This window comes from Lepidochelys kempii, chromosome 8, assembly GCF_965140265.1.
Source record: "Lepidochelys kempii isolate rLepKem1 chromosome 8, rLepKem1.hap2, whole genome shotgun sequence".
NCBI lineage: Eukaryota > Metazoa > Chordata > Testudines > Cheloniidae > Lepidochelys > Lepidochelys kempii.
In genome coordinates this window covers 3,424,079-4,412,743 of record NC_133263.1, presented here as the reverse complement: position 1 = coordinate 4,412,743, position 988,665 = coordinate 3,424,079, and the positions used below count along the sequence as shown (strand labels likewise).

At 43.7% G+C, this 988,665-nt stretch overlaps 4 protein-coding genes, 1 long non-coding RNA gene and 2 pseudogenes across 15 annotated transcripts; 3 read left to right on the top strand and 4 right to left on the bottom strand.

Annotated features, from left to right (window-relative positions):
• The first annotated feature begins 233,776 nt into the window (after positions 1 to 233,776).
• SGCD (sarcoglycan delta) lies at positions 233,777 to 845,270 on the top strand. Of its 9 annotated transcripts, XM_073355244.1 has the most exons (10): positions 328,064 to 328,465; positions 533,436 to 533,612; positions 536,203 to 536,376; positions 641,381 to 641,566; positions 724,833 to 724,934; positions 758,199 to 758,286; positions 761,477 to 761,596; positions 779,143 to 779,215; positions 834,373 to 834,496; positions 835,394 to 845,270. In XM_073355244.1, exons 4-10 carry the CDS (start codon positions 641,381 to 641,383, stop codon positions 835,565 to 835,567), a joined length of 867 nt encoding a protein of 288 aa, XP_073211345.1. In that variant the 5' UTR covers positions 328,064 to 328,465; positions 533,436 to 533,612; positions 536,203 to 536,376; the 3' UTR covers positions 835,568 to 845,270. The 9 variants fall into 9 exon arrangements, with proteins under 9 accessions (XP_073211348.1, XP_073211347.1, XP_073211345.1 ...); XM_073355247.1 differs by lacking the exons at positions 328,064 to 328,465; positions 533,436 to 533,612 and adding an exon at positions 233,777 to 233,792; XM_073355246.1 differs by lacking the exons at positions 328,064 to 328,465; positions 533,436 to 533,612 and adding an exon at positions 273,546 to 273,726.
• LOC140916428 (large ribosomal subunit protein eL20 pseudogene) lies at positions 247,635 to 271,803 on the bottom strand (annotated as a pseudogene).
• Positions 503,204 to 503,525, top strand: LOC140916473 (small nuclear ribonucleoprotein F pseudogene; annotated as a pseudogene).
• Positions 845,271 to 891,285: 46,015 nt separating the features above from the next.
• LOC140916472 (uncharacterized) lies at positions 891,286 to 939,797 on the bottom strand. Its single transcript, XM_073358116.1, has 10 exons — positions 939,749 to 939,797; positions 933,316 to 933,660; positions 931,557 to 931,784; positions 930,222 to 930,305; positions 926,202 to 926,321; positions 921,720 to 921,775; positions 919,814 to 919,904; positions 918,001 to 918,040; positions 916,686 to 916,837; positions 891,286 to 891,371 (listed from the first exon to the last, which is right to left on the bottom strand). Exons 1-9 carry the CDS (start codon positions 939,795 to 939,797, stop codon positions 916,702 to 916,704), a joined length of 1,149 nt encoding a protein of 382 aa, XP_073214217.1. The 3' UTR covers positions 891,286 to 891,371; positions 916,686 to 916,701.
• A 1,949-nt stretch (positions 939,798 to 941,746) lies between these two features.
• Positions 941,747 to 960,465, top strand: LOC140915518 (uncharacterized). Its single transcript, XR_012160185.1, has 3 exons — positions 941,747 to 941,813; positions 950,121 to 950,243; positions 960,317 to 960,465. It is a non-coding gene; the product is annotated as an uncharacterized lncRNA (long non-coding RNA).
• LOC140915517 (hepatitis A virus cellular receptor 2 homolog) lies at positions 950,587 to 959,926 on the bottom strand. 2 transcript variants are annotated; one of them, XM_073355228.1, is made up of 8 exons: positions 959,856 to 959,926; positions 958,293 to 958,393; positions 955,556 to 955,900; positions 954,046 to 954,096; positions 952,918 to 953,006; positions 952,172 to 952,298; positions 951,255 to 951,294; positions 950,587 to 950,764 (listed from the first exon to the last, which is right to left on the bottom strand). In XM_073355228.1, the coding sequence occupies exons 2-8, from the start codon at positions 958,339 to 958,341 to the stop codon at positions 950,671 to 950,673; spliced, it is 795 nt and encodes a 264-aa protein (XP_073211329.1). In that variant the 5' UTR covers positions 958,342 to 958,393; positions 959,856 to 959,926; the 3' UTR covers positions 950,587 to 950,670. The 2 variants fall into 2 exon arrangements, with proteins under 2 accessions (XP_073211329.1, XP_073211328.1); XM_073355227.1 differs by lacking the exon at positions 959,856 to 959,926 and having other exon boundaries at positions 958,293 to 958,431.
• An 18,223-nt stretch (positions 960,466 to 978,688) lies between the features above and the next one.
• Positions 978,689 to 986,084, bottom strand: MED7 (mediator complex subunit 7). 2 transcript variants are annotated; one of them, XM_073355226.1, is made up of 2 exons: positions 983,694 to 983,893; positions 978,689 to 982,690 (listed from the first exon to the last, which is right to left on the bottom strand). In XM_073355226.1, the coding sequence occupies exon 2, from the start codon at positions 982,670 to 982,672 to the stop codon at positions 981,980 to 981,982; it is 693 nt and encodes a 230-aa protein (XP_073211327.1). In that variant the 5' UTR covers positions 982,673 to 982,690; positions 983,694 to 983,893; the 3' UTR covers positions 978,689 to 981,979. The 2 variants fall into 2 exon arrangements, with proteins under 2 accessions (XP_073211327.1, XP_073211326.1); XM_073355225.1 differs by lacking the exon at positions 983,694 to 983,893 and adding an exon at positions 985,999 to 986,084 and having other exon boundaries at positions 978,690 to 982,690.
• Between the last annotated feature and the right edge of the window lie 2,581 nt (positions 986,085 to 988,665).

Sequence of the window (988,665 nt, the reverse complement as noted above, 5' to 3'; positions counted from 1 at the left end):
CTGCTCACAAAGCTCATGCTTTGCACCCTGCAGCAGACCCAGGAAAGAACATTCTCGTTTTTCTTCTTAGCAAAAAAGACCATGAAAGAAATATCAAGCGGGAAAAACTCTATCAGAAAGAAGCACGAGCCCAATATCCTAAAAATCCTTCACAGGTTACCTTTCATTTCCATAACACCTCTTTCCATTGTCACCAGGTCATCGTGCTCTCAGCTGATCATTGCAATGTCTACTATGCTCTTGATGCATCTGTCCACCTTAGAATGCAATAAACAGGATAATTTGGGGGAAAGAATGAGCCTGGATTAGTGTGGCTGGCTGCTATCTTTCCACCAATAATAGGACAGAAATGGCTCAGCAGTGAATTGGTTTTGTTAACTTGGTGCATAAGAGCTTTAATGCAGGAGTTAATCTGAATCAGCTGTGGAAAATTCACTACATCTCTAATGCTACAAAGTTTTATGCTGTCAAGTGATATATATAAAAAAGTTTTGGGGTATTTTTTTTTTTAAACTTTCTACTGTGCTTTCCCAGTCAGTAATCTGAATTTCAGTTAAGTTGTTCTGAGACAGGTCTAGACAGAAAATCCTGTACTAAGTACTATAACAAGCCTTTGGCAGAAGGTGATCATTGACAGTGACCTCTAATTAAATAATACACTTGAATAGAGTCCTACCTTGGGATCAATACATGGGCCTCTACTAATTGTATTAATGAAACATAGGACAATATAAACTCAGCATTATGTACATCTATTGATACAGGCATTGGAGAGCAAGCAAGCATGCATGAAGGAAGAGGGACCTGGAGAGATTAGAAGTTAGAGCTGTACTCAGTGACATGTGATTTAATGGAAGGAAATTTGAAGCACAATGAAACCTTTGCTCAGATCCTTCTCCAATAAGCAAACCTTTCAAACTGTCCCCAAGTTCTCCAGTGCACTGAAAAATTGAAGGTTCTCTATCCTTCAGTCAAACTTAACACCCTTCAGTGTAGTTTCAATTTCAGCCAAACATCTGCTCAACTAGGTGAGCAGCCTTTTGGTTTTAAATAGTCACCATCAAGAGAGCTCACCGCAATAAATGTGGGAAGTCATAATCAGTTTAGATGCATGATCAGGAGATCAGGCTGCTATTTTGTAAGATAGAAGACAAAGCAATCTGAAGGTGATGAATGATAAACTGGATATGATCTTGCAATATACCACTGTGATAGTGGCCAATGCCATTCTTAGTCTTGGCTGTATATAAGATACACAGCCACAGATTTTACTCTTGGCTGAGTTTGGCAAGCCTGGTGGCCGTGCAGATGTTCCTGTGGGACTCCCCAGCTACAGCTGTTGCTTGTAGGGTCACATGGTGGAGAACATGCACATGGCAGAACCATCTTGGGAATGAGGTGACTCTATAAAATAGTTGCCTTTGGCTACTCTAGTGGCTGGTCAATGTCTGGATGCTGACTGCCATTAGCCAACGTTCATGGGCATTATTCTGCTGGAATGAAATAGTTTTAGTGTAGATCAAGCATTGCTCATAATCCTGTCTGTCTAGTCAGGAGAGCAAAGGCAACTAGGAGGGTCCTGTTTTTTTATCCTTATTGAGTTGCCCAATGTGGTCTAGGGGTTAATTAGGTACTGGGAGTTGCTACTCCTGAGTTCTATTGCAATATGGGAGTTTGTACCCCTGATCACTGTTGCTGTATCCGGCACTGACTCACTGCATGACCTGGTCACTCTCTAAACTTCTGAATGCTTCACATATACCCACCTATATGAGGTACATAATCCCATCTACATCACAGGCATGACGAGATCAGTTTATAAAGCACTTGGAGATCCTTGGATTAAAGGGACAAGAGAAATAGAAAGTGGTGTTTAGTTTCTGCCAGCCATATGAAAATCCGCCAGCAGGAATGATGAGAAAGTCCTATGTGAGCCGAACTCTATCTTTTCAATAGAACTAAGGTTAAGCCTAATATCCTTGATGAACAACAAAAATAAAGTGTGACGTACGTTACCATATGTTCTTTAGACCTTGCTGAAAATACCCCTATAATTCTGGCTCTCTAGAGAACAGGCCATTGATTGCTGAGCGACATCTAGCGAGCTGCAGTTCAGCCATGTAATTTAAAATAATTACTAATTAAACAAAAATAAAAGAGTCTATAATAACAATAATCAACTCAGCATTGGTTATTAGCCAAGTTAATTTTTGCTGGACCGTTACCTAGGGAAAATAACTTAAAGCCGGGGGGGGGGGAATCTCTTAAACGGAAGGGGATGGAGTGATTTCTGGAACTGCAGCCAGAGACTGACTTCTTGAGCATTAAGGCTCTAGTAAGAAATGGAGGGGATCTCCAGGGTGCACTCGGCAACCAGAGAGCTAATTTTGTATTTTATCGCTAACATCAACATTCTCTTCTTGTTTCAAGAAACTCGTACATTAACACACAGGGGAGGCTGCCATTGAAAAGAGCAGGCCAAGGACAGCTTCATAGTTCTGTTCAGTTGGGCTAACATAGCCCACCTTGGAGTATTAGTTAAGAATCTGACTCGGTGAGAATCGTTGTTTGCCCATTCTTCCCCCCTGCTGATTTCAAGAGTAGAGCATTCTTGCAACCAATGGGAAGACTGTGTGGCCAGTATGCGTGGCTGGCCAGTATGAATGTTCATATATGCCGCTATAGACTGCAAGCTATGTGTCTCATTATGATGCGAGGTGGCATTTTTATCCAAAGGTTTCTAGTTTTGGGGAATAAACCACCAGAGCATTAGAATTGATCTTGTGTTGTTTGCACATGATGCTAGAACAACCCCCAACCCCAGCTAAAATATAGGTCTGAAATAGATACCATCTGGATGTAATTTGTTACGGTTGAGTATCAACAAGAAAGGGTTAAAAGTTAAATTCAGAAATATAGATATGTGAAGTATAAATGCTTTATAGAAAACAAGCATGCAACATATTGGGGGTAGTTAGAAAGATGTCACTAATGGGTAGGGGTTATACCCAAGTTATATGCCATGCATCTTTTCTGTTCATGGGCTATTTCTATCTGAAGCAGTCTGTCGGATGACTATGGATGGCACAAAATCTCCCTCTATGAAAGCAGTTTCACTGCTGGGAATGGAACATAAACAGTAAATCTGAGAAGTCGCTCTCCTGTTAATAATCCAAGAACGTGGCTCATGTAACTTAAGAGTTCCACAGTCAAAAGGTTCTAGTGATTATTATTTCTATACACTTGGACTACTTGCTCAATTTCTTTTAAAGTTCAGCTAAATATAGATGCATTTGGAAAATAAGGGTCTGATTCTCCCCTCGTTTAAGTCATTTCAACTCCATTGACTTTCATGGAGTTACTCCAGGGTTATACCAGTGTGAGATCATAATCAGGCCCAAAGGAATTTCACAAGAGTGGAATTACTAACGGACTATTCGCAAAAAGAAAAGGAGGACTTGTGGCATCTTAGAGACTAACCAATTTATTTGAGCATAAGCTTTCGTGAGCTACAGCTCACTTCATCGGATGCATTCAGTGGAAGATACAGTGAGAAGATTTATGTACACACAGAACATGAAAAAATGGGTGTTATCATACACACTGTAAGGAGAGTGATCACTTAAGATGAGCTATTACCAGCAGGAGAGTGGGGGGTAGGGGGGAAGAAAACCTTTTGTAGTGATAATCAAGGTGGGCCATTTCCAGCAGTTAACGGACTATTGTACCCTGGCACACACAATCCTTGTTATAGAGGGGGACCAGAGCAGTGAACTTCAGAGCCAGACGCAGTTCTGGATTTGTTCTTCTCCAGAGCTTTGATCCCTGACTTTGGATCCTCCATTCCAGCATTGATTCCTCTTTTCAGTGCAATAATTGAGGGCTCTTCTGTCACCACTAAATTATTGGGTGGCTTGGATTATCTTCTCCTTTCATTCCTTTTAATGGGAGGGTGCAAAACAGTTTTCTGTCCTGAGTTATTAATCAAAACCATAGAGTGGCCAAGAGTGGAATGAAGGCATTTATACATGTTACTAAAGTAAGACTGCTTCAGCATGAATAGCTAATAAGCACGAAATGAGTCCATATATCACCTATTGATTATCGCCTGCAGAAGAAGGCAAACAGAAGCCCTTATTGTATGCTGTCCATGTAAATGAAAGCTTTAATTAGATGAAAACAGAATGGATGGTGAGATGGGCTGTACCCAGCCATTAAAGGGTTGTTATTCATAATTAGCTATTTTAGATATTTCCAGTTCTTGGGTCTTTTCCCCCCATGCACTTTAAAAATTCCCAGATGCATTAAGATGAACACAGTAGTTAGTAAATTTCCCCCTGTGTATTGTACAAGCTCAAGGTTATGAGCGAGAACTAGTACTGTCATGTCATAAATCAGGTATAATGAAACAGCTTGAGAGCAAGCACAGGCGAGTCCTGCTTCCCTCATGCTGTGCATATCCTAAAGCTCTTAAGGTGGAGTCGGCAATGAGACTGCTTAAAGCACTAAGGATAAAGGGCCCGATTCTACAACGCTTACTGGCCCGGAGTAGAACTTTATTCCATGGGTGGTTGCAGTGGATACAAGGTACGGTTCACGCTGTGCAAGGGTGGCAGAATCTATCCAACTACTGAGATAGCCCCCCATTATTGTAGTATCTGAGAACCTCACGATCTGTAATGTATGTATCCTAATAACACCCTGGTGAGGCAGGGCAGGGCGTTTGTCCCCATTGTATAGATGATGCCAATTTTTAAAAAGGGCTTCAGAGGTGATCCTGGCAATTACCGGCCAGTAAGCCTGACTTCAGTACCAGGCAAACTGGTTGAAACTATAGTAAAGAACAAAATTGTCAGACACATAGATGAACACAATTTGTTGGGGGAAGAGGCAACATGGTTTTTGTAAAGGGAAATCATGCCTCACCAATCTACTAGAACTCTTTGAGGGGGTCAGCAAGCACGTGGACAAGGGGGATCCAGTGTACTTAGATTTTCAGAAAGCCTTTGACAAGGTCCCTCATCAAAGGCTCTTAAGCAAAGAAAGCTGTCATGGGATAAGAGGGAAGGTCCTCTCATGGATCAGTAACTGGTTAAAAGATAGGAAACAAAGGGTAGGAGTAAGTGGTCAGTTTTCAGAATGGAGAAGGTAAATAGTGGTGTCCTCCAGGGATCTGTACTGGGCCCAGTCCTATTCAACATATTCATAAATGATCTGGAAAAAAGGGTAAACAGTGAGGAGGCAAAATTTGCAGAAGATACAAAACAACTCAAGATAGTTAACTCCCAAGCAGACTGCGAAGAGCTACAAAAGGATCTCACAAAACTGAGTGACTGGGCAGCAAAATGGTAGATGAAATTCAATGTTGATAAATGCAAAGTAATGCACATTGGAAAACATAATCCCAACTATCCATATAAAATGATGGGGTCTAAATTAGTTGTTACCACTCAAGAAAGAGATCTTGGAGTCATTGTGGCTAGTTCTCTGAAAACATCCACTCAGTGTGCAGCGGCAGTCAAAGAAGCGAACAGAATGTTGGGAATCATTAAGAAAGGGACAGATAATAAGACATAAAATATCATGTTGCCTCTATATAAATCCATGGTACGCCCACATCTTGAATACTGCGTGCAGATGTGGTTGCCCCATCTCAAAAATGATATATTGGAATTGGAAAAGGTTCAGAAAAGGGCAACAAAAATGATTAGGGATATGGAACGGCTTCCATATGAGGAGAGATTAATAAGACTGGGACTTTTCAGCTTGGAAAAGAGATGGCTAAGGGGAGATATGATTGAGGTCTATACAATCATGACTGGTGTAGAGAAAGTAAATAAGGGAGTGTTATTTACTCCGTCTCATAACACAAGAACTAGGGGTCTCCAAATGAAATGAATAGGCAGCAGGTTTAAAACAAACTAAAGGAAGTATTTTTTTCACACACCACACAGTCATCCTTTGCCAGAGGATGTTGTGAAGCAAGACTCTAGCAGGGTTCAAAAAAGAACTAGATATATTCATGGAGGATAGGTCCATCAATGGCTATTAGCCAGGATGGGCAGAGATGGTGCCCTAGCCTCTGTTTGCCGGAAGCTGGGAATGGGCGACACGGGATGGATTGCTTGATAATTACCTGTTCTGTTCATTCCCTCTGGGGCTCCTGGCATTGGCCACTAAAGACAGGATACTGGGCTAGATGGACCTTTGGTCTGACCCAGTATGGCCGTGTCTATGTTCTTATGACTGAGGCACAGGGAGACGAAGTGACTTGCCCATGGTCACACAGGTGGTATGTGGCAGAGCAGGGATTGTGCCTGGGCATGCCAAGTCCTAGCCTTAACCCTTAACCGCTACGCGATCCTTCAACCCCTAGCTAAGCAGCTTGCAATTATAGGGGCTGGGCTCTGTCTCCATGTCCCATGTTGAGTGGCACTTTACTCAGCGGCTCTAGTGAGACGACTCACGTGAGTAGCAAGAGGTTCAACGCCCAGCCCAAGTGCAGTAGCAGCTGTTATGTTGACCAACCCAATTTCTTTCTCGTGAATAACTCTGTGCAAAGTTTAATTCTCATGAACAGTACCAAGCAGCTGTTCACATGTGTCTGGAAATCAAAGGTGAGGTGTTTTGAGAGATGGAGAAAATCATCTCTTTAAGGAACTTTTTCACCTCTAGTTGGATATTAATGCCCTACCAGATCCATCCTGGAGTTGGGACTTTCTTTGATACAGCTGAAAATTGATATATATGTAGGGGGCCAGATCCTCACTTAGTGTAAGCTGACATTGCTTCAACTGACATCGAAGAAGCCACATCAAAGTTGTGGACAAATTGGAGAAAGTCCAGAGAAGAGCAACAAAAATGATTAAGGTCTAGAAAACATGAGCTATGAGGAAAGATTGAGAAAACTGGGTTTGTTTAGTTTGGAGAAGAGAAGACTGAGACAGGGCATGATAACAGTTTTCAAGTACATAAAAGGTTGTTACAAGGAGGAGGGTGAAAAATGGTTCTCATTAACCTCTGAAGGTAGGACATGAAGCAATGGGCTTAAACTGCAGCAAGGGTAGTTTAGGTTGGACATTAGGAAAACTTCCTAACTATCAGAGTAGTTAAGCACTGGAACAAATTGCCTAGGGAAGTTGTGAAATCTCCATCACTGAAGGTTTTTAAGAGCAGGTTAGACAAACACCTGTCAGGAATAGTCTAATTATCATATAGTCCTGCCTGGAGTGCCGGGGACTGGACTATTGAGGTCCCTTCCAGTCCTAGGCTTCTATGATTCTCTGATGATTTACACGGCTGAGAATCTGGTCCAAAGTATTTGAGTCTGAGCATTTTATTGTCAAACTATTGATGCTGTATTCTTTAAACGGAGTAACTTATCACTTGAAATAAACTTTAAAAAGCTACTGATCACAAACGTCTATGAGGTAGAGAAATATAATTATCTGCATTTTACCAGTGGAGAAACTGAGGCAGCGAAAGTGAGGGATTTGCCCAGATTCAGAGAAAGACCCCATGGAAGAGCCAGTAGAACTGAAGAGGAATAGTAGGATTGCTCAAGAACAGACCTAGAATGTGCTATGCTATGCTCTAGAACATGGATCTGCCCCTGTTCCTACCATTTTGGACAGTTCCAAAAGTGGGAAAGGGTTTGCTTACCAGGTCTGTTGCAGATACAGCTAAAAACTCATGAGAACAGATGATCATAGATCCACAGATTTCAAGGCCAGAAGGAACCATTAGATCATCTAATTTGACTTTCTGCATAATACATTCAGGCCATAGAATTTCACCCAGTTACCCCTACACTGAGCCCAAGGGCCTACTTTTGACTACAGCAAATCCTTTCAGAAAGGCATCCAGGCTTGATTTGAAGACTGCAAGAGATGGAGAATCTACCACTTCCCTTGGTCATTTGTTCCAATGGTTAATCAACCTCACTGTTTAAAAAAAGCTCCTTCTTTCTGATTTTAATTTCTCTGGCTTTAACTTTAAGCCATTGGTTCTTGTTATGCTTTTCTACTCTAGGTTAAAAAACCCATTTGGGCCTCATATTTGCTCCCTGTGAAAGTACTAATACACAATGGATCTGCTCTAGTTTGAGCTGGCTAGCAGTCTGCCCTTCTTTAAACAGAGCTTGCAAAGCTCTAGCCCTGTTTCCAGGGATTTTCCCTTCTGTTATAGCTATTATAAAACTATACGATTCAACTGTATTCTACCTGTGGCTAGTCTGCAGCCTGGATAGAAAAATATCTCTGTCTACATGTTTCAGAGTAGCAGCCGTGTTAGTCTGTATTCACAAAAAGAAAAGGAGTACTTGTGGCACCTTAGAGACTAACCAATTTATTTGAGCATAAGCTTTCGTGAGCTACAGCTCACTTCATCGGATGCATTCCGTGGAAAATACAGTGGGGAGATTTATATACACAGAGACCATGAAACAATGGGTGTTACCGTACACACTGTAAGGAGAGTGGTCACTTAAGGTGAGCTATGGTTCATGAAAGCCATGTCAGAACACTGCTAGTAGCAACCATGTTTAAACACATCTGTGCTAACAGCTTCCTCCTTAGTATAGACAGGGCCTAAGACAAATGTGCAGTTTGACTATAGAAATTTGGACAGGAAAAACGTGGCACCTTCTTGAACACTTTTCCTATTTTGACTGAAACTTACTTGCCAAAATAAAGACCATTCTACCCTATACAAAACATTTGGGATTGCAGTGTTCTTAGAGGGGAAGAGTGTTTGCCAAAGCTAGTCTCTAAAGGCAATGAGGTCTGGGAATCGGACTAGTGGAAATGACAGAGCTCACCCCAGCTCAGACTTGGGTGAGTGTCCTAAGGGAAAGTAAAGGAGTACTTGTGGCACCTTAGAGACTAACCAATTTATTTGAGCATAAGCTTTCGTGGGCTACAGCTCACTTCATCAGATGTTTTTCACAGCCGAAGTTGTCTGCTTTTGTCTTCAGAGTGTTACATTTAAAATTGGGGATTCCCCACCTGTGCCCATCAGTTCTTAGATGTCTGTTGTTTGCTTTTATTTTGCTTGTTTTGTGGAGGATATCTGTGTTGTTTTGGGCCCGTGCTTGCTGCTTTTGCAGGGATGGATGGTTTTGAACGAATTATTTAGCTTGTCTTTCCCCAAATGTTCTTATGTTGGATATTTGTTTCTTTGGGGGCCTTTTGTGTCTGTGTTGAGAATGCATTTCTCTTTGCAATGTTAAGAGAGATTTATATTTTAATGGGTATTTGTTTTAGCTATCACAGTCTGGATTTATTCATTTGATAGACTTAATCTCTCAGCAATGCATGGAATCTTTCTCGGTCCTGATCTAGCATGCAGGGATTTTATTCATTTAGCAGTTGGGCTTTTCAATCAGATAGCGATTAGGGCTTGATCCTGAGCGATGCTGACTGTGTTCGACTTCATAAGGAGTTGGAGGCGCTCAGCAATTTGCAGAAGGCACACAGCACCTTGCAGTTTTGGGCCCTAAAAAGATTTGTCTGCGTACAAATCATCTGCATAAGTTAGCGTGTAATACACATCTTTCCAAGCTAGGTCAGATCCTTCATCAAATATTACTGAAGGAGATTTCCCGCTGGTAAACTGGATTGATCCATAAGCGAGGGATTGAAAACAAAGAAACAAAAATGTCCCCTTGAGCTGGATTAACCCCCTTTGGGGGCTCTGATTTGAGGCTTGTTTGAGCTTTATATCTATCCCCAGCCCTCTGGGGATCTAAGGAAAGACAGCTTTGTTTTGCAGGAAGTCCTCAAATGAGAGCTGGTTGGAAACAGGATTGTTTTTCCTGTGGAAAATTTTAGACCAGAGCAAAATAAAAGAAGTTTTCATGTCAATTTTTCAGCTTCAGTTCTGATTTTGTCAGGACAAACTGATACTGTTGTCCTTGCAACTTACATCTGCAGCTCATACACATCTCTCAACTTCTGCTTAGTTTTCTCGCAGTTTAAATCCCTTTGTCTGAGGCAGCGCAATAAACATCTGCATTATTTTAAAAAGTAAACCTGCATATGAAATCTTGTTCAGATATTACATCTATACCTTCCAGGTGAAATGCAGCAGCATCCCACAATTGGTAGTTCCTTTGGCACAGCTGCTGTTTTGGTGGACTAGCATAATCCATAGCATTGACAGCATAAACATTTTGTGGCAGCTTTGCAAAGTTCTGCAGGCAGCCAGTTATTTACTAATGATCTCCATCTCAGGACTCGCCTCCTCCTTCCTCAGCTCTAGACAGGAAAATGTTTCAATTTAATTTGGTCTTCTTGGACAGCGGACTAGATGGATTCTGGCTTCCAATATGGAATAACAGCAATGCCACCATAAGTATTTTTGGTGTTGAGTCAGCCCTATGCTAATCACATTCCCCCTTTTAGTTCCCTCATTACCCAGGCTTCACTTTCAGATCCTGTTTATGTTTACAATGACCTGAGGGGGGATGCTTTGCAACTCTTGTTACATCCAACCAGAGAAAGCACTCCCCTCAATAGCTCTCTTCTAACAAAGGAAATAGAAGAGCATGTTCTTCCAGAGCATTTCCAACAATTTGCCTCCCCAGACCTAATTTGTCAGGTGCTAGGACCCTGCACAAAAACGCAGTGTTCTTCTGCTGACTCACTCTGACAGCCAGACCAGGTGGATGCTATTAGCTCCAGCTAAAGCATACAATAGGATAGGGAAAGAAAAGTCCTGCAGGGTGCAAGTCTAGAAACAGCTAAGCCCAGGAGGACACTTAGGGCTATGTTATGTTTTGGGTAATGAAAAGGCACATTCTAGGAAGGGGTAAGTTTAGAGCAGCTGCATAGTGTTTGTAAGGTGCAGAGTGGGAATGCCACTTGCTTACAGGTAGATGTCCTCAGCTCTCGTCCCCTAAAGCCCCTACTCTACTTGCGCTATATTGATGACATCTTCATCATCTGGACCCATGGAAAAGAAGCCCTTGAGGAATTCCACCATGATTTCAACAATTTCCATCCCACCACCAACCTCAGCCTGGTCCAGTCCACACAAGAGATCCACTTCCTGGACACTACAGTGCTAATAAACAATGGCCACATAAACACCACCCTATACCGTAAACCTACTGACCGCTATTCCTACCTGCATGCCTCCAGCTTTCACCCTGACCACACCACACGATCCATCGTCTACAGCCAAGCTCTGCGATACAACCGCATTTGCTCCAACCCCTCAGACAGAGACAAACACCTACAAGATCTCTGTCAAGCTTTCTTACAACTACAATACCCACCTGCAGAAGTAAAGAAACAGATTGATAGAGCCAGAAGAGTTCCCAGAAGTTACCTACTACAGGACAGGCCTAACAAAGAAAATAACAGAACACCACTAGCCGTCACCTTCAGCCCCCAACTAAAACCCCTCCAACGCATTATTAAGGATCTACAACCTATCCTAAAGGATGACCCAACACTCTCACAAGTCTTGGGAGACAGGCCAGTCCTTGCCTACAGACAGCCCCGCAACCTGAAGCAAATACTCACCAACAACCACATACCACACAACAGAACCACTAACCCAGGAACTTATCCTTGCAACAAAGCCCGTTGCCAATTGTGCCCACATATCTATTCAGGGGACACCATCACAGGGCCTAATAACATCAGCCACACTATCAGAGGCTCGTTCACCTGCACATCCACCAATGTGATCTATGCCATCATGTGCCAGCAATGCCCCTCTGCCATGTACATTGGTCAAACTGGACAGTCTCTACGTAAAAGAATAAATGGACACAAATCAGATGTCAAGAATTATAACATTCATAAACCAGTCGGAGAACACTTCAATCTCTCTGGTCACGCAATCACAGACATGAAGGTCGCTATCTTAAAACAAAAAAACTTCAAATCCAGACTCCAGCGAGAAACTGCTGAATTGGAATTCATTTGCAAATTGGATACTATTAATTTAGGCTTAAATAGAGACTGGGAGTGGCTAAGTCATTATGCAAGGTAGCCTGTTTCCTCTTGTTTTTTCCTACCCCCCCCCCCCAGATGTTCTGGTTTAACTTGGATTTAAACCTGGAGAATGGTCAGTTTAGATGAGCTATTACCAGCAGGAGAGTGAGTTTGTGTGTGTATGGGGGTGGGGGGGATGTGAGAAAACCTTGATCTATGCAGGAAATAGCCCGACTTGATTATGTAAAGAGTTGTCACTTTGGATGGGCTAGCACCAGCAGGAGAGTGAATTTGTGTGGGGGGGTGGAGGGTGAGAAAACCTGGATTTGTGCTGGAAATGGCCCACCTGTTGATCACTTTAGATAAGCTATTACCAGCAGGACAGTGGGGTGGGAGGAGGTATTGTTTCATGATTTCTGTGTGTATATAAAGTCTGCTGCAGTTTCCACGGTAAACATCTGATGAAGTGAGCTGTAGCTCACGAAAGCTCATGCTCAAATAAATTGGTTAGTCTCTAAGGTGCCACAAGTCCTCCTTTTCTTTTTGCGAATACAGACTAACACGGCTGTTCCTCTGAAACCTGTCATTCTTGATTTAGTGATTAGACATTTAGCTGCAATTTTCTAAATAAGAGCAGCACAGCTAAAACCCCAAGAACTAACCAGAGACTGTCTTTTTTTCATCCAAATCCATAGAGGGCACGCCTGTATCTATTTGGCGCATCCTGGAGGTTACAGGTAGGTGTGTAGTGCTGCTTAGCTTAGAGGAAAGCACACAGCTTAGAGGAAAGCACACAGCCAGAGCCCTTCCAGAAATACTTCCTGGCTTCTTTAGCAGAGTCCTCTGAAATTTTCCTTCTTAAACAATGATGGCAGCTCTTTATTGAGAGGCCTTTGAAACCATGACACCACACAGACATAATTCTCTAGACTCCAGGTGACTTGCCTCAGATAATCCATTCTCCCTTTGCTCGGTAAGGAGAGGGGTATCGCTTCCTAACTGATGACTATCCTGCAGCTCTGCTGTGCCGTCAGCGACGGAATCCGATATAGGACTTTCATCCAGTGACAGTGATGAAGTGGTTATTAAATGTAATGGAAATCACTCAGGCCCCTTTTCATTAAAAGCTTCATTCTTATCGCTGGCTCTCAACATTTCTAGGAACAGAGGTGGCTAGAATTACACAACTAATGAGAAAATCCTACATTATCAATAATTTTCCCTACACACACACATACACTTTAAGCAACGGATTGACACATCATCTGCTAAATCTTAATCTTGAAAGCCTGCAGCCCCTCTCTCCAGCTTGGTCACTGGGCCTTTGAACGATGATTGGAGTGGACTAAACTGTGTATAATTTTCATCTTTTGGGTATTCATCATGGAGCAAAGCACCGGGAGTTTGAACAATAATCATTCCATTTCACAGAGCGCATGCCCGAGAAAGAGAGAGTGGGAAAATGTCAGAGCCCCGTCCATTATCCAGCTCTTTTGAATCTGAATATAAAGTATTAATTTAAATCAACTGAAACACATTAAAAACTTGATGTTCTCTCTTTGCCCCAGAAGTACGCTACTGATAAGAAATGAATTAAAAATGCAAGGTTTTCAAATAGCGGAAATGCTCTGTATTTCAAATGAAGCTGGTCTTTTCATGTGTGGTGTTTTGGACTAAAAAAAATTAAATGCACATAACTCGACCTTTTCCAGGAATCCGAACTGTTTAAACTAATGTTTGTATTGTTTAATTTTCTTGCTTCCATCTTCTAGACAGAACTGGAACCCTCAACGCAGCAAGGCTGAGCAGCCGCAGAACAGAAAATCTCGGGAAGAAATTTGTCTTTGGGGGATTATCAGTGCAGTTTTACTGACTTGTGTATTTTTGTAGAATGTGTGGTAACCTCCAGTTAGCATCTGATTAAAAGAGGTAATGTGGTTTAGTGGATTGGGCACTAGACTGGGAGTCTAGAGACCTGACTTCCATTCCTGGCTCTGCCACTAAATGGCTGGGTGCCTTTGGGCAAGTCACTTCATTTCTGTGTGCCCATGTTTCCCCTCGGTCTGTCTTGTCCATTTAGATTGTTGGTTCTTGGTGGCCATGTGTTACCCTTACTGTGTGTTCGTACAGCACAGTGTGGCCCTGATCTCAGCTAGGGACTCTAGACACCTGTTGTAATATAGATCATAATCATTATTAATACTCAGGATTAAATCTCACGAAACACCCATTGACATCACTGAGAGCTTTGTCTGAGTAAAGACTGGGTAATAAGAAAGGGCAAAATTTGGCTTGGCTTGCAAGACTGAGCATGGGGCTGTAAGGCCAGATTGCAGGTAGGAGCATCGTGGGGGGAGAAGCGCCCAAGGGTCTGCTACATATCCACCTTGTGCAAGTGGGCATGAGCAGGTATGATAAGGCGGGGAGTGGTCTCCACCCCGCCAATATACCAACTAGCATAGTAATGCTGGGGGATTGCACTGCACAGGCCTGCAGCACTCTTCCTCCATGGAGTAGGGGAAACCCAGAAGGCCGCTTGTGCTTCTCAGAGCTGCAGGCAGCTTCCTAAGGTACTTGTGGGGCAGTATGGTAATTAGCTGCCCCTTGCTTGGGGCTCATGGCAAAGCAACAGCTGAGCTCTGAGAAGAGTAAGGAACTCTGGGTTTGGTCCAGGCTGAAGGGCAGTGACGTTGCCAAGAGTCTGCTGGGGTATCAGGATGAGATCACCGGAATATTTTCCTCTGGAGATGTAAGCCAGGATTTAAAAGTGAGCCCTTTGTGGTAGAAAGGTAATGTGCATCTGAGCCCCCACACATGTATTAAAATAACTGGATTTTTTTTTTTTTTTGTACCAGCTCCCACATTCTCTGCTGTTTCCATGTAGTGCTAAATTGAACTCCAGGTGGGATTGTAAAGCATCCTAAGAAAGGCTTGCATGAAAGGGGCTATAGAAATGGAAGACCTTGTTGTGTCTCCGTATTGTAAATAAAATCTATTTTCAGGTAGCCTGGCATTCAGTTACAGTCTATCTGCAGAACAACTCATCTTTCAGGTATGAAATTAACTTTGAAATTCACATGTTTGTGTTTCATGGACAATAGGTGTATGCAGGAGGGCTGGATGTTGTCATCTACATCTCGAACGTGTCCTTGATCGTCTGAAGAGAGAGATGCTATAGATGTGCAATCAATCTCTTTTCCCTATGAGTTTAATAGACTTTTTGAACAATCTCATTTCAATGCCCCTTTGTTCTATAATGGAGTCCAGGCTGAGCTGGTTGCTCTGTAAAAGCTTTTTCAACATATGAATTAAGGATTTATCTCGACTGACTATTCAGTCCAATTAAAACCAGTGTCTTCTGCTAAAGCAAGTGCAAAGGGAGCAATGGTGAATGATTTCATGAAAATCAGACAAACAATAAAAGCAAGAGGAGGGCACTGTATTATTCATGCATATTCTTAGAGTAATGATTGTACTTCCCCCTCCTAAAAAGCCTCTGCTCTTAGAGGAAACGATTCTAAATGCTTGTTTATCAAACTTGCCGTAACTGGAGTCCAGCGTGAATTATTAAAATGTATATGAAGTGCAGGGAGTTTGGTTGTTTCTTTTCCTTTTGACAGCTGTCTGTGAGAAATAAAATTAAAAGGAGAAAATTCAGCAAAGATGGTGATGCAGCGACTGGAGGAAAAGAGCTGGACTCTGGATCCAAGGTTGTGAAAGGCTGAGGAAAATGATGAGCTACGTAATTACGAGACCTGTCGCCTGCATGGGTGGGAACTCTGGGAAGGAAGGTGGGGCAGTGGGAGGGAATAAGAGTAAGGTAGGGTTGTAGGAAGTGACCAGAATGGAGGAAGGGTGAGTGATATGGGGAGGGCGCTGTGGCACTGGTGGGGGAGTTACGTCTTTCTCTATTTATATCTATAGCACCTATCACCATAGTTTCTAAGTGCTAGATAACAACGGTGAATGTGTGCCAGGGATTTCAGGGTGCACTAGGAATGGGCCAGTGGCGAGTAGCAGTGAGGAAGGGGAAATCCGGAGCAGTCAAACCAGATTCAACCTTGTAAGCGGATAATAGTCTAGCCAAGTAAAAAGGTGACAAGAAACGAGGTGAGGCCCACGTGACAGTTCGACATATGTTGGCTGTGATGTAATAAACATGAGGTTCTTTTGATTTGTCTCAGAGTCTCTTCATGTTTTCAATCTTTTCTCCCCAGCCATGAGGGTTAGATAACTACTTTTCACAAAAACAAAACAGCACACGGAGCTTCTCTGGTCACCACCTGACTCTGGGGCCTGGGGTGAAAAAAAAAGTCACCAAAACATTGCAAGTCTTGCAATAAAACCATGATTCTCCAGCATGAATTTCTCTCAAGGATTGCTGGGTTCAGAAACAGGACAGATGAGCCCAAGAGATACCATGGAGATTCCTTGACTTCAGCCTGACCTTCTCTTTCATTAAGTCCATGAATTCAGGGGAAGCCCCTGAACCAGCAAAGCACTTAAGTACATGCTAACCTTTAAGCACAAATAATCCCATTGATTTCAATGGAACAACTCAGGTGCTTAAAGTGAAGCACCTTCCTGGATTAGAGCCGCTATGTATGTTGTTACTGTGTCCACCAGTCTTTTCCCTTCATAGTTCCTGTTGCATGGAATCTAGATTTCTACAAGTGAGGAGGATATTTGGCAAATAACCATTCCTAAAGTGTGTGTCATGTGCAACTGTGGTGCTGTACATAGGCACCAACTCCTTGGGTGCTCCAGGGCTCACGCACCCACTGGAAAGAAAAGGGGGTGCTCAGCAGCTGCAGGGCCAGATTAATCTTTTGTGGGCCCCAGTGCCCAACTGTGGCCTCGTCCCTCTTCCACCCGACCTCTGCCTAAGGCCCCGCCCCTGCTTGGCCTCTTCCCCCTGAAGCCCCTCCTTGTTTGGCTGTGCAGCCCCGCCCCCACTCAGCCTCTTCCCCCGAGGCCCCTGCCCACGCCTTGCACAGGGGGAGGGGACAGAGAGGAGTACTCACCGGCAAAAGCAAAAGGTCAGTCAGTGCCTGTGGTCCTGTGTATGTACTCCTGAATGCTCATAATGTACCTGAGATCAGGCAGGCATGTGTGCTGTCTTGACCCAAGTGCACAGGAGCAGCACTGCTTTCATCGAAGTCCCCTGGCAGAAAAATATGTCTGTGCATTGTTTCCTTCCCCACTATCACATCCTTAACATTTATAATTGAATCCTTTAAAAAAAGAAGTAAGAATTCATCTTCTCCAAAGCAAAGGACAAAATGACTCTTCATTAATTGTTCTTTCTGAGTCGCTTGCCTTGTAGGCCATATAATAGCATGAGGCTTTTAGTGCAGTGGGCCAAAAAAACCAAACAAAGAAACCATCTTTGTACTGACTGGTACAATTCCATGAGCAAAAAAATTGCAAAAAAGGGGAACGTTGCTGTCTATTTTTATCTGCTCTGAAGTCATTAACAGACACACTGGGAATTCTACAAAGCAACCGCTCAGAAAACAAACAGAATTGCTCAGTGCTGAATATGATTCTTGTAACATCTATGCTTTTAGAGAGCTGTACAGCTGGAAAAATTCAGTCTGGGTTTTTCTCTGTCCCCTGTTGGCTCTCATTTTGGAATATGGTCAGGTCCTGAGAGTTTGGTTTTTGCATAATTGAAGCACCAGAACATATTAAATCGAGGGCTAATGGTGATGGGTTTTTTTCTTCCAGTCTGAGTGATCAATTATGCATTAGCAGGCAATCAACGATCAAAGGGATTCTATTTTCTCAATTGAATTTGAGGATTTTGGAATTGGAACGGATGAAATGTAGCTAATGAGTCATTTCAGGAGGGAAGAGACAGGATCCTGGTGCCTTCGGCATACAGCACTGGGCCTGACTGCTTTGCAGAACGTTTTGGAATGTCTGCGTGATGTACAGATGTGTCCCCTGCCGCTCCAAGAGGGACAAATGAGGGTGGGGAAGGGGGAAACCTGTCCAAAGGTTACCAGACAATAAGCACTGTGAACTAGAGTCTTCTGCCCAGCAGTCCTCCTGGCATTTGAAATAATAACAAGTCAAGCAATTGGAGCTGGCCCTGCCTCTTGTACCTGTAACAAATAACAAGCAGAATAGTTAATGATAATTACAATGACCAGAAAATACATGACTCTGACATGGGATTTTGCTGCTAGGAAGCACTTCACCTGAACGGGACAGAGTCATTATCCTTTTTGTTGTGTGCATATTGTCAGAGGATAGTTGATTGGCACTGTCTTGTTATGTGATTGACATGGCGAGCTCCATTTTCAAGCTCGGCAGCCCGCATTTGGGCACAGCGTCCCACAGGTTAGTGCTCAGATCAGCCATTAAAAACTTGAAATGGGCATTTGGGCCCCTCATTTCCAATCTACGGCCTCAGCTCCACAAGGTACTTCTTCAGGTCCCTAACTATAAGCTCATGGGTAGTGCGACTGGCTTCAGTGCCCTGCTCCCAGGCTTCAAGTTAGGCATGGGCTTAAGTCAGGGGCAAAAGTAAGTCGAGTGACTTACTGGTACTCTGGGGCCAGCTCGAGCCCCCGGAAGGGGCAGGGCCTAGGGCGGAAGGGGCGGGGCTGAGGGGGTCAGAGCCAGCCCCAGCCCACCCTGTAAGGTAAGTGCCCCCCCCACTGGGGTAGCAGCAGCAGCCCGGGGCTCCAGGGGCTATTTAAAGGGCCTGCGGCTCCCCTGTTTCTACCGCCCCGGTCCTTTAAATAGCTGCCGGAGCCCTGGAGTAGTGGTGATGGGGCTCCAGTGGCTATTTAAAGGGCCCGGGCGGTAGAAGCAGGGGAGCCCCAGGCCCTTTAAATAGCTGCCGGAGCCCTGCAGCCACTACCCCAGGGCTCCAGCAGCGGGGCTCTGGAGGCAATTTAAAGGGCCTGGGGCTCCAGCCACTGCTGGGAGCCCCAGGCCCTTTAAATTGCCCCCTGGGGAAGCCAAGCTGCCCCAGTACGGTGCACCAGCTCTTGCCAGTACGCCGTACCGGGGCGTACCAGCTTACTTTCACCTCTGGCTTAAGTATGCTGCGGAGCAGTGTCTAAGTGCCCAAATGCACAACTGGGCACCCAAATGAAGGCACCAAATTTGCAGATTGTATCCTTTGGTTGAGATCCCCAACTGGAATATGACAGATGTGGGGAGGCTATGTCATCATTTTATAAATACTATATATGACATTGTTACTCAGAGAGACTGTGTAACTATCTTCGGGTAAGTGGAATAGTTGTTATACACCTATCTTTCTTTAATTCAGTCTGGACTGTCTTCAAGAAGAAGACAAAAGCTCCTAGATAAGAACACCCCAGACATCAGGGAAAGTTATTAGCCTCAAGGATCCTACATGCTGTCTCCAATGAAGTTGCAAGCCTTATTTGGCCAGTGCTGGGATTTTGCCATTCAAAGGTAAACAGCTAAAATGTGACGTGGACTCTATGAATGGGGATGATCAAAAGACTGAGCAGGAGTTAAGGACACACTCCCTGAAGCAACAGGAACTGGTCTGTGAGTTAAGGGAGCAGATTATGTCAGTCAGACCCTAGAGGCGTTGGGGTGTTAGTCAGAAGTTTAGGCCTAGCAGAATCTACTTATGGAAGATGGATAGACACCTGGCATGCTAGACATGTGTATAGACGGTTTATTAATTTCAGACATTTTCTAGTAAATGTTTCAGTTCTAAATAAACAATACTTTGCTTAAGAAGACTGTCTGGTGACTGAGTACCACTGTTCATAGCCCCGAGAAGGGAGGGAACTGCAGGTACTGAACCCTAGTCAGACCTGCTGAGGTAATCCGGGGGACTGCAGCGCAGGGCCAGGTCTGTGGGAGATTTGTGTGATTCCACTCTGAGGAAGTGACAGCTTGAGACTTGAGAGGGGTGCACTCTGCTGAGACCAGGTGGGATCAGACATGCAGTTAGCCCCATAACTGTGACATTGAAGAATTAAGTTCTCCTTAAAATGCTTTCAGTATTCTGTCCCACCTATTGTTTTGAATGTAGACAGAAATCTGTCTATCAGATTCACCATGGTGTCTGGGTTTCTAATAGAAGTGATCTTATTTTACAAATACAGAAAATAGGCAATTATGACACACACAAAAAATCAAACTTTTTTGCCTTAAAACCCACCATTTTAATAGGATTTTAAATGAATTCCATGCTCATTGTTTCTTATTTTGTTTGGATCATGCCTCATAATAAGCGCTGTGAAATTAATGTGAACCTATTACTAAATTATAATGGAACAATTATGGAAATAATGAATTTATTATCACTAGTGCTAGTAGCACGAATATCGAAGCAAGCTCTAATGACCTGACTCTCTGTAGCCTTTATTAATATATCTATAGCAGAAAACCTGCTTGGGCTTTACACTAAAGATGGGCTGAGCCAAAACCCCAAACCCAAATATTTTCAAACGTGGGAGATGCTTTGATCTCTAAAAAAAGAAAAGGAGGACTTGTGGCATCTTAGAGACTAACAAATTTATTTGCGCATAAGCTTTCGTGAGCTACAGCTCACTTCATCGGATACATTCAGTGGAAAATACAGTGAGGAGATTTATATACACAGAGAACAGGAAACAATGGGTGTTACCGTATACACTGTAACCAGTGTGATCACTTAAGGTGAGCTATTACCAGCAGGAGAGCGGGGCTGGGGTGGGGTGGGGACTTTTTGTAGTGATAATTAAGGTGGGCCATTTCCAGCAATTGACAAGAACGTCTGAGGAACAGTGGGGGGAGCGGGGGGGGGGGATAAACATGGGGAAATAGTTTTACTTTGTGTAATGACCCATCCACTCCCAGTCTCTATTCTACCAATGTGATATATGCCATCATGTGCCAGCAATGCCCCTCTGCCATATACATTGGTCAAACTGGACAGTCTCTATGTAAAAGAATAAATGGACACAAATCAGATGTCAAGAATTATAACATTCATAAACCAGTCGGAGAACACTTCAATCTCTTTGGTCACTCAATTACAGACCTAAAAGTGGTAATTCTTCAACAAAAAAACTTCAAAAACAGACTCCAACGAGAGACTGCTGAATTGGAATTAATTTGCAATCTGGATACAATTAACTTAGGCTTGAATAGAGACTGGGAGTGGATGGGTCATTACAAGCCCTCCTTTTCTTTTTGCGGATACAGGCTAACACGGTTGCTATTCTGAAACCTTTGATCTCTAGCAAACTTTGTTTAATTCTAACCTCTAGTGGCTGCTTTCTGTCTGTTACAGAACGTTATTGGCCTATCAAAACAAGTTAAATCTGAAGGTAAAAATAATTGAGCTGTTCAAAAATGGCAAAGGGCGTTTTCCAAATATTCTGAAAAAATTCTAAATATTGTTCATTCTGCAGGTTTTGAAACAGCATAATTTTTAATTTATATTTTTAAATTTATCATTCAAAACATGGTGTGTGTGTGTGTTAATTCCTCCTCTTTCTCTCCTTTTTGCCCCCTTTTGCCATTTTGCCAGGTCGGGGGAGGAGAAGGGAGGGAAAAACTGAAAACTAAAAGCTTTCCATCTTAGGGTTTCATCAGTGACAAAAACGGAACATTTTGAAATTAATTAATTCCTTAATGAAAATTTGAGTTTTTGAAAAAAGACCATTTTCGATGAACAAAGTTTCATTCAGAAAATTTCAGCCAGCTCTCTCAAAATACTCCTCTTTTGGAGTAAACAGGATTTCACTTACACAAGAAGAGCGATTCTATAGCCAATATAATCAGTTTTATGGATTACCTCATTTCCAAGTTCTGAAGTCATTTCAGGAAACAGTACTGGATCAAATAAGCATTGGCAGGCCACTGCACTGCTGCTGAGCCTTCATAGAATCATAGAATCATAGAATATCAGGGTTGGAAGGGACCTCAGGAGGTCATCTAGTCAAACCCCCTGCTCAAAGCAGGACCGATCCCCAACTAAATCATCCCAGCCAGGGCTTTGTCAACCCTGACCTGAAAAACTTCAAAGGAAGGAGATTCCACCACCTCCCTAGGTAACCCATTCCAGTGCTTCACCACCCTACTAGTGAAAAAGGTTTTCCTAATATCCAACCTAAACCTCCTCCACTGCAACTTGAGACCATTACTCCTTGTTCTGTCATCTGCTACCACTGAGCACAGTCTAGATCCATCCTCTTTGGAACCCCCTTTCAGGTAATTGAAAGCAGCTATCAAATCCCCCCTCATTCTTCTCTTCCGCAGATTAAACAATCCCAGTTCCCTCAGCCTCTCCTCATAAGTCATGTGTTCCAGTCCCCTAATCATTTTTGTTGCCCTCCGCTGGACGTTTTCCAATTTTTCCACACCCTCCTTGTAGTGTGGGGCCCAAAACTGGACACAGTATTCCAGATGAGGACTCACAAATGTCGAATAGAGGGAAATGATCACGTCCCTCGATCTGCTGGCAATGCCCCTACTTATACATCCCAAAATGCCATTGGCCTTCTTGGCAACAAGGGCACACTGTTGACTCATATCCAGCTTCTCATCCACTGTAACCCCTAGGTCCTTTTCTGCAGAACTGCTGCCGAGCCATTCGGTCCCTAGTCTGTTGCGGTGCATGGGATTCTTCCATCCTAAGTGCAGGACTCTGCACTTGTCCTTGTTGAACCTCATCAGATTTCTTTTGGCCCAATCCTCTAATTTGTCTAGGGCCCTCTGTATCCTATCCCTACCCTCCAGCATATCTACCTCTCCTCCCAGTTTAGTGTCATCTGCAAACTTGCTGAGGGTGCAATCCACACCATCCTCCATATCATTTATGAAGATATTGAACAAAACCAGCCCAAGGACCAACCCTTGGGGCACTCCACTTGATACCGGCTGCCAACTAAACATGGAGCCATTGATCACTACCCATTGAGCCCAACAATCTAGCCAACTTTCTATCTACCTTATAGTCCATTCATCCAGCCCATACTTCTTTAACTTGCTGGCAAGAATACTGTGGGAGACCATGTCAAAAGCTTTCCTAAAGTCAAGGAACAACAAGTCCACTGCTTTCCTCTCATCCACAGAGCCAGTTATCTCGTCATAGAAGGCAATTAGATTAGTCAGGCCTTCTTCATGATTGTGGGGCTCTTTAGGATGCAGGGGTCTGCTTGAATGGATCTGAATGTAGGATTGAAGCCATAGAGCAGGGATGGCCAAACTGTGGCTTGCGAGCCACATGTGGCTCTTTTACTGTTAAAATGTGGCTCGCAAGCCACCCATGCAGCCCCCCTTCTCTGCCTACCAGACTGGGAAGAAGGCGCTCAAGACCTTTGCCATGCAGTGAGGTCGTGGGGTAGGGGCTTTAGCACTGCGGGGCGCATCTGCTGCGGCTTGGGGCTTCAGCTGGACTGGGACTGAAGCCCCGAGCCCTGGCTCTCAAACTTCTGAAGATTGTTGTATGCGGCTCAGAGGGCCAGTAAGTTTGGCCACCCCTGCCATAAAGTGTAAGTGAAAAATATTGTTATGGCAGGTGTCACCAAATGGCACTATTACACGTAGTCTTCCATGTTCTTTTCCTTAGCAGGTGAGCGAGTTTTGACTCTTTGGGAGACATGCTGCTTTGTTAAGGATTATACAATGTTTGTGTGTAGGGCAGATGTGTGAGCAGCAGGTGAGTTTGTTCTCTGCTTTGGGCTCTGATTAGAATCAATTCTTGAGGCAGAGCTGCCCCCAGGGAATCAAGTATTGGTATTGGGCTGAGATCCCTGGAAGAAGGGATTGCCTTCCATGCTATTTGACCATCTACATCACTGCTTTCCCCTGCACTGGGATGCTGCCCTGCAAGGCCTTGGACATGTGCTACCACTTGGCAAAAGGGCAATGCTGATGTCTGAAAAGGACACTGGAGTCAGAAGAAGGCCAAGGCTATCTTCATTCTCTAAGTGGTAATAATAAGCCCAAATGAAATGGTCCGATTAAGAGCAGTTATTTTATTCTGTCTCTTTAAAGTGTTTGTTTTCTTGTGCACTCTCCATCCATATTTTTGGTGCTCATATTTCTTGGAGCCATGGATTGTGGTGCTTTCTGCTGGGTTTATGTAGGAAATGTTTGTGATGACCAACTCCAGGAGATCAGAACTCATCCCCCGCAACACACAAATGCACCAGCTGTAAAGCATTATTTTAACAATCACTTTACTGGCTGTGGGTCATTACCTGTGGCTGGATGTGTGTGTGTGTTTGTGTTTGCACACTCTTCAAAGAAAGTTTCTCCATTTTCTTTCAACAGGCTTTTTATCTTTTATTTTGTAACTTGAAAATCAGAGTGAAAAACAATAGAAGGAAGCATGTCCCAGTCATGGCATTTTATAGAACAATAATGACATAAAAAGGGTATTTATTTTCAGAAGAAAACAAACACAAAATCTACCTTTAAATTAAATGCAGTTGCAAAGAGCCACTGACCCCTCATGAAAAACTTTGAGCCAGATTCATTGTTAATGTAACTCCGTTGTCTTCAGACCATAGAATTGTCACATTAGTCATTTTCAAAAAATCATTTTGGGGAAACCAAAATGTTTCTTGAGAAGAAATCCAACTGCTCCATATTTCATCTGGAAATGAGTACTTACTGGGGCACTGAAAATGGTGACTATAATAACTTCCACACTCCTGCTTTGCTTCTCATCTGATGAGTTCAGTTTAGTCCAGGGATGAATTTTGCACTTTTTTTTAGAGGCGAGCTGGCTTTCTTATATTTTCTGAATTTCTCTTGGGTGGGTCTGTACTAACTAGGGCCAAATTTTTGGCAGCTGGATGTTTCACCCTTAAGCATAGGTGCTGGAACTAAGGGTGCGGGGGGTATTGCAGCACCCGCTATCTTGCAGTGGTTTCCATTATATCCAGGGTTCACAGTTTAGTTCAATGGCTCTCAGCACCCCCACTATACAAATTGTTCCAGAGCCCCTGCCCTGAAGAGAGCATCTCCTGTTACTTATTCCCCACCTAGCGTTGTTAAGGGGCCCAGTCCTCCATGTGCCGAATTGAAATGCCATACTATCCATTGCTCTGAAATGCCACTCGTGTTTGGATGATTTGCTGAAATACTGGGTGGTGCCATGCTACCAGCCCCAGAAATAACTCTGCTAGCGGTAGTTCTACTCCACGGCTCTATAGACCCTCACCTCTGTCAAAGGCATATTTTTCTCTTAGGTCTTGCTTAATATTGTCCCTCCATATTCTTGGTTGGCCACAAGATTGGACTCCATAAGTGGATTTGTAGAAATGATACCACAGTGCCAGTCACTCAGATTTTCCGATGCTGCTACCTCATTCCTTCCTTCACGGCCGTGTTTAGAGTAGATGTGGGGAATACTTGCCTGCAATCTGCCTCAGATGGATAGGGGACTGAGGGAGGGAGGTACCTAGGGGAGTAGGGAAGGCCAGGAGGTATGGAAGTGGCTCAGGGAAAGGCAGGAAGGTGCAGGGAACGGACCTTGGCTGCTATGTAGATCCTTGAGCTGCAACCCAAGTTCCCCTGCCAGTCACGGCGGGAATGGCACATGGGGCAGTGAAGTGGGAGACTGCCTGAGACAGCTGGGGAGCAGGAACTTTGATTATCCCCCATCCCCAGAAAGGGAAACCATTGGGCTGACCGGAGGGCTGAGTTGTGAAGAGGACGCTCTGGCTTCCTGGAGCGAGAGCGGGGCTACAGAGGAGAAACTGGTTTCAGAGTAGCAGTCGTGTTAGTCTGTATTCGCAAAAAGAAAAGTGTATTCGATGAAGTGAGCTGTAGCTCAGGAAAGCTTATGCTCAAATAAATTGGTTCGTCTCTAAGGTGCCACAAGTCCTCCTTTTCTTTTAGAGGAGAAACTGACGGGGTGTAACCGCTGGCAGGAGCGTTGCCTGACTGAGCTAATCCCCAGAACCGCGTCGTCCAGCATTGAGCAGAGCTACCCATCAAAGGCACAAAGTGGACGTGTAACACTCACAGACCCTAGCCAGTAGGTCGCAGGGGCATGAGCTGCTCCTTTGTGGTTAAAATCCCCTTCTTAATTCCCCCGTCCCGGCCCTTTCCCTGTGCTGCTGTGGCGCTCAGCAGGGCCATTCCCTCCTCCACGCGGCAGCCGCGGGAGATGGAGGGGCCATCTCCTCTATTTGCCTGGGTTTTATCTGGTGCATGGTTAACCTTTAGTCAGTGCACTTATTTACTTTGGGTTTTAATAGTGTGAGAAGGTCACAACAAATTTAAACTCCGGCATTTTAAGCTCTTAGAGCAATAAATCACAATGTGTGGCACCCCAGCACCATCTCCCCAGAACCAGAGAAATCCAATTTGGTTCCTAATACAAAGGCAAGCGCAGTACTGTGGTGAGAGGGTTTTGACGTATGGTTCTGAAAGAACCTACCCATTTCTGCTCTATAAATTAAAACTCTTCCGCAGACCTGACAAGTAACTCATATTCTTGGCGCTGGTCCTGCTTTGGTTTTGTTCCCAATCACCCCCCATTCCAGCCTCTTGATCTTTCTTAAAATCGACAAGGAGGAAAGACATACCAGCCCCTAAGCGGGGTATTGAAACACTGGTGACGTTAGCAGAGCTCCTGGGTTCAATGAATGTGCTTCTTGTGCACTGAATGCCAGAATCTCAGGCACTTGTCTCTTGTTTATTCCTATCCCATAACACGCTGAAAATTTCCTCCTTCCTATCCCTGACCCAGGACACCTTCCCCAGGTAGGGGATCAGAGCGTCCTCCAGGTCATCTGGTCACCAGAGCCTGGGGGGAGCAGAAATGAAACAACTGCAAGAAACACTCTACTCTAGTGCATAGACAAAGCACTGGAGAATATGCCCGAGGAAACTAAACTGCATTGGTCTAGATGGGCTGGATAACCTAACATATATGTCCCTCTCTGAATTCTATGGCCCTGGCTGCATTACTTCTCGTGTCTTGCTTTCTACACTCCTGCTAATACATCCCAGAATGATGTTTGCTTGTGGTCCACAATGACCCCCAGATCCCTTTCCACAGTACTCTTTCCTAGGCAGTCATTTCCAATTTTGTATGTGTGCAACTGATTGTTCCTTCCTAAGTGGAGTACTTTGCATTTGTCCTTATTGAATTTCGTCCTATTTCTCCAGTTTGTCCAGATCATTTTGAATTTTAATCCTATCCTCCAAAGCACTTGCAACCCCTCCCAGCTTGGTATCATCTCCAAACTTTGTAAGCTTTGTGATGTTTTGTGTGTTTATTAAAGCTCCAGCTCCTGGAGCCATGTGACTCCATGAGAATCTTGCTTTCATCTTCACAGAAGAGTTTTTGGTCCTGATGCTTGGCCTCTGCCTAGGGCTGCATATTGCCTTCCAGTGTTTTGTTTTAAATACCAGTAGTGTTACACATACCAATGACTGGGCACCACTGCCCCCGTGTATTCTGCCTGGAGAATAGTCTCCTTCAGAATTTCAGGCGTAGCTGTTTCTACCATCCTCTTTTTGCTCTCTAAATATGCCCATAATTTCTTCTTTCCAGTGAAAATCTGCTTATTGTGTAGCTGTAAAGCCAAGCTCCCCTTCCAACAAGCCTGTTCCTAAAAGAGGCATTTGTTCAAGAGGGAGATGGGCTTTGATTTGTGAAACAGAAAATGTTTTCACTTAACAGAACCAGTCATGTGACAGGCCAATATTTTACCCTTTTTCGTGCAGTAAAAGTTTATTCTTGTAATAGGTTTATCCCTTCTCAGCTATCCACTTCCCAAGGACTCACCTGACTGTGGGCTGTGGGCTGGTGCACAGAAAATTAATTCTTTTTATAGCAGTCTATTTCTTTCACAAGCCCTCGTTTCAAGTGCAGTTTGACTGTATGACACATAACACTGTGTGCTCCTAGCGGGAGTGCCCAGACTCTAATTTAATCTTACACTGGGTGCTTTATAATGTCAGCACAGCAGAGCCAAACTTCTGTTCGAGCTTTCCTTTACATTCCAAAGGGAATTCTACATGGCTCTATGTGTAAGGTACAATGATGCCACCAATTTGTTACCCACTGTCACTGACTGGGGGCTTCACTTTCCTGGGGTTTCATATTTTCTGGTATGAGCCTTCATTAATAAAAGCAAATGTCCACAATGAACACGTCACTTTAAGTGTGAAAGAAAGAAAGTGGGAAAGAATTGACAGCAAAAATTATCAGTGATAGCTGGAGTTTTACACTGAGATATTATGCCCTGTAAAGCACAAAGCCTCATGTGAATATCATAAGCTTCCTTTGCTGACATATAACACACTTACCAGTGATTCCATTTTGTGGGCCAGACTCTCGGCTGATGTAAATGGGTGCAATTCTATTGACATCCAGGGAACTACACAAATGCAAGAAGCCTGGGAAACAAGCAGGGAGAACTGGAAGTCCTGGCATAGTCAAGGAATTATGATGTGATTGGAATAACAGAGACTTGGGGGGATAACTCACATGACTGGAGCACTGTCATGGATGGATATAAGCTGTTCAGGAAGGACAGGCAGGGCAGAAAAGGTGGGGGAGTTGTACTGTATGTAAGAGAACAGTATGACTGCTCAGACCTCTGGTATGAAACCGCAAAAAAACCTGAGAGTCTCTGGATTAAGTTTAGAAGCGTGAGCAACACGGGTGATGTCATGGTGGGAGTCTGCTATAGACCACCGGACCAGGGGGATGAGGTGGACGAGGCTTTCTTCCGGCAACTCACGGAAGTTACTAGATCACAGTCCCTGGTTCTCATGGGAGACTTCAATCACCCTGATATCTGCTGGGAGAGCAATACAGCAGTGCACAGACAATGCAGGAAGTTTTTGGAAAGTGTAGGAGACAATTTCCTGGTGCAAGTGCTGGAGGAACCAACTAGGGGCAGAGCTCTTCTTGACCTGCTGCTCACAAACCAGGAAGAATTAGTAGGGGAAGCAAAAGTGGATGGGAACCTGGGAGGCAGTGACCATGAGATGGTCAAGTTCAGGATCCTGACACAGGGAAGAAAGGAGAGCAGCAGAATATGGACCCTGGACTTCAGAAAAGCAGACTTTGACAAACTCAGGGAATTGATGGGCAGGGAATTGATGATCCTGGGAGAATAACATGGGAGAATAACATGAAGGCGAAAGGAGTCCAGCTGGCTGTATTTTAAAGAATCCTTATTGAGGTTACAGGGACAAACCATCCCGATGTGTAGAAAGAATAGTAAATATGGCAGGTGACCAGCTTGGCTTAACAGTGAAATCCTTGCTGATCTTAAACAAAAAAAAGAAGCTTACAAGAAGTGGCAGATTGGACAAATGACCAGGGAAGAGTATAAAAATATTGCTCGGGCATGCAGGAGTGAAATCAGGAAGGCCAAATCACACCTGGAGTTGCACCTAGCAAGAGATGTTAAGAGTAACAAGAAGGGTTTCTTCAGGTATGTTAGCAACAAGAAGAAAGTCAAGGAAAGTGTGGGCCACTTATTGAATGAGGGAGGCAACCTAGTGACAGAGGATGTGGAAAAAGCTAATGTACTCAATGCTTTTTTTGCCTCTGTCTTCACGAACAAGGTCAGCTCCCAGATTACTGCACTGGGCAGCACAGCATGGGGAGGAGGTTTCCAGCCCTCTGTGAAGAAAGAAGTGATTCGGGACTATTTAGAAAAGCTGGAGGAGCACAAGTCCATGGGGCCGGATGCGCTGCGTCCGAGAGTGCTAAAGGAATTGGTGAATGTGATTGCAGAGCCGTTGGCCATTATCTTTGAAAACTCATGGAAATCGGGAGAAGTCCCGGACGACTGGAAAAAGGCTAATGTAGTGCCCATCTTTAAAAAAGGGAACTACAGGCCAGTCAGCCTCACCTCAGTCTCTGGAAAAATCATGGAGCAGGTCCTCAAGGAATCAATTCTGAAGCACTTAGAGGAGAGGAAAGTTATCAGGAACAGTCAGCATGGATTCACCAAGGGCAAGTCATGCCTGACTTATCTAATTGCCTTCTATGACAAGATAACTGGCTCTGTGGATGAGGGGAAAGCAGTGGACGTGTTGTTTCTTGACTTTAGCAAAGCTTTTGACAAAGTCTCTCACAGTATTCTTGCCAGCAAGTGAAAGAAGTATGGGCTGGATGAATGGACTATAAGGTGGATAGAAAGTTGGTTAGATTGTCAGGCTCAACGGGTAGTGATCAATGGCTCCATGTCTATTTGGCAGCCGGTATCAAATGGAGTGCCCCAAGGGTCGGTCCTCGGGCTGGTTTTGTTCAATATTTTCATAAATGATCTGGAGGATGGTGTGGATTGCACCCTCAGCAAGTTTGCAGATGACACTAAACTGGGAGGAGAGGTAGATACGCTGGAGGGTAGGGATAGGATACAGAGGGCCCTAGACAAATTAGAGGATTGGGCCAAAAGAAATCTGATGAGGTTCAACAAGGACAAGTGCAGAGTCCTGCACTTAGGACGGAAGAATCCCATGCACCGCAACAGACTAGGGACCGAATGGCTCGGCAGCAGTTCTGCAGAAAAGGACCTAGGGGTTACAGTGGACGAGAAGCTGGATATGAGTCAACAGTGTGCCCTTGTTGCCAAGAAGGCTAATGGCATTTTGGGCTGTATAAGTAGGGGCATTGCCAGCAAATCGAGGGACGTGATCGTTCCCCTCTATTTGACATTGGTGAGGCCTCCTCTTGAGTACTGTGTCCAGTTTTGGGCTCCACACTACAAGAATGGTGTGGAAAAATTGGAAAACGTCCAGCGGAGGGCAACAAAAATGATTAGGGGACTGGAACACATGACTTATGAGGAGAGGCTGAGGGAACTGGGATTGTTTAATCTGCGGAAGAGAAGAGTGAGGGGGGATGTGATAGCTGCTTTCAATTACCTGAAAGGGGGTTCCAAAGAGGATGGATCTAGACTGTTCTCAGTGGTAGCAGATGACAGAACAAGGAGTAATGGTCTCAAGTTGCAGTGGGGGAGGTTTAGGTTGGATATTAGGAAAAACTTTTTCACTAGGAGGGCGGTGAAACACTGGAATGCGTTACCTAGGGAGGTGGTGGAATCTCCTTCCTTTGATGTTTTTAAGGTCAGGCCTGACAAAGCCCTGGCTGGGATGATTTAGTTGGGGATTGGTCCTGCTTTGAGCAGGGGATTGGACTAGATGACCTCCTGAGGTCCCTTCCAACCCTGATATTCTATGATTCTATGATACACTCTATTACACCAACTAAGGAGCTGGCTCTCAGTCTCAGAAAAGGATCAGTTTTTGGATCTCAAAGCCAAACCAGGGTACAACACAGCCTGTGACATTCCAGTTCCCAACAATTCCCGTATGGAAAAGTCTTGTAGAATGTAATAGGGATGAAACCTATCTGATTTAATAGCAGTAGAATAGGTTTCTATGGAAACTACAAACTCTACAGAATTTAATATAAAATAACCATTCTATAGGTGTTTGGTTTTTTTAAAATCTATTCAATGGAATTCTAAGGCTGGGACAGAATTCTCAGTCAATTGCATTCGACAAGGTGGCTCAAAGGTCCCAGAGGAAGTCTCTTTATTATATTGTAAAGGTTTGTTTCATACGGCTTTCCTAAATTTACGTGTCTGTAATCTTCCCTGGCTGGATCATCCCCTCTCCATACGTGAAATGATGTAACCCAGTTCTAGAGCCTCTGTCCAGGGGGAAAGAAGGAGGTCTCTTGCCTTTGTGACGTAGACTGTAGATACTCCCCTTACCGATGTAAACTAGTCATGGTTTAGAGCTCAGTGAATTCTCATAATTTCTGGTAGCTATGAGTTGCTTGGACCCTTGAGGATGGACCTGAGACTTTGAGATGCACCTTTACTACCTTGTTTCATGTCTTGTGAACTCAAGGGCCAGAGCGGGCTTTTCTGGGCTGTAAGAATTAGGTGACATTTTTCATCTGGCTTCAAAACACTGAAAAGGCCCTAGGTATTAGGGGATGACAGGCTCAGTTTTCATTACTGTTACACTTAGGGTTGCCACCTTTCTAATGGCTGGTAACTGGAGCCCAAGGCCCCACCCCCGATCTACCTCTTCCCTTGAGGCCACGTCTTCTTCTCTGCCTCTTCCTGCCAGATTTTTTTTTAAAAAAAGACACCAGGGCTTGTCAATTGTCACTCGGATACACAAGTCCAAACCCGGACTGCCTGGGTGAAAACCGGACAGGTGGCAACCCTAGTTACACTAGTGCCTCAAGGCCCCAACCGAAATCAGGGCCCCATCATTCTAGGTGCCGCACATACACAGAGTGAGCGACAGGCTCTGGCCTGCAGAGCTTGCAATGTAACTAAACAAGATAGACAGAGGGTGGGAGAACAGTGTTGTTATCCCCCTTTTAAAGGTGGGAAGCTGAGGCGGAGAGAAATCAAGGGTCAGATTTTCAAAAGAGCTCAGTATGGTGGGTATTGAGCTCTTTAGAAAATCTGGCTCTAAGTGGTTTGCCCAAGGTCACACAAGAAGTCTGGGGCAGAGCAGAAACTGAACCCAGAACTGCTGAGTGCCAGCCCAGTGCCTTAGGAACAAGTCTGCTCTCTCTTTCTCTTTTCAGGTAACTGCATGTACCTGACTGAACGACACAGACTAGGCATGCACTAGTGGCTCACCAGAGCACCCACCCCCGGTGCTGCATTCCCTGCATCACCTACATAGCAGACAGCTACATTCAGATTCCAGAATCTTTATGGTGTTAGTGAGTGGCAGTAAGTAGACAGAGAATCTTTTCAGATGCTTTGGTTGCTCTTGTGTCGCTGGCATTTAGGGGAACTCTGACCTGATTTCTAAACTGGATGTAACACTCACTGTGAAATGATAATCATGTAAACGCAGACTATGATTCTGTGCTCACTTTTGTGACTCTCCCTCCACTCTACAGGGACGGTGCAGAAATCTATCCTCTCTGATTATCCGGTTGCATACCCGAGGCCTGTTGTAAAGGGAGCTTGTTTGCCGTGGCAAAAATAAGGAAATCAGAATTCTCCAAAACTGTAAATCACTCACAGCTCTCAGTGACAAAAAGGACCCCCCCTCTCAAGGTGACTTTATTAATCTGGGCTTTATTGTCTAATACATCATGAAGGGAGGTGGAGAGAAATCAGTGACTGTGCGTGGCCCCCATCTGTGGGAGGAACAGGCAGCAGCTGTCTGTGAAATTGAGCACTTTCCATTGAAAATTAATTAAATTAGCTCAGATTCCATCAATAATGTAGCTGGATCCCCCTGCACCTCCCAAGAGAAGCTAGCTCTAAGCTGAGTGCACCAGGAGACTGTTTGTGGAAATTAGGTAATTATTAGTTTAATTCAGTCATCAAATTAATTTTGAAAATGGCAAACATTAGAGGAGGAGCTGACATGTGTGGCATGTGAAATGCTTTGGATTCCCTGAGGCTGGAGCCCAGAAGGGACTGGCAAGAGGGTCTGCATTTTGCATTGTTCACATATGCAATTTACATAACAAATCTTAGTGGCCAGAAGCTGATATATTTATTTCCCCTTTTCTGTTTGATTCTCGACGGGTTCTTATGCCACCTTCAGCACCATAGTATCTGAGCGCCTCCCAGGAGTGCCCTGAGCCATGCGGCTAACATCTGTCACGTGTGGTTAGTTCTTTCACCTCCGTGGAATAGTTTGTTTCAGCGGAATTATTATTTTTTTAATGCCCACCCAGCTCTGTGTTTATAGGAGAGAAGGCTGGCTGAGGAAGTGCTCCTGGCACTTGGGGTGGGAGCGGGTGAGGTTTGTGATGGCCCCTTGTGCCTGGGGGAGTTGGTTCCGCTGTCTGTCTCCTGCACCAATGAGCTTTCGCCTTGTAGTGGAAAGTTCCTTGTGCCTGAGGCGTGGAGTTGTCTACCTTATTTGTTCTCCCTTCCCCCCCATCATTTTAGTTCAGCCTGTCTTAGTTGCTGCACAGTTACTCCCTCCCAGGGAGCAACATTCATCCACAGAGGTAGAAGAACATTTATCTGACTCTAGAGTATGGGTTGGTGTCTTCAGACAGTTTGCAAATGTAACCCACACACCTTCTGGGTGTGGTGTTCTGTCCCACCTAGTGGCATCGAGACCACTTAGCGAGCGAGAGATTGTCTGCTCTACAGCCTTAGCTAAGAGCCATATGGCTTTTAGTTCATGCCGTAGAGGCTCACGCATTTAGCTCCAGAGGTCCCAGATTCTATCCGGGGGCTGTCAGCGTTACACAAACATTCAGGTGCAATTACTGGGCTAAGGCCCTGATCCTGCAAAGCACTTAAGCACGTGTCTCCTGTGACACTGTGTGCTCCCCACGCTGGCTCTGAGAGGGCTGAAGTAGGCCAAGTGGGCCCAATCAGTCAATTAAGTAGCAATGGAGGGAGCTAATTGGGAGGAAGCTCACCTGTGAAAGAAGAGGAGGGGCCTCTATAAAGCCCAGGAACTAAGAGCAGCTAGGGGCTGGGAAAGGCTGAAGTTACTCCCTGGGAGGAAGGAGTTGGTGAACCCAGAGAGGGGGAAGTGCTAGATACGGCACGGCACGGGGAAAGTAAGGTCTAGAAGTGAATGGGCCTTGGCTGCTGTGTAGAGAGGGTGGGCCTGGTTTTCCTGTGGACATGACGCCATGGGGCAGTGAGTGGGAAGCCTGACTAAGACTGAGGATGTGGCCCCATGAGGCAGTGCATAGGAAGGCTGCCAAAGATTGCTGAGGAAAGACTTTGATACCCCCTAAAGGGGAAAACCCGTTTCGTGACCTGGCCAGAGGGCAGAGTCATGAAGAGGCAGCAGCACGAGAGGAGCTGGAGACGGAGAGGGGGGCAGAGAGATGGCGTGTGTGGGAAGGGATGTTGACATCGTGAAGCTAAGCCCCAGAGTGGGCAGGAGGTGGTGCCATCCAAGCGGTGAGTAGAGTTGTTCCATTGACATCACTAGGTCTCCTCCCATGCTTAAAAGATAAACATGGGCTGAAGTGCTTTGCAGGATCAAGGCCCAAATCTTTGTTTCTGGGTTGCCAAATATCTCCTTGGTGTCATATGATCTTCTCTTCTCTAATTCTGTGGGAAGAAAGCAGCAGTCCTTTTTCTCCTTAGAGCAGTGTGAAATCACATCCCGAGGGAAGTTCATCTCAGCATCTAAAATACAAACATGCAAACTGTGGCTCCAAATACACTTCACAATGTCAAACAGTGGCATTGCTGGGATTTCAGTTGGTGTCACCCACTTGCTGCAAAGTTACTGCGTTTGTGATCCTGGCAGCAAGAAAGACCAAGGTCAAGACAGTACAAAAGTTACTATCTGATTATACTGGATCAATATAAATTTTTTTTCTACATTCATTAGAACAATAAGGGGAGACAAACTTGTTTTGACTAATATCAAGCTCACAAGTGCTGTGGGGTTCAACTCCAGATCCAGTGTAATTGTGTTTGCACGGTTATTTATGTAGTTACAGGCAGGCCCATCGAGAGACATTTGAGGCTCTGGTATGTTGTGTTTCCTGGAGTCCCAACTTCTCCCATGTCTGTATTTACCAGACCTTTATAGATGTTTTGGGGGCCCCTGAGCTTGTGGCCATGGTACAACTGTTCCCCCTCTTCCCTCCCTCTTGTCAGCCCTGGTTACAGGGCATGTGTGAGATAAGACCCGTGCAGTCATCCTTTGGGATCTGTCTCTGTTTACGGAGACACGTAAAGCTACCATTTTATTATTATTACTATTTGCAATTTTTCCTGGTTTGTTCTAAGGTTCATTTATTTTTAGACATCAGAACTGGGGTTTATATACTCTGCTCCCTTTAAAATAAATACAGCTGGTTCGTTTTAATCAGTTATGCTTTTTAAATTTATTTACTTAACTTAAATTAACTTGCAGAGCACAAGTATTTGGAAAAACGGACTCCTCTTGGTTGAAATTCCCTCTGCGCAGAGGGCAAACCCAAAACTGATGCACTGCTTAAGCCCTCAAAATGAGGTTTATGTAGGGCTTAAGTTGTGCCCAGGCCTTGTGCTGTCTCTCTGTATACAGGGGTGAGTTTCATATTTTCGTTACTTCTTTGACCATGATGTGTCAATTACTTGACACATACAATTTTCACTTGAGAAAAACCTTTTTGTACATTTGAATACTGCAGCCAAAACAGCTTGTGAGTCTTTGTGATTGACCAAAGAAACCATTTTTGCTTCACTGGTGCTTTATGAAAAGAAAAGGAGTACTTGTGGCACCTTAGACTAACATATTTATTTGAGCATAAGCTTTTGTGAGCTACAGCTCACTTCATCGGATGTATTTATGGTTTCAATTGAGGAAAACCACAAGCTTTCCTCCACAATTCCACGCATGGGTTAGATCTGGGAATAGGGCTTGTTCTGTAGACAGAGAGGAGACACCATGACCTCAGTGGATTTTGAAATTCTGATTAGGTAACCTTAGCTGCCTGTCGCCTCTATCCATGCTCGAAGTGAAATGAGACACAAGGGAGCAGTTGGCAGGTAAATATTTAGTGCAGAATGCAGGGGATTGAGCTGTCCACATGACTGCTATTAATGCTAATAATAGTTGGGCAGCTAAATCCTCATGCCCCTTTAGGGCAACTGGGGATTCCTTGGAGACTCCCTGCTAAGGTCTCTGCCCTCAGAAAGCCTGCTCCCCTGTGGAATCTGCTTCGCTGCTCTCCTGTAACCACCTTTCATCAAGTGGCATTCGGTCAGTGTTTACGGTCAGAGTCTGCAAATCAAATCAACAGGAGCTGAAACTGGAGGGGGACAAATAAGGAATCTCAGTAAAATAGCTTCACGTTTCCCAGTATATAGCAGGGCAATATCACAGTTCTGATGCTGCATCTGAGTTCAGGGCAAAGGCTGTAAGAGCCTAAGCAAAGTACTGTAGGCTAAGGCCTCATTCATCCTAAGATAGATCACCAGAACCCTTTCATCATTACTATGTCTGATGCCTATGTTATACCTCAGAGAAATGTGGATTATGAAAGAGCATGTTTTCACCAGAGAACTCAAGAACCAGGGGAAAATGTTGAACGTTTCATAAGAGCTCTGCATACATTGGCTGAAAACTGATTTTGGGGGGAGGGGAGGAATGCAAAACATGGAAATATCAGACAGGCTGGTTATTAGCTTAACAGTTACAAGCCTTTCACAGCAGCTATAGCTGAAGAGATATTTAACTCTCACCAGTTCAGACTGTTTTGCTATTTGAATAGCTGTGGTTAAACAGCAAAACCTAGAGCAACTTGACAAACTTGGAAAACCTGAAACAAGCTTAGAAACAGTAAACCGACACCTGAGTATTAAAAGTTGTTACCATCAAACCCCTGAGAGCAGGAGAGAGAACTCCCAGGCTAAGGGGGACAAATTCCAGCTTGCGTGCACAAGGTGTGGAAAAAGTCTGATCCCAAGAGCTGATGCATGTCTAGCTGGAGACACACGGTGCAATGTATGGACATTTTGCAGCTGTTTGCTGCATAAAAGCAGTCAGGGAGTTGACTTGTATTACACACAGTCAGGAGTCATAGTTTCTTGTGATGCCATGAATACTCAGTTTAACTCTCCAGGCACGTTCTGTGTCAAGACTACTGACTCTAAAATTCACTCAGGAGCGGGTTAGAGAGACAAGGTGGGTGAAGTGTTATCTTTTATTTGACCAACTCCGGTTGGTGAGAGAGACAAGCTTTCAAGCTACACAGAGCTCTTCATCGGGTCTGGGAAAGGTACTCAGATTGTCACTGCTAAACATAGGCGCCGACTCCATGGGTGCTCTGGGGCAGGAGCACCCATGGGGAAAAATTAATGGGTGCTCTGCACCTACCGGCAGCCAAGCTCCCCCGCCCCACCACCTCCTCTCCCCCTGAGCGCGCCGTGTCCCCGCTCCTCTGCCTACCTCCCAGCGTTTTCCGCCTGGCTGCCACCAAACAGCTGTTTGGCAGCGTGAGCACGCTCCAGGAGGGAGGGGGAGGAGCGGAAATGTGGCATGCTTTTCAGGGGAAGAGGCGGGGCCGGGGCAGGGATTTGGAGGAAGGGTGGGAAGAGGTGGGGCAGGACTGGGGACAGAGGCGAGGTCGAGCACTCATGGGAAGGAGGGGAAGTTGGTGCCTATGCCACTAAATACAAGCCTGAACAAATAATTTAGCCATAAGCAGTTAGCACCTATTCTAAGGGCCCATTCAAGATGAAGTGGCCTATTGATGGTATGTCTACACTGCAAAGGAAAAACTGCAGCTGCCAGCTCAGGCTCGGGCTGCAGGGCTGTTTCATTGCTGTGTGGACATCCAGGCTCTGGGTCCTGTGCCTCAGGACAATGGGTCATGCATAAAATATTCTAAACCTTTTGGGCAAATTTTCCTTTGCTTTGTTTTCTGTTTCTCTCTCTCTCTGCCATGTTGTCCTGCACTATCAATCGGACTGCAATATCATGGAATATGTCCCTTTAAGGCCACTGGTGATGTCCTGACCCTGCTAGCGTGGTGACTATCTGTATAGCTCCAGTGAGAGTCCAGAGCTACCAGCTGGAGGCCAAAGGGTAAAGCTAGCTAGTGCCCCAGCAACTGAGGGGCTGATTCTTCATTGCGCTAGATGTGATGCTGGGCTCTAAGAAGGTTGTTTTGATATAGGAGCCATTATAAATTGGCCTTATGTCTGCTTTGTGCTGCCAAAGGGGGACACAGCAGCCATCACAGACCAGAGGATCTTGAGTGATCTTTGAGCCTTTCAGCAAACCTGAGCTGAATCCAATGTGGACCAAAACCTGAAAGCAGATGAGTTTCAGGTTCTGCTGCAGACACTTTTTAGCGCCTTGCTTTAGAAATGGTAGGGACATTCTTTCTATCGGAAATGGTGATACCAAGCACCTCATCCTGCTTTCCAAACCCACAAGACTAGCTTAATACGGACCTGCTCCGTTGCAGAGCCTGAATGCTAAATTATCTTTGTAACACCACTGAATTCACCACCATTATACCACAGATGAATTTGATCCCTAATGCTATTTTCTTACCCACTTAAGCATGTTTACTTATCTCTGCCAAAAAGATGCTGTGTGAAAATTGCTTTTATTACCAGAAAGAGAAGTTTGCAATGAAACCTCGTTCTCAGATGCACTAATTCCATTTTATGAAGGAAGAACATATTGTTTTAATTAATCATATGAATGCAAAATTAGCATGATTATGTGAAAGGTGCTGTAAATCATTCTGATCCACATCACTGAACAAAGAGCATTTAGTTGTTCCAGAGTTGTTAAAGATTTTTATCTACCCAAGTGAAAATTCAATTAGCACAAGCCAGTCTTATATAAAACTAAGGATTCTGACTGCAGGAAAAAATGCCTTGTGTGTGAATACTACCTTGTGCCAGTTTGATAAATTACTGTAATTAGCTGTATCCCACGCAAGCTAAACAAAATTTACAGAACTGTTGTACAAAAGGAATATCTTCTCTCTTGCTCTTATGGCGATTATTCTAATTTCTACTTAATATTGCTCCAAGCGTCACTTTTAAAATCAGGGTACAAAATAAATAACAAACCCAGATGATTCTAATACACACTATTTTATCTTCCTCTCCATGCAATGGACACAGTCACAGCACTAAACATGTTTCAATTAAACAACTTGAATTTAATTAGTTAACTCAGGAGACATTACTAGCAATAGGTAAACACACACACACACGAAGAGCTCTGTTTCATGCTTATAGGCCAGCAGAGAGAGAGAGACAAGGGTGCAATGCAATTTAAACAGAGAAGGCAGAAATATTGGTCACGGCAAACTATCTAAAAATACATATTTTTAAAGAGGGAAAATAAGTAGGTGAATTTCTCAGCTACATGGTTCCTCACTGGCTAATTTAGCCATCAAAGTCTGGACCCAGTCCTGCTGCAGCAGAAGTCAATGGCAAAACTCCCATTGACTTTAATGTATGCCAGGATCAGGCCCTTTTTAAGCAGAGGCTCTAAGGAGATTCATGATGATGTGGTTTATGAAGACCACTGCTCAGTGGAATAATAATTGGCTGATTCTATCTCCCTTACTCATGTTACATTGTGTATATATATCGACCATTGAAATGAGGGGCTATTATCAGGGCCAGAGTGGTGGGATCAAACCCTATAATATTCTGCCATGCTCTTGCTTCAGAAGACTAACCCAAAGTTGCTTTGCAGATTTCTGTATATTGAGGGTGACTGTAGCATATAGTGAGATGCCGCTGCCTCTGGGGTGGAACACAGACTGTTTATCAGCTCCAAAAACACAGCACAAGAATTTAGAGCAGGCAGTGAAGAAAACAGTGTAATTTACAGTAAGCAGCTCAGATGGTAAATATAAAACTTGGCCAGGGCACTGGAGGTGACTGACCCAATTTTTCTCAAAAGGCATATTGTCCACTTCTTGACCAAGTGTTGGTCTGGTCCTTGCTTCATCATCTCTGAGACAGACTCTGGCAACACAGTGCCTCCTAATGAGAGCCATGAAAAATGTCTGTAATGAAATCCAAGACCTGGAAAAATTTCAAGAGGGGGAAGAGCTTCCCAAGCATTCAGGTATGGAGTGGTTCTTCTCCCTTCTTGCTAGGGGGTACATGGTGGTTTTGTCTGAGTTTCACATTGAGTTTAGTGGGTTTGTTAAACTTGGGCCAGGTTTAAACTAAAAAGTTGGGTCAACCAAAGTATGTCTCTCAGGGGTGCGAAAAATCCATACTCTGGAGTGATGCAGTTAAGCCAATCTAACCCCCAGTATAGACTGCGCTAGGTCAAGGACAGAATTCTTCCATCAACTTAACTGCCGCCCCTCCGGGAGGTGGATTAACTATAGGGATTGGAGAACCTGTCGTGTCACTATAACGAATGTCTCCACTGAAACACTACAGTGGCACTGCTGTAATGGTTTAAGTGTAGACCTAGCGTCACAACCAGAGAGAGGCCAGAGCCTTGATTCGCACCCTCTTCAAATGTCAAGGAGCTTAGATTTGACGATCTAGATTCAAACCCATCCCTAGGGCTTGGGTTCCAGGAAAGCTCCAAACCCACAAAGAAGCTGTTTCCCTCTTATGACTCTCTCAAGCTTCTGAAATGTTGCAAGAACAGCTAATCTTGTGACACTTCAGCCCCTTGGGGTTGAAAACTTCTGAGCTCTCAACGTGGCCAAATCTAAATCCAAACTTGGCGTCCGCCTCAAACAGTCTGTATTGGGCTCCCTCCACTACCCTTTCCCCTGCACTCAAGCCTCAAGGCAGATCTGGTGGTGTGAATTCATCTATGTGAAATGAGGGGAAAGGTTTGTTGGACCAGATCCCTCTGCATGGAACCCATCCAGTTTTGCATATCTCCATCCTGAACATTGGCTCATGACTGATTCAGAGAGAAGAACACTAGCTATGGAATTATTAGCACCACTTTGGTGCGGCACCCGGGTGTTTCTCGGAGGTATCACAAGAACGTATTGACCTGACCCGATCCAGCTTTCATCGCAGCCCAAGTTTGATGGCCAAGCACAAAAAGTTCTGGGGCCAGCACCTCCGCCAGACTGAAATGAGCATTGCTCCAGCTGAGCTCTCTGAAGCTGTGCCACATCATCCCAGCTTATGATCTGGCTCTCTATTGTTAAAGTAAAATGTAGGCACATTTTAGCACTAGCTGAAGGGAGAAGAGGGATGCAATTGGCTGTAGAGAGAGGCAAGATGAGTATGAGTTTAGCTTGGGGAGTGAGAGGGAGAGGATGATAGCAAACATTTTAAGCAGCTGTCACTGTAATTTAGATCTAAGTGAAAATGTTTACCCAGAACAGGAGTAAAAGGTCTAGCTGTGCAGCTGAACGTTACATTGGGGGATGTTCACTTGGACAGATGAGGGAGAGTTCTTTTCCCTATATTTTTTAAAATGGTTGGCTGGGGTATTGTCTGATTTAACTGCTGCCTTGGGAGGTAACTTCCCCTCCAGACCTGCAGTAGTTCCTGAGGTTCCGTTCCAGTGGAAGTTCCCCTTTCTGTCTTATAAACTTTCCATCCTCATCATTAATTTTGCATGATGCCGCTGTGTGAACTGTGCTACACTTATGGTATTCAGTGAACTGAAGGATTCATCCTTCATGTTTCCTTTTCCCTCCCCTGTTTCAAAATGGTCACTTGCACTCAGAGCTGTCACTCAGAAGGCACCGCATGTTTTACTGGTGACCAGTCCGTCCATACTGCACCAATGCACAGTCTGGTTGCACTTGCTGCCAGATTAGCAGCACTATTCCCTGCTGGGCGAGTAAACAAGGGTCACTGGTATTTTCACTTGATTTTTTTACTCCGCTAAAAGAGAACCTGAAGCTGCACTGAGGATTGTGTAGCTCCAATAAACTCAGAATTTCTTTGTTGTACCAGATTCTGTTTGATACCAGAGTGACAGGTTCCTTAGAACTACCTAAAATGGGTAGATTACCCAAGTAAGGCCCGGAAGAGAAGATGCATAGGTATAAAGTGAATGGGAATTTTGCCTGAATAAGGTTTGTAGAAGTGAGCGGCTAATCTACTGGCTTTATCATTCCATTTCTTAATTAGGGGCCACAGTTGGGCCTTGTAGAAGGGTGAAGCCCCCAGACCCACACCCAGCCTGCCTTTAAATATTACAGTCCTGAGGGGAATCTCTTCTGGGGTTTTTAACCATTAATTGGGATAAAATTCCCAACAGTGGCCTCTGTGGTTTTTTTGCCTGCAATTTGCAGACTCAGATAATTATCGCTGAAACTTTATTTTAAGTCACTTAGAGGCTGCGTGAGCAGCAAAATCAGATGTTCTTAAATAATGTAAATTTCACTTCCAGAATTATGGCTGAAAAAAAAAAATTGGCTCGGCTCAGGCCGAGGGGCTAATCTGGCCTGTTTAAAGTCACCGCTGTCACCATGAGTTTTATTTGAAGGCACTTCTTCGTGCTGCTGTTACTTATAGCCTGAATAACCGTAGTACTTATAGCCCTGTATTGCATTGGACTCTGCACAGATACACAGGCTAGGCCCTCATCTGAGCGGGGAGGTGCTTCCCAGCTCGCACTGGTAGCGCCCCAGGCAAGCCCGCCGACTACCTACGTAGGGGGGTTGGGGCAGGTTTGTGCTCGGCTGGCTAGCCCAAGCCACCCTGCTGTTGGTAAGCGTGCCAGCTGGAGCAGAGCTTACCTGTGTAGCTCTGTGCAGGCTGGGACTCGCCCGTCCTACCTCCAATGTCGACATAGCCAGAGTGAGAATCCCTGCCCCCAAGAGCTTGCAGCCTAACTAGACACCAGGTGGGAGGGGAAAGAGCAGCCCGGATAAGGTCACCCAGAGGCCAGCAGCAGAGCCCAGATCTCCTGACTCCTGGGCCAGGGCTCTTTCTGCTAAGCCACACTGCTTCACATGCTGCTTCTGCCAAGGAGCTTAAATGGCCTGATCTGAAGAGCTGGAGGGACACTAGATGGCATGTCCACGACTATGGCTGCTCTAGTTAGGGTCTCTATGGTTAGGAAGCCTCCAGACCCAACCACGAGGAATCCAACCAGTGTCTCGTCCCCTACTGCCCCACGGCCAAAGGCTGGGAGCTCTGTCTAGACTGTGATGTTGGCTAATGGGCTAGCAAGAAAGCCACAAGTGGGGGGCAGCCAGAGTTCCCTAAAGCCAGGGGAGGAGAAGCAAGGATGGCCTTAGCTAGGGGCTAGGAGTCCAGCCACAGCATCTTTCGGCTGATGCTTGGAAACAGTTAGACCCTCTCCCTGCACAGGGCAAGTGGCCAGCAACCCAAACACAGCCCTCCATTCAGCCCAGGACAAGGAATAACCATAGGCAGAGTCTCAGAGACCAGACCAGGAACATGCTCGAGACAGCAAGCAGGAGAACGCTTCCTGCATTCTAAAGCTCATTCCATGCAGTCAGGTTTAAGTTCCTGCAAGCAGACATTTGCTCTCGCTTGTGCAAACAAGATAATGTGTCTTTGACCAATGCACAAATTAGCACACGATCACATTTTGCATAACAGTTCCAGATTTCTTTACCGTCCCCTAGCGCATACCTTAAACGTGGCTTGGAGCATGCTCAGCTGGATCTGCACTGGCTGTTTAGGTAATGGACCAAAGCTATTTGCAGAGCAGTGCTGACATCAGAAGTGATGGTGATACAGAAAGAAAATAGAAACATTTCAAACAAACTAACTCCTGCATTGGTTAGAAGCAAAACATTGCAGCCGAGTGCCTGGGACTCTGTGAGTGAAATGAAATGGAACCTGATTACAAACAAAAGCAAAATTGATCAGTCTGGTTACAATCAAACTAAGAAATGCAAACGCAGACAAACTGCATAAAGAGTGAAACGTAGGTTGGATTTTAAAAAAACATTCGGTTTGATTCATCAGATGTGGTGTGTGTTCTTTTCTTTTTGTTACCTTGGCAGCTCTTGACACCTTGTCGTTATTTGTACCTGTTTAAAGTGAGCATAAAACATGACTTTACTGATCTGATAGTGTTTCACATCTGCTTTGCACAGATGTAAATGACTCCAGAAGGTGCACTACAGGGCAGAATCAGCTCATACAGCAACATAACACATGGCAAACTTCTACATCTATCAGCTGAATTGTATGGCTCTTCCATAGCTATTCCTTACATTATCTGGGTGTCTTTTGTGAGATCTTAGCGCATGGCTGTTTTTTTTAAATGCTCATGTGATTCCCATGTCAATCAGGTTCTTGTTTATGTGACTGAATATAGAATTACACCAAAAGGACATTGTTTTCCTAAATATGATTTTTAACCTGATGTTACGTGTTAGGGGGCTTATTCCTTCACCCACTTACTTCCCTGGTCCTTCTCGCATGAACAGAGAGCAACAATACCCGAGGTCCAAAGGTGCAAACAATTCGATGTTTATTGGGGTGAACTTCCAGCAAGCATGATTTCAGTTTCCTTCCTTAGTGTCCCCCTTCCCAGCTCTGACACCAGAGCCTTACACCTGTGTCCCTGTTCCCATTCCTGCCCTTAGCCAAATATGATTCCAATTTCCCCACCCTCATTCCCTGTTCCCATTCCCCCCCCACACTCACTTCTTGACTGACTGCAGACCATATAGTGAAACTTGAGTTCTGCTTAGCTATACCTTAACCAAACATTTTACTGAAATTTAACAAACCAATCCTAACATAGTGTAACATGATTATGTAACCAATTATATCCCACCACCTTAATTAGTTTACACCCAGCAAAATTAATTATATAGCAGACAGGAACAATCACTGAACCAGACAGATTATACAGACAAACAATAGCGAAGTGGGAACTATAATGACAAAACAATACAGAAGTGAGGATTTCACATCCCAGCTATTGATAAGTAAGTTCTTGCCAGACAGGATGCTATCAAACTAAGTTTCCTTTTACATTTTCTAGGCACTTCCCTTTCTCTGGAGGCAATAGGCATTATCAGGACAGGACTGTATTCCTAACAGCCCAATAACACCTTATTTCAATGTGACTAGGTTGGAATGTGAGGATGTGACCATTCGCTTCCCAGCTTATGGCTGCCTCTGTTGCTTAGCCAAAGGCCTTAGCCTAAGAACAGGACCTCAGACTGTCACAGTAAGAGAAGGACCTTACACTGGCAGTCAGTGATTTTGATTCTTTTATACCTCTGTAACTAGCCAAGTGATAAGAATACACCTAAATTCTTAGAGTATAAGCCTTTACAGACAGGCCTGAAGATCTATATGCATCCAATGAAGTGAGCTGTAGCTCACGAGAGCTTATGCTCAAATAAATTTGTTAGTCTCTAAGGTGCCACAAGTACTCCTTTTCTTTTTGCGAATACAGACTAACACTGCTGCTACTCTGAAACCTTTAACAAAGTTCTTTTAATTCCAGTAACTCTGCTGGTTTGAGACCTCTCAGAAATGTTGCTGATCTGTGAATGAGGTGGAACTTCAGCAAGGGCAGCTTAGGTTGGACATTAGGAAAAACTTCCTAATTGTCAGATTGGTTAAGCACTGGAATACATTGCCCAGGGAGGTTGTGGAATCTCCACCATTGGAGATTTTTAAGAGCAGGTTAGACAAACTCCTGTCAGGGATGGTCTGATAAGCCTTAGTCCTGCTATGAGTGCAGGGGACTGGACTAGATGACCTCTCAAGGTCCGTTTCATAGAATCATAGAATATCAGAGTTGAAAGGGACCTCAGGAGGTCATCTAGTCCAACCCCCTGCTCAAAGCAGGACCAATCCCCAATTTTTGGCCCAGATCCCTAAATGGCCCCCTCAAGGATTGAACTCACAACCCTGGGTTTAACAGGCCAATGCTCAAACCACTGAGCTATCCCTCCCCCAATTTCAGTCCTACGATTCTAGAATAGAGGATAAGATGGGGATATTTGCTTATTTGTGTGAGAGAGGAAAGGACACTTATGATGCGAAAACGTGCAGCAAATTGAGTATAAACAAACAGCCCTAGTTTTGCTTGGTTCAGTGGTTTGCTGGATCCAATATACATGCAAACCCTCATTTCCACCTGTGTCCACATGTGTGTGCATCACCGCTGGCAGGGGGGGCTAGCCAAGCATGTGCAAAACAGTGCACACTTTTCATGTGTATAACACTCTCTAACAAAGGCACAGTGGGTCTGCCTCTAATGGCTTGTCCACAAGTTGAGGACTGTGCTATCGTGTCTGAGGTCATGGGTTCCAACCCTCATGATGGCTGGTTGAGAAGGGGTGTTACTTTTTTTTGCCAATTCCCTGCCAAGCAGTGCCCATTGGATGGAGGGAGAAGGGAAACTTGTTGGCTCCTTCTACCCACTTTCCTCCTTGAGTTGGTGCTTCTGGAAATCAATTATTTATGAAATAGTTTTCATTTTCCACACACACTCTGTCTGTTTTCCCAGCTAACATTCACTTGTTTAATTTTACGGGCTGACAGGCTGTTGTGCAATTTGTTTGGCAAGTCACTTTCTGTTTTCCAAAATTAATTAGATAGGGATGTACTTAAGTGGCTGTGGAAGCCAACAATAAAACATTATGTTCTCATTAGCTGAAATAACACTGTTGCCTCTTGCCTAATCTAAGCCATCTCAAATATGTAAATGAGATGTGAGAGTTGCAAGAGGAAACTTTTACAGTGGCCTTTCCGCTGAGGGAAGGGAGAGGGGGACAGGCGGCTATTAGCATGATACCTTCGTGAAACAGGGCCTCTTTCTCAGCCAGAATTACATCGCCCATCAAGAAGAGGGTTCCCCGCACAAGTCAGCGTAGAGCTAGGGCTATACTCGGCGTTTCTGAGCAGGCCTCTGAAATGTTGGAGTGTCTTTTGCCCAACCCTAGCACTGCTTCCTTTGCCACCACTGTTGCCCTAGTAGCCGAGCCATTGTGTTTCTGCTGTGTGAGGAAGAATGAGGGCCGGGACTGCCCCGGGTTTGCCACATTACAGAACTGTGCACCAGCTGCACACCATGGAATTTCCCTCTGAGAGGGCTCCCTGCAAGGCTGTGTACAGGAAGGGGCATGCCCAGAAAAGCCACTCCTGCTTGCATCCTTTGTTTTGTTGTAGGCTGAAGTAGTCCCTCTGCTGTAGTCCCAGAGCCACACTGCAGCCCAAGGGAAGGATTCCTTCATCTACACAGTAATCTAGTACAGCCAGATGAGCTCCCACCAACATGGGGATTTACTCCTTGTAAACTGTAAGCATCGCCAGCCTGGAATATATACTGCTTTAGAGGCTGAAAACTTGTCCTCAGCGACGTATATTCTAGTGATTGAGGCTTCCACATGTGGTATCGGTTTTCCAGTCATATCCTTGCCACCTGATCTATATGAATATCCCATGTAACCTTCCAAAAGCCTGATATCCAGCTCTCTTGTAACTCCAATACTTTGTAAGACTTCAGTCTTGATTCCCACAAAAAATCAAAGCCGATGCTTTGAGTAGCACCTAGGTTGTTTGCTTTTTTGGGGGAGGGGGAAGAGACAGCAAACCTATGACAAAAGGAGCAAGTTATTTGGGTCCAGTGATGGGTGAATTTGTTCATGTGTTCAACACTGAAGGAGAACAGCATGGGTTCAAAAGATCAGTGCTAATGTGTCGTGTTAGGAGAGGATGTGTAAGAGAAGCAAAAAGAGAAAGTGTATTGAAAGAATCAGGTGAAAACCAGTGGAGAGCGGGCAGAGCAGAAGAACCAAATAGAAGAAAGAAACAAAATATAATACATACAGTAAATGGGATAATGTCATGTGTGGGGTCATTGTATCTTCAGTACCTATCACTCACAACTTCTTAACTGTAAGAATAATACATTGTTTTTTCAAATTGAGCTCCTGTGGGGGGGGGGGCGGGGAAGGCAACAGTTTAAATGACAGGAAGGTAGGATTGCAATCTCACACTAGGCTGGAGAACCTTGCATAGCTTGAGAGGGTCTTAATAACCCAAGTTTACCAGGCTAGTGCATTTCCCCTTTGGTGGAGAAAGAGCTGGACTGGTGACAAAATGCAGATTTCACGGGCAGGAAGACATAATCCAGTGGAGAGGAGTGAGACCTGTGAAGATCAGATCTCCATTCTCTGAATAGAAACGAGACGAGGTGATAAACTTCCTCAGAGATACTCAGCTGGAGTGGGCATTCAATACATAGCCGAGGGCAACTGTGTTCAGAAAAAGAAAAGGAGGACTCATGGCACCTTAGAGAGTCACCAATTTATTTGAGCATAAGCTTTCGTGAGCTACATCCGATGCAGTGAGCTGTAGCTCACGAAAGCTTATGCTCAAATTGGTTAGTCTCTAAGGTGCCACAAGTCCTCCTTTTCTTTTTGCGAATACAGACTAACACGGCTGTTACTCTGAAACCTGTGTTCAGAAAGACTTAGAAAGCAGGAGTCAAGGGGTAGATGAGTGGCTCATGCAAATCACTGCAAAGGAATGTGGAGTACAGAAATGGTGCCAAGGAAAAAAATACATGACCAGGGAATATAATGAAAGAGTGAATCATACAGTGAAAAACACAAACCAGAGCAGCAGATGTCTCTGGGGTTCTAGAGGATAATGGTGCTTTTTTTTTTCCTTGCAGAGTGTTCTGGAACGAAGACATTCTTTGAAAGTTCTTGTTTAAACTACGGGTCTAATGGAACTCCTGCTGTAGCCAGTGGGATTCTTTCCACTGACTTTAATGAGAGTTGGATTGGGCCATAAGGGCCAGATTCTGATCCCCCTTATTCATACTGAGCAGTAGCTTACTCCACTCAGAGTGGTCCCATTGATTTCAGTGGGACTCTAAGAGCCGTAAGGTACAATTCATTGGGAATAAGGGTCTCCGACTCTGGCACAAAATATAGTGATCTCTCTGCCTACCAAAGTCCTGCCACTTCTGGTGAAATGTGGCATTATGCTAGAGCACAGGGTAGGAAATGTAAATCACAGGAAGAATCTAGGCAGGTAGAATGTAATTACCAAACTGAAATTTGACTAGGACTCTGGGGATAACCCACCTACTCTTAAAAATCCCATGCCACTCTTTGTAATGCTCACCATGGGTCTTCATATGGCATCTACATTATGGTAGTGCCAGGGCACTGGCTGGTAATTGTCTCAGAGCTATGTGATGTATTAAAGTTCCAGCATCACTCCTTGCAGCTCCTAGGTTTCCCTTTTACATCTTCCTTGAAGTGACTGACCCTGTCTAGCTCTCTTTAGCTTAAGCTCTGACAAGATCAGTCTGAGGTGGTATGGTTGCGGGATAGAATGTAAATCAGGAAAAAGATCTGAGGGTATAGTTTATTGTAGAGAGACCACAAGACTAATAGCAGTGGAGCTGAGAAGGAGCTGTGGCCCAGAGTAGATAGGGCACTAAATGCAAAATATATTTTCATAATCAGGAAAAACAAATGAATTCTGGACTGTATGATTGGAGCTAATGAGCACAAGTGGGAGAACCACTGGAGCCTTGTGGCTCTTATCTGTGAATTCCAGGAGATCAAATGGGCTGCATTAGGAACACTGTGTGCTGTTTTGGATTCCTTTCTCTGGAAAGAATATTAGAGTGAAAAGAAGGGCAGGCAAGCTGAGTGAGAGGTGCACAAGTGAGGCCTGTATCCTTTGCAAAAGCAGAAATGCCAACTTCACCTCCTTGAGCTCTCCACATTTCTGATGAGAATAAAAATGAAAGATGTTCCCAGGTTCTTTGAGGTGGTATCAAAGACAATCTAGGGAGCATGAACTAAAGCTAAGGAATTGTTGCACCCTGAAAGAGTCGGGCCAGAATTTCTTTGTCTGGGGATTACAGTACAGTACAAGAAGTTGAGCAACTGAAGGCATCTATATATGAAAATACAAATACAGCAAAAAAAAAAAAAATTGAGATTTGTGTTTGGAAAACAGTATTGCAAGGTTCAAATCCTAATTCAACACAAGGAATCAAATTTGTAATGGCTCCTGGATCATATTCCATCCTAATGATTTCCTGTGATTCCTCAAAGGTCCCCCATGGAGATGCCGAAGTATGACACTGGACCAAATAGGCCACAAAATGTTGAGACAAGAAGCTTCCCTACCAACCAATTGATGCGATAAAAAGCTAAGACTCCATTATAATAGATCAGTGGGCAGAGATTAGGCGAGACAGCTGAAGCATGAGAAGAGCAGTTTTTTCACATGCCTCTGCAGTTTCTCATGGATTCCTCAGCATATGGACCAGTAACTTATATATGTCAACAAAGCATTTTGGAATTAAGAATGAAAAGTGCGTATCGACTCCAGCAGGGACAGTGCCTCCACTTTCCCAGGATTTGGAGGCTGGAATGGGGGCTTATACGAGATCAAGCTGATTACCAAACTCATTCCTGACAAGATAGACGTGATGCTCATTTGAGTGGGGGACCATTCTGAGTGTATGGGGGCGATGGTGTCTTTCCCATGCTTTCTGGGTCTTGCTGAAACCAAGAAGTAAAGACATTCAAGCCCTGATCCAGCAAACACTTGACTCCAGTAAGGCTACTCAGATGTTTTGCTAAATCAGAGTCTCACTGAACTTTTCTAAACCTCTGAAAGGTTTGGTTTGAATATGGGACAGTTATTTCATTCACACCTCTTGACCCTTCCCCAATTATTTCCTTGTATCTGCCTTCACCCTGCCTCTGAGTCTCTTTGTGCTGTCCAACTAAGGAGTGTCAGCAAAGTGTGGTGTTGCTCCTAGTGTTTGACAAAAGAGAGGGCATTTGTCCTTTGCCTAGCAATGGGCTAAGACAATGGCAAATCCGCTGCCAGTCATTTGTATGCAGAGTGGACCATTTCATTCAGATGGGTTTCAGAGTAGCAGCTGTGTTAGTCTGTATCCGCAAAAAGAAAAGGAGGACTTGTGGCACCTTAGAGACTAACAAATTTGAGCATAAGCTTTCGTGAGCTACAGCTCACTTCATCGGATGCGTCACAAGTACTCTTCTTTTTTCATTAAGATGGTAATGTTTAATATTTCCTGGAAAAAATGAGGTTTTGGGTTGTTCAATTATATCATTAAAGTCAGAGGATTATTAGGCGAAGATGGCAAGCTGCTTGCATAATGCGGGCAAGTTTAATGGCAAAACTTGTAAATAAGCTCAAAGGAAATAAGCTGTGGTGTCTTGTCTTTGTTTCCATGTTGCTTGCCTTGAACCGAGTCTGCCTCATGCTATAGGGTGAGGAATATGGAAAATGGCAGATGGGGAGTTAACAGGCTTTGACAGTGGAATGCATTTGTAGGTAGGGCTCATTTATCTCAGAGTTCAAGTAACAAGTGACAGCTGACCTGGTAAAACATAAAGAGCGCTCCTGGAAAACCAGCCTGCTGAGCAAACTCTGCAAGTGGGATCACTGGGAATAATACCTTGTGGAGACACAGATTTAAGAACATGTCTTCTTTATTTAGCACAGCACTAGGTTCCAGTGGCATTGGAGTCAGGATGTTGCAAACTCACTTTGATTTGCTCCCTGTGATATCAGGCCTTTGTTCCTCCAGGTGCAGAATTTCACTGCAGCCTGCACCTTTTCCCAGGGCAGAGAGAGTTATCTGCTGTTCTCTTATATACAGTACTCGTGGACTTAACTGAAAACCAATAAAACATTATAAAGGGAGGGAAAAGGCACATTCTGCTCATTTGCAGGATGATTGTCAGTTTTAATTAGTCCTTCTAGTATGAAATCAAGGTATAGGAGATGGTATTTCTCTGGTCCTGAACCCAAGAGAATGGGTGCCAATTAGAAAAGGGATCCTTTTGTCTATACAATGCAACCCTAGTGGACAAGTCCCAGTTAACCACGGTTCTGCTATCCTCTCTGTGGTCACATTGTACTTGCTCAGTGCTGTCTGGCTAAGCCCAGTTGGCTTGGTAGCATTCTCCCTGTGCTGTGCTGTGGGTTTCCTAGAAGCTATACACCGAGCTCCACGCTCTGACAACCTGCCAGCATCCCTCACTGCTTCTGGATTCCCTTGCCATAAACGCCCAGGCGTCTAGTCAAGTTTGGCATTTGATAAGTTGTTTGGGTAACCAAGACACTATTGTGTCCCTTTCTGCTAGGGGTTATGGGCTCCATTTGGCTCTTCCAGCAACAGTGTGAATCTTCTCATAGCATCTTCTTGATACTAGTGCCGAAACAGAGCATAAAAAGTGAATTTATTAAGATGAATTCCCAGCAGAAGCTCTAGCAACAAAACACCTTTTAAAAAATAAACTGACCTGACAATACTGCATCAATAAATCATGTTAGATGCGTCTTGATTTTAGTGCCTTATACACTTTACTCCCAGTGGATAACCATTTCAGATGAACCACTATTCTTTATATCCAGGAAAATAAAAATCCTAAACTTGCATACTTGATCTAGACAAAATAAGTATAATAACTGTCTGGGGATTTTTTTTGATGCACTTTTCTGTATTGAGTGTTTTATTCATGATTTAACAGCTTGTTGAAAGTTGTCCAGTGCACTAATATTTCATATGGGCAAATAATTCATCCTGATTAATTTATTCAGCACAGTTTGCCTCTCCCAGCTTGTGAATGGCTCACAAATGGATCACCATTTTCTTGAATTCATTCATTGCTCTAAATTATTTAATTTTGGCAAATAAATCTTGGTTTGTGGACTAGATGTGAATATTTCAGGGTGAATGTTTAATATTAAAAATGTAAATCAGTTTGGATTAGACATTCAGGTCACATGGTATATTTCTGTTCCTTGACTAGAGGATCATAAAGGGCTTGATTATCTAATCATTTTTCTTATCCTTCTGTGGCCAAATTTATTTCTATTATATCATTTTTTGAAAAGGGGTGTCCAGAACTGAATACAGTATTCAAGGGTAGGACATCGTATGTGCAGGAGCGGGGATGAGAGAGGGAGGCATTACAATGTTTTCAGGCAATCTCTTTTTTAAATGCAAATTAACACTGTCTTTTTTTGACCACCTTTCTGCATCCACCTGACATTTTCATTGCATTGTCAAGAACAATGCATAGGTCTTTTCTTTCCATTCCATATTATACTATACATGTAAATCTCATATTTCCCTTCTGCCCAAGAAGTATTTGACTAGAACCCAGGAATTAATGGACAAATTTTTGGAAGTCCCTTGAGACTAATACTGGGTCAATATAAATTTGTAACACCATTATGCTGAACAAAAAGGGGGTAATTAACTAATTGAATGGGAAATGAGCAATTCAATCTATTAAAGTATCTATTTGTATTTTGGACTGGCTAGGAATTAAATTTTCCCTATGTATGTTGCCCATTGCCTTGTCTCACCGATATCTAGAAATACTGCTTTTCAAATGTTGTCTATTGATAGGGACATCATTCTCTTCTGGAGTTTTCTAATGGAGCCTGTCCTTGGCTTTTTGGGGTGTGAATTATTGGTCACTTCTGAGCTAGCACTTTCTGACACAATTGTACAGGTGACAGAATAAATATGTTCCACCATGGACTTTGTGGGTGTATCTGTGATCTCTTGATAAATATGCCAAAAATCACCATTGTTCCTTGAAGATAGATCACTTATTTATGTGTTGAGATAGCACACAAGATCCCTAGTCCTGGACTAGGGCTCCATTGTGCTCAGCGCTGTGTAAACTTTTTGTTTTGTTTTCAATCTAAATGTAAGACAAGAGACAACAGGTGGAGGGAGACAGACAGAGGGGGAGGGGAGGGCACAAGGAAACAGTGAGACATTTAAATAAACCTTTCATTGAGAGTCTTATGTGTTCATTATTTATCCAGTCATTTTGGCCCTGATTCAGGAAAGACCTTGAGCATGTGTTTAGCTTTGTTCCCTGAAGTTAATGGGATTAAAGTTAAACATGCACATGGGTGCTGTGTTGAATGAGGGCCTCAGTCGTATTCTCTACCATCAATCAGTCCCCTACCTAGATCTAGGAGTGCACTGCAGAAAGTTACTCGCCAACGTATGTTGTGGTCAGACCCACAGCCCATCTTAGTCCCTTTCTGTGTCCATTTGTACAAAGAAGCTTGTTTGCAGAAATGCCTTTGGAAAGTGTCAGGAACACACACATGTGTGAACATTCATGGCATCCGCCTGAAAGCTCGGTGGGCTCAGTCGGGAAGCAGCAGACTTGATGGGTCTACGAAGCTGGAGGGGAAACTTCTCAAGATGCCATCAAGCAGTAACAGCTTAATTAAGCACAAATCCCACTAATCTGTGGATGTGAGCCAGGCTGGCAGGGGACCACAACCCAAAAGAATTAAATATACAGATCCATGAGGAGAGGGCATGAGCCACCTCTCCCCAGACCATGCTGGGAGAGCTCCCATCTCTCCTTTCCCTGGAGGCCTTTGCTTCCCCAGTCTTATGCAGGAAAGCAGAAACAATACCATGTGATGTAGATGGCCAACCACGCAGCCTAAACAGCAGATCAAGAAGAGCAAATGTGTCACTGTCAACCACCTCCCACACACTCCTTTGTGGCCCAGGGTGGTTTTGCATCATCCTGCCTCAGTTTCCCGTCTTAGTTCCTCAATAAACACAAAGGCTTTCACAAGTTCAATAACAGCCCTTCTTGGGGTCTGGTTTTATTAAGACAAAGTTCAAAACACCCAGGGAAAATTTTCCACGCAACCAAAAGCTGAGCACAGCCGAAAGCTTCCTCACAGAGGCACTGTCTCTCTTCCTCTGTGCTGCTGGAGAAGACATGAGACCTGTCCAGCCTTCTCCTGAAAAGGAAACACAACTTCCAGCTGGATCTCTACCCAACCTCATCAACCTTTTTCAAGGAGCACTGCAGGAGAGTGTCTCCCCTGCAGCTTCACACTGCAGTTCCCACCTTTTGACTGTCCAGACTTCTGATTTTCTACCCCTGCCACAAGACTGCCCGTCACATGACTTGCTGCATTCTCTCCACCTTAGGAGGCGCATCATCTGTGTCACAGGTGGGCTGAGACCCTATCTCCCTTTGGAAGGGCCAGCCACCCTGTGGCAGTCACATGCCCTGAAACTCACCAACATTACAGAGTTGCATGGCCCCCTCTGTGCTAGGCTTTTAGCTGAGCTTTGGAACCACCGTTTCACCTTCCTACAACAGATGAAACTTCTACAGCCTGTTACATACTCACCCAGGTGTACCCATGCTGCAACAAACCCCTGCCTTTAAATACAGTTGAAAAAACACTTAAAGTGTGGTTACAGCTAAAATGGTTTCTACCAGTTTAGCTGTTTATAACTATGTTAGCTGGGCTTAAAGTGAGCTAAGGATGCACTGTAAAAAGATTCTTAGCCACGCAGCTCATTAAAATCAGAATTGGATAATTATCTGCCATGCAACTCTTTGAATATGTCTAAACCATTTTCTAGCTCAATTGTCTGCTTAGCCTTGGTTAAACTCAAGCCAAACATGGTATTTACAACCTTGAGAGGCAACACATGTCATAGAAATGACTAGATTTATAGGACCCTCTTGGTCAATCCTCAGACAGTATTACAGAGGGGAATTGTATTGTCTGGAAAATACAAGGGGAGATCTGGAGTGACTCTGTAGGTCTGTTTAGCTGACCCCAGCTGAGACATTTGCAAGTAAATAATGCTATTTTTAAAATTACAAAATTAAGTCAAAGGTGGGATTAAGAAAAGGGTGCCTGTTATAGTTCATTTCCCATCATCTTTGCATCTTCAGAATGAGTGTGAATGAATTTTACTTCCCAGAAAGCAGCCTGTGGAAACAGCATGAAAGATTTTGCTCTGTTACTGCTAAGCCATTGAGAACTCTTGGACTGATGGGGAAGATCGATGGGCATCAAGTAGAACATTTTTAAAAACGTGCATGAGACCAGCTTTGTGTGGGATCCATTTTCCTTCTTGAGCACGTTCCATATCAGAGGCAGGCTGGGTGTTTTAAAGGGACAAACCAGAATTTCTGTGGCAGCAGGCTTTGAAAACTCCAGTGAACAGCCCTTACAAAATGGACCTCTCTGGATTTTTCTTGAAGAGTTCGTGGTTACGTGTCTATTGCTGCAAGGACCTGGGTGTGGCTGACAGCAAGATGGGGACAATCGAATGAATGAACAAAAGTGAATTTACTCTGGCATGGAGGCAACAAAGTTGTTCCAAGGTCATGTCACATCAGGGACAGGCTGCTGCCTTCGCCTGATTTTTATGCCCACGCATAAAGAGACTCTTCCAGCTGATATTTATGGAGAAGTCCTACAGTCATTTTAATTATGCACAACATATAATGCCTGCTTCACTGATCATAATTGCAACTTTGACCTGTTTTGTTTTGTGATGTAGATGCCTTCTCTCAAGTGCCATTCGGGGGGATGATTTACAGAGAAGCAAGACGATGGCCATTTGCAATGCGGCTTCAGTCGTCAGGCTAAAATATGCTCTCTGGCTGTAGATGTAAGATGATGATGGTGGCACAAAGGGACATCATACATTCCAGGAGACAGTATAACTTTAAGCTGCCTGCTGTGCTGGGAGAAGTTAAGAGAAGCGAGATACCAGTGCGAGTCCCTGGGGGGAGAGAGCTGGCTGCTTCTTCTCTACCACCCTTACAGTTCACTGGCCACTCCCCCCTCAGCTAGCTTCTTTTTGAGAGCAGTTGCCCACCCTACCTAGATTGTGGTTGGTTCCTCTGCACCATATCACTGGTAAAGCAGTGGAGTTGGAGTCTTTCTCCTATCACATTAAAGATTCAAGAACCAGAGAAATCCATTTCTTGTAAAACAAGGAAATCTGGGGCCATGGCATTTCACGAACAGCAGCGCTGCCTGCCTGTGTCTCATAGCAAAAGCACCTCCAGGGAAAGTCTGGCATAATTTAATTTTCCTAATGCCTTGTCATGCCATTATGTCACACTTTCATTTACTTGCAGAGGTGTCAAAAGACAAATCCCATGGGCCTTCTGCCAGGTTTGGCACCACGGCATTTGTCACCTGTTAATTTTAAGTGTTTATCGAGGGGGAAGGCATGGGTGTCTGACAGAAAAGATGACATGCCTGTTTCTTTAAGAACACTCTCTCCCTGACAGCTTTGCACAGCAGGGTTTTATACAGATGTAATAAGAGCAAAAGACAGCAAGTTCTACAGAGAGATGCTCTCCCATGGAGTGTTGGTCTATAGAGCTTAATTTCTTCCACTTAATTTCCTCTTGGGTTCCCCTACCGGCCACTGGGAAGTGGCACAGGAGCGTTGGAGATGCCAGCTGGACAGCTGGTCCCAAGAGGCTTTGTTACCGTGGAGGGGAAGACCTATATAATGACCTGGCCGGAAGGTCGAGTCATGAAGAGGGAGCACCCTGAGCTGTGAAGAAACGGGGGGTGTCACCGCTTGAATAACTCAGAGAAGAGGGCACCAGACGGGCCAAGAGCTGATCCCCAGAGCAGCCACAAGGAGGCACCGCCTACGGTGAGTGAACCCTGTCGTAATCTGCCTTTCATCTTGGCTCTGGTGAGCTTTTAGAAAAATACTCCCTCCCCAGACATGCCCCCACCATTCCCCAGCCTGCTCTTGGGCTCAGGTCACCATGGTCATCTCATAGAAAATTGGGTTGGAAGAGGCCTCAGGAGGTCATCTAGTCCAACTCCCTGCTCAAAGCAGGACCAATCCCCAACTAAATCATCCCAGCCAGGGCTTTGTCAAGCCTGACCTGAAAAACTTCTAAGGAAGGAGATTCCCCCACCTCCCTAGGTAACGCATTCCAGTGCTTCACCACCCTCCTAGTGAAAAAGTTTTCCCTAATATCCAACCTAAATCCCCCCCACTGCAACTTGAGACCGTTGCTCCTTGTTCTGTCACCTGCCACCACTGAGAACAGTCTAGATCCATCCTCTTTGGAGGCCCCTTCAGGTAGTTGAAGGCTGCTATCAAATCCCCCCTCACTTTTCTCTTCTGCAGACTAAATGAGCCCAGTTCCCTCAGCCTCTTCTCGTAAGTCATGTGCCCCAGCCCCCTAATCATTTTTGTTGCCCTCTGCTGGACTCAATACTCCAGATGTGGCCTCACCAGTGCCAAACAGAGGGGAATAATCACTTCCCTCAGTCTGTTGGCAGTGCTCCTACTAATGCAGCCCAATATGCCATTAGCCTTCTTGGCAACAAGGGGACACTGCTGACTCATATCCAGCTTTTCATCCACTGTAATCTCTGGGTCCTTATCTCCAGAACTGCCATTAGCCAGTCAGTCCCCAGCCTATAGCAGTACATGGTTTTCTTCTGTCCTAAGTGCAGGACTCTGCACTTGTCCTTGTTGAACCTCATCAGATTTCTTTTGGCCCAATCCTCCAATTTGTCTAGGTCACTCTGGACCCTATCCCTACCCTCCAGCTTATCTACCTTTTCCCCCCAGTTTAGTGTCATCCATAAACTTGCTGAGGTGCAATCCATCCCATCATCTAGATCATTAATGAAGATGTTAAACAAAACCAGCCCCAGGACCTACCCCTGGGGAACTCCGCTTGATCCTGGCTGCCAACTAGACATCGAGCCGTTGATCACAACCCGTTGAGCCCGATCTAGTCAGCTTTCTATCCACCTTGTAGTCCATTCATTCAATCCATACTACTTTAACTTGCTGGCAAGAATACTGTGGGACACTGTATCAAAATCTTACTAAAGTCAAGATATATCACATCCACTGCTTTCTCCAGATCCACTGAACCAATTATGTCATCATAGAAGGCAATACGGTTGGTCAGGCATGACTTGCCATTGGTAAATCAATGTTGATTGTTCCTGATCACCTTCCTCTCCTCCAAGTGCTTCAAAATGGATTCCTTGAGAACCTGGTCCATGATTTTTCCGGGGACAGAGGTGAGGCTGACCAATCTGTAGTTTCCCAGATTCTCCTTCTTCCCTTTTTAAGATGGGCACTATATTTGCCTTTTTCCCGATCGCCACAAGTTTTCAAAGATAATGGCCAATTGCTCTGCAATCACATCAGCCAACTCCCTCAGCACCCTCAGATGGATTAGATCTGGACCCATGGACTTGTGCATGTCCAGCTTTTCTAAATAGCCTGTAACCCGTTCTTTCACCGCTGAGGGCTGCTCACCTCCTCCCTATGCTGTGCTGCCCAGTGCAGCAGTCTGGAAGCTGTCTGGTTTGGCCAGCTACCCTTTGAATTGTAGCTGTGTCACTGTGGCCTGTCCCACTAAAATCTTTATGACCTGAACATTTCAGCAAAGCAAAACTGTGCATCTGTGATCCACTGGTTGTGTGTACATGCACTGGCGTAACAGAGAACCACAAAGCTCCAGGTATGTGCTCACTGCTTGCATGTGGTCAGCGAACATAGAATCCAACCCATTAGCCGTGCTGCGGAGACTTTCTAGCATGAATCAAACTGTACTATAGAATCTCTAGAGATAGAAATTCCATGCTTCTATTATAAGAGTATAGAAGTAGGACTATAGTACTGACTAGGATGCTGATGGTGATAGTGAAATGGTCAGATTAGAGAGGCTACAAAAATAGAAAACTCAGTAATAATAATTAATAATCCTGAATAGTGAGGTATTTCAACTATCCCCATATTGACTGGAACATGTTGCCTCAGGATGGGATGCAGAGATAAAATTTCTAGACCCCCCATTAGTGACTGCTTCTTGGAGCATCTAGTCCTGGAACCCACAAGAGGAGAGGGTGTTTGAGATTTAGTTCTAAGTGGCACACAGGAACTAGTCCAACAGGCGAATATAATTGACCCATTCGGTAATAGTGACCATAACGTAATTACATTTAACATCTTTGTAAGCAGGGGGAATGCCAGAGAAACCCAGCATAGTAGCATTTAACTTCAAAAAGGGGAACTACACAAAAATGAGGAAGCTATTTAAATGGAAATTAACAGGAACAGTCACATCCGATGAAGTGGGCTGTAGTTCACGAAAGCTTATGCTTAAATTTGTTAGTCTCTAAGGTGACACAAGTCCTCCTTTTCTTTTAGTCACAAGAGTGAAATACCTGCAAGCCGCATGGAAACTTTTGAAAAAACACCATAATAGAGGCTCAAACTGAAAGTATATCCCAAATTTATATTAAAAAAAAAAAAGACACTAAGAAGATCAAAAAAGTGCCACCAGGGCTAAACAGAGTAAAAGAGATGGTTAAGTCAAATCCTAGTGAGGAAAATAGAAAGGAGCATAAACTCTAGCAAGTCAAGAATAAAAGTGTAATTAGGCAGGCAAAAACAAAATAATGGAAGAGCGGCTAGCAAGACACACAAATGATTAGGGAGGAGGAGAGAATAAAAATACTGGGAAGGGTCAACTTAGAAGAGAGACGACTACGTGGGGATATGATAGCGGTCTATAAACCATAAATGGTGTGGAGAGAGTAAATAAGGAAGTGTTATTTACCCTTACATGTCATCCAAGAACCTGCGGTCATCTAATGATATTAATAGGCAGCAGGTTTAAAATTGACATAAGGAAGTCCTTCATGCAATGTACAGTCAACCTGTAGAACTCCTTGCCAGGGGATGTTGTGAAGGCCAAAAATATAACTGGGTTCAAAAAAGAATGAAGTTCATGGAGGAGAGGTCCATCAATAGCTATTAGCCAAGAGAGTCAAGAATGCAACCCCATGCTCTGTGTGTCCCTAAATCTCCAATGGCTAGAAGCTGGGACTGGACAACAGGGGATGGATCACTCAATAATTGCCGTGTTCTGTTCATTCGCTCTGAAGCATCTGGTACTGGTTGCTGTTGAAGGGTAGGCTACTGGGCTAGCTGGACCATTGTTCTGACCAAGTATGGCTGTTCTTATAACTTTCACCTGTTGATTTGCCAGGATAAACTCTTCAATCATTCACTGTTGCATTGCTGAACAGGACTTGGTATCCACAGCTGATGGTGCCATCCTTAGCTTTGCAGCTCATCTCTTTCATGTTATATCTGTGGGCACAGTGCATTTACCCTTTATAGCAACAAACCATCACTTATTTTCGTTCTCAGCTCCTTTCCAATAGCCTGAGCAATCTTTGACCTAATGTTTCCCTCTTCCCTTTGCATGAAGCGTCTCTATTGTAAAACGAGCCCTGACATGGCTTAAATATTTAAAGCAGAGCTACAGGAGAAGCAAATGATGCTGCTTAATGTAACACTTTAATTGCTGCAGAAATGCTCAACGAGAGGGACCTGATAGCCCCTGGGAAGGGTAAAAGGATCTGGAACTTCTCACCTCTGGGTCATGGGTTTGAATCACAGATGGCTGCTATGAAAATGACTATGAAGTCACCTATTGATGGTTGTGACTTTGGGTAATAAGTTGTAGTAGAAGATGAATTTTTAAGAAACCAGGTGCATACAGGGAAACATCCTTAATGCTAAAGAACAAGAGAACAGACATGCAGAAAATATGGCCCCGATCTTGAAGAGAGCGGTGCTGATTCAGATGATACTCCTCCTGCATGGGCAGCAGCAGTTAAACACGATTCTCTACTGCCCCATCAAGCTTCAGTCACGACCTGGAGGGACCCCCTTGCTCAGTCTTGGTTTCCCTGGCCCAGTCGGTGCTGGGTATGACTTAGGGGTCTCAGTTCAGTTCCTATTATCCAAATCTAATTCATTTCATAGGGGCCACCAAACTGTCATTGCATCATAACGGTCAGTCACCATGATTGACCTCACCCATAAAGTATGAGCAGAAAACTCCATGTTGCCTCATTTACTATCTCACTTATGGTACTTGGAGCCATCTTGCCCAACCATACAGCTACTTAGAAGTTGCAGTTGCTATAAGTACTGTCAGGGACAGTGGGTCTTGAACTCTGGTTTATAGAGCACTTAGATGCTCGTACATTCCAAACTGGTACCCAGTTACCTGCCAATGATTGTCTCAATAGAATCTGAACTCTGACAGAAGACTCCAGTCTTGGGATCTGATTGGCAGAAAGTAGGAGGTCCTGACTGGTTCCCAGCTTCTATTTAAACTAGAACAGGAAGTTGTCCATGTAATTGGGTAACCCCCTGCTTAGGACTGCTTTCCTAGCAATATCTGCTCCTACTGCTGCTCTCCTGGTAACCTGGCCCTGCTTGCCTCCTGGTTTGCTCTCTAGCCTCTGTGTCTGATCTCCTGGTATTGGACTGGGTCTGACTCCAGCTCTGACCACTAGGTCAGATGGCCCACCTCCTGGTCGTGACAAGTACCTCAAGCAGCAGCTTTGCCTAGTGGCATGCTGAATAGCAAAACTTTTATTGTAAGTTACACAAGGGTGAATTCAAGCACGTTACATCTTTTCAAACCAGACTAGGTTTCCATGGTGATGAGTAAAAATATCACAAGTTCTGAGCAAGCAGTAGTTGTAGCATCCCGAGGACTGGAACTTCCATCTCCCTGTGAAAGACATGTCCTGCACTAAAGACCTGAGATGGCTGCTTCAAGTGGGCTGCAGCTCCAAATTGTATGTATTCAATTGTTTGTTCGCAGAAGCGAATGTTCCTCGAGCTATCTCCCAAAAAGGAACAGCTCTTCCTTCTCTTCTTTCTAGTAGGGTGACTAGAACTGCTGTTAAGAGGCAACACTGTAAAACTAAACCAAGTTTCCAATGGCCAGACTGTGTATGCAGTGTGACATGAGAGCATTTACATCTTTCTTTTTCTCTCCCTCTTTCCTTTTGCAACTGACCTCCTCGGCCCACATGTATGCAACAAGTCCGCAGTCTCTATTCCAGAAAGCAAACGCGTCACTAAGTGCAGCTGAAATCAAATGATAGCACCAATGGTGGCAGGTTCTTAAAGCAAATGTGACAGTTACAATAGGGGACATCACACAGATGGTGCCATCAAACCAAATGTGACAGTTACAATGCATTCCAGGTCCCAGTAATACGTGTAAGAGCCCCTGAGAACACGTCAGCGCAAACTAGGTTATGAATGATTGATTGGTAAGTGGATGAATGCTGCACAGATCACTACATGCCAGATTTACTAAATTCAATAATCTCCCATCCAGCCTACCCTGGATCACAGAATGTGCAGAGGGAGAGGTGCTACTTGGTGGCTGTGGCCAGAGCAATAATGGGGGAGGCGGGGCTGGAGCTTTGCCCATTCATCCTCAGTGTCAGGGGCCTATTTCAGAAGTGTGTTCTGCAGCACCTGGATGCTGTGTCCAGAGTAAAGCTGCCGTTCTCACACTATGCAGAATATTGTACTTGATAAAATGGGTGCTATGGGCAGACAGTAAATGATGATTCTGGAAATAAAACCCTTCATAATATGGTATCCATCGCCTCCTTACTCTTGCTACCTCACTCAGCGTATTGGCTGCTAACTGGCACTTTTTCCAGAGGCTGCCTAGCAAAGACTGTTTTGATGGAAAAGGCAACTAGCTTCTCCTATCCCTTCTGTTCCTCTAAAAATAAACCCGCAAGGGACCACTGGCACCCTGAATTGTCAATGTACAATGGGGGTCTCTCAACACTCAGAACATCCCTTAATTTAACTTAAAGCAAGAGATAAAACATCTGGGCAATGTATCTTCTGACTGTGTATCTGCAATACAGTAATTCTCTCAGGAGGATAGGCTAATAGTCTGGATAGATGTCTCTAGCAGAGTAAAAAGAAGGATGAACCTAATGCGCCAATGGGCATTTTCCATCTTGTATTTGCATGCCTCAGAAGAATCTTGGTGGTATGTATTGCTCCTGCTTTTTATGAATGCTTCTTAGCCTTCGAGGTTAGCCAGTCAAATTAGGTTAGCAAAGTACAGGCAGAAGGCAATTGATTAACCGTGGCACTTTATCACAATACAACTAGCACAAAGTTCTCTGCTGCTGTCACCTTAACAGTTTCCTTATCTTAAATTCCTGAAAACTTTCAGGCACTCACTGCAAACAACCCTGTATTAAGAGATAACTTCCTTGAGAAGCAATGCCTTCCAGCCCCACTGGCAAATCTTCCTCCTCCCTTACAATCTACTGTGATTCTCTCACATCTTCCATAGCTGCAAAGCCACATGGGCCCTAGATTTGACGAACACATCCTTTGGGGTTTCCCCAGCTCTGATGTCCTGTTTGCAGGTTCTGCATTTAAACCAGTTTCTTTGAAAATCACTTTGATAATATGGCAGAAGAGTGGCAGTAAATGCTGACAGGAGACCATGTGTTTCCACTGGGACACGGTTGCTATCATTCCTTTCATTCTAAGATGCACCCATCTGTTGGCAGCAAGGAGAGCAGTGAACAGTGATGCAATCACTTTATAAAAGCTGGGGAGGGCCAGGAGTGAGAATTCGTCTGTGTTCCATCTGCCCAGAGGGAGATATCCCCCGGTTAGTAAAAGTGTAGGGATTCGTGTTCCCCCCCATTCCTGGCAGTGAATGCACCTATGAGCTAAAGAACAGGAGATGTTTGTTGATTAACACTATCACTGAGCACTAGATGCTGAATTGAAGCATTAGCACCAGAACAGAGAATTCAGCTTTAGCACCCCGAGGCGGGTGTTCCACAAAGCTGAGGGTAGGGGTATAACAGTCAATGAATTAGGCCATTTCTATTGCATCACATACCACTGCTAGAGCATCTATGTGCTAAAGGGGGTTGGCCCACCCGCACATCCAGCCAGCAGTCCCGATGCATTATGGATATTTTTAAGTCATCTGGAAGGTAAAACTCGTCAGCCGCCAAAGCTGAGATTTGTAGATTCAGAGTGCAGCACCTTGAGAAGGGGTCAGTCATCCCGAAGACCCCTGACAAGGGTGGTGGTTTGAGTTCACAGCCATTAAGATGGATCTGTTCTCTGCCCAAAAGCAGACTTGGACTGTAATAATTGTATAACCGTCAGCTGGAGAGAAGGAGGGGAATAGTGGCAGGGGAGAGGAACAAGCCCATTCTTTTTGTTCGGTGAGATGTGAGCTGTCCACTGACTAGAATAATCCCCTCAGAATTTGTTTCAGAGCCTTGTGCTTCCCTTGTCCATTCGGGGCTAGATCTACAGTGGGCGTAAATTGACAGTGGAGGTAAACGAAATCAATGGAGCTATGCTGATTTACAGCAGTTGGGATCTTGTCCCAAGAGCCTCCCTCTGATTGTGCGTTTGGGTCCTCCTTAACCTGTGTAACTGTGTAACGGTTTGGCTGGTTGTTAGAGAGGCACAACTGCAAACTCTCATCCTCCGGAGTGCAATAAGAGCTCTTGGTTATGGACTCCATCCAGGCTTGTCCAGTGGTGAAGAAGAAATGGGTGTGGGGGGGCCCAGGCAAGGATACTGAGGCCCTCATTACCTAAGCAACCTAAATACACTGAATGATAATCAGTAGCTTAGTACAGTGGCTGGACATGTGTCAGGATGAGTTCCAGACTTAATTTTTATTAGACGCTAAAATGTTTTCATTGCTCCTCTGTTGTGGACAGTTTGAAGCTCTTTGGAGAAACCCAAGGAGGAAGCAGATGGGAAATGTTTGTGGAAGCCTAGCTTGCTTGAGGGGAGCTAACCCCATCTCTGCAAAGGAAGTTTTCCTCCTGACCATCATGCTCTTCAAACATATCGCTCCCAGCACAAACCATGGAGATGTAATGACATTCCTTATTGCAGTCACTGGTGCAAAAAGCATCCATAGCTCCCCAATTGAAGCTTATCTCTAACCTGCTCTGTCATGAAATAAGTGGCAACTTGATGTACTCAAATAAGAGTACAAAAATAACAGCTTAAGAGGAACTTAAAAACTAGACCAGAATGTCAACTCTTCCATTTGGAAAGAAGCCTCTGCTGCAGTGGCATCTGTGAAATATGATTTGGTGCAATATTTCCATGGGTACAGTGCTCTTTCTGCTTAAACTGGGTAAGAGATTTGATTTTTCTGACTCCTCGCCACTTACCTGGATATAAGAACATCAGAGCAGCCATACTGGGTCAGACCAAAGGTCCATCTAGTCCAGTGTCCTGTCTTCCGACAGTGGCCAATCTTCTCATGTGGCTACACAAATGTTCCCCAGTTGGCAATAACAGCTGAATGAGTCACAGGTGGGGCTAGACCCCTTACCTCTTAAAGGGCCAGTCACCCTGTGATGCTGTCTCACCGTGCACAGGTGAAGGGGCAGCTTAGCATTTTATAAAATGCTAACGAATTGGCCAAAGTCAGCAGAGGGCAATGTGAGGGGTCTGCTAAGGGTGATTGCTGCTCCTCTCCGAGCTCCTGATGGGTGTGGGAGGTTCTGTGCCAGTTGGGAAGTCACCGACAAACGTAGCTCTTCTTGTGGGGACTGAGCTGGAGTGTTCTGCAGCGGGTTGTGTGTGGCTGGGTCTATCCTGATTTTAGAATAGCAGGACTCCCGTACATAGTGTAGATAAAAAAAATGACACTCTCTCTGACTCAGTGACACTGAGAATGGAAGCTGACCAGCTTCCATGCTCCAGAATTGGTCACTGCTCAACCCCACAGTCACCCTCCTGCCAAGCAGAGTAAATCGCCTGGAGGATAATGAGGAGATAGGAGAGCCGTCTACATTTGTTTTCCACTGGAACCATGAAAGGCTTGAGTTTATCTAAGATGGAGTCTCATTGTCAAATCAACGGGTGTGATGCTGCTGTTGAAAAGCCAGATTGAATTTTCCAAGTGCCAGTTGAGTTATAGCAGCACATTGACGGCGGGGGTGGGGGGTGAGAGTAAACAATGGTCACCCAGGGAGAGGTTGGAATTGTCACTTCACTCTTTAACGGAGACAAGAAAGGTAATTAACAGCCAGTGTTGTGTACAGATTTGTATTTCATGGGGGAGATGACTCACTTTGGCTTCAAGCAGACATGAGAACAAAATTAAACCAGTGCCTGGTGTCATGCCAGCAAGCAGCTCTGGCGTGTTAAGAATATCTTCCCCGCGGGTCCCAGTAGTGAGAGGACCATATTTTCAAAGTCACTGCAAGCCGCACTTCAGGGGGTGGGGAACAGAAGTTCCCTAGGTCCTCCTGTGCGTGAAACAGGAACATAAAGGGTATATTCCCACCTGTAGTGTGTCAGTGTAAGGCCAGATTTCAGAGTAACAGCCGTGTTAGTCTGTATTCGCAAAAAGAAAAGGAGGACTTGTGGCACCTTAGAGACTAACCAATTTATTTGAGCATAAGCTTTCGTGAGCTCACGAAAGCTTATGCTCAAATAAATTGGTTAGTCTCTAAGGTGCCACAAGTCCTCCTTTTCTTTCAGTGTAATGTTTACTCACACTCCCTCAGGGCACATCTACACTGCAGCTAGAGCGTGCTTCCCAGCATGGGTAGACGGACTTGCTAGCAGGCTAAGAATAGCAGTGTAGCCAAGATAGCATGGGTAGCCGCTCAGGCTAGTCACCTGAGTACAAACTCACCCGGACCCCCTGGCTCCATACTCGTGTGGCTAGCCTCAGCCGCTGCCCCAGCTACCCCCATCCGCTCTGCTATTTTTAGTGTGGTTACACAAGCAGAGTCCATGCATGTCTGTCTACCTGCGCTGGGAAGCACCCTCCCAGCTGCAGCATAGATGTACTCCGCTTCATAGAGTTGCACACTAACATAGGCAAAATCAATATCTGATTAGGAGGGAGTTTGCTTCCCCCCACTAGAGTTGGTACAACTGGGTCAAAACCAGAGGTCCTGCTTATTGAAATGGCCAGTGTAACAAGAAAAAGGTCTCTCCCTCTTCTGTAAGCGGGGAGATGATGTCGTAGCCATGCTTTTCACAGATGGAAGCAGAAGTCCTGGGGACTGTTCTGCCTTGAAGTGTCCTGGTTGAATGGAGCGAAACCCGTCTGTCAGCATGGCCGATTGTCATCTTTTTCCACCACCAAAGTCAGTGCTGAGAATCATGTTTTATTTCACTGGGTCATGTCAAATTATAGCAAAACACACCAGGCATTTGCAAATGAAAGCCTTTCACCTAGGTGGAAACTCTGTGGATGGCTAACTTTTAAATAATGTCTAGTCTTGAGGAGGAAAGAATCAGCAGCTCATCTCACTCGTGTCACCAGAATGTGTAAGTTTGGTGATCCTGGGTATTCAGATCCCATGGCAGGTGTTGTCAGAGTTGGGAAAGATGCGGAAGAAGAATATTTTGTTAGTTCCTTGGACATTGTGCTTCCTACTTGGATCTTATAGCAATGTTGCCAATAAATGGGTGGAAGCTGTTTTTTATAATTTCAGTAGTGCCTAGGGGACCCAACCAAGATCAGGGCCAAATTGTTCTAAGGACAGTCCCTGCCCCGAATCACTTACAATCTAAATAGGCAAGACAGTGAAGGAAGTGGTGGTGTTCCTGTTTTACAGATGGGGAAGTGAAGTGGAAAAAATTAAGACACTTCCCTGAGATCACACAGAAAACTGGTAGCAAATCAGGGACTTGAACCTCCCAAGGCCTAGGCCAAGGTACTTATCATCCTTCCTCTCTAAAGGCAATGGGTTGTCCTTCAGTTTCTCCATGGGTCCTTGGTCTCCATTACGGTGCAGCCTCCAGGTTCAGTTTTTCTCTCCAGCTGCGAAGAAGCTGTATCTATACTAGTGAACAGTGAAATAGCTAGGCTTGGAAGGGTTAGATTTTTTTTTACTGGTAAACGTTGATTTCACCACACACACACACAAAAAACAACAAAAACATATTTCCATCAATAATTGAAGTTTACAGACAGGCAAAATAAGAGAAATGCTGCTTGAGAACTTATTACAGTTTGTTCTAAGGATATTTACTTTGCATATTTTGACATGTGACATTGACCAGTTTTATTTTAACAGTTGAAAAGCTTTAATGTTTTGAACGTCAACGGTTATTAAATAATTGTCTGAGCTCCCCTGTTGTCTGCCCCCAGAATTTCCTGCAACTGTGAAAATGTAAATCAGTAACCATAGAAAAATGTATAAACCCCTTAATTTTGCACAAATGAAAAAATTTAAAGAGTTAAAAATTGAAAAAAAAATGCTTAAAAATAAACGTCGGTGTTGAGGAGATAAATAAATAAAAATCAAATTCTGCCAAGCCTAGGACTAGCTTACGAGTCAGTATTTCTAGACTCCGAGTAAGAAGCTCCAATACATAGAGTATATACTGGATGGAGATGCCATGAGGGAAAAGAGATTATGACAAATGAAATATTTATAGCAACATATTCATTCAGTGACAGGAATTTACTCCATTTATTATCCTTGATGGGAAATGACAGCTGACAAAGCTATCCCGTTAGAACTGCCCCATTCTCAGCTCAAAGCCATTTTTCCACGACTTCTGCTCGCTCTAAATGCTCTTTCCTCCTTTTCCCTGAACAATACATTTATTCTCTAATCTGTTCTTCTTCCTAACTTTTATGTCTGCCAACTGGCAACCAGACACTGGAGCCGACATCACCAATTAGCAGAGCTGCTCACCTGCAACTCAGCTTGCTAAGTATGCGTGCTGTATACCACCACGGCCAAGAATTGAGCTGGGACCCTTTAGCTTGTAGGCTGCAGGAGAGCCAAAAGGGAGCTGCCTTCTAGCTGAGCTATTAGAAGCTTTGATAAGACTGTCTCAGCTGGAACCCTGCAGCTCTTTGCAGCCCTCCTACTAATGTATTTCCATAGGCCTTGCTGTGGTATAGTTAAATGGGAAGCAGATTCTCCATTGTCCTGCACCTAATGCAATCATTTACACAAGTACAAAGTGGGTATAAAATACTAGAAAAGCAGAATGGCAGTGGTTTTACACTTACCTTGCACTGGTGTAAATGACTCCATGAGGTGCACGTTAGTGGAAAATCGGGCCAGGCACAGCTTTGGAATCACCCTAATATAACCCACCATTATAGTTCCATTGTGAATTCCTAGCAAAATGCAAGTCCTCATAGGTAGAGAGAAAGTAATCTGATAACAGGAGATGGCTTCTATAAATAACCCTTATTGACAGAATGAAAAAAAAACAGACAGTCTTAGAATAACAGGGTTGGAAGGGACCTCAGGAGGTCATCTAGTTGAACCTCATGCTCAAAGCAGGGCCAATCCCCAATTTTTGGCCCAGATCCCTAAATGGCCCCCTCAAGGATTGAACTCACAACCCTGGGTTTAGTAGGCCAATGCTCAAAACACTGAGCTATCTTCCCCCTCATCCTATGGCAGGAATAGCATTAGGATAATGAGGGCAGAAGGCCAGAAGGGAAAGGTTACAGAACAAAGCTAAGGGAGCTAAATATGGAGAAGGGAAAAGCTAACAGGTGGCCAGAGACAAAGAGTGGAGGGAGACTTTTGAGAGACAGTGAATAGAAATGTGATTGCATTTGTTAGGAGGCTTTTGTAATAGAGGAAAATGTTGGGTGTAAAACAAATCCTATAAAGAACGATTTTAAATGTATTGTTTGTAGAAACCTGTCATCAAGCTGACACTCAGAAACGGCTATTGCAATTACCGGGCTTTTCTCCCTTGCGCTCGTTGCAAAATCAGTTTTAAGAAATTGGGTAGAGGATGGCAGCAGATACTGGACTTGGCTTCCGAGATGTTAAAAGACTTTCAAGTCCCAACTGCATTTTGCACCCAACCATTTCCTTTATTTTACTATCTATTCTGACCTTTCTTTGTCTAATGGTTCATCCTGGGATTATAACACAAGGATCCAAGTACCTTCCAGAACTCTGCTGTGTCCCTTGTCTCTAGGGCAGGTTGCTTTTTTTGCATCAAAGCCAACTCTTATCAAAAGAGGTGTAAAGAAAGGAGCTGGGCTCTGATGCAGAGGCATAAAAGTACCTACTGTTTTCACTTGGCATGATTGCAATTAACTCATGGAACAAGCAAGAGTTCTTGCTCTACCTCCCATGAATGGCATTAACAGAGCATTTAGGGGACTGACTCTGACTGAGACATATCCAACCAAGGTGGAAAAGATTGTGCCCAGTTTTGTGGTGTTACATACTTGGGTGCAGCTCTCAGTGAAGTCAGTGGGGGAGTATCCTCCATATCTCTGAAAGCCGAATTTGATTCACTGTCAGTGATTTATCCTGGTGACTAACTCTGACATTCTTGGTTTCATATAGAGGGATATTGATGCTGTCTCCGTATTTTTCTTTACAGGAATCCTGTAAAGAGAATTCCATATCTTATCCAGAAAATCTACCATGATTGGTCATCCAATAGGAAGGATGGTATTGTGCTTCAGGGAATAGATTGGGACTCAGGAGATCGGTGTTTAATTTCTAATTTAGTTACAGACTCCTGGGTGACCTTGAGCAAATCATTTAATCTCTGTGCCTCAGGTCCCCAGCTATAAAATAACAGGTAACAGTACTTCCCATGCTGGTAAGATTTCTGAAAATAAATCCATTAATATTTGTTTGGTGCTCAACTAATATACTATGTGATGAGTGCCATAGACAAGCGTATAAACAATACACTTGTCTTAATCTGGGCAAAATTCTGGTCCCACTGAAATTAATGGGAGTTTTCCCATTGACTGACTCCAAAGAAGCAAGTCAGAGCCTTGGGCAATAAACTGTGGTCTGTTTTTTCACTTAGTGGAAATACATTAAAGGTTATGCCCTCTCTTCTTGGGGAGATTGACTACCAGATTAAGGATGTATATTCTATACCAATTACTAGACTCTAATTCAGATTACTAGTCCATTTCATTCTAGTGAGTAAGTCTGAACGTGGGTTACTGTCTCTATATCTTGATCAATTGTATGTACATCAGGATCAGGGTTATTACTTCATTATTCAGACAGTTTCCTGTGACTGAGATTCCAACCCACAAACAGCATTAATCTGAAGACTACATTTTGGGCTCTCTAATTTAGGGACTTTCCCTTTTAATTTCTTCTTTATCATAATGGAGACTGCTGCGCTTTTTCAAAATATTGATTCTGAATGAGGCCATTTAATAGCCCAGACAATGACACAGACATTATTACATGGACAGTAACAGGGGTTTGTGCTTTTTTTTCTTTTTCTTTTTTTTTAAAATATTATTCCTTAGCAAGATGAGTACCTCACGGTCATCTTTAGAAAAGAGACCTGATTTTTTGTTTGTTTGTTCGTTCAGGGGAAACACTTTGATTTTGGACATCCTCTTATTCCAGAGATTGACCCTGTCTGAGTCTGCCCTTCCTTCTAATGCTGTACTGCCTTTGATTGATGCGATCTATTTATTTTGGGGAGTGACTATTTAAGGCTGTTCTATCTAAAATCAGTTAACCTTTTAAAAAAAACAAGCAAAGCTATCTTAAGTCTGACATGAATCTGGGCAGTCCCATTGTACCACTTCTTCAAGTTTTTAATCAGGGCTACAAATAATCCAGATTAAAACTATCCGTCTATTGTATTTTAGAATTTGCCCCCGATTCACTCTACCGTATATTTGTATTTAATCAAACCACTCTGTTTTCCGGTTACTGCTTTGGTAATTATACTATTGCTAACCTCTTTCTTTCATTTGATTCTTGTTAAAGAATTGTTAACTACTGGCTAGAAATCCCTCAGTGAGAGTATGCAAAGAATATCCTTGAGAATACAATCTGGAACCCATTATCAGGAGAGCTTACTTTGGAGGCGTTCTTGGAGATCATTATAGTTTTCTCAGGAGCAGTTTAATTCTCTGCCATCTTTCACGTTTGTTATTGTTGTGGATTGTCAAGAGACTAGAGTAAGTTAATTCTGTCCAGTTTCCTCTTGGTGTCTTGTCCCTTATCTCTGGAATGAAGGTACATGAGAGACTGACTGTACAGAAAATTAAACTTGCAGTGATGAGTCATTCTTGTGACTAAGATTTTATTGAGCATGGGAAAATGCCTGAAACACCTTCGTGCACTCAGTCAGAATTATATAGGAAGTTGTATAAAAGGGAACTTATTTGTGCCAGTTGTGACCTCTCCCACTGCCTGTCATGTTATGGCCAGATTGTCCATGGCATGCACTTACACACGCACAGGACAAGGGGCATGCAAGAAGTTGCCCCCACCTCCTGGTGCTGCTACTCCTGGGCAGACACAATAGCAACCCCTGCTCTCTGAAGATCACAAGGACAAAACATGCCTGCCTCCCTCCCCTCACCCAGGCAGGAAGGTGGCTGAAAGGGGCTAGGAAGAGACAAGACCATAGAAACATAGAAGATTAGGGTTGGAAGAGACCTCAGGAGGTCATCTAGTCCAACCCCCTGCTCAAAGCAGGACCGATCCCCAACTAAATCATCCCAGCCAGGGCTTTGTCAAGCTGGGCCTTAAAAACCTCTAAGGATGGAGATTCCACCATCTCCCTAGGTAACCCATTCCAGTGCTCCACCACCCTCCTAGTGAAATAGTGTTTCCTAATATCCAACCTAGACCTCCCCCATTGCTCCTTGTTCTGTCATCTGCTACCACTGACAGCAGTCGAGCTCCATCCTCTCTGGAACTCCCCTTCAGGTAGTTGAAGGCTTCTATCAAATCCCTCCTCACTCTTCTCTTCTGCAGACTAAACAAGCCAAGTTCCCTCACCCTCTCCTCGTAAGCCATGTGCCCCCTAATCATTTTCATTGCCCTCCGTTGGACTCTCTCCAATTTGTCCACATCCTTTCTGTAGTGCGGGGCCCAAAACTGGATGCAGTACTCCAGATGTGTCCTCACCAGTGCTGAATAGAGGGGAATAATCACTTCCCTCAATCTGCTGGCAGTGCTCCTACTAATGCAGCCCAATATGCCATTAGCCTTCTTGACAACAAGGGCACACTGTTGACTCACATCCAGCTTCTCGTCCACTGTAATCCCCAGGTCCTACCCAAGTGGTGGGGTGGGGTGGGGTGGAGCAGGGGGAGGGAAGCATTCTATGCAGTAACCAGCAGCAGATACATCTCACCAGTTCTTCCCTCAGGGAGACTCAGCTCTGAACTGCCTCCTGCCCTGGCTCAGGGCTTGTGGCTAACTGCCCGTACTCCAACCCTGTATAACTCATAATGGAATTACTGTCTGTCAAGTGTGACAGTAAAAGTGATGGGCCCACAGCTAGCCACTCGGGGGCGCTGCAGAACTTTAAGGGAGCAATGCAAAAAGGAATCCAAAGATTCCACCCAAGGTACTGTACCAGGCTGTTTATTGCTAGTGGTGTTTAAGATAGGCATAGCTGTATACAATTAACTGCTCATGAAGGGCATTAAAATGATATATTGTTTTGTTACAGTGCAAGCAGATGATGTTGCTGCCCTGTTCCCCCAAAGAAAGGCCCGTTGCTCTGTAAAGGGTCAAACCTCACCCTTCCTGGGTTTATTATCAAGGCAGTTCAGAATAAATTCAAACTCCAGCCCAAGGCTTCTCCCTAGGCTTGACTACTCTTAGGGTCCTCCCTCCCCTTAGAACTTCTCAACCCCAGACTCCAACCTTCTCTGACCAAGGGACAAAGGAAATGGGACAGATAAAATGTTACAATCACCATTTTCAGTAAGACTGGCTAGTTGAGCCATTGTTTATACTGTTGTGTATGGGCTCAATCCAACGAAGCAGTTAAGCATGTGCTTAACATTAATCATATGCTTAAGTCTCATTGACTTCATTAGGACAGAAGTACATGCTTAAAGATAAGCAGATGCTTAAGGGCTAGCATATTCAGCACCATGAAAGTTGTGGCCTAGTGGACGGACCCCAAGACTAGGACTCAGGAAACTCGCAGTCAAATCTTAACTCTGCTACTGGGTGGGGGTCCTTGGACAAGTCACTTCTCCTTTCTATGCCTCAATTTCTGCCATATGAAAATGGGGATAATGATCCTTCCTTCCTTTGTAACGTGCTTAGGGATCTGCTAGTAAAAAGTGCTATGTACGCGGTAGGTATTATTATTAAAGAAGAACGTTTAGGTACCAACTAGGATATCATCCCCAGTAGCTGGGTGGTTTGGTTGGTGGTTTGTTTGAAGAACAGCTCATGTAGACATAGGAAAGTCAGAATATTATTGTAAGCAGAACAAACTTTCCCAAGTCAGTGTGATGGGGTGTGCTCCCCACACTAGCCCTGCAAGAGCTGGATTAGGCCAGGTGGGCCCAGTCAGCTAATTAAGCTGCAAATAGAGGAGCTTTAGGCTGGAGGCAGCTAATTAGAGAGAAGCTCGCTGGCGAGGGACAGGTGGGGCTTCTGCAAAAGCCAGGAAGCAGGTAACAGAAGGGGTGGCTGGGAAAGGCTACAGTCAATCCCTGGGATTTTTGGAGGACTGCAGAGACAAGTTGCCTAAAGTTACTCCTTGGGCGGGCACAGCCAGAGGAATGAAGAAGGCCAGGAGGTATGGAAGTGGTTCAGAGAAAGGCAGCAAGATGCAGGGAATGGACCCTGGCTGCTGTTTAGAGGGTCCCTGGACCAGAACCAGGAGTAGAGGATGGGCCTGGGTTCTCCTGCCAGCCACTGCAGGAGTGGCCCTGGGGGGCAGTGAAGCAGAAGATTGCCTGAGACTGCTAGAGAGAAGGAACCTTGGTACACTCCCCCAGAAGGGGAAACCACAATAGTGACCTGGCCGGAGGGCACAGTCACAAAGTGGATGCTGTGGCTCCTGAGAGCAAGAGAGGGGCTGCAGAGGAGAAACTGACAGGGTATAACCGCTGGAAGGGATGTTGGCGTGACTGAGCGAATCCCCAGAACCGCCAGGAGGTGGCATCATCCAGAGGTGAGTACAGAGACCCGCCACTGTCCAGACACCCCTAAAAACACAAGCGTTGCCATCAAGCCTTAAAATCTGGCTTTTTGCATTCAGCAGCAGGCAGGACCATGTGTTATTGCTGTATTTTGACAACATGTCACTCTGGATAATACTGACCTGCAGACCAGGATTGCTTTAAAAGCAGGCCCTTGTCTCTCAGTATTTCCTCAACACATTGATTGTTTGGCTAAGCTCCAAGAACTTTCCAAACACAAACAAGCATTTATGGTATTAAGCCTCTTTGTCAGGTTATGCTCCAGCCTTTCTACTACAGCGTATGCAGAATTTGTTAATGGCTTTCCCATCAGCCCTTGTGATACAACAGTGAAATATAAAAAATACTACAGCGTTTCTAGGTCTAAATCACCTGTGTTCCCAGATACTTCCAGACGTTCCAAATATCTAATAATTATCCTGTTCTTTTTATTTTAAGTTTTAACCACAATGAAAAACCTATTCTTCTCTTCCCACCCCTCACCCCTCGCTCACTGCCGCCAATAAATGGATTTTTTTGTGTGTGTGGAGAAAATATAAATTTCATCTTTAAATTGAAATGTAAGCTGTGTTGCTCATGACCGATAGTGCCATATAAAGTATTTAACCTCAGGGTCAGGAGTTCTACTCCAGCTAACTGGATAGCAAACTAAAGTCCTAATAGTTGTTTGGAGGCTTATGTCAAGTGAGTTGTTGAACTTGGTCTAGTTTCTAGGTAACAGATATCGATGCCATCACAACTACCATTGCCAGCTGTGCTGGTAGGAGGCAGTGTGATCTAGTGGTAGGGCACTGCTTTATGACTCAGAAGACATGACTTGTGTTCTTGGGTCTGCTGCTGACCTGTTATGACCATGTGCAAGTTATTTCTCCTCTCTGTGACTGTTTCCTCTCCCACCTTTTGTTGGCTTAGACTGCTAGCTCTTCAGGGCTGGGATTGTCTGTTTGTACAGTGCCTAGCATCAGAGGGCCCTGATCTCAGCTGGGGCGCTTAGATGCAATTGTAATACAAATAACAACCCTCTTTATTGGCAAGGACTCTATGGGGCTGAGGCTGTGCAATATCATAGGACCGGTATGTCCAATCGTAATTAATTAATTAATTGGGGTGGGGGGAAGAAAACCTGGATTTGTGCTGGAAATGGCCCACCTTGATTATCATACACATTGTAAGGAGAGTGATCACTTTACATAAACTATTACCAGCAGGAGAGTGGGGTGGGGGGAGAGTAAACCTTTTGTAGTGATAATCACCCATTTTTTCATGGTTTGTGTGTATAAAAATGTCTTCTGTACTTTCCACAGTATGCATCCGATGAAGTGAGCTGTAGCTCACGAAAGCTCATGCTCAAATAAATTGGTTAGTCTCTAAGGTGCCACAAGTCCTCCTTTTCTTTTTGCAAATACAGACTAACACGGCTGTTACTCTGAAACCTGAAATATATATACAACAGATGGATCCCTCAGAATGGGCTCAAGTGACATGGGCAGGCCAGGATGAGGAAGCTTGCACTGCTGCTCATGGTATACTTGTTATGGGCTGTTCCACTGGCATCCTTTACATAAGTTAAATTCAGTACATTTTAAAAACAAATGTATCTTTTTTAAAACTGAGGACTTAGGGCAAAATATCGCTTAGTCCTTTGTCCGGTGACACTTTTTATTATCCGTAAGGTACTACTCAGCATGAATAAGCTGGCAAAATCTGGCCTCGGATAATTCCTACCAATCCTGTTCCATTGTTGGATGGTTTGCAGGCAGTTCTTTGTGAGTAGTCAACATTTTGAGTTGTGCTGATTGGCATGGACTGGACATACAGGTCACATGGTATTCTTCTGTTCCCTGATCGGATGGATGTAACTCTCATCCTTCGATTGCCAGTGAGAATACCGCTGCACACATTCAAAATTCACACTCTGAATAGTCTCTAATATTATCTGAAAATTTGTTTCTGTAAATTTTCCACAAATAGGTCCCCATCCTACAAGTAGAACCACAAAGGGGGTCCCCTCCCCAATGTGTAGCTTCATGGAAGTCAGTGGGGTCCACCCATGCATTGTAACTTGCAGGATTGGGACCATAGCATTTTATGCTGCATGACAGTCTTCTCAAAGAAACTGGGGGATCCTCATACTTAGAGTAATTGAGAAGGGGAGTGTAGAGAATAATCCTGCACTGTGTTTAGCAAAGTTATGCATTTAAGCTCCCATAACTTTGCAATATAGTAAAAGTCATGGACTGAATAGAGGCACTGGATTTATGGCTTATTACAACAATCTATAACCCACTAAACCTGTCCCCCCCATCTCCCCTCCCATGACTGGAGAGGTGTTAACAGGCCATTTCACCTTGAATGGTCCCTTGAAATATGTTAACTACTTATGATATACAATCTGTCCCACCCCGGATTTAGCTGTGTCACTGTGAGGCCAGACACTAAAGACCTATATCTGAATAACTTCATCGTTCAGAGGTGTGAAAAATCCATCCCACGAGCGACATAATTATACTGACCTAACCTGCAATGGCTTCTCCCATGGATATAGCTACTGCTTTTCGGGAGGTGGATTACTGCCCTGATGGGAGAAGCTCTCCCGTCAAATGCTACGGCTGCACCACTGTAGCACTGTACATGAAGACAAGCCCTGAGTACGTTTCCCGGACCTGAAGAAGAGCTCTGTGTATGCTCAAAAGCTTGTCTCGCGCACTCTCTCGCCAACACAACTTGGTCTAATAAAAGATATTATCTCACCCACCTTGTTTCTCTAATATCCTGGTGCCGACGTGGCTACAAAAACACTGCATACGTTCTCTGATTCTTGTCCCATGAGAGTATCTTACAGGAGCTGAACTGCATTAGCACAAGTAGAGTAACATGCTGGATGAACTGCGGCTTCTAGAGGTCTTTGAGATACAACATTGCCACTGAAAACCAAATATTTGGATTCAACCACAGTTCGTCTCCAAACCGGCAAGGTATGTTGGAGGTCCCTGTTCCTTTCCTTTCAGGAATATTTATTTTTCTCACACATGTGTCTTGTCAGCCCCTGTTGGTGAGCACTCTTCCTGTGTTTAAAGATGGAAAAAAACTGCGTGTAAGTGAAAAGGGGATAAAAATATATCATCTGGGAATGAAGCCAGCATTGTCTTCCTCACAAACAACCACCTTCTTGTGAAGTATAAGTGCTTAGAAAACTGAGCAGATGGTGTGTGTATTCTTTACTCCAACCCAAGAAGGCAGTGGAATAAGAATGTGTGTCTTTTTTTTTTTTATTTTGGAGTGGGGCGGGGGAGGAGAGAGAAGCAGAAATCACACACACCTCTTTATTACACTTCTCCTTGTGCGGGGGAGAGAGATGTTTCAGCTAGTTGATCTGTGAGACAGAGAAACTGTGGTTTGTAGACCATGGGTCACATAAAACAGTAATTCCCTTACATACGCTCTGGACAGTCATTCTTGTTGTAAGCTGTGGGGTGTTAGGTGGGAGAGCCCTTTCTATCTCTTATTGCCTTGAAAGGTTTTCTGCTGCTGCTTGGAGTAGCTTAGATCTGCTCTGGGCAGTGTCCGTCTCACAGGAGTGCAGATTTGTACAGCCACTGCCTATGAAGAGGAAATAATAACCCTGAGCCGGCTCTTCCCACATCCTGGCACTAGGGGCCTTTCTAGGTTGTGTTGGAGACAGGCAGAGGGTGGGCATCCCAGGGGCACAAGAGGATGTGGCTGGGGCAGGCCTGTGCTCTGGATGTTCCCTAGCAGCCACAAGGCCCACAGAGACTATGGGCAGCTGTGCACAAATTGAGGGCAGTGCTCAGGGCTGCCCTAACCTATACTGGGGGCCAAAGTTTCCTCTACCCAGTAGATAAGAAAGTAAGGGACTGCCAACACCAGCCACCGTGAAACAAAAAACAAACCAAAGTTCGTATTGCTGCTGTTTTCCCACGGGTTGGCACTCTGTGGGAGGCTATACGTTCACGGTATACCAAGGCTTGCTAACATGGCTTGCTCTTCTAAGAAGGATTGCTAGCCTCTACATCCAGAATGCTAAGGCCGTCCCTCCCCATAGGTAACAGTGCCTATGTCTCTCTGCCACTTCGTCAGTATTAGGGCAGGGGAATGGAGGATGCCTCTTCTGTAGTTTTCTTTTTTTGTTCTCCCTCTCTCCTGTTATGGCGGCTCTTATGCCTTGCAAGGATCCCCTGAGTTGGGGTAATTCACCTATGGTCAGCTAGGCTGGCTGAAGGGCATCTTTGCATCAGCGGAGCCCTAATGCAAGGAAAAGAATTGGAACCTAATTTTGTAAAATTGATCCAGGTCACAGTGGGACAAGCACTAATGCAAGCTGCTGATATTGCTTATTTTATAACTGTTGCCTTTGTTTCTGGACATGCCTGGTTTTTTTGGGGCGAGGGAGATAGGCAATGGGGAGAAAGTGGGGGAGGAATATGGGAATAGCTCCATGGTATACCTGATATCTTCTGAGTCCTCTTTCTAACTCTGATTATGTAGTCAAGCTGCTAAGGCCAAAGGTAGAGAGGCCCTATGACCTGGTGATTACAGAAAAGGGCTTAGAGCCCGTGAGATCTTCAAAGGCTTAGTCGCTAATACACTGTGTGACTTTAAGCAAGCCATGTCACTTCTCTTGTGCCAGTAAGCAGGTGGGGATCTCCCTGAAAACCACTGCACCTTAGCATGAGCCATCCTGTGGCATGTAAGCCAGCTATATTAAATGCTGTTTGCAGTTGCTTGGTAACATTTCATTAACCATACAATAGCTCTGTTGCAGTTTCCATACATGGAAAACTAGCCTTAAGTACCATTCCTCCCAAGATGCTTAGCTTTTTGTTGTTGTTGCCACTGCCGAAGGATAAAATGGATCCCTCCACAAAAGCCAGAAAAGCCTCTTCTTTCTCCAGCAGAGCTGGCTGTCACCTGTGATGGCTGGGAGCATCACTCATGGAGCATCTCAGTAATTGGACTTTGCTGGGAAAGAAGTAAATAAAGCTTTCCCAGTGAGGATTGCTCCAATCTCATGGATTTTCACAAATTGAAAACATATTAGCTTCTGACAGCTCAGTTCTTCTATAGACAAAACACCTACATTCCCAGGAGTCCTGTGCTTAAAGTTTAAACCTTTCCCTCTACGATGAATCCTTAATGCATTTAAGGAGGACACAGAGCCTGATTTCCACTGCCTTTCACCTTGGGTCATTATTCACACCTGGGCAAAGTGGGTTTAAAATGCTCCCAGTCTGACTTGGCAGTATTTCATACTCACTTGGCATGGTATACATGACTCCTCAAGGGGCAAGGCAATGTGGGATCATGCCCCCAGACAAGGTTTCTGACAGAAGAACCCTGAAATGGGAATATTCTCTGGAAGTCAACAGAAGAGTCCTGTTGGTTTCTTCTTTCCCGTGCTCTCTGCTGTATCCATCATAATGGCTGCTTGCAGTGACTGTCAGTTATGCTATTCCAAGCATGGGCAATACCTGCCTTTGGGTATCCTGAGGACCAAAAATCCCCTGATTAACTGACTTCTCAACGGGTTATTTGTCTGAGTCTTGGGCTGAATGTCACTGACAGGTGGTGGGATCTGTGCTTTGATTTAGGTAAAAGCAGAGTAGGAGAATTACTTGGTGGTTACTGTCTCTTAACATCACTTTCCATATGAGAGGCAAGACTCATTGCTTTGCACCACTTAGGTGCTTTATAGTTATGCTGAATTAGGAGGTGCTTTGTATCACATGGTGAATTTGGCTCACGGATTTTCCAGTAAATCATTGGAAAACTATTTTTAGCTTGTCCTTCTTTGCATGTCTTCTGCTTCCCCTGTTACCTTATTCTCACTTTTGGCATAGCTAGTGGAAAATGTGGCAGCAAGGCAAATCTATTCTTCCTGTCTTGGTATAAATTGGGTTCATTATTTTGCTAGCCCCTGCCAGCAATAGCAAGCTGTAGGAGTAGCTGCAAGGTCATCCCATTAATGAGCAAGGTTATCAAAACTGATGGAGAGCAAAAGACAATGTCAGATTAGCAGGCAAGAGAGAGAGAACTCGCTAAGCTCCAGCAGTGGGTTTTTGGTCTAGATCATACAAGCTGCTGAATGGAGTAAAAGGATTGGGCTATTAGTTACATTGTCTGTCCGTTAAAATTCTTTCTGCATGGACACAACTTGGACTTCAAGAGGTGACACCTAAGAGGAGGTGCCGCTTGCGAAGGGAGGTGGAATCAGGATGTTGAGTGACAGGCGTTGTGCTGAGAATGGAGGGGGCTCTGAAAGACTCGTCACATAGCGGACAGAACCACTTCTGAGACTTGGGAATAATCTGAATCCCCCAAACTCCTCACATTCAGAGCTTTAACCCAAACCAGTCTAACTTGTCCTCATTCTGGTCACTGAAGGAATGGTATGGATGGAATTAGATACCCTCCAAATAGCTGAGTGATACGGTGAAAATATTTATATCCCTCTAACCTTTCCTACTCAGTCTGTCCTGAAGAGAAGTAGATGTATTATGGGGCTTTAAAAGAACAGATACAGAATGCAGCGATGGCTTTGAAATCAAGAAAGCAGCAAAGCTAGTTTCTTATGCCTACAACAGCGTAAATGCTTCATTTAGAGTAGTCAATTATTATTCTAGGGCCCAGAGATACTCATTTTAAAGTTTAGTTTAAATATTAATTATATTTAAAAAAGAACTATAGCCCTGAACATGCAATGAACTTCTTTCCAATCCCTCCGAGTGGTTACCTTGACAAGGAAATGTGAGGACACTGGCTTTGCTGTTGATGTACAGTGCAACACCTCCTCCCTTTTTTCCCTGGCTGCCCTTCCTGAATAAGCTCTATACCACTATTCCAGTCATGAGATTTATCCCACTAATCTGTGATGCCAGTTATGTCACTTTTGCTTGTGTACTAAGACTTCCAGTTCTGCCTGTTAATTCCCCATATTCTTTGAATTTATGTATGGCCATCTAAGATGTTGAGCTGTTTTCCCTCTTGTTACGCCTGTGACCCTACTGTAGTTTTCCCCAACCATCTGCTCTCTATGAGGGTCACCTTTTTTTATACTTACCTGTGAGCAGTTGTCACCTGCCCCCTTTGAACAGTTTGACTCACCGACCTAGTGAGAAGGGCTTCCATGTCCCAAGATGCTCTTCCCCTTCTTTGTCAGGTGGACCCCATCCACAGCAGTCATCCTCCTTTGAACAGCATCTCATGGTTGACAAAGCCAACACCTTCCTGTTGACACCATCTACGCAGACATGCATTCATCTTCAGGATATGTTCATGGTGCTGAAACACTTCCGAGTCCTCTTGCATTGCTGTGCTTTCACTCTTCCCAAGTTATCTGTAGGGCCTGCTCCACCAGTGGTCTGGAGAGCCTCAAAAATGTGTTTGGCTGGAGATTGGGTCCTGGTCTGAGAGCTGATGGGCCAACGGGGGTAGGGATATCTCCCAATAGAGGTAACTGCTTCTGTGGGAACAGAGAAGATTAGTTCCCCTATTCCTCCAGGAGTGAATCGGGTCCAGTGAGCTAACACATTTGGGGGTGGGGGAATCTGAAATTTTTTAAAAAATCCTATCAGTTTAAGCCTTCCTGTGCTTCAGTTCTCTCTCTTCCCACCTACTCCTGTTTGTTTCAGGATTTCAGGGGTTAGAAGGAGGCTGCATAGGCAGAAACAGTGTTAAGATTGTGGAATGCATTCCTTTATCCAGAAAGCATCTGTTGATTTGAACCGGCCTTTACCAATTCATTCATCACTGTGAAGTTGCTCAAATTACTATGATCTTCCTTCATCTGCCAGCTGGAGCCAAGTGTCCTGGGTAAAATGCCAGCAGTCAAAAGGTTAATAGTAATGGGACTGCAATTCAAGCTTGTCCAGATAAATGAGGGTATTGTGCAGGGGTAAGAGGGACGGAAGACTCCGATACGATTTCAGGACATTCTCATTTTGTTCTGAGGTCAAAAAGGAGATGAGAGGCAGACCATTTGAATATCTCTGGGTGAAGATAAAAGGGGGGTGGAAACAGGTGTGATATCATGGTATGGGTCTACTATAGACCACGAAATCAGGAGGAGGAGGTGGATGAGGCATTTCTAGAACAAATAACAGAGTATCCAAAATACAAAACCTGGTAGTAATGGGGGGGCTTTTACTACCCAGACACCTGTTGGAAAAGTAATCCAGAAAACCACAAAATGTCCAGTAAACCTTGGAACGTACTGGGGACAATTCCTTGTTTCAGATGGTAGAGAAAGTAACCTGGGGGGGCAGCCATGATCCTGACTAACAAGAAGGAACTGGTTGCAAATTTGAAGGGGGAAGGCAATTTGGGTGAAACTGATCATGAAATGGTAGAGTTCATCGTTCTGAGGCAAGGCAGGAGTGAGAGCAAAGCTAAGGACAATGGAGTTCAAAAAAGCCAACTTGAACAAAGTTGGAGAGCTAGTAGGTAATGTCCCACGGGGGGAAAATCAAAGGGAAAAAGGAGTTCAGGAGATCTTGCAGTTTCTCATAAAGACAATGTTACAGGCACAATAGCAAACTATCCCAGTGCTAAAGAAAGAGGGAAGAATAGTAAGAGGTCAAGATGGCTGCATTAGGAGCACTCCAATGACCTGAAAATCAAAAAGTGTGCCTACAAAAAGTGGAATCCTAGACAAATTGCCAAGGGCGAGTTTGAAAGAATAGCCCAAATTAGCATGTAGGGACAAAAACGAGAAAGGCAAAGGCACAGAATGAGTTACACCGAGCAAGTGATCGAAAAGGCAATAAGCAGAGGTTCTGTAAATACATAAGGATCATAAGAAAGCTGAAGGAAAATGTAGCTTCCATACTTAGGGCTTGTCTACACTGGCCCTCTAAATTGGTGCCACTGCAAACCGTGCAGCGGCATCGATTTAGTGGGTCCAGTGAGGATGCGATAAGTCGATGGCAGAGTGCTCTGCCATTGACTTCAGTAGTCCACCTCCCCGAGAGGTGGAAGCTTTGTCAAAGGGTGAGCGTCTCCCACTGACATAGCACAGTGTAGACACCGCGTTAGGTCGATGTAAGCGACGTCGCTCTGAAGTGATTTTTTTTCACACCCCTGAGCGACGTAACTTATATTGACTTAAGCAGCAGTGCAGACCAGGACTTAGTGGGGAAGGAGAGCTAATAACGGATGACATCAAGAAGGGTGAAGTGTTTCTTGCTTATTTTGCTTCAGTCTTCTCTAAAAAAGTTAATTGTGACCGAATGCTTAACACAATTAATATTAAACACACAGAATAGGTTAAAGAATATGTAAATAATTTAGATGTATTTAAGTCAGAAAGGCCTGATTAAATTCACCCTAGGCTACTTAATGAACTAGCTGAAGCAATCTTGGAAACATTAGCAATTATCTTTGAGACCTCATGGAGGATGGATAAGGTCCCAATGGACTGGAGAAAGGCAAACATAGCACCTGTCTTTAAGAAGGGGAACAAAGAAGACCTGGTGAATTATATACTGGTCAGTCTAACTTCAGTACCTGGAAAGATACTGGAACAAATTATTGAACAATCAATTTGTAAGCACCTAGAGGATAATAGGACTATCAGGCATAGCTGACGTGGGTATATCAAGAACAAATAATCAAACCAAGCTAATCTCTGTATTTGACAGAGTTACTGGCCTAGTGGATTGTGGGGAAGCAGCAGATGTGATTTATGTGGATTTTAGTAAAGCTTTTGACATAGTCCTGCATGACATTCTCATAAGCAAACTAGGGAAATGTGGTCTAGATTAAATCACAATAAGGTGGATGTACAACTGGTTGAAAGACTGTACTCAAAGAGTGGTTATCTGTGGTTTGCTGTCAACCTGGGACGGCATATCTAGTGGGGATGGGCAAGGGTCAGTCCTCAGTCCAGTACTAGTTAGTGTCTTCATTAATAACTTGGTTCATGCAGTGGAGAGTACACATATAAAATTCATGGATGACACCAAACTAGGAGTGTTTGCAAACACTTTTGGAAGACAGTATTGGAATTCAAGGTGGCCGTCATAAATTGGAGATTTGGTCTGAAATCAGCAAGATGAAATTCAATAAAGACAAGTGCGAAGTTTTACACTGAGGAAGGAAAAATCAAATGTATAACTACAAAATGGGGAATATCTGAATAGGCAGTAGTACTGCAGAAGAGGATCTGGGGATTATGAACCAACAATGGAAGCAGTTGTGAAAAAAGCTACTATCATTCTGGGATGTATTAACAGAAGTGTTGTATGTAGGCATGGGAGGTAAGTGTCCTGCTCTATTCAGCACTGGTGAGGTCTCAGCTGTAGTTTTGTGTCTAATTCTGGGAGCCACAGTTTAAGAAAGATATGGACAAACTGGAGAGAATCAAGAGGAAGGCAATGAAAAATTATTTAAGATTTAGAAAACCTGACCTGTGCAGAAATGTTTTAAAAAAAAGGATCTATTTACTGTTGAGAAAAGAGTGAATGCAGGGGTGGACTTCAAATATATTAAGAGGACCATGATCAGTTGTTCTCCATTTCCACTGTAGTAATGGGTTTAATCTGCAGCAAGGGAGATTGACATTGGATATTAGGAAAACTTTCTAACTAGAAGGATAGTTAAACTCTGAAATAAGCTTCCAAGGGAGGTTGTGGAATGCCCATCATTGGAAGTTTTTAAAAAACAGGCTAGACAAACACCTGTCAGGGGTGGTCTAGGTATACTTGGTCTTGCCTCAATGACCTCCCAAGGTTCCTTCCTGCCTTATTTTTCTCTGATTCTAAGATCTTGAATGCTTATTTGCCAATCAGTCCTGTGTAGGGGAGAAAACTTTCTGCAGTGGCTTTCTATGGCCTGTCAATGAAGAGCACCTCATGAGGTCAGGAGTGCTAAAAGCTCCCTAGAAGTGAGCAGGACACCAGTGCCCAAACCATGGCTCTGCCCCCACTCCTCCTCTACCCCGAGGTCCCGCCCCCCGCTCACTCCTCTTTGCTCCCCATCACTCACCCTTAAGGCAGGTAAAAAGTGGAAGGCCATAGACCTCCCACTTTTAAAAGTGATGGGGCCATGGCTCCCTGGCCCCTGCATTCTGGCACCCCTGCATGAGGTACCCTAAAACACTGAGATGTGGTGAGGCCTGGTCAGATTGCTTGGCAGGGGAAGTCCTACTTTCTTCCAAAGGTCTCTCCCCTATGAACTGTTGGCAGATCTGTCTGGTATCAGCCATCATATTACCAATCTACTGGACTCTCACAGACAAACTGAATCATAGAATATTAGGGTTGGAAGGGACCTCAGGAGGTCATCTGGTCCAACCCCCTGTTCAAAGCAGGACCAATCCCCAAATGATCTCAAACCACCTACATTCAGATACATTATTCTTTTGTACATGCGCGATAAACGTCAGCGCTGGCTCGGTGACTAGTTTCTGCGGAGAGGGTCTGGCTTTCAAAGGAGCCACTTATTGTCCTGCCCGCAAATTTGAAAATGCATCACACTTGCATGTCCACATGGAAGGATTGTGCAAGAAAATACATGCACGGGTAAGTATTGTGGGCAATGCTTATTATTCATTCTTCATCGCCGGAGGTTATTATATATTAAACACATTGGTTATAATAAAGTATTTATATTGCAATGTATTATTTATGTAGGGCTGAAACAGTTCTAGGTGCCTTAGGAGACTCATTTGAAAGAGAACAGTTTAGGAAGGAAGAGGGAAAGATGCCCTTGTGGATAGGAGGACTGGGACTGCGGAGCTCTGGGTTTAATTCCTTCCTCTGCCATAGACTCCCTGTATGACCTTGGGCAAATGACTTAGAGCCAGGTTTTCAGAAGAACTCTGCTTGCATTTACAAAGCTAATAAAGTAGTTTGATTTTTTTCAAAAGCACCTGGCACCTGAGAGCACGTTTGGAAAAGAACCTAAATTAGGAGCTGAGCTGTCTTGAAAATCTGACATTAATCTCTCTAAGCCTGTTTCCCATCTGTGAAATGGGGATAACTGTAATTTCCTTTCTCCCACCCTTTTGTCTGTCTCGGCACATTCTAACCTCTGCCAGGAAGAGAGAGTCTCTTTTTCTCATGTAGTTACAGTGCAGCGGAGAGGGGCTAATCTGCTGTAATTCTTCTACCACAATTACAAAGTAATGATGATAAAGAAGTTCCTTTGAATGGGCGGGCTCTTGGGTCAGACATTGGACTTTGCACCATCAGATGATATTGTTTGAGTGGGCTGCAAGCAGATTGATTGACCAGAGTTCAGGACACTTGACAGTGATTTTTCCTTCTGTTACTCACATTTGCTGAGAAACTGGGGAGAATAGCACGTTTAGATTTAATTGGAGGGAAGGATTTGCGTATGCAGCCCCAAATAGAAGTTGGCCCTTTTCTCTATTAAACTGTGTTTGATTTGACATCCGTTGATATGCCTGATAATTTCTTCTGGGAACTAAGAAACAAGAAAAGTCCATCCAGATAAGAAATCCCAAGATTTCAATTTGAAATGAGTAATTGCATGGGCATACTGAGGCTCTGAGTAAATGCCTTACTCTGCTGACCTCTGAAAATGAGCTAGGCCCTCTCAAGAGGCATTGGCCTGATAAAATGTTTTGTTATTGCATACTTTCTCTATCGTCGTTTCATCATCAGGAATTCATGCGGGCTCTCTGCAGATCATGGCCGCAGGCTGGAGTCCTCTGTGTGCTTTGGTCATTAGACTGTGGGGTAATGAGCGCTTGGATTGAAAGCCCTTTTACTGCCAATTTTTTAATATCCGGTTATGCTCTGAAGAAGAGCAGTCAGAGGTTTTTTTCTCTCCTCCTCTCCTCTCTTGTCCAAGATCTGGTTTGTCAGAAGGATGGTGAGTGAAAGAGACACAGCCTCAGTTAAGGAACATCTGCTAATATCAGCATCCCTGGTACAATATTTTGTGCCTCTTTTCAACATGAGCTCAGGAATCAGCATCTTGATAGTCTAGACTCTTGGCTTTTCTCCCCCACGTGAAGAGCTACAAACTTTGCATCAGCCTAACCACATTGGTGCACTTAGACTGACGCAGACTTCTAACGAAGACACGCTGCACTGATGGGATGATCCATGTAGTTCCGTGGTGCAAGTTTCGGCAATGAAGTTCAGCATTCCAAGGGGTTTTGTTAGTTTTTTCTCAAGTGGGTTGGATCTAAATTTCACAATCCCCTTTCTAACTAGAGTTTTAAATGTCTGTGTGGATTTAGTGCTTGTGAAAGTGAAGGGCTGGCTGTGTGGGCAGGTGATGGTGCGAGTGTCCCCTACACATATACCGCAATCTAGACCCTGTCCCACTCAGACAATGGACTCCCACATAGCCAGCTCTAGGTCCCCAAATACTTCTGTCTCTGCCTTTGAATCCTGGCTTTCCCTTTGTTGTCCCATTCCTGGGTGTGTCCTTTTGGAGTGAGTCTGCCCCGCATGGTGGTTTTGCAGTGTGGGCTGTCGTGACAGAGACTGGGCATCTTTGTTGAATGTGTTTAAAACATGTTTCTAAGATCAGATTTAAGACCATTATCCCCCAATGAGCTCTGTACGGGCAGTGCCCTGTTGAAGTGAAAGGGGCTTCATGCTAGGACAAGGGTTCTGCATGGAGCTCATTGCTGGGTCAGGGCTCAAGTTTGGCAATGTCTTGGGTTTTGTCTAATACAGAAAACTAAGACTGAGTGACCTTCCCATCCCTTCAGAAAAGACACCTTTTCCCCCGAGCCCATTTCTTCTTGATGGATGTGGGCAATATCTCTGGTTTTATGCTTTCCACCTCCCTTTTAGGTTTCAAATATTTAAAAGTAATTTTATTTCATATTGAGCAGAAAGCAAGAAATCTACTTTATTTGCTAGTCTGTAAAAAAAGCGGCATGTTTTCTTGCTGCTATTCAAAATCACTTGTGTCCGTATCATGCCAAATTCAGGCCAAAAGGAATTACCAAGTTCAACATGAAACAACGGGGTGACCCAGTGGTTTAGCTGTAGCCCTTATAATCATGGGAGAAACCTGGGTCTGATCCATTGTCCTGGTCTCTTGCTCAAAGAGACTGCATCTCTCCTCTCCCTGTGTTAAAGATGTTGTCTAGGCAGTGCTCCTTCTTCTTGGGAGAGGTATAAGCTAAATGTTGAATGGCATAAAAGAGAGAGAGAGTTGTCCTTGAAACTAAATAAACCCTGACATTAGGGTACAGAAATGAAGTGCCAGATGAAGCACGGTGGAGGTCAAAGTCCTTGATTTACATCCAAAATAGGCAGTCAGTGAGAATAACCTAGTGCCACCCTGTCAGTGTCTCATCCCTAACCAGGAGGGACAACCGACAGACGTGACAGGGCAGTTCAGACTGCATGCTGGTTCACTATTTGTCCTTTTGCTCAAAATAAGGCCACTTACCAGTAGATCGTCGCTGCCGCAATCGATGCAGCGGGTGTCAATTCAGCGTGTCTAGTGAAAGCCCACTAAACTGACGGCAGAGCGCTCTCCGGTTGACTGCGGTACTCCACCAGAATGAGAAGAGTAAGTCAACGGGAGAGCGTCTCCCATCGATGCAGCGCGGTAGACACCGCAGTAAGTTGACCTAAGCTATGTAGTGTAACTTAGGTTGACTTACCGCGGTAGCGTAGAGGCTATTTAGTGCCAGTTGTGCTGGTGGGTGGTTTTTTTTTTTTTTTTAAAGTGATGGGGACAACTATCCACTAAGAAACCAGAAATATGGAGACCTCACTTGCTTATTTCAGATGTCAACAGCTTTCCAAACACTATCAAGCCAGGCCAGATTTGAATCAGTGAAGAAGGAGGTTCTCATTGCCAATCTCTGAATTCCCCTGGGTGGATTTTTAATTTCTACTATGTGAGCTTTATCGGCATGGACCTCTTCTGTCTGATTCTTATGTGCTTTCAGAGTGTGCTTCCTTTGAAAAGTGAGACCCTCCGGCTGCTGCCTCTGTTTTAATATTCTATCCATGTCTACTAGTGGTTTTGTGTCAATGTTGGACCAGCATTGTAGTTAAAGCAGCAGTTTATTTTCATTCAAATTACGGACACGGGCTCTCCCAAGGAACCAATTCCCCCTCCAAGTGGAATCATTTCCTGCTCCAGCTAAAAGGTCAGCAAACCAATAATTCCTTGGGGCTGCTGTTTTTCAGGTCCTTGCTTATACCATGATGAACTGTAGACTGATGTGACCTTTTCATGTTTCAAGATAGTATCATCAGTCTTTTCCCCTTTCCTTTGGATTCATGACCAAAAGCAAATATAAGACCTGAGTGAAACTCTCGGAGAGCCAGCTTGCCATGCAGGAAATGGGGAAAATAAATTCTTTCCTTTGGGGTGTCTGCAGAGGTGACAATCGTGTCCTGTGAGAAAGATGCCAATGGCAGAGAAACAGGGTGAGGAGATGGCAACACACAGATATACTAAGAAACACCCAGTCTACCCTTCTGATGTCTTGTAAGCATGAGGTGTGGATGAGCAGAGGCTTCTGGTTAGAGCCGTGGGCCAAGAATCAAGACACCTGGGTTCTGTCTCTGGATCTGCATCTGACTTGCATCGTGACCTTGGGCAAGCCACTTAAGCTCTGTGCTTCAGTTTGACTGCCTGTAAAATAAGGCTGCTAATGTTTCCCTCCCCAGGGGTATGTGAGGTGTAAAGGCCGATAAAGCACTTGGAGATCCTTGAACAGAAAGTCCAATGTACGTGCTAAACATTATTGCTGTATGAGCTTGGCTACTTATTTGGATCAACAGAAGCTGGTTTACTGGAATGTCCATGGTATCAACTGAAGTCTCTCATGTTTGGGGTTAAGGGATGTCTGCTCCACCAAGCCTCCGCTGAGGCTCCAGATGCCACTTCACACTCTGTAATTCAGCTAAAGGAAAAGCTGCTGGGAGGGTTTTCTAGCAAATTCTGTTCTCAGCAAAGCCACAAACAGGAAGATTTGGGGAATTTAGTACCATGGTGTATCACCCAATGGATAATTTGTTCTGACAATTTTCAGGCATGGGGGGGGAAAAAATCTCATCAACTATGTGCCACATTTCCTGAACGCTTCTCTGTGGTTCATTTGCCTTCCTGAAAAGCCAGCTGCGTTGTGCTTTGATCCGTTACTTGAGGAAGGAATGATTACAATGTCATTAAGTTCTATCTAAATGTATGTTCCATATGATTATCCTAGGAATCCACCCCAGACCCAATTTCCTATTCAACACTGACTGCAACATTTGGAAAGAAGCAAGGTGTGATAGAAATTTGTGGTTCAGTTTCAATCAAGAATACTGTGGGAGACGGTATCAAAAGCTTTGCTAAAGTCAAGATATGTCACATCCACCGCTTTCCCCATATCCACAGAGCCAGTTATCTCGTCATAGAAGGCAACCAGGTTGGTCAGGTATGACTTACCCTTGGTGAATCCATGTTGACTGTTCCTGATCACCTTCCTCTCCTCCAAGTGCTTCAAAATGGATTCCTTGAGGACCTGCTCCATGATTCTTCCAGGGATTGAGGTGAGGCTGACCAGTCTGTAGTTCCCTGGATTCTCCTCCTTACCTTTTTTAAAGATGGGCACTATATTTGTCTCTTTCCAATCTTCCAGGATCTCCCTCTATAGCCATTATCTTTGAAAACTAGTGGCAAATGGCTCTCTAATCACATCAGCCAACTCCCGCAGCACCCTCAGATGCATTAGATCCGGACCTATGGATTTGTGCATGTCCAGCTTTTCTAAATAATCTTTAACCTGTTCTTTCACCACTGAGGGCTGCTTACTTCCTCCCCATACTGTGCTGCTCCAGTGCAGCAGTCTGGGAGCTGACCGTGTCTGTGAAGACCAAGGCAAAAAAAAGCATTAAGTACTTCAGCTTTTTCCACATCCTCTGTCACTAGGTTGCCCCTCACCCCATTCAGTAAGTGTTCCACACTTTCCTTGACCTCCTTCTTGTTGCTAACTTACATGTAGAAACTATTCTTGTTACCCTTCACATCCCTTGCTAGCTGCAACTCCAAGTGTGGTTTGGCCTTCCTGATTACACCCCTGCATGCTCAAGCAATATTTTTATACTTGTTCCTAGTCACCTGTCCACATTTTCAATTCTTGTAAGCTTCTTTTTTGTGTATAAGCTCACTGAAGAATTAGCTGTTAAGCCAAGCTGGTCGCCTGCCATATTTGCTATTCTTTCTGCACATTGGGATGGTTTGTTCCTGCACCCTCAGTAAGGCTTCTTTAAAATACAGCCAGCTCTCCTGAACTCCTTTCCTCCTCATGTTATTCTCCCAGGGGATCCTCCCCATCAGTTCCCTGAGGGAGTTCAAAGTCTGCTTTTCTGAAGGCCAGGGTTCATATTATGCTGCTCTCCTTTCTTCCATTTGCCAGGATCCTGAACTCAACCATCTCATGGTCACTGCTGCCCAGGTTGCCACCCACTTCTACTTCCCTTTCCAATTCTTCCCTGTTTGTGAGCAGCAGGTCAAGAGGAGCATGGCCCCTAGTTGGTTCCTCCAGCACTTGCACCAGGAAGGTGTCCCCAACACTCTCCAAAAACTTCCTGGATTGTCTGTGCATTGCTGTATTGCTCTCCCAGCAGATGTCAGGGTGATTGAAGTCCCCCATGAGAACCAGGGCTTGTGATCTGGAAACTTCTGTTAGTTGTCTGAAGAAAGCCTCGTCTACCTCATCCTCCTGGTCTGGTGATCTATAGCAGATGCCCACCACAGCATCACCCTTGTTGTTTTCACCTCTAAACTTAATCCAAAGACTCTCAATAGGCTTTTCTCCAGTTTCATACTGGAGCTCTGAGCAGTCATACCACTCTTACACACAATGCAACTCCCCCACCTTTTCTCCCCCGTCTGTCCTTCTTGAACAGTTTATACCCATCCATGACAGTGCTCCAGTCATGTGAGTTTTCCCACCAAGTCTCTGTTATTCCAATCACATCATAGTTCCTTGACTGTGCCACGACTTCCAATTCTTCCTGCTTGTTTCCCAGGCTTCTTGCATTTGTGTACAGGCACCTAAAATAACTTGCCAATCTGGATTGGCTTCCGCCTAGTCTACACTACAAAGTTAAGTTGACATAAAACTCAGTAAGCATCCACACTAAAATGTAGTTCCCACTGATATAAGTCGCACACTGCACCAACTTAATAACTCCACCTCTGTGAGAGATTTCAGAGTAACAGCCGTGTTAGTCTGTATTCGCAAAAAGAAAAGGAGGACTTGTGGCACCTTAGAGACTAACCAATTTATTAGAGCATAAGCTTTCGTGAGCTACAGCTCACTTCCTCAGATGCATATCGTGGAAACTGCAGCAGGCTTTATATATACACAGAGAATATGAAACAATACCTATTCCCACCCCACTGTCCTGCTGGTAATAGCTTATCTAAAGTGATCATCAGGTGGGCCATTTCCAGCACAAATCCAGGTTTTCTCACCCTCCACCCCCCCCCACAAATTCACTCTCCTGCTGGTGATAGCCCATCCAAAGTGACAACTCTTTACACAATGTGCATGACAATCAAGCTGGGCTATTTCCTGCACAAATCCAGGTTTTCTCACATCCCCCCCACCCCCATACACACACAAACTCACTCTCCTGCTGGTAATAGCTCATCCAAACTGACTCATCCAATACTGACTCATCCAATACTGAGAGATGTAGTGCTTAGGTTGATGTACTTGTTTATATTGACTGTTGCTGCCTTTCAGAAGCTGTCCCACAGTGCCCCACACTGACAGTTAAATCGGTGCAAGCGCTCCTGCACCACCGACAGAGGGAGCGTAGTGTGGACATGCCAAAGCGATTGAATTACTGCAGTGACTGTATGTCGATGTAATTTAGGTCGACTTCATTTGATAATGTAGACTTGCCCTTATTCAGTGCATGAATCACAACATTACCAGCACCAGGGACTTGCCCTCACCGATGCTTCAGTTTTGCAGTTCCTCTGTGGCAGAGAGATGAGTGGAAATAAACAAGTGTGTGCAACTGGACAGGCAAATTAGTGTATGTGTGTCCTTTTTTTCATGCTCTGAGACCTTTGCCTCCCTGGGTTTTAGGCATCAATTATTGCCTCTTGTGTGGTGAAAGGTCACTGGTATCCCCAGTTCCCCTGAGCATCACTTATTGCAGATGGTATTTACTCTTGGGTAAACGTCAGACATCTTTGAACTTTATTTATAGATTTAGTGATTTATTATTTTTGGAGTTTAAGAATTTTTTTCAACTCTTCATCGCATTATCCTTAAGTGTAGTGGTGGTTTTGTTTTTGTTTTCGTTAAAGGGCGAGTCATCTCCCACAAGAAATTTCCTTGGAAACATGGTTATTTAAAACTTCATTTTCCTACTTATAAACCTGGAGCCTTTCTTCGGTGTGGGTGAGAGGGATGCAGATGTTGGCAGGCACATGGGAACTATTGAACTGTTTAGTTTAAAAATATTTAGCTATTTGCACATTCTGTTCTGAGGTATGTAAAATAAATAGAATCATAAATCACCCCGTAAATATTCTACTCAGTGCTGGGTGACTAAAAATAACAGATGGATGCTTACGAGCAGGATTTAATGTTACCATAAGTTAGAGACGGTTTGGAAATTGGAACACCGGATCTGAGCCCCTTAAAGCTGTGGAGCTATTTGCATCCCTTAGGTATGCCTGGCTCACAAAGTTCCCATCTGAGATGCGTACTAAGAACTGTAATCCTGGGTCAGGACCTCCTTGAACTTTGAGGGAGTTCGAATAGGGAGGCTCACATCCATTTCTATTTTAAACAAATTGTCATGACCGTCTGATCTATTCCTATAGTAAAGATGTTATCTCTGGGCCTCAGCTGAAAATTCACAGAGAGCCCAAACCACTGGAGAGAGGGGGATGGCCAGATCCTTGGCTATGGCCAAACTGCACCGTGTGTAAATGAGGCAGGAACAGATGCAAAGGAGGCGTGAAGCTCACCTTTGCACTGCCCTGATCTTGCAGATGCTGTGGGCAGGCTGTCCCTTTGCACTGAGGTATAGCAGTTTGAATGTTGGCTTCTAATGCCTCAGAGACTGGAAATCAAGCCAGAGATCTGCATGATGTAGAAGCCCCATTTAACACCCACACTGCTGTACCACCAGAAGGGAGGTGGGGAGTGGCTTAAGATCTTCTTTGTCAGCAGCTCCATGCCACCTAAAGGGTCACTTTTTACACTAGGTGATTCCCATGGGGACAGGATATATCTGCCTTAGGGTAAAATACACCTGAGACATGGCGCAAAGCAGAGAAACTAGCCCCGAAGTTTTTCTGTCTAGATTGAAATTAACCTAGAACTAGAATTATACCCAGCATTCATCTGTTAATTTTAAATAAAGTTTAATCTGCAGGCAACGAATGGGGGAGCACATTTCTAAGTGAGTAATGGGAACACATCTTGCAGGAATTTGGACTGCTGTGCAGGTGAGAGTCCTTCAGCTGGCTCTTGTGTGTCTGTGGGAGCATATTTGTGTGTCAAATATGCGGACAAACACAGCACTGTTGATTGGGGCACTAAAATCACTACATTTTCAAATTTGCAAAATCAGTGTCATAGAATTTTTCCATTGTGCTGGGTGTATGTTGTACGTCTTGTATGCCTCCATGTGTACTGCTGTTAGGACACTGTGGTAATATGGAAAACCACAATAAATAGGTATAGAACTCCAGTAGATCCTGGAGATAATCAGAAATAGTGGCTTTAAAGAAATCCACCTGCAGGATATGCACCAGAATCAGTTCATTAACTTCTAGTGTTGTTACACTTGGGATGATTTGGCCCAACATTGTTTGTGTATTCACATTTAAATGGCTTTTAAGTGTCATTCCCTTTACAGTTAGGGTTATTATGCAGCTTTTAAAAAGATCCAAGGGTGGTGGTGGTTTGAGATGTAGATTTGTCACTGGGAAGGAAGGGGTGGGACTGTGCATCTTCTGTGAGTGGTGTGTGTGGTGGGGTAGGGTAGATGCAAAACTCACATCAGCCAATGGGAAAGCTCATTTACATTGTGCACTGTCATCGGGGTTAGCGCTATTTCTTCTGCAGCATCCAGCCAGTGTGCTGAGTTTGGGGCATGCCTTTCAGCCTCAACTGAGCAGGTTTCCGCTAATATATCTAGCAACAGCATCGTCCGCTAACCCTTCCTCATTCAATTCCCTGTTTTGGTTTTATGTTAATAATGGGTAGGGCACAGGTTTAAAAAAAACATGATAGTGTCGTGGATAAAGTAGCGAATTTCACAGTGTCGACCTTTACCCCGACCTGATCTTGGAGGACCACAACTTGGGTCAAACTATAATCTATATGTTAGGAAAAACGAAGTTGTTTAAGGACATATTAATAACATCCATTAAAGTTATAATGCATAAAGGGGAAAATAAGATGTAAAAGTATTTGGAACAGGCATTACAATAAGCTTGAGGCCTAACAGGGCCTAGCAGTTAGCATAAAATTTGAATAATTAGGCTCAGTGCTTGTCCTAGGGTTATAAGATTTAGCAATCGGTATCTTGTAATAAACAAACTACAAAATAACAGTTGAAGATTAAATTAGATTTATTTTAGAGGCTTTTTGGTACATGTAGCCATGAAGCAACCACATTTACATATTGAAATGGTTGGGAAATGTATTGCTGCAAATAGTTTTACGTTAGCAGTAGAAACACTAATTATGGTCCCCTGGAATGACAAACATGGGTAAGAGGCTGAGACCTAAGCAGATATGGTCCCAGGGATGTGGGAATGTAAGGAAAATGGTTGTAATAAAAGATTGTCAGACCAACCTCTAGTTGGGACATTGGGATGACAGGAGAGTGGAAACCTTATCCTAATTCACACTTATGGTGCTTCTCCACTTCATATTCTTTGCATCTTTTCTCTTCTGATGGTCTCCATAAGGTCTTGAGTATGAGCAATGAAGGAGGCCGTTTTGCTATATTTATCTTTTCTATGGTTTCAGTTGGTGAGTCAGGTACTTAGAGACATGCTGACTTTATTTACTACCAAAATACAGTCTTCATGTCTCTATGTATGTGACTCACCAGTTTCATTTCCTATAACAAATTTCAAGCAGCTGCCTGAGGAAAAGACCCTGGTATTAGTGACACGTGCATTTTTGCAACCTCAATTCATCAAAGGCCACAATAGGATATGTACGGGATGCAGTTAGTGAAAGGGCACCGCTGCATTCCTTGCATAAAACCGGCTGCTGAGTTGTCTCCCAACTGCTGCGATTTTTTTCCAGCGGCAAAGAGACAGTGCACCAATCTCATGCTTAGGCCTGGTCTACACTACGAGTTTAGGTCGAATTTAGCAGCATTACCTCGATTTAACCCTGCACCTGTCCACACGACAAAGCCCTTTTTTTGACTTAAATGGCTCTTAAAATCGATTTCTTTACTCCACTCCCGACGAGGGGATTAGCGCTGAAATCGGCCTTGCTGGGTAGAATTTGGGGTAGTGTGGATGCAATTCAACAGTATTGGTCTCCAGGAGTATCCCAGAGTGCTCAATTGTGACTGCTCTGGACAGCGCTCTCAACTCAGATGCACTGGCCAGGTAGACAGGAAAAGGCCCGCAAACTTTTTGAATTTCATTTCCTGTTTGGCCAGCGTGGCCAGCTCACCTGCACAGGTCACCATGCATAGCCCATCAGCATACGAAACCATGCAGTCCCAGAATCGCCGAAGAGCTCCAGCATGGACTGAATGGGAGGTACAGGATCTGATCGCTGTATGGGAAGACGAATCCATGCTGGCAGAACTCCGTTCGAAAAGACGAAATGCCAAAATATTTGAAAAAAATCTCCAATGGCATGAAGGACAGAGGCTATAACAGGGACCCGCAGCAGTGCCGCGTGAAAATTAAGGAGCTCAGGCAAGTCTACCAAAAAAACAAAGAGGCAAACGGCCACTCCGGTTCAGAGCCCCAGACATGCTGCCTCTATGATGAGCTGCATGCCATTCTAGGGGGTGCAGCCACCACTACCCCAACCCTGTGCTTTGACTCCATCCAGGGAGTGAGAGGCAACATGGAAGCGGTTTTTGGGAGCAAGGAAGATGATAGCTCACAGCAAGGAAGTGGAGAAATCGGTTTCCCCAACAGCCAGAATCTGTTTATCATCCTGGACCTGGAGCCAGTAACCCCTGAACTCGCCCAAGGCGGGCTCCCAGACTCTGAAGGCGGAGAAAGGACCTCTGGTGAGTGTACCTTTGTAAATATGATATATGGTTTAAAAGCAAGCATGTTCAGTGATTAATTTGCCCTGGTATTCACGGCCAGTACAGCTACTGGAAAAGTCTGTTAACGTGTCTGGGGATGGAGCGGAAATCCTCCAGGGACATCTCCATAAAGCTCTCCTAGATGTACTCCCAAAGCCTTTGCAAAAGGTTTCTGGGGAGGGCAGCCTTATTCTGCCCTCCATGGTAGGACGCTTTAACATGCCAGGCCAGTAGCACGTAGTTGGGAATCATTGCAGAACAAAGCATTGCAGCATATGCTCCCAGCGTTTGCTGGCATTCAAACAACATCCATTCTTTATCTCTCTGTGTTGTCCTCAGGAGAGTGATATCATTCATGGTCACCTGGTTGAAATAGGGTGGTTTTTAGTAAGCGGACATTCAGAGGTGCCCGTTCCTGCTGGGCTGTTTGCCTGTGGCTGAGCAGAAATCTTCCCCACTGTTAGCCACATGGTGGGGGGGGGAAGGGTGAAGCCATCATCCCAGAGAATTGGGTGTGTGGGGGGGAGGGGAGTGGTTAGTTGGGTTTCTGCTGCACGTTAACCTGTAAACCGCAGCCCCTCCTTTTAAATTGCCAACCCATTTTAAATGGCCAACCCAACGGCTACTTCATATGGGAAATGAGAGCACTGCTGTTTGAAACCATTCCCACGTGTTATGAAGGTTAAAGAAGCCAAAAGACTGATTTACCATGGCTGCCTGCAAGCTGAATTCTGCTTCCCGGCCCTGCGTGAGTGATCTCTCACACCAAACCGGCATACCCTCAGTAAGAGGCAAAATGCGACCTTGTAATGAAAGCACATATGCTATGTAATGTTAACAGCAAGGTTTACCATGAAAGAGTGTACCCATTGTTCTATAAAATGAGTCTCTTTAACTACCACTCTCCCTTTTTTTCCCTCCACCAGCTGCATAGGTTTCTTCTTTCCAGAGGCTAGCGAAGATTAGAAGGTGAAAAAAACGCACTCGTGATGAAATGTTCTCTGACCTCATGCTGTCCTCCCACACTGACAGAGCACAGCAAAATACGTGGAGGCAGACAATCTCAGAATGCAGGAAAACACAATATGACCGCGAGGAGAGGTGGCGGGCTGAAGATGGTAGGTGGTGTCAGCTTGCTGAAAGAAGGCAGGAATCAATGCTCAGGCTGCTGGAGGATCAAACTCATATGCTCCAGCATATGGTTGAGCTGCAGGAAAGGCATCAGGACCACAGACCACCGTTACAGGCCCTGTGTACCCAACCACCCTCCTCCCCAAGTTCCATAGCCTCCTCACCCAGACACCCAAGAATGCGGTGGGGGGGACCTCCAGCCACCCAGTCCTGAAACTGGTTTTCAAAGCTTCTCTGATGCACACCTTGCCCTCCTGTACTCTTCTAACCGCCCTGGTGTCTGGCTGTGCGTAATCGGTAGCCAGGCAATTTGCCTCAATCTCCCACCCCGCCATAAACGTCTCCCCCTTACTCTCACAGATATTGTGGAGCGCACAGCAAGCAGTAATAACAGTGGGAATATTGGTTTTGCTGAGGTCTAAATGACTCAGTAAACTGCGCCAGCGCGCTTTTAAATGCCCAAATGCACATTCTACCACCATTCTGCACTTGCTCAGCCTGTAGTTGAACAGCTCCTGACTACTGTCCAGGCTGCCTGTGTACGGCTTCATGAGCCATGGCATTAAGGGGTAGGCTGGGTCCCCAAGGATAACTATAAGCATTTCAACATCCCCAATGGTTATTTTCTGGTCTGGAAAGTAAGTCCCTTGCTGCAGCTGTTGAAACAGACCAGAGTTCCTGAAGATGCGAGCGTCATGTACCTTTCCCGGCCATCCCACGTTGATGTTGGTGAAATGTCCCTTGTGATCCACCAATGCTTGCAGCACCACTGAAGAGTATCCCTTTCGGTTTATGTACTCACCTTGGTGCTCCGGTGCCAAGATAGAGATATTTGTTCCGTCTTTGGCCCCACCACAGTTAGGGAATCCCATTGCAGCAAAGCCATCTGCATGTTTCCAAGAGTCACAACCCTTGATATCAGCAGCTCAGTGATTGCGTTGGCTACTTGCATCACAGCAGCCCCCACAGTAGATTTTCCCACTCCAAATTGATTCCCGGCTGACCGGTAGCTGTCTGGCATTGCAAGCTTCCAAAGGGCTATCACCACTCGCTTCTCAACTGTGAGGGCTGCTCTCATCTTGGTATTCTTGTGCTTCAGGGCAGGAGAAAGCAAGTCACAAAGTTCCATGAAAGTGCCCTTACGCATGCGACAGTTTCGCAGCCCCTGGGAATTGTCCCAGACCCACAACACTATGCGGTCCCACCAGTCTGTGCTTGTTTCCTGGGCTCAGAATCGGCGTTCCATGTCATGAACCTGCCCAATTGACACCATGATGTGCACATTGCAGGGGCCCGTACTTTGTGAGAAGACTATGTCCATGTCCTCATCACTCTTGTCACCGTGCTGCAGTTGCCTCCTCCTTGCCTGGTTTCACTTTTCTTGCAGGTTATGGTTCTTCTTATCCGATAATGCGCGCGGTGTTTATAGTGCTCATAATTGCTGCAGTGATCTGAGCGGGCTCCATGTTCCCAGTGCTATGGCGTCTGCACTGAAAAAAGGCGCAAAACGATTGTCTGCCGTTGCTCTGACGGAGGGAGGGGCGACTGACAACATGGCTTACAGGGTTGGCTTACAGGGAATTAAAATCAACAAAGGGGTGGCTTTGCATCAAGGAGAAACAGAATGGCCCCCTCAAGGATAGAACTCAAAACCCTGGGTTTAGCAGGCCGTTGATTTCACAGAGGGATGGAGGGAGGGGGGAGAAAATGAATACAAATGAATACAAAACAAACCTGGTCTATTTCTTGTTTTGATCCATTTTGTCTTTATGCATCTTAGCTGGCAGCAGATGGTGCAGTATGACTGCTAGCCATCGTCGTCTCCTGGCTGCTCACCAGAAGACGGTGCAGTACGACTGCCGGCAGGACTGAATCTCCATGAGATGAAACTTAAAAAGGGAAATGACCTGGCTGAGTCACTCCCATGTCTGCCCAGGCGCCCCTGACCAACCTCATTGAGGTCGGCTAAAAGAGCGCCCAGGAGTATGGCAACAATGGCTATCAGTCATACTGCACCGTCTGCTGCCAAAAGGCAATGAGCTGCTGCTGTGAAGCAATGCAGTACCGCGTCTGCCAGTACCCAGGAGACATAAGGTGACGGTGAGCTGAGTGGGCTCCATGCTCCATGGGGTCTGCACAGGTAACCCAGGAAAAAAGACACAAAACGATTGTCTGCCGTTGGGGACGGAGGGAGGGAGGGAAGGGAAGATCCTGACAATATGTACCCAGAACCACCCACGACAATGTTTTTGCCCCATCAGGCATTGGGATTTCAACCCAGAATTCCAATGGGCGGAGGAGACTGCAGGAACTGTGGGATAGCTACCCACAGTGCAGTGCTCCGAAAGTCAACGGTTGCCTCTGTACTGTGGACGCACTCCGCCAACTAAATGCCCTTAAAGCACTTGTGTGGGGACACACACAATTGACTGTATAAAAACGCTTTCTACAAAACCGACGTCTATAAATTCAACCTAATTTCGTAGTGTAGGCATCCCCTAAGTGTGTCTCCTAATCCACGGCAGCATCATGGCAGAGCAGCATTTTTTTTGGTGGTGGCAGGGGGCTACTAGCTGCACTGGATTTGTGCATAGAGATGCCCGGTTCTGCCCCCTCACTGTTGGAAAAATCATGGTATTGGGTTAATTTTACAATTTCTGCTCAGTCTATGAAATCATGATCTCTTCCCCCCCAAGCCCCGGGCCCTAGTAATGAGAATGTTGCTGCTTATGTTGCAAAATCTGTCATTGATTTCATAGCAGAGGTGATTTCCTCTCTTATCTTCCCTGCCACTGTCCCATTTCAGTACACATTTTTAGTATTTCTTTTAGCTCAAGGTGAAAGAGCTTCTCCAGTAGTAATCCTGCAGAGCCCAAAGTGCTCGCTTGATCTTCCCTGCTGTGTCCTCAAGGCCAGCTCAGTGGCATTTGGCTTGCAAAACTCTCTACATTCTTTTACAGTTCAGCATTGGCTGTGAGAATACATCATCAGAATACCACCGTCATTAACAAAAACTTGCAGATACAGGAAAGATGGAGTGACATTGCTGATCTCAATTTCCAGACTGAGCAATCTTGGCTTGATGAGTAAACTGGATTTCTAATAGCACTGATGGTTTCACTCGCATTCCCTGGAGAAAAGTTATCGAGCATCCTCAAACTCTCCTGGGGATCAGTTATGAAGAATGGTATTTACAAGTGAGTAAACCATAAAACTTTAAGTCTTATAGTTAGAGGCATTTAAAGATGCATTATTTCTTTTTCCTGGAGAGAAGGCTTTGATAAAACTGTCAGCTAACTTAAATAATCCATGGACAACTGATTCCTTCACCAGAGAAGAGCAAAAATGACTTAGTTGATTTTTTTTAAGGTGATTTAAAGATAAATGTACTAGGCACTATAAGAGACATTTACCTTAACAGGATGCAGAAGGCCTTTTAGGTCACTATTGTATTCCCTTCTTATCTTCTTGTCAGACTGGTGGTGGTAATGGGACTGTGGAGAGTTAAACAAGGGACTCTGTCTTTCGGCTTGTTATATGTTTGATATTTGCTGCCATATTTTCACCAATTTAACATCCCGCCTGCACTCAGACACACAATAGATTAGTGCATAGTATTTTGCTGGCTAACTTTGATAACATCCCTGTTAAATTATTTAAAGAGACATTGTCATGTATTTTAGATTTTTGTTTGTTTTTACTTTCCTTTAGTTACCTTTTTAAGTAGCCTGAAACTCTCTCTTTGTTCTCTTAAAGTGGTCTTAAACACTGTCATTTCTTGTCATTTGAGATTCGTTAGTTCATTAACAATGTCTTTTAACAGCTTGACTCTCTTATTTAAATAGAATTTCATTACTATCGCTTCCTTTGAAGAGGAAAGGAAGTGTCTTGGGTCAAGATTTTCATATTGGCCTGGGTCTCCACACACATTTAGTACTGCTACATCGGTGAGGGGTGTGATTTTTACCAAAATAGTTATACTAGTAAAACCCCTAACGTGGATATAGTTTTATATCAGCATAAAGATGCCTCTAGGCTATTGACTGCCCTGGAGTGGGTATTAATAATCAATAGTCATGGGAATAGGCACTGGAACCCAGGTGTTCCCCGTCCCATCCCCCCGAGGTGAGCACCTTAGGGGGGAGGGATAGTTCAGTGGTTTGTGTATTGGCCTGCTAAACCCAGGGTTGTGAGTTCAATCTTTGAGGGGGCCACTGAGGGATCTGGGGCAAAAATTGGGGATTGGTCCTGCTTTGAGCAGGGGGTTGGACGAGATGACCTCCTGAGGTCCCTTCTAACCCTGATAGTCTATGATTCTCACCAGACAACAGAGTCATACTCTGTCTCTCTCTCTCTCTCTCTCTCTCTCTCCATCCCCCCAAAGAATATGTATAAATAATTACAAAGTGGCAACGCTCCAGCAGGGAGCCAATAGCCTGGTGGTTCAGGCACTCCCCGAGGCCAAGATGGGGCACCACTGCCAACACCACTTCCATTTTGTGGAGTTAGCCCTTCATTTCCAAAATTTCCTTTGCTTTTATGTAAAACGAAACAGAATAAAACAAAAAGTTTAAAATACCTGAAAATGAAACATTTCATTTGACCCAAAACAGACTGCTGGGGGGGAGTTTTTCATAACTGCCAGTGAAATGAAAAATCAGGTAATAGCAGTGTGACCATGACTGCATCCCAGTGCAAGAGAATCACTGTTGTCAGGCCAGCTGAAACTTATGATCGGCTCAGTTCTGTGTACTCCAACTCACTAATGTCAGAATTTGTATCGAAAAGGTGTCATGTAAGATATCAGTAGAAAGCTAATAACACGGATCATTAATATTATTACCGGGTGTATATATGGAGGACAAAGTCAAAATGACAGACGTTGGAAATTGTTATCAGAGCAAGTCTGCCAGGCAGTGCTAAAGTTACTCTACCCTAGACAAAAGACTGTGGTTCTGCTGTCACCAACGAATTTCCAAAGTACTTTGAGACAATGGGAGTGCAAGTTACATAGAAGGTAAACAGGACCAGCAAGGAGAGAGGAGACTGCAGGAAACAGATCAATTTGCATTTCAGCAAACACCAGTAGAGGAAGAAACCAGCATGAAACTTCCTTCACCGGGAGACTCCATGTCGCCTTTCTCACAGCTTGAATGAACTTTATTTTGGGGGTTACCTCTCAGAAGAATCCATGTCAAAGGTTCACTGGACTATGAAGAGACGGGCAGAGAACCCCAAGTTACCTTTCACCCAAGAAGACAAAAGAACTGAGCCTTTCGGACTTTATGGGAGAGCCTGACCAGAGGGATTGGTCAGCCATGTTGCTGGATGGCAGATTGATAAGGATATCTTGAACAAAGGCTGTAGCTTGTTCTGTTAAGTCTTGGCCTAGAAAGCATTGTTCACTTTGATTTGCTGGAAGCTGTTTCTAATTCTATCCTTTGTACCTGAACTTGTTTAAAATCCTCTCTCCTTTTCTTAATAAACTTGTTTTACATTTAGCTAAGCCAGCTCAGTGCTATGTTTGATTTAAAGTGAATGCTAACTCCAGGTTATGTGGCAAGCTGCTGAGTATTGTATCTTTAAAGGAACAAACAAACCTTAATATCTCTCTGGTCCAGGAGAGGTCAGGACACTGCAGAGCACACAGCTTTGGGAAAATTTGGGACTGGAAGTGTGTTGGGGTCACCCCTGCAGAAGGTAACTGGGTGACCGAGACTACAGCGGGGTGATTGTATTGTAGGCAGGCTGCTGAGGTCAGAGCATTGCACCAGGGCTGCATAGTACAGACACACTCAGGATACTGCCGGCTTGTCTGCTGGCTGGAAGCATCCAGGCAAAGAGAACCACAGCAGCAGGGCATTTTGAGACACTCAGGGTTACAGGCCAGCCGATGAAGCAACCCCTCCCTTGTTTGGATTGCACCCCAGAACGTGACAGGCATATTCTAGTATAAACCACCTTTTATATTAGTAAAACTGCAGGCACCCTAGAGGATCGTTCTGTTTTAATTACACTGATCTAGTTAAAACGGTGCAGCCTTTGTTTGTAGAAAAGCCCTTAGGCTCCTAATAAGTGACCTGCTTTTCCAAAGTGCTGGCCACCCTTGGCTCACACTGATGTCCAGGGGAACAGCAGTGTGCTCAGCATTCTTCCATACTAGATAGCTGAAGCGGTGTGGATACCATGGTCCAACCAGAGTGCATATGGTATCCGCTCTATTGGGCCTCACTTAGAGGCCAGTCCAGGACGGTCCCAGGGTGGCAACCCAGCAGCACTCGGTGTGCTTCTTGCCAACTGGCAAACAGCTGTTGGATTCAAAAATTGCATGAGGAAACGGAATATAAACCCATGAGCTTTACTTCCCATCGGAAGTGCACAGAAGCGGCAGTCTTGGTGCATGTGCTCCTGTGCCCAGCACCTTCGTTCTGGCACAGCACTGTTGCTAGTAGAGGAAAACGCGCAGGAAGATGCCCCAGAGGTAGGGATGACAGATGCTGTTTAATCAAGGAGCTCTGCTTTGGACTTGGCTGAGTCATAGCCATAGACTTTAAGGTCAGAAGAGACCATTATGATCGTCTAGTCTGACCTCCTGCACAACGCAGGCCACAGAATCTCACCCACCCACTCCTGTAATAAGCCCCTAACCTATGTCTGAGCTATTGAAGTCCTCAAATCGTGGTTTAAAGACTTCAAGGTGCAGAGAATCCTCCAGCAAGTGACCCGTGCCCCATGCTACAGAGGAAGGTGAAAAACCTCCAGGGCCTTTGTCAATCTGCCCTGAAGGAAAATTCCTTCCCGACCCCAAATATGGCGATCAGCTAAACCCTGAGCATGTGGGCAAGTCTCACCAGCCAGACACCCAGGAAAGAATTCTCCGTAGTAACTCAGATCCCACCCCATCTAACATCCCATCACAGGCCATGACCCCGGCTCTTCTGCTACCTGGTTTTCTTTCCTCCTCCTCCCCTTGCACATACTTCCCCGTTACCTTGTCATCCTCTTCCTCCTCTCCCCTTGTATATTCCTTTGCCACTTGGTTCACTTTCCCCCAGACACACTGACCTGTTTCCTTCTCCTTTGAACAGGCCTATGCTGCTTGTGGCTAGCAGTTGCATTCCCACTGGTGGCTCTGATCCCTCAGGAAGGTTTATTTCCTCCACTTTTCCTTATGTAGCAACATCCCCAGTACACATAGGTAGGCTGGCCCATCCTCCTTGTTTCCAGAAGCTTTTAGATGTCTCAGGCTCTCCTTTACAGAAAAGAACCTGGACATTTCAGAAGCCCTGGAATCGAGGGGGAGAGTCAATTCTTCGGGTAACTACTGAGCAGGGTTCCCTGGAGTGCTCTGTCAGTACATTTTCAGACCTGCAATACCACTTCCTTCCAGGCCTCTCTATGCAGAGTCCGCCATGCTGCTGAACTGTGTGAGGAGGTCAAAGGTCTCCTAGCATTTGAGTTGATACTCAAACCCCACCATTATGAAAGAGAGACAGAATTCGAATCCAGTTCTTTTACAAATGCAATAGCCTGCTATCTCACCTGTTCACCCTAATAATTGGCTGTTACGCACAAAAGTACCTTGAACCCAAAGGCGGCAAAAGATTTACCGCAAACCAAACTTCACTGTTTAAAGGGTAATTGTAGAAGAGATCAAGTAGAACCATTTGTCTCACTGTGGGTTTTGTACATTTCCTGTTTGCTAGGAAGCATGTACAAAAGACTTGCTGATCCATTCTCTTTGAGTTTGTAAAGGAGTGTCATTTGGGTTTGATTGTGGGGAGGATGCACATGTATGAAGTTGTGTATCTGTCTTTGCTAAAGCAAATGTTAACATTTGAAAAGGCCAAGAGTACTATGGGTTGTAAGCAGCTGGTTTAGCTATGTTCTTTTTAAATTATGCTAAGTGGAGGCTTTCATAAATAAATAAATGGAAAATATGTTAACATGTAGAGCCTATAAAAGGGCTAGAAACTTCTCCGGCACAAGAGGATTCTTACGGCCTGATTTAGAAAAGTATTCAGATAGGTGCTTAACGCTAAGTATGTGCTTAAGTCCTATTGAAGTCAATGGGACGTAAGCACATGCTTAAAGTTAAGACCTTTGCTGAATTGGGGCCAAAATAGGCAAGAGGATCAGTCTCTTTTTATAGATGACCCCCTAAGCCAAGCAAATAGCTTTCAAGTTACTGTATTAGTGATGTGACATCTTTTTTCACATTAAGTACTTATCGTCTGCGCTGATCTAAATTACGATAATGAAATGTGAGATGGGTTTCCTTAGCCCTGTCTCCCTGACTCAGAGCACTCAGGCTGGGAGAACTGGCTGACTCAGGGGAATGGTGGTGGCATTTAGAACCCTTCATCTCTAAATCACTGGTTCAGAGCTGCCCAAGTAGTGTCTACATGTGACCATCTGCAGCCCCTAGGTGGGCTGTGTACACGAGCCTCAGTTTATTTCTTAAGGGGCAGGTTTCCATATTATACAACTACCCATTTTGATAGCATTCTCCTTTTCTTGGGAGAGAAGGATGGTCCGCTGGTTGGAGCACTGGTGTAGGCTATGGGAGATCCGGGTACAATTCCCTGCCCCACCATGGAGTTTGTGTGACCTTTGGCAAATCACTTACATTTTCTGAGCCTCAATTCCCCTATCTGTGCAGTGGGGACAATAGCCCTGCCCTACCCCACGAGGTTATGAAGATAGATACATTAAAGGTTGCGAAGGGCTTTGAGATCTACTGACAAAAAGTGCTATATAACACATAGGAGGTGGTGGTGGTATTATTATTCTCAGTGTAGAGGCCAAGAATTTTATCAGCATAGAGACCCCTTCAGGCCTAGATGGACTCTTCTAGTACAGCTTGTTGGCTGGTTGTGATTGGGTACGTACGTCAGATGGCATTGTTTCCTTTCCAAGACTATGGCTGTTATTATCAGGAGAAGAAAAGGAGTACTTGTGGCACCTTAGAGACTAACAAATTTATTTGAGCATAAGCTTTCGTGAGCTACAGCTCACTTCATCGGATCTGATGAAGTGAGCTGTAGCTCACGAAAGCTTATGCTCAAATTTGTTAATCTCTAAGGTGCCACAAGTACTCCTTTTCTTTTTGCAGATACAGACTAACACGGCTGCTCCTCTGAAATCTGTCACTTATGCGAGAGAAACTCAGTTCCTTTAAACAATGGTGGAAAATACATGTGGGGGGAGAGGGGGGAGAACACAGTTGAAACAAAGTCATTGAAGCTCTGACAATACAGTAAATCAGAACAAAAGGCCCCACTTAGCGTGAGACAATCTGGTCATAAGAGACCATGCCAAAGTATTCCCAAACATACTGTGCCAGCTGTTCGGGGCTGGCCTTCATTTTGTGGATGACATTTTGCATCTGCAAAATGTGGCTATAGAGAGTGTGTGTGTATGTGTATGTATGTGTATATATATATATATATATATATATACACACACACATATACAGAAATACACTTTGTAAAGGAAAATAAAAGCCTGCAGACAAAAGCTCAGGTAACCTTGGAAATTCTCGCTTGCACATGTAAATGTGTGGCTCACATCATGAGGCTGAGAAGTTTTGAAGCATAATTATATTGTGTCACACATTTCAGGAACCTAACAGGAGAAATTTTGCATCCATAATTTTTTGTCTGAATTTTTTTAAACCTGCAATTAATTGTGGCAGCAAATAGTAGTTAGATGTCTAAATACCTGTGCAAATCGAATAAGGTTTAACTACTACTAATTGCTCCAATTACAACTGCAGATATTTAGGGAGACACAAGCAAAGACAGGGCAGAACCACCTCATCGAGTACAATCCTCCTCCACCTTTAGTAGGAAACCCATCTCCAGTAAGCAGCAGATTTTTGTTGCTCTCCTAAGTGGTTGCTTGAGGCAGGTTTCTCTGTCAGTTTGTAGTGGGACAGCATCCAGCCTTTCGGTGTCCCTGGAGCAGAGAAAATTGATTTTTTTTCAGGGCTTTGATTGGGTGACTCACCTCTTTGTCCATAGAGGTTTGTGTTTTCACAGGCTGCCATCTGCTTAATTCTGTGATGCTGTCATGGTGGCATTCCTACTATTGCCATGCCAAAAGCCTGCGATGGTGAAAACACAGATTATGACTTCACTGCAAGAACAGCTGGGGATGAAGGAAAAACACTTATGTGAACAGAACTACCCATTCAGAATATGAGCAGGACTAAGACACTCAGTGATGTGCTCTTCTTTTAATTTTTTTTACCCAAGTGTAAAATTAATTTGCAGGTACCTGAACATACATTTACAGACCAGAGGCTGGTTTGCAATACCCTCCCTTTTAAAATGGGCCCACAACACTCCTTACGGACGCAGGCTCATTGGTCTCACACTCCATTTTTTGCTCATCACTTTAATGGGAATGCATTACGCTTTTGTTTTTATTGTGTGTTTGTAAACTAGAGAGTCAGTTTTCCAAAGGGCTGAGACTCAGCTTCTGTTCTTGTGCCCACAATTTTGCACCCACAGAGTGATTTGCATAGGTAAATTGTAACACTTCTGCCTCCAAATATCTGACTTGTACTGTCAGTTGGGTAGTTAGAGAGACAGGACCCCACCTGCCAGGGCACAGGTATCATGAGTGCAGCTTTCACCCACAAAAGGAAGCTGATTGGAAAAATTGGTTCAAAATGTCAGGGACACATGCGTTCTTAGTCAGTGAGGTAGTTCATATGATTTGGTTTTTAGTTGATGGGCAAGTGGATAAGGTTGCTTTAAATGTCTGTGCCTAGTGAGGTGAATTAGATATTTTAATCTTCCTTGCACATCTACTATTAAATGTGTCTATATGAATACACTTTATCAAGAAAAGCCTGCAGAAGAAAGCTCAGGTAACCTTGGAAATTCTCTTGCACGTGTAACTGTGTGCCTCACATCATGAGGCTGAGTTGTCTGATGAGTAACTATGTTGTGTGTCACACTTCAGGAACCTAACAGGAGACATTGTGTGCTAACGCTCCAGTTAGTTGAGATTACGCAAGGGAAGATCCTGCAACCTCTTGGCCATGTGGCAGTCCCTGAATGGAGTGCTCCTGTTGCATGTGGGTTGGGATGATCTCCCCATAACCTAAAAGAGAGGACCTTTTAGGAGGCAAGACAAGGATGGACCAGAGGAGGGATATTAGCTGTGGACCCACGATTACGTAGCTCCATCAGCTAATCCTGCCATTGAGCTCCAATCTCCAACATATCCCCACTGTAGCTGAATTCTCCTCTTCTTTGTGTGTGCGTAACTAGGCACAGAGCCAACCTAAGCTTTTCATCGTAGCTACTGGTCAGTTGTGGGTTTGCAAATAAAGCTTTCTGGGTTTAAGGAGGAAATATTGCATATTTGGAAGCTCTTGTGTAGCCATTCACAGAATCACAGGGTTGGAAGGGACCTCAGGAGGTCATCTAGTCCAACCCCCTGCTCAAACCAGGACCAATACACAACTTTTGCCCCAGATTCCTAACTGGCCCCTTCAAGGATTGAACTCTCAACCCTGGGTTTAGCAGGCCAATGCTCAAACCACTGAGCTATCTCTCCCCCCTTCTCTCGAGCTGTTTGCTGTGACACCTGGAATAATCACTTATGATTCTCAGGCATTGAGCAGGAATGTATCAAATCAAAATGGCATGGAGTAAACTACTAATGCTGATGGTTTAATAATAATGGATATGCAGTGGATATAGTTGCTAGGATCTCAAAGCTCTCTCTGCCCTTTACTTTAAAATTGAGAAACAGATGGCCCATTGGAGCTGCTTACTTTATTCCCCCTCCTCCTCCCCCGAGTAAAAGCAGCCATAAGTGCTTATTTTATGCTCAAAGCAACCATCTGCTTGGTATTGCTGATCTATACCTGTTTAAAATAAATACAATAGAGTGGAAACCTACCCTGCATGTGACCTTGATGCTGGGAACATCACGCACCTATGTTGTTTTCATTCTCCTTTTGGCACGTGTTTCTGCTGTTACATAGAAATGCATATTTAATAGCTTAACTGTGCAGCTAAATGGCCTGGACCGGGCGCTGCAATGTTACTGCATATATTTTGTTGTAACCTAGGGGAAAGTGCCTGCCTCTAATAGATGTGTCGCTTTCCACAGTACAGCTGTGTTTCTCTTTTGAGTTCTAAATATACCTGGCAGTATTCTTTTCCGTTGGGTCTGCCTTGTCCAGGAGTGTAACTGATTTGCCTGAAAATCATTAAATATGAATGGAAGAGCTATGTCTCACATTTTACTGGGCAATTTTCTCCTTTAGAGAAATGCCATACATAAGGCTTCAGAGGGCTAAAAGTGACATCTCGTTGTTTCACATAGTTTTCCCCATCTGAGTCCTGAAGCTTTCTCTTGGCTTTCTCACCCTCTTGCATGGCTCTGTGTGATGTATGCCAGGCTTTTGACCCAGGAGTTCTAAACGGGACGCTCTCCAGGGTGACTCTATTTGGTACCATCTCTAAAATACACTGGGCCATGTTGTCAGAATCTCCCTGTCATGTTGTGGGGGAAATGTGATCCAACCACAGCTGTGTCCATGCAATTTTTCATGCCCAGTTGTCTCTTGGACCAATCATTCTGATGGTGAGCACTGGCCCGCTTTGTAAACAGATGCAGCATGTGCTTCTAAATTCAGGCTTTTGCCTGGGCGAAAGCCTGACATACTCTGTGAGCAAAAACATAGGTGTACAAAATAGAACCCGGAGCATTAGAAGTTGATTTGGGGCCTATTTGAAAATGGCCTGTTGGGCTAAATTTACCCTAGATGTTAAATCATGTAAGTGAGTGATGCATTTAACTGGCTGTGTTTAACATTTCCAGAGAGATTCTTGAGTAGAATAGATGGGCTCCATGAAGCAGCGTGTACTGACACCCCCACGGAAGCTGGCCCCATTTTTCTCGTGGAAGGAAATAATTGATCAGCAATAGCTTCCTCCACTGCAGAAGACTTTAGTGCACTGACAGACAAATCCCTTCCCCACTCTACTCACCGATGTGTGCTCTCTATCACAATGAAGCTTCTCCGAGTAAAGAGCGACTATAAAATAACGAGGACTGCTGTCCATCAATTCTTAGCGGCAGGTCAGGAGAGAGGTGAGCTTGCAGCATTCGGATAAAATCTTTTGAGAGAGAAATCGTATTGGGGGTGAAGTGCAATAAATAAAAAATGAAGACCGGCAACACAATGGAAAGGGAGCATGACAAAAAGGGAATAAAATCAATGAGGTGAATATGGCTGAGCCACTCAGTAATAGTGACCATAATGTCATTAAATTTATCATCGGGGGGAGGATAATAAAAAACAACCCCTGCAGTAGCATTTAACTTCAAAAAGGGAAACCACACAAAAATGAAGAAGCTAGTTAAACAAAAAATAAAAGGAACAGTCATGAGTGAAAGGCCTGCAAGCTGCATGAAAACTTTACAAAAAAGTAACAGAGGGTGAAACTAATATATATCCTCTACCCCCGGCAAAAAAAACCCCCAAAAAAGTCAAACTCTGAGGAAAATAGAAAGGAACATAAACTCTGGCAAGTCAATTGTAAAAGTACAATTAGGCCAATAATCAGGCATAAAGGATCCTTAAATTGCTTGCCCATCTCCTGACTTCTCCCATTTGCTTGGTATAATGTCCTTCATAAGAGAGGGTTAGCAGTGCACTCCAAAGTTAATGTCACAACTCTCATCTATTCCAATCTTTCTGAGCCGGCAGATGAGAGAAGGGTTTGTGGTCTGTGCAGCCTGGCGCTCCCATCCTGACACTGTAACTGACTCCCTTTGTAGGAGCAGGTAAGTCGCTTTCCTGCCTGAGTTTAATCCATCTACAAAATGGGGGTGCTGCTTCTTGTCTGTATGACAGGGCGTTTTGTGGGGATGAATTAATGGCTTTGAAGATGGAATGTGCTGAGTGCTTTCACTATTATTTATTTGGGAGTGGCCACCAGAGCCCAGCAAATGTCACTGTAGTGTGACTGCTGTGTTGTTTCCTTATAGTGGATGAAGGTGACTTTCACTCCTTAGACCTGATGTGCCATAAATGAATGCAGTGGAAAAAATTGGGTTATTTTCATTCAGGGCTTACAAAACTCAGTGGGGAAAAGCAGATTTGTGTTTGTCCCTCATAAAGACCAGGTCCTCCTGTACACATCCATATATTTCTTACTATTGGAGTCAGAGCGCTAATAAACCTAAAACCAGCCCCTCCCATGCTGGCCAGGAATGTTCCAGAACTGGAAGGGAGAAGGTGGTGGTGGGGAAAACACCTCATGCATTTTATAAATAAATCTTTTGCTCTAGCAAACGTAACAGTAATGAGTTGCAAAAAACAATAAACAAAAGCTTCATCTACTTCTTTCAGCAGGAGACAGCAGTTTTGCAGGTCAAACAATATAGATCAGTCACCCAGGCTACATACGTTTATCCACTGCCCCTCCTCCTACCATATCCCCCAGTCACTTTGCATACACCCACATCCCTCTTCTGTTTCTCCCTTCTCCATCTGTTCAGAAATGCAAAACCCACCCATTTAAAACTGTCTTACTGCGAGAGCAACAGGCAGCTGTTTCCCTAGCTAATTTCGTCTGGCAGAGTGGATCTCTGGAGATCACTCAGGACCAGATTTTTGGCTCCACTTCTGGCCTGGTGTTGGTGCCTCTAACAGGTGGCCCCCAAACACCCTTTGCCAGGACCTTCAAAGGGTGTGTCTTCACTAGGAAACAAGGTGTGTTCTTAATTCAAGTTAGCTAGCACAAGTAAAGTCCTAGTGAGGACAAGGCAGTTGCTAGTTTTCATGTGAATTAATAGGTCAAGTTAAAGACTATGAGGTAACCTAAGGTTTACCCTGATCTTGTTAACTCATGGAAAACTACAAACTGCCTTGTCTTCATTGGGACTTTACCTCATACTAGCTAACTTGAGTTAAGAACACACTTATTTTTCTGGTGAAGACCCTGGCAAAGGCCTGTCACAGTGGCTAATGATGCATCACAAAGGCCTGTTGAAATCAGTTTCTAGGGCACCAAGAATAGCTCCACTCTGACTATGGCAGGTTCAAGCCATTACCAGGTTCCCCCACCATTATGGAGGCAAAAGGTGGCCTTCAGGTGATCATGATAATCTCCCTGTAGTCACATGGGATAGCAACAATTTCAACTATCTGGATTGTGTCACCCCAATCCTGTGGTCCCATACGTTGCTCTTAATGTCTGAGCTCAAAGACTAATACGCTTCTGAGTATGGCTGTTTCAGCTGTTAGGAATCACCTGCAGTGGTAGCAGGTTGCACGAGACACACCCACATAATCCTGGGTCACATAGACTGTATTGGGAAAACCTGCCACTACACCTACACAGCAGGGAAGGGTTAAAATACCTATATTTAATATATCCACATACGCCGTTAATAAAGAATGCAGAAAACAATACAATACTCCAGAGGTGAATCTGCATCCAAAAAGATGCAAACTAATCTCAACAAATTAATCACTCTGGAAGATTTAATTAGTGACTGATAAACAGATTAAATCTCTTCGGTGCTGCTAGAGAGAGGCACAAAACATCAGCCTGGAATTTACCTGTGACTGTCGGAGGTGAAAAGTGCTTGCTAATGAATTATTCGAAATGAATTAAACAGTGTAAATGTTGGACTATGCGCCTCTCCCTGCCTGTCACTAGTATGGGCTTTCTTAGCTAATTCTTTCCTTTGTGACAGAGTGAAGTCCTGGACTGGACTTCTATGTCCTCTTCCCTGCAGTGGTGATATTCCACTCATAACCTTCTTCCCCTATATAGAATTCTGAAAGCTATGTACCTCTGGTGAAGAGCACATGCCATTTGACAGTCTGTGTACTTGGTTGTACCCATTGTGTCTTTAGACTGTTTGCTCCTTGGGGCAGGTGCTTGCTGGTTTGTTTTGGCACTGTTTGGATACTGTAAAGAGTCGTGAACGCTGGTAGCCTCGACATAGGTGGGCAAAAGGCATTTATAAAGCCAAAGGTTGCAGAATCATGCTGCTGGTTTGGTGTAGTGGAGAACTAGCACCCTCAGTGGGGTTATAGCTGCACCATTGTTCTCCTGTAGTGACTTGAGAAACCAGTGTGAATATTTTGTCTATGGTAGAATAATTCTACCACCTTTTTATACGGCCAATGAGTGCAGCCTAATCAACTTAGCCGTGCAATATCTGTCTGTTTTACTCACGTTCTGATTATGCACTCATCACCATGGTAGCTCAGTGGCTGTGCCTATTCCTTGTGAGGTTGGGTTTTTGGTTATTGGTCAGAAGCCTAAATGTGCTGCAAAGATGGCTGTTTTGGGGGTAAATCCAGCCTCCCTGGAACACAGAGTGCTACCAGTCCTGTGCGAGAGCCACTTCTTGTGTTATTCCAGCCAACACTGCAGGCTTCAGAAGGGTTAAAGCATCCCTACTCATGCAAATGGAATTTTTGAACATTTTGAGGTTTGCCCATCCCTGATTACAAGTGCTGTGGGGAGCTGACAGGGTATTATGATGGTGTGTTCACAGGGTCACACGTCACTACAGCACAAAACAAACAACTCCATTTTCAAAAACAAAGCAACGCACTGAATTGAAAAGCTATATTCCATGATTGAAGCACCTCCAGCTTACACTCATTTCAACAGTAAACTTTGTGGCTGCTGTTAAGTGGCTTCTAGTTTCTCTTTAAGAAAACAGGCTTTATTTACTGTCGGTATTCTATGTACAGCATCATTCACTGCATACCAATTCACGTATATTATTTATAAGATCAGTATTTTAAATAGAAACTTCCTTACTTTGTGTATCATGCACAGTGAATTATATCACAGATTTCTGGACTCCACTGAGCTAAAAATTCTTTTAGGGGGATCTCACAGACTAACAAATTTGTTTTAATTTTTAGAGGACATAAATAAGGAGCTCTATTTATGGTGCATTTGGCACTAACATGCAGAATACCAGATTAGCCATTTCACAAGGTTGCATTGGTCATTTTTGCCTCAGTGGCAGGGAAACTCTTGGCTATTTCAGCTATAAGGACAATTGACCAGATTGTCACAGTTGGGTCAACTTCTGTATAAACATCCTCACGACATGAATGTACTGATCACAGAAGGCCCGAAGAACACCAGATTGACATCTTTGATTCTCATTGTCCTTCTCAGCAGCTCCATAGAATCATAGAATATCAGGGTTGGAAGGGACCCCAGAAGGTCATCTAGTCCAACCCCCAAACCTCTAGGTACCCCAGAAGGTCATCTAGTCCAACCTCCATATTAAGTAGCAGGACACGATCAGAAATTAGGATATTCAAAGCTAAATCCAGCAACTGTGTCCATCCCTGCTCGTTCAGTTTTGGCAGCTTTCTTGGTATGGACATACTAACAGAATGGAAGATGAATGAATTGTGAAGCGTTTGTACCAAGGTGTGCTTCTACATGGCTGGCGATCCTTTAGGCGCCAAAAGCTTCAGTGGCACAATAAGACTGCCAGTGATGGACAGAAACTGAATATCCAGCCAGACCAGCTTTGGGTGGCACTCGATCTGCAAGGATGCCACGTCCCTTTGGGATTTACCATGATGATGATGATCGGTGATGCATTGCTCTGCAGCCCTCTCAGCTCTCTGCTATAGCTCCAACTGTAACAAAACTTGGCCTGTCCATATGTGGAGCTCCTGAAAAAAGGCTTGAGCAGTATGCTTATCTAGGCATGGTCTCTTCTGCAGCATAGACTAGGAATGAATCAAGCTAACAGAGTCGGAAAGAAATGGTTGTCCAGACATGAGCCAATCCTGAGCTATATCTGTACAGTATCTGGGTACAAAGCAGATAACCCTTGCATAGCAGTGCAAGATAGTGCCTTCCCGTGAAGAGGAGCTTTGCATCCCTCCCACTGGTTTGGTTGGTTCCTTACCTCTTAGACTGCTGCCTTTACAGCACCTGAACCATGACCCGTGTGATCTAATGTGCAAGAAGGTCCAAATATGATAAGCCTGGCAGCTTGATGGGAGACTCTTGTAATATGTTGTTAGCTCTGGGGTCCAGCTAACAGCAGGGGAACCTCACACATTGGCAGTTCTAGGCCAAGACATGAGTGAAGTAAGAGAAATCCTTCAGTGCTTTTCCTCTGTACTGAACTGATACTTGGTTTATTACTTAACAAAAGGTCAGCTATCTCTGTGGGAAGTTTTTTGGTTTAATTAAAGAATGAGTCAGTCAAGTGATGTAGCTAGTCCTTGCAGCAACTAGTTGTGATGGGTTCCCCCCGGGGTGCCACCTGGAACTGGGGTACAACTGAGGCCCCTGACCCACCAGCCTGGGTTCCCTCTCACACTGTGCTGCTGTGACAAGCCACATAGCCCTTCAGCCTGCACTTTCACCAGCATACATATAGGTAGGGATACACCTAGCTGTAGTTACACGCGGGCTTTCTGACCAGCTCCTCAGGCATGCACCCCCTATGGAGAATAAACCCAAAATTATACTGTCCTATGCTGCACAGGGAACTGTACAGCATAAGCTCATAAAATTCACCCCCTCCCTCAATGTGAAGAGGAAGATGCAACAGCCTTTTGCCCCTGAGCTAAGATTCCCATATTCTTCATTCCAACTCACTGGTTTACATAAAGCAAAAACAAGTTTATTAACTACAAAAGATTTTTAAGTGATTATAAGTGATAGCAAACAGATCAAAGCAGATTACCTAGCAAATAAACAAAAAATGCACACTAAGATTAATATACTAAATAGACTGTATATAAATAGCAGATTCACACCCTAAGAGATGATACAACCAGGCTGCAGATTCTTAAGGGGCAAGCTGCACTTGCTTGATAGCTTGGAATCCCCAGGTATTTCATTCACAGGCTAAAACTCCCTTTCGCCTGGAACCAGCACTTCCCTCAGTTCAGTCTTTGTTCCTCAAGTGTTTTCCAGGAGTCATCTTGTGTGGGGAGTGAAGAACCCCAGATGATGTCACTCCCTGCCTTCTATGGCTTTTGCAAATGGTGGGAACCCTTTGTTCCCAAAGCTTGGTCCCCAGACCAGTCTGTGGAAAAAAACCTGACATCCCAAGATGGAGTCTAGAGACATGTAGTCTCATCACATGTCCTTGTACAGTCATAGCAGCCTTTACTCGGAGACTGTAGTGTTCTCAGGAAGGCTCCCCAGGTGGAAAATAAGCTTCTCCTAAGGCCTGTTTTTTTTCCTAATGGCCAATTGCCCCGGATGGACCCTGCCCCACCTACTATCTAGACTGAAAGCATCTTGTCAAGTGGGTGTTACCCAGGTGTAACTACATTTGAAATACAGATACAGAGTCAATATTCATAACTTCAGATACAAAAATGATACATGCATACAAATAGAATAATAATATTCAGCAAATAATAATTTTTCCAATCACACATCACTTGATTTATCTTGCATAAAATACATCCAGGGCCGTCCTTACCCATGTGCAAAGTACGCAGCTGCGTAGGGCAGCAGGAAATTTGGGGCACGTGTGCAGCTGTGGGCTGCTCCGGCCCCTGCTCTGGCTCTTCCCCATGGCCCCCGCCCCTGCTCCGCCCCCATCCTGCCCCCACTCCCTGAGGACTCCAGAAGTGATTGGGTCTGCACTCACCAGTAAGTAGAGCAACCTGGCCCCTGCCTGCTCCACTCCCCTGGCTCCCAGCCGTGCCACCGCCAAGTGCTGGGGGGTGGTTCCCCCCTGCCCCGAAGCCTGGGAGCCAGGGGAGCAGAACAGGCTGGGGCCGGGTCACTCCACTTCCCGCAGGAAGTGGCCAGCCCCCCTTCCCTGTCCCCCATGGGGGCCTGGTACCAGCCCCCCTCCTCCCGCTCCCCCCCGTGGAGGCCTGGGGCCCTACACAGCCCTCTCGCAGGGGGAAGGAGGGGCTGCGTAGGGCACCAAAATAGCTAGGAACGGCCCTGATGACATCATTATTATGTCATAATAATATCACTAAAGAATATGGGGTCCAGGGTCACACTAGTAACTGAGCTTTGGTACATTAGTTTTAACTTTGGAGGATCAGCAAATGCATGTACAGTCATACATGGTACATTAGCCCAAGCTGATTAAGACTTGAATAAACAGAAATTGGGCTTAACTGAATAAAATATAATTCACTGGGTTCTCTTGGGCTTTCTCTGTGCTCACTGTTTCTCTGAGACAACCAGTATTTCCTCTCACTTCATTAAAGCTAGCGAGGGACTTTCTTGTCATGAGGAACACAGTGAACACATTGAAGCAGAATGCATTCCCAACCCCACAGTATAACCCAAGTCTTCCTCCAAGGAAAGGTAAAGCCCCATGATAGCATATATGGAATTGAATTGGTACGTGTACTGGTTCAAGCTATAGTTAATTCAGGAGGCGCAGGCTGGTTTCACAGTTAACCTGAACCAGATATTAATGGACAGTTTAACATAAAATGGCACTACCAGATAATGGTAACATAAATGGGTGATAGATAGTAGCAGCAACACCCCTGTGCTCCACTTTGAGAGTTCTCTCAGCAATGTGTGTCCAGACATTTGGTTTCTGCATTTCCCTAGCATGTAAAGATGAGCACTTAACAGAGGTGGGGGGACTAGCTATTTAAAGGGGTTGGAAATGGGTAGCAGAGGCTTTCAAAGCTAGGCCACAAGCTGGAGTTCAGTTGTGATGAGACCTCTTTTCCAGCTGGCTACATTTTGTTGGCACAAAACAGTGTTCAGAGTCTTACCTCTGATGAGCAGGGCTCTACATTACAAAAACCCTACACTGTCCCTATGAGCACTCAGTGGGACACTTGATAGCAATGGCAGCTGAGAGGCCGAGGGATGGGGAAGGAGGGGGATGGATACTGAACTAACTTCTTACTCCTTCCGGGGTAACTCCTACAAATATGGTTTCTTGATATCATCTTTTGTTTTCTCAAAGGTTAATCCTCTTAGTTACCCTGTGACATCTGGCCTCCCTCAGCTGGGTCTCGAATAGATGACTTATAACTGCAGGAGGCAAACATCCTATCTGTTGATTTGTCAAATAGAATATCCCTTTGTTTAAATGTTAGCTGGAGCTGTGTTACTGCTCTTGGGGACAATAATCCAGAGGGGAATTAATTTTACGAAGAGGTCTTCTGTCTTGTTAAAGGGACATTGGTTGGATGAATCACCTGCCTAATATCACCCCCAGGTAGTTTATTTCTTTATTTGTTCATTCATCTATTTGATTCTCTTGTCTATTCCATGGACCAGAGTTTGAGTCTTTCAACTGAGATTTGGAAATCCTTATGTACAATGAATGAAGGGGTTGTTCAGAGTAAGCGGTGCTATATTTATATGCCTGGGGCCTTCATTGTATAATGCCAATGAACAGAGCCAATATCAGGAGACAAAGACAAGTTATAACTGGGTACCTGCTTCTCCTCTGGTTGCTTGCAGTGGCAGTTTTAGAAGCAAGTTTACTAAACATTATGCACAGCAAAGAGGAGCTTACCCAGCCACAACTCGCACTAAAAGGCCTGAACCTGTTAGTGTGTAGAATTTAGGAAACTGCTGTTGTATAGCACTGATCTTTGTTTGTTGTCCAGAAATCCAGGACAATGTCAAGAAACATGCTCTTCTCCTGAAACACCATCATACATTATACCTTCCAGTGGTGGATTGAGCACATGGAGCTTAATAGAATAAATATCCCTTTGTTCATGTAAAACTGACTGAAAATAAAAAAGAACAAAAGTCACTCCAGTATCTGAGAATTTCCAAGGAAAGTAGTGGTGACCTAATATTGGTAGCGAATGGGTTTCCCAGCTGGCTGTTAGTTTTGCTTAGGTAGAAAATGAATAATTCAGGAATTTTTATCATTTATCATTTTCTACCCTATAGCTCAAGCAAAATCCTTGACTTGACTTGACCCCTTATTAAGTATGCAGCTAGAAACTTAACTAACGATGGTAGAAATGTTACAGTATTGCTACTTGTATACCACACCTCCCGTGTCTCATCCTTCTTCCCTCCCTACCAAATCAAAATAGCTGTTGATTACTGAAGGTTCTAAGATCTTTAGGGTATGGACTGTTTCTTCCCTGTGGATTTGTACAGAGTAGGACCCAGATCCTGACTGGGGCCTCTGGTCACTGTAGCAATATAAACATTCACAAATTATTGCTTCCCAAGAATGCTACAAAGGTGAAAGTGGCAAATTTCTTCATTTGATTGCAGCCTTATGAAGAAATGCAGGGACCCAGGCAAACAAACCCGTTCTAAAGATAATCAATTAGTTAATCACGTTAGGGTATTCATTATGTAAAACCTCTGAATGTGGCTGCTTTTGTTCACAACAACTTGCTCAACATCTTTCTCATATAAAACCAATCTGCTCATGGATGATTTGCGCAGATTTAGTCCAGCCAGGCATGTGACGTGGCTCTTTGGAACAAGTTTAAAAGCAGGAAGGTCATGTTAGGCAGTGAAATGATATTTCTTTAGGCTAGATCCACTAACACAGGCTTTATTTATCCATTTTAATTGGGACCTACGCATTGACACTGACATAAGAGAAATCTTCAGTGCTTTGTTCTGTTTGTGATCGTTGAAGGCTGATGTGTTCATTTAGAAATGACTGTGGTAACCTAGGCCTATTGGAGCTGTATTAGAATACTAAAGGAAGATGCTGGTACCTCTGAATTATGAGTGTTATGAATAAAGCTTAAAGGTAGACAGACATGTTCTGTCCTCTCCTCCCTCAGACAAAAAATTCCCACAGGAAAACTCTATTAGAAGATACTGCCTACCTGAGCATAAACTATTAGACTTCCAGCAGTCATTTACCTGATTTTTTTTGTCCATTTCAGTTATGACTGGCATGTTCCATCATGTACTTACAACCTCTGTTGTAGCAAAGATTCCATCTTTGGAGATAAGAAGAGTCTGGTTTTATTCAATAGTTAGTCTTCTTAGGGTTTCTTCCTCCTAAAATATTTTGTATTTTGATACTAGACAAACTACCTCTTCCTACTCTTTGTAAACTCCAGTGGGATAGACCCTGTGGCATTGCCTCGTCAGACCTCACTGCGAAGAGAACTTCTTACAAATCTACCTGTTAGAAATGGCATGCTATATGAATTAGACAGATTAGAGACCTGGTTTGCCCTGGAAAATGATTCATTGAAACCCCTGGCAGGACCTTAAACCCTAACCATAAAAGATTACGCCTTGTTCACCTCAGCAAGTAGCAAGTCATTAGGGATAGATTCACTTTGTATGGAGAGTTTTCAGTTATTAAAAATTATACTGCTAAATGTTGCACCAGAAGGAAAATGCTCTGGTAAACTCAAAACTTCTCAATAGCCACAGGGACTCAATTGTTTCCACCTTTAGAGCAAATGCCTATCACAGGGCTTGTCATAGGATCCATGTTTTCTTTTAAATCCAAGCTGTCGTGGTCCATTAAGCAATCGCAACACTTGATCTTATGTTATTCGTGGCAAAAGAAGTTACAGAAGGATCTAGGGTTTCATGGGAGGTTTTTTACTTTTGTTAAGAGATAGTGTGATGCGTGTGCTGTTGTGTGCCATCTCAGGAAAAGCTTAACATAGCTTTTGCAGGCTCAGCCAGAGGGATGCTTTCCTTTATCTTAAATGGCAAAGTAGCTGTGTCTGTAGACAAGAAAGATGCTAGTTTGAGTGTCAGCTGCTGTGTGGTGTGTTAGTAGTTCGGTTCTTCTAAGCAATATTGTCATAGCATGTCCAGCATGGTAAATGGAGAACTTCACTGGTTAGTTAATTCAAATACACATATCCGTCACTGCCTAGAAAATGCAGCAAAGATGATTTAGCCCTTAGTAATCTAGGGTTAATAATGGTGCAGCTCTATATGCAAAATCACTGTCATCATCCATTCTCCCAACACTATTGCACGCAGAAAGGGTGGGAGTGTTTGCTGGTGTCACTCTGCCAGAAACACTAGCCAATTATTTTTTTATGCATTTCCTAATTTAAAAGGAGGCTTCCAAGGTTTAAAAAAATCAAACCAAAACCATTTGGAAATAATTTTTTAAGTCAGTTTTTGCTTTTAAATAATCTCGTGGAGGATAGACACTGAACATCAATGTGGCACCCCAGACAAGGCTGAAGTATGGTTTGTAATTTGGATGCCACATTATTGGAGGGATACTGAAGAAATAGAACACCAACACCCCCCCCCCCACCCCATCCCCCAGAACAGGTTGGTAAAAGACTAAGAAGTTACAGCTGTCTGGAAAAGTTAGAGAAATTAAGCTGCTTTAATTAAACAGAGTTGATGCAGAGAGGCCTGAAATGCCCAGAGAAATTAGATGTCACTCAAACTGTCTCACAGAGCAACAGGCTCAAAAGCAAGGAAGTGCACACGGTAGCTAAGAAAGCACTGGGCATGAAGGGAGTTTAAGAGAAATAAGTCTGCATAAAGGATAAGGGATGAGTGGAGCAGACTCCCAAGGGCAAGGTCCAAAAGTGATTGATGCTGACACCTGTCTGTTGGCTACATAGGGATTGCAAGACAGCTTCTGGAAAGATGGGGATCATGGGACTAGAAGTAGTAAGAACATGTAATTCACCATTGTCATGCTGTTTGGAGTAGCTCATGACCATGAGTGCCAACTTCAGGGCAGACTGTCAAGAAGCAGGGCGGGGACCCCAAACTGATCATATGTTCTGTAATTGAGTTTCCCCAGCCCAGTAACAAGTGTGAACTCCTAAAGCATTAACAGTTTTACCACTTACTGCAAACTGGACACCATCAAATTAGGCCTGAAGAAAGACTGGGAGTGGATGGGTCATTACACAAACTAAAAACTATTTCCCCATGCTAACTTTTCCCCCTACTGTTACTCACACCTTCTTGTCAAATGTTTGAAATGGGCAATGCTGATTACCACTACAAAAGTGATTTTTCCTCCTGCTGATAATTGCCCACTTTAATTGAATTGTCTCGTTAGAATTGGTAAGGCAACCCCCATCTTTTCATGTTCTCTGTATATATATCTTCCTGCTGTATTTTCCACTCCATGCAGCTGATGAAGTGGGTTTTAGCCCACGAAAGCTGATGCCCAAACACATTTGTTAGTCTCTAAGGTGCCACAAGGACTCCTCGTTGTTTTTGCTGATACAGACTAACATGACTACCACCCTGAAACCAGTCTTACAATGGAGTCACAGACAGCCCCCTTGGGCATTCCAGTTTATCTTGCCACTCAGGCAAACTGCACTTAGTGATAGATGGTTGCTATACACCAAAGATCACAAAATATTCAGGTTACTCACAGTTCCAAAGGACCAGTCATTGACCCCAGGCCAATTTGTACCTTAGATCTCACACCAAAGAGAACTCTTGTGGCCAGTCCAATGATAACCTATCTAAGGATTTATTAACTAAGAAAGGAAATGAGACTTATTATAAGGTTAAAGCAGGCGCGCACGTGCGCGCATCCCCCCCCCCATATGAGTTACAGTCTATGGTTTTAAAAGGTGACAGAGTTGTAATAATGTGTCAACTCTGAATGTCTTTTAGGGCTAACGCAGGGGTTGATCCTGGGGGGATCTCTACTTCTGTTTTGTAGCTCCATCCCTGCGAGAGTCCAAGCAGCTATTTTTATTTCCTTCTTCCAGAATTCATGGGACGAGCCCTTTTGCATATAGTCTATGGGCATAAGGGGGAAGTTAACAGTCTTTGTAGTGTGATGTGCCACAATGGCCCATTTAGATTTGATAGGCCTGCTTGATGGGCAGGAGATGATCCCTCCTGACGGGGTTCACGGTTTCAGAGCAAAACATATTTTATAGTTATAGAGCAAAAACTTAAATGTTACCTGATAGGAGGTGATAAAGAAATTATCACTGAGCTTAACTCATGCAGCAATGTACAAGCATTTCGTAAAGTCTAAACACTAACCACATTGTTATAAGTCCAGTACCCATCTTAGCCAGACTAGCACATGGGTGAAACGGACTGATTTACTGCAATGAATTTCTCAGTGCTCAGCTGAGGCCTAAAGACTTTGCAAGAGCTGGCACCGGGTCTGCCAGCATCACAACCATCACCACCATTAGCCCAGTAGCTATAAGTGGATGTACAAGATGGATTCTCCTGGCCTCCTTCCTTCCCAAATGCTAGTAACTCATCCTGGGGAATCAATCGTAGTTTGGCTAATATATAGGGTTCAATCCTGACATCCTTCCTCAGCTTTTACTCAGGCAAAGCTACCAGTGACGTTGATGAGTTTTGCCTGAATAAGGATTGATTTAAAAACTCAGGATTCAGGATTTGACCCATAACCTTCCTCCACCTAATTCTGATCAAGCAATAAAGACTTAATAATTGAGAAGAATGAAAGGTCCGGCCAGATGGTCATGATCTCTGTGACTGAAAGAGGATGAGGGAAATAGTGAAGCCAAAGGACTCTTGGGTATAGTGTCAAATGAGTGACAACCACTAGCAATAGCCAGCCTAAAGCCCACGTCACTGTGGTGCGGCTGCGTTTTCACACTGCTGTTTGGCTTTTCCCTCATCCCAAAGGGGCTCATAAAAATGAGTTACTTGAGCTATAGATACAGTTAGAGTTAGCAAAACACCTCTCTTAGATTTCTGCCCTCTTTTGTTTATGCTCTAGGCCAGGCCCACCGACAAGAATTCTGGATCCAGGGCTGTCTCTAGGGGAGTGCAGGGCCCGGGGTGGACGTGATGGATCCCGCTGGCCCATTGCGCCGACCCATGGGGCCAAAGCGCAGGGCCCGGAGCGGTTACAGCCCCGCGCGCACCTAGGAGCCAGCAGCCAGGGCCTCCCAGAGCCTTTTAAATTGCCCAGGGCCCTGGGCAGTTGCCCCCTTTGCCCCCTCCACCACCCCCATCAGCGGGGCTGCTCTAGGCAGTCACTAAAATAAGACCTAATCCATTAAACAGCCCAGAGGCCCTGACTGAGCAGTCTATTTCATGTTACGAAGGAAAGGGTGAGCTATCAACACTTTATACCAGGGTAGTCAATAGGCAGACCACGGGCCAAATCCGACCCGCCAGATGCTTTTGAACAGACTGCAAAATCTTTTTATTTATTTACTATCATTATCGCTATTGCGGTGTGTAAAACGTTTCTCTGGAGTCTGCTCCTTGACTGTACTTTGACCAAGAAATTTGGATCTTGACCAAAAATAATTGACGACCCCCTATACGGATGCCTGCGCAGCAGGGATGATGTGCTGATGATACTTGTGCTCGACCCAAAACCTCCTTCCATATCTAGAAAGCTGCATTGCTGTTAGGTTTATTTCCTTAGCAGCTATTAATTGGGGAGGCCTTCACTGTGCATGCGGAATCTGAATAAATGTCAACCCTGCGAATAGTTCCCATTGTACCGTGCGAGGAGACACACTAGAATGAGGATAATCATTTTGGGTCTGATCTAAAGACCCTCTGAAGTCAGGTGACTTCAATGGGCTTTGAAGGCAGAAAAAGCCATGTGTGTTTACTGTTGTTCCTGGGCCATATCCTGAAGACATTCTAGATCCTGGAGTGCGGCACCAGTGTAGGCACCAACATTTAGCTGAAGCATTAAACTGACAACCTTTCAGCTCTTATAGATGTCCAGGTAGGATTTGAAGAGTAAGAGAGAGCGTTCTGTCTCTCTCTAACACAAGTTCTTATGTCTAAGGCTACATAATGGTTACTACGTTTGTCTACACAGTGAATTTCCAGTGTCTATCTCATTACTCTACAAAGCACCGTTTTAGCTATCTCTGCCTTGAATATGAAATGCGTTTTATAAGACCAAAATCCATTGCATTCTAATATCTATCTTACTAATCAACTCACTGGCTGGTATTTGTGAACTTATAGCAGGAGGAATTTTTCTGTCGTGCTCTAGGTCTTTCTCATATCAAGTGGCTGAAGTCTTTGTATGCATCAGTACAGTAAGAATATTCTCTGATGGTTGCTTTATGTTCTTCCGAAAATAGTCCTCTTTCATCACAGCTATCCTGCCACTGCCACTCAATACATAGAAACAACCTCTTTAGCCCCTGCCTGCAGTATGTTGAAGTGTCCGTTCAGCAGGCCCGTGTAAGTGGTTATGTGCCTGAGACCAGCATCACTTCTACTAACCACTTCTATATCCTGCTCCAAAGTCTTCAGGAGTGAGAGGCAATTCCACTGCACATCTTGCTACTGCATCACTTCTACGTTCTGGGATTTGCTTAAGAAATTCTACACCTGTTCGGCATGAGCCGATGGTCAGTAGAGGAAGGGACTGGGAGTCAAGATTCCTCCCTTCTAGTCCTAGCTCTGCCACCGGCTTTTGTAACCCTGAGCAAGTCACGTAGATCAACACTTCAGACTTGGTTGTCTAAGGTTAGACCCCTTATATTCATAGTGAGGCACCTTAATCTCAGGGGCCTGGTTACCGGAGGTTATTTCATAGTTGTCCACCTAGGGGTTTCTTACACCTTCCTCTGACCTATCTAGTGTCGGCCATTGTCAGAAACAAGTTACTAGACTAAATGGTCCCTTGTGGCAATGCGTATGTTCCTATATTGTGGCATGAGGCATTGTAGGGAAGGTTCAGTTGGCCTGTTTAAGCGGTGCTCTGAGTTCCCCATCCCCTTCCTCCTGGAGCCCCATACTGGAAGTGTCTGGATCAGCTTCCACCTGGCATCATGTCAAGTAGGGTCCCATAACAGTTTTGCCCTGTAGCACATAGACACCAAGGCATCAGAAATGATACGGCCTCATAAAATGAAATGCCAAGTTGTTGTTTATAACTCATCAGCAGTTATTGCAGGTGCATTCATGTTAAGAATGAGGTAACTAATTCTAAACGACTTCATTGAACCTATTAAAGTCCTTCACAGTGAAATGTGCAACCCTGAAAATCAATGCGTGGCTGGTGCCAGGTTCCAACTCACTGGCAATCTGAATTCAGTGTAAATTATTAATCATGTATCTGGGCACGTCTCTATAGTGTGTTCCATAATGGCAAACACTGGGGACAATTATCCCTCAAGCCTAAAGAGAATTCTTGAAGCTTTGTGTTTCTGGTGTAATTTAGAACAGGCAGAGTGTGCAATGCACAGTCTGGCCCCTAATGTAAGTACTATCAGTAGTGTCTGTCTGTTTGGTGTGTCCTCTTAGTCCTTCAGATGATCACTTCTGATTGCTACTGCCACTACTTACCTGCATTGTCACTTGCTCTCCCCACATGGTTCCTCTATCATCTCCCTCCTCTGAATAGGAATGACATGTCAAAAGGAGCTGATTTTCCTTGCTTCCTGGGATGCCCCTACCCTTTTAAGGGGCGTCCCATTTCTACAGAGCTGTTGCTATGTATGAATCCACTACTCAGAAGCCTCTGTTCGAAATAAACCCAGATTATCATATCATTGGGGTCAAGCTGCAGGTCAGATATGAGACTTTAACTGCTAATCCAGGAGGAAATAGCTTGTGTGGTAGATACTATTTGGCCAGATTTTCAAAAACACTCCACACCTAACTGCTCTCATGGTGACATTTACTTTGAAGCTTCACTGGGAGCCAAGGTCTTGAAATCTTGTACCCAGTTGTGGGGTCTGAGTTTGTTTTGAAAATCCATAGGGCTCATCCTTCAACCCGTGAGGAATTCCCAGCTGATCATTCATGCAGACATTCAGAATCCCCAGCTGCTTTGGTATCTTTGTCGATCAGTACCATAGTGTGGTGGCATTTATCCCCCACAGGGATAGTGCAGGTTTCAGAGTAACAGCCGTGTTAGTCTGTATTCGCAAAAAGAAAAGGAGTACTTGAGGCACCTTAGAGACTAACCAATTTATTTGAGCATAAGCTTTCGTGAGCTACAGCTCACTTCATCGGATGCATAGTGCAGTTTGCGTGGAGTCCAGACCCTGGCCAGCTCCATGTCTCTTTTGTGAGCATGTCTCTGTCTCACCTCTGTGGTGCTGCTGATGAAGTGCTTCCTCCTTAGCCTAATGACTGCTTTGTTTTCAAGCAGCGTCTCGGTGAAGTTGTCACGAGGGACCCTCTCCTTCACTCCATCCTAGCGAGGAATGTTTGCTTTCCAAGATCACCCACAAATGCATGCACAGTCCCTGCTACCAAGCAAATCAGGAAAGGTGCAATAAAATGAACTAGCCCATCAACCAGCCAGAGACTTGCAAAGTTAGTAGGGCAGAGTTCTACAAAGCAAGGAAATGTAACTCAAAATACTTGCAATTCTTTACATGTCTCTTCTTCAGAATAAATAATGGTCTTTTAACATTAGAAAGAAAGTAAGGGGCAGTCCCCAAACTCTCCTTCCCAACAACCCTACTGTAACTGCATGGTGCGGATGGCCCCGCACTCCTGGGCAACCCTACAATAAAATCAGTGGTGTGTTTGAAAGGGCGGGAAATCACGGTCAGTGAGGAAACAGATTTCAATTTTAAACTTGCAAGAGATTATTGTAAACCACCTTGAGAAAGCATTTATTTATTTTGTTTAAAAACTCCTTGGAGTATGTTCTTTTACTGTCCCAAATCACCCTGTCTTTCCCAGCATTTCTTGTGCTTTGGTTCTGGAATGTGAAGTTTAAATTGTCACAAAATTTTCTTGACTGTTACAAGAAACTTCCTCTTTTCCTGCCTTTTGGTAAGCAGCAGACTGACCCATCTCCAATATTGATTTACTCCAAAAGCCTGGAGACTTTTAGTACTGTTTGAAAACTGCTCTTTTCCGTGTGGCCCAAGGAGCTATCTATGGATTCACAGCTGGTTTTTAAACCTTTCTGGAGTGTCGCAACTGATGCATGTTTTCTTATTATAATATAATCCCTGCCACCCTCCCCAACCACAACTCAGCTCCCTCCCTTTCCCCAAGAGGCAGGCATTTGGTATAACCCACAGCATTGAATTCTCCTGTCCTGTGGCATTTTCACCTGTTGCTTTTTTGTTACCAGATGCATGTCTCTGATTGACAGAATTACTAATCCATTATAATCATATTTTCATAATTAGTCCCACCGAGCCTCAGATGATTGCACTTGTACATAGGTAAACTACAGCCTGCCACAATATGATTTTGCTTTCTGACAGCTCAGTGTAAAGGAAGTGTCTGTCTAGCACCCACAGTGGCTCTGAGTCTCCTTTGTTTTTTCTTTCACTCTTCCTTTTGTTCTTCGTTGCCATTGTGAACTCTTTTTTGATTAAAGTTGCTGTTATCAACTCTTGATCCTCAAGAATACCAGGAAATGCCAAAAAAATTTTATCCCACCGCCACGGGGGATCAGAAACCTCAAAGACACATTTGAATAAAGTAACACAAGGAAGTGCATCAATTATTCACCAGGTAATGCTTGAGCAGATACAGGTGGCAATGCCTGTTTCTGACTGATGGAGGATAGATTGCCGGAGCTTTGGGATTTGACTTTCTACATCTTGCACATCAGCTCTTTTCAGTGGTGCTCTATGTACCGTGAGCCCCGCGTCACATTCAGCCTCTCTCTGGCTTGGATAATGATGAGGCGGGATGGTCCCTCTGATATCACAATGACATTACATGGGAATCAAAAGGAGATCATTAAAAGCAGAGGCACTGTGCTGGGCTCCTCACTCCTGGCTAGTTGCCGCCTTGTTTGGCCTCGTGAGCCGTGAAGGTGGGCTCTGCAGCCAGAGTCCCCAGGAAGAGATCTGGCTGAGGCAGACAGAATTCCTCCCAAGGTCTCCTAGCCAGTGAATGTTGACTCACCTGCCGCACCCTGTTGCTGTTGTCAGCCATTTCTCCTGATGGGTGCAAAAAGGGGTGGGCCTGCATCAGGAACCAGGGCCTGCAGCAAAGCTAATCTCCAGGCAGCCTCATCAGTACAACTGGCCCGCCACAGGCTGCCTGATTGGCCACCCCACCTGACTGGCTGCAGGGGCCAGCAGGCCAGCGCCTGGCTCTTGAGCCAGCAGCAGCTCCTTGGCTTCTCAATGCTCATGTTCACCACTGTGCCTGCTCCTACCTTACCTTGTTCCTGCTGCTCCTGCCTTGCGCCCACCTTTGCACCCTCTCTCCTGCCCCTGCCTTGCACCCCTTCTTGCCTACTGCTCTGCGTGCTCCAGTTCCTGACCTCTGGCTTGACCCGTGACTTTGGCTTCTGACTGTTGCCTCTGGCTCTGGCTCTAGTCCTTGGTTCCCGATGCCTGCTCTGACGACTGGGCTAGACCGCCCGCATCCCGGTCAGCAGATGCTATGGCCTTGCTTCTCTGTGCACCCTTTCGGGGACCTAGTGTGAGGAAGGAGAAGGAGTAACGCTTCCCGCCAGGATTCTGGCCACTCCCTGCACAAAGAAACAAGAGCTGGAATTGCTCCCTTATATGCCCCTACGTAGGCTGGCCAGGATCTTGCCTTCAGTTTTTCCTCCACTTGCTGAATATGGATTAAGTAAAACCCTCGACACTTGGCCCAAGATGCTTTGCTTCATTTTTTCCAGTAGCCTCTCTCCATTCAAATGCCACTAATCACCTTAATCCTAAAATCAGGGGCTTTAGTTAGGTCGTGTGAGATGGCATACCTAAGGGCAACCGGTCAGTGTCCTGCCCGGGATAGAGTGGTTAGCATAACTAGTATAGTTTGCATCGGGCTCTTACAAGAAGCAGAGGACTATTATAAATTACCTCCTGTATCTGCCTGCCTGCGTCTCATACCACACTCATCTCCATAGTATCTGATTATTATGTGCAGAACTGGCCTGGGGCAGGGGGAATACGACTCCAAGTTGACTTTGGGGATTAAAGCTGCAAATAAGGGAGGAGAAAATTGGGGTTTCCGTCACTTACCTGGGACTGGAGTTGGCATCTTGAGAGATCGCCTTTCCCTCCACAACCAGGAGCTGGCTGTGGGGAGACAGTAGGAGGTCAGAGTCTCTCCTAGGAGGCTGGTAATGAAAGTTTACTGGGGTACCCAGGGGCGGGGCAGAATTGAAGGCAACCCTGCAAGTAGGAGAAGTGGGCACAGTTTGGGAACAGGCCAGACAACCTCTCCATTATTTAGGTCCCAGGGCTGGAATTCACAGAGGAAGGAGGGTGTGAGCTTCCCTGTGTCTCTTAGGGATCCCTGAGGGCTGTTGCTGTGAGAACCTGGAAGAAAGCAACGGCCTGACAGATCCTTGAGAGAAGGCAATGGCCCTGAGAGCTTAGTGAAGCATGGCTACTGGGACTCTTGTTACCCTGACAGTTTTGGGTTTGGCCAGAGGGCTAAACTATCCAGGGAGAAAGGGAAACTGAGGCAATGGATGCACTTGATGATGGAAACGTAAGCCACAGGTACTGTAATAAGTGGGCTGATTATCAGAGATGCTGAGGACCTCTGTAGGAGCTGCAGGGACTCAGCTGGTTTTTACAGCTGCTGTCTTCTTTAGGTGCCATCTACCGTTAGACACCCAGGTGTTCATTTTGGTCAAGCAGTGAATCAGTGGCACAGGAGGGAATATAACCCAGGAGGCCTGATAGCTGATCCTCTGTCCAGCTAACAGACACATTGCCTCTTGGTTGCAGACACGGTTTTCTGTAGTGTCTTTATTTTTTCCCTCCCCACAACCAAAAGTTTAAAAGTTTCCATTTTAGTCAGTGTCTTCAGCTTTGTTTGGTATTTACAGCGGCGTTAAGGTGTCCTGTGTGCTCCGTTAATCCTCTCCGGGAGTCGGGAGGGAGCAGGATGCTAAATTCTCAAATATCTAAAACATACACTAACCCAGCTAAGAACTCACAAGAGACGTTACCTGCGGCCGCCACTGCTTACTCTGTAGCTGAGCTCAGTTTTTGCAGCAGTAAAACATACACAGATCAAACACTCTTGGCAAGACTCACGCATGGGCTTTTTAAACAGGGCCAAGGGAGATTCTGCTTTCTGCCCTCTGTCACCTTCTGTTCTATTCTGCAGCACTGGCTTTGAAGTCTTCCATTGCACGTGGCCATCTAAGGAACTTTGCAAGCTTTAAAGTGAACATATGTGGCAGTGGGGTGAAAACTGGACTAGTAAGTGCAATCTTCTGTTCAACTGAGGAAATCTGCACACAGTGGAATCCTTGTCAACTCTTAAACTCATCTCCAGTAAGACGCAGGGGACTTCAAATGAGACAAATCCTTCTGCTGTAAAATCTTCCAATACTAATCCACCAGCCACAGACTGGTGTTTTGGTTTTGTTCTGTTTATTTAAGTCATACTGCTTTGAAATTGGCCTTTTTGTCTAGTTACCCAGTGCCCTATGTGTCTAATTGGGAATATAAGCTGCTTTGAGCAGTGGCCACAGCTGCCTCTGTGACTTGCAGAGTGACTAATGCTGCCAGCATTTACTGAAACAAATCATACCACCTCCCGCTGAGCAGCATGGCATTTTCAAGATTTCAGAAACTTTCCCGTTCCACACTGGGATGAAACCGAGACCTCTTGACCTCTACTAGTGGGTTTTCCCCATCTCTACTTTCTAGGACTCTGCAACCTGTAGGCCCAGCAACCTCGTCTCACAGAAACTCTCTTGCTCTTGTTATCACATCTTGTGCATATGCCCCTCCCCAGCGGCCTAGTGCAACACTGACCTTACAGTCAGATATACCCATGAGCTTTGCTGACTCCTAGACTTCCATGTCCCCAGTTATGGGGTTTGCACCAGTTCTTATGGGGGAGTGGATCCGCAGCTTAACTGATCTCACCCATCATTATTATTTAAGTACCACCAATATGCTAGACACTGTACTACCAGACAGTCCTCAGTGCTCACATATAAACATAGGAATTCCCAGATTGGATCAGGCCTTTGGTCCACCAACTCTAGTATCCTGTCTCTGACAGTGGTTGGCATGAGGTGCTTCAGAGGAAGGTGCAAGAAGCCTTTTTGTCCCTGGTAGTTAGAGCCCTGGAGTATGAGGTTTAATATCTCTTCCAAAACTTGTTAACATTAACTTTTATAACTCTGGGTATTCTTGAATACTGAGATGGGCTGAAATACATACGCTCTTTTGCACCCCACTTAATGTACAATGAAGCATCCATCTCGAAGGGAGAAAAGACAGACTCTCCTGGAAGTCTGCTAAAGACTTTGCTATTGCCAATCTAATCAATGGGGATGATCTGTTTGGATGCCACACCTGGGTGCAGTACAAAACTAAGGCAGAGAGACAGGAAGAAAGATGGTTAATAATGGTAAAGTAGCATTTTGACTTTTCTCGTGTAAGTCACAGGTGAGTGTTGGTTAATGAAGCCTGTGCTGGTGTTTGATGGAAAAATCAGCCCTTTTAAATGTTGTATGAATAATTCATTAGCAAACCCTTTAAAAAGTCTAATTCAGTTTTCCTTCCCATTGCCCCCAAAATGGACTCTAGCAGTATCTTTGGTTAGCACAAAGCCATTTATAACGAGTTGGGAGGGCAGATTCTTCTGGCCAGAATCCGTCATTTGCTGTGGATGAGACACCAGGCTGCAGATTCAGATAAGTCCATGCTAGGGGATGGTTGCTTCCTGCATCAGTGCTCTTTCTTTCCAGCGCACTGGTTGCACTCCCTGGTTCTAGATGAAGGCACAAAGCAACATCAAGATTCAAGGCTTGTCTTTATAGCAGTCCCGCTCTTCTGCGGCTTGTGTCCCCACCCCCATTTCCTCATCAACCTGAGGTAGAAGGTTCATCTTGAGAGACATTGTCACACTATTGTAAGATACCTCTGGTGCTCAGGGACAGGAATTTTCAGATACGATGGGCTAGCTTATTTTGTGTGAATGCTTATAATCAAACCTCCGTTGTCTACATGTCCAGGGCACTAAAAACTCATTAGGGAAGATTACAGCTTGCAAAAAATACTGTACAAGACAACAGATCAGTATGTGATTTGATACATAACTCACTTCTGTGGCTGTGTGTGTATATTTAGTGATGCCAACTCCTTTGTCCTACCACAGCAGTAAATCTCTCCATCCACAATGGAAAACCCCATTGGTGTATGACAGGCTCATGGATGGACAATCTGTTGTAGGGAATTCACTTCCAAGGTTCTATCTGCAGATCTGTTAGATGCTCAGTAATGTGCCCTGGCAGCAACACCTCAGCCAAGGACACCTGTGACATTTACATGCATCGTGTCTCTTCTCATCCCCCTGTCATAGATCAGGAAGGCTGAAAATCCCTCTAGTGTTTCGAATGGTTGGTCATTGATGAAATGGTGCCTTTTGGAGGTGAAGTGGCTAAACCAGTTACATCAAATATCCTCAGAGAAGCAAACCAATACTGCACCTGGTATGTCACATGAAACAATGGAAGGGGGCACGCTGGGAGATAAAGCAAAGTGGCAGGATATACGCTGGTGTATCACAGGGTTTTGACAGACACCTGTCAGTGCAGAGACGGTTCTGTGTGAAAGGGGCTTGGGTAGCTGCAGACATAATGGAGTCAGAGATGTGATGCTAAATGCAACAGAGAGAATAGTTTCTATGGCTAGTCAATTCACACATTGGCTTTGGGGATGGGGCAAGGGTCCAGAAGTAACCGATAGCCTTTTTTGGAGGGATTGAGATGAATAATTTTGTTCTGAAGGTGGAAAACTCACCTAATAGAAGAAAAATAGCAATAGCTGAAATACAGAAATCCCCCTTGTTCCCTCCCACTGGCAATCAGTGCTTATTAGTTCCTCGGATATTTCCTAGTACTTTGCCTAAGTTATTTAAATTGAGAAAGCACAATGAGATTTCTGTGAGCTCATTGATGAGTCCTGCTCTTGAATAAATACATTCAGAGATCTGGATGTTATAAAAAGGGCAATTTGTTGACCAAAACCAAACAAAAATCTTCTAACAACAGTCCACAGACAAACTTCAAGGAATGCAGATTTTCACAAACTTACGATGGCATGGAGGAGTCGAAACCTCTGGTCCAGAGTCTGTGCTTAGACCAAGTGACTCACCTCTGGACATCCTGCTAAGGTTACCTAGCCTTTGGATGGCTGTCCATCTCAGCAGTCTATGTGCCAGGCATCACTTCCCCAACGTGGGGATAGATTTTTACGAGAAGAGGTGTCCCACAAATTCTTCACATGTAGAGAGGAGAAATGGAAAGAGGAGCTCCTGCCCATGTAATTAAAGTAGATCTGTTCTCAAGGATACTTAAATTGCAGCACTAAGACAGATTCCTAGCTGCCTGCCTCAAACTGACCTCCTGAGAACTTTTCTTTTCCTAATTCCCACAATTGTTTCTTTAATTCAGGCCTTCAGGAGGGTCTCCAGGTGGGATTAAGTACTTCCCTTTGCACAGCTTCCACCACTTTCTGAAGGAGACTATTTCTTAGTCTACTGTATCTCACTCCTAGACAGTTTGTCCTGATATGCAAGCTAAATTTCTCCATTCTCAATTTCATCCCATTAGTCTTTGTATTTCCAAGCACCCCTCCCTTCTCCCCTTCTCTTCCATGAGTTCCTAGTGCCTGAACTTCCTTCAGATGATTTGGCAGAATCTCTAGTTTGCATTGGTCACCACTGCAAACACTATTAAGTTCCATTGATTCCTGATAATGGATGGATTCGTTGTGATGGTACCCATTCCATCCACCCACTAGTTACAGCCCTGAATGAGAATCAGTCCAGCCAGTCAGCTCCTCTGGCTGCTGTTGTTGGCCAAATTCTAAACTGGATCTGTGTTTCAGGAAGGATCATGCATGCTGGCACATTCAGCGCAGTTGTCTGGCAAACCTAGGTTGACCAGATGTCCTGATTTTATAGGGACAGTCCCGATTTTTGGGTCTTTTTCTTATATAGGCTCCTATTACCCCCCACCCCCTGTCCCAATTTTTCACATTTGCTGTCTGGTCACCCTAGGCAAACCCTACAGGAGAATGCTTTATGTGGGCAGCAGGGGAGTTTTCTCAGTTATTGTATACAGGAGAATAACACCAGGCTACTTAGTCACTTGTGATGGTCGATGCAAAACGAACAATCCCCAGTCCAACAGTATAAAGGTGATTTTTTTTTAATCAAATGAACAGCAATGTAAATAGGCTTCTGGACACTAAAGAAACCAGCAAGCCACAAGCGTTAAACATCTGTCAAGCCATCGCACACCCTCCATTTTCAGGAATTATGCAAGTAATAGTAACAGCAAAAGCCATCAAATAAGTTGCTTCAATTCACCCAAATTATCTCTTGGGGGAATATTTTTATTCGTACCTGTTGGCATTGACACAGGGCTGCTGAAGGAATGGAGCAGCACAGTCGTCAGCCTGAGGCAATGTCCACAACCCAAGACTGCAAGGGAGGGTAACAAAGGGGGGGGCAAACACTTGTGTGGAAGAGAGACAGGTCATCGAATTCATGGATTCCCAGGCCAGAAGGGACCACTGTGATAGTCTGACCTTCTGTAGACCACAGGCCCTGGGACTTCCCTGAAATAATTCCTAGGGCAGAGCTTTTAGAAAAAACATCCAGTGGTCAATGATGGAGAATCTCCATGACGGGCTTCAGGATGATATTTTTAATAGTATATCCAGGTTTTGATACCGTATCTGTCCGAGAGGGGGCACCTCTTTGGTACCAGCTGGTTATTCTATGCCAACTATTGTAGCAGGGACACAAACTAAAGCCTTTCTCTCAGACAGCACCTTACCTCAGAGCAGAAACCATCAGTCATGCAGAACTGTGTGCATTTGTGATGTGTACAAAGGGACTATAGAACGAGATGACCAAGCTTGTTTTCACCTGGGCCTCAAACTTCAGAGGTGAAAGACTAGTGCATTAACCCATGTGCATATCACATACCTCCTTTGAAAAAACCCTTTCCTCCCTTAAAAATACAGAGGTGCTCCCCAGGCAAATGAAAAAAGATGCAGGACACCTAGTTATAACTGGACAACTCTTCAGAGTGGGGGAAAATACCCACAGCAGGAATTTTCAAAAAGTCTTCTGCCATCCAGTAATTTTCCAAACGATTTCAGTTATATGAAATTACCACCAGACAAATGCCTCCATGCATAAACTGTGTGAACTTTCTGTTACCAGGTATATTTACAATGAGATTCTCCTGGGTACCTTTTGAATGCTTGAATATTGCACTAGCATCTCCGCTTTAAACATTGCCATTTTATTGCTTTACTCATCGAAAGGAGCAACACAAATTATTCTTTAATTAAATGGACTTAATGGTGTTGGTTATGCAATGTGTTATCTCCCCTAGCGAGACAAAACTCAGAGGTCTTTCTGACCTTGGTATGCATAATTTATTTCATCCATTCTCCGGGGGCTCTGGGTGTTACCTCATCATCCACTAAAAGCATGGAAAAAAATTGTAACTCAGAGACACTAATGCTGTTTGAGTGACAGGGAGTCCAAAAGAAGAGGAGATTGCAGTATGGTGCAGGCAGGTTAGGTCACGGATGGCAGTTTGGGACATCGTTACTGAAAGTGGCGAGAACATGGGAATGAATAGCATGTCATTATCCAAACACAACAGTGCAACATGAGGAGGTGGAGTAAATTTATCTTTAAGTAGCAGGCTGACCTTATTCAGAACTGTAATTTAAATGTAAGGCTGACCTTTGAAAATAGATCAAGTGGTATAAATTATTAGGGAACAGACATTTGTCAGATAGATGGTCTCTTTTAGTAATTTTATGCATGAATGGGTTTCCTTCTGAGGTAGAGCTGATGTCTGCAAAGAAAAAAGCTGAAGAACCAGGTTATCCTTTACCGACATAAGTCTGTCTTTTAATCCATATTTTGCCGTTCAAATCCAACGCAGAGACTGAATTCGGGTTTACTGTCTCTCTACCCAATATGGTGCCACAGTTGAAATTCTTTCCCAGCACAGAATCACTTGTGCTGCTGTTGCTGATGTGCCTGAAAAATGCTCCAGCCATTTTAGAGCTTGGCTAGATTGACCGTTTATCTTGTAATGTCAGCTGCTGCTCTCTGTGTACATTACTGAACTGTGGAGAACATCCGTTAAAGAACAGCTGACACCTCCTGGGTAAACTTGGGCAAAGGTCCCTGGCTGAGGGAGAGCGTCATCTCTTTGTTATGCAGTCTCACAGCTTTGGAGTTCTGTTAAGTTCTAGGCTGCCTCTGGTGGGCTGCAAAGCAGCTGCAGCTGGGAGCAGAAGGATTTTCTCCCAGAAGGATGTGAGAACAGCTGGTGAAACGTGAAACTTATAATTTTGATGGACTTTTTTTAATCAATTTTTGCATTTGGAGGTGAAAATGTTGTCTTGTATTTTAACCAGTCCTATTTATCTCCTTTTGGATGCAAGCCCCACATCCAGATCTCTGTAACCTTGAGCTCACACCATCACAACAAACTCCACATCAGGGGACCTTTGGGAAGCCAATGTCTTCACAGACTGCAGCTGCCAGCCTACTGGCCCTGACTCTCCATTCCTCAGTTCCTGTGCTTGGCCTGATTTTTTGTGGGGGGAGGGAAAAGTGGATTTCAGCTTTGTATTTACAGCCTGGTTACTAGAGTTGGCTGGAGCAGCTTTGGTCCTTTTCCCTGTTCATCTCTGCCCCCTTTAGGGTATTGTGCATGCCCAAGCATGGACGCTGCTTTGTAGTTGGCCCTTGTGCGGGTTGGGCAGACGGGGAGGATCCTGGAGCCCTTCCACCCTCCTCTGCACCCAGTTGGAGCCTGTAATATGCATGGAGGTGTTCCGGGTACTATTTAAATACATAGGTATTGGTTTCCTTCACTGCTGGTGCTAAATCCAATGTCTAAGGTAAAGTTTCCCAGCACTTTTCTTTTTCCATCATGACTCTTAGCCATTTCCCACAAGACCAGGGGAGCGAAATGTGCATTGTACGTGTAGCATAGCACACAGTAGCGTATCTCTTCCGACACTTTTATTCACTCGAGAGGCAAGAGGGGAAGAATCGACAACATTTGGTCTCTGCAAATTCCCTTCAACCCCAGCAGACAACATAACCAATCATATCACAGTGTGCAAGGATTTCATCTAAGCAATTCCACAAGGGAGAGCTGGCTTCAAATGGTGCCTCTGTGTGTAGGCTTGACTGTCCATCTCAACAGGAACTCCCAATTTCTCCCCCTCCGGATGTCATTCCCAGCCACTCTCCTATCTCTGGATTAATAGTAAACTTCCCTACTGACGGAATTCCTAACTGATGGCTCTGTGGAGGAAATACCAGCAGAGAGAAGATATTTATTCTCCTGTACATTTGTGAAGCAACTGTCAGTGCAGCAGTTGGAAATACATGCATTACTCCAGCACCTAGGAATGTTACAAACCTCCCTCATCCGCCTCTTTTCTTGTCTTCATTCTTCACCTAGTTGATTTCATGCGAGGGCAGATTCATGGCTTCTTGTTAGGGTTCTGGAAAGCTGAGTTTAATTCCCAGCTGTGTCACAGTTGTGAGATCTTTGGTAAGTTATTTAATCTCTTGGTGCCTCAGTTCCCCATTTTGTAAACTGTCCATGTAGGGCTTGTCCACACGGAAAAATTACACTGTGTCAGAACTAAGTAACTAGTACCATACAAAACAACGAGGGCCTGATTCTCATTTACACTATGGCCCCTTTACACCACTTTAAATTGCCAGAATGGTGTAAAGGAGCCTTAGTGTAAATGAGAATCAGGCCCTGGAGTGTTGTGCTGGTCATGGTTAACCCTCGATCCACCCTAAAATTAATACAGATGCTCCCCAGGTTACGCAAGGCCCAAATTACGCAAATCTGCATTTACGGAAAAAGTTCCGTAAGCTAGAAATAGGAGGGGTTTTTTTGCTTTGTTTTGTTTTTTGGTGTAATGGTTGGGTATACGTTTCCGACTTACGCAAAATTTGAGTTACGCAAGGCGTTCCAGAACGGAACGATCGCGTAAGTTGGGGAGCGTCTGCACAGCAAATTGACATGATGTTAACTATGACCACCCTTGCCAGCACTGAGTGCTGAATCATATTTACCATAGTAGTTAATATGTTCTTACATGATGTAATTTTCCTGTACAGATAAGACCTCAGATTATTTTCAAGGCAGGAACTGTGTCTTAATAAGCCTATGTAAAATGCCTAGCACTTAGGGCCCTGAACTCAGCTGGTATGCCCAAATGCTGCTGGAATCCACAAGAATAAGCAGTCGAAGCTTCTCCATTCAAAGTCCTATCTGGAATGATAAATTTCCTGCTGATTAGAATTAGATCAAGACTGGAAAGTTTTATTCAGCTCCCTTTCCCATTCTTCTGGCCTTTGCTGGTTCCGATAAAATGAAATTTGGCTCTAAGCCGTCCTTGGCTTTGGTTTTGCAAAACCCAAACCTTGGCCTCCTTGATTCATCTCTAATAATTCTAGTAGCCTTTCCAGAACTCTGTGGGACAGACTTCTCCCTTGTTCTAAATTTTGGGCTCTCTTCTCCCTTTGATCTGTAATACTGCTTCTTGTCACTCCCCCATCCCCATGCATCTGTGGGAGACCAGACCATATTTCTCACACACGGCACACCTATAGTAGGCTTTTCTTACGCAAACAAATTGACTTTGCAAGTCTTACTCTGAAATCAAATCCTTAGTTTTCAAAGCAATCCCCAGAGTTTTAGATGCTAGAATCCCATTGCTCTTAATTGTAGTTACACAGCTTCATAGAAGCTTTCACAATAGTCCTATGGCCTTGCTACCTCCTCTTACTTAGTTACATTTGTTAAGACATTATAGGCCAAAAGTTTTAAAGGAACCTCAACCCGTCCTCCAGTTTCTATGGGTGCAATTTTGTGCCTGCAATTAATTGTGGATGCAGATGTTAGCATTTAGACACCGAGCTACCTTATTTGGGGGAGATCAGCAGGTTATCTCAAGTACTTATACACAAATGCACGAAGCCTGGGAAACAAGCAGGGAGAACTGGAAGTCCTGGCAAAGTCAAGGAATTATGATGTGATTGGAATAACAGAGACTTGGTGGGATAACTCACATGACTGGAGTACTGTCATGGATGGATAGAAACTGTTCAGGAAGGACAGGCAGGGCAGAAAAGGTGGGGGAATTGCACTGTATGTAAGGGAGCAGTATGACTGCTCAGAGCTCAAGTATGAAACTGCAGAAAAACCTTAGAGTCTCTGGATTAAGTTTAGAAGTGTGAGCAACAAGGGTGATGTCGTGGTGGGAGTCTACTGTAGACCACCGGACCAGGGGGATGAGATGGACTAGGCTTTCTTCCGGCAACTCGCAGAAGTTACTAGATTGCACACCCTGGTTCTCATGGGAGACTTCAATCACCCTGATATCTGCTGGGAGAGCAATACAGCGGTGCACAGACAATGCAGGAAGTTTTTGGAAAATGTAGCGGACAATTTCCTGGTGCAAGTGCTGGAGGAACCAACTAGGGGCAGAGCTCTTATTGACCTGCTGCTCACAAACCGGGAAGAATTAGTAGGGGAAGCAAAAGTGGATGGGAACCTGGGAGGCAATGACCATGAGATGGTCGAGTTCAGGATCCTGACAAAAGGAAGAAAGGAAAGCAGCAGAATACGGACCCTGGACTTCAGAAAAGCAGACTTTGACTCCCTCAGGGAACTGATGGGCAAGATCCCCTGGGAGAATAACATGAGGGGGAAAGGAGTCCAGGAGAGCTGGCTGTATTTTAAAGAATCCTTATTGAGGTTACAGGGACAAACCATCCCGATGTGTAGAAGAATAGTAAATGTGGCAGGCGACCAGCTTGTCCAGCTTGTCCAGCTTGTGGACCAGCTTGTGTCCAGTTTTGGGCCCCACACTACAAGAAGGATGTAGAAAAACTGGAAAGAGTCCAGTGGAGGGCAACAAAAATGATTAGGGGACTAGAACACATGAGTTATGAGGAGAGGCTGAGGGAACTGGGGATGTTTAGTCTACGGAAGAGAAGAATGAGGGGGGATTTGATTGCTGCTTTCAACTACCTGAAAGGGGGTTCCAAAGAGGATGGCTCTAGACTGTTCTCAGTGGTAGCAGATGACAGAACAAGGAGTAATGGTCTCAAGTTGCAGTGGGGGGGATTTAGGTTGGATATTAGGGAAAACTTTTTCACTAGGAGGGTGGTGAAGCACTGGAATGCGTTACCTAGGGAGGTGGTGGAATCTCCTTCCTTAGAAGTTTTTCAGGTCAGGTTTGACAAAGCCCTGGCTGGGATGATTTAGTTGGGGATCGGTCCTGCTCTGAGCAGGGGGTTGGACGAGATGACCTCCTGAGGTCCCTTCCAACCCTGATATTCTATGATTCTATGATTTGCATGCCTAATCGAGTTGGCAGACATCAGGATGGTAGCATGTGTGCTGTCAGTTCATTGTGGATGCAAAAACAGAGCCCATGTAACAAAATAAAAAATCAGTCCCTGCAGTTTTAGGCCCCTTCCTTTATTGTTTGCAGTCCTAGCACCTTAAATTTCCCGTGCTGCAGGAAGAAGTTGCATTTTTGTTCCCTTGTTTGTGTTACAGGAGTTCAGTGGTGTTCCATGCCCTGCAGGGCAGTTGGAATGTTAAGGTTCCAGGTCTGCTCCCTCCCTGTTTGTGGCATCCACTTGTTGTCTCTTATCTTACCTGGGCAAGGTAAGTTCTTTGGGACAAGGATCATTTTTTTGTTACATGTTTGTAGCTTACTATAGCTATGCATGGTGTGTTACAGACACATAAGAAGATGGGTAACGGCCAGAGAGGGCAAGATGCTGTTTGGGCAATTTACCCAGAGGATTATGGTCTGTTACTAGACTCTGGCTCAAATTTATATCCCTGGAAGATTATTTTAAAGCATCTCTGCTTCTGACACTGGCTTATGTGAGCAGGTCTCAGGACTCGTGAATTCTCTTCTTCCTTCTACTGACTGGCTGGGTGGCAGTCATCAGATTAACCTCTCTTTATCTGTTCCCCCTTCAGAAAAGCGGCCATAATAGGATTACAAGTGCTTGCCACACTGGGGTAACTTGAAGAAAATGCTGACTTTTCAATGCCAGTCACTGAAACTGTCTTGCAGGGAGTTATTAGGCTTGATTTTTCTGAAATGCTTTGAGATCCTCCAGGTATGTCTACATAGCAGTTAAAGATCCGTGGCTGGCCCATGTCAGCTGTCTCAGGCTGCAGGGATCTAAAATTGCAGTGTAGACATTTGGGCTCAGGCAAAGTGCTGGGAAAGGGTACTCATATATTGTGGCTTGTTAGTGTTAGGGATTGTCTTTTGTACAGTGCTTTGTGAAGTCTCCAGCATGAATAGACTTCAGAAATACTGCTCCATCCTTCAGCCTGAGAAGGAAGACTTGCCTCATCAACAAGGTGCTGCAACAAGGTATCTTCCTGTCTTTCTCATTTAATGTAGTAAATAATAGAATTGTCAGTAGCTATGCTTAAAATCTTCCCAGTTTTGCCTTAGTTAACTTTACCCCAGCGTTTGCCAAGTTCCCTCTAGACGATATTAGAAACACCCAGGGAACAATGCAAATTCTAACAAAATTATTTAGCTATCTAAGGCAATTGACAACATCTAAGCTCGATCGCTGCGTCTATTTCTGGTTGCTTCTGATCTCACTCCTTGCCGTCTGTTTTGATTCTCAATTGTTTTGCATAGATAGACCTGCAGTGTTAATATCCTGGTCTGTTGATATTATTTTTAAGGAATATTAATGAACAGCTTCTGGGTGTGACATCTTTAAAAACTTCCATCAGTTTTTTTTAAATGGTAAAAGAACAGTGTTGAAGTGCCCCTTGGGTAAATACAGCTCAAAGTAGTTCATGCATTTTAATTAGCAAAGAAATCCACAGATAAGGACAAAACATTTGTCTTCCTCAGGCAAACCAGAGGAACATCAGGCCCACAGGTAGCATAATTTAACTCCAGAGAGATTCCATTTATATCTCCTAGTCTAAATCTTTAAAATGCCTTCCTGATACAGAGAGCACATTTCCAGGCGACGTGCAAGCAGCTCCTCTGTGGGAGCTTCCAGGTTCCTTCTTGCTTCACAGTATTATGGTTTCCAGTCAAATAAAAAACAGTGGAAAATTGTTGTATAATCTGTGTGTATATTTATATGTGTGTCTTTCTCTCTGTATACTCTGTGTGTGTGTATGTATGTGTGTGTGTATAAATAAAATGTAAGTGATTTATTCTATTGAATAGATTGCTCCTAGTTACTGTAAGTTATGTACCGGAAGATAGACAAAATATATTTGCATGTTGTAATGCCTAAAAATTGGTCCATTTCTATGCTGTTTCAAATATAAGGTACAGTGAATTTTTAAACATTGTGCATAAGCAGGGTCAGCTCCTACTGACTTCAGTGGGACCTGCACCCCCTTATGCCAGGGCTGGGTTTGGTTTGGTTTCTTAAGCCATTTCAGACAATTAAAAACAGGCAGTTTTGTAATATTGTTATTCCCTGTACTGTCCCCAGCTTCCCTTCCAGTGAGGAGCCAGCCCCCCTCCCCACCCCCCATACAAACTTTACCACCCATCCCTAATCCTTGAAGTCCCCATATCACTCAGTGGGCTCCCTTTGAAGATGGTCCCTGGTCTAGAATCAACCAGAGAGGAAACTGAGCAAAGAATAGAGTATATGTTCTCTTACTGGGGTGTGGGGAGAGGGATGTGGGGCAAGGATAGGAAGGCGGTGGGGGAGAGCATGTTCTAGTCGCTAAAGCTGGGTCCTGGAGATAGGACTCCTGGGTTCCTCACCTCTGCTACTGGTAGTTGTTGTGTAGCACAGGCAAGTCATTTATCTACCTTTGTTTCAGCTCCTCTGTGGGTATCAGGATAATACCTAACAGGCATGCTGTGAGGCTTAAGTATGTGGAAATCTTGCCACATTTTCCTCCTCTCCCTTAGAATCATAGAATCATAGAATATCAGGGTTGGAAGGGACCTCAGGAGGTCATCTAGTCCAACCCCCTGCTCAAAGCAGGACCAATTCCCAGTTAAATCATCCCAGCCAGGGCTTTGTCAAGCCTGACCTTAAAAACCTCTAAGGAAGGAGATTCTACCACCTCCCTAGGTAACGCATTCCAGTGTTTCACCACCCTCTTAGTGAAAAAGTTTTTCCTAATATCCAATCTAAACCTCCCCCACTGCAACTTGAGACCATTACTCCTCGTTCTGTCATCTGCTACCATTGAGAACAGTCTAGAGCCATCCTCTTTGGAACCCCCTTTCAGGTAGTTGAAAGCAGCAATCAAATCCCCCCTCATTCTTCTCTTCTGCAGGCTAAACAATCCCAGCTCCCTCAGCCTCTCCTCATAAGTCATGTGTTCCAGACCCCTAATCATTTTTGTTGCCCTTCGCTGGACTCTCTCCAATTTATCCACATCCTTCTTGAAGTGTGGGTCCCAAAACTGGACACAGTACTCCAGATGAGGCCTCACCAATGTCCTTCTGCAGGCACGGAGGTCCAAAGACAGCAAACTGGTGAGATGCTGCTGCAGAGCGGTGGTGATTGATTTGCAGGGCCTGCTCGGAGGGCCGGGGGGATATGCACTCCCTGGATGTTATGGAGCCTGTGCATTGTTGCTTGGTGTGAGGACTGGGATTTGGGGCAAAGGGGGAAGACCTAGTACTACAAAAATCTATTGGCTATTGTCCATGCAGAGTGGGGGTGCTGGAGCTCTGGGTTCTCTGAAGTATCACAGGCCTGGTAGCAGCTAAGCAATACAGCCTGGAGCAGAGAATTCTTTCCAGTCAGCCCTCATAGAACGTCCCAGCTCTCAACCTGGTTATTTGGGCTATGACCTAGGGAGACAGTTTGCCCCCCCCCCCGTTTTCATGAATGGCTCGGGGAGACAATAAGGGAAGATAATTGATAAACCCAAGAAAGCTCATCTCAGCTTCTGCAGCTTGTTTTCAGAAGTGTATCCAGTTTTCTCGCTGGGCTGTTGGCTAAGGCCCAAGGAAGTCTGGGTGACTTGCCCAAGGTCAACAAGAGAGATCATGTCCTGACTGGAAGAACCCAAGATGCTCATGACTAACTGTGAGATGAGTGAATTGTGAATATAACCATTTACTCTTCCTTCTGTCCTCAGAGAACTGCCCTAGAGGCTGTGAAATGGCATGAGAACAGAATTATATCCGGGCCGTGGTGGCAGTGTTCGGAGATTTGCAAACTTCCTGGCGGAGACCACTGTCAAAACCACTTTAACATGTCTCAGATTAGCGCACCTGCAGCACATGAAATAAAATAACTGGACTACGCCTCACCCCTTTTGTGTTGTAGGACGGGATGCGAAAAGACGTCTGATCCTGTGCTATGACAGACAACAACTCAACTCAAAGTCCCCTGTGTCGTGCTCCAAGAGGAGACTGAACACAACACAACACAAAACCTGGACAGGATCCAGTGTGACACAGGACATGAGAGCACCCTTGTGTAGATTTGCATTGTTTTATATAATTCAGTAAAGCAAAGCATTTCTGAATGGCACCACAGGCAAATGCAAGCATGATTTATTTGATTGTCAGACATTCCCAGTGCCTCGAGGATGGCTGAGCTGTGCTCAGCACAGGACCCGGGGAGGGAGGGAAAGGCAAAGCTGTCTGTATGCCACCTCTGTCCTCCTCCGATCCCTGGACCTCCGAGGAGCTGACTTGATGCTGCTCTAACTTATGCCAGCTAGTAACAGCCCCCCAAAGCTGCTCTCTGGTGGCACGTCTTTCTGGGCTATGCCTCCTGTGTCAGGGTGTCAGAAGGAGTTGGCAGAGGGCTAGCGTTGTCGTCTGGGGAGTCCACACTCTGGTGACCTCTGCACCTGTGTGCTTAGAGCAGCTTAGGGCTGGCGCTCTGTGCGGGCAGATTGGAACTGAGGATCTGCCTGGTTGTGTGAGGCTTTAGGGAACAGTGCATCTTGAGGCAGCATGGCAACAATCAGCATGCAGGATTGTGTACTGCTGCAAGTGGGTGCATTAGAGAATGGATCAGGGATGTGGATCCTTTCACCTCTTGAGCTCTTATCTGGAAATCTTTGTCAGCTGGAAGCTCTTCGGTGTGGTCTTATGTGAAAGGAGTTGGTGCTGCTGCCAGCCCAATTCCTGCTGCAGGAGACAGTTTTTCACTTCACCAAAACCGCTAGTTACTCTGCCAGCCATGGGCTGGCCCCTTCAGGTTAAGACTAAGATTTATCGGTGGGATGGACTTGCACTGATTTGTGAACTTTCTTTAAGTCCAAGATTTTCAAAAAGTGAAGCTTTAAATTAAGCACCTGTGTCGATATTTAAATGCTTGCCTGATATCCAGAAGTGCTGAACACTCAATTGTTCCCATTTGAAAACCAGGCAGGTGCTTAAATATAGGATTAGGAGCTTACCTTGGGGGTTCTCTCTTTGAAAATCTGAGCCTGACAAGAGAAGTTACAGTTTTTCCAGTGGCCTGAATCTGGCACTTTTCAACAGGACAAAAAAATTCAATCATGAATAAAAGAAATAAAAACAAATAGTTATTGCGGTGATGGGATAATCTTGGCATCCTTTAAAAGCCAGAAAGTCTTGTCTTTCTCTCTTCTCTACCCACCCACTCCCTTAGTGTACAGACTTTACACTCTACTGCCAACCAACCAACTCCATTTTATATTTTTGTAGCTCAAATAACCCGCAGGAAACAGGTATTATTTGGTCCCAACAATATAAAAGAATATTTAGCCTGTTCTGTGTGTACTCACACTTCAGTATCAGGAATTAAGTTTCTTTAAAGCAAATGACTTATTTCTAGTTCTCAGTATTTCTTATGTAATTAGCAAGTTGGTTATATTAACTCAGTTGACAGATGATATTACTGATGTTGTCAACTTCCACATGTGTATACAGGGCTTTATTAGTTGCTTGCTTATGAATCTCTCTGTCAACAGTAAAACTGATGAGTAAATGTGGAACATACGTGTCATGGTATTTCATTGTTTGCTTTGCTTATCAGTCAGTAACATACTTGTTGCAAATAAATAAAAGCGACAAGGGACCAGATGAGTCTTAGGGGTTTCTTTTGCCACTATCAGCATTTTGTCATGTTGCTAAATTACAGCAGAGTCAGGCTTCTACTTTAGGGAGCAGAAGGTATTTTAAAATGTATAATGAACAGATTACCAGGGGCTCCCAAAGCCATTCTGCATGTGGCTCTAAGATTGTGGGTGGACTCGGGAAACCCTCAGTGCAAAATGCCAGTGTACTATAAAAACAATTCCCATTGCTGCATCTAATTACAAAGAAGAGTAAATCACTAAGAAAATCAATCAATCAAGTGTTGTGTCTTAACTGTAACAAAAACCAATAATTAACACTCAAATATGATGCTACCATTCTGATAGCCTGACAGAGATTAGCACTGAGAATGTGTTTGTATGCCTGAGACTGCAGAAACTTTAAAGAATTACTGGGTCTGATTAAAATGTATCATTTTCAAATTAGCATCGGTCATAAATATAAAGGGAAGGGTAACCATCTTTCTGTATACAGTGCTATAAAATCCCTCCTGGCCAGAGGCAAAATCTTTTCACTTGTGAAGGGTTAAGAAGCTAAGGTAACCCCGCTGGCATCTGATCCCAAATGGCCAATGAGGGGACAAGATTCTTTCAGATCTGGAGGCGGGGGAACAAAGGGTTTGGTCTGTCTGTGTGATGCTTTTGCCAGGAACAGATCAGGAATGCAAGCCTTGCAACTCCTGTAAAGTTAGTAAGTAATCTAGCTAGAAAATGCGTTAGATTTTCTTTTGTTTAATGGCTTGTAAAATAAGCTGTGCTGGAGGGAATGTATGTTCCTGTTTTTGTGTCTTTTTGTAATTTAAGGTTTTGCTTAGAGGGATTCTCTATGTTTTGAATCTGATTACCCTGTAAAGTATTTACCATCCTGATTTTACAGAGGTGATTCCTTTACCTTTTCTTTAAATAAAATTCTTCTTTTAAGAACCTGATTGATTTTTCATTGTTCTTAAGATCCAAGGGTTTGGGTCTGTGTTCACCTGTACCAACTGGTGAGGATATTATTATCAAGCCTTCCCCAGGAAAGGGGGTGTAGGGCTTGGGGGGATATTTTGGGGGAAGACGTCTCCAAGTGGTCTCTTTCCCTGTTCTTTGTTTAAAACGCTTGGTGCTGGCAGCATACGGTTCAAGGACAAGGCAAAGTTTGTACCTTGGGGAAGTTTTTAACCTAAGCTGATAAGAATATGCTTAGGGGGTCTTTCACGCAGGTCCCCACATCTGTACCCTAGAGTTCAGAGTGGGGAAGGAACCTTGACAGCATCCCTGAAGCAAAATACACATACAAACAAAAGAGCAAGAACACGCTTCGTCACAAGTTTGATGAGACCTCATTTCCCCATTTTTAAAGGGGTTCTGACTCCTCTTTTGCATCTTCAGACCAGAGCCCCCAGTTGTTATGTGGCATCTTCCGCTGACAGATACATTCTAGTGATGGAGATAATCAAACAGCAACAGGTATTTCTTAAAATTGTTGTGAAAGTTAATTCTTTGAACTGCTAACTAGCTCCTCACTAGCTGCAAAATTGGTGGGGTTCTTTGAAATCAGTGGGAAGCATCCCTACACAAATGGGTCAGACCAATAGTCCAGCTAGCCCAGTATCCTGTCTACTGACTGTAGCCAGTGCCAGATGCTTCAGAGAGACTGAACAGAGTAGAGCAATAATTGAGTGATCCAGTCCCAGCTTCTGGCAATCAGAGGTTGAGGGACACTTGGAGCATGGGGTTGCTCCCTGACCATCTTGGGTAATAGCCATGGATGGACCTATTACTGCTTCCTTTTGGAAATTACAAAAGAACCTGGGAGCCAGATTCGGCTTTCAGGGACTCTTACAAGAGTTATACTTGTGCAACAGAAAACAGAACTGGCCTCAAATGTGGAGGTGAAAAATAGGAAGGCACAGAGCAATGATGTTTGTGTTTATTTTTAGTTTGTAACAGGAGAGTCTCTTGTTAGCCAGAAGAATATGCCTAATGCCATCTATCACAGGGTCAGCTGGCCATTTGAGTAGGCTGGAGCTCATCTGCACCTGTGCTAGGCTTAACCCACCTCCCCAGGTGAAGGAAATGAGGCTGGGGCTACATGGTGGGAGTAGGTGACTCAGACCAAGGTCTGCTCTATGCAGAGAGAGTCTCCTCTGCTCCCAGGCAGGTGGTTTGGGCAGCAAGAGAGACCTGCAGGGGATCCAGACTTAATCAGGGGAGAAATCCTCCATACAAGTCAGAAAGAAAGGCCTGGCTGGACCTACCTGCAATGAGGGACAGGAGAAAACCCTTTAAGAAGGGTGTAATGGATTGGTGAATCTCCAGGATACAGCTGAAAACTTCAAGCCTTGAGTTGAGCTCTTGTTTTATATGAATAGCCCCCTTCCCAGAAGGGGAGAGTAATGCCAAAGCACTGGTTGTTGTGTGGGCTCTGTTTGGCTGTGAAAGTGGGGAAACTGAGGCAGCATCTGGCTCCAATTCAGCAGGAGGTGAGATTCTGCTGCACTATCTCTGGCTCATAATTTATTTTTAAGCTATTTTTCCACCCCTTTTTCCTTCTCATTTTCTTAATTGCTCTCCTTCATTTAAATGAGTATGTATTTAGTAAAAAGAAAGAGTACTTGTGGCACCTTAGAGACTAACCAATTTATTTGAGCATGAGCTTTCGTGAGCTACAGCTCACTTCATCGGATGCATACCGTGGAAACTGCAGAAGACATTATATACACACAGAGACCATGAAACAATACCTCCTCCCACCCCACTGTCCTGCTGGTAATAGCTTATCTAAAGTGATCATCAAGTTGGGCCATTTCCAGCACAAATCCAGGTTTTCTCACCCTCCGCCCCCCACACACACAAACTCACTCTTCTGCTGGTAATAGCCCATCCAAAGTGACCACTCTCTTCACAATGCGTATGATAATCAAGGTGGGCCATTTCCTGCACAAATCCAGGTTCTCTCACCCCCCTCCAAAAACCACACACACAAACTCACTCTCCTGCTGGTAATAGCTTATCAAAAGTGACCACTCTCCCTACAATGTGCAAAGTGACATTGTAGGGAGAGTGGTCACTTTGGATGGGCTATTACCGGCAGGAGAGTGAGTTTGGGGGGGGGAGGGGGGCGGAGGGTGAGAACCTGGATTTGTGCTGGAAATGGCCCAACTTGATGATCACTTTAGATAAGCTATTACCAGCAAGACAGTGGGGTGGGAGGAGGTATTGTTTCATGGTCTCTGTGTGTATATAATGTCTTCTGCAGTTTCCACGGCATGCATCCGATGAAGTGAGCTGTAGCTCACGAAAGCTCATGCTCTAATAAATTGGTTAGTCTCTAAGGTGCCACAAGTCCTCCTTTTCTTTTTGCGAATACAGACTAACACGGCTGTTACTCTGAAACCTGTTGTTTAGTAAAAATACTTGAGGTTGGTTGAATTCTGCTGTTAGATTGACTGGGAGGCATATTACCTTTAAATAACTTTTTTTAGTGAAGGAGGGAATATTTTTTTACTCCATCTTGGAGACAGTGTGCTACCTTCACATGGTGTTTGATCTTCTCACCTGCTTGGGAGGAACTTTGTTACCTCCAGGTGCATGTCTTTCACTGTCAGGTGCTGGAGCTGGCTTGTTCCAAGCTCACTAGATTTCCTACTGTTATTAATGTGAGATGTGTATGTTGTGTGTCTCTCACAGGTAGCCCTATGAACTGAGGCCAGCTTTAGAGTTCCAGAGAGTTACACTGTGTGTGTGAGGGCATTAGACAGTCTTCTGGAGAGATTCAGAAACTCACAGAAGTCTTATGGCCGGGGGGGAAGGGGTGTTCTTCAGTTCTCCCTTAAAATTTGCACTGGGGGGGACTCCTGAATACCAAAGAAGCAGGAGTGTGAAGCCTAAGAGATGGGGCCAAGGAGAAGTGGTAACTCCCAGCCCTTCACAAGTGGGCATGTCCATCAGCACTTTCTTAAACAGCCAGTATAAACAAGTTGTAAGAATGACACTAACATTAAATGCCTCTTTACAGAAGGGTCACAGGTTTAGCTTCAGCATGATCTGACCTAACTGTGAAGAGCCCTCTGTAGGCTCTGTCCCTCCCTTGTCCTTTCGTCCATCAGAGCAGGTTAGTTGTGGTGATGACTGATTTGCCTCCCACAGAAGTCAGAATCAATGGACATCTCTTCTAAAGGCTTTTGACAGATGCACCACTTTGCTGTGCTGAGATAAATAGGACTGTTTTCTCTAGAAGCACTACCCTTCTGAAAATCTTAAGAACTTCACCAGGGATTTTTTCAAACCCATTGGAATCCAATTGGATTTAGGGACCCAACTCCCTTAGGTGTCTTTGAAAATCCCAACCTTAATAGGCATATGAAGACAGTAGGAGGTCTATGGAAATTAATTTTTTTTTTCTTTAAAACCCTATAGAATGTAATAGAGCAGTGGTTTTCAACCTTTTTTTCATTTGCAGACCCCTAAAAAACATTGAATGAGAGATGCAGGCCCCTTTAGAAATCTTAAGACATAGTCAGGGGACCCGGAAAGGTCCATAACCCTAGGTTGAAAACTACTGTAATAGAGTAAATACCTTCTTAGTATACTTTAAAGCAGTCCTTTAGAATGCAAGATTACTTCCCTGCTCTAGAATTTTTATAGGTTGAATTAAAATTTCTACAGAAAGGTTCTCCTTCTGTGCTGAATTCTGTAGTACTTTATGGGAAAAAGTAAAACCTGATTATTGAGGAATTAGGTGGGATTTCCTTAACATCGCCTTGGCATTTGCGTGGATGTGCCATAGGAAGGATAATCCGGTAGATAGGGCACTGACTTGGGAATCAAGAGGCTGGGGTTTAATTCCTGGCTCAGGCCACAGATTTGGGCAAGTCACCCTCTGGTTCTGTATCTAATCTACAAAATGGGGATGGTCCTTTATCCCCAGCATGCTCCTGTGAGGTAAGAAAATCCATTAACGATTATGCAGTGCGCAGATATTCTGGTGATGAGGGCCACAATAGGTACTGTAACAGGGTGGTCTGTCTTTTAAGGGATGTGGGGCCCTGGGTCCAGCCAGCCCTGTTCCAATATATGTTCTTTAAGGGCAGGTGTTTGAGACTGGTACTTTCAGGAGAGACTATCACCAGACCCAGCAGGAGCCAGGTGACTGAGTCATATGACTGCCTACTGGGCATACAAAGGAGTACTTTTACCTCAGGTGGGAAGCCTGGTAGGAGGAGGGTGTGACTGATTCCCCCGGGGGTGCTACCTAGAACTGGGTACCACTAAGCCCCCTGACCCACCCTCCTGGTCTCCCTCTCACACTGTGCTGCTGTGAAAAGCTGCAAAGCCCTCCAGCCTCCACTTTCACACAGCTAGGGACACATCCAGCTGCAGTTGTGTGCAGGTTCTCTAACCACCAGCCTAGGACCCCAGAGCAATACTATCCTGTCCTTGTCAAATCTGGCCAGTATATGGATTTAACACCCAGTCCCCTGTCCCTCAGTGTGAAGAGGACCATGCACACTTGGGGTCACCAAGCTGAGATTTTACCTAGACACCTTAGTCAAACGCACACTGGCTTGGATTAAAACATAAAATAAGTTAAAATCTATCCTTTTGTAGTTAGTGATTATAAGTGATAGCAAACAGATCAAAGCAGATTGCAGTTTTGTTTATTTACTAGGTAAACTGAGCTTAACATACTACATCGGTAGGATATGAATTAGCAAATTCTCACTCTGAGTGTTAGGCTGGCAGATTCTTAAGGCACAAGCTGTCTTGGCTCTTAACCTGGAAAACCCAAGCTGTTCATACACAGGCTAGAAATCCCTCTAGCCTGAGATCACTTCCCACAGTTCAGTCCTTGTTCCTCAGATGTTTCCAGGTGTGGTGTTGCAAGGAGAGTGAGGTACCATCATGATGTCATTTCCCCCTTTTATATCTTCTTCCCACTTGCTGGAAAGCTCTTTTGCTGTGACCTGGGTCAAACCGTTCCCATTGTGCAATGCTATCTCTGAGAGGTTTCTATGGTACACAGTTCCTGGGTAATCCTTGTGCTTTTGTGCATTTCCTCAGTGAGCCATTAACATTGTTTGGTCTTTTTACTGTTGTATCTGAAAGGCTGCTTGTGGGTGTGTTCAACCTCGCAACAGGTTTCAGTAACACACACAGCCAAACTTCATAACTTCACACACGACGATAACACACACACTCCAATGAGATATTTATGTCTAGCAGATCAAGACTTTTAGAATGACCCCTCATCAGGCATATTTTCTACAAAACATATACTAATTACATGACAGTAGTGAATATTGAGATACCAGGGTGTGTCAGAGGGGTCTACAGGGAGGTTCTGTAGTGGGAAAGCCTGAGTGTTAGTGGTCTGGGAGTAGTTCTGGGTGACATTTTTCAGTAAAAATATGCAGATTCAGCAATGCCAAAACATTTTGCGAATTTGTGTCGGTTTTCTCCAAGTTGTCCCTGTAAGGCAAACCAAACCTGCTGAAAGAGTCTAAATGTGTTGTATTGACATTTATGAAACCAAAATATGTCAATATTTCTTCGTCTCAAAGTGACGTTTTGAAATTTTCTTCAGTTTTATTTTAAAGAAAGCAAAAGTTAAAAATATGCTCAAAACTTTAATGAAAATTTTAATTTTAGGTTGAACAAAACTTTTTTTTTTTTTGACCCAAAACAATTTATTTTTATTGTTCAATTCATGGAAAAATTCAGTTTTTGGTTCACTCTGAAACACTTTTTTTGGATTTGCCAGAGAATAGAAAAATCCATCATTCACACAATTCTAGCTGGGAGGCCTAAAGATTGGAGAAACTCACAAGAGGAGCAGACCCTGGTTTGCCTGTGGGATGTAAACTAAACTGTCTTGATTTGGAGAGACAATTAGCCTACGGTGAAGAAAAGGGACTGAAATACTGCCACTGCTGAATACTTTATTGATGAACTATTTAGAGAGTTGGCTTTATAGGTACTTAGATATGAAGAAAAAGCAAATTAACTTCTGATTCAGAAAATATAAAATTGTCCTAGATAAGGTGGAGCAGGTATGGAAGGCTGGTTTAGCGTCACAATGAGATTTTCATTGCTTGCCTTTAACCTCCGGAGGCCTCATATTTAGATCTAAGCAGTTTTAGAAAAAGAAAGTTTCCTTGAACTTCATTTGTTATCAGTATAAGGCTAACTTGTGTAACCCTTCCTCGCACTGATGAACACGGATTGCCCCATTAAGTTCACAAGTGTGAGAAAGCACTCACCAACTAGAATGAGGGTTGTTACCATCTTCCAGACACGCTGCCTGGTGTGGGCCATAGCTAAGAGCACCAATCTCAAGCCAGACTGCCAAAATACGGGGCACGTACCCCAAACTGGTGGTAGATCTAGCTTAAGATTTCACCAAGCCAGTAACAAAGGTGAGCTCATGTAGCACTATGCTATTTCACAGAGAGCCACACACCAGTCCCCTGGGCACTCCAGCCCCAGTTACCACCCAGACAACTGGACTAAGTGATGAAAGGTTATTAAAACAAAAATTCACCACACGTTAGGTTCTTCCAATCGCAAATGATCAGATACTCACCCCAGGTGAACATGTACTCTCAGGATCTCACCAAATAGCATGCTGCAGCCAATCTTTAGTAAACTAACTAAAGATGTATTTAAAAAGAAAAGAAAAGTTATTAAAAGTTTAAAGGAATCATATATATTACAATTGATTTCAGAGTCTGTAGGTCAGGATAATATCAGTGACGGTAATTCTGCTGGCTTGCAATAAGTCTCTCTGGGTTACCCAACAAGATTGGGGGGTCATCAGTCCTTTCTTCAAAGCTTCCTTCTTGTTAGAAAATCACACTCTGGAGAACTGGAGCAGGAATAAAGAGGAGATGATGTTGCAGTCTGCAATTTATACCTCTTAGCCTGGGTGCATGGAAAGTTACTGGCATAAACATGGAGTCTTGGTCACATGTGCCTTGCTGACTCAGGCACTGTTCATTGACTATGTGCTCCCTGAGGAGTCTTCAGGAGGGGTCCACTGGAAGAACTGATTCTCCTTAATGGGCCATCAACAAACACATAGCTGTCCAGTTTAGACGTAAATCTGCCTTGTGGGTGTTACCTGAAAACACAACAAGACTGAGATACAAACACACAAGATATATTCTGAACTTCAGATACAATGATATATGAATTTAAACATGGATAACACAGTGGTGATACATTAGTGTAAACATGGTCACCTTTCTTTTATATAGTGTCAGACTTACACTTTCATTAAAAGATAATTCTATTGACTGTTCTTCCCTTCATTCCTGATATCTGCTCCACCACCTTTACTGGCCTCCTTTTCTCCACATCTTGTTACTAAGGCACCTACCTGAATTTTTATACTATTTCAAGCTTTCCTGGAGCACACTCCCTCTGCATTTTTGCAACTGCTTGTTCTAGCAGCATATACTCTGCACATCTGTTCTACTGCCTGTAATGCCTTTGGCATTTGCTTTGAAATACCCTCAAGCCCTAGTGTCAGGACATGGAGACTCACTGACTTTGTTGTTCTTTACCTCTTTTGAATGAACAAAAAAATGAAATTGCTTCCCCTGAAGTACAGCAAGCTGTCCATGCCTATAACATGCAGAACCAGCTGCAGTTTGTCCATCTTGGGAAGGTGCAGAGGGCAGCGTAGATTGAGCCCTGTTGAGGGTTAATTATTATTTTGCTAACAATGTATTCAGATCCCTGTATGCGTACAACATTTAAGACTTATCTGCATAATTATTGTGTTTATTGCTGCACACAGATGGATGGATGTGAGGAGTGTGCAGCTTTTGAGACCCACTGTAAGTCAAAACAACTAGAAGGGGAAATGATGGTCTTTTACAACCCATGCAAAGCAATCGGCTGTAGTAGGAGAGCTGTCTGAGTTTGAAAAACAAAAATCCCAGAACCAGATTTACTGTCCATGTTTACATGTTTCTGGGACTACATATTTTTTGCTCCCTTATGGAAACAACTCTGTTAGAATTTAATACAGATAAGCGGTCAAGATTTTTCAGGTGGTGGGTTCTTTCTGGGATGCCCAACTTGAGATGCCTTAAAGGAGACCAATTTTCAGAGGGGGTGGGGAGCTCAGCATTTTGTGAACGTCAGGGGACTTTAAGTAGAACTGGTCAGGAAGTTTTCGACACCGTGGTTTTTCTTTGGAAAACATCAATTCATCAAAACCAAAACTTTCCCCAGAAATGTTTCCGTTATGACAAAACTTTCACTAGGAAAGATTTCTCAGGTTCAGGGTACAATTGAGAGGGAGAGTGACTGATTTTACTTGAATCTGGATCTCCCACATGTCAGGTGAGTGCCTTAAGTGCTGGGCTACTGACTGTCCTAGGGTTAGTCTCTCTCTTTGGCTCTTGCAAAAGATTTTGCAAGGTCTTGATTTCATCCTGGTGCAAAACGAGTAATTTTTTTAAATGACAGATTTTCACAGGATGGGAAAGCCATTTTCCATCCAGCTCTACCTCCTTAGGTGCCCAATTTGTGACACCTTAAATCACTAACCACAGTGAAAACCTTAGCCATTCCCAGTAGGGTTCTAGAACTGTTAAATAGGACCCTGCTAGTATGAATAGGAGTATACCAGTGTGAGGGTTCTGCAGTCTAGTCTCTAGTATTTGGGCTATAGTTTTTAGCAATGTATAAATCCTTTAAAAATTGACTATAGCACGCATCCGTGTGATGATCACTGACATCTGCAGTCCGTTACAATGGGGTGTCTCTGCAGTAACACCTGATGCCAGTGGGATACCCCAGCCCCACAGGAGGGCAGGAGAGGGCTCCTGTTCTGTCTCGTACCTGCTACCAACACCACACTTTCACAGAAATAAGGCGTGTCTTCAAAAATTTAAATTCTTGGCCTCTGTGCTGTTTAAACTGAGCATGTTATCAGTGTCAGAAAGTACTGGTCTCTGGGTCTGGAATGAGAATACAGAAGAATTAGGGGATGTAATGTTTCAGTTCTTAATGCCTTAATCATCAAGAGCAGAACTTCTTAATTTAAATTCCTGATTATACAACGTTGGGAGTAGTCATCAGCCACTCTGATGTCATTAGCAAGAGTGGTAATGTCTATTAATTACTTCTCTCTTCCATAGTCAGTAGCGTTCATTGATTACTTATGTGAATGAACATCTTCACCATTGGTAGCATCAGTGTGAATCATAAACTCCGCAGAGGGGCTGGTCTGATGCAAGGCAAACGACACGCCAGCTGATGGCAGGTTTTAAAGGGGGGTATCCAGATACCTATTGCTTGCCACGCAGCTAGTATAAAATGGAAGGCATCCTTGTGTCTTAATGGCCACTGCTCTAAGACATTTATGCAGTTTAAAAGCTATCCTGTGTGAGCCCAATCCTGCAGCTGTTATGCACGTATTATTCCCTTTCCCAATAATGGCAGCTTTTGGGCAACAGCTGCAGAGTTGGGTCACCATGTGTCAGTTCCAGATGCAGAAGCTTGGAAATGAAGTGGAATACGTGGTGTACTACTTGCATTTCAGTACCCAGAATGCTTTTCCAGCTCAAAGCTATTTCATTGGGCAGTAGGTGTTTGAACTCTGTTATTCCCATTTTGCAGATCAGCAAACTGAGGCAGAAATGATAAATGACCTGCCCAAGGTCACAGAAGCTGAGAGGTCAGTGTCAAGATAAGAAGTTGGAAGGAGGACTGCTAGCTGGAGACTTCTCAGACTGATAAACACAACCTTCAGAAGCATAGTGAAAGGTAGGGGTGTGTGCTTGTGGTGGTGATCTGGACCAACACCTGCTCCCACTTATCCTGGTGTAAATCTGGAGTAACTCCATTGGTTTGAACAGATATAATGGAGAGCAGGATTGGGCCCATTGAGTCTTTATCCTTTGCAAAAAAGACAAAACAGAAGCTTACACTAAAAGCTTATTAGCTCCGTAACAGTTCAGATGCAAAACCTGTCTGAGTTCAGGGTCATACAGTCTTCTCAAAAGCTGTCATTCAGACATTTTTCAAAACGAATCTGTCTAACCACTCTATCTAATTTACCTAATCCAACTAGCTACTTCCCTGATGTTGTTTGAGCATCACATGCTCAGATCCTTGTTATGTCAGCCTCATCTTAAAATGTTCGAGTGCCCCAGGAAGGGGAGCAGGCAGGTATATTTTCTATCTGCCTACCGCAGAGCAGCCAGAGTACATGGACTAGCTACCCTTTGCATTAGTGGCTTAGCTGAATGTTTGCTGGAAAAGCTGAGAATCTGGCTCTCTTAATGCATCTATTGTAATGGACTGAAAATCAATTTATTGATCTCTCTGGTGCAGCCTACATTGTATAACAACACAATGTCTCCAACTTCTATATTTATCTAGGGCCAGATTCTGCCACAATTATTCATGCTGGGTGAAATTCACCCTTCTGCAGAGGACCAGCATAAAGTCCCTGCACTGCTTAAGACCTCAAGATAGGAATTAAGTAGGATTTAAGCCTTGTGACAGGCTTCTGCAGAGTGCCAATTTTCACCCTTTGAGTGGTACTTTGCTCTTAATGCCATCCCAGTGAAATGAATGGAACTGCTTAATGAGCAAGGTGCTATTCACCATGAGCAAGGGTGGCAGACTCTGTCCCTTAGTTTGCTTTACTTAATCTCTTGATGCATTGATTGCTGCAGGCTGTGATAGCCAATGGCAAGAAAACAGTGACAACCTCCAGGCCATATCCTGGAAAGCCCTCCTTGTAAGGTACTGCTGTTGAGATCTGCTGGAGTTCTAAATGTGACATTCTTGCAGGATCATACCCTTTGTTAGTAAAGGACTCCTGTTTTATTTGAACCTTTTGGTAGTGGGAGAGGAGGTAGAATTTTTTGTGCCAGGGAATGGACTTGGGTGAAAGTTGGTAAAATATGGTTAGGTTGGGTAGAGAAAAGACATACGGAAGGTGCTCTGTGGAGGCGTTTCAGGTGAAGAATTCAGACTCCTGGTAATTATCCAAAATAAACTTCTGAAACTCTTAAGCCTGCTCTTCGCTAGCAGTATCTGTTAATGTTATCATCCTTGTTCCTTTTCAAATCTGGTACTAAGATGCCTTTGACATGTTGCAGCACGATGCGGTATTCTGTTATGTCATGTTCTATCTCGCCACTTCCCAGTAACATGACCTAACACAAGTGAGATAACGTGCTTAAAATAGCTGAGATGCTGCAGGCTACCACCTGTATTCAAGTCAATCAGCTGAAGAAAATGCTAAGGAAAAATGTATTGTGTTCTGCTGCATTCTTAATAGATAGTCTTAAGTTCACAACAGGTTGCAAGATTTAGGATAGAAAGTAGAGCCGGTTGAATTATTCATCGTGAATTTAGCCATTTTTCCTGTTAGTGGGTTTATCACAAAACAAACCTGATTTCTCTGGGTTTAGTTTTCCTAAGTATTTGGTTTCTGCAAATGAACTTCAGCCTATGGAAGGTACATTTTGATTACTTGCTATTTGTGATAATTACTCAGCTAAGTAACATGGGGGTATTTCTGAACCTTGATTGGATGACTGAATCTTTAGAGCAGGAGAATGACGAACAGCGAGTAACACACTTTTAAATGTGAATACTTAGACAAATAATCATGCATGCAATTAGTGAAACATTCATGATTTGTTTCATGAATCTTCACAATCAGAAACAATCACAACCCACAAAGAACAACCAACTGAACTTGCTTCTGCTATTACCAAAATTTTCTGCTGTTACTGATAATCTCGACAAATCACTCTGTACTGCTCCAGCAGCTTTCAGGCACAACTGCCCCTTGAAAAGAGGGGGTATTTTATTACATGTGAAGTTCAGGTGAGTCCCCTGACTGCCCTCACAGATAAGAGGGTTCTTCATTAATGTCATCATTTATTAGCAAAAAAATTCAAATGCAACCAGAGGCAGGGTCTCTGTCACATCGGTGTGCTGGTCTTCCACTGTCTTGCACTTTGGTCACTTACACCTGAACAAAGCATAAAATGCTGCCCGTTCAGAACACTTACTCCATAGATGTGTAAATATCTCCACCAGGTGTCAGGCATGGGAGAATCAGGTCCTGAGAAGCAGCCTGGCTCGGGAAGGCTGGATAGGAGACGACAAAAACAAACTGGCCTTGTCAAAGCACAAAAGTTGCAAAGGTTTAAAATCTGTTCATAATGAAGCTAAAATTATTATTATTTATTTGGAGCACCAAGGACCCACAGTCACGGACCAGGACCCTATGGAGCTAGGGGCTGTACAGACACAGAACTAAAAGAGCTTACAATCTACAGATAAGATGAGAGAACAGATGGATCCAGACAGATGGAGGGAGTACAAGGAAACAATGAGACAAAATGATCAATGTGATAGGCCGTGGTCTCTGCACACCAGCAGCCTAAATGTTGTCAATTTTTTTGTAGGCTTCATGGCAAAGGAGAGTTTTAAGGAGGATAATGAGGTGGCTTTGCGGCTGTTTGGACGGCGCTCCTCCCAAGCACAGGGGGCTGCATGGGAGAAAGCACAAAGGTGCTTGTTTGAAAACTGAACAAGTGGAGAGAGAGGCTGACATCCCAGGCCGGTCAGAGGCAGCAGTCAAGCTTTTAATACTGAACAGGAGGTGAGAGGTAGAGCAGGGATAGGTCGTGAAGGGCCTTGAAAGTGAAGGTTCATGTGTCCACACAGAGATTTGCACCAGTTTAACTACATGGAATGAAAAACCGGTTTGTTAAACCAGGGCAACTTTCTTGCCAGGGTTGAGAGGCACTGGTCTGTGGGACCACTGAAGGTACCCTGATTTGTTCTTGGGCATGCCCATTGGGATGTATCTCATTTACACTACTCTAGCACTGTAAAAGGGTTGGAAAACAACTTGTCTCTCCGCTGAGTGAGCGTGAAACAGATTCCTCAGTGGCAAAAGCCATGCAGAGCTGTCCTCTATTGTTTTGCCCTGCAGTCCCTCACAGGGAAAGGGGTACATTGGCTATAGTTGCTGATTGAGTTTATAGGCTTGAATAGTGGCCAAGATTCCACCTGAAACTTCAAGTCCATGGAGTTGGAATTTGGCAGGGGAGAAAATTTTTTCAATCTTAGCACGTGTAGGGCCTGATCCAAAATCAATAAGTTTTTGGTTGACTTCATTGGAGCTATGGATCTGGCCCTTAGTGTTCAGACATGGAGCTGTCACTAACTCACAGGCAACTGCTGTAGCAAAATCTCTTCTTCACACTTCAGTGTTTGGTTTTTCTTTCTGGTGCAGGATGAGAGAGAATCTTCAGTACGGCAGAGAAAAGAGCTGTCTTCAGTTTTTAGTACTAATCATAGGCTCTTATGGGAGGAGCTAGGGAGGGAGAGGCTGGCATGTTTCACTGGGACTTTGAGCCATTCTCATCCTACGTATAACAATTGTCCATCAAAGCTGTAGTCGCCTCATTTTACTCCTGGCACAGCTTCCATGTGCCTGCTCTGCTTGCCTGCCCACCCAATCCAGTTGCATGCATAAATATAGCAGCTGAAAGAGAACAAGGAAATAGTAGGGAGAGAGTTTATCAAATGTGAAGTCCTGTTGATTTATCGCTTGCATGGAGATAAGACTTCACTCAAGGGTAATTTTTTTAATAGTAAGAGTTGCATGTGCCTGGACCTAGAACAATCAGCCAGATGAGTTGCTTCTAAACCTTTTCCAGCCTATCTGTGTTTTCTTAGTGTTATTTCAGGCAATATGGAAAAATATGCATGTACTTATCAACGTATGCAAGGAACGAGGCAGCATTCATATTTCAGGAGTTTCTGATTTATCTCCAGAAACCCATGAACGCCATAATACAAAATCAAAGCACTATCTGTAAATTTGCCACTCCTGCAGCCGGTCTCATTCTGAGTGTATTTGTTCTTTCTATAACCACCCACAGTTCCGTTTTATACATGGATGAGCTTGGGGTGGATAAACCTATCAGTGACCTGGTGAAACAATGTTCTTCTAGTACCAAAATCGTCTTGAATGACATGACTTCTCACCCCACAAACCGCAAGAAAGGGGAAAATTATCCACCACCCTCCGACAGTGTAGTAACCCATGTAAAAGGGTTGACCTGCATGTTCTGCAGAGAGATCAGCATTTTGTTAAAGAGGTGGCCTAAGGGCCAGACCTTGCCCAGCTGGTGCAGGTGCAGTTGTCCTTACATCTGGGTACAGTGCCTGGGCTCACTGTAGTTCTCGCTCTTTCCTGAGCACAGGGATTGTTCTCTTTGTTCCCATTAGGTAGCGAGAGGCAGGCCCTTGCTCCCCTGCCCACCAGCCAGGGAGGAGTGTCCTGCAGCCCCTGAAGGGGGCATTGCAGCACGCGTGCTCCAGCTGCACGCTAAAGCGCTCTTCACCTCCCCAGCACAAGGCGGTGCCAAAATGGTGCTTTAGCCGTAGGCACGAGCATTGTCTCACCACCCCTTCTCCAAATCACTCTATTGCTCCCTGATTCTCTACCACTCTCCACTACTGGGTACAGGTACGTGGAGACTCTATCTAATTCCTGCCATCTCACTATGAAAGATATTAGCCAGATGGGAGGGAGATCACAAGAGCAACTGAGGTTATGGGGCTAGAGGGATTGATTTATGAAGACCGATTAAAACCATCCTTTGTAGCACCTGGACCATCAGACAGATTGCTGCAAGGGGGATGCTTCCATCTGGGACTTGCCATCATGATGCTTATGTGGCACCTGGGTAAACAGTGGCTGAGCGGTGGAGGCAGAGGAGAAATATGTCTCTAAATATCTGAATATAAACATGGAGGGAGAGGGATTATTTCAGGTAGCGGTGGGAATAAAGTTGGGAGTAATGTGATGAAACTAAAAGAAAAAATAAATGCTTCCTGATGGTGAGATGCGTTACTTTATGAAACGGGCTCCCCAGGACAAGTGGTAGAAGCCCTGGTGTTTGGCACCCTTAAAACGAGTCTGGACAAAACACTATTAAATGTACAATAGGGAACAATCCAACGTTGGCAGGTCATTCTGCCCATCTCCTGAAGGGTATGTCTTCCCAGCTTGAGTAAGAGACACACACACACCAGCTTTGCCCAAGTTAGCAGGCTAAAAATAACCGTGTAGCTGGAGGTAACACAACTAGTCTCCCAAGTACGTACTCAGGGGCTCCAGGCAGGTATCTACCCAGGTAGCTAGCCCCAGACCTTGCATGTGTCTTTCTACCGGAGCTGGGAAACATGCTCCCAGCTGCAATGTACGTACCCTCTTTTTCCCTTCTCAAGGTACTGGGAGATGATTCTGATTCACAGCGTTCATAAAACAAAGCCCTTCTTTTAAAGGTCTCTGAAATGCTAAAGGTTTGACAATGTGCTATCTTTAGTAGCTGTGTCTTGGCTGAGGTGGGAGGGGGGGGAAAGTGAGAATTCCAGTAAAGATTCTTAACATTTTTATTATAGCATTTAAAAAAAAATGGAGCCAACATTTTGGTCAGAGTTTTCCTGCCTCCATACTAAAAAGGGGTGGGGGAATGTTGGGAAAGGTAGAGGACTTCATAGCCCGGTTCTTCTTAGAACTGAAAAGCTTGCATAACCTGGGAGGGGAAATTACAAAATAAACTGCATTGCCTGATGGATAATACAGCCATAGCCTAGAGATGTCTGAGCAGTATATAAAGTGGACTAGAATTTACTTCTCTAAAGCAGCAAAAAGAAAAATGCCAGGTAGTAGCACTGTCTGGATTTATAACCAAATATCAAGCTTTCAAAAATGTGAAATCTTGGCTGTCCCTGGATTAGGCCCTGATCCAGCAAAACACAGGAGACGAGTTGTGCCCTAGACTGCATTGGAACGGCTCATACACTTAAAGTTAAGCAGATACTTAGGTGCTTTTATGGACTCTTGGTAAACTAACCCCTTCGTGGATTTGGGTCAGTTCTCTTTGTGACAAGTTAGTGCCAAACGCGTTCTTGCTCAGACCAAGAGCCCCAACTTGTCAGCTCTGAGGAAATAGCTGGTCTGAGTTTTTGACTGACCGCAATAGACCCTAGGGCTAGAGTACCTGTTTGCCGCAGTTGACAAGGTGCCCCTCGGGATGAAATAAGAATAGGAGTCTGTAGTATCCCAGGTGTTGGCCAGAACTCTGCACCTCCACTGCCAATGTGATTTTCCCCCCCCCCACCACCAGGAAACCTCTGCTAGATGTGGCATCTGATTTCCAGCAAGGTTCTGCTAATTTACTAATTTTACAGCTGGATGACACTGACCCATGAGGAAGTCGAGGGACTTGTCCAGGGTCAGACTGACTCTATATCCTAGGGTCATCTTAGCTCTTGGTACTAGCTTCTAGATCAGTCTCTTCCTTTAAGCTGGAGGTCAATAGAAAATATCTTTAATGCCTTCAGAATGACCCAAACTAGGTGCCTTATGTGTGGGTTGGGGTGGCAGCCATTATCCTGAGCTGCCCTCGATCCCACCAGGGTTACTGCAGAATTGCCATGGTTTCCAGCTGCATTACCACCAATCCAGCACTTCTCTGACTAAATACCAGTCAGTGTCTCATGAGCATTTAGCGCGTAACTAGGGCCCTACCAAAGTCACTGTCCATTTTGGTCAATTTCACAGTCCTAGGATTTAAAAAATTGTAAATTTCATTATTTCAGCTCCTTTAAATCTGAAATTTCTTGCTGTTTGTTCAGGCTGGTAGCTCTCCAGGGCAGAGTATTCCTCTGTGTTTGTATAGCGTCTAGCGATATGCACAGAGCAGTACTTAGCACATACTGTGTTACACATTTGAGGGAAGAACTTGAAAATTCTCAGTGCAGGCAAGGCCAAGTAAGCCATGGAAGAGCCGGAGTTAGAATGCGGACACATGTGGGTCCCAGCCCGCTGCTACCCCCGCTAGGCCGTGCTGCCACTCTTAACAGCGATACATAATCACTTCAGGAAAGAGCAGCTGAATCAACTTCGCATTTATTTCATTTAATATAAATGCTCTGATTAACCTTTGCATGACCGCACAAGGCTGCTAGCTCGACGAGGGCCCAGTGGGTCACTAAAACTGTCTGCGTGGGAGAATTAATTTTATAAATATGAACTGTGTGGACAGTTTGTTGGGAAAGGGCTTCAATTATTTAGCAATAGAAAAGTACTTACAGGTTTGAGAGTGCTGCAAATTGATAAGTGGACTTCAAAGAGGTCTACTGCTATGACTTAACTCATTAGACAAGAGCCACCCCAATGATCTGCACATGGAGGCAGTAAGTGCTTTTCAATGAGTATTCCTGATACAGCCAATGTGACTTACAAGCAGCAACAGGAGTGCCTGAGAGACATGGGCATGGCAACTTCAGCAGGAATTCATTCATGTTGTGCCTAGTTGTATAGGGCTGGATCGATCACATTCTGTTAGTCACCCACGAGGGGACCCAAAGTTACACACACCTCCACCCCCCAAGCCTATCTAGGCTGTGGTTGATTCAAACAAATGAAGACATCATGCACCTCCCAACTCCCTGCAGGCTGACTTGCTAATGGTAAATGAGTTGGTTGCAATTGCTTAATGGCCAAATAAACAAGTTGACTATTATAGGGGCCTGACTATCCCGGAGTCATTGTTTCCATGAAGAAAACTGAATCGTGTAATAGTTTCCTTAAACAGAACTAAATGGCCAAGCAAAGTGCTCAGTAGCCTCCGCCAGAATGAAGAGAGTAAACGGGCAGGTTTAAAATACCACTGCATAGCAGTGTCAAATCACTTCCTCTCCTCTTCCACAGAGGACTTTGTGTTCATAAATGAAGCTCAGAAGAGCCTTTGTCTCCAAAGCTTAGCTGCCTCTCATTCTTTCCTTTGTGTCTGACTTCACATAAGCAAGCTAAAGCGCTGTTGTAATAATTGGGCCTACAAATTTACCCTAGCTGTGAGCTAGCCTAACTGTAAGAAGCGAGTGACTATTCATAAAATGTCACAATGACCGATAACCATAAATGTTGATGGGAAAAGGTGCACAAGGAAGTCAGGAACGCTGAATAAACTCAAACAAAAAGGCCTCTTGGTATACCTCGAGGGCAGTGTTAAGGTTTGCCTGGTAAACCAGAAAAGTGAGACTAGAAATCAGTGAGCCCAAATTGGTGTGTTGAAAATTAGGACCAATTGGCAGACAATATAAAGAGGGGAAGGGATACTATTCTGCCTGTCACTCCTGTTACAGGTCCTTTTAAAAACAACAACAACAACAAAACTTTATGGGGAAAAATGGCTTCTGCAACATTGGCCAATTAAAAATGGCAAAGGAGCAAGTTTTACCATTATGGCTACCACCCCCAACGTCTCCTAGGACCCTGTAATTTCTTCATCCTAATCCTGAGAGATGTCCTGACCAGACCAGGTCAGAGATTGGGAGCCAGATGACATTGCCACCTCCAGTGACTTTGGTTCAAGCCCGATCACAACATGGGATATGAGACTCCCCTCCCCACCCCGACCCCCACATTTCTTCTGTGTATTGGTTTTCTTCCTTACCTTATTTCTTCTCTTTCATATCACTGTCCTTTTTCCTTCTCTCTAAAAAAAAGTCTGGGTTAGCCAGCCAAGACTGTACATTTTGTAAACCCAAGGTCGCACATGAAGTCTGTTGCAGAATTGGGACTAGAACCCAGGTGTCCTGATTACAAGATCATCCTTCCTTAAATTAAAACATGTGACCTCCACTCCCCACAAAGTTCATATTTTTTTTCTTCCCACCAAAAGTAAATATAATTATCCTTCAAAGCAAAAATTAATGTACCTCTCAACTAGAACTAATTGCAAATAATGGCTTTTTCGGTTTGCTGGCATTTGCAGAAAGGAAAATTGTTTGAGGTTGAACAAAATGTCTCATTTTGAAATGTTTTAAGCAGTTTTTATTATGTTAAATAAATTTAAAAGAAATTTTGAAATAGTCTTTTGGAACCAAAAAAACTAAATGTTTCAAAAATGTCAAAACAAAACATTTTAAAAAGACATTTGCCAAAAGCAACACGAATTCATAAAATCTTTCAATGTCAGCAAATCTGCCTCTCTCCCTCCCCACCCCCCCCCACCCCGGAGGGAAAACTAGGGTCCCTGAAATTTCACCCAGCTCTAAACTCTACTGTCCCTGGTTTCAAAGGGCATCACACAGTTTAGTCCCAAAGTTATCTGCATTCCACACAAAGTTAGTGTCCCCTCACTTTTATTGTTTAAAAATGATTTAGACCAGAACACAAGCTTATGGAAAGAGTTATTTACATTGCAGGAAGGAGTCCCAGGGTGCTTTGGGTCTTCGGCATGAATAATTCTGTTACTTCATTTTGGTCACATATTGTGTCCCATGTTTGCACCATGGCAACTTGAAACATGGCAATGGCACATCATAAGCATGGGCTGTTAAACTGTTTTTAAAAAGGGAGGGATTATACATTACCTGATCTTTTATTTTACACTGTACCGTACGTGAGATGATCACTAAAGCCTAATTGGGCTTTGTGGATGCTGAAGATCCTACAGCACATTTCATAAAACTAAGTATTTCTACCTAGGTCCTAGTCTTAACTCTGTTCGGTCTGGGAATGCAACTCAGAGCTGCCTTGGACACTGGTTAAAATGTGAGATATGTTCAAAAGGAGCTGATATATATAAAGTCTTCAGCACTTTGAGAAAATTTCTTTTAAGGGATCTCAAGTTGAGCACCCAAAAGTTGAGCTCTCCAAGTCTCTGAATTCTGAAAATCTTGGCCATTCTTGTTTGCTGGTAACACAGTACAAGCCAGAGGCTCCTGTTAAGATCTGAGCCTGTTGTGTTAGATGCTGCACATTAGGCTACAGTAGAAGGGAAAGGAAGTGGTGGGGAGGAGAGAGGATGATGGCGGTAAGATTATGCAGTTACATAGTCTCTCAAAGTGCATAACAGGATTGTTCCAAATCACTACAAATGCTGTTTTAAAAATAGATGTCTGGCTCTTTCTATTTTTTAACCTCTGCCAATATCTATTTTTGAGATTTTACATTTTTTGTTAAACCTTTGTTTCCCTTTTTAAAAGTTGCTTGTGAGCGATCCAGACCTGGCACACATGGCATAACTCAATGGGCTTATAGTTGGGTGTGAACTTTTCCCCCTAGTAGCGTGTTGGTCTTCCATGCATCAGAGACCATCATATTCCTAACACTGCCAGGCAGTATGATTCTGCCACTGATCATTCAAACTGATGATCACCATTATAGCTTAGTAGTCTTCCCAGGTCTCCTCTGAACAGTTGGTTCCACTGCTCCCAGGATATCTTGACACTAGAAAGAAGTGTCCTGCCAGAAAGGGGGCAAATTGTTTAAGACTTACTGGTATGCCTGGCCTCCATTTACTTAGTGTTTCAACTACTATTGCTCAGATGGATTGTGGATTCATATGGAAAGCTGACACTACCTTTGGCATGAACTTAGAGTGTGGCCTAAGAAAAATGTTGTCTTTATAGAAGACTGTAAAAGGAAGGTCCTCTAGAAGAGCCTGAAGTTCTGAAACTCTCTTTGCAAAGGTGATTACCACCAAAAATGCTGTAGACAGTAACGGTAGAAAAGCCCTAGATTTGAAGGGGGAACCTATTAACCTGGATAGGACAAGACTGAGATCCCATAAAGGCTGTAGATTGGACACAGTAAGATAGATGTTGAGTGGAACCTTTAGAAATCTGACAAACAGGGTGGAAGAAGATAGAAAAGCCATCCACTGGCAGGTGCACTGCAGAGATTGAAGCCACGTGTACTCTGGCTGAATTAATGGACAGGCCCAAATTTAGATGTAGCAACTAGTCTAGTATATGTCTAATCTCTGTGCAAAGAGGCGGTAACTGGTGAGAGTTCATCCGGATTGAATACCGCTTAAAGCAACTGGTTCAACCGGGAAAGACAGAAGGCATCCGTCATGAAACATGGGTGGCAGCCTGCTCTGGAGGAAAAACCTCTTGCATTTTGCTATTCAGTTTGGACTTCCCATTAATAACTTGTTTGCAGCCCACTGGTGGAGTACCAGGAGAAGAATGTCTTTCCTGATTGACCACTCATGCTGGTATCTAAAGATCCCACTGAGGGAATCCACAGCTGTGTTGCTTACCTCTGGGAGGGGAAAAGCTTGTAGCAACACATTGTTTCTTATACGGAGATTCCACAATCTGAGTGGAGCCAAGCCTGCAGATGCTGGACATGAAATCTGGCATGCACGGTCACATACATGCACAAGATTGGTGATCTACTCTTCTCTTTACTTAATGACCTGAATATCAGAGCTCTTACCATTCACATCAAAGTTGGTATGACTTCATCTCTGAATATCAAGCCGTAGATTGTACAATGAATATCTTTTAATATTACACCAGATTAAGATCCATTTTAAGAGCACAGGTGAAGAGGTAGCTTCCAGTGCTGAAAAGCATTGAAGTGCACAAAGGATTTTGATGTTAGCTAAACCAAGTGTGTCATCCAATTATTTTCAATTACAATTACAATCCTTCCTTTAATGTTTTCTTATGTTGATACCCATGTTGCTAATGTAGCCAACTCTGGCTTTATGATCCCTATTGTTGCAACGTGCTGTGTTTAATTGCTTTGTGTCTGTAACAAACAGAAGTTCTGAACAATTAGACAATAATATGAAAGCAAGATAGGAAAATAGCTTGAGATCCCTTCGTTTTAATTATGCTGATAGTGCACCCCGTGGTTTTGAATCTATGCTGGAACAAAATTATTTTGATAGCCTTCAATAACTTTAAACAAGATATAATAAACTTGTATTTTTTATGTAAAGTTTTGGAGGAAAAAACCCCACGCTGCTTTTCTGACTTTAACTGAAGTTCTCAAGACCTGTGATTCATTCACTCTGGTCCCAGTTCCACAGTCCATCCCTGTTCAACAAACCGCTTACACACCTGCTTAAGAGTGCTGATTAGGGATAGACTTGAAGCACATGGTTAATTCTTTGCTGAATTGGGGTCTTTCTTTGGAAATAATCATTTTGTATTTTAGGAATTTTCAAAGATGGCAAAAGTGGCCTTAGATTTTTTTCATGCAAATTACAGTATGCTGCACTTGATTTTCAATTAAAAAAGAAATTGTCCTCAGAGCAGGGAAGGACTGGTGTCCCATAGAATGAAACTGGAGCTAAGGAAAAGCAGCACCCAGGCTGTTTCAGCCTTTCAAATTAAATGAACACAATACTGAAAGGGCTATTAACTGAGCTGTACTGACACTGATGGATAAGTCTGCTGTACTGTGAAACACAGCCTCAGATGCATACTTGGCTGCATAAATCTTCTTCACAATTGCCATAATAATAGTATCAAGAGTGTCCTTAACAGCCAGCTTTCCAGCATGACATGAGACAAACATCATCGCCACTGCAATCCCTGCCCCCATTAATACAGTTGCATAGAATTACCATAATGCTTTACAATTTTATTTTAAAATTATTACTTTTGACAGCCTCCCTAACATAAACAAACACCTGTGGCACATGGAAATTTCCCTTCCATGAGCTGCTCAGTGCAACCTTTTAAAAAAATACAAACAATTTAGGAAGGAATTTTTAAATTTCAAAAGAGTTGATGAGAAATCAGTTTCCACCATTGAAAAATGTACTGGTTGTTTAAGTGGACAGCTGATTGTACTTTGTTTTTAATCAGAACCTCAGGGCTCATGCTCTATCCTGCTCAGCTTGGGCATATTTGACACATCTCACTCTCACTTTTTCAGTGGAAGTCTTTGGCATGAAGGATTGGGCTCCATAAGTTGAATGAGGCTCCATGGACCATTTTTCTGGTCCAAAATCTGCTCTGTTGAAGTCGGGAATAAATCTGACTTCCACACAAGTAACTGAGTGCAAAATTCATCTTTAAAATGCTTTTTAGTTTTGAGGAATTCTCTTTTAAGGTATTGGACTTGGTAACATTTTGGTGCTGGTGGCTAGAACTGTTTCCTGAAGCTCAGATTTGATTTGTCTAGTGCAATGTAAGGAAAGAAGGCCTTTATAAGCGCCAGCTGCCTGAAAGAAAAGCCGCACCATTAGCCAAGGTAGCGACTCCTGAATGGCATTCTGGCCAAGACCTTTGGCTACCCTCTGGTAGACTGCTCTACAGACACAAGTATGGCTCATATGAACAAGGCATGAACTGATTTATTCTAAAATAAGGTCCAGAGAAATTACTTGACAAAAGCTTTTTCTTTTTTTCCTTAAAATGATTATGAATTAGTTCAGAACACAACCAAAGTAGACAGCACAACACATCGTAGCAACAGGTGATTGGTGCAGAGGATAGAGAAGGGAAAGCGCAAAGACGAGGGGAAGCAAATATCGTTTTGGGGGAAAACATAGTATTGGCTTGAGATGAGCAGTATAGACAGGGCCTGGTCAACCTTCCCATATTCAGCACTGCCAATTCAGTTTAAATATAACCTGACATCCCCTCGCCATCCCAATGGAGTCCCCTTTTAAAGCAGTTGGGTGATATGAATGAATAAGAATTAGGCTGAGATTGCTGTACTCATTTTTACGTAAACTGAGGTTTGAACCCAGATCTCCAGAAGTGACTGTAGGGTGACCACCTGTGTTGGGCAGAAATCAGGGAAAAGCACACGAAAAACAAGGGACAACGCTTTAAGGGACGTTTTAAGGAAAATGGTGTTTCCTTAGCATATCATGTATTTTTTTTCTCTCGCATGTATATGTCTACTGCCCTCAAGTATACAATGCAATGATCATAAGTTTCAATTTCATGTTTAAAATGGTACTTATTATCGGTTTTAATATATTTCAATACATCTTGAAATAAGGGACAGGTGGTCACACTAAGTGACAAATCAATGAAATTAAGGGATGGTCCCTTAAAATAAGGGACAGGTGGTCACGCTGCCCTGGAATCCTGACTACCAGGTCCCTGCTCTAACTCACAGACATACTTCCTCTCAACAGCTCTTTCTGCCTCCACAGACTCCCTTCAAAAAAGGACCTAAACCAAAATCAAAGTCTGACTTGAATTTATGATGATGAGATAAAGTGCTTCCATTTTCCAGATTCGAAGCTGTTTGCTGCTAAGCAGGAGATTTAGCTGTCAGTGGAGAAAATTATTCGATATTGCCTGAGTTTCTCAACCAAAGCATAAGTGAAGTGCTTCTTGTATTAGAAAACATTTATGGGTAATATTCTTGGGTAATTGCCTTGCAATCACTGTTGTAAAGTCAAGGATTTCAGTCCGCTGTTATGAATCTTCCAGTAGAAATCCTGTGACTGTGGGGGGAAAAGTGAACAGAAAAAAAATCTTTGGGAAATTATATAGAGTCTGTTAGTTTGATCTGATCTGATGTTGTGTTCTGATGTACTGTCTTAGCTGCCTCGGAAGGCACTGACAGAGGTCTCTTCAATTGCACACAGGAAAAATGGAGAGCCATGGAGATGATAAATTAGTTGAATGAAAATTTAAGCTAACCTCATATGCAGCACCTAAAAGCACACAAAAGAGCATGGCAGCCTCCAGATGAGTCTATTCAGGTGCCACATATAGTTAGTAAAAGAACTGGGATAGATGAAGTCCACAGCCAAAGTGCCTCATTTTCAGAGATGCCCACTGCTGGTAACTGTTGTCTTTCCGTACAGCGAGTCCTTTGCAATTTGTATTTGAACAGACTGATAGCCAAAATGACCTGCTATTTTTGTCAAGTGTTCTCTTTTTAAAAAGGGAAAAACCCACCTGATTTCTCTCTCTGGAAACTGGATCCTACTGGCAAATCCTAAGCATGCTCTTTCTTGCCAATTTTTCTTTAGGATGCCTATTATAAGAAAGTGGCACATTTTGTTTGAGGTCAACCCTGAGAGTTCACTACTTTCTCATGCCTCAGGGTAAATATTTACTCCTTGCTGTGCCAGAGCACTGGTCATGCAGGCTGGACATGTGGTGTATATAATGGCTGTCTAACTTGAACACTCCCTCTTGCTTGAAAAGTGGGAGTGGGAATCTGCTTGGTGTCAGATTTCATGCTTCCTTTTTGCCCCTTTAGGTTGATGATCAGCAGCAGTGTATTATTTTTGCCACGCGTGCAAGCTGTGTACTTTGCCTGGGTATATTTTGCTGAGTCACCACAAGCAGGCTCTGGCCTTGTATCTCTTGCTGTCCACGGTACTGCGCTGTATGGTGTTCATAGTTCTACATTATTCTGTCAGTATGATTCATACTGAGCTGGTTGTTTCTCACTGAGGCTCTGCTGCAAAAGTTCGGTCGTTTAAAAATTTATCCCAAGGTGGCTGCAACTTTCCTGACCTTTTTATTTAATTCTTTCATTTGTTTTTTCTTCTCCTGAATGCAGCACGTTCTTAAAGTCAGTCAAGGGACAGGATACTTATTGGTGGACTGATTTAACCTGAGAAATCTGTACCAGGGAATAAGTTTAAATAAGTGGGATTTCTCAGATGGTTTTATTCTTTCTTCCCTTGGAAGAACACTGGTATTTCTATGGCATTCACACAGGCAAGTATTCGAAGAGATGGCCTGTGTGGAATGAGTCAAGGTTCCAAGTGGGCAGATGTCCACATCACCAATAACTTCCCACCCCCATCACCACTACAGTCAGCACTACTTGGCATCCTCGTTGTTTCTCTGAGCAGAGACGCCAAAGACCAAATGGCCAAAGACTGAACTCCCTCTTGCCAAAAGAGGCCTCCCCCACAGGTTAGGCTTGAGGCATGTTGATACGACCGTGTCTGGGTAGCTCGCGCAGCCACTACCTGTGCCATGCGGAGTCTGTGGATAAACAGAGGTTTTTGGTTTCCAGGGCCACCAATTCAGCACCGAACACCAACACTAAATACACACTTAAAAATACCCTTAAACCAGCTAGTAAACGGGTAATGAGAAGCAAGTGTTTCAAAGCCAGCTGCAGTAGGTTTTGAATTTTGGTCCCCCTGACCGACAGAGATGCTCCGTCTGAGACTTTGCCATCATATCTCTGTGGGCCTGACAGCTGGGACTGACTGCCCCCCAGATCCCACAACCCCAAAGGAGTCTTAGCTTGCTCCCAAACATGGACTGTGTTTTCAGTGCTCCACCCACCGACCCATTAGGCCAGCTATGTACACTGTACTCCTGACTAAATTACATTGAATACCATCAAAATTGTCTTCTCTGTTGGATCACCTCTTTCACCTTCTTATTCCATGCCTCAGATACGTCCAAGGTCCCCCTTCCTAAACAGTCTTGTTGCTTTCCAACAGGTGGAAGCACTTCTGTTTGCCTTGGTTCTCCATAGCAAATGTTGTATTAGAAGCCTTATAGCCTGATGTCTGAGAACCTAGCCCCATGGGATCCCAAAAGATAACTTATTTTGGTATTGCAGCGTTGACGGGCCAGATCTTCATCTAATGTAAACTGGCATTGCGCCACTGAAGTCAATGGCACTATGCTGATTTATACCAGCTGAAAATCTGGCCCATTGGAGAGACTGGTACCTCTTGTTTTCCCCTCATTTTCTTTTTTCCTTATCAATATTCATCGTGAAACCAATATTTGAAGTGCAGCAATCTTCACTCTGCAGAAATGGCAAACTAGTCCTGCAGTTTGTCTGTTTTGTGCTTCCCTGAGTTATGGAATGGATTTCCTCTCATTGTGTAACAATGCTTAATGCACAGATTCTCTGGCTGGCAGTGGGAAGAATCTAATGGCAACAGCACCTCATTAGCTACTTGTCACTGATTACGCAACGTTGGGAAAGGAGAGACTGTAAATGTTGACAGAATGGGGCCACTTTGTTTGTCCCCCATTTCACCATGCCCACGTTCACTGGTGAGTTGTTTAGGGCAGGTTCGGTTCTTGTTTTAGAAAGCCAGACATTCATATTCAAAACAGGAAGACATTTTTGCATGATATGGCTGCAGAATTTAATGAGAGAAGATGTGGTATTTGTGACATAAACGGGTAGAAATCAATTCTATGGTTGAGGAGGATTCAATGACCCTAAACAGAGCTAAAAATAAGAGTAGAACTCTTTGAAGGGATCTCTTTGCATTGTTGCTCTAAAGCAAGTATAAAAGTAGAGGGAAAACTGATACTGTTTGCACCACAAAATGTCAAACCTAAACATCTTTAATACCTGTGCAATAATTCTTACAGTTTTAGATAAAATGCAAGGTATTGCAAATAAACTGCAAAAAGTAATCCGCAAAAGTTTCTACAGGATCCCACAGCTGAATAGCTTCAGAGCATACAACATTAAAGCCAAGCATGTTTGTGAGATTTATTGGAAACATATTAGCTTAAATTTATTGAAAAATATTGATTTTTGACATTCAGAGGTTAATGAGGTTTTCTCCTTCATTCAGCATTTCTGCTGTTGGGAGAATAATGAAATTGCCTGAAGTTATAAATCATTCAATTAAAATAAACAGATGACTCAAATACATCATAGTTGATTTCTTGTGTTTTTACCATTTTTATTTTGCGCATTTTATGATTCTATGATTTTATGATTCTATGATTTTAACTTCACAAGCTTTTTGGTGTTTTAAAATTTGAATTGACTTAAGGAGGTACAAAGTGGAACTTAAGAATAACTTCTGATATGTACAGAAGCTAGAAAGATACACAACATCTATCAAGACCTATTGTTTTCAATATATTGGAAACCCTTTGTGTCTCATTGATACGAATACATTCAGAAAGAGACAAAATTACGTACCGTAGACTGACTGATCTGGATTGGTTAGATATCCACTCTAGAGAGAGATTATGGATACAGTAGAGGATAAGACGGATAGACAACTGGTAGGAGATGGCAACCATTTATTGCTCTTAAAACTTTTTTAGTTGGTTTTCATCTGGTCTGACTGTGTTTCTTATTTGATCACTTTGTGAATATGTCCAAAAAAACCTGAAAATGATTTTTTGTTTAAGATGACCAACCCAGTAATTTCACTTCTAAGAGTGCCCTACCTTTCCATTCTGTGCTGAATTGAGTCGTAGATTCCAAGGCCAGAAGGGACCATTGTGATCCTCCAGCCTGACTTCCCAGTATAACAGGTGGAGAACTTTCCCCCAAATAATTCCTGGAGCACAGTTTTTAGAAAAACATCCAATCTTGATTTAAAAGTTGTCTGTGATGGAGAATCCACCATGACCCTTGGTAAATTGTTCCAATGGTTAATTACCCTCGCTGTTAAAAATGTACGCCTTGTTTCCAGTCTGAATTTCTCTAGCCTCAACATGCAGCCATTGGATCGTGTTAGACCAGGGGTGGGCAAACGTTTTGGCCCAAGGGCCACGTCGGGATTGTGCAACTGTATGGAGGGCTGGCTAGGGAAGGCTATTCCTCCCCAAACAGCCTAACTCCCTCCCCCTATCCGCCCCCTCCCACTTCCCGCCCCCTGACTGTCGCCCTCAGAACCCCCCAACCCATCCAACCCCCCCTGCTCCTTGACCCCCTGATCACCCCCTCCTGGGACCCACTGCTCCTAACCACCCCCCAGGACCCCACACCCTATCCAACACCCCCTCCCCCGCTCCCTGTCCCCTGACTGCCATGACCCCTATCCACACCCCCGACCCCTGACAGGCCCCCCGGGACTTCCACGCCTATCCAACCCCCCCCGTTCCCTATCCCCTGACCGTTCCCCTCCAGGACCTCTGCCCCATCCAACCGCCCCCTGCTCCCTGTCCCCTGACTGCCCCTGGGGACTCCCTGTCCCTTATCTAACCCCCCCCCCTTACCATGCCGGAGCCAGCCACACCGCCACGCTGGCACGGCTGTGGGGGAGGGGGTTAGCCTCCCCGACCGGGAGCTCAAGGGCTGGGCAGGACGGTCCCACGGGCCCGTCATAGTTTGCTCACCTCTGTGTTAGACCTTTCTCTGCTAGACTGAAGAGCCCATTATTAAATATTGATTTCCCATGTAAATACTATAGACTGTGATCAGGTCATCTCTCAACCTTTCGCTAAATAGATAGAAGTCTTTGAGCCTGTCACTACAAGGAATGATTTATAGTCATTCTTCTTGAACTATGGGTGCCAGGACTGGGCACAGGATTCCAGCAGCAGTCGCACCAGTGCCAAATACAGAGATAAAACAACCTCTCTGCTCCTCCTCGAGATCCCCCTGTTTATGCGTTGCAGGATCGCATTTGCTCTTTTGGTCACAGCATTGAACTGGGAGCTCATCTTCCGCTGATTATCCACCATGACCCCCAAATCTTTTTCAGAGTCACTGCTTCCCACGATCGAGTCCCCCATCCTGAAAGTCTGACCTACAGTCTTTGTTTCTAGAGGTATACGTTTACATTTAGCCATATTCAAATGCATATTGTTTGCTTGCGCCCAGTTTACCAAATGATCCAGATTGCTCTAACTCAGTGACCTCTGTCCTCTTCGTTACTTACCATTCCCCCACCAGTTTTTGTATCCTCTGCAAATTGTGTCTTTCTGAGCACTGGTTAAGTGTAGGTAATGGTGCTAAGAGGGTTGGAACACTAATGCCATTCACATATGTGAAATATCTCCCCATCTTCATTATTTCCTCTTCAAATTAGAAAGGACAGAATATGAGACTGTGATGACTGTCCTTTTCACTGGACCTCTGGAGCTAAAAGCATGAGCTACAGTAGTTTAGCTAAAGAGCTATGGCTAGGTAGCCATGGACTGTAACAACGCATGTATACTGTGAGTTTAAAAAAAACATCACATTAAATTCCTGCCCTGGTGATTCTGCAGATCCAGCCAAACTGTGCGTGGCACAGGAGCCAACGTTTGAGAGAGGTACTCCCCTGATCCTGCCCATTGTAACTGAGAGCAGCTCTGTCTGCCAGTCCCCTAGGGACTGTTCTGCTGGCTGGGGATTGCTAGAGGACAGCCTGCTCCAACCCTAATACCTCGGCCCACCAGCCATAGTCTGGGTAATCCCATACACCAAAGGTGGGGGAGAAGGTGGCATTACATTACCCCAGGATTCCCAAATGGTGGGGGAATCTCTAGCTGTCCCTTCAGAGCAGCTTTCTGGCGGCTTTGCTCTGCTTGATCAGCTGCATCTGGTCCAAGAATCCTGACCGTCATGACAGCAGTCCATGGGAAGCCCTGGGGCGCCAGGCTGTGCATCTGGTGGGTGTAGTTGCTCCTCGGCCCAGGTGCAATGTTTTCAATGATAACATGTTCAGACCACATGTGGGCATTTTGAGTCCAATCCTTCTCTGTGGCACCAGTGTAAATATGGACTGACTCTACTGACTTTAGTGTGGCTGCACCCGGTGTAAATATGGAGTAGCTAAGAGCAGACATTGTCATCTCCATGTTTTTCAATGTGGCCTCCTAGACGCTGCACCATATAACTAGGAAAGAGAAATTCAGTTTGTTAGCATAAATCTGTACAGAAACTGGCACTTCTCTCCTGAAGCAGAGAGGTATTTAACCAGGTGCGATACAAGTTACCCTCTTGCCTATTCCTGTTGTATTAAGAGACCAAGAGGACCCCACATGTTGCATCCAAAGGAGTTTGACTGGAACTTTGTGTGCACCTATGCTGGTTTGAAGGTCCTCTGCTAAGTACCAGAAGAATTCCACTAAGGTACCAACCCTGCAGTAATTTCTGTGCAGGATCTGGGGATCTACCTACATAGAATTCACTGCAGGATTAATCACCACATTGACTACAGAAAGGGCGAAAGCATCACCACAATTATATCACCCTCTGTTCTTAAAACGATCCATCCATTTTAACTTGGCTTCACATTTTCTGTTGAAGAACAGCAAAAAGGGCATTTTGCCCACAAGGTTATCCTTCTCCTTTCATCAGACTTTTGGTTAAGGCTGTTTGTAGGCTTCTTTACTTGTGTGGAACAGATTGATGTCTTTTCTGACTGTACCTGATTCCTACAAAGAGACCATTTTCTGCTGGATTTCCTTCTTTATTTTTTGGCCTTTTAAAAGGGCAGAATGCAGTTTGTTGCCTAAATTATGCCTGATTTCAATTCTATCAAACCACTGCTCCATCTAATGTGTTCTCCTTGCTTGCAGGGTTGTGGTCTTTCAGAAAGAAATGGCTAGCTGAGAAGGTGGTCAGGAAGTTTAACCTTGATATGTGCGAGGTAATGTAGGACTATTTTTCATTGGTGCGCTAAAGAGCTTAGGGCAGCTTTGGAACCAAGTACTCGCAAATTCTGATTGTTGATTTACTTGCGTGTTCAATGAAAACATTAGTAATTGTCTGTTCCCGTGGTAGTGTTTTTTCTGTGAAACACAGAATACGCTTGTGAGTAAATTTATAAAGCTAAATGCTTGTGACTTACGAACTTTCTTGAGAGCCCCTGGGGCCAATCTCACTTGGTTTGGGAATGTTTTGAAAGGCTCATAGCGCATGTATTACCCTAAGTAGCTCATTAGACCCTAGAAATAGTCTAAGGAGTGGGGGAATGACTGTAAAAATGAGGAACGTGATGAGCATATAGAAATCCCCTGTGAAAAGCAGCAGGTGCTGGTTTGGATTTTAAGGAACTTTTTGCTCTTCCATTTTAGAGCAGGTAGCAACAGTGGTGATAATGGATCAGTTTTAACCACAGCAACTGACAAGCCAGAGACCACATCTGGACACTCCACCTGACCGTCCAGGTGGGTTTCCCCTGCCCTCTTGTTTGTTTGTTTGTTTGTTTGTTTTTGGGGGTTTTTTTGTTTTTGTTTTTTCCCTTGTATGACTCATTTTGGAAACTGGGGACTAGATTTTTCAAAATAGCTCAGCCCCACCAGATGGGCACCTAACTGAAGTGGTGAGAGTCGGAGAACACTTCAGTGTCTCTGGTCACTCGATTACAGACCTAAAAGTCACAATATTACAACAACAAAAACTTTAAAAACAGACTCCAACGAGAGACTACTGAATTGGTATTAATTTGCAAACTGGATACAATTAATTTAGGCTTGAATAAAGACTGGGAGTGGATGGATCATTACACAAAATAAAACTATTTCCCCATGTTTATTTTTTCCCCCTACAGTTCCTCACATGTTCTTGTCAACTGCTGGAAATGGCCCACCTTGGTTATCACTACAAAAGGGTTTTTTTTTTCTCTCCTGCTGGTAATAGCTCACCTTACCTGATCACTCTCATTACAGTGTGTATGGTAACACCCATTGTTTCATGTTCTCTGTGTATATAAAATCCCCCTACTGTATTTTCCACTTCATGCATCCGATGAAGTGAGCTGTAGCTCACGAAAGCTTATGCTCAAATAAATTGGTTAGTCTCTAAGGTGCTACAAGTCCTCCTTTTCTTTTTGCAGATACAGACTAACACGGCTGCTACTCTGAACCTTGAGCACTATCGAAATTCTGTCCCCAGTTGCGAGTACTGAGGAATAATAACACCATTTCCTTGTTCTCTTTATAAATATTGTCTCACGTGCACACACACCCTGGAAAGACTCTGTTCAGTGCTTAGCCTAATAGGACTCAGATCCTGATTGCATCTTTAGGCACTACTGCAATACAAATAATTAATAATGAGTTCACCTTTCTCGGTCTTGGAGTATAATAGAATGCTGCTCTGGGCATGGTATATATCCCATCTGTAAAGCAATAATACTTCGTACTGTAACCGTTCACTGCAAAGTCAGGGCTTGACTCGCAGGGGTGGGGCCAGGGGTCACTGCTTTTGCCACAGAGATCATAAAGCCATTCTAGATCTGTCTTTGCCTGCCCCTGCTAGTTTTTATCCTACATTCCATGTGCAGCAGAACTCTTGCTTTTGTCTCACACCGAGTGCAGAGACGCATAGAATCACAGGAGCATAGCGCTGGTAGGGACCTCTAGAGATCACGTAGTCCATTCCACCTGGGTTGGGGTAGGACCAAGTCAACCTAGACCATCCCTGACAAGTATTTGTCTCACTTGTTTTTAAAAACTTCCAGTGATGGGGATTCCACAACCGCCCTTGGACATCTATTCCAGAGGTTAACTAGCCTTATAGTTAGAAAGTTTTTCCCAATATCTAACTTAAATCTCCCTTGCTGCAGATTAAGCCCATGACTTCTTGTCCTACGTTCAGCGGACATGCAGAACAATTGATCACCCTCCTCTTTATGACCGCCATTAACATATATGAAGACTGTTATGAGGGGTCCCCCCCCACTCAATCTTCTTTTCTCAACACTACACATTACCAATTTTTTAGCCTTTCCTCACAAGTCAGGTTCCCTAAACTTTTGATCATTTTTGTCGCTGTCCTCTGGAGTCTCTCCAATTTTTCCACATCTTTCCTAAAGTGCAGTGCCCAGAACTGGACACAGGACTCCAGCTGAGGCCACATCAGAGCTGAGCAGAGAGGAACAATTATCTCCTAGGTCTTACATATGATGTTCTTGTTAATACACCACACAATATGAGCTTTTTTCACAACTGCTTTCCTTGTTGACTCTCATTCAATTTATGATCCACTATAACCCCCAAATCCTTTCATCAGTACAACCATCTAGCCAGTTATCTCCCATTTTATAGTTGTGCATTTGACTTTTTCCTTCCTGAGTGTAGTACTTTGCATTTGTCTTTCTTGAATTTCATCTTGATGATTTCAGACCAATTCTCCAATTTATCAAGATCATTTTGAATTCTAATCCTGTCCTCCAAAGTTCTTGCAACCCCTCCTGGCTTAGTGCCATCCATGAATTTTATAAGCATACTCTCCATTCCCTTATTCAAGTCATTAATGAACATATTGAATAGTACTGGACCCAGAACTGACCCTTCCAGGACCCCAATAGAGAGATGTTCTCAACTTAACATATGAACCATTGATGCATACTGTCTGAGTACTTTTTTTCAACCAGTTGTGTACCCACCTTATAGTAATTTCATCTAGACCACATTTCCCTAGTTTGCTTCTGAGAATGTCATGTGGGACTGTATCAAAAGCCTTAGTAAAACCAAGATATATCACATCTACTTCTTCCTCCATCCACTAGGCCAGTAACCCTGTCAAAGAAGGAAACTAAGTTAGTTTGGGATGATTTGTTCTTGACAAATCTATATTGCTTATTACTTATAACCCTATTATCCTCTAGGTGCTTGTAAACTGATTATTTAATAATTTGTTCCACTATCCATCCTTCATGAATTCTTGAAGATAATTGCTAACAGTTCTGAGATTGCTTCAGCTAGTTCCTTAAATATCCTAGGGTGAATTTTATCAGGCCCTACCGACTTGAATACATCTATCTTATCTAATTATTGTTTAACCAGCACTTTCCTTATTCTGGCTTATGTCCCTTCCTCCTTGCTGATATAGATTGTGTTAAGTATGTGGTCACAATCAATCTTTGTACTGAATATTTAAGCAAAATAGTCATTAAATACCTCACTCTTCTTGATATCTGTTATTAGCTCTCTTTTTCCCACTATGTAGAGAATCTACACTTTCCTTTGTCTTTCTCTTGACCGTAATATATTCATAGAACCTCTTCTTATTGCCTTTTATAACCCTTGCTAGGTGTAACTCATTTTTTGCCTTAGCATTTCTGATTTTGTCCCTTCATTCTTGCATTATGCTTTTGTAATCTTCTTTAGCGATTTGTCCATGTTTCCACTTTGTATAGGATTCCTTTCTGATTTTTGGGTAATTAAAGAGTCCCTGATGGAGCCATAATGGCATTTTACTATTCTTCCTAATTTTCCTTCACATCGGGATAGTTGTGCCTTTAATATTGTCTCTTTGAGAAACTGCCAGCTCTCCTGAACTCTTTTTTCCTTTACCTTTTCTTCCCCTGGGAAGAAAACTTACCCGTTTTCTGCATTTGTTAAAGTCTGTTGTTTTTTTTAAAGCCCATTTTCCGATTCTGCTGCTCTGACTGCTTCCTTTCCTCAGAATCATTAAATGTATCATTTCACAATCCCTGCCACCCAAATGGCCTTCAAGTTAGATTCCAATTCCTTCCTCTTAGTCAGGATGAAGTCTAAAATGGCAGCTCCCCTGGCTATTTTTTTTCCCCCACCTTCCAAAACAAAAAGTAGTCCTCAATATATTCCAAGAACTTATTGGACATTTTGGGTTTTGTTGTACTGTTCCAACAGATGGCTGGGTAGTTAAAATCCCCCATGACTACCAAACCTTTGTGTTTTGGATATTTGCTATTTGTTCTAGAAATGCCTCCTCTGCCTCCTCTTACTGATTTGGTGGTCTGTAGTCAGTAGTGCAAGTAGGGTGGTACCGGCAAGATATTTTTAGCAGGTACAGGGTACCAGAAAGACTTGGGGCTAGCCCCCAGCTCCAGAAATGGTGGGTTGAAGCTGCACTCTGCTCCTTAAAGGAGCAGAATGCGGTTAGGGAGGGCATTCATTCTTGATATGGCTTTAACAGCACAATACATATGGTAACAAACTTAAATAAAGACTTTAAGTTTGTTAGCATATGTATTATGCTGTTAAGTTGGGCAGGAATCCTCAAGAGGGGAAGGGTGAGGGGAATGGAAGGAGTTTACACAGTGTTTTTGAGTCTGTTTCTCCCCATTGGTCTGAATCATAGGTGCTGACTCCATGGGAGCTCCAGGACTGGAGCACCCACGGGGAAAAAATTAGTGGGTGCTCTAAGCCCACTGGCAGCCAAGCTCCCCTCCCCCCACACCTCATCCTCCCCACTGAGTGCCCCGCATTCCCACTCCTCCACCTACCTCCCAGTGCTTCCCACCCGGCCGCCGTCAAACAGCTGTTTGGCAGCATTAGCACGCTCCGGGGGTGGGGGGGAGGAGTGGGAATGTGGTGTGCTCAGGGGAGGAGGTGGGGAAGAGGCGGGGCTGGGGTGGGGATTTGGAGGAGTTGTAATATTGGCAGGGAGGAGGCAGAGTTGGGGTGGGGACTTTAGGGAAGGGGTTGGAATGGGGTGGGAAGAGGTGGGGAAGGGGCGGGGCCTCATGGAAGGGGTGGAGTGGGGGCGGGACCGGGGGCAGAGCAGGGGTCGAGCACCCATATGAAAGAGGGGAAATCAGTGCCTATGGTCTGAATTATCCATGACATATATACAGCATCACATCAAGTCCAAATCATTGGAGAAATGCCTCTGCTTGCACTGACCAGAAGATGTTTGGATTCTGATGTCAGCCCAGTTCTGCAGCCTGACAGGAATCAGGTGGTGTCCCCAGTGTACACAGAATTCTTCTTTGCGGCCAAACTAGTCTAACATGCATTTTATTAACTGGAACTGGAGCAGCAAAACAAAGAAAACAAATGCCTCATTTTCCAGCTCTGTGGGCGAGAGAACTATAAGTGAAGATGATAATGCTGGACACTGACAGCCTTAAAGCAGCTGCCTCAGGAATCTGCCAAGAACTTTGCTGAAAATATGTTTCTCATCTTACCAACGGAGCTAAGATGTATCACATGTCTGCCCACCTTTAGTCAAATGACGCTCCTTCTGATCTGACAGCTCAGTCCTTGTCAGCTTCATCCAGAACAATTTACAAACTTGGAACCTAATCCTGTAAACTATTAATCATTTGATCAATCCTATTAAAGGCAATGGGACTATTTGCATGACTATGGACCACTTTTGTGATAAGAGCTTCAAGAGTCTGTTCTGTTCCTATAAAGGAAGTTGAATCTCCCATTGAAATGCAATGTTTAGGTACCATACCATAATGTAGGATACAGTTCTATTTAAATTTTGTCTTTTAATAAGTCAGACATATGCTGAAATGACTTCTCACCCAGCTCCCATATTCCATATAAACAGACTGAAATGCTACATATTTGGGGGGAAAGTGAGTAGTTAACCATGTTGATGTTTGTATATACAAACACCCATTTCATTACTGTACTGGAAAATATAGCTGAACTTAATTTTCTATGGAATTTGAAGAAAGTTTAACAGCCCCAGTTGTCTTCTGTGTTAATCAGTGTGTACCTGAAAAAAGTACATGCCTTCTAAGATAAAAGAATCAGTCCACACTTACTGAAAAAAAAAATCCTTTCAACTGGTATTCAGAAGAGTGCTACAAGACACATACGTAACCTCATGAGCAGAAGGCAGAGAGGATACCCTCCCACATTTTGACCAGCAATAAATAAATAAAATCTCAGAGGCAGAGGTTCACAGATTTGCAAACCTAAAAACCAGTGTTCTGCTTTAAACCACCTCAGCACATACCAGGTTTATGAACATTGAAAAGTTAACTGCAAAGGAACACTGAAGCCCATTAACCTGAATGCCAGCCAGCCAGTCTGCCCTCACTGACTAAAGGTGCAGTCACACCTGAACAGCTAAAAAATAACCTTGCCCTTTTAGGCTAAAGAGTGTCATGTCACTGGCTTCATCTCTGTTGTTACATAACGGATAACAGAACTCCAGTGGGGTATGGTGCTGGCACATAGGTTCTCAGGTACGTGGTGTGATTTTTCAGACTCTCTTTTGGGAATAGTCATGGAGGTGAAATAGCTGGTACTTACGATTCTGCTATTTCTATGCATGTATATTCATCTTGGTATCTGAAGTTATGAATATTAGCTATGTTTGCTCCTGTTGTAACGCCCACAAGGTATTTAGCCAGCACATGAAAGTACACGTCAAGTTGAATGGCCCATTAAGGAACACTTAGCTCACAGTGGACCCTGGAAAACACCTGTCTACCCTTAATGGACTTTTTGTGAACATTCTAACTAGACTATGGGTGGGGGGATGGAAATGTGACTTGCCCATGTGACTCCAAACACCCTCTTTCACAGTGAGAACAGATTTCCCTTTACTTGGCACTTGGCCGAAGCTAAAAGGTCCTGGCCTGGAAATATCTCCATTTTGCCTCTTTCCTGCTCTGGCCTCTTTCCTGCTCCAAGAAAAGGAGTACTTGTGGCACCTTAGAGACTAACCAATTTAAGGTGATTCCGCAGTTTCTTTGAGAGTGTGTGGCACAAGCTGTCAGCATAGTCTGTGTGGTATGTAGATTGTAATGGATTTTTTACCTTCAGTCCTTTTGGTACGATGTCCATCTGTTTGCATTTGGAAAGGAAGATGACGTCTGTCTGTATCTGTATGAGTTTTTTCATGCAGTTGATAGATTTCCACTCCATATGGCTAAATGCAGTGCCTTGCACAATGACAGGTTTCAGAGTAGCAGCCGTGTTAGTCTGTATCCGCAAAAAGAAAAGGAGGACTTGTGGCACCTTAGAGACTAACCAATTTATTTGAGCATAAGCTTTCGTGAGCTACAGCTCACTTCATCGGATGCATGCAGTGGAAAATACAGTGGGGAGATTTATATATCCATTGTTTCATGTTCTCTGTGTATATAAATCTCCGCACTGTATTTTCCACTGCATGCATCCGATGAAGTGAGCTGTAGCTCAGGAAAGCTTATGCTCAAATAAATTGGTTAGTCTCTAAGGTGCCACAAGTCCCCCTTTTCTTTTTGCGGATACAGACTAACACGGCTGCTACTCTGAAACCTTTCCTGCTCCGGCCTCTGGACTATGAACATCTACTAATGGGAGCATTCTAACCAAGGGACTGAGGACTTTAAGGTAACCTGGAGCCTTCCTATTTCCTTGATCCTTTGCAGATGGACTTGTGTGTTGGACATGGAACAGAGACTGTTCTAGCCTCATTGATTGCTGATTTCTCCCTTGCTATGGAGAAAGATCAGACGTCTGTTGACTTTCGCACATGCGTCAGCAGCCTTTGATACCTGTGGTATGAGCAACATAGCCCTTGCTTGTGTGGTTTTGTTCTTTCCTCTCCAAATGTCAAAGCCTGTTCCTATTGAACTCAATAGCAAAACTCCTTTTGATTTCAATGGGAACATGATTTGTCCCCAAGAGATCAGAGAATTGCTTATCTGTCCAGAGACAGTTCTCATGCATGTTCTGCCAGGCTGATTTTGGTTGCCCTTCCTGTATGTCATGATGAGGAAAATAATAAAAAAATCTGGGCTGTAGTTCTATCAAGATGTACATGGCACACACGGTTCTATGCCTCTTTTCCATCAAACCCAGATGGCGCAGCGTCTTTGCTTTCCTAGTGCCTGGCGGAGAGCAATACTTAGATAAAGGCAAGCTGGCAGAAGCTTAGTTTGGACATAAGGGAGGCACGGATAGTGTGTTAAGGGAAAGGGGGTTTGAGTGTCCTTCCTAGCTGTCTATCATTTAAGAAGTTTTCAATTTGGGGTGCTGCTGGATCCTCAATGACACCTGGAAGTACAGGTGGCACCAGGGGCCCAAAGCATCACTTTACAACTGCATCTGTTTAACAGATGCAGTTGTAAAATTTGAGACAGGTAAGAAGGGCGTCAGAGGGGACGGAGAGAACATGGGGGCTCCAGGCTGGGGGCAGGGTGGGGAGGAGTCACATGGAGGGTCACGTGGGGCAGTCACGTGCCTCTCGTCGTGTCCCTCCCATGAGTGCAGTACTGGCAAGAAATGATTTCAACTTGCACGACGGTCTGTAGTAGTCCCCTACCGCAACATTACCCTGTTCCCTCCCCTCCCCCCCCACGCTTCTCTTCACTCAGAGACTTTCAACTGGTCTGTCTCTCACCTCCTTCTGGACCTCAGAACAAGTTGTATGGATATGTTCTTGATGTAAAATGCAACACATCCTTCCATTTCTCTCCTGTCTGTCTTGGTCAAGTGGACCCCATCTCTTCCCGACAGTCCTCCTCCTTGGAACAGCATCCCATAATCAAGGAAGCCAAACTGTCCTGTAGACACTATCTGTGCAGTCACGCATTCGCCACCAGCGTGTGTGTGTGCGGGTCCCTGTCCTACCTCTGTCCCGGTTTGCTCTGTGAACAAGCAGCAGCAGCAACAGGAGTATATGGGTGGTTGATTGCACGCTGTGGAAAAGCTCCTGCATGTGTGAATGTTTCTTCTTCTGCACACCGCTGAGTAACGTGCCTGAGGGCTGCATGGGGTCCCAGGCTGCATTTTCAATAGCTGTGTTCTGGAATGAGAGCAAAGCAGGAGTCTTTCCCTCTGGCTGCATGCCCGTGAGCTTGGCTTGAACAAGATTTTTATTTTTACGTTCAGATTCCGTACGGTATCATGGAAAAGAACAAACATTTGAAGTAATCATCTAACCGAGTGGATGAGAGAGAGTATTATCTAGTGGCTATAGCAAGGGATGGTACTCAGGACTCTTCGGTTCATTCCCTGTTCTGCCTCTTTTTCACTGTGAGATCATGGGCAAGTCATTTTGTCTGTATCTCTCTCAATGATAGTGACCATGTGTCCAGATGGAGGCAGGCTCAGCTGATTGATCTTTTTGCAACATTTCTGACCTTTGGCTAAAAGGTGCTATGGAAGTGTCAGGTATCTGTAACTCCTTCTCTCTTCCTTGTGACAGGGAGAGCACAAGTTGTTGTCTCCTTTCTAGATCCTGTCTTCTTTACCAAAAGCTGATGGGGACCCCCCCCCAAAAAAGGCACCAGAGCTTTAAAGATTTAGGACTCCTGCAGCATGAGCACAGAAACTTGGCAAACACCCTGTGAAGAAACTATCTTTAAAATGGGTTGAACTGGGCTAGCTGGCACTCTGCCTTTCTTTCGTGGGAGGCCGCTGAGTGGTGCTCCACAACCTAAGCTTTCATTTAAAGACACCGAGTCTCTAGCCTTTAGGGGGCGAAGGAAAGCTTTGCTTGGGAACTGAATCTAAATCCATGCAGCGCACTCTGCGTGAATCTGCAGGCAGCCTGAAACAATATTTCTCTATTCTACTCGGTATGGTGACCTGTCTATGAATCCTAATGATGATAACCCCAGGGATGACAGCACTGCTTGCAAGAAGGAGAGACTCCTTATGAGAACTGCACAAACCACTGTCGTGGCATCTCATTTTGGCATCTGTCTTATTTGGAGACTGGTTTCTAAACAGAGCTTGGGTGTACACTAGTTCCTCTCCCCTTGTCCACTCAAATTCCACCCCATCTTTAAAATAACAGATGTGGAATTTTTAGTTAGAGTGGTAGATTTAATCTAGGAGGTGATGTATGGGGGTGCAGAAATCTAATTTCAGAACAGCCTTTAGGACTGCTCTCACAAGCAGTTATTTACATATCTTCTGCCAAACCTTCTTTGATTAAAAGATCTTTGATCCTTTGTTCACAATAGAGAGACTCTCCGTCTTTTCCAACAGATGCATGCTTGTACCTTAAAACAGACTCTTGCTCCTCATGCATCTAGTTCCTGCCAATAGCCCTTCTATTTCAAACATTTTTACCATTTTCCCTTCAGAAATCTCTCCTAGTCCAAGTTAAAAGAAGTGTCCTGCTATTCACAGCACACATCCCTGTTGTGTCTTTCAGATGTTAGCAAGCATGTGCCATGTTGCTTTCAAAAGCATCACTTTTTTGTTTAGGGGGCACAGAGTTCTCTAATACAATAAACAAATCTGAAAAGAAAATAAGACACCAAGCAAAAAGCATAACAATGACTTTGTATAGAGTGGGCACATATACTCTATATTTAATGTTGGAAAAGCATTGTGCCTATGTTACAAAAAGCAGCAGAATATACAGCTGCTATGGTACCTGGGGAACAGCTGGTGGCTTTCTGACTCACTTTAGGGTCAGAAGTGGATTGTTGCTAAAGCAAACATTTTTCCAAACTCACCATTTGTGTGTAGATTTAATGTTCTTTTCGCTATTGATTTTTTTTTAAATTCCACTTAAAAGTGGAAAGAGAGTAAATAACATGGCTGTCAGCCTGTCATATTATTTCATTGAATTCCAGCCAGTGCCTTTATTCAATTAATACAAAATTGCCCCTCACTATTGCATGTGAAAGCACATCAGGTATAAAAGGAACTAATTGAAAGGCTCTAAGAGAATCAAGACCCACCCTCTCCAAACACATGTTTTGGAATCAGTATGGGTTTAATGCTATGTAAATATACAGCATGGGCCTGACTGCCTGAGATGCTGAACCCAAGCAGCTGCTGCCAACGTGATCTGAAGTTGTAGGTGCTCAGCACTTCTGAAAATGCAGCAGTAAAGTGACTAGTGATTTGGGCTGTTTTGGTTTGGGGATGCCCAAATTCGAGACTGCTTTGAAAAGGCCTGACCATCAGAATGTGCTGAGCAACCTGCATTCTGAAAGTCAAAACCCTTTACGTATTGAGGAATCCCCAAATCATTCACCATTTTTTTTAAAAATGAGGTCCATTTGTCTAGCAAACCAATCCCTATATGAACCTATAGACACACAAGGCTGAATTCATCCTTGGTGGAACTTGGTGCAAGTCAGTGCAGATACATCAAAGACAAGGTTTGCCCAATGGTACTGCATCTAGACAACCTATCACCTTTCATCTCAAAGCACTCTGCATCCTTCCAATGCTATTCAACCAGTGCACGGAGATTGCTTGCAGAATAAAACAATACGCGTAGACAGCAAGGGTCCTTAGTGTTGAACTTCCATGACCACATTGTGTAACTTTATTTCAGGTATCTAAAAGCTCCTAGTGCAGCCAGGTTAATCACCATCAACTGTGTGGCCACCACCGGTCCATGTCCGGGCAATATCCCCTCCTGTCCTAGAGCTCAATTCCGATCTTCAGGGCTTGATGTGTGGTGACTTAATCTCTGAGGTGGGCTATATGACCAGAAAGGGCCAGCTGGCAGAGGCCAATGATGACTTCAGTCCTTCTGAGGCTAGTTCTCAATATTACATCCCTATTACTGCTAAAAATCAAACCATCTTATGCCCATTTGTCGCTGCTGGCTGCCCCTATCTGAGGGCAATCTACTGCCTAGGTAGATGAAATCATCCACTACTTCCACAGTTTGTCCAGCAGCATAGATGTCTTGTATCACAATTTTTGTTCACTCTGGATTTTTGGTTTTGCCCGAGAAACCCCTAACCCAAGAGCAGCTGCCTCATGTGAGAAGCTCCCAGTGCATCTTTAAGGTCATTATGCATCCTGGCATCATCCACATAATCCAGGTTGGTAAAAGAAGTTGAACCGACAGTTATACTGGTATTTACGGAGATATGTTCAAGGAGCCAATCCGACTGGGGCAAGGGCACATCCTTGCTTCACCCCAGATCTAGTGTAAAACCTGTCAGGTGTTGGGGTCCTACATCCGACCTGTGCCCCTGAGTCATTACGCAGATCTTGAATTAACATCAAGAGGATGTCAGGAACACCAGTGCCTCATGGGCATTCCCCAGGGCAGCTCTCTGGACTGAATCCAAACCTGCCTTTAGGTCTACATACGCTGCTGTCAAAGGATGATTGCATTCATGATGGGTTGCAGATAAAAGACGAAGAGCAAATATCGTGTCCATTGTAAATCACCCAGCAGGGAAGCCGATTGCTCAGAGCGTCAGTGTTTCACAAGAAGCTGAAGCCGGGTAGGTAGGACACATTTCTGGGACAGAAAACAGAGTTATTGGCCTGTATCTCTGCACTCAGCCTTTCCCCTTTGAAAGCAGGGTGATGATCCTTTCCTTTGCCTCTGCTGATACCTTCCCAGTAGTCCAAGCCCAAACAAAAAGTTGACGTATTACTACACCGATGGTGTCTGTGTGTGAGAAGTTCAGGTATTATGCCACGGGGTCCAGCAGCATGTCTGTGTTGCAGTTTCTTTATGACCGAGTGAACTGGTAATTTCTTGCTCTGCTGCAGTTTCACTTGGACCTGTCACACTCTGCCAATCTGCAAGGTGCTCCGTCTATCCAATTAGGGGATAGAGTGATTGGGACAGTTAAACAGCCAATCGGTCAAACTGGCCCATTTAAAGTGTGGCGTGATGTCTCAGTGCAGAGCTGCATACTGGGGTGCTGTGTTTTGCTTATTTTTGGCCATCTATCTCCTGACTGCATTCACCAGCAAACGCTCTCATCTCTGCAATGGCCAGGACATTGTAATGGTTTCCTTGCTGATCATCTTAATAAAAAATGTAACTTGTTGCCGGCGATAGGAGGAATGTGGGGTGGGGTTAGGAGTAACCATTCCCCTGCAATACCATCCTTTCTCTGTCTGTCTCTGCCTCTGCCTTAGCCCTTTCCTGTGGAAGGAGGGAAAGCGAGAAAGAAGGAAAATAAGCAGCCACTCCCAACACTGGGGAAGTTGTGCTCTGGATCAAGGGCAAAGCAGTATATGGCCCTAACTGTGTAGCCCTGATCCACAGAACCTAATTAGGAAACCTAACATGGGAATTGCATTAAAACATCTTGCAGACCCTCCACTTACAATTTGGACTCCTGTACCCAATTTAAGATTTATTAAGCAGTGCCTGGTAATTAATAGTCCTTCATCCTGAGCGCAAGCCTGCTCCTGCAGTACAAGTAATCATTTGATTGAGTCTTTTTGATAATAATATTACAGTAGTTCCTAGAAGTCCCAGCTGAGATCAGGGCCTCATTGTGCTAGGTACTGTATAAACAATAGTAAGAGACAGTTCAAGTCCCAAAGAACTTAGTGTAAATAGGTGAAGGGGAAACTGAGGCACAGAAGAGTGAAGTAAGGTGCTCAAGGTTACACAGCAGATCATTCTCAGAGCCAGAAAGAGAACCCAGATCTCCTGAGTCCTAGTGCAGTGCCCTTTCCACTAGACAGCCTCCTGTGATTTAAAGGTGAAAAGTTCTTTTTTCCCATCCGCACTCTTAATTCCAGTAACTGCCTCTCATTTTCATGAATAAGTAAACTCTCTCATTCAGTGAGGGAAGGAAAAAAACCATTGTGCTGTACCACTGGGACTGACAGCAAACAGCGAAAGCAAAATACGAGTTCCTCAATGAGAAATTCAACCCTGGGCTGAGAGCCAGCAGGGGGCCTCTGTGCCACTTAATTCCAACTTAAACCTTTGTATGAGGATTTAAGTGGTTCCAGGCCTCCTGCTGGCCCTCCGTACAGTCCAGAATTTTATCGCATGTGAGAATATCTTCATACGTTTTTTTCAGTTAAACCATGTGGAACTGAACCAATCTTAACTAATGACAGGTTTCAGAGTAGCAGCCGTGTTAATCTGTATCCGCAAAAAGAAAAGGAGGACTTGTGGCACCTTAGAGACTAACAAATATATTAGAGCATTTGTTAGTCTCTAAGGTGCCACCAGTACTCCTTTTCTTTGAACCAATCTTGACACCCATTATCGTCAACTGGGATCTTTTCTATGGCAGTCCAGGCATAACACAACAACCAATTGGTGCCACAAATATCGCTGTGCCTCTCAATGCTGGTTTTTTGCCCTTCTTCCTACCATAGCCCACAAGAACATTAGTACAACCATCGCACAGTTGGAAAATAATTGGTAGTCTTTGCTTAACCTGATAGACTTGTTAAACCTTGCCAGGAAAAAAATTATATTTTTGATTTTCCTCATGTTCGTAGTTTCAGCAACTCCCATTGCAACAGAGCTCTGGCTCGGTACAAACAAAGAATGACATCCTTATGCTAATGAAGAGAGTTTCCAGATTACAATTCTCCCATACAAAGGGTGGTCCAGAGATCAAAAACACAACCAGCATTCCATCCCTTGAAATAGGTCAGCTAAACACAGTTTGATTTGTATAGTGCTGGTGCACATGTCCACACGCGCCACCCCCTCCCATCATTAGCAGTGGGAAAACTACTTTTAATTCACCCCTTAAAAACATCAAAGACCTGGGACAAGTTCCTTTGTTTGTGTCTTTTCTTTCTTTCCTAGGGTGTCTGCAGCAGCAGGGCATTCTAGGAAAATCGGTATTCATCCTCTAGCCGTCAGAAGTTACCCAGTGTGAATATTATGAATGCCATTTAATAATCATGGAGATTAACCAAATGGAATAGAAAGGTCAAATACCAAAAAACAATTAAATGAGCATTTCCATCTACTGAAAAAAATCAATCAAGAATGAAATGTGGTTTTCCACTTCCAGTAACCTCAGACATATGTGAATTTATGTATCCAATGGGCTGAAAAGATTTTTTTTTTTTTTGAGACGTAAGGCGGAATGAAGAACCTATGGGTGGTTTTTGTTTTTTTTATTTTTTTTTTTCAAAAAGTTCTAAGCACCAGCTTCTCCCATTGACTTGAAAATGGAGTTCCTGACACCTCTGAATATCAGGACACTCAAGTTGTATTTTTAAAGCATACTATTTTACTCCTCTTACAGAATTTTACAATTCTTAATTATCTTCCAGCAGATTTATGCAATTCTGCCACTAAGCTTCCCTTCTTGGAAAAATACTACAGAACTGAATAGAAAATACAAACCTTTCTATACGTTTCTTTGGAACATTCTACAGCAGTATCGCCTGGTTCAAAGAACCTATAGCAGGGTTAGCATTTTCCACGTGATTATTTAGGCTGCCACAAGTACTCCTTTTCTTTTTGCGAATACAGACTAACACGGCTGTTATTCTGAAACCATTCCTACTATATTTCTCTACAATCTGGTCTGTTTCATTCCAATACAATTTAATAGAGATTTTCAATATGGTTCAGAAATAATCAGACACAGCCTTCTCCTAAGCAAGTATATTTTCATATTTTTGGGGGGGCGGGGGTGGGATGTAGTGGGGAAAGGAAGAAGGACCTTATGGATAAGGTGGAGAAGAAAGACGGCTACATAAAAGCAAAGAGAAATGCATCTTTTTCCTGGTGAGGAAAAATGGCAAAATGTGAGAACCCCAAAATTTTCTGCCCATAAAAACGAGGAGTCCAGTGGCACCTTAAAGACTAACAGATTTATTTGGGCATAAGCTTTCACTGGTCAAAAAAAACAAAAAAAAACCCGTCCGGTGCTATCGGATTCCTCATTGTTTTTTGTGGATACAGACTAAGACGGCTATTTCTCTGATACCTCTGCCCATAAAGTTCATTTCATTTTATTAGATTTTTTTTTTTTGCATTCTGTTACACAGATTTAGGACCAGAACTTTCTCTCTGAAATCAGTTGGACCTTTGCCTTTGATTTCAGTGGAAGCAGACACTCATAGAATCATAGAATATCAGGGTTGGAAGGGACCTCAGGAGGTCATCTAGTCCAACCCTCTGCTCAAAGCAGGACCGATCCCCAACTAAATCATCCCAGTCAGGGCTTTGTCAAGCCTGACCTGAAAAACTTCAAAGGAAGGAGATTCCCCCACCTCCCTAGGTAACTCATGCCAGTGCTTCACCACCCTCCTAGTGAAAAAGTTTTTCCTAATATCCAACCTTGACCTCCCCCACTGCAACTTGAGACCATTACTCCTTGTTCTGTCATCTGCTACCACTGACAACAGTCTAGATCCATCCTCTTTGGAACCCCCTTTCAGGTAGTTGAAAGCAGCTATCAAATCCCCCCTTATTCTTCTCTTCCGCAGATTAAACAATCCCAGTTCCCTCAGCCTCTCCTCATAAATCATGTGTTCCGGTCCCCTAATAATTTTTGTTGCCCTCCGCTGGACGTTTTCCAATTTTTCCACATCCTTCTTGTAGTGTAGGGCCCAAAACTGGACACAGTACTCCAGATGAGGCCTCACCAATGTCGAATAGAGGGGAACGATCACGTCCCTCGATCTGCTGGCAATGCCCCTACTTATACAGCCCAAAATGCCATTGGCCTTCTTGGCAACAAGGGCACACTGTTGACTCCTATCCAGCTTCTTGTCCACTGTAACCCCTAGTTCCTTTTCTGCAGAACTGCTGCCGAGCCATTCGGTCCCTAGTCTGTAGCGGTGCATGGGATTCTTTTGTCCTAAGTGCGGGATTCTTCCGTCCTAAGTGCAGGATTCTGCACTTGTCCTAGTTGAACCTCATCAGATTTTTTTTCGCCCAATCCCCTAAATTGTCTAGTTCCCTCTGTATCCTATCACTACCCTACAGTGTATCTACCTCTCCTCCCAGTTTAGTGTCATCTGCAAACTTGCTGAGCATGCAATCCACGTCTTCTGATCATTAATGAAGATATTGAACAAAACTGGCCCGAGGACCGACCCTTGGGGCACTCCACTTGCTACCGGCTGCCAACTAGACATGGAGCCATTGATCACTACCCGTTGAGCCTGGCAATCTAGCCAGCTTTCTATCCACCTTATAGTCCATTCATCCAGCCTATACTTCTTTAACTTGCTGACAAGAATACTGTGGGAGACTGTGTCAAAAGCTTTGCTAAAGTTAAGGAACAACACGTCCACTGCTTTCCCCTCATCCACAGAGCCAGTTATCTCGTCATAGAAGGCAATTAGATTAGTCAGGCATGACTTGCCCTTGGTGAATCCATGCTGACTGTTCCTGATCATTTTCCTCTCCTCTTAGTGCTTCAGAATTGATTCCTTGAGGACCTGCTCCATGATTTTTCCAGGGTCTGAGGTGAAGCTGACTGACCTGTAGTTCCCAGGATCCTCTTCCTTCCCTTTTTTAAAGATGGGCACTACATTAGCCTTTTTCCAGTCCCCAGGGACCTCCCGCGATCGGCATGAGTTTTCAAAGATAATGGCCAATGGCTCTGCAATCGCATCCACCAACTCCTTTAGCACTCTCGGATGCAGCGCATCCGGCCCCATGGACTTGTGCTCGTCCAGCTTTTCTAAATCGTCCCGAACCACTTCTTTCTCCACAGAGGGCTGGTCACCTCCTCCCCATGCTGTGCTGCCCAGTGCAGTAGTCTGGGAGCTGACCTTGTTCGTGAAGGCAGAGGCAAAAAAAGCATTGAGTACATTAGCTTTTTCCACATCCTCTGTCACCAGGTTGCCTCCCTCATTCAGTAAGGGGCCCACACTTCCTTTGACTTTCTGCTTGTTGCTAACATACTTGAAGAAATCCTTCTTGTTACTCTTAACATCCCTTGCTAGGTGCAACTCCAGGTGTGATTTCACTCCTGCATGCCTGAGCAATATTTTTATACTCTTCCCTGGTCATTTGTCCAATCTTCCACTTCTTATAAGCTTCTTTTTTGTGTTTAAGATCAGCAAGGATTTCACTGTGAAGCCAAGCTGGTTTCCTGCCATATTTACTATTCTTTCTACACATCGGGATTGTTTGTCCTTGTAACCTCAATAAGGATTCTTTAAAATACAGCCAGCTCTCCTGGACTCCTTTCCCCCTCATGTTATTCTCCCAGGGGATCCTGCCCATCAGTTCCCTGAGGGAGTCAGTCTGCTTTTCTGAAGTCCAGGGTCCATATTCTGCTGCTCTTCTTTCTTCCTTGTGTCAGGATCCTGAACTCGACCATCACATGGTCACTGCCTCCCAGGTTCCCATCCACTTTTGCTTCCCGTACAAATTCTTCCCAGTTTGTGAGCAGCAGGTCAAGAAGAGCTCTGCCCCTAGTTGGTTCCTCCAGCACTTCCACCAGCACTTTTCCAAAAACTTCCTGGATTGTCTGTGCGCCGCTGTATTGCTCTCCCAGCAGATATCAGGGTGATTGAAGTCTCCCATGAGAACCAGGGCCTGCGATCTAGTCACTTCCGTAAGTTGCTGGAAGAAAGCCTCGTCCACCTCATCCCCCTGGTCTGGTGGCCTATAGCAGACTCCCACCACGACATCACCCTTGGTTGCTCACACTTCTAAACTTAATCCAGAGACACTCAGGTTTTTCCGCAGTTTCATACCGGACGTCTGAGCAGTCATACTGCTCTCTTACATACAGTGCAACTCCCCCACCTTTTCTGCCCTGCCTGTCCTTCCTGAACAGTTTATATCCATCCATGACAGTACTCCAGTCATGTGACTTATCCCACCAAGTCTCTGTTATTCCAATCACCTCATAATTCCTTGACTGTGCCAGGACTTCCATTTCTCCCTGCTTGTTTCCCAGGCTTCTTGCATTTGTGTATAGGCACTTGAGGTAACTCGCTGATCGTCCCTCTTTCTCAGTATGAGGCAGGAGCCCTCCCCTGTCACGCTCTCCTGCTTGTGCTTCCTCCCAGTGTCCCATGTCCCTACTTACCTCAGGGCTTTGGTCTCCTTCCCCCGGTGAACCTAGTTTAAAGCCTTCCTTACTAGGTTAGCCAGCCTGCTTGCAAAGATGCTCCTCCCTCTCTTCGTTAGGTGGAGCCCATATCTGCCTAGCACTCCTCCTTCTTGGAACACCATCCCATGGTCAAAGAATCCAAAGTCTTCTCTCCAACACCATCTGCGTAGCCATTCATTGACTTCCACAATTTGACGGTCCCTACCCAGGCCTTTTCCTTCTACAGGGAGGATGGAACGAAAACACCACTTACGCCTCAAACTCCTTTATCCTTCTTCCCAGAGCCACGTAGTCCGCAGTGATCCGCTCAAGGTCATTCTTGGCCGTATCATTGGTGCCCACGTGGAGAAGCAGAAAGGGGTAGCTATCCGAGGGCTTGATGAGTCTTGGCAGTCTCTCAGTCACATCATGAATCCTAGCTCCTGCCAAGCAGCAGACTTCTTGGTTTTCCCGGTCGGGGCAGCAGATAGATGACTCAGTCCCCCTGAGGAGAGTGTCCCTGACCACCACCACCTGCCTCCTTCTCTTGGGAGCGGTGGTCGTGGAACCCCCATCCCTAGGACCATGCATCTCATGACTTCCAATCGGCGGAGTCTCCTTCTATTCCCTTCCCTCAGATGTATCATCTAGTCCACTCTCTGCATTAGTACCTGTGGAGAGAACATGAAAATGGTTGCTTACCTGTATCTGCATTGCTGGTACATGGACACTCCCCTTTCTTCTTCTGGAGGTCACATGCAGCCAAATTTCTTCACCGTCCTTCTGTCCCCGATGCGCAGCCTGCTCTGAATTTTCAGAACGTTGTGTCCATAGAAGCATATCCTGATGTCTGTCCAGGAAATCTTCAGTTTCTCTTATGCAACGCAGGGTCGATACTTGTTTCTCCAGACCTTGAATCTTCTCTTCCAATATGGAGACCAGCTTGCACTTTGTACAGACAAAGTTGCTTCTGTCCTGTGGAAGAAAGACAAATATGGCACATCCAATGCAGGTCACAACAGCTGAACTCCCCATCCATATTACCTTCCTCCTATGAGCTTCCTCAGGAGTTGTAGTAACTACTCAGAGAAGCTGGCAAGATGTAAGCCTCAAGTTTGTCTGGATTATCAAGCCTTTAATAACAGCTGTCATCAAAATCACATTGCTGAACTAAGACTTCTCTCAGTTGCGTAAAGGTGAGTACGTTCATCCTGTTCTTTTGAGGTTACATTTAAGAGAGCATCTGCTTCTCCGATAATAGCATGAATTCATTTCCTGACATTCAGAGCCCTAGAGGTATCTCTTTCAATTTAGTATTCGTTCTGTGGTGAATGTTTGTTAATTCAGACAGATGTTGTTTGTCAGGTATCCTTTTTATTTGTATAGTTTTGAGTGCAGCACCCTGGAGACTAGGAAAGCTTTGATTTGAGATTTTGGCTGGGCCCATTACTGGCCAGTTGTAGCATTCTGACAGGCTCTTGCTGAGCCCCTCTCCACAATTTTGCAGGGTTTGGATAGAGAGTTTTGCTCTGCACCAGTCAACCTGGCCTGGACATATTGCAGGAGCACCAGGCTATTGCAAGTGGATCACTGGGTCCAACGTGCTTCTAAGCCAGCAGGTCTGGGTAATGTCTAAATCACTCTTTATAGCTCTTTGTCTCCACTCTCCAGGCCACATGCCCAGGCTCAGACCTCTTGTCTGGGCTCTTCATCAGCATGTTAGACTCTGTGGTTCTGACACCCCAGACCCCCGAAACAATGTCTCAGATCTCCAGAGCTGCCCCTTTGCTTAAACCTGCTCCCTGGTGAGACAGACATCTCCCACTCTGTAACAGCATCCATTTCTTGTACAGAATTCTGTAATTTGCAAAAATGTACTTTTCATTCTTTTGAACTAAAAATGACACTTCATTGCTACAAGCCCATGCAACATTAAATGGTGCCCGGAAAGCTTTGATTCAAGCATCAGTTTCACAATTGCTCAAACACTGGCATATCTTTAACACACAGCAGTGGTTGTTATGCAGATCTTCCTCCTGGTTTGTTCCAAATGATTTTTACCCTCCTGGGGCTTATTAATGTGGTGCAGCTACAGTGTGAGCTGGAGAAAATACCAGCTTTTCAGAATAACAGATAATTAAGTTCTGGTGACTATGCACTATAATACAGCCATAATGTTCAACTAGCAAAGTATTATGGGTACTGCTTACATCATATGGGCTGTATTGAAGTCAATGGGAGTTTTGCCATTCATTTCAGTGGAACCAGGATGTCACCTTTAGGGCGACCAGATAGCAAGTGTGAAAAATCGGGATGGGGGTGGGGGGTAATAGGAGCCAATATAAAAAAAAAATCCCCAAATATCGGGACTGTCCCTATAAAATCAGGACATCTGGTCACCCTAGACATTTAACATTATAGCTAATTAGGAGCATGAACCAACATCATCAATTATTAGTAGGCCAGGAATAAATCAGTGCTTCAGTCATACATTAACCCTTTCGAGGTCTCAGAATTGATATCAATCATGTTACTGCATCAAAGGAAGCAAGTTTCAGGGCTTATCTGATTACCGTAGGTGTAAATGTTCTTCTGTTGGGGTAACAGTTGCAGAACACCATAGAGTATGTGCCTGATTCTGATCCTGTTTACACTGGTGTAACCCCACTGACTTCAACACACTGACTCCCGATTTAATTTGTTGTGAGATCACACTCATTTCCTATGTCCCCACTAATGGCAAAATGTTTGTGATGGCATAGAGCAGCAAAGGAAACTAAGGCCGTTGAGATTGTGCTTGAAGCATTATACCTAGAAATTTGCAAAACCTTGCCCATACTTTATAGTCTCACCTGTAGAGCGATTTGTCATCCTCCTTCAATTAGAACCATACATTACAACCTTAGCTGTCATCTTCATTGTTCATGTTGCAACAGCAACCATCTTCCCGTGAATCACCTGATTATATTTTTACATACATGCCAACCTAATTATGTACCATCAGCTTTTAAAATACAGAAGTCGGTATCATCCTATTCCTCCCCCCACCCCTGTAAATTGGGGAGTTTGGTGCCATGTCACGTTAAATGAAGGTGACACTTCCGGCATTAACGGTGACAGCTGACCTTTCTTTAGATCATTGCACTCCTAATGGATCTGTTAACATAAGTAGCACTGACACATGACAAAAATCCTTATGCATTAGAAAACTTTACACAAGTCAATATGATGTTACAGTCTACTGTCGGCTACAATCAACCCCCACAACCGCTACTGGGAACTCTGAGTATTTCTGCAGGTGATGGCAAGAATATGTCATCAAGCCAGTTGCCTGCATTGTGGTCAAAGCTGGGAACGCTGTCAAGTGCACTCAGCTAAAAAAAAAATCTGCCTTTCTGGATAGGAAGGGACAACAGAATAAGAATGCAGCCTAGGCAAAACATGAGTTATTCTTTTCCCCGGGCCCTGGAGTTAGAGAGAACTCCTAGAGTTATGTTGCATTATTACTTCTCGGGTAGCCCCTAGTAATTTAAGGGTTCAACAGTTCTAGTTCAGTAGCATCTGCAGGTATATAACATATCATATGATAACCGGGAGCAGGCTCCCAGAAATAAGGTGTATAGCGGGTAGGTAAGAGGACTCATATGGAGCATGGTATACTTTTGCAGCCCCACCGAAACCCCTGCTGAAATTATCTGGGCTGCTGAAATAAGGTTACTTTTAATTGAAGAAGACTTGTCTCTTATCACGCCCCCCCTGCTCTGATGGGGGTACTGGCCTTGAATTCACATTTGTCTGCTTCTCCCGCAAACCTCTCCATGTTTTCCTCCATGCAACCCTTGTGCACAGAGCAGCCTTCCTGAACTAATTCATAAGGGCACTAACCTCTCCGACTGGTGCCATGATGCCCTGAAAGAACCAGCTGACTAACAAGGGCAAGTTGCAGTGGTAGCTGAGTTTTTTTTTTAAAATGTATTTAATTTTAAAAAATACTTTGAATGATTTGGAGCCATCAGGTTATACGTATGGTGCTGGAGTCACCCCGGTGTTTAAGCATGTGTGTAACTTTAAGAATGTGACTAATCCAAGTGAAATCAATGAGACGTCTCGTGTTCTGAAAGTCCTGCACATGCTTTGGGTCCCTGGCTGAGTCAGGGCTGTGGTCAGCCTGTTTAACCATGTGATCTTGTAACTTCTCCTTTCACCCCACACTTCTCCTACAGTCTGTTGCACAGCGCTGACTCATTCAAATCAGATTGTAAGCACTTTGGGGCAGAGGGCTGTCTTTTCATATTCCTTTGTATGGTGCCTGCCACGAAGGGGGCCTTTGTGCAAGCTTAGTACCAATAAATACTAATAATGAAGTACTCAAAAGGCTTCTCACTAACTGATCATCCTTATTTGCCTGCCTGTTAAAGGAGAGCTCTAGTTTGTAGTGATTACAGCTAGCTCAAAACAGATCCTCTGTCAGCCATCCCAAGGTCATTGCCCTCTTCACTGAAGTAACATTAAACATTCAAGGACTCTCTGGATCATTCATAGTGGATCCCCATTATCTGACTAACCAAAAATGCAGCAGTGTTGTGTTTTAATGTAAATAGCATTCCCTGCACTGCCAATTGCCTCAGATGCTAGTGAAAGCTGCAGTAAATAAGCCCTGGATATTACGCTCACTTTTATATAAATCCTGACCACTTTAAGAAGCCCATTGATGAGTCTCAAATATTACATGTGTCGGAGCAAGGAACCTCTTTCAATATATGAGAACTTTGTTTCTTACATGAGAGGCAAACCCAGTTATTGAATCACAGAAGTTGCAAAAAGCCTCAACAATAAATGAAATTCCAACTATTGATCCCTACAACTCTCGAGAATCTGCAGAACGTACGTACAAAGCGTGTGTATTCTATTTGGCTCTAGCTGAAGATTGCATGTCTGCATTAAATTTTCATGGAAGTGGACTCGGTCCTGTTGCTTACGGCTTTCAGGTGCTATAGGAATGGCAGTGCCTCTTCCAGAAAGGTCTTTTGAGGGACTAGCAAATTTATGAGTGTTACTTTGGGATCTGGATGACTCAAGGGATTGGTAACAAGACACAGGCTCTTTCAATTCTGTGTCAAGTGACTGGCTGGAATCCAGTCCATGACGCTAGTGACCAAAAATCATTGCCAGCTGACATCTTTCCACTGGCCAATGTGAAGTAACTTCCCAGGCTTGGTACAGTTTCTCTTTGGTAAGTGTCCAACCTTGTACCGTAGGTCAGAAGGCTGGCTTGGATAGCGGGAGTTTGGTGTTGGGAGGCGGTCTAAACAGCAACAGGCCTAAGAGACTAGTTGCTCTGATGAAGGGTAGAGCAGGAGCAGGAAGCTTTATAACAAGGGGTGTCCATTCAACAGTCTGCTGCTAATCATCTGATCCCACTGCAATTCCCATCTCCAGACTTTCAGTGCAATGGCACAGAGTGTGAGGCTGTTGTCTGGCAGCCCTGCAGCCCTGGGTTTGAGATCTCTGGCACCTGATCAGATACTACAGTGATGGGTGTGGGGACAAAACCTTAAGATAGTTGAGCAACTCTAGGATTTGTGAGGCTGTGCATGAATATGAGATGGGAACACACCCTCATGTGTTTTGCAGTAGCAACGTGAAGTGCTTTGGAAAAGTCCTTCATATAGAAAGAGCTGAGCTGCGCAAACTCCCCTCCTACAACTTTAGTGGAAGGTGAACGGGGGACGCTTCCCAGAACAGTTTGAAAACAACACAGGCTCGGGTTTTTTGCTCTGATTCCACCTGTTCTAATACATTTAGATCAGGTGCTATGCCCCCCTCCCTCAAAAACCTGTCTGCTGCTTAGGGGTCTAATGGCATTAGGAAGCTTATCTAAATGAAATATCTTCACATCATATCATATTACAAAGCATCATGTTGTAAAACAACATGACAGTGTCAGAATGTGACAACAGTTGATGCGATGCATAAGCAATGTAAATGAAAATGAGTTTGGACCGTGTTCATGCTTTCAGTTGAACAGGCAAGGGCTTGATCTGACATTTGGATAAGTTAAGTATCCAAGATGAGATGCATAATTTATTTCTAATCACCAACAAGCAGTCTATCCAGGTGGGCACTTTATCTCTGGACACAATGCACTTAATTCATTTTAATGACTGGGTTGTTTAATAATACAATATACAATTTTGGGGTAGGGAGGCTGGCAACACATCACTAACATTACCTGCTTTTAAGATGGACTTTAACAGCTTAAAAAAAGATGTTCACACAACAACAAATCACACTGCAACCGTTCTGAGCTTTCTTTACTATTATTGAATTTATTTGTGTTTTCATATGGACCTGTAACTGTGTCAAGCTTCCCTTCCTACCTGATTTATTTCTGATGTCCTAGAGCTAAATTTTGCCTTTGGTTGTGCTGTGAAATTTTAGAGTAACTCCTGGTAATTCAGTGGAACGTCTGCCCATTAATTTGGTCAAACTGAAAGTAAAAATTTGGCCCATAATCTCCTGCATTTTAGAGACCGGTGTGAACCAATCTTATTATGGAAAATTGGGGCAACTTTTATGGTGGTGAAAACAGACAATTATTTTCTATTTGCCTTTTATCCCTTATCAAATTTCTAATCCACAACAGAACTTCTCTCCTTAGATTGCTTAGTTTCTTAAAGTATTTTCCAAGACATCATGAATCAGAGGCTTTTTGAAAATCCAAATAAGTGATGCCATCTGGTTCTTATGTTTGCATTATTTTGCTGACTGTCAGGGAATTCTATTGGTTAGAGAGGCACGATTTTCCTTTACAGAAGCCATGCTGGCATCTCCTGATTATTTAATTTTCATCTAGGTGTTTTTATCATTCCATTTTTAATGATCATTTGAACCAATTATCCTTGGGCTGTTTGGTCCAAAATCACCTTTTGGTTAAACTTTTGGACCATCAGTAGCTGGCAACCAATTTACAACCTTGACATTCTCTTGCAAGAGCGAAACCTTGTAAAATATTTTACAATGTTACCTGCCTGGAGAGGAGGGGGACAAGAAACCCCGTAAGTGGAAGGTTTCAAAATAATTGGTGAGCTGGTAGACTTTGTATTTCATAGATAAGATTTCAGAGACTAGAGAACTTATTTTTACATCAAACATATCAGGGCAACCCAAGCTACAGGGGTTTTTTTACACATGGAGCTGGGGTATTTAACATTTAATGTGCTATATCCACTCCAACAAAAATATTTTTATTTATTCATACTTTGATTGATTGATGATATTTGGATCTTAGAGCCAGAGAGAGAGCTATAGTTGATGTTTTATATCACTAGAGCAAAGGGATTAAAAACTGACAAAAAATTACTTGTAAATCAGCACCTTCTGCTTGGTAAGAAGAAAAAGGGTCCTTCCCTCCCCCCGCCCCATGCTTGTCACTTGTAAAACTTTACTGTGAACTCCTAATGATGGATTTGCAAAGGAGCTTAAATGAGTTAAGCATGCAGTGCCCAGTGAAACGAGAGCATACTCAGAGTATTGCGGCCATTGTTGTCAAGAAAGTCCTAAACGGTCAGCCTGAGAAGAGAAACAAGATGGGTGAGATAATATCTTTTATTGGACAAACTTGTGTTGGTGAAAGTCAAGCTTTTGAGCTATACAGTAGTGGTGTCTCTCTCACCAATGTGGCCTAACAGCAGCACTGCAAACAAACTGAGGAGATGCAGTCATTTAATTAGCAGGATAGTCATTTTATTCATAGATTTCAAGATCAGAAGGGGCTGGTGTGATCATTTAGTCTGACCTCCCGTATAGCACAGGCCAGAGACCTTCCCCAAAATGATTCCTAGAACAGACCATTTAGAAAAACAGCCAATCTTGATTTTAAAATGGTCAGTGATGGAGAACCCACCATGACCATGGGTAAATTGTTCCAGTGATTAATTACTCTCACTGCTAACAATGTATGCCTTATTTCCTGTTTGAATTTGCCTAGCTTCAGCTTCCAGCCTTTACTATACCTTTCTCTGCTTGACTGAAGAGTCCATTATTAAATATTTGCTCCCCATGTAGATACTTCTAAATTGCAATGAAGTCATGCCTTTAAAGTTTCTCAAACACTCTATAATTTCTACTCTGATGGACTGAGATTTTTCTATGTTCACTTTTAAAGGTTTTTTTATTTTGTAATAGATTAAATGAAGTTTTAACAAGGCTTTTGGTCCAATTCCTCATCATTAAAATAACAAATGACCAGAAAGCAGCCTTCTGTCTCATAAAAATCTAATAGTATTAGTCGACCGTAATCCAGCTGGTAACTGATAGCTGCACAACTGTGAAACCTGTCATACTCTGAGCTGCTATCAGTACACACAGTACATCTTTCATGAAATTTCACATTTACTTATTAAAGGTGGTTAAGACACTGAAGCGTCTCAGATTCCATTTGGATAGGCACCCAAAAGTTCATATACTTATCTGAAGGTTTTTCCAATTTTTCAAATTTAACTGGGTCTCTCTCGCTGGGTCTGGGTACATCTTGGTAATATTTTCTTTAAGATTTGCAAAAAGAAAAGGAGTACTTGTGGCACCTTAGAGACTAACCAATTTATTTGAACATAAGCTTTCGTGAGCTGTAGCTCACTTCATCGGATGAATACTGTGGAAAGTGTAGAAGATCTTTTTATACACACAAAGCATGAAAAAATGGGTGTTTACCACTACAAAAGGTTTTCTCTCCCCCCACCCCACTCTCTTGCTGGTAATAGCTTATCTAAAGTGATCACTCTCCTTACAATGTGTATGATAATCAAGTTGGGCCATTTCCAGCACAAATCCAGGGTTTAACAAGAACGTGGGGGGGGGATAGGAAAAAGCAAGGGGAAATAGGTTACCTTGCATAATAACTTAGCCACTCCCAGTCTCTATTCAAGCCTAAGTTAATTGTATCCAATTTGCAAATGAATTCCAATTCAACAGTCTCTCGCTGGAGTCTGGTTTTGAAGTTTTTTTGTTGTAATATTGCAACTTTCATGTCTGTATTACACACAAAGCATGAAAAAATGGGTGTTTACCAAAAAGATCTTCTACACTTTCCACAGTATGCATCCAATGAAGTGAGCTGTAGCTCACGAAAGCTTATGCTCAAATAAATTGGTTAGTCTCTAAGGTGCCACAAGTACTCCTTTTCTTTTTGCGAATACAGACTAACACGGCTGTTACTCTGAAACCTGTCTTTAAGATTTGCAGGATTTCTTCGTTCCAGCCTGACTGCTCATCCCTGGGGACTGCACTGTTTTGGTGCTAACCATATTCAAAGAAGGTGCAGATTTGTGTAACCGCCACACTGGGTTAATTTTGATTTGGTTCACTTTTTAGGCAAGAGTCTGAGTCGCTTCCTATTTCATCCAATGCACATTGCTCACCCCTCTTTCTGATACTATGATAACGGAGGTATTTGCAAAGGATGCTTCTCTCTCTCCTTCATCTTCTGCTGCTTTCAACAGCATGGGGAGGAGGAAAATTATCAAGTGTTTTGTTGAACAAGCAAGCCTAAGAACTCGTACTTTTTCCAAAGAGCATGAAAAGATAGGCAAGAGTGGGTTGTGTTCTCATTTTCAAACTGCTATCAGGCATTCTTAACCTTTAGCTCAGACTAAAGGGCCGCTTTACCCCTTGAAAGGTTCATTTGTCAGCTTTTCAAAAGAAAGCATCCATCTTGTCACAGACCATGGAACGCTCGCTCCACTTGGGCGATTTATAAAGGTGTGTTTGCTAAGGCTGTGATTCTGCATAGGCTAGAGTGTTGTTACCAACACAATGAACCCTTAGGTAACCACATCTGTGTGGGAGCCAGTAAGCAGAGAGGTGTTGGACATTACAGGACCGGAGGTGCTGGGGACAAAAAACATGTTTGAGATCCGAACTCCTCCAAACTCTGTGTTTGGATCAGAGGGGTTGACTCTGGCCCACCTCTAGCTTTTGTTTTTATTATTATCCACCAAAATGTTGGGTTCTCTCCCAGCTGCCCTTTCGCCGCCTCTCTTCCCACTCCTTAAAACAAGTTCACAGTCCCCAAAGGACATGCTTTTCTTCTCATCCCAGCCCACTGCCCTGCAATACATTCCCGTTTACACCATTCCATCCGTGCAAAGGTGCCTTAAAGCTGGCACGTCGGACCACCGAGGAATTCCCCTGGCCAGCAAGAAGTCCCAAAATGGTGCAGTAGCTTCACACCATCACCTCTTGCATCATCAGCAGAGGGGCCTGGCACTTTAAGCGGGAACATGAGTGTGCCCGTGATTCATCATGTGGCTTAAAAGAGGGCAGCTGGGCCCTGGAGCAAAGAGATATCCATGGAGTCAGAGCTGCCTTGGTCATTGAGGAAAGGGCAGGTAAGAGCTGCTTGGGACTCAGGAGACTGGAGGAGGGCTCTGGGGAAAAGCTGCAGAAGGCTCTCAGTAGGCGCTTCCTGGAAAGAGGAAGGTGATTATCAGGAAGCCAGCAGAAGGGTCAAGCGTGCTGACCTTCCTGAGCCAGAAAGCCATGGACAGAGAAGCAGGGAGAGCTGAAGGCTGAGAGCAGCAGAGGGAGACGCCTGCTCCCGGCTTTCGCAGCCAGTGAGCTGACACCGGAGGGCCAGAGATGCCCGAAGGCCGGGGATAAGGTGTGGCGAGATATGGGCATGGAACTTTGACAATAAATGAACTCCAGGAGGGCTACGTTTATACTTGGGAAGATGGTTTGGACTATTTCTGGGGACTCTGAAGAAGGGAAACTGAGGCAGGTGTGTGTGTTGTGATGCAGCCTGCTGTAGGAAGGGTACTCCAGGTGGGGCAACCCTATGACAGGGCCACAGGAGGTGGGGAGACCAGAGAGAATGCACTTGGCAAGGCTACTGGCGCGTGCCAGTTATTTCTGGTTGTCGTAATGGCATGCCGTAGGCAGCTGAGCACACGTTAGGGCACCTCTGAGGCTCCAGTAGCTTGCCCAAGGAGCAAATCGGCCCTGGAATACGAGGTGTGCAAAGGTGGCATAGATCCTACTTGAACTTAACCTACCTGTTCCGGTGACAAGCTTGGCTCGGTGAGAAGAGAGTGCTGGGAACATGATCTTCAGCTTTCCCCTCGCCTACTGCCTAGGTCTCTCCAGCAGGCAGTCAACTGTGCCTGCTGCTTTGCCTCTGGCTGGATCCTCTGACTGACAGCCCAGCTCTTGGGAGTCTGCTTTAATCTTCCCTTATTTACACAAATCAACCCCCTTATCTCCACCCCCGTAGCCTTCATCCCAACTTTTCCCGATGGAGTACTTTCACATTCCATACTTTAGTATTTTATCTAGTGATCCGGCCTTTTGCAGCACGTTAGCAACAACATAAAACACGTTCTGGCGCTTCCTTTCCCTTCCGGACAAGGTGTGCATGACAGTAAGTTTGATGGATTTTTGGCAATATAAGTGATGAGGTTTCGTTTTTTCAATTGAAGCGCAGCACCACATAGGGCATGGCTACACTTGCAGATGTCGAGCGCTTTGAGTTAAACCAGCCTTCATAGAGCGCAGTAGGGAAAGCACTGCAGTCTGTCCACACTGACCGCTACAAGTGGCCACATTAGCAACTCTTGCAACAGCCACAGAGAGCAGTGCATTGTGGTAGCTATCCCAGCATGCAAGTGGCTGCAATGTGCTTTTCAAATGGGGGGGGTTTGGGGTGGAGTGTGACAGGGACTGTGTTGTGTGTATGTGGGGGGAGAGAGAGTGGGTTTTTGGGGGGCTGAGAGCATGTCAGCATGCTGTTTTGTAAGTTCAGACAGCAGTAGATCCTCCCCCACCAAGCCTATCTCACACACAGCATTCCACACTAATGGTTGCTTTGTCTCGAAGCAGATAAGCAGCCAGCTGTCAGAAACGGAGCTTTCAAAGGGCATATCCGTATTCCTCCAGAGAGTTCAAAACAATGACAAGGGTGGCCACTTGACTTAAGGGGATTATGGGACATTTCCGGAGGCAGATCAGAGCACAGTAAAGCAACACCTCGTTCACACTGGCGCCGCGGCGCTCCAGAGGGGTGCAGCAAACGTTATTCCACTCGCCGAGGTGGAGAACCAGCAGCGCTGTAGCTGCAGAGTCAGAGCGTTCTACGTGCCTTGCCAGTGTGGACGGGGAGCGAACTAGTATGCCCGGGGCTCCTTTACTGCGCTGTAACTCGCAAGTGTAGCCAAGCCCTTAGTTTCCTCTTGTAATTTCAGTTCTCTTGTTTTCTTCTGCCTGTTGATTAATTTGGGCCCCTGCCTACATACAAGAGGAAGATCTTCTACACCACAGAGATACAGTGTAAGGGCTTGTCTAAACTGGGAAGTTAGTGCGCAGTAAGGTAGGGTGTGAATTGAAAGCTAACTCTCCATATGGACAGGCTTAGAGCACATGGCAAGTGCCCTTGGGCGATTTAGCTTAGTGCACTTCCAAAGTGCATTAAGCTTATGCGCACAAAGGCACTCTTAGTGTGCGGTTAATGTCCACATGGGGAATTAGTGTGGAGCAGTGAGTTGTAGCAGCAACTGCAGGCTTTTTCCTTGTGTAGACAAGCCCAAAGTCTCCAAAACTGTCCCTTTCCTTCCTGCAATCCATAGTCATTGCCCCTGTCTTCAAGTCTCCTGTTTGCATGGTGAAATGCTCTCAAAAGATATGGGGGTGGGGGAGAATCCTGGCCCCACTTGAAATCAAAGGGAGCTTTGCCACTGGATTCAATGGAGGCAGGATTTTACCCATAATATTTTAGCGTGGGCCCATCTTAAACTAATCTATCCTCCTACATGCAGATTATTGAGTCCATACAGGAATTTCCACGGTTACTTCTCATCTTCGGTCTCTTGTATCAACACATCCTAGACCGATGCAGGAAGCTTCAAGATCCCTTTGTTTTCTGAGGCTCTGACATTGGATCCTGGTTCTACCAAGACTTGCAAGGCACCTTGTCAGCTGGAGTGGCGTAATCCTGGGTCTCCATGGGAATGCCCCCAAATCTCTCTTGAATTTGGTTTTCTTGCATCTCAGTCTTTGGGTTGTTAATATAGCTCTGAGTGATGGCAGGAAATAAGGGGGGAAGAACTCAGTTAGGGGAAATTTTTATATCTAATCGAACTAAAGACATTTCACATTCTCCATCAGAAATGAAGAAATTCTCAGTCTGAATCTTGTGAGGTTCATCTTTAAGAAATGGTATTCCAGTAGGCTTTGCTGAGGTGGATGGCGAGAAGGAGTTCAAACTGAGCAAAACCGTCCAATCATTCTTTCCAATCAGCCAACTGGTCTGTAACTCGTCTGGGAGAATCACTGTAAGCAAAAGGTTCAGAGGGAAGAGGAAGTGATTGGAAAGCAGCTCTAGCAACAGCCAAGTGAGGTGAGATTAGCGAGCATAACAACCTGGGGCTATGCAGGAGCATTAAGAATGGCCTGGAGAAGAAGGTGAGGAGGCTGGGAGAAATGCTGGAGGAAGTGGGAGCTGGTGGGGAAGGAAGGAAGACACCAGAAGATGAGAGAGGGAGAAACAGCATTATTTAGGAGCTTAGCCCTGGGAAGTGTTTCCATTTAAATGGACCGTGAGCTCAAATTTATTTATATATATATTTATTCTTATTCCTTCAATACACAGTAATTTGTGTAGCTGGAAAAACAGATTTTGATTGCATCCTGGATAACGGTCCTAGAAAAGCAAATGCTATGACGCTCTTTTCTCCAAACATAAATATTGCAAGCTATCTAGTGAGTTCTATTTAAGATACTATCAATGTCTTATTAAATCTTCATTAAGTTCATGCTCGAAAGCCTTTTACTGTTAAGTGTTACCTAGGGCTTCTTTTTCCACTCTCACAATGGGAGCTGTCCGGATAGTCTCCACTGTATAAAAAATTAATCCCTTTTTTGGGATGTTTCGGCCCCTGTTTGAGAAAGCTCCATGAAGAAGCAAGCTCCAAGGTCGCTGTGCAGAGATCTACCAAAATTATAAGTGTGTACACAGATTTTTTTTTTTAAATGACAGGGGTGTCTAGAGCAATAGTTCTCAACCTGTTTACCATTGTAGGCCACATACGCAGCTCTCTGTGTGTTATGTGGGCAGCATCCACACAATATATATATATACTACCTGTATGGCCCTGAGGATATTGCAGGGGCCGCAGCTGTGTGCTGATTGGGCCACAAGCAGCCTGTGGCCCCGGGTTCAGAACCACTGGTCTCTAATATTTATTTCACTGCTGCAGGATCATCATTCATTATCAGGAAGTTCCCTTTAAGTTTCTCCATTGTGCTCTCTGGTCCTTCTACTCTATCTGCCCTCAGGCAATCCTCTGAAGAGAGGGGTTCCTTTCAACTCCTCGTGCTTCTTTTATCTCCTACCCCCTCCCTGAAAATAAACTTGGCTTTGTGCATCTCTTCTCCTCCAAAGACTTGAAAGGCCAAGAAGGACACAAGGTCTGAGAGAATAGAGGGATGGTCATCTCTGTTTGGCTCACAAGAGGCTATGTGGATCATGCAGGGTCGGCAAGAGGACTTCCCTTGCAGAGCCTTGTATTGCTCACACGTACAGCTTTGGAGTTCTCTGTACAACTCCATTTCTTTCCATTGAGGGATACATTTAATGTTAATGAAAGGTGCAAGATTCCCCATGGATTTATTCATGGACTAGATACAACACTAGGAGTGGCATTGCAGGCTTCTGTAAGATATATTACCAACATGCCTAAACCCTAATGCAATGAGATCACCATGTGGGGCAGGGGGAAGAAGGGTATTTCAGTTTCTCTAAGAACCCAGGGTCCTGTTCTGCCCTTGCATGGTGTATTGATTTCAGGGGGAGTTACCTCTGTCCTGTGGTGTGGAGAGAGACGATTGAGCTCCAGGAATTCCTTTCTCTCTACCCCTCAGCCCATGCTCTATCCACTGCCCCCTACCTCCCTCTGTAGTGCTTGCCTTAATGTGCTGTGGTTCTTACATCTCACCCCAATTGCTCCGCTACCCCCTGTCAATTCTGTGTCATGCAGGGGTGTGTGAGAGCCGGTTCTGAGTAGTTAAGAGACTGATTTAGTTGATCTGAAGTGTTTGGTCATTTGGGAATGAGATATCGGGATCCTTCTGTGCTATCAATGGGAATTCAGAGGGGAGGAGAGCAGCTGTGTGCACAAAGAAAAGTGAAAGTTCCTTATGTCCATAGTTGGTTCGTTAGTGCCCCACTGCCAGTGATCTGCAAGCATCAGTGGCTGAGTGGTGTTTGTGACCTGTGATACACAGCAGGTCTGGCAGTCCCTTCCGGCCTTATACAGTATAACCAGTGGTGAGCTGGAGCCAGTTTGCACCAGCTCGCTAGAACCAGTTGTTAAATTAAGAAGTCCTTTTAGAACCGGTTGTTCCATGAGGGACAACCAGTTCTAAAAGGGCTTCTAAATTTAACCGGCCAAAAGTGGCACCTTAGGCACCGACTCCATGAGTGCTCCAGCCCTGGAGCACCCAAGGGGAAAATTGGGTGGGTGCAGAGCACCCACCGGCAGCTCCCCAGCCCCAGCTCACCTCCGCTCCGCCTCCGCCTCCTCCCCTGAATGCACCTCCCTGCTCTGCTTCTCTGCCCCCCCCCCGGCTTCCCGCAAATCAGCTGTTCGCACGGGAAGCGGGGGCAGGCTGAGAAGCAGGCCACGGCTTCCCGCTCAGGCTCAGGGGGGCAGAGCTGAGCTGGGGTGGAGGGGCGTGAGGAGGGCTGCCCGCACTGCAGCAAGTAACCGGCGGGGTGGGGCAGAGGAACCACTCCCTGCCCCAGCTCACCTGGGCCTGAGCGGGAAGCTGCCGCCTGCTTCTCAGCCCTCCCCGGCTTCCCGCCGAACAGCTGATTCATGGGAAGCTGGGGGGGGGCGCAGAGAAGCAGAGCGGGGCAGTGTGTTCAGCAGAGGAGGTGGAGCGGAGGTGAGGTGATCTGGGGCTGGGCGTGGGGTGGGGAGCTGCCGGTGGGTGCTCCGCACCCACCAAATTTTCCCTGTGGGTGCTCCAGCCCCGGAGCACCCAGGGAGTTGGTGCCTAAGGCGCCACTTTTGATTTGATCAGTGGGGGAGTGGCTGCTCCCCCCCAGCTATGCTCCCCCACCCCTAGGAGCCAGAGGGACCTACTGGATGCTTCCTGGGAGTTGCCCCAGGTAAGCACCTCCAGGACTCCCCACCTCGTCCCCCGGCAGGTGCCTCTGGCTCTTAGGAGTGGGGTGGGCACCCACTATGATGGCCTATGAGACCCTCCTGCCCGGTTCTGGGGGCAGTCAGGGGACAGGGGAGGGGGTGGATGGGGGCAGGGGTCCGGGGGGGGGCGGGCATCAAGGAATGCGGGGGGGGGTGGATGGGGCAGGAGTCCTGGGGGGCGGAGGTGGGCAACGACCCCCTCGTGGGATGAGGAGGGAACCCGTTGTTAAGATTTTGGCAGCTCATCACTGAGTATAACCTCAGAGTTATGAACTGACCAGTTAATTGCTGACCTCATTTGGAACCAGCAGGACGCAATCAAGCAGCAGCAGAGACCCCCCCCAAAAAAAGCAAATACACTACTACGGTACTGTATTAAATGTAAACTACTACAAAAATAGAGGAGGGAAAGCAGCATCCTTCTTCTGCATAGTAAAGTTTCAAAGCTCTATTAAGTCAATGTTCAGCTGTAAACTTGAAAGAACAACCATAATGTTTTGTTCAGAGTTATGAACAACTTCCATTCCCGAAGTGTCTGAGGTTCTATTGTACTGTCTGACTCTGTGACCATGCAAAGGGAAGCAGATATTAAAAGCACAAGTCAATACTCTTACAGCCTCATTATAAGAGGGGAAAATGGAAGGATAAATGAATGGGGCATAGGAAGTAAGTGGGGGATTTGTGTTAAACATGAACCAAAGAGGCAAGCAGTGCATATTATCACTGCAGGCCTCACAGAGACAGCTGATCCTGACAGGCTTAGTGAAAACAAGTGCAATTAAATCTTTGGCAGAAACTCTGGCTGACCTGCTTTCGGGGAAACAAAACAAAAACTAACCACCACCCCCACCCCACAGCCCGCCCGAAACTGCTCTGGTAATGTAATGAGCCTGTCATCATGTGATAGCAACAAAAGCAAGGGAACTGGTAGAAACGTGACAGCTGACCTGCTCTGTCCATAATTACTGGCCTAGGGCTAGGCTTCTGGCAAGAAGAGGACGAAAACAAGCACTAACTAGGGAATTAAACAAAAGAGTGTTTTTAAATTTAGAAGCTGTGCATGGTGGTGTTGTAGAAACTGCATTATAGGGGAAAAAGGACCACCCTCAGTGCTGGCTGTCTCCATCCCACCCTACTTTCCTAGATCAACCAGACAAAATTTACCTGCACTCTTACAATCCAAATAATTAAGGCTATTCTGTGAATCTGCAACCTTTCAGAAATCAACTTTGATACATTTGCCATGAAAACTCAAACATGCCATGCTCTGCTTGAAGATGCTGGACCAGTTAACTCCTCTCTATGCACAAATAACTTGTCATAAAACTAAAGGGAAGGGTAACCACCTTTCTGTATACAGTGCTATAAAATCCCTCCTGGCCAGAGGCAAAACCCTTTCACCTGTAAAGGGTTAAGAAGCTAAGATAACCTCGCTGGCACCTGACCAAAATGACCAATGAGGAGACAAGATGCTTTCAAATCAGGAGGGGTGGGGGAGACAAAGGGTCTGTCTGTATGTGTGATGCTTTTGCTGGGAACAGATCAGGAATGCAGTCTCAGAAACTCTGTTCAGTTAGTAAGTAATCTAGCTAGAAATGCATTAGATTTTCTTTTGTTTAATGGCTTGTAAAATAAGCTGTGCTGGAGGGAATGTATGTTCCTGTTTTTGTGTCTTTTTGTAACTTAAGGTTTTGCCGAGAGGGATTCTTTATGTTTTGAATCTGATTATCCTGTAAGGTATTTACCATCCTGATTTTACAGAGGTGATTCTTTTATCTTTTCTTTAATTAAAATTCTTCTTTTAAGAACCTGATTGATTTTTCATTGTTCTTAAGATCCAAGGGTTTGGGTCTGTGTTCACCTGTACAAATTGGTGAGGATTTTTATCAAGCCTTCCCCAGGAAAGGGGGTGTAGGGCTTGGGGGGGATATTTTGGGGGAAGACGTCTCCAAGTGGGCTCTTTCCCTGTTCTTTGTTTAACACGCTTGGTGGTGGCAGCATAGGGTTCAAGGACAAGGCAAAGTTTGTACCTTGGAGAAGTTTTTAACCTAAGCTGGTAAGAATAAGCTTAGGTGGTCTTTCATGCAGGTCCCCACATCTGTACCCTAGAGTTCAGAGTGGGGAAGGAACCTTGACATAACTGCAGAGTTGTTATGCATGAGGTCAACACACCCTTACTTCACAAGTTGCAAATGGCTCTGGGACTCTCAAGACAGCTGCAAGTTTGTGGCAGTCTGTCAGGGATGTCCCCCTCCTCTCTCCAGCACCTGGTAAACTCACACCCCACATACCAGAGTGAGGCATGCCTGGCTAGGCTGGAGAAGGGAAAAGACCAGTTAGGCCGGAAGAAGGGGAAATGTTGGTTTGGTCTCGAAACGTTTTAATAACTATCCATGCTTAGGAAAATGAGGGGCCGATTGTGAGTTATATTCCAAAAGAGGGCAGAGTTCGGTACTTAGATGTTCCTGTGACCTCAGTTGTGCATCCTTACGGCGCAGAAAGGCAAACTTGGTGAAAATCAGGCTGAGACAGGTCAGCTGATGTAAACTGACATCATTTTATTGACCCTGCCCTGCATCTTTTGGCTGCTTTGTTCCCTAATGCAGTATCCTGACATCCCAGGGGGGCTGGGTTCAGCTCTTGATTGGAATGACCAATAGAGATGGGGTACATCTCTTCCGGTGACACTACTGAGGTCTAGGGAGTCCACCAAACCTGATTCTGACACCATTTGGCAAGACTGGCTGCATCTGCTTAAGAGACGCACAGGCTGGGAGTGTGATGAACTGCTGTCATCCAGGACAGAGGTGACATTAAGAGTGGAGGTTGTGTGGCACGACATGATATTCACCCAAAAAATGTTTTAAAATTTAAAAACACTTGTAATATGGTCCAGCTGGTACAATAAGAGAGTCAATAGAGGCAGAGTTTTTCGTATGGCATTGTCTGTTACACTTCTTCCACCTTCTGTTTAACAGCATCCTTGGGCGCCAAAGGAGTAGTATTATAATCATGAGAAAAAAGAATGAGGAGGACTTGTGGCACCTTTAGAGACTAACAAATGTATTTGAGCATAAGCTTTCGTGGGCTAAAACCCACTTCATCGGCTGCATGCAGTGGAAAATACAGTAGGAAGATATAGATACAGAGAACATGAAACAATGGGGGTTGCCTTACACGCTATAACGAGAGTGATCAATTGAGGTGAGCTATTATCAGCAGGAGAAAAAAACCTTTTGTAGTGATAATCAGGATGGCCCATTTCCAACAGTTGACAAGAAGGTGAGAGTAACAGTGCGGGGGCGGGGAAATAAACATGAGGAAATAGTTTTACTTTGTGTAATGACGCATCCACTCCCAGTCTTTATTCAAGCCTAATTTAATGGTGGCCATGAGGTAATTCATAAGGAGGCCGTCTGCTGTTGGGAGCTGTCAGAGCCTGCGTTATAACCTGGGGACATTCTGGAGTGGGGGGAGCCCAGTTACCTATCAGCTTCCAAGTCTGTGTAGAGAGGTGTGTGAGCGTATAGAAATTCTTAATGGAATTAGTGACGCAGGAAAATCATTTCAAGCCTATTTTTGGATGCTGCTCCTGCTGCAATTTACTGTGCTTGTTATTTATAGGCATCCAAATTAAGCATTCATTTATTCTGTGTTTGGGATAAATGGAATCAACAACTTGCCTTGTGGTGAAGGAGCCACAGATGCAAACAGAAGCATTCACAGCTTTCAAGTCTTATATTTGTTTACGTCAATGCGTGTGGACTGTTAAAACAACCCCCGCTGCTGATTATTTTCAATTAAAGCTTTAGGAATTTTAAGAGGAAACTGTCAAAATACTGTCATCTATGATATTACAGACCTTGAATGCAAATCAGTTACCAAATTTAAAAACAGATTTACAGGATGTTTCAGATTAATTACCAGCTTCCAGTTCGAGTTATGTGGGCTCCATCATGTAACTGCTGGTGGAATTAACACTGTGCATTCCCTCCAACCAGCGGGGCTGTAGGCTGAGGACATGGGTCATCTTATCTTGCTGGAGGAAGGAATGAGAACACTTCTTTGTCCTCAGAAGTTACTGCATGTCACTCTCATTGCTGTGCAAAACATGTGCAAACCCAACTCACAATCCAGCTAACCTGACCATCTGTATCTGCCCAGAAAGAGTCTATGACTTGGAACATCAGGCAGCATCTGAGCTGTGATTGTCATGGGCGGGTCATGGGTGACTATTGCCTAATAGAGCCAGCATTCGGAATCACAAGACAGGAGTCGGCTGAGTCAGGATATCAGGAGGTCAGAAGCAGGAGACAAACCACAAGTCAGGAACCAGAGTCAGGCCAGGTCAGGGTATTAGGAAGTCAGAACCACAAATCAAATGTTAGGAGTCAGGTTGCCAGTCAAGCCCGAGGAGCAGGAGGCACAAGGCACACAATCCAAACGAGGGCGAAGCCCAGTTGTTTAAACAGCTTACGGTTCCTTCTGCTAGCGTAAGTAGGGCCAACAGGCCAGTCAGCCGCTTTGGGACTCGGCCAATAGGACTGCAAGGGCAGAGCCTCAACCTGAGGCTGGGCTTCATGGCTTCCAGGTGAGCAGGCTGCCAGATGGAAGGTTGGAGCATAGCTGTTCCTGCAGACCCAGGTTTGAGAAATATGGGCCATGACAGTGTTGCACTGACCAAATGGAGGGGAGTGAGTCAGGGTCAGTATATATGAGGTTGCTGAAGCTCAGGACTGAGGTGCAATGACATAGCTCCATGCACAGAAAGTTTGCATAATGCCTATTTGTGCTAGTTAATACTATTGACACTAGCGAAAGCTATTGACTCTAGCCAAACTGTTAGTCTCCCTCACATTTAGAAGCACTTAAATTTACTTACAAGCTTTACAGAAAGAGAGCGAGAGAAATATTTCTTTTAGCTATCATGCATCCTGGTTTTGTGTTTAAACTAATGCGAAGCCAGAAGAGAAATCATTTTTCATTCTCCTTTACTGTTAATTTTTAAAAATTCCCATAAATCTTTCTTAGATCCCTACCACAGAAACTTCAGGCGTTAAATGGTTTGTGCATTTATTTTTAAGGCAATAAGACAAAGTCATTTATTCCATAAACTGGTCCTTGTAATTTTCAGCAGATAGCACTTTTATTCCTCACGCATATTATTTATTATAGTTACTTAGGGGAATCAAAGTCATTTGCCTAAATAATGTTATCTTTAGTGAATCTAAATAAAAGAAGCTTTCAGGGGCATTTCCCATAGCTCTGGTAGATTTATTCTTTATTGGTATTGTGGTTATTGAATACAGACATGGAGTTGGTGTGAGATTTTTTCATACCTTCCTTTCACCGCAAGATAAAACCTGCACAGGGTGGATAATGTTTGCTGATGCACTCCAGTGCTTAAACTCAATATTGTTTAATAATACCACCAGGGAGTAGTCCATGGTAAATACAGACTATTCATGTATCTTCTCAATCATCAGTATATGAAATGGGTAGAGAATAGTGACTCCCTCGGTACAGACACTTACAGTAGAATAGAATTTGGGTCCTGTATAGTACCTGCGTGTACTTCAAATAATTTTACAAAGGAATGAGTTAGGGGCCAGCAGTGCAGCGACTATGCAGAGAACCGAAGCAGGCACGTGCTCAGTGATGCAATGCTGTCAACAGAAAGGAGTGGCACTTCCATCAGAGTAATTGTGGGGACCCTCCTGTTCTACCCCCATCTCCAAGGCTTCATTAGAAACTTTGCAAGTTGACGTTTTTGCTCAGAAAACGTCACTGACCAAAAACTAGACAAGTATGGGCAGATTTCCAGAAGTGCTAGCCACCTGCAACTCCAACTAAAATCCATCGGATTTGCAGGTGTTCAGAAACTCTGATAAACCAAGCCAAGAGTGGTTCTACCTATAACCTGACTAGAATAGTAAATGCACCTAAAAAGATTATGCATGCCCTTTTGCATTCCCTACTAGGCAATATTAACTGAAAAGCTAGTGCTGCTGGTCTGTTTGTTCTATGTGGCTCTTTCTTGGGACAAAAATAACGATAAATGGGTTATGCACCAAGACATTAAAAAAAATACCCCAACAGAATAGCAAGGAAGAAAAATGCTGACCATTTGCATTGTTCACAATGAGATAACTTCATGGCTATGCTGTAGCTGTTGGTGTTCCTTCAACAGAAACAGATTAATTTCTCCAGCTGTGTGGATTGTCGCGCAATGCCAGTAGTTTTATGTCCAAAGTTTAATGCAGTAATCAGTCTTTCAGAGGATGATTAGCAATAAACAGCATGCACTATTTGGAAGAAGGACACCCTACCATGACCTATAGAATAGTAGCCATGATAGGCTGGTTTTAACATTGTTGAAATTCTTAATATTTAGTCTGAAAGTTAACAAAGGTGTTATTTCATCTAGGGATTAATATAATCCCCACTGAGGCCAACTACTTCCATCAGTTAGAATGTACTGCTCCAGAATTTTTTAATTTAAAAAAATTACTAGTTTTTAATTTAAAAAAACTACCCGTAAACTAGTTTGTTCATCTCGGCTAGAACTATAAGAAGGTGGTTAATGTGTAGAACTTCATGAGGTTGTCCCTAGCCACAGCACTCTCTTATCCAGACACGTGGCTCATAGAAATGACAGTAACATTTCTAACAGTACCACAGAGTGCGACCGTTTGGCTGCTTGGATCCAGGTGGAGCAGTGACGTGTGCAACCCATAGTCTACACGGGAAACCACTGTGTTAAAGGTGACTGAGGATGTGGTCTGTTCTGCTATAAGTTAATTAGATGAGGCCATTGGATTCCTGGCAAGTTGTCTATGCAGCACTCGGTGAAGGATAGTTTGGACAGCACTGATCTACAACAATAATATTTTACATTCATTTTCTGTTAGACTTCCATAAGGTGAGAAGGAATTAGGTGGTTTAGTGAATCAGCGCAGCAGCCTTTTGTACTCATGGCCTAGTCTCAGCTTTAACTATAAAAGTTTACTAGACTTATTCATCTACCACTAAAATGCAGCTGCATCTGGGGTGGAGTGTAACAGCCAGTACCACTATACAGCAGCTTTTAGAAAGGAGAAGAATACTTTCGCCAACTGAAACAATAAGGGGATTAAGTAGGCTGAATGTGCTTATCCAAGCTAGAAGGTTTAGACACCAGAAATATCGGCCCTGCTTTTGTAAGTGGTACTGATATGAATCTTTACATATTCATAAGTGGTCAGGACTTGTATTTTCAACTGACATTATGTAAAAGGCAGCAACTCTATCTGCACAGTGCTCCCTGTCACCATGCTGGGGCTGTTGTATAGACTAGCACAGCAACATGTAAATCTGCCATATTGCCAGCTAGTAAACTTCCAGGGTATCTCTAACCATACCAAGGGCTTTGGTTCATTGCTAGAGCTGAGCAAATAGTAGGAGAAGGAGTTCTGTTAACATTTGTTCGAATTCCACAGTGAATTTTGATCCAACTGTATTCATGATCCTTTCATGCTTGCTTTCTGCACACATTCCTTGCTCGAGAATTGCTAGCATAAGTACTTACCAAAAGTGAGTATTTATCTAAAATGACAGGTTTCATATTAGCAGCCGTGTTAGTCTGTATTCGCAAAAAGAAAAGGAGGACTTGTGGCACCTTAGAGACTAACCAATTTATTTGAACATAAGCTTTCGTGAGCTACAGCTCACTTCATCGGATGTATAAAGTGGAAAGTACACTAAAATATTCACCAAAATCAAAGTCGGAAAAGTATAGTCAGATGGGGCATTCCCAACTTGCACTGTTGTTGTGAATTTTACAATAAAATATGCACGTCATCAGTTATAGTAAATCACACACTGTTACAAATCAGAATCAAACATGCTTTTGTGCTCAATTGCAACATTCATAATTCAAATAATCTTCCAACCAAGAATTATTTGCTGATGAGATGAATAATTCTGAACAATCAATACATCTGAGCCTTCCACCATCTCACCATAAACAATTTACATACATCAAGAAAAAAAGGCAAAATTTGTTGAATAAACTATCTGCTGTGTTCTCTTTGCTTTATTCAGCAGCCACTCAGTGAAAATGGTATATGACCTAGTGAATCAACAACACCAATTCCTAAAGCAAGTGGTTTTTTTTTTTTTTTATGGTCTTCTACCCAATCCAAATCTGGACTATGCCCAGGTCAATTTGTTGATCAGGTCTGTTGAAATCACAAGCCAAGAATGCAAGGGTATTGGTAAATACTATTCTTTATCATTTCCTATATTTTATGGCCAGAAGGGACCCTAATGAGCATCTAGTCTGACCTGAATTACACAGGTCATAGAATTTCAACCAGTGATGCCTACATCAACCCCATAACTTCTGGTTGAGATCGAGCATATCTTTGGGAAAGATGTCCAATCTTGATGTCAAGACTTCGGTCTCTCACGCAGCTCCAGATATGTATCTGATTTGGAAAAGCTCTTGTTCTATTTGTAGTGGAATGAAAGGGAACTCTTGAATTATGGTCCAAAAGGGGTGAGGAGCCAGGCAATGAACTCTGCTTCTTTATGGCACGTGGAAAAAGCACAGTGTTGAGTTTTAAAGCCAGCTCTATGAAGACTGACAGCTCCCTGCTAAAGATGAAAATAAAGTCAGGTCTTTTACGGTAACCATGGGACCCATTCAGCCTGGCGTGAATCTTATTTTTAGAATATCTCACTGAAATAATTTATTTTCCTTTTGATGGTGAACACTGATGGAAATGGCACAACACAGTCCTCCAAGCCAGGACAGACAGTCCGAAAGCATGAGAAACATAGTCGTAATGGGAGCAGACAATGAAGGCAAGCCGCAAGCCATGCTTTGCAAATGGCCTCACCTTAACTTTTTTATGCATATGTTTTTGAATGCTGGAATATCTGAAAACCAGGCCTGAAAATTCTAACCATGTGGCAGACAAAACTATCTTCAGTCACGAGAATTTCTTGATGTATTTTCACATTAAGCAGGAGGCCCCAGTTAATTCTGATTCTTGAAAGTAATGAGCAGCCATTTCAGAGTATGGAATAGATTTAGGAAAGGGATATAATCAATGGGGTTTGACTCATTAGATGCTTTATACTCCAGTGGGCATTTTCATTATAACAGCCAGAAGTTTGGTTCAGCTACATTTAGCTACAAAAGTTATTGGTGTTGCTTATTTATATTATCGTAGTGCCCACAGATCCCAAACAAGGAGTAGAGCCCAAACGACAAAGGGGAACACCTGCCCCAGAAAACCTGCCTGCCGTCTGGTTACAAATTTAGCTCAACGTTAGGGGATAAAAGACAGAATAATGCTTAATGTTTAAAAAGTGTTTCTTAATTAACCAATCCCGAGAGAATAATTCACAGTGAATAACTGAGAAAATTTAGTCTTTTTTTTTTTATGCTCACAAAATGTCCCTGAACTGATTAGAGTTTTTTAAACTTATGTTGTTACTAGAATGTACTAGATTCAATGTTTTGGCTTGGTTTTATGGGTTGACTGCAAAGAATATGTGAGTAATCGATGCTGGATACTCAAAATTCAAGCTATGTTGATTAGTTGCAATTGATCTCTTCCCTGATTGTATGTAACATGATCAGAAGAATGGGAGCAGCTGAAGTTTGGGTCTCTCAAAGAGGGGCAGTTTAAGGAGCTGTGGCCAATAAGAAGGTTTAGCGAATTTACTTTCTGGGGCCACAGACTGCATTAAGATTGCGCAGTGATTGTGTTTGTTTTGACAATGTCAGTGAATAATTGTATTGGTGAAAACTTTTGTTTGAATTTAATCTTTGGTTTAAAATATTAGTTGCTGTGTTAGCATTTGCATTTGCACCCACGGCAATGCATGTATTTTACACTTAAATGGCTGCAGTCCTCAATTGGAATTTCTTCATCTAGATCCTGGCAGGTCCCTTTCTATCCTAAATCTAGTGGTGATGCCAAGCCTGTGGCTAAAATAAGTAGATCCTGCCCTCTGTTGTATTAGTTTTGGTGGAATCTATGGGCCCAAAGAGTCAAAGGTGTTAACAATACCCTGTCACTGTCCAACATTAAACACTGTTAAACGAGGTTTGGTATACAGAGACCTCAGCTTGCTTAGTACTATAGCAAACACACTATTAAAAATCTTTTCAATGTTCTATTAAAGATATGCAAAAGTTAATACTCTACATTTCAAATGCTTTAAATAAGGCTTTCATTTTAACAACATCCTTCGATCCCTTGCCCTTTAGCTGGAGAGGTTTTAGAAGGAAAAAACACCCTATTGGACAGTGTTTTAGGTGGTATTAAAGATGGTAATAACTGTCCTTTCTCGGGAAAAGAAAAGTTAATTGGGTTGTTGCCGCTGCTGTTAAAGTCCGATCCCGTTTCCTAGAAAACAAAACAAGACAAACACACCCAGAAGGGGGAGAGAAACGACCAGCCAAGAGAGAATGCAGCTTCAGTCTCTGGCGTTAGCTTTTACTTGCAACCTCATGGCTGGAAAAAACACAGACCCAGCACATGGCCTTATCGGTCACTCCAAGACCTGGCAAACTTGTGCCAGCAGTGGGAGGTCTAAGGCATGGCATTTAGTTGCCCTCTCTGGTCACAGGCTCACAGCAGTGTTTCAAAATATTCAGCCTTGGCCAGCTATTCCAGATTCTTCTGAGACAGAAGAAAAAAGGAGAGGGATAGGAAAGAGAAGAAATAAGGTAAGGAAGGAAAAGAACACATGGGGGAGATGAAACCTCACAATCCAGCTGGTGTTTGACAGCAGCTCTAGCTGAATCCCAATGTCATCTGGCTCCCTCTCTCTGGTCTGATCTGGTCAGGACATCTCTCAGGATCAGGACAAAGAAGGACCGTGGGCCCAGGAGATGGTGGGCAGCGATGATGGTGAAGCTCACTCCTTTTCTTCTTTTGTCTTTCAGCCAGCCAGCATCACAGTCCATTAGTTTTCCCAAAAAAGTCTCTTTTTGAGGACCCCGGGGAGGGAGTATGGGACAGAACAGCCCATCCTTTCATTATTTTGTCTACCTGTTAGGCCTAGTTTCCTGCACACCAATTTTGGTTCATTGATTTCCAGTTCCACTCTTTTCTTGTTTACTCAAGATGATCTTAACACAGTCCTCGAGTTATATCAGGAGGCCTTTTTGTTTGGACGAATTCAGTCTTTGTCTTTGTCTTGCTTTTGCACCTTTTTCCGTCAACATTTATTGTCACAGGTTATTGTGATACCTTTTGAACTTTCCCTCACTTTTCACAGTTGAGCCCACAGTTAGGATAGATTTGTAGGCCCAATTATCCCACCACCTCCCACCCCTTCACACCTCCATTTTGAGGGGATTTTATTACTCAGTTCAAAATTCCCCACGTGGAACAGTGTTATCTTAGAGAGAGTGCGCAGAGGGGACAGCTGGCCAGTGTTCTGCCGATGCTCTAAGTGGTGCGTTTCATTACGGAGAGAGCATTGTCGCTTTTTAATAGGGTTAACACAGCTAAGTTTAAAAAGCAAATACCCTTTTTGGGATTAGGTATGTGCTACTGGCTCAACTCATCTGTCTTTGTTACTGTTACTTGTCGCATCAACCAAATACAGAAGCACCTCTTGTTCGCTTGTGGCCAGACAGATGTGGCGTGTGTATCTACTGCCTTAACTATTGGAGTGCTTTGCATGCATCTATTTTGGTGTATAATTGCAAACTGGGCCAGTGGGATACATGTAGAGAACAGCCAATTTGCTACAACCTCCTGTGTGGGCAGGCCCATGTACCCTGGCTCAGAGTTTCACCTACTCCCACATAGTGGGTGAAATCCTGGCCCATTAAAGTCAATGTGTTTTGGGTTTTTTACTTCAATGGAGCCAGGATTTCACCGGTGCGGTTATATGAGAGGAAAGGAGATGGGGCTGGGAGGTCACAGCTCTAGCAAACAGCATTTCATGAGCTGTTGCAGTGTCCTTCCCACAACTAACTGTCCAGGGCGAGGGGCTGTCGAAGCAGTGTTGAAATACTCGTGCTCGATACGTGGTCAGCCAGCAGCTGGCATCTGGAGGTGACAGGTAACGGCTCCTTTGTGTGGTGCGCCACAGCCGTTAAAGGCAATCGCGTTACTTCCCCATGAGAGACGTTTTCATGTTTTGCCACAGGGTCTGCAGGCTGCTGCTCAGATGGCGACATAAACTCTGGGTCTGGCTCTTTCCCAGAAGGCTAAACTTTGACAGTTGGAGCTTAAGAGCAAAATGAAGAGGGGAAAAAAAGAAGGGGGAAAAGAAAACCCAAACCCTTGTGTCCCTCGTCGAATTAGCATAACGTGAGGACAAGAAAAAGCAAGACGTTTGCAGGTTCCTTCTAACTGGGCCAGGGCATTTTAACATGTTGCTGTTAGAAATGTCTTTGTAGAGTCCTGTTGCTGTTAAGGGGGAAAGACTTGACTGGCTTGGTTAACAAATGTTTTTCCTCATGTAGGAAAACTGACAGAGAGCAGCATATGGACTCCAGGACAAGAGTGCCTGTCGGGTGCTGGAATCCACTGACTTGATCGTATATCATTCTAATAGGGAAGAAAGGGACCATTCTTTTAATGACATTATGGGAATTGCTGCATCAATACTAGGACCCTTGGAGATTTTTATGATGGCCAAGATAAATGCTCTTATATTCTAATGACCAGAAGTGACCTCCCTCCAACCCTGGTATCGATGAAATATCTTTAATGTTTCAACATCAATACTCTAAGCAGTGCTGCCCAGTGACATTAATCAGATATTGCATAGTGTAAGGGAAGCAGTGCCAAAAAATATGTGCTGGAACCAGGAGTAGTTACGTAGTTTTACATCCAGACAGCGCTTTTCATGCTTCCCCCACCAAGTGAAAGCAAGGGCTTGGGTAAGGGATGATGCAGTAATTTTCTCTTTAAATAGTAAAGACGGAAATCACAGATGGCTTGGAATGTGTTCCCAGTTTCTGATGGCAAATGTAAATAGAGAAGATTTAAAAACCAGTTGGAGTGCAATGGTCCTATGTTTGCGTCTGTCAGGTTACGATCGATTTTCTTTTCTAGCAAATATTTTTGATTCCCTAGCACCTCTTTTAACATGTAAACAGAGGCCTGGACTCTTGCAGCATGAAAATTGAGGTGCTGCCTGATGGATCATTTTAATCCGCTCAGCCTTTGCAGATCTGCAGTGAGAAATCATGAGCGAGCTGTTTGTGCACAGAATTGCAGTGTAACCAGTCCGGCGGAGACTCTGGTTTTCCCAGCACGTCAATTCTCCTGCTGACTTTACTTTCCTAGCCTCCTCCTGGTCTCGGGACAGAACCATGCATTTGTTTGCCACTTCAGAGAGCAGTGCCATACATTCCTAACTAGCTCTCCTAAGAATCTTCCTCACTGCTGTGCTCCTAGAGTTAAGGGAAGAGCTTAGTACACAATCAGCTAAAATATTGGAATGGCAGATTTACAAGAAGTAATAGTGGGTCAAAGGTCATTCTCCAGAAAACTCAGGTTAAGTAACAACATGGCTGGAACAGATCTCTTGCTAATGAGGATTAATTTTAGCTTCATGTTTCAGACCATTCCAGTTCACTCAGAGTGCATCCCCCTGGTATGAACACACAACCATGTATGCCCAAACTAGTCTGGTGTAGCTCAGAACACTAGTGACGATCTTTAGTCAATCAGTTTGAATGTGGGTCTAAACTTCTGTGAAGTTCAAAGGTATGGATTTGGGGCTCCTCTTTAAGAGAAATGTACTGCAATCACAGTGAGAAAAACAGACCTTTTCCATGCTATCCCCATTACATGTGTGAACAACATGCAGACCATGTGCCAGTATGTCTGTTGCACAGATCAGGGTTAGGTCATGTAAAGGAAAGCTCCTGTGGAAAGAGGATTTCTTCTATCTTGCAAGGTCATCAGTCCAGTACTTCATTTGTCTTGTCTTGTCTTTATATTGCTCCCAATACCCACCTTTCTGAGGTATGCATTGATTCACATTGGTCTTTCACAGGCCTAGTTATTCTGATGCATATAGGTTACTACCCTTACCCATGGCTTGTCACCTTCTTGAACATATAAAGCCTTGATTTACAATAGGAGTTGGACACCTAACTATCCCTTTGAGTGGTTGAAAAGCTCACCCAATGTGATTAACATTTTTCAAAAAGGATAAGGTGTTGCTTGCAGTAGAGACAGACAAAAATCAAATACTTTTCTAATGTTGTTTTTCTGTGTAAGCAATTGATGTATTTGCCACAGGACAATTAGACGGCTGACATGACCCAGGAACATCACTGTGTGAGAAATCACAGCCCATTGTGGATACATTGTCATGGTGTGTCTAAACTAGAGATTCCCCTCCTGTTTTAACTTGATTCGACGCCAGTTCACTCAAGCCAACTAACACATTTTTAAATGCTAGTTTAGAAACTCCATGCTCGGCCTACAATAAAGTAGAAGTGGCTTGTGTTGTAGAACGCGTGTTGGTAGAGTGTCCAGGCCAGCCTCTACAAGTCTATTGGCTAACTGAAGTTAAGTGGCAATCAGCTAGTGAGTTAAAATGAGCAAAAACTGTAATCTAGACTGTAGTGAGGCAGAGTGGGCTCCCTCCAAACCTGATGGGGAGGAACCACTACACCCCCTGGGTGGGCGGAGCCTAAACCAATCCCATCCCCCAGACTGGAAGCACGGGAGCAGGACCGGAAGCAGAAAAGGTGGGGCCTTTTGCTCAGTTAGATGGGAGCCAGGGAAGAAGGCCGTTGTCTCCAGCCCGCTGCAGACCTCTGAGCTAAAACTGCACTGTGCAGCACCCTGCCCCCCCAAGGAGACCCATGGGGAGAGGCGTTGCCAGGACTGCCGTCAGCCATGTACCCTGAGGAGACGGAGGACCCTTGGACTATGGAGCCCTACTCCCAGACTGTGGTAGAAAGTAGCCCAAAGAAACCAGATGTTAATCTAGTTTTTCTGCTGGGACGGAAGTCAGCGTATTTCAGTGGGATCACCACTGACACAGTGGCAGATGGTTCCCCCACTGGAAGGACCCCGGGCTGGGACCCATTGGAATAGGGTGGGCCTGGGTCCCTCTACCACCTGCCATCAATCCCACCCGTAGGGTAAGGAGCTACTCACCCCGAGGCCAGAAGGCCAGTGCCTTGTTTGTGGCTTGCCCCCAGCCTGGAGGCTGTGGGCCCTGACCATGGTGCTGTGCTCTTCGCTCCAGCCTGAAGGCTTGGCCTAAAGACTTGTCCCTGCTCTGCCCTACCCAGAGGACCAGAGCCCTAGCCTGTAATTGCTGTTTGCTCCAGCCTCTGCGGAAGCTGAAGACTGCTTGCTGAGCTGCCCCGCCCAGGGGGCCAACACCTGGAGACTGTTAATTGTCGTCTGCCTGGCCAAGAAGCCAGGGCGCTAGACGTGTGTTATTCTGCTCACCTAGGAGGCCAGAGTGAGAGACTGGTGACTGACTGCTATGGCGGCCTGCCACAGTGACCCAAAGTGGCCACCCTCCAAACCGGACAGGGGAGGAACTGCTACAAGACATACACAGAGAAAAGGGCAAATTTGTTGGATGAATTATTTGCAACAAATCAATAATGCAGCAAATGTGTCTGCCCTGCATTTCCTTTTGAGTGTGCATTTTGTACAACGAGAGCTGTACCTGAATATCCCTCGCCTTTGAAAGAGCTAGGTTTTGCAGGTCAGGTTCAGCTCGGTGTATCATTTTCTGCCCTCTCAGAATCCTTAATTACTGTAACTGGGAAACTTTCCCACTGGCAGCAGAGCTGAACAGTATTTCTGTCCAATCTTTTAAAATATCCAGCTGTGAGTGGGTTTAAATTAACCTTGAATTCTGCGAGTTATAACCATCTCCCGAACCTCAGAAAAGAGGAGCCTTTTGGCATGTTGATTTGACAAGGCCATGTTAACCTGAATCTTCTGCCTGTGAGTCTGGTCACACTGTGGTCAGTGTTGATGTATCTGCATTAATCCTTGGCTCAGCCCATGGATCTGAATTCATCCTGCAAGGAGTGCTAAGTTCCTTTGTTAATCATTTCCTCTCTCTCCCTATGAAGCGAAGTTCATGCTGTGAACAATGTTGACGCAACCAGGTTAATAACTATTGATGTAGCCATGTTAATAACCATTTCATTGCTTATGAAGCGTTCTCCCCCCTGCAGAAGCTCTGGATATAGCCCACTTAATCATTGTTTCTCTCTGTCCATGGGTCTTAATTTACCATGTGAACTTTTAATCACTCTGAATAGCTAATCACAATAATTTCTCACTGTCCAAGGCTGTAAATTCGCCCTCTGAACAGCTCCGGTGTCCTTGTTAATCATTGTAACCTCTTACTGCTCATGAACAGTGAAACACAATCAGGCCTGTGTTGATCATGCTAATGCCTCATTCTCTGTGGATTCAGGGCTGGAATAGCTCCCCACACATCACAGCAAGGAATGCCCAGGAGCGCCATGATCTTCTATTCTGTGTCCCTGAAAATCATTTCCCTCAGCAACACAGGTAGCTAATCTGTTTCCCTGGCTGCTTCCCTGCAGCCTGTTCTTCTTTCTCTCTCTTGTGCGCTCTCTCTCTCTCTCTCTCTGTTGTATGTAGGGTGACCAGACAGCAAATGTGAAAAATCGGGACAGGAGGTGGGGGGTAATAGGAGCCTATATAAAAAAAAAAAAAAGACCCCAATATCAGGACTGTCCCTATAAAATCGGGACATCTGGTCACCCTCGTTGTATGTATGTATGCATGTGACATATTGATTAAAAGAGTGCAAAACAGTCGAGATCAGGGACTGCATGCTGCTTCAGAGACGATGAACTCAGATATAGGCATTAAGGTAATTAAACATTTCAGTTCATTCAGCTGAAAAACACCATTGCACAGACCTTGGTTTGATATTGCTATAAAACTAAATACATGCCGATGTGGTGCCCTGCACTGTTCTCTTCTGTGGATTCCAGCATGGGGCCCAGTGCTTTTAATGAGCACCTTGCCACTGTTGATAATGTCCCAGATCATCCCAGGAACCTGCTGGACATTGAGAATGGAGCTCGACCAGAACTTTAGGGCTGTAAAAACTCCCTTTTCCCATCCCTCTTTCCCTCCGCTCCAGGGACTGTGGCCCCACCTGAAGCTTTAGAAAGGAACACAGCGATATCTGTTTCAACCAAATATCTCTTGGATAGTCTGTAAGCTCATGTCCCTGCTCTTAGATACAACTACACAATTGTCACTGAAGCCAGCAGGAGCTGCACATCAGTATCTGAGAGAAAAATCTGGCCCATTATACATCTGATTTATAACAAATGCTGGGCACCTGCAGGTCCCAGTAGTGTCTCCTGCAATTATTGATGCTCAGTACCTCTGCAAATCAACCCCCAGGTATACCTTCCACTGCAAGTACAATTGCACAAGCTTGGGATGATGCAGAAGGGTGACGAAACAGCAGTGCTGCTTAAAAGGGACTGGTGAGACACACGATAAGAAATAATACTCTGGTATGAGGTCTAAGAGGAACAACCTTCCTCTTTAAAGAGCTGCAGTTTGTGCTCACACAGCTGCTCTGCCAATGTACAAATACAATGTATGACCCCTTGTTGATCAAGGTTCCAGCCTAACCAGTCAGCAGAAATCTCCACTATTAAAAACCATCACCAATAATATTTTGGAGGCAATGGGTAAAGGTCAGCTTCCCTGCGGGGGCCTGATTGATTTCCCAGAGACCTTTGATTAAGTGTCTCTTGAAATTTTATTAGACAAGTCGGTAAACTTGTTGTTTGGGTTTCCCTGCCGCCCTCTCAGTCCTTAAATTGGTTTGGCAGTTTAGATTAATAAATGGGGAAGCAGTTTGATTAAAAATGTCTTGTGTTCTGCTGTGACGAAGAGAAACTCAGGGGTACTATATGCCTGCATTTTGAGACTAAGAAACCACTTTCACTCTCAGGCACAATGGTAAATAATTTTCCAGCTAAATGCCAAAAGTACTTTCATGCAGATGATTTTGTGCTTTATAAAAGTCCAAGGGAAGGGAAGACTGGTGTACTGGAAAATTAAATTTAAAAAAAGTGGGGGGATGTGAATGGGGAGAGACTTTCCTCTTCAGAAAAACAATTTAGCATAAAAGAAGCCCAATATGAAAAAGGGGAGCTACCTGCTGCAAAAGTGTCAAATTCCAAGGTGCAGAGGTCAACACATGACATTGGCTGAGCCTGCTGTACTTTTAGAAAGGTAGGATTTATCTATACGTCTCCCATGGGATTTGATGTGAGGGGCATGGCTACACAAGTAGAACTGGAGGGAGAAACAGATCATCTCAGACTGAGGAACCAAGAAGTAGGATGTGTTCTGCACCACATTCATTTTGCCACACTTGTCATTTGGGTTAGGCAGTGTGGTCTGTGGTTAGGCGATGGGCTGAGCTCAACTCCCAGGTTCGGTTGTGTGGTGGGGCAGCTGCCCCACACAGGTGGATGGAGGGTTAAAGCAGCCCCCAGGGCGGCTGTGCAAAACCCAACCAATGGGAGGATGGCTTGTAGAGAGCTAATCGGGAGTGGGCTTGTGGCAGCAAGCAATCAGGGCCAGGGAGGGCCATATAAGAAGGGCTGCTCAACAGAGCAGGGGCAGTCTGACCCTGGAATGCAAGGGAGAAGGACTGGCTGCCTTAGAGGAGTACCTTAGACAGAGCAGTGCTCAGCAGGGTCAGGGGAGCAATAGGGAGCTCTAGCCTGGGGACTGCCAGACTGAGGCCCCTGATACAAAGGGCCGGGAAGGTGCTAGGGCTGTGGGGAAGTGGCCCAGGAAAATAGGCAGCAGGAGTTGGAGGAGCGGCAGCATGTGACTGCTGGCTATGAGGTACCCTCCTTTTCCCCCACTTGCCACAGAGGGGGTGGCTAGTATTCGGACTGCAGTTTGCCCCTTGAAGTGAGGGGCTAGACCGAAGGCTGCAGTAGGCCACAGCAGCAAGTGGATGGACTAGAGACAGATGGTTCCCCTGGAATGGGGGAGAAAGTGGAGTGGGGCACAGCCGGAGGGCTGTGGCCAGAAGAAGATGCCATGGTCCGGGGAGCGATGCGGGTCTTAGAGGTGGAGCAGAAGTGACGGTGGTGAGACAACACTAGAGGAAGCTACAGTGGCAACCAAGAGCTAATTCCCAGTATGGCCAGCAGGAAGCGCCTAGGTGGCGATTCCCGCCCCGTTACATGTTGACTTACAATGAGACTCAATAGTCTTAAGTGCCTAGCACTTTTGAAAATGGGACTTAGGTGCTTTTGAAAATTTGGAAAACCTTGATGTCTGTAGGTTGCCGATTGCATTTATGTTGTATATACTGTGTACATATATTGTAAATACAAGTCATTCAAGCCAACAGGACTGGCATCTAGCATTAACCCCAAGAAAAACACAAGTTAAAGACAAAGCTGTGAAAACTGGTATTGGCAATGTCAGCTACTTCAACCAATGTCTTGACAGGCAGAAGCTCGAGTCTGTGAAACACAATGTGTGAGGTTTTTATGCAGTTCTGCCATGTTATTCTATGATCCGTCCTCAGTCTCAAGTAGGGTACACACTGAGCACTGATGTAAACATTAAGGGCATCAATGTCTATTGAAGAAAAGAGGCTAAATGATCCTAATCCATTTAGGATGTACTGTGCAGAATGCAATGTAATCGTTTATGGTTAAATATCGTATGTTCTTTTATCATACCTGTTTTAGGGTGTATTTACATCTTCGGTGGTTTTGAGAAATAGGAATCATCCAAATATATTGAAGGCTGTGAATGTAGGGAATGAGTTCAAGGTAAAGATTGATTTAGTTTGGGGCATAATTATTCAGTTGTAATAGGTTTTGTGTACGTATATGCGCAAACTCATCTCTATCAGCGTTCTCCTTGGTGTTTGGCTGTATGGTTGCTGAAGCTGAGTTTGATTCTCATGCTGCTTTCTTCAGTGATTCACACCTGCCACTGTTTCCGTTACCGTTATATTGGTTACGGTAATTCCTAGAATCCCCGTCTGAAATCTGTGCTAAGTGCAGTATAGGCACTTGGCAAGAGACACTGCCCCAGAGAGCTTGCAGTCCAGAGTCACAAAGAAGCAAAGTGACATGCCTGAGGTCACACAGAAAGTCATTGGCAGAGCCAGGAATAGAATTGAGGCTTCCTGAGTTTCAGTCTAGCCCCCTATCCACCAGACCATGCTCTTTCTCTTATAGAGAATCAGTTTCACCTTGCTGCATTGGAATTATTTAGTTTAGCAGCAGGTCATGTCACCCACCCACAACCTGCAAGCAAAAGACATAAGAATCAGTGCTGCTGCAATCTATGAATGGTGGCAGGGCCAATCTGAGGGAAGTACGCACACAACTACCCTTAGACTTTGCACTGATGGGTCTTAATTTAGTTTTTTACCCCTGTGAATCAAATCCAGAGAGATGTTGACGTCAGCTGGAGCTGCAGGAGCTCATCAGCTCTCAGGATTTGATCCTAAATATGCAGCCCTCCGGCTGCCCCTGTAAAAAGTGGTGATGGCATGAAGGGTACTTCCTGTGATGTACCTTCAATGGAATGTTCAAGGGTTCCCATTGTAGGCAGTATGGCTCTGAGGGAAGTATGTGCAGGTACTGATGCTCAGCATATGCCTCTTCTGTGGCAGGTCACAAATAGACCTTCTGATACAATGCTCTTAAAATGCTAATGCAGAAATACCATTTTCTTCTTGCCAGATGGCAGATTATTTCCCAGTCTATTTGACCCATCTGATTCTGGCCCTTTTGCTGGATTCCTCACTCCCCTTCAAGACCAACCCCCACCCCACCCCTTTTTTAATGTGAACGCTTACTTGTTATCAACAGCTTAAACTTGTAGATTATCAGCAGTTTGAATAGCAAGTAGTTCTAACAGGAAAATCTTGGTATGCTGAGCAATTAATGCCCAAGGTTTAAGTATTAAAGCCAAGCTGTACTTAATCCATTCCCTATCGCCAGCTCCAACTGAAACTTGGAACATGCTCGAAGTCAGGGGATAACACAGAACAGTGGATTTTCTGACTTAAGAGACTGAAGAGATTTTCTCTCTGTAAATCCAACCATTTCTTGAGGCTGCCCCAAGGTTTGACACCAAAATACTATGTTCCAATCTCTGCTTAATACAGAGACTTTTCAGAAACTAAGATACAGAATCTTGATACATCTTCCCTTTCCCCAGCCTTCCTCCATAACAATGCTGCATATAAGCTATCATTAACATGCATGGGCCATTGTCCAATCCCCTTTAGTGAGTTTCCTATGCAAACAGTATTCTGTGACCCATCCCGATAGTTCAGTAAGCAATTCTGGTTACAGTTCTCCGGTGGGTTCTCGCTCCATTAAAAATGTATTTATTTGAATTCTACAATCCCCTGTGAACTAGGCTAGGGAGTGCGTGGTTCTTATGGGGCTGCTGTTATTCATTTCCAAACGTAAGTCATCTCTGAAAAAACAGAGATTTACAAAATGAAATAAAGGAAAAATGGCTGTCAAATAGATCACCACATTATCCAGTTAATTTTTCCAATGCTGTTTGGTTAATATTTTGCTGACATATCCAGCTCTTGTAAAGCTGTTACAGAAACTACCCCACAGAGCAAAAACTTCCCCACCCTGAGGATATGATTCACCTCCAACTTCACAGTGCCGTTCTAGATTTAATACAACAAATAAACAAATGAGCAGTATTTTGTTCTTGAGGGCAGGTATTATTTTCCTTTTTAATAGTGGAAACCATACATCCAACTGAGACAGAGTGCATTACATTTTTGAGGTCTCAACTGCCTACTAACCTATTTACAGCCAGTACTGCAGGCTGCAGGAATATTTTATAGGCTTTAAGAAAATAGTTTCTGGGGTGGGTCATTTTCTGGAATGGGTCAATTTAAGAAGATTATTATTTTTTACAATCCCTTAAAATCCTTGATTTCTTTCAGATTCTGGTTGTTTTTGCATCAGCCAACCAAAGAGGCATAACTGTGTTTTACAATACTAATGATAGGCTTTAAAGAACAAACATAACAGCTCTTTAACAAATCTCTTATTATTGGGTTACAATAGTGCACATCAAATATGTATCCTCCTTAGTTTACTTTAAAACTTTTATAAGCAGAGGCTCTGGCATGCTGTTCTAAACTAATTAACTTTTATAAATATAGAACTGTTTTAAATACTTAATATTTTATACGGAAGACATAAAAACCCTGATTGACTATAACATTGTATATCAATCAACGAGCCCTGCCGACACAAACAGGGCAAAATATCTCTGATAGTTTATGAACAGAAGCTGAATTATAGCTACTGCTGTAGGACTAGCTTAGAGGACAAGTGTTACCATTTGTCATAATGAACTGAATCTTTATAAGCAAGTTGAACTCAACCATTTCTAGAGCAGAGTTCACATTCCCAGATGCTGTCAAGCAGTGAAGTAGCTCCCTGAGATGTACAGTTGATTTGAGTATCTGGGAGTGTTGCCACAAGCTGGTCCTGTAGGAATATATAGTTTCCAGAGAGAGTGAGAGCACGAGAAAGATGTTGGGGGGTGGGGGTGGTGCAGTGTAGGGATACAAGGGGCAGAGGAAAAGGGCAGGGCATGGGCATGAGCTATTGGATAGCAAAATATTGAGGCACTAAGTGCTTGAGAGAGAATTAAAAGGTGTTTTTAACAGCGTTCATGTGTTATGTTAAATGACTCATGATAACAGGGAGTGAAGTGAGAACTGACATCTTAGCTAATCAACTGCTGGCTCCCCTCCCCCCTTTTAAAACCAACAAACAAGTGTATAGTGGCTGGAATTTTTGAACAGCCTAAGGGAGTTAGGCATCCAACAGCTCTGCAAACCCCAGCCATAGTCTACAAACTCTAATCTGAGACTCTGGGTCATAGGTGCTGGACCTAGGGGTGCTGGGGGTGCAACTGCACCCCCTGGCTTGAAGTGGTTTCCATCATTTACAGGATTTCTGGTTTTGTCTAATGGCTTTCAGCACCCCCACTATACAAATTGTTTCAGCACTTCTGGACTGGTACGGTCCTCTCTCCCTATAGCTGCAGGGTTTGAGACAATTTCTAATGGTTTAAAGCTCTGTGCTTTGCCTTGGGCCTCCCTTTTATCGAGAATAAGCACTTTTCCAGGGTTCTTGGGCATAGCCATTATTCTCCTACCTAGAGGGTCCCACTCAAAGGAAGCAGAAAGTTGAAATTCTCATCACCAGGATAGTGGGTTGCAGATGTCAGCCTATAAAAAAGAATTTGCTGAGCCATGGGGAGTCATCTAACCAATTCTCCAACTGCTGCCTCAGTTGTTGTGAATTCTCAAGCTCCATTGACTTCAGTGATCATTGATTTCAATGGAGCTGAGACAATTTACGCTAGGTGAGGACCTGCCCCTAACTTGCACAATTCATTGTCTAAAATAAAAATCTGTAATAATACCTTGCCCTTATACAGCCTCGTCTCTAAAGATCTCGCTGTGCTTTGCAGATCATAATGAATGAAGCCTCGTGAGAGAGAGCAGTAGCATTATCCCATTCAGGGTGATCCAATCTCTTTGGTGACGTGGGCCCCATGTGTAGTTGTGCAGCACCTCCAAGGAGCAACATACAGAAACCAAATGTCATCCTGACCTCAGCCGTACGATGCATGCAGAGTCACGCTTTGTGAAGGACACCATTTTGCTTTTAAAATGCCAGCTTGTACAGAGTGTGTGAGGCCACGCCACACGGAAGATGCCATTTTGTAGAGCAAAATGCCCTGGGGCCAGATGCATTTGGGAGCCAGACAAAATCATCCCGAAGGGCTGGAGCCACTCTGTGGGCCGCCAAGTGGAACCCCCAACTTGCACAAGGTCACTCAGCAGGTCTGTGGCAGAGCTTGGATCAGAATTGTGGTGATCTGGATCCCCAACTTGTGTGTTAGCCTCAAACGCATCCATTCTTCCCTCAAACCCTGTCAGTTTAGTGCAAAGGCTCAGGTCCCTAAGCTGTCTCACTTTACATTTTAAGAGTGATCTTTAAACCATTTCTTAGTTTGTAAGCTGGAAAAATCCTGCTAAAATTCAGAAATATATAAATAGTAAACATTGTGGTGATAGGAGTTATATGTGCCTCTTTTATCCCCATATTGTAAATCAGGATATTTAAATCAATCCGTATTTTGGGCTAGAGCCTCAGCTAGCATAAATGGGCATAATGTGCATTGACTTCAATGAAGCTACAGTGATTTACAGCAGCTGAATGAGGATCAGAACCTTTACTTCTTGAACGGAAAGTATTGTCTCTTACTCTGCTAGACCAGCTGCAAGCTACAACAGGGTTCACAGGTGAATTGGACACTGTCAGCATTAACAAGCTGCATGCTGGAATATCACACAGGATGGGGGGTAGCAAATTGTGGTGCATCTTATAATTAACGCATTAGCACAGGAAGTGTTTTGCCCTTTTAAAACAGAGATGGGGATGTTACTGAATAGATTTCCTCCCTTTCCCTGCATATCACATGAATGATAACATCGCTTAGCACTTTTATACGGCATCTTTCATCCAAAGATCTTACAGCACTACCCAAAGGTGGGCAGCGAATAGTTCCATTTTATGGATGAGGTAACTGAGGGAGATTAAGTGACATGCCCCAGGGCACACAGTGAGTGAATGGAAGAGCAGGGAATAGGATCAGCTTCCAGGGGAGTACTCTGCTGTGCAGAGACCAACTGTAGACCACCTTGCTTTCTCTTGGATGGTATACACCTGTCAGAGCCAAGATCATGTAATATGTCTGCACAGCAAATGGAAGGTGTGATGTTAGCGCAGGTATCTGTGCCCTTGCTGCCTTTCATCTCACTAGCACAGGTAACAGTGGTAGCGAAGACATGCTGGCTTGGACGTCAGTGCACACTAGCAACCTGAGTACGCCTCCAGGGTTCCTGGCGAGCATGTACTGGGGGTGGCTAGCCCACGCAGAGTCCTGGGACACAGCATCTTCACCGCTATTGTTACCTGTGCCGGCTAGATTAAAGCTAGCATGGGTCTGCCTACCTGCACTACAATCAGACCTTCGTTTGCTGTAGAGACGCACCCTACCCTAAGCACTCACTGGGCTGCTGTGAGACCTGCATGGAGCATGGTGTGTGCTTTGACAGGTGGCAGAGCCACCCCTCTGAGCTGTTGGCAGGAGCGTTTTGGTACTGTGCTGAAAGAACAAATCGACTAGATCTGGTGCGGGTGGAGGTGTTTGCAAGACTTGCTTAGAATTGGCGTGGTCCTTGGAGAAGTTGGAATGTTAGGAGCACTTTTGTGTGTGGACATGAAGTGTTTTACAAGGATTACAGACACCTGAGTCCATGCCAACAATCCCTCTTGCAGAGGGACCTATAACATCCCCTTGTTAAAAACCATTTAACACATGACACTTCTACCATTTCCAGTTGACCGGCCGCCCCTGATATTGTAACCTCTGAAGGATCCACTTAGATAATCCGATACACAGGGCTGGCTGTACCTTTTTACTTTTTACTGGGATTGCAAGTGAAAAACCTGTTTGACTTGAGAGATGACACAAATTGCTGCTTAATTGCAACACATTGGAAAAATGGCAGGAAAAGCTCTGAAATGATTATGATTTCTGGGCTTTGAAACCAAAAGAAGGGACTCACCGAAGCAATTTCAGTTCATTACACGTTTTCTAAACCTGCCTCGCCTAAGTGGGTTTAATTTTTTTCACCTGCCACTTATCCGCTTTAAGAAACTTAATTGCAGCATTTGTGCATAATTACCAGGTGATGGAATGTTGAGGGAATTTTTTCTTTGCAGATACCTAAAAAAAAAAGTTTTAGGGAAAGGAAAGTCTGTTTTCGAGCAAGGATCATTCCACTCTGCCTCCAATACACACATACACACACACGTAGGTCTCTTCCCCCTCCCACCTTTATTGTAATACCTATTATAAAAAAAATCCTCCAGGGGAAGCAAAGATTTTTTTCAAAGAAATGTTTCCGTGGGCTGTAGGGACGGCAGTTCAAACCATTGAAAGAAGGACACAGCTGTGCACATCTAAGAAATTCACAACTGGGTAAATAGGAGGAACATTCCTACATCTGCCCTTATAAATTATCTTTCACCTTTCATATTCTTTGGCTTTCTGTTGTCTTGAATCACTTTACTCAGAGGGGAGAGCTGTATTTGCATTTTTCTCCTTCTGTTCACAGTAAGTAGGTCAATGCTACCTAGAGAAGCACAAAAATGCAGTGTCGATTCTTTAGTGTCTTGTGGTGGTGGTGGTTTTCTTATCCTTCAAAGCCAAAGATCCTTCAGCAGAAGAACAAGGGAGTCCTAATGGCTGGTGCATAAGCCAATATACAGTGAAAGATAAGGGAAAACACAAGCTATGCTTCTAAAAGAAAAGTTGTTATAAGTGTTATTTGCCTGAATGTAGCAGGGAGGCTATTTTAAAACACCATAACAGAGGCTCAGACTAAATGTGTACCCCAGACCAAAAAAATGTCACCCTGGCTAAACACCAGAGTAATGGAGATCCTAGAGACAAAAGGGTCTCCTTTAAAATGTGGATGTCAAAACCTAGTGAGAATACTAGGAAGGAGCAGAAATTCTGGCAGGTTAAGTGTAAAAGTATAATAAAGCTGGCCAAGAAAGAACTGAGAAGCAACTTGCTAAAGACACAAAAATCAACAATTTGTTTTAGTACATCAGAAGCAGGAAACTTGCCAGACAGGCAGGAGTGCCACTAGACTACAAAGGGATTAAAGGAGCACTCAACAAAGATACCCACATGAGAGCTAGTCTTTTTGGATGACAGATCTGAAGTGCCAGCCCACACTGATGTGTAAATAGCAGAGGTTTTAGTACAAATTGATAAATTAAACAGTAATAAGTCACCAGGACCAAATGGTATTCACCCAAGAGTTCTGGATGAACTCAAATATGAAATTGCAGAGCTACTAACTGTGGTATGTAACCTATCGCTGAAGCAAGCAAGCTGTACCAGATGCCTGGAAGGTAGCTAATATAACACCAGTGTTTAAAAAGACCTCCAGAGGCAATCCTGGCAATTACAGGCTGTAAACTTAACTTCAGTATCTAAGCAAAGTGGTTAAACCTATAGTAAAGAACAGAATTATCAGATGAACATACATGAACATGATATGTTGGGGAAGAGTCAACATGGCTTTTGTAAAGGAAAATCATGCCTCATCAATCTATTAGAATTCTTTAAGGGTATCAGCAACCATGCAGATAATGGTGATGCATGTAATGTAGTGTTCTTGGATTTTTAGAAAGCCTATGGACAAAGTCTCTCACCACATGCTCTTAAGGAAACTAAGTAGTTATTGCATAACGGGGAAGGTCCTTGTATGGATCAATAACTGGTTAAAAGTGCCATCAGATTTTTCATGACCACAGATTACACATCTATGAATAGTTTTTCATGACCAGGGTTTTGGAACAAATGAACACTGACCCCAAAGAATCTACACCTTAACTATATGCTGAGAACAGGGCATAAAAGAGGACTTTGGAAATAATTTGGTAAATATCCAGACAATGCAGATATGTCTAATCAAGTTGATAGCTACTTCAATGTCGAGCTGATGGGTTAAGTTAATCCATGGTGTTACTCAAGTGAAGCCTCAGGGGTTATTCTAGGGATCAATTTTGTTCTTCATATGTTTAATTAAAGAAACTCTCAGTAATCTAGGATACCTCAAAGTAGAAAATTAGACCTCCCAGCATGGTGTAAAGTTCCACCCCTCCCATCCCCCCAGCACTGCACTTTAAATAAGAAACACAATGTTTCATCACAGCTAGTTGAAATATGTTTTTTAGTTTCCCCAGAAAATGACTGTTTTTTGCATTTTTTTTCCACAACAACAACTAGCACCCACGCACTAAGCCCAACAACTGAAATTAGAGCAATGTATTGAAGCTCACAGGAGACTGCCTGTGGCAAATCATAGTCTAGAGAATAGGAGGGACCGAGGTGCACCAGTGCCAGAGGCCCCTGCAGTGTCAGGGAAATGATTAAGTGAGATAAACCCAGATAATCCTGGCAAGTGACCCGCATCCCCATGCTGCAGAGGAAGGTGGAACACACACACACACACACACACAGGTTGCTGCCAACCTGATCTATGGCAAAACGCTGACAAAATTAGAGATTTTTCAAGAAAACTTTCATGTTATGAAAAACCTGTTTTGGGGAGGAAGAAAAATTCTGCCCAAAAGTTTATGATCAGCTCTTAGTTTTGTAGATATAAATACCTTAAATTTGGCAAATAACGGATAACGATCAACAATGTTTGGTTTCTTAAAGTAGCAGCTGGGACAAAACACTCCTAGAGGTGTAATTCAATATTTGCTAACAAATGAAACTCTCTCTAGCTGTCAACATCTTACAGATATGACTGGGAAGTAAAAATGGGAATACTCTGAGCTTACTTTAGTCTAGATAGGCTAAAACAAAGGGAAGCGTGGTCATTACTGCAACTAGAATAACAATATATGTCAAAATGCTCACATTCAGTTGTGAGATAAGATATTTATTCTTACAAAGCAAACATTTATTTTTCTCACTTCTAATATTTTTCTAACAACTTCCCAAACAGAAAGCGCACAAAGGCCACATTTTCTATTGTACTCTGTAAAATGAAGCCCTCAGTTTTGGATGGGAAACTTTTTTTTGTATGTGCAGGCTCTTCTGTGCAAAAAACAAGTCAGATACTTTATACATTTGCTACCCTGTTTACACACACACATTCTATTTTTTTTTACACCCTACTTGTGAAACATTGTCTTTGCAACGTTTGGCACATGCAGTTTTACAGGGTGGGTTTTAAACAGTGCTAGAGTTTTGCATTGAAAGTTTCAGAGGCCAGATTGAATCCTCTTTGAACACTTAATCCAATGTATCCTTGGGCAGTGAGAGAGAGAGAGAGATGGAAGAAATGGTTTTAGACACATGGTGGATGTGCCTTGTGATAAATTCTAGCTATCTGTTGTCTCAGTGTATAGCTAGAGCAGTCCAGACAAGTTTCTTTTTCATTTTTGATCTCTACAGGATTAGCCTAATTAGAATTCAACATGACTCAGTGTTTACCACTGCCAGGTAACCAAACAAGATCATGGTCTGAAATGATCATTGATGGTGGGAATGCTGGTTGTTATATGCTTGGTTTGTCCTCTAAGGTGAGGAATGCCCAGAAAAATTTGGAGCAACTATGCTATTGGAGATGCCTAGAAATATATCTAGTTACAGGCCAAATCCTGCTCTCTACATACATACACTGGGGTGGTCAGTGGGGGTAACAAGTATGAGGAGAGAGTTTTGCCCAGTATTTCTGTGATATACGGTGAGGTCCAAAGTCTGCTCTCAATTACTCTGAGGTGAATGGAGATGCACTCGTGTTTCTGAGAGCAGAGTTTGACCCTATATCTATGCAGCATTCTTAACAGCATTATTTGTGATCTAGTGGGATTGTATTTGACTGTGCACAGGGCTTTCTTGAGCTAACTGCTGAATTACCTTGTTCAGTATCACAAGACATCATGAAATGTCACACACCATAATCACTCTGCTCACTGCAATTAGCCGATGGCTTTTATATCACACTATTTTCTGCCATGTCATGAGCTCAGTATTGTGATGGTGGTGTTATGCCCTTTCCTGTAAAAGACAGAAGCGTGAGAGTGAGTGAGAGTGTGTGTGTGTGTGTTGGTGGACTAAGACATTTAGGTCGAAAGTGGACAACTGATAGATACGGTAGGCAACTAATGTACAATGACTGAATCTTGAGAAGCACACTCAGTATGGCTGTAGACTTTATTGACCTGAACCAGTTTTCACTGAAGCCAATAGTAGAAGGCCTGGGCTGCCTTAACTTTCCGTGATCAGTCAATCCATCGCTTCCTGCTTGTTAGTCCCAGGCCGGTCGCAATGGACTGTGCTTTGCCCAATTATTGTAGATCATTGATATTTCTCCAGTTATTTTTCTCAACCTGTGAGGCTCGGTCTTGTATTTGTTTTCCTTTCATGCCATCTTCCCTCACTCCATTCTCTTCCCAGCACTTTCCTAGTACAGTCTATCTTGCTGTTTAATGCTACCACCTCCTTTCTAGCCAGTTGCTGAGAGAGGCCATTAGCTACAAATACATCATCCTTCAGCTTCGAACTTGAAGTCCACTTGCTAAGCATTTGATACAGTTTTAATAAATGAGGAGAGAGGGCAAAAACACAGTGGAGGAATGAAAATGGTCTCCTGGGAGCAGAGGGTTTTTTTTCCAATAAGAATTTTATTGTAACACAGAGTAAACAGAAGGTTCTTGCATTTAGAAGAATGTATTTGATCGCTTGGTGGTGAAATGTGGTTTGTGCTGACGACGCAGAACTCTGTGTGGCAGAGGGAACTTGATTGTCGAATCATGGAATTGCTTGACTGCAGATCTATGGCACTTTTTAGCAGCAATCTCCTCAACCTTCATGATCTGAATAGAGTAAGCATGGGCACGATGGCAGGCACCCATATCACGGTAGCACTGTGTAACAGCACCAGCAGTTGTCAAGTCCCTGTATTCCCTGTACACGTTGCGGGGTCCACTACGAGAATCATAGCGTAGCCAGATACCAAAGTTTTTCACCCGGAAAGGGGACTTTTCAAATACCTGTCTACAGTACACAATTTCTCCAGAAGACTTCTTCAGCTGAGACACAAAGTACCAGAAACGGGACTTGGCAACAACATGATAAGGAGCAAAGATAGGCATCCGATAGAGGGGTGGTGTTGGACATTTAGGAGTAGGAAGGCATTGCCCAACAACTTTGTACTCCCTCAGTCAGAAGTTATGACTGCATTCTAATTCTGGTAGTTAATGATTGTTCCTACCCATATCAGTCCCATCTGTCAACTGACTCTTTGAAAAGTGCTACCTATGTTCTAGTAAAGATGTATAAAGCTGCAGGGATTAAATAGCACAGACAATAAATTCAGGTCCTGACACAATTACCTCATTTAAGGCCCCTATGCAAATATTGACTGTTTCTCACTAACTTTTAAAGTACATTGGTGACAAGGGAAGCTTATTCTTTTCACTTTATGGTGTGAAATCCCAACTCCATTCAAGTTGATGGGAATTTTGCTGTTGACTTCAGAGGGGCCAGGATTTCACCTACATTTTCAAAGTTTTTTTCAGACATCTGCTACCATAGAAGCAGATTGTTGCTGGCTCTTCCATGAGTTTGCTGGGTGTAGAGGATCCAGGGGGCCTGGCCTACCTGGTATGTTGGCCACATATGAGTCCGCTATAATTTCCGTCCCTGCACTCCAGAAAGTTCTGAGACTGCTCCCTCTCTACCCCCTCTAGATAGCAGAGCATCCCAAACCGGGAGTGGAGAAGGCAAAGCCATGGGCAAAATTCACATCAGATGCTGGTGCATGTACCAGGCACATCTTCTGAATGGTAACATTTCAAAGGAAGTCTGCTGGCGCACTCCATTGCAGCACTGAAATTGAAGTGCAATCCAGTAATGAAGGTGATAGGATAATCCTAGACCTGTAGGGCTGGAAGGGAGCCTGGAGAGGTCATCTCTATCTAAAGGAGCTGACCTTCAGTGCCGGGGGCTCTGCTTCAGATGCCAGTTTGGGACCTTGCATAATGGTCTGTCTCATCTTTGTGCTGTATTATCCTTAGTCACAGGGCTACATTATGCCTCTCCTACTGTTCCCTTTTCCATGTAATGGCCACTTAGCCATGAAGTACCCACCTGCAGTATTAGTCAGAGACACATGAACATGGGCTGATTGTCTGGGTACCAGCCAGGAGTGGTGGAAGTACCTTAAAAGCTGGGGGGGGGCACAGTGCCCGAGCCGCCGCCCCTTCCCCCCAAGCCGCCACCCCTTCCCCCAAGGCCCTGCACTCATGCTGCCTCTTCACCCTCCCTAACCCCCCGGCCCGCTTTCTCCTCTCCTCTCCACTCCCTTCCCCGCCACGCACCCTTATGGCCAGTAAACAGTGGGAGGGTATAGCCCTCCTACTTTTAAAAGTTGGGGAGCCATGGCCCCCTGGCCACGCCTGTTCCGGAGCCCCTGATACCAGCACTTCCAGGTGGGTGTATTTTTGTGTGTTACATTTCCAAAAGGAGGGGCACTAAGACAGGGCAGTTGCTTCTGTCTTGGAGCCCTCATGTTGATACCTGGTATTCCACATTCCTATTTCCAGCCCCTCAGTCTGGCTTTTGTACATCCATGTGCAGAACTGGATTCCCTAACTCATGCATGAAACTTAAATTGCGCTTCTCATGGTGAAATCATCCCGGCCCTTCCATTCCACAGCAGTACTTGGAGGGCATGATGCTACAGCTTGAAAAGTAACCCCACAGTCATTTACAACATCACCCCACGGAGTACACAGTACTTTGCATGTCTTCAAAAGATGGTGGTAACTCAGCACGAGGAGCTGCCTACGGGTAGGGTGGCTAGTGGCTAATTTAGGGTTGTGACAACGGGTAAAGAATTATTCTGATTCTTCATCTCTTATTACTTTAGCAATGGAACATTCCACTTAGACACTGAGACTATCTGGGAGTTCATATGTTTCTTCCCTGTAGCATAAGTTTGGCTGCCAAATAAAAGTTGGTACCAATTCAAAGATTAAGTCTTCAATAGATCACAATTTAATATTGTTATGTGTACAATAAGACTGACTATTGGAGCATTATATTCATATTTCTCCCTAGCTTTTGTGTGTGTGTGTTCAAAGAACACAATGAGATGAGAGGTTTTCCCTACAGTGCCATAAAGCTGCTTGGTTAAACTGAGACCTTTGGATATATTTTTTTTAATTCTTTGGTTTGCAAGTGACTGGCTCTCAGGAAAGCAAGGAACTGATAGTGCATATTAGACCTAGACACAGTGTGGAGGCCAGGTACAATGCAAGATTCTCCCAAACAGCTCTGCTAAATAATGCCACCTCAGTTGTGCCCTGCATGTTCCTTGGACTTTCGCACACTGTGACTTGAGGAATATGTCTATACAATTTATAAATTCTCTGTGAGATTATGAACTCTCTCTATGTATCTGTACCAAACTGGAAACTCAATTTTGTACGTGGAGCCCTATGCCTTCACTGTTCTTTTATCTCCATGTTGGATGTAAATGCCAGGTGTTAGTGATACAGGTCTGACAGTAGGGGGTCATTGATCTCTGGATGGTCCTCTGTTCAAATACAAACATCCTAGAAAATGGACAGGCTCCCAGTAAGGAGAGCTGGTTCGTCAGGTAGCGACTGACGGGCAACGAAGTCACCTGGTCTGTGATCAGCTGAGGATGCTGATCCAGGAGAACTGGACAGAAGAACAGGAAAGTTGTAAAAGGAGCTGCTCTGCTTCGGGTCTTCGGACATTTTCTCCAAGTCAGAGGGCAGCTGCTGCAGAAGCCTGATGAAGCAGAGAGTACCCTACCTGCTGAACTCAGATAGGGGCATTGTTCAGGAGGTTTGTTTTCTTAATGATCTGTATTCTCTGTGCTTTATCTCCTAAGTAAAGAGCAATGGTGTTTTAGAATCCTGTGCAAAGGCACTAAGGTAAGTGTGTGTATGTTTTTGTTACACCTACCATGTGCCATTAAAGGGTTAACCTGTGGACCCACGTGGCTGGAGTTCTGGGACAGGATGGGTTTAAACTATGGGGGAAGCTGAGGGGTCAGCACTAGACTGCAGGGTCTACGCTCCCAGGAGGTGGATGCTAGATAGAGAATCTGTATCCTAACAGCATGCTTAGGGACCCCATGAGAAGGTCAGTCCCTGGACTCTGTTCAGACTCCGGAGGCTTAAAGCACTTAGGATCCAGTGGTTGGTTCCCTCACAGCAGCCTGGTGAATGCCCAAGAGGGGGCATATACATCTCCCAATTAACCTCAGCACTGACCTGCAATAGACATGTTGTTCTAGTTGGCCCCCTTCATGCCCCAACCCCTTCCCTGAATATAAGCTACTTAATTATTATTTGTATCACTTTAGCGCCTAGAGGCCACAACTGAGATTGCGACTGTGTTGTGCTAGGTGCTGTACAAACACCTACTATAGTAAAGGCAGTCCTAGCTCCAGTCTACGCAGACAATACAAACACAGGGTAGGAGGGAAAACAGAGGCACAGAAAGGGGAAGGGACTTGCCCAAGGTCCCAGCTCCACCACTGCTGCTTGACTAAAATGTCCTGAGGCTGAGTCCAGTGGCCTGTCCACTGGACCACGCTGCCTTTCAGATGTGCTGTGGCTTTGGCTTATGGACATACAGAGACTAGGCTGCTCAAGGCTAACCACCAGTTCTAAGTCAGACCTGAAGAGGCTCATGCCCTAACCCAGAGGATCTTGCAAGGTTAGGATTTTAAGCTTGGAATGAGGACCAGTAAAGTTTGTGCTGTACCATCTCTCCCTCTTCTCAGAATTATTTTCCCCAGCAGTGGGTTCGCATGGTGCCGCTTTCCTGCTCTCGTTACTGAACTCTGGCGTCAGAATTTTAATTCTTCCCCTCTCCTGTGAAAGACGAAGAGAAGCCACTCAGTGTGCTGCTGACCTTTTCACTTGTATTCCAGTGCGATTTGCTAGCTGAATCCTTTCTCCCCACTTGCAACCTCAATAACCTGAGCAAAAGGGTGGATGGCAAAATGAAATACCCAAGGCTGAAAAAGCTGAATTATATGGGCCAAAGGGGCTCCCTGCAGAACTCAGAAGTCGCCAGTGGGATCACACCAGAGCTGGTGCTGTTCCAGGTGCTGAGGTGCTACCATTGAATTCCCTGTGGGCAGAAAGAGAGGAATTTGGTGCTACGTTCATCACTTTATTCAAAAGCTCCTAGGTTGGGCTGAAGGAATGAAATTATGATGGGTCATTCCTGCATCGGCCAAGAATAAGAAACAGTATCTGTGTGTGATATTCTGGTTACAGTTTGGGTAATTATATAGGGTCTTTCTTCTGTGTGTCTCCAAGCATCTTGCCTAAATTCCTGTCCTGAAAGGGCTTCCTGACTTGGCGGGTATGCTGGTGATTGCTCTAAAGCCGTGGTTTTCAAACTTTCTGAGTTACAATTTTTGGTTGTCTCTCTCCCTCTCCCTTCCCCATTCTCACCTCTCTGCTGAGAGAAAAGGAGGACTTGTGGCACCTTAGAGACTAAACAATTTATTTGAGCATAAGCTTTCGTGAGCTACAGCTCACTTCATCGGATGCATACTGTGGAAAGTACAGAAGATCTTATTATACACACAAATCATGAAAAAATGGGTGTTTACCACTACAAAAGGTTTTCTCTCCCCCCACCCCACTCTCCTGCTGGTAATAGCTTATCTAAAGTGATCACTCTCCTTACAATATGTATGATAATCAAGGTGGGCCATCTCCAGCACAAATCCAGGGTTTAACAAGAACGTCTGAGGTGAGTCAGGGGGCATAGGCGGCGCTCCCTCCCCGAGCCCTGCCATATGGGCTGGCCCAAGCTCCATTAGGGGAGCGTGACCCACGGTTTGCAAACCTCTGCTCTAAAGTGTATGGCTGTGCTCCATTTCCCTCGCTATGGCCCCTGAACTATGGGCTGGGAGGGAGGTTGGAGTTAAGACCCACTACAGCAGCTCTGTGCTACTGAAGGGTTCCTCTACACCAGAAGTTCTCACCCTTTTTCTTTCTGAGTGCCCCCCGCCAACATGCTATAAAAACTCCAGGGCCCACCTGTGCCCCAACAACTGGTTTTCTGCATATAAAAGCCATGGCCGGCATTAGAGGGTAGCCAGCAGGGCCAGGGCCCCACACTACAGAGGGCCCTGCAAAGCTAAATTGCTCAGGCTTTCGCTTCAGCCCCAGGTGGCGGGGTTTGGCTTTCTGCCCTGGGCCCCAGCATGTCTTGGCGGACCCCTGGAAACCTGCTTGTGGCTCTCCAGGAGGCCCTGGACCCCTGGTTGAGAACCACTGCTCTACACTGTGGGGAATTCCCCACCAGTCAGATCTGCCAGCTTTGTGCTGGGAGACCAGCCCAAAGCTGCCCTAGTGACTCAGAGAATCTGGCCTTTTAGTTTCATGTGCCCAGCCACCAGAGCACTCCCGAAAATCTGTATCTAGCTCTCTCCAATGTGTATTTAAAATATGCACGGCAGCCGTGGAATAGCTCATGAAAGCTTATGCTCAGATAAATTGGTTAGTCTCTAAGGTGCCGCAAGTCCTCCTGTTCTTTATGCAATTATTGAAGCTCATTACAGTGAGAATGAAAATACGCATTTTTCAGAAATATGTTATTTGCAATACTAATCTTGTTTTAGAATGCACGTTGAGCAATTGAATCCCTAGTAACTCACAAGAAAACATACTGACTCACGATAGGCTGATATGTTACTGTATTTTATTATGTAGTTGACCAGCGTGACAGCAGCTTTGTCTCCTATTGAAAATAGGAACGCGTACATTTTGTTCTTACTATTTTTACCATGAGAAATAAGGAAGCTTTTCATAAAGAAATCCAGCAATTTATTTGTATCCTGTTGCATATAGTAACAGCTCTTGGGTATGGAAGGATGGGGAGATAGATGAATGGTCAGACCAAAATCTAGTGAGTATTTCACTGATTATTTACTCATTCTGAGCAACTTCCTTGTTAAGAGCAGCAGTTGGACCTTAGTTCGCTATGCAAAGAGCCAAGTTATGCAACTGCACAGAGCAGCAATGCAGCAGAGATAGATTGGGACTACATGATTTCTGTGTAGACAAGCATAACATACAGTCAAGCAATATACACTTGTGGATAGCACTTTAATCACAATATTCTTTGAACCGATATAGGTGAATAATACATGAGCTGACATCACTTTACAGCCAAATAGTTACTCTACAGTCATCTACCCTCAATGCATAATAGCAAACAAACCACAAAACTTTAGACTCTGCCCTCTTGTGGAAATAAGCCAAAGTGGACGGAGTGTTGCAGAATATACAGATAGCTGTTTTGTTTTTTCTAGCAGCCAAAGTGCTGTAGTTGCAGGCTGAAGCCAGGCTGCTTTGACTATAATTTAGAGGTATGGAAAGAAAAGAAAACCAAACGTTCTGAGTGGGCCGATTCCTCCCATTTGTGTCATTCCCTATTATGCAGAAGCACTTCTGAGTTTTAATAACCAGTCTTCAAAGCAGAGATTTAAGGCCCAACAACACGATGTGACTGACTTAGTCTAGTAACAGGAACACTAGACACTGTCTTGATAAGAGTAGAAAGCTCATGGTGGTAAATACTGTTTTTCAAAAAAGCTTCGTGTAGGAAAATAGATTGCGCCAACTGGAAAACCTGCTGTTTCTATCACAAAACCAAGTTTGTCTGGGATAGGGCAGAAAAAGGATCAAGAAGTAAGACCCAGGTGTAGACATTAAGGGCAGAAGGGTGACAGGAGAATAGATACATAGGTATCTTGTTTGTGCTGGGTTCTAACCAGCTAGACCTTGCCCGTGCCTTGCGGACTGCTTGGTTCCAACCTGGGGCATGAGTGGCCTTGAGAGAATTCAAAATACATCTCAAATGGGAAGAAAACGCTTATTCCACACTCTCCTCCTATCATGGCTCTGTTCTGAATGAATCCTTTTTGGCACCTCTGTCCTTAATTCCCTCGGTGTCTCATGAGCCCTTTGCCTCACTGGAACACAGAGGTAGAGCAGCTGAAGTCTCTGACATTTTATCCAGAACTGGTTCTTTCCTCTGCTTTATCAACCAAATATAAAGGCAGAAAATGTCGGGGAGATAAAAAAATAAAATCAGCTGCTCCTGCTTTTCATCTTTTGTCTTCAAAGAAAAGAAAATAATTGATCTGAGGATGTAAGTATCTGCTTCTTTGAGGTGTCCTGAGGCCACACTGGTTGTATAAGCCTTTTTACTCCCCTTTAATTACTTGTAATTATGTTGTGTAACTTGTGAAGATACATACTCAGTGTGGGCGAAATGCTGCTCTTTTGCACAAAGCCTGAATTAAAGGGCGTTGGACAGCTGTCCAGTACCCTCTGCCGCACTATCCACAATAAGGAGGCAGGGTACAGATTTCTGCACACTCAGGTTGTAGGCTTTATTACAACACCAGGTGGTGTTTGTGGCCAGTGGATCTGCACGTAGACCAAGTCACCGCGCCCCCACCGCAGTCCTTCTCGGTGCTCCCAGAGGAGGCAGTGGAGGGGCATCTGGTTCTCAGCACAGCAGAAACATACAGATCCCACCCTTCCATAGGCATAGGGAATTGGGTGCTGTCTGCTTAAAGAAGTGAAGGACCATTAGCATTTCCACTTGTCTGCATTACCCATTTCATTCCTTAGCCTCACCCCTTCCTCTACAGCTCTCATGCTGTGGTACTTCCAGAGAAAAGGACTAATTCTAGCATCCTAAACCAGACACATTTCTGTCACTCACAGATGTCTCCTGCTGGCATGGTGTTGTCAGCATACCGGCTTCCTCTAAACTAGAGTCAGACTAATATGAATGCAGCTGGAGAGCCATTCTGTTATATATTGGAGTCACACTGAGATGCAATAGTTGGGCAAAATCCTGAAGTCTTTAGCAGGCCTCACTTGGGGGCAAAACTCCCATATTGAAGTCAATGTGTTTTACACAAATAAGGGCTGCAAGATTTCTAGCGGCAAATAATAATCCCCCCCTCCTCCCCAAAGCAGAAAGTTTTCACTTTTTTCCTAGCTGACTCTCACTAAAACGCTGTATGTCTTTGGCTAGCCAATCAAGCTAATGGATGGATTTGTTTTAAATTCCCAATTTTCCTGCAGGGCAGCAACATCTGAATGTTGTGTGATGGCTTGCTCCATTATCCCATGAAGAGAGCCCAATGAAAGGCATTGGAGAGGTGAACATGGGTCAAGGTGCATGACGGATATCACTGCTCCCGACCAACTGAGCTCCATCAGATGCCAGTGGCTATGCTCATGATGTACATTTGCAATGGCATTCAGACCATAGGCAGGAGGAGAAATCTGGGTACAATACCAGGCATGGCCGAACTCTTCTGAAGAGTTCCATAGCATCTACACCCAAAACAGGCAGGATTTCAGTTGTCTCTCGATTCAAAGCCCACTGAAGTTAAAGGGGATCTGTCTGTTCATTCGCGCCGATGAAGTTTGGATCAGGCCCTTGCTCAGCTCTCACTTGAAAGGTTCCCACGCAGTAAATCACAGGAAACTCAATTGATTTATCTTGGAAGGATGAAGAGCTGTGTCTGCGCTGCTTAGCTTGGAACTTGTGGATTCAGAGAGTCTGCATAGTTCGATGACCACAAAGCTGCCCCCTTCAGCACTAGGATGAATGCAACGTGGACTTTGCAGTGAGGTACAGTTGAGAGGTATGAAGAGTGCTGCAGCCTTGCCAGGACCCTGGCTATTTTTCATTCTCTCTCGTGGGACTTTTCTGTGGTAGCTTCCCATTGAGAGATACCTGTGAAACCAGAGCACGGCTGGAAAAGAAGGAACAAGGCTCTGTGCTTATGTAACTCGGAGCGATGAAGTTGTAGGATCTGCCAAGGTGCAGCAGAAGCCCTTTCCATTCCTTTCTGCCCACTGTGTCACCACAGCTCCACACGTCCTGCCTCCTTCGCTCGTACCTGGCGGCCTTCTTCACACCTCCCTGCTGCGCCACAGGCGGCCTGTTTCTCAGCCTGTTGTAGTTTCTGAAACAAGCTGCAATGGGGAATCCAAACATTCTGTGAAAGAGCTTGATTTCCCGGAAGGATTGCTGTCTCCATTTCCCAAAGGGGCTGGAATGAGAGAGGCCTCTGTGCTCAGACCGGGATCCTGCTCGTAAAAACAAGAAAATAAAACAAAACAAAAAAACCTTTTAAAACTCAATGGGAGGAAACCTGAACTTTAAAAAGCAGCACTGCAATATGTATGTTTTTAGCTCTGCGTGTAGAAGGCCCAAGCAAGCTGTTTAATCCTGCAGCTGAAGCATGGAGAAGACAGACGCACAATGTTGCTTTTATTTTTCCCTTAAGCTGGATGAGTAGCACATGGTAACTAAGTCTGAATGCGTACAGCACTGCCATTCGGAATTAAGTAGTGCCTCTTAAGTCCACATGAGCTATAGGCAGGCCTTCAGAGGATGACTGGATTTTGCAGTTAATCAAGTATGCACAAAAAGGGGGAAGCCTCCCCAGAGTAGTGGTGGAAAAAGAATGAAAAGCCAGCCTCCTTAAGTCTGTCTCTAAATCCATGAACCCACATGTGCATAACTCTCAACCATAAAGAGGTAGGTATGTCTCAGCTCAGGAAACTTAGCAGTAAAGCAATAAGTGTTGAGCAGAATCAGATTTATTATGAGGAATTATACCTTTCCAGTAATCAAAAGAACCAAATTATAAAAGGCCTCTTCTACCCCCTCTCAAAAGCATGAAGGTTAAAACAGTATGAAAACCCCACCATTCTCCCCATCTGCCCAGGTAACCTGCCTCAGGTTTCTGTTTTCCCCCTGGCTTTCTCAGGTTGGTATGATCTGAAAAAGGCCTGTAAGGTGAAGATGAGGAGACTTGCCATCAGGTGAGATTTACAGCATTACCCAGTGAAACCTGCACTACTTGAGCGAAATAAAAAAGCATTCTTTTTCCAGCCAGGCACACTAAATCCAGCCAGTTTCAGTAAATAAAGCAGAATGCTGATGAAAAATTGACTGTGGTAGTAATCTGGCTGTTCTGACAGTCAGCAAAGTCTACAATGACCCTTGAAAAATTCTTCCCTTTGATATCCTTGTGTGGCACTGCACTATGGTCACATCTGTTACACTGGATGTTCTGCACTATGTATTGAGGATTGCTGTAAAAATGAAACAATTCTCAAATAATCACAACAAAGACAGTATTTTTCTCTTGTGGAAATTGCCATGCGAGAAAATGCACCAATGCTAACAGACTGCTTTTCTTTTTTTAATGAAGACCTATACCCTGATCTCCCGTTAGCTTTGGAGTTTGTGACAAAATGAGCTACGAGCAAGCCTGCCAATGCACAACGTGTTGTTTAAGCTACATAATACATAACCACATTACTAATAGCTAGAGAGCCATGTCTCTCCTATCATGTACTAGAAGAGTATTAGTAATATTGTCTGAGATTTTCAAAGGTGGGATTTAGATGCCCTGTTCCCATTAAATTTAATGGAAATTACACACCCAGATTCTACCCATAATAATTTTTTTACATGCCATCCATCACACAGAGAGAATCAGTTATATGAAGAATTCTAGGTTGGAGGCTAGTTAGTTTCTATAAGTTGTGGATTTGAAACAGACTACTGGATCCAGATCTCCTCAAACACTGGGGCAGTTTGGATCTGGATTCGATTTCAGCTATCTCTGTAACATGGGTTGGAATAGTGATGCTGGATCCAAACCTCTTTGAGCTTTGAAAGTTCTAATCCATATTCAGACTTCATGGTGCAGGCCCATGTTTAGTTTTTAACATGAGAGTTAAAGAGAAAGTCAGTCGGGGGGGATGAAGTAGATGGGACAGCACATGTGAAAGCAACCTATGGAGAGTTGTGGGGTGGGGACAGAATGAAGGCCATGAACTAAGTTTCATGTTGCCAGGGTCCATATAGGTCACTTCTATAGCGTGCGTCTAGGTGGATTCACATCTCCAAGTTTTGAATGCACTTAATAACAAACAGCAGATATTTTTTTAAGTGTAAACAAAGCTAAAGATAACATGCTTCAGCTTTAACTGTGGCTTCCATTGTCACTTTTCGAATCTACCATGCTCTTAATATTGTTTTTTTGTTTTGGTGTTTGCACGTATTGTTGAATTTGTGATTTTTTTCGTGAGAGCTGGAACTTAGGTTTTGTTTGCTAGTGTTCTTAGATCACTGTACTTAGGGTGCTAAAGTGGCTAACAAAGCTAATACTCAGTCAATTGGCAAAGCAAAATAACCTACAAAGTGTGAAGCAGAATTCACATCAGCATTAATCCAAATTTCAGCCAATCCAAGCATCTGAAGTTCCTTTTTTCCAAAAAGAAAAGGAACTATGTGAAATGGGTCCCTGTCTTCAATGTATGTTTATTAAATCTTTCAGTGCCTCACTCCTCATTCTCACAGAATCACAGAATATCAGGGTTGGAAGGGACCTCAGGAGGTCATCTAGTCCAACCCCCTGCTCAAAGCAGGACCAATCCCCAATTTTTGCCCCAGATCCCAAATGGCCCCCTCAAGGATTGAACTCACAACCCTGGGTTTAGCAGGCCAAAGCTCAAACCACTGAGCTATCCCTCCTATAAAAAGGTATTTCTTCCACCCTTTGTCTTTCTTGTCTACTTAGATTGAAAGTGACATGGTAGGTTGTGAAGGGAATTCCATGCAGCAAACAAACAAAAGGGGACATTTCTTCACACAGTGCACAGTCAACCTGTGGAACTCTTTGCCAGAGGATGTTGTGAAGGCCAAGACTATAACAGGGTTCAAAAAAGAACTAGATAAGTTCATGGAGGATAGGTTCATCAATGGCTGTTACCCAGGATGGGGAGGGATGGTGACCCTAGCCTGTTTGCCAGAAGCTGGGAATGAGGACAGGGGATGGATCACTTGATGATTATCTGTTCTGTTCATTCCTTCTTAAGCACCTGGCATTGGCCACTGTCGGACGACAGGATACTGGGCTAGATGGACCTTTGGTCTGACCCAGTATGGCTATTCTTATGCTGCTGTGCGGAGGCTCAAACTGGGAACTGTAGAAGTTGGCAGGAAGAGGGAGCTCTGAGATTTCCCCCTTTGTCTTGTTCAATAGAAGACTTGTTGTTTGTTTGTGAAAAGTTGTTTTATTCCCCAGCCATACAAAGAGAAGTGTACATTACCCAGACAGATGAACTAATGAGCTGAACTCTGTCTGGGCCCTGTGGGCAGGAAGTGAAACATGAAGTTGCTACCCTTTCTACAAGCATTTTAAGGTTGAAGGAGCACAGAATTGGAACACTCTACTTCGCAGAGCTAGGGCTAACCTCAGCTGGTATTTCTCCATTGTGTCACCTTGGGAGAGAAACAATAGACTTGCACTGAATTTTGATGGCAGTTTTTGGTGGAGTATAAGAGATGGCACATAAGATCAGGAGTAGATTTAAGAATAAGAAACCAGTGGGCAAATGAACTAGATGAGGAGAAGGGTGATCCAGTAGAAAGGCCCTAGGCTAATGAAAATGTGGTCCTCTCAGATAAGACCGTAAAAAAGCAAGGATATGTTTAAGATTGCATCCCCAAGGGGAGAGAGGTTAGAGTGATGCATTTGTCCTTTCCAAGGCATGGAGTCAGATTAGCTGCAGTAGTTCATCCACCATAAATGGGTGCTGTGCTCTTTTAAATATCAATGGCAGGAGAAGGGAATTGCTTGCAGCAGTTGACAATTTATGGTCTGAATTATGTGCAGTTGTTTCTTCTTCAAAATTTTATGTACACCGAATGGAAGCGTATTGCTGAGACTGCTACTACCTAGGGGTAGATTAAAATTTCGTTTTTAATACTGTTTAATAGACTGAAATGGACACTCAGTAGTAAAAAGCCTTTTAGCGGGATGGTGAAGACAGTGCTTTATTCAGAAGCAATTTGCTCAGTTTAATTACAAATCCCCTCCGCATAGCCCAAGCTGTTGCTTTCCCCCCCATTTCTGGTAGTTTCCCCAACTTTAAAGTCTCAAGAATGTACCATGTCACAAAGCCTTGATGGGGAAACACTGACTCCGTGTGTGAATTACTCAGAGGACTGATCTCACTTGAGACAGCTGCATCATCATTTAATGGCACTGCAGCTGGGGGGAAGGCCAAGGAAGAGGCAATGGTACCAATTTATTGATTATAACGTGTGTAATCAAAGCTTCCCTCCTCTGCTGTATTACTGTGCGATTGACAATGAGTGCATCATTGGAGCAGTTTATTATTGTGATCCTTGTAGCAAAGGGGAAAGTGGGACACTTTGAAAATGAAGAGGGCAGAAATGTTGCATTGACCCCTAAGGGTCACATGAATGTGACCTGTTCTGAGTGTGGTAGAAAATAATTCAGGTGTGATGGGGTTAACAGCACCAAGTAGAGTCAACAGTGGTTTCATGCATGTACCATTTCAGAATGTTTCCAGCATGGGTTTGTAGCAAGGAAATCCTAGGATGCAGTTGTTGCTCTGGGAAAAATCCTTCTTTAGTGAATGAGTTAGGGTAACTCCCAAGAGATACACACCCGCTAGTTATCATGGTACACGTTAGATTCTGACACACTGTGCTTACCCTATATACTCATCCTGTATTTTGGGATCTAGTGAATCCAACTGGCTCTCTGAGTTTCAGAGAATCTTGGCCAGGGACCAGGCTTTACTGTAGTTTTGTGACCACCTAGTCCCTAGCCAGAAAATCAAAGAAACAATGTACCAAATGGGGTGGATGGTCCTCATTGACAAATCAGACATCCTGCATTCAAGCCTTTCTCGCTGGAGTAATAGGGCAAAAGATCTTGAGAAGATACCCAACCGTACATTGATTCTGGTGATCAGATGTTAATTTTATCTCATGGACAAGCTACTGGTGTACTTTTTTTGTTTGTTTGTTTCTTTGTTTTTGTTTTGGCTCCTTATGTTCCTTAATGCATTCTTCTTTGAGTTCTGCAGAAAGGGAAGGCAGCCACCAGTGAATCTGAAACTTGTAGGGTATAATTGTTTGAATTAAACCAAAGGTGGTGTTAGATATATAAAATATGTTAATTTTATATTTTAATAGGAGACTAAGAGGTGCATAGTGTTGTCGACCGGATCTGTGATGTTGTTGTACAGAATGAAACTACCAGGACTGTAAAACTGGTAAATACAACCTTTCTCTCTGTTCTGTTAGAAATGATTCAATAAAACACCTCAGAACACTTAATCTAGAACAGAAAACTTAAAACATAAGAGACTGTAATAGTAATAGTGTTGTCCATGGATCAGTCTTTTTCTGGCATCAGGTTTGATTGGTTCATGTACAGCTTCTGCCATACAGTCTTCTGGGAATGAACATTTTGTTTTTAAATAAATAGTCTGTGGACTGAATTCAGTGGATCAGTTGGGGAGGGTTCTGTTCTCAGTTACGGCAGTGTTAGGGCCCAATGCCTGTTAGACTATTTGCAAGAATAAAGACAATGGGTCTGATCAAAGTCCATTGAAGTCAATGGAAAGGCTCCCATTGACTTCTGTGACCTTTGGATCATACGCTATTCACTTGAATAAAGGAGTCAGTATCAAGCTCTAAATCCAGAGTTATTCACTGAGCCCAAAGGAGCAATTCTGAATTTACACTGGTGCGAGTGAAAGAAGAATTTGGCCCGTTACCTTTATTCCAGCATGAAGCAGAGATTAACCGTTCAGTAGCATTCCTCTCTTCCCACAGTTCTCGCTCTCTTGTTATTCACAAACATCCACTGGGTATGAAAAATAGGTTCTTTCAAATGACTCGTATAGTTAGTCTGATTTATAGCAATGCTGGGCTAGTGATTGTAAGAGAGACTGAACAAAAGAGAGAATGGTTGTAAAATGCTGCCTTTAATTTATTATCCTGGATGGCAATCTAACGGATTCTCCATGATGTGCTCTAGCACTAATAAAGGAATTCTGCAGTATTATTATAGCAATTTTAAATCGATTCACTCAGTAAACGCTGCTACAGCACTGCAGGAGTCAAGTTATAGATATTACTTAAAAAAAAAAAGACACTCAAAACCCAGGCCTGGGTTTTCATCACCATGAAGATGTTAAAATGAAACTGCAGCCAGCAGAATGCACCTTAGGAAACTGGTGGTTGTGTGGAGAGAGGAGAATAACATGAAAGGCGAAGTTTCCACTCCAAGGTTATCTTTAGGCTCTGGAGCACAATACACATTCTTCCTCCTATTTTGCTTTTCCTGTCACTGCTCAAGTGCCCTCCTGGCCGAAACATCAGATCTAATCATAATTTTGCTTTGTAGAACAGGTATTGTTATGGAACAAGCCGTCATTATAGCAGCCAGAAGGCAAGTCTAGACCTTGAGTAAATTAAAAGCCACTGCCTGGGGTTAATGATGAGTTCAGCCTTCACGGCCAACAGAAGCCAAAGTCTGACATATATACAGCACATCTCACCATTGAGTTAGAGGACTGTCATAAATATAAAGGGAAGGGTAAACACCTTCAAATCCCTCCTGGCCAGAGGAAAAACCCTTTCACCTGTAAAGGGTTAAGAAGCTAAGATAACTTCGCTGGCACCTGACCAAAATGACCAATGAGGAGACAAGATACTTCAAAGCTGGATGGGGGGAAAACAAAGGGTCTCTCTGTCCGTGTGATGCTTTTGCCGGAACCAGAGCAGGAATGCAGGTCAGAACTCCTGTAAAGAGTTAGTAAGCAATCTAGTTAGATATGCGTTAGATTCTGTTTTGTTTAAATGGTTGGTAAAATAAGTTGTGCTGAATGGAATGTATATTCCTGTTTTTGTGTCTTTTTGTAACTTAAGGTTTTGCCTAGAGGGATTCTCTATGTTTTGAATCTGATTACCCTGTAAGGTATTTACCATCCTGATTTTACAGAGGTGATTCTATTACTTTTTCTTTAATTAAAATTCTTCTTTTAAGAACCTGATTGCTTTTTCATTGCTCTTAAGATCCAAGGATTTGGGTCTGTATTCACCTATGCAAATTGGTGAGGATTTTTATCAAGCCTTCCCCAGGAAAGGGGGTGTAGGGCTTGGGGGGATTTGGGGGAGAAAGACGTTTCCAAGTGGGCTCTTTCCTGTTCTTTGTGTAACACTTTGGTGGTGGCAGCTTTTAACCTAAGCTGGTAAGAATAAGCTTAGGGGGTCTTCCATGCAGGTCCCCACATCTGTACCCTAGAGTTCAGAGTGGGGAAGGAACCTTGACAAGGCCCATTTCTTTTTCATACTCTGGTCCATTCTCTAGGCCACATAATTTCCAACTCTTTCGATCACCGTCTCCCCTCACTAAAGCAAGACTGCTCCTTGATGTTCCTTCCCCTGAAGAGTGTTAAAGTATTTCTGTTATCGGAGCTGAGATCTTCTGGGTGGCTAGTTTTTCAGTCACAAACATTTCCACGTTTTATTCCTCACTTGCAGAGATGAAGGGCTTGAAGGATTTCTGCCTCCCAATGTGTGGTGATTGTCTGGGGTCCCCCGAAATGGTAACTCTGGAATAAATGAAAGATGTCACTGCTGTCCCAGCTCAACACTGGCCCCAGCTCAACACAGACATTTTCAGTGATCAAAAATAATAGTTTCAAACATTAGGGAATTATAACAAAAAACAGTTTAAGTTGATAACAAGGCTATGCAAAATGGGGTCAATGAAATTAAAAAATCATGAATATAAAGGTCTCATTTTGCCCAAAGGCAAAACATTGTCTTTTTTTTTTTTTAGTAAAAACCTAATTTTTTAATGTAGCTCTGATGACTATCAGCTTTCCTATTAAAATATACAAAACTGGGCAAGGTGAAGTCTAATGTTCAAGGCAAACACTCCTATACCAACACAATGATGCTAAACTGCCAGGCAGCTCTGGTATATCTTTAAGAATAGGGAGATTGTGGGCGTAGAGACAGGGAGATGGAATACGAACTGCATTGTGTTGTTTGAATCAAGCCAGACACCCAGTCAGCATGTTTTGCTATCACAAGCATGTTGATAGATAACAGCCACAGTAAAAGGAACATTTCAGGCAGGTTCAGAACCCATTGCCCAATTACTCCCATGTATTCTCCTTCTAGCTGACTTATCCTTTCTGATTATTCTCCATGAGGGCTCGAAGGGTGATGAAATAGATACAAATTCAGAGTCTACAGGCAGCCTGGGGGGGTGTTTGTTTCCCGATTAACAGGATTTAGGGGGGAAGGCTATGACAGATACAGAGGCAGCAGTGGAAGTGACTCATGTCGTGGAAGACACAATGAAGATGACTGGATGTGGAAGCTGCGGTATGTACATGGTCCTGGAGGGGGTACCTGGTAAGAGTTTTGTCTGCATGAAATGCCATCTGATAGAGCTGATGGAGGAAAAGATCTGAGGTTTGGAGATGCAGGTGGAAAGTCTGGTTGAGTTTAGGAAGGGGTTTGAGCAGATTATGGAGCAAAGACATGAGGTATCTGAAGGGAAAAGCTCAGACTTGCAGACGGAAGCAGGACTGAGGAATTCTGAGGGGAGACTGGGTGAGGAAAGTGGTCAGTGGAAGCATGTGACTAAAAGAACCATGCAGAGGAAAAGACGGGCTAGTGAAGGAGAAATAGAGCTCAAGAACAGGTTTTCAGAGTTGGAAAATGAAGAAAAGGCTCAGAAAGTAGTCACTGAAGGTGGAAGGGCAAGGAAGAAGAGAAGAGCGGCTAGTCCTATAGGAAAAGGGGAAGAGTCAATGGAGACTACACCAAATATGAGCCCCAGGAGGATACAGGATGGGTTGAAGAGGATTACAAGGGAGAATAGGAATGGAAAGAACTTGCAGCCAGAGGGAACAGGGGATAGACTGGAGAATAGCACCATCACCAGGAAAAGGCAGGTCTATGTGATCGGGGACTCTTTACTGAGAAGAATAGACAGGCCTGTAACCAGAGCTAATCCAGAGAATAGAAGGGTATGCTGACTTCCAGGTGCTAAGATACGGGATGTAGACCTGAGGTTGAAAAGGATCCTAAAGGGAGCAGGAAAGAATCCCCTAATTATCCTTTATGTGGGAACAAATGATACGGCTAGATTCTCGCTGGAAAGTATTAAGGGAGACTATGCTAGGCTGGGGAAGGCGCTTAAGGAAATCGAGGCTCAGGTAACCTTTAGTGGGATTCTGCCTGTTCCTAGAGAAGGGCAACAAAGGTGTGACAAGATTATGACTGTCAACAGATGGCTCAGGCAGTGGTGCTATAAAGAGGGCTTTGGGATGTATGGCCACTGGGAGGTATTCATGGACAGAGGACAGTTCTCTCGGGATGGACTTCATCTGAGTAGGGAAGGAAATAGACTTCTAGGATGGAGGCTGGTACAACTGATTAAGAGAGCTTTAAACTAGGAATCTGGGGGAGATGGTTGGGAGATGTCCAGGTAATCTCCACACCAGATTTTAGCATTGAGAGGGAAGAAAACAAAGTAAGAAAGGATACAGCCGTGGGTAGGAGAATGTATATAAGGAGGAAGGGCAGTGTGGATACCAGTCTAATAGGTTATACTGGCTGTAGAATGACCGTGCCTAATAGGGTACAGAATGTGAGCGAGGCCAAACAGCAAAAATGAAGATGTTTGCGAGGAGCCTTGGTAACAAAATGGAGGAACTAGAGCTACTGGTGCAGGACGTGAAACCAGATATTACAGGGAGAACAGAAACAGGGTGGAATAGTCGTCATGACTGGACTACCGCTATTGAAGGGTATGTGCTGTTTAGGAAAGACCGAAATGAAGGTAGAGGTGGCGGAGTAGCACTGTCTATCAATGATGAGGTAGAATGTAAAGAAATAAGAAGTGATGAAATGGACAAGACAGAGTCCGTCTGGGCAAAAATTACATTGGGGAAGAAAACTATTAGAGCCTCCCCTGGGATAGTGCTTGGGGTGTGCTATAGACCGCCGGGATCTCATTTGGATATGGATAGAGCCCTCTTTAATGTTTTTAATGAAGTAAATACTAATGGAAACTGCATGATCATGGGAGACTTTAACTTCCCAGCTATAGACTGGAGGACGAGTGCTAGTAATAATAATAGGGCTCAGATTTTCCTAGATGCGATACCTGATGGATTCCTTCATCAAGTAGTTGCTGAACCGACAAGAGGGGATGCCATTCTAGATTTGGTTTTGGTGAGTAATGAGGACCTCATAGAAGAAATGGTTGTAGGGGATAATCTTGGTTCAAGTGATCATGAGCTAATTCAGTTCAAACTGAATGGAAGGATTAACAAAAATAAATCTGCAACTAGGGTTTTTGATTTCAAAAAGGCTGACTTTCAAAAATTAAGGAAATTAGTTAGGGAAGTGGATTGGACTGAAGAACTTATGGATCTAAAGGCAGAGGAGGTCTGGGATTACTTTAAATCAAAGCTGCAGAAGCTATCGGAAGCCTGCATCCCAAGAAAGGGGAAATAATTCATAGGCAGGAGTTGTAGACCAAGCTGGATGAGCAAGCATCTCAGAGAGGTGATTAAGAAAAAGCAGAAAGCATACAGGGAGTGGACGATGGGAGGGATCAGCAAGGAAAGCTACCTTATTGCGATCAGAACATGTAGGGATAAAGTGAGACAGGCTAAAAGTCAAGTAGAGTTGGACCTTGCAAAGGGAATTAAAAGCAATAGTAAAAGGTTCTATAGCCATATAAATAAGAAGAAAACAAAGAAAGAAGAAGTGGGACCGCTAAACACTGAGGATGGAGTGGAGGTCAAGGATAATCTAGGCATGGCCCAATATCTAAACAAATACTTTGCCTCAGTCTTTAATAAGGCTAATGAGGATCTTAGGGATAATGGTAGCATGACAAATGGGAATGAGGATATGGAGGTAGATATTACCATATCTGAGGTAGAAGCGAAATACAACATGGTTTTACAAAAAGTAGATCGTGCCAAACCAACCTGATCTCCTTCTTTGAGAAAGTAACAGATTTTTTAGACAAAGGAAACGCAGTGGATCTAATTTACCTAGATTTCAGTAAGGCATTTGATACCGTGCCACATGGGGAAGTATTACTTAAATTGGAAAAGATGGGGATCAATATGAAAATTGAAAGGTGGATAAGGAATTGGTTAAAGAGGAGACTACACGGGTCCTACTGAAAGGTGAACTGTCAGGCTGGAGGGAGGTTACCAGTGGAGTTCCTCAAGGATCAGTTTTGGGACCAATCTTATTTAATCTTTTTATTACTGACCTCGGCACAAAAAGTGGGAGTGTGCTAATAAAGTTTGCGGATGATACAAAGCTGGGAGATATTGCCAATTTAGAGAAGGACCGGGATATCATACAGGAGGATCTGGATGACCACATAAACTGGAGTAATAGTAATAGGATGAAATTTAAAGTGAAAAGTGTAAGGTTATGCATTTAGGGATTAATAACAAGAATTTTAGTTATAAGCTGGGGATGCATCAATTAGAAGTAACGGAGGAGGAGAAGGACCTTGGAGTATTGGTTGATCATAGGATGACTATGAGCCACCAATGTGATATGGCCTTGAAAAAAGCTAATGCGGTCTTGGAATGCATCAGGAGAGGTATTTCCAGTAGAGATAAGGAGGTTTTAGTACCATTATACAAGGCACTGGTGAGACCTCACCTGGAATACTGTGTGCAGTTCTGGTCTCCCATGTTTAAGAAGGATGAATTCAAACTGGAACAGGTACAGAGAAGGGCTACTAGGATGATCCGAGGAATGGAAAACTTGTCTTATGAAAGGAGACTCAAGGAGCTTGTCTTGTTTAGCCTAACCAAAAGAAGGTTGAGGGGAGATATGATTGCTCTCTATAAATATATCAGAGGGATAAATACCGGAAAGGGAGAGGAATTATTTAAGCTCAGTACCAATGTGGACACAAGAACAAATGGATATAAACTGGTCATTGGGAAGTTTAGACTTGAAATTAGACGAAGGTTTCTAACCATCAGAGGAGTGAAGTTTTAGAATAGCCTTCCAAGGGAAGCAGTGGAGGCAAAAGATCTATCTGGCTTTAAGATTAAACTCCGTAAGTTTATGGAGGAGATGCTATGATGGGATAACATGATTTTGGTAATTAATTGATCTTTCAATATTCATGGTAAATAGGCCTAATGGCATGTGATGGGATGTTAGATGGGGTGGGATCTGAGTTACCCAGGAAAGAATTTTCTGTAGTATCTGGCTGGTGAATCTTGCCCATATGCTCAGGGTTTAGCTGATCGCCATATTTGGGGTCGGGAAGAAATTTTCCTCCAGGGCAGATTGGAAGAGGCCCTGAAGGTTTTTCACCTTCCTCTGTAGCATGGGGCACGGGTCACTTGCTGGAGGATTCTCTGCTCCTTGAAGTCTTTAAACCACAATTTGAGGACTTCAATAGCTCAGACACAGGTGAGAGGTTTTTCACCGGAGTGGGTGGATGAGATTCTGTGGCCTGCGTTGTGCAGGAGGTCAGCCTAGATGATCATAATGGTCCCTTCTGACCTTAGTATCTATGAATCTAAACATAAAATATGGTTGCCTTCCCCTCTACATTCCCGTGTGGTAGTTTCTTGACAGTCTCCGTTCATGGAACAGGGATAGGTGGGTGACTGATGGGCTACATTTTACATAAGTAGTGGGAGAAGAAGAGGATAGTTTTGCACCAGAACAAGTAAGATCTCTGTGTTTGTCCCCAAGCAGAATGAACACTTGGTGGGTCCAGGTCCGGAGTGACCCAAGTGAGATCCAATACAGGAGAAGTGAATTTTAAAATTCACCTGAGATGATTTCTGTTACGGACTAAAGGAAATGGCCATTTACGGATAGGGAGGAGCCAGGATGAAAAACTAAAGGGCCAGATTCTTAGGCAGTGTAAATCAGTGTAGGTTCACTGATGTCAGTGGCGCCGTCCTGGTTTACACCCACGGAGGATGGCTCAAAGAATGCCGCTAGCTTTTGATTAAGGAGAGTCGGAAGGTGCACAAAAGGGAAAGGACCAGGAAGTAAAATGATGATGACATGAAAATCACCAGAACAACAAAACTGCTCGTAAGAGCTGAAGAGATCTTTTTTTTTTTTTCACTACTTTTGAGGAGCTTTTTTTCTCCAGCCGTTCACTTTTGAGACACAAGTACATGTTGTGTGCACTCAAATATTCCTACGTGGACCTGTTTCTCCTCTTACATACATCATTCACCACAACTTAAGCTGCTGTAAATAGCCATAGCTCCATGCTGAGGATTTGCCCATTATATAAAGTGCAGTGGAGTTTGCCTGGTGTAAAATGGAGAGCAGAGGAGAATTAGGCTGTATGACTATCGCATATATGCATATGACTATCGCAGTGTGTGCCAGTCCCACGTTAGAATGGATTTTTCCATTGAAACCGGCAGACCAATATAAAAATATAGGATGCCAAACCTGAGAGGCCATTATTTTCCTTGAGTATTAATACATTTCTTGAGGAGCTGAAGGCACATGAGCCTCGCTCTGCATCGTAAGTATGTTAGTGTCCTCGTGAAACATGGCCTGTTATATCTTATAGAGGTCCTTAGCAGGAAATACTACCTCAAACGACCTTCCTCTGTTTTCAATACTTTGCTTGGATTGCTAGTTGCAATAGGCAGATGGGAAAGAGGTGGCGGTTCCGTCCGACAGAATTGCCAGCTTGACTGTATTCTGATCCCTTTCCCCTCACCAGCAGGGCCCATATTTATAGTGGTGCATAAGCTTTACTTTTCTAAAACATTTTGACAGCAAATATAAAACAATAGGTAATTGATTTATAAGCCCCTAGTCAACATGAGCATTATTCCGAATGCATAATTACATTGCAGGCAGCACATCCTTAACCTGGGATATGACACACTTGGATTAAAAAAACCCCTAAGTATGCACAACTGGGTGTCTTGTCTAAATCTGGCTGTGAAGAATTGAATGTAAAATTAGCATTCCATTAGAAATGAAGGAAATACAGGTTGTGCATGTAAAGCATGGCTATATCACTGTATAACTAGGAATGTGACATTTGTATGGCTGCATAAATCGCTGGCTTTATAGAGCAGAGATTGGTGAGAAGACCTGCTATGGGAGCAGAATGGAATAGGTTCCCCAGGGTGGGATGATGGCCTATTGACGTTGTTTTGTCATGCGGGAAATCCTGGCTTGATTTCTGTTCCCATCCTCCTCCTGGGTCAGCAGGGGCCTGGGAGTGTTGAAGACTTTCTGTGTCTGTTTTCTTTACCTGGTGATTCTGTCTAAAAGCACAAAGCATGCAATCCCCCCAAAGGACAATGTTCTCCTTGATCTTCCCCCTACCCTCATTACAATTTTTCAGCAGAGTTTTGCCCGGAGCCAGCAGTCTTGTACCTTGTCATTCCAGGGCCTCAGAGCATGTCTGTACCTGATGTTCTGTACCTCTTCTAAACATTTGTGCCAAGGCATTAATAATAATACTTTGTGCTTATACGGATTTCTTCATCCACAGATTGCAAAGCGATTTACATGGGTGGGTAAGAATCATGATTCCCATTTTATCTATGGGCTTATTATAACCATAAAGAAGTGAAGTGACTTGCCTGGGGTCATGTAGTAAGTCAGTAGCAGTCAGGGCTAGAGAAGCTAGCTTTCCAGCTTGCAGCTTTGTGTTCACTACACCACATCTTTGACACTTGATCACCAGATACTTCTGTTGCTTCTCCAAGACACTTGCAGGGGTGAGTGGATGCTGCAATAGCTCAGGTCCTTCTATTCAGACTGCACCCAGAGAGTCGTCAAGGGCCTTTGCCTTTACCTCTGCCTCCTGTTCAGTGGTCCGGATGCTGCTTCCATTGCAGTCATGCTCTGCTTTCATGTTGTCAAGCATTAACATGGAGGAACTGGAGGATGTGTCCATTTGAACTGGAGGAAGGTCTCCGAGATCTCAAATGGTTGCTCTGACCCTGAGGCAGATCCCTTACTGGAGAGGGATTTGCATGCGAGATGCCATGGTCCTAGGAAGAAAGCATGAGGGAGCTGCAAAGGAAGTCTGTAGCCTGGTGCCAACAGTGTGTATGGGATACCTGTGTAGAATGCTCTCCTAAAAACATGGTTCAGCAGAGAGCTGGGTGTGGACAAAACACAATTGTGAGGGCGGAAAAGTTGATGATATTAAACCATGATATCAGTAATTGGTTAAGCTGACTGTGCAGCTAAAGCATGGGTTAATATCATCGACTTTTCCGCCACCACAATTGTTTCTAGGAGTGCGTTCTGAGCAGGTATCCCATAGGCTCTTGGTACCAGCTGCCCATGCTATGGACTCATATGATTAGTACCGACATTTCAACAAGAAGGAGGCACATGCAACTTAAAGTACCCCTCAAGTATACTGCTTGTAAAAGCTAAATTCACACAGTTTGTTTCAGATCTGTGTCTGAAGTCACCCTGGATTTAAATTGGTCTTGGATCCAAATAGGAATGCCTTTGCTCCTAGTAAATAAAGCAGATCTTTGTTGTGTTCCAAAGCCGTCAGGAAAAGTTTGCACCTGAACCAGCCAACTTTGCAATATACTTGACCTTAAAGCTGAGCATTTATGTGCTGTTTCCCAAAATAAGCATCAATCAAGTTTGGGAGAATGCCTGAAGGAGTGTGTGAGCCAAATTGAACCAGTCAGGAAGATGCTGTTTTTTAAATCTGCTTTACTGGCAAATCTTCCCATCTCTATTAACGTTTAACATATCCCCCTAAGCCTGGATGCTCTTTGAAGCAAGTTACCAGCTTAATTGGGACTCTTTAATAAAATTTAATACTATTTTTTAATGAAGAAATATGAAATGTTGCCTAGAGGGGAATCTGAACTCAAGGTATTTAAAGAAATTATTCTTTGAGAATACCGATCTTTGTCTCATCCTCCACCATTCATTTAATGAAACAACATTAGCATTTTAATATCACACTTGCTCTTTTCCCTCTTTTCTTCATTCCTCTGTTTTTTTCTCCCCTATGAAGAAAATTCAGACCTTAAACAGCAACCTCATGCGGTTGAATGAAGATTAATATTCTCTTATTCTTGGAAATGAGGGCTGCAGCTTTTCGCAGACAATTAGATAGATAGCTTTCTCTTACATTTATTAACACTGAACTCAAGTTTTAACGGGCTAGGCTTTAACAGTTACATAATTAATCCAAACTTGGGCGTCTCCAGCGAGGCTCCACATATAAAGCAGCTTTATTGCTGATCTCTTTAGACTATGACCTAAAGTCTGAGTTGATTTTTTGTTCAGACAATAGTGAATGCCCTGCCCCTAGAATAAAACTCTGTTCGAGTGCTGTTGTCAGTGCCCGTGTTTGTCAATGAAAGCTTTAGTACCCACTAGCAGAGTGAATGAACGAGAAAATCAAGCTTTTATTTTTCACTATGGTGTAATTAAAAAGCATAGCTCTCTATAGCACGGCAAGTGACTATCAGCTGAGTGTGACTTCCATGTTGAACTGAAATAAAGGAGAAAGTTTCATATTAAAATTTATTTCCTTAGCTGGTCATTTTCTTAGTTTCCGTAGCTGTTACTTCAGCTATTTGTATTTGAACAGGAATTTTCTTCCTCCCCGTTCAGTTTCTTCTGCAGTGAAGTCATAGTGCTGTGTTTCTGATGCAACCGTTGACATGGCAATGAATGATGTCAGAAGGTTAGTAAACGTCACTGAAGAAGGAGGAAGTGGAGAAGGAAGGCGGAAGTCCTGGTTAAACACAGATCTGGCAACAACAACAACAAAATCATGAAACACAAATGACAGGTAAATGGATTGTGTTTTCCTCTGCAGAAAATAGCTTTGCCTCTACACAGAATCCCCACACGTTAGCAAGAGCTTTACCATTGAAGCCAACAATGTCTTTCCTCTGAATCGGTGTATAAATAGTGAAGATTGAACAGAGGAATAGGACAATTTATAGTGGTTTGTTTATTTTTAGTGACAAATCTATTTTTCTTTACCTATTTATCAGTATTTTGTCCTTTTCTTAATTCTTTCAGTACTCTCTAGGGAGCATGACTCTGTCACACTTTTGTCTGTTTTTTTCCCCCTCCACCTGACCTTGAGGTCGTATTGTTTCCGGTACCATCATCATCCATTCTTTATGGTTCTTGTAGGATTCAGGGCACAGTGTGCTGTGTTTTTAGAATTCCTTGTGTGATTTTTTTGAAGCTTCATCTTCCATACTGTACTTTACATGTGAATTATGGTACTGATCCTTGGAAAAATTCATAAAAATGAAAGGGGAGAAATATGGTCCACAATTCTCCCTTCCCTGGGATACTAGTTTAATTCCCTGAAGTTGATGGAGGTTGCTTTTATGCTTCAGCAGGGAGGAGAGAGCAGGCTGTAGCCTGCAAGCTGATCTGTGTGATCTCACCCCTACACCCAGCTGGAGCCCTTTTGACTTCAAGATCTGTTTACAAGATTGCGACCAAAAGCTGCACTGATTGCAGACTTGATAATTGCCCCCAAAGGTGCCCATTTCACAGACACCCCCAAGGACAAATGTCTGTCCAGTCACACACCTGAAATGTGGCCAACACATGACCGTACACAACCTGACAGGGGATCCATTTGGGTTCATACCTAAAAATCCAGAACTGTAGTGCCCTGCCTTCAATTACAAATAGTCCCTTCCTGCAGCAGTTCTGACCAGTCATTAGAAAACACATTCCCAATGTGAGCCCACCTCCATCCTGCGGAGACTCACGGTGAAGGAAGTGATTCACACATTTAGGAATGTCCCCTAAAAATTCCCATCCTACCTATCCCCAAAAGAACCCCCACCACACAGCCATTTCAGCCCTCCCCAAACGCCTGCTCAAGACACCAAGAAGCCTGTCATTTATTTAAATGACAAAACAAGTACAATTTTTCACAGCCACTCTTCTGCTTCCTAATCAGGGCTCATCAGAACTGTGCTGGTTTTTCCACCCCACTAAATTCATCAAGGTTCAGTTTAATTGTCATAGACACCCACACCCCCAAAAACACCCAAACTAAAACCAACCAAAATCCCTCGAAGTCAAATTAAGAGCGAACGCTGGTGTTTAGCTGCTCTGTAGAAGTGATTCATGCTTCTGCAATAGGGATAATAATGGTCTAACACCTTGATCGTGTTACATTTTACATAATTTTACATAATTGTTCACAGGGGCTACAATTAGTGAGACTGTGAAGTACAAAAATACAGGAGGAAAAAAAATCCCCCAAACTGGTACATTTAGCGGATCTTTCCACTGGAAAAATAGACATTTTAACCTAGCGATACGTCACTGAGTTTAGATTTATGGGCTCCCGTTGCAGTGCCGGTAATCAAACCAAACCAAACCAAACCCTTCTTGAATCCACATGACAGTTCAGTGGGCCATTATTCTGATGTGTGTCGGGTGGTTGTCATAAAAGGGATGAATTTAATCGCAGTGTAGTGCACTTTGAAGTATACTGATTGCACCTCTATTGTAATGAAATTCAGGGCCATCTGTATGGGTGGGTGACCACCCGGGGACGAGGGTCAAGAGCAGTTCTTAATTTGTAATGAAAGAGGTGCTGGGGCTCAAGCAATTAGATGCCAGGGCACAAAGAGTTTTTTTTACATTCATAACTGACGCTGCAAGGCCAGAGGTGCCGGGGCTATGAACTGCCGAGCCTAGAGGTGCCAGGGCTCAGCCCTGGCAAGTCCTGGCACAAATTAAGCACTGGTCAGGAGACAAGGAGCAGGGCAGGCCTGGGATGTGAGGCCACGGAAGGGAGCTGGGGCAATGGGCAGGAGGTGGGGGGAAGGCAGCAGAGTCCAAGGGCCATAGGGGAGGGGAGCCAGGGAAGGCAGTGGGGGCCAATGGGATGGGTGGAGAGCCCAGGGAGACAGCGGTGGCGATGGGGGAGAGGGTCCTGGGGACACGGGTGGAGGGCCTGGGGGAATGGGTGGGGAGCCCATGGAGGCAGTGGGGGTTGCAGGGCGGGGAGGGAGGGGGTTGGAAATACAAGTGTGCCCAGGCTGCCATTTTCTCTAAGGCCACCCCTGATGACAATGGAAAGGTTGTGGTTGTCTGGATCACTGTGGTGGTTACAGCAGAGCACCTGGGATCACTAGTAGATAGACACACACGTGCAAATGCACCCACCTCAACAGGACCCAGACCTGTTAGTGTTCCCGCTGTTTGCCCTCTTAGCATGATTTTGCTTCCAGGGTTGTGCTGAAATGTGCTTTTCTTGCCGCTCACAACACAGGGATTAGTTTGTTGCTTAGCAGTAGCTCAGCTCTAAGGTGTGGGTAGATGAAAGTGGTTCTAAAAGGCATGCCTTACTTTCCCTCTTCAGGTGTGGTATTTTATCTAGAAACTCTTCAGCTCCTATGCTTTTGGGGATTGTATGACTGATGATTTATATTATGCTTATTAATTAATGGTTTTGGTTATGTGAAAACCTCCCAATAAGAACTCTACCGAGACCATTAATAACTTCTACACTCAGCAAAGAGGGACAGGGCATGGCTCCCACAGTTTGATCTGGCAGCCCAAAGCAACCGTGAAGCTGGCCAGCTAAGGATTCCCTTTGCACAGGAGAATCCTCCATTAGGGTATAGCTGGCTCTACACCATCCTACTTGCAGTCCTGGTGGGGCCAGAAGAAGGGGTGTGGCAGGAGTGCCACAGGACTCCAACAGTCCCTGGCTTCCAGATTGCCCCTTTGGGCTGTAGACAGATGGGCACAAACTAGAGCAGCCTTGACGCTGCTCTAAGTTATATCAGGGGTCAGATTGGCCCCCAGCCAGCCCTAGAATCAGGGTTTACATAAAGTTAGCTTAAAACCACTTTTGGATCACCTCTTTCCCCCTCAGGTCCTGGTGCAGAGCAGATGTCAGCCACAGCTGAGGGATGAGCGCTGAGTTTCCCCTCCAGAGAAGCAGAAACCCTCCTCCCTCCTATTAAAAATAAAATAATAAAAGCAGGAGTGAGGGAAGCAAGAGATAAGAATGACCCCTGACCTCAGCACAGTTGAAATGTCATGCAAAATTCATCCTGGATTTAGCTTTCCCACAATACATTTTACACATTCACACAGAATTCAGCAACCTGTTCACAACTCTCTCTTAAAGGGGGAGAGGTTGTTATTGTGACTTGGGAGGCACTCGAATATGGTAGTGATTCTTCTTTCTTTCTCTATCTTCTCGCCCCCACAGGGTATCTACCAGTTTCTATCATTTATTTCGGTCTTGTGCTGGTCTGTTCAGGCTTCTGTGTGTCACGTTGATGGATCTGGCTTCTTTTTTTTTTAACTGTTCTGCATAATGTTCTCTTTTTCTCTTTCTGAGTGGTGTCCACATTATCACTTGACATGGAAGTTGTGTTGGTGTCCTCCTTAAAGTGTGCCGTAAATATGTCTCCCATCTTCATTTGACCAGATATAATGCTTTTGATTGGTTTGCTCTACTTAGAATGTCAGATTTTGCAAGAAACTCTTTCCTATGAAGATCTTCCACAGGCATATACTTTGGAATCAGTTGATCTTCACAGGCATTTCTGTTGTAGGGTTCCACGGCCCTGCTCCACAAACGAGAACAGACCATGATGCGCTGTTAAAATATAGTCACAATGGAGAGGTGTAGGAAAGCAGATAGATAGTCTTGGGTGAGCTCCGTGATGCAGCTCTGTTTATGGAAGGGTGCCAGCAGCCACTTATTTTTTCTCAAGGCGTGAGAGTCAGCCTGGTCATTTTGTGAAATGAGCCGAGAATTAAAGATAGTGTGAAAGAAAGTGTGCGTGTGGCCAGGGGAAGAAAAAAGAACAGGGGAGCATAAAGGGAGAGGAGTGAAGAGCCAGAGGTATCTCGGAAAGAGGAGAGGGATGGAGTATGGAATGAGCTGAGATCCCAAGACCTATTCACACATCAGCACTGAAGACGACCCACCTTTTTCTCTTCCCTTCTCATGCAGAAACTTCTTTCCCAGGGCAGCAATCGCGATAAAGGTCATCATAGCAACTGAGGGGGAACGTCACCCCTGTGCACAAGGGCCAGCATGAGATTTAGGCACCTCTTAAGCCCTCAGAATTGTGCAGCACCCTATTTTGAGGCGTAAGATGGCACTTGAAAGTGGGGGAGGGGGTATAGACCTTGTGTGGGCCCTTTGCACAGGAGCGAATTTCACCCCAAATGGGAAATGAAGTGCATTAATTAAAAATTGATTGTTCTTAAAACACTGACTCTTTGGCGAGAACACCATAAGCAGGGAGATAGAGGCATTCTTATCTAGGAGATGTTAGAAGTTGGGCCTCCAGCAGATCTATGTGCATCACTTTCTTGGTAAGCATTGCCATGCCTGGTCTTCAGAGCAACCTTCAGTGGGAAAAACCTTTGGTTCAGATCCACCTCCTCTTCTGGTCCAGTAAAGAAGAATCTTCCTCCTGTTTAATTCTTACAGTTGGGCCGGATAGAGCCAAGGAATGCTGTGCTCCACAGAGAGACAACATTTTAACATCCCAGGGAAACACCACCATCATCTCTGCACCAGTTCGTGGCTGAAATCAGGAGATGGGAAAAACCTTGGGATGCGCTTCAAGTGTCCAGAAGGAAAGATTTCACCATGCTAGATCTGGGCCTATCTAATTTGATTTTCTCCACTGGCCTCTGCAATAATCAGAGAAGAAAAGAAGAGTAAGAGTTGCATAGTGTTTAAGCCCACAAGAGTTCATTATGATAGTTTAGTCTGCCATCCTGCATAATGCAGGCCAGGGAATTCCACCCAGTAATTCCTGCACTGAGCCCAGTAACTTGTGGTTGAATTAGAGCCTCTCTTTTAATTAAAGCCTCTATTATTCCTGACTTTTAAAAATCCTTTACTATTTTTAAAAACAAGAGCTGCCCTACCCTGTACGTTCAGGAATTCTGAAAATCCTCAAAGCAAAAGGGGTGGGGGCAGTTCTCCAAGAATCTATTTTATCTTGAAGGTAACCAATTTCCTCTTCTTGTTTTCCCCTCTCTTGAAGTCAAACATTTATGTCCCCCTCAGCAGAGCAGTTGCTGTTTTCAGGCATGGCTGTTCTGTCAACTAGATTGGAAATAGATTTTTTTTCTTTTTTTTTTCTTTCTGATCTTATTTTAGCCTTGATCTCTGCAAATTGACCTGCAAGGGGTTAAATTGCCTTTATCTGATTTTTTTTTTTTTAAATAGATCAACCTCTTCATCCCTGTAACTGCTGAAATGGTCACTGCTGCCCCTGCAACAAGTTTCAGGGACCAGCCAATAAAGAAATAGGTTTGACTTGTGGACCTCTCTTATTGGTAGGTAGTAAGACATACAAGCTTCTTCTCTGTAGGTTCTGAAGGTTTTAAGGGCTCTACCATCCCTGCCTAACTTAAGCTGCTCTTTGCATGTCCCCTGTGTTGTAAAGTTCCATAAGTTTTCCTTCTCGGAGTAAAAAGAAAAGGAGTACTTGTGGCACCTTAGAGACTAACCAATTTATTAGAGCATAAGCTTTCGTGAGCTACAGCTCACTTCCTCAGATGCTTATGCTCTAATAAATTGGTTAGTCTCTAAGATGCCACAAGTACTCCTTTTCTTTTTGCGAATACAGACTAACACGGCTGTTACTCTGAAACTTCTCAGAGTAGTGTTCAAGAGAGGGATTCTTTCCGTCTGCATTTATTGTTGTTGCTTACATCGGTGGACGATGAATTAGCCTTATTTGTATAGGGCTAGATCCTTCTCTGTGGGCAAGGAATATACAGCACAATTTGGGGGGGGGGGTGAACAGTACAAGATTGGGGTGAAGCCACCTTTCTGCTCCGCACTCCTGGGCTGACTCTGCAATGGGATGATTCCCCTGGTGTAATATAGAGCAGCCCCAGGACTGCTGTAATTTACACTGGTGAACAACCATAAGTTGCTGGGGCACAATGAATCCTTGGCTACATACAGGAAAATGGGGTGATACAGGAGGTGCTATGCCACCGAAGGACCCTTCCTCTTTGCTGGTGATTTCTTCTCATGATCAACTGTGCTGACAGAGCAATGAAAAGCAGCTACAGTGCAGGAGAGAATCTGTAAAATGCTTTATTTGATTTAATATATTTATCTGAATTGATAATCTGTTTATAACAGTGTTATCTCCCATCCTAGGCTCTGGGCTCCTGTCCCAAAGGTGAAAACATACAGAAGCATACAAACGGACTGCCCATCAGTATCCCCACCCCAGCCCTAAGCATCACAGATAATCCAAGTTGTTTTATTATGTGTCTTCAGTGTTGAATGTCAAGATATATACAAGATAGATTAGTATGAACTGCTTGATGCAGCTGTAAATTGCCCATCTATTACCTAAATCCATACCTTGTAATAAAATGCTATGCCCTTTGGTTATACGTAAATTCTACCTAAGCAGAAAGACCACAAATACACTTGTTTTAAGGTAATATTCTTTATCATCCTTCTCAGTTGTTTCAAAATTGCTATGCATGGCACACGGTCATCAGTCATTCTGAAGTCACATACAGTAGCGCTGTATTCATTGTGCTGGCTCCAAACTCCATAGCCAAGGACATCACAGTCACAATGAAGCATAATCACTGTGCTGTTGCCAATTTTTGGACATTGTAATTTAGCAAAAATTTCTTGTGTTCAAAGTCCTCTAAAGTTGGAGTGTCTGGACAGAATTTCTCAGCATTCATTCTATCAGGTTCACTGCAAGTGGTCTAGCTTTAGAATTAAGATATCCACACATTCCTTAACTTGGTGTCATTATGCCTCTGAGTCATGTAGCACATGGGCAGCATAGTACCAGGTGTGACTCATATTAGATCCCTGTAATACCAAAGGATGGCAAGAGAGCTATGGACAGAACACAAGCCTTAACCTTGAATGAGCTTGATCCTTCTGGATTACTGTAAGTCACATCTTTTCCATTACTTTCAGGTCTATGATAAAAGGGCCCTACTAAGAAATTCTATTGCATGGAAGTTTTAGGCAAAAGCCTCATATCACATGAATATGTGAGATATTTTCCTTGCCATAAAATCAATGAGCAATGATCCAGTGGATAGGGAGTGGGGATCAGGAGACATGCCTCTGCTGATAGCTTGCTCTATGACCTTGGGCAACTCACGCCCCTGCTCTGTGCCTCAGTTTCCCCCGTGGATAATTATACTTGTCTCCTTTGTAAAGTATTTGGACATACACAGATGAAAAATGTCATCTATACGATAGATGATGACGTTGATGCTATTTTTTATTTTATTATGATTGTGACAGTTTTATACAATGAAAATAATTTAAAGTTAATTTTTAATCTTAAATACTCTTAGTAATTACTTGTATTTGGGGTTCAAGTAGCTCCATGCACTGGGTGGATACGGATAAATTAAAAACATCGGTTTGTAAAACTGGGGAAAAAATTAAAAGCGTCACATTCTATTGAGTGGAGAAAGGGTGCTCATTTGGGGTTCAGGCTACTTCTGAAGTTTATGTTGGGTCTTCATAGTTTTTGTTTACCTGTGCTATGACTTAATTCACCCCCAAACATTTGTAAGAATTTGGCCAAGCATTTGATGCACACAACAGTTTACTTCAGTGTCCTTTGAATACTTGAACATGAAGGGGAAATAAACATAAATGCAGATAGATCTACTGCAGTCTAATTTAGTAAAAATGTCAACAAATAAATGCACAGCCAGTTAGAAATAGCAACTGTTCCCTTTAACTAAAGGAGAGTGAAGAACCTACATAAAACTGTAATAAAGTAGCTCTCTTCCATCAAAAGTGGAGTGACACAGGATTCTGTCTACTTAGTATTGCCAATCTCATGTATTCAAAAGCCATGAATCAGATCCTAAATATCATGAGACGACTGGATAAGACATTTTTTTGGAGTTAAGTCTTTTTACTTGCCTTTTGATATTTGAGTCTTTAGGGAATCACATTTTCATGCTTTTCTCTGCAACGATGAGGGCAGGGCCAGCCCACAACATTTTGGCACCTGAGGCAGGGAGCTCAAATGAAACCCTCATGCCCCCTCGCTTGGGCCAAAACTTTGAAAGGTCTCAATTCTGCCTTCTTCCTGTTCTACTCCTCTCATGGTACTGCTCTGCTACCTACCCCAGTAAAGGAGAACTAACAACTTAAAATGCCTTGTTCAAAAATTTTAAGTAACACTTAAGTTTCAAACGCCTGAACAGCAAATGTAAATTTTCTTGTCTGCACAGCAAACACTGGCATTTTTATGTTTGAAGAATCAAAGTGGTGCTTTCCATGCCTTCTTGGCTGCAAAGATTTGAACTGCTTCCTGCTGAAGGTCCACAGTCTGGGCCAGCTCATGCTCTATTGAGATGGTTGCAAGGCCGACCAGCCTCTCCTGTGTCACTGTGGAGCGTAGATGTGTTTTTATTAACTTCAGCTTGGACAAGCTGCGTTCTCCACTGGTAACTGTTACAGGAAGTGTTAGAAATATGTGCAGAGCAACAAAAGCATTTGGAAAGAGGGTGGTCATCTTATTTGTGCACATATATTCCAGAACAGCCTTTGGAGTTGATCCTGCTGAAATGTATCTTGAACGGGCTTTCAGTTCATCACCTAAATCATTCGCATCAATATTGCATGTCATCATGTGTCAACACTGTCTCTAGTGCCCTGCGTTGCTGGTGTAGGTCTTCTTCAGGTATAGTGAGGAGTTTTGGAAGATCATACAACATCCCAAATATACTGCTGTGTTCCTTGAGCTGCATGAAACGTTCTTCAGCTGACTGTATTGCACAATCTAGCACCTGGTTAAAGAATTCAACTTTGAATAGTTGTTTGGGGTCTCTTATGGGATTATCCCGGGCCTTGTAATCAAAATGTCTTCTTCTTCGGTGACTCTTGTATTCTTGAATGGGTGGGAAGATAGGTTCAGTGTGAAGTTCCTCTACCAACTTCTGTGCACTCTTTGGAACGTTTTGAAATCCCTCATCTGACTGGTAAGACTGTAGGTATGACTTTGCTTTGTCCAGTTGTTCCATTGCTCCAGATATATCAAGGTCAACACCTTGGAGTCTCTTGCTTACAACATTTATTTCAAACAGTACGTCATGTCACAAAACTAAGCAACGCAGAAATTTGAAGTTATGTATGTTTCTGGTGATTCCATTTCCCTCTGCCATTGTTCTCCCACAAACAGTTCCTGTTTTAGCATTATCCTCCATAATGGTAACTATGGCATCATCTATCCTTCCAATTTGGTATTTGATAGGCTTTATCGCCTCCACTCGACTTTCCCATCGTGTGGCACTCAGTGGTTTCAGTGTCAGAGAGGATGTTCCCAGATGTTGCTTCAAAATTTGCCATTGATGAGTTGATGCAGAGAAAAATACATATATGCTTTGAATTACATTAAAAAATTCAGCAGCCTCACGAGAAGCTGATGCTGCATCACTGACCACCGAGCTCAATGAATGAGAACTGCATGGGACAAAAAAAAAAAACTCGAGGGTTTAACTCTTGGATCCGTGTCTGCACTGCTCTGTTCTTTCCTCTCATGTTGGCACCATTATCGTAACCCTGATCTCTCATGTCAGCTATCACAATTCCCGTATCTTCCAGCTTTTTAAGAAGCACATTTGTCAAACCAGCTCCTGTAGTATCATCAATGTCAATAAATTCTAGAAAATGCTCTGACAGTCACCATTGCAGGGACACTTTCACTAGGTTCTGTTGTTGTTACAAAATGCACCATTAAAGTCATTTGTTCCGTATGGCTGATGTCAGGGGTGCAGTCCAGAATAATAGAGTAATATCTTGCCGAGTTCAGATCTGCCACAATCTTCTGTTTGACTTTTGTTGCCAGTAACTGTATGATCTCATTTTGAATTGTTTTCCCAAGTGGTGTATGTACATTTTTTGGGTGGTGACTCTTCTTACATGCTCCTGGAGTGCAGCATCAAACTCAGCCATCAGCTCCACAATTTTAAGGAAGTTTCCATTGTTTGGCACATACAGCTGATCTGAAGTGCCACGCAGTGCTAGGTTTTGGGTAGCAAGCATTCTCACCATGGCAATGAGCCTTTTCAGAACATTTTGCCAGTAAAGAGACTTGGATGCAATCTTCTCTTGATGCTGATCATCCATGATGGCCTTTAACCTTAGTTTCAAAGTAGCAGCCGTGTTAGTCTGTATTCGCAAAAAGAAAAAGAGTACTTGTGGCACCTTAGAGACTAACCAATTTATTTGAGCATAAGCTTTCGTGAGCTACAGCTCACTTCATCGGATGCAGCTGTAGCTCACGAAAGCTTATGCTCAAATAAATTGGTTAGTCTCTAAGGTGCCACAAGTCCTCCTGTTCTTTTAACCTTAGTCTCATCTCAAGCTCTTTCCCCCTATGGAATGCTCTCTGGTGATTTGCTGCCTTCTCGTGGCATGCCAGATTTCTAGCCAGTTTTTTCCAGTCCTTTGTTCCTGTAGAACCCAATGTGGCGGGAACATTAGACTGGAAGAGTTTGCAACAAAAACAGTATGCAGCATTCTGGGGTTTTGAGTACAGAAGCCATGGCCTCTCCACTTTGTCACCATTGGGGATTTCACGCCAGTAATGTGTTGGATAGAAACTTCTATTTTCATTGTCTTTGGGAAACATGAAGTTTTTCACTTGCTGTGGCCCGTGAAGTACAAGGAAGTCCCTCAGGCTACTGCTCAAGTGGTCCAAAGTCCTGGATCATCTAGACTTAAGGAACTAAACTCAGCAGCAGCTGTTTCTTGCGCCTCCACCACACTCTTCTCTGATCTACACTTTTCTTCAGGAATGTGCATGGTTACATCCATTTGAGATGGAGATATGGATGCTGCAGTAGCTACCAGGTCACCTGCACTCTGACTGACTAGAAAATCAGGCATCTCCTCACCACTCACATCCTCACTGGGGCCGGAAGGCTCACCGTGAACACCGTATCTCAGAAGAGCTCCTTCCTGCTTAGATAGAAAAGCTTCCTTTGCTTGTTTTCTTTTTCTGAATGCTGCCCCAGAGGGACGTTTTCTTCTTTCATTCATGACTGCTGTTCTGTGCCAGCTATCAGCACACAATTGAAAGGAACAAATAAGCAGGCTGGTAGCAGGGCCTGAGTGAGGGAAGATATCAGTGTCTTAAGGGCCTAACTGGCTCCTACTACTTCAGTTGACTGCCTGTTCTCCTCAGGTGGGTCCAGGGAAGCAGCAGGAGACAGGAAGCTCCCTGAGAAGCTGGTGTTAATCACTCCAGGCTCCTGGGGGTGCTCGAGAGGTACATAAGAGGCTCCTCTTCCTTTCTCTCCCTGCAGCTCCTGCTGCTTTCTGTTATTCCCTCTCTCCTTTTCTCCTGCCTGCCTGTTATGTCTCTTGTGCCCTCCTTCCTCCAGCACAGCACTCCCCCATCTCTGTGCATCTAGAGCAGAGAGAATCCAGATGCACCAGCAGCAGATACAATTTTCTACGCTCTGGGTCCTAGTGGGGCCCCCCACCCTCCAGTCTGGCACCTGAGGCGGCCGCCTCAGTTCGTCTCATGGTAAGGCCAGCCCTGCACAAGGGTCATCAATAGAACTGGCTGAGAATTTTCAAAGAAATATTTTTTGGTGGAAAATGCCAGTTTGTCAAAACTGAAACTTTTCACAGGGAAGTGTTCTTACAATTAATTTCTCATTTAAAAATGTTTTGGAAAAAATTTAAAAGTTGTTGAAATGTCCCGTATCCACATTTTCTGATCAAAACATTTTTTTTCTATTTTGAAAGACATTTTGTTTCCAAATTTAAGCCAATTATAGTAAAAACAAACAAACAAACAAAAACCCTAAAAATGGTCAAAATTGATACACAAGATTTCAATTGACCTGAACTGATTTTTTCTGGGGATTTTTGGTTTGTGCAGATTTTCCAGATTTCAAAACTTTGTCCCGGGTTTGGACTGGAATCTTTTTTTTTAAATCTTGAAAATTTTCATGGGATGGGAAAACTATTTCTGAACCAGCTCTCGTCTAGATGTGGCTTTTACACAATGGTTGCCAGGAGGACGTTAACGGAAAGTGGTATCTGAAATACCACAATACCCTGTATACAGAATAGGAGTCACCAGCAGTACGGCAGATACCATTGCATGGGGACCTTCAATAAATGCTGCCATGTAACGATAACTGCTGGGTCTTTTTAATTCTGTGATATTTCATTTTAATGGGCCACTCCTCACGCAGTTAAATTCCTATTAAAATCAATGGATATTTTGTCTAAGTGAAGAATACTGCATGACGTGGTGCACTCATTTATATTTGCATTATTTCCCTTCTGTAGAATTGCCTGATTTTTCAATCCTGCAGTGATCCAGCACAGGTAGAGTCCTATTGACTCCAAAGGGCTCTGCGTGGATACATCACATTGCAGGACGGGGCCCTAAGATTGTAAACTCCCTTGGACAGTCATTTTAATGTGTTTGTACAGCACCTACTATAACAGGGCCCTGATCTGTGACAGACTTCCAGGTGTTGCTGTAATTGGCCAAGTGAAGTGAGGCCCCACACTCAACGCAAAGACATTTCTCTGTTGGTCTATCCACTAATGTTTATGGGCCAAAGAACTCCATCTGAGGCCTGGGCTACACTGCTGTGGGGGGGGGGTTCAAACTAAGATATGCAACTTCAGCTATGCTATTCACGTAGCTGAAGTCGAAGTATCTTAGTTCGACTTACCTGGCCGTCCTCACGGCGGCGAGTCAACCGCAGCAGCTCTCCCTTCGAGTCCGCTTACTCCTTCTGCCGAGGTGGAGTACAGGCATCGATTCGGGGATCGATTTATAGCGTCTAGACAATCCCCGATAGATAGATCACTACCCGCCAGATTGGGACTCCATTAATTGGTTAAAGTTTTTCCAACATCTGGCCACCAACTGGCAGATGTGATGCATGCGAAAGGACCTAGAAAGGATGTAGGGGGAGGCACAGAGACAGCCATCTCTCCCCATTGTTCTGTCTGACCTGGAAAGAATCTTTGGGCTCCCGTTGCCACACTGGTGACAAAACTGGAAGCCTCTTAAACAGGATGGATTGATCTAAATCAAAGCAATTTAAATCACAGATGATTTAAATCAGCAATTTAAATTGTGCTTTGTATTTGTACTTCTTAGTTATTTTCCTAAAGATTGATTCTCATTTGTTGGTAACCAGTAAAACATGTTAATTTGCAACTAATTATAGCCTTTATACTATATCTAGGGGGAGGGATAGCTCAGTGGTTTGCGCATTGGCCTGCTAAACCCAGGCTTGTGAGTTCAATCCTCCAGGGGGCCATTTCAGGATATGGGGTAAAAATTGGGGATCGGTCCTGCTTTGAGCAGGGGCTTGGACTAGATGACCTCCTGAGGTCCCTTCCAACCCTGATATTCTATGATTCTATTCTATGGTGCTTTTGCTTTTTTCTTAACTGGCAGAATATGTTATATCTCTACACATTTATTTATTCAATTATAAAGCTTAACTTTTTACTGGATGATTAACTTTTTACTTCTGATTTCTGTCAAGCTCTTGGGTGGAAATTCAATTTCAAATGCACAAAATATTTTAATCATCATCATCTTTATTATTAATTATTATTATTATATTAAATAAAACTACCTTAAATGTGCTAAATACCCCCCAAAAACCAAAACATGTTTTGCATTTAAAACTAACTCATTTCTTAAACTAATGAAGTATTACCTTTAGATAGTGAGCTAACTGTTTCTAATCATCATTATCCTTCAAGATTTTAGACCTAGTAGCTCTCATCCACTCACATCTAGTTTTGATTCACAGATTAGAAGAAGAGGAAAGCAAAGTTTCCTGCTTTCCCAGCCCCCAATTGTTTTGTTAACTTAGAATGAACCAATATTTAAACTGAGCTAGTTGAATAAATTGACATGAAGAAAATATTTTCTCTGCCTCTGCCAAAGAGGCTACTGCTGTCAAAAGCTGGTTTAGCACGTCACCAGACACTGGTTCCAGGTGCTTAGCCCGTGACTTCTACCAGTCACTGGTGGTTTGATTTTCTTTAAAACTTGGCAGCAAACATGTACTGTTTAATATTATTTTTGTATTTAATAATTGGAATAGATTATAATAAATTTAGGCCTTAACATATGTTATCAGTTTTAAATTTAATTTTAAATAGGTTTATTTAAAACTTAACAAACCTGTATTTAATTTAAATACAAAAATCCAATTACTTTTTTAAATTGTTTTTAAATAATGGATTTTTTAAATCCTCCCTGCACTTAGAACACATTAACGTGGACAACCCTGGACCACCTGGTTCCTTTTTAAAGAAGTGTGACCTAATGGATTGAGTGCTGGAGTGGGAGTCTGGAGATGCAGTTTCTATTTCCAGCTCTGTCACTGAACTGCTGGGTGACTTTGAGCAAGTCACGTCCCTGCTCTGTGCCTCAGTTTCCCCATCTGTAAAATGGGGAGAACGATACTGACGCCTTTTGTAAAGTTTTTGTAGCTCTCCTGATGAAAAGTGCTATGTAAGAGCTAGGGATTATTATAATTATTTTACTGATTTCTTTGTTGCTTATTTTATTAAAGCAATAACAAATTAATATTACTTAACTGTTATTTTTACCACCTTGGGGCCTCAATCAGGGCACTGTTCAAACATGCTGTAAAAAGACCCGAGAATTCACAAACTTGGTTTACAAGCAGAAGCAACACAGTGACAAAACAAGCCAACAGGATGAGATAAAAGTAGCAGTACAAGGGTTTGCACGATAGGCAGTAATCACAGCTTGGCACCTATCTAGCCATTGGCATTTTGGCAGTTCACCAGGCACCAGAACACTGGTCTGTGAATAAACAGATGACTTAAGTTTTCAGCGCTGTCAGTACAGCACCTTTTACAGACATTAATTTAATGTAGACACAACCTTTTATAAAATACACGAGTCCCATTTAAGCCTCTGGTGCACTCCGAGTGGAGGGATTATTGACAGGTTGCATGGTAAAAGAGGGGGGAGTTCTCTTGCCATCTGGTGCAGTGTGCCTTTAGGCTTGCTGGAGCAAGTATTACTCCCGAGACTCTGCTTTCTGCTTAATCTAGAGGAACGATCACAGCGCTCATCTCTTAGATTGTAACATACAAGGCCAACCGTGTATTAAGACTGATGTCAAAATATTTAATTTGGAGGTTGTTTTGCTGATATAAAAAACACTGTGCTTTTCTCCCCTGGACAGTCAATTAGATAATAATCCTTCCTGTCACAGGTGCTACTGGAATGTTTCATTAGTTGGAGAATGCACCGTTGGCTGTTCCGGCTGCAATTTGAAAGGTTAATGGAGACCATGGATGGGGACGGCTTTTGATGAAAACGCCTCTTTTTTTAAGACCTGTAAATTGCACTCGTGTGAGGGCTAATCCATTTTATTTCCATCATGAACATGATAATACTCAATCCTGCAAAAAGATTTACAGTAAAGGAACTTTGCCTGAAAGCACAGCAGAGTGCCACTGAGATGAAGAGGTGCTTTGCTGACTACATAGTAACAAGGAAATTATGGGTCATATTTCATAAAGACAACAGGCAAGTCCCCTTGCACCAGAGGATTTGGCCAGTCAATATATGCTTAGTCCATTTGAATCTGCAATGCAGTAGGAGCTGTACAAAGAAGCTAATCAATTGCCTGGTCCATACCAGGAAAACTATTCACAGAAGTAGTAACAGTATTTGTATTTCCATAGCACTCACAAGGGCCACGGTCACAGACCAGGGCCCCATTGTGCTAGGCATTGTACAGACACAGAATAAAAAGACTGCCCCTGCCCCTAAGCGAACGGACTTCAGGCCAAAAGTCTTACAATGGGCAATGAAACTGCTTAGGTGCCTGGAAAGATTTCTGTATGAGGAGAGATTGAAAAGACTGGGACTGTTTAATTTAGAGAGGAGATGAAAAAGAAGGAGATGTTACAGAAGTTTATAAAATAAATGAGTGTTACAGAGAAGATAAATTGCTCCCATTTATCCTTTTTCAAAACAAAAGAACAATTCAGAAGATCATTGAAATTGGCAGGCAGCAAATGTAAAGCTGACCAAAGGAAGTACATTTTTACTGGATACACAATTAACTTGTGGAACTCACTGCTACATGATATCATGGAGGTCAAGACCTTAGCAGGATTCAAAAAGGGTTAAACATCTATACAATAATGAGAACACTACAGTTACAGGTACCTTAGACCCTAATGCTACAGATGCATATGCATATGTGTAACTTTACACAGAGAATAGTCTCATTGCATACTGAGAGTAGCCAGTAGGAGTCAGAGTTCGCACGAGTATATGTGTATGCAAGATTGGGACCTTAGACAGGATAAAAGAATGTTTTTACAAGTGATACGAACCTTCCTATTTCTGGGCATAAACCAGCCACTAACTGATTGGGCTTAGCAGGTAACTTCTCCTATGGACAGATTATTCCATAATTGTCAACTATGGAATATCTTAGACCTTCCTTTAAAGTATCTGGTACATTCCTTAGCTGATCAGCTAATAGGCTCATTTGTCCTTTCTCTCCTGTCAGAGTCGGTCTCTCTCTTACTTATGTAAAACCCATTACTTCAGGGGTGCTGGAACAATTGGTATAGTGGGGGTACTGAGAGCCATTGAACCAGACTGTAAACCCTGTATATGATGGAAACAAGTTCAAGCCAGGGGGTGCAGGAGCACCCCCAGCATCCTAGTTCCAGCAGTTATGCATCACTGTAATTGAGAAATTATTGGTTTTTAGTTTTTATGGAAGGCTCTACAAACTATAACAAAGAATCAGGCCCCCAGTGTGCTAGGAGCTGCACAGACAAGGTCCCTGCCTCGGAGAGCTCGGAGTCTAAGGTGTTAAGTAGGATGCAACGTGGCTGAAAGAGACAAGCAGCGTGGGGATGAGAGTTTGGAGCTAACTCTGGTTTCATTCCCTGCTGGTGTCTGTTTCTGTACTCTGGCAGAATGTGACAATGTTCTTCAGCGCGCCCATCACTCTTCAGTGAGGACATTTCATGTATCTGGCCGGGATTTCAGTTTGCCCGGGTTTCTTCTTACATGAGCCAGTTGTGAAGCCGTTAACGAAGTGCCCTGTTTCCTGCTCTGTTTGAAAATAGAGATATGCCTGAACTATCCCGCCCAGACCTGATCCTTGAGCCAGTGGGGTTTTCAGAAAATGAGTCACCTGATGAAAAAGTCACCTCTAATTTTTCAATCTCTTTAACATGCTGGATCCCGACCCCAGTTCCACGCCCCACTGCTCTTTGGGACGTTTGACGTCTGGATCTAAGAATTGTTGCCTGGCCCCATCTTTTTTAAAGTTCCGTAAAAGATCAGAAGTAAAAAAATTCCCATTATTCATGCAGTCAGTGATTCACAACATCTTACACTGATGCCTCTCATCACCCTGCCTGCCATCGAGTACCCTTGGCTCTGGTTTATATTAGGGAAAAGAGCAGGAAGAAGATTTTTTTATAGAGATGTATTCAAGAAATGGTGAAACACATTTCTTTAGGGTTCCATTCCCTTGTACTATCTGAATGCTCTAAATGCCATTGTCTCCTAGTGATGTGTGCTAAGACAGACATCACTGCACCAGCTACCAGCTTCCTCAAAGCTGCGACCTGTCAGTGCCTCTTCCTTGCTTATTAAATGCCCTCAGCTTGAGTTCTGCAAAACAGCCATAAGGGCAACCACTCTCCTTGCTGCTAAAGATTGTGCCTTGCTCCACGATCTTCCCCCCACTGCCACTAGGCAAGACCGCTGGGCTGGCTCCAGAGCTGATGTCGAAAATGGAGACTGTTTCAATTACATTTGTTTGTAGTTGTCATCAGTGGCTTCTCCTTGTTTGTAAACTTGGGATGCAAAAAAGATTTAAGCCTGTTGCTTTAGTTCTCCCTTTCCCAGTCCTGAGTTTTTTGTTTTTAATGAGCACAGCAAAAATAAATAGGTCTGGTTAGTTTAATGGAGAGAGCCCTACATAGCCAAACTGCTTTATGCGCTAGCCTAATTGAGGATAGAATGGCTCTGGGAATAGCATTTTTTAATTAACTGCTGCTGCAGAGACTGTAAACGGCACAGTTATGTAGGATCTAACTAAATTAGGCCTATTGTGGATTTTTGTTGTTGTTGTTAATCCTTCATAACAGAGGCGTACATTTTAAAAAAATAATGTAGCGTCAAGTCATGTAAGCAGCAAAGTAACTTTAAATCTCAGCGATGGTTTGCACCCTCATAACCCCTTCCGGCTCTGGAGCGGGGGGATAGACCCCAGCAGAGATACCACCGTTCCTTACTTCTAGATTTCTGCGGGGGAGGAGACAGATTTAACATCTGCCAAAGCTCCTGAAACCTCTCTTCTGGTGAAAGGCTAGATCCTTAACAGGATATAATCACTGTGGACAAAAACCTCTCCAAGATGCACTGTAGAGCTGAAGTGACTATTTCTCAAGGATCGCCTGTTTAGGAAGAGAGACTAGCAAGTCTGTGACCTCTAGAGTCACATGGTCGGATCATGGCAGTGCTGACTCAGCCCTTCATCCTTGCAAGGTAAATCGGCTGAGTCACCATGCAGCTTATTGGTTGAATAGAGGAGGAGTGCTTTTGTCTGAGACCTTAAAACCAAGATCCAGTGTGCTCTGCTATTTTGTAAGAATACGGGGTTTGCCTTCCTATACCTGGCCAAAATTTCTCTCTTTCTCCCCTACCCCATCCTTAGTGCTGTGCTGTGTTCCAGATGGCGCCCCAGAAGTGGGAGCATTTCACTGAAGATAAAAGTATTTTGGAGTCTAAAAGTTGCTCCAGGAATGAGAGTGGTTATTGTGGAAGTTGGTCACCCAAAACTGGAGCAGAACATCCAGTAGAGAGACCCACCCCATGGAGCAGAATGAGGAATTGTTCCCATATTTGGAGTAAGGGGAGGAAATTAAGAAAGGAAATGTTTAAGATGAAAATTAAGGAAAAGTTTCTCAGAGGCAGATCTGTTTGGCTATGGAATGGTTCTTTGAGGGCAGAGGTGGATTAGCACATTAAAGGAGGACACTGCACAAGATCCTAGTATTGCACTTCATAGGCTGGGAGATGGACAGGGTGACTGTGCCGAACAGGTACTTTCCATTTCTAATTTCTGTGCTTCTGTTTACTGAATTCTGAGGCAGGTCAAGTCTGGAGCATAAAAAGCCTCTTTTCAAGTTGCTCCTTTACAGAGACATCTATTTTAGCTCTCCAGAAAGATCCTCTTGACCACTACTTTGCAAGCTTCAGTTTAGCATGGTGTTGATAAATCGTCCTAGCCCAAAGAATCATAGAATCATAGAATATCAGGGTTGGAAGGGACCCCAGAAGGTCATCTAGTCCAACCCCCTGCTCGAAGCAGGACCAATTCCCAGTTAAATCATCCCAGCCAGGGCTTTGTCAAGCCTGACCTTAAAAACCTCTAAGGAAGGAGATTCTACCACCTCCCTAGGTAACGCATTCCAGTGTTTCACCACCCTCTTAGTGAAAAAGTTTTTCCTAATATCCAATCTAAACCTCCCCCACTGCAACTTGAGACCATTACTCCTCGTTCTGTCATCTGCTACCATGGAGAACAGTCTAGAGCCATCCTCTTTGGAACCCCCTTTCAGGTAGTTGAAAGCAGCTATCAAATCCCCCCTCATTCTTCTCTTCTGCAGGCTAAACAATCCCAGCTCCCTCAGCCTCTCCTCATAACTCATGTGTTCCAGTCCCCTAATCATTTTTGTTGCCCTTCGCTGGACTCTCTCCAATTTATCCACATCCTTCTTGAAGTGTGGGGCCCAAAACTGGACACAGTACTCCAGATGAGGCCTCACCAATGTCGAATAGAGGAGAACGATCACGTCCCTCGATCTGCTCGCTATGCCCCTACTTATACATCCCAAAATGCCATTGGCCTTCTTGGCAACAAGGGCACACTGCTGACTCATATCCAGCTTCTCGTCCACTGTCACCCCTAGGTCCTTTTCTGCAGAACTGCTGCCTAGCCATTCGGTCCCTAGTCTGTAGCTGTGCATTGGGTTCTTCCGTCCTAAGTGCAGGACCCTGCACTTATCCTTATTGAACCTCATCAGATTTCTTTTGGCCCAATCCTCCAATTTGTTTAGGTCCTTCTGTATCCTATCCCTCCCCTCCAGCGTATCTACCACAGTTTAGTATCATCCGCAAATTTGCTGAGAGTGCAATCCACACCATTCTCCAGATCATTTATGAAGATATTGAACAAAACCGGCCCCAGGACCGACCCTTGGGGCACTCCACTTGATACCGGCTGCCAACTAGACATGGAGCCATTGATCACTACCTGTTGAGCCCGACAATCTAGCCAGCTTTCTACCCACCTTATAGTGCATTCATCCAGCCCATACTTCCTTAACTTGCTGACAAGAATACTGTGGGAGACCGTGTCAAAAGCTTTGCTAAAGTCAAGAAACAATACATCCACTGCTTTCCCTTCATCCACAGAACCAGTAATCTCATCATAAAAGGCGATTAGATTAGTCAGGCATGACCTTCCCTTGGTGAATCCATGCTGGCTGTTCCTGATCACTTTCCTCTCATGCAAGTGCTTCAGGATTGATTCTTTGAGGACCTGCTCCATGATTTTTCCAGGGACTGAGGTGAGGCTGACTGGCCTGTAGTTCCCAGGATCCTCCTTCTTCCCTTTTTTAAAGATTGGCACTACATTAGCCTTTTTCCAGTCATCCGGGACTTCCCCGGTTCGCCACGAGTTTTCAAAGATAATGGCCAATGGCTCTGCAATCACAGCCGCCAATTCCTTCAGCACTCTCGGATGCAACTCGTCTGGCCCCATGGACTTGTGCACGTCCAGCTTTTCTAAATAGTCCCTAACCACCTCTATCTCCACAGAGGGAGGCACAAAGAAAAGATATTTTGTATAAAGGGTGAGCAAAAATTCTGATATTTCCCTGTTAGATGTATTACAATTTCTTTCTTTTAGTAGGGCTGCTCCTTGCTTCAGCTGTGGGATGGCAAATTGTCTGCTAATGGCAGCAGTGAATTCACTAGACGCTCACTGAAACCTTGACAATTACTGGCCTTTTGCTATTTGTTTAAGCCTTGAATCACATTAATCACATAATGGAGGAGAAGCATATGAGCTTTTTGTATCCAGCTTCGAAAGATCCCATGTATTAAGAAGCTGTCTGCCGGCAGCAGAAACAAAAATACCCAAGAACCATGAAAAGTTCCGACTCTAAAGACTAGAAGTACAGAACTGGGAAACTAGTGTTTTGGACTCTCTCTCACCAATTCAGCCAAGTACTAACATGTCCCTAAATTTAAGCAGATGACTTCAGTGGGATTGCTCCAAACTCATTTTCCCACATTAGTTCCCAGGTCACTCTTTGCGAGAAGGAAAAGTTTCCCCAGATGCACACACGAAGCTGCCACCTGATACAGACGAGCCAGCTGGCGAGGGGTGATCGCCGGTCATGACTGGTTAAGAGTCACAAACTCTGAAACCTGACACAAACTATTATTCTGGCTACCCCTCACCCACTACCCTGACCCCCTTGTTTGTCTAATCCACCTGTTCTGTTGTTGTTCTGACTGGAAGCTCTTCGGGGAAGGGACTGTCATTTTGATATGTTTGTACCGCACTTGGCACAACAGGGACCAACCTGGTTGTGCCCTTAGGCGCTAACACCATATAAATGTTTAGTAATAAATACATGCTTTATGTTAGGCACAAGCTTTAAAACCTTGCTGAATTACAGCCAGAGAGCCTAACTAGAATCGATTCAGACGACATAGGAAATTATTTAGTGCCAGTTGAAATTTTGACCAAAAATCATTGTCAGCATTTTGACTGAAACAACAACAAAAAAATAAACGGGGGAGGGGGGGGAATAAAATGTTGTGACTGTTTTGCAAACTTTCCCCTTGTTTTTTCAACCAGCTCTAGAAAATACAGTTCAAGATTTACTGGTAGCTTTCACCAAATCTAAAATAGTAGAACCATTTTTAGAAGGATGAACTTTTCTCCTGTCCTTCCTCAGTGCATATGCCCGAAACCAACAGGTATGTTTTAATGAATTTTCTCTCCCCCACACCATTTCCCTTCAGGCTTTAAAGCCCTGACACAGTTGAAAAATATTCACTGAACTAGGTCAGGAAGAGTTTGCTGGGAGGGAGTCATGTCACAATGCGACAATACTTCCTGTTTGTTAGTGAGTCCTATTCACCTGTGCTAATCAACACTAGAGCCAAGATTGTAGTTTCTTGCCCCTTGTAAATGGATTTTATCTGACTACTCCTGCCAGCATTAGGTAGTGTTCAGAAAGCTACAAAACAATCCCACTAGGCAGTCCAATTAATTTCTACTACAACCATCTTGCATTAGGATCCACTAGAGGAGAATGTGAGATGAAGCGGAGGCAGATGAAAGCACCAGGCTGAATATAATACTGCATAGCAATATATTGTAACTGAATAGGAAGTGAAATGTGGTAATCCAGATATGGACTCTACATTTCAGAAGGAAATTATAGGTATAGAACATGTACACTTACCGTCATCTTCCATTAATCCAGGAGTCCCCTCTTTCCTGTCAAATTTAGATTCCTCTTACATTAACTCAATATACAGGAGTCTATGAAAGGGGATCTACCAAATATATTAGCTTCCCATTTCCTGTGCTGAGGTGTCTTCACCCTAAAAACACTGAAATTAACTGCAAGAACTCAATGGACAGAAATACCTGAAACACAGAAAGATGGCAGAACTTGGGGAAAAAAAAACAGATTGAGGGTTCCCTAAGATAAACCTCAAACATTTGTTATGTTGCAGAAAACCTATTTTAGAAACCTTGCTGAAAAGTTTCGACGTATGTAGTTTAATTAGTATTATTCCACCTGCCAAAACCATGTGTCTTAGTTACCATCAATCCAACTTCACAGGTCTCAGAGGGACCCATAAAATCCTTTAAAAATAACCGAAAATAACATTTCTATGCTTAAAAATAGATGCATAAAATAGCTATATAACAGTAGCTAGCTGATGGATCTGGAAATGTAATTGTAACGGGGGAGGCATCATCAAGGGGAGCGTTTCTAGTGAGGTTCTGTTCTTGGCTCAGTGCTTTTCAATATCTTTATCAATGAGCTAGGAGAAATTATAAAATAATTACTTGTAGAGTTTGCAGATGACACAAAAATTAGTTGTATGGTAAATGATATAAGGACAAATCAATTCTGCGAGGTAATTTGGCTCTCATGGTCAACTGAGCTCACTGGAACAGCATTTTAATGCAGACAAATGTAAGGTCATATGTTGAGGAATCAAGAATGTAGGTCATACTTATAGGTTGGGGGGCTATTTTGGAAAAGAACTTGGAGATTGTGGTGGATAACCAACTAAACAGGAGCTCCCAGCATGATGCAGTGACTAAGAGAAAAAATATGAACTTTGAACGTGTAAGATGGGGAAGATTGAGTTGATATAAGGAGTGGTACTGCCAATGTTTATTGAACCAGTGAGACCATTCTTGGAATACAGCCCCCACTTCTGGGGTCCACCCTTTAAAAAAAGATGTTGACAAATTTGGGAAGGGTTCAGAAAAAAGATACAAGAATGATTTGATGTCTGGAAAACTTGGCTTACAATGAGAGACTAAAGAAGCTCATTCTGTTTAGCTTATCCAAGAAAAAGTCAAGAGGGAGCTTGGTCACAGTCTGTAAATACCTACATGGGCAGAAGATTTCTTTAATCTAGCAGACAAAGACATAACATGATCCAATGGCTGAAAGCTGAGATTAGATAAATTCAGACTAGAAATAAGGCACAGATTTTTGATGTGAGGAACAACTTACCAAGGGTTGTGGTGGATCCTCTATCACGTGAAGGTCTTAAATCAAGACCAGATGTCTCTTGCAAAGATATGCTCTAGCTCAGGGGTCGGCAACCTCTGGCATGTGAGCCGATTTTTAACGGCACGCTGCTGCCGGCCGGGTCCCAGCCCCGCTCAGCCCGCTGTCGAACCCAGGCTGGCAGCAGGCTGAACTGGGCCGGCAGCCGGGACTCCGGCAGGCAGCAGCATGCCATTAAAAATCCTGCCCACCCCGGCCCGCTCTTCTCCACCCCCCCTGTGGGGGCAAGGTGAAGAAGCTTGGTCCTGCCCCCTGCTGCTGCAGGGCAGGCAAGCTCCCCCCTCCCCAGCCTCTTCCCCCAGCGTGCTGGGTTCCTGCCCCTCCTCCTCTCCCTCCCCGCCGCCGATCAGCTGATGGCCCTTGCACGGGAGCAGCGGAGCCGCAGCGCGCTCGCAGCCCCGGGGAGGAGGTGGGGACAGGGACCGGGGGGGGGGGGTGGAATCAGGGCATATCACCTCCAGCCCCCTGCCATGAGCCGCTCTGGGAGCACCCCCATGACCCTAGCCCACACCCCCAGCCCCCTGCCCTGACCCCTGCACCCCCCCACACACTCCCACCCCCCCCAACAACCCCAGCCCTGACTCCAGCCCCCCCCCACATACCCAGCCCCCCCACACCCTCTGCCCTGACCCCTGCACCCCCCTCACATGCCCCCAGCCCCCTGCCCTGACCCCTGACCCCCCACAACCCCTGCCCTGACTCCTGCACCCCCCACACATACACAGCCCCTCCACACCCTATGCCCTGACTCTTGCACCCCCCACATTCCCACCCTGAGCACCAAACGGGAGCTCCTGCACCCCCCCCCACACACACATTCCCACCTGCACCCTCGCACCAAATGGGAGCTGCCCAGGTAAGCACTCCACACCCAAACCTCCTGCCCCAACCCTGAGCCCCCTCCCTCATTCTAGCTCCTGGCCAGACCCTACACCTCAACCCTCAGCCTGCTCCTTCACCCCCAGCCCTGTGCTCAGTGCAGAGAGAGAGGAAGAGAATGGCTAGAACCAGGGAGAAGGTAGGTACCCACTCTATGTGGGCAGGGCCGGGATCCCAGACCAGCAGCGGGCTGAGCGGGGCCAGCAACCGGGACCCTGGCTGGCAGGAGCTGGCGGATGGAACCCCAGACCGGCAGCGGGCTGAGTGGCAGTGGGCTGAGCCGCTCAGCCCACTGCTGGTCTGGGGTCCCAGCCACTGGCCCTGCTCAGCCTGCTGCCAGTCTGGGATTCTGGCTGCTGGCCCCTTGCCAGCCAGGGTCCTGGCTGCTGGCCCCGCTCAGCCTGCTGCCAGCCTAGGTGAACGGAACCCCAGGCCGGCAGCGGGCTGAGCGGGGCCGGCAGCCGGGACACTGGCTGGCAGGAGCCGGTGGATGGAACCCCAGACCGGCAGCGGGCTGAGTGGCAGCGGGCTGAGCCACTCAGCCCACTGCTGGTCTGGGGTCCCGGCTGCTGGCCCCGCTCCGACCGCTGCCGGTCTGGGATTCTGGCTGCCGGCCCCTTGCCAGCTGGGGTCGCGGCCGCGGGCCCTGCTCAGCCTGCTACCGGCCTAGGTGAACGGAACCCCAGACCGGCAGCGGGCTGAGCGGGCCGGCGGAGTAAGATCAGCATTTTAATTTAATTTTAAATGAAGCTTCTTAAACGTTTTGAAAACCCCTTGTTTACTTTACACACGACAATAGTTTAGTAATAAAATATATCGACTTATAGAGAGAGATCTTCTAAAAAACGTTAAAATGCATGACTGGCACACGAACCCTTAAATGAAAGTGAATAAATGAAGACTTGGCAGCCCATTTCTGAAAGGCTGCCGACCTCTGCTCTAGCTCAAACCAAAGTTATGGATTGGGTGCCGAAATTACTGGGTAGCTCCAACTGTGAATTCTGAATCCCACAAAAATGTACCCGAGCTTCTCGAAAATCTGGCCCATATTTTCAGTTGCCGTATTTATTTTATATTTTAGTGCAATCCCATCTGCTCATGAGAAGACGGCAGCACCAAAACAATCTGCAGGACTGGGTAAAAGAGCAGCATATTGCCAATAGGCATGTTCTGTACTGGCTGGCTGGCTTCTGCTTCTGTGAGCAGAGTGGGGATTACGGGCCAGGATACTTAATCTGGCTGTGTTGGTTTAATCCACCGTCTCTCCTTATCTGGAAGCATTTGACTCTGATCTGTAGGAATAAGAGAAACATTCAACATTAGACAATCAGTGATGGCAAAATTATGAAGACCGTTCCTCTACAGATTTCCTTTTGGGCTGGAGGGAGCACATTAGGTATGCTTCTCTTGAAACATGTGCCTTTCAGAAATGTTTTGGATTTCGGGACTCCCTGGCATCCCTCCCTCTGTTCATCACATTTGATGCCTCACTGCTTTTAGATTTGTTTCTACCTCAATATTCATGCTGGTTATTCTGGGCCAAATATATTGCTATAAAGTAGGGCAATGAGAGTTTCCGCAAGGTCGTAGTATGAAGCATAGGTGACCCAAAGGAATCTGCAAAGAGCCAGTTTCAAAAAAATGAAAGCTAAGTCAGAGAAAGAAGAGCTGAGTTGTGGAAAGATGCAGTGTTTCTCGGAAGAGCCATGATGAGAAAGGGCTAGCCATTAGGGCCTGCTTCTGTCTTCCAATGGCACGGCATCTTAGGCCCAGGACTAGGGTAGATGGAAAAGGTGACTTTATGCTACTTCTATGGTCCCCTGATCCCTGGGGCTGCTGAGGCCCAAGTCAGCCCTTGGGAAAAATTAATCACATGGCTGCTGTAATTTATGGCCACCTGTCATAGTAACCGTATGGTTACTATGGCACTGCAGTAACATAGAAAACCGTAGTCAGGACAAGGACCAAACAATCACCAATGATGCTTTAATGTTTCATTAATCAGTTGTTTAACTACAAATAATTCCCTTGAGTCCTGGTGTCCCAAAAAAATCCGGAATGCTCCCAAAGGCACAGTGGCACAGTTGACCTATGACCAAGAAGTTGCTAGCTGCAGAAATAAGACTTGAAGTAGCGATATCAAGATAATATCCATGGCAGTTCTTAATGGTTAAGGGTAGAATTTTCAAAGGCACCTAAATCCCATTTCAATGGACCTTGAGTTCCTAAGTCACTTAGGAACTTTTGAATATGTAGGGTCTATTCCACCACGAATAGGAAATCAGGTTGGCCTTTTAGCCTGGCGATCAGCATTACCAGCACTTTATGGATGTAGGTAACAGTGCAATTGGTCAGACATAGTGAAGTCAGTCTGTGGAATTCACTCAGAAAGGTGGTGATCTTCTCCAGCTGCATTTTAACAATGGATTGATGTCATGACCACTGTTATTTGTAGTTTTGCATGCTAAAATAATGGTAATCAAAGCTTATGCTTCAAAGCATAAAATTAGCTCTGCAGGGTTCAGAAAGAAAATTTTCCTCTCTATGCAAAATTGTACTGTCATTACTGGAGGATTCTTTTCCTTCCTTGGAAACATCAGGTATTGGCTGCAGCTGGAAACAGGCTACTGGACATGATAGACCAATGATGCGATCCACTGCAGCAAATCCAGTGTTCCTCCCAGGTCATATGCTGACATATTCCAGCATGGAGCATAACCCGAGACAGTATGGTGGATTAAGAGTAACAGCCGTGTTAGTCTGTATTCGCAAAAAGAAAAGGAGTACTTGTGGCACCTTAGAGACTAACCAATTTATTTGAGCATGAGCTTTCGTGAGCTACAACTCACGAAAGCTCATGCTCAAATAAATTGGTTAGTCTCTAAGGTGCCACAAGTACTCCTTTTCTTTATGGTGGATTAGGTGCCTGCCAGGGGTAGTGTGCTTGGAGTGTCACAGAGGATTTGAAATATAGCTAGACGGAGGGAGAATGGTGAAGAGAGAGAGACAGTGCCCTCTAATGATGCTAAAGTGGGCCTGAAATTGCTTCCTTATGCAAATGCAAAGTCACATCGCTCACCTAAGCTATCAACCAACCAACCAAAATTAAGCAGTGTGTTTACCACTGTTTTTCACACACACAAATGTTACAGCTGAATACAGTTTATCTGGACAGGATTGTTTTAAAAAACAGATGTTTGGCATCCAATAAATAATGCAATGAAATGTGTAATAAAAGTCAAATAAATGCCAGGTATCTACTTGAAAGAGTATAATTCAGTATCTCAAAGTCAGCATACATGCTGTGGGTGGCCAGTAGCGAATACTCCCTTTAAACTGAAAAGCAGCCGGACAGTTTAACGAATTCCTATGTAAGTGCCGAAAGCCCAAAGATCTGCTATGATGGCAGGCTTAATATATGAACTGGCTGGTACAATAGTGCATTTTAAAAAATCCAGTATGTCCTACTTCTTTCTATGCTGCTAACTACAGCCAAGGAGAGTCTGAAAAAAATCAAGGGCAGAGGACCCAAATCATGACATCTAGTTTGCATATGTAAATTAAATATTTGCAAATGCCAATTGGAAATTTGTTTCTTTTGTTTGTTAGTTTGCATCCAGGGGCAGCTGGTCTTGGAAGCACAGGGATAGCTCTAAATTGGCACTGCAGTTTAGAATTAAACTCTGTTCCAAGCCACTCCATTGGTTTAGCTGGTATTGCACTGTGCCTCACAATGAGTTCAGCATAGAGTGTTCTGTGAATCTTTTTTCTTTGCAGCATCGTGAAGGTCTTTGTGGTCTGCTGGCAAAGTGGTTGCATAATGTGTGCTCTTTACTACCTGTTCATGGATAGATCTACGGAAAAGTACACAGTGTGGGAGAAGGCTGACACACCATTGGTTCCTTTGGCCAAAGTGTTAGGGGCTAGAATGCAGCTACCAATGCACAGCAAGGGAACGGGGTCCGAGAAGAGAAAACAGTTGACAGCAATGAAATTCATGTATAACCCCACTCGGCCTATGCCCAGCTCCTTATCCCAACTTGCCAACAGCAGCTTCTTTCTAACTCTGTTGAAAATGGGAATTGTGCCTCCTTCTGCCTGTAACTCTGTACTCAAGTCATTATCCTACTTGTCAGTCGGCCTCTACAGAGTTCAGTTCTTCTTCGCCGAGGAGCCTGTCAGCGACTGAGCCAGCAAGCTGTATCTAAGACCCAAATCTAGTTGTCTTAGGTAAAAGTCTGTTTTATTAGCGCATTGCAGAAATCGATGGGGTGAGGGGGAGAACATCACCAAATAAACTGTCATTACATCCAAATGTTGAGCAATATGGTGAGCAAGTTTAGTATACGTGGGCAATAAGATTAAGTTACAGAATACTGAAATTGTAGTAATTCAGTGTCTCTTCACTGCCGTACAATTCAGTGTAAGTGGATAGGTTAAGGGCTAATTTTAAAAGGGGTCTCTGAGTGGTCTTCAGATATGGTTCCCTAGTTTGTGAAGCTTTGTGCTTGTGCACCTTTATTTTATTTTATTTTTGGCAGTTAGATATTGCTCCACACACAAAAAATGTTATTGCACGAGCACACTGGATAGGTAGGTGCTCAGCTGCTTTGTTTGAGTCTACAAACGCAGCCTGCACACCCGCGTCGGCACTTCTGCATGTGAAGAAACAAAGATGACAAAACATAACTGAGAAGGAAACCTGAGGTACCAAAGAAAGTGTGCATAAGCTTTTGTGCTGTGGTAGGTGCTCAGACTTGGAGACCACCTCTCACAGCTTGGTCCGTCAACATAAGGATCACATGTAACCCCTTTTGGTTTCAACATTCTGCTGGACACGATGAAGACTTCACTGCCTGCACAAGCATGAGTACGGTGTCCAGTGTGGAGAGGGTTAGTGAATTAAAGAAACATACAGTAGTCACTCTGACATTTTCTTATTACAATGGAGCTACAGTGGGACTTCAGTTTTACTAGCGCTAACTAGAGTTTCTCTTGCAGTATAACCCCCTCCAATGATCACATGCCACCTCTTTACTTAAGCAATTTGAAAGGTACTATTTATTGTAAATAAAGGTAAATCTTTATCTGCAGCTGAGACGCTCTCAGTGGAGAGATAGGGGCAAATATGACTTTATGCCACTTTTGTGCCTTTTGAACTTTGCCAGAGACTATCTTCAAATTACGCCCAGCTGTCTGTAGCTCCAAGGGTCTGTTGCTGAAGCCAAGGATCACTCTTACACAGGAGAAATATCTGGGGGGACGGATACATGAGGGAGTGGACCGCTTTGCACCACTACAGCAGTGTAAAGCAACTGGACTAGGTCCGAGCACCTGGGCCTTTGAGTCTGCCTGAAAATGGGATGTGAATGAAGACAACGGCACTTATTTTTCTTTGATCCTAACTTTGCAGAAGTGACTCGTAGAAGCAAGTTCTTTGGTCCTCAATTACTCTTGTACTACCAAGTAACGTATGTGAGGTCTGGGCATAACTGAGGGCAGAGTTTGCCTTAAATAGGCTCCAAACATTTTCAAAGCCCTTCCTATTCTTGGATGCACTACTATGATATTGCTGGGCTTGATTATGACCTCACATACACAAGGATGAATAAGAGCAGACTTGTGCTTAGTAATTTTGACAGCCTGATGTTATTCTGCTTTCAATTACCTAAGCATCAAAGCAATTATACATGGTTGTTCTGCAGCACATCTCAGTTGTGCGGTCTTCACTGCAGATGATGGATGACCTCAGACATAGTGAAATACACAGACACAGAGAGTGTAGGGTGCTTTCCTTCTCATCACCACGCTTCCCTTTCCCCTTGTGACTATACCTGCTCCTCAGGAGGCTCTCTCTTTGATTCCAGGAATGGTGCTCAGTGACACATACTCATACAGTTGACCTAGCTTCCATCCAATATCTTGAATCCCACTGTTTATCCTGTTTCTTCACCTTGAAATGTCTGAATTTTTTTAAAAAAAGTGGATTAAGACTAAAGCTTTTTGGAAAGCTTAAAAGCCTGTAAGCTAAAGATGATTTCTGAAAACCGATATGGATTACCGTTGTTACTCTGTGAATATGGCAGCTTTCCAACTCCTCTGCCAGGAGTGATCTAAAAGCTACTCTTTTATTGTGTTTTAGGGTGGGAGCCTGTCTTAAATAGCCTTTAGAATTCTAATTCTTATTTCTAATTTGTTGGCATTGAGAGTTCAGTGCTGCTTCATCTCTAATCATCTGAGGTCACCGAAAACCTATAAATGATGGAGTTGGGATCTCCAAATGTGCATGTCTGACCACTTAGTGAATTGAAAACATGGGGGAGCTGTGGCTCATTGCTTCCCTATCATCTCTGTGATCTCTTGCTCTTCAGGTGTTTCCAAGCATATTGTTTACAGCTTATGATTCACCCTTCTTCGTGGAAACTTTGCACCTGCTATGCCAGATCTGGAGTTAGCAAGAGCAGCAGAATGTAAAGGGCAGTCTCTTGAGTCTTGTTATCTTCTTGTGCACAGGAACATCACAGTCTGCATGCCATTCATAATTTTTATTTAATAGTTACCTGGTGTGTATGTTAGGATTCATTTAAAAATAAAATCAGTGAAGAGCAGAGCAAGAAGATGAAGATGAAGCAAAAACTCTTTCTAAAAACAGACCAATAATGCCAGTCTTCACCCACCCGCTGCTAAATATTTAGGAGTGTTCTTTTACCACTTAAAATTTTTAAAAATCACTTCCAAAAAAGGAATCAGTGGGATGGTTAGATGGTTTATTTCCTGATGCCAACGCGATCTGGCTGAAGAAATTAAGTTCTGAACTACCATGGAATTAACGTTGATCAATGGTTAGTGTTAGACTAGAGACTTGACATAGATTATACATAGAAACATTTATAGTTTCTTTAGTTTACCTATATAACAGTTTCTTAGTTCAGCTATGATTAAAAGCCTGAGCTATGAAAACCGTATGCATCTCTTCCCTGGGAAATCGTTTATTTATAGCTTTTCAGTAGTGCTCATCACTGGAGTAGCAGAGCACCTCACAACACATCTCGGTGACAGGGAAGTATTATTCCAATTTGATAGATGGGGAACCGAGTGTTCATTTTTCTTGTTCAGGGTCTCCAGGCAGACTGAGCAGAGGTAGGAGTAAAACCCAGCTCTTTTATGTACCAGGTCAGTGCTCTAACCACAAGATCATCCTTCTACCTTGCTTTTTCCCCCTGCAGATAACATCAAGAATTGCACAAATCCTCCCTCTTCCTCTCTGCACAGAACTTCTCCCGCTTCTATAGTGAATCTTTAGGATGTGCAAAAATAAACGAGAGCCCTGGGGAACTCAGAGAGCACCAAGAGCACAAAACCAGGCTAAAATGTCCAAATCATTGATGTGGGCCTGAGAGCACTGGAAAGCAAAATACCGCCACAACGTGCTGCACACGTTTCCACTGAAATCAGTGGAGTAATTGTCACCTTATAGGATTGGTCAGTTGTAGCTCTTTCTCTGCAAGTTTTCGGCACTTCTGTACAGTTGCGGAACACTGTGTTCCTGTATTAACTACCCAGCAGCCCAGGCTTTCCCCTGGCGTGTCTAAGGTTTCTCAGCAAAGGTGGTTCAGCTGTTTGTCATCACATCCGCCAGGTCCAGCCATTAAATAACTAAAAAAATCCCCAACTGTCAAAGGCCAGGAATGGCTAAGTAGAACCACAACTGCAACTGCCTATGAAGATCCCAGATCCCTGGACTCCCCATGACAGCCATGACAAAAAATGAAGGCACAGCTATTGTATTTAATTAAAATTAGACCTGCTTTTCCCCATTATATTCTTTTCTTCTTCTTCCAGCACCAGGTCTAATACCTCTGGCAAGATTCAACAGCAAGATGCTGTTTATTTTACGAGATTTGACAAAGATCATTCAGGAATCAATAGCATGTCGAAAGCCAAATGATACATCCAGTAGGTTGTAGATCATTTTACTCTTCCCCCCCACCCCCACTCATTGGGATTTTGAGGTACAGATGGCAGAGGAATGAGGTACGCCTGGTAAAGTATGAGGGCTTCAGTGGTGTACCTTGCTTTACTCACTGACTCAGCTTAATCATGCACGACTTCCTGAATAGCAACAGCCATTGTGTTTTATGTGCAAAATCTGCAGATCTTTGTGCTCACTTGCTGAGTGCCATGTGGTTTGGGTATATTTTTGGCTCTGTGAACTGCTGAGATAAGCAGCCGCAGTGCTAATTGGAGGACATACACTTGCTTAAAAGCAATCAGACTGGGAGGAGCCAGAGGGAGTAAGGCGCCCATATTCCACTGGGAGTTGGGTACCTACCTCCCTTAGGCTCCTTTGAAACAAAAGGCTCCTTAAAAAAAAAGAGAAATTCCACAACAGGCAAGTTCTCATCTATGCAGATGAGTATTACACAGAACCCGGGTTTAGCATCCTTTGGGCAGCCAGATCCATTTCTAAAGACCTTTGTATGTCAGCCAGTAATAATTCTGGTGACTGCCTCATAATGCACAAGTGCAGAAATATTTGAACTCAAAAGGTAAAAGTTTGTTAACCAAACACACAGCTGTGATCTGCTGCGTTGCCAGGTGTACGCAGCAGCATACTGACAAATCAGACAGTAACATGCACGTTTCCCAGTCCAGTTAGAAGTGAAGTAGAGGTTATTCTTGAGCCCTTGTAAAGAAAATTGTAAGGTTTCTCTCTCTTTAAAATAGAGGAAACATTTGTTAGACCACATAAAAAGAGTGAGGGGAAGGGGAACAATGTTTAAAAAAAGAACTAGAGAGAACAAAAGGTTACTGTTATGATAAGTACGTTTGTCAAACAAAATTGATATCACTGTTGATGGGATTGCACATTTGGTTAATGATAATAATTGTGTTGACTTAATAATATACATAGATGTGATTAAAAATTAGCACTTATACTTAATCAATGTAGCACATATTTAATGGATTATAAGCTTCCTAAATGATTGATGTAAAAAAGTAATTGCAAATGGGGAATCATAGCCCAGTGGGGGTATTTCTAGTGAGGCCCTGTGGTGAGCTGTTTTTGGCCCAATGTTATTCAATATTTGTATTAATTATGTGAAAGAAAATGTAAAATCATTGTGGTAAAGTATGCAGATGACACAAATAGTGGTGGAGTGATGAATAAAAAAAAGACAGGCCAGTTTTACAGAGGGAGAAAAAAGTTGACAAACCGGAAATGGTTCAGAAAAGAGCTATAAGTATCATCTGAGGCCTGGAAAACCCACCTTTCAATGAGAGACTAAAGAAACCCAGGCTGATTCATTTATCCAAGAGGAAGGTAAGAGGTGACTTGATCATGGGACATAAGTGCCAACATGGATAGAAGATATCTTTTAGTAGAGGGTTCTTTATTTTCTCAGACAAAAGCACCACAAATGAAATTAATAGGCTGCAGGTTTAAAACAAACAAAAGGAAGTATTTTTTCATACGACACACAGTCAACCTGTGGAACTTCTTGCCAGAGGATGATGTGAAGGCCAAGACTATAACAGGGTTCAAAAAAGAACTAGATAAGTTCATGGAGGATAGGTCCATCAAAGGCTATTAGCCAGGATGGGCAGGGCTGGTGTCCCTAGCTTTGGTTTGCCAGAAGCTGGGAATGGGCAACAGGAGATGAATCACTTAATGGCTAACTGTTCTGTTCATTCCCTCTGGGGCACCTGGCACTGGCCACTGTTGGAAGACAGGATACTGGGCTAGATGGACCTTTGGTCTGACCCAATATGGCCATTCTTATGTTGTTTAGAGGCAACATCTGAAAGCTGAAGCTGGACTAATTCAGATTAGACATAAGGCATAATATTTTAACAGTGAGGATAACTAAACATCGGGACAACTTATCAAAGAAATATGATGGATTCTCCATTACTTGAAGCCTTTAAATTAAGACTAGATGTCTTCCAAAAAGATATACTCTATCTCAACCACAAGTTATTGGGTTTAATGCCGAAATAACAGTGAAATTCTATTGTCTGTTCTGCAGGAGGTCTGACTAGATGACCACTGTGGTCCTTTCTGCCCTTAAAATCTATGAAAGAAGGCTGTAGAACAGAATGTTGTCTAGGAGTTCACTTCTCTCCCAATTTAGGAAAGCATTCCTGTTCAGGACAACACCTAGACATGTGCTTAAAATCCCTTTGAACATGGCACTTAAGCACATGTTTAATGTTAAAATGCATGTGCATAAATGCTTTCCTGAACCAAGGCCTTTAATTATCTGTAATATAAATTCTCCTGTCTACATGTTCATCCTTCTGTTGACTTCTCCCCCAACTTTTTTCTTCATCCCTTTTTTAGACAACAGCTTCATGTGGGAGTATAAAATATTAGTAACAATACTTTCCATTTACTACCACCTTCCCTCTGAGGTTCTTCACGCGTAAGAGCTCATGCAAATCAGATGTAATTTTAAAATAGACTGGAGGTGGGGGGGGGGGGGGGGACAAAGGGAAGAGTAAGTAAGGTTGCATTGGAGAGGGCCTTGTTTCTGACTGGGCCCCTTACAGTAGTAGCATTTTACATGTGAACCAGAAGGCTTTACAAATATGATTTTAAAAAATCTGTCCATTTCTAAATTCAAAAGTCCAGATGGATTTTTTTTAAATGGAACAATAATGTTAGTAAAATAAACTTACATTTTCATTATGTGCTAAGGCCCTGATTCAGCAAAACACATCAGTACATGCTTCAACCCCACTGAGATTTAAATACAAAGTCTGAGGCTTTGCTGCATTGGGGCTATAAGCTTGTGCTTAACTTTAAGCTTGTGCTTAAATCCCATTGAAGTGGGTCTAAGCATTTTTATAAATGCTTCATCGACTCACGGCCTAAAAACTCATGACAGGAGATATTGGAAGTGTTTTACTGATCACATTAGAACTCATTGTTACAATTCACCTGTTTTGGGGAGGATACTGCCACAGGGGTTGTTAGCTCCCTTGCATGACACTTGTGCCTACATTTTTAATGTTTTAATCTGGAAAACTCATTGACATTCTGTTTTTAAAACACATGGTGCTGTACAGCAAGGGAGGTCCTTTGTTCCTGTAGCCGCACCATCTGGGTGTGTATGGTGATGGGAAAAATAATGCCAGCTCAGAGATGCTCTTCTGGATCTAACTACACACAGTTTGTCAGAGGTTTTCTAAAAAGGATGAATAATTCCACTGCTATTAATGCAGTTTACACTGAATGACTAGGAGGGTCAGGAGTGTGCTGTGTTTATGTTCTGTGGGCCATACTTGCAATCTTCTTGTGGAGCTCCAATATAGAGTGAGGAGAAAGGAAAAAGGTCAATTCCTCTGGTCTATAATAACCACATGGAGAATCCCCCCTGCACGACTACCCCTTCCTGCATAGTAGTGGATGGGGGGGTGGGTACACTGCCTCCCTGGGACTGTCCCCTCCTTTTGACCCCAGTTTGCTCCCTCAGTGGAGTCTGGGATCCACAGCTGGGGAGAGATCAGAGGGACAGACATCATTTCTGCCTTTGCCCTCCAGCCCACAGATTGAGTCCAGCAAAGAGTCCACGATGGTGGATCTAGTGCTGATGAGCAACTTACCATAACACAGCAGTGCGACCAGCTCCATGCCACCAGCAACCTAATAACAAACCAACAGGCACAGCTGTGATGGAGGGGAAACATTTATTAAGCAAACTGATTGCAGTGTCAAGCTTCTAAGAGCCCGAGTGAAAAGAAACAATTAAAATTATGAAAAATACCAGGAACTCTTCCCTTGTAAGAAACATGCAAGGACATTCCTTCCCCACCCTCCCTGTGAAAAGGGTCAGCCCGGGGCCTGTTGGTCACCCCTTGTCTCCTATTTCAGCCCTATTTTGAAGGCTTGTGTGGTGCACAGAGCTCCGCAGCACAGAACTCGATTTCACCCATTATGCGTACACTAATGGTTGTGAATGCAATTGCTTTTCTCACAGAATTCACTGTTTGGCCCTCAAACTGTGATTTCCCTTCTCAAAAACCTGCCTGTTGTATCTCCAGTCTGTGTCTGTCACCTTCATGTGCTTTAAATTCACTGCATAGCACAGCTCAGATAAATCTTACTCTACACATCCTCTCAAACTTGTCCTCCACTAGCACTCCCTTTACAGGTTTTTATCAAGTATGTGTAGTTATAGTCATTATTTTCCACTTACCATCTAACCAGAAGTCAGAATTCCTATCAACTCGGGCCCATTTCTGGCAATTTACCCACATAAACCATTCAAATGTCACACATCTAGCAGTGGCATTACAGGAGCTCAATCAGAGCAATTATCGGTGGCAGTCAAAATGCACTCCAAGTCCTTTGTATATAAATGGGGGAGGAGGGAGCCGTGTAGGGGAACCCTTAAATTCCAGAGCAAGACTATAATTAGCTGTAATGGTACCCAGAGTAACTTCACTGGTATAATTCTCAGCAGGAAAACAATTATATTGCAGCAGTATAACTAGACAGACATGCTGTAAATACAAAACATTCTTTGGAAATATATGTTCCATCTACTAAATCCACCTAGAATTAAGGCAAGCAATTCTGTGTTAATTGGGATTCAAGGCAGACACACTTTTCTTTTTCTTTTCTTTTCTTTTTTAAAGCAGAGAGCTGTCATCTTAGCTGATGACAGTGGAATGCTTAGGGTCTGAAAGGATGCATGGAAATGCTGACTTGACCCTTGCACTCTATTCAGAACTCACCCCGTTGTGCCGAGGGATTGCTGGAGTTTGAGATCAATCCAGGTGTAAGGAGATGCTCCTGGGTGGGCGGGTGGAGATTGAACCCTGGACCTCTGAATCTAAAAACACAAGCCTCTACTGCTTGAGCTGAAAAGAACCAGCTCTGTTTGCTCAAAGGTGGTAGCTGATTCATAAACCTCTCTGTGGCCCAGTCACTAGAGTGCCACATTGTATAGGTGGGTTACCCAGGTACAATCTTATCACTGGAACCCAAAACGGTTTAGGACATCTCTGCCTGAGACGCCGCCTCTTGCGATAACCGGCCACAGCTGGGACCAGGCCACAAATGGGACCAACTTAAGATGAAGCCCTGTGGGCATAAATGAGAGTAGGCTACTGGCCAGGCCTCACTGCTCTGGAGTTCATGTCCCTCCCTGGTCCACAATAGCCCAAATCTGATGACATTCAGGGCACATGGTGAGGTTCTTCTTTTGTCCCATGTGTTCGAAATGAGGGGAATGTCCTTGTAGGGATGGGAAGGGGGATCTGTGGTGGGTTATTTTAAACTGCACTTGAGATGCGTTTCTAGACTAATAGATTCCAAGGCCAGAAGGGACCATTGTGACCATCTAGTCTGACCTCCTGTATAACACAGGCCAGAGAACTTCTCCAAAATAATTCCTAGAGCAGATCTTGTTACAAAAACATCCAATCTTCAGAAAAAAACATCCCATCTAAGTTATGTTAAGGTTGGCTAGAGCATATGGAAGAGGAGAGTGTTAGGATATAGATATTCAGGCCTGCCTGTAAAGGCCTATACTCTAAGAATGTAGGTCTATGTTTGTCATTTAGCTAGTAATAGAGGTATACAAGAAAGAATCTGTGTAAGGGCCTTTTCTCACAGTGACAGTCTGAGGCCCTGTTCTTAGGCCAATGCCTTTGGCTAAGCAGCAGAGGCAGCCATGAGCTGGGAAGCGAACGGTCACCTCTTCACATTCCAAACTAGTCAATCTGGGGCTGTTAGGAAGGGGATCCGATCTATCACCTCCAGAGAAAGGGAAGAGCTTAGAAGATGTAAAAGGAAATTTAGGTTGATAGTTTTCTGTCTGGGAAGAACTCACTTATCAATAGACACAGCTGGGAAACCCTTATGTCTTTATAGATGTAGTTGTGAAATCCTCATTTCTGTATTGTTTTGTCATTATAGTTCCCACTTTGCTATTGTTTATTTGCATGGTCTCTGTCTGGTTCTGTGATTGTTTCTGTCTGCTGTATAATTAATTTTGCTGGGTGTAAACTAATTAAGGTGGTGGGATATAATTGGTTAGCTAATCATGTTACAATATGTTAGGATTGGTTAGGTAAATTTCAGTAGAATGATTGGTTAAGGTATAGCTAAGAATATTACTATATAAATTAGGGGCAAACAGGAAGTAAGTTGGGATTTGAAAATAAGGAAAAAGGAACTTGGATTTAAGCTTGCTGGAAATTCACCCCAATAAACATTGAATTGTTTGCCCCTTCGGACTTCGGGTATCGTTGCTCTCTGTTCATGTGAGAAGGACCAGGGAAGTGGGACAGTGAAGGAATAAGCTCTCTAACAGAGAGGCACCCTTTTTAGCATCTTTATACCTTTAAATAAAGACATGTATATGATCTTATGCAGGAATGGGGCCCCGAGATTCAGTGAGGGGGAAATCTGGCCAGGAGATACCCCCTTGTTCAGCCCTGCCACTCATTGATGGGGAATTAGGAAGGATCTGGACTGACAAAGAGTTTCATCCCTCTCTCCCTTGGTTCCACAGCTGGATAGGGATATTCCTTTATGGAATAGTCTTGTAGGGGTGAAAAGGATTCTATAGAAATCTCTCTGAAAAATGTATGGAATGTAATGCGAAATGCATATCATTCTATAGGTGTTTTATGAACCATCCTATACAATTTTAGAGACATAGGATTCTCTATTAACTTCTGTAGGATGGTTGAAAAGCCTACAAAAAGGGTCACATTTTCTGTTGAATTCTGTAGGACTTTTCCACTCAGGACTGGAGTCAGGCCTATTCATTGATGGGCCGCCTCAAAGTTCAGGGATCCAAGCACTCAGATGTATTGCTTGGCCCTAAGGTTGGCCCTGAATGTGAAATGCTACTATATCTAGCATGAGCTATAGTCAAGGTTGGAAATAGAACCCTTAACTCTGAAATTCATAGCTTTGTGTGGGGTATAGAGAAGAGCCTTCCCACTAACACAGCCTTTTGCATTACATTAGTGATCCCTAAAAAGAAAAGGAGTACTTGTGGCACCTTAGAGACTAACCAATTTATTTGAGCATAAGCTTTTGTGAGCTACAGCTCACTTCATCAGATGCATACTGTGGAAACTGCAGAAGACATTATATACACAGAGACCATGAAACAATACCTCCTCCCACCCCACTCTCCTGCTGGTAATAGCTTATCTAAAGTGATCACTCTCCTTACAATGTGTATGATAATCAAGTTGGGCCATTTCCAGCACAAATCCAGGTTTTCTCACCCTCCGCCCCCCCACACAAACTCACTCTCCTGCTGGTAATAGCTTATCCAAAGTGACCACTCTCCTTACAATGTGTATGAAAATCAAGGTGGGCCATTTCCAGCACAAATCCAGGTTTTCTCACCCACCCCCCCATCCGTTACCCTAACAGATCTGACTGAAAAGCAGCTCCTTGGTCTGAGTCAATCACCTTTGGGACCCCCCAGCGAGTGAATACCTCATTTACCAGCATTGCAGCAGTTACCCGGGCAGTTTGATACTTTGTGGGGAAAGCTTCCACCCACCGGCTGAAAGCATCCACTACCACCAACATGAATCGTTTTTTTCTGTGATCTGGTGGTAGGGGTCCTGTGTAATCAATCTGTATTCTTTCCCATGGTCCCCTTGGGGCTTGTCTCACTAATTCTCCCCTTAGCACCTTGTGAGGTGGGCTGTGCCTGGCACAGTCCAAACAACGTTCCCGATGTGATTTTAAATCAGCTGCCATTCCTGGCCACCAGCACAACCTTTTTAAAGTTCCCAGTGCCTCCTCAAACCCGGGGTGTCCCCCTGCCAAGCTTACATGCACCCAGCTTAAGAAAGCCGTCCGACTTCCCTGAGGGCACAACATTACCGGTCCCTCAATTGTTAAGACACGCCAAATCCCTTCCATTAGTTCCACCTTTGGCACATGCCTGGCCCCAAGTTTCATGATGCCTTCCAGTCCTGGGTCAGATTCCTGCAACTCTCAAATTCGCCCTCCTCGATCTGTATCCACCCCGCTTCTTGTTAACACTGTGACAGACACACTCTCTTCTGGCTCCCAGGGCCATGGGGGTGCCTCTGTTGCAGCCGCTTGGCCTCTACACAGCCAGATTGTTTCCTTTACTTAGGGGTCCTGTTTTCTTGTGTGCCTTTACCTTTACCACATTGATCCGTGTAAAACAGTGACTCAGCTCCTCCACTCGCTTCCACCAGGTAGCGTGCTTGATTGTGGAGCCGTCTGTTGCCCTGACATGATTATCCGCCCACCATCTCAGCATTAATGTGGCCCCACAAAATACATCATCTGAATCTACCACCACCCAACATTCTGGCTCAAATTTGGGATCCACTTCATTTAAAGCTGTTAGCAAGGCTGCCAGTTCTGCCTCCTGAGCTGACTTTGCTTCTAGTGAGAAACCAATGGTGCTGACTGACTCATTGCCTCTGATTCCCACAACAGCTAAGCCTGCAGTTTTCCGTCCCCCTTGATACCTACAACTTCCATCCAAAAACCATACCAGTGTCCCCTCTTTTACCTGATTGGGGTTAGCCGCCCGAAACACCTGATGTTGGGTTTTACCTGGGCTGGCTTCACATTGGTATGGGGTGCCAGCCAGATGTAATCCAGCTACCCAGACTGTGGGTTCCTTTAACACTTCTGCTTTAATGTTTTCTGCCTGTAGAGCCAGCAACCATTTAGCAATACACTGCCCACTCACTTGTCCCTGTAAGACAGTGTGCATGTTTAACAGCCACAGTGGGTCATGATGAGATTGGACTATTACTTTCTGCATTCCCGTAAGGTATTTAAATTTCCCTACCCCCCAGTAGGAGCACAACAGCACCTTTTCACACCATCCATACTTCAATTCCACAGCACTCAAAAGTCGAGAGGCAAAGGCCACAGGTCGGTCCTTTGCTCCATACTCCTGTGTTAATGCACAACCAATGGTAGTGTCCGATACCAAAGGATACAGATAAAAGAATTTCTCCCCATCCGGGGAGGCCAGCACTGGAGCACTGGCCAGGTTTTCCTTTAGCACTCTCACTGCCTCAGTACACTCTTCTGACCACTCCCAAGTTGAGGCTCGGGTTAGGTCAAATAGAGGCTGGGCTATTTCTGCATAATTGGCCACAAAATCCCTGCAAAATCCAGTTAGACTCAGAAAACTTTGCAAGCTTTTAACATCCGTAGGCAGTGGCAGGGACTGGATCAGTTGCACCCGTTCCTTATTGATTTCCCTTCCCATCTGAGACACTTCCACTCCTAAGTAGGACACTCTTGTCTGTCCCATCTGAGCCTTTTTCCCATTGACCTTCAATCCTGCTCTTGCCAAAGCTTGCAGGACCTGCTCAGTTAGTTCCCTGTCTTCTTCCTCTGTCCCTGACATTAGCAACAGGTCGTCTACATATTGTATGCACCTTGCTGAATCCACCCCCTCCAGAGCCTGTCTCATGTATCTGTGAAAAGTTGCAGGGGAGTCCCTATATCCCTGGGGTAGGACTGTCCAGCAGAATTGTCTGCCCTCCCATGTGAATGCAGTTTTATATTGACACAAGGTAGCTAGTGGCAGAGACCAAAACCCATTAGCTATGTCCAAAACAGTGAAAATTCAGAATTGGGGTCCAATACGGGCCAACATTTCAGGATACGCTGCCACCACTGAGGCTGGCGAATTGGCCAGAGCATTTAGTGCCCTGTAATCCACAGTGAGGCGCCAGGTACCATTTGGCTTCCTCACGGGCCACACAGCAGCATTACAAGGGGATGCAACTGCCCGAATCAGTCCCCTCTGTTCCAACTCCCCAATAGTTGCCCCCACCTCTGCCAATGCCTCCCGAGGAATAGGGTTTCTGTGGGGGAGGGTCCCCTCCCTCCATCAGTACCTCCATGCTGCCCCTCCCACAATCCAGGTTATCCTTCGCCCACACAGGGATGTGTTCCCACCCAGCCGGGGGTGGTGGGAGGGCATATGCCACTTTAATGGTCATAGTGGCTATCCCCATGGGAATGGTATAGCCCTGACCGTCCTGCGTTTGCCCCAGTAAACACACCCAATTGGCTAAATCCAGTACAAGTCCCAGTTTGTGTAAATCTCCTGCCCCCAACAGATTAAGCATATCATTACAACCCCACATGATCTCCCCTTCCCCCCAGATTCCTTTGATTTGTCCCCGCCTCAGGGTTAACTGTGTCTCCCCTCCCGTCGCCCCTACAATTGTCACCGTCCCTTCTGAGGGTCTCCCCTTCCCCCATGTGGTTAAACTGATGGCTGCTCCAGTGTCTATCAAAAAATCCCTCATGGGACTCCCTCCGATTGCCCCCTGGAGCGTGGGGCGACCAGATGCATCCCGTCCTAAACTGAGAACATGGACAGGACGCCTCCCAGGGCACCCCTAAGTTGCAGCACCCACCTCTGTCCCTCCCACTGGTTCATGAGGGGACCGGGGGTCCTGGCACCGAACGCATTCCTGTCTCCAGGCAAAATTGAGTGTCTGGCATTTCAGGCAGTCCCAGTCCCTTGGCCTCCGGGACCACTTTCCCCCTGATCTGGTAAGATCGTGGGTAGTCAGTTTAGCCTGCAGTCTCTGGATCTGTTGCTCTATAGCTGCCCACTTGTCCCTGACTACCCCCCCAAAGCCACGAACTCTCCCTCTACCTCCTCCTCTCCAGGCTGGCCCACTCCTTTCCACCTTGTATTGATCCCCTGCAGTAATAGCATGGAGAGGCTCTTCCCCCTGATGCATCTGCCTCCACACATCTGCCTGTTCCAGAAACTGGCGTAGCTGATTGGGAGCAAGTTCAGGGTGCTGCAACCTTAAATGCCCCATGAACTGCGGATTGCTCAGCTCCAACCATTTCTCCAGCAATTCCACACCCCTACCCTGCTCCACACCCCCACCAGGTCCCGGTGCCCCTGCCTGTGGCATCAGCCATGGACCATCCAGGGGATCCACCCAGCACCTTGCCCATGCCTGTATGCGATTAAGTGTATCCCGCCCTGTTTCCCCAGGGATTCGCTTCATCTTATTCATCCCCGCAGTACGAGAGTACACCCCAAACAAGGGTTTTGCCACCTGTCCGGGGATTAGAAATGGGTTTGCCACTCCTGCCACATCGATTCCCAAGGTACCTCGTCCCAAAAGACTACGCCATAAGATCACCTGGTCCTCACGAGTTAGACCCTCCACCTCCCTGCCCACCTCCACTAGCCACAGCACAAACTGATCCCAATCATCCCGGGGTACCTTTCCCAAGCGGCCCAGTACTGCCTCCCGGTCCTTCAGGGACAAGGGGCGGATTTCTGCCTGCTCTACTACTTGTGGGGCATCGTCCCCCCACCCCGCAACCGGGGCCACTATTCCTGCCTCCTGCAGTTCCTCCGGGGAAGCCTCTCTCGCAGGGGCTGTAACTGTGGATCGCCGGCTTACAACGTCCCCTGGCAGTGGTGGGTACAGTGTTTTTTCAGGGTAGGGTGGTGGAGGTGTCTCCTTCAGTTCCATTAGTGGGGCGGATGGTTTGGGGTCCCCAAGTCCATTGCCCCCATTTTTACAATGATACAATTCCTCCTCTAAGTCTCCTACTCTCCCCAGCAGTTCGTCCCTCTCTCTCCAGATTGCCTCACAAGACTCCTCTGTCCGTGCAGCATCCCGTGCCTTCAAATCCGCTACCTCTACTGCTAACACAGATTTTTCTGTTAAAATCCGTTGCTGATCCACAATCCCCTCCAAATCCTTAATGTGTTGGAGGAGATCAGCTTCCCTTTTTACCCAGTATGCCATCCCAGCACACAAACCTTGTAATACCATTCCCTTTTTCCTACACTCCTTTCCCTTGGGGTCTCCCAAAACCTCTCCCATCTCCTTCTCAATCTCATTCCAGGTGAACCCCTGCACCTGGTATGGGCCCTGATTCTTCCTTATCCATTTGTTCAAAAAATCCGTTACCCCAGCTTGCCAGAACCCGCAACTACCATCACGAGAGTTCGTCATACCCCCTCCAAGCAGCTGCGCGGACTGTTGGGGAGGGGGACTTACAGGCTGCCACTCACCTATCCAATGCGATGTTTCCAAGTCCCGGCACCAAGATGTTCAAAAAATCCGGGGGGGGGGGGTGAGAAAACCTGGATTTGTGCTGGAAATGGCCCACCTTGATTTTCATACACATTGTAAGGAGAGTGGTCACTTTGGATAAGCTATTTCCAGCAGGAGAGTGAGTTTGTGTGTGTGTGTGAGGGGGGGGAGGGAGGCGGAGGGTGAGAAAACCTGGATTTGTGCTGGAAATGGCCCAACTTGATTATCATACACATTGTAAGGAGAGTGATCACTTTAGATAAGCTATTACCAGCAGGAGAGTGGGGTGGGAGGAGGTATTGTTTCATGGTCTCTGTGTATATAATGTCTTCTGCAGTTTCCACAGTATGCATCCGATGAAGTGAGCTGTAGCTCACGAAAGCTTATGCTCAAATAAATTGGTTAGTCTCTAAGGTGCCACAAGTACTCCTTTTCTTTTTGCGAATACAGACTAACACGGCTGTTACTCTGAAACCTGTCATTAGTGATCCCTATAATCTGCAAATAGGGACTATTCCTTGTGTGCACCACGGAACCCAGCCCGTCAGTATCAACTGCAACTGCTAAATTTCTTCTGCGTAGTACTTGGAGTAAGGCTTATAGGGGAATAGGTCTCTTTATTGTGTATGTATGTTTACATATAATCAGGCTTTTTTCCTTTTTTGCATAGATCTGATTCACTTTTTATTAGAAAATTGTTACATTAGAGGAAGATCTAAACAGTACAAAGAAAGTGGAGTGAAATAAGCAGTTGTCATTCTGTTTGTTTGTTTTTTTTAAAACCACACTTTGGACCTATATATACACACTTCTTGCAGCACACAAAACATGACTCACCAACAGCAGGTGTCCTGCTGTTATGTTAGGCAGCTGAGTAATAGTAAGGAGGGGCTGCTCCCCATATATGGCATCCATGTGGCAAGCTAAAAATACTTTGCTGACTCCCAGCAAAGTAAAAGTAGTTGAGAGTTGTAGAGGAAGTCTGCTTCTAAAGGTAAGAAACAGATGATCTTTTTAATGTGATTTAAAAAAAAAAGTGTGAAGTTTGCCTTGGCAACTGGTAGGCAAATGATAACTGGAAAAAGACTGCGAGTTTGGAATTATAAACAGTAGCTCTCTGTTTGTCTTCATGAAACCAGCTTGTGGAATGACCAGTTAATGGAAATCAGTGTAATTTAGGGGCAATTGCAGCTGAATCAGAGACAACAGAGGAATATGTGCCTCTGTTAGAAAGAGGCCCCGGTTTTGCCTTGTTTCAGGGAGCATTTGAAAAATACACAAGCAGCCACAGAAGGCAAATCTGCTGTGTACAATAGACAAGAAATCTCTTGCACTTACACCCTCAAGACACAGGGCCAGCAAACAAAGTTTCTGGAAACTTATAATAGTGGACTGTCAAAGATCTGAATTCTTTGTACAGCTGAGACTTGTGACCTTTGGGTTTTTTCGCCTTCCTCTGCAGCATGGGGTGCAGGTCACTTGCCAGGATTATCTGGGTATATCTCACTTAATAATTTCCCTGCCATGGTGCGGGCCTCAGGCATCAGTGCCCCTTGGTCCATTTTCTCTCCCTGTGGCACATAACAGTTTAGTCTTTTGTGGGCTGAAATACTTTAGTCTAATTTTGGTTGTTTGGGTTTAGTATGCAGATGCTGTTGGCGGCCTGTGATATACAGGTCAGAGGAGATGAGCTGGTGGTTCCTTAGACTCTGTGACTTGTACAGTTCAGGAAATAGTGTGTGTGTTGTGTGGAGAAGCGGAGAAAGGTGAACATGCAGTCATCTTTGTAAAAGCCAGATTCTATGTATTAATAACTATAGAGAGACAGATAATGGAAAGAATGCTGTCACAGAAAAAAAGCTGGGTACTGTGCGTGCACGCAGATGTGTAGCTCATGCACGTGCTCTTCCTAGCAAAAAAAACGTAAGGACAGTGAATTCTAGCAGAAAGGAAGACAAAGAGAAACAGCAAACCATGGAAACGAAAAGAATTACATGGATTTGTGGATCTGTACCCTTGCTCTGACAGACAGAAAAAGCCAGTTTCTGTTCATGTTGAAGTTGAGGGCAAAGCTGTCATTGACGTAATGGGACTAGGATTGAAACTCATCTAACATGGGGTTAAATTGTGTGTCTTTACACTTGGTTGAGCAGTGAAATAAGGCACCTCATATTTCCCCCTTGCCTGGCCTACTGAGATCCAGATCTGGTGCCTAGTGCAGCTCCTGATCTTTGGATACATCAGAATACGTCCACTGTGACCAAGTGGGTGGGGAGGGACAGAGAGGAGTGGAGAGTGGGTGGAGCCTTGGCCACGTCCCCTGCCACACTCCACACACTTGCTGTCCAGAGCAGGGAAATAAGCTGCACCCTTTCAAGGGTTGCAATAACTTACTCTGGCCCCAGGGGAAAAGGGGACCCGAGGAAACGTGACTGAGTCACACAGCCTTCCTTGGGTTTTTCCTAGGATGTGCTGTCATATATCCCATGTTACTCATCAAGCAACGGTGGCTTTGTAGAAAGGATGGTCTTGTAGTTACTTATAGTACAGAGCTGGAATTCAGGAGATCTGGGTTTTGTTCCTGGTTCTGCCACAAACTCCTTGTATAACCTTGGGCAAGTCACTTAATTCCTCTGTGCCTCAATTCCCTCTCTGTAAAATGGGGACAATAGTCCTTTATGTGTCTAGCCTTTCTGGTTAGATTGGGGCAGAGGCTGTCTTTTACTGAATGTACCTGTCCACAGCACAACAGGGCCCTGATCTTGGTTGGGACCTCTAGGCCAGCGGTTCTCAAACTTTTTTTTTCCACCGACAACTTGAAAATTGCTGAGGTCTGGGCGGACCACTTGATCTTTCCAAGTGTTGCTTGTACTGTTAGATAACTATTGTAAAGTGCTTTGGATAAAAGCGCTATATATATATATATACACAACTTTAAAATGTTTTTTGTTCTACAAATAAAAGCACACAACTCCTATTTTAATATCAGTCTCTTACCTTTCTAATGCGATGAATGTCCCCTCTCTCCCCCGCTGCAGCAGCCCCCGAGCTGGGGCTGGGAAGGAGGGGGGGTCTCTCCCCAGAAGCTGCAGCCCTGGAGCTGGGGAAAGTCACCTCTTTCTCTGGCCACCGCAGCCCTGCATGTCCCAAATTCCCCCGACTGCCTCCTCCCACCTACCCCATATTCCCTCCAAGGCAACCACCTCACCTTACATGTGCATCTTCTCCAGGGTCCAGGCATGTAATTAGTGGAGCCACTTATGCGTGGCTCCGCTAATTAGGTGGGTGGCCCTTCATTGTCTTGTGTGCGGCCACCCAGATGTGCACCTTAGAGGGAACTATCCATGGACCACCTGAATGGAGCTCACGGACCCCTGGTGGTCCACGGACCACAGTTTGAGAACCTCTCCTCTAGGCACTCTCATAATACAAAAATACAGAAAGCAAAGCCTAAAGACTATCTAGCCCTTGAAAGCAAGGGAAAAGGTAGATGAAATTGCATGAGAAATGGAGATTCAAGATGAAAAAATGTGATTTTTCACATTCTTATTGGAAATAAGTCCTTACCAGTGACAAAGCAATTGGATAATTCTTTAAACAGAAGCTAAATTCTAGGGTCATCCACAATGGACTAAATTCTGCTCATTTTATGCCCACAAATAGTCCCATTGACTTCAGTGGGATTACACCCAGGAACCAGGCGGATAGGAATTAGCCTGGTGTGACTGTAGAAATGTTTTTCATATTGAGTCTAAAGTTGAAAGTGGCAGAATTCAAAATACAAAGCAGTGACATACCCGGGCAAAATCCAGACTAGTGGAGGGCTGTGTCACCCCTGCCCTTCAACCCTGGGTGCTTTACAATGCCTTGCAGTAATAGCTCCTAGCTGGGTTGCTCACAAACATGCCTTCCAGCATGCCGGTCACACACTGAGAGTCTGCATGTAATTGCAGCTTACCAGCTACACCCTTATTCTCACCAGCCTTGGTTATTCTTCAGGGTGACCCCAAAACACCCTTAGTCCTGGATCTTCCCCCAGAAATGTATGTCTTGTACTGCCCAGCCCTCTCCTGGACAGTACAAATATATATTAAGTCCACAATTCCTTTAAGAGAATAATATGATAGCTTATTACCTTAAATTGTTACCCAGACACTTCAACTTAAAAAACCCTGGATCAGATAACATGCATCCGATGAAGTGCATGCTTATGCTCAAATAAATTGGTTAGTCTCTAAGGTGCCACAAGCCCTCCTTTTCTTTTTGCGAATACAGACTAACACGGCTGCTACTCTGAAACAGTAAAACAAGTTTGCTAACTACAAGGAGAGATTTGAAGTGAGTATAAGTAATGATCCATAAGGGTCAGACATGGTTACAAGAAAAATAAGGATAAAAGCCTTACTAGTATTGACTTAAGAAACTAACTTAGTTGCAAAACAAACTTTCTCACCACATGCTCCAGCAAATTACTGACTAAACTCTTTAGGTCAGGACCCCTACCCTGGAGTCTAACAGCTGTTTCCTCGTGTCTTCTCAGGTGCAGAGAATGAGGTGGACAGAGGGATGAGGAGCCTTACATTGTTTGTCCCTCCTTTTTATAGTTTCAGTTCCCTGTCTTGAAAAACATTTCCAGCTGAAACCCAGGAGACAAAGGGTCTATGTGAAGGATGTTCCCGGCTGTTTTCTTCCAGCTGTTTGAACTTCCTTTGTTTTCTCTCCCTGCTTGATGACTCTTTTTACTGCTTAAATGCAACTTAAGGCAAGCGCACATTCCTTCCTTTGCCTAGGACAGATCTGACTTCTGCCTGGGCAGGGCGGTAGAACATATATTAATAATATCATACAAGGAAATCTGTACATACAATGTTGCCACACATATTTTATTAGGACAATGATGACCAGCAAATTATGGGTTTTCAAGGAATACCTTGTTGAAAGATTATTTCAGGGTGTGTAGGGTGTAAATACAGGGGAGTATTCTGTTACACAAGCGCGGTGAAAATTGAAATCTATATGCTGTCCTCTACATCTGATCTTAAACACTGCATTAGTAGGTATGAAAAAGAAAGGGAATTGAAGGGGTGACTGTATCCTTAGAAGTCCAAAAGAGCATAACAAGGTTAGCTCTGCCTTGTTAGGTGCCAGGGGTTGATGTAAAACAAAGGGAAATCTGAGCAGGCGATGCAGAGCTTCTGCTATGGTTGTCATAAATGGTTGTCTAAATTTTCTGTGTAATAGTTGCTTTCTTCCCCAATAAACCACATTGCTTAATTCAAATGGCTACAGTAGATGTTCATGTATCTTTCTCTGCTGAGCAAGCTGGAAGTGACAGAAGACAATTTAATTTGTTTTTTTTTTTTTCCTCTTTGTGGAAGCAAATTGCTACATACACACTCAGATATGCACCCTTGCAGCTTTGTGGCTAGATCCCAAAATCTAATTCAAAGCATTTCCATGAGGCCTGACCTGTTCCTGTTTAGCACAGATTTAATCTTGCTATTTCTGACTACAAGCTGTTGACAAAAGAGCATTCCAGTATGTGGAAGCAAGGCTTAGGCAATGAGAGGATATTTTAATGGTGGCATGCTGAATAATCAATTCCACTTGAGTGCATAGATCAATACTATTTCTGAGATGCCTGAATAACCATTTAAAGCAAGCAATATAGGTCCAAGATGGCATGAAAAAAGATGGGGAGAATGATGTTCTTGACCATAGTGTGCGGGGTTTAGTGGCCTGGAAGTGGAAGCGGAAGTTGTTTGGAATGGGGACAAATTTTCTGACTTGTTTTGCTGATCATGAGTTGGCAGGAAGGACTCCCCACATGTGCTTCTTTAAGTAGTGTACCTTTATGGGGTACAGTAATTTACTGGGTTATTTTTATTTAAGCTGGACATCTGTTTCACAGTGCTGGTCTACACTACTGCTTAAGTCAATGTAACTTACGTCGCTTAGGGGTGTGAAAAAGACACCCCCCCCCCGAGCGACATAAATTACATTAACCAAAACACTGTCCACACCGGTGCCATGTCAATGGGAGAAGCTCTCTCATCAACACAGCTTCCGCCTCTCATGGAGGTAAAGTAATTATGTCAATGGGAGAGCACTCTCCTGTCACACTCTTTATGTGGTCCGAAGTCATGATTTCTGAGTGTTTGGGTTTAGCAATACTGAAATAGAAATAGGGGAAGTTTTCCTCAAATGTCCACTTCCAAAGGCAGGGGAAAGAGGGAGGTGATCTCTTAACAGCAAAGTTAGCATCTCTTTGTTAGTTTGGAAAGCCTGCCCCAATGTTTCTTCTGCTTCTGCACCAAAGCTGGTCTGTGGTTAGCTGGTAGCTTTAGCAGCAGCAAAATACAGGACAATTTAACATCCTAATACATCTTACTAAGTAAACACAGCACAACAGTTTGTGTTAACCAGGACATTGACTCACCTGGGGTTGGTAGCGCCAGCTGCTGTCACTGATCCAGAACATTAAACAATGTTTATTATGGCTGCATGGCATTTGTGCAGTTATATGGCACAGTTAAAATGTAACTGGAGCTCACACAACTTTTGGGATGGAGGTTAAGTCCCACAGCTCATCTGGATTAATATTACATTTGGGGGACGTGATTGCTGGATTTGGGAAATGCGTGTCATTTTCATTTTAGCTTACCTGTTGTATTCGTTCATTTTCCCCTTTATTTCTCATTGGAAAGATTGGTGACATTTAAGACCAGTTTTTAACTAAACATGTACAGAGGGTCAGGATTTTTCATCACTCAGGATTGACATTTATTTGCTCTCATTCCATGCAGCAATTGCATTTCTGAATAACTAATCTGAATAAAAAAAACAAACAAACAACCCAAGCAAGCCAACCTCCTAAATCCAGAGTTTAGTGGCATGATCAGCAGGAGACAGGGACAAGTTATGGAGAGCTAAGAGAACTCACAAGCAACTAAGAGGGAAATCCAAAAACTCCAGGATTACATTCTTTGCTGGCATAACTTCATGGAGGTTAGTGAAAGTATGCCAGCAGAAATATTGGTCCTCTAGTGTTGTGCAGAAATGCTTTTTTTTGTTGTTGCCCTCAGAGGGGAGGGAGGAACTAGCAAATATTTATGAAAATGTCAAAATTCTCCAGATTTGCCATGCAGAAATTTCTGTATGTGACACTACCATGAAGCTGAACAAACTTCTGGTTAACACAGAACTAGGAGTAGGACAGGGGATTCATGCCTGAATTAACGGTAAAGGACCATTCCTACATTTCTTGCAAAGCCAGAGCATTCATTGATGCCAACAGGAATGTTGGGTGTGCAAGGAATGAAGGATTTGGGCTCACTATGTAGTGGCTTAGAGGCATTACTCAACTAGGGCGAGGGGCAATAAGGCCCGTGACAAAAAGTTACAGGGCAGGTGCCGACAGGACCTGATCAGAGTGGTCCCCAAAATGTCACAAGGCTCCTAAACAATTCCCACAGAAATCAAAGGAAAGACTCCTATTGATTCTAATGGGAGTTGGATCAGATCCTAACAGCTGTAATATTTGCATCCAGGGATACCACTAGGCTTCACAGTGTGTGCGTGTATTGGGAAAGGAAAAGAGCAGGATTTAGTTAATCGGGTAGATTTCCCCCCTTTAATTTCCCCTCATCCTTTGGTCTCCATTTTGTGACTGTGAGGTCTACTGACCATAAGGGCAGCATTTAAATCAAAATCGAAAACAAAGCTTCCCTAAGAATTCCTGATCAACATTTGTAAGGTGCAATTTCTATGCCCCAAATGGATGTCTCTGTCTCCCAGTTACAGTGGCAGCTGTGGATTAAATGGAGAGGTGAAACAATCCCTTTTATTTGTATATCCTTTTTTTGTTGCAAGCTCCCACTCCTCAAAACAAACAAACCTTCCTATCTTGGGGGGAGGGGAAGCACAAAGATGATCTAACAAGTATCATGTCTTCAGCGGAGCATTTTGTTTCTTACATTTTCCCAGTGTAATATTTAAATGGCTTCAGCTGGGGGTACTTATCCCCCAGTTGTGGGTAAGCCAAACCTTTCATTGACTTGCACTGGAATGAGGACTCCTGGGTTGTACTGGGGCCTAGGCTTTAGAGTTAATATTTCTCTGAGGAGAAAATGAGAGGAGAGTTTACACTTTGACTGTGGATATAAGATTAAAATCTCTTGGCAAATAAAATAATTCTTTAGTGTGTTTTGCATGGTATTTAAATGTTTGGAGCTAAAGATCAGAGGTAAAGTAATACACATTTTCTATTGTCTTAGAAAATGCACCAGCTTTTAGCTAGTAGAAAACAAGATTTTTGCATCTAATGGAAAATTGCTGACTTTTCTTTAGGTGGAAATCAATGTTTCCACCTGCCCCCCCCCCCCATATTAAAATTGAAAGGCCCATGTTGTCAGCTTTGCTATTTATCCTGGTACTTACATGGCTAGCACTGTAGTAGCTGAGACTGAGTGCCTCTTAAAAACCATTAGCAATTTGTCTTCCCAACCCTTCAGGCACCTATCCCCCCCCCTCCCCCGTTTTGCAGGAAGGGGGCAGAGGAACAGGATTTTCCCAACATCACACAGAAAGTCTCTGGCTGAGCTGAGAACAAGTCTCCTGAACCTCAGTCCCGGGCCCCAGCCTCTCCAGCCTCCTTCTTCTTGGGACCTCCCTCTTGAGCGCCTCTGACTAGGAGGGACATTTGAGGCTAGATCCCCTAGGGGGTTCGTAGCGGGGGTCTTCACACCCGAACGTTATCTATTTGCAAGGGAGAAGCAGCGCCTCCCATCACCTTCTGCAGTCCCCTGCCTGAAGCTGGCAGCCTGATTCCCAGCCAAGGCCTCTTTGAGTTAAACGCACCTCCCAGGGCCAGATTTGAAAAGAGACCAAGCAACTGAGTCAGGGAGCCCCGCTTTCCCCCCTCCGCCTCCCAGGAAGGCTGGTCCCTTCCGCCACCCTTTGGTGCGGGTGGGAGGGGAAATGCCCCGAGCCCCTTTTTTGCAAGAGCCAGGCAGCGGCAGCAGCTACTCGCTCCTTGCGGGGTGCAGCGGGGCCAAGCGCCAGCGGCTCCACCCTCTGCTCTGCAAAGAGCTTTGCAACCCGGGCTTCGTGGAGCTGCAGCGGGGGGCATCCTGGCGCCCCCCCCCCAGTCCAGCTGGCTCACGCGGGCGGGTGTACACACACACACACACACACACACAGAGGCGCGCAGCACGTGGGCGCTGCTGCTGCTTGCAGCCAGCCCAGCGCCTTCCCTCCCAGTGTTAGCCAGGAGCCCGGCAAGCCAGCGCCCCAGGCGGGCAGAGAGCAGCAGCAGGAGGAGCAGGAGGAGGAGGAGGAAGGGGGGGGGGCTCAGTGGCCAGGAGAGAGCGGGAACCCCGGCCCCACCCCATGCGTGCACCCCAGAGCGACCGGCTCGGGCTGAGCCCCGCGCCCCGCCGGCCGCAACGCGAGTAGGAGCCGGCCGCCTGGGCGCCCCGGGAAGGATGCTCGGGCTCTAGGCGCCTGCCCCGGCTCGCGGCGCGGGAGCAGCCCCGGCATGCTCTCCTACCGGCGCTGGCTGCGTCTCTCCCGCTCCGTCCCCATGGACTTAGCTGCGGTCGCCGGCCCGAGCGCGTGAGCCTGGGCGTCCCGCCGAGCGGGGCCGGTCCCCGGGGTGAGTACCGCGCGGGGCCCGCGGGTGGCGGGGCGGGCGGCTCCCCGGGCCGGCCGGCCGGCCGCCTGGCTTGGGCGCTCCGGGAAGTTTGTGCCCGCCCGGCGTTGGCTTTGCCGCCGCCCCACGGGCGCCCCCCCCCCCGGCGAGCTGCTGCAGCTCCCCCGGGAGAAGGAGGCTCCGCGCCCGAGGGTGCTGCCTGGAGGGAGGCTCGTGGGCAGAGTCGCTCCCGGCGGGTGGGCTCGGCAGCGGAGCCGCTTCCCCGGGCGCGCCCGCGGAGCAGAGCGGGGTTCCTCCCCGCAGCGCTTCCCCGGGCGGCGCGGCCAGGCGCCCTGCCTCGCAGGCTTCCCCTGGGCGCCCCTCAGGCGTGGCCCCGGTGCGGGGGGCTCGGCCAGTACCGGTCTGGGGCAGGGGCTCTGCCCCGGGGACCTTCCAGCGGGGACACCCGCTCCTCTGGGTGTCTGCCTGGCTTTACAGCAGGCGACCTACAGATTCCCTCCAGGCAGTGACTTCTTTCTAGCGCTCTCTCTGGTCCAGACTGAAGTGCAAACACAGCCATGCATTTCGCAATTCCGAGGTGAAGATGAGAAAGTCCACAATGGTCCAGTCCTAGTGTGGGGGTGGCACTTTGGTCCTTTTATGTCGGATTTTGTAAGCAAGTCGTCTTTTAAAGGAGGTGAAACTTGGGGGCGCGCAGGACAAATCAGACGCCTGAAAGGGGGACGGTCGCCTGGAGAGGCTGAGAGCCCCTGGTGCAGAGCACAGGGCGTACTCTGCTAGCGATCAGTGGAAACCGTGCAGGAGAGAAGTAGGCTGCAGAGTGGAACCCATTAAAGGCAGGTCATGCCGGCTGACGATTAAAAGGGTGTGTGTGAGTGTCGGAGAGAGACAGAGAGTTGGCAGCAGGTGATATGAGTCGGGGTGGGGCTGAGGTCGCTGCCATTGGGAAGACTCTTGTACCTTGACACACAGCAAGGGACGCAGGGCTCTGGTTATTCCAGCCCCGCACAGCTCTTGGAAGGATGAAGTAATGGTTCTGGGTGGCTTGGCTGTGACCAACAGGTGGTGTTTTGGCAACTGATCATTCTGCCTTCCTCCGCGGGGGGGAAGGGTTCCTGATTGACGCCTGCCACTGCTTTTATGCAGTCTCTTGAATGGACAAGGAGATGTAGGCTTTCCCTTCCGATTGACTTGTGCTGTACTGTGTGCTGTCCAGATGTCATTGTCCTGAAGCTCTGCTGCGAAACAGCAAACTCCCTGTTGAATCACTTTAATTGTTTTTGCAAGGATGATATGAAGTTCAGGGCTGCTGAGACACCATTTAGATGGAACAATAGAAGATTGCAGATTGGTGTCTTATAAATGTAATGTGTGTTCCCCCCTCCCCCCCCCACCTATCCCAAAAATGTATCCAGTAGGTCTAGGGAGAATAATGGACTTTGAATCATGAACCACAGAACTTCAGGAGCTTGTTGGTTGCATTGATATGACACTTAATAATTTTTTGGTGACTTTTCTGAAAGTGCAACTGCTATTCTAGCAGATACTCCTGAATCTGTAGCAGTAAGAATGACCCCTGAAGTGCCTTTATTTTGAATTTACAAATGAAATTAAGATCTAAAAGGTAAAAAAAAAGCTCAAATACTATAATCATATGGCTATGAAGCACCTCACACCCTTCAGTCAGGTGTCTTCTGTTAAGTCAGCTGTTGAAAACACACCCATTCACATGGGATGGCATCTCAGATTTTTTTCATAGGCTGGGGGGAAGGGTTCAAATTGAATTGTCCAGATTAAATCAAATGAATTGCTTAGTATTGGGCAAGGTTTGATAAATGAACCACTAAATCAGCACCTACGTGGTGTCTCATTGAAAGGAAAAATGAGCAGTTCTGAGCCGTATTTGGGCAGTGTAGGTCAGCCACGAATAGCTTACTGAACTAGATAAGCATGCTAGCAGGCATGCTTCTTCTGTGATGTGATATACAGGTAAGCATAGAAATGTGCTCACATGTCCTGCACTAGAGGAGCATGTTCTGTAAAGGACCCTATATATTCAGTTGGTGTAAACTGGTATAGTTCCATTAACTTCAATGGAGCTACCCTGCTTTACACCAAATGAATATCTGGTCCCATATTTCTAGCCGCCTTGCTTAGAAAGAGCTTTATTTTGAGTGCTAGTAGAGGCAAAATTATACTGACTTCAGAGAGATAAGAGGTGTCATTTTGGCTCAGTAGAATCAAGATTGGGGTAGTAAAGGAGAATCATCTGTCAGAAATACATTATAAAAACAGCTTCATTTCTAAACTCTTTGATTAGAGCAGATCTGTTTGCCATTGGAAAATGGGTTTTGTCTTAAGTTCTTAAAAATGCTCACCGTGGAATATAAAAAGAGTTTGACTTTATTCACACTTGCTATTTGTAGCTTCCAGCAATTTTTACTGTTCAGTCTTAAGAATCATGGATTTGTTAGTATTAATGTATTCCATTCGCAACTGCTATTAATTTCTATGTTGTTTGCAAACACTTCCTTTGTTAAAAAAAATTGTTTTGGGAGAAAATGTTACCATGACAATTTTCTTGTTTTGCCAACAAAAACTCAGTGTTACAATGTGTAGGGCTGATAAAATGGGGAGAGATTTGTCAAAGGCCCAAAGAGCAGTTAGGTTCTCTGACTTTCAAGGGGAGCGGGACAGCTGATAGATTGGGATGGGCTGGAGAGAGTTAAAAGGCTAACTAACTCAGGAGCTAACTAACTCAGTGCAAAGGACTCAGGAAGGCAGTGCAAAGGAGTGAGGGGAGGTTGGGTTTTAGAGCCAGAGCCATGAGGGAGCGCTCCCTTCCTTGCCTTAGGAGCTGATGGCTCTGTGTTACTGGTGAGATGAGGCTACATAGTGTATAAAGGCAGTGGAAAAGAACACTGTAAACAAATTGCATGAGGTGTTGTACTAGAAGATGGTCTCCCAGCATTTTGTGGGCTACAGGGGAGGTAGGAGTGAGTCTGCTCTGGTACAGGAATGCAGGCGTGTAACTTCCTTGGTGATTTAGAAAATCTCAGTACATCAGAATAGAGCAAGAGATAAATCCTACAAGCTTTCAGGCAATCGGTGTTTCTTTTTGGTTCAGGTGTTTACGGTTAGACAATGTTTGCTTTCCTTATACCTATAGTGCATTAGTGAACCATGGTGTATGTTGATACAATGCACATGCACAGATCCTTTATAAGACAAGTTATAAAGGGGGTGCATTGAAAGTTGCTTGATGGAGAGAAGAGAGCGTATTGTACGCAGTGGCGCAGATGGTTGTGCCTGACCCTCAGAAAGAGGAAGGTTCTGTATATGGAGATGCCTTTATATATCTATAACATGTGATGGGACCTTGTCCTCTCTTTCTCGTGAGCTGATACATCTCCAAATGTTCTCTGTGCATCAACAAAACCCAATTATAACTAAATAAAAACTTGCCTAATTGCCCTTAAAAATCAGTATAGCACATACTTAACTGAAAGCTTGTTTTATATGCTGCATAAGGTTATTTTGTTGTTGTCTGTCTTGTCATTCTTCTTTGAAATCGTAATGCATTCTTTTGTTACTTTGAAGTGACTTTAATCCTGATTTATCGGTAAATGGTAACTCTATGCTGAGCTAATCTGAGAAGATACTGATATTTAATTGAACTGTTTTGATGACTATGGAAGAAATATATTGGGGACTAATGTGCATTGATAAAACCTCTGGGACACACATCTGGCATTGAAGTTTTTTAGGGGAAGATTACTTTCCAAGCCATCTACTTCTGCCTTTATTACTCCTGAGGGAATTCTGCGCCAAAGAAATTAAAATTCTGTGCACAATATTTTAAAATTCTGCAAATTTTATTTGTCAATAAATACATGTGGACACTCCAGCATGGCAGTGGGGAGCACAGGCCACTGGCTGCATGGAGGTGGGAGATCACCCTGTAGTCCCCCCGTCCCGGGACAGGGACTCTGCAGTGAGGTTGCAACTGACCCTGACACAGCACAAGTGCTGGGCCTGCCCCAGAAACACCCCAGGGCCCCACCCATGCACGCCAGGTGCACCAGATATGGGCAGGGAGGCTCAGCTCTGCAGGATACAAGTGTGGAGGGGCTCAGTGTGGGGGGATCCAGGGGTGGGGTGAAGGGGTTCTCTGTGGGGCAGTCTGGGTGTGGGCGGCTCAGTGCGGGATCTGGATGCACAGGGGCTTGTTGGGGAGTTCTGGGTGCAGGGGCAATTGAACTCTGGGGGGGGGTCCAGATGAAGGTGGTTGGGGCTCAGCAGGGGGTCTAGGTGTAGGGAGCTTGGCATGAGGGTTTAGGTGTAGCTGGCTGGGGCTCGTTGGGGCGGGGCTTGTCATGGTGGGGGTTCAGTGGGCCTGCTTAATGGGGGAGCCCCAGCTGCTGCTAACTTGTGGGTGCCGCATGCCGGGCTCCCGATTCCCCTATCCCCTTCTCTTCCTCTCCCCCACTGCTCCATCCTCTCCCCACCGTCCGCTGCCCCTATTCCTCTCCCCTCACTCCTGTATCCCCCTCCCACTGCATCTTACCACCACCCCACCCACTTTTCCTTTGCCCCCTCTTGCCCTTCCCCACCACGGGCACTCATTGTTATGCAGAAAACAGGATGACTCTCGGCACACAGGATGGTAGCACGACTGGCACTAGGACCCAGGAGGCAGTGTCCAGATGCAGACTCAGCGAGTTGAGCATCATCCTCCTTCAGCTGGGCAGCTCTGCGCTCACAGAAATGCAGGGTGGGGGAGAGCAGTGGTATGTGATCCTGTGTGCTCCACATGCCTTGCCTCTGTTTTGGGGGTAGTGCTCCCTGCAAACAACGCCCCTGGGCGTCCCCAGGCCCCACCCCCCAGTGGCCTCCCTTTGCTTCCTTGTCATTTTCTGCAGGGAAGCAAAGAAGTATGCGTGGGGACATGAATTCTACGGATGCACGGGGGTGCAAAATTTCCCCAGGAGTACTTTATTTCATGTGTGGGAAGTTCAGGCCCCTTCATCTGATTTCTTTAAATCCAGTAGATACACTTGAAATGGGAATTATCTTTGCCTAAAAGCTTGTGTGTTACCATCACCATCTGAATTAATTTTTCTTTGACTGCCGGAGGAAGTGCATTTCTGTTTGAGTCCTCTTACATTGTGGACCATCAGCAACTAGAACCTGAAAGAGCAAGAAGTCCAAGTAGGCCTGAGTTAAGCATTAAGAAATGCTTAATGTGTGATTGTCAAAACAGTCATTGACAGGCTATACTGATGCTTCACTAGAAGGTTCTGACACCATATTACTTTAGGCATTAGGCATTTAGGCATTGTTTGACAAACTTTGATTTACAATATAATTGAAAGTGGTTGAATTTTTGTATTCAGAATGAATACGCAGCAACTTTTGGCATTTAACCCCATAACTTTGCAAAACTATATGCAGCTAATAACCTATCTCCCTGTCACTGATTCTGATGGGACAGAAAGAAAAGGAGGACTTGTGGCACCTTAGAGACTAACCAATTTATTAGAGCATGAGCTTTCGTGAGCTACAGCTCACTTCATCAGATGCATATCGTGGAAACTGCAGCAGACTTTATATATACACAGAGAATATGAACCAATACCTCCTCCCACCCCACTGTCCTGCTGATAATAGCTTATCTAAAGTGATCATCAGGTGGGCCATTTCCAGCACAAATCCAGGTTTTCTCACCCTCCACCCCCCCACACAAATTCACTCTCCTGCTGGTGATAGCCCATCCAAAGTGACAACTCTTTACACAATGTGCATGACAATCAAGTTGGGCTATTTCCTGCACAAATCCAGGTTTTCTCACATCCCCCCCACCCCCATACACACACAAACTCACTCTCCTGCTGGTAATAGCTCATCCAAACTGACCACTCTTCAAGTTTAAATCCAAGTTAAACCAGAACATCTGGGGGGGGGGGGTAGGAAAAAACAAGAGGAAACAGGCTACCTTGCATAATGATGGGACAGGTGGTTCTGAAAATGTCTGCTCTTGTTCGAAAATTTAATGGTAGATGCTTATGCAGTAAAGGCTGTTTTAAGTTTGATATTTTTCATTGTTTTTTAGAGAGGACTATACATTTTAACTATATGACACTTTATCAGGGATTTAAAATTAATCTGATCTAAAGTTTGCGATTTGCTCAATTTGGGACTAATGCAAAAAATCATGATAATAAATCCCAGGCACTAATAATGGTTGGATGTTTTAGGAACCAGTGGGAATCTCAGCTTCCAAATAGGACGAAGTATTTGGGCAAAAGTTTCTGCCTAGTATAAACTGGTGCAACTCTATGCAATGAGGCTGCACCAATTTACACCAGCAAATAATTTGGCCCTTTGTTTTTAGCTCTGGCAGATCTTAAGGTATGAAACCTTGGTGGGCCTGGGCCAGCCCCTATTAGTAATCAGCTGAAAGAATTCAATTGACTACCCAGGATCAGGCTCAAAATCACTGTTCTGATGTCAGTCTTGACTTTTTCTCTCTTGGTTTCTGATATAATTTCATTGAGTTTTGGGAGAGCTAGCTGGAATCCAATGATTTATATCCTTTGAAAGGTGAGGCTCCTGCTTTTCAGTGAATTTAAAGCATTGAGGGTCATTACCTTTTCCCAAGCACTGATACTAGACCAGAGAGCAGAATAGCTGATCCCTGAATAATAAGAAAACCTTTGAAAATCTCAGTGACACATCCCATCTAATCAGCAAATCCTGCGTGACCATTACAAGTTTCCTGTACGTATGTGTATGTTTGTGAATCTCATATTGCAAGTATCACAGCTGAAGTTACTGCACCTGTATCCTCGCTTCTGTGATCCACTAAAGAAGTTTCCAGTCAGGTCTCAGGTCCTTGCTGTCACCTGTTTCTGGGTAGGGACCCTTGTCCCACTCCCTTCTGACCTGGGGGTTTTAAGGCTACACAGCTCTGTGCCTTACACTATGCTATCCCTTGCAAGCAAGTCTGCCTAAAGGCCAGTGGCTTTGCTTCCTCTCCAAGGGCCACGAACAGTATACTGCCAGCAAGCACGTTTCTAAGTAAGCACATTTATTCTTAAGGCAAGAGCATTACCGAGAAAACGTAAAAACAATAAAAGTTCCTACACACAAGTTCCTTACCAGAGGTCACCCATCAGTCTTATGGGGTACTATTTAGTCAAAATCATTCCGACCCTTAGGCTAGGGCTGGGGCCCCACCTTGGACAGAAGGTCCTATCTGTTTGCTGGATCCGAAAGCAGGCCATGAGTCAGTTCGAGTTCATCCTCACCAAAAGCCCTTTCATTGTCTCCGAGTCTCAAAACCCAGCTTGAACCCGTATACACGAATCATCCCGGTGGCAGTACCTCCCTAGAGTCGTTTAGTCTCAGTGATTCACCTTAATCACTACCCGCAGTTTTTTCATTCCTACAGGAGCTGTAGTAACCCTCATCCATGGAGTAGAACACCATTGTATGTAAACCATTCATAGGTTTAATACAGTATGGTCCCCAAAGATATTCCATGTGACTGCAAGATCTGCCATGGCGAGATCTTGTAGAGCGCAGTGATTCCAGCACATTTATAAAGCTGGAATGTGGTGGCATTTTAGAGTATTGGATGAGAAGATGAAAAAGATTGCTTCTGTATTACTCAGCGTACCACTGCCTTTTCAGACACACCTCCCCCAGGCTATGTGATGGTGTTTCAAGGAAGCTTAGAGACAGTGGAAGTGTATCTAAATTTTGTACACTTTGATGCTTCCCTGCTTCCCTTTGATGCAACCTCAAAGCACGCTGGCATGCATCATCAACTGAGCACGAACAATAAGCCATGTCAGTTCCTCTAACAATGTGAAGGTTTTGAAATGTGCATCTTTGATGCATTGCATTCATGCTGGTGACTCTCTGTCCCTGGAGGCGATGGGGTGTGTCAGATTGGGCAGTCTAAATGTTTACACAAATATTGAAAATGGGAGCAGTGCAGGGTACAGGGATGAATTCTTAGCACCTGGTATTGTCAGTCTAGAATAAACTTTAGGATGTGAAATTACAATGTGCTGTTTTGCCAGTCCATTTATGGAGGACACATCATCAACACACTGCATTGTGGTTACTCCTTTGAATATGTGACAGTCAGTGTTTTTTAACTGTACTGTTAACACTGTGCTGTGGCCCTAAGTATGCTGGGGATTTGCCTTGATTACGGTCCCTATTGACCAGCAGCCAGGGAAGTTGTTCCGGCACATACACTTACTGTAGACAGGCTAAGCTGCTGTTTGCACCAGTGCAGCTAACCTAGTGATTGGCTGCCGACGGCTGGAATCAGGGCAAAATGACTGGGTAGATAAAGCCTTAGATAAGATAAGGCCTTTCCTAGTGCCAGCCTAGGTAGTAGGGATCCCTCATGGTGGTCCAAGCGAGGTAACTCTGTGCCCACCTGCTTCGTGGCAGCTGCATTACTCCTCGTAGCGCTTGTATCACTCAGGTGAGGGAGAGTGGATTGCTTAGTAGACATGGCTGGGCACCAGAGAGCTCCAGCAGCAAGGTCCATGTCACCCAGATTAGCATCATGGTAGGGGCACCCCAAGGCAACCTTTACAGGTTGAATTGTTTCTGTTTTCAAAGCTAGTCTCTAAAGACGTTCTCCTTTATTTCACTTCCTGATCAAAATGCACTGCCTCACTGTGCAGGCTAATGGGCCACTGCGATGGCGGTGCAGAGAGTTGAAACCAAAAAGACTGGTGCCAAATCGTAGGTGATATACTTCCGCGAAGCTCCCACGGGAGCCAACAGAGTGCTGAGTGAATCGGAGCCGCAGGATGCTGCCTTTAGTGACTGAAGCTTCACTGCACACACATGGAATAATCTGTGGTTGTTTTTGTTTTTAAGATTCAGTTGAATTATTTGAAGTATAAAAAATGAGCAGCCTGCATTATTGCCCTACAGACCATATCCTTTGCTGGTAAAAATCACTGTAGTTCATTTGATCTCAGTGGATCTGCCAGTTCACACCAGGTGAAGATCTGGCCTTGTATGTTTTGGAGAGTCCCTTAATTTTTTTTTTAATTATGGAAGAGTTGACAAAGTACTTACGATTACGAGAGTAAAATTTATGTGTGTGCAGTGAGAGATGCTTTCTTAGCTCCCCCCTATCACTGAATGCAGAAATACAGGAAAAACCGAAGGTTGTGGAATCTCTGTCATTGGAGGTTTTTAAGAACAGGTTAGACAGACAAACACCTGTCGGGCATGGTGTAGATAATACTACTCCTGGGGGAATTCTGCGGCACTGCACGTTCACAGAATTCATGTCCCCTGCAGATTTCATTGCTTCCCCGCAGAAAAATGACTTTCTGACAGGGAAGCAAAGGGAAGCTGCAAGAGCAGTCACACACCGCTCCCTAGCAGTGCAGGTACATCATTTCAGGCACCCAGAGCAGCCGGCAGAGTGGTAAATCACCGTGGGGCTGGGGACACCCCACCCTGAACTGGTTTCAGCTGCTAGTCCCGGCTGGGCTGGAAGCAGGAGAGGATGGAACATCCTCTTCCCCTGCAAGCAGTGGCTGGGTCTGTGTCAGACCCACCCCCAGAAACCTCCTCCAGCTGCAGGGAGCTCAGCATCCTCCCCTGCTTCCTGTCCCCATAGCTCCACAGTTGTGGGGGGGGGAGGGGTCACTGTACGGGGAGCTGCTCTCCCATCCACCCAGCCCCCGTGCATCCGGACCTCCCATACCCAGATACCCCTGCCAAGCCTCACCTGGTACATCCAGAACCCTCCTAGCCCTCCATACCCGAACCCCACCGCACTGAACCTCAACCCCTTCATCTGGAACCCACCAGCACCCAGACCCCTTGCCTCCGGACTTCCACCCCTGCATCTAGACCACCCCTCATTGAGCTCCCTGCACTCAAACCCCCACTCTGATGCCCCACCCCCACCCTGAGCTTCCACATCCACACCCCCACACCACTGACCGCCAACTAGCTGCACCCAGACTCCCACCCCACCAAGCCCCACTCCCCCAGCACACAGACCCCCCTGCTGAGATCTCCACATCCAGACCCCTCTGCTGAGCCCCAACCACCTTCACCTGGAAGCCCCTGCATGGTCCTCACATGCAGGGTTAGAGAGAGGTCTGCGGGCAGGATGATGGTGCTGTCCGTGGTAACTGTGAAAGGAGCTGTGTGTGTGTGTGTGTGGGAATGCCTTGTGAGAAATATTAAGAGCTCTACTTTAGCAGTTGAGCTGATAGCTAGAAATCCACGAGGAGATGTCAGAGAGTGATGATAACCATTTTTAGATGGGGCCAGGGGCAAATTCTTGCCACTCTTTGATCAAAGGTTGTGATGGATAGTGTAATATTTTATAAATAAATGTAAGTGTACTTTAGGGTTTGATGGGAGAAATTGCAAAGGATGATGGTGAGGGGACTAAAACTCTTCTGGAGGCTCTCCTTTAGGAAAAACTTGCCAGCTTGGCACAATCTAATGCATTCCGATCTTAGTGCAAACAGTGTGCTCTCTGGAAGCGTCTGGGAGCCCGGGCTAAAGGATTGTCAAGGATTGTTCAGCAGTGGGTATCGTTCCCTAGGGCTTCATAAATACTAATTTGGGCCATAGACACAGTTCCTGTCTTCTACTGTTTTCCACTGTCCATCCCCTTTAAAAAAACAAAACAAAAAAAAACCTGGGATTTGTTCTTAGGTTTGACTTCTGTCTGCAGATAAAACTAGTTCTGTTGCATTGTTAGAAACCAATCTATATCACTGCTTCTAGCCTGGATGTGCGGCCAGCTCTATCCCAGTGCACAAGCTTCCTATATCACCTTCACATATCAGATGTACTCTGCTAGAAGCAGGCAGTGGGAGCTGTCGTATTGAACTGATGCTATTAACGGCGGCAGAAACACCTCTCTCCTGAGGAGGGTTCATCTCTGCTGGATAATGAGCTGTTTTTGTCAGGAATGGAGCTATAGCTGTTGGGATCACAAATGAGGAACCACCACTGGACATTTCCTACAGCCTTGCTGACACTTGGCAAAGAGCTAATTACATGAGAGCTGCTTTTTTTTTTTTTTTTTTTTCTTTTCTTTTCTTTTTTTGAGCCACTGGATTGCTGCTCACCTTACTTCCTGATAAAAGCATTTCACACGGTTTGTCCCACTCCAGTAACTTTTTGAAGTCTATCAAATCTGTGCATAGCAACAGTCCAGGATTTTTATTCCAGCTTTTAAGATTCAGTGTGGTCTGCTACAAATGTAAGATCTAAAGAATGGCTTTGCTGACCGAAGCTCTGTCTGCATCTGAGACTATTCCAGGTGTGTCTGACAAATCATTGGCAATGGGTATAGCTGTAAGGCTGGGTATGGAAGGCTTGACTTGAGTTTTGAAAATCATGTGAAACAGAGATTTTCAGTTTTTCTAGTCTTTGAATTGCCTCCACTGTGAGATTCTTTGTACATGCTAAGTGAGAGGCTTCTGGTGCAAAAGGTTAGCATGCATGTCTACACACCTCTTCAGATCTACTTTCTGGGTTTAAGGGGGATGTAAGTGTAGGATAGATCTTGTGCTCTCAGGGCTGAATTTCACTTTTCTTACTATTCTTAAGACCATGTAAAAATTTAACCATGATTTTAGTTATCCAGTGTCATCCAGATTCCCAGAACCCTAGCTTCTAAACTACTTTGCTGCTTATATTTTGTTTCCCCAAATCTAGATTCTGAAGTCCGACTAATATGATGTTTAACTGGACCGTAGTTTCCACCACATGTCATTGAGACCGCGCATGGGTTGCTGATCTTGTATAGTATGGCTTGATGCTCTGATTGCAAAATGGTCCTGAATAGCTTGATTGTTTTTCAATTTCATTTGTAGAGAGCCTGCGCTATCATTTTGTATAAAATCATTAGCTCTATTGCTGTTTTGAGGCAGGCACTAGGAAATCTACTGTTTGCCCTCTGTTCCTGTTTAATTGGGTATGTTACAGCAGCTTTGCCTTGCATGAAACAAAAATGTGATTAATGTGGTGGGGGGGGGGGATGATCAAACAGCAGTGTGATGCTTTGATGATAAATTGATTGTTTTAGTCTATTATTTTATATGTTGCCAGAAATAGATACTTGAGAGGACATAGGAGACTTGAACCAGGTATTCAGGAGCTGGATTTGAACCAACCAATAGTGAAGGGGCTGATTCTGCAGTGATTCATGTCAGTGGAAATGTTGGAGCAGAATCAGGCTTGGAGTCGTTAACTACTAAGAGATGATCATTTCTGAAAGTGTGAATACAAGACTTTTCTGCATTGGCTTGGTTGTCTAAGAAACAAATCTGTCATTTGATTTTTTTTTTCTCTGTTTAAATCTTCATTGAGAGAGCTTTTTGACTGCTGCGCAAGGACAGCTTCCAGATTCATCTGCCAAAATGGGTCTGGTTTTTATTAATGAGAAGCATAGCCAAGATCACTTGTGTAGGCTGGAGCCCAGCATGCTGTTACACGCTTTAATTTCACACACAGAAAAATCACTTTGAGGTTTAGTCTTTCATTTAGTGTTACAGATAACAAGCTTTCCAAGTCTGTTGGGGGAGTTGGGGGGGAAATGTGTACAACCACAGTAAAAGTATTGAAAACTAAGGTAATGATATCATCTTAGATGGATACATTTTCGGAAGGCCTTTTGTGGAAGTTAGCAGAGTTTAGAGATGAGTGTGTTGAAGCATTATTGCCAATAACACTTCCTTGTTTCATTGTAATGCTCTTACTTCTGACAAGGGATTTAAAAAGAAAATCCATTTTGTATTAATATATTAAAATATTCTAAGGTAGACATGTGGAGAACGTTACAGGCTGTTAGTTGTTTGAGTTGGAAACAACAGAATACCTTAATCAAAGCCCATCATGGTATGTATTCTTGACTGCAGTATATACTAAAGATTTACATCTTGTTGTCTGAGTAAGAACTCAGCAAAGGAAGGCTGTGTGTTTAGGTTTCATGCCCAGAGAGCAATAACGCAGGTATGAAGTCTGTTGAGTTTTTTTTTTTTTTTTAGGCTAAAAGGACAAATTCCTCCAGAAGGTCCTTTCTCAGATGCTGAAATAGGTTATTGGTCTTCCTGGGTCATATTATGAGAGAGAGAATTGTGTGGGATCATCTCTTATAGAAGCTTTTGACTTGTCATGATGCTAGCCTCATCATAAGTTCTTATCTTCATGATGATGTCATCTTTGTATTCTCTTGCTAATGGTGAAATAGATAGACAAATAATATTTCTTTGTATTGTGATAGTCCCCAGAGATCCCAGTTGTGGAGTAGGGTCCCCTTGTGCAAGGCATACAACAATACAGATGTTGATTAGTGGTGAGGGTAATACCAGTCAAATGTCGCCCTTTAATGAGGGTAGGTTTTTTTTATCCTTTGGGGCCATAAACCTTCCCTGCAATTAATTCTTCCAGCTTGGGGTGCAATTCTGGGAGGGCACGACAGGCTGGGGGTGTAGTTGCTTGGGGGTGCGTTTGGGGGACGGAGGTGATAGCTTGGGGGTGTGAAGCTGGTGGATGGGTGCAGAGTTCCTTGAAGTTGTCAGGTTAATCTATTGATTTCTTCCCGTCCTTCGATTGGGTTATCTGATCTCCGTAAACAGCCTGGAGTGGATTTTGGGATTGGCTTTTGGTGGCTGGAAGGAGGACTGTGTTCCCCCTGCCCATTACTCCAGAGATACGCTGACAATGAGGTTGTATGGAGTGGAGGGTAGATGAGTCCTGTGGGGTGTTGGTTACATACATGCTGGCTGTGTCTCTTCCGCCTTTGATGCCTCTCTGCTCTCAACCACAGGCCATTCTGTCTCTCTGGCTGGCACCTTTGATCCAGCACCAGCTTTCTCTCTCACGGTGGCAGCTTCAGCTCTTCAGAAAAGCAAATCCCGGCTCTCTGCAGTACCCTGGGCCTAGCTCTTTTGAACATGGGCATTTGTGGGGACCCAGATACTAAATGGCTGGTTTGTGGAAAGCACGGGTTTACGTGAGATGTTCATGTAAGTATCAGGCATACGCTGTTGGCCTGTACGTTTCTCAGCTAACACTGTTTCTTAAATTGGTGAGGAAGATGGTGGTGAAAATTGAATGATGTTTTCCTTACCCATAATCCCTGCCCCCTCTCCCCCCCCCCAGGACAAACTGAGGCAAATAGATTTTGCGAGACGGAAGTGCATCAAATTCTAAAACTAGGACATGCACAGGGTATTCTACTGACATCTCTGTCTATCCCGTCTCTTTTCCTGAGGAGCCTTTACTTTGGTATCTAAGTGACAGCATATTAAAGATAGATTCTGTGCCTGAGTTTATTGGTACCATGCATATTCTATTTTAAAAACCTTCATCTGCTCTGTATAAAGTATGGGCTTAAATATGAAACTGAGACTACTGTTTGGGGAGTGCCAGCATCCTTGGCAATGTCCTTTTAATTGACTGCAGTGTGAAGTCAAATACCTGGAAAAAGGATCCTGGGTAGAAGCATTGTAAAGAACAATAGCGTTTCTTATGTGATTTAGTGAATTAAGAGTTTCTGTGTAGGAGGACTGTTCTCAATATTGGAATGTACAGTAAGGGCATTTGTCATTCCTTTATGTTTGAGTTCCTTCATAGGGAAGAAAACGCCTTTACAGAAGCCAAAGATATTCATCAGCTAAAAAATGTCAGATTTTTTGGCTGAACCTTACATCTTTAGCATACCTCGGCAGCAGAGTATGCAAGACCATCTGAAAGTTGTAGGGGAAAAGGAGCTTGCAGTGGTAGGACCAGAACGGGGCCAAAGGAGGAACCTGCTATTGGAAATGTAGTGGAGCAGATGCTTTCAGTGACTGCCTCTGGACTCCTGAGCCACTTGCATTGCCAAGTGCAGGACAGTAAAGTCTCTGGTTGGGGGAGAGTCTCTGCTTGTATTGAGTGTTCAGAATTCCTGTCATCTGGGTCTCTTGCATCTCCAGACTCTAGTTGTTCTATGTGAGAGCATTCTTACAGAGATGGGAGACTGTGATCTGGACCTCTGCTGTATCCTACTCGCTGGAAATATCTACCAGCTGCTGTCCTCACTTGCAGCTTCTGCAAGGAAGTGTTCTGGCCTGTGTTATGCAGAGGTCAGACCAGATGATCACAATGGTCTGGTCTTGGAATCTATGAATCTATAAAGCTTCTGGAGGTGGAGCGAGAGTGCTTGTGTCCCTCAAAGTTTTTGTCCCTTCGTAACTGTGTGTGTGTGTGTGTGTGTGTGTGAGAGAGAGAGTATTATAAATGTAAGTTTGTCTGTGTCATTTTAACCTTTCCTGTCTTTTCCCTATATATCAAAACTGCCTCAGGTGGCTCCCAGGGCACTGCTGTACAAAATTCTGAATGCCCAAAAAGTTTAAAATCGGAGGGTTTCAAGTTAGATGTGGATTTTGTGAACTATTCAGTGAAAGATAGCCTGAGGCCCTTAAAATATTGCAAAAAATAAAACTCTGGAGACTCAAGAATTGTGAGGAGTGAAGTGGTGAAAATTTACACACACACACTTCCATCGTTTTTATGCCCATCCCATAAATAAGAAACATTTTGTCCCCTAGAGTCCGCATTTCTTTGGCGTGCAGAGCAGATAGTCTGCTCTCCCCTCCCCCTGCATCAAGTCAGCCTCAGAATGCATGGTAGAACCATCCTGATATGACTGGAAGATGGAGTAGATGACCTAGTAGGACTTTTCCATTTCTAACTTTTATGAAGTGACTTCAGAGGAGTTCTAGTCTATTCCATCATTAGAAACCTCATGCACTATTTCCCATTCTGTTACCCTGATAAGACCAAAGGTTATTTTTTTATTATGAATTCTTTGATTCCATGCCAGCTAGAAATTAGAGAAATGTCCTTCACGTTGTTATAATTAGACTCTAATTTCCATCTCACATAGGTTGAATCGCCCTGATGCTACTTCTCAAAACTTTTGAAAAGTTGTTCCTTGCCAGGTCCTTTACTAGGATATCTTCATTTTCATCAGTGAAACTGGGCAGGAGGACTCAGAATCTCCATGGTTAAAGATGATGGATGGTAGGTGTTTCGGAGTTTAAAAGTTCCAGAAAGGAAGAATTCTTACTGAATGGAGAGAAAGGGAACCTTTATTTGGTTTGCTACATCTTTATTTATTTGTCCTTTAAACTACAACAAAATACAAGGACTGCAGTGTTCAGATGCCAGCCTTCGTCAGTAGCCTGGTATTGTAACGCTATTGTATAGAAAATTTAATGTTAGAAGATTATCTGTGTTCTCAGTGCAAGAATCTGAAATATATAAAAAATCTGGCAATGAAACTCAGTGAAAGAAAATCGCCCAACACTTGTAAATATCCACCTTGTAACAGGCCTGGTGACGTGCTCAAGCCCTTCCTTTTGTTTTCATTGTACATCCCTCCCTGAGTAATAGGTTGTCTTTGTTTATAAACTCCTCATGACCTTATACTGTGAGACTAATAGACCTATCAAACCTTTCTGCTATAGCAACACAAAACAATTACTCACTGAATCATATCCTTGCTTCGGGGGAGAAAAGTCCTGTCCTGGTGACACAAGTCTATCATTGTAAATCAGTGCTGCATCCAAAATATTGTTCCATCAAGCACATAGTGACAGTGCTGAATTAAAAAGGGCCATTCATTTGTTATGAAAGGATATGCTTCCTTTTTTAATGCTAAATCCTATATTTTTATTGTGGGATATTATTAAAAAGGCTTGCATAGCAATTTTAAAATCACATGATTAAATAGAGGCAGCTGGGCAGTGGACTCCTATCACATAAAATTAGGTAATAATTTCCACTTTGTTTCCTTGATCTAAGTCCCTTATTGTTTCCGCCATTTACTGTACCACTGTTGCGCAGCAGCAGCAGCCAGAAGATAAACGAGATATTCTTCACAGGCCAGCTGTGAGCTCAAAGACGTGAGCCATCTCGGTGTATTTGGTGCCACAGGGAATAACGTTTCTGTAACTCTAGTTGTTAGGGACATAGACAGCAGAGCTTCAAAGTATGACACGAATGTGACATGGCCTTTGAAGTTGCTGCTGTTGACAGGAATAGCATTTCAAAGTGGAAACTGTGTGCCACTGTCTCTTGGATGTAGACACCAAAATCACGCCATGTAGGGCTTCATTTGAACGATTAATTGGCGTTACCTACGTGCTTGTGTCAATCAAGAGTGAGAGTAGAGGCAGGGTCTCTCAAAGGATGCTAGCTCCAGTTTCAGCCCTTAACCTAATGCACGCCTTCACTGAATGCGTTCCCCCACCTTTTGCTTACCCTAGGGCAGGGGTGGCCAACCTGAGCCTGAGAAGGAGCCAGAATTTACCAACGTACATTGCCAAAGAGCCACAGTAATACGTCAGCAGCCCCCTCATCCAGCTCCCCGGCCCTGCTCCCAGCGCCTCCCGTCCACTGGGAGCCCGGCCGATCAGTGCCTCCCCCTCCTTCCCCGCACCTCCCGATCAGCTGTTTCGTGGTACGGAGGAGGGGTAGGAGCGAGGGCACGGTGGGCTCAGGGGAGGGAGCCGGAAGGGGTGGAGTGGGGGCAGGGGTTGAGCAGTGAGCACCACCCAACACATTGGAAAGTTGGCACCTGTAACTCCAGCCCCGGAGTCGGTGCCTAGACAAGGAGCCGCATCTTAACTTCTGAAGAGCTGCGTGTGGCTCCGGAGTCACAGGTTGGCCACCCCGATGGAGGAGGATACCAAGCAGTCATCACCTTCTCCCATGCTTGGGTCTCATACTGAGACACCTAACTCCATCCTCGAATGAGCTGACACACACTCATATTTGCATGTGTAGGCACTCATCCCCCTACCCCAGAATCTTGCAGGAAGATTCAAAGATTCGAGACAAACCTTGATAGATCATAGATAAATATCCCAGGACCGCCTTGTGGAAAAATTTAATAGTTAGCCATCATGGGTCACAACAAGTTCAATCAAGCTTCAAAGAACAGATAACTCGCAATCATTGATGAGCTTTTTAATCCCCTGGGCCAATGAATGTTTGTCTGCTCCATTTGATCGTAGTGCTAATTGCTTGTCCTTATGTTTATAGTTCATGATCTTCCATACAGCTGCCAGACAGTTTAATGGAAGGAGGAGATTTAAACATGCATATGAAAAAATATACCTGAAATGTAATTCTGGAGTAGAAATTTGTTTCGGTGGATCACAGATTAGGTATTGTGAGGGGTTGGGGGAGGTAATGACCACAGGTAGTTTGGTTCTGAGTCTTAATAGGTTTCCAGTTTCATGATGCAACCAAAAGCAAAAAGGAATGATCCATGCTCACTCAGTTTATAGCATTTGCTATAGCATCTACAGCATTTGCTCAAGAAACTCCCTGAAAAAGCACAAGAACAAATCCGCACAGACACACCCCTGGAACCCCGACCTGGGATATTCTATCTGCTACCCAAGATCCATAAACCTGGAAATCTTGGACGCTCCATCATCTCAGACATTGGCACCCTGACAGCAGGATTGTCTGGCTATGTGGACTCCCTCCTCAGGTCCTACGCTACCAGCACTCCCAGCTATCTTCGAGACACCACTGACTTCCTGAGGAAACTACAATCCATCGGTGATCTTCCTGAAAACACCATCCTGGCCGCTATGGATGTAGAAGCTCTCTACACCAACATTTCACACAAAGATGGACTACAAGCCGTCAGGAACACTATCCCCGATAATGTCACGGCAAACCTGGTGGCTGAACTTTGTGACTTTGTCCTCACCCATAACTATTTCACATTTGGGGACAATGTATACCTTTAAATCAGCGGCACTGCCATGGGTACCCGCATGGTCCCACAGGATGCCAAGATTTTTACCGCTGACTTAGAACAACGCTTCCTCAACAAAATAAAATAACAGAACGCCACTAGCCGTCACTTTCAGCCCCCAACTAAAACCTCTCCAACGCATTATCAAGGATCTACAACCTATCCTGAAGGACAACCCATCACTCTCACAGATCTTGGGAGACAGGCCAGTCCTTGCTTATAGACAGCCCCCCAGTCTGAAGCAAATACTCACCAGCAACCACACACCACACAACAGAACCACTAACCCAGGAACCTATCCTTGCAACAAAGCCCGTTGCCAACTGTGTCCACATATCTATTCAGGGGACACCATCATAGGGCCTAATCACATCAGCCACACTATCAGAGGCTCATTCATCTGCACATCTACCAATGTGATATATGCCATCATGTGCCAGCAATGCCCCTCTGCTGTGTACATTGGGCAAACTGAACAGTCTCTACGTAAAAGAATAAATGGACGCAAATCTGATGTCAAGAATTATAACATTCAAAAACCAGTTGGAGAACACTTCAATCTCTTTGGTCACTCGATTACAGAGCTAAAAGTGGCAATTCTTCAACAAAAAAACTTCAAAAACAGACTCCAGCGAGAGACTGCTGAATTGGAATTAATTTGCAAACTGGATACAATTAACTTAGGCTTGAATAGAGACTGGGAGTGGATGGGTCATTACACAAAGGAAAAGTATTTCTCCATGTTTACCCCCCCCCAGACGTTCTTGTCAATTGCTGGAAATGGCCCACCTTGATTATCACTACAAAAGCCCCCCCCCCACTCTCCCCATCTCCTGCTGGTAATAGCTCACCTTACCTGATCACTCTCGTTATGGTGTGTAGGGTAACACCTATTGTTTCATGTTCTCTATGTATATAAATCTCCCCACTGTATTTTCCACTCCATAGTTCACAAAAGCTTATGCTCAAATAAATTGGTTAGTCTCTAAGGTGCCACAAGTACGCCTCATTCTTTTTTCAGTTTATAGGGATTCAAAGAACCCATTTATAATTGCTGCAAGTTCATTTGTCCATGTAATTACAACTAAGTCTTGTCCACTCAAGTTGACCTTCAATGCCATTGCTGCTAGAGTGACCCTGAAATTAAGGGTGAGTGACTGAGAGCAGCTGACTGCCCTCTGATGGCACCTCTTTGCATGAGAAAGCTGTTCTCTCTTCACATTTTTGTTGTTCTTACTTGTCTACCTCTGCTACCACCACTTCTTCAGGAGTTGTTAACAGAGATTTGGGTGTGTACAAAGCAATCAATCAGCCCTGTTGAACAAGCTACAGTAGGGACTCCCCACTGCTCTGAAATAAATTGGTTCAAATCCATTTGAACCAATGTGTTTCACAGTTGCCATGTAAATGTGACTCTGTGTAAGGCTTCAGTAACTAATTGTCGGCAGTTCTGTGAAAGTAGGTCAGTGGATGCCTTGATACATCGCACAGAGGATCTAATCTGCTGCTATAATTTTTACTGCGGTGCTGCCTGAGTACACAACATGTGCCAGCTGATGGAAAGTATCATCAATTGCCTCAGGTCTCACTGGGTTTCATTTCACTTGTATACATAAAGAAATCAGTGCATTGGCTTTTCACACAGCAGGGCCAATATTGGCAGTGGCATCTTGTTAAAATGAAGGACTGTCTATCTTATTACAGATAATGCGAGACAAACTGCATTTTCTGCTTTGTGACAATACACTCTGCACAAGATAAGGTCCAGAGAGAGGTATATGTGAGTTTACAGGCACTAGAATGCTGCTTTTCAAGAACTGCTATATTTTAAGATGGGTTTCGGAGTAGCAGCCGTGTTAGTCTGTATCCGCAAAAAGAAAAGGAGGACTTGTGGCACCTTAGAGACTCACACACTTATTTGCGCATAAGCTTTCGTGAGCTTAAGATGGTTTCTATTAACAGAGGGGTGGGAGACAGGGAGGCTCTTTTTTTTTTTTTTAAGACTTACAATATAGGGAGAGTTATTTCAAAGGATAAATATGCCAAGTACAGAAAAATGCACTTATGAAAGCTATGTTTGCAAGAAACAGTGTCATCAAAGTGATTTGTATTGATATTATCCTTAAAAGCATTTCTTTATTTTGGCTCGAATACAACCATGTACTCTAGACAGCCCTGTTGGCATAATCTCTGCGGTGTGAATGTCTATTACAAGGACCTGTTTCTCTTTCTATATCTCTCTCAATTATATTTCAGATGGCAGGATATTACTGTAAATTTGGGATGTAAAAATTCTCATCATATGAATGGGTAACACCTTAAATTGCATATTTGATTGTGAGAATTTGGATGTCCTGACTATTTGCTCCATTGTAGGTTTTCACAGGAGATGCTGCAGAGATGAGAGGAGGATCTTGGACTGTAGAGACCTGAATTAATAGATTTTAAGGGCAGAAGTGACAAGTATGATGATTTAGTCTGGCCTTCTGCATGATACAGGACATAGAATTTACTTAACAATTCCTGCGTTGAGCCCAATACATTTCTGTTGTACTAGACTCTGCGGGAGATGTTGAAAGCCACAGAAGGGTATTGGGTGCCTAACTCCCATTGACTTTGAATGAATAGTTGATGCCCAGCTGCCATTTGTGCCTTTGAATATCTCCTTCCCTGTTATATTTTAGAAAGGTATCCAGTGTTGATTTAAAGACCCCAAATGATGGAGAATCTACCACATCCCTGGGAAAGCTGTTCCAGTGGTTAATTTCCCTCACTGTTAAAAATGTCAGGTTTCAGAGTAGAAGCCGTGTTAGTCTGTATTCGCAAAAAGAAAAGGAGTACTTGTGGCACCTTAGAGACTAACCAATTTATTTTTGTTAAAAATGTGCATCTCTTTTCCCATTTGAACTTCGCTGACTTTGACTTCCAGCCGTTGGGTCTGTTTTTTCGGCTAGAACCCTCCAGTCTCAACTGTTTACTCTCTGTGTAGGCATGCATCCTAGATTCATCGATTCCAAGGCCAGGAGGGGCCATTTTGATCCTCTAGCCTGACTTCCTCTCTGACACAGGTCATAGAAACTTTCCCAAAATAATTCCTAGAGCGTCGAGTTGTAATCTAATTGCATTCTTTTTGATAGACTTGAGTTCCTTTAGTCTCTCATTTTTCAGGTCTGTTTTTCAAATTATTCCTGTAGTTCTTTTCTGAATCTCTTCCCAATTTTTCAGTATCTGTTTAACATGCATATGACCACATGTAACAGTGTGGTCCTGGGCCCTGTTCCTGCATGGTGTGGTGTGCCTTCTGGTGTGATGAGGTCCTTCAGCTCCTACCTAGGTCAAGTTCATTGGGAGTGGAGGGATCCATACTGTGCTGGATTGGGCTTTTAGTTACAGGGATGAGGGTTGGCAGGACAATGAATATCTTTCTCTGTACTGTGGCAGAAACCATGCAGAGGAATCTAGAATATAGTAGTGGCCAAGGGATGCTAGCTGCCACAGTTCAGAAGAAAACAGAATTCCCGCTGCAATGATACAGGGCAGGAGTGGTACGCAAGCGGGATCAGGAGTGTTATGGTGAGTCACCTCCTGTCTCTTCTCACCCCCTCCCCGGGAGGAGAAGGTTGGTGAAGGAGTGGAAGGAGCTCCTTATGACGGAGAAATTCCTCTCCCTTTACGCCTTTTCCCTTTGATTTATACAGAGAGCAATAAAGTATATAGGTACTGATGTCTTAATTTACATTAAAGGCAAGTGTCCCCCTGTGTTTGAAAACATGACCTCTAGTTGGCAATATTGCCATCAGTCACCAGGCATGCTGGAACAATTTTTATAGTGGGGGTGCTGAGAGCCATTGAACCAAACTGTAAACCCTCTATATAATGGAAACCACTTCAAGCCAGGGGGTGCAGCATCACCTCCCGCACCGCTAATTCCAGCACCTATGTCAGGTACTCATCCAATCTGAAAGTCATTTGTTTTCCGCTATAACATTCTATTGTCGTAACAATCTAAAAGTTTGTTCATGATACAATGCAGTTGAATGCAGATGATTCTTGCAGTTGCTGACCCAGCTGGGATTATCTCTGACCATGAGCTGTGAACCTGAATGTTTTTGTATTGCCCTAAGCAAGTTTTACATTAAAGAAGAGGCATGATGTTGAGTAATAGCATCTGTCGACATTTTTCCTTTCTTACAAATGACATGTATGTTTTGTCTCTGTAACATTTGCCATACTTCCAGAACAGAAATGAACAATAAAAATGACTTCTGTCATTGGATTTGTAGCTTCTTAACTTTATGGTTGGACCATGGGTCAGAATCTGCAATCATTACTTAATTTGTGCTTTTCTTATTCAGGTAAACTCTTTTATAAAGCCCAGAAAGTCAGTGTTATAAATTCAAGATCACTTAAATGTACTTTAAAATATGTACATTATAGCTCTTACTGGAAAAAGAAATTTGTAGCAGTATTCTACAAGCATTGCTTAGTTCATGGCAATTTTATTTATATTCAGTTTAAGTCACCACTAGTACCTATAGGGTCAAATTTTCAAAGTTGCTTAACCTGGTCTCTAAATTTACTCCAATAAACTTTGCATAAGTCAGATCTCCATTTGATTTCACAGAGAGACGCTTGTGCACTGAAATTAAGAAATCAGTTGGCTAAATACTGGGTTTATGTGTTCAGACAATTGCATGGAGAAAAAATATGAAAATATAAATATTATTTTTGACAGTTTGTCCCATTATGTACGAGCTAGTGCAGGGATGCACCATGAACTGGGCCGGGTGGAATGTTAGGCTTTTTGTCTAGCATCTGACCTATGTTGGATATATATCTTAATGCCACTCTGCTCAAAGAAAGTCATCTTTCAGTACAAAGGATAGAAGCAAATATTGAAACCACAAAGGTTCTTAATTCTTCCTATGCCCAATGCTGTACATGTGCAGTCTGTGGTGTCTGTATGTGGCCAGTCATAATTGGGTACTCACAGGAGAAAAATAAACAGAACAGCAATGTTAGCAACAAAGTTTACTATTGTCTCATGTTCTGAAAGGAGAATGTTTTTGAGAACACCTCATGTAAACTCCTTCTGGCAAATTGGCTTGCTCCATTTCAGAAGGGCCTTGGTTGCCAGTAGAATCCTAGAATATCAGGGTTGAAAGGAACCTCAGGAGGTCATCTAGTCCAACCCCCTGCTCAAAGCAGGATCAATCCCCAACTAAACCATCCCAGCCAGGGCTTTGTCAAGCCTGACCTGAAAAAGGTCAAAGGAAGGAGATTCCCCCGCCTCCCTAGGTATCGCATTCCAGTGTTTCACCACCCTCCTAGTGAAAAAGTTTTTCCTAATATCCAACCTAAACCTCCCCTACTGCAACTTGAGACCATTACTCCTCGTTCTGTCATCTGCTAACACTGAGAACAGTCTAGATCCATCCTCTTTGGAACCCCTTTTCAGCTATCAAATCCGCCCACATTCTTCTCTTCCACAGACTAAACAATCACAGTTCCCTCAGCCTCTCCTCATAAGTCATGTGTTCCAGTCCCCTAATCATTTTTGTTGCCCTCCGCTGGACGTTTTCCAATTTTTCCACATCCTTCTTGTAGTGTGGGGCCCAAAACTGGACACAGTACTCCAGATGAGGCCTCACCAATGTCGAATAGAGGGGAACGATCATGTCCGTCGATCTGCTGGCAATGCCCCTACTTACACAGCCCAAAATGCCATTGGCCTTCTTGGCAACAAGGGCACACTGTTGACTCCTATCCAGCTTCTCATCCACTGTAACCCATAGGTCCTTTTCTGCAGAACTGCTGCTGAGCCATTAGGTCCCTAGTCTGTAGCGGTGCATGGGATTCTTCCATCCTAAGTGCAGGACTCTGCACTTGTCCTTGTTGAACCTCATCAGATTTCTTTTGGCCCAATCCTCCAATTTGTCTAGGTCCCTCTGTATCCTATCCCTACCCTCCAGTGTATCTACCTCTCCTCCCAGTTTAGTGTCCTCTGCAGACTTGCTGAGGGTGCAATCCACACCATCCTCCAGATCATTAATGAAGATATTGAACAAAACCGGCCCCAGGACCGACCCTTGGGGCACTCCACTTGATACCGGCTGCAAACGAGACATGGAGCCATTGATCACTACCCGTTGAGCCCGACCATCTATCCAGCTTTCTATCCACCTTATAGTCCATTCATCCAGCCCATACTTCTTTAACTTACTGGCAAGAATGCTGTTGGAGACCTTGTCAAAAGCTTTGCTAAAGTTAAGGAATAACACATCCACTGCTTTCCCCTCATCCACAGAGCCAGTTATCTCATCATAGAAGGCAATTATATTAGTCAGGCATGACTTGCCCTTGGTGAATCCATACCGACTGTTCCTGGTCACTTTTGTCTCCTCTAAATGCTTCAGAATTGATTCCTTGAGGACCTGCTCCATGATTTTTCCAGGGACTGATGTGAGGCTGACTGGCCTGTAGTTCCCAGGATCCTCCTCCTTCCCTTTTTCAAAGATGGGCACTACATTAGCCTTTTTCCAGTCGCCCGGGACCTCCCCCGATCGCCATGAGTTTTCAAAGATAATGGCCAATGGCTCTGCAATCACATCCACCAATTCCTTTAGCACTCTCGGATGCAGTGTATCTGGCCCCATGGACCTGTGTTCGTCCAGATTTTCTAAATAGTCCCGAACCACTTCTTTCTTCACAGAGGGCTGGTCACCTCCTCCCCATGCTGTGCTGCCCAGTGCAGCAGTCTGGGAGCTGACCTTGTTCGTGAAGACAGAGGCAAAAAAAGCATTGAGTACATTAGCTTTTTCCACATCCTCTGTCACTAGGTTGCCTCCCTCATTCAGTAAGGGGCCCATGCTTTCTTTGACTTTCTTCTTGTTGCTAACATACCTGAAGAAACCCTTCTTGTTACTCTTAACATCTCTTGCTAGCTGCAACTCCAGGTGTGATTTGGCCTTCCTGATTTCACTTCTGCATGCCTGAGCAATATTTTTGTACTCTTCCCTGGTCATTTGTCCAATCTTCCACTTCTTGTAAGCCTCTTTTTTGTGCTTAAGATGAGCAAGGATTTCACTGTGAAGCCAAGCTGGTTGCCTGCCATGTTTACTATTCTTTCTACACATCGGGATGGTTTGTCCCTGTAACCTCAATAAGGATTCTTTAAAATACAGCCAGCTCTCCTGGACTCCTTTCCCCCTCGTGTTATTCTCCCAGGGGATCCTGCCCATCAGTTCCCTGAGGGAGTCAGTCTGCTTTTCTGAAGTCCAGGGTCCATATTCTGCTGCTCTTCTTTCTTCCTTGTGTCAGGATCCTGAACTCGACCATCACATGGTCACTGCCTCCCAGGTTCCCATCCACTTTTGCTTCCCCTACAAATTCTTCCCGGTTTGTGAGCAGCAGGTCAAGAAGAGCTCTGCCCCTAGTTGGTTCCTCCAGCACTTGCACCAGGAAATTGTCCCCTACACTTTCCAAAAACTTCCTGGATTGTCTGTGCGCCGTTGTATTGCTCTCCCAGCAGATATCAGGGTGATTGAAGTCTCCCATGAGAACCAGGGCCTGTGATCTAGTCACTTCCGTAAGTTGCCGGAAGAAAGCCTCGTCCACCTCATCCCCCTGGTCCGGTGGCCTATAGCAGACTCCCACCACGACATCACCCTTGTTGCTCACGCTTCTAAACTTAGTCCAGAGACTCTCAGGTTTTTCTGCAGGTTCATACCGGAGGTCTGAGCAGTCATACTGCTCTCTTACATACAATGCAACTCCCCCACCTTTTCTGCCCTGCCTGTCCTTCCCGAACAGTTTATATCCATCCATGACAGTACTCCAGTCATGTGAGTTATCCCCCCAAGTCTCTGTTATTCCAATCACATCATAATTCCTTGACTGTGCCAGGACTTCCAGTTCTCCCTGCTTGTTTCCCAGGCTTCTTGCATTTGTGTATAGGCACTTGAGGTAACTCGCTGATCGTCCCTCTTTCTCAGTATGAGGCAGGAGCCCTCCCCTCTCATGCTCTCTTGCTCGTGTTTCCTCCCGGTATCCCACGTCCCCACTTACCTCAGGGCTTTGGTCTCCTTCCCCTGGTGAACCTAGTTTAAAGCTCTCCTTATTAGGTTAGCCAGCCTGCTTGCGAAGATGCTCTTCCCTCTCTTTGTTAGGTGGAGCCCGTTTCTGCCTAGCACTCCTCCTTCTTGGAACACCATCCCATGGTCAAAGAATCCAAAGCCTTCTCTCCGACACCACCTGCATAGCCATTTGTTGACTTCCATGATTCGACGGTCCCTACCCAGGCCTTTTCCTTCCATGGGGAGGATGGCCGAGAACACTACTTACGCCTCAAACTCCTTTGTCCTTCTTCCCAGAGCCACGTAGTCCGCAGTGATCCGCTGAAGGTCATTCTTGGCAGTATCATTGGTGCCCACATGGAGAAGCAGGATGGGGTAGTGATCTGTGGGCTTGATGAGTCTTGGCAGTCTTTCCGTCACATCGTGAATTCTAGCTCCTGTCAAGCAGCAGACTTCTCAGTTTTCCCGGTCGGGGCAGCAGATAGATGACTCAGTCCCCCTGAGGAGAGAGTCCCTGACTACCACCACCCGCCTCCTCCTCTTGGTAGTGGTGGTTGTGGAACCCCCATCGCTACGACCTTGCATCTCATGCCTTCCAATCGGCGGAGTCTCCTTCTGTTCCCTTCCCTCAGATGTATCATCTAGTCCACTCTCCACATTAGTACCTGTGGAGAGAACATGAAAACGGTTGTTGGTACATGGACGCTTCCCTTTCTTCTTCTGGAGGTCACATGTTGCCAAATTTCTTCACCGTCCTTCTGTCCCTGCTGCGCAGCCTGCTCTGAATTTTCAGAACGTTGTGTCCGTAGAAGCATATCCTGACGTCTGTCCAGGAAATCTTCAGTTTCTCTTATGCAACGCAGGGTCGATACTTGTTTCTCTAGACCTTGAACTTTCTCTTCCAATATGGAGACCAACTTGCACTTTGTACAGACAAAGTCGCTTCTGTCCTGTGGAAGGAAGACAAACATGGCACATTCAGTGCAGGTCACAACAGCTGAACGTTCACCATCCATATTACCTTCTTTCTATGAGCTTCCTCAGGAGTTGTAGTAACTACTCAGAAAAGCTGGCAAGATGTAAGCCTCAGTGGGCTCTCCCTGGGCGAACTCCCAGGCAAACGCCCTCTGTTAGCCTCTCTGCTGTTCGCCGCTCAGCTGGTTCTCAGCTGACTGGCTTTTTATAACGGTCAGGCCCACTCAAGGCTCACCTGGAACAAAGCATTCCCAATTCTCACTTTTCAAACAGCCAATCAATCAAGCACACTGTCAAACTGTCCCAACAAAAGACACTTAGATACTCGCCAACACAGCCTCCCTAATTCAGCTCTTAGCGTACCTCCTCTCAGGCAGATCCCAGGCAAACTCCCTCTGTTAGTTAGTCATAATAGTCTGATGTATTGGAGATGCTGTCACCTTATGAAAACCTCCATTAAAACTGAATTTCAGTCTATTTCTGGGTGCATCTTCATCATTCTGAGATGTTCGCAGAGGCGATGTCATCTTTAATTGTATTTTATTGAGATTTCAATTAATTAGATACGAAGAAAAAACAGTTATTCCCATAGCATCGCTTCAAAAGTGTAGTGGTCTGTGCTAGGCTTTGGTTGTAACCAGAAGGCCTAGGGCTTACGTCGCTAGATCATATGATGGCATAATTGCAGTACGCTCAACCACAAGCACTCAAGTCATTTGAGTTGGGACTTCCAATACCCTGAGATTGACTTTACAATGTTTAAAGTTTGCAGCCTGGTCTATAGATTATGTATTAATTATACTGATTACTTAAGAATTCCCAATTATCACTTTTGAGGGTTATCAGATTCTTGTTCCAAAATCAGGCCCAGTATTCAAATTATTATACAGTTGGGAACCCTGATGTGCACAGTTGCAACACTCACAATATAGGAACTCCTCTGTGTTTATGTTTATTAAATTATATTTATATTTATCTTGTAAATACATTTACAATACATTTAGTACAGTCACAAACACTCCCAACTCAATAAGGTAGCTAGAGAGACGACAGAATGTATATCTGAACATCTATACTCACACCATCCCTTGCAGAACGACCTGAAATGTTAGCCACTATCTTCCTCATCACCATTCCTTTCATCAGCAGTGGCCATCATCTTGGCATCTCTCAAGGGCTACATGTCTCTCTCCTACTGCCCATAAGCTGGAATACAACTTTTATAGATTGTTATGCCACTCATTGCCATGGCCCTCTTATGGTTGGGTATCTGCGGATGTAGCTCATTTACCTGTTTTTGTTATTATGTACACCAGTTTGTTGCTATGATGCTCTTGTGGTTGGACTCACGTTCCCGTGGTCAGAAATTCCCCTTAAACACTATTTTCAGCTCCCCAGTACCTGGGGTTTTCCGTTGGGCCATTTATCTGTGCCAAAGTTCATAGGCCTCAAGATTTATGCTAAAATTGTTGAAGCTAAGGTCTTACAGGATACAGGCTTGTAGGTTCCTTGCATTGCTGCTGAATATAATAAAGGCAAGTTAGCCCTATGAGGTACAAGTCCTTTTTGCCATCTGCTTTTTGAGCCTGTGTGGTTCATCTTTACAAGATTTTCTTCCATCACCCACCAGGGCTAGAAACTTTTCAGTTTTAATGAAAGGTTAATGTGAGAACTCCGCTCGCTCCAGGAACTGGGGCTTTAAGATAAACACCAACAATTGTGAGAATTGGCAGGGCTGTCATTGACCGTATTGCATACAGTTTGGAGAGCACATGCAGTAAATTGTTTGCCCCACAGCAGGCTACCCTGCCAAATGGGGTCCTATCCTCATGGTGGGAATACATCTGCCCACCCTCCTCTTTCTGATAAGTACTAGAGGGTCCATGTTGCTGTTCTGGGCAAGCCAAGGACACGGGGGGGCGGGTCCCAGTCTGATATGATCCTTCCTTTTAGTTCTTCATGGGCGGGACAGAGAGGCCTTACTTGCCCTTGTGGCTCTACTGGGGCGTGGACTACAGTGTCATTTCTGTTCAGGAAAATAGGGTCCAGCCATGGAGGCTGCTGCTTCTCAGATGGCTGGGAGCCCTTTTTCTTCTCTGCTGCTCTCTGTCTTCACCAGGGCTGGGGTGTAGAAGAAGAGACGAAGAAGTGCTTTCCACAGGTTCAGGATTTAAGTGATTCATAGGGCCAGTGACGATTTGCAAAGGCAATCTGGGCCTCACTTTTCCTGTTATTTTTAGGGATCTAATGACTTACCAAGTGAAATTCCGACCTCGGGGCAAACTTAGCAACTCTGAATGTGCTGAAAGTTGAAATTAGCCATTTTCACAGAGAAACATCTGTGTCCCAATTTTTGGGTGGAGAGATGGTGGTAGAATGACCCTGTTTCACTGGCAAAAACTGCCTTTTGTTTCTGCTAAAAAATTCAGGAGGCAAGTAAGAGTTTTAGCTGCTTTGTGTGTGTATGAGAATCCAAGAGAACATGGATGTGGGCATCTTGACCCCAGAGGCTGATTGACAGACAAATATTGATGGTTCAGATCCATAGAAATTATGTAGGCTATAATTGGCCACAGTTTGTGGGCTGAGGGAAGTTTTATGTGTCTGCCTATACCCATGTCTGATTCATGACTTCTTTCCTAGTGTTTTGTATTGTGGAGGGTAGTAAAAAAAAAATGTTTGCTCATGCCTTTTGGATAGTTTATTTTCTGAGTGCCTTGTCTTGACTGAATAATAATCACTGTCTGGAAACAAAAACAGGAACTCTCCCTTCTCTCTCTAATTAACGCTGAAAATTAACGTATTGAATACAGCCAATTTGCTCTAAAATGATAAACTCCCTCTGCAACAGCTTTCTGAAACAGGACAGCTGATAAGCAGATAGTGGAGATCCCAACATGGCAGAAGCAGCTTACAAAATTTCTTCATGGCCTTTTAACATCTTGGGTAGTTAATACTTTTTGTCACTGTCAAATCTATAGAACATGTGCTATTTTTGAGGAGCCAATTAAAATAATGACTTGGGTGGTGAGTTCCTCTCGTTTTCCTCTGTGCTGTAGTTCCCTTCCTGTCAGAGAAGCGATATTTTAATTGGCTATTTTTCTCTTGCTCTTCCCCTCCCCCCGAGTCCTGCGCTGATCGGAGCGCACCTTAATTAAAAAGGAGTTTGTGTTTATCTGTGAAATTTTCACTTGATCTTTTGTAGATGTTTCAAAGGAGGGTGAGTATATAGAGAACTACCTGTATATTATTATTATGGTTTAATTACATAAAAACTGAATTCATTATACGTGGACCAAAGGCACAAAGTTCAGATCTGTGTATGTTCGAATCTGGACTTTGGGTTGGAGACCATCCATAGGATTTTGTCCTTGTTAAAGATGCTGGTTTGACAGCCTTGGAGACTGAAGCCCTTTATCCAGAGGAGGCTACAGAATCAGTAGTTCTGTAAAGCGTTCTCTCCCCAACCCCACCAGTGTGCCTCAACTCTGTCTTGGAGTAACAATCCTAGGGGTGGCAGGGTTGTGCGGTGTCCATAAACGTTTAGTCTGTGGTCATTCTGCTGAGTCTTTCCATTGGACTAAGTGTTATCTAGACCATCCCTGACAGGAGTTTGTCTAACATCTTATAGTCACAGGTAAGGAAGAGGCTGTCAGCAATAATTCATTTCTTATAACCCAAGGATTTTACAGCCTTTTCATGATTAAACCCCCTTGGGCACCACCTCTCTTCCCAATATCCTCATTCCTCTCCTACCTGGTTCTCAAAATTTTTGTTTCCCCAAGCCACCAAGATTTGCCAGTGATCCACAGATCACAATGTGAAAACTATTGACAGTGAACCACTGAACAGCTGGCAAATATTTTGGTCATTAATTACTTGCTGGAACCAGTGGCCTAGAGTCAAAAGAGTAGCCCATTAGCAATCCTCTGAGCCACCCTTTGAAGACCAGATCCTGGTGAGGTGCTTAAAACCTCCTGTGTGGGGCCTTGGATAGCCTCAATTCCCATTGAAATCTGTGAGATCTTCACAGGATTGGCCTTTAAGGGATTCTTAAAGACTCGCATCAAGTGAGGCAATATCCAGCCATTTTGAGTTGATTTTCTGCTCCACATGTCAGTTGTTTAGCCGGGAGGGCTTTCAGCATAGTGTGTATTTTTGCTCAGGCTATGATAGGTATGGAGCATTGCAAGCAGGAGCTGCAATTGGTATGATAGCTCCTACATATTTCATATACCTGTCAGGGAAAAAATGTACTAGTATGTTTATTTTAATTATTTTTGCAAATGTTAATGCTTCATTATTAGAACAGTCTTACGCAAATGATTATGGAGCGGGATTGCATAATTGCTGCTGCTGTGGCATTGTTCTAACCATGAACAAAGGAGGAAGTCTCATTTTAAAAGACTGGGGTATGTGGGATTAACTCAGTGATGCTCTGTCCCATCACACGTCTTCGAGTCCCAGCACTAAGTGGAATGTTTTAACTCATAGTAGAGTTTTACCATTTACAGAATTCTGGCAGTGATAAGCAATATGCATGGGTCTGTGACTTGGCATCCAAGGGGGAAAATAATAAATCGACTCTGGTTAGTGTGTTGGGCCCAGGGAAAGAAGCTGTTGACAGGCTATTGGCCGTCCTGTCTCAGCTCGCTTGTCAAATCTTATGAATTTAGGTTAAGAAGCTTGTTTTTCCTCTACTTTATAGTGCTTTGATTAAGGTGTTCCTGTAACTATAGGTTATGTGCCCAGGTCCATCTGAGCTGTGCTTGGCCTGAAACTTAGGGTGTGAAGAAGCAAGGAAATTGTGCTCTCAACCACCTTTCTTCTCCCCAATCCTGGGGCTGACTGGGAATGGCCCCCTGCATAATTTAGAGTACTTTAAATTTCATATACTGGTATAGAATTGAGAACACGCAGTTGGTGAATCAGGTCCTTGGTCTGTAATTTTCTCCCAAACAAGAAAAGGCAGAAGGCGACAAGAAGGGCTAATTGTCTGAAAATGTATTTGTTTTGTCAGAGTTCCTCCCCCACTCTGAACTCTAGGGTACAGATGTGGGGACCTGCATGAAAAACCTCCTAAGCTTATCTTTACCAGCTTAGGTCAAAACTTCCCCAAGGTACAAAATATTCCACCCTTTGTCCTTGGATTGGCCGCTACCACCACCAAACTAATACTGGTTACTGGGGAAGAGCTGTTTGGACGCGTCTTTCCCCCCAAAAATACTTCCCAAAACCTTGCACCCCACTTCCTGGACAAGGGTTTGGTAAAAAGCCTCACCAATTTGCCTAGGTGACTACAGACCGACCCAGATCCTTGGATCTGAGAACAATGAAAAAAGCATTGTTTTCTTACAAGAAGACTTTTAATAAAAATAGTGGTAAATAGAAATAAAGAAATCCCCCCTGTAAAATCAGGATGGTAGATACCTTACAGGGTAATTAGATTCAAAACATAGAGAACCCCTCTAGGCAAAACCTTAAGTTACAAAAAAGATACACAGACAGATATAGTTATTCTATTCAGCACAATTCTTTTCTCAGCCATTTAAAGAAATCATAATCTAACACGTACCTAGCTAGATTACTTACTAAAAGTTCTAAGACTCCATTCCTGGTCTATCCCCGGCCAAGACAGAATATAGACAGACACACAGACCCTTTGTTTCTGTCCCTCCTCCCAGCTTTTGAAAGTATCTTGTCTCCTCATTGGTCATTTTGGTCAGGTGCCAGCGAGGTTACCTTTAGCTTCTTAACCCTTTACAGGTGAGAGGAGCTTTCCCCTGGCCAGGAGGGATTTCAAAGGGGTTTACCCTTCCCTTTATATTTATGACATGTTTAAAAAACCCCAACCCTAATCTATTCTTGAATGATAAAAGCACAAAAATGCATTTGGAGTTACCGATCAAATGGATTTTCTGTGCACTCGTTGCCACTTCTGCATTTCTTGTTCATCACTTACACAACAGCAAATTAAAATCACGAAGATGACCAGCAAAAACATCTTGAGAAAGTGATGAGAACAAAACAAGGGGGAAGTGTAGAGTGACTGGAAAGACCTAGGTGATTTCACTCCCCCTTAATCTGCACGTGAGCTGAGGGGAGAGGAAAAGGAATACACCTTCGTCAGAGAGCAACTTGATTGCTATTAAAAGCCCAATAACGCCTTGTATTAGTTTATGCACATTTGCACTGCTGGGTTACTCTGTGTCTGGCACTTGGCAAAGCACAAATAACATTTAAATCAGGGAGTAAGTGTAATTAAGTACTACCCTTCAGCGCATCTCTCCTTTTAAGACATTTTTATACATCATGATTTAGAACATGACAATTGGGTGAGATTAAGGCAGCAAATTGTGCCTATAAAACAAGCACTGAGGATAGCAAGGAACTGTAAAATTTTATAGAGGGGAATACAGCACATGCCTCTGATCCGATAAAAATTTTGTGAGTTGGGAGATGAACTGTGAAATACAAATAAGGTGATACAGTATGTGTAATGTTCTGATGGTAAATTGCATGTTGTTATAACAGCATATTTCCTCTACCCAAAAGGCTCCTTATTTAGCATTTTAAAAAAATCCCTCCAAGTTCATTAACCACTAGGGGATGTAGCGATGAAGTAAGAAGTAGGACAGCTGCAGTATTGAACAGTATATTAAGCCTAATGAGAGAGATCCTCTGTACTGAAATATAGACAGTCAGGCTCGCGACCTGCCCTATTTCAAATTCCCAGCAAGACCTGCTAAAATGTTCCAGGTAAAAGTACCATTTTATGTCAAAAGTTAAAATATTGCTTCCTGAGTTGTTCTATCAGGCATTTGCTGCTGTTGGCCGCTTGGTTTCTACCAGCGTTATAGAGCAGCTGGATTTCTTCTCATTTACAGTTTGCAGTTTTGCTAATGAAACTCCTGGCCATTCAAATACATGATTGTTCACTTGTCTGCAGGATCTAAACTTTTGTGTTGGGAGTTGATGTCGCTCCATTGAAATCAGGCTGAGAACCCGGCCCTGTCTGCATTTCAGAAATGGTTATAATGATTTCCCACGCTCTGGGGCCGTTGTCTCTTTCCTGGATGTGTACGTCCTTATAGAAGGGCCTGGAAGATATACTATCTCAGTGCTGCCAAATTCTGTCGTCCTCTCTCTCTTCTCACTTTAATCCTGCCTCGCAGAATCCTGCAGTGCTTTTCAGCCATGCTAGAGATCTAGTGTGTGCAGGTGGAGGAGAACTGCTTGGCTGCTTTGCTGCCCAGCTTGCTTGTGCCACCCCCGCTGTCAGTCACCAGCTTCTCTTGCTGTCAGAAGTTTTCCAGCAATGCCTCTAGCCTATCCCAGTGCTGCTGATGCTCCCCTTTCTTCACAGATGGCTTCTCTGTGCCTCTGGTTCTCCTTACAGTAGCTAGAACATGAACTTCAGAAGGGTTCCGTAGCTCCTGCTGGAGACCTGCAAATCAAGAGGCTTGTCGGAGATTTCCGTTCATGTTGCCTTAGTGGAAAGGCAGAGGGGAGAACTTTTCCTTCAAACAGCAGCTTACAGCAAGATTTCTATGATTGGGTGAATGCACATGGTGGCGCGCACGACTGCTTGGTCTAATGGAATGTGTTCCTCTCTAGAACGACTTCAATGGAGAGAACTTGGGGCAGCTGTTCAAAGACTTGTTCATGTTCACCACTCAATTGAAAGGAAGAAAAAATTTTTTTTTTCTAGAGCTGTCGATTAATGGCAGTTAACTCTCACGATTAACTCAAAACAATTAATTGTGATTAATCACAGTGTTAATTGCACTGTTAAACAGTAGAATAGCAATTGAAACTTATTAAATATTTGTGGATGTTTTTCTACATTTTAAAGTATATTGATTTCAGTTACAACACAGAATACAGCGTGTACACTGCTCACCTTATATTATTATTTTTTATTACAAATATTTGCACTGTAAAAATGATAAACAAAATAAACAGTATTTTTCAGTTCACCTCATATAAGTACTGTAGTGTGATCTCTTTATTGTGAAAGTACAACTTACAAACGTAGATTATTTTTTTTGTTACATAACTGAACTCAAAAACAAAGCAATGTAAAACTTTAGAGCCTACAAGTCCACTCAGTCCTACTTCTTGTTCAGCCACCCTAAGAGAAAAAAGTGTCTTTACATTTACGGGAGATAATGCTGCCTGCTTCTTATTTACAATGTCACCTGAAAGTGAGAACAGGCATTTGCATGGTGCTTTTGTAGCCGGCGTTGCAAGGTATTTATGTGCCAGATATGCTAAACATTCGTATGCCCCTTCATGCTTCGGCAACCATTCCAGAGGACTTGCTTCCATGCTGATGATGATCATTTAAAAAAAAAAAAGCATTAATTAAGTTAGTGACTGAACTCCTTGAAAGAGAATTCTATGTCTCCTGTTCTGTTTTATCTGCATTGTGCCATATATTTCATGTTATAGCAGTCTTGGATGATGACCCAGCACATGTTGTTCACTTTAAGAACATTTTCACTACAGATTTGACAAAATGCAAAGAAGATACCAATGTGAGATTTCTAAAGATAGCTACAGCACTCAACCCAAGGTTTAAGAATCTGAAGTGTCTTCCAAAATCTGAGAGGGATGAGGTGTGCAACATGTTTTCAGAAGTCTTAAAAGAGCAACACTCTGATGCGGAAACTACAGAAGCCGAACCACCAAAAAAGAAAATCAACCTTCTGCTGGTGACATCTGACTCCGATGATGAAAATGAACATGCGTCAATCCGCATTGCTTTGGATTGCTATCAAGCAGAACCCATCATCAGCATGGACCCATGTCCTCTGGAATGGTGGTTGAAGCATGAAGGGACATCTAAATCTTCAGTGCATCTGGGACATAAATATCTTGCGATGCCGGGTACAACAGTGCCATGTGAACGCCTGTTCTTGCTTTCAGGTGACATTGTAGGCAAGAAGAGGGCAGCATTATCTCCTGCAAATGTAAACAAACTTGTTTGTCTGAGTGATTGGCTGAACAAGAAGTAGGACTGAGTGGACTTGTAGGCTCTAAAGTTTTACATTCCTTTGTTTTTGAATGCAGGTTTTTTTGTACATAATTCTACATTTGTAGGTTCAACTTTCATGATAAAGAGAGTGCACTACAATACTTTTATTTATGAATTGAATTGTATTAGGTGAATTGAAAAATACTATTTTTTTGTTCTTTACAGTGCGAATATTTGTAATAAAAACATAAAGTGAGCACTGTACACTTTGTATTCTATTTAATATTGGTATTATTAACAGTGCGATTAATCGTGATTTTTTTTAACCGCGCGATTAATTTTTTTAATTGCTTGACAGCCCTATATTTTTCTCTTTGTATTTGGTCAAAAACATCTCATAGCAAAGTCAGAATCGAGTTAATAATAAGCATGGTGTGTTCAAAGCACTTTACAAAATTTAGCTTATTAAATTTATAATTATGTAATGTAATGACTCCTCCCCCCACACCTATTATAATATTTACTCTGTGTAGATCTATCAAGAGGATCAGGGGTTTAAAAATTTACTAGATACTTGCTACAAAGAGGACTCAACTTCCTAGCCGTCAGCAGATACAAAATGGAAAGGGGATGGGGGAAGGACAAATGAGGCTCACTGCTTACGTCTAGTGAGAAATCTAGCTCCACATCAGTCTAGCTTCTGGGAAGTGAGATGGTGCTGGACAGAGCTAGTTGAAAAATCTTAGGTGGAACGGTTTTCTTGTAAGAAAATACAGTTGTACTGAAATCTAAAAAGAAAAGGAGGACTTGTGGCACCTTAGAGACTAACCAATTTATTTGAGCATGAGCTTTCGTGAGCTACAGCGCTCATGCTCAAATAAATTGGTTAGTCTCTAAGGTGCCACAAGTACTCCTTTTCTTTCTGCGAATACAGACTAACACGGCTGTTACTCTGAAAACTGAAATCTAAACATTTTGTGGGAACGTATTGACTTCAACAAAAATTTTTGACAGGATGATGTTAAAATGAATCGTTCTGACTTTTTCATTTCGATCAAGTCGAAACATGAGTGAGGTAAAATGTTTTGTTTCCAACTTTATTCTTTTGTTTTGTTTTTATGTTGTTGACTTTAATATATACCATAAATTTTACATACATAAAATTTATATTTTAATTTTTCTACCCTTTTGATATTATTGAAATGAAACGTTGCAATGTTTCAGAATTGAAATTTTTCAGAATTTTCATTCTCTGAGAAATTTTGAAATTTTGACTTTTTGATTTGGAATGAAAACAAATGTTGACATTTTGGAATTTCTTGTGGGATGCAAGTTCCAGCTGTCTCCAGTGTTGGCTTTATTGTTGTCCCAGGCCCTTGCTTGGTGTTTCCATTTTTCATACAAGTCTCTAACTAGTGGGGTGTTGTTATATTTGAGGCTGTGTCCCCTGTAACTGCTGGAAGAGAACAAGCTCAGGTCGATCCTCAACCACACCTATTTGTCCCATTGGTTTTAGTGGGATCACAAAGGAATACCTGGTAGCAGAACTTGACGCCAGTGTGGTTTCAGTTCTGTAACTTCTGTTGCGTCAGTATCACAAGTCATGTGGCTATTGGTTCCTTGAAACAAACCAGAAGAGTTAAAAAATAATTCAAAACATCTGTAGGAAGCAATTAGCATATGAGAGATTTTTAAACTGAAGTCCTGGAAAATCAGTACAATATTATGACAAGCTGTCAGTGTATAATGTGTCATATATGATCTAAATATGAGACAGGCTGCCTCTCCTGCTCATTGTGCTACTTCAGACATACAGTCATCCCCCTGTCAACTTTCAGATATAATTTCAAGGTACAGTATATTTGATAGTCCTTGATCTCAAAGTTCACAATTGTCACTGGGTACACTTGGGGACATATCCTCCCACTTTGTGACCCATAAGATCCAAGGCAGGGGTACAGGTGATGGTCTGCTGTGCATCAGGAGGCCAGGATGTGGAGAGCCAGATTAGGGATTTGTCCCTGCTGTGTGTCCAGGAGCTACTCCTGTGTTGTCAGAGTAGAGCCTTGGGTGTGGGCTGGGTGGAGGGATGGAGGTCTGACTGGTGGATCTTCAACTACGATGAGGGCCCTACCAAATTCATAGGCCATTCTGGTCAATTTCGGTACGAAATTGCAGAAGAGCTCCGGTACGAAACTGCAGAAAAACCTGAGTGTCTCTGGATTAAGTTTAGAAGTGTGTGCAACAAGAGTGATGTAGTGGTGGGAGTCTGCTATAGACCACCGGACCAGGGGGATGAGGTGGATGAGGCTTTCTTCCGGCAGCTCACGGAAGCTACTAGATCGCATGCCCTGATTCTCATGGGTGACTTTAATTTTCCTGATATCTGCTGGGAGAGCAATACAGCGGTGCATAGACAATCCAGGAAGTTTTTGGAAAGCGTAGGGGACAATTTCCTGGCGCAAGTGCTAGAGGAGCCAACTAGGGGGGGCGCTTTTCTTGACCTGCTGCTCACAAACCCGGTAGAATTAGTGGGGGAAGCAAAAGTGGATGGGAATCTGGGAGGCAGTGACCATGAGTTGGTTGAGTTCAGGATCCTGACGCAGGGAAGAAAGGTAAGCAGCAGGATACGGACCCTGGACTTCAGGAAAGCAGACTTCGACTCCCTCAGGGAACGGATGGCCAGGATCCCCTGAGGGACTAACTTGAAGGGGAAAGGAGTCCAGGAGAGCTGGCTGTATTTCAAGGAATCCCTGTTGAGGTTACAGGGACAAACCATCCCGATGAGTCGAAAGAATAGTAAATATGGCAGGCGACCAGCTTGGCTTAATGGTGAAATCCTAGCGGATCTTAAACATAAAAAAGAAGCTTACAAGAAGTGGAAGGTTGGACATATGACCAGGGAAGAGTATAAAAATATTGCTCGGGCATGTAGGAATGATATGAGGAGGGCCAAATCGCACCTGGAGCTGCAGCTAGCCAGAGATGTCAAGAGTAACAAGAAGGGTTTCTTCAGGTATGTTGGCAACAAGAAGAAAGCCAAGGAATGTGTGGGCCCCTTACTGAATGAGGGAGGCAACCTAGTGACAGAGGATGTGGAAAAAGCTAATGTACTCAATGCTTTTTTTGCCTCTGTTTTCACTAACAAGGTCAGCTCCCAGACTGCTGCACTGGGCATCACAAAATGGGGAAGAGATGGCCAGCCCTCTGTGGAGATAGAGGCGGTTAGGGACTATTTAGAAAAGCTGGACGTGCACAAGTCCATGGGGCCGGACGAGTTGCATCCGAGAGTGCTGAAGGAATTGGCGGCTGTGATTGCAGAGCCACTGGCCATTATCTTTGAAAACTCGTGGCGAACCGGGGAAGTCCCGGATGACTGGAAAAAGGCTAATGTAGTGCCAATCTTTAAAAAAGGGAAGAAGGAAGATCCTGGGAACTACAGGCCAGTCAGCCTCACCTCAGTCCCTGGAAAAATCATGGAGCAGGTCCTCAAAGAATCAATCCTGAAGCACTTGCATGAGAGGAAAGTGATCAGGAACAGCCAGCATGGATTCACCAAGGGAAGGTCATGCCTGACTAATCTAATCACCTTTTATGATGAGATTACTGGTTCTGTGGATGAAGGGAAAGCAGTGGATGTATTGTTTCTTGACTTTAGCAAAGCTTTTGACACGGTCTCCCATAGTATTCTTGTCAGCAAGTTAAGGAAGTATGGGCTGGATGAATGCACTATAAGGTGGGTAGAAAGCTGGCTAGATTGTCGGGCTCAACGGGTGGTGATCAATGGCTCCATGTCTAGTTGGCAGCCGGTATCAAGTGGAGTGCCCCAAGGGTCGGTCCTGGGGCCGGTTTTATTCAATATCTTCATAAATGATCTGGAGGATGGTGTGGATTGCACTCTCAGCAAATTTGCGGATGATACTAAACTGGGAGGAGTGGTAGATACGCTGGAGGGGAGGGATAGGATACAGAAGGACCTAGACCAATTGGAAGATTGGGCCAAAAGGAATCTGATGAGGTTCAATAAGGATAAGTGCAGGGTCCTGCACTTAGGACGGAAGAACCCAATGCACAGCTACAGACTAGGGACCGAATGGCTAGGCAGCAGTTCTGCAGAAAAGGACCTAGGGGTGACAGTGGACGAGAAGCTGGATATGAGTCAGCAGTGTGCCCTTGTTGCCAAGAAGGCCAATGGCATTTTGGGATGTATAAGTAGCGGCATAGCGAGCAGATCGAGGGACGTGATCGTTCCCCTCTATTCGACATTGGTGAGGCCTCATCTGGAGTACTGTGTCCAGTTTTGGGCCCCACACTTCAAGAAGGATGTGGATAAATTGGAGAGAGTCCAGCGAAGGGCAACAAAAATGATTAGGGGACTGGAACACATGAGTTATGAGGAGAGGCTGAGGGAGCTGGGATTGTTTAGCCTGCAGAAGAGAAGAATGAGGGGGGATTTGATAGCTGCTTTCAACTACCTGAAAGGGGGTTCCAAAGAGGATGGCTCTAGACTGTTCTCCATGGTAGCAGATGACAGAACGAGGAGTAATGGTCTCAAGTTGCAGTGGGGGAGGTTTAGATTGGATATTAGGAAAAACTTTTTCACTAAGAGGGTGGTGAAACACTGGAATGCGTTACCTAGGGAGGTGGTAGAATCTCCTTCCTTAGAGGTTTTTAAGGTCAGGTTTGACAAAGCCCTGGCTGGGATGATTTAACTGGGAATTGGTCCTGCTTTGAGCAGGGGGTTGGACTAGATGACCTTCTGGGGTCCCTTCCAACCCTGATATTCTATGATTCTATGATTCTATGATTTCATGGTCATAGGGTATTAAAAATGGTAAATTTCATGATTTCAGATGTTCAAATATAAAATTTCATGCTGTTGTAACTGTGGGGGTCCTGACCAAAAAGAGGGTTGTGGAGGGGTCGCAGTATTGCATCCTGACTTCTGTGCTGCTTTCAGAGCTGGAAGCTTTGCCAGCAGCCACCGCTCTCCGGCCGCCCAGCTGTGAAGGCAGTGCAGACATATGGGTGGCATAGTATGGTTCTGCCACTTTACTTACTCACTGCCGCTGGTGAGGCGCTGCCTTCAGAGCTGGGCGCCTAGCCAGCAGCTGGCCCCGTGCAGCCGCCCAGCTCTGAAGGCAGTGCAGAAATAAGGACGGCATTACTGTGACCCCCCCTACAATAACCTTGCGACACTCCCCGCCCCACAGTCTGCTTCTGGGTCGGGACCCCCAGTTTGAGAAACGCTGGTCTCTCCTGTGAAATCTGTATAATATAGTGTAAAAGTATACAAAAGACCAGAATTCATGGTCTGTGACATGTTTTTCACGGCTGGGGATTTGGTAGGGCCCTAAGTATGGTGAACCAGAGACCAGCGCACCCTCCGACTTAACCGACCTACAGGAGCATCCCTCAGCCAAGGGGCGGTAGCAGATCTGGAGTAGCTCCTCTAGTGACACTTGGCAGCCAGGCAAAAGGGGGACAGATGCTACCTACTGCTGTGGTGACATCTCCCTGTGCAAAGCTTCTTTGCTCAGGCTTTATGCGTGGAAAAGTATCTGGTCCATGGTGTTTTGTTATGAATATTTTGCCTCTCTGGTTTTTGGCAGGAGGAAATTATTTAATAGATGCTGGTTTTACAAACCACATGTAAGATTTTCTTAAAGTATCCTTATTGTCTTCTTTTGAAGCTATCACCCAGCCAACAAATGTACACACCTAAGTTGCATGGTTGGAAGGGAAGGCTGTGCTCCATTACTAGAGAAGAGAAGCTATAAGAAGCTGTGGAAGAATATCATTACGTGGAAGAACACCACTTTGGACAATCATTAATAAATACATTACTAGAAACTCTGATTAAAAGTTAGCCTTGTGTTAAACTGGCCTCCAATGGCTGATTCAGTGCCCCAGCTCTCTTGCTCTCTCTTTGCCCTTCCTCTAATGGAATAAAAATTGGGCCCATTTCTCTCCTTTATTCTGTGTAACTCAGTTGTCTTCAATGGAATTGTTCCTGGTTTATAGCAGTGTATGTGCTAGGAGAATCTGGTCCAGTGACTTAATAGCTGTGGTTTATACGTCGTTTAGCATCTACGGCTCAGATTTTAAAAGCATCCCAAGAGAATTAGGCACCCAACTCCAGGGAACGTTAGTGGAAGTTGTGCATCTAATTCCCTTAGGCTCCACTGAAAATCCCAGTTTATGGTAGGTGAGTGAGTTACCCTGGTATAAAAATTGGTCTAATTTCATTGACTTGGGTGGAACATATTGGTTTCTTACTGTCAAAGGACTGGAATGGGAGGATAAGAACATAAGAATGGCCATACTGTGTCAGACCAAAGGTCCATCTAGCCCAGTATCCTGTCGTCCGACAGCAGCCAATGCCAGGTGTCCCAGAAGGAGTGAACAGAACAGGTAATTATCAAGTAATCCATCCCCTGTCGCCCATTCCCAGCTTCTGGCAAACAGAGGCTAGGGAGACCATCCCTGTCCATCCTGGCTAATAGCCATTGATGGACCAATCCTCCATGAATTTATCTAGTTCTTTTTTGAACATCTGTACGATTCTTCTCTTGACCCACCTTGTTAGAAGGTGTTGCTGCTGGAAGATGCTAATTGGTTCCAGCTGAGTCACTGCTGTCAGTGTGGTACCTTACCTCCACCCTGGAAGTAAGGGAGGTGGGAATCCCCAAGCGTGGGTGGGGGGAAGAGTAGGTGAGGTTTATGTTTTCATCATTTATTGTTATGTGAGTTTCCAATAAAAGTGTAGGTACCGTTCAGAGTAGAGTGGGAATTCTATCTACTTACAAAGAGACTGAAGTATGGGATGCAAATTGGCACTCTTAAAGCTTGGTTTACTTACAAATGTAGGGTAGGATTTTCAAAAGCAGGCAGCATTGGCCTCAGTCGCCTTCCCTGGTACCAGTGACAGCAGTGGGAGTAGAGCGAGGCATATGCCGAGTGCTTTTGAGAATCTCACCCATAACACGTAACCCTCACATCCTTGCATGCTCTAACTTCGCACTGATTTTTAGTGAGAGTTTTGGGTACATGATCTACACATCATGAATCCCTGGCCTACATTTTGTGTGTGCTAAAAACAGTAAGTGTTCAAATTCTTGGCATAATTTTTGGCTTACATATTTAGAGGCTGCTTTAAAAGAAAATTGACCTATAAAATCTATTTGACGAATCTGCACGTACTGTTATTGAGACACTTAATTTCCTTATTCATGTCAATTTGTAGTTGTGTTAGTGGGATCATTATCCACACTGATAAGAAAGCAAAACAGTAATTTTTTTTTAAGAAGAATGCTGATAGGCTTTTACATTTAAATTTAAAGCTCCTGAGATTAGCAGTATAGGATGGAAAGTAGACAGGTGTTAAAATATAGTTACAGAAATTTCTATAATTATAACTTCAACCAGGTGCACAACTGTGAGGACTACAGTGTTCCATCATGTGTAAGGATTTATAAGCCTAACTCTATTAGTGTTAATGGGAGCAACACAAGCAAATCCCCTTTCCATAGATGGAAAATACATCTATTAACTGAAGCTGCTGTTTAACAATTTAAACAGTCATTTCCCGCTACTTCCAGCAAAAACACCCACACGCTGGTTCTAAAAGATGCATTTTAATATAATTAGGATACCATCGCTGATTAGTGCACAGGCCGTGCTGAGAACATGGGGTGGAAGAGATGAATAACCTAGGGCAATGGTTCTCAACCTGGGGGTCACAACCACCCTGGTATTACCCTGGGGTCAGGAGGTCGTTATCCACCCTGCCCTCTGTTTGTGACAGTTGAGCCTATCACTCTTTGCCTGCTTGGGAATTAACTAGAGAAAGTAGGTCAAGTTATTTTTAGGGCCCTACCAAATTCACAGTCATGAAAAACACGTCACGGACCATGAAATCTGGTCTTTTGTGTACTTTTACCCTATGCTATATAAAAGTACCCTATACTATAAGGTAAAAGTATACAAAAGTACACAGTGTTTCTCAAACTGGGGGTCCCGACCCAAAAGGGGGTCGCAAGACTATTGTGGGAGGGGTCACAGTATCGCCACCCTTCTGTGCTGCTCCTGGTGGCAATGCTGCCTTCAGAGAGCAGTGGCTGCTGGCCACCCAGCTCTGAAGGCAGCGCAGGGGTAAGGGTGGCAATAGCATGACCCCCCTACAATAGCCTTGTGAGCCCCTTTTGGGTCGGGACCCCAAATTTGAGAAACGCTGACTCTTACGGGCTTTATATGTTTATATTTTTGTTATTTCTAAATACATATGTATGTTTTGTTACAACACTGAAATTTAAGATTTTAAATATCTGAAATTGTGAAATTCAAGATTTTTAAAATGCCATGATAGTGAAATTTACAAAAATGGACCATGAATTGGGTAGTTATTTTAAATGAAGAGTGTTCTAAACAGGTGCAAGAAAAGCAGAATTAGCCCAAACAAAAAACCCTATGGATAGGATAGGGCCCTACCAAATTCACAGTCCATTCTGGTCAAGTTCATGGTCACAGGATTTTAAAAATGGTAAATTTCATGATTTCAGATATTTAAATCTGAACTTTCACGGTGTTGTAACTGTAGGGGTCCTGATCCAAAAGAGGGCTGTGGAGGGGTCGCAGTATTGCCACCCTTGGCTTCTGTGCTGCCTTTCGAGCTGGGCCCTTTGCCAGCAGTCACTGCTCTCTGGCCACCCAGCTCTGAAGGCAGTGCAGAAGTATGGGTGGTATTACCTTAACCCCTCCCCTACAATAACCTTGCGACCTCCCCCCTCAGTCCCCTTTTGGGTCGGTATCCCCAGTTTGAGAAATGCTGGTCTCCCCCGTGAAATCTGTATAGCAGAGGGCATAAGTATACAAAAGACCAGATTTCACGCAGGAGACCAGCTTTCATGGTCCATGATGCGTTTTTCACGGCCGTGAATTTGGTAGGGCTCTAACTCAAGGGTATTGTTGAGATCATGCTAGGTGAACAAGAAAATGTGGGTCTGGAAACTAATGAAACAAAATTGCGGTGTCAGAAACTAGGCCTAATTGGTGGAGAAAATAATGAGGACAGGTTATTCCACCTGTCACTCCACTTTTGGGTCTTAAAGAAAGAGACTTCAGTGCGGGAAATAACTGGTGGAGGCTCCTGGAGCAAGCTTCGCCACTATGGCTGCCGCCCTCAGGATCTCCTGGGACCTTAGGCTTTCATCCGAATCCTGGGAGATGTCCTGACCAGACTGGCCCAGAGAGGGGGAATTAGAGGACATTGCTACCTCTGCCCACTGCAGCTGAATCCCAAATACCAGCTGGGATGAAATGGGATCTGACTTTAACAAGTGCAGCAATGACATCTCCATCCCATCTCAACTAACTTCTGTTTTCCCCCAAAAGGTTGGTTATTACCATCTTTGCTACTATCTAAGAGACTGTCAAATAAGAGGCTTTTTCCTCTTAAAAACTCTCTCCAGCTAAAGGGACCAAGGGATGTGGTTCAAGTGAAAGCCTTATTTAACACTTTACATTTCAAATGCTTTGACTGTTTTTCCTTCTTTTCTTCATCTTGATAAAAGTGAAAAGGATTTTGATTTACCAGGGTACTAAGCCAGGCTGAGGTCTCTATGTACCGAATCCCAAACCTTGTTTAACAGCATTTAAAATGTTGAACAGTGAGTGGGTTGTATTAACATCTCTGGCCCATATATTCCATCTAAGTTAACACAGCACTTCCCCATATTACTAAATAGGAAGGGGCTCCAATATGGAGAAGCTGGAGAACCACTGATTTAGGGTGGTCAAACCCCTGAAATTTTATCATGCCCACATTTGTGATTTTACTTTAAATAACCACTCCTCATTTTCCCGCTGAAAGAAAACACTCCTAGTGTTAGTGACCCTCTTGAAATAGGTTATCTTACCTTCAGAAGGGGCTTTAGGGAATGATGGAGCAGCTACGGTCTTTAATAATGCTAGTGTCACATTAGCTAACAAACTAGTCATTTATTGCTTGTAGCAATGATTTGTCAAGAATTATTGCTTAATTAAAGACTTAACCTAGAGCAAGCATGGCTTCATTTTTATTTTTTTGCCCAGATGAAGAAGGATGACGACTCAGGCACTCTGACTATAACTGCCCTAGAACACCCATTATGAATGTTAATGTTGTATTGGGCTCTTCTCAGAATCCTAGCTCATTCTCTGTCTCGTTTCACCCCTTGGTTGAAACTGTACATTTAAGGCAGCATTTTGTCTTTGGAGATAAAAGCATTATTACCTTAAATAATACATAGCATTAAAAGCTGACTCGTTTGCAATGCTTGGCTAATAGCTGACATGTGGGTTAAGTAAATGTGTACAGAAGGTATATATGAAGCATGATCTAGGGTTAATGTGCTCCCCTTGTGCATATTTGAAAGCTTTTTCATTTAAAAAAATAAATAACGAGATTTGGTTTAAAAAGTATCCATCATGTGACTTGTGGGAAAGAAGGATTTTTCTGAGTAATTCCCCTTTACTGTCTGCATTCTGTGATAAACTCTGTTCAGTGTTCGCCTGTGAGTCCCTAGGAATTGGCAATAAATCGTTTTATTTAAAGGTGCACTTTCCTACTTACCGGCCTAACTAAGACTGGATTCTTAAACAGTATAAAAACACATTATCAGTTTCTGGGAAGAACAATCGGCAGCAGATTCTGCTGCCAGATTTTCTACGCTGGATTAAATATGACTGTGTGACGTGACTGGTTATAGGGGGGGAAGTTTCGTCTGCATAGGGCATTTGCATTCTGAACAATGTTTCCTTTTTTCTTTAATGGCTGGCTCTGAAGTGTAATACAGGTGTTTAGGAACCTCCAACCTGCTCTTGGAGGTGCAGCATAGGAAATAGGTGTCATTTACACCTCCCGCCCTCCCCCCTGCCCCCCCCCCCAAAAAAGCCCACCATATCTGGATATTTTTGATCTCTCTTCTCACCAGATGTTACTCATCCCCACAGGAAGGTAGAGCTGTCTGGAAGTTGTTGCCTTAGAATCCTATCCTTAACATGTACAAATAATGTACATCCACGGCTTTTTATATAGCTAGCCTCATGTCTGCCTGTTCAAATGGCATGGTGCCTCCTTTAAATTGGTAGGAAATTTCCCTATAGCATGTGTGTCAAGCAGCGATGGGTTTAGATAGCTCAACACTGCAAATGCCATCTCTTCCGCAGAAGGCCCTGCCCTTGTGCCAGCGGTTAGGCATTGGCAGCACATGCCTCCTTACACCTGATCACATTTGCACAGTCATGAATATTGCAAAATTACAGTACAAAGAGGTGCTAAATTGCTAGGGACTCCTTTGTCTGTTTTGGGAAGCCATGCAGATATTTAGGGAGACAGGAAAGGGGGTGGCGAGAGAGAGAAACTGTGTCCTGAATGTACAGCCTGCATGCAGCCTTTTGGCAAAGTCACTGTGGAACTGAAACTGGCTCACTGACTCTGAAGAAATGAGAGTCGCATATTGTGCCCTTGCCCTCATAAGTGTTTGGCTACCTAAAGAGGCATATGGATGAGTGGGCATCGTCTGGGTATAGAGCTCTGCTTCATGTGTGGGACCAGAGATTTTGCTCATATGCCTGACGCACAGCTGTTAGATACCACAGATCTTAAATACTACAGCGATAGAGATGCCTTAAATAGCTTTATTGCCTGGAGCACCGATAGTGATACGAGGACACCAAATTATCTGTTTTGTCCTTAGACCCTAATCACCTCCTGGATAGAAGTAGATTTTGTAAACCTCGGTCAGAATTTTAAGCATAGCTCTGCACCCACAACTGGGTCCAAATAAAAGGCTAGATTGTTGTTTTTTATGTTCAGCATATTGGGTACTGAGCACTTTTGAAAATCGTAAGTGCATTTTAGTTGTTGGATGAGCTGTGGAAGCTCCTGACTGGGAAAGAGAGGGCTGTGAAATAATGGAAGGGGAGGCATCCCTGCCAAAAATCTGTGGCTGTTGATGGATTTGTCTGTGTAGTGGGTCCAGGGGGGAAATCCATTAGTTTAGACTAGTGGGTCAGAATTTCACACCTTGAATTACCAGGTAATCTTTTTTTCTTTACATAAACTGATTTTTACACTAAGCCTTAAACAGCTTGATTTAATTGACTGGCAACTGAGTAACAGAAGGGAATAATCCCTGCCAGATTAGTCATGCTCACTACCCTAGGTGATGAAAATAAGAGAGAAGGTAGAATGAGATGGGGCACACACACAGCCATACCACTCAGCTCGTGTCTCCTCATTTATTTTGGATTATCATTTTGATTGCCAACCTCCTGGCTTGACGAAAACCCAATGAATTATAATTTGTGCACTCAAAATGTTTCTTTAAGGTTTCTCATGCAACTAATGGAAAGCAGTGCTAGCAAGGTGGTTTGGGCATGTCAAATTGACTGGATGTGGGTTTATTCCTAATTGGTTTGTGATGAAGGGACGGTATCATACCATTTAACTCTCTGTTAGCATTCCACACCATGTGATCATTGCTGATGTGTGCTGGCTTCACATAGGTGGGTAAACATTCAAACGAGAGGTGACAAGGGTATACGGTGAGGCATGATTCAGGCCTTATCTATGCTACAGGGAAAAGTCGATCTAAGCTATGCAATATGAGTTACATGAATAGCGTAACCCAAGTCTATGTAGCTTAGATCTATTTACTGCGGGGTCCAACTATGCAATGTCGCTTTCCCGTCAACTCCCCTTACTCTTCTCGAACTGGTGGACTACAGGAGTCAACGGAAGAGTGATCTGCGGTCGATTTAGCAGGTCTAGACCCGCTAAATCAACTGCCAATGCATCAATTGCTGCACGTTGATCCCCCAATAAGTGTAGACAAACCCTTAGAAAACTGAGTCCCATTGGTGATAGGAAGTTAAAGTAGAACCTCTGAGTTACGAACAGCAGAGTTACAAACTGACGGGTCAACCATCCACCTCATTTGGAACCGGAAGTATGTAATCATGCAGCAGCAAAGACCAAAAAAACCCAAAACCAAACAAACACAGTGCAGTAGTGTGTTAAACATAAACTACGAAAAAAAAAAAAAAAAAAGGGAAAGTTTTAAAAAAAGATTGGATGCCGTAAGGAAACTGTTTCTGTGCTTGTTTCATTTAACTTAAGTTTCAGAGCTGTATTAAATGTTCAGTTGCAGACTTTTGAAAGAACAACCTCAACATTTTGTTCAGAGTTACAAACATTTCAGAGTGACTAACCATTTTTATTCCCAAGGTGTTCATAACTCTAAGGTTCTACTCTATACCTATATAGCATAGATACAAAGGCATATAAAATACATGCATTGACTGGAGATTACAGGCCGGTTTGTTTACAGGCACGTTACGCTGTAAATGCAAAGCATCCTTAATGGATCAAATCCTGAACACCTCACAATGCTCTGCTGCCAAAATTCACAATGACTTTACTGAGGCTGATCTCCCAGTGACTTCAGTAAGACTCAGTCATGCGAAGTGCTGAGTGAGCACAGCTCCTGGAATGGAACGCACATAGCATCTCGCCTGAATGCTGGGCCGGCACCGGGCGGGATTGACTCCTAAGTAACTACCAAGGACCTAGTTCGGGGCAGAATTCCTCTGTGTCAATGGGAACAGGGTTGGGTACTGAGTCAGAATGTCATGATTTGGCAGGGACAGCCAGAAATGGGAGCAAGCCGCTTGGCATTCCAGCAAACACGTGGAGGAGTCAAAGTGTCCGAACACACCAAGAACTGCACAGCGCCGAAGGCAAGGCAATAAGCCATAAGTGAGGTAGCGACTTTCATTGGTTAGCCACTATGTCACCCATGGGGCTGCAGTTCTGTGCAAGACACCTCAGACCCAGCCAGTATATGTTACTGTCTAGATTGTGGCCGAGTTGGTGAAAATGTTGAAGTTGTAAAAGCTTTAGATTATGGGTGCAGCTCTCACACTCGCAGCTCTAAACAGAAGATGTTCTGAAATGTCTGTCTGGATCCTTCAGTATCACAAGGCCTGTAAGAACCTTCTGCTCTTCAAGGCTTCAGGGAACTCCTACTCATATTAGGAGGAGGTTTATTTCAACAAACTCTTCTAAAATGTTTGTGATCGTCGCTCTTCAAGAGGTGTGCTACTCCTGAGCACAATGTCCTGTGCTTGACGGTGGTGAAAAAGTTACTAGTAACCAACACAAAGTCATGTCGAGTCTTATTGCTTCCCTACACCCCTGGTATTCAGTTGATGATCGGTATCACTCAGCATTTCAGGCAAAATACTCTGTTCATAGTGTGGGGTGGAGAAGATGAGAGGCGTGTGGTAGGAGCCTCTTCCTGTCATTTAATAATGAGTAATAGCCTCTGAGAGTTCTAAAATTTCAGATTGCCCTCAAATCTGCTTCTCAGTTCATTTCGCTTAGTGAATTTGCTCTCGCTGGTATTTTATTGGTAACACTGTGAATACGCTGAAGAATACATTGTGGATGGCGTGGCAAAGCAGCCTTGAATGTTGTGAGTGAGGTCAGCTATTTCCAGTGTCATACGCATTTATGCTTAGCCTCCTTTCAGCTAGACAGCATCACCATACATATTATGTTTTCTACTCGAGGAAGGTGTAACTGCTGTGTCTATCAGTGTCTCTGCTGTTGGTCAGGGAAGGAATGTATTTGCCAGCTAGTTACCCCAGGGATTTGACAATACAGCAGGAGGGAAATCTGGCACATAAATCTATTCCAGTTTAGTACCTCGCCTAGGAGAATACCTAATACACTATAGTTCCACTGAAGACTTTCTGTTATTTCTGCACTTTCATTTCCTGCCTTATGGTGTGCTTAAATCAAATTTAAGGTAAGAGCAGAGTTCCAGCTGACTTTTGGTTTAAGTCTGGTCCTTCATCATTTAAAGTCTAAAATGCCCCATAGGAAGCTAATGCTTTATGTAGACCAACTGCAGTCCTTTTTGCTACACAGATAGTAATAAAGGCTCTCAGGGATTAGTGAAGGTTCCTTTCTAAATTAAAATATCACTTTGGAGGAAAGTTGTCTCCCTGCACTTGCTGTTCTGGCATAGTCAGTGTTTCTCTCTGCTTGGATTTTTATCAGAGTTCTGACTCTGTTCTTTGCCTGATCCTGGCTGGTTTTTACAAAGGCTGCTTGGGTTGCACATGGCTGAAGCCATTGAGGGACCTCCTTCCCCCCCCACCACCCAGAGAAAGAATAATAAACTGGAGCTGAAGATAGTTTTGCAGAGATTTGGCTCATCAAAATGACAGTAATGAGAAACTGAACAGAGCTTCATCTGCTTCCATTGTGTATGTGCTTATTTTTAAACGTGGCGGCGGAAATTTATAACTTATTTTAAACAGTTGTCGTGTTCCCTCCTCTCCCCAAAGAATAAAAACTGAAGGTTGGAACTTTGTTCTTTACTGAATTTGCTGTTTCTGGCCAGTTCTGAGCTCCCTAAGACAATATGTCTTAGCTTTCGCCTTTCTCTCAGTTCCCCTCGCCTCATCAGCATCAAGAGACGTTGAGTGCTTACATTGTGACATCCTATTCTACATATAGGTCTTCAAAGCAATACTCAGAATAGGTCCCCAAAGACCAGGGTGAAAGAATTGTTGTACTATTTGTTAGATGAATAAATCTAGCTCATCCCCCTAACCCCCCTGGTAATTTTAAGCCTGCGTTACCGTTTTTCCCAGAATTATTCCATATGTTTTGAGCTAAAAGGAAGCCTATTCAGGAATAGGAGAACCAGCCCCTACAAAGTATAAGCTAGGCTAGCACAAATGTATGGTGTACATTGCATATACACTGTATTCACCTGTACATTAGTTATCTTTTTCTCTTCCTCTTTTCACAGTCTTTCTGTATTAGTCCCACACTGCACACTCTTCTCTGCTCCATTTTCACCCCGTTGTTTCATTTGGATTTTTTTCTACTAAGCAGAATGTAAAATCTCTAATCTTCAGTTTTCAGTGGACTCTCAAGCCCAGTGCTTGAGTGGCCTCTAAACTTGGTATAACAAGTTTCAGCTGTCTGCCCTGCTCCCTCTGTGCCACCGAGCAGCACACGTGGAGCAGAAAGCTGCAAATCTCCCCTGGTGGAGATTTCAAGCCCAGGGTGTGGAATTGGGGACCACAACCAGCCAAAGCAAATTAGAGAACCTCATAGTTGCTCTAACTGACATGAGGGCTGGGCAGAACTGCCCCAAGGATCAGGGAGCTGTAACTGGCTTCCTTTTTCAACAGCGCCTAGCAGAAGCTGGGTGCTGTGGAGAATCTGGCCAATTGACTTCACTGGAGTTATACCAGTGTAATGAAGTGAAGAATCGGGCCTCTTTAATTGGTTTAATATTTTAACCTTGATATCAGTGACTAGATATATGTGACACCAGTCGTGGAGAGAGAAGTGTTAAGCTGAAAATGTGAGAACACATTCCAAGCTTTCATTTCTTCTCTCGCACGTCCTATGAGCACAATGAACGCTGGTTCATTCAGTTGTCGCAGGCCCGTAAGGAATGCTTTTTCTCCATAAGATTTTAAATAAGGAGACACCCCCCGCAGTAACACTCTGGCTGCCTTACTGGATTCAGGGTTTAAAAATAACATTCAAGTCATACTTTCTAATGGTGGCAATTTCAAAATACATAGAGAATAGTAATGGAAGAAGCTCCTAATCTGATAACTCAGTGAATGCAGCACATGAAAAGAGAAGATGAATTAAGAATCAGCTCTTCTTTCCTGTCCCTTGCATCTTCAGATATTTTTATGTCTCATCCTCTTAATTGCAGGGCAAAGCTGAGAAATATGGAATTACAGTTGTCATAAAAGTCCATTACTGTAATCTTGTTAACTTCTTCCTTTGCAGAATTCTACTGAAATCATTGCACCTCTACTTCTGAAAGGAAAAGAATAGCCTGCCTTGACTGTAGCTGCTGTCAAGTGTTTGAACTGTCCTCTTCCCAGTGCTTATTCAGAACACATTTTCTGTTCAGTTAGAAATACTATTACTAACTGATGAATGAGTCTGAATACTGAGCATGGCGAACAATTGATGTTCTTAAAGTTAATCGTAGAATCTTTTTACGCAGAAGATGTGGGGGCTGCTCTGGATTCTTATATTCTGCTTCTTGGAGCACGTGGTACAGGAACCCCCCAGGGGAGAGGCAACTCTCGATCTAGTCCTGAGTGGAGCGCGGAATCTGGTCCAAGAGGTAACTGTAATAGGACCGCTTGGAAATAGTGACCATAATATAATAACATTTAACATTCCTGTGGTGGGAAGAACACCTCAACAGCCCAGCACTGTGGCATTTAATTTCAGAAAGGGGAACGACGCAAAAATGAGGAGGTTCGTTAAACAGAAATTAAAAGGTCCAGTGACTAGAGTGAAATCCTGCAAGCTGCATGGAGATTTTTCAAAGACACCATCATAGAGGCTCAACTTAAATGTATACCCCAAATTAAAAAAACACAGTAAAAGAACTAAAAAAGAGCCACCGTGGCTTAACAACCATGTAAAAGAAGCAGTGAAAGATAAAAACGCATCTTTTAAAAAGTGGAAGTCAAATCCTAGTGAGGTAAATAGAAAGGAGCGTAAACACTGCCAAATTAAATGTAAAGATGTAATAAGAAAAGCCAAAAAGGAGTTTGAAGAACAGCTAAGCAAAAATTCAAAAGGTAATAACAAAATGTTTTTAAGTACATCAGAAGCAGGAAGCCTGCTAAACAACAATGGGGCCCCTGGATGATCGAGATACAAAAGGAGCACTTCATTTAGTTTCTCCGCAATGACTTTATCGTCTTGAATTCTTTGCTTCAGTCTTCACGACTGAGGATGTTAGGGAGATTCCCAAACCTGAGCGGTCTTCTGTAGCTGACAAATCTGAGGAATTGTCACAGATTGAAGTGACGCTAGAGGAGATTTTGGAATTAATTGAGAAACTTAACAGTAACAAGTCACTGGGACCAGATGGCATTCACCCAAGAGTTCTGAAAGAACTCAAATGTGAAATTGTGGAACTATTATCTATGGTTTGTAACCTGTCCTTTAAGTCAGCTACGGTACCCAATGACTGGAAGGCAGCTAATATAACGCCGATATTTAAGAAGGGCTCGAGAGGTGATTCTGGCAAATGATTTGGAGAAAGGGGTAAACAGCGAGGTGGCAAAGTTTGCAGATGATACTAAACTGCTCAAGATAGTTAAGACCAAAGCAGACTGTGAAGAATTTCAAAAAGGTCTCACAAAACTAAGTGATTGGGCAACAAAATGGCAAATGAAATTTAATGTGGATAAATGTAAAGTAATGCACATTGGAAAAAATAACCCCAACTACACATTCAATATGATGGGGGCTAATTTAGCTACAACTAATCAGGAGAAAGATCTTGGCGTCATCGTGGATAATTCTCTGAAGATGTCCACACAGTGTGCAGTGGCAGTCAAAAAAGCAAACAGGATGTTGGGAATAATTAAAAAAGGGATAGAGAATAAGACGGAGAATATCTTATTGCCCTTATATAAATCCATGGTTCGCCCACATATTGAATACTGCATGCAGTTGTGGTCTCCTCATCTCAAAAAAGATATACTGGCATTAGAAAAGGTTCAGAGAAGGGCAACAAAATGATTAGGGGTTTGGAACGGGTCCCATATGAGGAGAGATTAAAGAGGCTAGGACTTTTCATCTTGGAAAAGAGGAGACTAAGGGGGGATATGATAGAGGTCTATAAAATCATGAGTGGTGTGGAGAAAGTGAATAAGGAAAAGTTGTTTACTTGTTCCCATAATATAAGAACTAGGGGCCACCAAATGAAATTAATGGGTAGCAGGTTTAAAACAAACAAAAGGAAGTTCTTCTTCACGCAGTGCACAGTCAATCTGTGGAACTCCTTGCCTGAGGAGGTTGTTATAGTCCTAGCCTTCACAGGGTTAAAAAGAGAACTGGATACATTCATGGAGGTTAAGTCCATTAATGGCTATTAGCCAGGATGGGTAAGTATTGGTGTCCCTAGCCTCTGTATATCAGAGGGTGGTGATGGATGGCAGGAGAGAGATCACTAGATCATTACCTGTTAGGTTCACTCCCTCTGGGCACCTGGCATTGGTCACTGTCGGTAGACAGGATCCTGGGCTGGATGGACCTTTGGTCTGACCCAGTGTGGCCGTTCTTATGTTCTTATGGTATCTGACACCAGCAGTGAGGATTGCTGTACAAAGAAAAGGAGGACTTGTGGCACCTTAGAGACTAACAAATTTATTTGAGCACAAGTTTTCGTGAGGTACAGCTCACTTCATCGGCTGCATTCAGTGGAAAATAGAGAGGGGAGATTTATATACACAGAGAACATGAAACAATGGGTGTTACCATACACACTGTAATGAGAGTGATCAGGTAAGGTGAGCTATTACCAGCAGGAGAGCCGGGGCAGGGGGGAACTTTTGTAGTGATAATCAAGGTGGGCCATTTCCAGCAGTTGACAAGAACGTCTGAGGAACAGCGGAGGGTGGGGGGAGAGGAATAAACATGGGGAAATAGTTTTACTTTGTGTAATGACCCATCCGCTCCCAGTCTTTATTCAAGCCTAAGTTAATTGTATCCAGTTTGCAAATTAATTCCAATTCAGCAGTCAAGATGAGTGGCTATAAAATAATGAAAAAAACATGGTTTCCATGACATTATGGCGTCACTTAAGCCACCTAGACTTTCCTGACTGGGAAACTACTCCCTAAAGACCCAAGCTCACCATCACGGTAGGCTACATCTGTACTTTTAGCTAGGGGTGTGATTCCCAGCTCGCGCAGACATACTCACATTAGCTCTAATCAAGCTAGAACGCTAAAAATGCGGTGTCGTCTGGGCAGCGGTGACCTGCATATATGTAAGGGAAGGCATGACTGAGCTCAACAAGTACAGGTGTGACGTCAGTTAAAGGTTTTTCTAATTAAACAAATCAAGATTAGCTCTTCCTAAGAGATGAGCTAGTTGACTACTTTGTTTTTTTCTTACTTTTGATAGGTACTTTCCTGGTCGCAGGAATAATGTTGAAAGCAGCCATAGCAACGATGATGGAGTAATAATAATACTTTGTACATATACTGCACAACACTTTAAGAGTCTGAGTGTTTTACAATATTGGAGATTTTCAAAAGCACTTAGGGGATTTAGGAGCATAAGTGTTTGTTTCGGTGGGGCTTGTGCTCCTGAATCCCTTAGGAACTTCTGAAGAGCTCCCCTTGATTGTTAAAGTCTCTCAACACTGTGAGACAGGCACTGTGGAGCTGTGAATGTTGGCATAACCATTTCACAGTTGCTAAACTGAGCCAGTGAGAGCTTATAGGCTGGATTCTGCCACCCTTACACTGAGTAGCGCCTTTTACTGCTTTTGTAGTTGCATTCATTTCAGTGGGACTGCTTGAGGAGTAAGGTACTGTGCAGAGTGACAGAATCTGATCTCCCGAAGTATCCACAGTGAGTCAGAGGCAAGGTTCAGAGTGGAATCAGGGTGTTCTGACTTCCCTTCTCCTTTTTTGTAATGGGATGGACCAATGCTAGGAAGGAAAAAGCCAGTATTTTTTTGGAACTCTTGTCAAAATCAAGACAGCTGGTGACAAAACATGCTCTGCTGCACACTAGTGCTCTGCAAATGTGAAATTTTGGGAGCAGGCTGTGGTAGGTTCACACCCCCTCCCTTGGGGTGCCACGTGGAACTGGGATACCACTGAGCCCACCAGCCTGGGCTCCCACTCACCCTGTAATGATGTGACAAGCTGCAGACATGTTCCTGGTCTCATAATTTCACCAGCACACAGGTAGGGGACACACCCAGCTGTAATAACATGCAGACAAACTTTCTGGCCAGCCCCTGCATGGGAAGGCTATACAGTTAGGACACTAATCAGCTTCACAAGTACACCCCTCCCCACCCCAGAGGGTGGACCCAAAATTATACTGCCTTGTGCTGCACAGAGAATTGTACAGCGTAAACTCATGAAATTTGCCTGTCCCTCAATGCGGAGGAAGATATGTAACAGCTTTCTGCACCCAGTTATGATTTCTACACACTGGTTTTAGACAAAACAAAAATAAGTTTATTAACTACAAAAGGTAGATTTTAAGCAATTATAAGGGATAGTAAACAGATCAAAGCAGATTACGTAGGAAATAAAAACAAAAACACAATCTAAGCTTAATATACTACAGAAATTGGATATGAGAAGCAAATTCTCACCCTAAATGTTGTTTTAGGAAGTTGGCAGGGATTCTTAAGGGCAAGCGGCACTTGCTTGCAGCTTAAAATCCCAGATATAGCCTATGAGTGCGACCCCCTCCCCCCTTATAAATTAAAAGCACATTTTTTATATTTAACACTATTATAAATGCTGAGGGCGAAGCGGGGCTTGGGGGTGGAGGCTGACAGCTTGCGACCCCCACCATGTAATAACCTCGCAACCCCCTGAGGGGTCACAACCCCCAGTTTGAGAATCCCTGCTATACACCAACATCTCTCCCCATGATGGTATTACTGCCTGCATCAAATATTTACAGGACAATAGACAGCATTCAGATATCCAGCAAACTCATCCATTTCATCTTTGCCCATAATAACTTTACCTTTAACAACAAACACTTTATCCAAACCATGAGAACACCCATGCGTACTAGGATGGCTCCCCAGTAAGCCAACCTCCTCATGGGCCACCTCAAGGAAGAATTTTGGAAAAATGGACCATGAAACCAATGATATACCTGAGATACGTCCATCAATGATGTTTTTCATCCTCTGGCCAGATGACCTAAATTTCCTCATAGATTTCCACCACAACTTCAAACCCCTCCTCCCCTGCACTTCCATCAAACTCTCTTTAGAATACTCCTGCACCAACATCAACGTCCTGGAAACCATGATCAGCTTGCATTCTCACAGACCACTATATTCAAGAAACCCGTCGTTCACCACATCTGCTTTCACAGATCCAGTAACCATCCCAAACACAGCAAGAAATTGTTTATCTACAGACAGACACTACGATAACACAGAATATGCTTTAAGGAGAGAGTCTGGGATACACAGCTTTAATGCCTTCACCAAACAAGGACCCTCCACCAGAGAAGTAGATTACATCATCGCATGGGCCACCCCAAATACCCAAAAGAAGCTGCTTCAATGTAGGTGGGGGGAGAGGAGTCCTGCTGACTGCACACCCTGAGTTGTCACCTACCGCCTCACACTGAATCCATATGGGGTACCATCAAACAATTACAATTGATGGGGAACTACATCCTGAAGGAAATCTTTCCTGAATCCCCTCTTCTGGCCTTCAAACAACTCCCAGCCTCTTCAAGCTCATCATCAGAAGCAAGCTCTCCACAGATCAGGATACACCAACCCAAAGCAGCACCAAATCCTGACATGACCTAGATGGAAAACCTGCAGACACATCTCCACTGCTATACGGGCAATATCCCCTACAACACAGCTTTCAAGAGCCAAGGGTCCTGCACATGCCTATCACAACATAGGACATCTGATGCACTGGATGTGATGTACCACAGCAACAACTTTGTGAGTGAAACTAGACAATCACTATGCTTGCTAATGAACTTTTCACAGGAAAATGACAAAAGACGAAAAACACCCTACCACCCAGTCGGCAAACACTTTTCACGAAGCGATCACTGCAAATTTGACCTCTCAGGCCTCATCTTCAAAGGAAACCTGCCCCAACATCCTCAAAAGATGAGCCTGGGAGGTAAATTCATAACTTTGCTAGACTTGAAAAATGATGGACTCAACAGACACACTGGTTTTGTGGCTCATTGCAATAATTTGTAACCTCTAACTTTCCTTTGTCCTATGAATGCAGAGGTGTTAATCGCCCACCTCATTTTAAGTGGTCCCCGGCGCCATGTGTGAATCTCTTATGCTTAGCAATGTGTCCCACCTTGTATTTAGCTGTGATGCTCTGATTACTGTTTCCAGACCTGAAGAAGAGCTCTCGGAACCTCAAAAGTTTGTCTCTTCCACCAACAGACACGGGTCCAATAAAAGATATGACCTCACCCACCTCATCTCTCTCATATCCTGGAACCAACACTGCTACAACACGGCAAATTCTCTATAATGAACTATCCCTTTGCTCAGATATCCAGCACCTGAGTCCTTTGACTTTGGCTTGACTGGTTTCAAGCACTGGTGTGTTTATTAATACAGGTACCCTAGTCCCTGTCCTCCCATTTTTGCTTTTGAGTTAGGCAGATTTGATGGAAGTGGCTTTGCTTAGCAGAAGGTCCTTGCCAAAGTTTTCATTGTTCTACTAAGATCAGTGTTATCCACTGCATTAAATGGATCTCTGGGATTGTGAAGTGTTGCTTTATACAGTTTGGCTTTACTGGCCTTGGAGGGGAGGAAAGGGGCAGGGGTGGCTGGAAGGAAGACGGGGTAACGTTTATGCTTGGATAATGTCATAGTTAGTATGTGATGGGGTGAAAGTGCATCTTCAACTACTTCTGTGACACAGTCACCATTTGGAAACAAAATTGTGATGGATACCAGTTACCTTCCAGTGCAGCTTTTTCCTTTAATTTTCATTTTGGGGAAACTGAACTATTATGATGAATGATTTTAATAATACCCCTTCTCCAGTGTGGTGTAATCTCTCTACCTGCATTTAACCTTCAACTATAGAGATGCTTGAAAAATATTTCATTGTGGTGACTATAGTGATGATAAGCCTGGAGGCTTTTAGGCAATGTTCCAAATGGCTTTTCACATTTCATGCAACCTTTCTTGATGTGGAGGCTAAGGGTCCCTGAAGAAGCTAATACATTATCTGCTGTCCCATTTTTCATGCAGAACTAGTGTTCCCCGAGGATTAGGAAAGATTCCTATCTGAATTATATTGTCTCTTTGGGGAATTGTTGCCTCTCTTTTATCCTTGACATTCTTCCACATTCAGAGCTGACTTGACTTGGCTGCTTGCCTATGCTTCTCGGCTTAAATTGGCTCCTCATCCCACTGAACATACAAGCACAAAAAGAATAGCTCTTTATTTCTTGTGGGTTAAAATATTTCTCTCAATGAAACAAGACCCTTTAATATATGATTGTGACTTGCATATTAAGCAAAAGTTCCCCTTACAGTTACTTCAGATATAAGTGTTGGATCAAATTTTGTTGTGCATTGCTGTTCTTAGACCAAGACAGTTTAATTTCTAGCTGTATCGTGAAGGCATTAGACATTTAATTACATCATGGGATTTCTAGTGGTCAATTTAGTTTGAGGTTATTACTGTTTTATTAGAATTTATGAGAAGTTATAGTGCATAATTGTATATAATTGGAGAATCTACTGATTGCACATCCACAATGTCAATCATAAAATTGCAACCTGAATAAATTTAGTCGAAGTCTCCAAAACACATTGTGATTTAAATTTTCTATGCAAATCTTATTCTCCCTCTTCCCCTATTTCCCCCACGCCCACAAGGATTTTGTGCAGTCAGAGGTACCAATAAACTGCTTGCTACTTTAGTCTATGTAAAAACCACAACATACGCATTGATCATCAGATAGTGTGTGCATGGATGCTCCGCATTAGGAATGCCAAATTAATCCTGAGTGCAGCTTCACTGGGAGCAGGGAGCTGACACCAGGACTTTAGTACTGTGTGTGCAATGTATGTAGAGAGGGGGATGGGGTCACGAGGAAACTGAGCCACAACTCCCAAGAGTTGCCCAGTGAGAGAACAGTTTTGAAATATTTTGGTTTTTGTGCATTTGATATTTTGACAAAAAAAAAAAAAAAAAATTGAGCAGAAATTGGCACTTTTCACCAAACCTCCCCCTCCCCCAACCAGCCAACCTACAACAACAAAAACATTTAGTTGAAAACAGTTTTCCATCAAGAAAAATTATTTTGACAAAAAATTTGACCAGCCGCAGTGGAAAAGTATACAAAGTACACCTATATTTTAGTTTTGGAGGCAGGAATTAATCATTTTTTTAGCAGCCATAAATGTGGAGGTTGGAAACAAAAGCTTGAATAAGATTCCACTGCACCAGGTTTGTGATGATCAAGAACAAGTTTTGAATGACACAAAGGAAATAGTCCACCGCACCCCCAGTCTCTTCTATTGAGTTATGGACAGTTTTTTCTGTGTTTTTGATTCCACTGAAATCTAAAATAACTATCGCTTTTGTATGTAGAATTCATTAGATCAGAGAATTGCTCGTTAGGGCTTTTGTAGTGTCAAAGAAATCCAGCGGCATAAGGGGAACAAAATCTAAAGAGGATAAGTAGATGAAACTGGAATTCAAGCTTTTGGATGGAAAACCTTCATTGGTCCTATTGGCCTTTTCACCTGAAATTCAGTTCATCTGCCACAATGAGGGCCACCAGTTATGTTCTTCCACTGGGATCTCTACAGCTCTGAATGTTTTTACTGAGCTCCTGATGCCACGATTGTATCTCTCTAACTCTTTTTATAGGAGACCTTTGGAAAGGACGTCTTTCAGAAGTCTAGTTTAAGAGTCAAGAAAGGGAGCTGTTGTTTCTACAGAGACGCAGCTTCATTGTCAAATAAAATAAAAGCCAAATGATTCCCTTTCAGATTAAATGGCACTTGGGAGTAGAAAATGAGTTCTGCCCTAGGAAGAGTGCTTCTCTCAGAGGATTCTTAAAAATGGAGACTGCTCTACTGAAGTTACCAGAGTTAGGGATGGGTGTATCTCATCTCCCAGGCACTGTGCTCTCTTGCACTGAGACAATACCCTGGGCCAGATTATACATTATTTACAAACATGCCTTCTGAAGACCTGGGAGAGCTGTCTGCACAGCATGGTCAGAATCCTCATGCTATCTCTATAGATAGCACATACTCTCCTACTAAGGTGTTGGGGGTTTTTTTTGGTAGGAGAATCCCGCAAGGGGTTTGATAACAGATGCCAGTATGGCTGTCTTATGCTGCATGACAGCACAGGGCAAATGACTGGAGGAGAAGAAATGCAGCATAAATTTTTTCCTGGCTCAGAGCTGTCAAGTTAGCTCTTCTAGCTGTTTAGGAATCCTTTACAAGACATCACATCTTAATAATGTCAGACAGCATCATGGCCAGAGCTTATATAAACTGGCAGGGGGGTAACAAGCAGTTCAAAACTCGTTCAGGAGGCTCTCAGATGAACAGAGAACAAACGAATTCTCTCAATTCTCTGTGCATATTACAGGCCTCTTAAACATAGAAGCAGAAGGGGTCTGTAGGCAGGCAGTCCAGTCACTGGAATGGAGCTTAAACTGGAAAGTGGTGTATTTCACTGAATAGCAGGAAGGTGAGGCCATGCCTAAGGATGACCTGTTTACCAGGAGGCCCAGCAGCTGGGTCCAAAGTCTGCTTCTCAAGGGATGGGATCAGCAGGGCGATTGGAATAGATGTCCTTTCACAGGAGTGGCTGAACAATTACTGTGCACGTTTCCACCTATTGTACTGGTAAATTGAACAATACAATAATAAAAAAGTAAGGCACAGAACTGATACTAATAAAATCTAAGAAGGTCTTGGCCCTCTGACCTAATAGAGACACCATTATTTTCTCTACTCATCTTCCATTTAAAGATGTATAGAGTATTGATAGTTTTAAAAATGATGTGTGGGTGTTAATAGTAAAATTTTTCATAGTGTTATGCCCAAATATTCTGAGCTGGCCTCCTTGGTACTGACAGCCTGACTATTGAGGCAGTATGGTCTAAGGACAGAGCACTGGACTGGGATTCAGGAGACCTAGGTTGTATTCCTGGTTCTGTCAATAACCTGCTGCATGACCTGGGGCAAATCTTTTCCCCTTTTATCATTTTGCATCTCCTTAGATGGTAAGCTCTTCAGGGCAGAGGCTATTTCTTTGTGTACAGCTTCCAGCTAGGGTGACCAGACAGCAAATGTGAAAAATTGGGACAGGGGTGAGGGGCAATAGGAGCCTATTTCAGAAAAAGACCCCAAAAATGGGACTGTCTCTATACAATCGGGACATCTGGTCACTCTACTTCCAGCACAGGAGGGCCCAGTTTCATCTGAGGCCTCTAGGTGCCATAGCAATACAAATAAATAACAGGTATTGAGAGGGCCCGCTTCTGGAAGAGAGGATGGTCCATTAATTGGGCATAAGGGAAGGAATAGGATTAAAGGGAGTGTTTGAAGATGCAGGAGAGGGATGAGGGTATGAGTAGAAGTGAGGGAGATCAGGGTAGAGATGGGGTGGGGAGCACAGGAAGTCAGTGAGCAAAAGAGAGGAAGATAGATGTTTTATTGGAATTGGGGCTAAAGCAGGAGAGGCGAATACAAAGGAGGTGGAGGGAAGACAGAGGCTTAGAGCTCAGCATTGGCATTGGTTTTCCCTTTGAAAAATCGGGTAAGATCCTGGGCAGAGTGTTGGGTGGCATTCGAGGGTGGAGAAGAGGCAGTTGGCTGTAGGAGAAGGAATTGGTCAGAGAGGAGAAGGTGACTTCTTAGCGAGGTGGGTGGCAAAGCTGATAGAGGAAATAACAAAGTGTTAGTGCAAGAAGCCATGAACTTCCTGTACAGTGTGAACTCCTTTCACAGAAGGTGAGTAATAATCTGTTCAGCTTTCCAGGCAATAACAGACAATGAAAAGGAAGGTAGTGGCACAAGAGAGGCCCTGGATGCCTTTAAGGATTTAATATCAAAAGGGAAAAAATGAGAGATTTACAATTTTATTCATGACATTTCATCTCAAATGTCAAGTGTTAAAGCTCTGGAAATACCCTGTTGCAGGTGGATACAATGCTGCATAACAGAAGCTGATGGAGAATTAAGCAAGCCCATACGTTCTGACCTTTATTTAGGAAAAAAAATATTAAAAGCACAGAACGTATCACAGAGCGGTGCTAAACAATCAGTTAAAAGGCATTAAACTTTAAATCCCTTACAACAGAAGCAATGGCTTTTTGAGGAAGGAATGGAGATATTCCACATGAACCATTTTCTTAGATGCTGGGGGGACAGACTTTGATGGAAACTACTCCTTCTCATTGTCATTGTCATCTTCTGTGTTCCTGGGCATAAAAAGTATCAACATCTGGAGAAATAAAATACAGAGCTAACACGGTCATCCATCCATGGGTCAGAATGCTCAGTGCAGCTTGTAGGGGAAGGTGGGATGTCTTGGTTCCAGGTTCCTCCTTGGTGTAAATTAGAGCAACCTGAAGTTATAAAGGAAGGGTGTGAGTATATTAATCAAAAGCTTTATAGTGCATAATATCGCATGTATCTCTAGAATAATATCACTGCATTTGTAACTCTGATTATTTTACCATTAGATTACTATTTGATTATTATTCCATTAATCTCAATAAAAGTCTTTAAGGCTACATTTGTCTTAGTGTGAGTGTCCTGTCATACACCCCGAGGGTCCTTGCAAACTCTATGTAGCCTGATTCTGGGACAAGAACCTTATTATCTTCTGATCAGATTGATTGGCGAGCCTATAACCCATATTATCCAAATTAATAATATTAACCTCTTAAAATCAGGCAACACTCACCCACTTTGTCTCTCTCTGAGGTTACTTGGCATACATAAGGATGGACAAGATAGTTACCCCTACCAGGATTTATGCTTTAATGTGACTTAAGTGCCAGTGAAAGGTCCTGGGATTTACAGATCTGGAAGTCCTCCACGTACCCTTAGAAGAGATGCATAGACAGTGGCAGTTCATGCTTCCTCACACTGCCTTACCAATGTGCTTCAGCTTTGACCTGGGGGGAAATCAGAGAGTGCTGCAGTCCATGTGGTTGCTAATTCCTTGGCTTGATTGCTGAGGCTGCCCCAAAAGGTGCCGATTCTGGTTGTGACATCTGCAAGGTTACTGTACTGAGATGACCTCTTTTGTTATGGGCCACCAAACAGCTACTGTCCATTAAGAACATTTGGTCACTGGTGACTTAGAGGCGAATAGCTCTGTACTTTAGTCTTATTCCCTTGATCCTGCCATTAGCATTTTTATATGTTAGGTTGCATCTTTGGAAGAGCTCAGTCTGGTGGAAATGTTGATGAAATGTTGTTGTTTTTCATCCAACACTGAACTTCCTCCTATACTCATGCTGTAAGAGGGACATTAGGGACATGAAAACCCAGAAGTTTCTGTGTATTGTCCTCAGCTAATATTGTTTGAAGGAAATATGTGGAAAAGGAAGACGTGCATGCCTGATGTTGGAGAAAAGCCTCTTTGTGTCTAATGCATTAGAAATATTGTTCAAGAGCAGTTCATCCATGTGAAAACGTGCCCCCTCTAAAGCTGCCAAGGTTGATGGGTTCAGGGTTATTGGCTGTGTAAGTAGCTAAGGGCTGTTTCAGGCACCCAGTTTTTTTGAGATTCTAGAGCAGAGGTGGGCAAACTACGGCCTGCGGGCCACATCCGACCCAGGGAACCGTCCTGCCCGGCCCCTGAGCTCCTGGCCCGGGAGGCTCGCCCCGGCCCCTCCCCTGCCCCGCAGCCTCAGCTCACTGCGTGGCCGGCGCGATGCTCTGGGCGGGTGGGGGAGGGGCTGTGAGCTCCTGGGCAGCGCAGCTGCAGAGCCCGGCCTGACCCGGTGCTCGGTGCTGCACGGTGCGACTGCCTGTCCTGGTGCAGTCGCACGGTCAGTCACCGGTGCTCCATGCAGCGCGGTAAGGGGGCAGGGAGCGGGGGGGAGGGGTTGGGTAGAGGGCAGGGGAGTTTTGGGGGTGGTCAGGGGCCGGGGGTGTGGATAGGGGTTGGGGCAGTCAGAGGGCAGGGAACAGGGGTTGAATGGGGGCAGGGGTCCTGGAGGGGCAGTCAGGAAGGAGAGGAGGGGTTGGATGGGGCGGCGGGGGGCAGTTATGGGCGGAGGGTCCGGAGGTGGTCAGGGGACAGAGAGCGGGGGTGGGGTGGATGGGGCCATCTGGGGGCAAGAAGCAGGGGGGGGTCAGACAGGGGCCAGGGGCCGGGCCATTCCTGGTTGTTTAGGGAGGCACAGCCTCCCCTAACTGGCCCTCCATACAATTTCAGAAACCCGATGTGGCCCTAAGGCCAAAAAGTTTGCCTGCCCCTGTTCTAGAGGTCCGAGACATAATTTGCTTGTCTGGACCAGTTCCCCTCCACTTTGTGTAGCTCGTGAGTTTCCTAACTATGCACCAAACATTTAAAGACAAAATATTGATATTGCATAATTTAAGCGACAGACCAGAGTTTTCCCACTGTGTACTCTGCATTATGCAAAAATCAGAGATAAAACAGAGTGAAAGCATGTTTCAGGTTTTTTACTGTTGGAAGCTCGTCAGCATGACGAATGACCAGGCATATAGCACAATCTACTGTAAGCACTCTTGGTTGTTTAACCTTATATAATACACGGACTGGAAATATTACACAGGGTTGTTTTTTAGAAACTATTTTGTGTGATTGCTTTGTTTAAATTCTAGCTTATCAAAAATTGTTTCCACATACTCAGTGATAGATTCCAATATGCTGTACTTGGCTTGCAAATATTGTTTTTTGCCTGGGATCCTATATGCTCAGGAATCATTAAAGGGAACAGTGTTTTCTATTAGTATAACTCTACCTATTCTAGTTGTATAGCCATACCATTTAAGGATCATCTTAAATGTGTATTTAACATTTTCAAATGCAAGAACTTCAAAGACTGATCCTTTTAATCTCATTAACAAATTGACAGGTGCATGTAACTTTTTTTTATGTTTTTTTTCTTACTAATAAGTATTCTAGCACATTTGTTTAAAAGAAAGATGCAGATTTTCTATTTGTGATTTCTCATGATCTTAAGAGCACCCGAGTGGCATAGATGCAGTAGTCATTGGTAGCTACTTGGAGAGCTATGAAAAATTATGTCATACATAGTTTAAAAATCTCATTTCTGGTGAAATATTTAATAGTTTAAATTCATTTTTTCTTTGGTATTTGTGTCCACAAACTCTCAACTGCCCGGAGGAAAATTCATGTGGGGTCTGTGTCCAATGAAACTATCCCACCCCTATCCTCTTTTCCCTGATGCTGTCTCCAAACAAAACACTTTTTTGAGTGTCGTTGCACCACCTACCTTAAGCTAACTTTGTCCTGATAGTCTGGTCTGATATTTTGCAAAGCATTTAATCTGGCAACCTTCCTAGGATTTTAAAACATTCCCAGCATTCCCTTGTTTTATGCTTAAACCACTTTGTGTACCCTCGGATACAGCAACCTGAACTGCAATTCTAACAGTATTGTACACTTGCTTCACATCTGCCCTCAGGGCTCTAAAGGGGTTTGCTAACCACTACTAAGTACGTAAGTAAGTGGGTATCATTGCCCACATTGGACAGGTGAGGACATTATGAAAGAGTAAGTAAACATCACGTGGGAAGCCTTTGGCAGAGTTAGGAATAAAAATCAGATTTCCTGACGTAGAACCCTCTTGTGTAACCCACAAGAGCATCCTTCCTGTCTGGATGGATGGTGTAGACCTCGTCTACGGGGAATGACAAGTAGCAGCACCAGCTTCATTTAGTTCACCGTTGCTGGTGCATTGTGTCCTGACAGAGCCAGAGGTTCAGTTGTGCGAATGGTGATTGCCAGCTCTTGCCAGAGCCTCAGGTGAGCACAGACAAATTCATTGCTGGAAACCAATCTGTTTCACCTGTGTGTTTAGTATGGTTAAAATGAGCATTGGACTTATAACCATGTGTTTAGACTTGCTTAATATATTAACATATATTAATTTAACTTATTATATCTTTATCGTATGCTATAAGGTAATATTTAAGTATTTGCTACATAGAAATGTTTGTTCTGAACTATGAAACTCACCAGACGAGAAAAAACTTTACCTAGTGCTAACTCCCTGTGAAAGGTATTACCTCTTGTCCATCAGAAAGGACTATCCAAACTACATGGGTCGTTGTGGGACATCGTAATACAAGACTTAGCTGTAAAAGGGGAATTAGCAATGTGCAGAAGGACTCGTCCCATCAGCTTGAATTCTGGAAGAAGGAAATAAATATAGCTGACATGAAAATTTTTCATCTCTTTGATGTTTGGACTCTCACAGGGTTGGAGCTAGGAAACAGAACAGAGATCCCCAGGCCAACCTGGGTTAGCCCAAAAAGACATTCCATGCTGACCGATTACTACAAGTCTGTCATCTTTTAAAACCATAGACTGTAACTCATTTGCTTATAGATGTTTTCCTGCTTTAACCTGTAAATAACTCTCTCATTTCTTTTTCCTACTTAGTAAATCCTTAGTTAATTTGCTATATGATTGGCTACAAGCATTGTCTTTGATGTGAGATCTGAAGTACAAATTGGCCTAGGATAAGTGCCTGGTCTCTTGGGACTGGAAGCAACTGGAATCATAGAATATCAGGGTTGGAAGGGACCCCAGAAGGTCATCTAGTCCAACCCCCTGCTCAAAGCAGGACCAATTCCCAGTTAAATCATCCCAGCCAGGGCTTTGTCAAGCCTGACCTTAAAAACCTCTAAGGAAGGAGATTCTACCACCTCCCTAGGTAACGCATTCCAGTGTTTCACCACCCTCTTAGTGAAAAAGTTTTTCCTAATATCCAATCTAAACCTCCCCCACTGCAACTTGAGACCATTACTCCTCATTCTGTCATCTGCTACCATTGAGAACAGTCTAGAGCCATCCTCTTTGGAACCCCCTTTCAGGTAGTTGAAAGCAGCTATCAAATCCCCCCTCATTCTTCTCTTCTGCAGGCTAAACAATCCCAGCTCCCTCAGCCTCTCCTCATAAGTCATGTGTTCTAGACCCCTAATCATTTTTGTTGCCCTTCGCTGGACTCTCTCCAATTTATCCACAATCTTTTGTGATCTTTGGTGTAAGGCAGCCAACTATCACTAAGACCAGCTGGCCTGGGGGGCAACATAGACTGGAGTGCCCAAGGGACTTTCTCTGACTCCATGGTACAACTGGTACAGTGTTTTAAGAGTTCACACTTGTTACTAGGTTAGGGAAATCTAATGACAGGATGCCCCACTAGCTTGGGGTGTCTGCCCTGCTTTTTGACAGTCTGCCCTGAGGTTGGCATTCATGGTCATGAGCCACTCCAGACTTCATGACAGAGGCCCGCCCAGAATGCTTAGCATGGGTGATGACCAGCATGAGTGGCAAAGAATTCTGGGAAACGATTAACCTCATTGAGCACAACAGAGTTGCTTTGTATATCTTGTTTATGTGTATCTCCCCAAAATTGAAAAGTCTTTTTTCCCCTATTTTTATTGTGGGATTGCTGTGATAATAACTATCATTTGGTGATTCCACAGTGGTTGTGTTCCTAACAAAGTGTAAAAAGAAAGCTGACTACAAGAAGTTTGATGGCTAGATTAATATACACTGTAGCAGAGTCATTGTAAAATAATCCAAGCAAAACAAGTAGATTTATATAAAACTACATTTTTCATTACATGTGTCTCCTGCATACTGATTTCTTATCCATGGAATTTTCTTAATAGTAGCAGCTGTATATTTTAATACTGCTTCCCAATGGGGATTTTTGAAAGAGTATTGACGAATTAAGATAAATTAATGACTTAATGCTCTGGTTTTTGCACTGAGAGTAGTTCAGGGAGTATAGTATAAATACTGTTTTTGTTTTTGTTTTTAAAGAAAACAAAATTAAATCTGGTTTCAGAGTAGCAGCCGTGTTCGTCTGTGTCTGCAGAAAGAACAGGAGGACTTGTGGCACCTTAGAGACTAACAGATTTATTTGAGCATAAGCATTCGTGAGCATTTTCAACTTTACTGTATTTACTGTATGTTCCACTGACTACATTCGATGAAGTGTGGCTCACTTCATCGGATGTAGTCAGTGGAAAATACAGTAAAATCTGAAGCTAACCTAAAGTTGAAAATTGATTGTATTGTGTCATGGAATGGAGAATGCTGTAATGAAGGTCTGAGATGTTTCGATAGCAATTTCAGATTCCGCCCTCTCTATTCCAGTACTTGAAAAAGATGAAAAATGTAACTGTGAACACTGGTGCAAAACTGATTTTATTTCCAGGGAAAGAAAAGTGACTTCAAATAGGGGAACAAAGGTATATTTCAAAAGAACTCAAAATCAGATTTTTAAGCACTCAGCACTCACCATCAAGGTCACACTTTCCAAAATGCTCTTCACTCAGCTGCTTCTGAGTGATATGTCCAGTTTTTCATAAGAATTCTGCACCCAATGTGCACCCAGTGTGCTGAGCTATTCAGAAAATTTGGCCATTTCCTTTGGTGCCTAAATGGAAGCTGAGTTTTTCTGAAAATCTATCCAATAGGGCCAAGTTTTGCAGCCCATACTCAAATTTCCATTCGCTTGAATGGGAGTTTTGCCTGACCAGTGACATCAGCATTTATCTCCCTTGTAGGGTGAGGGTCAGCATCCATGCCAGTCCCATTTATTTCAGTCCCAGCAAATTGGTCCATAATGGTTCACATTCAATGTTTGATATAAAGGGTGATGGCAGCAGAGGTCTGACACAGCACTGGAATATTCAATATTCTCGGCACTTGCACTGAAGCTATGGGAATAAATGACCAGCTGATCTTAGGTGTAAATTTTCAGGTTGATAAAGTGACTGTTTCCAGTTTTTAAAAGACAACATTTACCTTGTTCTGATGAATCGGGCTGATGTGTTTTGCATATTCCTGAATCCTGAATTCATGGCTTGTGTGTGCAGTTTAGTTGATGGTTTTATTTTCTTTCTTTTGCAGCTCAGCTTTTCTGACTGAACCCATTTGCTCTTTCATGTCTGTAGGCTCTGATAAATTGAGGCCCTTAGGGAGACTCTCTTTATCCAAGTGCTCTCACTGGGTTGGTAATATGGTTGAGACCTGCCTAGACTGTAAAAGGCTCAGAAAAGGGACAAATATTTCTGCTGGTAGGAAGAAATGAGACATTTTGGTGGTGAACTCAAGGGAGTGGGGGAGATGAATTGATTGGAATGCTACTGTATGCCGCGGAAAGATTGCACTGCTGTGCATGTCCTACTTGGACATGAGGAAGCAGGGTTGGTTGATACTGATAGGTAAAAGCAGCATTTCCAAATCATGCAGTGTCCTATCAAATCCAGTGTTGCCAGCTATTGCAATTTCATCACAAGTCTCACAATATTCAATATTTTTAATAAATCTCCAGCCACTGGAATCAGGTGATTATGTGAGAATCTCAACTTTCACTTACCTTTAAAAAAACAAAAACAAAAAAACAAGTTTCTAGCCCACATGGATTGGGAGAAAAGTTTGAAGGTATGAATTCGAAAGGCTCAAAAATCAGTAGGCAAATAATAAAGAACCCCCAAATATACTATTTAAAAACAGTCCTGCAGTTTTTAGACTATTCTCATGACTTTTTGGGGCCTGATTCTTGTGTGTGTGTGTGTGGTTTTTTTTTTTTTGGAGAGCTTTCAGCTGGCAATACTACAAGATACATGGATGAATCCTGGAATGGGGTCTGAATGTTCAGTGCAGTTTAGCAAAAAAAATGTATCAGCCTGAGATTTCAACTATGCATTATTTTGTAAATTGTTTTCCATGGTTCTGTCTGTGTGAAAGCAACATAACAATAATGGTATCTGTTCTGTGGTACGTGCTTATTAATTACACTGAATACATTATACTTAGTGCTTCCAGCCAAAAGGCTGTCTTTCATATGAGATTTCTATATTTAATTAAAATCTCTGCTGATTACAATCAGCTTCTTATGTTACATCCTTTCCTTAGCTTTTACGGTATTTTTAAACATCAAGTGTCTCCAATAACACAGTGGATTGTATGCTGAGCCTCAGGGTGATGCTCTAACTCGTGTGTGTCAGGTGGGTATCAGAGAATAAAAGAAAGTGAAGAATGAAAACATGTGTTTTAGAGATGGGACTCTTTCTGGCTCTGCTACAGGCCCTCCCCTGTGATCATGGGCATGCCACTAAATGTCTCTGTGCCTCAGTTTCCCCATCTGAAAAAAATTCCAGTGTTTTTGCATGGGACTTAAGGGAGAGATTTTCAAAGGCACAGAAGTAGTTAGGCACTTAACTCCCACTGAAATGCATTGTCCCCGCTGAGCAACTAACTTGCATTTGTTACTTGGGAAAATCTCCTAAGTGAGAGCAGAACTTGTCTCAGTGTATGGAGCACATTATCTATCTCTATCTTTTAGCTTTTATACTGACACCATTCAGTGTAGTATATGAGTATTGTCCCTAAAACTACTCTGTCCCTCTGTATTTCTCTGTAGAGCTTCTGCTGAGCTGTCCGCGGGCCTCCTTTGCTTAACTTTCTGCTACTCTTCTAAAGAAGCAGAACTCCTGTTCTCACTGAGGCCAAGTCTACACAACAGACCTATATTGCTATAACTATATTACTCAGGGATGTGAAAAATCCATACCCGTAGCAATGTAGTTATACTGACCTAACCCTGATGTAGACAGCACTACGTCGACAGGAGAGTTTCACCCGTTGACCTAGCTACCGCCTCTCGGGGAGGTGGATTAATTACGCCAATGGGAGAAGCTCTCCCGTCGGTGTAGTAGAATCTTCACTAAAGTGCTCCTGCAGTGCAGTCACCTTGTTGCAGCTGTACATGGAGACAAGCTCTGAGTCCTCACAATACAAGTGTTACATGGACACATCATATCTGGCTCCATGGTGACTGGCACAGGCTGCAGAATTTCACCCTGTATTTCTTAGATCAAGCCTATGTTTTGTGCTTGAGCTAGGGATCTAGCTTTGTGTCTGGTTTTGAAAAATTACCTACAGACCTGCCACTTCAAATCATGGTGGATAAAAGGATTTTTTATTTTTCTGTCACTTACATGCATGTTTGTTGTGGTCTTGCCTTTGCAATTCCATTACTAAATTGCAGACCCTGATTAGAAGTCTGCAGACAGCAGGTTCTAAATGAGCACAGGCTGACACTCGCTCTTTGACAATGGTTTGTTTTGTTAAATGAGTCATCAGGCTTGGCTTGTAGTTGTTGTGGCAAGAGCCTATGGCTTGCAAAGAAAAAGGTCTAAGATGAACAATAATCCTAATATTCTGTTAAAGCCGTTTAAAAATATTAGTGGAAGTTATGCAACACGCACACCTTCACTTTAGAGCATTTGACCTCTTATTTTTCCCAGGATTCCAGTCGTTCTCAGACAGGACTAATTAGCTAAGGTTTTGTTTGATTACTGTGGTGCTATGTTGATCAGCCGTTCATGCAATCTGTATAGTACAAGCTAAATGGAACAGTGGGAGCAATGCTGAGAATCAAAATGGGATGATTGCTGCATTATTTTATTCTGCTTCTAATCCAATTCTTTTCATTACTTATGTCCCACCACCAATCTTCTTTGGTTTTGCCCACACAAAGTCCCTTCACTGGCACCTTTCACGTAGTCTAAGAGAGAGCGAACAATGAAATTGAAGCCATCCCTCTCTTTTCTACAGTTATCTCACTGTATTTCTTTTCACTCTGTCCCCTCATCCTGTTTTTCTTTTAAAACAGATTCTTCTCTTCTCAATTTACATTCTCTTCTCAATGCAGAACTCAAGATTGAGATGAAATTTCAAACCCACACAATTTGGAAACAGGCAAAATGAGTTTGAGGAAATTTTAGGTGCTGTCGATATATGCAGTGCTGAACAACATGCAAAATAATGGCAGTCTCTGCCCCATGGGATTTACAGTCTAAATAAGACATGGGCAAGAATGGGTGCCTGGATTGTGAGCTCTCTGGGGCAGAGGCCATATTCTTGTTACTTGTTTGTACAGCGCCTGGCACAGTGGGACGCTAATCCTTGATTGGGCACTGCGATAATACAACAATAATAATAATAATAATGGATGCAGTGGGAATCCCAGAGGAGGCAAAACGTGGGTTTATTTACTTACTTATTTTGGGCCAAGTTCAGCTGGAGTTTTGCTTTTAAAAGGACAATGGAATTTGATCCTTATATATTTAAATATTTTCTATTGATTCACTTCTCATGAGCATCACAGGAAGAATGAGTCTTGGGGAACAGCCAGGAGGAGGAGAGAGTAAATGTCTTGGACATGATTCAGTAATGCACTTAAGCACATGCCTAACTTCTAAGCACATAACTAATCCCATTAAAGTCAATGGGGATGACTTGTGTCTTTAAAGTTCTGCCTTTCAGAATTACAGGTTTCAGAGTAGCAGCCGCGTTAGTCTGTATCCGCAAAAAGAAAAGGAGGACTTGTGGCACCTTAGAGACTAACAAATTTATTTGAGCATAAGCTTTCGTGAGCTACAGCTCACTTCATCGGATGCATTCAGTGGAAAATCAGTGGGGAGATCTATATACATAGAGAACAACATAAAACAATGGGTGTTACCATACACACTGTAACGAGAGTGATCACTTAAGGTGAGCTATTACCACCAGGAGAGCGGGGGCGGACCTTTTGTAGTGAGAATCAAGGTGGGCCATTTCCAGCAGTTGACAAGAACGTCTGAGGAACAGTGCGGGGGGCGGGGAGGGGGAATATACATGGGGAAATAGTTTTACTTTTTGTAATGACCCATCCACTCCCAGTCTTTATTCAAGTCTAAATTAATTGTATCCAGATTGCAAATTAATTCCAATTCAGCAGTCTCTCGTTGGAGTCTGTTTTCACAATTGGGGACAATGTATACCTTCAAATCAGCAGCACTGCTATGGGTATCCGTATGGCCCCACAGTATGCCAACATTTTTATGGCTGATTTAGAACAACGCTTCCTCAGCTCTCATCCCCAAATGCCCCTACTCTACTTGCACTATACTGATGACATCTTCATCATCTGTGCCCATGGAAAAGAAGCCCTTGAGGAATTCCACCATGATTTCAACAATTTCCATCCCACCATCAACCTCAACCTGGCCCAGTCCACACAAGAGATCCACTTCCTGGACACTACGGTGCTAATAAGCGATGGTCACATAAACACCACCCTATACCGGAAACCTACTGACCGCTATGCCTATCTATATGCCTCCAGCTTTCATCCAGACTACACCACGCGATCCATTGTCTACAGCCAAGCTCTTCAATACAACCGCATTTGCTCCAACCCCTCAGACAGAGACAAACACCTACAAGATCTCTATCAAGCATTCTTACAACTACGGTACCCACCTGCTGAAGTGAAGAAACAGATTGACAGAGCCAAAAGCGTACCCAGAAGTTACCTACTACAGGACAGGCCCAACAAAGAAAATACAGAACGCCACTAGCCGTCACCTTCAGCCCCCAACTAAAACCTCTCCAACGCATCATCAAGGATTTACAACCTATCCTGAAGGGCGACCCATCACTCTCACAGAGACAGGCCAGTCCTTGCTTACAGACAGCCCCCCAACCTGAAGCAAATACTCACCAGCAACCACACAACAGAACCACTAACCCAGGAACCTATCCTTGCAACAAAGCCCGTTGCCAACTGTGTCCACATATCTATTCAGGGGACACCATCATAGGTCCTAATCACATCAGCCACACTATCAGAGGCTCGTTCACCTGCACATCTACCAATGTGATATATGCCACCATGTGCCAGCAATGCCCCTCTGCCATGTACATTGGCCAAACTGGACAGTCTCTATGTAAAAGCATAAATGGACACAAATCAGTTGTCAAGAATTATAACATTCAAAAACCAGTTGGAGAACACTTCAATCTCTTTGGTCTCTCGATTACAGAGCTAAAAGTGGCAATTCTTCAACAAAAAAACTTCAAAAACAGACTCCAACGAGAGACTGCTGAATTGGAATTAATTTGCAAACTGGATACAATTAACTTAAGCTTGAATAAAGACTGGGAATGGATGGGTCATTACACAAAGTAAAACTATTTCCCCATGTTTATCCCCCGCCCCCCGCACTGTTCCTCAGATGTTCTTGTTGAACTGCTGGAAATGGCCCACCTTGATTCTCACTACAAAAGGTTTTCTGCCACCCGCCCCCGCTTTCCTGCGTTTAATAGCTCACCTTAAGTGATCACTCTCATTACAGTGTGTATGGTAACACCCATTGTTTCATGGTCTCTATGTATGTAAATCTCCCCGCTGTATTTTCCATGGAATGTATCCGATGAAGTGAGCTGTAGCTCACGAAAGCTTATGCTCAGATAAATTTGTTAGTGTCTAAGGTGCCACAAGTCCTCCTTTTCTTCTTGCAGAATTAGAGGCTACTCAGTTTTATCAACATCACCTAATTAATGTGATATATACACACACGTGTGTGTGTGCACGTGCGCTGTGCTTTGCTGAAGTTCAGTCTACAAAATAGCAGTGTTATCAGGGTTATAAGAACTAAGGTACAGGCTGCAACAATGCTAAAATAAAGGAGAATTATGGCTACTAAGAAAATGGGAAAATAATAATAAAAAAGGCTAGGTAGCGAGATCTCCAGTGTGACAAGATTTTTATTCTGGTAGAATAGCAGCAAGAGACGCCCCTCGCAACAGCTCCGTTCTGACTGCCGTTCTTTGCCTGTCACAGTTGGATGTTTCTCAAGCTGGCATGAAGCAGTCAGCTCCCATTCTATTTGCCCCTTTTCATCTATTTCTGAAATTGAATTAAATTTGTTCTGTTCATAGATTCATAGATGCTAAGGTCAGAAGCGACCATTATGATCATCTAGTCTGACCTCCTGCACAACGCAGGCCACAGAATTTCACCCACCCACTCCTGCGAAAAAGCTCTCACCTGTGTCTGAGCTATTGAAATCCTCAAATCGTGGTTTAAAGACTTCAAGGAGCAGAGAATCCTCCAGCAAGTGACCCGTGCACTATGCTACAGAGGAAGGTGAAAAACCTCCAGGGCCTCTTCCAATCTGCCCTGGAAGAAAATTCCTTCCCAACCCCAAATATGGCAATCAGCTAAACCCTGAGCATGTGGGCAAGTTCATCAGCCAGATACCCAGGAAAGAATTTTCTGTAGTAACTCAGATCCCACCCCATCTAACATCCCATCACAGGCCATTAGGCCTATTTACCAAGAATATTTAAAGATCAATTAGTTACCAAAATCATGTTATCCCATCATACCATCTCCTCCATAAACTTATGGAGTTTAATCTTAAAGCCAGATAGGTCTTTTGCCTCCACTGCTTCCCTTGGAAGTCTATTCCAAAACTTCACTCCTCTGATGGTTAGAAACCTTCGTGTTGTGTGATGGTTTTTAAGTGATTTCCCTGCAGGTTAGCCTTAGGGTTTCCTCCACTCCTGACTTTGGTTAGCAAAGCAGAAGATTGCACAGTAAAAGCAATATCGGAGCAGGATGGGGTAAACAAATACAGTTTATTGCATAGTCATTTTCCAGTTCAGCTCTGAGATATCCTGGTCTGTGAAATAATTGCATTAATTCCTGTAAGCATCTACGTGTAATTCTACTAATCAGTTACAGAGGCAAAGGCACCTTCCACCAGTCCCTCCTCTTTACCCTGCAGTCTGCACATGTAGACCATGAAACTCTTGCTTATACCTGAGGGGGGCAGTATGGAAACTCCCCCATGCTTGAAAGTTATTTGGGCTTCTCCCGGATACCCCTGTTTTGACTTGATGATCTACAGACAATAGCAATACAGAGGTTAGTGCCAGCTGCAGAGAGGCCGGGTGACTCCGGGAATGTGCTGTTGGGCCTTCCTTTCCATTCAAAGATTGTTACTTTGATTTATTTACTTACACATTTTATACTCAGTTAAAGAATGCAAATCTAAGCAGTGAAACATTAATAGAATGTAATACAGAGGGGTAAAAGGAGATACAGCAGTATGGCAGGAAAACCTGCATTGTCAAAATGGCAATAAAACACAAAGCAAGAGGCTTTTATACCTAAATAAATAAACAAAATAAACAAATAAAGTGCTGCTTTATCACAAGAGGTGAGAAAATTACCGTATCTGAAATTTAATTTGATAAGGCAAACTTTGTGCAACAGTAAAGTAATTTGAGATTGTTATCCCAGGACTTACTAACACAGCCATATCTCTGCCCCACTGTGGAATCTTCTTTTTTTTTGGACGCTGCCTTTCCTTAACTAACTGCCATACGTTGGGGCCCAAAGACAGTGTATTGAGCTGTACCTGCTTACCCCAGGTCTGAATTGAACCCACTGCATTTAGTGACGAGGGGAAAGAACATCTGGAGAAGCACAGTCTGGTTTTTTCTGGTAACCGTAGCTGCCATCACTATGAATCCATCCACTTTACATCATATGACCTGCTAGAAACCCTCTTGTCAGAGTTACCAAAGGAGACCTTGGAAAGCCTGTTTTTGTGAGCTTTGATGGATGTCTCACCTTTGTGGCCAGAATTGCTCTGTTACAGAGGAGCTGTTAAATTGCATACGTCCAGGAGTCCCAGCATTTGAATTTCAAGACCCACCACAATCTGATTTTATGAGATTTGCCCTTTTCCTTCCTGATGTTTGTTAGGATATAGATATTCAGGCCTGTCTGTAAAGGCTTATACTCTAAGAATTTAGGTATATTCTTATCACTTGGCTAATTATAGAGGTATAAAAGAAAGAATCAAAATCACTGTCTGCTGGTGTAAGGGCCTTCTCTTACTGTCACAGTCTGAGGCCCTGTTCTTAGGCTAAGGCCTTTGGCTAAGCAGCAGAGGCAGCCATAAGCTGGGAAGCGAACAGTTTCCACGGTATGCATCCGATGAAGTGAGCTGTAGCTCACGAAAGCTCATGCTCAAATAAATTGGTTAGTCTCTAAGGTGCCACGAGTACTCCTTTTCTAGTCACATCCTCACATTCCAAACTAGTCACATTGAAATAAGGTGCTATTGGGCTGTTAGGCACTATCAGGACAGGATTGTATTCCTATCACCTCCAGAGAAAGGGAAGTGCCTAGAAAATGTAAAAGGAAACTTAGTTTGATAGCATCCTGTCTGGCAAGAACTCACTTATCAATAGCTGGGATGTGAAATCCTCACTTCTGTGTTGTCTTGTCATTGTAGTTCCCACTTTGCTATTGTTTGTCTGTATAATCTCTGTCTGGTTCTGTGATTGTTCCTGTCTGCTGTATAATTAATTTTGCTGGGTGTAAACTGATTAAGGTGGTGGGATATAATTGGTTACATAATCATGTTACAGTATGTTAGGATTGGTTAGTTAAATTTCAGGAAAATGATTGGTTAAGGTATAGCTAAGCAGAACTCAAGTTTTACTATATAATCTGTAGTCAATGAGGAAGTGAGTGGGTGTGGGTGGGTGTGGGAGATGGGAACAGGGAATGGGGGTAAGGAAATTGCAATCATGTTTTGCTAAAGGGGGAAATGGGAACAGGGACACAGGTGTAAGGCTCTGTGGTGTCAGAGCTGGGAAGGAGGATACTAAGGAAGGAAACTGGAATCATGCTTGCTGGAAGTTCACCCCAGTAAACATCGAATTGTTTGCACTTTCGGACTTCGGGTATTGTTGCTCTCTGTTCATGCGAGGGAAGTGGGAGAGTGAAGGAATAAGCTCTCTAACAATGTTTAGTAGATTTCATAGATTCCAAGGCCAGAAGGGACCATTGTGATCGTCTGGTCTGTCCTCCTGTAAAACACAGGCCAGAGAATGTACCAAAATAATTCCTAGAGCAAATTTTCTAGAAAAAACATTGTCTTGATTTAAAAATGGTCAGTGATGAAGAATACCTCGATTCTTGGTAAGTTGTTCCCCTGGTTAATTACTCTCACTGTTTAAAAATGTACACCTTATTTCCAGATATAATTTGTCTAACTTTAGCTTTCAGCCTTTGGATTGTGTTATACCTTCCTCTGGTCATTATCAAATATTTGTTTCCCATGCAGGTACTTACAGACTGTAATAAAGTCACCCCTTAAACTTCCCTTTGTTAAGCTAAATAGACTGAGCTCCTTGAGACTATCACTGTAAGGCGGGTTCTCTAATCCTGCAGTAATTCTCGTGGCTCTTCTCTGAACCCTCTCCAATTTATCACCATAATTCTTGAATTGTGGGCACCAGAACTGGACACTGTGTTCCAGCAGCGATTTCACCAGTGCCAAAGGAAAGATTTTTTTACAATAGGAAACAAACCCATTATTTCCCGGAAATACTGTGACCTACCTGATCTAGAAGGAAAAAAGTGTCTGTGTAGACTTCCTTGTTCAGTAATCTGGTCTGATTTAATTGGAATTAGATCAATACAAAATGCAGTTTTGGCTTTGTTTTCTGCTGGTATTTTGTAATGAAATTTTGTGGTCTGGAAAATAGAATGTTTGTTTACATATTATACTGATGGGTGTCTAATTTTGGTTTGCTTTTTGCAATTGTGTACATACTCAAATATTTAATCACTCCTGTTAATCATTAAAAATATAACAAAAGCATTTTAAAATAACCTCTCTACTCCTACTTGCAGTTCCCCTGTTTATGCATCCGAAAATCGCATTAGCCCTTTTGGCCACAGCCTTGAACTGGTAGCTCATGTTCCATTGATTTTTCCACCCAAATCTTTTTCAGAGTCACTGTTTCTCAGGATAAAATTCACAATTGTGTTCAGATTGGTCTGTGGGGTCGTGTCCATGGGACAACAATCTGAATGACTGCATGAGGGAAGCGCTACTAGATAGCCCCCTGGCCCCCTTTTGCCTGAAATGTTGAGTTTTAATCTATTTCAGGGCTTTGAAAAGGTCAGCGAGGTCTGCAAGCCAGAGCAGCCTGTGTATAATTCCACATAATTTTATTTGTCTCTCAATCAAATATCTAATCTTGGGTGGAGGCAGGGGAGTAAAAATAGTAGAAAGTTCTTTAAAAACAGCTGGATATAGTCCCATCGCAAATATTTCTGCAGTCCGATGCATTCAGGCAGGCCCATTTGCCCTATAGAAATCAGTGGGACTCTGTATAGTTGCGCAGATCCGGTTGCAGGATTGGTACCTAAAGAAGTTGCTTTTAATGCCTTTAATTGCTCCCCATCTAGGAAGGATCCACAGATTAGATTACAATAACAATGTGAGTCAAAGAGTTAGAACCAAATGGAAATACCATTGCTAGAATTCTATCAGGAATCCAGAGATATTTCTAAATGCTCAACAGGAGTTGAGAGAGGTCATCACAAATGCCAGTTCTATCTTAACCTTAAGACTTCACAAAACCTTTCCAAGATGCATGGTATTAGCATCTTCGGGCTTCCCATATCTACTAATAAACTTACGAATGAGGTACCTAAATTATTTTTTGAATTCTATATGTAGTTAAATATTTAAACACTCCTATTAAGCATTTAGAAATATCTCTGGATTCCCGATAGAATTCTAGCAATGGTATTTCCATTTGGTTCTAACTCTTTGACTCACATTGTTATTGTAATCTAATCTGTGGATCCTTCCTAGATGGGGAGCAATTGAAGGCATTAGTTTTTCAATCTGAAGGAAGGATTTCTTATCATGGTAAACAAACCCATTATTTCCCCAGAAACATGAAGACCTTTCCTTCCTTTGAGGTTTTTAAGGTCAGGCTTCACAAAGCCCTGGCTGGGATGATTTAGTTGGGGATTGCTTTGAGCAGGGGGTTGGACTAGATGACCTCCTGAGGTTCCTTCCAACCCTGATATTCTACGGTTCTATGACCGACCTACCTGATCTACAAAAAAAATTGTCAGTGTAGACTTCCTTGCTCAGTAATCTGGTCTGATTTTAATTGGAATTTGATTGATACAAAATGCAGTTTTGGGTTTGTTTTTTTGCAGGTATTTTGTAATGAAATTTTGTGGTCTGGAAAATCGAACGTTTATGTTTACATATCATATCGAAAGGGGTCTAATTTTGTTGGCTTCTCTACAGAATGTATCTGATGAATGTAAAAAGCAGCTATAGCCTATTGATATGAGGGTTTCATGGTGAGTTTATATTTATTTTATTCTTCATTATTGCCTTGACAGTTAGTGGAATATGCTTGTCAATTTTTTTCATGAATTGTTTTATTGATCACAAATTTTGAAATGACAAATAAAATAAAATTGCAAAAAGTCTGTTAAATATCCCAGCATCCTTCTAAAAAATAGTTTCCCAGTAAGGATGCAAACTTCTAATAGAATCATAGAATATCAGGGTTGGAAGGGACCCCAGAAGGTCATCTAGTCCAACCCCCTGTTCGAAGCAGGACCAATTCCCAGTTAAATCATCCCAGCCAGGGCTTTGTCAAGCCTGACCTTAAAAACCTCTTAGGAAAGAGATTCTACCACCTCCCTAGGTAACGCATTCCAGTGTTTCACCACCCTCCTAGTGAAAAAGTTTTTCCTAATATCCAACCTAAACCTCCCCCACTGCAACTTGAGACCATTACTCCTCGTTCTGTCATCTGCTACCATGGAGAACAGTCTAGAGCCATCCTCTTTGGAACCCCCTTTCAGGTAGTTGAAAGCAGCTATCAAATCCCCCCTCATTCTTCTCTTCTGCAGACTAAACAATCCCAGCTCCCTCAGCCTCTCCTCATAATTCATGTGTTCTAGACCCCTAATCATTTTTGTTGCCCTTCGCTGGACTCTCTCCAATTTATCCACATCCTTCTTGTAGTGTGGGTCCCAAAACTGGACACAGTACTCCAGATGAGGCCTCACCAATGTCGAATAGAGGGGAACGATCACGTCCCTCGATCTGCTCGCTATGCCCCTACTTATGCATCCCAAAATGCATTTGGCCTTCTTGGCAACAAGGGCACACTGCTGACTCATATCCAGCTTCTCGTCCACTGTCACCCCTAGGTCCTTTTCCGCAGAACTGCTGCCTAGCCATTCGGCCCCTAGTCTGTAGCTGTGCATTGGATTCTTCTGTCCTAAGTGCAGGACCCTGCACTTATCCTTATTGAACCTCATCAGATTTCTTTTGGCCCAATCCTCCAATTTGTTTAGGTCCTTCTGTATCCTATCCCTCCCCTCCAGCGTATCTACCACTCCTCCTAGTTTAGTATCATCCGCAAATTTGCTGAGAGTGCAATCCACACCATCCTTCAGATCATTTATGAAGATATTGAACAAAACCGGCCCCAGGACCGACCCCTGGGGCACTCCACTTGACACCGGCTGCCAACTAGACATGGAGCCATTGATCACTACCCGTTGAGCCCGACAATCTAGCCAGCTTTCTACCCACCTTATAGTGCATTCATCCAGCCCATACTTCCTTAACTTGCTGACAAGAATACTGTGGGAGACCGTGTCAAAAGCTTTGCTAAAGTCAAGAAACAATACATCCACTGCTTTCCCTTCATCCACAGAACCAGTAATCTCATCATAAAAGGCGATTAGATTAGTCAGGCATGACCTTCCCTTGGTGAATCCATGCTGGCTGTTCCTGATCACTTTCCTCTCATGCAAGTGCTTCAGGATTGATTCTTTGAGGACCTGCTCCATGATTTTTCCAGGGACTGAGGTGAGGCTGACTGGCCTGTAGTTCCCAGGATCCTCCCTTTTTTAAAGATTGGCACTACATTAGCCTTTTTCCAGTCATCCGGGACTTCCCCCATTCGCCACGAGTTTTCAAAGATAATGGCCAATGGCTCTGCAATCACAGCCGCCAATTCCTTCAGCACTCTCGGATGCAACTCGTCCGGCCCCATGGACTTGTGCACGTCCAGCTTTTCTAAATAATCCCTAACCACCTCTATCGCCACAGAGGGCTGGCCATCTCTTCCCCATTTTGTGATGCCCAGTGCAGCAGTCTGGGAGCTGACCTTGTTAGTGAAGACAGAGGCAAAAAAAGCATTGAGTACATTAGCTTTTTCCACATCCTCTGTCACTAGGTTGCCTCCCTCATTCAGTAAGGGGCCCACACTTTCCTTGGCTTTCTTCTTGTTGCCAACGTACCTGAAGAAACCCTTCTTGTTACTCTTGACATCTCTGGCTAGCTGCAGCTCCAGGTGCGATTTGGCCCTCCTCATATCATTCCTACATGCCCGAGCAATATTTTTATACTCTTCCCTGGTCATATGTCCAACCTTCCACTTCTTGTAAGCTTCTTTTTTATGTTTAAGATCCGCTAGGATTTCACCATTAAGCCAAGCTGGTCGCCTGCCATATTTACTATTCTTTCGACTCATCGGGATGGTTTGTCCCTGTAACCTCAACAGGGATTCCTTGAAATACAGCCAGCTCTCCTGGACTCCTTTCCCCTTCATGTTAGTCCCCCAGGGGATCCTGGCCATCCGTTCCCTGAGGGAGTCGAAGTCTGCTTTCCTGAAGTCCAGGGTCCGTATCCTGCTGCTTACCTTTCTTCCCTGCGTCAGGATCCTGAACGCAGGGAATAGCCTTAAACGCACCTCATTTATGCCTTTCACGTGTACTTACTGGATCAAATCGAGCCCAGGTTGGTAATAAGTGAAGGCAGATGATATGTGATCGATGGTACATATGAAACAAATTGGTGGACAGACGTCTGCGTCCAAAACTACTACAGATATCAATAGTTAGCATTCGTCTTGTGAACACTGAGAACAGACTGTCTCATTCTGTAGATTCGGGATAGTGATTGGTGGCCAGACAGCTTGGAGGGGGTACAGATTCTGTATGGATTCTACACAGGAAGCTTAGGTGCAAGGATATGATTCCCGTGAGTAGGGCAGGAGGGAATGTGGCCAGGATGGATCTGTGCCCTTACATCCCTGCAATGGCCCAAAGTGGCCATTACAGTAGGGGCAGAATTTAGGGCAGTCTTCAGGCTCCCATAGCCGGTCAACAGGAGAGGCCACAAACTGCTTCCTGCCCATCCATGTGCTTGTACCAGACAGGAACCTGCCCTTTGTACTCAGGGAGTCTTTGCAGCTGGCTTTCCCTGAACCAGTGCAGCCGGCTTGCTCTGTAGGGTGACCACTTCTGTTGCATAGAAATGAGGGAAAAATACAAAATAAGGAATGATGCTTTATCTTAAGGGACATTTTAGGGAAGCACTGCTTCCCTTAGTACAGCATTTATTTTTCTCTCAAGTGTACATTGCTACTGCCCTCAATCATATAATGCAATTATCACACATTTCAATTTAATGTTTAAAATGGTCAAGGAACATCCCTTAAAATCAGGGTCAGGGAGGTCACCCTAGTGGTCTGTGGCCTGGTGGAGAGGGGAGCAGAGCTCGGGCCCCTCCCTGAGGAGTGCACAAGACCTAGTGCTTGCAGTTGTTACAAGCACTTGTGAGCTGGGGAAGCTACCTACCTCTGCACCTGTATAAGCGCCAGTTACAACCCAGGATCTCTCTGCATTTATCTCTTAGAAACCAAAGATCATTTTGAGGATAAATTCTTATTTCATATATTTTAAAGAGCCACTTTGGGCACAAAGTTCCTTTGAAGAGATGCATTTGCTTTATATGCAGGGTGGACAACTAGATACACTTTTAGGAAAAGAAAATAGAACATTAATTACATTTTTCTTGTCATTTTAATCTCTTTAATAACCCAAGGAGCATTTATGAATAGTCACTGAGCTACTTTATTGGGGGTGATATTTATTTTCCCCACATTGTTACAAAAGCCGGTGCCGAAGGATCTGGTACGGCTCTAGGATGCTGAACTGTCGAAGGTGGGGCTGTACATCCCATGACCAGTGATAGCTGGGATTGTGCTGGGTGCCAAGGTGCCAATAATGCAGCTAACAGTCATGGGGGAGCTACTACAATCATATAGCAGTTGTAGCAGCTGTGGCCTCCCGGAGCAGGGAGACATGGCCACTCCCATCAGCTCTCTGGGGCGTTCAACCCCCAGTCGTCGTGAGCTGCCCATGCCCCCAGCCTTCCGCCGTGGGAACCCAAGCTCACAAATTGTAGCTGCGTAAGATGCACTTTTGCACTTCCCAACCCTTATAAACCTTAAGGGTATTTCAAAATCCAACACTTCCTGTAGCCCAAGGTGGGTTTTCTGGGTTAAATTAGGAATGTTTACGGCTGCACCAATTGTCAAAGACAGATGAGGAGATTTTCACAGACCATCTGATACGCTGCTTGTCTCTGGGAAGAAGCGTCACAAGCCGGTTTTACGGATGTTTCTGACTCGGTGTATAACTATTAATTATATATAACTCCTAGACAAACACCCTCAGATGTTCTAAATGGCTGTAGAAGGAGCCCAGGTTTGGTATTTCTTCCTGGATTTGCAGGGAGATTTTCAAAGGACCAAAGGACAGGCTGGGAAAATCGAAGGTGCACAAGGGAGATGGGTCTCAGTGCCACTGTGTTCAAATGGGATTCGGGCACCTAGCTGCCCTGAAAATCTCCCCCTTAAGCCATTATTATGACTAGGCAGTTGCACGCTTTGTTGCTTCTGTAGGCTGAGTTTATTGGATACACTAAGGGCTCCATGCCCCCAGCTCCCTAAGTGTCATCCTCCCATCCCCTTTTATTTCAGGGACTCCATTCCACTCTGTGTGCCCTTCCATTCCTGGGTCCCCCATTCTCCTATGCCAGTGGGACCCCCTTTCCCTTCCCTGCTCTCCATGCCAGGGTCCTCCATTCTCCTCCCTGCCAGGGCTTCAGTGTCTCCCCCTTCCCCCAGCGCCAGAGGCTCTGCATGTTTCCACATTCTTATACACAAACTTCTTCTCTCTTTCAGGGTGTCAGCATTTTAAGCTCAGTTGTAATATGGGCAGAACTAAAATGAGAGGTATTGTTATGCTGAAATGCGCTAATTTCTGCCATCAACCAATTCTTTGGTCAGTAGACCATTACAGAGGCAGCTGAAGCTGTCTCTATGCTAACTACATGCCAGCAGCTCTGTGAGTGTGTGTGTCGCCCCCTCCTCCCCTACCCCCCCCCCCGTTATTTTGATCCAGATCAATAGAGTTCTGCCCATTGATGTCTACAACGTTACTTGAAATTTTGGAATTGATCGCATGCAGCAAGTTTTTCACATCCGTCCGAACAGAGAAATGCTATCAAGTTGCACAAGCGGGCCTTGAATGTGAACAGATAAAGATGGACTGAGCCAATGGCCTAGCTCTCGATATAAGGCCATTCGCTGTACTTGGACCCGGAATGAATCTAGTCCAGTAGTTCTGAGAGGTGCAGTTAAAATAGAAAGCTAATTATGACTAGAGTTCAAGACTTGACTCGTGCACAGGGCAGGGGTGGAGTGCTGCTTTCTGAGCAGGACAGGGACCCAATCCTGCATTGGGAGCTCAGTGTCAAGGACCCATCAAAGTTATTTCTGCCTAGTAAGAGGGGAGAGGACTAGGAAAGGATTACATAGGTAAGCACCTCATGTGAGTGCTGACAACTGTGCTTATTTCATTTGATAAACTATAAACCCATTTGTCTATGGACACATCACTTCTCTGCCATGCTCTGGTATCCTGAGCAATGCAGTATAATAATGCACATGGGGCTTGTACCTATAAATGCTCAGTGCAGAGGAGCATGCCTGATGCATAAACTTACTATTGCCTTCCCTCACGCCTGCACTGAAGCTCACAGACTTGCAGGATCAATGCCTGCAGGTCAGATTCTTACTATTGTTCAAGACTCAACTTTAGCAGCCTCTGGGCTGTTGTGTAACAAAATGTTTGCATCCCTGATCAGCTTGAGCTGACTCTCCAATAGCAACTTGAATTCAAGAGGAGAAAATAAAATTAAAAAAGATACTTCTGAACAATTGTTGGGATTCATGGTGTAGAAATCCAGGAGAAAGGTAGGCAGATTGTACCAGCAGCAATACGAAGTAAAGGAACCACGCTATGGGAGGAGGATCAAGGCAGAACAAAACTATTTAAAAATATGGAATACAAAGTAGGTTGTCATCTTAAAGAGAGCACCCACCACCGGACTGAAAAGCATTGAGTTAATTTCAATTTTAGTAGTCACAAACAAGATTTTGTTTCAGAGTAACAGCCGTGTTAGTCTGTATTCGCAAAAAGAAAAGGAGTACTTGTGGCACCTTAGAGACTAACCAATTTATTTGAGCATAAGCTTTTCGTGAGTATGCATCCGATGAAGTGAGCTGTAGCTCACAAAAGCTTATGCTCAAATAAATTGGTTAGTCTCTAAGGTGCCACAAGTCCTCCTTTTCTTTTTGCAAACAAGATTCTAAAAGTCAGGCAAAGTATCACCACTTACAGTAGCATGATGGTTAAACATCAGTAAGTGGTTGCTAGCTAGGTATGTGCAGTAAATGTTAATGAAGTGAGATTGCAGACTTTTAAAAAGAGCGTCCCCCTCTTGAGGACTGTCTTCGAAAAAGGCATACTTGAAATGTGTTTTTATAGCGTGTAGTGTAGCTTTGTAAATAGTCTCTTTCCTGACATATATGCAGGATTTGCCATTTCCACAGAGGCCAGTCAGAAAAGTGAATGTTAAAGTTCCTTGGTGTTTTTAAAAAAAATCTACAGTGCAGAAAGTTTGTGACTAGCTTAAAGGAAAAATATAGGAGGGAAGAGAAAAGTGGTAGCCTTGTGGCATAGGATTTAATTCGATTTAGGAGACCCCATAAAGCCATGAGCATCAGAGGGGTGAGACTGTTCATGAAATTGCAATTTTATGAAGATTTTGTAAAATGAAGCAGTTTGCTGTACTGCTGAGTTTAATTTAATAAAAGATCAGTGTCCTTTCCGTTAAGCAGAAATAATGTTTAAGTAGAACATCCGTTATGTCATGAGAACCGAGTTCTTCTAAAAGCTAAATAACGGATGACAGTAGCTGAAAAACAGCGAACACTTTATACAATTTCAATGACTGTATCTGCTGAAAGCCACCAAATTGCTTTCTGTGGCAATTAATAATCACTTTAACGGCTTTGCATATTTATGCATATATAAAAATAAATAAGACCTAATGCGCAGAGTAAGGATAAAATGTTGGCTCATAAACTTTATTGCAGAACAGTAATTAAGTGTTCTAATTACACCATTGTGATTCATTGTGAATAGAGAGAGAAGGAACATGACCAAAAAGTATGAGGTAGAGAACGTGAATGTCAAGGGCTTTATCTCCCATGAATATTCCAAATAGCACGTAGCTGTTTAAAATGAGGTATACGATTGTGTGTGATTTGTTGCAGTACTATTTGGTGCATGGTGTGTTGTTGATGTAGCCTTGTAACTCTAGTGGCAGCGTGTGGGGGCACAGGTTCAAATCCCCTGCAAGTCTTAGGGGTGGCTGGTAACATTTTCCTTAAAATGGCTCAATCTATCAGAAATTAAAATTGGGTGACATTCTCTGGCCTGGGTTATGCAGGAATTGTCCTTTCTAGCCTTTAAAATCTGGGAACTAGATAGGTTTCTGGGCCAAAATCAGCTCTGTTATGCTGGTGTAAATCTGAAGTAATGCCACTTAAGTCAATGGCTCAGATGAAGATCTGGCCCATAGTGGATTTACTTTGCACTTGCAGCGATGTAACTGGGAGCTTTGAGGGTTTTCTTTTATCCTGTGTAATAATTGCTGACTCTAATCATGTATTTTCTTATAACCATTGCGCATTACAGAATGTTCTCTTTGTTTTTACTTGACCTTTCCTAGTTGTTAAAAATCAATAGGCTTTAATTCATTTATTAAATAACAAGAAATCTTGAGGATTAACATGCGGTGCCCTATGTTGTTATCGATGGAGGGAGGGGAAAAGAGGAGAAATGAATATTCTGGCAGAGCTGAGACTGGGACAGAGTGGATACTATCTTACCTTGCCAGTCACACCTTATGGCTGTGTCTGCTGATCAGGTGCTCTGAGACACTGCGGCTTCCTTTTGCTTTTCTGCTTCAAAAGAGGAAACTAACTCAAATCTACACTTACAGAAAAACCTGCCTTTTGTAGTGCTTTCGTTGGACTCCTACTTTACTTGACATCTGATGGATAGGAACTGATGGGACTTGGAACAGAGCTGGATAGCATTTGAGCATCAAAGAAATCCAGATGTTTAGTATGAGCCATATCAGGGGATGCCATGCAGACCTTCGCATCAGACTTCTGCATTCAGATTCCAGCAGTTACAGAGAATAAGACGTGGCTAATAACAAGAGGATACTGGAGATTTTGAATATTGTAGCGCCCTTAAAAATGGGGGCTCTCATTTAAACGTATTGCTGTAGGAACTAGCAATTAAAAAAAAAAGAGCAGAATTTTGTTTTTATTATTTCAAGTGATCCTTTGAGATAAGATTTATCCATCCCAGTTTCTGCAGAGGGAGATTGTGTTCTGTGACCCAGATGAACATTTATTAGTTAAGCAAAATTTGTTGTCCCCCCTCCATCTTCCAAACTGTCATATCAGCAAATTCTGCATCTTAAAAATTTATCTTTTCTTCCTCTTTAGTGCCTTGTGCCATCTGTGATCAGTTGAATTTGCATGCATATCCCTTTTCACGTTCACGGTGCTTGGCTTCCTAAGTTCATTCATTATGTTATACTGACATTGGATTGATTGGTCTGGTCCAGTGCAAAACAAACAAATTTACTCATCAGGACTATCAGATCTGGTAAAGAAGTGTGCTGGATTAGTACAGAACTTCTTCCCTAGACACTGTAGCTTTAATTCTGTGGCTGGCATCCTTCTCTAATGATTTCTTCAGGACCACAGAAAGAGTCAATCTAGTAAAAGTTCAAGGTGCACTGGCTGGGTAACCTCACCGAAATAGTGCTAATAGTGATTACCTGTCGTCACTGCATTCCACCACCTCCCTAGGTAACGCATTCCAGTGTTTCACCGCCCTCCTAGTGAAAAAGTTTTTCCTAATATCCAACCTAAACCTCCCCCACTGCAACTTGAAACCATTACTTCTTGTTTTGTCATCAACTACCACAGCTACCTTCAGGTGTTTTGGCTCTTCCAGTGCCCATATTGACCTACGCCAATATCCTTAGAGCACGATCAGGGTATGGATGTCAAAATCTCTGTCATGCTGGAGACTTTGTATTAAAGGGCCTGTCTACTTCTGCCTCTTTGTCCTCCCCAAGGTGAGATGTCATCTTATCTGTGAAGCATCCTCCAGCGATCATCCCCAACTGACTGTCTCCAAGATCCAATTCCAGTTGTCTTAAACCAGTTATAAGGCACCTCATGGAAATAAAGGAAAAAACAATAATGCAGTAAAAGTTTGGGTGATATTTACACTAGCCCGGGCTGATAAGAAAAGCTCCACTAAGCAGGCTAACAGCTTCAGTTGTGGGGTGCAGGGAAGAATTCTTTCAGATTCCTGAAAATCGTAAGTTGTAGAACAGACTTTGGTTTGCCCAAGAAAGGTCTCTTGCTTTCCTCACTGAGTGTCATTTATTCAAAAGTGGTAAGTGTAAGCAGAGCTCTTTTTTCCCTTTTATAGCTCTGCTTCACTTGTCACCTTATGCTAAGCCAACGTCTCTTTGTTTTCAAACATACCTTGATGTTTACGGCCTGTTTTTTTTTTTCCTTTTTCCTTTTTGCATACCCCTGTGCAGTTTGTGTGCGGAACACATCGCGGCCATGCACATGGGCAGATCTACGCTTGGGCAGATCCCTGACTGTCCCTGCTTTGCATACACATGTGAGGTGCGCATTCTTGGCATGAGATTGCATGTGGACAGATCTGATTATGGAAACTCAGGCCTCTAAGCATCACAACAGCCTCTGAAACCAGTTTTAGAGCATTCTCATTAGGTTCTTCCTCCTTCCCCAGAAGATACAAATATTAGCCAATATCCTCTTTAAGGGGCCAATCCAAGCCACACTGAGTTCAGCAGGAGCTCAGTTGAACCCTGCCATTGTATACCTACCTTTCAACGCTTAATGATTCCAAATTAGAATTTAAGATGGGTCTTTTGTTAACGTGTTACTGAATCATCCCTTATGGACTAACAGCCTGGAAAACATGCATCCCTCTGACTTTTACATCCAGATACCATTATCTGTCACATTCATTTTACTACTTTTATTTTTATATGTCTGTAATGAGAGAGAGATACTGCCCTGCACGTTTCAAGTCAATGGGTTTATTACGCCCCTGATGTTGGGTAATGTGCTTTTGGGAAGGTTGTAGATTAGAAAAAGATAATGATAAACTCTGCTACAACATATTAAAGCTAGAATTCATGTGTGTACTGCTTTCTTTTCTGCGTATGACAGCACTAACGCAATGTCGTCTTGATGTGTCAACATGCATTTTGAATCGTTCCATTAGAAATGATTTGTAAAGGAGCAATGTCAAACCGTACTGATCAACTTCAGTGTTTTAATGCTAAATTATTTATGATTTTCAGCTGCCATATAGAGACAATACTTGGAGTAGTTTAAAAATAAAGGATATGCCATTAAAAAACAAGCTTCTATATTTCATATGCTAAGCAGCATTTAAAAGGAAATTTAACAGCATTTTTACCTTTTGAGTACACAATCAGTTGTCTAAACTACAATGAAAGGGGAGATATATTCATAGAAAGCTGGATTAAGTGATTATTTTCTCTATGAACAGCAAAATGCTGTATGCCAGAATGTGTGAATATATTCCTTTTTGGGGGTACACAACTTTCTTTTTATCCCCAAGTTGTTTAATTGTCTTTGCTTGTGCAATTATGGATCATTTATGTTTTTGCTATTTTTAATGTCAATTTAAAAAAGTGATAAATTTTAAAATATGGTTAGGTGGTTAGAAGGAGGTCGATTTATAGCTTAGCTAAATGAAAACTAAAAGGGCTGGTTAAGAGTCTATAAATATTTGAAGGGAGTAAACATCGAGGAGGAAGAGAAACTTAAGCACAATAAATAGGGGTGTAATTGGTGTGTTGGGATTTATGGGTCACCCACACACAGCTTGTGCACTGATTTAACTAAATTGGCTTCTAGACCTGTTTAATCATTGCAGACTTGGTAGTGTGGATGCTCTTAAATCAGTTTGAACGTTCATGCACACACTTGCACTGATTTAACTAAATCAGTTTAAAATAACACCTTTAGCCCTGGTCTACACTAGGACTTTAGGTCGAATTTAGCAGCATTAAATCGATGTAAACCTGCACCCGTCCACACGATGAAGCCCTTTATTTCGACTTAAAGGGCTCTTAAAATCGATTTCCTTACTCCACCCCAACAAGTGGATTAGCGCTTAAATCGGCCTTGCTGGCTCAAATTTGGGGTACTGTGGGCACAATTCGACGGTATTGGCCTCCGGGAGATATCCCAGAGTGCTCCATTGTGACCGCGCTGGACAGCACTCTCAACTCAGATGCACGATTGTTTGCCGTTGCTCTGACACAGGGAGGGGTGACTGAGGACACGGCTTACAAGGTTGGCTTCAGGGAGCTAAAATCAACAAAGGGGGTGGCTTTACATCAAGGAGTATTTCAGGCAGGACTCCACGGAGGATTCCAATAAGAAATGGTGTACCTAAGTTATTGTTCTTATTGGAACAAGGAGGTTAGCCTGGCCTCTGATTGATACATGGCTAGATTTACCTCGCTGCACCTTCTCTGTGAGTGACTGCAGTGTGACCTAGAGGAATGAGTCCCCTAGACAGGTGATGGGGGGAAGCAAATGAGTACAAAACAAGTCTGGTCTATTTCTTGTTTTGATCCACTCCATCTATCTTTTACATCTTTGGCTGGCAGCAGACGGTGCAGAAGGACTGCATGCCATCCACATCTCATGGCTGCTCGGCAGAAGATGGTACAGTACGACTGCTAGCCATCCTCATCTCTTGCCTGCCCGGCAGAAGATGGTACAGTACGACTGCTAGCAATCCGTATCGCCTGCCTGCTCACCATAAGACGGTTCAATAGGACTGACTGCAGGACTAAAGAGAATGACCTGGTCAAGTCACTCCAAATTTAGTCCCTGCGCCCATGTCTGCCCAGGCGCTCCCAGCCGACGTGGCCAGGAGCACCTCGGACATGACGAGGACGGCTACCAGTCGTATTGCACCGTCTGCTGCCAGAAGGCAATGGGTTGCTGCTACTGTGTAGCAATGCCGTACCGCGTCTGCCAGCACCCAGGAGACATACGGTGACGGTTACCTGAGCAGGCTCCATGCTTGCCGTGGTATGGCGTCTGCACAGGTAATTCAGGAAAAAAGGCGCAAAACGATTGTCTGCCCTTCCTTTCACGGAGAGAGGGAGGGAGGGAAGGGGGGCCTGACGACATGTACCCAGAACCACCCGCGACAATGTTTTAGCCCCATCAGGCATTGGGATCTCAACCCAGAATTCCAATGGGCAGCGGAGACTGCGGGAACTGTGGGATAGCTACCCACAGTGCAATGCTCCGGAAGGCGACGCTTGCCTCGGTACTGTGGAAGCACTCCGCCGAGTTAATGCACTTAATGCACTTAGAGCATTTTCTGTGGGGATACACACACTCGAATATATAAAACCGATTTCTAAAAAAACGACTTCTATAAATTCGACCTTATTCCGTAGTGTAGACATACCCTAAGTTAAACCAGTGCAACTTTGTGTGTGGACCGGGTAAGTGAGAGGGAAATTTTAGGCTGAATATGAGGAAAACCTTCCTATTATTGGCATCTATTATGCTGTGAGATAATCTTCAAAGGGTAGTAGTGAAGGTATCATTGCATGAGACACTTAGAACTAAAGAGGAAAAAATACCAGGAAAACTATACTAGGGAATATTCCAGGGTAATGTGGCTTCAGTCTGTGCTGACACTGTGTTCCTCCTGTGCTCTCAATCTGGCAAGGAGTCAGTCCAGATGAGACACATTTTTGGCCCTCCATTCTCCCCTGTTCTGCTACTCTGCTCCCTAGTTGTTTTTTGCCTCACTGCAAAACGGCAAGAGGAGGCTGTTGGCTGTGAAGGCTCCTTTCCTTGTTCCTGCCCACCTTGGTTGGTTACAGGCATCAGGGAACAGAAACAGAAGCAGCTAGGCAGGAGAGCACAAACTAGTGTTGTCCTTTCTGCTCAGTCAGGATAGTTCCCTCTAGCTGAAGAGGTCCTTTGGCATTTGCTGGATGTCTGCAGAATTCTGAAGGATTTTATCTACTTTGCTCTCCACGTTTCTGGAAATACCCTGTTCTTATTCATCCTTTTTTAAGTGTCTTTGTAAAGGGGAGAAACCTCCTGTCATGTCCTATCTTCACTCTTGCATCCAGGTGATTCAGTTTGTTCATTCTTGCAGTATCCTGCCCCCATTCCCGCATTGTAATTTTTTTGGCCAGGTATGGCATCACATGTGACCTTCTTGGGGGAAATTACAGCATTTTTTCTTCTGTGAGGCAGAGTGAATGTTAATAGGATAAGTGGGCAAAAAACCCTCTACAATATTCTTACCCATATGAGAGCTCTGAATAAGCAGTTTGTCCAGCTGTGACTTTATTCCACCCACCCCCCTGGTTTTTGTTGCTCATATTCTTCTCGGTTTCTTTTCTTGGTATCCAGGTTGCCTGCCTTCAGCATCAAGTGATGGCAAAAGTGGATTGATTCCTTATCATGGTGATTTGCAGGCGTCTCTTTGTGTGTAGGTGCAAATACATAAGGTACAGCCTCTCTTTAGAGAGAAGCGACTGCTCTGTCTTAGTGGGAGTCCTGTGAAGTCTAGACTGACCGTTTTTTTATGAATGAGCTGGCTCGTGGGGCTGGGAGTTTTGTTCTGATTCTAAATAACTATATCTTCTTGATACAAGCCACTAATTAATGCTGGGGAAATGCTCTTTCGTTTCCAACCTAACCTGAATATTTTACCCTTTGTGTAAGTCTCAGACGTGTGTAAATCACTAATGCTGTCACTAACATCACAAAATATTTCTTTGGAATGTTACTCTTCAGTGACATGTTTTCTCTGTGCAAATGTATGTCCCCACCAAGGTAAAGCTCGGATAATATAAGAAATGTAACTACAGACTAGGCAACTGCGGACTGAAAGACTGAACTTCCCTAGGCTGTGCCATTAAATATCCAGTCAAGTTCAAGAGGCGGCATACTCCCGATATGTGCGACTATTTAGTGTGTATAATGACTTACCTGTAATGGTTTTTTCCCATCAGTAGAGGTTGCCTTTTGAACCAGATCTTTCTGACTTGATGTGGTGGGAGTTTTTCCTATATGGATTTGTTGCTAGCTGCTAATTGAGCCAGTAGGCATCTGAGATCACCAGGTTAATTTCATTGAAGGTTTTGGGCCGGAATTATCATTGCTTGTATTCCCAGAGGCAAACCAAGAGCTGTAGAGTTGTATGAGTGAGCAACTCTTATAGCATCACTTCAGAGAGGTATATTACACACTGCTTGCCTGTAGTGTGTACCCACAGCACATTGCAATAGTGCTTGAAGTACAGCAGTATGAGCGAAAATTCAGCAAATGGATCTCAGCACTTTAAAAATGCATGGTAGAATTTAGGCTGACATGTGAGTGATGGATATTTGACATGTTTTAAGTAAAGATGATAGTGAACCAAAATTTCTACATGTGAACATACCTCAATTTTGAGTTTATTTGAATCTAGGTCTGAGCTTTGTGGCTGGGTTTGTCACTACTTAAAACATAGTTTGCCTTGTGTTTGGTTTGTGGTATTTTTTTTTTTAAATCAATGTGCTTTAAGGCGATAGTTGGTCTATCCAGCCATTTATCCCGGGTAAGGAAACAGTGATTAAAATAATAATCTTTACAGAACAGGCTTTCAAACGTCCACAGTGATTGCATTTGAAGTCCATACTTCACAGAGAAAGGGACTGCCAATTTGGACCAACAATAACGAAAACAGAATCCTTTGGGACTTTTGGGGTCAAGCAATATGGCTGTTGGCTCTTGTTAGCTTGTTTGAAGTGAGAGCCTATACTGTACACATAGGATTGTTCCTTTAGAACAGCTGAATGCTAGAGGAAAATTAAATTTAAAAAAGATATTTTTTCTTGTTTTGATTTTTTCCCCATCAGCAAATATTTAGTGATAAAGCCCTTGAACCCATTTGTATCATTGTTTTATCTCAAAGATACGAGGGGTTGGGATAGGTGCCCAGAGCTAAGCCTCTGGCAGTGGCGGATTTAGAGTTAGTGGGGCCCTCCTTCAGGACCCAGACAAGGAAAAAAATTCTCTCTTATTTCCTCCCCCCCAGTTTTTCATTCTTTTTTTCTTCATCCTCTTCCTATATTACAAGTAATGGGAAGTAAATGAAAATAAAGTGAGATACCTTGATTGGGGCAGTGGGTGGAGGTGCGGGGGTTGGGCTCTGGGGGGAGTTTGGGTGTGGGCTGGGGGAGGGGATTGGGGTGTGGGAGGGGGTGAAGGGTGAGGGCTCTAGGAGGAAGTTTGGGTGCTGGGTGCGGGCTCTGGGCTGGGGCAGGGGTACGGGAGCGGAATGGGGGGCAGTGCTTATCTCAGGAGGCACAGCTCCCAAAGCGGCCGGCACACCCCCATCCTCCGGCAGCGGCTCCTAGGTGGGGGAGTGGGGGCAGGGAAGGAGGGTCTCCGCGTGCCCCTGCCTGCAGGTGCTGCCCCTGCAGCTTCCATTGGCTGCAATTCCCGGCCAATGGGAGCTGTGGAGTCGGTGCTTGGGGCGGGGGCAGCGCGTGGAGCTGCCTCCCCCCACCAGGGGCGTGCAGAGATGTGCCAGCAACCAGCTGCTTCCGGGAGTGGCTTTCGGCCACCGGCCATGGCATGCAGGCAGCCAGTCCGCTTGCCTGAGCCCTGCTGTGCCGCCAGCCGGCACTCGGGGGCAGGTTGTCAGATGAGATTTGTCCTGCATTTTGGGGTCCCCCTGTCGTTGGGGGCCCCGTGCCCCTGCATGGTTTGTCCCATGGTAAACCCGCTCCTGGCCTCTAGTGCTTGATTAATCCATATGTTCTCTGGCCGGCATATAAAATGGCGTTGGAGTGAACCATACTGCTTAATTCATGGGCAAAAGCTAAACTCAAATATTATGCAAGTGGGAGCTACTGTGGGTTGTTTCCCGACAGAAACCAAATAAAACAAATGGAATTGAGTTACAAATCCATGAAAATTTGGTCTTTACCATGAAAAAGCAGGTGAGGTCTTAGCTGCAGTGTAGCACCAAAATCTCTGCTGTAAGATATCGGCTTCCTATAATTAAGAGCAGATCAGGATGTCACCCTGATTTATCCCCTCCCCCATTCCCGACATGGTGTGGGATTATGTGGGATCCGTATGGTTCACACAGCAGCTTGCTGAAATGGACACAATCATTTAGTGCGTATTCAAAAGGAAACGAATCTAGGCTGCACCTTTGGCTGGTCTCCACATGTCATTATTTTGGCAGCTTGCAGTGTTAGTGCCAATTACTGTAACAAGGTAATTGAAAATGGGTTGAAAGCAGCTACGGAGAAAACAATAGGAATTGCTGTGGTACCTTTATCTTTGTAGGTGAAGCAGCTGTTCCCTGGGATTCAGTGTTCTCCCTCTCTTTCTGATGCTGTAATTAGAATAAAAATGTAGAAGGGATATAGGCCCCAATCTTGCAGCAGCCTTCACATGGATGCAGGAGTCAGCCATAAACCCTCATATATCGAGGCATGAGCCAACCACTGACTAATGGGGATTAGAAAGCAGCTTCTCCAATGGGCAGGTTATTCAAGAGTTGTCCGTTGTAGGGTTTCTTAATCTTTTCTTCGACACATTTGCTACTGGCTTCTGTCAGAGAGTGGGTATATGACTTGGGTGGCCCCCAGGCCGGATCTTGTACAGCAATTGCTATCTTCCATGTAGCCTTTTATTTTATTTAAAGTGAATTTAGTAATGTTGTATTACACCACTGTGGGTTTAGCTCTCGTGGCTACAGTTTGAAGCTCAACAGAGAGAAATTTACCTCTGCTACTTGTTTCGGATTTAGAGTCTCTAGAGAACATAAAGAGAACATAAAGCCCAAGGATAGTGACCACACAGACATTTACAAGTACAAGGTCTCGTCTGTTTTATAAGTTTTATTAAAGTTATGATTACCCAAGCCTATAGAAATTCTATACAGATCTATGCACAGGTTGCACATACAGTCATACTAGCATCCTTAACGATATTCTTAGTGTCTGATGGCTGCCTTGCCAATTGATCATCAGTAGAGGAATGGTTCCTGCTGGAGTTTTCCCACAGGGGAACTCAGCTTTCCCAATCTGGGAGCCCCCTTTTATCTTGCCATTCTGACCACTCCTACAGTCTGTGCCTGTGCATGAAGGCGTCCACCCTTTTCCCTTATTTGTATTGTGTCCCCCAAGAATATTGGGGTCCCCAATTTTTCATAGGTTGGTTATAGCTCCTTTTATTTTCATTAGGATTTAGGCATTACTGCACCCTGCAGAGAGGACACGTGTTAGAACAATCTGACTACTGGGTATTCTGTAGTTAAAATTATTCTTATGGTTAATTTTTCGCAATACCACCCACAGGCACATCTTTTCCCATAATCTTGTGGCATAGGGTCCTTCTTTGGTCACTTACTTATGTCAAGCATTTCTTAAGCCTATGGCCTAGTATGGCTAAGCTGACTCTTACAAGCCTTGTATTTCAGCCCTACTTACTTAGATACATACTTATCCCTTCTGACTGCTAATCAACCTTATACTTCTATAATCCTACAATTTCAATCTGTTTAGCATACAATGATCATATATAACATGACCCGTTTGTTAATTATGACATCACAAAATGAATGAATGATCAAATGAACCAATGGGCTACTCATGCTAACTGAACCCAGAGCCCTGTATCCCACTGTTCTGCACAACACTGATTGGCATCCACCTGTGGCTGAAATGCTGGAAGAGTTTAACAAAGCACTGCAACAGTATATAGCAGAAGCCCAGACTAAGGCATCTGTAGCAGGCCCGCCCGGGGGGGAGGGAGGGGGGCAAAGGGGGCAATTGTCCAGGGGCCTGGGTGATTCGGCAGTACAGCAGGGCTAAGGCAGGCTTCCTGCCCGCTCTTGTTCCGCACTGCTCCCGGAAATGATAGGCATGCCCCTGGGGGGGGGAGGGTCTCTGCGTGCTGCCCCCGCCCCGAGCGCTGACTCCTCAGCTCTGATTGGCCAGGGACTGTGGCCAGTGGGAGCTGCTGGGGCAGTGCCCGTGGGCAGTGGTGTGCAGAGACCCCTCTGGGCCCCCCACCTAGGAGCCACTGCCAGAGGGGAGTGCCGGTCACATTTGGGAGCCACCCGAGGTACGCGCCGCACCCCCGCCCCTCCAGCACCCCAACCCCCTGCCCCAGCCTAGAGCTCACACCCAGACCCCCTCCCAGAGCCCACACCCCCTCCCGCACCCAAACTCTCTCCCAGAGTCTGCACCCCACATCTCCTCCCGCCCCCCAGCCCCCTCCCCCAGCCTGGTGAAAGGGAGTGAGGGTGGGGGAGAGTGAGTGATAGAGGAGGGGGGGATGGAATAGGTAGGGGGCATGGCCTTGGAGAAGGGGCGGGGCAGGGGCGTGGTCTCAGGGAAGGGGCGGAGCAAGGTTCTTTGGGTTTGCGCGATTAGCCAGTTGGCAACCCTACCGGGTGGGCATGCAAAAGCCCTGGCCCTGCTGGAAGAGCTCGCTGGGCACCAGCCAGGGCAGGTGCAGCACCGCCCAAACGTCAGGCGGACCATGTCCGCAGCTTGAGCGTGTGTGGAGGGCCACTGGTGGTTCTGCGCTGGGGCCCGGAGTGCTGTCAGTGGGCCCGATCTGCAGTATCAGGTACCAGAGGGGAAAGTAGGGAGACAGAATAGAACTATACAGGCTGGAATTTCACCTGGACCCTGGCATTAACACTCCACTTGTGAAAAAGGTGATGGGTTCTTTAACAGCTGGAAGTGGAAAGGGAAGAGAGCTCCCTGTTAAATCATTAATACCACTGCATGCAGTACATATGTGATCCTATAGGACTCATCCATTGAAATTGCTTGCCCAGAACAACCACCCTGATTGGCTTGTGAAATCTGGGACAGGATCCCAGCATAATGTCAGTTCTGAATTTTCTTTCAATTGCAGGTGAAGGTCACTTGAATACGTTTCATTTTCAGTGTTTTGAAATTGTAGGGGTGGAACTTAGGGCCAGACTGTCAGCTAGGGTAAATCAGCAGAGCATCTTTGAGTCGTAGAATATCAGGGTTGGAAGGGACCTTAAGAGGTCATCTAGTCCAACCTCCTGCTCAAAGCAGGACCAATCCCCAGTTTTTGCCCCAGATCCCTAAATGGCCCTCTCAAGGATTGAACTCACAACCCTGGGTTTAGCAGGCCAATACTCAAACCACTGAGCTATCCCTCCCCCAAATTTGACTTCATGCCAATTTACACCACTGGAGAAAATGGCCCATGAAGGTCTGGTAACTAACTAAACTTGTGGTAGCATCATCTCTCTTCCCCCCCCCCCTTTTAAAGTGATCTTAAATTGTGACATCAATATAGACTGTTTAATTAAAAAGAAATCCGTATTAGCTTTGGCCCATTATGGGTTTGTGTAGAACTTAACAAAAATCGCACCCTGGTGAGTGGAGCCATTGAAATCCATTCACCTGTTCATGCTGGGTACCTTGGAATTCAAACAGAACTTCCAGAATACATAGGTGAAAACTGATAGTTCAGGATTCTTCTAGGGAATTTTAAATTTATGATGAGTGTGTTACAGGCTTTGGCCAGTAAAGTACTGTTAGTTGAGGATTGGATTTCTTTCACTGCTGAACTCAAACCTCCTGTCAAGATGCTCCAATGTGTTTGGCTCTGAGTAGCAGAGACATAAGTAGCATCTGAGCCTGAATTATGAACCACTGGATACCTACCAGGGAAAAATCTCCTCAGTAATCTACCATCACGGATGGGAAGAAATCTCATTTCCAGAGTGATTCTTGTAGGGTAGCCAGTAGTGTTTTCTTGCAAAAACATATGGTAAAAATCCATTCTCACCACAAATTAAAAGATTAAATGTGTTCGAAAATAAAGATTTTAATGATGCTCTTTGTTTCTGAGCCAGCTGTCGGTAATGGCCACCTTGCTGAACAGGGATGCCAGACTGAATTGTTTCCTGCTATGGTAAAGCCTGGGGGATCAGCAAGGAGCCAGAATCTATGTAACCCTTCTCTTCAGCATTTGGCTCAGCTGGCCATGTGAGCTGTGAGACCCTCTGGCGATGGCTGCTCAGGGGACTTCCTTAAAAGTGAGCCCCAATGAGGAGGAAAAAGACAATATGAGCCCATTCTGTAGTTTTTCCTTCTAAACTCTGCTGGGTGTGGGGAATGATGTATGTACCTCTTGGCTGACCCACTTCTTTCCCCTCACTCACCCCATCTCTGCATGATCCCTGGACCCAGAAGAGAGGCCTCTGTGGTGGGGGGAATGGTGCTTAAAGGTAGCTGAGCCCGCTTCCATATGGTGGCCATTATGGGGAAATATCTGTGCGCAGAGGGTCTCCACATGCATATCTGTGGGGCAGAATCTCCCTCCAATTGTCCATAACAGGGGGTGTGCAGGGGCCAGCAGGAGTGTCCCTGCACAATCCTTTCCAACTTGCTGTAATGGTGGTTTGTAATTAAAATCTTCAACATCTCAAATATAACTGGTAAGTTTTGTTATTAAAGATCAGTGTTTAGTCTGGGTTTCCCAGCTATTCTATTAAAATCTGGAAAGTTTAGTCTGAGATACTTGGTGAGAAATGCCTCCTACTTTCTGACCTAGTTTGTGCGCCTTTGAACTAGGGTTTCCTTTAACCATTGGAAGTATGTGTCCTGGCTGAAGTCCATTTTCAATAGCTTCTAATTAGAACAGAGATTTGATCATCAGGATGTTATTTCCGGGAACCTGAAGGTACAAGGCAACAATAGGGTGATGCAGTCAGATATCACAGGTTACTGTCGTCTTTGTAACTGCCACAAATCTAGTGGTACGTGAAACCGTGCATTTGAATAAAGACATTTTTGCTTAATTTCTGGTTTTCATGCTGAAAAACAGCTGTCAAGTTTGAGGTATAATAATGGATTTTTTTTTTTTTGTAGTGGTATGAAAATGTTCAGAACAGCCGAATGACATTTTAGGCAACTTCCCTGTGGGACATGGAGCCACTTAGATATTATTTTCCATTTGACTTTTATATAACAAAGCTGGAGCGAGAGTCAGGACAGCGAAGTGTAAAGTGGCCTCTTGGGGCGTAATAATATGGTGTGCATTGCAGAGAGAAGCAGGAGAGGTAAAGTGTTGAAATCATTGTAATCGAGCTATCATGTCTGAATAAGAAGAGAACTGCTCTGCTTCTGGTTTTCTGTCTGAACAGCAAAACTCTTCAAGTTTAGCCCATGACTCATGGCCAGCATTCTCTTGAACTAAGCTATTTGCTATCCTGGATACTAGATACTGGAGGTCAGACCTCACAAGTGATAGTTAATACTTACAGAGAACTTCTGAGCAGTGCCATGAAGGAGGATGGCCGGTTCAAGCTTGCTGTTAATGTCTTCAGGGGAATAAACAGGTCTGAGGCCATGTCTAGACTAGAAACCTTACAGGGGCACAGCTATACTGATGTTGCTGTGCCGCTGTAAGGTCTCCCATGTAGCCGCTCTATGCCGATGGGAGAGAGCTTTCCTGTCCACGTAATTAATCCACCCACAACGAGCTGCGGTAGCTCTGTCGGCGGAAGAGCCTCTCCTACCAACATAGCGCTGTCCACGCTGGCGCTTCAGTCATTGTAACTTATGTCACTCGGGGTCTGTTTTTTCACACCCCTGAACGACATAAGTTATACTGACAAAAGTGGTAGTGTAGACATAGGCTGACAGTCACATTCTTGTCAGCATGTTCTGGCCAGGCTAGAACAACCTATGCCTCTACTTGCTTGGTTCATCCCCCCCCCCCCCCCTTCCTAAGGGAAATGCAGCAGATTCCCAGATGATGGAGGGATCCAGTTCCATAATTATCTAACTAATGCATAGAGACTATTCTTAGAGGAGGCACCTTCAACAGTCTAGTCCCAATAGACTTCTACTAATGTGAAATATCCCTAGAGAGTGCTCATCTTCTAGTACTAATGACATCTCAGCTAGAGGGTGCTATTCTGAAGATAGAAAGTATTTAATGATGCATGCATTCACGTTTTTGCAACAATTCAACCCAGCTCCTGCCTTGATAGAGATAGTAAAGCTGGTAAAACAATTCTTTCCTGCTTGCCTGTTGAGCGATTATTAGTATCCTGCTGGGCTTTTATAGAGTCTGAATGCGTGTCTTCACTTCCAAAGTGAATTAAACTAAACTGAATTAAGGCCACTTTAATTCTGAATGAGGGTGTTCACACAGGGGTTTAATACAGTTTAACTAATCCACTTCAAATTCACAGCTTTAGTTAATTCAGATTAACTTTCCCGAGTGGTCCCCTATAGACAAACCCGATGTTTTCCTTTAAAATTAGTTTATACAAATGTACAAGTGTCTCAAAGGAAATCAAGAGCTGTGAGCCACTGCTCCTCTGAATTCATTGGTGGCTTCTTGTGTTGAGTTCTTCAGTACCATGAGAAGGCAGTTGAAACCCCTTTTTGTTTGCGTGTGTGAAATCATATAGTAAAGTTTTCAGATTGGTGCCTTCTCAGTTGGGGAGAGCCATTCATTCTACACAGCTCTCAAAATAGCTTTTGAATAAAGTCTCTAAATATAAATCATTGGCTTGTTTTCCAAAAAGCTATTTGGAAACTTCTCTCACATCTGCCAGTCAGCACTGCTGCTTTAGTGGGTTGGCTCTGAAGTGTTTGTTCAATTAGAGCTTCTTGTGTAGTCTCATCTAGATGAGATTTGTGCCTTTGCCAGTGAAATGCACATTTTGTCTGTAAAGTATTAGATTATTAGCCCTGGGCCTTTCAAGGCCTTAGACTGTTAAGCAAAGCCCTTTACCAAGTCTCTAAGCAGGCAGAAGATAATACAACTTCTTTCCTCTCTCTGAATCATCTTAAATCAGGCCCCTTTTCCTTACGGTCCCAAGAACATAGATTTTATTTCATTGAGAAGATAGTAAATGTGCTTTACCTCTTCTCCATCTCTCCATTCCTCCAGCCATTTCACTCTACTGGATCCCATTGGCCCTACCATGACAGGGATAAACAGTCTAGAAGTGTTTTTCCCCCCCTGAAATTCCTTCTGCACAATGTCCCAGGGTATAATAAATCTGCTTCTCATCTCCTGGACTCAGAACAAGTGTGTGTGTATATTCTTGATGTATAATGCAACACCTCCTCACTTCTTATCCTGACTGACCTTTCTGAACATGCTATATCCCTCTATACCAATATTCCAGTGATGAGACTTACCCCAGCAAGTCTCTGTGACTCCAGTTAAGTCATAATTTAGTTTATGTACTAATTCCTCCAGTTCTTCCTGTTTATTCGCCATACTCCTTGCACTTGTGTATAACATCTAAGTGTTCCTCCACTTTTATACCTTCTGTTGCTCCTAGGACCCTACTGTAATTTTTCATGTCGCCCCCCTCCAACAGCTAGCCCCCTGGTAAGGTTGCCTTTTTAATGCTTACCTGTGGGCTTTTGTCACCTGCCCCCTTTGAAGCTAGTTTAAAGCCATTCTTACCAGGTTGGCTAGTCAGTGCATGAAGAAGCTGTTCCCTTTATTGGTCAGGTGGACTCCAACTCTTCTTAGCAGACCTTCTTGCCGGAACAGCATCCTGTGATCGAAGAAGCTGAAGCCTTCCCGTTGACACCATCTTCACAGCCATGCATTAGTCTCCAGCATGCATGTGCACCTGGCTGGGCCTTTTACCATCAACTGGGAGGATGGCCAAGAACAGAACCTGTGGCCCTCGACTCCTTCACCCTTGCTCAAGAGCCCTGTCATCACTGCTACTCTGCTCATAGTAATATCTGGCAGTAACATGAATGCCTGTGTGGATGAGCAGCATAGGGTAAGGTCTGGAAATTGACTGCTCTTTGGGAGAAAAGACTCCCTGTAAGTTTCCTTCCTTTTGTGGCTTTCAATCAAAAGGGCAATATTTTACTTTTAAACTCCATTTTAAAAAAAATTAATTTTAAAATGTTTTATCAGCTCAGTAAATGGATCTTGCGTGAGTAAAAGAAATTACTTGTGCTGCAATATCATAAGTGAAACAACTGTACTTCTCCTGAGTGAAGAGGAATCCATGTGGAAATCACATGCATACAAGTGAATAAACGAATTATGGGAGTCGATAATTCACAGTTACTATCAGCTTGTCTACAGATGAGGTTTTTTTCCCCCTTCTGCAGGGAAATATGGGTAAATGCAGATAATTTGTGACTCAGATGTGACTGTAAAGAGGAAGGAATGAATAAAATAGACAACAAGGAATTCTTTAGTTCGAGCTCTTGTCTAAAGGAATTTTTTGGTTCATCTGAATTCTGTGTCTTAGCCTGTTTTCAACCTGCTGCACAAGTGTTTGGGCTTTATAGCTCAGGAAAGGGGTTAACACATCTTCTGCATAAAAATGTTTGACTGGTTTTGATGTCTTGTGATAGCAGCTAGTTTTACCAGAGATATTTGTTTGATGTTTCTCCCTTTGTAGAAAAAAAGAAAAATGATACCAGTTTAAATATTACTGTTTTATTTACCATGCCAAAAAAATGTTTATGCCATGTTTAAGGCAGAACAATCTACAGTCAGGAAAAGTAGAGTTAAGACTACTTTTCTATCATACTTCTGTCTCCTTGTGCTTTTGCCTTAAAATATGGTCTCTCTTATACTATTGACAATAGTTGACAATGTCATTAGGTAAAGACATAGTATCTTAAAATAGATTTTCTTATGCAGCTTGATTGAAAGTTAGAACAAAATACAGTACATAAAGAGTTCAGACTTGGTCTCCAGTCTCAATGTGATCTATTAAAGCAGCCAAATTTTGGGGGGAAAAATCTAATTTTAAAGTTATGATCTTGTAAATTTGAATGGCCCAGAGTTTGAGAGAGTTCCAATCCTCTGCTTGAGATGACTCAGAGTTCGAAGATCATCCCAGATTGGGATAGTCCTGTGTTCTGACTTGAACTGATCTGGGGAAAAAAAAAGAAAGAACGAAAGAAAGTGTTAGCTTTTTGTCTTTAAAACTATTGAGCCAGTTTTCTTGTGATATTTGCTCCTCAAAAGGAGATTGTCTGGTGGTTAGTATACTGGTATTTTTGGTGGTTACATTACTTGCCGGGTTTATGCATCCACTATATTTTCTAGATGATGGTACCCTATACAGGGATATTAACACATACACACAGAGAATACATAACAGTGGAACCCAAAGTCACTAGTCACATGTGAAAATCTTGGACTGTCTTTAAATACAGGCATATTGTGTTAGTTTTTTTTTGAAAACTGACTATGCTTATATTTGGGGGAAACATTTCACTGAATTAACGATTTCACAGACATCTGAAAAGGCATTTGACAGAATTCTTTATCTTTAGTTAAACAGCACCTCCTACATGTTTGCAAGCTCCATATGTGCTCAGTCCATATGGGATAGTTTATCTTCCCAAGTATAATAGGAAAAAAATAAAGACATACAATTAGAGAAGAAAGCTCTGTTCACTGTTTGGTAACAGAATCCTGTCACTACCCACAGAGGTTGCTTGGGAATATTTTGCATTGATAGCTTTTAAAGAAGAGAAAAACTAATGACTTATACCAGGAAAAAGATATGCAGGAAAAGGAAATAACTTTTATTCTATCAACTTTATTCTACTTTTAATTGTTATTTTTGTTTGTGGAAGCTTAAGTGGATTTAGGTCTCTTCAAAAGTATGGGGCTGATAAAATTAAGCTGTAACCGGGATGGGGCATGTATTGCTCACCGCTCTTGTTCGGGCATCTCTTTCTTTACCTGCTGCACTTGGTGTTATTTGGACTTCTCTGAGACTGTGGTGGTTCGGGTGACCAGATAGTCACTGTGAAAAAAATGGGGCAGGGGTGGGAGGTGCCTATATAAGAAAAAGTCCCCAAAAAACAGTACTCTCCCTTTAAAAATGGGACATCTGGTCCCCTAGTGGTGGGAGGAGAGATCGCCACTGTTGCCTGACGAACGAGCTGCATAATCAGCAGCGGAATGGGATTTAGAAGTTGGTCTACAAGGATACACAACATGCCAATATCAAATGTCAATTAAATCTCCTGTTCTTGATGATAAAGGTTTTCCTCCTACTGGTATGTACTCAGTCACAGCAACTGTTAAGTGGTAAATTGTTCCAAGACATTTGGAACATGGTGGTCATTGTTATGGGGAAAGGGTGATCTAGAAGAGACTGCTTGTACCGGAAAAACCATCAGTCATAGTAACAGAACTGGCAATAAATGCCACAAAACATCACCATCGCTCTCGGTCATACTGTTGAGCTAGCGTGAGCAATGTCCTTGCTTGTTCTTCAATGAAGTCTGAAAGATAGTCACTTTGGGGAAAGAGCAAGCACCTTGATTTAGCTATATTATTTTATCAATTTTGCATAGATTTTTTTTGTAAATGAATCAGTTTCAGGTGAAGACAGGCTTAAGTGTTGCATGAGTGTCTGTCACAGCCCAAAGGTGCTAATAAAATGTCTGTTGTACAGCAAAATAATATAATTGATTATTAAACACTAAATCAGGCTCTACAGCAATAAGACATGAGGCGGACCTACCTATAAATAAATAAATTTTAAAATTTAAACCCTGCCGTGGATGAAATGTTAACTATGTATTTAAGGGGAGTACTGTTCTGAAAAAGGGATACTGTATCACTAATTTATGGGCCCATATAAAATGCCACTTCAGTGATCTATATTGTCAGTGGGGCTATTTATATGATTAGGGTTCAGAGCTTAACTCTCCTCCCTTTTAAAGGAGGAGAATTAACTACTGTAAAGTCCAATATGAGCTGCTTTAAATGGTGTGTGAGGACACTTCTCTGTCATAGAAATATAGTAAATTAGGGAAGTGGTGTAAAATATCCAGGAAGGCGTTGCGTACTGTGTGTGCCTATTCATTAGGCATGCGGTACCCATCCCTGGCTCAATTTCCTTCTTCCTCAAGGGGAAAAGCATTTGGCAGAACCAATATATAGCTGTCAATAATAAGAAGGCTTCTGTTTCCAATACTATCAATCTGTCACAGCCTCCCCTTTTATGAACACCTACATTATGAAAATAGGGCCTGCTCTGAGTTTGGAGCTTTGCACAGAAGCAGATTTTTAGAATGCTAGAAAGCAAGAGGGGCTGAAAAATCCCATTTGTTGCCCCTTTCCTTCTCCTCCTCCTCCTTCCATATGCCCATTTTGTAAATCATCAGGTGTCTCAGAGTTTGTTTTTTCCCCTTGCTTTAAGAGGTGGACAGATTAGGGTTCAGGTTGTTCCTGTGCAACCACTAAACATGCTAAGCTGCAGTTTCTGCACCGTTTGAGTCCCCAGTTGGGATTGTTCTCATTTGTTTTGAAAACTGTGTCCTCCTGAGGAGGGACTGAGTACTAAGTGTTTGCATAGGGTCTGGCACATGAGGGGCCTGCCCTTAGGCGCTACTGTAATAAACATGATTAATGATAATCATGATAGTACTTTTTAAAAAAAAAGAATTTTCTTGTTGTGGAAGGCACTGGGTTGGCCATCCTAGAAACTTTTCGCTATCCACAAAAGCTACAGCAAAGACAGTGACTTGCAAGATTTCTCACACTACCTGCAATCCAGTGCACCTAACTATGTATCAGGCCAGATCTTCAGTTGATGTCAATCAGCATGAGTCCATGGATTTCTAAGAATGGAGGAGCTGGGCCACTATCTCAAGCAGTGGTGAATGCTTAGTTAGTTTTCCAGCCATACTCAATCCTTGGCCTCTGCTGACTTCCCACGGGTGCCAAATAGATTAGTGGGTTTTGTGCTGTGTCCATCTGACTCCTTGGATTTGGATTGAGCTGCTATCTTGTTGGATGATACCAATTTGTGGTCACTGCTGAGTTGGATTTGAACTGATAAGAGAGAGGATTGTTTTCCCACTACCTATACCAATGCAGTCATCCCTATGATATCTTAGTATTTCACCTACTCCAAGGGATTCCTTAGTTGCAGCTTTATTTGGTTTCTTTCTAAATAATTCTGTCTTCTGAAAACACCTGTTGTTTTTGCTAACAATGCCTATTTCCCTTCCTTCAATGTTATAACAGAATTCACATTCTAATTCTCTCCTGTGACCAGGGAAGCCATAGAACTAAATTTTCTGGTCATTCCTTCTCCTCTTCTAAAGTTCATGGGGAACGCTTGTGCTAATTGAGGCTCTCAGAACATTATGCCAGGGATGTGTCCTGACCTTTTTGGGATTCAGCCTGCACTGTTTTGAGAAAACAGAAACTAGCAACACACAGTGGGGAGTAAATTGAGAAATGACTGCAGCAGCATTAGGTAAACCTTCCTTTCCTTAGTCTGTTGCAGAGATAGTGTTTTACATTGAGTTTCACCATTTACGGTACCAGTTGCTGACAAACTGATAGCAGATTCCGGAGTGTGCGTTTGGTATAGAACCACTTTCTCTTTAAATCACTGACTTCACGCTCCTGTACACTTAGAAAGGAATTGATAACACTACAATATTTTATCAGTATTTATCAATATAGAAAGCCAAACACAGCAAAACCTAGACTGGAATTCCTGATGATTCATGTCATGTCCACCGGAGACAGCTAAGGTTCAAGAATTCATAATGTTCACAGGAGACAGCTACGGTTAGGGTTCAGAATACAGAGGAGGATTCAGGTGTAAGCTGCTGTTGGACTGTAGCAGATCATCAGAAAAGTGAGCATTCCCCTTCCTGTGAATTATTTACAAGCCACTCCCTTGCTGGCCTTCCCCCAGCCCCTGATGCATTGGGGTCAGTTCTAGGCAATGTTCCCTATAATTTTTGACAGGCCGTGTGCGCAAAAAAATTCTTAGGTGCCAATTGTTGTGTGTCTGTGTAAATTTTTGAGTGCGTGGTGTTTCGCGGTGTGCGCGGAGCTTAGGATCTGTGTGCGCACGCACAGCTTAGAGGGAGCAGTGGTCCTAGGGGTGCTCCCCATGGGCATAATGATCTTGGGTCAATACACCCATTCAGATAAAGATCTTCCCCTTTCCGAGCAGGGCTGAGTTGGATGCCCCTGTCCCGGCTCTCATGGCTTCACTCCACAATCCAGATGTCCTCTGAGCAGCGTTTCTCTGGCCTGAAGAGGGACGGTAGTAAGTAAGGGAGGGATGTTCTTGCATGTCTGTCACTTTGACAACTGACTGCCCTCTTCTGTCCTCTTGGATCTTTGCCTTTCCTCTGAGAATCAAGGGAACAGAAAGCAGAGTGTTGGTGTGCTTCAAAAATAAAATTCCTGATCTGCTCTTATCCCCCCCTCTTAAATGACTCTTAAACCACTAATTCTCTCCACCCACAAAGTCTAAAATCTTCCTTGGAGGGAAATGTCATTCAGTAGCGAGACCAGAGATGTGTTTCTTTGGGACTCAGATTTGAGATCTAGATTCCATACATATACCTGCTGGATCATCCACTCCAGCATCCTAGGAGACAAGATTCCCTCTGGCTCCTGTAGCTTCTCATGGGCTTTTGCTTCTCCCTTATCTTTAGGTGGAGAGTCTTCTTGGCAGGTCCAGTGCCTGACTGGCAGCGGAGAGTCTGGTTTGGCAATTTCACCTGCAGAGATAGGGACGCCTGCACTGAGATCTCGCCGGCAATGGTGCACTGGACCCATGGCACAGGGGTTGTGAGGTGGATGGAGTAGGTGGGACCTGGTAGAGTTTCCCTATCTGTACTTTCTTGATGCTTCTTTAGCCTGTAGGTCCAGAAACTTGTTCTTGTATAAGCTCTCTCTTTCTCTTATTGTCACATCTTGGGCGTATGCCCCTCCCCGTGCGACACTACCTTACAGTCAAGTAAGCTTTGCTGAGTCCCAGATGTCAGCGCTCCCAGGTATGGGGGGTTCCACGTGGGGAAACAGTTCTGCAGCCTAACTGATGATACTTATGTAGTAGGCCAGGATTTTATTTAAGTACCATCAATGTGCTGGGTGCTTTTGCATACAACACAAAAATAGCTAAACACAGTGCCTGCCCCACAGAGCTGGTGGTCTGAGCAGCTGGTACATAGGAGATGGAAACCCTGCAGACTCCAGGGAATGATGAGAAGTTGATTTGGACATTTCCGTCCCATCTCTTTGGATAGACTACTTTCTTGAGGGTTTTTAAAAGAGACTTGAATGAAGAGGTGCTGGGTCTGGGACGGGGAGGAATGTTTCTGCACAGGGGAAGGCCAAGAGGTCTTCTGGATTTTGATTTTTTTTGGGGTAGGTGCTTAATCTTCAAGTACTGTAGATTAATGTTTTGGCAAATCCCATGCTCTTTCTCTGACTTTCAGTATCACTTCCCCAGCTAATGTTAAATGCTACACAAACCCTGACACAATTTCCCATGTCTGCTTTAGGCACTGTAAGTAAAGCTCTTATTAATAGAGGAACCACAGGGGTTTCTGATTGAGCTGTTACCTCTGATTGTCACACTGTCACACTTAGGGTGTACTGTCCATTTCTCCCCATGCGTTTCACTCAACTATAAAATGCTCCTCATATAGGGACTTTTCTGTTACAGAACAGCTTTAAATGAGCTTTGAAATTAAAAACCTGTCTGTGTAAGATTGACCTCTTAGAGGGGCGGTGCGTGAGGCGACAACCACATTGGGTATTAGAGAGGGTTGCATTTCAAAATGGAACTTTAGAATGAGCTGCACAGAAATTGAAGTTCCATTCTGTGGGCATAGCAACAAGATAACTTACCCAAAAAGGAGTACGGTAAGATGCTTTTGCCAATAGATATAGACACTGGATCCTTATACTGTTTTAGGGAACATATAGAGGTTTAGCATGCAGGTGACTCTAGTAGTTCTTTTGATATAAACATTACTTGATTTCAGCACCATCAGAGTGATTGCAACTTTCAAAGAATGTGTTCCTCAGCACAGACATTTAGATGGCATAAAAGCCTACTTTTGATGTCCGTTTCATCTAATGATTATATTGACAAAAGAATGCCTCTCTGTTGGCTTGCTCTGTAAAACAACCTTAATGTGGAACATCACTCCCTTAACTCTTGCATGATTCTTAGACTCAGCACAAAACTCCCCTTGGAATGCAAGCTGGTCAGCACAAAAAGAACAACAACAAAAAAAAAAGAACAGTGATATTTGAAAGTATTTCACACAGCTTGAAAATTCAAAGGAAGATGGATGGCCCCTCACAGTGGTTCATTTCCATTGCAGTGGCTAACATGAGTGTCTCAACATTCACTGCCCTGTGGTACTTATTTTATGTGCTGAATGTGTGACATTTCCATCTCCAGCATGAGGAGTACCCAGGAAGTTTCAGTGGATGCACTCCATTCCACATTTGTCTCAAATTTAGATTCTGAAACATCAGGTTTTTACAAATCTTGCTGTCATTAGGAATTTCCCCATTATTATTGAAACTTCACTGTCAACAGTAGTTTTTAAACAAATAAACCATCCCCTGAACCCCAAACATGGCAACACTGGAAATGGACCTCATTGATTTTCATTGTCCATGCTGAAAGGAATGCAGAAAGGAAACAAACTCCATGAAGACTGAAAAGTGACAGAGATTCCTGTGTCTTCCCCTGTTGCTTGGGGAGATGGATCTTGACTGGGGTTTGCAGGATTTAAGAGAGGAGTGATGCCTCCAGGGAATGCTCCCCTGTGCGTGAGCCCTGGACCGGAGCTCTGTGGTGTTCCATTTCTCTTGATGAGGAGGGAGTTGGGAGAGCAGGTCTCACTCTTCTAGATTCTTCCCATCTGTCACCAAACACCAGGCATAACAAGATAGGTTACTTCAAGTAGTTGTTCTGTTGCAGGACAGCTGGGAGGCAGGAGGGGGGTTGAGATCTATTGTCTTTGCAGGGCAGACCCCTTCACCCTGTTTCTCAGATTGCGAATCAGACTGTGTCTCCTGCCTGCCATGAAAGAATTAGGGAGAACTGCCTATGTGCCTTTTGCTCCCTTGTTCCTATGGAGCGGATTTTGGGGTCCTTAGTAACGTTGTTTATCGTTAGTGAACAGGGAGTAATTAAAATACTCTGTTGCAGTGAATCTGAAGCATTATTAGTAACACAGGTAGAGAAATTGGTTTGCAAGACATTATATTTACAACGTAATGGCTTTTAAGGTGGCAGGTCTTTTTAACTGCTATGAGCGCTAGATGTCAAGATTTTAATGGCGCTCACTGTACATACAAGAAATGCTATTACAATTCCTTGCAAGGCGTTTGAAAGACACATGGTAGAATCTGTATTTATATGCAGGAAGTGGAGAATGCCATTTCATTTCAGTTAGGGCTAGAGTAGCAAAGGAGAATTATTTGGGGAGGATTGGGCAGAAGTCTTGTTGAAATGTTTCTCATGTCAGCTAACAGCCTTTAAATTCTGGGTGACGGGGTGTGTGTATGCACTTTGGGGATTTTCAGATCTACTCTGATATATATGGTTTGAAATTTCCTAGAGGTAACTAACCTTTGGGGAACTCTATTGACAAGGCCTGGAAAGAGAGAAGAGACAAGGCTCCTGTAGGGGGAAATACCAAAGCCAAGATCCATCACCAAGAAAGAGCCAGTAAACTGGCAAATCTCAGCTTTTTGCCGAGTGTGTAAAAGGTCAGTCATCCCCTGCCAGCCCCTCTCCAGCATGTCTTCTGCCAAAGCAGCTTTAGACATTTCTGCCACAAGGCAAGCTGCACTGGAAACAAAACAGAAAATTAATATAAAATTACAAAGAAATTGCCAAAGTGATGTCAAATTTCCAGTATGCTCCGTTTTGCTCCACTCTGATCGGGGTATTGGAAACAGTCATCGTTGCCTTGGAAATAATTTCCACTGGGATCAAAAAATTATGGGCCAGATCTTTGGCTGGTGTGAATCGACACAGCTCTTCTGGCTTCAGTGGCGTGAGGCTGATTTTTGGACCAGCGTATTTCTTTAGAAGTTGGAAAATGATTCACTTATTTATTTCCAGGTTTTTCTAAGTGACCACAAAGCTCAGGCTTCCTTGGGGTGCTCCCATCTCTGCTGAAGGTGGTGCTAGGTGTGTAGGTGTGCTTAGAATTTCAGTGCCGTGGGCCCAATTGGTTATCCCTGGCACCTTCCTAGGATGCCACAGCTCCTCTTAGGGGCGCAAAGTGCCAGCTGTGCTCACAGATACTCAGTTGAGCATCCTAGTGCGGGGTTGGAGGTCCTGTTAAAGGTGCCCGTGTTCGGAGAATTGGGCTTTGTGGTGTGAAAGTACAATAACTCTCCTGTTTTTCTGTCCCCGAGGCTGTGAGGAGGGAGGGAAGGAATATATGGAGAGAGAGCAAATCTATCATTGAAACTAACTGTCTGTGACTGATGCCACCGATGCAGACTGTTGAGTACTGTGAACCAAACCCCCTCATATTAAAGAAGAATTGCAATATCTGTTGCCTCTCTTGTGTAAAAGTCATAATAGGTTCTAAGGGGAAAACTGCTTGCAGAATTGAATTTTTGAGCACTGAAAATACGGAAAGGTGAAGCATTACATTTTTTATGTAAGCCCAGGTCTGTAAGTTTGACGCTGGGAAGATGTGTGAAAATAGCTAAACCAAAGCTCTGAAGGATGCTTCAAGCTATGGGAACTGAGCTCTTGGAACTGGGCTATGAAGTCATTGAAACACAAACAGATGTTTTGGAATAGAGCTTCAAAACTTGCAGAAGACTATTTTCCCCACACGCCTTTCAGTGAGAGGAGACTTAAGAATAAGTTTATCAGTTTTATTATCTCCTTCGCAAAAGTGATACACACATGCAGGAAGCAGACTTCCTTGATCGTGGGCTCTGAAGTGAAACAGCACTAGCATATTACAGCCCCAGTTGAACCAAAATTGAGTTGAAATGGGAGAGATGCGCATCAGCCTGTTTAGAACCCAGAGGGAAAAGAGTTTCTAGATGTTTAAACAGCTTCTTCATGAAGATGTTGAATGCAGATAAATAAACATAAGGGCGCCATATTGGCTTCAAGTCCACGACATTAGGCACTGGGAGAAAGCATGCGGTGTTAACACTGAGGAGAACATCTGAGGTTACAGATGTTAGTCATGTCACTTAATGCACTACTGAAGGTGCTCAGATGTTATGATGATGAGGGAGTTGTAAAGCCTCTATTGACTAGAACAAAATTGGTAAGAAAATACATTAAATGTAATTTATTTGGTTTTTTCCCCCCTCCTACTTGGTGGATGCTCTACCATTCTCATAGATTTTCCTTCTGCCTTGTGGCAGAGTGACCACCATTCTTACTGATCGCTGATTATTTCCTTTGGGTGTGTGTGTTAGGTAATTAATTTGGATGCCGGGGTGTGAAACTAGCTCTTGGGACCAACCTGTAGTTAACTGTATTTATTGGTATTGATGCCCCATTGTGCGAGGGGCTGTACCAGCGCATACTAATCCCTACCACTGAAGGGTTTCACAGACTAAGTAAACAAAACAAAGGAAGCATTATTATTATTATTCCCATTTTTACAACTAGGGTGCTAAGTTACCAGGGATGAAATCCTCGCCCCATTGAGTGAAAGTTAAATTTTGCCTTTGACTTCATTAGGGCTCGGATTTCACCCAAGGATATTAAGTGACATGACTGAGGTCACACCAAGCGCCTGTGGTAGAACTGTGAATAAACCCTAGTCCAGTGTCTAAACTCCAAGACCATTTTCCTTCTCAACCGAGGAGTCTGGGGTAAGGTCCAGCAGTTGCTAGCCCCGACTAATGAGAAGAAATGCAAATTGATATTCTGTTTAAAAGTAGTCCCTGAAAGCAGGGGAGTAGAAGCTCTTCTTTTGCCTGTCCCTGGGAACTCCTAGTGATAGAGAAGAGCATAACACAGCCCCTTCTCATTAGTAATTCTTACCTTTGGCCATAAGGATTCTGGTCTCAGATTATCACTAGGATAAAATACTTAAATACAAAATATCTATAATGGCCCAATTTCATCTCTTCATTTTGTGCCTGCTTAACTAATGTAGCAAGTGGGATTCATTAGCACAGAGTCATTAACAACTCACCATTTGTTTATTTGTTTTTTATCCCCCCAGAAAAACCATAAGGCAGAAATTCATTTATTTTTCAAAAAGATTTGGATAGTGTTTTATATTCCTATGGCTTTTTATTATTTTTATCCTGTCTTCAGATTATACGTGCGTGGTAATAAACCAAGTGACTTTTAATTGCCTAATTTTTTTCCCTATTGCCTTTAATTATGCTTGCTTGCGGAACACGATCTCCGTGAACTTGGGGAACATAGGGAGGAAAGCACAAGAATAATTACTATACATGCTTTCCAGCTTCATTTGGTTCTCCCATAAAGCTGCTTCTTCCTCCAGCCATAAGTATTTAATAAAGTAGTTAGTGATCACCACAAACAATGAGACATCTTCTGTAAGAATTAAGGTCCTGATCCTGCAACTAAGGTCCTGATCCTGCGACCTGGCCCCATTGACTTCAGTTGGGTTCTGCTTATCATATTGCAGGGTCAGTCTCTTAATTCTCCTCCATTTGGGGTTTTCTTTGCCTACTGCCATTGGGGGAAAAAAAATCAAAGTTTATTTAAAAGATACAGGGTGAGATTTTTAAAAGTGCCTGCGGGGATGTCTACACTGCAAAAAAGACTTGTGGCAGTGAGTCTGAGCCCAGGTCAACTCACTTTGGCTCACGCTATGGGGCTAAATATAGCAGTGTAGATGTTTAGGCTCAGGGTGGAGCCTTGGCTCTGAAACCTGGGGAAGGTCATAGAATCATAGGACTGGAAGGGACCCCAAGAGATCATCTAATTCAGTCCCCTGCACTCAAGGCAGGACTAAGTGTCATCTAGACCAGTGCTAGTCAAAGTGGTGGTCCGCGGACTGGTGCTGGTCTGCGAGCCATCGGCTGCCGGTTTGCGCGCACATTGGAAAAAAAATTGCCGGTCCCCCATATCAGATAGCTTGAGAAGCACTGATCTAGACCATCCCTGATAGGTGTTTGTCCAACCTGCTCTTAAAAATCTCCAGTGATGGAGATTCTACCGCCTCCCTAGGCAATTTATTCCAGAGCTTAACCACTCTAACAGTTAAGTTTTTCCTAATGTCCAACCTAAACCGCCCTTGCTGCAATTTAAGCCCATTGCTTCTTGCCCTATCCTCAGAGGTTAAGAAGAACAGTTTTTCTCCCTCTGCCTTGTAACAGCCTTTTATGTACTTGAAGACTGTTATCATGTCCCTCCTCAGTCTTCTCTTCTGCAGATTAAACAAACTCAATTTTTTCAAACTTCCCTCATAGGTCATGTTTTCTAGACCTTTGATCATTTTTGTTGCTCTTCTCTGGACTTTCTCCAATTTGTCCACATCTTTTCTGAAATGTGGTGCCCAGAACTGGACACACTATTCCAGTTGAGGCCTAATCAGCATGGAGTAGAGTAGAAGAATTACTTCTTGTGTGTTGCTTACAATACTCCTGCTAATACATCCCAGAATGATGTTTGCTTTTTTTGCAACAGCATTATACTGTTGACTCATATTTAGCTTGTGGTCCACTATGACCGCCAGATCCCTTTCTGCAGTACTCCTTCCTAGGCCATCATTTCCCATTTTGTATGTGTGTGATTGATTGTTCCTTCCTAAGTGGAGTACTTTGCATTTGTCCTTATTGAATTTCATCCTATTTACTTCAGACCATTTCTCTGGTTTGTCCAGATCATCTTGAATTTTAATCCTGTCCTCCAAAGCACTTGCAACCCCTCCCAGATTGGTATCGTCCACAGACTTTATAAGTGTACTCTCTCTATGCTATTATCTAAATCACTGATGAAAATATTGAACAGAACCTGACCCAGAAACAATCCCTGTGGGACCCCACTTGTTATGCCCTTCCAGCATGACTGTGAACCACAGATATCTACTCGCTGGTAACGATTTTCCAACCAGTTTTGCACCCACCTTATAGGAGCTCCATCTAGGTAGTATTTCCCTAGTTTGTTTGTTTGTTTGTGTTTGTTTGTTTATATATAGTTTGTTTGTTTGCTCCAGCCCTAACCTGAATGTCTACACTGCTATTTTTAGCCCCATCATGTGAGCCCGGGTCGGTCTGAGATTCGCTGCCTTGGGTTGGTTTGGTGTTTTTTTGCTGGATAGACGTATCCATAGTGTCTTAGGGACTGTCAGTGGGGTTGTGCTCCTACATTGTTTAGGTGCTTCTGAAAATTTCACCCTCTTTTAACAATAAAGGGGCAGGATGGGTTTTTTTGAGATGGTGGGATCCACTTATCAAGTTCTCGTCCTTCCCATGACAAAGCGATCATTGCTACATTTATTTAACAATGTGCTTGGGGCTATCCAAGATCCCAGAATAAAGAATTCTAGTCCCAATGAGCTTAGACTAGAAGATATGACACAGAGGGAAACCCTGAGGAGAGAAACGATTTACTATTCATATTGATTTATTGCTAGCTCACTTCTTGTGGACACCTACAGTTTTCATTAAAAGCCAGGCAGTTCTGAATCAAAAGGGAGTTATCTCTATGGGGTAAAAAACAGATGCTTAAAAAAAAGCTAGGATATTCTTGACCTGGGAAACATGTCGGCAAAAGTTCCCTCTTACAGAAAACTAAGCAAGATGATGGCAATTTTCTTAATGATCTTCATCTACCATTTACCTTATCAAGACAGGTAATTCTGTTAACTGCCTAACTTATCTGCTGTGCGGCTAGCTGATGAGTTAAGTAACCCACCTTGCGTATCCAAAGTTATTGCAATGTCAGAAACGCGCAGGATGGTGGTTTCTGCTTTAGTTCTCTCCGTATTTTCTCTGTGTTGTGCGTTTCCCTGCCCATTCCTGAGAAAACAGTGGCACGCTGAAAACTAAGAGACCAACATGTACGGATGCTGTTTTCAGAACTGTCCGTCCTATCCCAATTGCCTTTGTTTTGCTGGGCTGGCTTGTGTGCCTCTTGTACAGAGGAAGCATTGAATGTTAATGACAATCTATATGCCTGTGACATTTAGATCACTTTATCAATCAAATGTGGCATGTTGTGCCAACCAAGCCACCTGTCGTCTTCCATCAGTGTCAGAAAGTCTTTCACCAAAGGCTGTGGGTGCCAGCTGTCATCCTGAAATAAGCAGTGGGCCTGCCTTAGGATAAGTGTATTTAGGGAATCTCGTTAGATTGAATTTTCTGTCTTGACAGCCGCTTTTGAGTTTTAGTTTAGAAAATAAAAATAAATTATAGGCTAATAAAGAAACCAGCACACCAATAACAAAGAACCAGGCCTGAGGGTTTGTAACATTAACTATTCACGTCCACTCCTGAAAAATTACCATAAATCCCACTGACAGCGCCGCTGATGCATTTGGCCCTCTCTCTGGTGTTACTGAAATCTGAAACATCACAACCCGTTTTGCGGATCATGGAACCATTTGCCTTGGAAATCTTAACGTCCCCCTCCTTATCCCAGCAGTGGAGGCTTGACACGGCGGTTTTGTGTATTCTATGATATTTTGTTTGTTTCCATGACGCCCTCAGAAACTCTTACCTTGTTCTAATCAGGAAAGCCTCATGAACGGCGAGAGCTGGTGTCTCCCTGCTTCTGTGTAACGAAGATGTTACTTGATCAACAATTTTGTTTGAGTATCTCCTTGCTAAAATGTTAATACATTTGTGCTCCCCTTCAAGCTTTGGTTAAGCTGGGTTATGAGTAGTGGTTTTAGTTCTACATCACTCAGCGGAAAACCAGCACCAGCAGATTGGATTGCAGTATTATTCAGGGAAACCACCCTTGACTCATGCCTTTGTTACTTGGCGTAAATTTACAGGAGGATAGAAGCCCAAACTCCGTGTTTGCAGGTGTAATGTGGGGCTGCGCTGGTCAGTGCAGGTTGCGGTTTGAGTTGTACTGATGCATATCCAGGCAGGCCTTTTGCTACCGGTGTCTGCATCTCGGGTTCTGCAGGCTTGAGCCAGTAGTATCCAAGAGGTAAGTCTGACCCCATGGTGTAAAACCCCTGCTGAATGAATTAGTCAGTGAATAAATGATCAGCTCCACCAAATACATCTGTAAACAGGCTGACTGAATCTCTTATATCCGCATTGCTTGGTCATGAAAGCCAATCTTTGAAGCGCAGCCACTGGAAGACTTAATGTCAAGAGAAAACTATTACAAACACGTTCATTAGGCCATTCCATAAACAGGCTTGATGTCTTGCCATAATTTCCATAGCAGAAGAGGAATCTATACTCTCCTCTCCACTGTTCTGAGCAACTGAGTGTTCATTTTAGGCATGAATTTTCAAACGCTTATTAAGGGTTTTCATTGCCTCATTTGTGACATTTAATGGAAGTTTTATAAAGTGCTAGTTCTGATTTTTCCTTAAAGATAAGGCAATTGGTTCTCCAAGTCAGGGGCCTTTTTTATATACTGATTAAAAAATTGCCCTTCCATGATTTTTCTGTCTCTTCAGTCCCCATAGGTGAGATTTGTGTGTAATTTGGATTAAAGCTCTCAAGTGCTATTTGCATAGAATTTGTCCATTCAGATTCCTTATTTGTATCCTGTATGGAAATCTGATTTCCAGAAAGAGAGTCTCCTTTTCTTTCCCCAGCGGGAGCCTCCCTCCCCCAAATTATATATGGTATACAGTCAAACCAATATACAGAGGGGCTAGTACCTCCTGTCTCTGGGATGTAATGCTTCTGGATACAGCAAATTATTTTATAAGGTTATAGTGAGTATTTTTCCACTATCATCATACATAGGTCATTCTCCTTATTGCTGCTTTCCAAGCATCTCATTGTCACTCTCCAGCATGTCTGTGCTTTCTATTATTTACCCGCTGAATACAATCACTTGCGTTTTTTCCCAAGTTGAAAAGATGAAGTTCCTTTGAAAAGTGCAGTGGAATGTTCCCAGGTTGAAACGGGCCCTGAGCACTGCTGCTGGCATAGGGCCTTTAATTTACTAAATGTCAGTTGTTTGATGGCAATTCAACATGACTGGTGATTGCACTGCATCATGTTATTGCCATGGCTGCAAAGGCTGTTTACCTTTTGAAAGACTGAAAACTCAGCAGAACAGGCTGTCTTTTGTGAAACACTCCTAATTTTTCAGAACCTCCCCAATAGCTTAGGTGATCAACCAGCTGAAAATAAAAACCCTTATGTATTTGTTTGTACACCCAGTAGGGGCACATCTGTGCTGCACGCTAAGCCCTGGTCTGTGAGACCCGGGTTTGTGGACTAGTAGTTTCTGGTGCAAGCATGAGCATCCATTGCATCGTATACCTGGGTTTACGTTTGCTGGACTTGGGTGTCTCAGCCCTGCTAACATGTCCATGCTGCAGTATGCAGACCGTCTGACTCAGGTCTGCGGCTTGACTGGCATCCACCCTGAAAAATGACAGGGTTTGGACCCAAGTCACAGCAGGACTTGGGCACTGATCTACCTGCTAGCAGGGTGGACCTGTGTCCTGAGTGCTTGTGGACAGAAAAGGGGGTTGGGCTCAAACTGGAGTCAGAGCCCAGGCTCAGTGTGCAGTATAGACATACCCTAGGGGGATCCTCAGAGCATAACTGCAGTTTTGGGACTAACTTAAAAAAGAGAGGTTTCAGAGTAGCAGCTGTGTTAAAAAAGAGAACGTTCCGTCAGAAGCTGTTTGCTGTGCTCTGAAGTGACTCCCATGGTGGTGATGGGAGGGCGTTTGTCTCAGATTTAAAATTTGTCTTTCAAGTGTTTTTTCTCTTGTAACCCACCTTTCCCTTTGCTTGACCCCATACTGAAGTCATAGTCCTGTATTGGTGACCCTATAGTCAGGTGCTGTGGAAATAGCTCTGGTGTCCAAACTCAGCACTGGAACTGCATCGTGGAACGGACTAGAAATGGGAGTAGGCCTGTGTGAGGTGGAAAACAGATGTTAAAGCCCTCCAGCTGTTCTCCATAGTTAGCCAGAATAACCACAGCGGTCATGCTGGGGGCAGTAAATGAATCTGCAACACTAGATATGGAAGGGTGAACGTTTAGCTGGGCTGAGATACAGCATTCATTTTGGGGGGCACTCAACATGCTCCCGTAAAATGAACTGGCACCAAACGGTGATCCCTTGCTCCTTCAACTACCTGGTTTGGCGGCTGCCATTGTGCAGTGTGAGGTGGTCTCAGATTTGTGCCCACAACTTAATTGTGTACACAAAATGCAGGTGCAAATTGTGCCTGCAAAAAGGGACATTATCCTTCTGAAAAGTGTGTGTGTGTGTTTAATGTCCATGGAAAGAGTCAGATTGGCAGTCCTGGAAAACAAAGTCCTTCCTTTATCCATGTGTAGTGGACTGGGCAGGTTTAGCCTGTCCACTCTGCCACCGTTCTGATCTTGGAGGAACCAGCTTTCTGTGGTTAAAAGAAAGCCGAGTCTTCATGAGGACTCGGTTTTGGCGTGTTTAAGAGACAAGAGGGTCAAAAAAATTTTTTGTGTGTCTGTGATGGTGGATACATGTTCACTAGGAACCCAGCTTCCACAAACAAATTCATTTAGCAGAGGCTAAGAAGGAGCTGCCCCAGTTTAATAACTTTTGATCACTGTCGTACTGGTGGTCTAGAGAAGGAAAGCTCTATCTCCTACTCCTCGTAGACATTTTCAAGGTTTCCCTCTTCCCTTTGAAAGTTGGACTTCAGACCTTGCCTGGCAAACCTCTTGGAGTTCCACGCATAATTTGTTGAAATACACCAAAGCTAGTCCTTATTCACCTGTGCCGCTTGACACACTGCTGCAGTCCTACAAGAAGCATCTGTTGATGGTGTGCCAGCATACTGAAGTATTAATGCACACGACTCACATCATTCTTATTGCTTCTGGTAAATCTATAAAAGCGATTACTAGCCTGCTAAAGATGATTTTATAGACTCTGCATCTGGCTTATTTAAAACTAAATTACTGTCAGCATTAGAAACATTTATCACCAATGGACCAAGGAATAATAAATAAATAATAATAATAATAATAAAGCCTGACTAGATTTAATTAGTTTTTGGCGATGCGGCTTTAAAATAAAACACAGATTGAGAAGGCTCACATAGCTAATGAGTGTAACTTGGATGTTTAAACATGTAATATGAGTCATAAAGGTCCTGCATGCACCATAGTATTTTTGCCAGGTCACTAAAGACCAATATTTTTGTAAAACTTCACAAGAGGAAAAGAAAAGAAATGGATGTCAAACTATTTTATTCAGGGCAACTCATCCTTTAGCCACAGGGAAAATAAGAAATTGCTCTGAGCTGGAGCTCGAAATACTAAATGTCTATCAGAGTTGTCTTTTTTTTTTTTAAATCAGAGTTTGAAAAATTAATGTTTGGGACATTTGAAAAATGTAGAGGAAAAGTCAAAATTCCCCTGCGCCAGTGGCTCTTTGGGCTGATGCGGGTAAGGCATGTCCATTTCATAGGCAGCGGTGCACAAGGGAGTGATATAGCCAGCAAAAAAGGAAACAAAAAATTCAAGTACAGGTGAAGGATTGTCTTGTGGGTAAGGCAATGGACTGGGACTTAGGAGATCAGGGGTTACTGTCTGGCTTTGCCACTGACTTAGTGGGTGATCTTGGGCAAGTCACTTAATCTCTCAGGCCCCCAGTTCCACATCTATAAAAATGCATATAATAACCCTTCCTTCCCTAACCTTTGTCTATCTTGATAAACTCTTCAGGGCTTGTGTTACTGTGTGTTTGCACAGCACCTAGCACAATGGAGCCCCGGCTCAGTTGCATTCTGTAGATACAACTGCAATGCAAATAATGAATAATAACAAAGTGCCCTCAGATACTTGGACTTGCTTTCATTTCCCTGAAAACAAATGTACCATTTAACCTTGGAGAGGCAGGCTGGGTGAGGAAGTGGGAATCTTGTAAATTACCTCAGATATGCTCACATTTGTAACAGACCCTGGAACTTTTCCCTACTGCCGGAGTCTTTCCCTTTTCCTGTGGCAAGGAAAGTCTCCAGTAGTGGGGAGGCAGTTGGACACTGACTGCTAAAAATCAGCATAGATGGGGAGTGACTGCTTGGGTGTGTGGAGAGTTGGGTCGAGTATGTACCTTAAGATGTCCTGGCTTTTCTTACTGTACCTGTCTGAGCAGTGCCTCCCCATCTACACTGCTATTTATAGCCATGCTAGCTGGGCGTGCAGTGTATGTACTCAACATGCCACCATAATCGAAACCTGCCTTAAATTGACTTGCCCAAGGTCTCACGGTGAGTCTGTGCCGGAGTTGGTGGGTGAACCCAGATCCACTGAGTTTCAGCTGAGGTGCCTTCTCCAGAGGGCCATTCTCCATTTCTTTTCTGTAGGAAATCCCAGACCAAGGGAAGCAATGGTACTTGCTTTTTATGTCTACATGGCTCAAACACTGAGGAGCATGATGTTTATAAACTCTGTGTTTTAAAAAAGATTTTTTAAAGATTTGTTTAGTCATAGATTCCAAGGCCAGAAGACACCATTGTGATCAGCTAGCCTGACCTCCTATATAGCACAGGCCAGAGAACTGCCCCCAAATAATTTTTGTTTGAACTAGAGCATCTCTTCAATATCAAAATTAATTTTTTTGTTAAAATTCCCAGTGATGGAGAATCCACCACGACTCTTGATAACTTTTTCGAGTAGTTAGTTACCCTCCCTGTTAAAAATTGACACCTTATATCCGAGTTAATTAGAATGTACACAATTCCAATAAAGCCATAAGCAGGTGTACAACTAATATGAAAAATTATTTTAGTCATAATCAGGAAAATAATCCTTTAGTTATGTGTCTAACAAGTACCACAGTGCATCATCTAATATTTCAGTGTGCATATTAACTTTAAAGGCAGAACGACAAGTCCAACAGCTATTGGAATTTTTATACCTATAAATCAATTTGTTAATAGTCAGAATTAAAATATTTTAGATATTTTAGATTTTAGATATTAATATATTAAGGCCAATTTTTTCAGAAATATGTTCCTAGAATTTAAGCACATAAACTCAGAGGTGAAATCCCGTCTTCATTGAAGTCAATTATAGTTTTGCCCTTCACTCCAAAATAGCCAGGGTTTCACCCATAGTTATATTATTGATGAACCGGAGGCTGTCTTTTAAGAAGCTATCCAGTAGCAATTTAAAGATTCCAAGTGATGATGCATGAACTACCTTTGGTAATCTGATCTACTGGTTAATTTCTCTCACCACTCAATAGTTACATGTTATTTTTGATTCAGGTTTGTCTAAATTCAACATCCAGCTGTTGGATTTTTGTCATGCTTTTGTCTCCTAGGTTTGGGAGACCCCTGACATCAAATTTCTTCTTCCTGTGTGGGTATTCGTAAACTCTACCCGAATCACCTTTTAATCTTAAAACACCTTTTTAGCTTTTTGAAGCTTTCTTTAGGATAGATTGAATCTTTCATTGTAGGTCAGACTTTCCAAATCTCAGATCATTTTTGTTGCTTTTTTCAACACTTCCCAATTTTTCAACGTTATTTTAAAGATACGGACACTGGAACTGAACGCAGTATTTCCAGTGGTGATCTCTAGTGCTATACACAGTGGTAATATTACACGCTCACTCCCATTTGATAGTCCCCCATTTGGACATCCAAGAATCACGTTAGCCTTTTTTGTTATAGCATTACACTGGCAGCTCATGTTCATTTAGTTATCTACATAACCAGGGTTGGCAGGCGGGTATCTCCTGCCGATGTAACGCTGGTGTGGGCAATGCTTAGGTCGCTGTAACTCACGTAGCTTAGGGGTATATGTCTTTTTCACACCCCTGAACGATGTACATTAGATTGACTTAAGCGGTAGTGTAGACATGCCCTAAGTTTCTATTTCTTATGGCTGCAGAGAGCCTCAAAGATGTGAATTAATGTTTTTCTGAACTTGCAGAGTTCCTGAAACAGTGATTTTGGGAGCTGTGAACTGACTGAGTCATCTGTCTTAGGGGCCCCTGACTTCTGTGGCTGTGTGGCCATGGAATCAAGCATTTTTCCATGACACCAAAGAATTCTGCCTTGTGCTCCAGAATTAATTATTATGCTACTGATAGACATCCAGCATTTTGTTTTCTGTTGCCTGACCCTTCTGGGACCCACCTGCAGCTGCGCCTTGCTCTGCACCTTTCCCTACTTGGGGGAATTAATTGGATTACATTGCCTGCTGCCTTTATCATTCCTTACAAGCAGGCAGGTGGAGGGGTCAACAAGCCAGAACTAGGGTCCAGTTTGCAGGACCCAGAAGCCCAGGCTGTGTTGCTAGGTTGCTTAGAGAGTACAGTAGCAGATGAAGGCTGGGGTTTTTAGAAGGTGAACTGCGGAAGTGTACTACAAGATTCCTTCTTTCCTGGAGCTCACAGGGCAGGAAAGGAGGTTTGAAGTCAGACCACACAGGCAACATCATAACTGCTAAACGTTTTACACTTGCGGGGAAATGGAGGTGCTGGTCTCTCCTGTCTCATTTCATTCAAAAAATGCCTAGAAGCAAACCAGTAACACTGAAGAGCATTATCATTGTTCTCAGGTTAAAATGACGTGTGGAACATCATATGAGGTCAGAGCGCTTGCACTATATGTTGTTGTCTCCGGAGGGCTGGCGAGTCTGCATGCCGAAGTATAAGTTACTGAGATGCCTGCCGAGTCAGGTCTTATAGGGACTGTTAAATCCTGAGACCGGTTTCTAGCACAGTAAGGGGAGCATAAGTCCCTTGCCACCACAGTAAACCTAGGTGTCACTAGGCCAGCCAGCACTGAGGACGGTGAGCTACAGAGGTCGAGGGTGGTGCGTATGCTCCGTTGGGAGTAGGTTCACAGCTGCCCAGATGTGTCTCTGTGAAACAGGGACTTCATGCAAATGAGCCCCTCACCCCTCTGAGCAGTCTTCTGTGGAGCCCCAAGGCTTCAGCGCCAAATCCCAGGCAGAAAGGACCAGAGACTATTTGTTGTATTAGGGCAGAGGGATGCCTGGTGTGTCCCCTTAATGGACCGGTGGGACTAGGAATTCCAAAGGGGGTGGGACTGGCGTCATGGCCCCATCCACTTCTGCCCAATCCTGTAGAGTAGAACCAGTGTCAGAAGGGCACATACTGTAACTTATTAAAAATGTGCTTCCCCTGCCTTTTCCCCACACCTCTGCTCTCCAATGTCCCACTGGCCGGTGCCCCTGCCATATGCTGTGGCTTCTTATTTGCACAGCAGGAGCGCCCAGAGGCACCCTTTCCGAGCCCCAGTGCGCTGGGTGCTCTCCCTGCACACAGCAAGAGACGGCTCCTACCCCAGCGAACTTTGAATCTGATTCAAAAGAAGATGTAACAGGGTGTGGGAAATGGAAGAAATGGGGAATGGCGGGGTAGGGTAACAGTGGTAAGAACCCCTGGTTACCTAGGCTGGCTATGGGCACAGTTAGTAGGTTCTGAATCATTCAAAGGTTTTGTTGAATATTTTTTTATACTATAAGATTAGAAATAGAATAATAATACATCACAATGGAGCCCTTCCCATAGAACATAGTCTGGGCTTATTCATTCTTGCTTTGACATAGCTTAAAAGCTGCAGCGATCAGCCGTTCGCTGTCTTAAGTGTGAAACCATTCTAGCCTGGCCTGTCTTTCCTGTGTCCTGCCTTAGGATAAGGGACAAAGCTCCTGCTAATCAGTACATTAATCTGGATCTGTGCAAATTAATATGCCGTTACTCATCAGCCTTCTGCATAAACCTTCCTTTATATTTCAGAAGATGAATGCAAAATGGCTATTTTATTGTCTATGGATTTTGGAGCCATTCAGAGACCTCTAATGTTCATTTGGAGTCTCTCTCACGTTTCTAATAGACAGCCGCACACAGAGTTAATTAATAGGTTATGGGAGGAAATCACTGATGGGCATAGACTGAGGATCTTCAGATAAAAAACTGCTCATTTCCTATTAGTTTAAAGAACAGTCTTTGCTCGAGCCTGAACGACCACGGTGACGCTTGACCAGATTACTGTGGGGTTTGGAATGAACCAAACCAAGGGTTTCAGGATGAAGCGAGTCCAATTGACTTTAACCTTCTTTGCATATATTTATCTTCAGAAATTATTTTAATGACACCCTGTTGGTAATTGATCTAAATATTACGGTGTTTAATTTTTGTGAGGGAATGGATACAACCACTGGTGCTATTAGCCTGCCTTTTTTCTTGGGAGTTCTGTTCCCCCCGGCACCCCTGCCCCCCAGCAACCCTCGACCAGTCAGTTTACTCTTGTCCCTATGTCGGTTGACTGTTTTCTTCAATCATTTGGGAAAATAATGCTCCACGTTAAATGCATTCCTTTAGATTCAGGCCTTTCTAACTTGCAGCGTATCAGGTAATGACAGTCCATTGGCTCAGGTCTGAGTAAGAAGGAAGAGTGTCGCCTATGTATTTACAAACACCAATTTTTGTGTCACCTAAAGTGGGCTTTCCTATGGTGTCTCCACCCAAATACTAATCTTACCCGATTGCTTAATACATAGGATCTGAAAAGATCACACTTGTATGTTTTATGGCTGTAGGTTTTAATGGAAGAATTAACATTTGAATCCTCCTGTTGGAAGAATACTTTTGCTTTCTTGACACCCCTTCCTCCTGCCCCACCCTCTTGTCCTTTTCTCCTTCCTTTTCTGGGGGTGGGATCTGGGGGTCTCCTATCATCTTCCTTTCCATGGGCTTTTTTCCCTTGATGCAAGTGTTGAGCTATGTTAATGGTGGGGACTTTTCTCAGCCCATAATCTCTCTCCAGGTTGGAGGTTTAAGATGACTTTGACTCTTAGCACTTCCTACAACAGCCTCATAATATAAAAATAAACTGAAATATAAACTGTCATAGGGTAGGCAGCTAACTAAAGCTTGAGCAGCTAAAAGGACTGGAACTGAGATGCAAATTTCTCATTGTGTACAGGTTTTGTTCATTTAAAGCTGACTTGTCTCTTGAGAGGCTGGCTTTCTAAAAGAATTGTTATATTGGAGAGAAGTTTCCTATATCATAACAGTGCTATAGACACATGTTGTGAAACCAGCTGCCATGAAATTGAATTACAGGTGTTGTATTCTTCCCTGCTTAAATTGCTCTATTATGTTATGGGCCTTTTTGTGTTGTTTTGAACAAATAACTGCAATTTGCTTGGATCCTAAGAGATGATGGTATAAGTAGGCCGGGGTTGTTTAAGGCTTCCATAATGATGGAAAATTACCCTTATCTGTCAAAAGTGAGGCTTCTCTTTCCATCCACTACACATGAAGTTGGACAGGGAAAACATTTTCAAGCCTTTATTTTTTTTAGTTTAAACACCTGTGCAAGTTTTCTGAATACTCGTAACATTGTAGCCATTCAGATTTATTTATGACATTAGTGAATGCATCAAATAATGACTTTGGAGGTAGTCACATGCATAAATGGACCATTTACTTTGTTACTTTTAATTTACTGAAGGAGATTTAGAGGCCACAAACAGAATTCACAAGCAAATTTACAAGAGGCAAAGCTTAGAAGGATGTCCTTAAGGAGGACTTAAACTATTGTAAGGAGATTTTGCAAGTTATATTAATTGTTTTAGAACAAAATTTCAAACCATGGAGGCTAACAGTTGGACTCCTAAGTTCTTATCGAGGTACCCCAAAAAGAGGCCTCATTTCCAGAGGTGCTGAGTATCCACAGCTTGGACTGGATACCTCCCTCAGTGCACCCGTTTTGGGGGCAGTGTATTCCTCTGTAAGACTGCAGTTTGCAAACATTTTGGGCTGTTCCCACCCCACCACCACCACACAGACACACACCGATCCAAATGGATTTTTTGCTACTGAGGGCTCTGAAATACAGCAGAAGTTGTCAGCATATCCTAGGGCAGCCTTACATGTCTCCAGTCACAATCCTTTTACCCAAAGGCCACTGTTGTGAGCAATCACCCAGCTCAGCTCAGCTCCCAAAGAGACATCAATGGAATGTCCCAAATGGATCAGTGCAGACATTTCAAGGCCAGGAAAACACTTTGGTTTAGTGATATGATTTGATGAATCATCTTTATTTATATGTGTATGCGTCTGTCATCTATTAAACTAATGTTCATACAAGAGCTAGCTTTTTCAAATTATCGATCTATCGCCCACAGTGGTAGCTGTGGGTGAACTGTGATTTGTTAACGGCAACCACTGTAAAATGTGTGCATCCTTTTGGTCTGATAGGCATTTCATTGCTAGTTTCATCTTTACTCCATCAGTCTTTGTTTCGGCTGTGCATTGTAACATTCGCGGCTGATGCTGATGTTGGAATAACATGTGCTGTCTGTATTGCTTGTTTCTCAATTCAGCAAGAGTCTTTCAACCCCAAAAGATGGTTGTTGATATTCCTACTCTGTGATAGGCTTCCTGACTGTGAAAGATTAGCTCATGTTTGGTGCTCTAGGATGGGGTTTTCAAAGGAACCTAGGCGAGTTAGGCAACCAACTTCCATTGCCAGTCTGTGTAATTTGAGCATCTCTAATCCCTTCGAAAATTCCATCCATAATGTACTGTTAAGACGGTGCTAGTGTACAAATCTCACAGCTTTCTCTGCTTTTCATAGTGTCTCGTTGTTTCTCTTCATCCTTTGAGGAATCTGAGCTGGCCCTCTTGATTTCTGAATTCCTTAGAAATACCAAAGGAAGATAATTTGATGGATGAACCAATGAAGTGTAGTTGAATTTTCCAAACTCTACATGCTGAAGAACTTGAGAGATGCTGCTGCTATGTATTTTCTGCTCATTGCCACTAGGTTTTCACCAGTTTGCTTTAAAGCTTCATTTGTGGAAATCCTAGTGGATCTTCTTGAGTAACCTTAGTTTGCCTATTTTCCAGTAGCAATTAGGATCCGCATGCATGATTGTTTCATATTTGTGTCTGAGCTTTTGCTTATGGGTGTTTTGGGTTAGCAATGGTTATGTTTATGGGTTTTTTCTCTCTCCAGTTTTGAAGTGTGAGTTTTCACCACACATAGTTGGCCAATTAGTGCGTCAAACTTCTGCTCTGTCTGCTTCAATCAGCTGTGGCAACCAGGTCCCCCTTTACTTTGAAGACAAAGTTTCTATTTCATGGCAGCCTTTAAAAAGTATTTGCATTACTAAGTGTATTACAGAGGAAAAGGGACAGGCTTTGAAAGCATATTTTGAATGCAGATTTTCGTAGGTACTGCTGTTTTGCCCGTTGTTGATATGTTTGCCAAGCTCTTTTATTCCTCATTTAGAGTGGTGTGAAAAGCTGGACGAGACTTTCAAAGGTCCCCTTGAAAATTGAATGTATTAAGTAAAACAGAAAAATACTGCGGGAAGGCATTTATAATATTGCTATATTTTTGTGTGAACTTGGTTTTAAGGGAAACTGTAGCTACAGTAATTACTATTGAGTTGCTGTAAATAAGCCCTGCTACTACCAACAGAACTGAGGAAGAAAACAAGTGGGTAGGTTTGGTGGCCCAGTGGCAGTACATGATCCTAGTGAGCAACAAGTGAACCTGAGTATGATGGTCCCTGTTTGTGCAAACTACAAAACCTTGATGGAATTTAGGTCTGCTCAGCCAGCTCCACTTGGGACAACCCCAGTAGCAGTTCAGGACAATGATTCACTGGCAAAAACAAGTGGAGCAACCTGTTACCGTTCCTGTACACATTATGCCTGGCTCAAGCCTCTCCTGCAAGCTGAACCCTGGGTGGCACATGCTAGCTGGTGTTACTCTTTCCAGATTCTCAGATGAGAGAGACAGACAGACAGACACACGCACACACACACACACACACACACACACAGAGGAATTGATCCCCATGTTGTGTGTTTAGTGTATTCTTCCCAGAGATCACTGGTACCCTGTGTTGAGACAGACTCGTGTGCTATTTCACAGGTTTCTCGCTGTCTCATCCCCTTCCTTCATGTGCTCAGTGATCTCCTGACCTTTTCTCACAAGTGATGGGCTCAGCATATGCTCCAGCCATTGGTTATGACCACGTTTGTGCATAGAGAAGCGTATCTCCTCTATCAGCCATGGCACAGGGCATGATTCTGTCACCCTGAAGTTAAGGAACTACCTTACCGGTCAGTAGTTGCATTGATCCCACTCCTGGAGCAAAGTACTACTCAGTGTGAATAAGGGTGGGATTGGGGCCAAAGAATTTAAGGATAACTAAGGGTTAGATCGTGCCTGTGAGGCACAGCCCTGCATTGGAGGGAGTGCAGCAGTGCTCCAGCCCGGAGGAGAGCCAGGCGGTGCTCGCCCTCTGGGAAGCAAAATTCCACACAGATCTTCCTCATGCACACGTGGTATCGTGCTGCTACACGCTTTATGGGGTGCCACTTACGCGCCCATTATAGGCAGGCTGGTGTAAAGGTCAGGTCATAGTCTTCTCCTGTCATTCCACAGTGCATGAACAAAGGGAACAAGCACGTAGAAGCCCTTCCCTTTCCCAGAGTGAATCTAGAGTGAATCTGGCCCAAACAGTGGCTAGTTGTGTGTTTGTACAATCCCAGCCATGGTGGGATTTTTGGGTGCCAGGGCAATGTATGGATAATAGGGCTATATTCTGTCGTCTTTGCTCCTGAAGAGTAGGGACTTACTCTGCAAGTAGGCCTATTGAAATCAATGGGATGGCTTGCGGGGAAAGTCGCTTCTCAGCTGGAATAAGGGTGGCAGAAATGAGCCCATAATAAATAAATGCAAAACCTAAATAGGGGTCTGAAGGGAAGGCCAAACCAAACCAGGCAGCGGTTAGAAAGACTCTGCTTGAGCTCACATTCTGGAAATGACAGATCTCGCATTCACATGGATGTGGCTGTTCAAAATCAATACACTAAAAAAAAGGAAAAAATATCACTCCTGGAATATCCCTGGAAAGTGTTTGTGTGTGTCAGTGTGCTGGAGAGGCTGTCCAAGGTTAGTTTATCCAAATGAAAATGTTGCCATTGTAATACTCTCAAGGTCACTGTCAGTTTGGGTTATTTGACGGATAAATTCCGGTCGTGCAAGTTAGACCTTCCCTGAGGCTAGACTAGCAAAGGAATCTGACTTCTGAAAATCTGGTCTGTTTACTCTGAAATCTGTTTCTGGACAGATTGTGCGATGTTCACCCTTTTACGTTTTTTCCCCTACCTCAGCTGCATAGGTCAGAGATTGAGTGGTAGCTCAGATTTTCAAGTTTAGCAGAGAAAAATCAAAGCTTTTCTAAGCATGTCTATTTTTGGAGATGTGTTTTCTATATAGGCTCCATGGAAGGCACTTTAGTTCAGGCTAGGGGAAGGGAGGCAGAAAAGTGAATAGGGCTGAGGATTTAAAAAGAGTTTGCTTTTGAATCTGCTTTGTTTTTATACTCACTCCCTCAGCATTCAGGACTGGGTGGAGAAGGCATACATAGGAGCAGAGGAGACATATAACTTGGTCATTTTAAAATTTTTTTGATGCTAACAGTATTTTTGCTATTTAGAGTGTCATTAGAATTGCATGTAATCATGGTCGGGATTCAAATCACAATGCAACTGAAATGGTAAGTACAATTGGAGCTGCAAAGCAGAAAGCCAAATCCTAGCTGGTGTCATGTGGATATTCTGGAAATGGGAATTTTTAACCAGTAGCAATGGAAGGGGAGTAAATACGGAGCTACCACTTCCCAGACATTTGCAAGCATTCAGAGTGTATCTAGATACAACACTGCAGCTCTTCCCAAATCCCTGAGAAGAGGACAATAACCTTTCAGTAGTTAAAGACTCCCCATCATCTGCCTCCTATGCATGTGCTGTTCTTGCCCTGGGGCTCTCTGGGGTGGAGATTAACACTGGCGTTTAAGTGGGGAACACGAACCATTTCCCACCAAATTGTACTACTGCACAAGGCCACAGAGTCGTTCTCACTTGGGACTGAAGCCAATATTCAGAACTGGAAGTGGAGTCCTGGCCCTGCTGAAGTGAATGGCAAAAAGTCCCACTGACATCAGTGGGGACAGGTCTCTGGGACACGAATGGACCTACACGCTGACCTCCTGGGCCACTTAACAGCTTGATGCAACTGGGATGCTTCTGAGATGTTCTCCCTAGGCTGCGACTATATCAATAGTTAATTATCCGTCTTAACACACCGGAGCAATGTCAGTTTGGGAATTTAACTTTTTTTCTTTGGGGAAAGGACAAAATATTTCACACTGAACTCAGGATGATGAGATTTCCTAGACAGGGAGTGCCGAGTAAGAACGAGGGGGGAGGGGGCGGGTGGAATCTTTTTGTTCCATGCTGCCAATCTAATATGGAACATGCTAATGCGATATGAAGTACAAGTGATAGGCCAAGTGCAATTCACTGATAACCACCCCAGAATTCTCATTCCATCATCAACTTTTATATTATCATAGATATGACACTATTTGAAAGTCACTAGCTGCATTTTATTTTGCATAACTAAATCACTTGCGCTTCAAATGAACTAGCCTAGATTAATTCTGATGTGGGTTTTTTTCATAGTTCCCATAAACAGCAGACCCTGATGCTGAATTACAGCTTGGGGTCGCCTTTTTTTTTTTTAAACAATTCAGGAATGGCTGTGCGAGGAGACATGAGACAAATGGGTGTCTTGGCAAAAGCTGCCGAGGAATTGGGATTTTAAAAACTAGGTCTCCAGAAGTCAAATCAGGATGTCTGGTCACCTTGGAAAAGTGATTGGACTTCCAGATTTAAATTTAATGCATTTTTATGCTCGAATGTTGAGTTGATATCTTTGGGGTTGTCAGTCTGAATAACTGTGAAAGAAGGCTGTCTGTTTACCTGCAGCTCGGGATACAGCCCCAGTGGCCAAAGTCTGTGCTGGGAATGGCTGTGGGCGTTGGGGGTTGGGAAGAATTCTTCATCGCAGGCTGCAGAGCAGCAGCCTAGCTACTCCATGGCTGCAGTTGCAGCTTTAGCCCCTGCAGTGGCTGCCCTTCCCTTCCTGAGCACTGGATCTGAGCAATCATAGATCCATTGGCCCTGCTCCTCTCCTCCCCTGGCCCGTTCCCTAGCAATCCTGAATGCCAGTTGTTCCCACAGAAGGGAGCCCTGCAGCACATGGAGGCAGTGTGGCCTAATGGATAGGGCACAGGACTGGACATTGGGAGATCTGGATTCCAATCCCAGGAATGAGATAAAACTAAATTTTTTCAGCATATTCATACAGTTTATATGCCAGATTCTCAGCCAGTATAAATCAGTCTAGCTCTTTTGAAGCCAATAAAGCTGTGCTCATGTACACCAGCTGAGGATCTGTTCTTGCGACCCAGTTATCGTTGCAATATCCAGGGTATATTAGTGTGGTTATTAAGTAAATATTTACCTTGTGATCGTACCCAAAGCCTGCTGGATGCTGTGCAAACATAGAAGAGGAATGTTCTCTGTCCTAAAGGGCTTGTAGTGTAAAATATACTCTCTCCATGCCATGTGCGAGCTATATATATTAATCTGGAATGCTCTCCATGCTGGGCCTGATGACCTGGTCCAAAGGGGTTTGGAACCCACATTCTTTTTGCATTAAAAAACGATCCAGCATTTTTAGTTCAGATGCAGTCGTGGAAAAGCATGAATATGGTCAAGATGTACCATGCTTGATGCCAGGAGAGGTCTGCATTGGGTAGACCCTCCCAATTTAATTGGTCATCTGGGATACTGGTGTAAGGAGTGCCTTGCTACAGTAGTGTTCCAAACAGTATGCATACCTGCACAGATCTGCTGCTCATGTAGCCCTTTCTGAGACTGACAGTTATTTCCTATAAAAGAGTTGTTTCTCTTTCACTGCAGGCCCTTTTTCTCAGGGTCAAAAGGAGTTTTAAAAATGTCTGCCTGCCCCACAGAACATAGTTCTGTACAGCAAAGGGTAATTGCCTTTGGGTAGTATGTAGGGGGAAGTTCTGCTTCCAATTTTGTTGCAAACTACTTTAAATGGTGGAGATCAGCTGCTGCATGAAGATTGGGGTGGGGTGGGAGTGGGGGGCTGCCCTGATGGAAGATGTTCCCCTCAGCCACTCCAGAAAGGCTTGACCTGTCCTTACGTGGTTCCTCCCATGAACAAATATTGACCAAAGAAGGGGAAGCATTCTCCATGACTGTTAAATGGGGAGAGCGTGGGGATTTGCAGGCAGCTGCATGCTGAAGGAGGGTTTGATTCTGTAAGGTGCTGAGAAACTGGGAGTTGAGGGTCCTCAGTGCCTTGCAGGATAAGGTCCCCGAAGTTCTGCAGTGAATAGTTCTTGAAGTTGAAAAGTCCCTTTGACTGCTCTAATCTCCAGTGAGTCGAGAAGGAAGGGAGAATCTGGTGAGCTAGGACTCCTTTTATCCACTGAGGCTGTCTGCTTACAGGCTGGTCAGTTCGTCTCCTAGCCTGGAAGGACTACCACTGCCGGGGACTCAAAGAGCCCTGAGCTGCTCAGAGAGTACTACGTAGGGAGTACCCAAGGCCAAGCAACAGTATGAATGTTAAAAAAAAGAATACGGAGTCAGCCGTGAATATTGTACTTCAGAGACTTTTCCTTTCACCCTTTAAATGTATGGGGTCAATGCCAATCCTCCGCACCCCGTTGCTATCACTGCAGCTTAGGTGGATGTGATGGGTCATTTTTTGTGTCCTCGTTTTGCTGTCCACCAGTCAACATGGTACTACGAACGTTCCCTGGCTCACTTTCTTTCTTTTCCCCCCCTTCCCTTCAAAAACTGCTTATCTTTCACTTCTGCCATTCTCCCTGTGGGGTTCCTGGGTAGGTCACAAAGGCTGCACCACTTCAAACTGCTAGGCTTAAGGCAGACAGGAAGGACGATCCCAGGGGTCAGGGTGGGCCGGGATGCGAGAAAGCTAGGTTCAGTCCCTGCTTTACCACAGAGCTCCTGGGTGACCTTGGGCAAATCATTTAGTCTCTGTGCCTCAGTTCCTCATCTGTACAATGGGGTGTTGTGAGGATAAATACATTAAAGCCTGGGAGGCGCTCAGATAGTATAGTAATGTGGGCTGTATAAATACCTCTCTAGATAAATAGGCATGACAGTTTCTTTTCATTTGGTGATTTAAAAAATGAATCCCCTCTTTATAAGGGAGGTAAAGAAACTCACAGATCTTCCCTGGCCTAGAATTGTGAATGCTCAGTCAAGCAGAGGTGTAGCTTCAGAGCTGATTTCTCTTTCTGCAGAGAGTAATGTTCTGTGTAGATAAAACGTGTTGGTTGTGATGCTGATGTGTCTTTAGAATTTAAAATATAATGAACGAAATCCTCAGCTGGTGTAAATAAGTATAGTTCCATTGATGTGAGTGGAGCTATGCTGATTTACCCCAGCTAAGGATATGGCCCATCAGACCTGAGTTTGCTTCTGGCCTTGGGGGTATGTAAGCCTTTTCCCTTTTGGTGATTTCTCCGTAGAGAGTAAATATTAAAACTGACTGATGTCTCCAGGGCTATCTAAGTAGGTAGGTCTTCAAGGTTCAGGTGTCTAAGCACAGTCCAAGACACAGAGCTCCATAGCTCAGAGAGAGAAGGTGTCTGTGCTTCCTTTCTCAAAGTTAGGAGCCCTGGAGGCCAAGTGGTAAAGTGACACTGCATCCATAGCGCACCCAAAGACCCTGCACTGGTGCTGAATTAATCCTCAGCCTGCTACACCATCAAACAAATCACCCTATTCCTTTGTAGGTCACGGAAAAACGTTTTAATTTTCCATGTTCAAAATCATCATAGCAGCTGGTTAAGAGAAAAGTCTGTTCTACAAGAAAAAAAAAACAATAGGTGACGAGTGCTCAGAGCATCTGTTGTTTGTTTGCATTTGAATCTCGCTTCATTAATTTCATCGTTTTTCTACAATAGTATTTTATTTTGTTACAACAGAAGTACGAACCACATTAACACGCACATAATTGTATTTCCTAAAGATACAGCCAACCTAACAGATCTGTATAATTCCTGTTAAATTGCCTTGAGAGTTCTACGTATTACCTATACAGATTTATTTCTGTTAATAAAAATTTTGTAAACAAAGAATTTATATAATTTTTAGGCCCATTTTCTTTTCATCCCATCATGAAGGATCTTTGGGCTAATGTAGAACCGTTTAAAAAGTAATTGTTCAAGCTTTGTGTAAAAAAAAAAAAGGTAGGGCTTTCATGCTCATCTTTTTGAAGTTGTATTCTTTTCCCCGCTTCTTGTTCCTGTATTGTCTTTAGAGAGGTTCGGTGGCATAGCATGGCCATGTGCATATGCACGCTTTGAGTTAATCTGGTGCAAACCCCTGTGTGGACACTGTTGTATCAGTGTAAGAGTGATTTATTCGGTTTATCTTAAACCTATTCTGAATTGACTTAAGCTAAAGCAGAGTAAGTCTGGTTTAAATCAGATTGAGAGTATCCACACAGCCTTTGGCATCGGTTTAACTAACTTGATTGAGAATTGCCATGTAAACTGGTGCAACTCTGTGTGTAGACAATCGTCGTATCTTCTGCCCCTTAAATCCCACTCCTTCGTTGATATTTGCTAGCATGTACCTGTACAAAGTGGCACTGATGTCAGGTTTTCTATAGCATCTGTCAAAGCATTGCACGTCACAGTAGTAAAGATTGTGAACCACAGTCCATCAGAAAAAATGTTGCAAGGGGGTTTGTACATGGAAACTCTTTTTTCCTCTCCAGTTTAACTCGAAACCTTTTACCTTGCACTTCAGCTTACAAGGTGTTCTTTATTTTTGCTGCGAGGGGGAGATCCATGTACCATTGATGCACCTCTGGATTCCACAGCATAAAGTGAAAGGTCTGTATATAAATGCAGCTAATGAAATTGGGGACTGTGTGGCCTCCAGCCGTTTAAGGTAATGGCATGAGCAATCTCACTCCATTACATTTGAGTGGTAGCAGTTCATACGAAAGCGCTGGTTCCCCGAGGAGCCAAGGAACTCTGATTGAATCGTATTCACAAAATAGACAGAAAAGATAAGTGCGTTGCATGGCAGATAACAACCCTGATTCAACAGCGACTGCAGGTCATCTGAGTTTTTGGTTTGATTCCATAAATCTTTCCTTTTTTTCTTTCAGCACAGTCTCACGCACTAGCTCTTTGACAAAGGCATTGTCAGGAGACTCTTGTTACCAGAGGTGTTGTCTCAAGATACTCTCAATCCTCCCTGGCATCCATTGGAGTGCACTAGTGATGATATTGGCCCATGGGGTATTTTCCAGCAGAGTCCTTACGGTTTCATCCTTCTGAGATATTCATTGTTAGAGCTGAGCAAACGGCGAGTGGCAAACAGTTTATCTGGTGGAGTCTGCCCCGGAGTCATGTGTCTACGCACCATTCCTGGGGCTTAATCCTTGGCCCCTGCTCCAGTGCAAAACAGTCAGCAAACTGGCTTAACCAGCTAGCTGGGGATTCCCTTGGTGTGGTGGAATCCCTGGGTGGCTCCTACACCATTGCCATTCCAGCTCCTGATCTGGGATGCATGCTGGGCCATGGCCAGGAGGAAAGGAATGTGGCCTGAGTACCACCACTGTGCTTTGGAAATCTCTGTCCAGTGTACTGTCACCTGAGGCTGCTCTAAAGTCTGCTAGGAACCAGCACAGAAACAGCCTCGCAGTCGAGGAGCTGCAGATGGCTCCTCCATTGGGGTCTCTTCCCCTGCGCTCTGCGTATTGGGCACTGCTGAAAATCCAGAGCCTATGTGCAGGCCTGTGCCATAATGGCAGAGCCCTGTCATTTATTTCTGAAGGCTCATGGAAGTGAGATTCTCAGGTCTCTGCCAGTGAGCACGGATTAATCCAATAAATGCGATAATTTACTGGGTGAGGATCAGTGACAGAAAATGTAATTATTGCCCAGCCCAGGCTGTATATCAGAGAGACTGAGAGAAACACTCCTATTACATTTCAAACTGCGGGAAGATTTGGAAAGCAGTGTTACTTAATTTGTGTTTCTAGTGGGAGGTAGAACGTTTCTGCTGCTTTTCGCTATCGGTCTCCAAACGGGACAGCTGCACTTGCCTTTAACCAAGAGTGCATGTCGGGGTTTCATCTGAATGTCATGCTTTGTTTAGCAAGGGCACAACGACTGAAGTTGCAGCCAGTGTTTTCTCTGACCTGTGCACACTACTACAATCCCAAAGCTTGCTGCTTGGATCTCGCTTTGCCATTCACAGCTAGGCTGGGTGGGGTTTGCTATCATATTTATTTATTAATACTTTATACCTTTAAAAACCCAAGCTATAATCTGTCGCATTATGTGCACATGGGCTAGTCTAGGGCTTGGTCTACATTTGCATCTACACTGGGGTTATGTTGATGCAAGAGGGCTGTCACCCTCCTCTTTCTTCTCGCATTCCCTTCATTTGTTTATTACACCCACTTGTTGCCTCTTGTCCTAAACTGGGTCCGCACTGCGCCACCCTTATTCATGCTAGCAAAACTCTACTTTACAAGTTGTCCTGTTGATGTGGCACGCTGGCCACATGGCCCCTCCTGCTCCTGGTGCATCTTTCTGTTGGGGGCATCCCAGGAGGGTGGCACAAGGTTCCCAGTGCTAGCCCTATCTCACTCCTGGGGACCACAGCAGGGAGCAGAAACTGCTCCCTTATCTTCAGTTCTTGAGGAGCTTCTGCAGTGCAGCAAGGAGACAGGGATTCCTTCTTACCCATCTGGCTATGGCTCTTCCCCTCCCTATCAGCTAGGACAGAGGATTACAGAAAGGTGAGGATGCCTTTGGACTGTAGCATTTAACACTTACGTGTGTGATTGTAACCTCTGATTTCTGATGTGATTAGCCCAGTGGGAACCGATTTGGATTGGATTGGAGGTTCACTCTATAGGGAGTGAAACAACATTGAAATCCACTTAAGCAACTGAAGATGTTCACTCCATTCTACTTCACGATCACTCTAATGTTCGCTGTAAGAGAGTTCCAGCTATTCATTGTAAATTAATGTGATTTTTTTTTAACCTCCTGGGAGTGATTTTAAAATAAATTTTATAGGAGCCAGATTTTCAGAGGTGCTGAGCACAAGCAGCTCCACCTGCAATCACTCGGTGCTCCTGGAAATCAGACACATACATAATAGTTAGGTGCTCCATGATTGTGGAATTTGCAACTAAATCCACCCTTTGCCACAGAGCTGTGCTGCAGAATCTAAAGTGAGACTTAGAAACCAACCAACCAAGTTTGTACACCTTATGGTTGTGAAGAAAACCTTCTGCATTGGTGTACAGCGAGCCAGAAACAACAACTATAGGGGAGATGTGTCCTGCCCTTTTCGCTCAGTGAGATGTTAAATTGGAGACCTTAATTACAACCATTAATGTCAGCATTGTTGTCAATTTCACAGCTAAAATATCCAGCTAACATTTTAACCTGCAATACTAAATCACTTTTTTCCTGCCATAAACTTGAGTTTTCCCCTCCCAATTCCGCTGACCCATGCAGGCATTTTCGATACAAAATTTTACAACATTTTGAAAGTTAAAAATTTAGGACAGCATTAATTAGTGTAAATATCCCATTAGGCAACACAAGGATCAATTGACAGTATTGATTGTATTGTTTATTTTCATGTTCTGTAAGGGCTTCCACCAAAGCCTACTGAAAGCATCTGGAAAATCTCCCATTGATTTTAGCAGGCCTTCCATTTTTAAATTTATCTGAGCCTAGCACGACATTTCCACTCTGCTACACTAATGCACCATAGAATCCAGGCCCTTTGCTGCAGAATTAAGTCAAGCTTGCTGCAGAGTGCATGGGGTCTTGTATTTAAGTGTGCACACATGCTCTGCCAGTAATGAACCAGTACTCTTGATGTGGTGAAGTTCTGGGGACTAGAGGTAGCTTCATTGTAAGTAGAAAACAGGCTGGCTGGTGCATCATGATTTGTTATATATGACCCAAGTGGCGAATACGAGTACCCTTCTGATCTTGTGAGCTATATAAAATAGATTGTATCTGCATCCAGTGCCTAAGGTTTGCTCAGAACCATTAACGTTAGCTTTAAAAATGGTGAACCTGTTCAGTGATGGCTGAGGATACATCTACACAGGGATAAAAAGACCCACAGCATGGCTGTGGCTGGCCTGGGTTGGCTGACTCGGGCTGCAGGGCTAAAAATTGCTCTGTAGGCATTCAGAATTGGACTGGAGCCTGAGCCCTGGGACTCTCCATCGTTGCAGAGAGCCCCAGAACTCAGGCTCCAGCCTGAGCCCAAACACCTACATGGTGATTTTTCAGCTCCACAGCACAAGTCCTGCAAGCCCAATCCCAGTCCAGCCATGGCTTTCTTATCCCTGTGTAGATGTAATTTCTAAGGAGTTCTATGTGCCTTTGCCAGGTGTTAAAGTCTCTCTTTAAGACCAATAGAGCCCTTTGTAACCTTCCATAATGTGAGGGAGGCACTTGCAAGATGGATTAAAAATAATGATTTAAAAAAATAAATAAAAATCAGAATTGTCAATTTAAATTGGATTTTTTAAAATGTAAAAATTAAATACAGGTTTGTTTAAAAAAAAAAACCTATTTAAAAATAAAATTTAAAATCGACCACCTATGCTGAGGCCTAAATTTATTAAAATCTATTAACATCACTTTAATGTAATATGAAATTAATATTTAACAGTAGATATTGTAGTCAAGATGTAAAGAAAGTCAAACCACCAGGAACTGGTGGAAGGCACTGGCTAAGCACCTGGAACCAGTGTCTGGTGACGTGCTAAACCAGCTTTTGACAGCAGTAGCCTCTTCTGCAGATGCAGAGAGAATATTTTCTTCATATCCGTTTATTGAGCTTTTTCTGTTCAATGAGTACTTCCTTCAAAGCTAAGAAATGGATTGGGAGTTGAAAAAAAATAGGAAAGCTTGTTTTCCTCTTCCAGTCTATAAATAAAAACTAGACGTGAGAGCATGAGATCTACTAGTTCTAAAATCTTGAAGGACATGGTGACCAGAAACAATGGGTTCAGTTCCCTAACCTTTCTTTCTTTGTTTAATAAATCAATTAGTTTTAAACGTAAAACATTTTTGATAAACTTTGATAAACCTTTTTATATATCCAGCACACTTAGTTTTATTTAATTAAAAATGCTCGTTTTGTGCATTTCAATTGAATTTGAATTTCCATTTAAATAGAGCTTGATACAAATCACAAGCAAATATTAATCTAATTAAAAAGTTAAACTACATTATTTCTTAAATAAATGTGTATATATCTTCCTGGTTAGTAAAAAGAAGCACCAAATATAGTTAGTTGAAAATCAAAATGTTAACGTTTACCAACCAATGAGAATCAACATTTCTTCAGGAAAATAACTAAAAAGTACAAACGCAAAACAATATTCAATTATTTAAATCAAAGTTTCCTGCTTGCTGTTTTACATCATGATTAAATCAGTGATTTAAATCGGTCCACGCTGCGCCTGTGGGTAATTGGTTTGGACGTAGGGCGAAGGTATCAGAATAAGGGAAAGAAGACTAGTATCTTTTTTGCTATAAGCTGCCCATCTGGAACTTGCCTCACCATTGGCAGACTTAAGTTCCTTCCTTAAGGGAGCCTGATCTGTGTGACCTTTGGCAAGTAATGCCAATTGCATCATTACCTCTGATCAGTTAGTACCTGGATAAGAATCGTAAATACTATGGACCTAGACTCAGTGCATGACTGTGCATTTCAAATCCAGAGGTCATTTTGTACTTTCTCTCCGTAAAAAAGTGACAGTGCAATGGTTTTGCATTCTGGGGACTTAGTATGCACCTTACAGCGATGTAATACGTTCCAATTCTTGTGCGAAAAAAAAAGAAAAAGAAAAAAGAAAGTAAAATTGCTCTCACCAAAGAACTATAGTATTAAAATATAAATACATTTGACAAATGTGTACTTGCATGCATATCAAGACTGGACAGTGCTTGACCAGAATCATGAAGACTGACTAGAATCAAGACTCCCAATTAAGTAGAATGCTACAGAAATCAACTTTCCTGCTACCAGCCTGTATCAGGAAGAAACAGGACTTTTGCAAGACAAATAACAGGCCCCAAATGCTTATCTTGGAAAAACACATTGAACAAAATAAACTTGACTCCTTCTGCTGAACGTTTTGAGCTGACGAGAAAACTCAGTGAACTCTGCAGCAATGGGAAATAACGGGACAAACAGAAATAGACAAGGGAGCAGAGTTTGCTCAGGGTGCAAAATTGGAAGTGATGCTGTGAGTATTAGTGTTTCCACAATCTCTCTGCTGCATTGCCCATTCATCCCACCATTGACTTGGGATGGTGGTCAAGAGCTTGCATGATGTGGGCACCAGCTAGTGCTAGCATATTGGAGATGTAATATGCTCCTCCTGCATATGTCCTGAATCATGCTGCCCTACATCGGCAGTGCAGCTCTGGGATCCTCTGTTTCTCTGTATTTTCTATAGTTATACTGAAATGGGAAGCATTCACCCCTGGTGACTATGTATCTGATGTGTGTATTATCTATGATTCCCAGACAGAACTCTGTGTTAAGCTGGATGTAATGTTGAATGTGCATAATTTCAGGGTGAAAAAACATTACAGGAATTATTCCAAACCAAATATTTAGAAACCCAAGAAATTCAGAGTTAAGGTTAAATTTAAAAGAAATCCAAACAAGAAGACTGTTTGCTGTGTGGAACATATATATTCCATTCTATGCATCCGATGAAGTGGGCTATAGCCCACGAAAACTTGTGCTCTAATAAATTTGTTAGTCTCTAAGGTGCCACAAGTACTCCTGTTCTTTTTGCGGATACAGACTAACACACTGCTACTCTGAAACCTGTTTGCTGTGTGTTTCCAATGTCTTTAGGGGAAGATTTTCAAAGGCACAAAAGGGAGATGAGTGCCTACCTACCCTCTGTGTCTTTGGGTCTAAATTAGCTGTTACCCCTCAAGAAAGAGATCTTGGAGCCATTATAGTTCTCTGAAAATATCTGTTCAGTGTGCTGCGGCAGTCAAAAAAAAAAAAGACAATGTTAGGACCCATCAGAAAAGGGATGGATAAGAAGGCAGAAAATATCATAATGCAACTATATAAATCCATAGCATGCCCACACCTTTAATACTGCGTGCAGTTCTGATTGCTCCATCTCAAAAAAGATATATTAGAATTGGAAAAAGTACAGAGGAGGGTGACAAAATTGATTAGGGATATGGAATAGCTTCCCTCTGAGAAGAGATTAAAAAGATGAGGATGGTCCAACTTAGAAAAGAGGGGGATATTATAGAACAGCAAGTTAAAACAAAGATAAGGAAGTACTTCTTCACACAAACACAGTCAACCCGTGGAACTCATTGCCAGGGGATATTGTGAAGGCCCAAAATATAACTGGTTTCAAAGAAGAATTAGATAAATTCATGGAGGACAGGTCCATCAATGACTATCAGCCGGGAAGGTCAGGGATGCAGTCCTATGCTCTGGATGTCCCTAAATTTCTAATGCCAGGACTGGACGACAGGGGACAAATCACAAGATAATTGCCCTATTCTGAAACATCTGGCACTGGCCACTCTTGGAAGACAGGATACTGGGCTAGATGGACCATTGGTCTGACCCAGTATGGCCATTCTTATACAAGGGGAAATGGACAAGCTAAACTCTCCTCTCCAGTCCTGGCACACACCCAATCCTCAGGGCATCGTCAGAGCAGTGAGCTGCTGCTGCTGAATGGATGTGGGGTGGCTAGGCAGTCCATTTGACTGACAATATTCCAGGGATTAGTGGGGAGTGGGTTTGTCTGCTCATCCCACCAGAAATGAAGGATGTAGATTAGGGGCCATCTTGCTGCCTTCAGAAGAAAGCTTGGAAGGAACTGGCTGCCTCCTCCTCACTACCTACCCCCTCTAAGAAGACAGCAGAAGATTAATGGATAAGGGGTGTGGTGAGGCAGGAGAGGCTGTGGGTAAATACTTAATATCGGCGGAGAAAACTTTTATTGTTAGTGCCCTTCACTCTAGCACAAGCTGACTATGAGAGAGAGTTTTGATGCAGTTAGGGGAAAGATAAAGCAAGCTCTGAGCTCAAGAGATTTGTATTGTTTTAAAAGAAACAAAGGAACAGGAAGAGGAATTGGATGATGTATTGTTGACCAGAGTTTCCGGGTTGGAAATTGCACTGCATAAAACAGTATGTTCTGTGGGGAATAAGAAGTCTCTCTCTTTGATTGACAGTTAAATCCCAGGGGTTATACTGTTTACTGTATACAGCAGAGAACAAGATGTATCATGCTGATGTTAATTCAGTCTTAGCGATCACACTGCATGTAAACTACAAGCAACAGCAGGTGGCTTCTGAAGGAGAATGTAATTTCTAAGGTGTTATACCACACACTGTGGACAACAGGAGGTGACTTTGTGATATTTCAGAGATTACACTGTATACCAAAGGGGAAAGAGAGCAGAGTTTGGAGTTGAAACTGAGTTCATTCGGATGTTTCGCACCAGTTGTCCAGGAAGTTTAGAGGGAGTTTACACTGCTTCCCATTACATATGATTACTATTTTTTAAAGCATTTTACAACTGAAATAGTTTCAGCTTGTGGGAAAGAAATAAGTCTACCTTTTCAGGCCTTTTTACAACTGTCTCAAACAGTTGCTTAGATTTCTTACAACAAAGGTTTAATGTTCATCCAAACTAAAATGGCTGGCCAAATATTCCTACTCTCTGTATCCCACTGGTTAACTAAAGGATGTAGCACACATGGAATGGCTGGTTCTGAACTGTGTAATCTAGCTAGGTATTCTTCATTATTATTTAATATTGGACCCTGATTCTGATCTCACTTCAGCTATAGACTAGAGTGATTCCATTGACTTCAGCAGAGTTGCTCTGGATTCACCCAAGTAAAAGTGAGAGCAGAATCAGCTACCCATGTTGATCTCATCTGTACTAATTTCGGTGGTAGAACTGGTTTGCCTTCACTACCACATGCCACCTTCTGAACTTATCCCATCTCTCTTCCATCTAAAGGATCTGGGCACAGAGAAGACTAGGCTAACTTTTCATTTCAAGTGGAATGTTAGAACAAATGGCAGGGAGGGTATTTCAGCACTGTTAGTCTTTTTGCAGTGGAATTTTTTAAGGGTAGCCAGCAATCTCTCTTCTTTGAATTCCTGCAGAAATCCATCTCCGTTTAAGCACATGCTTAAGTGAAACAGGTGGACTTAAGCACGTGCTTAAATGCTTGGCTGAATTGGGCCCAAGTGTCTTTAATTCAGATGCTTGTATGCTGGGTTTGGTTTTTTAACACATTTTGTTTTAGCCCAGAAAAAAAATATCCCAAGAAAAAGAGTGTGAAGCATTGAATTGGTATTTGACTACGATGCATAAAATTATATACAACAATCACATTTTCTTTTACTTTTCTTTTTTTAAAAAAACTATTGGAAAGAACGATTGTGTAGTTACTTTCTGTATGCTTCCTTGGGCCTGGACTCTTCAAAGCAAACAACGCTCCTTTCTTTTGTTTTTTTCTCCCTCCAAATTGAGACACACCTTTTGAATTGTAATTTCCACCCTCTCCATGTGAAATATAGAATTTTCTTTTTAAAAAAGCATTTGAATAGTATTTTCATATTAAAATCTATGGAATTAATTGCCTGAAGTCAGAACGAAATCAGGTATAAATAGACCTTCCAAAGTGGTGTTTCCTCTCTTCTTCCTGTTATATATTACCAAAAAAAATTCTCTGCAGCCATAACTCTGGTATGTGATGCAACAAAGGATACACACTGGCATCTGTAATACAAATGAGTGCCACTTTTTTACTTTCAACACAATAAGGTCATTAGAAGTCCTCAGCACTTGTGTTGCCTCAGGTGATATGTATTTTGAAATAGCAGCATGGTTCCTGACTTTTTAATAAGGAGACAATTGTATGAGAACAGTGACAAATTAGCATCACTAATCTTCCAGTGACCTACTTACTGGCACAAAAAAGATCCTGAATGTATAATGATTGATTGACTAAAACATCACAGTATGAAAAGAAATGTATGGAGTACAGTCATAGACATGTTTCAGAGTAACAGCCGTGTTAGTCTGTATTCGCAAAAAGAAAAGGAGGACTTGTGGCACCTTGGAGACTAACCAATTTATTTGAGCATAAGCTTTCGTGAGCTACAGCTCACTTCATCGGATGCCATAGACATGTCTCAGTCGCTTTCTTCTGTTTATTGTGATAAGTAGTGTAATAAACTATCCAAAAGCTTAACAGTCCATTAGGTCAACTCTGCTTCTAGTCTAGAAATACTGTTCTTGTCATGGAAAATATTAAAGATTGCCATAAGAAATACATTAATGTTGGTATTTGCTTTCACTCCAAGCAAGGTATCTAATCAGACTTGACAAACCTTTTTCTTTCTTACTTGGGGAACTTCTTGATCGTACGCTGTTTCCATAGTGCCTGGCAACTGACCCAGATAACATTCTCTGGCCCATGCCTATTAGACTTTGCATACAGCGCGGTTACACAGGAAGCGCATTCTGGTGCGTTTAAACCCGTACATTGAAGCGTCAAGAAATTTGGGCAACTTGCTTCAAATCCTTCATTCCTATTGTGTGACATATTGTTTGTAAATCTATTTTTGGGGGACTGATGGAGATCTTGAGGTTTTTCAGTCTAGTATGCTTTATTTTTCACTTTAATATTACTATTTGTTATTTGAAGTAACACCCAAAAGCCCCACTCAGGATCGGAGCTTCTTTGTACTAGACTCTGTAAAAATGCATGGTAAGAGGCAACTCTTGCATGGAGTGGTTTACAAGCTAAACATAAAAATGCATGAAGGAAAGGGGAGTTGGATACCATGTACAAGCAAAATGATTAGAGTGGTGATTAGCATGTATGCCCTGTTAGCTTACTATCTCTCTCTATCCCAGAGATGAGATGAAATGGGTGGGTTTGCGCAGTACGTGCATACATTAAGTATGTCTAAAAGTTCACTCTACCAAGCACACATGCATCACCAACATCCGTTTAAGCATTCTGGTTAGTGTACGTTTCCTGTGAGAAGAAAAATTTACCGTTAGAACTGCCACTAGAGGGGAATCAAAATACTGTGAGCCAAATTCTGCCCTGACTTACATACGGACCTTTGAGGCACATAGCTAGCTCTGTCAGTTCAGAGCACATCCTTTATTGAAATCAAAATCTGTTTCTAGCCCTTTCCTTGGAAAGATAACCTAAAATAAAAATGCAAAACTGAACAGAAAGATTGGCAGTTTCTCGCTGATCTGATGTTAGGTTTGCACAGGGTGTGAATCGAGGCAGGATTTGACCTTGAGTTTCCATATAATTTCATTACGCCTGTGACTCATGCAATTGTTTTGCACATTACAATATGGAAAAAAAACCCCACTTTATTTTAAAGGATCAACTCAAGTAACAGGTCCAACAATATGATATCTCTAATATTTCACCAGAAAACAGCTTCTTGCTGCTATTTTTATTTGTCACTGGAGAGTAGCAATATAGTGGCATGATCAGGAATTGTGCTATTTGGCATTTATTTTCAAAGTGAGCCATGGGGAATATTTTCTGATATACTTTTACATGACCCTGTTGTAAGGCAGCCCTTGACCTGTGACTTCATAATTTGTCATTCTCGTTCACATGCCTTTTTTTCATTTCTTTAACCAATTAGAATTCAAAGAGAGAAATGACCAATTAGCATTAGCACCATAGAAGTAATATACTCTTAGACTGGTCTTACTGATGCTAAAGGAAAAAAGTGGAGCAGACAGAATGATTGATTTAAATCAAATCAATTTAAATCACCAATTTTAATCATGATTTAAATCAGCAAGCAGGCAACTTTGATTTAAATAATTTAATTTAATCTTGTTTTGCATTTGTATTTTCTTAAAGAGAGGCTGATTCTCATTGGTTGGTTACCATTAAAGCATGATGATTTGCAACTAAATATAACCTTTACAATAAATTTGTTGCTTCTGTTTGCTAACCAGGAAGATGCACTCTATGTGTACACATTTGTTTAAGCAATTATATAGTTTAACTTACATTTATTCAGATTCTTAATTTTTACCTTTTTATTATGCTAGAAAATAATGAATGATGGATATTTTTATTTACTAAATGATTATTTTTTGCTTGTTATTTGAGTCAGTTCCATTTGGATGGAAATTCAAATTCAATTAAGCACAAAGCCAGCATTTATCATGTTTTTACTAAATAAAACTAAAAGTGCTCAATAGAGAAGAGAGAAAAGTTTATCAAAAAATACATCAAAAGATCTTTTGCTTTTAAAATTAACTGTTTTATTAAACCAAGGAAGTATTTTCTGTAGTTAGTGAATTGAACTGATGGTTTATGGTCACCATGTCCTTCAAAGTTTTAGAATTTGTCGATCTCATATTCTCACATCTAGTTTTTATTTATCGATTGGAAGAGGAAAACAAGCTTTCCTATTCTTTCAATTGCTAATCATTTTTCTTAACTTTGAATGAACTAGTCATTGAACTGAACTAGCTGAATAAATTGAAATAAAGAAAATATTCTCTCTATACCTGCAGACGAGGCAACTTGCTGTCAAAAGCTGGTTTAGCACTTCATTAAACTCTGGTTCGAGGTGCTTATGCCAGTGACTTCCACCAGTTACTGGTGGTTTGACTTTGTTTAAAACTTGGCAACAAACATATACTGCTTAATATTATTTTTTGTATTTTAATTTAAATGATTTTAATAGGGTATAATAAGTTTAAGTCTTTAATGTAGGTTGTCAATTTAAAATTTAATTTTAAATAGGTTTATTGTAAAAAACCCAAATAAAAAATCTGATTTTACATAAAAAGTCAGGTTTTTATTTATTTTTGAAAAAATCATTGATTTTTATGCATGCTGTGGGCAGAGTAAAAGGCAGAGGCAAAGTTCCCTAGAATCTGCATCAGACTAAAGAGTATATCAGCAAACTGGAATAACCCTAGTGGTTAATCTACTGAGGAAATGTGACAGAGAATTATAAATGCATCTGCCCCATGTGTGCAATCCATTAATTTTCACTAGGACACTGGGCAGAAGAGCAACAGTAAACCAGAATACAGAACTCCATCTAACCAGGAGACCAGGCAAGTTGCAAATCACTCCATAGTCTCCACAAAAGATCACATACACCAGGTCACAAATAATCCCTGAGAGTAGTGAATAAACAGCCTGCCATTCTTTACAGCATTCAAGGCCTTTCAGAGTCCAAGGTTATTGCTGTCGGGATGGAGTTGAATGGTACGGTAAGATAGCTCACAAATATACTGTAAAACTTTTGTAGCATTCACTTGGTAGTTTAAATGTTAGTCTGCGAATATTGTATATACACAGACTGAGAGAGCGATTTTCAGTCTTCAGGACCTGCCTAGTCCATGCCTGCAAGACCCCCCATTTGGGGAACCTAGGAACACTAACATTCATTTAAAAATGGTAATATGTTTCTGCTAGCCATGTCAAAGTGAACCTGCAGAAACCAACTGCTGGAAGGTTGAATTTGTCATTGATCTTTACTGAAGATCAGCAGTCCCACCGTCTGTCACTACCAGGGAGAGCCTTTGGGATCAGGTCCCCTGATTTTGGGAGGACCAGTTAGTGGTGATGCTTGCAGGTGAGCTGAGACCTCTTCTGAGCACCAGGTGTGACCTCCAGAAGATTAGTATAGTACAAAGCATATGGTCTAGTGGATAAAGCATGGGATTGAGAGCAAAGGGACTCCTGAGTTCTGATATATGCATAGATATGCACAATGCTCACACTTACATTCTCCTTGTTTGTGCATCCAAATACCGAATGCACACGAGGGTTCGTCTGCATGGTGAGTTACTGTGCAGCAGGGTGTGAATCTACAGTGCACCAGTTTGCTGCACTGATGCATCCTGTGTGGATGCTGCTACAGTTCAGCGGAGTGTGATGGACTCACTGTGCTGTAGCAGCGTCCACACGGGATGAGACTCCGTAGCAAGCTGGTGTGTTATAGAGTCATGCTTTGGCTTGATGCACAGTAACTCAACACGTAGACGTGGCCTGAGCAACCTGGTGTTAGGCTCACACAAATGTGTGAATTCGGACAAACGCACTGAACTTTAACATTTAGCTGTGTATATTGAAACCACTATAAGAATCTGTGAGCACACTGATTTAAGGTCCATTATAGTAACAAAAAAAACCATAATATAAAATTCTGATTCTCCACCAGGGATTCCTAAAAGGTATCTACTTCTGCAGCTTTATGCAGTGCAGAATGTCTATATGTTTTTAGTTGAATTCAGCCCTGAGGGTGAATGTGTGGCAGCCATATTAACATGATAGTCTCTAAAGGCTCTGAATAGATTGCAAATCTTTTTTTCAAAGAGTGCTGCAACAGTGTTTATCTGAAGGCCAATAATGGTGAAGCTGTTTGGTTAAAAAAAGGTCTCTTTTCAATAACAGTATTTTTACTAAACTATGTATTCACTTAGTTAGTAAAAGTGGATTAGCTATATTGTCAAGTAGTCTATAAAGATAGCACATTCATGCCAAACCTCTAGTAAATGACACAGTAGATCTTTAAACATGCATAAATAAACTGTCCCATACCTGTGAAATAACCCACACAGGGGAGTGGGAAATCTCTGATTTTTAACTGAGTCTGTTCTATCCTGCCCTAGGGAACGGTTTGTCCCCGAGGAAGAGGCGAAGAGTTTACCCCTTACTCCTGTGGGTTTTAGAGAGAGATTGAAGCTAATGGGCAGCAACTCCCTGCCTCTGCTCTGCTGCCTGGTTCCCCCCCACCATCTTTAATTGCAGCCCCTGGTCAGTAAGGGTCGTGTAGGAATTGTGGTGTGTCAGAACCCCAGACCTGTCCCTGTCTCCAGATCCCTCCTCTCAAAGTCATTGCACTGCACAGAAGGGGGAAACGGCATAGGTTACTTTCAGGTATGACTTGGGGAAGGTCTGCAGAAACCAGCAAACCTCCTGTCCCTTTCCGGAGACCAGGGCTGAACTCAACAGAGCCCCCATGAAACACTTCCTCTGGGGTGGGGAGAAGGGAGCGTGTTCCAGAAGTGGCACTTTTCCCATCCCCCCCTCACTTCCCTCAACTCCATCAGTGATCTGCAGAGGTATGCTTCCCCACACCCACCAAAGGGGCAGAAACCAGGGACCCCAGTTGTTTTCTAGTCCTGATGTGGAGAAAATCTACTTTTATTTTTACAGTTCTTCTAAAGCAGCCAGCTCATAGGTGATGAATTAGAATAATAATTACACTCTGCATTTACATAGCCCCTTCCATCCAAGAATTTCTAGTGCCCACACATAGGGTTAACATTGTGTCAGTAATTGAGAGACGCCAATGCTGAGGCATACGCCCTATCGAGCGTGCTGTAACGGCTCAGTTTTGAGCTCCCTTACTCCACAAGTAACCCTGCTGGCAATGGGAAGAGCAGCCTCCGTTGCACTGAAATACCCCTTCATGCACCTATGGGAAGGAGTGAGCGGCACCCTGAATCTGCCCTTTCCAATGCACCATCCAGCATCACTGAACTGACGCATCAGGGGAAGTAACAGGCACCAGAGGTTGGGTTGGCATAGATGACCCACCCCCTCCTGCCCCGAGCAAGGAGTAGATGGTGACTCTTTGAGGTGCATCTGCACTGCAAAAAAAGACCTGCGGCAGTGAGTCTCAGAGTCTGGGTCAGCTGACTGGGGCTCTCAGGGCTTGTGCTATGGGGCTAACAAGAGCAGCACAGATGTTTGGGCTTGGGCGGCAGCCGGGGCTCTGCAGCTTGGTGAGGGGAGTGGGATCTCAGAGCTCAAGTCCCAGTGCCTACCCTGCTATTTGTAGCCCCACAGCGTAAGCCCGAGTCAGCGGACCCAGACTCACCGCTGTGGGGCTAGTTTTGCAGTGTAGATGTACCCTCAGAGTTGTCATCTGGTTCCTGCTCTGCTCCTATTTCAGCGTAACTATGCACTGTCACTTGCCAGGGCTTGTGGCTAAGTTATAGCTGAGCCTGAAATAATCAAATCCTCAGCTGCTGTAAACTAGCATATCTCAATTCATTGCATTTATGTCCACTGAGGCCAGTTTACATCAGCTGAAGATCTGGCTTATTTTTATTGTACAATATATAACAATGCTTTAGTTAGCTGTATAATTTTAAAACAAATCTGTGGCTGTTTAGTGCTGCTGATACTGATCCGATCCAATTCCTGTGGCTGGTGGAGTCTCTAGTGTCTGCTGTTTGCAAAGGCTGGTTTGCAAATTATACTCCCAGATGTTTAATGATGTATGTGCAGATTGCATTGTTTGATGTCTTTGGATAATACATGGCTCTTCTGAAAAGATGCCGAATAAATTAAGCTAAAAGATAGATTATTCTTGACAGAAGAATATACATAGCTCCTGGCCGCTAATTAGATCAAAAAGCAGCTGTTCAGCCAAATTCCAAATTTTAGGGGAAAAAACTTAGAAATAATAAAACTTGTCAAAAATGTCCCCCCCCCCCCTTCTTATTTTTGAATAAAGAAAATATTGCTTGTTTGTGGATAAAGTTGGTGGATAGTTGAGGGCAACGAAAATTATTAGGGGGCTGGGGCACGTGACTTACGAGGAGAGGCTGAGGGAGCTGCGGTTATTTAGTCTGCAGAAGAGAAGAGTGAGGGGGGATTTGATAGCAGCATTCAACTACCTGAAGGGGAGTTCCAGAGAAGATGGAGCTTGGCTGTTCTCAGTGGTAGCAGATGACTGAATAAGGAGCAATGCGGGAGGTCTAGGTTGGATATTAGGAAACACTATTTCACTAGGAGGGTGGTGAAGCACTGGAATGGGTTACCTAGGGAGGTGGTGGAATCTCCATCCTTAGAGGTTTTTAAGGCCTGGCTTGACAAAGCCCTGGCTGGGATGATTTAGTTGGTGGTGGGCCTCCTTTGAGCAGGGGATTGGACTAGATGACCTCCTGAGGTCTCTTCCAACCCTAATATTCTATGATTCTAGAATTGGCCGGATTACAGAATAATCTGTACAAGGACGATAATTGCTCTGAAAATTTTACAGGGGGGTTGATATTAAATTATCTGTTTATGGAGCAAAACGCGATTATTGAAAACAAATAGGAGAACTTGTGCCTCCCTGTCCGGGGAGGTTCCCTCTGAGGGTACGTCTACACAGCAACTAGATACCCACAGCTGGCTCGTGCCAGCTGACTTGAGCTTGGGTTGTGGGCCTGTTTAACAGCAGATTAGATGTCTGGGCTTGGGCTGGAGCCTGGGCTCTAGGGCCCAGTGAAGTGGGAGGGTCCCAGAAGTCAGGCTGCCGCTGAAGCCCGGACATCTACTTTGCAATTAAATAGCCCTGCAGCTCGAGCCCTGCATGTTTTTCATTGTACACCCTCAGAGTATCTCAACCTCTTCTTGTAGCGCCCAATCCAAAACCAATTTATTTATTTTATTTAGCATGTGCATAGTCGTCTAGCCAAGCAATTGCATCTGCAGTGGTGTGATGCAGTTCTTCTAGGCCCCTGCTGAACCTAGCCAGCAGGCATTCATCGACAATGTGCCTCATCATCTCTGTCATGCTGCACCTGCACAAAGGCCCCAGCGATACTGGTTGGCTGCACAGAGACCTCACCTGGTCCAGTACCTGTTCAACAGGGACCATTGGCGATGGGGCGGGTCAAAACCAGGCGGGCAAATTGTGGGGTCGGCAACGAGGGACTGGTTTGGGATTATAACAGATATCCATTCCTCTCACCAGTGTGTTTCCACCCTAACATCCTGGCATGGCGGGTGAGTCCATAATGGGCAATGTGTCGGCAAACGTGCAGCTGGTGGTTTCAAAAGGTCATTGTGCAGTGGTGGGCTTGAGCTGGCATGTACTTTCTCCAGTAACTTGCCAGTGGCAACCTCTCATCTGATATGGAACTGGAAGCCATGGCAGTGGAGTTGGACGCAGGGTGCCGGAGATGATACACATGGCAGCATGTAACTGCATATCCACCAGTTTGGTGTGTGACGATGGACTCCAAACTGGTGCGCAGTACTCTGCCACCGAATATGAGGTGGCAAGTGCTGACGTGCGCAAAGTTGGAGCATGAGCACCCCATGACGAACCTGCCAGTTTGCTAAGAAGATTGTTGCACGTCTTAACTTTAGCTGCTGTCTTCTTCTGGTGGGGATGGTAACTCAGTGTGCGGTCTAAGTTCACACCTAGGTAGACTACTTCATACTTCACCTTCTGACCATTCAGATAAACATTCAGTTCTCGGGTTGCGTTGGCGTGATGAAGATGGAACAAACTGGAGACCGTTTCTATGACGCTTGGCTGGAGGCGCTGAGTCTTACAGTAGTCAGCTAACTTTGTCATGTCCCGGTTTAAGGTAGCATCAGGCTCGTGAAATGTCTGGGTCTGGGTACCGCAACAGTCGTTGTCTGTGTAAATGAACTTTTGTGACTCTGTTGTTGGCAGGTCATTGATGTAAAGGTTGAACAGGGTTGGAGACAGCACAGAGCCCTGGGGAAATCCATTGCTCTGTCATCTGCAAGCACTCGTCTTCTCCCCAGTATGGACTCTGAACTGCCTAGCGCGGAGGAACAGTTCAATAACACCTGTGGTAGCAGGACCCATGATACCTTCACGAGCAGGCCAGCATGCCATATCATATCGTACGCCACTGTTAGGTCGATGAAAACAGTGCCTGTTTTCAACTTTCTCTGGAAGCCATTTTCAACAAATGTGGTCTGTGCAAGTACTTGGTCGCGTGTGCTATGGCCTTGCCGAAAGCTGGCTTGGTCAAGGCTCAAAATTCTCTCTGCATCGTGTAATATGTGCTGTAGGACCAAGCGCTCCAGTGCCTTGAAGAACACCGCTAATGGTATGGGACAATAGCTTGATGCTTGACTTGGGTCCTTTCCAGGCTTTAGGAGGCCAATAACTTTTGCGGTGCGCAATGTCTGCGGTAGCATCCCTTCACTGATGACCCCGGTGATGAATTTCACAGGCCAAAGCTGAGCACGGGGGCCAAGGTTTTTCAGGAATTCTGGAGGTACATTGTCATAGCCCGCAGCAGTTCCACTCTTGATGCCACCCAGTGTCTGTTCCAGCTCTGTTAAGGTGAATGGTTCTGGACCGCATCTGATCTGGTGTACACGTTTAAACATACGCCATTCGTTCCTCACTTGTCTTCGCACCTGTTTCTCCAAAGGTGCTCTGGCCACTTAAAGTTGGTGTCCGGCTACCTGGTTGGGTGTCACTGAGGGTCGGCAGATTGTAGGTGGCTGCTGCGCTCCTCCAAGGCATCAGAGCTGACTCCAACAATTGCAGCTGGAGTGGGTAAAGCTCAGCCTCTCGGTCATCTCCTCCCATCTGGCTCGGCGAGCAGCTTCCAATGATTCGCTCAGATGGTCAGCGACGTGTGGGTCACCAGATGCCTCCTGCTGCTCAAGCAAGGCAGCGCTCTCCTCGTTCAGACGGGATGTAGACTGGGCGGCAGCCGTGTGGGATGGCTCTGCAGGCTGCTTTGCAGATAACACCATAGAAGCGACGGTAGATCTCATTTACCGAGAACCATTGAAACCCATTGAAATCAATGGAAAGCCTCTTGTTCATTCAGTGGGTTTTGGCTCAGACCCTTAATTTCTGTTCTAACAAAACTCCACAGCATCCCGGCAAGTCTCTGATAGAAAGAGGAGATGAAACTCCTTTGAGAATGTGTGACCCGTTCTTAAAGCAGCTGATTGAAGCTGCCCTTGAAGAATAGTTTTGTGAGAGATTTGCAAAATTAGGTTCAACCCTGCAGTGATTTATGCACATGCAATTTACCCATTTGAGTAATCCCGGTGACATCCCCGGGACTAAGTCCCATGAAGTTAGAGAGTCAGGACGCTATCCAAGGATTTGGGAAAACTAGGTACAATCCCCTGCTCTGCTGCAGACTTCCTTTGTACAAGATCTGAGGTCTAAGTGACTGTCTGTCCTCAGTTCTCCAGCTGTACAGTGGAGTTAGCACTGCCCTACCTCACAGGGGTGTGGTGAGGGTAAATCAATTAAAGATTGCGAGGCGCTTAGATGCTATGATGATGATAGCCAGATAAGTACTTAAAACAGATGAAGTTAAGCACATAGAAGGAACACAGGAGATGCACTGGATATATTTTCAGCAAGTTGGAGTATAGCTTCCGTGTTGATAGATGTAAAATTTGCACCCTCACAATGAAATCTGAATATTTGTACTTCTGAATTGCACCAGCATCTGAGCAACAGGCACTAAAATACAAGCATAAAGACAGATGATACCTCTGAAAATGTACCCCAGTCTTTCAATTTCAATAAAAAAATAACTGAGGCCTAAAGACTGTCTTATACAATACCTCGTTGCCAGATGTCAGTGACTTTTGCAGCACTACAGAGGGTGTAACTTTTTCAGATGAACAATCTTACTGTGAATAATTTCTCTCAAGTGTTATGCCTCAGACTCTTCTGTAAATACCAGGCATGCATGTCTTGTCCTAAACAGCAAGTGGTACTGGGAAGTGCTAGCAAAATACCTCGTTCGCATTTGAGTTTCTCTCTTTCCTCCTTATAGTATCCTCAGGCACTAATGTGATCCGGGACAGATTAGTTGCATGGTGTTGCTTTTTTGTGAAGGTGTCTCCAAATTCTATTACACTGTAACAACTGATCGCGTTTATTACTGTGCGCCTTCCTCTCAGGGTTGTTTTTCTTTCTTTTTCTGTGACGACTAAGGCTGATTATCTTTATCATCTGATTTAAAGGTCAGTATCTGGCAGCCTAATTTCACTAGCTGAGTATGAATTGTAGGGGCAGCTGTTATCTTAGCTAGGTGCTATAAATAAGTTGGACGGGCCCTTTTAAAGCATGATGAATAGTGCATAAGAGGGCAGTAGGGTGTCTGGCTAACACGTGCCTCCACCACCAACACAAGCAGGGTGGATTTGATTTAAATCATGATTTAAATCACTAGTCAGGAAGACTCGATTTAATCATGGATTTCTACATAAAAGTGCATTCTTGTTGGTTGTTATAACCTTAATACATATTCTTCACAACTCAGAGAGAGATGTAGGTTTCGTTTTTAGAAGATACACACAATACATTTTTAAAGTGATTTATTTTGAAAACTTTTCAGATTCTTTTTACAGATATATCAGAAAATGAATGATAGGTTGGTTATTTCATTTAGTAAAGGTAATTGAAGCAGATATTTACGAAGTCATTGGGAAGTGAACTATCTCCAATTCAACAGGTTAATCATTAATCTTTGGAGGATTTTCTTGCCATGCTCTATTAGGAGGAGAACATCACCAGACAGACATTTAAATTGTTTTATTTAACTAAAACAACAATGTTATGTATTCTGGACTTTTTTCTTCAACAGCAAACTTATAATATTTTAACAAAACAAGCATGTGAATTTTTGAATTTAGTTAAACTTTCAAGTTTTTTTAAATCAGGTTTGTTTTTGCTAACATTGTTTTTAACTAAAATAGTTAAATGACATATTTAAAAAAAACCACAAAAATTAAATCGAGGATGTCAGCCAGGTCAACATGAGAAACTTAAAATACTGGTTTCAGAGTAACATCCGTGTTAGTCTGTATTCGCAAAAAGAAAAGGAATACTTGTGGCACCTTAGAGACTAACCAATTTATTTGAGCATAAGCTTTCGTGAGCTACTGGCTTAAAATACTGGCTTCTGCAGCTAACTCAGTCGTCTTCCCCTTCCTTTTCCTGTTTGGTCAGAATCTGGAAAAGAAGAACAAGCTTTCCTGCTTTTTCAGGTCCCAAACGATTTCTCAATTTGGAATGAATTCGCCCAAAGGAAGAAAATATTCTTTCTACCCCAGCAGAAGAAGCTACTGCTGGTAAAAGTGAGATCATCATTTCAAGAGTCTCTGAATGCAAGTGCTTAAGTGACTTCCACCAGGTCACTGGTGTGACTTTCTTTAAAACATCGTCAGCAAACATATATATCTTGAATGGCTCACCCTTAGCTCTGAAGTTTATTATAGTTGGCATTATGCAGGGATGACTGCTGGATGTCCATGTCCTAGCCAACTGCTCTTCTTCAGCAGTTAAGATTTGACCCTGGTACTAAGTATTGAGAATATTTGCAAGAAAATGAGCAGGAGATAGTGGTTGTCCCATTTGTTTTTTTAGTGCTTGTAATTTAACTCTGTCATTGCATATTTCTCTTTTTAAGATCTCACTCAGTTCCTTCCAAATTTCAACAGTGTCAGCAATAAAACAGCGATTTCCCTGCGTTTTGTTCAAGGCTACGGAAATAGGCTTTAGGGTGCTCAGCCTGTGTTCAGCCTTCAGCCCAACGGTGAGCACTTTGGCTGTGACAGTACCATCTATTTTTTCACGATTTTGTTCACAAACTGTCATCAGATTAGGCCAGTTCTTGATCTAGTGGTCAAAACAGCCCACTACTGAGTTCCATCGCACGTCTTGTGCGAGAGTTAGCTTGGTTCCTCCCACTTTTTTCAGAGCAGCTGCTGCTAAGGGGTTGTTACGGGAAGTATTTTGCAATTTCAGCAACATTAGCCTTTATTTCTGGAATACTGAAGTCTTTGGCGAGGAGGTGCATCAAATGAGCACTGCAACCATGTTATTAGCTTGGGACTCTCTTCTAAACTTCTTATCTTGGATACATTTGCAACATTGTCTGTGACCAAGCTGCATACTAGACATTTGAATTTGTTTTCACAGTTTGTTATAGCTTTTACTACTACTACTTGTAAGTATTCTGCTCTGTGTGCATTTCCTGATGTATCAATTGTTTCTGTAAAATGCACAGCCAGTTAGGTTTTTAACTATTTAATTTCCTTTTATAGCAGACACACCACTGTTACGGCGTATGCTAAGCACAAATGGTTAAATTTTAACAAGTTTCTAAAGGACTAGTACTTGTTTAGCCAGTGCTTCCAAGCGTGTGTGTTCCGCTTTTTCTGCCTAAAAGTCTTGTCTCAAGGCTTGCAACTTGTCCTGGGCGTTGGTTTAAGTTGCTGTCTGGTTCTTAATCTATGCTTTTAATTGCTCAATTCTAGCTGTCAGGTACACATCTCTTCTTCTTTATTTCTCTGCTGCTGTAGCTAGGATTGACTTCAAATGGACAATTTGCATGCTTAAAATTAAGCATGTGCTTAAGGGTATTGCTGGATTGGTGCCAGCATCCTCAGCATCTTGCAAGATCAAGCCCATAATTTCTGAGCTAGTAACTAACTTTTATGATAGTCCTTGTGAAAGCAACTAGCTGATCTAGCAATCTATCATTGGGTTAGTGCAAGCATTGATCTGACAATTGCAAAAAGATGAATTGTTATGAAGTATGTCAGTGTTACGTTAATGACTCAAACATATGTGGCAGGTTTTACAAAATTCCAGGGTGGGCAGCATGTGACCCCAGTCAGAGATAGATATTAAAGCAATTCAAGTTGTTATCCAAACAAAACAACTATCCAAAGAACGTTTAAGTGTCCAAAAGGAAGAGGAGCATATAAATTTAAGTCTCAATTTAAAGGTCATATCAGTGACCTTATTTTTGTTTTCCTTGAAGACAAAATAAACCAGAATGTCAACATATGTTCCCAGTTCATTCTTTTGATTTGCTAACTTTCAAAGATCTCACTCTTTGATACAATTATTAGCCTGATTAGCTAGCTTATTAGACCCAGGTATATTATTGTAGACCAAGCAATTTAATTAAAATGCTCTACTGTGCAAAATCATGTGTGCATCATCGGTTCCTTAATTCTCACCAGCCATAAATGGAGAGTGCTAATTGGCTGTGTAACTTTAGTGCTGTTGTGTTGATACTTTCTCTTTGATTGTGAGTCTGGCTTTTATTCATCTATTTATTTATTTTTAATTCTGCCTTCGGATATGCACACACAGTTCCCATTGAAGTTCCTAATCCTTCAATATTCACCTGGCATAAATCGGTGTCGTTCCATTCTCCTCCCTGGAGCTACGCCAGTTTATACCAGCTGAGATCTGGCCCTTGTTCCTTAAAATGTTAAGCTCTCTAATTTGACTATCACTTACTAGCTAATGACAGATACAATTAAAATCCGGCATTAGGAAGTACATAGTAGCTATTTTCGTCTAGCTTCTTCCCACATTCCTGTAATTCAATCATGCATGAGTAAGCAGTTCAAAATTAGACTCTTCGTGTTGAGCCTTGTTGAAACAGGAAGATATAACTTGTTTAAAAGAAAATACTGAATTATTAATTGGTTTTCTAAATACTCCATGGCTCAGGGTAAAATTAAGTACAACAGCTGTCTACATGAGTACACTGATGGCTACTATGTTGGGTATGCACTAGTGGTGAAATTCACCACTATGTAGGGAAAAAGCACAAGGCCTGTGAGCCACTCAAGTCCCATTTAAGCCCTATTTTGAGCACTCCCAAATTAGGGCTTACATGGACGGAATTGCTTCGGTTAGGCTGCTGTTCGGCTGAGACCAGCCTTTCATGCTGACTGATATTGTCTCATGGTTCCTTTGTATTCCCCTGTCTGTCTGTATCCATCTGTTGTCTCCTGTCTTATCGTCAGCTCTCTGGGGCAGGGACTGTACACTGCCCAGCACAGTGTGGTCCTGGTCAGTGGCTGGGACTCCTAAGTGCTATGATGATACAAATGAAAAATAGCAGCAGCTTTGTTTGATTGAACCTTCTGTATGGGGCAGGGATGAATTTCAACCTAAGTTGTCCCTGAGGGAACCCCACATAAAGAAGGGGATCACAGCGGTAAGCTAACTTTATCAATGCAGTTCTTTCCTGTCACTCACCTGACATATTGCCATGGCAGGCTCCTTTGGTATAATTATGTTAGCACATAAAATTCAGGAAACTTGATAGTAAAAATAGCTTCCCCTAATTTTATTTCCCCAGATGGCAGGAGCCTAGGAAAGTCTTGACATTGTGATGGCAATCATTACGCACATTTAATAAAAGTGATTGTTTGTTTGTTAAATGTCAGTTGAATATTAAAATCGTATTATTAAAGATGAATCAGCATGTAATGTGTAGGCAGCTGCTAAATATGTTTTTAATCAGTTTTCTATAAACACACAGTACATCACTTGGTTCTATTAAATATAAATTAATTGAATAATTCAAGTTTAGCATAATTAAAATTGCCAGCCTCCCTTTAAACGATTATTGCAGAGACTGCAAAGCAGTCAAGCCAGATACTTGAGACGTTGGCTGCTGACTGGTCGCTATTCTAGTCTCCCTTTCCTCTCCTTGCGAATTGGTAGAGGTAGGAGTGGAGCAGAGGTGGCATGCTGAGTTAGGAAAGCTACTGCCTCTGTGGATACCGATATTCCATGGTTCACCTGGTATTAGCTGCTGCTTCTGTTTGTTGAAGTATTGTGTGGACGCCCCAGTCCCTGATCAGTGCTAGGCGCTGTGCGCTCATATAATCAAACGGTAGGGAAGGTTTTTTGCCACTTTTCTTCAGTAGTGCAGCATGGCTTAGGGTATGATGTGTCACGCTTTTAACCCTGATGGGAGACCAGCATATGACCTCCACCAGCATCCTCTGACAGACCCATATCTTTCCTCTTCTCACCTGAATTACAGGAGCACAGGACTAGGAGCTGGGAAATCTGATTGGTTTAATCCAAGCTCTGACGATACTGTATGGAACCATTGGCTAATCATTTAAACTGCAGTCTCCCCATATATAAAACCGCGACTAAAGCTGGGGATTATAATACTGACCTTAGCCAAGTAAAATGGGGGAGCTAATAGAATAATAGAATATCAAGGTTGGAAGGGACCTCAGGAGGTCATCTAGTCCAACCCCCTGCTCAAAGCAGGACCAATCCCCAACTAAATCATCCCAGCCAGGGCTTTTAATACTTCCCTGCCTCACCAGTGTGATGTCTAGATTAATTAGTTAATATTTGAAAATACTGTGCAGATGAAAAGCTCTGAGAGGCAGTGTCATGTTATTATGTACTTCTCACAAATGTTGAGGGGCTATGTTTGAGAAGCTTCCCACGCAATGAAAGCCAAACCGATCGTATTTACAGTGTGTGTAATGAAAATTTAGGCATTAAGGTGTGATTTTTCCAAAGTCGTGCAAGGAGTTCCAGATAAACCGGCCAGAAGCACCGGAAGCTTCCTGGAAGGCGGGGGTGCCCCCAGCACTGAAACCATGGCTCCACCCTTCTCCCCCCCTTCCCCTGAGGCCCCACCCCTGCTCGCGCCTCTCTGCCACCTCCTCCCTGTCACTCTCCCTTAAGGCAGATACAAAGTGATGGGACCATGGTCCTCTGACCCCCCCCTTGTTCCGATACCTGTGACAAAGGTGCTTTTAGTTGTACTCCTCGAAGCTTATTATTATTTAACAAAAGTTGCCTGGCAAACATGCAAATTCGGAGAGAATGAGAGAGAAACAACTGTAGGGCTACAAAGGTGAGAGAAATCTTTATTAATCCCATGTACTGTTTATCCAGTCCTTTGACTCAATCGCCTTTAGACACATCTACTGGAAAATCACTGGATTCTTCTCATATGGACATCCTCTTCTCTAAAGCAGTTCAAAAAGGACTTAAAATGCAAGTCAGTTCCTTGGTGAGAGACTAAGGCTGTAACTCCATGGGAGGGATTCAGTGAGCATTAAAGAAACAGTTGTTTAAATTATGAAGATGGGGCAATAAATCACTGCTCTATATTAGTCCTGACCTTTGTCTCAGAAACCTTTTTGTGTTGACAGAATTAAAATATTAATTTGGTTTTATCTGAATCTCTTTCAGCTTCACTTTATATTTCTGTCTGAAGTTTTTATGGATTTTGTCACTTTAAAAAATGTATTCCTAGCAGCAGAGTTTTAATTATCTAATTTCCTTTTCCATTTAAGATTACAAACTGAGTTTCATCTAAAGATAATATCTATAAGGTATTTGATCTACATCCCATAATCAGTCATCTGAAGATATCTGTAGCGTCTGTCATATACACTGGAGAAGGAACTTCAGAAATGAATTGCTGCCCCCCTTCATTTTGATGTATTCTGTTTGAATGCAGTAAGTCAGGCAAGCAGATAATATCTGGACACACAACTGAAGCTGTGTCAGCAAGTGATCACAAAAGAGAGATGAGGGAGAGTTGTGTGGGATTATGGGAGAAAGGAAAGGGGCAGGATTCAGAATTTATACTTTTCAAACGAAAGTTATAAAGCAAGGAGAGCATTTCCAATTTCTGAATCTTTTTTGCTATATAGAGACTTAAAATCTACCTGTGCTTAACCAGTAATTTCCCCTGTGACCTAAAAAGACGCTTAGGGGTATATGGCAAGTTACTGTGCTTCAAGCCAGGGTGTGAATCTATGGTGCACCAGCTTGCCATGCAGTAACGTCCCGTGTGCACACTGAACCAGAGCACTGAATGTCCTGGACGGCAGCGTGGTTTATTGTTAGGGCAAGGGATTAGTGGCATCGTTGAAAGACGGTAGGCAGTATAGCCTTTCCAACTGTGCATGGTCTGAGGAGCCCTAGGGAACCCTTGCCAAAATCCTGCATATTTCAAGACATCTCCTTTGAGTGCCTGCCCCTCGATGTGCCATTCTCTCTCCCCTAAAACCCAACATTGGCAGCGTGACTATCTCAGTGGCCATGCGTCTTTTGAGTGCTTAACTGACTGCTCTGCATTACTTCCCCTACGGCAGCTGTTCCCCAGAAAACGTCAATAAGAATCTCCCTGTGTTCCTTCTTTCCCAGCCTGCCGGTGGATCTTGATTAGCTTATGTGTGTGTGTGCGCGTACATGCCAGTGGGTGTGTTGTGTCCACGTGAGAGGAACTTATTGAGGAGACCCTATGTGTTAAGGAGATGAGCTTTGCATTTAGTTGTGAAACCAGCAAGACCTGTGGTCACTCTTATTTCTTGTAGTAGTGGTTTCCGTAGCCTAAATCCAGCTCTTGTGACAATTCTGTCTCCCCCATTCATGAACCTCCCTCTATTGTCCTCGTGGAACGCAGCCATTGTGAGAGATCATGGTCAGGAAGAGAAAAGTGGTCTCTGGTAGTGAGGACCAATCCTGTGGAGTCAGGGCTGGACTTTGCATTCGCTGGAGAGCCAATGCAGAGCGTGGAACACTGGGGTTATGTAATCATGGTAATCTGTGCCGCTGTACAAGTGGCTGTTTTGCATTTTGTGCCTGTTGGAGCTTTTCAAGATGTCTGGTTTCGTTCCTGGATACAGGTGTGGGCGTCACCATAGCTGTGTCTGTTTTCAGGAGCACGAGTGTGATCTTCTAGCCAGTCACCGGTGGAAATGTGTTTTGCTGCCCTGGCTCTTAGGACATCCAGTATGGAGTAATCCAATGACAATCTGGGCACAGATGCCTTTGATAGAAAAAGAGAGATTGTAGAGTTGCAGAGGAGGCAGGTTCTTCGCCAGGTACTTTGAAGAATCACTCAGATAGTGTAATGGATCCATGTTTGCCTGCAAATTGTACCCCACCAGATGGGGCTGCTACGGTACTGACTCTGCTGCCAAACTCCTGCATATGTCTTCTGTCAGGATAACTATTTTCCCAGTGCAAATACAAGCCAGTCTGCTACATTCTCGAGATGGGAATTCCATCCCATCCATATTAGAGTCCTTAAAAAAAACCGCCCAGTCCAGTAGCCAAAGACACGTCAATCTGATGCAGGCTTAAGCGGTTGGGCAGTGTCGAGTGGTAAGCAAGTCCCACATCTGGGAATGACATCAACCAAAGCCCCCAGTTGTATCAGTTAGTGGCTGCTGCTGGGGAGAAACGCTGCAAGTGTGTGTTCTCCAAGAAAGACAAGTTGGAAATCTCTCCCATTTACCTTGCTCACAATTGTTGTCAGTACCGTTTTTCCAACTCCACTGCAGCCATGGAATTATTTCTTAGGCTGTTATTATTCTAGAAATTGTGGCACGTTTGTTGGTTGTTCTTTGGTTGGTTTGTTTTTTTAAAACACCACAATGTTGAGTCTGATCCCCAGGTTTGACAAATACAATCCCACCTTCAAGTAAGTACATCTAGAGAATGCGAGAAGAGTGATTTCAGAGTGACAGTAAAAGAATTGCTTTTTAGTTCTAGGCTTATTCATGCTATTTTAATAGACCATAAGGCTTTTATTTCACAGTAGATGGAAAATGAAAATATTACCACTCATGTGTGAAATAACAGTTGTTAGTGATGTTCTCCTACCTGCAGCCTGTGAAAATGGGAAAAAATAAAAAGTAAGGAGAGAAAACAACGAAGTGAAATGAGATGAATTGCAGAGCAATGAAACCATTTTTGGGTTAATACAACTGCACTGGCTGTGACTGCTTCAGATACCACCATGCTACTGTGCTGTCCAGGATGCTAGTTTTTATAATCATGAAAGAGGATCGATTTAGTAGGAAAAAATACATACTTGAAATATGCTTTTGTATGTACAGCACTCACTAACCGAGGAAAACACCTTCCCCTTTGGCCCACAAGATATCAAGACAAGCATGGGAGCTGAAACTCCTGAAAGCCTCCACCAGCTCCCTCTTCCCTGCTGCATATTCAAATTCCTTGTCATTAGGTAAAATTTTCTGAAATGTTTTAGGCACTTGGGAGCCGAAATCCCATTAACTGCAATGAGCTTTAGGCCCCAAAGTGCTTAGTTCACTTAGGTGCGTCTGGAATTTGTACCCCTTGTCGTCAAGGCCTCTCGTAGGAACATAGAAATTCCCAGACTGGATCAGAGCCAAAGTTCATCTAGCCCAGCATCCTGTCCGGGATACAGGCCATCACCAGCTACTTGAGAGAGGTGTAAGAACCACCACAGAAAGTAGATGTGAAATAACCTGCTCCCAATTAAAATCTCAGCCTAAACCTTCATATTTAGAGGTTGTTTTAAAATCTGAAGCATTTAGATTTTACATCCTGTCTTCCACAATTCTTTTTTTATTAGCATTAGCTCAAAAGTTCCTGGATATCTTTGTTAGCTACATAAATGCCCATTCTCTCTTTGAGTTTTGCTAAGTTTGTCCAGCTCCCTCTCCCTGAGATGACCTTTTTCACGCCGTGTCCCCACCCCCACCTTCTCCATTTCACCAGTGAGGCCAGCCTCAATACTCTTTGCTCACTTCCTCCACAGTCATCTCATGACTGGTTTCCTGTGTGTGTAAGGCACCAGTACACCAGGCCAATAGTCTCTCTTCATTCAAACGTCTACCATGAGGCATATAAGAAATGAGCCAAAGACTTTTTTCTGCATAAATAAATAATATAAAATTGTTGCACCGTGTGCCATCCCCCTCCCTTCAGCTTATTACCCTCTTATTACATCATGTCTGAAACTACAGAGTAAGCTCTTCAGCGCAAATGACCCCACCTTCCTGTTCGTGCTGTGATGGGCCTGGGCCACTTGGGGCCCTCCACATTAAGAGCTGTCATCATCATTGTAGCTGCCTAGTAATTTCTTTATATAAAGTAGCATCATGAATGGTATGTAAAAAATGGAGAAAACTGATGGTGATTCCTCACTGATTTGCATGAGGCCATTTGAAAGCATCAAGGCACTGCCAAGAGTTGCAAACTATTTACAGATGGTCGTTTCTCGGCACAGTGCTGAAATAAGCAACTTCTGGTATAGAAAATGGCATCCCTTATGACAGAACCAGATGTTAAGGCTCCAAGTTAAGCTGATGAGAGGAAGGGCATTCTGAGTTAAGGCTTTCGCAATGTGCTTAACTCACCCTGAGCTGCTTCGATGCAGCAGTTCTAGAAATGGACAAGCTGTGCTTCTGGTAGGATTCTCCCCCAACACTTTGCAACAAGCTCTCCTGTTCCCCCTACTCTAAATGAGTGAGAGAGACTCAGGAATGCCACATCATTTGCATATGGGGTAGCAGCTCAGATCCCAACCCCACCTTGAAGTTGCAGGTGACACCTCTGTGGCTGTCCCATGGCTGTCTGTCCTGTGTGGAGTGGGATAGCAAGTTTGGGACTCAAACTTGGATCTCTGTGCACAGTGGCGATGGCAGCTGTTACCATTAATAGTTAATGTGTGGAGAGCATGTTGAATACATAACACCCTATGTAAGTGCTACGTGTCATTTTATTATTAGGCTCCTTGACTAGTCCATTCTTGGCTCAGATTATCACAACCTCCATGTGGCTTTACAGTACTAGGAGGCTAGCTGGACGTGACTAATACCATGGCAAATACACAGCACTGAAACCAAGCTGTCCAGTGGCTCACGCTGGAGGTATTGTTCAAATACAGCAGACCTTGCTCTGTCCTTACCCAGAGCTGGATTGACCTCTTGCTCATATACCAAATAAGAGGATGGCACACAGCTTCATTGTCCCAGAGGATCCCGGGGAAGGAATGGCCATAATTCCTTCTCTTGTTCCCCCTTGCTCCAGGCAGGCAGTAAGATGCAATTTACCGGATGCAATTTACTTCCTTCTGGCATCAGCTCAGCTCCTGACTGGAGCACTGGGAGGGAGCAGTCATTGCTCCACCAAATCCCTGCCCCATCTCCTTCCACATGCTCATATTGGGAAAGTAGCAGCCCTGAACAGTGTGCTGTCCTGCACACCCCCAGACTCATGATCTGCCCATGCATTGCCAAGCCTTGGGGTGATGTCATCTGCCCCTTTATTCCCCTGTGTGGCCATGCTGGGCTGAGGTACAAATGAACCTTCAGGCAAAACTCTCTGAATAAGAACTGTGGAATGTCCCCCCACGGGATCGTGTACCGTGCACTGTAACAGTACCCGAACTGTGTGCATCCATCGTATGGATGCCGTGTTGGTGTAGCCGTGTTGGTCCCAGGATAGAAAAAGAGCTCTGTATAAAAGCGTCTCTTTCACTAACAGAAGCTGGTCCAATAAAAGAGATTCCCTCACGCACCTCGTCCTTTTCCGTCCTATGGAGCCATTCCTGCGTGTTCATAGCACAGCATAAGAATCAAATGTTCGGGCGTAAAGAGCTCAAGACTTAAAAAACTCAGTGTCATTAGTAACTCTGCTATTTTACTGCGCATTGGTATAAAACGGCAGAATGGAACAATGCAAAGTAAGAAGTTAATGCCATTTTCATTTCATTGAAAAAAAGGCTACATGCTAAATTGAACCTGACTATAAAAAACATCTTAAAAACAACCAAAATGCTATTATATTTCTCTAATCAAAAATTCCCAAAACAAAAAGAAGTAGCAGCCATCCAAACAGAACAATGCTTTCAAATAGTTCCGCTCGGATTCAAGGAGGCGAAACAGAGAGTTTAAAATCCAGATGCTGATGGGGCCCTTTCCCTGAATGCCGCAGCTCTGTGTGAGAGTGTAGTGCATAGCAATGCAGGATCAAACCACGCTGTGTGGCATTTACACAAAGCTTTCCTTTTCTTAGCTTATAAAAGCCTGGCCATAGATAAGCTGAGTGAATGTCCCATGCGAAACATTCCAAATTCTAGTAAGTATAAATGGGGGGAGGGGCTGTTTTCCCATTCCAGTGCCCTTCTCTCCAGTTCCATTCACGTTCATCAAGGGAATGTCCTAAAGGCACGTGTTGGAATTATGTCTTGTCGTCTTTGGGGCAGTGTCCGTACAGTGACCGGTGCAACGTGGCCTTGACCGTGTGGTGGCTTCTAGTTGCCACAATGTAAATGTTTCTGAATATATCCTTATGCTCTGTTTGACTCCACCCTTAAGGAAGAAAAAAAAAAGAAAATATGAGATGAGCTCTACATTAGTGTGGCCGTACAGATTCAAGTTGATGAATGCAGGATCCTGATCCAAAGTCAATGAGAGTTCATTGACTACAGTGAGTTTTGGAATAGGGCTCAGGCTTTGATTCTAACTCCAAGTGGTTGTAGTCACTAGATTAGGCAGGGGTGCGTATTCTCCACTTTAGTTAAGACATTATTCATGTAATCCACAGTGGAAAAGTTTAATAAAATAATTGGAATGACAGGATGGACATGTTGAGATAACCCTCCTGTTGTTATAAGAAGTGAGGTTCTTCAAAGGAAATGTATTGCCAGGTGTTCCTTAAATTTTTCTTTTGTATTATCCTCTGGATTACTCTCATGTCTCCATTCTTTGATATGTTAATGATGTATTTTCCCTGATCAGAACTCACTGCTCCAGTGCTTAAAAAGAATTTGTTAGGAGTTAATGCCTAAACAACCCAGTTTTACTACTTCAGAACGGGAATCCCCTTTCTCTAACTGTATTTCTTCCCTCGAATGGAACCTTCACATTTTTATAGATGAGTTTTTTTTGTGTCGTTAATAACACTTGTAGCTTTATACTAATATTCGTTGAAAATACTTTTCTGTTACCCCTCATTTATCTAAAAAAACCTGTAAACAGGGTTTATTTTACTGAGTTGTTATTAAATTTGTTTATTTTTGGATTATTTTGGATTATTTGGATTATTATATGTGAAGATTATTTTGTTTTAGAAATGCATATCAAAGCCTGTCACCTATAGCTCAAGGTAAATGCAGTATGCACAGCCCTAGCCCCACCCTTAGTTAACACTGAAATGAATATCCTCCTTGCCAAAGGCCTGCATTCAGGAAGCCATTGCTGTTCAGGAAAACACTTAGGCACATGCTTAATTTTAAGCATGCTCTTAAACGCATGCTTAAGTGCTTTTATGGTTTGGCAGGACAGGGGCATTATCCAGCAAGATTTCAGTAACATCAGTGTAACACGTGCTATTCGTAATTAAATGATGGATAGTAGTGACGATATGCACAGCCATTATTTGAATAGAATGAATTATATCTTCAAATCTCTGCTTGCCATTGTCCTAGAATCCAGAAATCTGCAACAGTTATCTGGACCCAATCAGGCAGTCTTCACAGAGGCAAAATGGCCATTGAATCCCTTGTTGGACTCGTGTCTGAGGACTGCGGGGCTAGGCTTACGTGGCACTAAATTACAACAACCAAGCTCTAACCCTTTTCTTATTCAGTACTAGGTGAAAGCCCATACTGTCACTGGGTGTAATTCGTAGGGTGTAAAAAAGTGGAAAAATGTCTGAGAACTTAAACACTGGACAGTAACAAACATCACAAATCCCAGTGATGATTAGACCTAGTGGTATCCTGAACAAAAAGAGCTCTCAGCCATGGTTTGCAGCTGTATTCATTCCTAAACACTGACTCAACAGACATGCTAGGTTCAGAGTGACAATCCTGGAATCTTATTACATAGACCATGCTGCAGGAGCAGTTTTATTTTTGATGCTTTGAAATTATTAAGGAAATAGGTTTAATAGGAGCTTTGGTTACATTTACAATAAAGCTTCAGTCAGCTCTTATAATTTTTTAAGCAGCCCTTCAGAAAACCTGCTGGCAGCAAAGCTACAAATGTTATTGGTTGATCTCTTCAGAGCAGACAGTACCCCTGCGCAGACACGCTAATGCATCAGGGCCTCATAAAAATTAGATGAAAATTAAAACTAATGCCTTGTAAGAGAAGCACGCAGGAGGCCATAATTTAGTTGTTCACTGCCATGTGCCCCTTATCTCTGTAATAACACCAGTAATCTGTTGTTATTACCAGACTCAGAGTCTCGCTGTGAAGGGCTTTCATGGATCTTATGGGTGCACATTCATTATATCGGCTGGTTCATTATATCCTCTACACTAGTGCTACTCAAAGTGATGGTCCGCGGACCGGTGCCGGTCCGTGAGCCATCGGCTGCCGGTCTGCACGCATATTGGAAAAAAAAATTGCCGGTCCCTCACATCAGATAGCTTGAGAAGCGCTGCTCTACACAATATCATTACAAATGCACCCATCTCAGCCTCGGAACACATGGGCAGCAGTTAACAACATGTAGCAAAGTACAACATTTAGGTTAAAGGAGAATGTCTGCATTCCTCTCTCCTGTGTTGACCAAACAGCAAATGAAATTTGACTCTCTTGGGCTGCTTCCTCAAACCGAAGCCCTGAGCAGCCAGACAGAGATCTTAACTCCAGCGGGCGCACGTGTGGTCCTGCAAGTAATTTTTGTTTTTACCGCTGCCTTGTGCCAGGCCATGTTACCATGAGCTTGCCCCTGAACGTCAAGCCTTTCCTGAATGGGTTGATGGGGAAGCCGGTGATGGTGAACCTGAAGTGGGGGATGGAGTACAAGGACTACCTGGTGTCTGTCGACGGCAACATGAACATGCAGCTTGCAAACACAGAAGAATACGTAGACGGTGCATTGTCAGGACACCTTGGTGAAGTTTTGATAAGATGTAACAATGTCCTGTACATCAGAGGAGTAGAAGAAGAAGATGGAGAAATGAGAGAATAAGTTTGTGTATTTCTGGAAAATAAAGATCAGTTTTTCACAATTAAAAAAAAAATATCCCTCAAAAGTCAACAGCCTTGTGCTTGGTCAGGCCAATAGTGGGAGTAAATTCCAGGGTCCAGGAATTTGTGCCCTACTGAAATAAAAGGGCAGCTTGGGGATTTGGATTTCAAAGCCAGCTTGGGGATTTGGATGCCCAATTCCAATTCATTTTAATGGAATCAGGTGTCCAAATCCCTTAGGTAGCTTTGAAATTCTCAGCCAAAAATGCCTTTATAGGGATAGGCCCAAAGCAAAACCCAGCTCAGAAGACCTCTGACCCTTGAGAAGATTCTTGACCTTGCTGGCCCTTATCACTGTGATGGTCTGAAGCTAACCCCAGGATCCACACGCTCCTGAACATTGAGAAAATTGAGGTCCAGAGATGAACTTCCTGGCTCCGATCCATCTCCATATTTTTCTCTCTCATCCTTGAGCTGTCCTATATTATTGTGTGGTTGGACTAACTGGCAGAGACAGATATTTTGTGATTAGAAGCCCTCCATTGTGTGAGGTTGCTGCTATGTTCCACACCTATGTGCTATCTACCTCTGGGGGCTCAAGAAACTTCACTTCTACCAGGCTTCATGCAGCATTAAAATGTTCAGAAAAAGCTGAACATTGCAAGCCAGATGCTGCTGCTTTCCTTTTATCAGCTCAGAGAGTAGTTTCACTCCTGGGATGTCACTTTGCTCCTGTTAACTGATGCATGACTGCAAACGCTTCCAGTTCCTTTTCAGGTCTCCTGGCACAGACAACATTGTTTGTAAAGGATTGTTTCTGTATTCTGTTCTCTGTAGGTACTTATACTGTGCTCATCACCATCGTATCTGAGCGCCTTACAGTGCATTAAGCAACATGATCACACATCTCTCGCATTTTGTTTGTTCTCAGCCTCTCCCCGGAGGGAGAAGCTGGTGCTTGTGTCTTGTTTTGGTCGGGTTTTTTGTTTTTGCTTTATTTAAATGTACGTGTTGCTATATATTCATGTCAGAGAAAGCAAGGTCAAAGAAATGTGCCCTGCACTTCGAACCAAACTTGTCTCCCGCACAAAGGAGCTTTACCCATAAATATGCCCTGATAGTGTACTCACTGCTTGAATCCACCCTTTTTGGTGGTTTTTGTTACAGCTGCAACACAGAAACAGGTAATGCTTTTTTTTTTTTTTGGTGAGGAATCCACTAAAACCTCCAAGACACTGAGATCTCCTTCTCAGCAACAGCTGCTATGATTGAGGCCTCGCCTACTAGGTCTTTATGTAATTAATCTGAGACCCTTACGTTGTCATTTTTCATAGGGTCTGCAGTAGCCACAAATGTTTACAGGGACTACTTCGGAGCAGAACTCTGCCCACCTTGAGTTGGTTTTCCCATTTCCATGTCCAGTTGCTGCTCCTTTATTCTCTCCCCTACTCAGAAGGAGGAATTTTTTGAGATTGGAAGGAGGAAGCAGTCTCTTGGGGTCTGGAACACAGAAAGGTTACAACTCGGACAATAATTTAGGTCAATTTAGATGCCATGTGGGTTTGGTTTAAACAAACAACTTTAACCTTTAGCTTATTTGTGGAACTGAAACTGGATATGGGATTCGGCACGTTGGCAGAGCTGTGTGTGAAATTTGCACGTTCCTGCCAGTGTTACTGTGGATAAATAGATCTCTTCATTCTTCAGGGCTGTCAAGACAGCGTCTTTCACAAGTACTAAAAAAAAAAAAAAAGTTTTGTTTTTGTACAGCAGCAGCCAGGTCTGTAAGAAAGGGTTTCCTGTTTTTTCAGATAGCCTTGAATTTGCTAGTCAGCGCCTTGTGCCTTGCAATTTGGTTCTATCAACTAGACCGGGGGTCGGCAACCTTTCAGAAGTGGTGTCCTGAGTATTCATTAAAAATCACTCTAATTTAAGGTTTTGCGTGCCAATAATACATTTTAACGTTTTTAGAAGGTCTTTCTCTATAAGTATATTATGTAACAAAACTATTATTGTTTGTAAAGTAAACAAGGTTTTTAAAATGTTTCAGACACTTCATTTAAAATTAAATTAAAATGCAGATCTTCTCAGTTTAGTGCAGTGATTCTGAACCTGGGGTGCACGCACCCCCTGGGGATGCGAGGCATGCGAGATTTTTTTAGAAGGTAAATCATTGAAAACACAAATTGAGCACAGGCCCATAGGTTTGATGAAACAAAGTAGTTGTACTTATGTATTTATTAGCATTATAAATTTTTTAACGACTACTGTAATGTACAAACAAAGTTTTTAAGCTAATCGTAGTGTAATTTTTGATTAAGGGGGAGAGAACATATTTTAAGAATTCCGGGCCAGCAGCGGGCTGAGCAGGGGCGGTGGCTGGGACGCCAGCTGGCAGTGGCGAGCCGATTGCCGCAAGTTGCCGACCCTTGAACTAGACTTTCGATCTGACTCAGAGGACTTCATGGGTATGTAGTTGCCCAGCTAAAACGGAGGGGAGACATCACCTGACCGCTCACTGCCTAAAAGGAAAAATTAAAATACATTTGAGCATCTCTTCTTGTGCTGTTACCTTACTCTTTGTTTCAGCCAGAGGCAGTAGTCGTGTACTCTTTGGTGAGTCTGTTCTTCCAGTATTTCTGGTTTAGGAGATAATTTCATTAGATTTTCTCTATCAACCCATTTTATAGGCCAGAGGAGTTTGGATCTGTTTTAGATAAGCAGCCAAGGCGTAAGTGTGGCCCATTGGGCAGGGAAGTGGACTGGATGTTGCCCAGGACTGTCCCCAGCTCTTCCACTGCCAAGCTGCAAGACCTTAGGCAAATCCCTTCACCTCCCTACGGCTCTGTTTTCTCAGCTATAAAATGGGGATAACAATGCTTACCTTCCTTTGCAAAGAGCTTTGAGACCTACAGACGGAAAATACTCTGTGAGAGCTTGGTATTATCCAAACTGGGGACCACATAGCTGAACAGAAGTGTGAAGTTCATCCTCACTTAGGTCTGGCCTCAGAGTGGAAATGGCTCTTTTGTCATTCCTGAACCACATGTACAAGCAAAAGCCCAGTCTGCTGCAAATTATCTGTAACTCAGCAGACAGTCAGTAAATCCATGGTGTTTAAACCTGAAGCTAAGCTCCTTGCAGAGGACACATTCTGAACCATATTCTGGGAAATCTTTCTGGATGTATTATTTCATGTTCTGTGCCAGGAGGATTGCCGAGAGAGATCCACTCCATTTCCTTCTTCATAAACATATTGTCCCAATCTCTGGTGTTATACCAAAAATTAATGTCAGCTTTCCTATCTGCAGACAGATTGTGCTGCCATGTCTCTGCCGAAGGAAGTAAGGAAAGGAAAGACAAAATGATTCTTGCACAGAACAATAGAGATGAAAGACATGTTATGGTATTTGGCACTGCAAACTTGGGGTGTGCTGACCACTGACAGCATAATTATTAGGAGATAAACTCACTCTTAGGTAACATAACCCTTGGAGGAAGGCAAATCTCTTATCCTCTATTGAATAGTGATATATTCTTTATGCAGAATGAAATTGATTCAAAGTCTGTTGAAGTCACAGGAAAGACTCTTAATGAATTCATTGACTTTTGGATCAGACCACCCTAATCCTCCTCTAGCAAAGTCAATTGGAGTTTTGCCATTTACTTCAATGGGGAGATGATCTGGGCCTGTGTACTGGTGATTTTTATAAACAATCTTTCCTACTTATTATATTACAGTGCAAGCTTTGTTATCCGCATGTTGGGGAAAAGTGGGGTGCAGGTAAGTAATAAATTCCGGTTAACTAAGAGGGAAGGAGTTTGGGTGCAGGAGGGGGCTCGGGGCAGGGGGTTGGGGTGTGGGAGGGGGTATGGGGCACATGCTCTGGGAGAGAGTTTGGGTGAGAGAGGGGGCTCGGGGCAGAGGGTTGGGGCATGGGAGAGGGTGCAGGGTGCTGGATCCAGGCAGCGCTCACCTTGGGCGGCTACCCGCACGCGACGACATGTCCCTGCTGCTCCCGGCCAATGGGAGCTGCAGAGCAAGCACTCGGGGTGGGGCAGCGCACAGAGCCACCTAGCTGCGCCTCCGCCTAGCACCCCACATCCCCTCCCCTCTGAACCTGTCATGGCCATTCCTCTGCCTAGGACCAGCAGGGATATGTCACCGCTTCCGGGGAGCCATGCGGAGCCAAGCAGGGAGCCTGCTGGCCCCTCGCCAATCGGACTATAAACCGGTCTTTCAATGAAGATCAGAAATGCTGGTTTATAGAGCTTTCCGGGTGGTAAAGTGCCAGATAGCACTGCTTTTACTGTACTCTGGTGAGTTCCATTACCATGTTTTCCAGTTTCTCTTTTGACACCACATACAATAATTTGGGAAGCACAGGAATGAATCATTCTGGATCTAAACATGTTGACTGTGGTTTTTCAAAGTGCTCGGCACTGGTCTATTTCTGTTCCCTTTGATATCAGTGGTGGAGAAACTCCCATTGTCTTAAAGCTAGCAGAATTAGGCTAAAGGCTTTAGAAATTCCCAATCCTCCTTCTGTACTTTGGCGCGAACTCATCAGTGATATGTATGATCGGTTTCACTCCATTGATTTCACTACTGTAGCACCTGGGCAGAAATTGTCCTTTAGTTTGGAGTTAGGCTTACCAAATGAACATCCCCTACCTGAGAATAGCTCTTCTTCGTAAAATGAAATTAATTATTAATTTAGCAAACAACGAATTATGAGAAGGGTAATATCAAATACCCAACAGACTTTTGTTTCCATTTTAATCATCTAGGGTATTAGTATGTAAGACTACTACTCAATTACTCTATTAAAATTATGGGTTTGAAAAGAAATGCTTGGTAGCTTCTGTAAGTGTTCTTCATGCTGCTAATTTATTGTACTATCCCGTCCATACTTCAGAATGGCGTTGGGGTCTCCAGTGGATTGATCTTGGGGCTTGGGGTCTTAGTTCTCAACTTGATCCTGCCACAGCTTGGGTATGGGGTCTTAGGCCAGTTACTTAGGACCAAATGTTTAAGGCCACTGATTTTGCTGGCTTCCTTTTTGAATCTCCCTTCATCACCGTATCTTGGGCCTCTTATTAAAGTTAATGGGACCACAGGGACTTTGCACTGCTGAAAATCAAGCCCAAGTAGACTTAAATTGGAGGGGCACAAAAACAAGTGGCAAATAGTGCCAGTTTTTTGAAATTTCAGGCTTCAAACTCTGTGCCTCAGTTTCTCCATCTGTAAAATGTGACTACCCAACTCACGGGTGTGTGATGACCCGAGTGATCATGGGAGTTACTAGAGGGTGCTGGAGCGTGCTCAGTACTGCTGAACTAATACAGGTCCATGTGATCCATCCTTGCTGTTGGCTAGAAGGACCTGGAATGCAGAAGGTGTTCTAGCTGTAGGGGTGCTAATGCTTTGGCTTTTCGTCCCTTCTCTGATGAGGAGGAATGCGGCTGAGAGCAAAAAAGCATCACTCACCCCCCTCTGTGCAAGGGTAATAGGAGCAACAGGAGGAACCACTGTGCCTGGGCTCTCCTTTACGCCGTGCTTCTCTTTTCCCCTTGCTCACTGCAGAGATGCATGCCAGTAGAGGGTGGCCACCGTGCATAACCTGGGGAGAGAAGAAACCAGACTTGGGCATATGGTGAGTGGGGGAGACATGGTAACCAGTCCCTCATCCATATTCTCTGCCTTCACCCTCCTAGATGTGGGGAGAATCAAAGGGCTGACAAGAGCGAGAGAAGGAAAGTGCACGGATGGGTAGCTGTAATTGCAGCGTGTCACAAGGCATCGTGAGGACTGGTTATTGTCTAGCTTATGTAGTGTTGTGAAAATGTAACTTGCCAGATACTTTCACTCTTCCAAGCCAAAGTTGCAGCGGCCAAGTGTGGTGTTAAAACCACCGGGGCAGCACGACCTTTCTCTTAGTAACAGTGAAGCTTTGAGCAGCACAGGAATTGCCTCGGGTTGTTAATAAAGAACAACTGAGTTAAGAGCTAGCAGAAATTGTGAAGATTTCTTACCAGGGGACAGGGATTCATTATTCTCTGATTCGTGCTTGTGACATGCAACTGGATAGAATAAGATATGTGCCTATTGCCTCATAGTCATCACCTTCCAATAGGGCTACAATGGCAGAGAATACTAGTATCATAAGTTTCGTGAAGGCAGCAATTTATTTTGACTGTTCTCTCCTCCTTCAGGTTATGATGTCTGGCTACATCTGCCATGTAGCAAGTATGTGATTAAAAAGCATGCTAAGGATGAATGTGCTCATTTTCAGTATTTATGCTCGTATAGATCATTACATTATTTTCAACAGGTCACAGCATTGTGTTCTTGAATATTTTAAGTAAGCTTTCCCCTAGTTTCTCTGATAACTGTGTCATGCTCTGAAAATAGAATGCCTCCTCACTAGCAGGTTTTTTGTGATGGTGTTTAGCTGTGTTGATCCTAGAACATGAGAGACACAAGGTGGGTGAGGGTAATATTTTTTATTTGGCCAATTTCTGTTGGTGAAAGAGACAAGCTTTTGATTTACACAAAGCTCTTCTTCATACTGTGACAGGGTCGGGCCAGATGGCTATAGGAGAGTAATAGAAGGCAGATATGTTAGCCCCAGGCTAAGTAGGTCCCTTTTCCCTGGGTAAGGTAACAGGGAAGGTTCCAGAACAATCAGGAACCTTCTGGAGACAATTAAGACGGCTGATTAGAACACCTGCAGCCAATCAAGAAGCTGCTAGAATCAATTAAGGCAGGCTAATCAGGGCATCTGGGTTTTAAAAAGGAGCTCACTTCAGTTTGTGGTGTGCGTGTGAAGAGTTGGGAGCAAGAGGCACTAGGAGCTGAGAGTGAGAACACGGACTGTTGGAGGACTGAGGTGTACAAGCATTATCAGACACCAGGAGGAAGGTCCTGTGGTGAGGATAAAGAAGGTGTTGGGAGGAGGCCATGGGGAAGTAGCCCAGGGAGTTGTAGCTGTCACATAGCTGTTCCAGGAGGCACTCTAGACAGCTGCATTCCACAGGGCCCTGGGCTGGAACCCGGAATAGAGGGCAGGCCTGGGTTCCCCCAAACCTCCCAACTCCTGGTCAGACACAGAAGGAGTCGAACTGGACTGTGAATTCAGAAAAACGGCCAAGCTGAGGGCTGCCGTGAAGCTCCAAGGCGAGGAAATCTACCAGTAAGCGCAAGACCCACCAAGGTAGAGCAGGAACTTTGTCACAATACATATTTTTAATGGAAACTTAACTTTGATATTAAATGAAGTAAATGCTGTGTAAATGTAGTAAAAGCTGGAACTGGATCTTTAAAAAGGTGATTTACTAATATATGAGCAAGTATCAGAGGGGTAGCCGTGTTAGTGTGTATCCACAAAAACAATGAGGAGTCCATTGGCACCTTAAAGACTAACAGATTTATTTGGGCATAAGCTTTCGTGGGTAAAAACCCCACTTCTTCACATCTGAAGAAGTGGGTTTTTTATACCCACGAAAGCTTATGCCCAAATAAATCTGTTTTGAAGAAGTGGGTTTTTTACCCATGAAAGCTTATGCCCAAATAAATCTGTTATTCTTTAAGGTGCCACCAGACTCCTCCCTGAATATATGAGCAAGATTGTCAGGAGTCTCTTAGATGAACAGAACATTAGATACGAGTCTGTGAAGACTCTGGGAGTTTCAGTGTTAAAATGGAAATAAACATGGCACTGTTTCTAGCTCTGGAAAGGAATTCTGAGATTTAGTGGATCTTTTAAGTTTTATTAGACGGGGGAACTCATTGCTACAAGGTATCGTTGAGCCCAGGAGCTTAATAGGATTCAGTAAGGGACTGGAAACTTAAATGGATAATGAGAACATTCAAGTCACAATAGTAAGAATTCAAAGAAAAAGTTTGGAAATAGTGTTAATCCTCATGCTTCGGGGTGTAAACCTGTTCTGTGAGTAATTGGGGGTCAGTGACAAGCTTTTCCAATGGTTAGTTATTCCATAACTGCCTACTACCGAGTTTTTGCACCTTTCCCTGAAGCATCTGGTTTTGATCGCTGTCAGAGACAGGGTACTAGAGTAGATAGATCACTGCTTTAATCTGGTATATGGCATAACATATAAAGAGACGTACAGCAAGATGCTACAACTTGTTTATCTCCTATGCCCTGTGGATTTCTTTTCACCTGACTTATTATCCATAGTAGTCAGGCTGTTACTCTGCCCATTGGTGCAGGGTTCAGGTTTTTTTATGCAAACAACAGATGTTAGCCACAATGAGTATTGCAGCCCTATCACAATTATATCATCTTTCACAGTTTTGTCACCAAGACTGCTAAGTTGTCCTATCTGTTCTTAGGATGGTGATCTGATCAGATAACAGGATCCTACACTTGTCCATATATATAATAAAGAGTATGCAGCTATCAACTGGAGAGGCTCTTGTAGCAAAAATCACACACCATGAAGCCCTGAGCATTCTGTCTAGTTAAATCATTTGATAGAAGACAGGTGGCATATAGATTGGGCACTGAGAATTCAGACTGACCCCTTTAAGTCCTGTAGAATGTGGGGTTTAGTCAGGTACCAATTTGTATTACCTAGGCACTTTATTGTACATTTCTATGGATCTTCCAATACAGCCTAATTATGGATACAGCCTTAACAAGAATGATAGAGGATTTCAGGGGTTATAAACTGTGAGGAGAGGCTAGGAAAATTATGTTTGTATTCATTAGAAAGGAAGAAATTAAGAAGGGTCATTACTAAGGTGTATAAAAATCCAAATGGTACAGAGAAAATTGATGCTACTGGAATATTGAAGAGGGTAAACGCTCAGAAATGATAAGATGGTAGTAGGGAAACCAAGATGGTGAATAGACTGGAAGTTCAGAAGCCTGAAGAAGAGGCATCTGATGCAGTTCTCAGTGAGGAATATGAGTTATACTGATTTTTGGGAGTACCAGGGGACAGGTTATGAAATAGAGAAGTTATAAGCAAGGGAAAATAGCATATTGCACATGGACAATGCATCACTTAAATGCTTCTGAGCAACTTGGATTTGAACATCCTTCGCCACCACACAAGGAGATCAGAGACTAGAGAAATGAATAAAAGGAGGCGAGGTATACTGTCTGAAGCTGAAACTAAATGTGAGATATAAGATGATGTTCTTTAAAAATCACCCATGTTCTAAATGCCTTTGCATCATTATGGTTGTAGTTATTACAGTGGAACCTAAAGGCCACGACTCAGATCAGGTCCCCATTGGAATGGGCACTGCGGAGTACTATAGAGGATACTCTGCTAGGATCTAGAAAGAAAGCAACCATTGAACTGAGAGCTGATGGGGGCCTGGTTAGTCATAATCACATTCAGGGGACAGTTGAAAATCAGTATGATTCTGATTGATGAGCTTCTGCTTGTTGGGGATTGCATTTTGACCCACAGAGAGATATAGCCAGAATAGCATCTCTCTCAGCCTGAACTCAGTAACCCTAACCACACCATCCTCACAGTGTGAGGTTTCTACTTGTGCCTACAGAAAGCTACATCTGTTACTCAGCATAATTAAAGGCTGGTAACTTGGACTGGTCACTCGCTTCACTTTCTCTGGAGGCATAAGGCTCACGGAACTCTCTCTAAACAATAAGGGCCAGGTTTTTAAAGGTATTTAGGTGCCTTAAGTTGCAGATAGGCACATAGTGGGATCTTCAACATTGCCTAGGTGCCCAATTCCTTTTAAAACCTGGCCCTAGGAGCCTGATTATCCATTGTTGTGCATAGTGTGCAGTCATTTACACCAGTGCAAAGAGAGTGCAAAATGCACCAGACTGGAATGGTAACGCCTTGCATCACATTACACTCGTTTTGCACAGTTATAAACAACTACCCAAGGTGCAGGTCAGTGGAGAATCAGCCCCTAGGATAAATCCATGAAATGTGTATTCCTGTAAATATGCTACTTATTTCTTTGATGCATTGTCTGAAAAATGAAAAGAAATCATGTAAATGAACAAATGCAAACCCTTCTGCCAATGGCATTGTGCTAAAGTGTGTTTTCATTTTTGGCCATCGTCTACTTCCCCGGTTTCTTTTAATAAACGTTCTACAAATGTTCATCCAGAATTCATTCAAGATTTAAAGCTGAAGCTTTCCTATTCAACAGAATGATATTTAGCATTTCAGTCACTTTAACTGAACACAAAATACGTCACTAGTTTCTGGCTCCATTAAGGATTCTAAGTGAGAGACTGCAATCTTAGAGCAGGACACAATTATTTTTAGATAATACATATTGAACTGCAAGATGAGCCTTGAAGGAAATAGCAATAATAATTTAAGAAAATGCGTTCAGCTGAAGAGTGGGGAAGGGGTCCTGACCCCCAGTTTGAGAACCCCTGGTGTACGGTATGTCCTCCCCTGAGCACTGGGAGGCACATTGTAACATTCTGAGCTGCCCCATACTCCACGTTCATGGCAAAGCCACTGTTGAGACCAATAGGATCAGGCCCCAGTATTAATGCATTCTCGAGGGATATTACCGGCTTGGCAGTGGAGCACCTCATGTCATTACACTGCTTTGTTGAGGTTCTGTTGGAATGTTCTGTATCAAACCCTGTTTGTCAGTGGTTTCTGACCGAGCTGGTAAAGATAGAAGCCTTGCTGAGTGGCAATGCAGCCACTCAGCCAATGTACTTTTCATAATGGCATGAGCTAAAGCAAGAGTGCCAGCCCACGAGACAGGCTGGTTTTGAATGACTGTACTTTTTGCCTCTATGTGGAAAAATAATACCTGATTTGATTTCAGGTTTTTGTTTTTTTTTTCAATCCATAGCAAGGAGTTGGGAAGGCGAGATCTAAACTGTGCTGTGTGAATGGGTGAAATTAGCCACGTGCTGGCTGTCTGCACCATGGTCAATTTCAACCATCCGGTTCTGGATCAGTTAAAGCAGAGAACATGCAAAGTATGGGGTGTGAGCAGGTGGAGTGTAACTGTAAACTGCCCCCGTACTGGTTAGTTAACTGGCCTGGGCAGGTGTTTTGTGTTCAGCTGGAAGATGTGGTAAGCTCAGAAAAATGTTGTGGTTTGGATGGTTAGTGAAGGAGAAATTTGTGGGATGCTACAAAGACTAAGTGTGTGAGTGTATCTGCATTGAGTTCATTCTTCCACCTAGGAACTTAATGAATATATTTAGGGAAACTGGACTACAGGGCCGCTCAGGAAACTACCAACTCTAGTTAGTTAATTGAGGGCGTCAACTAATCAAGGTGCAGCGGAATTGTTCTTGGTACATTTGAGGATACTGTGGAGCAGTCCCTTAATATGGGATTTTGCCTACCATGTGTGGCCTTCTAAATTGGTTTCAAGGTATTTAAAAACGTACGGGGGCTGCCTAGACAGTGGGGCCAAGATTTTCTAGAAGTGTGCAGGCTCATGAACCGTAGGGATTTACACAGGGGTATACTTATGCCTAGCCTGATTCAGGAAGACACTGGAGCATGTGCTTAACTTTTGTTCCAGTGGAGCTTAAACAGGTGGATAAGTGCTTTCCTGGGTAGGTTGTTTTCCTCAAGTGAAGCCCATATGCACCACACACGTATACATACACAACTGGGGTCTGCATGTACTTCAACATGCACGCTTTAAAAAAAACCTGGGCCTGTGTGTAGAGTTTTTTTTTTTTAATAATCTACCTATTTTTGTAAATGTCTTTTTATTTTCAACTTAAATTGCTAAGTACAGCAGCAAACTCCTCTCTCTCTCTCTCTCTCTCTCTCTCTCTCTCTCTCTCTCTCTCTCTCTCTCCAGTGTATTTACCATAAAAGATCTTTGCCTCTGGCAGTAGCTTGTACTTCAGTGGAGTATCACATGTGGGAAACTTTATCTAACATCATACAAAAATGTAATAAGTGGGTGGAGGGAAATCCGAGGGTAAGTCTTTAAAAAGTTCTCTGAAAGATACTGTGATTTAACATTTATCAAGCCTTTGGATAAACACTGCAGACTAAACATTCCAACGTTGTGTTATGTGAGCACAAAATTTGTGTTCTGCAATAAACACGTCCATAGGGCGCACCGAGTTGTTGCAATGATCCTGAATTATGGCAAAATTAAGAGAGCTGTAATAACCTAGCTGGAAGAATTTGGCACTGTGATAGCTAAATTCTCCTGAATACTCAGTGCGTACTCAAAACCACTTGTAAAGAACATTAAATATAAGTGACTTTTGTGAATCTTGCTGTAGAAAGAGAGTGTAACCATACTCATAAACAAAAGCCACGAGAGGATTAAGTGGCTGGGTGGCAAACTTAAAGCATTGTGATATATTGTTGCTAAAAATAACACTTGCTAAACAATTATGTTCTGTTTGCTTCCCACTTTTATATTAATTGTTTGACATATAGTATCGGCGTCCTTTAATAGAAACTATCCACCTCCAGCTCTTTAGCTGTGATGTTAGTTGCCTAATCATATGTCACATATACGATACATGTGATACACCTGGTGTTCACTATAGTTGTACGCATTTTGAACGTATATGCTGCTCTGATCAGATGGCCTGCCAAACCCATGGTTGGACATAGAGATGTGAGTTAAACCAGGCAAAACGCTAGGCAGATAATACAGAAAGCAGTAGGAGTGCTTGTGCCTTTTCAACACACTTTCAAAAGTCACTTACTTTATTGTGGCCATGAGTCGAACAGCGAGCAAGGTAAATTTTTCAACATGGGCCTGATCCAAATCCCATTCAAGTCAAAGGAAAGACTCTCAATGACTTGAATGGGATTTGGATCAGGTCTACCAGCAGAAGATACAAAATATACATTTGGTGTGTGTGAACCAGTTGCCTTAATTTCTGTTTCATTTAACATGATCATAATTCTAACGCCTTCATTTGTAGGTTACATTTTGTGGGCACTGCGTTGAACTGTCAAGATGGTGAAACCTTAACATCACAAGTTGGCATTTGCTGTTCAAACTTGCCTTCTGGCTCTTAATAATTTAGCAAAACAAATGGGCCCTTACGCATAAAGAAATGAACTCATACTGTCTGTTGCCATAACTCGTAGGCATTGTGATGTTTACGTGTGAGTGTGTGCTGTGCTTCTTTAGTATTATTGAATTATTCAGTGCTGAGTGATATAAATATGTCTATCCAGTTGGTGTCAGGAACAATTTCCTGCACAGTTTATAAAGATAAGTCAAACTTTTGACCTGGAGCACTTGTGTTGTCTGTTGTATGTAGACAGGGACTTTCACTAAAACATCAGGTCAAAGAACCTCTATACTTTATATAAAAAGTTCATATCTGGATGCAAACTTAGGGCTTGATTCAGATCTGCTACTGGTGAAAATCATCAGTAACTCCACTGAAGTCAGTGAAGTTATACCTGTGTACAGCTGGTGTGAGTTCAGAATCAGGCCCGTACTCCTTTTAATGTTGTTGTTTTAAATCTAATGCATAACTAAATACATTGGGAGCTTTTTAGAAGAGCTGCCCAGAGTGGGAAGTAATAGATTTTGGCTCAGTTTGAGCCCCATGTTTATTTTCAGTGTTCAGCAAGTTTTCGGCGATAACCCAATTGTTTGTATAAGTTTGGTAGAAATACCTCATGACTTAGATGCGTTAGAAGTAAACAGTATCATTATATCCATTATTTTCTTGTCTTCTAACATATGTAGGGTCACAAGAAATTTGATTCCATTAGAAACACTTTAGGCTAGATTCTGCTGTGTGGTTTATGGGTACTCTTGGGACAAGAGGGTGTAGGCTATCGATCCTTCCTCCCACAAACCACAGGGCGGTTTCTTCACCTAATCTTCAAGAGGTTGCGAGGAGGGAAGCCCTGTCTTGAACACCAGGGCCCTTGGGGGATGTGGTCTGTCGGTGTTAGGTTGGTGTCCTGCCCGCGCCTACTAGATGCTGTTTACAGCACTAGCAAATAGGGCATACACACAGCTCTTTTCCAAAGGGAAAGTGTGTCATAGCAGCCCACTCTGAACCATCCCGTACAGGACGGCTTTTGTACTAGACACACAGCAGTTACTGCCCCAACCCTCTTCCTCCATCTACCCCAAGTATCATTCCAAATATAAAGCATGGCATGTGAAACAGGGTAACACCTTTGTTCGGGACCTGAACTGTGTTTCTCCCCATAATATGTGATCACCGTCCTACTGTACCGCCCCTGTTCATTATTTCATTCTCTTTGTCCTGTGTGCTAACGCAGACCTGTTAGCGGTCTCCAGTACAATGAGTCTTACATGGAAACGTCTGGGGCTTGTCTACACTTTCAGCGCTGCAGTGATTCAGCTGCCCAAGTGGCGCTTCACTGCTGTAGCTTTCAGTGAAGATGCTGCCCACGCCGATGGGAATACTTCTCCCGTCAGCGTAGATACTCCATCTCCCCCAGAGGTGGTAGCTATGTGGACGGAAGTCCTCCCGTTGACATAGTGCCATGTACACAGTGGGTTAGGTTGGTGTAGCTACATCGCTCAGGAGGGTGGGTTTTCCACACCCCTGAGCGATGTAGTTATACTGACATAAGTTGGTAGTGTAGACCAAGCCTAGATTAAATGAAGATAGCAGTGTTCCATTCGGCTGCATTATGCGACTGTGGGACTATGTCTTTTTAATTGTCCATCCACACCAGGCGATGTATCACAAACACACAAATATTGCAAGTAGAAACAAAGCCTGTCTACCACGAGCCAGCCTTAGACATGTGCAAGTGGAATTTAAATGCTCTTTTAGACAAAGTGCGAATTAGCTTTTCATCACACATTAATGTAACCCTAATTGCTCTGTAACCATTAGTAACCTAATTTTATTATTTTCAGGATGCATACGTAAATAAATGTTGAATATTTTAGTTATCTAGCACGAAGCTAAAATATTAATGAGGACATTGCCTCAATCAGAGACTTTAATATGAATTTCTGAAATTATATTAAGAGGTAATTAAAAAGCTTTTCTTAATTGTTTCTTGTTATGGTCAGATGTTGATGCTAATGTTTTGCAAGAGTGTATTGAGTTCATTACATACCCAGAGCATAAAGCTATGTAGTCTCAAGTATCACAGTGGAGGAATATGTTTCCATATTGCAAAATTCCACATGAGATGGGAGCGCAAGTTAATGTTTGTTTGTTTGTTTGTTTGTTTGTTGCTTTGCTGTGCCAGACTCACAGCCTATAGTTCCCCTTTAGGAGCTCACAGCTAAAAATACCGAATACCATGCTAGCTGTAGAGAGGGAGTCATTTTGGGTGCCCATCTTTTTGGTGTAGGCCAAAACTCAGCAAAAATAACAAGACATTGAGGGGTGGATGTCTTGTGGATCTGGGCCAGATCCCCAACTGGTGTAAATTCAGGTTGCGCCACTCACTTCAATGTAACTATGCCAATTTACATCAGTTGAGGATCTGACCCATTACACAGCCTACTGGGTATGATTTCCAGGTGTTACGATTGCAGGACTAGCTATGTCTCTAGCCCTTCCTCTGTTACCCAGGGTTTTCAGAACCCAAAGCAGTGGTAACTTAACTGTTTCACTCCCGGCAGTATCAGGAATAAATCAATGGAAACACGGTGCTACCGGCTGATGAAAGATTAATACAAGTAAGCGTGCTCTTATCTAAAACTACTATTTATTAGATTTAAGCACACAGAGGCATAAGCAATAGGTTTAGAGCATCCCAAATAATTACCTAAAATCTGAGATGGTATTGAGTAATTGGCAGCAGGTCAGTGATGGTCTGTCACTTCCCCACTGGGGACTGTGCTATCAGGAACAAAGTATCTCAGGATAGCTCCAGAGAACTGATCCAAAGAACTGGTATCTAGTCTTTCTATAACTAATTTTTACAAAATACATAGCTTATAGTCACCCCTACTGGGTCATCACTTCTAACTACAATCACCTAGTTATCAACAAAACATTCCTAACAATCGTAGCCATAATAAGCTTCTATATCAAAGGCACCCACACTCAAGGTGTCCATCCACTTATTTCTTTCAGTCTCATAATTTGTTGACTCTTTTCTCCCCACCTCCCATTCTGATTAGCATAAAATTTAAGCCTGCAGCTAGCATTTGACCTTGCCTCCAAAAGCCCTGCTTGCCCAAATTAACCCATAACTATGTGGTGTTCTATTTTATTAATTCCTGGTGGATGAACGTACACAATATGGCTACAATTAACTTGATCAAATTCTGTGGTAACACCCTGGAATGGAGGGGTGTAACACCTGGTGTCTCTGAGAGAAGGGGTCAGGCCTCATGCCTTTACCTCTCCTGGAATGGAATTCTATGTCCATGACCGGTCATCTTCTTTTGTATGGCTGGTGTAGAGCAGAAACTACAATTTCACCTGAAGTTGATGGAGCCAAATGGCTACATCAGGGGTAGCAGAATTTATTGCAGTGATGCCTCCTTCATATTTATAAATTGGGCAGTAGGTGGTGATATGTTCGATGGTCTGTCATGGGGAGCCACACTGGCACGCCAGGGAGTCCTTCGTTTTCCATTTGTGCATTAGATGGCTGCATCTACTATGGGTGGTTTGGATTCGGTTCATAGTTGACCAAGATGACAATGGAAAGTCAAAACAAGGAACCTTCCGCATCTGATCTGGCAGAAGGTGCTTAATTTTTAAGTCTTGTTTAGCCCAATCTGCTTTCCAAGCCTCCTCCTGATCGTAGCCTGATTGCATGAGGCTAAACAAATGTTCCCAGAAAGTCTTGCGGGACTTGAGTGGAAGATGGCAGCCATCAGACGGCCCACTCTGTTAAGTGAGAATTTATGGTGAATGCCATCAACTAGATGACCGAACAACACTCAGCAATCTCCCAGTCATCAGAACAGCAACTCAACATGACCAGTCATATACAGTGACAGCCATCTTAAACCAGTGTATTTTTTGTTTTAATTGGAGGAACAAAGTGTTTAGGAGAAAGGATTGTAAACAGCAAACAATCCATACATGGAACCATCCCTTTATGATTGCTTCAGCATGTCCTATGTCAGCCTAAACAGATGCCCCAGCATCTTTCTCTGGAAAGAGACTTTAATTGTTTATAGTCCAGTTGATCTTCCTTTCCCAGTGTAACCTCCGTGCAGCAGGTTGTAGAATCTCCTCAGCTAATAGCTTGGGCATTGTCTCTTAACAATCCTGAAGTGTTTATTGTGCAGTGGTTTATCTTGAGCCACAGTTTCCCCTTTCTGCTTCTTTTTCCCAACAGCCTGGTTGATTTAACCCACTATAGGCATACATACAGTAAACATCCCAATAACCTGGTCAACATACAGTATTCATAAATTATTACAGAGCAGCTCACGTCTGTCACAACCTGTATGGAGTTTTGCATGCATATCTTCCATGATCTGAATGGTGCGGGAAACTCACCATCTGTCATGCATGGTACCTTCTTTAAGGAGAAAGGTGACTTTGGGGGACACTCTGTAAATGAAAGAAGTGTTTTACACAGATATCAGCGTAATCCATTGAATACAAGTAACCTGCTGAGAGAGACCATATAAATCAGTTTATAAACTTGTTTTTAATTTTTTTTTGGCAGACTTAGGAAGCCAATTAGTTCGGTAATATATATTTAGCTTTAATGGGTAAGTAAATAATTAATGTTATTGCCTTTGTAAATTTAGCTTTTCAGTTGTAAATTAACATAATTAAAAGAGTGATGTTTCAGTATACGTTTTGCCAGCCAAATTTAAATCGAGCAATTAAACTGTAGGTTTCCCACATCAAATGAGCTGAGCTCATAATGGTGCAAACAGTCGTTGTAAATTTGTTTTTCTTGGTCAGATTCATTACAAAGACAGGAAGGAAAATGTGCTCCAGTAAACGTGATCAAGTAAATGCTCAAAGAACCACGAATGTATATTTTTCTCTACTTTCTGTTGTCCATCCACATTAACAAAAGGAGAACCAAAGAGGCAAGACACCCTTTCTGCACATCAAGCTCTTGCATGGAAATACTTGCTAGCGACTTACTGTAGTGGTCACTGTAAAAGGAACTAGATAAAAGTTATCAGCGTGCTCTGTTGGTTTGATCGTGAAGACATAATGTGGGGCAGCTCTTCAACAGATGTAAATTGCCATAGATCCATTGACTTAAATGGAGCTGTGCTAATTCGTGCCAGCTTAGGAGGAGTTGACCCTGTAATTTTTTCCTTCATGCTGCCTTATCGCTGCTTGCTTTATTGGATATACATATGCCACCCTCCAAAGCCAGTCCTCAAGGTTCGGCTTAGTCAGCAAATGCAGCAATCAGGGCTAACCGTGGAAGAAAAGATAAGTGATATGAATATCTGACTCACTTTCTCTGTAGCTTGCACATGAATTAGGGATGGCAACATTTTAGACATCTTAAAAATATTTTTTTTATTAGAGCAGGTCATGAGCCTCTAAATTCAGATCCAGTCTGACCGGGTCCAAAACTCGAAAGTTCACATTAGGGGTTTTGGATCCACTCACTCTATAGATGAGGAGCCATCTGCAATATTCAGATCCAGATGTGACATTTTCCCAGATTCAAGGATATTAGGATTTGAGGTTGTGCTTTGGACCTGTCTCTTGTTTCTACTTGTCAGTCAGGAAACAAACTGGGTGAGATGACTTTAAAAAAAACCACATACACACAACCAAGAACTTCAAAAGTGAAAAATAATCTCAGATCAAACAAAATTTGGGAGCCCATATTGGAACAACAGAGCTATAGACATTTTTAATCTAGCAGACTTTGCAGTGTGTAATTCATCATAGACTGAACAGTCTATTTTCTAACTCTTCAAAACATTACTAAGAGAGGCATTTTGCAAACTGCCCAAGATTTGCAGAGTTGTAATGAGAAGAGTTTCCTGATGCACAGACACGCGCACAAACATGTTAAATGACATTTCTGCAATCTGTGATTTCATTAAAAGAAAAGGAGGACTTGTGGCACCTTAGAGACTAACCAATTTATTTGAGCATGAGCTTTCGTGAGCTACAGCTCACTTCATCGGATGCATACTGTGGAAAGTACAGAAGATCTTTTTATATACACAAAGCATGAAAAAATATCTCCCCCCACCCCACTCTCCTTCTGGAGATTACCAGCAGGAGAGTGGGGAGGGGGGAGGTATTTTTTCATGCTTTGTGTGTATAAAAAGATCTTCTACACTGTATGCATCCGATGAAGTGAGCTGTAGCTCACGAAAGCTTATGCTCAAATAAATTGGTTAGTCTCTAAGGTGCCACAAGTCCTCCTTTTCTTTTTGCGAATACAGACTAACATGGCTGTTACTGTGAAACCTGTGATTTCAGTGTGGTTTTGAAGTACCAGATCCGCAGTGGGCAAATTTATCCCTGGTGAAAGCCCACAGCAACCACTGGAGCTCTACTGGAGATGAATTTGGGTCAGCTAACTTTCTCTTGGTGTTGTTCAGAAGGTTTGTAGTGTTTTATGCAGATACATAGTTGCAGTCTCCTATTTTGTAGTATCCAGTTTGTTTAATGGTGAATGGATTGAAAAAAGTTCTACCTTGGGAGGAATTTGGGCTAATCGATTTAAATACACACAGAGCTATACTATAGTACACTTTTGATTATAGAATTGATTTTTTTTCACCGTGTAATTTCTGATTTTTAAAGTGTCTTTTTCAAAAGGCAAAACTAAATAGGGTCCCCTGAATATTAGCTAATGGGTCATATTTTTAAGGAGTCTCCAGCTGTGCAAACACAGTAAATTGCAGGTGCAACGAGCTGTCAGTACAAGTAAGAGAATTTAGACACCTAGTACCTGAGTACAGGCACAGCTGGCTTCTGAATGCTGTTAACTGTGCATGGAAACGTTCAGGAGTAGAGATTGTTTTAATATATTGGGCCCAGTGACTGCAAATTTTTTATTGCTGGCAAGGAAGATTTCTTCTCTGCCTCCCAACACCACCTCTAGAAATTAGTGAATTCAGGAATGCTTACTTGGTGTTTCGTGTAACCATCAGCCACATTTCGATTTGAATGAGAGCTTAGTTGAGTTCTACAAACCAGCCATGAAGTTGTCTTTACGGTGGGCTTTGTCCTCTCCGGTCAAGTTCTACTGGAAGCTAGTGGCATGTTCTGTGTGTTCTCCATCTAAGCTGAGATTTCATACAGAGGCCTGGCTCTTGAGCTGTGTGCAAAGAATGCTTGATGTTGTGTGTGTGTGTGTGTGTGTGTATACAATGGTGATTTTAAATGTCCCAGATTCTGTTGCTCTCCTCCTGTGCTGTTCTGATTCCCAGCACAAATTAAAACATCCTGAAGAATGCTCTAATTTAGGGCAGCTACTAAGAGCCTTTGGAGATTGATAGTAGCAGCTGGGTGTTGCCATGTGCAGGACAGCCCAGCGCAGCCATACAGCTGGAAGGTGCTGCTTCTATTGTTCTCCTCCACTTGGGCAATTCCAGTGGCTGTCAAAGCCAGCTTTGCCCCACTGAAGAGGTGTGAAGTTGCCCTATTGTATGGGTGAATTGGGCTGAGTATGTACCCTATTGTATGGGTAATACGGCTGTTACTCTGAAACCTGTCATTATGCAAGGCACTGCATTTAGCCGTATGGAGTGAAAATCTATCAACTGCATGAAAAAACTTGTACAGATACAGACAGACGTCATCTTCCTTTCCAAATGCAAACAGATGGACATCGTACCAAAAGGACTGAAGGTAAAAAATCCATTACAATCTACATACCACACAGACTATGCTGACAGCTTGTGCCACACACTCTCAAAGAAACTGCGGAATCACCTGATCAACATCCCCTACAGCAAACAGGGAAAGATTAAGAATGAGCTCTCAAAAATGGATACTCTCATAAAAAAACAACCTTCCACACACACTTCCTCGTGGCTGGATTTTACTAAAACTAGACAAGCCATTTACAACGCACACTTTGCTTCTCTACAAAAGAAAAAGGACACTAAACTTTCTAAACTACTACATGCTACTAGGGGCCACAGCAATGATTCCCTCAACCCACCTAGCAATATTGTTAACCTATCCAACTATACTCTCAGCCCAGCAGAAGCAGCTGTTCTATCTCGGGGCCTCTCCTTCTGCCCCTCCACCCCCACGAACATGATACAGTTCTGTGGTGACCTAGAATCCTATTTTCGACGTCTCCGACTCAAGGAATATTTCCAAAATACCTCTGAACAGCATACTAATCCACAGAGGTCTCCCTACCAACACTACAGAAAGAGGGATTCTAGGTGGACTCCTCCTGAAGGTCGAAACAGCAGACTGGACTTCTACATAGAGTGCTTCCGCCGACGTGCACGGGCTGAAATTGTGGAAAAGCAGCATCACTTGCCCCATAACCTCAGCCATGCGGAACGTAATGCCATCCACAGCCTCAGAAACAACTCTGACACATAATCAAAAAGGCTGACAAAGGAGGTGCTGTCGTCATCATGAATAGGTCGGAATATGAACAAGAGGCTGCTCGGCAGCTCTCCAACACGAGTTTCTACAAGCCATTACCCTATGATCCCACTGAGAGTTACCAAAAGCAACTACAGCATTTGCTCAAGAAACTTCCTGAAAAAGCACAAGATCAAATCCGCACAGACACACCCCTGGAACCCCGACCTGGGATATTCTATCTACTACCCAAGATCCATAAACCTGGAAATCCTGGGCGCCCCATCATCTCAGGCATTGGCACCCTGACAGCAGGATTGTCTGGCTATGTAGACTCCCTCCTCAGGCCCTACGCTACCAGCACTCCCAGCTACCTTCGAGACACCACTGACTTCCTGAGGAAACTTCAATCCATCGGTGATCTTCCTGATAACACCATCCTGGCCACTATGGATGTAGAAGCCCTCTACACCAACATTCCACACAAAGATGGACTACAAGCCGTCAAGAACACTATCCCCGATAATGTCACGGCTAACCTGGTGGCTAAACTTTGTGACTTTGTCCTTACCCATAACTATTTCACATTTGAGGACAATGTATACCTTCAGATCAGCGGCACTGCTATGGGTACCCGCATGGCCCCACAGTATGCCAACATTTTTATGGCTGATTTAGAACAACGCTTCCTCAGCTCTCGTCCCCTAAAGCCCCTACTCTACTTGCGCTATATTGATGACATCTTCATCATCTGGACCCATGGAAAAGAAGCCCTTGAGGAATTCCACCATGATTTCAACAATTTCCATCCCACCACCAACCTCAGCCTGGTCCAGTCCACACAAGAGATCCACTTCCTGGACACTACAGTGCTAATAAACAATGGTCACATAAACACCACCCTATACCAGAAACCTTCTGACCGCTATTCCTACCTGCATGCCTCCAGCTTTCACCCTGACCACACCACACGATCCATCGTCTACAGCCAAGCTCTGCGATACAACCGCATTTGCTCCAACCCCTCAGACAGAGGCAAACACCTACAAGATCTCTGTCAAGCTTTCTTACAACTACAATACTCACCTGCAGAAGTAAAGAAACAGATTGATAGAGCCAGAAGAGTTCCCAGAAGTTACCTACTACAGGACAGGCCTAACAAAGAAAATAACAGAACGCCACTAGCCGTCACCTTCAGTCCCCAACTAAAACCCCTCCAACGCATTATTAAGGATCTACAACGTATCCTAAAGGATGACCCAGCACTCTCACAAATCTTGGGAGACAGGCCAGTCCTTGCCTACAGACAGCCCCGCAACCTGAAGCAAATACTCACCAACAACCACATACCACACAACAAAACCACTAACCCAGGAACTTATCCTTGCAACAAAGCCCGTTGCCAACTGTGTCCACATATCTATTCAGGGGACACCATCACAGGGCCTAATAACATCAGCCACACTATCAGGCTCGTTCACCTGCACATCCACCAATGTGATATATGCCATCATGTGCCAGCAATGCCCCTCTGCCATGTACATTGGTCAAACTGGACAGTCTCTACGTAAAAGAATAAATGGACACAAATCAGATGTCAAGAATTATAACATTCATAAACCAGTCGGAGAACACTTCAATCTCTCTGGTCACGCAATCACAGACATGAAGGTCGCTATCTTAAAACAAAAAAACTTCAAATCCAGACTCCAGCGAGAAACTGCTGAATTGGAAATCATTTGCAAATTGGATACTATTAATTTAGGCTTAAATAGAGACTGGGAGTGGCTAAGTCATTATGCAAGGTAGCCTATTTCCTCTTGTTTTTTCCTACCCCCCCCCCAGATGTTCTGGTTTAACTTGGATTTAAACTTGGAGAGTGGTCAGTTTGGATGAGCTATTACCAGCAGGAGAGTGAGTTTGTGTGTGTATGGGGGTGGGGGGGATGTGAGAAAACCTGGATTTGTGCAGGAAATAGCCCAACTTGATTGTCATGCACATTGTGTAAAGAGTTGTCACTTTGGATGGGCTATCACCAGCAGGAGAGTGAATTTGTGTGGGGGGGTGGAGGGTGAGAAAACCTGGATTTGTGCTGGAAATGGCCCACCTGATGATCACTTTAGATAAGCTATTACGAGCAGGACAGTGGGGTGGGAGGAGGTATTGTTTCATATTCTCTGTGTATATATAAAGTCTGCTGCAGTTTCCACGGTATGCATCCGATGAAGTGAGCTGTAGCTCACGAAAGCTCATGCTCAAATAAATTGGTTAGTCTCTAAGGTGCCACAAGTACTCCTTTTCTTTTTGCGAATACAGACTAACACGGCTGTTACTCTGAAACCTGGGCTGAGAGTGTTTCCAATTGCTACCAGTATGTGTTAGTGGCAGAGGCATTGAAGATTTATGCAGTGCCCAGGCCTGCTATGCCTTCTGCAGGAATGCCGCTTTGTTGCTTTACTATTCATTGGAGTTTTTCATTAGGTAACGCATTAAAACGAGAAATTCTGGGCTGGAAAGCGTAGCACGGAACAGAGAAGGGGGGGGGAAGCAATTATGGAAAGCCTAATTCTCATATTCCACCTTTATTTATCAATTGCAAACATATTGGTGCTAATCAACTGTGAAAAGCTGGCTGTGCATAGAAAACCATTTCCTCCTGCAGAAGTTCTGAAAGCACTGGCTTGTGGGGCTCACAAATGCTCTGTGTCTTTCCTGATGATCTTTTGGCTCACTCCCAACATTCCCCAAACCTTTCCATATTTCCCCAAGAGTTCTCTGATGCCCCCCTTGAACTCCTGGTCCTCTCCGGTCTTCTCCCTTGTTCCCCAGGCCACTCATGAAAACTCTTTTCTGCTATTAACTATGCTGCCCCAACCCTTATCCATTCTCACTTCCTCGTTTTTCTGATGCTTTGTCAGACCTCTTCAGTTTCCTCTCTCCTGCTCCCCTATTTCTGTCTGTTTATACTGGTGACTGAAATTAATTCGCTTAAAGTTCCAAAGGAATATGGGGCTGATTTTGGTACAAACATTTAAAGCAGTACATAGATTGAGGAACTACATTACACAAACCTGGTGTGGTATTTTTCAAATTTAAATTACAGTAGAACCTCAGAGTTACTAACACCAGAGTTATGAACTGGCCTGTCAACCACACACCTCATTTGTAACTGGAAGTGTGCAATGAGACAGCAGTGTGCATACATACACAGACACGCGCGTGTGCAAGAAAAAGTAAATACAGTACAGTACTGTGTTTGCTTTTCCTTTATTTTGTTAGTAGTTTACTCTGCAGTAGAAAAAACATTAAATTTAAAGTTTCAAAGCTGTATTGTCAATGTTCAGTTGTAAACTTTTGAAAGGACAACCATAATGTTATTTTCAGAGTTACAAACATTTCAGAGTTATGAAAAACCTCCATTCCTGAGATGTTAGTAACTCTGAGGTTTTACTATATCAGTCCATTTCAACACATTTTTCAGCGTAATAGATCAGATCTTTTTCATTGTCTGAGACTTTATGCCCTGTTCCCAATTCCCTGTTTATAGACTTGGTTTGCGGTTGCATTATTCCAGTGTTGCACCTGTGTAAAACTGGAGTAATGCACTGGTGAGTCATGGTCTGTGTTTTTAGAGTAACCCCAAAGTGTCTAAAAGTGTAGCTTGTTGAATAAAATTTTTGGAAGTTAGGAAAGTAATATTTTTTTGCCACCGTATAACTAAAAATGGGTTAATAGACCGAAACCCTGTTTTGAAAACAGAATCAGAATTCAGGCTCCCAGTTAATGAAGCAGAAGTTTACGCTACATGTGATTTGAAGTGGTTGAGACATTAAAAATAATAATCTGAGTTTATAGTGGAAAAACCTGCTCAGAGAATGTGGTTCTGAGATAATAGCAAGCTGACAATGGTATGTCCCATATATCATAAAGTCCAGTACATTTTTACTTCCTGTAGCATTTTTTATACCAACTTACTCCCATATGTTTCTCAGAGATAAAGATTAAAGTTACAGAGTTAAAAAAATAACTGGAGAGAGAAATTAAGAAGCACAAATAAGATTTGTTATGAGGTGTCATTTAAAATCAGGGGAGATTAATGTTTTTAATTTATTTATGTATTTATTTTATCAAAAGCCAGGCAGGGTTCACCTATACAATAGGAACAAAAGCCACTGGGCAGCTAGAGATTTGCCATACTGCAAGGCAGCATTTTCATATGAACAGTATGAGGGTGGGTACCCTATGATAACTCTCTCCCTGGTTTCAGTGGGAGGAAAGTTAGGCCACTGGCAACCAGTTTTGAAAATCTCACCTGAAATGTGCAAAAGGGAATGTCCGTGAACTAGAGGGAAAAATCAAAAGGAGGGGAAAAAAGGAGGGGGTGGAGTGTAGCTGTGGCAGAAATAGAAATCATTGTACAGGCTTAGCTAATGAAACACAAATGCCTGGAGGACAAGTACGACTATAATGAAGAATGGACAGGATAGTAATGCAAAGCTGTGGGAGAGAAGCTGCCTATGGTTATATGAAGGTTACTTTTTAAGGCTCTGGTTCTATAATAGGATCCACCTGTATGGAGTCTATTGTTGTACCAGGGCCTAAGTGTATTTGAGTCTTCTTCCAGTGGTAAGGAAAGCTGTGACTCATGTAGCTATAGAATGAGAAACTTCTCCCCATGCTTATCTTTTAAGGCAGGTAAAAGCTTTCTGTAGCAGGGACAAAACACGTACAATGAAGCCGGTCCAGCTCCTTTTGTGATGCCTGATCCTGCATCCATTTTAGTCAATGGCAAAGCTCTCATTCACTTCGTGGTGCAGGATCCAGCCTTTGGTGGTGAACGTTTTTTCCAGGAATGAGCGATGACAGTTTTAGCAGCCAGAATGAATAGTCTTGCTAATGTCTTAGTGGATTCCTGTGGTGGTAGAGACCAAAGATGAATTAAAGAAGGGGAGAATAAGACCAGGTGTTATGAAAAATTGTGTTCCTGGCCAAATGATTAAAAAATGAGTGCTGAGTTCTTTTGCAAACCAGCCAATACGAGCAGATCCATCAGAAATGTAAAAGGAATGCCTTTTAAGAACAACTTTTACAACAAGCTGGAGAGAGGGCAGTATTTAGTTTAGTTAATAGGGGGATAAAGTCTGAAAGTTGTTTCTGTTTGAATCTCTTGGCTCATAAGAGAAGTACATCATCTAACATTGTTACAATCAGAGTTTAGCTGAATATTCCTTCCCAACATTCAAAATGCTTGTTTATTTTTTTGACTATTTCTCAAAGATCTGTAGCTGTCAGATAAAACACATTTCATAGACCTTTCACTGAAAGGAATATTTTCTATTACTTTGGAGGCGGAGTGGACAGGGAATCACGTGTTTCTTCTTTGCTTTAAGAAAAGGAGGACTTGTGGCACGTTAGAGACTAACAAATTTATTTGAGCATAAGCTTTCATGAGCTACAGCTCACTTCATCGGATGCATTCAGTGGAAAATACAGTGGGGAGATTTATATACACAGAGAACATGAAACAAGGGTGTTAACTATACACACTGTAACGAGAGTGATCACTTAAGGTGAGCTATTACCAGCAGGAGAGCGGGGGAGGGGGGGACCTTTTGTAGTGAATTTGCTGTGTGTATTTCCAAATATCTCCTTTGGTGGTACTGGAATGAAGAACCAAGAATGCCCTATGGATTGTAGCTTTGGGCTGCACTGAAAAAAGAGAACAGCAGAATCAGAATATCTCATTAGATCCATATCTCAGCATCTTCGCACCATTCTGTCATTACTTTGCAGCAACATCCCTTACCTTAATTAATGTGCAGAATAAGTCAGACTCTAACCTATCAAACCACAGCACCACACGAAACTTTCCAATTACTTGCTACCCATTGTAAGGAGACTTCGATTATCGGTATATCCCTTGAATTACGGTGCTGCTTTCCACCTGTTTTTCTGCTGCAGAGGAAGAGAAAACACCACAAAACAGCCGAGACTCGGTGTTGCTGGAGACTCTTGTTTTATTTGGTTTTCACCAAGCCATTATCAATGACACAGTCTGGCTGGGAAACAGTTGTCTGTGGTGTACTAAGTGTTGTAGTTGGAGAGGTTCCAAAGTTGCAATGCTACCAGGTTTTTAACATTCGCTTTCTGGAAGGAGGGATTCAGAAGTTTCATTTTTTCCCTTTCTTTACCAGCGCCACCCATATACTAAATTCAAGGGAGGTAGAGGGAGACGATATTGTGAAATGTAAAATGTGGGATCATTTCATATTTGATCCTGCAGGGTCCTGAGGACTCCTGTGAGGTGCTGAGCACCCTCTACTTTTATTAAAGTTGTTGGGTGTTGAACGTACTTGATCAAGTGCCTTTCTGGGTCAAGAAATCCCAAAGCACTTTACAAAACAATGAGCTACGTACTGGCTGCATGGGAAAATGTAACAACCATTACGCATTCAGCTGTAGTTTACACACAGCTTTGATCATTAGACCCTGGTTCAGTTAGAAGGAATATTTGCTGATGTAATCTCGATCTACTTCCAGAAAGTGCTTTGGGATCTTCAGTTTCCACATAGACAGGCAGAAATGACCCTACTAAATGTTTCATGATGAGGATGGAGCCTCTACCTGTTCTGCACCCCTGTCGCCCCCTGCCCCCCAATACTGCTCTGCCGTATCAACCATAGGTGCTTGCCCAAGTCCAGCTATGGTTAAAGAGGAAAATTATGAGAATGTACATATGCATACTTGTGTGTGCCATCCCTCTCCCATTTGGGTGCTTGAAGTCCAGATTGGCAGTAAAGAGAAAGATCTTGAATATTTAGCCAGAGGACATATGGTTCCATTCATTTTCAAGTCTCCAAATCCCCTAAGTATTTAATTTTTTCCATGCCCAACATAATTTCTTCAGCTGTGGTTGAGTAGATTGTAATTAATATTTTCAGAGACGAGACCAACTGGTACAGATGTGACTACCTGCCGCAGTGATATGTTTGCCTACAGTATGTTAGTCAGCTACTAGATGTCTTTGCACACTGTAGAGCTTTCCAGACAAGGTTTGGTGGCTGGTAGCCAAGGGGAAGGGGTGGAATCAAGATGCTTCTTGAGCTGTGTGGATGTTTAGTTGTTTTGTGTAATAAGCTCCTCTCTTTAAGAAGGGCTATGAGTCCATGAGCCATGCAATGGAGCCATGTAATCCCAGTGGAGCATTCACTCTGGAGGGATGTGCCCTGAACAAGTTACTCATAAAAATGCTCCTGGACGAAATCCCAGATCTGGACACTGCTAAGCTTTGGGGAAATTCAGGCTTGACTCTAGTTAATCGGTGTGTAAGCTCCTGTCGTGAACTATTCTGCCTCTTCTGAGCCAAGAAGAACATATATGTGCTAGTTTGTTTTTTGTGTTCATGGCCTGGAGACTGAACAAAGGCCATCACTCATTTCACTTAGGGCCCTTGCATAAAATTTAATCCAGGGTTTCAGACACTGAATAGAAAAGTTTGAACTGGTGGGGCAGAAAGTGGTGAATAGCACAGTACATTTGGGTGATGCACGTTATTTTTTCATGTTGGACAAGGTGGAGTGAGATTTCTGCATGTCATGTTGTACCCTCATGATGGCTGCCATCATCCCTCATTAATTTAGGCGTACTCAGTGGCCTCTAGAAGTTATATCTCTTGCATTTTTTCCCAGGAACCTGTAACATAGAAACATAACCCCAACTATATCGTTGGACAGAAACTATTTCCTTGCCTGCATCCGTCTATATCTGTGTAATAGAAATTCTTCAAATGCAGCCCAGGCAAGTTGCATTGGGATTGATGCACTTGCTTACTGCTGCTTGCAGCAGCGCTCATAACCGTTTGCATTTGATTATACTCCATGTGGATGTTTCCACCATCACAGGCACTTGAAATGGGAGCTGGAGAAATGGCAGTTGTATGCAGTCATTACTTTTTAATTTGACTGAAGTTATTTTTCCCATTGTGTCCCCACCCCGCAGTGCTGAAGTGTGGTAACACCTGATATATCCTCCCAACAGCTGGCTCGGGTGAATGCTTGGATGAAATCTGCAGCAGCGTTTTCCAGTACCTGCTGCCATGTTCTTATTCCCGTAACGGTAGTGGTTAGGATGAAGGGAAGGTGTCTGCTCTTTGCCAAAAGCTGAAAGCACACTCCTGCCTGCACCATAATTTATGATCCACCCAGCAGTGCAGGAATTCAGACACAACAGAAACTCTGAGTGCATGCATTGCAGTGCATTAAGGCAATGTGCCAAGTCCTCCTCACCCAGGGGCTTTGCTTACGATGAGCATTGGCAGGCTGCGGTAAATTGAGACTTTCAAAAAACATATCATTCCCCACCAGAAGCAGGGCTCTCAGACTCAGCTTACAATGACAGTCTAGTCCCGTTGTCAAGTTTGGTCTTTTGCCTTTCAGCTCCATTGAAAGTAAAAAGAGGGGAAATAAAGTCTTTTTTCTTTTCCTTTTTTTTTGCATTGCAACTTTCAGGAAACAAATGGAAGTAATCACATTTCTGGTCCCCAAAGATAAACATCACTTAAAAGTAGAGGCACTAGATCTCGCTACTGCTCCCAGACCAAGCTTCTGCAGCGTCAGCCATTCCTACACGTCACATCCACTTCAGTCTCACGTTGCCAGACTGGTTCTACAAATGGTGTTTGAGAGGTAGGGCTTTACGCCTGTGTTGGCAAGGAATATAAGATTTGAAGCTGTTCTACTTTTCTGCCTCCCTACCTGAGCCCACAGGATGACAGAAGGGAAGCAGTCTGGCAAATACAAATAACACTTCCCTTTAAAGCCCTTCTCGACACACAAACTGCTGGCAAACGTGGGGTTGGACTCTGCCACCTTAGCTCATGTTGCAGCTCGCACCACGAGCAGCCCTGCTGAAGAAAAAGCGGTTACTCAGGGGGCAGAGCAGATTGCATGCCCCTGGGCATGGGTTCCACAGTGGCTCTGGTTACCAAGTGGACTTCCTCTCACTGCTAGGATTGATACAACTGCTCTGCCTCCAAGCTGAGGTGCGGATGCTTTCATCCTTTCACTCCCCTGCCCCTTCGCTTCACACCCCCCTGGGTTTGCTTTTCCATTGCTGGTTGACTGAGTCAGTTTTCTACATCTCTTTAGCCCAGTTGGGGTGTGGGGGTGTGTGTGTGTGTTGGGGGAATCTGTGGGAGGATGTAATGAGCATTGTGCTCTGGGGCTGCTGATTCAGACTTGACCCCTTTGGAACTGTCTGCAAGTAGTATGTTTTTGTTGGTTTTGTCTTCTCCTCTTTTTCTGACTATTCCTAGCATAAAACTAGCATCTATCCATCTTTCCTGCAGCCATGTTCAGACTAAGTTACAGATGTGACAGGCTGTGTTATCTCAGAAGTAGAGTGCAACAGAGCACCCAGCCCTCTTTTAAAGGCCAGGGGGGCTGGGGAGCAGCTAGCCCTGTTCTGGAGAAGAGCCCAAATGGACAGCATTGAGTGACTGGGCTGAGGATTCATAGTCAGGGGATATAACTGAAGGGCCCAGCTCCATGATGAGCCTAGAGAAGAGGGCTGTGGGGGGACAGAAGGCTGCAAGAGGGCAAGTCTTGGGAGGGGGGAGTTCTGACCATTAAGCTGCCAGAGGCCAGAGCACCCCACAGTCTCGATGGGGAGCAGGACAGTTGCTTGATTTTCTTGTTTCATGTTCCCTTTTATTTATTGTTTTTGAAGAATAAACAGGGCCCTGAGGTGAGGGTGACAAACTGACCTGGGTGTGGCTGATTGTCTGTCCCATGCTGATGACTGGTCCACCAGCCTACACCATGGCTGCAGGACGTATCTGGATCAAGCGTATCTGTATCATTGCAGCCGTTGAGGCAAGGGTACCCAGACGTTCAAACTGGGGCAGAGGCTGCGAGGTCCATCAGAAAAAGCACCGGACTGGGATTTAGGAGACTTAGATTCTGTCCACCAGCTCTGCTACTCCTACACCTTATATGTCTTGTCTGTTTAGATAGTAATTAGTTAGGGCAAGGACTGTCTCTTAAGATGTGTGTACAGCGTTGGCAGCACAGTGGAGCTCTTGATTTTGGTTTGGGCCTTTAACTGCTTTTCTAATACCAATAACTAACAATAAAAATGGGGGTTAGACTTCCTGACTCCTTTTCCAAGCCCTTCCCCCCGCTTGAGGTGTGATTTCCAGTAAATTGCTCAGGCCGAATTTCTCAAATCCCACTGCCTGTGGTTAGGCACCTAATCAAAGTGACCCGATGTTTCAGAAGCGTTGAAAACTCCCAGCTGTGTGAGTGGGTGCTGCTGGGCGTGGAGCTTTTTCGACAATCAAATGATTTCAGGTGCCTGTCGGGTACCCATTTTTGAACATTTTGGCCAACAGTAGCTAACTCATAGCGGGGGGATTTGATTACAGCCTTCAACTACCTGAAGGGGGGTTCCAAAGAGGATGGAGCTCGGCTGTTCTCAGTGGTGGCAGATGACAGAACAAGAAGCAATGGTCTCAAGTTGCAGCAGGGGAGATTTAGGTTGGATATTAGGAAACACTATTTCACTAGGAGGGTGGTGAAGCACTGGAATGGGTTACTGAGGCAGGTGGTGGAATCTCCATCCTCAGAGGTTTTTAAGACCCGGCTTGACAAAGCGCTGGCTGGGATGATTTCGTTCGGATTGGTCCTGCTTTGAGCGGGGGGTTGGACTAGATGACCTCCTGAGGTCTCTTCAGACCCTAATCCTCTATAATTCTATGTCATAAGGCCTAATTAATTAACGTTTCCTTGTGAGCTTTGAGATCTGTGAACGAACTGCACTGTACAAGTGCATTGAAGTGTTGTTTGCTTGAATTTTTGTCAGTGTTCTTAACTTTAAATCCCCTTAGTTTGAACGTTCTGTTCTCCCAGTGAAAGACTGTAATGAATAAGAATGTTCTCTAAAGTTATGCAGGAGTGTTGCTGTACTTCTGTGATCTCAGACTGACATAAAGTGCATCCAGGCTGGCATTCATTTCCTAGTTTAGGGACACAGTTAAAACACCATAAAGCCAAAATAGTTCTGTGCCACAGTTCTTGAATTCAAAGATTTCCCTGAAAAGGTGCCAAACATGATGGCTTGTCACAGACTCTTTGTCCTGGCTTGACATTTCATTGCTATCAGATATTGTCTTACATTCTATTCTGAACCTGCCGAATGACTGACCCTAGAATTTAATGCCACACCTTCTTCTCTTTTCTCTTTCTGAATGACCTCTTTTCTGCTCCGGCTCCAAAGAACTGGAGGATACTGCAGCATCCTCAGGGACATACATACAGAAGGCTGAGCTGGAGCCTGTGTGGGACTTAAAAAGGACTTCCAGTTGGTGGTAGCCTGAGGAACTTCCTTTCACTCCAATGTTGCTCCGAAACTAAATTGTCTCCAGAATTCGGAACCATCAGGTTTGCTAAGGTATGTGATTTTTGCCTTTGTTTGCATTCCTATATGTTTTCTGAACATCTGCTTATGGCACTTGTAACTATGGTTCTGCATATTTACATGTAGGTAAATGCAGCCCATAAACTGCCTCAGTGAATGCCCTGTACTCCTTGATTCAGAGAATACTTTGCAAGGTTAAGGTGCTTTTAAAGTCACTGTGTGGATGAAGTACATTTTGAAAACCACTAATATCTGAAGATTAGAAGGTCGGGGGGGGGGAAGCCAAACGTAAAAAATAAAGAAAAGAGGGATCATTTCTCCAAAAGCCATACTCTTCTTTGTCACTTGTATTTCAACATTGTTGGCCTAGGATGAAATTTACTATACCGGTTTGTTACGTGATAGTCCCTTGGATAGGAGGCTCATGTATTTGTTGTGTGCAGATTCTGATGTTGGAGCAGAAACTCACATGGCATAGAGCAAACCGTCCAGAGTCGCAGGTGTAGGGAAATACTTAGAAGAACACAATCTATGACAACCCATCTCCTTTTGTGTAATTCAAGTTATTTCCAGGGAGGAAATTGGGTTTATTTATTTATATTTTTGGATCATCAATTGAAAAGTTTTATTTAAAAAGCTTTGGAAGTGTGAATGCAAAACCTTAGTTCCTAGGTCTACATGGATTTGTATCAAATGATAAAGTCGTAAAAAGTACATGTGTTTTGTTCTCATTAATATCTGAACAAGAGAAACACTTCCTACACACTCTGCAGTAGCAATGCAGTGTTCAAGCTTAATGTAGGAGTGTTGAAAAATCCAAACAGAAATTAGATTTTCATATATTTTTAAAGCCTCCAAGAGTTCTCTTACATTAATTCTTTTGGTGTGATCAGACTAATCCCACTTGTTCTGTAAATAGTGAAATTTAATTCAGATACCTCACTGGAGTTCCATTTGTAACATTTGCATACAGATTACATTCAGTTTTGGAATGGCTGCAGTATAGAAATATGACTACAAGACTAGCACGATTTCAAACTGTCTATGCCCATGCTATAGTCTGTATAGATCATAGTTTGCTCGCTGGATTTGACCATTGGCCTGGCAATAGACCTACAGATCACAAGAGTGGGTTCCACATAAGACAGTGACTGGTTCAGAGCTGCGGGTAGCTCCTCTTCTGTCTTCAGTGCAGCGAAAAGGAGAAAGGATTGATGAGGGAAATGAAAGACAATCCCTTCACTCCCAGGGCCCGGGGTAGGGAGAAAGGAATGAGAGAGAAATTATGGGGCGGAATGGAATTGCCCCAGTTCTAATGTGACATTGTTTGTGATACTGTGATGTTGTTGCCCCCAATGCATGGTGAGGCTGAATTATAACACCAGGGCTAAGTCCCAAGACCAATATGAGCAGCCAATGCCAGGGCATGGCTACGCATGTATTTTGTAGTTCTCTGCACTGCCGTTCACTGATGCATTGTTCTCTGATTCCTCAAGCATCTGAACTGATACAGTCAAATGCAGTGCTCCACATACTATGCAGGACTGTCTACGCTATTTACAAACAAACTCCCATGGAAATTCCTGCCATTTAATAGTAAGTATTGTAAGCTTTTTAATCTGTCTAAATAGTGCCCGGTCATGATGACAGGAGTCGCTGCTAACCTTGTGAGTACATTGTCTGGAGACGAAGGCTAAAGGTGGAGTATTTTGCAATCAAGGGAACGCTTTCAATCCTAAAGGGAAATATTTTACACAGCTGTAGCCTGGAAATCAAATCAATTTGTTTTATTGCACATTTCTCTTTTATATTTGTAAGTGAAAGCATGTAAATCTTCGGGTGTGTATTTTGCTGACTGCTCTGCCATGGGAAAGCTCAAGGCACCGGAGGATGGGCAGTGATCTGTCGCCAGGCTTTGAGGATCATTATCTGATTTTCATGCAGAAAAGGAAACAAACAGACAAATACCCGGCAACCCTAGTGAAGTGTTATAATGCACTGGCTGCTGCCTTTCTAGCTTTGATCCAGGATCTATGCAATAGCATTAAATGGCCTTGTGGTCTGTTATGACAATTTACTAGCCCATGCCCAAGAGCTATCCACCTGACCATTATCATCTTGTTAATGATGCCTATCCAAAAAGCTTATTCACCCCGGCCATGAGCACAAGTAGAATTTTGCAAGGCCAACAAGAGGTTGCCCGGAATGAATCATTTTGCCCGCTCTGACTGGAGAATGATGCTGGTGCAGAATTGGTGGAACTTCCTGGGGTCTGCTGGATAGGCGTAAGAACTTTCCTAAGAAAGTGTTTCCCCTCTGCAGCTTTATTCTGCATTTGCCCTAGGAACTGCTTGTTCCCATTTCAGTATTGCCGACCTCAAGCATTCCAGAATCATGAGTCAGGTCCCAAAATAATAGGAGGATCATCTGGGGGATTTCAAAAGGATCATCTGGGGGTGCTTTTTATTTGCCTTCAGGCTTCTGAGCTTTTAGACTGCACTTGGGTCACCTTTTAAACTTTTCTCTGCGGTCATGAGAGCTGGAAACTTTATTTGAAAACGAAAGCAGAGATTCGCAGGGAACCACAAGAATCTGGGGTCTGGAGTTTTAAGGAAAACCCCACATATTGTGAGACTCATGCTAAAATCATGAGAATTGGCAGTGCTGCTATTTTACATCCAATCCATCCATTCCAGGCACTTATATCCCCCCCCCAATACCGTAGTCTCTGAGTACCTCACAATCTTTAACCTAACCTAGCAACATCCTTGGGAGGTAGGGAAGTGTTGTTGTCCCCCTTTTAGAGATGGGAAACTGAGGCTCAGAAACTTGTCTGAGGTCACACCAGACATTTGTGACAGAGATGGGAATTGAGCCTGGGTCTCCTTAGTCCCAGGCTCCCACTCTAATCACTGTACCATCTTTCCTTTCTGTACCCTTCCTTATACCGCTCTATAAATTCCCTGAGCAGCAGTGAAAGGATCATCGGGTAAGGGATTACAATGCCCCTGTGAGACTGCTGTAGAAGCAAAGGAATGCACAGGTGGGAAACAAGTCTGGCTGCAAGGTCCTCACCTTTGGTTCCTCCCATAACCCAAAGCAGCTGTTGGCTGCATTTGTGCCTTTCTGGAATAAAAACTACTGCAGAATCAGGGAATTGTCTTTCTCATACCTCAGTTCCCCATGGAACTGAAGCTACAGCAATCAGGTTACAACCATAGCCAGCCCCAAGTCCTGAGTATTTCACCACTTGCTGTGTAACTTTAGTGGAGATGACGACACCATATGTCTGAATAACACTTAGCTGAAGACATTCATCTTTGCAACACACTGTTGCTTGCTCATGTGTGACAGACTGGTTTCATTTTAACAACACTTATGTAATTGTGCTGCTGATAATCTTGCGTACGGAATTTTTTTAAACTGATCTACGGATAACGCACACACTAATATTTTGTCTTCAAATTGCTTGTTGTTAGATTGGTAGGGATTATATAACCCTTTAAAAAATCTCTCTTCTGCTGAAGAAGCGCATTTAATTAATACATAGGAAATTGTTTTTTTAAGTACCCATTAAATGTAGTTATTAAATTTTATCTTGCAAGTATAAGTGAAATAATCTGTGTTCATTTGATGTGTTTTATAGCTCGTATAGCAGTTAATTGTCTTTGGAACATTGATTCTTGGACATGTTCCCCTTTTTCAGGTGAAGTCATTATCGGAGTTTAACCTTCGCTTATATGATGGATAAAAATCGGTCTTTAAAATTTTTTTAATCAGATTTTTTTAATTTAAATACAGGTTTATTTTTAAAAATACACCTTTTGAAAATTTAATTTGAAATTGTGACAGCCTACATTGAGATTTAAATTTACTAAAATATATTAAAATCATTTACACGAAAGGAAAAGAATAACATTAAGCAGTACGATGTTTGCTGCTGAAGTTTTAGAGACAGTTAAATCACTGAACTGGTGGCAGTCACTGGCTAAACACCTCTAACCATGTTTGTTTACGTGCTAAACCAGATTGTGACACCAGTAGCCTCCAATGCACATGCAGAAAGAATATTTTCTTCATTTCAGTTTATTCAACTAGTTCAATATAAGTCAGGGCAGTACCAGTTTAAACCACCTCAGATTTCCAAAACAATAGCAAAAGCATTTTGAGTGAATGCTTTCCTACAATTGCTGATTAAATTTTAGCACTTCAAAGACTTTGTTCTAGGGAAGTAGGCCTGTATACAGTATCTTTTCCTGTGTGTGTATCTCACGAATAAAGGCATGCAGCATTTTTATACAAGTAAAAATATTCACGTGAATCTTTTCAAGGACTTTTCTGGACATAGTTTTCTAGGGTGTGGAAATAGGATGGCTTTTATATGCTTTGGCTTTTATTTATATTCTTTGTATATTCTTGGAAGATCAGCAGCCTTGCTGCGAACATATCAAGTCTTCCAATTGCACGACTGTTGCAGCCCTGTTCACCCAACCTGTCCTCATGGGGCTTTCTCTGACTCTGTTCCACTGATGTATATTGAAGCACATTCTCTAATAACAAATATTTCAGTTGAGTGAGCAAGGATATCATCGGTGGAACTAAGATGAATTTATAAGGAATTCTAAACCTAACATGGACCTTGAAAGAAATCTATCAAGAAACAAATGATATCTTGATGGCAGTCATATAGTCCTTTGACCTATACTTGAAAATACCATAAAGCATACTCTGTTCTTGGTACGTGGTGTTGGTTACACTGTAAGACAAATAATATATAACAAGGTCAGGGGCCCATTGTACACAGAAGAGACAATTCCTGCCCCGGAGAGCTTACATACTAAGTAGACAGGACAGTAAAGGCATGGACAGGAAGACAGAGGTTAATTGGCTTGCCCCAAGTCAGAGGGCAGAACAATGACTCTCACAGGAATAGATCTGAGGTTGTCCCCTGACTGCAGTCCAGTGTTCTCTCTTCAGGACCTCATGGCTTGCAGATGCAGTGTTGCTTCAGAAAATATAATGAGGCCAGAGTTTATTTTCTCCTAGATGACATGTTTTACGTTATTTTACAATGAGTTGAAAATCTGGTTTTAATTACTTTGTATCCTAGCAGTGGAGGAGCTTGACGACTTTCTTACAAATTGCAAATACTGAGTTTAAAAAAAAAAATGAAGGAAAGTTCCTTTCCTGTGAATGATGTGCCAGTTCTTTCCACCACCTCAGCTCCTTGTTCTCTGAATGAGCCTCTGAGTAGAAACGAAGACAAACGCTCCCTTTTTTTACAATGGGCCCAAAGGCATTTCGGAAACTACCTGGCTCGACTAACTCCCAATCTGCTATCAGCCTTTGGCCATCTGCCTCCCCCACCTGTATCCTGGCTTGCTTGTTAATCTCTTCCATGTGTTATGTCTTGTCTTTTAGATGGTAGGCTCATTGATGCAGGGACTGTCATGAATTGTGTGTTTTTACAGCACTTTGCACTCTGGGGTGAATGTATTCTATTGCCTAACCTGCAGCTAGATGTTAAATAATACTAATAATTGATAGTGTGATGCTTCACGCTCTACTGCAAACTCGTGCTTGGAAACACATTCAGTGAGAGTCCAAGTGGTGGTTCACAGTTCAGAGCATGGCAAAGAGGAGGGCAGCCAATATTCAGAGTGGAAAATTAATTATGCTCTGCCATCCTCCTGCCCTGTGCTCAAGCCAGTTCTGTTGTCCAAGTTCTCTGTCCCGTGTTCCAGAAACAGAGGAGAATATTGTGGATTCGTTCCTGAAACAATGGGAATTTTGCCTGAGCAGGACCTGAGGGAGAGCTTCAGGAGCAGGACTGGGGTTGGTCATTCAGGACGTTTGAGTACACTTTCTGCTGCATCTGCAGCTGTAGCAATGTCTAGATTACCCTTAAATCGGGCAGCTGTGTCCACTTCACTATACATCATAGACTTTACTGTGTGTAGACATAGGCTTATGTTGGTGGAGCACAGTCACACCTCTGCAATGATTGCTCAGAGGAGCAGAATTCCCATATTCACAAGGACAACTCGGAGGCTGCTGCCCCTTAAGAAGACACAGTTTGAACTCCTCTCCCTCACTGGTCGTTTCCATTGCTTCATTAGCCTGCCTCTTCTCTGCCCTCTTCAATAGCAATTGCCTCCCTTCTGCTCAAGGGAATACAAGGATTGCAGCTGTGTCTGGCTTTTGCTCCTTGCACTCTTCCCCAAATTGCAGGTCCAGTATGGTCCTTAATAGACATGAACCTCAAGATGCAAAGGTCAGGAGTGTTTGGAACTGGGGTATTTGCATGGGTGTCTCTCTCTCTCTCTCTCTCTCTTTTTGTTTTGTATTACCTAGTGGTCAAAAAAAAAAAGTTACCTAGCTGAAGGATACAAGCTCTCAAAATCCTTCCCTTTCTCCCTCTTTTTTCCCCCTCCGTAGTCTTCTTTATTGTCAGTCAGTCAATAAATAACAGGGCAAAGTTGCACTTTGGGCTTCTCCACCGAAAAATATAAACAAAATGGGCCATTGATCCTACGTTATGGCTTTTGCTATCTTAGTAGTTCAAGATCCTTTCCATTTAAACAGGGAGAACCCTCTGCAGTTTGAAATCTGAAAACCTGAATTAAATTCCATATTTTCCACTTGCACTCTGAGCTCAGAGTGAATAGTTCTTGTGTTCCATCATTTTTTAAGACTGCTACAAAAACTTCAAGAACCTGTTGGAAAAGCATTCCCAAGGGGCTGCTTAAATGGCCAGAGTCAAGGCTAAAGGACTATACCAGTTTCAGTAGTTCAGGACTCAGGCCTGCACGTTAGGCTGTTCTTTTTTTCCGCAGCTGCCTGCTTGATGCTTGTGCATAGGAAGGGCATTGAGAACTGTCCTATTTGTTTTGATGCAAGAACAAAGTCGGCCAGAAATAGAGCACAGCGAGGGGGAAGAACATGCCCACATGCATCAGCTACCGCAGACCAACCCAGTGATCTCCTTAGTTGGGGGTGGATCACCCAAAGTTGTTGACCTAAGTATGGGTATCCAGTGACTAGCATGGGAATGACTATGCTAACATCCCTGCTAAACATCGATGCATGCCCAGTCTGAGAATATCTGATTTGAGGTCTTTCTAGAAGTCTGAGCACATTCAGTCTTAAGGCATGTCTACGCTACAGACTGCTGCCAGCATAGCTCTATGGTTAGGGGTATGAAGAGGTGTGGTCCTTGCCTGACAGAGCTGTGCTGGCAGAAGCCCCTAGTGTAGATGCAATTATACTGGCAACACTACACTTTTACTGGAAGAGCTTGCTTCACTTGTGGAGAATGTGGGGCATTAGTCTGTCGGTACAAAGCACTGCTTTGCTGATGTATCTGGGTCCACACTTGGCATGCTTTCCAGTATAGTATACAGGTATAGCTATACCAGTGAAGTACCTTAGTGTAGACCTGGCTTCAGCTGAAGTCTTGCACAGGTAACTAAAATGCTATGCCTTCTTTCCAACCAATGGGACTCCAGAATACTTACTGTTTGTACAGTTGACAGTACCTTAACAATGTTGTAGCCCTCGTCCATGGTGTACGGCTCCACCACTTCCGCTGCACCTCTGCTCTCCTGCAACTCTGCAGAAGACAGTGCAGTAGGACTGGTAGCTGTCCACGTCGGACAAGTAGCTTGGCTGGGGGTTCTGGGAACATCTTGCCTGCCTGGCTCCTAGCAACCTCCAGGGCATGGTGCATGGCTTCCGCTGCAACTCTGCTCTCCTACGAGCTGGAGGCTTCTGCCTCAGGCTGCTCTCCCAGCTGGCAGCACCCCATGGTCACGCCTATCCCTTGCTCCCATGGCTCATGAAGCCTGGACAGTAGTAAGGAGCAGTTCAACTGTATGCTGAGCAAGTGCAGAATGGTGATAGAATGTGCATTTGGATGTTTAAAAGCTTGCTGGCGCTGTTGGTCAGACCTCAGCGCAACCAACATTCCCATTGTTATTGCTGCTTGCTGTGTGCGCCATAATATCTGTGAGAGTAAGGGGGAGACATTTATGGCGGAGTGGGAGGTTGAGGCAAATCTCCTGGCGTCCGATTTTGAGCAGCCAGACACCATGGTGATTAGAAGAGCACAGCAGGGCACGCTGCGCATCAGAAAGGCTTTGAAAACCAGTTTCATGACTGGCCAGGCTTCGATGTGACAGTTGTGTGTTTCTCCTTGATGCAAACCCACTCCCTTTCTTGATTTTAATTCCCTGTAAGCCAACCACCCTCCCCCCTTTGAAATAAAGTAACTATTGTTTTGAAACCATGCATTCTTTCTTTATCAATTTAAAAAAATGAGATAACGGACAAGGTAGCCTGGGTGGGATGGGGGAGGAGGGAAGGAAAAGGCCACATTGCTTATTGTAGCCACACTAAAAATCAAACTGTTTGAATGGCAGCCTTCTGTTGCTTGGGCCATCCTCTGGAGTGGAGTGGCTGGGTGTCTGGAGCGCTGCCCACCCCCCCCACCCCCATGCATTCTTGGGCATCTGGGTGAGGAGGCTATGGAAAATGGGGAGGAGGGTAGGCGGTTATACAGTGGATGCAGCGGGGGGCTGGGCTCCTGTTGGTTTTCCTGTAGCTCCAACAGATGCTTCATCATGTCCGTTTACTCCCCCATTAGCCTCAGCATCGTGTTCTCCATCCGCTCTTCGTGCTCACTTAATTCTTTCCTGGCCTCTGCCACAGAATGCCTCTATGCATTAAGTTGTGCCCTATCAGTGGGGGAGGACTGCATGAGCTCAGAAAACATGTCATTGCGAGTGCGTTTTTTTTGCCTTCTAATCTGCGATAACCTCAGGGATGGAGATGATATGGGGAGCGTAGAAACATTCTAAGCTCTATGATTCTGTGGGGACAGCACGGTCACCTGTGCTGCTTAATTCACCACGCTGACCAAACAGGAAATGAAATTCAGAAGTTCCCAGGCTTTTCCTGTGTACCTGTCTAGTGCATCAGAGTTCAAAGTGCTGTCCAGAGCGGTCACAATGGAGCACTCTGGGATAGCTCCTGGAGGCCAGTACCGTTGATTTGCATCCACACAACCCCAAATTCAACCCAGCAAGGTTGATTTTAGCGCTACTCCCCTCGTCGGGGAGGAGTACAGAAGTTGATTTTAAGAGCCCTTTAGGTCGATGGAATGGGGTTGGTTGTGTGGATGCAGTCGTTTTTAAATTGACCTAATGCGGCTAAATTTGACCTAATCCCATAGTGTAGACCGGGGCTAAGACTCACCAGCTGGCATCCATTAGCATCTTTCAGCATAACACCACCACCAATATAACACACATGCAAACCAACAGTAATATGATCTCTGGGCTATTCAAAAGGAAACCACATCAAGAAACCTAAAGAGTGCTGTTTGAAAGTGAAATTTTACAATTAAGGTGGGTCCATCCCATAGGAGTCTGTAAAAACATTGTCCTCCCAAGTGCAGCTTCGTGTGGTGCTTTGCTTTATGATGGTGCCTTTATTATTAGCTGGCACCTCATAAGCCGATGAGTTATGGGGGGTCTTATGAAGCTGTTCACATTTGAGAGTTAATGAGAAAACTCCCATTAGGATGACATGCCATTTGTTTCATAATGAGCCACAAAAGCTAGCCAGTGACGAGAAAAAAATAATTAAAATGCTTGACAGACACCATATAGACTGAAATTTAATTACATAAATGAACAGTTGTATCCCAGAATGAACTCACTGTTTTAACGATAACAAAAATAATTGCTGAAAGCTTTAACTCTTTTTATAGTCTAGATTCCAGCCGAACTCTCTAATTACCTGCCCTATTCTTGTAGTGTTAGTTGAGCTTTGGGGAATTGACACCGTGCATGCAGTCTATTTGAATGCCAAGGACATACTTTCTTTGGTAGTTATGCATTACGCATGGGAGAGCTTAGAGAAGTTTGGGTTTTGGAAAATCCTTGTAGCCATTCAAAACTGACATCAAAGAAGGTTGCTCTGAATGTTAATTTCTCAGACCCAAGATAGTCTAAGGCCCCATCCAAACAAACAGATATGCATATGCTTCACTTTACACATTTGAGCAATTCCATTGACTTCAGAGCAAGCTGGAAAGGTGTCTGAAATGTGTAACAGAAACAGCCCTTGTGCAACTGTGGTGTAGGTCTGTGCTAAAGAGGCATGGAACCTTGTTTGCTATGTGGAGCCTCTTTTCACAGTAGAATGGACTTTGTGCCATTCAGTCCTTCAGCCCAGTGCATACGAAACAGCAGGGCTACAATCCCCCGAACTCTTTTTTACAATGGAAACAGTTACTGACTCAGAACTAACGTATCCTGAATGAAACACTACAATAAATACTGAAGATGTTACTAAATGTGAAAGTACTCCAGCCCCAGCTGGGGTAAGTCAGCAGAGCTTCCAGTCGGACTAGTCACGTGTTAAGTTGGAGTTATACTGATTTGCTCCGGGTGAGGATCTGGACCACAACTTGAGCTTCCTCCCTGAGCTAATCTGCTGCCCCCAACCTGCTGTTTGCTTGCATGGACTTCTTCCTAATACTTTGACCCGGATCCTGGTAGTTGCCTTGTAGCATTGGGACCTATGTTTGGAAGCTCAGACCTGCTGTGCTTAGATTAAGATGTCTAATAAGTTATTGCAAAGACATTTTACTCTTATGGGGAAAAAGCACAACCATACTGAAAAGAAATGGGAATGGTAGGGGGATTGTGTATGGCCACATGAAAAGCAAAATAAATGTTAAATAGCGAGCTATTTTCCTTGTTGATATACTTTTAATAGGAATGCTTACTTTTAAGTCTGTGGTTTGAAAAGAATGTGTCGAAAATAGCACAACCAAAAAGGCTGAATACCTGGTGATGGGTGGAAAGAGAAGTGACCTACTGTCTTTCATATTTGGGAGAAACAAAGGGTTTTGAAGCCAACAGCCCACTGCTGTCCCTTTGTGTAAAGCGCACCACAGAGCTTCCCTTGGAGCGCTGGGAAGGAAGCCAGTGGAAACCGCATTGCCTATTTCTCTATGATGGATGGCATGGAAGTGCATAGACAACAAAGCTTGGTAATTTTTTGTTCATTCCCCACTGGGAGCTCAGTCTGACTGAATTCATGGTTAGCATTGTGTGGCTGGAGTGTTGTAATTGTATGAGTTTCTTCTTGTCCAGTAACCTGATTATAACGGGCTGTTTTCAGTTGTCTGTTCCCTCTCTCCACATTTGGGCCAGGTGGATCAACATAGCTGCATTTACTTCAAGCTAATCAATTACAGTGGCTGTTAGCTTCAGGGGACCGATGTCACTTTATTCAATCTGAGGATTTGGCCCATGATTCCTTTGGCCCATGATTCCTTTGCCGCTTCCTTTCCCTATTTTCTTTATTCCCAGCATTACTTTTCAGTTTTAGTGTAGAATTATAAAGAATTATAGTCTTGCATCTAGTGTAATATAATAGGCGTGGACTGGAGGGAGCAATCTCATTTGTTTCTGTGCACTCAGGCTGTGTAATGATGAAACTGTAATCGACATGGATGGAAAAGTCACGAGCCCAAACATTAAGGAGAAGGATTGTATGGGCAATAAAAACAACGCTGTGAAGCATGCCGTTGCGTTGGCAGACTTCTCACCTTCATCAGGTCCTGGAGGCACTCAGCTTTTGGCCGGAGGCCTGGCAATGCCCCTGAGGTTCTGTGCGCTCTGTTAACATACTGGAATGAAATAAATATAAATAAAACACGTGACTTTGGCAATGCTCATGAACATTACAATATCCATTTTTGTACTAGGGTAGGTATGAAAAATAATGCTGACTGCACAGCTCCATAACAGAGCTCAGAGGATGATACGTGACTGAGAACTGGTTTCTGAGTGTTGTTTTGTTGATGACTGAAGCAGGGCAATAATAATCTTTCTCTACAGCTCTGGTAGAACAGCGCTGGGCTTTGGTTCTGGTGCCTGCAGGCCTGATCCAAAGTGAAGTGACGCTTTCCTTGGATTTCAGTGAGTTTTGGAGGAGGTCCTATGTTACCGGAAAGACACTAGCATGTTGGAGGTCAGAGAAAAGCAGCCAAAGTGATCAAGCTGCTGGAGAAACTGATTCATGAGGAAAGAGTAAGAGTGAAGTTTTTGTAGCAAATAACTAAGCAGTTGCCATTGCCAGGCAGATGATGAGCTGTAACTATTGCTTTCTGTACAAAACGTGTTGGTTTCACTGTCATCTTGTCTCTCCCCCTCTGTCTGTTTGTTTGAACTTCTTACCTCTTGCCATAAACCAAGTTTGTAAGCTCTTTGGAGCAAGGACCGTCTTTTGACTTCATGTCTGTGCATAGCCCCGTGGGGTTTCTGGACACTACGGGGACACGTATAAATACTAATAATACATGGTAACAGAGTGCGGATCTATGAAGAGCATCGCTGTTGTTCAGGGAGTGGAATTATTTGGTGTGATACACAGATAGAACCATAGGATTAGAAGGGACCACAGGGTCATCTAGATAACTTCCTGCCAAGATGCAGGATTTGTTGTGTCTAAACCCTCCAGGACAGATGGCTATCCAGCCTCCTTTGGAAAACCTCCAGTGAAGGAGCTTCCATAACCTCCCAAGGCGGATGTATAACTAGGAATAGAAGGACAAAGTTAAGAAAGGAAAACTTGTCATTCCGATCTATTAGACAGTGAAATAGTCCAAAGGAAGTGATGGGAGCCCAGTCATTCGGTACCATACCACACAGCTGTGACTCAAATTGGAACACGTCAGTCCATCTTTCATCTCTGCTCAGGAGACTCACAGGAATCGGAGGAGAGCAGGTGCTGCATGTCAGGATGAATTGGCAGAAGTGTCTGGGATAGTACAGGAGCCGCAGGTCGAAGAAGATGCATCGACTAAGTTGGAAAGGGGGACACAGGAACAGGCTTGGTCTTGCCAGTTGAGACTGAAGTACATTGTGTGGGTGCCAGGGTTGGAATAATGAGGAATGCTGCAAATTAGAATTAGGGGGGCTGGGCAGCGCTGTGTAGGAGGGATCTTGGCAATGAACCGAGGTGCACCTCAGCGGACTCAAACTAGTGCTTCCATCTTCTTACTCTCAGGAGTACTAAACATTTCCCTCACAAATGTTTCTTAGAGACAAGGCGTTTTTAAAAGGATTGCTTGTCATTAGCACTAAGTTGCTTCTCTACTAGCTTGCAGACAAAGTTAAAGGGGCGCTGGTTAGTCGTGCTTTCTTACTGCTTTCTGTCTGGGAAGAATTTCTAATTGTTAATGATTAATTCAAACATTCCTTGTCATGAGTACAGTGTGCATGGAGTGATAAATCTGTGATGGGTTAGAGGTTGAGGTTGCTCAGTGCTGACAATTAGTTTGAGCCACAGGCTTTGCTTTCATTGTCATTTTCACAGCATTAACCCAGACCTTGCCAATTAAAATCCAGACACATTTTGATGAGGGACATCTCCCTCTAATGATGATTGTAATAATATCACTTTTATTCATTTAAGACCTGTCAGGCAGGCCATGCTTCCTGGAAGATGACTGCCTGGGTTTCACATTGCCTAAGTGTCTGGGAGGCTGCTTTGAGTTTCTAAGGTGACATTTTGCCAAGCATCAAAAGTATCTAAAAGCAAGTCAGTCTGTAGCTACCGATCTTTAAATATTCACCAGCTTCAATTAATGCAATTTGCCTGTAACTCGAGGCTACTTGAAGCTGGTTTTCAAGTTCTGGAGCTAATAAGCTTTTGATAGTTGTCTAAAGACCATGATGTGGGTTTATTTTATCTATTATTTGCGTTTCTGTGGTTCTCAATATCATAGCATTTGAGCACCTCATAAACGTGAATCAATTTATGCTCACTACCCCCTCTTGTGAGGTAGGTATTTTTAGCTGCATTTTATTGGGGGCGGGGAGGGAGAGAGGGGAACCGAGGCACAGGTTGGTTAAGTAACTTGCCCAATGTCACACAGGAGGTCTGTAGCAGAGCCAAAGCCCAGATCTCTTGACTCATTCTAGTGCACGAACCACAAGACCATTCATGTATATGCATGGATCTAAATGTTGTTATATTTTGAATCTGTCCTGGAGACGGAGTTGAGGTAAAAATTAGATTATTTGATCTCATTTGAAAACCCTTTGATTTGCTAACATTACATACAGAATAAAAAAGTGGCAGTCATGTGTACGATTTCCACTGGGAAAATACTTTTCAATTCTCGATGGGAGAATGTTAATGAGCTAAGTTAATGAGTGAACACAAGAACATGGGGAGCTACTGTTCAGGCAAAGATTCTGGATAAGTCAAACACTACGCAATAGCCCCCACCTAATACTAGGCGTATGTATGGCTACGCAGTTAGAGGTCTACACCTCTGCCTAGGAGCCCTGGGCATGGATTTTTAAAGAGGAGGAGGAAACATGGAATTAAAAGCAGAGCTGAACTGATTGAGGGCCAAAAATGGTCCACTGAGCCATCACCTGTCTTAAAAATAGAGTAATATCCACGTATTTGGATTGTAAATTCCTTGGGGCAGGGGCCATCTTTTTATTCTGTGTTTTTACAGCGTTTATTACAATAGAGCCCTGACCTTACCGGGGGGGTGGGGGGGCGGGTTAGGTGCTACTGTAATAATAATAATAATAATAACAAAGTTGCATTATTCCTATAGCAGCAAGAGTAATGGCCCTGCCATTAGTACTTCTGAATCAGGGGAACAAAATGTGCAGTGAGCAGGAAAGCCAGACACAATATATAGCAGAAGGAGAGAGTTCAGGAATAATAATTGAGAAGTAAATGGACTTGTGCCTCTCTTGACTGTATTTTGAAAGTTCATGGTTATCCTTTTTGGGGAAGACAAATAATGCAAATTCTTACTACCTGTGTTCCTCCACCCCCTTTCCACCAGGGAACTACCAAGCAGATAATCTGAATTCCAGTGGATGCAGAAATGGCATGGAAAACATTACAGCTTGAATGTTGTAAATATTACCATTTTTTCCAGCAAGACTTTTAGTCGTTGAGCTGTGTACTTACATCTCTTGTTGCTTTTGTTATAGGAGAACATTTATCAGCATTAGGAGTGATCAACAGAACCTGACTGACTCTGGTCCGTTAAATATGCTTGATTTGAGACTTACAGATGTAAAGGTATTTGAATTGTGAGAGGTGATTTAAGGGCAAAGAGGAGCCATTTCTATGTCACAGTTTTTTCACCTTTTGGACCTGTTCATGGAAAATCTGGGGAACGGCACATTTGAACATAAAGTTGCATTTTGCAATTTATTGTGCATTCCACGGTCTAGGAGCTGACTTTTTTTAAACCTTGCAATTTATTGTTTTATATTGAAAATGGGCCACAATTATTTAGACGTTTGGATAAAACACAGTCTAACAGCTGGTGGCAAAGATGCTACATGCAGGATAGGCTTTCCAGAAACCTGAATCCAAACAGCACAGTCTTTTGGCCTTCTTTAAGGAAATACAGCAGAGGAGAGGGCACAAGGGAAAAATTGCATGAACAATTTAAAAACAATAGTAAACATCCAAAATTGATATTTCCAGAAGAACGAATTCCAGCCAGCGATGCATGTATTCATAGCATTCCTGGCACTCAAATGTCAAGTGCTCAACAACATCTTTTGTTATGCAAACAAAGTAATTTTGAAGAAATTTCCATAAAAACCTCTGTGAAGAGAATTGTGGGTTTCATAATGTTAGATAATATGCAGTGTAAGCCCCCATGTTCCTATAGGACCCCATATGAAGTCCATTGGAGTCAATGGAAAGAGTGCATGCAACATCAACACTCATGGAATGGGCACGTAAACCAGAGTGTCCTGAGTGGCTGAGAAAGAGTCCAGTTGCTTTATTCTCCTTCCGTCAGGAAACACTGCAGCTAGGATGGGGTGGAGGTGAATGGGGCTAGGAAGTGCTCTGAACCCACACCCATTTCCAAGGATTGTGTGCAGCCCTTTGCTCCTTACTCCTCAAGTTCATAGCTGACTCCTTGGCCATGGTATGGTTAGTTCCCTGGCAGCAGAGGTGGTCGTGGAATAATCTCTGACAGAGATTGCAGAACACGAAGACGGAGGGTTCAAATGGTGCTGTTCATCATTAACTTTCACCCCGCGTCCACAGGAGTGAATCAGGCCACACATCAAAAGCATGCGAGCACGGGGGCAGCATTACCATTGCGAGTTCAGTCTTTGCTTTACTTTCACTTCTCTTGACTTTTGAGTGTTTAAATCAGTAAACAAATATTTGGTAATGAAATGTAAATGTCATATAGACATAAGTTTTGCAGGAATGGTGTAGCCATAAGTAAGTTACTGCAGCAACCACAAACAAGTGCCAATGAAACCTTCATGCCATGTGAAGTGACTTGCCCAAGGCTATATGGAAGTTTGTGGCAGAGTCAGGAATTGAACCTAGGACCCCTGAATCTTAATTCATTGCCTTGAGATTCAGGAAGGACCATTCTTCTTCATCCACATGTTTTACCAGAAGGCAGTAAGAGCAAGGGATGGATGCTCTGAACGTTACCGTAGGTCACTATTACTTAGGTGCCCAAATATTAATTTAGGTGCCTAATGTTAGGCATCCAGGTCAAACACTGGCCCTAAATTACACATACAATAGTATATTGTCAGCATATTATTAACAACAGTTTCCATTGCAGTAGCACTTCCGGGCCACAATCAGGCTGAACCTTATTGTGCTATAGAAACATACTTGTCAGTCCTTGCCCCAAGGAGTCTTCGGTCTAAACGATAAGACATAATAGGTGAATGAGACAAACAAGTGAGCCCAAGTGGGTGGCAGGGGAGACGCAGGAAGAAATATTTGGATGTACAGAAGCTAGTGCATAATAGGGTGTGTGCAATTATTAGTTATTCAAGTAGCAGAAATCACAACTTACATGCATTTATACATAGGAATAGCAGCTTGGTAGAACAATGATTTTCAGGGAAAGTTTTACCACATTCTCATGTATATGCCAAATCCTTAAAACCACAAAATATAAACCAGTTATAACAAGGATTCTTAGCGCTGTGTGTGGAAGATTGTAGGGCCCTGCAAACCAACTCTAAACAGAGGCAACACGGTTTTGAGCAGGCAGGACTGAGAGTGAACGTTGGTAAGACTGAGACTATGTGACTGTGGGAAGCCTCCCACAAAGGTTATTACAGGCAGAATGGCTTAGAAGAGTGAAAAAAATTAAATATCTAGGATTAGTGGTTGCTCATAGTGTGCCCTGCTGAGCGATGCCTGGCAGAGCTGCTTGGTGCAAATGGCAGGAGCTGACCCCAGTTCTCTGTGATAAAAAGATGCCAATAAAGTTAAAAGGCAGAGAATATAAAACTGTTTAACTCAGTGCATCCTGATGTACAGAACAGCGGGTTAGGCAGCCACAGGAAAGGAAATCCGTATTGTCTCCACCATAGAAATGAAGCTGTTGAGATGGCAAATGATTGGACGCTCTACGATGGGAAACAGAAAGAGATTAGGAGGGACCTAATGTGTATTGCTCCAATTGAATACAAGGCTAGGTAGGCTACACTGGAATAGGCCTATCTGACAGTTATATGGGTAGGATGGCCCCAGCAATGCTTGTGGATGGAAGACAACCAACGGGGAGGCCAAAGACTAGGTACATGAACAGGATATCAGCAAACCGTAGAGAGATCAATTTGTATGACAGCTAGGCATACGCTCACTAGTTTTGGAAGAAGGCTATAAAAATCACAAGCCCTGAATAAGGAAGTGACAAGAAAGAAGAAGATAGGGTGGGATTTCATGACTTCTTGAGATCCCTTCCAACCCTGCATTTTTATGTTTCTATCATAAGGATTCTAGAATCTAGATCAAAATGATGGTAATAATGTTCATGTCCATATGTAACCTTATCCTTGAGCTGCTGCTGTTGCTTGGATATGTATTCTATGTATCTCTCTGCTGAATAGATTTTATTCTACTAATGTGTGCAGAATGTTGGACACAGACCTCTCTTAGGTGGGTATACATATTTAATATACTGTAGTTCCAACAAATATTCCCCTCTATAAATATGCACAGTATGTTTTTAACCGTTGTTGCCGTCTTTTCATTTTATATATAGTGACCCTGTGCCCACTGATTTTAAGGTTTGTGTGAACTCTCTTTGTGTACCAATAGGTACCTGTATGTATTCACCTTCTTTCCCCAAGACCTGAGATTGTTTTCCACTGACCTGCCAGCTGAAATTTACCCTTCCTGGCATGAAGCCATAGCCAAGTGCCTTTCAGCGAACTCTCAGTAATAATCCTGAGCTGATTTCTGGGATGCAGTTCATGGGTAGTCTTATCATATCAAAAGGCTTGATTTGTATTTCTTGCACGTCTCAGAATTGCCTGCCTCTGAGAATGCCGGAGGGGGAAAGTTAATGCAATTTGATAAAATAACTAAAATGAGTCTATTTACAGTCTCGCAGCTTTTAGTGTGAGGGAATTTAAAGGCAGACACACAGCCACCAGTAAATGTAAACTTGTATGTACTGTACTTAGGCTGTGCATGGAGAGACTTTTTTTTGTCCCAGGAATAAATATTAATATTTTATCTAAAGGTTGAATATTTCGAGGGCTGTGTCCTTTCATTTGTGGGTTTCCTTTATTTTGATTTCTTCTGTTCTCCTCAAAGTCTGTTTCTGTCCTCTCTATTTCTGTCCACAGTATTTATATGTATGCATTTTATTTTATTTTCATTTTCATCTGACCCTGACAGCCACATGATTTCCTCTGTAAAATGGCATTGAGCAATCACGCCAGCATCATTTGTACAATCTGAAGCACTTTCCTCATGGTATTTTGAGCACGTTCATGCTGGAAATGCCACAAGAATGGCAGTGTTGCAGTATTTTCTGCTAATTTGTATTCAGCTGTTGGTATTTGTATGCAAAACCAAATGTGAATAAGGTCTCATGTTCATTTCCAATATAAGATCAGATATAAATACTATGATTGGGGCCAAGCGAATTGAGAACTGACTTTGATAGAAATCCCCAAAGGTGCATAGCACTTAAACGCTGATAAGGAATCTTTCAGTTTGTGTGTGTATCTCATGTGCAGCACACATTTGCCTTTAAAGAGTGTCGCGATTTCTTTGTTTAGTTTAGGTGATTTGACTGATGATGTTAGGTAGCTCTGAGCCCATCTCCTGCTTCTAGTCTAACTGATGTTTTATTTACTGTTTTTACAAGGACCTTTTTTCTACTTATTCATTGTACTGCAATGAGAACAGGAATAAAATGATCATCCTATGAAAACATATTGGGCAGAACTCTCAAATATATTTCCATTCATCACTCACATTTGAGCTTTTGGTCCTGCACATTTGCAGCTAGCAAATTCGCAAACATCTATCAATTTTTGCAGGCTCCTCACTGCCTGATGAGAGCTCCCTGCAAACTTTTACATAATCCCATTTCAGGTTTCATTTATATTTGTGACTATAGACCACGTGTCTCCGAAATTTATTTTCAAAGTCAAAGTGCAGGATTTGTAGAACAGGGTGGTGTTGCTTTTCCTTTCTATTTTTTCCTCTTTCTGTTGGATTTTTTTTTTTTTAGAAAGGTTTTTGATTTCTTTAGCTCAACATAGGAAAAACAAGCGTGGGTGTGTGCTTATTGATACGTATATTATCTATCTATCCATCTATCTATACTTTATATATATATATCATTAATGTGCTTTGAAAACTTGATTAGGTTACATTTAAATTTAGCAAAATCAACAATGGGGATTGTGTGGGGAAGCTGTAATGAATATTGTTTAAAGGGAGATCAGAGCTACTGCTCTCTCACCTTAACTGGCTTGTATGTCTGACCTTCTCTTCTTACTGACCTTGACCATTTCATGCTGTCGTCTTTGATTCCAGCTTCTCTTTATTATTTTTTTTTCCCCTTACTGTCTGCTAAGATTTACACTGCCTGTTAGGATCATCACACTGCAGTGTTTGAATCTTAATAGAAGCACCCTGGTAAAAGATTGCACTTACCTCTTCAAATTGATGTGTCTCTCTTAATGTATGATTTCCAAAAGAGAAGATCATTTTTAATTTTGGATCCTGGAAATTAGAAACCAACGTTCTTAAACACTGCTTTACCCAGACAGAATGAAAACCTCAGTGGAATCTAAAGGATCAGAGCTTGCCTAGTACCTTAGTGGAAGTATAGTTATTATGCAGGCTATGTTAAAGGGCAGTTTCTTGTATTAACTGATCTGTGATAAAAATGGAGAGTGCCCTGCGTGTCTTGGTTTTTTTTAAAGTCGATTTCCTTAGGGAGTTGTTAATGTTCAGGGCTTTTTACTTGATATTTTGGACAACTATGTGACAGCACAAGTGCACCTATTAGTCTTCTGCTGGAAACTGACTTCAGCAGAGAGCTTGATAGATAATGGCCACACCCTCCAGCACTGGCTGGTATTAAATGCCAAAAGTATGCCTAAGTGCCTTATATATAAAATAAAACATAGAAATCTTTGTGGAAACACAGGAGAGGAAATGTCATGAAATCCTTGTTCCTTTCTCTTTAAGGCTGCTCTTGGAAGCCCTGTATTTTATGTTCGAACAATAGTGCCGGTTGTGATGTGGGAATCTAGAATGTATTTCACAGGAATGGGAGCCAAAGGGCATTCGCCTTGTATCTCAAAGGACGCTTTAGAACAAGGGACCAGCTCAGCTGAAGACAGAGGACCATTTCACCTTTGTCTGCTCAAGAAAACCTGCATTGCACCTAGGGTTGTCATTTACACCTGTGCCACGTGCGTGTCAAACAGGGCAGGTTAGCTCCTCAGCTGTGCAGAGCTTATGTTCAGTGTGACGGAGAGAATGGTATAAATGAGCCTCCAAGTCACCTTTCCGCTCCCCTGATCATGGAGCCTAAGGGGTAATGATATAGAGATTGTTTCATCAAGTGAGGAATGACAGGTATGCTGTTTGTACCCCTCCTCACAACAATACACCTGCTCCCCAGCTCGCCCTGCCCCAACACACTCCTTGTGTCCCACCGTGGCAGGCACTTTACAGAAACATGGTAAGAGACTATCCCTGATCCAAAGAGCTTTCCGTCTAAATAAACAAGACAAAGTGTAGCTGAAAGGGAGTATGATTATCCCCATTTCACTGAGGAGGAACCGAGGTACTGGGAGATTAATGGTCAGTTTCTGCCCCCTCCCCCTCCCCCCATACTCTTACTGAATAGTTACCTTATTCTGTGAAAGGGTGGCAGAATCTGGCCCTATGTGGCTTGCCAGAGGTCACCTGGGGAATTTGTGGCAGAATCTTCATCTTGTTTAATTGTTGCAGAACACCATGCTTGGGAGAACACCATGAACGTGACTGGCTCTGGTGACTAGTTACTGTGTAGGCAGTGCCTAAACTCCAGTAGTTATTCAGAGGAAAAAACATTCAAATCAGTTATGCAGGCTCTGATCCTCACAGGTGTGTAGGCTTCTAACTTCCCCTGATCTGCGTCTAAGTGTCCAAGTTACTTGCGGAGCACCAGTTGTAAGTATCTCTGACTAATCAGGGAAGTGAAATTGCACCAAAGCAACAGTGATAGACAGGACGGATGGTTCAGTGGTGAGAGTTCTAGTCTGTGACTCAGAGACCTGGGTTCAGTTCCGTGCTCTGCTGCATGTCACTTAGTCTCTCTGTGCCTCAGTCTCCCATCTGTGCAATGGGAAGATAGCCCCATGCAGGGCTGTGTGAGGATCAGGACGTTATAGATTGTGAAGAGCAGTAATGGGGGCCACACCTAAGATAGGTGGGTAATACAACGCACTTCCAATCGTCCAAATAATGGGAGTGGGTGCATGGGTTTTATTCGGATAGTCAAGAGGGCAGGAGCCATTCCGCAGCAGGGTGACCTCCTTGGCCACGGGGGCTAGTTGTCTTCCTCGTCACAGCTCTGGCCAGGGGTCTCTGCTTCACTCGCTCGCTCCCTTGACGGGGTGGGGGCCTGCAGAGGGATCCCTGCTCTGCCAGAGGGCTGGTGATACCCGACCCCTGAGGGCGCAGGGAGTGGAGGGAGGGGAAGGCTGTGATCTTGGCAGGGCAGAACCAAGACCCCCATTCAGGGCTCTGCTCGCACCACCGGGACAGCAGCCTTCCTTGCAGGGATCGGGTATCTCAGCTCTGTAGCAGCACAGGGAGTCCTCTGCAGAGGGCGTGTATCTCATGCTGAGGGACCAGGAGGGGATTTGGATAATGCGGAGGTTTGGATAAGCAGGAGAATGCTGCAATAATTAATACTGCTCCTGATTAGGCTTACGAACCTGAGATTTGAAACCACAAATGTGCAAGCATTTCCTCCTGCAGTCACAAAAACAATATGCCAAAGAAACATCTCTAAGCCTCATGTCTAATAATTGACCTTTTAGCTAAGGTGTTAGTGGCTGCAGCCAGAGGGCTTATGCACTTTCCCGCTGTCCAATATTAAACCTAATTGCCCCCAGGTTTCCTGATTATCTCTAACACAGCTGTCCTGTTTCCCCCTTTGATAATGAGCAGTCATCACACGCATGAACTTCAAGAGGTTTGTTTTCTGGAAATAGGCAAAATTATTGCTGAGCAGCTCCGGCCGGCTTCCTGAACTCATCAGAGTAGCCTACCGAAGGGGGCCCATGTTGCTTTTATATGAGACGGTAAGCTGTTACTGAGGTTCACTTTTGCATCGTTTCACATTATTACCCTCCAGCTCTTCCAGTATGTTGCGCTTGCTTAATCCTTTTATAAGAAAGTGGCGTCTAACAGTTGGATGTGGGAGTCTCCATTCCGGGGTTCTGTTCTTCTCACACAATGTGTGATGTAGAGCAAGTCACCCAACCTCTCCGTGGCTTGTTATGACTCAGGTGGCAGTGGAGATAATGGGTATGTCCACACTGCAATTAAAAACCCACAGCTAGCCCTTGCCAGCTGACTGGGGCTTGGGCTAAGGGGCTGTGTAATTGTGGTGTAGACTTCCAGTCTCGGGATGAAGCTCAAGTTCTAGGACCCTGTGAGGTGGGAGGGTCCCAGAGTTCAGGCTTCAGTCCAAGCCTGGAAGTCTATGTTGCAATTAAACGGCTCTGCAGCCCAAGGCAGCCACGGGTTTTTAATGACAGTGTATGATTTCCAAGAGAGAAGATCTCTTTTATATAACGTCAGCGAAGTGCTTGAGACAGGATCACCTTTGGCTCAAAATGGGCAGTTAAAATTTCACAAAATCTGGCAGAATGGCTCATTTGTCAAGTTCAAAACAAAGGTGAATACTCCTCCCCTCCCCCACTCAAATCCTGAATGAGCTGTTCCCTTTAGTTGGGAATATTTGGCATGTTTCTATCTGGGAGTGATCCTTGGATGAATAGTACTGTGGGAGAGACTCTCAGAAGTGGCTGCGGGAATTAGGTGCCCAGCTCCCACATGCTTTCCTATGGGAGTTGGGCAACTAACTCCCCTTTGTGGCTTTGAAAAACTCCACTGTGGCCTTGATTCTACCATTGGATTAACGTGGGCACGACCCCTGCACACATGCACACAGTCACTCTGGTTCCAATGGGGTTGCCACATGAGGCAAAACTCCTCCTGCATGGCTCTGATTGCAGCTGCAGGGCCTGCATACGTACAAAGAATTGTTCTTGTTTTATTATTGCTGTGGGGGGTGCATTTTGAGATATGAGTGAAGGAAAAATCGCTCTGTATTAGTGGTCACCGCCACAGGGAGGAAATTATTTGGGAAAAGGGGAAAAAAACCTTCAAAATGCAAAGAAACCTCCACAAAGCAACGTGTTTGGTGAGATGTTCCCCATACTAGTTTAGTTGTCGTCCAGTTAGTGCAGCAGTGTAAGGGCATAAGAGGGTGACCTTGCAAATGCTGTTGACATGAGGGGTACCAGCATGGGCGTGGAAGCAAGCTCCGCATAGCCAGTTTATCCGTCCTCGCGCAGGTGGAGGGAAGGGGATTTAAGGGAGTTAGGGGATGAGTGGAACCTTGTCTCTGCCCCTTCCATTGTGCTGCGCTGGTACGTCAAGCAGAATACCCCATGCTGGACGCAGACCCAGAGCAGTTGACACTCCTTCAAGAGCAGTGGGAGATTGTATCTGAAAGAGATCTACCTCTCCCTTACTCCAGGCAGATCATTATCTCGCAGTCTAAACCTCGGGGTGGGGTGGGGGCAAATCTTTTTAGTTAAGTTTAGTTTTTTTAAGAAGAGGGAAAAAACAAACCCAAAATAACAAAACCAGAATTGGTAAAAGAAATTAATTTCAGCCCTCAGTTGCCAGGTGATCACTGTGCACAGAGTCAATTTAAGAAAAAATAAAAAGAGGTAATTGTGGAAAAAAAACCTTCCACACCCTACTCAGAGCACTGCTGATATTGATGGCAACTAAGGAGAAAAAGGAGCAAAGCCACAGAGCATTAATTTAGTCTTTCTTCAAAAGACAGTAAAGGAAATGGTTGCTGATTGGCAAGGCTTAGAGAAGGGTATTGTTAATAGTCCAAAGGAGGAGTGAAGGAGAGAATTATAAAATATAACTGTACACAAAATATGGTGCTAGAGTGGGTCTAGCATTTTAAGCATACAGGAAACAAGTGATTTTCTCTAGGGATGGTTTGCGTTTCACAGTGGTTGCTGTTTTGAGTGGAACAGCTGTCACCCCTGATTTCAAAACCATCTGGGGAATCCTTGTCACTGGAAAACTTCAAAATTGGCTCGAGAAGGACCACAAAGGAGTTATTTCCTCTGAGGAAAGGTTGAAAAAATTGGGCAGGTTTAGTCTTGAGAAAAGAGCAGTGTAGAGGGGGGACCTATTAACAGTCTTCAAACACGTTAAGGGCCGTTATAAAGAGGATGGTGATTGGTTGATCACTGTGTCCGCTGAAGCTAGGACAAGAAGTAGTGGGCTTAATCTGCAGCGAGGGACATTTAGGTTTCTAACTTTATAACTCTAAGGGCCGTTAAGCTTTAGAACAGGCTTCCAATGAAGGTTGTGGAATCCCCATTATTGGAGATTTTAAAGAACCGGTAGGACAAACTCCTGTTAGGGGTGGTCTAGGGGGCTGGACTTGACTTTTTGAGGTCCCTTCCAGCTCTACCTTTCTATGATTCTCCCTATTTATTTGGATGAAATGATGCATTAATATCACCTGGGGCGAAAGATGACATTAATGCTTCATTGCTTCATTGCTCTGCAGACAGCTTGCTTCCTTCATGCACAGAAGGGGGCTCAGCCAGCTCCAGAGTACCAGCAGTGGGGTCAGGGTTAGCTCAGGAGAAGGACAAGGATTGGCCAGGCTGGAGGCCGGGAGTGGACAACCCAAACTGGTTGGTGTTAGCGCTAGGATGAGTCATGCCCAGAGGGTGCAGAAGAAAGGAAACACAGGCTGGGGTTCTAGTACCTGTTCTGAGGAGCCACCTCTGCAGTGGGGATAGTCACTTCCAAACAGGAGAAGGTTCAAACTGATACCTAGAAAGCAAAAGGCTCTGTATTCTCTTACTAGCTCCCTTAGCACGTCACTCAGGTGTGTGTGAAAGGGGAGAGGGAAGACATTGCCATTGTGTTTAAAATGCAAGGATATGACAAGAGGAAGACATTCATTTGCATGATGAAACTCCTGTAAATGCAAATGATCATAAGCGAGGAAAGATGAAAGAGCGCGTGCGTTCATAGGTATCCTTGTTATCATGTTAGCTTGGATCTTTAGGGACGAAACAGCCACTCACGCACGAAGAGTAAACAGACTTACAGTATGCATAAATAATTTTGAAAGGGTGTCTCATGAACGCAATTTCCATCTTTATTTAAAAAACTGCTACTTAGGCACATTATTATAGTTCAGATGACACTAACTAATCCCTCTGTTAATTAGGATGGGAAATGGGAATGTATTCCATGAAAATGGTCTTAATATTTCACTCGTCCAATGGTACTTCACTCATCTCAAAGAATAAATTGTCATTTTGCCCAGAGTTCTAGGAAGGCTATAATTTAGCTGATTAAAAAAAAATAAGAAAATTCCTTAGAGTTAAGTACTATGTATTGGGCTGACAGCATTGCACTAAGCTCACTGTGAACTAAGTTTAGAATAATATAATTAGTAACACTTCCAATGTTTCTTTATCTTGTCTTAGCATTGGTGATTATGTAAATAGTTATATTAATCCCATCTTGCGTCAGTATCCGCGCTTGGTGGCCTCCTGTTAACTCAGCCCTTCTCAAGTCAATGAAGTCATGTGGTCTGAATATTAACATGCATTCTTTTGTTCACTTTGGAGAGCTTCTCGACAGTGAGGCATAACGACATGCTTCACTGGTTGAAAATAAGCACGTCTAGGAGATAGCTGGAACTGCAAAAACTAAGGACGAATTTCTATATAGACCTATGGCTATTGCTATTTCAATATCAATATGCTGCAGGTTTGAATTAGGAGGAAAAAATAATGAATAATTCCACTTCATTTTTTAAAGGGACACCATCATGCTGTGAAACATGTTTTCATTTCAAAATATTGTAGCTGCTGTTGTTACAAGTAATACTTCAGGTGAAATGTGGTGATCCCCAGGCAAAATGGTCTTTAGGGGCCACAGGAAGCTGGGCACAATGTAGAGTAGTCCTAGTGAATGCTCTGAGTTACAGCGGGGAAAGATTGAGAAGCTGCAGATGTGGCGTAGAGTCCCTTTTTTATGCCCTCTTCTGGCCCTGCACCAGGGCTGTCCTTACCCATATGCAAAGCGTGCAGCTGCGTAGGGCACCAGGAAATTTGGGGCACCACATTGTCTGGTGCCCTGCGGAGCTGCTCCAGCCCGTGCTCCGGGTCTTGCCTAGGGCCTCCACCCCATCCTACCCCAGCCCTGCCTCTTCCCGCCCCAGCCCCGCCTCCACTCCCCTGAGCTCTGCAGCAGGTCCGGGGCTGCAGTCACCGGCAGTGGGAGTGCAGCAACCCAGCCCCAGCTGTGCCGCTGGTGAGTGCTGGGGGGTGGTTCCCCCTACCCGCCAAGCCAGCCCCGCCCCCCTGCTCCCACCCTCGCAAAGGCCTGGGACCCCACACGCACCCCCTGCAATGGGGCTGCGTAGGGCTCCAGAACAGCTAGGGATGGCCCTGCCCTGCACCATCCATATCTTAGCTAGACCAGAGATCTAGCCCCAAATATGTGTAGCTTGATGAAACGACAACTGAGTGATAAAACCAGCTATGGATATATGAAGGAGATCTAAACTAGCAGGAGGACTTATTTGAGATAATTTAGAGAAAGATTAACTAGAATTTGTATGATGAAACTGAGCAAGATGTAAAATATGCTAAAAATCAGGCCAGTTAGCCTGTGTAGTGGTCTTCCATGACAAGAAGTGGAATTCCAAACCCTGTGGATGTTTAGTCCATATCCATCTATCCTATGCCCTACTCATAAATGGGCTGTAGTGTGTTATCCATCCTTGGCAGGGGCACATACTTTATGGTCCCCGGCCAAGTCTTGTGAGCAGAACTTGACAAGCTGGCCAGAGTGTGTGGTGGTTTTGTGATGGAGGCAAATGACTATTTGAGAATAGGTTGAGACCACCAGACGTAATTCATTGTGACCTAAACCAGGTTTGAATTTAGGATTCCAAGGAGAAAGTCAAGTGCATTACCCACATTACATCACGTGCCCCTCCTAGAAGGTCATTGCCAATGAAAAATTCTCTCACTAACCTTTTACAAATGGCTTTTCTGTAATTCTACCTCCGCTGAAGGGTAAAACTGTATCCAGTAACTGAATCAGTGGTGCATGCTGTCTGAAGCTTTGCAGAATGAAATTATGGGACCATAATGAATTGTCCGTGTTTTCCTCTCTTCCTTTCCCTCTGTTATCTTCTTTCACTTCCCTTCTCTTTCTTGTGTTGTTTTTTTGGGTGGTTGAATTGGCTTGCAAATAAAGTTGTGAGTTGTCGAGTAATTAAGGTAAACATGGGGATTAAGGAGGATCCTGACATTTAATCCGTGTTGAGCTGTTGACACGTGTTTCTTGATCTCTTGGTGCCCCAGTCAACCCAGCTGGCTAAACTGTGAAAAAGCAGGAATCTTCCTGAACATCAGAGACCAGATTCCCCCCTCATGGTGTCGTGATAAATTACAGGAGCTGTTTGGCTGTTCTAACTCAACACAGGCAGGCAGCAGCCGTACAGAGCTGTACCAGACCATTGGAGTATAAAGAGAAGCTCTAAGCCATTATGACACAAAACTCCTGAGCTGCACTGTGTGTAAATCGGCCACACTCCAGGATCTGGCCCTATTTACAATGTGCCCCTAGCCTCTGTTTGCCAGAAGCTGGGAATGGATCACTTGATGATTCCCTGTTCTGTTCATTCCCTCTTGGGGCACTTGGCATTGGCCACTGTCGGAAGACAGGACACTGGGCTAGAGGGACCTTTGGTCTGACCCAGTATGGCCATTCCTATGTTCTTATGTGTATTTCAAGTCAACATATCCTCACTTATGTGAAGGTGTTCGTTGTAGTGGTGCCTTCATCAAGGACAAATCCATCTATAAGTGAACTAGGAATAAGATAATGCACAACCTCTGTGATGTCCTAATCCTCCCACCAGAATCCCACAAATGAAACTGGTTTTCATGCCTACAGTGGTCTGGATGGAGTTCAATTTCCCATTTCAAAGCATAATCTTTTTTAAACCATCTTCAGAATACAATATCCATCTGAGCAGCTGTTCGACCTCGCCCGACGAGTTTCAGCTTAATTTCAGAGAGGTTTGCTTGGGGTCTCCGAGTGGGGCCAGTGGCAGATGTTGTCTCAGTCCGGTTTCCGTAACTACTGTACAAGATCTCTGTTAAATCTTGTCAGTTTGATCATGAAATGCTTCCAGTGTGCCACTCGGGTCCCTTGATGGGACTTCAAGTAACATGCCATGGGACAATGAGGCCTGAGCTGCTGGAGTTCTCATTTTAAGATAGTGTCTGTGCTTTAGGTTCCCTTTGACTCTCCTGTCATCCTCACAGACTCCATTAAAACATCTCAGAGTTCAGGGTGACACTGAAGAGAATAAAAAGCCTGTGAGTGCTTAAAAATAATATATATTTATGCCAGAGATTGTGTGGCTTCCAGCACATGTGTCTGATCTATGAGTAAGGCTACATTTTAGTCACGGGTATTTTTAGTAAATGTCATGGACAGGTCATGGGCAGTAAACAAAAATTCACGGCATGTGACCTGTCCATGACTTTTACTATATATCCCTAACGAAAACTTGGGCCAGGGGGCCGTGGGTGCTCTGGGGGGACAGTCCGGGGGCGTGTGGCCCAAGACTCCGGCTGGTGCTGGTTGGGGGGGGGCGGCAGCAGTGCGCGGCCCAGGAAACCTGCTGGTGATGGGGGAGATGGCTGGCAGGGCTGGCAGGCTCCCTACCTGGCCCCATGTGTCCCTGCAGCTCCTTGCAGGAGGGGTGGCTGGGAGGCTTTGCATGCTGCTCCCACCACAAGCGCTGGCTCTGCAACTCCCATTGGCTGGGAACCGCAGACAATGGGAGCTGCGGGGGCGGTGTCTACGGGCAGCATGCAGAGCCCCCTGACTCCTCTGCCTAGGAGCTCTAGGGACATGCTGGTGGTAGCTGGGGAGCCCCTCCCACCCCCCTGCCCCGAGGTAATCGCTGCCCCGCACTGCAACCCCCTTCCTCAGCCCTGAGTCCCCTCCTACACCCAAACTGCTGCTGCTGCTGGCCCAGGGGCTGCCCATCTCATCCTGCTCCTGAGCTAGCTGCACCGGCTGCTGCAGAAGTCACAGAAAATCATGGAATTTGTGACTTACATGACCTCCGTGACAGACACACAGCCTTATCTATCGGCAATTACAAACCCCACGGAAGCTGATGAGGCTGCAAGCCACCTTCCAGGCTAAAGGAGGGAACAATTACATACCCCTTTGTTTTGTGATAGCTGAAACAATGGAAGCCACTGCTCAAAGACCAGACTGAATGCAAATGTAGGGCCTGGGGATTGATTTGATTGCAGCTGTCTATGTGTGCATGAGTAAAAAAAGGAGCCAGGGAGCAGACTGAAAGAGCAACAAAAAGCCAAGAAAAAGCAGCCTGAAAGCAGAAGACAGCAAGAGAAATACTGATAGCATGGCCATGAGAGAATGCCAAGGGAGAGAGCTTTAAGGGCCGAGTGCTGGCTGGAAAGGCGGGCTTGGAATTTTGAACAAGGACATTGCTTCCTCTTGTTTGACACTACTGTATTCAGGGAAACAGGACTCTGTGTACATTCTGTGTAAATTAACAGGGTTCCATCAAATACCTCACTCCATGGTAAATTTGTTCTCTTAATGCAAACAACTGAGGACAGGCCTGAATATTGGCTAACTGCTCAGGTCGAAAGGGGCGACAATAACACGTGCCTCTTTGATCTCCAACAGAACTCAGTGAAAATGCGTCTTCTTTTCTTCATCTGGCTTTACAACACCTGCACCTCATGTCTCTTTCTAAACCTTTATTTTCATGCTTTGAAGAGCGTTCTGCAACTGACTTTTGGCCAGTAGTCCTACCTGTGTTCTACTAAATAGAGCCAGCCCATCTAGAGTCCTTGCTTTACTGACACTAATAATATATTGTATTGACCGGAGGCTCTGATTCTGCTCCTATTAAAAAACAAACCTAACCAAGACCTTTTATATTCTCTGCAAGGCTTTGAGCCCCATGGGGCAGCCATCTTGTTTCCGGTATATGCTAGTGGGCTGAATCACAAATTGTATGGAAAGGTGAAAGGTTTGGATCCAGATATCATTGTCGGGTCTCTGACTTTGGGTGTCCTTTAGTGGTTTGCAATGTAAAGAGCAGTATATTCAAGGGCTGAAAGGCCAGGGGGAGTCCAGGAGTATATATCCATTTATCAGCCAGATTCCTTTATTTTCACAAATATACTTTGTTTTAGAACATCTGCATCATATGCATATGTCATAGCTTTTTTTTCTTAATAATTAATCAGCCTGTATCTCTCAGGCAGCTCTGCTTGTCAGCAGGGATTAAAGCCTGGCAGTATTTAATCATCTTGTATTTCATAGAACAGTAACAAACTCCATTTGCTTTCTCTTCCCTCCTCTCCTTTTCTTTCCCTTGTCTTCTCTGAGCACATAGCACAGCGTATGCTGTGCCTGTTTATCGTCTTTATATACAGAGTGACAGGTCTTTTTGGCTTTGCATTCCTTACATCAGCAAGTAGTCCTTCGAATGGACTGATTGACTGTGATACAATCAAGGGCTGGGAAGGATCTGAGGGCCAATATTTGAGAAGTTCAGACTCTTGAACTGGCAATGCTCCCAGGAGAGAGAACTAGAGCAGCACATCAGGAGGCTCTGTTGATCGTAAGCAAATTGCCTGGTCCGGTGATTTCGGACTTCATTTCTCATAGCTGACCAGCATCCTCAATCCAGCACTTTTGTTAGAGTGGCAGGCATCCTTTTGCATGAAAAATGACTCATTACCCCTTTGCTGTCCTACGAGTAAATGAAAAGAGCTATGTACATGGTCCGCGCGTGGACTGTGGCCATGTACATTTCCCCATTCAGTTGAAATCAGTGTAATGCAAAGCAACCACTGAGCTCCTGAGCGTGTGTCCTCGGTGGCTCTCAAAGGGCATAATGGAGGCTATATATTGACATATTCCCATTTTCACAGAGAACATAGGTTGCTAATTCTTCAAATTAGATTAAAATAACCGTCACCATCTTAATCCATTTTGGCATCCTTATTAACACAAAAAGAACAGGAGGACTTGTGGCACCTTAGAGACTAACAAATTTATTTGAGCATAAGCTTTTGTGAGCTACAGCTCACTTCATCGGATGCATCAGCTCACGAACGCTTATGCTCAAATAAATTTGTTAGTCTCTAAGGTGCCACAAGTACTCCTTTTCTTTTTGCGAATACAGACTAACACGGCTGCTATTCTGAAACCTTATTAACACAGAGAATGCAAAATGTGGAGCCTGAGTTGACAACTTTTTCTTAGTTCTTAAGAAGCAGCCATGTTTCTGTAGGCAGGGGAACACAACACACAATGGACAACATGGCTGCCATGATGTAACAGGGGGTTTGATGTGGTCTGTAAATGACTTACTACATTCAAATGCCAGTGAGTCCTAGATATAATGTTGCCAGCCTCTTTTAAAAAAACTAAGACAGTGGGCCAAATTTGTGGTTTCTACAGCTGGGTACAAAATAGGAATTAAAAAAAATTTTTTTTTTTGCAAAATATGGTGATTTATTGTGTTTAAAACAGAATTAGTAAAAATGCGGAGCAAAGCACTGGGTTGGGTCCCAAGAAAATTTATCATGAAAACACACTCGGAAGATGTGAAATAATAATAAGGAAATGTTGAGTGCAAAGATCACTTCATTAAGAAAATGTCTTCCACAAGAAGAGAGATGGAGAAGGGGCACATCTCTTACCAAGAAAGGGGTCTGCAGGCAAAGGGTGGATGTCTAGCAGAGCAAGTGCCCATTAGATGAGTTTGCAAACAGAGAAAGGCAAAATCAAGTAAAAATGTGAGGAAAGAAAAGGAGTCAGGAGGAAGTGAAGAGCAATGCTTTGTAAGCCTGTTCGCCTGATTAGCCTTTGTGCTCTTATTAGCATACAAACATCTTTGAAATTGAGTGGCGGTTGGCTCTCTTTATAGCTCAGTCCTCTGAGCATCACATATGGGAGAAAGCGACACTCCCAGAGGGGAGAAAGTGGTTTGACATCTCAGTAGCGAACCTTAGTCACATGGAGAAGGGTCCCTTGTTTTTTCAGAGGAAGGCTAGGCTGGAGGGGGAAGGTGGGAGAAAATGCAGAATGGAGTATGTGTTTCCTCAGCTTTATGGCTCCATGCAGATTCTTCCAAAATCTGTAAAATTAATGAAGTTCAGCAAAGATTGAGGAGTCTCGCAGACTTGTTCCCTTCTGTACTTCCCGCTGAGCTGTTCACCAAGCCTTTCCCTAAAGATCTAGGCTGTGTGTGCTGGAAATAAGGAGACATATATTGAAGATGCAGACATACCCCCATGAAGGATACCTCTATTGTTCTCACTTTTTTTTTTTTTTTTACAGTCAGATTGTGGCAGCTGTAACTGGTACACTGGGGGACATGGTGCATTGAATCTGTTTCTCTTCCTCCCTGCAGGAGGCAATCATAATTTGAGAGTAGAGATGGGGCTGGTTAGTACAGCTAAAAATTATAGCAGTCCAGAAAGGGGAGCATCGAGGCAGGCAGTCATGGCCCTGCCCCAACCCCTATGCTCTAGACACAGCTGGCAGGAACCCAGGCCACACTTCTGTAGAAGAGCGTGGAGCATAACTGACTGGTGTCTGCAGATTACTCGCTCTTTGTTCCTTGGATCAAGACGGTGAAGCTGTGACGAGGTGCTGCAGACCATGGGCGCTGCTCCTCCGTTATCGTATGCAGGCAATTTGTATAGTGGGGGTGCTGAGGGCCATTGAACCAAACTGTCAACCCTGTATATAATGGAAACCACTTCAAGCCAGGGGTGCGGCAGCATCCCCTGCACCCATAGATCCAGCACCTCTGATTCTGTGCCGGCCAAGATTTCAAGCATGCGCGTGTGTGTGTGTGAGAGAGAGACTGATAGAAAGCAATAATTATTTGTGGGGGTTTTTGTTTGTTTTTTTTTTCACTTTATCAAATTGGCATATTCCCTTTCCCCCATTCAATACAAATAATTGCATTTACACAGAGCCTTCCACTGGAGAGATTTTTCTTCTCCAGAAACAAACTGGCATTTTTCAGCTTTACAAAACCTTCTCCAAAGTCTCATACCAGCTCTCTGTCACTGCTCACTGATGCTCAGTACAAAGTCATAGGCATGACCACAGACATGATAAGAAATCTTGTGCCTGGTGTCATGGAAACAGTTTAACAAAACTCTGACCATTACTCCAGGTTAGTTTTGTTTAGTTTGGGTCAAATCTAAGCACACTTGCATGAGCAACACATTCAGGTAATATCTATCCTCCTATATCATAACTTTGCTGGCTGTGATTTTCACAAGAGCCTAAGAGAGTTAGGTGCCCAAGTCCCATTGAATTTCAGTGGGATTCAGGCAACCTCCTTTGAAAATCCCAACCAATGTATTTTGTTTTTTAAAGCTGTAGTTTAAAGTCTCTCTGGATTTTCTTACTGGGACTAAAGTGGCGCAGGGGTGCTGGAGTGGCGGGGGGCTGAATTTATCACTTACATAACTTCTTTAGTGAGGTCGTAGCACCAAGTGGCCTTCAGAGATGGGATCTACAAGTCAATAGTTTTACAATGGCATGAGTGTTGGACCCACCCTCTTTCTGGTCTGTAGTCGCTCATCACCTCCTTGCCAGAAAGGGATGGTGTGAGGAATAATTTATTAATACCTGGTGTAGTGCTTTGAAAAGGCTAGATGCTGTATAGTGTATGTCAGGGCCAAGGCTCGTGTGATCACTGATCTCTCCCAAACCTCTCCTCCTTCTGTCTACCCGAGAGGGCTGATGAAATCTGGACAGCTACACTAGTCTTCTCCATCCATACGTCCCTACAGAGCCTTTACTTCCCTCTTGCTTTGAATCTGATGTGCTGCAGTGCTCACCCTGATGCTGGGGAGAACGAAAATGTTAATCAGAATTAACCATGTGGGAATATTTGGCCGTTTCCTGTGGGCGACAGGGCCCGACAGTCTGGTGTCATCAACAAATTCATTTCATTTCCAAAGTCACTTTGGGCCCAAATTTATTTTGTTAGTGCCAAAACCAGAAAGACTGAGAAATAAAAAGCCACTGTGAGAATTTGCCAGCAGTTGTTTTGCATATGCTCGTACCCTAGAGATTTTCTGAGTACATTGTTAAAGGAGAGTAATTACAAACAGTGCTCAAGGAGGAGGATTGGAGCTGCCAGTCAGGCTCACATCTCAGCTGGAATCAGCCAATCAGTCTTATGGCTCAGCTGGAAGAGCACCTGGCTGGGAGATAGAAACCTACAGTGGGTACCAAAAAATCCGAGTGAAGTTCCATCTGCCGTACACCGAAAACAATCAGCGTTTCATGGTAAACGAAAATAATTTGTTGTAGATTGAATGTCAGTGTTGGTGAAACGCATTTGACTAACAGCAGTCAGAACTAGGGTATCTGATAATACAACAGGAAGTGGTAGAAAACTTTACTCAGACTGTGAGATTGATGCCTCAATCCAAGCCTGGAAAGGCCACCTCTAGGGATGAGAGATGAATAAAGTTTCCATAGCACACTCACTCAGCCCTGCATCTGTCTGGTGAGATTGCCATCAAAGTGTCACCTGTGACAATGTTCTTTGTGATTAAGGCAGCTGTTCACTACCAGTGACTTGAGTGGGCTTAGGATCAGGTCCTTCATGTTGCTTAAAACACTCAAATTCCTTTTGGGCAGATATTGTCCATAATAATATGACATGAAAGCCTTAACTCCAAAGGCATATTGTTTGCTTGTGTGTTTGTTCTTTAAATTGGTCAAAATTGAGTGAACCATTTTAAAATTATTTAAAATGTGAAAAAAAAGAAAATTCCCTGGAGTTCTGATAAGGTAGCACAAAACCCATTTGTATCTAGAAAACTTGGCTTGTTTTGCAGATTTTATTGAGGCTGAAAGCAAGAGAAAGTGAGTTCAGTACTTTGTCATTAAGAAACTTTAAAGTCAGCAATTTTGAGCATGTATATTAGAACTTACTGATAAGTTTGGTTTTTTAAAAATGTATTGTAAGGGTGCGTTTGTCAATGGCACACTTGCTCACAACACCCCACTCTGCTGATAAAGCTAGCAGGATTAGCTGTGTACCACAAGCCGAATAACTGCAGTGTGTTGGAAGCTAAGCAAGCTTTTAAGTTCCAATGTCTGAATAGCTCTGTATCAAACACCATGGGTGTGATCCTGATAGAGTTTACTTACTCTAGTTTTACACCATTGGTTTAACTGGGATGACTTGGTTTACGCTGGTGTAAGTGCATGCAGATTCAGACCCTATATTTTAGAAAGTCAGCTGAAGATGATTCTGTTAGTCACCAGGGCTGGAAGTCTGCAGACCTTTTAACTTTTCAGGAGCCTCTGGGCCAGAGACTGTTTAGCATAGTCCCAGGGTCAAGAAACTTGGTAAGTTCTTTTGATGAAGCCGTTAGCAATTGTATGTTTTTCAATGCAAATATCTGTGGTCTTTTTCTTTTCTTCCCAGTATATTATTTATATGGCACCCAAAAGTACATTAGTTGGGACACATTCTGTACTGTGTAGTCAGCACTCCATTGTGTGGTTGCTTTGTCCTGGCCAGGTCTTAAGGAGGCCCTGTGTGGTGACATCAGGCAGCACAGGATGTGTTTAATTGGTATTGGAGCTTGAGGATGGGGTAGAACTGCAGGTAATATTTGCTCTGTGTACATTAACCTTAATAAGAAATCTCCCTTTTGTACTAATTACAACTGAGTCTTGCCTCTTCTCTGCTACAAAATACACTAGAGGTCCCTGCCTCAAAGCTCTTATAGTCTAGGGCCCTGATCCTACAATCAAATCCACGCAAAGCCCCACTGTGAGAGTCAGTGAGATGTTGCATGGGCACAAGCATCCATGCATACGGATCAGATTCCAGGATTGGGGCCAAAATAGAAGAAATGCAGCAAATAGATAGGAGACACAGAAAAGACAGGAAATTCAAGGTGATGTAGTTGTTTCTACTATGTTAACTTAGCAATGATGCACGTTGGTTATATCTTTGATTCCTCTTTTATTTATCAGATAGATATAAACCTTACTAATCTGTATCATACAGGATATGTAATGCGGCTGAGTTAACATTGAAACTTCTTAGTGTTTAGGGGCAGATCCTCAGCTGTTGTAAATTGTCATTCCTGCATTCATATTTCCACTTTCACATTGCATTGCATTCTGTTTTTCCATGCAGTTACTGCTAAGACTAATAGTCTCGCTTAATTTTCCAGATTGGTTATAAAATTTGCCAGCCAAAATATTGCTAACATTCCTTATACTGGGGGAAAAACACACAGCATAAACCCCATTCTACTCTCCCCAAATCCTAGCTATCCATTGTATCTATAAAAACCACTACCAAAATACTGTTTCCTCTTTGGAAAGATTATTTTGTGGCCTTATGTATTCTAATTGTTGATGTTGCTATTTTAGAGTTGCTAGCCACTTGGTTAATATTCTGTTTTGATCTTTTATCCTGTTCCCTAACAAGTGCCAGGTTGTCTGTTTTACAAAGCCATTATCTGTTTCCATACAGAGAGGACTATTCATTACTGCTAGCACATGCTTCCATATGGTGCACATTAATCACGATTTAGCTATGTAAACAAAACTCACATTTTCTTCTTGATACAGTTACCCAGATTAGGGTGAATGAAGCATTCCATTTTAATAAGTCACACAAACACACCTGAGGCTCTGACAACAAAGGGGCAAGAAGCTCTGTTCTATAGAATACATCACTCTGCTAATTAGAAGTCTCGTTTTCTGCTTAATGTTTGTCAGGGTTTTTTTAATGTCCTGGAATGGTATTCACCAGGTCCGGAATGTTACTTTTTAAAAACTCCTCCCACCTCATTCCCCTGTTATTTAATTGTGTTGAAAAGTTAGTACATGCTTTTGAGCTATGATTTCCACATATTATATCTCCAAACTGTTTAAAATTGAGGTGTTTTCAGTTGTATATTTCTTGAACAGCTTGAATTTAACAGCTGAGCTGTGGTGGAAATAAAAATAAATAAATAAAATTAAAGGACCATTGAATCAATACAAGGGGAAAGAAAATTCATCTTCAGAGAGAGAAGTGGCACCAAATGTATGTTAAGTCCCAATCAGGAAGCCTCAGATCTGTGCTTTTGTCTAGAGCTGGGTAAATAATAGATTTTTTTGGTTTGCTGACCAAACTGAAAAATGAGTGTGTTGGGGGGAGGGATAATTTTGGGTCAAGTGGACACACTTTTCTTTTTGTTTCCTTAGTGAAACAAAAAACAGGAATAAAAATTTGTTTCAAGTTAAACAAAATACTTTGGTTGACCCAAAATGAAATATTTAATTTACATTCTGAGCATTTAAAACTTTTTTTTTTAATTAAAAGCAAGCAAAATCGGAAAAGCCATTTTCAAAACTGGAGGAGGAGAAGCAAGGACTGGAACCCGGGTGCCCCCTTTCCAGGAGACCACGCTAAGCACCAGGCTCCAGGGTCATTCTCTCTCCCTGTCTCTGGCCTAGTGAATATTTAATTATTATAAAAAGTGGAACAACTTCAGTAGGAATGATTGAGAGGGACCCATCCCAGAACACCCTATAATTCAATGGTTAGGTCACTCACCTGCAACATGAAAGACCCATGTTCAAATCCTGTCTCTAAGTCAGGAAGAGTGGGGACATGAAACTGCGCCTCCTACCTCCCACATGAATACTCTAACCACAGGACTATAGTTTATAGGGGGATCTTCTCCTTTGGATTTATGGAAGGGCAACTAAGTCCCCTTGTGAATTTAGCTCCCAAAACATGTTTTGGGATGAAACTATTGGACGACTTTGTGACCAATGGTTTTTGTCGACTGGATGCTACATTTTTGGCGACTATTTGTCCAAAAATTTTTGCCCAGTTCTCCGTTTGTGTGTGTTCACATTCCCATGAAGCTAATTCCTTTACTTTTGCTTTGATTGTGTACATCAGTGTACATGAGGGACCAGACCACGCAAAATCTTATTCTGGCGTAATCCCATTGACTTCAGTAGGGCTGTTCACGTAAGAGTTTGCAAAAGATGAAACATCAGTTACAAGGGATTCATGTACAGTATTGTAACATACTTTTTCACCCAATCAGCATGCTCATGAATGAACAGAATGGAACTCATTGCTGTAGAATATTACTGATGCCAAAAATTTAGAAGGATTCAAAAAGGGATGGGGCATTTATATGGGTTAAAAGAAAATCCAGAGTTACAGCAGTAGGCATTAAGCACAATAAAACAAGAGTTTGGAAGAGATTTAAACCCTTCTGACTCCAGGACATAAGCCACCCTAACTAATGAGGGGTTAGGAAGTGGCTTTCCCTGTGGGTAGATTGTTCTGTAGCTGCCTGCTTCAGTTTCTTGCACCTTGTTCTGAAGCATATGTTGCTGACCAGTGTTGGAGACAAGATACTTAACTAGGCGGATCCCTGGTCTGATCCAACGTGGCAATTTTTATATTAATATACTGTGTGTTTCTGGCGAAGAGTGTTTGAATGTACGCTGGAAAATACTGAGCCAAACGCTTGTCTGTTACATCAGTGTCAAGCTGGAGTAAAGTCAATACTTTGGATGTGAGAGCAGAGTGTGTCCTACTGAATTATTATTATTTATTGTTGTTTGTATTGTGGTAATGCCTATGCCCTGTACAAACATACACCACAAGAGATCGTCTCAGCCCCAAAGCAGAAAACTAGATGTTAATGGCCTAGAATAGGGTGACGGAGGAAAGCCCAGGGGAACAACGAGACACAAGGATGTGTGTGCGTGTGTGTGTATATAGATGAATGTACAGTAGCGGTGGGATCCTCCTATGTATATGAATGTATAATAAAAGGGATATGCCTGTCTACATTATACCGAAGATATCGATAACGTAAGAAAGGGATTCTTATTGCGTCTCTATTTTCAACTTCCTAAATTCAGCCCATTTTTTCAGGCCGTTATGGCTATTTAGAATGATAGGAGCACCGATAAAAAGCATTCGTATATGGAAAGATGGAGTATGGTATATGGAATTGGTATAGAAAAGCATTGGTATATGGAAACAGGAATGGTTCCTTCATTCCGAGTTTTAGCTCAGAACAAGGCATTTAGGAGGAAAATGCTGACACAATGTGCTTTGGAGCACAGCTAAAGTATTTCTGTTCTAATATGCAAAGTAAACTTGTCTCACATTGACATTTAAGTAAAACCATAGGAGCCTTTTGGTTGGAAGCCCCAAAAGCCGCAAGCGACAGAGAAAGTGCCAGCAGCAGAGATGGGAAGGACGGTAATGATTGCAAATGAGTCTTGTCGAGGACGAAATGTGATTAGTGTTTTCTAAGAGTGAAGTGTGTTGTCAAAATCAGATGAATGCCTTGTGCTGGGGATGGTGGGAGAGGGAAGAATCCTATAATTCGCCAGGTTTTATTTAATAAGAGGTTCATCATTTTCCATTTTCTCAGCCTGAGCTGGGGGTGTTCGGGAGTTATTATGAGATTTGAAAGAATGCTGAGTTTTTGATCTTGTCAGGGCTGAAAGTACTTTATAAATGTCAGAGTTGGTATGTGAAAATCTGGGGCACTGCTCTGCTGCTTAGCTTGTGAGAGATGGCTAATGAGGCCACTGGAGAACAGCTTGCAGTGCAATGGCCCTGCCTCGGAGAGCAGCACACTTCTTAGCTCCTTGCAGAAAATGATGGACTGTTCCTATGTGTGTATATATACATAAATAATCGTAAACAAATTGCCAGCTTTAGATAACATTGTTCTGTGCGCCATTCTTATTAGCAACCTTTGGAATGTTTACTATACAAACTAACGTTTGTAGGTGACGTTTTTGAGTAAGGGGTCATCAGGTTTCCTCCTTTTGTTCCAATTCTTAGTACACAATTGGATCTGTGTTGACAGCCGGGTGATCTAAGGCAAAAGTATGGGTGAGGTGGCCCGTCTACTGTAGCTGAACCTCATTAAAGCTGCTCAGAGAGGAGAGTTGTCTATAAATAAGGCTGCTGTGACGGAAGTTTTAGCAAAGGGTCTGTAAAAATTTCCAAAAAATAAGGAGAAGGTGACAGCAGTCAGCCCAAAGTCAGGTGTATAAAGTTAAATGAGAGACCATTCGTTTCCCTCGCCCACCCTTCCAAAGTTTCATAAAGCTGCACATCAGAGTTCTCAGTACACACTGTCCATTTAAAATAAAAACGGCAATTGCAAATTTTCACAATTTAAACAGACCAAAAGTGTTGTTGCTGATTTATCACTTGTCAGAATGACTGATTTAATAGGGATTCTGGCTGTAGCCAGGCTTTGAATGTGCTTTGCAAGTATAATGACTTTCATTTTCAAATCTGCCTAGACACGCTTGTGCCCAGTTCTCATTCATCTTAATGTAAACTGGGTGTCAGTATCCTAGTGGCGGTTTTGGAAAGGGCAGCCATACAGTGCAGGATTTATTAATATTGTTGTAGAAAGGCCAGTTACCAAACCCTGTTTTATCTTGATATCTTTCCACCACTGAAATGATATAGGTCCCTTCGGTCTTTCCAGGTCTCTCTCGTCTGTAATTTATTAACTCAGGAAAGTTTAGCTGATCAGCAGTATATGGTCAGGTTCTTCCTGAATTTATTTTTTAAAACTTAATTACTGGCTGGTTTGACTGAGGCAGACGGTTGCCAAGTGACTTGACTGAGGTCATTGTTTGGTCATTCAGCAGACTTTAGGGCCAGATCCTCCGCATCAGCTGAGAATCAGGCCCCAAATATCATCTTGACTTCTATCCTTTGCTCTACTTCACTGCTGTATTGAGAGAAGGCTTCTGCATTTGTTGGCTGGGAGCAGAACCTCTGTTAGCTACTTGGAAGGCAGCTAGGTTAAACCATTCTATGGCAGCACCAACGCGATTTCACATTGTTGTGCTGTGCTCCGTAGCCAATTGGGAGTTCAGTGAGTCAGTTTCGGTTGAAAGGAAATCAGTCACCTTATCACAGTCACCCATGTTTCTCACGGCAAAATAGCATGGAAAGCAAGGATTTGGCATTTATTCTGACAATAAAATGGATCTTTGACCCATAAGCGGTCGAGGTTAAAAACACACACGCACAAAAGCCAAGGAATCAAACATCATCAAAGTAACCTGTGTTAGAAACAATCTTTGAGACATCTGTCATGAATTTTGCATGTCCATCCAATGAAATGCTTTTCAAAAATACAATCTCAGAAGCATTACATGCCTGAGTTCTGAAGTTTTCAATTAAGTTTCCAAATATGTACATCTGTTGATAAAGGGACTTTTGTTAGGAATGACTGCACCACGTTTAATTTAATTTGCTGAGCCTCATAGTAGTTTGATTTTTTTTAAACCTTGCAATGCCAAAGAAAAACATTTTATATGCATAGGTTTTTCCCAAAGTCAAATCACGCTTTTAAGAAAGAATTATTTTGCAGCAACTTTGAAGAGTTGGAAGATTAGCAAAAAATCCCAGGACTAATTATTTTAATATTGATATACTGTGTCAACAGTAATAACCTTTCTTTGAGATGGTGGCATGTCCTGTAGAATCAATTAATCGAAGATGCATTTATGATGCCTTTTTTTTAGATTTAGGGCACTAAGTCTCAAAACATTGCACTGCTTTGGAAATGAGCCCAAATCAGACCCATTTGTCTTACACCTGCCCATTTGGATAAAGCCCTTTCTGCAGTCCTTACACGCGTAAATTCCTATTGTCTTTACTGGAAGTTTTGGGTATATAAAGAATGCAGTATGAGTTTCAAGTTAAGCGCCTGCTTAAGTGCTTTGCTGAACTGGACTTTTCATTTTAAGGAATGATTCCATCTTTGGATCCTAAAACCATCTCTGTATTGAGTCCAGTAAATATTAAAATGCTCTTGAATTAAAGGATATATAAAAATAAATGTATGTGTAACATTCCTAATACCTCCACTTGGGATTGCAAGCATTGCCATTGACAAATGAAGCAAGTGTCTTACTCATTCCTTCTAGCCTTATATGTGATTTTTAGATCTGGCTTTACAATCAAAGCTTGTTTTTAATTTGTTACCCCCTCAAACCTTCATGCCTGCATTCAGAATATTTATTTTATTTTAGCTTTTGTATGTGAAACTTGCCAGATGTAAATCTTAATTTGATAAATTGTAGCCTTTTGAAATTCAACATGTCAGTATTGTCTAGATCACGTCATTTCAAATGGAGTTTAAGATGCGTGGACAGTGAGACATGTAGCCCATTGACACCCGTGAGATTAACGAACCACTGATGCCCCTATCTGCAGTAAAGTGAGCATACTATATACATTTGGCTCAAATCACATGATACTTTGGTCTTTGTGAAAATTCTTCTTGTGAGTAGCTACTCCAGGGCTTTGTAACAGGGGTGGGGGAAAGGGTAATGGGAGTGTATTGTCTGAGAGGTTTGAGAGAATGAGCAACAGCAGTGAAGCTTGGTTGTTCGTTGAACTGTATTCGTTGAACCTGGTGGCTGAACTTTGTGACTTTGTCCTTACCCATAACTATTTCACATTTGGGGACAATGTATACCTTCAGATCAGCGGCACTGCTATGGGTACCCGCATGGCCCCACAGTATGCCAGCATTTTTATGGCTGATTTAGAACAACGCTTCCTCAGCTCTCGTCCCCTAAAGCCCCTACTCTACTTGCGCTATATTGATGACATCTTCATCATCTGGACCCATGGAAAAGAAGCCCTTGAAAAATTCCACCATGATTTCAACAATTTCCATCCCACCACCAACCTCAGCCTGGTCCAGTCCACACAAGAGATCCACTTCCTGGACACTACAGTGCTAATAAACAATGGTCACATAAACACCACCCTATACCGGAAACCTACTGATCGCTATTCCTACCTGCATGCCTCCAGCTTTCACCCTGACCACACCACACAATCCATCGTCTACAGCCAAGCTCTGCGATACAACCGCATTTGCTCCAACCCCTCAGACAGAGACAAACACCTACAAGATCTCTGTCAAGCTTTCTTACAACTACAATACCCACCTGCAGAAGTAAAGAAACAGATTGATAGAGCCAGAAGAGTTCCCAGAAGTTACCTACTACAGGACAGGCCTAACAAAGAAAATAACAGAACGCCACTAGCCGTCACCTTCAGCCCCCAACTAAAACCCCTCCAACGCATTATTAAGGATCTACAACGTATCCTAAAGGATGACCCAGCACTCTCACAAATCTTGGGAGACAGGCCAGTCCTTGCCTACAGACAGCCCCGCAACCTGAAGCAAATACTCACCAACAACCACATACCACACAACAGAACCACTAACCCAGGAACTTATCCTTGCAACAAAGCCCGTTGCCAATTGTGCCCACATATCTATTCAGGGGACACCATCACAGGGCCTAATAACATCAGCCACACTATCAGAGGCTCGTATACCTGCACATCCACCAATGTGATATATGCCATCATGTGCCAGCAATGCCCCTCTGCCATGTACATTGGTCAAACTGGACAGTCTCTACGTAAAAGAATAAATGGACACAAATCAGATGTCAAGAATTATAACATTCATAAACCAGTCGGAGAACACTTCAATCTCTCTGGTCACGCAATCACAGACATGAAGGTCGCTATCTTAAAACAAAAAAACTTCAAATCCAGACTCCAGCGAGAAACTGCTGAATTGGAATTCATTTGCAAATTGGATACTATTAATTTAGGCTTAAATAGAGACTGGGAGTGGCTAAGTCATTATGCAAGGTAGCCTGTTTCCTCTTGTTTTTTCCTACCCCCCGCCCCCGATGTTCTGGTTTAACTTGGATTTAAACTTGGAGAGTGGTCAGTTTGGATGAGCTATTACCAGCAGGAGAGTGAGTTTGTGTGTGTATGGGGGTGGGGGGGATGTGAGAAAACCTGGATTTGTGCAGGAAATAGCCCAACTTGATTGTCATGCACATTGTGTAAAGAGTTGTCACTTTGGATGGGCTATCACCAGCAGGAGAGTGAATTTGTGTGGGGGGTTGGAGGGTGAGAAAACCTGGATTTGTGCTGGAAATGGCCCAACCTGATGATCACTTTAGATAAGCTATTACCAGCAGGACAGTGGGGTGGGAGGAGGTATTGTTTCATATTCTCTGTGTATATATAAAGTCTGCTGCAGTTTCCACGGTATGCATCCGATGAAGTGAGCTGTAGCTCACGAAAGCTTATGCTCAAATAAATTGGTTAGTCTCTAAGGTGCCACAAGTACTCCTTTTCTTTTTGTATTAACAGGAAATGTCATTTAATATATCCTGTTGGCTCTTCCTATTCCAGGTCTCCATAAAAGTCTGGTTTGTTGTATTGTATGCTGTGCTTTTTGGAACAGGCCAAAACTCTGGTGATACTCTTTAGTATCTCATACACACGCTTCTCCCATCTAAGAATGCCTGTAGCCTGAGAAAGAAAAGCTATGGCTGGATTTAAACGAATGAAACCTACGGTTTAGAAAAGACAGGATTTGCATTTTTTCCTCACATCTGCCTAGGACGGAGGTGGGCAATCTGCGGCCCGCGGGCCACACCCGGCCCATGGGACCGTCCTGCCCAGCCCCTGAGCTCCTTGCCTGGGAGGCTACCTCCGCAGCCGTGCCACCGGCACAACGCTCTGGGTGGCCGGGCAGCGCCGTTGCAGAGCCGCAGCCTGGCCACCGGTGCTCCAGGCAGCGCAGTAAGGGGTTGAATAGAGGGCAGGGGAGTTGGGGGGGGTGGTTGGGCGGACAGAGGGTGGGGAACGGGGGTTGGATGGGGTGGGAGGTCCGGGGGGGGAGAAGGGGGTTCAGGGAGAAGGGGTGGTTGGATGGGGCAGGGGTCCCGGGGGGGCAAGGCAGGAACGGGGGGGGGGGTTGGATGGGGCAGCAGGGGGCGGTCAGGGGGTGGTCAGGGGGTGGTGGTTGGGGTCAGAGTCCCGGGGAGGGGCCATCAGGGGACAGGGGGGGTTGGATGGGGCAGGAGTCCCGGGGGAGCCATCGGGGCAAGAAGTGTGGGGGGGTCAGATAGGAGGCGAGGGCTGGGCCACGCCTGGCTGTTTGGAGAGGCACAGCCTCTCCTAACCGGCTCTCCATACAATTTTGGAAACCCAATGTGGCCCTCAGGCCAAAAAGTTTGCCCGCCTCTGACCCAGGGTCCTTGTCTGTTTGGTCCTTGGCCAGTTGGATCAATATTTCAATTCTCAAATGTGTTTCCAGAGTGATGTCACTGGGTGTCCAGATTTCTCCTGTGACTGACATGTACAGCAGATGGTGTAAATGCCCAGCATATGTTTGTTGGATCATTGTGAAGGAAAATCAGCTGGTTTGCTGACTTTCTTGGCATTGCACCTTGCAGTCACTTAGAAAAGGGGACAATTTGTTAAAGCCATCAAAATGTACATAGTTTCAATTTTGGGGCAAATTTATCCATCCTACCCTCACTTTCGCTGGTGAATATCACTAAAGTCAAATAGGTTATATGAATGTAAGCCAGGACAGACTTTGCCCCACTTATCCTTTTTTAAACATTTGTTTGCGTTTTGGTTCTTGGCATAAGAATGGTGTCCACAGACTTGTAATGATTGGAGTCCACGAGCACAAGCAGTTACGTCACAGATAGGGAATGTTTATGTCATTCATACGGACTGTATTCCACTCAAGTCATTGCCTCCACATGCAGTATCTTTATTCTCTGGTTAGAAATGAAGAAGTTTTTGCAGATTACAGGCAAAATTTGAATATTGACCCTATACCCCAAGGGCTTGACCTCCAGTGATATTAATTGTTCTCACTTTGAAAATGTCACAGGCGGTGGACTATATGTTACGGGAAGAATTGCCTTGTTTTATTGGATATGCACGTCTAGGTTAGTACACGCTTAGCCTTTGGTGTCACTTTTATAATACTGTATTCGATCTCCAACCTTTGGTTCCTGGAATGCCATCTCTGCATAAAAAAGTTTCTAAGAAAGGCTTAGGGTAGGTGGGTGTGTGGGTGTGTTTCTGTGTAAATTGGAATCAATCTATAGGAGGAAATACAAGCCAGTGCATTGCTACCTTCTGAAGGATGGGTAGGGGTTTTTATATGTAGTGTAATTTCACACACATTGTAGCTGTCACTGTGATTCAAGGCTTTTGGAAAGAGAGCTTCCAGTTTTATTTGTTGTTTGCTTAGCAAAGCTTTGACCTTATGGGTACGTATTTCAGATTTTTTTTATGTCACGGAATCATTTCTCTTCAGGATTCTGATTTATATTTCAGCGAGATGGTAAGGCACCTTGGAGTTTGCTACATGCCTTGATTGTTTTTTAACTTTAACCCAGTGTGATATGCACTCCAAAGAATATTTTCATGTAATCCTGCAGAGAGGAATAAAGATAACACTGTTGTCTGTCACTAATACTGTAACTCTAAAGCGTGTAGTGACATGTCTGGCAAATGTACTAAAATAATCACAAGACAGGATTGTTTCTGAACAATAAATGCCATTAAGCTTCACTTTTGATTCTGGCATCCATCTGCATTCTATACCCACTGGATTCAATTTACTTTTTTCTGGTTTTTTTTCCCTTCAAAGAAGTGATTTAACTTTAATTGTGAGTTGTGTTCCAACTAAAATAAAGGATTCCCAGATGTCTTCCGTGCTTCTCCCTGGTAAACTTGATAAGAAATTAGCTGGATCCTCTCAACACCCAAAACTGAGCCAAGCTACGTAACGCTTCCAGTGATGCCCTCAAGGTTCAAAGACAGCCAGCATCCACTGACGTCAATAAATGTTCATGTGTTAAGGGCAAAAGGTGGCCCATTTAATATGGCTGTGAGCAAGGAAGGTGACATTCACCCCTGTAACACAAAGCTGATGCACCACTTAAAAGAGAGCACCAGTTGTTCATAGGATTTGTGCTGACCCTCTTCACAGGGATAAGTTTCATTAGGTGCCATTGCGGTTATGATTTCAGAACTGAATTTATCATGGAAACAATTATACAATATTCTCCTTGTATGATTAGCAAAGAGGAAAATGCATTCTTGATGTACACAGGTTAAATTTGACTGAGAAATTTGCTGGTACAGCATCAGCATGGCTAGATTGAAAGGGAAAAAAAAGCCTAATGCAGTCTATTGTCAGTTTAGAGAGGAGAATGTTTCTCCTTCAACTCTGAAGAGATATTATTAAAAGATGATTTAAAGTTCTCTAGGAAGCTTGGCAGAGGCGGCCTAGAGAATAAGGGTTAATCATACATACCATTGTGCTATAATTGCTTTAATGCCAAATGGAGATTCGGCTGAAGGAACTGTAGCTTTCTTCTCGCAACCCTGCTGTGCAATATACAACCAGCCCTGAGCAACGTATTAAACTGCAAGCCTAACACAGGCTGCACATGGTCCTGCTGTACTGCAGTTGCCCAAGGAAGCATGATGCACAGATTCAGAACCTAGCCTGGACATCAGATGGTAGATACCTCAGGGGTTCTGGCTATAGAGGAGCAGACAACATCTGCTTCAAAAACCAGTAGTTAAGTATCACAGCCATGGACTAAGCCGCGTCGGGTAGGCAGAAGCTGAAGGGGGGTCAGTCTAGATAGAAAATAGTCTGGGAAAATAGCCTACGTTCTGTCATTTGACGCAGCCCAATCATTGTATTGGCTGAGGAAGTTAGGCATATAAATACTTTTTCTTACCCTTTCGGTCATTGACATGTTAAGAGTGTTGAAGTGTTGTAAGTCTGTGACTCTTCCCAGACAAAAGAGGGACAAGCGGATGATTTAGTCTTGTGCTGGAAATGATAATGATATAGCATTGTCCTTGGAAATAAAACAGTAGATGTGCAATGATAAGCCACAGCCTGCTGTAATAAATTGCCACATTACACCTCAAAGGCAGGCTAACTAACCTGACTATGATCCAGATCAGCTGGCTCCTCTGAGTGACCATGCCAGAAATGACAGCGTAAAAAGGCACTTATTTAAACAGCTGGCTTCCCAATTCCCGGAACTGAGCCCCGAGCAATGCACTATTGTTAGGGGCTTTGACATGAGTCAGTCCTATCGGCTAAGGGTCCTGGAACTGTAAGGTCAAAACAGGAGTAGCTGCTGCCAGCGTTGCCCTAATAGAAGGAAAGGCATGGGGTTGTCCTGTTGTGATAATTGGGCCTACAAATTTACCCTAATTGTGTGCTCAACCGTAAAAAGTACTTGACAGTTTGTAAGATGTCACAATAACCTATAACTTTTTAATCTGCTTAGGAATTGACGATGAAAAGTAGGTCAAGATATCTTCCATAAAGAATGTTATAAGCAGGTGCAAGAAAACCAAACAGAGAAACAAAAAAGGCCTACAGAAATAACTCAAGGACTGCATTAAGATCATGCTTCATAAATAAGAAGATATGAGTCTGGAAATTAATGGATCAATGTGGTGGATATTAGGCCTAATTGGTCGACAAAATGATGAAGGGATCAACTATGCCACCCACTCCCTGCCCCCACCATTTGGAGTTCTTAAAAGGAGACTTTGAAAAATTATTGATTTGTATGATGTCCTCCTATCCCAGCCTAAAGCATCTCAGTTCAGCACATCTCTGCTCGACTCATCTCATCCCAACACAGCTCGTCTCGTGTGATCTTCCCCAATCCCAGGACAGAAGGACCAGACCAAAGGGGTTTCCTTCTCAGAGGAGCCCATCAGGCCTTGCTCTTCTTTAAGGAACTTTGTTTTTCACCTGTGAGGCCTGAAAGGCATCACATCATCATGACACCCAGCCCTCAGCCCAACGGTGAGGATACCTGATTGTCAGCCCTGCAGAAGCATGTAAGGTCCTGTTCTGCCTCCCTTCCCTTTTGCGTTACTTTCTGTTCCACTATTTTTCATTCTCTCCTATCTCAGCTTTTCACCAGATCCTGATATCAACTGTACTGCACACATTATCACAGCAAAATAAGACGGCCCATCCGGCTCTGCCCTGCCTGAGGAGAAAGGATCCAACCAGAAGACATCCCTGACTGGAATGCGAGCCAGGATCCAAACAACAGTTGTTGTAGCCAACCTGCCAGACAAAGCATCCATTCATGATTGGCCAGCTGTCCAGTGTTCAAAGAACCTCAACAAAAGCCCTATTTCCCCCCACTTTTTCTATCCTCTCTCTCTTCTACCTTGCATCTGTCTGTTGCAAACAGGAGGAGTGAATACCCTTCGCACATCAGGACTGAGTGTAGAATGAACCCTTTCCTTTTCATCAAAGAAAGATTGTTAAGGTTGTTGGTGAAAATAAGAGACTGATATTTTGCTGCCAAGAGGAGAAATACTTTAATAGGTTTTGATTGTTTTGCATAATTAAATAAGTAAGTAAGTAAGTTTTGCATAGGTAAATGTGTGTTTTGATTTCTGCTTCTTTCTTGCCTTTAATCAATAAACTGCTTAACTTCAGAATGAATGCTTTTGGGTGTTTCCCCAAAAACCAAGTAAACCAGTATCTCTGTAGGAAATCCCCCGAAACTTTGTAATACTTGTTCACTGTTGGACAGTGGAAGAGTTTATAATGCCTTTAACTCTTTTGGCCCTTGAGATCAACACAACAGTCCTGTAACTCTGATTGGTGGTGTTTTATTTTCATTCATGTTACTTTGAAATACAACATGAAGGGTGGGTTGCGCTAATCTACCTGGGAAAGATGATAGAAAGTACCAAATGCTAAACAGCTTCCATTCAAATCGCTGCACTTGGAAAGGCTCCCCGACAAAACTCTTCATGGGGTGGAAGTAAGGGACTGGCTTTAATTAACATTGTGTGCTGTTGACTCATAGGCCATGTCTACACTACCCACTGATCTGGGGATCAATTTATCGTGCCTAGTATAGACACGATAAATCAATCCTCGATCACTCTGCCGTCGACTCCAGAACTTCACCACGGTGAGAGGTGGAAGCGGAGTCGACGGGGGAGCGGCGGCAGTCGATCCCGCGCTGCGAGGACGTGAACTAAGTGATTCTAAGTCGATCTAAGATACGTCGACTTCAGCTACGCTATTCTCGTAGTTGGAGTTGCGTATCTTAGATCGATTTCCCCCCAGTGTAGACCAGACCATAGACTCACCTCTCCACCCTATGTCCTCTTCCTCTCTCATCACATTTACATTTCCTCCTGGGTATCCTGTTGACGGTTCAAACTCAACAGCTCAAAAACGTAACTCTTCATCTTGCCTTCAAAATCCTCCTGACACCTTCCTTTTCCCACTAAGGTTAACAGCTCCCCCGCCTTCCCCTATCCCACAGAATCACAACTCCAGTGTAATTTTTTACTCTTCCCCACATGTTGATAATGCTACTAAATCCCTGCTGGTTTTCTCTGCAAATCACCTGCCAAGTGCATGCATTGTTCTCCAGTCCCACCAGTAAAATCTTTTCCAGCCCCTTATCTTGTGCGTCATCTACAGCATTTTCCTTCTTTCTGGCTTCTCTGACTGTCCCCTACTATATGTATAACTTGGGGAGAGTCTACAGTATCATGCTGTTGCATTGATTTTTACTTTTCTTTCTTTCCTTTCTGTTGCATACATACGCGTGGGTGAGATCATGAGAAGCCTGTTTTAAATTCTGAATTTTACAGGATTGTGCTGCCTTCTCATTATTCCCTAAGGAATATACCTTTTTATAGTCAGCCATACTTGAGATTTCTTGGGCACATCATGCTTATGTTTGACTTCTGTGGCAGGTACCACTAAAATTTGTGAAGCAGAATACAGGAAATGTGTAAACTAACAATGACCCCCGTTTTTCAGAATCACACATCCAGGCATTACTGATGGAATGTCTTCTCTGAATTACAGTACCTCGTTCGGGTGCAGTGAGGTTTGTTTAATTATCTAAGTGAATGGTTTTAAAGAGCTTTGAGATCCTTAGGTGCAAGGGTATAGGGGGCTGTGTTTGCCCTCAGTGACACTCGTGCTGTTCCAGTAAAGTTAATGATGCTACAGGGATAGAACCGAGGTCAGTATTTGGCCACCTAACTGGAGTTTTCCTGTTAATAATTTGTATAATTTGCATTGTTCAGCTTGGGGGACGTCCTTAAGCAGTTGATCTCCCTTAGTCATTAGAGGTGCAGTGCTAACCACAGTCAGCATATGCATTCACAGGTCATTCTGAAGCAGATTTAAGCTGAGTTGTGAATGGTTATTTGGATATGTCATTAATCTTATGGTCAGTGTTTGAATCTGCCATTTCAGCCTCGACTATTGGAATAAATAGACAGCTTGTCTGCTTACTTTTAGTTCTTGATTATGGTGGTTATTACTTTGCAGTTTGATTTTGATGGTCCCATTTCTGTTAGCCTGGGTGACTCAATCTACTGGGATGAGGCAGTGAACATTTGCATTGCTACCTAAAGTAATAGTATTGGATGCTCTTGGTGTGATTTGACTTGCTTATTGTCAGAGACTGGGATTTTAAAGGGAGTTTATGGGAGTTACGTGCCCAAATTCCACTGAAATTCAAGTGGCTTTAGACCCCTAACTCTTCTAGGCTCCTTTGAAACTCTGAGCCACAAATACTATTGAAAGGTGAGATGACGTCTGCAAACTCACCTAGATGCTTTTGGAAATTCCACTCTCAAATTCCATTGACGTCCAAAAGGAGTTGGGCACCTAACTCCCTTAGGTTCCTTTGGAAATATCAGCCACAGTTTTCAACAATTAACAGATCATGTCCCTATAGCAGCTCATAGCCTCAGAGGCCAGAAGGGACCATCATGATCATCTAGTCCAGTGGTTCTCAAACTGTGGGTTGGAACCCCCAAATGGGTCACTACCCCGTTTTAATGGGGTCGCCAGGGCTGGCGATAGACTTGCTGGGGGCTGGGGCTGGAGCCCAAGCCCAAGCCCAAGCCCCACCGCCCAAGGCCAAAGCCAAAGTCTGAGCCCCAGTGCCTGGGGCCAAAGCCCAAGGGCTTCAGCAGTGGGGCTCAAGTTACAGGCCCCCTCACCCAGGGCTCAAGCCCTTGGGCTTTGGCTTTGATCCCCCTGCCTGGGTGGCAGGGCTCGGATGGGCTCAGGCTTTGGTCCCTCCTCCTGGGGTCATGTAGTAATTTTTGTTGTCAAAAAGGGGTCATGGGGCAATGAAGTTTGAGAACCCCTGACCTAGTCTGATCTCCTGCACATTGTAGGCTGCAGAACCTCACCCACCCACTCCTGAAACAGGCCCATAACTTCTGGCTGAGTTACTGATGTTCTCAAATCTTGATTTAAGGACTTCAAATTACAGAGAATCCACCATTTACTCTTATTCAAAGCAGAAAGTGACCTGTGCTCCACGCTTCAGAGGAAGGTGAAAGGGGGCTTTGTAGAGATAGTGAACACATTTTACTTTATGCATACTTGGTTGATAGTTTTATCATTTAAATTCTTTCCGATATTTTCCCTAATCCCAGAATCACGTAGATGTTTTCCCCCTAAGAGAAAGGATCTTGCAAGATTCAGGCCAAAGTCCATAATTTGTTGGTTTTTCTGTTTACTTGCATTGGTTAGAACAGCTGTAACTTGGGGAGAGGTTCTGTATTACACTGTTTTGTTGATTTTCCTTTAGATACAAGGTGTTCATTCAGAAGTACATAAAGAAATGTCCTTCAATTAAAAGAAACCGTAGGAGACTTGCTAAATAACTGTTCTCTTCACCTTTTACGGTGTTGCCAGGGTACCAGTGTAGCAAAATATAGCAAAGCAACAGTAAGATGTGCGAGACTGATATAGGCTATACCCAGAGGCCATAGAAGGCACCAGGACACATTTCAGGCTTTATCAGCAGTAAGGCAAACACGTGCACTGCCCTGGAAGAGCTTCTGCCTTCAATATGCTCCAATAAAATGGAGTAATTAAAAGGTACATTCTGTTTTAACATTCGTTACTCAAACGTCATAACAAGAACGACGCACAGCATGTGTGTCCTTCCATCCACTGTAAAAGGTGCATTGCTTTGCTGACTGTATCTCAGTTCGCTGATTGACGAGAGCTCATGTAAGAAGCTGGCACAATCAGTTAGGGGCAAACTGAGATCTAGTAGGCATGGGGAGAGCATATCGCACTGTCATGTCAGAGGTGCATATAGGTCAGGGGATATTGGCGTGGTCAAAGCCCAGTAACAGAGCAGTGACAGCAAATCAGATTTATTTTAATTAAACCAGCAGCATAATTTCCCCTTCTGATCAAAATGGCCTAGATTTACATCCTCCTTTTAATTATTGTTTTAACTGGGGGGCAGACTGTGATGCCCTAACTCAACTAGGTAGCATCCAACTCCATATGACTTCAGTTGCACTGCTGAAGGAGATCAGTGGGTGAAATCCTCGTCCCATTAAAGTCACTGAGAGCTTAGCCATCGACTTCAATGGGGCCAGAATTTCATGAAGTGTGATTAAGAGTATCACCGCCTAGCCCTAAAGAAGCCAGTTAATCCTCATGCTTCAAGCAGTTTCTTAGATAACTTAGGTCCCCGCACAGCACAGTGAGCATTGCCCAGGAGTGAGCGAGGGGACATGGCTGCAGTTCAGGATGCTAGCCCTATTGCATATCCTCCATTCCCCCGGGGGTTGGGGTGGGGCGGGAAGTCTGCATAGCCCATTGGCCACACAAAAATGTGGGTGGGGCCAGGGATGAAGGAAGGGCCTGTATAAATTGTCTGCTCCTCTTTCCCAAGACTTGCAAGAGATCTGCAGTTCAACCAGTGGAAAATGAGTAGTGCTCGAAACAGCCTGGGCTCTTAATGGGTGCTCTGCAACTTGTTTTCAGAGCTGTCCATGAGGGCAGCAATGGGCCTGCAGTTATGGCAGTGCTGTTGGTGGTTTTGATATGCTGCCGTGGACCGGGACACAAGGCTGAAGTGGACCGTGAGGGGTGCATTTTTCACTGGATGGCTGGCATCAGAAGGTGTGGAGTCCCAGTTACTCCCATATCCACTGTCTGTACTTCATTTTCTAGCCCCATCCTAGGATGGCTCTCTGGTCTCTGGGGCCTTGGGTTGGACAGTGAATGCATAGGCTACATGCCAGTTCCCCTCGGCAGGCTTTTTTTGCCTTAAGGGAATCTACAAATAGAAAGTGATTAGCTGCATGTTTTGCAAAAGGCAGGCACACTCTGTTATTCACTTGTTCCTCTGTGTTTGTCTGATAGTTCAACACTGCATTTTCCAATATAGTACATAGGAAGAATTTCAGATCAGTGCATAGAACTATGCAAACTGTGACAGGAATGCCGATGGCCATGAGGGAATATACCTTTCTGGGCAACCAGAATAATTCAGAGCTATCTGACATAGACAGATTGATTGTCATTGATTATAAACTGACTTCATGCTTTAATTAATGTCTCTTCCCCCTCTTTCCCCTCTTGCTTCCCCCTCAGCCCCCCAAAAAAATTAAGGTTAAAGCTTTAAGTTGAAACAATATTGCCTATATGTGGAACGCTCTTTGGAAAATACCCTGAAGTGTTTAAAATATTCTTTAGCCTAACATGAGATTTTGATTAATTAATATGATCATTCCACTATAAAACGTAGTGAGGTCCAAATACTGTGACTAGTGAGGCCAGACAGCAATAAATGGCTGCATTCTGTGTATATAGTGTGACATCATAGCACACCTCCAAAGATACACCTTTCTCAGGTGAACTAGAATAATTGGCAACTTGAGGAAAGAAGCTTCCCTTCTGCCTGGATTGTTGATGACCTGTTAAGCACGCTGCAGGCCGTTCTTTTGTGATGATACAGACATCAAATCATTTACATTTCTTTGGCTGGTCCCATTAAAGTCACTGAGAGTTTAGCCATCAACTTCAATGGGGCCAGATTGCCCTTTTCTCAAATAAATTGTACTTTTAATGATGTGCACAGCAATGGAAATATTGTTGATGGAACATTAACACTGCATTGGAAGGGTATCATTCTCTCCCCATGAAAAACGGTGGGCTCCATGACGTTCCCCTGAGCACACCTCTCACACGGCTCGATAGCAGAGTTCTCCATCCCAGCCTCAGGCCCACAGAAGGCTGTATATGGTAAGATTTGGGGGGCAAAGTGGACACTTTTCCAAGCTGTGCCCACATGCCAAACACTGCCTACTCCTCCTGGCACGAAATCAACATGCCACTCAACAGTAGATTGTGCAGATCTCCATGATATGATTGCCCTCCCCTTCCCGATGTGGTCTGATCAGCCGTGAAATCGTTGACAATGATGACATTGAAATTAGCATGGTAAGTCTTCACAGTTAGCACCAGAACTGTCTAAGGATGGGATTTTGTTCCCATGTTTTGCTTTGAGAGTGTTTGTTGTTGAAACAGGCTGCCTCCTGCAAACAGTTCTGTTTTGTTAAAAAAAATCAGAAATAAAATGAAAAAATGTCAACTGGCTCTAGTCAGCACCATGCTCAGAGGTGTGGGACATCTCATGCCCGAGCCCATCAGAACTACTGTTGTAGACACCACTGCGTCAGATGTACTTTGTTCACACTGTCGAAGGGTCCACATGGGAGAGTGGACCGGCTGGAGGTAGGGCAGTCACCCTTGAAGGGGTCCCCCAAGGGATTCACTGGCTGGAGAGGGAGTTGCACTGCTAGAAAGTAAGTTAGAGAGGGATACTAAGCTTCCATGCAGATGAGCCCTGCAACTCCCTGACATTTCTGGGCAGGCTCTACGGGAAGACACATCCTTTCCCCCTGGCACAGATACCACTGACACACCTCTGGGTTGTGCTTCTGGAGGGACGACTAATTGGGTCTGGTTTAATCTAGCACGTGTTGGAAATCTCAGGAGAAATAGCTGTCATAGGAGGAAGACAACACAGTGAAAGCTGCCCTGTGGTCACCCTCCACTACTTTGCAGTTGCTTTAGATACTGTAACTAAGGAAAGTCAAATGTGGTATTTGCACTATTCCCAAGGCACTGTCTATACTGAATGTAGGAAAATATAGGACATACTACGGATATAAGTTAACTGGAAAGTTTTATAAAGGCCATCTCTGTAGGTGATATTAAGCTGATCAAGTTTTATTTACTATGCCCATCTGTGGGATTTAATGTCAATAATTTAATCTCTAGGGATTTGGTCAGGTGCAAAACATGATGTTTATTTTCTAGATTGAGAGCAAAACTCACTCTTTTGGCCATTTACCCTGATTTTAAAATAAAAGTTCAGTTTAGGAATTCATTATTCAAATCCACAGCTTTCTTGATGAGTTGAGCACTACTGAATTTAAAAAAAGTTAAGATAACAGGCCAGATCTGCAGCGGCTGTAAATCAGTGTAGCTCCATTCACTTCACTTTTCACCAGCTGAGATTCTGGCCCAGCACATGAACTTGTCCATCACCCTTTCCTCTCTCGTATGCTTTAGCTTACGGCAGTGGTGTCCAACCTGTTCAGATCTGAAAGCCAAACGTAACATTTCAGAACAGTCAAGGGGCCACAATCGGTACTTTAACTAAAAGCGGTCAAGAACATTTTTTTCCTGCTGGAAATGTCAACTTTTTGGCCAAAAATTAAAAATCAAAATCTTTCAGCTGAAAACTTTTGATTCAAAAATGCCATCACAATGTTCTGTGGGAATAGTAGTTCAGGTGCCTGATGTTTCCATTTTTGTCAGGGTTCCCTCCCTACTCTGAACTCTGGGGTACAGATGTGGGGACCTGCATGAAAGACTCCCTAAGCTTCTATTCCACCAGTTTAGGTTAAAAACTTCCCCAAGGCACAAATTCCTTGTCCTTGGATGGTATTGCTGCCACCACCAAGTGATTTAAACAAACATTCAGGGAGGGGCCACTTGGAGCCCTATCCCCTCCAAAATATACCCCCCAACCCCTTCATCCCCTTTCCTGGGGATGCTTGAGAATAATATACCAACCAAATAGGTTAACAAGGTGAGCACAGACCAGACCCTTGGGTTTTTAGGACACTAAAAAACAATCAGTTTCTTAAAAGAAGAACTTTATTAAAAAAAAAAAGTAAAAGAAGCACCTCTGTAAAATCAGGATGGAAGGTAACTTTACGGGGTAATAAAAAGATTTAAAACATAGAGGATTCCATTCTAGGCTTACCTTCAAAGCTACCAAACAGGAATAAACCTCCCTCTTAGCATAGGGAAAATTCACAAGCTAAAACAAAAGATAATCTAACGCATTTCCTTGCTATTACTTACAATTTCTGTAATTTTAGATGTATCATTTCAGTAGGAGCTGGATTACCTGCTTGGTCTCTCTCTTTGTCTTAAGGGGGAACACACAGACAGCACAAACAAAACCTTTACCCTCCCAGATTTGAAAGTGTGTTCTTTCCCCATTGGTTCTTCAGGTCAGGTGCCAACTAGGTTAATTGAACTGATTAACCCCTTACACGTAAGTGATTCTGTACCTCTGGCCAAGAGGGATTTTATATTATTGCATACATAAAGGTTGTTACTCTTCCCTTTATATTTGACAATTTTCATCTATGGGTGGGGCTCCTGGGCCAGACTACATTTCCCATGATGCACCAACATCTCCCCTGTTAGCCAACCTTTGTGATGGATCATGGAAATCACATTCCACAGTAAATAAGGGGAGATGCCCAAAGGGGGAGCCTGGCCCATAGTGGAGAATGGGAACAAGAGACATCTGAACTACAAATCCCATAAGGCATTACAGCTGCATTTTCCAAATGGAAGTTTTTGGTGGAAACATGTTGCTTTTCAGGTGTTTGGCTTTTTGACAAAAAGTCATAATTTTCTGTGGAAAACCAACACTTTTTTCAAAGAAAAAAAAAACCCCTGTCAAAACCCCAATTTTCAATCACAAAACCAGTTTAGATGGAAAATGTTGAACCAAGCCGAGCTGTAACTATTGGCCTGGGCTCAGGTAGAGCCAGTCAGGCTTCTACGTTGCTCTCCCTGAAGCTCCCACAAGTGAGCAGGGAAGTAGCTATTAGTACAGACAAAACCTGCTTTGTCTTCTGTCATAAATATAAAGGGAAGGGTAAACCCCTTTGAAATCCCTCCTGGCCAGGGGAAAGCTCCTCTCACCTGGAAAGGGTTAAGAAGCTAAAGGTAACCTCGCTGGCACCTGACCAAAATGACCAATGAGGAGACAAGATACTTTCAAAAGCTGGGAGGAGGGAGAGAAACAAAGGGTCTCTGTCTGTCTCTATGCTGTTTCTGCCGGGGACAGACCAGGAATGGAGTCTTAGAACTTTTAGTAAGTAATCTAGCTAGGTACGTGTTAGATTATGATTTCTTTAAATGGCTGAGAAAAGAATTGTGCTGAATAGAATAACTATTTCTGTCTGTGTATCTTTTTTGTAACTTAAGGTTTTGCCTAGAGGGATTCTCTATGTTTTGAATCTAATTACCCTGTAAGGTATCTACCATCCTGATTTTACAGAGGTGATTTCTTTACTTCTATTTACTTCTATTTCTATTAAAAGTCTTCTTGTAAGAAAACTGAATGCTTTTTCATTGTTCTCAGATCCAAGGGTTTGGGTCTGTGGTCACCTATGCAAATTGGTGAGGCTTTTTATCCAACATTTCCCAGGAAAGGGCGGGGTGCAAGTGTTGGGAGGATTGTTCATTGTTCTTAAGATCCAAGGGTCTGGGTCTGTAGTCACCTAGGCAAATTGGTGAGGCTTTTTACCAAACCTTGTCCAGGAGGTGGGGTGCAAGGTTTTGGGAAGTATTTTGGGGGGAAAGACGTTTCCAAACAGCTCTTCCCCAGTAACCAGTATTTGTTTGGTGGTGGTAGCGGCCAATCCAAGGACAAAGGGTGGAATATTTTGTACCTTGGGGAAGTTTTGACCTAAGCTGGATAAAGATAAGCTTAGGAGGTTTTTCATGCAGGTCCCCACATCTGTACCCTAGCGTTCAGAGTGGGGAAGGAACCTTGACATCTTCCGTCCTCTGTGATGCAGCAGGGAAAGGAGAGCAGCTACTCAGAGCAAGCCCTGGTTCACACCAGAGCTGCTCCTGAAGCCATAGGGATGAGGGAGAGTTAGGGAAGTGGGGCCCCAATCCTGCCCTAGAAATGAGCCTGGTTCAGACGCTTCTGTTTCAGGAATGCAGGGAGCACAATTTCAATTTGTTTGTCAAAGACACCGTTTATTAGCCTTGGAGGGCCACAGACTGGACATTGCTGATTTAAGTGAATCCAACGTATCGTCAAGGAAGTGACCAAAAGTTTAAACATTTTAATTTACCACTTGTTGCTTGCCAGCTAAAAACTTCCTAAATAAATATGGAGCTGGATCTCCGGGACTGATTGTTTGGAACTTGGCACTCCTCAAGTGGGGATGGAAAAATGCTTGTGGCACCATCTTGATCCTCAGGCTGTCCGGAGTGAGCCAAGAGTGGGGGGGGGCCCTGCCCCTCCCCTTGCTGGCATGTGTTCTCTGCCCCCCCGATGCACAGACTGTCCTGTCATAAGTTAGCCTGAGGTTTTCAAAACAGACTCATCAAAGCAACGGTTTTATTTTTAAACGAACACCACAAAATCTGTGTGTGCTGAGGAACTCTCCAAGTGGCACTGCGGTGATTGCACAGAGGATCTCATTTCAACCTCTTCCAAAGGAAATCCAGCAAACCCCGATCTCTGTTAGAACCAGGCCTTTGTGTTGCAGGGACTAAATCAATGAAATGCAGTTCTAACAAGGTGCCTCACCAGGAAATCCAAACCCACGTGATGCCACCAGCTGTTGAAAAAGTTGCTTAGCACTTTTACAATAGGAAGAGCTTTTTCACACACCAGCCATGCATCAGGCTGAGGTTGTTACTTCGTTGAAATTATATTAGAAAAAAAAAATCACCTGCAAGCAAAGATCAGTTACAACTACATTAGGAGAGTTGTGGGTCTTTCCCACTCTCTAATGTCTGATCCCCCAAACAGAATAAGAGCCTACTACAGCTGTCTGCTAAAGGCTCTTCTCCTTTAGGTCATGGATTAGAGGCTTATGATTTTAGGCCCTCAATTCAACGAAGTATTTAAGCACTCAGTTGAGTCCATTCCAGTTCAGTAAAGCATGTAAGTATGTTCTTACCTTTAGGCACATCATTGGGACTTCAGTGAGGAGTCAATAGGGCTTAAGCATGCTCTAATGTTTACATGCTTACGTGCTCTGCTGAATTGGGGCATTAGTGGTGATTGTCCTGGGTTCAAATCTTCCCATTGGCACAGGCAGGGGTGTTACAGGAGCATGGGAAACATCTGCTAGTGATGGAATATATTAGATACAATAGTTGTATTTTCATCTGCTGAATTTGTTCCTGTTTTCTGAATACTCACAGAGATGAGGGTCTGAGCACAGTTTTGAAAGATATAGATGCTTACCATCTGCTTGTACGAGAATCCACTGTATTCTATTGGTGACTGTCTCTATTTAGGATCCTCTATTTCATGTACCAGACCTTATAGTATTAGCATCCATTTTTGCCTGTAGAACATATCACCATATAAAGTGCTTATATCCTTATTACCTTATATCTTGTATCAATGCTACTGTAGCGAGGGGGCGTGGCCTCCCTCCGAGATTGACAGGGAGGGATGGCCATGCACTCTTACAGCTACTCTGCCTTCAGAGTAGAAACAGCACAGTGGCAGAACCAAACCAACATTTTAAGCACTTAAAAAAGTCTTTATTTTTATCCATTTCTCTATCAAATTTAATTGGGACCATCTCGGAGAACTTTGGGGGTGGGGAGGAGGAGAGAGAGAGACATCCTGCTTTCCGTTTTTTTCCCCAGACTCCATCAGTTTTACTTATAATTTCACAGCAATTCTTATTTTTCAATAAAATCATTTGAAACATGCATCCAGCTTAGTGTAAGTGAAACATGAGCCTGCGCAAGCCACCAGATGATACCGGGCATTTATTTCTAATATCAGCTGTGGCTGGGTTTCATTAAAACAGAGGATGATTTACATTGGAACTGCCATTAAACTTGGGGTACAAATTACTCTAAAGAGACTCATCCTCAATTGACCGAGTCAAAGGCCACTCGTCAGAGTATTAGAGATGAGACTTTCAGTTCAGATACAACTATAAATCATTTCTATGAATGTGATAACTGCTTTCACCAATATTTCAATCTGCCTTCAAAATCTGACACATTAACAGCAGCTTGAAGTTATGAAGAGGAGCTACTAAGCATAATTTACATATATAATATATACAGTACAAGCCACACAAACATCTCTTGATGTTTTCCTATGATATTAATATCTGATGTTATTTGTATTTCTTCCCTGTTCTTTTATGGAGTGTACTCTCTAGTCAGCTGGAGTTGCGTGAACTAAGCACATGTTCCTCTCAGCTTTATAGCAGGATCATAGAAACAAATCAAGTAGCTGAGGAAGAACAGATATATATATAAATTGAACATAGCTGTGGAAACATTTTCTGTGAGGGAAAAATATTGCTTTATATATATTTTTTTTAAAATTACAAAATACTGATGTGGGCCATTAACACTTGTGGGAAGACAAATGAAATTCTTAAGGGTTTAAGATTCTGTCACCGTACTAATTGGTGGCAAGCATGAAAAGCCCCTACACAGTGATGGGAGAATTGACCTCTTAATCTTTTACAGAATCATGTCATAGCTTTTACAAATGATTCCAAGATAAAGAGCAGCCTGGAACTGGATCCACAGCTACTGTAAATTGACATAGCTTAATTGAAATCTGTGGTGCAACACTTATTTATGGTAGCTGAGGATCTGGCCACTGTGCACTTTTGCAGAAGCATAGCCACTGAAATATTTTAGGGCCCAACTATGATTTACTCAGACAAATCTGCTGTACTCAGGTAAATCATCCAGTGGACCTGATTCTGATTTCACTCTTGCCAGCATAAAGCAGGAGAAAATCAATAGAAGTCAAATAAATGCATTATACGGCATCATGAATCGGAACAGAATCAGACCCGTTGTGAGTTAGGTCCTTGGGCCCAAATCCTAATAGCCTTGCTCAGGAGAGTAATCCTACTGAGCAGAATGGGACTACTCATATGAGTAAAGCAGGGAGGATTTGGCCTGCTTATTCTCACTACCATCTGCCAGTGGTCTGGAGAGAGAATGCACTGTCTGATGGTAACCCCAACATCCTCTGGTCACATTCATAATTGAATTAGGTCTTTGGCTCTGTAACAGGAACGGCTAGCACTTGTAAGAGACATGTTTGTAGATGCAAGATGTAGTGGAAAATCAGCTGTACAACACGCTGCAGTTTAAGTTAGCAGAAGTTTCTACATGTTCTGGCAGTTTTCCAGTTCCAGACTTCAGATAAAATTCCTGTGAAAAAGAAGGCACCCAAACCATGAATATCTACCGCTTATATCTTAGTAATGACCATTCGAGAACTGCTGAGCGTCAGTTCATTTGCAAATTGGACACCATCAGCTCAGGATTAAACACAGACTGTGACTGGCTCGCCAACTACAAAAGCCGTTTCTCCTCCCTTGGTGTTCACACCTCAACTGCTAGAAGAGGGCCTCATCCTCCCTGATTGAACCAACCTCGTTATCCCTAGCCTGATTCTTGCCTGCGTATTTATACCTGCCTCTGGAAATTTCCACTCCATGCATCTGACAAAGTGGGTATTCACCCACGAAAGCTCATGCTCCAATATGTCTGTTAGTCTATAAGGTGCCACAGGACTCTTTGCCGCTTTTATAGATCCAGACTAACACGGCTACCCCTCTGATACCATTCTAGACATGAAACACATAATTAATCTTCCAGCACTGAGCATTTCCACTAAGGAATATTACTGAGTAACATTTCAACAGCATTCTTAATTAGCATACCCAACAGAGAATCACCAATCAGAGCCACTGTTCAGTTGCTGTATAACATGATTTTTTTCATTTACAGCATTTCATCATTAATTTTAGAAAGTGGATCTGAAGATAATTACACCACCTCTGTATTGCACTTAACGACTGCTTTCAGAATAAAAATTAGCCTGTTACCAGATGATCCCTTAAAGCTTGCCACATATAGCCACCTACACTAATAATAATACTTGATATGTACGTAGCAGTTTTCATCCAAGCAACTAAAAGCACCTTAATTATTTAATTAAGCCTCACAATGCTCCTGTGAGGTTGCTCAGGATTATTATACCTATTTTAGATGTGGAAACTGAAGCACACAGAGGTTGAATGATTTGGCCAAGGTCTAAGGAGACATGGTAAATTCACCATGTGACAATCAGTGGATAAAATTGCCTCCCTGGGAAGCAGAATGGTGTTTGTTTTTTAACTGTATAAACAGATCTCAAAAGTAATTGTTCTATCCCATGGATATGTTGTGTTACAGCACTTCTAGAGTGGTGCATCTCATTGTGAGGAGCTATGTCTGTAGTAGCATAGGCAGGGTATACATGATACAGTACACAAAGCCGACAGTGACATCAAGACTGCACAAAACTTAGGTCTTTTAACAATCTCATTGTATTTGATATTGACATTCACTTTACTGAATACAATTTTAAAAACCTGTAAACTTTGGCTGTTCTTTAGATTCTTTGGCTATTCTTTAGAATGATTGGAAGATAGCTAATGTAACGCCAATATTTAAAAAGGGATCTAGAGGTGATCCTGGCAATTACAGCCCGGTAAGTCTAACGTCAGTACCGGGCAAATTAGTTGAAACAATAGTAAAGAATAAAATTGTCGGACACATAAAAGAACATAAATTGTTGCGCGAAAGTCAACATGGTTTCTGTAAAGGGAGATCGTGTCTTACTAATCTATTAGAGTTCTTTGAAGGGGTCAACAGACATGTGGACAAGGGGGATCCAGGGGACATAGTGTACTTAGATTTCCAGAAAGCCTTTGACAAGGTCCCTCACAAAAGGCTCTTACATAAAGTAAGTTGTCATGGGATAAATGGGAAGGCCCTTTCATGGATTGAGAACTGGTTAACAGACAGGGAACAAAGGGTAGGAATAAATGGTAAATTTTCAGAATGGAGAGGGGTAACTAGTGGTACCCCCCAAGGGTCAGTCCGAGGACCAATCCTATTCAACTTATTCATAAATGATCTGGAGAAAGGGGTAAATAGTGAGATGGCAAAATTTGCAGACAATACTAAACTGCTCAAGATAGTTAAGACCAAAGCAGACTGTGAAGAACTTCAAAAAGATCTCACAAAACTAAGTGATTGGGCAACAAAATGGCAAATGAAATTTAATGTGGATAAATGTGAAGTAATGCACATTGGAAAAAATAACCCCAAGCAGAGCCAGCATTAGACTCGCTGTGGCCCAGAGCAGAAAGCCGAAGCCCTACGACGTGGGACTGAAGCCTGGGGCCATGAGCCCCACTACCTGGGGCTGAAGCCAAAGCCTGAGCAATGTAACTTTGTGGGGGCCCCTGTGGCGTGGGGCCCCAAGCAATGGCCCTGCTCGTTGCTTCCTAACGCCGGCCCTGGCTTTTATATGCCGAAAACCAGTTTTGTGGCCCGGGTGGGCCCTGGAGTTTTTCTTGCATGTTGGGCACACTCAGAAAGAAATGGGTTAAGAACCCCTGGCCCAGCAGACTGTGTTGACATCTTGTCCTTAATGGATACGTAAGAGGCCTGGGCCATGGGTATCCACACACGTTATTACGTAATAATGCTTTATTGAAAAGGAAATATATCCGCCATTGTGTCTGTTACCAACTTAGACCCTTCAGGCTTCAGCAATGTGTGAGCGACACTTGCCATCACTGCCCATGTTGCTCACACAGGTGGGCACGTGAGACAAGCCCGGGATCAAATGTGCGCTGATGTTGTTCAATTATTTCCTATTATTACACAGTCACCTTTCTTTAATGAGCAGCTTTCACACAGCAAGCAGCATGAAGCCCACCAGCTACGTACCAATTACCATCCAGCCATCTGCTCTTCCACATTCTCTTTTCCCTTGCCTAGAAGCTCGGATTTTTTTTTTTTTTAAGAGAAGTCAGCCTTAAATGTGATGCCATGTATCTAGTTTGACAGTATTTACACAGTCAGTTAAATGGTGCATTACAGTCGCTGCAGAGGAAAAGCCTCTTGTGGAGGTTTTAAAGTAGATTGTGACGGGTGTTTCTGAGAGTGCCTGGGGAGCGGGATAAAGTGCAAGCAGTTCCCCTCCCTCCCACGACACACACTTGTGGCTTGTGTGTGCAACCCGAGTGTAGTCCAAACATTCAAAAGTCAGAAGACAAACAAAAATAACTCCAGTTTTTGGCTTTAAAATCGTGAGATTTTTTAAAACAACCAATCTTGTGATTTTCTTGTGACTTTACTCAGGATTTTTTGAATGCCTGAGGTGAGCACCCTGCGACCGTGGCCAAGATTTTCAAAAGTGACAAGTGATTTTCTCTTCCCAACTTGAGATACCTTAAAGGGGCTTGATTTTCAAAGGACTGTTGCTCAGACTCCTTTAAGGTGTATCTTTGGGCACAGAATCACTTCTGAATCTCTTGGCCTATATTAACAAAATATTTGATGATGTTTTTTATTGTTCACTTATAACTTACTGCCAGTTTTCTACCTTAAACTTCACCTTGAATGGCCCCTTAGAATATTTGCTAACAATTTATGCTAAGCTAAACTATCTGTTCGAGCTTGTATTTAGCTGCGACAGGCTGAGTACCTTTCCCAGACCTGAGGAAGAGCTCTGTGTAGCTTGAAAGCTTATTTCTCTGACCAACAGAATTTGGTCCAACAAAAGATATTACCACACCCAGCTTGTCTACCTTAAAGTAATGCTGTTAGGTTACATTTGGCCCCAAATGTAGGCTTTGCAATAACAAGCTTTTGGAAATCTAGGCTCACTGGATATATTTCCAGTAAAGAAAGAAAAATTCCAATGGGAACTCCGCCACACACATAAAAATGTTCCCCTACCATTTTGAAAGTGCTTTGCTAATCTGAAAGTGAAATTGACTAGAAACAGACTATGAAAAATGGGTATGGGAATCTGTTTGATCTACATTTGTTTCTCAAGCGGTCAGATGAATGAACCCCCCCCCCAAAAAAAACAAAGCGCATAGAGCAGATAGAGAAATATAAATTTTACTATTAAAATCCTTTCAGCTTTTATAACCTAATGTATTTAACATAGGTAAGGCAATTCATTTGTGGATGTGATTTTAACCTGAGAGTATCTCTTTAATTTCCTCTTGCACTGCTGTGAAAATTCAGCCACTAAATAATCTCTGGCCAGTAGATGTTTTTTTTTCTTCTGGAATTAGAATAATTCAGACAGAACCTCTACTTTCTTTTAAGCTTTTATATATAGTTGCTCAGCCATTTTATTCTGTGCAATAACTGCAGCCGCAGCTGGAGCGCTGAGTTTTAGGGAATGGAAGCTTTAGGAGTAGTTCATAACACATGAAGTCAGGCAAACTCTGAAGAACATTACATGATAGCCGGAAGTCTATGGAGATCTATGGAGAAGGTCTGTTGAAGCCTGTGTAGGTTGCCCAAGGGTTTGAGCGCTCCTATGAGTTATCCACAAATACATTTTCCTGTATCTCTGAAAGAGAAAAAAACATGAGTGAAACCCTTTCAGCTGGAAAACCTCTTTCCTTCTCATGAGAGTAGCAGTGTCAAACAGGTGTATTCATCGATCGTGCACTAATTCTGGTTTCTATGTGCAGAAAGTAGAAGGTTACAAGAGATTGCTGTGGTTAGAATAAACTAGCATATATGGCACGTTAGGCTTTGAAACAAATTCTGCAGCATAATAAAGAGAATGTTTTACCTTTTCTTCGTTCCCCTGAACTGCCTAAATTGATTTCTTTGTTGTGCTTTGCAAGTTTTAGTAAAACATTTTCTTTTAGTGACCAGTTGAGCTTACACAAATAAGTAAGAAAACACAGTAACCATCACAATGTCACTTAGGGTACATTTATAAATAATTTATAAAGGGTTTACAACTGATTAACAGATATTTTAATACATGGTTAACTGAGCATTATGGAGTCCAACAGGTCAATACATTGCTTAGAATCACCTTCAATAGATGTGCTCATAACCTATTATCATACATACTATTCATGTCTTTAATATGCTTGTAACATCTATTAACCCTTTATAAGTGTTTCATAAACGGAGCCTTAATACAAAGTGTATCCAGACATGCGTTACAATCTTACTTCATCACACATAACAGCATTCCTCTCAAACTAAAGCTAGGGGCTAAATGTATTTTATGCCAACTCTCTTACTAAAATTCTAGGAATGCAAGGGTCATTCCCCTACCTTCTGCTGGTTTGTTATTAAATATATTGATTATGTGCTATATACTGTTATAAATCTAGTTAAGGGAAACAAATTAATCCTTGTTCCTGGAACCCCAGCTCCTTATTTTAATTTCCCCTGCTCCAATTTCGTTTACCGTCCTCCTTTCTCTCTTCTCTGTTGTCATGTTGAACCTCCTCCAGTGCTTTTGTCTTCTCTCTCCCCATCACCCTTACTTTGTCTCCCAGTGGTTCCTCCTGTTTCTCTGTCTTTCTCTGTATTTTCTTTCCTCTTTTCTATCCCCTTCCCCAGCTCTCATGCTTGGTTCGATTGTCAAAGTTCTGCTGTAATGCAAATGATATTAGTAATTAAGGTTGTCATGGGAGCCTTTGTATTATCTCACTTTTTGTGTGTTTAAAAATACCACCCTGTGTATTGCCCCCATGTACTTTTTTGCATTTGTGTTTTGAAAACATGAATAATATTAAACAAAGATCAGAAGCTCTGGGGAAAATTCATCTTGGTTACACTGATGGATCCCAGTTGACTTCAGTGTACCAGTGTAATCAAGAAGCGAATTTCAACCTGTGTTAGTATGAAACCCAGCTGTTAAGACTGTGAATGGCCATAGGAAGTGGGCTTGAGCCAACAAAGAGTCTGTTTCCCAGCCTGAGCTATTGGCGGCAGCAGAGAAAAATAATAATATAGTGCTGTTATTTTCACAAAAAAGGCAAGTCCTGAAGGATGGGCGAGCTCTGGTCGTATTCTCTGTCATTCACCTTAAGTCGTCAAGGGAAAACTGCCCTGAATTTAAAATATAACGTAGCATTTCTGTTTCCTCTGAGTTGCTTGCTGCAGGGAAAATTACACGGACTTCCTTCTTCAGTTTGTTGGCCTATGGAAGTCCTGTGTGTTGGAGGATCCCGGTCTGAGTGACCGACAGCAGAGCAGTTGTTTGAATTTGACAGGACCTGTGGTCAAACCTGTGAACTTTTGAGGTGTTTGAAAAAGGGGCTGGCATTGTTATTTTGACAGAGGCCCAGTTTTGTTTCCTGTGGAAGAATTGTCCAGACTGAATTATAAGATGAGTCACGGCCACAGTTGCAATTATCCATTATTAGTGTTTGCAAACGTTACAGCACGAGTTTCTCAATGTTTCAGTTACTGAGTGCTTAACTGTTGTGCTCTATGATTCGTTACAAAATACATTCCTCTGTTCAAATTTCTCCCTGCTCCTAACTTCATTGGAATCTTTTCTAGAGTCTTAGAGGGTTAGCTGGCCTCATTTCCCCACAGATTGAAGTTTCCACTGAGATGGCACACTGATATTTTAGATGCTTTCTTGGGAAGTGGCTGATGATGCTTCAGCAGAGAGAAACGTTCTTGAGACTCCCATTAGAGATTTGTCAATCCTTTCCTTCATTTAATTAATGGGTGTTTTTCAGTGCCACTAGTTTTCCTTAGTATAGATTTATAGATTTTTAAGGCTAGTAGGCACCATTGTGATCATCTAGTCTGGCTCTACACAGCACAGACCATAGAAAATCCTTAAGTAATTCCTAGAACAGATCTTTTAGAGATTTTAAAATTGCCAGTGATGGAGAATCCACCACAACCCTTGGTAAATTGTTCCAATGGTTAATTACTTTCACCATTAAAAATGTATGCCTAATTTTCAGTCTGAATTTGCCTAGCTTCAAATTCCAGCCATTGGACCATGTTATTCCTCTCTCTGCTAGACTGAAAAGCCCATTATTAAATATGTATTCCCCATGTAGGTACTTATAGACTGTAACCAAGTCGCCCCTTACCCTTCTTTTTATTAAGCTAAATAGATTGAGCTCCTTTAGTCCATCACTATAAGGCAGGTTCTCCAATCCTTTAATCATTCTCACTGCTCTTCTCTGAACCCTCTCTAAATGGGGCCCTGATATGTTTGAACAGCACCTAACACAATGGGGTCCAATCTGGATTAGGCGTCTTAGTGCTGCCACACCATAAATATTAAATAATAATAATAAAAATATATTAAAAAACAATGATTCCTGAGGTGTTACAGTTTTGAAATATGTTCTTCTTTTCCAATAAATTTAGACTAAAGTATGTGGCAGACACAGTTGTAGATTTCTTAGTCTCATTTGCTGTACCAACAACTTTGCCAGCCTCGAATTTTCAAAGCAAAGATACAAATAATTGGAAAGTAGAGACCTCTGTATGTTTTCAACATGTCCCAGTCCCACATACTCTTGTGATATGAAGCCATGATTTTCCCACAAACAGTGAGATGTGAGGCAAACAGTGAAAAATGTGAGATTCTTTCAAGTGTTTATGCTGTTATTTTAATGCTGGGGATTTAATGCAATTTTTAGCATGATTCTGTTTAGTTAAGGCAATTAAGGTGTATTACAATCTCTGCTTCCATGCCTATTGTAGCCAACTGGCATCTCATTGCACAGTACTTAATCCCAGCTCAGACATCCCTGTATTTCAGGCTTTTTGGAGAAAATGAAGAATAACGTCTGTCAGTTACACCACTAAGCTCCTTTTGTTGTGTAGCGAAAAACAGAAAAAGTTGGGTTTGTTCATCATGTGATTCTAATCCCACATGCAATCATAAGCATAATAGTAGCATTATGTATTTTATGTTCTCCTGGCTTCACTTTCATCATCCTTCTTGGTGCTTGATTGGCAATTTTGTGATATCAAATGGAATCCGAGTGAGTTAGGGAAAAGAGCTCTGAAACTAATGTTTATTCAGTTTAAAAGCACCTTTACTGTGGTCTGTATCTTTCGTATCCTTGCATCTCTGCATGACCTACTTGCTTTTGATATGCTATCTGCAAAGTCAGTTTTTACAGGCAAAAACAATGGTTAGACATAGAATTAATTTCTACTTTTGTTTTAATTAATACTGATTTTAGCTATTCCTACACTTTTAATTATCCAAGCGTGAACTTCTTCAGAAAATGAGCTCTAAAATGAAAAATCTGTTGATTAAATTTAATATTATAAATATATGTATACACACCCCCTGTAAGTTATTACATTTAAGTAATTAAAGTTCAAAGATGTGAAATAAAGATACCATGTCAAATTTGATGACATGTCAATTGAGCTATGCTGTGAGAATGATGCAATTGAAAGAAGATTATATTCATAGCTGCTTTATAATACTGGGAATGATTAAGAAGTTATAGGGCTGGATATTTGAAAGTGCTCATCATTCCACGATTGGAGCTAGATTTTCAAATGTGGTGTTCATGGTTATAGGGCTAGCTTTACCTCCGTCCCTTTTCTGGTCTCCGAGTGATCCCACCCCCTTCAGGTGTCAGGCCTCGTGCCTTTATCTATCCCAGGTAAAATTCTGCCATTCTCCACTGTTAGGTCAGGACCTGCTGCAGTACCCCGTGTATAGAGGACAATTATCACCCTGCAGGTCTGACTGAGTTTTGGGCATCTGTGTTTCCTCCCTTCATACCTTTGACCAGTGATAGTGACCATCAGCCTCCTTAAAACAATAATTGGGCATGAAAGAAACAAGCGAACTAAACACGAATACACCACTTGAACAGATGGTGGAAAATCCAGTCATACACCTACTAAGTTGGTTGTACACCTGAAAAGAATGGAGCATGGGGTGAGGTTCCTTGCTCCGTATTATGCAGGAGGTCAAAGTGGATGTTCACAGTGGTCCTTTCTGGCTTTAAAAATCTGTGGATATAAGGAAGGTTGGAAGGCAGATACAAACTCCCCGCTCCCAAAGAGCAGCAACTTTGAGAATAGAAATGAAGTTGTCAAATATTAAAATAAAACCTCCAGCGAAATATACACAGTATTGGAAAAGGATGTATTCATCCCTGCAGTACCCTCACACACTTGAGTGAAGTTACAATGTAGATGAATTTGCTCTAATGTCTGTGTGGGGCTTCAAAGCAACCTTTTTGACTTCAGTTTATAGGTAACCCATTGAAAACGTCATAGGACACACCCACACCCCATGCCAAGTTCTCTCTGGTCAGATTCTTACCCTCTCTCCCCTTGAAATCAAAGTTAGTAGTGGCTGTGGCCTTGTATAACTGCCTCCACTATTCCAGAGTGCACTGAGGGGGGAAAAAAGGTACCAACTCTGACCCCCCCACCCGGTGCACAAGTGCTGCAAGTTCTGCCTTAAGTGAAGTACTAAGGACCAGTAGCACCATATTGAAGCTTCACAGACTTTACACAGGAAGAGTGTTCTTGTGGTTAAGCGCTGAACTGGGTCTCTGGAGATCTGGGCTCAGTTCCCAGCTCTGACACAGACTCTCTGGGTAACTGTGGGCAAATCACTTGGAGGCCAGATTTCTGAAGGTATTTAGGTGTCTAAAAGTGAAGACAGGCCGGCCCCACATGGAATTTTTAGAAGTTCCTCAGCACCTAATTTCCATGGAAGTCAGTGGGAGTTAGGCATCTAAGTGCTTTTTAAAATGCTGCTAGACATCTATGTGCATCTTTATGCACCTAAATACCTTTAACAAATCCAGCCCCAATCTGTTTGTGCCTCCAGTCCCCGGTCTGTGAAATGGGGTTAGTAATATTTCCTTTCTCCTACTCTTTGACCTGGTCTACGCTTGCAGCAGCATGTAGGGTGTATGCAGCTACACACTACAGAGAAAGGCGGGCTGTGTCTACGCTCACTGTGGTGTGTAGCTCCCCATGACAGTGAAAGGCTCCAACAGTGGGGAAAGGCTCTGGCAGCAGGGAGGCAGCGGGACACTACACTGCTAAAAATACTTCTGCAGATATTGAAGGCACTGCTTTGTTGTGTAGAGAGCTGCATGGGGGGTATATATCCTAGGGGTTCAGCGCTGTTTATACCCATGCTAGCTGCGTGTGTGGTGTCTGTATCCTCCATAAGTGTAGACCTATCCTGTGTCTGTCTTGTCTGTTTATCTCTTCAAGGCAGGGGATGGTCTCGTACTCTGTGTTTTAGAGCACCCAGAACAATGGGACCCCAATCTTAGCTGGGTCCTCAAGATCAGGGGTTGGCAACCTTCAGCATGCGGCCCATCAGGGTATTCCACTGGCGGGCCACCAGACATTTTGTTTATGTTGACCGACCGCGGCCACAGCCCCCCGCAGCTCCCAGGGGCCGTGGTTCACCGTTACCAGCCAATGGGAGCTGCGGGAAGTGGCAGCCACCACGTCCTGGCATGCCGAAACCCCTGCTCTAGACGATACTGAAAAAGAAATAATAAGAATCCACATTACAGTGTTGCTTGGGACGCTGGGCAAAATACAGAGTTGATATTGAGTGCAGCTCCTATGGAATTCACTGTGACAAATTCAGTGGCTGTGTGTGGTAACGGTGGTTTAAGTTCCACAGTTGGTGGAAGATAGAGAATGGGTATAAGTGGTAAAGTAGTGTAACTCGCATGATTTGCTCTCCAGTGGGTGTGCAAAATGAGTGTAACAAATCCTGGCTTCTCGGGGGTGACGCTGGCATGAAGAAACCCCTGGATGTTGGGGCTGGTCTAAAGCAGGGGTGGCCAAACTGTGGCTTGCGAGCCACATGTGGCTCTTTTACCATTAAAGTGCGGCTCACGGAGCCCCCTAAGGCCCCCCCCCCCGCACATTCTCCACCTACCAGACTAGGCAGGGAGCGGGGGGAGGATGACTCGGGACCTCTGCCTTGCAGTGGGGTGGTGCAGTAGGGGCTTCTGCCCAGCGGGGAGGGGGTTCTTGGGGCTTCAGCCCTGCGGGGCACACCTGCCAGGGCTTGGGGCTTCAGCAGGAGCAGGGATGAAGCCCCAACCCACAGCTCCCGGCAGGTGTGCCCTGGCTCTCAAACTTCTGAAGAGTGTCATATGTGGCTCAGAGAGCCAGTAAGTTTGGCCTGCCCTGGTCTAAAGGATGTTTCGGGGGTGTGGCCTGGAGATGGGGTTTGTGAATGTAACGTACTTCACTCCAGTGATTGTTGTATTATGCCTTCAGGGCACAGCCTGCTCGTGTCGTCTAGACCATTTGGCTTGGGGAACCCTTCCACAGCCATGTCCAGTGCAAACGGGGTTGAAGCTGAGAGTCTGGACCAGTGAGAGGGTGGGATAGCAGCAGAGGATGTGGGTAAGAGAACCAGTAGCATCTTAATGTGCACCCTGTGGGTACCTTGTTGGTAGCAAAAGGTGTGGGGGGAATGAAAACTCGTTGCTGTAAGGGAGGCTTTGCTTCCAGCTCCCACTGCCAAATCCTTATTACCTGCAGTCCTTCTTCGAAATAGACAGAAAATAAATGGCTGCTGTCAAACATTTTACATGCACTTGCAGAATATTCATCTAAGAAGCAACAAAAAGCATCAGAGGAATGTGATCAGAGTTCATTTTTCTTAACAAGTCAAGAGGAGGTAATGCCAAGATCAGTGCTAGCAAGGGATTTTTGACATCATGGAAATTCTTCTCACAGCACTTTTCCAGCTAACTCAAACCCAGTGTGATTTCTCTCACTTTGAATCAATAGCAACTTCTTGCAGTGCTGCAGTTTCTTTACTAGTGACTATTCAGAACAGCTTCATCATTTGAAACTTTGCGTTGAAGAGGCAGACGGAGTGCTAGCTACGTTTATTTCGGGTCTGTCTTTCTGAAGCATCAGCTCAGGAGGAAGAAAAGTATTTTGCCAATGCATTCCTGTCTAGATTCTTTGCTAAGATATTTGGTGTGCGTGATTACTTTGGGGAGTTTCCTAACAAGTACTTAAAAAACTGATAACCTATTTTACAACTTAACTATTCACCTGGATGAAATCTCATTGGCTTGCAGGAAAAATGCAATGGAATTGATAAAAAAGCATTAACTCTTCCTCACAGGTAAAATTAATCAGAGATGATCTCAGCAGCTGCAATGCAGGTAACTCGAGACCTCAACCCAAAATTTCATGGCCAAACACCTCCAACATGCTGAGCTGGAGCTGAATTGCCTGATTAGCTCCATCTTTTTCATGGGCTGAACCAGACCCATGGATCCAGCTACATCCAAAAACTTAGGGAATGTTTGACTCTGAATCCAGATCTGAACTTCAAAACTTGAGTCCATCTCTAATTGCAGATGAAGGCTGGTCTACACTTAAAGCTTTGCCGGGATAACTATGTCAGTTGGGAGTGTGAAAAAATCACACACCACATCCGACATTGCTATGCCATCAAAAGTCTTCGTGTAGACACAGTCATACCAGAAAAAACAGTTCCCGTGTAGCTTGTTTTGTTTGGGGAACCAATATAAACTATACCCCCAAAAGAACTCTTTTGACAGTATAAGCTGTGTCTCCACTAGGAGAATTTGCCAGAGCAGCTATACCGGTGTAATGATACCGGCATACCCTTTCTATCATAGTGCAACTGAGCCCTTATCTGCCACTGGTTATTTATGACTTTGACGAGACGTTAGACACAGTGGGCTAAATTCACCCTTGAAGTGACTCCAGTTACGAAATGGAATTTTGTCCAGTGTGCCTAATTTTCAAATGTGTAACCCTAGGAGCGCAGGTAAATTTTGCATCTGCAGGCTCAAATCAGCACACAGGCACATAAAATAGGTGCGCGCATGCCTAAATTCTGATGTGGATATCCCAAACGTCATGCTGGAATGGTGAGAAAACTAGTCTTAAAAATGTCAGCTTAATAGTGTTACTTTGCAGTGGCAGTATTCTCTGTGCTGTAGAAGTGGTTCAGAGTCACCTCTGGTATGTCGTCTTTGGTTTCAAATGTCCGTCGATCCAGGCATCCTTTGACTATAGCTTTACCTGCTTCTCTGTCTGTCTGATACCTCACCATTGGAAGTATGGTCCAGTGACTAGGACACCAGCCTAGGATGTGGGAGATACAGGTTCAGTTCCCTCCTCTGCACAGATCTCCTGTGTGACCTTGGGCAAGGCACTTAGCCTCTCTGTGCCTCAGTTCCCCACCTGTGAAAAGGTGGATAATAGCCCTGCCCTACCTCGCAGAGGTGTTGAGACGATAAATACATTAAAGATTAGGAGTCCTTTGAGATCTTCTGATGTACTATAGAAGAGCTATGGATTATCATCATCCATCTAAGTACTTATATGGCTTCCAGCATTATAGTATCTGAACATCTCTACTATCTTAGAAGCTCCACAGAGTGACTGTGGGGGTTGTGTTCCTTGTTACACCGCAGCTAAGGATTAAACAGGCATCTCCTATCTGTTTTGTAGCTGTTCAGAAAGAAGTTAAAGATCTGATTGCACTTTTTGAAAAACAAAACAAAACAGGAGTTCAATATAGTGTCCTAACTGAAATTCCCTCTCTGAGGAACACAGTTTCCAGTGTCCAATGCTGTGTATGGACTGTTACTAAAGGTATCATGGCTGCTACATTTTTCTACACATTTTGGCACTGATCCTGCACAGATTTAAGCTTATGTGTAATTTTACACGCACAGAAGCAGTCCTATTGACTTAATCTTCCTCCTCTTGTCAAGGATAAGAACTCAGCAACAATCTTCGAGCATCTTTTACCATTTAATTATTATGAAATTACAGTCTTATTTCAAAAATACTGTGGATATGTTGGCTGACGTTATAAAGCTTCAGGTAAATATGTGGGCATGCAAAGCCTGGACATAAATATACAGCTTGATAGTATTTTGGAAACAGTAGACTCTTTTTATGTTCCATAAAGAGACTATCCTTGCCTTCTAATTAGTTTATTTTAAAATTAGTTAAATTTACTTAATGATATTTTTTGTTTGATCATAAACACTATTTGCAGTTAAAAGGTACAGGTGTGGATGGGTTTTTTGCAGCTAATCATGCAAATTTGCATGTAGGAAGATGGGAAGATTTATGCAGTTATTTTTTCAAGTGTTAAAAATTCAAACAGGATGGTTATTAAAAATGGATCACTGAGGCAGACGATATTTAGCTTTTATCTTTAGGATCTGAAATAGAACCAATAGACGTCAATGTACTAACGAAGTTCAAGTGTCAGGTTCTCAGCTGGGGTAAATGGCTGTAGCCCCAATGAAATCAATGGAGCTATGCAGATTCACACCAGCTGAGGATTTGGCTTTGTGATTTAGTTTAGCAAAATACCCTAAACAAATAGACTGTGGATTTATTAGTAATTTTGGCAGCAGCATGGCCTGGTGTACAGAGCACTGGACTGGGAGTCTAGAGACATGGGTTTTAATCCTGATTCTGCCGTTGTGACTTTGGGCAAGTCACTTCACATCTCTTGCCCCTCCCACCCTTTCTTGGTCTTGTCTATTTAGACTGTAAATAGGGACAGGGATTCTCTTTCACTTCGGGCATGTCTTCACTGCACAGTTAACCTGGGCTCTTACAGGGAGTTTTAAAGCCATCCACACACACAATCCTCTGACATGGGGTTAGAGGTGCTTTAAGCCTGGGCTAGCTGACCTGACTGGAGAATTGGTGAGAGCCCCAGCGCTGCTTTCACTCAGACTGGAACCTGCCCATTTTGCAGTGAGAATGCAGCTAAAATCACTTGAGTACTGATAATCCTCCCATGTCTTTCCCCAATACCCCGGCCTGCCCAGAAGGACAGACATATTCTCTCACAATGTACACAGTGTACACCGGGGAAGACTCCTGGAGCATCTCAGCACAAAGAACTACGGGATATGCCCCCTGTCTCCCCCCCACCCCACACAGAGTGCAGAAACAGTGAGGATACAGTAACATGGGGAAGGCTTTGGTGTTCACTCACACTTGGGCTAGGCTAACCTAGGTTCTCAGACCCGAATTACCTGTGCAGTAATGGCTTACTCTGTGTTTACACAGTGCCTAGCATGCTGCGGCTTTGATCTTGTTTGGAGCCTCTAGCCTCTACTATTATTTAATAATAATTGTAAGAATGAACAGACTTCAAATCAAAATTATTACAAAGTTGTTTTGTTAGCAAGGACACATGATTCTAAATATCCCTGAAGAGGAATGTATCTGTTTATGGAAGATTTCCCGCCCCCCACATTTAAAAGTACTTGATAGCTAGGTGGTAAATTTGACAGCGATAGGAGGTTAATTGCATATCAGGAGTGTACACATGCCAAACATGTTAAATGTCAGAGAGCTTTAGGGTGAGTTTCACCACTGAGGAATTGGTGTAAGATCAGAATCAGGCCCAATGATGGTACCACTTTGCAAAGTGCTTAGGAATCCATAGAGGACAGACCCACGAGGGTGAAGTATTCGTTTTTCAATGTGCTCTGATGCTATGAATAAAGAAACACAGCACAAGTTTCTTGTTAATTGCCTATTCAAAGTAATCATTGATTTGAAGCATGTAGGTTGCTCCTGCTGTTCTGGGACACGTCATGACATATTAAATAAATCCTGAGTGCACAAAGGCACATCTTGTGTGTGTGTTTGTTTCCATTGATTTGGTTTTGGAGTCTTCAGCCACTATAACTTTGAATGTAAAAGTACCATTTCTTGTCAGGAGATCTGAGCAGGACCCCTTCTGACCCACCCAGCAAACATTGTGGTTAATTTCACATGGGGACTGCCATCCATCTGAAACGCTCTCAGGCAGCACGTGTGAGACTATGCAGTGCTGAAGTATAGCAGCACAAAATCCAGTTGGTTTATAAAGCTAACAGATGGAGGTGGCCTTGTCCGAGTTTTTCTGCATCCCACTCCCCTGCCATGTTATTTCCCCCGTCTTTTCCCCTTCCATCTTTCCTGGGGTCTTCATAGAATCATAGAATATCAGGGTTGGAAGGGACCTCAGGAGGTCATCTAGTCCAACCCCCTGCTCAAAGCAGGACCAATCCCCAACTAAATCATCCCAGCCAGGGCTTTGTCAAGCCTGACCTTAAAAACGTCAAAGGAAGGAGATTCCACCACCTCCCTAGGTAACGCATTCCAGTGCTTCACCACCCTCCTAGTGAAAAAGTTTTTCCTAATATCCACCCTAAACCTCCCCCACTGCAACTTGAGACCATTACTCCTTGTTCTGTCATCTGCTACCACTGAGAACAGTCTAGATCCATCCTCTTTGGAACCCCCTTTCAGGTAATTGAAAGCAGCTATCAAATCCCTCCTCATTCTTCTGTTCCGCAGACTAAACAATTCCAGTTCCCTCAGCCTCTCCTCATCAGTCATGTGTTCCGGTCCCCTAATCATTTTTGTTGCCCTCCACTGGATGTTTTCCAATTTTTTCACATCCTTCTTGTAGTGTGGGGCCCAAAACTGGACACAGTACTCCAGATGAGGCCTCACCAATGTCGATTAGAGGGGAGCGATCACGTCCCTCGATCTGCTGGCAATGCCCCTACTTATACATCCCAAAATGCCATTGGCCTTCTTGGCAACAAGGGCACACTGTTGACTCATAATCCAGCTTCTCGTCCACTGTAACCCCTAGGTCCTTTTCTGCAGAACTGCTGCCTAGCCATTTGGTCCCTAGTCTGTAGTGGTGCATGGGATTCTTCCATCCTAAGTGCAGGACTCTGCACTTGTCCTTGTTGAACCTCATCAGATTTCTTTTGGCCCAATCCTCTAATTTGTTGAGGGCCCTCTGTATCCTATCCCTCCCCTCCAGCATATCTACCTCTCCTCCTAGCTTAGTGTCATCTGCAAACTTGCTGAGTGTGCAATCCACACCATCCTCCAGATCATTTATGAAGATATTGAACAAAACCGGCCCGAGGACCGATCCTTGGGGCACTCCACTTGATACCGGCTGCCAACTAGACATGGAGCCATTGATCACTACCCATTGAGCCTGACAATCTAGCCAGCTTTCTATCCACCTTATAGTCCATTCATCCAGCCCATACTTTAACTTGCTGTCAAGAATACTGTGGGAGACTGTGTCAAAAGCTTTGCTAAAGTCAAGGAATAACACGTCCACTGTTTTCCCCTCATCCACAGAGCCAGTTTTCTCATCGTAGAAGGCAATTAGATTAGTCAGGCATGACTTGCCCTTGGTGAATCCATGCTGACTATTCCTGGACACTTTCCTCTCCTCTAAGTGCTTCAGAACTGATTCCTTGAGGACCTGCTCCATGATTTTTCCAGGGACTGAGGTGAGGCTCACTGGCCTGTAGTTCCCCAGATCCTCCTCCTTCCCTTTTTTTAAAGATGGGCACTACATTGGCCTTTTTCCAGTCGTCCGGGACCTCCCCCGATTGCCATGAGTTTTCGGAGATAATGACCAGTGGCTCTGCAATCACATTCGTCAACTCCTTTAGCACTCTCGGATGCAGCGCATCCGACCCCATGGACTTGTGTTCGTCCAGCTTTTCTAAATAGTCCCGAACCACTTCTTTCTCCACAGAGGGCTGGTCACCTGCTCCCCATGCTGTGCTGCCCAGTGCAGTAGTCTGGGAGCTGACCTTGTTCGTGAAGACAGAGGCAAAAAAAGCATTGAGTACATTAGCTTTTTCCACATCCTCTGTCACTGGGTTGCCTCCCTCATTCAGTAAGGGGCCCACACTTTCCTTGACTTTCTTCTTGTTGCTAACACACCTGAAGAAACCCTTGTTGCTCTTAACATCTCTTGCTAGCTGCAACTCCAGGTGTGATTTGGCCTTCCTGATTTCACTCCTGCATGCCCGAGCAATATTTTTATACTCTTCCCTGGTCATTTGTCCAATCTTCCACTTCTTGTGAGCTTCTTTTTTGTGTTTAAGATCAGCAAGGATTTTGCTCTTAAGCCAAGCTGGTTGCCTGCCATATTTACTATTCTTTCTACACATCGGGATGGTTTGTCCCTGTAACCTCAATAAGGATTCTTTAAAATACAGCCAGCTCTCCTGGACTCCTTTCCCCCTCATGTTATTCTCCCAGGGGATCCTGCCCATCAGTTCCCGAGGGAGTCAAAGTCTGCTTTTCTGAAGTCCAGGGTCTGTATTCTGCTGCTCTCCTTTCTTCCTTGTGTCAGGATCCTGAACTCGACTATCGCGTGGTCACTGCCTCCCAGGTTCCCATCCACTTTTGCTTCCCCTACTAATTCTTCCCGGTTTGTGAGCAGCAGGTCAAGAAGAGCTCTGCCCCTAGTTGGTTCCTCCAGCACTTGCACCAGGAAATTGTCTCCAACACTTTCCAAAAACTTCCTGGATTGTCTGTGCACCGTTGTATTGCTCTCTCAGCAGATATCAGGGTGATTGAAGTCTCCCATGAGAACCAGGGCCTGCGATCTAGTCACTTCCATTAGTTGCCAGAAGAAAGCCTCGTCCACCTCATCCCCTTGGTCCGGTGGTCTACCGTAGACTCCCACCACGACATCACCCTTGTTGCTCACACTTCTAAACTTAATCCAGAGACTGTCAGGTTTTTCTGTAGTTTCATACCGGAGGTCTGAGCAGTCATACTGCTCTCTTACATACAATGCAACTCCCCCATTTTTTGTGCCCTGCCTGTCCTTCCTGAACAGTTTATATCCATCCATGACAGTACTCCAGTCATGTGAGTTATCCCACCAAGTCTCTGTTATTCCAATCACATCATAATTCCTTGACTGTTCCAGAGCTTCCAGTTCTCCCTGCTTGTTTCCCAGGCTTCTTGCATTTGTATAGGCACTTGAGATAACTCGCTGATTGTCCCTCTTTCTCAGTATGAGGCAGGAGCCCTCCCCTCTCGCGCTCTCCTGCTCGTGCTTCCTCCCGGTATCCCACGTCCCCACTTACCTCAGGGCTTTGATCTCCTTCCCCCGGTGAACCTAGTTTAAAGCCCTCCTCACTAGGTTAGCCAGCCTGCTTGCGAAGATGCTCTTCCCTCTCTTTGTTAGGTGGAGCCCATCTCTGCCTAGCACTCCTCCTTCTGTCATTAATGTCCATTTGGCTGCTCTACAACTGTGTTATTGTTCCCTTCTGTGGCCCCTGTCAATCTTACACAGTTACTGAGATGCTGGTGATTGCAGGCTGCTAACTATTATAAAAATAGCACACTTGGGGTAATATAGGACATTAATGTTCTGACTGTAGCAAGGTTGGTTCTTATCCTTTCAGGACAGGCCTGTTAACCTTTGAAAGATTTGCAGTGGAGTTTCTGCAGTAGAATAATAAAACCAGGTACGTGAACGGGGTGGGGGGGAGGGGGGCACGAGACAGGGAGATAGTTTGTATCAGATAAAAAACCAGCAAAACTCTGGCAGTGTTCCAGAAAATACTCAATGTAGTTTTCCCTGCACACGCCACTTCTTTTCTTCGGAAGCCCTAAAAGCCTGCGTGATTTCTGTGAAGGCAGCGGAACCCTTTGCTGTTTTGTTACAGTGAATGGATTTAACCTCTCTGTGGTTGTGTGGATGGGGAGTTCTGCAGTCAATGTCATGCTGTTTTGTTTTTTTATTTCTGTGATGATGAATAGCCAGAGTGATAGTTAAGTGAGACTGTTCTGTGAGGCTGAGGTGAGAACAGGCCAGTGCTATTTCAGGCCAGTAGTTCAGATACTCATTTACTACTCTATTGAGAAACTCTCAACCTCTGGCCTTCTCGGGCAGTAGGCTCCTGCTGCAGATGTTACAGGGCATCGTGACTGCTCAGTAGGTTACCTGTTACTTAAATTTCAGCATCCTTTAAAAAATGTTTCATAAGCAATAGTGAATAAATGTCCCGCATTGATTTCATCTGTGCATATCTTCTGTAAGGCAGAATGATGCAAAACCATTAAGCTATTCATGAGATTAACTTTGTATTTGGTAAGTGGTTTAGTGGGAAAGGGATTTAATTTAACACTTTGGAATATAACTGCATCTTACTTCCTTATTTCTAAGTGTGGGGGAAGTTTACTCCCATGCCACCGTACCATTTAAGCGATGTGGCATGAGGTGGACAGGCATTGCCGAATGATTAGAGGATGCCGTGAAGGACTTTTAACTAACCAGGTTAAAAATGCAATATCTCTTAGGGCTAGATTGTGATTTTAGATTTTACATACCAAGGGGTGGTATGTAAGTGGTACCAGCCCAAGGGAAGTCCTAGGAGACATTGCTCCCTGTTATACTGAAGGTAAATTACTGTTAGCTCTTGAAAAGGAACAGCTTACTTGCCTTTGCGCCTGCTACTCTCCCCAACAAGAATGCTTGGGTGGAGGAGCCAGTGCTTCAACTGTCCCTCAGCCCTGCTTGCCTTTTCCTAATCTATTGCTCCCATTGGAGAGTATTTGGAGCGTGTGGGGATTATTTTTAGCATTAAGGGTGGGGCATGACATGCATCACTGCTGTTCACATCAGGATACTTTTGTTGGCAGCGATGAAAATTCCAAAGCAGCCAAACCTGGAGAGGTTTCCACCTATATTGTGCATTTGGTTACAGCAGGAATAAAGCCCAGCTGTAAAGATGAACTTTTCATTTATCCACAGTAGTTTGTTAAGGAAGTAAAGTGCATCTGTGCTTCCAGGACCATTGTCATAAATATAAAGGGAAGGGTAACCACCTTTCTGTGTACAGAACTATAAAATCCCTCCTGGCCAGAGGCAAAACCCCTTCACCTGTAAAAGGTTAAGAAGCTAGGATAACCTCGCTGGCACCTGACCAAAATGACCAATGAGGAGACAAGATACTTTCAAAGCTGGAGGGCGGGGGAGCGGGGACAAAGGGTCTGTCTGTCTGTCTGTGTGGTGCTTTTACTGGGAACAGAACAGGAATGGAGTATTAGAACTTGTTAGTAAGTAATCTAGCTAGAAATGTGTTAGATTTCCTTTTGTTTAAATGGCTGGTAAATAAGCTGTGCTGAATGGAATGTATATTCCTGTTTTTGTGTCTTTTTGTAACTTAAGGTTTTGCCTAGAGGGATTCTCTATGTTTTGAATCTGATTACTCTGTAAGGTATTTACCATCCTGATTTTACAGAGGTAATTCTTTTACTTTTTCTTTAACTAAATTCTTCTTTTAAGATCCTGATTGCTTTTTCATTGTTCTTAAGATCCAAGGGTTTAGGTCTGTGTTCACCTATGCAAATTGGTGAGGATTTTTATCAAGCCTTCCCCAGGAAAGGGGGTGTAGGGATTGGGGGGATATTTTTGGAGGGAAGACGTCTCCAAGTGAGCTCTTTCCCTGTTCTTTGTTTAACACGCTTGGTGGTGGCATCATAAGGTTCAAGCACAAGGCAAAGTTTGTACCTTGAGGAAGTTTTTAACCTAAACTGGTAAGAATAAGCTTAGGGGGTCTTTCATGCAGGTCACCACATCTGTACCCTAGAGTTCAGAGTGAGGGAGGAACCTTGACAACCATAATAAAGATTTCAGCAGTCTCGTATGGGAGAAGGTTGCTGGAGTGTGAACCACTGTGCTCTTAGACAATTCATGATTATAATTATAGGCTCTCCTACGAGAAAGAAGTTTAGAAGAAAAAGAAAATTACAAGGACTGAATAGTGAATTGAATCTTAAATCTTTAGAGGAAGAGAAGGGAATACACACATCCCCCTTCAACTATTGTCTTGAAACCATATATTTTTCTTCATATGCAGATCCATTGATCCTTACTATGGTTCTTTAGTTAACACAGAAATTTGGAGGCAGTACCAGACCTGTCTATCACTGGAGTGAAGACTAAGGGTCAAATTTTTAAAGGTATTTAGATGCCTAACTCCCATTGATTTCAATGGGAGTCAGGTGCCAGAATACCTTTTAAAATCCTGGCCCTAAGCCCCTCCAGCCGATGGGCTAGACAGTTTTTTCCCTCCACCTCTGCCTGGGAAGGGTCCGGAGCCATAACACTATATCTGCATAACCCTGGGTAACGTGTGTCATACTGGAACTAAGGTCTGCAGCGGTCTGGTGCGGTGGCCTGGAAGAGCTGTGGCAGCTTTATTTATAACTTTTAAACAAAGAAAGATACTGTCTTTGAATTGGGGCAAAGCATCTGGTTGCTGTGGTAGATCTCCAGAGGCAGGGAGGGTCCTGGTTGATCCTCCACTCCAGGAAAGCTCAATCCCCTCCCCAGCTTGATAGGGGGAGAGAGCTTCCATCGCTGCACACCCTCCACATCAAGGGCAAACTCAGCGGCAGCAGAGTGGAGCCTCAATCCAATAGCATCCCCCCCTCTCAACAGAAAGATTTGGATAACTGAAGATAGACCCCCTTTGAACCCCCAAATCATTCACAAGACACGCATCTTCTTTGGCCATCTCAAAGGTCTCTTTTCAGAAGCCCTCTGGGCTTTCTATTCCTAGCAGACCCAAAAGACTGCCTTTCTGACTCTGTCTCAGCCAGAACTTTGCAAAAGATCAGATGGGACCCGGCACAGATTTTCTCATTGTTGTATTCTGGACAAGGAAGCCATTGTTGCTGGACTTTCTAGACTTGTCCCAATTGACAGAACTGCTGAGGTTCTGCCACACAGAAAGGATCCACTAACTCAGGCTCCAGTAGGTCATTCAGAACCTAGAAGGCAAAATTTATCTGCCTGAAATTTGAGAAGCAACAGTTACAGTGGAAGAGAAAAGGATTCTCCATTCAAGTGATTTCCATGCTATCAGACATTGTGCCAGTGGAAAACACTCCTCCATTTGGTTGGATTTCAAACACAGATTCAGGGATCAACAGATCTGATGCAGATCTGTAAGGATCGGTGAGATTCTGGAATTTTTGCCCAGTGGTGTCTCCATGAACTTCAAGGTAAACACCCTGAAAATATATCCCTCACCCCTCTTGAGAATTCTGGAGTCATTGAGACCAGGCAAGATTTCCTCTCAGCCAGTCATCAAAAGGTTTCTCAGATCATTGCCTCTTGTTCTCCACTGGTTCCCAGGGAACATTGGTCTAGTTCAATGATCTTGTCAACCACCCTTTTAAGCTTTTTCTCTCAGTCTCTTTTTACTGAGACTTGATATATTATCTTGAGAGGCACAACAGTATCCCCCCCATCCTTCCTCTATACGCATATAGAGCCATGAGATGTGCTGTGTACCATTGCAGGTGTCTAATCTCCTCTTACTGATGAGTTGCAGGGTGGCTGCAGAGAGGAAGAATCTGCAACATTTAGAATCATAGAATCATAGAATATCAGGGTTGGAAGGGACCTCCAGGAGGTCATCTAGTCCAACCCCCTGCTCAAAGCAGGACCAATCCCCAATTTTTGCCCCAGATCCCTAAATGGCCCCCTCAAGGATTGAACTCACAACCCTGGGTTTAGCAGGCCAATGCTCAAACCACTGAGCTATCCCGCATGTAACTCAATTAGTCGCACTGTCATCTCCTTGCCGCAGGGTCTGGATTACAAACCCCACACCTGGCGGGGTACTGACCTCATGGCCCGTGGCTGACACTGCAGCGGGAAGAGGGTTTGGGGGATGCCGATGCTCATTTAGCAGAGTGCTCCCCTTTCCACTCGACACACTGCGCCATGGTCAGTTCTGCTCATCTCAAGGAGCTGTCAAGAAGGCAGTGAAAGATTCCATGGTATTATCTGCAAGTCCTGGCATCCAGGATGAGGTAGCCCAGCTCATTAAACTAGATGGCAGCATCCAAGGTGGTTTGTGGGTAACAGATTGTCTGTCTAGTTACTGTTCTACCAACATCTCATTAATTGCTTTGTAAAAATACAGAGATGCTGCTTACGAAGAGTAGAACTGTAGAACTCTGTAGAACCAAATTCTCTTGCATCAGATGGTCTCATATCCCATCATATAATAAAAGTACAGCGAGTAACAGAAACAAGCGCAGCTTTCTTTCCCAACAGAATAAAAATCATGAGGAGTGGAAGGGAAATGACTGTGCTATACACAGACTGCTAGTTTCTTTTTGTGGATACAGACTAACACGGCTGCTACTCTGAAACTAGTTTGACCAGTGACTGTACCTGCATTAAATGTAGGTAGCACGACATGTCTGCACTCAGAAAGAGGAGCATGATGGAGCCAGCAGGGAAACCGAACCTTTCACCCCTGAAAGATGATTATTCCAGGCCAAGGTGGAGATTTTTCTTCATCAGGACAGTATATTAGAATGAAGCTTGTAGACCAGCTGCGTGCATTTAACCTGATTTGTGAATGAACAAGGCCAGGGGTGCTCACATAAGGGTAACAAATACAGAGAACATTAAGACTTTAATAGAAGAATCATTATTGGCCTTGCCAACAGAATATTTGCTCTTACGTCTGTATAGTATTAATCATGAAGGTCTCTTTTTTGCATTTCTCATGACAGCCCTGCTAAGAGTAGGGGGGGAAGGGTGGGTAAGGTTCTGTGTCTGTGTATGGAGACATGTAAATGGAAAATGTAAATGAAGACATTTTATGCTACTGGTGAATATCATCTAGAATGTAAGAAAGCCCCATGCCATCTCACGGAACAGGACTCTCTAATGGTAATGTTGCCTTGAAAATTACAGCCTACATAGTCTGAGAATGATTCAGGGTAATTACATTAGTGTTGCCGGAGAAATGAAAAGGAACACTTTCCATATTACCTAATAACAAGCTCTGCTGGTCTGTATGCCTTAAATTATTTCCACGAAGAACCTGCAAATGATGGAAATCATCAGACTAATTAGCAGGTGTGGGTTGGTGGGGGCGGAGTGTATTGCATGACAATCGGTGTTTGGCTGAAGGGGCAGTCAGGGGAAATACTGGGGAAATAGCCTTGGTGAGACATGATGCAGAGGTTTTCTGATTAGTGAACCTATGATCTATAAATGAATTCAGGGAATTCACAGGTCCTGGGCCTGGAGAATTGCTTAACACAAGTAGTTTGGGTCAGCATGTATAACGCTGAACATTGTCCATGTTTTTGGCAGGTCACACCTGGGAAGCCAAGTCAGAAATCTCCCCTGCCTCCAGCCCTTTTCAGTGCAGGCAATGAAAACTCGGTGGGTATGTCTACATTGCAATAGAACACTCGCGAATGGCCCGTGTCAACTGGCACAGGCAGCGGGGCTATAACATTGCAGTATAGACATTCGGGCTCAGGCTGGAGCCTGGGCTCTGGGACCCTCCCCCATGTGGGGTCCCATAACCCAGGCTTCAGCCCAAGCCCAAACATTTACACTGCAATTTTATAGCTCCACAAGCCCAAGTCAGCTGATATAGGCCAGCCGTGGCTTTTCATTGCAATGTAGACATTACCTCGCCATACCCACTGCCTCCTCTCTTGGCTTCTAATCCACCTCGGATGCCTGTCTGACAGTGGGAGCAGGAGTGCAGAAGGGTCCGCTGTCAGATCCAGGCATTTGGCAGCAAGTGTGTGGTAATGGCAATGACCTGGTAATTCTCCAAAGGCTGATATGCCAACGTGCTAAATCTCTGTCTGCCTAACACCTGGGAATGTGATGCTTCTTTGTGTCAGCAGGGCTGGCCCAATGTGAGACCATGGTGGTGCTTCATCACGGATCTGAGATGGGAGGATTTGTACCTTTCGGATCCACTTTCATATTGTTGTCCCCAGTCCTTAGGGCAAACCATGCGATTCAGAGCCTCACCGCTCCACATACAGGGCCAGCTTCTGTCTAAATCTGGGGGAAATCCATTGGCTCCAGTAAGAAAGTTGAGCTCATTGGAGTTACTCTGGATTTACCGAGGTGTAACCGAGGGCAGAATCTGCCCCTTTTAAGGCCTCTTTTAAGATTTCAGTTTTTGTTTCTCTCGGAATAGCTCTGCTGGAGTGCCTGTTATTTTAGCAGCGTTATAGAAGCCACTCAGACTACTGGACTAACTCAGCGTTACTGTGAGCGCTGCTTTTAAGATGCTTCATTCTGTGGACCCGTTTTTACCTTGTCTCGCTTTAGCTGTCAGCCTGCTGCTGCGTGTTAACTACAGATGGGGACAAATTGCCAAAATCAGATCCAGAACGCTTTCAAGCCGGGGGATAGGAAAGGCTGGGATTGTCACATATGACTTGTACACGGCAGGTTGCAGGGCTGCTACTCGCAGGTCAGGCTTCGTTACCAGATATGGACTGGTAACAGAGCTTCCTTCCTTGAGAGAGACACTGCAAGGCAGGGAGGGTCTCAGAGCCCGGGCTCCACCCCGAGCCCAAACGTCTGCCCTGCAGGTGTTAGCCCCATTGCCCAACCCAGCTGACCAGGGCTCTGAGACTCAGTGCCGGGGTGTTTTATCTCAGTGTAGACGTACCCCAAGGTGCTTTAACACTAAGGTATGTTACACACAGCACCACCCAGAGGCTGAATAGTATAATATAGTTTAGCATTCTATTACAGGGATCTTACGTCAGGTGCATATCCAGATTCAGTGGGACTGCCCATGTGCTTAAAGTGAAGCACATACTTGAATGCTTTGCTGGCTATCACAGGGCCAGAAAGGTCCGCACCCCCCTGAGCACTGCTGGGAGAAGTCGTTTCACAGTGCCAGTGTAACCTCCTTTCTTTTGTTTACTATCCCTGGCCAAAAGAGTTAACTTATCAGAGAGCTCACTATCTGCATTACCTCTGAATTTAAAGAGACAGGGCTCCTGCATGAATTCATTTTTCAAGTATGAATAATTGTCACACATCTGTAACTAAGGCCCAAGCCTGCAGCTGATTATGAACACATTAAAATTGAGATAAAATGTGTGAGAAATTACCCTTTCTCCTTATTCTCATATTTTGAAATAGTTAATGGGTTAATACTTACGAGTAGTCAGAGGATGGGAAAAAACTAGAGATTGCTGAATTATCTAATTCAGAATTTAAAAACGCTTTGCGGATTTCTTCCTCCACCTCAGTTGCATACACACTGTAGCTCACCTGGCAGATGGTTTCTTTCTGTTTCCTTGTGGTTTTTATATGAAAGTTTTGGAATGTCTCAGTGAGACATTGGAAATCTCACTCCTTGAAATTGTCATAGCACAAGAGCTGTGGGTGTAGGGGGCAGGGTGGTGGTGGTGCTGGAATGCAGCTAGGTATTAGCCATTAAGCTGAATGAATTGTGTATTTATAGGTTTCAGAATAATAGCCGTGTTAGTCTGTATTCGCAAAAAGAAAAGGAGGACTTGTGGCATGAAGTGAAGTGAAGTGAGCTGTAGCTCACGAAAGCTTATGCTCAAATAAATTGGTTAGTCTCTAAGGTGCCACAAGTCCTCCTTTTCTTTTTGTGTATGTATATATCAATGGCACGTATTGAAGAAGGTGGTTTCAGCTACCACTGGATAACACTGCGAGCCTGACTACAGGTCAAGCTTAAATGCAACAAACTTTAAGGAAAAGTTTCCTGTTTCCTTTTCCTCTTTTACGAGTGTTACGAACCTGTTGTGTTCTGCTTCCAGCCAGTTTTGTGCCTGCTTTTGGCCTTACGCTGAGGAACATCTTGATATACAAATGGTCCCATTGAAGCCAAAGACACCGCTTGTGGAGCAAGGTGCTACCCAGTATGAATAAGGGTGGCATAAGCTCGCCCCCTGTCAGTAGCGCACAATATTGTGGACCTTACATGGATAACTTGAGTGCAGCAGCCAGAGCTTCTGTGAATTGCCTGGTGGAGAAGCTTTGCCATAGAAAATGGAAATCCTGATGCATTTTGAACTCTTATTTCTAGGAAACTGGAGCTTTGATATTATTGATTGCAAAGATCTCCAATGTTCTTTGAGTCCTCCAAGCCCTGTCAGCACTGAGACATACTGGTAGGTATGTAGATGATTATGTCAATATAATCTCAAGTTTATACTTGCACAGTTCATAGAGCTTAGGTAGCATTGGAAGCAGTACAAAGGACGGCTCAATAATTATAAACCTAAGTGCCTTTAAGCCGCAGTACTGAGACTTGAAAACATTTAAACATAATGTGTACAAATGAGAAGGGATGAAAATAACTCCGGCAAAATGGCTGAGCTCCAAGGATCTTTTTATGTGTTTCTTGATGGCAAAATAGTTAGCTGGGAATGCAGTTCACATTCAGGTGCCCTTAAGTACCAGAGCGGTTTGTGTGATGCCTCACAGCTTTAATGTCAATATTTATACACTTGGCCTACTAATTACACCATTGCCAAAAAAGAAAAAAAAAGAGGCAATATTAATGCTGTCAACCCTCCATGTGTGTACTTGCCATCGTGCCATTCACACAGAAAATATGCTATAATTAGGAATTATGGTATGTCAGACTGACAATGCTCAGGACCAAGCTTACAAAATTAAGATAAGCTTTATGGAATTAAGTTAAATCTTACTGAATTGGGTTTAACACCTTTGGTGCCCATTGTATTAAAAATGCAATTGCGTCTGTGTTAATGCAGGATTATCTGTAATTTTTCTCGGGATTTGACTAATGTAAATGTTAGGAAGTTGCAAAAACGGGGACAATATGTGGAAAGTGAGTTTCTGAGGAGGTACTTGGAAGGCCTTTGGAAACTATGCCTTGCGGAGAGACTCATTGTCTGCTAATTATGTACTCCTGGAAACTTCAGATCAAAGACCCCGGGACTATATAAAGGGTGGACTAAACTTTTCATATGTGTGCTAGTTCTCAAGTGAGACTGTTACGAACTTGTGACCACAAAAGACACCTCTTTGGGTGCTTGAGGGGCTTGCCTGCCAGAGCCCATGCTGGAGACAGTTTGGGGGCAATTTTCAGTAAGCTTAGTAGCATGCGTGTAGGTTATTTTATTGTTTTTAATATGTTTTTTCTGTAATGCTTATACCCCACGAATAAATATACTGGCATAGGAAGTGTTCTGTGGTAACTTATAACCACTGGCTATCATTCTGCTGTTAGTCTCTGAAGAGAAGGAACAAGAAGCCTGCTTAGGCAGCCTGTTTTGCTGGGAAAATCACAGTATAGTCAAGGAACTGTGCAGCCTGGAGATACCCTGATCAGGAGGGAGTGCGACGCCTGTCTCTATAAGAACATAAAAACGGCCATACTGGGTCAGACCAAAGGTCAGCCTCGCCCAGTGTCCTTTCTTCCAACAGTGGCCAATGCCAGATGCTTCAGAGGGAATGAACAGACCAGGTAATCATCAAGTGATCCATCCCATTGCCCATTCCCAGCTTCTGGCAGACAGAGGCTAGGGACACCATCCCTACCTATCCTGGCTACTAGCCATTGATGGACCCATCCTCCATTAACTTATCTAGTTCTTTTTTGAATCCTGTTAGAGTCTTGGCCTTTACAACATCCTCTGGCAAGGCGTTCCATCCTCTGGCAAGGTGTTGTGTGGAAAAAATACTTCCTTTTGTTTGTTTTAAACCTGCTACCTATTAATTTCATTTGGTGGCCCTAGTTCTTGTGTTATGAGAAGGAGTAAATAACACTTTCTTACTTACTGTTATATCAATATCCTCATTTAATACGAGGCACTCTAGTTCACCCATCTTATTATTTAGACTTCTAGCATTTGTAAATAAGCACTTCAAAAACTTGTCACTTTTTAGCTGACTGCCATTACATGAAGTAATTGAATGGGACTTTTGTCATTTGATTGTTTCTCATCAGATCCTACCTGTATTTTATCATCTTCCATCCTCTCCTCTTTACTAGGACCTAGAGAATCTCCATTAATAGATCCCCTCTCCCCCCGCAAGGAATGCCTCTGTCCAAACCACGTACTCCTCTGCATCTGTGTGCTTTCCCTCAGCCCTTAGTTTAAAAACTGTGGACCTGATCCGAAGCCCACTAAAGTCAGTGGACTTACCATTGACTGCAATGGGCATTGGATCAGACCATATACAAGCTTCTCACTTACAAGGATTGTATACTTTTGACTCTTGACTGTGTTTATGTCTCATATAAACACTCCAGCTGGACTATGCGCCTCAGTAACTCACAGAAAAGAATAAACTGATGAAATTGGTCTACATGGTTTAGAAAGAGAATGTGAAGGGAAAAAATACTACTCTCTCTCTTTAAACTGTCTCTTTTCTGTATTGTTACCTTGACAACTCTGCTGCTGTTTTTCATCTTTGGTGGGACTTAACAGTGGTGAAAGAGGGGGACATCCATGTATGTTTCCACATCTACTCCAGCCTCCTTCACAGGCACGTGTCAATTACAGGGCATCTAAAGCAACAGAAAACCTTGTTCATTATGTTGACCTATGGTGTCATCTGGAAATTATTACAGATACTAAGAACTGGGACCCATTTTGATTAAAGGTACAACATTATGTCTTTTTGTTTAAGCCAAGATCACAGTTAGGTTAATTTCCTGGAAGAAGAGATCCAAAGTGCTTTAAATATTTTTCAGGGTTTAGCACAGCTCGAGAGCAGAGAGGAATGAAAGTGCTTGAAAAATAATTGTATTATTTTTGGTATAAGCAGCTACAGGAGTGTATGTCAAGATTAGGGCACAGCTCTGATGTGCTGAGCTGAATCTAGAGAGGATAAAAATATCCTTTCTTTTCTTGCAATTGAAATTTCACGAGAGGCAGAGGCAAAGGTAAGGGGAATGTGCTGGAGAATTGAAATTTGAATCACTATCTTCCTTTGCTTTTATTAGTGCTGGGAAAGCTGCCTGCTAACCTAGGTCAGCCCAAGACCGTTGATACCGGCAAAATGTTAAGAAACAGTAGAAATATTAGCTGCCAAACCTACCAGTCTCAAGAAAAGTTGGTGCAGAAAATGACTCTAACGTTCAAATTTGTTGCCAAAATGGCTTGCGTGATAGTTGCAAACAAAAGACATGCATTACCCCCCCGCCCCAGGCTCAGTGCAGGGGTGTGTCAGGGGGGAAGGGTTCTTGAATGCAAAACACATGTGTTTTCAATTGATATCTGGAGCCAGACCAGTAGCTGTAACTTGGCCTGACAAAGCCTTATTGAAGTACAGGCCGAGTGTAGTTTCAAAGCAGTTAGAAAAAGAACGGGAATGCTGTTCAGGAAATTCTTCAGGCATGGGCAGGGACTTGGCTGCAATTCCGCTGTTGGAAAATCTGACAGGGGCAGCTTCTGAACACAGGATAGGCCTCGTGCTGTTCTGAAAGCAACAGTGCATCTTCTTGTATACCCCCAGCACACGCCACGATTGTATATTTTGCATCTGGCGACTGAGAGGTAAGAGGGACATTGTTCGTTCTCTGTACAATTGGTTTGATTTGCTGTTCTTTTGTTCTGGTGCAGGAGAAGCTGTTTCCTTTCAGCAAATGGTTTAGAGAGGAAGAATTTGGGAATATGCGATTGTGGCACGTTTGCTAAAGAATCCCACTAGTTTTGGGTAGGGTGTCAGTTTCTTTCTAACTTTTCTTTCATGCTAATCCTGCAGACAATTCAACTCTTGCCACTGCTTGTGCAGAGATTTGCAGACACACTGACCAAATGTTTCCCAACTTTTGTTTTCGTAAGGCAAGTCTGAGTGCAGCCAAAGAGAGCATTTTAAGGGCATCAGCATATGTCTGTGTAACAAAAAGACAAGACAAAAAGTACCATAGTCCAAATGCAGTCAGTGGATATTATACACAGCACATTGTCTGCAGTGGTAATAAATGCATATGTAAAGTAGCATTTTTGATGGGCTTGGGGGGTGTAGGGATTGGCTATTGCTAAGTGTTCCTGCTATGGATTCACCAAATAATATATCTAGATTGTTAGAACAGGAGGTAATCCTATGCCAATCATCACTTTACGATTTTTCAGCAATGTTTTTCTCTTTTCCAATATTTGCTTCTGTATTTGGTAGAGCACCAGCCAAATAAAGCACACTAGAGAACACAAAACCCAGTCGAGGAGATTAGAACTAAAGACTTTAATTTAACTTGCGTTTCTGTTCTAGCTGTACATTTTCTTAGGATTAAGCTTCTTTCCAAGAATAACTAAGACACATTAATGACAAATAATATCCCTGTTTAGCAGACTGCCAGATTTGTTCTTTACTCCCTCATCCTCTCCGTTGCAGCATTAAAGCCGGAGGCTTTCCTCTGTCGTGATAGCATCTCCTTCTATGCAGTGTTTGTGTCTGGAAGTTAGGGTACAGCATGTTTGCCAGAGCTGATGAAAATGTCAGAAGGGCATGCTCTTTTCTAGCTTCAGCCTGCCTCGCCTCAGACACTCTCCAAGCTGACGTATGATGTGCTGAGGAAGCTTTTGAGCAATGCTATATAGTAGGGTTAAAAAGAGAGGGTAAGATTGCACTGTGTTACCAAAAGGGACGGGGCAAACGTGGGGCTGAGTCAACTGGAGTTCAGGAAAATAGACCCAGAGCCTGCTTTTCCTGTTGGCCAGCAGGACCCAACATACAGTAGCCAAGTGGCCTCTCCCTTCGGTGACCCATGGCATTCTGAATAATGAAATGAGGTTGATCACCAAAGCTGATCGAGCCCAGTGTGGGATTGGCTGGAGCCTCACTCTGTGTCGCCAATGAAGAACTGCTTTGTAGGCTGAACCAGAACAAGGCTGGAACCCATGGGTAGATGCAGTGGTGTAAAGTAGATAGTAGATTTGTGCTTTGAATGAATTAGCTACTGGCCAAATTTTGGGCAGCTCTGGGGGGTGCATCACACCATGAAAGAGCCAGTCTAACCGAGCGCAGAGAGGCAACCAACACACACCCATGTACTCCCTAGCTTCAGAACTTGGGGGAGAGGGGATTTATGGGGGAGGTGTGGCAGCTTCCTCACTGGCTGTACTAGCTGCTGCTTCTTTCTTTGCTGGAGGCTGTGTGCAGACTCAGGCAGATGTCGGTGCATAGGTTATGTCCAGGTCACGTGTTCAAGATTTCCTTTGCAACCAAGAGGGCTTGAAACATATTCTTTTAAACTGAAACTCCTGCAGCATCTGAGGATAAACTATTGCATTTACTGGAAAAGGTGACATCCCAAGATAGAAGGAAATGCAGCAACCTGTAGCTGCATTAGCAACAGCTGTGTCCAACGTGGATTCTGGAGTAGCAGCTAGAGAGAAAAGATTCATGTGACCTTGTTCAGATTTTCATTTGGTCCATCAGCAGAGAGACATTGATTTAAAACAAAGGCTTGTGCAGTTCACTGAGCAAGGTGAACACCTCTCTGAAGGATGGGGTCACCTGTAGTTACTATGGAAATTACATTTGCACTCAAGATTTTAAAATAAGATGGCTGGAAGGGAGGAGGAGCTGGATTCCAGAGACTATCAAGAGATGAATCTGTGTTGAGTCCATTTACATCAAGAGTTTTCAAAATAGAGCTTGGGGGATTTGAAAATTTTTGAGCTATCAACAAATATTCCTGTTCCAAATTGGGACAGAGTTGAAATCTTGGAATTTCTGAAAACGGAACTTCACTCCCCCCCACGTCACCATCCCTCCCCCAAAAAACCCCCTGGTTTGGGTCATTCAAAAAGTTTCTTTTGATAATTTTGAACTGGTTGTTTTGATTTTGACCATTTAAATTTTTTAAAACTTTTTAAAAATTCTAATAAGCTTAGTTTTTGAACCAAAAAGTAATTTTGAACAGACAGTTAGTATTCTTCATTCTGAAAATTTCAAAATGTTCTGTTTTGACAATTTCAAATGTTTTAAAATGTTTTTTTTTTCTGAGTCGACAAATTCATCAAAACCGACCTCCTCCCATGAAAAGTTTCGGTTTTGACAAATTGGTATATTTTGACCAAAAAAAAAAAAAAGTTGTGACAAAACTTTATTTCAGAGGATTGTGGAGGAAGAGAGAGGTTAGTGCACAAAGTAGATCAGTGATTAAGTTTTCTGACTGTGGAGACAGAGATATCCTTACACTTGCCAGAATCAGGATGGGTATTTTAAAGAGCATAATGTCCTTTGATCACAGTGAAACTCACCAATAAGGGTTACTGAAAAAGAAATAAAAGGTTCTCTAAGAATCAGTTGTTTCCCCAAACCACTCCATGCACCTCACAGTTATGAATACAAGCAGATGTGCAATGAGCAGAGAATGAACTAGACAGTGTTGTAGAAAACAGACATAGGAGTAAAATGTCTTGGGATATATTTCACTCTTGTATCTGCTTCTCGTTGTTTAAGCTGTGGTAGGCAAGCTGGAGGCTGGAATTTATTGCTGCTTTCTAGATTCTTCGTGGAGGAGGCTTGTACTATGGTTTGTCCCAGGTATAAACAATGCATGTTAATTGGAATGGGTTTTGTAAACGGTTCTGGCTAATGATACTAATGGGTTAATGAGCTGAGGAGAGGGGAGCAGGTGAAAGGGAGAGTGCTTCATGGCTAGAGGGATACCATTGATAGAGAAAATATGGTTTCTTGATAGCTCAAAACTGCATTGTCTGAGCCAAATTCTGTTCTCAGCTGTGCATAGGAAATTCACATTGCTTTGCACACCATGGTGATGAGCACTATATAAAAGCCTAGACAGTGTTACATGCATATATTGAGGACAGAATTTGGCTTTAATGCCGCCGAATAGAACCTCTGGGGACAAGTGAAAACAGCTACATTATGGCCGGGTGTCTTAATCTAAAGTACAAAAGAGGTCTTTATTGCACTCGTAATAATGTTGGAGGTCCAAGTGCTCTGATGGAATATCTTTTGCCAGTGCATAGTTCTGTTGTGGCAAATGTACCAAATTCATCTGTTTAACTTCTTTGAGCAGCTTTGCTGGAATTACACCTGAGAGGCATTTGATCCAGAGTGTTTGGAACTGTATTTTTTTGTCTGTGCGAAAATCCATGAAAGGCTTGTGGGGAGAAAGAGAACAGCTTTGAAACTGCTCTGTTGTGACTCATCCTGGGCTCACTGCTTTTCTTGGGGCACCTGTTTCATTCACAAAGAGTGAAGCTGAATGCAGGTTAGGTTGAACAAGTGGAACTTTATTAAACCCTGTGCATGGCTCCTTCGCTGTGGCTGAGTTGCTTCCAGAGTCACTCCCCACATTTCCTATTCTGCTGGTGTCCCTCGATAACAGTCACTCCAGCAAACACAGCCCCTCTGACTCCATTTCCTCTGATCATGGTACAGCACTTGCAGCTGTAGGAAATTAACTAAACCTGCACTTGTGTACAGTTTTCATTATGACAGGTATCACCTGGAGAAAACAAGAAGGAAATAGTTGTGTATAGGAATGTAACCACATGGTAAAGAATGTGGTTTGATGCCATAGTTTGCTTCCTGTGCAAGCTGCTTAAGACTTTGTTAGGTCAGACAATAAACTTCCTCCGACCGTAAGACACACAGGCCTGGATGAGTCACTGTGTTTGAATGCAGCAGTGGCATAAAGGGGAATACAATGCATGACTGACCTGTGGAACTCACTGCCACAAGATATCAAAGCAAGATTTTAAAAAAAGGATTAGATGTTTATATGGGTGCTGCGGGTGTTTGTCCCTGCCTGCTGTATGGTTTGGAAATGGTGGATCATAGAGACATGGAAGAAAAGAAGATACAGGTAGTAGCAAATAATATATTGAGGTGATTGGCAGGCAAGTGGAGGTTAAACAGAGTATGCATGGGAGAAATTAGAGGGAAGATGAATTTGGGACTCCCAGTAATAGACTGGAGAGCACACGTTTAAGGTGAGTTGGACATTTGATAAAAATGGGAGAAGAATGCCAGCAAAGAAAGCATGGGAGGAAAAGGATCAAAAGAAAGGACATAGAAGTCTGAAAAAAGAACAGGAGTACTTGTGGCACCTTAGAGACTAACAAATTTATCTGAGCATACGTGAGCTACAGCCCACTTTATCAGTCTTCATAGAAGACTGAGGATATGATGGAAAGACTCTACCAAGAGAAGTTTGAAGAGAAAAGGACGGGAACTCCAAGACCTACAGGAAAGAGTGGCAAAGAATCGTGGGCAGCTCTGACCCCGTGTAAACGGGAAAAGGAATCGAGAAGTGAAAAAAAGTGATTATACATTTGTATAGATAATTAGAACATCCATAGTTACATAAAACAGGTTCAGCTATAAAAGAGGTATAAATCCTCATGCTTCAGGATATAAACCCACCATTAGTTGTCTGGGCTTAGAAAGGAACTTCCTCTATGGCCATTTGTGCAATAATTATCTATTATGGGAATTTTTCCACCTTCCTCTGCTAATGGTCTTTGGGATAGCAGTTCCCTTGTCCCTATGCCGAAGCCCATTCTGTAAATCAGTAGAACTACTGGGGATTAGAATTTAAAAGATCCTTGATCAGTCCACTAACTCATGCAAACTCAGTCAAATACATAAATACCCTGCAAAAGTATTGAGCCTGTTTTGTAGCTCCAGCCTCTGATTCATATGCATTTGTTTTGTGCGAACAAACAACAATGTGTAAGCTCAAATGGCTGTTTTGCCCACTTCGATCGTCACAGGGAAATTGCAGGGACAAATGCTGCCTCTCTCAAATCCCATGGCATTCCAGATCAGGAGCCCTTCTTGCAAATGAGTGTGGGGTCTAAGACGGTCAGCACCTTTTATCACAGACAGTGATATTTAAAAACACCGAGAACAGACAGTTGTTTGGAAAGGGTGAGAGTCACTGCTTTAGCTCATCTGCCATCCCTCCTGCATGCAGATAACTTAAGCAATCTTTGCAGTGAGCTCTGTGGAGATTGTATAGTCCCTTCTGGATCCATCCCATATATGGACACAAAATAACATAACACTTATTTGGCAGTGTTTAACTGACGCCCATTTTGAGCTTAAACCCCGAGCAGTCTAGTTTGGCCAGTGTTGTAGAATGATATTAGTATAGTAAATTAGAGGAGAAGCTGCTTCTGCCTCAGTTCTTCACTTCAGCAAGCAGCTCTTTACAGTTCTGAACAGATGAGTGGGTCAGTATTGGAGCAGGTCGTTTCCAAGAATGCTGGTGAGATTGCAGTGACAGAAGATGCAGGCCTCCCAATGGAGGCAGAACTCCCCTGCCCTCAGTGTATTTCCTTTCAGTTTGAAATCATTTTGGTGCAAAACATTAATCATTTAGGCACTGATAAAAGAAAACCCCCCTGGCACAGGAATGGCATTGATTCCTCCTCCTGGGACTCACTCCATTCTGAGCCCCGATTTAGCCAACACAGCTTTCCCCGCCTGTAAATCTGCAGGAAATCTGATGACACTGGGGTTTCCAACGGAAATGTGTGCTTATTAGATTTTTTTTAAAAAATCCTTCCCTGTAAAGATAAAACAACTCCTGTTCAATAAATTGATAATGCAGATACTGCAGCCAGAGCAAGACTAGCTCCAGCTGCATGAAACAGGAAATCAGCAATCTGCTATTTCCACGCAAGCTGGGCTTGATAAAAGCGAGAAGGCACATGTGAGACTGTAACTAATGAGACATGGTGTGATTTATAGAAAGTGGTTTCTATTTATTTTTTTATTTGCGATCCCTTTCGGCCGAGTCTGCCTTCGGCAGTCCTCAGCCCCTAACAACTGTTACAAAGGCCTCTGCAGATACCAAGGCGTTGCTGCAAAAACTTGCAGGGAGCAATCTGTGTGGAACTCTCCCAGGGGCCTTTAAAAGTATGTCTGTCCCCTGCTCTTGTGTGCATCCTCTCGCTAGCTCTCAGCGAGCCAGCACAGGTGTAAAGAGAGATGAGAGCTGCTGCGAGTATGCATACATGAGCTGCAGGATCAGACCCCTAGCTTGTAGTGTAGACTTAGCCTGAGACGTAAATAAAGCTGTCTCATTCTGGGCCTGATCTTCAGCCCATTAAGTCAGGGGAAAAGCTCCCATGGCTTCAATGGACTTTAGATCAGGCCCTATTTGAGGTATATAATCTGGTATAAGGAGTCTCTAGGGTATACAGCTGATGTTGGGGGTAAGGCTGTCTGAGGCAAAACCGAAAAGCTGTAAAGAGCAACCACTGCAGTTCTGTATTTTAAGCAGGGTTGTAAGTGTGGCAATGGTTGTCTGATACTCCACGCAAGTGTCTTGAAACCCAGCGTGTGGAAAGGTGGGGCACTTCAATGCTGACATATTCAGTGGGCATGTTACTTCTCTATTTTTGCCACTTCTGTTAGAATATTAATTTTTCACACACTAACGTACAGTCAAACACTAGGCATGCCTATCCTTTCTCGAAACAAAAACCAAAAAAACCCTAAAAGGTCAACAAATAAACCCTCCCCCGAATTTTCCTTTACAAATCAGTATTATGTATTTATAAAGGAAGAATCCTTGCAAAACAAAACACTCTTTCCAGATAATACTGTCTCTTGTGGTGCTTAGCTTGCTGCTTCATGTTTAAGTTGGGAGAAATTGCCAAGATGTAAACTATAACTAGCATATTTCTCTCTCCCACATAGAGTTAGAATATTGATAGCAGATGCCTCTTGCTGCTTTTGCAGTTGCCTTGCAAAGCTTTTCATTCTACTCATTTGTTAATATCCCTCAGCACTGTAAGTCCACCAGTATTTCTTTTCCTCTAGATAAAGGACAATCTGAACATTTTATTTTGTTTTCAGTGCAGTACATTCCTTCTCTATGAATCCTATGTTATGTTCTTGTTATAAATGTGGGGTTTGTTATTACTTCAGTGGCCACATGCATGCTGCATTACTGTACAAGATACATCACTGTTTAGAAGAGAGCTGCACAAAAGGTTTGATGTGAACCACAGAAACACTCAAAATCAGCCTGTTCCTGTTGCTATGTGCTGTTCCCATAGAAATCTTTTGGTGTCTGCACGTTTACCTAAGCTGGACGTGACATTTTCCCCACTCTCTGAATCAAAGCAAAAAAGGAGGAAACTTTTTTGCAATGTACAGAGAGTTTGGAGCTGGATTGAAGTCAAGTGTTGAAGTCATATGGTACTTGTATTTGGTTCATTGACTGGCTGAGCCTACAGCATGATTCGATAGGTTAGAGAGACAGTTCAGTGTTTCCAAGGGAGAGAGAGGTTGCATTTAGTGTGTACTTTCCAGGTTACCCTGTTTAGGGTTCCCAACTTTCTATTCTCAGAAAACCGAACAACCCTGCCCTGTCCCTCTGCTGAGGCCCTGCCCATGCCCCATCCCTTCTCCAAGGCCCCGCCCCCCACTCACTCCATCCCCCTCTGTCGCTCGCTCGCTCTCCTCACCCTTCCTCAGTTGCTCATTTTCACCAGGCTGGCTCAGGGAGTGGGAGTGCGGGAGGGGGTGAGGGCTCCGGCTGGGGGTGCGGCCTCTGAAGTGGGGCCAGGGATGAGGGGTTTGGAGTGCAGGAGGGGGCTCCGGGCTCTGGGGTGAAGCTGCCTGGTTCGGAGTATGCGGGGGCTCTGGGCTGAGGCAGGGGGTTGGGGTGTCAGAGGAGGTATGGGCGCTGGGCTAGGGGTGCAGGTTCCAGGGTGGGGCCAGAAATGAGGGGTTCAGGTTGCGGAGGGGAGGGCTCTGATATGGGGCTGGGGATGAGGGGTTTGGGGTGCAGGAGGGGGCTCCTCACACTATATTTAAGTGTATTTTTGCAAGGGAAATCACAGACCCTTTGTCTCTGGGTTTATCTACCTTCTAGAGACATAGATTCCAGCTTCTGGATTGCTCTTAGATATCACTGCCTGGGAATGGCTATTTTTACTGACTGACATTTCTGCACCTCACATGATTCTAGGCTTAGTTTTGCAAGGAAATACAGTCCCTCGTGTCTGAAAGATAGTAAACTAAATCTTGCCGCTGAGCAGGGCTCAAAGGTAGGCAGAGGAGATTATACTGTGTTGCCTGGTTGAGTCTTGTGATAGTTGGTGTTTTACATAAAGCCCCACCTCCTGGAGCCATGTTATTACTTAAGAATCAGCTCTCATTGGTGTTTTTTTTAAGCAAATGTCTAGCCCTCCAGGTTGTGGAGAAAAGTTTGAAAATGTGACCCAAGTGTACTCTCAGCTTAAAAACTAGAAGGCAAATAACCTCCCCCCCCCCCCCGGCCAATATTTATTATTTTCAAAATCTTGTGATTTTTAAACCAATCTCACCTTTTTGGGGGCCCGACTCATGAATTTTGAATGCTTGAGTTGACAGTACAGACGCTAAGCCACCTTACCAGAGCCAGGGGCTGAACCTGTCATTGGTATGAGTTGGAGGGGTACAAAATGGATGAGTATAGTGACTCAGAGCCTAAGTGTGAGGTGTAATGAAGGAGGAGGGAAAGCCTGTTGATCCCTCACTCTGTGAATTAAAAGCTACTATTTAGCCGTCCTGTTTCCCATCCCAGCACGCACACGATACGAAAAGTTGGCTCAAAGGCCAGAGAGTGGCAATGATTCCTAAACTAGACCCTTTCAGACTCCCTCCTAGCATTGCCATCACCTGTGTCCTGTGCTGTGGGGGAGAGCACAAAATGGCCAGATAGCTCCAGCTTTACAGCAATGAGTTGTTCCGTTGCCAAAGATGCACCATGAACTTCAGCCCTGAAGCAAATGGAGTTACACGAAGGAGGAATTTGCCCCACAGGGACTCATGGTGGGCTCTGCACCGGTACCTCCCGAGGACTATGCCTTAATAACACAGTCTGGCCCCGGGAATACAAAAGCTCTCAGCCAAAGCTCCTCCTAAAAGCCAGCAAATACCCTAATAGTGGTAATAAAGATGCTGCTACCAAATGACTTCTCATTTCCATTAGGTTTTTGTTCTCACCATCTTGTATGGAGGAGGACTTATGTCACTTCATCCTCTGTTGCACCTTTTGTAATTCATGTAAAACAAAGACTGACGGAAGAAGTAGCGAGCAAGGAGGCAGTGACCTTGAGTCTGTAGCTCCAGAGAGCTCCCGGTATCCTCTTAGTCTGTCTCTAGCAGGCTAATGGCAAAACATTCAGCCAACGACTTGGTGTTAGGAATTTTCAGTTATCCAGGGATGGTTTAGATAATCCTTAGTCCTGCCTCAGTGCAGGGGAATGGACCTGTTGAGGTCCCTTCCATTCCGACATTTCCATGATTCTGTGGTCTTCAGTGTGTGCCTGCAGGCCTGCAAACATAAGAACCAGTTCCCTGGGGAAATCCTATGAAATGGTTGCAAAACAAGTCAGGAAACTTTTGTCCAGCAGTAGTTTAGTTCACCAGGCAGTGCTCCCACCGTGGTTAGGACGTGAAGGGCCAGAGTGTGACAACCGTTATAATGTGTGCACAGGGGTGTACAAGGAGCATGCGTGCACACACTCACGTGCGTTCTCTTACACCTGAAGGGCTCTTGCCAGCACCTCCTACAGGAGCAGTCCCTGTGCAACCTCTGTGATTTGGAAGAGCAGAGGTTGCTCCTTCATCTCTTGGGGCAAGATGCCAGAAAGAAGGTGCAAAGGGGCACAGGAAGCCAGCGTGTTGGAGCTGGCAATGGCTAATGCAACATTGCCCACCCCCTCTGTGCCCAGGAAAGCACCAGAGAGATCATGCCTCAGGCAAGCATAAACTCTTTGGTGCTCCTCCTGAAGGGGTGCAGACCTGCATGGCTCCCTGCTCAGGACTGTGGCATATATGCTACATTCTAATCCTGTGACCATAATTGTGCACCCCTTACACATGGGAGCCTTTACTCATGCTAGAAGTCCCATTGAAGTCCACGGGAGAGTTTTGCACGGGTAAGAAACTAAGGGTTGCGCCACCAAGCTCCTCCTTAGTGGAATCAAAAAATCGGTGCGTTTTGCAGGAACACCACAAAGCTGGGGTTCTGAGACACTTTAGTAACTACACCCACTTCCTTTCCTCTCTCCTCTCTTTTATCTCCAAGACCCTTGCATGGCTTTCCCAGTGTGCTGCCACAAACAGGCAGTGCATCCCTGTTCGGCAAAGCAAGTGTAAGTGGCAGAGTCAGTCCGTTCGATGTAAATCTTTCGGCAGTAATTTGATTGGGGATGCGCAGCTGGAGAACTTCACATTTTAAGTTTCCTTGGTGCAAGGGGTGGGGAGTAGGGAGAAATCAAGAAGCCAAACGCCTCCCCCTTCTCCTTTTTCTTGGCCACCAAGAATAATTCTGTTTGAGATGATTTTTTTTTAATGAAAGCCTCTGAGAAGTAATATTGCATCTTCAAACCAAACTGCTGAACTCGACTTCTTTTACCAAGCGCATGCAAAAATATTACTCTCCGGATTTTGAAAGGGCCCGGAGTGCCTGCCTTGCAAAAAACGGAGCTGCTAAGAGAGTCACTGGAGAGTGGTCTCGATGGGAAGCCCTTACACAGTGTGCGCTTCTATAAAAACTGTATTATGATGTATATAAAATGAGCTGTGAAAGGAACAACTCAGAAACAAGCCACAGGGAGAGGCACTGTCCAGCTGATAATTTCTGAATTTAAAAATGCTCTAATCAGCATAGATCCATGTCCCAAGACAAGTCATTCTCACAAGACATTTCTCACCATCTGATTCGTCCTGCAGCATAACGGTCATACTTATTTTTCTGTGCTTGTTTCAGATGCCCCAGGAACAGTATGCACACAGGAGCGCCATGCAGAGCTCGGAAGGCCCGCAGGTATACAAAGTGGGGATTTACGGCTGGAGGAAGAGATGCCTCTATTTCTTTGTGCTACTCCTAATGATTTTAATCCTGGTGAACCTTGCCATGACCATCTGGATTCTCAAGGTTATGAACTTCACAATTGTAAGTAGGGGTTGCCAAAATGGGGAGTGAATATTTGGGGAGGCCAGTAGAATTTCTTTCAGGCATCATAGATAAGATACAGCTTAATGGTGTTTGGGTTCCCAAGGAACACATTATGGGCCAAGTGTGAAGGTCCTCAGAAATCTACTTCATCTCCTGGAAAGGGATTCTCAAGGCTGTATGCAGTTTTATCAAGCCTAGGCATTCAAAAAGCATGTGTTAGGTCCCCCAAAATAATGAAATTGGCTGAAAAATCATATTTGAAAACATGATAGATTTGGGATGGTTTTTACTTGTTATTTGTCTCTGTTTCTGAGCCTTTTTGCTTCACATTTTTCAGCTTTTCTTCCTGAGGGCTAGAAGCTTTGTTTTTTGTTTTTTTTTAATGAAAGATGTGATTCGAACGTAATTACGTCTCCAGAAACTGAGTCTTTATGAAAAACACCAAAAAATTGTGTAACTTCTGAGAAAATAAGAGCTGGCCATATTGCATATCTTATTTATATGAAATTAGTAGAGTGTCGTCAGTTCCTCTGGAGGCAGGAGTTTCCATCTGGTTCTCCTGTTAATACGTTAAGCAGGAGTTACCTGCTGACTGGGACCCAGATATAGGGCCCAATCCAACTCCCACAAAGTTCAATGGATAAACCCCTGTCAAACTTAATGGGAGATCTACTACGCAGGGATCCATTTCACCCTCTGGAGCCAGTTCTATTTACGCTCTTTTGTGAGGAGTTAACTTGTGCATAGACCTTTAGTGGGCCCTCTGCATGGGAGTGAGTTTCACCTATACAACACATGGAAATAGACTAAAAGTCAGCATACAGTGAAACATCGCACCATGACGCACTAAATCCACATATCAGGAAGTTCTGTTATAAAGCCACTTACCGTACTCCAGTTGATAAGTCAGCTGAGCAGAGTAATAATGATAGGATTACTTCTTGAGGAAGGGAGAACTTTGTCAAGCTGATCAGGTGGAAATTGATTAGGAGCATCAAGGTCTTTAGGAGGAGCTAACTTTGAAAAATGTAACCACAGAGCTATCTCATGGGAGAGCTGGCAAGATCAGATTCCACCTGGTCAGTTTCTTAGATCTGTGGGTCCTGATGTGAGTAGCACTTTTGAAGAATCTCATCTTTCTTTTTCCCCTTTCTTCACTTGATTCTGTCCAAGCTCTGATCAGCCCTAACCTACGTTATCTCTTTGACAGTCAGTGAGAGGCTGAGTAAATTTATTGTATCCAACAGACTAACTACTATGCCATTATAATTTGTCGCGCTCATATTCTCTAACAATTGCACTTTCAAGATGTACAGTAAATGGCAATGCCTACATACTGCATGTGTGCTTTGGGAGCAAAACATTTTAAAGCAATAATCTAGAAGAAATTAGCTATTACCCACAGTTAACTAAGGGGTGAGCCAAATTTAGGAGTGATTAAAGCTTTACCAAGCCAGTTATTTACTTTGATGGGATTAGTGCCATTATTAAGTAAAACTTGTGTCTTCTTATAGTAATACATTTTAGAAAATAGCTGCTGGGACATGAATTTTGCTGCAGTGTTGGAAAACTGCTCTTATCCCAGCTATTAATAGCTGGTTGTAAGCCAGTGTTCTAACTCACCAGCCTATGCACCGAAGAACACTCGCCAGCCACTGGATTTCAGTCCTGTTTTCTTCAGAGACTCAGCTTTATTTCTGCAAAATAACATCAGTTCAACACATCAATCGTATCCTTTTTCCCTGGCCAGGGTCTTCTGCAGGGGCTTATCTATGCCCAATCCCTCTGTCTGTGAGTCGAGGCGAGCCTCTACTTCCTTCTTGATTATACTCTGCTGGGCATCTGCTTGATATGTAAACTGGGTTCTTCCTCCTGACCCAGGGACTCTTGCAGGAGCCTGCCTACAGCTCTCCAGCTCAACTGAGCTACTTGCTGGCTTGTATGAAGAAGAGGTGGTCTTCAAGCTATCACCTGATCCCTGGCCTTACAGCATCAGTGAATTGGTCACAGGTAGGGCTAGGCCCAACTCCCCTTAAAAGGCCAGCCACTCTGTGACACTGGTTTTGTACCAGTCCCAGGGTACAATAGATTCCAATAGGTATTTAATTCATTCATTTTCATAACATGTAAGTTTAGTAGGCAGTGAACAGTCTGTGTTGATGATAATACAGGCTATAAATCCTGAAGCCTGAAAGGGGAACTTTTTGGTAGGGGTTTGTAAAACCTATGCTCAGGTATAAGGAGATAAGTTTGAATCACGCCATGAAATGAAATGCACATGTACACCAATATCCAAACTGTGTCACAGACACAAAGCCACACAACCCAGGGGAATGCTGTGTTTCAGTGGGCACAGTACTTTCAATTTTTACTTTTGCTCCCAAGCATTACAGCCCCGGATAGGTGTGTGTGACCCGGAGTGAATGAATCAGTCCCTGAGGAAAGAGTTCACTACTATTAGGTATCCGTGTAGAATCAGTTCTGTTACCCAACTGTCCGAGATGGGGTCTGGTCCAGAAACACACACATTTTTGGAGTCCTTTCCTCTCCTCTCCCACGCTCTTTTTCTCCTAGTCTATGAATGGGTGGGGCCAGTGAGTCATGTTTCATGTGCCAAGTGCTAGGTAATAACATGAGAGGATTCCATTCTTATTAAATTAAACTGGCTCACTATTAAATCAATTATGTAGGAACTGCTCAAACTGCAGTTTATCCCCACCCCCTCCTTGTCATATGCATGACGCACAGAATGCCTGGTGTCTTTTCCAGACATTTCCCTTCTGCAACCCATGATCTTCCCTCCAAGTTCCATGAAGGTTGCTACAAGTCAGGACATGTGTTTTAGAGATGGAGGTTTGAAGTCCTGCCTGGATCTTTCTCCTCTGGTGTACCTGTTCCAGTTCTCACCGCTGAATGCAGAATGATAATGGCATGTCTGCAATCCCCAAAAGGACGATGTGTTTCTGTTGTAAAGACAAAACTCTGTGTTGAAGGAGGAGATTTGTCATCTGCAGCAAAGGAAGAAGCACTGCTGAGTGGGGAGGAGGTTTTTTGGCCTTTGGCTGGTAGGCAGTGAATGAGGATATTGATCTGAGCAAGGCTGGCCCCTGAGAAAGACATTGCTGTGGCAGAAGCTTTTAACACTGCAAAGGAATTCTCAGAGTTTCCCTGAAGGAGAACTTAATCCTTCTGCCTGCAAGCTCTTTTGATAGGTGTTGGTGTCCCCAAGCCGGGGCAGACCAGCTCTCTGACTTCCACGGTGAACAGCTCTTGCTCCAGACTGAAGCTGGTGAGAAGCACCTGTGGGAGAGGATAGCTGAACCTGATGGCAATGAGGCATTAAAGCAGCTGGCATGGCTGTCCCTGCTGGTTTGGTAGGGATCTGGCAGATTCACGTGGATGGGTTGCTGAGGGAAGTTCTGGCTCTGCCTGGTGTTGTGTCCTGATGCTGGAACAGAGAGAGTCGGGTGAAGCCAAGGAGACAGCACAGAAAACAGACAAGGAACAAACGGACGTGGTGGGTCCAGGCTCCTGCAGCCGCTGCACTTCCTAGGGCTCTGCACCACTGCGTTGCAGAGCATTACAAGCTGTGTGTGTCGGAGGGCGGAGCTGCATCTGAGTTGCCCCGATGGGAAGTCTTCCTTTTCGGAAAACCCCTTTAAGGACCTCTGCACTAAATATATTTAGGGTCAATTTTAATTTTTAAATAATGAATGGAGTAAAATTCTCCAGCTAGTGGCTGCAGATAGGCAAAAGGCTTAATTTTCCCCTGCTCTGGTACAAGGAGGTGAGGGTCATTCTAGGGAGGCAAAACAATGTAGGCAGGACGTTAGTCACAGAACCTGACAGGTCTGAGCTACCTGCAGGGAGGAGGGACATCCCTTTGGCAGGCTGCCAGCCCTTCCAGAAGTAGGAGAAAGTTGTTCTTCGAGAGCTTGCTCATGTCGACTCCATTCTAGGTTTGGACATGCCCAGGTATGCCGTTGTCTGAACTTTTTTGCCTTAGCGGTATCCGTAGGGCTGGCTCTGGCGCCCCCTGGAGTCCCGTGCTCGTGCACCAGCGTGTATGAGGTGCCGCCGGCCCTACACCCTCTCAATTCCTTCTTACCGCCCGTGATGTTTGGTAGGAGTGCCTTCCTCTTGCTTTGCAAGTGTGATAGTGGTTCTATTGCCTACAGGTGATTCTCTTGTATATAGTTGATAGATAGTAATTAAGTGTTAAGTGTGACAGGTTTCAGAGTAGCAGCCGTGTTAGTCTGTATTCGCAAAAAGAAAAGGAGGACTTTTGGCACCTTAGAGACTAACAAATTTATTTGAGCATAAGCTTTCGTGAGCTACGGCTCACTTCATCGGATGCATCCGATGAAGTGAGCTGTAGCTCACGAAAGCTTATGCTCAAATAAATTTGTTGCACCCGATGAAGTGAGCTGTAGCTCACGAAAGCTTATGCTCAAATAAATTTGTTAGTCTCTAAGGTGCCACAAGTACTCCTTTTCTTTTTGTTAAGTGTGAGAAGTTACTAGTTTGTTAGAGTCCCAGCAGGGACTTTGCCCCAGGTGGGGCATGGCCCGGTCCCCGGGCTTCAAACCATGCTACACTTGTGGTAAGCCTATGTCAGTTAGTGAGCCTCATAGCATTTGCCTAAAGTGTTTGGGGGAGTCACACACAAAAGAAAAGTGCAAAATCTGAAAGAATGTCAGGCCAAGGACCCAGAAGGAGCGGGATATTCGCCTAAGAGCCCTCCTCATGGAGGCCACACTTCACCTGGCATCCCCTTCTCACCCCGCAGCTCTCCCCATAGAGCTCCAGTGACCTGAGCTCCACAAGGAAGTCCTTGCAATACAATGAGTGCACATTATATCCAGCAGGTCTGTTCATTGCACAGCAAACCTTCTGCTGGAGAAACCTCAGGGGTGTAATGAATGCTGATAATGGAGAGTTGGGAAAGGGGGGGCCCTTCCCAAAGCAGAGCTGTTCTTATGGAGATAACAATCTACTCCATTTGCACCAAATCAAGTGAAATACCTTTTGCACTTCTTTAATCCCACCTACTCCTTTCCCCCCATTCATGGCTTGCAGAGGCATGCTTCCCAACGCAGCCCTTTATAAAATCCAAGTCTTAGCTGCGGGACATTTGAACACTAGTGCTATTGAATAAAGAGTGCTTAATTCATGTAATTTGGTATTTTGTAAGGTTAAATGTTCGAAGGTTTAAAACAGAAACGAAATATCTGCACTTCTCTTTTTGCAGACTGATTTAAACAGCAATTCCATGTTCACACGGGGCCTGTTTTCCATGGCCTTGCATCTGGGGAAGTCATTCACGCCTGTGCGTAAGATTTGACACCTGGTTTGCACAGCAATGAATGGCTGCACCAGATGCAAAGCAGAGGATAATCAGACCCATGGTGTCCAATGGGCATGTATTCTTATGCCTGAGCAGAGCTGCGTGATGTCAGTGGGCTCTGCAAAGATTCATTCTTGGAGCTCCAATTGCAGGAGTGTAGCCCAAGTTCCTATTTGAGTTCCGCTTTTCATAATGTCTAATAAGGTAGTTCTTAACAATGGACCTTGCTGTTAACTACCTTTAATGAATACACACATACCTATGTACATATATGCTTGGTAGTTAGATGCTAAGGACCTGTGTTTTGACAATTACTGTAATGAATTTAGACCATCTTTAAATAGTGTTCTGTTGTATAAATTTTCAAATATAACAATAAAAGATGTACTTATTTAAGCACACAAGAAAACAGGTTCCTAATTTCAAATAACATGAGGCCAGGTAGGCTCATAGAACGAGGAATGACAAACCATTGGCCACCTTCCACAAGGCTAGAATCAGATGCCTTTTATTGCAAATAATGTAACAGTTTAAAACATTGCCCATGGGGCCCATCTGTGGAGACTCTTGGATAACTGCAAGACAGCTAAATAGAGTTGATAAGAGAGTAATGGCCAATAAGCTGCATTAAATGCCAAATGTCAAACTGCAGTTCTGCTCATAAAGCTAATCAGGATTGGCTCACTGCTTGCTTATGCTCCCCCTGTGTTCCTATTTGTTATAGCCTCAGTCAGTTATTTCATCATATTTGTAGATTGTAAGCTCTTTGGTTAGGGGCTATCTTGTCATATTTGTGTAGAGTGTCTAGTGGCCCTGATCCCTGATTGAGGCCACTAGACACTATCATAATACATATATTTGTTCCAAAGTCATCTTGCAAGATGACAATTCCTGCAAAGCACAGACCCTATAAAATCATTTACAAGGAAACTGTTTTGTAACATCCAACTTCCACTGGTCCCTCAAATCAGCACCAGAGGGTAAAGCCAGTGTCTCCTTCCAAACAGATGTGTGCCAGCATCTCTCATCCACATGGGTAGGAGAACCCAAAATATAGGGAGATTAGGCTCCCTGGCCACGTTAACGCTCCATCCACACCCTGGCTACATTTCCCCCTGGCACAGGAGGGTGTGACGTTGTTGCATGCAAAGAGCAGAGAGGGAGTTACGAGTGTTGCGTGGAGATTTCTGCAAGTCCAGGCTGACCTGATTTCTGCAAATCCATACCTGCCGTGTTACATCCTGTGTTCACCTTCTGGGAAATGGAACAAAGGAATTGCCAGACTGCATCAGACTAGTGGTCCATCTAGTTCCATAACCTATCTCCAATAGCGACTAGAATCATAGAATCATAGAGTATCAGGGTTGGAAGGGACCTCAGGAGGTCATCTAGTCCAACCCCCTGCTCAAAGCAGGACCAATCCCCAACTAAATCATCCCAGCCAGGGCTTTATCAAGCCTGACCTTAAAAGAATCCTGCTGTAGGAAAATTGAAGTAATCTGCCCATACAAAAGATTCTTGCTAACCCCTGTCAGTCAGAGATTTACCCTAATCATAGCTCACAGAAACTCCCCATTCTCCTTCCTGTGCCCCTCAAGGATTTGTAGGATTTGGGGTCTTTAATACCAGCTTCTGGTATCTCTTAACATTAAACATTGCAGAGGAACAAACCAACACATCTGTTATGTTTTTTGTTTAAATAAATTAAGTCTCATATTAAGCTGAAAATGTATATTTAAATATTGCAAGGGAATTGTTAACAACTTAAAGAGGTTTCAGAGCAGCAGCTGTGTTAGTCTGAATTCGCAAAAAGAAAAGGAGGACTTGTGGCACTTTAGAGACTAACCAATTTATTTGAGCATAAGCTGTAGCTCACAAAAGCTTATGCTCAAATAAATTTGTTAGTCTCTAAGGTGCCACAAGTCCTCCTCCTCTTTTAACTTAAAGAGGCTAAATGTTGCTGCTGTATGCGATATAAAGGCTAAGTAGTAGTACTATCTTGATTTCTTTATTAAAAGACCATTAAAAAAATGAGCTTTGTAAAGTTGGTTATAAAGAGTTATTTTAATACAATTAGTCCCCCTGGTGTGTAAAGTACCTGCCACATTTTAATTACATGAAAACAGTAGAGTAATAACACAGCAGTGAAGATGGATTAGAGTCAGGAAAAATCATCTCAGCTAATAGGTGGGCTTCTCTTCTTAATGGTTTAAAGTAATAGGGTTTGTTTTAATTATTTTTTTTTGTTAAAAAATTCTTCTGAATAAAATGTGATCATATAGTCTGGGCTCCCTTGTCACTGGTTTCTCTGGGGTCTCCCAAGAGGTAAGAAGATATTTTGCTCTGCCAGCATTAGAAGCAAAAATACTCAGCCTTGCGGCTTAAAGTTCTCCCTCTATATTTTAGAGCTACTGTAATCAATCAGCTAAAAGTGGTTAGGTTTGGAATTAGATTTAAAGTTGCATCAGCTTTATTGCCGCAGGGGCCACGTTTCTCCCTCTCTCACAAAAATTGTACATTTTCCCCCTCTTAATTCATTTTGTTCTTTTTATAAGATGAGTAATACATTTTTTGAGCTTTTCTACTTGACTCAGGCACTTCGTATATTTCACCTTGTTTCAAGTTCACCTCTCCCCAAGTTCTACAGAACTGCTTCTCTAGATGTAAAGGCCCAAATCTTATAAGGCTCCAACCATGACTACAATGCAATGTATGATTCTCTAGTGCAGTGGTTCTCAAACTGTGGGTCGGGACCCCATTTTAGGGCGGTCACCAGGGCCAGCATTAGACAGGGACCCAGGACTGAAGCTGAAACTCGAGCTCCACCCCGGCCCTGGGGTGGCAGTGCCCGGGCTGTGGCCCCCTCTCCCCCCACCCAGGGCAGTGGGGCTCAGTCTCCACCCTCCTGCCTGGGTGATGTAGTAGAAGGGGGTTGTCAGAAAGGTGTTGCGTTGCCGTGCAGTGACGTTTGAGAACCCCTACTCTAGTTCTATACAACAATAGAGTCTCATTGAAGTCAATGAGAGTTTTTTCAGGATTTTACCCCATGGATTTTTCCTTGGAATTCTGCACACCAAGTTTTCGTTTACTCCCTGGTAGAATGAGAAATGTTTTTTTTCCTGGTTTCAGAGTAGCAACCGTGTTAGTCTGTATCCGCAAAAAGAAAAGGAGGACTTGTGGCACCTTAGAGACTAACCAATTTATTTGAGCATAAGCTTTCCGACGAAGTGAGCTGTAGCTCATGAAAGCTTATGCTCAAATAGGTTTTTTTCCTGTTATCAGAGATCAAATCTCCTTGTTGTACCCTGTATGAAAAAGAGGCTCACCTCTAGAGTCTTTTTAAGGGTAAATACAATACTTGTTAGCCTCTAGTCATTTGGTATCTGATGTAGTAGGTGATTTTAATGCACATTTTTGTTAGTAGCTCAACCTTTTCATTACAGAGTTTCTGCCATCCCCGTGGCATATACCATCCAGTCACGGTGACCCGCTGCTCTTCAATTCACCTGTTTCTTTTGGCACCTCAATCTCTGACATTGCCTCATCTTTATTACCAAAAAAGAAAAAAAAAAGCCCATCTTCTGGGATTCGCATCTCCGCAACTTCCTCTCTTGTGAAGATTACTGCAAAGAAATCATGTAGTTTGTCAGCAGGGTCCTTATCCTCCTCAATTGTTCCTTTTATCCCTGATAGTCCAGTGATTCTTTTGCCGCCTTCTTACTTCCAATATACTTAGATAATTACTTCTTGTTTGTTTTCATGCCTTTGGCTATTTGCTCTTCAGATCTCCTGTTCGGGCTCCTAATTTCCTTCTTACACTTCACCTGCCATAGTTGATGCTCTTTTTATTGCTTTTGTGGGCTAAATTGCCATCTTCTGAAGAGTACCTCATTGATTTGAATAGCTCCTTGAACCTTACTACTAGGCTGAATTCGGTTTTATCTTTAAACATACAAGGATTGGGGTTTTTGATTGATTGTTATTTGTGTTTGTTAATTTAACAGGATTTCTTTATTTTACCCTTACTAACGACTACATCAAAAGTCAAGTATCCTTCAGTCCATATTCCTCTATGCTGTCTGTCAATGCCTCTTTCTCATTCTGTCTGGAGTTTCTCTGGACTTTATACAGGTAGGCTGCCGATTTAATTACATAGGTACTACTTTGTGAGTGGATGGTCTTAAATCAGTACAAGAGCTTCTTAAATCATTTCAGTTTAAATCGATTACAGGCTTAAACTAGAGTGATTTAAGACACTCCTAAAACCATTAAGGATTTTCCACACACAGACTTGCTCCCGCATAACTAAATTGGTTTAATATCACTCCTTTTAGTTAAAGTGGTGCGGTTTTGTGTGTAGACCAGGCCTCAGAGGAAAAGATTAGGGACCTCTCCAGCCAGATCTGTGTTTATACATTATCAGCACAACTCACAAGCACGATGCTCCTTCCAGCCACTCAATTACAATCTTACCTGTTTGATTTGGTAGCACTGATACAAATAAGGCAAAGTGTAAGGCCAGATTTCAGAGTAACAGCCGTGTTAGTCTGTATTCGCAAAAAGAAAAGGAGGACTTGTGGCACCTTAGAGACTAACCAATTTATCTGAGCATGAGCTTTCGTGAGCTACATCCGATGAAGTGAGCTGTAGCTCACGAAAGCTCATGCTCAAATAAATTGGTTAGTCACTAAGGTGCCACAAGTCCTCCTTTTCTTTTTGTAATGCCAGAGAGACTCAGGTCCACAGACTTCAGAGAGTTGAGATTTATTCATCCCAAAATTAACTCCCAAAATTAAATTTAAAAAAGTTTCAAACTGAAAGAAAAATTTCTCATTCACTGGAATTCCCACGCAGTCCAAACTCCTCTGCCATCACTCAAGGGGAGGGTGGTGTACAGAAAGGGAGATTTTGTGATGGGGGCTGCACTGATCAACCTGTTGAATGAAAACGGTCAGTTTAATGATAGAGCAGATTATGCCAGTGATGAGATGTAAAGGGCACGGTGGCTAATACAAAGGAGATCCAGTAATCAAATATGTGGAACTTTTTTCTGTGCTTTAAAGCAGATTACAAGGGCAGATATGCCGCCCCCACTCAGTACATTTTCATATGAGAGAATGTGCTGTATCACAATCCTGCCACACTTGGTGCTTTCAACATGTGCTTGCAGTTCAGTGCATGCGTACAGACTTAACGTCTTCTGGCAGATCTGGTATCTAGGCCCAGCTATTGAGTTAGAACAGCCAGGTTCCTGAACATCTACACAGCAAGGAAATACATCACCACCTTAAAAATACATTACTGCTTTGTTTAGTTTCTCCAAGAACAGAGATAAAAATAGAGTGGGAAGGGAGGTGAGGAGCAGGAGATTTGTAATGTGATATGGAGCTTTGGGACTCTGACTCGCCAGTTCATTTCCATCCGGGTCAGCAGTGACTCAAAGTTGTTGTTCTCTGATAACTGTTGTAGGTCCTGCAGTAGATGAAGGGGACTGATAAGCTAGGAACGGTTCCTAGTGAGATGTGTCCACATCACGACTGTCATCCTTTTTTGCAGCTTTCACCAGAGGGGCACTGATGGGGCGGTATGCCATGTCACCCCCCACCTCCTTCAGGAACACAGACTGATCTGAGACCTCCTTGTTTGTAAACACCACCATCTCGTTGATATAGTGTTTTAATTCCTCCACCAATACATATCAGTATCCTCACACCTTTACGTTGTAGCTCAACTTTCTAACCCCTTCTTCAAAAGATGTGGGGTTGAGGGGGGCTTCAGGTGTCCCTACCGGAGCCAGCAGCCCCAAGCAGCTCAAGGGGCCCCCTATTTGCTTTTTATTATGTGTTGGGGGGGACAAAATATTCCTGTTTAGAGCCCCAATGGGCTAGCACCACCTCAGGTTCCTACTCGGAGAACTCCCTTTGTGAGGGTCTACTAGCCTTCTGTTTCTCTCCTTCCCGCCACCGCTGAGCATGCCTTCCTGTGCCCTTTTACACCATTTCCCTGTTAATGGGCTGATTGGCTCATTGACTCACTAGCCCCAGTCTGGCCTGGTAATCTGGTACACTTCTCTCCAGGCCAGGGAAAGCTAGTTAGTACTACTAGTGAGCAGAGTGTTGGCTCACGTTCTAGCCCTCCCGCACTCTGTCACACAGGCCAAGGGTTAAACTGGCCTGAACATTGGCCCTACGTTTCACCCCTTCAGAACAGTGCGAGGATCCTGCACATTGACCATTTCTTGGGCCTTGTTCATTCTTCCCTTACATTAATTCTTGTGCTGTGGGAGTGTTGACATGCAGGCCTCGTACCGCCCCCTCTAATTGGTGCCCTCCTTTGTGCTGTGCCCTCAAGTTACAGGCGGAGAGTGCCGGCTGATGAGTACTCCTGTCTACGTAAGAAAGACCCTTTGGCACTCCAATCCCTGCTGCGCTTTAGTGGGACGAGGAGCTGAGTGGAGCCTGACCAGAAGGGGAGGAGATACATGCTACAGTAGCACTAGAACACAAAGCCAAAGGACAAGAAAGGAGGGAAGGAACCATCTTGCTTTCTATGTGTGTACAGCGCCCAGCACAATGGGGTCCTGGTCCATCACTTGGGCTGCTAGGTGTGACAGTAGGCTAAGTAATTAGAAGGGTAGGGGAAGAGAGAAAGGGAATGTAAGAGGGGGCAAACGAAAAGTGTGTGGAATCATTATGCCAGTTCTGAAAGATCACAGTTTGCCACTTTGAATCAATACCATTGCTACAAATGGGCCAAGAATGCAAAATTTCATTTCCTCCAAAGTTTGAGGAGTCTTGGTTCAGCCCATTTTTATAGAGAGGGATGAGTCATGAACTTTCATTTCCAAATCCCCCTTTGCCAAACTTCTGGGGTCTTGTTCTGGACTTCTCTCTCATCTTAAGAAATAAGAGACTTCACATTAGCATTCTTCCAAGTGCCAACGAAAGGCAGTCTTCAGACTAGAATGTCCAAAGTAGACATAGATCTGTATCTAAGAGAACACGTAAAAGGTATTCTTATAAAGGTGCATAGCATTGGTAAAATGCTGGCAATGGGCTTGTTCTGTGAATAATGTATAATCTGATTTTCCTCATATTCTTACCTTCTGATATAAGAAATGACTTAATTCAGAAATGTGTAGAACAGCTGAACAGAATTGATCATCTGGATAGTTAGTTTTGATAATCTCTGTTGTTTTGATACTTCTGGTCTATCTGGTGCTTTCTGTTGCCCTTCCCCCTCCCCCAAATATCCTGTTCATCTTTACGATGAATCACCTAACAGGCATTGCTATACGCAGAATTTAGTTGTTCTAGAGTACCTTTTCTATGTGGTTTTCCTAAAGGCTAATATGCCGGTTGGGTCAATTAGCATCCCCCTCTGAGTGTCCATGATTTATGCCCGGAAGTACAGAGCCGCCTTGTAAAGAACTCTACTGAAAAAGCAAAAACTGTCCATTTGCAATAGGACTGCAGTGCCTGTCGACTGGAAGAGTTGAGTGTGAAGTGGGTTTGGGTGTAATAGGCCTCCATTTGGGATGAAAAAATTTTTTGTTTTGAAATTTAAATTAGTCGACAGTAAACTTTTTTTAAATGTTGAAAACAAAACATTTAGAAATGATCAAAATGAAGCATTTCAGTTGACCTGGTTTTTATTTTTTACAAGAGTTTTTGAGATTTTGACTTTCTGTCCTGATGCGGAATGGGAAATTTTTCTGAAATCTCAAATTCTTGTGGGACAGGAAAACTGTTTCCCTTCCAGCTCTGCTGCCCCATTCTGTCTGGGTACAGAGAACTCAGTATTAAGTGAATGGCATGGAATTTAAGGAAGTCCACTTAACATTGTCTGGGCTTTGGAGATCTCAAAGAAAGATGAGCGAGAAGAACTGGGACCAGATTCTGATCTCAGAATGGTGTAAATGGGGAATAACTTCATTTAATTACACTTGTATAAAAGAGAGAAGATTCAGGTCTTAGAAATTTGTACCCTATTCTTTGCATGCTATATAGTCATATGCAGCTGGCCAAAGGGGGTGGAAAATGCTACCATTCTGTATGTCTAAATTACTACATGAGATGCAAGGAGCCAGGCAGTGAAGAACCGGGCCATCTGTCTCAAAGCACCAATTTATGTGTCTTACTGTTGCAGACTAGCAACAGAGCTGCGAGATCACACTCCATTGCAGTGGTATGAAGGGACAACCCGGTTGGTTAACAGCAAAATGCGGTGAGCACGGGCAAATTTATAAAAGAGGAACAGATTCAAGTAGGCCCACCCTAGAAGGGATTCGAGCCTTTTCCTTTTGGATTCCCACCATGTTCTCATCCACCCAACAGTGCTGCACTCTTCTTTTCCTTTTTAAATGAGATAGTAACTACTTGTGAAATTACAGCAATCTCCTATATGAAATTTGTGATTATTTGCATTTAATTAAAGGCTGCTCCTGAGAAAATGAAGGGCAGCTTAACCTCAAAGTGTAAGCCTCTAGACTACGTCACCAGTAATTCCTTCTAAATGAAGTCTTTGCTGTTCCCCAAAAACCTGTTTACTCCTTCAGATGGATCCCTGAAAACTCTTTTATTTGAAATGACCAGGGGATTTTGATAAAAGATTCTTTAGTATAGCTTTAACCAGATCATTTATAGTTTAATTCGTCAAAAGCCAGGTCAGTGGTGTGTTTCTGAAATGTGCATATTTAATCTTCTTTAATTGCCCGAATGGTTATTCCATTTACACAGTAGCCCATTCAGGGACCTCCTGTTGCAAAGTGTTGCAAATGTATCTGTTTCCGCAGCTCTGTTAAGGGCTTCATCTCCTTTATAAATGTACACAGTTTTGTGCAGTTGTTGCTGACTCTTTGCCAGCTGATTTTCTCTCATAGGAGTAATTGCAGAATCAGCCGGAGCTTAATTCTGTAAAAGCAACAAAATGGATGAAATCCTTTGCTGGGAAAATCAGTCTAACTCCACTGATGCTAATTTACACCATCTGAGGAAAACTGTATTAATTTTGATAGACTATAAGGGTCCAAAGAGTCAACGTTGTTAACATGACTCTGGAACTCTGCAACATGAAACAATTTTAAACAAGGTTTGGGGTTTGGTATCCAGAGACCTCAGCCTGCTTAGTCCCATGGCAAACACATAATTAAAAATCCTTTTAACCTTTTATTAAAGATACAGAAAATAATGAAAAACACTTAAAGCTTTTGAAAAGTAAAGTATTAAGTTGGGCTTTCATTTTAACAGCATCCCTTGTTCCCTTTAGCTGGAGAGAACCTTTAGAAGAAAAAAAACAAACCTTGTTTGACAGTCTCTTAGTTGGTATTAAAGATGGTAATAGCTGTTCTTTTGAGGAAAAGAAAAGAATTTAGTGAAGCGCTCTCCTTCCCTTGTCTTTTAGTCAGCCAGCGTTGGCATTCGTCAGACCATATTTCCCCCCAAAGTCTTTCTTTGAGGACCCTAGAAGGGAGTGATGGGCAGAATAGCCTGTCCCCTCTGTCACAGTTCAGGGCAGCTGTATCTGTGGTCCAGCAAGGGTTTCCCTGCTCTTACCTCTCCTGGGGGCAGACACGCGTGTCTCTCCCTTCTGACTGGGCTATTTAGATTCCAGAAGGAACCATTGTGAACATCTAGTCTCACCTCTTGTATAGCACCGGTCAGAGAACCTCCCCAGAATAATTCCTAGAGCAGATCTATTTCCAGGCAGCACAGTTCCCTGACTATACTGTGATATTCCCAGCAAAAGACAGGATGCCTAAGCAGGCTTTTTTTGCCTTCTCTTCGGAGACAGTACACAGTGTAGCTGCCATAATTATAAGTTACCACAGAGATCTTTCTAAGCAAGAACCTTTTATGCTTAAGATAAAAGCATTATAGAGACTACATATTGAAAAGAATAAAAGAACCTACATGCATGCTAATAAGCTTACCAGACATCACTGCAACTGTAGCGTGGTCTCTGGCAGATGAGCAGTCTGTCAAAACCTCACACAGAGGTTTTCCTGTGGTTTCAGGCTCACAGCATGCTTTGGCCCAGAACCAGAACACACATGAAGAGTGTATGTCATCCTTTATACAGTTCAGGGTCCTTGAGCTGAAGTTTCCAGGAGCAGGTAATCGGTAGACAATGGGTTTTTCTCCCCAGGGTGTAGCTTCGAAAGACCTTCTTGGAAATCCACTTCACATGGATTGTCCCAAACTGATTTCTGACGTTTATAATGCTGCCCAGAGATAGCATTAATCGTGTCTTCCTCCTCCTAAAGAAATTCCAAACAATCCCACAATAATGTATAAATGTTTTAATACAATGAACTCCTAAAGTACTTAAACTTAATTCAATAAGACTTGACTTAATTTAATTCAATGTGGTTGATCCAGGATATTGTCGTGTTTGTCACACCCTCATTATTTTGTCCAGCAATTAAGCCTAACCTCCTACATGCCAAGTTTTCAGTCCTGCACTTCTCTTGTTTACCAGACATGATCTAAACAAGTCTTTGAATTACATCTGTAGTCCTCTTTGTTTGGACTAATTCAGTCTTTCTGACTCCCCTTTGCACCTCTTCCCATCAATATTTATTGCTATAGGTTATTATGACACTTTTGATAAATAAGCGAGGTACAGATGTAGGCCCAATTCTTACAACACCCCCAGGCCTGCACGTGGAGACGCCAGGCGCAGCATGAGCTTCCTTTGTGATTCCAGGATGCGCTGGGTGCTGAAGGAAGCATGCTGCACAGAGCATCTGTTCCCCACCCTTGTCAATCTCAACTTCAAATCCAATGGATCCTTAACCCAACAGAGTGGATGTAAAGAAGCTGCTGCAGTGGAGGAGTGTGCCAGGCTGGGCCCGTTGCTTCCTTCCATGGCCCTGGAGAACATGGCCATAAATTTCTTTCTTCTTTCATCAGAACTTGATCCTGTAACCAACTTTCATCCCAATCCATTTCCTGCAAAAGGCTGTGGAGAAGCATCCGGAAAAGAAAACCCTCATAGGATGCACTAAGTTTGGGAAAGACGCTCAGATACTCTGGTGATGTGAGCCATATACATCCCTACATTGGGCTAGATAGCTAGAGCCATGGAAACCCTACAGCGCACACATCTAATATAGACACTCTTCGTGCTTTTGTACGCTATGTTGCCGTGCTACCATGAAGTCTCCACCGGTGGCCATGTGATTAGGACACCCATCCAAGACATGCTTCTGGTAGATAAGCACAGAATAATGTTCCTAGTTAATGCTAACAGCTGGCAGTTCCCTTTCCATATCGTGTCCTGAATTTGGGAGTCGGTGTCAGCAAGGCTCACATGGATGTGGGTGACCAACCCACTGACACCCTACTCATTACTGTGCCCCCTTTTTTGATACTTCCTAATGTCCTGTGCTGCTACATCTCACAGCATTCCTTCCACAGCGAGTGTGCCATGTAGCCAAGCATACCATATGCTAAGTCACTGTGTACAGTTCCCATCCGCGGCATGTAATAGCGGGGAGCGCATAGATTTTAAACTTCAGTTTCATTTTTCTCTGAGGTTTTATATACCATCCATTTGGCATTATCAAAGGAGTTATGCCTCTTGCTTTGAGAGCGTTTGATTTCACATTGAAAGTCACTATATATGGTAAAGACGTCATCACAGTACAACACATACAAAACCACTATCTTAGTCCCAGGGGTGTCTCACTTGGAATTACAACTTTCACCTAACTACATCTACTAATGCTTTCATATGGCCATTGGCTGCTTCCATTGGAGGTACAGCAGTTGTAAACAAGGCCTTTGACCATATTAGAATCCCTTCCTGTACTATGCAGCTAAACACAGGTACTATACAAATAAAAATGAATAAAATCCATAAATTAAAGCAGTATCAATGGCCTTTTCCCATTGTTTATTCTCTGTGAAATATATATGAATATTAAAAAGCCTTCTGCATGACTGTATTCTTGCAGGGTTCATTAACATACAATATAATATAATTCAACAGGAACATGCTTCCTGTGCCTGTCTTATTATTAGCCTGAGGGATACAATTTTGTTAAATGTATAATGAAATACATTAAATATTTAGCAGGAATGACTTCTCCTTTCAGAATCAGCTTAGTGTGCTGCAGTTGGCTCAGACATGGAGTTTCATTGCTTGCCAATTGCACACACAAAAAATCCTAGGGATCTGTTGATCCTGCTGTTATGGGTTAGCAGTTGAAAAGGGATGTGACCTTTCAGTGTTCTTGCTTAAGAAGCAGGCACGCTTCATGGTAAAAAGGCTGCTTTTCTTAAGAGGCCTTTTAAAAATACCTTTAGTCCTGCATAGTTCCATGAAATAGTTTTGTTTTGTTTTTTTTTCTGATGTGTGTGAGGTCCGTTTTGCTAATCCTGGTTCAGATGATTTAGCAGGAAGGTTTGGTGTCTGGCAACAAATAGTCTTTCAAAACAGAATATTAAAGCAATTTGTTTTGGGAAGCCTAAAAGAATAAACGCCTTTTACATTCTGAATTTCTTCCAGGGGCGAAAGAGGGAATTTGTGCTTTATATATTTGCTGAATTAAGGGTTTATTTTATGTCCAGTTTTCACCAAATGGGAAAGTGACACAGCAAGTTGTGCAGAATAACTCAACTTCTTGCAAAAAAAAGTGAAAACTTAGCATGAGCAGCTAGTGGCTGGGAAACAGAAAGGATGGGAATGAAATGTCTGTGTTTCGTACAGGTGGTTTGTTTCCCTAACACAGTGAATGAGGCAGTCAGGAAAGCAAAACAGTGTCATGGGATTGGCAAATTTCATCTTCTGAAGGCAGTTGTCAACAAGCATTGACCACAGATATTTGTCTTAGTTAGTAAGTGACCTAAAGGTCGCTCAGTGTCGTGCATTGACCGAGGAAAATATAGATGTTAGAGGTCAACGGAAATTGAAGGCAGTGATAGATCATTCGTCTCTTATTTACAGAAGGGTTGCATTAATTGTTAAGTTCTCTATTCCACTAGGAAACTCTAAGGAAAAGACATGCTGGTTTGCTATTTCCTTTATTTAAACAAGAGCAGAATGTAAGTCTTATACAACAAAGTGGTAGTCTGTATCCACAAAAACAACGAGGAGTCCGGTGGCACCTTAAAGGCTAACAGATTTATTTGGGCATGAGCTTCTGTGAGTAAAAAACCCACTTCTTCAGATGCATGGAGTGAAAATTACAGATACAGGCATAAATATACTGGTATATCATGTACTAGTATATTTATGCCTGCTTCTGTAATTTTCACTCCATGCATCTGAAGAAGTGGGTTTTTTACCCACGAAAGCTCATGCCCAAATAAATCTGTTAGTCTTTAAGGTGCCACCGGACTCCTCGTTGTTTAAGTCTTCAACAGTTAGGGCTGGATTGTGGTCCTGCCTAACATTGTACCAAAAGGGTGAGGGGGTAATAAAGAGTAAGAATCCCACTACCACCTATGCTGCTGCATTAACTCTTCGGATATTGCAGCTGAACCAATGGGCAGAGAAAAGGATCTGCGCACCAGTACAGTACTGTGTTCCCCCAAGCAGGTAGGTGGGGTGGGATTAGAGCCTAGGATTTCTTCCCCTCCCACTAGAGCACCATGCAACAAAGCTGACTGCGCAACCAGGCGGAATGTATCTGTACCCACTAAAAAGGGCCGCAGTAAGTTACTTGCCCCGGGAGCAAAGGAGGAGTGAGAATCATAGGCATAGTTTGACTTCTATATTTGGCGGGGGTGGGGGTTAGCTCCAGTAAGGCCAATGGGGCTGTGTGTGTGTGGGGAAAAGTTCCGCGCCTGCCCGAGTCTTGCAGTTTTGGGGGCAATGCCTCGCCCAGCTAGCCCCAAACTACTCCCATGGTGAGATGAAGAGGTTCAGTTTTTGGAAAAATGCATGCAGTGTGCATAAGGTCAGTATGTGACGCACACAGGTCTCTTATTTCTCCTTTTGCCTGTATAGTTTGTTAAATGGTTATTTAATAACCATTCCTCTGATGCATGACTCAGTTCTCCTTTCAGGCGATGTAAATCAATGGAGTTGCTCCTGATTTACATCAGTTTAAGCGAGATGAGAATCAAGATGATCCAGAGAGATAATGAACAGCTTCCAGAAGCTGAGGCAGATTCCAGAGGAAAGGGTTTTATGCCTTGAACGGTATACAGCATGTATGCCATTGAAAAGAAAAACCTCTGCTGTTTTACCATAAGGAACAGAAGTTATTGCTGCTTTGGGTCAGCAATAAATAATGTGGCGACACATTAAGCACCTATTAACTTTGCCAGTCTAAAACAAATACAGATGTGTTGTGGAAATCTATGCAGCATATATCACATACAGGGTTCATCATGAAGTCCTCTGTGCACAGGACACCTGTTGAAATCAACCACAGCTATAGTCACAAAAAGCTTATCGGCGAGGGTTCTCAGCGCACGGTTTTGGAGAACATACGTCACGGGAATGTGCCGTCGGTGGAGAAATAATTCAATAATAATATGAATTCTGGTAAATGGAAGTAAATCGTCGTTGTAATCTTTTTCTTTTTTTACCTATATCATTTCCTCTCCTTTTTTAAAATGAATCCCCTTTTAATAAGAGACGTGAAGTTAAAAGCTAATTCATTGCTTGGTCTTACAATTATAATTGCTGAATGTATACAGGATAATCTGGCTAAAAACCTTATTGAAATCAAATTTGTATACATGATGAAATGCATCATGGTTAGATTGTTACAATTCTTCCAAAGCCTTTGCATTTAAATTGTTGGCAAGATATATAGAAATTTATACTGTGGCAAAACCTGCAAGGTGCTCTGGCTTAATCTTTAGATCTTTCTATTGTTTTAACAAGAGTCTGTAATGAGGCTTGTGGAAAATCTGTTTCACCGTGGAGAATCCCACTAAAACCTGCCAGTTCGATTTCACTTCTTGTGTTACTATATATAGAGTAGAAAGCAGATCTCCTGGTGTGACTCATTCTGACTCCTTAGAAGCTGTGTGAAATGTCTCGGTAATACACACTAATCAACTTACTGAAGCTGCCAGCCTCTTGTGCCAATTTCTAAAATAATCCACTGAAATGTAAACAGTCAGTAGGGCAGCCTTTGTCTTACACCAGATTTCAGTACCATGATGCTACCTGGATAGACCCCATGTACATCTGAGACGGCTCACAAATGGCCCTCTAGTAAGTAGTCTTCATCCCTGTATTCTAATTGTTGAATCAGGGTTTTCTTACACCTCCCTTTTTTATTCTGGATCTGATCAAGAATGATAAGCAATCCATTCTCCATCTCTTTGCAATGACTCAGCAAAGTAAAGGTTTAAGGGACTTATAATTGTCTCTAGAATCAGCACACTCTTGTATTCCTTTGTCTTCATAATTCATCTGTGTTTGTGAGTGCAAGATAACAGGTTTTCCAATGTTTATATTTAATAAGATCCCTTCTTTATTGTAAAAAGAAAAGGAGTACTTGTGGCACCTTAGAGACTAACCAATTTATTAGAGCATAAGCTTTCGTGAGCTACAGCTCACTTCCTCAGATGCATATCGTGGCACAAGTACTCCTTTTCTTTTTGCGAATACAGACTAACACGGCTGTTACTCTGAAACCTTCTTTATTGTGTTTCCCCCCATTACAAACAGACATAGCAAGTGAGGTGCTGAAACATTGTCTTGTTATAATCAAATAAATTAACTTTTTGCTACTTAAATACATTTTTCCCCCATTGGCATTCGTCAGCCTAATTGGACTGTAGTCATCTGGAATCAAAGTGCAGTGTTGATCCATATGCTATATTAAAAAAAAGACATTGTGTCAAGTATGTTTATAAGGTTCTTTGTTTTTTTTCAATATACTCTTCAGTGTTTGCAGCATCCCATTAGAACTCTGGGAATGTATAATTCAGAAACGTTATTCCCTTCCTGTTTTGCCATATGTCTTCATCCCTGTTTTGCCATGAAAAGGTCTTATAAATAGGAATAAAACCAATAAGGCTCTGTAGAAGTAACACTAAAAATCTATAGAATTTAAATAAATATTTGCCTTACGTAGGCTTTTTTTAAAACATCCTATCCAGTTCTATGGCAGGGGTATAATTTTCCATGATTGTACAAGAAGCCCATTAGAAAGAATATAATTCTCTATTCATTTCTATGGGATTTTCCCACAGCAGTGTTTTTCATTTGGCAAACACTGGCCCCAATCCTGCAGACACTTATGCACATACTTACCTTGCTCAATGGGACTTACTCAAAGGATTAAAGTAGAGCTGGTCAAAAAAATGTTGACAGAACAGGTTTCCATCAGAAAATGTTGTTTAGTCAAAATCGAAACATTCACAAGAGCTTGTCAATTTTGATAAAATTTTGGACAGAAAAATTTTGAAACAATTTGAAATTGAGAGGAAAAACTCCATTTTGACTTTCTCATTATTGAAATAAACGATTTCAATAAGATAATTTAGCTGTTTCTGAATAAAAATATTTCAGAATTTGGGTTCCACTAAATATTGAGACAATTTGATTTTTTATTTATTTTTATTTTTTTGGTACCAATTCAGGAGAAAAGCAAATTTTGAAATTTCCCTCAGGATGGAAATTCTGTTTTTTGACCAGCTCTAGCTTAAAGTTTAAAAGGTGTATGAGTGATTTCAGGATCAAGACCATTGTGGGTGTCTTTATAGAATGGAAGTTACGCAACTGGTTTTTGTTTAAATCAAACAGTATGTTTGACAATAGTTTCAGCATAAGTTGGTACCAGACCAGCAAAAGCATTCATGGGTGCCAGAAGGACTCATTATATAGCTTCATGTATATCTTTTTATCATGTACATAAATAAGACTCTCTTCACATGCTGTAACGATCTCAGATTACTTGGAGATGCCACTCCAGAGATTCGGGTTCAGATTCTTAGCTCGGGAAGTCAGTGAAGTCAACAGCTGTGGATCTGGCCCCAGTTATGCTAATTAATTGTAGAGTTAAAAATGGAAAGGGAAGAAGCCTATGCTAATTTAACCTGATTTCAGCAGGCTTTACCTACCAGGGATTGGAATATAAAATTATTGCTTTTGCTCTCTGCCCTGTCTTTAGCCTTAGGAGGTTTCTGATGGGTTTTAGCTAGTTAAGGCAGCAGTAAATGTCTAACTGGAAACTATCTGGCATTCATAACCTCAAGCTATTTAGGAAATCTGAAAGTTTGATTGGATATTTTTTTTTTTAAATGGAGAAAAGAGCAGAAGCAACTGCCTACTTTTCAGGTGAATTCCACTCAGGATGAAAAACTGTCTGAATTGAACCAAAATGTTCTTGATGGCCCTAGTCAAAAGGCCTATTACGGGATGTCTAAGTCCGTTAAATTCCTTTCTGCTTTAAATCATTAATGATTAAGTATTTTATGTCTAAAGTGATATGCACTTAAAGGGCATTTTTCTGAAAGGTTAGCCAGGCTTAAAAATGAGTGCCTAAGCTGAGGAATACTGACTCTTGAGTGACCGTGTGCTGTTGAGCTGGTAAAACCAGTACATTGTCTCTGCAGAAGACTAAATTTTATGGAGATGTGCCAACAGTACACCTGGTAAAATTTAACAGCAAGGAGAAGCACTAAAGTGGTGGAGCTGAGAGAGGAGAGAATTAGCCTGATGATATAGTTTATGAAGCGGCATGATTTACAGAAAAGTTACACAAATAATTTGTTATTCAGTTTGGAAAAATAGACCTGTTTAGTATACATAAGGTGACATGGGGACTTCTTCACCAAAGAGATGGCATGTTACAGTGTAAGGCCCCAGTCCTGCAAAGATGTCTGCGTGTGCTTGATTTTAAACACTTGCAAAAGTGTTTGCAGGAATGGAGCCCAATGGGTGTTGGATAGGCCAAATGCAGTTAAGTTAAAGCCATTTTACAGTAGTATTAGGATATACAGCTAAAAAAATGATGGTGTTAATGGAGCCATAACTGTGCAAATATAAAAGTAGAATTAACCCCTAAGCAGATGTAATTGGAAGCTGAGATAATCGAATTTTATTTTGGCAGTAAAGCGGCCTGTGGTTAGAAGGTCAGCTGTGGTGTAGTGAGTGAAGCTTGGAACTGAGAGTCAGTAGATCTGAGGCCTGTTCTCTGCTATACCATTGACTTGTGTGTGAACTTGTCATCTCTCTCTACCTCAGTTTTCTCATTGCTTTAAAAACAGAAAGGGAATGGTACTTACCCATCTCTGTAGCTATTGGACTTGAAGCAGGCATTAATTCAGGGACGTCCTATGGCCTGTGTTATGCAGGAAGTCAGACTAAATGATCACAATGGTCCCTTCTGGTCTTAAAAAAATCTAAGGATCTATGTACAGTATCATAACGACCCAGAATAACTTTGCCTCCAGTTCAGAGGAGTTTGTTGGAAACCGATGTTTTTTTGTCTTTCCCCATCCACAAATTCCATATTGCAGAGGATTCATGCAGTAGAGTTTGCCATAGTAACTAGCCACTAATAATATAACACAGGGGACCCATGTTTTCAAAGTCAGCCTCTCAGTTTGTATGTCTTAAATTACATGCATTTTTTAAAGTGCACTTTTCCATGCACATGCAGCATTGCAGATGAGTATTTATTTACCCAACTACATGCTTTGCACATGCAAACCCAAATTTTGGACAACTAATTTTGGTACATAGCTCAAATTTAGAGGTAGATCAGAGGCCAATTTGAAATGTGACCCAGATTCTTCATTGAATTTTTTCTCCCTTTTAATTACAAAATATGGGCCTGATCCAAAACCCACTGAAATTAATGGAAAACACCCATTGACTCCAACTGACTTGGGATCAATCCGTGTGTTAGTAGGTTCTTTTGATACTGCTTACCTCGTATCATTTTGATAAAGAATAGAATATTTCTCAAATTTCATGTTTACAAATTCTCTGGAGGAAGATAGACAATAATGACTCATAATAAATTGGTACAATTGTATAATGCACAATTAACAATCTCAGCTTGGATTCGGATGTTAATATTTAAGTCTTCTACTGTGATGCATTCTTGCATTTTATGAAATGCAGTTCAGGAAATTTCAGTCTCTGACAGTGGCACAGTTGCCTGGTATCAGAACTTAATGCAAAGTTATGGAGTTTTGCTTTGTTCTCTTTTTCCCTGTCTGATCAGAAAGTAACCAACTACTATAAAGTCATGAAGCCGCTATTTTAGTGTATCCCAAATCCGCACCCTGCAAGGTTAGGCTGGGATTGTCAAAGGGGCAAAAGAGTGTTAAAGAGAGTAGACCTCTCTGGAAATCCTACACTTGATCTGGATGAATGTTTATGTAGCAATCTGTTCTAATCATATCACGTTCGTCACCATGGCAGCTGAGCAATTACAAACACTCTCCTTTGTTCAGGCAAGATCAGGCAAGATTGTTATGCCCATAAAACCCAATATCTGTGACCAAGCACACATCTCTCTTCAGCTAATGATGGGCTGACAAGCAGTGCAAAGAGAGAAACCACTCCTTCAGCCCTACCCAGGATTCCTTCCTCCAGGCATTGAAGAGTTTGGCTAGAGTGGGAAATGTTAAGGTCAGTCCCATAATGAAATAAGGGAACTGAAATGCTTGTCTGATGCATACATCCAGAGGCAGGAAAACTTGCACAGAAGGCTGCAGGAAATGAACATTCCTTTTCCTAAGTATGCCAGAGAGCTGCATGTCATACTTTATTTGCAGGTTCTCTGTAGCTGGGACCACCAGACTTCTGACATAAGTGCTCCCTCTCCCACCCTTTCTGTCGAGCCTTTATTTCAAAAAACAAGCCAAGTTTCTCTCCTTTTCTGACAGTACAGGCTGATGTCCTGGCAATAGAAGTTCTCAGTGGGTATTTTACACATACATTGTCCCAGGTTTGTTTGGAATGACATTAATGTGCATTCCTGGATTCGCGTATTGCGGATGTCTGGCTTCTTCAGAATGCTCATATTCCCTACTGTGTCGCTTCCCCTTTGGTATCTGATTAGTCAGCAGGCCTTTAATTGCATAGTCCTTTTAGACTGGGTGTGTTCACTGTCAATAAGAAAAGGAGTACTTGTGGCACCTTAGAGACTAACCAATAAATTCTTGATTTCCCTGACTTTTCAGGTATAGTAGGGCCTGATCTTGGATGAATTATGGGCCTGATCCGAAGTCCATTAAAATCAGTGGAAAGCAGAACGTGGATTTCAGTGCTAGAAGCTTCAACCTCAGTGAGCTGCAATAAGTCAGCAGTTTGTGTAGCCTTTTACCTCTCCCAAACAATCACACTGATTTAAGTTCAGTCTTTCTCAGGGTCAAGAAGGTGGCTACATAACTTCTTCACCATCAGCAGCTTCTTGTGTTATGCTTGTAATGTGTCCCACATGGGAACTCAGGCTTCTTCACCAGACTACCGTTTTCTGAGCAGCAGCCTCAGGATTTAAGCAGATAATCTGGATCTACTAGAACCTTGTCGGGGGATACTCCCGGAGGAGGAGTCTGGTTCCAGATTAATGCTCTTGCGGTACCTGCACCCATGAAATAGTATTCACAACAGGAGTTTTGGCTTTAGAGACCCTTCCCAAGTAGAATACATCATAATAGCTCCTAGGCTGTTCTGTGCCAAGAACAGCACATGTACACTATGAGAATCCGGGAGTTTTAACAGATTCCCTGACAACCCCCATGTCCTTGAAAGAGCAGTTCTAAACCCCAGTAGAGAATTTGGGCTATAACATACCTGTACGTTTTGTTTTGTGACCTGTGTCCATGTATCCATAGTATTTAGTGGTTTATTATACCTTCGTGTTTACCGTTTTGTCTCAACATGCCTTAGAAATTATTCCCACCTATGATTTATATATTCCTCTTTTCCATAAGAAGGAACTTCTGTCGGAGCTATTCTTTTTGATCAATAGTTGATTTTAATTTTAATGTTTCCTGAACTGATAGCAGAAACCGGATTGCTTTTCATTATCTACACACACTAAAGTATTCCTACCTTTCTTGTAGCAAGCTGAATTTGGAACGTGGCCACTTAATGTTTTCGCAAAAAGAAAAGGAGGACTTGTGGCACCTTAGAGACTAACCAATTTATTTGAGCATAAGCTTTCGTGAGCTACAGCTCACTTCATCGGATGCATCAGCTCACGAAAGCTTATGCTCAAATAAATTGGTTAATCTCTAAGGTGCCACAAATACTCCTTTTCTTTTTGCGAATACAGACTAACACGGCTGTTACTCTGAAACTTAATGTTTTAGATTTAATAAGGTTTGGCTCTAGAAGTGTGCCTATAAAGGCCGAGCCTTTCGAACTATGTGAAAGGAGAGAGCTATGTGACCTCATCTGAAAATAACAAGACAATTTTGAATTAACAGGGCAAAAAAAAACAAAGATCAGTTGCCGTTGATTGGCATGGTCCTGCCTGCTACAGTTGTCACTGAAAATAAATCTATTTCTTTCTTCTCCACCCATCATCGGAAATTCTGAGAAATTAAAATTATGTTTAGTTATGCTCAAGAGAATTTTTCAGAGACACAAAGGGTAAGTTAGGTGTCCAGCAACCATTGCCTGGATGTCTAACTGCCTTGTGCCTTTAAAAATCTCCCCCTAGTTTGTGTTAAGATACACTGAAGGGCCAGGCCTTGATACCAACATATACATCCTCCTGTACTTAGGCTCTTCAGCAAGGTAGGATTGTGACAACAACTAGACTCTATTCCATGGAGAAGACTGTCTAAAATTTGCTTCTGTCCATCGGCCTGTGGACATCATTTGTCTGAAGCTTCATTGAATCTGTATTTCTAATAAGAGCATGGGCTCCTTTTTAGTAACTACAATATATAAAAGAACAGCAGGAGCCATAATGAGCAATGCATATTTTGCAACTTGTTACTGCTCAATCACAAAGAGCAGCCTTCACCTGTGGGTAGTGCTTGGGCAAAAAGCACTTGATTAGATTAATAGGGAAAGGGTGGTGAAACAGCTGCACAGCTTCGCCCTGTTAACATTACAAATCTTGTCACTTCTAATGCACGAAAAGCTGTTGCCCATGTGCGCGCTGAGACAATGGCATGAGATGATCCAGAAGGTGCCCTCCCACGGAGATGAAAATAAACAATCTGACTCCTATCGAAAGGATAAAATAAATGGAGCTGCTGCTGAAGCAGAGCAGTGTGCACCAGAGTTATCAGCTGGGTGGAAGTGGTCTCTGAAAACAGACTTTCAGATTTTATTTATTTATTTTTTAAAAAAGATTCAGAATTAAATCCTGGCCTGAAGCACCATCCAGCAATACTGCAAAAGATATACAGCAGAACCCATGTGAATAGATAAGCAGAGGTTTCTTTGCATTGTTTGAAACATCCACTTGCTGAAGAATTGGAGCTGGAAGACATGAAAGCCTGAGAAATTGTTGGAGACTAGTTTGTCCATATGGAACTTTGACCCCTGTGATAACCATGCGGGTCAGGGACTCCTAAACTGTTCTGCATGAATGCCACTCAGGAAAGGTAAATTGCCTGTCTTCAGCCAGAATGCACATAACTAGGTTTTCCGACACAGAACAGGCCTGATTCATGGCCCCATTCCACTGGCAGACTGGTGTAATTCTCAGCGTCAGTTCCCAGTGTAACTGAGACTCAGGGCCCAATGTGTGCAACTTGATTCATTGGACTTGTTTGTCTTGTAGTTGTTGTTTTTGTCCCATCACTTCTTGACATGTTCCTTTCCTCTGTGAGTTTCCAGTTCCCCCAAGGGAAGCATGGCATTATTTGCAGAGAGCATGCCAAAACGAGAGCTTCATGTAGCATTGTCTTTGCATTTAAATGATGCAAACGTTGCATAAAACATGTTGCAGAGCATCGTCATCATTTCTTTTCACATTCAGACTCAGCAGAGGAATCATCACCTCTGCATGTTCGCTGTCATCTTGTTGCCTTATTTTCATGAACACGCCAGTCTCCATTCTGGTGAATGGAGAGGCACATACCAAAACTGCCAGGTAGTCCACCTATGTCCATGTTAGTGCATAGACCAAGTTGGAAGGAAGAAAGACCTTGTGACCAAAGTACTTAAGCCGAGGACAATAATATATACAGTGTTTCAACTTTCAATGCAATGTCAGCCTCATTCTTGAGATCCTGTAAAAATGAATCTTTAAATTTCACAGCTACTACTTTGGCTTCAGTCAGCGTTGTCTTCAGATAGTCTATTAGAGCATTAAATAACACGGGTGAGTCAATGCATGCCTGATATACTCCTGATTCGGCTGAAATCCAGTCTGTAATACAACTGTTGGCCCTCACACAGCTAAATGTACCGCAGTACAGTTCCTCCACTCGGCACGCTAGTTCCTCAGACACCCCATGTCCTGTGGCAGCATCTACAATGCTGACCAAGGCGCTGAGTTAAAAGCAGCTGCAGAGTCTATAAATGCAGTGTTAACTTCCTTTTATTGCTCTTGACTTCTTAAAATAACATTCCGCAGAGTATGTATAGCCTGGATTGTAGATCAACCTGTACAGAAACCACACTGGTTGTTTCTCATTTTTGGGATGAGATAGCATTTCACATTCGTACAAATACTCTGTTCTAGATTAGGTGATAAGGGAGTTTGCCGTTCTATCCAAGCATCTTAACTCCAGAGAATGGTTTTGTAACGAAAGTGGCTTCTAGTTACCAAAACTCAGTGCCCATGTCAGTGCAGATTTTTACAGAGCCAGCTTACCTGTCTCCTGTTGATAACAAAAATTGGAATTATTGGACCTTCAAAGCTGTGGAGAAAGTAATGGATGACCAGCTGCACCACAAATGAAAAAGTAATCTATAGAGTAATTACTGCCAGTCACCCTGAGCCCAGCTGTGAAATATTAATGGGTTGCTTGCTCTCTAGGAGAATGACTGAGCACTCTGTATGGACTGATCAACACAAATCCAACAGAGGGTTCAGGACTCTGGGTCGGCCCGCTTATTGGCAGGAACCGAATAAGATGTGGCATAATATTCAGTAATGAAAAATAAATATTATTGGCTTCTATCGCAGGCTGTTTTTTAAAAAATATTTAGAATTTTGAGGTGGTCTATTTTAACAAATTCCTTTGATCTTTTGTTTAAACTAACAGCATAACACGTCTTGCCAAAAATGAGGAACGGCAGCTCTGCTCAATAGTACTCTAAAAGACACTGTTACAAAACTTAGCAAGGTGTAACTCTGTTGTGTTACTGTCACAGAACAATTAAATACTCAACGTTTTGTTCTTAAAACTAAGCCATGTGCCTTAGAAAACAGAATTGAATTGAAATTTTTAGAGCCAGGAAAGATCAACAAGATGCGTTTTAGGGCCTGGATCCAGCAAATCACTGAAATACGTGCTTTTCTTTGGCCAAGTGAGTATTCCCATTTGCTTCAGTGGGGCTATGCATAAGCTTATCTACTTTGCTGGATTGATGCCTTTTTGAGTAGAAGTCCACCTGCTCCATAGGATATACACAAGAGACAGGTCTGCACCAGATTCATCCTCCCCATCTCTCAAACACTGAGGAAGTTCAGGTCCAGAGCCAAACATTGCAATTAATCCCTACCTCTCTAAGAGAACTCATTTGGTTTTGGTAAACCGAACACTGTCAAGCTTTTGGAAAGTTCACATTCAGCTCTGGTGGCTGTGCGTACTTTGAGACTTGGGCCCATCTCCAGTGTATAATGTAGCTGAATAAATGAGAGGAATGAATCTGAGCAACTAGCTGGGTCATCAGGGAATCCAGGTACCATGAGGAAGAGGTCTCCGATTGCTTCTCTTTCCAAGTGCATTAGCGTGTTGGAGAGTCAGGACAAAAGGTGCTATGTGTTTTCTTTTTGCTATGCACCCCCAATAGAACCAGGGACAGTCTGTCTTTAGGGTTTGTTTTCTGAAAAGGTTGATGATTAAAATACTGTTACAAAATTTAGCAAGGTGTGTCTTTGCTGTGTTACGGTTACTCATGCATCCGGAGTGAGATAATTTTATTCTTAATGTTTTTTCCTGGTTAATGGTTTTCCATATCTGGACAGTTCAAAAAGCAGCACATAAATGTGCTAGATATGGAAGAATGAAGATTGAGCAGCACCAAGCAGGAAAGAACAAAAAACAGTCTCTGGGCTGCTGAAGAACCCAGCAGTAAGGGCTCAAAACCTGGACCTGCAGAAATCCAATGAACAAGAAAAAAAAAAAGTTATGCCAAAAACTGGGGAGGGGGGTTGTTTCCTAATTCAAGAAGTCAGGGAAGCTGCCTCTCCTTGGTAAGCTAGAGCACCAAAGTCATCCCTGGCTCATCTCCACTCTATTCAATGGGATGAAATTGGCCCACAGTTGTTTTTTGACTAGTGGAGAGGTATCATGGTCCAGCTGATAGGATGTTGGTCTAGAGCTTAGGAGGGCTGTTCCACTGACCTGCTGTGTGACCTTTGGCAAATCACTTCATCTTTCTGTGCCTCTGTCTCCCCTCTAAACCTTTGTTTGCTTTGATTAGTGTTTGGAGCAGGGACTGCTTGTCATTACAGGTTTATATAGCATCCAGTACAACAGGGCCCAGATCTCAGTTGGGGCCTCTAGTTGTTACCGTAATAGTGGCTAATAATAATAGAAGCGTTAGCGCAAAATTCTCAGCTGATGAAAATTGGAATGGAGAGCTCCACGGAAGTCAGTGGAGCCACGCTGATTTACACCAGCTGGGCACTTGGCCCTTTGTTAGCAAATCAGTCTAAATCTGATCAAATTAAATTTAAATGTAGAGCTTCCTCCTGGAAGAGACTATTAAAGCCTATCTACTTTGCCAGACTTTTGCCTGGTGTCAGACTTCGTTGCTGCTAGGGTTTTAAGGTCATGTTTGTAGGTTCATGAATGTTGTTACTGGATATTTTGTTCTTCTCTCTTTTCTGTTTAGTTCAATTATTTAACGCTTAACTCCCCCAAAAGACAAGTTTGCAAAATCATCCAGGTCCTTGGTTAGCGTTCTCAAGTTGTTGGCAGAAATTTTAAAGCCATAGAGACTCTTGAGTTGTACCCTTTAATTTCAGTTCAAAATGCAAACTGACATTGAAAACATCTGTTCACAATCTCATTTGAGTGGTCTGTGACCTCAGCATTTCTTTTCTGTTACCTCCATAAAACACTGTAGTTTTTATCAAGTTAATGTGTAACGTGACTGCTTCTAATCCAGAAATGTAAAAACTCTTCTTCAGACTAACCAAAGTCAAGATCCAAGCACCACATTAGTTGTTGTCAGTTCTCTTTTTCGTCCCCTGCTAGTCAGCTGTTTGTACAGAATTGTATTTCAGCAATCTCTAACAAAGAAGCTACACCAACATGGCAGACTAGCTCACCAAGAGGATTATTTGAGAGAAATTTATTCTGTTAATCCTCAATTTGCTTTCTTCAAAATGTATCAACCTAACAAAATGCTACCAAATTCAATACTGTCCTCATTTGCCAATGCCTCCAAACCAAGGCAAGATGTCATGAAATACAAAAGCAGCAATGCAAAACCTTCCCAGAAAGTAGGAAGATTGGAAGTAGTGTAGGGCAGAATCCCCAAAGAAGAAACTGAGACAGAGAAATGTATGTAGGGCTGATTATTTCTGTATGGATCTGTGTATTTCTCGTGCTATTAAAGAAAGAGCAGCTGGTGGTTTAGGGTCTCGTGCAAAGTCTGTACATGCAGCACCTTACCATGTGGCCCTAAGACAGCGAATGTGTAGCCAGAACGCCCAGACTTCTGGAGTTCTGGGAGAGGGTGTGGTTAAGCAACAGGGGGACTCTGAAGGGGTCAGCACTGGCAATAGGGACTGGGCAATGGTCTGTGTGGTGTAAACGCTCAGGAGGCTGTTTTCAATAGAGGATCTGCATTCCAAGAGTGTACCTAGGGATCCCATACCAGGGGCAGTGACTGGACTCTGTGCAGACCCCGGAGGCTTAAAACACACAGGATCCAAAAAACCCGATCCCCTCACAGCGGTCTGATGCGTGTCCAAGAGGGGACACTCGGCTGGGTCCTGTGACACTGATAAAATAGGTTTCAGAGTAGCAGCCGTGTTAGTCTGTATTCGCAAAAAGAAAAGGAGGACTTGTGGCACCTTAGAGACTAAAATTTATTTGAGCGTAAGCTTTCATGAGCTACAGCTCACTTCATCGGATGCATTCAGTGGAAAAGCTGAATGCATTCCACTGAATGCATCCGATGAAGTGAGCTGTAGCTCACGAAAGCTTACGCTCAGATAAATTGGTTAGTTTCTAAGGTGCCACAAGTCCTCCTTTTCTTTTTGCTGATAAAATAGAAAATCCTCAGTGTTGTTAGGAAAAGGAAAAACACAGTCTGACTCATACAGAAACCTTTTCCTCATCTTGGCACTGAGCTCATAAAGATCTAACTTAAACTGTTGAAATAGTGTTCAAGGAATATGGCTTAAAACTATCCTGCCACCCTCAGCACATACTGCCAAAAATCTAAACTCCTTCCCTCTCCTGGAATGGATATGAAAGTGGAGCAGATTGCTCATACTCGTGTGCAAAGAGCAGTGCCTTGAGGGACTGTCTTTCGCAGAGATTGTCTCTGATGGATCCTCCTGGGGTTGTACAGGTCCATGTCACCGCCTATGCACAGCTGCGACTAAAGTCTAGCCCAACGTTTGCTGCAGTTTACCCTTTGCTTCGGTTTCAAAGCAACACATTTTTACCAAAGCCATAGAGTACGGTGAGAATTGTGTTATGCTGCATAAGAGTCCCAAGTAAATCAGTAGTAAACAACAATAAAATATTTGTTTAGAATAGCAAAATACATGTACAGGTCCAGTGAAGAATGAGCTGAGGCAGGTGACTTAGAACTGTGAAATACTTAGGGCCTCTGTCACACAAATAGGCCTGTTGACTAAAATATGCTGGCTCTTGGCACTGAAGCCCATTGACTTACTTCGCATGAGTAAAATCCGCTGGATTTGGATGATACTGTAAGAGCTGAAGGGAAATAATTTACTTGGTTTGCTGCCTATAACTCTCAAACAATTCTGGGAGGCTCGAGATAAGGTGATGAGTGCTGTACAGTGAACAAAATGTTACCTATCTGCAAGTAAATTGTAGCTCTACACTCCACTGGCCATTTAATCTGTCCTGAGGAATAAGACAGATAAAAGGATACTCTAGTCCCAAGATGCAGAGAACTGACATCCACAGTGAATCATCATCAAGCTAAGGCTTCATTTTTGCCTACACCAACCCTATTTCTCAGGCAAAAAAGTAGTTACCAACCTTTAAATTGAATCATAAACTCTTTGTTTTCTTTGAGCAGAAATTCTCTTACATCATTTGGATTTTGTTTTAAATGTTTAGGACTTTTTTTTGGTATGTATTGTTGTTTTCTGTTTAACAAAGCTGTGGTACAACTATCACTTACTCACTGTGAATTAGAGATGGTCCCGTGTCATGACACTGACATCATACTAAATAGGATAAACCTGGCACTCCTCCTTCTGTCGGAGGAAAAAAGATTTCTGTGTAATTAAGCGAATATGAAGAAGGGACTCACAACTTCTGATGCTTTCCTGGAAAAAGGAGGTAAATAGGGGGACAGGGAACTGGGGTGGGTTGGATAGGCATGGGAGTATCCGGGGGTGTGGATAGGGGTGGGGTGGACAGGGAGGGGGTGGGGTCCCGGGGGGGGGGCGGTTGGGGGACAAGGAGCAGGGGAGGTTGGATGGGTGGAGGATTCTGAGGCGGCAGATAGGAGGCAGGGGCCAGGCTGTTTGAGGAGGCACAGCCTCCATACAGTTTTGGAACCCAGATGTGGCCCTCGGGCCAAAAAGTTTGCCTACCCCTGGTCTACTCCCTGCCCATTAACTCTTGCTTCCCATCTCATAGGTCTAGCCCAGAATGCCCAGATTTTCTGATCCATGCCCTACCCTAATAATATCCCCCCATCACAAGGACTTAAAAGAATTTTCATTTTCCCCCCTTTGGTCAAAAAATTCTGTTTTAATTTTTCCAGGGCAAAGACATGAATATATACACAACACAAAACATATTCAGTCTGGTTTTGATTTGCTGTGGAAAAGAAGTAAAGTAAGATCAGTCCATAAGTTCAGTTTTGGATGTAATGCCACAGCTTTAAAAGATACTAAAAAGCCTGTAAACAAAATATATTTGTTTTATCTGAGATATGATGTCAAGAGCAAGGTAATTTACATATGAGGTTTGATAGACTATCAGAGAGTACTATACTATTAGGGAGAAAAACCTATTAGATCTTAATCCAGTTGATAAGCATATTTCTTTTACTAAAACTCCTTTAGTATTCTGTATAAATAATTCTTTTTAGTGTAATTGATTATTTTACAGGAGGAACAAAGATAGATACAGTTGGAGAAATCAGCTACTAGACATATTTTAGAGATTGTTCTGCAGAAGATAGACTTTCATGAGTGCCACCTAGCCCAAATGAAGCCTGCAGGTTACTAACCAAGTTCTTAGTGTACAGCTTCCATTAGGAAATAAAATTTACTTGGAGTGGTGGAATCATAGAATCATAGAATATCAGGGTTGGAAGGGACCCCAGAAGGTCATCTAGTCCAACCCCCTGCTCAAAGCAGGACCAATTCCCAGTTAAATAATCCCAGCCAGGGCTTTGTCAAGCCTGACCTTAAAAACCTCTAAGGAAGGAGATTCTACCACCTCCCTAGGTAACGCATTCCAGTGTTTCACTGGAGTTCAGTACAGTATGAGAATGGTAGCTGCATGCAACTAAAAAGCTGGTCTGGTGTTGGATCACTACAGAATGATATTGTAACTCAGGCAAGTGTTAAGAGCTCCATGCAAAGAGATGCACAAAGGCAGCTGTTTGCAGCTCACAAGATATGGTGTTGGTCCTACAAAACTCAGGAACTACTATACTATATATTTTTCAGTGCCAGCTACTGGCATCTTACCTATTAACTAAATATTTACACATATACAGACACAGAGCATTCCTGTAACAGAGGTATTCATTTGCTGTCTTGTACAGTAGCTGGAGTTTAATCAGAATATGGCATTTACTGTTCTACCAAACAGGTTCCCTTTTATCCACGTACTGCTTTAGCCAGTAGCCAAGTGGAAAGTTTGGTGAGAATTAATAGATCAGCATTCTCCTTATGCCAGACCCTCTCTTCCAGTTAAGGCAATGATGTAGTGCCAGGTCACCCCCACTAATATTTCCCATAGAAGGGAAGAAAGAAGAGGAAAATAGGTTCCTTTTGGCAAATATTTGTTGAAAGAAAGGGGATTGAGGCCATCAGATATTACGGAGATGGGAATAGTATGAGATAGATAGGATAGATAGATAGCAACATTTGTTCGGACCTTGGAAGAAGGCCTTTTTGCAAACTGTATGCGGTTGGGCTTCTGCAGATTCTATAGGAGTGTTGCTGAGGGGTGGGGGGAGATAGAACCAGGGCACAGTCACTTTCCCCTGAAAGGCCACAGGGATTTTCCTAAATTGATTCTGGAGCTTATTTGAATAGCTGCTCCAAAACCTCAGATTTCCCTGAGAAGAGGTGGTTGGGCCAGGTGTGAAGATTGTGAGGTCCTGGCAGTACTGCAGATACCTACAGGTACCCAGATCTCCAAAATTCACGCATGATCTGCAGGAATCCTCGTGGCCTCTGGGCATCGCCTGGGTGCCTCTGTGACCCTGTGACCAGCGTCAAAGGCCGGTCCCTACTGCAACTGCATGATGGAGCAGAAGCTCTGTACTTTCTGAACCACTGAGTATTTGTGCCAGACTTTGGCTTTCCAATAGGTTTTTCTCTGACAGGGCCATGATCTGGGCCATACCTACCATGTTTACTTTTCTCAGTTTATTTTGGAGTTGCAGTATTTTTGGCAATGGTTATGTTAGGGGGTAATTTATGTACAGTAGCTTCTGGAATCACAGTCTATCTAAAAACTATTTTGAGACAAGTTTGTGGATTTTTTAAAAAGATGCCTGTTTTTTATTAATAAATCAGGTATATTTGATTGAAATTTTTCCATATTTTCAACAGATTTTTAAGTGGAAGTTTTCACCAGAAGAAATTATTTTCACTTTAAGTGGTTTGCTTCTCATCAAAATAGGAAAAAGTGGCATTTTGATGAAAACCAAAAAATGTCCATTTTTTTTTCTTTTTTTAAATCAGTTTTCAGATGCTGAAAACGAAACAAACTTTTGCAGGGTTTTGCGGGGAGGGAGCATGTTTTTTTTGACAAAAACAAAACAGGTAATAAAAATAAACAAAAGCAACAACAATAACAAAAAGTATCATTTTCATCAAAATGATTTGTAGGTCAAAATAATTTCCTGGGCAGCTCTAAAATTAGACTTCTAATGTAGTTTCCTGGAGATGAGAGAGTCCAAAGTTAAAATACCTGCGGATAACGGCGTTCCTTGACCCACATGGATAAAGTGCAGTTCCAGAGTTCAATACAATGCTTATTTGTAGGGTGCAAAACCTTTTGTCTCTCCATCATCCCCTGTTTTTGTCTTACTCCAGTTTCATCTCTGTTTCTAGCCGAAATGTTACGACTGCTATTTTTTGCAAGCTTTATGATTCCCTGTTCTCCTCTTGTTTATTTCCCATAGCAAATGGCTTCACACATTTCACTGTGAAATGTAATATAGCCAAAGTGTAAAAAAGATGTATTTTTATGTGTGAAGACTTCTAAAGGTTCTGTTTAAAAGAGCGTGCTGTGTTAAAGCAAAAGTATAATCAATGTGTGGTGACATTCAGATTCGGTTTCTACACTCAGAATTTAAATGTTATATACAGAAACAACTGTTGTCTTTATTGTGCTGCACCATGGAAGAAGATTCATGCACCCTGAGCTAAAATAATTGGGGAGGGTGGTGGCTGAGGAAATACTAAAGATATTTTTAATTGCAATATAAATGTCATCCCGTTTTAATTCAAGTTATACATGGGAGGTTGCTTTAATGCCAAAGGGCCTGCAGTCATGATGTATTGCACCTGTGAGCAGAGCCAAAGTATAAGAACAGCCCAGCTTAAGCTAAAATATTCTTTGCTAACTCTGTTTTAGATGAAGATTTAGATGTTGATGCATGACATCCCCTTATAAAATCAGAAATATCATTTGCATAAATGGTTTGCTGAGCAGCACGAAGGAAATACAACATCATTAGGATCTTTTTTAAAAAGGCAAAATATCTCAAGAAAATTGTAGTTGAGGGATTTTGGTATTTGGGTTTTGCACAGTTCCCAGTACAGGGGCACCAAGCTGATGTTTTCTGCTTAATTACTCTCAAGTTTTACAAACTTCATTTGCAACTACAGCTACAGCAATAACTTTAACCATTCTTAGGACTGTATTAACATTCTGGGGAAATACTGCAGAGCCATAGTCACAAGGACTTGTTTGAATTCTGGTGAGGTGTTTAGTTCATGATCAACCCATTGGCTGAAGCATGCTTGCATAAAGTATTTGTCAAACAATTGCAAATGACAATTACATTACGAAAAAATGAAGTGTAATGATTCATGACATGTGGACGAGAAACAATGGCTACGTTTGCCAATTAAATTGCTTGCAGTCAGTACAGGTAGTCCTCGGACTTATGACACAATTGGTTCCTTACAATTGCGTTGTAAGTCGGAACGTTGTAACTCGGAAATGCAATTTACTCCATTGCGGGATGAGCGTCGTAAACTCGAAACCTATAGTCGTAAGTAGAATCAGGGTGTCAATCTAGAAGCGACTTATGTCAAACATCGTTAGTCTGAGGACTGCCTGTACTTCACCCGGTTCTCCTTGGGATGAATTTAGGTCTCCATTCTTATACAGTGCAGGAATAAATTTTTCACCGTTTGAAATTATGGCAACTATTGTGTTGTGACAGTTGCATTTTCTGTTGGTGGATTATTCCCCACCAGCAACACAGCTGCACTACTAAACTAGTGTCTCACAAGCCCTCAGTTTGGGCTCAAATCTTAATTGTAAAGGTTAAGAGTGATTGCTGAATTCATACCAGCTTGCCTGATACCTCTGAAATGCATTTATAACTTTATTTGTTTTCTTTCTAAAGAGAGTGAGTGAAGAATCTGGAATTAATAACCAATCCTCAACTAACGTAGATCAGTTAAACTGCCCTGATTTACTCCAGCTGAGGAGCTGCTTCATAATAGTTAAGGTACACTTATCATAATTACAAAAAGCATTCTTGAGTGAGGACAGATGCAGTACTTGTTTGGGAAAAATAAATATAGGCCACAACTTTATTAGAAAATACAGCCCATCATGGTAATTTAGTCAACATTCATACGCTGAGAAAGAAGTTCCTTCTGTGCAGAGGGCTAGTGCATGGCTTCTGTACTACTTAAGTCCCACTTAAGTCCTAGAAAGTGGTGATGTATAAGTCTTGGGCTGGCCTCTGTGCATGGATGAATGTCACCCACACAATGCACAACTGAATATGTAGTCACTCCCATTTGATTTGCATGTGCTCCTGTGGTTATAGCATGGGGAAATTCAGCAGATGCCATTGTGTGTATCTGTCCTTGAAACACAAACCCTTAATCCCCTAAAAAAGTCCATCTGCAAAATTAGCTGGCTTCATTTAGGTTGGTGTTGTGTCTGGCTGGTTCAACCACACGTGAACTATGGAATGCCAGTTTTTCCTTTAAATGTTTTTGTATGGGATGGTGGAAGAGATGGAGGAAACTATGAAGAGTATCTGATAGGAAGTTGTTGTATTATATGAGAACACCTAAAGGATATTAATTTGATTCAGTGGGGAAAATGGAATCAGAAATCAATTAATGACTGATGACTGTTTCTTTTGTAAATTGATTCAGATTTTGGCAGCCTTGAGGAAAAAAGTCTACCAGCAGGATAGTGAGTTTGTGTGTGTGGTTTTTGGGAGGGGGGTGAGGGGGTGAGAGAACCTGGATTTGTGCAGGAAATGGCCCAACTTGATTATCATGCACATTGTGTAAAGAGTTGTCACTTTGGATGGGCTATCACCAGCAGGAGAGTGAATTTGTGTGGGGGGGTGGAGGGTGAGAAAACCTGGATTTGTGCTGGAAATGGCCCAACCTGATGATCACTTTAGATAAGCTATTACCAGCAGGACAGTGGGGTGGGAGGAGGTATTGTTTCATATTCTCTGTGTGTATATAAAGTCTGCTGCAGTTTCCACAGTATGCATCCGATGAAGTGAGCTGTAGCTCACGAAAGCTCATGCTCAAATAAATTGGTTAGTCTCTAAGGTGCCACAAGTACTCCTTTTCTTTTTGCGAATACAGACTAACACGGCTGTTACTCTGAAACCAGACAAGAACATGTGTCAGTTAATTACTCCTGATCTCTTAATTTATCCTGAAATGCTCAAGTAGTGAACAAAAGAAAAAATATAAACAAGAAACCCTGGCAACCTTTTGTGTGCTTTCATTTTTATTTATGTATTGGTACATTTATTTTCATTCTTTCAGTGTGCTTTCTTCTAAATAATTGTTAAAATAGGCAGTTTTGGGTTTGGGTCAGAATGCTCTCCTCATGCATATCGTATGTCCGACTAGCATGTTAATTGCTCATTCCACTGTGAAAGCGGAAAGGGATTATTTACAAGAGTCCACAAATATACAGAGCCTAATTATGAGCCCCACAGTCATGTTGATGAGCACTTACAAGAGTAGCTCAATTGCATTCAGTGTAAACATGTACTCCAGCCCTTTGCTAAGTAAGAATGGATTTACTCATGTGCTTAAATTTAAGCCTGGGCTTAAGTGTTTTGCTGAATTGGGGCTTGGAGTTGCACCAATGGTTGTAACTTTTCCTGGTAGCTGTAACAGGAAGAAGTCCTACGGGAGGGTGCTTGGGAATGGACTCTCTAAAAGAAACAGAAGTTCTAATGCTGTTTGTTTTTCATGAAGAGCAGCTCTATAGTCTAAGGATCAGATCCTGATAAGTGCTGAGTGTCTCTTTTATAAGGGGCTGAGCCTTTCAAATTGTCTTGACTTCAATGTCAAGTTGAAGATGCTCAGCGCTTTGTAGGATGAGGCCCTGAAAACTGTGAGTAGTCCATACACTCCAGGCTAATGAATCGAATGTGCTAATGACAAAGAAAGTAACAATATTTATTCCTGAAAATTTAGGAACGTGAAAGTGACATCAAGAGGAAAGTAAAGTTTGCCAGAGGATAAACAGTTTAGTGAGAGCTGCAAACTTGTAAATATTATCCAGCATTTTATAAACTAAGGAAGGTAAAGGATTCCTGTGGCAGTTTGAATATTCTGAATTGCTTAATGAGAACTATTGAAGAAAAGAGAATTGTTTCCTTGGAGGGAAAGGGCCCTCCTATGTCTGGCAATCTAAGCACAGAAATGGAGAGAGGAAACCTGCTCCTAACAATTGCCTAAAAGCAAAGATTATAGGCTAAAGATTTTATCTCATATTGTGTACGGTGTTGAAGAAGTTTTCTCTCATGACATGCAATACAAGATTTAACATATCAAAAACATTAGTCTAAATTAAAATATTTAGGGCCAAATTTAGTGCACTTGCCAAATTTTCAGCAGCAAGCCACTGCTTTTGCAAATACAAGCACGTACACATGTACGCAGAGGTGTTTATGCATGGGAATACAGCCATTTAATTTGCTTTTGTTTCTGTATGTAAATATTGAGTTTTCCTTGCACCCTCAGTTTTTATGAGTCTATTAATGTTAATAGTGGAATTAATGAGAGTTAAGAACTGGGCACTTTTGAAAATCCTACTTGGCACCTATCTGCAAGTTTTGGTGCCTAAATAATTTCAAAAATCTGGCTCTCATATCTTACTTATTGAGAGATAGAACTGGTTGATACTGCAACTCCCGATACTTGTGGGTGTGCTGCATGGATGCAAAATGAGACTAATTATTGCTGTGGGGTGCTTTGTTTATAGAGGTGAAGTGTATTTAAGAAATTGTGAAAGTAGACAAGGAGATGTGAGCTTGAGTGAACACAATGTAAGTCAGATGATCACCATCAGCGATTTAGGCATGGATGATACTTAGGTATCCCTCCAATATTAGTAGGGTTTGACAGGCCATTAGGGGTAGAAAGGTGTTTGTTTCTTTCAACACCTAAATATGAGTCAGATGCCATTTGTGACCATAGGTAAAGTTCCAAACATTCTGGGCTTGGCAAAGTAAACACATCCACTAAGCCAAACCGTTACTTCTCCTCTCCAGTAGTTCAAACCAGGGGTTCTCAACCCTTTTTCTTTGAGTCCTCTTCCCACCAACATGCTATAAAAACTCCACAGCCCACCTATGCAACAACTGGGACAGCGTTAGTGGGGAACAAGCAGGGCAATTGCCCAGGGCACCACGCCAAGGGGGCCCTACAAAGCTAAGTTGCTCAGGCTTCAGCACCATGCGGTGGGGCTATGACTTTCTGCCCTGGACCTCAGCAAGTCTAACGCCAGCCCTGCTTTGTGGATCCCCTTAAACCTGCTTGTGGCCCCCCAGGAGTCCCCAGACCCTGGTTTAGAACCACTGGTTTAAATCACCATGCTCTGAATATGGGCAGCCAAAACTGACTTGCTATTGATTACCAAGTGATAATGATAGTAAGCTTGTTGGGACAGGGGCTGTCTTTTTGTTCGGTATTTGTACAGCACCTGGCACCATGGGCTCCTGCTCCATTCCTGGGATTTCTGGGCACTACCACAATGCAAATACTGCTTCTACAAATTAATAGTAATGTCCTAACACATTAGCCAAGCACCGTAGATGACACAAGATACACGTTTTCTTTCTCTGTAAACTGGGAACTGAAGTATTTGGTTTTACATGGTGGAGACACCATTCGTGCAGTTGGTATCCCTACCTGTCACACTCTAGTTTTTATTTTCCAAGTGGCATTCACCTTAAGCAGCCCATGAGTAGATGACAAAAGAGTAGACTCAGGGAAAGCAGAATCTAATTCAAAGATAACTAAACCTGAACTATAATTGCTGTTTTGACCCCACCCCCCCCCCAAGGTTTTATTGCACCTCAAAGGCCTCACTCCTTATTTCATAAATTCTGAAGGTAAAATCTCATTGACACCATATTAAGACAAAGTTTGGAATATTACTTTTAAGGATATTCTCCTCCAGAAGCTGATTTTTCACTAACTCTTTGTCATAAAGTAACGTACATTACACCGATATAGAATGAAAGTTTTTGCCCCGTGGCAATGGGATATTACTTTTGATACTGTCTTCAGAAGTCATACACTGTCACTATCGTGCAGGGGAAAATTAATAGCAGTGTGGTGGAACAGCCAAAATAATAATTCATTTCTTCTTTAGCATCACCTTTCTGATAGGTGTTAGGATACAATGAAACAACTGCCTCCACAGACCGTATATGGTTTGGCATTGTTAATCCTGTGCCCTATCATTTATCCTGTATAAGGAGCTATATCTAAGGCTGGGAGAAAAGTATTTCAGGGAATTTGGGGCCGGATACTGAAAGGTCAATAGGAGTTACAGTTGCTTGCAATCTCTCAGAGTTTGACTCTTGGGCCCCCATCTAGGCCAAGCACTTAAGTCGTGATCCAGTTTAAGCATGTGCTAAATTTAAGCATGTGCGTAGTCCCACCAAAATCAATGGGACAAACTTAAAGTGAAGCAGGTGCTGAAGTGCGATTTAAGGAATATTTCTACTGACAGCCCAAATGGAAAAAGAATGTTACAGCCTTGTGTTCTTGCTGAACTTACAATAGTTTTATGTGTAACATTTCAGCTACATACCATATGCTTTTCAGGTAACCCATCTTCCCTTCTAGTCCTTATGTAAATTTTAGAAGGAAGACGATACAGTTTCTTCTTTTGTCCCGTCATTGGATATGTTAGCTTTGCCTGCCTCTAATAGGCTTGCCTGAAAGGTGACCTATGCAAACGGCCTTGCGCCAGGGATGTTTAGTCGGGCTATCTATGTAGGATTTAGGTAGCTTTTGTTCCGTGGATGCATCTTCTTGTGATGAATGTCAGTGGCAGGTTTGGCATTTGTAAGTGTGTGACTGAGGAGAAGACGTTCACGTGCAGAAGTTAGGAAATCTGTCAGCAACTTGCCTTGAATGCAAGCAGTGGCACAAAACCTGAGAGAACCCGATCTGTCAAATCTCCCCGTACAAATAGGACTGTCGAGGTCACAGTGAGTGTGTGACAAGAAGTTTCCTGTCTCCAACTTGAAATGTAAGATCTCAGGCTTCCTCTCTGTGTTCCAAGAGCCACCCTGTCAAGTTACTGTGCTTTTTTAAGAGTACCAAACAGTATTTGCGGTCAGATAATCTTGGTGCTCTGTGTGGTACATCTCTGGTGGGGATACTTAGATTTTGGCCATCTTTCCCCTGTTCCTGCATGATCCTTGGGCTGCTCTAACTGTATGGAATGGCCCTCTGGTCTCCAGCACACCACTGCCTAGCAGGCAGGGTGTAGACTGTCTATGCTCACTTTACATCACCCAATGGATCCTACCTTTAGGATAGCTTTAAGTCCCCACTGGGCTGCCAGAACAGTGTAGAGGGGATGTAGCACAGGGCAAAATCTTACCCGGTGTTTGCAAGGTATTTGATCATTATAAACTGCATCCCTGCTTCTCAGATGTCCCTTAGTGAATTTTATATTTCTTTCTTCTCTTGGCTTCTCTGACTGTGCTGTCTTGTTTCTTCACCTCCTTTGCTGACTACTCATTCAGTATCTCCTTTAATGGCTCCTCATCCCCACCTCTTCCTCTCTTATCTGTTGATGTCCCTCCTCTTCCCTCTTTCCGCTCTCTCACGCATTGGCTCTGTTTTCTCCCATGGCCTAACCCACTCAATTCACCATGGTGGGATGACCTAATTCATGACTCAAGATACAGGAGCATGGTTCATTTCTTCCTGTCACACTGATAACTTTGTTGGGTTACCTTTCATCGTATGAAACTGATTTCCTTCCTTATTTGCTGTGTAGCTGTATCCAGGTTGTTCCCAAGATATGAGAGAAACAAGGTGGTTGAGGTAATGTCTTTTATTGGACCAGCTTCTGTTGGTGAAAGAAAAACAGGTTGTTTCTTTCACCCACAGAAGTTGGTCCAATAAAAGATATTACCTCGCGAATCATTTCTGCCTTAAATTGATTGATGCTAAATTTTCCTCTTTTCCTGTTTTAATGTTAGGTGTAGAGACCAGTGAATATTAAATAAAAGATTTTCCCAGCTTCCAATGAATACTTTGATCTAACGGGTGCAACGCCAGTATATTGTCTTAAGAGGCTTATATAAAATCTCACTGAGACCAGTGGCTGACGTCTTCAGCTTTGGGAGAATGCTTCATTACCATGCAAATGCAGGCAGTCTATTGTAGCGAAATTTTAGAACACTACATTGGACAATCACCACCATTCATATAGTCTGTGCAGCCCATCTTACACAAGCCAGACCCAATCTGCCGCATGTTTAAAAAGCCATCACATCTGCTTTTCGCTCAGATGTGCATTTAGGGTCCAATCCAGCTCCCATTCACATCAGTGGAAAGATTCCAGTTTTGCACAGCACATTTAGTGCAAGTACCTCTGACCACTTTAGACCAATAAATAATATAATTAAAATTTATGTCCCATAGGGCTTGCAACCAAGATTTTAAGAAAGAGTAGGTAGGTGTCTGGCTGACAAATGCCTGAGAGTCTGTTTAGGGGAGACCTATTATAAGTTTGAAAACTTAAAATAGATACAGCTATAGAGCATAATGGGGTTAGCATCCCTTAAGGGTCCTGGGAAACATTAATTAAGTCTGTAGCTTCATTTTAAAAAGTGAGCAATTCTCCATGTCCGGTCCATGAGGCCAAGAGATTTCACAGTATAGTATGAAAAGCACAAGGAACCACATCTGTGTTGGATTTATTACCTAAAGTGCAACCAGGACCAAGTGCAGAGACCAACCCAACTTGGGTATAAGTGTAAGTATATTGCATGAGTATCTCATCAATTACCCAATGATAACTATAAAGAGCAGGGGATACTACTGTTCTAATCAACCTGGCCTGATTCTTATTTCTTAGCTGAGATGTTGCAATTGTCATGAAAAATCAGGGGCTTTTCAGGTGCTCACATTTTTGTATATGCACAGTTGATCCATGGAGGGGGTAAAGGCTTTCATTACACATGGGCCTGAGCCATGAAGTTCAGATATAAATCTTAGCCAAATCTCTCTGTAACAGGGCACGCACCATGCCCTCCGGTTCAGCACTTCTCCCCCTTTTCTCAGAGACTCAGGGACGCTTCAGGCTGGTGCAACACCCGGGCTCTTCATTTATGGTCAAGTTCCCACCACCAGTCTCCAGCTATATACAGGATTTTTACAACGGCTTGGCCTACAACAGGCCTGGCCAGCCACAGACTAGGAGATCAGGGCTTTGGAGCGGAGCCCGCGGAGCAGCTCCGGAGCAGTGGAGCTGCAGGTTTTTGCCTGGAGCGGAGCTGGAGCACAGCTCCAAAGCCCTGTAGGAGATCTCCCATTAAGTGCAATGTAAATACTGCCGTTGACTTTAATGGGTATTAGATCAGACCCTACGTTGTTCACTGGGGTATTGTACAGATATCATTTTACAGATAGTGCTCATATGCAACTGACAAAACAATTAGCTGTTGGCTATAAATTCATGACACCAAAAAGTGAAATACAGAATGGCCAGAATTATTGGAGACTGTAGGAACAGTGAAATGAGAAGAGTCGTTTGGAATATTTTGAGGCAGGAACTATTGATGTAACATTGTTTATAAGTGATTATTATTCTGTTATAGCTGGCTGATGTTTATGGCATTTAGGATTTAGACAGGGGGGTTCAGTTCAATCAGATGTCGATGAATAAGCATCTGTTATGCTTAAGTTTCCCAGCTCCTTTCTTTATTTTCTCTCAATCAAATGCTTAGTTCAGCAGAGCCTGAAAATGAAAACAAACTCCAAATGGTCTCACTGGGACACTTTGGAGAAAATGCTGTGAAAAGATGTGAACAAATGAATGGGATAAAATGGAGATACCCACATTTATCTAGAAGATTGTAAGAGTTCATTAATAAGCACAGGTGATGAAAGTTTGCTTGCTTATGATACAGAGGGCTTGAATACCAGTGCAAATTCTTCCAAAGACAAGAGGGGGAGTGGAGATTTAAGACTACACCATTGAGCTCATTAGGGGACATTGCATTCTAATTTTTCTGGTGGGAAGATGCAAAAGCCCTGCTTTTGAAATGGGCATCATATGGAAAGACCCCCACGAGCTCATGTGTACCAGCACAGGAGTCCCCCAACAGAGAGCACCATGCTGGAGCTGATGTCTGTGGGTATTATCAACACTCTGCGTACTTCCATTATGTTGGGTGCTGAATATCTCCATCATGGGAGGGACTTTCAAAAGAACTCAGGGGAGTTAGATGCTCAGCTCCCACTGAAAGACAACAGAGGTTGAACATCTAGTTCACTTATGTACTTTTGAAAACCAAACCACATATTATGAAGCATCTGGTTCCACTGCAGTAGTTTTGGGGGGATCAATAGTTATACCGCCAAGGAAAAGTTCTTCCATTCATGGGGGCATTTTTCTGAAAAGTTAAACTAAACAAAGAAAACAAATTGTTATGCAATCTGGCCATATACTTGCTCTTGCCCATGCTGCAGGCATAAGCTAAGAGCTAACACATTCATAGCTGGAGACCAGACCAGTTCACCTGTATGTTAGTTTTGCTCAAAATAGGTATTCGTCTTGTAGGAATGTATTTAGTTTTTAGATTCTGTGAAATGCTTGTCAGTTGCTGCATGCATTTAATCTCACTTGTAATGTCAGTATTCCATGCTGTAAGAAAATACATACGTTTTACTTTATAACTTTGAGAATGTTTGCTCTGAACTTGTGAACCCAGGCATGGGAGTTGTTCCTCTTCTCCCCCTTCCCACCCCGGGTCAATCCAGAAAGACTGACTAAATCAGATGGGCCGTCAAGGAACATCACAATACAAAGGGACAGGACCCAGGATCCCCCGCAATCCCCTCTGCCTTCCCACAACTCTTAGCGGCAGAAGAGGAAGAGGTGCTCTGTGGGCTAGCTGCCCAGAGTGCACCACTCTGAATACCTCTGCAAGTGCCGTAAGTGTGAACACGCTATTGTACAGACAGCGGACAGTGTGAACGCACAACAGCGGTTTCCCTTCAGCGCTCTCTGAGCAGCGCTGTAACTCTGCCGGTATAGACATACCCAAAGTCACAGGAAAATTTTCCATCTTTTTGGCGATTTGAACTCTGAAAGGGCTAGAAACTCTCATCTGAAGCCAGAGATCCCCAGGGGCTGCCTCCTTGGCACACCCTGAAAGATACTTTGAATTGACAGTCTGTCAATTGACAAATCTGTCACTCTAAGGATTTAGGTGGTTTCTCATTTGTGTGTATTTGTTTGCTTGCTTTAACCTGTAAATAACGCTCTTATTTCTTTTTCCTAGTTAATAAACCTTTAGAGAGTTTATTACAGGATTGGCTATAGGTGTTGTCGTTGGTGTAAAATCTAAGGTACCAATTGATCTCGGATAAGTGATTGGTCTCTTGGGATTGGAAGCAACCTGAATGTGATGTGATTTTTGGTGTAAGTGACTATTTATCACGAAGTCCAGTTTGTCTGGGCGGCAAGATAGACTGGAGAATCTAAGTGAACTGTCTGTGACTTCAGGATAAGACTGTTACAGTGATCCAGGAGTTCCCATTTGTTACTGGCTTTTTGAAATATATTTATGGAACAGCCCCCCAATTTGGGGTATCTGCCCTGTTTTTGACACTCTGCCCTGAGGCAGGCATTGACAGTCGTGAGCCACTCCAGACAACGTGACAAAAGTATCATCGGTTCCTTGGAATTTTTTATTATTTGTATTACCTAGCATCTGGAGGCCACCACCAAGATCAGGTCCCACAGTGCTAGATGTTGTACAAACACATCTGAGATAATCCTAGCTTCAAAGAGTCTAAATAAGCAAACAAGAGTGTGAGAGGGAAACAGAGAGGTGAAGTGACGTGCCCAAAGTCATACAGCTGGTCATTGGCAGAGCCAGGAACAGAACCCAACTCTTCTGACTCCTAGTCCTGCACCCTATGCTAGATCATTCTGCTTCTCTGCATAGAGATTTTTTTTCTCTGAGCGAAGGGATCCAGAGCTCTAATTGGCCAGTGCTCATCCATCTCCTGAAAATGAATTAATAAATTCTCCATGTTTTTCTAAGGCACCTGACCTCTTATTCTGCAAGAGAATCATTGTCTTTCTGTGAGATCGCTTTTTCACAAAGGCTTCCTGAAAATTCATAGACTTTAAGGTCAGAAGGGACCATAATGATCATCTAGTCTGCCCTCTTGCACATTGCAGGCCACAGAACCTCACTCACCTACTCCAGACATTGACCCCTAACCTCTGGCTGTGTTTGAAGTCCTTGAATCATGATTTAAAGACTGCAAGTTACAGAGAATCCACCATTTACACTAGTTTAAACCTGCAAGTGAGCTGTGCCCCGTGCTGCAGAGGAAGGTGAAAAACCTGAGTCTCTGCCAATCTGACCTGAGAGAAAATTCCTTCCCGACCCAAAATATGGTGATCAGATAGACCCTGAACATGTGGGCAAGACCTGCCAGCCAACTCAGCCCATTCCTCTTCATTGCAAAATAATATTTAATGATTCAAGAGGTTAAGATATCTGGCTTTCGAAGAGCAAACCAAACCACAAAACCAAAAACAGCCAGAGTGTTGCAATGGACATAATCACTCAACAACCTCATTGAGACAATGTGTTCATGCCTGTTGAAATTTGTTTCATATACTAGCAAGTTTATCAGCACAGCATGGGCTTTCTTTATCCCCAGGTGCACATGAAACTCTCTCTAACACAAATAGCATTTTTGTTAAATGGAGGGGGGTCTGTATCACTGCATATTTTGTGCAATCCCAGGAGATTTATAGAGGTTTAAAGGGGCATCTAGATCGTCAACTGCTCAGGGCAGTGCAGCTAGCATACTGATGGCACCATGCAAACAATGTAAATAATATTCACAATAAATAGCTTAGTCTGTTCCGTTGTCTTAAAGGGCCTTTCCAATTGTCTCTGCAAAATGAATGCGGAGGGTGGTTCTCGTAACTTTTTTATAAATGGCAGCTGCCTACCCAGTTGTGCATATTCATTAGCTCCGGTGTGATTTCATTAGCCAATGTACATTAATTGCATATTAAGCTACTAGTGCTTTTGTTCCGAAACAAGCAGTGATGCAGCATCTTGTGACTGTACTTATTAACTCGTCAGTTCGGATGAACTGTTCTTTATTTATATTTTCAATTTGTCGTTACCCGTGAACTGTACCAGCCAAAGGATGAATGTAAAAAGGTAATTAGGAAGGTTACGTTTAATTCGTTTTTGTTTCAGATCATACTCTGTGCCACAAACCTGGCCAACCAGACTGATGAGTGCTAATGAATGAAACCACATGATTAAACCATCTGTCACTGCCCTAAAGGGTCAATTCAGTGCTTGGATTGGCTTCTCAGACAGAGCATGAAGACTGCCATGGAAGCCAAATTGGCCAGACTTAATGTTCTTCTAATCATTAGCCGATTGACTTGACAGTGATGGGTAGCAAACATGCACCAATAAACAGTGATGAAGTCGCTTCTAGATCCGTTCTACATAGGTTTGTCAGGCTAATTAGGTAGTCAAAAATGTTAATTTAATCAAAGGAACACGTATTCATTAGAGAAGGTGCGTAAGAGAGCTGAAGTAGAAAATTAACTCAGTCAAGAGGTAAAATATAGCTTCTGATTAAATTGTCCAGATTTAAAAAGTAACCACATTTGTGTGCCTTATTTCCTAACCCCCCTCCCCACCAAATTTAGTGCAAATATATCCCTAGTGTAAGTCTGAGGCTTTCCCAGGGATGAATTTGAGCCACCTGATCATATTGGTACAGGTTTTCTGTTCTCTTTTTAAATACTTAGTGGGAAGCAAGGAGTAAATTAGATGTTCAGTCTGCATTCCAGATGGTGTAAACCACTCTACTGCATTATTTTTCAGCTGGGTTCATTAGCTTCTGACTTCATGGAACTGGATTGAGCACTGGTATAATGTGGTTGTGCTTGTGTGATTTCATGCAGTGTCTGATGTGTGACTCACAACTGGAACAATTTTGTTAGTGGTGTTGTTGTAATAGAAATGTAAAGATGGTTCTTCTGCTGTGGATTTTGAAAAAGCAAAAAGAGATTTGCGACCAGTAACAGAGCAAAAAATTCAGTGCAACAGATGAATATCTCCTCTAAGTCTGATGAAAAAACATGTAAGATGGTTTTCCAAGAATTTCATGGTAATCATAGGCTCCTAAGTGCTACTGCAGTACAATTAATAAATAATAATAATTAATTACATAATTAATTGGACCCTTTTCTAATCTTTTACCCCTTTTTCACACAAGCTGTATTGGTTTGGGAGAGATTTGTTTTGCAGACTTAAGGGCTGACATTCTGGCAATATTCACAGATACTGACCTCACTTTTAATAGGAAACCTCATCCTGAGCAAGAAAATCCTTCTTCAGCCACTTTCAAAAAACATAAATACTTTCTCACCTGTGTGTTAAGGCCATTTCCAAATGGAGAATCATGATGGGTCTTTGTGCATGTTTCTGCATGTTGTGAAGAAGTACCAACAGCAAAATAGGAATGCTAATATTTTTTCTGATTGTGCAGGTTTGCATTCATTGAGTAGCTATGTGTCTCTTCTTTCTGGTAATTGTTTGGTGTTCTGAGCCAGGGGTTTGCTTTCCTAAGACGTTTTCCAGAAGACGTTTTTCTTCCTTGATTTACTGTTACTAGGAATATAGGAATCGCCATATTGGTCCATCCAAATGATACTTAGCTACCTTACGGATACATAAAGCAGATATTTAGTTCTTGGGAATGGCTAGAACCAGATGCTTCAGAAGAAAGCAAAATTAAAATAATACAAGTAGAAAATTGTGCAGATCTCTACCTAGGAGAAAAAATATACTCCGCTCTAAAAAGTCACCCAGTAATATTGGTCTTAATGACCACTTGTAGCACTCAGGCCCAGGTCCTCAATGATATGTAGGTGCCTAACTTCCATGGATTTTAAGGTTAGGAAGAGAGCATGCTCTACTAGGTATCATTGGTTCAGCCCAGCAAGAAGTGTTCCATATGTTTCTGATTCTTTATTTGGAAGAGGGTTGGAGAGAAGGAATAATGGCATGTGTTATCATATGTGGATTGGTTGCTTTTATAACATAATTTTCATTGTAATGGTTCATGGACTCATTTTAATTCCTTTAATGTTAGCTATGAGTTGTGAAAGGAAGTTGACAGTTATCCTTTTTATTGTTTGTTTGTTTGTTTTTAAGTCTGTGATTTCTTGGTTGGATCTTGTAGGGTGGCAGATGGTGGAAGGGAGATCGAGGAAGAAATTAAGGTTTCTTATTATAACTAACAGTTTTTATGGTTTGAAATACAGGCCTCATTTCTGTGGTTAAATTGTAAATAGTTTTCATTAACATCTAAATTTAACATAATTTTCAGGAAGATGCAAGTTCTGATAACGGGAGGAGGTGATTGATATTGATCTAACAACGAAGGAAGAAACAATTAAAAAGCTGAATGTTAAATTTGGGGGAGAGAGATGGAGTCTTCTAATTTGGGGTAAATGAATGGATGGTGTGCGTGACTTTGCTTGGAAATGTATGATCTTGTTTAAAAAAATGTTTTTGAATAAATTACCATGCAGCTGTATAATAAGTAGCCAAGAAATTCAATATAATTGGAACACATGGGCAGAACAGTTATAGAGAAGGGTCGAAAGCAACATTTCATTGGGATTCTTGCTCAATATCCTGAAAGATTTAGATTTTAAAAACGGATCAGCGGTTTGGGGTGCCTTAATGTTTGCACGCACAACCTAGATACATTAAAGGGACGTAATTTTCTGTGTGTGGGTGCTCAGCTTTTTCTGAAAATGAGACCCTGTTAAAGAGTCTCAAAATGGGCAACCAGAAACTGGCATACCCCAAATCCTTAGTCACCTTTGAAAATCTTGACATACTGTCTGAGAGGCAGAGAATTTGCTGTTTTGAGGAAAGGAGAATTAAAGGGAGATGGAAGTCTTACCTACGTGTTTTTACGTTCAGCATCTGATTCTGCATTATTTGGGCAAGCCTCCCACTGAAGATAGCAAACAACTATCGTACTAAGGAAAAATACTTGTCCTGTGTGGCTTTTGTACAGTGAGGGAAAGGATTTTTCTTCTTCTGGGAATAATAGATAAAGATGGATGGAGATTTTCAAAAACACAAACGTTAGGTAAGTATCTAACTCTCCATTAAAAGAACAGGAGGACTTGTGGCACCTTAGAGACTAACCAATTTATTTGAGCATGAGCTTCCGTGAGCGACAGCTCACTTCATCGGATGCATGCCGTGGAAACACATTGGGTGTTAGATGCCTTGCAGCTATTTGTGCCTTTAAAACTCCCCCCTGCTGTAAAGATTGGCTGTGAATTGATCCTGGCAGGAAGCCTGTATAAACCTCATCGTAAATTGCTATTGCCTTTTTGGTTACTTGAATAGTGCTAACAATATGACAGGTTTCAGAGTAGCAGCCGTGTTAGTCTGGATCCACAAAAAACAATATTACAGGCGATCTTAGCTATGATGCGGACTCTCTAGGAATGTCATAGACTCATAGGGGTGGAAGGGATCTGGAAAGGTCATCTATCCAGTCCACTGCACTAATGGCGGAACTAAGTATTATCGAGACCATCCCTGACCATTTGCTTGCCTGAAGAGGAGGAGGAGGGGAAAAAATTATTTCAGTGTAAACAGAGCGCTGGGCTGAGATGATTGAATGCTTAGATGCAAAATGGTACGCGTGGGCCAACCACATAAACCTGAAGGGCTAGATCCCTTGCTCCAGTATGGCCCCTTTACATTACACTGGCAGCTCAGAGGGATTTCAGAATTGCCGTAACGGGGTACCTAAGAATTCCCCCGCAGCATGGAACCCCCAGGTGGTGAACAGCCAGAGTAGCTATCTCTGTTGTTCCTCACTGTAGCCTCCAGCAATGTGCGTGGGGGACGAGGCAGGGCCAAGCGGTGCAGTGCTTGGGTGCGTTCTGGCCTGTCACCAACTGGTTCAAGTTAGCACCATTGAGAGTGGAGCTACCCTGATTTACAGAAGCTAATTTGGCCCTTCGTTGACATATATTTTTTTGTTTTATATATAGCTGGCTGAGCTAGACAGTCCATTTTTGATGCTCTCCATGCTGAGGATTCCACCCCTTCATTTGAGTCCCTTCTTATTTCTTACATTCCTGCTGCCTGCCAGGCAACAATCATTACATGGATGTACATTCGTATCTCAGATTGCCCGACATTGCCTTTTATTTTATTTTATTTTTTTACAACATAGAACAGTCCTAAAATAGGATGGTTTTCCTTTTTGATGGACAAGTACTATATCTGGGACCTTTGAAGGCTGCTCTGGCAGAAGTTGGATAGGCTTCCAGACAGACGCAAAAGACACTTTCCTTTTTTAGAGGAGGTTCATTAACAAGTTTGCAACAGAGCTCAGCTGTTTTAGAGTGGATGGAATACAAATATTAGTGAATGGCTGTTTTCAGTGTCTTTACTGCGTTCACAGTAGGGTAAAATTCACCCCGTGCAGAGGGACAGAACAAAGCCCTTCTGAATTGTTATTTGGGGAAACAGCATCTGTATTTGCATTAAAGGATTCCACACCCATGCCCCCGTCTATGTGGATAGGAGCTTTAAAAAGTGTTAGTTTGATACAATCACATTGAAAGTTCTTAGGTCTTAATTATTTTTAAAAAGAAAAGGAGTACTTGTGGCACCTTAGAGACGAACAAATTTATTTGAGCATAAGCTTTCGTGAGCTACAGCTCACTTCATCGGATGCATGCACTAGAAAATACAGTGGGGAGATTTTTTTCTACTGCATGCATCCGATGAAGTGAGCTGTAGCTCACGAAAGCTTTTGCTCAAATAAATTTGTTCGTCTCTAAGGTGCCACAAGTCCTCCTGTTCTTTTTCCATCTAACGTCAGTAACCAAGGAGGGTTCCATGTGTTTCACAGGAACATATTCATGTTATGCATGAAATAGAAATAATTAGTTAAATAGTCTTTGTACCAGCTTTATATAAAGTTGTTGTTACTGCTTTGTCTTAATTTGTAGAGAGGGACTTCCCCATGTTAATTTTTATTGCCCTTATTTTTGTGAACTGTAGTAAATTGAAAGCAATCGATTTTTGTTCCTTTTTTTTTTCTTTGAGCAGTCATATTCTAAAGAGTTACTGCGGCAGCTCTGTGTGCCTTTTTCTCTACCGTTAACTTATTGACCCCTTTTATTCTCAGATCAGAAGGGTTTAAATAAGATTTGAACGTTCCAGAGGGAGGCAATGAATTACCAGTTCTTCAGCGTGCTTTCCTGTTAAAATACTTTCTCTCCTTGCTATGATGACAGTCTCAGGTCTTTGACAATTGTTCCTAGCTATTGTTTAACAAAATTGATGTACTTTGCAAAAAAGGTTTTGGCCATGCTACTTTTTTAGTCAAGTGGGAATCTTAAAATCAAAGCAGATATGAAATGGGAAAGGGGTTGTTTTGTTTTGGGTTTTTGGTTTTTTTTTTTTTTTTTTTTGCTGCTTAGATAAGGATGGCTGTGGATAAACATTAGAAAACAGAAAATATTACCCTTTTGAAAGGAGGAGAAAAGAGGAATGAAATTTACAGAATATCTACGGTAATGTTGGCTTCAGGCTCTCTTAATCTGAGGCACACAAATTTCACAAAATGAGTTGTATGAAAACAGTCTGGCAGGAAAAGTCTTGGGGTGAACAAAAACTGCAAAGGTGCGCTGCTATTACAATTCAAATTGCTTATCAAAGCAGAATCTTTTAAAAATCCCTTATATAAAGAAACTTAATCATGGGTGAAATTCTTATTTTATATCTGGAAATCACAGTTACCAGCAATAGGCTGCGTGGTTTAATTAACTAATTGAAGTAAAGGTTTCAGAGTAGTAGCCGTGTTAGTCTGTGTCCGCAAAAATAACAGGAGTGCTTGTGGCACCTTAGAGACTAACAAATTTATTTGAGCATTTATAAGAGATTAGCTTCTTCCTCCACTTTTTCATGTTCTCTGTATGTATATAACATCTTCTTACTATATGTTCCATTCTGTGCTTCCGATGAAGTGGGCTGTAGCCCACAAAAGCTTATGCTCTAATAAATTTGTTAGTCTCTACGGTGCCACAAGTCCTCCTGTTCTCTTTGGTTGAAGTAAACTAACTCTCTAGGGGTCTGTCTACACTAGAGTTTTTGGTCTGTTCTATTCTGTTTAGGTTCTTATACTATGCTAGTAACTGCGTGCCTTCCAGTAGTGCATTAAACAATGTGACTAACATCTGTCATGTGTTGTTCTGTCATCCTCTCCTCAAGGGGAGTGGCATGTGCAGTGCTGGGCCTTGGTTGTGCTATAAATCAAGCTAATTGAGTATTAATTAACTAGTGTTCATGAACATGACTAAATTCTTGTGGGGATGCTCCGCAAACATTTGTTAATTGCTTAGCATAAGGTGAACCACAACCAGGAACACACCTTTGTAGAGTGTCCACACTAGAGTATTCAGTCATGTTAGTTAACTCACGTTAGTGGACAAGCAGTTAGCTTGAGTTACAGCATAACTAGAAACTATAGCGTAGATCAGCTCTGGGACAGCTAAGTTGCTGTTGGCTTGTATGGCTAGAGTGTTTACAGACACTACCAATATTAACTAAGGCCATGTCTAGACAACAAGCACCTACAGCCGCACAACTACGGCTACGCCTCTGTAGTGTAGGAACTTACTATGTCCACAGACAGTGTTATCCCCTCACCGTAGTAAATCCACCCTCTCGAGAGACAGTAGCGAGGTTCACAGAAGAATTCTTCTGTTGACCTAGTTGCGTCCAGAGTGGGCATTAACTATGGTGCACAGATTGCAAATTTTTTCACAGCCCTGAGCGATGTAGCTAGGTCGGCCTATGTTTAGGTGTGGAACAAGCTTTAGGTGACAAGCGTGTGTCACCTAAGGGACCCGAGAGACAATATAAGCAAAGGAGTGAAGAAGAACTTAATATTACATAAGTGAACTGATGTGGAAAACTGCCTTGAAATATTTCAGAAAATCCAGTACTTCGGCTGGAACTTGCATGAGTTTCTCTGCTCCCAGGTCTCAGCGTGCTAGATGGGGAAAGTCTGTAATGTATGCTATAACTAAACTGTCAGCTGAAGTCTAGATTTATAAGCTGGAGAAGAGCCTGTCAAATGTCTTCTGTTGAATTCTTCCAAAAGGCTGATTCAGAATACACAAGGCAGTTTAGTGCCAAAACTCCTCCTTGATTGATTCTCGGGACAGATAAAATGGTCCTTGGAGGTTGAATAACAAGGACATTTGAAATGCCCCAAACATTGCGAGGAGCCAGAACTTGGAAAGCTTAAAGTTCAAAATAACCGGTTTTGAAAATCAATAGCAAACTTTACAAGTAGTTAATAATGCAGGAAAATAGGCTTCTCCAGATGTATTGCCAGAGATGAGCAGCAAAGACTTTAAATAACTTATTGTATAACATTGCACTTCAGAAAAAAGAAAATGAGTACTTGTGACACCTTAGAGACTAACCAATTTATTTGAGCATGAGCTTTCGTGAGCTACAGCTCACTTCATCGGATGCATACTGTGGAAACTGCAGCAGACATTATATACACACAGAGATCATGAAACAAAACCTCCTCCCACCCCACTGTCCTGCTGGTAATAGCTTATCTAAAGTGATCATCAAGTTGGGCCATTTCCAGCACAAATCCAGGTTTTCTCACCTTTCACCCCCCCCTCCCCCCCCCCACACAAACTCACTCTCCTGCTGGTAATAGCCCATCCAAAGTGACAACTCTCTTCACAATGTGCATGATAATCAAGGTGGGCCATTTCCTGCACAAATCCAGGTTCACTCACCCCCTCACCATCCTCCAAAAACCACACACACAAACTCACTATCCTGCTGGTAATAGCTCATCCAAAGTGACCACTCTCCCTACAATGTGCATGATAATCAAGGTGGGCCATTTCCAGCACAAATCCAGGTTTTCTCACCCCCCCCCCACCCTCATACACACACAAACTCACTCTCCTGCTGGTAATAGCTCATCCAAAGTGACCACTCTCCCTACAATGTGCATGGTAATCAAGGTGGGCCATGTCCAGCACAAATCCAGGGTTTCTCACCCCCCCCCTTTTTTCCCCGGGGACACACACACACACACAAACTCACTCTCCTGCTGGCAATAGCTCATCCAAACTGACCACTCTCCAAGTTTAAATCCAAGTTTAACCAGAACGTCTGGGGGGGGGGGGGGGTAGGAAAAAACAAGGGGAAATAGGCTACCTTGCATAATGACTTAGCCACTCCCAGTCTCTATTTAAGCCTAAATTAATAGTATCCAATTTGCAAATGAATTCCAATTCAGCAGTTTCTTGCTGGAGTCTGGATTTGAAGTATTTTTGTTTTAAGATAGCGACCTTCATCTCTGTGATTGCGTGACCAGAGAGATTGAAGTGTTCTCCGACTGGTTTATGAATGTTATAATTCTTGACATCTGATTTGTGTCCATTTATTCTTTTACGTAGAGACTGTCCAGTTTGACCAATGTTAAAATAATTAAACAAGATTTTTTTTTAGCCATTTGAAAATTTCTTCCTTTTCAGCAAACAAACAACATGGCTGGTCGGGTATTTTTAATACTTTGGGAAAATATGCTTTTGATTCAGCAGAAATATCAATCATTTAAAAGTAGCTGCTATGCAGGGATAGCAATTACTTTTAATGGTGTCGCAAACTTAGGTTCAGCTCATTATCTGTGAAAGAGGAACTGTAGCAAGATTTCCTGTAAACTTCATTGATGTACCAGAAGCTCCAAGCACATGTCGAAGTTTGGCAGCCTTTGTTCTTTTTACGATTTTTTTAAATGTACAAGTTCTTAGGATAATGATGATAATAATAATAATAATAAACACCCCATAATAAAACCTTGGTGATAAAAGAACTGCAGGGGAAGAAACAGCCAAAGGGTCAAAATGACTTCAGAAGAGAATATGCAGTCAGTGGAGCCTAACGCAAGTGCATTCACATTGAGGAGAAAATAAGTATACTTAGGGCTGTCAAGGCTGAATCCCCACTCTGGTACTTCGAATGCAGAAGGTGGGGGCCTGCAAGGATTCTAAAATTAATACTGGCCACTCCAGGCTTGTATTGAACTCCCAAGGTTACAGCTTTTCTCTGACCTTAAATGCTGCCACCACCCAAATGCAAAAAAGCCCCCTTGGACCCAAGAACGAGCATTTGGGAATTCCTCCCTCTGGGGTACCCTCAAGCTCCTCTAGGTGCCCATAAAAGGGAGCTACCTCCCCCATCCCCCTTCATTTATCACAAGAGCTAAACTTGGAAATACTTTTGTCCAGGAGAATGGTTATTCTCACACACAGTTCTGTTCAGAGGTGTAAGTAAGGGGTTTGCATGTCCTTTTAAGGAGTAAAGCTTCCTTCGCTGGCATTTGTGGTCCCAACCCACGCACCCTAATTAGCAATTATGTTGTCATTGTCTTTCTGTAATTCTTCCTTTGGAAGGAAAAGTCCTAGCCATACAATAATAAACACCAGTCTGGTGGCTAAGGTTCCACTGCAAATCATTCTCAGAACTGCAGTGAAGGATCACTTCCATTCAGAGACCTATTTTTGACAGTCCTTGGAGTGGTTTCACATGAATGGATTAACATTCCTGTCAAAGTACAGCAAGACTTTCTTCTGCCAAATGGGAATTTTAAGGAGTTTCAGTTCAGAAGAAAGTCAGAAATGAGAAAGAAAAACACGCATCATGGGCTGTTCTTCCTGATGGGCCCAAACTTTCCCAGACAAGGTTGGCCAGTCTCACCATCTCCTTGCATTTGACTTTGAAACTTAGAAATCAATTTGCCTCCCTGTTTCAGGCTATTAATGCTCTTTGATCCCTCCATTGGGTCATGTCTGACTTCTTAAAGCATCCGTGGAGCTTTGTCTACAACGTCAGTCTTGCTGAGAAGGCAGATGATGCTCACATGCATATTTTGTCCAGTTTGACTGGATTTCACCTCCTGTGTATATTAGCCTACATAAATCCAGCAGCTGAGACTTCCTTCATTTTAATGTGCTATATGCTGTGGAGTTAAACAAGATTATCCTGAGCCTTCAGCCTACTGGTTTTAGTCCTGATTTCTGACTTCCATTGTTCATGAAAGGTTGTTTCCAGTTCCTCAGCCCAGTTTTAACGTGCACAGTTAATTGTTCATTAGCTACTGCCAATCTCACACTACGTTTCAGATCTGCTCTGAATACTCAAGTTCTGAAGAAGCTGAATTTACCAAGGGACATTATGGCCAATTACCATCGCAACCTTCCTTACCTACCTGAGATCACTAGAAACAGCAGTGACCATTCAACCTCAAGAACATCTGAAGTGCCATGGCTTTAATAACTCATCTCAGTGAGAATTTCAGCTCTTCTGTAGTTCAGACACTGTTCGAAGTTTGTAACGATTTGCTGTACTTTAGGGAGCACTCTTTTCTGCTGTCTTTTTAGTTTATATACTGCTCCATTCAATACTTTGGATCACAGAATGTTATTAAGGAACCCCAGGATTTCCTTAAGCTTCTTTCTTTGTATTTGAAGTTGTATAATTAGACTGGACAGTCACACTTTTATATTAAGATTCTATTTACAAATAATTAAAAGTGTAAATTCATGATTAATAGAGGAGACTACTGCCTATCATATGGCCTAATATTGTCTCATTGCTTCCTTCTACACCCCATGGCCCTGTCAGACCATCTCTATCTGCCTGTTGTCTCATCTTACGCTTATTGTAAGCTCTTTAGGACAGGGATCATCTTTTAGTTCTGAGTTTGTACAGCACCTAGTACAATTGGTCCATGACTAGAAATCTTAGGTGCTACATTAATACAAATAATAAACAATGACAATATGTTATAGATGATTATAAGCCCATCAGAAGAAGGCATTATTAATGTTTATTAGCCACAGTAACAATCGACCCCTCGAACGCACTCTATAATGATTGAGTGCTATTCAAACATCTATTAAGCATTTATTCCCCCTTTATAAGCTATGATCACTTTGATATAAGTATGACTGGTTGGACTTTAATCACCTTTTGTTCCCTTCTGTATTAAGCCCATTGCTTTTTAGGAGATATTTGTTATTAGCAGCCATTGTTACAGTTAATCAAAGCATAGTGCAGCTGTTATGCCTTGAAAAGTTGGTCTTTGAATACACAGGTAGGCACTCAGAGAATCAATGCATATGTAAAATGGGTGCAAATCTCTATGTACAAATTTTCTTAAAAAATGTAAGCATAAGGGCTATTCCATTCCATCAACTTTAGGCAACTAATATAGCATAATGCCCTAATGTAAGAATTGCTTGGTTCATGCAAACGAGTTACTAAGTCACCCTAAAGATGATTAAAAATCTGGTGCTACATCACTTCTGAAAATGGGATTTAGTTGCCTAAATTGCTTAAGCCTTGCAATGCTGAAAACAACAAGATGTCATACCTTTAAAAATCTTGGCCAAACTGCTTCTAGACAATAAGATTAGGAGAAAGATCCTTCTTAAAAAAACAAAGATGGGGAAATCCACCCAGTCATTGTCTTTATCTGACCTTCTGGAGGATCCGAACTAAAGAAATGTATAAACAAGCAACAGTGTAGGATCTCAGTAAGGAGATTTGAGGGGTTAAGCTCACACGGTGTGTATACTCATTATTATTATCAATCATTGAATTGTGGTGGCACTTAGAGACCCCAACCCTGTTATGATAGGCACCGTACAAGCATATAACAAAGGGAAAGTCCCTGTCCCAAAGAGCCCACAGTCTTAGGTAGTCTGAGAAAATATTTGGGGTCCAGCCAAGACATAAAATCGCCCCACAACCCTCTGCATCCACCATTCTGACTTTTCACCAGTTTGCATCCCCCTCCCAAACGCTATTGGTTTTGGTTTTTCATTTTCTTTCCTGAACTCCCATCTCCCCACACTCCAACCCACTCATCTCACTTGGGGACAAGTCCAGTGGAGATATTTCCCTGGACTTCAACCAGCTTCTGATCAGGCCCCGTCACTCACTCGCTCGCTCGCTCACCCAGAGATATGCTGCTGGTCTAAGTGACATACAGTTCCTTACAAATAAGAAGGACCATCTGTGCTTGGAATTTCTATTTTGCTCCGAAGATAAAGTGAGATTTAAAATGACCTGACTTCAGATCTTTTTACTACTGGAGCTGAAATAATTTGATCACCATTTAAGGAAATAATGAGTAAAGAAAAGAGGACTTAAAAACTGCTTCTAGATGGAGAGCAATAATATTCCTCGCTTTCTGTAGATTGGGTCCAATTACACAATGCATGCTCACATCAACCAGTAAGATCTCACAGGAGTAGTTCTACTCAGTTCGTTATATTTAAGGAAGTTCTCTGACCCCCTGAGTGACACCATATTTATGCACAACATGTTTAACATGAACTGGTTTCAGAAATTCACACTGTGTGCTTGTCAGAATTTTGCTTATTTTCTTTAGAAATTCCGAAGATCACAAAAGATACCACAGGATTCTGCCAATAACACTATAATTCACAGCATTATGTGCCACTGATGCGGCTAATCCTAACTCTGAATTGCTTTGTCATTAAGAATAGAATAGGTATAATTAATGTAACGCTTGTAACCCAGACCAGTATCATAGAAAGATGGTATCCAAGAGTAATGTACATTATAAAATGCACATGACCTGAAGGCAAATCCAATGGCATATCACAATTACCGGAATTCAGAAAATACTAAGTATTTCTTTAGATTTCATAAGTGATGTGAATTTACTGCCGGTGATTGAGGTTACATACAGCTGATAAATAAACCTGCATATTGTAAATCACTGAGTTAATTCCAGATGCTGTACTGCTGGAGGGGATGCTTGCTGAAGAAGGGGGAAATGGCCCAAACCCCCAATAAAGTGGATTTTTGTGATGAGGTGATGCACAGAGATGTGCTCTTTTAGGGGCAGAATTAGTTTAAAAAAAGAAAAAAACAAAACAAAATGTCTCTCTCCAGCTACCACTTTCCAGAAGTGAGTAAGAAAAGGAGTGATGCACAGCCCTGGCCTATTTCCCACCCCCCACTCACCCCCCCGTTCCTCAGACGTTCTTTTTAAACCCTGGATTTGTGCTGGAAATGGCCCACCTTGATTATCATACACATTGTAAGGAGAGTGATCATTTTAGATAAGCTATTACCAGCAGGAGAGTGGGGTGGGGGGAGAGAAAACCTTTTGTAGTGATAAACACCCATTTTTTCATGGTTTGTGTGTATAAAAACATCTGTATTTTCCACAGTATGCATCCGATGAAGTGAGCTGTAGCTCACGAAAGCTTATGCTCAAATAAATTGGTTAGTCTCTAAGGTGCCACAAGTACTCCTTTTCTTTCTTAGTAGGAACTAAATCCTTCTGTACATTTTTGCATTTGGTTTTTGTATGTTTCATATAACAGCCTGATTTTCATGCATGTAATATTGCACTCCTGACTGTCAGCAGTGTGTGTCAGCTTCCTAGAACTCAGTAAGCACCCTGGGTATAAATAAGCTGAAATTAAAAATAGCATAGAGATGGCTTGCTGATATGAAAAGATGTGACTCTTTGCCTTCCTTTTTCTCAGAAAATAAACAGCAGGAAAAATTCCTCATCTCATGACTTACATTTGCTTCACAGTTCTAGGACGTGTAAACTACCATGATAATATTGGAAATTATGTTAGGAGGCAGCACCTAGCACTTTGGGTCTGGACTCCGGCTTTTGATGACTATTCATGGACCTATTTCCTTGCTGTGTAATTTATCCCTATTTATAACTCCGACCAAATACTGTTTAGAGCGCGCTTTAATAAAGGCACAGAAAACAAGCATTATACAGATTTTAAAGATGCAAAGCAAAGTGTAAGCAAATAATAATAATACCTCATTCTTGTCTAGCGCTGTTCATCTAAGACCTCAAAGCGCTCTGCAAAAGCAGTCAGTGTCATTATCCCCATTTTACAGGTGGGGAAACTGAGGCATGACTAATTGAAGGGACTTGCCCAAGGTCACCCAGTAGCAGGGCTGGGAATACAACCCAGATGTCCTGAATACCAGTCCAGTGCTCTATCCACTCGATCACATGTCTGAAAGTTATTGATTTCTTCCTTTATTCCACACAAGCGGGAATCCCAGAGTTTCCCAGCTGTAGCGCTATAAGAGAGGAAGGACGATGCAGTGATTATGGCACTAACTTCAGGCGTGAGAGTCTTGGTTTCAAGTTCCTGTTCTGCCACAGATTTCCTGTATGACTTTTTGGGGAAATCACTTAGCCTCTTTATACCAAATCACTGAAGTTTCCGCATCTAATGTGTCAATACTCAAGGGTCTCATCTCATTTCATTTAACTCCCACTAACTAGACTCCTTAGTTTGGTTCCTTACTGAACTGGGGGCCAGGTCCTGTCGCTCCATTGAAATCAAATCAGTGGAGCGACACTTATGCCAGCTAAGGATCTGGTCTGTTACTCCACCTACCACAAATAGTGACAGTGGACCCCAAAAATATATAATATACTTTTCCTGTTTCAGTAATTCTTTGTTGGCTTTTGTAAATAAAGAAATAGAAATCAATTGACTCTTTGGGACAGTCTCTTACAACTCCCTCATTTCTATGCTCTCCCCAGAGCCTTCCTGCTAACAATGTCCTATACACACTACAGATAACTGTGGGGGACAGTTTAAATTATTTTTCAGTATACTCTGATAGTGAAAGAGCAAAACTGTATATTTTTCTTGACACAAACAGTTATAAAAATTCTGTGGTGGTTCCTTAACCAAGAAGGCAGCTTCTTAATCAAGGAACTAAGGTTGCTTCTCAACACAGGGAATCTGATTTTTTAAGGCAAGTTCCTTCCTACCGATCACTCAAAAATAAACTGTTAATTCTACCCAGTAAGGCTTATTGAACAGGGTGGGGCCTATTAAATTAATAAAATAAATTAATCAATCACTGAAATGATTGTGGTGGAACAATTTTTATAGTGGGGGTGCTGAGAGCCATTGAACTCAGGATCTTGACGATCACAGCCTATTCTAATTAAATAATTTTCCACAGGATCGGAAACATATCCAGATACCTGCATTCATGTCTCTTGTAGCATCATCGAGACTTGGTGCGTAGAAGATATTGAACAAGAGTGGACCAGGACCCGTTACGCAGTCCTGCTTAATACTATTAGTGTTAGAGAATGGGTCAGACAGAACACCATCTATACAGGCTCGTTTGAGCATTCCATCATGAAATAGCCTCAGAATGTTGTCCAGGCTTACCCAATAATAGTCCAAGCCTAGGTTTGCTGACATTGTCAAATGCTTTAGCCAGGTCAGTACAGACAGTGTAGAGATTCTGTTGCTGTTCTCTACATATCTTCTACATCTGACAGGCTACGAATATCAGGTCTGGCATTCCTCGTGTTGGTCTAAAACCACATTGTGATTCCGGTAGCAGGTGGTTAGCAATGTTGTGTAGCAGACAATCAGAAAGTACTCTGGTCAGAACCTTTCTGGAGATGGAGAGTAACAAGATACCATGATAATTACCACGATTGGATTTTTCGCCTTTCCTCTTGTATATGGTGACAACGGTGGTGTCTTTGAAGTCTTGCATTCCATCTTCAGTACTCCATATATTGAGAAATAGTCCGTGCAGTCACCTTAGCTGGATCTCACCTCCATACTTGAATATTTCTGTAGGAATGCCATCAGATCCAGAAGCCCTGCAGTTCATGGCACTGATTGTGGTGCTGACTGCGTCAAGGGTTGGGGCTACATCCATGTTGTCATTACATGTTGGCTGATCAACTGCTCGTATTAGTCTCTCATGTGTGATGTTGGATGGTGTTGTCAAATGTGGGTGCCACCTCTGAAGGACTTTTCCTCTGCCAGTGGTCAGTGTTAGGCCGTCCTCACTTTTCAAAGGCACTGTAGTGGTATGTGTAGGACAATATACATCTTTCAAAGCAGCATAGAAGTCCTTGGTCTCATGACAGTTGGTGTAGCCCTGGATTTCATCTGCCTTGGCATTCTACCATTGATCCTGAATATGTCTAAGCTTCGATTGGATGTCATGAAACAAATTCCTGTATGTTATAACTATGCCTACAGGAATATGGGAGACAAGAATTTGATGATGCATCTCATGTTTTTATTGAGTAGCTATTGAATTCCTGCCTCATTCTTGTCAAACCAATCTTGATTATGTCATTTTGCTGTACCCAAGGAGGTGAGAGCAGTTTGATATACAGTGTCACAAAGAGTCGCCCACTCGCTGTTCACGTGAGCACCAGTAGCCAAGCCAGCAGGGTCAGACAAAGCTGCGGTAATAGTGCTTCCCTAGCTTCATCTTGTAATCACTTCCTGGTGAACTGTCTGGTTGGTTTAGATGGCGACTTGCAACGCACTGGCCAAATTACTGATAACAGTTTGGGGTGGATCATGCGGTGGTTCATCCAGCAGTTTGCCCTGTGCATAGCTTACAGAGATCTGTATATCCTGTAGATCTTGCCGCTGGTTGATGATGTCGTCGATAAGATACCATTGTTTGGATCTTGGGTGCATCCTTTTTGTCTGGTGGGCAGAAAAAGGTATTTATGATTGCTAATTACTACCATCCCTTAAGTAGGAGAGTTCCATTGCTATTCTCTTTCCCAGTCCCATGCTGTCTGATGGCAGGCTGCCAGATTACCACATTATTTCCAACCCCTACATTAAAGTCCTCCATGATAATAATAATAATGATATATCTGACACCGATGAGGACACGAAGAGTTTGTCTAAGTCACTATAGAACTTTCCTTTCTCATCATCGGCATTTGTCATGGTAGGAGCATAAGCACTGATGATTGTTAACATATTGGTTGTGTTTCAGTGGCAACCATAGAACCATTACTTGTGTCTTTGGGTAGACTTTCAAGCTCGGAAGCAATGGAGTTACTAATGGCGAAACCAACTCCCAGTTGTTTTGGCTCTGAGGAGGGATGACCTCACCAGAAGAACATGGACCCTGCAGCAATCTCTGTGAGTTGCCCTTCATCAGGGAGTCTAGTTTCACTGAGTGCAGGAGTGTCAATCTTATACTTGTCCAGTTTTCTTGCAACAAGTGCTGTGCCTCTCTCAGGTCAGCTGGCGGTAGGGTTGCTACATAAAGTCTTCACATTTCACAAAGCTAACTGGTGTGGTTAGCCTGTTGTATGCAGATCTCCAACTCTGACTGCCAGAGTCACCACGCCTTTTGCTTCGCCACTTGCCCGTCACGGTGAGACTTTCTTCCACCATCAGAACACACTCATGAGTGGGTGGGTGAGATTCTGTGGCCTAACGTTGTGCAGGAGGTCGGACTAGACGATCGTAATGGTCCCTTCTGACCTTAGTATCTTTGAATCTATGAATCGTTTTAGTGTGATGGCTTATGTCCCTCCGTCCGTGCTGTCTCGCCTGTTCATCTGTGCTCCAGTGATCTGCATTCGCAAGACGACTGGCGGGGGTTAGGGTGCAGTCGGTGCCTGCATCCACTTGCAACGTGTAATGCTCGTGTCTGCCATAGAAACCATTGAGGTCTTCACTGTCACCTCAGTAGCTGGGGGGCATGGATTAGTGAGTGTCAGGGCATTTCCACGCACTAGTTGGCCTGTTCACACACTTCTGGGGCCCCATGCTGCTCCGAGATCCCTTGCAGAATTTGCTTGGGTGCCCAAGGACATAGTTAGTGGTTGGAACACTCAGGAGGTACTGCAAGGAGCTTGCCCGGGGAAAGGCTATGTACCATCAGGGAGGACTTACGCACCCTCCTTTTTACTTAAATGAGGCTAGCTGGTGGCCAGTGATGATGGTAGTAGGACCACTACATCGATCACTGACACTAGACATTACACACAGACTGTGCGACTAACCATACTGTGGAACTAACTGACCATTAATTGCTCAGGTAGGTAGGCAGATTTTCCCTCAAAAAACCCTGTTATTTGGCTTCTTATTACAAACACACACGCACTATTGACAGCCCATGTTTTGTGGCTACAGTAAAAATCCATTTATGGTGATGTTTCAGTAGAATTAAAGTTCCAAGTGGTTTCAGGGTGTCACAGTGGGCAAACTACAGTTCCAACCCTCTGCTTACAGTGAAGTTGTTCTGTAAAAAAAAAAAAATGAGAGAGAAGAAAAAAGTCCACTATATGAGGATTGTACTGTATTCCTTTCATTTCATATTCCTTGAGCTTGTAGCAGCATGCCCTAGAAAAGGTCACAGCTTCCTGGGGGACATCTCCTATCCAGATTGGTGATGTGAAGGGGGCACTGCCCTAGCACACATTAGAAAACTCCCGTGTATCATATGTCACAGTTGTTTCATTTTTACTCACAAGAGGTCTAGGGCCTAGAACAGCAGGCAAGTACAAGGTCAGGACTGCCATGTTTTCGCAAAGCTACTTGTGTTGGGGAGTGGGAGCCAGGGGAGGTTTACGCCACATCTTCTAGCGCTGTGCCTATCTTCAGTTCGTGTACAGAGCCCTGCAGCATGAGAAATGCTAACGGTCCGATCTAACTGATGGAAAGGCTCCCATTGATTTCAAAGGCAGTTGGATCAAACCACAGATGCATCCACAGAAAGAAAGAAAGAGGTTCATGATTTAAAACAATATGGGCTAAATTTATCACTGGCATTAAACTCTTGACTCCCGAGGAGTCACGCCCGGAATGAGTTTGGCCCAATATATTCATATTTTTTAAAAATTGTGTTGACTCTTTCCTTCACTCCATGATTGGCAGTGATTGTAATTCCTGATTCTAAGAACATAATATATCAAATTTGTCTTTGAGGCGCCTAGTGCATTAGGGGCAAATTTGTGTGCTCGTCGTTTTGTTATTAAACTGCTGCACAGTGAGCACAGTGCACGTTCCTGCTAGTAATAGAATATTTTCCCCTCAGAGAGGGGAATTTCTGTCGGTTGGGAATTTCTCCCTTCTAATTAGCATGAGCATGGTAATCAATCAGACTAAAAAGTTGGAGAATTCAAGGGACGTGTTTGGAATTAATGTTGAAGTTAAGAGTATGAAACCTCAATATCAGCTGTTGGAGAAAAAAAGCAGAAAAACGCTTAAGAGAAAATGGATCATTTTATAATGCTTTGGTGGCAAAATGTTCCATAGCAGGGAATTGGGATGCATGAATGACAAATTTTGAACTATTTGCTACAGCATTAGTGGAAAGGAAGTTATTACCCTAGAGAGAAATTCTGCATAGGTTTTCTGTTGTAGTAACAATGTTTGAATTCGTAATCAGTTTTCCAGTATGTCAACTAATCCTTTTTACTGTAAAAACTTGCACTCAAATTGGGCGGCATATTTGATAGAAGTTATGGTTTTGCTATACAGTACATCACAGCCCTGTGATCTCACTAGGGATCCGTTTTTAAAAGACACACATTATGCCGAGAATAGCTCTAGTATGACGCAGTGTATTTCTGAACGGATTGTTCTTCAAGCACTGGGAGAGTGATTTATTTCAAAATGATTCTGGTGTTAATTTGGGAACTTTTTAATTGCTTTTGTCAATGGTAAGTTAATTGAAAAAGTAACTTGAAAGTACATTTGGTATTTTTCTTCTCTTTGCTTAAGGAATTTTTTTCAAATTCCTTCCATTCTAACTCCCAAATATTCCCATTGACTTTAATGGGAATTGGATAAGACCCTAAACTGACCATTCAAATCAGTGGTATTCTTTGTTGAATTCAATAAGAATACAATCAGCTCCTAAAACAGCACACTGGGGATAGCCACCAAGGAAACATGGGTTTGATCAAAATCCGTTGGGAGTTCACCTCGATGTTTGGAGGAAGGAGATTTGGGCCTGGTCTAGGTGGGGATCAGAGTTTGGTTTAGAGCAGCCTGAGTAAACCCAAATCACTGAGGGACTGATGAGCTTTGGTTTAAGTGAAAAGCCAGGAGCTGCAGAACCCAGTTGTTTTGTATTGCAATCCACTACCTTAAACCACAAGACCAGCCTTTCTCTTCTTACAGTCTGCTGCCTTATTTTCTACACACTTCTGAACTTCTACAGCAAATGGGGCCAGGGTCTTACAAACAGCAGGAGTTCGCCACTGTAAAATGTTTCTGAGCTTTTTGTAAATGTAATTTTAATTGCACATACAGAATCACAGGGTGGATTGATTTAAATCAAAGTGGTTTAAATCACCAATGTTAAATGATTGATTTTAATCTTGTTTTCCATTTGTTCTTTTTAGTTATTTTCCTAAAAAAAGGTTAATTTCCAATGGTTGGTAACTATTAAAACATGTTAATTTGCAACCAAATATAGCCTTTACACTAAATTTGATACATCTTTTTGCTAAGGATAGACCATAGCTATACATATTTATTTAAGTAATTATATATTCTTAATTATCAAATTTTGTACTATGTTAGAAAATGGTGACTAACCTATTTCCTGTTTACTCAATATTATTTTACTCGGGGTTAGTGTCAAGCTGCATTTGAACAGAAATTGGAATTCAATTAAATGTTCAAAAGAGCATTTTAAAATGGATTTTTAGTAGTTAAATAAAATTACCTTAAATGTGCTGGATATATAAGAAAAAGGAAAGTAAATGTATCAAAACTTAGGCACTTAGGAGCCAAAATCCCATTGACAGCTAGTGGGATTTAGGCTCCTAAGTGTCTAAACCACTTTTGAAAATGAGATATAGGCTCACAAATACCTAGAATTAGTAGGTCTCTTCCTCTCCCATCTTGTTTTTTATTCATAGATTGGAAGAGGAAAACACTTTTTCTGCCTTTTTAACTTCCAGTCAGTTTTCTGCTTTGAATGAGAAGTAGTCAATGGGTTGCCATAAAACTAGACCAAAACAAGCATGATTGGTCCAAAAACCTGAAAAACCCATAAAAAAAAAGCAAGGGGCTGGGTTTGCATCAGCTAAACTGAAACCAAAAGTAATTAAGGCAAAAGCATTTCTGCACAACAGAAACTGAAAATGCTTACATATGGAAAAGGCAGAAAATAATATTGGTACTTGTTAACTGCAGTACATGACATTGTGACATATTCATAAAGCTTGATCTGATAAGTTAAAGATGTTTTCCTCCTGATTCTGTATATAATTTTAAAAGCCTCACCCTTTAAATCATTGAGATTTGTGGAGGGCTCATTGATGCTGCATTCTTTATTTATTTAAATCATTTTAATAGATTGTAGTATGTTTAGGGGCCTTAACACAAGCTGTCATAGTTTCAAATTTAATTTTAAACAGGTTTACTTTTACAAAGAAAAATGTATTTAAGTTTTAAAAACCTGATTTAAATAACAGTAATATACTTTTTTAAAAAATCATCAATTTTTCTCTACCTTTCAATATTAGCAGTTTCCCTTTCACACAATACTCTTTGGTTAACTAGCAGCCACCTTAAGTCCATTGCATCATCCTAATAACTTCACAGCATATACAGCTTCAACAGTAGCCTGTATGGATCATTTTTGGGTGGGTAAGTGGATAACTAACACAGCTGGGGCTCGCTCGTTAATTCAGTTCTGAGCCTTCCTGTGTCTGATTGCCTCAGCTGCTGTCAACAGCTTATGGAGAAAAGCCTTCTGTGAGTCAGTTTCTGCCATTTGCGTGTTAGTGTTGCAGTTATGGTTCATAAGAACGGCCATACTGGGTCAGACCAAAGGTCCATCTAGCCCAGTGTCCTGTCTTCCGACAGTGGCCAATGCCAGGTGCCCCAGAGGGAATGAACAGAACAGGGAATCATCAAGTGATCCATCCCCTGTCGCCCATTCATAGCTTCTGGCAAACAGAGGCTAGGGACACCATCCTTGCCCATCCTGGCTAATAACCATTGATGTATGGTATTGTTTTACGCCGTTGATTTGGTGCTAGCATTCTGGACGTGTCATGTCTGAATCTCCCTCTTCCCCCAAACATGGAATATTTCTCTCCTCACAGTCAGGTTAAGTATTTTGGAAACCTTCCTGCCCTTCCCTGCTTTCGCCCACAAGGTGTCACCCTATCCTACACCACATTAATCACCATTAATTAGAAGTTCTACCTTTTTATCTGTGATACATCTGAATCAGAAACCCAAGGACAGTGAACAGAAGGGATATCTCTCTTTCTTCACAGTGTTCAGTCTGTCCTGGCATTTAAAACCACAGTGCATGCCCTGACTTTTCAAGGCTCAACGACTATTATTCGTTGTTTGTGGGAGCTTCTGATTAACCCAAAATATAACTGATAAAACGTGCACCACCCCTTATTCTAACATGCACCGAGCTATTCAACTGCATCACCTTTGTGTTAAGATCATACTACTTCAAAGGAGCTTTATATGATATTGTCAGTTCAGATGGCACCTGCCAGAGTCTTTAGCCACTATATTGCGCTCGCTTGACGTGCATTTGCAATTCCCAGTGCACGTGTCTGCAAGTTGAGGATTTGCACATGCTCATAATTATAAACTCACAATTCTGATGTGTGGTTATTCACCTTTCTTGAATATGTACACTTCTGAAGATTTGGGTCCAAACCATATGTCCCTATCTGCTTATGGAGGTTGGAAATGATGGGCTGTTTGACTTGTCTCTGATTGGCAGAGAGATACAACAGCCTTAGAAATACCATAGGTTAGGTTAGATTAAGTTGAATCACAGTAAAGCAAAGTAGATAGTGAAACTGTTCCTAATCACAGGGTCCAATCTGTCTCCACATTTGAAACCAAATTAAAGAAATACTTGGTTGCCATTGCTTCAGTTGTCTTCAAAAATTTCAGTGTAACCCATCTGCCCATCAGAGTTGGCAGCAACAAGGGCCGGGTTCAATATCTAGGGGATCCATTCCAATAACACAATGCAAACCGGCTCGAGCCCCCACCCAGTGACCTGGGACAAATATATACCACCCCCGCTGGGCGCCTCCAAGAGGCAATACTTCCCCTCTCGCAAGCACATAGTCTGAGTGTAGCAAAAAGCCTTTTAATGACAGAGAGAAACAATGTGGCATTATGTTGGGGAAACACCACCAACAGGATTCGTAACACAACCCATGAGCAAAAAAAAACCCACCCCAAGCAAATTGGGGCATGCCCCTTTCCCTTTCGTTCTTGAGTCCAGCAACCCCAAATCACCCGAAGTCCCAAAAGTCTCTGTCCCTGGTCAGGGCAGCCCCAGAGTTCGAAAGTTTATCTGCGGAGCTTTACCTCCCTACCTGGGTGGAGATGGGACAGGGGTAAGAGGTACCTTACCTGATCTGAAGCTGACCGCCCCATAGCTCCATAGGCCTTCGCTCTGCTCCGCCCCGCCAGCCGCCCCACGAACTCCTTCGCTCAGCTCCGCTCCGCGGCCCACAAGCAGCTCCCGCCGTCCCACAAACTGCTCCCCCACTACTTAACACAACACTCAGTGATTTCAGCTCTTGGTCAGTTCAGCTCTTTGGTGAATTCAGCTTGTAGTAGGGGAGCCTCAGTGCTGGTGCCCTATTAGCCCAAAGTGAATTCAGCTCAGCAGCCTGTAACTAGACTTCTAATGAAATCAAAACTAGCTCTGATATTCCACAGTGGAGAGAGGAGGAAATACAATTAGCATGTAAGGCCCTCACCAAGGGGCCCATGCCACCAAGTATTAATACTTGTCCCCAGCCTCTCTTAATTCACAGAGTTTTGAAACCCATGACCCTTGCCTAGCGAGTGCTACTTAGTTGATGGTGAGTCCCTCCATCATAACAAAAGGCCCAGTACAGTTCCAAGCACAGTTCCCATAATCAGGGTAATAACAATTTATTCTTCTTGCCCCAATAACAGAGACACTGGGGATCCCACAGCAGCCAAAGTGACCATTTGGGCAGCTATGACCTCATTCTAGGCGGGGTGGGTGTGCCTATGCAAATGAGATCGGCCCCTGAAGTTCTTTTCCACAACTTGCCACACCTCACCACCAGATGTCAGGGTGGAGCTCATCCTGACACTGCTTACATCAATATATGGCAATTTATTGCAAAGCATCCTGCAGTTCATCTGTGATGAACACTGTATATGTGCATTTTGTATTAGTTAAAACAAAGCAGCTGGATATGACACCGCTCTAGCATTTAAAGGAGTCAGTTGTTTTTTATTGGACTTTGTCGTTGAGTCTCGTTTTCTTTAATGAGCACTTAAAAAGCTACTCTAGTCTGGGCATTGGATGTAGGTATGCAGGCCAAAACAAAGCTGAGTGACCAGAACTCAGCTGTACTCAAAAGAAAAAGAGCATATGTACGCGGATCCATAAGACCAGTCTGACTATGATATTCGTGCTGGCTTAGCTCCTCTCTAAACTGCACCTGGTCACCAAAGACAAGTCCAGAACTGGCTAGCTCTGAAAATAAGGTGCCACCTAGATCAATCAAAGAGGAAGAAGCAATCACAGAGACTTCTGCTTATTTTGGAAATGCCTGTGTTTTAGGCCCCTCAATTTAAACATCTATAATTTAACAGGAACTGGGACACTGGATGCTGCTTAAGCCCTCTTGATCCCAAGGCTGAAATCCCACTGCAGATAGGTAGCCAGATACTTGCACTGCGTTTGATTCTGCAATTACATGAGGGTAATGGGGGCAGGCAGTTAGAGCAAGAAGAGGATTAGATACCAGGTAGAGCAGCTGATTTTGGAGGCTTTAAATCTAAAATCTTAGATACAGGGGGAGCACAGGAATTCTCCAATGAAAAACCTGTTCTGCATTAACTTATTTGTAAACTTTGGTTTTATTGAGCTGTATAATAACTGTACATATCCGCAAGCAATGCAGAACAACAGCGATCGATAATGCAAGCAATGATAATCAGATGTTACAGCAGTCTGACATGAACACAGCTCTCCAAAGATAATTCTGTCCCACAAGACATTACCCAGCTTAACTTCAGCTCATTCCCGTGAAAAACTAAAGCCGCTTTCCCATGCAGAGGAAAACCTTGTAGACAGTTTTGCTCCTGAAAGCTGACCAAGAGGAGCAGACGATGGTGAAAGGCAGCCCGCCCCCTTTTCAGGAAGGGCTTGTAGGAGGTCAACACTGTCTGAAAAGTGGATGAGGCTGGCTGAGGAGGGGCATGGACAAGGCATACATGCATGTGTGGAAACCCCGGGACAGTAGTGGAAGCACAGAGGAGGCTTGCTTAATTAATTAATTAATTAATTTGCAAAGTTCTTTTGGATGCTTGCATGAAGAGCTTCATGTAATAATAATACCTACTGCTTCTATAGCACTTTTCATGAATAGATTCCGAATTACTTTACAAAAGCAGTATGTATCATTATCCCCAGTCTACAGACGGGGAAACTGAGGTACAAAGATATGCCCAAATTACCCAGCATTCCAGTGGCAGGCTGGGAATAGAACCTGGGTCCCCTGAGCCCCAATCCTGTGCTCTCTCCAGTGCAGTGTTGTAATTGCTGCTTTGATTTTATATTTGGAAAAACCTGTGGGGGAAATAATCCATAAAATTCTAAGATTTAAAGTCAATATAAAGCCATGGGAGAATGCTAGACTCCTAGACGTGGAAGGGACCTCGAGAGGTCATCTAGTCCAGTTCCCAGCACTCGTGGCAGGACAGATCGTCCTATGGCTTAGTCAGAAGACCTGGGTTCTGTTTCTGGCTCTACCCACAGGGGAAGTCACCTGCCTTCCCTGTACCTCCTCTGTAGAATAGGAACAGTAGTAGCAATAAGAGAAATAGGGGGGTTCTGAGGATTAGTTCATTCATAAGTGCTTTGAGATCCACAAAGGGAAGATACTATAGAAGAAAAACGTTGTCTTTATTTGTTTTCTTAAGGCAAGATTTTACAAAGGCATCCAGCTCCCCTTGGAAGTTGACGTTTGTTGGGCATTCAAGTCCTGTTGGAAAATATCCCCCTTATTGTGAAAATGGGATGAGAGTGGCTAAAGCAACTTCCAGATGTCTACTGCAGAAAAATACCTGTCTTTGATGAGTGTCCGGTGGGTAGGAAGTTCCATTGACTAGATCCGTCAGCTACAAAAGATAAAATTAAAAACAAAGTATAAAAAAATGCATAGCCTTAAAAAAACCAAAACACTTGAGACTTTAACTAGAAATTCAGCCCTCGCTTTCCATACAAGGCCCACAAGGAACTTAGCTTTCAGTTAGCAGCAATATAGAGCCTTTCCCCTACACTAACACCGTCATTTTGTAATTGGTTGTTAAACTGAGCTCCTTTCAAGCTAATAAAAGCCCTTTCTCAATCAGCAACATTGAATTGACATTTTTGTAATGCAGGATTTTACCATTACAGTCCCACTTTACTACGGAGCAGTCAGCAGCAGCAAATAGAGTTTTATGCCTGCCCATTAGAAGGCAGCGTAGAAAAAGAAAGGTGGTTTAGATGATAACGTTGATGTGAAAGTTTTCACTGTACCCTACTGAAGAACTGAACAATTTAAAGCAGGTGGTGTTGAAAAGATCTCAGACCTCGTTTTTGCCAAAGGTCAGCATGGTGAAATGAGATTTTAATACAAAGCCATTGCTCTAGGCAACTCTTGTACCAGTGCCAGCAGCATAGCATCATTCATACTAAAAATTAGGAAATATTATGAGAACAAAAAAAAAACCCCAAAACTATAACTGAAACTGCCCACGCAGTTTCTTTTTCCTGCTGCTTTCCAGATAGCTGTATACATTCATGTCTGTATTTATTGCTTATAAATTTGTTTCTCCTATCGTAGACCTCAGTTCATCAAAGAAACCGTCTACAGGACAGCTCTTAAATATGTGCTTAACTTTAAGCACATACTTAAGTCCCATTGACTTCAGTGTCAGTTAAGCACCTGCTTAAGTGCTACCCTGTATCAGGATGCTTTCTTGAACTGAAGTCAGATAGGTGTAGCTAATACATGTATTGACTTTAATGGGCCTGGAAGCTCTGATCCAGCAAAGCACTTCTACATGTGTTTAGCTTTAAGCATACAAGTATTCCCTTTGAGGTCAGTTATACTGTATCTGTGCTTCAGTAATTTAGTTGATCAGGACCTTTTACTGCTGGCTCATTACAAAACTTGACATAAGACACAATTGCAATAAGTTTACAGATCAGGCACTCCAGGGTTACATCTGAAAATCTTAAAAGAAAACATATACATGATCATCACTGCCAGCCAATCTAGCACCCATCTAGGGTGACCACCTTTTCAAAATGCAAAAACAGGACACATGGTCATCCCCGACCCACCCACCAGGAAGAGGCTGGTGCTGCCCCTGAGCCTTGGGCAGGTGCGGAGCGGCGCCTCGGGGAATCCAGAACAAATGCTTTTCTGGAGTCATTCAGACTGGGACTGGGACTTGAAATATATGTTTCAGGACTGTCCTGCCCAATTAGGGATGGGTGGTCACCCGTCATATCATCAGCAGTGATTCACTGTCACTCAGTGTTGCATTATTTGTATCCCCCAAGGGACAGGAAGGCAGGCTGGGCAAATAAGGATATATATTTGTTACAGACATAACTTTCAATAGAGAAGTCAAGGTCTTTTTCATCCTGGCCAGCTTGCTACTGAGCAAGGGTCCATGAATTTTTATAGGTTTGGTTCAATACATGTTCAGTGTAGTGGAGTATGGATTTTAAGTGTCTTTTAAACCATGATTAACATGCTTATTAAAAACAAGTCACGCTAGCCAGTCTTTCACAAAAAAAATTTAACTATATTTTATATGTATTTTGGTATCTTTATATGATTGTCACAGTTGTTTAATTCTTTTCTAATGGAACATAAACTTGACTTATTTTAATTAAGTTATTGCCTGCCAGGACTTTCCTTTTTTATTTGAAACTGAAATGATGACATTTGCATTTTTAGCCGTAACCCATGACTTCACCATGAGAAAGAGCTAGCCTTAATCAGGAATGATACTGTTAGAATCAGATGGTTAAGGACGGTAACACCTTTAGAGTTAAACACTAACGGCTGGGTCTAAAGGCCAATGACTTTAACAGGTGTCTTTCCATTGTCTTCAATGGATTTGGATCAGATCCTAGAACACAGGGGGTATGTCTACACTGCAGTGTAAGCCCAAGGTTCAAATTCAGCCTCAAGCCTAACCCACCTTCTGCCTACACACAAATCAGTAACCCAGGACTTGGACCCAGTGTCCCAGGACCCTACTGCGGGTGGATGGTCCGAGCCTGAGTCAAACCAGGACCCAGGGCTCAAGCCCTTTTGCTTAGCAGTGTAGATTCAGCCCCACTGGACTCCTGCTCTGGCAAAAATCCCAAAAGTATCCCACAATCCCATGGGCCAACTTTCTTAATAGTCAGGTTTGGTGGACAGTCAGGTTTTCCCACACTGCACCACAATCAAAGGGCTTGAGCAGCCACATTTTGGGACAGTGTGAAGAGGTCTGGGGTCCACAGAAAGCAGTGTAGAGACTGCAGCCCCAGGTTGGGACTCAGCCCAACAAGTCCTAACCTGGAGTAACACATGAGTGTAGATGCTCTAGCTGTAAGTCAGCAAACCCAGGGTCTGCTCACTTGAGTGCTACTAACCCAGGGTTTACACTGCAGTTTAGACATACCCATGGTGTCTGATGTGCAGGGGTTTTGAGTTGGGGGGTGCTGGGAGCAAGGAGAGTGGGAGATGCAGAGAGGAAGAATACTGAATCGGGGCTGCGGTGAAAGTATCAAAGCATGGTGATGAGTGCCGCATGGTGGGAACTCGGGTGAAAAGGGCCAAGAGAGAGAAACATAGCAGCGAGAGAGAAACGGAGACAAGAGGACAGAGACAGAAGAAAAGAAAATGCATCTCATGAGTGTGAGTGTCACTGTCAATGCCTGAAGAATAACCATGTCAGGCACTAGACAAAAAGAAAAGGAAGACTTGTGGCACCTTAGAGACTAACAAATTTATTTGAGCATGAGCTTTCGTGAACTAGAGCCCACTTCATCGGAGCATCCAATGAAGTGAGCTGTAGCTCACAAAAGCTTATGCTCAAATAAATTTGTTACTCTCTAAGGTGCCACAAGTCCTCCTTTTCTTTTTGCGGTTACAGACTAACACGGCTGCTACTCTGAAACCAGGCATTAGACAGCGGAGTTCGGGATTGTGTCTCGCTGGAGATGGCTGACCATGACTAGAAGGCTCATGGAAGATACCAGCTTGCATGACCTGCAGCTTTTGCAAATGAAAACAGAAGAGGCTGCACTGTGAAACCCCGGAGAGCATGTAACCTCACTGAAATACCTATTTCAGGCACGTTTTTGTAGAGCTTTTTTAGCATTACAAAGGGCAGTTCTCTCTCAAGGCTAGTCCGCAGATTCTCAGAGTGGGTCATCGTCTGTCTGTAGCTCCCCCCCCACCCTCTCCCAACTGCTCAGATGACAGGTTCTGAGGCTGGCAGAGAAAGGTCCAAGCAGGAAGCCAGGGCTGTGTTCCTCTTGCTCTGCGTCCCTGCCAGAGGTTGCAGAAGGAGAAGTTTGTGCTTCGTGCTCTGCAGCTGCCTCATCCGCCGGGTCTGAAAGGTTTAGTTTTGGCTGCCTTACCCCAACTGAGGGGCCAGTTCCCCACCTGTGGGGAGTCTGACAGCTAGGCTGCAAATGTCTCAAAGGACAGCAGGAAAATGAAGAGGGCCCTTGCTTACATCCATGGGCAGCAGCCCAGCACAGGGAAACCATAAAGAGGACTGGCTGAATCTGCCACAGGCAGAGCAGGAAGTGGCTGGTGAGACCCGACCGTACACCTTCCCGCAGCCTAGGTCTCAGAACCACCCCCCTTTCCTTGTTGGGGATTTTCAGGGGAGAAACCACAAATTCTCCCAGTTTTGAACACAGCAGATTCTGCAGACAGCCGTAGTAATTCCTACTCACTCAGAATAGCAGAGCATGCCACTATCGAAATTTTATCTGAATTCTTCAGTGCAAACCTAATCATATTTCACTCATTTTCCTTTATACTTCTGCTTAAGATAAATGTACTCCCTTCTGCATCAACAGCAACTCAGAATTCATAAGCCAGCATTTTTCACCTGGGACAAGGAATGTAGCAACTTTCACTTTATTACCCATCTCTCTTTCCCCTCCCTTCAAACAATCAATACAGTTCTCAGCATATGGCTCTTTTCAAAGATTGTGTACAGTTTCCATTTCAGAATGATATGCTAGCATTCCTTTTCACTGCCCTGACCCGGCTTTGTTCTGAAGAAATCTTATCCTGGTAGAGAGTCTCTTTCCCCATTCCACTGTAAAATCCAGCAGCTAAGTGAAACCCTCTCATTGCCACCTCAGTGAAATACAGGAACACCTGGCAAATGGCAGGCTTGGTTTATGCTGTTCCAGACAGCATTGCTGGGACATTTGCATGATTGTACTATATGTTTGATATTATCCCTCTAAAATCATATCTCCTTCTGCACCTTGCACTAATAATTCATACAAATCAGTTTGGGTTTTGCATGATCCCTTCTTCTTTAGTAGCAATCCCCTTTCTTGGGCTGTCAGATGAATACACAATCCATAGCTGGAGAGGAAGATGTTTGGGAGTTGTGGGAGAAGGAGGAAATGTACAGCAGTGTTCTATTTTATGCAGCTTAATTGAAGGACACTATTCAGCTCAAAGTAGATTTTGCCTGCTTGGATTGTCTGTCTTCTCTAGTCACTCGGTCCTGGGGGAGTTGCAGAGAGAAGCACCCCATCCCAAGAGACCCAAAGATGCCATGGGGGACCCAGGGCAATTTATATATTTAAAGACCAATATAGTTCTTTCACCCTTCCTGATCCCCAAATTCCTGAGGCCAGCCTCACCTGTAACCCTCATGCCCCTCAGCTTCAATGTCTGTCATTGCCTCTCTCCCCACAGCACAAATGCCACCACCCTCCTCATTCTTGTCCCTGGCTATTCTCTCCCAGCCCTCCTCTTACACCGAGCAGTAGATGGCATCCCTGCACAGAGCTACTGTAGGCTCTGTTCCATTCTGCTCCTAACCTGAAAGCCCAGGGAATGCCACCATCCCTTTGCTGTTATTGTTTTGCGTAGGGAAAAACAACAACATGAGATGGAGGCGAGATCAATTGGGAAACTCATTCCCAATGCGAGCACTCACCTGGACACAGAAAGAAACCTTCCCTTCCATTGGAGTCTCCCCACTGACTGACACACACACGGCACAAGATCTTAAATTAAACATCACACCCACACACGCACACACAATCACTTAGGAACTGGTTAGACACCAGATCTTAAATTAAACATCTGGAGACAGATCCTCTGCTAGTGTAACTTGTCATAGCCTGTTGACTTCAATGGAGCTAGAACAGTTTATACCAACTTAGGATCTGGGGAACAGTCTTAAGGGACTATATAGCCTTCAGAACTTCGCTTCAGGAAAGTAAACCTACTTGCCTTGCACTTTGCCAACTTGAGAATTGTTCTGAATGTTCAAAATGGCATTTTGCATTTAAATGTGGTATTTGATTATACATTTATATTGACAACCTCCTCTCACACATCTTTTTTTCTTCAAGATAATTACAGCTTAAATGAGCCTAAAAACCCTGTCTTAATAAAAGATCTGACTTTCTCTCCCAAGCTAAGATGAAATGTTTTTAACTTGGGCCATTTCTGCTGTGTTCTGATGTATCTGTATACCTGTCTCATTGTATAAAAGCCATAAGAAAAACTCATACAGAATTTTGACATATATTTTGTTTGCTATTATAGTTTGTCAGACATTTCATTACATTTTGGAAACACACAACTAAACAATTTCTAAAGGAAATAGACTATTTGCAGTCATCTGCTGGAGGCCTGCAGCCAATAATTCATAGCATTTGTCAAAAAGATTTTTCACATCTAAGCACAAGGAGCTTTGGGGACGGTGTGCAGCTATCATGTGAGTAGGCCTAGAGCCTGGGAGCGCATTACAATGCTATGCTGGAGAGAAGATGAGGACTGATAGCTATGAAGATTAAATCTGAATGGGGAGAGCGTGGAATGTGCATTACTTCAGTAGTTTAATGCCTGATCAGTGGGATTTTGAGATGGGTAGTGGAAAAGGCAGGAGCCTCTGACAGATCAAATAACAAATCTGAATACATTGAAATAGAGGTTCAAATTATTTGCATTTTTTCCCTATGGAAGGAATTTGATTTATCTTGTTATTCCTTGCAATGCCCAGGGCTGGGTTTGCAAAAACAGAGGTGAGATCCACCTGCAAAAAATTGCCTCTCCCAACTCAGTGCCACTCTGGGCTGTATGTCAGGCTGCTGGTCGCAGCCAGGTGGAAGAACCGAAAGGATGCCACCATCCCTCTGCTGTGCCTCATCTGAGGGAGGAGGCAGAACCAGCACCAGATAGCGGTGGGATCAATGGAGAACAGGCAAGCGTCTTCACCTGGCAACACTTCCCAGCAGCCAGAAACTCTTCTTTCTAGCAGTAGAGCAACCCCGGAATTCCCTGCCATCCCCACCTTTTATCTACCCCAGGAAATTGCCAGTTCCCAATTGGATTAAATACCTGGGCACTAACCAATGGTCAGATATTGCAAACTTTCTAGGTCTCCTAAGTTAAGATTTTCAAAGCCACGTAGGAGATTTGGACAGCAATTTCCATTGCTTTTAAAAAGGAATTAATCATTTAAATCTCTCAGGCAACTTTGCAAATCTCATTCATACGCTTTATCTCAGCAACCAAAGCAGCTACTTGTAACCTGAGTATTGTTCTGAATATTGAAAATGACATTCAGCATTTGTATATTTTCTTAGCTGATACACTTATCTTTGCAATTCGAACTCCCGCACCCACACATACTTTTTTCAGGTAATTACATCTTAAACTAAACTAGAACACCTCTCTGAACAAATGACATGACTTCCAAAAGGTAAAGGTGAAATATTGTTAATGTAAGCCTGTTCTGCTTTCTTTTGATGCATCTGTGTTCCTGTCTACAATATAAAAGGTATGAGAAAAACTCATACAAAATTTGACACTGATAAAGTACTTTCCATAATTTTTTAAATAGCTTTCTTTCTCACTATTGTTTATAGTTTCAGGGAAGAACCAAAGAATTGCATTGCCTTTGCTGAACCATATATAAAATAAGAGAGAGGTCAAGTTACACAGTGCACTTAATTACAATGCTGTGACAGAAGTAACATAAGCGCATAACTACAACTACTGCGATTTGAAATTGTTTTTTATAAAGTTAAACCTCATTTTTACTAGTCTGATAACTGGAGAATTAATGTCTTTTTGTTCTATATGTGGACTCATCATGAGTGGAAAGGTAATATCAACATACGGACATATTACAGTGAGCAGTTTCATGTTAACATAGAATGTCACCTTATCATCTCTCTGTCTCTGAGCAGAGATGACTAGCCTAAAAGGGCATCTTTCATCTGTGTAAATGGTTTACCAGGGGGCATTGCAGATTGCATAGAATAGAATTTTCTCACAGAAATGGAGCTAAAAGGATAATACAAGTAATTGCATTATGCAATGCCTCCCAGTGTTTTACATGTTCTTCTGCACAGGAAAAAACTACAACAATAACTTCGCTTCAGTTTTTGACAGCCTCGCTCGGGTATTTAAAAATCATAGCTAATAGGGGTTTTTTTTGTGTGCGTGTGTGTGTATTTCAGGATGGAATGGGGAACCTGAGAATCACAGAGGAAGGTCTGAAGCTAGAAGGAGATTCAGAATTCTTGAAACCTCTCTACGCCAAAGAAATCCGGTCCAGACCAGTAAGTTATCCAGAAAAGAGAAAGAATGATCACATTTCTGTACTCTAAACTCTAGAAAATATGTCAGTAACAATGGCACCCAGCCAATTCACAACTATAAATTAGCTTGGCTATACTATGCAAGTCTAATTTGGGGAATGAGCCAGTAGAGTGTCTGTTGTGTAGTTACATGCATTTTTGCATGAGGAGAAGGCAGTGTTGTTTGAAGAGCAGATAAAATGCTTCCAGGACATCTAAGATTTCAGACAGGCTTTTCTCCTCCTTTTGATGTAGGACACATATTAATAAGAAGTTCTCCTTGCAGAGTTCCTCACTTTTCATGGGTAGAGAGATGGCAGATAGTTGTGAAATCCACTCTGCAGTTTACTAGTTATCAGCAATACTGCCTGAGACCACAGATGTGTGATCAGTACATGTGGGTCTGATTCAGCCACATTTAATCACCTTAAACTCTTTCTTACCATGGGCTCAATTCTACAAGGTGCTGAGGACTCAGCAATTTTTGTAATTACATGCAGCTAAAACTGCAAACGTGGGAAAATTACTTGAAGTCTAAATCACGAGGAACCCAAGTGTGATTAAAATAGCATCTTTATGGTAAAATTTAATTTACTGTCAGCTCTTACTGACCATCCTCATGCAACTTTGTTTAGCATAAGCAGCTTTGAAAGACTGAATAGGTTATATGCTGCTTCTGTTTCCTATTGATACTTCATGGAAGGCATCATACATCCTGTTTCCTGTTCAGAAATGTTAATTTGAATTGGATAGCAACTTCTCACTTGATGCAGTGGCAGATAGCTAATTAAATATTAACATCACTTTAGCTCTACATTTCAGTGGTCTTGTAGCAACTGGAACTTTTTGGAGTAATCAGTGCAACATCCAATACAATATTCGATTTAATTACTGAAGGTTGTAACCCCTTTAAAATGGCTGTTGTTTGATTTGTGTAATCATTCTAATTTAGGAAGAGAAGCGAATGAAAAAATATTGATATCTATAAATGTTTCCATGTGGAATTTAAAGGAGGGCCTTAGAACCCTATACATGTAATTTCATTCACTTAGCATGGAGTACATGAAATGCATCATATAAATACATTTATTTTGTTAGATTTAGATTTTGGAAACGATATTTGATTTTTTAAGAGAACAAAGAGCAAGTTGCATTTATTGCTTCTGGGAAGTTTATTCTTTAGTCCTCATCATCTTAATCTACATATTAGTATGGTAGAGGGACAAAAGATATCTTCTCATGCTAGTTGAGGCTATGACACCGGACTGCATGCTATGATTGGTGGTTTTATGAAGGCCAAACAAGAGGTAATAGAAATCCTGTGTGAATGTTACTTCCATAGAGGACTTTTCCCTCCTTCCAGTATATCGCTGTTGTTCTGAGAAGACTTTAGCTGTGAATCCAAAGGGCCTGATCGAAAACCCAGTGACGTCAATGAGCGTCTTTCCACTGACGTAAGTGAGTGGTGGATCAGCCTCACAATCTGTATGGAACTTTACCACATGAACAGATCCACTGACTTCCCATTGGAGTTGTGTGGGGGTGTAGCCAGCGCAAAATTTATCCAGCTCTTTCCAACTGTCAGACCACATTCAGACCTAGTGGTCAGCAGGTGCAACTCAGGTGTCAGTGAAATTGTGCTTTCTTATGCCAGGTCTGAATTTGATTCACCATATCCAAGTGAGACGCTGCTGCATAAGGTGATCCTTTTGGAATATATGCAAGAACTTCTAAATTACCAGAACTGTAATCTTGCGTATACTGGCAGTAGCTTGTTTCTGATCTAACCAGAGCATTCTTGCAGAATGAAATGTATTACTAATTATTGAGCTTGAGGAATATAGTAAAAACTAAGTGCTAAACTCAGTTCTCAGTTGCATCTCTGAAAATCAATAATAACTCCATTACAATTGAGTTACTTAGGATTTTCGCTAGTGCAAAATGTGGTTTTAAAAATGCACAGTGTAAGAGACAAGAACTTTAAATACTGGTGAATAATAAAACATGCCAGGACTATGTTAATGTATAATATTTTCATGTGTTTTAGTAAACAACCTAAGAGTGCAGTCTGCTAGCTTAGCTAATGGTTTTATTTATTGCTCATCTGACTTGCAAATGATGGTTATTTATCGTAGATGAAGTACAGCAAAAGATAGAGAATGATATTTCAGTGTAATTTCATCTAGTAGCATAGTTACAAAATCAACCCAGTGTTATCTGTACGTAGTAGAGGTCATGGGATCAGACTCATGGTGAGGGGAGTTGCGCTCCCATGATCTCAGTGAAGTTGTGCCAGTTCTCCATTTGACCGCATGGGTGAATCATAGAGTGCTCCCTATCTTTATGAATCTCTCTCTCTCTGTGGATAGAATGGGGTAATCCCTGTGGAAATTTCTTAGGGATGCATCTCAATAACTGGTGGTAGCCTCAAAAAGAAAAGGAGGACTTGTAGCACCTTAGAGACTAACCAATTTATTTGAGCATGAGCTTTCCTGAGCTACAGCTCACTTCATCGGATGCATACTGTGGAAAATACAGAAGATGTTTGTTTTTAGACACACAAATCACAAAAAAATGGGTGTTTATCACTACAAAAGATTTTCTCTCCCCCCACCCCACTCTCCTGCTGGTAACAGCTTATGTAAAGTGATCACTCTCCTTACAATGTGTATGATAATCAAGGTGAGCCATTTCCAGCACAAATCCAGGGTTTAACAAGAACGTCTGGGGGGGGGGGGAGGGTAGGAAAAAACAAGGGGAAATAGGTTACCTTGCATAATGACTTATCCACTCCCAGTCTCTATTCAAGCCTAAGTTAATTGTATCCAATTTGCAAATGAATTCCAATTCAGCAGTCTTTCGCTGGAGTCTGGATTTGAAGTTTTTCTGTTGTAATATTGCAACTTTCATGTCTGTAATCGCGTGACCAGAGAGATTGAAGTGTTCTCCAACTGGTTTATGAATGTTATAATTCTTGACATCTGATTTGTGTCCATTTATTCTTTTACGTAGAGACTGTCCAGTTTGACCAATGTACATGGCAGAGGGGCATTGCTGGCACATGATGGCATATATCACATTGGTGGATGTGCAGGTGAATGAGCCTCTGATAGTGTGGCTGATGTGATTAGGCCCTGTGATGGTGTCCCCTGAATAGATATGTGGGCACAGTTGGCAACGGGCTTTGTTGCAAGGATAGGTTCCTGGGTTAGTGGTTCTGTTGTGTGGTATGTGGTTTCTGGTGAATATTTGCTTCAGGTTGGGGGGTTGTCTGTAGGCAAGGAGTGGCCTGTCTCCCAAGATTTGTGAGAGTGTTGGGTCATCCTTCAGGATAGGTTGTAGATCCTTAATAATGCGTTGGAGGGGTTTTAGTTGGGGGCTGAAGGTGACGGCTAGTGGCGTTCTGTTATTTTCTTTGTTAGGCCTGTCCTGTAGTAGGTGACTTCTGGGAACTCTTCTGGCTCTATCAATCTGTTTCTTCACTTCCGCAGATGGGTATTGTAGTTGTAAGAATGCTTGATAGAGATCTTGTAGGTGTTTGTCCCTGTCTGAGGGATTGGAGCAAATGCGGTTGTATCGCAGAGCTTGGCTGTAGACAATGGATCGTGTGGTGTGGTCAGGGTGAAAGCTGGAGGCGTGTAAGTAGGAATAGCAGTCAGTAGGTTTCCGGTATAGGGTGGTGTTTATGTGACCATCGTTTATTAGCACTGTAGTGACCAGGAAGTGGATCTCTTGTGTGGACTGGACCAGGCTGAGGTTGATGGTGGGATGGAAATTGTTGAAATCATGGTGGAATTCCTCAAGAGCTTCTTTTCCGTGGGGCCAGATGATGAAGGTGTCATCAATATAGCGCAAGTAGAGTAGGGGTGTTAGGGGACGAGAGCTGAGGAAGCGTTGTTCTAAGTCAGCCATAAAAATGTTGGCATATTGTGGGGCCATGCGGGTACCCATAGCAGTGCCGCTGATTTGAAGGTATACATTGTCCCCAAATGTAAAATAGTTATGGGCAAGGACAAAGTCACAAAGTTCAGCCACCAGGTTAGCCGTGACATCATCAGGGATAGTGTTCTTGACGGCTTGTAGTCCATCTGGTAGCCTCAGTTCATCTGCCACTCCTTTCCTTCCCAGATGCATCTTTAATTCCATCATAGATTATGATTAAAAGCATCTACATTTTCATTAGAAAGCAGAGCCTCAGGCCTAAAGATAGCAGAAGTTCTCCATTTAAAAGATACATTTAATTTTCATTATGGAGCCAGACTGCCTCCTCTTGGGGGAAAACCAGGGGTTAGGAAGAAGGAAAACCCCACAAGGTGTACAGGAACCCTTTGCCTGCTCTAATTTACACTGAAGCAGCTGTGGTGGTTTCAGAATAACTGAGCTGTAACTGGCTACCTGATGCCCCTCATCCTTTGTGCTGAGTGGTTGAGTTCAATCTGATGGCCTCTGGAAAGGTGTGCCACAATTTAGGTCCTGCCACTGAAATTGCACCCGAGCATAGTCCATAGTCTACACATAGCGCTGATTAATGTGATTTATCATGACTGAAGGGAGACATATTTGTGGGATCGCCTTTATGAAATACTGGCAGTATATTACTGGGCATCAGAGCATCACGGGCAGTTTCATGAACACTGAGGTTGTTCTAGTCATAGTTTTGAGAAACTAGTACTAATTTTGCTGCAGTGATGGGTGCATCCTTTAGCCTTGTTTTAAAGGGAAATGATAGATGCACCAGATTTCTCCAGAAGTGAGCAGAGCATCTTCAACTCCCAGCTGAACATATTATACACTAAACATTATTTTCCATGCCACTTGCATGGAACATGAGTATCTTGCTGCCTTTAATTAAGAAGTTAACTGGACCATGAAGTATTGCCTCAGTAAATAAAAGTGATTTGTACTTTGCCAAGAAGGTGCATTAGGTATCTTTTCATTTCTTTACTTGCACATAAATTATGGAGATTATTCAAAATTGGAAGGGTCATCTATAAGCCCATATGCAGCCCAGATTCATTGCTGCTTTCAAAAGGTAACTGTCTTCCTAACAGTTGTTAATTTATTGTGGACAATTGTGTGAACCATCTGCTTACTTTTCAAAATAAGAGAAATACACTTCTAGTGAAAGTTGCACATAAGATCACAAGTGTTAATTTTATGTGCTGGAAAGCAGTGAGAACGGTTTTTTTGTGGTCTCAATCTGCTGTTGTTTTGATTTGACTAGAATTTTAAAAAGTGAAAATGTCATACCTCTTTTGAGAAGAGCTGTTAATGGGCAGGTTCCTTGAAGCTAAGCTTTAGTCTTCTTTAATGCAAATTATTTGTTTTGTTTTGAGGTTTGCTACTTCCATGTCTACAGGCAATATATAAGGGAGTTTGGTATGTAATGTGCTTTATTTTCTGCCCTGATAATAACAGAAATAAAATAGTGTGCTAAGGTTACACAATAAAAGTATAGACTTGGCTGAGTAACCATGTGACAACTAGAGAGATGATAATCTCAGCATTGGGAAACAGGAAAAGATCTTCCCATGTCCCAGATTTAGGATTCACAAATGCTCATTCAAGAGGTAAAGGCAATTCGGTTTATGTTATTTAAAACAAGTGATGATTTTGTCTTTTACAGTAATCATTTCTAGTTAATATGTGGAAAATTAGATGCCAGTCCTGCAAATATTTATGCACGTGCATAACTTTCCTTACATGAGTAATACCGTTGAATACAACAGGAGTACTTATATGAGCAAAGTGTGTGTTTGCAGGATCAGGACTTATGCATTATAAAAGTATTGACCCCGACTCTGCAATCATATCCATATAGGCAGACGCTCATACCCTCCCGCAGCCCCAGTGGCTTCGCTGCGACTCTGTGCAGGTGGATCGGATCTGGCAAGAGGTCGGATTACAGGATTGAGCCCTCACCCTAAAAAAAGTGTGTCCATTTGTCACCCCTTAGTTACACCCATGCAACTCTAAGAAACAATGATGTTGCACTGGTGTAAATGATGGCAGAATTTGACCTGTATTATAAAGTATTTTACAGATTATATTTTATCATTTTCATCACTGCACTGGAACACACAGTTCTTTTTAAAAAAAACCAATCCCAATCTTTAAAACAGTTTTAAACTATTTCGAAAAAATTAATTGCAGATTTTGAAAGCAAAGGGGTTAATGCAAAATACAGCGCTGCCATCTTGATTTTTATTTTCAGAGGATGCTTTGGGCCCTAATACTGCAAGCTGCTTAGTGGGGGAGGCTTTCTCTACTCGTGCATAGTCATGTTGACTTCAGTGGCAGTCTGCCCATTCAGAGTAGCTTGCAGGGTCAGGGCCATGAAACATAACACTGTCAAAACTCCCACTGACTTCAGTGGGACCAGGATGAGACCCATTATTAACACCTGGGCCTGACCCTGCAATAGGAATCTGCATGGTGTGGGTGTCCACAGTGGCAGATCCAGTTTTAGGATTGGAACCAACAAATGTTTTCTCTTTTTGCTAGAGTTCAATCAGTTGTTGTCAATGCAATATCTTAAATAGCAGCTGCATACAATGTGATTTCATGCATTTTCCATTTCCATTAATGATTCCGTTTTCATTAGTAAAACTCTTCCCTAGGCCAACATTTCAATGATAACAGGTTTCAGAGTAACAGCCGTGTTAGTCTGTATTCGCAAAAAGAAAAGGAGTACTTGTGGCACCTTAGAGACTAACCAATTTATTTGAGCATGAGCTTCAATGATACAAGCTGTAAAGGAAGCTTTTAAGGCTGATAAATAATTATTTTGCACATGACTTGTCTCTCAGTGTACATGTTTGGAGTGGGGAGGTGGTTTAAACTTCATAATCCAGGTATTGACTAGTATTATTTGCTCTGCAGTCCGACCTGCCCCAAAGTTAAAATTGCACATTCATAAACAGTAAAATATACATGTGGAACTAAACAGTGGCATGCACCCACAATGAGACATACCTGCCTCAGAGCCAAAAACACATATTTATAAGCACTAAAATACTAATTTGGATTAAAAAGCAGTGTCCACCCACAATGAGAGGCAAGTGCAGATGGCAAGATAATTGCAACTTTCTGCAGTCAAGCTGTGGAGTTAGAATTTAGCCTTTCAATTAAGGCTCAGATAGCTCGCACAAAAGGAAAATGTTTACAGAAAATGTATCATCTTCCTTTCTCAAAAAGAAAAGGAGGACTTGTGGCACCTTAGAGACTAACCAATTTATTTGAGCATACGCTTTCGTGAGCTACAGCTCACCTCATCGGAAGCATGAAGTGAGCTGTAGCTCACGAAGGCTTATGCTCAAATAAATTGGTTAGTCTCTAAGGTGCACAAGTCCTCCTTTTCTTTTTGCAGATACAGACTAACTCTTCCTTTCTCAGTGTTTATAGGACAAGAAAAAGGTACTGATCTAGCTTCCTAATGATTAAGGCCCTGATCCAGCAAAGCATTTAAACACAAGAACAGTCCAATGAAGTCAATGCAAACCAAAAAAAAAGGGGGGGTTCATTTCACCCCCTTAAATCATCAATTCCCCCACCACTTCCCATCCCTGAACTCCCCCACCACCCAGCCAACACTTAAGTGATCAATTCCTCCAGTGTGGACATGGGAAGCAAACTCTTAAGAGAACAAATGGAACTTGCATTGTGCTCTGACAGGTCAGTCATAAGTGCTGAGGGCCCTCCGTTGACAGTGCTTTCATGTCAGGTGCTTGATCTTTAGATCTAGGGGCCATCAGCGGCCATTTTGGCTTATGAGGAGAAATGCATTCTCTCAGGTAGTCAGGATCCTCACGATGAATGGCAAAGCCATGGAACGGAGTCTGAAGTACAGTATCCCCTGTAATGACACAGTCCGCCGACTGCTGCCCGCCTCAGTAAAAGTCAGGTAGCAGAAGTTGCCAGAATATTATTCAGAAACCTTGACAAAAGGGCGAATTACCAACTCTAACAAAGTGAGCTCTTCTCACAGCCACCCCCCTGGCTGAGGCTATCAGACACACACAGCATTGTCGTGTGTGTGTATTTGCTTCAAGGCAACACTCCAACTGTCTCTTTCTGTTCAGTCACTTCAGAGTCCTGTTTCCCCACTAGCTATCAGCGCGGTAGAGATCAAGCAACCAGAAGCACCAACATGACAGACAGAAGCATTTAATGCAGTAGCAATGTGAACTGCAAGAAGTGTCGGCTCGGCACAAGCACCAGCAGTTGATGCTGACTCCTCATTGCCATGATGTGTGGAGCAGGTTCAGCTGTGCAGAAGACAGTTCAGCAGTCAGCTGTATATGATTCCTCCCCTCCTCCCCCCCCCCCCCGATTTCCATTCTCAAGTAGTGAAGTCCGCAAAATGGAACTTCAGTCTGTTTGCTGGGGCCAGAACGCAATTAGCGGCACAGGGATACCCTACCTGCTGAAGAGCTGGACGATCAAGATGACTTTCACAGCGACAGTGAAAACTGTGTCCTAAATGGATACCAGAGCTGGTCAAAACATTCCAAAATTTGATTTTTCAAGAGAATTTTAGATGTTGGCTGAAGGAATACTGAACAGGGCATTGAACTTAAACTTTGTTTTGCAGATTCCCCTTTCTTCATCTATTCAGCTGCTGCAATGACTGAGCGATCCCTGGCAGTTACATGCATGTGCTAAGGGGAAAATAGGCTTCTTACATGGCTTTGTCCATCTTTCTAATGCTGTGCAAGTCCCCAGAAAAGACAGAGAGAAGAAGCTCTTCCATAAAATCCTTTTCTGAAATAATTCCACGGGTTACATTTTGAAGTAAAGTCTCACTGAAGCATTTTGAAAAGAATTTCATTAAAGGTTGCTAACATGTCATAAGCTCCCTTAAATGGAAGGGTAATGGCTCAGAACATTTGTAAGCTTTTTAATTTCATGCAATATGAGCAGCATAATCAGCACCTGTTAAGGTCAATCAAGTGTGCCAGGTTGGGCTATCTACCTTGGCATTTGTCTGTATTTTCATAGTGGGCACACCTCTAAACAAACACTTGGAACAATGTGTTTGTACTTCTGTTGTGCTAATGATAGTGTGTTGTACAGCAAGGAAACACCTGCTATGACCACTGCAGAAGTATCTGAATTCATAAGTCGAATAAACACTTTTAGTCAGTGCCTTCTCTTTCCATTGAAGAGAATTAATTAACATCCGCAAAAGTCAGACATCAGGGAGGAGGAGACTGAAGGAAAACTTCTTAAACAACTCCCACAATTTGGCTGATTCATTTCCTTCCAGTATAGTGAAATATAACAACCTTGTTTTTTTATTTTATTTCTCCTTTGGGCTGAACTTTGTGGTTATAAAATTAAGGACTTGCACCACAGCCTACGGGCCAGAGGCTAAGTTTGGACTAGGTGCTAACTGCTTCATGGATTTTTGCATTGCATCTCAACCTCGACCCAATAAACTTCTCAGCAGGTCTGCTACTGAGCCTCTATCAGGGAGAGGACATTAGCTGTGTGGAAGTGTGTGATGGTATTATGTTTCCTCTGGAACTAAGTTGAAAACCAGGTAGTCTCATGTTGCCATTTGAGTTGTGTGTCCTGATACACAATAGAGATCATAAAAAGTAGATACATACTTGATTTAATTTATGCTTACAAAAAAAGGACATAAAATATTTATTTTTAAGTCAAATGAGAAAGTTGCTGAACAGAATGAATCCTATTTCAGTGATTGGTTTGGACTTGGATTGGACTTTATTTTAATGCCTGATATTTAATGCCTTGTATTTATTTTAATGCTAGATATTCATGTCTAGTGTCTGGCATTCATGTGTTAACCCCTTTGTAAATTAACAGGGGTGGTGCCATGCCTCTCACTTTTCTCTGCTATCTTTTCATTCCTTGTCCTTAGCAAATTTGTAGAGTCAATACATCGTTCCTCGCTCTGTCTATTTTCTCTCTTCCGTCTCCTATCAAAAGCTGTTTCTTTCTCTTAGACCATCTGATTTCTCTGTAGATAAGACAGATGAGTATTTTGGGCTACCTCTTGCTTAGTTAGTAGCATTGGGTGGAGTGACTGTTAAGAGAGACATTGGATAGGCTGTTGGGTAGACACAGAATGGGACCAAACCCTTGGATCTTATACTTTGGGATGAAGTCTGGAATTCTGAGTCCAGGACCAGATCCATATTTTGTAGCTTGGGTCCATCTCACCAAACCATAGATTTGCAGAGAAGCAACCCTTACGAAGAGTTGAGTCAGACTCCGAGCTGCTCAGAGGACAGCCCATGCTGCGGCAATAGGCTTCATTTCTTTCTCTCAAGGGCAAAAACCCTGAGTTTAAGGATTTATTAAGTCTAGACATCTACATTGACAAACAGGACGTGGGTTGCTTTGGATATACTTGAATATTAAAATATCCACTGTATTACTTAACATTAAAGAGTGATGGAGCTTAGTGGATTGTGAAGAGATAGAAGTTAGACACGTAGACACATGGAAATTTGGACAAATAGAAATAGGGACAGAGATTATACAGAAATATAATCATATTTTCTATGGATTTTCCTTAGGCTGTGATGTTTTTGAAAGCCATCATAGCAAAAGCTCATGCTCTCCTTTCAGAGGACAAAGACTGTTCCCCCAGCAGTTCTTTTTCTCAGAACTGTCTCAAGAGCAGAGCTGCACACTTTACAAAACAGGAGTTATCGGATTCATCGAACTGCACTGACATTACCAGGCTCAGCTAGATGTGGCCAGACTCACAGATAGTTCAGTACTTTACTTTGTAACAGGAAAAGAGAATCAGACTTTTTCTGGCACTCATTATCAAGTGCTTTGCCAGCCATAAAAATTACACAGGTCTTGCTAGTCCCTGAGGGATGGAAATCAGAGCTCAGAAATGAGGGACGCAATTAGGATAAAATAAGAACCATCCTGAACTCTCACTCTTTTGAACAAAGTCTTTTGAGCTACTTGGAAACATTTGACTAGCTGTACTTGAAAGAAAAAGCACCTTATGTGTTCCTTTGTGCTTCCCAGTCCTGGATGGAATAGAGTTATTTTCAGTGTCAGCAAATGGTCTGAATCTGAGTCTCTAGAAATCTTACTGAATCTACCTGGCCCCTTCTGCCCTTGTATCTGGAAACACATCTCAGGAAGGAACATTGTTCTGTGCAGTTTTTAAAGGAACAGTGCTGTAATGCAATATGCCGCAGTAGCTGAATGCTGTTTGTATGTTATCTGATACTGTGGTCAAAAGACAAGACTGTGGGTCCAGATCCAACAGGAGAGGGGCATATACTCTGGTCTGCAAGTGAATCAGTGATTTAAGCCTCTCTGCAGTTACACACTTAAGCACATGCATACTTTAAGGATATGAGTAGCTTCACTGAAGTCATAGAATCTCAGGGTTGGAAGGGACCTCAGGAGGTCATCTAGTCCCACCCCCTGGTCAAAGCAGGACAATCCCCAATTTTTGCCCCAGATCCCTAAATGGCCCCCTCAAGGATTGAACTCACAACCCTGGGTTTAGCAGGCCAATGCGCAAACCACTGAGCTATCCCTCATATGCATAGTTAGGCACAGGTATAAATGCTTTGCTGGATCAGGCAATATTATTATTATTTACGTTATAGCTGCACCCAGAAGCCTCAACCGAGATTGAGGCCCCATAGTGTGGAGCTCTGTATGAACAACCAGTAAGAGAGATACCTGCCCCAAAGAGCTTACGGTCTAGGCAGATAAGACTGACAAAGATGGAAGGGGAAACAGAGGCAGAGATAGGTGAGGTGGTTTGCCCATGGTCACATGGCAGATCAGTGCTCCATCTGCTGGACCACACTGCCTCACATGGGAAGCAGCATTAGTGTAAAACTAATTAAAAATAACATATTAAAAAGTGTTTAAGTCAAAAAATGGCTCTTTTGGAAAATGACAATTTTCATTGAACCATTTTGTTTGTTTGTTTCATTCTTGATTTTCCTATGCTAACTTCTGAGGCAAAATATAGCTTGTTAATTCGTTTTGTTTGACTAGTTATAATCCTATATCTGGTTATATTTGATTTTGTTTGTAACCCTGATGGTTAAAAAGCTAGTTGGTTTTCCATGACTGATTACACATAACTACACTTCGCGGTGAGATAGGGCCCCATTTCTCCTCCACAGGGGCATGACCTACACAGGGGGGAGAAAAGTCTACGTGTTTCAACTCAACATTCTTCCATCAGGGCAGGGATGCTCTTTGCCTGGAATGAAAAAGACGGAGGCGCCACTATTTGAATCCACGGCTTCCCAAGTATCCTGAGTTTCGTCTGCCTCCAGATCCCACCCCCGGGCTCCCTTAGGTAGAACAGCATGGGCAGACTACCTCTACCCTTGTCCCCAGAGCTTCTCCTCCACAGGACAGAAGCATCAGAAGAGGGAAAGGATGGTGCAGTGGTTAGAGTGCTTGGCGGAGCCCTGGGATCAATTCCCCGCTCGGCCACAGACACCTCATGTGACCTGGGGGCCAGTGACTTAATCCCTCAGGATGTCAGTTCCCCATCTGTGAAATGGAAATAACAGCACTTCCCTACCTCACAGGGTGTTGTGATGATAAATATAAAGAGCACTTGTGAGGCACTGAGATACTACAGTGCTATAGGTACCATAGATCGTTTGGGGGATCATAGCACATAGAGGAAGGCAGCCTTGGGCTGAATTCATTTGCATTTCTTTCATAGAATCATAGAATCTCAGGGTTGGAAGGGACCTCAGGAGGTCATCTAGTCCAACCCCCTGGTCAAAGCAGGACCAATCCCCAATTTTTGCCCCAGATCCCTAAATGGCCCCTCAAGGATTGAGCTCACAACCCTGGGTTTAGCAGGCCAATGCTCAAACCACTGAGCTATCCGTCCCCCCCCTCCCCGATTCTTGGGGGCAAGAATCCAGAGGAGCCAGCCGGGCTGCCCTAGAGGGGTTTGGTGAAGCCAGGGAACTTGCCACAGTAGTAGAACCCCTTCTCTAGGCACAGGCTTCCCTTATCAGCCCCATTCCCAAACATTGGGTTTCTTTGTATGTCTAGAACTTTGCTGTATAAAATAAACCACCATAATTTAATTATCGACAGAGATAATATGACAAGAGACCCACAAATTGTGACAACTCCATAACCGGACTATGTGGAAACAATTCAACAATCAAAAGGAAGAAAGGGACTCAAGTCAACAGGCCAAGGGCATTAAGAGCTAAATCTCTGAGGTTGTGTACAGAGAACCCAAAAAGGATAGGAGAAGAAAAGTAATGGAACAGATCAGAGGGCAAACAAGCCTGGTTCTGAATTACAAAAGGCTGCTGGCACTTAGGGAGAGGAGTATATCAGGGAGATTTTAACCCTGTTCATTTGGGTGGGGAAACAGATGCAGAAAAGAAGGCAACACAAATAGAGTAATAAAGAGAGGAGCTGAATAATAATGAAAGAAAATCCAGCTGAAGAAATTCTTCCCACAAATTTCAAAACAGGCCTCTCTCGAGAGACACCAATGCTAGCCATCAAAAGCAGTCTTTCCCTGTTGTATCATTAAATGTTGCCTAAATACTATTGCAAACCTTAAAGTCACTCTGTGGAAACCTTCCTCAGAATGAAGAAAAGGAGGACTTGTGGCACCTTAGAGACTAACCAATTTATTTGAGCATGAGCTTTCGTGAGCTACAGCTCACTTCATCGGATGCATCCGATGAAGTGAGCTGTAGCTCACGAAAGCTCATGCTCAAATAAATTGGTTAGTCTCTAAGGTGCCACAAGTCCTCCTTTTCTTTTTGCGAATACAGACTAACACGGCTGTTACTCTGAAACCTTCCTCAGAATGTTCTTTGTTATGCTGTCCCATCAACAGATTTGATTGAACGCATTTATTTCAAACACTGACTTTTCAAAATTGGCTTTTAACATGACAGATAAATTCATTTGCAAGAGTCTTCAGGTCTGTAGAGTAAAGCTGTGAGAGTGAAAATGACCTTCCATTTCAAAGGATCCCAGAAAGCTTGCTTTCTTTCTTTCTTTCTTCCTTTCCTTTCCTTTCCTTTCCTTTCCTTTCAAAGGCATCTGCAGCTTTGATATTGTGCCTGCAATTCTTTTTCTCCCTGGGTGAGAATATAGCACCCCGCGGGATATCCCTGTTTTAAATGACAGTGGGTGTGTCATCATATATTTAATAAGCACAAGCAGTTAGGATCTCAGTTCTGTACCTCGAGTGAAAGACAGGAGCACCAACAGAACAGAGCCCCCTTGTATCTAAAAGGAGAACTGGTTAACAACTGATTCAGAGGGAAAAGTGTCACTCTCTGAATCGCCCACATCTTTCTTTGCAGCACTTGGCTTTTCCTTCAAAGTCTCCTACCCAAATACTAAGCAGGCTGAGCCCTTTCTAGTTGATGAGATCTGACAAGATCACAGCCTGAGGTGGTACACCTGAAGATTGAGATGTGGTTTTGGTAAAGAGGAACCTTGTAAAACATCAATACCTTAAAGGAGAGAAATAAATAAAATTACTGACAATCAAATTGATTGGAGAATAAGATAGAGGCATTTGTCTGATGGAACTGGCATAACTCCCTCGTTGGGACTCCCAGTTCTTTTTCTGTTTCCCTTCCCTTTGATTATGTCTACTCAGGGGGCTGTTGACTGTTTATTGTTTTTGTGAAAGTTAATATTTCATGTTTGGGGTTTTTTGTGGTGTTTTAGAAGCATGACGAGTGTATAATTGTTCAGGGCCCAGAACTGCAAATAATGGTAGCTTCTCTTTATAGTAAAATCGTTGCTCTCTTGTAAACTTAAGTGAAACCATGTGTAGGTGGCTAAATAATACACTTACAAAAAAGAGTTGTTTAAAGACCGATGAAGTGAGCTGTAGCTCACGAAAGCTCATGCTCAAATAAATTGGTTAGTCTCTGAAGTGCCACAAGTACTCCTTTTCTTTTTGCGAATACAGACTAACACGGCTGTTACTCTGAAACCTGTCTTTAAAGACCAAGACATCCCTGCTGACTCAAAAGGGCTAAGCTGGGATCACCACCTGGCACTATAGAACAAAGACAGTCACTGGACTCCAGGCAAATTTTCTTTAGTAGGCAATTTGAGAGGAGCCTGTCATCATACTGCAAATATAGGCAAGACCAGTGAAGTTCTTATTATTTTAGTTTAATATAGTGGCTTGTTCGAGCTGTTTTGTTGTTGGTAGGTCCTGAATTAAAACCTGTGTTGATTTCATCCTTGGCAGTTTGTAAGATGAAATGATCTGAGACTTCATAAAACTTTGCTAGCTTATAGCAACATGGCGTTTCATCAACCCTCTGAGTTGTCTCTTATAGGATCTCCAGGAGTTGCTGCAATGTGGTACAGGTGTGCAGATAGCACAGACATGCCGTAGAATCTAATCTTGGTGGCTGTTGAGATTGTTTGCTAACTCTTCTGAAAACCCGAGCGCAGAGCTTGTGTGGATTTATTTTGAGACCTTGGTGTCCTGAGACAAACATTGTGCTCCTGGGGTAGATATATTCAGAATACAGCTCCTTTGATCGGTCTGTCAGGCTATCAGTCGTAGCTTTGTGTTGGAGCCAGCAGGAATCTAACCTTCAGGTATTTTAGGCTGATGATTACTCTGCAAGTCAGGTTTGGACAGAGAATCTGTCTTACTGTTTTCCAGCTGTACCTTCTCATAGGTCAAAATTCAATCCTCAGCTCATCAGAAGTTTTCATAATCATTTCTTCCTGGTTTACAAAGATTATTGTTAAACGGGTTCCCATTAGTTCGGTCCATTTCGCTTCTCGTCTTTGCAGAGCATCCTTTGCTGCTACACTGAAGTAAACTCCAGTGAGACACCATATAGTGCAAGGGCACTTACATTGTCAATGTTGTTTCATTTCATGTTTACTTTCATTTAAAGCCAGGATATTGCATCTACTCTTCTTATTCAATTCATGGATCTTGTGCCATGCTGCAGACCTAAGATGCTTAACTCTCTTTTGCCCACATGCTCCCACTTGCTGACTGTAAACTGACCATCGCTACATGTTTCCTTAAGAGCTTGTCTGTTTTTATAACTTACTGGTCTTGATGTCTTTACTCACTTGAGAAACCACCAGGCTCTTTTCTATTCGCAGATTTGCCCATAGTTATGTAGCATATTGTAGACATATAAGGAGGATGAAGCAGAAGAGGCTGGTGGGGATATGCACCCCCCCCCAAAAAACAAAAAAAAACCCACCCAAATCCCACCGTCCTCTCTCTTGGTTGAAACCAGTGATCTGTGATTTCTTCCCTGATCAGTCATGTTCCTCCAGGGTTTTGATAGAACCCAGGAATAAAAACACCTGGTGTTCTGTTTAAAAATGGATGTAACCCCAACCCAAAGCGTAATCCTGGACCCTCTACTTTCATGTGCTTCCCCAACCTCCATTTTTCCCTTCCCAGGCCCTGATCTCCTTAGTCAGCTCTGCAGCCCCCTACTCCTGAATCACCTGCCCGTCAACTCACTCTCAGCCTTGCCAGCCAGCACTTTCCTCCTCTGCTGTGCATGGCCAGGAACAGCTGCCGCTCTTCTTCTAAGCCAGATGCACCCCCCTCACCCCAAAACAGCACCCCAACCCCAATGCCTTGTTGGCCTGTTGGTGAATGATTTGTGTTCACTTCTCAGCCATGCATCCCAGGAACATCCTGCTTCCGTTGCCTTTCCTTCCCCACAGCAGCTCAGATATCTAAGAAGACTGAGTGTATGTTGAATGGCAGTAGCTATATGCAGCTTCTAATCTCCCCAGAGTTCCACCATACTGCTTACTTGCTTGTTTCTCTGCACATGCATCATACTATTTGCTCTCAGAATATTTCTGCAGGTAACTTTGGGATTTCTGGGTCAGAATGCCCAGCATGATTTCGCCACTCTACCCTGGATTAATCCACTGGTTAAAGTGGTGCAGCCAGCTGTCAGCTACAGGACTGTATCTCTGTCCCCTTTCTGATCTCCCTGAGTGCATCCCCACAAGTGCTAGGGGTGGAATTTTGCAAGTTTTCCACTCTTAGATGGGGCCCAGGGCTACCGTTCTCCATGTATCAATCATTATTATCCTGCGGGTCTGGTTGAGTTTGGACACCTGCTTTTCTTCCTTTCCAGAACTGTGACCGGGGTGACAAACAGAGTGACAAAACGGCCTTCTTAACCCAAAGTAGTGTTTGTTGTAACCATAGCCACCAAGCATGTAGGGGAAAATGGTTTTAAAGCAGTCGTCTATATGCATGTTTACCTTATATAAAGGCTCTTGAGAGAAGGTTCCTTTTAACCCTCCCAGAATTATTTTGTTCTCCTGTGTTTGTAGGCCTTTTCCTCTCCTCGTCAAAAACACTTTTGCAGGTTATCTGGAGAGGAGGCAAAATCATCAAAGCTGGTAGTTTTGGTATTGTTCCTTAATTCTTAAATGTTTGCCAAGAGGTGACTTGTCTTGACCCATTCTATTCCTTCCTGCCTGCTTTCCCACATAGCCTGCTATTGAGTTAACCCGAAACATGAATACAGTAAACATCCCAATAACCCAGTCAACATACAGTATTTATAGATTATTACAGCGTAGCTCCAAGTTTGTTAGACCAGCATATCACAGTTACAGATGCTCAGAGCCACTAATAAAAGCTAGAAGTTGAGTGAAGACCAGAGTTTTAGGTCATTGGGAGAGCTCCGGGCAGGGACGTAATGGAGAGGGAAAGTACTTTGAGCCCTTCAAACCTGTTTTCCAGTTAGATGCCCATACTTCACTCGTTGTCTGCTGAATCTAAGACTGTGGAGTGATGTGAAGGAATGCTGGCATTATGATGGGAATTATAATCGGGTTTACTGTCCGTGGACGTTCAGAAGCAATAGAACCTTAACATTTGTAAGCAATAGATAGAGGTGAGCATGGCAGTAGATAATCACAAAAATGAAGATGGCCATACTTACCTCTGTGTCTCCCTGCTCTCCAGGCTTAATACAGTTGCTTGTGCGATATAACTGCTTTCTTTGCAGGGCTTCTTCCTATTGATTCTCCTTGTGGATTTAAACCATTTGGGGATTGGAACAAGACTGCAAGCTGGGTCTGCATCTTAGTCTTTTTTGGGTTTGATTGTGCACACGGTAGTTCCATCCTAGAGACGTTAAAGGTATACAGATACCCTCCCTGCACAGCTAATGCATATATTTGATGTAAGCATGCAGGTTGGATCATGTAAGTTCAAAATATAAACAATAAAGTTTTTCCTTTGGCAACGCGCATTTAATTTGGATCTGTCTCCTAGGAAGCAGGTTACATGCTGACCGTCTTCAGCATGCTTCATAAATGCTGTACAACTGCAACTGTTGAGGATGATACAATCCCATAACAACACCATCTGCTCGTTCACAGAAAACTTCTCAGAGTTGAAAAATGTGAGGTGTTAGTCATAATTAGGCGAGTTGCATGCTGTGATCAGTGATTGATTTGATTTCTGTTACCAGCTAAGCCACATATGTCTGTGTGTCCATAAGTATTGTGTGCATAGCAGCATACTGATGCAGATGAATCAGACACTCACGAATTCCCTTGCCCGATCTAACCATATGGAAATGTTTTCTGTTCTTATTAGTAGCAGTAGTAGTCACATTTCAGTGGCATCCGAGAGGGATTGGGCGGGGATAGTCTTGTTATGCGTGTGAACAGTGCCTAATGCAGTGGGATACTGATCGCTCTCCGGGGCCTCAAGATGCTATCATAATGCAAACAATAACTAATACTAATCATCATAATAGTGAAGCATTACTAGTTCCGTGTAGACTTAATCGTGTCTTTAAATATATTTTATAGAGAGAGAGAGTTGGATATGTTTTATTAAATAGCTTTAGAGATGTTTAACAAGGGAAATAACTGTGCCTAAAAGACCATAAAACGAAAACAGATGAACACCCGGTCTGCGCACACACCTTGAGTAAAAGTTCTGAGCGCTGTAGAAGCTATATAAATAGCTGATTTAGAATATTTGGAAAGCTCAGCTCTCTCTCTGTCTCACTCTCTGATGCACATTGATAGTGCCTTTGTTTCACTGGGAGATCTGTCGCCATTAGATTCAGAATGTAGCTAGCATTGCCCCAGGCAATGGATAGGTTATATCTGAGTAGTACAAATCCCTGGTCCTCCTAGTGTAAGCCCCATATACATAGTGGGATAAAACCATGTCCTAGAGTACCATTGCAGGTTTTTATTTCTGAAAGAGAATTCAGTTTAATCAGCGTGTTCAGGGAATTCTTGGTTGGCTTCTGCTACACAGTGGTGGTTGCCTAAAAGTGTGACCACTCTCTGGAGAATGTGGAAGGACTACCATTCTGTTTGGGAATTACCTTGGGTTTGTTTCATTCAATTTGTGTCAAAAAGAAAAAATCCTCGATGATGCGGTCATGGGTTTAGTTAGTCATCAGGGTATATTTGAACCATGCCCACAGGTGAGTTCTGAACGACGTACGTGTTTGAAGCATGTTCGGAATGACTTGGTCATTCTCACATCGCAGTCTGGCTCAGGTTCAGAGGTGCTGCTGTCTCCAGAGCATGTATTTGTCTGTGAGCGGCTTGCTTCTGGAACCCTGGCTTCAAGCATGCGTCAGTGTCAACAGCTTTGCATTCCAGTCCAGGAAACACACCAGTGCTGCAGTTCAGCTTTTACCAATAAAGGAAATTTCCTGAACTGCGTAGCAGTCTTCAAAGGTTAAAAATGCAGATCCCCAACACTCTGGTGACTGAACCAGAACAAGAACATGAGCAGTTACGTTCTATTTTTATTTATATTTCTATCCATTTCGACTTGTCAGCTGTGGTTTTCTTCAAATTACAGACCAATTAAGTAAAGAATTTGGCAAAGAAATTGAGTCAGATGAAACAGGGCTTTTTTTTTAGTTTTGTTTTTAACGTCAGCAGACACAATATAATTAATTTTCAGCAAATCTCAGCGACAAAGCAGCTGATCAGGCATCTTGAAGAAAAAGCAGACTCTTTCTCTAAGCAGTGTGTTCAAGATGAAGTAATATTATAGCTACCATTGTAAACAGGGAAGCCCCTGGACTGCAGAAATAAATCTTTTCTAAGGATACAAAGCCCCTCTGGTTGCCAGCCAAAAGCGTGGCCCAGCCATTTAGATCTCACATCACAGACCTGCCTTCTTTGAGTTTAAAAAAAAAACAGTCATTGATTATAATTGCTTTAATGTATCCTTTATTTCTGGTTTCAGAGTAACAGCCGTGTTGGTCTGTATTCGCAAAAAGAAAAGAAGGACTTGTGGCACCTTAGAGACTAACCAATTTATTTGAGCATGAGCTTTCGTGAGCTACAGCTCACTTCATCGGATGCATTGAGTGGAAAATACAGAAGATGTTTTTATACACACAAACCATGAAAAAATGGGTGTTCATCACTACAAAAGGTTTTCTCTCCCCTCCACCCTACTCTCCTGCTGGTAATAGCTATAAGCTTATGCTCAAATAAAGCTTATGCTCACAAAAGCTTATGCTCAAATAAATTGGTTAGTCTCTAAGGTGCCACAAGTATTCCTTTTCTTTTTTCCTTTATTTCTGTCATTATTAAAAAAAACCCTCAAGAAATGTAATAAAAGAAAGAGCTGACTTTTAGTAGATATAAAATTCCAGTGTCTGTAGTATCTAGGAAGCTATAATACATGTCAAATGTCATTACCTAACTCAGTTTTAACTAATTCCTGGAATCATCTCTCTCTCTCTATTAGCACTTACAGGTGAAGGATTTAGTACAAATATTTCTGAGAATAGAAATTTCATTTCCTTGTACGTGTGTCATTCTGGCGAAAAGGAACCTGTCATTTTTGCTTTCATTTCCCCAAGTATTGCATTCATTTCCCCAGTCATTAGTACAACTGATCAAAAATCTGGGTGAAACTGCAAGTATCAGCTGAGGTGTAGATGTGCCAGTGTAGACCTCCAGCCTCTCTCTGTCTGTGGTATTTCTACATGCAGATACCGCAGTCCTTCCCTACCTTTTTATTACATTCAAGGTCTCTGGACCAGTTAACCCAGGTTGCTCTTTCTTCCTGTCTAGAGGGATGAGATTATCCCATCTACCTGGACATCCAGACAACATAGTACCCGCACAATGCCAGACATGTGCCAATGATGGCCTTGATTATACTTCATAGCCGTCATACACATCATTCTCCCTGGGGCACAAGGCGAGCATGCTTGCTGTGTTATGCCCTCTCCTCCCCAGTCGCCCAGACCTGCTGGCCAGTGCAGAGTGGGGCCTGGGCCAAGGGCCCATTTTGGGATGGCTAGCACTCATCCCAGTGCTATTCTTGCACAAGGGCAGCAATTGTGACTGTCCCCTGCTTGAAGGATTTGTGGTTGGGGAGGCTCTTTGCCTCCCTGCGCTTCCTTGCACAGCTGCTCAAAGATTGGGCACGGCCTGGCCCAAAAGTTGCAATTAAATCAGTTGCTGTTGATTTAACAGCTCAGGAGAAGACACCCATAAAATCAACGAAATGCATTAAACTAACTCCCCCATAGTCATGGGCTGTCAACAGCCACGCTGGCACAGGTTATGAGATTAGTCACAAGGGTCAAAAACTGGTAACTGGCCCTATGTGTTAGTAGCACGCTCTTGTTCTCTCAGCCCAAAGAGCTCACCGTTTCCATTAATTCTCTCCTCTGGAGCTAACAGCCTGTCACATCCACTTAGCTCAAGACAGGATGGTAATAACACCTCCTGCCCCTTTCCCCTATATAGGTCTTGCTGTGGGTGATAGAAGTGAAATGTCCTCATTAGTATACTTAGTGCCTTCTTCAGTCCATATATAATACACAACTACAATTCCACCCCCCTCCCCACCCCCAGTTTACTAAATCTGTGGTCTCTGGATATGCTTGCTTTTCATTTTCCTTCCTAGTTGTATGTTCAGTGCAGAAGAGTATGGGTTTGTTTCAAGGAACTCTTTTTATCCTGTGTGTGGTTGGCACTTTTGTACTGTCTCAGAGGTGGATCCTGTATTTTTCTGCAGGCTATGGTAAACATACTTGCCAGATCCGTGAGTTTTTTGTTCTATGAAAATGTTATGTTGAAGCTTCTCTGAAAAGCTCCACCTTAAAATCTGCAATGCATTCATAAAAAGACATTTACCCTGAGATTTTTCAAAGGAGCCTAAGAGAGTTAGGTACCTAACTCCTAGACGCTATTGAAATCCCAGCCTTCAAAAATACTTCTTGTTTCTGTGTTATCTGTCAGTGTCTGATCACAATACCATGTAGGAGTGAGACAGTAACAGAGAAGTGAGTTAAAGGCAACCAAAGTGTTAGATGGTTGTAATATTTTTCCAGAGAAAAATCATCCCATTCTTTTTACTAACATTTAAATCATCATCATAAAATATTTGTCATCTCCAATCCTTTCAGGGCAGTCGGTTCCATTGCTGTGGGGTGAGGTACACAGAATGCATCATCCCCATTGTGGAGAAGGTGTTGGGCTCTCTTTTAACCCTGTAAAGAGAGTCTGGATACCACAGCAGTAAGGACATTGGTACAAATCATCATCGTCACCTCAACAATGCAAAAACTATATACACCATGACCTAGTCCCCCCTTCCATTAGCAACATGCACAAGGCTGTGACGATTTTCCCCCAGAATATTGAATTATAATTCAGGTATCCCACAGCTGGAAACATACAGCTATTAGACAAAGCAATAAGGAAGGAGCTGAGGAAGATTTGTCCTAAACCACAAGATTGCAATTAAATGCTTTCAGGATTAACACTACTGTACTCCAGGAAAATTAAATTGCCATTCTGCTTTGAAAAGTGACTATATAAATGGCATCTGGTGGTTGCATGTTTAGGGCCTTTCAATAACTTTCAGAACAGATTTGTTCAGTTTATAAGTAAAATATTGTTTTTATTTTCTATCTGCCAACCCTGCAAACTCTCCTTAGGATATGACAGTCAAGTTGCATTCTTCCTGGATCTAGGATCAGCAACAATAATAAAGACCATACAAGCCAAATGCTCCCGGTGTAGTCTCTTTGGGGTTTCACAAATATAACTAAAGGCAAAATCTGGCTCTGCATTTGAAACTAAGGGTCAACACCTACATGAATATGCTAAGATGATGGTGATTTGTATTGCAGTAGCGTCCGAAGGTTCCAATCAAGGTTGAGGTACCATGGTTCTGGTTGCTGCCCAAACATATGGGAAGCCCCAAAGACTGATAGGGACAAACCAGTCTTGTTTATGTAAGGGGAAATTGGGCTTCTCTAATCTATAGGATTCCGTAAGCAAGTCAGCAAGGTATGAATAAAGAAGGACGGGTTGACATTGTGTATTTGGTCTTTCATGAAGACTTTGACCAGCAAGAAGCTCTCAAGGAAACTAAGTAGTCATGGGTTGAGAGGTAAAGTGCTGCCATAGACTAGAAAACTGGTTATAGGAGTAACAGGAGTATATAATTTTGTTTTTGTCACTAAAATAAAGTAAGGAGCTATACACAAAGGAATTTGTTCTATTTCCTAATACGATGTTAATTTTTCTGACCATAACTCTACTTTAAAACGTATCTTCCCATAGCAATTACTTTATCTTTCGTGTATACGGTTTTCTTGTCTGGGGAGGAGGGAATTGTGTTTTTTTAAAACATTGAAATACTGGATGTTGGGGGGGAAAAAAGAAAAGAAAAGGAGGAAGGTATCATGCTGCATGTTGAGTCAGCTCCTAATAGAGACTTCACATAGAAAGGGCCCATAATTACTTAGACATAACAATGGCAATTGCAGGTAAAAATTTATACCAGCTCTACACTGATCCCAACTACATGATATGGCTGTATTTCACTTCTGAGAAAGATTTGTTTACGGTTGGAAAAGGACAGAGAATACATTTTATTACCTTTATGCTAAACCTGTTGCTTCCTTCCTAAAAGCAACCGTCTTCAGTCATAAATATGGCATGTACTGAGATATTGTATAGCATTTGTTTTAATCTGCCGGCATTATCAATTCAGTTCACAGATCATGTTCATTCTTCTTTGAAAAGCTTACATTGTCAAGTTGGAAATTTTGCTAAGAAAACATATTTAGTTACATGAACATCATGTTCAACTGTTTGAAGGACAAAGTCAAGAACAGAAGAGGCTCAGTGATTAAACAACCAAATATGTGTTCAAGTAACATTAAGGGATGTATTTTCAGTGTAACGTCTGCAGATTGAGCTACATGATTAATTTGTTCACCAAGGGTATGATGGGCAAACTCCCACCCTTGCTGTATGGAATCACGGCAGGAGTGAGGTGAGAAATTGACCACAATCGGGTTCCAAAGCCGCCTTCCAGTGCAGGTCAGAATGGCTGAGGGGGGATGGGGAATCCAAAAAGAAGTAGCGTGCACCTTTCTGCTAATGTACGCTGTGTGCCATACTGCACCCACTGGTGGACTTGGTTGCAGTCAGAGCAGTGAACAGAGGTGACGTTTTTTGTGAGATTTCACTGGAAAAGGTTCCCCTCCTTGTTGCAGGAGAAAGTGTTTCTAAAAATGCTGCTTTTCCTCGCCATTTAGAGACTGTGGTTATTTGCCACTTGACAGTAGGCAGAAGTGTGAACGGTCACCTCTCACTCAGAATGGCATATATACTCATCACATTTTGCATGGAATTGGAACAGTGGCCATCTAGGGCATTGTTCTTTTGCGTGCCCAGGCAAGGCAAGAAGTTGGTAGATAGAGAGACAGCAGCAGAAACCGTACATGTGAGTATGGCATATATTACTTACCCTGTGTTTCTTCCACCCAGAACAGACTTAGGGGTGCTCACACATGTCATTGGTCCGACCATAGGAACATTATGAGCTGTGATGTGCTGCCAAAATTTCAACATCTGGCTCCTTCAAAAAATTTCTGCCTCAGTCAGTGATGTGTGCAATAGTTCCTGAGGAAAACGCTCTTCTCCTGTAAAGTGCTGTGAGATGTCTGGATGAAAAGCTGTATATAAGAGTGAGGTGGTGTTATCATTCTCTCTCGCGGGCTCACCCAGCAGTGCTACATTCTGCCCTGCCATGACTACCACCAAAAAATCCATCAATTCCACACTCTCTACTCATCCGAAACCATCAGTCCTTCCACTCCCCACAACCTTAGCTAGGTGCCTCTTTATCCATCATGCTCCCTGCTCCCCTGTCACAGAATAGAATCATAGACGATTAGGGTTAGAAGGGACCTCAGGAGGTCATCTAGTCCAACACCCTGCTCAAAGCAGGACCAATCCCAAACTAAATCATCCCAGCCAGGGCTTTGTCAATCCAGGCCTTAAAAATCTCTAAGGATGGAGATTCCACCACCTCCCTTGGTAACCCATTCCAGTACTTCACCACCCTCCTAGTGAAATAGTGTTTCCTGATATCCAAACTCGACCTCCCGCACTGCAACTTGAGACCATTTCTCCTTGTTTTGTCATCTGCCATCACTGAGAACAGCTCAGTAAGTTAAAGTCAGTAAGGTCAAAAAGGAGTAGTTTAAATTGGATCCAGTGGAGCCCACGAAATCTGAACATGAAGTGCTGGAACAAGTCAACATGAAGAGGGGAGATAGCTGTGTTACCTCCAGTCTTGTAGAACTCATGGGAAAAGTCCAACACAAAGACATGAACCATAGTGGCAGCTGGCAGCCTGTGAACAGTGCCTGTGTCACTACCATACCCCTCGCTGAAGTAGAGAAAGGAAATGACCTGCTATGTAAAATCATATTAGGATTACCGGATGGGAAAAGCTCATTTCAATAGCCCTCCCACCTGCCTCTTTGGAACCCCTCTTCAGGTAGTTGAAGGCTGCTATCAAATCCCCCCTCACTCTTCTCTTCTGAAGACTAACTAAGCCCAGTTCCCTCAGCTTCTCCTCGTAAGTCATGTGCCCCAGCCCCCTAATCATTTTCATTGCCCTCTGCTGGACTCTCTCCAATTTGTCCACATCCTTTCTGTAGTGGGGGGACCAAAACTGGATGCAACACTCCAGGTGTGGCCTCACCAGAGCCGAGTAGAGGGGAATAATCACTTCCCTCGATCTGCTGGCAATGCTCCCACTAATACAGCCCAATATGCTATTGGCCTTCTTGGCAACAAGGGCACACTGTTCACTCATATACAGCTTCTTGTCGACTGTAATCCCCAGGTCCTTTTCTGCAGAACTGCTGCTTAGCTGTCTGTCAGCTGTTCCTCACAGCAGTAGCAATGGGGACAGGTAGGTCACCCTGTGATCGCGGGCAGTGGGGTGGTTGGGTCAGGTGCAGAACACGTCCACTCTGGTGATAGTCTAGGTAGTCTGTTTGTGAATGGATCCCACCGCTTTGGATCTAGAGCAGGACCAGTCTTCCTGACTTCTGGAGCTCTCTCCTTGCAGGTGGGGCAGTGGATTGCCCCAGGCAGGTGGGAGGGCTATTGAAATGAGCTTTTCCCGTCCGGTAATCCTAATATGATTTTACATAGCAGGTCATTTCCTTTCTCTACTTCAGCGAGGGGTATGGTAGTGACACAGGCACTGTTCACAGGCTGCCAGCTGCCACTATGGTTCATGTCTCTGTGTTGGACTTTTCCCATGAGTTCTACAAGACTGGAGGTAACACAGCTATCTCCCCTCTTCATGTTGACTTGTTCCAGCACTTCATGTTCAGATTTCGTGGGCTCCACTGGATCCAATTTAAACTACTCCTTTTTGACCTTACTGACTTTAAAAATATTGATGTTGATGTATTACTTTTAAATTACCTCTTAAAATATAATAAGATTTCCTACTTATTTTTATAATCTCCCAAAACTAATCCAAGGAAATCTCTGTAAAATATCTAATTCCCTTAAAGAGAGCATAGGTTTGGATTGCATGGGCTGTGCATCAAGGGTGTCAGTCAAGGTGGTGTTATCTTTGATCGAGGAGCTTTTAGCATCTGTTCTGAAGTGAGTCAGCGAAAGGCACCTGGCAAAGTGTTATGATTCACTTTCCCATGTATTGAGCCTTCCGAACAATCAGTCGATACCTTTTGCAAAATCTTATATATTCTATTGGATAGCTCACTGATTAGTTAGGAAACAAACTGTATTGTAGTGACATATTTGCTGCACCTTTCAAATACTATATCCTGTAGCATATGTCCCCATATTTTAATAAATTGAGTATCTGTGGCATCTACTAGTACATGTCCATGAACATTTGCTTTAGTGCTATGCCATTGGGGGTGATGGTAATGCAGAGCAGGAGTCAGAGACGGAGTTTTTATGTTTGCTAGAGAAAAGGATTAGAGCTGGGGGTTTCAAAGGAGCCATATGCCATACTCACATGTACGGTTTCTGCTAAGGAATTAGGAACCTAGTTTCCATTACAATGGTAGGCGGGTAGCCTGCTTTGAAAATCTCATCCTAGACTTGCCCCCTGAAATGGAATTGAAGCATCCTGTCATGGAACCTTCATTAAACGGTTTACAAGGAGAATACTTGAAGTCGTCAGGAGCAGACATGAAAACATGCAGAAGGGAAGCAATGGCATCCTGCTACCAGAGAGGTTTGTGCAAGCCGGTGCCTCCAATTCTCCAGAAGTCTGATCAAATTAATCACATAAAAGAAACAAAAATGTAAAATAGTGCTGCTGGGGAGATGAATGCTGATTTAATGGGCAAAGAAAGTTAAATCAAAGGCTATTGTTCAATCCAGTGAGTGCTACGGGATAATTAAGATATGAAAGATTTTCAGCTTTTGGCAACATCTTCACAATAACCCAAGTGAGCTGACAGTAGATGGAAGGAGACAAAAGTTAGAGTGCCCATGTCTTGGCATACAGATAGAACTAATATTGGCAAATGGGCTGAACGTCAAGGCATAGTGTTGTTTTGGGGCCTGGGTGATAACTTTCATTACATGTTTGATTGTGTGTAGGAAGAACAAATGGGGAAAATGCTGAAGATTTCATAATCTCTCAGACATTATGCAGGCAGCTCAAGTGGAAAGCCATAGACTGAAATAGTGTAGATTATAAAGCTATTGGAATGGCAACACCAGGTGTATTTTACCTTTAATTTGAGTCCTCCGAAAAAACTAGATGAAGCATCTTGGAGATACAGAGAGACCTTTTTTCCCCACTGTTTTTTTCATCACACAGTAAAGAGATGTAGAGCCCATTGAAGTCAATGAGAACCTTTCCATTTACTTCAGTTTTCATTGGATCAGGCCCTCGTCTCTTCATCAGTATTCACCTGGAAAGATCAGAACTGGGCTATGACATGAAATACACATTTCCAGAGCTGTTTCATATTATATTCTAGAGATTTGGTGTGTCTCCTACTTACATTGTTATGACTATAGTCAGACCTGGCCCCCTGTACTCTAAATTTAGGTTTAATAGATTACAGAACCATGTATGAGAGTATTATTCTAGTGTGGACTGAAGCTCTGAAGCCCAAACTACGTATAATTATTTTTATTGAGGTGATGATACTGTATCGGTCTATATTTCCCGGTGCGCTTGTGCATTGGAGGAATTAATGTTGGACCATGTTAACAAGAAATAGTAATAAAAATGTAAGACTGTTTCCCTAATCCCATTTCCTGATTAATTACTTGTTTTAAAGAAGGGAAGAAAGTGAGTCACTAACATTTGATTTAGTTTGGTTAATGAAAGAACGGGGGGATCATACCTGAATTTCTAAAAGGGGTCAAGAAGTTTTTAAAGGGCCTTGTCTGAGAGATGATTGAGTTATTGTGTGTGTAAGTAAAAGACACAGGATGCAAAGTGTGCACAATTTCCAGTAGCAGGGAATATTTTTCTAGCCTTTTATTCATTTCCAAATGGAAAGAGAGTTATGGAAATGTGAGGGGGCATTACACTAAGTGCTTGAAATATTCCTTCCCTACAGACTAATAAAAGCATGCTTCTTCCATCAAGCAAATTTAGTTTTCTGAAAGCCACATGAAGAGAGATCTGAATCTATGAACTACACAGCTGCAGTAGGGTCAGCATGTGTGTTCTATAATGTACTCTGGTGAGGGTGGGCATAACCTCTTAGCTTATCTAGTCGTGTTCTCTACAGTATCTTATTATGTAAATCAATAATGGAGTTTGAAACCATGCCTGTCATGTAGTTCCTTGGACTGTTTTCCTACCTTAATGGAGACTGAAAGGCATGCTAACCTTTTCAAAATGCTTAGTCTATCTGCATCCCTCTAGTAACAACAGTCAAGTGGGATAGGTCAAAAATGTGACCTGCCTTGTTTATAATGCGGTTATAATGGTTATGATGTCATCCATGGCTATAATTTCATATGGATTCTAGACATCTGTCTTTTTAAAAAATCCAGCCTTCAGTCAGTGTGAAATTTAAATTTGTAATAGTAATAAACCTGATTTCAAGAGCTGTTTGGGTCAGGTCCCTGCTGAGGTCACTGAGGATGCTAATGTATAAACAAGGAAATAATAAAGTGGAGCTAAGTTTATTTCTGTTTCATTAAAAATACAGGACAAAGAATCAATATTTCTTTCTAAGCCCTTGGTAGTGGAACATAAATAATTCAGGGTAAAATGGAAAAAAATAATAAAAAGGAATTGGCCCTTTTACTCTTTTCCTTTCTGGGGGAGTTTAGATGGAGCTGCTCTGTTGTTTAAACTTTCAGACGTTTCCTGGTTTTTATTCAGATGCTCTTTTGTATTGGGTTCATGTTTCAGACCTGCTGTTTTAGAAATAAAATATAATGCTTGGTACTTATATACTTTGCACGTTTCATCTAAGGATCTGCAAGCACATCTCAAAGGTAGATGAGAATGATTTGTCTTCACCTGACAGACGAGTAAAATGAGACACAGTGAACTTAAATGCCTTGTCCAAGGTCAGACAGTGAAGACTGGAATCAGCTCAAGTCTCCAGACTCTTATTATACTTCGTTTATTTTCTGTACTTTTTCTTACCATGTTTGCTCATTTACAAAGTTATGGGCTAACCCAGAAGTCCCTTACTCTGGGAAAACAGCTTAACTGGGAGTTATGCCTGAGGAAGAACTTCAGGAGCTGGCCCATTGAGTTTTAATAAGGGCTACCATACTGAATTTGTGACATCACATTTACTTCTGTGGCTATTGCTACATCATTTATATAGAATTATGACCACTACTTGGTCGAGTGAAATGAGACGCTGGGTTAGAACAAACAGAATAATTCTCAATTCATTCAACAAAGATAACCTCTTTTAATACTTGTGGAATGTCCATGAGCAAATCAGAATTTCTTCCAGTTTATGCATTATTCAAGTTTATTTCATTAATCCTTCTCATTTTTTTGTTCCATAGCTGGATTGGGAATTTTCAGAATTTAACCTGGGTGTCTGAATTAGGATCAGTCAGATAAATCACACGGCATTCTTTTCAGTGTGCTCGCTGGTTGAGCACATAGGTACAAGTAGTGCCAGGACCTGTATCTGTGTAGTTAACTTTGGGGGGTTCTGTGCATATCTGTGACCTTGACATTGGCTTTCTGCACACATTGTTGTCAGGAAACCGGACCACTCCAGCGTTCACAAAAAGTGCACATTAACAGCCCAGTCCTGCACAGAGCGCCACAGACAGATCCCTGCACCCAGACGAAGACCTGTTCTCCACACAAGCATTGCCTGCAGCAGGTGCTCTTTGCAGAATGGAGGGAAAGCGATGCAAAGATGGCCAAAGTGACTTCCTTAATGCTTATGGAAACGTCTGTTGCATTGCCACTTCAGTGCTAGCCAGGTGGCGAAGGAGAAAGTTGTTATAAAGCACAGATATATGCAGTAAGAGTGAAAGACATACAGATCCTGTCTTGCCAAATAAATTACTTTTCATATAACTATGTGCTTTTCTTACCCCAAGTTTCCGCCCGTCTGAAAGTTACTCTGTGACATCTCTTAAGCTCCTGGACCAAACATTTAGTAGTTCTGATCCACAAAATAACCCTGCACAGAGAGGAGTGGCACATCTTTTGTACATTAGCACCTTTCTCTCCGAGGAACAGTCATACTCAACTATGTTCACGTCACCTCCTGAATCCTTTCATGAGCTTCCCAGTTTCCCACTGCACCAAATAAAAGGGGAAGCAGTGTGGCCGAGTGCATAGATGCTGGATAGATAGTAAGGAGTTCTGGGTTCTACCCCCATCTCTGCCCCAGGGCCATAGTTTTTTAATCTGATCAGGGCCAAAGAGAGCCCTTCTTCCTCCTGAGCTAGGCACATTGGGCCAGAACTCAGCTGGCGTATATCGGTGTAGCTTTGGGGAAGTCAGGGGAGCAACACTGACTGACACCAGCTGGGGATCTGTCCCCTTGAGTTCCATGCCAAGTGGCTGTTTTCAGATCTGACCTTAATAACAGGTTTGCTGTCTGCTCCACATAGACATTAGAAGTCCCATGGCAATATTCTTAAAGAAAGGGGCTGGCCTGAGAGTCCTCATTCAAATTAGTGCCCTCATCTCCCATTGCTGTGCAGGGTGCTGTATGCCAGTAATGCAGGAGGCTGCAGCCTGCCACCCCAGATGTGACTGCATTTCAGTGGTTCATTAAGTGATCACTGTGGGTGGGATTTCCATGAGCTGTTTGAAATTGATTTTACTCTCTTCTTGTCAAAGTCAGTGCTAAAACTCCCACTGGCTTCAGTGGGAGCAGAGCTAGAGCGCTGTTGAAAATTGCATCCTGTATGTGCATTGTAGCATGCTTTGGGAGCCCTATGGATGAAAGGTGCTATCTAAATGTCAGTTACGCTACAAAGGCTGGGGGTCAAGGAAATATATGGTGATAGGTAGGGTCCCTGTTCTGCTCCCACTGAAGTCAAGGAAGCCTTTGAAACAGTCTTCAGTGGAAAAAGATTTGGGCATCTAAGGAAGTACGTTAGATAAAAAGAATCACAGAACTGTTGTTGTTGTTATTGCTCTTATGCAAATTTTAACTGTTAGCGTGGTTTAGGCAGTTGATGAATTTCCCCCTTAAATTCTTCTGGAAATAGTAGCCCTGCACAGATGCCTAGGTTAGACACCATGCAGCTGAATACTGATTGCTCAGCTGGAGAGATCATTTCCACCACATGCATTAAGTTTAGATATGGTCACCCTATTGGTGCCTTTGGTACCAGCAACCACTGAGAAATCCATACTGTGTGTTCTGTGGATCCTGTTAGTGAGAAGCTGTTGGAGAGGGCTGACTAGTGTGTGCCCTGCATGTGCTTTTAGACAGAAGGAGCCAGCTGATTTCCACTGCCGGTTTCCTTTGGCTTCCTTCTGTGGGTACGGTACCTGAAGAGGCCCATGCCAGGGAGCCACAGAGTTCCCATATTGCAATAGCTGCTCTTATTTATTTATTTTTCCCCGCTGATGAATTGAAAATGGAATATTTAAGAATGGCCAAAAGCCTGTGAGCTAAAGCAATAGGGTCAAATCCAGCTGTGTAACTCCATTGAAACCAATGCGTTGAATCTTGCTCAGAGTGCTCAGCGCCGTGGGCTGTTTGTTAATGCTATGTAATGGTATGTATGGTACGCCTCATAAGTGGATTGAGAACAAAAGCTGTTTTAAAATGTTATCAAGAATCTCTCTCATTCATATTTCCCCCCACACACTCACACAACGCACATGTTCCCACACACCCACACGCTCACAAAACACCCACACTCACAAAATAACACCTGCTCATTTAATCTGGAGTTTTATGCAGATGTTATAGGTTTGATTACCAAATATGCTGCAGTAACTAAGGAGAGGACCAACCCGAACCCCAGGGCCAAACACCCTAAAATGTTGGGAAGTTCAAATCAGACTCACCTCGCACAAATGTTTTTAAATAACAGGTTGGTCAGATTACACCAGTAATAAAGATGACAGTTCCTACAGTATAATTAGACTTTAGTGCACTGTCCAGGGTAAAGAGGGAAGTGGGACTGATCATTTAGGCCTGTGCAAAGTGAATGCACTGTGGGTGTGAAACACTGTCCCCGGACACTGGTGGGGTTATGTAACATCCACTGCGCAGTCACTGTACTGGTTCATGTTCTGATGCAGGGTTCAATCCGAACACAAACTAACACACACTAGCATCTTCCCTGCACTTCAAACAGACTTCTAACTTTGTGACCATTTTTCAAAGATCAGGAGAAACGAGAAGCCCCATGGCCGAGCACACACATCCTACAGCTTTCTCAAGAGTGTTCTTCTTTAAGCTCCCTTCTTATTTGCTTTCTCTTGTGCTCTTATTATAGGGCAATCCATTGTACTTCCAATCTGCCAGAAATGTTACAGTGAACATTCTCAATGAGAAGACTAAAGTCCTTACTCGTCTTGTAACAGGTAAGGAAGAGAAAACACCAGAGGAAAGAATTAAGAAGATGTAAAGGACCCTGTGCTGTGGGATAATTTACAATCATTAAACAGTACAGAGGAGGGTAGCTAAGGCTTCTAGTGAAGTACAACTTAAAAGTTAGCTCCACTTTGTAGAAACAAAAGATAAGAACGTTAGGGCTGTGCTGGAGAAGAAGCTGGCTGCACATTTCTAATAAAGAAGCTGAAAATTATTGTCACTTGAAAGTCAATCCAGAGACAAAAGGTTAGTTGTATGACTTCAGGGTCAGGAAGAAAATATTCAGTCTGACATTTCATTTGAACAGGCACAGGATTGTCCCAAGATACTTTTAACTTGCCTAAGATCTCTTGAACTCTGTTGGTTAGCACCATCTGTGCACAGATGCTCTGCAATTGAGTGCTTTCCAAACCCAAAGCTCCTTCTGCTGCTAAAGAACCCTTATTCTCAGGAGCATTAGCACTTCATGTTTGATGGGGAAACCAGTGTTTCAGAAATCCACCGCACGGGTATGTCTTTGAGAGCATGTGTGATTTGTGTCGAGAGAGCGGCACGTAAAATGCTTAATATACAAACAGAGCAGGCTATGACCAAGGAGAAGAATTGCTGTGTGGTGGAGCCAGTAATCCATAAACATGTTGTTTCTACATGAGTTTGGATTGTCTGGCTGGCTCCATCTCACCTCCAGCCACAGTGCTAAATAATTAACCAGATTCAGTAACCAATGACTTAAGGTGCATGTGAAAATTGCCGTGAGGAGGGAAATAAATTCAATCCTGAGCTCCCAGATTTTGCCATTCAAAAGGAACTTGTTTACTTTGTTGGTCATTTGCCATTTATTTCCCATGGAAACTTTGTGTCACTTAAGTGATTCTGTTTTGGCAGAGCTTGGAAGTGTCTAGATGGCTGTTAGTAGAAGATACAGCAGCTCTGTCACACACACACACGCACAAAGCACACACCATGCCAACACCGAAATGAGACCCAACACAGCAAAGTGGCTAGTAGAGATGCAGTCTCTAATGAAGGCATGGGAGGTTGACTTTTGGAAAAGATCATAAACTTACTGCTGCCGGCCTGTTTGGTTTGGAATGTCAGATGCTTCTTCACCATTGGGATCGGTGCAACATAAATAACCAAATACTTTTAATTTGATGTATAAAGGCTGCAATCAACACCCATTACGTGCTCTGGGTATCTTTGCATACACTTAAAAGTCATGGTAAATGATATGATACCATATAATATAACTGAACCTAAATATAACTACTCTAAAAATCTCCTGCTCCATAGTTTAGAAACCAACTCCTGATGACAGCAGTAATCGTAATCGAATATAGTAGCACTGTGTGTGTCTGTAAGCCCACATCCCCCTTACATGCCTCAGAAGAAGGGTGGGATAACACAGCATATCTCAAATACAAATTCTTTAACGAGGAGTGGGAAAGAGAATTCCACAATCGAGAGCCCTTCATAGAGAACACCCTGCCAGCTGCTCCCATCTCTTTAAATTGAGGGGTTTCCAGTTTAAGCAACTCTGCTGATCTCAGCTGAGGTGGAACGGCATGCAGAGCGATGCTGTCTTCTCAGGGAACCAGTTTCCACATAGGGCTTTACCGGTTAAAACCGACACCTGGAACTCCGCACAGAGAACTCACAGGCTGCCAACACAGCTCATGGAAAGCTGATGATGTGAGATCTCAGTGTGACACTCTGATTAGTAAGCAGGGTGCTGCATTCCGCGCCAGAGTCCGTTCCGAGTGGTCTTAAGATGATAGTCCCGTATTGAGCGCATTGCAGTCGTGGGTAGGTAGAGAGAAATTCGAACCTAAAAGCTGCCAAAAATTGTGAGATTTTCTCAAAATAATTTGCAGGATCCTTTAGTGTTTCCACAGAATTAAACAGTTTCTACCTTCTGTACCCACCACTGTGCACACAATTAATTGTTTGTGCACTCAGGCAGCATTGGCATGCATAAATGCTAGTGCACACAACTGCATGGGCGAGCAATTGTGAGCACACAGTGTTAAAGCCCACATTTAAAAACCTTGGCCCTTCAAGAGTCATTTTTCTTCTGAGAAGTGAGACTAGTCAGGGAGACAGTGAGAGAAACATTTGGGTCTGGTCATCTGCCAATGAGCCATGGCAAATCAATCAGGTTTTGTTGTGCGTGGCGTGGGATAGGTAGGAGAGGAATGTTAAGTGGTGATTTTTACAAGTTGAGTCCTGGTCAGGTAGCAGAAGGGTCAGCTCTTTGCACTGCTGAGCCACAGACCAGGATGGAATGGCCACAAGGGCAGGTAATGTTTGTCAGGCTTTGGAACAAAAAGCATTACCAGAGACTTCTCAGCATGAGATTGCAGAGCACATCAAAAGACAGCAGTAGTATTAAGATAAGAGCTAAATACTGGGGAAGTGTTACTCATATAAAACTTTCTGAAATATTAAAGGTGACTTCCCTTTATTTTGTCTTGTACATGCTTGAAAGCCAGTCACGTAGGGCCTCATCCTGTGAAGGCTCATTTGAAAATGCTCATCCCTTCTCAGGGTCAGACTCTTAGTACTGTACCTCATCTGCTCCTATTGATTTCAGTAGAACAGGCCATTAGTCTACAGTTCAAAATGAAGCACTTGCTCCTGATTTTTATATTCCTTTTGGATTGGAGCATGTCAGATACCAGCATCAGTTTATTCAGGGTAAATTGGATTTATATGGAAGTCAGAGCCAAGCAAAGAAAGGGCAGATGTTGGACTTGCTTCCTTTCGTCCTTTTCATACACTCATGCCTTGCAAAAATCTTCGTACCTTGTACAGCTGTGCCAATGCACTTAAATCAGGGCTGATAACACACTCTGCTATTTCATGCCTGGGTCTTTCTTTAGCAGAAACTCCCAGTTGTGATAAATTGCTTGGTGGTTTTGTAATGTCAACAAATGTTCATTAAGGCATAGGAAGAAATCATGGTCATTTTTACAGGGCGGTTTAAACATCATGTTATTACCTTGTCCTAAGGAGAAGTCACACTCTCAAGAGGAGAAATCTCTCTGAGTGGTTGATCAAATTGTAGATCATACATGCAGAATTACTGAGATAATCTCAACACTCAGATTTATTGCATTCATAAAAATACCATATGATTTTCTTCAGAAAACATGGGCTAAACCTGTTCTCCCGTTCTAGGTCCCCAAGCAGTGGAAGCACACAGCCAAAAATTCGAGGTGAAATCCCTCTCTGGAAAATTGCTGTTTTCTGCAGATGACAACGAAGTGGTCGTGGGAGCAGAGAGACTGAGAGTTTTAGGTAAGAGTTCTTAGACAAATCAACTGTTCTAAAACTGTCTAAACTTCTCAGAAAGTTTTCTAAGAGCTTGGTCGAGCTCGGTTTGAAGTCAACACCAAAACTCTTGTTGACATCAGTAGGGGTTGGTCAAGCCTTGGGAGACTGGACTGCTCATGGGATTGGTAATGGGACTCACTGCCTTGCACCTACATCTGTGCTTTGAATGTGCCTCAAGCTGATTGTGACCGTTGCTGTCATGTGATGGCTGTTGGCTAGCCTTCCTAATAAGTTACTGGTGGCTGCAATCCAGGTTCACTGGAGAAGTAAATAACTAGTTTTGGCAGTCTTAGCAGAGAGGCCAAACACTGGATGATTTTGGAGGCTGAGCTACCTGCTCAATCCTTTGGGTCCAAGATGACGGATGATAATGGAGCAGTGTAGGGTAGCTTTCACGGCCACAGTCACTGTCCTGGGAATAAACAGAGGACTCCAGTCCTGTTGATCTGGTCCTTTCACCAACCCTACATTCATTCTAAAGCAATACGATTTTCAGAAGAACTGCTTCCCACATTGTATTTTTAGTCTCCATACTAATTTTCTTGATAGTCTATGGGCTTTTATCTTATATTACCTAATTTTTCCTTAATATCCATATGAGAGTTTGCTGTGTCTTGGAGCCCAATATGGCTTTTTTGCTGGCATGGCTTAATCCGCTATACCCAATGAGGGATTCACCCCGCCCCCCTTGGCAGGCAGCCAGACTCTCCACTGTTGTCATCCACTGGAGTTCTTCAGTAATTCAAGGTAGGCCGGAGTAACACGAACTCCCACCAGACTCTGCAGGAGTCCTATTGGCAGGATTCTCTGTTGAAAGCCACAGAATTGGTGCATCCCTCTGCTGCTGCTCCTCTTTGACTGGCTTAATTTACTTTGAGGGTTGTGCTTGATCTGAAAAACCTCTCCCCTATAAACCAGGGGTTTGTCTTTTTATGCTACCGCAGCCTGGATCAGCTTAACTCCCCAGAGTTTCCTGCACCAGGTCCTTCTGTCAAAGTTTATGCTGGCATTATCTTGTGAGTACGAGTGCTCGAATGCCTGAGCAGCCTTTGTGTTTATTTCAGTTAGGTGGAAAAGAGACTGTTTAGGTGTTTTTAATAATTTTAAACATTTTTCCCCATAGTTATATATCGTAACCCCTTTAGAAGCATGAAGCCTTTTCACCTTCCTCTGCAGCATGAGGCATGGGTCACTTGCAGGTTTAAACTAGTGTAAATGGTGGATTCTCTGTAAATTGAAGTCTTTCAATCATGATTTGCAGACTTCACTAACTCAGCCAGAGGTTAGGCAGGTTCTGTGGCCTGCGATGTGCAGGAGCTCAGACTAGATGATCATGATCATAGAATCAGAATCATAGAATATCAGGGTTGGAAGGGACCTCAGGAGGTCATCTAGTCCAACCCCCTGCTCAAAGCAGGACCAATCCCCAACTAAATCATCCCAGCCAGGGCTTTGTCAAGCCTGACCTTAAAAACCTCTAAGGAAGGAGATTCTACCACCTCCCTAGGTAACCCTTTCCTGTGCTTCACCACCCTCCTGGTGAAAAAGTTTTTCCTAATATCCAACCTAAACCTCCCCCACTGCAACTTGAGACCATTACTCCTTTTTCTGTCAAGGAGTAATGATGGTCCCTTCTGCCAATAGAGTCTGTGAGCCTAAATCTGTTGCCCTCCAGTACAGTGCTTGCTGTTTGGTTATAGAAGGTTTGCAAAGGAGTATTGGGTGGAGGATGTTTTTAATTGAGAAAAAAGAGCATGCAAGTGTTCATTTAAAAAATAAAACAACCTACATACCTATTGTGACAGGGTCAGGCCAGATGGCTACAGGAGAGTAATAGAAGGCAGATATATTAGCCCCAGGTTAAGTAGGTCCCTTTTCCCTGGGTAAGGTAACAGGGAAGGTTCCAGAACAATCAGAAACCTTCTGGAGACAATTAAGAGAGACAGGCTGATTAGAACACCTGCAGCCAATCAAGAAGCTGTTAGAATCAATTAAGGCAGGCTAATCCGGGCATCTGGGTTTAAAAAGGAGCTCACTTCAGTTTGTGGTGCGTGTGTGAGGATCTGGGAGCAAGAGGCACTAGGAGCTGAGAGTGAGAACACGGACTGTTGGAGGACTGAGGAGTACAAGCATTATCAGACACCAGGAGGAAGGTCCTATGGTAAGAATAAAGAAGGTGTTGGGAGGAGGCCATGGGGAAGTAGCCCAGGGAGTTGTAGCTGTCGCCCAGCTGTTCCAGGAGGCACTCTAGACAGCTGCATTCCACAGGGCCTTGGGCTGGAACCCGGAATAGAGGGCAGGCCCGGGTTCCCCCCAAACCTCCCAACTCCTGGTCAGACACAGAAGGAGTCGAACTGGACTGTGGGTTCAAAAAAACGGACAGGCTGAGGGCTGCCGTGAAGCTCCAAGGCTAGCAAATCCGCCAATAAGCACAAGACCCACCAAGGTAGAGGAGGAACTTTGTCACACTATGTAATATACCTATCTATATCTATCACTTTCTGTATGGAATATGTGTGTATTTTATATATATATATATATATATGTTTATATGGATTTTGTAATTTGGTGCTTTCCAGACTTCATGGTGTCTCTTTTTTATTAGAAAATTTAAAAACTGACCGTTAAAGCAAATGTGCAGTTTTAGAGCAGTAAAATATATACCACAAAATTAGGCTCTTAACACAAGTCTCCTATCCTCCACTGCATTTTTCAGAGATATTGGATCAACTCAATTCTTATGAATTCAGGAGATGATCAGTCTAAGTATTCTCCTGGAGATCTCAGAGTAGAAGGATATTTTAGACCATTTTTCTTGGTCAAACCAAGTGATAATTAGCTGATAAAAAGTATTCCACAGGTTGCAAATACTCCTTTTCAGATGACATAGCTCGAAAAATATTTGTCTATTATTTGCTTGAATTGCTCTGGAGGAAGCAGCAGTAGTTTTAGATATATCAGTTTGAGTTTATGCCTCATTGTAGTCACTGGAACATAAGGAGTGGGGAGCTTGCTAATGCTATCGTGCATTTTTATTTATGTTTGCAGCAGAATCTCTCTCAAGGTTTTATCAGGCTTAGGTAGAGACATGAAAGAAGAAAAGATATGGTGACAGGAGAATAGAGGTTATACTGTACAGTATTTCAGTAACCTTGAGCTGCAACGTTTTCAGCGTTTGTGTTGGGCTTTGATTTTTTTCACCCTCGTTTCTGTAATCTAACTGTGTCTCAAAAAGTGGTTGTCGTCGCTGCTTACCATGCCAGGAGATGTTATTCTGTATCTTTGTATTCCTTCCAATATTCTTGTCTGGACCTGAGGGTCAGGATCCTGGATGAAGATAGGCAGGAGTAGTGGCAGGAGCCGAAGCCAGGGGTCAGAGCTGGTGTCGGAGTGAAGCTGAGGGACAAAGCCAGAGTCTGAGTCGGGAGTCAAGCCGAAGGACAGAACTGGAGGCGGGAACAAGAATTGGGCCAGGAGTCAATACCAGGGATCAGGATCCGTGCTGGGGCTCCGGGGATCGATGGAAGTCAGGATCTAAGTCAGAGGAGAGGTCAATTCCAGGAGTTCAAAGACAGAGAAGCAGGACAGACGTGGCAGCTACGTAGGAATCCACATTGTTGCCTGGACATATCTTTTTGCCTTAGGTATTTATATGGCCCTCATTACCATAATATTTGAACACCTCACAATCTTTAATGCATTTATCCTCAGACACCCCTGTGAGGTTTTGCAGGGCTATTACCCCATTTTACAAACGGGAAACCGAGGCACAGCGAGATGAAGTGATTTGCCAAAGGTCACACAGGGAGTCTGTGGCAGAGTGGAGAATTTAACATGGTTACTAGGCTGGTGACCTAACCACTGGATCGTCCTCTATACAGCGGGCTATGGCTTTGATTCACAGTCAACCCCTCAGAGGCAGAATCTGCCACCGTTACTCCCACTGAGTAGAACTTCATTCCTCATTGAGTCTCACATGGCAGACATTCACGGAGGAGGACAGCTTAGGGTTCCCTATATCCTCCCCCACACTGTATAGCTTGGCACGCACCAAAAAGACACAATCTAGTGCTGATTTGGGTATCTCCCAAGGGCTCATAAACTCTCACACTCTGAACAGTGGAAGGAGAAACAAACTGGCCCTAACTAAATTCACATGTTGTGCTGTAAACAGTTCCCCTCTCTCACATACCCCTTCCCCCACCCCGAAATAAAACAAATTATGATAATCTAAAAAATGTTGTATCTAAGAGATGCTTCAGTAAAAGAACATTGAAAAGTAACTTTGATATACATTAATTACCAATTTCGTTCTACAACACATTGAACATTATAACATTTATAAACAAAGGATAATCATAAAGCATTATTCTAACTGTTAATTAGCTCTATTTATTCTCCAGATTAGTTTTTAAATATGCCCTCTAGATGCCACTTGATACTAATTACCAGAGTTACATTATTATCTCTATACAAAAGCATTTTTAATTAAATCTAAAGCAATTTAAATTAGTGAGAGTTTTTACAGAAATTAAACTGTGGTCAGATTCTTAATTTAGCCTTTTAAAACAACATCAGATGGCATGCTGGAATCAGTTCTCCCAAAGGCCTTGACATCTTTTTGGACGTTAGATTTCAGAGTTTGTTTTCAGGAAAGCTTGCCAACAAATTCTGGTAATTAATATTTATGGTGGGAAGTGAATTGATGTTTTTCTTTTACTGAATATTGGTGGAAATCCAGATGAATTGTGATGATCTTAAAACAAGACAATATGGAGAGTGCTTACACATTGTACTGGCTGTTTTGGTCTCTGGTTTTGAATTGTAGAGGAAGCACCAATATAGACATGTGGGAGTCAGGTTGAGGTGCAGTGGGACGTAGTCACTGTACACAAGTGCCATATTTGGTGGTTCTCGTGGTATGACAAAGATCACTAATGAGGCATCTAAGAGTTTCCTTTGATTTCAGTGGGCTTTGCATAAGGCCCCTATTGTATAAAACATACGAATTCCAGGGCAGAGATTGTCCCCAAGTGAAAGGAGTCCCAAACTTGACGACCATAATATAAATGGTTACTATTGCTATTACTAAACACTGGGTTAAACCCTCTCCCCATGGCACAGGCCAGCTAAAGCGGCTGTGCTTTCCTGAGGTTATGGTGGGACGGAATCCTGCCCCCTCAATCTCCCAGGCTCATGACTGCAGTAGCTCTTCTGCAGGGGAGTTTGACCCAAGTCTCATTCTGCCCACATTACATCCCTACACACCAGAATGTCAGAGCCCTCTTGGAGCTGAGCTGACCCCTTTCATTGTCTCCTCTCCTGTAGCCATGTCTGTGTAGCAAAACTGCTCTGGTTCTACTGAGCTCACATCCTTCTGTGGCCCTAAGTGGGGGATCCATGGTAAATTCCATGTGGACCATGAAATGGAGCACCAATATACAGAATTTGGGGGTGTTGCTAACCACACTTGCTTTCTGGACCATTCTCTGTTTTGGAATCATTGTTCTTCCGAGCAGTTTTTCCTGCTGATTTGATTTCACTAATGTGTCTAGTAACCCAGGTGGAGTCTCAGGTGCTGAAATGTAATTGCTAATTTATTAATAGGTCTGTAGTCATTTGTTCCAAAGGCACATTTCTACTTCGTTATTTACAGGAGAAAGGTATTAACACCATAAAGATTTTAGTTAATAAAGCACTACAAATGGAAAGCAACATAACCTGGTATGCCTGTGGCTAAAGAACTCTCTACATAATGGCCTCACAGAATGATCACTTTAAACCAAAGGTTTGGTTTTGGTTTAATCTGTTTTGAATTTGCAGTCTTGTGTTCACAAGTATTAGACTGCCACTACACAAGAGAGGATGAAAAGGGAATTTGTATTGCCCCCAGCGCTTTCCAGGTTGGTCAGGAGGGGGATACGGTTTAACATGAATGTGATGAACTAATATCTCTGTGTAAACCATCCCAGCTGTCTCAACGGCTTTGCGTCCTCAAACATTTTCAGTAGGTCTTGTGTTGCCGTAGTCTGGGAGGAACAAAGGAGGTGCTACAAAGGAGGTCCAAGCCTGATAGAGAACAAATAAGCCTCCTGATTCTTTTAGTGTTGCATTTTTAGTAAATTCTTGGCATACCCTTTACATACTGGGCTAGTTGAGATTTGTACAGCAGAATGAGTATAATAGTACAGCTGAGTTTTTATGAATACTAGCCACAACGTTATTTGCTTGTCAGTTACTTTTATTGCAAAGGTAAATGATAAACTCAGGACCTTTCACGTGGAGATGGAAAAAGATGGGGAATCTTATGCAGTACATTTTTTATCTTACAGTAATTTTTTATCATATACACTTCTCTGAGGGATGTTTGTTTCTGTCTAAAATGTTCAGGTCAAGACCTCTGCTTAACCTTTGCAGTGGTAATTGTGCTTTCAGAATGGCTTTTGGCTGGAGTCTGCATGGCAGTATGAGCAGTAGCCCTAGTTTCCCACCTTTGGAGGCAAAGCTGTCAAGTCTGGTACGAGTCAAAATGAAATGGACCGTGTGCTCTCACCATTATATCCCCTGAAATGCTGTGTGTGTGGACAAATAGCAATCTTGAATCCCAGTGCTGAAATAGAGAGGATTGTGCGGTGTGTATTCCTGAGGTGAAACATCCCGGCCACAGTTCCAGTAGCTAGCTCTTCCGAAAGAGGGAGGACATCACTGGAGAGGGTTAAAATGTCTTGCCAGTGGTGACAGTTGTCCTTTGCGAACCATCTAAAAGATGATTGTGTCTGATTAAAATAAGGCACTGTGCTGTAGATGGTGGAAGACCACTTCTTTAGGAGGCCGCTGTGAGCCTGCAACACTCATTCTCAGTTTCTGTCCAGTTCTGACTGAGCTCTTGAGGACGTTAGTAGTATTGATAATGTAACCTGGGAGTGAGAGCCACGTTCTGCCATCAGTGCAATGAAGAATGGACAAAGAGAAAAATTAAGTTACTGATGAAACATTATGACAAGTGCTAACAGATTTTAGCCTTGGCAGCACTAAGGCTGGAAATAGTATTCATTTCCTTTATTCGTCAGGCAAAGCTGTGTGACTGCAGTCTTATCAAACCTCTAATGTGTTTTCTTTGCATCACTAGGGTGCAAAAAAATCACATTTAACAAAGGAAAAAGGGATGCGATGAGAAATCAATACACTGTCCACCAGTAACTAAAGGCATGAGAAAGGGTGATCCATTTGCACCGTTTGGCTATGAACTGCAGTTGAACTGAGAGGAAATGAAGTTTCTTCCTCACTTTCAAATCCTGTGCGCCTGTAGACAGATTAAGGACCAAATCCTGAAGTCTTGATGTTTGCTCAGACAAACTGTGAGTGACACTCAGGAATTTTGCCTGGGTAAGCACTGAATACAAACCGAGGGCCCAGTCATGCTGTGAGATCCATGCATGAAGAGGACCCTCAGCCACTTTTGCAACAGCGTTCCTTGATGCTACAGGGACTCTTCAAGGGATGGGGTGGGCCGCAGGAAGAAGGTACATACTCTCCCCTGTACCTAGTGGAGCGCACAGTGCAAAGGTAATGTAGTCAGGCCAGCTTTCATATCATTGGTCCCCTTTTCTGCAGTGAGGATCCTCCTTTAGCGGTGTGCCCTAGGGGCTGCTTTTGGCTGCAGAAGTCCTGAGAGGGTGCACTGAGTGGGACTGCTGAGAGCACAGACCCCCGGGCCTCCTGCTGCTGATATCCTGATGTCCCTGGGGAGCTCAGGGCATCATTGGCTTTGTGACTGGGAAAGGGGTGAGGAAGCAAATCCTGCCTTTCAATACAATGTCTGGAATCGCTCACAGCCGTCTCCCCTTTCTCTCCTTCCCATGGGTTTTCCCAGGGAGGCGCAATCTGGCCAGGGCTAAGGACTTTAGGACTTCATAGTTTGAACAGAAGTAGTAAGAAATATATTTAATGTTTTTGACCCTCGGTGGGCATCTTTGTCCTTCAACCCTAAGGCTGGAGCTGAACACAGCAAGGAAACAGCTGCCTTAAGCCAGTATGTTAAAACAAAATCCCTGGGCCCAAGAGACTTTCCCATAGAAAGGGCAGTCTGGTATAACTTACTGATATGTAAATTACATTGTTTTTATTGGCACTATCTGTTTTATTGGTGCCAGATATAAGAAAATTGGTTTGTCTGATTTGCAGAGAAAATCTGAGTTATCAGGCCCATGAGATTTATGGCATTTTTTTTCCTTTAAAGGGAATTAATACAGACAATAATTGTTTGGTACCAAGGTAATCATCCTGGATTTTGGCTTCTTTAATGATTTTGTGGACTTTCAAAATATTTCATTTTATGTTTTTATTAAAAATAAACACAATTGTCAACAGTACGGTCATAAATATAAAGGGAAGGGTAACCACCTTTCTGTATACAGAACTATAAAATCCCTCCTGGCCAGAGGCAAAACCCCTTCACCTGTAAAGGGTTAAGAAGCTAAGATAACCTCTCTGGCACCTGACCAAAATGACCAATGAGGAGACAAGATACTTTCAAAGCTGGAGGGGGGGAACAAAGGGTCTGTCTGTGTGATGCTTTTGCTGGGAACAGGTCAGGAATGCTCTTCAGAACTTCTGTTAAGTTAGTAAGTAATCTAGCTAGAAATGTGTTAGATTTCCTTTTGTTTAAATGGCTGGTAAATAAGCTGTGCTGAATGGAATGTATATTCCTGTTTTTGTGTCTTTTTGTAACTTAAGGTTTTGCCTAGAGGGAGTCTCTATGTTTTGAATCTGATTACCCTGTAAGGTATTTACCATCCTGATTTTACAGAGGTGATTCTTTTACTTTTTCTTTAATTAAAATTCTTCTTTTAAGATCCTGATTGCTTTTTCATTGTTCTTAAGATCCACGGGTTTGGGTCTGTGTTCACCTATGCAAATTGGTGAGGATTTTTATCAAGCCTTCCCCAGGAAAGGGGGTGTAGGGCTTGGGGGGATATTTTTTGGGGAAGACGTCTCCAAGTGGGCTCTTTCCCTGTTCTTTGTTTAACACGCTTGGTGGTGGCATCATAGGGTTCAAGGACAAGGCAAAGTTTGTACCTTGAGGAAGTTTTTAACCTAACCTGGTAAGAATAAGCTTTGGAGGTTTTTCATGCAGGTCCCCACATATGTACCCTAGAGTTCAGAGTGGGGAAGGAACCTTGACAAGTACCAATAATTAAAGATGGTGAGAAAGCAAAGGTAACAAAGCAGAGTTGAAGCAATATTGGTTATGGCAAAACAATGGCTAGTCTGCGAAAGAAAGAAAGGAAGGAAGGAAGATTTATTACTTTTTTCCACTACCCTCGCTGAATCTAGCCATTTTATATTGGTGAGGCACGGAATGGAACTTCTATTGATTTCAGATTTGATGAGATTACACGGGGAGCAATCACTATTACTGTGTTCACCCATTTAAGAACATAGATTAAGGATGAATAAGGCTTTTAAAGTAGCTCTGAATTAAAAGAAGCAGGCACAGATCATTACTGACTATATTGTATTGAATTTACTTTCCTCGGATCTGTTGGCACTGCCGTTAACTTTCTAAAGAGTCTAGCATATTGACCTGCTGGGACCCACAGAGGAGAACCTAGTTACATGGTATTTTAATGAGTGAGTTGCTGAATGCACCCTGATCGATAATAGTGACCACAGAAGCTTTTTGAAAATCACAACAGTGTACATTTTCCTCTGACTATCTGAAAAAAATTAATTTCAGATTACATGAAACTACAGGGAGTTTTTTAAAGAGAAGTTCATACAAGCTTAAAGTAATTAAGAATCTCTTCATAGAACAATTTGACTCCTATTTTATTGTAAAGCAGTGATTTACAGTACTAAAAATGTTCCATGGATGTAGGGTTATTAATAGAAGAGCAAATGGAACAAGAAAGAAATGTTGACCACGAAAAAGAAAAGGGTGGAAAATAACTTGGAAATGTACCCTGGTTCTTTTTATCTGGGCTGTGACCTTGTTTCTCTTTATACATGTGCAGTTTGCCCCTACCAATTGAACTGTAGTCACAACTTTGAGTTCTCATGGCCAAGATTTTCAAAACTGGCCTAAAGTTTCAGCCTCACTGCAAATAATTGGCCTAATTTTCAAAAGTGCTAAGCACCCAGCTCCTCCCACTGGCTTTTCAAAGCTAGGCTACTTTTCAAGATGTCTAAGGGCTAGTTGACACTAGAATTGCCGAAGTGGTGCAGCTGCAGCATGGCTACTGCAGACGCTCTATGCTGATGGGAGAGAGCTCTCCTGTCGGCGTGATGAATCCACCTTTTCGAGAGGCAGTAGCTATGTGAGGAGCAAAAGCTCTCCCACTGACATAGTGCTGTCCACACTGGCACTTAGGTCGGTGTAACTTACGTCACTCAGGGGGCTGCCTTTTTCAAACCATGGAGCAACATACGTTACATCAATGTAAGTGCTAGTGTGTACAAGCCCTAAGTGTGGATGTAGAGGTCCAACTTTAGTCATTCAGTTTTGAAAATCTTAGCCTGTCTGCTGGTGAGCTGATTGCCAGGAAGCACTGTCAGCAGAATAATCCACCCGTTGCCTACCAGTGCAACATCTTCAGTTGTCCTTCTCTGCACATGCAAATTAATAAAGGTGGAAATCTGGTTTCACTGGTTTTGTATGGAGGAAGGAAATGCATGAGCATTGACACTCACCTGATAAATGTGCCAACGGCCAACTCTGAAAGGAAGGATCAGGGATAAAGCCTTCTTTTACCGTCGACTGGGATACAATATGAGATGTCACACAGCATGGTGCTGAGCAACGAAGAAGCAGCCCCATTGTGTGCAAGAGGCAGGATTCATGTCATGGGGCAGGTCATCTGCCAGAGCCTCAGCCTGTTGGGTCACGTGCTGCTTTCACTTCTGAAGTGTAAGAGCAAAGTCTGGGTCCACAGCCCCCCTCTAGCGGTGGGAGAAAGGGCCCGCTCTTTGACTCCACCGGCAACAGATGAAGCTGTTCAGAAAGGATGGAAACTGGCAGTGGTACTTAATTCTCAAATGGAGTTGAAGGGACCTGGAAGCCCGATTTAAACTCAAGCAGCTGCCTCTTGAAAGCGCGCTGTTGAGATTATTCTCACCCCATCCTTTTTTGCCTACCTGTGGTGGAGTGAAGGTATAGAGAAACCCAGTGCAGCAGCGGATGTAACAAGCCAACAGAGCTGGTATCAGGAGGTCGGCCCTTGCTACAGAGTGGGAATAAGTCAGTGAACCCACAGAATACAGTCTCAAACAAAAGAAAAAATATGTGAAGTTGAACAGCAATCATTCCCTTAACATAAAAGTCTTGCTTCTTGCTAATGCAGTAGCTCAACACATGCAAAATATTTTGCCAGGTTTTACCCCACCAATTTATGCCAGTTCAGAGAAAAAACAACTCTTGGGTGGATCTTCACGGTCCTTCAAAACACTTCAGATAGATCCTGTCACATGCTGTATAAGCACCTGATTGATTGTGTGGAATTAAGTTATTGGACAGAAAACCAGCTAATGGAAACACATTGATGAAATCATTTTTGAGGGATATTACATGGAATTTAAAATAAAGCTGAAATGGGTATATAGATTTTTCACTCAAACTGTTTATGAACATTTATCGCTGGTAAATTACAGTGTCGAAAGAGAGAATTGGTAGGCATGGGTTTTAATAGAAGTCTTTATGAAATAATAAGAATACAATAATTTATTATCTAGGGACATACAGTACGTATGGATACAAATTATATGATATTTGTCTGCTTAACTGTATCTGGCTGTTTGTAGACAAATGAGGCTGTGCTAAGTTAGATAGTCTTATAAGGTGAAAAAATACTTCCAATACTTTAAAATGAAACAGCATTTGATATTATAAATCTTTCACAGTGGATATGAACTGTTTTAATAACATCAACCAGGAGACAAAAATAATTTAGTAATAAATTTCACTTAACTTTGCTTTTGCTTTATGTTCAATAAAAGTGGAGGAAGACAGAGATACCTCTAACTGGGGAGAGTGGTGATGGATACATGTGAAAATGTTCAGATTGTACATTTACCACATTTGCCAAAGATCTGCTTTCCTCAACTAAAGCAAAATGAAAACAAGAACTGAGAGGTTTGCAAAGCTGATGTTATTGAATTCTAGCAACAGAATTCCAAAGTAGCTAACAGGCCAGAGTTTTACAGGAATCCCAGTCTGGTTAAATACCTTACAGATGGTAAATACTTTACAAATATACCCCCTAAAGTTGTAGTGTTATTAGTATACGTTGCAGGAGTGAGTAATGGGAAAGAATACTCTCACAATAGGAAGACACAAAATGTATGGAATAGAAGTGCAATAAGTGTTTTGTTTTTTCTTTTCAATTTGTAACCAAATGCCGGTCAAATATTCATAACTGAGGTTATGAATAAGGAACAACAAAAAGGGCAACAAAAATGATTAGGGGTCTAGAACACATGAGTTATGAGGAGAGGCTGAGGGAGCTGGGATTGTTTAGCCTGCAGAAGAGAAGAATGAGGGGGGATTTGTTAGCTGCTTTCAACTACCTGAAGGGGGGTTCCAAAGAGGATGGCTCTAGACTGTTCTCAGTGGTAGCAGATGACAGAACGAGGAGTAATGGTCTCAAGTTGCAGTGGGGGAGGTTTAGATTGGATATTAGGAAAAACTTTTTCACTAAGAGGGTGGTGAAACACTGGAATGCGTTACCTAGGGAGGTGGTAGAATCTCCTTCCTTAGAGGTTTTTAAGGTCAGGCTTGACAAAGCCCTGGCTGGGATGATTTAACTGGGAATTGGTCCTGCTTCGAGCAGGGGGTTGGACTAGATGACCTTCTGGGGTCCCTTCCAACCCTGATATTCTATGATTCTATGATTCTATGAACAGAAGCAAAGGGAAACGAACTGGTTGTGGCTGGGCATAAACTTCTGAATACTACCCACATTTTGCCCCATTGTTCTGGGCCATCTCTATTCTCAGGTTATTGACTTTCCAGCATAGCCTGTCTATGGCCCAGTCTAGAGTAGCAGGAACTGCCAGAGTTCTAGGGAGAGTGCATATCTCATAGGACTGGTTATGAGATACAGGATTTTCCACCTTTACTGTAAATCCTCTATTTCCAACTCGCTTGGGTCAGGAATTAACCCCAATTTGCAACTGTGTGAGACCTGGCCAGTGACCTGTGTGATGTGAGTTGATTCGCTCATTCCAGTTCCCACTGCATATGTGTCTGTATCACTACTGAGGAAAAGTAGGGCTTAAGGTATCAAGCAATGAATATCAGAGAAGGAAGACAAGGAGATGGCTGATTTTCTGAAAGGAAGTCTGGCTCCAGTATAGTAGATGTTCTTAGTTGGAGCCTTTCCAAAATCTCCATGGATTAGAAACTTCATTGGTTGTGTTTCAAAAATTGCTTCCTCATCCCAAATTAAATAACGAATTCCTGGTAAACTCCAGGCCATTATAACTCCAGGCCCAAATCATCACTGGCCATTTACATGTCTCCATTACTTTGACTAGTGTAGTTTACTTATTATTTAAAAAAAAAAACTAATGAGAATTATAATTGTAAACAACAGATTTCAGAGTAGTAGCCGTGTTAGTCTGTATCCGCAAAAAGAAAAGGAGGACTTGTAGCACCTTAGAGACTAACACATTTATTTAGCTCACAAAAGCCTATGCTCAAATAAATTTGTTAGTCTCTAAGGTGCCACAAGTCCTCCTTTTCTTTTAACTGTAAACAACAGTCACAGTGTGAGCATAAACCCAATAATACAAGTGGAAAATGACCAGGAATATTTTATGTGCACCACTGCCAAGCCCCCAAATATGCCCACTCACTCGCCCCACCCCAAAAATCCTCATTTTATTATTCAGTTATGTGCAGGCTTCTGTTTTTGCCACGTTTCATTGCGAAGTTACTTACTAGTACCATTGTGTGGGATAAACTGAAACTGACATTATTTGGAAAGGTTTCAGAGTAACAACTGTGTTAGTCTGTATTCGCAAAAAGAAAAGGAGGACTTGTGGCACCTTAGAGACTAACCAATTTATTTGAGCCTAAGCTTTCATGAGCTACAGCTCACTTCATCGGATGCATACTGTGGAAACTGCAGAAGACATTATATACACAGAGACCATGAAACAATACCTCCTTCCACCCCACTCTCCTGCTGGTAATAGCTTATCTAAAGTGATCACCCTCCTTACGATGTGTATGATAATCAAGTTGGGCCATTTCCAGCACAAATCCAGGTTTTCTCACCCTCTGCCCCCCACACACACAAACTCACTCTCCTGCTGGTAATAGCCCATCCAAAGTGACCACTCTCCTTACAATGTGTATGATAATCAAGGTGGGCCATTTCCAGCACAAATCCAGGTTTTCTCACCCCCCCTTTTTTCAAAAAACCACACGCACAAACTCATTCTCCTGCTGGTAATAGCTTATCCAAAGTGACCACTCTCCTTACAATGTGTATGAAAATCAAGGTGGAGGACAAATCAGATAATAGTAACCTTCAGGGTTCTCGAGTTACAGATACTTTTGACAACTTGTAGCAATAAAGGCTTATAGTTAAGTCAAGAGCTATATATCTTATATTGGGCCACGAGATCAATTTTAATTCTCAGTGCTTCAAACTTTAGACTACTCTTTATCATCTCTGAGTTTACAGTGTTTTAAAAAGCATGAGTTTGGTTTTGTAGTGTTAATATTAGAAAACTTGTTTTAATTCTCACTTTTCCTTAACATAGTGAGTGGGATACACTGGTGTAAACCAAATGTAAGTCTATTGAAGCCAGTGGAATTTTTCCACTATAAGCAGGTTTCAATGCGAGGCGTATCATGTTGTTGTTTTTTCTGGGGAGAAAGCAGAGGGTGGTAACCCTGAGGTTTTTCTTTTAGTGCTGGTCTCTGTAGTCTTCACTGTGGGTGCACGTGTACTTCTTCAGCAGCTGTGTACGTTGGTCCACACCTGTGCCCTCTTGCCTCCTGGTGCTTTGACCGACCGCCTCTTCAGGTCCTCTCTACCACTGGGACAGAACACTCCCACTCTGTAGCCTTCGAGCTTGCTCTATCTTTAACTTGTGAATATTGCAAATAGTTTTTATTATCATACTCCTCTTTTAGATAATTAGTAGATTTATATCTAGTTAGCAGAGAATGCTCCCACCTGCCTTTTATTGCTCCAGTATTCAGAATACTCCTGCCCAAGATCCCAGGCTTCAAGCCTGGCCTTGTCTGCCCTCAGGTCTTCCTGGTAAGCAGTCCACACTAGAGCTTCCTGTACTGTCTCAAAATGGATTTCCAACCGCATCCTCCTCTGCTATAAGACGACAGGAGCCCCTCCTTCCCAAACTGTCAGAGTTCCTTATGCCTTCGGTTCACAGCACAAGGAGGTGGAGGCATGGACCAATGGATACTGCTATTGAAAAATTTCCAGTCCCAGGCATGCAGAGCACACGCACACCCACAGTGAATACCCATAGGGCCCATGTATTTTGAAGAGTTCCAGTTACTATGAGGTAAGTAACCTTACTTTTCTTTTTCATCTCAAAAAATACATACATATTGTTGTTCAAAGAATTTCCTACTGATAGTTTATGAAGTGCACATAGGAATAGTCAGTAAGTATGTAGCGTATATTGAATCAATTAAAAACCAGCTAACTGATGGATCTCACAATGTAATGGAAAGGGGTTGGTTTCTAGTCATGGCCCCTAGGGATCTGTTCATGGCACAGTGCTATTCGATATCTTTTATCATTCATCTGGAAGAAAATATGAAATCATTGCTGGTAAAGTTTGCAAGATGCCATTAAAACTGGTGATGAATAGTGGTAAGGTAAACAGGATAGTTACGCAAAGTTATCTGGATTTCTTGCTAGGCTGAATTCGTTTCAACATGTGTGTTAATACAATCAAATACAAGGTCATAGATCTAGAAACAAAGAATGGAGGTCACACTTATAGGATAGGGGATTGTAGGTTGGAAAGCAGTGACTCTGAAAAGGTCTTAGGCCCAGATTTTTAAAGGTATTTAGGCATTGCAGCGCTCGGCCTTCCAACACCTAGCTGATTTAAGAGCCTAAATCTCATTTTCCTAAGGGATTTAGGCACTTATGGATTTTGGCTCGTAAGTGTGTACATCCCTTTTTAAAATCCCACAATGCCTAAATACCTTTAAAAATCAGGGCCTTGGAGATCATGATTGATAACCAACTGCACATAAACTCCCAATGCAATGCTATGGGTAAAGGGGACAATGTGATTCTTGGATGTATAAGCAGGGGAATATTGAGTAGGAGAAGGGAGATGGTATTACCTCCATAAAGCATTGGTGGCACCATTACTGAAATCTGTGTCTAGTTCTGGTGTTTTCACTTCAGAAGGATGTTGTAAACTGGAGAGGGATCAGAAAAGAGCATGAATGATTTGAGGTCTGGTAAACAGACCTCAGTGAAAGATTTAGGAAGCTCAATCTATTTAGCTTATCAAAGAGAAGATTAAGAGGTGACTTGATCCCAGTCTATAAGTACCTGCAAAAGGAGAATATTTCTGATAGAGGGCTTTTTAATCTAGCAAACCAAGACACAAGACGGAAATTGAAGCTCGATAAATGCAGACTTGAAATAGAGTGCAAATTTTTAACAGTGGAGGTATATCTCCATCATTAAGTACTTAAACCAAGACTCTGTCTTCCTAAAAGATGCGCTGTAGTTCAACCACAAAATATTGACTTGATGTAGAGATTACTAGATGAAATTATATGGTCTGTATTATACAGGAGGTCATATTCATTTATCATAAGGGTCCCTTCTGGTCTTTATATTTATAAATCTGTGACTCATAGTTCGTACTTGCCATCTGGAGATCTGAAAAAGGTAAGTAAACCATTATCATCCCCAGTGTACAGATGGGAATTGTGAAAGAGAGAGAGAGAGCAAATGACTTGTGCAAGGTCACACAACAAAATCACTGGCAGAGCTAGAATTAGACCCCAGGTCTCTTGCCTTCTTGTCCTGCAGTTTATTCACTGGACAGCACCACCTCCCTATTCAGCATGCAAGTCACTGCGAACCTTTTGAGGTGGCTCTACTAACCCGGGATTTTGTTCTCTCCTTTAAGTCCATCGCAGCAAGAAAACATAAATCATTTCAGGATATGCATCTGTATTAGCTAATGAAGTGTGCACCTGTACTAGAGACATTTATGCATAACAAGGGGTCAAATTTTCCAAACTGGCTGTCTGAATCTTTTTCATCCTCAGAACAGAAGGAATTGCATTGTGCAGAGTGCACCCAGGTCCTGGGTGCAAACGAGACAGCCAGCTTTGGAAATTCAGCTCAGCATTCTGAACCTGACTACTTGTGAGGATGGAGTGGGGGCATGCAGGGGTCAGATAACCTGTAAATTGTGCCAAGTGTGATTTGAGAATCACTCCCCTGCTTGCAGTTTGTAACATCTACATCTTGTGTTCTGTTTTGTTATTTCAGGAGCAGAAGGCACAGTGTTCCCTAAATCTATAGAAACTCCCAGTGTCAGGGCAGACCCCTTCAAGGAACTAAGGTAAACTTTGGAATATGGTTTAAATATAACTCAGTGGCGCCGTGTTGGAATTCTGCATACTGAGTGGCGGCATTTCTATCCCTGCACAAGCAGTTGAGAAATTCCCTTTGGAATGCACTGAGCCGAGGTTACAGGCGCTAACATCGCGGAGCAAACGCCATGGAATAGAAGAAAGGCAATAACACTTTAAAGCAAATCTGTATGACTGAGTCAAAAGAAAATATGGGTCACGAGAGCTTCCTTTCTCCTCTGCAACACCCTCCACTTAGCCAGTCTTTAAAAAGGAAAATAGAAATATTTCCTTGGCTATAGCCACTGAAGGTACTGGAGGCCACATTCAATCAGAGAGAGTGACTGCAGGCAAAAGGATGATGCACTCGTAGAATTTTCTCCCTTACAGAGATGTGAACCCCTTCTCTGACTGGAAACTGCGACTAGCTGTACGCGCAGGCCACTACCACTGACAGTCACAGAAATACCACCCACAGAAAGCAACACTTAAGGGGAATAAATAGCACAGCTCTAGAGAATCAGCTTTGCCCTCATCGAATGCAGGACTTTATTTATTTCATCACGATAATTCCTAGCTCTTATGTAGCACTTTTCTTCACTACATCTCAAAGCACCTCATAATCTTTAATGTATTTATCCTCACAACACCCCTGAAAAGCAAGGCAAGTATCTCCACTTCACAGATCAGGAATGAAGGCACCAAGAGGCCGAGTGACTTGCCCCCGGTCACACAAGCAGTCAGTGGCAGAGAAGGGACTTGAACCAAGGTCTCCTAAGTTCTAGGCTAGTGTCCTACCCACTGGACCAGCCTTCCTACATACTCTAACAATGGGCAAACTTCAAGGTTTGATGTGCAGATTCAATCTGGATGAGCAGCCTCTGGAAGGGAGAGATTTGGGTGTGGGGACTGGTTCTTGGTGGAACAAACTAACTCTTCCAACAGTATCTGGTTAGTTTTGGTGAACATGGGGATGCAGCTGGAAAGGGGTACTTGGCCAACACTAAGAATACAGAAGGCAACAAACACACCACTTCGCAGTCTGGCTTTCATTCTGTTTCAGTCACTGAGGTTTTAGGTGCACTGGGAGAGCTTTGCCCCACCGCTTGTCAGCTAGATCCCCGCCCTTTGTCATATCTGGAGAAAACCTCTAGGTCTGTTATTGACTAGGTGTTATTAATGCCTCCACCAAGAGGATACAAAGTCAGCCAACTGATAATGAACCCCTGCTCAGGAAGAAGGTCTCTAGAGATAGAGATAACCTTGTCACTTAATCTTTGGTCTCTAACCTTCCTTTCTCAGGAAAGGTTACTGAGGAAGTGTTAGGACAGCTGCAGCCTGGTTTCATTTGGTGGCATTGCACCAACGTGGGATTGGTGTCTGTTGTTAACTCTCTCCATCCTGATGTTGGAAGTAGTAGTTAGGCCCAGCTAGATCACCATGGATGCTAAAGAGCATCTTAGTTTCCTTCCCTTTAGTATCTTACTACCTTTTACTGTCTCTCAGGAATGTCTCTAGTTCTTCCATTTAACACACCAGCAGCCCGCTTGTTAGATCAAAAAATACAACAGGGGTTTGGTTCAGTTCATTATGAACGTTCACCACGTTGCCACCTGCTCTGATGTAAAACCCGCTTCCTCCCCCTCAATATATTACTGTTTTTCTTAAAAGCTTTGGGTCAACCCAGAGTGTGGCAACTTCAGCAAGTGTAGGTGCAGGGTCTCCAGGGGCAGAAAGGGAGTGATGATGTGGGAGCACAAAGCAGATGCTGCCTCCCTTCTAGTGAGCTCTGCAGGCAGCCTGCATAGACAAGATGTGGGTGGCATTAGCAGGAAAAGGAGCAGCTGGACGGAAGATGCACTGGTACAGCACATCCCTGCCGCAGCCTTCATAGGAAGGATCATGACCTTGGGTATATTTTTCAAAAGCACCTATGTCCCATTTCCAAAAGTGGCCTAAGTACTTAAGAGCCTAACTTGCATTAGGCTCTCTGTAACTGGGACTTGGGCTTCTAAATCACTTAGGGGCTTTTGAAAATCATATCCGTTTTCAGAAATTAAAGCTGTTCTACACGATCGTAACCCCCAAGGGAGGAGACACTATGGCACCACTTCTGTACAATGTTCCGGACAGGCTCAGGACAGCAGCATGTACGCGTCCCTAGCCAGGAAAGGGGATTCGGTCTCCACAGTACATGAGTCTCTTGAAGCATAGGGCAGCTCAAGCTTCTTATGTGAAATGTTTTCTTCTGGGGGCAAAATATGGTTCCAAGAAAAAGTAACCTTAGCCTTGGGGCCGGGGGGGCACTTTCTAGTGTCTTCCTATTGTTGGTAGCAATGCTGTACCTCCTCAAAATTACATAACCTGCCCCTTTAGAGTAATCCAAAGATTCTTGGCTACTGTGAAGTGGGACTGGATGAGCTGTTAATCTTGATTTGCTCTGCATATCTGGGAGATCAGCATGTTATAAACACCTATGCTAGGTAGCTGGCTAGATCACTGGATAAAGGGATGCTAATTGTTACTGCAAAATGACTGTGAAAACCCTGTCACATTATACAGTGATAAAAGAGCAGACTTTTTTTCCCCTTTAAGTTTCAAGAAAAACAACAACCCAGTTTTCAATTAGCTCGTCTGGTGTCCACAATTGGAGAGGGCTCAGAGAAGAGCCACGAAAATTATGAAAGGTTTAGAAAAACCTACTGTTGACAGATGTTTGGCTGCATGTGTGTGTTCTTTAAGCGTGCTGTCCCAGCTCTGCGCAGATAGCAGAGACAGCAGACTCCAATTGAACTGTCCAATAAATCCACTGACTCAGTTTTTAGCTAAGGCACCCAGCCAGGTTTATTGTCAACGAGGCATGGTCCTAGTATCCCGCAGACTCTACAGGACCGCTAACACATGTACCCATTACAATGGACCAGCTCAGTGAATGGCGGAACTTTCCATTCCCCCCCCCAAGGCCAGACAAAAACACTCCCTCTGAGATATCTTTTTATACACCAATACAAAGAAGTTACGTATTGCCCCTGGGGTATCTGGGTGCCATCCTTTGACATATCTGGGTGCCACCCTTTGCCTTGTCCCTGTTGGTTCGGTCAAAATATCTCTATCCATCATGCTGTCATCCTGACCCTATCTTTAGGATGGGTCAGCATGTTCCTGTTCCCTTTCTGGGATGGGTTGGTATCGTGGTATGCTGGTACCACCCTTCTGGAATGTGTTTGCGTGTATTCTTGTGACTAACACTCCTTAGGAATGTGTGTTTCTGCAATATCAGCCCTGTTCTTGTAAGATTCTTTGAGCAGGGCCTGCCTCTTGCTCATAACCTGACTTTGCTTTATATCAGCAAAGCTTTGCCCACTACTTTAGTGCAGGTCCCAGGTCTCTGATACAAGGTCTTATGTCTCAGGCTCTCTTTCTTTTACCCATACCTTCTAGAGATAAGCTAAATAGACTGAGCTCCTTGAGCCTAACAAAGAGAAGATTGAGGGGTGACTTGATTACAGAGTGTAAGTACCTACATGGGGAACAAATAGTTAATAACAGGCTCTTCAATCTAGCAGAGAAAGGCATAACACGATCCAATGGCAGGAAGATGAAACTAGACAAATTCAGGCTGGAAATATGGCGTAAACATTTAACGATGAGAGTAATTAGCCATTGGAACAACTTACCAAGGGTGTTGGTGGATTCTCCATCACTGACCATTTTCAAATCAAGATTGGATGTTTTTTCTAAAAGCTCAGCTCTAGGAAGTATTTTGGGGCAGGTCTCTGGCCTGTGTTCTACAGGAGGTCAGACTAGATTATCACAATGGTTCCTTCTGGCCTTGGAATCCATGACTCTGTTGGCCTATCTTCTTGTATCCAGGTGCCATGTGCTTTGTTCACTCCTCACAGACCAAATGACTAAAACTCACTGTCTAGTACATCATTTTGCTATTTCTGATTTTATATCGATTTCACTACTTCTCCTGTAGGAGACTTCAAAATAAGGTGACAGCTACTGTCATTACCAAAAAGAGAGGACACCACCTGCTCTTGTCACCACTGGGGAGTCAGACCATCTGTATTTCTTCATCCTCTGCTTCAAATACAAAGTGATTTCTCTCCTTAAAAATAGCCAACACCCCCTCATGTCTGTCTCCCTCACTCCCTCTTTCCTTCGTTTTCCCTACCCATCCCCCAAGCTACCTTTATTAGTGTCTGTCTGTCTGTCTCTCTCAGAATGATATGTTCCAGATGATTACATAAGCATCATTTTCAGCAGATTTTCTGCCTTCTTCTTCCTGCTGAAAAGTCTTGGTTCATACAGGCTTTTTCACTTATTAGTCACTGGGTGCTTTACAAGTGCATGGTCACCTTTCCAGAGATCAGACAATATAACTGTTCTTTGTTGATCAACATTAGCTTCTGCTTGGTCATCTTCTTTTAGTCTCATCTTCCGATGTCTTTGGCCTGGGATGGCTTAGATGGAGAGAAATTGTTTCATAGCCTCCCTCTGAAACATCAGCCACATGGGTGTGGCATTTGTCATTTCATGTGAGGGAGATCCATAAGGTCACAAGAATTGGTGTCATAGATACATCTGAGAGACATTGCTATTTTTTATCTATTTGCACGGGTTGCCATGAATCTCTCCCGTGCTGCAAAAAGGCTTATGCTCCATGAGCCAACAAAAATCGTTATCAGTTTTGATTTTGTTGAGAATGCCAAAGATCATGAATGCTTTGTGTAATGCAGTGATGATTGTTGTTAATGCTACATATTCTGCTAAATGGTATCTTAAGGACTCATCAATAATGACTAACAGGTAGAGCTGGTTGAAAACGGTAGAAAACCTTTAAAATATTTTTATCTCAAACCTTAAAGTTTTGAAAGTTTTCAACCTTCTTTACCCTCAATTATGTTTGCAAAAAAAGTATATCAAAAGTTTAAATATTTAAATTTTTCTGACCAAGCATACTAAAAAGTATCAGCCAGTCCATCATAACACATAATAGTGAGGTATTCAGAAATTAATTTGGACAATTCAAGCACTTGTAATGATGCACGTAAGCTTGTTTGTGATACAAGTTGATGTTCTTGATACATATTGATGGGATCACTTACTGGGTGATATGACGGGGAGTCCTGTTTGTTGAGCCGGGCCGCCCCCATTGGCCCAGCACGTGGTTGGTGCACCCCGTCACCCAGTTGTCGGGATTCCCTGTTCGATCAGGTAATTGCAGTACGGTGGGCTCCAGACCTCTGGTGGGGCCAAGCAAACAAACAGTCAGTAGCCCCTGAATCTCTGGGCTGGGGCTGACAATGACAGTTGGAGTTCTGGCTTTCTGGGTAGGATGGAACAATGGTCACACTGTCGCCCCTGGGCGGGGTTGGGCAAACAAATAGTCTATGGCCCCCACTCCTCCTGCCTGGGGCTGGCAGTAGCAACTCAGGTTCTGGCCAAACGAGGGGGCCAGAACAACAATCAGTCTGTAGCCCCTGGACAGGGCAGAACAAACAAACAGTCTGTGGGCCCTGGGCTGGGACTGAGAACAAACAGCAGCCATGCCTAGCAGTCCGTGGGGTGTGGTAGGGGGAACCCGGCCCCTCCCGCTCCATCGGGTTCCGTGCCAGGGCCCTATGAAGCTGGGGACTTCCCCCCGAGGGTTTAGGCATCTGCTTCCAGTACGTCCCCAGGGTCACTTCCTACCACAAACTGCACCCCAGGCACCTCCTCAGCTGGCGGTGGCTTGGCGTCCCTGTCAGTCTGCGCAGTCGGCGAGTTGCCCACAGCGTAGTCCAGATCCGCAGGCTCTGGCGCTTGGAGTGTCACCGGCCCCTCTGGAGGAGCGTGTAGTACACGTCCTTCCTCCTCCGCAGCCTGCCCCGACTGAACTGGGGTGCCTCCTTTTATCCGGCTCTTCCAGCTGGAGCATGCACAGCAGGGGAAACGGGGCGTGGCCTGCTGAGCCCACAGTGACTGGTCCGCCCCCTTTGGCCCAGTGCGGGGTTGGTACACCCCGTCACAGGTGGTTACCGGAAACACCTTTCTCTGCGGAGCTGTTTTCTTTTAAACCATTCCCAAATGACTGACATTTGCTCCAGTAATGATCCTCTTCTGGAGAGCTACGACTATCACCTCACTTTCCTTTAGTTTTTGTCTCATTGCCTGAAGACGTATATATCCTGAAATGGTCATTCGAAGTTGCCTGGAAATCGTAAGTTCAGAAGTCTCAGCGGAGGAACGTGCCATTCATTTACTCTTAGGGCTTGTCTACACTTACAGTGCTGTAGCACTGAAAGTGAACTGGCGGACCTGCACCACTGCACCGCTTAGTGAAGACGCTGTCTATGCTGACGGGAGAGCTTGTCCCCTTGGCTTCGGCATTTCATCTCTCTGAGAAGCGGTAGCTGTGTCGTCAGGAGACGCCTGTCTACAGCGCTGTCTGTGCCGGGGGTGGAGTCTGTAGAACTATGTTATAAGCCACACCCCGAGTGACCTATTTATACTGACATAAATTGGTAGTGTAGCCCGAGCCTGAGGAGCGTAGGAATGAGGAAGACTTTTGGAAGAAATGAGGGGGGAAGGAGACAACAGAAAATGGATAAACCCAAATGGGAAGAGACTCGATAGGGCGCTGTTTGGCTTGCAGTCCTGATGTCATGAATTAAGTACTGCGATTGCCATTTCTTAGCATACATGTACCCCCTCCCCAGTAGAAACCAAATTTGTTTTGGGACCCTTCACAGATGATCACCTCCAAAATACATGTCTTGTAGCAACCTACAACCTCTGTCTATGCCTCACCCCTCAAAAGTGCTGTTTACCACATCCTTGCATTGCAGTATGAGTTCCTCGTATACTGGGTTGAATTTAATTATCAACCATTAATGATACTAAGAGCAAAGTGGGTCTTGTCTTAGAACAAAACCACACCAAAATACCATAGTTTAATTAGCCATGTTGATTCCACACACATTTTTAAGTTGCATAACATGAAAACTTTCTGCTAGACAAAGACGTGTGAGTTTAAGGTACTTCAGTGCTAAGAGCAAAGTAAGAAAAAAAAATCATACAGCTTGAAATCCTCTCCATGTAGTGGCCAGTACAAGGACTTAAATGGGACTTAACAGTTGCATAAGCCTTCTGGTGGTCCCCTGCCCAGGGCTGAATTTCATCCACAACTGCTATAGCATAAAAACATCCAGCACAAGCCAACCAAACCTAGGTGACTGTTCTTTCTTTAATATGCAAACACAGTTAAGGGAAAATTAATCCCTTGGTGTCTGAAGAGGTAATTTTAATCAAAGTTAATTATGAACCCCTAAAAATACCAAATGGCAGATGAAATGCGCTTACAGTATGATTTTATTAGTACAATTCTCCTGTACCGTGTAAAGTACTAAGCTATCTAAATAGTCCAAGTGAGACCTATTGTGCCAAAGAGCAATTTAAATACATTGTTCAGCTAATGTGGCAATATTCATTTTGTAAAATAATTATTCTCAATGAATTAAGGGCTCTTTTCATCTGTGTTTCACTAGGCAGCATAGGTATTTTCAATAAATGGGAACACAAATAATATCTCAGTCTAGAATCCATTACATTCATAAAGATTAACAGGTCAAAAACGAGAGGAAATGTGAATAAGAAATGGTGCTGAATGGTGAAATAATTGATGGGAAATGGAAGCACTTCATTAGGGTGTAATACCAAGCCATAGTTTAGAAGTGTGCAGTAAACACATGATGCTAGATCTTCAGCTCATGTCAATGGTGATTGACACCAGGTATGAGTCTGGTTCCTGCAGATGTTAATACTTTTAACACAAAGGGCCAGCTTCCGTTCTCAGTTACACTAGGCAACCCTGATGATGGTAGTGGAATTGCAGCAATTTAACTGACAGCAGAATTTGGACCTATGAGAGAATTTTACTTCTGTCATCATAGCCTATGTTGGAGCCCTATTCCCCTGTCACTTACACTGCCATAAATCAGCCATGAACGCTCCTGAAGTCATTGATGATCCACTGGTGCCAAACTGGTCTAAAGGCAGAGGAGAATCAAGCCCCTGGTTTGTAAAGTGCAAGACCAATCAAATGATGAATTTCTTTGGATTTCTCCGTTACCTAGTCGTGTATATCAATACCATAGTTTAGTGTATAGTTCATAAGTTTTTTACCCATTCCAGTGCACTCTCCAGGCTCAAGGGACAAGTTGTTATCGCAGGGGCAACAAGGCTGTCTAAACTGCATGTAATGTGAGCTGTTTTCTCAGTTCTATACAGTAAGTCATTGTTAAGAACTGGGACTTCTCCAGCCTTTCAACACATTAGCCTAATATAAGGCTAGCATGAGAAAGGTATCACCTCCAGATCCATCAAAGGCATTGATTTTACCTTTTAGGCCACGGAGTTTAAAAACAATCTAGGACATTACATTATATTAGTTGATGTGAGGAAAGATGTGCCATTACGCTTACGTCTAAGACTGTACCCTCAGAGGGTCACTGTATATTTCTGTGCCCGTTCCAGCGAGGGTGAGGCCGGCTTTTGTGAGCACCTTGTACCTTTTCTCAAACCTCTGCACTGGCTAGCCATTTTCTTTGGTATTGTTGGTTATAATCTTCAAAGCTGTTCTGCCTTTTGCCCCTTGCACAACAGAAAGAAACCACGTGGGCACAGCTGGGTTCCAGATACTCATGTTTTCTAAATAGACAAAATCATGTCAGGCCGTGCTGCACGCACTCTGGTGTCTGGAAGCTTCTAGACCCTAGAACACAGGGCGCACCACTACAGGGCTCTCAAACTGTATAAAGGGATGCTAACCTAGTCTTAGGCCCAGTTATCGAGGAGACCACATCTCTCTTAATAGTCACCTCATGATAGCTTAGATTAGCTGAGATGCGCGTGCAGTTGGACTGCGCTTTCCAGGACCAGCATGCAGTGAGGTTTCTCAGTGGAAGTGCCTTGCCTTGAACTCACTCCTGGTAGCTCTCCAAAGCCAACTGTCAGTGTGCTGTGGGATACGGTCCAAAGTCCAGAGATGTCAACAGGCTCTGTATCAGGTCCACTGCACGTCTTCAGTCAGGCTTTCGAATAGGAAAGTGATCTAGTTGCTGAGGTATTTGTGTCTCTCTTAACCTACTCCCATTGCATGGGAAAGCATTGTTCCCTTCAGCAGATAGCTGTAGGGAATCCTGTCCTGGCTGGCAGTCACCTACATCCCCACTCTCCCTCTTAGGACTGGCCACGGCAGGATTTAGCCCATGAATGAGTTTTCTTCTCTATTTTTAGCAGTGGGAAAACGTAACTGGGTCAAATTCTCCCATGGTGTAAACCAGTGATGCACCACTGAAGTCAATGGAGCTTATCTAAGAAACTGGCCCCACCGTGTTTAAATCAGAGCACTGGCCTCGTTCGCACCGATATGAATAAAGTCTACACACAAAAGGTCAGATCCTCCTGTAAGAACTTTCAAGAGCATCTATAAATAGCGAAAGCAGGCACTGCAGGAAGAGGCGTTTGGAGCAAATGTGTCTCAAGTATGTTTCTGAGATAAAATGTGATAAGCTCTAACGAGAAAAATAAAGTGACTCGACCTTACAAGAGCTTGAGTGCATCATTCTAGATGGATTGTGAGTAGGATAGCCCCGGCACCTCTAAGCATAAAATCTCATTGGGACTGTGCAGATGCAATTGCTCAGCTGATAGGCCTCTGCACAAAGACATGGGTTCAAAATGCAAAGCATACTCGCAGTATCTATCTGGGATACTGGCTTCCATCACATAATGAGGGTATTAGCGCTTTGTAATGCTGACTCAGGTCACATGACTGGGGTCCGGAAATAATGCAGAAGTGTTTCTTGCCAGCTGTCCTTTGACTCATGTTTTTATGCCACTTACTATATGATGCAGCCCTTCTGTGCTACCTCACTCGAGTAAGCCAGCATTGAATTTTCTGGAAGATGTGCTTTAGTTAAACATAAGTTACTGGGCTCAAAGCAAGGGTAAGTGGGTGAAATGCTAAAGCATGTGTTATACCGGAAGTCAGGTGAGATGATCCAATGGTCCCTTCTGCCCTTAAAATCTTGTACCCCTTATCAGTCCAGTGGAAGGGTGATCTTCCAGTATCATACAGCCAAATTGGTGGCTCTTACACCACATTCCCTTCTTGAAGCTAAGTAGCAGGGGAAAAGCAGACATGGTCAGGATACCCCTGGGCTGTGTTTTAGCCACACCAAATCAAGGACCTTATAATCTTAAAGTTAAAGATATTTAATCAATAGTCAAAGATTTTGACCCATTGCAGAGGACTTCCCTCATGTTCAGTACTTTTCTACTTTGCTCTCTTATTTTGTTTTGTTTACCGCTAAACCCTAGTAGACATGACATGATTTCTTACCAGTGTAATTTATATGAGACCAACTTAGGTTAGAGGTTAGTGACCTGGCAATTCATTGGTCAAGAATTCTGTTTATTAGGGCACAAGTTTAAAAGATTTGTTGCTTTTTGCCACTGTAATTTTACTTCACTGCTCACCCCTTCAGCTGTGGAGCCCTGAGTTCTTCTTCGAGTGATTGCTCATGTGTATTCCACAATAGGTGTGTGTGCTCGCCATGTGCACCGGTGCCGGAAGCTTTTCCCCTAGCAGTACCTGTAGGGGGGAGTGGCGCCTGCCTGGCGTGGTATAAGGGGAGCTGCGCACTTCCCCCACCCTCAGTTCCTTCTTGCCACCAGTGAAGGTGCGTCAGAACTGCTCTGCTCCAGCTTTGCCGTAACTCGTCCCCAGAACCGTTCGTTCAGTGTTAGTACCTGTAGTTAGTTAGCTGTTTAGGTAGTCAGTGAGCCCAGGCCGGGGCATGCCCCGCTCCCCGGGGTTTAAGCCGTGCGGCTCTGGTAGGAGTTCTATGCCAAGAAGTGACCGGCCCACAGACTGTTAGTGCTGTTTGGGAGAAACAAATATCAGCGAAAGGTGCAAGATTTGTAAGTCGTTTAAGCCTCGGACCAAAAGAGAAAGGGACATTAGGCTCCGGGCCATCCTGATGGACTTGGCGCTGACCCCAACTCCGGCACGCCGCTCCGAACCGGTACCCGGCACCGCGGCATTGGTATGCGGCGACCCTCTGGTGCCATCAACCAGTTGGCACCGCTCCCCGTCCACGGGGCACATCAAGAGGGCCAGGAAGACTCCCTTTTTGCAGTGGCACCGAGGGAAGCCTGAGACAGAGGCTAGGCCCATGTCAGGCAGTCCTCGATCCCCACCAGGCCCCAGACCTCCAACTCACGTTGAGCGGAGTAGCCCGGCCCCTTCAGAACAGGCCTCGCCAGATGTCTGGATGCCATCCACGCCTGAAGCCCTCCAGGCGGCCCGGGACGTTATGTCTATGCTGGTGTCTGGAGCACTGCTGATGACGGCCCCATGCTCCAGAAGCAAGCTGCCGCTGGGATCTCCGCAGTCGCCACCGGCCCAGTACCGGTCTTGGTCGAGGGAATGTTCCCGACGCTGTTCACTGCCTAGCGACCGTTCGGGGCAGAGTCCATGTGGATCGCCCTCGACGCCGACCAGACTGTCTGGCTAGGTTCCAGCCGGCCGGGACTCTCAGCACCACTCGTCCTCAAGGAGTGAATATCGACCGGACCACGGCAGACGTTGCCAACGATTCTTGTCTCGGAGAGAGCATCACAGTCAGTCACAGCATGGTTGTTGATGCCATTCCCTCTTGGACTCCCTCTTCAAGTTTCCGCCAAGACATCGCAGCCCTGGGCGTCGATCGCTAGTGTCTCACTTCCGCGTGTCCGCCCATCAAGGCCGTTAGCGGAGCAGCTGTTACCATCGGTACTGGTCCTCCACGTCGAGATTGTGGTCCTGTGGCCGACGTAGATCCCAGCACCACCGCTCCTCCCAGTCCAGAAACAGCATCAGATCTTACGCCAGCCTGGCCTCCATTCGTAGCAGTCCTTCGATGGGCCAGGCCAGCCAACCCAAACAGCCGGCCCCGCCGGTTCCACAGCAGGTGCAGTGTCACCGAGCATCGTGGCTGGCCCAATGGTACCAGTGGGCACTGTGGCCTCCAGCGCAGCCCCCAATGGGAAGCACTGTTGGCCTCCCTCTCCAGACCCCCGAGAAAGGAGTCGGTGGGACGTACGTACTCAGCACCATGCACGGAATCCGACCAGGTGGTGGACCCTCCGGTGCCAGCCGGTACCCAGAGCACCGCACCGGCCTCCTCACCCCGCCCGGAGGAGGCGATTGCGGCCCCGCCCTCCTCCGCCCCGCAGGAGGACTTCAGGGCCCACCAAGAACTCTTAAAGAGGGTGGCAGCAAGCCTCCACCTCCAGGCAGAGGAGATGGAGGAGCCCTCAGACTCCCTGTTTAGCGTGCTGTCCCCATCAGCACTGGGTAGGGTGGCCTTGCCTCTCCATGAAGCGGTGGCTAAGATTTCAAATGTCCTGTGGCAAACAGCGGCCTTGTTGGCCCCCATTTCTAAGAAGGCAGAACGCAAGTACTTGGTACCCATTAAGGGGCATGAGTACTTGTATACCAGCCCAGCGCCCAACTCCCTGATGGTCGAGTTGGTGAACCACAGGGAACGGCAGGGTCAGCCAGCCCCAACCCCAAAGAACAAAGATTCTTGGAGACTGGACTCTTTCGGAAGGAAAATTTATTTGTCTTCGAGCTTCCAATTACGAGTGGCAAACCATCACGCTCTTCTGGGCCGGTACGAATTCAATCGGTGGGGCTCCCTGCCCAAGTTTGAGGACTCCCTCCAGGAGCGCGATAGGAAGGAGTTCAAGGTGCTAGTGGAGGAAGGGGCAGTGGCCACTAAGGCGTCCCTGCAGGCAGCCTCGGATGCTGCAAACACGGCTGCATGATCCATGGCCTTCGCGGTGTCTATGAGATGGGCATCATGGCTCCTGCTCTCTGGGCTGTCCAGCGAGGCGCAGTCATCCATGCAGGATCTACTGTTTGACGGGAAAGCTCTGTTTGCAGCAGAATCAGATAAAGTCTGCATGGCATGAAAGACTCCCGCATGACCCTCCAGACTCTGGGCCTCTATGTCCCGGCTCTGGCAAAACCTAAGTTCAAGCTGCAGTAGACTCCCGCCCAGGCCGCCCTCCCGAAGTATGAGGCCGCCCATAAGAAGCAGCGGGACTATAAGAGACGCCCTCAGAGGCAGTTTTGGCCTGCCCCCCAGCCTGCGTCCTCCAAGGGCAAGTTGGCAGGAAAAAGGAGCTTTTGATGGGACGCTTGGGGGAATCCCACCAGTCCTCATCAGGGATCCACCCCCAAATAAAGCTCCTTTTCTCTAACCGGTTGTGTGCTTTCCTCCCGGAATTGTCACAGCTAACCTCGGACCGATGGGTCCTCAACACCATCTCCCGGGGTTACACCCTCCAGTTTACTTCCTCCCCACCCAACCACCCCCTGTCCCTCTTTGGGGACCCCTCGCACGAAGCTCTGCTCGAGCAGGAGATGGGGCGGCTCCTAGGACTAGGAGTGATACAGGTGGTGCCCGAGGAGTTCATGGGCAAGGGGTATTACTCCCGTTATTTCCTTATCCCAAAGGCCAAAGCAGGGCTCAGGCCCATCCTGGACCTGCAAGATCTGAACCAGTACATGGTGAAACTCAAGTTCCGCATGGTCTCCCTGGCCTCCATCATCCCCTCACTGGATCCCGGGGACTGGTACGCTGCCCTCGATCTACAGGACGTGTACTTCCCTGCAGCTCTTGGGTCACATATCTGTGTGCACATACGTGGTCCGTCACGCCAGACTCAGGATGAGGCCCCTCCAGCTCTGGTTGGCCTCGAAGTTCTCCCAGGCCACGGACAGGATGGAGACCCCATGCCAGACTCTGTGATCACCTCCCTACGGTGGTGGTCCGCCCCAAACAACATGCTCCAAGGGGTCCCATTCAGGGACAGAGCCCCGTCATTGGAGCTGGTGTCCGATGCATCGGACCTGGGTTGAGGGGGCCCATGTGGGGAACTTTCAGACCCAAGGCCTGTGGTCGGCTCAAGACCTGACCCTACATATAAACGTCAAGGAGCTCAGGGCGGTGCGGCTGGCATACATGGCCTTCCGCTTGCACCTGGAGGGCAAGGTAGTCAGGGGCCTCACGGCCAATGTGGCCTCGATGTTCTATATCAACAGGCAAGGCAGGGCCCGATCCTCTGCCCTCTGCCACGAATCCCTCAGGCTGTAAGACTTCTGTATAGCCCACGACATCCACCTGAAGGCCTTCCACCTACTAGGCACCCGGAATGAGAGGGCAGATCGCTTGAGCAGGGACTTTTCCTCGCAACACAAGTGGTCCCTCCACCCGGAAGTGGCCCACCGGCTCTTCCAAAGGTGGGGAACTCCCCAGATGGACCTATTCATGACTCGGCAGAACCGGCGATGCCCCTGGTTCTGCTCCATAGGGGGCTAGGGAGGGGCGCTATCTCTGATGCCTTTATCCTGTCCTGGTCAGGCTGGTTTCTCTATGCCTTTCCCCCGTTCCCTCTAATCAGCAGGGTCCTGGAGAAGATAAAGATGGACAAGGCACAGGTCCTCCTGATTGCCCCAGGCAGCATTGGTATGGGACCCTCACAGGCTTGTTGGTAGCTCCACCGTGGCCGTTGCCACGCTGCCCGGACCGGCTCTCTCAGGACCAGGGCTGCCTCCTCCATCCCAACCTAGCTGCTCAGTGGCTAGGTGGAGAGGAAAGGACATGCTCAGAACAGGTTCAGCACGTTCTCCTTGAAAGTAGACGGCCCTCCACTTACCACGCTTATTTCGCTAAGTGGTCCCAGTTTTCTAGGTGGGTGGCAGACCAGGGTGTCTCCTCTGTGGCCGCCCTGATCCAGCTTATCCTTGATTACCTCCTCCACCTGAGGGCCCAGGGCCTGGCGCCCTCATCAGTCAAGGTGCACTTGGCAGCCGTATTGGCCTTCCATCCGCCAGTGCAAGGGCACATGGTATTTTCCCATGCTATGACTGGCTGGTTCCTTAAGGGTTTGGACGGTCTTTTTCCATATTCTAGACCCCCGGTCCCTCAGTGGGACCTAAACCTGGTGCTGGCTTGTCTCACGGGCCCCCGTTTGAACCACTGGCCACATGCTCTTGGTCTCACCTCTTGTGGAAGGTGGCCTTCCTGGTTGCAATCACGTCAGCCAGGCAAGTCTAGGAGCTCAGGGCCCTGACCTCCGAGCCGCCGTACACAGTCTTTCATAAGGACAAGGTCCAGCTCCGGCCATACCTCCCTTAGGTGGTCTCTGCCTACCACATGGGCCAGACATTTTTCTACTGGTCCTCTGCCCCAAGCCTCACACGTCCACTGAGGAGCGCCGTCTCCACATGCTCAATGTGCGGCAGGTTCTGCTTTCTACCTCGAGCACACCAAGCGGTTCAGAAAGTCTTCGCCAACTGTTCGTCGGCTCAGCTGACCCCGCGAGAGGCCAGCCAATTTCCACTCAGCGGCTTTCCAATTGGATCACTTCCTGTTATGAGTTGGCGGGTGTCCCCCCGTCACCCATTGTGAGGTCCCACTCGACTTGGGCACAGGCATCGTCGGCTGCCTTCATGGCCCATGTCCCCATCCAGGACATTTGTAGGGCCGCCACGTGGTCTTCAGTTCACACGTTCACCTTGCACTATGCGATCGTTCCCCAAACCAGGGATGACGCTGGGTTCAGCAGGGCTGTCCTCCGTCCTGGGAACTTGTGAACTCCTACCCACCTCCAACAGATATACCTTGGAATCACCTATTGTGGAATACACATGAGCAATCACTCGAAGACAAAAAAGACAGTTACCTTTTCTGTAACTGGTGTTCTTCGAGATGTGTTGCTCCTGTCTATTCCTCACCCCGCCCTCCTTTCCCTCTGTCGGAGTTGTCTGGCAAGAAGGAACTGAGGGTAGGGGGAGCGCGCAGCTCCCCTTATACCACGCCAGGCAGGCACCACTCCAGGGGTAGTGGGGGGCGCTCCCCACCCCACGGGTACTGCTAGGGGAAAATCTTCCGGTGGCGAGCACACACACCTATTGTGGAATAGACATGAGCAACACGTCTTGAAGAACACCAGTTACGGAAAAGGTAACTGTCTTTTTTTAAGGGTAATCCTTCCTAGATCAGAGACGAACACATGATAAAGCCAGTTTGATTCTCTAATCAATCCACTATGTACGATGTATAAGTAGATGGCTTATGGAGATACATGATGATGTTTATATCTGGAGATTTGAGAAGCTTTGAGCCATAAAATTCCACATGGCAAACTGGGAGAAAGTGTGTTTCCATAAGGAGTATTCACCCATTGAATGTGCTATGTATGGTGTGCAGAGTTGCTGTCGGTCATCACCATCCCCATGTTGATTTAAATTAATAGTAACACGTCTCTGTCAAGGAGAAAGGCTAAACCTCAGGATATTATAAGCAGATGATGAAGTCCTGGTGCTAAGTTGAACCTAGTTAAGCATATTGAATAAAGGACAGCGAATAACTGTAACCATGTGAGTGTAGGGGGAGTTTGCATTTAAGAAGCTCCTGTCAGACTGGCATCAACAGCTGTCTTTAGATCCACTTGTTTCCTCAGCAGCACAATAGTGTGTGGGGCAGGGGTGGGGGGAGAACAGGGCTGCTTCACTGTAGCTGTGGGACCTTCCTATTGAATATAGTGTGGAGTGAGAATAAGAAAATAAAAGAGGCAGGCAATTTTGTTTGACTCGGGGTTTTCCATATCAAACTGGTGCCAAATGACATGGCAGATATGATGCAGTGTGCAAAGGAAATCAGTCTCTGCTTTGGTAATTGGTCATGAAATGCACCAGCCACTGTCTTCACATGCACAGTCATGCAGCATAATCACAGTAAAGTTATACTTAACCTATGACGTTGCCCCAGAGATGCTGCAACATAAAAAAATACTTTATTACTCTGTCTCTGCAGTCATTCTATAGGGAAGACACGTTTCCAATAAGCTAAAAAAGTCTGTTTCTGTGGAGATATTAATCTTCATTCCTGCTCTTTCTCTCTCAGATTGAGCATTTGTTTAGATTCACAAGATTGAGCAGTGGATCCTTTGGGATATAAGAAAAACTTATTCATATGCATCAATAGAATCTAATGCAGTTCTTCCTTCTCTCAGTCCCCACATCTGTACAGATGGGAAGGGGTGTGTGCACACACCCCTTCCCTTTAGAAGTAGGCTTGATTTTTTTTTTTAACTATTGGGGCTGCACACCACTAACCTTGAGTAGAAAATAGATGCTAATAAATGCAAGCCTTGAAAATGTGAATTACAGCCATTTCACACTTCATGGCAGACTCATACTGGTGAAATGGTTTAATACTTAATTACAATGCTTGTCCTTCCCTCAAGTGCAGATGACATTCCTCAGATAGATTTTGCAATAATAACTGCCGAAGTAAATCGAGAAACTAATTAGTTATTCATATAATCCGGAATATTGACGATGCACTGATTAAAAGGATGTGGTGACACCCATTCCAACATTCTGGATATGTCGGTTTGTTAGGCTACTCCCTGAGGTGGTGTTTTTTGGAAGGTTCTGTGGAAAATGATAAAAATGCCCTCCAGCTTCTGGAATGCAAATGTTTATAGAAAGCATTTCTTTTTGTTTACATTTTGTTGACCATTAAAGCGTGGCAGCAGAATAGTTTATGACTCACACTCCAGGGGCAATATCTGATCTGTGGTGCCTTAGGACCATCAAGCTATAATGGGATCTGTAGGTTATTGACTAATCGCAACCATAAACATCCTAAGAGCATTAAGGGGATCCAGAGGACTAGAACCCAGGTGAATAGCGCACTGGGTGACCAATTCTTCCACACTACTAATCATTAGCCATGGCAGAACTGTGATCCATACACTAGAAACCCTAGGGGACTAAGCCTCACAAAAGCCCTGTGATCTCTAATTTGTCCTAATGCACTATTTTAACATGGAGGGAGTTCCAGGATGCTTGGCAGTACCTTGCCTGTTACTACAAGACCCCTCTCTCGTTCCCAGCTTTGCATTCCAGCTCTGATACCTGGCTCGACTCCTGCTTCCTGACTTTGGCTCTGACCTCACTCCTGGTTTCTGACTCCAGCTCTGATTTCTGGCTTGACTCCCATCTCCAACTCCTGTTCTGACCACTAGGCCTGACTCCTGGTCCTGTCTGATAGGCCAGAGAGCCCACGTCCCAGTTGTGACAAAGCAATCGTTAGACAACTGCCTAGAGTGGAGGGCAGGCAAGCCAGCCCATTTGTCCAAGTACAAGTTCTGTGATGTGCGCCTCGTTCCCCTTTTGTAATGGAGCATTTATCGTGAAGTATTTATGTAGGTTAGCCCCGAGGTAACGTACGGTAAATCAGTTCTTCTACAGGTATGAGATGTGACATTTTTAATAAACTGTGAGATTCCCAATCACTATCATTAGCATCGCGGCATTTATGTTTAAATTATAGCTGTCTGCACAAAGAGTATTACTATTCATCGGATAAAACAGTAAGTGAAGGGTGGGATGGAAAATAGCACACAGGCCTCTCAGTTCCATGATGGGAATCGCAGTACATCCTTTGATTTCTTTATATTCTGTTTAGGACTGAAATATTCTGAGAGACATGTCAGGGCACCTGTAGGGAAGAGGAAATTTTACTTTGAGTGCACCTTTCAGCTAGAAATTAAACCAGAGGAATGGAAAGCACCAAGCATTTTGTATAGAAAAACACACTATTTAGTTGATGAGAATTGGCGAGAATGGCAGTCCTGTTTTTATGAACTGAATCTTTGGTCCCTGGAGGAGCGTGTCATATACACTCACGCTAATATATTTGAGAGGAAACTCCGAGGGTCAGAGGCTCAGACCTGCTCACTTCCTTCTGCACTGGGGATTCTACTTGCATGAAGGAATTGTTCAGTGGCATAAATGGCTCTCCAACAGCTGCTCCTGATCACACCCCCATGTAGGGGGTGGGATAAAGATGGGCCTGGCCAGACTGCCTGGCTGTCCAGGGATCTTGAATTGGAGGGGAGGGATAGGGCAGCTCTGGGGCTTCTCTAACTTCTATGTGGAATGAATTGGAAGCACATTTCTCCCAACCATCAGCGGTGTTCAATGCTATGTGTCTTACTCTCATCTGGAAGGATCCTGTAATGGCTGGTTTCAGAATGTGGAGGAAAACAGGTACAATAAATGTCTTGGGCTCACCTGACATGGCTCCTGGGGTTTAAAAAACCATGTTTGGAAAGGTTTGCAAATGTAGGGCCCAGTCTTGCAATCTTGAATCAGGCAAAACTCCCATTAACGTCAACACACCGTTCAGTGCAATCACTTCCACATTCGCCTGGCTAAGGGCAGCAGCCATGAGCCATCGTCCTTAAAAGCAACTCTTTAAAACTGACTTCTAATTAACCTGGCACAAAACTGCAAAAGGCAACTCAAAGATGTGTCACTGATCAAGTCAGCATTGCTCACAATGTCATCTCTTAATTTTTTTCCATTCATAATTAGTTTTAGATTCTATCAAAGCAAAAATACTTAATAATTGAGCATGTTTCTTTGCGTTGTACCCAATCCATTCTTATTACGTCAAAGAGAACTACTTTATAGAGATTTTATTGGAATTGTAGACTGCAGCCAGGAAACAATAGCCATTTCATGTGATATCTAGAAGAAAAATGTATATGTTAAACTATAATGGGATTTTATTTTATTTTCAACTGACATATTTTGTATATTCATGCTGAAGGATCATAAATATGTGTTCAAAGTCTTTATCCTCAGTTAAATTGTACACAGCATGAATTATTGTTGTTTTCCTCCCAGATCAAGCAGGGATAACTACATATTTTTCACATGGTTTGAATTGATTTTGTCTTTTAAGAACAGGTTGCTGCCCCTGAACTGTTCTTCACAGATATATTGCTGTGCAGATTTAACCCCCAGGATACTGTGGAAGCCCTGGCCTTTTTCATCATGTTAAGTTTCTAGCATCTGTATGGTCATATAAGAGCAATCCCATTCTGTATTTTTCAAATCACTTTTGGTGGGTCTACCTAGCACAGAGGTGGGCCAACTACGGCCCGCAGGCCATATCTGGCCCATGGGACCGTCCTGCCTGACCCCTGAGCTCCCAGCTGGGGAGGCTAGCCCCCGGCCCCTCCCCTGCTGTCCCCCCTTTCCCGCCCGTGCGGCTCATGCCCACCCACCTCCCAGGCTTTCCAATAAGCCTGTCCTGCTGCTCTGAGTGGCATGGTAAGGGGGTGGGGGGGCAGGTTGGATAAGGGGCAGGAGGGCCCGGGGGGCAGGTGGGGGGCAGTTGGATGGGACGGAGGTTTGTGGGGGGTCGGATAGGGGGTGGGGGTTTCCAGGAGGGAGGGGACAGGGAGCAGGGGGAGTTGGATAGGGGCTGAGGTCCTGAGGGGGCAGTTGGACAAGGAGCAGGGGGGTTGGATGGGTTGGGGGTTCTGAGGGGGGCAGTCAGGGGGCAGGCGCCAGGCTGTTCGGGGAGGCACAGCCTTCCCTACCCAGCCCTCCATACCATTTTGCAACCCAGATGTGGCCCTCGGGCCAAAAAGTTTTCCCACCCCTGACCTAGCAGCACAGAGACAGCACAACTAATGAGCACCCATTTGTGAATCTGGCCCAGAGCTATGTCCATCAGGCTCTGGGACAGTGCTTCGTTTATTTTTCCGCCCTGCACCACATGAGATCAGTGTCAGAAGTGACTGCCTTAGCACCCTGGTGGTTCAAGCCGCTCGAGCGAAGCACATTAACCAGGAAGCTGTCATTTCAAAATGTATGTGGAGTGGGTTCCTTCCACACATCAGCACAAATCCCCTGGGCACGGATTATAAGCAGATATGGGTAGGGAAGATGGATCCTTTCACTCTCGAGAGCTGGAACTAAACCAGAAACCCTTCCTCCTTGGGACCTTCAGACCCAAAGCCAAAGGTGGTAGCATTGGCCTGTCCCGAAGTGGGGGGTTGTTTTCACATCACAGGGTAGCCAAGCAAAATTTCAGCCTTAAAAAGGTTCAGCTCTGAGGTTTCACTGTTTCCAATGTGAAGGTGCTTGGGAATCCTGGCATTTAGGAAGGTTTGTTTAAGGGCTGGATTGTGCCTTTCGGTACAGACCTGAGCAAGGTGCAGGGGTTACAGTGACCCTGGGAGGCATTGCGCCTCTAAGTCACAATTCCTCCCCTGCTCTCGGGGCTCATGTAGCATTTTGCTGCTGGCCTATTTGCATTTGCTGCAACAAATTACATCACTACCCACCCCAAGGTGGCTCAGCCACATGGGCCAGGAAGAAAGGGAAGGGGAACCAATGGCCCTTTCCTTGCCTGCCGCTGCAACACAGCACCATGTACGGGAGGTGCCTACTCCTCTCGAGAGAGGCTCGAGTAGTATGACCCCATCGCTTAAGAGTCAACAGTCTGATTTCCAAACTCTGCTAACATTCCAGTTATGAAACTGACAAGCCCCTGCTAGTCATATCCAGAGCGGCTGGTTTAGTGACAACTACTTGAGAAGAGCGACCAAGTTCTCTCTGGTCAGAGAAGTGTAAGCAATAGTTAAACGCTGAGCTTCATTAGTTTCAAATGTAAAGTGGCAGCAGCTGCTTCTCCCATTAGCCAAAGTGGCTGTTATAAATACATATCTAAGTACATATACACTGCCTCGTTGGCAATGCATTTCATTTTAGCTACACAAGGACAATGTCTCCTTGGATGGAAGACGCCAAGTGACTATTACAGCCACGTATTTCATATAGTGTCATGTGGCTTCAGGGCCACGCGGAAGATATGAAAGCAGAAATTCAATTATAACCCAGTAATCGGCAGAAAGCAGATGAGTGGCTCCAAGAAACTCTGAAATGCAGCTAGATTCACTGTGGACAGGGGCAAATTTCACAGGGGTGGACTGCAGCTTCAGAAGGCGAAAGGGGTCTCCCTCGCTTGCGTAGAGTAATTCAGAGTATGAGTGAAAAGGTGTCAGGTCTGTGGGAACTGACAGCTCGTTTACTTGCTAAAATTCTCCCATATGACGCATTATTTATTTGTTTACTGAATGTGTGACTCAAAGCGAGTCAGACAATGGCATAAACCATCAAATACAAAAGGTTGGTCTGGGTTCACTCCTGGGTCTGTGCCAGCTTCTGCTAGCGTGAGCCCTGTGGCAGAGGGATCGTGGTAGATTCTCCCTCACTGGCAATTCTTAAATCTAGACTGGAAGTTTTTTCCCTAAATGATCCAGTGGCTGGGCTGGTGGGGCCAGCAGTGCACAGACACTAGTTTGTGCTAGTTGGGATGGGACAGGCACTGCTGTGCACCCAGGGATGTTGCCAGTTCAGGGCGTGGGCTCACACCCCACACACCAGGCTCTGCTGACTGGACTTTTGTGGCGCCCTGGCCCTAAACCAAAGCTGCCTGCCCTAGGCAGAAACACAGAGGGAGGAAGTGCCCTGGCTATTCTGCACTATATTCAGGTTCATATATAGCACCCAAGTTGTAGTAACTGAGTGCCCAGGGTGCAGGCTAGTGCAGGATGGTGTAATTTACACCTCTGCATGGCAGGCTGTGTGAATCTGGTCCATCGAGTTGGTTTGTCTGGGCAGGCTTCTTCAATTACCATGAAGTTTCTAAGGTCCAGTGGGGGTGCAGAGTTAGCCACACACAGGGACAATTTGAAAAAATATTAAAGGGAACAAGGCTTGGCCTCCAGAGAGCGGGCTCTGTCCTGCGGGGTACGGGTGGGAGAGCAGTGCTGAGCCATCGACCCGGGGCCTGAGCAGCATACCATCCAATGAGAAGAGCTGGCTCTGCAGTCAGTGGCATGTCCAGGACGCTGTGACCAGTGTAGGTCATGAAGCACGTAGCAGCTGGCTGAGGATACTGCTACCTGGGAGCCATTAGTATCATTTCTGGAGATGGCGCTCACGTCCGTCTCACTTCTTTATAAGGGCAGCTCTTCCACACCCAAACCGGGGCTTGCTGAGATAATGAAAAGGGCTGCCGTGGGCATCAGCTTGATGCCTAGCATTGCATTTAAGCAGCTGTGCCCTGTCCATGCCCTGTATTCACCCTGTCATTCCCACTTCCCTCCCATGCCCATTACACATGGTAGGTGTCCAGCTTTTAGCCACATAGCTGAGCCCTGAGCATTTCTCGGTGCAATGCTGAAGCCTCTGAGCGAACGCTAAGTGCCTCTGCTTTGCCCCTCCATCAGCACCCAGCAGGATCAAGCCCAGAAGTCAGCTGTACCGTAGTGTTCACCCCGTCCCACACTCCCACCATAGAAGCCAAATGGCAGTGAGCGCTGAAATGTAATGTGTCATTATTTTTTCAGCCAGCCACGCTCAGTTGAAAGGAGAAGGGGAAAAAAACTACATAAAACAGAAATTATAGTTTTTGTCGAGGTAAATAACAGACTGTAGTCCAAGCAAAAAAGGGAAATACACCATAGCAGATAATTGGAACTCCTGTTTTACCATAAACATGAATTATGTGGGTTCTGCCTGTGCCACACTTCGGATATTTTATGAAGCTAGGCCTCAAAACTAGCCTCAGCATGTTGGAAAGCTGTAAGTGCCTTTCTGATGACTGGCCATTGAACCATCTGCAGTGACACAGATCTTTTTTCATGAGTTACAACTAATTCAGAACCTATTGAAGTGAATGCGCGACTAACAGTATTCTTTCCAAAATGCTTCACCTTGTACTTGTCGCCACTAATTTTTACTTCCCACCATGTGGTTATTATGATTATGGGTGCCCAGCATATCCCTTAATAAGCCCCCATTTTTAATTGCTCATAATTTTCTATTGCCATCTGGATTGTAATAGTTCATTCCAAAAATCAGGCTGATTTTGAAAATTTCAACCAAACTGATTCAGCATTTTCTAACACCACGATTAGAGTAAAATACATTGTTTTGCCCATATTAAAACATTCTGGTGACCATTCCTTTGAGAAGCTCTCGCACCTGTGCTTTGGAGAATGGACTTGACCTTTGGCAGAGGGGTGGCCTTTTGACAGCCACGTGAAAATCGGCACAAATTCGGCCAAGTTATAAGCCATTGAAAACAATCACAGTTCACTTCTGCTCAGCAGAGAATAGGTAGATCTTTGTAACTAAAATCTGCAAAGAGTCCAACTTCACTGCACATGTTTCAGCCTGAGATTGAGACGGACTTTCCCCACAATCGCAACTCTGAGCCGCTGCACCAGAACTGAGAGCAGGGAGACCATCATCTCCTCTGTGCACTCATCTGTGCCTCAGTTTCCTTGCTGTAAAAACAGAAATAATAACACCCCCCACCTGCAGGGGTGTAGAGAGGATTAATAAATGTCTGTGAAGCACTCAGATACTACAGTGATGAACTCCATAGAAAAGCCCATGAGGAAATTAATTATTCTGTCTTTGGAGCAGTGTTTGAATAGTGTACAGTGAATAGGGCCAACAACCATCTAATGAGGCAAAAACAAAATTAAGAACCATAGACCAATGATCCATCTAGCCCAGTGACCTGTCTTTCGACAGTGGCCAATGCCAGGGGCTGCAGAGGGTATTAACAGAACAGGTCATCGTCAAGTGATCCATCCCCTGTTGCCCATTCCCAGCTTCTGGCAAACAGAGGCTAGGGACACTTCAGAGCATGGTTTTGCATCACTGCCCCTCTTGGCTAATAGCCATTGATGGACCTATCATCCATGAATTTATCTAGTTCTTTTTTTAACCCTGTTATAGTCTTCGCCTTCACAACATCCTCTGGCAAGGAGTTCCACAGGTTGACTGTGCAGAGTGTGAAGAAATACTTTCTTTTGTTTATTTTAAACCTGCTGCCTATTAATTTCATTTGGTGCCACCCCGCGCCCCCCCCCCCAGTTCTTGTGTTATGAGCAGGCATAAATAATACTTCCTTCACTCCAGTCACGATTCTATCATATCCCCCCTTAGTCATCTCTTTTCCAAGCTGAAAAGTCCCAGTCTTATTCATACTGAATAATTGCTCATCTACTGGGCACCATCCACCCTAGAGAGGCAGGGGTCCTGTGGCAAAGGAGCTATGTGATCATGTTATTAAAGACAGTATCAAAATACGTACGCATAAGGGGCTGAATGAATGCCTAAGTCTGGCATTTCCGAATTTCTGTGTGTTTGACTTTGCAACCTTAACTATGTTCTTTGAATGTGGAGTTTTGCATGCATGTATTTATATTGCCATATCCGACTGGTGCCCTAGTGTGCTGGGCATTGTGCAGTCACGTGGGGCTTGGTCATTACCGCTCTTACTTGACCATGCAGGGGACCGGCTCAGATTGTGGCTCTAGCCACAATGGGGCATGCAGAGGCTACTCACCCAGTACTCTGCACTGTCTGCAAATAGCGGAGCCCTGACTGTACCCTGCCTACCACACTTGCCCATCACTCGGGTGCTGGGTTGGGGGTAAACTGCTCCATGGAAACAGGTAAGGTAAGCCATTCCTCCCTCAGTGCAGGCGGGGAGCAAGGGAAGAATTGTGACTTTGATGTGATTGTGACTGTCTGCACTGCAGTCAGAGGTGTGACAGCAGCACCTCTAACCCAACTAGCTTTGATCTCGCTAGCTCAAACAACACTAGCAATGAAGCCGTGGTAGCCGGGGCTAGCAGGGTTCTGGGTGGGGTTGCACAGCCTGCCATGCTGCCCATGATGCCACAGCTTCACTGCTGGCGTTATTGGAGCTAGTTAGATCAAACCGAGCTCGGGTATGCCTGCGGGTGCTGCAATCACAGTGCCGTTGGCAGTGTAGACATACCCTGAGACACAGTTCATGCCCCTGCTGGGTGGGAGCAGCTATCTGCTGCCCCTCATTCATATCAGATGGTAGCTGGAGTCTAGTAAAAGTTTCCAACCTCAGGCTCAGAGTCTGCCTCCGTTACCGTCACACGGAGTCGACTTTAACTTGTGAATGGTCTCCTCTCCTCCACCAAAAAAGTTCACTTATAATTAATGGAAGTGGTGGAGAAGGCTCAGTCTGACAGGTCACAAAAGTAAGGAGTAAGTTAAGAAAGTAAACAAAAAAGTCTTCAGTCGTCAAGCCGAGTAGTGAATTCGGTCGTAAAGCAGGGAAAGCATGTCCCCAGCCCTACGGCGAAGGGGCTCAGGTAATGAAGGGATATGCAGCTAAGATGAAATGTTCTCTGCCAGGGAACTTAATGAACAGCTGCTTACATTTGATACAATAAGGCCAAAAACTAAGAGGTGACATCTTTATGCCTGGCACTGTGGACTTTGCTTAGCAAGGATAAAAATGTGGCATGTCCTATGTGGTTCCTTAAGTGTGAACATTTTAAGAGACAGAGAAAGAAGTAACATAAAATGTCATTTTTTTTATTATTATTAAGGATTTGGTGTCCTAGCTTTAATGAAGGAGTAATAAATATAAATGGATGTTAATGGTATGTTATTGGAACTGTTCATTTTGATAGATGAAATGGAGTATCTTCTCAAAAGATGTCAGAGGTTAAAGATTATTACTACGTCATAAGGCTTCTGAAGTGAAATTCTTTGTGTTACGACCAACAAGACATTAGAGAGAGGGTGTGTGTGTGGGTGTGTGTGGAATAGTTTGTAATATATTAAAATTGCTGTAAAAGTCTCTTTCTGAACACAGGATCTCTTACCAGAATCTGTTTAATGTAGATAACTCTAAAAGATGGCAGTTTTTTCAAGAACCTGAAGATTTTACATGAGGAATCCTTAGATGTGTGCTAGACAGAACACCCAGAGGTGATGCTAGCCCTTGGGGAGCCCTAAGCAGGAATAATTTGGTGGGACCCCCACATATAACGCAATAAAAAGCAAATGGGGACCCCCTTGAGCTGGTTGAGGCCCTAAGCAACTGCTTAGTCTGCTTATGCCTAGTGCCAGCTCTGGGAAGGCCTGACAAAGTTCTGAAACCCTAAGGTCCTGATCCAGAAGCCAACTGTAGATTTCCCTGGGTAAAATCTAATTGCATGAACAAGCACCAAGGTCCTGTGTGGTTTATACCCTTCTAATGAATTAAAAATTACATTTCTGACTGCCCCTTTGGGGCTAAAAATTTGAGTTCCCTCATAATTGCTGTGCATTTCTATCTGCTAAACTCTCCACCCTGTACCAAGTTATCCAACTCTCACTCTTATAAGGCAGTAAGAACTGTGCTGGGAACACCATGGAAGAAGTTAGTCCCAGAAGTGGTGTTCTAGGCTAGTTCATGCACTCTGTATCTATTCATAACGAAACCGGAAGCATCAGAAGTGTTTTTATACAGCAGGTAATAAATTTACTCCTGAGGGAATTCTGTGCCACTCCACGTGCACAGAATTCATGTCCCCCACAGATTTCTTTGTTTCCCCACAGAAAATGACTTTCTGACAGGGAAGCAAAAGGAAGCTGCAAGAGCAGTCACACACCACTCCCTAGCAGCGCAGGTACATCGTTTCAGGCAGCCAGCAGAGAGGTAAATCGCTACGGGGCTGGAGACACCCCAGCCAGTGGCTCCTACCCTAAGCCGGGATCAACTGCCAGTCCTGATTGAGCTGGAGGCAGGAGAGAATGGGACTTCCTCTTCCCCTGCAAGGAGTGGCTGGGGCTGTGTCAGACCCACCCTCAGAAACCCCCGCCCCCAGTTGCAGGAAGCTCAGCATCCTCCCCTGTTTCCTGCCCCCGTTGCTCCTCAGCTGCAGGGAGGGATCACTGTGCGGGGAGCTGCTCCACCATCCCCCCAAGCACCATGTATCCTGGACCTCCCATACCCAGACATCCCTGCCAACCCTCACCCGGTACATCCAGAACCCCCCAGCCCTCCATACCCGAACCCCACCCCACCGAACCTCAACCCCTGCCTCTGGAGCCCCCTTGCACCCAGACCACTCCCCACTGAGCTCCCTCCACCCTGACGAGCCCCACCCCCTGCACTCCCCCGAGCCTCCACACCACTGACTCCCACTGCACCCAGACCCTTACCCCACCAGGCCCCACTTCCCCAGCACCCAGACTCCCCCACTGAGACCCCCACACCCAGACACGTCCACTGAGCCCCAACCACCTTCACCTGGAAGCTCCTGCAGAGTCCCCTTGCCCCTGCACCTGGAACCCACCCCCCCCCCCAACAAACCTCTGTGCATCCAGATCCCCCCCCCCACATACACCCCGTCCCCCACTGAGCTGCCTGCACCCAGATTGTCCCACACAGAATCCTCTCACCCCACCCCTGGATCCCCCCACACTGAGCCCCTCCACACGTGGATTCTGCCTGGTTGAGCCTGCCTGCCCCACGCCCGGTGCACCTGACGCAGAGGGGCAGGGCCTCAGGATGTTTCTGGGGCAGGTCCAGGCCTTGTGCTGTGTCAGGGTCGGGTGCAGCCTCACCACTGAGTCAGTGTCCTAGGAGTGGGGGGTTGCAGGGTGATCTCCCACCTTTGTGGGGCCAGTAACCTGTGCTCCCCACTGCCACATGCTGGAGCCTCTGCATTTTAGTTATTGACAAATAAAACTTGCAGAATTTTAAAATATTGTGTGCGGAATTTTTAATTTTTTGGCTCAGAATGCCTTCAGGAGTATAAATTAATTGGCACGTACTTTCTTATGCCCCGTTTTCATGCAATGCACACTTCTACAAATTCTCAGCCTCCATGGTCACAGGAACCAGATGGATTCTGGGCAACAGCGTTAACACTGATCCTCATATGTCTCCATCTCCTCGCTTCCTCACCAAACAGAAAGAGAGACTGTTTATGCCTAATCCATTGCAAGTAGTGTTCTTTGTGAAAATACCAAAGAAGGAGCTGCTAATGGCAGCTAAGTGGATACTCTGTTGGCTTTCTACTCCCCGTACCAGGTCTTTCACACTACAGCGCACCTGCCAACTTTTGTAAAACGCCCAAAGATATGTTGACTTTACTTGTTCTCAGATACTACAGTGATGAGCATCAGCATAAGAACCTGGATGGATGGATTTGAATAAGGGAATTGAATCAAACTATGACTTCATTAGCACCTTCTGCCAAACCATAGGATGCCTATTCAAGTGACATCCAAAAAGAATCTAAATCTACAAGAGTCAAATGATCAGTTATAACTAGAAAGAATAAATCAAGAAATAAAGGACGCCTTTTAGAAGGGATGCCACCTTTGAAATGAAGACACTTTGGAGTTCATCACAAACCTCTCACACACACACCCACTGTTCCTCAGATGTTCTTGTCAACTGCTGGAAATGGCCCACCTTGATTATCACGACAAAAATACACCCCCGCCCCGCTCTCCTGCTGGTAATAGCTCACCTTACCTGATCACTCTCCTTACAGTGTATATGGTAACACCCATTGTTTCATGTTCTCTGTGTATATAAATCTCCCCACTGTATATTCCACTCTGTAGCTCACGAAAGCTTATGCTCAAATAAATTGGTTAGTCTCTAAGGTGCCACAAGTCCTCCTTTTCTTTTCACACACATTCAGTCACTCTGCTTGCCACCCGCCTGAAATATATTTCCAAGACACTCCCATATTTTATGCATTAGCCTGTAATACAGAGATGGGCAAACTACGGCCCGCGGGACTGTCCTGCCGGGCCCCTGAGCTCCTGGCTGGGAGGCTAGCCCCTGGCCCCTCCCCCGTTGTCCCCCCTCCCCCACAGCTACGTGGGCAGCACACTTTGCACCCGCCCACCTCCCAGGCTTTCCAATAAGCCTGTCCTGCCGCTCTGAGTGGCATGGTAAGGGGGCGGGGAGAGGGAGGGGTTGGATAAAGGGCAGGAGGTCCCGGGGGCAGTCGGGACAGGGAGCGGTTGGATGGGGCGGAGGTTTGGGGTGGGGGAGCAGGAGGGGTTGGATAGGGGTGGGGTCCTGGGAGGTCGGGGTGGGACAGGGAGCAGGGGGGTTGGATAGGGGGTGGGATCCTGGGGGGGGCAGTTAGGGATGGGGGTCCTGGGAGGGGGCAGTCAGGGGATAAGGAGCAGGGGGGGTTGGATGGGTCAGGAGTTCTGAGGGGGGCAGTCAGGGGGAGGGAAGTGGGAGGGGGCCAGGATGTTTGGGGGGCACAGCCTTCTTACCCAGCCCTCCATACCATTTCGCAAACCGGATGTGGCCCTCTGGCCAAAAAGTTTGCCCACACCGCTCTAATAGATACATGTGTGCAATAATAGTACATCATACACCCTGTGAACTGATGTGATATGAGAGGACCCGTGGTGTCAATGCAAAGGGGATTTTGCACGTAGGAGTGAAGACCTACCACAGTGCACATTATAACTTCCCCAATGACTCATGCCATATGTTACAGCATATATGTGATACCGGAGAATGTCATTCTCCCGCTCATTCATCTCGTCAAGGAACCTTTCCCTTGGATGGATGGCTGATCTCCAGCTATGAGCGAAGAGTCAAGTAAACACAATATCATTTTGTGAGCGTTTGGCCTTTCTCTAAGAAACCTTGTAGACTCGATTACAGATTTCAGCATTTACTGATTTGCAGGCATGTATACAAGCATACAGCCAATGTAACTCTGTGTTTGACATTTTCAAAGGAAACTCAATTTTTAAAAAAAAATCCTTTTTTGTCACATCTTTTACTTAGGATAATAAATAGCAAAATAGAGGCCCTAAGAACTGGACTGAAACGTCAACTAATTTCACAGAGGCCACAGAACAGCTGTCAGCTGTAATGACTTTCGCTCACTACCCACCTGATCTGGATTCAAAACTCGTGACCTAGAAATGAAAAGCTTTTGTATCACATTAGCAATTCCCTGAGCCATAACCAGTCCTCCCACCCACGCTGTTAGATGCGTGTGCCATATATGGAGTGGATGGCTCAGGGGGCTGGTAATGAGATATAGAACCTTTCATCTCCAGCTCCCCACTTTGAATCTAAACCAAGTGGGTAGTGACCAAAAGTAATTACCACCGACAGCTGCTCAGTGGTCTTGGTGAAATGGCTGGACGGTTTCAGTCCAGTTCATAGTGGGTAGGTATCCACACTGCACAGAAAATCACCATTGCAATTACTACGGATTCCTGCCCCTGCCTGGCAGGCTCAGCAACTAGGCCAAGAGTTAAAAAGAGATGGAGAGTGAACCCAGAGATCACCCTTCTTAATCAGAGCTGATGCTCACAAGTGTGCATGTTCTTCTGTCCATGCACCTGTTTGATAGATAAGGTGATGTTTTTAAGCTTTCTGCGCTGTCAGATTAGAACCTTTCATGAGCATAAAATTAACTTTAAAAATATGCAACCCCTTAAGATAGGCACTGTGTGTATGTGGGCAGGAGGGGTGTTTGTAATCCTTTGAACAATCCCTTTGACTAGTTGTGGTAACCATCTACAATTTATCATCAAGTCTTGCAGGAGGGAAAATTCTATAGCTGGAGTTTATGCCACTCGAGAAAGTTTGATTATGAGAGGTGTGCAGGGCCAGTCCTTAAAACTGACCCTTTCCTCCCTTGATTGCAAGTAGCTGTCATGAATTAACAACTGGGACAGAGATTTATTAATGTATCCAAACCACTGCTGCTGTGTGTTCTGTTTTTCAGAGATAAATGTCCTCAGCAGCTCCGAGCACGCAGACTATCCATCAGAGCCACCTGCTATAACAATCATCCACTCGAGCTATGTTTCATTGCCATCAGAAAATGCAAAATTCTCCCGATAACTGACAAAAACTGGAATAATGGATTTAAAGAAGCACACTGTGATAAAGTGTGAAGACAGATTACAAGCAGAGCAGAGCAGGCAAAAAGCAGCGTAACCTAGCGTCACATCAGTAAATTAGTCACCTCTAGAGCTAGTATTATTTATTATTAGTGAGGACTTTCGTTTGGCTAGTGGTTTTTGGGTGTCTAATTCAAGACATCTCAAAATCAGGCCTCTTTAAGAGGCTGGGTGGCTCATCACTTTCTAAATATCTGGGGTCTCAAGGTGGGCCCTCAAAATCACTTGTCACTTTTCAAAATCGCAGCCAGCTCAGGCATTTTATACTTACAAATGCTGAAGTGAGCCAAGGGTGTCTAGAAGAGGCTCTGGAAGGGACTTGGTTTTAGTCTTCAGGCAGTCTAGAAGCTTGCAAAACTATGGCATGTTTGTTACCATAAGGAATAATGTTCACTCAAGTACCTTTGCTTCAGGGTGTTTTAAGCAAGTCCAGCCCTTGTGACCGTCACTCAGTACGGAGAGAAATGATGAAGTTTTTCTGAGTGAAGGGATGGAGATGGTTTTGATCAAGAAAGACAATGGACGTGAGCAGCTAATGCATTAGGATCAGTGATGGTTTTAGCCATGGTCTATGAGTGCAATTGTTGTCACAGAAATCAGGCCCGGGTTAACCAACGTGCAGTGGGTGCACTTTCACAAGGGCTCCCATCTCAAGTTTGACCCAACTGCCCTTCCGTCATGACAAGGGGCAGCCAGGCCAAACCTGAGTGGTGCTGCAACCCCATATTCCAAGTCACAGTGCCCAGAGCGGGGAGCTGGGCCCAGCCCCCCAGGACAGGAGCTGCTGCTGCATGATGAGTGTAGGGTGGGCTCGCTCTCCCTCCCTTTGGGGCCTCCCTTCTGCACCAGGTCAGGATTAGGGTTGCGGTGCTGGGGCGGAGAGTGCTGATGCAGGTGGTGGGTGTCCCGTCAAGCAGGCATTTTTCTCTGGCATGTCTAACAAAGTTAATGAAGTCCAAATGTCTGATGAATTTAATGTCTGTGAATTCGAGACTTTGAGCAGCATGGCAGTCAAGTGAAATACTCAGTGCATTTAAAGCTGGTGACTGTTCCAGCATTACTGATCATCTGAATGGTCACCATTTCATTCTGGAAGAGCAACCCCTGTGACATACCGTCTTTTCAATTTCAGACTTTAATACCCCCAGGGAGACGGTGACAACATAGTATATAGCAAAGTGATAGTAGCTTTGAGTGATCTATAGGAATTGATAGATTGGACAATGGAAAAGTTACATTCCATGGTCTACGGGTATTGATGGCCATATAGTCAGTGAAGCCACAGAATGCAAATTAGCGTCATGTCTACAGACAGCCCTCTGCTACACGGGAAATCAGAGACATGTCTGCTATACGGGAAAAATCACTCAGAGACATACCGCCAGCTTTGCTAGAAGCACTGTTGAGCTATTCCTATTTCTCAGAGATAAATATTCTGAGCTGCTCTAATACGCACTCAGCCCATCAGCATGGAAATTTAACTGAACCGCCATCTCTTTTTTTGGACTAGGATTAGTTATTTTAGAGCCACTAACCCTTATTCCCATAACCACGACACAGTACATGACACGAACAACACGAATGGGCCATCACAGTCACAGGGCTAGCCACACCTCCATTCCCCCCTTTGGGGTCTCTCTGCGCATGTCCATGTCAGGCCTTGTATCTTTCCCTTTCTCAGGGTGGAACCCTGTGATTCCCACTCTCAGGCCTGGCCCTGGGCTACATACACTGTATATCAACCAGCAGGTCCCACTAAGTCCCGCCATTTGTTGTTCTTCCCTTCAGGAGTCTGTGACCGGAGGTGTACAATGATCAGACAGCCATCTTAAAGCCAAAGTCATGTTTAATTTTAACAGTAAGTGCAAAGCCCTTAGAGAAAAAGGATTTTAAAACAACAGTCTACATGCATGTCCATCTTACCACCTCTGACGGTAACCTAGGCAGGCCTAAATTCTTCAGACGCCTCCAACAAGGTGTCATGTGCCTCACTCTGGTTCTCCCCCAGCAACTCCCACCCTCCTTCAGAAAGTGTTTTAAACCTGCCAATTCTTTTGATATCCTGTGTTCAGAGGTCTCTTCCTGCTCTGGTTCAAACCAGTCTTGTACATTGGCTGGAGAGGATGCAAAATCTGTAAAGTTAATAGTCCTGGCATTGTCCCATTACCACCCTCAAATGTTTGCATAGAGATGGCTTATCTTGAACCATTCTTTCCCTTCCTGCCCACCCAGTCTCCTGTTGTGTTAAGCCACTGTAGTCATACAGAAAGCATTTTATCAACCAGGACAGTATACCATATTTATAAATTATTACAGAGTAGTTCCAAATCTGTCACACTGGATGGTGAGAGAAATGAATTAGACATAAAAATAAATGGGGCACAGATTGTGTACTCTCTGTCATCTAGCATGAGGAAGACATGACTGTACATTTTCAATGTAGAACGAAGGTGGTCCAATTTCCAGCAGATGGGTGTTTTATCACAGAAACAGTTTTATAACTGGTGCCCCTGTTGGCATTCTCAGTGGAGAAGTCAAGGTTGGGACTGGTAAAATACCAGCCCATGGCAAAGTGCATGGCATTATTTGCCATGTCCAGACTTGATTCCCTTGCCTATACCTTGCCCCTCGGAGCGGAAAGCAAATGTAAATCTCTTTTTCTGAGTGCTCAGCTATGTTTATTCTCCCTGCCACCTGGCCTGCAGTGCCATTAATGTCCTTAGAGCTTCTGACCTGAATTGTTATTTGCTGCTGTCAGTCAGAGTGGGAACAGCAAAGTCTTTTGGGGTGTATTTTTGACATTGTAGGTGGGTAGGATCTGGGGGCACAGGCAAGGCGGGCACCACTAAAATAGGCTTTGGCTACACACACAAGTTGTAGCACTTGAAGTACATGAGTATAGTTCGAGCAGTACAACTCTCCTATTGTGAGTGCAGTTATATCAAGGTAAAGATGCTTTGGACCAGTGTAGCTACTCACCTACGGGAATACCCTATGGGTAGTACTGGTATAATTATTTTGGGCAGTGGGGAGAGACCACACCCTGAACTGCAACAGTTAGGCTGGTATAATAGATCTGTGTTGACCTGGCCAAAGACATGGGCCAAGATGACCACAGTTATTTCCTACACTAAGCATAATGAAAAACGGCTTGCTATGGGTAGCCATGGACAAATACTAACTTTTACATTGCAACCACTGTATTGTGGCTGGGAACTGGAGAAGACAGCCAGTTGGCCTGGGAAGAAGCAGAGACTTTGTCTCTGGGTGAGAGGTGTGACATCTCCCATCGGTACCCAAGATCGTGAGGCACCTCGCTACCACCTGCCCGTAGCATGAGGCAGCCTTGTCTGTACCTGCCAGGGGGTCCACGACCCACAGGCAAAACAAGCTCTCCTCTCTCAGCCTATACAGGCTCAGTTGTCCCTCTGCATGCAAGCAGTCAAGTGCACTCCAGGCTCCGAGCGTTCCCCTGGAGTGTCTAACCTCTAGTCCACTGGGCACTCACAGAATTCATAGATCTGCTGCTCCCACAGGAACAGTGCACGTCGGCTTACAGGTTTCATCTCAGGTGTCGCAACTCCCCTCACCTCACAGCCCTTAGAGGTGGTAGTGAAAAATATACGCTTATTTAACAAAGAACAGTAATTGCAGGTAAGCAGACATATTGGAAACATTTGGTTACATGTAAAATAAGATCATCACGTGCCTTCCAGAGCCTAGTCTTAACTAGCAGGACACACTCCTGTTGCATACGGGTTAGCTCATCCAGAGGCTTTCTCCAGGCTGGCTCTGACCCCAAGTTCCCTGACTGTCATAATAAAATATGGCATGTGGACATTGCATTGACTGAGAACGACAGCCAAATTTTCACAACAAAAAAAGTTTCATTTTTGAAGCATTTAGTTTGCAGGAGCAGAGAATGCCAGGTTGTCACAGCGCATCTTACAAGAGCCTCTGCTATTACTCCAAACTTCTATCCAGCGGTTGCTGAAATGCAGTCTTCTGGTTATGTTGGTAAGAATCAGATTCTGAGAGATCTCAGTGAATTGCAGCTGCCCAGGACCGGAGAGAGGAGGTTGGCTGACAGGGTTTCCTGCGATTGAGGGGCCTATTTCCGATCCTCCGTCTGCTAATGCATCCGGGCAGAGTTCATCTGGACGTCGTCTGCTGACTCCCTTGACACCTTTGAGGAGCAGTGGGCGCTGTCCGGGGTTCTCTGCTCGGTGTCCCCATCAGGTTCCCTTCATTTAGCCCTGTGACCTCATGCCTGTCCCTGTTATATCTTTAGTTGTCCCCCGTAATTAATTGATATCCTGGACTTTGTGGATCCTCCCCTTAGGCTTCCGCCTGGCCACTTCCAGGATCCCAACAGGATCAGCCTGTTTGCAAAGCTGCCTTCCAAACTGTTCAGTCATCTTGCAGTGGCATTGTACAGTTCAGTGTTGCTTTCCCTTTAATTAAAAGGGGAAGCCATGCAAACTACTGCCCTTAGATAAAGTAGAATCATCCAGAATACATCCCTGTATGTATGGATTAGGTTGGGACATTGCATAAGCGGTGAAATTTAACCCTTTACAAAGCACAAGGAATAGACACCTCCTGGGAGCCACCTAATCCCTGCTCTGAGGCTTTGTACTGGCCCTCTGTACAGTGGTGGATTTCTCCCAGAGAGAGACTATCCAAAATGAAAGGGAATACTTGTGGCACCTTAGAGACTAACAAATTTATTTGAGCGTAAGCTTTTGTGAATGCATCCGATGAAGTGAGCTGTAGCTCACAAAAGCTTACGCTCAAATAAATTTGTTAGTCTCTAAGGTGCCACAAGTCCTCCTTTTCTTTTTGCAAATACAGACTAACACGGTCGCTACTCTGAAAACTATCCAAAATGTTCATTTGGTAGTGGATGAGAACTGGTATGGATAGCCGTAAACAGCTGATGGTGTGAGAAGACCCTGTTACCTATTACATTACCAGTTAGGGCCAGATTTTCAAAGATATTTAGGCACCTAGCAAATTAGACATCCACTGGACTCAGTGAGAGTTAGGCTCCTAACTCACTTACGTGCTTTTGAAAATCCATTAGGCATCTATCTGTATCTTTAGATGCTTAAATACCTTTGAAAAGCTGGCCCTTAGTCCAAGGTAAACCTGTTCGGCTGGCTTCATGCAGGCATTACATTCTGACTGCAGCTTAAATTTTAGGTTTTTTAGTAAAGTTTGTGATTGTCTAAGACAATCTCATCCATGTAATGCAATAACACAAGGGTCCTTCTATGACAAGTCATGGAAAAGAACAGTTAGCACAGATTAAATATTTTTAGACTTACTGTTACATTGTGATCATGAAAAACACCAAGTCTAGGTGCTTGCACTTAGCAAGCAAAGCAATCAGTGAAGTTAGCATTCTACCGACAAGGGTCGTGAACCACTGACTTTTCAAGCCCTTACACTAAGAAATCCGTGTGAGTGCCTCTACGCTGATCAGTCAAGACAGGCTGCTAAGTAGAGAAAAATGTACTTTGAGACTATGGTACACGGCTTACAGGAAATCAAGGCTCTTAACTGTTGCCTTCATGGTCCATAATTCAATACTCAGACCATATAGTGAAGTGGCTGTTAGAACTTCACTTTCTCCCGTCTGCTAAAGCCTATCTGCATGGCTCAATGTCAAAGTCAGGAATGAAACCCCCTCCCAAAAAAATAACGAACAGGCAGACTGGAAAGAAGCCATCACTCTTCAAACAGCAGCTTTGGGATTAGAGATTCCAACACTTCCCTGACATAAGATGTACTTTTTTAACTTTATAAACAGCAGCCAAATCTGGATGCATAATGTGACGCGGGCAGCACTTGAAAAGTTTTGTTTAGGCATTTGGGAAACATGGACGCTTAATCCCAAAACTGAAAGGAAACACTGGGAAAATTTGTGATTCATCCATGTTGGGGAAGTTCATTACCCATTTTAGAGTGATTCAGAGAACAAAGGCAGAATTGGAATTAATTGGTAAATATTTCAGTTGACCCAAAATAAAGTATTTTGGAATTTTGCTTTATGAAAAAAATTAAATTTTTTCTGTTCTTCCTGATTCGGGACAATTTTCCCCTCCCCAAAATCTCAGTGTTTTTCATGGGATGGAAATGTGTATTTTTGGCCGGTTCTAAACATAACCCTCATTAAGTTTTCTCTTGCAGTATTTCTCCACTGATTTTTGGGGTGGGGGTGGGGGCGCGGGCCAAAGAAGGATTAAATTTGACTCTAAAGATTAGATTCCAATCCCAGTTACAATGTGCTGTGTGGCCGCTCATAGTCCTGCTCTCCCCCTGAAGTCAGTACGGCTTGCATCTGCATGTGAGGGTATTCCCCCACACCTCCTGCAGCCTCCCTACAGTTCAGTTCCATTGTGGGTTACTGACTCAGGGCTCCAAAGCACCACATCAGTACAGCCCTGCAATGGGGGCATTGTGGAGCTGCACTGTCCCTGATTGGGAAGCACTTCGCCATTTTGTCTTGATGATATCTGGTCCATTGTGGGTCCGTTGTGTGTTCTCTATTCAGGTATTTAGGGTCCAATTTTGGCTGGCCCTGAAAGGGTTGTGGGGAGAGGGCAGAACAGGGGCACACCACAATGGCAGGCCTTGCCAGGCTCTTGTGGCTGTGAGCAGCAGCCACCCCAAAAAGAGCTCCAGGAGAAAAAGGCTGAGGGCATTGGGCTAGAAAAGGTGGAAGAGCTCCCGCTCCCACTGTGTGCCACTCCAGAGCCCCATGTAGAATTCCGGCTGAGTGGGTGAGAATGCCTCGTGGGCGTCCGAGCGCTGCGGCATTTCCTGCTTCCCTTAACACAGGGTGTAAATCACAAACTGGCTGTGACTAGTGGTTGTTACGGATTGAATTCTCCTGCCCCAGTATGCATCCATGTCGTTGAAGGATATAGGTGTTGAGCATTGCCCACTGTGGGGAAGGTCATGAGCACTGTAGGAAGTATAGTGGGCTATGACTAAAACAGCACCCCCTCCTCTGCGTCCAGCTGGCCCCTAGCAGGCTTTGAACTAGTTAATTATTTTTCTTTTGGGTCACATCTCCCTACTCATGAAAACGAGTCACTGACAGGGCTTGAGGCAGGCAGCCAGGCTGGAAGCTTCACAAAAGTAGTCTACCGAGTCCCTGACCAATCTTCCTAGTCCTCCAACAAACAGAGACCGGTGCCAAACCATTCAGTTGCTCTGTGATGTGGATAAATATATAAAAGATACACACCACAACAGTCAAGACAAGAAGACAAAGCGTAGGAGAAAGGAAGCCTTATTATTATCAACTCATTTTACAGAGTGAGAGAAATGAATCAGTGTGCCAGCAGTCACACAGGGAATCTGTGGCGAGGCTGGGAATTAAACTCAGATTGCCAGTCCCTTAACTACATGACCATCCTTCTACAGCCATCCTACAGCCAAGCTCTGCGATACAACCGCATTTGCTCCAACCCCTCAGACAGAGACAAACACCTACAAGATCTCTGTCAAGCTTTCTTACAACTACAATACCCACCTGCAGAAGTAAAGAAACAGATTGATAGAGCCAGAAGAGTTCCCAGAAGTTACCTATTACAGGACAGGCCTAACAAAGAAAATAACAGAACGCCACTAGCCGTCACCTTCAGCCCCCAACTAAAACCCCTCCAACGCATTATTAAGGATCTACAACCTATCCTAAAGGATGACCCAACACTCTCACAAATCTTGGGAGACAGGCCAGTCCTTGCCTACAGACAGCCCCGCAACCTGAAGCAAATACTCACCAACAACCACATACCACACAACAGAACCACTAACCCAGGAACTTATCCTTGCAACAAAGCCCGTTGCCAATTGTGCCCACATATCTATTCAGGGGACACCATCACAGGGCCTAATAACGTCAGCCACACTATCAGAGGCTCGTTCACCTGCACATCCACCAATGTGATATATGCCATCATGTGCCAGCAATGCCCCTCTGCCATGTACATTGGTCAAACTGGACAGTCTCTACGTAAAAGAATAAATGGACACAAATCAGATGTCAACAATTATAACATTCATAAACCAGTCAGAGAACACTTCAATCTCTCTGGTCACGCAATCACAGACATGAAGGTCGCTATCTTAAAACAAAAAAACTTCAAATCCAGACTCCAGCGAGAAACTGCTGAATTGGAATTCATTTGCAAATTGGATACTATTAATTTAGGCTTAAATAGAGACTGGGAGTGGCTAAGTCATTATGCAAGGTAGCCTATTTCCTCTTGTGTTTTCCTACCCCCCCCCCCCCCCCGATGTTCTGGTTTAACTTGGATTTAAACTTGGAGAGTGGTCAGTTTGGATGAGCTATTACCAGCAGGAGAGTGAGTTTGTGTGTGTATGGGGGTGGGGGGGATGTGAGAAAACCTGGATTTGTGCTGGAAATGGCCCACCTTGATTATCATGCAGATTGTAGGGAGAATGGTCACTTTGGATGAGCTATTACCAGCAGGATAGTGAGTTTGTGTGTGTGGTTTTTGGGAGGGAGGTGAGGGGGTGAGAGAACCTGGATTTGTGCAGGAAATGGCCCAACTTGATTATCATGCACATTGTGTAAAGAGTTGTCACTTTGGATGGGCTATCACCAGCAGGAGAGTGAATTTGTGTGGGGGGGTGGAGGGTGAGAAAACCTGGATTTGTGCTGGAAATGGCCCACCTGATGATCACTTTAGATAAGCTATTACCAGCAGGACAGTGGGGTGGGAGGAGGTATTGGTTCATATTCTCTGTGTATATATAAAGTCTGCTGCAGTTTCCACGGTACACATCCGATGAAGTGAGCTGTAGCTCACAAAAGCTCATGCTCAAATAAATTGGTTAGTCTCTAAGGTGCCACAAGTCCTCCTTTTCTTTTTGCATCCTTCTTATGTGATTGAATGGTTGTTTTTTAAAATACAAATAAAATGAAAACCCAGCTAAATCCCCATGCTGGCAGTTGTGCTTCTCTCACTGAGAGTTGTTGGAACTTAGTGACACCAGTTCCGTTTTTTTTAATCCATTTTACGTCACCTCCATGAGCGGTGGGTGAACGAGCCATTGGGGGATGCTAGCCCCTATCCCCTCCCCCGCTGCCTAAGACCACACCCTCTCCTTCAAGCCCTCCTCCCCTGCCAGAGCCCACCCCCTTTTCCCCCCAGCCGCCAGCTCCCCTGCACAGCCCCAGCCCTGGGCGGTGTGGCCGGAGCGCGCCCAGCCCTGGAGTGCTGAGCGGGCAGCGCAGTCCTAGCGTTCCCAGCACCGGGTGGACGGGCAGGTGGCAGGACATGGCCTGAGCCCCAGCTCCAGGCCTTGTGTGTACTGGCCCCACCCGGCCTGCCCCAGCCTCTGGGCCACAGAAGCGCAGAAAGCAGGCGGCCGGGGGGGGGGGGCATGCCAGGCTGTTTGGGGAGGCACAGCCTTCCCCTGCCTATGCTATCTGCCACTCATGGTCACCTCAGTGTTTCTCTCCCCCCCTCCCCCCCACCATTAGCTGCTTTAATTGCATCATTTCACTACCCACTGAGAAATCCCTGAATGGAGTTTTTTAGAAACCAAAAAATGGCTTTGTTTGAATAGGGAGGGCTAGGGGAACAACCTGGAACTGGAGGAACTGGTGAAGATTACACAGTGCTTTTTATGTTATCGGAAGTGATTGGAGCTGGAGAGTAGATTTTCTTATACTTTAAAAAAACACAAAGTTTATTCAAGAGTGATTGCATGCAAAAATAAAAAACAGAACGACTGTTTCTAGCTAAAGAGAAGCTGCTGTTAAGAACAAGGCAATCAAAAGCCCTAAAAAGTTAGGCTAGTCCTGTCAGAGTGCATTATATACATGTTTTTTCGTATCCCTCTGTTGGCTCCTTTGATCCTCAAAATCCCTCTGTTTTCTTCTCTGCTGCATTATCTACCTTATTTTACCAACTGATTTTTCTCTGTATCTTTCCTTATTTCCACAGTAACTCCTGAGTGAAATAGAATAAAGTTAAAATCTGAGAAGGATTGACAACTCCGTGATATTTAACTAGGTCGATGATCAGCAAAAACAAGTTTGATTTCCGTAGCTCTGAGCTACTATTCTCAACATTGAATTGTTTTACTTTTATCAGGGTCTCTGAATATGCATTCATAGAAGCTGCATGTGTAACTGGAAGATACCCAATTATGACACTGCTAGGCAATTTAATGGTCTAATTCATTTGGCCTTTAAAATAGATTTTTAAAAAGTATATTAGAACATTGAGATCTTTTTAACATGTTTTTGTTTTATTAAATGAATTTTGGGCTAAATTCTAACCACAATTACACCCAGGTAACCCCTTTGTGAAGTATAGTATGGATAGCAAATGGCATTTTTTTCCATGAAAAAATGTGTCCTTTAAGTTTCAGAACTGATGCAGTTACAGACCCTTTGTGCAGTATAGTGAGGCTTCTAAGGATTAGATTTTTATCAGTAAATTTTGGTAAACAATTATTTCACTGTACACACACAAACCGACAGAAAATATTTCCATCTATAAATAATCAAAACGTACATATAGGCAAAGTAAGAAAAATGCTGCTTGAGAACTTATTAGAATTTGATTTAAAGATATTTAATTTGTTTATTTTGATGTGATGTGACAATTAGTGTTTTAAGAGTTATAAAACTTGAACTTTTTGAATCTCAACATCTGCTGTCATTAAGTAATTGTCTGCCCTCCTCCGACAGTTTCCTGAAGCTGTGAAAATTTAAATAGACAAAAATTGGAAAAAAATGCTTAAAAATAAACATCTATATTATCTGTCAAAATAATGAAAAAATAGAAGTAGAATTGTGGCAAGCCTAAGTGCAGTATGGGTAGCAAATGGCATTTTCTTCTGCATAACAATGAAAAGTAATTGAAAAGCAGTTAGAGCCTCTATATGCTTCAGATCAGAGGTAAAAAAGTGACTTTACTCCTACAGATTCATTCTTGACAAGCTTCAGAAAAGGTCCAGTGAAGTGTAAAAATTGACATTTAGCAAATAACAATTCAACCTTCATTTTCGTAAAGTTGCATGAAATAAACAACAGGCCTTGAACAAAATATCTGGCCACTCGTGGTATTAGATGGTGCTTGGCTCCTTACTGAAGTTAATTAAGAGGGGGGACAAAAATCTAAGGTCCAAATGAGTAAGATTGTTCATACAGATTTAATTAGTGCAATCGTTACAAACGAACAATGCAATCACTGTATATACCACAGGAGTATCCATCCCCATATTGTAAGGTCTGTAAGTGCATTTGCAGAAATAGCCATCAGGCTGTAGGCGTTTTGTCATGCTAAATAAGCTCTTCAGATCAAGTTTTCCGATGTACAGTATGGAGATCACCACCAAATCTGCGGTGCGTGCACAGGTGCACACACCCCTTTTCGGTAATGGTTTTGCATCCTAAAATTTCTAAGCTTTCAGAAGAGTATTTTCTCCTTTCTGGTTTGGGTATCTCTTTGCTTCTCATTAGTAATTTCTTATTAATTGCCATCTCTTTAAAAGTAACAAAAACAGAAGAACATGAAAAGTACAACGCGGTCCCAGAAATAATACTATATCGTCCTTCGAAATTCTATTTCAGTGGTTTTCAACCTGTGGCCCATAGACCCCTGGGGGTCTGCAGACTATATCTAAGGGGTTCGCAAAAGCTTGTCATTACCATAGAACAGTGGTTTTCAACCTGGGGTCTGGAGACTAAGATTTCCAAAGGGGTCCACACTTCCATTTGAAATTTTTTCAGGGTCCCCAAATGAAAAAAAGGATGAAAAAAAATCACTGTTCGTATCATCCACATGAGATTTTAACCTAAATGACCCTTTCTGTGAGGCAAGGGGGTGAGGCAAAAAAAAGATATCTCACCCATCTCTGCTCTCTAATATCCTGGGACCAAACCATCTATAGCTACACCCTATACCTCCTCCATTGTGTCTGTCCAAATGGCAGCTAAAACTCCATGATTGTTTTCAAAGAGAGAACCTGGTTATTTGGGTCAACATTCCCTCTCCTCATGCAGCAGTTCTGATGTTGAAGTCTGCATGCAGACTGTTGTGGATAATGGCTGCTGCTTTTGCAAAGCATTACACATCTAGCATTTAATTCAGTGCTTTGAAAGTACTGGATTATTTGGGGTAGAGCTTTGCGAATAACTGATTTTCTGTATGGAGACCAAACCGTAAAATTGAGGAAAAAATCCTTTTGTGTGATCTGAAACAAAAAATCTTTCAATTTTTCTGGCAAAACGAAATGTCAAAAAGGTTTTATTTTGATTCTCAGAGGTTTTTTTAAATGTTTTATAAACAAAATTGATGGAAATTCCAAAATGAAAAGTCAAAACATTTCATTTTGATTTTTTTCTGATTCTGCCCTCCCCCCCCCAGCCAAAACCATGTCCTCAAATCAACCTGAATTTGCTGATTGTTTCAGTTCACCCAAATCTGAATGTTTTTGGCAAAAAAAAAGATTTTTCTGGAAAAATGTTACCTACCAGCTCTACTTTGGGACCTTGAGTATAAATAACTCTATAAACAGCAAAATTCTAGTCTATTCAGCAAGATTACTTGGCGCATTCAAACAAGGAACTATAAGACAAACACAGAAGATGCATCATGTATTCCACCATGGAAAGGGACTAAAAAGTAGTAAAGTAATAGTAGGCTGGCCTGCGTTAGCGGAGTAGGCCAATCTTTGGCTATCATGTAGAGGTGCTTCCAAGCTGAAACCAGGGTATTCTGCATGATATACCCAGGACCATCCTGCCGTGGATGGCTCTGTCACCCCAATTCACCTGTAACAACGGATAGCGAGTGCAATTCACCCCTACATAAAATGCTCACACAAAGCCGGCCTCAAAATAGGGCTTAAGTGGAACTTAAGTAGCACGTAATCTTTGCGTGGTACCTTTGCACAGGGTGAATTTCACCCAGGTTCTAGAAGGACAAGCCCACTTGGAGGCTCCTATTTAGTGCTATCTTCCTCACTCCCATTATAATTTCTCATAGCTGGGATGAAATGTGTTGCCTCCCCATTGGGTCTGCAGTACCCATTGTGATGTACTCACTTACTGCTGTACCATGATACAGCTTTTTGGGACTGAGGTGTCGGGGTGCTGGGGAGGGGCATTTAAGAACTAGAATGTGTTGTACTCTCCTTTGTTTCCTTCCTAGCTTAACAACATGCCACGAAAATGATACCCAGCCACAGACCTTCTTCCCAAATTCAGGCTGACATGGTCTCTTTCCATTTACGCTTTTCAGTGAAAAGCTTTCCAAGTTTGATTAGCAACTTCGATTAGCCCGACCTTTGTTTCTAAGATTGCGTTTGGGATTTGGTGTGGTAACGTAGCATTTCATAAATTGATTTTCTTGTGTGAAATCAATGCACTCGCATACTAGAAGGGGGGGGGATTTAAAGTTTGTATTAAGTGAATGTAACAAGGTACAGTAGATAAGCTGAACAGGAAATATTCACTGACCCTTAACCAAAATAAGTCATCGGTAAGCTAAGACAGCAGGTATAGTGTGTGATTCTGAGAGCATACGGGAAAATACAGACGCCATTGTTTTTCTTCTTTAAGAACACACAGTAACTGAAGTCAGTGGGAGTTGAGGGGGCACAGCAGGTCACAGCGTCAAGTCTTTTGATTAGCACAGACACACAATAACCAGGAGGCTGAGACCTTCCATGACAAATTTTGGCCTGGGCTACAAGTTTAGGCCAAGTTAGAGACATTTGACGATAAGGAATTATAATCAAAACACTTACAGGCTCTTAACTTCTGTACAGCGGTATCAATGACACGGCTGTTGTTTAGTTGGCAGCTATTATTGTACTTGCTATGTGTCAATGTCAGTTAGCATCTGTCAAATCTACACATGCCAGCAGTCCACACTTCCATTCCCAGCTCGTAGGCTCTCCAGAGCAGGGATTCCTCTTACTGTGTGTTAATGTTCTGTCACACAGTACCTTCTGCAATCTATAACCTGGCACGTTTTTCTCTCCAAGCTCTCCCTCTCCGTCCCATGTGGAATTGCTATGGTATTTTTCATCATCTTCCTCTGTTCTCAAAACTGCTCTTTTGTCAGCCAATGAAGACTTAGGGGCCAGGTCCTTAGCTGGTGTAAAGTAGGATAGCTCAGTTAAAGTCAACAGTTACACCAGCTGAGTTTTGGGCCGTGGGAGTCAGCCTCCTCTCACTGCTCCAGCTGGGTCCTGTTAAATAAAGGCTCCCCAGTGTTTCTGATGAAACTGCAGTGCAACATGTGGCTGTTAGATTAGTTCCATCCTGTGGTGCTGAACCTTATCTTTTAAGCAACTCTCTGCTCAGGTCCATGGGGGATTCTGAACAAGACCAATGTGCAGACATTCCACTGGGCAAAGAGGGAGTGGAACTGCCATCATCCTTACATTTAAAAAAAATTAGTCAGTCATTCTGTGGCTATGAAATCCCTTCCCATCCATTTGAACAGACCATCTTTTCAAGCCACATCAGTATGTATCACACGTCACTTTAGACTTATCTCCCAGTTTCTATGGTAATTTCCTTTCTTCCTTGATTTACACTCAACATTTTTAATTATCCGGACGATTTTAATTTTCACATCCCTATCTCCTCTTGGTTAAACATTAATTTCATACTTTCTTTCTTGGACAATCTCTACCCTGGTGCCAGTCCTCCAGGTTACAATAAAACTAGATCTGAGTAGTTTTTCAAAGTATATCCTCCCTAGCTACATTTGGTATCTTCTGTCTGATCTTGATTAATCTCTTTTTAGGTATGGTAGATGCCTTCATGTAAACCACCCGAAAGGTCATTTAAAATTTCAAAAAACCCTAAAACATTTTGGACAACTTTGCATGATTACATCTTTTTCAGCAATTCCCCTAACACAGCATACTCGTCTATCACAAGAAGGGCTGTTGAAGTGAATTCTGTACACTTCTGTTCCTGTATGCTCTGCTGCTTGTAGCACTTTATGGTGGCTCTGAGTAAGTTACTGCAACATTACAAATGTGTAAACTGTGTCTAAAGGATAAAAATCATGACATGTATTTAGGTTTGGGGACATAACATGAACTATATATAAAGAACTTCATCCCTGTGGTGAGGGGCGGATGAGGTATCACTCAAAATAGGGCAGGTCCTCATAGGTCGCCAAAATACGTTTAATAAAAGGTTTCTTCTTTTGAAAATGAAAGCAGAGATTCTCCTGCCTAGCACAGCCAACAAAGGGCCCCTCCAGCTCATTAGTGCATCTGGGGCGTGTTCTTGCTATCAGGATATGAATCCAGTCTCTCATTAGTTTAGAACCTGCCAGGCCTTAGATCAATTTCAACTAAGCATTATGCTAATCGTGATTTATAACCTGTGTTATAATAGTTTATAACTGTTAACTGCCAGGCAATTACCACTTCTCTTATATATTTACTCTCTGCAGTAGTTTAAGTTGTTTCCCTGGTATGGTCAGGAGAGTATTATGTTAACATGAGCTATGCTTGGGGAAAGTACACTAGAAACAGGGGCTGAAATTCAAGGTAGGAAAAAACAAACTAAATTGACTCCATCAACATTAAGCTAAAGTTAGCAAAAACAGCTGCAAATGTATCATGCTTCCTTGGGATGAAACGCAAAGCAAAAGCAAAATGTATCTGCGGCGTGTGACATCTCTGTGGAGAAAGGCAATGGGGAGGGAAAGAGAAAAGGAAGGGTTTAAAGGGAGACTGAAGACAATGGAGTGAGAGTGACTTAGGGGCACAGAAGCAGGGGAAAGTGGTTGACCTTTATGACGGATGCGGCAGCACCTACGGACGGACTGGCACCCTGCTCCACACGCACTCCATGGAGAGTTGAGCAGCTGGGAACAGAAGGAAGGCTAAAATTAGAGGAACCTGGGGTAGGAAAGAGAGCTGGACAGAGGTGGGGTGAAGAGACTACAGTGAAAATATTGAACGGAGCAATAAGCCATGATAGGCCACATATTAGTAGGTCATTGGTCCATACCTCAGGTGCAGTCTGAGACGTGAGGCTTCATTGCTTTTACCACCCAAGTCGTGCAGCAGGTGCCCCAGTCCAGCAAAGCACCTACGGACATGTGTGACTTTCAGCACATGAGCAAATTCATATTACTTTATCAATTCCTAGTCTCTTTCTGTTGGCTCAGTTTGGTACAAAATCCTTTAGGTTCTGCACTGTCCCAGGACAGAAGTAGCAGAGTTTTTGCAGCCTTCCCAGTTTGAGTTAGACTTCTTCCTGGCTTAATTAGGCACCACAATATTAATACTTCCAAGCAAATATAATTAGACGTGTAGCCTTTAGCATATACTGAGACGTAAACTAGCAACATTCACCGGGTTTGTCCTAGAAATTAGCCAAGGATTTGCAGATTACAGCTGAAAGAATTTTCATTTGCAGTCTCCTCTACAGATTACCCTAAGAATTAAATATACCTTCAGTCAACAGTACAGAATAACCTGCTTCAGAATGACAGGTTTCAGAAGAGCAGCCGTGCTAGTCTGTATCCGCAAAAAGAACAGGAGGACTTGTGGCACCTTAGAGACTAACCAATTTATTTGAGCATAAGCTTTCGTGAGCTACAGCTCACTTCATCAGATGCATGCAGTGGAAAATACAGTGGGGAGATTTATATACACAGAGAACATGAAACAATGGGTGTTACCATACACACTGTAAGGTGAGCTATTACCAGCGGGGGCGGGGAGGGGGGGGCAAAAAAACCTCATATGTTATTGTCAACTGCTGGAAATAGCCCACCTTGATTATCACTACAAAAGGTGTCCCACCCCCCGCTGGTAATAGCTCACCTTACCTGATCACTCTCCTTACAGTGTGTATGGTAACACCCATTGCTTCATGTTCTCTGTGTATATAAATCACCCCACTGTATTTTCCACTGAATGCATCCGATGAAGTGAGCTGTGGCTCACAAAAGCTTATGCTCAAATAAATTGGTTAGTCTCTAAGGTGCCACAAGTCCTCCTTTTCTTTCTGCTTCAGAATGCAGCTGCATCTGAGTTGTCACCTGCATAATGGATTTGCAGCATAACTGTTGGAAATTGAATGGTGATTAATGCTGCCAAACAGAAGAATATGTTGCAATAATATTGTTGAATGCAAAGATAATAATCTATCTTTGTTTACATCAGCAATTAATGTAGTTCAAGAAACCTTGCATATATAAGATTTATCTCTGCTGAATGAGATTACAATCATACATCGCTCTTCATACAGTAATTGATGCATTTCATTAGAATGTAATTGAAAACAAGATTTATATCAATGCCATGCAAAAAGTAACGTTGATAAATATTTTTATTATTCGCCATGATTTCTGCTCTGAGCCTGTACAGTACTTACTGTGTCTGTGTTGGGTTGAGTACTGTACATCATATGAACTGGAAGTCACAATATCATGATTAGGGATAAGAAACTGCTAGCATTTCTTCCCTTATACAGACCCTCTGTCGGCTTTAAAACCACCCTCTCCAGTCCCAGTGTCACTTACTCTTCCCCGTCTCTGTCCCCATTTAAGCTTGGGATCTTTTCTCTCTCCTCCCTTCTCTCTCCCCATCCCAAATATGTGTTACATTTTTAGTTTGTTTCATTTTTACGAATCACCAATGCAAATGCACTGCTGGACAACCAGAGGGGGAAGCCAATGAAGTGGCACAGGCCCTGAGCTCCTGGGAAGTGGTGAGGGTTTGGATTGAACTAGCTACTTTTCCCATACTGGCGAGAAGTGTGGGGTGTAAAACCCTGCACCTAGCCTCACTTTTGCTGCAAGAATTAGGTGGAAACTCCATAAGGAAGAGTCTGTGAAGTCTTCCTCACAGTCAGTCATAGTTTGTCCCCAAGAAGGACCTCTTAACCCCCATTCCTTAGCAGGGATGCTTTTACCTGTTCTGTGCCATTATCCGGCAGAGCTAAAACAATGCAATTAACAAAATATATAGATGTGGCCTTCTACAAGATGAAATTAACCAGAGGTTTCTTGGCAATTCAACAAAAACAAACTAACTTCTATTCTAATCAATGGAAAAAATCTTATTGTGTTTTCTTTTAGGGGAAAATATAGGTCCTTTGGAAGACAGCTCATAAGTAATGATATCACAGATACAACTCATTATGAATGGGTGATCCTGTTGGTTTTAGTGAAACAAAGGAATCAAAACAGAAACTCTCATCCTAAAATACTGGTTCATTGCTGGCAAACTGATGTGGCTCTTCATTTATTTGCTAGTATAATTTACCAATTGTATGAGACATAAACAAGTCCAATATTAACAGTGACTAATTTTATGCCCAACATGAAGTCTTGTAGCTGATCTGAAGGATACTGTAAAAAAGTAATTAGAACCATTGGAAATAATGGCCCGCAGCTTCAGTAATGCACGGGCTAGTTTCAATCTGCAGGTTTCTCAATTAAATTAAATTAACTCATGTTGCTACAGCACTGTATCATATGCCAATGACCTATTAAAAGTAAATTAATCCTTCTTCCATATAGAGAGCTGGGATTGTTCCCTGTGCAGGGAAGTCTCATGTGGGGAACAAGAAACTTCATTCCCACCCATGGAGTGTCTGCTGGTTCATTTCTTTTGGGGAGAGGGCTCAAAGAATGAGTCGGGGCTTGCCCCTTAACCACATGTATTCCCTAAAATTCATTCAAGTCTCATGCTAGGTCCTCCCAACACTCCCTGGATCCCCTGTTCACAGTGACAGCCCTGTTTTTGCAGGAGCCGAGCTCTCCTGGGCTCTCCCCAGAAGCTCCCTCATCTCAGCACTAATGGGGAGTCTGTGACTCAGGGTGGTCGGCAGCACCTTTCCCTTGCACTGTCAGCGAATCACAAGTACTGCATTTATCCAACACCTGCCCACATGCCAATACATTTTCCCCATGCAGGAGTTATAGCAAGCATTCTTTTCGGGAACAGCGTCCATTGCATCAAAACCACTGCTGGTCTGTGGCAGGGCAGCCCCCAGCTGCTGCAGACGCAGCCTTAGCATCAGCAACAAATCCTCCTTGCTCACCAAATTCAGAAGAACAGGAGGACTTGTGGCACCTTAGAGACTAACCAATTTATTTGAGCATAAGCTTTCGTGAGCTACAGCTCACTTCATCGGATGATGAATCCGATGAAGTGGGTTGTAGCTCGTGAAAGCTTATGCTCAAATAAATTGGTTAGTCTCTAAGGTGCCACAAATCCTCCTTTTCTTTTTGTGGATACAGACTAACACGGCTGCTACTCTGAAACCTGTCAAATTCAGAAGGTGGCTCATAATAGTAAGAAAAGCAGCACTTCATTCGGCAGGGGATGAGGGGGTTATGGGAAGAAAATAATATGCAGGCTGCTGACGTGATTAATGGCGCTGCTTATGATGAAGGAAATGAAAAGTAGAAATCTGGGTAAACAATGACCGCTCCAGGAGAATGAATTTCATTGGAACTACAGAATAAACGGATATGTCGACCTCCCATCAGTTACTACTGGAGTTTTAAAGCAAGCCCAGGGATAGCGTTTCAAGTTTTGCTCTCTCATTGATTCATGGTTGTACAGAGTTTCCAGCGCCAACGTAAGAAGTCTTTGCCGGGAGATACACAACGGCCACCACTTGTTCATTTTTAATGCAGAGACATCCTAGAGATAAATTTGAATGAAGGGGTTTCAGTAGCCCAGTTAGCACTACCCATTAAGCATGAGTGAGACAGAGAAGGATGAAGTTCACCGATGTACATGCTGATGTGCATTTCTATGCAGGCAGAGTATGTTCAGTTTCTGCATAACAAGACCTTGACAGTACTTCTGATTCGGGTAACGGCTGTTTGCAGAAAGATTGGTGTGTCCCCACGCCCATCTTCTATCCATAGCACTTACCTGGGCCCCCTTACTGCAGTATCTGAGCACATCTCACTTCCTGCTATATTTATCTTCACAACATCCCTGAGCAGCCGGAAGCGCTGTTATCCCAGGTGAGGAACTGAGACTAAGGGCCAGAATGTTTAAAGTATTTAGGCACCTAAAGATGCAGAAGGTGCTTTGTGGGATTTTCAAAGGCTCCATAGGCACCTACCTCCCATTGAAAGCCATTGAGGAGAGGGCTTGCAGAACAGAAAGGGGGTTGCTCCAGAAGCCCATATGCTTTAGGGCGGTGTTTTTCAAACTTTTTATATTGGCAACCGCTTTTACACAGCAAACCTCTGACTGTGACCCCCACTTATAAATTAAAAATGGGGGATTTAATTTAATGGGGGTGAGGGATGTCAGCCCCACAGAGCTGACAGTTCGTGACCCCCTTGTAACCACCTTGCCACTGCCCAGTTTGAGAACCCCTGCTTTAGGGCAAAAGCAGCTCCAGTGAAGTAGTGTCTGGGGAAAGCAGTCGTCTCTCAGGGCCTGCTTCTGATCTTGCTTTTACATCAGGATAAGGGCATTAACTTCAGTGCAGTCACTCTCACTGGTGTAAGTAGGATCAGAATCAGGCCCTCGAGAGCCCTCAGCGCAAAAGCAAAAGCAAAAAAAAAAAAAAAGGACGTAACGGCCAGTCACTAGGATGGAAAATGGAAGAGCAAACAATGAAGAGCTCTCGTGCAGGGTCAGGCAACCTATGGCCTGCGTGCCAGACGTGGCCCACAAGCTGATTTTCAGTGACACTCCCACTGCCCGGGTCCTGGCCACCGGTCCGGGGGGTCTGCATTTTAATTTAATTTTAAATGAAGCTTCTAAGACATTTTAAAAACCTTATTTACTTTACATACAACAATAGTTTAGTTATATATTATAGACTTATAGAAAGAGACCTTCTAAAAACGTTCAAATGTATGACTGGCACGCAAAACCTTACATTAGAGTGAATAAATGAAGACTCAGCACACCCCTTCTGAAAGGTTGCCGACCCCTGATCTAGTGTCTCACTGAGTCACCCTTCTACCGCTGTAAGTGAAGGCTTATTCCAACCTGCCAGGCTGTGAGTCCTATGGAAAGCTTCACAGAGCCGCCATGGAAAACAAATGTTGATTCTGAATGATCTGCTCATCGCTAAATCATTTCCTATCATTATTAGCCTCCAAATTGGTTCTGCTCTGGGAGACGGAATAAGGTTTTAACTCAGAGGAAAGCAGTGTGTGTCTTAAACGATTGCTTCAAATGAAAGTATTCTGTAAACATTACTCAGACCCCCTCTTGTGCATAAATCCCCAACTGCACTGCTTGGCTTTGCATAGATTTTCAGCTGTTGGTTTAAAGACAGGTGTCTGAGGGATTCATTCAGGAGATCGAAAATAAATCATACAATAGACCTCCTGCAATCCTGAGTGCCAAAAATTAGTAGGGTGATTCTTTTCTCACTTCCACCAGCATAAAGTCTTCTGAGGGCAGGGTGAGCAGAGAGCAAGTGTGAAAAATTGGAACGCATTTTTGGGGGGGTGGGGGTGGGAGCGTAGCTGCATATATAAAACAAAGCCCTTCATATCAGGATGGTCCCAATAATATCAAATGGGTGCGAGAGGAGAATTGGACCCAGATTATAAATACAAATGTGTATTCGTTAAGCACAGTCTTAGTTTCACTGAAAGAGCCACGGTTTGTAATTACATCACTCACATTCATTTACATAGATTTAAGGGTCTCATATCTTTGGCTTAAGTATGATTTTAAAAAAAAAAGTTAAATGGATGTGTCTCAGTTCACAGAGTAGCTGGAATAAGATGGTCGCAGTCTCTACTAATTAAGAGGCCATAGGGTCTGCCTACACTGCAATGAAATACCTCCGGCTGACCCACGTCAGCTGACGCGGGCTCGCAGGGCTGTTTAATTGCACTGTAGACATTCAGGCTCAGGCTGGAGTCTGGGCTCTGGGACTCTCCCTCATCCCAGGGTCCCAGAGCCCGGGCACCAGCCTGAGTCTAAACATCTACGGTGCAATTAAACAGCCCGAGAACCCCAGCACTGCAAGCCTGAGTCCGCTGGCCTGGGCCAGCTGCGGGTGTTTAATTGCAGCATAGACAGACCCCTAGTAACTGCCTTAGGGCATCATAGCAGGGAGCACGAGAGTAGAAAGAACATGAGGAAAAGCAAACCAGATAGTTGGGAAGAAGGAGCAGCTGGTTTTCTGCAGACCTTCCCACGGCAGCATCTCCTTGTTAACAGCAGTGCTTGTCGGGGGGCTCCACCAGGCTTTGGGGTGAAGCAGAGCCAGGGGACAGCCATTTTGGGTTGCGTTCTCCCTACCACTGCAGCAGCGTTAATGTCTGTGCCTTCACTCCCTCTTGGGAAGGCAGGTGAAACTAACAGCAGTAAGACTGCTTAGCCTGTGGCTTCTCTGACAAAAGAGGGGTCTTTTTACTGTAGGTAACTAACACATGGTGGCTTTCACAGAGTAAACACGGTTCAGACAAAGCTCTTTAGTTTTACTGGGAGAAACCAGGCAAGGTCAACCACAGGCTTAGGGTGGGCAGGGATAGGGCCGACCTCGCGTAGCTCTCTGACAGTGAACACTAGGATTTGTTAATCTGTAAAAAATACATCTTTGCATCAATGGAGACAGAGCCTTAGTGAGCCATGCAGCCAGGTGAAAACTGGTGAGGAGCAGGAGAGGGGCCCCCCCACCACGCAAGACTGAAGTGTACGCCCTGTACCCACTGTGCAAGGCAGCTGACTCCCCTTTGAGATTCGTATGCTTCTGAACCTGCAGGAGCTTTCATCAATTGAGCCGTTAAGACGCTAGGCCCACCAATACCTGTGGGGCTTTGACAAGTAGGGACAAGCAGCCCTTAATCTCTTCCTGGCTCTGAACAGCTGAACTTTCCCCAAGGGTTTTCATTCCAAGGCCCTCCTGAGTTCGAATCCTTGTTCACAGCCTCGGGCACGTCGTTTAGACCTTTCTACTGCAGTATTCCCATTACTTAAATAAGCATAACACTTCCCTGCCTCTCAGAGATGTCATGAGGACTGGCTTGTTCATGTTGATATGGTGATTTGAGGATGCAAAGTGCTGTGTATCAGAATTATAACGTTTTGCAGGTTGTGGTATTGATTATTTAACAAATGTTTGAACTTGTGAGAATAGCGAGCAAACTGATCAGCCTGCGAAACTGAGTTTCCGGTGCCTTGCACCCTTGTACCCTTGTTCCTTCATCTACATCTGGGCAAAGTAGGTGTGAAATGCTACCAGATTAGAATGGTAAAGTTTTATACCCACTTTGTACATGGAGTCTTGCCACTAACCTTAGTGGGTTTTGGATCAGGCTCTCAATGAGTACCTAAGGTGCAAGGCACTGGGGAATCGAGCGGGGTGAGAAGAAATGCTCAGATTTAACATCAAAGTGCAGCTGGTGAGATAATCCCATCTTGACTGCATTACAGACTGGAGTCACCCACACGCTCTTTGGTGATGGAGGCTCCAAAGGGAATTGAAATTAACGCAGAGGCCGGCAACATGGAAGCCACATGCAGGACGGAGCTGAGGCTGGAATCAAAAGATGGAGCGGTAGGAAATGGAAAACAAACCCTAAATTAAACCAGAACCAACCTTCACCTGCAGATTTATAACTGCCTCATCCATTTAGCAACCCCCTTTCACACAGTGGTTTAAAAACAATGGTGAAGCTGGCCCAGATAGGATAGCAGTGGCTGAACACATTGTGTGCAAACTAGAGTCCCTCCATGGAGAATGCTCAGCTGATTCATTATTTTTAAAGTGCTTGGATAATAGCATCTGTTGTACAAGGAGATTTATGCAGCTGTAAAATTGCACTATGCTCCTAAATTCTCTGTTTGGTTGTCAGTTTAAAATGAGATTTACTTGGCTAACATAATTCAATCTTAGATCATGAATTTTGCAGTGAGAAGAGCTTAATTCACCTGTATAGGTCTGCAAAAGCTTTTGTAACTGGCTGTTTTGATTTCTGAGGGAATAGTGTCAGGAAAAGTTAGACAGCTACATCAGTCAACTACCAGAAGGCAAAAAGAGGGTTAAAAAAATGGGAAAAACCTAGCGTTGGGTGAAATTTTTCAGATTAGTAGTTTATTCCCCACCCCCCCACCTCCCCCCAATGCACTTTTGGGTAAATTGAAATTGCAAATTCAGGTTGAACTCGGCGACTAGTTTTGACCCCAAAAAAGAGAAAGTATTTTTTGACAAAGCTGAAACATTTTGTTTCAACATTTTCTAAACGAAACATTTCAACTTCTCGTTTTGAAATGATGATTTATTTTAAAACAATGTGTAAGTACAGTGGCCCCTGCTTCCCCCCGGACCCATTTGCATGAAAAATTCTATTGCTAGCATCTCCGTTTTGCAATGACAGTTATTAATTTAGCAATTAAAGATTTCAACTCATCACTAATTCTCTCTCTGTCTCTCTCTCCCCACACTCCACTTCAGATTACGCTGAATTCTGCAAATATCAAACTGCCTGGATTGCCTCTAGCATCCCACTCCTCTACCGGATCCAGGCAAAAAATCTACGAGCTGTGTGTGTGTTCCAACGGGAGGTTATTCCTGTCTCAGGCTGGAGCTAGCTCCACCTGCCAGATAAACACAAGCATCTGTTCTTGAGAGACGGTTCCCAGCAGGCAGCACAAAGGCCCTGTTCTGGTCTCACAGATAGCCGCTCCCAACTATTTTTGCTAGAACCCAGAAAGCCTATCAAAGACTTTTTTGTGTGTGTGTGCGCGCGTGTGAATATATATATATATATATAAAAATATATATATCCTCTGTGTAAAACGATGTTTCAGTACAATGAATCCCAGGGTGACCCTATTACATTCTGTTAAATTGGACTCACTACTCCCTGAACCCTTCTGTATTAATATAGCCTAATGGTCCTCCCTTATAACTCACTGTCTCCTCATAGCAGTGGAAACAATGTCTGATTAAGTACATGGACTGACGTACTCCTAGTATCATGCAAAAGGAGAACAACTCTGATAATTTTTGCACCATTAAAATCAGTGGCAACAGAATGGCCAGCAAGGCAGAGCAAATGGCCTCGAGAACTCCAAGACGCCGGTCACTGAATGACACTCTATTTTTAATCTAAAGTAGAGCAACCTAATTGGGAGACTCTACACTGCCATCCAGAAAAACTGGGTTTGATTCCCAGTGCTGGTCTCCCACCACTTAGCCTTTGGAAGCAGGGAATATAGGCCCCAATCCTGTTCTCACTGAAGTAAATGGCAAAACTCCCATTGACTTAAGTGGTACTGGATCAGGCCCAGAGAAAGTAGAGAATGGCATGCATCATTCAGCTGTGACACACTCAGCCAGTGAAGGGGCGACGTTTGATGGGCTCTGAAGGGAGCCCCTTTCAGTCCTCCTTGGCAGATAGAGGTATAAATGATCAGGGAATTTGACATTTATGTGGGGGGTCCCTGTCTCTGGGAGAAAAATGAAATTAAGGCTAATTCTGTTTTCCTAGGGTTTACAATAGTGATCCCTATTTGTGTAACTGACATTTTATTACGTTACTTTGCATCAACAGGAAAACTAACTGTGCGAATGTCACATCCCCTGTAAACAAAAAAATTCTTTAATTTAAAAAAAAGATAAAAATTGTTGCAATTACAAAAATACCAGGTCTGCATAGCCATCAGGTGTTCTGGTTCACCCTAGAGCGTTCAATCCTACACTCTAGGAGTCTGGGGTAATTCTGCTTTTAAAATAAACCACCTCCCTCCTTCTCTCTCTCTCACACACACCCACGCCTTGCAAAGCTGAGAACGTGTAAGATTTGGCCGGAACCTGTCTGAGAGACAGTGAAACTCACACAAAAGAGAAGCATTATCCAAATTCTCTGCAGGGATTTTTTTTTTAAATAAAACAGGGAGGGCAGTCTGAGGTCACTCACTTTTTGTGGAGATTGCAAATATCAGAGATGCTGATTAGGAAACAGGACTTTTAAAAAACGTTTTATAAAGATTATGACCAAATTAGGTCACAGAAAAGTAAGGCTTTGGGCTCTGGGTCATCCTGAACTTGAACCCAAATAACTCAGTATTTGAATCTGTTTTTTTCATGAGTGGGGTTTTTTCCCCTCCATGAGGCATTTATGGGGAAGGAAAAATGTGAGATCTGATCTTGTCACACTGTTTCCATTATCCAAAAATGGGAATACCATGAGCAGTGTGAAGATCTCATAGTTACTGGGTTTCAACTCCATCAGTGGCTCCCCCAGGCATTTAAGAAGCCTTTGAAAAACATACAGGGTAAATTTTTCAAAAGTCCCTAAATCCTGTTAACTTTCAATGAGACTTGGGTTGCTAAGTCATTGCTTTTGAAAACGTTACCCCTATACAAATACTCAAACCTGTCCATACCTCTGGTGATACTGAAAGTACATTGATCTCCGCCAAACAATTTTCAAGATTAGATATCACAAAAACAAAATGTTTAGAGACAGTTTGGCCAATTTCTACATGAGTCACTTGTATTCGGGGGAGGGGGAGGGCTCGAGAGTGCCAGGTTTCTGGATTTTTTTAAATGTGCATATAGGGCATAATCCAAAGCTGGTTGAAGTCAATAGAAAGACTTCCATTGACTTGCATGGAATTTGGATCAGACTGTTAGAAAAAAACCTATCCCCCTTTGGTCCTTCTGGTTGTTTTGCTCGCTAACAAAGCACACTTGAGGACACCCATAAAATGTTACACTTGACAGAGGTTAAAAATGATTAGTTCTACAATTTGCTTAGTGATACGGTTAGGTTAATTATCAAGTTCAAACTATTTGTTAATGAATGCAAAGGGTCACCCAGGATAACAATTGTATTGGGACATAGGACTATACCATCTCTGTTCAAAGAGGGGAAATTGTGCCTATGCCTTAAGTCAATGCACTCAGCAAGGAGAAGCACATCATATTTATCTTGTTATTAAAGCGACTTTATTTTGTGGGGGGGCAGTTGGAAGGGAGGGTGGCGGCTGTCACCAGATGTCGTGGGGGCTGATGGTGCAACATGAAGCAGATTTAAGTGAAATCCGTAAAGGCTGTGCGGGCCGCTGGAGTGAGCACAGCCTTTTTACCACATTAAGTATAACAAAAGACAGTGTGTGTTACCTCCAGACCACAGCTGAAGTCCTACTCATAGCGCCAAGTGGAACACATTTACTGTGCTACTTTTTCTCATTTCGTTTTGTATTGGACGTAATTCATATCATATGTAAGGGCCGATTCATAAAAAAATGTGTCCAGGGTACACAAGGTTATAACGAAGTTTGAGCTGCAGAAAGAGTGTATTGTCCAAAGGTCTGGTTTTATTTCACTTTTCTCCCCCAATGATTGACTCCAGTGCTAGTGAAAGGTGCTAGGCAGAGCACCAGAACTGGCCCGGGAAGGGCTGGGGTAGTGTGTAGTTTCCTGTACTGTACTGCCAATATTCCTGAACCTGGCTCCACCGCTGGTGTTGGAGGGTAGCTCAGTCTTTACCTTCATTCAGTCTTTGCCCTCCCTGCTTAACGGTTTACTGCCATGTGCAGGGATAGTTCTAGTGAGGTAGATGCTTATCTATGGGAAACTGAACTGAGATCATCATGCTCATTTCCCAAAGGCGATGAGAGAGCCTTGAGGCCATTTTGTCATTTACCAGTCTGAGCTGGATTTGGACTGGTGACCTAAGTACCTGTCCCTATCACCATGACAGCTTGTTGTTAGTGCAGGTCCCCTTTGTCAGGTAAAAAGAGTACCGTAGTTTTGCATAGATTAGGAAAGCCCAGCTTTTTATGCATACGAAGATAAGAGTGCATTTCTAGCTTTTAAAATGTTAAATTACATGCTGTTAAAGAAAAAAATCAGTTTGCTCTAACAGGTGAAATTCACCCCTGTGCAGACTTACGCACCTCTTAACTTCCACTTAAATCTTCACGTTAGCGCTTACGTGGTATCCTAGACCTTGTGTTGTCCCCCTGCACAGTAGCCAGTTTCACCCAGTTAGAGACAAGGTCTTCACTAAACAGTGTGTGTAAGTTCCTGCAGCTTCTGAGGAGCAATCACTTTGCTTGGCAAAGATTGAAGTAGGGTTAACAGTCTTAAGTGTGACATACTGAACTAAAGCATCCCTGCCCAATGAGGATAGTATGTCTGTGATATAAAGCACCTTCGTGCAAGGTACAGTACATGGGGGGGGGGTCATTTTTAGCATAGGTATGTTGCCAAGCAGCTCCTGTATTAATGGGAGTCACATGATTAAAAGAACCCTTGTGCAGTGACTTAAATTTTACCATTTCAGTCTGATGGGAAGACAGGTCACACAAAACCATCTATTTCATTTCTTCCCTCTATTCATCTCCTAGAAAAGGATCCCCTTCCCACTCCCCTGTGGGATTATTGTTTGCTTGAGAACAGTGAAAATCTTTGCTTAAAAAGGGAAGGAATGTTACACAACACAAAACTCTGAGGGTGCCCATTGGTTGTTGTTAGGAGACAACAGTACACTGTGGCCGGTGGTACTTTAGTAAATGGAGATCTAGTCAGTGCCGCAGTTGTTGACCATACAACAGTGTGTGCCATGTGGTAGGTTTAGTTTGCATATTTCTTTGAATAATTATTTTCACTGTATAAGATTGTTTCTGCCCATAGCCCTCTCATATCCTAATAGGTCTCTACTCAAGACTTGCTTAGTTTCAATTTCATACACACAAACTATCCACAGAAGTTAAAAGAAAATTGCCAGCCAACAAACTGATATATTTCTTTATGAATCGGACCCACAATTTGGTTCAGTTGTCATCATTTGCCCATGAGGGGCTGGTATTTATCTCAAATAAGGGTTCCTTTTATCTCTCGCGACTTAGGACAGGCTGGGAGGGATAGGGAGCTAGTTTCTATTGAAGTCACTGGGATATATACCATTGACTTCAGTGCCTGCAGGATCCAGCCCAGGGTCTTTCTGGGTTCAGATTTAGGCCACTGAAGTCAGTGGGAACACTTCCATCTATGTCAGTTGTTGCAGGATCGAGGCCGGACTCAGAATTGTACACAATTCTGCACTGAAGCTATGTGTATTCAAAATACTTGCTAATTAAGGGACTGCGTTATTGTCAATATACCTTAGGCAACCATGAATACGAAAGCTAAAGATAAATGCTTTTATATATTGTAACTCTTGACTTTACTAGAGCTTCAGTAACATGCTACATTTGCTTTAAATGCCACCGTTACTAAGCTTGTAGAGAAAATGACTATTAGTGCTTGTCTTTACACAATACCTTACCCATATTTACTGTATGAACTCCCTGCCATAACAGGTATGTCAGGGCGGTCTTTAAAATCAAAAAGACTTCGACATTAGCAAAAACAGAGTTCCTAAAACTGATTATATATCTGCATCCACTCTCCAAATTTCATTTTTTTTAAAGTATGTATTATCCAGCAGTCAGCATAATTACTACACTGAGCGTTCAAATGAGACTTTAGCAGTAAAGAAACTCATGCAAAGGGAAAGCCAGGGACTACTAAGCTGTATATTAGAACTCCCCTTTTTAGAAAGGTTAAAGTAGCGCAAGTGTGGTCTACATTTGTTTCCTTCAATCACGTGTTTTCAATCAGATTTTTTTTCCCAATACAAACATGATACAAAAAATAAAAATTATGAACTTAAATGACCACCTGCAACATGTGGCATAGCCAAATGAGATCTAAACCCTGCTAACCCTCCATTCAGTCTTTGAGACTGCTCCATTGTTAAAGAGGGAGCTTCCTGTGGCACTTGGGAAGATGTCCGGTTTGTTCGAGCCCCGTAGCCATGCTAGAGCTGAATGAACAGGTCTGTAATTGTTGCACTCCTTGAATGCGCTGGGCTCTTAAGTGGAATTGGCTTTTGTTTGAATTGGGGGGTTGGGGGTGGGTTTTTTTTTTAATATTTGTTGTTATGGCTTTAAGTTTCCTATTATGAAGGGGAGTGAGTGACAGACCAAAGACTGGTAGAAGGGCAGCCCCACACCCACTTATTAACTTAATAGTGCTTATTGGAACTGGGCAGGAAACGCAGAGTTCATTGCATAGCTTCTGTGCACTAGACTAGGACAACAAGGAAAACTGAAATTCAGTTAATAGGGGAAAGAAAGTAAGTGTAATATTCTGTGCTGTGTACAAAAGGCAAAGAGTGGTCTAAAAACTGAAAGAAGAAAAAATGCAGTATCGAAGCAGGTTGTTACTATCCTAACATTTCTGTCGGGGAGGGATAAATAAGCTAAATGTTGTTAGCTGCTCATGTGCGTTCTTGCCTTGATGTGTGTGGAACTCCCACAGTGCTAGTGAGACTTACCTGTGTAGATCAAGGAGAGCCCTATTGCCCTAAGCTTGTGCTTCAGTGATGGCCGTTTCAAGTGTTTGGCTTGCTGCCAAAAGGCCATCGGAAAGTTGGACCTACGAACACCTAATTGCACCTGCAGTGTAGAAGAGTAACTATGCCGTGACTGCTCAATCTTTAACACCCGTACAGTTAAGCAGAATTACTATTGGACTACTTTTTGGTAATTTTGTTGGCTTTCTTTTAAGTTTGAAATTTTATTATTCAGAAAACAAATGGGGAAAAAAGCTGGTAATAGATTTGTGAAGCATTTTCAATCAGTGGGTTGGAATTTTTCAAATCTGGAAATTTCAAAATATTTTAAATTTTGCAAAACAGAACATTTTTAAGTCTTAATTTCCCTCCCTACTTTCCCCCCTGCCCATCTCTAAACAATTACCACTGAATATTTAAGCAGGCAAAAAGCGCTATTGATGTGTGATTCAAACTCAGTCCTTCCTTCTTCTCTGCACTCTATGCTTCTGTAGAAACCCATCTACATAGGACTCATTGTTTTCACAGCTGACCTAACAGAGCTTATGGTTGAGACATGAGGAGGGTTAGAAATTGGCCTGACACTGGTACCATAGATGGCCTACCAAGACAGCGATGAAGTGAGCAGGGGGAAAGCATGTTAATAGATATCTCCTTAGTGATATTGATAAAGTGATTCTCTTTTGTCTGTTTACACTATTACCTTTCAATTAACAACAAATTTGGGATGGATCTGATTGTGATTATATTCAATCCTTGTTTGGACAGTGCCACTTATCCCATTTAAAGGCTGTTGTCTGACCCATTCTTGTCAGAACATTGGGGAGTTTGTTTAACGAGGAGAACAAATTTCCATCCACTTTAAACACAATGGTTTGGGATTGGGTTAGAAAAATAGAAGGACTATCTGGTATTTAAACAAACATTGTCATATTTGAAAAGCATGTGGCGATATATATACAGCCCTGAAGCTTTCTAAAGCTAATAATTTCCTAATATGCAAATTGCATTCTATTAGTCTTTTCCAAAAAGAAAAAAAGCCATGTTTTTGTTTTGGGGTTTTTTTTGCAGGAAAGGTAGATATTTAAAGTTCCAGCACTATATATCCACAGAGAAGGGGGGAAAATCCTCAGTCATAATTCCACTGAGATTTCCCAAGCACCTCACTTTAAACTAGAAGTGCGAGACTCTGAAAAATTAATTTTGCTACAGGTGTAATTCCTGTGTGAAAGTCAGCATCATTGTCACTTTCAGGAAATGTCACATCTTATTGTTGCCACTCAGAGTCATCCAATACCTACGATTTTCTGTCACAAGCCTTCTAGTACGTTAATAGCATCATGCTACCTATTCAGAGGAGTCTGGGATTTCCTCTGAAGCATCTCATCCCTTTTCGAAAGGGCATCGGAAGGAGAGATTTGTGCAAAAAAAATACTAAATTTGCATTGTGCCCTGCTCCCAAATATTTAGGATAGAGACATGCTGCCTTAGAAAACAGGTCCTTTATCAGAGAGATTTTTAAAAAGGCACTTAGGGACCTTTCATCAGGTTCTCCTGGAACAGAAATGGTGAAACTTTCCAATACATTAGCCATCATAGTAATAAGCCCACCGCAAATTATGTCTCACGTGCATCTTTGCTTGTAACAAGAATTTAAAATTCCATTGTGCTCTTGCATTTCCCTCCCCGCACCCCAAAAGGCTTAACCACTGATAAGAAAGCAAGCATTTTGAAGCCTGCTGCTGCTTGCTAAATGCATTATCACTTTCTAAAGCAATGTGATTTCTGTGTTCCTTTAAAAGATCTCTCATAATGGAACCCTTGAAGTAGGCTTGAATTGGAGAGTAAGGAAACCAATTATTTATGGGTGGTCCCATTTTTATGTATGATTGGATTACAGGAACTGAAAAATCAAATGTTGCCCTTCTGGTGCCACCCGCACCTTGTTAGCTACCAATATTTTTCTCTCCTAAACTTTTTAACTAGATTTCTTATACAATAGTGCCTACAGAGTAGGGAAATTAGCATCTTATTTTGAAAGAGAGTGGACACGCCTGCTAATCATCCTTATCTAGAACTGAAGAGGACCCAGATATGGACACTATTATTATAATAATTTGACTTTGGGGCAGTATTAATGATGTTGGTAATGGGGATTAGACTAGATGACCCTTGCGGTCCCTTCTAACCCTGTAATTCTATATTACAGATTCTATGTATACACAGCCTAAGTGGTCTAAATAGCAACAAGAAATACTATACCCTAGTCTTGCTAGCCATCTTGCATCCCTCAAGCATCTGTATTAATGCCCGAAGGCCCAACAGGGCCCATTCTTAAAACTAACTCTGCTTTCTGCTCTAATTAAACATCTATTTGGACAAACAGAAAAGTACAGAAAGCTCAGAAATAAGGAAATATGAAATGTTTCAAATACTCACCTAAGAACATGAACCTTGTGAAGTTTGGGGATTTTTTACTTGACTCATCATGAGCTAGCTGGACGAGCAGTCTGAGATGGAAATAAGAGTGAGGGTGATATCAGGTGACTAGATTGTAGCTTGGTAGCGGTTTACTAAGTCCTGCCCCTTGCAGAGGGTCAGATTCTCAGCTGGAGCTAATGCCACCTTCCACCATTACTTCAGAGCTGTGCTGATTTACACCAGCTGAGGATCTGGCCCAGAAAGCCGGTCACCTTTGAGGACGTTGAAAAGGAGATTTTTGCCACCTGCTCTAAACTACAGCCTGCTAATCGACGTGTGAAAATGAAAAAAGAAAATCAGATTAAACCAAAGTGGCCGAATGGCAGCCTCTATTCCTTCTCCATCAGTGAGTCCCCACTAGCAGGTTGGGCCAATTAAGGAACAATGGCAAGCTGTCCTCGCAACTGCTGCCTCAACCCCATACCTGAAAATCAAGACATGTTCATTCTGCTTTCCACCTTACCACCAGCAATTGGAGTTTAGCTGGCAATTGGGTAAATAATGTATGAGGCAGGGAAGGATACAGCTTGATCTTCGGCATCTATTTTGGCTCCGCAGTGCTGACTATAGTAAGAACTCGATTAGGGCCAGTTCTGCAGCATTTACTGTGAAGAGCTCTTACTCACATGAGCAGTTGCACTGATTTTGGGCGTTGTCCAGTGAACTATCGATTCCATTCACGTCTCTGGGGCTACTCAAGAGATCATACGCTACTCAACGCTATAAAGGAGGATTAATTCATTTACTAACAACGGAATGAATCTATGACTCAGAAGGCATAAAAAGAGCAGCCACCGATCTCCAACGATCAGATCCAGATGTGGATCCATATCTGGAATCTGTAGAAGTTTGAGGTGCAGGAGGCTTGGATCCAATGTTCTAGTTCAGTTGCGTATTTTTATTTGTAGTCGTTTTTTCTGACCTTGCCCACCCTTTATTTTAATACCTTGCCTCGTCCAAATTCTAGTGTTTGACAGCCCATAAAATTGTTTATGTTAACCCAGTAAAATGCTTTTCACAGGGAGAACTGACTGCAGGACATAGCCTCTGCTGGTTTAAGCAATGATATTTATACCGTCAAAACCCCATTCATCTACGTCATCAGAAAGCATGTTGATATGCTGTAGCAGGTTTCCATCTGTGGTAGTAAAATGCTTTCTCTGACCTCTGTCCCAATGACCTTGATAGTGTAAACATGACAAAATGAGTGTAAACTCTTATCATGGTTATCATTAAGAAATTCATATTTGTTTGGCACTTTTTTTTTAATTCATGTATGTGTGTGGTTGTGTGAGAAAATATAAAGCTTTTTTGTTTATCAAATAACATCAATCCTTGCACAGTCTATGCAAAATTTTGTAAGCATTGCAATAATGCTATGAATTACACAAGGAACTATTTTAACTTTATTACACTTTCTGTATAAAAAAGATTTGTATTTAAATGATTTCAACTGCAAACTTGTAAAATATATTAATAAAATAATGATTGTTAAGAAGGGAAGAAATGTTCTTTTTTTTTGCTGGGGGAGAGTGGGTGGGGGCATGTTACTAGTGAGCTTAAATTTTTATAGGTACCTAGGGTTTGCCAAACAGGATGAGACCAGTGGTCCATCACCTCCAATATCCTGTCTCTGATAGTGGCCAACACCAAATGCATCAGAGGAAGTTAAAAATTGCAATAGGTAGTTATGGGAAAACCTGCTTCCAGAGAAAGTTTCCTCCTGACCCCCTTTATCTAGGCTTGGCTTATGACCTGAAGCAGTAGAGTTTATCTTCCTTCTAAAACTCTTGGTGTCTTTAAGTCCTTACTGTTATAAAAGTCTGGATGTTCTGGTTATCAATACAAATGTTCAATCCTTTTTTGAATCTTGCTAATTGTATCATGTGGCAACCTATTCCACATGCCCACTATGCATTATTTGAAAAAAATATTCCTTTTGAATGTGCTTTCCCTCCCCCTCCCCTGAACATCCCCTTTTTTGGGGCTATGAGAAATAATTTCTCCTACTCTAGGGATCTTACATGTTGTGAGAAATTGCCTGAGCTTTCCCCAGTCACTTCTGAGCCTGGTCAAGAGAAATGATGGACTCATCCAACAGTTTTAACGATCCAGCCAGTCATGTTGAATGGCTAATTAATCAGTTGTTCATGGGTGACTCCATTCCACGCAAACACTTGTGAGAGAAGTCGTCCTGCTTGGGATTGCATTTTAAATGTGAATTTGTTTTCAGTAAATTTCACAATTAAACGAAAGGATTGATTGGTGTTCGTGATCCAAACCAATAGCTAGAATTCAACCCATCTGAAGAATCGTGCATGCCTACCAGACTAAAAGTAAATGCAAGCTCTAATGATCACAGCCTCCGGATGTCCAAAATTCACAAGCTATTGCAGTTTATTAACCACATTGTATTGGCTTCTGCAGGCTTCTATCAGTGGCATTCCTTACTCCCGTTCATGCTCTGTCTTTAGTTAACAGTGGTTGAGTTGATTTTTCCACTTCAGCAGCTGCAGCTACAAGTCTTGCCCTCAGCTTAGAATTTTCAGCAAGTTGGCAAAGGAGTAATTTCTAGGTTAATTTTGACTCAAGACAGTGCTCCCAGTGACTTCATAGGAATGACATATGCGAGGAAGGGTAGGCTGATAGGCTGAGTGCCTCAGGCCCAGTCCTGCTAGGTGCAGCGTGCCCACAACTTCCACTGAAGTCAGTGGACCTGCTCCTGCTCCCATTGAAAAATCAACATAGCAAGTTAATCCGGGGCAAACAGGAAGTTTTGCAGCCCTCAGCAAAGGGGTGAATTTCACCCCTAACTGTAGCATTGTTTGATGCAGTTGTTACAGTGCCATACTAGCTGAAAGAGTCTATCACAGCTTCAGTGACAGTAAAATGCCTCATGGAATATAAACCACTATTTTTTTAAATAATAAACCAAACATATTTTGAGTAACTCCTGCAGTATATTCTGGATACTAGACAAAAGAAGGCAGCATGACAGGCAGCATGACACCAGGGATTATCAATGTCTGATTGTCCACCAGACACAATAGGATTCATAAAACCGTAAAGCAAAAGAAATTCAAGTCCCAGTCCTGCAGCTCTTAATCAGGCCAACCTCCACTGGTGTAAACAGGAGACTGGGTGAAAAAGGCCACACAATCAGGCCCTGCAGTGGCTCAAGAACTAAGGAAAAGTTGTCAGCAACTTCGTCAGTTGAGGGTAGGCTCAGCGTTGGCCTAACTCTGCTGCCGTGGAAGTAAGTGGGAGTTTTAGTATTGATTTGCATAGGAGCAGAGTTAGACCAAAGCTGAAACCCTTATCCACAATCTTCCCCTTCCAAGGAGTCAGGAAGTAGTCCAGCCAAAATTTTAGACCAATGTATTTACAGATTTTTGTCCCCAGCCCCAACAAATAAACATATTTCGCCACACAAAATCCCGTGGTTCGCCTGTCGAACACTCTTGCCTGGATAGTGGCTCTCTCTTTTGCTCAGTTGTTTTCCCCCCTATTATTTCCCCTTGAACTGTCCGCCCAGTAAAAGGAAAAGTCTATTTTAACTCCTTCAAATTCCAGCCTGGGGCTATGTGATTTTTTTCCACAGACCTCCCTCCCCACGTCTCTCCACGAGTGCTGGGAAAGTAAGTGACCAGTTCTGGGGGTGAGGCCTTTTTCCAGAGGAAGGGAAACCCTGCCCCACCACAAGAGGTTGGGTGGAGGGGATATGAAAGGGGATCTTTGCAGAGAGTCCCCTGCCCATCTCTCTCTCTCTGATGGGATGGGAAGCCTCAGGCCACTTCAACCTGAAACCTCAACATGATCCAATATCTTATGATAATTACTATTTAGTAGAGCCTATGGCACATCAACATTTCTTCAATGCAAAGGGGGCTGTTTGCTCAAAAAAAACCCCTGACTTTGCCCAAAATCAAATTTTTTCCACAGAAAATGGTCACTTTGCACATTTAATGTTTTATATATTATGTTTAAATAATTTCTGAGTTTTCTCCTTTTTTTCCTCCTAGATAAATTATGAAAAATTGAGTTTTTTAAAAAAATAACTATGTGGAAAGATGAAAAGGGGGCCAATTAAAAACATTTGCATACCATTCTTTTTGAAAAGGTCACAAAAAAACAAAAGTGGGACCATGCCAAACCCTGCGAGAATAGAAACAGTTTCAACGTTCTAAAATTTTATGCACAATTGTTTTGCCATTTTTTTTAAACCAACTCCTGTTGAGCTCATTTGCTATTGAACTTCAGTTGTTAAAACAAAGTGATCTTTTTCATTGATACGAACACCAAAAAGCGTCCAAAAGCAGTAAGTAAATGAACATTTTTAACAGTGCTATTCCTGACTACCACCCTACGCCTGCTCCCAGTAAAGTCAGTGGAAAAATTCCCTTTGACTTCAGTGCTTCTAGATCAGATGCCCCCTATATGAGATGCCAGATAGCTCCCTATATGAAATCTCCCTCAGGAAATTCACACTCCTATTTAACATGCTTCTTAGTGGATCAGAGCTGCTGAAGGATATAGCAGGCAGCGAATGAGAGAGTGAGGATAACCAATTTAGAAAAATGTTGCTTTTTGCTCCCCCTGCTTTATCTGGCAACCTCCAAACCCCACAGCACCCTCCATCTGAGTCGTGCAGTTCAGCCAGTAAGATTCCTGCGTTAGGCAAAGCGTCCCTGTCTCCTATCAAGAGAGCTTTATGTTTTTTGGCAGGTGCAGGCCAAGGACACTGCAGATTTATGTGCATGTGCATCTCATATCATGGGAGAATGTAAAATAAAATTAAGACAGGGTGAGAGCTGGTGGGGCACATTAGTCTCAGGAGCGAGAAAGGCAGCATATATTTGGGACATGGCCACCTGCTTTCAGCAATGATTAACGGCCCTTCTTACTGGCTGACTATTTCCGTGTACAGATAAAGGCCTCTATGACATCTAACAAGTGTCTTAATTTGGTTTGGCACCATTTCCTATTGCTAAAGCCGTGAGCTATGGCCATTGACATTGGCCACGTCCATGACCTTGCAAAGCTGGAATGATTTCTCTACAAATCCTTCATTCCCTAGTATCCCTTTCATTGGAGAAACGCTCCTTTACTAGCCCTCGAGCCCTTGGGTGTGGAGAAGTATAAATATTAAGGACTTTTTAATAGATTTAAAAGAAAAATGTTTTCCAGACTTCCATTCCCCCTGCTCCCCCCACCTGAGGGCCCTACTTCCCTTATTTAGATTGTGAGCGCTCTATAAAGTGGCTTCCAAGGGAAAGTCCGATATGAAATCCAGAAGCAAACGTGCAGAATGAACCCCCTCCCCCATATGTCAATCAAGCTGCCCTAGCCCCTCCCTTGTATGAAGCAAGGGGTGGGGCCTAGCAGGGTAAGTGAATATCTGGCTGAGCCCACAGCCACTGGGAGAAGACACACATGAGCAGAGATAGAGAGAGTTTAACCCCAGTTCAGCCCCAGTTTCAGTATATGCTGCTCTCACTGAGGTCCATACAAGCTGGGCCTGGGCCCACCTCTGAATTTCCCCTCCAGTGTTTATAGGAGCGAGAAGCCAACTCACTGTAAAAGACCCAATGTCAACCAGAGCCTGAGCTGCAAAGCTGGGATCCAAATTCTCCCAACATTCAAGCTTGTTTGGATCTGGAGGTTGGGTTTGGGTCTGTCTCAGTGTCTTTGCAGTTCAGGCCTAGGACCAGAACAAAAATAAGGACCATCTGGGCTTAAAAGCAGGAGTGGGCTAAACATAAAGGTGCACTCCTGAAAGATCAGAAACAGCCTTTTCCTCTAGGTGTTTGCATGCAGGGATGCTAGCTCAGTGCAACTGACAAAGCCCGCTCTGTGTGGCGCTCTCTAAGATGAGCTGCTTGTGCAGAGGGCAGTAGCCTTCTGCCACTCACACACTTTCCACTCCGTGTCTCGGAGAATCTGAATCCCTGGGGAAACAGCCCAGCTGGGGGCAGAGGGGAAAGTCTTGTTGTGAGCATGGTTAACTAGAAGAATACGCTCTGAGTCCCTCACTGTGCTGCCACACGCATAAAAGTATTTACCGCCCTGCTTCGACTAGGGACTGCAAGGAGGACTTTCAGATAAGTATTGGTAGGATTATAAGACGACAGGCAGGCTATTTGAGATAAAAAAGGCATTCAATAGGTTATAATGAATTATTTGCAATTAAACAACATTTATGATCTGTTAAATGCAGCTAACGTTGCAGAGCTGTATAAAGTGACCCTAACCGCATCTTAAAGTGCCTTTTTTTTTTCAGTGCATAAAAACTAATTAGCTGAAGAGTGAATCACCCAGACTGGACCATCATTTGGGCAACAGACAGTGAGCTGAAAATTATACATACACTGTGGTGCTTTTGATTTCAGCAGTGTGTTGCTGAAACTGTATCCAAGCAGAATAAAAAGGCAACTTGCTAGAAGCCTCTTCATATAACATTTCCATAGGTCAAATTTCCTCCACCCCCCTGTTCGATCTGCCCAAACTCTAAAATGGCATATCAGCCATATGTATTGCAGACATTTGCTTTTGCTGACAGGCAGCTGTGAAGTTAAACCGACTCTAGAAAACAATTCTATCTGATCTGAATGTAATTATGCGGATAATGCAGCAGTGCAGTTTGCATTCAATGATATTGCTCCTTCGCTTTCTACAGGGAAAGCGGCACTGGCGAAAGGTGACCGATCGACAAGGGAAAACAAAGCCCTCTCTTTACCCACAGGAAAGGGTATGGCGCAAGGAGAGGGGAGTACCAGCATCTTCACATATTGCCCCTGACTCCTGACCTAGAGGGGACCCCATGTAGGGGTGAAAGGTCAGTCCAGACCCACACACTAGGAAATGGCCCACAGCCAGCTACCGATTGCACATAAGCCAAATGCCCGTTGGTTGGAAACTATGTGTGATCATCAGGTTGAATGTGAACCCCAAAAGTAGACACTAAAGCCTGGGAATCCTAGCTTCCCCTGCATGCCGTGTCAGGGTATTTTTTATTTTGGCAACGTTTCTCACAGAACTGGTAGCCTGCCCAGTGAGACACCCTCCCTGCAGCTCAGCTAGTTCTGGGGAGCGGGGTCTGATGTTAGTTCTGCTTTGCAGGGACGCAGACTTACCCCCCTGTGTGGCGGCTGAGCAATTGCAGAGGTTTAGTCTTGAAGCTTGAAGCTGCCTGTTGCCCGTAAGTCCTGCTTAATGGAAAGCTTTCCTGGCGAAAGGAGATCATTTGCAATCTCCCAGGCGGATTTTGCTTAAAGAAGGAAACACTTAATACCTGTCAGTTTTCACTTAAAAAAACAAACCCACCCCTCCTGTAAAGCTAAGCACAGAATTCAGAAACTAATTTTCGTGCATACAGAATGAATCCAAACTCACACTGGCATTACGGTCATACTATAGCACTGAACATTCAATCAGTCTATACCAAAAATGGAATGGGCAAAATTTTTACCAAGTGTAAACTGGCAATACTCCATTGATGTCAATAGAGTCGTGCCAAGTCACACCCAGCCCACGATTAAATGCCAAGGCACTATGAGAAGCTGCATGGGCTACACAAAGCACATGCCTTTAAAATGTTTAGCCTCAAACGTACATGAGCCATCTTGCGGTAGGCACCACAGCTTGGAATAGGATCAGCTTCTCTCTCAGGAAGAACTTCTTTAGCAATAGTTAGGGTCAGATCCTCAGCTGGTGTAAATGACCATGGCTCCATTGAAGATCCTGACTATGGACTTCAATGGAGTTACACCAATTGATACCAGCTGGTAATTTGGCCCTTACATCTCAGTGACTGCATGCGCTAGACAGTTGAAGATACGGAATAACTCCTGTGTATCTGAATCAGAAAGGGGATGTAAATCTCCCCATTTTGCAGACTGGATTTCAGAAGGTCACTGTCAGTGCTGCTCCCTCTCACCCCCCCCCCCAGTTTTGGTTCACTTTTATCCTACTGTCTTTGCACCTCTCTCCCAGTGTCACATGAGAGGTCTTACCGTGGGTTACACAGTGGCGTGTAATGTACCGTGACACCTCAGAATTACAGAAAAACAGATTTATTGAGCGGATCAGAAGCATATTGTACCTGCTCTCAGGCAGCGGATTTGAAATACAATTGGAGCTGTGAAGCAGACAGGTGAGTGATGGGCTGAGAAATTGCAACGCCACTTGGAATTTGTCTGCCAAAGCCTGGAGTTCTTGGTTGGGTTGGCAACATCCAACTTGAATTCACTATAGCCAGTAACGATCATGGCTCTGATCCGCTGCCACGCAAAACACTGGGAAAATGACCATTGACCTCGGTAGGACAGAGGCTGCCACTATATAAGAATGCAGGAAAATATGTGTGATTGGAGGGGCCACCCCATTGACAGGAACAGCCTAGAGGGTTTCCAGCCAAAAAGCTGCATGCTGTACCAATCACTTGGTGTCATACACCCCACTGGAGGGACGCAGATGTTAAGATTTCCGTGCCCTCTGTTGGCTGGGAGTGGGTAAACTTACCTAAATGAAACTCATATTCCCCAAATGAGAACTCGGTTTACCCTCGCCTCGTATCACAGTCACCTCGAAGGATCTTCCGTTAGCTCAAGGGGTGACGTCCTGTGCTAATGGGGATGGCAGGTAACAAGGGCTGCACGTTTGTGGTTTAGCTGATCGAGCACGCTGTCATTTGTACCACCTAACCACAAGAGCCAGGCCTCGCTGTCAAGGGGAGATTGTTCTGCAGCTTATTCCTCTGGGAAACCACAGTTCAGCTGCAGAACCTGTTAACAGAGGAAGTTCCTGCTACAATCCCTCCCTTCTGCCAGGATGGCTGACAACAGCACACCAGGTCTGTGAAATGGATGCCCCAGACTGACCAGAGGGTGACCGGATATCAAGTGGGACAGATAAGGGCACTTTTTTCAGGGGTTGGGTGGGGTTATAGTTGTGTATATAAGACAAAGGCCCGAATATCAGGACATCTGGTCACCCCCATGATGCACAGTGGGCCAATTGCATCAGCCAGGATTACAGTCCAGAATCTTCTGTTTAACCATTAACCCTCTTCAGTCCGTGGAGAAATGAAAAGCAGGGGTAAGCAAGAAAAAGAAAAAAGGAGGCAAGATTGACTCTGCTACGGCCCTGAGTCAGCAAGTTTCCTAGCCAGTGTCTGAGCCGGAGAGCAGTTCACGGCATTGAAACCAGAATGCTGGCCATCGCACTCCCATACTTCCAGCTAAGCACAGGTTTGAGAGCCAGCAACGAGCCTAGCGGATGGATTGGGTTGGATCATACCGAGAAACGGACACCGCTGTGCCTTCCTCACACAGGTTTTCTAGTTAACCAGCAACAGGCAGATTTGGGAGCGTATATTTTTGTTGCACCCAGAGCCTCCAGAGGAATTAAAATCCCTCGTTAAGTGGGGCCTGAGCCCGCATGCTCTCTCAAGAATAGGTCTGGCATTGTTCTGGCTGGAATGAGAATTTAAAGGCTCCCCCCCTCACCCCACCCCCTGGTGTGAGGTCCATTAAAAGACGTATCAATTGAAATACGCACAGGCGTACTGGACTCTGGGGGGAAAATTGGCTCCTTGAATAGCCTAGGAAGATCCAAAAAAGCCAGAGCTAGCCTGGGGCAAGCGCCTTCTCCCATCAAAGATCAGCGGTTCAAAGCCACGCGTTGGCACTGGGATGATTTAATTGGAACAGGGCTTGCAAATCGAGGAGGAGGGGCTGGTGCTTGGCTCACTGGAGCAGCAGCGCTGCCAGTGACTTCATGTGGCTGCTTAAAGCGATTGGCTCTAATTGCCGCGTGGCCATGCTTGAACAAACAGTGCTAGGATTGCAGTCCTTTTGGAAAATAGGATGGATCCTGTCCCAGTCTCTCAGAGAGGAAGCTGGTACAGGCTCAGCAGGAAGGGGGGGCTTGAGGTCAAACACATCTGACATCTTGACACCTCCCCCACCAGGATTTCCCTCACAGTGAAAGGGTTGATGAGGGGGAAAAGAGCGAGCTAGAGCAGCTTTCACAGAGGGGCTCTGTTTCAACCTGGATGAGTGTAGTGTGGGCTGACAGGGTAGCAGCCAGGCCAGCAGTCAAACCTGCAGAGGATAGATGATCAAGGGCAAATATTGTCCCCTCTGGAAGTGACCAAGAGTCCAGGGAATTATGGACAGCCAGCGAGCCTCAGTTTTACAGGAACAGTTTAAAGTCCTGATAGGAAGCATGGTCTTGTGGTTAAGGCATAGGGCAGTGAATCAAGAAACCTGTGTATAGCAGCCGTGGCTCTGGCAAAAACTTTGTACAGGACTTTAGGCAAGTCACTTAACATCTCTATGCCTTAGTTATCTTTAAAATGGAGCTAGTAATCCTTATCTATCTCCTACAGGTATTCTTAGCTATTTGAAAGTGCTTTGAGAAGTCTTTACATCAAGATATGAGGACTTCCTTAACTCAGCCAGAGGTTATGGGCCTATCACCGGAGTGGGTGGGTGAGGTTCTGTGGCCCGCCCTGTGCAGGAGATGATCATGATGGTCCCTTCTGGTCTTAAACCTATGAGTTCCCCAGAAGGAAGGTGCTACAGAAGAGCTAAATAATATGGTGTCACCAGGTGGCGCCGTTAAACATGGTCTTTCAAGTTCTTAGTCTCAGCATGCAAGTTTTGACTTTTAGGGAGACGCGATGTGTTTGTTAGTTTAGGGGTTTACAAAGTATTTGTGGAGAGTATTGAGCTCGGGGAGCAGCAGGAGAGTTTGTTCTCTGCCTTGGCCTCCGAGTGGATTAATTCTGGAGGCAGAGTTGTTCCCAGCAAAGCATGCATTGATGTCGGGCTGAGATTTCTGGGAGAAGGAATTGCCCTGCAGGCAGGTCGACCATCTCATTTCAGGACTGGTGCACAGGTGTAAATAAAGTAAGTTATGTTTGTAATTTACCTAGACTCCACATCACTGATTTCTCCTGCACCAGGAAACTGACCTGAAGGCCTCAGCCATCTGCTACCCCGCTGCAGAGGAGAGAAACTGGAGTCTGACAGAGGGCCAACACTCTTCGGATAATAGGATTTGGCACTTGTACATTAGGTAAATAGCACCACATCCTGGGGAGAAGCTGCTGGCTCTTTTCTCTACAGTGACTTTTTCCACACACCGACATTAGCTTTGCAGTCGCCCAAAGCCCACACAGATGACTAACCAGCTGTATTAAGAATCCACAGTGCTGCGGGCGCTAAGAGCGGCTAGTGGCAAATCACATCACTGCAGCCAAGCCTGCACGAAGCAGAGCTGAACAGCAGGTTCCCCCCACCCACCCCCACACACACACTTTGCGCAGAGGTTTGGAGACCTTCTGGCCGAGCGTGTCATTTGCTCATTTAGGAAGCCTCACTGCTGGGAAACCATAAAAATTGTGTAACAAATCTCTGAGCAGCCAAGCACAGCATGGATTCCACAAACTTGCTGCCGATGACACTGTCCTTACAGTTCCTGTTCCAGAGAGCGTGCTCATGTCCCTCCGGTTAACCGCTCAAGGTTAAATAAGGTGCCTGCGAGTGTACTTAAGCACATGCCTAACTTCAAGCCCTTAAAGGCTCCGAAGAACCCATGCAATGCAGGCAATGGACCTATTCGTAGTGGGCTTCTCCTAAGTACTTGGCAGAATTGAGGGTGTAAAAGCCCATTCCAATAAACTTGGAGGGCGTGCAAATCGCTATGTAAAGTCAAACTCCCTCCAACTATGTTTGCTGCTAGCCCTCACAGTCTGGACCAGCACACAGTTCGTGGAGCAGAAATGCAGGCTGATCAGGAATAATTCTGCAAAACATCCAGAAGAGGCAGCTTTGAGAATCAGAAACAATAAATTCAACAGAATGCAATAGAATCATAGAATATCAGGGTTGGAAGGGACCATCTAGTCCAACCCCCTGTTCAAAAGCAGGACCAATCCCCAATTAAATCATCCCAGCTAGGGCTTTGTCAAGCCTGACCTTAAAAACTTCTAAGGAAGGAGATTCCACCACCTCCCTAGGCAACGCATTCCAGTGTTTCACCACCCTCCTAGTGAAAAAGTTTTTCCTAATATCCAACTTAAACCTCCCCCACTGCAACTTGAGACCATTACTCCTTGCCCTGTCCTCTTCTACCACTGAGAATAATCTAGAACCATCCTCTTTGGAACCACCTCTCAGGTAGTTGAAAGCAGCTATCAAATCCCCCCTCATTCTTCTCTTCTGCAGACTAAACAATCCCAGTTCCCTCAGCCTCTCCTCATAAGTCATGTGTTCCAGACCCCTAATCATTTTTGTTGCCCTTCGCTGGACTCTTTCCAATTTATCCACATCCTTCTTGTAGTGTGGGGCCCAAAACTGGACACAGTACTCCAGATGAGGCCTCACCAATGTCGAATAGAGGGGGACGATCACGTCCCTCGATCTGCTCGCTATGCCCTACTTATACATCCCAAAATGCCATTGGCCTTGGCAACAAGGGCACACTGCTGACTCATATCCAGCTTCTCGTCCACTGTCAGCCCTAGGTCCTTTTCCGCAGAACTGCTGCTTAGCCATTCGGTCCCTAGTCTGTAGCTGTGCATTGGGTTCTTCCGTCCTACGTGCAGGACCCTGCGCTTATCCTTATTGAACGTCATCAGATTTCTTTTGGCCCAATCCTCCAATTTGTCTCCAATAGCTGTAGAACAAAGCTAAATGGCACACTGGTAGCACGCAGGTTTACTATTGCCATTTGTGGTTAGATGTTTGGCTGAGTGTGTGTTCTCCCTGTGTGCTGCCCCAGCTCTTCGCAGACAGCCAGCACAGCAGACCTCACGCGAACCACCCAATGACCACAAGATCTGTTAAGGTATGAAGGCACCAGACCAGGTTTATTGCTGACAGAGCACGGTAATAGCCCCTGGCAGACTCTATGAGAATACTAAGACATGTATGCCTGTGACAATGGATGCAGCTCAGCAAATGGCATTCCCCCCTCGGCTGGACCAAGACGCGCGCTCAGAGATACCACCTTATATCCTGAAACAAACAAGTTACGTACTGCTCCTCTGATTTAGTTAGTCACTGCCCCTGACATGGCTAGTTATTACCCATTTTCTTGTACATGTTGGTTCGATCAAAATATCTCTATTCATTACACTGTCATCCTGACCTTATCTTTTAGGAGGGGTCAGTGTGTTCCTGTTCTCCTTGGGGAATGTTTTTGTACAATCCTTGATATTGGCATGTTCTGGTACCACTCTTCAGGGATGTGTTTGCATGAGTGCTCTGTGCCTACCACGTCTTAGGAATGTGTGTGTCTGCAATATCAGCCCGGTTCTTGCCAGATTCTGTGAACTTGCACGCAGGCAGAGCCTGATGTTTGCTCACAGCCGGACTTTTGCTAGCTTTGCTTTATATCAGCAAAGCTTGCCCACGGCTTTAGCTAGGCTCTCTTGCTACTACACAATTCACTTCCACTGCTTGGTCATTTCACTCCAGCATTGATTCCCATTTCCTTTGAGCCAGATTGCCCCCTCCCTGGCACCACTCAATGTATCAACTTGCAAGGAGCCCTGAGAAAGAATATTAATCCCTAATAATAATGAATTAAAAGATGCAATCAAAATTATCTATTTGAAGCAAATAAATGCCAATCTCTGCCCTCGGTAGCACCCATTCCAACCCATTGAAGACAGCAACAATTTAACTGAATTTAGCCCCAAAATAGGTATTAAGGAGTTCCCCCAAACGTCTGTAAAAGAAAAATAAGGAGGGTCAATTTGGCATGAGGTTTGGGGGTAGCTCGGAATAGTTCCGGTTTTCTCTAAGCTGGTTGACCGATCCTTAGTTTTGAGGCCACAATTGAAGTGAGGTGAGCTACAAGCTTATTAATAGGATACCAGACATGCTGAACAGCCGGAGTCATGCTGTTTTCAATCCTCCATCACCTCCATGTGTTTGCTTAGCAAACCACCCAATGCCCTGGGGCATTTGAACAGGTATCTGGGAACAGTCTTCATTTCAGACATTCAGCTGGGAAAGAAACGTGATGGGATACCAGGCTCCAAGTTGTTCACCACTCTTCCCCTCTCTTCCAACTGGCCGCAGGCGAGACAGGTCAGCGTGGCTTCCTCAGCTATACCTCCATGGTGGATGCAGCGGACATCAGGGCGTACAGTTGCAGCGGCCCATTGCATGGTAGAGGCAAATGAGTGGCATGGGTTTCATTCTGGTGACAACTCACTACTGCTTTCTTTTTCGTCTGTATAGAACACAGCTTCAGCATTGCAACAGTGAAATGACTCCCGCAGTCAGCCAGGCTATACCTCCCTGCATAGATATGCAAAGCCCCTGCTAAACTCAAGGAATGGTTAATTATATGCTTATTTAGTTTCCTTGACAGTGCACTCAGTTTCCATTAATTATCAGTTTATACTGTACAGAAAATTATTATGTCCTTGCTAATGACTCTCTCATTTTCTTGTCTGCGCCTGTATGAGAGGCTCAGATATTCCACACTCAGTAAAAAAGCTTTTAGATGCCTCCAAATTGTAGACTTGAAAATATTGTGTTGTTACATAAACTCTTCAAATACTTCTCTTCATTCAGCAGTACGCAGACACGGATCTTAGTAAGGCCCTGATCCAGCAAAGCAGTGAGGCAAATACTTAGCTGTAAGCAAATGAGTAGTCCCCGCCAATGAGGCTAGCCACATACTTACAGGTGAGCAGGTACATAAGTGTGTTGCTGGACCACAGATTCATAGAGCTAAATGCCAGAAGGGACCATTAGATCATCTAGTCTGATGTCTTGTATATCGCAGGCCATTCAATTTCCCCCAGTTGCCTCTGTACTGAGCCCAATAACCTCTGTTTTGGTCAATGCATACCTTCCAGAAAGGTTTCAGAGTAGCAGCCATGTTAGTCTGTATCTGCAAAAAGAAAAGGAGGATTTGTGGCACCTTAGAGACTAACAAGTCCTGGCTTGAAGACATCAAGAGATGGAAAATTTACTGCCCGCCTGAGCAGTTTGTGCTAATTAGTAATCACCTTCACTGTTAAACACGTGCTCCTTTTAATACAAATTTGTTTGGCTTCAGCCTCCAGCCATTTGTTCTTGTTATGCCTTCCTCCACTAGAGTAGAGTCTTTTAAGGCTCACATAATTTTCTCCCCCCAAGAGGTACCGTATACACCATAGGTTTTTTGATCATCTAAACAGATTCACCTCTTTAAGCGTCTCACTGTAAGGCTTTTTCTCCAGTCCTCCAACCGTTTTTGTGGCTCCTTTTCTGCATCCTTCTCCAATGTTGCAACATCTTTATAAAATGCAGACACTGGAATTGTACACAGTATTCCAGTATCCGTCTCAAAGCTGTGCACAGAGGCAAAAATCACCTCCTCTGTTTATATATCCCAGGATTATATTAGCCTTTTTGGCTAGAGCATCACACAGGGAGCTCCAGTTGAGCTGCTTCTCCACTGTGCTCCCTAAATCAGAGCCAAAACTTCTAACGGGGTCTAGATTAGAACTGGGTGGAAACAGGTTTCCCAATCTGTGAAAGTTTGAGCGTGCAAAAAATGTTCCCATCCCAAATCAGGACACGAAGACAAAAATCTCAGTTTCATGAGCCAAAAAGCCCCCCCTCCCCAACTCCCCCCCCCAAAATGGTTTTGTTTGGATCAGTTGCAATATTTGATTTTGAGATGTTGTTCTTTTTAATTATTACAGATTAAATTTTGAAATGTGAAGTTTCAAACTGGAAAAACTTCTGTTGAAAAGTGTCAAAATGAAACATTTAGACCATTTAGAAACTCTTCAAAAGTTTTAAGTTAAAACTTTTCTCAAAACGAAAACATTTTGTAGGAAAGATTGGTTTTGGCCAATTTTTCTCCCCCAGCTCTAGTTTATGGCTCATCTACCCAGGCACACCCAGGGAAGTTAATCCAAAAGTAACTAAAAGTGTGAATTTGAAGTGGATTAGTTAAACCTCTGTGTGAACACTCTCACTCAGAATTAAAATGGCTTTGCCATAGAATCATAGGACTGGAAGGGACCCCGAGAGGTCATCTAGTCCAGTACTCTGCAATTCAGTTTAGTTTAATTTACTTCCAAAGTGAAGTGAATGCCACTTTAATTCTGAACAATAGTGTCCAGGCCGGGATTTAATGCAGTTTACCTAGTCCACTTCAAATTCACACCTTTAGTTCATTTGGATTATCTTTCCTGGATGTCCCCGTATGGACAAGCCTCTAGATACAATCCTTTCTTAGGGGGAAGGGACTAGCTAAAAAGAATATGAATAACCCTGTAAGGATTAGTAAAGCAACACCACCACTTCAGGAACTGTACTTTCACAAGACTCATGCTGATGCCTGATACACCCCTGCTACTCACCACATCCCTGTGCAGTATAATCTCTTTATTTCCACAACAGACCTTGATCATTTCAAATTTCCAAAGAGAGTCAAAAAAAAGAAAGAGGAAGTAACAGAGTCTGATAGGGCAGAGGTGATTAGTTCTGGCTTCTTTCAAAAGGAAAATGTCATAAGTTCTGACTGAAAATCTATATATTGACTCAATCCTGAAGTCCCTTCCAAGGATAAAGGCACTGCCCAACATTTACTGCCCCCTTTGAATTGAGATCCTGAATACAATTTCTGGTTGGAACCTTAGCCTCCCTTGTTCAATCTGGTAACTGCAACTTGAGGACATAGGTGATTAATAGCCTGTAGAGGAACCAGGTGTGCATGGGAGGAATGATCTAACAACATTAAAATGTCAGTTTCTCTAGCTATGGGAGTGCTATCAGAACACCCTGTTTTAGATGTCAGAGATAGTCTGTCAAGCAATGACATTATCCTTTAATAATGGATTGTGGGATTAATAATCCTTTTATAAGTCTACAATTCTACTTAAAATGAGACTAGCGGCATGCAGGAATTTTTTTTTTTGTTGCTAAACATCACAGTATCTTTGCACTGAAACGAGCTTTGATGGACTGTATGGCTAAATGAAATCAAAGCATCTCAGTGCTGTGTCCTCTGGAGGTTTCTAGATTAAAGGTGTGGCTTAAGATCATTATAATTCAACGCACTTTCCTGCTTCAATGCAAATGATATGTTAATACTACAACTGAGACTACAGGCAAGTGTAAACAAACGCATGCTCTCAGGCATCCGTTTTTTAGGCACTGCTTTTAAATTAATCTATGTGAGTTAAATCTGCAAATCCTTGCAGATGGGTAAGTATGTGCCAGTATATAAGGTGTAGGATATTTAATCAGCAAGACAAGGGACTGTAAGATCCTCAGGATTGTGTCTTTTAGATGTCTGTATACCACCATCCATCCCCTTGGGGCTCCATCCGTTATTAACAATGGTCCAGATATTAAAATACGCACTGTGCAATTGCATATGTAAAAAGCCGTGTACAGAACTTGGGTGTGCAGCTGATGCTGTTGGACAAACTACCATGACTGCAGGCACAACTGCAGCTGCTGAACATCCAAATTATGGGATGCATTAAGAAAATACCTTTCTCTCTGGACCCCGATGAATTTCTTGGAAGATGCACCAAAAGCATCATCCTTTTCTAGGAAACATTAAGAAGCTCAATTTTTCCTTTTCTTTTTCTTAAGGAAGGCCCAATCCAATTCCCATTGGTTATCAGGTTATCAGTACTCTATTCCCCTAGATTGTGGCAGATGCTCTAGGGGATGCTTTTTATGACACATAAATCAGTTCAGTGTTGGTTTGAGAATGCCAGACTACCTATATCTGAGGCACAGCAACTCACCTGCTGGAGATTGTGTGTGCAGTTAATTTGAATTAACAGAAAAAAATCTGTAGCAACTGTGACCCACTGGAGAACAGTGAATTTAATCAGTCATTTTAAACTCCCAGATAGCGGCTTCCAAATGGCTCTCTGTTATACACAAATCAGGGGGGGGAAACACCACAACACAAGCAGAGTTTTGTTAATCCTATTTTAGTTTCAGCTGTTAGCTGGAGAAAAATGTAACAGGTAATTTTGAAGGAGAAGAATGAATATGTTTTTTATAGCGACAGTCTCTGGGGAACAGATCTTCGGCAAACATTCACAGCAGTGAGGCATGTATACACCTGCTAGTTAGCTTTACCGACAGCATTTTTATCCGTGCTTCAAATCCTGGCAACCAGGTGCCATTAATTGAATTTTCAAATTCATTTCCTGCCCTGCACATCTTAAAGGCATTACAGTAAAAAAATATTCTTCAGGTTAATATAGCAGCCATGATGTTTTCAAATTATGGACTGTATACATTCTAGGTTTTTTGTAATAAGTGAGATAGAATAAATGAGACCACAACTGAGACTTGCAAAACTCCCATTGACTTCAGAGAAAATAGGATTTTTCAGCAAAACTGAAATTCTTCAAATAATAAAACATCTAGATAACGATTATTTGTTTGAGAGACTGATCTGGAATAGAGCCACAGGTGATAATCTCCCCAGAAGGTTTAAATTGCACTTATGTGAGCCAATCCCTGTCCTCTTTGTATCTATCCAAGTTCCTATATTGTAACTCATCACCATGGTATCTGAGCTCCTTCTGCCATCGAGGTGCAATTCCAATTAGTTTGGTAGGGTTGCAGACATGTAACCGAGAGCAGACTGCAAGCCACTGTGCTAGAAAATAATGCTCCAATTAGTTGTTCACTCTCTCTTGTCTAACAATGTATAAAGTCACATTGTGAGGGATTATTTTCACGAATTTGCTGTCCGCAGTTGTCACTCTATCCTCTTCTTTTATTCTCCCCACTAGAATATTGACATCACGACTTGGCAGCCTCTCATCTGCATTGTACATTGGCACTTAAGCCATTGATGATACTCAGTAAAAAATCAAGCACTGCTTATACGCATTATCCATCACAAAATTGCATTTCCGTGCATCTGCTGTGCTGACTCAAAGTGAGGTAGGGACACAGGCTGTAATTCTCCTGTGTGTGGCCATTTAAATCAGCTCAAACTTCTTGTGGCATGTTCTGCAAGCATAGAGGCCATTGTGAGTTAAAAAGTTGCCAGGTTGTCGTGACCTGCAAACAGATTTTTTTCCCCACTTGGTGCATGCAGTATAAACAAGCTGCAACCAGCTTTCGTCACGGCTGACAAGATGGCTGATGACCCAGTCACAGTGCAGAGGGTCAGAAAGACTGAGGCAACTTTGGAGACAAAGGGACTTTCTAAGTGTGGGAATTATTTTGACAATCAACAAAAATCAGACATTCCTGATTAAGAATGCAGCACTCAAGAGTTCAATTCTTTTTCCATTTGGTCCCTCCTATTCCATTAGAGTCATTATAATTATTGGTTAGGTTTATGAGGCTATTCCCAAGAACCTTCTTCCAAACAATAATCAGTACTTTTACTTGAATGAACCAAACTGTACCATAGAATCTCTATGGATAGAAATTCCGTGCTCTAATAATAAGAATACAGTGGTAGGGATATACTACCGACCACCTCACCAGGATGGTGATAGTGACTGTGAAATGCTCAGGGAGATTAGAGAGGCTATTAAAATTAAAAACTCAATAATATTGGGGGATTTCAACTATCCCTGTACTGACTGGGTACATATCACCTTAGGACACATTGCAGAGATCAAGTTTCTTGACACCTTAAATGACGGCTTCTTGGAGCAGCTACTCCTGGAACCCACAAGAGGAGAGGTAATTCTTGATTTAGTCCTAAGTGGAGCACAGGACTGGGTCCAAGAGGTGACTATGGCTGGACCGCTTGGTAATAGTGACCATAATATAATTAAATTTAACATCCCTGTGGCGGGGAAAACACCACAGCAGCCCAACACTGTAGCATTTAGTTTCAGAAAGGGGAACGACACAAAAACGAGGAGGTTCGTTAAACAGAAATTAAAAAGGTACAGTACCAAAAGTAAAATCCCTGCAAGCTGCATGGAAACTTGTGAAAGACATCATAATAGAGGCTCCACTTAAGTGTATACCCCAAATTAAAAAACATAGTAAGAGAAACAGAAAAGAGCCACGGTGGCAAAACAACAAAGTAAGAGAAGCAGTGAGAGGCAAAGAGGCATCGTTTAAAAAGTGGAAGTTAAATCCTAGTGAGGAAAATAGAAAGGAGCACAAACACTGGCAAATGAAGTGTAAAAATATAATTAGGAAGGACAAAAAAGAATGTGAAGGACAGCCAGACTCAAGACTCGAAATGTAATAGCAAAAAAAAATTCTAAATACTTCGAAGCAGGAAGCCTGCTAAACAACCCTTGGAGCCACTGGACAATCGAGATGCTAAAGGAGCACTCAAGGATGATAAGGCCATTGCGGAGAAACTAATGAATTATTTGCATCTGTCTTCACAGTTGAGGATGTGAGGAAGATTCCCAAACCTGAGCCGCTCTTTTCAGGCAACAAATCTGAGGAACTGTCCCAGACTGAGGTGTCATTACAGGAAGTTTTGGAACAAATTGATAAAACTAAACAGCAATAAGTCACCAGGACCAGATGGTATTCCCCCAAGAGTTCTGAAGGAATTTAAATGTGAAATTGCAGGACTACTAATTGTAGTCTGTAACCTATCATTTAAATCAGCCTCTGTATGAAATAACTGGAGGGTAGCTAATGTGACGCCAATTTTTAAAAAGGGATCCAGAGGTCCCAATTTTTAAAAAGGGATCCCGGCAATTAAAGGCCAGTAAGCCTGACTTCAGTACTAGGCAAACTGGTTGAAACTATAGTAAAGAACAAAATTGTCAGACACATAGATGAACAATTTGTTGGGGAAGAATCAACATGGTTTTTGTAAAGGGAAATTATGCCTCACCTATCTACCAGAATTATTTGAGGGGGGTCAACAAACATGTGGACAAGGGGGATCCAGTGGAAACAATGTACTTAGATTTTCAGAAAGCCTTTGACAAGGTTCCTCACAAAAAGTTCTTAAGCAAAGTAAGCAGTCATGGTGTAAGAAGGAAGGTCCTCTCCTGGATTGGTAACTGGTTAAAAGATAGGAAACAAAGGTGGGTAGGAACAAATGGTCAGTTTTCAGAATGGAGAGAGGTAAATAGTGGTGTCCCCCAGGGATCTGTTCTGGAACCATTCCTATTCAACATATTCATAAATGATCTGGAAAAAGGGGTAAAGAGTGAGGTGGCAAAATTTGCAGATTATACAAAACTGCGCAAGATAGTTAAGTCCCAGGCAGACTGCAAAAAGGTACAAAAGGATCTCTCAAAACTGGGTGACTGAGCAACACAATGGCAGATGAAATTCAAGGTTGATAAATGCAAAGTAATGCACATTGGAAAACGTAAACCCAATATATAAATAAAAAGATGATGGGGTCTGAATTAGCTGTTACCACTCAAGAAAGATCTTGGCGACATTGTGGATAGTTCTCTGAAAACATCCACTCAATGTACAGCAGCAGTCAAAAAAGCAAACAATGTTGGGAATCATTAAGAAAGGACTAGATAATAAGAAAGAAAATATCATATTGCCTCTATATAAATCCATGATAAGCCCACATCTTGAATAGTGCGTGCAGATGTGGTTGCCCCATCTCAAAAAAGATATATTGGAATTGGAAAAGATTCAGAAAAGGGCAACAAAAATGATTAGTTGTATGGAATGGCTGCCATATGAGGAGAGATTAATAAGACTTGGACTTTTCAGCTTGGAAAAAAAAGACAACTAAGAAGGGATATGATAGAGGTCTGTAAAATCATGACTGGTGTGGAGAAAGTAAATAAGGAAGTGTTATTTACTCCTCCTCCTAATAACACAAGAACTTAGGGTCATCAAATGAAATTAATAGGCAGCAGGTTTAAAAACAAACAAAAGGAAGTATTTTTTCCACACAATGCAGAGTCAACCTGTGGATGTTGTCAGCGAATGTTGTGAAGGCCAAGACGATAACTGGGTTCAAAAAAGAACTAGATACATTCATGGAGGACAGATCCATCAATGGCTATTAGCCAGGATGTGTAGGGATGGTGTCCCTAGCCTCTGTTTGCCAGAAGCTGGGAATGGGCGACAGGGAATGAATGGATCACTTGATGATTCCCTGTTCTGTTCCTTCCCTCTGGGGCACCTGGCATTGGCCACTGTTGGAAGACAGGATACTGGGCTCGATGGACCTTTGGTCTCGCTGTTCTTATGTTCTTATTACTCCTTTTCCTGGTCTAAATCCTTTTGTTCTTTAATCAATTAAGGTTCCTCCTATTTGGACTGTCTTGCTTCCTTGTTGGTCTCCAGGAAAATTGTTGCACAAAAAAAGTTCTGAATTGAAATGCTAGTTAAGACCAAATGGAGTTTATTCACCCCTTTGCAGAGGGCTAGCAAGTTTCACTTAAGTCTCCTTTTTAGGGCTATTGAGAACAAGAAGAAAACTTAGAAAAAAGTGAGAACATTCTCGCAATTTTTTAAAACTTAGATGCACACAGGCACAGCAGGAGACTCAGAGTTCCCTGTATGTGTTACATTCACAGAGCAGCTATTAAGAAGAATATTTTAGTGCTAACGGTTTAGAGAGCATTTTAATTGCTTTCATCCTGTTTTCTTTTCAATTATACATGCGGTCATCATGATGCATGTTTCCTGGGAGCTTCAAGAGGAGTTATAGCTCAGTCAGGCAGCATTCCACTTTGGTATTTCCATAAAGCAGAAACACCCACTAGCCCTAGCCTTGTGAAATTGTCCTAAGATTTCAGAGTAACAGCCGTGTTAGTCTGTATTCGCAAAAAGAAAAGGAGTACTTGTGACACCTTAGAGACTAACCAATTTATTTGAGCATGAGCTTTCGTGAGCTACAGCTCACTTCATCAGATGCATGCCGTGGAAACTGCAGCAGACTTTATATATACACAGAGAATATGAAAAATTACCTCCTCCCACCCCATTGTCCAGCTGGCTGCTGGACAATGGGGTGGGAGGAGGTAATTTTTCATATTCTCTGTGTATATATAAAGTCTGCTGCAGTTTCCACGGCATGCATCTGATGAAGTGAGCTGTAGCTCACGAAAGCTCATGCTCAAATAAATTGGTTAGTCTCTAAGGTGCCACAAGTACTCCTTTTCTTTTTGTCCTAAGATTCAATGCTAGCTAATAATGCTGTTCATTGGTCACCACATGATTCCCAAGTGAACCCAGCTTTCACACGCAACTGAGTTAACAGTGCACGGCAGTTGCTATCAAAGCTAGAACTGGAGTGTCCCCTCCCTCCTTAATCTGGTAACTACCACCCTACCTCAAACCACAGACATGCTGTTAGATCCCATACCAGCCTCTTGTGAAGAGAGCAGAAAGGAAATTCCATGCAACGATGCTTTGCTGACCACTAAACACAGATCAACATCTACTAAACTCTACTTATGGCCTTTGGTGAAAGACTAAATACAACCACAGGTGCCCCATGTCAGACGATTCAAAGTTGTTTACTTGATTTAAAACTGGGTACAGATCTTGATCATTTAGGGGTCAAGAAGTAATCACTTCTTGTCAGGGGTTTTTGAAACTGTATATAAATGTGACATCATCACTGCCTTCCCAGACAAAAGAAGCCTTCACAATCCAAACATGGGCAGAAGCCTTGCAACATCAGCTGGGACCATTAGGAGACTGAAGAATATTACACTCTTGCTCTGTTCAAATCCTGCTCCAGAACCAGTTTTAAAAATGAGAGATTCTGATCCTTGAACACAGACACTGCCTGATCCTCTGCTGATCGGAGCTCCCCAGCTGCACATGGCTCTGAGGAGCACAGTGTGAATCCAAATAAGTTATTACTATGCTCCGAGGAGTGACCCTTATCCACCAGTGACAGTGGAAAAATCAACAGGATGCTGAGTTACAAGCAAGATTATAGTGAAGAAGCTGCCTCTCCAAAAGGCACAAAGGCTGCTAAATGGAAAGCCCTTGGATTTCCTGAAAAGAGATTAAGGTCCATGTATTTTAATATTGGTTCAATAAAGTGAACTAACAAAGGGCCCATATTGTGTAAATCCCTACTCGCATGAATAGCTCCAACAACACTGTGAGGGTGAGTCACACTCACGTCCAACACTGGAAAGACTTGAGTCATTCTTCAATTCAATAATTCCATGAAAAACGGCAAAATCAATTGACCAGTGAATCTGATGAATGGTATTTTGCCAGGTCTACTCACAAAAACAAAGGCTTCTCGGGTGAGGCCCAGACCGTCAGCATCGATTGTAAATTGTCCCTCATTTAAAATCCAAAAGCCGTTTAGGGTCAGATTTTCAAAGATGCCTTGGAAAATTGGACACCCAGAGCCCTCAGGCAGTTCTGAAAATCTCAGCCTTCATCTAAATCAGAGGGGCAGACATCAGCACTGGTATTCTTTAGATACAGCTGTAATTGCCTTCGGTTTCAATGAACATATCCAAACACTTCACGAATCCGGGGGGGAAGCCAACCAACAGAGGAACGGCCGTGAGCTGAAGATGACAAAGCAGGCGGCCACAATCATTTTCCACCTGCAGTAGTGAAGGCTGATGCTACCTCACTTTTACATATTGAAAGAGTTAGGCATCACCTGGCTGGAACTTGGCTTATTAGTTTTTATGGCAGTCACATGGCTAACACTTCACGCAGGGCTTTGGAGCTGCAATGGTTTGACTGAAGTGCTACGAAGTGGGAATGTTTGGTTTGAGACAGACATTTACAAACAATCTGAGTGACTGTCAAAATGACATCTCAGTGCTCTGTATTTATTCTCCATCTACCTCCTTCCTTGCTGAGTTCTCCTGGTTTACAATTTCACAGAAACCCTGTCTTGCTCCCCTCAGCACAGCCCGCGCAGCTTAATGCAATAGCTGGAAATTAAGCTGTAGTCTTTCAGCTTTGTGCAGCATCACCAGCAGCAGTTACCAGGATTAGCTGGTAATTGGTTGGTGTGAAGTAGGAGACAGGCTAGAATACAGCTTTTACACGTCAGCAACCAGCCTGCCTCTTTGGGACCAACAATAATACAAATGTTTTTCAACGGACGAAGCAACACTATTTGGAATGCAGCAGGGCTGAATCTTGTTCCACTGAAGTCAATCGTAAAGCTCCCATTGATTTCAATCAGACCAGGATTTGATGTGCAAGGAACAGATCAGTGAGATGCCATGATGGTGCTATTTTACTCATCAGTCAGTATCACCCCACTCTTCTTTTATGGGGAAATCCTAACCCTTTGCTGAGAACAGTAAGAGGAGGAGGAGGGGATATCCAATCCCATAACATACAAGACCCTAGGATATTTAAAAGTTAGATTGTACATAAAGGTCGTAGTTTCCTCTGGGTGCCATTCATAGAGAAAAGGAAAGCGAAACAGCCTGTCAAAGTTACTCAAAATACTGATCATATGGAAGAATAACAGATTTTCTATAGACCAGTGAGATGTCTCATTAAACTCTGTTGCCCACATTGTATTGCATATAAAGTATCGGGGGAGGGGCGAGGGAAGAGTGTTTTGGTCTTCCAGAACCCTGTTAGTTTTGATGAAAGGTCGTCAACCTCTCAAGCCTGTTGAGGAAATTGCATATTTCCTGGGACCATGGGTGGGTTTGTACTTTTCAGGCTGTGGCCATTTGATATGCACATCAGTCAGGAGAAATGCTCGGTTTATTGATGGCAGATAGTTTGTCCCTTTAAAAGGAGTTGCTTCCCAAATAACTTTTCCATATAGAAGACAAATATGTGCCAGAGGAAGCCTAGTAAAAATGACCACAATGTGTAGGATCCCCATAATTCCTCAGAAGAATAATGTACATGATAAAATGAGACTAAACGTCGGATTTCCACTTAAAACAGAAAGGGAAAATCAGAATCAGGAGAGACTCCATTTAAGTCAATGGAATTAGATCAGCGTAAACCAGTGCAACATAAATGAGAATCAGAATGAATGGACAAGCCAGCCAGGTTATTAAAAAAGCATCGGTGTCCAGGTTTTGCAGTCAGGTTCACTAGTCACGCTTTCGGAAACCTTGGCCCACAGGCCTGGCATAACACGCCTCTTCCTTCTGTGCCACAGAAAGAATAGCTGGTTGGTTCAAGTCAGCTTGGCCACCTTCTCCTAACAGGTGAGCAAAGCAACAGCATCCAAAGGGGAGGACACCTTGGATGAAATCAGCAAAAGAATGAAGAGGTCAGTATTAGAGTCCATGCCTGGCCATGTGCTTCTAAGAACCACAAGACCTTGGCAGTTGGGCTAAAATAGGGAACGGAGGGTCCAAGTCCATGACACTAGCAATAGGGGTTTCCTACCCTGGGTATATAACAGATGGACTCAACACATCTCCCCCAAGAACCAGGAATGTCCCAGTTTCCAGGGTCTGTCGATTTTACATAAGTCTGGTGTTTTATCACCATTTTTCCTCTTACTGTTTCAGGGTAGATTGAGACTCAGACTGTGTCTCCATGCAATGGAGTGAGAGGGAGCGAGAACCCTCCCTTACAGACTACCCAGACCATAGGAGCCCTGCACAGGGATAGACAGGGCTGCTTGTCTGTTTACTTTCTCCTTTGAGCTGGTGGACAGCGGGAAGGGCGGTAATTGGAGGGAGACTTGGCTCCCCACTCACTGGCCAGAGTAGCTGATGCAGCACAAGGTTGAGAGTCATAATAATTTGTGGCTGGTATAAGCTAGTGGTAAATTACCATTCCCCCCACTCTTGAAAGACTCAGAGGGGTGTCTCAAGGTAGATTGCCTACTGGGATGGTTCCAGAACATTCCCTTCCTTACTTTTGTGCCTAAAGTCACGTAGAGAATACACAAAGCAAGCAGGAATGTAAATTACTTGCAAAGCTTTTCATGTCACCACTGATACATATGAAACAAAACAGGAAAGAGAAATAGAGACACTTCTATTATGAACCGTTCCTTCCCAGTCACTGGGCTCAGCCTTGTCCGATGTGGCTGGGCTGAAATGTCCCAATCTTCTTACCCTTTATTAGCCTTTTTCCCGTCTCATCCTATAAGGTAGTACCACAGAAACAAAAAGGGTCAAGCCGGAGCGTGGTGAAGGTTAATCACTGTTCACCCCTGGCCTTAATGTTGTACGTGCTTCACCTCTACTCAGGTTTGATCATTACCTGGGAGATGACAAAAATCAGACAACAGTTCAGCCTGAAAAACGTTGAGTGTCCCCATTGAGAGCTCTAAAGTAGGACACTATCAGACAAAGGGAAAAATGTGTTTAGCACCACAGCATTTCATTGACGTCTGGATCACATCTGATTTTCTCTGTCCACTTAGCCAGGGCTTCCCAGCTAGTCTAGTGCCTTATTCCTCCAGGAGGGACAGTGGGCACTGATTGTGGCTGGCTGATTGACAGCAGCCTTGAGCCTCAGTCAGTTGATAATAGTGCTGACTGCAGCAAGGCTTATCCTCTAGCAGCTCAGCCATACTCCTTAGCAACTGACGCAGTGGCTCTTCACCTTTCCAGACTGCCGCGCCCCTTTCAGGAGTCCGATTTGTCTTGTGCACCCCCCGAGTTTCACCTCACTTAAAAATGACTTGCTTACAAAATCAGACGTAAAAATCCAAAAGTGTCACAGCCGCACTAGTACTGAACAATCTCTGATGCTCTCATTTCTACCATGTAATTATAAAATAAATCAGCTGGAATATAAATATTGTACTTACAGGTCAGCGGATAGTATACAGAACAGTATAAACAAGTCATTGTATGAAATGTTAGTTTGTGCGGACTTTGCTAGTGCTTTTTTTATGCAGACTGTTTAAAACTAAGCAAAATATCTAGATGAGTTGAAGTATCCCCTGGAAAAGCTCTACTTACCCCCAGGGGTACACGTACCCCTGGTTGAGAACCAGGGAACTAAGGGATCTAATTCCTGAATTTTGCATTCTCTTCTACGGGCACAGCATGCGACATAAGGCATCCCTAAACACTAACTTTTGTTGATCAGTGAATGTGATTGAACATCATTGTCAGGAGGGAAACAAGGGAGCTAACATGCTGCTAACCCATGTACCTTGGCTGGGTTATGGCTGTTTTCCTTGAGCTTTCACGCTTGGCATATTTGCAGTGTTTTATGTTGATAAAAATCCAAATATTTTGCATAATTACATGGTTATTAACACTCCCAGTGACTCTGGCATCAGTTCTAATTTAATAAAGTGAATTTGTTTTTATTCCTAATAATTCTTCAGCGTGTTGTGCCAAGGCAAATGGCTATGCCATGGTATCCTGGCTGTTCCGATATGTGAACATTAGCAATTCTAATTGCGAAGCTCCTTAAAGTGTTACTCTACTGGAAAAAACCCCCACAACGCTCTCTCTCTCTCGCTTTCTTTTTTTTTTTTAATAATTAGGCAAATGCCCATGTTCTAAATCTCCAGACACAGCCCAGCTGTTCTCTTACAAGTTCACAGTGGGGAAAAAATAACACACTCAAGTTATCCAGAAAGGGTCATGATAGCACTTGAAAGGAAGTGTTTGAAACAAGCATTTTGTTTAGAATTAATAAGATAGCAATTGTTGAATAAATGTACTCAATTTATTGTTAAAAACATGCTTTTGCTGCTGCTTTACTACTTCTGTTTGTATCGGAGCCTCCACGGCCACTCTTTCTGAATGCAGAATCCTTGGGGAAAATCCAATTTCTCCCTCACACCAAGGGTAATTTGGGAATAATGGCTGAAAGCACGCAACCAGAGTGTTCTGCTCAGAATGTCTCTAAATTAGGGGGAAGGTTCATGGACTGGGTGCTGTTTGATCTCAATAAATCTGTAAAGTTGCCACCTTTTCCTCCATGTGTCTCCTCAAAACACACCTCTGGTGTGATGCTTACAGAAAATTGCCATAATGGCTAGACAGGGAGCGAGTTGTGATCACGGCTCCCTAGTTGGTTAAACAGAGCACACAACCTTATTTTTGTTACCTTCTCCCCCACTCCCCATCCCATTTGTTAGCCTCCTCTATTGAGTGGGAAAGGTTCAATTTATCAAGTGTACATAGTCGCCATTTTGGATTGGTAAAAAGACAACCTGTCCTCCATCTTGGCACTCCTTCTCCTTCAGCTCTTTGGCGCTCTTTTTCAAGTTTGGTGCCAAAAGCAAGGAAAAAGCAGGAAAGGTGGTGTCTTGTGGCAGTAGAATCTGCCTACCAACAGAGAATGCATATAAGGAGTGTCACCCTCTGAGGGGAGCTCTGTGTCTCTGGATGCTGTGGAAGCAGGTCATCCCAGTGAGGCACAGAAGCCCTCCCACAGTGTATACCAGTCCTGCTACTAGCTAGAGCCCTGAGGGAATAGGACTTGAGGTGAACCAGTAACATCTATCAGGGTTCCCTTAACTTACCTCCACTTACCTGTTCCATCATCACGTGAGATAGTGTTTGCATTCAGCATGGAGGACGATGAGATCAAGAATAGAAGACAGAAGACACCATATTGAAGATCTACTTACCTGTCACCGAAGTTCCTGAGGTCTGATTCCTGTTGTGTTCCCAGTCCTGACACCTATCCCTGAGGTCCTGGTTCCCGTCTGTGTTCCCGTTCTCCTGTCCAGTGTCTGCAAGACATGGTATAGTCCTTCTCTGTTATTTCTGTAGAACCCCACTGGGTAAGGGTTTGGACTTTGGGGTTCATCCCCATTTCCATTATCTGTGTTAACAACCAAGCAGTTATTCTTTGTGTTACACAACAACAAACTAGGACTCCCTGCAACTAAGGTATCTCAATAAACACCATTTTGCAGTTTGCAACCTCAGTCTGCCTTTGTCTTAACTACACAGTTACCGATAATAGATGCGGAGGGGGTAAAACACTGAAGATAGCCCATCTTTTGTAAAGTAAAACCTAGTTCCAACTGTCTCGGGCTAACACCTCCACCTGTTGTGACTTGTTCAGACTGCAGGCTCTCCGGGGCAGGGACTGTACAGTGCCTAGCACAGTGGAGTTCTGCTCTCCCGAATGACGCGTAGCACCAGGGCCACACAGGGGTTTTGGGGGGCCTGGGGCAATGACTTAAACTGAGTATCCCCAACTTTGGAAAGCAAGAGTGCAAAAACACTGAGGGGAGGTCATGGGACGGGGGAGCTGAAGAGTGAGCCCATCTGACTCTTACCCCTCAGTGGCAGCTCCTGTCCCACGAGGCTGACCACGGCTCCAGATGTTGCAACCTGGTGCCCGGGGTCGCAGTGCTACTCAGGTTTGGCCTTTTCACTCCTCCATAGATGGAGATAGAAAGAGGTGGCCAGGCCAAACTTGAGTGGCACTGTGACCACCCCACCATGTGCCATGTTGCAACACCACGAGGTTTGGGAGCCCTCTGGAATAGGGGATCTGGGACAAACTGCCACTTCTGCCCCACCCATGGGTGGCCCTGCCTGGCACCACCAACAAATGCATACTGCTACTATAGATAATGAAGTAATTAGGATTAACATGCTAGATGGTCCAATAGGGTTTTCTTGCTTGGAGTTTCTAGGATTCTAAGCTATTATAGTTATCAGGTTTTTAATGCATCTCGTGTGATTTTGCTCATGGGTCTTGGCATAAGATCATTCTGTTCTAGTTCCCAGGTTAAAACGGATTCTTACTAATCCATGTTTGTGCTTTGCCATGAGCATGGAGATCTCGCTCAACAGCCACAACCATCCAGCCAACCCTACTGATGAAATTCAGTGACTCTGGGCCTTCCCCCTTGGGTGGTTACTCTACAATATTAATGGTCATTTGAGGGACAGTCAAATAACATGTAATAGGGCACTGGAGCAACTCAACAGCTGCTGTGGCTTCGGCACAGCTATAGTCCTGTGGGGGTCCAAGCCTCCATAATCTACAGGAAGACTTGCCAGTGGTTCGACCTAGTAGTTGATCTGGATAGGTTCCTCCCCTGGTTTACTCCCACTTCAGGCCCGAGGGAGCCCAGCAAAGCGCAAACCTCCTTGGCACACGAGAAACACGAAACCCTGTGCCAGGTTCTGAGGTCCTCCCCTCTCACCTTTTGGCAGTACACACACACCCATTTTCACTGGGGCAGGGAGCTCCTTGGTTAGAGCAGAAAGGGCCAGGTCTTGGCCCATAGTACTTTTCCCTGATGGGAGGGAGTACAATTACATGACTTCAGTGAGGTTAATGTGCATCAGCAATGGCTCAACTGTGCTTTACCATAGATTCCCAGGCCAGAATGGACCATTGTGATCATCCAGTCTGACCTGTACAGCACAGGCCAGAGAACTTCCCCATAATAATTCCTACAGCAGATTTTCAAGAAAAAACATCCAATTGTGATTTTAAAATGTTATCAGTGATGGAGAATCCACCACGGCCCTTGGCAAATTATTCCAGTGGTTAATTTACTCTGTGTTAAAAACGTACACCTTATTTGTCTAGCTTCAACTTCCATCCATTGGAACACGTTATACCTTTCTTTGCGAGATTGAAGATCCCATTATTAAGTATTGGTTCTCCATTTTGATACTTTCAGACTGTAACCAAGTCACTGTAAGTGGCACTGTAACCTTAATCTTTTCTTTGTTAAACTAAATAGATTGAGCTCCTGGAGTTTCTCTCTAATCCTTTAATCATTCTCATGGCTCTTCTCTGAACCCTCCCCAATTTATCAACATGCTTCCTGAATTGTGGGAACCAGAACTGGATACTGGATTCCAGCAGCGGCTGCACCAGGGCCAACTACAGAGGCAAAATAACTTCTAATCCTACTTGAGATCCCACCCTGTTTATGCACCCCAGGATCAGAGAAGGCAGCTGTTTTGGCCACAGCATCACATTTGGAGCTCACATTCAGCATAGCGGCTCTTGTGTTTCTCCTGTCTTCTGAGCTGGATAATCCATACGCAGAGTTATGTTTACCCAAACCAGATATTTTAAATGAAATCCAAGCCTTCTGGCAGCTACTCTGAATCATACTTGCTACCTCATGGTGCTAGATCCACTTGCACCTTCACTAATGCAGTTGAAATTCCCTATCATCATTATTTTTGTCAGTGTTCATTGAAAGAGGCATTTTAGTGTGCAGAGCTGCCTCTCTGCTGTGGCCCTCCTTTGAATGCCATTCTTACGAGTGTACACTGCTTGGAAATCATAGATTCATAGAATATCTGGGTTGGAAGGGACCTCAGGAGGTCATCTAGTCCAAACCCCTGCTCAAAGCAGGACCGATCCCCGACTAAATCATCCCAGCCAGGGCTTTGTCTAGCCTGACCTTAAAAACTTCTAGGGAAGGAGATTCTACCACCTCCCTAGGTAACGCATTGCAGTGTTTCACCACCCTCTTAGTGAAAAAGTTTTTCTTAATATCCACCCTAAACCTCCCCCACTGCAACTTGAGACCATTACTCCTTGTTCTGTCATCTGCTACCACTGAGAACAGTCTAGAGCCATCCTCTTTTGAACCCCCTTTCAGGTAGTTGAAAGCAGCTATCAAATCCCCCCTCATTCTTCTCTTCTGAAGACTAAACATCCCCAGTTCCCTCAGCCTCTTCTCATAAGGCATGTGCTCCAGCCCCCTAATCATTTTTGTTGCCCTCCGCTGGACTCTTTCCAATTTTTCCACATCCTTCTTGTAGTGTGGGGCCCAAAACTGGACACAGTACTCCAGATGAGGCCTCACCAATGCTGAATAGACAGAATAGTTGAATAAGACAGAAGAGTAAATGTACAGCATTGTGGAAAGTATTACCAGAATTACATTCCAGTGTTCTGGGCCTGCCTTCTCCTTCATGGAGATTTTTAAAGTAAAAAGCAGGGGGAAGATCCATGGCCCAAATGTCTCAGCACAGATGAGGTCCATAATAACTTCTAGAAATTTACAGTGAGGCTCACTGTATCACCATTTTGTATGTTGCTTATTGAAAAGCTGCTAAACGTTACAAAATACAACTGTCTGAATATAAACCCCTTTCAGATCAGTGCTGGGATTTGAAACTTGGAACCTACTGAGCTAAAGGCATGAGCTTGTGCAACTTGGGCAAAGTCAGGGTTTTCTAGGACTCAAAACTGAGTCACTAGAATATTTCAAAGGGTTGCAGGGCAGCTCCTGTCCCATACGGCTGGCTGGGCTCACCTCCCTGCTCCAGCCACTGCAACCTCTGGGGTCCCAGCGCCACTCAGGTGTGGCCAGCTGTCATGGCAACGGGATCCCGGGAGGCCACATTTCAGCGAGTGGCACTGTAACTCCATGAGCCAAGTCACACAAATTTGGTCCAGTCAGTGAGGCGGGGCCAAACCTGAGCAGGTTGCAATGCCTGGAGCAGAGAGCCAAGTACAGCCAGCCCCACAGCACAAGAGCTGCAGGAGCCAATACTGTGGGGTGAGTGCCGGGCAGGACTCCTTCCCCCAGGGACAGGATCTGACTGAAACCACCCCAGGGCCTCCACCTCAGACTATTTCCTGGGTCGTGCCAGGCCATAAACATTTACAAATAGCTCCTGAGCCCGAAAAGGTTGAGAACCACTGGGCTAACTGACCAGGCCCACCAGCTGGGAGCACTAGTAGACGACTCAAACAGCTTAGGTGGACTAGCCACTAAGGGGCAACAGAGACCTACCCTCTCCGAACGTGGGTTGCATAGCCTGCCAGGAACACAAGAAAAGACCCCGTATTTCATTCTTTGCATGACACAGCCACCCACTGGCTTCAATGGGAGAGTTTCTGGAACACAGTATTGGGTCCAAAATATTGGGTCCAAAATATAGCACCTTGCCGAATGGGCCTGTGGTGATGGCAAAGGGTAGATTCGGGGCCCATTAAAGTCAGTGGGAGTTTTGCCATTGACTTCAAGAAGGCCAGGATCTTTCACCCTAATACGGTATTTGATGGGAACACCTGTTCCTTACAAAGCAGAGTAAGACCAGCAAACCATTTTGTTGAGCAACTACAAGAGGGTGGAAGCATTTACTCGTTACCAACTCAGGCTCCACTTGAGCCAGCAGTTGAGAGTCTCTGTAGCCCATTGTCAATCCTGCCAAGCTGTCTGGTACCCTCAACATTTGTGAGTGGGTAAACTGTTTTTACATGGTGCTAGTTGGGGGACGTGCTCAAGGAAAGACGACATAAGAGCCATAAGTGTCCAATACATGTACATTTTCCCCCCAAGTATGACATGTCCTTTGCTTCTAAACCGGAGGGGTCATACCGAGACACGACAATCAGAGAGGAGTATGTTGGCATTGTTATAATATTATGACAATCAGTGACTGTAAAAACGCGCAGGCACTGATAAAATTCACTGGGGTCAGACAGGTACGGAAGAAAATAGCCATCTAGTCTGAGTGAATTGCAACTGCAGCAGACCTTGGATAGATGGTATCTGCAAAACATTTGTTAATTTTCTGCTGTAAAACATAGGGAAGTAAAACAAAGTCCTGATAAATGGCCATTCAGAGAAGGAGCACATAGAGCTGCTTACGCAGTATTTGTTGCTGCTTAAATGAAATTCATTCAAGACCCCCTTATGGTTGCTTAGGGAGAAGAGCAAAGACCCACTCATCAGAATTTATCCTTTATGGGAGAGTTGGTCCTATTCTTAATGAGGTTTCATTGTATTATGCCGCTAAACCAATTCCAAATAAATAACACCAGCAGACAAGAGTCCTTAGGAAGCCTGGATGAGCATTAGTCTCAAGAGCTGCGTGCAGCCTGAGCACACAGAGATTTACTCTGGGTTGCTGCACAACTGACAAAACTAGCAATTAAACAACACTGCAGGCAAGTTCCAGGAGGTGCAGAGATTCAGTTCAGTGGCTTTTCTGAACATGGATAGTGTTTGTCTATCCTTCCCTCCATTCTCTGCCTCTCCTCCATCTCATTACCTCACCCACCCCACTCCTCTTTCCCTGACATTTCCCCAATAGGATTCCCAGGCTCCCTCCGGGCTGCCCTGCTCTGGATGAAGATATTTGCAGGATCCAGCAAGTTCTCCAACTGCCGCAGCATTGAGGTGCCCTAGAACAAGGCTTCCTTGGTCAGAGGTGCACAATAAACTGAGAAATGCTCCTAGCCAGGGAGGCCACAGAGCTCACACTGCCAGGATTGTGGAAGTCTGTGAGGAGCCCCAAAAGTTAGGGGAAACACAGGGGTAGGGTGTTCTGGTGGAGGAGGTGCACTGGGGGATCTGAGTGGTCACTGGAGAAGGCACGTTGTGAGGAGTATGAAAGAGGAAGGACAGGCTGGTCTGGTGGAGATTCAGACAGTGCATAGAGCCCTTGCTGAGAGGATACCCAGACAGGGCAGTGTCCGGGGGCAAGTTCATAGCTGCCTCACCTCGGAAGCTGATTGAGGACCCCATGGAGGGAGGAAGACAAGAGTAGCTAGAATGGATAGTCTATTCCATGGAGGACTGTGAAGAAGAGCCTCTCCTGGGTGTTCAGAAAGGGTCCTTCTCTGGGGGAACTATCCTGGTTGATCTGGGCCACACTTACTAGCCCAGGTGAAGAGCCATTTGGATGCTGAAATGATGGAGTAGGAAGCTGGGAATTCCCTAGATAAAGAAGAGGGGCCTGCCTGAGGCCAGGACCATCATTTCTAAAGGAGCCTTCTAAACAGCACTCACATATTGTGCGTCTGCCAGCAAATTGTGTGCACAGACAGGACACCACCATTGAGATAGACCACCACGACCAAACCCTCCACATTCTGAACTTCAGATTCATATCCTCACCCACCTCCAGGCAGGATGACTCAGGCATCATGGGCCAAACCAGACCAGGAAATCCAAGCAGCTCCAAAATCCATGGCTCAGGTACATCTCTTTTAATCGCACCCCAATCCCTGTTCACAAAAACTCCGATGACCCCTGTTGTTGCAATTCTTTACTTTCCCCAGCAGCAGCTTGAAGCTGTCACAAACAATTCTAAAATCCAGGGAAAAGAGCCCTAGAAAACAGGTTTTTGGCAGATTGGAGTTTAGCACGCAGTGTGTATTGACCTCCATGAAGATATTACCTAAAGAGTATGCTGAAAACATCATGCTAGCAAAGGCAGCTTTCCTCATGTGCAAGGGAAATGCTCTCGGGTCATTCCTTTCTGAAGGGAAGGTACAATTCAGACCAACCTAGCCCTGCAGTGAGATTTCTAATATAACAAAGTCAGCAATACTTCATGTCATCAGAGTCAAAAAGAGGGGCTTTTTTTGGTGTTTTGTTTATACATAATCATAAAGAGAAATGGGTTTTTCAGGGCTGCATTGGCTTAAAAAAAAAAGAGAAAAGAAAAGAGCTCCACTTCTCCACTTGGGAAATGCAGCCACCCCCGCTGCCTCACACTGCTGGGATGTTCTGTCAGAGATGGGACTGCCAAGTCGGAGCAAAGGAACTGCATGGCTGAGCTGCCAGGAGCTGGATTCTCTGGGCTGGGGGTGGGGGTGGGTGCTCCAGCACAGGACTGGAGAGGATGCACAGATGCCTTCATACCACCTTTACGTTCCTGTGCCTCTGGGGCCACACTGAAGCTGGTTGGTGCAACTTAGAACAGCCCTGAGGCTGCCCCAACAGGTCATTCCAGCAGTGGGGAATTGTCAGCGCACTCTAGCATCCTGGCCACACTGCCTTTTTTCAGCACTTGCACCTGATATCCGGGTCCAAGGGGAGCATTGTGTAGAGCCATTACACCAGCTCCTCGCCGCTGGTGATCCCCCCCCCGACACCAGAGGAATACCTGGGGAGCTGGTTAATATGTTTTTACAGTCCCTTTGTAGAGCAAAAGGAAAGGGCAAAGATTTTGTCCCTGTATATTTTTTGAGCAAATCTGACAGCGGTCATGGAGAAGTCCATGGACGGAGCACATGGGGTGACATTAAGTCATTCAGGATGAAATAGTCCAATGCCCTGTGTTTAAAAAGCATTTATTTTTTACCTACAGTGATGCTGGCTACTTACTGTTTCCATGGATACTGTTGATCATGGCAGCTTTACCTCTTACTTTTCTTCTTCTATATAATGTAGGGCAGGTTTCCACCACCCAAGGCGGTGTGGTCTAGGGGACAGAGAACTAGATTAGCACTCAGGAGACCTGGGTTCTATTCTTAGCTTTGCCACTGACCTGCTGTGTGACCTTCAGCAAGTCACTTCTCTCTGTGCCTTAGTTTCTCCATCATGAAATGTGGATACTATCTGACCTTTTGTAAAGCGCTTTGAGAGGTACTCATGAAAAATGTTACGTACGATACAGGCACTAATTATTTTTATTTATTCATACCTGCAGCCCAATGATATGGATAGCTCCCATCAAAGCCAATGGGAGCGACTTGTATCCTTTGCGACTGGATAATTGAGTTACCGTGGTGTTGTTCCTAGGTTTTATGGTAAGTGATGCACACGACTTTAATGTGATGCTTTCTAATGTGATGTCCTGCCCAGCTGTTTGTTCTATGGGGAGAGGCTCACTGAGCATTAATATACTTCCAATTCATTTATGGGTATGATGAATAAGCGTTTTATGTACATTAATAGTTGTTTCATATCCAGCTCTTTTATAGTCAAAAAGTTAACAAAAAAGGAAAGATTTACCATCTTGTGATGGTAAGAACCATCCATCTGCTTTACATCACTTGCACTTCAATCTAAACTAAATTTCCATCAGCTCAGTCCATATCCTTTGACCGTACTGTGTGCAATCACAATAAATTGCCGGGGGATTGTTAATGGAAAATTGGCCTCGCACATGTCCTACAGGAACACAGTGCTCTGTACCCTGAGTCAGAGGCATGTCCATCTTATTGAGCTCCACCTGTTATGTCAGCTAGCTATATAGATACTACTGAGGAGAGTCTTATTTGCCTCCAGTGATATTCTCCAAATAAAAAACAGGAAGCCAGATGAGGGATATATAGGCTACTCTAGATCCTTCACTATACATCTTTTATTGTTTATATTGCAGTAGTGCCTACGGGCTGCAATCAGGGCCCCCTTGTGCAAGGCGCTGTACAGGCATGCCAGAAAGCGACAGCTCAAGCTGGGTTAAGCAATGGCCTCAAGGTGTGGGGAAAACTGGGCATAAGGCTGCACTAAGAAAGCCAGAGAGCCAGGGCATGACTATGAGAAGGTTAAAGAATTCTGGAAGATCCTGCCTTCTGCAATAGGCTGCTCATGGTCTCAGATCTGCACCAACTCCCAGAGTGGGTTATTCAGCAGTGCAATAGCAGGCCAGGAACAGTGATCTCTCCTCTCCTACTGCACCATGTAACACACAAAGGGGAGAATTTGGCCAGACTGGATGTGGTTGTTCCTGTAAAGGCTGCATAATGGTACAAATTTAACTGGGATACATTCTGGACTGATCTATTGCATGTGATCACACATTCATGTTCAGAGAAAAGACTACGAGGAGCAACTAGTCTGATGTCTTGCATAGCAGACTACAGAGCTCCACCCAGTAATTTCTGCATCAAACTCATATCTTCCATTTGAGCTTTATCCTATCCTCTAGAAAGATAGCCAAGTGATGGAAAATCCACCATACTGCTAGGTAAGTTGTTCCATCTTCTAACCATTAGATCTCTTTTTAGCTAGATTGGAGAGTCATCTTTACCCCGTGTTGGTAGACTATGATCAAATCACCTCAACCTTCTCTTGATAATTAACTGGACAGATTTGACTTCTTTAGCGTCTCACTATAAGGAATGTCTTTCAGCCTAATCATTGGGGTAGGTCTTTTCTGCAGCCTTTCTAATTAATCAACATCCTTTGTGAAGTGTGGACACCAGACTGGACACAGTATTCCAGTAATGCTCTTGCTAAGGCTGTATATAGATGTAATACGACCTCTCTGCCCCTACTTGATACTTCCCTGCTTAGGCATCCAAAGATAGCATTCATTCCCTTGAATTTGGGTTTTTCCATGACCTTTGCTTAAATAAAGGAAAAACTTCAACTAGATACAGTTACATTTTTTAAAACGTGTGTGAATGTCGTTCAACTTGGGTGCCTGAAGTTAGACTAGGGCAATCTGACCTTAGCCCCCTCAAGGAGCTCATCCAGTGTACAAGTGATCTTGTACCAGGTACCTTCCAGCTGCCAGCATAGCAGAGGAGCAGGGGCATAGCAGGAGAAAAGGCAGCAGCGCTGGGATGACCTTCTGCCTGCTCATCATCAGCTGCCTTTTCATCAGTCTTGCCCAGCATGAGTTGGCGCAAACCCCAGGCTTCTCAAATGCATTTGGGGGGAGTGCACGACCTTGCAGAGAGCAGGATCAGTGGATTGTAAAGGGGAGCTTCAAACCACCTTTGCCAACACCTCTGTCTTGTGGTCTGTACAACACAGGTACCCCCCCAAGATCTGGCTCCAAATACGGAACTATTTGCCAGTGAGCAGCGTCACAGATGCTAGGCCTGTTCTGAAGTCACAAGTCAAACACATGCACAGCGTATTTGTACAAATAATCCGGGATTCGTGTTCTTTTCCGGACGAGGCTCACAATCTCGACCTCTGAGACTTTAGTTCCCCTCCACATCTACCCCACATCCATTACTTGCCAGTTATTTGCGCTCCATAATTGAGAAGGGGTGGGCAGGGCAAATAAGCCACTCAGCTTGTTTAAAATCCCTTTTGTGCCCTTTTGTTTAGTTAAATTTGGTCAGACTTTTCTGCTGCCCTTTGGACCACGACAAATCACTTGTGACATGAGTCTTGGTGTGGTTCAGAGAAAAGGAACTGCAGTGCCCTCTCCAGACCAAAAACAATAATGCACATTATCCCCTTCATTCATCATCTGTCTTTAGATCTGCACGTTGTACCTTTTGTGGGTGTTTAAACCTGGCATGCATTCAGGCACAGCTTGCATAAAAGAAGTTTCCCTGCAGATAAGCCCCTGCTTCTGTTTTCCTTCACCCAGGTTATAAACTAATCCTGTAAAGGTCTTCTTGGACTTAAGTGTGCCCTCTTCAGAGGGTCTCATTTATTTAACAGAAAAGGACATTACAAAGCACGGCCTTGGGGCAACCCAAGGCTGAATTCCCTGCCTTGAACTCAAACCACTGCTGGGCAGTTAGCCAGATGCCACTCTTCCCGTGACTGCGCGTCGTTCTCTGCTGAGCCAGTCCCTAGTAGCCCCTGGGAGGTTTGATCCAGTTTGTTCTCCTGGGCTGCTCCGGTCCCTTGCCTGGGAGGATGCTCTCTCTGGACCCTTCTCTGTGAGCCCCTGCTCTTCACGAGACACCACGGGGAGTGGCCTCCTAACCAGCTCCCCTGTGGAGTCTCTCCCCTCCAGAGTTTCTTCTGCTCTAGGGCTCCCTGACTGAGCCCTCATAAGCCTGTATTAGGCCCAGGTGCTCCTTACATACTTAACTGCTGCCCAGCTACTTAGGCTATTAACAGGCTGGTTCATCCTCCTCAGCGGAGCCTGTCATAGGTAAGCTGGGTGTCTGATCCCCTCAGGGGCCAGGTATCCTGTCTCACTGGGTCATCAGCTATTGCAACTCAGCCGACACACGTGCTGTTCTTCTGCCCACAACCTGGCTGCATGTAAAGCACCACATCTACTGTCCACCTAACTCATAGGAAAAATCCTGCCCTTTGAAATATATTGGTTCATTTTCTACAGCATCCACTAGGATAGTCAATGGCTTTGTGTGAGCTAAATACGGACAAGCGATAAAATGGCAGTGATGACATGCTAGCTTCCAGGGTTCACTCGAGCCCCTTTTAGGGCCTGGGCGTGCCAAATGCTGGGCTCCCTCTTGCCTGCGAGCTCAAGGAGTCAAGGGCACAAAGAACTTTACTGGATCCAAGCTCTTGCTTCCTTGTTTCTATATAACGCTCCCTGGCCTTGTATTCACTCCTCCTCCCTCCCCAAAACAGGCAGGACACAAGTTCCACCTGAATCCTGCCAGCGCTGATTTGATGGTTATTTATTTTGAGATATCGCAGCCAATAAGAGCCCCCAGCCACACCTCTGGCCAGGTACCCTGGAGATCCTGTTTCAGTCGTACAGTTATACGGGTCAGTAGCCTCCCCGATCACTCCCTGACCCACCACAGCTCAGCAATAAAAAAGGCATGACTGGTTACACCTCCTCTGCCCTCACCTTCTCGCTTCCCCAATCGCCAGAGAGAAGGGAAGGGGTTTGCAGCCTGCCCTGAAGGTTCACCAGATTTAATTGACTTCAGCCTGGGGTGGGAAACGAATCTGGTTTTGGCCGGGGTTCAGCTAGACAGCAGCATGAGATGCTCCATTCCTCCTCCCACAAGGTCTCAGCATGCTGCTTCCATGGAGCTCACTTCCCTGTCTATCTGGAGAGAGACTAAGCTCAAAACACCCAACTCTGATCCTGCCACTACAGCCATATCTTCTCTTGCCTCAAACGCGCAGCACAGTCTCCGTAGCGTAAACTCAGAAGAACAAACAAGGGTTAAATTTAGATTTCATAAAAGCATTTACTGCTGTTTGTTAAATACCAATTTACTAATGCAGCTATTATTCGTTGCAATTTAACAGCTATATAATAGACATATAAATTACATAGTTAATCCTGAGCTATGTTTTAACAATCAACTGGCATTTAATGTACAATAACAGCCTTAATAAATCTAAAGCAATGGATAAGCGCACAATACATAATGGGCCTGTTACAAAGCCCATTGACTTCAGTGGGCTTTGGATGAGGCCTAAGATGGCCATGTGCTACATAAACATACAAATACTATCCAGCTATCTTTGTTCCAGTTTTTCAATGCTGCAGAGCATTTCTAAACTGCAGAAGAACTTCACAGTTATGAGCTAACTGGTCAACCACACCCCTCATTTGGATCCAGAAGAGCACAATCAGGCAGCATCAGAGACCAAGAAAAGCAAGTACAGTACAGTACAGTGTTAAATGTAAGCTGCTAAAAAATAAAGGGAAAGCTTTAAAAAGATTTGACAAGGTAAGGAAACTTTCTGTGCTTGTTTCATTTAAATTAAGAGGATTAAAAGTAGCATTTTTCTTCTGCATAGCAAAGCGTCAAAGCTGTATTAAGTCAATGTTCAGTTGTAAACTTTTGAAAGAACCACCATAATGTTTTGTTCAGAGTTACCAACAACCTCCATTCCCGAGGGGTTTGTAACTCTGAGGTTCTACTGTGCCATGTGCTCCAACTATCTCCATATTTTGGAGCAATGCTTCTGTGGGTCCTCTTCAGCTAGATCTGGGTAGCATCACAGAACCTGTCTACACCACTCTATGCATATTCCACAAGTAAAGGACTCCTGGTCCTAACATCTGAACTTGAATCCTGATCTCGACCAGGCCTCTACTAACATTTATGTTCATGTAGGCACTGTTTACACTATAGATACAACAGCACAGTTGTTATAACCGGGTCCTTTGCAACAGAGCCATTTCTGAATCAGCGAGTCTTTGGGAAATTTGGACAACTACTCTAGTGTGCCTCAGCAAAGCACAGACCGTATGGAGGATGTGCATACAGCAACACTAGAAGCATGTGGGACAATGCCCTTTGGGAGGCCACAGTGGACAGAGCTGGGAACAAGGAAAATGGTCCAAACCTCACAGGCTTGGTTAGGAGGATACCATCCGCTGCACAGAAACAGCGTGCTGATCTAATGAAAGAAACCATTAGAGCTAGAGGAAAAGTTTGAGATGGAATGCTTTTCCATTGGAAAATGTTTCATTGGTATTGAAACTTCCCCACTGGAATGTGTCCATTTTGACTTTTTTTTCCTCTCTCCTTTTTAAACAAAATTGACAACACAAAGCATTTAGAGATCAATAGTTTCGGAATGGAACATTCAGGTTTTTTGGTTTTGAAACAACTTGGTTTCAAAATTTTATTTTACATTCTAAAAAATAAAAACTTGTAAAAAGTCAAAAATTGAAATGAAATGTTGCAATTGATCTAAAACATTTTTTTAAGTTCTCATTTAACATGAAATTTAAAAAATTATTTGGTTTCGTTCCAAAATTCTGAAATCCCCACAGCTCTAGCCACCTATGCTATTTGCAGGGACAAAGCCCTGTTAACAGCCAGAGCGGTAGCAAAGACCACCATATATGATGTGTGTGTCCACAAAGCACATTTAGAATCAACCACACCAGTAACTTGTTACAAATTCAGTTGAAGGTTTAGAGCTTGAGCCTCAGCTAATATAAGTTATCGTAGATCTATTGACTTTGATGGGCCTATCTTGGAATTTACACCAACTGAAAATCTTGCTCGTTGCATAGATGGGTCCTGAGATGACCCTTCAGGTCATTATTCATGCACACTTCTCCCCCAATCTTTCAGGTATATCCACTTTCTTACAGACACCCAAAAACAATCCACAAAACAAAGGTGACCGCTAAAAAAAGGGATTCTCAAAACAGCTGCAGTACTTCACTTTAAATGTGAAACTTGCAGAGAAGCATGGAAAAAACCCACCTACATTCCTGCCAAAAAATGAACATGAATGTCCTGATTTTGTGGAAAATCCATATAAAAGTAATAGTATCTTTGTGGAGTAGAATTTCAAAGCTTTAGAAATTCATAGATGGATGTGTGGGAGTCTTAACACAAGAATGTGGAGCTCTGGTTTCACTGACTTGTCTTTGATAGAAAGGGCTTGATACTAGAACAACAGAGAGGCTAGAACTGTTGTGATTCATAAATTCATAGATATTTTCATATGGTCTTTTCTTGAACCGCACTGCAGAGTTAAGGACACCCTAGGAACCATGTGTAAACCTAATCTCCCTTCTCACATAACCAATAATATTGACATAAAGCAAAAGTAAGGGGCAGGAAGATTCAGTTTTTCCTCAACGAATAAGCATGTTTATGAATGCCAAGCACATGGCTCACTACTGGAAAGAAATCATAGGATAAGACAGATATATACGAGAGAGATTGGTGTGAGCCCAACAATACAGTGGAATTTATGTATTCGGAATCCAGTTCTGCCACTCCTACACACATTGAATAGCACCTTACTCCACAAGCAGGGACTACACACAGTGTAAGTTACACTAGAGTAAGAAATGGCAGAATCCAGCCTCAGTTCTGAAAAAGTTGAGAGGAACAGAAAAGCCCTCCCAGCAGAAATTAGATCTATATGCCTCAGCTCTGTCAGGTTTAATTATCTTGAAGGTATTAAGAAGAGAGAAACATCAGGATGGGGTCCGACAGCTTCCCACTGGAGTCTGTGGTTAGTTTATCCCTTGTTCGCTTCTTACTGAGTGTAAATTGCTGCAAGAACAATAACATTATCACATGGGCTGGACCCCTGACTCTCTGCACCAGGCTCCGAGTGCCACACTTCAGCAATTTGAAATTGATTAAAGCATTGAACTCTGGCTGCTTTCTGAACTAATTGAAGCGGGTTCCTGGGCCCAAAAGTGCTTGTGCATGATTCAAGAAGATAGGTGGGCTTCAAAGTAAACAAATACAGAAATAAATAAGTGACCTTCAGCAAATGTACTCAGTCAGCAGGGGAGAGGGTCACCCAGGGCGTAGTGTCCTTTAGACATAGATATTAAAAAGGAACGTATAAAGTCTTTCCCTCAAGGCTCTCGCACTACTTATGTTTACAATTTTCTTCCCAGCAAGGTACGATGCAGAAAGATGAGATTTTCCATTTGCTGACTCCAGCAACTAACAAAACCTTAATAAACACTGACAAAGCTAGGAGCCCCTTTCCCCTGCGAATGTGTTTCTTAAAACCTAAAATACATTCTTTAATTAGGACTAATCTAGTTAATTCCCTGGAACAGAGAAGTGAATTTGCTACAAATCTTGTAAATGCTGCCGAAGAATTTAATGTCACTGCCACTTGGATGTAAATCATAATTCTCAGGTGTGTGATTATGATGTGGATGTAATCTGAGAAGCTACAGCAGCTTTGTGGTGGAACAGGCAAGCATGTATCATAGTTGTAAGAGATAAGGTTGAAAACTGGTTGGAGTGTAAGTGGAATAGAGACTCAGCTTCCAGAAGGTACAAACTATTCCCTTCTTTTTTAAAATATAAATTGAGAGGGTTTTGGCCATACATTTCAGAGCAGAAACCCAGACCCGTCCCAATAACACTGAGCAAAAACCAGAACAAGGACACAAAAGCATGAGCAGATGTCTGCTCAGCAATGGCTTATGTGAGAAAACAGAATAAAAAATGTGGGTAAATAGCTAGTCAAAGCCAAATGACAACTTGGAAACAGCTCACGTGGAGATAGTTTGGCTAAATCATAAGAGGGGACGTATGAAGCAAAGGCCATCAGAAAAGATGATGAAGAGATCATCATAGGTGGTCCTATTTTGCCTAATAAAGTCTTCACCCGACAATGGCTATGGAATGTCGCAGTGTGACCATTTTATTGTCAAAGTGACTAGACGTCTTGTTTTTAAGCCCTCCTATAGGTATGCCAACTTTTTCTTAAAAAGAAGCAAATTGTCCCATATTTTCTCTGTCTTCTCCCCATCAATACTGGTGGGTCCTGCTGCTGCTGACCAGATCCCTGCTCGCCAGCCACCCGCCCACCAGCGGTGAGTGGGGGGATCCAGTGGCCAACGATGGGGGTGAGGGTGCAAGGCTGGTGGCAGGGCGAAGATGCAGTGCCGCTCCCCCTGCTGCCCCCTCAGCGCAGTCCCCACTACATGCTAGCTCTTGGCCAGCAAGGTCCTGCTCCCAATCCCATTTCTGGCCAGCGCTGGCCGCGCGCTCTGAGTTGTGGTGACTGGTGAGTGCGGGCAGGTGCCAAGCAGCGGCCAGTTACATGTCACCTCTGCTGCCCACCCATTGGCCCTTTACGTGCTCCCCTTCTCACTGTTCTTTCCCTGCTTCGCCCCCTCTCCCCCACCAGCCCCACTGCTCATCCATCTCCCCACCGGTAGGGCATGGTGCTCTCCCAGTGCTGTGTGGACAACCAGCCCCTGGTTGGAGCGCTCAGCTCACCAACAGCCTGGCTGGCAGGCTCCTTCCTTCTCCCACTGCTTCTGGCTGGGCTGGCGCCCCGAAAAATCCCAAGATCCTCTAACCTGGGCTGCTAGCCAGGAGGAGCCAACCCCCTGAAGAAGGGACACCTATATTACGTGTCAAACAAAACTGCTTCTTTCTGTCTCTCAGGTTTTTTTTGGATTCCGTGGTACTCAGATTTTTTTTTATTCCAACTGTTAACCTGGAAGAGTTTCCTGGAGACAATCAGCTATGTATGTGTACCTCACTGCTGCTACAGCACCTCATTACTGTGATCAAGTCTTCTTTTGAAGGCATCTCTTGGGTAGAACTAAGGGTGCACATCACAGCTTGCATGGCCCATGGTGGTAGCACCAAACTGGAAACCCCATGTGCTAGGTCCTATACACACACATAGCAAGAGAGTCCCTGCTGCAAAGAGCTTACAGATTAAACAGGCAAAGCAGATGAAAAGGGGAAGAGGAAACAGAGCCACAGAGAAGTGAAGTAACTTGCCCAAGGTCACAGAACAGGTCAATGGCAGAACAAGGAGTTTGAATTAAAAGGTTTCAGAGTAACAGCTGTGTTAGTCTGTATTCGCAAAAAGAAAAGGAGTACTTGTGGCACCTTAGAGACTAACCAATTTATTTGAGCATAAGTTTTTGTGAGCTACAGCTCACTTCATCAGATGCATGAATTAAAACGGTTTTTTTTACTGAATTAAAAGGGGTTTTTTGGGGGGGGAGGAAGGAGTGGTGACAATCTTTAGTTACTCATGCAATTTCCTTGTGCTCTTTGAGTTCAGAAATTTAGCCTTCCTTTCAAATTAAATCATAACCTTCTCGAACCAGTGACTGAATTATCGTAGAATACCTGCCTAAAGAGATCAAAACTGATCGGAATAAATTGGCAGTTGTATTATTTTTAATACAAATTATTTGGTTCATGAGGTTTTGAGCAAATTAACCCATGACAGAATTAAGTGGAAGGCTCGTCAGTGGTAAATTTCTTGTGAAGTCCCACTGTACATAAAAGCGCAAGGAAACATTTATCCATGGTTTACTCAAGGCAAACAATGCAGTGTGTGTCTGGTTAGAAAAATATTTTACCATAAGATCTGTAAGTGTTTTTCTCCTCAAAGATACTGAGAAAAGACGGAGTTCATTTTATTGGCATTATCACCTCTATCCACAAAATGACTCTGCTGTGATGAGAACACTGTTGCACCCCAGAAAAATGAGGGAGTGGCAATGAACAAAATGAAGCACGACTGCCTCTGCTGTTTGAAACACTGGAAAATAGTGGCACCTCATGGCCAAATGAATACTACGTTTTCAAGAAACGTCTCTATCTTTCTACTTTCTATGATCTTTTCTATCATCTTTTCTAGATGGTTTTCTAGCCATCTCACGCATCTCATTCCTGAGAAAAATAAGAATGTATACTGTGTAAATATGGTCTACATGTATTCATAACACGGGGTTTGTTAATGCTGCTACTAGATATTTTGTTTTGTGGTTATGTGTAGCCTAGTAGTGACATTTCACATAGAACACAGGTTCCTTCTTCACACCTCTGACACCTCCTTGGAGTGCCCCCTTGTGGTGTGACATGGCATTGTAGCAACCCTACCTTGCTCTCCTCCTTGGGACTTCAGCGGTCTGGTACTGTGGTGAGGTGGCCCTCTGGCCAGGTCACACAATAGTTCGACCCCTTTCGGGGTATCAACATCCTAAACAAAGAACATCCAACAATATAATGGCAAATACCACTGTGTCTTTTGCCCTCCCCCCCCCACCCCGTCTCGCTCTTCTTCCAGGATAGCAGCACACATGGCTTCTGCTCAGAGTCCCTCAGCAAAATCCAACCACCAGACAAAAATACAAATTAAGCAACTTCCATCCATCCCAGGCTAGAACTTTGAGTCCATCTTAACTTCTCCTCAGTGCTCCGCCCTTGTGCCAAACGCCAGCCAACAGGAATACCCAGTACAGGAGCTAAGTCCACTGCTGTACTTTTCCGATGGTTCCCCCTCCACCGGGTTCTGTCAGGCCTGCTCCACAGAGGGGGAACTCCAGACCACCTCTTTCCTAGGTCTCCTCTGAACTGAACTCCTTCCTTTTTAATTCCTCCTTGAGCCTGACACCCCCTCCTATTGGAACGAGGAGGGGCTAAAAGTGCTCTCAAACTGTACTTACCTCCTTCTCAGCCAGTGTAGAGTTTACACATCCCATCAAACCACTTTAGAGTAACAAAAACAAACAAAAAAAAACAACAACACATGATAGCGTTTATGTGCTAAGATTGTGTGAAATGTGTTGCTAGTCTCATTCTGTTTTTCTAGTGGTCAAGTGACTATAGCACAAAAAGTCTAGAGAAAGTTTTCTTGCATTTGTGTGTATAACTGTATGGGCATGTGATTTGTGTGTTAGCACCTAATTTGATAGATACCTGTTGAGTCAGATGTGCTTGCAAACTGATCGTTGCTCAATGACTGTACATGGGCTTGTGTAACTGAGAACCCAAAATTGCCATTCTTGATCAGACAGTAATCCAGCAACCTCTCTCTGACAGAAGCCAGTACCAGATGTTTCAGAAGAAGGTACAGGAAACCATGCTGTAGGCAGTTTGGGGATAATTTCCCTAGGGGCAGGTTTTCTTCCTAGCCTCCACTAGTTAGAGACAGTTTAAGCCCTGAAGCATGAGATCTGGTCCCTTCATATATGAAAAACACTACAGAAAACCAAGTTATATTGCACCATACAACTGTAGACAAAAGCTAAATGTATCTCCATAACACTCATTGTAATGCTTATTGAATAATGTAAACTCAGAATAGACTGTTTGTTTGCTTTGCATGCCTTAGACTGAACAGTTAAACTATTCCACAAAAACCCACCTCTTATTAACATACCCTCAGTATTCAGGGGGAGATTCTTACTAACAATTATTTCTTCTTGCTCTCTCTCTCTCTCATACACACACAGGGTATGTCTACACTGCCGTGTAAGCCCAGGGTTAGTAAAACTTGAGTTAGCAGACCCAGGGTCTGCTAACCTAGGACTTGAGCATCTACATTCGTTTATAACCCCAGGTTAGGAACTGTTGAATCCTGGATCCTAACCTGGAGCTTCAGTGCTTACACTGCGGGCCCAAGTCCCAACCACTCATATCCCAGGCTTCCTAGCAGCCTCCCAAAATGTAGCTGCTCTAGCCCTTTGTTCATAATGTAGTGTGGGAAAACTTGACTGTCCAGAGGACAAAGAAAGTTAGTCCATAGGATTGTGGGATACTTTCAACAGCCTCCCAGAGCACGAGTCCAGTCATGCTGTGTCTACATTGCAAAGCAAAAGGATTGAACCCCGAGTCCCAGCTTGACTCAGGCTCAGATCCTCCATCCCTGCTGGATCCTGGGTTAGTGCAATTTGTGTGTAGACAGAAGCGGGGGTTAGGCTTGAGCCTGACTTTGAACCCTGGGCTTACACTTCAGTGTAGACATATCCACAGAGATCTAAATAGTTAGTTACCCTACAGCAGCCCTCCATCAGTTCCGTAAGGGACGGAAACATTGATATTTATTGTATAAATGTTCCATAGCAGAAAGACTTGCAGGTGTAAATTCTAATCTTCTGGAAAATGTGTATACACAAGCTTAGAGGTTGCTTAAAATCATGGGATCCTCTCAGCCACACCAGCAAAACCCAGTCTCCCAAATTTCCTGAAATGTAAGTGCGAGGTTGCGCTACCTTTACTCATTCACAGAAAGCCCTGTTGAGTAAGAGCTCGCTCACATGAATAAGAGTTCGTACAAATGAGCTCCAAATATCTGCCATTTCAGACAAGCAGATGTACTTAGGTTTTAAGCTCTTGGGGGGCAAGGACCATCTTTTTTTTACACCTGTGTGTACAGTGCCTGGTACAACGAGGTCCTGATTGGTTTCAGAGTGGTAGCCGTGTTTGTTCTTGCTGATACAGACTATGAGGAGTCCTTGTGGCACCTTGGAGATGAACAAATTTATTTGTTCGTCCCCAAGGTGCCACAAGGACTCCTTGTTGTTTTTGAGGTCCTGATTGTGGCTCTTCGGTCCTAGTGCAATACACACAGCCAAACTTGCTGGGAGCTGTGAGAGTGCGGAAGTGAAAGAGACCTGGGAGTGGGTTAAAAGATTTTCTGATTTCATTTTGGGTGCAAATCTACTTATCTGCTGCCATTTCCAGGAAAGTCCTTCCTGGTAGGTTATTCACAATGGCTCTCTGTTCCCATCCCCAGGACTGTTTAGCGCTATATCTCAAAAACTCTTTTATCAGTCACTTTGGTCCCATTTTCCAGCACAATAATCATTTCATGAATGATTAACTGCAGTTGTGGAGCTGTCTATAAAAGGAAACCCATTTGCACAGATTAGGGCTGCCAAGTTGTGGGAAAGTTAAGGTTCTTTTCTTCTACTCCCCAGCTCTTCAGAGTCCATGGTCAGTCAAGCTTCCCATATAAATTGAAGTGATATGCTCTTCTAAAACTTTAATTAACTGTATTTCTATGGAATCTCAATTTGATCATAAAAATTTAATGTTTAAGGTAGTTTAATGTTCACCTGCCTTTCTGTGATGGAGATGGATGAAACAGTGTTGATTAATTTTTCCATTAGTTGCCTGTTAATTTGAATCATGAAGACAGGTGAGAAGGAAACTTACTTAATGTACCCATCCTGAGAAGATGAAGGCTTGGTTCTGGTTCCCTTGCTGATCCCCTCCCTTTCTCCAGCAAATCTATTTTCTGTTATCAGTAAGTGGGCCAACAATGTAAATACTTGCTTCTTACTGCTCCCTCAATTACAGATACTCATGAAGTGCAACTGGGCATAACCAACATCCTTCTTCCAGAAAACCTATCTTACAGTGAGAGAGACTAAAGAAGCAAAATCTGTTTAGTTTAGCCAAGAGAAGGTTAAGAGGTGGCTCAAGTATCCACAAGGGGAGAAGATTTCTATTAGCAGAGAGCTCTTTAAAATTTAGCAGGAGGGAAGAGAGAGAGAGGAGAGAAGCATAAAGACAACCCACTGGCTAGAAGATGAAGCTAAACAAATTCAGACTAGAGATAAGATGTGACTTTTTTTTATAAAGAGGACAATTAACCATTGAAACAACTTCCTTAGGAAAGGAGTTTCTCTTCATCACCTGAAGTCTTTAAATCAAGGGAGATGCTCGAGCGGAGCCAGACGTTATGAGTTTGATGCAAGAATCACTGGTTGAAATTCTATGCCCTGTGTTACACAGTAGGTCAGATTAGACCATCAGAATGGTCCCTTCTGGTTTTAAAATCTCTGAACGGAGTGATATCATTAACTGTATCATACTGACAATTTGTGTATCCAATAGAGCTGCTTTATTCCAAGTAGTATGGTTTTCACACCATCTGGAAATGACATTTAAAATTTGATATGGGCAACCATCATCGGAAATTCAGGAAGCCTATGAATTCCTTGCACTTAAGTTCAGAGGTGCTGGAGTATTTCTGGATCCATTTAGTCCAGTTTCAGATTCTGACATGCTGCTGGTAATGGTGAACTGGGAGGTGTATTGTGGTTCTACTTGAACATATTTGCATAGAAAATGTCACATGGGAAAATTAGTAGCTGGAAAGCTTTATTTTTAAGCAGTTATAAAAGCAATAATTACTAATTACAAGGCAAGGTAGGGAAGCACAGTGAAAGCATCACAGGGGAAATTATTGGAAGTCCAGAGTAAGAACAGATACCGCAGGTGAAAACTGAAGTGCAAGAAATTAGTATGTTAACTTCCAGGACCCTAGAACTGGTGCACAAAACACCCAACAGGAAATGAGCATGCCTTCTGAAATGGTGTGGTCTTTACACTTAGAGTGGAGGTGGCAGAATGGCAATGTCAGAGGATACTGTTTCAGGACATTATGACCTCATTTCCAGCCCGAATAAGGATAAAAGCCTGACCAGTATGTTTGATGAGCTGGAAAATAAAAGAAGAATTAATAACTGGAGCATTCTTGGTGCTCCTAAAAAGGCAAAAGAGGATTATCTGCGAGACTTCTGTGCTCACTCATTACGAAACCCATCAAGGTGTCTAGGGGAAAGTCTTATTTACAGCTGCCAGAAGACTCTTTGCTGAACCAAACCAAGATGTCCTTCCACTATTTCACTCTTGTGTGTCCCGTGGCAGAATTCAGGAAGCTGCTGGAGTGGTTACATTATTAGGATCTTGGGTTTTGATACAAATATTCCCACAAACTAAACCCGATCCTGCAGTAGTGAAGGCTGAGTTTTGCCACAGTGCAGAAGGTGCTGTGTAACAGCTCCTTTGCTTTTATTATTAGGCATCCAGAGAAAGGGAGAGGAGCAGTGGGGTGAGGAAGAATGGGCCATTTGGCCCCATCTATGGTTTAAGGAGAGCCAGACAAGAGATGTGGCTACTGTTGCCCAGCGAATCCAACCAAGGAAGTTTTTGGTTTAGCGAGCATGCTTGGTAGAGTCTGAAAGTAGAATGAGAAATGCCAGTGTAGGACAGTATTTCTGCAGTTTCCTTGCTATGTCTAGTCCAGGAAGATGAAATAGGAAGAAAGGCATCCTGAAGGGAGATGCACCTGAGACCAGGGAGGCGGGCTGGCAAAATGGGTCCCCATGTCAGTGCTACTTGACTTCAAAAGAGCATGTATTCCGGCTGTTGTCTCTTGGGAAACCATGAAAAAATAATCCACATGCTAATGCAACACCATTTTCATGGACCTGAAGTAAGCATTGGCTAGGGACGATTTTGACACGCTCAGATATGAAAGCTTTCAGAGTAGCAGGCGTGTTAGTCTGTATCCGCAAAAAGAACAGGAGTACTTGTGGCACCTTAGAGAGACTATCAAATTTATTTGAGCATAAGCTTTTGTGGGCTACAGCCTACTTCATCAGATGCATAAAATGGAACATATAGTAAGAAGATTATACATACATACATACATACACACACATACAGAGAACATGAAAAGGTGGAAGTTGCCATACCAACTGGAAGAGGCTAATTAATTAAGATGAGCTATTATCAGCAGGAGGAAGAAAAAATCTTTTGTAGTGATAATCAAGATGGCCCATTTCAGGCAGTTGACATGAAGGTGTGAGGATACTTAACATGGGGAAATAGATTCAATTTGTGTAATGACCCAGCTCTCCCAGTCTCTATTCAAGCCCAAGTTAATGGTATCTAGTTTGCAAATTAATTCCAGTTCAGCAGTTTCTCGTTGGAGTCTGAGTGACCAGAGCGGTGGAAGTGTTCTCCTACTGGGTTTTGAATGTTATGATTCCTGATGTCAGATTTGTGTCCATTTAGTCTAGGCAAAAGAATAGACTAAATAGTTCTCTGTATGTGTGTGTGTATATATATCATCTTACTATATGTTCCATTCTATGCATCTGATGGAGTAGGCTGTAGCCCACAAAAGCTTATGCTCAAATAAATGTGTCAGTCTCTAAGGCGCGACAAGTATTCAGATATGAAAGACACCCCAATGTTAAGCATTTTAACATATTGGGGCTCCATCTCAGCTAGTGAGGGGAAGCAATGGGTAAACACACAATCCTCATCTCCCTGGGTTTATCCCTCATCTGATTGAGCTAGTCTATTGAGAAAGACTAAGGCCCTATAAGACTAAGGCCCTATAGTATGAACAAATACTATTTTTGTTTATCATTTTACAGTGCAAATATTTGTAATAAGAATATATACTTTGTTGTAATCGAAATCACAGAATACAAGATATGAAAATGTAAAAAATATCCAATATTTATTAAATAGAACAATTGAAATGTAATAACAGGTTTCAGAGTATCAGCCGTGTTAGTCTGTATTTGCAAAAAGAAAAGGAGGACTTGTGGCACCTTAGAGACTAACCAATTTATTTGAGCATAAGCTTTCGTGAGCTACGGCTCACTTCATTGGATGCTCACGAAAGCTTATACTCAAATAAATTGGTTAGTCTCTAAGGTGCCACAAGTCCTTTTCTTTTTTTGAAATTTAATAGTGTGATTAAAACTGCAATTAATTTGAGTTAATCACGTGAGTTAACTGTGATTAATCGACAGCCCTAATTTTAATCACTCCGATGGATCTCCTTTTGAAAATTTAATACCCAATGTGATCACAAACTTTCCTTGTGGTGATGAAGAGAAAGCCACCACAGTAATAACTGTCTCTTTATGCACGAAGTCTCTGAAGAATGGGTGGATTCACACCATACTTTACTATCACAGAGGCTACGATTCATGAGAATTAACAGCTAATTATGCAACACTTGGATGTTACAGTTTGTAAGAGAAAACAACAGACGTACTGAGTAAGTTTCATAAATATTTATCCAATAACCATTGGAGGAATGTTGCTACTCACTGAATATATTATGTATAATTATATACATATTTTATATCTGTCTATCATAGGATGTGAAAGCACTTATAAACCTAAATAGATATGCACTAGATAATGAGATCACTAAATCTGTCACCAAAATGCAGACACCTTTGAGGAGAAAGGCAGCAGCTGTTTAACAGCACTGAGCAACACTGCACAACCGTTAATTCTGTTGTAACTGCACAGAGAATTAAAGTAGCAGAAAGTAGCTTCTGAAGGTAGAACATGGTGAGGAGAACTGGAATTAATACCTTTCCTTTCCTCAGATGAAAAGTGCCAGAGGATCCTTAATAAGCACAGGTGGTCAGAACCCCATTTTTACAGGTGACCCCCAAAAGATATTACTATCAACATAACACTACTGAAAAGAGTGCTGAAGAAATTACTGTATGAGGTTCTCTGGTCTGTGTTATGCAGGAGGTCAGATTAGATCAAATGGTCCCTTCTGGTCTTAAAGTTATGGAGTTATACAGGAATCTATTGTAGTGTTGACTTTCTAGAGTGAAGAGCAAATACGGGCAAAAGAGCATTTAAGGATGCTAGTGCATATTTGGGAAAGATGACAAATTAGTAATACATTTAAAGAGCTGCCTCTAATTTCACAGACAACAGGAAAAAATTATTTTGAGTAGCGTTTGGTAGAGAAGCCCTAGTGTGTCCTCTAAAAGTCACTTGTATTCCACTACTCCACCAACCTTTGCATTTTACAAGCTGCTCCATTTATCAACAGGTAACCGGAATCCAACAAACACAATATAACAATCCTAAATCCCATGGTTTGAATCTACATGTAGCCCCCTGAGCACCCAAAAGGCAGCATTGATTACAAGGGGAGTTAGGCACCGAAATACGTTTGAGGATCTGGACCTTTTAACTGTTCCCTTCCAGGCTAACGGACTGCAGGGAGCTTTGAAATAATAGTTTCCATATTGGGGAAAATAAGCAAATCAGTTGGTGCAATCAGCAATAGTGGTCCCAGCCCATTTGGTTGAAGGGGATGGCAGTCCCATCCCTGTGGGCTTTTTGTCAGGCAGCAAGAGAGTGAATGTGGCTTTCTTCAGGCTAAATTAACTTGGTGGCCAGGGTGGACCTACCACCCTTCCCTCTGTTCTGTTGTAAGCAAGACGTTTACCCGTGTGACGGAAGTAAAAATTAAACAGCAATCAGCAATATCTGCAGAATCACTTAGCCAGATAGGTTAGTGGATTACAGCAAGAGAATAAAGTTAACCAAATAAACCAGCAGCAGGTGCAGCCTCCAAAATTTGCCAGATGAAGCTACCTATTGGGATGACAATACCATCTGAAAATAACCAAACGGAAACAGAGTGGATTGAGTCTTACATCCTGATCCTTGCTTTTTCATTTATTTTTTTAAGTGCTCAGGAAAACTATTTATGTAATGGCTTGGTTCTACTGAAGAGTTGAAGGCAAAGATTAGTGAGAGGAGGTAGTGGAATAGGGAGCAGGTTGCCCAAGATGGATCACTCTGCAAAGCTGTATATGAAAAGTACCGTTATACATCAGGTTTCAGAGTAGCAGCCGTGTTAGTCTGTATTCGCAAAAAGAAAAGGAGTACTTGTTGCACCTTAGAGACTAACCAATTTATTTGAGCATAAGCTTTCGTGAGCTACAGCTGTATTTTCCACTGAATGCATCCGATGAAGTGAGCTGTAGCTCACAAAAGCTTATGCTCAAATAAATTTGTTAGTCTCTATGGTGCCACAAGTACTCCTTTTCTTGTTATACATCAGTAACGGCTGGGTTTTTCAAAGAGAGTTAGGTACTTAAGTATATTTGAAAGTCAATGGGAGTTGGTGCTTCGCTTCCAGTTATACCTTTGAAAAATCTCCCCCATTAATATTTTCCTCGTTCTCCCGTCCCCCAAAAACACCATATGGCAATTACAGTCTCTCTGTTGGCCTGGAATCAGCGAAACATGCAAGTCTGAAGGCCGTTATAAGGAAGCGAGGAGTTTGCAGTTTTAAAGGCTTGTGTTTTGTAGTCTCAACTACTTCCCTTCCAGGAGGAGGAAAACGAGTAGGACATCACCTTGAGAGGGAACAAGCCACTGTCTAACACTCTGCAACTGAACTGAAATGCTAAATGGCAACTGCCTCAGAAATAAATGCCCCTTCCCCAGACAGGCCACCTCCCCTGCATTTAAAGGTGAGCACAGTCTGGAGACTAACCCTTTCCATTACAAAGCTCCATCCGCTAAGCACTCCTCTTTAAACCAGTCATTAGAGATTGAGCTGCAAAAGGAGGAACAGAACAAGCAGGGTAAACTCCTCTCTGCCCATCATCTACAGCTCAAGCCATGGGAGGGTGCAGCAGATAGCTTATTTCACTGCTTTATTGGGATTTCACTCCTCTGCTTGGCTTTCACAGAGAGCGTGCTTTCCCCTAAAAAACCCCAAACATTCTCCCATGTGTTTCATTCACTCCTAACAGGATCAGCTTTAACCTGCCAACACAGTTTGTGTCATTTTATATCAAACTTTACTGTTCTGACTTTCCAACTGGTTAACAGCCCTTATCAGCAAATAAAAGCCTCTGGTGGCAGGTGAGTAAAGCGATTGAGAAAGCTATAAAAAAAACTGAAAAGGAGGACGCCACCAGCAGTTTAAAATTAGTCTGATCCACTGTTCCCCAAACCAACTCCCTCAGTAAATATGGAGAGCTAACAGGTTTATTATCTTTCCTTTGGTTGTATGTCATTATTACGGCATTGTTTTCACACATACCAAGTCTTTCTTCGCTCATACCTGCAATAAAACAGTGCGTGCGGGTGTCTTTTTAAAGAGGACTAGATACAGCTGGCCTCGGACTGGAGATTTTTAAGGTGACTGAATATTGCTCAGCCAATTCCAAGAGCGTGTCCCTGGAATTGGTCTACGATAGCAGGATGGAGCTTTTCTGGGCTGTGAAGCACAACGGGGCAGGGCTTTCCATCAACGAGAGGGAGTGGACTAGGCCACACCTCCCATGGGAAAGGGCAGATGTTGAATAAGGCAACTGTGGCCAGCTACAGAAATATTAAGCATTAAAACTATCACATGAATAATAGTATTTTTCAAAATTCATGTGTTGAGGTTCAGCAACTTTGATCCATTGGGAATGATTGAAGTGAACCTACTTCCAAAGGCTATGGGGCTATAGTCTCACTTGGTGAGAGTCAGCATCCCTCCACTGACCACAATGGGGCGATGCTATTTCACACCAGCTAGGGAGGTGCTCCTTGATTTAGGGACAACACAAGTTTAATTTAAATACCTGTGTGTTTAAGTAAGTGACAGTAAGGCCCACTCTACACCACTCTGGCAGCCCACAGGGGCTTTAAAGTGGGTAGAAATGGGTCTCTAAATCCCAGAGGAGGGGGCCTCTCCCCTTGCCCCCAGCGAGTGCAGAGTTGGCTCAAGGGTTCTCCACTGGCCGTGCTCCCAGTCCCAAGCTCATGGGCAAGCCAAGGACTCATCCACGTGTGCCCAGCATGTACTACATTACATCTCTTCTCTGCATCCCAGGGCCCATGGAAGCAGAGCATAAATCAGAGCAACCTCAGCGCTGTTCTAACTTGGGTCTAGGCACAGAGCCAGAACACAGAGAGCTCAAAAGTGGCTTTGCCCTGCCAATGTCTCATGTGCAAAGATGGGATAGCGGAGAACCAGGCCCACTGACGGTCCCTAAGAAACCACCCCAGACATTCTCTTATGAACATTATCTTTCTTTTCAGCATGTCTGTTGGCTGCCGTAAATGGAGCAGCCAGAATTTCTTGCCAGCACTACTTTTGGTAGGTTTATCCCAACATGCATTTCACCAAGTCCCACGGAGACTTTCAGTCTGACAAGGAAGAACCAACCCCATTTGGTGAACAGCAGTAGCCATCGGGGGCTGTTTGGCAGTTCCCCCCAACTTGGAGAGCTCTTCATGTTAGCTGTAGTTATTAGGTCTGCATTTAGTATTCATTGCAATCCTCGTGAATTCCTCCACTGTTCATGTGGCTCTCACATCCTTTTCTATCAGTATCCTATTGCTGTAATTTATTATTAGTTAAGAATTAATAGACACTCGGAAGTATGTTACTTTTTCCTCTTATCTATTGGTGCTCAAAGGCATTTCCTGCAGCGGATCAGACATTAAATCTGTCATGTAAACACATTATTTTGTCATGTAATGCATTACGATCATACACTACCAGGAAAATGAACAGCTCTTAACAGCTTGTGTTTGATGTGTACTGTCAACAAAACCCAGGAAGAATCGATAAGGAGTTGTAGTTTAATGAGTACCTGTTTAATAGGGTTCTGTGTATAATTCAAAATGTGGTCCTTACAAGAGGTATGAGATACAATGAATTTCAATGTGAATTATAAAGCTTAATCTAAATCCCCAGGCTTTCTCATGCTGCTGCTAAGAAGATACAGGGAGTTGTTTCTATGCAATAAATCAGGACTCTTATTTTTGTCTCGGAACGTTCCTCTCCTCATCAAGATTTGTGAAACTAGAGACTTTGCACTGGAAAGTGCCACACGGTACCATTATTGCATGAAAACTCAACGATACTGGGGAAGATGATGAAAAACTGGAGTGGGGAAGTTAATTGGTGAGTGCTGCCCTATGGAAGAATATTCAGCCAGTCAAGCTTGGCAAAGTGCAGAGGAAAGGAGTTAATTAAGGGCTTGGAGCAGCTACGGTGAGTGGGTTTTGGGGGGGGAGGGGTGGGTGGAATCTCCCTGCATTGTGTTCACATTTGCTTCCTACCGGATTTATCATAAAGCAAGTGATAGGTATTTTTTCCATAAAGGTGCTTCCTCAGCTGAGTCCAAGAATCTCAAATGGTATCTGGGCATCTAATGCCTATGAAGTCAATGGGAATTAGGAACCTAAATACCTTTGAAGGTGTGGGCCTGAGAGCCAATATGAAATACTAATATGGTCATCATTAGCACCTGGGAGACGCAAAGTAGTACTTTCTTCCTTTAATATTACACAGACACATCCACAGGAGACATCCAAAGGTGAGCCTAGGATTTTTGCCCTACATGAGTCTGGAGTCACTGTCACAACCACCACCTTCGCAAGGTCTTACTCGCTACTCCTTGTCCACTTGCAAGCCTCGCTTGGTAGAAGGTAAAGCAAGATCAAGTTTTCTGTTTGCCTTCTCCAGCTAATGGGCCACGTGGTTTTATTGATTCAATAAATTCACAGATTTTACACCGCTCGGATATATGAAAGTCCTACACAGACTCTGAAAGTGGTCTACTCCTCCCCAGGGTCTACATTCATCACTATGTCCCTCCTTGGGCATCTCTCTTGTGAGAACTGCTCCACAAACCTTATAAACCAGTTCCATTGAGACCACTGCCGCTGGAGAGTTCTTACTTCCTTTGAATTCTGGCTGATGAATGCTTATCCTAATGCAATAAAGGAAAGATTAGGGAGGAGAGCAGATGCCACTCATGGAAAGTGCAGGATCCCACAGAAGAAGCAGACATCACTCATTTTAGAAGACAGACAATAGCAAGCTACCCCAAAGGGATATAAAGATCCCATACTAGGTCACCCACAGAGGAAAGAAAGCCCTATTACCTTGTAACACAGGCCTGTCCAGTCTCCAAAGTGACGGAAGGGACAACGCTAAAGGATCAGAAGTTGCTGCAATAGGCGCTGTTGTGAGTCGCTCTTCTCTCAGTTACTGTAGAACTAATGGCCCAGCACGGTCTAAGATGGGCAGTGGGAACTGGTTTGTTGGTGGTGCTCTCGCTCAAACAAATTCCTGACTACATTAAGCTTCCATATCCATTTTTGGGACAGAATTGAACTGAAATAATGTCCCAGTCTCTCCCAACATGTAATAGCCCTGAGCCCTGCACAAGACCACGAGTGGTGAGTGTTCTTTTCCACCCATGGAGAGAGGGGCAGCTGGAACTACAAGTTATCTGGAAAAAAAGAAATGAAAACATTCTATCCCGCCAAAGTATATTCCCTTGGCACCTAGAAACAGTGAGACTGGGACAACACATGATCACTCACAATTAGTAAGGGAGGAAAATGCCCCAATATAAGCGCAAGAAGAGCCTCTGATAAATACATGCTGTTAAGAGCTGCTTTAAAGATTTTCACACAAGAAACAATTTGCAGTGCACACAACAAGATGTTTTATTGGTCCTACAAAACCCAGGAACAATGCTGCCTCTGTCTGAGCACTAACTATTTAGAGATACACAGATCTCCCTATACATCACTCATATAACAAGGGCCAGGCTTCACACAGTCAGCCCCAATTTGCACCCCTCTCCCCAATAAACACATCTCTGGCCTTCACATTCTGCACTGCCAGAGAGATGGAGAAACGTAGCAGTACCCTGCTCAATAAACAAAAGATCTCAAACACTGGAGAGCAGACTTCTTGGAATCCTCTCCTACTTTGGGCTTTAAATGAGATATTGGCTGACCCGGAGAAAGGAGATGAGACATGAAGTAGTGGTCAGGGCTGGATTCCTGGGTTCTCCTGCCAGTTTTACCATGTATGTATTCAATGACAAACAGGTTGCCCAAAGTCATCTCCGAACCCTAGCTTCTCTATCTGTAAAATACCAAAAGTGCTTTACAATAATTCATTAGAGTCTCTCAACACTCTTGAGAAACTTTAATGGACGATTGCGAAGCACTTTGAGATACTCAGATGAAAGATGCTGAAGAATTCCCAAGTATTCTTAGTAGTAACTTAGAATAAAGTGTGAAATGGCCTTAACATGAGGCCAAGAGTGATGCTGATTTACATCAGCTGGGCCTCTGGTCCCTGGTTGGCAGACTAACCTTTTACCAAAGATAGAGCAATGTGCTTGTTTACCTGTTTCCTTATGATGTACAGTACAGCCTTACACATTATTAAAGAGGTTTTATTTTTAACTAGGGTTGCCAGGTTTGGTTGGATGTATTCCTGGAGGTTTCATCAAATGACATTAATCTTTAATTAAAAATTATCTGTAATTCCTGGAGACTCTAGGACAACCCTAGATGGTTGGCAACCCTATTTTTAAAGCTAGGACGCCATAACTGATGGAGGACATCTAGTCCAACAGCATAAAACATGGAATCCTACCACCAAAGGGAACTGCAGAATTACCAACAATTTCAGTGTTAGCGGGATCAGATCTGAAGAGGTAACTGGAACACATTGTGTTTCTAACAATGGTTTTATCAATGGGAACAAGAACCCCAGCAATTAGGAGTGCTGGAACAATTTGTATCGTGGGGGTGCTGAAAGCCATTGAACTAAACTGTAAGCCCGGTATAGGATAGAAACCACTTCAAGCCAGGAGGTGCGGCAGCTCCACCAGGTCCAGCAATGATATTTTATTTACATCTATTTTCAAATCAGTTGCTAAATGAAGGGCCTCGTACTATTAGCTCTGATTCATATGCAAGCCACCTTTGACCTTTTGGGTTCGTAGGATGGGGTCCTAAAACCCTCTGCCAAGCCCTTGGGTTAGAATTCAGCCCAGCTGGGTGCAATTCTACGATCTAACACACAGTTGTTCACCTTTAACTGCTCCCCACATTACAAATGAATTGTGCTTATGTATTCTCAGAACATGGATCACCACGAATCTCTTCGGTATTCAGAAGGTTGGAATTTGTGCATTTCCGTAATTCCCTCCTCAGGTTCTACATTAGCTCGATAATGGACCAAGGACATAAACACTGAGTGGATGTTGCTTGAATTCCACTCCCAGCTCAGCTGAGAGAGAGTGTGTCCCCATTTCCTGGAAGTGAATTTAGCTTTCATCTCTGGACCGATGAGCTCAATGTCAAAAGGGCAAATGGTTGAGAATCTGCCAGTGAGAGTTGTGTACATTTAAGAAGTGGATCCAGTGGCCAAGTCCTCAACTGGTGTAAACTGGTACAATAGTGGAACTCTGTCAATTCATGTAAATTGACAATCTGGCCCAGCAGCCTGTACCCTTCAGATTCTAACAGTTTTAGAAGTAGGTTAAAAAAAAAACAAAAAAACCCAAAAAGAACCACCACACACATTCACACAAGGCTTAGGCGATTCACAAGTGCTCCTTTAGCACTCAAGAGCTAAGCAAGGTGGATTGCCAGGTCTGCCATGCAATGAGGTCAGGCACATGGTTTTGTTTCATTAAACGAAAACTTGACTTGACGCAAGGCAAGGGCAGCCTGAACTCCATGAATAATTCAATGACAGATTAAAAATAAAAATGATGATTTCATGTACACAAAATCCTTTTTATGTATTTAGGAATGACTCTGAACAAATTTAAAATTAAACAGCTTAATTCACTACCAGGAGAGTGATCCAACAGTCCAATAAATAATTCATCCTGGCAAGGGACATCATTACTCAGCCAGGTCTATGATGCAGATCATGTCAGGGGGGGCTTGTTTTGTCTAAGAAAGACAGCTTAATTCAGTGCAAAGTGAATAATCCAAAATCCCATAAATGATTCATCACTGGATTAAAAGCTATAGATTCCTCCATAGAAATTCTCTGCTTTGCATTAAATATGCATATGCGTGTGTGATGGGTATTATCTACTGTACAGCTTGGCTAAGATTGATACCAGCTCCAGAGTTCTTGGGAGTAATTTTGAAGCCATTAATCCTGATTTGATGTATATTGAGGTATGAAAAGGGGCTACCTTCAGGGAGCTGTGCTCCTGTGTTTGCAGCAATTGGTGTTGGGGGGGTGTGCGCCAAGAGAAACACTAGGCTAATTTAAAAGCATAGCTTGAAAGTTACTCTGTGAAAGAGATATTGAGCTGGATTCTCCTTTCCTTCCAATTCTACACTGGTCTAACTCCATTGATTTCAATGGAATTACTTCTGGTTTGCACTAGTACGTGCAAAGCCTTGGCTGGGATGATTTAGTTGGTGTTGGTCCTGCTTTGAGCAGGGGATTGGACTAGATGCCTCCTGAGGTCTCTTGCAACCCTAATATTCTGTGATTCTAAGAGGAGAATCAGGTCCCCTGAGTTTTAATTTCATAGAACTGACTATACCTGATTTTTAACTGGTTCTGCTGTACAGTGCCCTTACTGTGCAGCGTGCTTCAAGAGGCTGGAAGATACGGTTCTGTATCGGCCACAAGGGCCTGATCCAGAGTGGTGCGGAGGATGCTCAGAATTCAAAATCCAGCAGCCTGCTTGTTAAGCTGTATGCCTTGCTATGAGTACATTCTACCTGTGCTCCATGATCTCTTCTGTCTGCCTCTTGCTTTCCAGGCTGACTTTAAGATGGGGAGGCGGGGAGAGGAGGAGTTGGAAGGGGTGCAGAAAGAAGGGGTTGTTACTGATCATGACCTAACTGGCCCTGGACTACAGTTGGCCTGACAATGGGAATATTCCCTTTGGGAAATACTGGTTTTACTGTGGTAAAATTAAAAATACTAAGAAAGAAGAAGGAAACCCAAAGGCTACTCTCCCCCCCCCCACCCACTTTGACCGTTTTCCAACTGGAGAGAAAGAAAACAAAACAACGCTAATGGAAAATAAATGAGACACAGAAGCTGGGCATGTTACCACCATTTCAAGATTAAAAAAAAAAACCACAAAACAAAAAACCACACATCCCCATACAGATTTTCACCCTTTGCTCAGAAGTTCCAGGAATTTTGGAGAGATTTAAAATACAAAGCGAGATTTTTTGGTGAAAAGTTTCATTGACAATATCCCATTGCATTGTAAAAGCAATGGCAAATTTTTGAGCCACTCTTCCTGGGATTAATCTTCCTGAGAGACTTCATCTCTCCGCGTGCTGCTGATGTAGGTATAAGCAGCAAGGACCCTTCAGCTGGAGTGCTCTTTGAAGAGGAGAGAACACGCCCGCCAAGGCACTCCTTGGGGGGCAGCGCTGGGTGAAAACTCTTCGACCAAGATTTTATTTGCCAAAGCGTTTTCAGGTTGATCAAAACTATCGTGAATTTGGGTCAAACTGGGTAAGTAGTTTTGATTTCTAAAAAGGGGAAATAAGTCAAAAAAGCCAAAGATGGGTGAGGTACTCTTTTTTATTGGACCAATGTTTTCATTTAGATATATCTGAAATTATCTCCCCCACCTTGTGTCTCTAATATCCTGGGACCAGCATGGCTACAACACTGCACAGGAAAGTCAAAATGTTTTGTTTAGACATTTTCTAAACAAAGTGATTTTACTGTAGTTTCAAAGTCACGTTGTTTAGAAATGTAGCTAGATTCCATTTTGTTTATTTAAAAACATACATGTGGAAACTAAACAAAAAGACGGACGTTTTGGGCAGAACACAATTTTTTGGTTCAGGCACCAAACCAGAAAAAAAAATGGCTTTTTGCTCAGATCTCCTTTAAAGGCCTCTCATCTCTATAACTCACTCTTCCCCTAGATGTGAAGTGGCCCAAATATTCAGGGTATGCGGCTAAGGCCACTCCTTCTCCCTGGGTTTTACAGGGTGGGGAGATCCTGAGGCTGGCTAGCGTTTGGGAATCTAGCTGTTTTTTCCCCACCCACTACTGGATTATTCCTAGCTGAGGAATGATTGCAGAAGTGTGGAACAGACTCTCTGCTGGTGCGCCCCCAGTGGTTACGCCTGGCATAGCAGCTCTTTCCTCATTGCCCCTTGCCAAGAGCAGCTCTGGCCTCTTCCCCAACACCCAGCCCTCTAGCCTGATCATTTTAACAATCTCTCCCTTCTGGGGTATCTGTGTCCCATACCAACAGGGTCCCACACAACACTAATCATTGATAGGCTGTTTCACCCCATCAAGACTCTCTTCCATCCCAATCTGTCAGAGCAGTGGCCCCAGGGCTTTTCCTGCAGCCTTTCAACCAAACTCAAAAGCAAAACAAACCACAACAAAAGCAATTTCTGCCCCTTCCTCACATTTAAGATTTTAATCCCTCCTGGGTTCTCTCCTACCAGTTTTTCTGCAGAATGCAGACTCAAGAGTTACCTCCCTGCAGTCTTCCCTCTGGATCCTCCACTGCTGTCTACAACCAAGGCCTTCTCTATGGATTCTACTTCATCCCTCCTATACACCCTGGCGCAGGTCCTGATTGGAGAGGAAACTCCCTCCTGAAGCTCCTCTTCAGTTGAGCACCCTCCTGGGTTTCTTCTCTGGAGGTCCAGCCTGTTGTCAGGGCTCACCACTGGAGCGTACTCCATGGGGTAGCTTCTCTGTATCTCTCTGCGCTCTGCAGTACTTAGAGAAACTGCAGCGTTGTTCCCTCTTTCCCTGCAGCACCTTCTATTCTGGGTTTCCTCCCTTTATGGGAGCCACCCAGGTCCTCCCCCAATTGGGATTCATCTTTGACTTGGGCAAGACCCACCCAAGTGTGTTAACTGGCCTGTCAGGCCCACATTAATCTTTTCACCTCTTGTGTGGGGTGTAGACACCCTGTCCCAGCGAGATGCTGAATCATTAATCACACTTTTTTTTTAATTGGTCCAGGGCAGCCAGAGCCATGGTTGGTGCTGCTCTTCAAGGAGGTTAGAAATCAGGAGAAATAAAATGAATAAGAAAATAATGCAATGCATCGCTAATACGAAGGACATAGCCAAGAGCCCCAGGAAGTAACTGCATCACAGAGGGGTGCAGTTGCAGGAACATATTTAATTATAGTATTAGTAGACCTCAGACAGCCAAAGGAGCAGGCACCTGAGTGAAAGTCAGTTGAAAGATTCCCAATTCATTCAATGGGCTTTGGGTCAGGCTGGGCTTTCTACAACCCACTGACGGCACCTCGTCGAGCCTAAGCAGTGTCACAATCTAACTCGGGCAAGTCTGCATTTCTTGTGCTCTGTCACAGTGAATTCCTAAAGCACAGTAGCAGCCTCATCCACCCTAGTCATCCTGGCTGCTCCTCAGCGAAGCTTTTCTGGCTCATTTGTGCCACCTGCCGTCACTGTTGTGAAAATATCCTCCAACTACTGCTAGGGTTGAAATATTCCACTCTCTCGCCTGCATTCATTTGTTCCTTCCCCACCTCCTGGGATGGTGTTTATTTTTACTCCTAATTCCCTATTCCCTTACCCTCAGCAACATTCTTTTGTTGTTATTTCTTAAGCTGCAATGATCGGCCATGCTTTGAAACCCAAAGATTTATTTAAGCATCTAGGAGAGAACATTAAGGTGGGGAAGCAAGCACAGAGAAGTAATGAAATACACCACTAAGATGGAAAGGGACCATATGTCTATTAAGGGAGGTCTCTTAGTAATCTTAAAATCTTTTAATTTGTTCCTCTGGCTTCTTTTTGGGGGATTCTTAGTCCTATCTTAAAAATACAGAAAAGCCAGGCAGTGGTTCTTTCCTGTTTTCCGGTTATCCCATCCTATCCCTAAATATACCTCCGTTTTTAATTACTTTTCTATACCTCCATGCTAACTGGTATAGTTCAGACATTATCTTCTCACTTCAGACTTCCTTTAGCCAACTTAAAAATTGGTCATTTTGATACAGCCAGTCACCCACAAGTACTGAGTCCATGTAAGATTACTATGGTAAATCCTTGATTAATTAACCACATCACTTCATGTGATCAGAGCCATCCTCCAGTTAGACTTCCAAGACATAAATACCATTTAGTCCTGACATTGAATCTAAACAAATCAAAACCCGCTTAGGTCCAACTGCAGCTTCCCAATGTAATGCCATCATTATTGCAATAAATTCAGCCATGCAGATTGGTTGGGGAACATTAAAGCTGGAGGATATTTTTCTAATTTAGAAAGGTGGTGATGCGGAAAGTCTTGCAGGCTCCGTGGTAGACACATGCCAATGTTGCAGCAAATCACTTGGCTTGCTGACAAGCCAAGATGAAGGAGTCTCTTAAAGCTCCCAAGCTTCCATTTTCCCTTCCACTAGGCTCACCTGGGAGTAGGCAGAAAACACAATGAGGGTTGTGCATACTGATGCCTGGGGAGGTGCAGAGATGGAAGGTGACCTGCTCAGAAGACCAAACCGCAGTGCTTGTCATCACAACAGGACTGATCGTTGTTAAAGCAGGAAGTCTGTGTGTTGGTTGACTTTTGGGAAGCTGAAGGAAGAAGAAGGGGCATGGAATGCCTAAGCGTCATTGCCACCCCTGCAGGAGCTGCTGCTGCAGAGTAGAGGTGGTCAAATATTTTTGATAGACCAGTTTTCTTTGAAAAATGCAGTTTACTCTAAAGTGAAGCCTCTTGCAGGAATGTGTTGCTTTTGATGAAAAGAAGCCTAAAATTTTTTATCTCGACAGGGTTATGTTCCTTTTTGTTCAATTATTCTATTAAAACTATATACAGACCACCACCACATGGGCTGTGTGTTCCAGGTTGGAACAAGGCGTTGTAAGTGTCTGAGTTCCCATGGAACAGAAATTCCAGTTCCTGAACAGCTCTACTGTCGAGGATTGTCTGGCTGCCCCTCCTCACAGTCTGCCTAGTCAAGGGTGGGAGTTGGGGAGAAGCACTGATCATCAGAGACCCAGCGTTTGAGGAGAGAAAGCTGCCAAGTCTCCTTCTCTGCAAGAGTTTTCCCACTGCTGTCAAAGTAGGAAAATGCACCTGGCTGCTCCTTTGAATCTGACAGCTCATCTGCATGTCTTTGGCCCCCAGTTCCTGTAACAGTCCATGGAACAGTTATAGAAGCAAGGTGGCACATCATGCCCATGGAAGAAGCAGGGAGCCCCATTTTTGCCAGGCACCAGCAGAAGTGGCAAGTGGGCAGAGACCCTCGAGGGTTGGGTGTGGAAAGGCAGAGACACACCTTAGAAGGAGCAGGAGATTGAAAGGGAGCGACACTACAGACTAGTGGGATCTCTCCAGCAAAATATCACAGGAAGACCCTTATTCAATGAAAAGGCATAAGATTAACACCCCTCCACCCCACCCCCATCAGTTTACAGTGTTTCTGGCCTCCTCGGACATCTGCCTTTTCCAAGTTAACGCCTTAATGGCAATCTCAAATATTGGACAGTGTAAATAGTTGTTTCCTACTGCATCATATAGGATTTTAAAGCACCACCTTAATTTAATTCTGCCAGCAATGCTTTGTATTACCTTCATGCCTAATCCTCCTTCCCTTGATATTGATTCTTCTCCTAGGCTTTCTAAAAAAAAAAAAAAGAGTTTCCAGATGCTTATGGCTCATTTTCTAACAATCTTTCCTTTCTGAAAGCTGCTGCTTTGATCTGATTTCCACCCCCCCTCCCCCCCCCAATTCTCCTCCAGGGTTGAATTCCTCAGGTTTCTGTTTTCTTTCGAGAAAGGCACTGCTTCCCTAGTCATTTCTCAAAAGACTCCCTTTAACTTTTTATTAAATGCACAGACAGCTGGTATCAGCTCCTCATGAATTGGTTCAACACATTTCCATTTAAATATGTCCCTCCTGGCTTCATTAAAATTCCAGCCATGTTCTTTTCTGTCTTGTCATTTCCTTTGTACATTCAAATCTGAGTAAATAATTAGGGGATGGGAGGGAGAATTGTTAGAAACCCAAGTTATTTATAGCTTCTCAGTTGCACTTTTGGGATTTGCTTTCACCTGGGTGGATTAGATCAAACTGAATTCGTTGGCTAAGTCCCTCAATTCTAGTGTGGTGTCCAAAAATGTTATAAATACAACAGTCATCACGGAGAACGTGCCAGATCCTCAGCTGGTGTACACTGGTCTCACTCCACAGAAGATAGAACTCCACTGAAATGAGAGATTCTGATTTACACCAGCTGAGGACCTGATCAAACCCTTAATTGGTAGACCCTGGTTGAAATGAAAAATTGACTGACATCATCAGAGGCTCCTAGATTTTTGTTGTTTAAGGAATTGCTTCAAAACCAGGAGCCCCTCCTTATTCTTTAAGCATATGAGAGTGCTTCATACTCACTAGCACTTCCTGGAGCCAGGCATATCATGACAGGTGCTGTGCAAACTGTCCACGAACAGCTCAGCTGCAATACTGCAGTGATTCTAGTCCAGGGCACAAAAATGGTTTATATGAGGACTGACTCAGAATGGAGGCTTTTGGTCCAGGAGTCAGGCACCTAAATACCTTTGAGACTCATTCCCCACACTGTTACTACAGTTCTACCCTGCTGTCCTGCCCCTGAAGGTGGAACAGCAGAACAATGAAACTGGCATAAACAATGGGGGGGGGCAAGAGAAATCAGGCCCTGTCCATTCAAATATGCCATTTCTTCCCCTCTAATGCCATTTCCAGAAAGTCACTTTCCATTAAAACAGCTGCCACCTGAAGCAAAAACACAAGACAACACCCCCCCCCCCAAAAAAAACATTTAACTTCTCACTGTACCAGCCTCAATTCATGATCCTTTCCTCTGAGGCCTAAATGTTTCATTGCCTAATCTATTGTCCTGCACCTGAATTTCCACAGAATGATGCTACTTACATCAATCATAATCAAAGGCAGAACCTTCCTATCTACTGCAGACCTTTCACTTCCAAGCTGAGAGTATCAAATGGATCCCAACTGAACAGCCACCCAACCAAGTTAATTATGAGAACATGTACAATCTTCAGCTAAATATAACTCTAGTTGAAAGACAGGCAGGCAAAAGCACCATGTGAACAGAGGTGCTCTCCCTGATCATTATTGTAGAAAAAGGACACTTCATCCTACAGCAATATATCTGCCAGATGGCCCTGGAGATATACAGGGGCCACACTTGCAAGGAGTTGACTGGAAGAGAGGTTTAACAGTGCACTGCTTCCATTATAGTCTAGCGAGAGTCAGCATTTTCAGGGATATACACAACGGAGGATTTAACCTTATCCCAATACCGACCATGTCATGATAAGTTGCAATGTTGTCCTATTCCTATAATATAATAAGCTGGTGAGCTGATGCCAATGCAATAAGATAAGTGTTTGTTTCATTCTATACCACTGTAGGGGTCTAGTACTTGTGTTAGGCACCTAACGGCGAACAGTCACACCCTGGCTTTTCATACACAGGAGACTATGTCTGGAAAGCCCCCTACCCTCAATCCTTTAGTAGTGAGGAACTTCAGAGAACAGATCTGAGCTTGGGTGGCATTGAAAGGGCCCAATCGGCATGCCTGTCCCCTTGGAACACCTACAGAAGGCAACAGGGTGATTATGCATGGGGGACTTGCAAACAAAGTCTTACTATTTGTTTCATCCTGTAAAAGGGTTGACTCAGCATGGGTGCACCCCCTCATAGCAGGGCACTGTATAGCAGCCCTTTCTGCTCTCATTCCCATGGCCAACAGTCACTCTGGTGGTCTCTCTTCTTGCCGCTCAGCCCTCTAGCCAGGTCAGGTTTTAATCCCACTGTTTCCAGGGTAACAGAGCATTCACAAATAATCTCGTGTCAGGTCTGTGGCCTCTGACTCTGGGCCCAGTGGTCTTTACACCCTTCTCTCCAGGCTTTGAGTTGTCCTTATTCCCTTACATCAGGGGCTTCATACTGCCTTCCCAGTGGCTGGTGCGAAAACCCAGGCCCACTCTCTATGCTGGGTTCTAGTCCAGAGACTTTAAGACAAACAGCATGGTCTACTCTGTCAGACACCTTATCCCTGCCTCCCTAGGCACCTTCCTACCATTAGTCTTTCACAAGGCTTTTCCCCCAGCCCCTTCCTGGGCTCTGTGTAATAAGCAACACCTCCTAGGATATCTCCCCAGAGAGTCAGTTCCTACTCCTTCAATAAGGATCAGCCACAGAAGCAGCTCTAATCCTGTGTCTTCTGGGTAACTCCACTTATCTAGTGCCCAGAGAGTCACTGAAGAGCTCTTCCCTCTCTTCCTAGAGCCCCCAAACTCCAGTCCAAATGCCCCTGAGGCTTTCCCCTCACTGCCTCTGGCTTCCCCTGGCCCCAAGCTTCCCCCAGCTCAGAACTCTCCAGCTCTGGTTTCTCTCTCTGCCTTTGGGCCAGAAGAGGAAACTCCCAGGTATTTGTCTCCTCCCTACCTTCTTTCACTGCCCTGTACTGCTTTCTTTATGGAGAGACAGCGGGTTCAATCCCTAGTTAAACAAGGCCCATCCTCCAGGTGCAGCCAGGTTGCATAACTGGCCTCTCCGGCCCAGATTAACCCTTCCATTGCCTCTGTGAACTACACACTCATTAAAATGAACCCATAAACAGGGCTTTATTTAGTGACTATTTATGGCCCAACCTTCCCAGAATCAGGGCTGACCGTGTCATTTCTAAAGGCCACAGGGGCTCCCATCAGTACTTCGGAGGAGATGTTCTGCTCTGCTTCCTTTACACGACCTGGGCTGTTCAATGGGGAATGAAAACCACCCTCAGGCCCCTGCTTGGGTCCCTCAGTGGGTGTGGGGAATGTGGAACCCCAGTGGGTGTAACTCAGTGGTTCCCAAACTTTCCATGATCATGCCCCCATTACTCCTGTCTGTGCCCCTTCCCCCAGAACCGGGGCCAGGAGTGGGGCTGAGGCTTGGGGGAGGAACGTGGATGAGGTAAGGAGGCCAAGGCTGGGGCCACAGCTGGGGTTGGGGCTGGGAGTAGGGACAGATCTAGATCCATAGCCAGGGGCCAAGGCTGGGGGTGGGACCAGCAGCAGGTGCAGAGCTGCAGCCAGGACACAGTCATCAGGGGCCGAGGCTGGGGATGGGTGTGGTGCTGGGAGCCAGGGCAGCAACTGGAGGTGGGGTTGGGACAGAACTGGGAGAGAAGCAGAGCGGAGCCGGGCAGCCCTCCCTCCTGACCTCCCGTGGGGGCTGGTCCAGGCCCTGCTGCACCCCCCCTCCCAAACGCTCCTCACTGCCCCCCACAGGGGGTGCACCCCACAGTTTGGAGACCTCTCATGTAAGTGCTTCACACATTTCAGTTTTAAAGTCTCACGGTGCGGCCCAGGGAACAGAGTTTCAATGTGTAATCAAATACAAATTGTTATTAACCCAGGCACATTTGAGGCCATGATATCCAGCCCAAGGAACACAAGTAGCCCCTGATCCACAGTGTGGTCACATCTGATTTAGATCATCATCAACCTTATTTCTTCATTTTTCTTTGATTATGCAAAAGGAATAAGAGTTAACATTTGAGGGGTTTGACATTGCAAAACTATTAATCATCCAAGTTAGTTCTTCTCTTTATTATTGCTCACTCCACAGCATGGATTCAGGCAGTCAGGTCAGGGGAATATACGGAAAGGTTAAAATCTATTCCAGCAGTAATACAGCACCCCCTGACTTCAAATGGTTTCCATCACATACAGCGTTTACAGTTTGGTTCACTATACAAATTGTTCCAGCACCCCTGCTGTTACTTGTAAATAAGGCCCAGATCCTAAGCATATGTGTAGTCCAGTTGACTTCAGCAAGATTATTCTGGTGCTTTGAAGTTACTCATAAGCAAGGAGTTCCAGGATTGGGGCTTAAGAGACTAAGAATTTTGAGATTCAAGCAATGGGTAAAAAATCTTCTAATAGAGGCTACTTTATCCAGCAGTTTTAAAGATGGCTCAAGAGGAAAAGGCCCAGATCCTCAGGGGATCACCTGGAAGTTAGGTGCCTAAAAACTTTAGAGTAAAATTTGCTTCTAGGTTTTAAACTCCCCACAGTTCAGATATTTGGATCTGGGTTTTGGTTTGTATCCATTATTTCCAGGGTTAGCAAGGAATTAATCCTTATTTTCCAGCCTACCATGAAAGAGCCTCTTTTAGATGCTGGATTCCACAGGATCGTGACATGTTCCCTGTGATATTGAATGGCCGTCGGGTATCTGCTGCAGAGTCAAAAGGGTATTCTCTTCTACTCCACTGAGAATTTTTTCAGGCTCTGCAGATAAATCTGAGCTGTAACAAGAAGTGCAGATTATTAATGGGGTAGCAAACAGATACATGGGCCCATCATGGTGGGCCAAATCCTGAAATCTTAACTTAATCTTTGCCTGGGCAATTCCTACTGAAGTTTGGGGCCAGATCTTCAGCTAATGTAAATTGGCATCTCTGCATTGTCGTTAATGGAGTAATGCCAATTTTCACCAGCTGGACCATTTACATTAATATGCAGGTTAAGAGAGGGCTTCAAGTCTCATGCTTGTAGGTGTCAACTGATCTCCATAGGGGATCAGAAAAGAATTTCCCCTTCTCCCTTGTACAGCACAGTAGAATTGGTTATGTGCAAGACAAGGCGGATGGCCGGGGGCCATTTTCCACTGAAAATTCAGCTATTGACCTCTGGTAAACATCTGCACTTGATGAGCCACTGGTCAAATTGTTTACAGACCATCCTCTATTTTGACTAAGCAACAAAACATTTCAACAAAACCCCTCTTATGAAGAAAGAATTAGAATTGCCTCACTCCTCTCTTGAGACCGTCATCATGCATAGTATCCTCTTTTGCCTGTTTGGCATGAACACCTCTTCACTGTGGACTATACATGAAACTCTTATGTTGTCGTGAGTCAGCAGAATAAACTGTTTTCCTGGTTGGGCACGATAATGGGCCAGATTCTGCCTTCACTTGCTCTGGTGTAAATCATAACTCACCCCATTGAATTAGATGAAGTTATATTAGTGTAAAAGCTGTGTAAGTCAGAGGAGAACCAGGCCAGTTGTGCACACCAGATTCTTCTCTCTCCCAGTGTAACACCAAAGGGATTATTCCTAATTTACACCCATGTGGCAGGTGATTGGGTCCTTATGTGCCATTTCCTCCAGGTGTTTGATCAAATCCTGAAATGGGTTATTTAGTTCGCTGAACTGAAGTCACTACATGACATCAAGCATCACCATTAGCAGTTCTTCAGTGTTCTGGTTGTCTATTTGTTACTCCATTATGTGCAATTTCTAAGCAGCAATGCTTGATTGTCTGGAGTAAAGTGGTCTGGAGGTCAGTGTCCTAACGCAGCATGTGCAATCTGTCCTGCTCCCATTGCAATCAATGGCAAATCCCATATTGCCTTCAGTAGGATCAAGCTTGGACCCTTTCATAGGAAATGACAAAACAGATTACCTTTTTATGGTATGCAGTTGATACTTCCCCAAGCGTTTACCTAGAAACAAAGCAGTGCTAATTAGAATCTGACAAGGAAAAACAAACCCATAATTCTAATGAAATTCTAATGCACTCGGACACAGAGACAATGTAGTTGTAGCAGCTGAGCAGGGACCAGTGCCCTGGTGCATCTACACAGCAAATAAAGACCCATGGCGGCGAGTCTCAGAGCTGCGTCAACTGATTCAGGGTCGCCAGGCTTGCACTGCAGGGCTAAAAATAGCAGCGCAGAAATTCAGGCTTGGGCTAGACCCACACTCTGAAACCCAGAGAGGGTGAGGGTCTTGGAGCCTGGATCCAGAACATCTACACTGCTATTTTTAGTCCCACAGCACAAGCCTCCTGTCCAAGTCAGTTTACCTCAAGCTCTGAGGCTCAGTGCTGCTGGGTTTTTTGCTGTGTAGACATTACTCACAGTTATACCGGCCTGTGTCAGGAGTAACTCCAGTAAACTGAGTGTATTTTCACAAGTGCTAAACCTGTCAGTGAGATCAGAATCAAGCCAGTTACATGCATGTGTAATGAACGGGTTTTGGCTCCTTAGAGGTTGCTTCCTCCACATCACAGCCAGCTGTGAATTCCTCCTAAACTCTTCCAGTCCTGCCTGTGAGGAAAACAAACCTCCACCAAACGAATAGGGTGACACGATCCTCAGGGGAATAAAGAACACTGAAATGTTTTAAAACATTTTAAACAAGTGAACAAGTGAACTCACATGGCTATGTGTAACCAGTAATGTTCTGGAGTAAAATAGGTTCACTGCACTTGTAAAGAAAATCTTTACCAGTGCTGCTCTTACTAGCTGCCAGTTCATCAGTATTCTCCTCACTCCTGGAATCAAGGTAACACCGTGATAAGGTTAATTCCCCTATGCATTTGCATGAGAGATCATCCTTTTGATAAGCAATAGGTACTGTGAGCCTGATTCTCTTCTCACATTGCTTTTCCATACGCAGGTGTTACTCCATTAACACCACTGGGAGAAACAGGCTCTGTATAGGTTTCAGAGTGGTAGCCGTGTTAGTACAACCAGGAGTCCTTGTGGCACCTTAGAGACTAACAAATTTATTTGGGCATAAGCTTTCGTGGAGTGAGTTTTAGCCCATGAAAGCTTATGCCCAAATAAATGTGTTCATCTCTAAGGCTCAGTATAGCCACCAAACTCTGCTTCAGCTGAGTCACTCCAGATTTACACTACTGTAACTGAGAGCAGAATTTGCCCATTGTACATATCTATATATTAAACTGCTTCCAAGAACAAATTCTATAGTTTGTTCCTCATTTGACAAAATATAACTAATACCCACCAAGCAAGACATTGTACCCCAAACCTTTCTTTTCCCTTGCCTGTAAAACAGTGCTGTTACTTATGTATTAAGCATAAGCTTTTAAGCATCAGTTTCCCCGTGTCTGGATTTGCAGCTCAACATCTGCCTTTTGCTATGCAGCTCCAAAATACCTTGGGGTGTTACATCCGTGTAAAACTAGCATGAGGTTAGAATCAAATTCCTTCTCCATAGTGGGTTGGTTATGACCAGGCCTCACTTTTGGCCCAGTCTTCACTAAATAAGAATGAACTGTTTTCACATATATGCAGTCAGCAAGAATCAAAAGCACTCAGGCAATGAACAGCAAGATTTAATGCATAGTTCACATCTGCCTTTGTGTCAGCAATTCAATATTTGGAGGACAGAAAGATGCAAAAGGGATCCACATCGGACAGGCAGCCAATGCAGAGCATTAAGATGGACACCTACCATCCAGTACTTACATGTCAATAACACTACCAGAACCAATGTGAAGAGAAGAATGACTGTCACTACCACAGAGATGATTATGGTTGGAATTTCATTCTTTAGGTGCTAATGGGGGGAAGAAAGCAGAAATGACTTTTAAACTATGCTTTTTCTCTGCTAAGTTTAATTAACATCTGGTTGGTCTGACCGATGAGTACGCTGAAATACTGTATCTGCAATCAGCAGGAGTTTGCAGAGTAAATTTCAGGATGGATTTTCTGAGCCTTCCTCATGAATACGAAGAAAAATCAGGAATTCTACATGCAACATTGTGATATGTTTTGAAAGATAGTTGGATTGTGTATTGTGATAATTCCAAGCTTATTTTTGTTTTGCATTAGTTGGAGATTTGGCAAAACCACAGGTTACTTTTGCAAAATCTCCTTGGGTGGGTTTTGGTTAAGCAAAACCCAAACCAGGGGTGGTTGGATCTAGGCCCCAGTTTTATCTGAGCCAGATCCTGGCCCCCATTATGAAATGATTGTCTCTCCCAACCAACAATATGCAGTGTTGTTGTAGCCATTTGTGTACCAGGATATTAGCGAGACAAGGTGGGTGAGGTAATATCTTTTATGGAACCAACTTCTGTTGGTGAGAGACACAAGCTTTCGAGCTACACAGAGCTCTTCTTCAAGTCTGGGAAAGGTACAGATCTGAAGAAGAGCTCTGTGTAGCTCGAAAGCTTGTCTCTCTCACCAACAGAAGTTGGTCCCATAAAAGATATTCCCTCAGCCAACTATAGATTTTTAGACTTCACTAGCCAAGAAGCGAAAAAGTCTGATTCACAGGTTGCACCACAAAGCCATCAGTGAACACCGTTGGCTGAACCTCAAAGATGGGTGACTTAGTGTTTGTCCCTTTCAAACACTGCCCTGTTTCCACAGCAGCAGACAGCATGGTTTGAATCTGAGAAATTTTATCTGCAAAGTTCATGAATATTTTATACAGTAAGAAAAACTTAATTCTGGAACTGAGGGGAGGCAGCACAGAATCACCATTCCCAGCACATCTGGATCAGTTCTGGGGTGTGAGACCAGGGAGGCGGAGAAACTTTTTCTTGCCTCGCACACAGCCATTGTCATCTGATCTTATAAAAATCCGTATGTTGCACTTGGTCAGACTCAGCATGACACATCCAACTAAGACACTCTAGCCCTTTCCCCTCTTTCATTTCAGCTGGTACAGGTCATCCACACACAACTGATCTATGAGGACAAACTAGCATACTGCTGTATGGAACAGTAGAGGACAAAAAGTAGGTGACATGAAAAATGGCACAACACATCAGCCAATGTTTCTTGCACCTTTCTTGGAACCATTCAGTGCTGGCCACTGTCAAAGACAGCAAACTGGACGAGATGGACGATAGGTCTGAGCCAGTCTGGGAATTCCTACATTCCCCTGTAAAAATTTTAAAACCACCTACCATGCTACTTTGCAGACAGTGTAACCTTAGCATAAAATGCTATATAAATGACTGACAGGTCAGGCAGGCTGTTAGCTAATCAGACATTTCTGAGCAGGGCTGGGCTAATAGCAGTTTTTTTAGTTTTGTGGTTGAGCTGAAAAATAACAAAAATAATTTTGTTCAACTCAAAATAAATATTGGAAGGTTTTGTTTTGTTTTCCAGAGTTTTTAAAACTTTCCATTTTTTTACATTCCAACACGATATGTCTTTCTGAAACTAAAGGCAAAATGGTTTTGACATTTCCAAAAAAAAGATTTTAAACTTTTTTTTTCCAGCTCAAATGCTTCATCGAATGTGACCTAAATTCACAAATGGTTTCAGTCAACCCAAATTTGCATTTTTTTTAATGGAAAAACTGTTTGCATGAAAATTTTTGCCAAGCTCTGCTTCTCAGACTTAGAATAGTTTTTACCTGGTTTGGATTATCTACACTTTCCTCTGACTGAAGTTTTGAATCCGTTGAAGCCTCTGACAACAGAAAAAGCAGAGAATAAAATGAGTATGGCCCAAAGTCTGATCCCTTGTCGAACAGAACCGAACTATGTGAAGTCAAATTTGTGAAGAAAGGTCCTACTCAGTGTAAGTAAAATTGTCAGAATCTGGTCCCAAATAAAAAAGAAGCTTTAAATTGTAGGATGAATCTCATTTGTAGCTAAGGCAGTGGTTCCCAAACTTGTTCCCCTGCTTGTGCAGGGAAAGCCCCTGGCGGGCTGGGCCGGTTTGTTTACCTGCTGCGCTCGCAGGTTCAGCCAATTGCGGCTCTCAGGGGCTGCGGTTCGCTGCTCCAGGCCAATGGGAGCTGCTGGAAGCAGCGCGAGCCGAGGAACGTACTGGCCGCCGCTTCCAGCAGCTCCCATTGGCCTGGAGCAGTGAACCGTGGCCACTGGGAGCCGCGATCGGCCGAACCTGCGGATGCAGCAGGTAAACAAACCGGCCCGGCCCGCCAGGGGCTTTCCCCAAACAAGCGGCAGAACAAGTTTGGGAACCACTGATCTATATATATCCATGGTACCCCCACACCTTGAATATGGTGTGCAGTTCTGGTCACCCCATCTCAAAAAAGATATACTAGAAATGGAAAAGGTACAGAAAAGGACAATAAAAATTATTAAGGGCATGGAATAGCTTTCATATGAGGAGAGATTAAAGACTGGGACTGTTCAGCTTAGAAAAGAGATAAATGAGGGGGAATACGAAAGAGGTCTATAAAATCATGACTGGTGTGGAGAAAGTGAATAAGGAAGTGTTATTTACCCCTGCACATAACACAAGAACCAGGGGTCACCTAATGAAGTTAATAGGCAACAGGTTTAAAACAAACAAAAAGGAAGTACTTCTTTACACAACACACAATCAACCTGTGAAACTCATTGCCAGGGGACGTTGTGAGGACCAAACCTATAATTGGGTGGAAAAAAATTAGATAAGTTTCACCAATGGCTATTAGCCAACATGGTCAGAGGCACAACCTCATGCTCTGGGTGTCCCTAAACCTCCGACTGCCAGGAGCTGGGACTGGACAACTGGGGATAGATCACTTGATAATTGCCCTGTTCTATTTACTCCCCTGGAAGCATCTGGCATTGGCCACTGTCAGAAAACAGGATACTGGGTTAGATGAAACATTCGTCTGACCCAATATGGTTGTTCTTATGTATTTTCTTTAACTTGTAAAATAAGGAAGCTGTGGTCTCCACACAATGAGTTTCTGATGCATCACAAAGGGCAATGCTCTGAAAAGCTTTGTTTGCTCATTTCTTATTTAAATCATGTTCACAGTGAACTTTAAATCATGCCATGGTGATATAGTGCTAGCAATGGACTGACCTTAGTTTATAATGGACTGAGTTCTGCAAGATGCTGACGTCTTAGACTTGTAAGCTCCTCACAGGAGATACTTAAATGCCTCACAGGATTGGGCCCGTTGTGATTAAAGAGCAGCCCACTGAACTCAATGCGTTACTGGGTTGGGCATGTTAACATTCAAACAGACTGCTGCAGTGACATTACAGATCATGCTCTGAAGGCAAATGTGTGATATAAAAACTAACCTATACTGGCAAAAACATTCTGGTGTCTGAATGAGTCACATGCACATTCACCCGTACATAGAAACAGACTTCCTAAGACAAGTGTCTGGACGTTTGACTTCACTAAATGGTAAATTAACTGACTACCATTCCAGACTCAAGCCAATCAATCTGGTGAACAAGATGTCATCAGTATTTCGATTTATAATGAAGATTTAGATGGATGTGAGGGAAAGTTTGTTATTTAGAATTTAATCACTGTGCTAAATATAATTAAATTTGTTGTATAAAAAATGAAGCTGTGTTTTTATGTATATTAAATCCCCCATTGTGGAACACAGGTTTCCTTGTACTTCTGATATAATATTCTGTCCTCTTTGCTCCCCCTGGAGCTGTTTCTCTTTTTATTTATCTTGAAAGAAACAAAAATAAAATTTTTAAGAAGACATGTGAGTGGAGCAGTGGAAAGTAGCTGATAAAAAGGAGCCCAATTCTGACTTGACTTACAACTCCACAGCTTCCAACCTGGGCACCTCTTAACACAGAAGGTTTTATCAGTTGGGGCCTGGGTCTAGCATTCTTTCGATCCAACTTCAGGCTACTGCATTCCACCACGTTGGAGTTCATTAATTCCAGAAGCACATTCCTCCAGGTGCTGCTTTTGCAGGAATATGCAACAATGAACAAAGTGATGTGCGATGTTGGTCATTAAAATAGTAGGGAGCAGTCTGCCAAACTGGCCTCATAAATTACACATGCAAATGTAGAGTTCGTCTGCTTATGTGGGAATGTTAGTGCTCAGTTAGGGATACTGTACTTGTGGATGTAGGTCAGCTGCCTAGGTTTGAGCATTTAGCCCACAGAATTTGAAATTTTTGTTTAGAGAGAGGTCAGTTCCAATCCTCACTTTCACGCCAAGATTTCACTAGCAATGTACAAGCCTTAACTTATACCATGCTTAAAGTGCAGTGTGCTTTTAATCAATGTATTGTGTTGAACACATTTGTTCACAAAGGACCTAATGCAATGGCATGATAAATGGAATTACAGTCAGCAGCAAAAATTGGCCTTTTTTTTTATTCGATATCATTCAACTGCTCTTCAGTATTTTGTCACTTACATCCACTTCACTCTGTTCTTGGGAGAAGTCAGTCATAATTCCTTTGCATGGGTGTGTGAGAGTGTGACTCATTTAAACAGTGGTGTGTTGTTTGCTGGTTCAGGCTCTGTTGTTGGTCTTGATACCACACTGTTCCATTTAGAGTTCCAGCTAGAACATCAGCAGGGCAGCCCTTTTGTAAAATAAAGTACTCAACACAATAGCACATTCACTGCATTTCCTCCTGGGCTGGGTCAGGTCCATCTGTGCTTGATTCCCATCCCGATCAAAAAGCAATAATCATCTGATTTCTGGCATAAATTCCTCCTTAGCTATACTAAAGAGGCTGCTCAAACAAAACATGTTAGAGTCTTGCCTTCAGCAAAGGACCAATTATCCAAGGACCTGCTAAAGTAAATTAGAACCATCAGGAGACATACTACCCCATGCCGGTCTCAATTCCAGCCGTCCTGCTACGTGACAAATGCCAGTTGTAGTCATGAGAACGGCTTGGATCATTGTATTTAATTTCAATAACGTTCTCCCTACCCGCAGAGCAATCTATTTGGGGGGTATATAAGAAATAGATGCACTTTTATTCAATCCTTGATAAGCGTGACTAGCAGGTGGAAAAAATGTTGTCACTGAAACAAAACGGATTTTTTTTTTAAAAAGAAGTGCCACCAAAACCCAGAACTAAAGTCAGATATTCCAGTCTCATAACACCAACAAGACAATTCAAAGAGCAGGCACAATGAGTGGTCACTAAAAGAGAGAGATCCAAATTAGCTCTCAGGTTGAGCCTCTAAATATTGGGCAGGTACTAATTAAGACTCCGTAGTTAAGCATGAGTTGAGTTTTGCATTTAGGAACAGCCTCATGGTATGAAATACTGTACCGGCCGAGCAAAGAGGAGAGTGCGGGCACACGGAGCCCCTGGCATTGGAGGGGAAAATGGAGAGTACATATAGCCCTTGGCATGAGTGGCAGGGGGTGCAGAGAGTCCCTGAAATAGAGAGGGATGGGAGTGTGGCACGCAGGTAACTTGTGGAGGTGGGCATGGGGGAGGATGCAAGGGGCCCCTGGTGTGTGGGCAATGCACAGCCTACAGAAGCAACAAAAATGTGTGACCACCTCATCTATCCCACTTCTCCTTTCTATAGGATGTAGCAACACACTCAGGGACAAACGATGTTTCCCTGGAGTCAGCGGCGGGGAGGCGGGGGGGTGTTGCCACTGACTTCAGTGCCATCAGACCTTTGCCCTAAATGAATGACTTGTGAATTTAAAACTGCAACAATGACAGACATAATAAATATGCCTCTGAATTGCTCGGCAGCCACCTGCAGAACCGTGCTGTGCTCCGCAGATTAGGCTGTGGAGTGCCGAGATGAACTATTTAACCAGCAGATGGTACAGCGCATGCATATATATTGGATTGCCTGCCCTTATGAGGAGGAAAAGTACGCTGCTTTATTAAGGGCAGTAGAAAGATTTGAATTCCGTGGGTCATATTCTGCTCTCAGTTAGACAGCTTTCAATGGAGTTACCCGCATGTACACCTGGGAGCAGGATCCTCTCCTTATGTCCCTGTTCTCTATTGTTCATGCAGGATAATATAAAAAAGGGAACTTCTCAGCTTTCTTCCAAAACTGCCTGTCCACCCCACTTAATTAATCTTCACTGACAACTCCACTGTCCTCTGCAAACCCACACACACCGACGAGGCTACAGCAAATATAAAAATTAATTATACTCTCCAGACCTTCACCGAGTCCCTCTTTCGGCGAGTCTCCTGCAGATGTCAAGGGAAATGTAGCGTAAGAAATAGCATTCACTTCACTTGCCTCAGGGGCTGTCTGGACCGTAACTGGGGGAACTGTCCCTGGAATTAAAATAAACAGAAACTTCTAACAGAGTCTCAGGACTCCTGGGGTTCACCCCAGATTTCAGAGTTTTCACAATACAGTAGGCCTGTCCTGTTATTTTGCTGAAATAAGCTGTGCTACATTTGATCAGTATGCATGTGTAGCATACTGAAGTCAGAGCCACTGTAACAAAGAGGTCCAAATCCTGTCAGGTCACGTTTTCACAATGTATTTTTTCCAGCCACAGATTCCCCCTAGAGCAGATCACACCCAGATCAAATCTAGCCACCTTACAGGATAATTTGGCTCATTCCCTGGAAGGCATTACTAGCATGTAAACATGGTATATTTGCAAATGGTGACATTCTCTCTACCTGTAGGAAATGGACTGTCTATGGATGTGTGACTATCATCAGACCTCACAGTAGATGTTTGGACAGTGGCAATTCCCATCACTGAAACAAAGCATAAGAAGACAAGCTAAAAGCAGTTCCTCGAGTAAACACTGCTTTGGAACGCAGAAGCTCAGAAGAAGAAGGACTGCAACACGTGATTTCATCAGTCCTGTTGCTGCCTTTCTCAGCCATGGAATGCAAAAGGAAACACAAAGAGGGTAAGTCTACACTGCATGAAGAGATCCACAACACTGAGTCTCAGAGCTGAGGTCAACTGACTTGGGCTCACAGGACTCAGGCTGAGGGGCTAAAAATAGCCATGTAGACTGACCCGGGCTCTGAAACTTGGCACCACAGGGTTTTATTGCAGTGTAGACATATGCTGAATGATCCGATCAGGGAGTTTAAGCTGCAATGGTTTACTATGTTTTTCTACTCCATCAGAGCACTTTGCAGACCATTTAGAACATGGGTTACCACTTACAGAGTAAGCATTTTCATATGTTCTTTGCACTGGATCAAATCACTTTAGGCTACAGCATGTGAGAAGATATCATTCAGTGGCTCCTCAAAGTAACCTAATAAATGTTTCATCGGTCAGCTTAAATATGATGTTTTTACTCCAGTAACGTCTCTGCAGAGTGATGCCCAGCTGATGGAGCACAAGGAAGGAAAGTGGATGGTATGATACGTAGGCCTGGGCCCAAAGTGCGAAACGGAGAGCTGAATATGGAGCCAGACGTGGATTTCAGTCTGGCCTCAAAATTCAGATCCGAGTGCAATTCAAACACCTCATCCCCTCGCCCTGCTACCTCTGAACCTTGAGGGTCCTACCACCAAAGGCTGAGCAGTACACACCTCTGGTGCTTTGCCTCCACTTCAGAAGCTGAAAGAACGAGGGGCTAAAAGCTCAGTTTAATGCTAAGAACTGTGTGGGCCGACTTTGTGGACAAGCTTCTCCCACACAGCTCTACTCAGTCCTGATTTGCTGCTCGAGTTTTTAACCTTTCCCGAACAAAGCCTGCCAATGGGGGCTAACGGGCTATGAGGCTTGAATGAATATCCACAAGGGCCAGCACACTCCTGTTCACTTGTGTCTTAACCAAGGAGGGAGCTACAAGGAACAAATGTTTCCTTCAAAAGGTGAGACAGCGTTTTTAGAAAGCCCATGTTCTCTTCACACATCAGCTGTGTCTGAAAAAACAGGAAAGCAAATGTGCCTACAAGAAGTAACTGAACCAAGAGAATTTCTCAAATCTGTTGTTCTTGGGGCCCTTGAGAGACAGCATGGCGCTAGCTGAAGACCACAGCAATGACTTTCCCACGGTCAGAGCAATGACTTCCTGGTGCATTGTCACTCTTGAAGTTTGGATTTCCTCTTTTTTAAGCCCCTATTTGCTGACATTTCCCCAAGTGGGCTATTGACATTGCGGCGGGGGGGGGGGGGGGAGGGAAGAGACAACACACAGGTCATGCCTTTAGTTCTGGAGGTCCCTGGTTCAGTCTCTGGCCAAGAGGGTGGCTGCCACATTTGAATTGATGTCAGATCAAATCTCAGAAAGCAGTACCTTGGACAAGGACAGGACTCAGGAACAAACAAGGCCTGTTCCAGTTAGTGAAGTGGGGAAATGTTACAGCCAGATGGAGATTGACATGCATTAGAGACCCTACGGTAGTGACCTACTGTCCTCCAGTTTCCATTGGGATACTAGAAACTGTGTGTAATGGTGCATCATCACCTCAAGAGTCCCCCTTATGTCAAAGTGCGGTGTTGCAGAGGTTTGCATCTCCACCACCCCCTGCAGGACACCTGTCCTTGTGTGTCACTCAGCCCACTGGCTGAGAAGCGGCCAGTTCAAACCACTTCCAGAGTAACAAAATGTGCAAGCGTAGTCCAAAGTCCAAGAGAATCAACCTAACCCTTCCCATACATTAACTGACTACCATTCCAGACTCAAGCCATCAATCTAGTGAACAAGAGGTCACCAGTGTTTCGATTTATAAGGAAGATTTAGATGGATGTGAGGGAAAAAGTTTGTTATTTAGAATTTAATTACTGTGCTTAATATAATTAAATTTGTTGTATAAAAAATGAAGCTGTGTTTTTATGTATATTAAATCCCCCATTGTGGAACACAAGTTTCCTTGTACTTCTGATATAATATTCTGTCCCCCAACCTGGAGCAAATACTCACCAGCAACCACACACCACAGAACCACTTATCCAGGAACCTATCCTTGCAACAAAGCCCATTGCCAACTGTGTCCACATATCTATTCAGGGGACACCATCATAGGGATTAATCACATCAACCACACTATCAGAGGCTCGTTCACCTGCACATCTACCAATGTGATATATGCCATCATGTGCTGGCAATGCCCCTCTGCCATGTACATTGGTCAAACTGGACAGTCTCTATGTAAAAGAATAAATGGACACAAATCAGACATCAAGAATTATAATATTCAAAAACCAGTCGGAGAACACTTCAATCTCTTTGGTCACTCGATTACAGACCTAAAAGTGGCAATTCTTCAACAAAAAAACTTCAAAAACAGACTCCAACGAGAGACTGCTGAATTAATTTGCAAACTGGATACAATTAACTTATGCTTGAATAAAGACTGGGAGCGGATGGGTCATTACACAAAGTAAAACTATTCCCCCCCGGCTGTTCCTCAGACGTTCTTGTCAACTGCTTGAAATGGCCCACCTTGATTATCCCTACAAAAGGTTTTTTCTCCCCGTGCTTTCCTGCTGGTAATAGCTCACCTTACCTGATCACTGTCATTACAGCGTGTATGGTAATACCCATTGTTTCATCTTGTCTATGTATATAAATCTCCCCACTGTATTTTCCACTGAATGCATCCGATGAAGTGAGCTGTAGCTCACGAAAGCTTATGCTCAAATAAATTTGTTAGTCTCTAAGGTGCCACAAGTCCTCCTTTTCTTTTTGCGGCTACAGACTAACATGGCTGCTACTCTGAAACCTTCCCATGGGGTTTCCCTGCCTTCCCTGGCTCAGGTATCAAGCACTGTCCCACCCAGCACAAGTTTTCCTGAGGCCTCCAGTCTCTGGCATTTTGTCCCTTCACAGGAACCAGCCAGCCTCCAGGTTCTCCCTCCATACTGAACTCCTTCAGCCTATTTATAAGGCCCAGGTGTTTGTTGAGTTCATCAGCTGATCATCCTTTAGTCCCATGCTCTCTAGCTGACAAGTAATGATCTAATTACCGCTCCAGTGGAGTGAATGTGCCTAACTGGCCTTTAACGCTTTCTCGCCCATGATGTGGATTCACTCCTCACACTGTGATTTCCTGATCAGCTGAAGCATTTTGATCTGAGTCAGCACCCACAGGGACTCGTGATACAGATTGTTTCCAGATGATTAAATAACTATAATGAATCTTTGATTCACATTCAAGAACAGCCAACACTTCTGGTTATGGTGACTTGTCAGAGCTCTGAACCCAGTGATCAAATGTCTTCTGCTCCGGTATGATCATCACACATACCTGGACTGAGAACACCACCTTCTGTAGCGAAAGCAGGATTGACATTTTCAGTCCCCTCGGAGATCAGAACCGGAGTTGGTGATTCTGTAGTCATGGAGACAAAATAAAATAAGATACTTAAGAAGACCAGCCTTTTCTTAAAAATGGTGTTCCAAATTGCTGTTACAATTTTGAGCTGCTAGTTAAATGTGGGTGAAAATGTGTAGACACTATTTATGTCGGCAATTCAGGTGCCTAACTATGACAACTTACTTCACTGGCAATTCTGGTGGGTAGGCATCTAAATGCACTCAGGTGTGGGCATAATTAATTGTGCCCGCCTTTAACTGTGGGCATGAAATTATGGGTGCAGTATTGGAGGCCATTTGTGAAAATCTGTCCCAAAATGTTCATGTCACGAGTACCAACCAAAATAAAAACTGGAAACAGTTGCAAGCAGCACTGTGTGCAAACATCAGTCTGGGGAAATGAAGTCATTAACACAGATAAAATTGGAGATAAACAAGACCAACATCAGCGTTAAGAAAATGAATGAAAAGGCAAGTAGTTTATCAGTGCTGCTAACTAATTAATAATAAGGCCCTGACGCAGGAAAGCCCTGAAGTATGTGCTTCATTTTAAATATGTTCGTGAGTCCTGTTGACTTCATCAAGCACAGCAGGTATTTAAGCAACCTTCCTCAACAGGGGTATTTTTCTGAATTGGTGCCCAAGTTAATATAAAGACTTGAGTGGATCTTTGTTTCTTCACCCTGTTGTCCCACCACTCACTACCAGCCTGAGGCCTTCTAAACAAGAGGATCTAGTCTCCGGAAAGTATCTAAGTGGCATAGCTGTTCACATCACAAAGGTGCTTGAGGAAAACAAGAAAGAGCAGAAGGGAAGGGAAGTGGAACTGGACTGTGTCTTGTGGAGCAGGGAAGTGGAGACAGCACAGAGAGAGATGTATGACTGCAACAGGGATAAGTGTATATGACACAGAGGAGTCAGCACTACTTCTGGACACAGTGAAACCTGCAACATTAATTCTTAAAATGCCTTCCAGCAGAGAACTGACGCCGATGGAGTTATTGTAAATTTATACCAGTATTAGTGAAAGGGCATGGCTCAATAGCATCAAAATGAAACAAAGTTACATTAAAAACTTTCAGCCTAAAATGGGTGGCAAAGTAGACTGAAAGCATCCCTCACTTAATAGGTAAAAGAACAGATAATTCATCAGCATGTGCTGGGGTAACAGGAGTGCTCCATATTAAGGTAGGTTTTTCTGCCCTTTTTGTGCCAACCTTGCCATGGCACAGTGAGAGAGGTGCTCAGAGCTGTCTGCTTTTCATACCTTCAGTAGGGAGAACAAGTTCTGTTGTGAAAAAAATGAAATCATCATCTTCAGTCCACACAGAAGCTGTCTGAAAAATGGTTGTCAGGGCAGGAAAGGTTGTTGGGAGGGCAGCTGTGGTTGTCGTTGTGGGAGTAGTGGGTGTTGGGAGTGCAATAGTGGTTGTCAGGGGCAGAGTAGTGGGTGTTGGGAGGGCAGTTGTGGTGGTTGTTGCGGGAGTAGCAGGTGCTGAAATGACATAAAGAGAAGCCGGATCAGAACATCTTCAATAGAACTTAAGTAAAACAAAGCCAAACCATAACTGAATTTAAACAATCTATTTGCCAAAACTCTGAGAAAAGGCTGATGAACAGGTAATTTAAAAGGCCAGTTAATTAGGTCAGAAATGAGTCTCAAATTAGAGCTGGTTGGAACACTTTTTTTTGCATGGCCAATGTTGATTTTTTTGTCCAAAATGGACAATCCAAAAACTGAAAATTTAGAGCCAAAATCCCTAAAGCCAAACATTTCTCAATTTGGAATTTTCATTTTTGGGATGAAAAATCAATTTTTTTCAAGGAAAGCAGACACATTCTATGAACATTTTTGTTAAGCTAAAAAAAACCAAAACACTCAATTTTCTGTCCAAAAAAAAAAAAAAAGTTGCAAGATAATGTTTGACCAGCCATCATCCCGAGTTGTGCTGTATCTTCCTCAGGCTGGGGAAACAAAACAAAAAAATTAACTGAATGACCAACTGGTGCTAAAGCAATGAGATCAAATTTAATGTGATGTGAGCAAGTGTGACTCCGCTGACTTCAGTGGAATTGCACCTGTTTGTACTGAGTCTCCCTAGGGCGCTGTAATATGAAAGTGCACTTCAGACTGAGGTTGAAAAGGACTTCACTAGTCCCTCCCCATGACTAGAGGCAGCTGTGAATTTTTTAATAGTTCTTTGTTGAAAAATGCTGATTCATGAAAATCAAGATGGTTCCCAAAACAGGATTGGGTTTGATGAATTTCCTAACTCAGACAAAAAGTGTTGAGAAAAAAAAAAAACATTTCAAAAGAGTCAAACAGAAACATTTTGATTTTTTTTCAAAATGAAAAATTCCAATCTTCCAGTTCAGAATGACTCTTCATTTTGAAATTTAGACTAATTAGACAGAAAAAGATTTTAAAAGGTCAAAGTCAAAAAGAAACATTTCAAAATTAGCATAACAAAATGTTTCGATTGACTTGAAATGAAAGAAAAAAAAAGAACTGTTCTTTGGTTTGTGAATTTTTCAGTTTGTGAATATTTTCAAGATTTTGACTTTTTGTCCTGATTTAAGACAAAAAAATATTTTTGTTCTTGAGACTATTTATGGGATGGGAAACCGTTTCCCACCTAGCTCTTGGGTGATGAAATAGGATTGTTCACTACTGTATGTCTACACGTGTCTGCTCATAGTTTAGAGCACAGCACAGATCACTGGCCTTGAAAGTTCACCGAGCACACCGCTGTTTCTCTATAAAGAGAGACAAGGAGGATGAAGTAATATATTTTAGGTTTCAGAGTAGCAGGCGTGTTAGTCTGTATCCGCAAAGAGAACAGGAATACTTGTGACACCTTAGAGACTAACAAATTTATTAAAATTAACAAATTTATTTTAAATAAATTTGTTAGTCTCTAAAGTGCCACAAGTACTCCTGTTCTTTTCTCTAAGGTGCATAGTCTAAGCCTCAATGGCAGAAGAATGGATTTCTTTCTACAGAGAGAGAAGAGAATTTTGCTCACCTCTGTAAACCTGCAAATTCAGGTTTTGTTTGATATCATTGAACCATCCAGGAATCTCTATGCGGCAGCAGTATGCCCCTCTGTCTTTGTGGTCCACATTGCTTATAGTCAGAGAGACATCCCCTCTGGGGATAGGACCTTTTAGTTGGTATCTGCCACTCGCTGTAGATATCACCTTCCACCCATCCGTGCGAACAATTTCACTGCTGCATTTAGATGACGGACAGATTCCCCGGCCCCAGCACATGACACTGATGTCACTCATTTGTCTAACGCTGTAGGTGCAGGGTAGTTTGACGGACTGCCCCACCTTTGCTCTCACTACTGTGAGAGACACACCATGTGCTGGGGAGAAAGAGCAGGGAAAAGCAAAGTCAAGACCTTTTACTCCATGGATACACAGCCCTACTCCTCAATCTCACGCAGTACTGTATCCCGAGAACAGGACAGTCAGGTAAATATTTAAGTAAGAAGGGGATCTCCTTTTGCCTTTCCCCCATGCACCCTCCATTAGTTAGTTTGTTTTAATAGTGGAATAGTGACCCCTTGGGTCATCCCAGTCTGAGCCCTGCCGGAGAAACCCTCTAAGATACTCCGGGAAAGGACATAAGCAAGTGCTATTAGCAAAGAAGATGGCAGCCTTCCCAGTCTTGACCAGAGGCCTGCATCTTGTTGTATATTAGTCTTTGCTCTCATTATCCTGCAGCTGTGCTGTGCAGTGGGATGAGCAGACTTATGACCACCAGAATGCTCCCTAAAAGGTGAGGAACACTGAGCCAATGGCTCCAGTGTGAGAGGAGAAGGAGTTACAAGGTGATGGGAGGTCAATACTCACTTACCCTGAGGGAAGGGAGGGAGACAAAGATAGGGAATGCTCCCATCTCTCCTGAGCTGTGAAGAGTACTATTATTAATTATTATTATCATCATTATTTTTTTCCAGGCATCCTGGCAAAGGAGATGCCTGAGGAGGGAGTACAGAGCAACAATCTTTTAAAACCCATGGGTTGAACAATTGGCATGTCTATTGAAATGGAGACGATATCACTTGCACTTGAGCACCGCAGATTCCACAGCAAAGCTGAGAAAATGGGACTCAAGTTACGCAGGAAAGTCTTTCACCTTGTGGTCACCATTTCAATCCCAGCCCAAATTGGTCTGAAAGTGGTTGCCATCTATTTGGTGACCTGGTGTGAAATGAATTTGGCAGTCTCAGTCCATCCCCATCCCTGTCCCACCAAAAAAAAAGAAAGATGTTACAATTGGCTCTAAATGCCTGTCTCGGCAGTGAGGCCAAGAATCACCCACGTGTGTCTAAAGGTAATCTCTCCACTCAGGGTTGAGGTACATTGGCAGGCCAGTGCTGGAAGCTTGCCCTGCCATTGCTTATGCCGTGCCTGTTCTGAGAATAAATAAGGGTAGGTCTTCATTCTGCAGAGCTGGCTCCACCCCCCGACCCCAGTTATCAAATGGGCCAGCACCTTTCCTGAATACCTGAATACAAAGCATACTGAACCTGATGCTCCTCAAGTAGACCGCTGTAAAGCTGGAATAAGTCCATTGGAGCTACATTGCAAGAGCAGGCTCGGGTTAACAGCGTGTTCAGCTTTACTTTGCATCTACAGACAAACCCATCTCATTTAGCCCCGGGTTTGTCTCCCTGCCACACAGCACCCCCGCTGAATGGCTGTGGGTGTGATTCTGAAATCAGAGCTAACAGGGATGGTTCAGCCAGGGATGGTTCTTTTAGCTAAGGGCACTGTAATAAAAAAAGAAGAGTTCGCATACTGGGGCAAATTCCCTGCTGGCCTAACTCCATTGACTCGAAGGGACGTTAGCCAGTGGAGGATTTGCCCCCTCCTGTCTATTCCAGGCTGTATGACCTGCCCCATGTCCCCTGAAGTTTTAATTGTTTTTTCTACCTTCCTTGTATTCTGTCCCTGGTCATTTCTAGCATCATGCTGAACAAGGGCCATGAGGAGGAGCATGTCTCCTTGTGTTTTCCTTGCTCCAGCCCAGACCTGCCCTGCACATGGCCTTGTTCCAGTCCTGTCCCAGCCTCAGAACCAGCCCTGTTCCTGCCTTCCCTGGCTCCACGTAATCCCCTTCTGACCCCAGTTTCAATTCCTGGCTCTGGCATTTGAACTGGCTTCAGTTCTCACCCTCAGCTCTGATTTCTGGCTCTGACTCTGTCTTGACCCTGGACTTGGATATTCAGACTCTGACGCTGACCCCTGCTCCAACCACTAGGCCAGACCACCCATGACTTGGTTTCCTGATAGTTGGTCCCATAACACATTGCACCTCAGCTCCAGTGCCTAGCTATTGCAGCAGCCCTAGTGGCAGGATGACCCTATTGGTCTAGGCCCTCTCCAGCTCACTTATTCCAAAGAGGAAGAGAGGCAGCTGGTGCTGTTACCAGCAGCCATAGCCCTGGTTCTGCTCAGCAGGTCCTCTTAGCCAGCTGAGTGAACTTCCTTTCCTCTTGGCATGACTCCCAGGTAATCTAGAGATTCTTCCAAATAGGCCCATCGTTTTTTCCATGCACAATTCCCTGGGTGACATTTGGTCTGTACCATTTTGCCACAGAACTCGTTATTGGGATGACATTTTGGTTCCGTTATCACTTACCCAGATGGCAATTTGGATTTCTAAATTCAAATGGTTGATTCAGACATACAGACAAAGCAGCACAGAAGGCAGTGACATGCAAGGGCTTCAGCCCTTCAAAATGATGTCTGTGGGAACCCGAAGGAGTGTCCTTATGAGACATAAGACCTTGCAAGATGATGATCTAGTTTATTACTAGGGCAGCCTAAATTTATTTGCCTTGCTGCAGTACTGCAGCAAAATGCAATGCAATGCCTTGCAATGGGGAATTCAGCCCTCTTTGCCATGCAATGCCTTGCAATGGGGAATTCAGCCCTCTTTGCCATGGTTTCATCCGATGAAGTGAGCTGTAGCTCACGAAAGCTCATGCTCAAATAAATTGGTTAGTCTCTAAGGTGCCACAAGTACTCCTTTTCTTTTTACAGCAAAGTAACTCACTTAACCAGCCTTGGCAGCCCAAGGTGGTGAGCCAGGAGAAGGGGCTAGTTAGCTCAAAACATTAATACGTATTAGGGTAGCCCAGCTCAGAGGTGCATAAAATAAGACCAGATGGAGTACAGCCTGTTCATTTCCAAGCTGCTAGGAAGTAGGAACCCTACGGCTTTGGGAATGTGAACATCTTCTGTCCACCTTCATGTTATCCAACCCTGCATGACGCAAAGGGAGCGCCATTCGGCAAACGCTTTCAACGAGAAAATGTCTCTCATTTGCATTCTCTACCCTGGAGAGCAGCGGAAATTGGAGTTTACAAAAAAATGGAATGAGGCACCAGAATGTCTAAGACACTGTTTCCAAAGAGCACTGGCACTAGAAAAATGTGGTCCCTGGAGTTTCCCTTCCTTCTTTTCTTCCTGTGTTACTAACATTCCTGAGAGGACTAGCAAAGATGGAAGAATATGAATCCAATAACCACCTTTTAAATTAGCTAAGGGCTTTCCAACGGCTCGTTACAGCATCTCTTAATCTTAGGCCTCATCTAAACTGCAGCTGGGATGGTGCTTCCCAGTTTGAGGAAACAGACACATGTAACTCTGTCGGAGCTAAAAAGAGCCATGCAGCAGGGAGTAGCATGGGTGGCAGTTCAGAATAGCCTGTGTGCTAACCCGCCTGAACCCCCGAGCATGCATTCAGCAGGGTAGCCTGAGCAATCGCCCATGCTACCTCCAGCTTCACAGCTATTTTGAGCAGACTACTTGAGCTGGGAAGTACCTCCCAGCGGCAGTGTAACTGTACCTTTAGTTCAGTTAAGCAAAATCACACTATTGGCTGTATCTAGGGCCCGACCAAATTCACGGCCAAGAAAAACGCATCAAAAGATGGTGAAATCTGGTCACCCTCCATGAAAGCTGGTCTTGTGTGCTTTTACCCTATACTATACAGATTTCACGGGGGAGACCAGTGTTTCTCAAATTGGGGGTCCTGACCCAAAAAGGAGTTGCGGGGGTGGGGGGAGGGGTCACAAGGTTATTGTAGGAGGTCAAGTATTGCCACCCTTACTTCTGCACTGACTTCAGAGCTGGGTGGCCAGAAAGCGGTGGCTGTAGGCAACCCCCCCGCTACAAAAACCTTGTGACCCCCCCCCCGCAACTCCTTTTTGGGTCAGGACCCCTACAATTACAACACTGTCAAATTTCAGACTTAAACAGCTGAAATCATTACATTTATTATTTTAAAAATTCTATGACTGTGAAATTGGCCAAAATGGACCATGAATTTGGTAGGGCCCTAGCTATATCTAAACACTTTAATACCTCCATTGGGGCCTGATTCTTGGCCCAATACTCACATTAAGTCGCAACTGCTTATATGAGCAGTCCCACGGAGGTCAGTGTGTCTACCCAGTAAGTGCTACTCAGTGCAATTGTTGATTAAACAGAGAAGGGCAATTAAAGTCATATAAAGGTCAAAACACAACTGAGCTCATAATTGGCTACTCACACCATATTTATCAATGTCTCTTTTGGGTCATCAGCAGTGTTTGAACCCGTGGCCTCCAGTGCTAAAAGCATACATCTCTGCTACTTGATATAAGGGAGTAACTCCACTAAGGGGTAACTATAATAGACTCTTTTCCTATTATGTAGACTAGCTACTAAAGGGGACGCAAAGATGCATATGCTTCTAGTGTGGGTTGTACATTAGAGCTGGTTGAAAAGGGGATAATTTTTGCAAAAAAATCTTTGCCTTTTTTGTTGAAAAAACATTGATTTTTTTTCCCTACCAGCTCCATTGTTCACATTCGCTTAGAGCAAGTTAGATAATAGCATGAGTAACAGGTTCTCCAGGGGCCGAGTTGATAAAAGGATAAATATAGTGTTTGATAAATATAGTGTTTGTTCCAAGATTTAACAATGCTGAGCTAAGTTAAGATGGGTGAGACGTGACTAATGGTCATTTTGACCCCTAAGTATGTTTCCATATGAAGATATTATTGAAGCAACCACAAATGAAGGCCTGAAAACTGACTTTCTTTCAGGTTGAAGGAGTGGTGGATAAAGGGTCCTCAGGGGCCTCCTCATTAGGTCCATAAGGGGCATGGTAATAGGTTAGGAATATTTTGGATTTCCTGTGGCTGCAGCAAATCCCGGTGTGGTTTTGGCTCCACAGAAAGCATCATGTACCCTGGTGCTATGTTATCTTGCCCGCTGAATCTCAATGGGAATTGGTGAAGGGATAAAATCAACTTTTGTCTCTCACTGTTTTCTACCAATTTCCTAATCTTTCCCTGGTTGTCAGATAGTGGTTTATGAATATTGCAGTTACTGTAAGCATTAGAATGGCTGCTTCCTCCTGTTTGGCATTTTAACAGCTCTATACACCATGGACAATATTTCCAAACCTGGGTGACTAAGGTTAGGCTACTCAGTCCATATTTAGGCACCTAGGACAGAATTTCAGAAGTACTTAAGTGATTTAGGAGCACAAGGCCCACTGAAAGTTTTATTTAGGAGTTTGATTTAGGAGCAAAGCCCACTGTGCTCCTAAGGCCATTGGCTCTTCTGAAAATTCCCCTAGATGCCTAAATATGGATTTAGGAGCTTAACTCTAGGCACCCAGGTTTGGAAATTGTGGCCAGTATCCTACCCAGTCTCTCAGGTTTTTCTAATTCTCCTTGTAACATGCATCTCTTGTAGTACTTCTGCGCCAGATTTTACATGGAAGATAATTAAATGTTTTGGGTGGGATTTCTGAAAGTGCTGCGTGTTGCTATAACTCTGCTCCCACCTTCCTTCCATTGGGAGTTTTGCCGTTGATGTTAATTGGAACAGAGTCCAGCCAAGGCAGAGAGCTTTACAAAATCCCGTGCTTTGTCTCATTTTATAAAAACATTTCTCCATTAATATTTAAAAATAATGGCTCCAACCTGGGGCTGGCAGCTCAGCTCAGGGCAGACAGGAAACGTTGGCTTTGCATAACTATAACAACAACACAGAAGTAATTTTTTTTTCTAAATCTGTCTTAATAACCAACAGACCCTACACACAACTTTTGCATATAAAGGGGAACCAGATAGTACGCCTGAATAATTACTAAACTAATTAACTAATACATTCTTCTGCATTGGCACTAATTCAAATAATTTTTACAATCTTCTAAAAGGTGACATATATTTACAATCTCATATGCGAAAAGGAATATACTGTATATACACATACAGAAACAATAAATGCGAGTCACATACATGTTTACAACCTTATACATGGGTAGGGGTGTATATACAAATAGAAACAATGAATACCATTTGCTCTGTAACATTCCAAAAATCAAATGAATCTCACTTTGTCTTCTGAAGAAATACAGTGGTAAAGCAAGAAAACACTCACCTATATACAGCTGTAGCATGATCCAGGGAAGCAACAGGGAATGGGCCATTTAGGCTGATTAGAAACTCCAGGAATGTACCAGAACTGACAGAGGACCAGACCGTATACTTTTCAGAAATGCTGAGTGAGCCTGGCTGTAGTGCAATTTCTCCTTTTTTAAGACTTTACATACTGCAACCTCCTCTTCTCCAGTAGGAAGTAACCCTCCTCATAGAATATTAGGATTAGAAGGGACCTCAGGAGGTCATCTAGTCCAACCCCCTGCTCAAAGCAGGACCAATCCCCAATTTTTGCCCCAGATCCCTAAATGGCCCCCTCAAGGATTGAACTCACAACCCTGGGTTTAGCCGGCCAATGCTCAAACCACTGAGCTATTCCTCCCCCTTCAAGTCCTTCCACTAGCTCCCCTTTGTACAGGGTATGAAGAACAAAGCTCCCTGTCCTTGCATTCACGACTCCTCAACCCAGTCTATGCCACTGACCTTGTCTCTTTAGGAGTTTCCCGGGCCCCTACATTGCGCCAATGCTGCCTTCTGCTTGATGACTCCCGCATTCGCTCCCTCTGCCTCCATGCTTTCTTCCATGGCATCCTCCATGTCTGGAGGGCCTCTCAAAACGTGTTCAGCAAGGCACTTCCTCACCTGATTCAAATCCCTCCTCAAAACTCTTGCCAAGTCACATATGAAAACAAACATTTTTTGGCTCTTTTTTTGACCAGGTGACAGAGCTCTGGTTTTTGGGCCTTGTTCTCAGAGATTCACTTAACCTCAGAACTGACCTCAGAAGAGGATGTATGGCGTGGCCTTCCTGTTTAATACTACAGGCTAGGATTTTCAAAGCCTCCAAAGTTCCATAGCCCCTCAACTTTCAATGGTATGTGGGTGCCTAAACCCCTTAAGCTCTTTGCAAATCTTAACCACAGATGGTTAAAAGCACAGCAGGCATATTTTTGTCAACCCTGGTGTGGTGGAAATTATTGCTCTGCCACGGTTTGGGTGAAACTCTGTTGTGGCTAGGGGGCATAGCAGCTGCTCTTCATTCAGGATAAATATAAAAAAAGCAATTAAGCTCCTTTCTGGAATACAGAGTTGCCACAGTAGAATGCACCACCCAAAATACTGGCTACATGAAAGACCTTTCAGGAATCTTAGCTATGTGGGTGGAGGGCTGAATGCAAATGCAGGGGACTGGGCGTTGTTTGAGGGAGTTGTATGAGACAGAGCAGCAGAGATGTGATGGAAGCAGACAGAGAAGGCAGCAAGGAAGCCCCAGACACAGCCAGAGAAGCACTTGTAGAATGACCCTGAGAAAACAGCTAAGGCTATTTTTACACTACGAGGGAGGCATGTGATGCCTCACTTGGATACACACAGTCCTGCTTGCCCTCACTGACAGTGTAGCCATGGTAGCACAATTAGCGGCCGCAAGTACAAACCTGCCTGAAACCAGTGGGTCTGTATTCAGCACAGCCCCACCACGCCTCTGCTGCCACAACCCATTCTACCGCGGCTACCCAGGGAGAGCCGGCATGAGTATGTCTACCCAGCCAGGGGAATCACACACCTAGCTCGTAATGTAGATGTAGGCAAAGAGAGCTTCTGGGTAGAGTGCTGGCTGAAAAGAGACTTGGAACTGTGAGCAAGCGGCCTCCTGCTGTTTGATTCATGCTGTAGTGGAAAGAGAGAGCATGAGACATCAAGGCCTCGTAATAAGAGGCCTGGTATGAGGCCTAAGGTAGAGTTCAAGCCACTCTAATATAAAGCAAAGTAGTGGTCAAGCCCTGCTACTATAAAGCAAAGTTAGCAACAGTCAGGCTGTGAGCAGAAGCCAGGCTCTGCCTGCTTGCAAGCTCACAGAAACTGGCAAGAACAGGGCTGGTATTGCAAAATCACACACATTCCTGAGACGCGCTAAGCGCAGGACACCCATACAAGCACATTCCAGAAGGGTGGTACCAGAACACCCTGATACTAATTATGATACCAACACACTCCCAGAAGAGGATACAAAGACACACTGACAGGATGATGGAGAGAGAGGTTTTGATCAAACCAACATGTACAAGGTAAAGGGTGGCAACTAACCACGTCAGAGGGTCAATACGTAACTTGTTTGTATCGGTGTATAAAATGGAGCCTCAGAGGGGGTGTGCAAGGGGTGGGACTCACCCCTGCGGCACCTCCTGCTGGCTGGCTGGCAATTAGCTCTTTTTACCAGCTCCGGAGCGTCCTCTGCCGGTGTCTCACCATCACTGGCCCCGAGTCCCTCCTGGACCCCAGTGCCCCTTTCAGGTCAGGGTGCTGCCCCATGGCAGTACCCCCACAGATCTGGGTCTCCCCTCCCCCAGGGAACCCCCCACCCTCTATCCCCACCTTGCCTCAGCCTATGGGCTACTGCCAGTCACCATCTAGCCCCCTTTCACTGGGACTGACTGCAGTCTGTATAAGCCAGTCATCATAGGGAAGCGGGGTTTGGACCTGCTGCCCCTGCCTACCCGTGGGCTGCCCCCTGCAACCCCAGTACCCCTTTTGGCCTTACACTAGGCCTGCAGCCGGGGGGGGGGGGGTTTCCAGACCGGAGCTTCCTGGCCTTCCCCCAGCCCTGCTCCACCTCAGCTACTATGGTACGCTCCCAGCAGCCCAGCCCAGCCCGTCTCCCTCCACAGCTCTTACAAGGGCCAGCTGGGCCCTGACTAAGCCACCCGTGGCCTGGTTGGGGCGTGGCACCCAGCCAGGGGTGGCTCTACCAATTTTCCTGCCCCAAGCAGTCGCCGCCGGATGGCCGCTGCACCCAGAAGAGCGGCGGGCCTGCCGCCCAAAAGCCGCCGCTGCGGGAGGAGCCGCGGAGCTGCCACCGAATGGCCGCCGCAGGACACGGCCGGCCGCCCCATTCTGAATGCCGCCCCAAGCACCTGCCTGGAAAGTTGGTGCCTGGAGCTGGCCCTGTCCCCAGCTGAGGCTGCTTCTCCCAGTCAGCCCCGCTTTTCCTTCCCTGCCACAGCCCTCTCCCCAGGCTGTTTTAAGCCTTTTAAGGCAGGAGCAGGTGACTGCACTGGGTCTCTGCAGGGGTTCTGAGTCCTCCCCTGGAGGAGGGAGGACAGGGCCTGGTTTGCTTGCGCAGCCAGGTCCATGTCTTCCGCCTCCAGCCCCTGCAGAGGCTCCTTTACGGTGCAGGTAGTCCGGCGTGGAGCACGTTGGTGCACACCTTCCTCCGCCGCCTCCGAGGGCTCTGATATGACCGGTGGCTCTTTTTCCTCCATCCGAGAGGCCTTCCGCGAGACCTCTCTGAGCTGCCGGTCTTCTACCAGGACCTCCTTCAGACCTGGAAGCTCTTTTCGGCGACCAGGTCACTTGTGACCACCAAGGGAGTGGACCTCCTTGCGGAGCTCCTGCTACACAACCTCGATCTCCGTGCGCAGATGGCAGAGTCTCCCTCAGTGTGTCGGAGGTTGGTCCTGGCGGAAACCACCAGAGTCGGAGACCTCCTGGACTATGACAGGGGGCATTGGGTGGAGCCCCGCGCGCTCAGACGACGCATGGGGCTTTCCACCCTTCCCACCCGTAGGCGCGTACTCCAGGAGGTGAAGGCCGCCTTGTCACCTGATTCTCTCGCTTTCCTGCAGCGAGCCCTGCGAGAGGGCGTTCCCCGCCCACCCCTCACCCCTGGCCCTCCAGACATTTTTCTTGGGCCCCTGTTCCGCGAGTCGTTTCCTTCCCCCCCGCCCCCCCGGCCTCCCCGCTCCCACACTCCGAGCCAGCTGCATACCCTGCAGCCGGTCCGGTTTCAAACTGTGCCCAGAAACCATCTGTACACGCTCGTGCTTCATACATTGCATTTCCTCACCCTCATGTTCCAACCCGACACCAAATGGTGGGACTATCTTCCACCTAAAGAGGGTGAGGAGCCCCGGTGGGCCAGCATTTATTCCACCTTGGTCCCACGGCCCGCCGGGGACATTAGTTGGCGGCTCCTTCATGGAGCCGTGAGCACGGGTGTGCACCTGACGCGGTTCACCCCTATACCAGAGGCCTGCCCTTTTTGCAGCGTGAGGGAGAACCTGGCGCACACCTATCTTGAATGCGCCAGGTTGCAGCCCCTATTCCGGCTCCTCCAGAACCTCTTGTTGAGGTTCTGGCTGCACTTTTCCCCACACTTGTTCCTCTTTGCACACCCTATCCGTGGCCCCACGAAGTTGCGAGACCTCCTCATCAACCTCCTCCTGGCTCTGGCCAAAGTTTCCGTCTATAATACCAGGAGGAGGATGTTGGAAGAGGGGGTGCTCTGTGACTGTGGGGCCTATTTCCATTCCTCTCTAGTTTCACGCATCTGGACAGAGTTCCACTGGGCAGTGTCCGCCGGCTCCCTCGACAGCTTTGAGGAGCAGTGGGTGCTGTCCGGGGTTCTCTGCTCGGTGTCCCCATCTGGTCTCCTCATTTTGAACCTCTGACCCTCACTCCGATCCCTGTTTTTCTTTAGTTGTCCCCCGTAATCAGTTGGTCCCTGGCTCCAGTGGTCCCTCCTGCTAGGCTGGGGGAAGGGCCTTTAGCAATGGGTGGTCTTGCGCCCGCCCACTCCCCGGGTTTTCCACAATGACCCTGCTACAGGGTGTCTTTGGCCAGCCGAGGTGGGAATGGAAAGTCCCGACATTCACTGTGCTGTGTCCATTGCAACGGACATACATGTGCCAGTGTAACTGTAGACATTGATCCGGGGAGCTAGGCCATGGTTTGTCAACCATAAACCTGGCTGGGTGGCTTTGCTACTAAACCATGTCTTGGGGTCTTGTTGGGCAATTTGATCAGAGCGGGCTATCTGGCCAGAACCAGAGAGGACACACATGGAGCCAATGACTAACTACACATGCTGTGTTCAGGGAAACAGGACCTTTATGTGCATTCTTTGCAAACAAACCAGATTGCATCAAAGAATACCTGACTCCATCATCAATGTCTCCCCTGAGAGAAGGAATCCACAAGAACCTGAATACTGGTTAACTGCTTGGGTCAAAGGGGGTAACATTATTTCACTAATTTGTAGTCAAATCCCTCAGGAAATGACTGGCTTCGTCATTCTTTCATCTAGCTTTCCTTGTACAGCGGGATGCTTTGAAAATTGTTCTCTTTTGTTTCTAAGGTAAGAGCTCTTTGCCCAGCTGAAATGAGAATTGTGTCTCGCAAAGTATGTGGTTTGAGATCAAAAAAGGCCTCTGAAAAAATAACATTGCATCAGTCTGTCAGTTCCTGATCTGCTCATTCACACCTCATTTCAAGTGAGCTGCTTTGTAGCTGGTAATTACAGACCGGCCCAGCCTGTTACTCTGTGTCTGTACAGTGCCTAGCGCACTTGCTGGTTGGGCCCCAGGCACTACACCATAATAAACGAGGTAGTTGGAACTGTCCGAGAGAACTTTATTTTTGCTGGTTTGGATTGAGAGCTCCAAAGTCTGGATGTGAACATGTAACTAAACAGCCCCGAGCTTTGTACAAGCTGTTGCCAGAGTCAGGAAATTTGATGGTGGGGTCACCATAGTCTAGTGCAGGGGGTGGCAAGAAAACCAAGTTCTATTCCTGGCTCTGCCATTGATCGGCTGTATGTGACTTTGGCCAAGTCACTTCCCCTCTCTGTGCCTCAGTTTCCCCTCCCACTCTTTTCTGACTTGTCTGTTTTGCTCTTTGGGCAATGGACTATCTCTCACAGTATCCTTTTGCAGTGCCCAGCACAATGCAGCCCTAGTGGCAAATGAAGCTTCTAAACCCACTACCGTATAATAGTATGGTTTAGTTTTTGCTCTCCCCCAACACCCCACTGTTAAATGTTGTCTATCATTTTCTTGGTTTTACGACACAGCACCCAGCATGATATAAGAGATTCAGAGAAACTTCTCCTTTAGCCCTGCTCCAAGGGAGGGTTTCTGGGTACCACCTGAGTAAAAACTGAGGTGTAAAGAACCAGAGCACAGGTGGTCAGAATGGCTGGGCTGAGGTCCATACATCAGGGATGGTGGTCGGTGCGCAGGGGTCAGAGGAATCTCTAGAGCCACATTCAATGAGCAAGAGTTAGGGCGACCAGACAGCAAATGTGAAAAATCAGGACAGAGGGGGAGGGATAATAGGAGCCTATATATGAAAAAGACCCAAAAATCAGGACTGTCCCTATAAAATCAGGACATCTGGTCACCCTAGCAAGAGTCGGGGTTACAGTGAGGCTGTGGTCAGAGACCAGCGGTAGTACCCGGCTGGAGTCTGGGTCAGAGTCATGCTGGGATCAGAGATTAGGCTATGTCTGGAGTCGCACCAGGTCTAAAGTCTGTGTGCTTGTCCAGACAACTTTGTGGGTCACACTCTAGGGTTAAATAGGGCACTTTGGCCAAGCAGAGGGCTGCAGAGTACTGAGTCTGTGGCTTTTAAAGGCCTGCATCAACAGGCCTGGGTTTTTTTTGTTCCACTGCTGGGGATTTTCCTCTCTCTACTTCTCCAGCTCTCTGTAGGGAAACTTAGTAAAACTATTTCCCTAAGCTTCAGCCAACCCATTGTGCCAAGGTGCTTCCAACAGAATAGGTGACCATGAACGGGCTAATGATCCACCGTGACACCTGGTCTGGGAGGAACTCAGTACAGCCCTGACTCCACATCGAGGCATTCTGTGATACAACTCCATAACATCAACCAGAATTCGTTTTAGAGAGATTTCCCAGTTCATGACCCAACCTGCACTGTTCATGACTTGTTACTGCACCTTGACGCTCAAAGAGCATTAACCACGCACTTGGAAATTGAGAGGAACTACACTGTCATCCTGTATCTAATTATTATTATTTAACATGTGGGGACTAAGAGCAAGCTAAGAACGGGGCCCATTGTGCTAGGTGCTGTACAAACACAGAGTGAGTAGTAGACAGTCCCTGCCCCAAAGAGGTTACAGTCTAAATAGACAAGCCAGATACAGGGTGGGGGAAGGGGTAGGACACCGAAGAAGAGCGAACAATATGAGTCCCAGGGTTGTTTTGGCAGGTGGTTTTAGTCGGGGGGTGGGGGGGTGAGCTAAATGGAAAGAAAAGGGGGATGAAGGGGTCAGGGCAGGGGAGAAAAGGAAAAGAAGGGCAGGAGTGCAGCAAAACAGAGGTGATGGGACTGTGAAGGAGGAGAGGTGGGCTGGAGCAAACATCCAGTCAGCTCAGGGCAGAGAAAGTCCAGTCAAAACCGTTGGATCCTTCTCCGAGTATTCAAAGGATCCTGCTTTGGCTACCAGCTGGAGTCTCAGATCTTTAATGCACTGCAGTACAGAGTAAATAGGAATTTGTAGGGCTGGACAGACTGCACTATGTTACTGTCTGCCTTATAGCAAACTGCATTCAGTTACTGATCAATAACTGTACATAGAGGGATCGGGCAAAACAAATACGGGACTCAGTTCAGCACAGTGTTTTGAACCAGCCATGAGAAACTATCCAATGAGGGACAGGAGCTGTGCAGACTGGAAACTGACAACCTGATAAGAGCGCTCTGAAGAGCTAACCCTACACTGCTGCCAAGTGGGGGCTTCTCACAGATGGACAAGGAAATGCCAGCTTCCCTGAGAATCAGTTCCCAATACTTCTTGCTCACTGTCATCACGCTAACGAACGTGTCAGTTTTTTAGAGTATGCATGAAGTTAAGAGGAAGACAGCTTCCTGCTGAGATCTGGATATCTCTGTTGCTGATCACTAAGGGTACGTCCCCACCACGAAAAACCTGCTGGAAAGAGAGCCCCCGAGCCTCCGCTCGGAGACCCATCCCCCTGACCCAAACATAGACTGCTATTTTTAGTCCCGCAATCCTGAGTCAGCTGACTAGGGCTCTGAGACTCAGCACTGTAGGGTTTGGGGTGTTTGTGCTGTGGAGACATACCCTAAGGGCCTGATCTAAAGTTCACCGAAATCAGCAGAAAGACTTGCAATGACTGCAGGGAGGTTGGAATCAGGGCCTTCCTTTATGTATATTTATAATGTTTTATTATTCCAAATACAAATATATCCAAATACCAGTTTCATCATAATACACAAAGTAAGCAAAGAGAGGTAGGATAAAAGGCGGCGAGGGGAAGTGACATCTCTATCTTCAGGATCTACATTAATCATAGACTTCGAAAAAGCCAGCCCATATTGCTTTACATTTTCTGGGCATTCCTCTTCTGCGGAATGCCAGTCGTTTGTTAGCGGTGCATTCCAGCTGTATCACAGAGCCACGCATCAATGTTTGATGGGGAGCGATTTAAGTTTTTGCAGCATTAATTGTTTACTGACCAAAGTTGAATGTTGGAACCACTTTGTCTTGTTACCAGGTAACTTCAGGTTCAGAGACTTCCTGCAGTTGGCATGCAAAAGCAGAAGGAGCCGTGAACTCTGTGCACATTTTTATAAGCATGCAATACAATCTCAGACTGTTTCACAACATTAACAGAGATCCATTTTACAGATAAAGATGTGGAGTAGACAAACCGGAAGGATGCTGTAACCATAACTTTTATCATCATATAACCTATATATAATTTTGTACAAAGATCCCCGAAGGTGCTTCTCATAGAAAATTTTGTAATTTTGGTTTAAAACAAACACACATAAAGATTTTCAGGTAGTCAGGGTGATTTCTAGTAAGAGATGAGCAGACTCAATTGTTAAACTATTGGAAGAGTGACTGGTTAGGACTCGGTCTGGTGCAACACACAGCTGATACAAAGAACAGTCAGTGCTGCAATGGACATTCAGCATGGGGTTTTAAAAATCCTTCATTGTTGGCCTCACTGCTCCTAGTGAAGTCAACAGTAAGTGCTATTGGAAGTCCTGCTGTCAGACTACGGATAGGATCTCACTGTTTGACTTTCGAAGACAGATTCTGACCTCACTCACACCAGTGTAATACAGAAGTAATGGAGGTGTGAGACCAGAAGCTCATTTTAATGTCTCAGTAAAATACATACTCGTTTTCTAACAATCCCAGTGATATAGCAAAATAATTAGGCTATTACAATAATAACAACTAGGAAGGTGAAGTTTCTCTAAATCTCAATCTTGTCCTGTGTTTTGTTTCTCATTGACAGATACCGCTGCTCTCTTAACCCAGAGTTTAGGGAGAGAGACTCCAGACCTGATTTCCTATTTATTCTAAACACTTTCTCTGAGCCAGCAAATCTCACATACAGGATGTGATTAAAATCAACACAGCATTATTGTCTCTCTACGGCTTGGCGGACAATAAGAATGAATGAAGGTCATGCCTAGTGTAACTCCATTGAAAGCAATGACTGAGGATGGAAAGTTTGCTTACTTTAATTTTCCTAATCATTCCTTTAAAAGTACCCCCCACATTGGCTTTTCTGCATCACCAGCTGGACTAACTCTAATAAGTTTATCTTGACTGATATCAGGAGATATTTGGCTCTCTCTTGCACATACTAGGTCTTTGCATTCTCAGGAAATCTGCTCTAGTTTCCTAGATATAGCTGGCTAAAAAGTGGTTTTTAAAAAACAGCTGAGCAAAACTGTTCTTCCCACCAGAACTGCCTGAATTTGTATCAGTTAGGTTGTGTTCTATTGCATGACCGTACAAAATGAAATATGCTGGCTCATCCCAATCCAATTCATTGTGGGACAGCCTCAATCTTTGTTTTGCAGTGTCCCTCGACCAAAAAGCATGGGGGTCATGTGTCCAATACCAGTTCCATTAACTGGGGTGCCAGTTACAGCCGTGTATGTGAGAAGCAGAATTTGTCTCAGCCTGCTGTCCCCTTACATGGCTTAAATCCCATTCAAATTTCAGTATGGTTAGTGGAGTTATTTTGGATTTATACTGATGTAAGTGAAGAGCAGATTTTGTCCCAACATTTGTTGCGTTACCAAGATCTCTGACATACCCTTCCAACATGACTCGGTTTCCCCTTGGTAATAGCAGTGAGAGGAATTTATTATTCATTCTTCAGGGTAGCTAGTGTTTTTTCTAGTTTCCTAGAGTTCTGGAAATGGGAGATCCTGTCACTAATGTAGTTCATGGTATGAATCATATCCGTTTTCTAAAAAGCACAGAGGAAGAACCGGATGTATTGTTTCCAGAGTAAAACGTGCTTAGTCATAATTAACTGAGACAACAAAATGTATGTATTCTATGTATTAAGAGCCTGACCTGCCAAGGTGCTGAGCGCCTTCTGGGAAGTGCTGAGTACTCTCCATTCCTAATGACTTCTTAGAAGTTGAGAAGTTTCAGCATCTTCCTGAAAGCACTTAGGATCCAGCAGGATTGAACTCTCACTGGTAACGAAGAATGAATATATTTTGCCTTAGCAAAAATACAGTTAAACTTTTGTTGTTTGAAACATTCACAAACAAATTCCTCTTTACAGCTACATCATCACAACTGCCACAGCCTGCTCCCCCCTGCAGATGGCATGGTATGGTTCCTGGCTGTGCCATCCTGCCCCAGGAAATCCAGCATCAAGGTAGAGACAACAGTGTTGGAGACACGGGTAAATATGAAAGTGGACTGTAGCTTCTGTCTTCTCAGCTGCTTAGGCATTGTGGTCTTGCTCTCATTCATTCTCAGAAGTGGCAATTTGTATCTGGTAACAAATGTAATACACGTATCGCTCCCATTCGGAGAATGGATGCTGAGAATGGCACTAAACTGTGGAGCCTCGTGTCTGCAATAGACTGGCAAAGTCTTAGCCCTGAATTTGTAGACACTTCTTGCTTTACTGGAGTGATGCAAATACTAGTTTGTCAGTCCATGTGCCCTCCACCAGGAACACCCCTCTTCGAAATTCTCGGTTGTATCAAACAAGGTTTAAAAGTGGTCAGTAGAACATATAGTTTAGAGTGTTGTATAAACTGGGCTAGTTTTGTAGTAACTGGCTAAAGCCACAGTGTTGATCAGGGAACGGATCCAACCATTCTTTAGTCCATCGTATAAATATTCTCTTCTGCATGGACCCCAGCTTCCAGCGTGCTCTGGAAGCCTCCATGTTCTGGGTTGGAGAATGAGACTGAGCTGCAGAAAGAGTAACAGACCCCGACCATTAAAACATAAACAACAAACCAGAAACACAAGACACCCGATATCCAAAGCAGATGGTTTACTGGGAAAATATGAACTATAGTAACATTTACTATTAGACGCTAGTAATAATGAATCATTATGTATTTATAAGGCACCGCAGGCCTGAAGATCTCCTGTTGCTTAATGTAAAATCAAGAAATACAAACCACGAGCCAGATCAACCGTTTGCTTCGTAAACAAAAAGAAGCACACGAGGAATAGCAATGATAATGAATTTCTCTTTTTGCATTGTTGTGTCAGATTATCTGTCCTGATATGACAAAGCCAATCAAAGTAAAAGCATGCAGCTCTGGAAATGTCAGCGTGTGTCCTGGAGTGTCTGTTTGGCACATTTCTTTCTGTCCTACCAAAGGTGCAGACATTTTGGGACCTAGTTTTTGATTATGGCTACAGCAGAAACAGCATAGCGAATAGCATTTACCTTGCCAAAGTCTTCAGCTTCTGTCTGTTGTGGAAATACCCTGAGGATCGTCCAAAATAGGAAAGCCGGGGGAGGGAGAAATGGGTTTGAAAATCATTAAAAAAAAAGAAAGCAGCAGGTTCAATGAGAAAAAGTCAAGTGCAAAAGTTGAAATAAGGGAGCTTTAAAGTGGGTCTTTTAAATATGTGAAACACCCACTATTTACATGAGGCCAAACTCCCACAGGGGCTACCCACGTATATACCCTGATTGAGAGCCGCCATGGGAGAAAGTCTGCAAAAGGGAACATCGTGGCTGGCGTCGCACAAAGCAGCTGCAGCTTCCCTTGTGATCAGGAAAGGCCAGGAGAGCACAGCACCCACACTGAGTGGGGTGGGGGCATGGCCAGTGCAGCATGGAGATGGATTGATATAGGTCAGGGGTGGCCAAACTTACTGTCCCTCTGATACGATAATCTTCAGAAGTTCGAGAGCTGGGCATGACTGCTGGGGCTCGGGGCTTCAGCTCTGTGGGGCACACCTGCCAGTGCTCCTGCCCTGCAGTGGCATTGTGGGCTAGGAAATTCTGCCTCAGGGGAGGGACTTGCCGTGGTTTGGGGCTGAAGCCCCAGCAGGTGCCTCCGGTAGGGCTGAAGTCCTGAGACCCCCATCCCTGTTGGGCAGAAGCCCCCAGCCCCTCCATCCCACCACAGGGCAGAAGCCCCAAGCTCCCGCTCCAGTCTGGTAGATGGAGAATGGGCAGGGGTGCTCCATGAGCCGCACTTTAACTGTAATAAAGCACATGCGGCTCCGGAGCTGCAGTCTGGCCACCCCGATATAGGGCATCCTCTGAGTAGCCACCACTGGCCAAGGTCCTAGGGAAGCAGAGAAATAAAACTATCAGTCTCCTTGGATTATCGTCTATCTCAAATCACTTACTTTTGGATAGAATTAGGGCCAAAACCACGATGACTAGAAGTACCACAAAAATGCTGATTCCAACATGCATCCCTACCCCCATGGATTCTGGCTCCATTAGCTGATGGATTGACGTGGACATAGTCTGCTGAAACACAGAACACGAGGGTATGAGGGGCAGGAATAGAAATCATATAGACGACTTGAAAAATCATTTGGCTGCAAGGTAAACGGTAAACACACACTAGAGATAATGCACCCAACTTGAGACAGTGTGCGTTATGAGACACTATGAGATTCCATACAGCTGGACTCTGATTACGGTTGGGATTTTCAAAAGTGCCTAGAGGGAGCGAGGTGTCCAAACCCCATTCATTTATGTAGAATAGGTGTATATTCTAATTTTATTTATAGTTTAAAGAAGCAGCTCTTCATTCCAAAAGCCTGCGTTTAAGGCCAAACACTGCAGCCCTTATTCAAGCCTTGATCCTGAGAAGTGACGCATGCCTTCAATTCCTATTGACTTCAGTCTTTAAATTAGACAAAACTCCCTTTCAGCTCAGTAAGGAGCGAGTAAGGACTCCAGGATTAGCCCTTTCTACATGTCACTGGAGTTTGTTTGCATTTTGGTAACAAAGGCATCAGCGCTATTTCCCAGGCACCAGAGGGACAGACTCAGTAGAAGTATTTCTCTTTTCCAACCAAAAGAGAGCATGGAAAGTGATCTGCAGAGACAATATAGTCACTATTCTGACCTGACCACTTACAATTGAAGCATCCTGAGGGGCTTCTGAACTGAAAACCAATGGCCATTGTGGGGCGACGGTGGAAGGTGAGTCACTGGCATTCGCAGCAGCTGAGCAATGATAAGATAAACCAACATCTCACTTAGCACAGCTAATAATTCTTTCCGTCTTCATAGCTAGACAATGCCAACTTCTCTATCTAAAGTGAACTGATTTCTTCTGAGAACCGATGGGCTTTTGACGGCACTGTAAAGGGTAAGTGGGGTTGCATACAAGACTTCACAAAGCTGAGAACACTTTTATGTAGCATTGAGGCTGGCCACAGTGAGACAAACTTGCAAAACTTGCAACTACAGCATCTTGACGCGGTGCCTATTTCCCGGCTTAAGGCAGCACCGTATAACATTTAAAACACAGGGCTAGAAAATGCAAAAACTTTACTACAATGGTTCAGTGAATGTGTCATTTGATTACTGAATAACCCCACAAGCAATAAAACCAACCCACCAATCCCAAGACTGAAAATGTGCTATCTGAGGATCTACAATTAGTGAAAATGGAGTCCCCTCCTGTTTATTTTAAGGGGACTGATTCTAAATGAGATGGTCTGCTTCAGCTGTTGTCTATGCTCGGGAAAGGGTGGCATTTCCTGACATCAAAGTAACACAACTGTCTGTCTCTTTTTGAGGCTTCTTCACGGATGTGTCCATTATACACATAAGTATACAAGTTTCTCTGCCGCTAGAGACACATCACATGCTGAGAAAGTTTTCACTTCCTCTTCTGAGAGGGCAACAGAACTATGTGGAAACATATTCGAGTTGCTGAGCTCACAAAATCCAGATGAATGAAGCTGGCATTTCTGGTTTCAAGTTCAAGCTGAGCTCAGAAGGCTCAAAAGCAAAATATAAAAAATAAATATTAAAACATAAAACAGTTTTAGCGGGCTGCAAATTGTTTAAAAGACCCCTTCAGACCTTCTCATCTTTGCTTGGGGCTTATTGTTAGATCCCAGGGGATCAGATTTTATAATATACAAGTCAAAGGGAATATTTTCAACTACTGTTTGTTATTTAGTTCCCCTTCTGGGATCCCATTACAAAGGGACTCACACACACCCGAGAGGCGGAATACTTGGATAACCATTACCTGAGGTGTGTTCAGATGTGTAAGTATGAGGGCCTGCAGTGGAGGTCCTAGCTGGTGTTAAAAACAAAACAAAAACCCCACACATATTACAACAGTCAGCAAGATGTGTCCAACAAACTGAAAGAAATAAAATGCTTTAACAACATATCACCAGCAATAAAACCATATCCCTTTATCCATCTGGTTTATTGCAAGAAGAAAATGACTTTGTAACTTTTATTTGCAGGACAATACAGTGCAGCAAAAGGAGAGAGAATGAAAATCACAGTTACACTATCGATGTATCTGCTTGGGGGTTTTATCCTGCTACCTGTCACCATAGCCTCTGAGCACCTTCCATGTCAAATCACTAACGAAGGTCCTAGCAGACTTCCTGGAGGGTCTGGACTTCTGCCTTTTCTGGGTAAAAAAGTTGGCTTGGGGTAAAGTTTGAGGTTTGATTTTTCTTGTTGCCACAACTGGAGTTGTACATTTTAAAATGTGTTATTTGCCAGACAACAGAGCTGTAGGGAGCCCGTGTTGAGATTAAACTTCCGTGTATAAAAATCAGTCATGACTTAAGGCCGGGTTGTACAAACTTGACTTAGGTTGATGAGCACTGGCTCCAACAGGAGTACTTTCATGAGTGCTCACCGAGGGCTGGAATTCACCTATATGTTGAGAGCCAGGCCCTGGCACCGCTTAACTCCGCCTCAGCCGAGAGAGGGCTAGATTCATACCTGGTACTAGAGTACAACACTGAGTTCAACAGAGCTGCACCTGCTGATGCCAGGTCTGCATTTGGCCCCACAAGTTTGAAAGGAAACATGGCTTGGTAGGGGAAGATATAGAGGTTCTGTGGTAGGGCAAACAGATAAGTCTAGGTTTCTAGGGGTAGGAACAAAAGTCAGTTAGGGTCTGCTCCAGGCAGGTTTCCCGGCACCAGGGTGAGGATTTATAACATTGGAATCCCAGAAACCAGAGAGGGGACCAGGCTTTCCGAGGAGAACATGTCGCCAGGGGCTCGGGAGCCCTGCAGAACTTTGTGATGTCTGTCACAGCGGGCACAATAGTATCCTTTTTATCTTCATGAATTAGGGTGTGACCCAGAGCCCAGTAAGGTGGATGGGTACCTTTCATTCATTGTAATGGCCGCTGGATCTGCCCAAGAAGGAGGAACGTGAACACATCTACCCACAAGAGGGGATTATTGTGCCTAACTAATGAGAGAAGCATACTATGCTGTCCACTCTCCTGGATGCTACATGCAGTATTGCGAAGATTGCTAGTAAGAGCGGTGCGCCATGGCACAAGGGAACAAAACGTCCATTCCCGTGCACTGGCTCTGCTGGGTTACACTGATGGCAGAGGCTGCTTCCTTTCCACAGTGGTAACGGTACAGCTTCAAAGTCATAATGGTTAACACTGCAGGACATTAATACATTGTTTCTGTCACAAGCTGAGAGAGTCAGCCAGAGGGCAGGAGTTTTACCCTTCAAGGACACTCATACAAAAGAAAAGCTCTGCTCACCTGTCTCAATCGCAACTTCCAGATTCTTCTGCTGATCATTGAACCAACCAGGGATCTCCACACGGCAGCAGTACACCCCTCCGTCTGCTTCTGCCACATTCACTATGGTCAGGGACACATCCCCCTGAGCGAGATTCCCTTCTAACTGGTATCTGCTGGACTGACGCTTGGTTACCCTCCGTCCATCTGTCCAGAGAATTGGCTGAGAACACTGAAAAGAAGGACAGCTGCCCCGACCCCAGCACATTGTTGTGATGTCACTTTGGCGATTAACTCGGTATTTACAGGGCAAAGTGACGTTCTGACCCACCACTCCTCTCACTGGAGAGCCCGATACTGTGAGACCTGCAGACAAAGATACAACAGTAATTGAGACGGGGCTAGGATACAATGCACAGGCTAATGGGACCTGCCTGGCATCTCAGGCACAACACAAAACTGTCCCTGTAAGTTTGCCACATACCTCCATTGCAGGTGGATCCACTGAGGTGTGTGTTTCTCCTCCTCCCCCCAACAGGCGAGGATGACAGCAGGACACACACCATGACGCTTTTGCCCACAATGTGGTTCTGTCCAAGCCCAGGAAGCACTGATGTGCCCAGCTGCTGCCCCACCTCACCCTCCTCACCACGGCCAGGACCATGCAGGGAGAACAGTTCTTGAATCTGCCCCACTTAGCTATGGGCAATTCTCTCAGCAGCTGTGTGTGCGGCTCCCTGACCTAACAGGCGTTCAGTTGTCAGGAGCCAGGACAGTTTGGGAGCCATGGAAAGGCACACAAGTCTGTCTTCATGTTGGTGTCACTTGTTTGTGAGGGAAGCTATGCCGGCTAATCCTCCTGATAGTGGCCCACGACCCCTGTGGTGTCCCTGGATGGTTCCCACCGGCAACTGTTACAGATCCTATGATAGTGGTGACTATAACCACCTCCGCTATAATACGGCTTTTGTGGGTGTGCAGTTCTCCAGACCCCCTCTTGACTCCTCACTCACAGGGGTTCAAGATAGTATGAGCTTCACCAGGACTTGTGCAAGACTTGTTCCTGCAGTATCTGGAACTGATAACTCAGACTCTGTTGTTCTTAATGGGAGGATCTGTTGGGTTTTACTCAGTCTATGATCCTCTCCTTCCTTTCCCTGTCCTTTCTGAGCCAGAGCCCAGACACAGGGTGAGGTAGGAGCATGTTACTGCTGCAGGGTCATAAGCCAGATTACTGTCTCTGTCGGTCTCTGGCTGCGGGTGGGAGCAGGTAACGAGTTTGGTCTAACAAGCTAGCACAGGGCAGCTGGAATGGGCTGGTCTCCTGGTGGAGGCAATACTAGGAGAAAATGGTGAGACAGGCTTCAATGGCTGAATTCCCCTTGCATGAAGATGCTGTGGTTTCAAAATTCCCTAGTGGGCACATATTCTGGGCTAGACTCTCAAGATAGCCCTTAGGGATGTGAAATTCACCCCCATGCAGAGATCCAGCACAAAGTATATGCATCACCTACATCCTGTTCACTTTGAATTTCATCTCTCATGGAAGAGCAAAGGAAGCTCTGCTTTTGATAGAACAGGTATTATAAACTTTCTATCCAATTGAATAATAGGGTATCACTAGGTTTAATTCCTCAATCAAGTAACTCCTAATGCTACCGGGGTAGAATGCTCTGCAGTGGGTGTTAATACTTCCCAATGCAATTTTTCCAAATTGGTCCAATATAAATGAGGGTTTGTATGGGAAAGGAGATCAATATTCGGTAGGGGTTAGTTAAGCTAATCCTGACCTTTTCCCAATGAAAACACTGTTGAACACCTTTAACCTTGATTTAGGTGGGCAAGGTGGATAACGTTAGCTAATCAACCTCTTTTCCTAAAAAAGAGGGACCTTTTCAGTAATACAACTGCTTCCTACTGCAACTTTGCCACAGTAACCTGTGAGAAACTCAGCTCTGACAACATATGGTATTAGCAGTTCATAAAGAAACATTTTTGAATCCCACCTCTTATTTAGCAAAAAGAAATATTTTGAAATAAAAACAAAAGGAGGCAGAACCTGTAATCTCACTTTTACAGCATATGGACCATATCCTGCCATTTTTAATTTTTGTATTTAAAGCAGATCTCCCTGGCCTGATGGCATTAGGTGGCCCATTATCTTCGCAACTGCTCCCCACCCAAAGTCACAGCACACATTTTTTCTCTAATATATTAACGGTTCATTTTAAAAGTGCACTAAAAACACTCAATTCGTTCACAGAGGGAAAGTCCATAATACAGACAGAATACAGACGAAATGTTCACAAACGGTAAATTAAGTCTTGTTTTATATATATTTCTAGATGACATGGGTTTATAGATCTATGCTCATCTCTAAAGAGTACAGAAAGACAAATAAGTTTTATGCAAATGTAGTTTGCCAGTAGGTATTTCAGACCCCACTGCTTATGGTTCACATTTGGATGATTATTTTTGTAACCATGATGCCCAGAAATTTCCTTTTTATAAAAGAAAACAAAAGCTAGAGGAGCTCCACAGAAGGCTATTGAGCAACTCTGGCTTATTTTTTACATTGCAGAAGATTGCAGAGTCTGTGGCAAACTACAACACTGTGACACATGACCAGCCTTCTTTAGGAGACATCCAGTTTAGTCCATGTTTAGTTACTCTCCAGGAAAACTTAGGAACTATTATGCACTAACTGCCCATCAAAGCCCCATCCACTATCTGTTATTCTCTTATTCACCTTACTTACCTGTAAACAGGACCATTAGGATCCACTCCGAGATGAAATAAGGAGCCATGGTGATAACTGACAAGAAGGCAGAGAACCGTCTTCTTTAAACTTTGCAAGGGCTTGAGGAAAAAAAATAATGTTCTTTTCTGACACAATCTTATAGTTTCACTTCCCTAATGTCACAAATGATGTCACACTTAATAGACTGAATATTACTCATAGGCCTAATCAGGGTTGGCTTTTCCTGTGGTTAGCAGCCTTTTGCTCGCTATCTCCATGTCCACACTAGCAATTAGCTGTTGCTGACAATGGGTGCACATGGTTTAACTGCAAGAGCAAACCACTCAGAAGCATTTCAGAAGCCCTGGTTACAACCTGCTTGACCACAGTTTCTGAAATAGCATTGAGCTCAGATTGTTCTTATTGCCACTTGCAGTTAAACTCTGTTCAGCTGCACCCGTTTCTTACACCCAAACTGTGGTGAAGTGTAGAATATTCTTGATGTTTCTCCCTGCCCCCCATCGTGCCCCTTTGTTTAGCCACATTGAATAGATATAGCAAAAGAGTTCACATGAGAAAGTACTGCAGAGACACAGATAAAAAGAGAGACAGGGGAGGGAGTTCCTAGGAGAAACATTGGTATTAATAGATTCCCAAGCGTTTACAATTCATACTACCCTAACAGTTGTTCATTTTTTGGAATAATATATTTCTGACTATTTCCATCTAGCTGGCAGATGTTGCAAAAATACTTTGACCATCCAGATTATTAACCACCCAGATAAGACTGTGAGACCCACCACCAAAAAATATTGGCAGACTCACACTGTTCCACTGCTGTAGCCTACAGGGAGTTGCAGCATGTTGTCACTAAAAATACTCAAGTGATGGAAAAGATGACTGGCCTCTTGGACAACTTCTCAGGACCACTGCTTGGCTACTTTCCCCTTCAACAGGATACAGGGAGTGCAGGATTCCCAGAAAACATCTTTAAAAATGTCTTTGAGCCTAAGTCTTTAACAGATTTACTTTTCTCATTCTTCGGGTGGGATCTTGGAGGGAAATGCTGCTTTTTTCTAATCTCTATCCTCACAGGGTCAGTAAGGGCATATAGAGTTGTTGTTACCAGATGATCAGTAGAGAAGCTTTATTGCATGATCTTAATTAAAAATACCTACATCTAGCACCTATTAGCCCCTGCAAGTTTTCCAGTAATCAGTTACGTGACTCTGCAACAAATTGCTTATAATTAAATTAAACCTCTACCATGGATTTAAATTAACAAGACCATACTTCTGAACCAGCCACCTCAACATTTCCATAGTTGAGGTGTGAGAGTTGTGCAAAATTCTGCTATTTACAACTCACTTGAACCCACTATGCAGAGAGGGGCTGTGAATCCTATAACTGATACCAGGCAGTGAGATAAATGAGCCAGTATGATTAGACATGTGCCACTTGGTTTTGAAGCGTAAATGTCAAAGATCAGGCTCTAGTTATTCTTGTTAGCTGTGACCACAAACTGTTCCAGATCTCTGTAATGAGGGTTAAAAACAGGGGTGAATAACTTAAAGGACTTACCAGTACGCAGGGAGGCTGCGGTCCTGCGCAAGGTGTGGGGGGCACGCCACTCTGTGCCCCCGGAAGGGGCGTGGCCTCGTGCAGAAGGGGCGGGGCTGCGGCCAGACTCCCCCAGCCAGCCCTTCAGCGCTGCCCGATTTAAAAGGCCCAGAGCTCTGGTCACTGCTGGGAGCTCCGGGCCCTTTTAAATCACTGGGCCCTGGGACAGCTGCCCCTTCCCCTGCCCCGATCAGTGGCCCTGCCAGTACGATCGCCTGTGTACCGACGGCCACTGTCTTACTGGTACACCGTACTGGCTTACTTTCACCTCTGGTTAAAAACCAAATAAAGGGCTTACTTAGACATTCATTTTATACCAAAAGCACAGGTTAATAAGAGTCCTCAGTTAAGTGACCTTTATTTAATTCTGTTTGCTACCAGAAATTGGCAACACACCAATTAAAATCTTTGTTTCACTTCAGCAGCTCTCCACCACATAAAGATCACTATGGCGACTGACCATTCTGCCGGCAGTGGCAGCAGAGGTGGGCACAGGCCTCGAAGGACTTAATTCTACAGCAGTCTGTCAACCCGGAAGTTTTCTGCATCCACTAGAATTCACTTGCACATTTGAAATGATCTACAATGTCAATGAAATGATCCAGGTCCTTCAGTGAGCCCAAGACACAGTGGGTGACATTTTTGAAAATTAAACATTGTTAGATTTCCACAAGAATTAAGTATTTAATCAGAGACAGGGCTCAAGGAGTCTGGAAGTCTGACAAGTCTTTTCATCTGCTTGCAAATGTAAATGGTTGGATTTTGGAACCTTCCTGCGTCTCTTGGGTGCACGGTAACGGAGGATAAATTGTTATGAGGTGGGTGGAGCACAGGAGCCGAACCACTGATGCTGGGTGCTTCTCTAGTCTCAGCTGGGTAACAGCACCCTGGGCTGTTTCCTTGAGAAGGGCTAGAGGGATATTGCACTGAAGTTAACCCCTGAAAAATCTATGGTGCCTCAGAGATGTGAGAAAAATCACAGGGACACATACAGGTGCGCAGGCAGAGTCTAGCGTAGAGGTGGGCAAACTACGACCCGCGGGACCGTCCTGCCCGGCCCCCGAGCTCCTGGCCCGGGAGGCTGTCCCCCATCCCCCGCAGCCACGCCACCGCACGGCACAATACTCTGGCAGTGGGGCTGCAGAGCCCGGCCTGACGCGTTGCTCTGTGCTGCACGACATGGCTGTCTGTCCTGGAGCAGTCGCACCGCAGGTGCTCCAGGCAGCATGGTAATGGGGGCAGGGGGCGTTGGATAGAGGGCAGGGGAGTTCGGGGGTGGTCAGGGGCGTGGATAGGGGTCGGGGTGGGCACAGGGCGAGGAATGGGGGTTGAATGGGGGCACGGGTCCCAGGGGGGCAGTCAGGAAGGAGAGGAGGGGTTGGATGGGGTGGTTGGGGGTGATCAGGGGACAGGGAGGGTGGATGGGGCAGGGCGCCTGGGGGAGGTCAGTCAGGAGGGAACAGGGGGGTTGAATGGGGTGGTGGGGGGCAGTTGGATGGCACAGGGGTCCCTGGGGGGCAATCAGGAAGGAGGGGGAGGTTGGATGGGGCGGTGGAGGCAGTTAGGGACAGTCAAGGGAATGAGAGCAGGGGGTGGTGGGGTGGATGGGGCAGGAGTCCTGGGGGGGCTGTCAGGGGACAGGGGGGTTGGATGGGGCAGGAATCCCGGGGGGCAGTCAGGGGACAAGAAGCAGGGGAGTCGGATGGGGGCGGGGGCCGGGCCATGCCTGGCTGTTTGGGGAGGCACAGCCTCCCCTAACCGGCCCTCTATACAATTTCAGAAACCCGATGTGGCCTTCAGGCCAAAAAGTTAACCTGCCCCTGGTCTAGTGGGTGAAAGGGATAAAGGGACCCTGGGACATTCTGGGAAATAGCTGCGGAAAGGGTATGTATGTTTTGGTCAACAATTGCCACTGTCTGACAGGGTCTGATCCAACTCCCATTTACTTTGAGAGGAATTAGATCAGGCCCTTCATCAAGAGAGCATAAAAATATTTTTGCACAAATGTATTTGTTTTTTGTTGGTGTTGGGACTAATTAGTCCCATCCCTCTTAATTTTGCTGCTTGATAGAACTAAGAATATGTATAAACAATGACTAACAATGGTCAGTGGAACATACAGTTCAGGGAGCAGCATAAAATGGGCTCTCTTTGTCTTTAGTGGCTAATACTACGGTTTTTCAGCCAGGGCGGCTCTCTGCACTCACATCTTTTCTATGGACAGTTTTCAGCCTGCTGTGTTGGCCTCAACCTTTGGATCCTGCATGCTTCCATGCCACTGGGTCTGAGCAGTGTCAAGACACAGTCTCTGGTTTGGCCTGTCAGGCACCCCCATCTTGGGATGTTGGATGCAGCTGTCGTAGGCCCCATGACCTCTGCTGAAGCCCCCAACTGTCCCTGGTAATTTATGCACTCTACCCGCCAAATTCTACCCTTGTGGCACTCCAATTTATGGTTTAACCCTTCAGAGACCATGTGACAGTTAAATCAAGGAACAATTTGCAAAGGAATTTCACATGCACATTTTAGACTGCACAAGAGATTTACAGAGCTACAGAAAAAATAAAGACTTGAATGCAACGGCCCCACCCCGCAGATGATCTCTTCCTTCCGTTTGGGTCTGAGGTGTGCCTGGTCAGGTGAGGTGGAGACTCCCTTGTCCCTCTTGCTGCTGGCGATCGGTGGCTCCCTCTACACAGAAGCCCCCTCGTTTATATACATGAACTTGGTCTTGAACCCCAGTGTGATACCTCATGTCCCAGCCATGGTTTGGAGGGGCTGAGGCTGATAAGAGTCATAAGCAAGTCAATAATTCTTTGCAGCCATCCGGGTGACCCATCCCATGTTAGTTCTGCGTAAGGTGAGAAACACCACCTCCTCGCTGATCACCACCTCAGGCTATGCACACCCCAGTCCAAACCGGCTCTCCGCCCACGACACACTAGAGGATGATTCACAAAATGACGGTTATAACCCTGAATGCAGGTTTACAACCACAAACGATACTCACAAAACAAAAGGAGAAGCGTAAACTGACAGACGCATTCCCAGAACAGTCACACACAGTATCTATCCATCCTGTACTCATTTTCCTCTGCATTGATCCCAGCTTCCCGTGTGCTTCAGATCCCTCCATGTTTTGTGCCACAAAATGAGATTGGGTTGGAGCAAGAGTAATAAGCCCAGACCTTTAAATAACAAGGTCTTAACAGTAACGCAACAGGCTGGGTAGTGAAATCAACCAGCTCACTAAGAAAATGGGAATCAGAGCAGAACTTATTAAACAATACTTATAATCAATACTTGAGTATTTAGAAAGAATTCCAAGCCCAAAGGTCTGCTTCTTAATACAATGCAAGCAAAAACAGTTATGCTCATATTTTGCTTACTGGTTAACAACAAATAGCAATGATCATGCCTCATTGTCAATTAATCGCAGTTAATTCATGCAATTAACTCGAAAAAATTTATCGCAATTAAAAAAATTATTGCACTGTTAAACAATAGACTACCAATTGATATTTATTAAATATATTTGTGTTTTTCTATATTTTCAAATATATTGATTTCTATTACAACACAGAATACAAAGTGTACAGTGCTCACTTGATATTATTTTTATTACAAATATTTGCACTGTAAAAATGATAAACAAAGGAAATTGTATTTTTCAATTCACCTCATACAAGTGCTGTAGTGCAATCTCTTTATTCTGAAAGTGCAACTTAGAAATGCAGATTTTTTTTTTGTTACATAACTTCTCTCAAAAACAAAACAATGTAAAACTTTAGAGCCTACAAGTCCACTCAGTCCTACTTCTTGTTCAGCCAATCGCTCAGACAAACAAGCTTGTTTACATTTGCAGGAGATGCTGCTGCCTGCTTTTTATTTACAATGTCATCTGAAAGTGAGAACAGGCTTTCGCATGGCACTTTTGTAGCTGGCGTTGCAAGGTATTTACATGCCAGATATGCTAAACATTCATAGGACCCTTCATACTTCAGCGACCATTCCAGAGGACATGCTTCCATGTTGATGATGCTCGTTAAAAAATAATGCGTTAATTAAATTTGTGACTGAACTTCTTGTGGGAGAACTGCATGTCTTCCGCTCCGTTTTACCGCATTCTACCATATATTTCATGTTATAGCAGTCTCAGATGATGACCCAGCACATGTTCATTTTAAGAACTCTTTCACAGCAGTTTTGACAAAATGCAAAGAAGATACCAATGTGAAATTTCTAAAAGTAGCTACAGCACTAGACCCAAGGTTTAAGAATCTGAAGTGCCTTCCAAAATCTGAGGGGGACGAGGTGTGGACCATGCTTTCAGAAGTCTTAAAAGAGAAACACTCTGATGTGAAAACTATAGAGCCCGAACCACCAAAAAAGAACATCAACCTTCTGCTGGTGGCATCTGACTCAGAAGATGAAAATGAACATGCATTGGTCCACTCTGTTTTGGATCGTTATCGAGCAGAACCCAGCATCAGCATGGACCCATGTCCTCTGGAATGGTGGATGAAGCATGAAGGGACATATGAATCTTTAGCACATCTGGCATGTAAATATCTTGCAACGCCGGTTATAAAAGTGCCATGTGAACACCTGTTCTCACTTTCCAGTGACATTGTAAACAAGAAGCGGGCAGCATTGTCTCCTGCAAATTGTAACCAAATTTGGTTGTCTGACCGACTGGCTGAAGTAGGACTGAGTGGACTTGTAGGCTCTAAAGTTTTACATTGTTTTATTATTCAATGCAGTTATTTTTCGTAATTCTACATTTGTAAGTTCAACTTCCATGATAAAGAGACTGCACTACAGTACTTGTATGAGGTGAATTGAAAAATACTATTTCTTTTGTTTTTTACACTGCAAATATTTGTAATAGAAAATAAATATAAAGTGAGCACTATACACTTTGCATTCTGTGTTGTAATTGAAATCAATCTATTTGAAAATGTAGAAAACATCCAAAAATATTTAAATAAATGGCATTCCATGATTGTTTAATAACGTGATTAGTTGTGCAATTAATTTTTTTATTCACGTGATTAATCGCAATTAATTTTTGTAATTGCTTGCCAGCCGTATTAAAAACAAATAGCAATGATCATGCCTCATTGAATGAAATTGCAGATAACAATGCAAGAAAGTTTATCTATCCTGATATGAAAAAGCCACTCAGATTAAAAGAATGCACGTGTGAGATGCCAGCGTGAGTGTGGGACTGTCTGTTCTGAACAACCTAACAAAGATATAGCAATACTGGCTTCTTCTTATAGGTACAGAAGAGACAAAATGAATAGCACTTACCTGGCCAAATTCCCCAGCTTCTATGCATTGTGCAAATACCCTTAAGATTATCCAAAATAAGTGGGGGGGGAGAGAAGCACATGGTTATGAGAACAGAAGTTCTAAAAAAGCAGCAAGGACAAGAAAAAGAGCCAAGTGAGAGAAATTCAATAAGGGAGATTTAAACCCAGGTCCTCAGAGCATAAAGGGACAAATTCACCCAAGAGTGACTCCACTGGACACCCTAATGGGGAGTTTCCCAGGGAAGGTAGTGTCTGTAGCTGCAGAAAGCAGCTGCCGCTCCCCTTATGATTGGGCAGGGCCATGGCAGCAGTGTGAAAAGTGGACAGCAATGACCGAGGAAGGGCCATTTCCAGGGCAGCTTGGGGAAGAGTTGATTCGGTGCATCCCCCTACAAGTTGCTGTTGGTCGAGTTAGAGAAATAAAAATATTAATGCCCTTGAGTTGTTCTTTCTCTGATTTACTTACATCTGAAGATTAACAGGGAAAAAACTAGGAGGACTAGAAGTGACAGAATGACACCAATTCTAATATACATCCCTGTCCCCCTGGATTCAGGCTCCAGTAGATGGACTGATGTAGACACAGCAAACTGAAACACAGACATGAAGGTATTAGTGGGTATTAATTATATGCATGATTCAAAAGCCATTTGGGCATCTTGGAAAAATATGGTAGACACACACTTGAGGTGATGCACCCAACTGGAGATAATGCTCTACTTCCATTGAGTTGCTATATTAGGTTACATGAACCAGGAGTCAGAGTTAAATATTTATTTTAAGTTTAGCCTTGAAATCTGAGGTTTTTGCCTTCGTAAGGATGGAATAAGAACTGCAGGATTAGTCCCTTAGATTTGTTATCAGAGTTGTTTGTCTTTTGACAGTTAAACCATCAGGACTATTTCCGAGACAGCAAATGGACAGACTAAATATGTGGTTTGCAGTGTGTTGTACCTGTGTTGATGCCAGGATATCAGAGAGACAAGGCGGGTGAGGTCATATCGTTCACTGGACCAAGAGACAAGCTTTCAAGGTCCAGTGACTTGAAGAACAGCTCTGTGTAGCTCGAAAGCCTGTCTCTTTCCCCAACAGAAGTTGACCCAATAAAAGTAGGGTGACCAGATGTCTCGATTTTATTGGGACAGTCCTGATATTTGGGTCTCTCTCTTATATAGGTGCCTATTACGCCCCCACCCCATCCGCTGTCCCGATTTTTCACACTTGCTGTCTGGTCACCCGAACTAAAAGACTACTTATGAACATTTCTCTGTTCCAATCAAACTAGAGCACTACAGGTAGTGACCTGTAGGGAAGATATATGCACCATTTAATTGACAACAGAGATACTTACAGCCTGAGGGGCTTCTGAACTAGAAATAGATAGCCATCTTGGTGTGACAGAAGAGGATACCTGGGTGACAGTTGCAGCAACTACGCAAATAGAAAATAAACATCACTTAATACAGATGACAGTTCTTCTCTGATTCGCAGGCACAAACTAATCAAGATCAAGTGCTTTTACTTAAAGCACTCACTTTACTATTCTCCAGAACTCTCACCAGAATGCCTCTACCCAAAGTCTCTGCCTTATTTAGTCTCAAGCACATACAAACACAACAGACTATAGATCACCCCCAAACAATAGTTACCCACAGTCTGGAAGGGTTTCAAGTGGTCAAACGACAATTGGCCAGCTATCCGCCTGTCACTGGGGATTCCAAGAGATGTCCAGAAAGTCAAATCCAAATTCCTCAGATCTGTCTACCCCTTTTATGTTAGTGTAAGCAGAGTCAGGATGAGCTCCACCCTGACATCTGGTGGTGAGGTGTGGCAAGTTGTGGAAAAGAACTTCAGGAGCTGATCTCATTTGCATAGGCAAACACACCCCAAGCAAATTGGGGCATGTCCTTTCCCTTTAGTTCTTGAGTCCAGCAACCCAAAATCCCAAAAGTCCAACAACCCAAAAGTCTCTGTCCCTGATCAAGGGACCAAAGGTTTATCTGCAGAGTTTTACCTCCCAACCTGGGTGGAGATTGGGCGGGGGGGGGGGTTAAGGGGCACCTTACGTGGTCCAAAGCTGATGGCCCCACCTCTCCATGGGGCTTTGCTCTGCCAGCCACCCCATGGGCTGCTCTAGGCCTCCAACAAACTGCTCTGCTCCACCAGCCGCTCCGCTCACCATCCCGCAAATTGCTCCACCATATATCTTCAGGCTCCCCCACTACTTAACACAACGCTCAGTGATTTCAGCTTGTAGTAGGGGAGCCTCAGTGCTGGTGCACCATTAGCCCAAAGTGAATTCAGCTCAGCAGCCTGTAATTAGACTCCTAATGGAATCAAAACTAGCTCTGATATTCCACAGTGGAGAGAGGAGGAAGTGTAATTAGCATGTAAGGCCCTCCCCAGGGGGCCCATGCCACCAAGTGTTAATACCTGTTCCCAGCCTCTCTCAATTCACAGAGTTTTGGAACCCATGTCCCTTGCCTAGCGAGTGCTACTTAGTTGATGGCGAGTCCCTCCATCATAACAAAAGGCCAAGTGCAGTTCCACTGTCCTTGATTCCCATAATCAGGGTAATAACAATTTATTCTTCCTACCCCAATAACAGAGACACTGGGGATCCCACAGTAGCCAAAGTGACCATTTGGGCAGCTATGGCCTCATTCTAGGCGGGGTGGGTGTGCCTATGCAAATGAGATCAGCCCCTGAAGTTCTTTTCCACAATTTGCCACACCTCACCACCAGATGTCAGGGTGGAGCTCACCCTGACTCTGCTTTGCTACAATTACTTCAACAACATGTCAATCATAGAAAAACCATTAAGGAAGCACTTTTTAATCCATTAGGTATACAGATGTGTTTTTGCAGAGTCTGCAGTCTCATGGGCCCCAACACACTCACACCAAAAATCAAATATAGACAGACTTCCAGATTTTCCACAGACATTTACCCCAGCACATCAGAGAGGAGACTGAGTCAGGTTTACTCCATGGGATTGCTGCTAACCCCCACCCGGCTTGCCTTAGTTAAGTTCTTGCAAAGGCCTGCTACGTAGCTACTTTGGGCAATAAGCAAAATAATCGATATGTCAGGACTGGCAGCTGACAGTGGTTTGAGCACCTGGCTGGTTGCTAAACATGCCCCTCATCAATGGGAGGATTACTGTGCGTAAGCCAGGAAAGTCACCTACTCCATGGCCCACTCTCTTGGATGCTACATGTGGGACAGCTGAGAATGCTGATGAGTCATGCGCCATGGCTCAAAGACCTGAAGTCTCCATTCCCGTGCACTGGCTCTGCTGGGTTACACTGATGGCAGAGGCTGCTTCCTTTCCACAGTGGTAACGGTACAGCTTCAAAGTCATAATGGTTAACACTGCAGGACATTAATACATTGATTCTGTCACAAGCTGAGAGAGTCAGCCAGAGGGCAGGAGTTTTACCCTTCAAGGACACTCGTACAAAAGAAAAGCTCTGCTCACCTGTCTCAATCGCAACTTCCAGATTCTTCTGCTGATCATTGAACCAACCAGGGATCTCCACACGGCAGCAGTACACCCCTCCGTCTGCTTCTGCCACATTCACTATGGTCAGGGACACATCCCCCTGAGCGAGATTCCCTTCTAACTGGTATCTGCTGGACTGACGCTTGGTTACCCTCCGTCCATCTGTCCAGAGAATTGGCTGAGAACACTGAAAAGAAGGACAGCTGCCCCGACCCCAGCACATTGTTGTGATGTCACTTTGGCGATTAACTCGGTATTTACAGGGCAAAGTGACGTTCTGACCCACCACTCCTCTCACTGGAGAGCCTGATACTGTGAGACCTGCAGACAAAGATACAACAGTAATTGAGACGGGGCTAGGATACAATGCACAGGCTAATGGGACCTGCCTGGCATCTCAGGCACAACACAAAACTGTCCCTGTAAGCTCGCCACATGCTTCCATTGCAGGTGGATCCACTGAGGTGTGTGTTTCCCCTCTTCTCCCCATCTCCTCTCTACAGGGGAGGATGACAGCAGGACACACAGCGCGGCCATGGTGGTTCTGCCCATGATGTGGTTCTGTCCAAGCACAGGAAGCACTCATGCATGCTGCAGTTGCACATCCTCGCCCTCCTGACCCTAACCAGGAAGATGCAGGGAGAAGTTCTTTGATCTTCCCAGCCTACAGATGGGTGGTTCTCTCAGCAGCTGTGTGTGCGGCTGCCAGACCTAACGGGAGTCCCATAGTCAGGACCCAGGACAGTCTGGGTACCACACAGAGGCACACAGGTCTGTGTTGAGGTTGGTGTCACTTGTTTGTGGGGGAAGCTATCCTGGCTAATCCACCTGACAGTGGCTCTCAAACTGCTCCACGCTAATGGAAGAGATGAGGCACAGTGGCTTACAACACCTGAAGTGTCTCTGGATGGTTCCCACAGACAATGGTTACAGATCCCCTGACAGTGGTGACTATAACCACCACAGCTATGATATGGCTTTTGTGCATATGCAGTTCTCCAGACCCCCTTGTCTCTCCTCACTCACAGGGGTTCAGTGTAGTAACATGGGCCTCACCAGTACCTTTGGAAGACTTGTTCCTGCAGTACCTGGAACTGCAAACTCATACCTTGTAGTTCTTGCCGAGTGGATCTGTCTGGGTTTTATTCAGTCCATGATCCTCCCCTCCCCTCCCCTGACCTTTCTGAGCCAGAGTCTGGACACAGTGTGAGGTGGGAGCATGTCACTGCTGCAGGCAGGGCCAGCTCTAGGCACCAGCAAACCAAGCACGTGCTTGGGGCGGCACTCCAGCCTTCTTTTTTTTCGCTTCAGCGGCATTTTGCTTGGGGCGGCAAAAAACCTAGAGCCGGCCCTGGCTGCAGGGTCACAAACCAGATTACTGCCTGTCTGTGTGTGGCTGCAGAACGAAACCTGGCTGGTCTAATGAGCCTGCATAGGGCAGCTGGCATTGCCTGGTAGAGGCAATACTAGGAGAAAATGGTGACAGACTTCTCCTGAGTGATTCCATTTGCATGAAGATGCTGTAGTTTGAAAATTCCCTAATGGGCACATATTCTGGGCTAGATTCTCAAGATAACCCTCAGGGCATGTGAAATTCACCCCCTGTGCAGAGATCCAGCACAAAGTATATGCACCACTTACATCCTGCTCACTTTGAATCCCATCGATCATTTAAGAACCAACTTGTGCTGGACCTAAGAAGCACGGAAGGAAGCGGAGAAGTGAGCTGTAGCTCACGAAGGCTTATGCTCAAATAAATTGGTTAGTCTCTAAGGTGCCACAAGTTCTCCTTTTCTTTTTGCGGATACAGACTAACATGGCTGCTATTCTGAAACCTCTTTTTATTGGTGTATACTAAAGAGGATGTGACACAGATTCCCCACACCTGAGCCATTCTGTTTAGGTGACAAATCTGAGGAACTGTCCCAGGTTGAGTTGTAAATAGAGGTGGTTTTGGAACAAACTGGTAAATTAAACAGTAATAAGTCACCAGGATCAGATGGGATTCACCCAAGAGTTCTGAAGGAACTCAAATATGAAATTGCAGAACTATTAACTGTGGTCTGTAACCTATGATTTAAATCAGCTTCTCTGCCAGATGACTGGAGCAAGATAGTGTAACACCTATTTTTACACAAAAGCTCCAGAGGCAATTCTGGCCATTACAGGCTGGTAAGCTTAACTTTAGCACCAGGCAAATTATTTGACTATAATACAGAACAGAATTATCAGACATATAGATGAAGATTATTTGTTGTGGTAGAGTCAACATGACTTTGGTAAAGGGAAGTCATGACTCACAAATGTATTAGAAATCTTTGAAGGGGTCAAAAAACAAAACAAAACACAACACATGAGAAGTAATTCTTCCACTCTACTCTGCATTGCTTAGGTCTCAACTGGAGTATTGTGTCCAGTTCTGGGTGCCACATTTCAGGAAAGATGTGGACAAGTTGGATAAAGTCCAAAGAAGAGCAACAAAAATGATGAAAGGTCTAGAAAACATGACCTGTGAGGGAAAATTGAAAAAATTGGGTTTGTTTAGTCTGGAGATGAGAAGATAGAGGGGATGTGATAACAAGTTTTCAAGTACATGAAGAGTGTTACAAGCAGAAGAGGAAAAATGGTTCTCAACTTCTGAGGATAGGACAAGAAGCAATGGGCTTAAATTGCAGCAAGGGAGGTTTAGGTTGGACATTAGGAAAAAATTCCTGTCAGGGTGCTTAAGCACTGGAATAAATTGCCCAAGGAGGTTGTGGAATCTCCATCACTGGAGTTTTTAAAGAGCAGTTTAGACAAACACCTGCCAGGGGTGGTCTAGATAATACTTAGTCCTGCCATGAGTGCAGGGGACTGGACTAGATGACCTCTCGAGGTCCCTTCCAGTCCTATGATTCTATGTGGACAAGGGGGATCCAGTGCATACAGTGTACTTAGACTTTCAGAAAGTCTTTGACTAGGTCTTTCACCAAAGTCTCTTAAACAAAGTAAACTGTCATGGGATAAGAGGGCAGGTCCTCTTATGGATCAGTAACTGGTTAAAAGATAGGAAACAAAGGGTAGGATAAATGGTCAGTTTTCAGAACGAAGAGAGGTAACTAGTGGTATCCCACAGGGATCTGTACTGGGACCAATGTTATTTGACATATTCATAAATGATCTGGAAAAGGGGGTGAACAGTGAGGTGGCAACATTTGCAGATGATACAAAATTGCTCAAGATAGTTAAGTTCAAAGCATCCTGCAAAGAGTTACAAAGGGATCTCACAGAACTGGGTGACCGGACAACAAAATGGCAGATGAAATTAAATGTTAATAAATACAAAGTAACGCACATTGGAAAACATAATACCAACTATATATATATAAAATGATAGGATCTAAATGAGTTGTTACCACTTAAGAAAGAGATCTTAGAGTCATTGTGGATAGTTCTCTGAAAACATCTGTTCAGTGTGTAGCAACAATCAAAAAGCTAACAACATTAGGAACTATTAGGAAAGGAAAAGATAAGAGAGAAAATATCATAATGCTAAAATGAATCCAGGATACTCCCACACCTTGAACACTGTGTGCAGTTCTGGTCACACCATCTCAAAAAGGTATATTAGAATTGAAAAAGGTACAGAGAAGGGCAACAACAATGATTAGGGGTACAGAAGAGCTTCCGGATGAGGAGAGATTAAAAAGACTGGGGCTGTTCAGTTTGGAAAAAAGACAACTAAGAGGGGATATGAGAGAGGCCTATAAAACCATGACTGGTGTGGAGAAAGTGACTAAGGAAGTGTTATTTACTCCTTCACCCAAAGAAATGAATAGGCAGCAGGTTTAAAAGAAAGTATTTCTTCACACAACGCGCAGTCAACCTGTGGAACTCATTGCCAGGGGAAGTTGTGAAGGCCAACACTATAATTGGGTTCAAAAAAGAATGAGATCCGTTCATGGAGGATAGGGTCCATGAATGGCTATTATCCAAGATGGTCAGGGATGCAACTCCATGCTCTGGGTGTCCCTAGCCTCTGCCAGAAGCTGGAATTGGGATACAGGGTATGGATCACTTGATGATTACGTGTTCCGTTCATTCCTTCTGAAGCACCTGGCACTGGCCACTGCCAGAAGACAGGATACTGGGCTAGATGGACCATTGGTCTAACCCAGCCTGGCCATTCTTATGTCCTACGTACAGGGAACAGATTCACCCTGGATGTTCAGTTCCAGTTCCACCTTCCTTGAAAAGTGCTGGGCAGGTAAACTTGCATGTTAGACTGGACATTGTGTTTGCAAGTGGCCAGTTAAGTGGCATAAACCCTTTGAAAATGTAACAGAGGTTTTAGTGAGCTAGCTCTCTCTTGCTTTCTTGACTGAGCACGTGCATGAGCATACCCACCATGAGACAATAGAACAGTGGATAAAATACAGAACTCACTTTAAAAACGCTGTGGAAACCCCCAATGCTCCTTATAACCATCTTCCCTTTTGAATAATACATGGCATCAGGTTGCATTTCCTGTTTGAATTACCACGAATATCATTCTGCACTCCCACCAGATTACACAACTTCAACGTTCACCTCTATATTTAATTCACATATTTGTGTATGAGAAGTTTTGTCTAATCACCTAATTCAGTCGTAAAAATCCCTTCAGTTTCCCTGCAAGTCTAGTGTACTCACAGACAAAACCAGCACACAAAAGCTGTAGAAAGCAGCAGTATTTCTGTGCCAGCTAGACTGTTTCTCTCTGTAACAGTTACAGGATATTGTGTATTTACTAAAAGAAAAGGAGTACTTGGTAATTGGTTAGTAATTGGTTAGTCTCTAAGGTGCCACAAGTCCTCCTTTTCTTTTTGCAAAGACAGACTAACACGGCTGCTACTCTGAAACCTGTGTATTTACTGCACCTCCAGTGCATTAAATCTTTTGTGCTAAGGGTCAGATAATCCAAATGTCAATCAAAGCCAGCCCTTAACCGGGCACACAAAAGGGGAGCTTTGAATACTCATTCTAGCACCTCACATTTCAAAGGAAGCTTCCTCTCAAATAAAATAGAAGGCTATTGATACCCTAAATTCCTCACTCAAGTAACTCCTAACGCTACTGGGGTAGAATGCTCTGCAGTGGGCGTTAATACTTCCCAATGCAATTTTTCCAAACAGGTCCAATATAAATGAGCGTTTGTATGGGAAAGAAGATTAATATTAGGTAGCAGTTAGTTAAGCTAATCCTGACCTTTTCCCAGTGAAAACAAAGTCTTACACCTTTAACCTTGATTTAGCTGGGCAAGATGGATGTCTTAGCACCCAGGAAAAGCATAATGCAGACAGACTACCGATGAAACTTTTACAAAAATGAAAGTAGGTCTTTCAATACATTTCTAAATGACACGGCTACATAGATCTTGGAACCCAGGCGAAACAGTATGGAAAGGAAAAAGTTCTGTGCATTTGCTGTTTGTCAGTAGGCCTTTCAGACCCCGCTGCTCGCGGTTCACATTTGGATGGTTATTTCTGCAACCACAATGCCCAGAAATTTATTTTTTATAAAACAAAACGAAAGCTAGAGGAGCTCCACAGAAGGGTATTGAGCTGCTCTGGCTTATTATTTACATTGCAGAAGATTGCAGCGGCTGTGGCAAATTACAACACTGTGACACATGACCAGCCTTCTTTAGGAGACATCCAGTTTAGTCCATATTTAGTTACTCTCCAGGAAAACTCAGTAACTATTATGCATCCGATGAAGTGAGCTGTAGCTCACGAAAGCTTATGCTCAAATAAATTTGTTAGTCTCTAAGGTGCCACAAGTCCTCCTTTTCTATTATGCAGTAGTTACCTATCACAGCCCCATCCACTATCTGTTATTCTCTTATTCACCTTATTTACCTGTAAATAGGACCATTAGGATCCTCTTCAGGATGAAGCAAGGAGCCATGGTGATCATTGAAAAAGAGGCAGAGAACAGTCTTCTTTAAACTTTCCAAGGGCTTGAAGAAAAAAATGTTAATTTCCAAAAAAACTTATGATTTTCACTTTCCAAATGATGTCAGTTATTGCCATACTGAATACTCTCTCATAGCCCTAATGAGGGTTGCCTTTTCCTGTAGTTAGCCCTTTGCTCCTTTCTCCTTGTCCACATTAGCAATGGCTGCACCTGAAATGGGTTAGCTTCAAAAGCAAACTGTTCAGCAGTATTTCAGAAACCTTAGTTAAAACCTGCTTGACCACAGGAGATTTTAATCAAGGTCCTCAAAGCCTCAGAGGACAAATTCACCCAAGAGTTACTAAAGTATATACAGTACCGTGATGGGGAACTTTCAACCGAAAGTAGCAACTGCAGAAAGCAACTGTCGCTTCCCTTATGATTGGGTAAGTACATTGTTGTGATGTTATTTTTGTTATCAACATGGTATTTACAGGGTAAAACGACATTCTGACCACCACTCCTCTCAATGGAGAGCCTGATACGGCAGAACCTGCAGACAAAGATACAACAGTAATTGAAATGGGGATAGGATACAATTCAGTGTAATGGGGCTTGCCTTACATCTCAGTCACACCACCATCCCAATAAGCTTGCCACATATTTCCATTTCAGGTGGGTCTATTGATGTGTGTTCCCCCCCGCAACCGCCAAATCAGGGTGAAGATGACAGCAGGACACATACCAAAGCCATGGTGCTTTTGCCCAAGATGTGGTTCTGTCCAAGCACAGGAAGCACCCATGTGTCCAGCTGCCGCACAGTCTCACCCTCCTGACCCTAGCCCTGACAATGCAGGGAGAGAGAGAGCAGTTCTTTGATCTGTCCAGCTTACATATGGTTGATTCTCTCAGCAGCTGTGTGTGCGGCTCCCTGACCTAACCGGAATTCAGTTGTCAGGACCCAGGACAGTTTGGGAAGCATGCAAAGGCTCACAGTCTGCACTGATGTTGGTGTTGCTCGTCTCTGGGGGAAGCTATCCTGACTAATCCTCCTGACAGCGGCTCTCAAACTTCTCCATGCTCATGGAAGAGGCACAGCATGTTACAACCCCGAAGGGTCCACTGATGGTCCTCACAGGCACTTTTCTGCAGGACATCCCAAGACAGCGATGACAACCACCACCATAGCTATTATATGGCTTTTGTCTGTATGCAGTTCTCCAGACCGCCTTGTAACTGATTACTCACAGTACGAGCCTCACCTGTATCTTTGCAAGACTTGTCCCTGCGGTACCTGGAACTGTTAACTCATGCCCTGTAGTTCTTGTTGTGTGGATCTGGCAGGGTTCTACTCAATCCATGACCCTCATCCATTTTTCTGCCCTTGCTGGTCCAGAGGCTGGACACAGCGTGAGGCGGGAGCATGTTACCGCTGTGGGGACACAAATGTTACTGGGTGTTTGTCTCTGTGATGGGTAACACGACTGGTCTGATGAGCCAAAATAGGGCAGTTGCTATGGGCTGGTCTCTTGGTGGAGGTAATACCAGGTGCAAATGGTGGCACAGACCTCTAGGTCCCACTTACATGGGGTGATTTGAAAATTCCTTGATGCACACAATTTCTGGACTTATTCCTCAAGCTAATCCTGCTGAAATTCAAAAAGAGGGCCAGCACAAATTCAGAGCGCAAGTCCTGCTTATTCGTTTTCTCCTTTCGTTGAGCAGGATTTAGACCTCCTGACGACTCCGTACACAGGGTTGAACTTTCTCCTGGACCTTCTGTGGCACTTTCCTTTAAAAGTGGTTGGGAGCTGCCGCATCATTGCGCCTGAAATGGTGTTTGCATGTGGCCAGGTTAGTAGCACAAACTCTTTGGAAATTTAGCAACCCTTTAAGTGAGCTCTTTCCCCCCCCTCCCCCCCGCCCCTTGATTTAGGGTGTTCTCACGCACTACGAAACAACAAACTACAGAACTCATTCTAGATGCTGTGAAATCCCCCACTGACCCTGTAGCCCCATCATCTTCATTGGAGAAAAAAAAGCCCTTGGGCAGCAATTCCTTTTAGAATGACTACCATTCTAGCACTCCACCTCCTCGTAGAAAGAAAAGGAGGACTTGTGGCACCTTAGAGACTAACCAATTTATTTGAGCATGAGCTTTCGTGAGCTACAGCTCACTTATGCTCAAATAAATTGGTTAGTCTCTAAGGTGCCACAAGTACTCCTTTTCTTTTTGCGAATACAGACAAACACGGCTATTACTCTGAAACCTCCTCGTAGATTACACAGCTGCCCAACTCATATCAATGCAGTTTAGATTATTATTCCGTTATTTTGTATTATTATGCTGGAGGCTGGTGGTTGCTGCCAGCAAGCGTCTCTGACCTATGCCAAAGACCTCCTTGCAGATGGGGGGACTACTAGCCACCTTTCATTCAGCCTAACTTGAGAAGCAGTTGAATGCTATTTAGTTTAGTGACAGCTAAAATAGAAGTCAATACCCAATGCATAGAGCAGCATGGAAAGCCTGGAGTATAAGCTGTGCCATGCTAGCTCAGAGATTTCCCTGAGACTGACAGCAAAATTCAGGGGGCAGGACATTGATTTGATTGCACCTGTGTGTGTCTGCACGTGAAAGGTACAACAAAGCAGGGAGAAACCCAAATCAGCATTGTAGTGGGGCTCTAGCAAGAAGCCAAGACTTCTTTTGGGAACAGGAATAGCAAGAGGCAGACTTGGATTTCTGAACAAGGACATTGTCTCCTGTTTATTCATACTGTGTTCAGGTTAACAGGACTTTGTACATTTTTTCATAAACAGGGATTCACCATAGAAATACCCGACTATCATTTTCTCCTAACAACTAATCCCAGTAAGGCCCTGAATATTGGCTAACCGCTTGGGGCAAGGTGCACTGGTACTTTGTTTTTGAACGTCTTCCTTTAATTCACATATTCTGAGTAAGAGAAACTTTCTGCAGCCACCTAATCCCGCAGTAACGAACACTTGGGTTTTCCTGTAATTCTAACACATTCACAGGTACATCCAGAGCACAGAGTTCTAGAAAGCAGCTACGTATCTGGGCCAGAAAGAGTCTTTGTCTATAACTGCTACAGGACACTCCAAACTTATTACCATTCTTCATACAGAAGATTTAACGTAAGTCATTGGTAGTCAGACGATCCAAAGCCACCCCATCACTGGACACCATCAGCCGACGGGGAGCTTTGGATATTCATTCTAACTCCTTATATTTCAAAGGAAACTGCTTTTGGCATAACTGGTACTATAAACATCCTATGAAATGAAATGTTTCAATTGCTTGAATTCCTCACTCAAGCACCTACTGATGTTACAAGAAAAGGAGTACAGCTCACTTCATCGGATGCTGTAGCTCACAAAAGCTTATGCTCAAATAAATTGGTTAGTCTCTAAGGTGCCACAAGTACTCCTTTTCTTTTTGCGAATACAGACTAACACGGCTGTTACTCTGAAAACTGATGCTACACAGGCAGAATTCCAATGCAATTTTTTTCCAACCATCTTGAGTATAAATTAGGGTGTGTCTAAACTGGAAAAGGAGATCAAAGTTAGGTAGGAGGCTAACATAGGTTGGGTAATCCTGACCTAACCATGACCTCTCTTCCTAAAATAGACAAACCTTACACCCAATCACAACAATGGGCAATTTTGCAAAATTAAGAAAAGGCAACAGGTTGTTAAATTAAGTGAGGACATGAAAATTTTGTCCAACAGGAGAAACTCCTTTTTCCAACTCTGTCATCCCAACAAATGACTATTTTTAATTGTCCATTCTGACAAATAAAAAGGAAACTGAATTCACAAGAAAACATAACATCAAATAATATGAAGGAAACAAGCACTGGCTTCAAAACAATGGTGGATGGTAGAATATTTTTGATGGTTCTCTGCCCATTTTCCCCTTTTGCTTAGCCACATTGCATAGATATCAGAAAAGTGATTATCCTAATGTGTACTGCAGAATGGAAGAGGAAAAGGAGACAGAGGGCTAGAGAGTTCTTAGGAGAAAAATCAGTTTTTATTAATCGATTCCCTAGTTTTTATAATTTAAATTACCCCCAAAACATACCTCAAATTATTAATTTTTTGATCAAATGTAATTTTGGCTACTTCCATGTGGTGGAACACAGATTGGTCACAGTATTTTTGCAGCAGATTATTAATCATCCAGGTAAGTCTATAGGTCATAAAACATTGGAAAACCCCACCTGCTAAACCGCTGCAGGGCGGTGCAGCATGTTATTAAACAAACACTCAAGAAATAGGTAAGGTGACTGGCCTACTGGACAACTTCACAGGACCATTGTTAGTGCACCTTTCCCTTGAACAGGGTACAGGGAGTGCGGTATTTTCAGAATGCATTTCTAAATGTGTTTGAGCCCAAGACTTTAATAGGTATTTTTATCAAGAATGGGCAGGGGGCAGTAATCAATGCAAACTGTCCCATAAATCTGTTGGCCCTAACCATTGATACTGTTTGATGCCCATATAAAGATCTGATAGTGCATTATGTGATCCTAGGAGTGGTGTTATATTTTCAAAAATGTTAGGACTCAGGCAGAGTAATTGGAAAGGTTTCCATTAGCACTTTAGAAGGCACATCATTAAAAAGGTTAAATTATACAGAATAAAACTGAAAGTCATCTTGACCTCCGATAATAACAGTAGTTTTCAGTTATTGCTCATTGTTTCATTTTGTACAGCCAAGTGTGGCTAGGGAGCCAGATTTTGAAAGATTTTTCAATAGGACTTAAACATGTATCCTGCTTAGGAGGTGCTTTTGAAATTCCTACTAGCTGCCTGTCTGGATCTTTATGCAGCTGAATACCTTTGTAAAGCTGGCCCAAGGTTTACTTTTTTCATTCTTCTGGTGGAACGTTGATGGGAGACGCTGCTTTTTTCTAATCTTGCCTCAAAGGGTCAGTAGTGGCCATATAAAATTTCTGTTACTAGATGAGAAGTTTTATTGTATGATCTTAAAAATTACTTTATCTCAAAAATATGTCAATAATCATGTTACATGACTGTGTACGAGATCTTAGAATTAAACCTCGACCGTGGATTTAAATTAACAAAACATATTTCTGAACCACCCATCTTAACATTTCTGTAGCTAAGGAGTTAGAGTAGTGCAAAATTGTTATTTACAGCTCCCTTGAAACCAATAAGCATAGATGGCCTCTGAAACCCAAAAGAGATACTGGGCACTTTAATAAATGAGCAAGTATGATTAGACATACGCAATTTGGTTTTGAACCTTAAATGTCAAAGTTCAGGATCTAGTCATTCTTGTTAGCTGTGACCGAACACTTCCAGACCTCTCTAATCAGGGTTAAGAACCAAATAAAGAGCTTACCCAGACATTCATTTTATACAGAAAGCACAGATTAATAGATTCTTCAGTTGAATGACCTTTATTTCAACACTATCTGCTACAAACTTATTAAAAGCATTGTTTAAATTTCAGCAACTGTCCACAAGATAAAGATTGCCCTGACTGGTGACTCTACTGGCAGTAGAGATGGGCATAGGTCTCAACTCACTACAGCAAATTGGGGCACTTCATCGCTGCTAGCAATATACTTTTGTGATTAAAGTGTGTGATCCTGCTCCTACTGAACTTAGTGTCAAAATTTCTCATTGATTCCAGCGGGAGGAGGATCATGGTTGAAGGTCTTCATTTTACAACAGTCTGTCAACCTAGGAAGTTTTTACACCAAAAAAATTATGTACAACGCCATTGAAATGACCTGAATCAGTCTTTAAGTCCAAGATACAGTGGGTGAGATTTTTAAAAACAAAGAATTTAATCAGAGACAAGTCTCAAGGGGTTTTGAAGTATAAGTCTTTTCATCTGTTTGCAAATGTAAGTTTTTATTTTAGAACCTTCCTGTTTTTCCTGCCTGCATGTTATTAGAGGGTAAGTGGGTAGGAGTAACATGTATGCTGCTCTAGTTTCAGTTGGGAAATAGTACTCAATGAGGTTTCATTGCAAAGGGCATGGATATTGTACTAACGTTACTCCCTGAAAGTCTATGATGTTTCTAAAAGGAACAAGGGGGTGGGGGGGAAGTCACGGATATACACTGGTGCATCACATGGAATCTAGCATGTAAGAGGGATTACGGGAGGCTGCAACGTTCTGAAAAATAGTTGCACAAAAAAGTTTTTTTGTTTTTGTTTAACAATTGTATTGTACCAGGGCCTGACTCACCTCTCAGTCACTGAAAGGAATTAGATTAAGTTTTATTCAAAACAGGCTGTAAAGTCTTTGTACAAAATGGATTTTTTGCTGGGATTAATTTGTTAGTGTTCACAAGACGAAAATAATAAATACTAAAAATTATTGGTTAAATCCTCCTGTCTTTACACAGGGCTTGATTCTGTGACTTGATCCTGGCTAAGAGGGAAGTGGCACGTGCTCTCACGTCAGCTATTTTCAGCGAACGTGTATATTTAATTCAGAGTTAGCATTTAAAGAATATTCCCTGTTATGTTTAAAGGAGTGAGTATCTAGGTATCTCCTGTTTTAAAAGAATTACTGCTTATTAGTCTTTGGAAAATTTAAATCTATTTTGTTACCGAGACTGTCTCATGCACAGAGTTTATTGTAGAGTTACTTAGGAATGTTAGGCTACCAACACTGAATTTTTAAGCCACTAATGAAAGTAAGCATTTTTACACAAGAATTATATTGACTTTACAAAACTAAAAAGGAGAGAATGAAATTTTGACCTACCAACATTGTCAGCAATAATAATAAACCCATCTTTTATACCAGAATATACTTTTATATAGTTACTTACCATAACATTTTTACAAGGTACTTTTAACTTATTTGAAATTGTCAACTCCAGATTTCCTACAGAGGCTGATCTTTTCTCAATCCCATATTTTATGGAAATTCACAAAATAAGTGCATCTATAAAACCAGCAAATGATTGATGAAAATATAATAAAGCCATGGAATAAAGCTTACTTCAACTGACATGATGCACTTATTTCAACAAAATATTATAAGACTTATTCTTTTCTGTTCTGAACAGCACGCCACACAAATTGCATCTACAAAATATCAAGCAATGCTTCTGTTTGTTTGGTCACCTGCAAAATCCTTACTTAGGATTACAAAAATAAAGACTTCTGGGTTATTTTATATACACTAAATTTCGTGATTGTTTATTTACACAGATACCAAAAGCAGAAGAAAAAGAAATCCAACAAAAAAACCCATGCCATATGACCTCTAGCATCAAGTCCACTTCTTGCCCCCCAAAACTTTATACAATTACAAAAGTGTCTTTTCATGTCATTTCATCAATAATGCTACACATAGCAGCATCTTTGTCTAAAACCTGATCTTTCTTGCAGCCAGCGCGCTCTCTCTGCTGTTCATTCTGTCCAATACAATTGTTGCGGTCATCAGTATCCATGGGCTCAGTTTTTAATCTCATCCCACCCTCTGAATGAGGCAAATCATCAGGTAAGGAGGCCAGGCAGTTCTGGATCATTTCTACAACTCGCTCTAAATGCTTCTGAAACCTCTCAGCAGTCTCCAAACGCTGACGTTTCTGCACCTCCATCATAACCCTTAGAGTCTCCCTGGCTTGGTGGGGTCGATATTCATTTATAAGATGATGGACATGGACAAAAAGCAGTTTTAAGTCTTCCAGTTTCTCCTCCCGTTTTATGCTGCCTGGGCTCCTTATCAAGATATCCAAGAGGTCCAAAAAGTTTATCAGGATAGACATATTGAGTTTCCTTAGTTCCTTCTTGTGGTCAAACTGCATGGGATGCAATCGTTCAATGCCTTGGCTTTCCAAGGGTCGAATAATGAGATCATCACACTGGAATTGGTTACCAAACATCATGTAGCTGTCTTTCACAGGTGGTGGAGGCTTAGGGGCTAGACCTTTCCGAATATTTTCATCTGTATATTCCTTTATATACTGCATTGGAGGTGGAGGGAGAGCACTCACTTGCTGAGGTTCACCCATTGTGGCGCATTAAAGTACCTGTGGAATAACCCATAAAAATGTAGGATTAGGCTAGTTATAAATTAGTTTTACAGCATATCTAAATATAGTGCAGCTACCTCTTTCAGCAAATGTGATGTAAGGTCACTGCTAGAAAGATACCACCTGTCCCATCAAGATCTCCAATTAGACCTTGGCTTTCAATATTACAGTGATTTCTTTAATCACTTCTTATGCTGGCAACTGTAGGAAAATGGACTACTATAAATGCTACAAGATATATTTTTAAAACCAGTGTTGTTCTTTAGATCCAAATTTAGTATTTACCAAGCATGGTAGGGACTGGTCTATCAAAATTACAAGCTGAAGTTCTTGGTTTATCCACAGAACAGGTATGGCAACAGAACAAGCTTTTCTCCCACTAGTTAATGACCCTGGTCTCAAAGGGCTTCTAGAGGCACAAGCAGGGTTCAGCCTTGACACTCATTCAGTGCTTGGGATCTCTGCTCGGACTGTAGATGAGGGTGCTATGTTTGGTGTTTTTTGAGAGTCAGACGCTTGTCCGCTACAAATGAGGCAGAAACCTTCCTAAATTTCACACAGGCCAGTAAGAAGCCATCGGATGTAGACTCTTTCCATCCCTGCCACCTTAAGCCACATCGGACTGGTCACAAAGATAAAAGGTTCCATCACGTCCATAACCAGCCCCCTGACCACACAGCCCCCAGCTTTGGATGAGTCACTCCAACGATCAATTTAAAATCAGACACAGCATAACTCCCCTTCAAAAAGACAAACTTTAAATCCTTCCCTTTAAATGGATCCAAAATGAGGGAGGATCCCCAACTCTCATCCTTGCGAGTGAGGCTGGGGCACTGAGTTGTCAACGCACCACCCTGATATGCTCTGCCGTGGGAAGTGACAGGCCGCACCCATCCCCAAGCCCTTGTCAGCAGTGAGCAAAGCCCCAGCCCGGGGGAAGGGTGGTACAGCGGTTAGAGCATTTGCCTGGCACCAAGGAAACCTGGCTGTAATCACCCACCTCTCCACTCATTTCCTGCATCACCTGAGACAAGTCACTGCGCCCCTCTCTGCGCCCCTGGCAGTGAGGAGGAACCACTAGGGGCTGCGAGCGGCCCAGTGCCTCCAGCGACAGGCCCTGTACATCTTAGGCGAGCCCCAGACACCGCTGCCAGCACCTGCCTGGGGTTGGCTGGGCACAGGGGTGCTGGGGGGGAAGAGGCAGGCTCTGTAGTGCCCGGAGGGAGATGGGGGAAGGGGGCAGGCTCTAGAGTGCCCAGAGGTAGCCGGGGGGGAGGGGCAGCTGGGCTCTAGGTGCCAGGAGGGAGCTGGGGGGGAGGGGCAAGGAGCTGGGCTCTGTGGTGCGGGGGGTCAGGCTCTAGGGTGCCCAGAGAGAGCTGGGGGGGGGGCAGAGGCTGGGCTCTGTGGTGAGGGGGGGGAGCGGGCAGGCTCTAGGGTGCCCAGAGGGAGCTGGGGAGAGGGGGCAAGGAGCTGGGCTCTGTGGTGAGGGGGGGGCAGCTAGGCTCTAGGGTGCCTGGAGGGAGCTGGGGGGGGAGGGGCAAGGAGCTGGGCTCTGTGGTGCGGGGGGTCAGGCTCTAGGGTGCCCAGAGAGAGCTGGGGGGGGGGGGGCAGAGGCTGGGCTCTGTGGTGAGGGGGGGGAGCGGGCAGGCTCTAGGGTGCCCAGAGGGAGCTGGGGGGAGGGGGCAAGGAGCTGGGCTCTGTGGTGCAGGGGGGGGCGGCTAGGCTCTGTGGTGCGGGGGGAGGGGCAAGGAGCTGGGCTCTGTGGTGCGGGGGGAGGGGCAAGGAGCTGGGCTCTGTGGTGCGGGGGGTCAGGCTCTAGGGTGCCCAGAGAGAGCTGGGGGGGGGGGGGAGAGGCTGGGCTCTGTGGTGAGGGGGGGGAGCGGGCAGGCTCTAGGGTGCCCAGAGGGAGCTGGGGGGAGGGGGCAAGGAGCTGGGCTCTGTGGTGAGGGGGGTCAGGCTCTAGGGTGCCCAGAGAGAGCTGGGGGGGGGCAGAGGCTGGGCTCTGTGGTGAGGGGGGGGGAGCGGGCAGGCTCTAGGGTGCCCAGAGGGAGCTGGGGGGAGGGGGCAAGGAGCTGGGCTCTGTGGTGCGGGGGGGGGGGGGCGGCTGGGCTCTGTGGTGCGGGGGGAGGGGCAAGGAGCTGGGCTCTGTGGTGCGGGGGGCGGCTGGGCTCTGTGGGGGGGGGCGGCTGGGCTCTAGGGTGCCCGGAGGGAGCTGGAGGGGGGCGGGGCGGCTGGGCTCTGTGGTGCGGGGGGGGGCGGCAAGGAGCTGGGCTCTGTGGTGAGGGGCGGGGGAGCGGGCAGGCTCTAGGGTGCCCAGAGGGAGCTGGGGGGAGGGGCAAGGAGCTGGGCTCTGTGGTGCGGGGGGGGGGGGCGGCTGGGCTCTGTGGGGGGGAGGGGCAAGGAGCTGGGCTCTGTGGTGCGGGGGGGGCGGCTGGGCTCTGTGGGGGGGGAGGGGCAAGGAGCTGGGCTCTGTGGGGGGGGAGGGGCAAGGAGCTGGGCTCTGTGGGGGGGGCGGCTGGGCTCTGTGGTGCGGGGGGAGGGGCAAGGAGCTGGGCTCTGTGGGGGGCGGCGGCTGGGCTCTGTGGGGGGGGAGGGGCAAGGAGCTGGGCTCTGTGGGGGGGGCGGCTGGGCTCTAGGGTGCCCGGAGGGAGCTGGGGGGAGGGGCAAGGAGCTGGGCTCTGTGGTGCGGGGGGGGGCGGCTGGGCTCTGTGGGGGGGGAGGGGCAAGGAGCTGGGCTCTGTGGTGAGGGGCGGGGGAGCGGGCAGGCTCTAGGGTGCCCAGAGGGAGCTGGGGGGAGGGGCAAGGAGCTGGGCTCTGTGGTGCGGGGGGGGGGGCGGCTGGGCTTTGTGGGGGGGAGGGGCAAGGAGCTGGGCTCTGTGGTGCGGGGGGGGCGGCTGGGCTCTGTGGGGGGGGAGGGGCAAGGAGCTGGGCTCTGTGGGGGGGGCGGCTGGGCTCTAGGGTGCCCGGAGGGAGCTGGGGGGAGGGGCAAGGAGCTGGGCTCTGTGGGGGGGGAGGGGCAAGGAGCTGGGCTCTGTGGGGGGGGCGGCTGGGCTCTAGGGTGCCCGGAGGGAGCTGGGGGGAGGGGCAAGGAGCTGGGCTCTGTGGGGGGGGAGGGGCAAGGAGCTGGGCTCTGTGGTGCGGGGGGGGCGGCTGGGCTCTGTGGGGGGGGGAGGGGCAAGGAGCTGGGCTCTGTGGGGGGGGGAGGGGCAAGGAGCTGGGCTCTGTGGTGCGGGGGGGGGCGGCTGGGCTCTGTGGTGCGGGGGGGGAGGCGCTCCACGTGCAGACCCCTCGGACCCAGCGCTCACCTGGCGGCGGCGGCGGCTCCCCTGACCGTCCCGGCAGCAGAGACGAGCGCAGCCTCCCGCCGCTCCGTCCCGCCCCCACTTCCGGCGACCGCCGCGCCTTCCTTTCTCCCATTGGCTCGCGGGGACGGCCGTGGGGCGCGGACGTCGCCGTTTGACTGGCTCTTCCCAACGCCAGTCACACACCTGCCCCGCCCCTTTGCCGTCGGCTGGCTGCGCCGGCGCAGCGCGGAGCATGCTGGGAGTGGATGCCAACGGGGGGGGGTGGGGACGGAGGGACGCAGCTGTGCTTGGCGCGCATGCGCATGGGGTGCATGGCTCAGTGTCTCTGTCTGGGGCCATCTGCCCTGGGCAAAGGGCAGGGTCACAAGGGGGTGGCTCTCCCTCCCTCCAACCCTGGCCCCCATTGCACCCCCAAATCCCCCCCTTAGTTGCACCTGCACCTCAGGAGCACTGGCTGCTTCCCACTCCTGGCCGGTGGGGGGTGAATGCCTGTGGCCCGCGAGGGGGCGGCGGAGCCGAACCCCCCGGCGGTGCGGGGCCCGGGGCTCCCACCTCAGGCCAAAGCAGGACCCCCTGCTTGTTTTCATCTCTGCTCCCGAGTGTGCTGGAGGAGCAGCTGCCGACGCTCCCTGCTCCGGCCTGCTGCTTGCCCCGAGTCCCCGAGGCCAGGGCCAGCAGGGACCAGATCATCCGGTCTGACCCGGTGTGAGAACTGCCCCCAAAGAATTCCTCAGGCAGATCCTGTTGGAAAACATCCAGTTTTGATTTTAAAGTGATCGGTGATGGAGAACCCACCTCGACCCCCCAGGAAATTGTCCCAGTGGTTAAAAGAAAAGGAGGACTTGTGGCACCTTAGAGACTAACCAATTTATTTGAGCATAAGCTTTCGTGAGCTACAGCTCACTTCATCGGATGCATCCAGCGAGAAACTCAGAAATTCAGCAGTTTCTCGCTGGGTGCATCCGATGAAGTGAGCTGTATCTCACGAAAGCTCATGCTCAAATAAATTGGTTAGTCTCTAAGGTGCCACAAGTCCTCCTTTTCTTTTTGCGAATACAGACTAACACGGCTGTTACTCTGAAACCTTCCAGTGGTTAATTATTCTCACCTAGGGTTGCCAATTTTGGTTGGATGAAACCTGGAGATTCATCACATGACATCATCTTTAATTCAAGGTTAATCTTTAGTTCCTGGACGCTCCAGGACAATCCTGGAGGCTTGGCAACCCTACTCTCGCCGTTAAAAATTGACACCTTATTTCCAGTCTGAATTTGGCTAGCTTCAACTCCCAGCCATTGGGTTGTGTTAGACCTTTCTCTGCCAGATGGAAGAGCCCATTATTAAATATTTGTTCCCCACGCAGATACTTACAGACTGTAATCAAGCCACCCCTAAACTGTCACAGGTTCCATTCCATTGTGGTAGAATCTGTTCTGTGGGACCGCTATGGGTATGTCTACACGGCAATGAAACACCCCTGGCTGTCTCGTGTTGGGCTCACAGGGCTCAGGCTGCAGGGCGATAAAATTGTAATATAGACATTTGGGCCAAGGCATTGGGACCCTTCCCCCTCATGGTGTTCCAGAGCCCAGGCTCCAGCCCAAGCCTGAACATCTTCTGTGCAATTTTATAGCCCCGCAGCCCAAGCCCCAGGAGCCTGAATCAGCTGATGTGGGCCAGCCATGGTTTGGCTGTTTTATTGCGGTGTAGACATACCCTATGAAATGAATTTTGGTGCGCTGATATTCATGCTATGTTCCCTTTGTGGCAGCAGAGGGCAGCAATGTTCCTGCAATGACAGGAGTGAACCCACCTATGTTTGCAAAAAGAAAAGGAGGACTTGTGGCACCTTAGAGACTAATAAATTTATTTGAGCATAAGCTTTCGTGAGCCACAGCTCACTTCATCGGATGCAAAATGACAGGTTTCAGAGTAGCAGCCGTGTTAGTCTGTATCCGCAAAAAGAAAAGGAGGACTTGTGGCACCCTAGAGACTAAAAAATTTATTTGAGCATAAGCTTTCGTGAGGTACAGCTCACTTCATTGGATGTTTGACCTATGTTTGTGACTTTCAGTTTTGTAGCCGTGTTGAGCCCAGGATATTAGAGAGATAAGGTGGGGGAGGTAATAGCTTTTATTGGACCAACTTTTGTTGGTGAAAGAGAAGTTGGTCCAATAAAATATATGACTTCATCTGCCTCTAAAACATTTGTGGCATCATTTAGTGACAGTCCCTTTTCAGGATTAGTCATATTGAAAAAAATTCAGTAAGAAGATAATTTCTTTTGTTAATGTAGCAGCACCGCCATCTCCAGTGCATGGGGTACCCTACAGCACCCCCCTCAATTCCCTCCTGCATGTCCCACTAAATTTCCACTATCCAAAGTATTTAGAACAAGATTCCCTTTCTAGGGTATAATTTATTTGGTCTTTACCATTTCTAGTGGCCTTCCAGGCTCAGACCCTGCCCTCTTTGCTAAGGGGATTTCATACCCTTCCTTTCAGGGCTTGTGCTGTGCTTCTCCCTCACCCCTTTAAATTACCCTCCACCAGTTCCACCCCTCCCCACTAGATAACAAAGAGTAGGTATACACTCCAGTAAAAGACCTGTGGCATGGCAGTGGCTGGCCTGGGTCAGCTAAGTCAGGCTCTCAGGGATGAGGCTGAG

Excerpts from the sequence above, each read along its gene's own strand:
- SGCD (XM_073355241.1), top strand. The coding sequence starts at position 537,880 with ATGCAGGACTGTCTACGCTATTTACAAACAAACTCCCATGGAAATTCC. Across the intron at positions 537,940-641,380 it reads GAAATTCCTGCCATTTAATA|ATGCCCCAGGAACAGTATGC; the intron begins GTAAGTATTGTA and ends TGCTTGTTTCAG. Across the intron at positions 758,287-761,476 it reads CCTTACTCGTCTTGTAACAG|GTCCCCAAGCAGTGGAAGCA; the intron begins GTAAGGAAGAGA and ends CTCCCGTTCTAG.
- LOC140916472 (XM_073358116.1), bottom strand. The coding sequence starts at position 939,797 with ATGGCCCATTCCCTGTTGCTTCCCTGGATCATGCTACAGCTGTATATA. Across the intron at positions 931,785-933,315 it reads GAATTTGCAGGTTTACAGAG|CACCTGCTACTCCCGCAACA; the intron begins GTGAGCAAAATT and ends ATGTCATTTCAG. Across the intron at positions 916,838-918,000 it reads CAACTGCATACCATAAAAAG|CTCAGATTTATCTGCAGAGC; the intron begins GTAATCTGTTTT and ends TTCTTGTTACAG.
- LOC140915517 (XM_073355228.1), bottom strand. The coding sequence starts at position 958,341 with ATGGCTCCTTATTTCATCTCGGAGTGGATCCTAATGGTCCTGTTTACA. Across the intron at positions 952,299-952,917 it reads CCCCTCAGGATGCTTCAATT|CAGACTATGTCCACGTCAAT; the intron begins GTAAGTGGTCAG and ends TCTGTGTTTCAG. Across the intron at positions 951,295-952,171 it reads GGCCCTAATTCTATCCAAAA|GGTATTTCCACAACAGACAG; the intron begins GTAAGTGATTTG and ends GACGATCCTCAG.
- MED7 (XM_073355225.1), bottom strand. The coding sequence starts at position 982,672 with ATGGGTGAACCTCAGCAAGTGAGTGCTCTCCCTCCACCTCCAATGCAG.